At 39.0% G+C, this 968,813-nt stretch overlaps 4 protein-coding genes and 1 pseudogene across 12 annotated transcripts; 4 read left to right on the forward strand and 1 right to left on the reverse strand.

Moving 5' to 3' along the window:
- Positions 1-44,505: 44,505 nt before the first annotated feature.
- On the forward strand, positions 44,506-50,525 carry PLAU (plasminogen activator, urokinase). Its single transcript, XM_064269741.1, has 11 exons — positions 44,506-44,597; positions 44,879-44,966; positions 45,434-45,467; positions 45,621-45,728; positions 46,047-46,221; positions 46,416-46,507; positions 46,692-46,911; positions 47,133-47,284; positions 47,948-48,088; positions 48,414-48,562; positions 49,398-50,525. The coding sequence occupies exons 2-11, from the start codon at positions 44,910-44,912 to the stop codon at positions 49,575-49,577; spliced, it is 1,308 nt and encodes a 435-aa protein (XP_064125811.1). The 5' UTR covers positions 44,506-44,597; positions 44,879-44,909; the 3' UTR covers positions 49,578-50,525.
- Positions 50,526-176,149: 125,624 nt separating this feature from the next.
- Positions 176,150-296,620, forward strand: VCL (vinculin). Of its 3 annotated transcripts, none has more exons than XM_064269744.1 (22): positions 176,150-176,440; positions 221,538-221,608; positions 243,431-243,581; positions 243,960-244,068; positions 248,156-248,278; positions 249,728-249,888; positions 258,597-258,687; positions 259,535-259,682; positions 263,143-263,296; positions 264,045-264,220; positions 269,827-270,017; positions 272,478-272,677; positions 273,793-273,921; positions 278,129-278,278; positions 279,926-280,034; positions 281,145-281,447; positions 282,673-282,797; positions 284,117-284,302; positions 287,054-287,257; positions 289,246-289,449; positions 289,747-289,851; positions 293,012-296,620. In XM_064269744.1, exons 1-22 carry the CDS (start codon positions 176,273-176,275, stop codon positions 293,156-293,158), a joined length of 3,405 nt encoding a protein of 1,134 aa, XP_064125814.1. In that variant the 5' UTR covers positions 176,150-176,272; the 3' UTR covers positions 293,159-296,620. The 3 variants fall into 3 exon arrangements, with proteins under 3 accessions (XP_064125814.1, XP_064125812.1, XP_064125813.1); XM_064269743.1 differs by lacking the exon at positions 287,054-287,257 and adding an exon at positions 177,756-178,246 and having other exon boundaries at positions 176,331-176,440; XM_064269742.1 differs by lacking the exon at positions 287,054-287,257 and having other exon boundaries at positions 176,152-176,440.
- On the reverse strand, positions 290,437-319,764 carry AP3M1 (adaptor related protein complex 3 subunit mu 1). 4 transcript variants are annotated; one of them, XM_064269745.1, is made up of 9 exons: positions 319,455-319,764; positions 309,445-309,720; positions 308,199-308,370; positions 304,219-304,356; positions 303,053-303,138; positions 302,252-302,385; positions 301,156-301,363; positions 299,227-299,371; positions 290,437-298,746 (listed from the first exon to the last, which is right to left on the reverse strand). In XM_064269745.1, exons 2-9 carry the CDS (start codon positions 309,715-309,717, stop codon positions 298,646-298,648), a joined length of 1,257 nt encoding a protein of 418 aa, XP_064125815.1. In that variant the 5' UTR covers positions 309,718-309,720; positions 319,455-319,764; the 3' UTR covers positions 290,437-298,645. The 4 variants fall into 4 exon arrangements, with proteins under 4 accessions (XP_064125815.1, XP_064125816.1, XP_064125818.1 ...); XM_064269746.1 differs by lacking the exon at positions 319,455-319,764 and adding an exon at positions 319,064-319,367; XM_064269748.1 differs by lacking the exon at positions 299,227-299,371 and having other exon boundaries at positions 298,637-298,746.
- Positions 319,765-319,905: 141 nt separating this feature from the next.
- ADK (adenosine kinase) lies at positions 319,906-889,405 on the forward strand. Of its 4 annotated transcripts, XM_064269751.1 has the most exons (12): positions 351,400-351,487; positions 351,530-351,633; positions 368,003-368,077; positions 384,984-385,037; positions 492,674-492,752; positions 575,746-575,918; positions 579,274-579,382; positions 697,335-697,505; positions 762,161-762,196; positions 774,624-774,738; positions 848,143-848,229; positions 887,396-889,404. In XM_064269751.1, exons 2-12 carry the CDS (start codon positions 351,620-351,622, stop codon positions 887,518-887,520), a joined length of 1,038 nt encoding a protein of 345 aa, XP_064125821.1. In that variant the 5' UTR covers positions 351,400-351,487; positions 351,530-351,619; the 3' UTR covers positions 887,521-889,404. The 4 variants fall into 4 exon arrangements, with proteins under 4 accessions (XP_064125819.1, XP_064125820.1, XP_064125821.1 ...); XM_064269749.1 differs by lacking the exons at positions 351,400-351,487; positions 351,530-351,633 and adding an exon at positions 319,906-320,030; XM_064269750.1 differs by lacking the exons at positions 351,400-351,487; positions 351,530-351,633 and adding an exon at positions 337,838-338,017.
- On the forward strand, positions 391,117-429,527 carry LOC135227957 (large ribosomal subunit protein eL33-like; annotated as a pseudogene).
- Positions 889,406-968,813: the final 79,408 nt, after the last annotated feature.

Here is a 968,813-nt window from a genome sequence, read left to right on the forward strand (position 1 = left end):
ACCTGTGGGCTCGTCCTGAGCGAAAACTGCAAGGGCTCGGGACTGTGCGCGCGAGGGTGGCATGCGTTGGGGGGTAGGTGGCTAGGTCAACGAGATCTCCTGAGCGGGACCCACACACGGGGTCCTAAGCCCCCAGCCTGGCTCACAGGATGAGCAGAAGGGGCCAAGGTTAAAGAGCCTGTGTCAAGCTGCGCACGTGGGAGGCGCCCCCAGACTGTGGAGATCCAGCTCCCAGCAGCCTTCCCTTGGGGAGCTGACAGTCTAGACTTGAGCAAGCATCAGGGCCATTATTGGAAGAAACTCTTCAGGCACGGTTTGATCAGGGAGACCAGGCCAGGGGCAAGCGTGCAGGTGGAACTGTGCTTCTCTGCCCTCCAACCTTAGAGATGAGAGAACGTTCTCTCTCAGGCCCATAATAAAAGAAATGAAGTGGGAGAGATTATAAAAGGATTTGTGCATTGGAACTCGAAGAGCAAGTACAAGGAAGGAGAAAGCATCCTCATTTTCTTGCAGAGCAAGCTGTACTTTCATTTTATGTCACTTACCACATTTTGTAATTATATATTCATTTATTTTTTTCTTTTACCACATTTTGTAATTATATATTCATTGATATGAGGGGCAGCAGCGCTAGAACTTAGCTGTTGTAAGCTTTAACTTTGCAGTCAGACTGCTTGACTTAGAACTCTGGGCTGCTCACTGACCAGTTGTGTGACCTAAGGCAAGTCACTTAATCTTCTGCCTCAGTTGCCTTATCTGAAAGCTGGGAATAATCTTATGTACCTCATAGGGTTGTGAGCATTAAATGGGCTAAACCATGTAAACACTTAGCATAGCACCTGGCACCTAATCACAGCTATGTGTTAGCTATTATTATTTGTTAATGTTTGCCTTCCCACTAAATCGTAGGCTGCAATAGGGCAAGGCCTCTGCCTCCTTTATTCACCATTGTATAATCAGCCCAGACCCTCAATAAATATTTGTGGAATGAAAGGGCTTCTCTCGGGCTGTGGCAGAGGGAGATGCCACCCTTTCCTCCATCCTGACCATCACAGGGTGGTGGGACACAGGCACTTAACTGTCTCTCCCCACCCCCCGGGCAGGTTCCCAACCTGCCCAAGCAGCTGTACCCCAGTCAGCCCCAAGTGGGCAGGGCAGAGCTGGTGCCAAGTGCTGCAGCTCAGTCTTGATTACAGCAGAACGCCCACTGGGAGTTGGGCCTTCATTGTCAGCAAGCTTCTTCACCAGAGGAGGCAGTGGAGTGGCTGAGCGGCGTCCCAGCCTCCTTGGCCGCCTCCCCAGGGGGTGGGTGGAGCAAAGCTCCCAGGGAGAGCTCACCTCCTTTCCTTATCCAACAGCCCTAGGAGCAGGTCCAAGAACCAGACCACCCAGTAGGGGCGATCAGGGAATAGGCAGGAGTGGAGCCCAAGAGGAAGAGTGTGAACAGATTTCCTGGGAGAAGGGCAGAAAGGGCCAAGGGAAAGGGTAGAGGTGACAGAGCACCATGCCCCACCCCTCCCTAGGGCAACAGGAAGTAAAGTGGTGAGGAGTAAGGCCACTTCCTTTCTCAGAGCACCAGGGCAAGAGCCAGGTCCCAAGCCCCAGTGTGGGCAGGGCAACAAGAGTGTATATATGGGGATGACAGCAAGTGTTGAGTTTCTGTCATCCACCTTAAAAGCAGAAGTGAGGCTACTCAGACTGTTCTCCAGAAATGAGGACAGCAGCCGCCTGCTCTGGGTAAAGTCAAGGAACTCAGAACTCTGGGCTGCACATCAGCTAATTATTGGTGTACCCTTCCAATGTTCTCAAGGCGACTTGCTTTCTGACCTCCAGACGCTGATCCTTGAAACTTTATATTCATTGATGCAAGGTAGAGTGAAGAGATGGAGAGAGGTCAGAACAAGCACAGACTAGGACTGCCACAGAGTCCCCTGAGGGCATCCCAGGGGAAAAAGTAAAAACAGGACTACCGTCCTGATTATTCTCACATGCCTGCCGTGAGGGGGTATCCTGCCTGCTGAGGGTAAGGACTCTGCACTGGGTATTTCAGGCTAACCATATAAAGCGTTTTGCATTGAGTGGATAAAACCAAGAGTGATGAGAAAAGTATTGGGGCGAAGCCCTGTTGATGACTCACTCACTCCACCGTGTAAGTGCAGCTTAGCTCCCTTTCAGCAAGTACTTACCAACTGCCTACTATGTGCTTTGTACTACCTGTTGGCAAAAAACCCAAATAAGGTAGAATTAGAATTCACATAGTTAGAAAGAAACTCTGTCCATCCTCTCCTTTTTCCTTTCTATTGCTACCTCATTTCTCCCTCCCTACTGCTCTACAGCTCAGATGCTGACGTGTCCGCGGTGGCAATCTGGAGCAGCCTCTAGATACCTCCCTGTGCGCACACAAACGCACACACTAACAGACACCCTTCTTGATCCCCATTGCTGTAGCACCTACACAACCTCCAGCTACCCCACAGCAATTAGAAGGAAGATGCATCTAAACAATAACGAGCTCACCAGCTCCCTGTGCATCAGTATCTATGGCAACCTCCTGGGGTCCATGGGGCTGTGCTGTTCTGGTTGCAGCCGGTCCCCTGGGCAGTGCCAGCACTCGGGCTTTGCCCACAGCACTGGGAACAGGGAATTACGCAGGAAATCGATGCCCTGACAACCACCAGCGAGGCCCCACTGGGTGGGACGCTTGTCATTCTGCCAATCTTTCCCTTTGAAGGCTTTGAACATGGGACTGCCTCCTGAATGAGAGAGAGAGGCTTTCCTCCCTAATTTTGGGATGCAATTTTCGGGTATGAGGGTACTTATTCTTTAGAATTTAGGAAAATGGGGCAGTACAAAGTGAGGTTTTTGAATATAAGGGGGATGAAGTCCTTGGAAACAGAATAGTTACCCACTTGTTGGGGGTTATAAAATAAATTCTGAAGTCTTGGGTCCATGAGAAGTTTTCAATCCATATTCCACAAAACCCTAGGGATTACATAGTTATGTGCCAGCTGCTGCTCAACATATATATTGGGGTTCCACCAGGGAGTTTGTTGAAGAAAAGAGTCCCTGGCTAAAAAGAAGTTGGAAACCCACTGGACCAGTGGTTTCTGAGGTCCTGTCTAAGATTCGGAAACCCTGGTGGCGTAGTGGTTAAGTGCTACAGCTGCTAACCAAGAGGTCGGCAGTTCGAATCCAGCAGGCGCTCCTTAGAAACTCTATGGGGCAGTTCTACTCTGTACTATAGGGTTGCTATGAGTTGGAATCATCTCCATGGCAGTGGGTTTTGGTTCTCTAAGATTCTGTGAATAGTCTGGGAGAGTGGGGGTGAGACATTTGAAACCAGAGAGAAGAGGTGACAATGGGGATAGAAAAGAGTGAGAAGGACAAATGGAAACATTTGAATAAGCAATTCCCAAGCCAGGAGGGAGTGAGACATGGCCCTCTCAAGGAAGATATAGCAGAATCGCCTCTGGGCTTTTCCAAATCTCAGCCTCAGGGGAAAGTTGGATGGCCCCTCCCACCACTGCCGACTGACTGAGCCACTGTCAATGGTGAGAGTACTTTTCTATCCCTCATGGAGCCCAGTGGCTTAAGAGCTATGCTGCTAACCAAAAGGTCAGTAGTTTGAAGCCACCAGCCAGCCACTCCTTGGAAACTCTACGGGGCAGTTCTGTTCTATCCTATGGGGTCGCTATGAGTCGGGATTGACTTGATGGCAGGGCTTGGGTTTGGTTTATGTGTCTAAGAGCAGAAAAAAAGAGTCAAGAAGGAGGGAATAAGCGAATGGCTGAGGTGTTTTTTGAAGGAGGGAGTGAGGCATTTGAAGTGAGGGGCTGAGCTTCTGATGGATCGGGTTGGTTGACTGAAATTTTAGAGCGAGAGGCTAACGATCCTTGGGGTGAAGCTGGAAACATTTGTTATGGGCGTTTGGATTAGGGTCTGAGTTGCTGGGGATGAAGAATTGAGCTCAGAATTTCAGGTGACTTGTCCTATAGGGTCGATATGAGTCGTAATCGACTCGATGGCACTGGGTTTTTGGGTTGTAGGCCTGTTTAATGCCGGGAGCTGAGGTATTTGGAGTGAGGGCCTGAGGGCTCGGCAGGCAGGGTCTCCCATCTATCTAGCCGTGGGGAGGGTCCCAAAGGACAATCTTATCTTTACTTCCCCACCCCGAAGTCCAGGTCAGGGCTCCTCTGCCTCTCAGTCCATGTGCCATCCCCCTACAGGTCAGCACTACTTGAAAGCAGGGGGTATCTTTCTCGTTGCATCTGCCTGACATACCGTAGGATCACCGGTGGAGGGGTGACCCAGCTGTCATTTGAGCCAAAAGGGAGGTCTGTGTACTCAGGGGGAGCCCCGCCCCTGCAAGAGCCGGGAAGGCCAGGGCAGGAAGAGCGGCGTGTGGGGCCCCCTGGTGGGCAGCCGGGAAGCGCGCAGGGAACTTTGAGGGACCGGAGATAGACAGCAGGCTGTCAGTGACAAAGAGAGGTGACTAAAGAGTATAGTATGTATGATCCTAGTTTAGGGAGCGTTTGTTAAGTGCGGGAGGTGGTTACTTGTTTGTCTGCTAACAAGTGGTGCAGTGGTTACTTGTTTGTCTGCTAACCAAAAGGTCGGCAGTTCAAATCCACCAGCTGCTACTTGGAAACCCTATGGGGCAGCTCTACCCTGTCCTGCAGGGTCACTATGAGTTGGAATCGACTTGAAGCCAATGGGTTTGTCTTTTTGGTGCTAAGTGGGAGGCCACTGCATAAGCTAACCCATTTAACCCTCACCACCGCTCTGTGAGTGTGAGAGCTTTCAGTCCCAATTTACAGAGGTGGAAACAGAAGTGTAGTTAGGTGAAATGACTTGCCTAAGGGCAAATAGCTTGACTTAACTGAAGGGAAGTGAATAGAAAGATATGGGGAGAGGCAGTAAATTTTTTTTAGTAAATTACAGGGAGAACAATGCAGACGTGCTCATACCACCAGTGGGATCTAGATTGGAATCTTAAACCCAATGTGGACTTATCCCAAAACTAGTCCCAATTCCAAATCCAGGTCCTTACTCAGAGGGGACATTCATTCATTCACACTGTTGAACACCTCTTCTGTTCCAGTCACTTGGGAAACAGAAAAGAACAATCAGACAAAATTCTTGCCCTCATGGAGGTTACATTCTTGTAGGCAGGCAAAGAACCTAGAAAGAGGCGATTTTTGCCTGGAGTAAGTTCCTTGGAGAAAATAAAAGAGACCAATGGGACAGACGGTGACTGGGATGGAGAATTCCTTTAACTGAGGTGCGCAGACTTGGGTGCCCTCCGAAGTAACTTTTAAGGGAGATCTAAATGATAAGGAGATAGCCATTTGAAGATAGGGGGCAAGAACATGCCTGGTGGAAGGAACAGTAGTGCAAAGACCTGAGATGGGCAAAGAGTATTCCAGGGGCAGAGAGAAGGCTGGTGTGGCAGGAGCAAAGTAGGCAAGAGCCTGTGCAACTACCCTAGTGTTCCTGTGGTGGCCCCACACTCTATGGATTACAAGGAGTCCACAAGAGCAGGCTGCATCCACGCTCACAAAGGAGTGAGACCTGAAGCCCCAGCGCAAGAAGGTATCTCTCTCAAAAAGATGCCTTCATCAAGGACAGACATACACCTGGGCCTGGAGCCAGAAATGGTGCTGTTCCTTGGTCACCACAAGGGAGGGTGGTGAAGATGGGCACAGAATAACCTCTCAGCACTCGGGGGGATCTAGGGGGGGATGTGTCACGTGCCTCTGAAGAAATAGCCAGTGCCCCTTCAGTTCATGTAGACAAGCACCTCTCTGCCCCGGGCAAGGTTCAGTCCTATATCCTATATGGGATAAAAAGATAGGCCAGAAATAGGCCCAGTAAGGGAGCTTTACTCACTGGAAGCAAGAAGACAAGCAATAAAAACAGTGATATACAACAAAAGACTAGTAACCGTAGACAGCCTCTGGACCTTTGCATAGTGGTTGCCTGAATCGCTTTTCCCTCCCCTCTGCCTACTCTCCAGTTCTCTGCTCAAGCATCATTTTCAAGGCCAAGTAGCCTTCCTTGCCCTCTTGACCTGCTCAAATCCCTGTAATGACTAGCACCATCCACTACTTCTGTCTCAATTGTTCCCCCAGGATCTTTTTATTTTTTTAACATTTAAAAAGAATTTATTTATTTTTGTTATTATTGTTGTCGAGAATATACACAGCAAAACGCATACCAATTCAATGATTTCTACAAGTGCAATTCAGCGACCCTGATTACATTCTTCAGATTGTTCAACCATTCTCGTCCTCCTTTTCTGAGTTGTACCTCCCCCGCTAATGTAAACTTACTGCCTCCTAAAGTTCCTATCTAATCTTTTGATTTGCTGTTATAAATTCGATGCCATATAGATAGTTCTTAAAATAACACATTGCTCAAGGCAGACATTTTTTGTCACTTAAGCTAAACTATTCTTTGGCTTTAAGAGGACTCATCAGGGGATGTTTTAGGTTTAAAGTTATCTCAGGGCAATAGTTTCAGGTGTTCATCCAACCTCCATGCCTCCAAAAAGTCTTGAGTCTATGAGAATTTGAAATTCTGTTCTGCATTTCCCCTCTTTTGATCAGAATTTTTCTATAGAATCTTTGATCAAAATGTTCAGTAATGGTAGATGGTCACTTACCAGTTCTTCTGATCTCATGGTAAAAGAGGCAGTTGTTCATGTAGGCAATTAGCCACACATTGCATTTCCTCATCCTATCCCTGACTCTCTTTCTTCTGTTGGTCCAGATGAATAGAGATGAATCACCACTTCCGCAAAGCACTTGTCCCAAGTGTAATTTTACATGTGTTTGTGCAATCATAGAGCCCAATGATGCAGGGTTTGTATTTATTTGTGTTCACCATGGTATCCCCAGTGTCTAATGAGTGCCTGACATGCAGTAGGTGCTCAATAAATGCATGGTAGGTAAAAGCAAAGTATTTTAAAGTGGGGTAATTTGATCAGTTGGAACAATCAGAAAAGATTTGATAGAGGAGATGGAAAGAGGGGAAGGATGTTGGCAGATGGAGGTGGAAGTGAGGGGGCATTGCTAGTGGAAGAGAGAGTGTGAATCAGGCCCCGAAATACTGAGGGCTTGGCAAGTGTTTGGGAAACTAGGTGGTCTGGTGAACTGGAGGGAAGGGCATGGAGAGGGGAGAAACAGGTCATAAAGCGGAGGACCAGATAGAGAGTGTCTGCCTGTGGGTGGGCTTATAGGCCAGGAAAGGGTAGGCTCCAGGCAAAGGACTCTAGAGCTGGCCCAGAGGTTCCTAGGTCCTAGGCCTAGGCTATGGATAATTGCCTACCAGACATTACTGCTTGAAGGTCCTGCTGTCCACCCAAATTCATTATGACCTAAATCCATGGCAGTATAATATGGTGGTTAAGAGCACTGAAGCCAAATTCTAGCTCTGCCCCTCACTAACTGTGGGAGCCTACAAGTTTATAACCTCTGTGTGCCTCAGTTTTTGCATCTGCAACATGGTGGTGATAATAATAGTGCCCACTTCATAGGTTTTTATAAGGAGCAAATTATTATTACTATTTTTAAAATCTTTATTGTGCTTTAAGTGAAAGTTTACAAATCAAGTCAGTCTCTCATACAAAAATTTATACACACCTTGCTATGTACTCCTAATTGCTCTCCCCCTAATGAGACAGTACACTCATCCCCTCCGCTCTCTCTTTCCTAGTCCATTCGGCCAGCTTCTGACTCCCTCCGCCCTCCCATCTCCCCTCCAGACAGGAGATGCCAACATAGTCTCTTGTGTCTACTTGATCCAAGAAGCTCAGTCTTCACTAGTATCATTTTGTATCCCATTGACCAGTCCAATCACTGTCTGAAGAATTGGCTTTGAGAATGGTTTCTGTCTTGGGCTAACAGAAGTCTGAGGACCATGACCACCGGAGTCCTTCTAGTCTCAATCAGACCGTTAAGTCTAGCCTTTTTACGAGAATTTGGGGTCTGCATCCCACTGCTCTCCTGCTCCCTCAGGGGTTCTCTGTTGTGTTCCCTGTCAGAGCAGTCATCAGTTGTAGCTGGGCACCATCTAGTTCTTCTGGTCTCAGGCTGATGCAGTCTCTGGTTTATGTGGCCCTTTCTGTCTCCTGGGCTCATAATTACCTTGTGTCTTGTGTGTTCTTTATTCTCCTTTGTTCCAGGTGGGTTGAGACCAATTGATGCAACTTAGATGGCGGCTTGCTAGCTTTTAAGACCCCTGACGCCACTCTCCAAGGTGAGATGCAGAATGTTATCTTAATAGATTTTATTACGCCAATTGACTTAGATGTCCCCTGAAACCATGGTCCCCAAACCCCCACCCCTGCTATGCTGGCCTTCAAAGTGTTCAGTTTATTCAGGAGACTTCTTTGCTTTTGGTTTAGTCCAGTTGTGCTGACCTCTCCTGTATTGTGTGTCTTTCCCTTCACCTTAAATAGTTCTTATCTACTATCTAATTAGTGAAAATCTCTCTCCTTTTCTCCCTCTCTCCCCCCTCTTGTAACCATCAAAGAATATTTTCTTCTCTGTTTAAACTATTTCTTGAGTTCTTGTAATAGTGGTGTGATACAATATTTGTTCTTTTGCAACTGACTAATTTCACTCAGCATAATGCCTTCCAGATTCTTCCATGTCATGAAATAGTTCATGGATTCATCTTTGTCCTTCATTGATGTGTAGTATTTCATTGTGTGAATATACCATAATTTATTTATCCATTCATCCATTGATGGGCACCTTGGTTGCTTCCATCTTTTTGCTATTGTAAACAGTGCTGCAGTGAGCATGGGTGTGCATATATCTGTTCGTGTAAAGGCTCTTGTTTCTCTAGGATATATTCCAAGGAGTGGGATTGCTGGATCGTATGGTAGTTCTATTTCTAGCTTTTTAAGGAAGCGCCGAATTGATTTCCAAAGTGGTTATACCATTTGACATTCCCACCAGCCGTGTAGAAGTGTTCCAGTCTCTCCACAACCTCTTCAACATTTATTATTTTGTGTTTTTTTTTTTTTTTTGATTAATGCCAGCCTTGTTGGAGTAAAATGGAATCTCATTGTAGTTTTGATCTGCATTGCTCTAACGCCTAATGATCATGAGCATTTCCTCATGTATCTGTTCGCTGCCTGAATGTCTTCTTTAGTGAAGTGCCTGTTCATATCTTTTGCCCATTTTTTAATTGGGTTATTTGTCTTTTTGTAGTTGAGTTTTTGCAGTATCATGTAGATTTTAGAGATCAGACACTGATAGGAAATGTCATAGCTAAAAACTTTTTCCCAATCTGTAGGTAATCTTTTTACTCTTTTGGTGAAGTCTTTGGATGAGCATAGGTGTTTGATTTTTAGGAGCTCCCAGTTATCTAGTTTCTCTTCTGTGTTGTTACTAATGTTTTGTATACTGTTTAGGCCATGTATTAGGGATACTAGCATTGTCCCTATTTTTTTTTCCAAGAACTTTATCATTTTAGATTTTATATTTAGGTCTTTGATCCATTTTGACTTAGTTTTTGTGCATGCTGTGAGGTATGGGTCTTGTTTCATTTTTTAGCAGATGGATATCCAGTTATGCCAGTGCCAGTTGTTAAAAAGACTGTCTTTTCCTCATTTAACTGACTTTGGGCCTTTGTCAAATATCAGCTGGTTATATGTGGGTGGATTTATGCCTGGATTCTCAATTCTGTTCCATTGGTCCATGTATCTGTTGTTGTACCAGTACCAGGCTGTTTTGACTACTGTGGCGGTATAATAGGCTCTAAAATCAGGTAGAGCGAGGTGTCCCACTTTGTTCTTCTTTTTCAGTAATGCCTTATTTATCCGGGTCCTCTTTCCCTTCCATATGAAGATGGTGATTTGTTTCTCCATCTCATTAAAAAATGTCGTTTGAATTTAGATCAGAATTGCATCATATCTATAGGTCGCTTTTGGTAGAATAGATATTTTTACAATGTTAAGCCTTCCTATCCATGAGCTAGGTGTGTTTTTCCACTTATGTAGGTCTCTTTTGGTTTCTTGCAGTAGCGTCTTATAGTTTTCTCTGTATAGGTCTTTTACATCTTGGGTAAGATTTATTCCCAGGTATTTTATTTTCCTGGGGGCTACTGTAAATGGTATTGATTTGGTGATTTCTTCTTTGATGTTCTTTTTGTTGGTGTAGAGGAATCCAACTGATTTTTGTATGTTTATCCTGTATCCTGATACTCTGCTGAACTCTTCTATTAGTTTCAGTAGTTTTCTTGAGGATTCTTGAGGGTTTTCTGTATATAAGATCATGTCATCTGCAAATAGAGATAGTTTTACTTCTTCCTTACCAATCTGGATGCCCTTTATTTCTTTATCTAGCTCAATTGCTCTGGCTAGGACCCCCATCACAATGTTAATAAGAGTGGTGATAAAGAGCATCCTTGTCTGGTTCTCAATCTCAGGAGCAAATTATTAATGGTGAATAATGAAAAATAAAGCAGTGTCTTGTGTACAGTAAGGGATCGATAAATATTAACTGTTATAATGATTCCACCTACCATCCCAGACCAGCTGTCTTTCCCAGCTTCCTTGACTCTGACCGTGACATGACTATCCTGCCAATGACCTAAGTTCAGACTCTTGGAGTTGTCTTTGACTCAGCTTTTACCTCATTAGGGAGGCCAGGCTAAGTTTGAATTCTGGCTTTGCCATTTATAGTTGTGTGACCTTGGGCAAGGTTATCGAGCTCTCTGAATTTCATGTTTCTCACTGGTAAAATAAAGATGTTGTAACTTTCATTATAGGAGCCCCTGGATGGTGCAAATGGTTAAGCACTCTATTACTAGCAAGAGGTTGGCAGTTCAAACCTACCCAGAGGCACCTCAGAAGACAGGCCTGGCGATCTGCTTCTAAACAGTCACAGCCTTGAAAACCCTATGGAGCAGTTCTACTCTGCACACATGGGGTCACCATGAGTCAGAATCAACTTGATTGCAACTAAAAACAACTTTCACTATAGAAAAAAAACAACAACACTATAGACGTGTTCTAAAAATTTAATGGTAATATTTGTAGGTGTGTGGCTCAATGCCTGATGCTAAATAGATGGTAGTTATTATTATTATCTTATGTATCATGGAAGATGTGTGTCAGGGTTGTATCCTTTCACTATACTAATTCAATTTGTATGCTGAGCAAATAATCTGAGAAGCTAGACTATATGAAGAAGAACGTGGCATCAGGATTGGGAGAAGACTTAGTAACAACCTGCAATATTCAGATGACACAACCTTGCTTGCTGAAAGTGAAGAGATCAAAGACTATAGCCTACAGTATGGATTACTAAAAAAAAAAATTTTTTTTTTTTTTAATAAAGAAAACAAAAATCTTCACAACTGGACCAATAAGCAACAACATGACAAATGGAGAAAGTATTGAAGTTGCCCAGGATTTCATTGTACTTGGATCCACAATCAGCACCCATGGAAGCAGCAGTCAAAAAAATCAAATGATGTATTGCACTGGGAAAATTTGCTGTAAAAGACTTGTTTAAAGTGTTAAAAAACAAAGATGTCACCTTGAGAACTAAAGTACATCTGACCTGAGCCGTGGTATTTTCAGTTGCCTCATATGCATGTGAAAACTGGACAACGAATAGGGAAGAATGATGAGGAATTGATGCATTTGAATTATGGTGGTGGTGAAGAATATTGAATATACCATGGACTGCCAGAAGAACAAACAAATCTGTCTTGGAAGAAGTACAGCCAGAATGTTCCTTAGAAGCAAAGATGGAGAGACTTCATCTCATGTACTTTGGACATGTTATAGGAGGGACCAGTCCGTGGAGAAGGACATCATGCTTGGTAAAGTAGAGGGTCAGTGAAAAAGAGGAAGACCCTTGACGAGATGGAACTGACAAGGTGGCTGCAACAATGGACTCAGGCATAACGATGATTGTGAGCATGGTACAGGACCGCGCAGTGTTTCATTCTGTCATACATACGGTCTCCCTGGGTCAGAACCGACTCAATGGCACCTAACAACAAGAAAAACTACTATGTATCATCAGTAACACCAGTATATATTTTTCCCTTTAAATACCTTTGTGTACATCTTTTCTATCTCCGTCCCACCATCCTACTAAGCCTACCTTAGTCTCCGGAGTTAAGGCAGTAGTCTTCCTCCTAACTTTGCTGACTCCATTTTACATCCCATTTTCATTCACTTAGTTATTCAGGAGATACTAGTAGAACACCTACTCTTTATTTTATTTTATTTTTATTGTGCTTTAAGTGAAAGTTTACAAATCGAGTGAGTCTCTCATACAAAAATGTATACACACCTTGCTATATACTCCTAGTTGCTCTCGCTGTAATGAGACAGCACACTCCTCCTCTCCACCCTGTATTCCCCGTGTCCATTCAGCCAGCTTCTGTCCACATCTGTCTTCTCATCTTCCCTCTAGACAGGAGCTGCCCACATAGCCTCATGTGTCTACTTGAGCCAAGAAGCTCACTCCTCACTAGTGTCATTTTCTATCCTATAGTCCAGTCTAATCCCTGTCTGAAGAGTTGGCTTTGGGAATGGTTCCAGTCCTGGGCTAACAGAGGGCCTGGGGACCATGACCTCTGGGGTCCTTCTAGTCTCAGTCAGACCATTAAGTCTGGGAATACCTACTTTTTTCAGGGCATAATCTCAGGGCTGAGGATATAGCAGTGAACAAAACAGATGCAATCCCTGCCCTCAGGAAGCTTACCTTCTGGTGAGAGGGACAAACAATTAACAAATGGGCAAAAAAATATTTAGTATGTCAAGCAGTGATGAGTGTTGTGAATAAAAATGAAAGCAGGGAAAGGAGATAGAGTGACTGGAGGATGCTGTTTAATACAGGGTGGTTAGACCAGGCTCCTCTGCTAAGGTGGGCATGTGGGCAGAGATTTGCAGCAAATAATATCACTTTTGGTAGATCACATTGTTGCTGAAATGCTGTTTCTTGCAGAATTAAGTAGGAAGCCTATGTATAGGTTTCTTGATGCTCCCTAGTTCTAGTTGACTTGAGATTTTGTATCACTCCTCGAATGCCCCTGTTTTGCAGACACACTCAACATGCTTAAGGAGGCACGTCGTTAGGTTAATGGTACTTGTCTCTGGATAGTCATTTTCGTATGAAATTTTTTCTCTTATCCTTAAATGTGTTTTCTTTATGATGAACTTAGATTACTTGATTAACAACAACAATAATGCCATAATTTCTCCCTATCACCTTATTTTAATCTTCACAACAACCCTGAAGGTAGGTTTTATTATCCCCATTTTATAGATAAGGAAACTGAGTCTCAGAGAGGTTGCACTGATTCTCTGGCTCTAACAGTGCTTTAAATTTTTGGCATCTGATTATAGGCTCACTGTTTGTTTGTTTTTAATATGAGTTTTTCCTGCTCAGTTAAGGGTACAGCCTTTGTCTTTTTCTTTTTACGTCCTTATGTCTCTCTCCTCTCCTCACAGCTTTCAGTAGAGCACAGCCTACTGTACATAATGGATTGGCTTATTGGATGGCTGGCCATTGTTCTGATATGGTCCAGTTATCTTGCTGGTGGTGGCATCTTGAATCCTCTGGACCCTGGGCCTAAGGACAGAGAACCTTGAAATCCTGAGGGCAAAGAGGTTGGGGAGCTGGGCCTCCTCCCCAAAAGGGCAGTGATTCCACTTGTCCACTAGAGGCCGCCATAGGCCCGGTTTCAGAGCCAGGAGGGCTGTCAGATTACCCATCCCACCCCACCCTAGGTGTTGTTTCCAGCACCAAATCTGTCCTAGAAGCCAAGGCCCCAGAGACAGAGACAGTGTCCCTGCTTCAGTTTCTTCAAATAGATTGTCAGATTCCCGGACCTGGAACGAGTTACCCCTGGAATAAATGTTGCTGATGGCAACTAGCAAGCAGGACCATACTGGCAGGTTCCGGAGGCCCCTCAACTAGCCAAACCAACAAATGTGTATTGAGTACCCTACTGAGACCCTGCTGTGTGCCACCCAGCATACTAGGCTCTGGCACTAGCTCGGAGAACAATACAGACCCCATGCCTGTCCTCCTAGCTATTGCAGTTCAACAGACATACAGTGAAACCTAAAATTATTGCATTATGCGATAAGCTACTGACGTGGATTTTGTTCCAGGATTTGTTCTTTTTGGGTCTCATTTCACTGTGGATTATCCCATGGGATGTCTACCTGCTTTAGAGAAATGAAATAAAGGCCAGAAGCAGGGTATAGAGCCTTTGCCCACATCTGGAAAATCTCTGCAGACCCTCTCCTCTCGGGAGGTGAAAGGATTCCTCGTGTCTCCTCACAGATCCAGATCCGAGGGTGTCTGGGGTTGGGGTGGACACTAGGGGTGGGGAAGTGCCTAGCCACCTGGCTGCAGCTTTTCTGCTCCCCTCTCCACAAGCTTTGCTTGGGAACATAGGGCAATTCCCTAGATTTTGGGGTGTGACCCAAACTGTGTTTTCTTACTGGTTTCTCTTTGCCTTTTTCTCTTCTTTGCTCCTTTTTTTCCCCCTCGAATTATCAGTCAGTCGACAAATATTTGTCAAATGTGGAGGTCATGGTCCCCAGACCTTCTGTTAGCCCAAGACAGGAACCACTCCTAAAGCCAACTCTTCAGACGGGGATTAGACTGGACTATGGGATAGAAAGTGATACTGGTCTAAGTCAATTGGCATAATAAAACCTATTAAGAAAACATTTTGCATCCAATTTTGGAGAGTGGCATCTAGGGTCTTAAGTGCTAGCAAGCAGCCATCTAAGATGCATCAATTGGTCTCAATCTACCTGGACCAAAGGAGAATGAAGAACACCAAGGACACAAGGTAATTACAAGCCCAAGAGACAGAAAGGGCCACATAAACCAGAGACTACATCATCCTGAGACCAGAAGAACTAGATGTGCCCAGCTACAACTGATGACTGCCCTGACAGGGAATACAACAGAGAACCCCTGAGGGAGCAGGAGAGCAGTGGGATGCGGACCGCAAATTCTCCTAAAAAGACCAGACTTAGTGGTCTGACTGAGACTAGAAAGATCCTGGTGGTCATGGCCCCTAGACCTTCTGTTGGCCCAGGACAGGAACCAATCCTGAAGCCAACTCTTCAGACCTGGATTGGACGGGACAATGGGCTGGAGAGGGATGCTGGTGAGGAGTGAACTTCTTGGATCGGGTGGACACTTGAGACTATGTTGGCATCTCCTGCCTGGAGGGGAGATGAGAGCGTGGAGGGAGTTAGAAGCTGGGTAAATGGACACGAAAAGGGAAAGTGGAGGGAGGGAGCGGGCTGTCTCATTAGGGGGAGAGCAATTGGGAGTATGTAGCAAGGTGTATATAAGTTTTTGTATGAGAGACTGACTTGATTTGTAAACTTTCACTTAAAGCACAATAAAAATTAAATAAATAAAAAGGAAAATGATACTGGTGAGGAGTGAGGTTCTTGGATCAAGTAGACACATGAGACTATGTGGGCAGCTCCTGTCTGGAGGGGAGATCAGAGGGCAGAGGCGGTTAGGAGCTGGCCGATTGGACATGAAAATAGAGGGTGAAGGAGTGTGCTGTCTCATTATGGGAAGAGCAACTAGGAGTGTATAGCAAGGTGTATATAAATTTTTGTATGAGAGACTAACTTGCTTTGTAAACTTTCACTTGAAGTACAATAAAATTTTTTAAAAAAAAATTATCAAATGAACGTTATGTTAAGGGCACTCTTTAATTCAGAAGCATGAGATCAAGGAAGTGAAACAGAGTTAGGGAGATAAGGTAAATAGAGAGTGATAGAGAGATAAGTACCCACACATTGCAGCATCTTGATAAGTGCAATTGGTTGCTGCAAGTGCTAAGGGGTAGATCCCTGGGGACTGAGGTGGTCTGGGAAGACTTCCTGGAGGAGGTGACCAGGGCCTTGTAGGATGAGGCCTGCCCTGCCCTGTGGTAGGGTTTCTCCAAAACATCCCCCACACCGCAGCTGTTCATTCCACTGTGCCTGGACAAGGGTCCCAGGGGCCCGTGTGCTCAACATTCCTGAGACGCAGCTTCTGAGTCAGAGCCCCAGAAAGAGCTGAGGCAGCTTCAGGCTGGAGTCTTGGCTCTCTTCTTCCCTTTTTCTGTCCAAAAGGAACTCCCTCCCTAGTTATTTGGATGTGACCAGAAACCCAAGCAAGGCCCTGGGGTAGGAGCTTGGCTCATCCAGAGTCTATGAAATGTATTTGGTCCCTGCATCCCCTCTTGGGTCACAGCCCTCAGGTAAAACCATGTGCCCAGTACCCATACTGCCCCTGAGCCAGGAAGTTCAAAGGAGAGTCATCTGTGCCTACAGGTCACACCCCCCCAATGCAGCCATTGTTGGGCTGCCTCTGGGAAGGGGGTCTTAACTAGGGCTTGGCTTGAGTTAAAAGAGCAGCATTCCCCAGGCAATCTGCCAGGGCCTTCTCACTGCCTGGGCGTGGGGCCCAGGACATGCCAGGGCAATGCCAGAGAGCTGACTCAGGGGGTGGTGGGTGGAGAGGAGGAGAGAGGAGGCTGCCTGGAGCCCCTGCGGTGGCCCTGCAGTGCCAGACCACCAACAGGCCCTGAAGCCCCACATTTCCTGGAGTGCCCATCAGAAGATCAGGGTTCTCCCTCATTTTCTCAGCCCCTTCCTCCTGCATAGACCTTTAGATGTGCAGTTATAGGCTCCCAAATCCTGTTCTGCAATTGACCAAACCCTGCCATTGTCATTTCTTAAGTCTCTGACCTTGAGAAAGTTACTTCTCCTTCTGCCCGCCCCCTAGGGCCACAGTAAGGATCAAATGACATAATGTCTGTGAAGGTACCTTATAAACTATAAAGCACGTTTGTAACAAGGTATCATTATTGTCATAATTATTCCTGAGACAGGAATTACAGCCGCTGGCCCCTAAACCTCAAAGTCCTTCTGTTTGCCTGTCTTGTCTGACAAGTCACTCAGAAGCCAGTACCGAAATCCTGACCCAGTCCTGAGCCTCAGAAACATTGGCACAGGCTCTCTGCCTGGTGCTATGGTGCCAATTCAGGGCAGCAATGCCCCAACCCCACCCCTAGCTCTGTTAAACCAGTTCTTTCCCTTCTAATCAGACTCCTCCAGTCTAGTTTGCCTGCAGGGATGAAAAAAAAACCTAAAATAGCACAGGCTCTGCAAGTACCACTAGAGACTTGAGGGTGTAAGGTATTGCCTGTCAGCCACGGACCTGTCTGGGCTTCCCAGCCAGGTGCAGCCCTCTGCCCTCTAGGGCTGGCCTGTCTTCTTTATGCAGCACTGGATGACAGGGCCTCCTGTCAGTACTTCGGGCAGCTAAATTGGATGACTACCTAGAAAGCTGGCTTGGCTAGAGGTGCTCACGGAGGCGGCTCACTGCTCCCCCACCAGCTCCTCACACCCACCCTCACCAGAGGCCAGGTAAGCTGAGCTAAGATCCTGAGGAACAGTAGCTGCTGTCATGGCCCTGGGGAAGGCTGCAGACTGGGTACCAGGAGGGTCTGCTTCTGAGACCCTGAAGCTAGCAGGTCCTGGCTTGTGGCTCTGGCTGCAGAACCAGTTTGGTGTGTGGGCTGATGGGGTGCCTCCCTGGCTGCTGGGCGTGGCTCTGCACTGAGACTTCCCACAGGCCTGCGTGTGACTTACCCTGATGGGAGCGGTGGCTGTCAAGGCCCATTCGGACGAGGAGGCTTGTAGCAGGGAGCCAAGGGTATGAACTACTGTTCTAACAGCCGCGTTCATCATTGCTGTTGTTGTCATTAGTCGCCCTTGAGTCGACTCTGACTCATGGTGACCCCATGTGTTACAAAGTAGAACTTCTCCATGGGGTATTCTTGCCTGTAATCTTTATAAAAATTTTTATTTATTTTGTTGTTGTTGTTGTTGAGAATATACACAGCAAAACACACCAATTAAACAGTTTCTACACGTGCAATTCAGTGACATTGGTTACATTCTTTGAGTTGTGCAATCATTCTCATCCTCTTTTTCTGAGTAGTCCCTTCCCCCATTAACATAAACTCACTGGCCCTGAAGGCTCCTATTTAATTTTTTAAGTTGCTATCGTCAATTTGACCCCATATACATAGTTCTTAAAAGAGCATAATGCTTAAGGCAGAGTTTTTTTTACTAGTTAAGCTCAACTATTTGGTTTTAAGAAGATTTCAGGGGATACTTTTGGTTTAAAGTTTAAAGATTAACTCAGGGTAATAGTTCCAGGGGTTTATCCAGCTTCTGTGGCTCCGGAAAGGAGAGAGCCCATGAGAATTTAAAATTCTGTTCTGCATTTTCTCCTATTGATCAGGATTCTTTTATAGAATCTTTGATCAAAATGCTCAGTAATGGTAGCCAGGTGCCATCCACATTTTCTGGTCTCTGGTTCATGGAGCAATTAGCCAGACATTCTATACCCTCCTCTTATTCCTTACTCTCCTTCTTCCTCTGTTGTTCCAGGAGAATAAATACCAATTGTTGTGCCTTGGATGGAAACTTGCAAACTTTTAAAACCCCAGGCACTACGCAACCAACTAGGAGGTAGAACAGAAGCACTGAGCAGGTTATTAGGCCAATTAACTGGGATTTCCCATGAAACCGTGACCTCAGACCTCCTGTCTTAGTTACTTAGTGCTGCTATAACAGGAATACAACAAGTGGATGACTTTAACAAGCTAGTTTATACTCTGACAGCTTAGGAGGCCAGAAGTCCAAATTTAGGGCACCAGCTCCAGGGGAAGGTTTTTTTCTCTCTGTTGGCTCTGGGGATAGGTTCTTGTCATCAATCTTCCATGGTCAAGTTGCTTCTCAGTGCAGGGACCCTGAGCCCAAAGGACAAGCTCCGCTCCTGGCTCTTCTTGGTTGGTAGTAATAAGGTCCTCCTCCTCTCTGCTTGATTTTCTTTTCTATATTTCAAAAGAGATTGACTCAAGGTACAACCTAATCCTGTAGATCAAGTCCTGCTTCATTGACTTAACTGCCTCTAATCCTGCCTCATTAACATCATAGAGGTTAGGATTTACAACACATAGGATAATCATATCAGATCACAAAATGGAAGACAATCACCCAACACTGGGAATCATGGCCTACTCAAGTCGACACATATTTTGGGGGGACACAATTCAATCCATAACATTCTGCCCTTTGGCCCCCTGAAATTCATGCCTTTGCCACGTGTAAAACACACTCACCCCACCATATCATCCCAAAGGTCTTAAATCAACTCCAAGTCCAAAATCCCACCTTCTGCAAAATTCCTCTTCATCTGTGAAATCTAGAATACAAGTTATCTGCTTTCAAAGTAAAATGGTGGAACAGGCACAATGTAGACATTTTCCTTATAAATGGGAGACATTGGAGGGAAAGAAGGAATAACAGGCACCAAGCAAGTCCAAAACCCAGCAGAACACATTATGTTAGCTTTCAAGTCTTGAAAATAATCTTCTTTTCTCTGAGACCATTTAGGCAATGGCCCTGCCCTCTAGACTCTGGGTGTTAATGCCCTGAATTTGGACTTCTAGCATCCTAAACTGTGAGAGAATTAACTTCTGTTAGTTAAGCCATCCATTTGTGGTATTTCTGTTATAGCAGTACTAGATAAGTAAGACAGAATTTGGCACCAGGAGTGGGGTGCTCCTCTAACAGATACCTAAAATGTGGAAGTGGTTTTGGAATTCAGTAATAGGTAGAGGATGGAAGAGTTTTAAAGTGCTAATAGTAAAAGCCTGGATTGCCTGGAAGAGACTATTGGTGGAATTATGGACATCGAAGACAATTCTGGCGAGGGCTCAGAAAGAAGTAAGGAGAACTGTAACACCTGAGATGGCACAGATGGCAAGAAGCAGCAGAAGAGAAACAGGAGTGGCAGAACCAGGAGACCAGTGTAAGATGATGCAGGAGCCAACCCATGGAGCAAGAAAGCTGATTGCCTTCAGACAAGAGGCTTCATTGTGAAGTGTGGTACCTCTGGGCACTTATCGGTGGAGCTAGGCTTGCTGACCCACAAAGCAAGAGAGCTGAGTGCCTCCTGGCTGAAGTTAACTGATGGAGTGGTGTGCCTCTAGGCACTTCTTGGTGGAGATAAAGAGCTTTGTAACACTTACCCAAGGAGGCCAGCCCATGAGGGCCCGAGGGGCCAAGAGGCCAAGGAACCAGGAAGCAGAAGCTGAAGAGACAAGTAGCACAGGACGAGAGCTGCTGCAGTCTCAAACAGTAGGGCCACAACCCTTTGCGGCCTTGAAGGGTGGAACCATGGCCTGCTGGTTCTCAAAGAGTAGGGCCATGGCTTCCTAGATTTCAAAGAATCAGATTCTCACCAACTCAGTTCTGGAGAGTAGGGCTGCCTTTCACGTGTGCCAGTGGGATGGACCTAGATCCGCTGCCCAAAGCTGAGGGGGTGGAGCTGCCATGCCCAAGGGGCAGAATGGGGCCTGCTGGGGGTGAGAGGATAGGGTTACCACTCAGATAGTCTAGGAGAACGGGGCTGTCCAAATATGAGGGAGCAAAGTTGCCGTCCCAGTGGCCCAGGAAGGCAGAGTCGAAGCACAGCGTCAAGGGACCTCTACCCAGAATCTGGAGATTGTGACCGTAATTCAAAGGCATCAAGTCCTCCGTCTTCCTTATTTGTTGTCCAGCTTTCGCATGTACATGAGGCAATTGAAAATACCAGGCACACTGGGTCAGGCACACTTTAGTTCTCAGAGCGACATCTTTGCTGTTTAACACTTTAAAAAGGTCTTTTGCAGCAGATTTGCCCAATGCAATACATCACTGGATTTCTTCACTGCTGCTTCCATGAGCCTGGTTATGGATCCAAGTAAAATGAAATCCTTGACAACTTCGATCTTTTCTCCGCTTATCATGATGTTGCTTTTTGGTCCAGTGGTGAAGATTTTTGTTTTCTTTATGTTAAGGTATAATCATACTGAAGGCTATAGCCTTTGATCTTCATCAGTAAGTGCTTCAAGTCCTCTTCACTTTCAGCAAGCAAGATTGGGTCATCTGCACATCACAGGTTGTTAATGAGTCTTCCTCCAATCCTGATGCCACATGCTTCTTCATATAGTCCAGCTTCTTGGATTTTTTGTTCAGCATACAGATTGAATAAATATGGTGAAAGGATACAGCCCTGACATACACCTTTCCTGATTTTGACCACGCAATAGCTCCTTGTTCTGTTTGAATGACTGCCTCTTGGTCTATGTACAGATTCCCTGTGAGCACAATTAAGTGTTAGGAAATTCCCATTCTTTGCAATGTTATCTGTAATTTGTTATGATCCACACAGGTGAATGCCTTTGCATAGTCAATAAAACACAGGTAAACATCTTTCTGGCATTCTCTACTTGCAGCCAAGATCCATCTGACATCAGCAATGATATCCCTTGTTCCACATACTTTTCTGAATCTGGCTTGAATTTCTAGCAGCTTCCTGTCGATGTACTATTGCAACCATTTTTGAATTATCTTCAACAAAATTTTACTTGTGTGGGATATTAATGATATTTTTCAATAATTTCCTCATTCTGTTGGATCACAACGAATCACCTTTCTTTGGAATCGGCACAACTACGGATTTCTTCCAGTCAGTTGGCCAGGCAGGTGTTTTCCAAATTTCACAGAGTCACTGTACCAAAAAAAATTGGTTGACGTTCAGCCATTTCAGGAGCGAGCACGTGATCAGGAACCAATGGTATTGAAGGAAGTCCGAGCTGCACTGAAGGCATTGACGAAAAACAAGGCTCCAAGAATTGACAGAATACCAACTGAGATGTTTAACAAATGAATGCGTGCTTGAGATGCTCACTCATCTATGCCAAGAAATTTTTTTTTATATAATTTTTATTGTGCTTTAAGTGAAAGTTTACAAATCAAGTCAGTCTCTCACACAGAAACTTATATACACCTTGCTCCCAGCCCATACCCCCAATTACTCTCCCCTTAATGAGACAGCCTGCTCTCTCCCTCCACTCTCTCTTTTCGTGTTCATTTCGCCAGCTTCTAACCCCTTCTACCCTCTCATCTCCCCTCCAGGCAGGAGATGCCAACATAGTCTTAAGTGTCCACCTGATCCAAGAAGCTTACTTCTCACCAGCACCCCTCTCCAATCCATTATCCTGCAATCCATGTCTGAAGGGTTGGCTTCTGGAATGGTTCCTGTCCTGGGCCAACAGGAGGTCTGGGGGCCATGACCACCAGCATCCTTCTAGTCTCAGCCAGACCATTAAGTCTGGTCTTTTTATGAGAATTTGGGGTCCGCATCTCACTGCTCTCCTGCTCCCTCAGGGGTTCTCTGTTGTGTTCCCTGTCAGGGCAGTCATTGGTTGTAGCCGGGCACCATCTAGTTCTTCTGGTCTCAGGATAATGTACTCTCTGGTTCATGTGGCCCTTTCTGTCTCTTGGGCTTGTAATCGCCTTGTGTCCTTGGTGTTCTTCATTCTCCTTTGATCCAGGTGGGTTGAAAACAATTGATGCATCTTAGATGGCTGCTTGCTAGCATTTAAGACCCCAGATGCCACTCTTCAAAGTGGGATGCAGAATGTTTTCTTGATAGATTTTAATATGCCAATTGACTTAGATGTCCCCTGAAACCATGGTTCCTAAACCCCTGCCCCTGCTACACTGGCCTTCGAAGTATTCAGTTTATTCAGGAAACTTCTTTGCTTTTGGTTTAGCCCAATTGTGCTGACCTCCCCTGTATTGTGTGTTATCTATCCCTTCACCTAAAGTAGTTCTCATCTACTACCTAATTAGTGAATACCCTTCTCTCACCCTACCTCCCTCCCTGCTCTCGTAACCACAAAAGAATGTTTTCTTCTCAGTTTAAACTATTTCTCAAGTTCGTATAATAGTGGTCTTATATAATATTTGTCCTTTTGCAACTGACTAATTTCACTCAGCATAATGCCTTCCAGTTTCCTCCATGTTATGAAATGTTTCATAGATTCCTTACTATTCTTTATTGATGTGTAGTATTCCATTGTGAGAATATACCATAATTTATTTATCCATTCATCCATTGATGGGCACCTTGGTTGCTTCCATCTTTTTGCTATTGTAAACAGTGCTGCAATAAACATGGGTGTGTATATATCTGTTTGTGTAAAGGCTCTTATCTCTCTAGGATATATTCCAAGGAGTGGGATTGCTGGGTCGTACGGTAGGTCTATTTCCAGCTTTTTAAGGAAGCGCCAAATCAATTTCCAAAGTGGTTGTACCATTTGACATTCCCACCAGCAGTGTAGAAGTGTTCCAATCTCTCCACAGCCTCTACAACATTTATTACTTTGTGGTTTTTGGATTAATGCCAGCCTTGTTGGAGTAAGATGAAGTCTTATTGTAGTTTTGATCTGCGTTTCTCTAACGGCTAATGATCGTGAACATTTCCTCATGTGTCTGTTAGCTACCTGAATGTCTTCTTTAGGGAGGTGTCTATTCATATCTTTTGCCCATTTTTTAATTGGGTTATTTGTCTTTTTGTAGTTGAGTTTTTGCAGTATCATGTAGATTTTAGAGATCAGGCGCTGATCGGAAATGTTATAGCTAAAACTTTTTCCCAGTCTGTAGGTAGTCTTTTTACTCTTTTGGTGAAGTCTTTGGATGAGCATAGGTATTTGATTTTTAGGAGCTCCCAGTTATCTAGTTTTTCTTCTGCATTCTTAATAATGTTTTGTATACTGTTTATGCCATGTATTAGGGCTCCTAACGTTGTCCCTATTTTTTCTTCCGTGATCTTTATTATTTTAGATTTTATATTTAGGTCTTTGATCCATTTCGAGCTCGTTTTTGTTCTTGGAGTGAGGTATGGGTCTTATTTCATTTTTTTGCAGATAGATATCCAGTTATGCCAGCACCATTTGTTAAAAAGACTGTCTTTTCCCCCATTTAACTGTTTTCAGCCTTTGTCAAATATCAACTGCTCATATGTGGATGGATTTATGTCTGGATTCTCAATTCTGTTCCACTGGTCCATGTATCTGTTGTTGTACCAGTACCAGGCTGTTTTGACTACTGTGGCGGTATAATAGGTTCTAAAATCAGGTAAAGTAAGGCCTCCCACTTTGTTGTTCTTTTTCAGTAATGCCTTATTTATCCAGGGCTTCTTTCCCTTCCATATGAAGTTGGTGATTTGTTTCTCCATCTCATTAAAGGATGTCATTGGGATTTTGATCGGAATTGCATTAAATGTATAGATTGCTTTCGGTAGAATAGTCATTTTTATAATGTTAAATCTTCCTATCCACGAACAAGGTATGTTTTTCCACTTACGTAAGTCTCTTTTGGTTTCTTCCAGAAGTGTACTTTAGTTTTCTTTGTATAAGTCTTTTACATCTCTAGTAAGATTTATTCCTAAGTATTTTATCTTTTGGGGGGCTACTGTAAATGGCATTGATTTTGTGATTTCCTCTTTGATGTTCTTTTTGTTGGTGTAGAGGAATCCACCTCATTTTTGTATGTTTATCTCATATCCTGATACTCTGCTGAACTCTTAGTTTCAGTAGTTTTCTGGAGGATTCCTTAGGGTTTTCTGTGTATAAGATCATGTCATCTGCAAATAGAGATACTTTTACTTCTTCCTTGCCAACCTGGATGCCCTTTATTTCTTTATCTAGCCTAATTGCTCTGGCTAAGATCTCCAACACAATGTTGAATAAGAGCGGTGATAAAGGGTGTCCTTGTCTGGTTCCTGATCTCAATGGGAATGCTTTCAGGCACTCTCCATTTAGAGTGATGTTGGCTGTTGGCTTTGTATAAATGCCCTTTTATTACCTTGAGGAATTTTCCTTCTATTCCTATTTTGCTGAGAGTTTTTATCATGAATGGGTGTTGAACTTTGTCAAATGCCTTTTCTGCATCAATTGATAAAATCATGTGATCCTTGTCTTTTGTTTTATTTATGTGGTAAAAAAAAAATTTATGTGGTAGATTACGTTAATTGTTTTTCTAATGTTGAACCATCCCTGCACACCTGGTATGAATCCCACTTGGTCATGGTGGATTATTTTTTTGGTATGTTGTTGAATTCTTTTGGCTAGAATTTTGTTGAGGATTTTTGCATAAGTTCATGAGGGATATAGGTCTATAATTTTCTTTTCTTGTGGTGTCTTTACCTGGTTTTGGTATCAGGGATATGGTGGCTTCATAGAATGAGTTTGGTAGTATTTGTCCTTTTCTGTGCTCTGAAATACCTTTAGTAGTGGTGGTATTAACTCTTCTCTGAAAGTTTGGTGGAAATCTGCAGTGAAGCTGTCCCAGCCAGGGCTTTTTTTTTGTTGGGAGTTTCTTGAATACCTTTTCGATCTCTTCTTTTGTTATGGGTCTATTTAGTTGTTCTACCTCCATTTGTTTTAGTTTAGGTAGGTAGTGTGTTTCTAGGAATTCATGCATTTCTTCTAGGTTTTCAAATTTGTTAGAGTACAATTTTTCATAGTAATCTGACATGATTCTTTTAACTTCTGCTGGGTCTGTTGTAATATCACCTATCTCATTTCTTATTCAGGTTATTTGCTTCCTCTCCTGTTTTTCTTTTGTCAGTTTGGCCAGTGGTTTATCAATTTTGTTGATTTTTTCAAAAAACCAGCTTTTGGTCTTGTTAATTCTTTCAATTGTTTTTCTGTTTTCTATTTCATTTAGTTCAGCTCTAATTTTTGTTATTTGTTTTCTTCTGGTGCCTGTGGGTTTCTTTTGTTGCTCTCTTTCTACTTGTTCAAGTTGTAGGGATAATTCTTTGATTTTGGCCCTTCTTTTTGGATGTGTGCATTTATTGATATAAATTGGCCTCTGAGCACCGCTTTTGCTGTTCCCAAAGGTTCTGATAGGAAGTGTTTTCATTCTCATTGGATTCTCTGAATTTCTTTATTCCATCCTTAATGTCTTCTATAATCCAGTCTTTTTTGAGCAGGGTATTGTTCAGTTTCCAAGTGTTTGATTTCTTTTCCCTGCTTTTCCTGTTATTGATTTCCACTTTTATGGCCTTATGGTCAGAGAAGATGCTCTGCAATATTTCAATGTTTTGGATTCTGCTAAGGCTTGCTTTATGACCTAATGTGTGGTCTATTCTAGAGAATGTTCCATATGCAATAGAAAAGAAAGTATACTTGGTTGCTGTTGGGTGGAGTGTTCTGTATATGTCTATGAGGTCAAGTTGGTTGACTGTGGCATTTAGATCTTCTTTGTGTTTATTGAGCTTCTTTCTGCATGTCCTGTCCTTCACCCTAAGTGGTGTGTTGAAGTCTCACAGTATAACTGTGGAGCTGTCTATCTCACTTTTCAATGCTGATAGAGTTTGTTTTATGTATCTTCCAGCCCTGTCATTGGGTGCATAAATATTTAATATGGTTATATGATCTTGGTGTTTTGTCCCTTTAATCATTATATAGTGTCCTTCCTTATCCTTTCTGGTGGATTTAACTTTAAAGTCTATTTTGTCAGAAATTAATATTGCTACTTCTGCTCTTTTTTGATTGTTGTTTGCTTGATATATTTTTTTCCATCCTTTGAGTTTTAGTTTGTGTCTCTAAGTCTAAGGTATGTCTCTTGTAGGCAGCCTATAGACGGATCTTGTTTTTTAATCCATTCTGCCACTCTCTGTCTCTTTATTGGTGCATGTAGTCCATTTACATTCAGGGTAATTATGGATAGGTATGAATTTAGTGCTATCACTTTGATGTGTTTTTTTGTGTGTTGTTGACAGTTTCTTTTGCCCACTTAATTTTATGTGCTTAATAGATTATCTTTATATATTGTCCTTTCCTCATATTTGTTGTTGCTGATTTTGTTTCTGGTGAGTCTGTATTTTCCCTTGTATTTTATTTTGATGAGTAGGATAGTTTGTCTCCTTTGTGGTTACCTTATTATTTACCCCTATTCTTCTAAATTTAAAACTAACTTTTATTTCTTTGTATTGCCATATCTTCCTCTCCATATGGAAGGTGTATGATTACATTTCTTAGTCCCTCTTTATTATTTTAATGTTGTCTTCTTTTATATAGTAACATTGCTGTTAGCCTGTTTTGAGCTTTTTTTTTTTATAATTTTGCTTTGGTTTTTTGGATTTCCCTGTCTGGGTTGACTTCTGGTTGCTCTGGCCAGTGTTCTAGTCTTGGGTTGATACCTGATATTATTGATTTTCTAACCAAAGAACTCCCTTTAGTATTTCTTGTAGGTTTGGTTTGGTTTTTACGAATTCCCTTAACTTGTGTTTATCTGGAAATGTCTTAATTTCACCTTCATATTTAAGAGACAGTTTTGATGGATACATGATTCTTGGCAGGCAATTTTTTTCTTCAGTTTTTTAAGATATGTCTTCCCATTGCCCTCTTGCCTGCATGGTTTCTGCTGAGTAGTCCGAGCTTATTCTTATTGGCTCTGCTTTGTAGGTGACTTTTCGTTTATCCCTCGCTGCTCTTATAATTCTCTCTTTATCTTTGATTTTGGCAAGTTTGATTATAATATGTCTTGGTGACTTTCTTTTAAGATCTACCTTATGTGGAGTTCAATGAGCATCTTGGATAGATATCTTCTCATCTTTCACAATATCAGGGAAGTTTTCTGCCAACAAATCTTCAACAATTTTCTCTGTATTTTCTGTCATCCCTCCCTGTTCTGGTACTCCAATCACTCGTAGGTTATTTCTCTTGATAGAGTCCCACATGATTTTTAAGGTTTCTGCATTTTTTAGAAATTCTTTTATCTGATATTTCTTCAAATATATTAGTGCCAAGTGATTTATCTTCAAGTTCAGAAATTCTAGCTTCTACTTGCTCAATTCTGCTCCTCTGACTTTCTATTGCATTGTCTACTTCTGTAATTTTATTGTTAATCTTCTGAATTTCTGATTGCTATCTGTCTACAGGTTTTTCCAGCTTATTAAACTTTTCATTATGTTCCTGAGTAATCTTTCTAATTTCTTCAGTTCCTTTATCTGTGTGTTCCTTGGCTTGTTCTGTGTATTGCCTCATTTCCTTCCTGATGTCTTGAAGGGTTCTGTATATTAAACTTTTGTATTCTGCATCTGGTAATTCCAGGAATGTACTTTCATCTAGAAGATCCCTGGATTCTTTGTTTTGAGAGACTGTTGAAGTGATCATGGTCTGTTTCTTTATGTGACTAGATATTGACTGTTGTCTCCAAGCCATCTATAAGTTATTGTATTAGTTTATGCTTGCTTACTGTGTCATAGCTTCTTGCTTTGTTTTGTTTTGGTATAGCCCTATGGGTTGCTTGAGTGAGCTACCTTGATTATTTTTGCCTTTGGAGCTCTGACATCCTGTAGCTCTGACATCAGGTAGCTGATCATCAAGTGTGTGGTACAGGCTCTGTCCTACAGTCTTAGAGCAGCAGGGGTGACTGGTGTATATACCGCTATTTGATTGCAGCGGGGGTCATGCTCTGAACAAGGCAGGGAGCTGAGAACCGACACCCACGTGTCTCTGAGGAAAGAGCGTCCCTGTTCCCTAGAGCATGCAGGTGGGTCGGTTCTGCAGACAGACCATGGGCACCCCAAATTTTTGGTTGTAAGGACTGGGAGGTACCAGTTATCTTTGGACCCCTGTCATAGGTGGCTGGGTGACCTGAGTAGAGCTGCTAATCCTTAGGTCCCTGATGTGGGTAAGTGAGCACCTTGTTTAATAGGCAAAGCAATGTCAAACATCAAACACCCACCTCTCTGCCGCACAGCTGAAATGGTTGGAGTCTGCCAACAAGGGCCTATTCTCCTGAAATAGGCCCACACAGGTCCATGCAGAAGGGAAAGGTGCTCAAAGTCTGTGGATGGTTTATGCCTGGATAGGAGCCGCTTGTGTCCTGAGCTCCCCCAGTTGGTTGAACTAGCAAATTATCTTTTCCCTCAATTGCAAATTTTTTCCTTCCCCAAGGCCGGGAGGATGGCTCTAGGTGCTCAACAGTGCCTATCTCAGACCCAGGGAATTCAGCCGCTGAGGCCGGCTTGGGGGTGGAGGGCGCGTTAAAATATACGCAAGTACTTTTACTTAGCTTTTGCCGAGAGCGCCATTCTTCTCAGGTTCTGGAGGTGTGACTAGGCTGTGTGGCTGGCTGCTTTTCCCTGAGGAAACTGTGGCTGAATGCTAGTACCAGCTTGCCGCTGCTGCTCCCAGAATGGTGCCTGAGGGCTCCCTGCGATTCAGGTCCTGTAACCCCTCTCCTCTTCTGAACGGTCTCTTCCTCCCCCTGCCCCTCAGTTCGTTGTCTAAGCTTGCCTTTGAAGCTCAGGGCTCCCAGCTTGTCACAAATATACTCGTTTCACTTGTTTTTTCAGGTCTTTGTTATAAAGGCGTATGCCAAGAAATTTGGAAGACAACTACTTGGAAAGTTTTTACATCAAAAAAAAAAATCTGGATTTTAAAAATTTCTTAACCTTTTTGTGGCCTTAGATTGGTTTCTCTCATAAGCAGACCCTGAGATGAAGATTCACGTGCAAGTAGTTTACTTGGAAGATGACCCCAGGAAACTCCAGTAAGGGAGTGAGGAAGTGAGACAGAGAATGGAAGCAGTCAATAAAGGGTGAGTTATCAAGGAAGCAGCCATAGGGCAAACAAACAAACAAAAAACCTGAACCAAGCCAGTTGTTGTGGAGTTGATCACAAGTCATGGAGACCCCACATGCTGCAGAGTAGAACTGTGCTCCACATGGTTTTCAAGGCTGTGACCTTTCAGAAGCAGATCACCAGGACCTCCTTCTGAGGTACCATTGGGTGTGTTCAAACTGCCAACCTTTTGGATAGGAATGGGGTGCTTAACCATTTGCACCACCCAGGGACTCTTCCCATCTGGGCAGCTGGAGCTTAATTCTCCTGGAGAACACTGGGAAACAATGTAGAACATGTGCCTCAAAGTTATCTCGTCTGAGAGGCAAGAGAATTAGAATACGTGCCCACCAAACCCATCAGTCACTGATTGAAGGCTCCTGCAGTGTGGGGAAAGAGGGATAGTGGTGTTAATTCTGGGGAACAGCCAGTTGCTGTGTACTAGGGAAGAGAGGGCTTCAGAGGCCAGAGAAAGCTGCTACTGACAGCATCTGATACAATATGGAAGATCTAGCAAAACTGGCTCTTAGTTTCCACTTGGCAACATTTGCTGATTTAGAGAGGGCAACAGCTCTCCAGTCTGCCATAGTCCCAGCCCCTCCCTATTATCCTACACTCCACCTGCTTTACTCTTTTTTTTTTTTTTAATCTTGTTATTCTTGAGAATATATACTGCAAAACTTTCACCAATTCAACCATTTCTACATGTACAATTTGGTGGCATTGATTACATTCTTTGAGTTGTGTGACCATTCTTACCCTCCTTTCTAAGCTGTTCTTAGGCTTTCTATCTAGTCTTTTGAGTTGCTGGTGTCAATTTGATCCCATATAGATAGTTCTTAAAAGTGTATAACATTCAAGGCAGACTTGTTTTTAGTGGTTAAGCTAAACTACTGTTTGGTTTTAAGAAGACTTCAGGGGATATTTTTGGTTTAAGGTTTAAAGATTATCTTAGGGCAATAGTTTTGGGGGTTCATCCAGCTTCCACAGCTCCAGGAAGTCTGGAGTCCATGAGAATTTTAAATTCTGTTCTGCATTTTCCCCGTTTTGACAAGGATTCCTCTATAGAATCTTTGATTAAAATGTTCAGTAATGGTAGCTGGGCACCCTCCAGTTTTTCTGGTCTCATGGCAAAGGAGGCAGTTGTTCATGGAGGCAAACAGCCACACTTTCCGTTTCCTCTTCCTATTCCTGGTTCTTCTTCTTCCTCTGTTGCTCCAGGCCAATAAAGACTAATTGTTTTGCCTTGGATGGCAGCTTGTAAGCTTTTAAGACCCCAGGCACTACATAAGGAACTAGGAGGTAGCACAGAAGCTCTAAATGCATTCATAGGCCAATTGACTGGGATGTCCTATAAAATCATGACCCTATACCTCCAAACCAAGGAACTAAAACCATGTGGTGTTTGGTTGTGCGTAAGCAGCCTCAGCAGCTACTGTTCTATTTTTTTGTTGTCATTATGAATATATCTATCACACAACTTTTGCCAGTTCAGTTTTTATACCTGCTTTGCTCTTATATTACCGCTTGACCTCTCATTGGTGGGTCAGTCGTAGAATTCTTGTCTTCCATGCGGGAGACCCATGTTCAACTCCTGGCCAATGCGTTTCATGTATAGCCATCACCTGTCGGTAGTAGAAGCATGTGTGTTGCTATAACACTGAACAGGTTTCAGCAGAGTTTTCTGTCTAAGATGGACTAGGAAGAAAGGCCTGTCAGTTCACTTCTGAAAACCAGCCATTGAAAACCTATGGATCACAACAGCCTGATCTGCAACCAATCATGAGGGTGGCACAGGACTGGGAGGTGCTTTGTTCTGTTGCACAAGCGGTTTCCATGTGTTGGGGGCCAATTTGATGGCAGCTAACAACAACAACAAAGCGTGGCCTCTGGGACATTTGAGCTTATAACTCCTGGTTTATGTCTTTGTGTAGGCTATGCCGCTATAGCTGCAAAGCCTAGTGTCTCTGTTTCTTCTTTGCATCCTGCATGGCACCTAGCCTAGTGATTCCAAAAGATGCTGACTGATTATTCCTATGTCTCTAACCCTGTACTTCGGATTATCTAACTTACTGAGTTGCAGGCCTCCTCACCTCCATGCTGTCATAAACACTGTGTCAGAGCACTGGAATAGATCCTCATGTTTGGGAGTGACGAGGGGAGGCCCTTTGTTTTCTTGGCAACACCTCCAGTCTCACCTAGAGCTATGCTTCAGTCACACCAACTTACAGTTCCTAAACTGCACTGAGCTCCTTTCTGCCTCATGTCAATTCCTCTGCCTAGAAAGTTCTTTAACTGCCCCATAGGGTTTCCAAAAAGCGGCTGGTGAATTCAAACTGCTGACCTTATGGTTAGCAGCCAAGTTCTTCTCCCCCTTAGGACAGGCTAACTCCTACGCATCCTTTAGGATTCAGCCTAAATGTTACTTCCTCAGTGAAGCCTTCCACATCATTCACTCTTCCATCCCTATTAGGTTATGTCCCTCTGCTGTACGTTTTCACAGTGCATTGTATTGCTCTTTAACATGTGTGCAATAATTACATATGTATTGGTTTAATTTGTGTTCACACTTGAGTTCCCTCATTAACGTATTCAAACTCAACTGTACACACTCAGCTGAAAGAAAGAAACAAAGAAATTCCTTGATTTAAAGTCACACTCTCCTATGAAAGCCAGATCTTGGTATCTACTGCCTCAGGTCACACCTCAAATACAAAAGAGAAATAGATTTTTTTTTTCTTTTGTGCTTCTAAATGACCTAAGGGATTTTCAAGGGCTTCACAATATTTGGCTTCATGAACCGATTTTATAATCTATTATCCCCGCCCCCATCGCACACAAGCACAAGATGAAATCCACTGCGTATCTATCTGTCTTGCCCCTTAGATTGAAGCTCCGTGAGAGCAGGGAACATGCTTGCTTCTGTCATGGTTGGATCCCCAGCACCTAGCAAAGTGCTGGATACATAGTGAGCTCTCAATAAATCTTTGCTGGATGGGTGATGATGGATGGATGATGGATGATGGTGGATGGGTAATAGATAATGGATGATGAATGGGTGATAGAGGAGGGATGAAGTATGCTAAGAGGTGAAAGGACCAGCACTGTGCAGGATGCACCTGGAGATAGGCTAATACTTAATCTGTCTCAGCTACCCACCAGGTTGGGTGGAGGAAGAAGAATGAGGTGACCGAACTACTTCAATTTGATTGTCTCCCTAACAGCCTGCACTTCTGCAGGTTTCCCAGGATTTGCTAAGTCCTACACTCTACTTTCCTCTAAACCAACAACTCCGGATTAGAGTCTTAACCGAGACAGTGCAGCTGCCTCTGAGTCACTGCACAGCACTGCAGTATGCCCTCAGGGCTCAGACAGTGCGCACCTCTGGCTTGGATTTCTACTCCAAACCCCAAGCCCCACCCAATCTTCCAACGTGATCTTGCTCCTGACTCCCTCCCTGTCCTAGCTCCAAACACTGACCCTATTGCCAAACCTGATCATGATCACAATTACTTTTATACTCTTGGTGCCAATTCCAACCTTGATTCTCATCATGACCCTAACCTTGGCCCATACACGTCCTTGCCTGTGGTCCTGGGTCCAGTATATATCTATGCAATTTTTGTTGCTACTTATCAAAGTGCTTTCACACATACTGTTTCCTTTGATATTTACAACTCTACATAACCATCCCCATTTTACAAATGAGAAAACTGAGATTCAGTGTGAAAAATGCCCAAGGTCACACAGGTAGTATATTTGGGAGCCCAGATCAGATCCAAGTCTTCAGGCTGAAGCCTAGGGCTATTGGAATCTGAGTTGCTGAAGCTCCAGATATAGGTCTCTGTTGCCCTTGTGGTAGAGTAAGCCTAGATAATAAAAATCTTAGGGTAGTGGTGATAATAGTTATGATAACCACAATTTACTGGTAAATTTATTTGTGCCAAACTGTTCATACATTATTTTGTTTAATGTCTCCAACAATGCTATGGGGCTTATGTAGCTTCATTTTACAGGTGAGAAAACCATGGTTTATGGAGATTGAATAACTTGCCCAAGGTCACACAGCTAGTAAGAGGTGAGCCAGAATTTTAACCCAAGTCTTCCTTACTTCATCCTTTACAAAGAAATAGAATGGGGCCACAGAAGTAACTGGAAGACTGGGCCCTGCAACCATGTCCCCACCATACCTTTTGAGCTGTAGTGGCAAAATCCATGGAATTGTGTTTGATCGCCCAAACTGGGTCAAAAATGAGTCAAGCCTTGGTAGAACTGACTCACTGTGGTGTCTGTCAGTTCTAAAATGAGACAGTGGATTCTAAAATGACGCCGAATGGATGAAGATCCCAGAAGCATCACCACCACAAACCCTGTGGTGGTTAAACATGGAAACTCACGTGCCTGCCAAAGAAAAGACCCAGACTTAAGATTCTTAACATCGGGTCTACCAATTTTCTATTTCTTTCTCCATACTCAGCCCTACCCCCTAAAAGGCCTCCATTTTGGTCAACTTCTCTCCTTTTCATCTCTGACTGGCACACTCTTATTCTTTTCCCTGTGGACTGGTTGGTTTGTCTCTATCCCAGTTCTCATCCGCATCTCCATCCACACCTCTGAATGTCATTGCTGCCACCTACTCATGTCCTATGTCTCTGAGTCTTATTCTCAGTGCCTGGTAAGATCCCTGTCTCATGGGATTCCTTTTTAACACAGAGCTCCAGAAGTGTCCCAGACCCCCAGGGTCTGCTCCTCATCTCAGGCATCCCACTAGCCTCCACTGGTTTTGACAACTGGCGTCTTCCCATGGCAGCAAAACCACCATTGCTGACGTGCATCCTATATGCTCATTTCTGTCTGCATACTCTGCTCCTCTCTCTGCTTTTTTGCTTACATAGAGTTAGACTAAGAAATAACTCAGACTCTGGGGAAAAAATGAATTCAATTTCTTTAGGTGCAGTTTTCTGAGCTTTTTCCATGCAGTCTTCCAGACTAGAGACAACTGTGCTAACTCTTTGGAGACTGACTTTATGGTTTTGACCTTTCACTGACCTCAGAACCTGAACAGCTTCCAGAGCCTTAGGCAAAATTGTTCCTTGGTCCCATCAGGACTCAGGGGGGAATATCTCATGCTCTGGCTGCAACACTCCACCTATTTGAATCAGCCTTCTTCTAGCCCCTTCCTTGGCCAAGACTCATTCGGTGGTTTAGGTCTCCAAGACAGATCCTGGGCATGGTGATTCACCTCCTGCATGATCCTCATGACTCCTCGAGGGAATCTTGGGGACCTGGAATTTTGGTCAAGATTCCCAGCTCATATTTCCAAAATCCAGGCTTTTTGGTGAAATATTTGTTTATACAGTTTAATACTTATGCCCTTTCCGTGGAATTCTGATGTCATTAGCAGGACAGGTCAGACCTGGCCCTCATGGCCTCATACATCCTGGGCTTTCATCAGTCCAGGCCAGGCCCACAGCTCTCAATGATCAGCCTCACCCATTTGCTTAAAGGTGGCTGATATTTCTTTTTCTTTTAGCCACTTCTGTCTTCTGTAAAGCAGGTGGAAAAAACTTCCTTCTGCTTTCCACAAAAGGGAAAACAGAGGCCTACAGAGGGAAGTGACTCACTCAGGTTCAGAGATGGAGTCAGCTACCAACTTGGGAATGGAGCTCTATTGTCCAACTCCAAAACCACAGCTTCCACCGCAGGGACCCCTTCCTCAAGAGGAAGCTCTCAGCTTATGCTTGGAGATGTGGCCTTTGCCCTCGGCAGGTGCCACTGGTACTGGGCAGTGGGGCTTTCTACCCCCAGATCTTCCCACTCCAATTCACCAGACTACTGGCCTTCAAATATGGATTCCATGGTGCAGCCCTTTAAGGAACGTTCTAAGGCTCTTTCTAAAGCAAAGCATATGACCCTCCAAGTTTGAAAAACAAGAACTCCTGAAGAATAGGAAAGAAGACAGCTGTATGAGTGCTCATCTCTTCTCTTGCATTCTCACCTCCCTTCAGGAGTCTTCTCATTTCAATTCTCACTCCCACCACTGCACCCAGCCTCAGGGGTTTGTTGTTCCCTCAATTCTCTCCAGCCCAAGCCCAGACAAAATTCAAGTCACTCTCTTCTGCTTCTCATAGTTCAATGAGACTGGCAGGAGTCTTCAGCTTCACTAAAAAAAATATATACACATCCATGTTCAAAAACTTACAGTGTCTTCCTGGAGTCTACGGTATCAGGTGTAGACTCTTTCACCTGGATTTTAAGACCCTTTATAATCTGACCTCATGCTATTTACGCTTACTTCTTGCTACTCTCCAATGTAAACCCTCCCTAATGGGAACAAATTTCTCACTGCTTATACATATACATATACACACACGACCTCCCCCCCACACACACCACACACAAACACACATAATTAAAATACATACAAGCTTTACTTTCCCCAATATGTACAGTGTTTATTCCCAGCTCCTGTCTTTCCCTAAGATGCTGCCTGGTGCTTCATTCTTCCTATCCTCTCTTCATCCCAACCTGACTCATCCTTTAAGGTCCAGGAAATCTTCTCTAACTTGAGTGTCTCCTTTCTCTAAGCTTCTACTGCATTAATGGTCAATGGTTAGACTATGTAATGCTTGACAGTTTTTTAATTGTTTCATGTATATTTATTTTGTCTTCCTAGCCAGATTTCGGAGCCCTGGTGGCATAGTGGTTAAAAGCTTTGCTGCTAATCAAAAGGTTGGCTATTTTCAATCCACCAGCCGCTCCTTAGAAACCCTATAGGGCAGTTCCACTCTGTCCTATAGAGTCGCCATGAGTCAGAACCGACTTGATGGCACTTAATAGCAACAGCAAGCCAGATTTCAAGCTCCTTGAGGGCAGGAATCATGTTTTGTTTGTCTGTGTGCCTGCAGGGCCTTGCATAGTGTTAGACATGTCTTACCAGTACCAGTTGCCATCAAGTCGATTCCAACTCATGGCAACCCCATGTGTGTCAGAGTAGAACTATGCTCCACAGGGGTTTCAGTGGCTGATTTTTTGGAAGTAGATCTAAAGTCCTTTCTTCCAAGGTGCCTGTGGATGGACTCAAACCTCCAACCTTAGCATGTTAACCATTTGTACCACCCAGGGACTCCCAGACAAGACATAGGTATTTGAAAGTACTTTTTGGTTGAAATTAATAGTTTCAGTCAAGCTGAATTCTCTTCTTTTCAGAACCCATTGTGGAATTTTCTTTACAAATAGGGCAGCTGCCTGCCATGATAGAGGCTGAACTACACCCCTGGGCAGAGACTCCACATGGGGAAAATGTCACTGTTGCTTCCTCCTTGACTAACAATGCAAATATTTGGTCATCCCACAAGCTGTTGGGTCCATTGTTGCTGGGGGTAGTTTCACTCTCCCTGCAATGATACAACACTCTTGAAACCCAATTCTGTTCATGTGGAACCAGAAGACCCTAGAAGTAAAAGCCCTGAGCTTGAGAAACTCAGAAGCAGGCCAGGGTAGGAATTTGAAGGTTGAAAACCTGCAGTTTGGGTCACTAACCTAGACTGTTTCCTGCTTCTAGTCGCTCAGTCGTAAGGTCATGGTGTTTAAGGCCCAGGTCCTAGCGCAGCCCTATTACAGGGAAAAAAGTACCAGTGAGTACAGGTGTCTTACCCCAAAACCCGTACCTTTAACATTGTTTTTTTTCTAATTTCTACTCAGTTTCCTCCAATTTCCTGAGACACTGGGGAGCCAATTTCTCATCCACTGCCATAACTTTGAAGGGTACTCTGATTCCCCAAAGGAGCCCTGGTGACACAACGGTTAAGTGCTCGGCTGCTAACTGAAAGGTTAGGGGTTCAAACCCACTAGCAGTTCCGTGGCAGAAATGACCTGGCGGTCAGCTCTTGTGAAGATTTCCAGCCTTGGAAACCCTATGGGGCAGTTCCACGCTGTCCTATAGGGTGGCTATAGATCAGAATCGACTCCACAACACCACAGAACAACTGATCCCCCATGTTTTTTAGTCTCTATATGGAAAAAGTCCCTCAGTTTAGTCACTCATTTGGCACTTTAAAAATGAAACTATCATTAGGAATCTAAAAAAAAGAAGAAGTACAAAAGTGCTGGATCAAGTAGCTTTCTGAGAACTGATCCTTTAGAAAAAAAGGCTCTCAGGTGTACATCCCCCTTCGTTGATTCATCCTTGTCTGGGGAACTCTGCCCAAAACTCTGCCTTCTAGCCCCGGGGACTTTCTCACCTCTGTGACAACATCTGACTCCCATTTCAAAGGATGGGGTTGGAGTAGAAGCCCTAGTGGATAGAAAGTTTGTGGTCTAATTGGACTTTGCTAGGTGAAAAAATAAACCAACACTCCTTAGGTATGCATGCATTGGCTACCATTTTTCCCAGACTTGTTTGGTGATAAGAATCCTCTGGGGTACACAAATCAGAATTTCCAAGGAAATAACCTGAAAACCTGTATTTTTTAACTTTCAAGCCAAGTGACTCTTATCATCAGACAAGTTTGGAAAACATAACATTAGTGGGCATCTATTATTTCAGATACCTGGGCACCTACTCAAAAGGGTGCTTCTTTTTCTCTGGATGGGGTAAAGGAACAATACATAGCAAGTAATAAACGAGGCTTTGGAGTCAGAAACCTGAGTTTGATATGCAGGCATTGGCCGTGTGACTTTGGACAAGCTGTTTAACCTTAACTTATGGATAAGGTTCAGTTTCCTTATCCATAAGGTGGGGATGATATTACACCTCCCTCATTGAGGATTAAATGAGATAATGTATAGAGCTGTTAGCCTGACACCTTTGAAATAAACCCACGCTCAACTATTAGATGCTATTGTTGTTTCTCCACAGAAGAGCCCTAGGGTATCATGTAGATATGGGTGAATAATGGTTATAAAAAAGGGAGGCTGGGCATTGATGGTTCCATAGATCCCTAAAGATATATAAATACAGCTGGAAGACCCAATGATCACATTGTCCAGGTAGACCCAGCAGACACAACTATGGCTAACTATATTAAGCAAAGGGAAGAACACTTTTATCAAAGTCTGGCTTATGCTGGTAGGTACAAACCAATGCAGATGTGACTTGGACAACTGGAGCTACCCTGGGATGCCACCACAGCTTAGAAGTAGGACGACTCCTAGCTATAAGGAAAACACTTCCATCTTCCTGACTGAATGTGATCCCATCTCAGAGATAGTTCTCCAAACCCTGGAATAAACTGGGTCTTGGTGTGAGTCCCAACTCTACCATTTACCTATAAAAAAAAAATTTACCTATAGTGTGCTCTAAATCCAGAAAGAAAATGAGTGCAAAGCAAATAAAAGTTGGCTATTATTATCTGTCTTTAACAAGTGGTAGATTATAACATCCTCTTTGAGAGAACAGACTTCCTCTTCTTTAGTTCCTGTCACACTTCCCGCCATCACTGTCCCCAGAGTAAATAAGTCCTGGCTAGGAACAGCCTACATAGTCACCATTCCTCCCACTCATTCTGCACATACACCTATTTTGGGAGTCTCTGCTGGGTCCCTGCTTCTTCCCACAGATATCCATAAATTTCTTATGTTGTCGTGTGCCATCAAATCGATTCTGACTCATTGTGATCTTAGAGGACAGAGTAGAACTGCCCCATAGGGTTTCCAAGGCTGTAATCTTTATGGGACCAGATCACCAGGAGCCAACCACCCATTAGCAACTGAGCACTTAACCGTTGCATTTTGTACAGCCAACCTTCTCAAAGGAGACTGCCCTTTTCCCAGGACTTGCCTGTCTCCAAACCCTCCCCAGGGGCTCAGCGAACTGTTGTCAACCACTGTTTAGAGAATAGAAGCACCTTCTGCAGGTGGGCAGGGAGACAAAGAGACTGAGGGTGGGGATTGAGAATGGTCAGGAAGGGAGGAGCTGAGAATTCAGAATAGGAGGAGAGAGGGGGGAAATGTGTCATGAGGTTCCTCAAAACCTGTGAATTCTGAATCTCATCATTTTCAGTGAATGAACTCAGATGATTCACTTCCCTCTATTAGCGAATGGAAAGGGAAGTGCTCGCATTTGCTTTAAAAGAAGATATAGAAAGTATATATAGAAGTATAAAGAGAAGTATATAGAATCCAGCTTGGGAGAGCCATGAACACATGAAATTATCCACCTTTTTTTACAGGTTATGGACCTTCTGTGCAGGAGTTTTGAGTATATCAACTCCCAGCTGAACATATTTTCCTAAATGCCATTGACTTCTGTAACAGTATTCAGCAAGCCCACCAGTTTCAGGTTTACCATCCCAGCCCTTTGTTCTTGGGAAGCCCCCTTAGCTCCCAGGGAAGCAGCCATTGCCATCCAATATGGTAACCTGAGCTCTAAGAAGAAGTTCTAGAACCAAGGCCTGGCTTTGGTCCCAGCCAGTGGTGGGGGACTCAGAATCCAGAAGGTCTGGAAAGTCAGGGCCAACACTCCTTTAAGTTCTTGACTTAGGTAGTAATTAGGTTTGAGTTGGGGATAAAGAAAAATTTTGGCCGAGGTTCAAAATATTCATTCAGAGGTCTGAACTGACTGGCCTGGGTGGGGCTAGGAGTCAGGCCAGAAGGTGGTGAAGAAAGGCAGGAGAAGCAGGGGAGGGAGAGGAAGGTAGGGGTCATAGGCAAGCCCAATTTGTTCTCCCTCTGCCCCCTTCCTGGTGCTACTGACGACAGAGTATAACCTCAGGGTCCAGTTTCTGGGCTCTTCATTTTCCATGAGTAAGGAAGCAAGTATGTGGCTTCACTCCCTTTTCCACAGGCTGCTGGGGGCCCTGTGGCTACCACATCTCCCCTGTCATGTTACAGGCCTGAGATGTGGCTTTCAGTGCCTGCCATCTTTGCCCCTTAGCATCAAACATGCAGTGGGGAGAGGGTCCTCAGAATCAAAGAAACTGTGTGACCAATATCAAGTGCCCCCTACCCCCACAGAACTGCTGAGGAGTCCATCTGGCTTGCCCATAGAAGCAAGAGAAAGGCTTCAGGCCAACAGGAGCCATAGACAACAAAGAGGAGGAGACCGTGTGGGAGTCGGGGCTGTGGGGACGAACAGCAATGCATCTGTGTATCCCAGCTTCTCAACTGCCGGGAACTGCTGGCCAAGGACGCAGCTTTCCCACTCCACTGGAATCCTGTGATGCACTCTGGAATGACCTAGTCTTTTGGGTCAATACTGTCACAGTCAGGAAAGGAAGGTAGATACTAGGGGTAGGATTTTTAATTTACAAAGTTCATCCTTCCATCTCTAGAAACGTGCCTGGCAGTAGTAAACCTGATTCCTACTCATGGCAACCCTGTGTATTGCAAAGTAGAACTGCTCCATAGGATTTTCTTGGCTGTAATCTTTATGTGATTGCCAGGCCTGTCTTCCACAGCATTGCTGGGTGGGTTTGAGCTGCCAACCTTTATGTTAGTAGTTAAGTAGTTAGTAGTTAAGTGCAAACCATTTGTGCTACTCAGGGACTTTTGGCACATAGTAAACCAAAGACCGAATCTGTTGCTGTCTAGTTGATTCCAACTCATGGTGAGCTCATGTGTTTAGGTCCATGATAAATACTGAATGAATGAATTAAGGAATGAACGAATGCTTTCCACATACAAGAATGATCTCATTCAATCTGCAAAGTGAGACATAGGCATTGCCTCATTTCGCTGGTGGAGGAACTGAGATCAAGCGAGTTAAGTGACTTGCCTAAGGTCATACAATTTGGATGCAGCTGAGGCTTCGAATCAGTCTGTCCTGGTTCAAACCCCTGCCGAGAATTTGCATTTTCTTTCCACATATACTAAATCAAAAGCTGTATTTTAACAAGATCCCAGGTGGTTCTTAAGCCCAATGCATTTTGAGAACCACTGCTCTCCTAGTGGAGCCCTGGTGGCACAGCGGTGAAGAGATAAAGCTGTTAACAAAAAGGCCGACAGTTTGAATCCACCAGCTGCTCCTTGGAAACCCTATGAGGCAGTTCTAGTTTATCCTATAGGGTGGCTGTAAGTTGGAATCGACTTGATGGCAATGGGTTTTTGGCTCTACTAGTGGCTCTTAGAATTGGCCCCTAACAGCCTCATTAGCATCACCTGGGAACTCAAATGCAAATTCAACGCCATGCTGAGCATTCTTAGCGTACCAATCCAAGAATACATCCTTGGCATGAACTTCCCTTTGCTTCTGGCTGGTGACAGGCTAGCCCTTCAGGGGCCCAGTTTCTTGGACACAGTGTCAGGGCTGGGCTAGGACACCCTGGTCCTTCTGTACGCCTGGCATCTGCTTGCCATTTTATGAGCAGCTCCTGGAAAAGGGGGCCCTTCCATTAGTCTCTGTTGCCACGTGTGACTCAGGAGTTCTGGACCCCTGAGACAGAGAGGCAGGGGTTGGTGGCTTCCTCTGGGAGTCAGGAACAGAATGGAATCACACACATTCAGTTCCTATTTTCTTACCCTCCACAAAAACTGTATGTAGCCTTCACCACCGAGACAGTCCTGGAACCCGGGCAAGCAACTAATTCATACTACAGTGAAGGCTTCCCGGGAGCTCAGAGCCCATAGACCAAGGGAAGTGTTTCTGGAAGGAAGTCTCCAGAGCCAGCAGGAAGGCTCCCCACCCCTCAGCTGGAATGTCTTACATCACCTGGCCCTTCTTGCCACAACATTTTGTCTTATACCCTTTTCTTTCTAGAGCCCAGAAGCAAGGATCAGAAGACCTATGTTCTAGTGCTGGCTCTGCCACTCACCCATTATATAGCTTCTCTTCACTTCATTTTCTTCATCCGTAAAATGGGTATAACAATCCTGGGCTATATATATCATAAGGTAGTTGTAAGTTGAAAGAGGAATGGCTTACATCAAAGCACTTTTTAGCACAAGACAAAAATAACGCAGGTGCTGTTTTTTACAGCAGGAAAAAAAGACAAAAGGGAGGAAGCCTTCCCAGGGTTCCCACTTGCTCAAGATTCATTCATAATAAAGCATTATGTGAACAAGGCATTACTAAGATGTGGTCTCAGTCCTCAGAGAAGTAAAGTCTACCATAGACTGTGCAGTAAAAGATAGATACAGGGATTTCAGTGAGCCTCAAAGGTCAGAGAGACGAAAGGCAACTTCCAGAGAGAGTTCAAGGTGCTAGGATTGTTCAGCCAGGTAAAGAGGCGTCAGGGGGAGGAAGAGGGGCATCATGCTACATAACGGTCTCCAAGCCTCTTTGTCCAGGAGGAAATGAGGTCATCCTGCTCTGGAGATTCAGCATGACAGCCTCCAGCCAAGTAATTCGGAGTCATGAGAGCTGCCGGAGCAGCTCCATGAATCACGACATCCCTCTGGGAATTTCCTGGTAACTGAGGAGTTTCGGGGCAAGTCCTTAGGCTGCAACATCTCTGTTTACATTTGATCACGCTTATTTACAATGAATGGATTCCCAAATCCAAACAAAACGTGCACACTCTTCTAGAGGAAGTAGCAAGGCCGGCTCTGAGCACCTCTGACTCAGTTGATCCACTGGGCAGCTGGCAGCTCAGGCGGGCATAAAGCACTTTCTGCAGAGGGTGATAAGCCACCTGCCTCCTGAAAGCAGGATGCTTAGCTTGCACTTTCCCCACCCAGAGGCTGGCATCCTGAGGCCCCTGGCTGGGGTGGATCAAAAGAGCCTTCCTCTTTCCTGCCCTCCTGGAGCTCTCCCTACCCTCTTTCAGCCCCTCTGAAAGGGTCTGCAGGCCTGGGCAGGGCAAGGGGCCAAACCTTGGTCCCCAAATGAGTTACAAGTTTGCATACCCTCCCCTCCCATAGAGGAGCCAGTCTGGCTGGGTGGCATCGCAGTAACCCCAAGCTCTGGTTTCTAACACTGGCACTAGGGAAAGCTTTGCACCTCCAACGATGCCACAGCCATGTCTGTGTATGTGTGCACACGTGTGTGTATATGTATGTGCATGTGTGTATATGCACACACACCCAGGAAGGATGAGTGGAGTCGGTTTACACATGGTCTCTCTCTTCAGAAAGCCAGTGTTGTTTCACAAGCCAGTTCTTTTTATCTTAATAAAAACAAGGCTCTACGATGAGACAGAATACAAAATACACACTTACAAATTTTTAGTTATCTTTTTGGAACGGGCAATACAGGAGTGTGTTTTTTAAAAAAAAATGTAAACCGTGTAAAAGGGCATGCAGTGAAAAGTAAATCTTCCTCCCTTCCCTGTCTTCCAGGTCCCCAGTCCCTCACCCCCGGGGTGAGAAAGGAACCGTTTCCCCCCTCGGCAGCTCACTGTCTACAGTAACAAGAATTTACACTTCCACTGTCTGTATTAACTAACTTTACTATTCCGGGGGACTCTTGCCCAGGCCAATAAACTGCTGCATTACAAGAACTTTTGGAAAGACCTGTCAACTCTTCAACAGAAAGCATCAATAATTTGTGCCCTAAGACTGTGTTCCCACCAACCCGACAGGACTGTATCCTGAGCCAATCCTAATCAAGCCCCCGCTTTCAAACACCGGTCTTAAACCAACATGAAATTTTCAATAAAACCCGACCTTGCCTTTTGAGACATTACCAATGTACTCAGGGTCCTAGGCGGCTGGGGGCCGAGGGTGGAAAGATTGGAGAAACGCAGATTTAGGGGACCCAGGAGGAGGCTAGGGGACGGAGTCTCCCAAACGTCCTCTCTTCCCAGGATTTCTGGGCTTCCCTGCACTGGGGCGGAGCCCATGGCAAGGTGAACGGGAAGAGGGGCCGGAGAACTTAGATGCCCTTCGATTCCTCATGCCAGACCCTGCTCGTCCCCTCTCTCGGTCAAGGTCACGGAAGCACGCGGGGGCCAAGTCCACACCGCAAGGCTGGAAGGGAAGGGAAGGGAGTGGACGCGGCAATCTGGCTGGGGCGGGGCCGGGGCGGGGGCGGGTTCTAATATAGAGCAGGCGCTGCCGCCGGCAGCACAGTGCGGAGCCTGGAGCCCCGAAGCCCGGCCGAGTGTCTCCCGGTCCCCAGCGCTCTCAGCCCCGCGCCCCTCCCGCCGCCGCCGCCGCCCCCGGTGAGTGCAGGCCGCGCGGAGAGCGCAGGCGGGATGCGCGGCCGCCCGGCCACTGCGCGCTGCCCTTCCACCTCCATCGGGCTGTTCCCGGGGCTGCCCCCTGTCATGCGCCGAATCCCCGCGCTCCCCGAGCCCCCGCGGGTGCCGGTCTCGGAGCCGCCAGAGAGAAGAGACCCGGGCCCGGGAGCCCGGTGACCACGGCCCTACTCCGAACTGCCATAACCCACGGGCGCGCCTTCTCGCTCCTCCGCTTCTTCCCCTGACTTCTCCTTCCTTTGCAGAACCGCTGTCGACAGCCCCAGCCTCGCCACCATGAGAGTTCAAGTGGCGTGCCTCCTTCTCTGTTTCCTGCTCGTTTGCGACTCCAAAGTGAGTGGGCTCGGTGCTTTGACTTAATGGCAGCGGCAGGGGGCTTGCAAGACCCCTGAACAGCGTCAGGGGAAGGCAGGGGCTGCAGAGGGAGCTAGAGTTCTCCGGATTACATCCACAGCTAGGCCAGTCCCTCCCGGGGAAACAGGTCAGGTGGGATGGGGGGAGCGGGTCCCGGAGAGACGGAACCAAGGGGTTCGCACTTGAGGCCAAGGGTGGAAGAGGCTTCAAAGGCTGCCCCAGCCTCCCGGCACCTGACATGGGAAGCTGGCTTGAGTCAAATCATTTCTCCTTGCTGGAAACCCATGATCTTTCACTTGAGGGCTAGGTAGATAAAGACAGAGTGGGGAGAGAGGGAGCTGGAGGGAAGAGTGAGTTTTGGGATCGGCCAGTTTATCCTCACCCTGGAGTCCCAGGGGCATGGGACCTTTGGTGACCTCTCTCTCTCCTCCCTCCCCATCTTCCAGGGCAGCCGAGAACTGCATCGAGGGTCTGGTGCATGTGAGTAGCCACCCCTTGCACAATAGTTAGCTGCACAGACACTTTGGAAAAGCCTCAGGAGGGCAGCCCCTCCCTGTCTCTGCTGTAGGGCCGCCCCCCCCTTGCCTCCTCCCAGGCTCCTTGCTTATCCCCTCCCCGCCTTGTGCTTTCCAGCGAACTGCAGCTGTCTGAACGGAGGAACATGTGTGTCTTACAAGTACTTCTCCAACATTCAGCGATGCAACTGCCCAAAGAAATTCCAAGGGGAACACTGTGAGATAGGTATGGGGATCCTGACTCTAGCTGGGCAGGGGAGTACCAGAGATTTTGCGGGTAGGGAAAGATGAGCAGGATGCAAGAGCAGCAGGAGTTAGTAGCTGGGGTGGGGTGGGGGCATCTTCACTCCCGCTTGATGTACACAGTCAAACATACATACACACACCATCTCGTAAAGCAATGGTTGCTCAAATATGAGGTGGGGGTGGAAGGAGAGCCTTCCAGTGTCTTCTGCCAGATCTGAAATCATATGAAGCCAGGCAGGATCTCAACTATGTCCATCTGAGCTGCCTCCCCTAACATTCTCTCCACATCTTCCTGTAGATACTTCAAAAACCTGCTACCAAGGGAATGGTCACTCTTATCGAGGGAAGGCCAACATGGACACTGAGGGCCGGCCCTGCCTGGCCTGGAACTCTGCCTCTGTCCTTCAGAAAAAGTACAATGCCCACAGATCTGACGCCCTTCAGCTGGGCCTGGGGAAACATAATTATTGCAGGTGAGGTGGTGGCAACAAGGACCAGGAGCCCTCCCCACGGCCTCACAAAAGCCTTGTCACCATCCCCCTCTGCTCCCAGCATGCTGGCCATGACATGAGAGAGCAAGGCCTCTGGCTGAATGTAGCCTGGAGGGGAGGCAGCAGGAAAGGTGTTCTGGCTTGGAATGACATTCCCCATCCCTCTGTGTTCCCAGAAATCCAGACCATCAGAAGTGGCCTTGGTGCTATGTGCAGGTTGGCCTAAAGCAGCTTGTCCAAGAGTGCCGGGTGTATGACTGTTCTTTGGGTGAGTGTCACTGACCTGCATATGACAGTGGAGACAAGGGGACAATGTGTCCATATATCCCCTCAGTCCACCATAGGAGGGATGAGGAGGCCTGCCTGACTGTGAAGAACTGGGTGGTCAGAGGGCGAGGGAAGGGTATTTCACCCTACCTGCCTCCTCAAGACATCCATCTTTTCTCCTCTAGGGAAAAAGCCCTTCTCTCCTCCAGAAACATCAGAGTTTCAGTGTGGCCAGAAGGCCGTGAGGCCCCGCTTTAAGATTGTTGGGGGAGAATTCACAACTATTGAGAACCAGCCCTGGTTTGCGGCCATCTACAGGAGGCACCGGGGAGGCTCAGTCACCTTTGTGTGTGGCGGCAGCCTCATCAGTCCTTGCTGGGTGGTCAGCGCCACACACTGCTTCATGTACGTTCCTCTGTCTCTCCTCACTGACCCTCCCACCCCACCTTAAACATACCTCTTTCTCCTCCCCAGCAAAGGATTCCACTTCAGTTCTCTCCCCTCAGCCCCTCTCCAGCAGCCCATGGCCTTGGGGACAAGTCACACTCTGAGGTCTCTGTGGTAGGAAGGGGAATGGGAAAGGATCTCATGAGACCAGGCTGTCTGACGTGTCTCACCTTCCACAGTAATTACCAGAAAAAGGCGGAGGACTACATCGTCTACCTGGGTCGGTCAAGGCTTAACTCTAATACGTCTGGGGAGATGAAGTTTGAGGTGGAAAAGCTGATCTTTCATGAGGGCTATAGTACGGAAACACTTGCTCACCACAACGATATTGGTGAGTGGGAAACCCTCAGCTGACATAATGATGATGGCTGAGGGTGAGGGGGCCCAGGAAGAGACCCAAATGGGAGGTTGAGGTTGTGGGGGGACTTGAAGGCCCTGCTTTACACAACAGAAGAGTGGTGGGGAAGGGTTCAGAGTAAAACATATGAGGGGCCTGGTGCTCCTCTCTAGAGTTCCTAAATTCCCAGACAGGTAGCCCCCTCTGGGTGGAAATAGCCTCTCCCCACCCCCACCATAGGCATATGACTTGGGCTGAGAATGCCCTGTTTGTGAAAATTAGAAAAAATACCCCTTCCTCTGTTGGATGTAGCCTCTTTCAGTACCAGGATACAGAAGTTGGTGATAGAACACTGAGCTGGTTTTTAGTTCTGTGGCCTCCACTGGGGCTTTTTAGCAGGAAACAATCTGTACAATGGTATGTGGCAGCCCTGGCTACCCAAACCTTGGTCAACAGCTAGTAGAAAGCCCTTGGGCCATGAGGCAAGGAAAGCTTGTTCCAGGTAATCTACCATTAGACCTCCCAGGATGACCTCTGACCTTAACTGACCTAGGGATAGACATAGCCACTCCCTCATTGTTTGGAGGGGAAAGATGGTGGCCACCTGACCAGATGGTGATCTTTCCTGTCTGACCCCACACCTGCCTCATCCTCCAGCCTTGCTGAAGATCCGTTCTGACACGGGCCAGTGTGCGCAGCCATCCCGGACCATACAGACCATCTGCCTGCCCCCACAGTATGACGATGTCCGTTTTGGTGCAAGCTGTGAGATCACTGGCTTTGGAAAAGAGAGTTCCAGTAAGTGACATTTGGGGCTGGCTAAAAAGGGCCTGGGGGAGAGTTGTGACCAGAAAGTGAGCACAGCTTGATCAAGGGAGGACTGTGGAGAGATAGATGGGAGCACTATGGAGATGGGTTCCGGGATGGAGTGGGAAGTGATAGGCCATGAAGGTAAGCAGATGGGGGAGGGGGTTATAGGTGGGGTAAAAGTTTATATTTGGATGGAAAAATGGGCAAGGGCGTTCTCTAGTGCGGACAGTTTTTGTCCCCTCCCAGACAGTCCCAGTGGGAAAGCTAGGCAAATACATCTTAACCCAGACTCCTCACTGTTTCCTCCATTTAGCTGGCTATGTCTATGCGGAGCAGCTGAAAATGACTGTTGTGAAGCTGGTTTCCCACGAGCAGTGTCAGCAGCCCCACTACTATGGCTCCGAAGTCACCCACAAAATGCTGTGTGCTGCTGACCCACAGTGGAAAACAGATTCCTGCCAGGTGAGGGTTCCAAGCATCTCTATCCATCACCCCTAAACCTCCCCAGAACTCATGGTCCTGTCCCTGACAGCCTCAGGGGAGCCTCTTTCTAGCCACGGCTCCAGGAAGCCAGAATCTAGAGCTCAGGTCTTTGGGGGTTTAAACCAATCTTAAAAGTTTAGCAAAAATTTGCCATGAGCCTGACTCTCTTCTGGTCACTTCAGAATGGGGTGACCATAGAAAGAAGAAACAATAGAAGACAACTGAGAGTGTGGTGTGAATCATAAATAATCAGGGAAGCGAGTGCAGATAAGATAGGAATGGAAGGCAGGTTTTAAAGAGAATGGATTTGAATGAGATTTGAGGAGGCAGAGGAAACCCTGGTGGCGTAGTGGTTAAGTGCTACGGCTGCTAACCAAAGGGTCAGCAGTTCGAATCCACCAGGCTCTCCTTGGAAACTCTCTGGAGCAGTTCTACTCTGTACTATAGGGTTGCTATGAGTCAGAACGACTCGGCAGCAACGGGTTTGGTTTGTTTTTTTTAAGTAGACAGAGGGAAGAATGCGGGGCAGTTCAGGTGAAAGATACAAAAATGAGAATGAGCAGGCTTATCCAAGTATGGGGAGGAGAAGTAGGATCTGGGAGCAGGGATGGAATGGTGGCAGGTAACTAGACTTCAAAATCCAAGCAGAAGGTTTCAAACTTAATGATGTAGGAAGTGGGGAATCACTAGAGACTTTGACTCTGGGAAACTCCCTGTCTCCCTCAGGCATGGTAGATGGTGGGATGAGAAGGCCCCGTTTCCTGTTTCCCCACTACTCCCAGAGCTCATCTTTTGTCTCTTGGCTTCTTTATAGGGGGACTCGGGTGGGCCCCTGGTCTGCTCCAATGAAGGCCGCCTGACACTGGCTGGGATAGTGAGCTGGGGTCGTGACTGTGCCTTGAAGAACAAGCCAGGCGTCTATACAAGGGTCTCACAATTCCTGCCCTGGATCTACGCTCACATCGGGGAAGAGGAGAATGGCCTAACCCTCTGAGGACCCCAGGGAGCCGAGAGAAGAAATGGGCACCTCCTACTCCCATGCTGAGCATCGTTTTTGCAGTAGGGCCGTCTCCACCAGATATAAGGAAGAGACTGGAGAAGACTGGCTCTGCAGAGATGGTTTTTGCATGTGCTGCCTGCCAGGGTGAGCAACATAGCTTTACCCTCAGATACAGGCCTGGGTACTGGCCACCCAGACCCCCCTGGCCAGAATGGAGCGCTGGTCCTGACTCAGGATGGTATTGCTCAGCTGTTTGTCTTTTTCTGGACTAAAACCTCCTGGAGTTAAAAATGACGTCTCCTGTGCATGGGTGGAAGGAGAACCAGCTCCCTCAATAGTGGGCATTCATGAGGCACACCGCTGGGAAATGAATAATTTCCCCGTTGGGAAGTGTAGCAGAGCTGAGGTCTCCTAAGGGAGGCTGGCCAATGTGGGAACAGCAGTTTGGGGAGTAGAGACACTAATGAATTGAGGGCAGGGCTCTGGCATTCCATGCATGTGTCAGGAGATATTACATGTGTGTAGGCTGAGCACTTGGTCATGGGCTCTAAGTGGCAGTGTAAGAGCTGGTGCATCCCTGTGTCTGCATTTCTCTAAACTGTGGGGACTGTGATGCCACACAGAGCGGGTCTCTCTGTAGAGGTCGTGGGTCACTCCCAGGGCCTCTTGGCTGTCACACGTGATGACACCTGTGAATGTATCATTCCGGTGCACAACCCATACCTAGCACTAAATGTCTCCGTTTCAGTTTCACGTAAATGTCCCTTTCTTGGCCAGTTATCCCGTCTGACCTTCCAGCCTAGTTCATCCAATCCTCACTGGGTGGGGTGAGGACCACTCCCGTACACTGAATATTTAATGATTATATTCTGCTATTTTTATTTATATCTATTTTTGTAATTTTGAATAAAGATGATCAATAAAATATGACTTTTCTGAGGACTTTGGCTCTCTCCTAGTGCTTGGATGGGAGGGAGTTAGGGAGCATAAGAAGTAAAAAATGGTGATGGCGGCATGCACCCCAGAGTTTCTCGTGGGGATGCGTGTCTGGACTTAATGGGCCTTTGGGAAGCAGAGGCCAGGAGAGTTGTAGGGCAGGACCTCCAAAGCACACAAGACATAAAAAGGTGGCTCAAGCCAGGGGCCTACTGCTTGTTTTCCAGGCTGGGTTTCGGCCCCCAACTGTCTGCTTAACCTGATTCCTTTGTGCAGTGCACATTCTGTACAACTGTATGGGGTAGTCCTCTCTGGAATTAGCCCAACCATATTCTTTCCACTCTGTCCCCATAATCCTTGTGCTGACCTCAGCCAAGGAGAACACCTCCATGAGTGAAAATTGCTAATCCAAAAACCCATGTCAGCTTCGGTGAGTCTGTGGCATTCAGGAAAAAGAAAACGAAAGTTCCTGTCACCTGTGCGTGGGACTGGTGCTGAGTGTTCTCAGTGTGTTAATGGAGCTTGTGATCAGCCATTGCGATCCCTAATATCAGGGGCTCAGAGTCTAAAGCTGGGCGATATCTTAACGGAGGTGACCACATATTTTGAACCAACCATCAGATTCTGAAGAACTGGGGTGTCTACAGAAGACAAGCTGGGAGATATTTTTAGATGCCAAAGTATTGGAATTTCCAAGTTGTGTTAATGGTTTTTGGCAGCGTTTCTTAACCAAGTCACCTGAGAACATTTAAAAAAGATATACATGCCTATGCCCCACTCAGAAAGATTGTGACTCAGAAGCTCAGGTCTAGTGCCAGGGCTTCTAATTTTAAAAAACTTCCAGAGTGTTTCTGGTATGCATCCCTGATTCAGAACCTTTGGGGGAAATTGGTTGGAATATGTGAAGGGCCCAGAAAATTCAAAATATGGTCAGCATGAGTTCTCTGCATGAACAGCCACTGTTTCACTGTTTTCTGAGTGGAATTCAGGACGTACAAAGTTTCCCAGGTTTCCTGGTCAGAAAGTTCCCTAGGCTGTGGGTTCCTGGAGATCAAGGAAGGACCCAACATATTCCTTTTTTTAATCCCTGTAACCTTGCATGTTGCCTTAGTGTGTTGCAGTAGTTCAAACCCACTGCCGTTGAGTTGATTCTGACTCAGTAACCCCACAGGACAGAGTAGAACTGCCCCATAGAGTTTCCAAGGAGCGCCTGGAGGATTTGAACTGCCGACCTCTTGGTTAGTAGCCGTAGCACTTAACCACTATGCCACCAGTAGTTCAGAGCATGGATTTTGGAGTCGGGCAACCTAGACTCTAACAATAGATGTGTGTCTTGGGAACTACTCTTAACCTCTCTGTGCTTCAGCTTCCTCACTTGTAAAAAAGACATACCTACGCTCCTTGGAAACTCTGTGGGGCAGTTCTACTCCGTCCTATAGGGTAGCTATGAGTCGGAATCGACTCGACGGCACTGGGTTTGGTTTGGTTTACCTCCCAGGGTTATTCAAAAATCTCTTAGCATAATTCTGGCACCTATTAAAGGCACAAAATTGTGGCTATTATTACAAAGCTCTATAAATTCTTGTAGAATGGAATGGGAACCCCCCCTTTCCTCTTCTGCCCTCAGGATTGTGTTGGAGTGTTTTACGGGAGCCACAGCTTGCTACAAAAGAAAAGGCATGATATGAAACTAAGTGGCCCAGCCCAGGCTGAGTGGCTGCTTAGCTTCTGCATTCTCCCCCAGGGGCCAAGAAAGATCGTGTTCAAACTCGAGCTGCTCCAGCACTAGGGCTCAGAGACGGTGAAAACAGGAAGCATGAGCCCCACTGGCGGGTTGAGCAATGAGACTGTTAACTCTCTTCAGACCATTTCCCAGCCACCACCCCAACCCCAGCTGGCAACTGCCTCTTCCCTGAATCAACGACCTCACTTGGGGCTGGCCTGGATCCGCCAGTTTCTAGCAACCAGTTTCATGGCTCCAGATACTACTCTGTCAATCAATTTGGCCACCTAAGCCCAGCGCTCACTCACTCCTGGCACTGTGCTAAATTCTTTACATATTGTTGATTGAATCCCCACAGCAGCCCTATGAGAAAGGTATTACTAGCCCCATTTTACAGTAGGGAAAATTGAAGTGCAGAGAGATTGAGTGACTTGCCCAAAGCAATGCAGCCGGTAAGTGGCAGCGCCAGGGTTCAGACCAGGCAGCTGGCTCCTGAGTCCACATGCCCAGCACCCTGATGCATCACCTCTCGGCGGTGTACAAATTGCCAAACGAGAGCAGGCCTCGTTTCAAGCTCCCTACAGCAGAAAGCCTGGAGGTCTAGACTAAGCATATCAGAATCTCAACCCCAGCCTAGATGCACTCTCATAATCCTTTTAAAAGATTCCTAGGCCAATTTCAAAGTACACTTTCACCCTTTTCAAGCTAACCTCAGTCTTGTCTGCTGAAATCTGGTTTCATTGAAGTGGTTTCCGTTTTCATCAGAACCCCTCCTTCTGAAATATTCTGTGACCCATTCTCTTATCTAAATCAACTTGTTTTTCACTTTTTCCCTGCATTCCTAAGCCCTCTTCCCACAATGGTTACACCTCTGTGCACCCCGTGCACCCTCACCCCCAATGCATCCACCTTCCTTCCCCCATCAGTAAATGTTTGAGCCATTCTCTTTAGTCAGACAGTGAGAGGACCCGCTGAGGTGGTTTTTTAAATAACAGTTTTATTGAGATATAATTCATATACTATACAACTCACCCATTTAAAGTGTACAATTCAGTAGATTTTAGTATTTTCAGAGTTGTGCAATCATCATCACAATTAGTTTTAGAACAGTTTCATCATCCCAGAAAGAAACCCTGACTCCATTAGCACTCGCTCCCCTTTTCTCCCCAATTCCACCCCCCCTGCCCCAGCCCTAGGCAACAATTAATGTACTTGCCATCTCTATGTATTTGCCTATTCTGGACATTTCATGTAAGTGGAATCATGTAATATGTGGTCTTTTCTGACCGAATTCTTTCACTAAGCGTAATGTTTTCAAGGTTCATCCTCGTCTTAGCCCATATCAGTGCTGTGGCTAAATTTCAAATAGCAAATTGGGAGAAAAGATGGTGGCCCGGATCCCTCCTGACCTTGCGGTCACATTGAGAGTCATTCAACTACCTTTTTTTTTCCTGTACCTATATTCCAGGTACTGTTTTAGATGCTGGGGACACAAGAACAAGGAGATAGAAACATAACCACTATCTAATGTGATAAAAACATGTGTAGAATGCATGGAATAAGAATGAGGAAGCAATTAATCCTGCATTGGGTATTTAAGGAAGACTTTATAGAAGAGGTGACATTTTATCCAGAGCTCTGCTGGTGCAGTGGTTAAGAGTGTGGGAGGCTAACCAAAAAGTTGGCAGTTTGAATCCACCAGCTGCTCCTTGGAAACCCTGTGGAGAAGTTCTACTCTGTCTTATAGGGTTTCTGTGACTTGGAATCAACTTGATGGTGAAGAGTCTCCAAAGATGCACAAAAATTTGCCAAACAATGAGGAGAAAGGCATTCCAGGTACAGGGAAGAGCATCAAGGCATGAAAAAGTAGACTGTTTTCAAGAAATGACGAATAAACTGCTATGGAAAAAAAAAAAAAGAGTTTGGGAGGCAATAAGTAGGCAGAGAGTGGTGGGGGAAGGAGCTGGTGGGAGCCAGAGGGTGATGACCCTTAGGCAGAGCCAATAATTAGCACTGGACATCAATAAATAGCTCCTGTCTCTAGACCTGTCCATGTGGCCCCCAGTCACTGAGCCTCTCTCTACTTCATGATCCAACAACCACAGGGTTAATGTCTGGCACAGCAGAGGCCTCCAAGACCACCGCCTACCCGCAGCTGCTTGTCCAGTGTTGGTGCCCTGAAGTCCTGGTTGTTAAATACTTTCACATTACCTCTTGCCCTCAGGTGCTATTTTCCAAAACCTAGAAAGTTAACTAAGGTCAAGGAGCTATAGAAGTTTTTTTTCCTCCTGACTAAAATTTTCCACTCCATTGAAAAGATCGTTGTAAAAATAACATGCTTCCATGATCTCACAGCCATTGTTAACATCTCTGGCTTCTTGGGTTTCCTTTGCAATCTCAACCCCCTACTACTTGGCCTTGAATATTGGGTTCCCCAAGGCCTGATCCTGGACCCTCTTCTCACTCCAAACTTTCTTCCAGGCAATCTCATTCACACCCACATTTAAATCACTGCCAATAAATGGATGACTCACAAATGCTTATCTCCAGCCAGACCTCTCAGCTGAGCTTCAGACCCTTATTTCCTTTGGTCTACTTGACACCCCACTTGGTTGTCATGCACAGGGCACCTCAAACTTAACCTACCCCTAAACTGGCCCTGTCTTCCTGCCCCAACCTGGGCCTCTTCCAGCACTCTCTGTCCCAGGAAGTGGCACCACATCCATTCAGTTATGCAAGCCGGGAACCAAGGAGTCATCTTCCCTTCACCCACCTAATCCCATTTATCACAGAATCCTGGAGATTTGCCTAGTATCTCTTGAATTCATCTGTTTCTCTCCATCTCCACCAACATTAGTTGAGTCCAAGCAAACATCAGTTCTGGCCTGGGCTACTGCAATAGCTTCCTAACTGATTACCCCAGTTGATCTTCCTGTACTCCTGCCCACATCCCCAAATCCATTCCATTCACTTAAAGCAGAGTAATTATTTGAAAATACAAATATTCCTAAATGATTCTCATCATTCCTTAACATGGCCTGAGGTAGGGTCTGGCCGCTACCTCATCTCTAAGTCTCTTACATCACCAGGCACCAAGCTCCTCCAGTCTTGCCCTACTCAGCTGTTCTCTCACTCTCTGTCCCCATTCCACCACATGGTCTGTTTTAGGCTGGGTTCTCTAGAGAAGCAAAATCAGTGAAGTGTGTGTGTGTGTGTGTGTGTATGCATAGAGAGAGAGAGTTATATCAAGGAGATGGACCACGTGGTTTTAGGTTCTGGGAAGCCCCAAGGCTGTGGGTCAGGCTGAGTCTTCTCCTGACTCACATAGCTACAGGGGCTGGCAAACCCAAGACTGGCAGATCAGATAGCATGCCTCTGGCTCACAGGCTGCAGAGGTTGATGAATCCCAAGATCAGCAGGTAAGCTGCTAGCTCAAATCAAAGAACCAGGGGTCAGTGAGAAGCCAGCTGCAGGATCTAGAGTAAGCAAAAGCCTGTGAACCTCTTACCAGAAAGTCCACGTATATGGGATGCAGGGCACATCCCCAAGGAAACTTCCTTTCAACTGACTGGCTGCTTGTAGCGGATCTCATCACAGAGCTGTTTGTATTATATCACATCTCATTATGGAGGTGATTATATCTTTACATAGCTGCCAAACTACATCATAACTGCCAAACCACTGAGAATCATGGCATAGCCAAGTTGACACACAATCTTAACCATCATAGTCCATCCCTTGTCAACTTGGCACCTGTACACATCTCACTAAACCATACACAATCTCTAAATAAAGACAATAATAAAGTCATACTTGCGCCTAACATGATACAACTAACACATGTACAACCGAAAACGCACTAGCTCTGTTTACACCTTCTATTCTGTAAGTGATGAGAACAAAAATATTTGATGCACACATATAAGGAAGAAGTACTCATATCAATTACAGCCCTCATTTCTGCAACCGACACGGTCATAGCTGGTATTTAGAACACGGTCATAGCTGGTATTTAGAACTACCTTCTTCCACCACCCATTCCATATTCCCATTACCCTCAGCAAGCACCTCAGCTGGTCATCGTTCTTTGCCTGGTTGTAGTTGTTGTTGTTAGGTGCTGTTGAGTCGATTCCGATTCATAGCGAGACTATGCACAACAGAAGAAGACATTGCCTTGTCCTGCGTCATCCTCACAATTCTCGCTATGCTTGAGTCCGTTGTTGCAGCCACTGTGTCAATCCATCTCGTTGAGGGTCTTCCTCTTTTTTGCTGACCCTCTACTTTACCAAGCATGATGTCCTTCTCTAGGGACTGATCCCTTCTGATAACATGTCCAAAGTACGTCAGATGTAGTCTCGCCATCCTTGCTTCTAAGGAGCATTCCGGTTGTACTTCTTCTAAGACACATTTGTTCATTTCACAGTCCACAGTATACTCAATATTCTTCGCCAACACCACAATTCAAGGGTGTCAATTCTTGGATCTTCCTTATTCATTGTCCAGCTTTCACGTGCGTATGAGGTGTTTGAAAACACCAGTGCTTGGGTCAGGCACACTGTACTCCTGAAGGGGACATCTTTGCTTTCCAACACTTTAAATAGGTCTTTTGCAGCAGATTTGGCCAATGCAATGCATCGTTTGATTTCTTGAATGCTGCTTCCACAGGTGTTGATTGTGGACACAGTAAAATGAAATCCTTGACAACTTCAATCTTTTCTCCATTTATCATGATGTTGCTTATTGGTCCAGTTTTGAGGATTTTTGTTTCCTTTATGTTGAGGTGTAATCCATACTGAAGGCTACAGCCTTTGATCTTCATCAGTAAACACTTCAAGTCCTCTTCATTTTCAGCAAGCAAGGTTGTGTCATCTGCATAACACAGGTTGTTAGTGAGTCTTCCTCCAATCCTGATGCCCCTTTCTTCTTCACATAGTGCATCTTCTCAGATTATTTGCTCAGTAGCATACAGATGGAATAGGTGTGGTGAAAGGATACAACCCTGATGCACACCTTTTCTGACTTTAAACCGTGCAGTATCCCGTTGTTCTGTTCGAACGAGTGTCTCTTGATCCATGTACAGATTCCTCACGAGCACAATCAAGTGTTCTGGAATTCTCATCCTCCACATCCTCCACAATGTTTTCCATAATTTGTTATGATCCACATGTAGAATGCCTTAGCATAGTCAGTAAAACACAGGTAAACTTCTTTCTGGTATTCCGTGCTTTTAGCCAGGGTCCATCTGACATCAGCAATGATATTTCCGGTTCCATGTCCTCTTCTAAATCCAGCTTGAATTTCTGGCAGTTCCCTGCTGATATACTGCTGTAGCAGCTTTTGAATGATCTTCAGCAAATTTTGCTTGCATGCGATATTAATGATATTGTTTGATAATTTCCAGATTTGGTTGGATCACCTTTCTTGGGAATAGGCATAAATATGGATTTTTTCCAGTCGGTTGGCCAGGTAGCTGTCTTCCAAATTTCTTGGCATAGACGAGTGAGCACTTCCAGTGCTATCCACTTGTTGAAACATCTCAACTGGTATTCTGTCAGTTCCCGGAGTCTTGTTTTTCACCAATGCCTTCAGTGCGGCTTGGACTCTTCCTTCAGTACCACCAGCTCCTGACCACATGTTGCCTCCTGAAATGGTTAGCACCAACCAATTCTTTTTGGTATAGTGACTCTTTGTATTCCTTCCATCTTCTTTTGATGCTTCCTGAGTCATTTAATATTTTCCCAGTAGAATCCTTCAGTATTGAAACTCAAGGCTTGGATTTTTTTCTTCAGTTCTTTCAGCTTGAGAAATGCTGAGCATGTTCTTCCCTTTTGGTTTTCTATCTCCAGCTCTTTGTACATGTCATCATAATATTTTACTTTGTCTTTTTGAGCCTCCCTTTGAAATCTTCTGTTAAGCTCTTTTACTTCATCATTTTTTCCTTTTGCTTTAGCTACTTGACATTCAAGAGCAAGTTTCAGAGTCTCTTCTGACATCCAGTTAGGTCTTTTCTTTTTTTCCTGTCTTTTTAATGACTTCTTGCTTTCTTCAGGTATGATGTCCTTAATGTCATTCCACAACTTGTCTGGTCTTCAGTCATTAGAGTTCAACCCATCAAATCTATCCTTGAGATGGTTTCTAAATCCAGGTGGGATACACTCACCATCGTACTTTGGCTCTCGTAGACTTGTTTTAATTTCCTTCAGTTTCAACTTGAACTTGCATATGAGTAACTGACGGTCTAATCCACAGTCTCTGGCCTCGTTCTGACTGATGATATTGAGCTTTTCCACCCTCTCTTTCCACAGATGTAGTCCATTTGATCCCTTTGTATTCCATCTGGCGAGGTCCATGTGCATAGTCACTGTTTATGTTGGTGAAAAAAGGTATTTGCAATGAAAAAGTCGTTGGTGTTGCAAAATTCAATTATTCGATCTATTTTTTTTTTTTTTTGGCATCATTTCTATCATCAAGGCCATATTTTCCAACTACCGATCCCTCTTCTTTGTTTCCAACTTTTGCATTCCAATCACCAGTAATTATCAGTGCACCCTGATTGCATGTTCCATCAATTTTAGACTGCAGGAGTTGGTAAAAATCTTCAATTTCTTCATCTTTGGCCTTAGTGGTTGTGTAAATTTGAATAATAGTTGTATTAACTGGTCTTCCTTGTAGGTGTATAGATATTATCCTATCACTGACAGTGTTGTACTTCAGGATAGATCTTGAAATGTTCTCTTTGATAATGAACGAAATGCCATTCCTCTTCTAGTTTTCATTCCTGGCATAGCAGACCATATGATTGTCCAATGTGAAATGTTCACTACCAGTCCATAGTCCATTTCAGCTCACTGATGCTTAGGATATCAATGTTTATGTATTCCACTTCATTTTTGACGATTTCCAATTTTCCTAGATTCATACTTTGTACATTCCACCTTCCTATTATTAATGGATGTTTGCAGCTGTTTCTTCTCATTTTGAGTCACGCCACATCAGCAAATGAAGGTCCCAAAATCTTGACTCCATCCATGTCATTAAGGTCTACTCCACTTTGAGGAGGCAGCTCTTCCACAGTCATCTTTTGAGTGCCTTCCAACCTGAGGGGCTCATCTTCTGGCACTATATCTGATAATATTCTGCTGGTATTCATAAGATTTTCACCAGCTAATTCTTTTCAGAAGTAGACCTCCAGGTCCTAGTCTGTCTTAGTCTGGAAGCTCAGCTGAAACCTGTCTATCATGGGTGACCCTGTTGGTATTTGGATACCAGTGGCAAAGCTTCCACCATCACAGCAACACACAAGCCCCCACAGTACAACAGACACATGGGGGCTTTGCCTGGTGGGGTGACCCAAATTTTCACTCATGAAGGACCTGGGCCATCAGTAGCCATGTTGGAATTGGATTGCTCTAGTTTTCCATTGATTTTAATCACAGGGCACAGTAGTACTAAGAAGTGTTCTAAGGAATCTCCTGTATTCTAGACATAGTCTTCTTTACCTCCTTTATGTAATTATCAATCCAATATCTTCTTGGTTACCAGGACCAATCACACCATCCAGTAGGGCAACTCCCTTCTTTGCTTGTTGGTCTAGAGTCATGAGGAGCCCAAAGTGGTTGGGTGGCATTCTTAACTTTCAGTTCAGTGGAATCAGTGTTGTGTCTCTTGGTGGGAGCATTCCTATCTTTGGAAGTAAGACCTCTAGACCTGCAGAGCATAGGGTCACAGGGACAAGCAAAAATTTTACAAGGGGATCCATAGGGGTAGTAATGAGTGGTGCCACTCCCATTTCCACCCCTTGATTTCTGGACATATGAATCCTGGCTATGGAGGAAATGACACCACATATTGGATGCTGGTATAGAGCATATACAGCCTCCTGGAGAACATTGCCCCAAACCCGCAAGGTACTGCCACCTAGCTGGTACAGTAATTGTGCCTTTAAAAGGCCATTCCACCATTCTATCAAGCCACCTGCTTCAGGATGATGGGGAACATGGTAAGACCAGTGAGTTCCATGAGCATGAAACAATTGAGGAGTTTCATTTGCTGTGAAGTGAGTCCTTTGATCGGAGGTAATGCTGTGTGGGATATCATGATGGTGAATAAAGCATTCTGTAAGTCCACTGATGGTAGTTTTGGAAGAAGCTTTGCGTGCAGAGAAGGCAAATCTGTCTTCAGAGAAGTGTCTATTCCAGTAAGAACAAAATGCTTCCCTTTCCATGATGGAAGCAGCCCAGTGTAATCAACCAGGCACCAGGCTGCTGGTTGATCCCCTAAAGGAATGGCACCATATCAGGGACTCAGTATTTGGTCTCTGCTGCTGGCATATTGCACACTCGGTAGCGGCTGTAGCCAAGTTGGCCTTGGTGAGTAGAAGTCTACATTGCTGAGCCCATGCATAATCTCCATCTCTGCCACGATGGTCACTTTGTTCATGAGCACATTGGGCAATTATGGAAGTGACTGGGGAAAGAGAATGACTAGTTTCCACAGACCATGTCTATGATCGTTAAGATTGTGTGTCAGATTGGCTGGGCCATGATTCTTAATAGTTTGGCAGTTATGATGTAGTTCGGCAGTTGTATGATGATGTGATCACTTCCATCATGAGATTTCATATAATGTGATCACCTCCAGGATGTGATCTGCTGTGAGTAGCCAATCAGTTGAAAGGGAGTTTCCTTGGGGATGTGGCCTGCATCCAATATAGGTGGACTTTCCGGCAAGGCTTCTGGGCTTTTTGCCTTCTCTGGATCCTGCAACTGGCTTCTGTTAGTCTGACCTCCATTTCTTGGGACTTGAGCTAGCAGCTTACCTGCCATCTTGCCTGTTGGTCTTGGAATTCATAGGTCTTCACAGCCTGTGAGCAAGAGCTCTGCTTTCTAACCTGCCAATCTTAGTTTCACCAGCCCCATGTGGCTATGTGAATCAGGAGATGCCTCCAGCATGACCCACAGACTTGGGGTGTTCCTGTCTCTACAACCACATAAGCCATTTCGTTGATATAAATCTCTCTCTCTCTCTCTATGTATATTTATACACTTCACTAGTTTTGCTTCTCTAGTGAACCCAGCCTAAGACAGTGCCATCCTATCCACTTGATTGTTAAAATCCTCCTCTTCTGATGTCACACTTTGGCGAGCATTCACATGAAACACAAATGCCTTCACCTCTTTGGCCCATTCAGAGAAGTCTATCCACAAACCTCTTCCCCATACCTCCTTGTCACCAACTTTCTAATCATGTTCCTTCCAAGTTCCTGACCATCCAGCCAAAACATTGGCCACAGCCCATGAACCAGCATACAAGTGCATATCTGACCATTTCTCCTTCCAAGCAAAGTCAACAACCAGGTGCACTGCTTGAAGCTCTGCCCATTCAGAGGACCTCTCTTCACCACTGTTCTTCAGGGAGGTTCCAGCAAGGGGTAATAGTGCTGCTGCTGTCCACTTTTGAATAGTGCCTGCATATCATGCAGAACCATCTGTAAATCAGGCACGAGTTTTTCTTCCTCAGTCAACTGATCATAAAGAATTCCCCATGAGGCCATAGGTGCAGACTGGGAGAGGACAGATAATGTGACAGGAGTAGAGACCATGGGCATTTGGGCCACTTCCTCATGCAACTTACTTGTGCCTTTAGGTTCTTCTTGGGCCCAATCTCCTATACACTGCTTCTATTTAATGATGGAGTGCTGCTGTGGACGTCCAACTTTATGACTCTGTGCGTCAGACAACACCCAGTTCATGATGGGCAGCTCAGGCTGCATGGTGACCTGATGGCCCATGGTTAAGCATTCAGTCTCTACTAAGGCCCAGTAACAAGCCAAAAACTATTTCTCAAAAGGAGAACAGTTATCTGCAGAGGATGGCATGACTTTGCCCCAAAATCCTAAGAGTCTGCACTGTGATTCACAAATAGGGGCCTGAAAAAGAATCCAGACAGCATCTCTACCTGCCACTGACACTTCAAGCGCCATTGGATTGGCCAAACCATACAGTCCAAGTGGCAGCGTGGCTTGCATGGCAGCCTAATCTGTTGCAGAGCCTTCTTTTGGTCTGGGCCCCAGTCAAAACTAGCAGCTTTTTGTGTCACTTAATAAATAGGCTGGAATGTTGTTGTTGTTAGGTGCTGTCGAGTTGGTTCTGACTCATAGCACAACAGAACGAAACACTGCCCGGTCCTGCACCATCCTTACAATCATTGTTATAAGCTTGAGCTCATTGTTGCAGCCACTGTGTCAATCCACGTCGTTGAGGGTCTTCCTCTTTCCTGCTGACCCTGTACTCTGCCAAGCATGATATCCTTCTCCAGGGACTGATCCCTCCTGACAACATGTCCAAAGTATGTAAGATGCAGTCTTGCTATTCTTGCCTCTAAGGAGCATCCTGGCCGCACTTCTTCCAAGACAGATTTGTTCGTTCTTTTGGCAGTCCATGGTATATTCAATATTCTTCACCAACACCACAATTCAGAGGCGTCAACTCTTCTTTGGTCTTCCTTATTCACTGTCCAGCTTTCACATGCGTATGATGCGATTGAAAATACCACGGCTTGGGTCAGGCGCACCTTAGTCTTCAGGGTGACATCTTTGCTCTTCAACACTTTGAAGAGGTCCTTTGCAGCAGATTTACCCAATGCAATGCATCTTTTGATTTCTTTACTGCTGCTTCCATGGCTGTTGATTGTGGATCCAAGTAAAATGAAATCCTTGACAACTTCAATCTTTTCTCCATTTATCATGATGTTGCTTATTGGTCCAGTTGTGAGGAATTTTGATGTGCAGTCCATACTGAAGGCTGTGGTCTTTGATCTTCATCAGTAAGTACTTCAAGTCCTCTTCACTTTCAGCAACGAAGGTTGGGTCATCTGCATAATGTAAGTTGTTAATGAGTCTTCCTCCAATCCCGATGCCCCGTTCTTCTTCATATAGTCCAGCTTCTTGTATTATTTGTTCACCATACAGGTTGAATAGGTATGGTGAAGGAATACAACCCTGACGCATACCTTTCCTGACTTTAAACCAATCAGTATCCCCTTGTTCTGTCCAAACAACTGCCTCTCGATCTATGTAAAGGTTCCTCATGAGCACAATTAAGTGTTCTGGAATTCCCATTCTTTGCAATGTTATCCATAATTTGTTATGATCCACACAGTCGAATGTCTTTGCATAGTCAATAAAACACAGGTAAACATCCTTCTGGTATTCTCTGCTTTCAGCCAGGATCCATCTGACATCAACAATGATATCCCTGGTTCCACGTCCTCTTCTGAAACCGGCCTGAATTTCTGGCAGTTCCCTGTCCATATATTGCTGCAGCTGTTTTTGAATGATCTTCAGCAAAAATAGTCTGGAAGAGCACACCCAAATGAGGGATATATTGCCTCCAAAATCCAAAGAGGCTCAGCAGGCATTGTGCCTCTTTTTTAGTTGTGGGAGGCATCAGATGCAATAACTTATCCTTCACTTTAAAAGGAAAATCTTGACATGCCCTACACCACTGGACCCTTAGAAATTTCACTGAGGTGGAAGGTTCCTGAATTTTTGTCTGATGAATTTCCCACCATCTAGCACACAAATATTTTACCAGCAAGTCCAGGGTCATTGACACTTCCCACTTACTAGGTCCAATCAGCACAGTGTCATCAGTGAAATGGACAAGTGTGATGTCTTGTGGAAGGGAAAGGTGATCAAGTTCCCTGTGGACCTTGATATACCCCTGAGATAGGACAGCGAAGGTGTATTGCTGGCCTGGGAACCTGAAGGCAAAGAGCTTCTGATGGCCCTTCAAAACGGGAATGGTGAAAAATGCATTAGCCAGATCAATAGCTGCATACCAGCTACCAGGAGATATATTAATTTGCTCAAGCCATGAAACAACATCTGCAAGAGCAGCCACGATTGGTGTCACCACCTGGTTAAGTTTTCAATAATCCAATACCATTCTCCCAGACCCATCTGTTTTTTTGCACAGGATAAATAGGCGAGTTGAATGGGGATGTGGTGGGAATTACCCCTGTATCCTTCAAGTCCTTGATGGTGGCAGTAATCTCTGCAATCCCTCCTGGAGTGTAGTATTGCTTTTGGTTTACTATTTTCCTGGGTAGGGGCAGTTCTAATGGCTTCCACTTGGCTTTTCCTACCATAATAGCCCTTACTGTATTTTCAGGAATCCATCGTGGGGGTTCTGCCAGTTGCTGAGTATATCTATTCCAATTACGCATTCTGGAACTGGGGAAATCACTACAGGATGGATTTGGGACCTACTGTGAGATGAACCTGAGCTAATACTCCATGAATATCCTGACCTCCATATGCCTCCACTCTCACTGGTGCACCACAGTGATGTTTTGGGTCTCCTGGAATTAGTGTCAGTTCAGAGCCAGCATACAGTAATCCCTGAAAAGATTATTTCCTTTTCCCAGTGAACACTCTCATAAAAGGCAGTAGATCCCTTTTGGAAAGGGTGAGAGAAAGATTAATAGTATACATTTTTGGTAGTTTTGTAGGGTCCTTCTTCAAGGGAACCTGTCTACCCCTTCATTCAAGGGGTTGTAGGTCTGTAAACTTGGTCAAGTTTGGGAATTGATTGATGGGTCATGACTCTCTATCCTGTTAGTTCAAGTTAGACTGCAGTTCACCTGACCTAGAATTCTGCTTGTACAGATCAAGTAAATATTTAGTACATTTCCCATCTATTTCACTCCTAGGGACACCACGATTAAGTAGCCAAACCCATAAGTTCATGTAAGTCAGACTATTCTGATTACTGCTTTGACTCCACTGTCCATTACAGTAACCATGCCTACTTTGTCTTTGTCGATTGAGTGCTGCCACTAGGTCCAATCAGCCCCATTGTGGTTAGGTGTCTTTATTCAGTTAGGGCAGCTCCCACTGTCAAATCTGACTTACATAAAATAGCAATCACATCAGTCTTCAAGGACGCTAGGGCTCACTTCACAAATCTGTTCTTCACCATTGTGGTAAAAGTTGTATCCTTTGGCCACTCCGTATGTATCTGTTGGTCTAACCTGATAAATCCACTGTAACATTCCAATTTCCCTAAGTTTCTAGATTTCTTCTTTCACAGTATACCAAGGCAGTTCTTGTACTTTAACTTGGTTTTGTGTGTTTTATCTGTGCTTCAATGAACCAACCCAGTAAACTATTAGATCATTCCCTTACCTCTTGAGCTCAAACACTGAATGAAGAATCTGTGTTTAGTGGACCCATATTAATAAACACAGACTGATACAACCTATGTTCCTCACATCATTATCCCACACCTTTAACAACCATTCCCACACATATTCTCCAGGTTTCTGTTTATACATATTACAGAAATCCAGCAGTTCTTTTGGAGCGTAGTGTACCGCCTCCTGGATCAAGTTTTTACTTCTCCTTTTGAGGCTTGTTGAGACTTAAGTCTAGTTACAGGTCTAGAAGCAAAAATGAGTGATGGAGATGTGTTCTGAGAACATTCAGCAATGTCTTGTAAGGCATCTGCCTCAGGTGATGCCCCAGGCAATGACTCAGATGCCTCCCCAGGGGATGACTCAGACAAAGGCTCTTCAGACACAGCTGTGTTCATCTCATCAGATGTGGGTGGAGAGGCTAATGATTTTACTGGGGTAGGTGGCTTAGCAGACAAAGGTGGAGTAATCTTTTCAGATGGGAGTGGGAGGGCTGGTCCAGTAGGCAGGAATGATTCAATGGAATTTAGGGGCTCAGTGCCCCCAGCTTCCTGATTATTAGCCCCTATGTTCCCATCTCAAGTTACGGGATCCCATTTCTTCTCAATCAATGCCCTCACTTTAACTTCAGACACCATTTGAGCTTGGGAGTTCAATTGGCATTATAATGCAACCGCTTTTAAGACAAGACTCTGAGTTCAGTTTTCAGCAATATCAGCTCTGTTACTAAAAGAAATAAGGCAAGGCACAAGTACAAACTTTGAAGTCATTTATGCAGTGTTTGCTCTGTGATTCTAAAGCCCTGAGCTCACTCTTTCTTCCACCACTTTGTCTAGCAAAAGTAGGACCAACCAACCAGCTTCCTTATACTTCTCATTCTGACAAAATTGTAGAAAGTTATCAAACAAGCACTGTTATTCATTAGGTTTTCACTGGCCATTTTTTTCAGTAGTAGACTGCTAGGTCCATTTTTCTAGCCTTAGTCTGGAAACACAGCTGAAACCTGTCCACCAAGGGTGACCCTGCTGGTATTTGAAATACCTGTGCCAAATGTTCTGGTATCATAGCAACACACAAGCCACCACAGTACGACAAACTGACAAACAGCAAACATGTCACTTAAGGACTAAGGTGCACCTGAGCCAAGCCATGGTGTTTTCAATCACCTCATATGCATGTGAAAGCTGGACAATGAGTAAGGAAGACTGGAGAAGAATTGATGCCTTTGAATTATGGCGTTGGTGAAGAATATTGAATATATGATGTACTGCCAAAAGAATGAACAAACCTGTCTTGGAAGAAGTACAGCCAGAATGCTCCTTAGAAGCAAGGAAGGCAATACTTCATCTCACATACTTTGGACATGTTATCAGGAGGGACCAGTCCCTGGAGAAGGACATCATGTTTGGTAAAGTAGAGGGTGAGTGAAAAAGAAGAAGACCCTCAACCAGATGGATTGACACAGTGGCAGCAAGAGTGGGCTGAAGCATAACAACAATTTTGGGGTTGGCGCAGGACTGGACAGTGTTTCGTACTTAAAGACAATGACAGCCAAACAAACGATTGCCCAGAGCCTCACCTTTCACCAATACCTGATCTATTGGTGGTGATATTTTGTGTGTTTCTTTTGCCACCTCACGCCATGGATTAGGAGTGCCCTCTTTACTACTGGTAGAAGAGTCATCAACAGCTTCAAGACTAACCAGACTCGAGAACCAATTTAGAAAACTCATCCTTATAATTTCGTTTCTCTAGAACCACTTTTGGTACCAAATATCTTAGTATCTTAGGCCAGGTTCTCTAGAGAAGCAAAACCAGTGAAGCGTATATATATATATATGAATATACATGTATATAAGAATATATAAATGTATATAAGAATACATATATGTATATGTGTGTACATATATATATATATATACAGTTATTGTTGTTAGGTGTCATCTAGTCAGTTCCAACTGATAGCGGCCTTATGTACAGCAGAACAAAATGCTGCCTGGTCCTGTGCCATCCTCATAGTCATTATTATGTGTTTGAGCTCATGGTTGCAGCCAGTGTGTCAAACATCTTGTTGAGGGTCTTCCTCTTTTTTCAAGCACTCCTTCTCTCCACACTATATTCCCATGTCCATTCAGCCAGCTTCTGTCCCTCTCTGTCTTCTCATCTCCCCTCAAGACAGGAGCTTCCCACATAGTCTCATGTGTCTTCTTGATCCAAGAAGCTCACTCCTCACCAGTATCATTTTCTATCCCATAGTCCGGCCCAATCCTTGTCTGAAGAGCTGGTTTCAGAAATGGCTCCAGTCTTGGCTAACAGAAGGTCTGGCGACCATGACCTCTGGCGTCCTTCTAGTCTCAGTCAGGCCATTAAGTCTGGTCTTTTTAAGAGAATTTGAGGTCTGCATATCCCATTGCTCTCCCGCTCCATCAGGGATTTTCTGTTGTGTTCCCTGTCAGGGCAGTCATCAGTTGCAGCTGGACAACATCTAGTTCTTCTGGTCTCAGGCTGATGTAGTCTCTGGTTTACGTGGCCCTTTCTGTCTCTTGGGCTCGTCTTTACCATACATCTTTGGTGTTCTTCATTCTCCGTTGCTCCAGGTGGGTTGAGACCAATTGATGTATCTTAGATGGCTGCTTGCTAGCGTTTAAGACCCCAGATGCCACTCTCCAAAGTGGGATGCAGAGTGCTTTCCTAATAGACTTTATTATGGCAATTAACCTAGATGTACCCTGAAACCATGGTCCCCAAACCCCGACCCCTGCTACTCTGCCCTTCAAAGCATTCAGTTTATTCAGGAAACTTCTTTTCTTTTGGTTTAGTCCAGCTGTGGTGACCTCCTCTGTATTTTGTGTTGTCTTTCCTTTCACCTAAAATAGTTTTTGTCTACTATCTAATTAGTAATACCCCTCTCCCTCCCTCCCCACTCTTGTAACCATCAAAGAATATTTTCTTTTTTGTTTAAACTATTTCTCGAGTTCTTTTAATAGCGGTCTGATACAATATTTGTTCTTTTGCAACTGACTAATTTCACTCAGCATAATGCCTTCCAGATTCCTCCATGTCATGAAATAGTTCATGGATTCATCATTGTCCTTCATCGATGTGTAGTATTCCATTGTGTGAATATACCATAATTTATTTATCCATTCATCCATTGATGGGCACCTTGGTTGCTTCCATCTTTTTGCTTTTGTAAACAGTGCTGCAGTGAACATGGATGTGCATATATCTGTTCATGTAAAGGCTCTTATTTCTCTAGGATGTATTCCAAGAAGTGGGATTGCTGGATCGTACACTAGTTCTTTTTCCAGCTTTTTTTTTTTTTAATTAAAGCAAAGAGTTTTATTGAAGGAATAAAGCAATTCGAATCTGGCAACACTTTAGTGAGGATTCACCAAGATGCTCTGGCATTCCGAGGGAGAAGTGAGCTTTTATACAGAAAAATGGGGAAAGGAGTATGTGGCTACAGTCATGGTGACTTTGGGATTACCCAAGGGTACATGCAGTAGTAAGTTGAAGTCTTACAAGGGTAGTTATTTCTTTTCTAACATGACCTTCTTGGGGCCAATTTAGTAAACTATATATATATTTTTTTCCTGGGCCCTGTGGTGTAGGCATTCTTCTGAGGCCATCCTGACAAACATTTACTGATAAACATTTCTTTACAAACCATTTCCTTTTTCCCTCTATTTTTTTCTGAGTGTGGTTAATGCTCATGTGAAGTTGCAGCCTGAAGTAGAGTTTGTTTGCTTTGTTTTCTTTTTTTCATACAAGATGAAGTTCAGCCTGCACCCTGGGCAGAAGCCTCTCTTATGCCAAGCACCTGGATTTTGGGGGCTCCTACATAATCCCCCTTTTAATCAAGAATTTCCATAGAAATTTGCTGATCATGATTATAAGACTCCTCTGCGTGGACTTATTTTCTTCACGTTTATTAGATGGCTGCCTATTTAGAATAGGCTTTTAAGACCTGTAAAACTCTCCACGAAGGGTAGCTGGGCACCTTCTGTTTCATCTTCTCCATGCTATAGCTTTGGCCTCTACTTCTGTGATCCTTAAGAAGGGTGAAAAATCCAACGCTTCAGAAAGGGACTGGACTGGACTTTAAGATGGAAAATGATACTGGTGAGGGGTAAGATTCCTGGCTCAAGTAGACACATGAGACTACATGAGCAGCTCCTGTCTGGAGGGGAGATGAGAAGGCAGAGGAGGACAGAAGCTGGCTGAATGGTCATGGGGAATACAGGGTTGAGAGGAGGAGTGTGCTGTCTCATTAGGGGGAGGGCAACTAGGAGCACATAGCAAGGTATATATGAATTTTTATATGAGAGACCGACTTGATTTGTAAACTTTCACTTAAAGCACAGTAAAAATAAAAAAAAGCTGTTGCAGCAAAAAAAAAAAAAAAAAAAAAGGTGAACAAGAGTAAGTTCGAATTAATAGGAATACTTGTCAGAAAGGGCTGCCAACAAAGGCGAGAAGCCAAACTACTCTATAAGGAACTGTTGTTTCTTCAAAATACTTGATCATCTGCATAGCAAGTGGCATCATATTGTGGGTGGAAGCATTCGATAAACATTTCATAAAGCGTTTGGTTAACCCTATGACAATCATTACAGTAACTAAAAGGATTAATCTAGCTTGCAAAATTGAATGCAGCCAGGAGCCTATTCCTGCTGGTAGCCAGCTAAAGATATCAAGGAAAGCTGTGTCAGGCATAGGGATTATGAAGCATAACAATTGGCTTCTTGGAGGATCTTATTAATATCCTGCTCAACTTCTCTAGAATTATTTATCCAAGTACAACAGGAGGTATTGGCAATGCTGCATACTCCCTCTTGTTGTGCCAAAAGGAAGTCTAAAATAATTCTGTCATCGTGAACAACTTTACATAATGATTCCAAAGATCTTTGTTGGGTTGTCATTTCATCTGCAATATCATTTGCAATTTTTGTCATGGTAGCAGATAAACTGCAGACAGATTTTTCTAAATCAACAATATCATAAGAAGGAATGAGGGCTCAAAGGAAGGTCCAGTCCCATCCTGGGTTTTCTGCCAAAGGTTTGGTACTCTGGGCTTTGGTTTCATAATCTTTTTTATATCTTCTTCTTTCTAAAAGTCTTAAATTGTTGGTCCAGTGACTGCTTTCATTGTAAGAGCAGATGCTTAAAGGAATTTATAGGAGGCTAAGGTACATTATTGGCTCATCAGGTTCCATTCATCTAGACAGGGCAATGCCCAAGTGTAGACTTTATTACTTGGTTCTGGTCTTTTTTGAGTAAGGCTAATCCAATCCTCCACTTAAAAATACGTATCCATGAAGGGCACAAATCATGTTATTTCTGGCATAATGTGGGAGAAAGGAATGTTTTGATTAACTTGCTCAAGCCAATATTCTGTTAAAGAATTATTACAAATAGATAACCATCCCATCTTTAGAGGGTCCCAGAGTCTAGTACAAAGGGGGAATGCAGTCAGGTAATTCCTTTGCCTTGCTTGATAAAATCCCATAGTATCTAGTGAATTCTCCATGTTGGAGTGAATAGCTAATTTGGCAAACATGAACACCTCTGTGTCTTGCAAAGCAAGCTCTCAAGCATTCCACAGCCTGGTTGGGAGCTATGGATAGGGCCAAATTAAAACATGATACCCGAGATTGGGCTAACAATCCAGGAGGATGCCATAGTCCTACACATATGGATTGCTTAAAAGTAATGTTGAGGTTCATAGTAGCATTGGGTATAAAGCTATAATTCAATATAAAACCAAACCCATGGCCACTGAGTTGATTTCAACTCATAACAACCCTATAGGACAGAGTAGAACTGCCCCATAGAGTTCCCAAGGAGTGCATGGTGGATTTGAACTGCCAACTCTTTGGTTAGCAGCTGTAGCACTTAACTACTATGCCACCAGGGTTTCTGTAGTTCAATACAGGCGACGTCAATAGATCTCAATTTTGATGCCTAGGTTATGGAAAGAGGTGACAGATCCAACATTCAGTCAAATTACTGGCAATAGCTGCTGAATGGGCCAATTTAACAAAGGCATTTTTATCCCAGGACTTCATGGGAGTCATGTTAGACAGAAAAAGAACACTTCATAAAAACTTCATCATGAAGGAAAGTCAGCCAGAAATGATACAACAAGGGAAAAAGCATAAAAATAATGGTTATTATAAAAGTCTCTTCCCTCAGTCATTAGCATAAATGTAATTTCACCAAGAAATGGACCCAAGCTGGTAAAATAAAGCTTTCAAAGGCTATAATAAATATTAAGTAAATTCCAATAATTTCAACAATTGCATTACTAAATAAATGCAGAGTAATGTACCTCAATTATTTGCATGGGAAAAACAAAATATTAAAACAAGGAATAGTGCCACAATTGTGCAGTACAGCAATTATTACAAGGATTCCAGTAATTGAAAAAAAAAAAAATTGAGAAACAAGTCCAAAAATCTCAGCAGGTTGCACAAAGTCTTGTTCTGAGATCTTGAGATAAGTTGTCTACCTCAGAAGTCATCTGCTTCTGGCCACAAAGGTGTCTGAACTTCAGCTTTCGGTTTGAACTTTCAAGTCTTTCAGTGGGTTGAACAGTCCAGGAAGGTCCAGGAATTGCAGGTCTTAACTTCCTTGTGCAAAGGGAGCACAAGGAATGCTCCTCCCCCACTTGCTTCTATGATTATGGCAACAAATCTAGGCTCCATGGTGCAAAATGAACTATCCCAGGTCACATGAGAAAACTGGATGTCATAACACTGGTCGTTTTACACTGCTTGTCAAAACTTGCTTTTTTGTGCCAGTGGCCTCACCATGTCCGGCAGAGGTGCCTAAGGAGCTGTTGGCCAAATCAAAGTCTCCACTTCAAACACCAGTAAACTTTCCAACCACTGCCAGCTCAGACAGCCCTGACCAACATGGCCTATTTCCAGCTTTTTAAGACAGCACCAAATAGGTTTCCAAAGTGGTTGTACCGTTTTACATTCCCACCAGCCGTGTAGAAGTGTTCCAATCTCTCCACAACCTCTCTAACATTTATTATTTTGTGTTTTTTGGATTAATGCCAGCCTTGTTGGAGTGAGATGAAATCTCATTGTAGTTTTGATTTGCATTTCTCTAATACCTAATGATCGTGAGCATTTCCTCGTGTTTCTGTTAGCTACCTGAACATCTTCTTTGATGAAGTGCCTGTTCATATCCTTTGCCCATTTTTTTATTTGGGTTATTTGTCTTTCCGTAGTTGAGCTTTTGCAGTATCATGTAGATTTTAGAGATCAGGTGCCGATCGGAAATGTCATAGATAAAAACTTTTTCCCAATCTGTAGGTAATCTTTCTACTCTTTTGGTGAAGTCTTTGGATGAGCATAAAAAAAAAAAAGGTGTTTGATTTTTAGGAGCTCCCAGTTATTTAGTTTTTCTTCTGGTGTTTGCGCGTTGTTAGTAATGTTTTGTATACTGTTTATGCCATGTATTAGGGCTCCTAGTATTGTCCCTATTTTTTTTTCCATGGTCTTTACTGTTTTAGATTTTATATTTAGGTCTTTGATCCATTTTGAGTTAGTTTTTCTGCATGGTGTTGAGGTATGGGTCTTGTTTCATGTTTTTGCAGATGGATATCCAGTTATGCCAGCACCACTTGTTAAAGAGACTGTCTTTTCCCCATTTAACTGACTTTGTGCCATTGTCAAATATCAGCTGCTCATATGTGTATGGTTTTACGTCTGGATTCTCAATTCTGTTCCATTGGTCTATGTATCTGTTGTTGTACCAGTACCAGGCTGTTTTGACTACTGTGGCGGTATAATAGGTTCTAAAATCAGGTAGAGTGAGGCCTCCCACTTTGTTCTTTTCAGTAATGCTTTACTTATTTGGGGCCTCTTTCCCTTCCATATGAAGTTGGTGATTTATTCTCCATCTCATTAAAAAATGTCATTGGAATTTGGATCGGAATTGTACTGAAACTATAGATCGTTTTTGGTAGAATAGATATTTTCACAATGCTGAGTTTTCCTATCCATGAGCAAGGTATGTGGGTCTCTTTTGGTTTCTTGCAGTAGTGTATTGCAGTTTTCTTTGTACAGGTCTTTTACGTCTCTGGTAAGATTTATTCCTAAGTATTTAATCTTCTTGGGGGCTACTGTAAATGGTACTGATTTGGTGATTTCCTCTTTGATGTTCTTTTTGTTGGTGTGGAGGAATCCAACTGATTTTTGTATGTTCATCTTGCATCCTGATATTCTGCTGAACTCTTCTATTAGTTTCAGTAGTTTTCTTGAGGATTCTTCAGGGTTTTCTGTGTATAAGGTCATGTCATCTGCGAACAGAGATACTTTTCCTTCTTCCTTACCAGTCTGGATGCACTTTATTTATCTAGCCCAGTTGCCCTGGCTAGGACCTCCAGCACAAAGTTGAATAAGAGCGGTGATAAAGGGCATCCTTGTCTGGTTCTCAGTCTCAAGAGGGATGCTTTCAGACTCTCTTTATTTAGGATGATATTGGCTGTTGGCTTTGTATAAATGCCCTTTACTATGTTGAGGAATTTTCCTTCTATTCCTCTTTTGCTGAGAGTTTTTATCATGAGTGGGTGTTGAACTTTGTCAAATGCCTTTTCTGCATCAATTGAGAAGATCGTGTGATTCTTGTCTTTTGTTTTATTTATATGGTGGATTTATATTAATTTTTTTTTTAATGTTGAACCATCCCTGCATACCTGGTATGAAGTCCACTTGGTCATGGTTATTTTTTTCATATGTTGTTGAATTCTGTCGACTAGAATTTTGTTTAGGATTTTTGCATCTAAGTTCATGAGGGATATAGGTCTGTAATTTTTTTTTTTTTTTTTTTGGTGTCTTTACCTGGTTTTGGTATCAGGGATATGCTGGCTTCATAGAATGAGTTTGGGAGTATTCTGTCCTTTTCTATACTCTGAAATACCTTTAGTAGTAGTGGTGTTAATTCTTCTCTGAAAGTTTGGTAGAACTCTGCAGTGAAGCTGTCCAAGCCAGGGATTTTTTTTGTTGGGAGTTTTTTTAAATTACCTTTTCAATCTCTTCTTTTGTTATGGGTTTATTTAGTTGTTTTACCTCTGTCTGTGTTAGTTTAGGTAGGTAGTGTGTTTCTAGGAATTCATCCATTTCTTCTAGGTTTTCAAATTTGTTAGAGTACAATTTTATGTAGTAATCTAATATGATTCTTTTAATTTCAGCTGGGCCCGTTGTGATATCACCCATCTTATTTCTTATTCAGGGTATTTGCTCCTCTCCTGTTTTTCGTTTGTCAGTTTGGCCAATGGTTTATTGATTTTGTTAATTTTTTCAAAGAACCAGCTTTTGGTATGGTTAACTCTTTCAACTGTTTTTCTGTTCTCTATTTCATTTAATTCTGCTCTAATTTTTATTATTTGCTTTCTTCTCGTGCCAGAGGTCTTCTTTTGTTGCTCTCTTTCTATTTGTTCAAGTTGTAGGGATAATTCTTTGATTTTGGCCCTTTCTTCTTTTTGAATGTGTGCATTTATTGATATAAATTGACCTCAGAGTACTGCTTTTGCTGTGACCCAAAGGTTCTGATAGGAAGTGTTTTCATTCTCATTGGATTCTATGAATTTCTTTATTCCATCCTTAATGTCTTCTATAACCCAGTCTTTTTCGAGCAGGGTGTTGTTCAGTTTCCAAGTTTTGATTTCTTTTCCTTGCCTTTTCTTTTATTGATTTCTACTTTTATGGCCTTATGGTCAGAGAAGATGCTTTGTAGTATTTTGATGTTTTGGATTCTGCTAAGACTTGCTTTATGACCTAACATGTGGTCTATTCTAGAGAATGTTCCATGTGCACTAGAAAAGAAAGTATACTTGGCTGCTGTTGGGTGAGGTGTTCTGTACATGTCTATGAGGTCAAGGTGGTTGATTGTGGCATTTAGATCTTCCGTGTCTTTATTGAGCTTCTTTCTGGATGTTTTGTCCTTCACCCTAAGTGGTGTGTTGAAGTCTCACAGTATAATTGTGGAGCTGTCTATCTCACTTTTCAATGCTGTTAGAGTTTGTTTTATGTATCTTCCAGCCCTGTCATTGGGTGCATAAATATTTAATATGGTTATACCCTCCTGGTATATTGTCCCTTTAATCATTATATAGTATCCTTCCTTATCCTTTGTGGTGGATTTAACTTCAAAGTCTATTTTGTCAGAAATTAACATTGCCATTCCTGCTCTTTTTTGATTGTTGTTTGATTGATATTTTTTTTCCATCTTTTGAGTTTTAGTTTGTTTGTGTCTTTAAGTCTAAGGTGTTTCTCTTGTAGGCAGCATATAGACGAATCGTGTTTTTTAATCAATTCTGCCACTCTCTGTCTCTTTATTGGTGCGTTTAGTCCATTTACATTCAGCCTAATTATTGATAGGTATGAGTTTAGTGCTGTCATTTTGATGTCTTTTTTGTGTGTTGTTGACAGTTTCTTTTTCCCACTTAATTTTTTGTGCTGAGTAGTTTATCTTTATATATTGTCTTTTCCTCTTATTCGTTGTTGATTTTGTTTTCGCTGAGTCTTTATTTTTTTCTTGTATTTTATTTTGGTGAGTAGGATTGTTAGTCTCCTTTGTGGTTACCTTAATATTTATCCCTATTTTTCTAAATATGAACCTAATTTTTATTTCTTTGTATCGCCTTGACTTCCTCTCCATATGAAAGATCCATGACTACATTTTTTAGTCCCTCTTAATGTTTTATGTGACTTAATACTGACTGTTGTCTCCAAGCCATCTATGAGTTATTGTATTAGTTTATTTTGTTTGCTTACTGTATCGTAGCTTCTGGCTTTGTTTTGTTTTGATATGCTGAAATTAGTTGCTTGAGTGAGCTAGCTTGATTATTTTCACCTTTGGAGCTCTGACATCCTGGTCCCAGATGGTTAGAACTGTTATCAGGTATATCAGTCTAGGAGTCCATTCACTTTTCTTGTATGAATTCAGCTCAGGTTTCCAGGTAGCTGATATCAAGTGTGTGGTACAGGCTCTGTCCTACGGTCTTAGAGGGGCAGGGGTGATTGGCGTATGTACCGGTATTTGATTGCAGCAGGGGGTCACGCTCTGAACAAGGCAGGGGGCTGAGAACTGACCCCTGGGTGTCTCTGAGGAAAGCGCATCCCTGTTCCCTACAGCATGCAGGTGGGTGGGTTCTGCAGATGGACCATGGGCACCCAAAGTTTTTGGTTGTAAGGACTGGGAGGTACCAGTTATCTTTGGAACCCTGTTGCAGGTGGCTGGGTGACCTGAGTGGAGCTACCAGTCCTTAGGTCCCTGATGTGGGTAGGTGAGGACCTTGTTTAACAGGCAAAGCAATGTCAAACATCAAACACCCACCTCTCCACTGCACAGCTGAAATGGTTGGAGTCTGCCAACAAGGGCCTACTCTCCCGAAACAGGCCCACACACGTCCATGCAGAAGGGAAAGGTGCTCAGAGTCCACATACTGTTTATGCCTGGACAGGAGCCGCTTCTGTCCTGAGCTCCCCCATTAGTGGAGCTGGCAAATGATCTTTTCCCCCCGATTGCAAATTTATTCCTTCTCCAAGGCCTGGAGGATGGCTTTAGGCACTCATCAGGGCCTATTTCAAGCCCAGGGAAATCAACAGCTGCAGAAAGTTGGCTTGGGGGTGGGGGGCATGTTAAAATATACTCAAGTACTTGGCTTTTGCCGAGAGCGCCGTTATTCTCTGGTTCCGGAAGTGTGAGTAGGCTGTGTGGCTGGCTGCTTCTGCCTGAGGAAACTGCTGCCAAACACTAGTATCAGACTTCTGCAGCCACTCCCAGGAATGGTGCCTGGGGGCTCCCAGCAATTCAGGTCCTGTAACTCCTCTCTGCTTCTGAACCGTCTCTTCCTCCCCCGCCGCTCAGTTCTTTTTCCAAGTTTGCCTTTGATGATCAGGGCTCCTAGCTTGTCATAAATATACTCATTTCACTTGTTTTTTCAGGTCTTTGTTGTAAGAGGGCTCGCTGGAAGAGTCTGTCTATTCTGCTTTCTTGGCCCTGCCTCCCCTCTTAATGTTTTAATGTCATCTTTTACATAATGACATTGCTGTTTCCCTGTTTGGAGTGGTTTTTTTTTTTTAATCTTTATTTATTTTTGTGATTTCCGTATCTGGGTTCACATCTGGTTGCTCCGCCTGTGTTCTAGTCTTGGAATGATATCTGATATTACTGATTTTCTAACCAGAGAACTCCCTTTAGTATTTTTGTAGTTTTGGTTTGGTTTTTATGAATTCCCTAAACTTCTGTTTATCTGGAAATGTCCTAATTCTGCCTTCATATTTGAGAGACAGTTTTTCTGGATATATCATTCTTGGTTGGCAATTTTTTCCCTTCAATGCTTTATGTAAGTAATCCCATTGCCTTCTTGCCTGGATGGTTTCTGCCTAGTAGTCCGAGCTTATTCTTATTGACTCTTCTTTGTAGGTGAGTTTTCATTTAACCCTAGCTGCTCTTAAAATTCTCTCTTTATATTAGGTTTTTGCAAGTTGGATTATATGTCTTGGTGACTTTCTTTTGAGATCTACCTTATGTGGAGTTAGATTAGCATCTTCGATAGATATCTTCTCACTTTTCACTGTATCAGGGAAACTTTCTGCCAACAAATCTTCAACAATTCTCTCTGTATTTTCTGTTATCCCTCCCTGTTCTGGTACTCCTATCACTCATAGGTTATTTCTCTTGATAGAGGTCCACATGGTTCTTAAGGTTTCTTCATTTTTTTAAGTTCTTTTAGCTGATTTATGTTCGCATATATTGGTGCCAAGTGTTTTATCTTCAGTCTCACTAATTCTGCCTTCCAGTTCCTCTAACTTTCTATTGAATTGTCTAATTTTGTAATTTTATTGTTAGTCTTCTGAATTTCTGATTGCTGTCTCTCTATGGATTCTTGCAGCCTATCAAATTTTTTATTATGTTCTTGAATAACCTTTTTAATTTCTTCAACTACTTTATCTGTGTGTTCCTTGGCTTGTTGTCCATTTTCCCTGAACTTCTTCCTGATGTCTTGAAGAGTTCTGTATATTAATCTTTTGTGTTCTTCATCTGGTAATTCTAGGAAGACACCTTCATCCAGAAGATTCCTTGATTCTTCATTTTGAGAGCTTGTTGAAGTGATCATGGTCCGCTTCTTTATGTGATTTCATATTGACTGTTGTCTCTGAGCCATCTAGAAGTTATTGTATTAATTTATTTTATATTTTCTTACTGTGTCCTAGCTTTTTGCTTTGTTTTGTTTTGACATGCCCAGATAGCCTGCTTGAGTGAGCTAGCTTGATTATTTTCTCCTGTGAAGCTCCAACATCTTGTCATCAGATGGCTAGAGCTGTTACCAGGTATATGAGCCTAGTAGTTCTTTCACTTTTCTTCTGTGGATTCAGCTTAGGTGTCCAGGTAGTTGGTCATCAAGTGTGTGGTACAAGCTCTGTCCTACAGTCTTAGATGGGCAGGGGTGGTTGGTGTAGGCACAGTTATCTAGTTTCAACATGGGGTCACTCCCTGAACAAACCAGGGGGCTGACAACCATCCCCTGGGTGTCTGTGAGGAAAACACAACTCTTTTCCCTAGAGTGCACAGGTGGGTGGGTTCTACAGCCAGACCATGGGCACCTAATGCTTTTGGTTGTAAGGACCGGGAGGTACCACTTATCCCTAGACCTCCATTGTGGGTGGCTAGGTGACATGGGTGGAGCCACCAGTCCTTGGGCCCCTGATGTCGTTAGGTGAGGGCTCTGTTTAACAGGCAAACATCAGACACCCATCTCTCCACTGCACAGCTGAAACAGTTACAGTCTGCCAACAAGGGCCGATTCTCCTGAAATGGGTCCAGACATGTCCGTACAGGAGTGAAAATTTTTTAAAGTCCGTGAACCATTTGTGCCCGGACAGGAACTACTTCTGTCCTGAGCTCCTCTGCTTAGTGAAGCTGGCAGATGATCTTTTTCCCCAATTGTTAATTTATTCCTTCTCCAAGGCCAAGAGAATGGCTCAGCGTGTGCAGCAGGACCTATCTCAGGCCCAGGGGAATCGACAGCCACTGAAGGCAGCTTGGGGTCTGGGGGTGTGGTAAAATACACAAGTACTTAGCTTTTGTAGAGAGAGATGTTATTCTCTGGTTCCGGAGGTGTGAGTAGGCTGTGTGGCTCACTGTCTCTCCCTGAGGAAACCGCATGTGGAATGCTTCTGCCAGCCCTACCACGGTCGCTCCAAAGGATCCAGTCTGAGGGCTTTCACCAAACCAGGTCCAGCAACTCCTCACCACTTCTGAACCGCCTGTCCCTCCCCCTGAGGCTCAGTCTGTTTTCTAACTTTGCCTTTGATATTCAGGGCTCCTAGCTTGTCAAATACATAGTCATTTCACTTGTTTTTTTGAGCCTTTGTTGTAAGAGCGGTTACTGGAAGCATCTGACTACTTCGCCATCTTGACCCCTCTTCCTCTTTATGTTGAGCTGTGTTCTTTGATCTTCTTCAGTAAGTGCTTCAAGCCTTCTTCACTTTCAGCAAGCAAGGTTGTGTCATCTGCATAATGTATGTTGTTAATGAGTCTTCCTCCAATCCCGATGCCCCATTCTTTTTCATATAGTCCAGCTTCTTGGATTATTTGCTCAGCACACGGAGTGAATAGGTATGGTGAAGGGATACAACCCTGATGCACACATTTCCTGACTTTAAGCCACACAGTATTCCCTTGTCATCCTTAAGATGACTGCTTCTTGATCTATGTACAGGTTCTTCATGCACAGTTAAGTGTTCTGGAATTCCCATTCTTCACAATGTTATCCATAATTTGTTATAATGTACATAGTCGAATCCCTTTGCATGGTCAATAAAACAGGTAATCATCTTTCTGGTATTCTCTGCTTTCAGCTGGAATCCATCTGACATCAGAATATATCCAAAACCAAACCAAACCCACTGCCGTTGAGTTGATTCCAACTCATAGCGACCATATAGGACAGAGTAGAACTGCCCCATAGAGTTTCCAAGGAGCACCTGGCGGATTCAAAATGCCGACCTTTTGGTTAGCAGCCGTAGCACTTAACCACTACACCACCAGGGTTTCCTCAAAATATATATATAAGGATATACATATATATATGAACATATGTATATAAGGATATATATAAGAATATGTGTATAAGAATATATATATATATATATATAAGAGCTTGGTTGCTAACCAAAAGGTTTGCAGTTCAAATCCACCAGCTGCTCCTTGGAAACACAAGGTGGCAGTTCTCCTTTGTACTATAGGGTTCGCTATGAGTTAGAATTGACTTGACAGCAATGGGTTTGGGGTTTTTTAAATTTATTTTACCCATAGGAGTCCTCAGGTAGTGCAGTTAACACACTCAGATGTTAATCAAAAGCTTGGAGGTTTGTGTACACTCAGAGGTACCTTGGAAGAAATGATTGGAGATATACTTTTGAAAAATCAGTTATTGAAAACCCTGTGGAGTACAGTGCTTCTCTGACACACATTGGGTCACCATGAATCAGAATCAATTCAACGGCCACTGGTTTTGTTTTTGGCTTATTTTGTCTACAGTCACACTTCACCATGTACCACTTTTTGATGGCCTGTCTTGCAATTTTACCTTTGCCGTGTAATTATTTCATTAATATTTGTTTTTTCCCATCAAATTGTAACCTCCATGACATCAAGGACAGTGTGTTTTTGATCACCATTGTATCCTCAGCACTAGCATGATGTCGGAAAACCCTAGTGGTGTAGTCTAAGAGCTACAGCTGCTAACTACAAGGTCGGCAGCTCAAATCCACCAGGGCTCCTTGGAAACCCTATGGGGCAGTTCTACTCTGCCCTATATGGTTGCTATGAATCAGAATCGACTCGACAGCAGTTTTTTTTTTGTTTGTTAGTTTTTTTTTAGCATAATGTCTGCAATATGGCAGACATTTAATACATCTTTATTGAATGAATGCATTCTGATGTACCTCATTCTATCTTTTTCTCTATCTGCTGCTTTTTACATTGTTATGCTCACATTCTAGATTCTATTTTCTGTCTTCTTTTTTTCCTTTGACTGTTTTGTGGTAAGCCTTTTCCCCTGGTATTACAAATCTCTCCAAGTTTTGTATGTACCATGTAATTAATAACAACACTTGTCCAACCTACCTTTCAGGATTGAAGTATCACAGAAAAAGTATGTGAAAGTTCTTTGCAAACTTTACAAAAATATGAGGCAGTATTATTTGCATTTCAAGGGAAATGTGGGTGAAGTTTCTCTCTGGTGCCTTCCTCACCCTGACATTTACACCTCTTTCCTCAGGCATTTTTTCAGGGCCCTTGTTCTGCTTGATCACCTAGTTAAGATTTAAAATAACTTATTAACTTTAACTTTAATGTGCTACCAGCCCAAAGGCGGTTGTATTTCTTAAGACCTGTTAAAAGAAGGGCATTCTTAGCCCAAGTTGTTGAACCTACAGATTGGGGGCTGGGAAAGGACTCAAGATATTTGTCGGTTCATTTAGTCATCCTTCACTCATTCATTTAGCAAACATTTAATAAAAGTTGGACAGGAACCTGGCACTAAGTATAAAGATGAAAGACCCAGTTATCTTCAGTGAGCTAAAGGTCAAGTGAGGGAAACCAAAAACCAAACTAGTTGTCATTGAGTAGATTCCGACTCATGGTGACCCTGTGTGTGTCAGAGCAGAACTATGTTCCATGGGATTTTCAATGACTGATTTCTTTGGAAGTAGATCACCAGACCTTTCTTCCAAGGTGCTGTTAGGTGGACTTGAATCTCCAACCTTTCTGTTAGCAGCTGAGTACTTTAATCATTTGCATCACCCAGGGACTTCCAAGTAGGAGAAGAGACGAATGAGATTACAATGAGAGCATTGTTATGAGGAAGATACACAATATGGGCATGGAGGGCTAAGAGAATAAGGTGGAGCAATTGACCTTGAGGGAAATCTTGAAGGGCAAATACAGAAGGGAGAAATGACACTCAGAGTGGAGGAAAGAGCATGTGAAAGGTAAAAAGGAAGGAGCAAGCTTGGGGCACTCAGGGAACTGCAAGTAGTTCAAGTTAAGGGGGCATAGGGCTGGTGTTGGCAAGGAGGAAATCTGGCTGGTGGTATTGGCAGGAGCTGGATTCTAAAGGGGCTAGAGGACCCTCATGCCACATGAAGAACTTTAGACTTTATTGTGATGGGAATCCTTGAAGAGTTTGGAGCAGCATGGCAGTGATGTGAAAGATTGATCAAAGGAAGGTTATGGGCCCAGATATGGGCAGGGAAAACCAGTTTGGAGACAACTACAGGTAGGAGCTAAAAAGTGTCTGAACAAGGGCAGTGACAATGGGGTGTGAGGGAGGGGAGAGATATGGGAGATTCTGTGGGCACAGAATAGACAGGTGCCTGGCTAGATGTGAGAGGAGAAGGAAATATCATTTGGTTTAGGCTCTTGTCTTCAGGGAGGTAAGATTAACTGTATAATTTTACAGGTGAGAAACCTAGGCTCCACAGTAAGTGATTTGCCTAAAGTCATATCTAGCTGACCAAGCTAGAGTTATTACTGGTGAGATTTTAGCCCTAGGGCAAGCTAGACCTGCTGGTGGCCTCTGTGACTTTGTCCACCCAATTGGAGAACTTCTCTATCACCATAATCACCAAGTGGTGATGATATCCAAAACTGCATGGGCGACGCTTGTTCCCTAAACGCCCCAGGTCCGTTCAGCCCTGTGATTGTGGTTCTGACTCCTGAAACTTCTCCAAAACCTTCCAGTCCTGTGATGCACTGTCAGTGAATTCGCGGCTGGGTCTGCGGCATGTAGAAGGGAGTCAGTGGGCGCTGGATCTGTTTGCCTTTCATTTCCTAAAACTGAGATGTGACTTCTGGTGTTTGGGCAGATCACATGCACTTAGCACATAACCAAGCTCTGCACCCAGGGTGTGGGAAGGGGTGGATTTTATAAGTATAAGTGTTCTGGCTGGCAGGGTTCCCACCCTGGATCCCTGCGTCCCTCTTTTGTGTGGTCTGCTAGTGGCCCTTACTTTCTGGCTCTCTCTTAATATAAAGGAAAGGGAATGACTCCCCTCTCTCACCTGACTCTCCCCATCCTCTTTCTCTCCCTCTTACTCTCCCCCCTCGCCCACGTATATAAGCTGGGTTCAATGTCACTGGCGAGCAGGACTCTGTAGTTCCAGCTTGGCTTCCTCTTAATTAGCCTGGTGACAAGTGTCAGCCCCAACTTGAGATTTTCTTATTCCCCATTACACATGTATACCCCTTACCACCACAGGCTGAGAGGCCCTGCCAGGGAAGCTTTGAACCCCTGGGTCCCAGTGGGGCTGGACATATATGCAGAGCTAACAGCTGTTAATCAGATCATTTGTATTCCCTGCTGGAATTAGGCCACCATCCCCAGCTTTAGAGAGCTATTAGAGTTATGCCAGGCTGCCCTAGTCCTGCCAGAAGTCCTTCTCTGACAACCCAAGCTTGTAGCCCCTGTAAGTCAAAACCTTCTTGGGCACTTGCCTCCTGGGCTAGACTCTTTCATGGCTGAGAAGATGACAGAAAAGGAGAAAGAAGACTATGGGATGAGATAAACACCTTGCTTAGAGCATCGGTCTAAAGCAGTGGTTCTCCAAGTATGGTCCCTACACCAACAACTTCAGCATCACCTGGCTCTTGTTAGAAATGCAAACTATCAGATCCCACCCCAGATCTACTGAAATCAGACACTCTAGAAGAGGGGCTCAGCAATCTGTGTTCAACAAACCCTCCAGGTGATTCTGTTGCTTGCTTAAGCTGGAGATCCACTGATCTAAGACATTGATTCTCAGACTTCAATATGCATCTGAACCACCTGGGAAGCTTGTTATGCATGACCTGGTTAAACAAGGTTGGATTGGTGTCTGGGCAACTGTACTTTTAGCAACTCCCTAGGTGATTCGGATGTTCACCAAAGATTGGAACTTGGTGTAGGAAAAGGGTTAGTAGTTTCCTATTGCTGCTGTAACAAATTGCCACCACATTAGTGGCTTAAAACCACATAAATGTATTATCTTACAGCTCTGGAGGTCAGAAGTCCAAAGTGGGTTGTCAGGGCTACTTTCCTCCTGGAAGCTCTAGGGAAGAATCCGTTTCCTAGACTTTTCCAGCTTTTAGAGGCTGTCTGTATTCCTTGGCTCATGGTCCAGCACCCCTCCAACCTCCGCTTCCATTGACCCATCTCCTGACCCTCCTGTTTCCCTTTTACAAGAACCCTTGTGATTACTTTGGTTCCGACTTGGATAATCTAGGATAATCTCATCTCAAGATACCTTAATTTAGTCATCCCTGCAAAATTCCTTTTGCCAGGTAAAGAAAAGTTGTGCTTTTGTTTCCTGAGGAACTGGGAGATGCAGGCCAGGGTGACTAGTTCCCCAGGGGTGGAAGAGGAGCAGAGGGGAGAAAAGAAAATTGTTAGACCAACAAAGGAGTCCTAGATTTTACATTCTCTACCCTCAGGCTTCATTTTAGGAATCACACTTGGTGTGTGATTCCAAAACCCCTCAAAGAGCATCAGGGATTCTTAGCATTCAGGGTCAGTCTTGGAGTGGTCCCTGGAGCCCCCAATGGCTGACCCCCAGGGCTAACCTCCTTCCTGGGCAGGCAGATGCGTCATGTCGGGCAGTCCCTCTCCCTCTCTGTTACCTATGTGGTGACTCAGACCCCCAGGTAAAGCCCAACCCAATGGGAAATGACTAAGCACCAGAGTTTGCTTCCTCTTATTGGGGAGGCAGGAGGAAGCCTGAAGTTGAACTTGGCCCTCCCCCTCTCTCAGATTACTCAAGGTACAGAAGGAGAGGGTGGGGCTTTGCAGGGACCATAGTCCAGGGGTGTCTTCTGGAGTGTTCCTGCAGCTTCTCTATATGTGTATGTGTGTGTGTGTAGACAGTAAACCATCTAGGATACTTGGGCGTGGGCATGTTGGGATCTACCAGGCTTTCCTCTTGTCCTCACCCCTGTCCTCTGCCACCTTCCACTCCACCATCCTCTCATTTTTTTTTTCTTAAATAATACTTTATTGTGCTTTTGGTAAAGGTTTACAGAGCAGTTTAGGTTCCTGTTCAACAATTTCTATACACATTGCTCAGTGAAATTGGTTACATTTTTCACAATATGTCAGCATTTTCATTATATTTGTCCTGATTGTTCAGTTTCCATTAATCTAGCTCCCCGTCTCCCTTTGCCTTCTCATCTTTGTTTTAAAGTAATTGCTGACCGTTTGGTCTAATATAGGTGTTTTTTTCAAGGAGCACAGTACCCACAGGTGATATTGTTTATTTTATGAGCCAATCTTAAGGGTGATCTCTGGGAGTGGTTTCAGTACAAAGTTTAAAGGGTATCTCAAGGCGATAGCCCTCCAGTCTCCACCGGTCCAGCAAGTCTGGCCTTATTTAAGAATTTGAATTTTGTTCTACAGTTTTCTCCCATCCCCTCAGAGACCATCTATTGGGTCCTTGGTCAGAACGGTCAGTAGTGGTAGCCAGGCACCATCGAGTTCTTTTGGTCTCAGGATAGATGAGGTTGTGTTTTGTGTCTGCTATTAGTCCTGTAGACTAGCTTGAGTCTTTGATTTCCTTCTTTCTCTTTTGCTCCAGATGAGGGGAGACCAATAGTATATCTTAGATGGCCACCTGCAAGCTTTTAAGATCCCAGATGCTACTCACCAAACTAGGATGTAGAACATAAACTTTATGAGCTATGTTATGCCAACTGACTGAGTTGTCCCATGAGACTATTTATTCTTCAAACCCAGTAACCAATCCTAAGAGGATTTTGGTTATGTCTTGTAAGTATCCTTAACTGTGCCCCCATGTGCTTCATTACACATGTAGATATATATGCAGCACACGCATACAGGTATGTGCATATGCCTACAGATACACCTATATACATACATGTATATTCACCCATATACTTTCCTTTACACATATATGCATACATATCTACCTAACTACACACATATATTTTGGCTTTTATTGCTGTTGTTGAAAAATTGCCTATGTTAATAAACATTTACCAAAAAGTCACTTATTCTTGTGTATTTCTTAGTGTCATCATTTATCATGGTCAAGTTGTGCACACTTCACCCACATTCGGTATTGCCTTTCCCATCACCAAAAAATGTGTCTGCTATGTAGAAAGCGATTCTCTTTCCTTCCTTCTCCCATTCCTGGTAACCACCAAAGAATGTTACTTTCTGTATATATACCTGCTTTTGTCTCCTTGTAAAAGTGAGATCATACAACATTTGTCGTTTTTGTGATAGACTTATTTCACAGAGCATAATGTCCTCCAGATTCACCCAGGTTATGTTTTGAGAACTTATTGTTTTTTTATAGTGAATACTAGTTTTGTATATTTACTTGTTCATGTCATTTCATAAAAGTGAGAACGTACCATATTTGTTTTTTTGTGTGTGTGTGATTGATTTATTTTGCTCAACATAATGTCCTCCAGGTTCATTCATGTTCCAAGATATTTTGGGAACTCATTTTCACCCTCTGACTTTTGAAGAGAGTCAAAAGATTTTTCCTGCTCCATGAGTCCATTATCAGGACTATGGAAAGTGGGATTTGGAGAACTCGGAGATCTCATGCTGACTGCCCAGACCAGGGTAGCACTTAGGAAAGCCCAGGAGCAAGATAACAAGGACTCCATTAAATGCACAGTTACACTGTCTCTGGAGGTTCCGTCAGTGGCTGCCTTCAGAAAGGGAAACTGGGCGTCTGAAGAACAGGAAGGAAAGACTGACTCTTCTCCATGTACTCTTTGGTAATTATACATATTGTTTGGTGACATTGGTTACGTTTTTCACAAATGTGTTAACGTTCTCATTATTTTTGTTTTGATTGTTCATTTCCCATTACTCTAGCTTCCCTGCCTCCCTTTGCCTTCTAATCTTTGTTTTAAAGTAATTGTTAACCATTTGGCCTCATACAGGTTGTTTTTGAAAGGAGCACAGTACTCACAGGTGATATTGTTTATGAGCCAATCTATTGTTTATCTGAAGGGTGATCTCTGGGAGTGGTTTCAGCACAAAGTTTAAAGGGTATCTCGAGGTGATAGTCCTCTACTGGTCCCGTAACTCTGAAGGACGGGGAGGAAAGACTGACTCTTCTCCGTGTACTCTTTGATAACTTTTAAATCTTGTTCCATTCTCAAGGACTGTCTATTTAAATGGAAAAGAATGCATATATGTGCTTATCTGGGAAGAGAAGAAAAGAGCCCTTTTCTATATAAGTGCTAAAGTAGTTCATAGGGTTTGTCATTTGCTTGACAAACACTTATGGAGTCCCTGCAACTACCAGTCTGTCAGTTTGTAATACTGTGACAGCTTGTGTGTTTCTATGATGCTGGAAGCTTACGAGCAGAGTCACCCACAGCAGACAGGTTTCAGTGGAGCTTCCAGGCTAAGACAGGCTAGGAAGAAAGGCCTGGTGCCCAAATTCCAAAAATTAGCCAATGAAAACCTTATGGATCACAACAGAGTGTTGTCCAATTTTCTTGCTCTGGACGTGTCATCAGGAGGGGCCAATCACTAGAAGAGGGCATCATGTTTGGTGAAGTAGAGGGCCAGTGAGGGTATGGGAGACCCTTGGTGAGATGGAATGGCACAATAGCCACAATGATGGACTTGAACATGCTGGTAACAGTGAGGATGATGCAGGACTAAGCAATGTTTTGTTTTGTTTTACGTAAGGTTGCCATGAGTTGAATTCAACTTAACGGCAACTAACAAGAACAACAATTGGGAGTCAGGCACTATGCAAGGTCCTGGAGACTCAGCATTGAGCAAGACAGCTTCCCTTGCCTCACAGAGACCCTATCCGGGAGACTGATTCAGACAGAATACCAGGTAGTGACCAGGCAGTGTCGTAATGTGATGATGAGGGACGCACAGAGACCAGAGAGCTGCAAAGGAGTCTCCTCTGCTCCGCCTTGGGGAAGGGAAGCCTTCCTGGACTTGGTGATGTCCCGAAGGGTGTGTAGGAGTTAGCCAGGGGAGGGGAAGAGAGTTCCAGGCAGAGGACACATCAGGAATGTGCAAAGACCACAAGGGCCATAAAAACTTGGCTGCTTCCTTGGAATTGGAAGCAGTTGATAGGTCTGGAGTGTCAGATTTGGAGGGGGTATGTGGAGAAATGAAGCTGGAGAAGTAAGGTCAGATCATGAGTATTTTATGACTTTAAGGTCAGTTAGCAGTAGCCTTGAAAGTAGTTGTGGAGCTCTCAGGGACAGAGGTTAATAACAACCCACACATATTGGAATGTTCTTCTTGTGTCAGCACTGTAGTCTTTTTATATGAGTGAGCTCACTTAACCCTCCCAATAAACCTATGAGATATTTGCTGTCATCTTTCTCCTTTTATGGGTGAGGAAGCTGAGGCTCAGAGAGGTTAAATTCAGCATTAAATATTAAATGGTCACATAAGAAACGCTACAGTTGTCTGGGCACACAGCTAGCCGAGGGTAGAGCTAGGAATCTTACCCAGACACTCAGTTTGCCATGCTGCCGCCCCATTCAGACAGAGCAGTGGTTCTTTTTTTTGGAATTAAAAAAATTTAAAAAATTTGTGTTGTTGTTGTAGAGCAGTGGTTCTTGACGGTGTGTATGTGGTGATTTTGCCCTTCAGGAAACATTTGGGAATGTCTAGAAACATTTTTGGTTGTTGCAACTGAGAGAATGCTATTAGCATTCAGTGGGTGGAAGCCAGGAATGATGCAGGACCAAGCAAAATGTACAGACAGCCCCTACAATAAGGAATTATCTGGCCCAACACGCCAATAGTGCCAGAATCGAGACCCTGAGATACAGAATCAGTTGTAGAGGGTAGACATAGCAAGGTAGCTAAGGGCTGGGAATAAGAGCTCCGAAAGAGACATTTTAAAAAAGGCCTGGCACACACTGTTCTTCAGCAGCAAGAGACAGGGTCAGCCACAGCAAAGCCCGTGACGTACTTGGCACATTTTTTCCATACGTTTCTTCTGCTCCCAAGGGCCAGCCTTAAGAGCTCAGAGGAAACTGGATGTGAATTACTCTGGAGTTACCCAGAACTAAATTGAAGAGTTTCCTGCTACCTAACAGGGGCCCTGGTGGTGAAGTGGTTAAGCGCTTGGCTGCTAACCAAAAGGTTGGCAGTTGGAGTCCACCAGCCTCTCCTTGGAAACCCTATGGGGCAGTTCCACTCTGTCCTATAGGGTGGCTATGAGCCAAAATTGACCCAACGGCAATGGGTTATGGGTTAACAGGTCCAGGGGGACCTCATGTCACACTGGTTAAGAGCTCAGCTGCTAACCAAAAGGTCAGCAGTTCGAATCCACCAGCCACTCCTTGGAAACCCTATGGGGCAATTCTACTCTGTCCTATAGGGTCGCTATGAGCCCAAATTGACGTGGTGGCAATGGGTTAGGCTTTTGGTTTAACAGGTTCAGGGTTGCTGAGGGGTACTAGTCAAGATGGCTACCTCACCACCAACACATCTTGACAGGTCAGAGCTCCCAGCTCTGGTCTTGCCAACACATGATCCTTAGCCCAACATTTTTGGTCAATGTGTAATTTCAGAGGATTGTAACATTCAGCTGCCAAGAGACTGGAGACCCAAGGAGTATAATCAAAACCCTCATTGCATAAAAAATGTGATTAAAGTGACAACAGCAACTCGAAAGATTAGATAGGAACCTTAGGGGTAGTCAGTTCATGTTAATGGAGGAGGAACAACTCAGAAAAGGAGGGAGAGAATGGTTGCACAACTCAAGGAATGTAATAAATGTCATTAAACGGTACATGTAGAAACGGTCGAATTGGTGTATGCTTGCTGTGTCTCTTCTCAAAAAACAAACAAAACCCTCGTTGCCTGAATCTTCTCTTCTCTTTGTTATTGGTAGCTGCTGATGGGTCAGCCACTGGTTGTGCCTGGTTGTGGATCAGACCACTGTGCTCCATAGGGTTTTCACGGGCTGATTTTGGAAGTAGAACACCAGGGCTGCCTTCCTAGTCCATCTTAGTCTGGAAGCTCTGATGAAACCTGTTCAGCATCACAGCAACAATCCAGCGTCCACTGACAGACAAATGGTGGCTGCGCATGAGGTGCACTGGCCAGGAATCAAATGGGGTCTCCCTCAAGGAAGGCAAGAATTCTATCACTGAACCACCACCGCTCCTACAGTGTTCTCTTAAAAACCCTCACAAAATCCACTGCTGCTGAGTTGATTCCAACTCCTAGTGACCCTATAGGACAGAGAAGAACTGCCCCACAGGATTTCTAAGGCTGTAATCTTAATGGAAGCAGACTGCCACATCTTTCTCCCATAGAGTGGCTTGTAGGTTCGAACTGCTGAACTTTTGGTTAGTAGCAGAGCACACTGTTCTCTTAGGTCCCTTATATCCTTTCTTCCTGGTGAAGAGAGGACATTAGTTGAGTCAGCTGCCTCTGATTTAACTTGTCAGGAGCTCTTGCTTATTTTTCTACCTGTAAACTACAGAATAGATGCAAGCCTTTATAGCAAGCATATAAAAGTTTGTTAGGATGAAGTGAAAGGTTGCCTTAGTTTCAGGAATTCTTTGTGGTTGGGTACTTGGCTCCTGAGTGCTTTAAACTCTGAAGATCTCTTGGTTTCTGACCTTTAGCTGAACCGTTGACTGTTTCTTCTCCTACTGATTCCCTCCTGGTTCTTGTCTGGCTGTTCAGTTTGACCCTCGACATGGTTTCTGTCCTAACTGGGTTTTCTAGCAGGTCCTTGCTCTGATATCCATGTCCCTGACATTCACCAAAGTCTTGCCTCAGTCTCCCCTATTCTAGCTTGTCATCTTGCCCAGATTCTTAGACCAGCCCCTATTGCCTGGGATCTAAGAGCTCTCAGGAAGATCCACCCTTTTCCTGTGGTTAGAGATCCACTGTTTAGAGGTCAATTCTTCTAAACATCCTGTGCTTCCCAGTGTCCACATGGAAATTCTGTGAGATATTAATAGGTATTAAATGGAAGAATGGGTTTTATAGCAAAGTAAGTTTGGAGAATGCTACATGAAGCCAGTTTCTGGTCTACAGGCTTCTCAGAGCCTTTAATATGCTATGGACATAATAAATGTCTACAGAGAGGGTTTATATAGTTCAGAACCTATTAAACGAAATCCTTGGGGCCAGATGTGGAATTTTCAGATTTTTTTTTTTATTGTGCTTTAGATGAAGGTTTACAGAGCCAGTTAGTGTCTCGTTAAACAATTAATACACAAATTGTTTTGTAACATTGGTTGCCAGCTCCGTGATATGTCAACACTCTCCCCTTCTTGACCTTGGGTTCCCCATTTCCATTTGTCCAGCTTTCCTGTCCCCTCCTGCCATCTTGTCCTTCCCCCTGGGCTGGTGTGCCCATCTAGTTTCATATACATGGCTGAGCAATGTCTATTATTGTTTGTTTTAAGGTCTGTCTAATTTAATCTTTGGCTGAAGGGTGAACCTTAGGAGTGACTTCAGTACTGAGTTAAAAGGGTGTCTGGGGGCCATACTCTGGTTTTTCCAGTCTCTGTTAGACCAGTAAGTCTGGTCTTTTTTTGTGAGTTGAAATTTTTCTTCAGCTGTGTCTAGGACCTTCTATTATGATCCCTGTCAGAGCAGTCGGTGGTGGTAGCTGGGCACCTTCTAGTTGTGCTGGACTCAGTCTGGTGGAGGTAGTGGTAGTTGTGGTTCATTAGTCCTTTGGACTAATCTTTCCCTAGTGTCTTTGATTTTCTTCGTCCTCCCTTGCTCCAGACGGGTTAGGACCAGTGGAGTATCTTAAATGGCTGCTCAACAAGCTTTTAAGACTCCAGACACTACTCACCAAAGTAGAATGTAGAACATATTCTTTATAAACTATGTCATGCCAGTTGAGCTACATATCCACTAAATTTTCAGATTTTAATAAGGTTGTGTGGTGAGTATGCTATTTATTCCATAGCACCCCCATCGGGGTGGGGCAGGCCCTGTAATCAGACTCATACTTCTGCTGCACAACGTGTAGACATTCTAACTTAGTGGGCTGAATAAAGCATCTGTAAAGTCACACATCAATTTAGGTCAGATTTTGCCCCTGGATTATGAAAAAACTTAGTTTTCATGATTTTCTGGGCTTCCGAATTGCTGATAAAGGTTTATGGACACGTTTGTGCCATTTCCCAGTCTTGTTTGACCACTGTTTAGCCAGTTGCTGTTGAGTTGACTCTGATTCACGGTGACCCCGTGTGTGTCTGAGTAGACTTGTGCTCCATAGGGTTTTCGATGGCTAATTTTTAGAAGTTGATCACCAGGCCTTGCTTCCGAGGTACCTCTTGGTGGAGGTGCCGAGGAACCTCCAACCTTTTGATTCGCGGTTGAGCTTGTTCACAGTTTGTACCACCCAGGGACTCCTATTTGACAACAGAACCTCTTTTTCAAGGAGCATCTAGCAGGACTACTGACTGTTTCAAGGACTATTGAGGACACCCTGAGTCTCTAGTGCAATCTTCCTAAGAGAAAGAACAGACCAGAAGCTTGTCATTCACACTGGAGCCTTATCATCTCCCATGATAACAAGGTGAGATGAGGATTCTGGTAGTTGAGCAAGGAAGAAGAGGTTGAGAGCACCAAGCACTGACTGTGGAGTCGTGGGCTCAGCCTTCTGGCGATAAAAGGGACACAAAGAAGAGCAGCATTGGGAAAAACGGGTGAGAGCTACTTTTGTCTTTATATTCTTCTGTATTTTTCAAATTTCCTTAAAAATTGACAAGATTTTTCTAACATAGTGTTATTTTCTACCTCAAGAACTTGTTGCTCTGAGCGTTGCTGAGGAGAGGCAGGCCTGGGGCTGATTCTCACCCTGAGGTCAGGATACTGGAAAGATGGCTTCTTGTTGTTCTGGCCTCGGTGCCTCAGGTCAGAGCTGAGGTGCGTGCATGCCTAAGGCCGGTGTCCCTTGGGTAAGGAGAGAGGATGTTGGATTTCTGGAGGGTTTCCAGGAAGACTTCCTGCTCCAGCAAAAACAACACAAACACAGGAAAGGCTCTGGGACCCAAGGGGAGGGGATAATGGAGCCGAGTAGCCCCACCAGGCCTTCTTCACATTTATGAAGGGCCCCAAATATACACCTTAAAAGTGTGGAGTTATGCACCAGTCACAGAGCTCCACTCAGCCTCACTCACAAGGATAGCAGAAGACAAGCATCCTGAACCTGGTGCCTTAACAGACCACATCAGCTGTTGTTGCTGTTAGGTGCCGCTGAGCCAGTTCTGACTCATAGTGACCCTATGTACAACAGAACAAAACACTGCCCAGTTCTGCGCCATCCTCACAGTCGTTGTTACGCTTGAGCCTATTGTTCCAGCCACTGTGTCAATCCATCTCGTTGAGGGTCTTCTTCTTTTTCACTCACCCTCTACTTTACCAAGCATGATGTCCTTCTCCAGGGACTGATCCCTCCCGATAACATGTCCAAAGTACGTGAGACTAGTTTTGCCATCCTTGCTTCTAAGGAGCATTCTGTCTGTACTTCCTCCAGGACAGATTAGTTCATTTTTCTGGCAGTCCACGGTATATTTGATATTCTTCACCAACACCACAGTTCAAAGGCATCAGCTGTAGCGTGCTGTAAATTAATATTATTTTTATACAGCTTGAGAATTGCACCATTGCGTTGCATTGAATATGTATATATGGACACACATATATGTATATGCGAATATGTACACACGCTTGTGTGTGTATATATATATATATACCAAACAAAATAAAACCAAACCCGTTGCCGTCAAGTTGATCCTGACTCATAGCGACCTTATAGGACAGAGCAGAACTGCCCCAGAAAGTTTCCAAGGAGCGCCTGGTGGTTTCGAACTGCCAACCTTTTGGTTCACAGCTTAGCACTTAACTACTATATCACCAGCATTTCTGATGTATAAATTATACACACATATATATACACAAATACACTCTACACAAATATTGACACATATGTAGTGTGTGTGCAGTGTACGTTTTTTTGTGGTAGTGTATGTATGTGTATGTGTGTCACAAGTTTATTAAGAATAAACATTTGAAATATACCACAATTTTAGTAACATTGTTAACAAGGTTTAAGCCTTTGTTTAAAGAAATATATCAGAAGTCTCAAAAATGGAAATAGTAAAAACATTTTAAAAAACAGCAGAATGGAAGTTTTCACCTCTGAGGAGGGCAGGGGGTGCTCCAAGCAGGAGGCTGAGTGCACTTGTCCTAGCTGGGTGCTTGCATTGGCAGCTTCTGAAGGAAGGAGGACAGGGTATTAAGCCGGCCCCTGGGTGCTGGGGAACTCTTCCTTTCACCAGTCCTGCCGACTCGGGCTTCATTCACATCACTCTGGCGGCCTCTGCTGGGCTGTAGGTGAAAGGCCACAAAGGATAGGACAGTGTCCAAAATCTGGCTGGGAAAGGAGAGGTTGAGTGGGGTGGTCTGATGCGCAGCACAGTGGACAGACAGTGGGGTGAAAAGAGACTCAGAAAAGACGAGTTCTGTCCAACTCATGTTGTTTATGGCACACTCTGGGTTTAAGAAGTTGTTCTGATTAATAGCGGTGCTAAGGAAGGGAGGCAAGTATGGAACTAAAGGCAAGATGGTCAAGTCCAGAGAGAAAACTGTTCTATTGCTGAGTGGGGATTAATGACTCAATTTCTTCTCTTCTGCTTTCTGCCTCCATGTAGTGACCATAAAGGGCCAGGCCTCTCTGGGCAGGGCAGCCTCCTCCTCTGCGCAGTTGAGTGGGTCATGAACTCTCAGATTCAGGCACAGGGAGCAGGAAGCCTTGCTGGGGCTTCCTAGCCAAAGCTGAGTTTCCTGGTCCAGCTTTTACTAAAGAACCCTGTCCTGAGGGCACGTGGGAGCCTTAGCCCACCAATTAATAAAAATGCTTCTTCATTGTCCAGGGGGCATTTATCCCTAGGGGGCGGATGGCAGGAGTCAGGTCCCCAAAACTTTCTCTGAATATGCTGGTGACCAAGTGGATCCCAATGAGTATTTGGGGTAAGAATAATACCTGTGGAGACCATGGCTTAGTGTCGCTGCTGTGGCCAGTGCCTTTTCTGAAGCTGGTCAGGTTATGGGGAAAATGGAGTCAAGGCTCACTTTAAAACAGACAGAGATTTTAGTTATTATGAAGAAAATGGTTTATGCCCCCACAGCTTGTTTCCCCCCTTCATCCTTTTTTCTCACCCAATATTGCAGATGGAGACTTTAAACTGCCGAAGAAGCGGCTTGGTTTCATATGGGTTAAGAACACTTAAATCGCTAGCGATAGTTGGCACCTAATCAGCTTCCCCAAATTCTGACCTTCTTTCCTCTGTTTTGTGCGTTACTCAGGGTCAGTGGAGAACGGTGGCAGAGCTAAGCACTTTCAGAGGCTCCTGAAATCATATCCTCTCCCTACTCATGTGCTCAGGTTAGATCTCGATTGTCGACTAAACGGACCTTGTCATGATGGTTGATTTCACCCTCAGAGATGGCAGGCTCATCCACAGTATGGTGGTCTGTTTTATTAATGGACAATAAAGAGGGAAAGTAGATTTGTAATAACTGAGAAAGCCCATTTCTGGAGTAGTCTACGTCAGACTCAGGGAGAAACTGGACTTGTCTGAAAAATGTGTTTTGGTTGTGCCATCAGAAGAGGTACAGTGGAAAACTGAAAGACCACTAAAGAGTATATGTATATATATATAAAGTCTTTTTATTATAAAATAAAACATAAAGAAAATCATACAAATCAAACATATAGCTTAATTAATTATTACAAGACAAAAGCACCCAAGTCAAGAAATAGATCTTTGCCCACCACCCAGGAGCCCTTCCAACTGCTCCATCCCAACCACAACACCCTTCATCCCCCAACAAGCAACTACTATCCTGACTTTTTTAGCAACCATGAAGGATATTTTGGAGGACAGGCTAGATAGAGGAAACCAGCTTAACTACTTTTAACAAATGGGTCAGCAAAATGGGGGATATTTTATTTGTTCTTGGATCAGGGAGGGTGACTGGGACTTAAAAGATTTAGCAGAGAGTGAGAGGCTGGATCTCAGCAATTGCATTCTATTGATTGTCCAAGAGCGAGCACAGATCCAGGAAAGCAGAGGAAGACCAACCTGGAGAAGGTATTTGCAATGTCTAAAGCTACAAGGAATTAATATTGGAGTGTACAAGAAACACCTGCAATTCAACAACAACAACAAAAAGACCAGGAACCCAATGGAAAAGCAAACAATGAATATTTTGGAAATCACAAAAGGGAAATCAGAATGGCTGGCAAGTGTGTGAAGAAATGCTCAACCTTAGAAATAGTCTGAGCAATGCAAATTAAAGGATGACATCAGTCAGTGTCCATTATATTGGTAAAAATTAGACAAGTCAGACAACACCTACCAGATAATACCTACCAAATGTTGGCAAAGAAGTGGGGAAAAGGGAAACATAGTTGGTGTGAGTATAAACTTGCAGAGCCTTCTGGAAGCCATCTAACTGTGTTTTATGCATTTAAATATGCATATACCCAACGAGCCAGCAATCCCACTCCTGGGTATATCGCCCCAGAAAAACTTTCACACAGGTCCCTAGTGGGGCATAAACAGATATATTCTTCAGAGGATTGTGGGCGAAGCGATCTAGGTGTTCACCATTAGAGAATGGAGAAGTAAAATGAGTGCAGGCATACTTTGCAGGACTGTACAGCAGTTAGCTGCAATGGACTAGATGTACTTACAGACACACAACAATCTTAAAAACATGTGTCATGTTGATGAAGAAGCACAACGAAATTTATGATATAATACTGTTTATGTAAGTTAAAATTATATCTATCCACTAGAGAGCACTATATATTTTTAAGATTGTACACTAAAGGACATACATTAAACACGTTAGAGTGAGTGACCCTTGTAGGGTACAGAGAAGGATGAATGGGAAGGGGAACAAATGAGAAAGAAATAAGAGAGGGTACCTACCTACCAATGACGAAACGGTACATCATGGACTGAAGAGATTCGTCCAAATCTCTGTATCAGAAGTGTGTGTGTGTGCATGCACTCACAAATTACCCTCTAAAAGTTTCACCAATCAAACCAGTTGCCATCAAGTCAAATTGTCACTCATGGAGAGCCCATAAGTTTCAGAGTAGAACTGTATTCCACAGGATTTTCAATGGCTGTGAACTTTAGGAAGTAGATTGACAGACCTTTCTTCTGAAGCATCTCTGGTGGATTTGCACCACCAACCTTTTGGTAAGCAGCTAAATGTCACTTTGTGCCATCCAGGGGCTCGTTGCACCTGCATATGTCTTAGTGCAATTGTACTATTTCTACAGGATAGATTCCTTAAGTAGGATGGCTAAGTCACACAGCATCATATTTATGATTTTGACAGAGATTAACCTCTAATAGCATTCATTCATTCAACAAATATTCTTTGAGTATCTATTCTGTGCCAGACATTTACAGGTTCCAGGGATTCGGCTATGAACAAAACAGACAGTTCCTATTGCTGGACATGGACACTAAACAGATAATCACACACATCAGTACATTATTACAATTGTGGTAACTGCTCTGAGGAAAATAACAAGGTTCTAGAAGAACGTAGTGCAGAAGAGCTTAATTTATACTGGAGGTTCAGAGATAGCCTCTACCAAGCTGAGAACTAAAGGATAAACAGGAATAGACAAGGAAGAAGGGGTTTAGCAGGATGACTGAGGGGGAAAGAGCCTTCCAGACAAAGGAAGGCTGGTGTGGAGGCCTTGAGGAGAACAGAGTGTGTTGTGTTGGAGGAACACCTGGGCTGCTGTGCTGGTTGAGGCAGGCTCGAGGGAGAGTCGGGAAGCAAGGATGAAGAGGACAGCTGGGCCAGACCGCGTTGGTTCCTCTAGTGCCTAATTTACAGTCTCCATGACAATGCAAGAGAGGACCCATTTCCTGCACCTTCGAGACCAGCAATATTTAGAGGTGCTTTCTTCCCTCCATTCTATTCCTGTATGAGCATTCTTTGATTGTGGCCATTCGTTGATTTTCAGTAAAAGTCTTATCACATTTACTTCACCATGTTAACCAAATTCCCTAAATCCCTGAGACCCCAGCATATTTCTTCTATTTTAGGACTTAAGTATGAGAGAAATTTCCTGTTTCTGCAAAACCAATTTGTTCATGTAAAGCAAACAGTGTTGGTTCCATTCAGTTCACATCGCTAGAAGCTCTTGCTAGGGGTCCTGGGTCTTGCCTTGTTTCAGCCAATGAAATGCAAGTTCTGGGTATGAGAGAGAGTGCCAGGCAGCTGACCTTCTAGATTCACACTCTTCAGTTCCATCTTTGGTGCTGCCAAACACAGGCCTCCTAGTTGGTGTCTCTTCTGTGCATCCTGGGATAAACCGTCATTGTAAGCCCCACATGACTGTTTAACTTTTCCTATTGGTGCTCTTCTCCAGGGACTGATCCCTCCTGACAACGATCAGTTCCTGGAGAAGGACATCATGCTTGGCAGAGTACAGGGTCAGCGGAAAAGAGGAAGACCCTCAACGAGGTGGATTGACACAGTGGCTGCAACAATGAGCTCAAGCATAACAACGATTGTAAGAATGGCGTAGGACCGGGCAGTGTTTCGTTCTGTTGTGCATAGGGTCACTAGGAGTCGGACCCGACTTGACAGCACCTAACAACAACAATGACATTGGTGCTTGGTATTGAATGGATACACTGTACTAGCAGAGGGTTAGAAAACATCTAAATTATGGTACATCATTCAATGGAATACTACACAACCATTAAAAAGAATGACATAGATATATATTTACTGATGTGGGAAAATCTCTATGAGCTATTAAGTGAAAAAAGAAAGTTACAGAACATATATAGTACAGTCTCATTTTTTCTTTTGGAAAAATTATATACACATACACACACTGGGAAAGTCTACCTTTTTATTTACATATTTCTGTATTGTCTGAATGTTATAGCGCACATGTGTTATTTTGTAATTAAAATGAACAAATAAATGAATGAAAAGAGGGACTTTCCAGGGCCCTGAGAGGGATGAATGGAGAAGAAAATTTGGTCCTTAAGTTTCTTTTCCATATTGATCTATCTATCTGGGATCTGGTTTCCAATTTAGATTTGAATTTCAGTTTTCTTTTTTTTTTTTAACCATTTCCAAAGAGTGTTCATGATATAATAAATAAAAACAGGTTCAGAACAGCATAACTCCTTTTTGTAAAACACAATCAGAAAAAGGCCTAGAAGAAAATTGCTAATAGGGCTATCCTTAGTTATGCGCAGATTAGGGGAAACGCTTACTTTCTATTGCTTGAATATTTTACAGTGTGCATGTATTCCTTTTATTATCAGAGGCAATAAAGAAAGTTTAATTTCTTTTCTTTTACGATTTCCCTTTTCATTCAAAATTCATTCATTCATTCAATAAATCCTTACTGAGCACCTGATGGTAGCCTGACAGGAGTTTCCCCTCCTAAGGAACTCACAGTCTGGCGGGGAAGACTCACAAGAAAACGATGTGATGTGAGAGGATGTGTAATACAAAGTGTTACAGAGTCATCCTGTCCACCAGGAGCATCAAAGAATGGCCAGGGAAGGATTCATAGAGGAGGTGTTGCTTAAGCTGAGTCTTGAGGGTGAGTAGGAGTTTGTCAGTAGGGATACGTGAGGGAAGGCAGTCCAAGAGAAAGAGAACATCTTGATAAAAAGATCTTTTATAAAAAAGCCAGAGTCCTGGTTGTACAGTGGTTAAGAGCTCGGCTGCTGACCAAAAGGTCAGTGGTTCAAGTCCATCAGCTGCTCCCTGGAAACCCTGTGGGGCAGTTCTACTCTGTCTTATAGGACCACTATGAGTCGGAATCAACTCAACAGCAGTGGGTTTGTAAAAATAGGATATCCCGTTTACCAATATCACAACTCAGTGTGATGGAAGTGTAGGGGAACACACGGGGAGAAGATGGACTGGAGAACAGTGCCAGGTATTCTAGAACAGTCAGAAGGCTTTGAAGGCCCTTGCATGAGATAGTGCAGGCATTATTGCTTTGTTCAATAGTTGAGAAAACTGAGTCATAGAGAGGTTTAAAGACTTGCCCAAGGCCACATTAGAAGACAAGGCCAGCCTGGGTTTCCATACTTCAGACCACAGTCCCTGCTGGGCCAGCCCCTATCCTTGAGAGCCCTCTGATGTTCTGGTTTGAACCACTTCAAGTAGTTACGAAAGAAGAACAGGGCCAACCTCATAGTAGGCCCTGACCACACTGGCCTCACACTTGGCAAACTCTCGTGCCCAGAAGCCACAGAGCTTTCTCCAAGAGAGCATCTCCTGGCAAATGGCATATATACACCCACCCCTAGAAGCTGGTGGGTACTCCTCAGAAATGATGGAGGAGGCAGGTTTCCAGGCACACGGCTGTACTGGGGAGCCACTTTCAATCCCTGCTGCCAACAAATAAGTGGTACTTAGGTATCTTGTTTCCACCCAAGATAGAGATCCATGGACGTAGCAGGCAAAGCTTTATGGTACTGCCAAAGGTATGGGCTTTGAAGTCAGAAAAGACCTGAGTCTCACACTCATCTTAATGGCTAAAATGGAAAGACTGACAATTCCAAGTGTTCACAAGGATGTGGAGCAACTAGAACATAGCTGGTGGGAGTACAAAATGGACCAACCACTTTGGAAAACAGTTTGGCAGTATTTAATAAAGTTAAACATGTTCTTGCCTAAGAAAACTATTTATGGCAGTGTTATTAAAAACAGCCCAAATTTAGAAAAAACCCAAATGTTTATCAGCAAGAGGATGGATTAAATAAATCAGATGGTATATTCATAAAATGGAATACTATCTAGCAATAATAAGGAACAAACAACTGATGCATTGTGAAAATGGTGGTATGGCATTAGAACTCGCCTAGCTTCAGGAGCGGGGAGGATAATCAACCCAGGGTGGATTCCTATGAGACAGAGCTCAGATATACCTTGTCTGTCCAAACTTTTTTCCCAATTCTGATACCTGTCATCTCTCCCTTGGCACTCTACTCTGCTGGGTTTGATAATTCATTGCAATGGCCACACAGAGCTCACAGACCATACTCACAGTTGTGGGTTTATTAGGAAGTAACAGGTTACAACTTGGGATCAGGAATGCTCAGGATATAGTTCTTCGATCAGGACAGCCTCTTCACAGCCATGCTGCAGGCAGACCTCTCTCACCCTTGGCCTGGTCTCTGCCCAGCTTAGGTAAGTGTTACAAAAGCTCTTTAGCTCTGCCAATAAGTGCACCTTACTCTGCCAGTAAGCCTTGGCCCAAAGGCACTCAGCTCTCTCCCTCCATGGGTTGGCACACCCACTGTAGCCACCTTGCTCCATGGGCTGGGAAGCCCACTGCAATGTCTCATGCTGGTCTCCTGTGTCTGCTGCCACTGTTTCTCTGCCACTGCTTCTTGCCGTCTTGCACCATCTCCGGTGTTACAGCTCTCTCTCTGTCTCCTGGGTCTAGGAGGTTCTCAGCACAGGGACCCCAGGCCCAAAGGACGTGTTCCACTCCCAGCTCTTTTTCTTGGTGGTAGTGAGGTCCCCGCTCTGCTCTGAGATTTGCTCTCTTGTAAGCCTAGCAGAATGGCAAAACTGACCAACCCCCTTGTTAGGGTTCCACACACTTTATTTGTATGGCCCCACCCACATAAGGGTTCCATGCACCTTATTTGTATTATTAGCAACCTGTTTAACTCCCTTGGTGGGCCACAAACACATTATTTGCATACTCCCACCCAATCATTTTGTAGGAGTCACAAAACCATGGCAAAAGGCCATATAAAAGGGAACTCATTGCACTGCATACATACAACAACATGGACAAATCTCAGCAACATATTGAGCAAAGAAGTCAGATACAAAAGTATGATTCCATTCATGTTAAGTTCAGAAATAGGTCAAACTAATCTATGAGGATATAAGTGAGAATATTGGTTATCTTGGGGGTTGAGGAGAGTGGGTATTTACTGGGAAGAGACAGGAAGGAATTTTAGGGGTGATGGAAATGTCCTAATCTTAATCTGGGTGGCAGTCACATTGATGTATACATATTTAGTATATGTAAGTTACAGCTCAATAAAGTACTGCAAAAGAAAGGAAGGAGGGATGGAGCGACGGAGGGACTGGATGGAGTGAAGGAAGGAGGAAGGGAGGAAGTTGGTAGGTCCTGATTCTTGTACCCAGTTCTAGTACTTGTGATCTTGGACAAGTTACTTAACATTTCTGAGCCCCTTTCCTCGTCTATAAAATGGGGATAATAATAGTATCCCTCTGCAGGGTTGCTTTGAGGGTCAAATGAGATAATAAACAAAAATCTCTTAGCATAAGAGCCTGGAAATTAATAAGAGTTCAGTAAAATTTACTCTTATTGTTGGCCCCTCACCCACCATCTACTCTATCAGGAACTGGCCCCCTAGCCTTAATCTGAAAGAAGATTCTAGCCTCCGGGTTATGTCACAGCCCCAGGCAGAGCGCCCAAGCCCCAAGTCACTAAGCGTTGTGAAGCTCTCAGGATCCATGAAGCTCGAGGGACTAGAAAGACGTTTCAGCGAATTCCAAACAGGAAGCAGTGGTGGCAGCTGATAGTCGGTGACCTTAATATAGAAAAAAAATAGCTATCCATTATCTCCCTGTGGTTTCTTGTTTCCTTGACAGAGGAAACGCCCACAACTTTCTTGAAGTTATTCTAAACACTCAGTTCCTTGTTTAGCTGGGGCAGGATAATGTTACCCCTGGGTACTCCTGTGCTTTGGGCTGTGGCCTCCCTGCCTGCCTGGGGCTCCCAGCTCAGAAACCAATCTGTGGGACAAGCGTCCCCTTCAGTCGAGGGGTGGTGCAGGTGCGTGCCAGGAAAGAGACCAAAAGTATCTACAGCCATTGGAAGAGAAAAGAAAACAAAGCAAGAAACCTCAAATGCGACAACCACATTTGGTTCCTCTTTAAGAGACCAGCCAGGCAGAACAGATGCTGCTGGGAGGGTGTGTGTTACTACTTTCTTGCCATCACTAGTTTCTAGATTATACTTCATGCTCAGTTGCTTCTCTCCGGTTCTGTTCTCCTCAGGAAAGCAAGCCTGTAGGGGGTCCACCCTACAGTTGAGGAGTGGAACCCAGGTCCAGATTTGAGGTTTGAGCAGAAAAGCTCTTGTGACGCTTGTTCTTGTGAAATTCAGGGTTCAGGAGAGCTCTCAGCCAAACTGCGAGGCAACTAAGTTTGTCTTTGGATTCTCCTCCCCCGCCCAGTCTGCTCTCTACCAAAGCGCTCATGATACTACGTTACTTATCACTGTATCAAGGGAATCATTCACTCTGAAGAATAAAGAATTTCATGTGTTACTTCCCTCAGGAGACTTATATTTTAAAAGTGAAATCTAGAGAGAGAAATGCTTAAATCAAATGACTGGATCTCTAATTGACATCTGGGGAGCTGTATTTGGCGGGATGATGGGCCTTTTGGGTTGGTTCTCTCTAGTCTCCTGGTGGCTATCACTTCTTCTCAGGTCAGTGCTCCAGGATGTAGATGACGTGGCGTGACTCTGGTTTAAAAGACAGTTTTCTGAAGAGGAACAGGGAGGTGGAACTCCAGCAGTTTAGTCAGAACAAAATGGGGAAGCTGTAAAAGCAGGTTGCTGCAAAGCCCAGGAAAACATGTATTCAGAACTGTGCTCAGAGCATGTGTCCCAGAGCCTGTGCTCAGAACAAGAAGGCCCCCAGGAAGGCTGAAGACAGGGTCACTCAGAGATTTGGGGGCACAGTGGAAGTAGTACCAGATTACCCACCAAACTAAATGCCCTGCTGCTGAGTCGATTCCAACTCACCTATAGGTCAGAGTAGAGCTGCCCCATAGGTTGTGAATCTTTACGGAAGCAGACTGCCACATCTTTCTCCCAGGGAGCTTCTGGTGGGTTCGAACTGCCAGTGTTTTGGTTAGCAGCCAAGCGCTTTAACCACTGTGCCACCAGGGCTCCTTAGCATCAGATTAAACAAAAACCAAAGCCACTGCGTCAATTCCAGCTCATAGCTGACCCTACAGGACAGAGTAGAACTGCCCCATAGGGCTTTCAAAGAACAGCGGTGGATTCAAACTGCTGACCTTTTGGTTAGCAGCAAAACACTTGACCACTGCGCCACAGGGATAAAACTGGCCTTCTGAAGGCCTAGCTCTGCCACCGGCTAGTACGGAGTGTCCCTTAACCTCTTGGGGCTCATTATCTTCAATTAAAATGCCCCAGCCAGAAAGAATACACACCGAGACGCTGACGGTGGTCATCTCTGGGTTTGGGGTTACAGGTGAATTTGGTTTTCTTCTTCCTTTTATTAATTTTTTTTAAATTTTATTTATTTTGTTGTTGTTGAGAATATACACGGCAAAATACACACCAGTTGAACAGTTTCTACATTTACAATTCAGTGACATTTATTACATTCTTCGAGCTGTGCAACAATTCTGGTTATCTTCTTAATGCCTGTACCTGTCAGGGTTTAATCAGAGGTGCAGAACCAGTAGAAATGATGTAGGGTAACAGCCTTATTATTGGAATTTTTATTATTATTGTTGATTTATGGCGGTAAAAACATACAGAACAAAGCACTTGAGAATTCAACATTTTTAAACGTGTAATTCAGTGACTTGGTTATGTCCACTATGTTGTGCAACCATCACCACTATATTTCCAGATTATTCCACCACCATTAACAGAAACTCAGTGCCCCGTAAGTGAAGACCTCCCCTTTCCCTTTCCCTCCTACCCCTGGTAACCACTAATAAACTTTGGTCTTTATAATTGCGCTTTTTGATACAGAGGTCCCCAGGGTGCAGAAAAGTCCACTGCAGTTTGCTTGACTGGCCTCGCCATTTCCATTTCCATTGCTTGGTTGGCCTTGCCATTTCCAGTTCCGTGGCTCAGCTGGCCTAACTACTTGCATTAAAATTGCAGTTCCTTTGCTTGACCTGCCCCATGAAAACCTGGCACCTTCACGCGGTATGGTTAAGAATGTTGCTGATGTAACTTGTATGAACTCCCTACTTGTAAACCCCTTAAAAATAACTTTTTTCCCTCACCCTTGAGAAAGTCTTGGTGGCAACAGCCCCGATTGCTTTCTTCCTTGTACAACAAAATAAAGGCACATTTACACTTTCCCATCTCAGTCTCTCGTTTATTGGCTGATACGAGTCACACTGAGCAAAACCTGGAGTTTCCACCTGAGAACATTTTCATGTAAGTGGAATTATACAGTATTTATCCTTTTGTGACTGATTTTTTTTTTTTTAATTGTGCTTTAGGTGAAAGTTTACAGAGCAAATTAGTTTCTCATTAAATAATTAATATAAAAAATTTTGTGACATTGGTTGCCAACCCCACAATGTGTCAACACTCTCCCCTTCTCCACCCCAGGTTCCCAGTTTCCCTTCATCTAGTGACTGACTGATTTTACTCAGCATAATGTTTTCAAGTTCCATCCATGTCGTAGCATGTTATCAAGACTTCATTTCTCTTTATGGCTGAGTAATATTCCATTGTATGTGTGTACCACATTTGTTTATCCACTCATCTGTTGACAGGTCTTTAGGTTGTTTCTACGTTTTAGCTACTGTGAATAGGACTGGAATGAGCATTGGTATATATTACAGGGATTTGATGTAATTGGGGAGCTGGTTAAGCACCTTGTGCACAACTGTTGCTTCTGCTTCTGGTGTTGAGCCTGAAGTCAGGCAGTCAGGAAGGGAGGAAGGATGTGAACTGGGGGAGACTGAGGACAAATCAGAACCCACAAGAACAAAATGGCACCCACAAGGATGAACTGGAGCCTGAACCAGCATCTCACTGCCTCCAAAGCATCCAACTTCAATGATCTGGTGCAGGAGAAGTTGGGCCCTTTATCATGGAACTAAACACACACCTGTTCCAGAAGCTGAAAAAGCTGAAGGAGAGAAGTGGAGGGAGCTGAAGGAGCTGTCAGTCCAAATGCTATCCCATGCCAAATGGGGGAGACAGCACATCTGAGATAACGTGCATGAGTCGCCACGGTACCTGACTGTACATTGACCTTATGAGCAAGAATATGGCTGCTGCTTCACTTCTTCCCTTCAAATTTTGTCCAAATTTTCTGTGGCCGGCCCTAGCCCAGACCATACAGGAAAAGGAATTCCGAAAAAGATAGTTCCAATTTAGCTAAGTTGACATAGTTCAAAGCCACCATGATTCCTTTCTGTATTTGTCAAACCTTCAATTAACATGCATTACTTATGGGGACTTAAATAACCAGGAAAAAGAATTTTTCTAAGTCCCTAGAATATCCAAGGAAACCCTGGTGGTATAGTGATTAAGTGGTACAGCTGTTAACCAAGAGGTCGGCGATTTGAATTCACCAGGAGCTCCTTGGAAACTCTATGGGGCAGTTCTACTCTGTCCTACAGGGTCATTATGAGTTTAAATTAACTCTATGGCAACAGGTTAGGTTTTTTAGAATATCCAAATGGCTAATAAATATATGAAAAGGTACTCAATTCATTAATCACCAGGAAAATGCTAATTAAAAGCACAATAGGATATCCTTACATAGCTACCAGAATAGCTAAAATGAAAAAGACGACACTAGTGTTTGTGAGGCTATAGAGCAATTAGAACTCTTATGCATTACTCCTGTGAATAAAAATAGGAACGAACACTTTGGAAAACTGTATAGCAATATCTACTAAAGCTGAACACATGCATACTCTATGATAAGCAATAACATTTCTAGAAATACATATGTTCACCAAAAGACTTGTATAAGAATGCTTATATGCAGCACGGTTTGGAAGAGTTAAAAACCAGGAACAATTAAAATATCCACCAAAAACAAAATGCATAAATAAATCATGGTAAATTCACACAACAGAGTACTATACAGCAATGGAAATAAATGATCTACAGCTACACAAATGACATGGATGAATATCGCAAACATAACACATGAACATAATATCAAGTGGAAGAAGCCAGACGAAAGAGCGCATACTTTTTTTTTTTAAATTGGAGTTTAGATGAAGGTTTACAGAGCAAATTAATTTCTCATTAAACAATTAATACACCTATTGTTTTGTGACATTGGTTGCCAACCCCACGACATGTTAACACTCTCGCCTTCTCAACCTTGGGTTTCCCATTGCCAGCTTTCCTGTTCCCTCCTGCCTTCTTGTCCTTGCCCCTAGATTGGTGTACCCATTTAGTCTCGTTTTGTTTTATGGGCCTTTCTAATCTTTGGCTGAAGGGTGAACCTCAGGAGTGACTTCAGTACTGATTTAAAAGGGTGTCAGGGGGCCATACCCTCATGGTTTCGCCAGTCTATGTCAGACCAGTCAGTCTGGTCTTTTTTGTGAGTTAGAATTTTGTTCTACATTTTCCTCCAGCTCTGTCTGGGACCCTCTATTGTGATCCCTGTCAGAGCAGTCAGTAGTGGTAGCCAGGTACCATCTAGTTGTGCTGGGCTCAGTCTGGTGGAGGCTGTGTTCCATCCCTAGCGTCTTTGGTTTTCTTCATTCTCCCTTGTTCCAGACAGGGTGATGGACACTTAGGTTGTTCCCATCTTTTTACCATTGTGAATAATGCTGCAATGAACATGGGTGTGCATATCTCTATTTGTGTGATGGCTCTTATTTCTCTAGGATATATTCCTAGAAGTGGGATTGCTGGATTGTATGGTATTTCCATTTCTAGCTTTTTAAGGAAGTACCATATTGTTTTCCAAATTAGTTGTACCATTTCACATTCCTACCAGCAGAAGAGCACATATTTTTGATTTCACTTGTATCAAGTTCAAACACAGTGAACCAAACTCACAGTCGTTGAGTCGATTTCAGCTCATAGTGACCCTATAGGACAGAGTAGAACTGCTCCATAGGGTTTCCAAGGCAGAAATCTTTGTGGAAGCAGACTCCCACATCTTTCTCCCATAGAGCTGCTGGTGAGTTCTAACCATCAACCTTTTGGTTAGCAGCCGAGCTCTTTAACTACTGTATCACCAGGGCTCCTCATCAAGTTCAAACAGGCAAAATTAACCTACGCTGTTAATCTGTGGATAGTTACCCTTGGGATATTAGTGACTGGAAGGGATCAAAGAGGGTTCCTGCGGAGCTAGTTTGTTCTGTTTCCTCATTTTGGTGTCAGTTACATGGGGATGTTTTCCTTCTGAAAATCTATAGTGCTGTATATTTATGATTTGTGCACTTTTCTGTATATATATTCTATACATCTACAGGAGTAAACAAAAGAAAAATTAGTAATCCCTGGTTTTATAATAATCCCTGTTATTATATCCCAATTCAAGGAGATCCAATGCAATAATGTATATTACAGTGCTAAGGAATACATATAGACATAGCAATAAGGAGAGAGAATAAGTATTTAACCTGGTTGATACCCTTTTCTTTTTATAGAGAAAGTGTGTGTGGATATTTGTGTATGTGTGTGTGTGGCAGTGGGGCTGCTAGCTAGTGGGAGGTGGGAAGGAAAGACAAGTTTCCTGAGTCCCTGGTTAGCTATGTCATGGTCTGACTTAAGGTGACAAGCATTTGCTTTGCTTACTCAGCGAAGATCTCACAACTAAGCAGGGAAATGTCACCGCCAGTTGAAGTCAGTCCCTTCATTCATTGACTGTAAGTGACTCTCCAGCCCCCTGAAGCCAGGCTGGACCAGATGTCAGGAGCAACAATGAGCTCTAGAAGTGCCGTTGAACCTTCTGCAGAACTCAGCTCCCCGCAAGCCCGCCACACACATGCAGCCTTGCCTGTGACCATCTCTGCCCACAAAGCTTCTGTCTTCTTCAGCCGGGATTACAAATTCAGCAAAGGTTTTAGATAGGAGTCCCAGGACAGCAGTAGTAGCATAAATTTTGGAAGGCCAACTTGCTCTTTAGAGTGATGCCTGCACTTTCCAGGCTCCTCACTGGGGCAGTTGGTTCTTGATTTGACTCCAACATCTGCGCCATCATCTGAAGAGAGGAAGGAATCCACAGCTCTTAAATATCTACACTGGAAGAGAGGCTACGAATCACAGAAGAACCTGTCCCTGATAATACCGCTGCAGAGAATCTACTGTGTTCCTACCGTGTGCTTGATGTGATGCACCCAGCAACACACCCAACCCTCTTGGAGAGCTGCAGAGGGTTCAGCACTCAGCCAAGTGCAGATTTCCTGAGTTAGAACTTTGGAAGTAGTAGCAGTCAGGTAGTAGTCTTGTAGTAGTCATGTGACCTTGGTCAAGCTATTTCACCTGTGTGAGCTTTAGTTTTCTCCTCTGTAAATATGGATAACAATATACCTACTCCGTAGATACTGTGTTGTTGGGTAGAATAATACACGTTAAGTGCTTCAGTACAGTGTCTGATGCAAAGAAAACAGTCAGTGGGAGCTGTTATTGCCACAGCTGTTATTGTTTCTATGGTTGTTTGATTTTTTTTTACAATAAACATATATCATTTTTTAATTAAAAAACCAATAAATATCTTTTTTTTTTTTTTTTAAACATGGACACCACTGTAGGGGAAGAAAATTTGTAAGAAGGCATGTGGAGCTTTAGGGGCATATGGGTGGAAGGACTCGGTCCTCAAGTGGAGAGGGCTTTTTTGGGCTCCAGCTGAGGAGCTGTCTCTTTCTGCTCTGGGACACCGACTTCTCCACCCCTAGCTCAGACACAAGAGCAATGGCCCCAATTAGCTCTACCCTGGGGACAGCTCTATTTCTCAGAGAATTCTGGGGCACACTGGCCACCAGAGGCTTTCTGCCATGATTTGGGTCCAGGGTGACCTGATCAGCTCAGCACAAGGCACAAGTCACTTCATCTCCCGTTTTGACACACTGTGTCTGTGAGCACTGTTCTCGAAGTCTCTAAAGGTTCACCCCTTGAGGGTGGCTCCTTTTTGTCCCTGATGCTGGATTTGCATTTTATTTTCAGTAAGACATTCGCTGCCATGACGTCATCAAGGGAACTCCAGAAAAGGGATATAGTCCTCAGGGAGGCTGGCCTCATTCCCCTCTCCTGTGGTTGCTCCTTTTCCTTTAAGTGGATGCTGACTCTGGCATGCAGCACACACCATGGGTTTTGCTTTTTGTCACACTGAGCATGCCTCCTGCAGTCCAGCGGCTGGGCCACACATTCTCCCATATTTGGGAGTAAGCAGGAGACTGGAGGCATGTGGGTTTCTGTTTAAAATTCCAAAGCCAGCAGGGCGTATATTATCCATTTCCTCAAATCCAACATGTTGTAAAGCATGAGTCAGACCCAGATAAGCTTCTTCCCAGGAGAAGTTGTGTCAGTTGGTTAGTGAATGTAATTAAACAAGGATAATGCTCGCTGGCATCAGCTGCAGATTAATGCAGAGGAAAACAAAATCTCCATCTTGAGTTTACAATATTCCTGCCCAGATTAACACAATCTCCTGAAGTCTCCTTGATCAAAGAAGACAGCCCAACCTTAATGTGATCTGAGGGGCACAGGGAGATCCCTCGAATAGCACTCCCCGTCTATATAAATGAATGATGCAGATATTAGATACCTGTTTGGAGGGAGGTATGTACATTTTTTTCTTTTTATTGTACTTTAGATAAAGGTTTACAGAACAAACCAGTTTGTCATCAGTTAGTACACACATTGTTCTGTGACGTTGGTTAACAGCCCCACAACATGTGAACACTCTCCCTTCTCAACCCTGGGTTCCCTATTACAAGCTTTCCTGTCTCCGCCACCCTCTTCCTCTCCCTGCCCCAGGGTTGGTGGGCCCCTTCAGTCATGTTTTGTTCCATGGGCCTGATCAATCTCTGGCTGAAGGGTGAACCTCAGGAGTGACTTCGTTACAGAGCTAAAAGGGTTTCGGGGGCCATATTCTCAGGATTTCTCCAGTCTCTATCAGGTCAGCAAGTCTGGTCCTTCTTTTTGAGTTAGAATTTTGTTCTACATTTTCCTCCAGCTCTGTCTGGGACCCTCTATTGTGACCCCTGTCAGAGCAGTCAGTGGTGGTAGCTGGGCACTATCTAGTTGTAGTAGACTCAGTCTGGCGGAGACCGTAGTACACGTGGTCCATTAGTCCTCTGGACTAATCTTTCCCTTGTATCTTTAGTTTTCTTCATTCTTCCTTACTCCAGAAGGGAGGGTATGTATGTTTTGATTGTTGTTAAGGTGCTGTTGTAAGGGGGGGGGGTCACGTGTTAGCAAATACCGATGACGGTTATTCTATCTGACTTAATCCATCATCACCCAAGGCAGACTCTGGGGGAATGGAACATGGGACAGGTAAGATTTGGTAAGCAGTGGGGAGCATATGAGACTTACTGTGCTTTGCACATCAGTGGGGTCTTTGGGAAACAACACGAAGGCTCCAGGCTCTAGGAGGGCTAAGGGGATGAGAGCAGAGGAGAAGTTAGGAAATGGGGGATGTGTCTAGAAAGCACTGGAGACCAATGGTTTCTATTCCACACTTATATCTAGAGAAGTCTTTTCGACAATCGTGGAAATCATAACACAGAATGTGAATTCTGGAAAGGGCCTTGGAGGTCATTTAGTCCAACTCCTCTTAGAGAAGAGCAAACTGATGCCCAGAGAAGTTATTTGTCCAAGTTCACCCAGCACATTAGTGGCAAAGTTGAGACTTGACCCATGCCTCTTCTTTTTGTCTTCCGCCCCGAGCTGCTCCTGGGTAGTTCTCAGGAATGACAGGAGCTAACATTCAGGCTGGCTCCATTGGCCCATTCCTCAAATATCTACTTAATCTTGTTTTTTCAAATATAACTTCTGCTTAGGGTGCTAGAAGCAGTGCGAAACCATATCTGAGAAAGTATATTCTCCTGCCACTCAGGCAGGCCCTTTCCAGCTTTGGCAGCATAGACTTCAAAATATACACTTTTTAATTCCAGTTAAAAGTGGAAATATATCACAGTCAAAAGTGTGATATATTTCCTATAACTGAGATTCAGAGCTTGTGACTAACTACAGAAACTTCTGGGGTTAAAAAGAAAGGGATTCATGAATTTTCTTCTAGCTCTCTGATGAAGCTTTCCTCCCCCTTCCCCTGCCACCTTCTATCTGAAGCAAAGTAGAAATATAGTTGATCTTTTCAGTGTGTTTCTCTGTGCTTTAGTGTTTTCAAGTGCTCCTCCTGATACAGGTCAAGGCATTTTGTTTTTCTTAAATGTGAGATTGTATTCTTTCTGCCCAAATAGGATGGAAAAGGCTTTTCCAAATAAGGAAGTCTTGCTGAGTGTGTCTGGCCCAGGCAGCAGCGGTTGGTGGAGTCTGAACTTAGTCAAGTACAGTAGCTCCTCTAAGCTGGGAAGGATTTAGGGACTCATTAGTACTTTGGTATAGCTGAACCATTGGGGTCAGGGAGAGGGTGCCACCAGGAAGCCATTGTGGGAACCAGGAGTACAAAATAAATTTGCAGAGAAGGCAAAATCTGTCTTTGGCACACCCTACTTTCTCCATTCCTTCCTCCTTACCCCCAGAGTCCCACTGGGGTCTGCTCTAGATGCAGAATGGTAAGGGAATGTGCTGATTCTTTGGAATCTAACAGATTTGGGTTAAGATTCCAGCTCTCCAGTTAGACCGTGTGATCCTCAGTAAGTTACTTTTTGAGCCTTTCTTTTAAACTAAAAATGATAAATAGTACTCATCTCATCAAGTTGTGAGGAGTAAATGATCTCCTAATGGTATTGTGCATACTATGTTCTAAATCACCCTTTCTTAGGATCTAAAATTACCCCCTTTTCCCTCCTTTTTCAGTACCTTCTCTATTATCAGGACACTTTGGTTTGTGCTAACTCTACTTAACTAGGGTTTAGGAGAAAAGCATGATTGCTGAAGTAATTTGTCCTAAGGTGTGAATGACTACCAAAACCCATTGCCCTAGAGTCAATTCTGGCTCATAGTTACCCTATACAACAGAGTAGAGTGGCTCCATAGGGTTTTCAAGGCTATAAATCTTTACAGAAGCAGACTGCCACATCTTTCTCCTGTAGAGTAGGCAGGTGGGCTTGAACTGCTACCTTTCAGTTAGCAGCCAAGCGCTTAACCATGAGCCACCGGGGCTCCTTGTGAATGACTACAATAAAAATTTGTTAAAGCACATGAATTTCTAACTACTGTGACCAGGGATGTTGTAAGTGAAATGAATAATTTCTTCGCAATATAGGGGACACATATTCTTTTGGAATGTCTCTTAATTAAAACCACCAGACCTTGCTTCACCTGTCCCTCAGGCCTACTTAGATTTAGGGCAAGAGGAGACAAGTGCTCCATGGAAGTCCATAGAATTCTGGAAACTTGATAAACAGGATCATTCTTTTTCTTTCTTGATAGAAGAATGTTAATCATCTTATTTTAAAAACTGTTGAGAAACACACACGCTTTGAGATTGCCAATTCCAGATTATAACAAGTTTTTGACAGAAAAGTTTCTTACCTGAACAGCAAAGTATTTCCCCAAGGCCATACCCGAATAGAACAATTAACTCCAGATCACTTAGATCTTACGATAATCTTGACATAGAATGGTACAGCCACTTTGGAAAACAGCCTGGCGATTCCTCGAAAGGTTAAACATAGAGTTGCCACACATTATGGATTGAATTGTGTCCCCCCAGAATGTAAGTCATCTTGTCTACGCCATGATTCCCAGTATTGTGTGGTTGTCCACCATTTTACAATCTGATGTGATTAGCCTGTCGGGAATCCTAATCTCTATGATGTTAAAGGGAGCCCTGGTAGCACAATGGTTACGAGATAAGCTGCTAACCAAAAAGTCAGCAGTTCAAATCCACCAGATGCTCGTTGGAAACCCTTTCGGGCAGTTCTACTGTTCTATAGGTTGCTATGAGTCGAATTGACTTGATGGCAATGGATTTTTTGATGATGTTAATGAGGCAGGACTCAATCTACAGGATTAGGTTGTACCTTGAATTAAACTCTTTTGAGATATGAAAGAGAGAATTGAACAGAGAGGAGACTGACCTCATACCACCAAGAAAGAAGAGCTGGAAGCAAGCGTGTCCTTTGGACACAGGGTCTCTGCCCTGAGAAGCTCCTAGGGAAGATTGATGAAAAGGACCTCCCCCCAGAACCGAAAGAGAGAGAAAGACTTTCCCGGGAGCTGGTGCCCTGAATTTGGACTTCTAGCCTCATAAACTGTGAGAGAACAAGTTTGTCTTTGTTAAAGCCCTCCACTTGCATTTCTTTTATAGCAGCACTAGATAACTAAGACACCATATAACTCAGCAATTATATAAGAGAAATGAAAACATATGTCTACACAAAACTTATACATGAATGTTCATAGGAACATTATTTACAAAAGCCAAAAAGTGGAAAAACTCAAATGTCTATCAACAGATGAATGGATAAACTAAATGTGATATATTCAAACAATGGAATATTTGTCAGTCATGAAAAAGAATGAAGTACTGATACATACTGCAACATGAATGAACATTGAAAACAGTAGGCTAAGTAAAAGAAGCCAGATACAAAAGACCACAAACTGTATGATTCCATTGCTATGAAATGTCCAGAATAGGCAAAGTTGTGGAGACAAAATAGATTAGGGCTGAGGGTCTGGGGAGAAAATGGAAGTAAGTACTAATGGGTCCAGAGTTTCTTTTTGGAGTGACAAAAATGTTCTAAAATTGATTGTGGTGATGGCTACACAACTCTGTGAATATGCTAAAAAAAAAAAAAAAACTACTGAATTGTATAATTTCAATGGGTAAATTGTATAGTATATGTATTATCTCAATGAAGCTGTAAAAAACAAACAAAAAACCAAAAGCTTCAAGCATAGCCCTCGTTACTTTATAGGTTCTTGCAGGTCATTTGGTTAAAAGACTACAGGTTTCTCTAAGTATGGAAAATGGCTCTGGTGCCCTATTTGGAGTTCCCAGTGAGCAGTCATTGTCAAGTCCAAGCGTGGACAGGAAGAGCTAGGCCAAGGGCATCAAAAGCTCGCCATCCTGTACTCCTGTTGTCCTGAAAAACCAAATCCAGTGCCGTCGAGTTGATTCCAACTCATAGCAACCCTATAGGACAGAGCAGAACTGCCCCATAGAGTTTCCAAGGAACGCCTGGCAGATTCGAACTGCCAACCTTTGATTGGCAGCCATAGCACTTAACCACTATGCCACCAGAGTTTCTGTTCTGAAACACGAGTAAAACAAGAGAAAACTGGCCTTAAATGGCTTCTAGAGTATTTTCGTTTACTGGGTAAAGTACATTTTAACAGTTATTTTTAGTATGTCTGCTATTTCCTCTTGAAATCTAATTTCTCTTTAAGTCCTAGAAATAGAACAAGACTTATTAAAGAGGAATCATTATTTAAGCTTGGAGTCACTAGAGAAATCATATATTTAGTAATTCTACAGGCTATGAATTAAAATGAAATGCTCAAATCAGCTGTAGGGACATGAGACAGGATCTTTGGAAAGATGTTAAGTTATTAAGAGATTTATTTTGCACTGACACAAAAGGACTTAAGGGTCAAAAAGAAATTTAGTTAAAATTGCTTTGCGTCAAAGATCCAAATGATCAATGGAATAATAAAAGCAACTCTCTGTAGACTAGAAAATTTAATATTGTTAGTATTTGTTTTACGTTCAATTTTGTTAAAAATTGCATCCACTGTTTCATGAATTTGTCGGCAGGAAATTCTCCCTCCTGATTTGCAAAGCGGAACAGAATAACTAAAGCACAATTCAGATCTGAAGTCAGCGATCTCCATTTCCTCAGTTAATCTAAAACAAAGACACCAAGGAAGTAGGATCAGATCATTATTTTCTAACTTAAAGCATGATTCGATAATGTAAGCATGCATTTAAATTAGTAAACACACAAAATTAAGATTGAATTTACACATTTTTAAATTGTTTCTAAAATTACAAGATAAGTCCATTAAAAAATGTAAAAATGCATTAGTGTGTTCTTAGACTGGGTTCTCTAGAGAGAGACATAGAGAAAGAGAGAGGTTTATATCAAGGAAATGGCTCATGTGGTTGTAGAGGCTGGAAAGTCCCAAATCTGTCGGTCAGCCATGGGGCTGGAGGCTTCTCCTGACTCACGTAGCTGCAGGAGCTGACAAACCCAAATCAGCAGGTCAGACAGTAGGCAATTGGCTCAAGTTCCAAGAACCAGAGGTCAGATGATGACAAGCTGAATGCAGGATCCAGAGCAGAGCAAAAGAAGCCAGCTTTGCTAGAAAAGAAAGTACATATTTATTGGATGCAGGTCACACCCTCAAGGAAATTCCCTTCCAACTGATTGGCTGCTCATAGCAGATCTCATCACAGAGATAGTTACAACATTACATAACTTCCAAACCTCTGAGAATCATAGCCCAGCCAAGATGACACATAACCTTAACCAACACAGTCCGCCCCTAGTCAACTTGGCTGAACACATCTCCTTAAACCATACATACACTCTAAATAAAGACTATTATAAAGCCATATTTGCACCTAAAGTGATACAACTAACACAAGTGCAACTGAAAACACACTAGCCCTGTTTACAGCTTATATTTTATAAGTGGAGAAAGCAGAAATGTTTGATGCACACATACAAGGAAGAAATAGTCACAACAATAACAGTCCTCATTTCTGCAACTGGTTACAGGGTTGTAGCTAGTATTTAGAACTGCCTTCTTCCACCACCCATTCAGTATTCCCTTTACCCACAGCAAGCACCTAAGCTGGTCATGGTTCTTCGCCTGAAGGGCCTGGGCCATTAGTAGTCATGTCAGAATCGGATTGCTGTAGTTTTCTGTTGACTTTAATCGCAGGGCATAGTAGTACTAAGAGATATCCTAAGGAATCTCCTGTATTCCAGACATACTCTTCTTTACCTCCAATGTGTAATTATCAATCCGATTTCCCCTGGGTAATCAGTATTAGTCACACCAGCTAATACAGTAACTCCCTTCTTCGCTTGTTGATACAGAGGCATAAGGAGCCTGAAGTGGCAAGGTGGCATTCTTAACTTCCATTTTAATGGAATCAGTAATATGTCTCCAGATGGAAGCATTCCTAACTTTAGAATTAAGACTTCTAGACCTTCAGAGCATAGGGTTGCGGGGACAGGAAGCAAAAATTTACCAGTGGGTCACTAGGGGTAATAGTGAGTGGTGCCACTCCCATTTCCACCCCTTGATTCCTGAACCCATGAATCCTGGCTATGGGAGAAACAGCACCATATATTGGACACTGGTTTAGAACATATACAGCCTCCTGGAGAACAACTGCCCCAAACCTACAAGGTATTGCCACATAGTTGGTACTGTAATTGTGTCTTTAAAAGGCCATTCCATCATTCTATCAAGCCAACAGCTTCAGGATGTTGAGGAACATGGTAAAACCAGTGAATTCCATGAGCATGGGCCCATTGCTGCACTTCGTTTGCTGTGAAGTGAGTCCCTTGATCTGAGATGATGCAGTGTGGGGTACCATAAGGGTGGATAGCACATTCTGTAAGTCCATGAATGGTAGTTTTGGCAGAAGCATTGCATGCAGGGAAGGCAAATCTGTATTCAGAGTAAGTGTCTATTCCAGTGAGAACAAAATGCTGCCCTTTCTATGATGGAAATGGTCCAAAGTAATGAACTTGTCAGCAGGTTGCTGGTTGGTCACTGCAAGGGATGGTGTTGTATGGGTCTCAGTGGTGGTCTCTGCTGCTGGCACACTGGGTACTTAGCAAGTTGGCTTTGGTAAGTGGAGTCCATGTATTGCCGAATACATGCATAACCTCCATCCCTGCCACCACAGCCACTTTATTCATGACCCTATTGAGCAAAGACAGGAGTGTCTGGGGAAAGAGGATGACTGGTTTCCACAGAACATGTCATCCTATCCACTTGATTGTTAAAATTTTCTGTTGAGGTCACCCTTTGGTAAGCATTCACGTGAGACACAAATATCTTCACTTCTTTGGTACATTCAGAGAGGTCTATTCAAGTACCTTTTCCTCATAAATTCTTGTCTCCAATTTTACAGTCATGTCCCTTCCAAGTCCTTGACAATCCAGCCAAAACTCTGGCCACAGCCCATGAATCAGTATAAAATCGCACATCTGGCCATTTCTCCTTCCAAGCAAAGTGAACAACCAGGTGCACTGTTCATAGTTCTGCCCGTTGGGAGGATTTCCCTTCAGCACTGTCCTCCAGGGAAGTCTGAGCACGGAGTTGTAGTGCTGCTGCTGTCCACTTTTGACTAGTACCTGTGTATCACACAGAACCATCTGTAAACCAGGCATGAGTTTTCTCTTCACCGGTCAACTGATTGAAAGGAACTCCCATAAGGCCATAGGTGCAGACTGGGAGATGGAAGGTAACATGACAGGAGTGGAGACATTTGGGCCACTTCATCATGCAACTTACTTGTGCCTTCAGGTCCTGCTTGGGCCCAATCTCCTATATACTACTATAATGATGGAGTGCTGCTGTGCAAGTCTGACTTTATGACTATGTGGATCAAACAACTCAAAGTTCGTGATGGCAGCTCAGGCTGCATGGTGACTTGATGGCCCATGGTTAAGCATTCAGTCTCTACTTAGGCCTAGAAACAAGCCAATATCTGTTACTCAAAAGGAGAGTAGTTATCTGCAGAGGAGAATAGGTAGGGCAGGGCTTAGCTCCAAAATCCTAAAGTTCCGCACTGTAATTAACCAATAGGGGCCTGCCAAAGACTCCAAACAGCATCTCTATCTGCCACTGACACTTCAAGCACCATTGGGTCAGCCGGATCATATGGCCCAAGTGGCAGAGCAGCTTACAGGGCAGCCTGAACCTGTTGCAGAGCCTTCTTTTTGTCTGGGCCGCATTCAAAACTAGCAGCTTTTAAAGTCACTTTATAAATAGGCCGGAGTAGCACACACAAATGAGGGATATGTTGCCTCCAAAATCCAAAGAGGCTCAGCAGGCATTGAGCCTCCTTTTTAGTTGTGGGGGGCATCAGATGCAATAAGTTATCCTTCACTTTATAAGGAGTATCTTGACATGCCCCACACCACTGGACCACTAGAAATTTCACTGAGGTGGAAGGTGCCTGAATTTTTGTCAGATTAGTTTCCCACCCTTTAGCACACAAATATGTTACCAATAAGTCCAGAGCCATTGACACTTCTTCCTTACTAGTCCAATCAGCATAATGTCATCATCATAATGGACCAGTGTGACATCTTGTGAAAAGGAAAGTCGAGCAAGGTCTCTGCAGACTAAGTTATGACACGGGGCTGGAGAATTGATATACCTCTGAGGGAGGACAGTGAAGGTGTATTGTTGGCCTTGCCAGCTGAAGACAAACTGCTTCTGGTGGTCTTTTGAATCAAGTATGGAGAAAAAGGCATTAGCCAGGTCAATAGCTGCACACCAGGTATCAGGAAATATGTTAATTTGCTCAAGCAATGAAGCCACATCTAGAACAGCATCTGCAGTTGGAGTCACCACTTGGTTAAGTTTTCGATAATCCACGGTTATGCTCCAAGATCCATCTGTTTTTTTGCACAGGCTACATTGGTGAGTTGAATGGGGATGTGGTGGGAATCACCACCCCTGCATCCTTCAAGTCCTTGATGGTGGCAGTAATCTCTGCAATCCCTCCTGAATTGCAGTATTGCTTTTGGTTTACTATTTTCCTAGGTAGGTGCAGTTCTAATGGCTTCTACTTAGCTTTTCCTACCACAATAGCCCTTACACCACTTGTGAGGGATTGAATGTAGGGTTTCTACCAGTTGCTGAGTATATCTATTCCAGTTATGCATTCTGGAACTGGGGAAATCACTACAGGATGGGTTCAGGGACCTGCTGGACCCACTGTGAGATGAACCTGAGCTAAGACTCCATTAATAACACGACCTCCATATGCTCCTATTCTGACTGGTGGACCACAGTGATATTTTGGGTCTCCTGGAATTAGTGTCTGTTCACAGACAGTACTCAGTAATTCCTGAAAAATCTATTTCCTTATCCCCATTGAACAGTCACTCTCATAAAAGGTGGTAGATTCCTTTGGGGAAAGGCTGGGAGAAAGATTAACAGTATACATTTTTGACAGCATAGTGGGTTCCTTCTTCAGGGGACACAACCTCCCCTTCATTCAAGGAGTTTTGAGTCTTTAAACTCGCTCAAGTGTGGGAATTGATTGAGGGGCCCTGACTCTCTATTCTGGTGATTTGAGTTAGACTGCCACTTACTTGACCTAGAATTCTTCTGCTTGTATACATAAACATTTCGTAGACTTCCCATCTATTTCACTCCTAGGGACACCATGACTAAGTAGCCCTTGCCGTAAGTCCATACTAGTCAGGCTATTCTGATTATTTCTTTGACTTCGCTTTCCATTACGGTAACCATACCCACCTTGTCTTTGTCAATTGAGTGCTGCCACCTGGCCTCTACCACCACATGGTCCAATCAGCCCCATTGCAGTTAGGTGTCTTAATGCAGTTAGGGCAGCTCCCATTGTCAAATCAGACTTACATAATATAGCAATCACAACTGTCTTCACAGATGCTGGGCTTCCCTTCACAGATTTGTTCCTCACCATTGTGGTAAAAGGTGTATTCTCTGGGCACTGCATGTGTGGGTCTGTGGGTCTAACCTAATAAATCCACTTTATTATGCCAATTTCCCTAAGCATTGGATACTGTCTTGTACGGTACATACCAAGGCAGGTCTGGTACTTCAGCTTGATTTAGTGTAGGCCACCACAGAGGCCATGCTTCAGTGAAACAACCAAGTAAACTATTGGATCATTTCCTAACCTCTCGAGCTGAAACACTGAATGAAGAGTCTGCGCTTAGGGGACCCATATCAATAAACTCAGACTGATCCAACTATATGTTCCTTGTACCATTATCTCACACCCTTAATAGCCATTCCCTAGGTTTCTGTTTGTACATATTAGAAAAGTTAAGGAGTTCTTTTGGAGTGTAGCATACCTCCTCCTGGGTCACACTTTGTACTTCACCTTTTGGGTCCTGCTAGGAGTTAAGTCTAGTTATAGATCCAGAAGCAAAAATAGGTGTTGGGGATGTGTTTTGAGAACATTCAGCAATGTCTTGTAAGGCATCATGCGATGCCCTAGGCAATGACTCAGATGCCACCCCAGACAATATCTCAGACAAAGGCTCTTCAGACACAGCTGGGTTAATCTCATCAGATGGGGGTGGAAGGGTTAATGGTTTCATTGGCAGGAGTAATTCAATGGAATTTAGGTGCTCAGGGTCTGCAGCTTCTTGATTATCGGCCCATATGTTCCCATTCCAAGTTATAGGATCCCATTTCTTCCCAAAAAATGCCCTCACTTTAACTTCAGACATGTTTCAATGTTGGAAATTCAATTGGCTTTGTAATTCAGCTACTCTTATGATAAGATTTTCAGTCTGGTTTTCAACGATATCTGCTCTGTTACAACAAGAAATAACTCTTTCTTTCAGGGTACAAGTGGCAACTTTGAGGTCATTTATGTGGTGCTTGAGCTTTGACTCTGAAGCTCTGAGCTCATCTCATTCTTTCATCACTTGTCTAGTGAAAATAGGACCAACCAACCAGCTTCCTTATACTTCTCATCCTGACAAAACTGTAGAAAAGTATCAAACATGCGATCAGCCAGAGCCTCACCTCTCACCAATACTTGATCTATTGGTGGTGATATTTTGTGTATTTCTATTGCTACCTCACACCATGGATTAGCAGTGCCCTTTTTTTTCTTTACTACTGGAAGCAGAGTCATCGACATCTTTAAGATAATAAGATTGGAGAATCAATTTAGAAAGCTCATTCTTCCTATTTTGTTTCTCTAGAACCACTCTTGGTACCAAATGTCCTAGACTGGGTTCTCTAGAGAAGCAAAACCAGTAAAGTGAATATGTATGCATATATATATATATATGTGTATGTATGTATGTATATATGTATATACACACACACACCCCAAACCCATTGCCATTGAGTCAATTCTGACTCATAGCGACCCTATAGGACAGAGTAGAACTGTCCCATAGAGTTTCCAAGGTGCAACTGGTGGATTCAAACTGCTGACCTTTTGGTTAGCAGACAAACTCTTAACCACTGTGCCACCAGGGCTATATATGTATGTATACATGTATTTATATATGTATATATATACAGAGAGATTTATATCAAGGAAATGGCTCACATGGTTCTGCAGGCTGGAAAGTCCCAAGTTCATGAGTCAGGCATCAGGCTGGAGGTTTCTTCTGACTCACGTAGCTGCAGGGGCTGACGAACCCAAGATTGGCAGGTCAGACAGCAGGCTGCGGGCTCATGGGCTGCAGAGGCTGAGGAATCCAAGATCAGGAGGTAAAACGTCAGGCTGCTGGCTCAAGTCCCAAGAGTGGGAGGTCAGATGGTGACAAGCCAAATGCAGGATCTAGAGCAGAGCAAAAGGCAGAGAGTTTTGCCAGAAAGTACGTATATATTGGATACAGGCCACAACCCCAAGGAAACTCGCTTTCAAGTGATTGGCTGCTCATAGCAGATCTCATCACGGAGCTGATTACATTATATCAGATCTCATTACGGAGGTGATTACATCATGACGTAACTTCCAAATCACTGAGAATCATGGCCCAGCCAAGTTGACATACAAGTTGAAGCATCACAGTATATTAATTAGATAACTAATTAATGAGCATTTATAACATGTCCAGCTAACAATTAATGAGCATTTATAACATATCCAGCACTGGGTTTAAAGATATCTTATTAAATCTTCACAACATTATGTGGTAGTTATTATTATATTTTCCAGACAAAGAAACCAAAGCTCAGAGAGGTTAAGTAACTTGCCTATGGCCACACAGCTTGTAAGTGGTAGAATCAGGTACGCTTCAACACCTAAGGTCTTAAATTTCTTTATACTTCTTTTTTTCTAAATTTTATTTATTTTGTCATTGTTGTTGAGAATACACACAGCAAAATATACACAATTCAACAGTTTCTACACACACAATTTAGTGACACTGACTACATTCTTTGAGTTGTGCAAACATTCTCACCCTCCTTTTCTGAGTTGTTCCTCCCTCATTAACATAAACCCACTGCCATCTAAGTGCCCTATCTACACAATCTTTCTAGCTGCTGTTGTCAATTTGATTCCACATATGTAGAGAGTTCTCAAAAGAGCATAATGCTCAGGCAGTCCTTTTATACTAGTTAAGCTAAACTATTATTTGGGGATATTTTTAGTTTAAGGCTTAAAGATTACCTCGGGCAATAGTTTCAGGGGTTCATCCACCCTCCATAGCGCCAGAAAGTCTAGAGTCCATAAGAATCTGAAATTCTGTCCTGCATTTTCTCCCTTTTGATCAAAGATTCTTCTATAGAATCTTTGACCAAAATGTTCAGTGATGATAGCTGAGTACCATCCAGTTCTTCTGGCCACATGGCAAAGGAGACAGTTGTTCGTGGATGCAATTAGCCGCATATTCCATATCCTCCTCCTATTCCTGCCTCTCCTTCTTCCTCTGTTTCTCCAGGTGAATGGAGACCAATTGTTGCGCCTTGGTTGGCTGCTTGCAAGCTTTTAAGACTCCAGTCATTACACAACAAACTGGGTGGTAGAACAGAATCACTAAACAGGTTATTAGGCCAGTTAACTGGGATGTCCCATAAAACCATGACCCTACACCTCCAAAGCAAGGGACCAAATCCCATGAGGTGTTTGGTTGTACATAAGCAGCCTCAGCAGCTACTCTTTTTTTTTTTTTTAATCGTTGTAAATGTATCTATAACACAACCTTTGCCAATTCAACTTTTTACAGGTGTAAAAATTATTGGCCGCAATTACAATAATCAGCTGTGCAATACCCTTAATCAATGGAAATTTCCATCACCATTAATTCCCTTTTTCCCCTCCCTCTCATACCTGGTAACCACTAATAAACTTGGTCTCTATACATTTGCCTTTTCTTGTCCATTTATACAAATGAGGTCATACAATATTTGTCCTTTTGTGATTGGCTTATTTCGCTCAGCATCATGTCTTCAAGCTTCATCCATGTTGTAGCATGTATCAAGACTTCATTTCTCCTACTGGCTGAGTAGTATTCCATTGTATGTATGTACCACATTTTGTTCATTCATTCATCTGCTGATGAACATTTAGGTTGTTTGCACCTTTTGGCTATTGTGAAAAGTGCTACAATGGACACTGGTGTACAAGTTTCTATCTGAGTCTCTGCTTTCAAGTCTTTCGGGTATATACCTAGGAATGGAATTGCTGGATCTTATGGTAGTCCTAGTTTTAGTTTTCTGAGGAATTACCACAGTGTTTTTCATATTGGCTGTACTATTTTGGATTTCCTCCAGCAATGGATAAGGGCTCCAATTTCCCCACGTTGTTTCCAAAATTTACTTTTTTTTTTTTTATCTTAGCCATCCTAGTGAGAGTGAAATGGTATCTCACTGTGATTTTGATTTGCATCTGCCTGTTGGCTAATGACGTTGAGCATTTTTTCATGTATTTGGTGCCCGAATACACGAAAATGTCCTCTTTGGTGAAAGTCTATTCAAGTCCTTTGCCCATTTTATGTTTGGGTTATTTGTTTTCTTGTTGTTAAGTTGTCGAAGTTTTATATATATTTTAGTTATTACATTCTTGTCGAATATATGGCTTCCAAAGAGATTCTTCCAGTTGGTAGCTTGTCTTATCACTTTTTTGGTAAAGTCTTTTTGATGAACAAAAGTTTTAAATTTTTATGAGGTCCCATTTCTTTATTTTGTCTTTTGTAAGGAAATGTAAGTCCTCCTACTTTGTTTTTCTCTTTCAACATTGTTTAAGCTATTTGAGGCCTCTTGCCATTCCATATAAAGTTGGGAATTGGTTTTCCTGTTTCTCCTTTATACTTTGAATTGAAAGCCCCCATTGACTTTTTCTCTAATCCCTCTCCCCCAAATTAACCATTGTTAACAGTTCATATGTATCAGAAAGATGAAGTTTAATAACCAGAAAATAACCATGGACTTTCTCACAAAAGTACCAAGTCATGCAACCAGGTATCTTTGTGAAAGGCATGAAATCATATGTCCACACAAAAAAACTTGTACATGACTATTCATAGCAACATTATTCATAACAGCCAAAAAGTGGAAACAATTCAACTGTCCATGAACTGGTGATTGATAAAGCAAATGTGGTATATCCAATCAATGGAATATTATTCAGCGATAGAAAGGAATGAAGTACTGATACATACTACAGCATGAATGAGCCCTGACAACATTATGATAAGTGAAAGGAGAAAGATACAAAAGACCAAGTATTGTATGATTCCATTTCTATGAAATGTCCAGAACAGGCAAAGCTACAGGGACAGAAACTAGAACAGGCAAATCGACAGAGGCAGAAAGCTAGTGTTTGTCAGGGCTTGGGAGAAAAGGAGTATGGGCAGTGACTGCTAAAAGGTAGGAAGTTTTATTTCTGGGGATGTCATGGATTGAATTGTGTCTCCAAAAATGTGTATCAATATGGCTGGGCCATGATTCCCAGTATTGTGTGATTGTGCATCATTTTGTTATCTGATGTGATTCTCCTATGTGTTGTAAATCCTGCCTCTATGATGCTAATGAAATATGGAATTAGTGGCAGTTATGTTAATAAGGTAGGTTTCAATCTACAAGATTAGATTGTGTCTCAAGCCAATCTCTTTGAGCTATGAAAACAGAAGTGAGTAGAGAGACAGGGGAACCTCATGCCACCAAAAAAGTAGTGCCAGGAGAAGAATGTGTCCTTTGGACCTGGGGTCCCTGTGCTGAGAAGTTCCTAGTCCAGGGGAAGATTGATGATAAGGACCTTCCTCCAGAGCCAACAGAGAGAGAAAGAATTCCTCTGGAGCTGACACACTGAATTTGGACTTCTAGCCTACCAGACTGTGAGAGAATAAACTTCTGTTTGTTGAAGCCATGCACTTGTGCCATTTCTGTTACAGCAGCACTAGATAACTGAGACAGGGAGTGATGAAAATGTTCTAAAATTGATTGTAATGAATGGTTGGTCAACTCTTTAACTACACTAAAAAAATTGATCTGTACACTTTAAATACATGAATTTTATGGCATGTAAATTATACCTAAATAAAGCTGTTAAAAATTTTTAATTCATCATAGGAAAGAACATTATGGTCAAAACCTATTTGGTTATTTCAACCAGCCCTTGAGTAACTGTGAATAATTATGGAGGTGTATAACCAGTACATCTTCATAATTAAAGTAGTTAGGTTGCTGCTCAGATATTTAAAAAATAGAAATAAAAACCACAGGAAATAACTACAGAGTCACATACTGACCAGATAGAGGGAAGAAGAGTTAACTTGCAAGAACTTATAGTGTATCTCCTAAAAAAAAAAAAAGAGCTGTGATATATTCTGCTTTGGTTCACATCTGGCTTTTAAAAACTACTCATTTAGCATGATTTTAAATGATAACATATTTCTGTCCAGGAGATAAGTAAATTAGATGTGATGACTTGGTAGCTAATCTTCAAAGATGGCCCTGCGTAAACTTCTTGTTATTCATGCTTTTGTGTAAGTCCCTGCCATGTAGAATCTGGATTGATACTGCAACTCATTTTAACCAATTGTATTTTTTTTTTTATACAGCAAAAGTGACACTATACAATTCTGGACCCAAGCCTTAAGAAGAGCTGGTAATTTCTGATTTTGCACCTTTGAGGGTCCTGAACTGCTATGTAAGAAGCCTGTCTACCCTGCTGGAGAGATCCCATGGAGAAGTTACTTGGAAAAGCCATGTAGAAACAGAGAGGCCCTGAGACTACATGAAGAAAGAGATCCAGCCATCCCAGGACTCCAGCTGAGCCCAGTCCTCCAGCCATGTCTGCCAAGGCACACAAGACATTTGAATGCATCATCGTGAACATTCTAGCCTATTGGAGTCCCCAAGCGACTGCGTCCCAAGTTGACTTTGTGTGAAGCAGAACCGTCCAGCTGAGCCCAGCCAACCTGCAGACTCATGAGAAATAATACAATGGTGTTGTCTTAAGACACTGAATTTTGGGGTGGTTTAAAAAAAAATTTTTTTTTTTAATTTTTCTTTTTATTATGCAGTAATAAAAGACTGAAAGGAGCTTTTCTGTTTGTTTGTTTTTTTCTAAGTCTCCTAACCGTGGGCTTTGCTCTTCTTTGGGAAAGAAACTGCTACAGTTTTTTCTTTTTTAAAAATTGCTTTTGGAAATAATTTCAAATTAAAAGAAAAAAAAGTTACAGAATAGTACACACAGTTTCCCTGTACACTTTACCTAAATCCTCCACTTGTTAATATTTCTGAATCGTTTGAGAATAAGTTGCAGACATAATGTTCCATTAATCTTTACTATTTCAATTTGTATTTCTTGGGTGCAAAGATACAGTATGTCCACCAAAATTGGGAAATTAACATTGGTCCAATAATACTGTCAAATCTACAGACCCCATTCACACTTCACTGATCGTCCCAATAACGCTTGTTGCCGGTCCAGGATCCAGTCTAGGATCATGTCTTGCTTATAGTCATCACATTTCTTTAGTCTTCTTCAACCTGGATCAGTTTCTCAGTCTTTAGTTATTTTTCATGACCTTGATAGTTTTGAAGATACTAGCCTGATTACTCTTTAAATGCCCCTCACTTTGGATTTGTCTGATGTTTCCTCAAAAGTAATATATTTTGGCAGGAATATCATAGAAGTGATGCCATGCCATTCTCATATGAGGAAGCACATGACCTTGATTTGTTCCACTAATGGTAATCTTAGCTTTTATTGCTTAGTTAAGATGGTGTCTGCCAAAGTCAGTGTAAAATAATTAATAATTATTCTGCGGCAAGCATATTTAATACTATGTAAATATCTTGTTCCTCATCAAATTTTCACCACTTGTAGCATCCATTCATAATTCTAACCTGAGTAAATTACTACTCTAATGATTACTGTTATGGATTAAATAAAGTCCCCCCAAGATATATGTTGAATTCCTGGCCCTGGTACCTGGGAATGTGATTCCGTTTGGAAATAGAATTTTCTTTTGTTATGTTAATGAGGACATACAAGTGTAGGGTAGATTCTAAACCTAATCACTTCTGAGTTATAAAATGACCAGAATAGACACATAGACACACACACACACACACACACACACGCACACACACACACACACACACACACACACACACAGGAAGACCGATGCCATGTGAGGATTGTCAGTAAACCAAGGAACCAAGGAACACCTAGGGCTACTGACGAGCGAGGAATTTGCATGGCAGAGACCCTGGTTACCCTCAAGGACTGTGAGATTATAATTTTCTGTTCTTTAAAGCCACCTACTTGTGGTATTTGTGTTACAGCAGCACTAAATAATTAAGACAGTAACCAAATGGGGATTTTTCTTTTTAATAATTTTTTTTATTGTGGTGATATATACATATATAAAACACAGCATTTTCCAATTCAATACTAAATGGAGATTTTCTAATCCTATTATTCCTTCTAGGGGGTGCAGTGGTTAAGCCTTCAGCTGCTAACTAAAATGTCAGCAGCTCAAATCCACCAGCCACTCCTTGGAAATTCTATGGGGCAGTTCTACTCTGTCCTATAGGGTTGTTATGAGTTGGAATCAACTCAATGGCGGTGGCTTTGTTTTTTGTTTTTTGGTTTGTTTAATTTTATTCCTTCTAGATTGATTAGGTAGGATAGAGCTTTCCTTTATCCCTCCATTAATTAATTAATATCAGTATGGATTCAGGATTCCTCTTCTATTCACAGGGTTATAATCTGTTATTATCATTTTTTAATTTTGATCCTTGTGATTGTTAGATTGTGTGTTAACTTCACTGGAGCATGATTCTCAGTGGTTTGGCAGTTATGATGTAGTTTGGCAGTCATATGATGTTGTGATCTCTTCCATGATGAGATCTGATATAGCGTGATCACCTCCATCATGGATCTGCTGTGAGTAGCCAATCAGTTGAAAGGCAGTTTCCTTGGGCATGTGGTCTGGATCAAATATAAGCAGACATTCAGGCAAGGCTGTGGGCTTTTGCTCACTCTGGATCCTGCAGCTGGCTCCTGTTCATCTGACCTCTGGTTCTTGGGACTCGAGCTAGCAGTTTACCTGCCATCTTGCCTGCCGATCTTGGGATTTGTCAGTCTTTGGAAGCTTATGAGCAAGAGCCTTGCTGTCTGACCTGCTGATCTTGGGTTCACCAGCCTCTGTGGCTACATGAGTCAGGAGAAACCTCCAGCCTGACCCACAGATTTGGGACATTCTAGCCTCTACAACCATGTGAGCCATTTCCTTGAAATAAATCTCTCTATGCAGATATTTATATGTTTTACTGGTTTTGTTTCTCTAGAGAATCCAGCCTAAGACAATTCTCAAATCATCCCGGACTTGGACTGTGGGAGCTCCTTCAACCTGGTTACTGTGTCTTATAGCCATGTTCACATCATTCTTTGAGCGCTTTTTTACTTTTTGGTGCCATAAAATGTTCCAAACACATCTTACATTTCCACTCTTCAAGTCCTGGAGTCAACCATTTCTCCAAGGAGCCCTAGTTCCTTTTAGTGAATGATGATATCAAAAAAACTAACATCTAAATATGCTCATTTCTATTGAAATGCCATTGTTTCTAAGCCCTCTTAGTACACAGAGCTAGAACACACATACACATATACATACATAACTCTATCTATCTATCTATCTATCTATCTATCTATCTATCTATCTATCTATCTATCTATCTATCTATCTATCTATCTATCTACTTGTCTGTCTACCTATCTAGACCATGATATCGATACATCCTATTCCTATCTAATGGTACATGGTTTACTCTAGACTTCCTAGTTTCTATATTTGTAATTCCTTTATCTGACAATGAGAGACCAGTATTTACTTATTTGCTCAATTCCAGACATGCTGACCCCCACCCCTCACTGGAAACTGTCTTAGGCTGGGTTCTCTAGAAAAGCAAAAGCAAAAGGAATAAAGTGTATAAACATCTATATATAGATTTATCAAGGAAATGGCTCATGCAGTTGTAGAGGCTGAGACGTCCCAAGTTTATAGGTCAGGACAGAGGCTTCTTTTGATTCATGTAGGTGAACCCAAGATCAGCAGGTCAGACAGCAGGGCTCTTGGTAACAGGCTGTGAAGACTGATGAATCTCCAAGATTGGCAAGCAAGGCTGCAGGTAAGCTGCTAGCTCAAGTTCTGAAAACTGGAGGTCAGAAGAAAAGGAGCCAGCTGCAGGATCCAGAGTAAGCAAAAGCTCACAAGCCTTGCCAGAATGTCCACTTATATTCGATGCAGGCCACACACCCAAGGAAACTCCCTTCCAACTGACTGGCTACTCGCAGCAGATCCCATTATGGAGGTGATCATATTATATCAAATCTCATCATGGAGGTAATAATGTCATATGACTGCCAAACTACATCATAACTATCAAACCACTTAAAGTCATGGCCCAGCCAAGTTGACACATAGCCTAAACCATCACAATGACCAAAAAGCTCAGCCTCTGTGAACAGAAAGAGGAAGGGAAAAGGTTTGTTTTTGTTTTTGCTTTCCCAATGTGTCAGAAACTTAGGCAATATATGTTGGCAAACAATTATGTATATTCAACTATTTTGACCAAGCAGTTCACAGACCATTTATTCTTAAGTGACAAGAAAGACAAGCAAGTTTATGCAAAGCTCCATATATTATCATTAACTAAAGATTTAGCAAACTAGACTTTCAGTAGCACCTCTGAAAGCAGTGGAAACGTGAAATTTTGAGCTAGAATGAGCTGGGTTTAGCTTCTGTCTCTACGTACTAGTGGAGGAACCTTGGGTAAATTTCTTCACTTTTCTGAAATGCAGTTTCCTCTTCTGTAAAATAGAAATAATGAAAGACATTCTTGTTTCTAGGATTAGAGACAATGTATGCGCAGTGGATTGCCCTAATAGAGGCTAGACTTTGAGATTTTTAAAGCAGAAAACAAAAGAAAAACCTGTTTCTTAAAAGGTACAAGCAGTTCCTGCCTTCTAAGAAGTGAAAACTTGGATGTAAATTTAGGGCAGATTGTCCTCTGTTCTGGGAAAGCCGCCACTTTGTATTTTAAAATATGCAAATGTAAACAAAGTATCCATCCATCATTCTTGGAAAAAAAATGTATATAGTAAACTAACTCAATATAGTTGTTTTGTATCAAGTTAAGCATTCGACAATGTAAACTGAGTGTATCTTTTAGTGGCCTTGAAGGGGAACCTGTTCTTTGACTAGCTAACTTCGGTCGCACCGTCAGGAAAGACTAATGACTAGAGAAGACATCCTGTTCGGTAAAGAAAAGGGTCAGTGAAAACAAGGGAACACAACAGCTACAACAATGGACTCAAACATGCCAGTGATGTGAAGATGGCACAGGACCGGGCAACATTCTGGGCAGTTAGCAACAGCAAAAAACCAAACCCGTTGCCACTGAGTCAATGCTGACTCAGAACGACACTATAGGACAGAGTGGAACTGGCAGATAGGGCTTCCAAGGAGTGCCTGGTGGACTCGAACTGCCGATCTTTTGGTTAGCAGCCTGAACTCTTAACTCCCGTGCCACCAGGGCTCCTAACAACAACAATAATGCTTGTAAATTATTGCTTATTCTTGGAGCTCTGAGCTTATTTTTCCAGTTGCCGAAAACTGTAGCAGGGATCTGCAGGCATGAACTTCACCTCGTGCTGGAGGAGAGACTGTACAAAGCAATTCCTCTGGGCAATTGCTGCCCTTCATGCGAGCAGAGTGTATAATCCAGAATATATTGATGCTGGATGTTTTAGCCGGGGTCATCTGAGAAGCGGATGTCAAGATGGTATTAAATGTGCAAGGTACTTATGAGGGAAACCGCCTGTGAGAGAAAATGGGGAGGGAGCCAAGAGAAGCAGGGAGAGTCATTTTCCATGCTGTGGCTATAAAAGTTTAGGAAGTCAGACTACAGAGAGAGGAGGATGAAGCAGATTCCCACAAGACCAAGAGGTTTGGCAGATATCGAGATGAAAGTGTATTTGTCAGAGTGCTCTGGAAAAACAGTACCAATAGGATGTATTGTCGTTGTTGTCAGTTGTCATTGAGTCATTTCTGACTCATGGTGATCCCATGTGTGCAGAGTAGAACTATTCCATAGGGTTTTCAAGGCTGTGACTTTTTGGTAGTAAATAGCCAGGCTTGCCTTCTGAGGAGTGGATGGGTAGGTTCTGACCACCAATCTTTTGGCTAGTAGTTGAGCACTTAATCCTTTGCACCATCCAGAGACTCCATATATAGGAGATATACACATATACACACACATAAATCCAAAATCGGTAGGCCAGGTGACAGGTTGGAAACTCAGGCAGATTATTTATGTTACAGTCTTGAGGCAGAATTCCTTCTTCTCTAGGACACCTCAGTTTTTTATCTTAAGACCTTCAACTGAGTGAATGAGGCCCACCCACATTGTCCACTGAATGTAACTGAATGTAAATATTAACCACATCTACAAAATACCTTCACAGCAACATCTAGACTAGTGTTTGGCCAAACAACTGGGCACCATAGCCTAGCCAAGCCGACACTTGGCTAAAATTAACCATCACAGTAGATACCTTAGCACATGACAACTTCCTAATTCCTTGTGTTCTGTCTGTTATGAGGCTGGAATGCACCTCTCATTCTTAGATTCTATGAGATATTCTTCTATCAATGCAATATATTGCTTTTTTACAGTTAGTTTGATTCCTGACTAAGACAGCCACATTTGTGAAAGAGTAGCAAAGGAGAGAGCAGCACTCCCATTTCTGACATGTGGAGAGAATCAGGGAAGAACAGAGGTGTCCGCTGAAGTGACTATCTCATAAGGGTCCTTGAGAGGGAGACAGCAAGGTGAGGAGACCCAAGCAGCAGAATGTTACAGTCCATTCCTAATCCCTCAATAGTCCCCTCTCCCTGATTATACTTTGAAGAGGTGATTTTTGACAATCAGAGGAATGAGTGTTGATTATTTGTTTTAATATTAATTGAAATATGCAGAATTTGTAGCCTGAGGTTGATGATACCCAGGCATTTGAGTTCCCAGTACAGTGCAGTGAATTATGTAATATGGCCTTTCTAGCCCTACAGCTGCTAACCAAAAGGTCAGCTGTTCGAATCCACCAGCCACTCCTTTGAAATCCTATGAGGCAGTTCTACCCTATCCTACAGAGTTGCTATGAGTCAGAATCAACTCGAGGGCAACAGGGTTTGGGTTTTTTTTTTTTTTTTTTTTTTTTTGAGCCATAGCCTTGATAACTCCCACCAAATGACCAGGCGGGACTATGCAAATGAGGTGCTTGCGGGTCACCAAGGGGATTGGATAGCTTGGTAATAGTGTGAATAAGATGAATGCCACCCTTGTGGGAATGTGGCCATGCAAATAAAGTTTATGAAACTCTAACAAGGGGATTGGTCACTTTTGCCATGCTGCTAGGCTTAAAGTGAGCCATCCTAGAGGCAGAAAGCGGGGATCTCACTACGACCAAGAAAGAAGAGACGGGAGTGGAGTGTGTCCTTTGGACCCAGGATCCCTGCACTGAGAACCTCTTAAGCCCAGGAGACAGAAAGAGACTATAACACCAGAGACGGCGAGAGATGGCGAGAAGAAGCGGCAGAGAAATGGCAACAGCAGAGGCAGCAGAACCAGGAGACCAGCAGCAGATGGTGCAGTGGGCTTCCTGGTCCACAGAGCAAGGCAGTTACAGTGGGTGTGCCAACCCGTGGAATGAGAGAGCTCAGCTCTTCGAAGGAGGCTTACTGGCAGATTGGGGTGCCTCTAGGTATTTATCAGCAGAGCTAAAAGAGCCTTGTGACACTTGCCCAAGCAGAGCAAAGGCTGGGCAGAGGGGCTGAGGTCCAACGAGAGGCCTGCCTGTGGCACAGCTGAGAAGAAGCTGTCCTGATGGAAGAACTGTATCCTGAGCATTCCTGAGCCTGAATTGTAACCTGTTACTTCCCTAATTAACCCCATAACTGTAAGTCTGATCTGTGAGTTGTGTGTGGCCATTGCAATGAACTATCGAATCCAGCAGAGTAGAGAGTGCCTTGGAAGGGATGGTTGGTATCAGAATTGTTAAAAAGGTTGAAGAGTGGAGATATGTCTCACCTCCACTGCATAGGAATCCACCTTGGGCTGTTGATCTCAATTCTCCCTCCTCCCCCCTGTGAAGTTAGAGGAGGTCCGACGCCTCGGCATGCCATTCTTACACTCAGGTAAAATGATTGCTTCGCAACACACCTATAGCGAAAGCTAATTATTTCTCATCCACTTTCCAAGATTCTCTGTCATTCTATAAAATAACATGCTGCACAGCCACTTCGTCTCTGAACGCACTCTAATTTCTGGAATAATCACTCTTGAGCACATAAAAAATAATGTAAAAGTGCCCCTTGCTTAGGAAAATAAAGTGCATTTTAAGAGTTTTGGTGTTAAGTGGCTTACATTCTTTCACTGACTTTCATTAAAAATTACCAGACTAGAGGTTCTAAAGTACTCTGATTACAAGTGTCTTTAGAAAAGGTAAAAAAAAAAAAAACCAGAAAAGGTAATAAAATAAAAATAACCTTCTTTAAGAAATAAAGCAAAACAAAACAAAAACAAAGCTGTATTAATCACACACCAGAGGGAAAACAAGAACTTTCTGGGGAAATATACTAATGTAATTATCCACAGTATCCCAAGCTACAATACTGTACTGTTCTCAAAATAAGTCCCAAAATAAAGACTAAATGTATACATGATGCTGGAGGGGGTATGCTGGGGGTAGGTGGGAAAAGGAAGTAATATCCCTCTTCTTTGGGTGATTTTAATACCTTTATTTTCTTCCTAAGAAGTCCTCGTGGCACAGTGGTTAAAGCGCTCTTTGGACGGTTTAAACCCACCAGCAGCTCCGCAGCAGAAAGATGTGGCAGTCTGCTTCCTTAAAGGTTTACAGCCTTGGAAACCCTATGGGGCACTTCTACTCTCTCCTATAGGGTCTCTATGAGTGGCAATCACCTCAATGGCAGTGGATTTTGGTTTTAGGTTCTCCCTAAACTGGTACAAACCATTTAGTATACTTTCTTTCCTTTCCTCAGGCTGGGAACACAGAGAAAACTGGTGGATAGAAATGCACATTGACCAGAGCTCTTTCAGCTACAGATGGGAGAATCCTATCTTAACCTAGCTAAACCAAAAAAAACCAAACCCAGTGCCGTCGAGTCGATTCCGACTCATAGCAACCCTATAGGACAGAGTAGAACTGCCCCATACAGTTTCCAAGGAGTGCCTGGCGGATTTGAACTGCTGACCCCTTGGTTAGCAGCCATAGCTCTTAACCACTATGCCACCAGGGTTTCCAACCTAGCTAAAGCCAAAGGGAACTTATTTGGGTAAAAGCTCAGCAGCTAACCAAAAAGGTTAGTAGTTTGAATCCACCAGCTGCTCCTTGGAAGCCCTATGGTGCAGTTCTACTCTGCCCTATATAGGGTCACTATGAGTTGGAATTGACTTGATGGCAATGGGTTTGGTTTTTGATTTATATCTGGGTGGTTTAGGGCAGGCTCTGGCTTTAAACGTGATTGGATTTAGGGGCTTAAACAATGGGTCAAGTCTTTTTCTCTTTCCCTATCTCTGTGCTCTGTTTCAGTGGATTGGCATCATTTTTTCCCGTTCCAGGGCTGCCTCTGAGGAAAATGACTGCTTCATCTCCATTTTCACATCTTCAACTTTAGCAACTCCAATAGAGAATTAATCTCTCTCAATGCCTGTCTATCAATCTCAGGGAAGGATTTTGATTAGTTCTGCTAGGGTTATATGTATGCTCTTGAATGGTTGACTGTTACCAAGGGGGCTGGGTACTATATTCGGCCAGTCCTGGGTTATATTCATTCCACTTTGGTAATGGTGGAGGGAGGTGGTTAGAGGTAACTGTAATGAAGATTCCCACCAGGTCATACAGAGTAGGAGAGAAATTCTTCAAAGCAAATGGGTATGTGTCTTAATAGAACAAGAATAAAAGAAACACATCAATTTCTTTAAACTCCTAGCTGATTTGGGAAGTGCTAAGACTTACGGCTTCTGGGAAAGTTTTTTTCCTTAGTGATATATGAAGAGAAATACTTTAAGAACTCTTTGCTACTGCTCCTACCCCATTCCTGTTTCTTGGTTTTGGATGTAGTGTTGATTCCTAGAACTTTAGCTGTTTTCTTTATTTTTTTAACCATAAGGCAACAAGCATGAGGATGAAAAGTTCAAATATCAAGGATGGCAGAGTGAAGATTGAAAGAGCTGGAAACCTTGAAAACTGATCAGCTAAATTAAAGTCAGATGCTGTCATTTTCAATCTTTTTGTTATGTGAGAAAAAGAAATCCTTATTATTATTATTTTTGTTGTTAGGTGCTGTCAAGAACTCATGTACAGCAGATCGAAACATGGCCTGGTCCTGTGCCATTCTCACAATCATTGCTATGTTTCAGCCCATTGTTGCAGCCACTGTGTCAATCCATCTTGTTGAGGGTCTTCCTCATTTTCATTGACCCTCTACTTTACCAAGCATGACGTTCTTCTCCAGGGATTGATCCCTTCTGATAATATGTCCAAAGTATGTGAGACACTTCTACGGAGCATTCTGGCCGGACTTTTTCCAAGACAAATTTGTTCATTCTTTTGGCAGTGCCTGGTATATTCAATACTCTTCCCTAACACCACAATTCAAATGCATTAATCCTTCTTCACTCTTCCTTATTTATTGTCCAGCTTTCACATGCATATGAAATGAATGAAAATACCGTGGCTTGGGTCAGGCACACTTTAGTCCTCAGGGTGACATCTTTGCCTTTTAACACTTTAAAGAGGTCTTTTGAAGCAGATTTGCCCAATGCAAATCTTCACTGCTGCTTCCGTGGGCTTTGATTGTGGATCCAAGTAAAATGAAATCCTTGACAACTTCAATTTTTTTTACTCCTTTTATCATGACGTTGCTTATTGGTCCAGTTGTGAGGATTCTTATTTTCTTTATGTTGATGTGCAATCCATATTGAAGGCTGTGGTCTTTGATCTTCATCATTAAGTGCTTCAATTCCTCTTTGCTTTCAGCAAGTTTGAGTTGTCTGCGTATTGCAGGCTGTTAATGAGTCTTCCTCCAATCCTGATGCCACATTGTTCTTCATATATCCCAGCTTTTTGGATTACTTTCTCAGCATACAGTTTGAATAAGTATGGTGAAAAAATACAGCCCTGACACACACCTTTCCTGACTTTAAACCATCTGGTATCCCCTTGTTCTTTTCGAATGACTGCCTCTTGGTCTGTGTATGTATGGGTTCCTCATGAGCAAAATTAAGTGTTCTAAAATTCCTATTCTTCTCAATGTTATCCAAAATTTGCTTTGATCCACCCAGTTGAATGCCTTTGCAAAGTCAAGAAAACACAGGTAAACATCTTTCTTGTATTTTCTGCTTTCAGCCAAGATCCATCCAACATTAGCAATGATATCCCTAGTTCCACGTCCTCTTCTGAATCTGGCTTGAATTTCTGGCAGTTCCCTGTCAATGTACTGCTGCAAGTGTTTCTGAATTATCTTCAGCAAAATTTTGCTTGCATGTGATAATATGTGTTGGTCTTGTACCCTGAAACTTTGCTGAATACATTTGTTAGCGTTAGTAGCTTTCTTGTGTATCCTTTGAGAATTTCTATATTTATTATTATCTCATCAACCCTGGCGGTGCAGTGGTTAAAGCATTCGGCCACCAACCAAAATTTCAGTGACTCAAAACCACCAGCCACACAACAGGAGAAAGATGTGGCGATCTGTTACAGCCTTGGAAATCCCGTGGGGCACTTCTACTCTGTCCTACAGGGTCACTATGAGTTGGAGTTGACTAGATGGCAGTGGGTTTTCATCTAAGAAAAGGGTAGTGTTATTTCTTCCTTCTTGATTTGGATATCTTTTATGCATTTTTTTCTTCTCTAATTGTTCTGGCTAAGACTTCCAGTACAATATTGAGCAGCAGTAGTGACAGTGGGCATCCTTGTCTTGTTCCTGATTGAGGGGAAGGCTCTCAGTCTTCATATGTGAGTATGATGTTAGCTGTGGGTAGGTTTTTCATAAATGCCCTTAATCAGTTTGAGAAACTTCCTTTCTGTTTCCACTGTTGAGTGTTTTTATCATTAAAAGGTGCTGGATTTTGTCAAATGTCTTTTCTTCATTGATTGAGATGATTATGTGGTTCTTTTTCTTTGTTCTTTTAATGTGGTATATTACATCGATTGATTTTCTAATGTTGAACCACCTTTGCATTCCTGGGATAAATCCTGCTTGATCATGGTTAAACTCCTTTTAATATGGTGTTGGGCTTGGTTTACTAGTATTTTGCTCAGGATTTTTGCATCTATATTCATGAGGTATATTGGTCTATGGTTTTCTTTTCTTGTGCTGTCTTTGACTGGCTTTGGTATGAGAGTAATTAAAAAAAATTCTTGAACTTTGTTCTAGAATGCAGCTAAGTTACTTTGAAAGAATTTGATCCTTTCAGATCTTTTTTTTTTTTAACTGTGTCAACAACTTAAGGTTGTGCAATCTTTCGTCTAGGGTTAATTTTGACTCTCTACTGATGCAATACCATTTTGACTATGGTACTTGATGCCCCATGCGTTATGAAGTTTTTCTACTCTAGCTGTTGGGAATGTGAACTAGTCTCAGTTCCATCTGAGCTCCAGAAATTCCTCTGCTTGCTCCTTTCAAATGGTTCTTTCTCCAACTTTGGGTATTTTCCTCATATGCTTGTGTGCTGAACAGTACTCAGTGAAGGCTCGAGAGCAATCCTTTGCAGATAGCCAGAGATCTCTTTCTGTGAAAACTTCTCTTTTTTGGTGCTCTTTGTTGTGGATTCCAGTCTCCTTGGCCTCTCTGCACTGCCAGCAACACCTCTACAGCTTAGGGAGGTTGCTCAGCTCTTTACATTTCTTTTCCCTCTGCTGATAGTAAGTACGGCAATTGTAAAGCTCACTTGTTTTTCTTCTCTTAGGGGTCTCTGTCATGCTCTGAGTGTTGTTCAATGTTTTAAAATGATTGTTTCATACATTTTAGCTTTTTTTTTTAGTTGTTTTAGGCAACAGGGTAAATCTGTCCCCTGTTACTCTATCTTGGTTGAAAGCAGAAGTCAAATTCCTATTTTCTTTTTATGCCTGTCTTAGGTTTTCTGTTATTTGCAGCTAAAAACATTCATAATAATAAGGGCGATACCACCCATATCATTATGAATGTTTTCTAAGCATAATTTTGCTATTTATCAAGACAAAAAATAAAATAATTTTAAATGGTGACATACTAAAGTCATTATCATTAAAAAAGAGATGACTATAATCATCACTACATTTGACATATTGAGAGTTGTAGCTAATACAATAAAATAAGAAAAAAAAATATGTGGGAAAAATGTTGGAAATAAAGTAGCAAAGTAAGTTTTATTTTTCAGATGATGTGATTGCACAAGAAGAAAACCCAGGGGAGAAGGTGGAGCCAACATGGTGCCCTAGACAAACACATCATGCCGTCCCTCAGCAGCAAAGGCACAGAAAACTAAGTAAAACAGATACAAATGTCAATCCCAGAATGCTGAGCATCAAATGAAGGGATAAAGAACTAGATCAAACACTGAATGGAAGAAGAAGCTGAAGGAAAACAGGGAACAAGGAGAGAAACACAGCCAGCAATGACCCTGGACAGGAGCATGGAAAGGCAACTTAATGGAGCTCTAAACAGAAGACAGAGTACATGGTAACCAGAGAAATGCTTTTCTACACCTCACAATCCTGCTCTATATGCCACCTCTACCCCTTCCCAACAGGCGTGCCACACTGCCATGGGTAGGAAGCCACCAACCTGCCACCAGATCCTGCCACATCATTTTTTTTCTTTTCCCTTTTTATCTTCTTCCTCTCTCTCATTTAGTCCTGTACACCACCTCTACCCCTTCCCAGTAGGCCATGCCATGCTGCTCAGCTAGAGGGCTATAGGCTTACCGCCACCTCAGTCTGCCTCGGCCCCACCTGCTGGTTCCAGCTGCACCATTTTTTCTTTTACTTGTCTTCCTTTTCTTTCTCCCTCCCACCTAGCCCTATAGGCCACCCCTACTCTTTCCCAATGAGCCGTGCCATGGCTGGAGAACTACCTGCCTGCCCCCAGCCCAGGTCCACCCTGCCCCCACCTGTTGGCTCCTGCAGTGCCATTTTTTCCCTTTCTTCCTTTTCTTTCTCTCTTCCACCTAGTCCCATATACCAACCTACCCCATCCCAGTAGGCCATGCCACGCCTCTTGGCTAGAGAGCTATTGACCCACCATCACCCTGGGTCCACCTTGCTCCCACCTGCCAGTTTCCACTCCACTGTTTTTTTCCTCTTTCTTCCTTTTCTTTCTCTTTACCATCTACTTCTGTACACCACCTCCACCCCCTTACTGCTGGGCCATGCTGCACTGCTGCAGCTAGAGAGCTATCTGCCTGCTGCTATCTGTCTACCTCCTAGCCCTGTAAGCCACCTCCCCCACTTCCTGCTGACCCCCAGGTCTGCCCCACCCCCCCCACCAGCTACCCTTTTTTTCTCTTTGTCTTTTCTTTCTTACCCCTACCTAGCTTTGTACACCACCCCCTCTTCCCAACAGCCCTCACTGTGCTGCCATGGCTAGAACATCCCCACCTCAGGCTTACTGCCGCACGAGGCCTGCACTGCTCCTCCACTCCTGCCACTTGATTAGCTGCTGAACAGTAGGAAGTGAGCCTGTACCACTCATGATTCAACAATTCTGCCTTTCTAGCAAGGGGCTATGAACACTCCCACACCACTGAACCAACATCAGGAAGCAGACAATGCCTGTCCAGTCTGCCCTTAGCTACCTTGCCAAACCAGTGTACAGCAAAGCAGGCTAGCCCTTCCTGCTGCTGCTTTGCCTATCTGGACAAGGTGGTGAGAGCTATTGTGCTCACAGATGAGCAAGCAGCAAACAATGCCTGTCTTGCCTGTCCTGCCATATCAAAATAAAACAAAGACGCCAGACAAGACAAATAAACATACAATCAATAAATAAAGAAAACAATACCTTAATGTCTTTCAGAGACAGCAGACAATATCAAAACATTAAAAAATCAGGGCAAGATGGCACCAGCAAGTGACCAAAATAAAGAATCAGATGACCTTTGGTAGAAGAAAAAGCAGTGGAACTACCTGATGTGTTATTAAAAGACTAATATTTAGGCCTCTTTAAGAGATTAGAAAAGAGATCAAGGAAAACGTAGACAAAACTAAGGATAAAATAGACAAAATCATGGAAAACACAGACAAAACCACAAAAACATAGCCAAATTCAAGGAAAATACAGTCAAAGTAATAGAAGAACTCAGGAAAATAATACAAGAACAAAACTTCAAAATAAATAATTAGAAATCATGCCGAAACAGCACCTAGAAATCTAAATGAGAAACAACAAAATTTCAGAAACGGACAACTCAATAGAAGGTCTTAGGAGCAAATTTGAAACAATGGAAGACAGAATCAGCAAGATTGAAGACAAATCAATGGATGCCACTTTGAGGAAAATCAGAGAAAGTAATGAAGAAAACCTAAGAATTATGTGAGACACAATCAAGAGTAAAAATTTACACATGATCAGAGTTGCATAACAATGATGGAAAATGGAAAACACAGAGCAGATTGTTAAATATTTGCTGGAAGAAATCTTCCCAAATATCATGAAAGACAAAAATCTGGCCATCCAAGAAGCTCAACAAACCTCATACAGGATAGACCCTAAAAGAAAGTCACATAATCACGCTTGCTAAGACCAAAAACAAAGAAAGATTCCTGAGAGCAGCTCAGGAAAAACAAAAAGTCATTTACAAAAGGGAAACAATAAGACTAAGCTCTGGTTACTTGGGAGAAACCATGCAGGCGAGAAGGGAATGGGATTACATGTTTAAATCCTTGAAAGAAAAAAATCGCCAACCAAGAATAATATATTCTACAAAACTCTGTCTCAAATACAATGGTGAAATTAGGACATTTTCAGATAAATAGAAATTTAAGAGAATTTGTAAAAACCGAACCAAATTACAAGAAATATTAAAAGGAATCCTTCAGTTACAGGACCAACAACATCAGACAACAATTGGAGTCTCGGACACAGGACAGCATCAGCCAGATACCAGCCTAGGTAAAGAATTTTCAATAATAATAATAAAAAACCTGAAAGGCTTAAAAAAGGAAATACAGGCATCAATCTGTAAATGATGACAATGTCAAAACAATAAAAGTGGGAATAAACAGTGTAGGTATAGAACTTTCAAATGGAGAGGAGGACAAGATGATATCAAGTAATAAAAACTGGTTCAAACTTAGGAAGATAAGTGTAAATTTCAAGGTAACTGCAAAGAAAGTTAACAAACCTACTAATCAGAATAAAAAAAGAAGAAAAACCTAAAGACTTTATAATAACAAAAGAAAAGAAGATCCATCAAAAGAAGGAACTCAGCACAGGAAAGTAACAAAAACAAGGGAAACATTGGCATAAACACACACACACACACACACACACACACAAAACAACAACAATATGACAGCACTAACTCATACCTTCAATGATCACACTGAATGTAAATGATTTAAATGCTCTCGTAAAGAGACAGAGAGTGGTAGAATGGATAAAAGGAACATGACCCATCAATGTGCTGTCCACAAGAGACACACCTTAGACACAAAGACACAAATATATTAAAAATCAAAGGATGGAAAAATATATCAAGCAAAGAGTAACCAAAAAAGGGCAGGAGTGTCAGTACTAATCTCAAAGATAAAATAGACTTTAAGGCACAATCCACCATAAAAGACAAGGAAGGACACTGTATAATGATTAAAGGGACAATCCACCAAGAACACATAACTTTAATAAATATCTATGTACTCAGTGACAGGGCTTGAAAATACATTAAAAAAAAAAAAAAACTCTAACAGCATTGAAAAGAGAAATAGACAGTTCCACAATAATAATAGGAGACTTCAACACACTACTCTTGCTAAAGGACAGAACATCTAGAAAGAAACTCAACAAAGATACAGAAGATCTGAAGGCCAAAATCAACCAACTTGATCTCATAGACATATATAAAACACTCCACCCAAGAGCAGCAAAGTGTACATTCTTTTCCAACGTACATGGAACATTCTCCAGAATAGGCCACATTTTAGGCCACAAAACAACCCTCAATAAAATCCCAAACTTCAAAATAACACAAAGCATTCTCTCTGATCAAATGTCATAAAAGTAGAAATCAATAACAGGAAGAGCAAGGGAAAAAAATACGTGGAAACTGAATAGCACCTTGCTTAAAAACAACTGGGTAACAGATGAAATCAAGGAGGGAATAAAAAAAATTCCTAGAATTAAATGAAAATGGAAACACATTATACCACAACCTTTGGGACACAGCAAAGGCCAATTTATAGCAAAGGTCAATTTATAGCAATGAATGCACACATTAAAAAAGAAGAATGGGCCAAAATTCAAATGTTAGCCCTACAACTCGAACAAATAGAAAAAGAACAGCAAAGGAACACATAGCCACAAGAAAAAGGAATATCTTCTAATAAATAATAAAGATTAGAGCAGAAATAGATGAAATAGAGAATAGAAAAAGAATAGAAAGAATCAACGAGACCAAAAATTGGTTCTTCAAAAAGATCAACAAAATTTGACAAAACACTGGCCAAACTGACAAAAAAGAAAAACTGGAGAGGAAACAAATAACACATGTAAGAAATGAGATGAGAGACATTACAAAAGACTCAACTGAGATAAAAAGGAGCTTAACAGAGTACTATGAAAAACTGTACTCAAAAAAAACTTGAGAACCTAAAGGGCAAATTTCTAGAAATATACTATTTACCTAAACTAACACAAAGGAAGCTGAAAATCTGAATAGACCCATAACAAGACAAGAGATTGAAGAGGTAATTTTAAAAAACTCCCAACGACAACAACAACAAAAGTCCTGGCCCAGACAGCTTTGCTGGAGAATTCTACCAGACGTTCAGAGAAAAGATCACACCAGTACTACTCAAACTATTTCAGAGTACAGAAAAGGAAGGAATACTCCTGAATTCATTCCATGAAGCCAGCATAATCCTGATAACAAACCCAGGCAAAGATCCCACAAAAAAAAAAAAAAAAAGGAAAATTACAGATTAATCTCTCTCATGAACACAAATGCAAAGATTCTCAACAAAATTCTAGCCAATAGAATCCAGCATCACCTCAAAAAAGAATACATCATGAGCAAGTGGGATTCACACCAGGTATGCAAGGATAGTTCAACATTAGAAAATGAGTCAATGCAACCCACCACATAAACAGAACAAAAGAATCACATGATATCTCAATCAATGCAGAAAGAGCATTTGATAAAATTCAACACTCATTCCTGACAAAAACTCTCAATAAAATAGGAATAGAAGGGAAATTCCTCAACATGATAGATGACTCTTATACAAAACAAACAGCCAACATCATTCTCAACTGAGAGAGCTGAAAGCATTTCCTCTGAGAACAGGAAAAAGATAAGGATGCCCATTATGACCCCTCCTATTTAACACTGTGCTGGAAGCCCTAGCTAGAGCAATAAGGCAAGAAAAAGAAATAAAAGGTATCCATATTGGAAAGGAAGAGGTAAAGTTATCCTTTTCACAGATGATATGATCCTATACATAGAGACCTCCAAAGAGTCCACGAGAAAACTATTGAAACTAATAGATTTGGCAGAGTAGCAGGATGCTAGATCAACATACAAAAATCAGTAGGATTCCTATACACCAACAAAGAGATATTCAATAAGGAAATCAGGAAGAAAATACCATTTTTAATAGCCCCTCTAAAGTTAAAATACTTAGGAATAAATCTAACCAGGGATGTAAAAGACCTGTACAAAGGAAATTACAAAACAGTATTGCGAGAAACTAAAAGAGATCTACATAAATGGAAAAGCAAACCACACTCATGGACAGGAAGACTCAACACTGTGAAAATGCCAACCCTATTCTAAGGGATCTATAGATAGAATGTGATTCTGATTCAAATACCAACATCATTCTTTAACGAGATGGAAAAACTAATCGCCAAATTTATATGGAAAGGAAAGAGTCCCCGGATAAGCAAGCATTATCGAAGAAGTAGGAGGCTTCACACTGCCTAGTCTCGGAATCTATTACACAGCCGTAGTAGTCAAAACAGCCTGGTACTGGTACAATGACGGACAAAGAATCGAGAACCCAAACGTAAATCCATCCACCTGTGGTCAGCTGATCTTTGACTAAGGACCAAAGCCTTACATGGGGAAAAGTCAGTTTTTCTAAAAAATGGTACTGGCAAAACTGAATGCCTATCTGTAAAAAATGAAATAGGACCCATACCTCACACCATACAGAAAAACTAACTCAAAATGGATCAAAGGCCTAAATATAAAACCTAACGATAAAGATCATGGGAGAAAAAATAGGGACAATGCAATGGGCCCTAATACATGGCATAAAGGTAATACAAACCATAACTAATAATGCATACACATTGGAAGAGAAACTAGATAACTGGGAGCTCCTAAGAATTAAACACTTATGCTCATCAAAAGACTTCACCAAAGAGAAGATGGAGTCAACATGGAGCTATAGACAGAAGCACCACACCGTCTCTCCACAGCAAAGACCGGAAAAACTAAGTAAAACAGAGACAAACGTCAATCCTAGAACCGTTAAGTATCAAATGAAGAGATAACGAACTAAACCAGGCACCAAATGGAATAAGAAACTGACAGCAAACAGAGAGTGAGGAGAGATACGAATGGAGGTCTCCTATCAGCTAATGCAGAACGGATTCACCGTCTTGGAACTTGGCAGAAACCACGCAGGCAAGAAAGCAATGGGATGACATATATAAAGCCTTGAAAGAAAAAATGTCAACCAAAAATAATATATCCTGCAAAACTCTCATTTGAATACGACGGTGAAATTAGGACATTTCCAGATAAACAGAAATCAAGGGAATATGTAAAAACCAAACCAAACTTACAAAAATTATTAAAGGGAGCCCTTTGGTTTGAGAACAAACAACATCAGACCACAGCCTGAATATAGAATGCAATGCAGTACCTGCCAGATATCAAGTTGGAAATCAATTCTGTCCATTTTGGACTGTCCAAAACCAAAATGATTACAACAGGGAATCAGGGAGGTTAACCTGTAAACGACAACAATGTCAGAACAATAAAAGAGGGAATAATGGTGTACATATAGAACTTTCTAATGGAGAAGAAGGCAAGGTAATACCAAGTCATAATAGACTGGTTCAAACCTAGGAAGATAAGGGTACATTTCAAGGTAACCACAAAGAAAGTTAACAAACCTACTCAACAAAATGAAGAAGAAAAACATAAAGTCTCAGCAAAAACAAAATAAATGAAAAAAAAAATCCACGAACAAAAGGAATTCAGCATAGGAGAGTAAGAGGAACAAAGAAAACATCAGCACCACAAAAAAGAAGCACTACAAAATGACAGCAATAAACTCACACCTATCAATAATTACACGGAATGCAAATAGCCTAAATGCACCCATAAAGAGACAGAGAGTGATGAAACGGATTAAAAAACCAGGATCCATCAATATGCTGTTTATAAAAGACACACCTTAATAATAAACACACCTTAGAAACATATAAATTGGTTAAAAATCAAAAGATAAAAAAAATATATCAAGCAAACAGTTATCAAAAAAGAGCAGGACACTGTGATTTGCCTTGGAGGGGCCTTATATAACCCATGGATGGCCAATAGCAGTTTTTCCATGACTTCTGATATATAGATATTGGGAGAAATAGGATCTCTCTGTCTAGGATCGTGTAAGCCCAAAACTCCCAGGAGCCATCTTGTTGCCACATAAACAGCCTGCTTGAGAAGAAATGGAGTACAGGTGAAAGATGAACGAAGTCCCAGTGGCACTGGATACACCTATTCCTGAAGCCACCCACTCTTTGGATGTCCCTGGAACCTAAGCCAATAAATTCCCTTTTGTGTTAAAAAAAAAAAAAAAAAAAAAAGGCAGGAGTGGCAATACTAAGGGCAGATAGAATAGACTTTAAAACAAAATCCACCGTAAAAGACAAAGAAGGGCACTATATAATGATTGAAGGGACAATCCATCATGAAGATATAACCATAATAAGCATCTATCCACCCAATGACAGGGCTCCAAAATACACAAAATAAATTCTAACAGTGCTGCACTGAAAAGAGAAATTGACAGTTTCACAGTAATAGTAGTAGACTACAACACATCACTCTCAGTAAAGGACAGAACATCTAGAAAGAAACTCAACAGAGATACAGAAGAGCTAAAGGACACAATCAGGCAACTTGACCTCATAGATATATATAGAATACTCCACCCAACAGCGGCAAAGTACACATTCTTTTCCAACGCACGTGGAATGTTCTCCAGAATAGACCACCTTTTAGGCCACAGAGCAACTCTCAACAATATCCAAAACACTGAGATAATACAAAGTATCTTCTCTGACCACAACCCCATGAAAGCAGAAATTAACAACAAGAGGAGCAAGGTAAGAAAATCAATTACATGGAAATTGAATAACATCCTGCTTAAAAAAAAAAAAAAAAAAACAACACTGGGTAATAGAAAAAATCAGAGATGGAATAAAAAAGAAATTCCTGGAATCAAATGAGAATGAAAAACGCATCATACCAAAACCTTTGGGACATGGTAAAGGCAGAGCTCAGAGGTCATTTTATAGCAATAGATACACACATCAAAAAAGAAGAAAGGGACAAAATCAAAACATTAGCTATACAGCTTGAACAAATAGAAGGAGAACAGCAAATAAAGCCCACAGCCACCAGAAGAAAGAAAATAATAACAATCAGTGCAGAAATAAATGAAATAGAGAACAGAAAGACAAAAGAAAGAATCAACAAAACCAAAAGTTGCTTCTTTGAAAGGATCAACAAAATCAACAAACCACTGGCCAAACTGACAAAAGAAAAACAGGACAGGATGCAAATAATCCAAATAAGAAATGAAATGGGGAATATTACAACAGACCCAAAAAAGAAAAAAAAAAAAAAGGATCATAGCAGAGTATTATGAAAAACTATACTTCATCAAATTTGAAAACCTAGAGGAAATGGACAAGTTTCTAGAAATACACTACCTATCCAAACTAACACAAAATAATGTTGAAAATCTGAATAGACCCATAACAAGAGAAGAAACTGAAACGGCAATTAAAAAAAGAATTTTTTTTTTCAGCAAAGAAAAGCCCTGTCCCAGATGGCTTCACTGGAGAACTCTACCAAACATTCAGAGAAGAGCTTACACCAAACTCTTTCAGAATTTAAACTATTTCAGAACACAGAAAAGGAAGCAATACTTCCGAATTCATTCTATAAGCCAGCATGACCCTGATACCAAAACCAGGCAAAGGCACCACAAAAAAGGGAAATTACAGACCAATATCTCTCATGAATACAGATTAAAAAATTCTCAAAAAAAATTCTAGCCAGTAGAAATTAGCATCATATAAAAAAAAAAAAATAAACCTTGGCCAAGTAGGATTCATACCAGGTGTGCAAGGATGGTACATTAGAAAATCTATCAATGTAATCCACCACATAAATAAAAGGAAAGAAAAGAACACATGATCATCTCAATCAACACAGGAAAGGCATTTGACAAAGTCCAACACCCATTCCTGGTAAAAACTCTCAGTAAAATAGGTATAGAAGGGAAATTTCTCAGCATAATAAAGGGCATCCATGCAAAACCAACAGCCAACATCTTTCTTAATGAGAGAGGCTGAAAGCATTCCCCTTGAGAACAGTAACAAGACAAGGATGCCCTTTATCACCACTCCTATTTAACAATGTGCTGGAAGTCCTAGCTAGAGCAAAGAGGCAAGAGAAAGAAATAATGGTCATTCAAATTGGTAACGAAGAATTTAAACCATCCCTACTTGCAGATGATATGATACTATATGTAGAAAACCCAAAAGGCTCCACGAGAAAACTACTGGAACTAATAAAAAGATTCAGCAGAGTAGCACGATACAAGATAAACATACAAAAATCAGTTAGATTCCTATACACCAATAAAAAGAACAATGAAAAGGAAATCAGGAAAACTATCATTTATAATTAGCATGTAAAAAATTAAAACTCCTAGGAATAAATATAACCAGGGATGTAAAAGACCTATACAATGAAAACTACAAAATACTACTGCAAGAAATCAAAAGATATCTACATAAATGGAAAAACATAGCATGCTCATGGATAGGTAGACTTAACATTGTGCAAATGACAATTCTACTCAAAGCACTTTACAAATACAATGCAATACTGATCCAAATACCAACGACATTCTTTAAAGAGATGGAAAAAAAAAATCCTTAACTTTATATGGAAAAGGAAGAAGCCCCAGAAAAGTAAAGCACTACTGATTTTTTTTTTTTTTTTTACTGAAGAAGAATAAAGTAGGAGGACTCTCACTACCTGACCTCAGAACCTACTATACAGCTACAGTAGTCAAAACAGCCTGTTACTGACATAAACGACAGATGCATTGACCAATGGAACAGAATTGAGAACCCAGATGTAAATCCATTCACCTACAGTCACCTGATCTTCAACAAAGGCCCAAAATCCATCAAATGGGGAAAAGACAATCTTTTTAACAAGTGGTGCTGGCAAAACTGGATGTCCATCTGCAAAAAAATGAAACAGGACCCTGTCATACCATACACAAAAACTAATTCAAAATGGATCAAAGGCCTAAATATAAAGCCAAAAACTATAAAGTTCATAGAAGAAAAAACAGGATCAATGCTAGAGGCCCTAATGTTGTTGTTGTTAGGTGCCATCTAGTCAGTTCCGACTCATAGTGAACCTATGCACAACAGAACAAAACACTGCCCGGTCCTGTGCCATCCTTAGAATCGTTGTTATGCTTGAGCTCATTGTTGCAGCCACTGTGTCAATCCACCTTGTTGTGGGTCTTCCTCTTTTCCGCTGACCCTGTACTCTGCCAAGCATGATGTCCTTCTCCAGGGACTCATCCCTCCTGACAACATATCCAAAGTATGTAAGACACAGTCTCGCCATCCTTGTCTCTAAGGAGCATTCTGGCCGCACTTCTTCCAAGACAAGATTTGTTTGTTCTTTTGGCAGTCCATGGTATATTCAATGTTCTTCGCCAACACCACAATTCAAAGGTGTCAACTCTTCTTCGGTCTTCCTTATTCATTGTCCAGCTTTCACATGCATATGATGCGATTGAAAACACCATGGCTTGGGTCAGGCACACCTTAGTCTCCAGGGTGACATCTTTGCTCTTCAACACTTTGAAGAGGTCCTTTGCAGCAGATCTACCCAATGCAATACGTCTTTTGATTTCTTGACTGCTGCTTCCAAGGCTGTTGATTGAGGATCCAAGTCAAATGAAATCCTTGACAACTTCAGTCTTTTCTCCATTTATCATGATGTTGATCATTGGTCCAGTTGTGAGGATTTTTGTTTCCTTTATGTTGAGGTGTAATCCATACTGAAGGCTGTGGTCTTTGATCTTCATTAGTAAGTGATTCGAGTTCTCTTCACTTTCAGCAAGCAAGGTTGTGTCATCTGCATAGCTCAGGTTGTTAATGAGTCTTCCTCCAATCCTGATGCCCCGTTCTTCTTCATGTAGTCCAGCTTCTCGGATTATTTGTTCAGCATACAGATTGAATAGGTATGGTGAAAGAATACAACCCTGACACACGCCTTTCCTGACTTTAAAACAATCAGTATCCCCTTGTTCTGTCCGAACAACTGCCTCTTGATCTATGTAAAGGTTCCTCGTGAACACAATTAAGTGTTCTGGAATTCCCATTCTTCGCAATGTTATCCATAGTTTGTTATGATCCACACAGTCGAATGCCTTTGCATAGTCAATAAAACACAGGTAAACATCCTGGTATTCTCTGCTTTCAGCCAGGATCCATCTGACATCAGCAATGATATCCCTGGTTCCACGTGCTCTTCTGAAACCAGTCTGAATTTCTGGCATTAATAGGATACGTGCCATAATCAACAACACACAAACTTCAGAAAATAAGCTAGATAACTGAGATCTTCTACACTTCTGCTCATCAAAAGACTTCATCAAAAAAGTAAAAAGAGAACGCACAGACTAGGGAAAAAAATTTGGCTATTACAAATCAGACAATGGTCTAATATCTAAAATCTACAGGAAAATCTAACACTTTTACAAGAGAAAGGCAATCCAATTAAAAAATGGACAAAGGAAATGAACAACACTTCGTCAAAGAAGACTTTAAAGTGGCAAACAGACACAGGAGGAAGTGCTCTCAATTACTAGCCATTAGAGAAATGCAAATCAAAGCCACAATGAGATACCATCTCACCCTGGGATTACTGGCTCAAATCAAAAAGGAAGGCAATAACAAATGTTGGGGAGGCTGCGGGGAGATTGGAAATCTTATGCACTGCTGGTGGGAATGCAAAATGATACAACCATTTTGGAAAATGATATGAAGCTTCCTTAGAAAGCTAGAAATAGAAATACCACGGGATCCAGCAATCCTACTCTTAGGAATATGTCCTAGAGAAATAACAGTCATCACATGAATATACATATGCATACCCATATTCATTGCAGCTTTGTTCACAATAGGAAAAAAATGGAAACAACTTAGATGCCCATCAGCAGATGAATGGATAAACAAAGTATGGTACATACACACAATGGAGCATTAGGCGACAATAAAGAACAATGATTAATCTGCAAAGCATCTCATAACATAGATGAATCTGGAGGGCATTATGCTGAGAGAAATCAGTCAATCACAAAAGGACAGATATTGTGTGAGACCACTACTGTAAAATCTCATGAAGAGGTTTACACACGAAAAGAAACAATCTTTGATGGTTATGAGGGAGCGGATGGGGGGAGAATGGAAAGCACCAAATAGACAACAGATAAGTGGTGACTTCGGTGAAGGTTAAGACAGTACACAATACTGGGGAAGCCAGAGAAACGTGTACAAGGCAAGGTCATGGAAGCTCCATAGACACATCCAAACTCCCTGAGGGACCGAATTGCTGGCCTGAAGGCTGTGGGGACCATAGTCTCGGGGAACATTTTGCTCAATTGGCATAACATAATTTATAAAGAAAATGTTCTACATTCTACTTTGGTGAGTAGCGTCCGGGGTCTTAAAAGCCTGTGAATGGCCATCTAAGATACTCCACTGGTCTCACCCCTTCAGGAGCAAGGGCCAATGAAGAAAACTAAAGATACAAGGGAAAGGTTAGTCCAAAGGACTAATGGACCACAACTACCACAGCCTCCTTCAGACTGAGCCCAGTACAACTAGATGGTGCCCAGCTACCACCACTGACTGCTCTGATAGAGATCATAACAGAGGGTCCTGGACAGGGATGGAAAAGAATTCTAACTCACAAAAAAGACCAGGCTAGCTAGCCTGACAGAGACTAGAGAAACTCTGAAAGTATGGCGCATGGGCACCCTTCAGCCAAAGACTAGACAGTCCTGTAAAACAAAACAAGACTAAAGGGGCACTCCAGCCCAAGGGCAAGGACTAGAAGGCAGAAGGGGACAGGAAAGCTGGCAGTAGGGAACCCAAGGTCAAAAATGGAGAGTGTTGACATGCTCGGGGTTGTTAAGCAATGTCATAAAACAATATGTTTACTCACTGTTTAGTGAGAAGCTAGGTTGTTCCGTAAACCTTCATCTAAAGTACAATTAAAAAAAAAAAGTGCCCAAAACAAAAACAAAACTTCACCAGAAGAATAAAAAGAGAACCTACAGACTGGGGGAAAAAAAAGCTTTGGCTAGGACATATCTGACAAGTGTCTAATCTCTAAAATCTACAGAATACTTTACCACCTCAACAGCAAAAGGATGAATAATTCAATTAAAAAACGGGCAAAGGGTATGAACAGACACTTCAACGAAGAAGACATTCTGGTGGCTGATAGACACAGATTTGCTTGAGTTGATCAGCCATTAGAGAAATTGAAATCAAAGCTACAACGAGATATCATCTCGCCCCAACATTACTGGCTGTAATCAAAAAAGCAGAAAATGACAAATGTTGGAGAAGTTGTGGAGAGATTGGAACTCTTATGAACTGCTGGTGGGAATGTAAAATGGTACATCCATTATGGAAAATGATATGGTGCCTCTTTAAAAAGCTAGAAAAAGAAATACTCTATGATCCAACAGTCCCACTCCTAGAAAAAAAAAAAAAAAGGAATATACCCTAGAGAAATAAGAGCTGTCACAAAAACAGACATATACACACCCATGTTCATTGCAGCATTATTCACAATAGCAAAATGATGGAAACAACCTAAGTGCCCATCATCAGATGAATGTATAAATAAATTATGGTATATATACACAATGGAATATGATGCAACGATAAAGAACAATGATGAATCCATGAAACATCACACAACATGAATGAACCTGGAGGGCATTATGCTGAGTGAAATAAGTCTATCACAAAAGGACAAATATTGTGTGAGACCACTATTATAAAAAAAAAAAAAAACAAGAAAAAGTTTACACACAGAAAAAAAACATCTTTGATGTTTACAAGAGAGGGGAGAGGTGGGGAGGATGAAATCATTAACTAGAGAGTAGACTAGTTAACTCTGCTGAAGGGAAACAACAGCCAACATAGTGGAAGTCAGCACAACTTGATCAAGGCAAAGTCATAGGAGCTTCCTAGACATATCCTGACACCTTGAGGTACCAAGTTACTCGGGCTGAGGTCTGGAGACCATGGTCTCAGGGAACATTTAGGTCAATTGGCTTAACATAGTTCATAAAGAAAATGTCCTACATTCTACTTTGGTGAGTAGCTTCTGGGGTCTTAAAAGACTGTGTGGGACCACCTAAAATACATTTATTGGTGACATCACATTCAGAGCAAAGGAGAGTGGAGAAAACCAAAGACACAAGGAAAATATTAGTCCAAAGGACTAACGGACCACTTAAACCACAGCCTCCACCAGTCTGAGCCCAGAACAACTAGATGGTGTTCTGCTACCACAACCGACCACTCTGACATGGATCACAATAGAGGGTCCTGGGCAGGGCAGAAGAAAAACGTGGAACAAAATTCAAATTCACACAAAAAAATGCCAGACTTACTGGTCTGACGGTGACTGGAGGAACCTCTGAGATTATAGCCACCAGATATCTGCCTAATGCAGAACTGAAGCCACCCCTGAAGTTTACCTTTCAGCCAAAGATTAGTCAGGCCTATAAAACAAAAAATAACACATGTGAGGAATGTGCTTTTTAGTTCAATCAAGTATACGAGACCAAATGGGCAAGAAGGGACAGGAAAATTGGACGCAGAGAACACAGGAGGACAGGCAAAGGAGGAGAGTGCTCACACATTGTGGAGATTGCAATCAATGTCACAAAACAATTTGTATATAAAATTTTGAATGAGAAACTAATTTGCTCTGGAAACTTTCACCCAAAACACAATAAAATTTAAAAGGAGAAAGAAAGCCCAACAGACTCTACCAAAAAAAATATGTAATTAATAAGAAATTTATCTTATGGTAAAATTTAAAAATGTTGTTGTTGTTGTTAGGTGCCATCGAGTCGGTTCCGACTCATAATGACCCTTTGCACAACAGAACGAAACACTGCCTGGTCCTGTGCCATCCTTACAATCGTTGTTATGCTTGAGCTCATTGCTGCAACCACTGTGTCAATCCACCTCATTGAGGGTCTTCCTCTTTTCTGCTGATCCTGTACTGTGCCAAGCATGATGTCCTGCTCCAGGGACTCATCCCTCCTGACAACATGTCCAAAGTATGTAAGACACAGTCTCGCCATCCTTGCTTCTAAGGAGCATTCTGGTTGCACTTCTTCCGAGACAGATTTATTCGTTCTTCTGGCAGTCCATGATATATTGAATATTCTTCGCCAACACCACAATTCAAAGGCATCAATTTTTCTTTGGTCTTCCTTATTCATTGTCCAGCTTTCACATGCATACGATGTGATTGAGAATACCATGGCTTGGGTCAGGCACACCTTAGTCTTCAAAGTGACATCTTTGCTCTTCAACACCTTAAAGAGGTCCTTTGCAGCAGATTTACCCAATGCAATGCGTCTTTTAATTTCTTGACTGCTGCTTCCATGGCTGTTGATTGTGGATCCAAGTAAAATGAAACCCTTGACAACTTCAGTCTTTTCTCTGTTTATCATGATGTTGCTCATTGGTCCAGTTGTGAGGATTTTTGTTTTCTTTATGCTGAGGTGCAGTCCATACTGAAGGCTGTGGTCTTTGATCTTCATTAGCAAGTGCTTCAAGTCCTCTTTACTTTCAGCAATAAAATAAAGTAAAAATAGGTTTCTTTAAATTAGAAAAAACTTCCTAGATATGATAATGGAAAAAATAAGCCATTCCGGTGAGTAACAATCTATGGAGAAGTAGAAATAAATTTAATAAAATATTATAACTTCATATGAAAAAATCAAGAACATTTTATTACAAGAACAAAACACAAGACCTTTATGATCATTAGATAAAAAAATCCATTTTTTGGAAACACCATTTCTAAGTGTTTTTGAGGGTGGGGACTTGAAGGTTTTTCTCTCAAAATCCACCCAACCACAGTGACCAGCTAAAGTCTGACAATAATCTGTTAAATATAAATTTGTTCCTGAGTTTCCTAGATTTTGCTTTGGTGCCCAACCTAACCAAAAACCAAACCCATTGCCGTTGAATCAATTCCAACTCATAGTAACCCTATTGGACAGAGTAGAACTGCCTCATAGAGTTTCCAAAGAGCGCCTGATGGATTTGAACTGCTGACCTTTTGGTTACCAGCCATAGCACTTAACCACTGCACCACCAGGGTATCCAGGTGCTCAACCTAGTGGTGTTCAATTTGATATCCTCATTAATAGCTGTTAGCACATTTGAAAGATGTCTGGCAAGGTGCTGAGTTATCAGATGCTGTGCAGAGTTGGACTGTGTGACGCATACAGTTAACAGTTTAGCTGAAAAGGATGTGGACAAGATAGAAAATTGGAAAACCAAGCCTGTTGCCATCAAGTCAATTTCAACTCATACTGACCCTATAGGACAGAGTAGAACTGCCCCATAGAGAGTCCAAGGAGTACCTGGTGGATTCAAATTTCCAACCTTTTGGTTAGCAGCTGTAGCACTTAACCGCTACTACTAAAGGTACTAAAGGTATTTCAGAGCATAGAAAAGGATGGAATACTACCAAACTCATTTTATGAAGCCACCATATCCCTGATACCAAAAGCAGGTAAAGACACCCCAAGAAAAGAAAATTATAGACCTATATCCCTCATGAATGTACATGCAAAAATCCTCAACAAATTTCTAGCCAATAGAATTCAACAACATATCAAAAAATAATTCACCATGACCAAGCGGGATTCATACCAGGTATGCAGGAATGGTTCAACATTAGAAAAACAATTAATGTAATCCACTACATAAATAAAACAAAAGACAAGAATCACATGATTTTATCAATTGATGCAGGAAAGGCATTTGACAAAGTTCAACACTCATTCATGATAAAAACTCTCAGCAAAATAGGATTAGAAGGAAAATTCCTCAACATAATAAAGGGTACTTATACAAAGCCAACAGCCAACATCACCCTAAATGGAGAGAGCCTGAAAACATTCCCATTGAGATCGGGAACCAGACAAGGATGCCCTTCATCACCACTCTTATTCAACATTGTGCTGGAAGTCCTAGCCAGAGCAATTAGGCTAGATAAAGAAATAAAGGTCATCCAGATTGCCAAGGAAGAAGTAAAAGTATCTCTATTTGCAGATGACATGATCTTATACACAGAAAACCCTAAGGAACCCTCCAGAAAACTACCGAAACTAATAGAAGAGTTCAGCAGAGTATTGGAATACAAGATAAACATACATAAAGCAGTTGGATTCCTCTACACCAGCAAAAAGAACATTGAAGAGGAAATCATCAAATCAATGCTATTTAAAGTAGCCTCCAAGAAGATAAAATACTTAGGAATACATCTTACCAGAGATGTAAAAGACTTATACAAAGAAACTACAATACACTTTTGCAAGAAACCAGAAGAGACCTACATAAGCAGAAAAACATACCTTGCTCCTGGATAGGAGTATGTAACATTATAAAAATGTCCATTCAACCAAAAGCAATCTATAGATTTAATGCAATTCTGATCCAAATCCCAAATCCCAACAACATTCTTTAATGAGATGGAGAAACAAACCACCAACTTCATATGAAAGGGAAAGAGGCCCCAGATTAGTAAAAAAAAAAAAAAAAAAAATTACTAAAAAGAAGAACAAAGTGGGAGGCCTTACTCTACCTGATTTTAGAACCTATTATACCACCACAGTAGTCAAAACAGCCTAGTACTGGTACAACAACAGATACATAAACCAATGGAAAGAATTGAGAATCCAGACATAAATCCATCCACATATGAGCAGTTGATATTTGACAAAGGCCACCACAGGAAACCCTGATGGCGTAGTGGTTAAGTGCTACGGCTGCTAACAAAAGAGTCAGCAGTTTGAATCCAAGGCGCTCCTTGGAAACTCTATGGGGCAGTTCTACTCTGTCCTGTAGGGTCGGTATGAGTCGGAATCGACTGAATGGAACTGGTTTGGTTTGGTTTTGGTATACTGCCACAGTAGTCAAAACACCCTGGTACTGGTACAACCACAGATACATGGACCAATGGAACAGAATTGAGAATCCAGACATAAATCCATCCACATATGAGCAGTTGATATTTGACAAAGGCCGAAAACAGTTAAATGGGGGAAAAGACAGTCTTTTTAACAAATGGTGCTGACATAACTGGATATCCATCTGCAAAAAAATGAAACAAGACCCATCACCTCACTCCATGTATAAGAACTAACTCAAAATGGATCAAAGACCTAAATATAAAATCTAAAATGATAAAGTTCATGGAAGAAAAAATAGGGACAACGTTAGGAGGCTTAATACATGCCATAAACAGTATATAAAACATTATAAAGAATGTAGAAGAAAAACTAGGTAACTGGGAGCTCCTAAAAATCAAACACCTAATGCTCATCCAAAGACTTCACCAAAAGAGTAAAAAAAGACTACCTACACACTGGGAAAATGTTTTTAGCTACGACATTTCCGATCAGCATCTGATCTCTAAAATCTACATGATACTGCAAAAACTCAACTACAAAAAGACAAATAATCCAATTAAAAAATGGGCAAAAGATATGAATAGACACTTCACTAAGGAAGACATTCAGGTAGCTAACAGATATATGAGGAAATGTTCACGATCATTAGCCATTAGAGAAATGCAGATCAAAACTACAATGAGATTTCATCTCACCCCAACAAGCCTTGCATTAATCCAAAAAACACAAAATAATAAACGTTGGAGAGGCTGTGGAGAGACTGGAGCGCTTCTACAGTGCTGGTGGGAATGTCAAATGGTACAACCACTTTGGAAATCAATTTGGCGCTTCCTTAAAAAGCTAGAAATAGAACTACCATACGACCCAGCAATCCTACTCCTTGGAATATATCCTAGAGAAATAAGAGCCTTTACACGAACAGATACATGCACACCCGTGTTTATTGCAGCACTGTTTACAATAGCAAAAACATGGAAGGAACCAAGGTACCAATCAACGGATGAATGGATAAATAAATTATGGTATATTCACACAATGGAATACTACGCATCGATAAAGAACAGTGACGAATCTGTGAAACATTTCATAACATGGAGAAATCTGGAAGGCATTATGCTGAGTGAAATTAGTCAGTTGCAAAAGGACAAATATTGTATAAGACCACTATTATAAGAACTTGAGAAATAGTTTAAACTGAGAAGAAAACATTCTTTCCTGGTTACCAGAGGGTAGAGGGAGGGAGGGTGGGAAAGGAGCATTCACTAATTAGATAGCAGATAAGAACTACTTTAGGTGAAGGGAAAGACAGCACACAATACAGGGGAGATCAGCACAACTGGACTAACCAAAAGGAAAGAAGTTTCCTGAATAAACTGAATGCTTCGAAGGCCAGTGTAACAGGGGCAAGGGTCTGGGGACCATGGTTTCAGGGGACATCTAATTCAATTGGCATAATAAAATCTATTAAGAAAACATTCTGCATTCCAATTTAAAGAGTGGTGTCTGGGGTCTTAAATGCTAGCAAGCAGCCATCTAAGATGCATCCATTGGTCTAAACACACCTGGATCAAAGGAGAATGAAGAACACCAAGGACACATGGCGATTACGAGCCCAAGAGACAGAAAGAGCCACATGAACCAGAGACTACATCATCCTGAGACCAGAAGAACTAGATGGTGCCTGGCTACAAGCAATGACTGCCCTGACACGGAACACAACAGAGAACCCCTGAGGGAGCAGGAGAGCAGTGGGATGCAGATCCCAAAATCTCGTAAAAAGATCGGACTTAATGGTCTGACTGAGACTAGAAGGACTCCGGTGGTCATGGCCCCCAGACCTTCTGTTGGCCCAGAACAGGAACCATTCCAGAAGCCAACTCTTCAGACATGGATTGCACTGGACAATGGGTTGGAGTGGGATGCTGGTGAGGAGTGAGCTTCTTGGATCAGGTGGACACTTAAGACTATGTTGGCATCTCCTGCCTGGAGGGGAGATGAGAGGGTGGAGGGGGTTAGAAGCTGGCGAAATGGACACGAAAAGAGAGGGTGGAGGGAGACAGTGGGCTGTCTCATTAGGGGGAGAGTAATTGGGAGTGTGTCGTGAGGTGTATATGGGTTTTTGTGTGAGAGACTGACTTGATTTGTAAACTTTCACTTAAAGCACAATAAAAATTATTTTTAAAAAAGCTAGAAATAGAAGTACTATATCATCCAGCAATCCCACTCCTTTGAATATATCCTAGAGAAATAAGAGCCCCTACACAAATAGATATATGCACACTCATGTTCACAGTAGCACTGTTCACAATAGCAAAAAGATGGAAGCAACCTAGATGCCCATCAACAGATGAATGGATAAACAAATTATGGTACATGCACACAATGGAATACTACTCAACGATGAGGAACACTGATGAATCCATGAAATATCGCACAACATGGGTGAATCTGGAGGGCACTAGGCTGAGTGAACTTGTTGTTTTTGTTTTCAGGTGCCGTCGAGTTGCCTCCGACTCATGGTGACCCTAGGTGCAATAGAACAAAACACTGCTCAGTCCCGTGCCATCCTCACAATCGTTGTTATGCTTGAGCCTATTGTTGCAGCCACTGTGCCAATCCATCACCTTGAGGGTCTTCCTCTTTTTTGCTGACACTCTATCTTAAGAAGCATGATTTCCTTCTACAGGGACTGATCGCTCCTGATAAGATGTCGAAAATATGTGAGACCTAATCTCACCATCCTTGGTTCTAAGGAACATTCTGGTTGTATTTCTTTCAAGACAGATTTATTTATTCTTTTGGCAGTCCCTGGTGTATTCAATGTTCTTCAACAACACCACAATTCAAAGGTGTCAGTTCTTCAGTCTTCCTTATTCATTGTCCAGCTTTCATATGCATATGAGGCGATTCAAAATACCATGGCTTGGGTCAGGTGCACTTTAGTCTTCAAGGTGACATCTTTGCTTTTTAATTTTAACTTTGAAATTAGTCAGTCTCAAAAGGACAAATATTGTATGAGATCACTATTATAAGAACTGAAGAAAAGGTTTAAACACAGAAGAAAACATTCTTTGATGATTACAAGGGTGGGGAGAGTGGGGAATTCACTAACTAGATAATAGACAAGAATCATCTTAGGCGAAGGGAAGGACAACACAGAATACAGGGAAGTCAGCATGAATAGACTAAACCAAAAGCTAAGAAGTTCCCTGAACACAACCAAACACTTTGAGGGACAGAGTAGCCGGGGCTGGGTCAATTGGCATAACAAAGTTTGAGAAAATGTTCTGCATCCCAGTTTGGTGAGTGGCGTCTGGGATCTTAAAAGCTTGAGAATGAAAATCTGAGATGTTTCAATTGGTCCCAACCCACCTGGAGCAAAGGAGAATGAACACCAAAGACACAAAGAAAATATTAGCCCAAGAGACAAAACAGCCATATAAACCAGAGACTCCATCAGCCTGAGACCAGAAGAACTAGATAATGCCCAGCTACTACTAATGATTGCCCTGACAGGGAACACAACAGAAATTCCCTGATGGAGTGGGAGAAAAGTGTGGAGCAGAACACAAATTCTAGTAAAAAGACCAGACTTAATGGTCTGACTGAGACTGGAGGAACCCTGGAAGCCATGGCCCCGGCCGTTCTGTTAACCCAGAACTAAAATCATTCCCGAAGCCCACTCTTCAGACAAAGATTAGACTGAATTATAAAACAAAATAATATTCGTGAAGATTGTACTTCTTAAAGAAGATACATGAGACCAAATGAGTGGCTCCTGTCCAGAGGCAGGATGAGAAGGCAGGAAGGGACAGGAGCTGGTTGGATGGACACAGGAAACCTAGAGTGGAAAGGAGGAGTGTGCTATCACATTATAGGGATTGCAGCTATTGTCACAAAGCAATCTGTGTATAAAGTTTTGTATGAGAAATTAACTTAAGCTGTGAACTTTCACCTAAAGCACAATAAAAAAATAAATAAAATGCCTTTTCTGAATCATGTGGCTGTTACCTTTTGTTTTATTTATGTGATGTATTACATTATTTTTCTAATGTTGAACCATCCCTGCATACCTGTATGAATTTCACTTGGTCATGATGAATTATTTTTTTGATATGTTGTTGGATTCTTTTGGCTAGAATTTTGTTGAGGATTTTTGCATCTATGTTCATGAGGAATATTGGTCTGTAATTTTCTTTTCTTGCAGTATCTTTACCTGGTTTTGGTATCAGGGTTATGCTGGCTTCATAGAATGAGTTCAGGAGAATTCCATCCTTTTCTATGCCTTGAAATACCGTTAGTAGCAGTGGGGTTAACTCTTCTCTGAAAGTTTGGTAGAAGTCTCCAGTGAAGCGGTCAGGGCCAGGGCCTTTTTTTTTTTTAAATGAGCTTTTTTTTTTTTTACCTCTTCAATCTCTTCTTTTATTATAGGTTTATTTAGTTGTTCTACCTTGGTTTGTGTTAGTTTAGTTAGGTAGTGTGTTTCTAGAAATTTGTCCATTTCTTCTAGGTTTTCAAATTTGTTGGCGTACAATTTTTCATAGTATTCTGTTAATCCTTTTAATTTCAGTTGGGTCTGTTGGGTCACCCATCTCATTTCTTATTCAGGTTATTTGCTTCTCCTGTTTTTCTTTTGTCATTTTGGCCAATGGTTTACCGATTTTGTTGATCTTTTCAAAGAATCACCTTTTGGTCTTGTTAACTCTTTCAATTGTTTTTCTATTTCATTTATTTCTGCTCTAATTTTTATTATTGACTTTCTTCTGGTGCCTGTGGACTTGTTTTGCTACTCTCTTTCTATTTATTTGAGTTAATGTTTTGATTTTGGTCCTTTCTTCTTTTTGGATGTGTGCATTTATTTCCATAAATTGACCTCTGAACACTGCTTTTGCTGTGTCCCAAAGGTTCTGGTAGAATGTGCTTTCAGTCTCATTTGATTCTATGAATTTCTTTGTCTCATCCTTGATTTTTTTCAATAACCCAGTAATTTTTGAGCAAGGTATTGTTCAGTTTCCAGGTATTTGATTTTTTTTTCCTAGCTTTTTCTGTTATTGATTTCTACATTTTTGTCTTTCTTGTCAGAAAAGATGCTTTGTAATATTTCAATGTTTTGGATTCTGTTGAGGCTTGTTTTGTGGCCTAATATGTGGTCTATTCTGGAGATGTTCCATATGCATTGGAAAAGGAAGTATACTTGGCTGCTGCTGGGTGGAGTGTTCTGGATATGTGTATGTGATCAAGTTGGTTGATTGTGACATTTAGATCTTCTGTGTCTTTCTTGAACTTCTTTTTAGATGTTCTGTCCTTCACTAAAAGTGTGTGTTGAATTCTGCTACTATTACTGTGGAGCTGTGTATTTCTCTTTTCAATGTTGTTAGAATTTGTTTTACGTATTTTGGAGCCCTGTTGTTGGGTGTGTAAATATTTATCATGGTCATGTCCTCCTGTTGTACTGACCATTTAATTGTTATATAGTGTCCCTTATCCTTTGTGGTGGATTTGCTTTAAAGTCCATTTTGTCAGAGATTACCGTTGCCACTCTTGCTCTTTTTTGATTGTTGTTTGCTTGATATATTTTTTTCTATCTTTTGAGTTTTAGTTTGTTTTTGTCTTTGAGTCTAAGGTGTCCCTCTTATAGGCAGCATATACATGGATCATGTTTTTTAATCTATTCTGCCACTCTTTGTGTCTTTATTGGTGCATTTAGTACATTTATATTCAGTGTAATTATTGATAGGTATGAGTTTAGTGTTGTCATTTTGATGTTTGTATGGAGTTGAAAGTTTCTTTCTTCTACTTATTTTTCTATGCTGAGTCATTTTTCTGTATTCTCTTTTCATTTTTTACATATTGACATCTCAGTTTCCCTCTTTTCAGTGTTTTAGCTCCGATTTATTTTTGTGACTTCCCTATCTGGGTTGATATCTGGTTGTTCTGTCCTGTGTTTTAGTCTTGGGCTGTTATCTGATGCTATTGATTCTCTAGCTGAAGGACTCCCTTTAGTGTTTCTTGTAATTTGGGTTTGGTTTTTACAAATTCTGTTAGTTTCTGTTTATCTGGAAATGCCCCGATTTCGCCTTCATATCTGAGATAGAGTTTTGCTGGATATAAAATTCTTGGCTGGCAATTTTTTTTCTTTAAGGCTTTATATATGTCATCCCATTACCTTCTTGCTTGCATCGTTTCTGCTGAGTAGTCAGACCTTAGTCTTATTGACTATCCTTTGTAGATGACTTTTGTTTATCCCTAGCAGCTCTTAAAATTCTCTTTATCTTTGGTTTTAGCAAGTTTGATTGTAATGTGTTTTGGTGACTTTCTTTTGGGATCTACCCTGTGTGGAGACTGATGAGCTTCTTGGATACATATCTTCTCGTCTTTCACGATATCGGGGATGTTTTCTGCCAACAAATTTTCAACAATTCTCTCTGTATTTTTTGTTATCCCCCTTGTCGTGGTACTCCAATCGCTCTTAGATCATTCCTCTTGAGAGATTCCCACATAATTCTTAGAGTTTCTTCATTTTGAAAATTGTTTTATCTGATTTTCCCTCAAATGAATTGGTTTTGAGTGCTTTACCTTCAGTCTCACTAATTCTGACTTCCATTTCCTTGGTTCCACTCCTATGACTTTCTATTGAATTGTCTAATTCTGACCTTTTATTGTTAATCTTTTGGATTTCTGTTTGTTATCTGTCTATGGATTCTTGCAGCCTGTTAGACTTGTCATTCTGCTCTTGTACAGCTTTCCTAAATTCCTCTATTGCTTTTTCTATGTTGTTCCTTGGCTTGGTCTGCATTTTGCCTGATCTTTTGAAGAGCTCTGTATATTGATACGTTATTATATTTATTTATTGTATGTTTGCTTACTGTGTCTTGGCTTCTTATTTTGTTTTGGTATGCCCAAATAGCCTGGTTGCATGAAGTACTTTTATTATTGGCATCTTTGAAGCTCTCATGTTCTGTCACCACGAGTCTGGAGCTTTTACTAGGCATGTAAGCCCAGGAGTCTGTTTACTTTTCTTTTGTGGGTTCAGCTCACATGCCCAGGTTGTCGGTCGCTGAGTGTGTGGTGCAGACTCTCACCTACAGTCCTAGATGGGGAGGGCTACGTAGGGGTGATTGGAGTAGGCACAGTTATCTGGCTGCAGTGGGAGGTTATGTGCTGAGCAAGGTAGGGGGCTGATGGCTGCCCCTGAGTGCCTGGGTGGAAGGCATCACCCTGTTCACTGCACTGCGTAGGTGGGTGGGTTTTGCAGCCAGACTTTGGGCACCCAATGCTGTTGGCTGTAAGGACTTGGAGGCATCACTTATTCTTGGACCCCTATTGCAGGTTGCTAGGTGGAGTGGGTGGGGCCATCTACTACAGTCCCCTGATGTGGGTTGGTGAGGACCCTGCTTAATGGGCAGGGTGGTGTCAAATGTCATGAGTCTGCCACTCCCCCTTAGCTGTTGCAGTTGAAAATAGGCTTCAGATATATACCCTGTCGTACTCTGATAATGAGGGCCTATGCTGTTGAAATGGGCCCATACAGGTCTAGGGAGGAGTGAAAGGCATTCAATGTCCAGGGATGCCTTATGCCTGTGCCTAAGCAAAGGGGATTTGCCTGCCCTGGGTTTCTGGCTTAGGGGAGCTGGCAGATTATTTTTTCCTGTTTGTTAATTTGTTCCCTCTCCAAAGCCAGGAAAATGACTCGGGGTGCACTACAGGTCCCACTTCTAGCCCAGGGGGCACAGCAATCGTGAAGCCAGATGGGAACCAGAGCAGAGTAGGGAAGGGGTGGGCAGATGGGAGAGAGGTACTTTTCAGGGGGGGAAGGGTTTTTTTGATCCCATGTGGTAGGTTAGATGTTTACACTTATCTTTTGCGGATTCTGCACCGCTTCTTCCTGGTTCCAGAGACTCGAGCAGACTCTCTGCCACACGGTTTCTCCTGGTGTGGAAAACACGTCCCAAGTACCAACTTGCCTCAGCCCATACTCCATCTGATCCAGCTACAGGGTGCCGACCAGGTCAGGTCTGACAAATCCTCACTGCTTCTTTACTGTCTTTCCATCCCCCTGTCGCTCAGTTCAACTCCTGAAGTTTGTCTTTGATGTTCAGGGCTCCTGGATCATCATATAGAATTGATTCACTTGTTTTTTTTGGTATTTGTTGTAAGAGGGACCACAGGAAGCATCTGATTACTCCACCATCTTGTCTCTGACTCGTGGTAGCCTTCTTTTAGGCATGTCAAGTGCCACAAAGAGTTTAATTTTAGGGTGCTTTTTCTCATCTGATGCAAAATTCTGTGGTTTAGGGATTCAGGAACAGCTTATCTGGGTGGTTCTAGTTTGAGGTCTCTCATGAGGTTGTAGTCAAGATGTCAACCAGGTTGAAGTCATTTGAAGGCTCGACTGAGACTGGAGGATCCACTTTTTGAGGTGCTGGCTGTTGATGAGAGGCTTCAGTTCCTGAACACATGGGCCTCTGTAGAGGGTTGCTTGAGCATCAGAGCAAATGATCAAAGGAGAGCAAGGCAGAAGTCACAATGTCCTCTACGACCTAGCATCGGAAGTCACACTTCCATCATTTCTGCACTATCCTCTTGGTTTGTCCAAAACAAACAAAAAAACCTGTTGCCATCAAGTTGAAGCCAACTCATAGCAACCCAATAAGACAGAGCAGAGGTGTCTCATAGAGTTTCCAAGGAGCAGTTGGTAGACTCGAACTGCCAACCTTTTTGATAGCAGCCGAGCTCTTAACCACTGCACCACCAGGGCTCCTATGCATGTCAGCCCTATTCAATTCAATGGAGGGCACTATATAAGGGTGCAAATACCAGTGAATGAAAATTATTGGGGACCATATTGGCAGTTGGCTACCACAGGAGATATTACCTGGGAAGCGGTACAAAGGAGCCTTCTGTGGTACTGGAAATGTTGTATGTCTTTATCTGGGTGGTGCTTTCACTATTGCTTATAAATGTCAAAACTCATTGAGTTGTGTACTTAAGATCTGGGCAATTACTGTATGAATGTTATGCTCTCATGAAATATTAAAAAATTTTCCAAAAAATCAATGGTTTCCCTATGCATATTTTTTAGACTATTCTTTCTCTTTTTTTTTTTTTTTTTTTTACCATTTCTGTGTACCAGACGTAATACTGTAACATATTAGGTGCTCTGTATCAATTAAGTCTCTTTTTGTTGCAAGTGAATGAAACTCAGAGGAACCTGGCCTAAACCATAAGAAGGATTTATTTGCTCAATAAATGAGAATCTTAAGGTTGGTCTGGATTTAGGTGAGGATTGAGTTAAACCATCACCAACTCTCTCTCTACATGATGCTGTCTTCAAGTTCAAATTCCATATAGCATTGCCCAGAGTTTCAGACTTTCGTATCATGAAAGAAAAATTGCCACAAATGCTTTTCATTCTCACATCCACACCTTCAGAGAAAAGAAAGTTTGTCTTTTATAGCTTCTATACCTGGGCTCACATTGGCTCACATTAGGTCAGGTGGTCATACCTGAACCAATTACTATGGCTGAATGGGTTGGCTGTATTGATCGGCTGTGTCTTTCAAGGCCCACCCCTGGAGATGTGTTCCTCGGCTTCAGGAAGGGGCAAGTACCTACATCAGAAAAGCGAAAACTTTCCTAGAACTCTTAGCATAGTTTCGTTGGGCAGAATTTGTCGCTTGGCTGTTGTAGATGCATGGGAGCCTGTATAATTTAGTGTATTTAGCTGGAATCTGATAGATAGGAGAAAGAGGAAATGAAATTTGGGTGGACAACTAGCAGTCTAACCACTAACAAAAAAAATGGTATGACCATACTTGGTTCAGACAAGTCAGAGATTATCCTTTAGGGTTGGGGGAGGGGCCCACATTCTCTGAGCATGTTTGCCTCCTGCTGCAGATTGTATTTTCCAAAAGTTCGTATAATGTGGGATTGACATTTTTCTGTCAAGTAGTGAAGTTTATGTTCCCTGTCCTGGAATCTGGGCAGGTCTATGACTAAGGCAGAAGTTATATTTGTAACTTCCAAGGCTGGGTTACAAAAGGTGATACAATTTCTCTCTAGTTCTTGATCTCTTGGGAGACGTATCTTTGAAACTATGAACCCCACATAAGAAGTCTGGCTACCCTAAGTCATCGTGCTTTCAAGACTATGTGGAGGGACCTCATGAGCAATGTCTTGGTTATATAGTGCTGCTGTAGTAGAAATACCACTAGTGGGTGGCTTTAAAGAGAAATTTATTCTCTCACATTCTAGTAGGCTACAAGTCCAAATTTAGGGCATCAGCTCCTGGGGAAGGCTTTCTTTCTCTGTCAGCTCTGGAGGAAGGTCCTTGTCACCAGTCTTTCCCTGGCCAAAGAGTTTCTCAGCATAGGGACACTGGGTCCAAAGGACATGCTATTTTCCTGGCTCTTGTTTCTTGGTGGTATGAGGATCTTATGTCTCTCTGTTCACTTCTTTTCTATCTCAAAAGAGGCTGGCTTAAGACAAAATCTAATCTCGTAGATTGAGTCCTGCCTTGTTAATATAACTGTCACTAATCCCATCTCATTAACATCATAGAGAGAGAATTTACAACACATAGGAAAATCACATCAGATGACAAAATGGCAGACAATCACACAATACTGGGAATCATGGCCTAGCCAAGTTGATACAAATCTTTTTGGAGGACAAAATTCAATCCAGGACAAGCACCATATATTCAAGCCTCCAGCTCTTTGAATCTTCCCAGTCCATGTATAAGACATGTGGATGAAGAAGCCTTTGAAATGACCCCAGCTGTAGCTAGCATGACTGCAATGAGAGACCCTGAGCTAGAACCTCCTAGCTGAGCCACTTCCAAGTTCCTAAGCCACAGAAACCATGAGAGATAATAAGGGATTATTATTTTGGAATAATATATATGAAGCAATAGGTAACTGATATACCTCGCCACAATACTGGGTTCTATAAATTAAGGACAAAGGAGAAAATCGCTGTTGGGTAGCCAATCAACAATGTTTGTCCTTTTCATAAGTAATAAATGTGTTAAAACAACAACGAACTGCCTGTAAAAATAAAAACTCTAGGATGTTTTTCAAAGCATTGTTTACAATAGTGAAAAGTTGGAGAAACCCTAAATGTTCAATCACAGGGAGATGGGTAAATAAATTATGGTTCTCACACACTTCAAATATGACATGGCTATAAAAAATTATGCTTTTGAAGAATATCCAATGTCATTGGTATATGTTTTTGACACAGTAACGTTAAGGTAAAAAAAGCAGGACTGAAAACTGAACTTTATACTTTAAATGGGTGAATTTTATGGTAAGTGAATTACCTTACTAAAAAATTTGCATGAGAAAAAATTACACATGTAAAATACATACATATATGAACAGAAAAAAAGCTGAAAAGGAATATATTAAAACACTGGAATTTTATATAATTTTAATAGTCTCCTTTGTAGCTTTCTCACAGTGCAGAAGATTGAAGTGTAATAAAGAAGTATGAAAATTAGAAAAAAGCATCAAGCTGAAAATGATTTAAGCCCGCTTTTAATTAAAAAATTGGTCATAAAAGACAAGAGGCGCTTTGTTTTCAGAGTGGTGGGGAAGTGGTTGTGGTTTGGGGGTGTGGGTGGAGGGTGGGGCATGGAGTACATGACAGCATTTGGGGAGGGGAAGGAAGAAGGCTACTGACCGAGCTGGTTTGTGGTTCTGATGTCGGGACAGTAGGGACAGGGGCTGGTGAGGTGGTCTAGGTAGAGAGAGAAGGTAGATCTGTGGTGAACTTGGGAGTACAAAGCATTTGTGTGTGTGTATGTGTGTGCACACGTAAATTGTAGTTTAATCCACGTAGGCACGAAGTGTGTGTCGTGTCTATGAGCATATTGAGAAGCTGTAAGTAAATCTTTAGACACACAGCGGAAATATTACAGTCCAAAAACTAGTCAGGAGGAGAGCCCAGAAACAGAGAGAGAAACTGGGCTTCCCAACTAAATTTGAAAGACTCTGATTTTACATCCAGCTCTACCTTCAACTAAAATTTTCAAGAGTTGTACTCACAACTGACAGTTGCTACTAATCCTGAAGTTCCTAGTCTGTGCAATGAAAGAGAGCTGTGCTCCTTGTTTTCCATCTGCCTCAGAGAACTGCCAGGGACTTAAAAGAACTGAAAATTTCCCATATCGTAGGGCACTGTGTAAATAATCACCGTCATCAAATAATTTTCCCCAATTACTTTTAACTTAGAAATGCTAACTTTTTACATATGTTACAGTGTTCCCTATAATAAACAGCCTTTAAACTAATTACATGGTGTTAATGATTGAACCGTGTCCCCCCAAAATATGTGTTGTAAATCCTAACCTCTATGCCCGTGATGGAAACCCTGGGGGCATAGTGGTTAAGAGCTACTGCTGCTAATCAAGAGGTTGGCAGTTCGAATCCACCAGGTGCCCCTTGGAAACCTTATGGGGCAGTTCTATCGGACAGCAATAGGGTCACTATGAGTCGGAATCAACTCAACAGCAATAGGCTATGCCCATGGTTATAATCTCATTTGGGAATGGGTTGTCTTTTTTATGTTAATGGACAGGGTTAGTGTAGGGTATGTTTTAAATCAATCTCTTTTGAAAGGTAAAAAAGAGATTAAACAAGCAAGCCAGAGAAGCAGAGACCAGGGAAGACACATCCCAAGCCACATGAAGATCAGTCAGTACAAACCAAACCCAGTGCCATCGAGTGACCCTATAGGACAGAGTAGAGCTTACCCATAGAGTTGCCAAGGAGCGCCTGGCGGATTTCAACTGCCAACCCTTTGGTTAGCAGCCATAGCACTTAACTACCATGCCAGCAGGGTTTCTGATCACCCAGCAGCAGAAGCTAAAAGAGACAAGAACCTTCCTACAGAGCTGATAGTGAAAGAAAGCCATCATCTAGAGCAGGCACCCTGAATTCAGACTTCTAGCCTCCTAAGCTGTGAGAAAATACATTTCTGTTTGTTAAAGCCACCCGTGGCAAAGAGTAACGATGAGCTAGCCATAATCAAGAGCAAGGTTTACACAGTCCTTAACCTCTGCAGGCTATAATCTTGTGGAAATTTACCTTTTCAGCCTTATCTTTGAATTGCATTAACAGTCACTCCAGTCTGACTAATCACTGTCCTGGAACATGCTCCCACCTCCAGGCCTTGCTCATTCTGGAATGTCTGCCTTCTTGCCTGCCTAACCAAACATTATTCTTCCTTTAAGGCCAGGTACAGTTCCACTGCTCAGTGAGCTCCGTCTTAGTCTCAGGCCTGTGGTCATCTCCTCTTGCTTGGAGCTTGAGCATCTCATGGTCTTCACCACTTCATTTGCAGTTTAGTTTCACGGTTATTAAGGATGGTTCCTTAGTCTAGTGCAGACTATGAATTGATCTCCATCTCTGCTAACATTATTTGAACACTTACCATGTGCTAAGCCCTTTATATTTAATGAGATTGAAAACATTATTATCTCCCTTTTAGAGGTGAGAAAGCTGAAGCTTTGTAACTTGCAGAGTGTAAAATTGGAACTACGTAGCTAAGTAAAAAAAAAAAATATATATAGTACCCGGCTGTAAATCTGGAGTTCTATTACTGTAGAGGAAGAACAGAATGGACATGGGGGAGGGGGGACATCTAGCAGCCTTTGTCACTGACAGATCAGAGACAGATGTAAAATGGTCAGGTAAAAGGTATTCTATCACTGTGTGGCAAATTACCACAAATTTAGTGATTTAAAGCAACAGCTATTTATTGACTCATGGTTCTGTGAGTCAGAAGTCCTGGGTGGCATGGGTGGGTTCCAGACTCAGTAGCACAAGGCTGAATCAAGGTGTCGGCTGGACTGACTTCTCATTTGGAGGCTCCGGGGAGACTCTGCTTCGAAGCTCATTCTTGTTGTTGGCAGAATTCAGGTCCTTGCTGATATAGAACCGAGGTCCTCATTTCCTTGCTGATTCTTCTCAGTTCCTAGAGACCACTTGCATCTTTCAGCAAGTAATAGGTCATCAAATCCTTCTTGTGCTTCAAATGTCTCATTTCTTCAGTGAGCAGCTGGAGAACACTCTTTGCTTTAAAAGATCTCAACGTTAAATTGGCAAATGTTGCATTACATACATTTTTACAACAACAATAAAAACGGTCTCATGTGATTAGGCCAGGCCCACCTGGCTAATCTCCCAATCTTAAATTGTCGTGTAACATAATATAATCATGGAAAAAAATTCATTATATTCACAGTCCTGGGGGTTATGCAGTGTATTCATTAGGGATGGAAAATCTCAGAGGATATTTTAGGATTTTACCTACTGCCAATCAACCAAATAACCCAGTTGCTGTTGAATCCATTCTGACTCGTGGTGACCCTGTGTGTTTCACAGTAGAACTGCACTCCATAGGATTTCAATGGCTGTAATCTTTTGGAAGCAGATCACCAGGCCTCTCCTCCAAGGTGCCTCTGGGTGGATTTGAACTGCCAGCCTTTCAGTTAGTAGCTGGGCACTTAACTGTTTGTGCCACCCAGGGACTCTTTGCCTACCATAGTAGGTAAGATTTAAACAAGCAGAGATAGCTTTGTAGGTGGGAAAGAAATGAGAGCAAAGGCTTAAAACTGAAATTCCATCATGGATTTTTTGGAGGCCGTGATTATGTCTCTTTGTAACTCCTCCAATAATAATAAAAATAACTCCCTTTTACTGAGGGTTTCCTGGGTGCTTTACGTAAACTCATTCTTCAATCCTTACATCAGCATTAAAGAAAAAAAAAAACCAAGCCAAACCTGTTGCCATCAGTCGATTCCAACTCATAGCTACCCTATAGGACAGAGTAGAACTGCCCCATAGGGTTTCCAAGGAGAAGATGGCGGATTTGAACTGCCAACCTTTTGGTTAGCGGTCATAGCTCTTAACCACTGCACAGCCAGGGCCCCATACATCAGCTCTATGTAGGTGATATTATCCTACTTTTACAAAGAAAGAAATTCAGGCAGGAAGAGAAAAGTAATTTGCCAGAGTTGTTTCCCAATCAAGTTGCAAAGCTGGGATTATGGTTTGAGCCCTGCATGGCTTTGAGTCTGCAGTATCGAACCCTCCTGTCTGTGGAACTGGGTGGCGAAACAGAAGCCAGTAAGGTTGGTTTGAGGCCAGATTAAGGAGAGCATCGATGTTAACATGTGTTAACAGGTGCCATGGAAGATTTTATAGTGTGCACGTGAACGTGGGGGAGGAAGGGGCAGAAGTGGATACAGACGTGGATGGAGCATAGCACGTGGACTAGATATGTAATGTGGTATTTTAAGGGAGGTTAATATGGCCAGTCAGGAGTAGCCTGGGTTATAAAATATGCTGCAGTTAAAAAAAGGCATGATCAAGCCTCTGAATCCTGTTGCCCATTTGTAGGAAATACATAGACAGAAGAATATGTTAAACTGCAAAGAAGTATACAATCAGTAAAGTGGGGACAGATTGGAGATTACAGAAAAAGAAATCAAATACAGCTCCTTCACCTGAATATTACTATTATTAACATAAAGCAAAGGGCAGGGGAAACAGCTTTGGTAGTTGTGGCAGGACTAGACAAAGTTTCCTAAGTTTTGGTAAGAGGCTTCATATGGAAGAGGAGTTCCTGTGGAGCTGCTTAGCAATTAAGAGCTGTTGGCCATCAGACCTGGGTTACCAAGCTTCATGGGTGTGCAATCAGTGTGGTTGTACATGGTCCTGCACTAAGTCCCACGTTTGTGGTCTAATGCTCTGTGGTCACTGTCTTAATTCCTAATAATTTTATCTTCGAGTTTGTGTTTTAGAGTGAAGTCTGACGCACAGTGGAGCAGGCATCAGGACTTGGAGCCTCAGCTTATGTAAACCCTGACTCCGCTGCCTCCCTAGGATGGGTCTCAGCTGCCCATTCTTCTACTGCCTGGCACTGCCCAGTGACCACTGCCAAGCTGGCAATGGCACAGTGCGTTTGGCAGTTGACTTGGCAGGGCGAGTCTCTCGCCTACCCCCAATCCAGTTATTGGCCGAGTCTCAGTGTGGAGGTTGCAATACCCTTGAGGGTCATCTGTCTGCCATGAGATGGGGTGGCAGGCCTTTGGGAAGAAGAGATGCCTGACTTGGCTTCCCTGCCCCCTGCTCGGGGATCTCATGTCAGTCCAGCAGTTGGCAGGAGAGGGGGAGTTCCCAGGAAAGGAATCCTGGTAGCTGGTGGGTTGCACCAAGTGTGGAACCTTGCAAATTGAGTCACTGGTCCTGTGTGCAATCTTAGACAAACTGTAGAGCTTCGGTTTCTTCATCTATAAAATGGGGGAAATAAAATGGTATATACTGCATATACCTCAATTTAAATAAGGAGGTATCACAGTACCTAGAATTTAGAAAGCACCAAGTAAGTGTTAGCTTAAAATAGAGCTGGAAGTCCACTGCCTATAAGGGCATGGAAGAAGTAACAAAAAAGTGAAGATACTATTAAAAGGCAAAGTGCAGGATTTGGCAACACGCAGAGCAGATAGTGGATACATACCACTGAACAAGAATAGCTTCAAAAATTGCACAGGACAGTACATAGTTTAGAGTGTTGCAAGATGTGAGTTCTCAGGAAATATTTTCATTTGACTTGAGGATCTTGGCTTTGAGGCATTAGTGAAAATGTTTTACCTCAAAATGAGGATGTTTGGGCAAAGAGAGAATTTGAGGTGAGACATTCAGATGTCTTACACAAAGCGTGCTGCGAGAGATTGAGTAACTTAGTATATCTTTCAAAATGTAAAACGTATGTACTTTTGCACTTTTGCTTCACTTTTAGGTATCCATCCTAGATAAATACACATATACACAACACAGAGGTAAGTACAATACTTGTGCAGAATTGTTTTTTAATAGCAAAAAACAGAATCCAATCTAAATGTCCATCACTAGGGAATGGGTTATATGAATTATATTTTATTTCATACAATGGAATATCACGCAGCCATTAAAAAGTATGAGGTAGATCTACATATAAACGAAAAGATAACCAGGAATTCTAATTGGGGGGGGGGGAATCAAGTTCCAGGAAAATATTTAATCACATTTTCTTTTAAGATATATATGTACAAGTTAATGCATAGACAAAGGTCTAGAAGGCTATACACCAAACCGCTGAGTATTTCTGAGGGAAGTGGGTAGAGTGTGTGTGTGTGGGTGTGGGTGTAAATAAACCAAACTCTCATGTTTCCCTATGCATTTCTATTGTTCGAATCTTTCACCAAAAACGCTTCCACGTATTACTGAGAGGAAAAGGAGAGAGTATTTTGAGAGCCTCTGAAGGGAAAAGTTGGGGAGGGGCGGGGACACCTACAGCCTCCTCATCTCCTCAGGCACGGGCTCTGCGGAAGGTGAGGAGACCCCGCCCCGCTGAGGTGATTCTACAGAGGGGCGGGGCTCCGCAGATCCGAGGCGGGAGGCGGGGCCGAGGGGCGGGGCCAGCCGACTCCAGCCGCACGCTCCGCTCCCTCCATGTCCTTATAAGGAGCGCCCCGCGTTAGGTTCGGGAATCCGGTCGCAATCCCTGCGGCGCGGCCCGGATCTCAGGCCCCTCCCTTGGGAATGGGGGCGGGGCGGGGCGGGGCTTTGGCGGCGCGGAGGCGAGGGCGAAGCATCTCAAAGCAGGACCAATAGGAGTGACGGCCCGGGTCTGAGCGGCGCTGCCATTGGGCGCGACGACGCGAGGGGGCGGGACGCCCGCGAGGCTGGTTACGCTGAGGGGGAAGCCCTGAGTCGCGAGTCGCTTCACTGCTCCGAGTCCGACTCTCGGCTCGCTCCCCGCGCCGCCGATCCCAGTTTTCTGTCGCCCGCGGTTCGCCGCCCCGTCAGCCGCCGCGATGCCGGTCTTTCATACGCGCACGATCGAGAGTATCCTGGAGCCGGTGGCGCAGCAGATCTCGCACCTGGTGATCATGCACGAGGAGGGCGAGGTGGACGGCAAAGCCATCCCTGACCTCACCGCGCCGGTGGCCGCGGTGCAGGCGGCCGTCAGCAACCTTGTCCGGGTGAGCGCACGGGGCCTGGGGCGGGGAGCAGGGCGGGAGGCGCCGCCGGGTCCCGGCCCTGGGGCCCGGCGCGGAGCGGCTCCTCTTCGCCCGTGGCTTACGCGTGGGTTCCAGGGCCGGACCGCCGTGGCTTGCAATCCTGACTCCCCCGCTGTATGACCTTGACCGGGCCTCAGTTTCCTTATCTGTAAAATGGGGGCAGTCGTATCAATGCCTGCCTTGGGGCTTCGTCGTGGAGATTCAGCGAGGTGGGATTTGTCAGTTGTTTAACGTAGCGTACCACCTTTCATTTGCGCTCAATAAATGATAGTTGTAGGACGTCTAATCGCCCCTCTCACTCAGCTGGCTGTCGCCCCCCCGACTTTGGCTCCCTTGGTCGCAACTCCTTTTTAGGCCTTCGCAGTCTGGCCCGTGGGCTGGCGGGCTCCCCTACTGACTCCCTGCTTTTCCTTCCAGGGATTCTTATTAGAGCCACGTTGTTCTCCTTTCTCATACTTCTGCCCCTACCCTGAGACCTACCTTACCCACCACCCGGAGGTCTAGGCAGGGTAACAGGGCCCAGGGGCAGTCTCTAGGCCCACCACCCAGGGGCCCAGGGAGGGTAACAGGGCTCAGGGGCAGTCTCTGGGCCCACCACCCAGGGGTCTAGGAAGGGTAGCAGGGCCCAGGGGCAGTCTCTGGGCCCACCACCCAGGGGTCTAGGCAGGGTAACAGGGCCCAGGGGCAGTCTCTGGGCCCACCACCCAGGGGTCTAGGGAGGGTAACAGGGCCCAGGGGCAGTCTCTGGGCCCACCACCCAGGGGTCTGGGGAGGGTAACAGGGCCCAGGGGCAGTCTCTAGGCCCACCACCCAGGGGTCTGGGGAGGGTAACAGGGCCCAGGGGCAGTATCTAAGTTGCGCCCTCCCCCACCCCCCCATTGGGGTTCCCCAGGGTAATCTCTAAACTGCGCCCAGTTTCAAGATGAATAGACTGAAAGGGGCGACGTCTCAGCAGAAACGCCTTTCTCTCCCTTGTCTCGCTCCTTTCGTATTTGTGGCGCCTCGGAATGTCATTCTGCACCTCCTCTGGTGCCTCATTGGACTTGGGGAGGGCAAGGTCCCCCCCCCGCCTCTGCCACCACGCCCACCCCAGCGCTCCCCGCAGCAGGCCCCTTTGCCCACTTGTTTTACCCACAACTCTGCCCCCTCCTCTCCCCCTCCTGGGCATTTTATTTCCGCTTACACCTCTGGCAGTCAAACACCGGGTCATTCTTTTATGAAGTAATTCATGACTTTTCACCTAAACCTGCTACCTTTCATTTTATTCCCTCCTCAGGGAGATTTTCACCTGGCTTTACCTGCTGTCAAATATTCCTCCCACCGGGGTCATTCCAGACTCACCCCCCTTCAGCTCCTCCTCCTGGCAGGAAGCAGGATGGAGCCCTGGGAGAGGCCTGTGGAATTTGGGATCTGCAGCCCCTGCAGGAGATCAGGAAGGGGTGCCCCCCCCAACCCACAGCTTTGGAGGGGTGCTGAATGACTCCGCAGACCCCTTCGCCCACAGCTTGTGACTAAAAGGAGCCCTGGTGGAGCAGTAGTTAAGAGAGCTCTCTGCTAACCAAAAGGTCAGCAGTTTGAATCCCCCAGCTGCTCCTTGGAAATCCTATGGGGCAGTTCTACTCTGTCCTATAGGGTGTTATGAGTCAGACTAAAAACCGAAGTGATTACCCAAGGAGGCAGAGCCAACTTCCGAAATGGGAAAAGAGACTGTGACCGATCTCCTAACACTCTCCTGGCTAATAATCACACTTCTCTTTTCCACCCTGGGTAAGTGACTCAGACTGCTGCTGCCTGTGAGGAACAACTTTGGAAAAAGTTCTTACTGCTCCCCCACTGAACTGTGCAAATAGTATGTGCCAGGGCAGTTGGGAGGCAACTGTGGGACTGGGTGGGGCTTGGGTTACTTATCTGATTAGAGCACTTTGGTGCACTAGAGTCCCTTCAGCAGCTGAAAGTCTTCTGTCTTCAGGGCCTCTTGACTCTCTCAGGCAGTTCAGGAGACTGGCAGCTAGGAAAACTGGAATACACCACTGACCAGATTCCTGATCTTTCTTCCTTGTAGATTCAGTAAGAATCTATTTGATAAGAATACTGCCTTCATTCAGAATGTCCAGTTCTACATTGTCCTTGTCCTTTTTATAACTTATTTTAATTTAAGGCTCCAGACTGCATTCTTATGTAGTATTGTCTAACATGGCTGCATTCCAGGCCTCCGTTTTTCAACAAATGGGAAACAATGTAAAGAGACGGGGTAATAGTGCCCCTCCATGTAGTTATGTATGGAGTACTTCAGGAAATGAAATCTTAAAACCACATGTTGTACTTGGAACCAAGTTACTGTAGTCTAGAGTTTGATCTCTGGTTAGGGTATTTAGAAAAAAGTTAGTTATAAGTTTCAAGACTGTGAATTAATAAGCTCTGAATGTCTGCTGGATGGGGAGCCGTGTAATAAATCAGTGGTTCTCAGACTGGGGTGTACATCCGAATCACCACTGGAGCTTTTTAGAAATAAAGATGTCTGGCTCCCACCCTGGACTTGCTGAGGAGCTCTCCAGTGCCCAGGCCTGTGTATTTTTAAGAAGCTTTATAGGTGATTGTGATATGCACCCTTGGTTAGGGAACACTGTAATAAACACAGGTGAATATAAAAGAAGTAAGACCTGTTATAAACTTAAAAAAAAAAAAAAGAGAGATATGTGGTTACATACTTCCCAACACTTGCAAAAGAAGGGACTTGAGATCAGTGGTAGATTTGAATTAGCAGAGAGAATATGGGGATGATTATGCTGATAAATAGTAAATCATGATCAAGGATACTTGTGAGTAAGTCATTCCCAGATATAGCAAGTAGATAGTCTTGATTGCAGGTGAGGGGGCAAGTTGGAGAGAAATTGGATGAAGTCGGTACATAACATGGGCAGTTTAGCAGAAAGCATTCTTTAATAAAATGAACAAAGAAAGACAGAGAGGGAGAGAATGAGAATGGTGTGTGAGGAAGATTGTCCAGGGGTTGTGTTCTGGGGAGGCCAGAGGACTTACCCATTCCTTTGAACTGTCAGGGGCAATTGTGGCCCTTAAATATATGCTGCTGAATATTGTGGTGAACTACGTATATTCCTCAAGTTCCCAAATAGATTGTTGCTGGAGAGCAGGCCTCATTAGATACTTCCATATATGCTCCCCAGTTCCTGCCATTAAAATAGGCACACAGGATGGACTGATAAATATTGTTGGAGGAAGGAAGGAACAAAGGGGAGGGGAATAAATTAGAGACTTCTTAAATTGATTGGTCGTTAAAAAAATGAGGGCCTGGACTTTGGATGTGACAGGGAAATTGGAGTTGTAAATAATCAGAAATATAGTGGAAGAATTAGTAGCACTTGATAATAGAACTCTAACATTTTGCTAGGAAAAAACGTGGTGTTATTATAAAGCAATGAAACTGATTTCTGAACAAACATTCTGGAATTTATATAATCCAGGAGGGTGTTCCTTTCATAGTATATTTACCTGGGCAGGTTATACCAAAATGTTTCTCTTTGAAAATTTCCTTCAGATTATTTACATACATATGCCAAATTACTTTTGGTTTACTTTGGTCAAGAAAACATACATTTTGAGCAAAGCTAGCATTCTTTAGCCCAACTACTTTACCATTCTTGACTCTCAATCACCGTTGGGTATTTCTAAAATTTACATTTACTCAATGCAGATGAAATTCTCAATTGTTGGGTATAGTCATCCATTTATTGAGCAGGTATTTACTGAGACCCCTTCAAATGTCAAAGCAATAGGTATGATACTGGATAGAAAGTTATAAGCGGCAAAGAAGAAATCACACAGTATGAAAGTTCAGAGAAAGGTGAGATTTCTTTTGATGGGAGTGTCAGGGAATGTTTCATGGAAGAAGTAACATTTGAGCCAGGCCTTAATGACATGGGAATTTGAACATTTAAAGTTGTGCCAAGAAAGGCATTATGAATGGAAGGAACTACCCAAGCAAAGGCATAGAATTACCAAGAATATGAGGATAAAGTTTTGAATTGAGCGGTGTTAAGGTAACTTTTTTGAGGACAGGACTCATTTGGATTTATCATTTCATGTATATTTATTAAACAGAAGTAGTCTGGTCCTTTTATATACATATCACAACCGAGAGGGTCATCGCTTTAAAAGCCTCTGACAACTTCCTGGTGTTTTACTCCACATTCAGGAAGGGAATAGGATGGGAATATTTATTTACGTGTCTGTTTTTCTAATCAGGATCCTGAACAAGACCATTTTTTAAAAACAACTTAGTTGAGGTGTAACTCATATAACTTACCTATTTGCAGTGTACAATTTATTATTTTTTAGTATATTCACAGGGTTGTACAGCAGTCACCACAATCTAATTTTAGAACATTTTCATTGTCTCAAAAAAGAACCCTGTACAACCACTTCTCGTTCTCTCCTGTCCTCTACCTCCCTAGCCTTAGTTAACAATGAGAGTACTTTCTGTCTCCTTAGATTTGCCTATTCTGGATGTTTCATACAAATGGAATCATATAACGTGGACTTTTGTGTATGATTTCTCTCATTTAGCATGTTTTCAAGGTTCGTCCATGGTATAGCATGAATCGGTATTTCACTCATTTTTATGGCTGAATCATATTCCATTGTATGGAACAAGACCATTTTAGACACAGAGCGTTTCCAATGCAGTAGTAAAGAGGGCGGGTAGGAGAAGGGAGGGTGGAAAAGGAGACACAGAGGAAGGGCACAGGAGGTTCCAGGGGTGGAATTCAATAAGCTGTGTGAAAAAGTCAGAAGGCTTAGCCTGCTGACCCTGTAGCCTGGTGTATAAATTTTTCTTTTCTTCCATTGAAGTGGCCCATAGATATCTTTCAGTCTCTGACGTGACCATTACAGTCGCGCCAGTTTTATTAATGGGGCTTCAGACACTTTGCCTTCTCCATTGCATCTGAGGGCGTGTGTTGTAACTACTCCTTGGGCTCATGAAATATTTATTTTGGGAGTTTTTGTGGCCTTGACTTTTATGAGCCTCACCCATACATCATACTCTGTTGGGACCAGCTCAGGGACAATTGGCAGCATTGTCTTCACTTTAAACTGGTAGCTGAGAAAGGCTGCTCTGCTATTGAAAAGACATTAGCAGCTGATTTTGTCATTTGTAAGTGATCGATATTAACATGAAATTATTTTAACTTTGTTTTTTTGTTTGGTGTTGGACTTAGTTAAAAGAAGTAACAGTGTTTGGGTGATAGACCTGTGGGTCATTTGTTTTCTTCTTAATACTTTTTTTATATCTTCTGGTTTTTAAAATGAACGTATAATTACTATGTTAAGGAAAAATTAATAAAGTAAATAAAATAACATTTATATAATCCTTTACAGTTTATAAAATACTTCCATATATGTAACCTCATGGCAATCCTATAAAGGTAAGTGTTGCTCTGGTTCCCATTATATAGATGAGGATACTGTAGTTGAAAGAAATTAAGTAAGCTGCCCACGGTGCACAGCTAGTAACTAACTGGTGGGGTCTGGACTCAAACCCTAGTCCTTCTACTCTGGCTCCTCTGCCTTTTTTTACTCTACCATTCCACCTCCACTTAGAGCAGAGTTGTTAACTATCAGTGGTTTTCCACCTAGAATCAGAAGCAACAAGAATGCTACTAGTTACGGAGCTTCCATTTGTCCTGGGCCTGGCCGGGTTACCTGTTGAGAGCCTGGCTTTGGCATACTCTGCATGAAGAATGATGCGAAGGCCCTACCCTGCAGAACAGATAAAGACTTTTTATAATATACGTGACCGCTTAACCTCAAGCCTGTTAGAAATAAAAAGTACTTAAAGTAGGTTTGGGGAACCATGGAATTTCATGTGAAAAATTTTGTCCCCAGATCAAAAAAGGTCTAAGATTAAGACAGATGTGAACTTTGTTCTAATAATACATAATATTTACTCATGTGACTACTGAGAGAACAGATTTTTGGAGATTGTGTTTCCCCAACAATGTTTATAATTTTAATGGAGCTGGAATTTAAATGTTTGTTCACATGTCTCTACATAGTGGACAGTTGGACTTTCTAAAGCTGTTTTATAAATAGCAGTGGTGTAACTCTAATGGACAAAATAAGAGTGAGAGCAAAAGTCCTACAGTACCATCAAAAACATGAGCCAAGGTCAGCTCCTGCTGTTAACAGAAGAAAGGGCAACATTAAGGCAACTTCTTTCATGGGGAGAGGGCTCGTTGGATTTAAAATTTCTTATATTGTGTATTATATATTTTTATATTGTAGCTATATATTTTGTACATTCTGTATTGCATGTGAAACCCTGGTGGTGTAGCGGTTGAGTGCTACGGCTGCTAACCAAAGGGTTGGCAGTTCGAATCCTCCAGGCGCTCCTTGGAAACTCTATGGGGCAGTTCTACTCTGTCCTATAGGGTTGCTATAAGTCAGAATTGACTCGAGGGCACCGGGTTTGTTTTTTTTTTGGTTATATTGCATATATTGCATAAAAGTCTTCTAGTCTTTTAGAAGCCCACCCTTAGGGAAGAGGCAGGAAAGGAATATCCACAGTCTCCACAGTCCACAGCCCAGCATAGCATATGTATGCCCTCTTGTGACACCGTCATACTTGTCACTGTTTGTCTTCTGTACTAGACCGTAGGCTCCTCAGTGGCAGGGGCTGTGTCTGTATGTTCACCTCTTTATTTCCAGTACCAGGCTGGTCATAGGTGTGCAGTAGAATTGTATTTTTACTACTTGAACATATGCATAGCCTTCACTTATTTATGTATAAAATATTATAATAGGAATTATTGTGCAGCCAGTGTTTCCCATCCTCAGCTTTCAAGCATCTGGTGCAGCTAAATTTGAACGGTCTTATCAAAAGTATAATGGGCTTTGGCTAAAACAAGAAGAATACATACTAAGAGAGAGGAGTGAATGGCTAACTGCCCATTGTTTGAGATAACAGAAGTGTTCAGGCTATTTTGGGTTGTGGTTCTTTGTTTCAGAATCATTTCAACTATGCAGGCCTCTTACTAAATTCATAACATGAGAATATGTTGCCTCCTATCTGAAAGTGGCATTGGGATTTTGCATTCTCTTCTTGGGTGTGTCTTTTAAAAATTTAATGATTAAGACCAGGTGTTGATGTGTTATTGGGAGCTCTGCTGGTTACAGTGAGCATCATAGTGTGAGTCATGAATGCCTCATTGGAAGATTTATATTTCCTTGAACCATATGGCAGGAGACAGAGATATCATAAAATTGATCTGCCGCTTTTTTGCCTTCTGGCTTATCTGGGCTCAGCCTTTTCATTTTAAACCTTATACCGTGGTAATGATCCATAAAAAAAAAGAAAAGAAAAAACCCATTTCCATCAAGTCGATTCCGACTCATAGCAACCCTATAGGACAGAGTAGAACTGCCCCATAGAGTTTCCAAGGAGTGGATGGTGGATTCGAACTGCTAACCGAGCTTTTGGTTAGCAGCCAGAAATCTTAACCACTGCACCCCCAGGGCTTCATGGTAGTGAGAGTGGGGTATATTTTTACATGATACACCAGTATTAGGGCAGTATCAAAAGAGCAGAACTGCCCAATAGGGTTTTCTAGGCTGTAATTTTTATGGGAGCAGATTGCCAGGTCTTTCACCCATGGAGCTGCTGGGTGGGTTTGAATTGCCAACATTTTGATTTGTAGGTGAGCATTTAACTGATGTGCCATTAAAGCCCCTCATCAACAGAAGTGGCAGTCCTTAATCAGCAAATGTCAGAGATTCGCTGGTATCACGCAAGGCTTCTCTCTAGAATAATGCTGTGTGCTGAGGACTCTTGATGAGTAAGGGTCATTCAGTCAGTTCATGTTGCCTTCAGGCCGATCTACTTTTAGATCTTCTCTTATAGACAGGACTAGAAGTATGCCTTGGTATTTTTAAGTTTCAGCAACCTTCAGTGGTATGTAGTATATCCTTCAGTATGAGCTTTAAGGAGTCAAGTTCCAATCTCTAATAAGGCTCTGAAACAGCAACAGAAGAAAGTTGATAAATTGGAGGAAGGCCCCCATGTTTCACCTTTCTATTCCCGGTACATTGGACCTGTAAAATTCTTGCAGCCCCTGTTTGGTTACTATATTAGGCTACATAGACAGCTAAATTCAGGTAACACACATTTGGAATTATCTGGGCAGCTGCTTCTCTTTTTTTCCAACCATTTTACTTCTTGTTCTGTTTCCATTGGGAGTGGTTGTGGAGAGGAAGGCTATCTTACCTTATTTTCTTCTTAACACTTTACAAAAAAAAAAAAAATTAGTAGGGAAGGAAGGTGAGATTTACATATGTCAGGAACTTTGGTTCATGTACTTTTATCATCATAGTTAAAGTATTTTATCCTTTATATAGCTCTAAAATAGCACTAATAATAACAGCATATTATTAGTAATCATTTTTTTGCCACGTAGAGCCTTCAGGTAGTCTTCAAAAACAAACAGAAGTATTACATGTGCAAAACGTATCCTAAGTCACAACCTTATCTCAGTGTTTATCATCCCTTTTCCGTCTACTTGAACTTGATTTGTCTTCTTACTCTCTCTTTTCTCTCTCCCCTAAACCCATTTATGTTAACCTGGATGTAAATACAAGCTTAAATGTATATAGATGTATCAGCTGTCATCCCTTTTCACCATTAAAACAAATAAATAACCTTTTAATTCCCTTTCCTGCTCAAGAATCTGTAAGGAAGAGTGAGGTAACCCAGCTTATTACAACATCCCAAGACTTTCTCTGCTGTTAATTGTTGTTTCAGTGTGGAATGAAATACATTCAAAATAACGGACTTGATCCTGAAAGAACCTCAAGTCTAGACATGCTTATTAAAGACATGGGTCAAAGAATCATTGGATGAATCTACTTAAGTACGTGCATTGCGTGCAGACAAAGGGATTATCTTAGCCTGGGTTGTCTAGAGGAGCAAAACCAGTGAAGCGTATATATAAATATATAGAGAGAGAATTACTTCAAGGAAATGGCTCACGCAGTTGTGGGGGCTGACAAGTCCTAAACCTACGGGTCAGGCGGCAGGCTGAAGGCTTCTGCTGGCTCATGTAGTTGCAGGAGCTGACGAACCCAAAATATGTAGGTCAGGCCGCAGGCTGGAGGCCTTTGCTGGCTCATGAGGTTTTGGGTTCTGGCTAATCCAAAATCTGCAGGTCAGTGGCAGGCCGAAGACTTCTGCAGGCTGACATCCCAAGAACTGGAGGTTAGGCAATGAGAGGAGTGGAGGTTTGAGAGAGAGAGAGAAAAATGCACACATGTGCACATGTGAGCAAGCTTTGCCAGAATGTCCCTTTACATACTGGAGGCAGGCCATATCCCTAAGGAAATTCCCCTTTTAACTGATTGTCTGATACATTGGATCACATCGTGGAGGTGGTTACACTAGACCAATGTCTCCAAACCACTGAGAATCATGGCCTAACGAAGTTGACACAGTGTTAACCATTACAGGGGTAAAGTATAATAGAGTCGTGGGTAAAAGAGGACTTGTACAATTAGACGTATGATATTGGGGATTCACTGCCTTCTTTCTAGTTCCTTGGTAAAAGCTTTGTAGATTTTGTGTCCTTGTATGCTGGGCCATCAGTTTTTGGATGATTGATTTGATGGGGTTTTTTCTTGTTTCCTCCCTACTCCACTAGGGTGTCTCCTTTTAGACTGTTGGCATTTTGAGGGCAAAGAGTGGGTCATATTCTTCTTGCTGTTCCTGGTGTTGTGCTCATCATAGTCCCTTGCTCATGGTAGTGCCTTGCTGAGTGGCTTGTGCTTTGATATTTAGTATACCACTTAGCCATTCTAGGTTATTTCATGATGATGAGGATAGCTCGCTATTTCTTGCCTCGTTTGGAAGGCATGATGATTCTCTTTTCCTGCCTTCAAACACAGCCACATACCAAATGCTTGTGTAATCAGAAAGAGAAACAAAGATTCAAAAATTAACTTGCATTAGTTACATGTTTTGGACTTTTAGATTCTAAAAAATTCTGTTACTTATACCAGAAGTCTAACACTCTGGATTGGTGTTAAGTGGTGTTTGTGTATGTATGTGTGTGTGTATGGAGGGTAAAAGGTGGTATATCTTAGAACTAAAAATGTTTTATAAATATTGTTAAATTGTAGAAAATAGAGTCTTTGGCCCATAGAAAATTTCCCACTGATAACATTTCCAGTTGAATGACTTTTAAGGGGAAAGTGGCTATATTTCATGGCAGTTCTTACCACACTGGCCACAGTCCAAGTCAAAGTCATTCCTTCTTTTGAGATAAGCTTAAATTATTCCCATGAGTAAACTCTCTGTGAAGAAAGAGAAATGCCACATTTGTTCTCAGAGTTGAGAGTTGAGGGACCTCTATTATCTGGGTTCCCTATATTTCAGCCTTCTCTCTGTCCCTACCCCACCACTGGAGAACTAGAACTGGCTCACTTTTTATCTGCAAGGTAGACAGTTAAAGCAGACAAGGACATAAGAACGGGTTAAGAAATCTTATATAGAAAAAAAATCTAGACTAGCAGCTCTTAAATTTCTTATTCTATAATTCTTTTCCCCAAATAGCAAAATTATTTGTCAGACTCTAGCTATGCACATTGCTAGGTTTTATATATGCTAAGATATGATCTCTGGCCTCAAACTGCTTAAAATACAGATGAAATTTATAATCTTATAAAAGATTTACCCACATCCTCTCCACCAATAAAATTGTTGCAGAATTAAAATTATTCCTCTTAAAGGATTGTACACTAGTACTGTGTATAAATACAGTCGTTTACATTCCTTGCAGCCAGGGAGAAAATGTGAACTGATGTTGATGTGGGGAAAAGTGATAAAAACTTAGTGGCCAGCTGCAGATAGGGAAGGGTGAGCAGGTGGTGGACCCCATAGTTAGAAAAGACTTTAGAGTATTGGCCTTAGCTGTTCTCTGCTTGTGTTACCCCAGGTACACTGGATTTTCATTTCCTCCAAAGCACAGAGCTTCTTGGGCTTTTGGCCTTCACTTGTGCTGTTTCCTCTGCCTCTTTACTTGGACAATTTCTCTTGGTCCTCAGTTCCATATTAAATGTCAATTTCTTAAGGACACCTTCCCTGACTTCACCTCCTGTTAGGTTAGATCCCTCTGTCATATGTTATTGTAGCCCCTATGTGTTTTCTCTTATTATTCTTATCACAATTTGTTAAGTATTTGTGTGATTATTACTTGTTTAACATCTTTCTCCTCACTGAAGCCTAGAGGGGAAGTACTAGCTCTGTCTTATTAGCCTCTGAGTTTTCAGCACCCATTATAGTGTTTGGCAAATGGTAAGGTCTTGAGAAATACATGTTGAATGAACAAATAGGAAGACCATTTGCTGCCTCCCTACCAAAAACTGTTTTAAACTTCTTAGAAAAATATATGTCATGCTGTGAGTGAATCTTGGTGAAACCGAATTACCAACTAGAAATGTAGCTGTAAATCACTGATGACCCTGTGTGTGTCAGAACTGTGCTCCATAGGGTTTTCAGTGGCTGATATTTTGGAAGTAGATTGCCAGGCCTTTCTTCTGAGGTGCCTTGGAATTGAACCTCTAACCTTTTGGTTAGCAACTGACTGCATTAACTGTTTGTACCCGTAGGAACTTCTTTGCATAGTAGGACCAACAATTCATGTTTACTGAGTACATAAATTCCAGGCATAGAATTCTGAAGGGAGGTGGGTGGTAATCCAGCCCAATACAGAATTATATAGAATAAACATGGATTTGGAGTTCTCTTATTAGTTTTGACCCTCTACAATGAATAGAATAGCCAACTTTGGCAAAATGTATCTAGCGTGAGTTGTTGTTGGTGTTAGGTGCCATCAAGTTGGTTCCGACTCCTAGCGACCCTGTGCACAAGAGAATGAAACACTGCCCCGTCCTGTGCCATCCTTACAATCGTTGTCATGCTTGAGCTCATTGTTGTAGCCACTGTGTCAATCCACCTCATTGAGGGTCTTCCTCTTTTCTGCTGACTCTGTGCTGTGCCAAGCATGATGTCCTTCTCCAGGGACTGATCCCTCCTGACAACATGTCCAAAGTATGGAAGACGCAGTCTCGCCATACTTGCTTCTAAGGAGCATTCTGGTTGTACTTCCTCTAGGACAGATTTGTTTGTTCTTTGGCAGTCCATGGTATATTCAATATTCTTCTCCAGCAGCACAGTTCAAAGGTGTCAGTTCTTCTTCGGTCTTCCTTATTCATTGTCCAGCTTTCACATGCATATGCTGCGATTCAAAATACCATGGCTTGGGTCAGGCACACCTTAGTCTTCAAGGTGACATCTTTGCTCTTCAATACTTTAAAGATGTCCTTTGCAACAGATTTACCCGATGCAATGCGTCTTTTGATTTCTTGACCGCTGCTTCCATGGCTGTTGATTGTGGATCCAAGTAAAATGAAATCCTTGACAACTTTCAGTCTTTTCTCCGTTTATCATGATGTTGCTTATTGGTCCAGTTGTGAGGATTTTTGTTTTCTTTATGTTGAGGTGCAATCCATACTGAAGGCTGTGGTCTTTGATCGTCATTAGTAAGTGATTCAAGTCCTCTTCACTTTCAGCAAGCAAGGTTGTGTCATCTGCATAACGCAGGTTGTTAGTCTTCTTCCAATCCCGATTTCCCGTTCTTCTTCATATAGTCCAGCTCCTTGGATTATTTGCTCAGCATACAGATTGAATAGGTATGGTGAAAGAATACAACCCTGACGCACACCTTTCCTGACTTTAAACCAATCAGTATCCCCTTGTTCTGTCCAAACAACTGCCTCTTGATGTATGTAAAGGTTCCTCATGAGCACAATTAAGTGTTCTGGAATTCCCATTCTTTGCAATGTTATCCATAATTTGTTATGATCCACACAGTTGAATGCCTTTGCATAGTCAATAAAACACAGGTAAACATCCTCCTGGTATTCTCTGGTTTCAGCCAGGATCCATCTGACATCAGCAATGATATCCCTGGTTCCATGTCCTCTTCTGAAACTGGCCTGAATTTCTGACAGTTCCCTGTCGATACACTGCTGCAGCCATTTTTGAATGATTTTCAGCAAAATTTTGCTTGCGTGTGATATTAATGATATTGTTCTATAAATTCCATGTTCGGTTAGATCACCTTTCTTGGGAATAGGCATAGATATGGATCTCTTCTGTGTTCCATGTTTCTTGGCATAGACAAGTCAGCACCTTCAGCGCTGCATCTGTTTGTTGAAACATCTCAATTGATACTCCATCAATTCCTGGAGCCTTGTTCTTCACTGATGCCTTCAGAGCAGTTTGAACTTCTTCCTTCAGTACCATCAGTTCTTGATCATATGCCACCTGTTGAAATGGTTGAACATTGGCTATTTCTTTTTGGTATAATGACTCTGTGTATTCCTCCCGTCTTCTTTTGATGCTTACTGCGTCATTTAATATTTTCACCATGGAATCCTTCACTATTGCAACTCGAGGCTTGAATTTTTTCTTCAGTTCTTTCAGCTTGAGAAACGCCGAGCGTGTTCTTCCCTTTTGGTTTTCCATCTCCAGCTCTTTGCGCATGTCATTATATACTTTACTTTGTCTTCTCAAGACGCCCTTTGAAATCTTCTGTTCAGCTCTTTTACTTCATCAATTCTTCCTTTTGCTTTAGCTGCTCGACGTTTCAGAGCAAGTTTCAGAGTCTCCTCTGACATCCATCTTGGTCTTTTCTTTCTTTCCTGTATTTTCAATGACCTCTTGCTTTCTTCATGTATGATGTCTTTGATGTCATTCCACAGCTCGTCTGGTCTGCGGTCACTAGGGTTCAATGCATCAAATCTATTCTTGAGATGGTCTCTAAATTCAGGTGGGATATACTCATGGTCATATTTTGGCTCTCGTGGACTTGATCTGATTTTCTTCAGTTTCAGCTTGAACTCGCATATGAGCAATTGATGGTCTGTTGCACAGTCGGCCCGTGGCCTTGTTCTGACTAATGATATTGAGCTTTTCCATTGTTTCTTTCCACAGATGTAGTCAATTTGATTTCTGTGTGTTCCATCTGGTGAGGTCCATGTGTATAGTCGCTGTTTTTTTGGTGAAAGAAGGTATTTGCAGTGAAGAAGTCATTGGTCTTGCAAAATGCTATCATTTGATCTCTGGGATTGTTTCTGTCACCAAGGCCATATTTTCCAAGTACTGATCCTTCTTCTTCTTTTTCGAACTTTTGCATTCCAATCGCCAGTAATTATCAATGCATCTTGATTGCATGTTCAATCAATTTCAGATTGCAACAGCTGATAAAAATCTTCTATTTCTTCATCTTTGGCCCTAGTGATTGGTGCGTAAATTTGAATAATAGTCATATTAACTGGTCTTCCTTGTAGCCATATGGATATTATCCTATCACTGACACCGTTGTACTTCAGGATAGATCTTGAAACGTTCTTTTTGGCAATGAATGCGACACCATTCCTCTTCAAGTTGTCATTCCCAGCATAGGAGACTATATGATTGTCTGATTCAAAATGGCCAATGTCAGCCCATTTCAGCTCACTAATGCCTAGGATATCAATGTTTATGTGTTCCATTTCATTTTTGACGATTTCCAATTTTCCTGGATTCATACTTCATACATTCCAGGTTCCAATTATTAATGGATGTTTGCAGCTGTTTCTTCTCATTTTGAGTCGTGCCACATCAGCAAATGAAGGTCCCGAAAGCTTTACTCCAACCATGTCATTAAGGTTGACTCTACTTTGAGGAGGCAGCTCTTCCCCACTCATCTTTTGAGTGCCGTCCAACCTGGGGGGCTCATCTTCCAGGACTCTATCAGACAATGTTCCACTGCTGTTCATAAGGTTTTCACTGGCTAATGCTTTTCAGAAGTAGACTGTCGAGTCCTTCTTCCTAGTCTGTCTTAGTCTGGAAGCTCAGCTGAAACCCTTCCTCCATGGGTGACCCTGCTGGTATCGGAATACCTGTGGCATAGCTTCCAGCATCACAGCAACATGCAAGCCCCTACAGTATGACAAACTGACAGACACGCGGGGGAGTGTGAGTTAGCAAATACCAAAGTAACACTTCAGATGTAGACAATAGGTAAAGTAGCATACAAACATGACAAGTATCTTGGGGGGTAGTAGAATGTAGTGGTTAAGAGTAATGGCTCAAGGGTTAGGTGTCCTGGGTTTGAAGCCCAGCATTGGTGCCTGGGAGTTATGTAACATTGGGGAAGTTATTTAATCTCTATTTCTCATAGTCCTTTGTAAAACAAAGTTAATAGTAGTACTTTACTTGTAGTGTTGTGAGGATTAAATAAGTTCATAAAAATATTTAGAACTGTCTGGAACATAGTTACGTGCTCAATTAGTGTTAGGTATTATCATTAATACCTTTTCCCATTTTTTTTTAGTGCTATTTTAAACGTTAGTCTAATGAAAAGGCAGTGTTGATTTTTTTCCTAAATGTCTAAGCATAGCATTTTACTCAACAAGGCAAAATGCCAATGAAAGCTTTTAGTAGAATTCCATATGTTGTGAAATATACAGTTCTACCAACTGTGGGGAAAATACCACTCACAGTTTTAGGTGCCTGAACCTCTGATTGTCAGTTTCCCATGATTAAAATCAAACACTTAATTTTTTAATCAATATATCCATTGCTTGGAACAATAGTGAGGAAAGACAGTGTAGCTCCATTCTTTTTTTTTTGTCTTTTGCGATTTAGATGCAAGAATTGGGCCTTATGATTTGGGTTTTTTTAGCCCAAGCATTCACTGTCCTATTTTCTAAAATATACTCAAACTGAAGGCATAGCCACGCCACTCACTAAAATAATAAGATGGAATCAGCCTTCCAGATAGAGTTGAGAAGTATGATTTTGTGAAATAGAATTCATCTAATTCTGGAACAACCAATTAGTTTAACAAATCTTTGATGAGCAGATGCTGTGGCAGGTAGATGAGCAGATGCTGTGGCAGGTACTGGACTAGCTTAATAACTCTTGACTGAGTGGAGGGATAGACTCTTCCAGATGTCCTTTCAGCACAGGAGTAATAGAGTTGAAAACGAGGGTCATGGGACTGTAACTACTAGTTTGGAAGTTATACCTACTATTTCTAGTCTTTCATTGTTTCTCTAGAAAATTTTTAACGTGTATATATTTTTAAAATGTTATTGTGGTAAAATGAGCATAACAAAATATTTGCCATTTTAATCATTTTTAAGTGTATAATTCAGTGACATTAATTACGTTCACCGTGTTGTACAACCATCACCACTAGCCATTTCAAAAAAAATTTTTTTATATACTGTTTTATTGTGTTTTAGGTGAATGTTTACACAGCAAATTAGTTGCCCCTTTAACAATTTTTATACAAATTTTTCCATGCCATTGGTTACAATTTTTACAATGTGTCAGTAGTCTCATTTCCATTCTGTTTGTTCTGTTTCCATTGATCTAGCTTCTCTTTCCCTCCTTGCTTTCTCATCTTTGCTTTTGGGTAACCGTCGACTGTTTGGTCTCGTACAGTTCACTGTTTAAGGGAGCACATTACTCACGGATGGGATTGCTTATTTTATAAGCTGATCTTTTATTCAGCTGAAAGGTGATCTGCAGAAATAGCTTCAATTCCAAGCTCAAAGGGTATTTTAGGGTGATAGCCTTGGGGGTTCCTCTAGTCTCTATCAGTCCAGTAGGTTTGACCTTTTTTAGGAATTGGAGTTTTGTTGTACATTTTTCTCCCATTCTGTCCAGGACCTTCTATTGTGTCCCTGGTCAGAACAGTCGGTAGTGGTAGCTGGGTGCCATGTAGTTCTTCTGTTCTCAGGTTAGAAGAGGTCGTGGTTTGTGTGAACTATTAGTCCCATGCACTAGTTTCTACTTTGAGCCTTTGATTTCGTTCATTCTTCATTGCTCCATGTAAGTAGAGACCAATAAGTTGTATCTTAGATGGCTGCTCGCAAGCTTTTAAGATCCCAGACACTACTCACCAAAGTAGGATATAGAACATTATCTTAGTGAACTGTGTTACGCCAGTTTACTAATTTGTTCTCTTAGACTATGGTCCCAAGCCTTTAGACCCAGTAAACCAATCCTGCAAGATCAAGAAGCAGTCTTCTCCAGTGAGGCTGTCTGGGCCAGGGCTTTTTTTTTCTTTTCTTTCTTTTTTGTTGTTGGGAGTTTTTTTTTGTTTTGTTTTTTTAAATGACACCTTCAATTTCTTTTGTTATGGATCTCTTCAAGTTTTCTACCTCTATTTGTGTTAGCTAAGTAGTGTGTTTCTAGAAATTTGTCCATTTCTTCTAGTTTTTCAAATTTGTTGGAATGCAGTTTTTCATAATACTCTGTTGTGATCCTTTTTATCTCAATTGGTTGTGTTGTAATGTTAGCCATCTGATTTCTTATTTTAGTTATTTGCATCTTCTCACTTTTTCCTTTGTCAGTTTGGCCAGCTTCTAGTCTTGTTCTTTCTGTTGTTTTTCTGTTTTCTATTTCATTTATTTCTATGACCTTTGTTATTTCCTTTTTTTCTGGTGACTATGGACTTCTTTTGCTGCTGCTTTTCTATTGTTTGAGTTTTAGGGTTAAACTGTTGATTTTGGCCCTGTCTTCTTTTTCGATGTGTGCATTTATGGCTATAAATTCTCTGTGCACTGCTTTTGCTGTGTCCCAAAGGTTCTGTATGTTGTGTTTTTATTCTCATTTGATTCTAAGAATTTTTAAATTGCATTTTTAATTTCTTCTGTTACCCAGTAGTTTCTAAGTAAAGTGTTATTCAGTTTTCATGTGCCAAGGATTAAATTGTGTGCCAAAAAAATATGTGTCAACTTGGCTAGGCCATGATTCCCAGTATTGTGTGGTTGTCCTCCATTTTGTGATCTGATATAATTATCTTATGTGTTGTAAATCCTAACCTCTAAGATGTTAATGAGGCAGTTATGTTAATGAGACAGGACTCAATCTACAGGATTAGGTTGTATCTTGAGTCAGTCTCTTTTGAGATATAATAGAGAGAAGAAGCAAACAGAAAGGAAAGGGACCTTGTTATAACCAAGCAAGAAGAGCCAGGAGTGGAGCATGTTCTTTGGACCTGGGTACCCTTGCTAAGAAGCTCCTAGACCAGGGGAAGATTGATGACAAGGACTTTCCCCCAGAGCTGACAAAGAGAAAGCCTTTCCTTAGAGCTGGCACCCTGAATTCGGACTTCTAGCCACCTACACTGTGAGATAGTAAATTTCTGTTTGATAAAACCCCCCCACTTGTAGTATTTCTGTTATAGCAGCATTGGATATCTAAGACACCATGTATTTAATTTTTTTCCTTGTTCTTTCTGTTATTGATTTCTAGTTTTATAGTGTTATGGTCAGAGAAGATGCTTTGTATTATTTCAATGTTTTTGACTTTATTGAAGCTTGTTTTGTGGCCTAAAATATGGTCTATTCTGGATAACGATTCCTTGTGTTAGAGAAGAACGTGTACTGTGCTACTGTTGGGTGATGTGTTCTGTATATGTCTGTGAGGCCGAGTCGGTTGATTGTGTTATTTAGATTTTCTGTATGTTTGTAGAGTTTCTTTCTAGTTGTCCAGTCCATCATCAAAACTGGTGTGTTGAAGTCTCCCATTTCTCTTTTCAATTCTGTTAAAGTTTGTTTTTCTGTATCTTGGAGCTCTGTCATTGGTTGTGTAAATATTTATTATGGTTATGTCCTCTTGGTGGATTGACCTTTTAATCATTATATCATGCCCTTCTTTTTCTCTTATAATGGATTTGACTTAAAGCCTGTTTTATCAGAGATTATCATTGCCACTCTTGCTCTCTTTTTGTTAGTGTTTGCTTGATATATTTTTTCCCATCCTTTGATTTTTTAACCTTTTTATGTCTTCGTGTCTAAGATGTGTCTCTTATATGCAGCATTTTTTTAATCCATCTTGTCGCTCTCTGTCTCTTGACTGGTGCATTTAAATCATTTACATTCAGTGGGATTATCGATAGGCGTGAATTTACTTCTGCCATTTTGTTATGCTTTCTTGAGGTATTAACAGTTTCTTTGTTCTGCTTAATTTTTTGTGTTTCCTTTTATTTATTTATTTATTTTTTGGATTTTCTTTTTGTATCCTTCATTGTTGTTGATTTTGTGTTTACTGAGTCTTTTTGATTTTCTTTATTTTGGTGAGTACATTTATTAATTTTCCTGGTGGTTATCCTGAAATTTGCCTTTATCTTCCTAAGTTTAAGATAGTCTGTTATATCTTGATATTGCCTTGACTTCCTCTCCATATGGAAGTTCTATAACTATAACATTTCATCCCCTTTTTATTTTATCTTTGTTTGAAGATTAATATCTCTGGTTCCCTGTTTTCAGTTTTGCAGCTTTATTTTGCTTTTGTGAATTCTTTATCTGGGTTGGTATCTGGGTGATGTTGTCTTGTGTCTTAATCTCAAGTTGTTGTCTGATGTTGTTGGTTCTCTGTCCAAAGGACTCTCTTTAGTATATCTTACAAGGTTGGTCTACTTTTTACAAATTCCATTAATTTCTGTTTTTCTGGGAATGTCCTAGCTTCGCCATCATATTTGAAACACAGTTTTGGTAGATATAAGATTTGGTTGGCAATTCTTTTATTTCAGGGTTTTGTATATGTCGTCCCATTGCCTTCTTACCTGCATGGTTTTTGTCGAGAAGCCAGTACTAAGTCTTATTGGTGCCCTTTTGTAGGTGATATTTTGTTTATGAGCTGCTCTCAGAATTTTTTCTTTGCCTTTGGTTTTTGAAAGTTTGATTATGATTTATCTTGGTGACTTTCTTTTGGGGTTGATCCTGAATGGGATTTGTTGACCTTTTTGGTTGGAAACTTTCTTGGTTTTCATGATATTAGGGAAGTTTTCTGCCAATAAATCTTTAAAAATTCTCACTGTGCTTTTTCACCCTCCTCTTCTGGAATTTCTCTTGCAGGTAAATTATTCCTCTTGATAGTGTCCCACATAACTCTTAGGATTTCTTTATTGTTCATTCTGTTTTCTGATCCTCAAAAAATTACACCTACTCTTCACTTATCGACTATCTTGTTATCCACCATTTAGCATTTACAACAATAGTAAAAAACTACTATCTATTTTTATTTTGTGCATTAACAGCTTATGTCTAGCAGTAGCAAACACCGAGGTGTGAGGTGAGAGTAACGCTGGGTGTGATGGGTAAGGTTATGTGGCAGCTTGGCTGGGCCATGATTCTTAGTGGCTTGACAGTTGTGTAATGATGTGATTTGGTAGTTATGTAATGATGTACTTATCCTCCATTTTGTGATCCAATGTGTTCATCCTGTATTTTTGCATAACGCTGATTTTCGCATAATAACCTGGCCTTTGGAACCTAACCATATCAATAAGTAAGGAGTGCGTGTAGTATTAAGAGATTCCCCTCTATTTTCCTGATGCTTTCTTCCATTAATTCAGTTCTACTTCTTTGTCCTTTCATTAAGTTATCTAGTTCTGGTATTTTATTGTTAATCTTTTAGATTTCTAGTTGCTGTTTTGTATGGTTTCTAATCATCTATTTATTCTGTCATTTTGTTCTTGTATTGTTTTCCTGAATTCTTCTAGTGTTTTATCTGTGTTTTCTTTGATCTCTTTGAGGATCCTATATATTAATCTTTTGAATTTCTAATCAGGCAGTTCTATTACTATTTCTTCCTAAGGAAGATTTTCTGCCCCTTTACTTTGCTCACTTGTTTGAGCCATCTTAGCCTGATTCTTCATATGATTTGTTATTGTCTACTGTCCCTGAGGCATTAAGAAGTTAATTTATTTATTCCTTTATTGTATGTATGTTTGTTTTCTGCCGATTTTTAAAATTTGTCTTCATGTATCTAGAGCTCTGTTTCTTCTCTTTCTGTTTAAAATGCCTTTCTTCCTTTGTATTATTTTACTTGTTGTTTTGTGGTTCTGGCCTATGTGTGACTTGAGTGGAATCTGTTGGCTGGGCATGATTTTCTCTCATTAACAGGTATGCTGGGTCTCACTCACTTTTGAGGCCTCTGTGGTTAGGGTTGTATGCCTTTCCTTACCAGATTGGGTGGAAGTGGGAGAGCAGGTTCTTTTCCTCATACTGGGTGACAAGTGTTGGGTGTTTAGGGTCTCTCCACAGCCCTTGTGGAACTGTTGCTCCTTCTGGGTTGGTGCTAGCACTAACTGTGTTCTTTGGTGGTGAGGGCAGGATGTGTCCGTATCCACTGTGAGGGAGTGCTGCCCAAATGGACAGGGTAGGCCCTCTGTGCATGCATGAAATGGTATCTTAGTAGGTGATGGGGTATCAAGGGGTTTCAGTACAAGTGCGGACAGCCTGCAGGAGCTGTTTGGGTGTGCGATGTGTGAAGTTCAGCTGGGCAGGTGTTGGATGTGGGTACTAGGATCTCCTGCTGTCATTGTTTGGCAAAGGTACAGATGGTGCCTTTAGGATGTGACTGGCATTGCTGATGAGATGATGTGTCTGTCTAGGTGGTCACTAGGGTGGGGGTGCAGGGAGGATTGTTGCCGGTCACTGGGTTGGGTGCTGTGTGTGCATACCACTGGTTGCCAGGTGGTTGTTGAGAGAGTGCACAGGTCATCAGTCATAGAATGGGTGGCATAGGAATTTGCTGCCAGTTGTGGGGTGGGTGGAGTGGTGGGGGAGGGAGATCTCATGCCTCTGGTCACCCATCTGGTGGTGGGCATGCAAGCTGCTGATTGCCAGGCGGGTAGGGTGGTTCAGGGCTGGACAGAGTGGACAGAAATCTCTGTGCAGGTCTGACAGCATGGGAGTGGCACCGCAGATCACCAGGGGGGCAGGGCAGGGCAGTGCAGGGATGGGTGGAGTGGGCGCAAGCCTTTGGTCACGGGTCTGATGGTGCAGGAGTGTGTGCTGTGGATCACCGGGTAGGGGAGGCGGCCTCACCACTGGTCATGGGGGGGCAAGAGGGAGGAGGGGGGTAGCATGTTCCCCCAGTTACTGGGGTGGGTGCTGGGGTACTCCCTGCAGAGTGCATCCAGTGATTAGGACCCAGCCCCAACCAAATGCAAAGAGGGGGTGGCTGTCCAGAGTTTGGATGGGTTGGGGGATCTCTAGCCACCACTTCAAGGATCCTGCACTCTGCTAGCGCCACTTGCCCAAATGATCAGGGACTGCTATTGGTGAGTAGTTCTGTCCTATTTTCTGGCTCCCTCACTGCTCTGTGGTCGCCTGGATCCCTAGGGCTCTTGCCCACATTCCTGCACTTTCCCTCCTTAGATCCAGTTCATGTTCTTCTCACCTTGCTTCACTCCGGGTTTGTCTGCGCAGTATCTCTGTCTCCTATTGGGGATTCTGTGAAGTTACCTTCCTGTGCTCCTCACCCGGGAACGCTGCTCGCTTTGTCTCAAGATGGCGGCGCTGGGCTGCTGGCAGGGCGCCTACAGTCTGTAAGTCTCCACGTTCGCTGTTTTTATTCAGTTTCTCTTTCCCTTTGGTGTTCAATCTAATTCTTCATCCTTCCGTTTGCTGTTCTGGGTTCCCAGATTGTCATCTGTAGCCGTTTCACTTGATTTCTCGGTTCTTTGCTATAGGGGCATTGCGTCGTGTGTATGACTAAACCACCGTCTTGAGCTGTCTTCCCCTTCCAAAAGTTTTTCATCACCCCAAAGAGAAACTCATTACTCTGAGCAGTAACTCCCCATTCCACTCTCCTCCCAGTACCTGGTAACCGCTAATCTACTTGTTTCTGTGCACTTACCTGTCCTAGATGTTTCATATAAACTCAGCATATGTGTTCAAGGTTCAATCATGTCGTAGCATGTACCAGAATTTCACTTCTCTTTATGGCTGAATAATATTCCATTGTATATATGTACCACATTTTGTGTATCCATTCATCTATAGTTGGACACTTGAATGGTTTCCACCTTTTGGCTACTGTGAATAATGCTGCAGTGAACATTGGTGTACACATATCTGTTTGAATTCCTGCTTTCATTTCTTTTGGTTGTATATCTAGGAGTGGAGTTGCTGGGTCACATGGTAATTCTATATAACATGTACATTTAACTTCAAAGTTTTAAATTAATTAGTATCTGTACTGTCCTCCTAAGTAATATAAGAACCTTAAAACACTTTTAATTTCCATTATCCCCTTATATGCTATTGTCTAAGATTTCATTTATGTCTTGATATTGTTTACTCCAGTAACAATTAGACAGTATTGTTGACTTACACAGTTTTTTTTTTTTTTTTTACGTTTACCAACATGTTTGCCAGTTTCTTTGAGATGCAAGGGAAATGATGAATAGACCTTCTTTCTAGGTTCATTTACCTTCTTCCTGAAGTGCATCTTTTAGTAGTATCTTCAGGGAGGACTTTTGTCAGTACACACTCAAAACATCTTTATTATGTCCTCTTTTTGAAAGATAGTTTCATTGCATATACAAGTCTGTACTGATAGTTATTTTTCCCAAACACCTTGAGGGTATTATTCCATTGTCTTCTGTCTTCAAATCAACCATCAGTCTAATTTTTTTTTAAATAATTTTTTTTTGTTGGTATTGAGAATATACACAGCAGAACATACACCAGTTCAACAATTTCTACATGTACAGTTCAGTGACATTGATTACATTCTTTAAGTTGTACACCCATTCTTACCCTCCTTTTCTGAATTGTTCATTCCCCCATTAATATAAACCCACCACCAAGTTTCCTATCTAATACTTCAAGTTACTTTTGTCAGTTTGACCCTAGATAGATAGATAGATAGGTAGATAGATCGATAGATCGATCAATCGATCGATCTTAAAAGAGCACACTGCTCAAGGCAGACATTCTTTACTATTTAAGCTAAACTATTGTTTGGTTTTAAGAAGATTTCAGGGGATATTTTTGGTTAAAGGTTTAAAAATTATTTCAGGGCAATAGTTTTGGGGGCTCATCTAGCCTCAATGGCTCCAGAAAATCTGGATTGCATGAGAATTTGGAAATTCTATTCTCCATTACTCCCTTTTGATCAGGATTCTTCTACCAAATCTTTGATAAAAATGTTCAGTAATGGTATCCGGGCAAGCACCATCCAGTTCTGCTGGTCTCAAGGCAAAGGAGGCAGTTGTTCATGGGGGAAATTAGCCACACATTCCATTTCCTCCCCTATTACTGACTCTCCTTCTTCCTTTGTTGCTCCAGGTGAATGGAGACCAGTTGTTGTGCCTTGAATGGCAACTTGTAAATTTTTCAGACCCCAAGCACTCACAATGAACTAGGGAATCGAACAGAACCACTATAAATGTTATTAGGCCATTTAACTGGGATGTACCATGAAACCATGACGCTAAACGTCTGAATCAAGAGACTAAATCCTATGAGGTGTTTGGTTGTGCATAAGGAGCCCCAGCAGCCGCTCTTTTTTTTTTTTTGCCGTTGTTGTACCTTCGGTCTAATTGTTGTTTTGTGGTAGGTAATGTCTTTTCTTTCTGTGGCTTTTAAGATCTTCCTTATCTACCTTGGAGCTTTTTGGGCTCCCCGATTTTGAGGATTGGTTCCTCTTATCAGTCCTGGAAAATTCTTGGCAGTTATGTCTTTGGATTTCTGCCTCTTCCCTCAATCTATTTCCTCCATCTGGAACTCTAATTGGAGATATGTTGGACTTTCTCTCTCTATGCACCATGTCTCTTAACAGCTTATATTTTCCATTTGGTAATTTCTTCAACTCTTCCAGTTTTCTAATTCTCATGCACCTGTGTCTCATATGCTGTTTAATCCATTTGCAGAGTTTTTAGTTTAAATGACAACATTTTTCATTTCTGGAATTCTGTTTGGTTCTTTTTCAAAACCCACTCATCAGTTGTGATAGTCACTTGTTCTTTCATCATACTTTTATTGCTTTATGTGGCCTGGACTCTGTTCCCAAGGGGCATAAGCTTCTGATGGACTTGAGGTAGGACTGTGAACCCAGACTCAGATGCCAGGGAGCGAACATGTAATCAAAGGAGGCCAAGGGGCGCTTTTGCTGAATGTTGTGGGAAGAGAGGGGAGGAGTTAATTCTACCTTAGGAAGGCAGGGTTTGAAGTATGAGGAAGTTTGCCAGCCAGAGAAGGAGGGAAAGTCTTCGTAAAGCAAATGTGAAGATATGAAGGTGTGAATGTGTTGTTAGGGAGTGGGGGAGATTTAGTAATGAAGCTACTAAGGTACATTGTGCAGTTTGTGAAAAGAATTATGTGCTGTATTAAGCAGTCAAAAAGGCATTTTTTTGGAATAGGCAATAAAACTGGTTCAGGACTTAAAAGGTGTAACAGGTATACAGGGAAAATTTTCCTTCCCAGTAGTCTGTCTTGCGTATGTTCCAGAGATGGTTTATGTATACTCAAGCAATATGTATCCCCCTTTTTATACAAATGGTGACCCATTATACCCTACTGTCCTGTTGCTTGATTTTTTTCCTGTAATATATTTTGAAGAATATTTCTTATCAGTACATAATGAGCTTTCTCTTCTTTTGCACAGTTATATAATAGTCCATTAATTATTTGTTTAATTTGACTCTTATGAAAGTGTATTTATACGGTAAGTCCTAGAAGAGGAGCATAATAAGCAATTGGTTTTTAAGCTGGGGCATAAAGTGGGCAATTTTGGTTTTTAGTAAGATAACCCTGGTAGCAGTGAAGAAGATAGATTGGTGGGGAAGGCACTAGAGTTGAAGAGCCATCCATTCCTCCAAGTAAAAGATAGTGAAGACTGCCTTAAAGGAATGGGAGGAGTGTGGATAGAGAAAGCAGGAGCAAAGGCTGGAGACAGCCTCCTTATTGCTTAATTTATGTCTTAGATTCATAGTATTCTCAATTTAAAAAACGAATCAGTAGAACAAATATGTTTTAAAGATCATTAATTATTTCATTAATTCTCAGAGCAACACTGTGGTTATTGTCTCCATTTTATAGATGAGAAAACTAAGGCTCATAGGATTTAAGTAATTTGCAGAGCTAGTAATTGGCAGAACCAGAGCTTATATATTTTATTTATGCAAATGAACCCACTTTGAAATGCAGGACAAAAACCTAAAATTCTTGTCAAATCTAAAAGGTATCAACAATGATTTTATTGAAGTTTTATATTAAACAAATCATGCCCATGCCTTTTATATCTCATGTGGAAGAAAGAAAAATGGAATACAATGGCTAGTGGCATGGATCCACCTATAGAGATGCTGGAAGAAAATTGAAAGAAAAGATCAAGTTGAAACAGGAGCTTGAATAAGGTCTATAAGGGAAGGGCTATACTTGCCCTTGAGCTCAGGTATGCCTGTCATGGAAAGATACCTATGTTGTTAAGATGTTAAGTAAAACACAGTAAGGGTGATGTGTCAAGAATGATCTTATTTTGTATTGTGCTATATGTGGAAGAAGGAGCCTTGGCCGCACAGTGGTTAAGTGCTCAGCTGCTAACTGAAAGATCTATGGTTCAAGCCCACCAGCTACTCCATCAGAGAAAGATGTGGTGATCTACTCCTGAAAAGATGACAGCTTTGGAAACCCTATGGGGCAATTCTACCCTGTCCTATAGAGTTGCTATGAGTTGGAATTGACTCGATGGCAACTGGTTTGTGAAGAGTATATACTGAAATGTGGTTATATTTGAGTGGTGGGATTTCAGGCTAATTTTTTTTTTTTTGCTTACCATTATTCATTTTTCCCCTAACAATGAACATGTACCACTTTTGAAGTAAAAAATAAAAAGATAATCCTGATATTTTCCCACATCTCTTTGTTGTTGTTATTGTTTGCCCTTCATCTTTTCTTAAGATAGGCCCAGCTCAGAAGCCACTCTCTTTGAAGCCTTTGCCAGGCTGCTCAGTTGAAATTGGTTTCTCCCTTTGCTGTGCTCCTGTAAGGCTTGATTATGGTTGTTAGCATACACCGTCAAGAACTGGAGCTACTCGTGTTCATGTTGGTCTGCAACGCTCCTTCCACTGGCCCCACCCAACTTCCAGATTTGAGTTCTGGAAGGCATCTGTGCTCCCATGAAGCTTATACTTGGTGGTTTATTGCTGAATCTGTTGCATTTGCAGCGCCACGTTTTTATTTTCTAAGAGTACTAGTCCATCAGAGCAAGAAAAGATAAAAATTCTGAGGCAATCAGCAGAGTGATTTTAAAATTCTGAGAGCAATGATATATTTATGTACGCCAGAAGAATACCATTGCCTAATTTGGGAAGACTGCTGAAAAGTCTCTAGAGTAAAAGGAGCCATGAATAAATCAACATCATCTCTAAAACTGCCTTATTTTTTGCATCTCTAAAACCAAAACATGGATGCAGCACTTTACCTGACGTGAATCAGAGGACTTTATGTGTGATCTGGAGGCTTCAACATGGGCTGTTGTAAACCTTCTGTTAAAAGACAAATTCCTCAAATTCCTCAGTTAGGTTACTGCAGTCATGGACTACAGTTGTGGTGCTGGGGAATGGGAGTGCAGAAATCCGCCCTTTTTTTTCTGGAAATGGAACTCTTTTGTTATGTTTGCCAGATAAATCAACCTTTACTTACTATTTTGGAAGTAATGCTCTGTTACAACAACAGTAATAACAAACAGTAATTTATGAGTGGCTACATTTTTTTTTTACATAGGTGGTTATGTATGCTAAATAGGTGTGAGAAGGCGTACAGAAGCACACTGCATGCATATGTAGGTGTGGTTGTGGATATTTCTACATACGTATATGCATGTGCTGCATATATATTCATCTATATAATAGAGCACATAGGGGCACAAGTAGGGAAACTTCTTGGACATATTCAAATGCGTCACAAGACTGAGCTACTGGGCTTGAAGGCTAATGACCATAGTTTTGGGGGACACCTGGGTCAGTTGGCATCGTTCATAAAAATAATGTTCTACATCCTAGGCTGGTGAGTAGCATGTAAGGTTTTTTAAAAGCTTGCGAGCGGCCATTTAAGATACAACTATCGGTGTCTTCCCGTCTGAAGCAATGGAGTATGAAGAAAACCAAAGACTCAAGAAAGTGATTAGCCCAAGGACCAATGGCCCACATGAACCACAGCCTCCACTAGCCTGAAACCAGATGGACTAGATGGCGCCTGGCTATTACTACTGATTGCTCTGACCAGGAACACAATAGAAGGTCCCAGTTAGGATGGGTAAAAAATGTAGAACAAAATTCAAATTCATGAAAAAGACCATACTCACTGGTCTGGTACAGATTGGAGGAACCCCTGAGATTGTCCTAAGACACCCTTCAGACTTGGAGCCAAGTAACAGACTGGCCTATAAAACAAACAATAACACCTGAAAGGAATGTGCTCTATAGAAAAAGCAACTATATGAGACCAAAAGGGCAACAATTGCCCAAAAGCAAAAGATGAGAAGGCAGGGAGGGGCAGGGAAACTGGTTGAATAGAAATGGGAAACCCAGGGTGGAAATGGGGAGAGTGCTGACACATTACAGGGATTGCAGCCTGTGTCATAGAACAATTTGTGTATGAATTATTGAATGGAAAACTAATTTGCTGGTGAACTTTCACCTAAAGCACAATAAATTTTTTTAAAAAAGAAAGCAATGCTCTGTTAATTTTCCCTTCCATATCTTTTTTTCTTCCTTTCCTTCCTCAAAGCTACAAGTCTAGATTAGGCTTTCGTATTTTTTCCTCTTCTTCTCATCTCTCCCCTCCTATCCACTATTGGCAGATACATCTTCCTTAAATACAGTTCGATCCCAACACCTTCTTGCTCAGAAACCTTCTGTGTCCTCCATGCCCCCATTTGTCTTCTAAATTAATCCAGATTCCTTATTATGTCTCTTAATTTAAGCTGTAATACTCTGCCTCCTCTCCTATTTTATTACTTCTTGATGGAGAGCAGGGGTCAGCAAACTACAGCCTGTGGGCCAAATCCTGCCTGCTGCCTGTTGCCTGTTTTTGTACTGCCTGGGTGCTAAGAATGATGTGTACATTTCTAAATGGTTGAAAATCATATAAAATTAAAACTGTAGTGTCCATGAATTTAGCCTTATTGGAGCCGTGCTCATTCGTTTATGTCGTCTATGGCTGCTCTCACGCAGTGGTGACTGACTGCAGAGTTGAGAAGTCATAACAGAGACCGTACAGTCTGCAGATCCTGAAATATTTATTATCTGACCCTTTACAGAAAATGTTTGCCATCCCCTGAGCTAGAGTCATAGATGCATAGAACTGGAAATAGACCACAGAGACCAACTCCTTTGTTTTAAAAATGAGAGAGTGTATTCTGAGACATGATCACCAATGTGTCTAAGATCACGTAACTTTGTCAGTGGCAAAGCCAGCTTCAGAATCCAGTACTGATCTACCCCACCCCAGACCCCTTCTCGTGAAGTCCAATGAAATTGCTTGGCATTACATGAACAAACTCTAGTCCTCCTCGCTTTTACCCTTGTCACACACTGCCACTTCTTTTCTATCTAAGATGCCTTCTTCCCTCCTGCAATTATAGCTATGCAGGCTCAGCTCAAATGCTGTCTCCTACCTGATCCCAACAACTGTGTAAGCTCTCTCTGTCCACCGACCCCTGGTATTGCTAAGATGTGCCTTCTTTTGGCACCCACTGGAAATCTTTATACAGTCTTGATGTCATTCCAGGCTGTGCAGCCCCCTGGCTGTGCATCCTTGTGCCACCTGCATGGTGCTTTATACACAGAATGCTTAGGACATAATTTAAAGGATGAGTTAATTTAAAAATGGCGGGATATGAGATGCCTTCAACATCTCTTGTTTACTTCCATCTGTTAAAAAAAGAAAATATAGCACCACCGAGTGATATTTTTAATGGGATCAGCCTCATAGGAGAATTCATAGAGTTTCTCTGTATCACATCCACCTAGCAATCGATAAAGTAGGTACATGCTGGGGAGAAAACTTAGATTTGTCCTAAGGAGGATTATCTAATTGTGCGGTGATTATTTAAGCTCTTCATACATTTATCGAATACTAGATTTAAGAAAGGAGCCCTGGTTGTGCAGCGGTTAAGTGCTCAGGTGTTAACCAAGAGGTCAGTGATTCAAACCCACCAGTGGCTCCAAGGGAGAAAAGATCTGGCTATCTGCTCCTGTTAAGATTAAACAACAATAACAGCAACAACAACAAAAAAGACTGAGCCCATTGCCATCGAATTAAGACTCATAGTGACCCTATAAGACAGGGTAGAACTGCCCATAGGGTTTCCAAGTCTGTAAATCTTTATGGAAGCAGACCGCCACCAGTGGGTTTGAACCCATGACCGTTCAATTAGCAGCTGAGTGCTTAACCACTGCACCACCAAGTCTCCTTTGTAAATATTACAGCCTAGGAAACCCTATGGGGCAGTTCTACTCTGTCCTACAGGGTCTCTATGAGTCAGATTTGACTCAATGGCACACACAACAGGATTATAGAAACTTGCCTTTAAATCAAATTGCATCAACGAAAACCTGGTACATTCTCTCCCCATCTCCAGGGATTCTCTGCTGTTGTATCTTCCATTTGAACTCCCAATTTGTGAAGGTTTCCATTTATGAACCAAATATAACCTTGTGTTTTTCTTTAATGAACCATTAGGACCAAACTTAATATTTAGTAAGAATTGAAGATAAAAGGATTGTAGATTAGTGGATAGGTGCTTTGCCAGCATTGTCTTTAATACTTTTCCTTAAAACAACAACGACAAAAACTAGATAGACTAATAGACTCTCATATCTAACTAAATCTGTTTTCTCTTTTTGTCCAGTTGGGAGTAAGTTATCTGAGACCATAGAGCTGGACCTTACTAATGGGTTTAGTTGCCTGTGGCAACTGTTCAACATTTAGGCTGCAGTATTGATATTTGTATAAGTAAGCAAGTGAAACAAAAGGAAATAAATTTAATATTGCAGTATAAGTCTTTCTTATGATTTAGCCCAAGGCTGTGTCTAATCTATAAATGTTATATGAAGACCAGTGATGAAATACAGTCTGAAAAAGGCACAAACACAAATAGTAGTGCTGGGGATAGTTTACAGCTTTTTTCTGTCTGTACATCTTGGCCGCCTTAGTCTGGAAGTACTGCAGCTGTTCTCTTATTTCGCTGTTCAGCAAGTTTAGAATGGAGCTTGTGCTCAGCTGCGTGTCCAAAAAAAAAAAAAAAAAAAACCCAAACCCAGTGCCGTCGAGTCGATTCCGACTCATAGTGACCCTATAGGACAGAGTAGAACTGCCCCATAGAGTTTCCAAGGAGCTCCTGGCGGATTCAAACTGCCGACCCTTTGGTTAGCAGCCATAGTACTTAACCACTATGCCACCAGGGTTTCCAGCCCGTGTGTAGACACAATTATACTAAGTTTTTTTTTTTTTTAAGCCCCCAAAGTTTTACTCTTAGGCTTTTTTCCTTAATGTTTTTAACATTCAGACGCACTGAATTATGTTTGCAGTAGTTCGCAGTAGTTGAAAAACCAAAAGCATTAAGGAAAAAAGCCTAAGATTAAAACTTAGGGGGCTTACCTAGTATAAAAAAAAATTAGGTACAATAAAATAGGTCTTTTCTATGAGCATTAAAGTCGCCAGCCTTAGCCATTTGAAATGTTGGTATTTAAAAACAGAATTTTCAGTTCTGGCTGCTTGTGAGAAATATGTTTGTAGCTTGAGCAAGGAAATAGAGTAATTTTGCTTATGGCTCTAATTTAATGGGTCAGAGTGTCTGTTACAGCCTGGAGCCAAATTCAATTACTAGCCTGTAAAAGTGATTCTGAATAATCTCCAGTTAGCAAGCAGGATGGCTCCCAAGATTAGCGAAGACATTTAAAGACTTTCACCACTGATACTATGTTGGGTTATGACCACACCTGTAATTAACGGAGCCCTGGTCAGCAGTTTGAATCCACCAGTCGGCCACTCCTTGGAAATCCTTGAAGGGTCGTGAGTCGGAATTGACATGACAGCAACGGATTTTTTTTGTAATTAAACAAAGAAAAGACTGCTTTGTTGGTCAGTCCAGTTCCTGGTTCAATTTCAAAAGCGAATAAAAGTTAAGTAGTTGAAGCAGCTGAAGCCCTAGTGTACCTAACTGATCTTGGCTGAGGAAACCTCCCAGCTTCTGGGAAGAAGACGAGGACAACTGGACATCAACGGTCAGGCTACATCCTGACGGCTTCTATTTGCCCGTTGTGAGCTTGAAGTTTCTCTTGTGTCCTCCTTCCATCTGATAGTTCTGCAGAATAGAGAATCATGCAATACACAGCAAAAAAACCATTAGACATCATTGAATTCCACTCCCTAATTTTAGACAGGCTTTGTAGTGGTTTAGAATTAGAGCGTGGCTGTGCTGAAGTCAGTACCACTGTCTGCGTGATCCCAGGCAAGTCAGCTAACTTCTTATTTGTCTGTTCCTCATCTATAAAATAGTAGTAACAACCCTCATAGGGTTGTTATAAGGATTTAATGAGATAATAAAGAGCTCCTGACTTATAGCATATACCCTTATCTTTTTTTTTTTAATGAGAAAACTGAAATCATAAATGCATGGCCAAGAGAAAGAGAAAGGGACTGTTTATTTAGCAGATGTTACCTGCCAAACCTGCTCTAGGTGATTTATACATGTATTACGTCATTTAGCCCTGAGGGAGGTTTTACTTTCCCCATTTTACAGATAAGAAGACTGGAGTTCAAAGAGATTCAGTTACATGTTCAAAGGCACAGAGCTAGTAGTGGCCAAGCCAGGTGATATTCGGACTTCCTCATTCCAAAGCTCCAATTCTTTTTCCACTACTGCCTGTTGCCTTCTAGAATGGGGAGTAGGACCAAATTTTCCTAACAGAAAAAAATGTGTGGTGTTCCAAAAGTTGATTTGTAAATTGGTTGCTTGGAGTTATTTTGCATAGGCACAGTATTATACATGGTGGTTACATATGTGCCCAGGCTTATCTGCAAAAGCTACAGTGTCATTGAAATAATGTACATTTCTTGGAACTGTTTAAAAAAAAATGCTTTTGCAATTCTAGCTATTAAAGTAGAAAAACAGTAAAAATATGGAATACATTTTAAAATCTGTGCAGTGTGAATAGCACTTTGAGAAAACCAGGTTGGTCAGAGGGCTGTGAGGAAGAAGGTGGAGACTTAGGATTCTGGTGGGGCCTCTGGGGCTCTTTAAGGGATTAGACATTTATAGGATAGTAACGTTCTACATTTGGTAGCACTCTGATGGCATCCAAGCACACTCACGTGCTTTATTTTTCATTATAATCACGTATGAGACAGGACAGGTGATGGTGTCTACCTAATTTCCCTTACCAATATGTAGTTTTCCCATGTTTTTAAATCATTTTTTGTAATGGAATGTGAGAATTTAGCTAGTCATCTTAATAGAGTCATGGAATATTAGTTCATAGGTGTGTTGAAGAGAGACTGAAAATAAAAGAATGAAGATTTTCCTGAGCTAATCGAGCAGGAATTAAAAGGAAGAGGAGTTAACGAGTATGTGTGGGCAGATACGAAAGAGATTCCCTGTGGTTAAATGGTGGGATTAAATAGTAATCTGTTTTAATTATTTTCCTTTATCATTTTCCTTACTTCAGTCGACATTTATTTTCTAGAGCACTTATTTTGTGCCAGCCACAGTGTGTCATGCCTATGAAGGACAAAACAGACACAGATCCTACCTCTAAGGAGTTTGTTCTCTACTTGAAGCATCTACTAAAGGTTATATTCAAATCCTCCAACGATTTGACTCCCCACTAGATTTATGAATCTGTTATTTAATTATAATGATGAGAATAATACTGAGTTCCCATTTAAGTAATCTTTTTAGCAGCTAATAAAACTTGAAAACTAAAGGAGGTAATGAAAAATAAAATAAAAAACAGTTCTTTTATTTCCCTGTAATTATTGCTTGTTTTCTTGCTTTAAAAAAAAAAAAAATTTAAGACTAAAGGGTGGGAGTTGGGAGACCTTTATGTTATGTTATGTAGCATTTGCTTATGTATGTTTGAAACCAAAACAGAAATCATTTTAAGTAGGATTTGATATATTCTAAATGAGCATAGGAATATTTATTACTTAACAAGTGACTTGCTTGCAAGTCAGGAAGTGTACCTGAAGACTACTAGAGACTGAGTTAAGAGGCTTGGATTCAAATTCAAATTCTGCAAATTTCTTGAAGAAAAAAACCGTCTCTGAGCCTCATTTCTGAAGTGAGAAATTTGGATTAGACGCCAAATTCTTTTTCGCTCTAAACTTCTCTGTGAAATGGGAAGAGCACATCTCATGTTGCTTTGAGGAAGTTTGGGGGAAAGTGAGTGGTGGGGAGAAGTTCCCTGTTTTAGCGTTGATTTGGTGGCTGTCCAGAAGACAAGTGTGTGTGGCTGTGAAGCCCACAGAAGAAGCCTGAGTCGAGGGAGTGAATGAAGCGTTTGCTCTCTGGAAGTCTGCCTGCGTGTCTTCGTAAATAGGGCTCTGGTGAGCAAGGCTGCCTTGCTGACATTTGTCTAGCCTTAATCGATACACTCAATCTCCTGGTGTGTTAGAATGAACAGCTGCTACCAACGCAGCTTAACTTGAGTTCTCAGGAAAATATGTGGCATCAGATGAGCTTCTTGACATTAACATTTGCTGTGAACATGGTTCATCGGCTTTTTAATCCATGAGATTGTGTCCTCATGCTGCACATTTAAGTTAAATTTTTGGCAACTGGTCAGAATTTAAACCTTTTAGGCACCAGTGGTTTCTCATTACTTTACAAGTTATTCACCAAGAGGAGTTGCTAGGTGGTACAGTGTGCTTGGCTGCTAACCAAAAGGTTGGGGGTTCAAGTCCACCCAGAGGCACCTCAGAAGAAAGGCCTGGCAATCTATTTCTGAAAAATCAGCCATTGGAAACCCTATGAAGCACAGTTCTACTCTGACAAACAAGGGTTGACCATGAGTCAGAATTGAGTCAACAGCAGCTGGTTTTTGGTTTATTTACCAGAAATATTGTTGTTACATTTTAGAAATTTAGTTTATAATTTTCTGATTATGAAGGCAATGCATACTCACTTTCAAAACTGGAAAGCACAGAAAAGAATTAAGAAGAAAATAAAATTCCTCTGAAATTCTGCCTCCAATGGGTGTTTTTTTCTAGTTACTTTTTCAATGTGGATATGTATTTGGGGAAGAGTGGGTTGTTTCATTATCAGTGAAATAGCTGAGGCATAAATAAAATTTCACATAAACTCATTCTGTTGAAAGCTTGCCTAATGCACTGTGCTAATCAAGGTTGAATCTTGTTAAATTGAGTGGCACAAGCTCAAATGCCTACAGAGCCCACCTAGATAGTGAGTGAATCAGGCCAGTTATAGGATACCAGGGAGTGATGGAGTCTGTGGTAAACTCAAAAATACAGGCTCCGAATGAAGAAGAAAGCTGCTACTATCTCCAGTTTATCGTCAGCATGTGGAAACAGGGCCCACATCTTGTACAAAGACCACTAGTTTGCAATCTCTGCTTTAGATCACTGTTTTTCCTAACCATGTTCTACAAACCCTAATTCTATTGTAGGTTAATAGGTTTTGTTAAAAAAAAAAAAAAGAACTTTTGGTCAAATGAATTTGGAAAATGGTGGTTAAACAGAAGTAAACCAATTTCCTGACTGAAGCTTATTTACAGTGCTAATGTGCATTGTAAATCCCTGAGAAGAGGAGGTATGGCCCAGGCAACCTTCTCAAAAGAACGACCTGTTTCTTTTCACCATTTGCTTATCCTCCGTTTGGCCATCAGCCTACTGCAGACTGGTTTCTACTCCATCATTGCTAATGGTTTCCTAAATTGTGAAACTTGGTGATCCTTTATCAATTCTTAACCTCTTCCTGGCATTTGACACTATTGACTGTCTTTCTCTTTCTTGAAACTCTATATTCCTTTGATTTCCATGACACAGTTCTACTATTCCCTCTCTCCCATCTCAGGTATTTTCTTCTTAGCTCTTTTCACCTGTTTGTTCTTCCGCCACTCCTTATCTGTTGGCGTTGTTGGGTCTTGATTTCAGTCATTGGCCGTGGCTTTTAGAATCACCTGATTGCTTGTTGGAAACCCTCATGGCGTAGCGGGTAAGTGCTACAGCTGCTAAATTAAAGGTTGGCAGTTCGAAGCCACCAGGCGCTCCTTGGAAACTCTATGGGGCAGTTCTACCCTGTCCTGTAGGGTCGCTATGAGTCGGAATCGACTCGATGGCTACAGGTTTGGCTTGGTTTTTTTGGATTGCTTGTTAACTTTCAATTCCATTTCTCCAGCTCAGGTGAGTGAACTGAGGAGCCATCTATCCAGTTGCTTATTGGGCAGCTCCATCTGAACACCCCGTAGATATTAGTTTTCTTCTCAGATCTGACTTTCTCCTTCGCCTCCACATTGAGTGTGATATAGATGCATCTCTCACATCTGCCCTCTTATCTCCATCCTTACTGCTGCTGCTTTAGTTTATCTTTCACCAAGCTCCATGAGATCAGGGGCCATGTGTTTTCTTCATCACTGTCTGTAATACCTGGCACGTAGTATGGTCTATAAATATCAATTTACTGAATGAATGAACTAATAAATAAACTTGTCTTTCCTAGTTTTCTTTCCTCTGGTCCATTCTTTACATTGCTGCTGTATGTATCTTTTTGAAATGCAAACCCAATAATATCTTTTGCTTAGAACCATTGCTTAGAGGATTGCATTACATACTACATACTGGGGCCCCCTCCATGACGGGGCCCCTTTCTGCTTCTCCAAGTTCCTGTCCTTTGTTCACCTCCTCTCTACTCAATACCTTGTAGTCCAGCCATGTGGATCTGTGCTCCCTGAACTGGCCGTGGTTTCATATAAACTGACCCACTAACTGGAAAGGTCTCGTTTCTACCCCTAATCCCATTATGTAGATCTGAAGAACTCTAGTTCATCTTCCTAGACCTTCCTTTCCTCTGTAAACCCTCCCTTGCTTCACCGACACAGAGCTGAAACCGGGATGTAACTCTTAGAGCATGCATTACCTTGCCTTGCAACTGTTTAAGCGCACGTCTTATCTATGAAAGGCAAGGACGGAGTCTCACTTATTTTGGTATCCCCGTGACACATGGTGATGTACACAGGATCTACCATATAGGAATTGCTCAATAACTACTTAAATGAATGAATGAATGAGATCAGAGTAGGATAGAGTCCTAATTTTTCTGGGCATGTAGCTATTTAACCTGACTCTGGCTGACTGACTTGTGAATGATGCAAAGGATGCTAGTGCGGGAGTGGATGGATCAGCACAAGTCTGTCACCGCTGCAGGAAAACAATGTGAATGTGTTGCTGATGGTAGGTTGCTAATGGTGGGTCACATAGATTATTATTATTCTTGTATGGCCTAGACCTGGCACTGGGCCCAGCTGTACATTGGAATGGCTGTTCATTATAATGCATTGATCAGCCTAACACGTCATATGAGACATGGATTTGAGCCAGACTAGGTGGATGGGTGCACATTCGCTTGTCTGGTCACAATTAGTGGGCCCCAAAGCTTAGGCCACTGTAAAAGCTAGGTTTGCATTTTCATCCTGTGTTGTCCTGTTGTCTAAATACATTAAGAACCTCTGTTGGCTAGCATCTCCCACCATATTTTTAATGTAATACTCTATAGTTACCACTTGTACTATACAAATCTGTAGTACAAGTCCTCCATATTGTGTTTTGTCTTACTGTTACGCATAAGCTAGCTAAGGGAGACATCTACATTAGCATATTTTTTAGTAGCTAGTTGAACCAGTTGAGGTTTTTTTTTTTTGCTAGAAAGAAACCAAATCTCTACATTACTAAACCAAATTGAGTAGGTTGTGATGAAAGGAGTAATAATAACAACAGCAAAAGATAAAAGACACCACAGATAGAATTTTAAACAAAAGTCACATGTTGAACAAAAGATATTTAAATTAACTAGTGAACAAAGTAAGAGCTCTTCAGAAGAAACAAGGCTTCCTGCCAAGCCCCTAAAAGTGCCCCTCGGCCGCTGAGTCATTCACTACCATGATTTCAGTTCATGTGTCTACGAATGTTTTATTTCTTATCTCATTCTCTTCCTACCACCTAGGGGACACATAGTTGGCACTTACTGCCTGTTTATTGAATTGAATGGAATCAGGCTTCATGAGCTAAATAAAGACAATTCTCGGAAGAAGAAAGTAAAAGAGAATTTTTGCAGTGAATAGAATCAACAGGTCCGAGATTCTCTCAGCATTGGAGTAAAGTTTAGAAGCAATAAAATACCTTTACTATAAAGTTAAAAAAATTAAAGTTAAATCCCTCCAAAAGGCTTGCTGTTAAACGCTAACCTGAAAATCCTGCTCAGAACTTAGACTGTAACTAATACCTGCTTGTGATTCTTTCCTCTTGTGTTTTTCTTACCCCTTAACTTATCAGTTTTTCTTTTTTTAAAAAAAAGAGGAAATAAGATTTATATTAAGATTAAAAAATCAGGCATCTAATTTAGTTGAGTCTCATAATCATAAAACATATAGACAAAATATTCAGGAAGTGAGAGCCTTTAAATTTTGTATTTATTAATCATATTACATGTTGTCTTGTTCCCAAAAAGAATTTGAAGTGGTAAACGAGAGTTTAAGATAGAAAAGATAAGGGTCAAAGATGAGTTTCCTTTATCTGAGAGGCTAAAAGAGAGTTTGGTGAACCCTAGTAGACAAGGAAGCACCAAGAGAGATCGCATAGTGATAGAAGAAATATTTGAGTGATTAAATGACTTATTTAATTAGGTCACATAGCCATTAGTTTCCAAATTCCCATGCATGCGTTCTTAACATGTATGTAATAAAAACATATGGCTTAACTACTAAAAAAGCAGTTCAAGTCCTGGTGTTGCACAGGTTAGAGAAACATTTGTTAGGATTACCGTATTGTTGACATGAATTTTTGAAAAGCTGTAGACTATATTGGGAATTACTTGCATCCTGACACTAAGGCTAACCTCCAGAAATAATGTTTTCCCACAAGTCATGATGACTCCTGCTAGTTAACAAAGAACATTTTATGAATGAGTCCCTTTCTTAGTTGTTTGCTGTACTGTATTTTTATGAGTGCTATAGGAACTGTTTCTGTTTTGATGGTGTGGGGAGAGAGGAGAAAGATGCGTTTCCTGTCATCTCCTGATTGATGGCTTAAAAGCTTGAAGCTTTGTCTTCTGCCGTCCTAGACAGGCTTTGCTAGTTGTTCACAAATAGGAGATGCTTTCCTGGTCTTGTATATCTTTAGAAACTGGTTTTAGAAGTTCTCAACTTGATACTTCAGTGATAGAATGCTGACTTGGAAAGATCTAGAACAGAGGATGACAACCTTTGAATGAATGGGCAGATCAAGTTACATAATCCTCTCTGCCTTCATTTGGCATCCAAAGCCCTTCCCAGGCTGACTTGAACTCCCTTTCTGGCCTTGTTTCCTTTGCAGAAGCCATACCAGCCTCTTTCTTGTCCAGTCAACCATGTACTCAAACACATCTGGGCTTTTGCCTGTGCTGTTCTTGCTGCTTGGGCTGTCTGATCCCTCTCTTCTCTGCCTGGCAGCTGCTGCTATCTTTCCATGCCTAGGTCCTTTCTTCTGTGAAGAGACCACATAGCAAAGGCATAAATGAAGATTAGTCTAGCAGGTATGTGAAGAATGGACTAGAAGAGGAAAGAGTTTGGAGGTAGAAGGACCAGGTTTGGAAGACCACGAGATTCCTGTAGACCTGTACTTTCTAATATGGTAGCCACTAGCCAAATGTGGCAATTTAAATTAATTAAAATGAAATAAAAGTAAAAATTCAGTTCCTCACTTACACTATCTACATTTTAAGTGCTCAGTAGCCACCTGTGACTAATGGCTACCTTGCTGGGCAGCGGAGAGATTAAAGAGAGCATTCCTACCATGTCAGAAAGTCCTATTGGACAACACCGCCAATTCCCCAAGTAAAAATGGCATTCATTCTGAACAGTCATGTTTTATATGTTATTAATAGGACCGTTCATTGTACCTAACCTAATTCCAATCTGAGTGTATTGAGAATCAGAGCATGGAGCCCTGGGGGCACAGTGGTTAAGAGATCATCTGCTAACCAAACGTTTGGCACTTCGAATGCACCAGCTGCTGCTTGGAAACCCCATGGGACAGTTCTACTCTGTCCTACAGGGTCAAGTTGTTGGTAACGTTTTTTTTTTTATCACTACAAGTGTGAATGCAGGCAGCTTAAATAAGGAAATCAGATTTAGTGCCTGTCACTAAAAAAACTTAAAAAACAAAAGAAGCTTTTAAATAAGTAACTCTCGATTATGTTATTATTATCCATTTCTCTTTCCCTACCTGACCCTACCCTTAGAAAAAAGGCATAAGGTAATTAAATGAAATTCATTCTTTAGTAATTACCTCTACTGGGGTCAGAATCTTTGTTATTTGCAGAACTGTTTTAATGGTTTTATCTTTTAATGATAAATCTTTGCCGTGTAAGAGCCTTCTAGCATTACTACATTTGAAGACATTTTCTTTAAACATTTCATTTATTTGACCAAGGCATTTTCTTGACCTAAACCCGTTGCCATCGAGTCGATTCCAGCTCATAATGACTCTAAAGGACAGAGTAGAACTGCCCCATAGGGTTTCCAAGGAACGACTGGTGGTTTCGAACTGCTGACCTTTTGGTTAGCAGCCATAGCTCTTAACCACTACACCACCAGGGTTTCCTTACGTGACCTAGAAGGCATTTTTTATTTCTCTCTTTCCCTCGGTCCACTCCCGTTCCCCACCCTGTCCAGTCCACCAGCAAGTCCTTTTAGTTCTACCTCCAGTTCTGTTCTTTTCCCCATCTCCATCTAAGTCGCTACCATCCCTCCCCTTGACTACTGCAGTAGCCTCCTAACTGGTCACCCTGCTTCCCTTCTTCTTCCCTCCAGTCAGTTCTCCACATAGCGGGCAAAATGACCTTTTAAAAACTAAATCAGATCGTATCAATCTCTTGTGTAGAACCCATTTTCTATTGCACTTAGAAAAGATTCCAAACACCTGCTGTGGTTGTTAGCTGCTGTGGAGTTGGCCTGGCCCAAAGGGTTCTCTCTGATCTGGCCCTTGCCTTCCTTCCTGGCCTCATCACTATACCATGCTTCCCTCACTCACTAGGCTTCAGCCACGCTGTTTTCTTTCTGGTTCATTGAATACACCCAGTCTTTCCTGCTCTGGGGCCTTTTTTTTTTTTTAAATAATTTTTATTGTGCTGTAAGTGAAAGTTTACAAATCAAGTCAGGCTGTCACATATAAGCTTATATACACCTTACTGCATACTCCCCTTTATTCTCACCTTAATGAGTCAGCCCGCTCCCTCCTTCCAGTCTCTCCTTTTGTGACCGTTTTGCCAGTTTCTAACCCTCTCTACCTTCCCATTTCCCCTCCAGACAGGAGATGCCAACACAGTCTCAAGTGTCCACCTGATACAAGTAGCTCACTCTTCATCAGCATCTCTCTCCAACCCATGGTCCAGTCCCTTCCATGTCTGATGAGTTGTCTTCAGGAATGGTTCCTGTCCTGGGTCAACAGAAGGTTTGGGGACCAAGACCACCGAGATTCCTCTAGTCTCAGTCAGACCATTAAGTCTGGTCTTTTTATGAGAATTTGGGGTCTGCATCCCACTGATCTCCTGCTCCCTCAGGGGTTCTCTGTTGTGCTCCCTGTCAGGGCAGTCATCGGTTGTGGCCGGGCACCATCTAGTTCTTCTGGTCTCAGGATGATGTAAGTCTCTAGTTCATGTGGCCTTTTCTGTCTCTTGAGCTCATAGTTACCGTGTGACCTTGTTGTTCTTCATTCTCCTTTGATCCAGGTGGGTTGAGACCAATTGATGCATGTTAACTGGCCACTTGTTAGCATTTAAGACTCTGGGGCCTTTTTATTGCCACTGCTTTTGTCTGAATTGTTCTTTCCTAGCATTTTTTAGGTCTTCCTTGGGTGGTTCCTTCTCAGCTTCAAGGCCTCAGGTTACCTCTTCAAAGACACCTTCTTTAACAAACGTAGACTCCTACTCCTGCGCCACTGTTTAGGGTATCATTCTTATTATCTGGAATTATCTTTTTTTTTTAATTGTGCTTTAGGTGAAAGTTTACAAAACAAATCAGTTTCTCATTAAGCAGTTAATACACGAATTGTTTTGTGACATTGGTTGCCCACCCCAGGATGTTTAATACTCTTCCCTTCTCTGCCTCGGGTTCCCTATTTCCATTTGTCCTGTTTTCCTGTCCCTTCCTGCCTTCTTGTCTTTGCATTTGGGCTGGTGTGCCCATTAGGCTCCTATGCATGAATTTAACTATGAAGCACGTTCCTCATATATGTTATTATTGGCCCTATGGACTTGTCTAATCTTTAGCTGAAGGGTGAACATCAGAGGTGATACCAGTTCTGAGTTAAAAAGGTGTCCAGAAGCCATACTCTTGGCGTTTCTCCAGTCTCTGTCAGACCAGCAAGCCTGGTCTTGTGTGTATGTGAATTGGAATTTTGTTCTACATTTTTCTCCCACTCTGTCTGGCACCCTATTGTGATCCCTGTCAGAGCAGCCAGTGGTAGTAACAGGGCACCATCTAGTTGTTCTGGGCTCAGTCTGGTGGAGGTTATGGTAGTTGTGGTCCTTTAGTCCTTTGGACTAATCTTTCCCCTGTGTCTTTGGTCTTTTTCATTCTCCTCTGCTCCAGCCAGGATGGGACCAGTAGATATATCTTAGATGACCACTTGCAGGCTTTTAAGACCCCAGTTGCTACTCACCACAGTTGAATGTGGAACATTTTCTTTATAGGCTATGTTATGCCAATTGAGCTAGATATTCCCCAAGACCATGGCCTCCAGCCCTCAGCCAAGTATGTCAGTCTCTCAGGGTGTTTGGATATATTTGTGAAGCTTGTATGACTTTCACCTGGTCAAGTTGTGCTGACTTGCCCAGCATTGTGTACTATCTTACCCTTCACCAAAGTTACCACTTAACCTATTGTCTAGTTAGTGTTTTTCCCCTCCTCAGCCCTCCCCTCTCTCATAACTACCCAAGATTATTTCTTTCTGTGTGGAAACATTTTCATGTGTTTTTATAATAGTGGTCTCATACAGTATTTGTTCTTTTGTGATTGACTCATTTCACTCAGCATAATACTCTCCAGATTCATCCGTGTTGTGTGGACTAATCTTATTTGTTATTCGTTTACTTGTGCAGTGTCTGTCTACCCATACTAGAATATAAATTCTGTAAGAGTACAAAACTTGTTTTTATTCACAGCTCTATCCCCAGTTCCTAGAACTGTGGCTGGCACACATAGTTGTGCTCAGTAAATGTTTATTAACACTGAATTAATGCTTTTTAAAGGAGATGTGAGAAGAACTCTCTCCCTTCCTCTTTTCTGTCTCTCTATACATATGTATAATAAAAGGATTTTCCAAGTGCCTAAATGTGACTTTCCTTCTAGGCCCTTTATACTTAATACGAACCAGCAACTTTGTGGCTGAACGTCATCTTTTCCTTCATGAAGTACTGACCCACAGCTTTTTGAATGGTTGGTTTTCAGCTGGAAAAATAGTGAACAATACATCTGGAAATATTCTGTCATGTTTTGATCTGAGAAACTCTGGAGAACCAGCTGCTGATTTGAAAGGCTTCTATTATGATACAGACGGCCTATTGTCTACAAAAGCACTACTACACAGTGGTATCTGTGTGCTGCTTTTTCTGAGCTATTAGCTTGAGAGGAAATCTTGTATTCATTAACTTATGTATGACTTGTATTCCCTGAGAGTAGTTTATTGTGTTATTTTCTTTAACTGATTTACTGTGCATTTAGGGATTTTCTTTCTTTTTTCTTTTTTTAAACTAAGTCAAGTTAAATGGTTAAGTAACAGGTTTACGATACTTCACATTCTGAGTTTAAGTTTTTTAAAATAGATTTCTGCATTAAAATGCTTTATTTTTGTGATTTTACACTTCTCGGTAGCTTTATATTGATAAAATGGGTGAATTTCACCCTTCACTATATTAAAGCTTACTTCTTGTGTATACGATACTTGATATAACAAAAGGAAAACTGACATCCAAACCCTGCACAGAAATAATTTTGAAGAAGGTATGAGCCCCATACACACATGTGCACATACACAGAATCCAGTTAGTATAAGTTTTAATATTTTAAAATATTTTCTTACTTTCCGCCACTGTTTTTGGATGATATATAAAGTTTTCAGAACCTTGATGGCATAGTGGTTAAGTGCTACAGCTGCTAACCAAAGGGCCGGCAGTTTGAATCCTCCAGGTGCTCCTTGGAAACGCTATGGGGCAGCTCTACTCTGTCCTGTAGGGTCACCATGAGTCGGAATCGACTGGACGGCACTGGGTTTGGTTTTATGGATACAGTGACAGACAATTACTAAAATTATTAGGTAGATAATAATTGCACCTAAATAACCCAGAGTGAAGGATTCCCTGGGTGGCACGAGTAGTTAAGTGCTTGGCTACTACCCGAAAGGTTGGAGGTTCAAATCCACTCAGAGGAGCCTTGGAAGACAGGCCTGGCAATCTACTTCTGAAAGGTCACAGCCTTGGAAACCCTATGGAGCAGTTCTACTCTGTCCTGTAGGATTGCTATGAGTTGGAATTGTCTTGACAGCAACAGGTTTTTTTGTTTTTTTAGAAATGTAGCAGAGTTTGTTAGGTAAACACATGTACATCTGCAAATCTATTCTAAATGATGAATTTCTCTTTTTTTCTCACTGTGCTCAATGATGTCTTCAAATTAACTTCTCTGGAGAAGGTGTACTATATGTAACATTATGTTTGTACGCTGTATTATTATCCAATTATATCGTGGAAGCATATGGGAACAATCTTAATAATTTTCAAAAAAATCCAGAAATTTCCTTTGAATTAAGAAACTTCAATGGTAGATTTATGTGTAAAGTATATGTTTCAAATATATTTAAATAGGTTTTTTGTTTTTAGTTTGAGAATTTAGATTTGAACTATGACTCTTTCCCCCCATAGGTTGGAAAAGAGACTGTTCAAACCACCGAGGATCAGATTTTGAAGAGAGACATGCCACCAGCATTTATTAAGTGAGTAATTAAAAACGCTCTGGTGTCCTACTGTTGATTTCAGTCATTGGTACTAGGCATTTTTGACATCATAATTTATTAAAAAACCATGTCTTCTAAGTTTTGTTTTTTGGAATAGAAAGGATTTGGAAACATATTATGTATGTATAAATCTGAATTTTATACTAAACCCCTTTGGAGAGGAAAGAATAACAGATATAAATAAAAAAAAATGTCATAACATATTTCATAGCATTTTAAATTGAAGTTACATTTATATATTGCCTAATGCTCCTACAAATAACTTCTAGACAATTTGATATATCCTACATAGAAGAAGCAGAGATACTAACTTTTGATGAGATAAAGCATCTCACATTCTTGATTTTGTCATCTTTGACTGATAGCTTTGTTCTATGTTGCATTCAAGTACTATGTAAAGGTAAAGGCTGATGATGCATAAGACAAACTCCTACAAGTCAATAAGAATGTGACAAAACTATTCAATTAAAAAAAAAAAAAGGCAAAGGATTTGAATAGGTACATGAAAAGAGAGGAATTCCAAATGGCCAGTAAACATATGAAAAGGCACTCTACCTTATTTGTCATCACTGAAGTGCAAATTGTGCTATTATAAACCCCTAAATTAAACACTGATGATATCCGTTGTTGATGACGATGTGGAGGAACTAGAACTCTTGTACACTGCTGTTGTGAATGTAAATTGGTGCAGCCACTTTGGAAAATAGTTTGGAATTAATAAAATTGAAGAGAGGCAATGTCACTCTCAAGTGTGTTGCTTGTGTATACTCATATCAGGATTTATATAAAAAAATTAGCATTGTTCATAATGACTTCATTGTCTATCTAAAGTATAATAGACAAAAACAATCATGGCATTAGACATAAATTGGAATATTAAGCTGTAATAAAAAATTAATGAATGAAATCTCAAAAACAATTGAGAGAAATGAGCTGTAGATACATAGGTTCCATTTATTTAAAGTTCAGAAATATGCAGAAATAAATTACATTGTTTAGAGATGCCTGTTCATGTCTTAAAATGATAAGGATAAGCAAGGAAATCATCACAAAGGTCAGGGTAGTGGTGCTTCTGGGAGGGAGGGAGGAGGTCATCCTTAGGGAGAGGCACACGTGAACTTCTAAAGAAATGCTGTTCTATTTCTTGACTTGGAGGATGGGTTATGTGGTTTTTTTTTTTTTTTGAAGATCATTCATTATACATATTTTTATGTAATTTTCTGTGTGTATGTTATATTTTCAAATAAAGCTAAAAGTGTTATTTTTATCCTCCTTATGTTCTATTGGAAACCCTGGTGGCATAGTGGTTAAGTGCGACGGCTGTTAACCAAGAGGTCGGTAGTTTGAATCCGCCAGGCCCTCCTTGGAAACTCTATGGGGCAGTTCTACTCTGTCCCATAGGGTCGCTATGATTCGGAATCTACTCTACGGCAGTAGGTTTGGTTTTGGTTTGGTTTATGTTCTATTGAGCCCTAGTGGCACAGTGGTTAAGAGCTTGGCTGCTAACCCAGAAGTCGACAGTTTGAATCCACCATCTGCTCCTTGGAAACCCTACAGGGTTGCTATGATTCAGAAATGACTCAGTGGTAATGGGTATGGTTTTTTTGGTTTGTGTTCTATTATTTCTATTGAAAAGATGCAAAATTTTTACCCATATTGATACATTCTTATTTCTAATTTACTTGAGTGGGTGCTTCTATAGAAATGTTGTTTATCGTTAGGTGCTGTTGAGTCGGTTCTGACTTAGAGCGACCCTGTGCGCAACAGAATGAAACACTGTCCAGTCCTGTGCCATCCTCGAAATCGTTGCTACGTTTGAGCTCATTGTTGCAGCCACTGTGCCAATCCATCTCATTGAGGGTCTTCCTCTTTTTTGCTCATCCTCTACCTAGCATGATGTCCTTCTGCAGGGACTGGTCCCTCCTGAGAACATGTCCAAAGTACGTGAGGTGAAGTCTTGCCATCCTTGCTTCTAAGGAGCATTCTGACTGTACTTCTTCCAAGACAGATTTGTTTGTTCTTGCAGTCCCTGGTGTATTCCAATATTCTTCGCCAACACCATGATTCAAATGCATCAATTCTTCTTCATTCTTACTTATCCATTGTCCAGGGTTGGGTCAGGTGCACCTTAGTCCTCAAGGTGACATCTTTGCTTTTCAACACTTTAAAGAGATTTTTTTGCAGCAGATTTGCCCAGTGCAATTCATCGTTTAATTTCTTGACTGCTGCTTCCATGGGGCTCTGTAGAAATGCATTTCTGTTAGTACTGCAAAATGTCTTCATGTGTCAGGAAGTAAGGTACAGGAAGCATCTGGTTTTTGTAGAACCTGTTTTATGGCAGTGGTTTGTTTTTTCTTTTAAACTTGCTTTCATTGGATTTGGAAACCCTGGTGGTGTAGTGGTTAAGTGCTATGGCTGCAACCAAAGAGTCAACAGTTTGAATCTGCCAGGCGCTCCTTGGAAACTTTATGGGGCAGTTCTACTCTGTCCTATAGGGTCGCTATGAGTCGAAATCGACTCGACGACACTGGGTTTGTTTTTTTGGTTTTCATTGGATTTGGTGATCTCCAGGGTTCTTCCAGCTCTAAACTCCATGAATGTACTTTGTGTGCCATTCCATCAGTGTGGTTATATAAGAGGAGTCCTGTGCTACCTGTTAAACATTATAATCAAACTTGTATATTTACTTTATATTAAAAACATGGGTAGCTTGTACCAGGTTGTCCCTTATCCCCTGGAAGGTACAGAGCATGGTGAGATAGTGTGTATAGAGGGTTTCAACATCAGGTTGTAGTTAGACTAGATGACCCTAAAAATGGTTCCTTTAAACCCTGAGATTCTAGTCTCTGAATATCATTTGATTGGTAGATTAATTTCTTCAGGAAACTGTGTCTATTCTATACCAGAGAACCTTTGAAATATGCTGTGTGCTCTCAAAGGCTTCCTTGGGGACTTAGAAAAATGAAAGAGGAGTGTGCCCTGATGGTGTTAAAGTTTTCAAAAGAGTAGGTACTTAAGTACAAACAAAACAAAACTTCTTTGATCACTTTTGCTGGCAACTAGGATACCAATCCCTTATTCTGAAAATTGGTAATTAAAAGGAAAGAATTAAGCATTTATGCAGCCTTTTCCGTACATACGTTATTTCAGGGTACCCTAATAGCCTTAGTTGTTGAGGGGAGTTCTAGCCAGTAAATGTGGAAGGAATGACAGAAAATCATCATTGTGCAACTTTTAATGAAACAGTTGATGCAGGCAAGGATCATCAATGAGTGAAACCATTCTGGGATTTTAACCTTTGTGCCACCTGGGAGAAAACACCCTGCTGTCCTTGGAGACTCAGGGAAAAATAGTGTACTATGACCAACTAAAAAATTTACTAAGCAGTTTTTAAAAATAAATAATATACCACATTCTGAAATGTTTCTCGAAAATAGCCTAGAGTACAAACAACAATATGGCCATGGTTATCTCACACATTTGGGGGAAATATTCAACAATTTAAAACACGATGCCTCTTGATTACACTTAGAGTGTAGAATGAAGCAGAAAATAACTTTGGTAGATGCCTTGGCTTGGAGGGGGAGGGGACAGAGAGGGAAACAGATGGAAGCAATTAGTGTCATCCTTGGAACTGTTGAGTAGGACATTCTTTCGGGCTGTTTGGTTGATGTTTGGAAGTTTCCAGGACATGATGGACCGAAGCTCCCTCTAGTCTACTTTTACAAAGGTTTCTAAATAGTGGCTGCTTAGGCAACACTAAAGGATAAAAGAAGTTAAAATTTTTATTCTTAGATTAATCTCTACTTGTAGAATGTTAGGACATCACAGTTAAAGAAAACAGGAGACTCTTGGCCTGTAGATAAATTTATACCTAAGCCATCCAGTATGTATTTCAAGATTTTTCAGGGAAGGATATGACATTTTCAGGATTTGGGAGGTGGGGGAAGGGGAGGAGTGTTTCAAAATCAAATCGTAGGCTATTTGTGTAACTGGCAATTAAGGGCGTATGATAATGTTGGACTGGTGGCATAGTGGTTAAGTGCTATGGTTGCTAACCAGGAGGTCAGCAGTTTGAATCCACCAGGCGTTCCTTGGAAACCCTGTGGGGAGGTTCTACTCTGTCCTGTAGGGACGCTATGAGTCACGATTAATTTGACAGCAGTGGGTTTGGCTTTTGGTTTTAATATAATGTTGGATAATCTGTAATAGCAGTTAAAGAATTATATATTTATATGATAATTGTTGTTGAAGGACTCCCAGTAGTCGATTGATTTCTTCTTGTAAAAGTGAGAACCATTTTAATATAGAGCAAGATTTGCTTTGTCATAGGAAGGGTTTCTCTTGGTGGAGCAAGAGTTATCTGATCCTTGACTGCACTGGCAGGTGAAGTTTACAATTTACTAATTTCACCCAGAATTACAGCAATAGCCACACTGTTACACAAGAAGTATAGGGCTGCATGATGATTGCCATAGAAACTGTTGCAATTGTCATAAGCTTCAGAAGTGCAACGGCCATGCTGTACTGTTTGAATATTGGTCATATTCACTCTGTAAGGTATTCATTTAGAGTCTGTCTGCAAGAGTCAGCTAGTGTACTCTGTGTTTGTAGTTTACGTGGTTGTCATCATCTTCATCAGGTGGCAGCAGCAGTAATTAATACTTATGTATGATTGATTGATTAATGGGCTGACATACTAATTGGTTAATTAAGTATTTATTGATTGCCATCTATGTGTCTAGAATGCTAAGTGCTACGTAGAATAGCAGTTCTTGCCAGTGTCTTAGGAATAATCACTTGTGAGTTGTATTACAAGTAATTTATTGGTGGCAGTAAAGTGCCAACATTTGCAAATGCCTTACTTTTTTTTGAAGAGTAAATTGAGCATATTTAAGGTCACACTGATATGAAAGCCCTTTCATTCCCACTCACTAGGTTTTTTTTTCTTTACCTCTTTATTGAAGTATAATGTACTCACTCACTGCTTTTTATTCTGCTTTCTTTAACCAAAAAGCAAAAAACAAAAATCCAGTTGCTGTGGAGTCAATTCTGACTCCCGGTGATCAGAGTAGAACTGTGCTCCACAGGGTTTTCTTTGGTAGGAGAGAAATTAGTGGAGTTGACAGCTGCGTGGCTGGGAATTGTACATAATCCCAAGTATACCCATCGGGGTATGTCATGTAGATATTATTCTTTTATGTATCATGGAGTAACAAAAGTGGAAAGCTGTCGTCGCAGAGAAAAAAGAAAGAAGTTGCTCCCTGACTTCAAGAAGTTTCCAGTTGAAGAACTGTAGCATTGACCTTAACTGTAGTAGGAATTCAGGGAAAGAGTGCTGTCATTGCGGGCAGGAGAAGTAGAAACACGCTGCATGGCAGAGGTGAGACCTGGGAGGGGTGGATGTGGGAAGGAAGGACAATATTCTGGGTGGGATGACTAGCATGAGCAAAGTCTGGGGGCCTTTGGGGAGAGGAGGAGCTGTGTTGGGGCTGGCAGGAACTAAGCTTAGATAGGTAGGCTGCGCCAGACGATGAAGACCCTTGAAAGCCAGGTAGGAACTTGGAATTGGGCAACAGAGAAGCTTGGCAGTTCTTGAGCAGCAGAATGACAAGATGAAATAATTTTTTTAGGAAGATTTATGGCCAAATGCAGGGTAAATAATGGGTGCAAGTTCTGTTATGAAGGAGAATAAGTTGTATATCAAACTGAACAGATTCATTTTCTGTTAGTGCGAGTTTGCTTCAAATTGATTCCTTACAGAAAAAATGGCAAACTGTCTTATTTACCCTAGAAAAAATGTCATTGCATTATACAATGGAATTTCACTCTTATTCCTGCAATAGAGCCGAAATGAATAAGGAAGGCAGTTCTTGGATCCTGCCCAAGGGTGTTCGGTATCTGAGTGATTAAAAGATGTCTCTCTGAGGTGGTCTTGTGATATGAACTCCTTGAAAAGGGCAATAGTGCACATTGCCTGTTGTCAGGCAAATGACAGTACCATTTAGAACTATAAAGTGTTGTCACTTTCTACCTCAGTGCTGCTCTGAACCCCCCAAAAGACCCGTTGCCATCGTGTAGATTCCAATTCATAGCCACTGTGTAGGACAGAGTAGAACCACCCCATAGGGTTTCTAAGGAGCGCCTGGTGAATTCAAACTGCTGACCTTTTGTTTAGCAGCCTGAGTGCTTACCCACTGCATCATCAAGGCCCCGCTGGTCTGAACTCTCAGCCTGAAATCATCAAAACTTTGATCGATTCACTGCCTTGGACTATTTTTGAAACATATTGTAACATCTAGGCTTATTGAATGAAAGAATGTTTCTAAAATGCCTTGTTTTGAGGATGTACTATTGCTACATGATTGCCATTAACCATGTTTCCTGGGAAATGACCTTGTTTCAACACTTCAGCTTTAGCAGTTCCGCACAGTTACAGTGTGTACTTACATTATTTACCATTATTGATATTCATGTACAAACGGGAAATATGAAAAGGATTAAAACATGCTTATACTTAATTTAGATCTCTTTGGGACTAAAGTAATAGAGTCATATTTTTAGATCACCAGCCCTTGTATTGGGCTTTTTCTTTCATTATGATCTTGGACACTCAAAATAGAGATGAAATTTGTATTTTCAAACTCTCTTGTGGGTGAAAGTGCCTAGAATGTCCTTATTTAGAATTATTTCTTTGATCAGACCACTCAGTGCACTTTGCTTGTCCGGGGTTAATGTGTGATTCTAATGTTTTGTTTTTTTAACTCAAGCTTTTTTTGTGATCCTTTTTGTAAGATTCTTTCTATAAGAGAAGGTTTTTGTTTCATGACATGGGTGACCAAGTTTCCGTAAGATAATCACTCACATCTGTGCTGCCTTGCTGCATTTTTGACCCAGAGCAAGCTCTCAAACTTTAAATAGCTCACCTTTGGACTTGCTACATTAAACATAGCTGGGTACTACGGATTTTGACAGACTTTCTCAAGCAAAATGATTTGTGAAGTTTTGAGTCTTCTCAATGATGAACTCTAAGTCATGTTATTAAACTTGTAGAAGAGTTCTAAACAGCTTGGCAGGATTTAATTCTTGGTTTACTTTGTATACCCTTCATGATTAAGAAATAAACAAAACTTTAAGCATAACATACTTTGGTTTCCATTTTCTACAGAATAATCAAAATCACGTGATTGCAAGGAACTCAGGGGGCCAAAGGAGCTAACATTTATTGAGTACCTGTTACTGGGCCAGGTCCCTAGGTAGCAAAAACGGTTCGAGCTTGACTAGTAACCTAAAGGTTGGCAGTTTGAACCCACCAGGGGCCTCATGGAAGAAGGGCCTGGAGATCTGCTTCCATAAAGATTACAGCCAAGGAAACCCTATGCAGCAGTTGTACTCTGTAACACATGAGGTCACTATGAGCTATGATTGACTTGATAGCAATGGGGGTTTTCTGGGGGAGGGGAGTCCGGGTGCTTATATATCTTCTTTTTCTCATGTAATTCCAAGGTATTAATAAACTCATTTTACAGATAAGAAGACTAAGGTTTGACAAACTTCAATTCACTCAAGGTCACTCAGCCAGTAAGTGGCAGGACAGATTTTCTGTTAGTGGTCTCACAGCTGCTAAGTCCATGTTCTTTCCCTGTCAAACCTTCCAGGAAGTCATCTAGTCCATCCCTTGGTCTCCAGGAAGTACTAACTTTGTACCACTCGTAGAGGATAATAATTTATACTTCTAAGTATTTCCAGAAAAGGACTATCACAGATGTAATTGGTGATGTACTACAGTGTTTTGTAATTATTAAGCTGTAAAAAAGTGAAGTCATACAATTTTAAAGTTAAAAGGAATCATAAAAATTGTTTAATCCAACTGCTTTATTTTCACAGATGAGGTCATTGACTACCCCGGTCCTGCCCTCCAAAAACAAACAAAAAACAAAACAAAACAAAAAACTGGAATTACCAAAAGCAATTAGACACACCAGTAAAAACAAAAACAAAAACCACCTGCTGACTAGTTGCCTGCAACTCATGGCACCTCACTGAGTAGACTTGTGTGTCAGAGTAGAATTGGGCTCCCTGGGGCTTTCAATGACTGGGTTCTCAGAAGTAGATCACTACGTTGGCGGATGCCAACCCCTAACCTTTCAGCTAATAGCCGAGCTCGTTAACTGTTTATATCATCCAAGAACTCCAGATTGGGCACAAGTATTTACGTTAGCTTTTCTCGTTTATGTACTGTTGATTGATGTTAGCCTGCTGTCAACTTGGACCTCCAGATCTTACCCTTTTTTTTTTTTTTTTACCACATCCTAGTTAGTTTTTGGTATATTTTTCCAGAAATGAAAAGATCCTTTTATTGTGTCTATTCCATTTCATTCTGTCTTTAGGTATCCACACTTCTAATTCATCTGAAATAAAAGGATTTAGTTAGCTTTATTATTTCAATTGTACATGTTCTGGCAAAGAAGGGGTTGGTGTTGTCTTTAAGGAGTTTTGAGTGTTTTCACTATGGCTCATTGTGGTTTTTAACTTTAGTTTTTGGTGTGCACATGCAGCGTCCTGCACTATCACTGCTTGGCCTTAATAGAAGGAGAAGGCCACTTTGCACTGTGTCTTACTCAGCGAGTTGGGACAGGGAAGGCAATAGTTCATGGCCGAGATCTGTAGGCTCTTTAAATATAGGAGCAGGGGTTGGAACATCATGTCAGTGTTACCACTCAGTGTGCACCGAGGACTCGGTGCTGTGCACTTGCTACTTGAACTCCATTAAACTGTACTCTGTGTTCCTGCCTGACTCCCTCCTAAAAACTGACTGTGCTTGTGCCTTCGTTCAGGCTTCTGGGTGACTAATGGTTGAGCGCCCTCAACCTTTCTCAAAATGGCAGCTCTAGGAGTAAAGCATATTAGCTAGTGCTGGGATGCCACAGAAGGAGTCTACTTCAGCTGTTTTAAAGCCGTACTTGTGCCAAATGGGAGGGTGTATAAAAGAAAAAAAATCTTTCACACATCTTTCTAAGTCTTTTGAAATCTTTATATATATTATCTTTATTATTTTCTTTTATCATATGTAGATAAACAAAAAGATGGAAGGAGGGAATGAGATGATTAGAGAGGCAGTGCCTCCTATTGGGGGGATGCTGGATAAGCTTTAGATGGAGAGTATGGCTTCCTGTCACTGGTGCCTGAAATTTCACTGGTGCTCATTCCTTGGGGTAACACTTTTAAATGCTTAAATGCCTAGTGGAGGGAGGCTTTTGAGGCCTCAGCAGTCCTTTTCACTTAAGTGTGGATTACTTTATCAAACCATTGGTCGAGGATAGGGTCTAATAAGTAGGAAAGCAGAGAGAGTCTCCTGCCTCTCAACCTCTCACACAGTCTTCATATTCTTGAGGGGCCTGGACTTTAATATTATCTTCAAATGAGAATATATCTGTAACCACAGAAAAAGAGAGGGTCTTAAAAGAGGATGCTTCCCAGGCAATTTAAATTATTACATGTAAGTGCTTAAACATTCTACCATTTTAATGGCCCTGTTGTGGCATGTCTTCATTTTTAAATACAATGGACTTCTTAATGCAAATCAAAATTACAGTGAGATACCATCTCACGCCAACAAGGCTGGCATTAATCCAAAAAACACAAAATAATAAATGTTGGAGAGGCTGTGGGGAGACTGGAACGCTTACACACTGCTGGTGGGAATGTAAAACGGTATAACCACTTTGGAAATTGATTTGGCACTTCCTTAAAAAGCTAGAAATGGAACTACCATATGATGCAGCAATCCCACTCCTTGGAATATATCCTAGAGAAATAAGAGCCTTTACACGAACAGATATATGCACACCCATGTTTACTGAAGCACTGTTTACAATAGCAAAAACTTGGAAGCAACCAAAGTGCCCATCGACAGATGAATGGATGAATAAATTATGGTATAGTCACACAATGGAATAGTACACAACAATAAGGGACAGTGAGGAATCTGTGAAACATCTGGAAGGCATTATGCTGAGTGAAATTAGTCAGTTGCAAAAGGACAAATATTATATGAGACCACTATTATAAGAACTCAAGAAAAGGTTTAAACGTAGAAGAAAACATTCTTTGATGGTTATGAGGGTGGGGAGGGAGGGAGAGAGGAATTCACTAACTAGATAGTAGACAAGAATTATCTTAGGTGAAGGGAAGGACAACACACAGTACAGGGGAAGTCAGCACCACTGGACTAAACCAAAACCTAAGAAGTTTCCTGAGTACAACCAAACACTTTGAAGGAAAGTGTAGCAGGAACAGGGGTCTAGGGACCATGGTTTCAGGGGCTGTCTAGGTCAATTGGTGTAACAAAGTTTATGAAGAAAATGTTTTGCATCCCGCTCTGGTGAGTGGCATCTGGGGTATTAAAAGCTAGCCAGTGGCCATCTAAGATACATCAATGGTCCCAACCCACCTGGAGCAAAGAAGAATGAAGAACACCAAAGATACAAGGAAAATATTAGTCCGAGGGACAGAAAGGCCATATAAATCAGAGACTCCATCAGCCTGAGAGCAGAAGAACTAAATGGTGCCTGGCTACCACCAATGACCCATTCTGACAGGGAACACAACAGAGAGTCCCTGATGGAGCAGGAGAAAAGTGGGGTGCAGGACTCAAATTCTTGTAAAAAGACCAGACTTAATGGTCTGACTGAGACTGGAGGAGCCCCAGAAGACATGTCTCCTGGACTCTCTGTTAACCCAGAACCAAAACCATTCCCAAAGCTAAGTCTTCAGACAAAGAATAGACTGGACTATATGGCATAAAATGATACTCGTGAAGAGTGTGCTTCTTAGAAGTTCAAGTAGATACACGAGGTTAAACGGGCAGCTCCTGTCTGGAGGCGAGATGAGAAGGCTGAAAGGAATAGGAGCTGGTTGAACGGATACCAGAAATCCGGGGAGGAAAGGAGGAATGTGTGGTCACATTATAGAGATAGCAACTAGGGTCAGATAACAATGTGTGTATAAATTTTGTATGAGAAACTAACAAGCTGTAAACTTTCACCTAAAGCACAATAAAAAATAAATAAATATGATGGGCTTCTGAAACTTGAAAGTGATTTGGGCCTTTCTTGATCTCTGCGAGACCCTGCCCAGATGGGGAAAGAAGGTCTCAGCAAGGCTTAAGAAGAGAGCAGACATAACCCTGACAGTTGATTGTGCCTGCGAATGAAGTAATTCTATCCGGGCCAGCCTGGTTGCAAATGGCTGTGAAGGAGGGGGTGGATGCAGTGGCCTCAGTGGGGAAAGATTACTGATCAGCTGATCACGTTCTTTTCCTTACTTCTGTTTCCTTTCTATCTCCCAAGTGTTGTCAGTGCTTTGTGTGATCGAATATGGTTGTGGTCAGCCCAGCTCTCTCCATCTAAAGTAGAGGCCCCAAGATGTAAACACCTGCTTCCTTGGGTATGCTCCAGGCTAATCCGACTTGCATGAAATCAGATTTTCAGGTGTTCTGCTCCATAGCAGTTCAGTCTTTAACAAGCAGAATACATTTTTGTGACAGTGTTTATAACCTAAATGGCTGTACTGTCTAAGGTCAGATTTTATAAAAACAGTGACTTGTGATGTAGGACAATGGTCCCCCTCTCTTGAACATGTTTTTCGGAGGTAAAAGTTTAACTTGTTGAATGTTTTAGAGAGCTATTCAGTATGTCTAAATAGACCCATCAGGCCATCTCCCTTTATATTATTTTGTCCAAAGCCCTCACTCCATTTTATGGCTAAATGAGAGAGCTGGGATATGATGACTGATTTTTATAAAAAAAAATTGAGATTGTTTGGTGTCTAGGTGAGTGAGTTGCCTGCACCCTGCCTTGTGTGTGTGTGAGAGAGAGACACAGAACACACACACACACACACACACACACACACACACACACACACACACACACACACAGAGATCAGTATTATTCCATTGGGAAAATAACTCAAAGAAGTGCTATGAAGAGTATCATCTTTATAAGCAGTGTTGAGCTCTGGAGGGCAGGAACATTGTATTTATCTCCATCAAAACTTCTCTGACCTTCCCGGTAAAACTGACTACGCCCTCTTTTGTGCCTCCTCAGGATGCCCTGCATGTGCTTGTAAGTACTAACTTGTATTTGTTTGTTTACATGTCTGTTTCCTCCCACCAAGATGATAACCCCTTCAAGGTAGGGACATTTTTTTTTTCCCCCTATTTCTAGGACTTGTAAAGCATGTAGTAGATACTTGATATGTTAGATACATTAACATATGACATAATTTCATTAGAGAAATTTAAGATCATTAACTCTCTTCTGGATGCAGTGAAGAAGCACCTTTAAAAATGACTTGTGGCACTCTTCTTATAATCTCTGGGTCTGTTTTTTTCTTAAAAATCTAAGTGTACATTTAAGCTTCTTGATTAATGATAATTGAAATCACATGGAACTAAATAGTTTGGACACTTTCTCTTAAATTGTATAGCGTGATGTTATAGCATGTGATAATTCTGGGAAGAATGGATTAGTAAGTCAAGAGTGAGCATATTTAGGGGTCCGATGAGGCTGCCGTTGGTCCATTTGATGGAAAGCATAAGAATCTTCTAGTAATTTAGGTTGAAGAGTCAAAGGCAGAGAGGAAAGGTCTTAACTTGTATTAGTTGATTGATTTAAAGTATCTAAATCAGTATTATTAGTATGTAGTTAAGCTGTGTGATTATTTAGGAAACTGACCTTATACCTACTGCCATTCTGTAAAAGGCTTTTTAAAAAATCAGATTTTTATTATAAAATAGACGATCACTTTAAGAGGCCAGGCAGCCTGAATGTTTAAATAAAACCTCATTTTCTACAGACAAGACAGACTCCTTCCTGTTTCTGACTTCTGGTTAGTCATGGTGGGATTTGTTTGGCTCCTATAAATGTCATTAAATTTTAATGTACAGATCAGCTGTCTTATTGTAGAAAAACAACGGTACAGTGTCTGTTTTGACCCTATCACTTTATCACACAAGGGAACCATTAGTGGAGAATCAATACCATTCCTGCAAAGCTTTTCCATTTCATCTTTTTTTTTTCCTTTCTCCATGACAGTTATTTCTAACTATTGTCTGATTTTTGTTTTTGTTTTTCCAAATTTGGAAAGCTTATGTAGTAACTGGGTCCTTGGCAAGAGGTGTGGCATAAGAACTGCATTCTGTGATGCTTATGTTTGTTTGCTATAATTGCATTAAGGTTTATGTTCCTTGGGAGTGAAATCAAGTTTGTGACTTTTTTTTTAAAGTTAATGATTTCTATGGGCCAGATGATTATTTCATTGCCCCTGCTTGGTAAAAAACGTATTCATTCAACACGTATTTACTGAGCATTTATTATGTGTCAGACATTATGCTTTGTGAATATATTAATGAACAAGATGGACAAGGTCCCTGGCCTTTCTGAACTTAAGGTGTTTTGGGAGAGAGAGACAACTAAACTGAGAGGGTGTGATAAATCCCATTGGAACACATAGACGAGGTACCCATAGATTTGAGAGAAAAGTGGTGCAAGAAGCATTTGAAGGTTGAGTCTAAGAGTAACTAGGAGTTAGCCAAGCAAAAGAAGGGAGGAAGGGGAGGTGTTTTAGTTAGAATGATTGTGTAAAAAAACCTTCAAACGAGGTCAGTGGCCTTCAACTAGTGGTCTAACTCAGACTTGAAATATTTCACTGAAACATTTTTAAGATTGCATTTAAACGTTTTTTTTTTTTTAATTGTAAGTTTAAATAGTTGCCAAGTATCTATTTTCTGCCGTATTATGTATTATGTACATGTCTTAGGTATATTTCCATGTAAATTTAACTCACTTAATTTATAGAAAACATTTGCTATACAACTGCATTGGCAAAGCCAGTCCTCATTGTTTAATTGGTCAGCAAAATCAGATTTGTTTATTTATTTTTGGTTCACTTTTTAAAAAGTTTTTACTTCAATCGACGAATTATCTTTTTTAATTATAATTTATTTTATTTTTTGTGGTTGCTGTTGAGAATATACATAGCAAAACATACACCAATTCAACAGTTTCTGTATGTACAATTTAGTGACATTGATAACATTCTTTGAGTTACGCAACCATTCCACCCTCCTTTTCCAAGTTGTTCCTTCTCCATTAACGTAAACTCACTGCTTCCTAAGGTTCCTATCTACGTAATCTTTTGAGTTGCTATGTCAGTTTGATCCCATATATGTAGTTTTTAAAGGAGCATAATGGTTAAGGCAGACATTCTTTACTAGTTAAGCTAAACTATTGTTTGGTTTTAAGAAGACTTCAGGTGATGTTTTCGGTTTAAACATTATCTTAGGGCAATAGTTTCAGGGGTTCATCTAGCCTCACTGTCTATAGAAAGCCTACGTTCCATGAGAATTTGTAATTCTTTTCCCTTTTTTGATCAGGATTATTTTATAGAATCTTTGATAAAAGTGTTCAGTAACGGTAGCGAGGCACTATCCAGTTCTGGTCTCATGGCAAAAGAGGCCACTGTTCATGGAGGCAATTAGCCACACATTCTATTTCTTCCTCCTATTCCTGACTTTCGTTATTCCTCTGTTGTTCCAGGAATATAGAGACCAATTGTTGGGCCTTGGATGGCCGGTTGCAAGCTTTTAAGACCCCAGGCACAATGCAGCGAACTAGGAGGTAGAACAGAAGCAATAAACATGTTATTAGGTCAGTTAGCTGGGATGTCCCATGAAGCTATGACCCTAAACTTCCAGATCAATGAACCAAATCTCATGAGGCGTTGGGTTGTACGTAAACAGCCTCAGCAGCTACTCCTTTTTTTTTTTTTTGGTCATTGTAACTATCACACCCGTAAACTTTTGCCAATTCAACTTTTTACAGATGTACAACTTACTGACAGCAATTACAGTAATTGACCATGCAACTCTACCCTTAATGCCATTTTTCCATCACTGTAAACCAAAACTCGGTACTCTATAAGCAATAACTCCCCCCCTTTCCTCTCCCTCCTACCCCAGACTTATGTCTCTACACATTTGCCTGTTCTTTTTATTTAAGTGAGATCATAGAATATTTGTCCTTTTGTGATTGACTTATTTCACTCAGCAAAATGTCTTCAAGCTCCATTCACGTTGGAGCACATATCAAGGCTTCATTTCTCTTATTGGCTAGGTAATTTCCATTGTAAATATGTACCACGTTTTGCTTATCCATACATCTGTTGATGGGTATTTAGGTTGTTTTCACCTTTTGGCTATTGTGACTAGTGGTTCAGTGAACAGTGGTATACAAATACCTGTTTGAATCTCTGCTTTCAAGCCTTTTGGGTATATACTTAGGGCTGGAATTGCTGGGTTATACGGTTGTTCTACAATGGCTGTACCAGTTTGCATTCCCACCAGCAATGGATAAGGGTTCCACTTTGCCCACATCCTCGTCAACATTTATTATTTTCTGTTTTTTTTTTTTTTTAATTTTTTAAATCGTAGCCATCCTAAAAAAAAAAAAAAAAAAAAAACTAGTGAGAGTAAAATGGTATTTCGTGATTTTGATTTGCATCTCTCCAATGGCTAATGATGTTGAGCCTCTTTTCATGTGTGTGGTGGCCATTTGAATGTTTTCTTTGATGAAATGACTATTCAAGTCTTTTGCCTATTTTATGATTCAGTTATTTGTTTTTATGTTGTTAAGTTGTTGAAGTTTTATATCTGTTTTCGTTATTAGATTCTTACCGGATGTATGATTTCCAAAGATATTCTCTCAGTAGCTTGTGTTTTCACTTTTTTTTGTGAAAGTTTCAGTGAATTATTTTTTAAAGATATTTAAATAGTAAGAAAAAAAGTCTTTCGTATTTACCCATATAGTTATCGTGTCCAGTGCTCTTCATTCCTTTTATATACCTAGTTTTCATCTGGTATTATTTTCCTTCTTATAGAGGACTTCCGTTAACATTTCTTATAGTGTAGGCTGAATTCTTTCAGCCTTTGTATGTCTGAAAAACTCTTTATTTTTGAAATGTATTTTCATTGGGTATAGAACTTTAAATGGACAGATTTTTTTTTTTCTTTCAGTACTTTAAAGATACTGCTTTGCTGAATTCCACCTTGCATTGCTTCCAGTGAGAAGTCTGATGTTACTCTTGTCTTTGTTCTTCTGTATATAAAGTATCATTTTTCTCTGGGTATTTTTAAAATTTTCTCTTTATTATTGGTTTTAAGCAATTTGATTTATGATATGCCTTGGTATGTTCTCTTGATTAAGCTTCCAGTATCGGCAAATCCAAACAGTAAATTGCTTAGGTATACGTATCTAAAAAGAGCCCTGGTGGCGCAGTGGTTAAAGTGCTTGGCTGCTAACAGAAAGATCCGTGGCTCAAACCCACCAGCTGCTCTGTGAGAGAAAGATGTGGCAGTCTACTTCCATAAAGATTTACAGCCTGGAAACCCTATGGGCAGTTCTCTGTCCTATAGGGCTGCTGTGAGTCTGAACTGACTCAAGGGCACACAACAATTAACAACATATGTAAAGAAAAGCAAGGGAATAATTAACACAAAGTTCAGAAAAATGGTTACATCTGGAGCGCAGGAAGGGGGATTATGTTCAAACAAAGAACATAAAGTTTATGCAACCTTTTACCTGTGTGGCTTTACTTTGGATTAAAAAATTATGAAAGTACCCTCAACCTTACTCATAATAAGAGTACAGATTAAAACTATATTGAGATCTTCTTAAAACCAAACAATAGTTTAGCTTAACTAACAGAATGTCTGCCTTGAGTTTTGTGCTCTTTTAAGGACTATCTATACGGAATCAAATTGACCACAACTGGAAAGATAGGTAACTTATGGGGCAGTGAGTTTATGTTAATGGAGGAGGAACAACTCAGAAAAGGAGGATGAGCATGGTTGCACAACTCAGGGAATGTAATTAATATCACTAGATTGTACATGTAGAAACTGTTGAATTGGTGTGTGTTCTGCTGTGTGTATTCTCAACAACAACGATAAAGTATAAAACAAGAACAAATCCCTATTTTTAAAAAATTTTTATTGTGCTTTAAGTGAAAGTTTACAAATCAAGTTGAACTCACATACAAAATTTTATAAACACCTTGCTATATACTCCTAATTGCTCTCCCCCCAATGAGACAGCACACTCCTTCCCTCCACTCTCTTTTTTCGTGTCCATTCGGCCAGCCCCTAACCCCCTCTTACCCTCTCATCTCCCCTCAGACAGGAGGTACCAGCTTAGTCTCATGTGTCTACTTGATCCAAGAAGCTCGTTCTTCACCAGTATCATTGTCTATCCCGTAGTCCATTCCAATCCCTGTCTGAAGAGTTGGCTTTGGGGATGGTTCCTGTCTTGGGCTAAAAAAAGGTCTGGGGACCATGACCTCCGGGGTCCTTCTAGCCTCAATCAAACCATTAAGTCTGGTCTTTTTACAAGAATTTCGGGTCTGCATCCCACTGCCAAACCCCTGTGTGTGATAGCAGTTTTAGTCTAGTAGGTTGATGAAGATGCAAAAGTTTGATTACGTACTGACTTGGTAAGGCTGTGGAGAAACACGCTCTCTAATCCATTGCTGGGGGAAATATAAATTAGTATAACTTCTGTGGAGGAAAATTTCGCAACATTTATTAAAATTGCAAATGTACATATCTTCAACTCAGCAATTCCATTTCTAGAATCTATCCTAAAGATACACAGTGAAAATGAAGATTCATTGCAGAATTGTTTATAATAACAGAAAATGAAAGCAACCCTAAATGATTATCAGTAGGGGCTATAGGGGCTAGGCTAACAAATTATGGACTGTTACATAGCTGTAAAAAAGAACAAGGAGGCTGTTGGTGTACTGTTTTGAAAATATTTCCAACTTAAATTAAGGAAAAAAGATAGAATGCAGAGTGTGTGTGTAGTATGATCCTATATATGTAAAAGTGGGGGAAAATAGACATTTTTGTTTCCCTGTGCGTAACGACTCGGCAATGAGTTGATGGGTTGGGTGCATAAAATGTCTTTTTGAAGAATACAGAGAAAAGTTATAACAATGGTTGCTTGTGGAATATAATTTGAGTACTTGGGAGATAGTGGAGGGTAGGAGATTTTTTAATGTATTATCCCTTTATTTTTATGTATGTTGATATGTTTGTGTAATATATATGAATATGCATATTATATAATTTAAAATTACAATTTAATTTTAAAGGGAAGAAAAACAACCAGCCCTTTAAAAATCTGGTCAAATGCCACATTGACAAGTCCTTGACCTTTGCTGATATTTATTACATACATTTTTTAAATTAATTTAATTATGTGGTTTAAGTAGAAGTTTGTAAATCAAGTCAGTCTCTCATACAAAAAGTTATATACACTTTGCTAGGTACTCCTAGCTGCTCTCCCCCTAATGAGACACCATACTCCGCCTCTCTACCCTGTATTCCCCATGTCCATTCAGCCAGCTGCTGTCCCCCTCTTCCTTCTCATCTCGCCTCCAGGTAGGAGTTGCCCACATAGTCTCATGTGTCTACTTGAGCCAAGAAGCTCAGTCCTCACCAGTATCATTTTCTGTCTTATAGTCCAGTCCAATCCCTGTCTGAAGAGTTGGCCTTGGGAATGGTTCCAATCTTTGGCTAACAAAGGGTCCGGGACCATGAACTCCAGGGTCCCTGTAATCTCAGACCATTAAGCCTGGTCTTTTTATGAGAATTTGAGATCTGCATCCCACTGTTCTCCTGCTCCATCAGGGATTCTCTTTTGTATTCCCTGTCAGGGCAGCAATCGGTGGTAGCTGGGCACCATCTAGTTCTTCTGGTCTCAGGCTGATGTAGTATCTGGTTTATATGGCCCTTTCTGTCGATTGGGCTTGTCTTTACCATATATCTTTGGCGTTCTTCATTCTCCTTTGCTCCAGGTGGGTTGAGACCAACTGAGGCATCTTAGATGGCCGCTTGCTAGTGTTTAAGATCCCAGACGCCTCTCACCAAAGTGGGATGCAGAATGTTTTCTTAATACATTTTGTTATGCCTGTTGACCTAGATGTCCCTGAAACCATGGTCCCCAAACCCCTGTCCCTGCTACCCTGGCCTTTGAAGTGTTTAGTTGTATTCAGGAGGCTTCTTTGCTTTTGGTTTAGTCCAGTTGTGCTGAACTCTCCTGTATTGTGTGTTGTCTTTCCCTTCACCTAAAACAGTTCTAGTCTACTATCTAATTAGTGAATACCCCTCTCCCTCTCTCCCCACCCTTGTAACCATCAAAGAATATTTTCTTCTGTGTTTACACGTTTTCTAGAGTTCTTAAAATAGTGGTCTTATACAATACTTGTCCTTTTGCAACTGACTAATTTCACTCAGCATAATGCCTTCCAGATTCCTCCATATTATGAGATGTTTCACAGATTCATCATTGTTCTTAATCATTGCATAATATTCCATTATGTGAATATAAAAAAAAAAAAACCAAACCAAACCCAGTGCCGTCGAGTCGATTCCGACTCATAGTGACCCTATAGGACAGGGTAGAACCACCCCATAGAGTTTCCAAGGAGCACCTGGCAGATTCGAACTGCTGACCCTTTGGTTAGCAGCCATAGCACTTAACCACTATGCCACCAGGGTTTCCTATGTGAATATACCATTATTTATCCATTCATCTGTTGATGGGCAGATTGGTCGCTTCCATCTTTTTGCTATTGTAAACAGTGATGCAGTGAACATGGGTGTGCATACATCTGTTCGTGTGAAGGCTCTTATTTCTCTAGGATATATTCCAAGGAGTGGAATTGCTGGATTGTATGGTAGTTCTATTTCTAGCTTTTTAAGGAAGTGCCAAATCGATTTCCAGAGCAGTTGTACCATTTTACATTTCCACCGGCAGTGTATAAGTGTTCCAGTCTCTCCACAATCTCTCCAACGTTTATCGTTTTGTGTTTTTTTGGGGTGAGATGGTAACTCATTGTAGTTTTGATTTGCATTTCTCCAATGGCTAATGATTGTGAGCATCTCCTCATGTATCTGTTAGCTACCTGAATGTCTTCTTTGGTGAAGTGTCTGTTCATATCCTTTGCCCATTTTTTAATTGGGTTATTTGTCTTTTTGTTGTTGAGTTTTTGCAGTGTCATGTAGATTTCAGATATCAGGCACTGATCGGAAATGTCATAGCCAAAAACTTTTCCCCAGTCTTTAGGTAATCTTTTTACTCTTTTGGTGAGGTCTTTGGATGAGCGTAGGTGTTTGATTTTTAGGAGCTCCCAGTTCTCTAGTTTCTCTTCTGGTGTTTGTGCACTGTTAATAATGTTTTGTATACTGTTTATGCCTGTGTTAGGGCTCCTAGCATTGTCCCTATTTTTTCTTCCATGATCTTTATTGTTTTAGATTTTATATTTAGGTGTTTGATCCATTTTGAGTTAGTTTTTATGCATGGTGTGAGGTATGGGTCTTGTTTCTGATTCCATTGTTTTTGTCATAGCTTATTAAAGCATGTTTGTTCAGAGTTATAACAGTGCCTTATGCATCTTTATTTACGTACCTATGGTGTTCATTGTCTAATGCCTTTTGGGTGCAGCCCTGGTGTCCATTGTCTAATGCCTTTTGGGTGCAGCCCTGGTAGTACCGTGGTTAAGAGCTTGGCTGCTAACCAAAAGGTCATCAGTTTGAATCACCAGCTGCACCTTGGAAACCCAGTGGGGGCAGTCCTACTCTCTCCTATAGGGTTGCTATGAGTCAGAATGGACTGGATGGCAACGGGTGAAAAACAGGTATGATGTCCGTGGTCTAATGCCTTTTGGATTGTTGAAATTCTTATGTTAATTTAATCCTGTTTATTAACAGTGCAATGGTGTATTGTACTTGTGGAGCTTTGTATCATTTGATCCTGAGAATAGTCCTGTAAAATAAGCTTTTATTTGCGTGTGAGATTTTCTGTGTCTTTTTGTTTTTAAATAAGAATTCATATTTGGTTAAATATTTTAACTTTAAGTAGTTTGCTCAATATCTTTATAACTTTCTCAGTGATGACATGAAGGGTATATTGAATATGAGATTAGAGGAGTTGATCTATAAGGTCCTTTTCAACTCTGTGTGGATGAGCAATTGAATGAATGAATGCATTTTACTTGTAGGTTTATACATTTTGAGTTCCTCTTCTAAGTGAACCTTCCCAAGTCCTTGGCTGATCTGGTAGTCTATATTAAACTCAAGTTCAGTTATTAATGCTAGTGACCTTTTAATTAACAAGATAATTTTATAGGGCTGTTGTCAGTTTGATAGATTTGCCAAATAAATCCATTTAGCTAGATGAATGAAAAATTCATGCATTACCTCATGCTTTTTCCTTGTGTTTCCTCCTATTCCTTCGCTTTGTCTGGTTATTAAATTTCACTTTACATAATGCTTTGGCATTTTATTTCCAGATGTTAAATCTGAAAATGCTGTTCAAGATTTCAGTTCTTTGTGCAGCATCTTTTTAACATCAGCGTGTATAGGGTGGGGAGGAGTGGGGAAATGAAGTAGTTATGGAGATATAGCAACCAAAAGCAAAAGGCCCCAAACATTTCCTCATCATTTCTTGTTGCCAGGAAATAAGAACAACGGCCCAGTGCAGTGAATGAATGAATGAATGTGCTGCTTTTAGCTGTAAATTTTAAAAACTAGAAACTTAGGTCCTATCATCAACTGGTCTTGGCTGTTTTCCATGTAAGGAAAAATTTGAATTTATGTACTTGCATTTGTATTTGCATATGACACGCTTCTGTGTGGTGACCTCCAGTGAGTTAACTCCATGTTCTTCCCCACAGAGTTGAGAATGCTTGCACCAAGCTTGTTCAGGCAGCCCAGATGCTTCAGGGAGACCCTTACTCAGTGCCAGCTCGAGATTATCTAATCGATGGATCAAGAGGCATCCTCTCTGGCACATCAGACCTGCTCCTCACCTTTGATGAGGCCGAGGTAGGCAATCTGAGGCCTGTGCTGAAATCCCACTTCACTAGTTAGCAGGGAGGGGTTGGACTTGAAGGCTGACCATGAGCCTGGGTACCCCAGGCAGGTTTAGAAGGACTCACAGGCCTTTCTTAGGCCCCTCTCAAAAAACATTTGGAGTTATAGCCCTTTGCTTCTTATTTCCTAATAAAATGTGGTTGTGATATTTACAAGATGGGCGAGCTAATTGTAGACCTCCCCCCAACAAAAGGCTCAGTCTTAAAGATAGTCATGGAGGATTAATGTTTGTTTAGGATGAGAGAAAGCTGAATAACTATGCACCTGCCTTATCGTATTTTCCACTAATTGTCTATTCACTTGACTGAATACTCTGAAATAAATTTGCAGGTTCGTAAAATTATTAGAGTATGCAAAGGAATTTTGGAATATCTTACAGTGGCAGAAGTGGTGGAAACTATGGAAGATTTGGTCACTTACACAAAGAATCTTGGACCAGGTTAGTTATATCCAACTTTTCTAATAATTTTTTTATGGCTGGTATACATTTGATCAAACAGGGGACTCCTCCTATAGTCCCCCCCAACCCCCCCTTATTTTTGCAGAAGAAAGATAGTGATGCATTGGGCTTTCCGGTGTCTGCTCTGCTGCTGGAGCTGATGCTACGCGTCTAAAGAGGCAACGTCATTGTCTCTGAAAGCTGAACCTGCCTTCTACAAATCCTGGCCTGTCTAATGAATTAAACCAGACATTCAGATGTTGCTGAAGAGTATAGGAAATACTTTTCTATTACTGTAATGTTGTAGGCCACCCTGTATCCTAACCTCTTCATTCCACGTTCCACAGCATTCCTTCACGGTCTGCCAGCTGGCCCGTAGCTCTGTATGACCTCTTAGCTTGCTAATTAGTCCGCCTGCTATTATGGATTCATTCCCGAGCCCAAGGGTGCATAATATCATCAGACCTAGAAGGAGAGAACAGCATTGTGGTTAAATCTCCTTTGAAATGGTTTTTAGACTTCTGAAAATCAAATAGTCAGAATACATGAACAGTTACCAGCTTTCGATGTTATAGACCTATAATGTGAACTTGAGGGTCTTTAAAGTATGAATAAGACCAATGATAAGACACATGAGATATTTAACTTGTCAGTATTAAAAGTCACATACCACCTTATAAAATTCTTGTGACAGAATTTAAAGCTGCCCTTGTAAGGACCTGTCCTAAGTGAAATATTGATTTTTAATTAATATTTTTATGAGGTTTCAGTGTCGTCTTTCTGTAAACTTAACGACAGTTAAGAATTTTTCTGAGTCATCATTGCAGATGACTGGGAAATGGCTTTCCTTGAGGGCTGTAGAGCAGTATGCTTTAAACTTTCTCATATTACTCGAAAACAGTTTTTCCCCAAATGAAATTTTACACAGAATCCCAACATATAAAAGACAAAAGTAGAGCTACTTTGGGTGAAGCAGGGGCAGCCCCACCTTTCTGCTTCCCTCTGGTTTTCCTTGGTGGTCTCCGGGACAACTTGAGAAACCCTTGCAGCAGTTTGATAATCAAAGCTTTAGAGAATCACACAGCACCTTTGAATAATAACCAAAGTAAACAGAAAGTGCTAGCGGTCTGATTCTAAAACACCAGATGCTTTCAAACACTGTCATCACCGGAATTATTTTTATAATATTTCTATTTGTTTCTAATTATGAAAGTAGTGCATGCTTATTTTGACCAATTGGAAAGACAGAAAAAATATGAAGATGAAAACAAAACACATCATTGTAATTCTTGAGACTTTTTCTAGCTGCCGGATTCTTAGTTCCAGGTTCACGTGATATTCTTATGCGGCGTGAGTACTGTGCCTAGATGTATGGCATTAAACCTGTACCAGTGGTAGCCTGGCAAAATATTTTTTTTCTGACTTAAAAATTTATTTTTTACAAAAACATATTTCTTTATTTCAACATTTTTTCAATTGTGAATATATTTATGTCAAGCGTAAAAATCATATTGTGTTGAGAATTTACATTGAATAATTCTTTTATTGAAAAGAATAAGACTGATTTAAGTCAGAACTGTCCTGAAAAATTCTATATTGTAAATATGAGAGTTGTGATAGTGTCTGTCCTTTAAATAAGCAGGCAGTACTTCCGATCCAAATTCCAATGACATTTTTTAATGTGATGGAGAAACGAATCACCAACTTCATACGGAAGGGAAAGAAGCCCCGCATAAGCAAAGCATTACTGAAAAAGAAGAAGAAACTGGGAGGCCTCACTCTACCTGATTTTAGAACCTATTATACAGCCACAGTAGTCAAAACAGCCTGGTACTGGTACAACAACAGGCACATAGACCAATGGAACAGAATTGAGAACCCAGATATAAATCCATCCACATATGAGCAGCTGATATTTGACAAAGGCCCAGTGTCAGTTAATTGGGGAAAAGATAGTCTTTTTAACAAATGGTGCTGACATAACTGGATATCCATTTGCAAAAAAATGAAACAGGACCCATACCTCACACCATGCACAAAAACTAACTCCAAGTGGATCAAAGACCTGAACATAAAGACGAAAACGATAAAGATCGTGGAAGAAAAAATAGGGACAACGTCAGGAGCCCTACTACAAGGCATAAACAGAATACAAAACATTACCAAAAATGACGAAGAGAAACCAGATAACTGGGAGCTCCTAAAAATCAAACACCTATGCTCATCTAAAGACTTCACCAAAAGAGTAAAAAGACCACCTACAGATTGGGAAAGAATTTTCAGCTATGACATCTCCGACCAGTGCCTGATCTCTAAAATCTACATGATTCTGTCAAAACTCAACCACAAAAAGACAAACAACCCAATCAAGAAGTGGGCAAAGGATAAGAACACGCACTTCACTAAAGAAGATATTCAGGCAGCTAACAGATACATGAGAGAATGCTCTCGATCATTAGCCATTAGAGAAATGCAAATTAAATCTGCGATGAGATTCCATCTCACTCCAACAAGGCTGGCATTAATCCAAAAAACACAAAATAATAAATGTTGGAGAGGCTGCGGAGAGATTGGAACTCTTACACACTGCTGGTCGGAATGTAAAATGGTACAACCACTTTGGAAATCTATCTGGCGTTTTCTTAAAAGTTAGATATAGAACTACCATACAACCCAGAAATCCCACTCCTCGGAATATACCCTAGAGAAATAAGAGCCTTCACACGAACAGATACATGCACACCCATGTTATTGCAGCTCTGTTTACAATAGCAAAAAGCTGGAAGCAATCAAGGTGTCCATCAACGGATGAATGGTTAAATAAATTGTGGTATATTCACACAATGGAATACTACGCATCGATAAAGAACAGTGATGAGTCTGTGAAACATTTCATAACATGGAGGAACCTGGAAGGCATTATGCTGAGCGAAATCAGTCAGAGGCAAAAGGACAAATATTATATAAGACCACTATTATAAGATCTTGAGAAATAGTAAAAACTGAGAAGAACACATACTTTTGTGGTTACGAGGTGGGGAGGGAGGGAGGGTGGGAGAGGGTTATTTACTGATTAGTTAGTAGATAAGAACTACTTTAGGTGAAGGGAAGGACGATACTCAATACACGAAAAGTCAGCTCAACTGGACTGGACCAAAAGCAAAGAAGTTTCCGGGAGAAACTGAATGCTTCATAGGTCAGCGGAGCAAGGGCAGGGGTCTGGGGACTATGGCTTAAGGGGACTTCTAAGTCAATTGGCAAAATAATTCTATTATGAAAACATTCTGCATCCCACTTTGAAATGTGGCGTCTGGGTCTTAAATGCTAACAAGCGGCCATCTAAGATGCATCAATTGGTCTCAACCCACCTGGATCAAAGGAGAATGAAGAACACCAAGGTCACACGATAACCATGAGCCCAAGAGACAGAAAGGGCCCCATGAACCAGAGACTTACATCATCCTGAGACCAGAAGGACTGGTTGGTGCCCGGCCACAACCGATGACTGCCCTGACAGGGAGTACAACAGAGAACCCCTGAGGGAGCAGGAGATCAGTGGGGTGCAGACCCCAAATTCTCATAAAAAGACCAGACTTAATGGTCTGACTGAAACTAGAGGAATCCCGGCAGTCATGGTCCCCAAACCTTCTGTCGGCCCAGGACAGGAACCATTCCTGAAGACAACTCATCAGGCATGGAAGGGACTGGACAATGGGTAGGACAGAGATGCTGATGAAGAGTGAGCTACTTCTATCAGGTGGACACTTGAGACTGTGTTGGCATCTCCTGTCTGGAGGGGAGATACGAGGGTAGAGAGGGTTAGAAACTGGCAAAGTTGTCACGAAAGGAGAGACCAGAAGGGCTGACTCATTAGGGGGAGAGTAAGTGGGTGTATGGAGTAAGGTGTATATAAGCTTATATGTGACAGACTGACTTGATTTGTAAACGTTCACTTAAAGCTCAATAAAAATTATTAAAAAAAATAGGCAGTTTGTTGGACTTTCATAGTAATTCATAATAGATTTAGGCTGAGAAAACCTGGATCGCTCTTCTCCTCACCCTGCGCACTTTGTCTGTTCTGCACAAGGAATGACAAAGATGGCCAAGATGATTGACGAGAGACAGCAGGAGCTCACCCACCAGGAGCACCGAGTGATGCTGGTGAACTCAATGAACACCGTCAAAGAGTTGCTGCCAGTTCTCATTTCAGGTATTCCCTGCTTTTACTTTATTTATAGGAAAAAAGTGTTAACCTGTTCCAAACTCTGAGTTCATTTTCTTTCGCTGCTTCTTTGCATGTCTTTCACTCAGGGAAAAAGTAAGATGTGGCTGGTCAGATATTACGTGATGCCTGCAGCCGATGGGCTGAGAGCCAGTGTTCATCTTCTCTCATACGCCGCTTATCCTGCTCTGTGATTGAAACTTCCCTTCTGTGGCCCAGTTCTGTTCTGAGGCTCTAACAGGCCCTCTTCCTGGGATGTGGAATTGCCTCTAGAAACTCTAGTCTTGGATGTATGAATTTTGACGCCTTTATTTGCATTATGCAAAACAGCTAGGAGCACTGTCATAAAGAAGTGAGCCAGAGTCCTTTCCAGTGTTGTGTTAACACAGTTTTACCTAAAAGATATTTCACTGTTCTCTACTGAGTAGTTAGTTTCTACACTGTGGCCATATCAGTTCTGCAGTCACCAGCTGGGACCACCTTCCCATTGGGCAGAGCTCAGAAATGCAAACACAGTGGCTGCTCTATTATCGAAAGGGATTGCACTTATTGTCTAGTATGTGCCAGACACCTCATGGTTACATGCATTACTCAGACTGTGGACAAATTAGTTCAACCCTCAGAAGGCAGCCTTATTTTCAAAATTTTATGATGCATGTCACTGTGACCCCTGCTACTGCTTGCCTGCTTTGGCACGTGAGATAGTAGCTAAAAAAGGAGACATGAGTGTAAAGGTTCAGAACGTCCTTACATGAATTAGAAAACAATTTTATAATCGTGGAAATATGTTTGGAGGCCAACTTTTCTATATGCGAGAAGGGCGGTTGGAAGGAGGGTTTCTTTCTAACCTGGTCAGTAAAGTGTTAATCTGTATTTTTAAATTTTTAATAATTTTAATTATTTTCTTCACTGCTTCATATTATTTCTTTTTCTTCTTCATCTTGTTTGGGGGTTAGACACTGCTACATGTTGAGAGAAATCCTGGAAGATAAATTCTACACCTTGGGGTTTTCCCTTGAGATTGGGCGCAGCAGGATGCTCCACTCACAGTTTTACTATTTTAATTTTGTCCCATTAGGCTCGTATTGGATGGGTTCAGGGGTAGGGCCAGGATGATAACTGATTTAGGAGAAGATTGGGTATTTTGTGATTCTAAGTCATCACTATATGGATGTTGAATTAGTTCCCTAGTCATCTTGTGTGATATTACGAACCTTGAGTTTTCTTTACAGTGAAAATTGTTGATGTTGGAACATTACTGGTAGACTTGGCAGTGTTCGTTTTGTATATTCTTAAGAACTTTGAATCCCAAAGCATGTGTTCAAAGCATGGATGGGGCATCTTGTGTGGATAATGTTATATAAAAAAAACCCAGTGCCATGTTATATAGCAAGATTAAATTCTAAGCTTAGCTTCTGCTTTCGTTTATTTTTATAGCTATGAAGATTTTTGTAACAACTAAAAACTCAAAAAACCAAGGAATAGAAGAAGCTTTGAAAAATCGCAATTTTACAGTAGAAAAGATGAGTGCCGAAATTAATGAGATCATTCGTGTGTTACAACTCACTTCTTGGGATGAAGATGCCTGGGCCAGCAAGGTAAGTATCACTTAGTGGATAAATAAGCACAGTCCCAAATTTTCCCCTCCTAAGGGTTTTGATTGTTACCTGTCTCACATTTTATCTTGTAATTGTGTGTAGCACAAGACAATTCTGATATTAAGAAAGTAATTTCTTCTTTACTTTTATCTCATGGGTTACTACTTGCTGCCTTTGTAAATTTCCTTTCTTACCAAGGTAGATCAGATAGGCATGTGGGATGAATGTTGGTTGAAGGCTGAGATGTCCAGCTTTTCCTTCAGGCTGGAATCTGGAGGAATTCTGGTGTGGTACACATTCCCCTTACAGAGGGCTGGGCCAGGAAATGCAGCCATATATGTAGGTGGTTGTTGCTAGGTGACTAAGTAAGATACAGAATACCCCGTGACTCTGGACCATATGAAAAACTTTTCCTCAGTCAACTTTGACACAGAGAAAGCTACAGAGGAAACTCTTGGCATTTCTAGATGTGCCCCTTGATCATTCCGTTTTCTGCGAGGAAAACTTTATTGAAATATTAATTTCACATTCATCAGTTAGTTTGAGGGGCCCCTTAATAGGAAACCTTAATTAAAATACTAGTTTTCACATTCATCAGTTAGTTTCAGGGGCCCGTTCTCTCTCTGTCTAGAGTCTCTTCTTGGACTCCAAAGGGGTTGATGGATTCCTTCTAGAGCCTGTCAGCAGTGGTTTTGTGTTCTGCACTGGGTTGGCTTCTCCCCTGAAACTCTGTGAAGAAAGCCTCCAGATCTCGGGGAACAGAGACACTTGGATTGACACTTCCCTTGTAGCAGCCCAAGATGCAGGCAGTCATGTGAATACACGGTCTCCATGGTCCATCTTTCCCAAGTGTGACCCAAACGCTGTGTCCAGGGCCACCCAGCAGTTAGAGCTAAAGAGGGAGTTTTGTAGTATGGCTTCCATTCAGTGTCCAATAGGGCCATGGTTATCCTCCAGGAAACCTATAAGGTAAGGTCAAAGTTGGGACCTGGTATCACCAGCCCTCTGTCTTGGTGCTCAGAAAGCTAACCTAGATATGCAGAATAAATTAGCCAGTGAATCTTAAGTGCAGTTTGCTTACAGAAGTGTTTTCTCATTGACGAGAAGGACTTGAACCATTCTAAGACTGTTTTAAATCTGTATGGTAAAACCTTTTAAAGTCTTTGATATTTTACTTAATTCTGCTTTTTGCACACTTGACAACGTTCACTTCCCTGTTATGACTTCTTTATGCATCTTTTTTTTTGTTGTCGTTCTCTTGTTTGTTTTATTTTTCTCACATTTAGAAGGTAAGCTTTCTCTTGCGCTCTAGTTTCTTTTTTGCTTAAAAAGAGAATAAGCATGTCTGTGAGGTTTTTATGCTGTGTGCCGTGCCTTATTCCGTGTGCAGGTGTGTAACACTGTGCTCGACTCTGTGGCAGAATGGGATTGAGTATTGGACTCTGGGCTATGCTAGCGGACTGTTGGACTCTCAGCTACAGCCAGATAGCTAATTGAGCTATTTCTTTGGGGGAAAATAAAAGGAAAGACATTATTGTGGGATTTCAGGCCTTCAGTATTTGGTGGATGCTTTCATCTTTTGAGCAGGCTTCTGAGAACTGTTTTGGCCTGGTCGTATCTGCTGACTTCATTGAGGGATTGGCTTTGCTCTTAGGAAAGGAGACTTGTGACTGATGCCGCCTGTTTATTTGCCTCTCCCACCAGTCTCCTTTGCAGGCTCTGGAGTTTTGCTTTTGGGTATCTGTCACTGTTTAAGCCATAATGAAAAGGAAAGGGGTAGGCTAGAGAGGTTAGGTGAGGTACCTGTCTTTCTTAATAATCCGAGGCTTCAAAATCAAAAAGAAGTAAGGTGTATCTAAAGAGTTCCCTAACTTCAGCTGCTGGCTCACTGCATGCTCTGCTGTCTACACTGTGAATCAGGTATAGTTCTCCTTGACCTCCTGCTCCCCTACCCTAATCTCTTTCCGTATTCTCTTGCCTTTGCTTCTAGCAAATGACAGACAGTAAGCAATAAGGAGGAGCAGGCACTGCAACCTTAATCCTTCAGTGTTTTCAGAGGGGAAACTCATCATTTATTTTGTGCAAGTGCGATCAGGAGCTACTTCTTAAAAAAAAAAAAATATATATATATATATATATACACACACACACACACACACACACACGGTCAGTTAGGTTTTTGAGGACTAGGGTTAGGCACTTGGGATATGTAAGAGGACTAGACCTGGTCCCCATTGTGTGCGGTCTTGTACTGTCCAGTTTTATGCCTATCTGGAGGAAACAGCTTGTTAGGATGCTCTAAAACTAAGTTTGTCAGGAGTGAAAGAAAGTAAAAGCAATTAGTTCACACACACACACACACACACAAAAGCTGAAGTACATAATGACATCAGAATAAGCAAGAAACTTTTTATTAACCTAATTTTGCCTTTGTTATACATTTACCTGGTTCAAAAATCAAATTGCTGTAAAAAGACATACATGGCGAGTCTCACTCCCAACCATGTCCCTATCTACTCCACGCTCCCTCATTCCCTGAAAGCATTTTTATTAGTTGCAAGAATATTTAGAAAAAAATAATTAACTCGAAAATGGGGTAACTAGAATTTTGGTTATCTTTCAGCTTAGCACTGTAAGCAGTGAGCTAATCAAGGACCTAGTACCTGGCCCTGACCACTGGGTCCCCCTTCTGGTTAATGCATACAGTATTTTTCACCTCTTTTTGCCCCTACCAATAAATAACTTTGTCCTACCATACTTGTTTCATGCTTCCACACTGGTGCAGTTTTCTTCTGGAAAGTGATCGTTCCTCTAGAAAAGTAGGGGAAGGAACTAAGTGGAAAAAAATCCTGGTCAGGTACATCTTGCCAAGCAAGTTCAGGTTTTAAAGAGGCAGCGCAAAGGTTAGCTGATCATTTTATGTTTTACCCTAGATAGATTCACATTGCAGATTTGTAAGTTTAAAAGTAACTTTGTCTTTAAGCCTCTTGTTTTATTTTGAAAATAAAAATGGTCCCATCCTTAAATCAGTAATCATCTTGTAATGATCATTAAAAATTAATTTAGCACTTTTCCTGGGAATCCTTATTAAAAAAAAGAATTTGTGAGTTAAACACAACTCTGATTCTACCCTGTGTAAATTTAGCGCTGTATATTTGCAGTTTTTTATAAATCTTAGTAGTTTTATTTGTCTTAATATGACTTGTATCTTGATGCATATTGAGAATTAAGAGGAAGTGAGAAAAAATTTAAAAGTTTTTAATGGTTGATTTTTAATTTTGAAAAAGGATACGTGAGCTTTTTTTTATCTCTCAGTGTTTTATTTTAGCAGCTTAGAACTATGCAAGATTCCTGTCTTTGGGTTGGTGATAAATAGTTAATTTATGCATTTACACTTTTTATCTGGTTAAATGCTCGGCTGCTAACCAAAAGGTTGACGGTTCAAATCCACTCAGAGGCACCTGGGAAGAAAGGCCTGGTGATCTTCTTCTGAAAGGTCACTGTCATTGAAAACGCTATGGAGCACAGTTGTACTCTGAAACACACGGGGTTGCCATGAGTTGGCATTGACTCAACAGCAACTGGGTGTTTTGTTTTTTTGTAATCTCTCCAAAAGGAGAAAAGCCCAAAATATCAAAGGAATTGATGTTTCCCTTCTGATCTAAGAGACACTTTAGTAGTAACATCTGATTGTATGTATATAGATGGAATAGATTTTTAGAGCTAGGAGAGTATCCTTAGAGATGAGAAACTGAGGCCCAGGGAGAGTAACTTGCCTGAAGGCTCAGGGCCAGACGACTTTGTCTCATCATTGTTTAAGAGGCTTTTTTTTTTTTTTTTTAACTGCCCAATCTATTCTTTTCAGAAATGTCTTAGTTTACAACACTGATTTGGGGATAGAAATGTAGTCAGGAAAGGGGTGGAATGGGATGGGTTAGGGAGGGGAGTATGTTAGCAGAAGAAGGAACAGAAGTGAGAAAGAGAAGTCTTTATTCCCCATATTTTGTTTTCTGGAGCCTGGGATTGCAGTACTTCACTTCTGTGACTGCAGTTCTTCTTGGTTGTCTATAGGAGGAACTTAGTATTATTTGTAGGTGTTCCTGAGGCCTAAATTTTATTAAAATTTAAGAGTGTTTCAGTTCCTGAAAAAACATTCAAAAAGGGGTTCTTTTAGGTTGTCCTTCTACCTTTCGGAATGTGGGAGAGAGGGCCAAGGCACTGCAGTCTGTCCATTTAAAATTGACCTAGGAGTTTTATGGTAAAAGGAGTAGGGGACCAGATCCCTGATAGCTATCCCCAAACCTCATGACTAGACCTGGTCTTTTTATACCCACTCTAAAAATAACACACTAGATATCAGTGAAGACTTTTTCTCTTCCAAGTTTGAGTTTTTACAGAAAAAAATATTCAAATGAACGTATAGTTTTTACTCTTTTACTTCTTACCCAGACTGTACTTTGGGTACTTAGATTTATATGAAAAGGTTTAACAAAAAGCTTTGTGGTACATGTGATAGTTGACCACGAGGGTTATGATTATTTTCACCCTTTATATATATGTCTCAAAATTGACTTCTCCTATTCTTAGTTCCTCAGTGAATTTGTTTATATCTTATCCAACGTTAGTGTACTCCTTATACTTATAAGTAGTGCATTGTCTCTCACTGTTATAAATACTGCCCTTCGAAAGAAATATCTGTGAGATTCTCAGATCAAGATACCTGTTCCCATAGACACTTTAGTTTTTAATAGATATGTCATTAAAACGTATCATCTTTAAGTGATTTTTTATAACCTGTTTGTCTTAGCCAGAGCCCTGGTGGTGCAGTGGTTAAGAGCTGCAGTTTGAATCCACCAGCCACTACTTGGAAACCCTATGGGACAGCTCTACTCTGTTCTATAGGGCTGCTATGAGTCGGAGCTGACGTCATGGCAACAGGTTTGGATTTTTTTGGCTTTTTGTCTTAGTTATCTAGTGCTGCTGTAACAGGAATACCACAAGTGGGTGGCTTTAACAAACAAATTTATTTTCTCACAGTTTAGAAGTCCAGATCCAGGACAATAGCTCTAGGGGAAGGCTTTCTCTTTTGACTCCTTCTCAGCCTTTCTTTCTTGGTTCCTTGGAGAGCTCATGTGACTTGACATCTATCTTTCCACACCTCTGCTTGCTTTCTTGCTTGCTCAGTTTGCTCTCTTTATATATCAAAAGAGATTGACTTAAAACACAGGCTACACTAATACTGCCTCATTAACATAACAACCCATGCCAATTTCGCAAGTCGAAGATGTGGTAAAACCCCTGTGAAACTGTATACTGAAAAAAAAGATTAGTGTATACAAGTAAACCTGTGCATATCTTGGTTATTGGGTAGTCTGTCCCTGTTTAGGGTTTAGGATTTATAGCACGTATTTTTTAGAGGATACAGTTCAATCCATAACACTGCTCTGTTCCAGAAAGAATTGAAGATGGCCCTTTCAGTGACTGTTCTAAATCTCCAAAATTATCTAAAAGTCAAGCTCTGAATTAAAAGCTATTAAAAACTTTGATAACAATTGAAATCCTCTGTTTTAAAATACAGTTTCATTCCAAATTTGCCATTGATTCTTTTTGGAGCAAATTACTCACTTCCTGAGAATCACATTCTTTCCTTGCTGTGGAGTGACCATTCAAGCTTTATAAGGGAGGGGGAAAAAAAAAAAGATTTGTGAGGATGCTGAATAGAGCAAAGCCAATTTTTCCACTGTGTTTCAGATCATTTGGGAGCAGTGGAGAATAAGAGCAGTTATTTAGGCTAGTGAGGATTATAAATTAGATTTCTAGAGCTTCCTTTCTGGGCAGAATTAAACAAAACCAAAATTAACAAGGCAGGGGTTTACGAGTTATTGTAGAATGTTAGTGGATGCTCTGACAGGGATCACAATAGAGAGTTCCAGGCAGAGTGGAGAAATACGTAGAACACAATACTAACTCACAAAAAAGAAAAAAGAAAAAAAAAAAAGACTAACTTACTGGTTTGACAGAGACTGGAGAAACCCTGAGAGTATGGCCCCCGGACATCCTTATAGCTCAGTAATGAAGTCACTCCTGAGGTTCACCCTTCAGCCAAAGATTGAAAAAAAACCCAGCGCCATCAAGTCGATTCTGACTTTAGACAGACCCAAAAAAGCAAAATGAGACTAAATGGGCACAGCAGCCCAGGGACAGGGATGAGAAGGCAGGAGGAGCAGGAAACTAGTAATAGGTAACCCCAAGGACAAGAAAGGGAGAATGTTGACATGTTAGGGGGTTGGCAACCAATGTCACAAGACAATATATGTATTAACTGTTTCATGAGAAGCTAGTTTGCTCTGTAAGCCTTCATCTAATGTACAATAAAAAAAAATTATAAAAAAAAGAAAGAATGTCGGAGGAATGCTTGGTAACTCCCTTCGGTTAAAGAAAAAACTTCTGCGCGTTGCCTGGTATAAAATAAAGAGGGCTGGCGTCCACAAACCCGAGATCCAACTGGCTTCTAGGGTTTAGCAGGCCTGTGGCTTGGGCGTGTTACTTAACCTGTCTGAGCCCCTATTTCTTAATTCATACAATTAAATTACATTTAAATTTGAGGTTTAATGAGATAATGAGAGAAAAAATGCCTAAAACAGAACCTAACATATAGGAAATGCTCAATAAAAGTTAGTTACCACTAGTCAGCTTTTAATTATTAAAATTTATATTATATTAAAAAAAATGCCTGGTATATTATAATATAATAATTTCTAACCTTAGTTTCCCTTTAAATTTAATTTTTGAAATGTAATATTTTCTCACTGAAAATATAAATGTGTTAGTGAAATGGTTATTAATAGGTCTTAAATATTTTTACATTGACATAATTTCTATTCTCCAGCGTGTGCATGCTTCCTAAGTAAGAATCTGTGATTTTTTATCTGTACCTAGACAAAGTCCTACAACAGGCTGGACCCTAAAGCCTATCCAGGTTGACCCTCTAAGGTTAGGAGTTGCCTGAGGCAATCTTGAAAAAGGTATTGATTTGGGCCTTGATAAATTGGAATTAAGCTAAAGTTATTTATTTATTTATTTTAATTAAGCTTTTTTTTTTTTAATTAAGCTAAATTTGACCTTTGTATTGTATTTCTGTTTTTATAATAATTTAGATCACCTCTCTTTAAGTGTTATGGCTGAGAATTTGGTATTTAGAGCCTTAGATAGTGCTATCAAGGTTACAAAAACCAAACCTGTTGCCATCAAGTCGATTCTGACTCATGAAAACCCTATAGGACAGAGTAGAATTGCCCCATAGGGTCTCCAAGGAGCGGCTGGTGGGTTTGAACTGCCGACCTTTTGGTTAGCAGCCATACTCTTAACTACTGCGCCACCAGGGCTCCATAATAAAAATAGCAGGGGAATAATCCATCTCAGTTTACATGGGGAATCCTAAAGCCGAGAGTAGTATAATTTGAATAAGCAGGTTGGAAAAGCAGCATCAGGCTGCTGACTTTAGACGTAACTATGAGCTCGGCTGTTAACCAAAATGTCAGCAGTTCGAATCCACCAGCCGCTCCTTCGACACTGTGTAGGGCAGTTCTGCTCTGTCCTGTAGGGTTGCTGTGAGTCGGAGTCGACCTGATGGCAAGGAGTTTGGTTTTCTGTTGTCCCAGTGCTTACATCTGCTAGGCTATCTTGTTAGCACTGGAAATGAGGGTGCTCCTGGTGCCCCCGCGTGGGGGACTGGTGGTGCAGCACCTTTAAGAAGCCCAGGGAGTTAAGGCATTAGCGTTTTGGAGGTTAGTTCCGTGCTTTGATGGATTAGACTCTGTCAGAATCAGTTCTCTAGATCGAAAGGGAGATGGGCTGACTTTTCATGTGTTAAAGATACTTCAGAGATGGCCATTCTCTCAGTTCTGAGGACGAGTGTTTGGGAATTTGTGAATTGTGCATTTTTCTGTATTTAAAAAAGTCTTATTAAACTTTTTTTAAGCGAGTAGTCTTTTGTCTCAGCTTGTCACGTGTAGCCTGGAAGGTAAAGGCTTTATGGTAGTCCTCACGAATCCTGGTTGTAACACTGAGACCCACTCACTTCATCTGGCCTCCTCTTCTAGGTTAGGGATGGCAAGGAATCTAAGCCTAAGAAAGGCAGGGAAGGCCAGAAAAACACTTCTTTCTTATATTTAGCAGTTCAGTTGAATTAAAAATAAATTCCTAGATTAACATTTTGAATTTTTCCCAGTCAGTAATTCAGAGTTTTTCAGGTTAGTTAACTGTAGGGAAACATCATCCAGACAAGACGCAGAAGAACTGATTTGTGGCACCACATACTAAGGAGGCTCCCCTGGGCGGGGGGGGGCTTTGGCAGGGCTGCAGTACGTGAATGTTGACTAGTGGAAAGGCTGATGATGAGGCATGTGACAACAGGCCTTTTTCCTGCTGGAGACATTAAACATCTTTTGGCTTGAGCGATTTTAGCAGTTTTCATAGTTTTAGCAACAGGGACACCAGGAAACAGAATAGAATTAACCAAAGACTTGCATGCAAGATGCTGCATTTTGACAGAAATAAGAGTTGTGGTGTGAAGAGAGTATCTTTAAGGCCGTTGGAGGACTACCTTAGCTATTGTTTGCTAATACTGTAACTTCTCCTTGTCTTATTTTGTGTCATGGTATCTCAATTTTTGCAAAGAAAATCATTGCGAGAATTTCTATTCAAAGGACACTGAAGCCATGAAGAGAGCATTGGCCTCCATAGACTCCAAACTGAACCAGGCCAAAGGTTGGCTCCGTGACCCCAGCGCCTCCCCAGGTAACCCTCTGGCTCTGCTTTTCTGATATATACAACAAAAAGTTAAAAACCAAGCAAACAAAATGAAAGCAAGAGACAAAGGAAGGAGGAAGGGCGGGAGGACAGGCCTCGCTTGCACTTTTCTAGTCCGGGGATAACTGCTGTAACGTTTTGGAACATCCCCGTATCCCATTCTCTGATAGTTTTAGCTGAGTGAGGCACTGCCGGGCCTTAAAAAGGTTGAAGGGCATAGACTATATCACCTCCTATCGTGGAGAAGTAAACCAGGCTGAGCTGGGTGTTCTTTGTAAATGTATTGGTTCACCCCTTCCTTGAATTAGAAAGGTAACTGTTTTGAATAAAAGCTCTTCATATTTCCATTGGGCAGGCTTCCATTTATGCCCACAAGTACTTAATTAAGCAAATTAAATGATGATGCCAATAAGAATTGGAAAGCGATGTTGACTGCGTAAAAATAGGTTATTGAACTAGGCTTTATAGATTTTCTAATCTAATATTTATTCAGTGTTAGATCAATATTTGAACGAATGGGAAAAGCCTAATGGAGGTGCTAAGTACTATTAAATGGTTAGAGTCTTTTTTCATCACCCCTATCTTTACCACAAGTTGCTTAGTATCTCCAGATAGATACGGTTCCAAGCATCTTATTTAGAAATGTCTGTGGCTGAAACCTCACCCCACAGTTGTAAGGGCTCTATTTGGCTGTTAGCTATCAGATGTATTGCCTGCTATTCACTTGTCATTTAAAATCATCTGTCCCTTCATGAATGAAATAACTTGTAAAGTATCTTCTCTAAATAATTAATGTGTCAACAATGTAGATATTGAATAGCTCTTTTCATTTTAGGGGATGCTGGTGAGCAGGCCATCAGGCAGATCTTAGATGAGGCTGGAAAAGTCGGTGAACTCTGTGCAGGCAAAGAGCGCAGAGAGATCCTGGGCACGTGCAAAATGCTGGGACAGATGACAGATCAAGTGGCTGACCTCCGAGCCAGGTAAATACCTCTGCTCCTGACAGAGCAGTTATGGAGAATATACAGGATCTCACTCCTAATGGGGTAGTTAGAAAGCAGGTCTCTGCCAGTTTTACTGAATTATCTTTTTGGCTAATAGATAATATAGAGATTATATTTTATTAATTCTTTTGAGATGGAGGTGAACTTTTCCTTTGCTGAAAGTTTTAAAGCATGAAAATACTTTGTGATAGAGTTGAAACTTACTCTGTAATTGCAACGGATAATACAAATCTGGTTTTTCAGTTTTGAGGTATAAGCTTGTGGAAAATAATGGGCAGTGGTGAAGTCTGGCCTGGGTAGATATCTTTAATGAAAGGTGGATACGAAGGAACATAAAGAATGAAAACCTTAGAATTATTTCACATACAGTTTTGAAAATTAGTTAAGTAGGTTATCCTCTAAGTTGGTCATATCTAGACTGTTTTGAGTTTCTATTTCATCATTAATCATTTGGTTTCATAATTTTTTTTACCTCCCATTTCCCCTTCTCAAGTCTTGGCTTTTAGAACTTTTCTTCCATAAATTAAATATGTATAGTCTCCTATTGAAAAAACTGAGTATAATATAGGCTTGTTTGGAACCAATCCATGGAGTCAGTAGAGTTCTAAACGATTCTCATTTGTATGGAGTTTTATATGGACACTAAAAAAAGTTGAAGTATGATAACTCGAATGTAGACACAGTTTAATTTTGTTGTACGAATGTTGCAGAACATCTTAAAATTATTGGAATACACAGGGGTCCAGACAAACAGGACTCAGGAATACAACTCAAAGCATTGCACATTGTTATAATTGGTCTCAAATGTATTAATATAATAGACTTAAGAAGTCTTAAGATTTTAAAGGATTGGTTGGTAGCCTTTTTGGACCAAGATCACTTTCTTAATCTGATGAACGCCATTAACCTCTATCCAAAAAGATGCATATAAACATGCTCACACAATACTATATATAATTTCCAGAAGTTCATGGATTCACTGTAGCCCTGGAAATTCCTGGGGCTTCAGGTTAAAAGTCTCTCCCTTAAAGGGGAGAAAGAACAGCTTAAATAAACATGAAGTTATTAAGCTCAGTGAGCCTTTTTGTCCTGCTGCGAAGCAGTCTCCCCTGTCGTCAGCGTAACAAGAACCGTGTAGAAGGGACAAAAAGAAATTCTGTTCGCATTCACAGAAATGCCAGTGGACTTTGACAAGATTCTTGGCTTTTCTCATTTTTCACTGCTGGCTCTTTTGTCTGCAGCCTTTTCACAGTGTGGTAGACAGTTTTCACTTGGAGTTCTCCAACACACAGTTGTCTGTGTTTAAAGAAAGGTGAATATGAGCAAGAGAATAAGGTAGTTGCTGTGTGGGCTGGACCGCTAACCTGCAAAGGGAGAAGGTAGGAACAGTGATGAGCAGCCCTGGGCCTGCTTCACCGCGGAGCCTCAGTGTCCACGTACAGTGAAAGACTGAAAAGCTGCCTTCCTGCTACGCCTTCTGAAATATGCTCAGCTGTTTTACATTTTAGTGGCTGAAAAGCAGCAACAGTCTCTTCATTGCTATTCTTCTGTTCCGTGAAGTAGGGTTTTTAGGAGTATGTGTTTTTTCCCTGTGGCACTCAATCAACTTTTTATTTTGAGTGAGAAAGTTTTCACCCCATTAATATTTTTACTTTCTCACAGTTGAACTCTTAAACCGAAACATTCTTCCTCACTCGTTCCTGGATTTGAAGGAAAAAAGCGGGTTAAATCATAGAGAGTATGTTTTCCACTCCACTGCCACGTAAAAAGAGGGCCTCGAGGACAAGCAGAAGGTGCCGTGCTGTATACATCTGTGAGCAGCCCGATTGCCGCCGAGTTGGCTCTGGCCCGCGGAGACCCCGCGTGTCAGAGTGGGACTGTGCTCCGCAGAGTCTTCAGGGGCTGATTTTCTACCCCTTCTGGAAGTAGATCACCAGGTCTTTCTTCTGAGGCACCTCTGGGTGGACTCAAACTGGTAACCTTTCAGTTAGCAGCTGAGCACTTAACTGCTCGCGCCATCCAGGGACTCCTATACATACATACCTCTATAAAATTAATTTATGGAAATCATTACCTCAAGTATTGGTATAGATGACAAATAGAGGTGAACCTAAAAAGAGGATAGATAAATGAATTAATGACGGGTTCGTATTATTAAGGGAAACAAAGATGTTTTAGAGTTCATCCTAAAATTGAAAGTTCAGATTAGGATGATCGACCATGTCGTTCTATCATCCACCCGTATCGTACAATTGGCCAGGAAAAAAAAAACCAACAACAGCCAAACCTGGTGCTGTTGAGCCGAATCCAACTTATAGCGACCCTATAGGACAGAGTAGAACCACCCCATAGGGTTTCCAAGGAGTGGCGGGTGGATTGGAACTGCTGACCTTTTGGTTGGCAGTCATAGCTCTTAACCACTGTGCCGCTTTGTGGATAAAAAAAATCTGAGTGTGTATGGGAAATCTTACTTTGTTATTACTTGGAAAGTCTCTTTCACAAGGAAAACAAGTTTCCACTAATTCACATCAATATTTTTAATAGCAGATATCACTTCTCAAAGAGGAAAAGAGTGAAATTAGTTCTTTAGGAACTTGATGGAGAACAAGATTCTTGTACCCATGTGCTCTTCCTCAGTACTAACTGGCTTTGATATTTCTAGATTGCATGGGAGTAGAAAGCAGATATTTAAAAATTATCATTAGGTTCATTATAGTGATAATAATGGCAATAATTCAATAATGATAATAGGTTATATATTTGTATAGCTTTATTGCCAAAATGTTTTCAAGTGTATTTTCTTGATGTTCAGAGAAACTCTGTTCAGTAAGCAGGGCAAGGGCAAGTGTTGTTACCCTCCACCCTTCATTTTATAAGTTAGAAAACTGAAGCCCAGTGAGGTGATGCATCTTAAATCAGCCTCCACAAGGACTAGGAGCCAGGATTGGAACACAGACGTACTTGGTCTGGTTTCAGTAACACTGTGTGTGCTGCCCCTTGAAACACTTCAGTGTATATTGCCCATAACTAGGAGAACCTAATGAGCTGTTTCTGAAGCACACACTACTGTGGTAGCGAGGCCTCCATAGCAATGAAATCACAAGCACAGTCCTCCCCTGAAGTTTGGATTTGGTTGTATGATCACCGCCAAAAGGGAGTCGTTATCCCCAAAATGTGCAGACCTGGGCTTCGTGGTGGTTGTACAATTCTCTGGAGGTAATGTGTGTTTTTAAAAGCAAAGGAGAAGATAGATGGTTTGGGTGTCTTGCTTTGTTTATTTCTGTGTTTTCTTGTGCTATCCCATATTTACTGGGAAAGGCGGCAGGGGGCGGGGAAGACAAGCGTGTTAAGGAAAACAACAGGTACTGTGCTGTTAGGAATCCTTTGCTGGTAAGTATTTGCAGAGTACAACAGCGGTCCACATCTGTATTTTGAGCAGAGGACAAGGAACCTCACCAGTGGCCATGCAGAAAGCCCAGCAGGTGTCTCAGGGTCTGGATGTGCTCACGGCCAAAGTGGAGAATGCAGCCCGTAAGCTGGAAGCCATGACAAACTCAAAGCAGAGCATTGCAAAGAAGATCGATGCTGCTCAGGTAGTGATGTGATCTTCAGGAGGGGTGGGGAAAGCAAAGCTAAAGAGAACTGCCCCATAAATAGCCTCTTTCCTCCCTCCCTCTCTCTACAGCCGTCCTACCTAGGGAAGAAAGGGTAATTTATTTGCTGGTCAATCCAGCCCAGGGGCGGGGATAGTGGGCGTTTCTGGTGATGACTGAATCTTAGCCTTTGCCCGTGTTAACACCTCCCCTACAACCACAGGTTTAGACTAATGCTTTTCATGTTTTGAAATAAAGATTTTAATCTTGAATACTTTGGTAAAAAGTAAGCACACTGAGTACCAAGAGAATCTTCATTTCTGATACAGATTACAGTATATGAAAACTGTTCCTTCTCTCAGAACTCTCAACGTTTGGTCAAAGCAATGTTAAAGGGTGAAAGTTTTCCGATGCTAGCTTACTGTAAAGTGATTTTCGGCATTTCACAAAGAAACACAAATGTTTAAGAAACTTTGAAGTTCATAAGGTGTGATTAATTCAGAGGTGAGATGAATCTTGTGAAGGTATTTTTGAGGATGAAAACAGATAGTTATTAAAATGAAGGAATTGAGTGGATCTTACCTGAGCTAAGAACCCATGTGAAACAGTAAGGATCAGCATTATAAAAATGATTACTGGTGTGCCCAGTGATTGCTTTAGAAATATTTCTGGTGGCCTTGTTAAGTTTAATAAAATGTGGTTCATGAGTGGATCACCGTTTCTTTCTTCCCCTTTTCTATCTGTGTAGAATTGGCTGGCAGATCCAAATGGTGGACCAGAAGGAGAAGAACAAATTCGAGGGGCTTTGGCTGAAGCTCGGAAAATAGCAGAATTATGTGATGATCCTAAAGAAAGAGATGACATTCTACGTTCCCTTGGAGAAATATCTGCTCTGACTTCTAAATTAGCAGATCTACGAAGACAGTATGTATTATTATTATTTTTTTGTATTGTACTTTAGATGAAGTTTTACAGAACAAGCTAGCTTCTTATTAAACCGTTATTATACGTATTGTTTTATGACATTGGTTAACAACCCCACGACTTGTCAGCACTTTCCCTTCTCAACCCTGGGTTCTCTATTACCAGCTTTCCTGTCCCTTCCTGCCTTCTTGTCCTTGCCCCTGGGCTGATGTGCCCCTGTAGTCTCGTTTTGTTTTATGGGCCTGTCTAATCTTTGGCTGAAGGGTGGACATCCGGAGTAACTTCATTACTGAGCTGAAACGGTATCCGGGGCCCAGACTCTCGGGGTTTCTCCAGTCTCTGGTCTTTTTTTGTGAGTTAGAATTTTGTTCTACATTTTTCTCTACTTCTGTCTGGGACCCTCTATTATGATCCCTGTCAGAGCAGTCAGTGGTGGTAGCTGGGCACCGTATGGATGTGCTGGACTCAGTCCGGTGGAGGCTGTGGTAGTTGTGGTCCATTAGTCCTTTGGACTAATCTTTCCCTTGTGTCTTTAGTTTTCTTCATTCTCTCTTGCTCTGGAAGGGGTGAGGCCAGTGGAGTATCTTAGATGGCTGCTCACAGGCTTTTAAGACCCCAGAAACTCCTCACCAAAGTATAGTAGAGAACATTTTCTTTATAAACTATGTTATGTCAATTGAGCTACATGGTCCCACAGCCCTTAGGCCAGCAATTTGGTCCCTCAGGGAGTTTGGATGTATCTATGGAGCTTCCATGACCTTGCCTTGGACAAGTCGTGCTGGCTTCTCCAGTATTGTGTACTCTCTTACCCATTACCAAAGTTACCACTTATCTATTGTCTATTTAGTGTTTTTCCGCCCCCACCCCTCGCCTCCCTCATAACCATCAAAGATTGTTTCTTTTTGTGTGCAAACCCTTTCATGAGTTTTTACAGTAGTAATCTCATACAATATTTGTCCTTTTGTGACTGACTTATTTCACTCAGCCTGATGCCCTCCAGATTCATCCATGTTGTGAGGTGCTTTGCAGATTCATTGTTGTTCTTTATCATTGCGTAGAACTCCATTGTGTGTATGTACCGTAGTTTGTTTATCCATTCATCTGTTGATGGGCATCTAGGTTGTTTCCATCATTTTGCTATTGTGAACAGTGCTGCAGTGAACATGGGTGTGCATATGTCTATTCATGTGACAACTCTTATTTCTCTAGGATATATTCCTAAGAGTGGAGTTGCTGGATCATATGGTATTTCTATTTCTAGCTTTCTAAGGAAGTGCCATATCATTTTTCAAAATGATTGTATCATTTTGCATTCCCACCAATAGTGCATAAGAGTTCCAGTCTCCCTGCAGCTTCTCCAACGTTTGTTATTTTCTGTTTATTTGGTTTGTGCCAGTAAGGCTGGGGTGAGATGGTATCTTATTGTGGTTTTGATTTGCATTTCTGTAATGGCTAGTGATCTCAAGCATTTCCTGAAGTGTCTCTTAGCTGCTTGAATGTCTTCTTTGGTGAAGTGTCTGTTCATTTCCTTTGCCCATTTTTAAATCGGATTGTCTTTTTGTTGTAGAGGTGTTGGATTTCCCTGTAGAATTTAGAGGGTAGACCTTTGTCGGATTTGTAATAGCCAAAAAGTTTTCCCAATTTGTAGGTTCTCTTTTAACTCTTTTGGTGTCGTCTTTTGATGAGCATAGGTGTTTAATTTTTAGAAGATCCCAGTTATCTAGCTTATCTTCTGGATTTTGTGTGTTGCTAGTTATGGTTTGTATCCTGTTAATGCCGTATATTGGAAACCCTGGTGGCGTAGTGGTTAAGTGCTGTGGCTGCTAACCGAGAAGTTGGCAGTTCGAATCTACCAGGTGCTCCTTGGAAACTCTATGAGGCAGTTCTACCCTGTCCTATAGGGCCGCTATGAGTTGGCATTGACCCGATGGCAATGGGTTTGGTTTTGGTTTTTTGGTAATGCTGTATATTAGGGCTTCTAGCATTGATAGTTTTTGGTTTTATATTTAGGTCTTTGATCCATTTTGAATTAGTTTTTGTTTATGGTGTGAGGTATGGTTCTGTTGTTTTTTTTTTTTTTTGCAGATGGCCATCCGGTTTTGCCAGCACGGTTTGTTAAAAGGACCCTTTAAATTACCCTTAAGTAATCAATTTCTTTTTAACCTAAGCACGTACGTACCTACTTAAACTCCCATAGGCCAAATGCATGAATGATACTCCTCCCCTATATTCTCACTGATTCTGTGTGACATGGCTGCATTAGATTTTAAATCTTTTATAAACGACATAAGTGAGATTTCATGATTTATTTGTGATCACATAGTTTTAAATTAATAGGAAAAGGATGCTAAAGCTCATTTTTTTATTTTTAGGAAAAAAAATTCTAAGCTGGGACTTTTCCTGCACCATCATGTTTGTGTCTTATCTGTTCCCTAGACAGATGAGGAAAATAACTTTTGTGGCTAGCTATGAAAAGCAGGAGTGTGTGTGTGCGTGTGTGTGTGCACGCATGCACGAGAGAGAGAGGTAGACATAAGAAGGTACTTTGTTCCTTCCCAGCAATGTCATTTCTTAAGTTGCAATTATAAGATGTCCCTAAATTATATTTCTTGGGTGATTATTCCTGTAACAACCTCCTCACCACAGCTTCCTCTTCTAAAGACTTTCATGGTACCTACTTAGGTCATTTGGGAAAAAAAGTGTTGTTTTCTTCTTTTGATAGATACTTTTTTTCTCTGAGAAAAACTGCAATAATGCTAATGGAAGAAAAAAAAAAAACACTAAGGAGGGGTACAAGACAAAAAGTAAAAGTTGGTCTCTTTCCTACTTCAGTCCTCCAATCCCATTCTCCAGGGATAATTATAGTCAAGCGTCTTGTGAAACACTCCTTTTCATTTAACTTACATGTTTGATTTCATGTTCTTCCATAGGGAATGGCTAGCTATTTTCCAGTGAGAGGTACTTGACAGTTCTTTCAAGTCTTACATTGACTCAGAGGGCAATGTTGGCTGAGAAAACAGACTCCCACCTAGGGTTGCGATGTGGTGGGAGCAGAGTAGATGTGTTTTAGGGAGGAGATTGTGGTGATGGAGCTCAACTTCAGTAACAACTCAAATTTGGTTATATGCCAAGCTCAGTCATTTGGAGATTACTACTCTATGCCTAAAATCTTGAATTATTTAAGTGGAGAACATGTGTAATTTAAGAATTTTAAAATATAATTGTCTACACAGTTGTCTGTTTTCATTAATGTTAACCCTTACTACTCTCAGTTTACGTTCTTTTTAGATTTTAAAATACTCAAAGGCAGAGAATATATTCTCAGGACTTAACTCAAGTCCATATACATAGTAAACCTCATGAAATGTTTCTTAATGATAAAAAGATAATTAATGATAATATGAAGACATGCTTTTACTACTATTATCATACTGTCATTGGTTATTACTATAACATACATATACACACACACATACATACATATGCGTACATATATGTAACATCCTGGCAGCAAGCCGTGATCTGTATGAAAACCCTCTTTATCCAGCTTTATAATGAAGAACATTATAGATTTAGAATTATAAAGGTGCTCTTAAGGGAGTACCTAAATTAGTCATTTTTGGAAGACAGGCTAATAATTTCATCTTTACACTGAGACAGATGAGATTAGTGTGAAGTTTGCTTTTCTGTGACTGATGGACTTGAGCTATAAAATGAGTCAGACTGTATGCTCATGATGGTTAGAATCAGAAGTCTTTGGAATAAGGTTTTGGGGGCAACCCTGGTGGTGTAGTGGTTAAGAGCTACGGCTGCTAACCAAAAGGTCAGCAGTTGGACTCTACCAGGTGCTCCTTGGAAACTCTGTCCTGTAGGGTTGCTGTTAGTTGGAATCGACTCGACGGCAGTGGTGGGTTATCTCCCCTTTATGACATAATTGTGGTTGCTTTTTATTTCTGTGCTGGTGTTCTTGAGGCTTTTCGGTTGTAAGGAACTAGCTTAAGCAAAAAGTGGGGGTTTGTTGAAAGATATACAGTCATGTGCCATGTAACGACCATTTGAGCAAAGTCCGACCACGTATACATCCGTGGTCCCAACCCCTGTAAGTCCTATTATATTAAAAATATGAGGTATATACAATGGTTTGTAGTAACAAGTGAGCATTACCTTGCAGTGTGCATCAAAACATTATGATTATTACTGTATTATTATGTTAAAGATGTTTTAGTGTATCTGGAAGTGTTTCTTTAATTTTTTTTATGCAAAGAAAGGTGCACTATATACTATATACCAAGACAAACATTTGACCAACTGACGTTCTATATGAATTGTACCTAACTATTCCAAATTACGTACAAATTCGACTTATAGACAGACTTAGGAAGGGAACTTGTTCGTAATGTGGGGACTGCCTGTATATAATATGATGTTCGCACAACACCCAAATCATTTAACCTCCTATTTCACAGGATGTGTTGTGGATATAGGTATCTGAAGGAACCCAACAGCTTGAAGTGTGACCAGGCCTTATGGCAACTAGAAGCCCTTTCATCTATCTCTTAGCAGTTGTGTGGTGTCTTTGTTTTTCTCTCTGTGTTGACCTTATTTATTTGGGGCTTCTTCATCTGGCTTTGACCTAGCAGGGCCTAGGCTTAATATGACTTGCCAGCTCTATTCCACCACTGGTTGGCTATGCAGTGTTTGAAGTATGGACCAAGGACCATCTACCTCAGAATCACCTAGGAAGGTTGTTAAAAATGCAAACTCCTGGACCCCACCCCAGACATACTGAATCAGAATCTCTTTTTTAAATCTGCATTTAAAAGTAAGAAGATCCCAGGCGATTTTTATCCACGTTGAACTTTGGGAACCACCAGAATCTAATTGGGTGCCTTGCCTGAATGTGGTTTTGTTGTCTTTAAGATAGGTAAGCACCCAGTCCAGTCAGCTGTGGCAAGGATTGGAGATTATATGATACCAACATAAGACAGTACATATGGTAGCTAAAGTGAGGGCTCTGAAGTCTGAGTGCCTGGGTGTGAGTCCTGGCTCCACCACAGTAAGTGATGGGACCTTGAGTAAATTAGCCAACCTTTTTGTGCCTCAGTTTTGGTTTTTTCATGATGGGGCTAATATTGTTTTTTTTTTTACCTCACAAGATTGTTGTCAGGATTAAATGAATTCATACAAGAAGAGGTTTTGAGTATTAAATGAGCTAATACAAGAGAGTGTTAGCAACAGTACTTGGCCAAGTTAGGATCAAAAGATAGTACTGCTACTGTTCTACTGTAACTGCTCAAACTACTACTTCAGCAACAAACATGGCTGCTTGGGCCCACCTATAGTAGGTGCTGTGGGACTAGTGTTTTTCAGAGACAGCAGACTAAGGGAGTCAACCAACCTGATGCCCTTGACTGCCCCAAACTCGTACTCAATGTTTTAACTAGGACAAAACAATCTGAATTTAAATAATTTCTTGTTCAAGGTCCAGGTATATAAACCTTTCAAACCAAGTTAGTAATAATGATTGTTTGTCATAAGCAATTAAGTCATCTCACTGTAATTACTGTCTCTGTGTGACAAGATGGCCGTTTTGTTTTCCTCTTCAGGGGGAAGGGAGATTCTCCAGAGGCCCGGGCGCTGGCCAAACAGGTGGCCACGGCCCTGCAGAACCTGCAGACCAAGACCAATAGGGCTGTGGCCAACAGCAGACCCACCAAAGCAGCTGTCCATCTTGAGGGCAAGATTGAGCAAGCCCAGCGGTGGATTGATAATCCCACAGTGGATGACCGGGGAGTGGGTAAGGTCATCAGTACACTTAGCCTTCATTAAACTGGTTTCAGTGAAAATAAGCAAGTTATTCATAGGGGTCCTGTGGCATCTATAATTAGATGCTGAAGGGGTTCCTCAGCCTCTGGCGAGTAAGTCCCTTTCCATTGTAATGGCATTCATAGATGTAACCAATAAGATTCCTGTGATTTAATCAAGACATATTAGAGAATAAATGACTTTGCTATGAACAAATAGAAAAGTCCTCATGTTGAAACTGAAAACTTTGAGCTATTTTCTAGTCCTATACATGCTTCTGTTCTCCTGTAACTAAAAAACCAGTTGTGCTTGAGTCAGTTCCGACTTCAGCAACCCTATTATATATTTCAGTTAATACAGTCCTTGTAAAGTGCTCAATGAAATATAATTTTTGAAATTGAGTAAAAGGTACCTAATTTCCAAGGTTATTCTCAGCTTTGAGGACTTCTGTATCACAAAGTCACCTATGGAATTGTAGACTTGCTATCCTGAAACTTTGATTTGGAGAAGACTTTAGGAATGGACCTGCAAGAATTTATGTCATATTGTGATAGCCAGTCTGCTGAAATCGAAAGACTTATTTACTCCATTCGTTGTATCGTTTGGATAAAAAGATAAAAATTTTAAATGGTGACACCCAGTGTTGGTAAGAGAACTGGGGAGATGTATAATTTATTGGTGGCAGAATACATTGGTACACAGTTTCTGAATGGCAATTTGGTATATTTCAAGAACTTTAAAAAAAGTTCATACTCATTGATTCAACAATTTGACTTCTAGGAATTTATTCTAAGGAACAATTAAAGGTGTTTCTAGAGACTTAGATATACTAGTGTATGTAAACAGGGTGAATGTTTAATAATAAGGTAAATGGCCAAATAATTACGGTTAATATGATAAATATTACATAGATTTTAGGTCATGATTTTTGAAGAACATTTAATATTTAAAAAATACTTATTTTAAATAAAAAGAAGCAAGGAAAAAAGTTAACATACAGTGTGATTCCAGTTTTGTAAAAAATAAATGTGTATGTGTATAGATGCATTGCAGTTCCTGGGTGGTGCAAATGATGAAGCAGTTGGTACTAACTGCTGAAAGGTTGGCAGTTTGAACCCACCCTGAGGCGCTTGAAAGAAAGCCCTGGTGATCTGTTTCTGAAGGGTCACAGTCATCAAAACCCTAGGGAGCACAGTTCTACTCTGCAACACATGGGGTCTCCATGAGTTGGAATTGATCTGACAACGACTGGTGGTGGTGGTGGACAGATGCATGCAATGCATAAAAAAAAGACTAGAAGGAAATGTTCTAATATATTGATTCCGAAGGGATAGGATTATAGGCAGTTTATTCTTATGTATATTTTTCTGTATTCCCCCCATTTTTTCTGTCATTGTTATTGTTGTTAGGTGCTGTTGAGTTGGTTCTGACTCCTAGTGACTCTGTCTACAACAGAATGAAACACAGCCCGGTCCTGTGCTAGTCCTCACAATTGTTGCTATGTTTGAACCCATTGTTTCAGCCACTGTGTCAGTCCATCTTGTTGAGGGTCTTCCTCTTTTTCACTGATCCTCTACTTTACCAAGCATGATGTCCTTCTCCAGGGACTAGTCCCTCCTGATAACATACCCAAAGTACGAGAGACAAAGTCTCGCCATTCTTGCTTCTAAGAAGCCTTCTGGCTGTACTTCTTTTAAGACAGATTTGTTTGTTCTTCTGGCAGTCCGTGGTGTATTCAGTATTCTTCACCAATACCATAATTCAAATGCATCAATTCTTCTTTGGTCATCTTTATTCATTGTCCAGGTTTCACATGCATATGAGGTGATTGAAAATGCCATGGCTTGGGTCAGGCACACCTTAGTTCTCAAGTTGACCATCTTTGCTTTTTAACACTTTAAAGAGGTCTTTTTCAGCAGCTCAATGCAATATGTGTTTGATTTCTTGACTGCTGCTTCCATGGGCTTTGATTGTGGATCCAAGTAAAATGAAATCCTTAACAACTTCAACCCTTTCTCCATTTATCATGATGTTGCTTATTGGTCCAGCTGTGGGGATTCTTGTTTTCTTTATGTTGAGGTGTAATCCATACTGAAGTCTCTAGCCTTTGATCTTCATCAGCAAGTGCTTCAAGTCCTCTTCACTTTCAGCACCCAAGATTGTGCCATCTGCATATTGTAGGTTGTTAATGAGTCTTCCTCCGATCCTGATGCTGCCTCCTTCTTCATATAGTCCAGCTTCTTGGATTATTTGCTCAGCATATATGTTGAATAAGTATGGTGAAATGCTACAACCCTGATGCACACCTTTCCTGATTTTAAACCATGCATGCTTTTTTTCCATGCATTAGGGGAAAAATATTACTAACTGCTATTCTTTTTAAAGATACCAGAATGGCACTGCAGTTGCCTTCTCTGAGTCTATGTGAGTTTTAACATTTTCCTTGGTCCAGGTCAGGCTGCCATCCGGGGGCTTGTGGCTGAAGGGCATCGTCTGGCTAATGTCATGATGGGGCCTTATCGCCAAGATCTTCTTGCAAAGTGTGACCGAGTGGACCAGCTGACGGCCCAGCTGGCTGACCTGGCTGCCAGAGGGGAAGGGGAGAGTCCTCAGGCAAGAACACTTGCATCTCAGCTCCAAGACTCCTTAAAGGTAGAACTCAGAAGCAAATGTTACTAAGTTTATGTTATTGTGATTGAAAAACTTGGGAGGGAGAGGGAGTTTTTAAAAATGTAGAATTTTCTTGAGTCTAGGGCAAGTGCAGAGTATGTCCAAGGATATAAGGAAATCCAGGTTTATCAGGAAAAACCTCCCTAGGGTGTTGGTAGCAATTAAAGCTGTGTTTCTCAAATTTCACTCAAGACCTCTTTCATGAGTGTTGCTGTATTCACATATTGCTTGTACTTTTATTTAGTCAATGTTTTTCTTAAAGTATACTCCTTTTTTTTTAAACTTAAATAATGTATTTGAAAGAAAATTTTGAAATAATTTTGAAATCATGGGCTTGATGAACTAGTTATATTTTTTCTAATATTCATTAAAAGAAGCACATAATTATTAGGATAAAAACATTTTGCCCGTGTAACACCTAAAGTCACCCCAGATATCACCAGCCAGCACATGCCACTACCTTGAGAAACACTAGGGGTGACGGAGACTCCATTGTATGAATCCAGAGAACTTAAATTAGACTGACTGTAAGAAAGAACTTTTTAGTGACGTCTAAGAATCCTCTCATTTAGACCCATGTTAAGAAGTGGATACATATGTTGTTTATCAAGTTTTTCTGGAAGCTTAATTAAGAAAACTTGGATCAAAAAAAAATTTTTTTTTTTCTATTTTTGATTTCTTCTCTCTTAAGATAATAAAATGCTTAGAAATTTGGTACTGTATCCACCAAACAGGTATAGTGGTCTTTATCAAGCCCTTCCAGCACTGGGAATGATGAGAAACTCTAGTCTCAGGGCCTACTTTGGGCTTAGAGGCCTCTAAGAAATAAAGTAAGATTCCTTGATTGGGTAGAACAGTCTCTAGGAAAATGTGGGTCATGTCTGACCCCTCCCGGGAGACACAAATTTCTAAGTGGGCAGGATCATATCTTATACTTGTTCTATGCTAGGTCAGTGCTCTGTACACATTTGGCACTCATGCATGTTTGCTGAAAGAAAGACTGAATGAATGAAGGAATGTGTTAGTGAAGTGAGGACATCAGCAGATGTGTTGTTGGATATTTCTGGAAATTTTCATTTGTAAACAATGTTTTTAAGGATCTGAAAGCCCAGATGCAGGAGGCCATGACTCAGGAGGTGTCAGATGTTTTCAGCGATACCACAACTCCCATCAAGCTGTTGGCAGTGGCAGCCACTGCCCCTCCTGACGCACCTAATAGGGAAGAGGTGGGTATCTAAGGTTTTCCGTTTCTTCCACTGGGCGGCCTTATATTGTTGTTGTTAGGTACCATTGAGTTGGCTCCAACTTATAGTGAACCTATGTACAACAGAACATTTAGGGTCTCCCTTTTTTTTCGCTGACCTCTACTTTACCAAGCATGATGTCTTTCTCCAGTGATTGGTCCTTCCTGATGACATGTCCAGTGTAAGGGAGCCAAAGTCTTACCATCCTTGCTTGTAAGTAGCATTCTGGCTGCTTCCTCCAAGACAGATTTGTTCATTCTTCTGGCAGTCCATGATACATTCAATATTCTTCACCAACACTACAATCTGAAAGTTTGTACATGTCAATTTGGTCTTCATTTTTCATTGTCTAGCTTTCACATGCATAAGAGATGATTGAAAATACCACGGCTTGGGTCAGGCATACCTTAGTCATCAAAGTGACATCTTTGTTTTTTTAACACTTTAAAGAGATCTTTTACAGCAGAGTTTCCCAATGCAACACTTCAGCCATATCAATGTGTATATAAAGGTAAAATGTGATTATGGCATACATCGGGGCAGTAGTTAGGAGATTTCCGATGAAGGGTGATAGGAGGAAGGCCCTGCCATCTCTTCTTTTAGTCACCAAGGATATCAGTTGAGGGATGTCTTTAAGTACAAGCAGTAGAAGATCTGATCAGCAGATCAAAATAAACAAATAGGGGTTTATTTTCATCACATAACAAGAAACCTGGAAGTATGTAGTCTTGGCATTGGTTCAGCAATATAACACCATTAGGGCTGGCATCTCTGATTTTCTTGGTCTTTTTTTTTTTTTTTTTTTTGTGGGTGTGAGAGGGCTGTTGTAGCCCCAGGCATCACATTCAAGGCAGGAATACATGAATGAGGTGCTCCAGTGACAACCGTCTCTTTTACTAGGGCACTTGATTCTCAACATAGAAGTCAGGGTAACCCTTTTTAGTCATTTGATATCATTCCCCTACTCAAACCCTCCCACTGACTCCCTGTTTCAGAGTAAAGCCCGAGTCCATACAGTGACTAGCGAGGCCAGTGATGTGCTGTTAGTTCTTGAGGAAAACAAAAAAAAAAGCCCGAATGTGTAGTGCTTGTTGATTTCCATGATGTAAATACTTCCACCATGACCATTTCAATCTGAAGTCGCTAAAAGCAGAGTTGGGAAAAGATGGGCCCATTTGGCTCTTATAAACTGTCGTGATTTGGTACAAGCTGGCTTCAGCCCCCAACTGAACAAGGCCCTAAAAAATCTGGTCCCCCATCTACTTCTTCTACCTCATGTGGTACCGCTCATCTCCCTCATGCTCCTGTGTCTCCATTGGGCTCCTCATGTTGTATTCCTAGTGATCCTTCTTATGTTAAGTATGTTATAACTGTACTTGTTAGTAAGTACAAAGGTCTAACAGCCATTGTACTTGCTGTTCTCTGTGGTTGTCCCACTTTCTTCTGCTGTCTGCTCAAATGTCATGTTTTCAGTGGCCACTTTATATAAAACCCTAACTCAGCCCCAGGCACTCCCTACTTTTCCCCTTATCCATTATCAGCATTTGACATAAAATATATTTACCTGGTTTTTGTCATCGTTGTCTGTCTCCCTCTTCTTAGCGTGAAAGCCCCACGCAGGCAGGGACTTTGTTTTGTCACCGCTTTATTACAGTTTCTAGAACAAAGCCTGGTACACAGTTGGTGCACAGTAAATATGTGCTGAGTGAACGAATGAAAGTGAAGGCTCTCGCAGAAGTCCTCTCCTTATGGCTCATCGTCTGGGACCTCTGCTTATGTCTCGTATTCTGGAAGTCTGTCACATGGCCATCCTTAGCTACAAAGGAATTTAGGAAAGCTTCCGTTTGGTTTTCCAGCCTTTATAGCACTGGCAGCAAAGGAGAAGAGGTTTGGGAATACTTGCTGAGTCAGGTGCAAAAGACAATGCAGAGCTGGTGGGTGTTACTTGCTAAAGACCTTCGTTTTCTTTCTCTAGCCAGATTTACTGGGCAGTTCAGCTCATGGGCCCCTCAAGCTGGAATGATTTGTTGTTTTTTCAGACTAGTAGACCAAAGTTTCAGACTAGTAAATCCAGGTCTGCTGGTCATCTCCACCCAAACGCTTCAGAGGTACTTTAGCATGTGTTGTCCTTCTGTTCTCTCTTGGAAATTTGGGAGTCACCACTGATTTTTCCCTTACCCTCTCCTTCCCATACCAGTAAGTAACCTACCAACAACCAAAAACCAACCACTGCTGTAGAGTCGATTCTGACTCATAGCGACCCTATAGGACGGAGTAGAACTGCCCCGGAGAGTTTCCAAGGAGTGCCTGGTGGATTCGAACCGCCGACCTCTTGGTTAGCAGCCGTAGCACTTAACCACTACGCCACCAGGGTTTCAACCTAGGCCCTGCTAATTTGACCTCCCGAATATTTCTCGAATCATTTCCATTTTCCATCCCTGCTACCACAACTCTAGTTCAGGTCATTGTCCACTGATGCCTGTCTAGTCTTCTTTAAATCTGTTGCTAGGCCACCAATAAAATAAAAAATACAAATACGACTCTGCTATTCTGCTTAAACCCTTTAGTGGTATTAAGTAATCAGTAATACCTAATTTTTTTTTTTAATTGTCTATGGTTTTCCGCATATTCTGTCCTTTTTCTCTTCCATGTCTTTGTTCTTTCTGTCTCTCTGCCTAATTCTCTTTCCCTCCTTCTTTATTGACTGATTCTTATTTATCCTATTATCCTTTGCTCTGGATACATTAAGTGACTTTCCTTTTCTGCCATAATATCAGTGCTTAGCTCTAACATTTCACTCAGCACACTGTATTATGAATACCTGTTTAGAAGTGTTTCCCCCTACCCCACTGGGCTATGAGCTCTTGAGATACAGAGATTATGCCTTATTCATATTTATATCCTTAGCAGCTACCCCAGGGTTTGGCACATAGTAGTGCTCAATAAATTTTGGTTGAGTGACAAGAAAAGCAAGCTAAGCAGTCAGTTAAATCAGAGGCAACAGCAGACATGGTCTGGGAATCTAGATGGTCAGCCACAATAGGCAAAAGCCCTGTAGATTCAGAATGTGGGAAACCACCTAAGGTAAGAAACAAGGACTGAGGCCAGGAGAAGGGAACTAGGAGATGAAGGATGTAGGAAGAGATTCCAGGCATTGGGTAGCAAGAACCCAGGTAACTGAACCCAAACAAGAGGTCAGGATGAGGAGGAGACTTGAGTGGGTAGACTAAGAACTGTCAAGGAGAATGGAGCCTGCTTATGAACCAAGCGCCCTTCCAAAGCAGGTGATCTTTAAAGACTGCAAAAGTCAGAACTGGCCTCTAAGTAGGGGCAGGTAGACTCTCAGGAGGAGGCAAAGAAAAGGATGGATTCTCTCAGGCAGTTCTCAACACGCTCTGTGTAGTGTAATCCTGACCTGGAAGTGTTTGATGTAGCTTTCCTTTTCAAGCATCATTTCTAATAATGTTAACCAAACAAATGACAGAAGAGCCTTTGTCATTTTAACTGTTCCTTCATGGTATGCAGCCTTGCATAATATCCACGTCGAAGGATATTTGAGAGCTGAATGAACAATTCAGTAGATGGTTTTGCATTTGGGGTTAATAAAATTCAGCCATCCTTGGTTTTGTGTCAGGCCTGAGTGTGAACACCAGCTATGGTTTTCCCCACAGAGGTCAGGGGCAGAGCTTTTACACCATTAGTGCCAATGGTATCTAGTAGGGATGCTGCCCTAGGGAAGGTAGAGCTCAATTTAGGATTCTTGCTGGATATTCTTGGCTTTTAATGTCCTTAGCCCCTTCCAATAGAGCTTGGACTGGGTTTGTCTGTCTTTGTTAAACTAGATGATAAGCTTTTTTGGGAATGGGGATTGTATAGTCTTTCCATTCTGTGAACTCCTTGTTGCAGAGTACACAGCATTGTGTGTTCTGCGAACACTGGTAGGTAAGCACTTGTTGAACTGAAATTCAAGGGTGTGTATGCGTGTGTGCACACAGGATGTCTATGGCCAAACCTCTGAGGAGGTCCATCAAGGCCAAGACTTGGCATTTGCCTGTTGTCTTATTAACTAAGATTTGGTATCATTTCCTTGAGCAGTTGCTGCCTCTGCTTAATAACGAGACCTTTTCTTAGGCTGCCTGGACATTTTATTGAGATAAATTTTCTTGATGTCTGTGTTTTTTCCCTCAAGGTGTTTGATGAGAGGGCAGCTAACTTTGAAAACCATTCAGGAAGGCTTGGTGCCACTGCAGAGAAGGCGGCTGCTGTTGGAACTGCTAATAAATCCACAGTGGAAGGCATTCAGGCATCAGTGAAGACGGCGCGAGAACTCACACCCCAGGTTTGGTTTTGCTCACTCTTCACTTAAATACCATGTATTGTTCAGTAAAAGAAAAGCTAATCACAGGACAGTTTATATACATTTTGAACACTTACTGTAAAATGCCATTATGTGTGGCCTGACACATATCCTTAATGTTAAACTCAGTCATCTTGAAGGTTAGGATTACGGGGGACTTTGTACTTTATGTATTTTTGTATTGTTGAAAATTTTTACAATGACCATATATTAGTTTTGAAAATACAAAAAAAGTAGTAAAACACCCACCTGTATACATATATACATAATTCAGAAAATATTTGGATAATCTTGAAAGGATAGTTTGTTTTTAGAGTTTATGTCTTTCCCCGGATCTGATTTTTTTTTTCTTTTTTTAATTCAGCTGTCTAAAACCTATTTTCTTTTTTCTACTTAATTTTATTACTAAGATATAGGTAGTATGCTATGAAAAATATACTGGAAGACTGAGAACAAAAGAACATGTGTTAGACAGGAATTAAAGTTCTGATAGGTGGTAGGTGTTCTTAAAAATATCAGCTCAACATCATTTAGTGTGGTGTTTTCTTCTATGCGAAGTATAGAAAATCCTTTGTTTGATTTTCTGTTCATTTATTCAGCAGATATTTATTGAACACCTATAATACATTACAAACTGCTAGGCTTTACAAATCTGTAGTACTGGTTTAGGTGGGAACTGGGGGAGATTAAGGAGAAATAAGCATATCTCTTAACCTTTCAACTTTTTGCCAGTGTGGCATGTTAACAAATTAGATATCCTTGAAAAGTTCCACATGTCCAACTTTCTTTAAAAATTTCTATAGAATATGAACAATGATTCCTCTCTCAGATGGGATTTCGGTATAAAATACCATGAAAAAGAGAAACAGAAAACTAGGGAAAAGAGACCAACTATGGAAGTGCATGGACTTTGGGGAGAGATCTGAATGTGAATCCGGTGTGACCTTGAGGCTTAGTTTCCTCGTCTGTAAAATGGAAATAATTCTTCCCTAATGTGAGGATTGAGAAGATGTGTGTAGAGCACACTGTTCCTGCAGCTTACCAGATACTCAGTAAATGTTATTCCCTTCCCCCAAGTGTTGCATTGACTAGCTGGGAGCTTTGCAGCAAGTCACTTACATTTTCTGAGTCTCAGTTTTTACATCTGTAAAATGGAGCTATTACCTGTCCTCTCTCTCTCATGAGGTTTTTGGGAGAATCCAGTAAGATAATGGGTGTGAAAGCACTTTGTTAACTCCAGACAGGTGTTTTTATTAATACTATTCACAAATCAGTTTAAGTAATTTTTGTATCCTTCTGAATGGTTGAAGAGTTGACACCAAGAGTTTAAATAAGTCAGTTTTGTATATTCTTTTCTGAAGTTACAAGTGAATATCCCTTTACTTTCTCACTTTATTACCTTCTTAAAATCAGGCTGTGGCTGTAAAGCCATTCTGGGGAGCTATTTATAAGCCCAGACCTAAGGTGTATGTCAAGGCTGTTGTGAGTTCAGCCAGAACAGAGGCTTGCCTGTGCAGACTGAATTTTGGCTCTCTAGTGCCATCTGTAGGTAAGAAGGAGAAGGCTCTCCAGAAGTTTGCATTTGAGTGTGGGTGCTCTGGTGTTTAAAGATTGTTTTGTCATTGCCAGGTTGTCTCGGCTGCTCGCATCTTACTTAGGAATCCTGGGAATCAAGCTGCTTATGAACATTTTGAGACTATGAAGAACCAGTGGATCGATAATGTTGAAAAAATGACAGGTAGAGTTTTATGCAAAGTTCTCATGGTCTAATCTGCAAGGAATGAGCTCTGAGAAACTTGAGCAGAACTGGTTATGTTCCTCAGCTGTAGTTGGATAAAGTGATGGTCATGTGCTTGACGGTGTACTTGGCCCTGAGTAAGGCTGTTGAGCAGTGGCGGCTTCTCATTCAAGCCTTGCAGCTTTGTCCAAGAGAGATTCTTACAGTCTCTTTTATTTTCATGCTGCCCTCCTAGTGTGATGTTTATTGTTAAAGCTCCTATCTTCTCTTTGAATAGAGTCTTTGCCCAGTCTGAGCCAGAGTTTGGTTTCAGAGGCTGGGAGGCGGTGTTTGTGGACACAGTAAGTGTCCCTGTCATTTTCAGTGGGTTCACATTTCAAAGAACCACAATAGCTACCATTTAATACAACTCGTCTCAGAGTTTCCTCCAACTTATCAACTACGTAGTTTAAAAAAAAAAAGAGGAAACCAACCACCCACAAACCCGTGTCTGTGCAGTTGGAGTGGCACCTCTAAACTGTCTTCATTCTCTGTGGAGGGAGGGGTAGGAGAGAAGGGAAGAAATGAGGAATGTAGGTGCTTCGGCTTCCCAGCAAAACCTGCTGTGACAGGGTCCCCAGCAGCCGGAGATGAAAGTGGAGCTCCTGAGGTGTCCGAAGAGAGGTAACAAACAAGAAACAGGCTGTTAGGGTTATTGGAATTCTCCGCGTGGCTCATCTTGGACACTGTGAGCTGCCAACAAGCAACAGATGGCTGAGAATGAGATGGGAAGGGAGAAAATGTTATTAACAGATAACGTGGTGAAAGTTTCAGATACAATCCTTGTTTCTTCCTGATGTCATTGCGTTTCTGGTTGTTCGTCGTGGATACAAGAAGGCCAGTGACCACAGTTGGCATAATGCTAATAGTCCATATGGCCTTCTGAGCTACAGCCTCACTTGTTTTTTTAAGGGTGGTATTCACCTGGAAACTTTTGATTATGTATGCAGAGCTGAAGGAGGGAATTCTGGGTGTTGTACCTTCACATGAGAAACTGGAGTGGACAGCAGGGTTTTGGAAGCTCTCTTCTTCTAACATAGAAACTAAATTCCATTTCTGTTCTTCTGTCAGGGCTGGTGGATGAAGCCATCGACACCAAATCTCTGTTGGATGCTTCTGAAGAAGCAATTAAAAAAGACCTGGACAAGTGTAAAGTGGCCATGGCCAACATTCAGCCTCAGATGCTGGTCGCTGGGGCAACCAGCATTGCTCGTCGGGCCAACCGGATCCTGCTGGTGGCCAAGAGGGAAGTGGAGAACTCTGAGGATCCCAAGTTCCGTGAGGCTGTGAAAGCTGCCTCTGATGAATTGAGCAAAACCATCTCTCCAATGGTGATGGATGCAAAGGCTGTGGCCGGAAACATTTCTGACCCTGGTAAGCTATGCATGATACGTTCACCTCAGCTGAGAGGCTGACTCAGGAAGCTGACAGGGTGGTGAGAGAATATGCACCCGACAATCACCACACACAAAGTCTGGGAGCAGAAACTACAGGCTTAGTTTGAGAATGCTAGATTAACCTTTTTCTCTCTAAATTTCTGCAATATTGGCAGGCTTGTTGTAAGTTAGCTTCTTAATGTTGTTTGGCTAAATAGCTTCTGGTCCTATTCAGTCATTCTTTTGGAAATTTCTCAAAAGATGCATAACCAATTGACCAACTGTTTAGCTTATGTAACTGGCATAACTCCTCTTATGCTTTTCTTAAGAAGCTTTTTGGTTTTTGTAAGACTGTATTTCTGTCAAATGTGGAGAGTTTAATCTTGACCTGTGGATCTCCTAGAGCATGTACTGGTCCCACCACACCAAAGGATCTGGGTTTTCTTTAGATGGATTTTGAACATGTTTTTAGTACTACTAAAGCAGATCATAACTGGAACCACACATTTGTCTTGTTAGAAATATCTGAATTCTTTCCTATTCGGAGCCCCCAATGTTTCTAGACTCCTCTGTAAGTAAAATCCAGTCACTGTGAGAGAGTAGAAAGAGGGGCTGCCCTATTCATCCCTGGCCCAGGTAGGTTCTTTCTAATACTCTTAACCCACCATCACTAAGGACATGCTCAGTTTCCCAACTGGAGTTTCTGATAGTTTGAGTGGATTCCCGAATTCTAGGTGACAGGACACAGGAGCAGCTGTTCAATATAGGGGTTAACATGCTAAAAGCCAAGTAGAGCAAAGGAGCAGGAGAAAGGTGAGAGGCACTCCAGGGAATGTATGCCCAACCTGAAACTGACATCTCCAATGTTCTGAGCTGGGCAGCCTTATCTTCTGACTACCTCATCATAAGAGGTGATGGGTACAACCTGAGCTCACTTTCAGAGATCAGCGCTCACTTTCAGGGATTGCCCGAGTATTTGTTAGTTGTACCGGCAAGAAGGCACCCTGAGCCCTGCAGGGAACAGCTGTTTAGTGATGCTTCCAACTCTTCACAGACCTCAGGATGTTTGTCTTGCCCTGACCTCCCTTCTCCTTCAATCACTGCCTGAGATGCTCACTGGCAGCTTCACATCCAGCTTTTGTTCCTGGAACCAGTTCTTCTGCTGCACAGGCAGTGCTCAGGGCATTGACCTGCCCAGCTGAAAGTGGGTGTCTTGTGTTTAGGCCTGCAAAAGAGCTTCCTGGACTCGGGATATCGGATCCTGGGTGCTGTGGCCAAGGTTAGAGAAGCCTTCCAACCTCAGGAGCCTGACTTCCCGCCTCCTCCCCCAGACCTTGAACAGCTCCGCGTAAGTAAATTCAGAGAGTTGGGGAGAATTGAGCTGCAAGGTGTTGGCACTATAGCAAGAGAGGGGTAGGCTGCTCTGGAGCCCCAGTCACTGGGTAGCTTTGTTTAGTTTTTACTTGAAGCTTTACTCAGAGACAGAGCTTGGTTATCATTCCTGTATCTAGTGGATTCATAACCCGTGCTTACACATGGGGTGCGCAGGGTAGGTGGTTGTCTATGGTGTTGGCCTGCTGTGATGGGGAGTGGCTGGAGCTGAGGAGCTGGCGTCGGTAAGTGTGGACTTGGTGAGTGATGAATTAGTGGGGCAAGTTAGTGAGGATTCGTAAAATATTCTGCACAATCATGGTGAGGAGTTTTTGTGTCTCGCCAGTTGACAACAGTAAAACTGAGGTGGTTAGAATCTTGTGTAGGTTCTTCTTTCCTTTACTTGACATCTTTTTTAAAGTAACAAAAGTAATAATACTTGTTTTATTTTTAAAAAAACTTTGTTTTTTACCTTACCTGTGATTTAAAACCTATTGATGCCTCCAGAGTACCATGAATATATTCTTCCCATAGTCAAATGGTTTAGGACGAGGCTAGGTGAGCCATAGATTGCAGATACAAAACCTAGATACAGAAATAGTGATTGTTTTTAGACATCTACTCCAACTAAAAAAAAAAAGGTAGTGGAAATTCCTTGAGTTTTGGAATAGCCCCACTAAGGCACTAGTTTGATTTGCTTTTCCATATTTAATGTGAGTAAAAGATGTACATTTCTAAGCTGATTGAGGGGAGAATTGGGTCACTGTGCCCCTAGTCAAGGAATGTGCTTCCCCAGCCTCCAATATGTGCTTTCTTTCCAGCTGGGCTCTGGGCGGTGGTTAAGGCTGGGAGAGCAGGTATTCCTGGGAAAGTTTATGTGATCAAGAGAGTCACGACATTGGAATGAAGAGCTTAGAGATCATTAGTTCTAGCTACCCGTTACAAGGAAGGATAGACAAGGAAGCCGGGGCTCAAGGGTGAAGCCACCTGCCTACACAGTTTCCTTCCAGCAAAATCACACCATGACTTGGGTCTTCTGTGGGGATCTTTAAGCATCCTTGGTCCAGTAGTGCTGAGCATGCATTCCTGGGATATGACCAAAATGGTAGCTGCTAGCTTTTTATGTGGGAAAAAGGAAGAAAATAGGCTTCTATCGGTCCTTGTGGCTCAGTGTGGGAAGTCTCATATAGAGTGATTGTGGTGGCTTTTCTGGGGATGCTTTTTAGAGGAAAGGAAAGCATTTTGGAGGGGATAGTTCCTAAGGCTTCATGGCAATTTGGTGATTTTCTTTCTTAGCTAACAGATGAGCTTGCTCCTCCCAAACCACCTCTGCCTGAGGGTGAGGTCCCTCCGCCCAGGCCCCCACCACCGGAGGAGAAGGATGAAGAGTTCCCTGAACAGAAGGCTGGGGAGGCGATTAACCAGCCAATGATGATGGCTGCCAGGCAGCTCCATGATGAAGCTCGCAAATGGTCCAGCAAGGTAAGGAGTGAGGCTTTTCTCGTTGAGAAAGGATGTCTTCTCAGGAGGGATTAAGAACCAGGCACATAGCCCAGGAAGAAGGGTCTATTTGGAAAGTCACCCCTCTCTCTGCTTTGGTTCGTGTGTTACCTGTGTTTTAGTGAAATGGTTTCTATTGCTTGATGGTTTCTCCTTCTAACACAGAGGTAAGAGATAGGATGTCTGTGGTTTGTAAAATGGGTCCTTTTCTGTTTGTCCATTATCATTTCTGCTGTCCTGACCCTGGACATGGGGTCTTTTAGAAAATGATTAGCGTTCTTGAGCTTGCTGAATGTTTTTATATGCTCCATTGCTAATTATCAGAGCACTAAACATGGAACTGTCTTCCTGGAGCTCTGCTACAGTTACATGAAATGTTTGCATTTCCCTTCTATTTTTTCACAAAGGCAGGCATGTTAGTGTCTTAGAAGCCGTATGCTTTTTCCTTTCTCAGAATCATCTTACCTTTCAACTCAAGATGGCTTTAGGCTAAATCCAACTCAGCAAATTTGAAAGTGTAAATAGTAATGTGCTTGGTAAAAATTTGGATGCTGCAGCAGTCAGGCCTTGTGAATAACTTTTGCCTAATATTCCCTAAATGGTGAAAAGTGAGTGATCGCTTTTCTAGAGAAGAGCTAAATATTATTGCTAACTTACAGTGAAATGTAATTCTAATTCAGTTCTAAACTGTTTCTCATATGACCCTGTCTTTGTTCCCACCACCTATTTGCCTTTATTCTTTTCATACCCTCAGTCTTCCCAAGCTCTTGTATTGAATGTAGTTCCCCAGGGACCCCCAGCACATGCAGCTGATCTTGGGTTTTTTCAGGCTGGGAACTGACCTTGATTTTTAACTCTGTTTTTCTGACTTGTTAGTGAGCCTGGGTTCTAAGAAGGAATGGAGACGTTGCTGGTGTTGGACTTGACCTGTGGAATTATTTATAATGGCATCTCTCCAACTAGGGCATGCATACCCCTGGGACCATGTGGTAGAGTCCTAGTGGGCATAGGTAATAGGGGAAGGTGACAAAGAACATTAGTTTTATGCAAAGATTTTTAAAAGAAATTTGAATTGCATTATATATAAATTTTCAAGTTAAACTTAAAAGGCTTTAAAGGGGATAGGTGGTGTTGGCCTATACATTGACCGTGTTCTGCCATTGGTGGCCAAAAGTCCTTAGGTCTGACAACCTCTAGAGGTTTTGGAGCATCAGGGGATTGCTGACTTTGAGTTTTGTGTGGTCAGGAGCTATTCGAACTGTGTGTGTGTGTGTGTGTGTGGTGTTTGTATATCTGTCAGTCTGTCCTTGTATGCTTTGGGACTCTGAACCTCAGCAGCAGTGAGCTGGCCTCTCTTCTAAGGAGTGTGGATGAGTCTTGGTTGAGACAGAGTTTGGAGGAAGGGTTTTTGATGGTAACTGAATGCCTTGTTGGTCCTGAATCCTCCAGCTTCATTGTTTCCCTCTGGAGACAGGCTTCCTATGCAGGATGAGATTTTTAGAAGTGATAACAACCTCAAATCAAATTCTATACAAACTCCTACTCCCTCTTAGTCAGAGATGTTTGTTATAAAGTACCTGTGTTCACTGCTCACCATTCTTCACATAAGTGCTTTGGCTTCACTGAGGCAGTTCCTTGTATTTTCTTTCCATTCTAGCCTGTTTTCGGTATTTGATCCCTGCCTCCTCCTCTGGCCTTCCAGAACCCCTATGTTTGGTATTAAATTCATTCTCTTCCCCTCATGGTTCCTATTCTGTATTGGCACTGATTTTGGGCTCCTGTGAGGATACCTCTGAGCTCATTTTGGGACATCCTCAGCCTGTTCAGTTGCAAGGTCCATGTGTTGTCTTATCTGTGAACTAGGTAAGTTGAGTGTGGGGTGGATGAGAACCGTATTTTGCAACAGAGTAGATTTAGGTTATACCCAAGGAGAAGCTTTGGTGCTAGCAACCGGTGCAATAAGAGATGATGGAAGCTTTGTCTCTGGAGACTTCGAAGGGAGAGAGAGCTGGCCTCAAGGGTGGTTTTTCTTTGAGATGGGAGGCTGGACAAAGTGTCTTCTTGAGGTTGTTTCAGCTGGGTGACTGTAGAGTACTTGGTAAGTCGTCTTCACCCATCATTGTGTTTGTTTTCCTGCTTCTCTTCTGGTTTGTATTTGTCACCACCTATGTATTGTTTTTTAATTCTGGGATTTTTAACTCTTGAAGGTAATAATAATTGCGATTGATAACTGCAGAGCTGACCAGTGTTGCTTACTCTGCCCCTGTGTAAACAATATCCATATGGGTGTTCACTTTGTTCTGTTCAAAGCAACTTGTGTGGCTGTACTTTTTTTTTCCTCTCTGGATCCCTTTTAAAGGTACTCAGCTACTATTGTTTAGTTGGTTGGCTCCACAAAAATGTTCTGACATGAGAATTACTCTTGGCAAGTTTAACTTTGTTAGTATGTGAAAAATGAATGCCACTTGCCCTCTTAGTATAAATATTTCTTTGGAAACCCTTTGCCATTGGACTGAATTTCTTGCATTCATTCACCACAGGGTGGCTTAGGCTCAGAAGCTAACTGTTCCACCTTCTGTGGAGCTTGGTTCATCTGGCTTCTGGAGAGTATGCCGTTTTCTTTCCCATCACAGGCAAGCTTTGGTTACTAAACCAGCGGGAGCTCAGTGTCCTGAGTCCTACTGCTCGTACTAACACTAACCCTGTTTCTCATCCTTCCCGCCATCGACAAAGCCGGGTAGCCCAGCCGCTGAGGTGGGTATAGGTGTTGTAGCTGAGGCAGATACGGCTGATGCTGTTGGGTTCCCTGTCCCCCCTGACATGGAAGACGATTACGAACCTGAGCTGCTGTTAATGCCATCCAGTCAGCCGGTCAACCAGCCCATTCTGGCCGCGGCTCAGTCACTGCATCGGGAAGCTACCAAGTGGTCTAGTAAGGTACTGATTAGCACCCCCAGCTGGGGGCTGCTCCAAATGCATCCGGCCATGTGCAGCCTTGACACATTGCATCACTCATGATCTGTGCGGGTCCTGTGAGTCTGAGCAGGGCGGGCATCTGTCTGTCTACACCTTGTTAAGACTGGCTTCACAAGTTTGATAGGTCTGCTAATGCCAGATTAATGGAATTGCATTTATGTTTGGGCCCGGGGAGAGATGGAGTCGCTTTTTGAAAGGATTCCTTTTCTTACCAACCTTGTGGCCACTGTTGGAACCTGAAACCACTTGGGAAGCCCTGGATGAGCCTCTCAGTGACTTCCAGGTCAGGAACCATTATAGACCCTTCAAGAGGTCACTTGGCCAGACCCTTGAGTTTTGCCTGCCCCCTGCTGACTTCTCACTGATGGCTCAGAGGCAGAATTGATCTGGGTGAGGAGCAGCTTTATATAGCAGGGTCTCTGGGGAGGACTGCTTGCTGCCCTGCACTTGGCTGTGTGACAGATGCTGGCCTGGATGGGAGCCCACAGGGAAGGGGCCTTCACTGACTGCTTGTCCAGGTGTCTCAGTGGTAGGCGGTGGGAGTCGGGAACTAAGCGCTCAAGGCTGCAGGGCAGCAGCAACAGAGCTTTGGCCTTGGGGACAGAACCAAAACTAATTTTGGGGATGGGGGTGGGGTTAACTTCTTTTTCCTTTGAAGGTGGCATGTTGTGAGAAGAAAGGGTTTGAAGAGTGATGAGCAATAACTAACCTTAGCAGTAGACTGTCTTCTAACCAAGGTCATGAAATCCTGGCATCACCTTAGGTCTGCACTGGAAGAGGTGGGCCCAGAGGGCCTTCTCCAGCACATCCCCTTACCTTATAACTTCTTCCCATATCTGTGTTCATTCCGGCCTCAGTTACTGCCTGACATGTGACACACCTTCCAGCATCAGCAGTTACTTAATGGTGCTTGTGGAGCTTCCCACAGAGGTCCTGCAGTGGCATGTTTTGTGTATGTCTCACTGCATTTTAAAGACAGAGCAAGCATGAGGGGAAAGGTGAGTAGGGCCCGGCTTTTTAGGTAGTTTTTGAACACTGCCTTACCACTCTGCAGTTGCTGATGTTTTTGGTTATCAGCCTCAGCATTGTGAGGGCAGAAATTACTTATACATTTCTTTAGTATGTCCTGTGAGGGTTTTAATGAGCCAAAATGTCAAATCCATGATAATCTGCCAATAGTTGGTGTGGGGCCTAACTCTTGATTTTGATTTTCCTGATGGCCTCCTAAGATATCCTTTTAGCCAATTCTTTTAATTGCAGGCTTCACTTAGCTGAGGGGGCTGAAGAATTCATCCTTGGCATTTTTAAATGTTAAGAGTTTAAGATAGCCTGTTCCTTCAGGCTGACAGGACAAAGAGGCAGCAGCAGGAGGACTGGAGCGGTCTAGATCAGAAAACGATATCCTTTCTCCCTGCTCACCCAGGCTGAGAATAGTTACTTGGAGTTTTAAATTCTCGTTCAGCTGTTTGCAGTGAGGGTAAGGATGAAGGGATGATTTCAGCATCTGGAGAGGCTCCTCTGTATTTTTCCCCTCATGCCAGCTCTACTGCTTTCCCCTAAAGAATCATCGAAAATGCCTGTTTAACCAACTCCTTGGCCCTGCTGCCCATTTCACTGATGTGATTAACTTGGAAATGCTGAAGTGCTTGTTCAGTGCTGTGCCTGGAACGTACTTTCAGACTAATTATCCAAGTTTTCCTTTTTTCAGTAGGGTGGTATTTCTCCCTTTCTCTCACTGAGTGCTGGGGAGAGCACCCTGGCTTACTCTTCTCTGCCTGTCTCTCCAGTGCTTTCCATCTGACTCAAGAACGGTCCTTTTATCCTCTTCCCACTCTTCCAGAAGAGCTGCTAGTGCAGCAGGCTCCCTTCTCTCTTCTCTGCTCCTGCTTCTTTCCCTAATTGACCAGAAGGTGGGCCGGGCATCACTCTGTATCTTTTCTTCTCTCTAGGGCAATGACATCATTGCAGCAGCCAAGCGCATGGCTCTGCTGATGGCTGAAATGTCTCGGCTGGTAAGAGGGGGCAGTGGTACCAAGCGGGCACTCATTCAGTGTGCCAAGGACATCGCCAAGGCCTCAGATGAGGTGACTCGGTTAGCCAAGGAGGTCGCCAAGCAGTGCACAGATAAGCGGATTAGAACCAACCTCTTACAGGTACTGGAGAAAGGAGGCTGTATGGGCGGGGGGTACAGGAGAGGGAAACGTGGAAAAGTAGGGAAGAGGTACTGCAGAAGAGAAAGAAATAGCAGACAGGGAAATATACCTGTATATTTGGGACAGATTTAAGAAAGTTTATTTCCTAATCAAATGAAGGAATTTGAATGCTTCTGCTTCTGGACAAAGGGACTGTCCTTGACCCTGGAGAGAAAGCAAGTGGAATCCTGCTGCTAATTTGTTGAACTTGCGGGCAAGACAAGCATGGAAACATACTAAATGAAACCTTCTTCTCAGGTGTGTGAGCGAATCCCAACTATAAGCACCCAGCTCAAAATCCTGTCCACAGTGAAGGCCACCATGCTGGGCCGGACCAACATCAGTGATGAGGAGTCTGAGCAGGTACGTGCTGCTGCTTCTGGTTTCTTGCCAGCAGCTTCTGTGCCATTTTACAGCAATTTAGTTCAGCTTTAGGGAACTTTTACAAATGAATCGATGATTCAGTTTGAGGGACAGACTCGTAGACTGTCTCAGGAGGGTATCTATGTTGGAGAAATGCATCAGGAATTTGGAATTGCAAGTAAACCCTTAACTCTTGTGCAACTTTTATCATTTTACAGATGGGAAATTGAGGCCTAGAGAGGCTGTGTCCAAGTAACACTCTGTATCAGTGGCCAAGTTAGGGCTCTAGTCAGTTCTTTTCCTCCCTGGAATAGGTTTGGCTATCTTGAGGCCTCCTGTGCCTGTTCACCCACACTCCTGTATCTTGTTGGCTGGAGAGGTTTTTGCTTCCCAGCTCTCTGGGTGAGCAGTGCTCAGGGAGGATGGGCAGTGTAGGCCTTTCAGGGGCATGAGGTGGTCAGGCCTGTGCTGAGGCTGAAATGACAACTCAGAGATGCTTCTCTTATATTCAGTTAGGTTTCTCTGACAGAGATTGAATTAAGGATGATGGGAGGGTTCTCTGAAGTGCTGCCTTCGGAATGTACCTGGCAACTGTTTTTTTTTTTTATTTTTTATTGTGCTTTAAGTGAAAGTTTACAAATCAAGTCAGTCTCTCATACAAATATTTATATACACCTTGCTGTATACTCCTAGTTGCTCTCCCCCTAATGAGACAGCACACTCCTTCCCTCCATTCTCTATTTTCGCGTCCATTTGGCCAGCTTCTGACCCCCTCTATCCTCTCATCTCTTCAGACGGGAGCTGCCCACATAGTCTCATGTGCCTACTTGATCCAAGAAGCTCACTCTTCACCAGTGTCATTTTCTATCCCATAGTCCAGTCCAATCCCCGTCTGAAGAGTTGGCTTTGGGAATGGTTCCTGTCTTGGGCTAACAGAAGATCTGGGGACCATGACCTCTAGGGTCCTTCTAGTCTCAGACCATTCATTAAGTCTGGTTTTTTTTATGAGAATTTGATGTCTGCATCCCACTGCTGTCCTGTTCCCTCAGGGGTTCTCATTGTGTTCCCTGTTAGGGCAGTCATCAGTTATAGCTGGGCACCATCTAGTTCTTTGGGTCTCAGGCTGATGTAGTCTCTGGTTTACGTGACCCTTTCTTTCTCTTGGGCTCATAATTACCTTGTGTCTTTGGTGTTCTTCATTCTCCTTTACTCCAGCTGGGTTGAGACCAATTGACACATCTTAGATGGCTGCTTGGTAGCGTTTAAGACCCCAGATGCCACTCTCCAAAGTGGGATGCAGAATGTTTTAATAGATTTTTTATGCCAATTGACTTAGATGTCCCCTGAAACCATGGTCCCCAAACCTCTGCCCCTGCTATGCCGGCCTTCAAAGTGTTCAGTTTATTTAGCAAGTTTCTTTGCTTTTGGTTTAATCCAGTTGTGCTGCCTCTCCTGTATTGTGTGTTGTCTTTCCCTTAGCTAAAACAGTTCTTATCCACTATCTAATTAGTGAAAACCCCTCTCCCTCCCTCCCTACTCTCGTAACTGGCAACCGCTTCTTGCAGTTTGTCTTCCCTCACTCTTGGAAATGTGGCCTAGGTCTTGGAGAAAACCTTCATTTGAGCACCCCTTCCTCTCTTTATCTCCCCTTTGGTATGCCCTGCAGTGAGCTAGAGACTCCCAGTTTCTTATAATAAATAGTACATCTTTGGTTGGACTGCCAGACAGGGCCCATCATACATGGGGTATGTATAAGGCACTGTATTAGGTATTATGGGAATTAAAAAAAAAAAAAAAAAGACACAGTCCTTCCCTTGGGTAATTCAGAAATAGTTCTCTGACTGACCGCTAGGCCAGGAAACAGAGGCTGGGGGCACTTCAGAGGGACCAGTGAGGCTACTCTTCCTGGTACCATTGTTCTTGCTTTCACCACCAAGTTCTAATCCAACAGCTTGAAACCTAACCCTCTCTTCTTCCAAACTGGGGGAACGCGACCTTCACCCCTGATTTCAATGTATTTCTAGGCAGGGCTTGGGCACTAGGCTGCATCCCTGTCATGTGATCTCTTTTGTCCAGAGAGGAAAATGGAAACAATGGGGAAGGAAGGATAGAGACTCAGCCAACAAAAGTGTATCATTTAATCTATCAGCCAACAAAAGTGTATCTACTATGTTCTAATAAATGTTCCAATAAAAAAGCTCCAAGTGGCAATGTGATAGAATGGAAAAAACAGTTGCTGCAAGTCTCTGAACCTCTCTGGGCCTCAACCTCTTTGTCATCTAAGCAGAGAGACAGCTGACCAGGAATTCTAGCCTGTCAGAATCCATGAACCCTCTGAAAGTGCGCGCACGCATTTTGTGCATGTGAGCATTTTTTCTGGAGAGTCCACAGCCTTTATCAAATTTTCAAAAGGTATGTGACTCAAAAGTAGTTAATAATTAGTCAGCTAATAAATTGCCAAGTTCCATTTTTATGGTGTCCTAGTCCTGTGAGTTTGTGTGAAATTTAGATTTTTATGGATTTATAAGGTATTTGTTTGTTCACTTGATTGTTTTATTCATTAAATATTTATGAAGTACTTCCTATGTGCCAGGTACTGCCTAAACATTGGGAGTAGAGCAGTGAGCAAAACTGACAAAAATCTTTGCCCTCATGGAACTTAAATTTTATGTGGAGACAGATAAAACAAGCAAACAAACAAAAAGAAAATATATTGTAGATCAGTTAGAGTGATAATGGAAGAAAGAACCAGAGGATTAGGAAGGCTGGGGACTGGGGAGTCGGTTGGTGAACAGGGAGGGCCTCACCAAGGTGACACCTGAGCAAAGATCTGAAGGAGGTGAGCAATGAGTCATGGGATACCTGGAGGAAGGGCATTCCAGGTAAAGGGAACAGTAAGAGCAGAGGTGCTGAGGCAGGGTGTTTGAAGAACTGGGAAAGAGTACACGCCATAGGCCATCTGAGGGCACAGTACACAATCAGTGAGGGACCCAGTTTTGGGTTCGTTCTGGTGATCCAAACAAATCACCATTGATGCAAGGAAGTACAGGGGATGCGAGGTGCAGGTGGGGTTCACTGCAGCCACCTCTGGCTTAAGCCTGTCTCAGGGGTGGGCTGCAACGGGCACTGAGAGTAATGGAAAGCTCTTCTCTCCTTACAGGCCACAGAGATGCTGGTTCACAATGCCCAGAACCTCATGCAGTCTGTGAAGGAGACCGTCCGAGAAGCAGAAGCAGCTTCGATCAAAATTCGAACAGATGCTGGATTTACACTACGCTGGGTTAGAAAGACTCCCTGGTATCAGTAGATCCTGGGCCAAACCTGGCTGGCACAGAAACCCCTACAAAACAGAAGGAAAATTATCTGAGTCCCAGGAACCACCCAGCGTTGCTGGGGGGTTGAAAGCCACATCCTGGCCTGTCACATCAGAAAGGAATGGGGGCCTCTTCACATTAGAAAACATTTACTCTTTTGTCATGGAGGACATTTTGAAACTGTCTCCACATAAAGCCTGTATTCTCAAACACAGTTATATTTGTGCACACTGTGTCCCAGTAGGCAGACTGGGTCTCTAGCCCACGGACTTCACATAAGCTCAGAATCCAAGTCAGCACTAGCCAGGCACCCTTCTCTGTCCTTGTCCCTTTGGGGACAGTTCCCTGAGAGAAACCCTCTCTGCTTCTTACTTCCTGCCTCCATTCTCCTCTATAGGCTCCTAAGACCCAGGGCCCAGGCAAGTTAGTTAAGTCACCGTGCCTCCAAAAATTGTTCTGGGCTTCCCATGTTGCTGCTGACCCTGCCTGCCTTCCCTGGGCTGTGCTACTTGGGTCATTTTTAGAAGTGAGCTTCACTACTGCAGGGGAAGGTGGCCTCTGGGGGGGTCCCAGTATATGGGGCCTGTATTCATTTTTCGCCCTTCCCAATTTAACCCTGGTTTCCCACAGTACAAAACCAAATTTCATTCTATCTGGAAGAAACCAGAGAATCACATGATTCTCTCTTCAACATGCCCCAGAGCAACGTCTGTGCTAGGGACACTTCTGCCCCACTTCCTGCCTTGGCCTGCAAGGTAGCCACTACAGGAAAACACTGTGTGTCCCGGTGCTCTTTGTGCCAGGGACATCTCCTGCCCCACTTCCTGCCTTGGCCTGCCAAGGTGGCCATCGTGGGAACGCACTGCGTGTCCTGGTGCTCTCTGCCACTGAAGGGGCAGGGTAGCTGGGGCGTGGCCCTGCCCATCCTCCCAGTGGGGCCACTCCCAGGCACTCCACGCTGTCACTGCCTGCAGAGGTCTGTGCTGAGGCCTTATCACTCATTCTTAAGCTCTTACTGTTCTGAGCTGAAGTGCTGCATTGATTTTTAACCAAATCATGTCTTCTCTCCTGGCTTTTATAGTCTCCCCCACAACCTTCCTAAACAAGATTTTAAAGCTATGTAGGTATTTGTTCATCTGTAACAACAATTACAAATGAACAAACACCTACCTTTTCATCCTGAAATTCAGTCCTAAGAATTGGTGCTTGTCCCTCAAGAGTGTTTAATGCAAAGTCTGAAATGTCCTACGTAACGGAGAGTAGCTGCAGGCTGCAATTCTGGCGCTGCCAGGGGTTTACATGATGAATCAGTGGGAAACACTCCTCTGAATCCCTGCTCCCCTTCAGCTAACTACAACCAAGCCCCACCACACGTGTCATTGTTGGAGAGAGTAAAGGGCATAATGTTTAATTTTCACCGCAAGTTTCCTGTTAGGCAAAGTGAGAGAGAAGGTGTTTTTTTTCTTTTTGCACTTATCACTGCTGTCTAAGCATTCCCCAGCACGAGAAAGGATGTATTTCTTCCCAAAGGCAGAACCAGATGAGTGAATAAGAACCTTGCCTGAACAGCCTTCCCTCCCACCCTCAATGTGTTAGACCCCAACACTGAATGTGTAAAACTTGTCCTAAGTGGTCTTACACACTTAAGACTTCTATTTCCTTTTAATGGATGAACATTATTTTCAAGGTCCTCAGTATATCTGTATAGTTGCTTACCTGATATAAATGCAATATTAATGCCTTTAAAGTATGAATCTATGCCAAAGATCACCTTTTGTTTTTCTAAAGATGACACAGAGAAAATAAGAGAAATGATGTTTGCTCTCCAAGTTCTTCCAGTGTTTCGAGTCACTGGTTTACACTTTATGCCGGGTGTGCTTTTTCGCAATATCAGTGCTCAAGATACAGTGAAGCAAAGAAAAAAAGGAAATTAAATCCCTGAATGACGACTAGAGATGTCACCCCTTAAGAAATTACATTTATAAGCTAGGATTTGTTATATGCAAGTATTTTCTGCCTCTTTTGTTCTGTTTAAAACAATAAAGTGCATTTGTATAAATGATGGGTGTGTTGTTTTCGCCAGAGCCTGTAGATCAGGTTTCCCCCTATTCTGAAGGGTAGCCAAGGAAACTAATCCTCGGGATCTGGAATCTAAAAGCTTTTATTTCATCAAAATGTTGTCTTAGAAGAACCAGAAGCCAGCAGTGGTGTCTTTGCTTAACAAGGACCTGTGTGGTAAAGAATACCTCTGGGGACCACATATACCAGGAGGGGAAGTGACAAAGGCAATAGGAAGAAAGCAGCCAGATGATGTGGAACCCCACCACTGTGGTCGAGATACTGTTTTCATCTTAGAAGATTCTAGCTCTTGGTGAGATGATCACTGTCCCCTAAGAAGCTGTTAAACATGCAGGAGTACCACAGGTCCATTTTTTAATATTCCAAAGCCCAGAACAGAAAAGCAGGGTTGTCAGGGGCCACCAGGGCAGAACCGTGAGGCAGAGCTAGCTTTTTGGGACATAGTCCCCTTCTTGCTTGAGGAACCAATGACTAACACAGTAGGAACTCTTGGGAATGGAGCTGGGGGAATCACTGTTTTTCACTTGATTTTCTAAGTCTGAAAGGGGCAGATCTCATGAAGGGGCAATATCCAGCGCTGCCAACTGCATTCATCACTGTTTTAACTTATCAGGAAAGTTGCTGACAGAGAGGCAACTGAAGGGGAAAGGCCCGGGCTACTGAAGTAGCAAGGTAATCTCTGAAAACAGCATCCATAACCTCATTTTTGCCACCTGCCGCATGCTCAACTGGTGATGCCTTCCTGCTACGTTAAGGTTTTGCTGTTTTCTCAAACCAGCTGACTTGAACGATAGCAAGAGCTGCATCTTCCAAGGGTTCTGTAGCACCACTTCAGGAATAAACCCATCAGGTGGATGCCCTTTGAATAAAATGATGGCAACTCCCTAACGGAAAAAATGAGGATCCACTTCATTTGCTCTTGGGATATACTCCACTCCCTTAAGAATTTAAAAAGAGGGATAATATCGATTAAAAAAAAAAAAAAAAGAATCTAGATGGGGGTTATTCTGTGATTAGCCTGAACTCTGTCCCTGAAAAAATATTCCAATGCTACTAAGTATACATGGACCTTTGTTATTGGTAGGTGGTGGTGGTGGCTGGGTGGGTAAGTAGCTTTGATCATTTACTGCTCGAAGTCTGTGGCCAGGAGAGTGAGGCGTAGAAACAGCGTGCATGGTATCACCATACTGTGCTTAGGACAGGAGCACTTGGAAGTGCTGGCAGCTATCCTCACACCTTGATAAGGAATAAAATCTGATCATGTTCAGCCTGCTCTGGCACTGAGCCATCCATGTGAGGCTGCTCAATCAACAGTCAAGCAAAAAAAAAAAAAAATCACCTAGTTGCTTTCATCTTTTTTATTGACATTATAGCCAGAGCTAGAGAAAGGATTTACTGGATTCTATCAAATTAAATAAATACAATAATTTAATTGTAAAAGGAAAAAGTCAACTCGGGACAGAAACTTCTAGAGACAACGGATTCTTGGCACACAATCTACTTTTATAAGAGAAAAGAGCACGAGAGGAAAACTGAACAGTCCAGGTTGGATGGTTGAGATTAGAAAGTCTATAGAAAGAAAAGCAGACCTTCTGGTTGCTCTTCTGAAGTAAGAACTCTAAAGAGGAAGACACTGGAAAGGAAGCAGCTGAACTGGGTAAACAACCTTAGGCAAAGGAAACATGTCTTGGCAACATTGTGATTTTGGTTACCCTAGAAATTTAGAAGTTGCAAAAACCGGCCATTTGTATCAGGTGAAAGACAAGTTGGGTGCGTAGGCAGGTAAAGGTAAGAATGCTGCTGTACTGTGGGATTTCCTGCACCAGCACCAACCACCCGCCCTTGACAGGGGAGATGGGCGAGTGTAGGAAGGGCCTTCCTTAGCATGAAAAGGGAAAGAGAGTCATAGGCAGAGGACGAAAAGAATGGAGCCACACGGAGAAGAAACCTAACAGCATAAGTAAGAATAAGAAGGAAACATGAAGAATAAACACTTATCTTTCAGCCCTTCTCCAGTTCTGTGTGTCTAAAGAGGCAAAATAACTGTGTAGGGACTTCCAAACCACTGAGGTTGAGTGACATGATACGTCAACTGTAGACTGACTAGTGAACCACAATGATCACAACAGTGTCATCAGTGTCGCTGAGGATTTTCTGTTTCTGCCTCAGTATAACACACTTCCATGTACTTTATCAGGACAGAACGACAGCAACAGTGACAATTACAACAACAGCTTGAGGAGAGAATCTGAGTAGTAATCTACTGACATTCTCTGTGTGAGAACCACATAATGTAAGAAAGGAGTCCCCCCTAAAGACAAGGGATGCAGGCAAATTCGAGCCCTTAAAAACAATAACCAAAAAGATAAAAGATTAAAAAAAAAAAAAAAAGACTGAGGACAATGAAGCTGGCACATTTCTCTACGTTTGCTAAGCTAGGGCGTGAGGCATTTAGGCTAACTGGTTTAAGTGGTGGTGGATAAGCTTTGTAAAACATGAAGATGGCAAAGTTTCAGCTGAAGTCTCTTTTACTGCTTTAATTTGCTTAAGAGCTCGAATGCTTGTGCTTGCAGTAACTTCCTGAAACTGGTGGTAGTGTTCCCTTTTATTACCTTAGTAAAGCACTCGCGCTTTAATCCAAATGATTTTACTGTGCTATCTAACAACTGAAGCAGTGGCACAAAACTGAGATGGTATTTACTGCAGCAAGGTCCCTGTAAATCAAAATCTGAGTTTTACATAAAAATCTTATTTATAAAAAATACACTACCGAGTACAGTGAGAGTGGAGCATGGTGCAGCTGTGCTCCTGCCAGGGCCATGTGGAAGTGGCTTTTGCTACAGTGCTTGCTTAATGGCACAAGTGAAAAGCTGAATAAGGCAAACACTTGAAAGAGGCAGTTTTCTGTAAACTTCTTAGGGTGCGTGGCTGGGCGGGGCGGGGCGGGGGGGAATCTTCCTCTGTTGGGACAGATGCTGATTTAGGATGGGCAAGATCAGAAGGTATGACACTTGGCTGCACCTGACACAACACAACACAGGTTAAGACAGCGCCTGCTGGCTGAGACCAGTTCACTTGTTTTTGGAGAGAGGTTATCACTGTAGCCTTCTGCCTTTACTGTTCCAATGTGCAGCATCTAGCTAATAACCCCTATGGAGAAAATCACCTCCAAATCCTCCTTAATGAAAAGGTACAAAATAAGCTAAGTCATTAGAAAAGTTTCCTTAGCTTAAAGCTCCTTAAGAACCCTACACTGATTACTAAGCGACTTTGTTAGGGGTGTGTGGCTTGACACAAATGCTTTAACTAGACTATGTATTCCCACCCACTTGGTACCCAATAGTAATACACTGTAATGACGCTTGGAAAACAAACAGATCTTGAAGAATTTTGGCCTCTTCTCATGTCCTCACTTGGAACTTTCCAGCTTTTGTGACATATTTGACTCCTTTAAATGGCTTATATTTTTCCCCATACATGTCCAAGCGGTTTACTTTTAAGCCTGTGTCAAAAAAGAATAGGTAAGGAAAGGAATAAATTATTATCTTCCTGGTCACACCAAGGAATACAGTATTTGTTTAGCAGTGAGCACGACATAGTAAATCTCTTGACATTTACCAGTGTCCCTTTCACCACTAGGAGGGAATGTTCCTTCTACCACTCACATCTTATAGCGCTGTTGGAGTATGGTTTCAGTTAAGACTCCCAAGTGGGTAGGCAAAAGTCTTTAAAGGCTAATTCTACTTTTCTCTGAGTATGAATGAATCCCTCTTTGGTGCTTCAGTGAGAGTGGGAGTGAAGGAAGCTGCGTGAAATCATTGGTACCTGAGAGGTGAGCACCATAGCACAATATGAAAGGCAAACCAGAACTGTTGTTCTTTCTAAAGAGGGAATGTTAGTTGCCCTTTTTAAACTTCTAATAACTGAGGGGAGCAAAATTCAATGACTCTTAAACACGGTCAACCTGATGATACATCCTAACCTGAAATAGCAAGCTGCTGGATCTTGAACTGTATGTTGAGGCTTGGATTCTCTTCTGGCTTGGGTGCCCCAGACTGTAAATTCACCAGTCCTTTAAGACTTGGGAGCTTTTGTGGAGTGATTTTCCCCACATCCCATGTTAGCACCTTCAAAAATAAAAAAGCAAAAAACAATCTGAATGACTTATCAAAGACAAATGTTCAAAGACAAGGTGATGATATCATAAATTTCTCTCCGAAATGAAGCACAGTATCTTAGAAACGAGAGATCGGGGTCTACACTGAGTTTTGCCACTCATTAGCTCTGGGACCCTGAAGGGAGAAGGAGGGTGAAGAAGAATCAACATTTACTGAGCATCTTCGTTCAGATACAGCACGGTGCTAGGCACCGCTCACACATCATCTCAGGATACAGCATGGTGCTGGGCACCATTCACACATCATCTCAGGATACAGCACGGCATTGGGCACCGTTCATACGTTATCTCAGGATCAGCACGGTGTTGGGCACCATTCACACGTTATCTCAGTACAGCACGGTGCTGGGCACCGTTCACACGTTATCTCAGGGTACAGCACGGTGCTGGGCACCGTTCACGTTATCTCAGGATACAGCACGGTGCTGGGCACCATTCATATATTATCTCAGAAACCTGTGAAGCAGATTTGTCTTCTTTGCACAAATGAGAAGCTAAGGCTCATGGAGATCAAATGACTTGCTCAAGGTCATACCACTAGTTAGAGGCAAGGGATTTGATCTGGTATTTGAACCTAAGGCTACCTGACTTCAAATGACTTTTTTCCATTTTACTACCTTCACTACTTCTCCCTGGGCCTCAATTAATTTTTCTGTAGAATTAGAAGAATGGCTTATTAAATCAGTGTTTTTCACCCTTTAAGCCAGGGAACCCTTTGTTCAAATGAAATATTAAGTGTGGAAACTTAATAACAGATGAAGTTGAAGCTATCATGGTTACAGTTGGGTGAAGGGCTAGGGACCTGGAGCTTCCCTTTCACTTATCAGCCCTGTGTGGTCTCTGGGTAGGTTTTTCACCACCTTAAGACTTGGTTAGATGATCTTTAACATTCTACGGTTTTGCTAAAAGATAGGTCCTTTCATTTATCAGGCAGCTCAATGACTCTGCTTTTGGGAAGAATCACATTTTTTACCTAAGCAGGAAGCTGAAAGAGAACCGTCTTCTGCAGCTTCCCTGAAAACCCGCTAGAGGCACACTTACACAGGCTCGGGAAGCGGCTTTCCTAGAAAAACACCCTGTGGAAGAGTATGAGATTATGCTTTTATGTTAAGAAAGGAAAGGTCTTCATGATCAACTTCCACAGAAATATTAACGATTAATTGATTACAGTGATAGCTTCTTATATCCACATAATGCTTTTCTCTTTTTAAAAAGCTTTTACATTTCCTTTCTCATCAAGTAGTGGAACGAGCCTGTAGATGATCAACGGTTAAGGAAAGGCTCGCTCTGAAGGCGGGCAGAACCAGTCTCGCGGAGGCAGCCTTGTCCGTTCATCTACTCAGCGGCAGATGCAGGACTCCTTCCACAGCCAGTGGCACAGTAATTTCTCCAGGTTATAATAGGAATTTTAGAGTAAAAGAAGAAGCCCTGATGGTGCAGTGGTTAAAGAGTTCGGCTGCTAACTGCAAGGTTGGCAGCTGGAACCCACCAGCCACTCTGTGAGACAAAGTTGTGGCAGTCGGCTTTGTAAAGATTTACAGCTTTGGGAACCCTATGGGGCAGTTCTACTCTGTCCTGTCGGGTTGTTAGGAGTTGGATTCCACTCTATGGCAGTGGGTTTGGTTTGGTTTTGGTTAGATTTAAAGAAGACACTACCCTGTCCTCTCCACCCCCCACATCACGAAATACAGACTGTGGAAACACTCGCTCACTCTTGGTCTGCAGTGGCTGTACCTTGGTGACTGGATCAAATGTATAGCTGCCTTGTGTTGGTGTCAGATTCATGTTCAGCACGACTTTTGGCATGTGAACTGTCACTGTGATTCCTTCAATAGTTTTTCCCATATTCTGCTTTGGTCCAATTGTAATATCGAATCGGCCACAAGCACTGTTCTCCTTAAAGCTGATGCAATGTTTCACGTACACTGGAATTGCTACTAGACTAAAAAGAGAGAGAGAAAGACACAAAAGCACACACATACACAATTAATGGTATGGAGCCGTTTCAGAGGTGGCCTGAACACCTAAGTCCAGAGTACCCACCCGGTCTCTAACCCCAAGTATAGGGCCCTACACGTCTGGAAGTACAGATTCAGCATGTGCACAAGGAGAAGCTGAGTACAACACAGCAGTATCACTGTGCTGGGAGCTGTATGATTTCTGAGCAACAAGCATACAAGTCAAGAGAGGAATCTGAAGCTTAATTATAGTATACACAATCGGGTCAAACAGTCCTAATGTAAAGAAATGAATTAAGACCTCATAGAAAGGTAATTAAAAATTCTAGAAATAAGGCAGTTCCTACATGGTGAGTGTCAAGAAATAATTCTTCTGCTTTTTTCGTCCTGTCCTGATGTTATCCAAATACATCTGCTATTTTCAAGGGAACAAACCAGCTACACATACCACTAAATCATCCATTTAAATCTCAAGGCACAGAAGAGTGACTTGAAGCTGGTTAGATGGGGAGTGTCCTGGGGAGCTGCAGGTAGGTCTGTCTCCCATTGTCAGCCATGAAGTATACAGACATGGTGTAATTATGGTACAGCTTTATGGTTTTGCCTAGGTTATGCATGGTCCAAAATGCTTCTCTCAGCTATGGATTTTAATACGGTCCCATTTACAACTACTCTATACTCTTACATTCAAGGGGCACGGATTATTTTAGACATGTACTTTCACCAATTTTCCTTTGGTCTCCTGGCGAGCCATGGCTAACGGGAGCAAAGAGGAACTCAAGTACCCAACCATCAGAATGAAATAGGAAAAGGAGACCTCTACCCCGTACACGGATAAAGGATGGCAGATTCTGGCTGCTGCATCAACATACTTTTGTGAGCTGACACGATACGATATGAGTCGGAAATTTCCATCTGGAGGAATAAATGACAAAACTCTTTCAGATTCCCAACGCTTGAACCGGATGCAAGGGTGGAAGCTGACATCATCCAGAAGCCTTGGGTTCTGCCAGAGAAACAGTCAGTCATATTCACAGAGTATAATGAATATGGCAACTCCACTCAGATATTATGAAAAATTAATATGTTCCCTAAAGATAAACCAGTCATATAAGAGTTTGTTATTATGACCATGTCAACATAACCTTTTAGTTTGTAATCATTTTACATGTATTATTTTATTTGAATTTCAGTAACTCTATGAGGTAAAAAAGGCAAGTAGTAGTATTTCTATTTCATAGATGAAAAACCTTAAGTTCAAAGAGCTTAAGGTCAAGACAAATTAGTGGCAGAGATGGCACCAGAACTCAGTTTTCTTGATTATTCTTAGCAGTGTGTCATGCCAAGTTCTAAAAATGACGTGAAAGACTAATGCCCTTTCATACCAGCAAAACAAGTAGTTATTCGGTAAAAACGACACTGCAGATTTATGGAATTAAGTCAGCCAATTTAAGCCACTTTATAGCACACTTAGGCAAAGAGCTTTCTACAGCCTTTCCATAAAGGTCGTGCTTATCATGTAAGCTAGTGTCTTGGACAGCTGTACTAGGAATATTTCTGAGATAATCTTTTGCAATCTGAGATGCAAACTTGCCTCAGCGTTTATCTCTTCATTTAGTACTTCATATGTAGTAGGCATGCAAGAGATTACATAACAGAAGAGTAAAACTTACCATGAAAGAAAGGGAAAGATCAGGCATTCCAGACAGCTTAATACAAGCATCGATGACTCCCTGAATTTCTGCAAAGACTGTAGATCCTGAAAGAAAGAGGTGATAGCATCAACAGAATCTGGGTCTTTTAACAGAGCTATCACTGTATCTGGAGTAATGGAGATACCCCTGGGTGTCAGACTCACTGAAAGCTTCGCACCTCTATTAACAGGTCAGTGGACAGAGGATCCATTACACCAGTTAGACAGCTTCTTCACTGAGTGCCACAGCCTGTACCTAACTCTGGTTAAAATACAATAATCCCAAGGAATATCACACCTGTCTCCTTCACAGAGTGTAATGACTGTCTGCTGGATACTGAGCTTAAAATATAAATAGAAGTGATGATCTATTATTCTGTAAGATGGAACGTTTATAAAGAAAAGGGCAATGAAGAGGAGATACTGGCTGTAACTCGTAACTCTGCATCATACATGAAGTAGCTGTGTGACCTTGAGCAGGTTACTTATAACTCTTCTAAGCCTTAGTTTCCTTATATATAAAATATGAGGGCTGGAATAGATGAAATTTTATGATTCTAACGGAGCACCTTCATTTTATCTGGTTAAAAAAACTTTCTAGACTAGAAGTCCTGCACATACAGTGGAAGCCAAAGCATCGTATATGGTTCTTACTGTTGTGAGGTGCCGTGCAGTTGATTTTTGGCTCACAGTGATACGAGGTAACAGCAGAACTGCCTCATAGGGTTTTCTAGGCTGTAATCTTTATGGGAGGAGATCACCAGGTCTTTTCTCCTGCAAAGCTGCTGGGTGGGTTGGAACTGCCAATCTTTTGGTTAGCAGCTAAGCGCTTAACAGTTGTGTCAACAGGACTCCTTTTGGTATATGGTAGAGACTCAAAAAATGTTAGAGTGAATAAATGGCAAGAGGGAGAGGTATACACGGTAATATTTGGCTTAAAATCAGGCAGCATAAGACCTCATTTAAAAATGTTTGGCAGATCTCAACTAGTGGGTACGGAAATAATACGTAACCTATGGGTGAAATAAACAGCTTTTTAAATCATAGGAAAACAAATGCCTTTCACATAAGCCATATCGCCAAGGAATTTCAATTTGTGTCAGCTGAACTGTTTTTCCCCAAATAAGATCACATACGCACAATTACCTGATTTATCTATAATTGCATCTATTTCTTCAACGACATCAAAATAGGCTTCGTTGTTTGTGTACTTCACTCCTGCCCGGCGCCATGGGATGTTGGACAGCTGCCCAGTGGGGAGTGTGTCCCCAACATTACTACTACCTAGAAACCAGAAAAGGAGAAAGCAAAGTTGATGCATAAAATGGTCATTAGAAAAGCTTCTGACAGAAAAAAAATGAATGTTAGCAGTGTCTTCGATATTCGCATTTTTCTTTATTGAAGTTGTGGATGGTTTCCAGGAGAACTGTCAGCGACATACCATACCAACATGATCAAATTTCTACAAGACAGAAATAGGCCATGTGGTCCTCTGTCTACCTGCCAAACCAGGTTAAATTCATTTACTTATCTTCTGCTTCCTGTGTGTTAACAGTAACCTAACCTAATTCCAATGGCTATACAACAAAATTTCATCCTGCTGCTACTGATGAAAAAGAGGCTAGTTGTTTCAAAACTTTCTGCTGATAAAATGTCTCCACTGAGAACACAGAGTGATAACTAGGCCCTTGGGTATAATTCTACATGAGATGCTGCCAAACAGGCCTCAGTGGAGTAGCTGGATAAAGAACATACTCTGGCTTTTTCCCATTTTAAGGTCAGCACACCCATACAGATGCAATATGGCTAATGTTCAATATCTGGCTAACTTCCTGGAAAATTCAGAAATACGTTTAAAAATAAGTCTGGTTGTCCAAAACATACATCCTTGAGCTGTGACATATTTAACATTTTCATTAATTTACATTTCAAAACTATACATGTTTAATAAAGAAAATATGGAAAGTTCAGAAAAGTGGTAACAAAGTCATCTTCCTATCATCAAAACACAACCACCATTAACATTTTAGTTATAATCACACTGTATACACAATTTTGCAGTCTGCTTATGGTTGGTGTTCATGGCTTCTAGAATAAGCTTCAAAAAACATTGCTTTAATCCTGTTATTTTCCTGCTCAAAACCTTGAATGTTTTCCCATTACCTTTATGATAAAAGCTAAACACTAGCATTCAAGGATTTCCTCAACTTTCCTTTTTATTTCTCACTACTCAACCAAAAGGTCGGCAGTTTGAATCCACCAGCCGCTCCTTGGAAACCCTATGGGGTGGTTCTACTCTGTCCTATAGGCTCACTATGAGTCGGAATCGACTCGATGGCACACAATGACACAACATTCCACCTAAAAACAATCCTTACTTCAGCTAAACTGGTTAATACATCCCCTGAGTACAATTCATTTTGTGTGGGCTTTTTCTTATCCTATTCCATCTGTCAATAATGCTCTCATTCCTCCCTTTCTTACTAAATTCTACTGGTTCTGAAGGCCCTGCCCTAAGGCCACCCACTCCAGTTTCAAAAAACCCAAACCAAACCCATCGCCATCAAGTTGATTCCAACTCAAAGCGACCCTAAAAGACAGTGTAGAACTGCCCCATAGAGTTTCCCTGGAGCACCTGGTGGATTCAAACGGACCTTTTGGTTAGTTCGACCTAGCTCTTAACTACTATACCACCAGGGTTTCCCATTCCAGTTAAGGAGGGGTTCTTTAAGCCACTGAACCATTCCCTTGAATTTTATAATATATTGCCTTATGGGTGTGTGTTCTATTCTTTTCTTTCTCTATTTTAGTAGCTTTTTTCTGACTATAAAATACATATTCAGTTGGAAAATTAGAAAGCATAAAGCAAAAATAAAGATAACATGTATTCCCACAGCTGGAGATAATCACTGGCAACATTTTAGAGCTTTTTTCCTCTATGTATAATTAAAAATTTTTTATGGTTTTGTGCTTTTTTATTTAATAATACGTGTACTTTCCAATATCACTACATTGGCTATAAAATATGGAATTGCTTTTTAAAATCTTGTACTGTTATTTGCCTTAAAACCTTTTTTTTCTGGTCTCCCACCCAGATTCTACGTTTTAAGAACACAGAACTCTATTATTTCTTTGAACTTCTCCTGACAGTTAGCTTTGTACAGAGAATAAAAACTGCTGAATGGTATTTCTTACGGGCTTCTTTTTTTAAAAAATGCTAATCTTTTTTATTTTTACTTATTCATTTTTTAAATCTTATTGTGCTTTAGGTGAAGTTTACAGCACAAATTAGTTTCTTATTCAAAAATTTATACCCAAATTGTTTTGACATTGGTTGCAATCCCCGCAATGTGTCAGCACTCTCCCCGTTTCTACCCTGGGTTCCCGGTGTCCATTCACCCAGTTTTCTTGTCCCTTCCTGCCTTCTCAACTTTGTTTTGGGGCAGGTATTGCCCATTTGGTCTCATATACTGGATTGAACTAAGAAGCACGTTTCTCACATATGTTACTGTTTGTTTTACAGGCCTGAAAGGTGGACTTTGAGAGTAGCTTCAGTTCTGATTTAGTAGGGTGTCTAGGCGCCATAATCTTGGGGGCTCCTCCAACCTGTCAGACCAGTAAGTCTGGTCTTTTTTTTTAAAATTTGAATTTTGTTCTGTATTTTTCTACTGCTCTGTCTGGGACCCTCTACTGTGCTGTCAGAGCAGTCGGTGCTGGATCCTCTATTGTGATCCCGGTCAGAGTGGTCAGTGGTAGTAGCTGTAGTTCATGTGGTCCACTGGTCCTCTGGACTAGTATTTTCCTTGTGTCTTTGGTTTTCTTCATTCTCCTTTGCTCCGGACAGGATGGGACCAATAGATGTACCTCAGATGGCCGCTTATAAGCTTTTAAGACCCCAGACACTACTCACCAAAGTAGGATCTAGAACATTTTCCTTATAAACTATGCTATGCCAACTGAGCTAGATGTCTCCTGAGATCGTGGTCCCCAGCCCTCAGCCTCAGTAACTCAGTTCCTCAAGGTGTCTGCATATGTCTAGGAAGCTTCTGACTTTGCCTTGGTCAAGTTGTGCTGACTTCCCCAGTCTTGTGTACTGTCTTACCCTTCACTAGAGTTACTACTTACCTACTGTCTAGTTAATGTTTTTCTCTCCTCACTTCCCCTCCCTCATAACCATCAAAGATTGTTTCTTTCTGTGTGTAAACCCTTTCTTGAGTTTTTATAATAGTGGTCTCATACAATATTTGTCCTTTTGTGATAGACTTATTGCACTGAGCATAATGCCTTTCAGATTCACCCACGTTTTGAGATGTTTCGCAGGTTCATCACTGTTCTTTAGCACTGTATTCCATTATGTGTACGTACCATAATCTGTTTATCCATTCATCTATTGAAGGGCACTTAGTTTGTTTCCATCCTTTTACTACTGTGGATGATGCTGCAACGAACATGGGTGTACATATGTCTATTTACGTAACGGCTCTTATTTCTCTAGGATTGCCGGAATGTATCCTATTTCTATTTCTAACTTTTTAACAAGGCATCGTATGGCTTTCCATAGTGGTTGTAGCATTTTACATTCCCACCAGCAATGCGTAAGAGTTCTAATCTCCTGAAAACCTCTCCAACATTCGTTATTTTCTGTTTTTTTGATTAGTAACAGTAATGTCAGGGTGAAATGGTATCTCATTGTAGTTCTGATTTGCATTTCTCTAATGGCTAGTGATCTCAAGCATTTCCTCATGTGTCTGTTAGCCGCCTAAATGTCTTCTTTGGTGAAATGTCTGTTCATATCCTTTGCCCATTTTTAAACTGGATTATTTATCTTTTTTGTTGCTGAAGTGTCTTATAGGCTTCTCTTGCCCCCTTTTTTAGGCTAATCCACTGGAGGGGGGTTTACAATGGTAGACAGTATAGCTGGAGTGGCATATAACATTCCATAGAAATCTTTCTCTAAAAAATGACCTAGTCTCTCTCCTTGAAAGGAAGTACACATCCATTTTAATATTATCACCAACTTCAATTCCAAACTGGACTATTTGAATAATCTGTGAGATAATAACCAGCAACGAATTGTTTATAAATTTTTAATTGCTCAGTTCCTAATAGAATATTTTTCACCTTACCTGTAATAGAGTTGACAACAGAACGTAGAATTGTTGGTGGTTTAATCAGTTCTTTCAAAATGTTGGATTCAGTAGCCAGTGGAAATCCATTATCTAACATTTCTTCTAAGAGCTCATATACTATGACCACGTTATCCTTAATTGCAGCCTCCGAACACTCACCAAAGTAGTCCTAAGAAAATGCACATAATGTTGCACATGAAGAAAGGTTTACTATTTGTTTTGTTCTCAAGGATAAACTTCGATTAGCATGATTCACTGTTGAAAATATGTAAAACAGAGGGAAAAAACCTCTACAGTTCTACATACCCACTCCTCACCTACTGACACGGCTAGGTTCCAAAGACCAGGTTGTTAGGCGCAAATCGGCGTTATGTGAAAATGGAGAATGACCATATCAGATCATAAAATGGAAGATGACCACATGATTACGTAACTGCCAAAATTACATCATTATATAACTGCCAAATCACTGAGAATCATGGCCCAGCCAAGCTGACACATAACCATAACCATTACATCCAGCGTTACTCTCGTCTCATACCTTGGCATTTTTTACTGCCAGACGTGCATTGTTAAGGCACAAAACAGTCAGATAGACTTTTTACCACCGTAAATGTGACGTATCAGATAATGAGACAGTCAGTAAATGAGATAGTAAGTGAGGAGTAGGTGTATATTATTCCTCAATATTTTCTTAGTATTTTTAGACAAATTAAGAATTGAATTTCCATTAAACATTGTGCCAGAAAGTACACTGAGATATTAAATATGAATGCGTGACCTATAAACTTCATTCGCCCTTGTTAGCTGCCTCAAAATGTACATCATAAATGAGTTTTAAATTATTTGGTATATTTAAGGAAACAAAAGGCAAAATAACAAAATATGAATATTGGAAGGGTTCATGACCAATAAAAACCATCTTGGGACCATGCAGACAGCTGTGTGTGGAAGACACTACTGTTTCCTGACGACATTAATTTATACACACACACACAGCCTCCATAACCAGGAAATTGCTCTATTATCCTAATACTGCCTTATGAATCTACAAGTGCCACTGTATGCCCTGCAGAAAAATGTTCATGAATTCACGTTTACTTATAAAAAGAAGAAAAAGAGATAGACTATACATCAAAAGCTGGGTAACTGAAGAATATCATCACGTCACCATTTAATTCACTTTCTCCACCCCCAACTAACCTGGGTAATTTAGGTTCAAAAGGTTTGATGAATGACTGACCTGAAAAGTATCTGCAACTCTATGTAGGAACTCAATTACAAACAGAGGTGGCACTTCAGTCTGTATGACAGACACAAAGAAGAGCTTATCCCGGTAGATACTGATGAGGTAGTGGTGAGGTGTTGAAATGACAGGTGGTACATTTTCAACATCAGCAGCTTTCTCCTGAGCTTCAAAGAAATAATCACAGACAGACTGGCTTACAACACTCTTCCAGTGCTTCTCTAGAAATATGTCACCGGAACAGTTTATGAGAAATAGACTGTGGATCATTTTCTGTGAGAAAAAAAGTTTACATTCATTATACATAAAAAAGTATCCTTGTATTACCCCGAAACTAAAATCACACAAAGACTTCAAAAGAAAACTACAGACCAATATCCCTTATGAATATGGATGCAAAAACTGTCTGTAAAATACTAATAAACAGAATCTGGCAACATATAAAAACAATTATACACCATGTCCAAGTGGGATTTATCCCAGGAATGCAAGGTCAACATAAGCAAGTCAATCAATGTAATACACAGAATTAATATAACAAAGGACAAAAACAAATGATCGCCTCAGTAGGCAAAAAAAGCTTTTGACAAAACGCCATAGTCTTTCATTACTAAAAAACAAACTAGGAATAAAGAAGGATTTTCTCAACCTGATACAGGGTATGTATGAAAATCCCACAGCTAACAACATACTCAATGGTGAAAGACTGAATGCTTTCCTCACTAGATCAGGAACAAGACAAGGACGTCCATTTTTGCCACTTACAATCAATACTGTACAGAAGGTTCTAGTCAGGGCAACTAGGCAAGTCAGAGAAATAAGGATTTCAGATTGGAAAGAAAAAACTAAAAATATCTCTACTTACAGATGACGTATATTATACATACAGCAAATAATAAGAAAGCCACTAGAAACATTACCACTACTAAATGAGTTGAGGAGGGTTGCAAGATACAAGATTAATATACAAAAATTAATTGTATTTCTATTCACTACCAATAAGCAATCTGCAAATGAAATTAAGAAAATAATTCCATTTATAATAGCATCTAAAAGAACAAAGTAACAAAGAATAAATTTAACAAAAGAAGTGTAAGACTTATACACTGAACATTAAAAACATCATTGAAAGAAATTAAAGAAGATCTAAATATAAGTGGAAAGACATTCCATGTTTGTGGATTGGGAGATTTAATATTGTTAAGATGGCAATACTCCTCAAACTGATCTTCAAATTCAATGCAACCTTATCAAAACCCCTGCTACGTTTTTTGTGGTGACTGACATGTTGATTCTAAAATTCATATGGAAATGCAAGAGACTCAGAATAGCCAAAATGATTTTGGAAAAAAAAAGAACAAAGTTGGAGGACTCACACGTACCAATTTCAAACCTACTAGAAAGTGACAGTAATCAAGACTGCGTGGTACTGGCATAAAGACAGACATAAATCCAAGGAATAAAATTGAGAATTAAGAACTAAACCCATACATCTATGGCCTAATTCATTTTTGACAAGGGTACCAAGACCACGCAACTTTTTATTCTGAAAAGAGGTACAAATATAGTACAGTTTCTATATATCTTTTACCCAGCTTCCCCCAATGTCTACATTTTACATTACCGTGGTACATTTACCAAAACTAGAAAATTAATATTGGTCTAACACTAATAACTGTGGAAACCCTGGTGGCGTAAATGGTTAAGGGCTACGGCTGCTAACCAAAAGGCTGGCAGTTCAAATCCACCAGGCACTCTTTGGCAACCCTAGAGGGCAGTTCTACTCTGTCCTATAGGGTCGCTATGAGTCAGAATCAACTCAACGGCAACAGGTTAATACTAACAGCTAAACTATAGATTTTACTTGGAAACCCTGGTGGCATAGTGGTTAACATCTACAGCTGCTAAGCAAGAGGTGAGCAGTTTGAGTCCACCAGGCGCTCCTTGGAAATTATGGGGCAGTCCTACTCTGTCCTATAGGTTCACTATGAGTCAGAATCGACTCCACGGCAATAGGTTAGATTTTACTTGGATTTCTCTACTGTCAAATAAAATTTTGAGTAACATTGTTCAAAGCTGTCATTCTGAATTTCCATTAACTTGTCCTACACTACAATAATGGCCTTGGGACACATTTGAAAACATTTTCCCCTAAATGGCCCGAATTGTTTGTTTTTTAAACTTTATTGTGGTAAAACATATACAACAAGAAGTTTGCAACTTAACCATTTTAGTGTCCAATTTGGTGACACTGATTATATTCGCCATGTTGTGCAACTATTACCACCATCCATCTCCAAGTCTCCCATCATCCCAAACAGAAACTCAGCACCCCGAAACAACTTCCCATTCTCCCCTCCCTAGTCCCTGACAATCACCAATATGCTCTTGTCTTTATGCATTTGGCTATTCTAGGTATTTCATGTAAGTGGGATCATACAATATTTGTTCTCCTGTGTCTGACGTAGTTCACTCGGCATAATGTTTTCAAGGTTTGTCCATGTCACAGCATGCGTCAGAATTTCTTTTCTCTTCACAGATGAGTAATAATCCATTGTATGTGTATATAGCATTTTGGTTTGCCCACTCATTTGCTGACAGACACTTAGGCTGTTTCCACTAGCTCTGGAGTAACGTTTGAAATTGTGAAGTGAGTCCTCCTACTTTGTTCTTCTTTTCCAAGGTTGTTTTGGCTACTTAGGAGCCCCTGCAATTATGTATGGATTTAAGGATTGACTTTTCTATTTCTACATAAAAGGCTGCTGCAATTTTGAGAGGGATTGCATTGAATCTGTAGATCACTTTGAGTAGTACTGACATCTTAACAATACTAAGCCTTCCATCCATGAACACAGGGCGTCTGTTCATTTATTTAGGTCTTCTTTAATTTCTTTCAGCCATGTTTTCTAGTTTTCGGTGTATAAGTCTTTCAGCTCCCTGGTTAAATTTATCCTAAGGTTATTTTTTTATTTTAGATGCTATTTTAAGTGGAACAGTTTTCTTAATTTTCTTTTAAGACTGTTCATTGCTGGTGTACAGAAACACAATTGATTTTTGTGTGTTGATCTTGTACCCAGGAACTTTGATGAGTTCATTTATTAGCTTTCCTGTGGAATTTTTGGGATTTTTCTATATATAGGATCATGTCATGTACATATAGAAATAGTGTTAATTCTTCCTTTCCAATCTGGATACCTTTTATTTCTTTTTCTTGCCTAACTTCTAGTATAATATTCAGTAGCAGTGGTGAAAGTGAGAATCCTTGTCTTGTTCCTGATCTTAGGAGAAAAGCTTTCAGTCTTTCACAATTGAGTATGATGTTAGCTATAGACTTTTCATAGATGACTTTTATCATGCTGACAAATTTTCCTTCTATTCCTAATTTGCTTAATGTTAAAAAAAATTAATACCTGTGACACACATAAGAATATTTGTTAGCAGCCAAAATTTGCAACAACTCAAATGTTTAACAGTACAATGAAAAAAATAAAATGTAGGACACATATAAAATGAAACATTACACAGCAATGAAAATGAACAAACTACCATTAAATACAACAGACAGATGAATCTTACAAACATAATGTTGAACAAATGAAGATACAAAAATATGCATACTGTATGATTCCATTTATATGAAGCTCTAGGACAGGCAAAACTAATCTATGGCCTAAGGACTAGCTTCCTTTGTAGAGGACGGTGAGGGTAGTGACTGAGGGGAGCATGGAAGAGTCTTCTGACGTGCTGATAATGTTTCATGTTTTGATCTTGGTTATGGTTGTAGTACATATTGCATTCATTTTGTGATAATTCACTGGGTGTGACACTATCTGTACACTTTCTGAGTGTCAATTAAAAATTTTATTTAAAATTTTACTTTCCCCACAATACAGGAACAGTAGAAAAATGTCTAAGTATCTTAACCTGTCCCTTTCTTTTGCATGGATATTACCAGTATCAGGTATTTAGTTTAATGGTCCAATCATTCAACATAACAATTTGATAAACTGTATGAATTTATAGTTTCTGTGCACGAAGATAAATTCCAATGAAAAAGGGAAGATAAACTTTCTAGAACTGAGTCGTTCAATTCCGTTGACACAGAAAACAAGGACATTAACCTGACTAGTTCTTTTTAGAGGAAATGCAGTCACTTATTTCATGAAAGCAGCTGACATTTAAAAAAATATCTGGTGATGATTTCTCCTTCCCATTCTGGCACGTGGTCACCTGCTATCAAGCAAATACGAATTACTAAGACATTTGTATTCGCAATCACCATATTTTAGAGTACAAACGCTGTTAATAGTGTAAGGTTCCTGTTCGTTAGGAACAACAACAAAAAGATTCTTGTTTTCAAAGCCACTCTTTTGAGCCACGCAATCAACTTGACTTAGCAGCAATAATTCTGACACCTTAGGCTTGGGACCTGCTAAAATTTTTCAGGTTAACATCTGGAACCTACTAAATTTTTCTACTTTATGCAGTCATATGTTTTCTGTCAGTCTTGTATCTCTTTTTGGGTATCAAAATAATATCACTGGAATATAAAGGTTTGCTACAGAGGACCTCCTGACTTTAAGTATAATCTGAGCTTTTATACTTTTCTTGAAATAGGAAGATCCAGCGATAAGATCAGCAACTATATTTTTTATTATAACAGCTCTTCTTGGAAGAAAATGTTTCTGAAATATAAAGTGTGGCTTTATAAGCAGAGGCACTATAATCAATTCAGTGACACTCACTTTCTGAGTACTACAAGTGAGCCAGCTGTGGTATATGGCATCCTTAGCAAAACATTCATTTAGCTCATTCAAAGTGTTTTATTCATTAAAGACAAATAATACATAAAATGCACTAAGGACTTATTGTGGACCAGACATTATCTTGTCCCTAATCATCTCATTTATTCTTCACAACAACTCTATGCTATAAATACAGTTCTCATTCCCATTTTATAGGTGAGATAATTCTTAGAAAAGGTAAGTCAGTTACTTAAGCTCACACAGTTAAGTGTCAGATCCAGGATTCAAAACCTGATCCATTTGAATCTTGAGTTCCCGCTCTTACCTGCCTCTTAGGTGATTACTTATTAGAACACACTCTCATGCAGCACTGTTGAATAGGATTTTATGCAATGATGGAAAGGTCTTATGTCTGCAGTGTCCAATACCATAGCTACTTGCCACATACGGCTACTAAGCACTTGAAATACATAGTGCACCTAAGAAGCTGAATTTTTAAGTTTTATTAATTTAAATAATCTTTTTTTTTTTTAATATGGCTGCTGGCTCCTGTACTGAGCAGTGCAGCTAACTGTAGTCTCTGAATTTAAGATTTAAGAGGAAGAGTTGAAGGATACGCCTTCAGGCGTTCTAGTTTTTATGCTGAGAAATAAATTATTTAGAGTAAAAATTATATTTAAAAAAGCTGACCTAAGATTTTTTTTAAAACACTGATTCTAAAGCAAGTATAATTCACACAGATCTGTGGAATTCCACTGCCACAATGCTGTTGTTGTTAGGTGCTGTCAAGTCAATTTTGACTTACAGCGGCCCCATGTGACAGAGTAGAACTGCCCCATGTGGTTTTCCTGCTGTAATCTTTACGGAAGCATATCGTCAAGTCTTTTCCCGCGCAGCCCATAAGTAGGTTCAAATGCCAACCTTTTCACTAGCAGCTGAGTGCTTAATCATTTGCACCACCAGGGCTACACAACAAAGCCTGAAAAAAATCTGCTTGTTTTTGAAGCAAGACCTTTTTGTAGTCTCCTTTATTTTAGGTCCAGAGCTCTGCTCATTCTCTTAAGCTGGTAAAAAAATTCTTTCCAGGAAAAGTTTCCACCAAAGTTGTTTTTACTGGCAGTAGTTCAGATCTCACAAGAATACAGTAAGTTAAATCAGCAGTCTGGATTTACTGTTGTTATCCTTAGTGCTGAGATGAAAGCATAATACTTGCAGCTCTCAACAGCACTTAGCTTTAAAATCCATCTTAACCTTCTATGACAGAAAAAGAGAGCTTATTTCTTCTATCCATATAATGACCTGGGCCTAACACACATGACAATGAAATAATTAAATAAATACCACCTTCAGCAGTGTAAATTAGCCTGCCTTTTTAAAAAAAATTTTTTGTTGTGCTTTAAGTGAAAGTTTACAAATTAAGTCAGTCTCTCATACAAAAACTTATATACACCTTGCTATATACTGTGCCGTCCCCCTAATGAGACTGCACATTCCTTCTCTCCACCCTGTGTTTCCGTGTCCATTCAGCCAGCCTCTGTCCCCCTCTGCCTTCACATCTCCCCACCAGACAGGAGCTGCCCATAGTCTCATGTGTCTACTTGATCCAAGATAGTCTGTTTCTTTAGCTATTTATGCTTTTAGTAGCTGCACTTACTTCATTATAATCAACTTTCTGGGAAAGCTCTATACTTACCACCATCACAACCATCTTTTTTTGTTTTTAGTGACTTTTGAGTCATAAAACAGAACTCTTTTTGCTTATTTGAAAGCCACTAGAGAACCTGTGTTCAGAGTCAGTCCCAGGAGCTTAAACAGTTCATATATTCTATTTACCAAATGTTGAACAAACTCATTCTGCTGATTCACAAACTATAGTTAAAATATCCTTAGAAAGCAGTGTTCAAGAAATAAAATGTATTCCTTTTATATGTAACAGAAGTATAGAAAGTCTATATCCAAGCTGAGAAAATGAGATCGGAAATGATTCTTATCCAATAATTCTGAGTACTTTTTACATGCTAGGCATTGGGGATACGAGGGTGAACAAAACAAGAGTCCCTGCACTCACAGCATTTACAGTTCAGCAATGAAGACGAATAATTGCAGTAAGATGTGATTCCTATTATGATAGGGGAAATACAAGTGTGCTATAGGACTCCACAGGTTTTGAGATGAGACAGAACACAAGACAGACAAATTCAGCACAAAAGAGCAAGTTGGAAGGTGGAGGGGAGTGGTGAGATGAAACTGAAGAGGGAGGTAAGCAGAGACTGGTTCATGGAATGCACTGCTAGCCATGGTAGAGATTTTGGACTTTATCCTCAGTGCAATGTAAAGTCATCTACAGTGGTTAAGCACCTGGCTGCTAACTGACAGGTCGGCAGTTTGAACCCACCAGCGGCTCTGTGGGAGTAACATGTGGCAGTCTGCTTCCAGAAAGATTACACCTTGGAAACGCTTTAGGGCAGTTCAGGTTTGCGTATGCAGGGAAATGCTTTGATCAGATCCACATTTGTAGGAAGACGACACTGCTTGCACTATGGAAACTAGATATTGTAACACCAGTTGGGAGATGAATGACGATGATGGCCTGTATGCGGGTGCCAACAACAGGGATGGAGAAAAATGAGAAGATTACAGAAACATTTAGGCTTGAGTAAAGACTAGGTAGCGGTGAAGTAGGTATGGGAGAGAAGATGAGGCATTCAGTTCCAGTCGGTTTAATACGACCCAGTTTTGAGACAACCAAGTTTATTCACATGACTATTGTATATCCAGGTCTGGTGCTTTGGAGAGACACCTAGGTCAGAGACAGATTTGTGAGTAACGAGGATTTTCTGTTCATGAGAAAGAACTGTAATCATAAGGAGGATGAAACTACAAAGAATGTGCTCAGTAAGAAGAGAGCTTACGGAAGGAACCCTAATATCTGAGTGGCAGGTGGGTCAAAGAAGTGGTCCTAAAAAGACTGAGAAGACGTGGCTAAAAAGGCAGAAGAAAAACAAGTGGTGGTGGGTTTTAGTAACTAGAGTGTGTTCGTGTGATTCCAGAAAAATACAGTGGTAAATAATGTTAAATGGCAACAAGAGGTCAACCTATAAGAAAAACTGAAAATGTCTGTTAATTTTAGCTTTTCAACCTTCTTTTCATTGTTGCCCCCTAAAGGGCCTTTTTCAGAAACTTCCCCTCTGAAGTTTCCCCTTTAAAATTTCAATACCATGTCTGTTATGTACATATGTATATCTGTGCTTCATTCATAAAGCACGATTTTTTTCATTCTACAAGAAGCAATTTTCATAAAGAGGACACTGGTTTCAGTGTAGTTCAGAGGAATGCTGGAAACAAGACAGACTGCTGTGGCTGAAAAGTAAATTGCAAGGAATGGGAAAAACAGAGAGAGGGAGACTAAATGTTACGTTCAAGAAGTTTAGTGTTAAGGGGATGAAAAGACAAACAAAAAAAATAAACGGGAGTAGTTCATAAAATGGAGAGTATTTTTAATTGCTGAAGGGCAAGTGTGAGTAGAGTGGGGAAAGGCTGATGATGTAGGAGAGATAATAACTTAAAGAAGAGGACCCTGAGAAAGCAGGTTTGTAGGTTTGACTACAGGAAGGTGGTGGGTTCTATTTTCTCTGTGTAATAAGCCTGTTGCCATTGAGTTGATTCCAACTCATGGAAACACCATGTGTTATAGAACAGAACTGAGCTCCATAGGATTTTCTTGGCTGTAATCTTTACAGAAGCAGGTCACCAGGCTTTTCTTCCATGCACTGCTGGGTGAGTTGGAACCACCAACCTTTAGTTAGTAGTGGAGTGCAAACCATCCGGTGACTGTTCTCTGTGTAATGGACAGGGAGTATTCATAGAGGGAGGGTGCAGAATTTCTCTTCTCTACAAATGCCTCTGCTACTCACCAACTATGAAGTACTAGCCTACTTTAGTCTGCAACACACTCTAATACTATGCTTAATGTTTAGAAACATTGTAAAAATTATATGACTTAATAAGAAAACCAACCTTGTCGTAATGACACCTTTCCTACTAAATATATGTAAACTTTCCGTGTGGCGTTTCATTCACTCATACACTCCCCTTCTCCTAAGATCTCAACTCAAAGTGTCCCTTTTCTTTCCAAAGTTAATCCTTCTACTTGTAATCTTGATCTCCTTCCCTTCTGTCTCTCTTGGATCTCATCCCTTTCTCTTGAACTTTCAATCTTATTACCTTGGTTGCTTGCTTTCTGCCTAAAAACCATCATGTCTCTTGTATTCTTTGAAACAAACCCCAAATTTTTCACCATCTTGCCAATATCATTTGCTTCATGCCCCAAATCTACACTTGCAACCTCTCCTCCCAGTCACTGACTCTTAAAGCAGCTAGCTCCCTCAAGGAGCCCAAAGACTTTCTAGTCATCAAGTTCAATGGCTTTTTCTCAGACGTCAACTTCCTCCTTTGACCCTTACAGCATTTCAAGTCACTGAAAGCCTTCCCCCCAACAAATGATCTCTTACGCTATTATACGAAGCTTCTCCTCTTTTGGTTTTTGCCTTGCAAGTTTCTTTCTGGTTTAATTACCAGGCTTGTTTTTTTACTCTATCATCTCCATCCAAGGCACTGTTTCGAACTTGATATATCCCAAACTACATATGACATTCGTTCTCCACAAAATTCCCCCTCCTCGTGTGAGGGCTCCTAACTTTCCGGTGGCACCACCTTTTTAGTCATCTAGGCTATAAATTTCAGCTTCAGTTCAAATCCACCAAATCCAACCAGCCCCATCGCTCGTCACTTTTCCTCAGTTTAGGCCCTTGTCACCTCTCTTCTGAAGCAGTGCAACACCCTCCTCCCTCTACTCCGCACCCCAGGCTCACCCAGGCGCCACCCTCTCACAGGACGTCAGCTCAGGTCCCTCAGCGGTGTTGCTCTTCAAAGCGGAAACCTGGAGCTGAGGTCCGCGTCGCCGGTACTCCAGCTCAGTATGGGTGACAACAGCTTTTCTCCACGCCGGGGCACAGAGAGGGACCCCAGTAAGCGTGCACCTCCCGGGCCCGGGAGCCTGGAAACACTGGGCCGCAGAGGCACGGCTCCCTTCCGGCCCTGCTGGCAAGAAAGCCCGGGGGCCGGGAAGGAGGTGCAGCCCCGCCCCGCGGCACCAGAGACGCTCCCACAGCCCAAGCTAGAGACAGGAGCCCCGGTTACTCGGTCTATTCCCCATTCTCCGAGCTGCCCCCAGCCCGCAGACACCCCGCCCCTCATACTCACCCCGACACCTGGGCCCGTTAGTGATTCGACGCCGGGTCCTCTTCGGACCGAGGCTGAGGCTGCGGAGAAGGCCGTGAGGACCCCGTAGATGGAGTGCCCGGTAGAGTGCCTGATTAACGGCTTCAAAGACACTGACTCTGCGGTTTTGGGAGGATTAAATAATCGGGAGGACGTTAAGTGAAAAGAAAGATGTCTCTTGAAGTTTAGGACCTAAATCTTCTAGATGGCCCAGGATCTCGAAGCATAGGCGGTTTCGCACCGTCTGAACTCAGGCGCTCATCCGCAGCCTAACTCGGTCTGGAATCCTCCTCCAGGCAGGGAGGCGGAGTCAGGAAGGGGCCGGTATGGGCTTTGGGGAAGAGCCAATGGCCGTGGACGGGAGAGGCAGTGACTGGGAGGAGCCAAGGGGGCGTGGCCTGGGGAAAAGAAGGCGGTGAATCCAGGAGGGGGTGGAGCCAGCGAGCCCAGGGGGTGGGGCGCACTCCGGAGCCAAAGTCGGGTGAGCGTGAAGATGGCAGCGGCAGAGGAGGAGCCCAAGCCCAAAAAGCTGAAGGTGGAGGCGCCGCGAGCGCTCAGGTGAGCGCTGCCTGACGTGGGGAGGAGGGTGACGGCGGCTGCCACAGGCCAGGGCCCACGTGGGGTGGCGCGGCCCCCGGGCTGGTTGGCTCCTTGCTGTCTGCCTGGGGCCAGCATTCCGGACCAGCCCCTTCGGGAGCTGCACGCGCGGCCACAACCCTTCGCCCCTCGCCCGGCGCCCGCCCACTGTCTCTGGCCGCGTCGCCGCCTGCGCCGCAGCGCCTCAGGCTCCCGCTGCCCTTGGCCAATCAGAGCGGGCGGCCGGGGGGCCGAGCCGGCGGCGGGCGGGTTGCGGGCGCCACGTGGGAGCCTGCCCGAGTTGGGCAGGGGCGACCCAGCACGCGGGCGGAGCAGCGTGCAGAGGCGGGCGCCTCCTCTTCCCCGGGGCTGGGAAGGAAGGAGGCCCTGCGCCTGCCCTACCTTGGGGAGAGGACAGCTACTAGCGAATTCTTGGGGATGTCGCGGAAAGTGCGGCGGAAGGGCGCCGTGACCTTCCTCATCACACACACTCTGAAAGCCTGCACCGTTGAAGACCCTCTCCCGGGGACCCAGAGCCCGTCTCCAAGGCATGGCGAGGGAGGCATGTGGCTGAATGGATGGAAAGGCTTATTCTTTTCTTCTTTGAACTTTTTGACGAGAGGAGAGTTATGTCCCAAGCACCTGTCTCACCTGTAATTGATGTTGCAATTTTTATATAAAATGGTTATTAAAAGTATCTCTCCCTAATAAGTATAAAATGCAGCGTGCATAGTCCTTGATGATTTTGAAATGTACCTTGGAAGGTGGTGATTTTTCTATCTAAAAATAGACATAGCAAACTGAAGTAAAACTATTGTCACATTCCTGATTATACTAGACACTTCCTGTTTTTTCCAACATCACCCTTCTTCACCTTAGAAAGAATGCATCATTCACAAAAAGAAAAGGCCACTCAGAGGCCTGGTTCTGTGGTCCCATTTTTTTGCGTGGAGGTTAACCAAATCCGTGCCAGTGCCTTTGATAAATTCCTCTTACCCACAGAGGGTTAGTGTGCCTACATTGTTGTTAGCTAAGGTCCGTTGGGTGGCCCCTACTCGTGGCCACCCCAAGCACAACTGAAGGAAACACTGCCCGGTCCTCCACCATCTCAGTGATCAGTTTCAGACCGGACCATTGTGATCCACCTTCCAAACCCAAACCCATTGCCTTGAGTCGAATTTCAACTCTTAGTGACCCTAGAGGACGGATTAGAATGGCCCTGTAGGGTCGCTATCGGTCGGAATCGCCTCAAGGGCAACGGATTTTTTTTTTTTTTTTTTTAATTTTTGTGGAAGCAGACTGCCACATCATTCTCCCACCCAGCGGGCTGGTGGGTTTGAACTGCCTACCTTTCGGTTAGCAGCCGAGCGCTTAACTGCTGCGCCACTAGGGCTCCTTCCAGTGATCCACTTTACACCAATAAAATAAACTTTTATTTATTTTTTTTAACTCAGCATTTTCTATTTCTGTTTTAAAGCTTTCAAACTGTATTCAGAGTAAAGCAAGAGCTTTTGAATCAGACCTACCTGGGTTCCAGGCTTGTGGTTTACCTCTTTATTAGAGTATTTCCTTAAAAGGCACCTTCTTCATAAAGCATTCCCCACAAAATTGGAAGACAGATACCAGCTTTTCCCTACTGTCCTACTAAGCACATTACAACCCTTAGAGTTTTACTTAATAAGAGTAATACTTCGTATATAATGCTGATCCATTTGCAAAATGCTTTCCTGTTTACTGTCTCATGGGACATCTTGGTGATTTAAGGAAGGCAAGACTTAACTTCCAGTTTACAGATGAGGAAACTGAAGCCCAAATGAAACAATTAGTTAAGGAATTGAAATACGAACCCAGGGCATCTGGGTGCAATTCATTGATGTGCCACTCTACTGTTACTGCCTTTATAGGGCCACCCAGGATACGCTTAAGCATCCTTAAAAATACTGGTAAATAATAGTACTTAAATATGTGTGTGCCAGGCTCTGTTTCAGCACCTTTACCTATTTTGACTCATTCAATCCCCCACAACAACCCTGTAAGGCTGTAAGGTAGATGCTATAATTATCTCCATTTTACCAAGGAGGAAACAGGCAAAGAGAAGTTAAGTAACTTGATCAAGCTCAACTATCTAGTAAGTGATAGGGTTGGGATTTGAGTCCAGGCAGTTAGGTTTTAAGTGTGTACTCTTAATTACCATGCTATACTTATTAACTTTAAACAATTTACAAAAAAAAGCTAGAGAACTGTCTTTCAGTTTTTGTTTTTCATCTTTCTCTTCTGTTTTTTATTAGTGTACATAATTGTTTATGTTGTTGCAATATATGTGCATATGATACATAAAAAATACATAATAATTCTTACATATGGTGCGCTTTATTTATCATCAGTGTCTACTTGAGTTTGCAAAAGTCCTTAGACAACTAGAACTCGTTTTATGCAACATTGATTTAGTACCACCTGTAGACATGAGCTTAAATTCTTTTGAGGATGAAAATAAAAGATTAGACACTATTGACTACTAGGGCAAATCACTTAATTTAGTGCAAAGACCTTTTCAGATGGTCTGTTTCTACTTTCATTATATTAGTTTGGCTTTAAGGGTCAGGATGTGATAATGCGTTCAGTGGTTGAACTGCGTTATCTATGATGACCTGCTTGACAGTTAACGAATGGCTGCCAGTTTTGGTTAACTCTTTTTTTTTTTTTTTTTTTTAAATCCTCGTTTTCAGGCTACATCTTGTGTTACAAGGACGGGAAAGTTCCTCATACATTCTTAGCCTGAGAAAACACTGCATGGATTCTCCCCTGCACGTACAGTAGTCCAGAGAGTTATGCTGGTTTTCAATCTACATTGTGTATAACAAGGATGAGAATGTTCCCACAAGATTCTTTGAATGAAAATACAATAGATTTCCATTCAAGTACACTAAGTCATATTGGATTTCCGGTTGTTAAAGTACATCTTTTGTTATAGGATGAGAAAGTTCTCAATACGTTCTTCTTTTTTTAATGATACTGTATTGTTTTCGGTCAAGGTTTACACAGCAGTCAGTTTTGGTTAATTCTTAAGGAAATGACTTATAAAATCCAATCTTAATTTAATGGGTAAAATCAGCCAGTGGGGAACAGATAAATTTGTAGATGTCAAGGAAAGGATTTAGGGCTTTGTGGGAATTTCAGTTAGATCTAGGGCAGCGCTTAACCAGGGGAGATTTTGCACCCCAGGGGATGTTTCAGAGTGTCTGCAGATATTTTTGGTTGTCACAACTGGGGGTGCTACAGCCCCCTAATTGGTAGAGTTTGGGGATGCTGCTAAACACCCCACAGTGCACAGGACAGCCCCCCATAACAAAGAATTATCTGGCCCAAATTGTCAGTTGTGCAGAGGTTGAGAAACTGACAGCAAGACTAAAACCAAACCAAACCCAATGCTGTGGAGTCGATGCCAACTCACAGTGACCCTATAGGACAGAGTAGAGCTGCCCTATACCAGCAAGACTCGTCCGCCTTTTCAAGATGTCTAGTATTTTTCTAGGCTGGGTATAACATTTGCATTTCAGTGTGTAACATTGGTAAAATTGGAAAGAAAGACGGATACTCTAATATGTTTTCAGCTGCACTTGGGGAAAAGGGAACATTGAGTGTTTATTATATATCAGGTATTATACTAGGTGCTTTATATATGCTATCACATTTAATCCTCCCAGTAAAATGTGAGGTGGGATTAATCATCCCTGTGAGGTATTTGAGGCTAAAGGAAGTCGAGAAACGTCAGGAACTGCTGCCTGGATAAAGACGTTCCATGATGGTTACCTATATTTAGAACCACTTAGTTTTTGTTTCGTTTTTTCCTCTCCTTTGGAAATCTTATCCAAGTTCATTTCTTCATCAGTCACCTCAAAGGGGCTACAGCTCCCCCAAGGCTTATTGAGCATCTGCCAAGTCTGTTCCTTCAGTCAGTCTTTCAAGTGCCTACTATTTTAGTCATGTTGTTAGAAATTGGATACATATATTAAAAAAAAAAAAAAAACCCCAAGCTAAACCCGCTGCCGTCGAGTTGATTCTTTCTCATAGCGACCCTATCAGACAGAGTAGATCTGCCCCATAGAGTTTCCAAGGAGTGCCTGGTAGATTCGAACCGCTGACCTTTTTTGGTTAGCAGCTGAAGCTCTTTTACGCCACCAGGGTTTCCAGGGTACATATATGGACAGAGGTAAAACACAGGTACCTGGCAGGAAAGGACTGGGGCTTGGGGAAATGCTGCCTGAACATCCTGAAGCCAGAGATGGGAGAGAGCTGTGTCTGTTGTGGAACTGCAGATGGTTTGGTCTGACTGAAGCAGAGGGGTTAGGGGATCCAGGCTTTGTACTAGACACTTTCAAGTGTGTGATCTTTCCTTTATATCCTTCAGCTCTCAGACTCTGATTTCAACTGCCTCCTGAGTATCTCCTTTTGAGAGTCTTGTTGACACTTAAAAGTCATATTCAGCATACCAGAGTAAACTCATCTGCTGTCCTGCATCTGCGCCTTCTCCAATGGTTATCTGTTACTGGCACCACTAGCCCCCATTTCCCCAAAATTTGAAACCTAGATATCTGAGTCATTTTTCATCCACATGTACTTATTGAAGTGGGTCTTTTATTCCTCAGTAATGCCCCATTAATGTCTTGCCACAACTCAAGTTTAGACTTTATGTTTTGCTTAGATTTTATATTGGCTTCGTAACTAGTCGTTCCACCTCCAGTGTCAAGTTATGCTCTGTTTATTTATCATAGCAAATAATTTGTGAGCTCTGAAGTTGATGTTAAGAAGGGTTGAATGCTTAGAACCTGTATCATAACTCCCTCTGACATCAGCAGTTAAGGACTGTTCCTAGTCATGACTTTTATTAATACTAAAAAGAAACACTGCGGTTTTCCCATCAGCAAGTATTGAACTTTTCCCAGATTACTATTTCCAACTCTTTCACTTCCGTGGACCCTTTTTCTCTTTTCCTTCATCGCCTACCTCACTGTGGACCCTGTGTTTTAAAATCACATAGCAAACCTAGGGAGGAAAGTGTGTATGTATCTTGAGGGGTGAAGCAACAGCTTCAGTAATCTGTTCTCCCAAAACACACGTTTTTCTCTTTCAGAAAATTCTCTAGAAGATATTTTTATAAACTGAGCTCACACTGGGAGTGGACCATTGCGAGAGTTAAATGAGGAAAATACATGCAGAACACTGGAAACTAGAAAGGCTGATGTCCCTAGTGTTTTGCGTGGTGCTTGATCCTTAAGAACTACTCAGTTACCGTTTGCAGAGTGAATTACATTAGCACAGCCTATCGTGGGACTGGTAACCTTCACTTTTCTAGAGCTTATACTTTCAGTGGAGCCCTGGTGACTTAGTGGTTAAGAGCTTGACTGCTAACCAAAAGATCAGCAGTTCAGATCCACCAGCCGCTCCTTGGAAACCGTACGGGGCAGTTCTACTCCGTCCTGTAGTGTCGCTATGAATCGGAACCGACTTGATGACACCTAACAATAACAGTATCTCACACTGTTCACTCATATTTACAGATTTAATCCTTTAAGATGAAGGCTTTGGGCTAGGGAGGAATGGAAAACAAAAGTCCTCTGAGAGACATTGTATAAATGCCTTTCCTGGGCATTATATACTAGGGCAGAGGGTGGGTTTTGGAGAGAGACAGGCAGAGAAAAGCCTGCATGGATGCTATTGGGTACCCAGAGGTGAACAAGGAAGTGCTTGAAGCCCAGGGAACATGTGTGGACCTAGACTAAAAATAACACTAAGTAAGACATAAGTTGACATGCTTCTTTCTAGCTGGAATATGGCTCCACTTCTCTTCCACCAATTAAAATCCTGTCTATGTGCAAAATGTTCACAGTTAAGTGGGGAAAAAAGAGGAAGAATCAAAATTATAGGCAGACTTCGGGATTGGAATGGATGCCAATGGAGCAGTGATGAAGACCATGGGCTCTGGAATCAGACGTCTGGTTTTACTCCTGGTCCTTATTAGCTAGTTCTCTTGGGAAGATTGCTTAATTGCCCCATGCCTCTGTTTTCTTATCTATAAAATGGGCATAATAATATTACCTACTTTATAAGATTGTTGAGAGGATTCAATGAGAAAATATAAAACGGGCACATGGTGTGTCTTCAATAAATGTCAACTGTTGTTATTATGGTACTATTTATCCTCCTTTTTTTTGCCCCAAGCCCAGCAATTACAAGTTAAAAATGAAAAGAAAATAAGCATCTCCAGGGATTAAAAAACAGAAAAGAAACTTGCAGTTAGTGTCCAGGTTCAGGAGCTGGCAGACACGGCTGTGTGCAGGGAAACGAGTCAGACACAAGGGATGAAAGAGGGAGCTGGGCTGGGGCTGGATGAAAGAAGGCTGAGAGCATCTGTTACTGGCTGTTGCTTTAAAAAGCTGCGGACCTGAAGTGGTGACACAGAAGTAGCTGAGCTGCTAGACAGCTGAGTGAGGAACTGTAATTTCTCCACTGTAACCTAGAACAAGAGCACCATGCTTGGAGGTCATGGGTGCTGTGAGAGGGTGACTTACCTCAAAACCACTGGGAAGAGTATTTGTCCCACACACATTTATATGTTTGAGTTGGCAAGCATAAAGAATACCAATACTGAGAAAATAAATGCAACTAACAGGAAATAAATTACTCAAAATCTAATGGAAATATTAGAGCAGGTTCAAAATGACAAGTATTTTAAAGAACCTCAAAAAGATAAAAGTAGTGACCATCAAAAAACAAATGTTATGAATAAAAAAAAGTATGAAATTGATGGCTATGGAAAAGCAAAAATAGAATTGTTGAAATTAAAACGAAGTTGGTTAAACTCTAGACTGGACATATTTGAAAGGGAAATTATTAAATTGGAAGATAGTACTGAGTAATTTATGTGGATATGGCACAGAGATAAAGAGTAATTAAGAGATATGGAATTAAATTGAGAGGCATCAACTTACATCTAACAGTTCTAAAAAGAGGAAGTAATTGTAAATGGTAGAGAAACAATATTAGAAGAGATAATGGCTGAGAATTTTCCAGAATGTAAGAAAAATCAAAGCCCTCAAGTTGAAAGGGCGTTCCACGTATCTAGTAAGATTAAAAAAAAAAAAAAAAAAAACCACACCAACGCTATAGAGATTTTGATCCTAACTATGTTAACATTGTTAATGTGTATAGAAAAGAGAAAATTTAGATACTGAAAGTTTAATAACAGTTACCTGCAGGTGAAAGGATTGTGGATTATTTTTATTTTCTTTATTTTGTATTTCCAAATTTCCTTGCAATGAGCATGTATATTAGGACTCCTCGATTGTATATTGCAGAAACTTGATGTGTACTGAATACGTATTTTGGCTAAGTGTTAAGTGGCTAAATACCACCATTACAGAATGGACTTCTGGGATACCAAATAAATGCGGAACTTTCTAAAATAATTATAACGATTTTATTATGGGTTGTAACCTTTTTATTTACATTTCTGGAATCCAAAAAGTTCTGAAAACCAGAAGTTCTTAAAAAGTTTTAATGAATTAATTTGGCAGCATAATCTGAACTGATACGAGGTTCTCTGTAGTATTTATTTGTCCCACACACGTATATATGTTTTGCTGTAGAAATATTAGTCTGTTTGGTAATTGCCTGCTGTGTGAAACCCTCCTAGGTGGTTTACAAAATATGTAGTACCTGCAATATGCTACTTACCTAAAATCCATAACAATTTCAGTTCTATAAAATTCTAAATTCCAAGATATACCTGGCTCCAACAATTCAAGAAGGGGATTGTGGACCTTAATAGTCAACTTTGAAAAGTTTGCTATTGTGCAGGAACAATAATTTCTCATCAGGCTCAGTTGCTAGATTTTTCCTGCAGTCCTTGTTCTGTACTTCTATGATACCAAATAGATGCTTATTTCAAAGATTATTTTCTGGCCAGCTCCACCATAAGAGGTACTATTGATGATGATGTCATTGAGTTACTAGGCTTTTCTTCTTCTCTGATAGTAACTAAGGTAAAGACTTGTCTTCAAGTTCTTGACTTAGAGATTGGAAGGCTCTTTTACTGAAGTATTCTTACAAACTGAAGTTCTATATACTGACTGAAGAAGATACTTTTTGAATATTTTCCAAAGCAGATTTAAAGTTGATACCTCCACTTATAATGTTTTCTTTATAATGTTTTTGTTTGTACTTGAGGCTTCATACATTTCCTTCAAAATGTTCATAAACTTAAGATCTTCATCTTAAGAAAATTTGTTCATAAAACTTAAGATCTGGAAAGCACTGTAGCTGGCTTTGAACATAAGAACATCTGACCTTCCATTTGCATTTTGGATTTATAGCATGCATGCTGATTTCATCATCTTCTCTAGAGTAAGAACGTGCGTACAGAAATTATCATGTAATAAATTCTTACCTTCTCAAGTTCTCACTATTTTGTCAGCAAGCCACATTTAGTTACTAGTAAGCCCTGCTATTTTGCTATGTTCCCTGCAAATACAGAATTATGAATATGAAGGTAACCTATGTGATGACACAGTCATTGGTCACTCAAAATTCGGGATTATCAGAAATGATATTGAAGTGGCCACTTGGCTGTTTGCCGTCCGGAGGCTGAGGCAGAACTTTGGTGCATCCCTAGTAGAACCATCTCTAGTATCTAAGCAACTCATACCTGGGAAGTCCAGCCAAATATGACCCAATCTAGGAGTACACCTCTTGCCTCTGTTGTCCTCTGGTACTGGATTTATTTCTTACACAGGCAGTCTCCATGTAACAAGAAAGATGGCAGTTCTCAACCCTGAGCCCAGATGTCATGAACCCAAAGGAATACACCCTTTTTTCACATCCATGTATCAACTTTGGGAGAACTCTGGTTGGTCCTACCTGGGTTACGTCATTACCCTTAAACCAGTTACTGTGTTCAGAGGTGGGGAACTTGGTCAGCCTTGGGTAATCACCCCCAACCTGTGTGTATGTGTGTGTGTGTGTGTGTGTGTGCGCGCGCAAGCTCACACATGTGCTCACACATAGGGGTTTGTAGGGAGAGTGGTGGGGGTGTGTGTGTGTGTGTAGGTGGTATTACTATATGTGGAGGATGCGGTGTCACACCCAGCCCCCGAGAAAAATCCATTATAGCATATGTAGAAAAGATTTATTAAAACTTAAAAAAAACCTCATTCCTCAAGGTCCTGCCAGAGTGCTGTCTTCTTTATAAAACTTTCCTAATTGCCCAGCTTGAAATAGCTCCTTCTCTGGCTGTTCGTACTTTGTACTTTGCATTATAGCTATGTACGTGCATGTTTTATCTCGTCTACTGCTATACTGCCACTTGAAGTCGAAAAACTAGTTGAATAGCTCTTAGCTGCTCGTAACTGATCATGTCATCGCAACATAAGAGGCTCTAAATTTTTTTTTTTAATTAATGAATTCTTAATTCTTTTATGAAAGCAAATTCTTCTAAAGATGTTTTCAGGTTATGTTGGTAGCATTCAGCATTGTAAAATGGATTCATGTTCTTCTTAGTTATCTAGTGCTGCTGTAACAGAAATACCACAAGTGGGTGGCTTTAACAAACTAACACAGTTAGGAGGCTGTAACTCCAAATTCAGGGTGCCGGCTCTAGGGGAAGGCATTCTCTTCCTGTCAAATCTGGAGGAAGGTCCTTGTCTCTTGAACATCTGCTCCTGGATGATCTCCATGTGGCTTGGCATCTCTCTTTCCCCATCTCTGCTTGCTGGCTTGCATTTAATCTCTTTTATATCTCAAAAGGGATTGACTCAAGATAGACCCTACCCTAATTCTTCCTCATTAACATAACAAAGACAACCTATTCCCAAGTGGGATTATAACTACAGGCATAGAAGTTAGGATTTACAGCACATGTTTTGGGGGACAAATTTCAATCCATAACTTTCCACCCTTTGGCCCCCCAAAATTCATATCCTTGCCACATGCAAAACACATTCATCCCATTACATCATCCCAAAAGTCTTGAATCAACTCCAAGCCCAAAATCTCATCTTCTAAATCATCTAATCAAATATGGGAGAGACATTAGGCATATTCCATCCTGGGGCAAAATTCCTCTTCATCTGTGAATCGGTGAAATATAGAATACAAGTTATCTGTTTCCAAAGTACAATGTTGGAACAGGCACAAGGTAGACATTTCCATTACAAATGGGAGAAATTGGAGGGAAAGAAGGGATAACAGTCACCAAGCAAGTCCAAAACCCAGCAGAACAAATTACATTAGCTCTCCAGTCTTGAAAATAATCCTCTCTTCTCTGAGACCATCTGGGCAATGGTTCTGCCTTCTAGACTCTGGGTGTTGGTCATGCCCTCTGGATTCTCCGTCTCCTTGGCCCTTGGCTTCAGCTTCACCTTCCAGGCCCACTGGAACTGCAACTCTGTTCTCTCAGCTTGAGGTGGCCCCATTCTCCTACTCCATCTGAGTGGGGACCCTACCCCCTCAGCCCCAGCAGAGCCCATTCTACTGCCTCTCAGGCATAGCACACCTGCCCTTTCAGCTTTGGGTGGTTGCCCCATCACCATGGCACACCTTAATGGCAGTTCCAGAACTGAGTTGATGAAGATCTATCTGAAACCTAGGAGGTAGTGACCCCACCTTTTGAGATCCAGGAGACCACGGCCCCACCCTTTGAAACTGAGAAGGCTCTGCTTCCCATGCTCCTTCTAGCAGTTCTGCTGATCTCTGAGCTGCTCCAGAGCTGTCTTGGAGGACAACAGATGTAGTTTCTTTGGTCTGTTCCCTGCCTGTAGAATTCCAAATGGCAAACAGCATTCTTTCCTTTTGTTCTCGCTCTCTGTCTCCTTCAGTCTAAGCCGATGGGTTTTCTGCTGTATTAGTTGGTTAGATCCATCAGTCACAGGCTTAATCTCTTTAACAAAAGATTGTGTAGCTACATCCTTGGTGAACATTCAGGACACCTGTCCTTAGTTTGTACAACGGTATTTTCTAAATCTTTAAGTTCTGTTTTCATTTTTCATGGTTCATTTTTAAGTCAATCTCTTTCCTCTTACATTTTACTATAAGCAGGCAAGGAGAAACAGTGCAGCCCTTGTAAGAGCTTCTTTAGAAAGCCAGATATCCAAGTTCATCACTTTCAAGTTCTACCTTCCACCAAACGTTTGAACATAATTCAAACAAGTTCTTTGCCACTGCATGAAAAGCATCACCCTTCCTCCATTGTCAAATCACATGTTCATTTTCTTTTAAAGCCTTGCCAGAACCACATTTGATGTCCATATTTGTAGCAAATTCTGTTACTGGTGCCATGTGTATTCTCTAAGAGGATAGATACTTTCTGTATAGCTCTCTTCACTTCCTTCTGAGCCCTCATCAGAATTGCCTTTGACGTCCATAATTTTACCAACAGTGTCTTTAAGGCAATCTAGGCTTTTACTATTAGACAACTTAAAACTCTTCCAGACTCTACCCATTAGCCAATTCCAAAACTGCTTCCACATTTTAGGTATCTCTTTGAGCAGCACCCCACTCCTGGTACCAAATTCTGTTTGAGTTATCTAGTCCTGCTGTGGAGTCCTGGTGGCACAGTGGTTAAGAGCTGTGGTTGCTAACCGAAAAGGTCAGCAGTTCAAATCCATCAGCTGCTCCTTGAAACCCTATGAGGCAGTTCTACCCTGTCCTAGAGGGTTGCTATGAGTTGGAATTGATTCATTGGCAACAGGTGTGGTTTAGTACTGCTATAACAGAAATACCACAAATGGTTCGCTTTAACAAACAGAAGTTTATTTTCTCACAGTTTAGGAGGCTATAAGTCCCGAATTCAAGGTATAGGGGGAGGCTTTCTCTCTGTTGGCCCTGGAGGCAGTTCCTTGACTCTTTTGAGTTTCTGCTCCTGGGCGATCTTCATGTGGCTTGGCATCTCTTTTCCCCCATCTCTGGTCGCTAGCTTGCATTTAATCTCTTATATCTCAAAGGAGATTGACTCAAAATACACCCTATACTAATCCTGCCTTATTAACATAACAAAGACAGCCCATTCCCAAAAGGAATTATAACGACAAGCATAGAGGTTCGGCTTTACAACACATATTTTTTGGGATACAATTCAATCCATAAAAATGTTTTAGCCGTAAATTCTTACTATTCATGAGAGTTGATAGAACTCTTACCTGTAAACACTTCACGTTTCTTGGACTTCCCATTTTTCTTGTTACATGGAGCAAGTATGTGTGAGAAATAAATCCAATATGGAAGACAGCAGGCAAAAGATGCATTTGTAGATTGCATTTCTGTTCTTCCTGGTGATTGTAGTGAAGTTTAACTTTAGTCATCATTTCATGCGTTAGTCCATGGTGAAATTCCTCAGACCCTCAGAATAAAAATACTTGTTATGTATAAGCAGTAATATTGTATTAAAACCCTATGACTGATTTTATATATATAGGAGCTCTGGTAGTACAGTGGTTAAGCACTTGGCTGCTAACCCAGAAGTCAATGGTTCGAACCCACTAGGTGCTCCATGGGAGAAAGATGTGGCAGTCTGCTTCCATAAAGATTATAACCTTGGAAACCCTATGGGGCAGTTGTACTCTGTCTTACAGAGTTGCTGTCAAGTCAATTCTGACTCACAACGACCCTATAGGACAGAGTAGAACTGCCCAAAAAGTTTTCAAGGATGGCTGGTGGATTCAAACTGCTGACCTTTTGGGTAGAAGCCAAGCTCTTGATCCCTGTGCCACCAGGGCTCCATATATATACATAAATAATAGCCGAGTGCTTAACCACTGTGTTATGAGGCCTCCTCCTTTGCTTCAAAAGGCATTCTGTATTACACAGGAAATAATTACTAGTAATTTTCTAAAAAGCTACGCATCTTTTAAAACTACTGATAATTTAATGGAAACCCTGGTGGCGTAGTGGTTAAATGCTACGGGTGCTAACCAAAAGGTCGGCAGTTCGAATCCACCAGGCGCTCCTTGGGGAATAATTTAAACTCCTATATGTATGTATGTGTATGTAATATGTATATTTTTACACAAATAATATACACCTTCTACGTTTGTGCCTTCCCCTGTGAGGCATTTTGATACATGTGCTAAATAATGTAGCTCACTTACAAAAATATCTTTTGGTGGGAAGGGTGCAGTTGGCAAACACATGTAGAAGTCGTGTTATTTGCGTGAAAATGTGGTGTGTATGTGTATATATAAATATACATATATATGGATTACTTTTTTGGTGAAAGAATGAATTTTCTGGAAGAGGGAATTTATAAAGATCTCAGTAACCTGTCAGAATGGTAAATCTCTTTCCTCTGGGTTAGTAAGACTTTTTTTAATTAGAGAGGCTGTCTGCAATGTAATTACAACTCCAAAGCCATTGAGTGTGAGCACAATACTGTTCTAAGTTTTATAAAGTACTTTATAACATAGTGTACTGTATAATGCCACAAAATGGTATTTTTTAAGTGGTTTGTCTTATGATTCATCCAGGAGCAGTCATTTGAAAACAGAACAAAACAAACAAATAAAACAAAACAAAACAAAAAAAATAGCAAAGGAATCAAGTTCAGATGTCTTAGGTTTTCTCAAATTCCTTTAAGCTTGTTGTAGCAAAATCAACTGTGAGCTGAAGTCTGAAAAAGTATCTAAAGTTTTTGAGTAAACAAACTAAAATAAAATTATCTCCTTAAAAAATAAACAGTTGTAATGTCTTATCTTTGAAGTTAACCACATTAAAAGTTTGAACATTTTCTCACTTTATAGGCATGACTGAGGAAGTCTTAGGTTCCTCCTAAAATAGAGTTCTTTAGAAATTGTTTTTCCTGAACAGCTGAGACCTTAGCTATCATGTTTAGTTTTGTTGAGGATTTATACTGTTAAACTGTAGATGGGATTCAGACTTACACCCTTTGAGATGAACTGATTGTGTTCCATTTTAGCATGGGATAGCATGTTGATACACATTCAAGTATGCTGACGGAATTCCACCTTGTTCCGATGAGCACTTGCTCATCCATAATGTACAGAACTGGATCGTTTAGATTTGAGATATTACAATAAAACATAGTTATATTATTTAATAAAACAGTTACATTATTAAGTTCATTCAGGAGTACTAAGTACTTAGTATTACAAATAGTATCTTAGTAAAGAAGTAACTTGAAAGGAAAGATTTGTCTTTTTTGGAGGGCGGTATAGGTTCTTCTTTTTCTATCTGGTAGGTTTGACTTCTTTGGGTGCGTGTGTCCCTGTGTTCCAGTATCTTAAGAGTGTTTTGTACAGAAATGTGTAAACTTCTAGACTTACATTTACAGAAACTTAGAATTGTGAGGGATCTTCAGTTATCTTTGTCTGGCTTCCTACAGAAGACAGGGATGCCTTCTTTAGTAGTCCTCTTACCCTGTTTGTGTAGTGTTCCTCCCCTCGATTCAGCACAAATAAGGAAAGAGGAGCACAATTTCCTTCTAATGGAAAAAACAAAAACAACACATAGAGTCCTTTGACCTCAGTTCTACGTGAAGCTTGAATAAACTACATTCCTGAGGCTTGTTAGTGTCCTGCAGATACCAAGTCAGATTCGGAGGTCTTTAAATGTGTTCTTTAGTTGGCCAAGATGTTGCTTCTTTACAGTCATTAAACAGGCTATGGCAGGCCCTCCTAGCATTTCCCTTTGAGAAGCTCTTTTGGTGTCTCCAAAGATTGCTTGAGAATGCTGGTGGAGTAAGAGAGGGTGGGAGGAGATGGCTGAGAGGCTAAATCTCCCGGGTAGAGAGGGAAATGTTCCCCTCCCAGAGGTGGGATTTCCTGCAAACCATAGAGCTGGGGTGTAAAAGCAGCAGCAGAACACAGTATCAGCCAGATATGACTGAAATGGCAATTCACAACCTCATGTCACTTTTGAAAACTCTTTGCGTGTGTATAGAACCTTTAGATTGGTAGTACTTGACATGGTACTTAAATTCGGAGTCCAGTATTTATGTTGGAAAATTATGACTTCACTGGAACAAGGTATGTAGTATTTGTTTTCTTTGGAACTTTTTTTTTTAAGATTAATATTTAAAGAGAATGTGAAAACATCAGGTGCTCTCATGTCTTCTTATTGATCCTCATGAGGAGGCTATCATGTAATCAGCATACTTATTCCCATCTTCTGCTGAGGAAATAGACCCAGAGGGGTTATGAGTCCTTAAGTAGAGGTCGTTGGTGGTTCAGTGGGTGAGTTTTCACTTTACACGTGGGTTTGATTTCAGTCTGATGCAACTGTCTGTCCTTGGAGGCTTGCATGTTATGCTGCTAAACAGGTTTCAGTGGAGCTGCCAGACTAAGACGGACTAGGAGGAAAGGCCTGGAGATCTACTTCCAAAAATCAACCAGTGCAAACTCTGTGGATCACAAAGGCCCAGTCTGCAACCAATCATGGGACTGGCACGAGACCTGGCAGTGTTTTGTTCTGTTCAGCTTGGGGTCATCATAAGTTAGGGGCTGACTCAATGGCAGCTAGCAACAACAAGTAATGAGCTCACATTTTACACCCAGGACCTCTGACTCACATTTCTTGCTTTATTGTACTTTTTTGGTACTTTTTATTATACTTTGAAGATAAAAATTGAGAAGCTGTCAAAGTGAATTCTGTATGTGCTAGAGAAGCACACTATTTAAGGAAATTCTGTGGCAATGTGTTTTGTAACTTTTTTTTTGGTAGATATTTGTCTTTCAAGTTTTCTTGTTCACACATACGTAGTTTTTGCCCCCAAAATAAATATTGTCTTGTGGGTTATACTTAATGGATGCTTTGTAAATGGATTAATTTAGTAACTTGAGTTTTAAGTAAATTGTGCTTTCTAATTAAAAGCCTTGGGAAAACCAATTATGTTTATGTTTAAGAGTTAAAATGTTCCAGTTAAGAAAATAATTTTTAGTAAGCTTTAGTTTATTTTAGAGATTTTGTACTTTTCATTAATGTAACAATTTGAATCTTATATCTTCAGAACTATTATTGTAAGATTACCATTACTATTTCTATTTTACAGATGAGGAAACTGAGAGTCACAGTTTAATTACATGCCTAAGATCACACAGTAAGTGACAGAGATAAGATTCAAATCTGAATTTGTCTCAGTTTCATATTTTTAGTAATTATTCCAATTTTCAGGTATTGTTCTCAAGGTGACACCATGTGCTGGAGTAGAACTGTGCTCCACAGGTTTTCCAAGGGTCAGATCACCAGGCCTTTCTTCTGCAGCACCTCTGGGTCGACTCGAACTGCTAACCTTTAGGTTAGCACCCCAGTGCTTTAACCATTTGCACCACCCATGGGGTGTACACAACAACAAGACTTATTTAGGAGTGATTCATGTGATTAAAAAGTTAAATGGGTTCATTGCTTCAAAGCCCAAGTCTGTTGCCACTGAGTCAGTGCAGACTCAATAGCAACCGTATAGGACAGGGTGGACCTGGCCCATAGAGTTTCCAAGGTTGTAAATCTCCACAGAAGCAGATCGCCACGTCTTCCTCCCAAGGAGTAGCTAGTCAGTTTGAACCGTCGGACTTGCGGTTAATAGCTGAGTGCTTAACCACTGTGTCATCAGGGCTCCTTCTTTGCTTCAAAAGACATTCTGTATTATACATGAAATAATTACTGGTAATCTTCTAAAAAAGCTATGCATCTTTTAAAACTACTAATAATTTAAACTCCTATGAAAATATTCTAATAGTTCCGCTGGCAGTGATGAGAAATTTTTTTCATTGGAAATAACCCACAGTCAAGAGGGGAGGAGTTGGGGTGGAAAAAAACTAAACAAACAATAGATAAGTGGTAACCTTGGTGAAGGCTAAGACAGTACACAATACTGGGGAAGCCAGTACAACTTGTCAAAGGCAAGGTCACAGAAGCTACATCTAAACTTCCTGAGGGACCGAATTATTGGGTTGAGGGCTGTGGGCACCATGGTCTTGAGGAATATCTAGCTCAATTGGCATAACATAGCTTATAATGAAAATGTTCTGTGTTCTACTTTGTTGAATAGCATCTGGGGTCTTAAAAGCTTGTGAGTGGCCGTGTAGAATACTCCACTGGTCTCACCCTGTCGGGAGCAAGGGAGAATGAAGAAAACCAAAAATACAAGGGAAAGATTAGTCTAAAGGACTAATGGGCCATGATTACCACAGCCTCCACCAGACTGAGTCCAGCACAACTAGATGCTGCCTGGCTGCCACCACCAACTGCTCTGACAGGGATCACAGTAGAGGGTCCTGGACAGAGATGGAGAAAAATGTAGAACAAAATTCTAACTCACAAAAAAAGACCAGACTCACAGGCCTGGCAGAGACTGGAGAAGCCCTGAGAGTATGGCCCCCCTTTTAGCTCAGCATTGAAGTTACTCCTGAAAGCCATCCTTCAGCCAAAGATTAGGCAGGCCCATAAAACAAAAAAAAGACTAAAGGGGCACACCAGCTTCAGGGCAAGGACTAGAAGGCAGAAGGGGACAGGAAAGCTGGTAATAGGGAACCCAAGGTGGAGAAGGGAGAGTGTTGACATTTTGTGGGGTTGTTAACCAGTGTCACAAAAGAATATGGGTACTAATTGTATAATGAGAAGCTAGTTCTGTAAACCTTCATCTAAAGTACAATAAAAAAAAGAAATAACCCACTGTCAAAATGAGCCTTGAACTTCCCTCGTACAAAAAAAAAAAAAGGAAGCGTCTTAGGCTGGGTTCTCTAGAGAAGCAAAACCAGTAAAGCGTATAAATACATTTATAGAGAGATTTTTGTCAAGGAAACAGCTTACACGATTGTAGAGGCTGGAATGTCCCAAGTCCTTGGATCAGGATAGAGGCCTCTCCTGATTCTTGTAGCTGCAGGGGCTGGTGAACCCAAGATCGGCAGGTCGGACAGCAGGGCTCTTGCTCACAGGCTGTGAAGATTGATGAATCCCAAGATCAGCAGGTAAGCTGCTAGCTCAAGTCCCAAGAACCAGAGGTCAGAGGAACGGGAACTAGCTGCAGGCTCCAGAACAGGCAGAAACCAGAACATCCACTTATACTTGGATGCAGGCAACACACCCAAGGAAAATCCCTTTCACCTGATTGGTTACTCACAGCAGATCCCATAATGGAGGTGATCATGTATAAACACTGGGAATCACGGCCCAGTCAAGTTGACACACAATCTTAACCATCGCGGGAACCTTTTTAAAGAAATGATGAAGGAAAAAAAAAAAAATTTAGTTAGCCCACTTTTGTTTTTTGTTTCCATGTGCAGCAGTTACTTTTATTTTTGGAGCATACAGTCTTTTAAGGTTTTGCAGTAATTATGAAGTTCATTTCTTTGGTACCTGTTTGTTGTTGTTGTTAGTTGCCGTCAAGTTGATTCCGATTCATGGAGACCCCATGTGTACAGAGTAGAACTGCTCAGTTAGCCCACTTTTAAGAATTGGCCTACAACACTTCATTACATACAACCGAAAATGTTTAGAAACCTGAATTTCATAATGCTTGGTAAACACAGTTAAAGGGAAATGTGGGGGATGAGTGTAGATCTGTGAACAGGGGGGAAGAGGAGAAACACAAGTAGTGGTAAAAAAGGAAACGCCTCAATTCCTCTTAACCATTTCAGATTTCTATATGACCTCCAGCTGCAGACATCTTGGTTTTTCAGCTTTTCACTCAGCTCTGAAGTATGTGAGTGTGTGTGACAAATTTATAAACTGTAATACCTGTGGACTGTTAGCATGTTGCAAGGAAAAGAGTTTTGGATTAGGAATCAGGATGCCTGATCCTATAAAGGTCTAGATTTATGTGTGTAACTTTAAAGTGAGTAGCAAGACTAAAAGGCTTTTCAAACTTGATTGTGGGTGCATCCCACAATCAAAAGAGAAATAGAGTAGGTAATCTCAGTGCATTGACTATAAAGGTAAGTATTCTTTTGCAAAGCGTTGTTTTAATTATGTATCCATATAGAGTATGAGATTGCAGTGTAAAATGTATTTATCACCCTGACTGAGTTTGGTTTTCTATCCCAAAACTTAATGTTTTGAAATAACAACTATTTCATTTAGATTGCATGATTTTGTGGGTTGGAATTCAGACAAGGCTTGGCTGGTCATTTCTGCTCCAGGGGGTACTGACTGGGATCACTTGGAGGTATTTAGCTGACAGTAGGTCTGGCCTGGTGGCACCAACTTGTCTTTACTCACCTGCTTGGTGCCTTGGTTCCAAGGCTAGAAAGCTCGGCTCAGCTGGGCTTCTCTCCCTCTGCATGTATGCATGCTATGTGCTTTCTTCAGCAGATTGTTTGGACTTTTTATGTGGCAGCTCAGGGTTTCAAGAGACAAATAGGAGCTGGCAGCCCTGTTACAGGCTAGCCCAGAGCCTGGCACAGTGTCACGTCCAGTGTAACTGTTGGTCGGAGGAGTTACAGGCTAGCTCAGTTTCAAGGGGAGCGGACATTGACTCTTGTCTCTTGATGGGGAGAGGATCTAAGAAATTATGAGCATTTTTATGGTAAGATAATTTTGAAAAGTGACTGAATTGTAGCCAAGCTGTGAATTCTGTTATTGCCCTTTGAAAGATGACTACTTTTAATAGCCTTTTTTTCCCTCCAACGTTGGGAAATGAGTCTATTTTGTATTCAAAGCTTAGAGTTTAAATATGCATATTGTTTTTCCATGGAATACTGAAGATTTTATGTTTTTGAAGAAATGACTTAAGATTTATAAATTTCTACGATGTCTTACACATTTGCTATCTAACACTACCTAAAAGTCTATTTGGCCCTGTAAAAGGTAATAGCTTCTTGCAATGCTTGAACCGCTGTTCCATCAAGGCTCGAAGATTATGTTTGAATTTAATTAACCTCTTCCTTCACATACTGAGATTGTTTTTATTGAAACCTGAAAGAATAAGAAATCTGCCCACTCCCCCCCCAAAATTTTCCACCCTTTAGTAAAGAAAAAAAAAAAATCAAAAGAAAACTTTTTAGAAACCAATTCCATCATTAAGCAAACTACTAGGTAGAAGTGATTATTTCTTAAGACATTTTTCAGATAAAACTGCATATTAAGTTTGAGACCACATTCATTTTTACATAGAAAATGGTAGGCACAAAGGAGTTATGAAGAAAGAAAAATATACCCAAAGACTATATAACCAAACCAAAACCCGATGCTATAGAGTCGATTCCAACTCATAGTGACCCTACAGGACAGAGTAGAGGTGCCCCGTAGGATTTCCAAGGAGCCGATGTGAACTGCAGACCTTTTGGTTAGCAGCCGAGTTCTTAACTACTGCGCCACCAGGGCTCCATGGACTAAGTATGTATATATTAATAGTGGAAACTTGGGTCAACTTTTGTGGCCTCAACTTCTGAGTCTTTAATGATCTTGATATGAAATAATTTGTAATTTTACTGAAGCCTAAATTTGATTAATGCAAGCCAAATGGCTTGGGATGGGGATTTACTTAGCTTGGTAGTAAATTTAGTCACTCGCTATTCACTGTGTGCCCCATTTTTTTTTTTTTTACTTGTCAAAAATCACTCTTGTGATTTTGATAGAAATAAAATTGTGGTTGAAATTTAAAAAAATGGAGAGGTCTGAGAAATGATTCTTGGTACAATTAGGAGACTTGGCCACATTAAAGACAAAAATGGTAGATCCATTGGCTGCTCAGATTTAGTCTATCAATGAGCATATATGGAAATAAAAGAAGCAATTTCTGGAAGTACTTCATGAGATGCTTCAGCTAATGCAAATGTTATTTATCAAAAGGTAAGCTATTAAGGCTATGATTGGATCACTGCGTCTTATAGGTGAAATCCTAGCCTGGTGTCATGAAGTTTGGCTATGTCAGAGTATTCTGGGTTTACTCCATTGAGACCGTATTGCACAGTGGTAATTAGCCACAGTTCTGGAGTCAGACTACCAGGGTTTGAATTTCTGTTCTGTAATGTATGACTTTGGGCAAATTATTTAACCTCTTTGAGCTTCAGTTTTGTTATCTGTAAAATAGGTTGTGAATTTAAAATGGGACAATGCTTGTAATATATATATACAGCATGGTGTTTGGCACATATTAAGCGTTCAATAAGTTTTAGCTATATTCTACTTATATACATACCTATGGCTGCTAGCAGGCTGCCAGGGTAGAATTTTTCCCCTTTTAGGATATTGTCCAGATGAATATACAATTTAAGACATTTATTTTTAGTTTACCAATAGAGAACAGTAGGCATTTATGCAATCAGACTATAAAGAAAAATCTGTTTCCCAAGTCTGTGTCTCTCTCTGTGACCTGTCCCAGAACTCCAGTCTTCCCTGTCAACTCAGTAAAGAGCAGCACCATCCACCCACTCAATTTCTCATGCCCAAAATCTTGATTCTTTTCCTTAGTCCCCTGTATCTAGTCCACCAACAGCTTCTGTCAGTCTACCTCCAAAATGTGTTCTGGATCCATCTGCTTCTCTCCATATATCCATCCCTGTCTTCGTGGTTCACACCGCAGTTATCTGTCACCTGGGTCACCTGTTATAGGCTGTTAATTTGGTCTATCTGCTTTCATGCTCCTTTAGTCCAGTCTTCACACTACAGCAATGGTAATCTTTTAAAACAAAATCAGACCATGTCATTCTTCTGTTTGAAGCTTAACTACGGTGACTCCCTGTTGTGCTTATAACATGATCAGAATTTCTTAGGCTCGTAAAGCCTAAGGTCTCTCCTTGCTTAGACCACATATTCTTCCCTCTTGCCCTCTCCTTTTCATACCTTTGTGGCCTCCCAGTTCTCATCTTTGGGCCTTTGCATTAGCTGTTCTGTGTGGAATGCTCTTCCTGGACCTGGCTCTTCCTGTCATTCAGCTCTCTCCTGATAGAGGCCTTCCCTAACTACCTTTCTCTATACTGATGAGCTGTTTTAATTCTCTGCTTGGCACTTATGACCATTTGACGTTGTTCTTGTTCATTTATTTCATTATTTGACTGTACCCCTCCCTAGGACATAAGTTCTATAATGGCAGCACGAGTTCTTGATCGTTGTTGAATTTCTAGTGTTTAGAGAGCAGGGTAGATACTCAATAAATATTTGGTGAGTTAATGCATGAATGATTCCCAAAAGCTTATTTGTGAAGTATCATGGACCAGATCTATGGTGAAATAACAAAAATACGGGTAATCTTTTTATGTGTGAAATATTTTTCATAATATTACTAACAATCCTTTAAGAAGGGCTGCTTTTATTCTGTGATATCCTTCCTATGTTTTTGTGTTAAAATGCTCTAAAAAGAAGCATGGGTGCAGCATCTGACCTCCTCTAACTTCAAAAGGGGGAAGAAGAATCAAGACCAACAGTCCAAGGCCGATTCCTATGAACTAGATAGAGGTCAGACATGCCTCTCACTCTGCCATCTTTACCAATTCTGACATCAACCGTGCCTCCCACAGCACTCTCTGCTTCTCTTCTGGGTTCGATAATTCATTGTAATGACCACACAGAACTTACAGGCAGTACTGATGTTACAGGGTTTATTAAGGAAATAACAGTTACAATTCAGGTTGAGGAATGCTCAGGATACAGCTCTTCCATCAGGGCAGCGTCTTCTCAGCCATGTTCACAGGCACACCTGTCTCTGGCCCTTCAGCCTCTGCCCTGTTCAGGCAAGTGTTAGAAGCTGTTTTAGTTCTGCTAGTGACTACCCAAAGGCACCCACCCCACTCCACTAGTAACCATTGGCCCAAAGGCACTCAGCTTTCTTGCTCCATGGGCCACCAAGCCCACTGAACTGTCTCCTGCCAGTCTCTCCTGTTGGTCTCTCTGGCTGCTATTTTTTTGCCACTGCTTCTTGCTGTCTTCAGTGTTACAGCTCTCTCTCTCTCTTGGTCTCCTTGTTCCAGGAGCTTCTCAGTATAGGGATCCTGGATCCTAAGGACACACTCTGAACTTGGCTTTCCTTCCTTGGAGGTTGGTAGAACCCTCTCCTTCCCACCTCTGGGATGGCTCATTTCAAACCCAGCGGGATGGTAAAACTGACCAATCCCCTTGGTGGGCCACAATTATACTCCCTGCGCAGTCTCACCCAATCACTTGTGTGGGACTTATAAGACCATGGTGAAAAAGGCCACACAAAAGTGATCTATCCCACCACAAAGGCCTTTTTTTGGTATGAAATGATAGTGCTGTTCAATTGTAGTTTAAAAATATGTTCTTACTTGGCAGCATAAATAATTGGGAAGCACTGTTGCCCTGTACTTTTAGATCAGAGGTTTTCTTAGAGTTTCACAGATTTGTAGTTCACTGAAAATAAAGAAGCACTATGTAGGTGTACCTGGGAGGGAGTTTTGCTAAGAATTCTTACTAAATAAAAAGTTCAGTCAATCAAATGTTAGTGTCTTCTTCAAATTCTCTGGAGAAATAATTTGTCAGCTTCCATTTAAAAAGATTGTATTCTGTTTGAATATATTTTGGTATAACCCAAACCAAAACCTGTTGCCGTGGAGTTGATTCTGACTCATAGTGACCCTACAGGACAGAGTAGAACCGCACCACTGGGTTTCCAAGGAGCGGCTGGTGGATTCGAACTGCTGATCTTTTGGTTAGCAGCCGAGCTCTTAACCACTACATCACTAGGGCTCCTCTTTTTTGGCATAAAACTTCCATAATGTCTTTTCCGGCAAAGAGCTAGTACGTTTAGCAGTGTTTCTTTGAATAATCTTGTCATAATGAAAAGTAAAATTACATGCATTACCACATTAAAATTGATCAATTCTTAAATAAAGAACCCCAGTTTGTATTTAGACACAAGTAGATGGTCCTTTCTTTCATTGTCTAATAAGAACTGAAAGGGACCTGAGAGATGCTACCTTTAACAAACTCACTTGTATTTCAGGTAAGGAAACTGATGGTCAAAGAGGTAATGATTTGTCAGAGGGCATAACGTTACTGGTAGGTCCAGGAGCAGAGTTCCCATCTCCTCATTTCCCAACTCCTAAACTTTACCCTACATAACTCTACTTATTTTAGGGAGACATGTCTTAAGAAGTTTATATTTTTGGAGCATGCTATAGCTTGCTCCAAAAATATATGATCTTATCAGTACCTTAATGCATATTAACTGAAGGGATGAATTTTAACGTGAAGGGAAGACATTCCACAATAATGTTATGACAGCTGGTGTCTTAAAGACTATGCAAAGTTCTAAAAGTTGTTTATAGTTTTAACTTTTGTCCAGTTATGATTTAAAATTCTTAACCAAGAAAATCATAAAGACATTTTATTTTTGTTATTCTTGTCTTAAAGAATCTTTATAAATGAAAAATGAAACATTTATATAAAAATCCCAGTTTCTCTAACAATAAGGGTAATTTTCATGGTTGGAATTTTAAAAATAGAAGCTTAAGAAAATGGCAGGCATAAGTTTGCATTTTTAAACCCATTTAAAAAGATAATTAAAATTTAATAATTATAAAAATCTATAACTATAAAACCAATATATAGTAGGAAATTTAAAAAGTAGGTCAGTATAAATAAGAAAGTAAAAATCCCACGTAATCCTATTTCCCAGAGATAATCAGTAATAACATTTTGGTATGTTTCTTTCCAATCTATTTTCTATACATATATGGCATATGGTTTTACTTTTTAATACAGTCAAGATCATACATTTCCTTAGTTTGTCTAGCTTTTTTTCATTTAACATTATATCATGAGCATTTCCCTATGTCCTTAAAAAGTCTTCAGAAACATTTTATGATAGCTGTGTAACATTCTACTGTAATGTATTTAACAATCACATTTATTTTGGTTATTTAGGAAATATTTTTTTGCTATTATTAATAATGCTGAAATGATTAACAGGGTATACAGATCTTTGTTCGCATTGATCTATTTTCATTACAATAGTTGCTTAAAAAATGGAATTGTTCTTCTGATTTCATGGAGGCAATTAGCCACACATTCCATGTTGTTGTTAGATGCCATCGGCTTGGTTCTGACTCGTAGCGACCCTGCGTATGACAGAATGAAACACTGCCCATTCCTGCGCCATCCTCATAATCACTGCTTTTTGAGCCCATTGTTGCAGCCACTGTGTCAATTCCATCTCGAGAGTCTACCTCTTTTTTGCTGATTCTCTACCTTACCAAGCACTATGTCCTTCTCCAGGGACTGGTCCCCCCTGATAACATGTCTGAAGTATGTAAGATGAAGTCTTGCCATCCTCGCTTCAAGGAGCGCTCTGGCTGTACTTCTTCTAAGACAGACTTGTTCATTCTTCTGGCAGTACATGGTATATTCAGTATTCTTGGCCAACACGGTAATTCAAAGGCATTAATTCAATATCTTCCTCCTATTCCGGACTTCTTCCTCTGTTGCTCCAAATGGGTAGAGACCAATTGTTGAGCCTTGAATGACTGTTACCAAGCTTTTAAGACCCCAGGTACTACGCAGTGAGCTAGGAGGTAGAACAGAAGCACTAAACACATTATTGGACCAAATAATTGGGAAGTTCCATGAAACCTTGACCCTAAACCTCCAAACCAAGGAACCAAATTCCATGAAGTGTTTGGTTGTGCATAAACAGCCTCTCTTTATTTATTTTTGTTGTTGTAGTAACTATATCTATCACACAACTTTTGCCAATTCAACTTTTTACAGGGGTATAACTTACTGACAGCAATTCATTAATTGGCTGTACAACCCTATGCTTAAACAAAGCGATTTTTTCCATCACCACTAACTCCTCTTTTCCCCCTCCTTCCTACCTGTGGTAAAAAAAAAAAAACCTGTGGTAACCACTAATAAAAACTTTGGTCTCTATACATTTGCCATTTCTTGTCTTTTTATATAAGTGAGGTCATATAATATTTGTCCTTTTGTGACCTCATGAAACCAGAAGAACTGGGTGGTGCCTGGTTACCATTACTGAACATTTTGATCAAAGATTCCGTAGAAAAATCCTGTTCAAGACAAGGAAAATGCATCAAAATTTCAAATTCTCATGGACTATAGACTTTTTGGAGCCATGGAGGATGGATGAATCCCTGAAACTATCTCCCTGAGGCAATCTTTGAAACTTAAACCAAAAATAGCCCCTGAAGTCATCTGAAAACTCAATAATAGTTTCGCTTAACGGGTAAAAAAGGTCTGCCTTGAACACTATGCTCTCTTAAACCCATTCCTGTCATGTCAATTCTGACTTATAGTGACCCTATAGGACAGAATAGAACTGCCCCATGTGGTTTCCAAGGAGCTGCTGGTGGGCTTGAACTGCTGACCTTTGGTTAGCAGCTATAGCTCTTAACCACTGCACTAGCAGGGCTCCTTATGCTTTCTTATGAACTATCTATGTGGGATCAACTTGACAGCTGCAACTCAAAAGATTAGATCAGAACCTTGGGGGGCAATGAGTTTATGTTAATCAGGGCGGAATAACTCAGAAAAGGAGGGTGAGAATGGTTGCACAAGTCGAAGAATGTAATCAGTGTCACTAAATTATACATTTAAAAACTGTTGAATTGGTGTTTCTTTTGCTGTGTGTATTCTCAACAACAAACTGAATAGAGTTTAGAATGAAACAACAAAAAATGGAATCCACTGACACGTATTGCCAAAAACCTTTCTAGAAGTGTACTAATTTATGCTCCCGTTAATAGTGTATGAGAGTGCTTGTTTTCCTACACCCTTGACAACAAACTGGTTGTATTTGAAGAGAACATTGCTATTATTTTGGAGTCTGAAGCATTTGTGGAAAACATTGGTAGAGTGGGTCCATGCCTTTGTTATGCTTCCAGAACCATTTAGCTGTTTGCGATCAGCCATCTCCTTGCTTTAATAGAGGCAGACTAACCTCATGATGGAAGCCCTGGTGGTGTAGTGGTAAAAAGCTATGGCTGCTAACCAAAAGGGCAGCAGTTCAGATCCACCAGGAGCTCCTTGGAAACTCTTATGGGGCAGCTCTACTCTGTCCTGTAGGGTTGCTATGAGTTTTTTTTTTGAATCTGCTGATTAGATAAAGTAGATAGAATATTATCAGTTTTACTTAGAGCCTCTAAAATGACCCGCTTATCTTGATTCAGCTATTTAGATTGTAAGAAGGCTAAGAAAAGTTAAAAATTTCAATTGATTGCTTTTCCCTAAAGTCATGGGATAAGGTAGGACTTTAGGATAGGAACAGGGTTGAAATAAATTGCTTAGAAAATTGATCAAAAGAAGCTTAAGTAGTAGTTACTTGGTAACTACTATGTGTGTATGTGTATGTGAGTGAGTGAGAGAGAGAGACTAAGGAGAAGAGGATGAAAGGCTGAGCAAGAGAAGGCTCGGTGAATAAGAAGAAATGCCTTTACCTGAAAAACATCTTTACCTTTGCACCTACCTGACTGATTTTGAAAGATCACACGTGAGCCTGAAATACTTTTATGTCTATATCTGCAGCAACGAGTAGTACCTAAATCCATTTTAAGGGAATAAACTTTCTGAAAGTTGTTTCGGTTAATTATGAGTAAGAAACATTAACATTTATGTTAGATAGAAAATGTCACACATCAAAAATAACTTTTCTTTATCTTTGAATGTCTTGTGGCTTCAGTTTAAATATTTGAACATTGCAGACCCTTATCTTCCCTTAATTACATAGGATTTCTAGCTGTTTTGGCACCCAAATTAGTTGTTTTTAAACTTTATTGTTAAAAGTCAAAAGTAGGAATTGCGAAATTATGCTAAGCATGAGCAAAAGCACATTTTTTTTTTTTTTTTTTACGCAGAGCCAAGTTCATGTTAGCTTTTGTATCATACTGCCCAGAGAGTCATCTTAGCTAGCAATAACTGTGCCTTGTGCCAAGTGTACTCTTAGACCATTGCCTGCAGTTAATTTTCACTCTTCACAGTGCCCCGGAGAGCATGCAATGAGTGAACTGAGGGACAGATTGGTTAAGAACCAGCCCAAGGTTACACAGCATGTGGAAAGTTAAGTGGAGGTTTCAAACCAGATCTCTCCTGTTTTTTCCTTTATCCCTTACTATGCAACCTGGCCCCACAGGCCAGAGCAATTGGGACAACTTGGGAACAAAAAGAAATGCACAATCTTGTTTGCCCCAGAGGGAGTCTAACCTGCATTTAACAAGATACCCCAAATGATTTGTATTTATGGAGAAGTTTGAGAAGCACAGCTTTACACCATACTGTTAACTACCCCGGTGGCGTAGTGGTTAAGTGCTACAGCTGCTAACCAAAGGGTGGGCAGTTCAAATCCGCCAGGCACTCCTCGGAATCTCTATTGGGCAGTTCTGCTCTGTCCTGTAGGGTCACTATGAGTCGGAATCAACTCCACGGCGCTGGGTTTGGTGTTTTGGTTAACTACCCTATTGGAAACCCTGGTGGTGTAGTGGTTAAGTGTTACAGCTGCTAACCAAAAGGTCTGTATGTTGGAATTCACCAGCCGCTCCTTGGAAACTATGGGGCAGTTCTACTCTGTCCTATAGGGTCGCTCTGAGTTGGAATTGACTCAGTGGCAACGGGTTTACCTACCATATTAAAAGTTGCATTGAGTTTTTGCAATAATTTCTAAGAATTATTCCTGGTTTGATTTTAATCCATGTGGATTATCTATTAACATTTTTCATAACAGGAGGACGGAGAATGTTGAATTAGTGTTTCTGCTGCTTTAGGAGCACTGGTTAAGAGCTTTGACTGCTAACCAAAAGGTTGGCAGTTTGAATCCACCAGCCGCTCCTGGGAAACCCTGTGGGGCAGTTCTGTTCCGTCCTATAGGGTCACTATGGGTTGGAATTGACTGGATGGCAACAGGTTTTCTGCTGCTCCAAATTGCTCTCTAGCTGCTACTTTGATTCAGATCCTGTTTTAACCCAGAGGAACAATCGACTGATTGATTTGTGGACGTTTGGTCACATCCCACCATGGAAGTGTAGCTCAGTGTTTTAACAGCCTCTACTCATGGATCAAACACATCAAATTTATAGCCTGTGGCTTCATTCTGAATAGGCTTTTCCCAAATGAGAGAGAAAAATGCTAAAAATAGCATTTCTAAGGAAACTTGGAATTTTTTGGAGAACTTGTTATTTTAGATGGTTAGCAAGGAACCACAGCTCTGTATAGACTGATTTCCCTACTAATTTCATTTTGTGGACATAATTATTCTGTCATAGGGGCATTGATAGGTGGGAAAAAAGCAAGGCTACTTCTTAGACTCTGGAACAGCTCTGCCCTTTTGAAGTATAACGTGAGACACATGTGATTTAAAATATTCTAGTAGCCACAATAAAAAAAAAGTAAAAAGAAACAATTGACATTAATTTTAATATTTTATTTAACCCACTATGTCCAAAATATTATCATCCCAACATGTAATCAGTACAAAAATTATTGCTGAAGTATTTTGTATTCTTTTTCCTAATACTAAGTCTTGAAAGGAGCCCTGGTGGGATAGTGGTTAAAAGCTTGGCTAACCAAAAGGTCGGCAGTTCATCCATCAGCCTTTCCTAGGAAACTCTATGGGGCAGCTCCCCTCTGTCCTATAGGGTCGCTGTGAGTTGGAATCAACTCAATGGCAATGGGTTCAATGGGTAAGTCTTGAAAAATCTGGTGTGTATTTTACAGGTACAGCATCTTAATTTGGATGCTAAATTTTCAGTGGTTAAAGTGACGTGTACAGTCCACCCTAAACAATAAAATTGTGTTTAATGGAGAAGTATTTTACATTGTTCCAGTTTTAACTTTTAAACTAATTAAGATTAAATAAAGTTAAACGTCCATTTCTTCATCACATTAGCCACATTTCAAGGTCTCAGTGGCCACATGTGCCTAGTGACTGCCCTGCTGGACAGCACAGCTCTAGGATGAACTTCGGAAATCAGCGTGAAATCTAAAATATTCTAATATTGTTTAATGTGGAGTTTAAAGGGCTAGAAAAGTGAGAATGCCCTTTATTTCTAAACAGCAGATGTTAAGAATTTATAAATATCACAGCCTGCTGATATTGGGCTGTGTTTTTGATCTGATTTCAGATCTGTGAAATTGATCACCATTCTCTATGGTCACTGAATGAATGCCACTGGAAGTTGCAGTCTGTTAATGTAATATTATTGTACAGGGAATTAAAAAGGGAATAAAGAAAAGCTATTTAGGTCTTAAAGCGTTCACTGATTTTTTTTTCCCCGTTCCACAATTCCCCCCAGGTGGAATTAGTTTCCTTGCATTTATATTAGTGGTTCATAGTTTACTTTTTTTTTATTTATAAAGCATTAAAAAAATAATTTATTGAAATGAAGTTCACATAACATAAAATCAACCATTTTAAAGTGAACAATTCAATGTCATTTAGTACATTCACAACGTTGTGTAGTCACTATCTCCATTTTGTTCTAAACATATCCATCACTCCAGAGTAAAGCTGCTTAACCATTAAGTAGTTTATTTCCCTCTCCTCCCATAGTTTACTTCTTAATCCCACTAAATTCGACTCAATGCCGACACTAACAACAATAAATTACAAGGTTAGGGCTAGGAGTTACATGCCTCCTATTTTATGGGTATTTAGATGCCTGCCTTCTAATAGCACGGCATACCATTCAGGAAAGTGAAGTAATCTGACAGTTAAGTGTGACAAACAGGTAGTCCCAGTTAGGCTAGTTTTAGCCCAGAGGCAGGCAGGTCCCTGATTTTAAAACCTTCAAACGTGTACCTGGATGACCTATAAACGTGTTAAAGGCCTCACCCTTCTAGATTTTGATCCACTACGTTTAAATTGAGCCTAAACACTTGCATATTAAATTGTTTTTGGTGTTTCTGATGTCCAAAGAACGTCTGGGGATCAGTAGAATAAATAATTGACTCTCAAAGGTTGCGAATTCGAATTTAACGTATTCTGCAGCAGTTGCCACGCGTTTGATTTTCCCCAATCGAATGTTTCCCAGGCAGTTACTAATTTTCTGCAGATGGGTTTTGCAGATTGTTAAGCTCCATCCCCGGTGATTTGGCCTGCCAGTTCCTAGTTTTCCCGGCCAGCGTCCCTTCCCCAAGCGACCTGAGCTTGCCGCGGTAGACCGTGGCCATGTGACTAGTAAACCAGTTGCCAGTCGGCGCGGCCATTTTTGAGGCGGGCATCCAATCTCATGCCCTGTAAGCCGGGATGGGGAAACGGTGTTACCAGGACTCAAGATGGCCACCGCGCCCGCTAGCCAGTTCGCTAGCCCGCGCGCCGGCGAGCCGGCACGAGACGGACGGGCTGCTGACCGTGGCCCGCGGCGCTGGGGGATGATCTTCGGCCGTCGGCCCGGGGCGGAGCACCGCCTCCACTCCGGCCGCGGCCAATCAGCGCGCGGGGCCGGCTCGGCGGGGGCCGCCCGTGCTCCGGGTGTATGAGGACGCGCTCCTTGTCGAGGAGTGCCTGAGCAGAGGAGCAGTTGCCGTGGTACCTGCTGCTGCTGCTGCTGCTGCTGCTGCTGCTGCTGCTGCTGCTGCTGCTGCTGCTGCTGCTGCTGCTGCTGCTGCTGCGGACGCGGAGCATCGGACGCGGGCGCTGTTGCGTGAGGCAGGAAGGTGAAGTCATGACGTCCGTCAGGTAATGAGAGAGGGCTAAAGCACTCCCTGGCTGGGCGTTAGTCTAATGATCGCCTGAGAACTCGCGCTCCCCGTGGGTGGTCTGGAGCTTCCCGTCGACCCCCGTCGCCCCCCGTCGCCCCCCACCCCTCATGTTGGTGGTTCTCCCCGCACTTTTCATTTGGTCGTTTCTGGTTGCCGCAGAAGTTTTTGGGTCTGTGGCACATGGCGGTGCCCTGTTAGTAGCCGCTCCGCTGAGGTGACCCTCGCCCAGATTCCAGGGTTTGAAGCTTTCTTGGGTGTAGTGGATTTTTCGTGAAGAAATGTTGCTGCCTTTCCCCCTCGGGGTGGCCCAGGGCCTGAGGGAGTGGGACGTGCACACAGTGTGTGGCCATGCCTGCACGTCATGCCTCCCGACAAAACTTCGTTAATGGCATGATGGACCTTCAGAGCTGGCCCTTCTCAGGCACAGGTGGGTTGCCCCCAAGTTGAGAAATTCTGTGCCCTTAAAGTGTTTACTTATGATTGCAGTTAGTACTATGACTCCTGAACTCCCCATCTTTTATCGAGAATCCGAAGTGAAATGAGTGTTGTGAGACAGTAGGCGTATAATGGAAGTAATAAACCAAGAGACTTTCCCCGAATTGCCCTTGCAGAGTTTTGAAGGTTTTTTGTTAATGCTCACTGAATAATGGGCCTCTCCACTCTCTCGTGTTGCCTTAACTGAATGTTTAACTTATGCTAATTCAGTTATTTATAAAAAGAGATAAATCGCCTTATTTACCCAGTGTTCTTACCTGCTTCTTTTAAAGTAGACCTTGGCCTTCATCGTGCAGAGAAAGAGGCTCCAGCACAAATGTGAAGAGAAACAAAATAAGATTTGGTCTGTGAGCTTCCAGGAGTCTAAGACCACTGATTCAGGGCTTCTCAATGGTAATTTTGACTACACAATATTTAAGAGATGGTTTTAGAACCTAACCTTCAGTTAAGATAAAGTAAAATGCAGCTCTGCTAAACTTGGATGCAGTCTGTCTTTCTTAAATCGCATAATTCTGTACTCACATAGACAAAGGGTAACAACTAATGTCATTGTTCAGAAGGAGAAATTCAGGCGCTGAATCAGAAACCCATATGGAAAGATGTCACAGTAAAATATATTGAGACATATAAACGTTTAAAGCTAACACTATTTTAGGATGAATTAGGATTATGCTCTTGTATCAAGAGTTAAATCCCTCTCCATATACGCACTCCCTCTCCCATTCCCATCATGCTGCTGCTGATTGGGCGTGTGAGTCAAATATTTTCCATATTAATCAGTTTTGGTGTGGATTCAGTTCTAATTTGCCATCTTGCTCGCTACTACTGAGTGGAGAAGCACCAAGTCTAAAGCTTCTACTGTTTAGCAAGTGATAGCAAAATGTGTATTTTCTACATTAATCTCCTACATTTTCAACTCTGCAATGGGTTGAATGGTTGTTTTCAAAAGACTGATTTAGAGATTGGCAGCAGACCTATGTGATATACTATGAAAGAATACCAGTTAAAAACCGGTTGCCTGTGAGTTGACTCTGACTCATGGTGACCTCGTATGTGTCATAGTATAACTATACTCCATAGTGTTTTCCATGGCTGATTTTTTGGCAAGTATATTGCTATGCCTTTCTTCCAAGGAGCTGCTGGGTGTACCCGAACTTTCAACTTTTTTGTTGAGCAGTTGAATGCTTTACCATTTTCACTGCTCAGGGACTCCTGTGAAGAACTAAAAAAAAAATGCTGTTAAGTCAGTTCCGACTCATGGCAGCCTCATGTGTGCACAGTAGAACTGCCCTCCACAGGTTTTTCAAGGCTGTGACCTTCCAGGCCTTTCTTCCAGGGCACCTCTGGTTGGGTTTGAACTACTAGTTGAGCACTTAATCATTTGTGCCACCCAGGGACTATGGAAAAGAATAGAGATGAAAGAATAGATAACTACTAATAAAGTTACACTTAGGTTTCTTCAGATTTTGGTTTGCATTTTACACAGTCTTGAACTATAGTGACATGATTTGTAGAAAAAAGATCTTTAGATACCATCTAACCAGCTACCAAGTTTTATACTGAGAAAGTGAGACCAAGAATATTTGAGTGCCTTGTGCAAAATGGCAGATTTAGGAACTAAAGCCGTTATCTCCACAATCCAATGCTCTGCATGCTGCCTTTATGGAAACAATGTAATAGTTAAATTTCTGGGAAAAAGGTGCTTCTGTGGATAACTATTGTAGTTAAGTGTTGTGAGAGACAACTATAGTTAACTCTTGTTTTCCTCTAGTCCTCCAAACGGCACTTGATAGATAACTTAGGCTCAGGAGTAGGCAGGTAGGTTACTAAAGATGATAGCGATGGTTTTTGAATGAATCGATAATCCTATAGTTACCAGCCAGTTCTCAGTGAGGACTGGATTTAATGCATTTATGTCACTCATTTAGTTTTTTAAGAGGGGAATAATTCAGATGTAGGCTCCACAATCATGATGTTAGGCATGTTCCTATTTTGTACTCATTCTAACATATGACAGTCATTATTGACTCTCTCTTACTGGATCAGGAGCCCTGGTGGTGTAGTGGTTAAGAGTTTGGCTGCTAACCAAAAGGTCGGCAGTTTGAATCCACCAACCGCTCCTTGGAAACCCTATGGGGACAGCTCTACTCTGTCCTGCAGGGTTGCTATGAGTCAGAATCGACAGCAGCGGGTTTTTGGTTTACTGGATCAAGGTCACAAGTTATCAAAATCTGACTTCATGTCCAATGTTCTTGTTTTTACGCCACACTTAATTTTTGCTAAATATAGTAACATGTGACTGTTTGCAGTGACTGCAAAAGAACGTAGGATTGGAAATCAATGAGAACTAATGGTCAGGAAGTCAATATACCTGGATTCTTATTGAGGGTCTTTTACTGTGTTATTAATCTTCCTTTTGTCTTCGTTCATGCTCTGGACATTTGTTTAATGAAATACTCACTAATGGTGATGTTCTAATATGCATCCCACAGTGTTGTTGGGTAGGTATAAAAGTGATTTTAAAGTTTAATGCGTTTTATAAATGCAATATGCTTTTCTTGTTGCTATGAGTCAGAATCGACTTAACAGCAACAGGGCTTTTTTTTTGGGGGGGGGTTCTTGTTGCAAGCATGCTGAGCCATCAAGAGAGTATTGCCATTTGAAAAGAAATGCTTAAATGCTAAAGTTTTAAACAGAAACAAATTTACCAATCTTATTTCCTCATTTTACAGTTCAGGAAACTGAAGCCCAGAGATATTGTGGCTTGTTCAAGTTCATATAAATAGTTGTACATTTTGAACCAGAATTTGGATCTCTAGACTCTCCTGGTTCAATGGCTTCTCCAGTGTAGCATTCAACTGTTAAGAATTCCTGAGTAATTATTTCAAATAAAAGCATTTATTTAAAACACTTAAGTGAGGTCTTTGAATGGATTTGGCTAGAGATACTAACTTCCATCGTTTGTATATACTCTATTATATCATTACTGATGAGTCTAAACTTACAGCCTCTAAAACCAGTGATCCTTGAGGAACAACTTTTATCTTTTCCTTTGTTACGTATATCAGATTCCAACTGTTTTTCATTTGGGAAATGATAGAACATATTTGAGAAATTGATGCTTCTTTTAATTGGTCCTCTAGGAAAGTTAAAGCCTGGGTTAAATTCATGAGACATAGGAGAACATAGAATACCAGGATTCAGAGAGGATCTTGCAGACTGTTTCACTTTTACTGTATTGAGGCCCAAGGTGAAGTAGAGAGTGATAGAGCCTAAGATAGGACTAAGTAAGGTCTTCTGATTCCTACTTCGTGTACTTTCCACTGAACAACACTGTTTCAAAACATTTCTCTGAATTTTGCCTTATTTTCATAACATCAGTGTGTAGTCTGGGTTTGGGCATTGCTTCCAGCTTGGGTTTGTGCCAGGGAAGACTGGGAAAGTGAGGTGGGGAGACAGCAAGAGTGTTTGCTGTAGAGTTGAGGAGCCCTACTTCAACTCTGTTCTTTGGCCTACCCAGACAGAAGTTAGGCTTGAGCTAAGACTGTTCTGGGACTTTGGACCTGACTGTCTTACACTGATGATTCTGAAACCACTTCTGTGAGTTGGGCCTACACTGGAAAGTTTATGTGGGCTGTGGGTGGAGTCCTGGGGTATTTTTCTAACACTCAAGACTTTTTGAGGTACAACCAGTAGGAGCTGCCAAGCCACTCAGATGGAGAACATTCATATGGAGGCTAAAATCTGGCTAAGATGGAAACTGCCTTTCTTTGTTGGATTGGTTTCTTCAGAGCATTGAAACAATTTTTACACCCATTTCAGAACCTGTGTCTTTCGTAAGAGTTGTAAATTTCAAATTACTACAGAAAGTTTTTATGATACGGAACTTCTTAGTGAAGCAAATGAGCTTTAAAATAAATGAGGTTGTATCATTTATGAAGGATTTTGGAGGACTAAAACAGCGATCCTTAGAGAACTGTGCAGTGTTGTCAGCTGTAAATGCTCATCTTTATAAATAGGTCATCTGTGTTTGAAAAAGCATACAAGGTTTTCTAAGTCCAAATCTTTCTAGCCACAGTATTGCTACATTAAGCAGAACTGTCAAAGATAAAACCGGAACCAAAATGATTGTCTTGACTGTTAGAATGTTAACCCTTTCCTGCAATATTTATTAACAATTGTGTCTCTTCCCACCTCGTTGACTTTAAATTGTTATTTTAAAAAATACTGTGATAAAACATATGTATGGATTTTTATCTCTTAAATAACAAAGCTAGCTTATTAATAGGATGACCATATGTCCCAGTTTGTCCAGGACAGTCCTGAATCATGTCATTTATCCTGGCATAATTAATAGCCCCTCCTTTAGTCTCAAAAGTGTTCTGTTCAAATAATAAATTATCTGGTCACCTACATATAAACTATAATGATTTTGTTGTAGTAGGTTTGGTTGTTGAAATGTTATTTGACCATAAGATAATGGAATATTAGCTTATTTTGGCTAGATTTGGATATTTTTCACTGGTCAGACATTTTCATTGTATTAAGAGAGGGCTCTTAGTGTCTAAATGTAGCATATTGAACAAGAAAGCCCAAGATTTGAAGTTGTCGTTGCTAGGTACTGTCAAATTGGTTCTGACTCGTAGTGACCCTGTGCACAATACAATGAAACACTGTCTGGTCCTGTGCCATCCTGACAATCATTGTTATGCTTGAGCACATTGTTGAAGCCACTGTGTCAATCCATCTTGTTGAGGGTCTTCTTCTTTTTCGATGACCCTCTACTTTCCCAAGCATGATATCCTTCTCCAGGGACTGATCCCTCCTGATAACGTGTCCAAAGCATGTGTGACATAGTCTCACCGTCCTTGCTTCTAAGGAGCATTCTGATTGTACTTCTTCCAAAACAGATTTGTTGGTTCTTTTGGCAGTCCATGGTATATTCAGTATTCTTCACCAGCACCAAGGTTTGAAGTTAGGGATCATTTATTTGTTGTATGACCTTTGGCAGGCTATAAAACCTTTCTGAACCTCCTGTTTCCTCGTGTAAAACAGATAATAAGCTGCAAATTGTTATATAAGTATTAATCTTTATTATCTCATACATATTCCTTGAAAATAGAATTAAAAATAAATAATTTTATCTAGTTTAGGGAAAGTTGCTATTTAACGGAGCACAGACAACCTTTTAAAAGTGTTTTGCTGTAAAAGGGAGCAGGGAAATAATGGTAGTTGGAAATACATGTGGGGTTGTTATTTTTTGGGGGAGAAGGTTAGAAATTTCAATTGTATGCTAAGAAGAATGATAGACTTTGGGTTGTTGGCAGTCTTTGGTCACTATGAACATTCTTGTATGTCTTTGTGTGTAAATATCTAGGAGTGCAATTGTGGTATCCTAGGGTAGGTGGGTGTTCAACTGTAGAAACCACTGAACTATTTCCAAAATGGAAATTTTAATACATTTTACATTCCCAACATCAGGGTTATGAGAATTCCAGTTTTCCACATCCTGGACAGTGTTTGGCATTGTCAGTCTTTTTGCTTTTAGCCATTGACGGCACTGGGTTTACTGGTTAGTTGGTGTATAATGGTATTTCATCATAGCTTTAATTTGCATTTTCTAGGTGGATGATGATGTGCTGCTGTTGGTCCTTTGTTTATCTTTTCTTTAGAAGTGTCAGTTCAAGTCTTTTGACTGCATTTTGATTGGGTTTTCTTTTGTTGATTTGTAGGAGTTCTTATATTCTGAACGTTAAGTCCTTTGTCAGACACATATTCACACACACACGTAAATATATACATATATATATTTTTTGTAGGTATACATATAAACATTTACATATTTATATATGTATGCATTTTAGAGCCCACGTGGCACAGTGGTTAAGAGTTCGGCTGTTAACCAAAAGGTTGGCAGTTCGAATCCACTGGCAGCTCCTTGGAAACCCTATGGGGGGGTGGTTCTGCTGTGTCCTATAGGGACACTATGGGTCAGAATCGACTCTACGGCAACAGTTTTTTTTTCTTAAATTTTATAATATATGTATATTAAAAATATAAAAAATATATATGTATACACATTTTCTTTTGATCTGAGCCATGCCTCTGTATTCTTTTAACAGGGTCTTTTGAGAGCAGTTTTAAATTTTTATAAAATCTAGTTTATCATAAGATTTATTTTATGGTTATTACCTTTTGTGTTCTAAGAAATCTTTTTTTACCCCATCCCAAGGTTGTGAAACTATAATGTTTTCTTCTCAAAGCTTTATAGTTTTAGTGTTCATATTTAGGTCTGTGATCCATCTTGAACTAATTTTTTTTTTTTGCTGTGGTATGAGAGGGGAATCAAGATTGAAAAATTCAATCAATTGGGTAGGTGTGGGTGTTTTTCTAGAACTCACTCTTCTGTTCCACTGATCATTGTATATCTTTAAGCTAATACCGGAAACCCTGGTGGCCCAGTGGTTAAGTGTTACAGCTGCTAACCAGAAAGTCAGCAGTTCGAATCTGCCAGGCGCTCCTTGGAAACTCTGTGGGGGTTTTCTACTCTGTCCTGTAGGGTTGCTATGAGTTAGAATCGACTCAATGGCAGTGGGTTTTTGGGATGCTAATACCGGAAACCCTGGTGGCGTAGTGGTTAAGTGCTACGGCTGCTAACCAAAGGGTCGGCAGTTCGAATTCGCCAGGTGCCCCTTGGAAACTCTATGGGGCAGTTCTACTCTGTTCTACAGGGTCACTATGAGTCAGAATTGACTTGACGGCACTGGGTTTGGTTTTTTGGTTTGGTAAGCTAATACCACACTATTTTAATTAGTGTAGCTTTACAGTATTGTTTCTTCTGTAAATTTTTGACGGAATTTGACAGGGAAGCCATCTGTGCCTGGAGCATTTTTTTTGAAGTAGGTATAGAAGGCTTTAAATTATGTCATCAGTTTCTTTAATTTATATATGGTTGTTCTGATTTTCCACCTGTCAGTTTTGGGAAGTTGTATTTTTAAACGAATTTGTTCCAAATTATTGAATTTATTGTTATGAAGTTGTTCATAATATTGCCCTAATATTCTTTTATTGCCTGTGGGAACTGTTTTGTGTCTCCCTTTTTATTCCTGATATTGTTACCTTTTTAAAAACTTTTTTTGATCATTCTTGCTAGGGGCTTATTAATTTATTAATCTCTTCAGAAACCCAGATTTTTTCCCCTCTTTTGCTAATGTTTTCTATTTCATTTTTTTCTTCTATTTCCTTCTACTTTTTAAAATTTTATTTGCTCTTTTCCTTGCTTTTTGAGTTAGAAGTTTGGATTACTGATTTTAAACCTTTCTTGTTTTCTAATGATGCGTTTCATATATAAAACATTCCTAAGTACTCTAGTTCAACTTGTTTTCTAATTTCCATTATGATTTTCCTGATCCGTGGGTTATTTAGGAGTATATTGCTTAATTTCTTATTATGTTTTTATTGATTTTCAGTTTAACTCCATCATGGTCAGAGAATACATTTTTTTGTGATTTCAGCCTTTTGGTATCTACTGAGATTAGTTTTATGGCCCAGTCTTTGGTCTGTTTTGGTGAATGTTATATGTGCTTCTGAAGTCTTTAATTCCTCTCAGCAATATTTTGAGGTTTTCAGTGTACACATCTTTCATTAAATGCGATGTTTGCTGCAGTTGTTGAATGTACTGCTCCACAAAGATCAATTAGGTCAAATAGTATTATTTATTTAATTATTTTTATGGAGATATAATTCATATACCATGAAATCCACCATTTTAATATGTGCAGCTCAGTGGTTTTTAATATATTCATGAGGTTGTACAACTATCACCATTATCTAATTCCTGAATATTTTTATCACTCCCAAATGAAATCCCTCCTTATTCACTCCTCATTCCTCCCTCCCTCATCCCCTGGGAACCACTAAACTACTTTCTGTTTTTGTATATTTACCTAGACATTCAAACATAGCAGCAATTGTGAGGATCATGCAGGACATGTTGTACATAGGGTCCTTCTGTTGTACATAGGGTCACTATGAGTCAGACTGACTTGATGGCACCTAACAAGATATTTCATAAATAAATCATACAATATGTGCCTTTTTGTGTCTGACTTCTTTTATTAAGCATTTCAGGGTTCATGCATGTTGTAGCATGTATCAGTACTTCATTCCTTTTTATGGCTGAAAATATTCCATTTATAGATATACCACATTTTGTTTTCCATTCAACAGTTAATAGATATTTAGGTTATTCTACATAATACTGCTGTGAACATTCATGCGTAAGTTTTTGTATAGACATATGTTTTCATTTCTCCTGGGTATGTACCTCGGAATGGATTTGTGGGTTTTGGTTTTGGTATGGTAACTCCATGCCTGGGTACATACCCAGGAGAAATGAAAACGTATGTCTACACAAAAACTTATGCATGAATGTTCACAGCAGTATTATGTAGAAACAACCTAAATATCTATTAACTGTAGAATGGAAGACAAAATGTGGTATATCTATAAATGGAATATTTTCAGCCATAAAAAAGAATGAAGTACTAATACATGCTACAACGTGGATGAACCTTGAAATGCTTAGTGAAAGAAGTCAGACACAAAAGGGCACATATTGTATGATTTATTTATGAAATATCTTGTTAGGTGCCATCAAGTCGGTCTGACTCATAGTGACCCTATGTACAACAGAAGAACCCTATGTACAATGGGTCCCTGGTGGTGTAGTGGTTAAGTGCTACAGCTGCTAACCAAAGGGTCGGCAGTTCAAATCCACCAGATGCTCCTTGGAAACTCTAATGGGCAGTTCTACTCTGTCCTATAGGGTGGCTATGAGTCGGAATCGACTCGATGGCACTGGGTTGGGTTATAGTAACTCTGTATAACTTCTTTAGGAATTGCCAATCTGTTTTGCATAGCGGCTGTGCCATTTTACATTTCTACCAGCAGTGTACAAGGGTTTCAGTTTCTCCGCATTCTTGTCAACACTTGGTTATTTTTTCTTGGTCATTGCACAATGTGCTCTGTTTGCATGTTGGGACAAGCCTTCAACACTCATCCAGGTTTACAACTCTACCTTAGCCTTCACTTCCGTCAAGGTCACTCAGGTGAGAGCTTAGGGCCTTCTCAGGTCTTTCCTGAACATGCCCACAGCCCCTGGACACATGCCCATGGCCTTCTGGGTTTTCAGAAATATCTCAGAACTTTTCAAAGCTCCCTATGGACATCTCATTCCCCTGGTTTTCCTTTTAAGTTTTATTATTATTATTATCTTGTTGTATGCCCTAACTGGTTCAGGCAGCTGCCTTGTTAAATAATTGCAACTGATTGTTATGGACAGATGCCCCAGGGGAAAAGGCTGTTAGCACTGGGAGAACTCTGTGTCAGGTCAAATAAAGAGAAGCCTTGGGAATAGGGTTTTCTAGGGAACTACCAGTTAACCCAAAAAATTGCAGCTCTCTGAAAATGGGGCTTTGAAAGAACTCCAATCCTGATCTGACCCCTTCAGTGACTGCTAGCCTGCTGGTGGTTTCCACTGTGATTGTGGGGTGTTAGTTTTCAAGGCTACCATGGACCTGGGAAGAGAGAGATGGGGATAGGGCAAGGTAAAAAGTCACAAAAATCTTTTATTTTTTTACTTAGATTCAGCCACGTTTTTGAATGAACACACCTTGGATTGTTGCAAGCCTTTGGTTAATTTCCAGAGTTCTGAAAAAGTTGATTTTAACTTTTTTTTTTTTTCCTGATGTTCTTATTCTTTTTTTGCAAGGTAGATTTTGGAAAGTTCTTACTTTGCCATCCCTGATGATGATGTCACCCTAATTGGCTTGTAAACAGTTTTTGTATTCTTACTTTTTTTTTCTTTTTCTGATTCTTTTGAAATATTTTAAGACTTACAAGAAGTTGATTAAATAGTGCAGAATTCCCTTGCACTATTCACTCGACTTCCCCAGTGGTAAATCTTATATAACCATAGTATATTATCAAAACCAGGAAATTAATTTTGGTACAATACTATGAGGTTGACTACAGACCTTATTAGGACTTCAACAGTTTTTAGATACACTTTTTTTTACTGGGGCATGGGAATGCAGTGGTATATAGTTCTATGAAATTTTATCACATGTCCAGGTCATATAACCATTACCACAATCAGGGTACCGAACTGTTCTCCCCACAAAGAAACTTCTCTGTGTTATCCTTTTATGGTCATACTCTTCTTGCAAGCTTAATCCCTGGAAACTACTGATATATTCTCCATCACTATAATTTTGTCACTTGGAGAATATTATATAAAGAGAATCATACAGTATGTAACCTTTAGATCTGGCTTTTTCAACTGTGTACTATGCCTTTGAGATCTATGCAAGTTGTTAAGCTTATCAGGAGTTCATTCTTTTTTCATTACTGAGCAGTTCATTGTATGGATGTCCCACAGTTTGTTTATCCATTCGCTTGTTGAAGGACATTTGGGTATTACAAATAAAGGTGTTATGACATTTGTATACAGATTTCTGTGTGAGCATGTATTCTCTAGAATAAACATCCAGGAGTGTGATTCCTCATTTATTTTTGTGTCTACTTATTTTATCAATTACTGAAAGAGAGGTGTTAAAATAACTAAGATTGTGTATTTTCTATTTCATTGTTTTGTCTCATTTGTATGTTTTTCTCAAGTATTTTGAAGCCATTTCATTTGGTGCATACACAGCTAGCGTTATTATATTTTCTGGATTCATTGACCTATATATCTTTATGAAATCTCTTTTTTTCTATCTGTTGATACTCCTTGTTTTGAAGTCTACCTTGTCTGATGTTAATATAGCTGCTGCAAGTTTATGATTCGTGTTTGCATGATGTATCTTTTTTCTATTTTTATTTTCAAAATCTCTGTGTTCTTATACTTAAAGTGTATCTCCAGAAGTAGCATTTAATTTGGATTTTTTTTCATCCAGCCTGACAGTTTGTATCTTTTAATTGCAGTGTTTAATCCATTTGCATTTGATGTAATTACTCATATGGTTGGTTTTAAGTATACCACGTTGCTTTTTGCTTTCCCTCTTCCAATCCTTTGTTTTTTCTTTCCTGCTTCTGTGTGTGTGTTTTTCCCTTGATAATTGGAATATACTTCAGTATTTCGTTTTACGCCCTCTGCTGCGTTCTTTAGGAGCCCCTGGGTGGTACAGAGGTTAATGAGCTTGGCTGCTAACTGAAAGGCTGGCAGTTCAAGTCCACCCAGAGGTGCCTTGGAACAAAGGCCTGATGGTCTGCTTTTGAAAAAAATCAGGCGTTGAAATTGCTGTGGCACACACTTCCTCTCTGACACACACAGGGTTGCCACGAGTTGGAATTGGCTTGATGGCAACTGGTTAGTGGTACTGGATTTTTAGTTATACCTCTTTGTATTATCTTCTAGCGATTGCCCTGGAGAATATAATTCCTTCTTAGCTTAACACAGTCTACCTTGACTTACTGTTCTATCATCTCACCTTCAATGTAAGGACATTTAAAATCTAACTTTACTCTAGACCCAGCCCTGACCTATTTGAGCCTGAGAGAAGTAGCAATCTGTTGATTAATCACTCAAAGCCCACGCGATTATCATATGCTAGCCACTGGGAATACAAATGCAAATAAGATTAAAATTTTTTTTTTTACCCTTTATAATCTAGCTGGCTGAGACCATTTGTTTGAGATGAAGTACAAAGCAGCCTTGAAAGTCAATGAAGGTACATCAAGGAGAGCTCAGAATCTTTTGGAAGGGAATGACTAAATCTTTAGCTTAAGGATGGCAGGGAGAAAAGCCTGTCTAGGAGCCACCATTCATATTCTGAGCAGCTCCCTCTGGAATTGTGTAGGGGACACGGCCTGGGGTAGCAGTTGGGCAGAGAAGATTTGCTAAGAGAGGTGGCATATGAGAAGTCCTAAAAAGATGAACGTGAGTTTGCCAGGTCAAGGAAATAGAAAGGGGAAGGACTTTACAGGCAAAGTCTTACTCAGGGAACAGTGAAAAATTGTGATTAGAAAAAGGTATGAGGCTAGAGATACTGTATTTCAATGATTTAAATATGCACATTTCCCCCCCATTTAAAAATCTCTGAAATTGGCATGCATCTTACAACTGATTGGTACTGCAGTCCCCTTCAGAAATTTTTATACATTTTAATGTAATAGAAATTGGAATATGTATTACAATTGATGACATCTTTGATTTGATGAGATGTGGTAAGTTCAAGCTAGATTCAATGTTCTTTGTTTTTAAAAAGCTAATGATTTTGGATTTGATCCTATATCGCGGTCAGATTTGCTTAAAATAATATAATTCTGGTTAGTTATATGGGATTTATTGTTAAAAGAAATTAATAGGAACGTAGGAATTTAAGGAAGGTATTTAGAGGGCCAGGAGCCCTGGTGGTGCAGTGGTTAAGAGCTCAGGCTGCTAACCAAAGGGTCAGCAGTTTGAATCCACCAGCTGCTCCTTGGAAACCCAGTGAGGCAGTTTTGCTCTGTCGTATGGGGCCGCTATGAATCGGAATTGACTTGATGGCAGCGGGTTTGGTTTTGGTTATGTACCCACTGCTACTGTGTTGATTCTGACTCATAGTGACCCTATAGGACAGAGTAGAACTGTCCCACGAAGTTTCCAAGGAGTGACTGGTGGATTTGAACTGCCAGCCTTTTGGTTAGCAGCTGTAGCTCCCCATAGTTCTTAACCACTGCACCAGTAGAGGGCCTTATTAAAGGCATGGCCAGTGGGGATGTTGTGGAGACTCCTGGCACATTTGAAGTATTTGAGAATACCAAGAAACTGGTGGTTACTGATGAGATTCTTATTGACGGAAAGGGAAGAATCACGGATGCAGCTGAGGTTTCTGGATTTGAAGAGAGGATGGTCAGTGAAGTTAAGGACATTCATTATTAGTATTTATTCTGATGCTGTAGCGTAACTAAACATTTTTGCTACTCGGAGGGCTAATGAACATTAAAACATTAATATATCAACAGCCAAGAAAAAGTTTTCTCAGGAACCCTTACTCTAATATTTATGTCAGGGAATCAAATTTATTAGCTCGCCAACAAAATGATAGTTATAGTATAGAGTTGTGTTGGCTGGATACCTAAATAACAATGAGACATTTAAAAATTACAGACTTAAAAAAAAAAAAAGGATCTTTCAGAGTCTCTCATCATAGCATTCATTCCAGGACAAAAACATTGCTAACATTTGAAACAAAATGGTAATCCCAGTATGGGTCTGTCATGGTTTCTGGCCATAGACTAGATCCCATCTTGTTCACATCTAGTAGAACTGGATAAAAATAAATGCTTACTTATATGCCATGGGTAGTATCATCACCATTTAAGAAGAGTTACTAGTACGGACATCAGTTTATACACGTTTGTATTTAAGAAACTGACCAATTTAAAGAACTAGTGTTTTTAACAGAATTCTTTTGTCATGTTAGAGTGAAGTCACATAGTAGTCTTCTGGAGAGGAAAATGTGAAGAGTAATCCCACATCATTTGCTTTTTGAAAAAGCTGTATTATTTTTATTGTTTTTACTTAACTGTATGGAGACACCTTTTGTGTGTCACTCTGAAGTCCCTTGCCCTACTTCTTAGACTGGCCACTGCTGCTGCACCTAGTTCCATGCAGGCTTACTTGCAGCCTGACAGCATCTTTCATCAGGGTCCATGCTGTGTACTCCTTGCAGTGGGGACAGGAGCCGATATATAAATTTTTTCCTTTAGGCAGGGACTTCTGAGTCACATTTTATAAGGTTCTTTAAAAGGTTTGAGCAGCAGTCAACTGCAGTGGTGAGATTGAGCATATCATCTATAGTGGTGGCCAACTAAATAACACATCTTTATGTGGTTTTTCCTCCTTCCCTGTTTCACACGCCCATCCCTAACTCTTGCTTTCTGGAATCACTTTTCAGATAAGTGCCTGCACACAAGCTTTGTCTCTGGCTCTGCTTTATGTTAAAACTTTAATTTACATCTTCAAATGTATTTATTAAGTTGTCCTTGGGGAAGTAATCTAGATGTACAAGCTCAAGAATTATAAATAACTTTATAACTGAAGACACAAAACAGCCTATATGTATGAATAAGTAGGAATTTAAGTGTATGAAACTGTAAGATTACCACTGATTTAAGGTATATAAGCAAAGATATGTCAGAATGTTGGTTGAACATGTTTTTAAGCTCCATATTTCTATGACAGTAAGATTATAAAATTAATATAACTCTTTGCACCAGGGAGAAATCTGCCTGAGAATTAATGAGATTAGAAACTTTAAACTCAGAGGAACTTAATAGATCATAGATTCATAATGCAAATACTAGCTACTGTGTCTATATTACAGCCTTATAATAAAATGCATTTAAAAAGTAAAGCAGATTCACAGAATGAAATATGACAATTTATATCTGTTAATATACTTTCGGTTGTAAGTAACAGAAAACCAGCCTCAAATAGGAATAAGTAAAATTATTGACCTATGTAACTAAAAGTCCAGAGGGAGTATAGGTTTCTGGTAAAGCATAACTTCACCAACAACTTCATCAGTGACCCAGTTTCCTCAGTTTTTCCATTATGCCTTCTGTGGTGTCAAATTTATCCCAAGGCAACAACCTTGGGACCAGAGGTGCTTAAGGCTGCCAGTACTTTCTGCATTTATCTCTGTTAGGAAAGAAGATGCCCTCTGTCTAAGGATTCCTAGAAAATATCTTGGGGTTTGGTTTGATTTGACAGGCTTAGTTTACATGCACATCTCTGAACTAATCAATAAAGCTAGGGAATATGATGATTGGTTTGGGTTTGGCATACCCCAAGGTTAAGCCAAACAAAGCCCTGCTCTCCATGAACTGAGGTGGATCAATTCCACCCAAATCTCTTAAGCAAAGAAATTTTGGGTAAAAGAAGAAAGTTGACACTAGTCCTGTCGATATTACTGATGGTCAGGATGGTAACTGTTTTGTAGGCAACCCGAAGGAACTTTCAGCAAACTGAAGACCAATGGGAAATTACAGAGAGGCAAATCTTATTGAATAAACTAGAAGAATGCCTCCCATGACTGATCCAACCATGGCCACTTTTCTGTTTCTTGCTGTCACTTGGCTTCCTATTAAGGCATCATTTATGATGGAGTTCTTTCTTCCCCTTGGACATAAGCCATATTGCAATCAATTATGGAAAACAGACTTCCTCAAACTGCAAAACCACCTCCCAACTGTGATGCTCTGGTTTTAATAGCTGTCAAATGCCTCCATAGTCTATGGTTTACTTCCACTGGAGAATTCTGAAATCCTTTGATTGATTGAAAATTATATCACCTGTGATACCTATTGTGAAGGCCTGCCGTAGTATTCGCAGTGTGTCAAGGATAAGGCTCTTGCTGGACTCTTCCAGAATTGCCCTGTGTTCCCTAATAACTTTCAGTCGTCGGGCATCTTACTGGCTAGAGAGTGTTAGTTATTGAACATGTTTATCAAGTATAGAACTTTGTGGTAATAGACTTTTTTTCTTTTATAAAAGAATACTGAACTTAGTTTCAATCATTAACTGTGGAATCTTATGAAAAAAATTCTCACAATCTGGTTTCTTTTGTTATATTTTATTCCATTTGATTTAAATATCATCCTCCTTTCTAAATAATTTTGTGCTACTTCTACAATGCTGTTCTACATCTAATAGGCAGATGAAAGATTTAGTAAACTAGCAAGTTAGGTTTATTTTCAGGGTGAAGTGAAGATATTTATTTTTGTTATTTGTGTGCATTTTCTATATCAGCTTACTTTCAGAAGTATTTCTAACTTGTGTTTGTATTTTGTCTTTTTTTTAGTGAAAATGTTCTCTTTGGATTGGGGAATCCTCTTCTTGACATCTCTGCTGTGGTGGACAAGGATTTCCTTGATAGGTAAATATTAGATTCTTCATGTGTACTGTGTGAAACTTATATCTGAAGAAAAACTGTGTAAGTTTTATAATTGAATTTATTTCCCAGCACCTCGAATTGGAGGAAAATTCAGGAAATTTAAATCTATTAGTAACAAGTACACTATCATTATTTATTAATTGACAACAATTTTCCTGGGAAAACGTGGCTACATTTGTTCATTCATGTTGCTGTTTTCACTTAAAATATATTTTGTATTCTTTGGAAAGAGGAAGAAGTATATATGATTTACCTAATGATTTAGTGCCCCAAAATTTAAATTACTGTCATTGAACTGTATCTATAATGGTTCTATAACATAAATAGAAGAAGAAATAAAGAGGATTAGAGAGGACAAGAAGAATATACAGGATGTAATTCAAAAGCCAAGAATCTTCTCTCTTTCCCTTTTAGTAATTTTACATGTTGTTGACTTAGCTGAGAAATCAGTTTTGTATTTATTTACCTACCTTTTAACTCCATTTGCCACATGGAAAAAATTAAGTAGTCAAAGAGGATTAATGGTGAGAAAGCAATATACCCCTCCCCTCAAATACACCCAAGTTCTATGCCCTAGGGGCAACCCCTTCTTTTTATTATTGAGGTTGAAGTCATATATCGTAAAATTCACCATTTTGAAGTGTACAATTGAGTGACTTCCAGTACATTCAACCATTACCACTATCTAATTCCAAAACGTTTTCATCACCCTCGCCTTCCCTCCCCCCCCAAAAAACCCTGTCCCCATCAGGTAGTCATTCCTCATCCTCTCCGCATCCCCATCTTCCATCTCCTGAGAACCACTAATATGCTTTCCGTCTCTATTGATTTGTTTATTCTGGGTATTTTATATAATGGAATCATACAATATATGATTTATGTCTGGCTGCTTTTACTTAGCATAATGTTTTCAAGGTACATTCACGTTATAGCATGTAAACCCCAAACCACCAGTGCTTAATTCCTTTTTGCGACTGAATAATATTACATTGTATATACATAACCATGTTTTACTTATCCATTATCAGTTGGTGGACACTTGGGTTGTTTGCACTTTTTGGCTGTTGTGAATAATGCTGCAGTGAACATCTGTCTACAGGTTTTTGTTGAACACCTGTTTTCAGTTATATACCTAGGGGTGGAATTGCTGGGTCACATGGTAATTCGAGGGCAACTGGGTGGGTTTTTTATGGTAATTCCATGTTAAACTTTTTGAGGAACTGCCAAACTTTTTCACAGTAGCTACAATGTTTTATGTTCCTACCAGTAGTGCCCAAGAGTTCTAAGTTTTCCACATCCTTGACAACACTCTTTATTTTCCGTTTTTCTGATAATACCCATCCTAGTGGGTGTAAAGTGGTGTCTCATTATGGTTTTGATTTGTATTTCCCTAATGACTAATGTGGAAATCCTGGTGGCATACTGGTTAAGAGCTACAGCTACTAACTAAAAGGTCGGCAGTTTGAATCCACCAGGCATTCCTTGTAAACTCTGTGGGGGCAGCTCTACTCTGTCCTATGAGGTCGCTATGAGTCGGAATCGACTCGACGGCAGTGGGTTTGGTTTTGTTTTTTTAATGACTAATAATGTTGAGAATCTTCATGTGCTTCTTGGATATGTATATATCTTCTTTGGAGAAATGTCTCTTCGGGTCCTTTGCCCATTTTTTGATTGAACTGTTTGTGTTTTTATAGTTGAGTTTTAAGAGTCCTTGGCACTGGGGTTGGGTTGATGTATTCTGGATGCTAGATCCTTATCAGCTATATTATTTGCAAATATTTTCTCCTATTCTGTGGGTTGTTTTTTCAAGGCGCTGACGAAGTCTTTTGATGCACGAACGTATTTAGCCTCGATGAAGTCCAGTTTACCTATTTTTCTTTTGTTAATTAGTGCTTTTGGTGTTATATCTAGAATCAGTTGTCCTTAAGGTTTCTTCCTAGTGTTTTATAGTTTAGCCCTTATATTTAGGTATTTAGGTCATTGATTCATTAGGATTATACTATGTGTACTCTTACGTAATTTGCTTTTATTCACTCAGCACTGTATTTTGGATGTCTGTTTTTAAAAGTTCATGCAAATGTGATAAGAATGGTTTAGGACCTGGCGGCTGTGTACTGACAGGGCTGGGAGCTCAGGTATCTTTTTCATTTTACTAGCAGCTGATTCTAAGGGCTACCAACCAACGGGCTACCTGAGGTTTTTTACTAAATTTTTTTTTTTTTGGTGGGAGGGGAGATATTTAAAAAATAAAGTTATTGGCATTTATGAGTGGGATTTTTTTTTTCCATAACACTTTCTAGATTACTTACTGCTGGTATTTGGAAATGCTACTGAATTTTGAATGTTTTTCTTTTACTTGGCTACCTTGTGAGCTGCATTATAAAAAAAAGAAAGATGGTCTTTGGTTCTGGTTTTCTCTTTCAGAATTCTAAATTATTAGAATTTGAAATGGTGTTTGACTATGAATCTTTATAATATTTCTCATATTAAGTGATTGGTCTTGAGTTGCTCTGACCTAAATTATGGATGCTAAATGAACAAGACACTTTATGAAGCCTTCATGTTGCCCCAGATATTATAAGATGATGTTCATTATGGATTCTTTGATGTTTGTACCTGACTTTGGCTGAATATTAAGGAAAATGATACTTCTAAGGCTTAACTAAACATGGATTCATTTTTAACGGTTAATTTCAGCTCAACATGAAGTTTTGGCATACTCTGCTTTGTTGTTAGCATTATGCCAAATACTGAAAATATAAAGTTAAATAAGTTAAGCAATGGTCTAATTGAGGAGACAAATATGTAGAAAGAAACCACTTCATTACAATGACATTATGGAATAGAGTTTAAAACTGTGCTTTGATGATACTTACCTTGGTTATCTTGCCTACTGTATGGAATCCTCCCTTTCCTTGTGAATAAAATAGGAATAATATGATAGGATTGTTATAAGGATTGCATGTTAGCTAATATTACTGGCTACTAAGGTGCTTGGAATGTTTCTCATGTCCTCTCCTAAGGGCAATGGAGAGCACTTGAGGGAATTTAAATAGGGGGATTAAATGGTCAAATTCATATTTTAGAAATATGTAGATCACTTTGTCTGCACTGGCTCAATGGATTTGAGGTGCTAGATTAGAGGAAAAGAAACTAGCTAGGAGGCTGTGGTGATAGACCTGTTGAGAAATGGTGACCTGATCACTGTATTTAGGATAGAATGGTTGGGAGGGAGTACAATAATATTTCAGTATTATGGGTTACTATAAAGCTAGGATTTGATGATTGATTTGATGAAGAGGGCAAAGGAGTCAGAGATCTCATTTCAGTTTTTGGTTTTGGTGACTGAGTAGATGGTGGTATTTACTACTGAGTTAGGGAGTGTGGGAGAAGTGTCATTATAGAAGAGGTAGAGAGATTGAGTTCAATTTTGTTCATGCACGAGATGATTATGACATATTGTGGTAGGCGTATTAAGGAAACAGTTTGATTTCTATTTCTGGTGGGTAGGAGAGACATGGCTGGAGAGAATATGTATAATAAATAAATGTATTTATTATAAACTTTTATTAAATGACATCGTATCAAACAATGTATTTAATGATACATTGTTTGATACGATGTCATTTAATAAAAGTTAGATATTATTACTATCATAGTAATAGTTATTGTTATTATACTCTAAGTGGTATTTAAAGCAACCAACAGATGAGCTTTTCTAGAGAAAGTAAAGTAAAGGGAGGCTTGGACTGGAAGACAGAATGCTTAGTGGATGAATGGATAAGGAATATTTATGGAAGGAAAGTAAGAAGAAATAATTACCTTAGCAGGAGAATTAAGACAGGAATAGTGGGTTTGTTTGACAGAATAGTCAAAAATATCAGATGCAACAGAGATGTCTAGTAAAATAAGGCCTTTAATGGACCACTGAATTTGACAATAGAATATCTTTGGTGACGGTGACTAGGTAAATAGTAGTAGAGTGATGGGGACAGCAGCCAGATTAAAATGTATTTAGGGATAAATGAGAGGTGTGATATAAAATGGACTGGCTTGGTTGATGTGGCCCAAAAGCCAAGCAGTGACATCTTCTGAATACTAAAGGTTTTTAAATTCCTTTTAATGAAAATATGTGACTAGTTCCAGCTTGCCTCTGGAAATGGTCTTAAGGGCAAACAGCAAATGAAGAAAAACTGTTCAAGAAAATCTAGAAAGTTCAGTACGAAAAGTGAGGGATTGTATATTTGAACCAAGACCAGTCTTTCTCTCCCATCCTAGTTTATCAAGGTTGAGATTAAACTCCAAACTGCTGAACCAAGAACACAAGACTCCTTCTCCCCTTCAGCTCCCATCTTCAGGCTGTCTTCCTGGGAAGAGCAGGACTTCAACATTTCTTAGCCTACCCTCAGCTGCTTGTTGCTGAGGCCAACTCCTGGGCCAGTTTAGTAGAGAGGTGAGTCGTGGAACAGAGGCTCTACCTTGGGCATAGTGTGCCGAGAATGCTGGGGCCCTCCTAGCCTTTCCCCCAGCTCCTGAGACATGGTTCCATGCCAGAAGAAGCAAGCCAAGAGGACCTTAGGCTTCCCTCCCTCCAATGAGCAATCACCTCCTAGAGTAAGGGTGGCACTAAGAAGTTGGCCTTTGTCCCCACCCTGGATCCAGAGCGCTGACTCAGAGACGTTGCCCGAGGGGGAGAAGCAGGCTGTAAAACACATAGCTCCTAATGGCTTCCCAAAGGAACTGACTTCATTTGTGGCAGAACTTATAGAAATTTCAACCTAAGAGCCTTTTCAAAAATAGTAGAGGTTGTAGTGAAGGAAATTGGGAAATTCTTGGATCTAATGAAGATACAGCCTGGACACAGGCTGGCTAGTTTGCAGGAGAGAATCAGGGGATAAGACGTCTGGGAGGAATCTTCCTGGGTCAGAACAAATATCCAACAAGGACTTCTGAAACTGTTCCATAAAGCAACTACATTTGATTAGTTTGTAGAGGAATTTATACCCGAGGACATTGTTGTAAATAGTAGAGCAATCTGCCAACACTTAGTGGAGCTTAACAGCACCATTAACCATTGGTGAACCATGAACCATTGGTGGTTTGGTGGTAGAACTCTCCTCTCTCATGCAAGACACCCAGGTACAGTTACTGGCTGTGCACCTCGTATGTAGCCACCACCAGTCTGTCAGTGGAGGCTTGCATATTGCAGTGATGCTGAACAGGTGTTAAGTGGAGCTTCTAGACTAAGATGGACTGGGAAGAAAGGCTTGGCAATCTACTTCCGAAAATCAGCCAGTGAAAACCCTGTGGATCATCATGGTTCGATCTTCAGCCAGTCATGGGGATGATGCCGCACTGGACATGGGGTCGCCATGAGCTGGGATCAACAGGGTCAACTCGATGGCAGCTAACAACAACAGCAGCTGGGTGTGGTCAGGGAAAGAGTAACAAACCAAAAAAAAACCTGTTGCGGATGAGTCAATTCTGACTCATGGCGACCCTCTGGGACAAATTAGAACTATCCCATAGGGTTTCCAAGGAGCGGCTGATGGGTTCAAACTGCTGACCTTTTGGTTAGCAGCTGTAGCTCTTAACTGCTGTACCACCAGGCCTCCAAAAGTAGAGGAGAGCCCTGCTCTTACCACTGTCATCCTAGGGTGGACTAGTGGGCATACCCAAAGCCGCACCTCCCTGCGAGCAATATCAGAGACATAACCATGTAGGGAGTGGGGGGTGTAGATTTCACTGAAATAATCCAGCCAGTCACTAAACAAATAAACCAGCAAATAATAATAAACCTTAGATGAGGGGCATCAGTACCTACAATTGCTACAATATGCTTTCTAAAATGTCCAGTTTCCAATAAAGTAATTATGAGTCATACAAAGAAACGGCAAGTATGACCCATAAACCAGAAAAAGCATGCAACAGAAATTGCCTGTGAGAATGACCAGATGTTGGATTTAACAGGCGAAGATCTCCAAGTAGTCATTATAAGTAAGTTTGCAGAACTTAAAGAGATAGAAGCTTTAAAAGAGAGTCAAATGGTAATTCTGGAGTTGAAAAGGACAGTAACTGAAACTAAAAACAAAAACAAAAAAAGAAGGAAGAAATCAATAAAGGAGCTCAACAGATTTGAATTGTCAGAAGAAAGAAATAGTGAATTTGAAGAAGGATTGACAGATTATGAAAGCCAAAGGACATGGAGAAAAGAGAATGAAGAAAATGAACAGAAATGTGAGACAGCATGAAGTGTACAACATACATATAATGGGAGGGAGTAGCACTAAGAGAAGAGAGAAAGAAGAAAAATACTTGAAGAAATAATTGCTGGAAATATGTGCCTAGTTATTTTGAATAATTATCAGTGATTTCTTAACTAAAAAGCATAAGAAAAATTTTAGCATAGGAAAAAATTAAGAGCACAAAGAATATAGTTCTATTTTGTGTATCTAGGTTTAAATTATTTTTTCTTCAGCTGTCCTTGAGTTTTAATCCTCATCTAGTTTACTAATAAGAATTTATAACATTATTTTCATAAACCTTGTAACCCCTTGCTGTTATTTTTGTTCTTTTTTTGGTGATTCCTATCACAACCAGTCGCTATTGAGTCAATTCCAACTATGTGACCTCATGTGAGTCAGAGTAGAACTCTGCTCTATAGGGTTTTCTTTCTTTTTTTGTTTTTATGGTGCGTTAGGTGAAAGTTTGCGGAGAAAACCAGTTTCTCATTAAACAGTTAATGCATGTTTTTGTTCTAACCTGTAACTTTTTGCTGTTATTTTCGTTCTAACCCTGTAGTTTACTGTTAATCTTTTTCTTCATAAGCCTTTTAAATTTCAGTCCAGCTTTAGTCTGAAACATTGTTATGGTGATTAACACTTTTGACCTCTCTTCTTTTCTAATATGTTTTAATCAATCTTTATTTTTTAATTGCAAAAGCTGTTAAATATGTTATTTTGAATATCTTTACCCCCACATTGTCTATCTGTCTGGTTCTTCGGCAATATATTACATGTACTTTTAGGATTTTGGAGCCCTGGTCATGTGGTGGTTAAGAGCTCAGCTGCTAACCAAAAGGGCAGCAGTTTGAATTCACCAGCCACTCCTTGGAAACCTATGGGGCGGTTCTGCTCTGTCCTAGAGGGTCTCTATGAGTCGTAATTGATTTGATGGCAATGGTTTTATTGGGATTCTTTGGTCTATGTGGTACTATTTGTAGATTTCTAGAGATTTTACTGTTAATGTTATATGTGTATATTTTAAAACCTTTCTGGTTTGAAAAGTAGTATGTTCGTTGTTGACAATTCGGAAAGGCACGAATAAGAAAATAAAACTAACCTGTAATGCTAGGTAATATTTTTGCATATCTGGTATGCCTCCAATTCTATTTGGGAGCATTGTACACAGTATATTGCACTCTTGTTTTTTTAAATTAATGTTGAACTATTTCTCCGTGAATGTACTACTGTTTATTGAAACAATCTGCTATTTTTTGGATGTTGTGATTATTTATGATTTGTACTTTTTCTACAAACAATGCAGTAATGAACATGCTTTTACGTGTATCTCTGGTTATTTTCTTAGTGAAAAATTCTAGTCTTGAAATTGTTGTTTCAAAAGTCATGAACACTTTAAAGTGCTCTTCCCCCCTTTTTTCATTTTACAGGGATGGAAGCGTTTCAAAAAACAGGAGTGAATATGGATTACATGTTAAATAATGTGCCGAGTACTTTTCATGTGTTATCCTATTTGATACCCACAGCAACTCTGTTAAATAACTAGCTTTATCGTCATTAGAGAAGTTACATGACTTGCCCAGTTCAAAACTTATTAGTGGCAGAGTCAGGGCAATAACCCAGGTCTTCTGACTTCCAGTTTAGTGTTCTTCTCACTCACTCAGTGGTTCTCTTTGTGGGGGTTAGAGGCACTCCCATTGTTTGATTGGAGTGTATGTGATTTCCTTCTGGTTGAGTTAGGACAGAAAAAAGGTTGAGCACTACCACTGTACCATTTTGCTGTCTCTGGCTTTATAGGGGCTGTGCTTATGTTTAGAATCTAAGACGTGGCTACAGAAGCAGAACATCTAATCGTGGCTTTTGGAAACAAAACTTAACCAGCCAAAAAAGAGGCTGTGCTTTGCATCATTCCGGGAAAGACAAGGTAGGAAGTTGAGTTATAGCTTTCTACTTCCTACTGAGTTGAATTTTCACAGTTGGAAGTTTATTAATTTAAAACATTGAGTATTTATTCAGAGAATAAGTGAAATGTGGTGAAGAGAGTTAAAAGGCTGTATATCTTCTTTTCTGCCAACAGCACTCAGTTGGCAGAACCAAAAAAAAAAAAAAAAAAAATGAAAATGAGAACTACATATAATTACAAACCCATATTTTAACAAACATTTAACTGCATTTCAATGGGAAATAATTCCATTTCATTAGTAAGGATTATGGGAGTGATGATATGTTCACTTTTCTGTTTATAATTATAATTTATACCGTGTCTACTTTCAAAATGAATTTGAGGCATTTTAACTTGTAACATCATTTTTTTGTAATTACGGTAAACTAACCAAAACCTGTTGCCATTGAGCTGATTCCAACTCATAGTGACCCTATATGACAGAGTAGAACTGTCCCATAGGGTTTCCAAGGATGGGCTGGTAGATTTGAACTGTTGACCTTTTGGCTGACAGCTCTTAACTATGTTTTGTATACCAAAACCCAGTGCCGTCGAGTCGATTCCAACTCAGTGACCCTATAGGACAGAGTAGAAACTGCCCCATAGAGTTTCCAAGGAGTGCCTGGCAGATTCGAACTGCCAACCCTTTGGTTAGCAGCCGTAGCACTTAACCACTACGCCACCAGGGTTTCCATGTTTTATATATATTGTTCAAAGTGTTTTGTGAAGTTTTTGTTTGTTTTTTAGCAAGTAACTTTCTATAAATATGGAGTTTGGTTATAGTTTATGAACTTTGGAAATGTATTTCATAAGTTTCCTGGAGGAATAAATCACCTCTAAGACTACTCTTTTTCTAATTTGCAATTAGTCAGTTAAAGTGTTCCATTTTTTTTTTTTTATTAGAATATTCTTCTATTAGGCAGCAAGGTAGATAATCACAGGTTATTTTAGTGGCTTTTCAAATAGTTACTAAACTAAAATTGGGTAAATTGGGTATTTATAAGGGAAATTTTAGGAAAAATACTTAGCAGGGGATAGAAGCTTATAAATAAATATATATACATATCAATTTGTTTATAAGCAAAAAAACCAAACCCATTGCTGTGGAGTCAATTCCGACTCGTTGCAATCCCCTAGTACAGAATAGAATTGCTCCTTAACGTTTCCAAGGCTGTAAATCTTTATGAAAGCAGATTAGCACATATTTCTCCAGTGGAGTGGCTGTTGGGTTTGTACTACCAGCCTTTTGGTTAGCAGCAAGCACTTAATATTTTTAAAAACCGAAACCAAACCCGTTGCAGACAAGTCGATTCTGACTCATAGCACAGAGTAGAACTGCCCCATAGGGTTTCCAAGGATCAATTTGGTGGATTTGAACTGCCGACCTTTTGGATAGCAGCTGAGCTCTTAATCACTGTGCCACCAAGGCTCAGATATCTATAAATAAATAAACACATACATAAGCATATGTATAGGCTAGGTTTCTAGGAAGGAGTGTGGAGGAACCAGGAAGAGAAAAGGAAGATAAAACTGAGAAAAACCAACAAAGACGAAGGAGAATAAAGGTTATTAAGATCTGTTAGAAAGCTACCTGGTTTGGAAAAGAGGGAAAGCAGATCAGAGAAAGGAGTATTATGGGAAGAGTTATCACTTTAAAGCTTGTTCAGGATTAGACAATTAATTTACCTGGAAAACAGTCCAAAAAGGATCTCACAAATTCATGTTTGAGGCTCTGGAGATGTAATCTGTCAGTTAGAGAGAATAAACTTTTCCTTTTGACAGTGTGATCAAAATCAGGCTGTTCTTGCCAGTACGGACCCTTTCTTCTGGCCTCCTGCCCTACCCACTTCAAATTCTTATCCTGAGACTTTATTTATTTAAATTGTGCTTTCAGTGAAAGTTTACATCTCATGTTAGTTTCTCACACTCCCCCTTTCCACCCCAGGTTTCCTGTATCCATTCAACCAGCTCCTGTCCTTTTCTCCATTCTCGTTTTGCTTCTGGACATGAGCTGCCCATTTAGTCTCATGTACCTATCTGAACCAAGATGCACACTCTTGATGAGTATTATTTTGTGTTTTATGGTCCAGTCTAATCTTTGTCTGAAGAATTGGCTTAGGGAATGGTTTTAGTTCTGGGTTAACAGAGAGTCCAGCGGCCATGTCTTCTGAGGTTTCCTTAGTCTTAGACCATTAAGTCTGATATTTTTACGTGAATTTGAGTTCTGTACCACACTTTTCTCCTGCTCTGACAGGGACCTTCTATTGTGTTCCCTGTCAGGGCAGTCATTGGTGGTAGCTGGGCACCGTCTAGCTCTTCTGTTCTCAGGCTGATAGAGTCTCTGGTTTATATGGCCCTTTTGTCTCTTGGGCTAATATTTTCCTTGTGTCTTTGGTGCTCTTCATTCTCCTTTGCTCCAGGTATGTTGGGACCAGTTGATGATGCATCTTAGATGATGGCCACTTGCTAGCTTTTAAAACCCCAGACGCCACTCACCAAAGGGGGATGAAGAACATTTTCTTAATAAACTTCGTTATGCCAATTGACCTAGATGTCCCCTGAACCATGGTCCCCAGACCCCTGCCCCTGCTACCCTGTCTCTTGAAGTGTTTGGTTGTATTCAGGAAACTTCTTAGCTTTTGATTTAGTCCAGTTGTGTTGACTTCCCCTGTATTTCGCGTCGTCCTTCCCTTCACCTAAGATAATTCTTGTCTACTATCTAGTTAATGAATTCACTTCTCCCTCCCTCCCTCTCCACCCTCTTAACCATCAAAGAATGTTTTCTTCTGTGTTTAAACCTTTTCTTGAGTTCTTGTAATAGTGGTCTCACACAATATTTATCCTTTTGCAACTGACTAATTTCACTCAGCATAATGCCTTCCAGATTTATCCATGTTGTGAGATACTTTGCGCATTCATCATTGTTCTTTATCGATGCGTAGTATTCCATTGTGTGAATATACCATAATTTGTTTATCCATTTGTCCATTGATGGGCACCTAGGTTGCTTCCATCTTTTTGCTATTGTGAACAGTGCTGCAGTGAACATGGGTGTGCATATATCTATTCATGTGAGGGCTTTTATTTCTCTAGGATGTATTCCAAGGAGTGGGATTGCTGGATCGTATGGTAGTTTTTTTTCTAGCTTTTTAAGCAGGTGCCAAATCGATTTCCAAAGTGGTTGTACTATTTTACATTCCCACCAGCAGTGTATAAGTGTTCTAGTCTCTCCACAACCTCTCCAACATTTACTATTTTGTGTTTTTTGGATTAATGCTAGCCTTGTTGGAGTGAGATGGTATCTCATTGTAGTTTTGATTTCCATTTCTCCGACAGCTAATGATCATGAGCATTTCCTCATGTGTCTGTTAGCCACCTGAATATCTTCTTTGGTGAAGTGCCTGTTCATGTCCTTTGCCCATTTTTTAATTTGTCTTTTTGTTGTTGGGGTTTTGCAGTATCTTTTTTTTTTACAGATTTTGAATATTAGACGCTAATTGGATATGTCATAGCCAAAATTTTTTTCCCAGTCTGTAGGTACTCTTTTTACTCTTTTGGTGAAGTCTTTTGATGAGCATACGTGTTTGATTTTTGGGAGCTCCCAGTTATCTAGTTTCTCTTCTGGTGTTTGTACATTGTTAATAATGTGTTATGTACTGTTTATGCCATGTCTTAGGGGTCCTAGCATTGTCCCTATGTTTCTTCTGTGATCTTTATTGTTTTAGATTTTATATTTAGGTCTTTGATCCATTTTGAGTTAGATTTTGTGCATGATGTGAGGCATGTGTCTTGTTTTATTTTTTTGCAGATGGATATCCAGTTACGCCAGCACTATTTGTTAAAGAGACTATCTTTTCCCCAGTTAACGGACTTTGGGCCACTGTCAAGTATCAGCTGCTCATAGTGGATGAATTTATGTCCGGATTCTCAATTCTGTTCCATTGGTCTATGTATCCATTGTTGTACCAGTAGCAGGCTGTTCTGAGTACTGTGGTGGTATAACAGGTTCTAAAACCAGGTAGTGTGAGGCCTCCCACTTTGTTCTTCTTCTTCAGTAATGTTTTACTTACAGGGGCCTCTTCCCTTTCTATATGAAGTTGGTGATTTGTTTCTTCATCTCATTAAGAAATGCCATTGGAATTTGGATCGGGATTGCATTGTATCTATAGATTGCTTTGGGTAGAATTGACAGTTTCACAATATTGAGTCTTCGTATCCATGAGTAAGTTATGTTTTTCCACTTACGTAGGTCTCTTTTGGGTTCTTGCAGTAGTGTCTTGTAGTTTTCTTTGTATAGTTCTTTTACATCTCTGGCTAGATTTATTCCTAAGTATTTTATCTTCTTGGAGGCTCTTGTAAATGGTACTGATTTGGTGATTTCCTTTTCGAAATTCTCTTTGTTGGTGTAGAGGAATCCAACTGATTTGTGTATGTTTATCTTGTATCCTGATACTTTGCTGAAATCTTTTGTTAGTTCCAGTAGTTTTCCTGTGGCTTCTTTGAAGTTTTCTATGTATAACCTCATATCATCTGCAAATAGGGATACTTTTACTTCTTCCTTACCTATTTGGATGCCCTTTATTTCTTTTTCTTGCCTAATTGCTCTGGGTAGGACCTCCTAGCACAATGTTGAATAAGAGTTGTGATAAAGGGCATCCTTTTCTGGTTCCCCTTCTAAAGGGGAATGCTTTCAGATTCTCTGCATTTAGGAAGATGTTGGCTATTGGCTTTGTAAAAATGGCCTTTATTATGTTGAGGAATTTCTTTTTTATTCCTATTTTGCTGAGAGTTTTTTTTTTTATCATCAATGGGTATTGGACTTTGGCAAATGCCTTTTCTGCATCAGTTGATAAGATCATGTGTCTTTTGTTTCATTTATGTGATGAATTACATTGATTGTTTTATCCTGAGACTTTAAAATAGAAGGTTGTTTATGGGAAAGAATCAAAGAAGGGAGAGGAGATGGAGAAGGTAGGAAACAGAGAAAAGCTGTCTCTTTTTTGACCTAGTGAGGAAGGAGAAGGAGCTCTGGTTGTACAGTGGTTAGAACTCTTGACTGCTAACCAAGAGGTTGGTGGTTCAAACCCACCTGCTGCTGCTTGGGAGAAAGATGTGGCAGTCTGCTTCCATAAAGATTAGAGCCTTACAGCCTTGGAAACCCTATGAGGCAGTTCTACTGTCTCCTATAGGGTTGCTATAAGTAATAATTGACTCATTGACAATGGGTTTTTTGGTTTGATTATGAAGGAGACTTATTACTCCCTTTTTTATGCCACTTTTATACATTGTTCCTGACTTTATTGTAACACTTATCATAGTATATGCAGTTATTTTTCTTCTGATTTGCTTACTAAATTGTGATCTCTCTAAGGGCAAGAAATATGTGTGTAATTTATCCTTAGAGGAGGAAGGAAAGTAACATTCATTGAGCACCTGATGTGGGTGTACCAATCACTTTGCTAAACCTCAAATCCAGTGTGGTCTTCAAACTTTTTGATATTCATATTCTACAAAAATCTTTTCGTAAATGAGGACTTGCTGGCACAATGAGTTAATATCCATAATTTCGTCATAATTTTAAGTAGAACTGATAAATCATTCTTTAAAAAAAAAAATTGCCTTCAAGTTGATTCCCACTCATAACGGTAGATTCTAAATACCATAGTGATTTGACACCTATTGTAATCTACTTACAAGATTACATGAAGCTCCCTTTTAACATTTGAAAATTTTGTATTCCTTTCTCTCTGAATTTGTAATTGTATTATACTTTTTCCCACCAGATTTTATCCTTATGTAATATATTTTTGTATATGAATGTATTTTATGCATGTAACATATTGTAGTGAAGAGCTCGGCTGCTAATCAAAAGGTCACCAGCTGATCCTTGAAACCTTATGGGGCAGTTCTACCCTGTCCTATAGGAACACAACTTGAAGGTAACAGGTTTTTTTAATATATATATTAAAAAAATATATATTAGTCTATAATATTTTATGTATTGAAGTCTTTCTTGCATAACAACAAAAATATGTATGTAAATTGAACTAAAAAATATCATTTAGTCACTGAATTACAATTAACAGATAATTACTAAACCCCAAAAAAGAAAAAAACCCAAACCTGTTGCCATTAAGTTGATTCTGACTCATGGCAACCCCATGTGTGTATTACAGAGCAGAATTACTCCATAGGGTTTTCATAAATGTATTAAAATGTTACTAAATAATTCTTAAACCAGAAAACATTAAAAATTATTGGAAGTGTACCTTTTAATGATATGGATGAGACTTTTTTCAATTAGTTCTACCTTTTTTGGATAAATAATACTTATTGCTAAAATAGGGCAATGTTTGTCAATCAGGATAGATTCCAGCTGGGACAGCTCTCAGCATCTGGGCAGTGTCTACAGGCGGGCCTTGCCCTCGGCCTCTGTCACTGGCCCCCACTCAGGCCTGGACTCTGCTGCAGGGCACCACTTGGGAAAGTGTTATAGCCCTTTTGGCTCCACTGTCAAGTGCCTGGGGGCACCCCACTCTCCTAGCAAATCTGTCTCTTCACTTTGTGGATCAGCAAGCTTAGCTCTAACAGCAAGTGCCTGGAGGTACCCCACTGTGCCAGCAAGTCTGTTCCCTAAAGGCACTCAGCCCACATTCCGTTGGTTGGGAAGCTCACCACAGCTGTCTTGCTCCCCTGCCCCTAGTGTCGCTGCACTGTCTTGTGCTGTCTCATGCCATCTCCAGTGTTACAGCTCTCTTCTCCTGGGTCTAGGAGGTTCTCAGTGCAGGGACCCTGGGTCCAAAGGATGTGTTCCCCTCCCAGATCTTCTTGGTGGTAGTAAGGTCCCCCTCCACCCTCTGTGGGATTGGATCTTTTGTAAGCCCACTTCTTCCATCAAGACAACAAAGTGCCCAATGTCCGTGGTGGGCCATAGACACCTTATTTGCATAGTAATTGACCAGTCACTGCAAGATTGTGGTCTAGCAAATAATCTTGGCAGAACTATAGGCTCAGAAAGACCATATATAAAGAGAAACCCATGGCACTGTGTTGTCTGTATGACAACCATCTTCTGATACGTAATGCTCAGGATATAGTTGAAAGGGCAAGGAGCCTTGTTTTAAGTTCGTTGCCTAGAAGAAATAAATTGGCACTGTCTTTGTTGTTTTGTATTGGAAACACTCTTAGCTTTGCTTCCTAGGACTCGTCCTGAAAAGTGATGCATTCTTTGATGATGATCAGCGGATGGAAGAGAGAAACTTTTTAAATGAAAAAATTATCATCAACTTGTTTAAATATAGAACATCCTATCACAATTCCCTATTTCTAATTTCTAACTTCAGTCTTTAAGGAAATAAGGTATAAAATAGGAATCCCAGCAGTCATTTTGTGGTATCTTAATTAAAGAAGGCTTTGCACACAAATATATTATGAATCAGTCCTTGTTTAGCACTCTAGGCATTTTTACACTCCAGATAATACAATATAGTTACATTTAGGATGGTGTCGTGGATTGCATTGTGTTCCCCCCAAAATATGCGTCAAGTTGGCTGGGCCATGATTCCCAGTGTTGTATAATTGTCCTCCATTTTGTGATTTGATGTAATTGTCTCCCATTTTATGGTATTGTGTCATTATTCTCCATTTTATGTGTTTTAAATCCTAAACCTCTATTAGTGTGGGTTGTATCTTGAGTTACAGCCTTACTTAAGTCACACCCTTACTTAAGTCACACACCCTCACTTAAGTCACACCCTCACTCAAGCCACACATTTGGTTGAGTCACACCTTTTATCTTACAAGAGATAAAAGGAGAGAGAAGCAGAGAGAGGAGGAACCTGAATATCACCAAGAAAGAAGAGCCAGGAGCATAGTGCATCCTTTGAACCCGAGGTCCCTGTGCTGAGAACCTCCTAGACCCGGGGGAAGATTGGTGGGTAACGGCCCTTGTGAAGGAGGAGGTAGGAAAGTTGTACCAGTGTGACTTGTGCAACAGGGTCTCTGATACATTAGCAGGCAAATTAGATTAAGGAAAGGTTGAGTACAAATGGAATTGAGGATATGGGAATTGCTGTCCATTAAACTGTTTCTGTTTCCTCTTCAGAAAGCTGTTTACCTTTAGCAGTACAAATATATACCACTTTGAAAGATCTCAGATCTAATATTTAAGGCAACTTCTATTTTATAGAGAGGGCAACTGAGACTTAGGTGAAGTACTTGCCTGTGGTTATTAAGCTAGTCAGTGGTTCAGTGAAAAGCTCCAAAACTTACTCTTACCCCTATGTCTTACAACCTAGTACATAGGCTGGTACACAATAGATGCTTTCTATGTACTTAAGAGTAGCTATTTTGCTTTTTGAACTGTAATACTTAATGTTGTAGTAGTTTCTTTAATTTTCAACTGCTGGGTGAGCATAATGTTGCAGATGATTCCCTACATAAGAATGTTAAAGATACCTCGTGTTTTCAAACCATGGTCCAGTTGATCTCCCTTCAGCCCCTCGGGTGGTGTCCGTAGAAGTGACTGGTACCTCAAGATACCATTTGCTTGGACATTCTTGGTGTTTATCAGTTAAGACAGAGACCTGTAACAGTTAGCAGTGCTTTGTTTGGTGGGTTTCAACTGACGTTACTGATACTACAGTCAGATGTCCATGAGGTAAATGTACTTTTAAGTTTATATGACAAGTATGTTTTTGTGTTACAGGTATTCTCTGAAACCAAATGACCAAATCTTGGCTGAAGACAAACACAAGGAACTGTAAGTGTATTAAACCCTAGGTTATACGTACTCTGTCAGTGGAGTGGATATAGTGAAAATGGATTTATAATATTATATGGAATATAAAATGTAAAGGTGTAATTGATACCATGTCCTTGATCCTAGTAGGATCAGGTAGTCTGCACTAAATATTGAGGAAGGTTAAAAGGAAATAATTATTCCCATATATGCATTCCATCATCTAGGCTAAGGATATATTGGGAAATGTATCATTTTATTTTCTTTTCCTAGATAAAATATTAAATTGTTAATTTTTGGCTCTTACTCATTTCACTCCCCCCCATTAAAAAATTAAAGATGTAGAAATATAATTTTGTTTCATTGTTGCTTTGTGAAAAAGTAAATACCTAGCTATTGGTGCGTAGTTGTTAAGTGCTACAGCCACTAACCAAAAGGTTGGCAGTTCAAATCCACCATGCACTCCTTGGAAACTCTATGGGGCAGTTCTACTCTGTCCTATAGGGTCGCTATGAGTCAGAATCGACTCTATGGCACTGGGTACTGGGTTTTAGCTATTGCTTACAGGTAAAACACTTTAAGTATAAAATTTGAAGTGGGGGTAGAATTTTGTCTCTTCTTTAAATTTTAGGCTAAATGACCTATTCTCCTTTGCCTGTGTAGTTACAAATCTGTTGGAATACTATGCAGTTATTAGAATGTTTTGGAATAATATTTAGTATCATGAGGATTAAATAGGTGAAAAGCTTGCTACAGAATTATGTATCCTGGAAGGAAATTAAAGTAGTTCTCTGAGTGATGGGATTATGGGTGAATTTTATTTTCCTTTTTGTACTTCCCTAATCTTTTCTAATGGGTTGTTTTATTTCTGTAACCACAAAGAGAACTTGATGAAAGAAATTCTAAATTTTTCAAACTCGAAGTGTTCATTTAATATGAGTTGGAATCTACTTGATGGCACCCAACAATAACAACTGAGAGTTGAACTTTTTCAATTTTGTAAGGATAATTGGTGAGCCAAGTGAGCAAACATAATGGGGCCTGAAGGGCACATGCTTTTTTTTTTTTTTTTTTATTAGTGCAATATGAGTCTTCTGTTTTCTGAATAACTAATGCTTACATAACAAAGATCATGTACTTGCTGGTGTATGATTGATTTGACATTAGTTGATAATTTCCTTAATCCTTTTGACTGTTGGCTCTCTGACTTGTGGTTTTTGACTTACACACTAAAGAAAACTCTCAACTGAATATGCCACCATGTTTTAGTTTTCTAGTGCTGCTATGACAGAAATACCACGAGTGGGTGGCTATAACCGAGAGAAATTTATTTCCTCACAGTCTAGGAGGCTAGAAGTCCGAAATCAGTTTGCCAGCTCGAGGGGAAGGCTTTCTCTCTGTCGGCTCTAGGGAAAGATCCTTGTCATCAATCTTCCTCTGATCTAGGAGCCTTTCAGCATAGGGACCCCAGGTCCAAAAGAGACACTCCCTTCCTGGTTCTTCATTTTGGTGGCATGAGGTCCCCCTGTCTCTCTGCTTGCTTCTCTCTTTTATATCTGAAAAGAGATTGACTCAAGCTACAACCTAATCTTGTAGATTGAGTCCTGCCTTGTTAACATAACTGCCTCTAATCCTGCCTCATTAACATCATGTTGTTGTTAGGTACCATCTAGTCAGTGCCAACTCATAGTGACCCTCACTATAGGACAGAGTAGAACTGCCCCATAGGGTTTCCAAGGAGTGGCTGGTGGATTTAAACTGCCAACTTTGTGGGTAGCAGCCGAGCCCTTAACCACTGCACCACCGGGGCTCCACATTACCATCACAGAGGTAGGATTTACAACACATAGGAAAATCGCATCAGAAGACAAAATGGTGGACAAACACGCAATACTGGGTGGGAACTATGGCCTACCTAGCCACATTGATACACATTTTTGGGGGACACAATTCAATTCATAACACGCCATAAGAGCAGAATATTAATTTTTAAAAATTCAACACAGCCGTTCATAAAAACTGCTCATAAATAATCATATTGTGTCTTTGTAATTAAAATAGCTAAGATCTCTTTGTGTTCAAGTCCAAGGTTTTTAAAGTACCATTAAGAGACATGCATATAAAGTAAAATCTAATTATCCAATTAAGGCCATGCATTGTTCTCATAAAACATAATTTTTGATTCTTATTCTAACCTCTAAAAAACTATATTGATTCAGCATGATATTGTAAAAATGCCATGTACTTTTGAAAATGTACTTTGATTCTGTGTATACCATAATTGAGAGCACGACTTTATGTGGTATTAATATGTTTTCATTAAAAATATTCTTGTGTTCCTGAAATCTGGTGATTTAGATTCCATATGCACTTAGTCACTCATGCTCCACGAATATACTTGTTATTCCTTTGCCTGGAGAAGACTGACATGCAACAGAACAGGAACAGACTGGTCAGAAATGACAGTGACATTTGTTTTTCTTAAGTTCCTGTTTTCTATTTTACACATTGAAGGCTCTTTGGGCGATATATTTAAGTACGAAAACCAAGCAGTTAAAATTGTGATTGATCAAAAGCTTTGGGGTTTATACTTTTTCTCTGTCCATGATCAGATGATTGACTGGACTCATTAATCTTCCACAGATTTTTCTCCATCTCTCAGAGTTGTAAATAGAGTAATTTAAAATGAATTAGAAAAATTTCACCATTTTATTCAGTAAAGTCTTTTGTTTCACCTACTTGCTAGTCACTATGTTAGGCACTACTTAAAGAAAAGCTGTTGACTTCATTTATTAATGGGGATTTATTCATATATTTGATATTACTTCATATTTCAAGACAGTGTCATAATTGGAGATTTTATAATAGTGGGTTTCTTACTGTTGGATACATCTACAGTCATGGAGGATGAAATAATTTTGATTCACTTATGAATATCTAAATTCTGTATTACTTTGAATAGACTATTGAGAGATCTGATCTTAAGTGTTCAAAGAAGAAAAATTACAAGTTGGCTGAAGTTAGGGCTAAATCCCAAAGGCAAATAAAAATAAGTTCAGAAGTATCCATGGCACTTAACACAGGTAGCAGTAACCTAATATCTGAAGTTTTTTTCCGTTTGCTTTATAAAAAACCAACTTTATAAGGCATGGGGAAAGCCCCTTTTAAAAACAGATTTATATTTATGTGGGTTTTCAAATAGCCACCAAGGTGAAGGGTGAACTTTTGTGAGTGTGCATGCTGTTGTAGAAATGAAGTATATTTTACCTTCTAATATTGAAAGAATTGTCTTTAATGCCTATTTTTATGTCAAAAATTATTGTCAGAATTACCCAATAATTTTTTTTTAATTTGATTTGTAAAAATTATATCGTTTTTGAGTTTTTTTTAATCAATTTAGGATTGTGATGAAATGGAAGAAAATAATGTATACAAGAGGAATGAAGCAAGGGTATTGGAAAGGGCACTCTTCGGTCTTGCGATGTAAAAAGATTGCAGTTTCTTGGAGAACATTGTCTAATTTCTAAACCAGCAGGGGAGATTGATAAGTATTTAAGTCATATGTTTAAGAATATGTTCAGAGTAGTTAGAAACATTCAGTAACACCTGGTACACACTTAAATCCATTCGTAATAATGTGTGCAACTTAGCAGTTCTCTGAAGACATTAAGATTGTTTTGGTAAGAATGATCTAAGAACTGATAGCCTATAAAAAAAAAAAGAATTTTTTTTTTCTCTATAGAGCTTAACAAATTTTGTTCATGAAAAAATATATTTGCTTAATTAGGAAGGAAAAAAAAAAACCTGGCAGGTAAAAAGTCCAAATTGAAATACAAGACAATTAGTACCAACAACATGATTAAATGTGTATTAATGTTTTTTCAATACTTATGAGGTACATTTTTTTAAAAATGTGAATATTTTTATGGTCCCACTCTCAGAGGTCACTTTCTTTCATATCTTTTAAATTATAGAACTTTAATTCTAGAAGTGAACCCTAGAATTAGTATCTGTATTTTATCACAAATATGCTGAGATTGACAGGGATAAGGTGACGGGACACACAGCTAGTAATGGAAAAGCTGGACCAGAGTCCAAGTCTGATTCCCATTCATGTGCTTTTTCTTTCACACCAGACAGCTCCCCAGGTGTGCACTGATTATGGAAAAAAAGACTAATACCCATTGCAAGACTCAGTTACTGATTGTAATTGAACTCATTAGCTGTGTCAAGACTCAGTGGCTAATTAACTTAATATCACAGTGTTGTGGTTTGGTTTAAGAAATCACCTCAGACCGATAGCTGATGCTGAGTGAGTTGAGGAGAGAATCAACCAAATACTGTATATATAAAAATACAAGGTACTTCCCCATTCTTCCAAGGAAAGGATACAATACAAAGTTTTTTAGGTAACTTGATATAAAAAGCTTTTATAGATGTTTTTAAAAAACAAAAAAACCAAACCCGCTGCTATTGAGTTGATTTTGACTCCTAGCAGCCCGATAGGACAGAGTAGAACTGCCCTACAGAGTTTCCTGGGCTGTAAATCTTTATGGAAGCAGACGGTCACATCTTTCTTCCACGGAGCAGCTGTTGGGTTAGAACCGCCAACCTTTTGGTTAGCAGCTGAGTACTTTAACCACTGGACCACCAAGGTTCCTTATAGATGCTTATAAAATACTCAAATTTATGCTTGTAGTTTAACTTTGTCACATTATGTATTTTATAACTACATCTTATTCAGAATCTTCAACACTGGCATTTTTGTCGCCATTGGAGCCCTTTTTTTCCTGAAACATATCAATCCTTTTCCTCTAAGCTGTTTGATTCTGTGTACGATGCTGTCATTGGAAATTTTATTCTAAGCCATAAATGCCTCTTCTAATTACAGGAGAGATGTTTTTACAAATTTATTTCTATATGTTCATGATCTTTGTGAGGTAACTATTTACTATGTTGCTTTTTAAATTGATCTTTAAAAAACATTGTATAATAGCATTCACTGTATGTACTCACGCCTCCACAGGTCACTACTACCTCTGCGTCCGGCTTCCCTGGCTCGTTTTCATTGATGTCATCGGGTGACTTCCTTAACACTCTCAAACTAGCATTGATTGAGGTCATTTCAGGTTCAGGCGTAGTCTGTAAATGGTTTTCGACCAATCATTGATCAGAGTTATATCCATTCACTCCTTTGATGAACTTTCAACTATGTTTCCACTTTAAAATCCTAGGATTTAACAGTTTTTCTTATCTATTGTTATCCTTGTGGTGGTGGTGTGCTGTTCATTCTATTCTGGTTTGTAGTGACCCTATACATCAGAGTAGAACTGCCCCATAGGGTTTCCTAGGCTGTGACCTTTATGGGAACAGATTGCCAAGTCCTTTCTCCCATGGAGCCACTGGTGGGATCGAACTGCTGACCTTTTTGTTAGCAGCTGAATATTTAACCACTGCACCACCAGGGCTCATTCTGTAATTGTACTTAGGTTGTAAAATTTCTGAAAGGTTTACTTAAATATTTTGTTGTTTAAAAGAAGATAACTAACACTGTAATAAGAATTTGTAAGAACTCAGCACAAGGAATAATTGTAGAATAAAATCTGGTTTTATATTAATGCATGTATGACATGTAAAGAAGGAAAAAAAGTAAGTCATTAGAGATAAAATCTTAAAACCTTTAGAAGATTAATCCTAAATTACCACTTTCTTCTTCTGGAGAAATGTCTGCTGCCTTGGACCTAGCATTAAAAAAAAAAAAAATTAGGACTTAGTTTATGTGTGAATTTTGCTGTAGACTATAGCAGAATCAATACGAGTATTACAAAATAAGGAATTTATTATAGGAATTAAACCTTCAACTGTGGGAGGAAGTGAGGACGTAAAGATCTAGAAAGGACCAAAGAAAAGTTACTAACCAGCCATGGTGTAGGTTAATGAATCTGAGCCTTTTAGAAACTGGTAGGCATGTCCAGCTGCTGGAGTGAAACTGTAAAGGGGCTAGTGAGATGTTGTGGCTGCCGAGTCTTTGAATTTTTACCGAAGCATCTGGTGGTAGGTGTGGGGTTGCTGTTAGTCAGCAGGGCTGGCAGCCGGGAAGATGAGCTTGAGGCAGAGTGAGGTAAGTAAGGACAATTGGAATCCTGCCCTTACCTCTGTGTTTGTCCTTCACTACCTCTAGCCAGTTTCCACTCTGTCCTGTAGGGTCGCTATGAGTAGGAATAGACTTGATGGCACTGGGTTGGGTTGGTTTTGTTACCTCTAACCAGTGACCACCTCCGGAGTGTAAGGGCTGCCTCGCTTCTGTACTACAGAGTTTATACCGATGTCCCATGAGGCTAATCTTACCTGAAACCTTACAGGAAGAGGTAGTTCTTATTTAGCACTGACATGGTATAAAACCATCACACTTGAGTTAATCACGTCAGAACGTCATTTTCTCATTTGTAAATTGGTGATAGTTCCATATTATTTTACAAGATCTAATGAGGATTAGATGAAATTATAGGAGTCCCTGGGTGGCACAAATGGCTAAGTGCTCAACTTGTAACAGGAAGGTTGGCAGTTGGAACTAACCCAGAGGCGCCTCAGAAGACAGGCCTGGCAATCTGCTTTTGAAAGGTCACAGCCTTGAAAATGCTATGTGCACCTGGGATCACCATGAGTTGGAGTCGACTCTGTGTCAATGAACAGTAACAGATGAAATTATATACGTAAATAAAAAGAAATTATATATTTGAAAATGTTTTGAACTGTGAATAAGCGTGTAAAGTTAAGTTGTAGTATAGGTTATTGTGAGTATGTATGTTGATGACTATAAAAACTCTCTTGAACTGACTACTACTTTTAGAGAGCCTGTCTCTCAAATATCATTGTGGGTTTAGGTTAGCTCTTTGCTGTTTTATTATTGTCCATTAAACCAGTAATTTCTTCAGTCAGCTATTTCTCCCCTTTCGGTCTACTCATTTACCTCTCTGGGTACAGTTTCTGAACTTTTAGCATAAAATTCTTCAGAAAAAGAAATAGTAATGGCTTCTTTTCTCCCTATCCCATCAGTATTTTTTGGTGAGTATGAGATGTCTCTTGGAAACTTTATCCAGAGCTTTTCTGTCCAAGCATAGTTCTCTGATGCCTTGCTATAGATACTTTGGCAGTATTTCACTGTGTGACAGCTATAGATGAATGTTCACTGAGGTAACATGCGATGGCGAGAGCAGAAACTGCTGGCGTGGTGAACTCTTTTTCTCCTTGATCTACAACAAATAGGAATATTTGTTTGAGAATGAAGCTGTGACAGATATTTGTATGGAAAGTAATATAGACGGTATGCCACGATTGTCTATTTTCCCGAGGAATTAGGAGTCAATCCTTTGGAAATGATATATATTTGAGGATATTAGAGGAACTTTTAGTATCTATTAGTAGGTATGTATTCTAATCCTTGAAAACATTTTCTATACTCATTATAATTTTTTATTTCTTTTTGGAAAGTATTGAACAATTGAATAACACATGTTTTTAAAAGCAAGGGAGGGAGGATATTATTTTAATTATTTTCATGATCTCATTAATCTTCATAGTAATCTTATAAATAGATGTTATACTCATTCCCATTTCATAGATGTGAAAACTGAGACTTGGAGAGACTTTGTTATAGTAGAAAAGGTTAAAACTGTGATTTCAGATCATTTTGATTGCAAGCCTGAGTGCTTTCTACAGATTCTTGGATGGCACAAGTGGTTTGCACTTAACTACTAACTGAAAGGTTGGCAGTTCAAATCCACCCAGCAGCACCTTGGAAGAAAGGTCTGGTGACCTGCCTTTATAAAGATTACAGCAAAGAAAATCCTGTGGGGCAGTTCTACTCTGTCACCCATGGGGTTGCCATGAGTGAGAATTGACCTGATGGCAGTGGTGGTTTTTTTTTTTTTTGGTGCTTTCTGCTTTGTCTGAGTTCAGTGGCTTAGGAAAAGTAGTATGTCTTTTGTGAAGGAATATGATTTAAAATAAACATATCCATTTCACAAAGTGTTTACAGGTATTTGTAATAGATACATTTTATACATTTTGGTACAGTTCACTAGAAATATGCCACAGTTTGTAGGTAGTACTGTGTTTGAGTTGGCTGATGATTCAGATAAAACTTTAGCGCTCATGCTGATGAATGGAAATTCCATATTTCCAACAGACTAGGTCTTTTCATGATGTTGAGTATATTATAAATTTATTTTTTGTGATATTAGCTCCCTCTGTAGAACTTCATTAAGATTGCAACTTGACTCTTCCATTATTTAGCAAAGTACTTGAAACATTATCTAGACTCTAAAATTCCCTTGTAAAATTTTACTGTATATCCAAATCATCTTTTTTTTTTTTTAATTGTGCTTTAGGTGAAAGTTTACAGCTCAAGTTACTTTCTCATACAAAAATTTATACACACATTGTTATGTGACCCTAGTTGCTCTCCCTATAATGTGACAGCATACTCCCCCATACTACCTGGATTTCCCGTGTTCATTCAGCCAGCTCCTATCCCTTTATGTCTTCTTATCTTGCCCCTGGACAGGAGCTTCGAGGTGTTTTTGTTGTGAAAATGTTACCTTTATAAAAACATCTCACTTTGTATATACTAAATTTTAATAGTATACCTACTTCTCACTTCCGGACTATATTGTTATCCAACATTTTATTTTTACAACAATAGTAAAAAAGAAAACCTACTGACTGTTTTGCACATTAATGATGTGTGTCTGGCAGCAATGAACACCAAGGTGTAAGATGAGAGTAATAATGCTGGCAGTGATGGTTAAGGTTATGTGTCAGCTTGGCTGGGCTATGATTCTCAGTGGTTTGGCAGTATGTAATGATGTAATTTGGTACTTATGTAATGATGTAGTCATCTTCCATTTTGTGATTTGATGTGGCCATCCTCCATTTTTGCATAACACTGATTTTCACATACCGACTTGTTCTTTGGAACCTAACCATATCAATAAGTGAGGAGTGGGTGTATATACAAAATGAAACCTTCTTCCTAAAGCAGCCCTGCTACTTTAATGTTTTTTTGTTTGGGAAGGCCAGAGAAAACATTGTGAATTCTAGGTCTCTGTTGAGTAAGACCAGAGGAGGTAGAAAAAAGCCTAATGGGAGATTAAAAAAAATAAATAAAGAAAAGTACATATTTAAAGTTATCCTTCCTTTTTTTTAGAGTTTCTTCATTGCTGAACTGGGTGGGAAATGTTTACTTAAGAGAATGGTGTTCTCGTGTTTTATGGCATTTTTTTTTTTTTTTGTCTTGCAAGAAAGGAACAAACAAAATTTCTGCGTGGTAGAAAGTACGTAGAGAAACATCTTGCCAAAATTACAAAATTCCTCAAAGGAACGCAGAAAAATGATTCATATATACAATTGCCATGAATTTATGCTCTTTTAGGAAAATCCTTTGTTATTAAAACTTATCACCAGTTTTCTGTGCAGGAGCGTAGAGACTTCTTTCACCACCACTTTTTCTCCTTTCTTCCTCAAACTATTTTATATTTAAATAATAAATTGCATAATTAGCTCTTCAAGGATCTATTCCCTCTTAGAATACAAACGCCATGAGAACAGAGGGAATGTGATTGCCTTCCAAGATGAAAGTTAGAAAAATGAGCAAACTGACTTTAACCATAAAGCTAGGGACTGAAACATGATAATAATAAAGAGAGGAAAGAATCTAAGTACATAGCCCTTTTGATTTACAAAAATTTAATTATATTCTGTTCTAAGTGGGATTGAAGGATCTTGTTAGGATCATGCGTAAGTAAGCTTTTAAACAATATTTTGGATAATTACCTTTGAACCTGTCATTAATACTATTCTGCCAAAGTACAGTATAGTTTACAGACACACAGACATGCAGTATGATGGTCCAAAAAATTCAAGGATGGTTCTTCTTTTTATCTTTGTTGACTGTAACTGAATTAGACATCTAGGAATCATTTGAAAGAATAAAATTGAACCAGTTTTATTAATGTAACAAATCCAACCTTCATTATCTTTAGAGCATATATTACGCCCTTGAAATAGTGATGCTGTCTGTATTGATATGTATATATTTTGCTGGGGGTTCTTAGAGGTTTTAATCAGTTACCTTCTTACAATCTTTGAGGAGTAACTAACTCATCTACTTCCAGTAGTCTTTGGATGAAATGTCCTGAAGTGGGTTATTATTATGGGCTGTTTAAATCCATGTCATTTTGCATCTTAGGAAGAATAAATGCAAAGATGGAAAAGAGGTGTGGGGAGTGAATTACTGGGAGAGGAGATAAGACAAGCTTGTCAAATACTGTCCTTCTAGAAAATGTCTTGTATTTCAGTTCACTCCGTTCTTGTATCTTGCGTCTCATTTTAGAGCTGAAAGAAGGCTTGCTATCCATTCAGTGTACACAGTACCCAAAACCTATTGCCATTGAGTTGGTTCTGAGTCATAGCGATCCTACAGAGTAGAGCTGCCACGTAGGGTTTCCAAGGCTGTAATGTTTATGGAACCAGACTGCCCCTGGAGTGGCTGGTGGGTTCAAACTGCTTACCTTTTGGTTAGCAGCTGAGTGCTTAACAACTGCGCCACCAGGACTTCTCCAGTGTACACAACGGTAAGCATCAAAAATATCAAAACAATGATGAGCTTCTATAGTAAGTCATCAACATTTCTATGTAAATTAGCATATTGCTGTCTTGAATTTGGTTTAAGCTCACATATAGTGTTTACTAATATTTTTAAGCACTTTCTGAGTCATAATTGACTATAGCAACAGGTTTTTTAATGTTATTTAAATCTTTGTATTAACTTAAAAAAATTAGTCTCATCTTATTAATATCTTTAAAATTCATGGGTTTTATACATTTTTGTAGAATTACTAAAATAAAAAATGTTTGCCATTTTAAATCATTTCAAGTGCAAATTGGCATCATGTGCCTCCTGACGTGATAACTCTGAGAAGAACACAATATCACATGTGTAATATTCCTACCCGCCCACCCAAAGCATGAATCTATTCATGAGGAAACATCAGACAAACACAGTTTCTCCAAAACAACTGGCCTTTATTCTTTATAAAAGAGTCACTGTTATAAAAGACAAAGGCTCAGAAACTAATAGAACATGACAACTAAACATAATACATGATCCTGGTTTGGGCCCTGGGAGGGAAGGGGGATACTATGAAAGACATCATTGTAACAATTTATAAAATTGAATATAGACTGTAGATTACCCACTGATCAAGTCGATTCTGATTTGTAACGACCCTGTAGGACAGAGTAGAACTGCTCTAAACAGTTTGCAAGGCTGTAAATCTTTATTGAAGCAGACTGCCACATCTTTCTCCCACGAGACTGTGGATTAGATGATAGTATTTTATCAGTGTTAAATATTCTAAATTAATAAATATACTGTGGTTATGAAAGATAATGGTTTTGTTCTCAAGAAGTAACTCAAATATTTGAGGATAAATAGTAATGCACATAGAGAAATCAAATTATAAAATATTAATAATAGGTAAATATAGATGAAGAATATAAAACCGTTACTTGTATAATTCTTGGGATTTTTAAAATAAATTTGAAGTTGTAACAGAAAGTTAAGTAGTATATAGTCTCAAGTATCGCCAGTGGTACACGTACTATACTCTGGGAATCACCTGACCCTTTGGGTCAGCAGTGGCTGTGGTAGGTATTTTTACATAGGTAAAATTTTAAAAGAAAGCTCTTGAACTTCTTTAACTCTAACTTGACTAACTCCTCTTCATCTTTTAAGGCTTAACTCAGATATTAACTCGTTCTGGTAGCCTTTTCTAATCCATGTCCTTTCCTTGTACTCTGGAATTAGGTGCAAACCACCAGGCTGACCGGAATTAGAATCTGAGTTTGATACTTACTAGTTCTGGAACTTTGGGTTACTTATTCCTTTAAATGTTTCCTCATCTAAATTATAAGAATGGCAGCAAAACCTCAAAGAATTATTGTGAGGATTAAATAATAATGCATATAGAACAATTCCATGTGCCTGGCGTGTGAATAACTACTTTGACTACTATTTTTATTTTTATTTGTTTGTGCTTATCTTCCTTTCTAGACTGTTTTGAGCACAGGGTTCATATTTTATTCATCTTGGAATAACTAGCGCCTGGCAGATAATAGGTCTTTCGTAAATATTTAAGAATAATTAAAGAATATTTCTAAAGATTGTCTGCATAGTATCTCTGATGTTTTCAGTTTATGTATTTACTTGTATATTTCTCTTTAAGTGTATTTAGTCACAACGACTTTGGCTATTCCTGGTTTTACTACCACAAAGTTGTAGTTAATTAAGGTAAATATTAAGAGCCTTTTGTTTTATATATCTAAATTGAGTCTTCATGAAAGTAATCAAATTTAAGAGCAGGCTTCTCTAAGAAAATCAGAGAGACTCCTAAGATATAATTAGGTGCTTTTCTTACTATTCCTTAAATATTAGGAACTAAATTTAAGTAGAGTGTTACTTCGTAACTTATCTTCTTTCCTTAAAAAAAAAAAAGAAAAAAAATTTTTTTTTTTTTCAGAGGGCAAAAAACTCTTACCGCTCTAACGTTTGGGCTGACTTTGTGTATAGTGCCTCTGATTCCAATAGGCTAGCAGCCAGCTAGTGTTGGTGATCAGACCTGGAATAATTTCTTTGACTCTCCTTTAGGTCTGGATTCCGAAATAATCTTTTAACCAACTTTAGGTTTCTTTAATTAGAATTTTTTCATCTTTTTAACTATGTGTTAGATGAGAGCATAAACTTTCAGAACTAGTTCTTTCTAAAGCCGGTAGAGTTATATACTAAATGTGTCATGATGTCTTTGGGTGCAAGTAACAGATACTCACACACGAATGACTTAATAAATAGAAAATTTATTATTTAGCACAATGAGACTAAAGGTACGTGTGATTAATTCAGTGCTTCAGCAACATCACCAGGGAGCCCTAGGTCTTCATATTTTTCTGTTTACCCGCCCCTGGCATTCTTTACGCTGGCACTCCTCCTCACGGTTACAGATGGTTTTTGGAGTACTAGAGGTCAGATGTAGTTGACGATATTAAGGGACTCTAAGAAAAATGCTCCTTTCTTGTGTTCTTTTTAAGAAGGGCCACTCTCCCAGAAGCACCCCAGCAGATTCATCACTGGCCTGTGTTGTCTCACATGCCCATACCTAAACCAGTCGCTGGCAAAGAGAATAGAATTATCATGATTGGCTCATTGTAATCAAGATTCATTTCGTGGCTGAAACACATGACGCTTTAATAACTGAACAAAACTTGGAGTTCCACTGGCCAGGGGAAGATGGCTCTTGGTTTGGCAAGAGTGCATTGCTTACATGTATAGATAAAATGACCTGTCAAATTTCCCTGGGAACACAGCAACCTGGCCAGATTTACAAACTGCCTCAGTGAGGATTTTCTAGAACTGTTTTTCCTGAAATAGTCTTTATTTCTTATTACAGTGCACATTGAAGAAAATTAAAATTTAAGACATTTAAACTCATTTCCTAACAGAAAGCAAGCTATAAAAAATATGTGAAACTGAGTATTTTTTAAAGCATTGAGGATTTGTTATCCTCAGACCTAAAACGGAATGTACAAAATATATGGCTCATGGGAAATATTGTTTTGTCTTGACATAATTTTCAGGCTGTAGAATTTCATCCTCAGCAACCCAGCAAGATATCTTTAAAAACAAAAACAAAAAGTATTATTGACTGTCTCTAAACCAGGGAAGGTAGAAAGGAGAGTGGTACATAGTGTAGACTTCTTTGGCTAGTGCCTTATGTTTGAGAGGAGATGTTGTATACTTTTTAGGGGATCAGAATGGGGAGACTGGTCACATGTCTAGTGCCTCCTGAAATAGATCATTATAATGTAGATTTTTTTTTTTAAGTCTTAGTAGTTTTAGGAATTTTAGATTCAGTTGTAATCAAATATAATATCAACACATATTCTAGACTGTTGTAAGTTATTTGGAACTCTTTTGCTTAATCACTCAACAAAGATAGGATTAGGTTTTCTGTAGAAGGTGAAGAATATTATCACATACACAAAGAGGCATATATTAGTCATGGTTGAAGACAATGGTCAATCCACCTTAAAGAAAGGATAAAAGTAGAATTGACTAATCTCTGGAAGAAGCAAGATGGACTGTCATGTTTTACTCATTACATGTAAGGACGTGCAGTATTAGTAGGTGATTGTATAATTAAAATATTCTAACCAAGGTATCTTTGAACCAGTGTGTTATAACCAAACCACAAAAATTTAATTTGCTTTGTATGTGAAGAACTTTTTAAATAGAAAGTTCTGCATTAATTTTCATAACTTTAGTATGTATGTGGAGTCCCTAGGTGGTACCAGTGGTTAAGCTGGACTACTAGCTGAAAGGTTGGTGGCTCCAGCCAACCCAGAGGTGCCTCAGAAGGCAGCCCAGGTAAACTGCTTCCAGAAGGTCACACCCTTGAAAATCCTATGGAACAGTTCTACTTGGCACACATGGGGTCACCATGAGTTGAAGTCAACTCGATGGCGACTAACAACAAGGAGTATGTATTTATGTTTTTCGTTTTTCTGCCCACCTTTCTTGTTGATACGTGAGACTTGGAGAGTAATAGTAATAATGCTGCAATTCCTTGAACATTGTAGTAGTATGTAATCTGCACCGTCTTCCTGGGTGTTCTTCAGCCTCTTAAATACTTCCAGTGGGGGAACTACTACTACATCATTGTATTTTTGACTATTATTGTTTACTCCTTTTTTTTTTTTTTTTTTTGTTAGGTGTCATCGAATTCGCTCTGACTTATAGCGACCCTGTGTATCACAGAACAAAATGGTGCCTGGTCCTGCGTCATGCTCACAGTCATTGTTATGCTTGAGCCCATTGTTGCAGCCACTGTGTCAGTCCATCTTGTTGAGGGTCTTCTTTTCCGCTGACCCTGTGCTTTACCAAGCATAATGTCTTCTCTCTTTATTACTTATTATTATTTCTTTCTTTCTTTTTTTTTTTAATTGATCCTAGTTATGTGCTCAGGAGTTAAATAGTATAAATTTAATATGTCTTCTATAGGGCACCTCATCAAATATTTGAAGCTTACTAAACCTTTTTTTTTTTTTGAAGATTTTCTTGTGCTTTAGATGAAAGTTTACATAGTAAGTTAGTTTCCCATTCAATAACTCATACACAAATTGTTCTGGGACTGGTTGCAGTCCCCACAATTTGTCAGCACTCTCTCCATTCCTACCCTGGGTTTCCTGTTGGTCCAGTTCCTCTGCCCTTTCCTCCCTTCTCATCTTTGCCTTTGGGCAAATGTTGCCGTTTTGATCTCATATAGTTGATTGTCCTAAGGACCACATTCTTCATAGGTGTTACTATTTTATAGGCCTGTTTATTATTTGCCTGAAAGGTGATCTCCAGGAACGGCTTCAGTTCCAAGTTAGGGCTGTAGTCTCAGTGGTTCCTCTGATCTCTATCAGACCAGTAAGTCTGGTCATTTTTATGAATTTGAATTTTGTTCTACATTTTTCTCTCACTCTAACCGGGACATTCTATTGTGTTCCTAGTCAGAGTGGTTGGTAGTGGTAGCTAGCACCATCTAGTTCATCTAGTTTCAGGCTAGTGGAGGCTGTGGTTCATGTGACCAAACCTTTTTTAACAGTAGTAACTCGTTTGTGTTCTCAGAACTTAGTAGGCTTTTGTATATGTTGACTCACTGAGTTCATTGAGTACGTAATGTATGATAAGAGGAATCACCGTAGTGATTCATTACTGAGCTAAAAGGGAATCACGTAGTTTGTATAATTTGATTTTCTCTATATATTTCTGTCTGTATAGAATATTGCTTTGCAATTTTAAAAGTATTTAAATGGTAGCTATATATGATCTTCTTGAACTTACTTTTTCTGTTCAACACAGTTTTTGAGACTTATGCGTTTTGATATATAAAACCCAAAAAACCAAAAGCTCTGATTTATTCTACACTTCCGTATAAGTTTTCATTGTATAATTATATCCCATTCTCCTGTTGATAGGTTATTCCTAATGAACTTTGCTTTAAATCCATGTTTGAGCAAAGTTAATAATGGTCTGCATACTTTTTATATAAAAGCTGCACAAATTGAGACATTTAATTAAAAGGGAGAAGAATTACTGCATCTGGAAGGTGCTCAGACAGCAGGGGAAAAAAAATGACAGCTGTGTTGTAAGCTCTATGAAGGCATTTATCTCTCTCCTTTTTTCCCCCTGCTTTCCACTGTATACTCAATGCCTGCCATGGTGGAGCTTAGTGTTTGGTTAACTAATAGTCCTTGGATAAATACTTTAGCAAGACTTACATTCCAGAGATCTAAAAGGAAGTTTAATAAAATAAAGTAGTTCACAGTGGTGTCACCCCTCAGCTGGCTTCGTAAAGTTTTACTTCACTCTTCTCGACCCCTTTCCATGACCTCTTTATCAGATGGAAAGGTATCATTCTCTCCCTCTCCTTTTTGTTTTTTTAATCCCAAATACTATAAGGACCTGTATGATAGTAATAACATCACCCATTTTTAGAGAAGTTCTTGGAAGATGTCCTAATCTCAATACTTTTTCTTTAGAAATTTAATGTCTTAAAGACTGTAACATGAGGGAAATAACTACTGTACTACAGTAATAGTACTTGAAAAGGAAAATGAAAAGTACATACCTAATAGGATTTTATCTTCATGATTGTTCAATTGAGACACAATGTTTTAAAAGTAATAAATCAGTAATTTTCTGTGAAGTCCTCAAAGAGTTGCCCATACAATGTTAAAATATTAAAAGGAATATTTAATTTTATAATTTTAGATAATTAAAGGTGCGTCTAAGAAATATGCTAGCTTTTTGTTTGGCTTTAGTATTTTGATTCTGCTCTTCTTTACCTTTTTTTTAATTGTACTTTAGATGAAGGTTTACAGAGCAAATTAGTTTCTCATTAAACTATTAATACACATTGTTTTGTAACATTGGTTGCCAACCCTAAGACATGTCAACACTTTCCCCTCTCGACCTTGGGTTCCCCATTACTGCCTTTCCTGTCCCCATCTGCCTTCTCGTTCTTTCCCCTAGGCTGGTGTACCCATTTAGTCTCGGTTTGTTTTATGGGCCTGTCTAACCTTTGGCTGAAGGGTGAACCTCGGGAGTGACTTCATTACTGAGCTAAAAGGGTGTCCAGGACCATATTCTCGGGGTTTCTCCAGTCTCTGTCAGTCTGGTCTTTTTTTTTGTGAGTTAGTATTTTGTTCTACCTTTTTTCTCCAGCTCTATCCAGGACCCTCTGTTGTGATCCATGTCAGAGCAGTCGGTGTTGGTAGCCGGCACCATCTAGTTGTGCAGGACTCGGTCTGGTGGAGGCTGTGGTTGTTGTGGTCCAAGCGTGTGGTATGAAATTTACCAAAATAAAGACCACCACCCTATTTTTTATTTTGTTTTCACTCTAAGATTTATATTTCTTTCCATACTTGTTCCAGGTCTTGTTTTTAGTTCATAAAATCATGACCTAATTTATGTTTTAACCATTATCTAGCACACTGTCGTTGCTAGCTGCCATCAGATTGGCCCCTGACTCGTGGCAGCCCCATGCGCAACGGAACAAAATGCAGCCCCATCCCGCGCCGTCCCCACGGTCAGTTGTGGATCATTGTGGTTTATGAGGTTGTCAAGGGCTGATTTTGGGAAGTAGATCACCAGGCCTTTCTTCCTAGTCAGACTAAGTCTGGAAGCTCAGGAATCTTGTATCGTTGATAAGCCTTGAGACCACCCTTATTAATTTCAGTTGATTATTTAAACAACTATTTAATTAAGAAAAAAAAAAACCCTAAAATAGGCACAAACATTGGACGACAGTATCTTTTGTGAAGATTATGATGCTCCCATCTGATCCCATTCATTTAATTGTATAGCTGGATTAAAAAATACAATTTTTTGTACATATTGAGAATTGACACTTTTAAAAAGCTAAAAACTGCAAGTGTAGGTTCTGAGGAGATTTTAACCTTCCATGGCATTACAATAATAATTAACTTCTCACCAATTAAAAAGCAAACAAAAATACTGCAGCCTTGCTTCATTATTCAAGTATATATTTATTTGCCAATAAAGCTACCTTTGATTATTCATTCTTAATACTTTATAAACGATTCCCTGTTATGCAGTTTTTACAAAGAAGTATTAATAAGGTAAATGTAGAAAATGATTTTAAAAACTATGGTGATACCACCAGATGGTGCTATTTTGCCTGTTTTGTCTGAAAATAAGTAGGATGAATGAATAATAGAACTTAAAAAAACTGTATTTTGGGGTTAGATGTGCTGAGTGAAAGGAAGTATTCAAACATTGTAAACTTGTATTCAGCATTGTGTGTTTATCTTGAAAAAGGCAGAGACTGATTGTCAGAGTTTAAGATTTGGCACAGAGCCTTCTGTTTAGTCTAAAAATATTAAGTATGTATTCTTCTTAAGGCTGTTTTTTTTTTTTTAAGGCTGAGGTATATGAAAATCCTGTTAAATATTATAACCCCACATGCATGAAAAATGTAATTATGTATACAATTATATATAAAAGAAGGTGTATATTACTGAGATTTATATTTCACGTTTTCTTTACATTTTCAAATGTTACGATCTCACCTGGGATACATAGTTATTTACAAATTAGGATAAACATTTTTATTATTTTTTGTGTTCTTGAGTATTTCCTAAATAAAGAATAGTAAATTCATTATTTTTTTTGGAAGGGAAAAAGCTGCCTTTTCTAAATGAATTTGGGTGTTAAGGCGTAAGCGACGACGTGGTGAATGCTGATTCAGATGCTGCAGTTAAACGACTGGCCGCTCCTCACAGTTAATGGCTAGTTCATGAAATACATCTTTCAGTGAAGCTTGAAAAATTCAGCCAGCCCTTAAGAATGTTTCTAGATTTTTAATGTGTTCACTTTTTTCTGATGATATTGCTGCTCTTTTTTTTTTTTTTTGTATTTGCTTCTGGCCATGAGATTGATGCATAAAGGTGTGTAGGTCCTGTTATAAGTATTTGCCAAAGAAATTATTGTCTGCGCCATCAGTGAATTTTTTGGTGTGGGTGAAATTAGAGATTAAATCTTACATTTGAATTTTTTCCTCTGGAAAGGTATTACTTTGAATGCAGTTCTCTATTATTCATACCAGAACGAAACATGTCTCTATATGCTAGTAAATATAGATAGTAGATTTTCTTGTATTCCTAGACTTTGTGAATGAATATTTTAATCATAATTATATTAGCATACATCTTACGCATTTTTAATGCATGTCCTTAAAATTATAAAGTACCACTACCACGATGTTTTTTCTGAACTTGTTTCATACCATTTGTCATTTTTTGTACTTTGTGTTGTGTTGTCATATTCCTCCTACAGAAATGTAAAATGCCTCATGCTTTGTTTCCGTTTTAACTTAGCTCAGTGTTTCACATGTAGAAGTCGATCTGTATGTGGAACAGGCTGTTCAGCCATTACGTGGACAGGACTAATGCCATTTTTCTCTCTTCTAAACTTGTTCTTGACTGCCTAGTTCCTTTTTCCTTGTTGAATTTTTACTAATGACTGATGTCCTTTCAGGCTGTAAAAACAAACGATACAATCTAAGAAAGTCTTATGGCCATCCAAACTACCCCAGGAAACCAGTCACCCTCTGGGCAAATGAGATAGTACCTTGGAACTGTGATCACCAGAACCACCCCTGGAGAGAATGACATTTCACAAGTTCATGAAACCCGTAATTTAGCCCTATAAATCTTTGAGCCAGCCTCCATTTGGGGGAGATAGGCTTTGGAGGAGATCATTCCCCTCTGTCTCCTGTGTATCGATACACATTAAAGCTCTTGCTACTCACCTCACCCCGTCTCAGGAACTGGCTGTCTGTGGCAGGCGGCTCTGACCCGTGAAATTGCGGTAACATATATTTATTGCATAAATATATAGTTACTTATATAAATGATATATGAGTAATTTTGTTATTATGCCAAGTATTTTTGGTATTATATAAAAGAAATTATTTAGACAGGTTTCTCCCCTTTGTAGGAGTTTCCGTAGTGACAAAGAGTATTCTATATAGTTCTTATCTTACACTTATTTCTGAAATGGCCTGTCTTAATTCTCTAGTGCTGCCATAACAGAAATATCACAAGTGGAAGGCTTTAACAAACAGAAATCTATTCTCTCACAGTTTAGAAGGCCAGAAGTCTGAATTCTGGGCACCAGCTCCAGGAGAAGGCTTTTTCTTTCTGTCAGCTCTGGGGGGAAGGTACTTGTCATCAATCTTCTCCTGGTTTAGGAGCTTCTCAGTGTAGGGACCCTGAGTCCAAAGAATGTGCTTCACTCCTGGCACTTCTTGCTTGATGGTAGTGAAGTCCCTCTCCTCTCTCAAAAGAGATCAACTCAAAATGCAACCTAATCCTGTAGATAGAGTCCTGCCTCATTAACATAACTGCCTCTAATCCTGCCTCATTAACGTCACAGAGGTTAGGATTTACAATCCATAGGAAAATTACATCAGATCACAATGGAGGACAACCCCACAATACTGGGAATCGTGGCCTAGCCAATTTGACTTAGATTTTTGTGGCACACAATTCAGTCTATAGTATGGCCTTTTATAGTTAGTTTAAAGTGATCATCTCACTGGCATCTCTTAGAATCATAGTACTGATATATTCTATCACAGTAAAGATAAGTGGGGGGTATTTTCAAATAAAAAAATATTGTGGTCAGCCTAGTTTCATGTGAGTCTTGATTATTAGGGATCGTCTAGTCCAGAAGCTCTCAAAATATGGTTCAGAGAATCTTGGTGGATCCTCAGGACATTTTCAGGTGGTCTGTAACAGCAGAATTATTTTCAAAATACTACTAAGACATTATTTACCTTTTAAAACTCTCATTCTGTCCCAAGTCTGAGTTTCCAGAAGCTGCATGATGTGTGATACCGTAATTGAATGCATGAGCGTATGAGTTGCTAGCTGTGTTTATGAAGCAGACATTAAAGAGATTTGCAAAAAATGTAAAACAGTGCTACTCTTCTCACTAAATTTTATTTTGGTTTGGAAATACAGTAAAACCTGTGAATGCTGGAGCCTGCGTGAGGCTGAAACCTGTCAGAGAAGGGAAACTCAAAAATATTTTCCACTGATAGAGAATGATAGAAAAGTGGTAAGATTGCACCCTGTCAAAGGTGGAAAACTTGAGAGATGTGGAAAAACTAGGCAGTCCTGTCAAGTTCTGGCTCTCACAGGCTTCACTGTATAGTTATTTTTCTTAGAATGTTATTTATGTTGATATTTAATGGGTTTATTTTTTAAAAAGAAAGTGCAGTCTCTTGAGAAGGACATTATGCTTGGTGAAGTAGAGGATCAACAAAAAAGAGGAAGACCCTCAATGAGATGGATTGACACAGTGACTGCAATAATAGGCTCAAACATAGCAATGGTTGTGAGGATGGCGGAGGACCAGGCAATGTCTCTTTCTGTTGACATAGGGTTGCTTTGAGTCAGAACTGACATGGTGGCACTTAACACACACACACATTTAAAAGGTTTGTGTTTTAATTTCAAGTGTGATAAATTGGTATAGATATAAACCATAAAATAGAAGCTCTTTGAATTTCTCAATACTCTTTAAAAGTGTAAAGGGACCCTAATTCATTATCATCATTTCACAGATGAGGGTACTCTGAGTCCAAGAGAGATTAAGTGGTTTAGTCATGGACACCGAGCCATCAGTCATGACTTAGCTGATACTTATATCTTTGACTTCTGACTGCTTTGATTTATTTTATTAGCTGCTTGGCTATTCAGATATTCCCCAACCTAATACCAACTCCAGACTCCTTAAACCACCCCCTCCTTTTTTTTTTAAGTTACCTTTATTAAGCACATAAATAAATTGAGAATATTGACCTGATTTTTAAGCAATAATAAAATGGTGGTAGCCTTCAACTCGTAAAATGTCTAGTATAACCTTGTTATCAAGTATGAACTTTCTCCCAGAAAAAGGGAATTGGTACATGAAATAGTGTAGCCAAAGTTAAGGGCAAAGAGGTAGCCTCTTGTTCTTTAGACTCTTTTAATATCTTATTGGAAACCCTGGTGGGTAGTGGTTAAGAGTTCGGCTGCTAACCAAAAAGTTGGCAGTTCCAGTCCACCAGGCGCTCCTTGGAAGCCCTATGGGGCAGTTCTACTCTGTGCTCTAGAGTCACTATGAGTTGGAAGTGACTCAACAGCAATGGGTTTTTAATGTCTTCTTTACTTGTTTTTTTTTCCCCTTCTCAACAATAAAACATTGGTTATAAGCTTCTGGACATATATGGTAGTCTGCTCATAGAGGAATAAGGTATTCTATTTTAAACTTTAATAAATTAAGTTAGGATGATAATTATATATTGCTCTTTGGGTAAAAATGCATTGTTTGATGCTGTTATTCTCATGTTGAAACTCATGGTGGGAAGATTCTGAAACAGTCTTTTTTCAAATTATTAATTCCTGAAGACTGAAGAAATTCAGTAGTTTTAACTTGGGGAAAGAGAATCAGGATTTGCATAGTAGTCCTCTTCATTCAGAGGACCTCCTTCATGGGGACGGTTCATTTATTTTATTGATTTATTTGTAAAACTTCAAGGATAGAAGAACCAATGGGTGGAAGACACAGACTGAATCATTTTAGCTCAATAAAGAAAAATCTTTCTAGTAGTAAAGAAATACAAAAATAGAACCAGCTTGGTTTGGAGGTAATGAATCCCCTTTCTCAGGAAATGTTAAACACATAGATCAGATCACTGACTCTTGGTAGGAATGAGGACAAGGAATCAAGGAGATAAGGGTAATCAGGTTAGATAACCTTTGAGATTCTTTCTGGTATTATGTGCTTGAGTATATTTGTTGAAAAGAACTTGTTACTAAGGACGAGTTTATTTTAAAAAGGTGATTGGTTTAGCAGATGTATTCCACTTTTATATCAGCTGGTCAGTAAACCTGAAGATTCTATGGATCTGTGGTCTTTCCATGAGCAATGTAATCAATTCTTCCAGAAGAAGTGTGTGTTTTATTTTATTGCAAGCCATTTGAAGAGATGATGGATTAGCAGAAAGTTTTATTGTGCTTTAAGTGAAAGTTTACAAATCAAGTCAGTCTCTCACACAAAAACTTATATGCACCTTGCTACATGCTCCCAATTGCTCTCGCCCTAATGAGACAGCCCGCTCCCTCCCTCCACTCTCTCTTTTCCGTCCATTTCACCAGCTTCTAACCCCCACTACCCTCTCATCTCCCCTCCAGGGAGGAGATGCCAACATAGTCTCAAGTGTCCACCTGATCCAAGAAGCTCACTCCTCACCAGCATCCCTCTCCAACCCATTGTCCAGTCCCATCCATGTCTGAAGAGTTGGCTTTGGGAATGGTTCCTGTCCTGGGCCAGCAGAAGGCCTGGAGGCCATGACCACTGGGGTCCTTCCAGTCTCAGTCAGACCATTAAGTCTGGTCTTTTCATGAGAATTTGGGGTCTGCATCCCACTGCTCTCCTGCTCCCTCAGGGGTTCTCTGTTGCGTTCCCTGTCAGGGCAGTCATCGGTTGTAGCTGGGCACCATCTAGCTCTTCTAGTCTCGGGCTGATGTAATCTCTGGTTTATGTGGCCCTTTCTGTCTCTTGGGCTCATAATTACCTTGTGTCCTTGGTGTTCTTCATCCTCCTTTGATCCAGGTGGGTTGAGACCAATTGATGCACCTTAGATGGCCGCTTGCTAGTGTTTAAAACCCCAGACGCCTCTCTCCAAGGTGGGATGCAGACTGTTTTCTTAATAGATTTTATTATGCAAGTTGACTTAGATGTCCCCTGAAACCATGGCCCCCAAACCCCCGCCCCTGCTACGCTGGCCTACGAACCATTCAGTTTATTCCAGAAACTTCTTTGCTTTTGGTTTAGTCCAGTTGTGCTGACCTCGCCTATATTGTGTGTTGTCTTTTCCGTCACGTAAAGTAGTTTCTTATCTACTATCTAATTAGTGAATACCCCCCTCTCACTTTTCCTCCCTTCCCCCTCTCGTAACCATCAAAGAATATTTTCTTCTCTGTTTAAACTATTTCTTGAGTTCTTATAATAGTGGTCTTATACAATATTTGTCCTTCTGCAACTGACTAATTTCACTCAGCATAATGCCTTCCAGATTCCTCCCTGTTATGAAATGTTTCACAGATTCATCACTGTTCTTTATCGATGCGTAGTATTCTGTTTTGTGAATATACCATAATTTATCCATTTATCCAATGATGGGCACCTTGGTTGCTTCCATCTTTTTGCTGTTGTAAACAGTGTTGCTGTGGACATGGGTGTGCATATATCTGTTTGTGTAAAGGCTCTTATATCTCTAGGATATATTCCAAGGAGTGGGATTGCTGGATCGTATGGTAGTTCTATTTCTAGCTTTTTAAGGAAGCGCCAAATCGATTTCCAAAGTGGTTGTACCATTTTACATTCCCACCAGCAGTGTGTAAGTGTTCCAGTCTCTCCACAGCCTCTCCAACATTTTTTTTGTTTGTTTTTTGGATTAATGCTGGCCTTGTTGGAGTGAGATGGAATCTCATTGTAGTTTTGATTTGCATTTCTCTAACGGCTAATGATCGTATTTCCTCATGTATCTGCTAGCTACCTGAATGTTGTCTTTAGTGAAGTGTCTGTTCATATCCCTTGCCCTTTTTTTAATTGGATAATTTGTCTTTTTGCAGTTGCGTTTTTGCAGTATCATGTAGATTTTAGAGATCAGGCGCTGATCAGAAATGTCATAGCTAAAAACTTTTTCCCAGTCTGTAGGTAATCTTTTTACTGGATGAGCATAGGTGTTTGATTTTTAGGAGCTCCCAGTTATCGAGTTTCTCTTCTGCATTGTTAGTAATGTTTTGTATACTGTTTATGCCACGTATTAGGGCTCCTAATGTTGTCCCTGTTTTTTCTTCCATGATCTTTATTGTTTTAGATTTTATATTTAGGCCTTTGATCCATTTTGAGCTTGTTTTTGTGCATGGAGTGAGGTATGGGTCTTGTTTTATTTTTTTGCAGATGGGTATCCAGTTATGCCAGCACCATTTGTTAAAAAGACTGTCTTTTCCCCATTTAACTGTTTTGGGGCATTTGTCAAATATTGACTGTTCATATGTGGATGGATTTATTATGTCTGGATTCTCAGTTCTGTTCCATCGGTCTATGTATCTGTTGTTGTACCAGTACTAGGCTGTTTTAACTACTGTGATGGTATAATGGGTTCTAAAATCAGGTAGATTAAGGCCTCCCACTTTGTTCTTCTTTTTTAGTAATGCTTTACTAATCTGGGGCCTCTTGCCCTTTGATATGAAGTTGGTGATTTTTTTCTCCATCTCATTAAAGAATGTCGTTAGTATTTGGATCGGAATTGCATTAAATGTATAGATCGCTTTTGGTAGAACGGACATTTTTATAATGTTAAGTGTTCCTATCCATGAGCAAGGTATGTTTTTCTGCTTACGTAGGTCTCTTTTGGTTTCTTGTGAAAGTGTATTGTAGTTTTCTTTGTGTAAGTCTTTTACATGTCTGGTAAGATTTATTCCTAAGTATTTTATCTTCTTGGGGGTACTGTAAATGCCATTGATTTGGTGATTTCCTCTTCGATGTTCTTTTTGTTGGTGTAGAGGAATCCAGCTGATTTTTGTATGTTTATCTTGTATCCCGATACTCTGCTGAACTCTTCTATTAGTTTCGGTAGTTTTCTTGAGGATTCCTTAGGGTTTTCTGTGTATATAAGATCATGTCATCTGCAAACAGAGATACTTTTACTTCTTCCTTGCCAATCTGGATGCCCTTTATTTCTTTGTCTAGCCTAATTGCTCTAGCTAGGACCTCCAGCTCAGTGTTGAATAAGAGTTGTGATAAAGGGCATCCTTGTCTGGTTCCCGTTCTCAAGGGGAATGCTTTCAGGCTCTCTCCATTTCGGATGATGTTGGCTCTTGGCTTTGTATAAATGCCCTTTATTATGTTGAGGAATTTTCCTTCTATTCCTATTTTGCTGAGAGTTTTTATCATGAATGGGTGTTGAACTTTGTCAAATGCCTTTTCTGCATCAATTGATAAAATCACGTGATTATTGTCATTTGTTTTATTTATGTGGCTGATTACATTAATTGTTTTTCTAATGTTGAACCATCCCTGCATACCTGGTATGAATCCCACTTGGTCATGGTGAATTAATTTTTTGAATTCTGTTGGCTAGAATTTTGTTGAGGATTTTTGCATCTAAGCTCATGAGGGATATAGGTCTGTAATTTTCTTTGTTTGTGGTGTCTTTACCTGGTTTTGGTATCAGGGATATGCTAGCTTCGTAGAATGAGTTTGGGAGTATTCTGTCGTTTTCTATAGCAGCAGAAATTTGCAAGAGGAAGAGATGTGAAACTTTAGAATGGATGATGAAAAACCAAACCTGTTGCCCTTGAGTTGATTCCAAGTCAGAGCAACACCCTGTGACAGAGTGGAACTGTCTCATAAGGTTTCCAAGGAGCAGATAGTAGATTTGAACTCCCAGCCTTTGGTTAGCAGCTAGGCTCTTAACCATTGTGCCACCAGGGCTCCAATGAATAGAAAGAAGGTGCTAAACACTAAAATTAAATGAGTTATAGCAAAAGGCTTGGCTTTGTTTTCATGTGAGAGTGGGTGTTTATGTGTTTTTGTGTTTATGAGTGTACCTTTCTCTATGTGTCATTATTTCCAAAAAGAATGTGAGATGTCTTATTTTACACACACACATAGGTAAACAGATACACGCACACAGACAGACAGGTATGCGGTTTTATTTGTTCATCAGACGTTTGTTGAAAGCCTGTCATATGAGTTACAAACTTAAATCACTACAGGATTCAAGTATGAAACGAATGAGTAAAATGAGCAGAGTTAAAGTAGTTTATTGGTTAATAGATTATAACCTCTTTTGGAAATAAAATCTGCACTGTGTAGGATCTTGCCCTTAAGATATATAGTATAAATGAGTTTACCGTATGTAATATTTTTTCTTTTTCGTTAATATTTAAATAGAAATTCAGCCAGAATTGAATAAAAGGGCTTCCTGGGTAACCTATCATTAAACAGATTAAGAGATCATCCTAGTCTTTAAATGTGTTAACAATTTCTTTTACTTATTAGTTTTTGTATTTATTGATTCATTTATTTAACAAGTATTTATTTATAATCTACTGTGTGTACTATGGAAACCCTGATGGCACAGTGGTTAAGTGCAACGGCTGCAAACCAAAGGGCCAGCAGTTCGAATCCACCAGGTGCTACTTGGAAACTCTATGGGGCAGTTCTACTCTGTCCTATAGGGTCGCTGTGAGTCGGAATTGACTCAACGGCACTGGGTTTGTTTCTTTTGATTTGGATGTGTACTGTGTTTAAGGCCCTACTTCAGACACTGAATACAGCGTGCCAGAAAGAAATCTTCCCTTACTCATAGAATCTGTAGTTTGGTGGAGAAGCCAGACTTGAACGTTAAATTTCTTATTCAATAAGTATTTTTAGTAAAATGTAAAGTAAAACAGCTTAGGACTTGGAGTTTTATGACTTGAGTTCTTATCGATCACTAACTAGTTATTAAATCCAGTTTACAGTTATTATTGAATGTTTATTACATGTATTAGAAATGCTGAGATGAGTGAGGTATAATCTTGTCCTGAAAAACTAACAGCCTATCTGGGATTATAGAGAGTCAATAGCAAGCCATCATGTAGTGTGATAACTGCTATGATAATCATATAAGAGCAATAAATTCCTCTAGATTTGAGGGATGCAGGAAGCCATCTCCAAGAGGTGATATTGGAGCTGAGTCTTGAACAATGAATAGAGATGAATAATAGGAAACGGGGATTAGCATGAACAAAGGAGGAGTTACTCGTATGCATCAAATAGAGGGATCTACGTGAACAACAGAAGCATTGAGCAGGCAAGGGAAATTTGGAGAAAAATGAGTTATTGTCTGTTTTGGTTCAAACACTTTCCACCATCTTGGAGCCTGTGGAGGTCTGCTAGAACAGAACTTCTAAACCAGCAAATATACCTGGAAGGCTGTGGTCTGAGGCCATTTTTGGTGGTTTTAAATGGGATCTCTGGAACCATAGGGAGCACACAGCTCTTCTTAAAATTGAAGATGTTTCTGTCCAAGATGAAAACTGAATTCTGTTTAGGCAAGAGATATGCTTGTATACAAAGCAAAGAACAAAACAGTGATTCCTGGTGGTAAACCTAACGAAACCAGAGTAACCTGGAGTACCTGGGGAAACGAAACTCACACCCATGGCAGCAGTGGCATCAGTTGTGCCAAATTCCAAAGCAGCCTTCCTGCTAAGGCCATTGGATACAGAATCCATGTGATGCTGCAGCCCTCAAGGATTTAAACTTATTGGAAAGTAAACAAATAAAATTGTGGATTTGTTTTGTAAAACAAAAAACACTGGTTATGTCATGAAGGAGAAGTGAGAGAAGCTACATATTTAGGTTGGGGCACTTTGTGAAAGGTCTTATGTACTAGGCTAAAGTTGTTGGGTTTTTATATGTGAGGTATTTGGGAGCTGTGGAAGGTTTTGAAGTAGGTGAACATGCTTAATCTGCATTTTCCAAAGATAATTGATATAATATAGGATGAAGTGGAGAGAAGTTGAGGCTGGGGGCACATATGCTAGTTTGAAAATTCATCATAGTAGTGTGGGAATGAGATTGAGGGTCTCTTATAGGTAAGTAGTTAGTGATTTTAGAACATGGGAGAAGGATTCAAAATGTAATTAATTTAGAGGTAGACTTGACAGGATTGAGTGATTGATTTGGGCGGGGGGGGGGAGGGGAGGGCGCTTCCAGGAAGATTTTGAGGTTTCTTCTCTGATACCTGCATAGATAGGTGGTGACACTATTAACTTCAAAAGGAAAAAGCAGCCTGGTTTGGGGGGAAGTAATGAATTTAGCTTTGTTAATGCTTAGTTTGGAGGAACAAACAAACCTCAGGAGATGTAGAAGCATTTAAATTATAAGTGGTGGAAATGCCTATTAAAGAGAAAGGAGGAGAATTAGGAGAGAGAGAGCTGTGAGACATGCCATTAAATCTCTCCAGTCTTCATTTTCTTATTTATAAAATAGAATGGAATCAATCATTTTTCTGGTTCAGAAATAACCAATGTTTTAGTTATTAGGAATTCTAAGTTAGTGGTACCTAAATTACAATAGTTATAGTTTATGTTTGTTATAGACTAATAATATTAAAATTTATTGAGTGTTTCCTATGAAGCTTAGCTAAAATAAAATGCTAAACATTTTGCTTTCATGATCCCATTTAATTCTCGTAGCAGCATGAGTTAAATATTATTACTATCTGGATTTTCAGAAGAGAGAAGATATCTTGGCCAAGATTGTACAGCAGATAAGTGGACAGATGGGTAGTCAAACCCAGGTCAGTCTGATTTTAAAACCAGGCTTTTAACCTCTATGCTATGTGCTGTCTGGTAGAATATGAGAGCTGTAATGGATCTAAAAACATCAGCTAGTTCTGCCATATAATCAAACATGTCATAGTTAAAATCTAATTAATGTCCAGATTGGCTATCCAATTTACTTAATACAAGCTTTCCCAATAACCATCCGTTCCTGCTGTTGCCGTTGTGACAGATCCTTCATTTTTTTGTGGGCTCACCCCTCTACCATGTGACTGGAGTAATCCTGATTAGTCTAGGCCAATCGAGGTTGTCCCATTTTCCTTGCTAGTAATTGGTTAAGACATGGGCATGTGACTCACTTTTGGCAAGTGAGACATGCCAGAAGGTTTGACGAGGGGTAGCTGAGAAATGTTTCTTTTCTATTTCTGTCTGTCTGGGGTGCTTGGAATTGTGGTAGCAGTCTTATAACTATATGGGGCTGGTTGAGGACAAAACAGACCAGATTGTGGAGAGAAAAGATGAAGAGAACCTGGATCCTTAATGATACTGAGGAATGGAAGCATATTGGTTGATGAGAATTCACCTCCAAAACCAGTCATAAAACTGAGGAAAACTGTAAGGTGATACTCAGTTGAATTAAATATCTTTAAATAAGCACTGGGATTATGATAAAGCAGTTTTAATTAGAAATAACCCGAGAACAGAAAGCGATTAAAAAAAAAAATCTGGAAAGAATTAAAACAAGAGGCGATTAGACTCAGAAAAGAAATAAAAGAGGAATGGAAAAAGGGAATGAAAAATATGGGATGGGGAAGAAGGCAAAAATGAATACTTTAATGATAGAATGGAATTAGAAATATCAATGTAGACATAATTTCTAAAATGTTTATATGGGTGTATATGTGAGTGTAAAGCATGTGCATATATACATATGTATGTATGTATGTATGTATGTATGTATACATGTGTGTATATTATACATATATCCCTAGCTTTGTCCGTTCAAAGGACCTGGAAACAAAGACACCCAGGAACAATGAGTTCAACCAGCACCTAGATCTTTGTTTCTAATACTGTTCCTAACTAATAGAAACCAAAGTTCTTTGAGGAAAATTACTAGTTTCAGATCTGCAGCAGAAAAGGTACCAGATGAGCCTGGAATAGCTTGTATACCAGAAAGTAAGGAAGTGCTAAAAAAAAAAAAAAAAAAGAGAGAGAGAAAAAAAATGGGGGTGTGTTACAAGCACACAAGCCAACTTGAAGGGGTCCCACTCACCAGATCTGGGAGGATTTGAGCAACAGCTTTGAATTCTAAACGACTGGGGAAAAAAATGCAAGTTTATGAGTACGTGTTGATAACAAGCAGATAAGTAAATGGGGGAGAAGGGAATGGCCTTCCTTATAGTACCGTGCCATATCTTAGTTGGTAAATGTGGAAAGAGTGCTGAAGCTGGAAAATCACCTTTTTACAAACATCATAACGAGCCTTGGTTTAGGCAAGAATCTTTGAAGGGTGTTAAATCGGGGCGGGGATAGGGAATCTTGTGAGGAGTAAACTATTTCCATGATTTTAACAGTGTCTTGCCAAAGATAATCTTCCCATACTACCTTTCCCTCTAAGGAGCCCCAGTAGTGCAAAGGTTAAGTGCTTGGCTGCTAACTGAAAGGTTGACAGTCTGAACCGACCCAGGTGCTCTGCAGGAGAAAGACCTGGCGATCTGCTCTCGTAAAGATTATGGCCAAGAAAACCCTGTGGTGGGGCAGTTCTGCTCTGTCACATAGAGTTGCTCTGAGTCAGAATTGACTCAGTGGCACCTACCAACAACAACCTTTTCTTCCGTAAATAACAAGGAAAATGTGATAACCACAGAGTGGGGAACGCAGACAAACAGCTTGATTGGGTTATCAAAGTTAACCTCACCAGCGAGGGGCAGGTGAGCATTGCGTGCCCGCAGCTGCGACACCAGAATAGGGTCCGCCATCACTTACGTAGTATTCCAGCTACTAATGTATAACTCGGATCTAGTTATGAGGAAACATTAGATAAACCCCCAATGAGGAATATTTTACTTTTAACAATAAGACTGTGTTTGTTGAAACGCTCAGTGTTATAAAAGACAAAGCCTGTTTCAGATAAATTAGGCTAAAGAGACATGACAACCAACTGCAATAAATTCTACTAGCCTGGCCCCCCCTGTATTGGAGAGAAAAAAATGTTCTAAAAGATGTTTTGGGGTCAGTTGACCAAACTGAAATACAGACAATAGATTAAAGTATGTTATCAATGTTACATTTACTGAAATTGATAACTGTATTGTAGGTTCTAATTTTTAGGGACTACAAACTGAAGTATTTAGGGGTAAAAACCCAAGATGTATGCAACTTACTCTCATGGCTCAGGTAAAAAATCATGCGGGTATGTTAAAAATAGTTGAATCTTGGTAAGGGGTATACAGATATTCTTTTTCTATACTTTTATTCTTTAAATGTGAAATTATATCAAAACAAAAAGATAAAGCACATAAGTGAATACACAGCTTAAATCTTTGTCTCAAATTGAAGTAATTTATTCCGGGATACTTTTATGAAGATAAAGCTATAGAAAGGTTTTTCTTCTTTTAGAACATATAAAAAACATCTTTGCATTGGATTCAAATTTTTTCTATCCCTTCACCCTCCTCTTGTTTTCTCTCCACTCCTTCCCTCTTCTCCCTTTCCCTTTTGGGTAAGTACCATTAAAAAAAAATCCAAAAAACCATTGCAGTCAAGTCGATTCTGTTTCATAGAGACCCTATAGGACAGAGTAGAACTCCCCTATACGGTTTCCAAGGCTGTAATCCTTACAGAAGCAGACTGCCACATCTTTCTCCCAAGGAGCAGCTGGTGGGCTCCAACTACTGACCTCTCAGTTAGCAGCCGAGCACTTAACTACTGTGCCACCAGGGCTCCTTTTTGGATACGTACCAGGACTTTAAAACTAAATGTTAGAAATAACATTATGGATTTTGGAGCAATGCCTATTTAAAGTAGGATTCATTGGTATTTACATATTGACCACTTTGCCTTGTTTATTCAGTTTTTTTAGATATTTATTATTGATCTCACTTTTAGTTGCAATGATATCCCTTATGAAGAAGGCTCTGGGGTTTGAATTGTTTTTTCTTTTAAACCAGATTTATTGAGTTATAATTTACAGACAATGTAAATTAGTGTAAAGTGTATTGAGCTTTTTTTTTTTTTAAATTGTGGTGGACATATACACAATAAAACATACACTTCAACAATTTTTACGTGGACAGTTCAGTTACATTGATTACATTCCTCAAGTTGTGCAAGCATGCTTGGTTTCTGTTTCCAGATTGTCTCACCACCAAGAGCGCCATGCAGTGTACCTTAAGCAGAACCTCCCTCTTTCCCTTCGTCCCAACTCTGGTAACCATAAATAACCTTTGGCTTCAGTATATTTGCTTATTTCATATAAGTGAGATCATATAATATTTGTCCTTTTGTGATTGACCTGTTTCACTGAGCATGTTTTTTAGTTTCTTCTATGTTACGGCACGCATCAGGACTTCATTCCTCTTTATGACTGAGTTGAATTGAGTTTTAATTCATTTTGATTTTTTATTTATTCTCTAAAACTTTTTACCTACCTTAACTTGGTACGTTTTTAAGGATGGGAGGAGAAAAAAAAATAGATTAAAAAAAATGTACCTTTCCATCTTACTATTTACTCTTTAATCTATTCTAATAATTTACAATTCCTCAAAAGTAGTATTAACGGAAACAGAACAAGTACAGTAGTTAGAAGGAATTCTTTCCTTGCAATTGAAAAGTTGTACTCTACTGAAAGGTATAGGTGGGGCTTTGTGTTTCTTTAAGGCACCCAGCAAAGGTCACTAAATGGAGTTTGGTTAATTTGCATTTTGCATGTTGTGTGTATTTGTAAATAACATGGCTAAAAGGTAAGAAATTGAGAAGAGATTAACTATATATCTAAATATTAAAAAGCTAGGTAGTATAAACTTACCTACTTTCATATAACCAGATGGGTTAATGATTTATTTGTGTCTTTGTGAATAGTAGCTTTGTTCCTATCTTTGTCTCAGTTTTCCCAAGGTGAGTGGGTGGATGTGTGTCCTTCCCTTTTTCTAAGTTTTGCTTTGCTTTTTACATTGTAGCAGCATGTTGTTATTTTCCAACCTTAAATTTCCATCGTGATGATGTTGAAGTCATTGAAAATTTCATTTGTTAAACTTGTACTAGAAAGATAGTTATTGCAAATTTCATATATCAAATTGAATTGGCCCACTATTTACACTGATTTAAAGTGCCAGAAAAATTTGTCTAAATATTCAGATTTGACCAGAAGAAGTAGTTGATTTACTTAGAGACCAACCAAAACAAGAGAGTCCTGAGAATACAAAGCAGAAACAGGAAGAAGAAATACGGTTATTAACAGTATTTGCATATAATTAATTTGTGTGTGTATGTGTATGTGGGAAACCCTGGTGGCATAGTGATTAAATGCTACGGCTGTGAACCAAAGGGTCGGCAGTTCAAATCCACCAGGCGCTCCTTGGAAACTCTGGGGGTAGTTCTACTCTGTCCTATAGGGTTGCTATGAGTCAGAATTGACTTGATGGCACTGGGTTTTGGGTTTTATGTGTATGTGAGGGAAGGGACAGGAGAGAAATTTACAGGCACTCCCGGGTTATGAACGAGATCCCTTCCTAACTGTGTCTTTAAATCAAATTTGTAGGTAAGTTGAAACAAGTACACAAGGTTCTTATTTAGCCTTACTTTAGTGCAAGATTCATAGTAACCCCAAAGGACAGAGTAGAACGGCCCCTTTGGGTTTCCAGGGAGTGCCTGGTGGATTCAGACTGCTGACCTTTTGGTTAGCAGCTGTAGCTCTTAACCACTACGCCACCAGGGTTTTGAGTCAGAATCAACTCGACAGCAATGAGTTTGGTTTTTTTTTTGGTGCAAGAAGGAGCCCTGGTGGCGCAGTGTTGAGTTCAACTGATAACCAAAATGCCTGCCGTTCAAATCCACCAGTCACTCCTTGAAAACCCTATGGGACAGTATTGCTTTGTCCTATAGGGTTGCTATGAATTGAAATCAACTTGAGGGCAATGGGTTTGGGTTTTTGGGGAGATTTTAGTGCAAGAAAAGGCTCAAAGGCTTTTCAGTGATTTAAAAGCGACCTTGGCCTGCTGGAAGGCCTCCTCTTCCTTTGTCCCCCAGTCCCACACTGCTCCTTTCTTCACTAACCTATATAGTGGCTGTCAGGTTTGGGCTGAATGGGGTATGAAGGGATACGAGTATCCTAGAAGCCGGACAAATACCTGTAGTTGCTTCACAGTTTCGGGGGGGCGATGGGGAGATTGGCTTGGACCTTACCTATCACCATTTTGACCAGATAATACACAAGTACTTTACCAACAAGCCAGGGCCCGGCATTTTTCCCTCATTCACCGCCCATCCCTATGACTGGAGGTACGTGACTACCTCACCAGCCGCAGTCTGCAAAGAAGCAGACGAGTCAGAGGTCAGCATGACATCATCAGTATAGTGGAATATGGCCACCTTGGCAGGAGGAGTCTACTGCTTGAGGTCAGTGGCAACCATGCCATGGCATGGTGGGGCTATGCAGGTACGCTTGTGGGAGCACAGTGAAGATCCACTGTCTCACCTCCCAACCGAAGGCAAAATGGTCCTGGCTGTCTGGGTGTAGATGAATGCTAAAGAAAGCGTTAGTCAAGTCGAGCACAAGATGATAAGTGCCCAACACCTCCCCTATTTTTCCATGGCACTTGAGGTGAGGGTTGCCCAGGTACAGCGACCCAGGCCGTCTGTCCCAGTCTTGAGGCAGTGATCTCTGTAGGAACCCAGATCTTTTGTCAGGAGCAATCATATACCAAAGAAATACATTTTGTAGAATAGACAGTTTGATCAAACATATGGCACAAATAAGAAATGCCCTTGCAGGGAACTGTTGCGTTGAGACCCCAGACTGCTTGCCTGAGAGGCATGGTCCGGGCTGGGGCTGTCTTGTCCCTTCCCATCAGCCATTTAAATCTGTCCATTGAAGTGCTCAATTGCCCCTATGGCTTGGGGTGATAAAGAATGTGAAGAGTTCGTTCAAGATCGGGTGGAAGCCTCTGTATAGGATAAAAGGACCTGCTATGATTTACTTGCTGAGAACGCCCTGGCCTGTTGGCTCAGGAATCTGTCCCTGCACAGGTTTTAGCCTTGGCCGGGGTCTTGTAGACAGGTCACCTTTCCTGTACTGTCCGGCGTTTTCTGATGACAGTGGCAGTCCATGCGTGTAGGCCCGGTCTAGAATGGTGTGTGAATCTCCATGGACCGTCCTCTCTTAAATCCAGGAGGTGGTCAGTTGCATATCCCTTTGCTCTGGAGCAGAGAGTACCTCAGCCTCTGCAGTCAGCTGATAAGACTGGTCTGCTGTTGGTTGTTTTCCAGTCTCAGCATAGGGGCTTTTCTTTTTTTTAATCGAACTTTAGATGAGGGTTTACAGAACTAGTTTCTCATCAAACAGTTAGTATACACATTGTTGTATGACATTAGTTAACAACCGCACAACATGTCAACACTGTCCCTTCTCAACCCTGGTTTCCCTATTACCAGCTTTCCTGTTCTCTCCTACTTTCCAGTCCCTGCCCCAGGGCTGGCGTGCCCAACATAGGGGCTTTTCTGATGACTGTCCACACAGGTGGAAACCCTGGTGGCGTAGTGGTTAAGTGCTACGGCTGCTAACCAAAAGGTCAGCAGTTTGAATCTACCAGGCACTCCTTGGAAACTCTATGGGGCAGTTCTACTCTGTCCTATAAGGTCACTATGAGTTGGAATTGACTCGATGGTGGTGGGTATCCACACAAGTAACAAAAGCGTATAAGGAGCAGAGGTGATTTTTTTTTTTTTGTCTGGGTAACTCATCTCCATCGGGGCTTGCTTTATATGTCAGCCCGAGGGTTGTCAGTGGCCAGATTGAATGGCCAGGCTCTTCGCTATAGCCCACGTCACAGTTTCATGTGCCCCTCTAAAAATGGCCCTAACTGCAGCAATGCCCATCAGGACTTGGAGGCAAAAGTCTACAAAATGTGCATTACTACATCAACATTATCAGTATATACAGTAAAGATTTGTAGGGGCCCCAAAGGGACTTACCCACAGTCAGGCTTGGGGCAGTGTCTCAATGTTAGTGACCTCAGACCCCAAAGTTTACCTCATGGAACTTTAATAGTATTATAAGGCCTTTGGTCCTCCCTGGTGACAGAAGGACCTAGGCTTAATCCTCAGTCTTAACTATTTCTGAAAGAAGATCTAGAAAAAGTTGGCAGAGCCCTCTGTCATTTATGGAGCCACACCTCCACCATACTAAGTGCAAACATGGGTGTTCAGCCCAGTTGCCTGGTAACCTGGAGGAAGGCCCCCCTATTTCAGTTTTCCCCTTACTGCTGCACCTGCAGCTGTGTTGCTGCTCAGTTATCTTGGCAGGGGCAGCTATCAGAGAATTCTAGAGAGGGCCTCTGAGGTCTCTTCAAGGTCGCTCAACACAAGCTATCTTGAAGGGCTTTTTAGTCCTTTTTTTTCTGTGCTGTTTTAACTCTTGCCTTGCACTGGGTGTTACTGGGTGTTCGCAGTGTCAAGCACCTGCTTAGCCCTTCCAGCTATCTCCAGTCCCATTGTGGAGGGCTTTGAGCAATGGCTAGGGGACTGTTCTCTTAGCGCCTGCATCTTCCATCTTTACAAACCTGCAGGCCAGTGTTTCTAGTTGCTCATCCTGTTGGTGGACGCGGCTGCTCAGAATATCAGTCATGCCGTCACACGACTGTCACACATACCTTTCTAACTGTAACTTCCTGAAAAGCTCTTATGTGAGCTTCAGCAGCTGGCTGGGCTTTGCTGGGCAACCTGAAATTTCCCCCACAGAAAAGCATACGGCCCAGACCTCCCCAATCCCTGGCCAACTCCGGGATTTCCCTCTCGGACGACTCGTGCTCCTGCAAACGGGACACTGATGTTTAAGTGGAGGGGAAACGTTCTGCATGCAAACCCTTCTCCAATTGCAGCTCTGTTTCCAGCTGACTAACTCGGGCCGTAGCGGCTAGCTCCGTGTCGGATCCCCCTCTCAAGGCTGCCAGTAGGAGCCACCCCACACTAGCCACCACGGCGCATCAGTCTGGCTTTTGCTTTGGGGCCTCCAACTGATGCAGCACATCCTCAGTGATCGTAGGCGTTTTCTGGGTGTCCCTATACTCATGCTTTGGGCTTCGGCTATCCAAGATAGCGCAATTACCCCCCACCTCCATGGAGGATGAGGACCATCCTGAGATTCCTCCTGTCTTGGTCCCTTTCTCTGCCATGTCTGGTGCTCATGGAAGTTTCCTTGGTCTCCTGGCTGGCTCAACAATTGTTGAGTAACAACCCAGCGGCATCTGTACCCAAGGTCGGCTGCCTCTCCAAGAGACCACAAGAAAGACTCCAGAACCAGCTATCAGAACATATGGTTTGTTAGGGGAACTTATGTACGGGACAGTCCAGCATGGTGGCTGGGCAAGGTAGCGTTCCACTACTGCCTAGCAGCATACACAAACTTTATACCGTTCCAGCTGGGGCTAAGCCTTATTCTTTTTCCTTCCAAGTTCTTGGGAAACCAGCATTCCCAGGGACTTCACGTTGAGGCCCAGATGTTTTTCTTCTCCTTGCTAAGGTGTTCCTTAGCCTTGGCCATTGACCCAGTCATGCCGTTACTGCCTTGAGTCCATCCTGAGTTCATCCCTAGCATGCTTTGGGCAAGAGCAAAGCTGCCTCTGTTAGGAGGAGATGCATATAGCTGAACAGCATGACCCTACAGGATCCAAGTTCTGTTCTCTCCTCCTAGTGCTGGCGTCCATTTTCAGGGTCACCTCGTGATTTCTGTTAACTTCAAGACAGCTGATGTCTTATGCTAGGTCCTGTCCTTACAGTACTCTATTAAAAAAAACAACCGCCCCTGACCTCATGGAGTTTATATCAAGTGGGAAAAGCAGATGGTAAAACTAAAGGTATAGCACTCATCGGGTAGTGGTATCAAATAGGGGAAAGTGGGGGCAGCTGAGGAGCTGACTTCTGAGTGGGGCACAAGGGGAGCAAAAGCCGTGATGACTCTTAGGACATAATTGGAGAAGTGTGAGTGAATTTAATTTAACCAAACAATAGTAAAACAATCATATAGCATGATAAAGGAAACGATAAAGGAACCTCTATAAGACAGAGTCAGTTTAGAAAAGGGAATGATTAACTTTGGTCAGGATCAGTGATTTAAGATCAATAGGACAGTGGTTCAAACGACTTTGAAACCTTTATCTGGTTTACTCCCTGAGCCTCCTTTTGTTCAGGCCTTAGTTTTACGCTTAGCCTCAGGTGCCCCATTTGCAGTTTCTTGGTTGTCCCCTGATGTCTGTGCTTATATTGTTCCCCTCTGCCAGGTCAATTCCCTGCCTTTCCCAGAAGGCTAATTTCTTTTTGTCCTTGAAGATTCAGGATTTTTTTTTAGCAGTTACCCAAGAGCACTCTCCCTAGTCTCCTGCCCTCCATCCTGCACTCCTGCATATTAGTACTTTTTGCATTGTATTGTAGTTGTTTATTTTTATGTCTGTCTTTTCTTATAAAGTTTATGTTCTAAGAGGACAGAAACTGTGTTTTTTTAATTCTTTGAGTTTTACTAAAAACAAACATTTACATGAAAATAAATTTTAAAATTTCATTCTCTTTCTCTAAGTGTGTATACATTACACACGGTGGGCTAATATAAATTTTAAGTATTTGAAAGTAGAATTGTCCTGAAAAACCTGGGCTGTCCGATCATTTTTTTCCACGTAACCATAAGAATATAATTTTATGAAATCGATTTTAAACATGTTTGTACTGAACATGTACATGACAGCTTTGTCATACAGGCAGCCCAAGGGTTACTAATGTCCTACTTAGGACAACTCGGACTTGCCGTTTAATAGTGTGTAAGGTTGCCCTCACTTTGAATCAACGCCTACTTGCGACAGATTCTTCACAGTCACCTTGACTTGCTCCACGTGCAGCTTTTACAGCACTGACAAGGCGCTGAGCCTTTGTTCACACTAACAGCTAAAGAAGAACCATATACACCTCTTCCGACTTACCTACATGTTTGACTTAAAGACACAGTTAGGAACAGATCTCCGACATAACCTGGGTCTGCCTGTATATTTGAAAAACAGTAGTGTAACCAAACTATTACCACTTTTTCTCTCTGGAGCATGCAATGGCAGGAAAGCCTCATTCTGTTTATTATTTTTTATAGTAATAAAATTATTTTTAAAAATTTAATCCTTTTTGTTCCAAATACAAACGTCTATGTTTGTTGGAAAGGATCAAAATGATTAAAAAATATATAGAATGCAAAATTCCTTTACAGTTCTTTGCACGTGAGCTAACCACTGCCAGTAATTTGGTATAAATTTTTCTAATAACTCCCTTCAAATGTGTTTGATATAAACAAAAGAATATGTCTACTGTTGTGAAGCATACCAGTGAAAGTTACCCCCATGAACTCATCACCCAACTTAAAAAAATAAAATGTTATCAATAGCTTTGAGACTTCCTCTGTGCTCCTCCTGAATCCCAGCCCCCCAGCTCTCTCGCATAAGTAACCACTCTCCTGAGTAGTTTTTTTTATCCCTTTTATAGTTTTAACATAAACAAATGTGTATTCCTAAACAGTACGTTCTTCCATTTTGCTTGATTTTGAACATCATCATGTTCATATATGTTTTGGAAGTTTCCAAGATTCATCCTCGTTGATGAACGTAGCTGTACTTAATTGATTTTTATTATTGGGATAATAATATTCCATTGCACGAACATACCTCACTTTATTTTCCTGTTCTCCTGTTGATGGACATTTGTGTTGTTCCCAGTTTTGCAGTTAAAAACAATACCACTGTGAACATTCTTGTATGTACCTCCTGTTGTACATATCAAAATATTGTCAACTGCAACTCATAGTAAAATGTACATTTTACATTGCAGCAGGTGTGCGCACGCACACCCATAAAACCGTAATAAAGATTTTGTGAAACAATACCGTCTTTGTCATCTAGTGCTGCTATAACAGAAATACCACAAATGGATGGTTTTGAAAAGGGAAATTTATTTCTTCACAGTAAAGTAAGCTAAAAGTCCAAATTCAGGTTGTCACCTCTAGGGGAAGGTTTTCTCTCTCTTTGTTGGCCTTCTCATCAGTCTTCCTTAGGACTAGGAGCTTCTCCACACAGCGCTCTGCTCCCAGCACTGTTTGCTTGGTGGTATGAGGTCGCCAACTCTCTGCTTGCTTCCCTTTCCTTTTATCTCTTATAAGATAAAAGGTGGTGCAGGCCCCACCCCAGGGAAGCTCCCTTCACACTGGATCAGTGATATGACCTTAGTAAGGGTGTTACAATCGCACTCTAATCCTCTTTAACGTAAAATTACAATCACGAAATAGAGGACAACCACACAATACTGGGAATCACAGCCCAGCCAAATTGATACACACATTTTTGGGGGGACATAATTTAGTCCATGATAAATACCTACTCTTATTAAATGTAATAAAACAAAAGTATAACAAAGTTAATAGCAAATGTGCTTTACTAAAGTTTAAGTACATCATAGAAAAATATTCTGAAAATAAGCAAGACAAAAATGAACTTTTGGAAATATTTATAAAATTTTGGGAATATTTTATTGTGGCCATTCTTGCCTATTCATAAATTTACAAGAACAATGCTGTGTGTTTATCTGGTACACTGTAGAGCCATTACTTTTGTTTGTTTTTAATTAAGTCAAGGTTGAAATTCTTCATATAAATAGGTTGCTGTGAATGGTGATTTACTCTTTTTATTTAGCAAAAGAAATTCTCTTTATAGTGTCAATTGAAAATAATTCATTCTGTTTGGGCATCAAACTTAATGCAATGATTGATTAAAGCTTTAAAAAATAAATGAATCCTTTATCCATATGTTCTTATTTAATGTTTCAAATTTCTTTCTGGAAACTAGCAATGAAATGTTTTATGCCCCGAGAAGCAAGAAGTTACATGTCTCTCATTTATTTCAAAATTGTCTTCATTAATAATTTTTTCTTTCAGTAAGCTATATAATGTTGGGAATATATAGAGACTAAGGTGTTTACTTTTAATTCTTATTTGCCAGAATGGTAATGGCTTTTGTAATCGTTGCATGTTTCTGACGTATTAAAATTAAAAAAAAAAATCATTATTTGTTCTCTTTAGTTTTACAATTATTTCTTTAGGGGTGTTGAAAACAATCAATTAAATATGCCTGTTTCATCACACAGTTTGTCAACAATAGTTGCCAGATCAGATTTTCATTCACCCGGAAAAAAAAAAAAGCATATCTCATCCTGGATTTATACCATCCCCTCTACTTAGTATTTTCTTTCTCGACAACCAGTGTAATTCAGTGTTGTACTTGAAATGGTTATGGTTAGTTCCAATTTCTGAACAAAATATTTCAGAAAGTCAGCTATTCAACGAGCTTCCTTTCATTAAATTCATAATTTTTATTGTATTTTACCTATGAGATGTGGTGGAATTTATTTGCTAAAGCTTTATTATGTAAAACAGTGATTCCAAACAATTTTCTTAGTAGCATCCTAAGTTTTAAGAGAAGTCCTTGGGTGATACAAATAGTTCACATGCTTGGCTGCTAACCGAAAGCTTGGAGGTTTGAGTCTGCCTTGAAAGAAAGGCCTGGTGATCTAGTTCTGAGAAATCAACCATTGAATACCCTATGGAGCACAGTTCTACTATGACACGTGGGGTCATGGGGTCACCATGAATCAGTATTGACTTGATGGTAACTGTTTTTTTTTTTAAGAATAATTCAGTTTTTGTTTTCCAGTTATATTTGCTGCTGTATTATAATTCCTGTCAATTTTTAAAGTTTAGTTTATATCAATCAACAGTGTCTTATTCTATAAATATATTTAAACTTGTTATATGGAAGGTTAAAATTTATGCAATACAGAAATGTTACATTAAATGATCTTTCCACATTATCTGATATAAATTGAAATAGTTGTGCAACTGTTAATATTAGAGCTATCAGATTGGGTCATGAAATATTCCAGACTAAAATTTAGAAATAAGCACTGTTTGTTGATATTCTGCAATAGTACAGATAGATCATTTCCAAGAGATAGAGCTTTTAATTTATCAGCTCTTTGATTATTAAAAAAATACGTTCTCTACCTGCACATGCTAAAAGTGAAAAAATGTTCAGTGACTGTGAATCTTTTTTTGTTGCCAAGTAAGTGTTAGGCAATTAAATGATGATAACAAGACTAAGAATTGTGCTGATGACTTTGTCTTTTTCTTTCTCTGAAAATATTTCAGGAGTGTTGGGCATGCTGTGTTTCCAAGTGCCTTTACTTGGGAAGATTTTAATCTTTCATTTAAAAAATATCACTGCAAATAATACTTGAGGTTTATTATGTTTACTAGTTTTCGCATGTTTGTTGGAAGGTTTACACTTTTTTCCTTTTAGAGTAATGATCAAGTGAAGTTGGAGTTTTTTGTTAGTCAGTACTTTTCTCAGTATGTTCAATATTTATCCTTTCAGCCCCGGCGACTGAACGTTGATGATGCCTCTTTATATTTCCTCATTTTTTCTTTTAAAAGCAAAACCATCCATTTGAACATATTTCCGTGTTGAAGTAAAATGTTTCATGTGAAATATTGTTATGAACTTGAAAATGTTGAATAGGCAGCCCTCAGATTATGAATGAGTTCCATCCCTAAGTCTGTCTTTAATTCAAATTTGTATGTAAGTTGGAACAGTTATATATGGTTTCTATCTATCATCAGTTAGTCAAATGTTTGTTTTAGTATATGGTATCTATACTGTACCTTTCCATGTATAAAAGAAATTAAAGAGTAATTTCCAGATACACTAAAACATCTTTAACATAATAATACAAATAATGTTTGGATGCACATCGCAAAGTAGCACCCATTTTTTATTATGAACCATTGTATGCACCTCGAGTTTTTAATATAGGCTTTACAGGGGTTGGTTTGCCCATAAGTTGGATGTTCGTAACCCAGGGACTGCCTGTACTCTATAATACACTTTAAAAAAAAAAAAAAAAGCTTGCAATGAAAGCATAGTTGACACTTTTATGGTCAGTATATAAAAATTTTTTCAAACTTTTTCATAACAACAGTGAGTTAATATAAAATTATACTGTATAATATTAACTCTTATTGTGGTGATTGTCAGTGTGAACATCAGATATAAAAAAAAATCAGATGACACGTTGTTAGCTGCTGTCGAGTTGGTTCTGACTCACAGCGACCCTACGTACAACAGAACGAAACAACCCCCAGTCCTGTGCCATCCTCACAGTGCTTGCTGTGTTTGAGCCCATTGTTACAGCCATTGTGTCAGTCCATCTTGTTGAGGGTCTTCCTCTTTTTCACTGACCCTCTACTTTACAAGCGTGATATCCTTATCTAGAGACCGGTCCCTCCTGATAACATGTCCAAAGTACGTGAGACGAAGCCTTGCCATCCTTGCTTCTGAGGAGCATTCTGGCTATACTTACTTCTTCCAAGACAGATTTGTTCATTATTCTGGCAGGTGATATTTTCAAGTTCGCAGTTTTGAAAGGATGCTTAATATTACCTTGGTTATATTTTTAGCAGATTTGGCAAGACCTGATTGTTTTGATAGGATAGTGATTGAATTAAAAAAATAATTGGAAATGAAATTTGTCTTCAGTGATCTTCATGAACATTACTTAATTTAACTTCATAACCCGGTAATGAAAAAAAGAATTTTTTTTTTTTTGAAATTTCAAAGACTAAAAATTTTTTCAAAGCTTAACGATCTCAGATGGCTGGGCTAATAAGTTATGAGCAGAAATGAAATGTATTTTTCTGGTCAGGAGCACTTAATTACCAGTGCAAGACTGCCCCAGAGCTCTCTTTCCATCTGCCGTGATGACTGACAGCTTTTGAGACGGTGACCGCTCCGTCGTCTGAGGCACTGAAATGGAAAGACATGGACCGGAGCCCTCAGATGACCCACGATGAGCACCCAGTGTAAGTGATGAAAGGACGCTTTTGTGTTAAGTCACTGAGATTTTGTTTCCCGAACCTAATCACCTAGCCTGCACTGATATAACTTCTATATCAAAATAATATAACTTATATGTAAAAATAGTCTTAGCTTGGAAATAAATTTTAGAAAGAGTCATTGTAGAAGTACAAAAATTTTACATACCTGATTTAGAGAAATTGAAATCACAATAATTTAGTTACATAAAGGTTTTCGGAATATATGTAGGCCAATCAATAGCTCATTTTTTATGAAATGAGCTATTGAAAGCTTACACAAGAAAGTCATTTTGGCAGTGATTAATATCACTTCATATTTAACTTGTTAATATAAATTCAACAAGTATATGTTACAAAATTGGGTAAAAATTGAAGACAACTGCGATTTTATATGCCACCCAAAATTTTATAATAAATATTTACATAAAAAGGAACCTAAGTAGTTTATTCATATTTTGATATTCAAAGTTCCAAAATAATCTATGTGTACATTTTAAAGTAAGGAGCACGGTGATGTTAATATTTATTTGAAAAATATGATGGTTACCAAAACAATTTACTGATACCAATTCAGCATTTTATATCATTTTTAAAGTTTTAATATAGAACCACCATATCTATGTAGGTATAGATACTTTTCATCTTTCTACAAGACATCCTTGTTGTGTTTTGTTAAAACAAATTATGAATATTGATTAAAAATTACACTACAACTGCACAAACCAATATATCCTTAGGATTATCATTTACAGATACTAGATTTCCACTGTAACTGAGTCCCTGTTGTCTAGGCAGTAAATTTAAACTATAGAAAAAATGCAGTGTAACTTATACTGTAAATAAACTGTTAGCAATGAGCATCACAGTGAGATCTGTTAATATATGAATTATTCACTGTGAGCCTCTTACCTCTGTCATTAGCATGTAAGAGAATGAACCTCATTACTGTGGCTTTAAACTTGGGTGTGGAGTGGCAGGGGAGTGAGAAACTTCTCTGTAGAACTTTCTGGCCATAGTTACCACCCACAGGGGTGCTGAGTGAGCTACAGACAGTAGTGTGTGTTTTTGCTGAGATACTCTTTTGCCTCACTTGCTTCTTTTTGATGAATTGTTTTATATTAATTTTTAGGATAAGAGTTACGGGATTTTCTTTTGCTTGAATTCCTTTTTAAAGGAGTTATGAGAAATGCTTTGGTATTTTAATATTTGTTCTTTTAATAGTATCAGTAATGTATTCTTTTCACACGGGTAAGTTAGCATCACCTGTTTTAGTAGATTACCATAAAGAGTCTAATTACTTGGAAAATCTAGGCTAAGAGGTTAATAATTAATTTTCTCCTCTTAAAGGATTTGTACTAAAATGATTTACTTTCAAAGTACTTGGTATTAGCATATGACCCTTTCTAATCTATATTTGTCTGATCTTAATTTAAGGTTTTGATGAACTTCTTATTTCTATTTTCTCTTTTATATTGTAGTGTAAGTTATCTGTAGTAAGCCATCCTCATTAAAGTTGGTAAATTTACAACTACTTCAATTATACACTGATCAGTTACACACTAATTTAATTCTACTTAGCAGGGTACAGTGCATCATTAATTGCTTTCCGACTTAATATAATAGATTAGAGGTAATCAAAATTTGAGGCATTTTATTTAGCTCCAGGAAAATATGAAAGATTGTAATGTCAGATAATTCACACATCAACTTGGACAAACTGAGAGGCTCATCTCTAAAAACTGGGGCGATGCAGCTGCCATTTGTGTTCATTGTTGAGTGTTGTGGGCTGAAGTGATTATTTAACGTGTTTAGATATTAGTAATATAGTTTTGTATTTCCTTTTCCTTAAATTTTTATCATTGTTTTCTTACATTACTAAATGATGTTCTGTAGCATGCTGTGTATGTATGTGTATGCATGTGTACGTGTATGTGTGTATAATAACCTATAGTTATACCTTAATTCGGTGCTTTTCAACCCTCTCCTTGTATGGCCTGTAAAGAATATATTTATTTGTAGTGTGTTTTGAACATATAAATATGTGCTCAAATGCATTTTTTTTTCAGAAATATGTAAAAAGAAAAATGCGATTAGGTATAATTAACTTGACAGCTTTTAGGAACGTGATTTTTTGTTATGATTTTGTTTTTGTTGAAGTAGTGACTTCTGTGCCTTAGAATTGGTGGAAATGAGTTATTAACTTAATGTAATCATTTTTCTCAATTAACTGCTTATTGAATTAAATGATTCAGACAGAATTTCATTACTCATTCTTTCTCTACATGTTCATATTATTTGGGAATACCACTTTCCCTCCACAGCTTTCTTCTCAATAAATCAGTGTTTCTCACCTCTGTTTTATTTCTTTATAAGAATGTTGTAAATGGTAGTTTTCTAGGTTTTGAAGTCTGTTAGATGCATTTCGTTCTTCTGAAAAAATTATTTTGGTACCAAATGTCAGTGAACTTCATGGACCTTTGATGCACTGTGTCTTAGAGCATTTTTTCTTTTTTTTAACTCAAAGGTAATATATGCACATGGTTTAAAATCAAATAGAGAAGATGATCTTATAATGAAAAACAAGAGAAATACTGCCCCATGTTTTCCCATCCCAACTCCTCCCCGACACAACCATTTTTTACTGTTTCTGTTTTGAGTACTTATTGTGGTGTGTATATATATTTATATTGTTTCTTGATACATCCACTCTTCTATATTCTTCTATTTTTAGACAAATTTTTATCTCACACCATCTCTTCCTTTTCTCAGCCTTTCCTAGTTTTGATCAGTTTTTAGTTTTTAAATTGCTTACTTTGTAACTTTAAAAAATACAGGAAAACTTATTATTTCTTGTTTCGCTAGTTATGCTCCTTACTTTCTAAACCTCTCAACTTCTATTAATTTTATATCAAAGTTGATAATGCTAAGAACTTTTTGTATTAAAGTAATTCTTGCACATGGCTAACAAGCCAATTAATATCAAAAGGTTTATAATAAAATATAATAGTCTTCTGCCCTCCCCAGAGTCTCTTACATTTGTTTACCTAACAAAATGCTCCCCTCCCATCTGGTGTTATTAATTTCCTGTGGGCTGATATGTGAGTTCTCCTCTTACTGTTTCTACAGATCTCTCAGGCACCTATCATTCACTTTTTTTTCTCATTAGTTTAATTTACTGGATTATATCCTCCAGAACTTCCTAAAAAAGAATGTGTGAAGGATAAAATTTTTGAGTACTTGCAGATCTAAAATGTCTTTACTCTCACGTTAGGTTGATATTTCGACTTGGTATTGAAGTGTAGATTGAAAATAATTTTTCTTCAGATTTTAAAGTGTTGCTCCGTCAGTAGCCAGTGTTGCTGCCTCTGATCTAAATTGATTGCCAGTCTTTTGTATGTGATCTGGTTTTTCTCTTTGGAAACTCATAGGTAGGATCTTCTCTTTCTCCCTAGTATTCTGAAATTTCTTGATGTGGTTTTTCTTAGTATACCTAATCTTTCTTTCTTTGTCCTGGGGATATGATATGTCCTTATAATCCAGACACTTGTTAATACATTTTTGGTAATTTTCTTTCTACCATTTTCTGTGGAGCTCTGTTTTTTTTTTTTTTTTAAACCAGTTTCCTATTCATGGACATTTTGAGTTTTTCTAGCTTTTTTTTTTTTAAACTACCAAATTTTATCATCTTTTTGCATATAATTTTGCAAAATTGTATTAATTTCTCTTTAAGATGCACATTTAAATTTTTGATAGATGCCAAATTATCTTTCGTAAAAGTTATATCACTTATGATAGAGTCTGATAGTGCTTATTTACATTACACATGCCACCAATGTGCTGGTGAAACCATGACATTTAACAGGTCTAATAAGCTTCCCTACCTTCAGATTATTGGTGAGTTTGAGAACATTTTTGTTTTATTGACCATTTGTAATTCTATTTTTTACAAAGCCTACTTTTTTACTAATTCTACAGCAGGTCATTTTGTCCATTTTCTCCTACATTCATTGGTTCTTAAAATCTTAGCATTTTGATGGGGAGAAAAAAGGAAGAGAGTGTGAATTCAAGGGTTAATGGGTCAAAGAAAAGACCCCTTTACTCTAAATCCTGGAGTGGCCATCCTAAACAATCTACTTCATGCCTTTCTCCTGGCTTGGCTGTTTTTCAAAGGATCATTCCCAAGTATAAGTGCACCAGCCACATGGAGCACTGAGAGACCTGACCATAATACATGAGAAAAAAAATTTTTTTAGTTGTGCTTTAGCTGACAGTTTACAGAGCAAATTAGTTTCTCATTAAACAATTAATATATATTTTGTTACTTTGGTTGCCAACTTCATAATGTACCAACACTCTCCCCCCTCCACCTTGGGTTCACCATTTCCGTTTGTCCAGCCTTCTTGTCCTTTTCTGCCTTCTCAGCCTTGTCCCGGGGCTGGTGTTAATGTTTATCTTATAGGCCTGTCTAATCTTTGGCCCAAGAGTGAATCTCTGGGTGACTTCAGTACTGAGTTAAAAGAGTGTCTGGGAGCCATACTCTCAGGGTTTCTCCAGTCTCTGTCAGACCAGGTCTATACACAAGAGATTTTAACTTTAATTTAAAGATTTGGCCTTCATCCTATTTATCAGTGCTTTGTCTGAGATGGGATAGAGAAGAGAGGGAGAACTTTGAGATTCTCCTACGTTTCGAACTTCAAGTTCTGGTGTGAAGCTCTAGCATTGAGTTAGAATTATTTTATCAAATCATGTTTATTTCCTTTTTTTTTTTTTTAGGTTGTGACTTAAGCCAGTCTCTCTCTTTTTTTTTTTAAATAATTTTTATTGTGTTTTGAGTGAAAGTTTACAAATCAAGTCAGTCTCTCACATATAAACTTATATACACCTTACTACATACTCTCATTTACTCTCCCCCTAATGAGTCAGCCCGCTCCCTCCTTCTAGTCTCTCCTTTCGTGACCGTTTTGCCAGTTTCTAACCCTCTCTACTCTCCCATCTCCCCTCCAGAGAGGAGATGCCAACACAGTCTCAAGTGTCCACCTGATAGAAGTAGCTCACTCCTCATCAGCATCTCTCTCCAACCCATTGTCCAGTCCATTTCATGTCTGATGGGTTGTCTTCGGGAATGGTTCCTATCCTGGGCCAACAGAAGGTTTGGGGACCATGACTGCCGGGATTCTTCTAGTCTCAGTCAGACCATTAAGTCTGGTATTTTTATGAGAATTTGGGGTTATTTCCATTTTTTTTGTATTATTTTGTCTTACCAAGTTATGAAGCACAACAGAAACCAACATGAAGCACATTTTATACTGATGAATAAAAAGGTAGTTTTGTTCACCCACTATTCATTTGTTCATCCAGTCATATTGTGTTAGTCTTTAGGGATACAGTAATAACACTGTACTTGCTCTTATGGAACTTATAGTCATAGGGATTGGTAGGAGTTTAATTGATAAAACATGTATCTTGTACTTAACAATAGGATTGACCAATCCAAGAAAACGTGAACTCAGAGACAAGCTTGTTTCTATTTTCATGAGCACATTTATTAGCTTTTGACTTTTAAAACTAGGAGAGAGCAGAGTGTCCTATTTGGCAAAAAGACCTAATATGTGATCCCTGTGAGTTCTTCAATTGTTGCAAAACATAAACATTTAATAAGGAGTTGAGTAAAGAAGATTAAATGTTATTTAAAACATATGTTATAGTTGACCTCATGGCTAAATGGCCTGGCTCAGGAATCCATGAATTATCCCAGGGGTGATTCTTATAGCAAAGTTTTTTTTTTTTTTTTTTCCATGCTGAAATTCTCGATTTCCACAAATACGGCACAGGGGAATTGAATAAGAAGTCAAAAAGTCATAAGAATAAGAGAAACCTTGCCTTTTTACTGCTTTTACTAGGAAATAGAAAACATTTTTAGCAACAGGCTGTGCTTCATCATGGAAATACAGTTGGTATTTTAGACCTTCACAAATTTGATTTCATTGTACTTAGTGATGGATATTAGTAAGTTGTATGAGATGGGAAGAAATTAAAGAATAAACAGGAAGTCTCGAACTTGAAAGTGGTTCTGTTCCACAGTTTGTGGCATGGATTTTGTTTTCAGTTTTTCTTACAAAATATTTTAAGTATCTAGAAAAATGTAGCAATATTTTAACAAATACCCATGTTCTCAGTATTGTATTTCGTCCTAGCTTAACACTGTGCACTGTTTGACCAAGATTTGGGATGGAGGAAGAATAAAATGTTACAGCTGCAGTGGGGGCCCTCTGCGTACCTCTCCACAATCCCATTCTCCCTCTGGTCCCAGAGGTCACTGATACTCTGGTGTTCGCAGCTGTAATGCCTTTCTTAGTGCTTAAACTATATATGTATGTATCCATAAACAATGTGGTGGATTGATTTGCAGGTTCTAAAACATGTAAATGCTATTTTACTGTGTCTATCCTTCTTCACCTTGCTTTCTTTGGACATTATTTTTGAGATTTATTTAATACATGTCTAATTTATTTTTGGTTATGTAGTATTATATGAATATGTCACCATTTATTCTCTGGTTGATTACTTAAAGGTTTTTCACTATTGGAAGCTCTGCTGCAATCAAAGTACTTGTATTTACCTGTTAATACATATGTGAAAGATTCTCTAGGCCTGTACTGTCCATTATGGTAGTTACTAGTCACATGGGGCCCCAGTGGCACAGTGCTTAAGAGCTCAGGCTGCTAACCAAATGGTTGGCAGTTTGAATCCACCAGCTGACCCTTGGAAACCTTATGGGGCAGTTCTTCTCTGTCCTATAGGGTTGTTATGACTCGAAATTGACTCGATGGCAACGGGTTTGGTTTTTTTGGTAGTCACATGTGTTATTTACTTTTAAATTAACTAAAAATTAATTCAGAAATGCAGTTGCTCAAATGCTCAATACGTACATGTGGCTAGTGGCTAATGGATTCAATATTGTAGATAAAGAATATTTCAGTTATCACAGAGAGTTCTATTAGACAATGCTGTCTAGGATTTATACCTGTGAGTGGAATTATTGGGTCATAAGGGTAGGCACACCTTCTACCTTGCTAGGCATTATTGGATTGTTCTTGCCAATGTTATTTGAGACTTTCCTTTCTAAATTTTCTTGTTAAGAGTTGGTGTCATTAAAATTTGTTTATTTCTATTTTGGTAGGTGTGAACTCTCTCATTGTGGTTTTAATTTGCATTAAAAATTTTTTTTTACTGAGGTTGAGTATCTTATATGTTATTTGCCTTTAAAGGGTACTTTTTTGTGAATTGCCTATTACTGTCCTTTGCTCATTTTTTGCTCATTTACAATTACTGATTTGTAGGAGTTCTTTATGTTTTCTGGATACTGTCTTTGATTTGTTTGCATATAGGTTTATTGCATGTGTCTGTGCCCAGTGTGTGAGTTGTCTTTAACTTTGTTTGTGATGTCGTTTGTTGCACACCAGTTGTAAAATTATCAGTCTTTTTCTTTTATGCTTTGTTCAAGAAATTCCTTTCTACCCCAAGATTTTAAGAATTTTCTATGTATGATCTGAAGATTTTGATCTTTAATCCAATTGAATATAACTGTTGTGCGTGGTGTGAGGTAGAGTTTGAGATTGGGTTCGTTTTACATGTAAATAATCAATTATCCTAGCATAATTTTCTGAACAGTCTACTCCTTTGTATGTTGAGTTTTCTGTATATGTGTGAGCCTGTTTCTGGCTTCCCTGTTCTGTTCCATTGGTCTGTTTATCCCTATACCAATACCTCATTTGAATTTCCTTAAAATAAAAATATTAACAGTGGTGGTTAGGTCCAGACTCTTCCCCTAAATTGATTTAACTGATGATAACTAGAAGATAGTAATTTATAATGCAAAATATTAGAAAATGACATTTTTGTAGCTAGAAGAAGTGAGCAAGAACCCTGGTGGCGTAGTGGTTAGGACCTATGGCTGCTAACCAAAAGTCAGCAGTTCAAATCCACCAGGCGTCCCTTAGAAACCCTATGGGGCAGTTCTTCTCTCTCCTTTAGGGTCTCTGTAAGTCAGAATCGACTTCACAGCAATGGGCTTCTTGTTTTTTTTTTGGTTAGGCTTCATTATAAAAAAGTGAAAAAATAAATGACAACTTTTTGAAAGTTGAAACTTCTGGACACTTTCAAGTGGTGAATGAGCCTAATGTTTTTAAAATCTAATTTTTACTTTTAATGTCTTTTGTTTTCTTTTCTGAGGTATAGGTGAATTACTACCAGTTTCATCAGTTGGATTTGTGGTTTGGCCACAGTATGAAAAGAAGAATTGAGAAAAAGCCAGGCTGTGTAAGTAGTTGCTATCAGTCGGAATCGATGGTGACAACAACCGGTTTTTGGTTTTATATAAGTAGTAATTAAGCAAATCGTACTGCCTGTCCAGTGAACTGTGATCTTGGGCATGTGAATGGGGATATTAATAGTATTAACTTTACAGTGTTTGTGGTGATAATGTAGATAAACAAACAAAAACCTGTTGCCATCAAGTGGATTCCGACTCATAGTGACCCTATAGGACAGAGGAGAACTGCCCCATAGAGTTCCCAAGGAGCGGCTGGTGGATTCGAACTGCCGGCCTTTTGGTTAGCAGCCATAGCTCGCCATGGCTCTTAATCACTGTGCCACCAGGCCTCCAGTGTAGGTAGAACACCCAGTATAATTGGCAAAGATCAAGGGCATACTCAATAGTTGCTTCTAAGGTAACTGGACAGTCGTTGAGAGAAATGAGAGGAGACTTAGGACAATGTGTATGTATATATGAATTAGACAAAAATGGCTCCTGGAAAACTTACTAAAAACAGGGGAGCCGGGTGTTCCTTCAGCAGCCAAGTGGAAAAAGACAGTGAGTCAGATAGTGACCATACAAGACACTAGGTGGCACCATTAGCCGAGACTGCTTATTTGATGTCTCAGGAGACTGAATAGCCTCGGGTGGAAGGAGAGAAAAGCTGTCACAAATTAATGGGTTAGTCAGGAATTGCTTGTATATTAAAGGCGTGAATTGTTTTATTGAGTGTATTTCAAAGGAACATGATAGTTCTTGATATTTTCTCCTCTGATGATCGTTTTGAAAAATTTCCCCTGAGATTGTTTTAAAGCAGCTTGTCTACCAAATAAACTGTATTTTTAAAGTAAGTTTGTTTTTCAGTTTTAAAGATTATTCATAAAAATGTATGTCCATTTTGAACTCATTAAAACAAAGTAACTGAAATTTTTACATTGAAATGATGCAGTCAGAAGGAATTGGTGTTTTAATTAGCTTTAGTGGACTTATTCTAGGTCAGTGTACAATTCCATTAAATTTTTTGAAATATCAAAAATGGTTCCTTGATTCCTGTTACTTTTTTTTTTTTTTAAATTGCAGGTTGGGGATAATTGGTACCTTATTTGGTTTCTGGAGATGGTTTAAGCTGTTAAATTTTTATTGATAGATACAGTGAGCAAGTGACAGAAATCTCCAACGGAAATGTCTTTAGCAAATGGAAATTTTTTTGGGTTACGTAACTAAAAAGATTATGATATGGATGATTTCGGGTAAAGCTTGATTCAGCGGTTCAAATAATGGTATTTAGACCCTCTCAGCTGTTAGCTTTGCTTTCCTTTGTATTGGCTCCATTTGCAAATGGCTCTAATCTTCTGGAAGTAGGGTAGCTGCCAGCTCTAGGCTTACATCCTTACCAGTTTTTTACTTCTGTTCTAGTGGTTCTAAAAAAAGTTGCGGTATTATGTCATGTTTGATCTGTTTGGCTTAGCTCGAGCTACATACCTACTCCAGCAATGGGAGATAGAGTTAGCTCTGCTGAAAATTTATGGTTTAAGAGTGTTGGAGGGATGGTTCCCCCTAAACAAATTCGGAGTTTTGTTAAGGCGAGGGAGAATGATTGTGAAATGGAAGTCATTTGTATAAGAAAGGCACCTTAAAACTATTTTCATTCCTTCAATTTTATTTCAATAGAATTTGTTTTCACTTGCATCCTGTCTCTGTCGCTTACTAGTTATATTACTTCTCAGAGTCCATTTTCTCATTGGTAATATGGAAGATAGTTATTGTGATGATAAAATAATGTATATGAAATACATAGCCTAGTGCCTGGCAAGTATCAGATATTCAAGAAATGTTTGTTCACCTCGAAGCATGGTTATTAGCTAAACAGTATTGCATTTTATCAACACTTGCTATATATCTCTGAATATCACAAATGTGGTAACTTTATAATGATCAATTTAAAAGTCATCAATTTAATTTATTGATTACTGCTTTCAATGCTTAAAATGACAGTTGGTAGATACCATCCTATTCATGACTTACCTGTATTTTTATGCTTGTATCGAATGTGCAGATTTAGCTTATGCAAGATTTTTGTAATTAATCTATATCGAGAAATATAAATTAACTTTAAAGACTAGCAATAAATAGAGTGAAATTATGATAAATGGTTTCTTGTTTGGGGAGATAATAAATTGCTTCATGTGTTTGTGAAGAGTGGAAGGAATTTGGCAGCAAGGGAGAAAGATGAATGATTAAGTATGGTTGAAACTTGTTTTTTAATTAAAGTGCTTCGTTGTGGTGTATAGTATTCAGAAATATATTTTAAATGTAACATTAATTTTTCAGTTACCATTCATCTTTATTAGAAAATATTACTTGTATTTATCATAATTTTTTCACCAACTATAATAAGGCTTTTTTAATAATCCATTTAGGTTAACTGATGTGTAGTCTCAAGAAAAGAACCTCAATAATGGATGGTTTTTAAGCTATTTGAACATTAGAGACCTGGTAACCCACATTTCTGATAACTGTGTTAGTTACCTAGTGCTGCTATAACAGAGATACCACAAATGAGGAGCTTGAACAAACAAATTTATTTTCTCACAGTTGAGGAGGCTAGAAGTCTGAATTCAGGGTGTCAGCTTTAGGAGGAAGTCTTTCCCTCCCTGTCAGCTCTTAGGGAAGGTCATTGTCACTTCAGCTTCTATTCCTTGGCTCCTTGGTGATCTTCATGTGGTATGGCATCTAACCTCCCATCTCTGCTTGGTCCCTTGTTTAATCTCTTTTATATCTCAGAAGAGATTGACTTAAGACACACCCTACACTGTTATTGTCTCATCAACATAACAAATAAAACCCATTCCCAAATGGAATTCTAACCCACAGATATAAAAAAAAGAAAACCAAACCTATTGCAGACCCTATAGGACAGGGTAGAACTGCCCCATATGGTTTCCAGGGAGCACCTGGTGGATTCGAACTCTGGTCCTTTTGGTTAGCAGCCGTAGTTCTTAACCACTATGCCATCAGGGTTTCCAGACCACAGATACAGGGATTAAGATTTGCAACACATTTTTTTTTAATTGTACATTAGGTGAAAGTTTATAGAGGCAAGTTAGTTTCCAATTCAATAGTTTGTACAAGAAGTATTTCACAACCTTGGCTTTATTCCCTAATACAGCGCATTTTTGGAGGACACAACTCAATCCAAACTCTAAGCGTACACATGAAACTCTTGATAGTGACAGAATAGAACTAAACATTTTTCCTTATAAAATAGCATTACTGTGGTGGATCATTATAGGGTTTATGGTGTATTTAAATTGGTTTAGTTATAAGCTAAGTTATAATGGTGCCTTTTATTCAGAACTGATAAATACCAATGTAAAATATAAAGAAGTTCTTTTTACCGATTTTTATCTTGTCAAATTTTGTGGACATAAATAAAGTCACATCAGACCAAAGATGGTTATAAACAGTCATTTTAGTGTTGGTTATTTTGTTTACTATTTTGGGCAATGTTTGCTTCATTTATATTTTAGTTGCAATTTATTTTTAAGAATGTTGTGTTATGTGGGTTAAAAGTATAGTAAAAATGGGAAATGTTAATAAGGAGGAAGAGGTATCAATATGGAAATTAAAAGCAGAGACATTTAAAAAAAATTGAAACTGTTAACAAATGGGTTTGTTCAACAACAGGAGTTATTTTGAAGGAGAGAGCAAGAGCTTAAACATGTGAAAAGTGGTAGGCCTATGTCCCAGAGAGCTATTGTTTAGTGGGTTGTATCTATTCTTATTTACCATATTAAAAATTAAAATGGAGGCATTTAAAAATACTTACTAATGCATTTAAAGATAACGATAGTAAACACGTTACATGTTAACATAAGTAACACATTTTAATGAAAAATAACTATTTTCTAAAACAACAACAAAAATTTTATAAAAAGAGTGGCATTTTTTAACATTTTTGCAAATCTCTTTCATGTCTGACTTAATAGAAGACAGCTGGTTTCTCATCTGCTTTTGCATCCAATCTGTTGCAATATATCGTTTTGGTTTTGGTTGAAATATATGAAGGAAATGTGGCCTCAAACAGATATGTAGATTATAGCATGTAACCAGTGAAAGCTAGAAAGAGCACAGAAATACTGAGGACAAATTGAATTACTCTCTGAAAACACAGACATTAATAACCTAGATCTGTTACATTAGAATATTCTTAAAAAAAAAAAATACACGTGTACCTAAGTGTCCATTTCATTAGTTAGTAGAGTGATGTCATCACATCTTATTCAGCCTCTGGAAAACTTTACAGTCATGAGAGAATAAAAATATAAAAGACAAATTGTTTTAAACCTGTGCATCCCTAGAAATGATTTTGGGTTTTTGGGCGTAGACCTTGAACCACACTTTGAAAACTGCTGGCCTATGTAATTCAGAGTCATCAGTGAGAGACATTGGTAGAAATTTTTTGAATTTATAGTAGGGCCTGGGCATCACTGTCAGATGTCCATTGACCTTGTGTTAAAACATCAGGAGTTAGAGAGTTTAAAGGCTAAAGCAGTGTAGGTGCTGCTAATCAAACTAGTCACAAGCCAGAGATGGTTCTTTAGGTTTAAGGCCTTTTAAATACATGGGATACCCAAGAAAATGGCAAGGTAGCAATTGTGGATACCATAGCTGCTAAAAAGTTTCATATGACATTGTGCAGAGGCCATCATGAAAAGAGGCCTTGTCTCTAATGACTAGTTTTTAGTGTAGACAAAACTGGAATATTTTGGAGAAAACAAAAAAAAACAAAAAAATTTGTGTAGACAAAACTGGAATATTTTGGAGAAAGAGCCAAATAAAATACTTCTTTCAGCAAGTTAGGTGTATAACAATTTACTCCTCTATTGGCAGGAATGTATATAGAGCCTGGCCACTTCAGACTGAGGAACAAATGGAACTTAATCTGTTTATAAATAAAGGGACTTCTGTTTTGAGAACTTTTCTTAGTATATCATATATGTACCTCAATACCAAGTTGTGGGGGGCTTTGATATCTTCAAATTAGGAATTGTTAAGATGAGGCATAAAGATGGGGCAGTCCTCGGTTAGTGTTTGGCAGTGATTAAATCAATTCTAACGTTAGAAATTTACCTCTAACCTTTTCTTAAGCGCTTTAGCCATTTAGGTTTTCATACGTAGGTGCGAGAAGTTATCTATTTCACATTTTTACTCAGACGTATTTTATGACAATTTTTGTTTTAAACATAGTATTTGCTTTTCTTTCTGATAGTTAATGTTTATCAACATTATTTAGTATGACAAAGTTACTTGACATTTTTGACATTAGCTTGAACTTCCCATTGATAAGTCAAACAAATTACTTGTTTTTCTGAGTAGAAACCAACTGCTTTGCAAATCCATTGATATTAAATTATTTGCAGGTTTTAACATGTAGGGAAACCTTAATTATTCAGAATATACTTATGTTACGATGTGTAGATTATTTGTTTACTGTCTTTAATGTGACTCAGTCAAAATACATGTAGTTATTTGCATAAAGAGGAAGTGTGTTGCTAGTATCTTTTGCGTTACTGAATTTTACATATAAAATGAATTTCCCTTGTAATTAAAAGGGTAGTATTATAATTAAAAGGGTAATTTTATAGCCCCTGAATAGTGATATTTTAGAGCCCTGGTGGCATAGTGGTTAAGAGCTTGGATGCCAACCAAAAAGGCTGGCAGTTTGAAAGAGGTGTGAAAATTTTTTCACTCATTTCTGTTTTTTTCTCTTTAATTTATATTAAAATGTATATTTAATCTTTTTGTAATATAATGAGAGTAGAACAAATGATGGGATGCAGCATTGTTTGCTGGCAGGATCTGAACGTGTTTGCTAATACACAGTCATTTTAAATCATTTACATGGCTCTCCGTACATAAATAGCAGATTAAGTAGGACAGAGAATGATCATGACTGTTGACACTTTGACTATGAGCCTCTGACCTCATGTAAGAGAACTGTTGCTTGCAATGTTTTAGTGACACTGATCTTTGTTTTGTTTCTTGGACAGATGCATATCCTACCTTGGGACCTTTGCACATGTTGTTCCCACCTCCTGAATGCTCTTCCTTCTGGTTCTTTGTAAGATTGGCTTCTTTCTCAGCTCAGATGTTACCTTCTCAGAGAGGCTTTCCCTGACCAATCTACTGAAAGTAGCCAGGATCCCCTCTCGCATTACTTTATCACGTGACCCATACTTCATAAAATTTATCATTACCTGAAGTGATTTTATTTGTTTACTTGTTTATTATCTGTCTCCCCTAGAATATAAGCTCCTTGAAGGCTGCAGCTTTGTTTGTCCTAGGAAGCTGGCAGGCACACAGTGGGAACTTAAGTATTGTATGAAGGAAGAAAAGAAAGGTTATGTTTAAATATTATATAATGAAAACATTAAAGATGTGCTTTACAATTCTGATTGTGATTAAAAGGATAGTATTATAATTAAAAGGGTAATTTTATAGCCCCCGAATAGTGATATTTTAAAACCCTGCTGGCATAGTGGTTAGAAGCTTGGATGCCAACCAAAAGGTTGGCAGTTTGAATCCACCAGCTGCTCCTTGAAAACCCTATAGGGCAGCTATGCTCTGTCCTGTAGGGTTGCTATGAGTCGGAATCGACTGTACAGCAGCGGGTTTAGTTTTGGTTTTAAATAGTGATATTTTACTGCTACTTGTTAGGCTTGTTGAAAGCGAAGAGGACTTCACGTACTTACTGATGGGGATGAAAGCCCATAGCCTTCAGTATGGATTACACCTCAACATAAAGAAAACAAAAATCCTCACAACTGGATCAATAAGCAACATCATGATAATGGAGAAAATATTGAAATTGTCAAGGATTTCATTTTACTTAGATCCACAATCAATACCCATGGAAGCAGCAGTCAGGAAATCAAATGATGCATTGCATTTGGGCAAATCTGCTGCAAAAGACCTCTTTAAAGTATTAAAAAGCAAAGATACCACTTTAAGGACTGAGGTGCACCTGACCCAAGCCATGGTGTTTTCAGTTGTCTCATATGCATGTGAAAGCTGGACAATGAATAAGGAAGATGGAAGAAGAATTGACGCCTTTGAATTACATTGTTGGCAAAGGATATTGAATATACCATGGACTGCCAGAAGAACGAACAAATCTGTCTTGGAAGAAGTGCAGCCAGAATGCTTATTAGAAGCAAGGATGGTGAGACTTTGTCTCATATGCTTTGAACATGTTATCATGAGCGATCAGCCCCTAGAGAAGGGCAGCATGTCTCGTAGAGTAGAGGGACAGTGAAAAAGAGGAAAACCCTCACCGAGATGGACCGATGAGTGGCTGTAACAGTGCGCCCAGGCATGACAAAGATGGTGAGGATGGCACAGGACTGGGCAGTGGTTCTCGTTCTGCTGTACACAGGGTCACTGTGAGTTAGAACTGACTTGACAGCACCTAACAACAGCAACTTGTTGTGGTAAATTAACAAGCCATCCTGTGCTCAACTCCAGTTAGGTTTGGTGAAAAGACAACCTTCTCCTTACAGAGGTTTGCTGTTAGATCTTTTAGTCAGTTATTTTCATGTATTTAGAAACCAAACCAGACCAGTTGCTGCAGAGGTGACTCCAACTCGTGGCAACCCCATGTGTGTCAAAGTAGGATTGTGCTTTATAGGGTTTTCATTGGAAGACTTTGCTGAAGTAGATGGTCAGATCTTTTTTTTTTCCCTGAGGTGCTTCTGGATGGACTCAAACTGCCAACCTTTGGGTTATTAGCTGAGCACATTAACCGTTTGTACCATCCAAGGACTCCCTCATGTAATTACTTATTTCATTTACAGCTTTGGCTAGTAGTTTACAAGTGAAGTTAGGTCAGTACCGCTTTCCGTTGCTCTATGTTGTGGCTCCTTTTGTTGTTGTTAATTGCCATTGAGTCAGTTTTGACTCATAGTGACACCTTGTGTGCAGGGTACAACTGCTGTATAGGGTTTCATGGCTGTGACCTTTTGGAAGCAGTTCACCAGGCCTGCCTTCTGAGGCACTTCTGGGTTGTTTCGAAGTGCCAAACTTTTGGCTAGTCCATTTGTGCCTCCCGGGGCTCTGGAGGCTCCTTCTACACCCTTCTACCTTTAGCCTACCTGTGGCTTGTAGAGCACCTCTTGTGAGGTCTTTCCAGTGCAGGTCTTCTCTGCTGAAGCTTCTCAGGCTTTTTGCCTAAACAAGCACATGAGTAGAACTAGAAGTGGAAAAGAGGGGAGAGAGTAAAGGAGAAGAAAGGAGAAGATTTTAGAAGGTATGTAACAGGGGTTCTTACTAAGAGTTTGATAGACATGGAGATGGTACAGCCCAGATCAATGGCATCACTAGGGTTGGTGTCACCCAGTGTGGTAATTCATGGTGTCACCCCCATCCCCATGGCCCTCCTCCTGTACCACACCATACAGAGTCCTTGTAATATTGATTATTAATTTTAATCATAGAATAATATGTGAAATAGTTGTAAATTGTTTAAATGTAATATGTTTTAGATTATATGAATACTAACAAAAAATTGTTTTGTAAAATCTTTTGGTATTGAATTATAACATTATTAATTACATTATTAGCAACTGAGTAGAAGCCTTTTAAAAATTTTTCTTCTTTTCCTTTAATTACGACTTCATTCTCAAAAAGTTATTGATATAGGTTCAAAAATACTAATTACCACAAAAGTGCAGTTAAAACACCAGAAAATTTGACAAAATCAGCAACCATAAAAACACTGGAAGCAATGAGAACAACAGCACACGCTTGTAGGGCATGCAGACGATACCATGTGATTCGGAGCGTTGTTGTATCTGGGTAGTAATGACAGCTCTGACGTGAGAGTGTCAGAAGGTTCAAAACGTAAATTAGCATAGAGTTTTAGCCTTGTAGGTATGTGGATACTGTAAGCCTGGCTTAAGAAAAATGTTTTTGTTGTTAAACTAACTACGGGGATAATTAAAAAAAAAAATACTCTCAAGTGTCCCCCTAGTGAAGCCACTGCCCTCAGTGAAGAATCTCATCCCAGCTGTGGAGGGGACAGTCATCAGATAGCCTTCAACTGTCAGCTCCTTCAAGGCTAACCTCAGCTACGGAGAGCCTCCTTGCCTAAAGTCATACCCTCCCCCCAGGACAGCTTACATTCTGCAGCTGAGCGAGGCGGAGTATAAATTCCAAGCCATTTTGTTTAGACTTAGGATAACTGTGACAAGGTATGTTCCTCTAGAGATCCCTGCCAGACTGGCTGAGGCTTTGTGGGCCTGTACTGCAGTTTGACTTCTCTGTGTGCTCAGTTCCGTTTCCTCCCTTTTTCTTTTACAGGGGTTGATCCCTAATAAACATCTTGCACCCCAAACAATCTCAGCATCTCTTTTCAGAGAATCCAGCTTGCTACAGGAGCTTTATGGGTATCATGTTGCCCTTGTACCCTTTTTCAGATTCTGTGTAAGTTTTTCTGTGGATATGCATCATTCTGAGCAGAAGGTGTGTAACTTTCACCATATTTTTAAAGATAGACTTGGAAACTGTAGGTTTTTCTCATAAAGGCCTTAAGAAATATGAAAGAAAGACTTTTACAAAAACTTTTGGGATTCAGGGTCAAATTAAATATTGTGAATCTTTGAATTTGGGCAACATATAAGCCAAAGCTTTGTTGATAAGGAAATATTCTCCTGTGACATGGCAGTTCACACTGGCAAAGGCCCCTCGAGCTGGTTCTAATATGCTGCTGCAGTGGCTCTTGGAAGCTTGGAAAAGTGTTGGCCCACATTAAATGAAGCAGAGAGATCAGAACTGCATGGCAGACGGTAGAGCAAGGGATTAAAAGGCTCAGAGAAGAGAGTATGCTAGAAAGGATCGAAACCCCACGGGTTTCCTTGGGGGTAGATGTTCAGAGGACCCTCTGTTTTCCAAGGAAATAAGGAATGTGACAATGAGGGTAGCATCAAATATCCTCTTGTTGTTGTTGAGTCAATTCCGACTCATAACGATGCTGTGGAACGGAGTAGAACTGCCCGTAGGGTTACTAAAGCTATAATCTTTGTAGAAGCAGATTGGCACATCTTTCTCCCTTGGAGTGGCTGGTGGCTTCCAACCACTGACCTTTTGGTCAGCCGAGTACTTAACCGCTGCGCCCCCAGGGTTCCAACGGTACCCTTGAGAGGCTCAATCTAAAACAAGAAAAAAAAAAACAAACCTGTTGCCGTCAAGTTGATTCAACTCATAATGACCCTATGGGACAGAGCAGAACTGCCCCATATGGTTTCCAAGGGGCGCCTGGTGGATTCAAACTGTCAACTCTTTGGTTAGCAGACGTAACTCTTAACTACGCCACTGGGGTTTTCGAGAGGCTCAGTAGTGGCTGTTTATTGTAGATGGGGCTGATGGTAGAAGATGCTTTTACAAAGCTGGGTTCCCTAGTATCAAGGGGGTTGATATGGTCCCAGAAGAACAAAGGCTAGGGAGGAGCACTTAACTGTCAGAGGCAAGGAGAGTATTCGTTTTCTATTGCTCCATTACATATTGCCACAAATTTAGCAGCTTAAAAGAGCATCCTTTTATTATTTCACAGTTTGGTAGGTCAGAGGTCTAGTATAGCGTGTCTCCACTCAGCTGGTTCTCTGTTACGGATTTCACAAGGCTGAAATCAAGGTGTTGGCAGGGCTGCATTCCTTTCTGAGGCTGTAGGGATGAATCTGCTTTCCAGCTCATTCAGGTTGGCTGAATTCAGTTCCTTGTGGTTGTAGGACTGAGCTTCCCATTTCCTCGCTGGCTGTTAGCCAAGGGTCTTTTATCTATTTGATCTCTGCTGTGTCTGTAGTTGTATCTTTTTTTTTTAAATTGATTCCCTGTAGAACCCTTACTTTCTGTTTAATTGATTTTTGCTCTTTCTCACCTCCTTCTACTTTCTTTGGGTTTATATGTTGCTCCTTTTCTAATGTCTTAATGTGGACACTGAGCTCCCTCATTTACAGCCTTTTTTCTTTTCTAAGACACTTAAGACTGTACATATTTCTCAAAACAACTTTTTTGAGGTATCAAAGATTTTGAAAGATCCTGGTTTTAATTATCATTCAGTTTTAAGTATTTTAATTTTTCCTATGATTTTTTGAGCCATTATTTATTTAGAAATTGTTTTTAAATTTGAAATATGTGTTTTTAAAAAGCTTTTTACTTTAAATTTAATTGTTCATTGGGGCTAGAAAATGAGATCTGTGTGATAGGTGCTATAAGAAATATTCAGAATTTGTTTTATGTCCCAGTACGTGATTAGTATTTGTGATGGCTTATGGGTGTTTGATAAGACTGTGCACTAATTGTTGGATCTACCACCTATGTGTCAGTTTGTCATACCATGGTGAGTTATGGGTTGCTGTGATGGTGGAAGCTATGCCACTGATATTTTAAATACTAGCAGGTTTCAGCAGACCTTCCAAATTAAGACATACTAGAAAGAAATGCCTGGTGATCTACTTCCACAAATCAGCCAATGAAAACCTTATAGGTCAAAACAGAACATTGTCCATGGACATGTCATCAGGAGGGATCAGTCGCTGGAGGAGGACGCCATGTTTGGTAAAGTAGCGATAAGGTAGAGAGGGAAGGAGACCCTGAGTGAGATGGACTGGCACAATAGCCTCAATGATGTACTCGAACATGCTGGCGATTGTGAGGATGATGTACAGCTGAGCAGTGTTTCATTCTGTTGTCACCATGAGTCAGAGTCTACTTGACAGCAGCTATCTATTGCTGTATTTCAAAGAAAATTAACATTTTGAATCACCATTTGCTGAAAAGACTCCTTTTCCTCTTTTAACGGATTTGACATCTTTGTCCAAAATTAATTGGCCGTAAATCTATGGGTATATTTTCCAGACCCTTAGTTCCATTCCATTGGTTTATATGTCTATCCTTATACCAGTACCACACTGTTTTGATTACTGTAGCTTTGGAGTAACTCTTGAAGCTGGGGGAAATGCAAATCCTCCAACTTATTTTTCGAAATTGTTTTGACTCTTCACTTACTTTTAAGAATGGGAAATTAAAAAAACAACAACTGTCAGGGGTGGGATTTGTCAACAGTTTACTTCACTGTTAAATGAGTTTAACAGTTCAGGGCTGTTTTCTAGTGAAACTCCTAACACTGATATCTTCAGATGTTTTCTTAGACTGGATCAGTTTTAAGAAGGTGACTTTCCCAACCTTCTGCCTCCTGGTAGCCTTCTCGAGAAGGAAAAGATAGTTGAAAGTCCCAAAGCTTAGTGTGCCAATTTTCTGTTAATCCTGATATTTTCAGTGTGTTATTCCAATTGTCTTTTTTTTTTACCTTTCTAGAATGGTCCCCCAGTATTCTGCCTAGATGAGGAAGAACATTCACCCTGATGTGCAGAGTATAGGAGGGGCTCTGGAAATCTAGCTGCTTCTGAGTCAAACTTTAATGCCCTATGTTTGCTCCCATTACTAAAACCCAAAAAAAAACCAGTGCCCTCGAGTCGATTCCGGCTCATAGCGACCCTATAGGACAGAGTAGAACTGCCCCATAGAGTTTCCAAGGAGCGCCTGGCGGATTCAAACTGCCGACCCTTTGGTTATCAGCCGTAGCACTTAACCACTACGAGACTCCTAATGCTTCCCAGTGTGATACCTTTTGGGGATACCACAGTGCAGATTTGCGGCTTCACAGCTTCTGGTTTTTCTCTATTGCTGTTAAGATTCAACTTTCTTAGGTCTGTTGAGTTAATCACTACTCCTCACTTTTCTTCCAGTATCCAAATTTTTGTCTCTATTGCTTCCTTTCTTTTTTTTTTTTTTTTTGCCTTCAGAGTAGTTTTAGTGGGGTTTCAAGAGGAGGCAGGAGGCATGAATTAACGCATGTTTTCAAAACTTTGGCTTTTACTGACAGTCCAGTGTATGGTTTGATGCATGGCTTTTATATTCTCTTTCTTAATTCAAATGGGAAAATTATTGCATCATGTAATTAAGTTTGCTAGTAAAATATCCAGCTAATAGATCACCGTAATCAGAAATGAAATATTAAGGGTTGCAGAAAATTGTGCCACATCCATATATATACTGTGTATGGGAAGCATGTGAAGGACATAAGAATGAGTATTGTATGCTGTTACATGCAGTGTGGAGGTGCAGTTGCTTTGCTGCTTTGCTTTTGATACTGTTGATTTAATGCTTTATTTTTCAGCACTTATCAGATGTCCATGTGCTTTATGGGAAGCTAGGTTCTTTACCTTCAGTGGCTGAATCTGCATTAATATAAGGCAATCATGGTTATTTCATTCCTTTGCTAGTGATCGATTTAGTAATAAGTGGTCAATAAAACTTGAGCAGAAGTTTATTGGGAATCTTCTAGCAAAGGTTAGTTTAAAAGAAATAAGGATTCTGATCTCTGGACATTGTTAAGTAAAGTGATATTTAACACTAGTGGAGCTATTTTGAAAGCATTAGGGGACAAAAAGTCATCATACTGAGGATGGCACAGGCAAACATGGGAAAAACCTAGGCTTTTTGATGATGATGATGGCATAAATTAACCAACCCTGGAACTGCTGTAGCTCTGGATTCTTTGGTATGTTAGATAATAATTCCCTAATTGGCTTAGAAAACCAATAAAAAGTAACTGTTACTTGTTTAGCTAAAATAACCGTGAGGAATAAACATCTTGACGGAGCCCTGGTGGCACAGTAGGTAAGCGCTCAGCTGCCAACTGAAAGATCAGCAGTTTGAACCCTTGTACCAGCCTGTTCTGTGGAAGAAAGATGGGGCAGTTTGCTTTCATAAAGATTTACAGTCTTGGAAACCCTATGGGAGGGCAGTTCTACTCTGTCCTATAGGGTCACTGTGAGTCGGAATTGACTCGACAGCAATGGGTTTGGGTTTTTGGTTTAATAAACGTATTAGGGTTCTAGTTACATAAATGTTGAAGATCAAAACGGCAGGTTTCTGAGAGATTGGTGATTATTGTTTTTCATTAAAGTAAAACCGAATTGGAAATACATATGTTTTTTTTCACTCTTGTTGCTTTTGTCCCTAACTTGGGCAGACCTGGCATTTAGTTTTTTGTTAAAAATAGCAATTTTAGTCTTTTGTTTTGGTATGATTCAGATTGACCTGACATAGATCTGGCTCCTAGGACTGATTAAAAAAGAAAATTTATTTGTTGAAATATGCACACTTTCTTCATGAAATTGGTGTTCTTTCTTATGTGTGCCCTGTCTTGCCAGAGCTTATGAGTCACATATTTTTGATACTGGTGTTACATTTTTAATTAATATTTTAGATGCAAAAGGTGACAGTTTAAAAGATTGTTTTGTTAGTGACTTATCCTTAAAAGCAAGTGGCATTTGGTTTTATTTTACAATAGAATTTAATCTTACATGTTTTTTGTTAAAGTAGTGTTACTAAAAAATCTCTTATTGAACTGTTTGTGGTTAGCTCTTTAAGGATGTTTAAGATTTCACATGCAGTTTAACTGATCACAGATGAAGTTGTAAATTAATACCTCATGAACGTATTTGACTGCAGGGCATTGTTTGTGAATCAAAACTGCTTTGTTCCTGTAAACTGTGCGAGAGGTTTTAAGCATATGGGTTAAAATTGCACAGTGATACCAAAGTATTTATGAAAAGACACTGCAGTTGGATTATTTAAGATGTACTAAAATATTATGAATAGCCATAAAATGTAATAATTCCCTTAAGCTTTTAAGGGTTGTAAGATTTAGTTTTATTCCTTTGTTGTATTTAACCACCTTAACAAGAAATTGTTTTGTTGCTTTTAGAGCTATGCGTAGTAATAAGGATACCATTGATACAGTATGGTAATAAGAACAGCTGAAATTTCTCAGAAATCTTGTATTTTTGCAGACCTGTTCATGGTTGTGCCAAATATATTCATGAAATTTTTGCCTTGTTTTCATTTGGATCATTCTCTTATCAGAACCTTCAGAATGAATAATTGTTCACTGAAATTTTCTAGTATAAGATTATTGAATGAATGTGGCTTAGCATAATGTCAGACTTTTTTTTTGCTATTATTTTTGTTTTACAATATACAAACTTTACCTAAATGTAGGACGTACTGTTGCCATGATAAACTCACTGAGTACCTATTGAAAAATTATCAGAGAATAGCTAGGGACTTGAGACGGTGATAAGTTAGAGGTAGCAGACCCAAACCAAAGCAGACCAAACCAGACCCATTCTTGTCAAGTCGATTCCCACTCATAGTGATCCTATAGGACAGAGCAGAACTGCCCCATAGGGTTTACCAAGGCTGTAATCTTTACGGAAGCAGACTGCCAAATCTTTCTCCCATGAAGTGGGCTGGTGGGTTCAAACCGCCAACCTTTTGGTTAGTAGCTGAGCGCTTAGCCATGCTGCCACCAGGCTCCTTAGAGGTAGCAGAAGTAAGCTTTAATTAACTGCTTAGGCAATAAGGCAAACCTTAAATCAGCTAGGGATCCCTGGGTTGTGCACCTGGTTCACACTCAGCAGCTAACCAAAAGGTTGGAGGTTCGAGTCCACCTAGAGGCACCTTGGAAGAAAGGCCTGATGACCTGCTTCTGGAAAATCAGCCACTGAGACCCTGTGGAGCACAGTCCTACCCTCACACTCACGGGGCCGTCATGATCCAGCTGGCGGATCAGGCTGAAAGTTGTTGGGACGCTCTTGGAGTTCTGATCTTGGCTGTCCTTTTAGACTCCTCTGTCACATGGGTCACTATGAGTTGGAGTCGACTTGATGGCACCCAACAACCACATTCTTTGAAAATTTTAGTATTCTTTTTATTGCTGTTTTCTTAGCTGCTCTCCGGTGGATGACATTTCTAGCACCAATTCTCACACTTCTTGGGTGCCTCTGCTCTAACTACCTTTGTCCCCGTTCATCTTGAACTACCCTCTTTTATGACCGCATTCTGAACCTTGTCCTTACCCAGAACTACTTTATTTAAAAAAAAACTAAACTAAAACTATATCAGCTTGTTGTTTAATTCCTTTGACTTTCACTTCACTTACCTTTATTCAGTCTAAGCTGCACAGTCAATTATTTCAACCACATGTTACTATTCTCTCAATTCTCTCTTCTTTTTTGACCCTAGGAATTCCTAAACCTGGGTCAATTTAATTGTGTCCTTTGGTTCTTAACTTGTTACCACTATTGACCTATTTTTCATGGTAGAAGCTTTCTACCATCCTTAATCCCTACTCCTTAAACCTTCATATTCAGATTGTTCACCAGATCTTATTAACTTCTAAAATGGCTCTCAAATCATACCTTTTTGCTATTTTCATGTTTGTTACCATCATCATCATCTCTTGTATTTAGTACTGTAGCCTTTCCCTCTCTGGTTACGTTTCTCCAGTGATTCTCTCTGCCCACTTTTTCTATCCCAACAACACATGAGGGATTGGGTTCCCACCCATCCACCACAACCACTGTGTAAATAACAGATGCTCCCTTCAGTAGTAATTCTCAACTGGGGTCCCACATCTTCGGGGTCTGTGTATAGTGTGTATACATATGTTTTTGGTTTTGAAAACACCCAAAAAGTGATTCTCTTACTTCTTTCTGAGGTCCTAAAGGGTCTTTTGCAGGTCTTCCTCAAATCCATGTTCTACAGTGCCACAGGAGTTATCTTTCTGAACTTACTCATTTTACAAGTATACAGCAACTTATTTTGTGCCAAGTACTGGAGTTAGGAAGATGAATGCTGAGGTATTTGCCTTTGAGAGAAATATTAATGACATGGTAATAGCTAACATTTACTCGAACTTTTGTTAAGTGCTAGGTATTTTATAAAGGAGGCCTGATGGCACAATGGTTAAAGCACTCAGCTGCTAATCAAAAGATCAGCGGTTCAAACCCACCAGCCACTCTATAGGAGAAAAGACCAGACGATCTATTCCTGTAAAGATTGTTGTTGTTGTGTGCCGTCAAGTCAATTTCAACTCATAGTGACGTTATAGGACAGAGTAGAACTGCCCCATAGGGTGTCCTAGGCTGAATCTGTATGGGAGCAGATCACCATGTCTTTTCTCCCGGTGGAGCATAGCAACAGGTGGGTTTGAACCACTGACCTTTTGTTACAGCTGAACGCTTTAACCATTCAGCCTATGAAGATTACAGACTAGGAAATCCTATGGGGTGGTTCTACTCTGTCCTGTAGGGTCACTATGAGTTGAAATTGACATAACAGCACACAACAACATCAGCAAGTGCTGGTTAGGTTTTCTGTCACTTGTAGCTAGGAATTCTAATAAATGATAAAAGTATTATTTTAGGAAAAAGTAAACTACTAACTGTACATATAGCTTGCGAAAGGCATGAATTTTTAGGTATACTATGACATTGTACGTTCTATCCTCTTTCTCCTTTTACCACAAAAGATAATTTTCTTTCCTTTTTTTTCCTTTGTCGCCATTAAAAACATATCAAAATAGAATTCACTGTAGTAGTTCACTACCAAGGCAACTTTGCTGAAAAAGCACAAGTCTAAGAAATTAAACTGATAGCAACTATTTAAATACACATCTCTCTTAGAAATGTAGCAACAAAAGAAAAAGCAATGGGAAGGAAATACGAAATAGTAATAAGGGTGATTTTGTTTGTGGTGGGATACCGATGATCTTTATTTTTTCATTTTATTTTTTGTATTTTCCAAACTCTCAACAATAAGCATAATGCTTTTAAAATCAGAGTGAAATATGTTCTTTTAAAATAAAGGTACATTTAAAATAATTTTAATCTTCATCATGGTTCAAGGAATATTGTTGCTTAGACCTAATCTTCAGAGTTTTGAGAGATGAAATGTTTCCTTAGTTCAATTCAACAAATATTTAGCAAGTCTACTATATGTAAAGCAGGGTGTTACATCAAAAAGACATGCAGTTGTTGGAAGGAGCCATAGGAGGGCTTACGTGAACTTGTATTTCTTTATAACATTAAAAACAAAACAAAACAAAACAAAACTTTTTCTAGTGTGGTTTGAGTTGCAATAAACCTCAATCAAGACTTTATGTCTGCGGTGTAGTTGGTTTATCTTCTGTATGGCCTTTCTGGCCTTGGGTTTGTAATTTTGCCAAAATGATTGACTGGGACACAATCCTGCAAAGGAATTGGTTAGTCTACTATGCAAATTGAGTATGTAGAACTACCCAATAGAATTAAGTGACCTTGAGGGAATTCGTTGATTACCATGCAAATTAAGTGATTGTGGTCTGTTGAGGGGATTGGTAGTTTGTGGTCCTGGTTGGAGGACCATGCCTTGAAATTGACAAGGAGTAGGCTTACATAAAGGCCAAACCCACAGAGCTTGGGGTGGACCTGCCTACCATCAAGAAGAGCCTGGAGCAGAATGTGTCCTTTGGACCCAGGGTCCCTGCGCTGAGAACCTCCTAGGCATAGGAGAGAGGGAGTTGTAACACTAGAGATGGCTCAAGATGGCAATAAATGGTGGCAACCACAGCAGAGCCCAGCAGCAGAGAAACAGCAGAAGCAGTACCAGAGGCAGGAACAAGGAGACTAGGGAGAGGTAGCTGCAGTGGGCTTGAACCTCCCCACCCCACGCCATGGAGCAGGAGAGAGCTGTGCGCCTCCAGGCAGGATGTTTGGTGGCAGAATGGGATGCCTCCAGGCACTCGTTGGTGGAGCTAAAGACTTGTAACACTTGCAAGCCACAGAAGGCCTGGCGGTGAACGTGGCCAAGAGAACTCCTGGTAGCAGGCATGGCTGAGATCAGGCCAACCTACGGCACGGCTGAGGAGGAGCTGAGAACTGTCTTGGTTGAAAGCTTTCCTGATTGAAAAACTGTATTCTGTCTTCCGAGTTGTTCCTGTTAGTAACTTTGAAGTTGATACTGATCCTGAATTATAGCCATGATAGTGAATGTGGGCTGAGTTCTTTGTGGCCATTGCAACAAATTATCGAACTCAGCAGAGAAGTAGAGAGTGGCTTTTCAGAAATGGTAAAAAAGATGGATAGTGGACGTATGTCTGACTCCGCTTCATAGGAATCCGCTTTGGGCTGATCCTCATTCTCATCGCTCTTTGTGGATGTGGACAAGGTCTGACACTAGTAGGTTACAACGCGGTAACATTAGGGCTCGATTCAGCAGTGGGTTACAACGCTGTAATGTTAGGGCTCGGTTCAGCGGTGGGTTACAATGCCGTAACGTTAGGGCTCGGTTCAGCAGTGGGTTACAATGCCGCAACGTTAGGGCTCAGTTCAGTAGTGGGTTACAATGCCGTAACGTTAGGGCTCAATTCAGCAACGTTGGAAAGAAGTTCAGCGATGTATGAGCTGGTATTTCATTTGTCGTCTACTGAAACAATTTTCAAAGCTCCCTCCTCCCCCTAAAAGGGCAATACGGTTGCAATATAGACTTAAAAAACATCACTTACTTTTCATATAAGTAATCTCTGAAAATAAGGTAAAATACTTTCCATGGATATCAAGGAAAAAATGAAGTAATAATGTTAGCCATTTTAGACTCGATTTTCTCTTTTAAAGTTGGTAGTAGCACTTTGATTTCTCTCCTCAAAAGTCATGAAATAATTACTGTATTAAATTGCTGTCAAATTCCACTCCAGAGGTACCTGTAGCATAGGTCAACCTCACTGTAGTATTTTAATAGTTTAAGTTTTGGCAAAAAACAATGAGACTTGCAGATAAACAACTTTATAGAGAAATTTCAGAAGTTTATTTCCGTATATTATAGCCACATTTTATTTTTTTTCCACAATACAAATTTACGTAATCTTTACGTTATCACTTAAGATTTCAAGGAAGTAACCATCTCATCTTGTCTTCGTATGTTTTCCCTCAGTCGTGTTTCATTATAGCATAGGCTGATTCCACAATTCCAATGTTTTATTGAACTTTTCACATTAAATTTTATTTCCCATTAATTTAGAAATATTTGGTGAAATGTGCTTTGCATCCATGTCTGTCATACTATCCAACTCTAAGTCTCAGACTATTTCACTTAGGGTCTCTGTACATAAAACAGACATATAGCATGGTATTTGAAGGGTTCCAGGGGGAATATTCTCATAGAATATATTTCTAAATAAAATAATTCTATGTCAATGCAAATAATCTTGTATTCATGTATAGTGATATATATATTTATATGACTATAAATATGTATTTACGTATATACATGTACATATATATGTATACACACACAAACACACACACGTATACATTTTCCCCCATTCACTCAGTAACACTGATTCATTTGATATGTATACTCCTACCTTAGCTAACAGTATATGACTTCTTCATGGTTAGTTCTCACTTTCCTTTGTGACATGTTTTTTCTGGACAGCCCATTATATAGATTTCCTTAAACTCTGGCTTTAGTTTTCTAATTTAGGACCTTTATCTTGAGTGATAAATATCCACTTACTCCCATGAAATATGTAACTCCAGCTGAGATCTCTATCCTGAGCTCCTGGGTAAATGAGAACACCCAGATTCAAACCTCACTATGTCAATTCCTAGCTATATGACGGTGAGGAGGTCCCTGTGCCTCAGTTTTCTCATCTATAAAATGGAGATACTAAAGTAACTATTTCATGGTGGTATTTTTCGTAAGCAAATACGCGGTAATACATGCAAATTACTTCCCACGACGCATAAATGATAGCTCTGAAGCTCCAAAAGCCTAGAGTTGACTTGGGCAAGTTAACTTCAATTTCATTGTCTAAAAAGGATTTATAATTCCTTCCTTTGGAGTCTGTTATGCCTAGCAAGATTATTAGCTTGTTTTCATTCTGGAGAGTTTGAAACTGGGAAGTTCAGAAGCCATTTAAACTCAAGAGATTCAGCTAGATGGGCAGGTTCTAGGACTTACACTGTGCCCCTCTGCCAGGGCCCAGAGTGTATCTGGACCCTTGGACATTCAGTAAAGGCTTGATAAATGAAAAGGTCATAATGTCCACAATTTTATCAAGGTTTTAAAGAATACACTTAAATAAAAAGCTGAAAGACTATTAGGAAACAGCTTACACAAAGACCTTAAGGATATCCTACATTATGGTCATTAATTAGGAGCTGTGGGGAAAAAAAATTTTTTTTTTTTGTGGTGAAAAAAAAAATTCTTTTTTTTTTTTTTTTTGTGGTGGTGCAGTGTTAAGCGCTTGGCTGCTAACCGAAAAGTGCACAGTTTGAGCCTGCAAGCTGCTCCACAGGAGAAGGGCGTGGCACTCTGCTCCCGTAAAGATTTCAGTCTAGGAAACCCTATGGGGCAGTTCTACTCTGTTTTACAGGATTGCCATGAGTCGGGATCAACTCCTCGGCAACGGGTTTGTTTTTTCTTTTAATTGTCATTAATATGCCTCATTTCAAATTGATACAGCCACTCTCCCAAGCTAAGTATGGCCTAAGAATCATTCCTCACTCACTTCTTACACTAATCACTAAGTCTGTTGATTCTGCTCCCAAATTAGCCTTTAAATGCACTTCTTTCCTCTACAATCTCAATGCCACATTTCAGGATTTCCTTATTTCTTACCTGGGCCATTCTAACAGTCTGACAGTTCTCTTGATTCCAGAAGAGCCTTTCTCTAATCCATTCTCCAGTCTTTAACTGATTAATTCTCCTTTTAAATATTATTCCCATCACCTACTAAAAACAAATCTGAATTTCGTAACAGGGTGTATACACACAAACGCACATACAGTAGTACACCTTTCTGTCTGCTAAAATCACTCTTAATTCCCTAACTCACCCTGTATACTTCGGTCACATTGAGGTGTTCCCATAAAATATTTTCTCTTGTCTTTCTACTTTTGCAAATGCTGCTTATTACTATTGGAAACCCTGGTGGCATAGTGGTTAAGAGCTATGGCTGCTAACCAAAAGGTCAGCAGTTCAAATCCACCGGGTGCTCCTTGGAAACTCTGTGGGGCAGTACTGCTCTGTCCCGTAGGGTTGCTATGAGTCGGAATTGACTCGACGGCAACAGGTTTGGTTTGGTTTTTTTTGGCATTTTACTATAACTGTGCCACAGGCATACATACCTTCCTACCTATTACTTTCTTTGTCTAGCTAACTTCCTACTTGTCTATAAGGCATCATGCCTGTGAAGCTTATCTTGTTAATCTTCCAACTCTAAACTAGATATCCTTCCTGTAGGCCCTCAGAGGCCTATTTTGAAATATACTTGCTTATTGAAATGTCTCAGTGGGTGACTACTGAAATTCTCTGAGACTCAGTTTGTCATCTGTAAGGTGGCTATCTATGCTGAAGGACTCCTGTAAGGATAAGTATGTGAAGTTGCTGCTATAGTGTACCATCAACTGGATTCCGTCTCATAGCGATCCTGAGTAGAACTGCACCATAGAGTTTCCGAGGCTGCAATAAAAGTTCCAGTAAATGTTAGCTATTACTGGTCATTAATATTTCTCTCAAAGGCAAGCACCTCAACATTCATCTTCCTAACTCCATCCACTAGTCTAGTACTTGGCACAAAATAAGTTTTTATATACTTGTATACATTTGGTGATCTGCTCCTGTAAAGATTGTTGTTGGTGGTGGTTGCCGTTTGAGTCGATTCTGACTCATAGCGACTCTGTAGGGCAGAGTAGAACTGCCCATAGAGTTTCCTAGACTGAAATCTTTACTGGAGCAAATAGCCAGTTCTTTTCTTCCACGAAGTGGCTGGGTGGGTTTGAACTGCTGAACTTCTGGTTTGCAGCTGAGCGATTAAGCACTGTGCCACCAGGGCTCCTTAGCTAGCACTGGCTTAGATTAAAAAAGGAAGTTAGTAACAGGAGTTACTACACTGCAAAAAAAAAAAAAAAAAAGGGAGTACAGTTGGGCCTTAAAAAAAAAAAAAAAACCAAACCCATTGCAATGGAGTTGATTCAAACCCACAGTGACCCTATAGGACAGGGTAGCCCTGCCCCCTTAGGGCTTCCGAGGAGCACCTGGTGGAATCGAACTGAGAACCTTGTGGTTAGAAGCTGAACTCTTAACCATTAAGTCACCGGGCTTTTAAGAATGATTAAATCTAAGTACTTAAAACCCTGTCTCTGGGCGTTAGAGCTTCAATTTGTCAGTCTATCTCTTTATTCTTCTTCCTCTTTTTTACTTTGACTTCCTTTGTAATGGTCTTGTGCTAACTTTTGTTCTTGTTCATTTGAAAAGTGATCAGCTGCTCTGATCAATTAGTAGTTTCAGATATTGATATTCACATTTTCATTTTATGAGCAAAATAAACGCCCAGAAAATACGGTTTAAGATTTGATGTAAGATTTACAATGTATTTCATTATTCTTCCTTTAAGGGTTAATGACAAATGATAACTGTAACTGGACTCTTGTTTAATGGATAAAAAAGTCTCCAACTTACAATAGGGACTGGTAGATAATTTTTAGCATTTCTGACCAGCGTTCATATGCCATGGCGTTAAATGATATTCTGAAAGAGACAAATGTTTTACCTAAACAAGAAAAAATTGTTTTTATCTTTTTGTGATTTGTGATTTTTTTTCCTGAATGCTTTTTTTTTTTTTAATTTATGTAGTCCCAGGGTTTTTTTCTTGTTGATTGCATAATGTATTAAATGTGTTTTGTTAAGGCAACCCTTTAAGACTGCCCTTATAGACGAAAGAGAGAGACAGAATTTTCTGATGTTGTGGAAGAGGTTATATTTAGCTGTTGGTATTTCAAGTTGGAACACTTCATTCTACTGTGCCTTAGTTAATGAGTCATCTGGAGAAAATGGGCTGTCTTTTGCTTTTAGGAAGAGTCTGTAGCAAATAATAATAAGTTAAACACTGTGGGAGATTTTCTGCCAAATAACAAACTTAAAATGGAAAATGTTTTGTAATTTGTTTTATTGCCCATTTGTAAAATATGTACTCAAGGGTAAAGAACCATTTTTACTTATTATCTTTAGCTCATAAAAACAAAAAATAATAATCCTGATAACACATACAACTAAAAGAAAGCATTTTCTACCAAAGCATTGTATAGAGTGTTATATGAGTTACAGACAAGTGGCAACCTGTGTAAACTTTATGAAGTTATTTTATAGACAGAATATACAGCAGTGGTCAAATTTTAATGATGTCACTACCTGAGGAAAGTCTGTGTGATTATTGAAGTATTGATTTTTTTCAAGCATTTTTATGTCATGTGCTATATTTTTAGTTTCCTTTGTTACCTCTTATGTATGATGGCATTATAATATTAGAAATCCTTTGAGTGGATAGTTGGCAAAGGATGTGGGAGATACTGATTGTAATTTTGACTGTCATTATCTTATATGAATTCCCTGGGTGATGTAAATAGTTAATGTGCTCAGCTGCTAAGTGAAAGGTTGGAGGTGCGAGTCCACCTCAGGTACTTCTGAAGAAAGGCCTGGTGATCTATTTCCAAAAGATCAGCTATTGAAAACCCTGTGGAGTGCAGTTGTACTGTGACACACATGGGGCTGGCATGAGTCAGAATCAACTCTGCAACGACTGGTGGTTGTGATTGTTTACATTACAGGCAGTCCCTGGATTATGAATGAGTTCCATTCCTAAGTCTGTCTTTAAATCAAATCTGTATGTAGATCTGAACGATTAGGTAGGGTTTGTATCTAACATCAGTCAAATATTTGTCTTAGTATATAGTGTACATTTCTGTGCATAAAAAACTTTAAAGGAACACTTCCAGATACACTAAAACATCTGTAGCAGAATAATACAATAATAATGTTTTTATGCACGTCACAAGGTAATGCCTGTTTGTTATTACAAACCATTGTATATACCTCAAATTTTTAATATAATAGGGTTTACAGGGATTGGTTTGTAACTACTGATTACCCGTAAGCTGGGCCTTCATAACCCAGGGATAGCCTGTATATATGTTACAATGACTACATGCTTCAGTTTTCTCATCTGCACAATATTGCGTTTTTCTTACAGAATGAAAGGAGATAGCTTGGGATAAAGAAAACCATATCACACTGGAAAACAGGAAATTTTAAGCCTTAGAGTTCAAGTTTTAAATCAAAGATATCTTTTGTGAAGTAAACTTGCCAGATCTTCCTTGGGCACAGAATAATAACATCACTAGAACCACTAACCATATTCCCCCCGCTCCAAATTTATTTCTTTAACAAGGATTTATGAAGGAACTATTGGGAGTTAGCATTGTCTGCTGTACCAGTAAGACCAGTCTCTTGTTCATTTTAGGCATTTACAAAGATCATATGGAATATACTGGAGGAAAATTTCGGTTTTCTGGTTCTGACTTAGAAAAACCTACGTTTTGGTTCTCACCCATGGCAGTGAGTGTAAAGGCAAGTTTCTGGCGTGGGATGACAGTGCCTGTTATGAAGTCTCTGCCCCTTTTGCAGGTCAAGGAACCATTTCTCTGCAGTTCAGTGGAATGTGCCTTATGGCATATCATTCTGAGTCCTTAATAACAGGAAATTTGAAGTTTGAAATTGGTGAGCCAGTCATGTTTGAGAGCTTGATTAATTGATTTGCTCATTCAGTATTTATTTAATGAACGTACTTGGATTTTTGATACCCTGCAGTCAACATGTCTAAAACTAAAATCATAATCCTTCCACAAAACCTGTTCCACCTGCAGCCTCCTCTGTTTTACTTAATGGAATTTTATCCTTCTAGTTGTTTAGGATTCTTTTTTAAAAATTTTTAATATTTTTGTTGTTGTCGAGATTATACACAGCAAAAAATACACCAATTCAGGATTCTACATGAACAATTCAGTGACGCTGATTACATTATTCAAGTTGTGCAACCATTCTCACACCCCTTTTCTGAGCTGTTCCTCCCCCATTAAGGTGCCTATCTAATTTTTAGAGTTGCTGTTGACAATTTGATCCCTTATAGATAGATCTTAAAAGAGCATAATGCCCAAAACAGACATTTTTAACTAGTTAAGCTAAATTATTATTTGGTCTTAAGCCGACTTCAGGGAATATTTTTGGATTAAGGTTTAAGTATTATTTTAGAGCAATAGTTTCATGGGTTCATCCAGACTCTGAGGCTCCAGCAAATCTGTGTTCTGTGAGGATTTGAAATTCTGTTCTGCGTTTTCCCCCTTTTGATCAGGATTCTTCTATAGAATCTTTGATCAAAATGTTGAGTAATGATAGCCAACATAATACAGTTCTGTTGGTCTCATGGCAAAGGAGGCAGTTATCCATGGAGGCAATTGGCCACACATTTCATTTCCTTCTCCTATTCCTGACTCCTTCTTCTTCTGTTGCTCCAGGCAAATGAAGACCAATTGTTGTGATTTGGGTGACAGCTTACAAGCTTTTAAGACCTCAGGTACTATGCAGTAAACTAGGAGGTAGAACAGAAGCGCCAGATACGTTATCAGGCCAATTAACTGAGATGTCCCATGAAACCATGACCCTAAACCTCCAAAGCAAGAAACCCAATCCCATGAAGTGTTTGGTTATATATAGGCAGCCTCCGCAGCAACTTTTTAAAAATTTGTTGCTGTTTTTGTAAATATATCTATCACACAGCTTTTGCCAGTCCAGCTTTGTACAGGTGTACATCTTATTGACAGCAATTTCATTAATTGGCTGTGTAATCCTACCTTTAATCAGTGTAATTTTTCCATTACCAAAAACTGAAACTTGGTACTCTGTAAGCAATAATCCCTCCTTTTCCCTCTTTCCCACCCCTGGTAACCACTGAAAAACTTTGGTCTCAATACATTTGCCTGTTCTTGGCTTTGTATATAAATGAGGTCATACAATATTTGTCCTTTTGTGATTAGAGTCATTCTCATTGCTCTCTTTCTGTTGTATCCCATATCCAATCCTTTAGGAAATCCAACTGGCACTACCTTTGAAATGTATCCTGAATCTAATCTCTTCTTAGCATCTCCACCATTACAATCATCTGTCCCATGCCTCCCTGACTACTTTGCACCACCATCATTCTTTGCCTGGATTATTGCAATACCCTCTGAACTAGTCTCTCCTTTCACCTGTGCTGCCTACACAATACTCTTTGCACAGCAGACAGGTTGATCCTTTTAAAACATAAGTCAGATCATGATACTCTTAAATAAAAATAAACTATAAAAATGGTAAAGAAAGGAGGTGTAATTATTTGCAGACAAAACAACTTTATTCTTACAAAACTCAAACTGATAACTAATTAGAAACAAGAACCTTTACAAGTTGAGTGGTTACAGAAAAACACACAAAAATCAATGAGTTTTATATATACAAAGAGCCACAAATTTTAAATTAGCAACAATATAAACAAAATCTAGCCATACATCAAGAAATTGTTACACTATGACCAAGTAGGGTTTATTCCAGAATGGTAGGATAGTTCAAAATTATGGAATTTATTGATATGATTTACTGTGCTCCCCTACCTGCTTTCCAGGGGATTTCTGTTTGCCCAGCAACTCCAGATCTACTAAACCAATGAACTGCTCTGCTATCCAGTGGTTGAACCACATCTTCTCCGATGAGATCTGATCCCTTAGAAATTTGCTCTACCTTGGGTACTCTTCATCAGCCTTAGGATACCATTTGGAGTTTTCTTATATCTTAAGTTACTCTTTTATCATAGTTAATCATTCTTTATATTAACCTTCCCTTGTTTAAGTTTTTTTTTGTTTTGTTTAAGTTACTGTGTGGTCTTTGTCTCTTGCTTTGACCCAAACTAATATATTAATAGATTTTTAGATAAATTTTATTTATTTTCATAGATGCTAAGAAAGCATTTGACAAAATGCAACATTTCTTCTTTTATTAACTTTCTATGAATTGAAGTATAACACACACATAGAAAAATACACAAATCATAAGTATACTGCTCAAAGAATTGCCTCAAAGTAAACATACTTTTTAAACCACCACCCAGTGCTAGAAATAGAACTTGGCCAGCAGCCCAGAAACACCCGTGGCCCCCCTCCTTCTTACCCAAAGGTATCCACTATCCTAACTTCTAAACACCAGAGATTAGTTTTGCTGTGTTTGAACTTTAAATAAATGGAATCATGTAGTATGTATTTTTTGTCCCTGCATCTTTGGCTCTCCATTTTGTGAGATGTATCCACATTGTTGTATGTAGCACCGCTTTGCTCATTTTTGTTTCTGTGTCCTATTCCATCGTGTGAATTCATCTCAATTTATTTTTGTATTATACCACTGATGGTTATTTTGTTTCTAGTTTAAGATTATTACGGATAATAATGCTGGCATTTGAACATTCTTGTATGTGTCTTCTGTTACTCCTGTGTACACATTTCTGTTGGAATTATGAGTAGCAGTGGAATCACTGGCTCCGGGGGTGTGCTTGTCTTTAATTCCACTGGATACTGTCAGTATTCCTACCAGCAGTGTAAGAGAGTTCCAGTTGTTCCACTGGTATTTTCAGGAGTTTTTTTGTGGTTTTTGTTTTTTAATTTTAGTCATACTGGTAGTTGAGTAGTGGTATCATCTCATTGTAGTTTTAATTGTATGCCCCGACCATGACCACTAATGAAATTAAGCATTTTGTTATTTGCTTATTGACTTTTGGCCATCTTGATATACTCCTTTGTGGAGTGTCTAAGTTCTTTACACAGTTTTCTATTATGTGTTTAATTCTTTATGATTGATTCATAGAAATTCTCAGTGTTTATAGGATTTGACCCTTGTTTGCTTGACAGAAGCTTTCTCTGACTCTGAGACTTGCCTTTTCACTCTCTTAATGGTGTCTTTTAATGAACAAATATTCTTCATTTTAATGTAGGCCCTCTTTTTGTTATTTATTTTTTTTTAACTGGAAGTTTTTGACTGGTTGATATTATTGCCGTCATAAACATTGGGTAAAATTCACTGAAGTTTTCTCTGTGGGAATATTTCATTAAAAAAGTCAATGACTTTTCAGACTTTCAAATTTCTTTATCAGTTTTGTTAAGATTTGTTTTTCTGAGCATTTGTACATTTTGTCTGAATGTTTAAATGCATTGGCGTATCCTTGTTTATAGTACCTTTGCATGATCCTTTAATATGTATGTACCGTACGGTGATGTACCCTTCATCATTTTGACCAATGGCTATATGTGTCTTCTTTTAAAGGATTTATCAATTTTATTAGGTTTTTTAAAGCACCAACTTTGGGTTTATTATTCCTCTGTAGAGCATGTTTGTTTTCTGTTTTTATATATTCATCTCTTGTCTTTGTTATTTTCTTCTTTCTACTTTGTTTGGAGTTAATTTGTACTTCATTTTTTATATTCTTGAGATAAATACTTGACCATATAAAAATACATTTTTTTTTTTTGTACCTTGCAAAAAATTTGCACCAGGTCAGAAGACAAATGATAAACTGGTAAAAATAATTGCCAATTATATCGCATTCCAAGTGCTGCTACTTTCATATGTAAAGAGCTTCTAAAAGTCAATGAGAGGAACAATTTTATATTTAAAAAATGAGAAAGGTATGTGAAAAGATGGTAAGTAGAAAAGTTATTTTTAATTCAGCTTAAACATATGAAAGGATGTTCATCCTCTCCCATGGTGGGGGGGGGGTGGGGAAGGGACTAAAAATAAACCTGCTGTGATAATCCCTAAGGAGACCTGGTGGTGCAGTAGTTAAGCACTCAGCTGCTAACCAAAAGGTTGGCAGTTTGAACCCATTCAGTGGCTCGATGGGAGAAAGACTTGGTGTTCTGCCTCTGTAAAGATTATAGCCAAGAAAATCCTATGGGGCAGTTCTGCTCTGTCACATGGGGTCACTACATGTCAGAATCGACTCCACAGCAGTACACAACAACAACAGCAGCAACGGTGATAATCCCTATTATATTAAACAAACAAGCAAACAAACAAACCTGAAACTGTTGCATTTGGGTTTGTTCTGACCCATAGGCACCTTATAATACAGAGCAGGACTGCCCTGTAGGGTTTTCAAGGCTGTAATCTTTACAGAAGCAGACTGTCATATCTTTCTCTCACAGAGTGGCTGGTGGGTTCAAACTGCTGACCTTTCAGTTAGCAGCCAAGTGCTTTAACCACTGCTCCACAGGGCCCCTTCCTATTATATTGGCTGGCATTGAAAAATTCAGTAATATTTAGTATTGGAAATGAGCTAGAGAATAGGCCTTTGATAAACTATGTTGCGGATACAAATAACTACAACCTGGTAGTAGTGGAGCCCTTGTGACACAGTGGTTAAGTGATATGCCTGCTAACCAAAAGGTTGGGAGTTAGAATCCACCAGCTGCTCCTTGGAAACCCTATGGGACAGTTCTGCTCTGTCCTGTAGGGTTGCTATGGGTCGGAATTGTCTCAGTGGCAATGGGTTTGGGGTTTTTTGACCTACAAACTATGCATAAGTAAGAACATTTGTTACTATATTACTTTTAAAAGAAATAAAAAATATTAGACAAAAACCAAAATGTTTATGCCAGAAATTAGGTTGTGACTATACAGAAGCTGCTAAAAAGAGGTAGACTATATGCTCTGGTCATTCTAGAACAAACTTCAGGAAAGGTTGTTTGCAAAAATTAGAAGAGCTTGCAAAAGAGCTTGTGTGTGATGTGTTTATTTTTTGTTTGTTCACAGTGAATTTCTGGCCATATTGTATAATAGATAATTGCCCTGGTGGCACAGTGGTTAAGAGCTTGGTTGCTAACCAAAAGGTCAGTGGTTCGAATCCACCAGCTGCTCCTTGGAAACCCTATGAGGGAGTTCTACTCTGTCTTATAGGTCATTATGAGTCGGAATCAACTCTGCAGCAATGAGTTTGGTTTACTGGGTTGTTGTAAAACAACTGCAGGTCTGGTTAAAATATAGCTAGCATTCTTTTACATGCATATTTGAGTTCACTAGAATGTAAGGGAAAATCTCAGTGGTCAAAAAGCAAGAGGAAACTGGAAACCAGCTTAGTTAGTGTCTAACTGTGTGTCTTCCAGAAGGTAATTTTTTTAGTAAATGTTTGCTGCATTATATTCATGGAATGGGATTGACGTCTTCTGGTATTTAACACAAACATACTACTTTTGGTTATATTTTATTTTCTTAGATTGTAAACTCAGAAAATGCAAGATATGGACCATCTTGTATGCTCCTTTACGTTACTCTACACTGCATAGCACAGTACATTGAATATTGTACAATAAATATTTTGAGAAATCAAAACAGTAATAAATGGCACTCATTTGTGTTATAGTTTCAGAACCTGTTCACATGCTACTTTGATGAGCTGTGTCGTGGCCTCTATGGTAGATAGGTATAACAGTCATTAATTTTATTCACATGTTGGAGAAGAACCGAGTCCAAGTGAATAAGTGACTTCTCTAAAACAGAGGTTGTGGCAAATCTGCTCTACCATCTCTTTTTTGTACAGTCTAGAAGCTAAGAATGGTTTTTAACATATATATTTTTTAAGGGTTGGATAAATAAAAAGTATACTATGACATGTTAAAAGTTTTATGAAATTCAAATTACAGAGTCCATAATTAAAGTTTATTGAAAGTCACGCTCATTCACTTATATATTGCCTGTGGCTGCTTTCCACCCTGGTAGAGTTGAGTAGTTGCACCAGGGAGTTGATGTGGCATTCTCATCACTTCACACTACTGTTTGGCACATTTCACATTTCACTGATGCAGTTATAATACAACGGTGTTTTGCGTGTTACATGTATTGCTGCACATTGAGCTGCAACACTGTTTTTTACTGCTAGTGCACATTCATTATGTCAGAACAAGAAAAGTAGACTTTGACTCTTCTGTTTTTAAGGGACAGTGGAGTGTAGATTATTTTATCAAATTAGATGGTAAAGCTTTGGGTTTATTGTGCTCTACTAAAAGAATGCAATATGTATTACCATCACCAGGCTGAGCACTTACAGTATTCCAAACACACAGGAAAACAGTTATTATAAAAATTAGAAAATTTTAAATGTAATATCTGTACCCAGTTGAATTTTTCACACACACACACACACACAGTGAAAATGAGGCTACATCCAAAATCAGTTTTCAGGTGGCCCATTTGTTTAGCCAAGTAAAGAAAGCCATTTTCCAATGGTGAGTTAATTAAACTGTGTTTAATTGAAGCAGCCTAAGAAAATAAATTTAAGACTATTAGTCCTTTAGTGAGAATAAGTGTTTAAGGAATTGAGAAAATTGGGAGCAACATCAATTGTCAACTAAAAAAAGAAGGAAATGATATCAAGTGGTTTTCCTTGGTTCTTGCTAAGTCAACAGATGTTACCATACTGCTCAGTTATTGTTTATTCAAGGAGTCAGTCCCAAGTTTGAAGTGACTAAAGAATTAAAAATTAGCGTCCTTGAAAAGTCTGTGTGGAACAACTACAGGCATGAATATTTCCAAATAAATTGAGGAAACACTAATTCTGTTTAACCTGAAGTGGAATCTGTTAAGATGTGCTACAACTGATAGTGGCAAAAATATGTGTTGAGCAGAAAAATGATTACTTGGACAAATTTACAAAGTTTTTGAAAATGTAAGATCTTTAAAGCCTGTAAATATTCATTGTATTATTTATTAGCTGATATTTTGAGGAAAATATTTGAATCTGTCTTTTCTTAGAGAACCGTTAGTGTCAAGGGTGAACTTGAGTTCCATTACTTTGTCAGAAATTTAAATTAAATATTTGACTTACCCTACTACCCAGCAGTTTTGATTAGTGCAATATTTTGCTCTAGACTGAAAATTTTGCTCGAGACTAAAAATTTCTGAACAAGAAGGGAAGCTCCTTCAACCACTATTACTGAACATTGAATGGCTTTGAAAATTATCTTTTGCTGCAGACTTCATACTGCTTCTTAATGGCTACACAAAACAGCACTTTATCTTTTTTTTAATTTTTATTGAGCTTTAAGTGAAAGATTACAAATCAAGTCAGTCTCTCATACAAAAATTTATATACACCTTGCTATATACTCCTACTTGCTCTCCCCTAATGAGACAGCCTGCTCCTTCCCTCCTCTCTCTCTTTTCGAGTTCATTCTGCCAGCTTCTGACCCCCTCTGTCCTTTCATCTCCTCTCCAGATAGGAGATGCCAGCATAGTCTCAAGAGTCTACTTGATCCAAGAAGTGCATTCTTCACCAGCATCTTTTTCTATCCCATTGTCCAATCCAGTCCCTGTCTGAAGAGTTGGTTTTGGGAGTGGTTCCTGTCTTGGGCTAACAGAAGGTCTGGGGGCCATGACCACCGGGGTCCTTCTAGTCTTAGACCGTTAAGTCTGGTCTTTTAATGAGAATTTGGGGTCTTCATCCCACTGCTCTCCTGCTCCCTCAGGACTTCTCTGTTGTGACAAAACAACACTTTAAATGTGAAACATATACTATATAAAGCCATTTTGACAATGACTAACATAGTTTGAATCACAAGTAATATCAAGCTGCCTTGTACGTGTCTCATTCTGTCAAAAGTTAAAACAAGAAACGAAATCTCCATTTCCACATGAATTTGGATCAGATATATTTTCCAGATTCAAACTATAGTTCCAGGAGTGTTTTTCAGGCCTTGATGCAAGTGCAAAAGAAATCTCCTTATTTCAAAATCCATCTAACAGTGCAATTGTGGAGCTTCTACTTAACCTTGAATTGAAAGTGGTTAATCGGTAGTGTAATGACATGGTAAAAGCAAATATCAAGAGAACACTCTAGTTGAATTCTATCAATTCCTTCTAAGTGATGAATATGCTCAAGTAAAATCATATGTTTGTGGTTTGATATCGGTATTTGGAATAAACATGTGTGTGAAAAGACATTTCCAAAGTTGAAATATGTAAAATCTCATTATAGATCAGTGTTTAATAGATGAATATTTGCAGTAAATTTTGATGATAGGGATCACTAACTTTAAACACCAATTAAGCAAAATGTTATTCCCCAAAAGGAATTACATTCTTCTTATTAGTAGACCTGAATAACAAAAATTGTACTAAATTATTATATTTTGAATTTCATCAATAATTTTTGGGGGGAGATTTGTTTTCTCTCTTTTTTACAAGTACTTACATAATATCCTTGTTTTGGTCTTCTGATCTACGAAGCCTGAAATATTTACTACCTGACCCTATACAGAAAAAACTTGCTGGCCCCTTTCCTGAAAGAATAATAGCGTGTCTAATTAGACACAAGTTATGCATTGGGTTGATTTTTCTTTATTCTCATTTTAGAGTTTTTGCGTTTCGAAAGTACTAAAAATATTCATATTATGAAGAGCTATTTTGTCTGCGTAAAGTAATTTAAATCCTTGAATTGTTGATAAAGCAATTTATCTGTAAATTTTGTGTCAGTAGAGTGTATCCTATAGGGTATCCTGCAATGCTCTTCTTTTATACTAGCTGAATAACTTCGGAATTCGGGATTTTGCAGTTTTCATTTTTTTTCTTATTTGGTTTTGCTTCCAAATTGACTAATGATCATTTGAAGTGTTCTACTTTTGAAATTTCATATATACTGAAAATAATTTATATTCCAAATTGTACTGAGTTCAGTGTTAGTTTTTATTTTAAAGAGACAATATGAATACTTTCTTCAGATCAAGAGGCTTAATACCAAACCAGACCGAAACCTGTTGCCATTGAGTCGATTCCAACTTATAGCGACTCTATAAGACAGAGTAGACCTGCCCCATCGGGTTTCCAAGGAGCGACAGGTAGATTCAAACTGCTGACCTTTTGGTTAGCAGGCGAGCTCTTAACCACTGCACCACCAAGCCCAAATAGTGAATGCTATTACACAGTGCTTGATAGGCAGTTTTATTTTAAATTCTGTGGGAAATATGAATTTTAGGGTCACATGTTGCATGTCTTGGTACAGTCAGTATTGTATATTTTTGTCAAATAATCTTTATTATGAAACAAACTTTTTACATTAATATTATCTTGATGAAAATTAACTCATTTAATCGTTACAGATAGCCTTCTGAGAGCTTATTATTGTCCTATAGGAATTTACAAGTGGAGAATATCCTTTACAAAAGAATATTTGTAATCTCTTCAGAAGTTATGAAACATGATAATGAACTGATCCTGTTAACCCATCCCCCAATATTTTTCAGTTAGCGATTATAAAAGGATTATTGATGGTTAACTTCTGACTGCTAATATCTCAATAAAAACATTACATTCTCATGATTATTTTATATTAAGACTTGAGACTTAAGTCTTTATTTTTAAAGTTTCTTTTATGCAACACTTTTGTTTCTTGGCACTTTGCTTCTGAATTATACTTCTTCTTTTTTTTTTTTTAAGTCTGTTTATATTCAGTGGGATTAAAAACACACTTCCACTTTTAGAGTAGATTTATCATCTACCCTTCAGGCTGCTCTTTAATATGGAGCTCTTAAGATATTCCCCAGATGTTTTAAACTTCAGCAAACTTGTGGTTTTCTTTATTGGAATCTCTGTTTGTAGTATTTGGAAGATAAAAGAAATCATCTCAGTGTCCAGACACTTTTCATATTGGTTTTAATGTCTTTTGCTGCAAAGCCAGCAAAACTCCTGTACTGATAGAATTTCAAAATCCTTGTTTCTAAAAGGTAATATAAAAGTGAAAATTGCATTAACAGTAATGTAAAAACAGTGTTGTGGTGGGGTATGTCGTTTCAGATCTGCATTGTTATATGTTTGTATATGTTTTGAATAGTTGTGACATTTGGTTAATTATTTAATGATTGTACTATAGCCTGTTCATTTTATTTGGTAGAGTGGGGATTGAGAATGTTTTGTTTGAATTTTAAGTTTTAAAAGATGTCAATCATATAGTTCTTTTTTTAGAGGGGAGCCTAACTGAAAATTCGCTGCAAAATCAACTAAGTTGTTGCTTCACAATTATAAAAATAGTTGGTAACATGTTCAAAGCACTGGCATAATCCTCATAACGGAGAGGCGATGTTTTGTAGGAATTGAAAATAAGGTAAGAAAGAATCCGCAAATGAAACGGAAGAGTGAAATAGTGTACCATCCACACACACACACACACACACACACACACACACATTTTCTGATCTTGAGGCTGTTGTAGGGGAACCAAATAGGAACACTTTATCTGGTCTCAGTTGTTTTGAAATGATTTGGTTTTGGGTTTTTTTTCCACCAGTTAATATCATATATATGCGTTAACCTAAGATTAATGTCTTACAGTTGAGTTTCTCTTTAATAACAATATTCTACTTTCTCCTTTTTCAAAATTTGTGTGCCATAATTTCGTACATAGCCTGCAGTAGGTGTCTGGGACATAGGCAAAACCAAATCAATGTCAAATTCTTTTAAAAAATATTTGAGAAAAACCTAATTTTGTTACAGTTTGTACAGGTGGTAGCCTACACTTTCTTCAAAATCCAAGAGCAGCAGCAACAAGAAAATTTCCGTTTATCCTTTCATAGTTCGTCCATCCATTCATTCACTTATTAATTTTTGTTTCTGTGTGCACCTTTGTATCCACCAGGCAATATGCTTAAATATTGTGGAAAATGCAAAAACAAATACAGTCTTTAATACCATGTCTTTTACAAATGAAAAAATCTAATCTCAAAGAATTTGAATTACTTGCCTCATGTCATACAGTTAGTTGAACTTGAAATTAAAGCTAAGTCTGTCTGACACTAGACCCTTTGCTTTTAACCACTAAGGAATGCTGCTTACTCTGATGACTTGTGGTATCAAATCATTCTTTGGCCTTACATGTCTTCAGTAAGGAAGTTGGCAGTGTTGGAATTCATTCGTTCCTTCTTGAAATCCCAGTCTCTCCTGGCTTTTGCACATGGGTCTCCCTCTTTTCTGGTGCCTTCTACTCTTAAATATTGTTATTCCCCTAGTTCCATCCTCTGGGGTTGTTCTCTTATGTCTGGGCATGGATTTCTTTGGATTTATTCTGTTTGGGGTTTGCTGAGTTTCTTATATAGGCGTATATCTTTAATCATATTTGAGAACTTTTCAGCCATTATTTCTTCAAATTTTGTTGCACTGTGCTCTTTGTCTTCTGTTACTCAAATTACACAAAAGTTAGATCTGTTTGTATTGTCCCATAGGTAGCTTAGACTCTGTCCATTTTTTTCACCAATCATTTTTCTCTCTGTTCAGATTGAAAAGGTTTTATTGATTTATCTTCAAGTTTACGGGCTGACTCTTAACTCTGCCTTCTCCAGTTTGCTCTTAAGCACATCAGTGAGTTTTAAAATTTCAGTTCTAAAATTTTTATTTGATCTTCTTTGTATCTTCTATTTCTTCATTTAGACTATTTTTAGGCTTTCTGTTTTTCCAACTGTCTCAAGAGCCTTGGTGGTTCCCTGCAGTTCTCCTTTTTGTTCTAGCAGTCAGAGAGCTGGCACTTTATTTTCCCAACTCTGCTGTGCGCTTCCTGCAACTTTACCCATATCTGGAGCTAAGCAATGGGCAGAAACAGAAAAAGCAACAAGGGTTTCTCCCAATCTCTTGGGACCACAGCTTCTCTGGTTGGAGGGGAGAGCTTAGAAAGAAAAGAAAGGAAAAAATAAAGGAAGAAAAGCAGAGACTTTTCTCCTACTCTCTCTGCAGTTTAAAAGATCGCCTTTCTTGCTTCTCAAGCCAGAACAAGAGGGCTTCTCCTGGTACTATTTTTGTATGTGTTCTTGATTTCACAATGCACTGGATTCTGGCAGGGAGGTACTGGGGAAAAAAAGGTAAATTCATCACAGGTTCAGTAAGACGTCAACTTTTGGTCTTCTTCCTCAGTCTTCTGTTCACTGTTTACTTTTCTGAGCTGTCCAATGCTGCTATGTGCGTTTTGTCCAGGTTTGTACCTACATTTAGTGAAAACGCTAGGTAGAGTGGACTTTCGATATCTTACCGGGGATAAGAACTCATTTTCATTTTTTGAAAGATATTTTTGCTGGGTAAAAAATTATACATTGGCATTTTCTCAGCACTTGAACAATGTCATTCAGCTGCCTTTTGGCTTTCACCGTGTGGTTTTCATCATGCTTATTTCAAAGTCCTTTGTCAGTATTGGTTCTTTGAAAAAAAGGTTTTTTTCCCTTCTGGCTGTTTTTTTTTTTTTTAAGATTTTTGTCTTCTCTTCATTGTCCAGCAGTTTGTCTGTCGTATGCCTCAATCTCTGTGTATATTTATCCTGATTAGGATTCTCCTGATTGCTTGCATCTGGAGCAAAACCAAAAAACCAAACCGGTTGCCATCGAGTAAATTCTGACTCATAGCGAACCTATAGGACAGAGTAGAACTGCCCCATACGGTTTCCAAGGAGCACCTGGTGGATTTGAACTGCCAACCTTTTGGTTAGCAGCCGTAGCACTTAACCACTACGCCACCAGGGTTTCCATCTGGAGCAGAGGTCAGCAAACCCATGGGAAAAATCGAAGCCAGGGCCTGCTTTTGTATGGTACTTGATTTTTACATCTTCAAAGCATTGAGGAAACCCTGGTGGCGTAGTGGTTAAGTACTACGGCTGCTAACCAAGAGGTCGGCAGTTCGAATCTGCCAGGCATTCCTTGGAAACACTATGGGGCAGTTCTACTCTGTCCTATAGGTTCGCTATGAGTCAGAATTTGATTCAACGGCAGTGGGTTTTTTTTTTTTTTTTTCCCCAAAGCATTAAGAATATGTGGCAGAGACCATAGATGACTCACAAAGCCTAAAGTAATTGCTATTTGGCCCTTTGCAGATAATGTTTACCGGCCTTGATCTAGAGGCTAATATCTCTGTTTTATTTTTTGCAAAATATTTGACTTTTTCGGGGGAGGAATATTGGTCCTCGCCATTATTTCTTCACTATTAATTTTTGGAGATGATGCTAATCGTAGATATGATAGACCTAATTGAACATGCACCATGTGTGTCTCATGCCCTTGTTTTCTTTCCATTCTTTTTCTTTCTATATTTCAGTTCATTTTATATTCACCCTTCTTCAGATTCCTTAATCCTGACTTCTGTTGTGAACAGGCCGCTTTTAAATTAATTCAATGAATTCTTAAATTCATATATCAAATTATTCAATTCTAGATACTTCTTTTATTCTTTTTTGATAAATCCCAATTCTCAGATGAAATTCTCCGCTCTTTAATGTAGTTTGTGCATCCTTTCCTTTGTTTCCATGAAAATATCGATCACAGTTATTTTGAAAGCCATCTTTTTAATTCCAGTGACATCATTTCTGAATCTTTTTCTCTTGGTTTTAATTAGATTATTTTGCCTCTTTGTATAACTATCAATTGTTCATTGTATGCAAGACCCTGTTTCTATAATAATTGAAGATCCATCCAATTATTGTTTTTGGCTAGTGTTCACCCTGTTTCCTGAGACTGAGATGGGCTGAGGATAGAGCTGATTGCCTTAACCTAAACAAGGATTAAGCTAGGTCAGAGTTGATTTGCAGTTTTGATAGATTCAGTCTACCTCTAGTTTGCCTCTGTTCCTACAGCTTCATGCTCTAGTACTTTAATTGAGACTAGTGGGTCTTTGTCTCATCAGCTCTGAAACAGTCCACCAGAATCAGCAATTGCCCTCAGAGATTTCAAGTTTAATTCTTTATCCTTCTTGCTTCCAAATTTGGCAAGTACCTTAAGGAGGGAAACTGACCTTTAATTTTAGGCTCTCATTCTTCAATTTTATCATTTTAGCCTGAAGCTATTGTTAAAATCCCTGCTGTTTTTTCCTCTTCTCTCTTAACCCTGCCCCATCACAATATTCTGCTAAACCCAAAGCCTGATTTTTCAACTTCTAGATGTAACAATGGGCTCAAACATAGTGCTGATTCTGAGGATGGTACAGGACCAGGCAGTGTTTCCTTCTGTTGTATGTAGGGTCACTATGAGTCAGAACTGACTTGATGGTACCTAACAACAACAGATGTAACCAGAATAGATAGATATGTGCCCTCCCTTATTTGCAGGGGAAAAAAGTACCTCGGGATCCTTAGTTTTCATTCTCCGCTCCTTTTAGGGGTTTCAATTCTTGACTATTATGTTTTCAGATCCTCTTCTGGCCTGTCTGTTTCTTAAGCCCTACCAGACTGGGAGATCTTTTAGTCTGCTTTTCAGAGGTTTTTGGTTAACCTCCTTAGCTTACCATTCACTTCTAGAATTCAGCAAATGTGTTATGGGGCAAAACAAAGCGTGCTTGAGGTTCCTGAAATGTCAAATTTTGTCTCTCTAACCCCGTGCTCAAAGCTACTGCCCAGAACTTTGCTGTTTTCTTTTCTTCAGCAGTGGCCCTCCAGGCCCAGCCCCCAGTTCTCATGCTCTAGCTTTGCCCAGAATCTGCAAATGTGGCCAGGTGGAAGAAACAGCTGCTAGTTCTGGCCTGACCTCTGAACTTATCACCTCCCAGGGACTTATCCATTTGGTCTTCGTTGCTTCCATAGCTCTTTGGCACCTTTAACAATATGATTTATAATTTATCTGACTTTCCTAGTTGTTGTCACTGGGAATGCTGGCCGTGACCGGCGAGATGCTACTCAGAATCGAGAGTTCCATATGTTGTATTTTGATAAGGAATTTAAGTATTTGAATAAGTGTTTCTGATTAGTGATTTTTTAAAAAATTTGGTGGAGAGTAATGATTAATTATTGCTTGAATACTTTCTTTCCGTGTGTCTTTCATAAGATTCTGGAATTTCTAGAGTAATGTGGGCCTCATTACAAAGCATGGGCTCTGTGATAGAAATAACAGCTGAAAGCAAACCTGTAAAGGGGGAAAATACATAATTTGTGTTTTAGAACCACCTGTGAACATATGGATGACACTCTAGGTTTACCAGGAGACTATACATCTCATTTTTAGAAATACTGTCCAGAATATTGCTCTTTTCCTTAGGTATGGCTTTTTTCCTTCTGTGGTTTAAAAAAATAAGTGTCAAACAATTTTACCTGTTAGTGAAAATCTTAAAATGGTTTAGTGAAAAAGAAAAAAAATTTTTTTTTATTGTGCTTTAAGTGAAAGTTTACAAATCAAGTCAGTCTCTCATACAAAAATTTATGTACATCTTGCTATATACTCCTAATTGCTCTCCCTGTAAGAGACAGCACACTCCTTCCTTCCACTCTTATGAGAAAAAATTTTATTGTGTGTTTTTATAATAGATGGAAATCTAATGCACATATCTTACTTTTATCTGAATTTAGGAATAATTCATTTTATATTAATCATCTATACTTATTTACAAAGTGCTTTTTAACAGTACATTTGATTACCCCTAAATGGTGTTAAAAACTTCATTCATCCTCGAAGTTATAAATGGGAATAATTAAACTTTTAACCACTTTAGAATTGAATAAGGGCTTATCTAAGCAACACACGCTTTAAACTGCTTTCTTATCAAAGAAAATAAAATTAGAGCCCTGAGGAGTGCCTTTAAATTACAATCCTTATGAACTGATAGTTTAACCTTAGTTTCAAATGACTGTTACTTTTTCCATCTTTTTTTAATATGCTTAAATGTAAACACATGTGGGAAATGTTCTTTTGGCTTTTATCAAACTGACATTTAAGTGAATTTTTTCAACCTCACTAAACATTTGTGGTAAAAGATTTCAAAGCTTTGAATCTTACAATTTGCCTGTGGATTTTTTCCCTGCATTATTCTATTAACATTTGGTCTTAGTAAGTATAACCTGTTTAGGATTACGTATGTTTTTCATTTATTATTTGTTTAGATGAATTTAGGAAAGAACTTCGTCAGGGACTGTACTCGTCGGTCATGATTGTTCTTTAGAAAGTTATATTTTTAAGTTTTACTGTAGTGATTTTATTAAGTGTATTATCCCTCATATGTCTACTATTTTTATGAAATGTTCAGAATTGTTGATGCTTGTTTCTATATTGTGTCGATATTAGTACAATGTGAGGTCTTTCTTATTCTTCGAATGTTTGCCGAGATTTATTTTCCTGAGATTGGGATAAAAGAGTGGCTTTGGTTTCTGTGAATGTGGAAAGCAATTCCCCTTAGACAGAACTAGAAATTATAAACCAGGGTTTTGTGGACATTTTCCTGTTCATAATTCTTCTTACATCTTATTTATAAGTACTTTTTTAAAATATAAGAATGATTGGTGCTGTAACAAGTTGTTCTCATGAAATCTTTTTTATTTCAAGTAGTATTGGCTTCATATCAGATAAGTAGAAAAACTGTACATTCAAAATGAAGAGCTATTTCTGGTCTCTCCCTTTTACCTTCCCTATCACTCTTTACTTTTAATTTTTTCCTGATTTTTAGGATGCACCCATAAAATAACTAAGCCACAACTGTGAACTGCCTGTAATTAAAAAGTAATTCATTTAGTTTCACATCACAAGGTATTTATTCTAAATATTCTTATTTTTATTTTATATGGTTTTAAGTATTCTTAGTTGTTGGATGGATCTACCGGTCCAGAGTGGGCTGTTTATTAGTTGTGAGCAATTTATCCAAGGTCACTTAAACTGGGCTTTGAGGATAGTGAATCTGAATCACCACATCCTTCCACAAACTGTAAACAAGTGATGCAGAGCCACACATGACCTGAAATTTCAGAATTGTGACTATGCAAAGGCATTCAACTGTGTGGATCATAACAAATTATGGACAACATTGCGAAGAATGGGAATTCCAGAACACTTAATGTGCTCGTGAGCAACCTTTACGTAGATCAAGAGGCAGTTGTTCGGACAGAACAAGGGGATACTGATTGTTTTAAAGTCAGGAAAGGTGTGTGTCAGGGTTGTATTCTTTTACTGAACCTATTCAATCTGTATGCTGAGCAAATAATCCGAGAAGCTGGACTATATGAAGAAGAACGGGGCATCAGGATTGGAGGAAGACTCATTAACAACCTGTGTTATACAGGTGACACAACCTTGCTTGCTGAAAGTGAAGAGGACTTGAAGCACTTACTAATGAAGATCAAAGACCACAGCCTTCAGTATGGATTGCACCTCAACATAAAGGAAACAAAAATCCTCACATCTGGTCTAATGAGCAACATCATGATAAACGGAGAAAAGATTGAAGTTGTCAAGGATTTCATTTTACTTGGATCCACAATCAACAGCCACGGAAGCAGCAGTCAAGAAATCAAAAGACGCATTGCTTTGGGTAAATCTGCTGCAAAGGACCTCTTTAAAATGTTGAACGGGAAAGATGTCACCCTAAAGACTAAGGTGTGCCTGACCCAGCCATGGTATTCTCAATCACATCGTATGCATGTGAAAGCTGGACAATGAATAAGGAAGACCGAAGAAGAATTGACGCCTTTGAATTGTGGTGTTGGCGAAGAATATTGAATATACCATGGACTGCCAAAAGAATGAACAAATCTGTCTTAGAAGAAATACAACCAGAATGCTCCTTAGAAGCAAGGATGGCGAGAGTGCGTCTTACATACTTTGGACATGTTGTCAGGAGGGATCAGTCCCTGGAGAAGGACATCATGCTTGACACGGTACAGGGTCAGCGGAAAAGAAGAAGAGACTTAACGAGGTGGATTGACACCGTGGCTACAACAGTGAGCTGAAGCATAGCTACGATTGTAAGGATGGTGCAGTACTGGGCAGTGTTTCATTCTGTTGCGCATACGGTCGCTATGAGTCGGAACCGACTCAACGGTACCTAACAACAACAACAACAGAACATACTAAGAATTCATATTACTTCTTAGTAGAGAAGTAAACATATTTCAGTATTGCCTGTATAAGTCTGTACATTTGGAGAGCATCTCACTGGGAACTTTCATATAGAAAGTTCCCACTGAGGTATTAAGTGATAAAGGTGCATGATATATACATGCTACTCTCAAATGGGTTTTTGGTTTTTTTTTTTTGTACTCTCGAATGATTCAGAAAAACTAAATATCTATGTATTTATAGAGAGAGAAACAAAGACAAAATGTGCAAAATGCTAAATATCGGTGAATCTTGATAAAAGGTGTACAGAAATTCCCTGTATTATTCTTGCAACCTTTCCATAATTTGAAAAATAAAAAAAAATTTGAAAGCATTTGAAAATCAACAGTTTAAAAAACAAGTCGCTGAAACTCTAAATTTGTGTCTTCACTTAGAAACTTGGGATAATTGTATTAATTTTACCTACCTCTTAGGATTGGTTTAAGATTTAAATGTGCTTCATGTGTGTCTCTGTGTGTCTGTGTATGTGCCTGTCTACATAGCTAGGTTGCCAGGCGTACGGATGGGGAGGGGGTGTCTTTTGGAATTTCTTGGAGTGATTCCCTAAGTAGTATATTCTTTTTTTTAGTCAGATTTATTGAAGTATAATTTACATGCAGTAAAGTTCACCCTTTTAATGTGTACAGTTGTATGAGTTTTGACAAACATAAACAGTGTATGGTGGTGTAACATGACCAGAATAGAACATTTTCATTGCCCCAAAATTCATACTCTTTTTAAGTTGTTAACTTAAACTTTGATATATTTTTTATTGTTGTAAAAATATAAGTAACACAACAGTTGCCAATTCAACATTTTCACTTGTACAATTAAATGAAACCAGTTACATCAATCATACTGTATAAAAATTCATACTCTTTTATTTGTCCAGTTTTTTTCACATTAAACTTTGAGAGTTCTTTACATATTCTGGATAATGTATTTGTTTCAAAGTTAATATAGTAAAGATTAAAAAAGTATTTCTATATGTGGTAGAAATGAATGGTGCAATAAGTATATATATATACATATATACACATATACATACTGTGTGGTTTAAGCTCAGGAAAGGTGTACGTCGGGATCGGATCTTTTCACCATACTTATTCAATCTGTACGCTGAGCAAATAATTCGAGAATCTGGACTATGTGGATAAGAACAGGGCATCAGGATTGAAGGAAGACTCGTTAACAACCTGTGTTATGCAGATGACACAACCTTGCTTCTTGAAAGTGAAGAGGACTTGACGTACTTACTGATGAAGATCAAAGACTACAGCCTTCAGTATGGATTACACCTCAACATACAGAAAACAAAAATCCTCAAAACTGGACCAATGAGCAACGTCATGATAAACGGAGAAAAGACTGAAGTTGTCAAGGATTTCATTTTACTTGGATCCACAATCAACACCCTGGAAGCAGCAATCAAGAAATCAAATGATGCATTGGGCATATTTGCTGCAAGAGACCTCTTGAAAGTGTTAAAAAGCAAAGATGTCACCTTGAAGACTAAGGTGCGCTTGACTCAAGCCATGGTATTTTGGATTGCTTCATATGCATGTGAAAGCTGGACAATGAATAAGGAAGACCAAAGAAGAACTGACATCTTTGAATTACGGTGTGGGTGAAGAATATTGAATATACCATGGACTGCCAGGAGAACGAACAAATCTGTCTTGGGAGAGCTACAGCCAGCATGCTTCTTAGAAGCAAGGATGGCAAGACTACATCTTACATACTTGGGATATGTTATCAGGAGGGATCAGTCCCTAGAGAAGAAGGACATCATGCTTGGTAAAGTAAGAGGGTCAGCGAAAACAAGGAAGACCCTCAGCGAGATGGATTGACACAATGGCTGCAACGATGGGCTCAAACATAGCACCGATTGTGAGGATGGCACAGGACATGGCAGCATTTTGTTCTGTTGTACACAGGGTGACTGTGAGTCAGAACTGACTCAACAGCACCTAACGACAACAACTGATCTACATTATTATTTTAAACAATATATTTCACACTTGTTTTGTTTTCTTTTTTAATTTATTAACATTATTAAAATTTGAAACATCTGTAGACCCTTCTCCATAAAAGGTGAGGGAAAGTGCACTATTTGTTCCATCTTCAAAATGTCAAAATTCTATATAATTTTTTACATTCTATTTTGCATGTATAATTAAATGTTCTATGCTTTATCTCCAGATAGATTCTGAAAAGTAAAAACCAAACAAAACAACTTTATGAAATAATTAGGTAAATAGTCCCTGTTGAACCAAGTAGTATGATTGTGTCTATAGAAGAAAAAATGCAACCCTTTGTTATTAAAAATTTTGCTACGTAAGGGAGAATTTTCTAAGTAATAAGTCTAATGGGTCCTATTTTAATTTGTTTCAGGCTTCCTTTAGTTTTTCAAAATAATACATGGCTCACATTTTTTTTTAATCCATACCATGTTCTTATGTTTTTTTTTGTTTTGGTTGGTACAGGCATACCTCGTTTTATTGCTTTTTGCCGGTACTGCGTTTTTTACAAATTGAAAGTTTGTGGCAACCCTGCATTGAGCAAGTCTTTCGGCACCATTTTTGCAACAGCATGTTTTTGCTTCGTGTCTCTGTCGCATTTGTTTCTGTCACTTCGTGTCTCTCTCACAGCATTTCAAAATTTCTAATATTTTATCTGTTATGGTGATCTGTGATCAGTTGTCTTTGATGTTACTGTTGTAATTGCTTTGAAATCTCACGGACCTTGCCCGCGTAAGACAGCAAACTTAATTGAGAAATGTTGCGTGTGTCCTGACTGTTCCAGCCGACAGTTCCCTGTCTCTGTTCTTCCTCTTGAGCCTCCCTATTCCCTGAAACAGGACATTATTGAAATTAGGCCAATTAATAACCCTATAATGGCATAAGTGTTCAAGTGAAAGGAAGAAATGCACATCTCTCAATTTAAATCAAAAGCTAGAAATGATTAAGTGTAGTGAGGAAGGCATGTCAAAAGCTGAGAAAGACAGAAAGCTAGGCCTCTTGTGCCAGTTAATCGAGTTGTGAATACAAAGGAAAAGTCCTTGAAGGAAATTAAAAGTGCTATTCCAGTGAACACAAAAAAAACGATAAGAAAGGGAAACAGCCTTATTGCTGATATGGAGAAACTTTTCTAATGCACTTCATTTGAAACATACTGTGGGAAAGCTCATGCTTAAGGGTGCTTAGAAGGAGACTGGTCAATTCCTTAAAGGCATAAACTACATCTGATCATGAAGAAAACGGAAATTCTCACAATGGGCCCATCAATAACATCATGATAACCTGAAGAAATTGAAGCTGTCAAGTATTTTATTCTACTTAGGCTCAGCAATCAACGACCGTGGAAGCAGCCGTGAAATGAAATGACGTATATTGCATTGGACAAATCTGCAGGAAAAGACCTCTGTAAAATCTGAAAAAGCAAAGATGTCACTCTGATGAGCGAGGTGCTCCTGACCCAAGGCATGGTGTTTTCCGTTTGCATGCAAAAGCTGGACAGTGAAATAGGAAGACCAAAGAATTGATGCGATCAAATTGTGGTATTGGCAAAGAATGTTGAATATACCATGGACTGCCAGAAAAATGAACAAATCAGTCTTGGAGGAAGTATAGCTGGAATGCTCCCTAGAAGTGAAGATGGAGAGACTCTGTCTCGATTACTTTGGACATGTCATTAGAATGGACCAATTGCTGAAGAAGGATATCATGCTTGATAAAGCCAAGGGTCAGTGAAAAAGAGGGAGACCCTTAATGAGATGGATTGACACAGTGGCTCCCAACAGTGGGCTGAAACATAGCAATGATTGTGTGAATGATGCAGGACTGGGCAAGATTTCATTATGTTACACATTGGTCACTATGTGTTGGAACCGACTCAGCAATACTTAGCAACAACTATAACAAGTTTACTAGAGAGCACCAAGAAAAGATACAGCTAAATAGAGTCCTCCTGGGGCCATAACAGAGCTCTGGTGGTGCAGTGGTTAAGAGCTCGGCTGCTAACCAAAAAGTTGGCAGTTCGAAGCTAGCAGCCACTCCTTGGAAACTCTATGGGGCAGTTCAACTCTGTCTTATAGGGTCACTATCAGTCGGAATCAACTCAACAGCAATGAGTTTTTGGGGTTTTGGGGTCATGACAAATCTCAAACACATACCTCAAAAAGGATCTCTGTGAAGGAGACTGGATTTAATTGGATCATTCTGTGGAGCAGCTTATGTGATCAACAACACCTCACTCAACAACAACATATTATACTGTCTCTCAAGTGCACAAGCATAGGATATACCATATCCTAATCTATAAAACAGACAAGCCTCAATGAATTTAAAAAGACTGAAATAATTCAAAGTATTTAGCAACAAAGAATTACGCACCATGACCAAGTAGGATTCATCCCAGGAATGTAAGGTTGGTTCAGTCTTTGAAAATTAATTAATATGATGTTGTTGTTAGGTGCCATCGAGTCAATTCTGACTCATAGTGACTCTGTGTACAACAGAATGAAACACTGCCTGGGCCTGTGCAATCCTCACGATCATTGCCGTGCCTGAGCCCAGCATTGTAGCCACTGTGTCAGTCCATCTCGTTGAGCATCCCCCTCTTCCTAGCTGACCCTCTACTCTACCAAGCATGATGTCCTTGTGCAGGGACTGATCCCTCCTGGTAACATGTCTGAAGTACATGAGACGAAGCCTCGTCATCGTTGCTTCTAAGGAACATTCTGGCTGTACTTCTTCCAAGACAAACTTGTTCATTCTTCTGGCAGCCCATGGTATATTCAATATTCTTCATCAACACCATAGTTCAGATGTATCAACTCTTCTTCGGTTTCCTTATTCATTGTCCTGCTTGGTACTACCCAAATTGATCTACAGATTCTATGCAATCCCTATTTGATTCCTAGCTCGCTTCTTTGCCCAAGTTGAAAAGCTGATCTTAAGATTCTTATGGAAACTCTAGGGTCTCAGAATAGTGAAAACACTTGGAAAAGAAGAACAAAGTTGGAGGACTCATATTTTTCGATTTCAAAACTTACTACAAAGCATCTATGATGAGTGTTATTGGCATAAAGGTAGATATATTATTGCTGTTATAGACCAGTGGAAGAGATTTGAGAGTCCAGGAGTAAACCCATATTTATGGTCAATCGATTTTTGAAAAGATTGCCAAGACAAATAAATGGGGAAAGAATAGTCTTCTATAAATGTTGCTGGGACAACTGGATAGCCATAGGCAAAAAAAAAAAAAAATTAAGTTGAGCCAGTATATAAAAAAATTAAGTCGAACTAGATAAAATACCTAAATGTAAGGCCAAAACTATAAAATTTTCAGAAGAAAACATGAGGGTAAATTTTTGAGACTTTGAATTTGGCAATGAATTATTAGATATGATACCAGAAGTATAAGCAACAAAAGGAAAAATAAATTGGACATCATCCAATTTAAAACTTTTGTGCTTCAAAGGACTCTATGATGAAAGTCAAAAGATGACCCATAGAACAGGCAAAAATATTTGCAAATCATATATCTGATAAGGGATTTGTATCTATAATGTAGAAAGAATTCTTATAAATCAGTAATAAATAATTCAATTAAAAAATGGGTGAATGACCTGAATAGATATTTTTCCAAGAAAGATGTGCAAATGGATGATAAGCACATGAAAAGATGTTGAACTTCACTAGCCATAGGGGAATTTAAATCAAAATGACAGTGATATACCACTTCATGCCCGGGTAGGATGGCTTTAATTAATTCTTACAGGGTTGCTATGAATCGGAATCTGCTCAATGGCAATGGGTTTGGTTTTGGTTTTAAGGTGACTCTACTAAAAAAAGTATATAATAACAAGTGTTAGTGAGGATATGGGGAATTTGGAATCTTCATACACTGCTGGTGGGAATATAAAGTGGTGCAGCCGTTCTGGAAAACAATCTGGCAGTTGCTCAAATGTTAATATAGAGTTCCCATTTGACCCAGAACTTCCACTTTGTGATGTATACCCAAGAGAAATGAAAATATATGCCTGTACTGAATCTTGTGGATAAACGTTCTTCATAGCAGCATTGTTCATAATCGCCAAAAGGTGGAAACAACCCAAATGCTCACCCACTAGTGAATGGATAAAGTGTATATCCATACAATGACATATTATTTAGCCATAAAAAGGAATAAACTACTGTTTAGTGTATGTGTAAACCTGGAAAATATTATCCTAAGTCAAAGAATTTAGTCACAAAAGGCCACATATTGTATGATTTCATTTATGTGAAATGTCCAGAATAGGCAAAAATACAGAGACAGAATTAATCTATTTATACAGACAGAATTTATTTCTCAAATTTGTGGTCTGTCTGTGGCATCTTTCCTTGCTTTGCAGTACTGTTACACTTTTGTTCATTTGTATATATCAAACATATTTTTTGACATTTCAGAGGATTTGAAATAGGAAGTGAACATATGCCTCATTATTCATGTTAAAGTGGAAGGTCCTATAATTCTTACACCTCTTGAATTGATTCCCAGAGTAACATTAGTAAGCAAAATTTTGTTTTCTTTTATAGAAAGCTCTCTTAGTTGCCTACAATGAGAAGAAATGTTTACTGGTTTCTGTGTTTTTACATTAAATGATTCTAAGAAAGGGATTCTAATTTTGAATCATCAGTTTGCTATGTATGACCTTTGGCAATCTACTGAAGCACCTTATGCCCCGTTTCCCCCCACCCCTTTTGTTAAATTAGGGTGAATCTACTAAGTCTGTTTCAGGTTTAAAAATGATTATGCTTACTCTGCTGTTTTCTTTATAATTGTTATTGAATCCTCCCAGCACTGTCCAATAGAATTTTTTCGTGATGGTGGGAATGTTCTCTTCATGCCTTGTCCTTGCCCCTGGGCTGGTGGGCCCACTTAGTCTTGTTTTGTTTTATGGGCCTGTCTAATCTTTGGCTGAAGGGTGAACCTCAAGGGTGACTTCTTTACTGAGCTGTAAGGGTGTCTGGGGGCCATAGTCTCAGGGTTTATCCAGTCTGTCAGACCAGTAAGTTGTTTTTTTTTTCCAAATGAGTTATAGAATTTTGTTCTCCATTTATCTCCAGCTCTGTCTGGGACCCTCTATTGTGATCCCTGTGAGAGCAGTTGGTAGCGGGATAGCATCTAGTTGTGCTGGATTCAGTCTGTGGTAGTTGTGGTCCACTAGATCAGTGAGACTAATCTTTCTCTAGCATCTTTGGTTTTCTTCTTTCTCCTTTGCTCCAGACAGGGTGAGACCAGTGGAGTATCTCAGATGGCCACTCACAAGGTTTTAAGGCCCCAGATGCTACTCACTGAAGTAGAATGTAGAATATTTTCTTTATAAACTATGTTATGCCATTTGAGCTAGTATGTTCCCAGAGACCATGCTCCCCAGAGTCCTCAGCCCAGTGATTTGGTCCCTCAGGGAGTTTGAATGTGTCTGTGGAGCTTCCATGACCTTGCTTTGGACAGGTTGTGCTGGCTTCCCCAGTATTGTGTACTGTCTCACCTTCACCAAAGTTATCACTTAACTTTTGTCCAGTTTTTTTCTCTCCTGCCCCTCCCCTCCTTCATAACCATCAAAGATTGTTTCTTTTTGCATGTATACCTTTTCATGATTTTTTATAGTGTGGTCTCATACAATATATGTCCTTTTGTGATTGACTTATTTCACTCAACATAATGCCCTCCAGGCATTCATCCATGTTGTGAGATGCTTTGTAGAGTCAACATTGTTCTTTATCGTTGCGTAGTATTCCATTGTGTATATGTACCGTATTTGTCCATTCATCTCTTGATGGGCATCTAGGTTGTTGGCATCTTTTTGCTATTGTGAACAATGCTGCAGTGAACATGGGTTGCACATGTCTATTTATGTGACGGCTTTTATTTCTCTAGGATATATTCCTAGGAGTGGGGTTGCTGGATCACATGGTATTTCTATTTCTGGCTTTTTTTAAGGAAGCTCCATATCATATTCCAAAACGGTTGTACCATTTTGCAGTCCCACTAGCAGTGCATAAGAGTCCAGTCTCCCTGCAGCCTCTCCAACATTTGTTATTTTCCATTTTTTTTTTGATTCGTGAAATATGTGACTAACAAATTGAATTTTTATTCATTTAAGTTTGAATGCTAATAGCTACATGTGGCTAGTAGCTACCTCACTGGATCAATATGGTTCTAGATCAATGTGGTTTAAAAAGAACATTAGCTTTGCTAGATGCTCTAGAAACCAAACCAGACCCACTGCCGTTGAATCAATTCCGACTCATAACGACCCTATAGGACAGAGTAGAACTGCCTGGTAGAGTTTCCAAGGAGCGCCTGGTGGATTCAAACTGCCCACCTTTTGGTTAGCAGCCGTAGCACTTAACCACTATGCCACCAGGGTTTCCAGATGCCCTAGAGAAAGAGGTTTATTTACATGATCAGACATGCTCAGGAAATATGTGTGTACCCTATCTCCATCTTGGTTTTTCACGGTGTGTATCCGCATATTAAAAGACTGAGATAGGGTGAAGCAAAGAAACCTGCTTCAGTATTTCCCAGTTTTTTAGGTTCCATACCCAGTTTTAGGTTCCATGCTTAATATTCATTGAGTATTTACTATATGCCACTTTTTGTTTTAAACATTTTGTTCAAATCGTCAGCTTATTTAATCCTCCCCACAATTTTATAAGGTGTGGGCTACTATTATGATGAGGAAGCTGAAACTCAGAAGGAATAAATAACATGGCCAAGGTCAGACAGTGTTACAGTGAGGATTCCAATTTATAGTTAGATTCTAGAGTCTAAGCTTTTGATCAGTGTGCTGTATGCTTTCCAAAGTAGAAAGTCAGGTATTTTCATTCTACACCTTCCTTTACACTTTCCAAAGTTCTTAGTAATACATTAGAATTGGTTCACTGTGGTTTTAGTATCTGTAACAAATTCTGACCCATTAATTCTTCCCACAGTGTTAAATAACTCTTAGTTATTTGATGGGAGAAATTGGTGATAAAAGAGAAGACTAAACTTAAGAGGTCCTTGAGAAAATGAGAAAGGATGGTGGATTAGTTTCCTAGGACTGCTATAACAAATGACCACAATCTGGATGGTTTACAACAACAGAAATTGATTCTCTCAGAGTTCTGGAGAAGGTTTAAGTCTGAAGTCAAGGTATCAGCAGTGCCATGCTTCCTCTGGGGGCTCTAGGAAAGATTCCTTCCTTGCCTCGCAGTTTCTGGTGACTGTTGACAATCCTTGATTTGTGGCTGCATACCTTCCGATTCCACCTTTACATGGCGTTCTGCTTATCTCTTCTTCTCTTCTACCTCTTACAAGGACATTTGTTACTGGATTTAGGGCCCACCTGGATAGCCCAGGATGCTGTCATCTCAAGATCCTTAACTTACATTTGCAAAGACCCATCTTTTGAAATACGGTCACGTTAACAGATTATAGGAAACACACCTTTTTGGGGACCATCATTCAACCCACTGTAGATAGGTTTCAAAACCTTTGGGGGAATTGGCTTTCAAAAGAGGAGGGACCTCAGATAAGCCTAGCAATCATTTACTTTATATTTACTTTGTTCATTCACTCTCCTTTTTTTCCCCTCCAATCTCCAACATCACTCTTAGCTGATAACCTAGTTCAGAGAAATAATTAGAAGAGAACGTCTCCTAAACTTCCTCTGCCACAACTATACCTGCCTCTCTTTATCTGTGCTCATACACCTTGCCTTCTCTCTTGTTATCATTATATTAGTATTATTAATGATATAATCTAGACAAGTTTGCTAAGTGTGTTTATTGGCATCTCCAGCTTCCATACAAGGAATCCAAAATCAGTTTGAGGTGTGGGAGTGGGTAGAACCCTGTTGTCCCTATTCCCAATCTAATCATTTATGTATTTTTTAAAAATGTATTTTGAGGTTCTGTGAAATGTTTAGTTTGCAAAAAGGGGGCTCTACTGCTTACTTTAAAAGTTTTAAAAATACTTTTCCAGACTTAAAGTACTTCCTTGCATACTGTGGACACACATCCCGGGCTCTTTCTTTTTTGAACTCCTCTAGCGCTTACTGTCCATGCCGCACGGGTTGTGTTATTTGATAACTTGATTTTATAACTTTCTCTACTTTTTCAAATGTATTCATCTTTTTGCCACCCAAAACTTTGTAAATCCTCTGAAATTAAGATACATACCTATACCGCCTGGATGTCTCCCACAACGTCTAACATGTTAGAGACATGCAGCAGGCGGTGTTATACGGTGATCCAGATTAATAAGTGACATCTGATTTGAGAATTATTTGTGGCTGGGTGTGTGTGTGTGGAGGGGGTGTACGTGGATGAGCTTGTATGTAAAATTTCATGTGCAGTGAATATATGCATTTTTCTGAAGAGCAGTTCTGTAGCTCTTACCAGATGCCAAAAGTAATGAAGCCTCAGTGCTTTAGATCATCACTTTCAGGCCCTTTATTTGGAAGATAAAGAAATTACACCATTAGGAGAGTCAGCAGTTTGCCTAGCAGGATGACTCAGTGTAGTTTGCCATTCTTTATCAACCATTAGTCTTTACGATAGCTGAAGTTATTTTAAACGTATTTGAATAATACATGTTTATAGAAATTCTAGAGATAACACTTAATATAGGAAAATATGCATTGCTTATAAATAATAATTTATCAATTTTTATTTTTACCTTCTGTTTAGTGGTTAATTATGGACAGCATATACATTCTAAATTCTGTTAGGTGTGCATTTACAGAAATATTTAAGTACGGAAATTTAACAGACTTCTTTGTCATGCAATATTTTATTTAAAAAAAAAAAGTTCATTTAATTCAGCATAATTATGTAATTCAAAAATTCCACTAATGTGATTTAATACACTTCTAATCTAAATTTGTATTGTGACATCTGACAAATCCTAACGTACTTTTTTTTTTTTTTTTTTTGCTGTGATTTCCTTATAGGTTTGATGAACTTGTAAAAAAATTCAACGTCGAGTATCATGCTGGTGGCTCTACCCAGAATTCAATTAAAGTGGCTCAGGTTAGTTAATTATTTTAAAAGTTACAAAGAAATGGATTCGAAATGGTTTCAGACTTTTGGTCATTGGACGTAATTGCTCCCATCTGTATTTTGTTGGATAGTTTAACGTTGATTGGGAACTGGTGTTTTTGTTGTTGTTGTTTTTCAGTGTTTTAATACTTGCTTTGTAATAGTTATACATAAACACCAATAGTGTTTTGAGAGAGTGTGACTCCCTATACTGTTTCTGAGGCTGGCGAGTATTTACTTAAAAAAAAAATTAACATTTGAAAATACTTTTATTTTAATTGGTTTTTCTTTGATTGCTGGTATCTTTCCACGTTTGTTGTTCACTTACATTTCTTTCTTGTCATATCCTTTGACCATTTTATAGTTTATAATTTATGCTATTGATATGATTATAATTCTTCATATTTTATTGTAGTATCTCTTTTTATTCTATAAATTGAAAGTACTAGTTTCTTGTTTGTTACTTGTAGTTCACTTCTGCTTAAAGTGTCTTTTACTGTGTCAAAATTCCTGACCATATATGTGTGTGTATATATATGTATATAATTAAAATAGCTTCTGCATATCATGTGGTGATTAGAAAGGACATTCCTATCACAAGATACTGCAAGTTCTCCTCTATTACGTATAGATAGATAATACATACCTTTTTCTTTACTAAAACAGTAACTTACTTGGAATCCATCTTTTACTTCATCAATTCAAACTACTTGAATGCTTTAAAATCATTTCTCTTAGCAAGAAAGGTTTAACTTGTGATGACATCTGATGTACTTCAGAGTGTTTTAAAATGATGGGCATTTTAGACGTGGGTAGCCTAGATGATGAATTTATGGATTCAAAGAACATAATTGACAAACAGCTGGAATACCAAAAAAAGCCTTTAGATGTGAGGTAGATGGATATTTTTGTAGAGCTAGAAACTAATTGCTACACATGTAAATACTTGCTGTTGATGGTTAGTAAAATCTGAGTATTCTATGCTCAGACATTTCTCTTGAGAGGATATTTAACTTAATGTCATCATGTTGGATAGTTTTACCACTACATAAAAGAAGAGACTATCATAACAGCTTTAGTCAGTTCAAAGAAATATTATTGGAAAAGGAAACGGAGTCAAAATATTCTTTCTTATTTCATAGGACAGAAACATGTCATTAAGTAAACCATGCTGATTTTTTTTTACAGCAATCTAAAAAAAAAAATGGTGTAGAAGTGTTTCTGAAAATAACTCATAGGGAGAAGGAGAGGTTGGCAAAGAAACATAGAAGACGCATGTTGTTTGTATAAAAATACAGTAATTGTCACTACTAACGAGTCTTGTTCATTAAAAAAAAATTTATGTAACAGAAGTAAATAATACAGAATAATATATAATTTCAAATAAATATCCATTTTTCATATTTTTATGTTATAGTAATAACACAGCTATAATTATGTCTTATATATTACGTTATCATGTATTTTTTCGTCTGGAATGGCTGTGTCCTGGATTGGCTCTTTATAAAGTAGGTTACCCTACATAAAGGTCAAGAGTCTGTTGTTTTCTTTCTCCTCACTGGTTTCTTAAACCAGACTGACTTCTCTCATTTATATTACCTCTTCCCAGTCCTTATGCCATACTGTTGAATATTCTCTCCATCATGTGATTCCCAGACAGCTATGAGGCAGACAAGCAGATGTGTCTCCATTTTAATGATAAGGATTCTGATTAAATGAGATAGACAAAATCCCATGGAGGGTAAAGAAAGCGAAGCAGAAGCAGAACCCAGGTGTTCTAACTGGTAAGCTCAAATTGCTCTTCTTAAAAATTTTATCTATTCTCTGTAGACATCTTGACTTTTGACTTTACTCTACTTTGAAGATTTTGAGTAGTGTTTCACATACCTGCTCCACTTTTTGTTTTTTTATTTTTTGTAGTTGCTGAGAATCTATACAGCAGAACTTTTACCAATTTGATCTCATAAAGATAGATCTTAAAATAGCACAATGCTTAAGGCAGATGTTATTTACTAGTTAAGCTAAACTATTGTTTGTTTTTAAGAAAATTTCAGGGATTTTTTGGTTTAAGGGCTTAAGATTATCTCAGTGCAATTGTTTTAGGGTTCATCCAGCCTCAATGGCTCAAGAAAGCTTGGATTCCATGAGAATTTGAATTTCTACTCTGCATTTCCCCCCTTTTGATCAAGATTCTTTTTTTCTTCCTTTTTAGTAATTTTATTGTATTTTTGGTAAAAGTTTACACAGCAAATTAGGTTCATTTTAAGAATTTTTATATGTATTGTTCAGTGGCATTGGTTACATTTGTCTCAATGTGTTAACATTCTCATTATTTCTGTTGTGATGGTTTCATTTCCATTAATCAAGCGTCTCTTCCCTCCTATGGCCCTTTACCTTCTCATCTTTGCTTTAGGGTAGATGGTGACCATTTGGTTTCATACAGATGATTTTGTACAGGAGAACAGTACTCACGGGTGTCATTTATTTTATGTGCCAATCTATTATTTAGCTGTAAGGTGATCTCTGGGTGTGGTTTCAGAATATAATTTAAAGGCTATCTCAGGGCGATAGTCTTGGAGGTTCCTCTAGTATCTTCCAGTCGTAAGTCTGGCCTTTTTAAATAATTTGAGTTTTGTTCTACATTCTTCTCCCATTCTGTCTGGGACCATCTATTGTGTCCCTGGTCAGAACGGTTGGTAGTAATAGCCAGGTGTCATTTAGTTCTGGTCTCAGGATAGATGAAGCTGTGGTTCGTGTAGGCTGTTAGCCCTGCAGACTAGTTTCTTCTTTGAGTCTTTGGTTTCTTTCTTGTTTGCTCTAGGTCAGTAGAGACCAACAGTTGTATCTTAGATGGCCACTCACAAGCTTTTAAGACCCCAGATACTACTCGCCAAATTAGGATGTAGAACATAAACTTTATGAACTATTTTATGCCAGTTGACCGAGTTGTCCCATGATACTATGGTCCTAAGCTTTCAAATTCAATAATCCAGTCCCGCAAGGTGTTTGGTTATGTCTAGGAAGTATCCATAACTGTGCCCCTTATGTGCTTTATTATATAAATGAATATGTACCATACACATACATGTACCATTTTACAATCCTATCGGCCATGGATAAGGGTTTCAGTCTCCCCACATCCTTGCCGGCATTTCTTTCTTTTTCTTTCTCTCTTTCTTTCTCTCTCTCTCTTGCTCTCTTTCTCTGTTTCTTTTTCTCTCTCTCTCTTCCTCCCTCCCTCCCTCCATCCCTGCTATGGTGAGATGATATGTCTTTGTAGTTTTGATTTGTATCTCTCTAATGGCTAATGACAGGGGCATGTGTTTGTTGGCCACTTGAATGTCGTTTTCAGTGAAGTGTCTGTTTATGTCCTTTGCCCATTTTTTAATTGGATTGTTTGATAGCCACCAAGAAACATTTGTTTCTATACATTTGCCTGTTTTTGTCTTCTTATATAAGTGAGGTCACTTTCGTGATTGACTTATTTCTCTCAGCATAATGTCTTCAAGCTCTGTCCGTGTTGTAGCATGCGTTAAGATTTCATTTCTCTTACTGGCTGAGTAGTATTTCATTGTACGCATGTACCACATTTTGTTTATCAGTGTGTCTGTCAATGGGCATTTAGGTTGCTTCCATCTTTTGATTATTGTGAATTGTGCTGCAGTGACCATAGGTGTGCAAGTATCTGTTTGAGTCTTTGCTTTCAAGTCTTTTCGGTATATACTTAGGAGTGGAATTGCTGGGTCATGGGTAGTTCTATTCTTAGTTTTTTTTTAGAAACTGCCACACTGTTTTCTGCAATAGCTGTACTATTTTGCATTCTCACCAGCAGTGGATAAGGGTTCTCATTTCTTCCCACCCTGGCCAACATTTGTAATTTTCTGTTTTCTTATTATTATTACTTTTATTTCAGCCATGCTAGTGCGAGTGAAATGGTATCACAAAGTGGTTTTATTTGCATCTCTCTGGTGGCTAATGACGTTGAGCACCTTTTCATTTGTTTGATGGCCATTCGAATGTCATCTTTGGTGAAATGTCTATTCAATTCCTTGTCCATTCTATGATTGGGTTATTTGTCATTTTGTTAAGTTGTCAAAGTTTTATACAGTGAAACTTGTGAGAGCTGGAAATCGACTGGACTACCTTGTTTTTCTGGGTTTTACCAGTTTTCTGCCTTTGACACAGTGCAGTCACTACTTTTCTATCGCTTTCTGTTTAGTGGGAAATATTTGAGTTTTCCTTCTCTGACAGGTTTTGCCTTATAAGAGTTCTGGATTTCGCAGTTTTTACTTATATACATTTTGGTTATTAGATTTTTATTGGATATATGATTTCCAAAGATATTCTCCCAGTCTGTAGCTTATCTTTTTACTTTTTTGCTAAAGTCTTTTGATGAACATACGTTTTTAATTTTTGTGAGGTCCCATTTATTTATTTTGTCTTTTGCGGTTTGTGCTTTTATTATTTTAGTTAACCCATTGTTAAAATCTAGGCTCAACAGCATTGACCCTGCATTTTCTTCTAAGAATTCTATGGTTTTAGTTTTCACAGGTAGGCCCTTCATCCATTTTGTATTCGTTTTCGTATATTGTGTGAAACATGTAGTATCCTGTTTCATTTTTCTGCATATGGAAATCCAGTTTTCCTAGCACTATTTATTGAAACGACTTTTCTTTCCACATCAAATGGGCTTAACACCTTTGTCAAAAATGAGTTGACTATAGATGTGTGGTTCCCTCTCCACTTCTTATAAAAACCCACTGCCCTCAAGTTGATTCTGACTTGTAGTGACCCTATAGGACAGAGTAGAACGGCCCCGTAGGATTTCCCGTGTGGTTAGCAGCAGAACGCTTACCCACTGAGCCACCGGAACCACTTCGTATAGTAGGTTTTTATTTAGGAAGATTGGAGATTGTGAGAGACAATCGAGGACTGAGTTAATTAACTCCTTTCATGCTTCTTTGGGGCAACAGTTCTCTGTGATGCTCAATCTTACTCTGCTCCTTGAGGATTTATGCATTTATCTGACTTATTGAATTTTTTGGAAGCCTAGGATCAGCCACATGAAGTATTCTGATATTGTTTTCTGTTATGTAAGTTCACTTGTATTTATACTTTCTACAAATTGATTTATTTGTTTCTAATGTCCTAGATTTATAAAACAAAAAAATTTCTTTGTCGCTTTTGTGTGTATTCTAGGCATCTTGTCAGATATTTTAAATGCCTTTTTATCCTTTGTTAGCTGAAATATAAGCAGATCATTAGAGTCAATTATTTCTTCTCTCTGTTGAGACTATATGGATTTTTATGACTATTCAATAGTAAAGAGTAAGCATTTTTCTATTACTTTGATAACTGCTGCTTTTCTACATGAAACATTTTCTTCTCTCAAAGCGAAGCTCTTCAAAGTAAAATAACACTTCTTTCTTTGTTGTAGTGAAAATCATTTCCTAGAAACTACTAAATTTGTATGTGTTCTTTATCTAATACCCCTCTCTTTTCCATTTCTCTTTGGGAAGTAGAGATGGCACTGTGCTTCTAAGTAAAGATATTCTTCCTTAATCATATATCTAAAACCATCAGTAATGGATTTGATTTTTTTCTTCATATAATCCTTAAGCTTTTAGCTTGATCTCTTCTTGAATACTCAGGTCTTATGATTTTTAACCAGGATTTTGGGTCTTAGACTTGTTTCAGCCTTCCAACTTCTCATCTCTCCCATTTTTAGATAAGCTCCATATTTATATTTAACTTATAGTAAAATTTTAAACAAATTTTCATTTTTAATTTTTTAGAGAAGTTCCTAAATTACAGTGTGTTTATGTTTTTGTGGGAGGATTGACCTGGGAGATGTTTTTAATTGCCTCTTGGTATAAAATATCATGTAATGAATCCGTTTTCAGAATTATGTTTTCAAGCTTTCCTAAATCCTAAGTATGATGGTTTCCTAGAAACATTTTTAAAAGATAAGTTTAAATAATTATGTTCAAATAAAATAGAAACATGTTGAACCAAAGTGTAAGAAATTGTAAAGCTGGTATTCTTAAGAACCATTTAGCGTTTACAGGTGAGTCATAGTATCGTCGTTGAAGTATTATTTAGAAGTTATAATAGATAAAAGTGAAAAGCCTCAACGTTGCTTTTCTTCTGTAGATTTATTTTTTTTGTACAGTTAATCTATGGGTTTTCTGTATTAAAAAATTATTTCTGATTATCTCTTTTTGAGACCTTATTTCACCTGGAATAACTAGTTAGAAAGTAAAACTAGTAAAAAGGCTTTTTACTAGGCGTACCTCTGGGAATCTGAGAGCAGTCTAGACTGCTCAGATCTAAAAAGTAGAAATGACATTGAAGTGATCAAAGCGAATTCTTCGCTCTAATGCCTTACACCTGGTGCAGTTGTAGACCTGTCAATAGTGCACCTGTATTTGTAAACATCAGAGGAGGATGTGGCAGAAGGTGATGCAACACAGCCTGCTCAAACCTCTCTGTCGTTACAAATGAGGTGCCTGCTACCGCCAGCTTTAAGATAAATGAATAATTTCAAGCAACATGGATCTTACAAAATGATTATTCAAATCAATTTTTCCTTTCAGTTTTTAAAAACTTTAAATATGAATTAACACCTCCCTGCTTTAGGGATCTTTTTCCTTATTGAATTAGATCGTGAGAGATTTTCATGGCTAAAATAAGCTGAGAAAGCAGCGTTTTATTGTCCTAATTTCTATTTTTAATGTTTGTGACATTTTTCTAAGTGTCAGATTCTTTAATGTGAAGTAAAATCAGTATTTCTCTTTCTTTTTTTCATGCTTTTTTTTTTTTGCCTTTATACATTATTTTATACTTCATATTAAGACATTATTGTATTACCACTATTAGTAAAACATGCTTTTAGTTTTGTCTCAATTGTTAGGGTTCTGGTTTGAGGTCATCTATTATGAATCTACACAGGCTTTACAATTATCTACTTTATAAAAGATAAGTATACCTCTACTGTCGTTGCTCTTAATGTGGCACATTGTCACAGCATATGACATTAAACAGAGGACAAATAGAGATTATATTTATCCTACCTCAGAGCAAAGCAACAGAGCATAGGTAAGAAATATGGGAATCGACAGGGCCTAATTTCATCCAGGTGATAAAATTCTTGCCAAAATTCCATTTCTTATCATTCTATCTTAGAATTTACAAACTTAAAAAAAAATTTTTTTTTTTTTTTTTTTTTTTGTCTCATGGTTGATATATTCATTTATTTGAACTGAAAAATGAAGTCAGATTTTTCTGAAAAAAGGTATAAAAGTGTGATTTGTTTGGTTGGAGGAGCATGGTCTTTTCCAATTAAAGTATATGGTGGTACTCTCAGCTGTCATGCTTTTAAAAGAAAAGCTTTTCTAGAAGCTTCTGTGTTCTCGATAACTTTGATGGTGAGGTATTGTATTTTAGATAACAAAGTTAAAAGCCAAGTACTCTAAATTGTCTCTTAGCAAAGCACTTGGGGACAGAGAAGATATGCTCTGGATTAGGTAAAGCTGGGCAAGTGTAAACTAGGGTAAGTCACTTAACCTCTTCAAGCTTCAGTTTTGTCTTCTTTAAAATGGGTATTATCTTTATTTTATAGGATACTTTTATAAGGTAATTTTTTCCAAAATAATAAAATCATGACTCTCATAGATTTAAAATGTACATGCCAAAGATTTTAACTCATTAACTATAATGAGTAAAGTAGTAAGCTGTTACAGCCTTTTTATTGGAGAATTCAAGAGCAGAGAGAGAGACATACACAGTCCATGAGATGAATTTAATAATAGATACAAAACCTAGAAAACATATTAATAATAAGGAAATAAAGCTGCAATATAATCAGCTCTTGGTGTAATGTACAAATAAATCTTTGGTATGCTTTATTTCAAATAAAGCTTTTAAAATATTTTCCCTTCCTAAAAATAATTAAGTAAATAAAAATACAAAACTGACTTGTTTGTGCAGCAGGGGAACAGGGATTCAATTATCCATCTATGGCTCAGAGTTTATTTTTCTGTAGATAAGAATTATTGCTATCATTAATCTACAATTTATAGACTCACAATATAGCTCAAAGATGTTGAAAGATGTAAATTCCATAGAATTGGATAATCCAGGAGGGTATGCTTTAACTCATGCATAGGTTTCCACTGAGGACACTCAAATCTTCTTGGTCCATTTCAAAATCTTTCACAATTTTTCCTGACAGTACCTACCTCAATATTGTTGTTAGAATTCAATGCCATAATATGAACAAAACACTTAGCCCAGTACTTATACATAATAAGAGCTAAATAAATTATAGCTATTACTATTACATTATGAGAAATTTATGTGGTAGACATTTTACGTTAATTGAATTGAGCTACATCGTAATTCCAGCGATTTGATGAGAATGTATTTAAAAGCAATAAAATATACCAGGCATTCCGTCCTTTACAACTATTTATCTCAAATCTAATTCCCTCAGAAATAGAACAATGAGGCCTCAAACTGGTCAACAGATTGGTTCTTATGGAATTGGACTGTTGTATTCCATTTGGTTTTTATTGGTTGATTTTTCAGAAGTAGATCGCTAGTCTGTCTTAGTCTGGAAGCTCCAGTGAAACCTGGTCAGCATCATAGCAACATGCAGGCCTCCAGTGACAAATGGGTGGTGGCTGTGCTTGAGGTGGATTTGCCGGAAATTGAACCCAGATCTGCCGACCCAGGTCTTCCGCATGGAAGATGAGAATTTTACCACTGAACCACCACTGCCCCCGTGCATTACAGCTTGTTATTGTTAGCTCCCATCCATGATTCCAGCTCATGGAGACCCCACATGTCAAGGTTTTTTCAAGTCTGTGACCTTTCGGATAGGCCCGTCTTCTGAGGCACCTCTAGGGGGGTTCAAACCTCCAACCTTTTGGCTAGTAGTTGAGCACTTAACATTTGCACCACCCAGGGACTCCTACATTGCTGGCTTAGGAATGACCAAAGGCTCACAATACCTGTCCCCCATTTCTTGTCTCTCGTTTTCCCCCAGAGGCATTGTTCTCCACCTTTTAGAGTCAGTGACTTCCTATTTTCTAATTTTACTTCTTTACCTTCAGGAGAATGTATTCACATTGATTTATAAGCTTTCTTCAAACCTGTACCTATTTAACCTTTATATCATTATGAAATGAAAGATCTGATCTTCTGTTAATGGAATTTGAAATATTTGCAAATGTAAAGTAGGCCAAGGTGGCTTTTTTTTTTGGTCTTAAAATTAAACTCTGGTTATGTCTGGCCCTACCAATAAGTAAATGTGTGTATATACATGGATGGTGGTGAGGTAAAATGAAGTGGCCAAAGGAAGCCTAGGATAGTCCCTTTCTCATTCTTCTCTGCTTCCTTATAAAGCATTCACAATCTGCTATGTAGTGGTACTGTCCTTGGCCTGGTTTTCATAGGCCTCACTTGGTACTATCACTCTCCACCCCATCATGCTGAGAATTAGCTACTCTGCAGTGAACTTTTTAAAAAACGGGAGAGAAGACTGGTTGGATTGCTGGATGTTAGCTGTGCACTGAGAAACTCTATTCTTGGTAGGAATAGCAGGTGGATTGTGGGTGGTGTGTAATTAAATTAAAGAACCTTGTCTTTTAATAGGAGCCTTGGTGGTGCAATGGTTAAGTGCTCATCTGCTAACCAACAGTTCGGCAGTTTGAACCCACCAGTCACTCCAAGGGAGAAGGATGTGACAGTCTGCTTCCGTAAAGATTTACGGCTTTGGAAATTCTATGGGGATAGTTCTACTGTGTACTATAGGGTCTCTATGAGCCAGAATCAGCTTGACAGCAACAGGTTTGTCTTTTAGTATCTCTGTATTTATATGGTGATTTGACAACATGTAACAGAGAAAACTATGAAAACTGATCAGAATTTTAGAATTGGAGATCTGACATAATGATGAGAGAAGGTTAAAGAGATTTGATTTTGTAAAAGCAATACCAATTACAGTCCTTTATGAAGATGGCTTATCATTTATGCAAATATGAATAGTTACAGTAATCAGATTAAATAGATCAGATTACTTTTTAATGTTTTTAAGAATAGTAATCTGTACATATTTATTGACTTCTATGGATTTGTGCTTTATGTAGCAATTGTCACCTACTCTCATATTAAAAATCAAGTGAAATGCTTTTCAGGTAGACTAACATAAGTAACACCAGACATTAACGTCTGAAATATTTGAGGTATTAAAAAATATTGGGAAACTGAAAATTAATGGTTTTGTGAAGAATTTATATAAATGTCTCATGTGCCTTAAAGGATGAAACATTTTTTAAACTTTAAAGTATATAGAACACTTCTTTAAGTTATTAAAATTGGATTATTTTCCCTTCCCAAAACATACAGATTTAATCCTACCCTGAAGAAAATTTTACTAAAGGTGAAAGATTACAGTCACTAATCATGTAGTCAGTGATGTGTTTTTTTTTTTTTTTTAAAGCAGGAACTGTCAATTATTGACTATTTCCTTTAGGTCTCTAAGGGGTGAATCTCAGTTGTCTCCCAACTGGTCAGCCTCTCCATCGCAAACTGGCCCAGTTCATAGCCAGTGTAGCAGCTTACTCAGCTCTGTTAGATGCTGTCTTCTGTCAGGCCTCTCTGCTGTCGAGCCCCTCTGCCTCCAGCTGTCCACTGTCAGCCTCTACTGCTGCTAACTGCCCCAGCTCACAAGCATTGTAGCAGCTTGCTCCGCTCTGTTAGCTGCCCTCTACTGTCAATCCTCTCTGCCATTGGCCTCTGCACTGCTGACTGGCCCAGCTCATAGCCATGTAGCAGCTTGCTCAGCTCTCTTAGTTGCTATCTGCCATCAGGCCTCTCTGCTGTCAGCGTCTCTGCTGCTAACTGGCTCAGCTCGTAGCTAGTGTAGCAGCAGCTTTGGGACCACTCAGCTCCCATGTGGCTCTGCTTCTCTGCCAGCCCAGCTCTTAGCCAGCATCTCACTCTCAATCTAGAGGCCTCTCTAAACCTCTGAATTTCAGCCATTTATATATCCCAATCCTCATCAGTTACAAGGTGTGGCTTCCCTCACCAGACCAGCGATCAGTCAATCCTTAATTACCCGTGAAATATCAATCAACTCATATCTTGTTAATTACCAGGCAAATATGTGAAACCGTCAAGTTGTTTAAAGCTTACCCAGGAAATGTCAATCAACCCAAGAAATCCCCTCTTCAAAAGTACCAAACCTTCTGGGAGCTCCTCCCTCTAAGTTTCTTCTCCAAAGAACTAGTACAAAGGTAACTCTTAAAGAATTAGGGTGAAAATCTCCCAATCTCTTTTGCCAAAAAAACAAGGAAAAAGTCCACATAAAGGAACTCATTTCACCACAGATATACAGTGAAAATTAGGTTTTTTCCTGTCCCCTTACTCTGCTTGCGCAGTTCACTTCACTTGATGTAATCAATTACTTATGTATACTTTCAGAAATACTCTATTCCAGTATAACCATGTGCATACCTATTAACGTACATTTCATGACTGTGTTAGTGTACTATATATACATTTTTCTATCTTGGATTTTTTTCTGCCTTAATTTACTATTGGGACCTAGTGGCACAGTGGTTAAGAGCTTGGCTCCTAACCAAAAGGCCAGCAGTTCTAATCCACCAGCCACTCATTGGAAACCCTACGAGGCAGTTCTGCTCTGTCCTATAGGGTCGCTATGAGTTGGAATTGACTCGACAGCAATGGTTTTGTTTGTTTGTTCGTTCGTTTGTTTTTAATATGCTATCATTGAGATTATTCTGTAGAAATACGAAATAGATCTGGCTAATTCTTTTTAATGGTTATAATAGTCTGTTCTATGACAGTATCATAATTTGTTTGATGAGTCACTTATTGTTGGACATTTGGAAGATTTACAGGTTTAGTGAGTACATAAGTGTACATGTCATTTTTCACCTGTGTAAGTATTTCTTTATGGTATATTCCTAGAATTGAAATTGCTGGCTCAAAGGGCATAGGCATGGTAAATTTTTATAAAAGTTGCCATATTTTCCCCATGAAGGCTTTACCAATTTTCATTTCTAAATGAACTAAAGGAACGTTCACCAATTCAGAGTGTTATCAAGTAGAGTGTTGTTCTCTAATATGATATGTGAAAAACCAATATCCCATTGAACGTTTTCATTATGTTTCTCAGGATGAGATGAATTACTTGGATAGAATCAGTTATTTTTCAGAAGTGAATTGTCAAAATTCACTCTGAATGAGATAGAAAATCTGAATGGACCAATGCTCACATAAGAAACAGAGCATGTTGTTAAAGGCTTCCTCCCCCAAAGAACAATAGTCCTAGGCAGCTTCACAGGGAAAGCACACCGAATCTATAAGGAGCAGATAAATCTATTTCTAAATCATTCTGCAGCATAGAAAAAGAAAGAAAGCTTCTAAACTCTTTTTTATGCAGCTGGCTTCACATTGAAACTGTAACCCAACAAGGATAGCGGAAAGAAAAGATAACAAGAAAGCATAAAACTAAGAAAAAAACAGATTAATACTGTTTATGACTATTATTGTAAAAATTTCAAATAAAATATTTGGAAATAAAATCCATTAGCACATTAATAATAGATGATAACAAGTTGGGTTAATTCTGGGAATGCAAGGATGGCTCAGTATTAGAAAACCTACTATTTTGGTCATGTATCCATAAAACAAAGTTAGGTCTTCCCTGTAGATGCTGAAAAAGCATCCATTCATGAACATATTTATATGTATATGTATATGTCTGGATGTATATATCCCTTTACATAATTTATCTCTCTAAACCCAATGCCAGCATCATACATAATGCATAAAAACAACATGTTTTCATTAAAGTCAGGAATCAGAAAAGAATTTTACTATTACTACTATTATTTAAGATTGTACTTACGTTGCTAATCAACACAGATATGTCAGAGAAAGTTGAGTATAAAATACAAAATTAGAAGTAGAGAAATAAAATTAACACCGTTTTTGTTAATTGTATTTAGAAAAATTCAACAGGATGAGGTAAAAAAACTGTTACAAACAAAATCAGAGTGATTGGATTTCAAATAAAATATTGAAACACTTAATAGGCTGTATATACAAATTATAAACCCAATTTACAACAGCAAACAAATGGATAAAATGCATTTTAGATATTCTTTTTAACCCTGTTTTCTGTAATCTCTGCTCCCTCTTCCCCCATTTATGTTTCCTTTTCTATTTAAATTTTCTTGCCAAGTAATTTTATGCTTTCATAATTTTGAGCTAGAAGAATAATTTAATACCTGAAAATATGTGGCTAATATTTGGTATTACTATTGTGGCATGGGTCTGAAAGTATGTAAATAAGCTACTGTTTGGCTGTGTTTTATTTTTTATAGATGCAGGGAAGTGGCTGAAATTTAGTTTTATATACCACAGCATGTTCTGGAAGTTTCGAATCATGCTTCTAGTTTTGAAAACCCCTTTTGATTTTTATTACACGCAAGCATGATGCTCTTAAATAAATAGTGATGAATGATTATGCCAGCTATTTTACCTCAGTTGAAACAGCAAGGCCAAAAAAACTTGATTGAGTTTCTCAGAAAAACAGCAATACAAAATTGGGGATGTTACTATATAACGTTAGCCTGTATTTCTATTTCTTTAACTTCAAATCACTTGTTGCCTTTGACCGGATCATATTTCTTAAGTTTTGCTTTAACAGTAATATATTTTGCTACTATAAAAATCACTGTATTACATGATTAGTAATATACTCTATCAAGCTTATGTTCTCTTAAAATTGTTGATAGCAATATCATATGAAGGGTTTATGAAAGACACGTGATTGTGTATCTTTATTTAAGAACAAAATATACTTGTATTGTTTCTATTACCTTTTTTTTAATAGTAGAGCACAAAGAACTGTGTTAGGATGGTGAGACTATGAAAAAGATAAATTTATAGTTATCTCCCAGATCTGCTCTAGAGTCTGTTACCATCTGGTCTCTTTGGAGACTATTATAATTATTCATGGGAATGTTTTCAACACAAAAAAAGCATGGTTTGTGTATTGGCAGAAGGAAAAAAATATCAGTGGTTTAAACCATATGCAGTTTTCTTAGAGTGTGAGGCAAGGGAAACGCGCCGAAGGACGACTTAGGAATCATCAGTAGTGATGTGGTTGGTCTCTTGTCAGAATCTTTGATAATGAACAAAGCGTTGAACACCAGGAAAAACTGAATGTAATAGAAGTAGAACAATGGCTCCACTTGGAGTATTATTGTTAGTATCTTTATTTTAATCAGTAAAATGTAATAGGGTCTCAGATAAGTCAGTGTAAATCTAAAACAACATGAATATATGTCAAACTTCGAGGACTTTAAAAGTAAAAACATTCATGTTAAAAAATTCTGGGCTTGAACAGTGGGAGAATGCCTTTGTTCTTTATGTCTTAAATTTATGCAAAACCATTATTTAAAATAATTTTACATGCACCATGGACCTATTGCCTATTAAGAAGTAGAGGTAGTTTACAATGGTTCTTAAGCTTAAATTGGTTTAATAGTAAAATAAAAGCAAATATCTTTTTACTCTTCCAAGAGAAGAGTTAGTTGGGGAAAAGCCTATAAAAAATGAGATGACAAATGAAAAATTTGAAATCATCTATTTTTATTCAGCTGTTTTAAAAGAAAAATGCCTGGTGGGCTGGGAATATACAGGAAATTTAAATTTGTGTTTGAGAATAAGAAATGCATTTGTGGTTTAAAAAAGAAATACCAGCATGTCACATTAAAATTATGGTATCTGCAGTATTGTATAGTTAGCAGGAAAATGCATTACATCAGGGGGTACATTCCACTTTAGAGAGCCAGTCTGGGGATACGAATGAAGAGTATAACTCTGTAGAAGGCATGAGCATTAATAATCCAGTCAGAGAGGAAGAATTTTGCCGTCTCCCATGTAACATAAAACAGATGTTACATTCTATTAAAAAGCTTCTTAACTAAAATGAGTGTTTAGATCACTGGTCAATAGGAGAGCCATGAACAATGGCAATTTAATAATTTTAAGAATTTATCCTGTTTGTCAGTTATTATTGGTAGTGGGGGAGAGTGGAGGGAAGGCTGCCAAATGTTTTTCTGTTTGAGATAACTTAATTTAGAGATCTAAAAGTCAGCTGTACTGATTTTTAATTTATCATGTTCTACAAATTTAAGCTCTTCCTCAAAATTTTTGTAAATGCAAAAGGACTTAGGAACTGTGAGTCCTGATTTCTTAATAATTCTGAATGGGTAGTTTTTCTGAAAATGTAATTGTTTAACTTTAAAAGAATACTGAAAACATCGTTAACTAGTTGGCAAGCAAAGGTAGACAGATGTGGAAAGGGGCACTGGGGATGCTATCACAAAGTCTTAAGTATCTTTTTTCTTTTTCTTAATATTTACTTTTGTTTTCAGTATTTTTTTTTAATTAAGGTATAATTTACATACAGTAAAATTGATCCTTTTTGGTGTACAGTATTATAAACTGTGACAAATATATACAGTCCTGTAACTACTACTACAGACAAGCTATAGAACAGTTTCATAACCCTCCAGATTTTCCCCATACTTCATTTGTAGTCATACTCTCCTCCTACCCCAGCTCTTAGCAATCAGTACTCTGTTTTCGTTGGCAGAGACAGTCCTCCTTGCTTTGTGTGCCAAGAATGTGAGTCCCTGACTGCTCTTTTTCCTGGGTTGTTTATACAGCTGGTAAACTTGAGAGATGAGGTAATGTCTACTCCCAGACAAAGAATAGGCATAGTTACTGCTTGCTATAAAATTGGTAGATTCCCCAAGCTCAGTGTTCCTCAGCTGTGACACAGACCCTCTGCATACATAGCATCCATTTCACCCCTATAGGTCTTGGGGTGATGGAAACTGATACAAACACGCTGGTGCTTTTGTGCCTTGCACTGAGTAATAAAATACTTTGTCTCTGACCCAGAAGCCTCATGTCTTCTGCCAGCATCCATAAAACAGTAAAAGGCTAGCTTACTCTCTTTTAAATAGGGTGAAGTCAAACCCCATACTCCCAGTTTTCTGTCCTTGTAGTTTTGTTTTTCCACCATTTGATGTGAATAAATAATATAATACATAGCTTTTAGAGTCTGCTTTTTTCTTGTGTATGTTTTCCTGTGCTTGTTTCTTTTTATGGCTGAGTGGTATTCCATCATATGGATGTTCTACAGTTCGGTGTTCTTCCCCAGTTTTCAGAGATTATGAATAAAGCCGCTACAAACACTTGCTTAGGTGTTTTAGTGTTAGCGTTTCCATTTCATTAGAAGTGGGACCATTGAGTCATATGTGTACGCTTCAGGGCTTTGGTGGTTCGGTGACAGAATTCCGACCTTCCGTGCAGGAGACCAAGGTTGAGTTCCTGGCCGGCATACCTCATGCACAGCTGCCACCTGTCTGTTATTGGAGGCTTGCATGTTGCTCACCTGTCTGTTAATGGAGGCTTGCATGTTGCTCACCTGTCTGTTATTGGAGGCTTGCATGTCGCTCACCTGTCTGTTCTTGGAGGCTTGCATGTTGCTCACCTGTTTTTGGAGGCTTGCATGTTGCTCACTGGTCTGTTACTGGAGGCTTGCATGTTGCTCACCTGTCTGTTATTGGAGGCTTGCATGTTGCTCACCTGTCTGTTATTGGAGGCTTGCATGTTGCTACGATGCTGAGTAAGATTCACCAGAGCTTCCAAGCTAAGACGGACTGGGGAGAAAGTCCGAGTGACCTGCTTCTGAAAATCAGCCAGTGAAAACCCTATTGATGAGTGCTCCAGGCCTGTTTTATGCTTGGGGTTGCCATGAATCAGGGTCCTGACAAGATGAACACCAACAACAACCTTACAGGGGATTGACGGTCCCATAGTAGGTGGCTGGAGGTTTATCCTGTGGGTAAGTTCTGTAAAAATTGATCTCAGAATTAATTTACCTGAGGAGTGGCTATGACCTGCCTTGCCAAAATATAAACAACAACAACAAAAAAAACTCCATTGCCCTCGAGTTGATTCCAACTGACAGTGACCCTATAGAACAGAGTATTAAAACAAACAAACCCGTTGCCATCAAGTTGAGCCCGAATCATAGCAACCATATAGAACATACTAGAACTGCCCTAGAGGGTTTCCAAGGAGTGGCTGGTGGGTTTGAACTGCCGATCTTTTGGTTAGCAGCCAAGCTCTTAACCATTGCCCCACCAGGGCCCCATAGGACAGAGTATAGCTGCCCCATATGGTTTCCAAGGCTGCAATCTTTACAGAAGCAGACTGCCACATCTTTCTCCCATGAGACAGCTGGTTCCAACTTATAGTCTTTCAGTTAGCAGCCCAGCTCTTAACCACTGTGCCACCAGGGCTCCCCGACTGCCCGTAAAAACTAAAAACCCACTGCCATCAGGTCGATTCTGACTCATAAGCAACCCTGTAGGGTTTCTAAGGCTGTAAATCTCCGTAGGACCAGATGGCCTCATTTTTCTCCCATGGAACCACTTGTGGTTTTGAACTACTGACCTTTTGGTTACCAGTCGATCACTGTAACCACTGCACCACCAGGGTTCCTTGCAGAAAGTACTAATTCCCTGCCTGGTTCTCACGGTGGACATAGCAGCTTTCAACAGTTGAGGGGGAAAGCCCCTAGGCAGAGACGTACATACTGGCTGTTGGAAGTAATCTGGAGCCAAAGGAAGTGGTTGGGTTCAAAGGGTATGGGAGGGACACTGCAGGCTCCTAAGTGCCTTTCCTGGGTTGTCATAATAAATAGCTTTAATCAAATCATTTCCATAACGATATTTTCCAAGTAAATTAGATTACATTTTCTATGCTTATGCTTGCCTCCACTTTTTAGTCATACAGCTTCATTAGATTTTTTACATTTATCCCTGTTGTCTTACTACTTTGTTACTTAGAAGAGTTTAGTGACTGCACACTTGGAGATAATATTGTCTACTCCTCTTTAGATTGTGTATTTAAAAAATGTTAAATGATAACAGAAGATATATAAGATGGCAAATAAGTACATAAAGCATTTTGAGTATCTTTAGCTATCAGAGAAATGCAAATTAAAACCACAGTGAGATACCACTGCATACATATTTGAATACCTAAAATAAAAGAAATTACTGTCAATAACAAGTGTTGGCTAGGATGCTGATTCTCTAAATCTCTTATACATGACTGTTGGGAATGTAAAATGGCATAGTCACTCTGGGAACCAGTTTAGTGTTTCTTATAAAATTAAACATACATTTACCATATGACACAGCATTCTCATTCTTGGGTATATGTCATAAAGAAATGAAAACTTATGTTCACTCGACAACCTTACACAAATGTTTATAGCACTTTTATTTGTAATTGCTAAAAACTGGAAACAACTCAAATTTCCTTCAACAGGTTGAGTGGATTAAGGGAAAAAAAGAATAGATAGCCAATCACATCTAAACAGTGGAATACTACTCATATTTAAATAGGAATAAACTATTGATACACACAACAAGTTGGTTGGTTCTCAAGGGTATCACACTGAGCCAATCTCAAAAGATTACATACTGTATGATTTTAATTATATAACATTATTGAAATGACACAATTATAGTCATGGAGAACGGTCCAGTGGTTCCTGGGGATGAATGGGGGAGGGGAAAGAGTGATGGATGGGTGTGACTTTTATGGAGTAGCACAAGGGAGCTTCTTTGTGATGATGGAACAGCTCCGTATCTTCATTGTAGTGGTTGTTAACATGAATTGATACAACCGAGGAAATGTCATAGAACTGTACATACACAGTACATACACATATGAGTGCGTGTAAAACTAGTGAAATCCGAATATGTTCTGTAGTTTAGTACTGTACCAATATCAAGTTCCCGGACTTGATAATGAACTATGATTACCTAATATGTTTTCATTCAAGAAAGCTGAGTGAAGGCTACACGGAACCATCTGTACTATTTTTTTGCAACTTCTTGTGAATTTAAAATTAATATTTGGATATTCAGTAAGTCCATATATTCATATCCTTCGTATCTTGTTGTTTGTTGTTGTTAGGTGCTGTTGAGTTGGTTCTGACTCAGCGACCCTATAGGACAGTGTAGAACTGCCCCATAGGGTTTCCAAGTAGCAGCTGGTGGATTTGAACTGCCAATCTTTTGGTTAGCAGCCGAGCTCTTAACCACTATGGCATCAGAGCTCCTATGAAGTATATTTTTAAAAGGTCCTTTTGTGGAAGGACTTAAGACTATGAAATTAATTGCATAAAAATAACTTTTGTAAACTTTTTTCTGTGTTGTTTTTAACCACTTCATAGAATTCTAGCATTTCAAATATAAATAAAATACATTAAAACCTGCGAAAGCTGGAACCTGTGTGAGGTGGAAACCTGTCAAATATTTTCCACCAAAAGGAGCAATAGAAAAATGGGAAGTCTGCACCCTGTTGAAGGCAGAAAACTTGCGAGACCCGGAAAAACAAGGCAGTCCCGTGGAGTACCTGCTCTCACAGGTTTCACTGTTTTTTTTATTTTTAGAATGATCTGGTTCATAGACCATATTAGAAGATATTCATGATTCCTCCAGTATCCTATAGCAGACACTGAAAATTCTGATGGTCACCCACGCCCCAGCCTATTCTAGAAATACTTAGCGGAGATATATTCGTAACTGGCAAAAGGAGAATCACTCCCTGGGTATAAGATCAATTGCTGTTCATTTTATTCACCTGAAGATAAACCACTTTCACAGATTTTGCGGACTTCCTCTTTTCCTGGAAAAAAAAAAAAAAGAAGATTTATTAAAGTGGAGATTACTATATTAATGCTGGCCTACTCTCTCACTTATAATATTTCTGTGTTGAAGGAAGCCAGAGGCCAAGAGTGGTCTTGTCTCTACTGCCCTTTATTTCACTGTTCTTTTTAAACCAGTTGATGAAATTCCCTTCCATTTTGAAGGGCCATTTTTCACCTGTATATGAGGGCATATCGACTCGACAGCACTGGGTTGGTGACTGGGTATGAGGGCATTTAAGCTCTTTGAGCTGATATTAATGTATTCTATTACTATAAACTGTCTTTACTTTGATAAGAAATAACATATTGATCTATATTTATTTGGCCTAATTTTAGGATTTGACTGCTTCGACCAGAAGAATAGTATTTTTGGTGATGGGGTGGGGTAAAGAAAAAGCATAGAATGCTGGCTAAAAATCTAAGGAAATATGTAAATGAGTTATAATATATCTGCATTTTACATTGTTTATATTATATGAGAAACATTCAGTTGTTCTCCTATATACCCACATATTTTTAGATACCTCAAGTAAGCAGTATGACAGAGGTACTTTATACATCTAGTGAAACTTCATTTTTGAAAATATTTTCTAAAACCAGGTGTCAGATGATGTATTTAGGTGTCTAGTTGGAAATTTTGAAAGTTAACTAATCTCTAAGGAGATAGGTCTTTTATGAAAACAAGAGCAGATGTAGTATTTGATTTGATAAAGAATAGAAGTCTGGACTGTTATGCTCACACCCACACACCCCACACAGAAATTCTGAATATACACGTGCTACACACAGACAGGAATTATGTATACTAGATTTTCCATATATATATGTATGTATGTATATATACACACACACACATACATAAAAAAGTATATACATATATACATAAACATATACATATATATGTATAAATCTGGATAAATAGATTGACAGGTCGGAGGGTTAAAATAAATAAATACAAACAGAAATGGAAATTTAGTTAGAATATATATGAACTGACAACAAGTGGAGGAAATCTGAGGAATTGCTGTTTGTGGGAGATGTATTTTCCCATTTAATATACTTTTTGAGGTTTTTTTTAATCATTTCTGTAACATGCTGTGTGCTACCTATTTTAAATAAATACATAATTTGAGAAAAATTAAAATATCTAGCAAATTTGTATAGCCCTTGGCTGTCCTCTCAATCAGTTAAAAATGTATATAGTTAAATATACTTTGTTTGGACTAATAGTCTAAAAAAATAACAATTCATTCAAATAATACTTAATGAAAGACGATGTACAGAACATAATTGTACCAGGAATAGTACGGTATGTAGAACATAGGAACATTGTCTTTGAAATACTTTTTTTAAAAAACCCTACAAACTTTTTTCCCTAAGAAATATTTCCTAATGATTATAAGATTGACTGTATGCATTAGACAAGTATCATTGTCCTTTTTGTCAGAAATCTAGAATGAGAGAGATTTTATGATGGGCTTGATTGGAGAACAGCTGTCTTTATTTTATTGTGCTATAGCCTTTTGACATCCATAGTTAAGGTTTCCTACCTATAGTGACATTTTCCTTTGCTTGTTAATATAGCTCCATAGGTATATTCAGTGTTACTCACCTAGATTTCTTTTTTTTTCCCCATTTAGGTGTTCATTTTTACTATATTTATACCAAAGTTTCTTGTACTTCCCATAAATACATAGACAGGATTTTCGCAGTGATTACTTTTCATACTCTCTGTGTTTTTGCTTGTTTGTTTTGCTTTTTGTCTGTGATTTCACAGTTTTCTAACATGCTTGGGCTTCCTTAATCCAAAACCTACTATATGTTGTCTTTCATAGTAGTGCTCTATATCATGTAATTGCTTACGTAATATAAACAACTGTTTTTTTGTGTTTGTTTATTTGGCGTCCATTTTATTGATAACTTTTGATAGTTCTTAATTTAAGAACTTCTTTAATATAAGATTAGCATGCTTTAAAAAAAGAATGGCATGCTTAGGGAATGAGGTATTCTCACAAATCGTTGCTAGTATGTTTTTTCAAAAAATTTAAAGATTTAAAGAACAGTAAAAAATATACTTAACACAAATGTCACCCCTCCTTGGTACCTTTCTGTGAACCCCTCCCCAAAGGAAATTAATTGCTCTTTTTTTTTGTTTTCGTGCTATTTTATATTTCTATGTAGTAGTATTTATTGCATTATAGTAATTTGTTTGAGTGTGTTTCATGCATTAGGCTGGCAGTTTTATAAATGCAGTGATTGTGCCTCATTTGTTTTTGTATTTCTAGAATATACTCCAGGCACATGGTAATTGCTTGCTCAGTGATTATTTGTTGAATTTCATTCACCCTCATAATAACATCATGGGAAAGTGGTATTACCCTTATTGTATAAATAAAGTTAAAGTCCAGATGTGTTCCTTAAGATCATAATTAACTAGAACCCACATGTGGGTCTTCATATTTTTCCTTGTCCTACTTCTATGGGGCAGTTCTACTCTGTCCTATAGGGTTGCTGAGTCGGGATGGACTTGACGGCACTGGGTTTGGTTTTTTTTGTTTGTTTGTTTACTTCATAAGTGTATAATGGGAAGAGCCTGGCATATAGTAAGTGGTTAGTATATGTTTGTGAATGGTTTAATTGGTGCTAGATGCTAGAGCTCGTAGTCTTTTTTGGAAAAAGTCATAACAGCTAAGCAAGTTACTGTCAAGTTGATTCCTACTCATGAGCGTTAGAGTAGAACTGTGCACCATAGGGTTTGCAGTGGCTAGCCTTTTATTTCAAGGGACTTCCGGAGGACTTGAACCTTCAGCCTTTCAGTTAGTAGCCAAGATGGTTAACCATTTGCACCTCACAGGGACTCCGTTAAAACCCAAGGCAAGGGAATGTGAAATGTATAATCAGACATAGAAACACAATGTTATAGTAATAGAAAAGATGGAAGCTAGGATTAGAGATGCATATTCGGGGAGTCATTCACTTAGAAATAATAGGCAAAAATGGGGCGTTTACTCAGCAAACATGTACTGAGTGTCCATAATGTGCCAGGCACCTTCACTTGGTAATTAAGAGAATAGCATCTGATTTTAAGGAGCACAAATCTAGCAGTGGAATCAAGTTTATTGTTAGTATGACTAAAATTATCCAAAAGCAAAACAAACAAACAAACAAACGGAAGTAGTCCAGATAGGTAGTACATATTTCCACTTGAGTTTTAAATTTATAAATAGGTATTTTTCAGGTATTTATTCCCCCCGAACCTATTGCTTTGTGCTATATTTAAATGTAAACTGTGCTTTTCTATGTATATATTATAATACTTTGAAAGGAATACTACAAAATACGTAAATGCATTTTATGTATATTGATCGAAACTATTGACATGAAACTGTGAAATTGTCCCATTATTTTATTTGTGTGGAATCAATGGATTACTCCATAAAATGTTATCTACCCTTTATGTAAAACAGCTTGTGTTTACTAAAGCTCTTGAGAAAAATGTTTGAATAAGCTTAAGTTTCATTGCATTTAAAATTTATCTAATGTTAAAAGTTCGTGTTTACTTCCGCTATATGATGCCATAGGCATATCACAAAAATGATTAAAAATGGTGATTTGAGGTTCAATTCAGAGTGTCAAATTTCATCTTTTTGATAAAATGGCTGTAACAGTTATATTTTCTAAGCTTAGCATCTGAAATGGAGAAATATGTATTAAATATAATCATAATGATTTCTTAGTTAAACTTATATACCAGTTAGATATTTCTCTGATAAGGACATTTATATATATATTATTTTGATGGTTTGTTACTATTTAAAATGGCACCCCACTAGTAATATTTATTAGTGCTTTACAATTATAATTAATAATTAATGCAAGTTAATCTGAATTTTCACTGATTTCTAGTTTCTGATCCATCAGATTTTTACTAACCTTAGATTTTATCTTTTTCTAAAAAGACTAGTCTCTTAAAACTGGAAAAAAACATTAACAATATTTAAGTGCAAGGTTAAAAGGGTTTCATAATGTAAAAGAAAAGCAGCCTTGGTTTGGAAATGTTCAGTTTATTTGACTGTGTATATAGAGTGCCTTAGGGGCTTAAAGAATGCTTTTCTGAATTATAAAAATTAACAGTAATAATTAGCACAAAAATTCAGACTTTAAAAATGCTCTGAACAGTTTTGGATCCAAAAAAATATTTTCATTGTCAAAAAAAAAAAAAGATCACTTAAAACAGTAATTTTAAAATATATATTAGATCAATAGATGTGTGAATTGCAATGCAGGCAGTTAAATATCTGGCTCCGGTTAGTCCCACTGCCTATGACTGCTGTTGGGCAGCAGCTGCATTTGAGAACAGGGAAAAGTACGTCCGCATCCTCTCAAGTGTCTGCAGTGAGTTTCTGCCAGAAAAACCAGAGGCAAGGTAGTAATTTTTTATCTCTTATCAGTATAACAGATTTTACGGTGCTCTGAAATGAATCACAAGTACAGTTTCACTGACTCTTACCCGTGTATTCCAGTGTCCATATGAGTTTTTTGTTGGAAAAATTGCATCTGTTACTCCTACACAATTCCTTCATAAATAGTAGTTTCCCTGTGAAATAACCCAACTCATTTTAACATTATGTCGTAATTACTGATGAAGTCCTAGTGTAGGTATTAATACGGTCTGAAATACTGCTTAAGGAAAAGCATGATAAACTTGCTCTTTTGTGGTTATTTACAGGAACACATACATTTGTACAGTCTTAAGCAATGTTGTATGAAATTCTTGGATGATAGTCATAAAAAGGAGCAGCTGGGTATCATACGGACTATGATGTAGAAAGCCTGCTCCCTGTTCTGTCATCAACTAGCTGTGTGATCCTGGGCCAGTAACTTAACCTGTTCCAGCCTCAAGGTCTCTATCTATTAAATGAGTATTAAAGCCTGAAACCCAAGGTCCATTATAGCTCCAAAACATCATGGCATCCCCCAGTGTTAAATTACATTATTGTCTATGTTAAAAATGCTTATCAGATTCAAAGGGAAGGATCTGTTAGCCCTCAAATAAAATTTCACTTGTTAGATATGTTATTGATCCTTACTTTTCACTTGCTGCTGTCCGTGTTGTGGGATTTGTAATGCAGTGGTTAAGCTCAAGCCCCAAGCCCTTATCTGACGCGTGGTTTCTAAAAATGTCCTCCCACTCTGTAGGTTGTCTCTTTACTTTCTTGATAAAATCCTTTGATGAACAAATGTTTTTCATCTTGATGAAGTTTCATTTATCTATTTTGTCTTTTGTTGTTCATGCATTGTTAAAAACTAGGTTCCAAAGCATTACCCTTATGTTTTCCCTTAAGAGTTTTATAAAAACCAAACCCAGTGCTGTCGAGTCGATTCTGACTCATAGTGACCCTCCAGGACAGAGTAGAACTGCCCCATACAGTTTCCAAGGAATGCCTGGCGGATTCAAACTACTGACCCTTTGGTTAGCAGCCATAGCAATTAACCACTACGCCACCAGGGTTTCCATGAGATTTATAGTTTAGTCCTTATGTCTTTGATACATTTGCATTAGCTTTCATATGTGATATGAATTATGTGTTCAGATTCTTTTATTTTACTTTTGCTTGTGAAAATCCAGTTGTCCCTGTACCATTTACTGCAGAGACTGTCTTTTCCCCATTAAGTAGACTTAGCACCCTTGTTGAAAGTCAGTTGACCATAAATGGATGGGTTTATTTCTGGACTCTCAATTCTATTCTTCTGGTCTATATGTCTATTATATGTCTATCATTATCATTATACTAATACCTTACTGTTTTGATTTCTGCAGCTTTATGTTTTGAGATTGGGAGGAAGTTAAGTCCTCCTACTTTGTTCTTCTTTTTCAAGATGGCTTTGGCTATTCTGGGTCCCTTACAGTTCTGTATAAATTCGAGGATTGGCTTTTCCATTTCTGCAAAGAAGGCTGTTTTGATTTTGACATAAATCTATAGTTTGCTTTAGGTAATACTGACATCTTAACAACATTAAGTCTTAATATTAATGTCCTTCCATTTATTTAGGTCTTCTTTAATTTCTTTTAGTAATGTTTTATAGCTTTCAATGTATAAGACTTTTACTTCCCTGGCTGAATTATTACTAGGTATTTTTATTCCTTTAGATGCTACTGTAAATGAATTGTTTCCTTAATTTCCTTTTCAGGTTGCTCATTACTGAAGTCTTAAACCTGAGTGATTTTTTGTGTTTTGACCTTGTGCCCTGCCACTTTGCTGAATTCATTTATTATCTCTAGTAGCTTTTATGTGGATTCTTTGGGCTCTTCTATATATAGGACTGTGTCATTTGCGAAAAGGGATAAACCACCTACTGGTTAAGGTACATAGTAAGCTAAGCACTGAGTGATGCCAATGGTTATGTGCTTGACTACTTCCAAAAAGACTGGTGGTTTGAACCCACCCAGAGGTGCCTCCGAAGACAGGGCTGGTGTACTGTTTCCAAAAGATCACAGCCTCGAAAATGCTATGGAGCCGTTCTGCTGTGCACACATGAGTTGGAACTGACTTGGCAGCAACTAACAACAACAGTTAAGGTACTTGCTTTCTTATCAGATCACTTTTTGGAATTGTTTACAAGGTATATTTAAATTGACTTAAAAAAAAAAAAAACTTTTCCATCATCCTGAGGAACATTGAAATGACCCAAAGGGTTAGAACAAAACTTTTTAGATAATATATAAAGTATATATTTAGATAGCATATAAGGTGAATCCAAAGCACTCCTGTTCAGTATATCTCCAGCAAGCCCATTCTAAGTCCTAACGCCTCAAATAGTTCATTATTTATTAACTATCTTTGGTATTCTAGTCACTTTGTTAGGCACCTTACAACTAAACCTTTTGACCTTCCAGGATAGTGTAACTAGTAACATCTTCCCTCCTGGAGACATCACAGGGTCATAAAAGTAAAGATCTCTTTTTCCTCTCCTTGGGGAAAAAGATTTGCTTACATTCTAGGATAATGAATAATTTCTGTCTCTGGAGAGAAGGTTGGCCAGGTCATGTACAATCCTATATAAGATCAGAATTTCTTAATTTTGGTGCTTCTCTTCTGTGATGCTTTTTGCTGCATGTACTTGTAACATCCAGCCCTCATTGCATTGCCCCATGGGGGAATGGAGCTCAAGGAATTAAGATATTGCTCTGGCTGCTGCTTTTGCCATGAGTAATCGTGTTTGTCTCTGATCCAGAGGTCTCGTGTCCTTCTGTCAGTGTATTTGTACACATACACACACACTTGCACACACACACACACAGACACACGTACAGGCAAGCACTCACACTTTCACACATGCTGACTTTGGCCAACTAATTTATTAGCTTGCAAATAGGTTTAATCTTGATCCTTTACAGTTTCTGACTTAATACTGTGGTTTATAGAAGTGAAGCTGTTTGTATAGGGTTGTACAGTAAGTTAGTAGCAGTTCTGCAGTTTGAACGTAGCTCTTTTTATGCTTCCTTCCTTACATAAATGAATAAAATAGCTAGAAAATACGGTGCTAATGACTGGTTCATTAAAAGAACTCACTTACTAATGCCCAAAGAATAGAAATGCTTATAAAACCAGTTGCCATGTAGTCAGTTCCAACTCATGGCAACTCCATGTGTGTCAGAGGAGAACTGTGCTCCACAGGGTTTTCGATGGCAGATTTTTCAGAAATGGATCACTAGGCCTTTCTTCTGAGGGGCCTCTGGGTAGATGCAAACCTCGAACCTTTCAAGTAGCAGACAAACACGTTAACCATTTGCACTACCCAACTCCAAAAATACTTACAGAATTTAATATTTTTCTCAGTAGTTATGGTTGTAATGCAGACTAAAAAACTGTGACTTAATTCACAGTTTATTTAAAATCAAAATTTTTAAAACTCAACTCAGATATATCTTGTGGCAGATGCAAAATTAGTGTGCAAATAGCAAAAAGATGAAAATAACCTATGTGCCCATCAACAGATGAATGGATAAACAAACTGTACTACATACACACAATAGAATACTATGCAACGATGAAGAACAACGATGAGTCTGAGGAACATCTCGCAACATGGATGAATCTGGAGGGCTGAGTGTGATCAGTCAATCGCAAAAGGACAAATACTGTATGAGACCACTATTATAAAAAGTCATGAAAAGGTTTACACATAAAAAGAAACAATCTTTGATGGTTAAGAGGGAGGAGGGGGCAGGGAGAGAAAAAACACTAGACAATAGATAAGTGGTAACTTCAGTGAAGGCCAAGACAGTACACAGCTCTGGGGAAGTCAGCACAACTTGACCAAGGCGAGGTCTCGGAAGCTTCATACACACATACAAACTCCCTGAGGGACTGAATTACTGGGACTGAGGGCTGGGGACCATGGTCTCGGGGGACATCTAGCTCAATTGGCATAACATAGTTATAAAGAAAATGTTCTACGTCCTACTTTGGTGAGTAGTATCGGGAGTCTTAAAGCTTGTTGTGAGTGGCCAGCTCAGATACTCCACTGGTCCCACTCCTTTGGGCACAGGGGAGAATGAAAAAAATCAAAGACACAAGGGAAAGATTAGTCCAAAGGACTAATGGACCACAACTACCATAGCCTCCACCAGACTGAGTCTAGAACAACTAGATGATGCCTGGCTACCACCACTGACTGCTCTGACAGGGATCGCAATAGAGGGTCCCAGACAGAACTGGAGAAAAATGTAGAACAAAATTCTAAATACACATACACACAAAAAAACCAGACTTACTGGCCTGACAGAGACTTGAGAAACCCCAAGATATGGCCCCTGGACACCCTTTTAAGTCAGTACTGAAGTCACTCCTGAGGTTCACCCTTCAGCCAAAGATTAGACGGGCCCATAAAACAAAACAAGACTAAATGGGCACCCCAGCTGAGGGGCAAGGACAAGAAGGCAGGAGGGGACAGAAAAGCTGGTAACGGGGAACCCAAGGTCGAGAGGGGGAAAGTGTTGACATGTTGTGGGGCTGGCAACCAGTGTTACAAAACTATGTGTATTAATTGTTTAATGAGAAACTAATTTGCTCTATAAACCTTCATCTAAAGCATGATTGAAAAAAAAGTTAACACATTAAAAAAAGCAAAGAACTTAGTGTAGTAATTAATAATGCACATGAAGGTATCCACAGAGCAAGCGCTCAGTAAATTGTGCCGATTGTTATTTCATAAACATATTTAGCCATCCCCTAGAAATTGCCATATTTAGTTGAAAAACATGGAAATTAGGAATTTACAAAGTTTGCTAATGCCATTGGAGCAGGTCACTTAATTTTGGTTCAACTCTCTTTTTTAAGCTATGAATTAAAATATGCCCATCATAAAAAAAATTAGTGTACGTATTTATGTGTTATGAATTGCTTCATATCTATGAATACTATACTGATTGCATGTGACAGTTCTTATATGACATTCTACCTGTTATTAATCCTGTGTTTTGGGGAGTTATTTATGATGTGTAAAGTTGCTCTTATGGAATCATTAGGAGAAATGCCTTAATTTCACACTAGCCTAGGTTCTAAAACTATTGTGATGTAGAGAATTGATTTATTATTTGTGTCTAACTAAAACCTAAGGTCCAGTTGTATTTTCAGCGATACGTACTCAGCATATGTGAAGATTAAACTTGTGACCTGAAGACTGTTTTGAAATTATGTTCAAAATTTAGAACATTAGTTTATGTAAAAGCTATGGAGTATGTCTTTATGAACATAATTTTATGATAGTATCTCCACACCCCACAAGTATATATATAATGATAGGAAACTGTGGCTTCCATCCTCAGAGAATTCTTTAATCTATATTTAGGTACAGGAGGAAGACAAAGGTATTGTTTATATTACCTAAGCTGTCATCAACAAATATTTGTTACATCTCTACAGATCTATTAAAAAATACAGTCACTTTTCCTGAAGTGCAGCTGGAACTTTTACAAATTTAATTGAGAAAAAATATTTACAAATAGGCACAATTTATAAATAATGACTACTTACGATAGGCACTGGGGTTTTGTTATGATATTCCAAATTGTAGTTATTTGAAATTGTATATAATGCCAGAAGAAGCCAAGAATAAGCAATTGGCAGGAACTACTAAAAGTAAAACCAAACCTGCTGCCATTGAGTCGATTCTGACTCATAGTAACCATGTAGGACGGTGCAGGACTCCCCCATACGGTTTCCAAGGCTATAATTGTTTACGAAGGCAGACTACTGCAGCTTTCTCCCACGGAGCAGCTAGTGGGTTTGAACCACCAACCTTTAGGTTAGCAGTCAGGTGCTTAATCACTGCACCACCAGGGCTCCTTAGGAACTACTAGTAACTGCATAAAATTACGCAGGTTGGTACAGAGGCAAAATGTTTTTCAGACACAACTGAGCCCGTGACCTGTTCTTCAATTCTTTTATTTAGTCAGCTTTCTTTCTCATTTTCCTCAGAATTTACGTCAGTAACTTTTTTCTGTTCTCTGACTCATAGCAACCTTGTTTACAACAGAACTAAACACTGCCCAGCCCTGCACCATCCTCACACTCATTGCTATGTTTGAGCCCATCGTTAAAGCCCATGTGTCAGTCCATCTCATTGAGAGTCGTCTTTTTTTGCTGACTCTCTACTTTACCAAGCATGATGTCCTTCTCTAGGGATGGGTCCCTCCTGATAACATGTCCAGTGTACGTGAGACGAAGTCTCACCATCCTCACTTCCAAGAAGCATTCTAGCTGTGCTTCTTCCAAGACAGATTTGTTCATTCTTCTGGCAGTACGTGGTATATTCAATATTCTTCACCAACACCATGATTCAAAGGCATCAATTCTTCTTAGATTTTCCTTATTTGTTGTCCAGCTTTCACATGGATATAAGGCCGTTGAAAATACCATGGCTTGGTTCAGCACATCTTAGTCCTCAAAGTGACATCTTTGCTTGTTAACGCTTTAAAAAGTTCTTTTGCAGCAGATTTGCCCAATGCAATGTCGTTTGATTTCTTGACTACTGCTTCTATGAGCATTTTATCTGTAGCCACACTTAATCGCATCCACACTCATACTTTCTTTTTTCTATCCAATATCTCAGGAACAGGTGTTTCTTTTCTTCTCTTTCTAAACCTCACATCTGTGCTTTTCTTCTCAGGAGTCCTCTGTAGTCTTTTCCCCTCCCTGGTCTTCTTGCACTTTGTTGTAAGTGTGCTTAAATTCTATTCCATCCCAATAAGAAAATTCCTTTTCCAGTATCTCCCCTATCAATCCCCTTTCTTTTTCAGCTAAATTTCTGAAAATGTAGTTCACACTTCTTTACCTCTTTTTCACTCTATTGATCTCACACCTTCTCTGCAGCTCTGCAGGCAGGAGTCACTCGTGACCTTTTTAGCTGCCAAATACACTGAATGCTTTTCAGTTTTTATCAGATTTGTCTTACCTATATATATATATATATATATATATATATATATATATATATTTTTTATATTTATTAGTGTTGACCCTATCACCATGTTTGAAACTTTTTTCTCTTTTTCTTGCCTTCTGTGGTACTTCTTCCTTCAGGTGTTACTTGTTTTCTGGCTCTTCTACCCCATTTTCCTTAGCTGGATGTTCCTATTCCTATAGCTCTTGCAGTATTTCTTTCCTTCTCATTTAAATTTTTATTCCAAGGCTGTCACATTTTCTTTTGTGTTCAAAGCCTCAATCCTAGCACCTGAATTCCAGCTCTCTTTCCAATGTATTGTAGCTCTAAACTAAACTGCCATGTCAAGGCAGGATATTTTGTGATTTCCTTTCTTTTATCTGCCTAGCAATCTTATGAAATCTACCCCAGGTATCACCATTTCCAGACTCTACCCTGACACTCTTTTCTCCCCTACCCCAATTTATTCACTTCTTGTCTAGATTACAGAATTTTTTTTCAGCTCTTCTTACAGCCAATCTGCCTCTCCTCCAATCTGTGTTCCACAGAACTACTGAAAACCCTACTAAAAACACACATTTCGTCACTCTGTGAGAATGCTTCAATGGCTAACATTAACATTTAGGAAAAAAAACAGCCTTCTTATTTTAACACATAGGTTCTGTTATGATTGCTCCCTTTATTGCCTTATCACCTCATCACCCATCAATCCCCTACATATATTCTTTCTCTTAGCCATTTTGAACTAAATGCTTATTATTCCTAGGCTCCTCTTCTGTCAAATTTATCTGCCCTCAAACATGCTCTTCCCTCTTGTAGAATAGGCTTTGTCAGTTTTTGTTTGTTGTTTGTTAGCTAATTCCTAATCATCTTGCTTTGATCAGTTTTCTAATGTTGAACCATCCTTGCACACTGCTGTGAATCCCACTTGGTTATGATGTATTATTTTTTTGATATGATATTGGATTCTATTGACTAGGATTTTGTTGAGAATTTTTGCATCTGTATTTGTGAGGGATACTGGTCTATAATTTTTAGTGATGCCTTTGCCTGGCTTTGGTATCAGGGTTGTGCTTGCTTCATAGAATAAATTCGGGCATATTCCATACTTTTCTGTGTTCTGGAATAGTTTGGGTGGGCTTAGTGTCAGCTCTTGTGAATGTGTGGTAGAATTCTCCAGTGAAGCCATCTGTATCAGAGCTTTTTTGTTGTTGTTGGGAGTTTTTTTAATGACCTGTTCAATTTCTTCTGCTGTTATTGGTCTGTTCAGATTTTCTACCACAGTTTGTGTTAGTTTAGGTAGGTAGTATGTTTCTAGAAATTTGTCCATTTCTTCCAGGTTTTCAAATTTGTTGGAGTACAGTTCTTCATAGTATTGTGTTACGATCCTTTTTATTTCAGTTGGTTCTGTTGTAATGTCACTCATCTCATTTCTTATTTGTGTTATTTGCATCTTCTCCTTCTTTCCCTTTGTCAGTTTTGCCAGTGGTTTGTTGATTTTATTAATCCTTTCCTAGAAGCAACTTGCAGTCTGGTTGATTCTTGGATTGCTTTTTCTGGTTTCAGGTTATTTCTACTCCAATCTTTATTATTTCCTTTCTGGTCACTGTAGGCTTTTTTTTTTTCTTTGCTGCCCTGTTTCTGTTTGTTTGAGTTGTAGGGTTCAGGTGTTGATTTTGACTCTTTTTTCCTTTTTGATGGATATGCTTATTGCTGTAAATTGACTCCTGACCACTGCTTTTGCTGTGTTCCAAAGGATTTGGTATGTTGTATTTTCATTCTCATTTAATTTTAGGAATTGTTTTATTTCTTTTGTTACCCAGCAGTTTTTAAGTAGGGTAATTTGATTGTTTTTCCTTCTCCCTGTTAATGATTTCTGATTTATAATGTTGTGATCCAAGTAGATGCTTTTATTATTTTGATGTTTTTTAATTTATTGAGGCTTTCTTTGTGACCTAACACATAGTCTGTTCTGGGGAATGATCCATGTGCACTGGAAAAGAATGTGTACTATGTTGTTGAATGGAGTGTTCTGTATATGTCTATGAGATAAAGAGATGTGTCTCATGTTGGTTGATTGTGGTATTTAGATCTTCTTTGTCTTTGTTGGCTTTCTTTCTAGTTCTGTCCTTTATAGAAAGTGATGTGTTAAAGTCTCCTACTATTATTGTGGAATTCTCTATTCTATTTTCAATTCTGTAAAAGTTTATGTATTTTGAAGCTCTTTCATTGGATGTGTAGAAACTTATTATGGTTATGTCCTCTTGTTGGATTAACCCTTCAATAATTATGTAATGCCCTTCCTTGTCTCTTACGCTGGTTTTTGTCTTGAAGTCTGTTCTATCAGAGATTAATATTGCCACTCCTGCTCTTTGGTTGCTGTTTGCTTGATACATTTTTTCCCTAACCTTTGATTTTTAGCATGTTTTATCTTTTTATCTAAGGTGTCTCTTGTAGGCAGCATATTGATGGGTCATGTTTTTTATCCATTCTGCCACTATTTGTCTCTTGACTGGTGCATTTAATCCAGTTGCATTCCGTATAATTATCAATAGATATGAATTTACCGCTGTCGTTTTGTGCTTTTTTTGTGGTGCTGATGATTTCTTGGTTCTGTGTACTTTACTATGCTGAGTTATTTTTGTTTATGGATTTTCTTTTCATGTCCTTTGTTGCTTTTGAGTTTGTATTTACTGAGTTTATGATTTTCTTTTTTTATTTTGGTGAAGAGATTTATTAATTTTCTTTGTGATTACCCTGAAATTTACTTTAATCTTCTAAGTCTATTCTATCTTGATATCACCCTGACTTCCTCTCCTTATGAAAGTTGTGTAACTACACCAATTATTCCCCCTTTTTGTTTTGAAGTTGCTGTCATTTACAGATTCACAACTCTGGTTCCCTATTTTCAGTCTTGTAGCTTTACTTGGTTTTTGAAAATTCTTTATCTGGGTTGGTTTCCTAGTGATGCTGTCATTTGTCTTAATCTCAGATTGTTGTCTGACATTGGTTCTCTCTTTAAAGGACTTTCTTTAGTATTTCTTGTAAGGTTAGTCTGTTTTTTCATGAATTCACTTAATTTCTTTTTTTCTGGAAATGTCCTGATTTCATCATTGTAATTGAGGGACAGTTTTGCTGGATATATAATTCGTGGTTGACTTTTTTTTTCTCTTTCAGGGTTTTATATATGTCATCCCATTTTCTTCTTTCCTGCATGGTTTCTGCCTTGAAATCAGCTTAGTCTTACTGGTTTCCCTTTCTAGGTAACATTTTGTTTTTCCTGAACTGCTCTCAGAATTCTTTCTTGGTCTTTGGTTTTGGAAAATTTGATTATAATATGTCTTGGTGATTTTCTTTTGGGATCTATCCTATTTGAGTTTCATTGAGCTTCTAGGATGGATATCGTCTCATCTTTCATGATATTAGGAAAATTTTCTGCAAGCAAATATTCAAAAATTTTCTTTCTTTGTTGTTGTTGTCTTCCTGTTCTGGAATTCCAATCATGCATAAATTATTCCTCTTGATAACGTTCCACATAACTCTTAGTCTTTCTTCATTCTTTTTTCTGATTGTTCTTTTAAAAGATTGGTATCAAGGGATTTGTCCTCTGTTTCACTGATTCTGTCTTCTATTGCTTCAGTTTTACTCCTTAGTCCTTCCAGTGCATTATCTGTTTTTGAAATTTTACTGTTAATCTTCTGAATTTCTAATTTCTGTTTTTGTATGCTTTCTGGTTGTCTATTTTGTCATTGTATTTTTTTCCTTTTAGACTTTTGTCCTTGTTTTCCTTGATTTTGTCTGTTTTCATTGCTCTCTTTCTTGATCTCTTAGAGACCCCTATATGTAAGTCTTTTGAATTCATTATCAGGTAGTTCCATTACCATTTCTTCCTCAGAGAGGTTTCCTGATTCTTTATTTTGGTCATATGCTAGAGCTGTCTTGTCCTGCTTTTGCAGGTGATTTGATATTGTCTATTGTTTGCAAGGCATTAAGGTGTTATTATATTTATTTATGATTTTGCATTTGTTGTATCCTGATTTTTTGTTACATTTCATTTTGATGTATCTGAACAGGTAAGATGGGAGTGGTGCTCTGGTTGCTAGTCTGGCCCCACTGCAGTGCCTGCCACCTGTCTCTGGTAGATGGGGTAGTGGCTGAATGTGTGATCACAGGTCCCTATTTGCTGGTGGCTGAGGGCAGGTTGGGTGCATCTTGACCACCATCCGTTGTCTGTCCAGTGGTGCAGGAGTGGACAGGGGCACTTGCTGAGTTGGTGGGTTGGCAGGTGTGGTGGGTGTGGCTGGCTAATAGGGGTATAGTTGCCACCTCCCACTACAAGTGGTGGGCGGGTGTGCACACAGTCATACTCTCAGTGCCTGTCTCACAGTAGGGGGAGGGTGTGAGTGGAAGAGTGGTGTGCGCATGGTTGTGTGTTCACCACCCCTTGCTGGGTGAAGGGAAGGAACAAGCAGCTGGAGTGGGGTGGGAGCAGTGGGCAGGTGTGTGGCGGGTCATGCTCCTCTTGCTTCTCGCTAGAAGGGGTAAGGGAGCAGTGGGCGGGCACAGTTGTGCTGCCACCACCTCTCACCAAGCTGGGTGGGGCATAGGCCATCAGTGGGCACACACATACATGCACAGTTTTCACCCCTTTCCAGTTAGGGATGGAGGGTGGTGAGCAGCGGGCAGGTGTGTATGTGTTCATGCCATATCATCTCTTGCCACGCAGTAGGATGGGGAGGAAGTGGCAAGCAGGTGTGTGTGTGGTAATGCTATTGCCACCTCTCATCAGATGGGGAAAAGGGAAAAGGGAGCTCAGCTGGGTCTGTGGGCGGGAGGGGTGGGGTGAGCGGCCAGTGCTGCTGGGCTGGGTTGGTAGGCAGCAAGGCCAGAGCGAGTAGCTGATACCATGCCAGGGCAACTTGCTACCATTCAGCAGGGTTGTCAGGCGAGGGGTGGTGGTCAGCACAGTGGGGAGGAAGATGGCAATCGGAGCTGGAGGGGAAGAGAGGGCTCGTACCTTGGTTTCCAGCAGTCAGGACTGCGGGGATGAGGGGTTTGTGCCAATAATTACCCAGAGGGTGGGGACAGGGTGAGTGTGCTTCTCCGGTCACTGGGCCAGTGCGCCTGGGCTCTTCCCATTGGCTGCAGCCAGCAATCGGGACCTTATTTCACTCTGGATATGTCTGCACAGTTAGTCTGTGTCCTGTTGGGAATTCCATAAAGTTGCCCTCCATGTTCCTTACCCATGATTGCTGCTATTTTTGTCTCAAGATGGCTGTACTGTGCCCAGCCAGCTGGCAGGGCCTCTGCTCTGTCTTATCTTGCTTGCTATTTTCAGTCAGTTTCTTCTTCCAGTCTATCTAGTTCTTTCGCCTTTCATTTGATGCCCAGCATTCCAGGATTGTCTTCTTTACTGTTTTACTTGGTTTCTCAGGCCTTTGCTGTGGAGAGACAGCATAGTTGTGCCTAAGCCACTGTTTTGGCCGGAAGTCTCTAAATTAGTTTTCAATCTTCAATCCATTATCTTCTGAAATTTTTAATATCGACATTTCCACTTAGCAATTCTTTACATCCTAATACATGATTATAAAGAGAGTATAATTTCCTTTATGGAGCAGTAGCTGCCATTGGTTAATTCCGAACTAAGTGCTGATAGTTGTTTTTTGTGTTGTTTACTTTTTTCTTCTTTGTGAATATTCTTTTCTTACTTGCTAGTACTTCACAGACATTTATCAGGTTAATATGTCAGTTACAAATCAGATATAAAAGTGTTTTATATTTTTGTTCGAGGCTAAAGTGATGCCCTATTACAATCAGCATTTTTAGATATTTCATACGTGGAGAACCAAATAAAATTACAAAGCTGATATAAACACCGATATGGTATGAAGCCTCACATTTTATGTGTTTATATATAAAAACTGGAACACTTTAAGAAGAAAGAAAGAAGAGTTGTCTAAATTATTTTATATGTTGCCTTTCCTCTGTGTTCTATGGATTATTTTAATAGTAACTCTGCAATAAAGGCAAGAAAATATTACTTTAGAAAGCTTGGAAATCTGTGAATACATTTTATTCTCCACGAGACCGTATATTCTACTTAGTAAGCCCCAATTCTTGTTGTACTATGCATTCAAGTAATGTAAGCCGATGATCAATAAAGCAATGACTATTTTGAAAATACGAAGAGTTAAGCAATGATTTAAATCTAGAATGGTTCTCAAGGAATATTTTTAAAATTCTCTGTCTAGAACCCTTAAAGGATCTCTGATGGTGCAATGGTTAAATCTCTTGGCTGCTAACTGAAAGGTTGGTAGTTCAAACCCACCAGCCGCTCTGCACAGAAAAGACCTGGCAATCTGCTCCTGTAAAGATTGCAGCCTAGGAAACTGTTTGTGGCAGTTCTACTCTGTCCTACTGGGTCGCTAGGAGTCGGAGTCAACTCAAGGGCAGACAACAGCCACAGAACCTTTAAAGCTGACATTTTTAAGCTATGTTACATGGATTGTCAGTTGGAATGGACTCTAGGAGATCCTTAAATCTATTGAAATTATAAGTTTTTAATATGTGCATTTTTTCTGAGGATACATAACTTTTATCAGATTCTCAAAACAATTCAAGGCTCAAAAAATGGTTAAAAACCACTCTATTTAAAGTATTGTTATATAGGCATGAGTGGCCCCCTTATAAATAGATGATCACAGCTGGGAAGGCTACCCTAGTTGACCCTTCGAAGTCTTTAAAAAAAAAAAAAAATCTGATTTTTTTTTTTATATGAATATTACATTAAAATGAGGCTAGGCATCATTTAACTCTTAGTAGTATCACACATCAGATGCTTTTAACATAATCATGATGAGTGCTATTGATTTAAGTGGGCTTCATGTTGACACTTTCAAGCTCTGCCAGAATTCACTGCCTTACTTCAAATTTCTGTCTGAAATGATATTACTGCTTACCATACAGTACACTAGAATATAACACCATATTTTGCTATGGGTAACTGTTTAGACTGAGTTTAGCCATTTTACTTAAGGGCCTGCATATTCATTAATAGTTAAGAGTTAAATGCAATTATTTATTAATAAACATGAACTATATATATTTCCATGGAAACCCTGGTGGCATAGTAGTTAAGAGGTATGGCTGCTAACCAAAAGGTCAGCAGTTCAAATCCACCAGGCGCTCCTTGGAAACCCTGTGGGGCGGTTCTACCCTGTCCTGTAGGGCCACTATGAGTTGGAATCGACTCATTGGCAACGGGTTTTTTTTTTTTGTTTTTTTTTGCGTAATTGCATTTACCAAAATTCAAAGTACCAAATTTTTTTTTTTTTTTTTTTTTAGTCTTTAAAATGAGGGACTTGGCGTTCCCTCTTTCTGACAAGATGAGGTAACAGGTACTGGATTTACCCTCCCACCTGAAATAACGAAAAAAAGAAAAGTCATATGATCATCTCTGTAAATAGAGTAAAAGCTTTTGACAGAATCTAACATCAACTGCTCATAAAAATATTCCGTAAACTGGGAATAGAAGGGAACTTCCTCAACCTGGTAAGTATCATCTATAAAGAGCAAATAGTAACATTATATTTATTGGTGAATGGCTGATGTTCTCTCACTAAGATCAGAAACAAGACAAGAATGTCTGCTTTCACCACTCCTATTCAGCATTGTGCTGGAGTTTCTAACCAGTGCAGTCAGTTAAGAAAAAGAAATAAAAACACACAAATTATAAAGACAGAAGTAAAATTGTCATTTTTTTGCCAATGATATGATCTTTGTACATTATATAGAATTTACAAAAAGCTACTAGAATTTATAATTGAGTTTAACAAACTTGCAAGATACAAGATCAATATCCAAAAATCAAGTATTTTTCTATATTAGCAACAAAAATTTTGAGATTAAAAATTAGTCAAAGCAACATTTACCACAATGTTGATAATAATAAATACTTAGAGACAAATCTGACACAAGATTTGTGCAGAACCTGTACACTGTAAGCTACAATGCATTTCTAAGAGGAATAAAACATGACTTCAGAAAATGGAAAGATTTCTTAGATACGACCCTAATAGATGAGCCATAAAAGAAAAAAGTTGATGTACTTAATCAAAATTAAGAAATTCTGCTCTTCAGAAGATTCCATTAAGAGAATGAAAAACACAGCCACAGACTGCTAGAAAATATTTGCAAAATGGTTTATACCTAGACTACATACCCAACACCCATTGCCGTTGAGTCGATTTTGACTCATAGTGACCGTATAGGACAGAGTAGAGCTGCGCCGTAAAGTTTCCAAGGAGCGCCTGGTGGATTCGAACTGCCGACCTCTTGGGTAGCAGCCATAGAATTTAACCACTATGCCAACAGGGTTTCCCATTGATCATTAGGGTAATACAAATTAAAACCACAATAAGATACTGCTCTGGACCTATTACCCACTATAAATCTTTATGGAAGCAGACTGCCACATCTTTTTCTCACAGAGCAGCTGGTGAGTTCAAACCGCCAACCATTCGGTTAGCAGCCGAGCGCTTTAACCACTGTGCACTGGGGCTCCTCCAGACTTATTAGAAAATAGAAAATTAAAAAGACTGATCTTACTAAGCGTTAAAGACAGTATTGATAAACTTGAGCCCTGTTACGGTGCTGATCAGTGTGTAAACTCGATAAAACCCCTTTGGAAATCAGTTTGGCAGTTCTTAAAAAGGCATATCTGTATCTATTGTAAGATCTAGTTATTCTCCCTTCAGCCAAAGGTTAGACAGGCCCCTAAAACAAAATGAGACTAAATGGGCACACCAGGCCAGGGGCAAGAATAAGAAGGCAGGAAGGGACAGGAAAGCTGGTGATGGGGAACCCAAGGTCGAGAAGGGAGAGTGTTGACATGTCTTGGGATTGTTAACCATTGTCATAAAATAGTATGTGTACTAATTGTTTAATGAGAAGCTAGTTTGTTCTGTAAACCTTCATCTAAAAAAAAAAAAGCACAATTTAAAAAGGATCCAGTTGTTCCATTCTTAGGTTTTATCCAGTAGAAATGAAATCATGTGTCCTCATAAAGATTTATACACAAATGTTTCTAGCATTTTATTTGTAATAGGCAAAAACTGGAAAACAACTCAAAAGTGCATCAACAAGTGATCAACAGATGGTACTGTAGCCACACAGTGGCCTAGTACTCAGCAATAAAGGGAATGAACTACTGATACGGGCAACAACATGGATGAATCTCAGAATAATTATTCAGATGAAGGAAGTCAAACCAAAAAAGAACACACATTATTTATCTAAAATTTGAGAAAACTCATACTAAATTGTAGTAACGGAAAGTAGGTGACGGTTTGCCTGGGGATGAGAGCGGGCGCTGTGCACAGCTGGAGGGAGGGATTACGGGGGGTTGGAGAATGAGGGTATTTGGCAAGTAATGAACCTGTTCATTGTCTTGATTGTGTAGATTTTGATACGCCGTCATGCATCACATTGCGTAGGTGGCACGTAAGATACAACTTAGGAAATTTTATGCTTTAAATGTGTATCCAACTTAGTTTTTAAACACAGCATAAATCAGTGTCTAAAAATGACTGAACATCACTGACCAAAAGTTGTAAGTGTGTTGTATAGTGTTCATTGTCTCTCTTAACCCCATAGATAAAATCTAGAACTAACAATGCAACATTGACCGACTTCTTTCCTTGTTGAGTACATTTGTCTCCCATGATGTTTTCAGTAAAAACAAAAAAATCCAGTTCAGTTCAGTAAGCACTCTAAAATTCAAGTGAGGAGCAGCTTTTGAAACTTTTTGCCTGATTTCTGCAATCTCTTTTTATAAAATTGGTCTAGTAGCTTATGGTTGAAGGTGAATTCTGGATATGTGCATTAGGGGTAGAGAGTATTTAATAATTACTTATTATAACTGATTGATAGTTTTAAAAGTTGATATAGAATATGATGGCATATTCATTTATATTCTTAGTATGTGAAAGAGATTAGGTCTTTGTAAAAGTGAATTCACCTATATCCTTAATGTCTGGCTTATGTTACCTCTAAGTAATTTTTTTAAGTTGTGATAAATTTTACTTCCACTATTCCCCAAATGACAAGTTTGCAGATAATATTTTCCTGCTTTATCTAAAGGGTTTACTTTGCACACTCATTGAATACCCCTTCTCTCTCACTGCATATAATTTCTGAAGCCTAATTGTATGTTTTAATAGGCATATGTCTTAGCTATCAGGGAAATTCCACTGTGTACCGTGACTACTTCTTGGAAATGGTAATGAATTATCCTGGAACTAAGATTTTCTGTTCGTTGTCCACTTTACAAGGTAGCAGTTTCTCTGAAATAACAGGCCTTTTTTTTTGTGTCTATTAATAAGTAGTAGCTTTTGATACCCATTGACTCCTGAGAATCCATATAGTGGTTATAGTTGTGAAAAGTTAACTAAATGAAAAATTTAAATCCTTGAATTAAGAATTGCGTTTGTTTTATGTTTGAAGTCATTTAGCACCCCAGTGACTGTTCCTTATTCTTACTTAAATCCTTTGTTGTTGTTGTTGTTAGTTGCCTTCAAGTTGATTCCAACTCATGGGGACCCCATGTATGTAAAGTAGAAGTGTAGTCCATAGAGTTTTTCAGACTATAACCTTCCAGAAGCAGATCTCCAGGCCTTGTTTCTGAGGCTGTGCTGGGTTTGAACTGCAGCCTTTTGGTTAGCAGTCTAGCACTCAAGCATTTGCATCAGCCAGCGACTCCTGTTTAAATCTTGAACTATACGGACTACAGGAGACATTTACAATAATCAGTATTTTTTACCTGAAAAAAATCTCATTCATATTTTCATATCGGTTGAACCTTGTCAGTTACTGGTTTTTTTTTTTCTGTTCTCTTTAGAACAGTGACTTTATATTAAACCTTAACATGATTTTTGTACATATGCTTCAGATCCTTCTATACTCAGTCAACAGCCCTTTATTGAATGTCTGCATTTGTTTACAGCATGGGTTTAGAATGTTTCCTGAATTTTAAAATATTTATTTTCAAGTCACCGCTTTTTCAAGGAATAAAACCTTTTAATACTTGGAAATTATCTGGTAAACTAAAGATAACGTATCTTGTGAAATGAGTATCCTGCTCTAATGTCCCTTTTGAAGATGATGTTAACGTTTTATTTTTTGGGGAATAATTTCTTAAAAATGTATACCTGCCGTGAGTCCAACATAAGCAGGAAAAAATTGCATATTTTAATGAAAACCAAGCTGACAAAATTCAGCCATTGTACAGGATTGTGTATCCCTCTTTATTATAATTTCTTTATATTTTTATAGTCTAAAAATATTTAGATCAGTTTTATTGTGGCTTGTATAGGTATCTATCAAGAGTGCCTCAACAAGAAGGTAAGGAATAATTTCAGTGATAGAGGTCTGACTTCGTTGTTGTAACCCAGCCATCGTTTTACCATCAGCATTTGTCGAACTCGCTTACCCTTTAGCTGTACTCTGCCAAGTCTGCCCACTGTATGTACATTATCATCCCTTACAACAGTTTGTGCGTGAAACCTAAAGATCTAATATTCTGCTATCTGACTAAAACCTCTTATTCTTTGCAAGCTTTCTCTGGCAGTTCTCCTGTTATACCAGTTCTTTGACTGCATAAAATTCTCCTGGCCCTTGAACCTCTAAGCTTCACTTTGCCATCCTGCCAAGACCACCCCAGAATCTGTCACTTAAGCGCGCTTGAGCGTTTTCTCTCAATCCTCTGAACGCTTGTTTCATTTCCACCTATTCTCTATCAATCTGACTAACCACCCACCATTCTTATAACTTGGGATCTGAAACCTTAGAGGAAAATCATAATCAGATTATATGACTGGGCCCTTGACAAGTTCCTGGTTTCCAAACCCTTACTTAGATAGTTCTTCCTCTAATAATTTTGGAAACGGTAACTTTTCTTTCTATAATTTCTTTTGAAGATTGATATCCTTCTCACAGAATTTTTAAATAACTACCTTGTTATTTATTCAGTTGGAAGTCACCAATTTTCAAAATAGGAATAAATTCTACAAAATTGAAGAATGTAATTGATAGGTACAAACAATACTCCATTTTTACTCTGCCTGCAAATGGAAATGTGTCCATTTATCTGTTACCTGAGATGAATAGCAAAAACAATTTGCAAGAAAATTTACAATAAAAATACTATCTATCACACAGAAAATTGTTTCAAGATTAAAGGTTAGAAAATATAAAGCTATTAATTCATTGTTAGCTCTTTTTAAAATACATGTCTTATTTGGAATGATTTTAGATTTATAGAAAAGTTGCAAGGATTGTATAAAGAGTTCCTATTTAATCCTCACCCAACTTCCCTCACCCTTATTAAGTAAATCATTTTCTGAATACATTTACTAGCTGAATACATTTAGTAGTCTTTATTCTAATTCTCTTTAGATACAAGCTTTACCATTGATTGGCAAATTTAGGACATTTGTCCTTGCTTTTAGTATGGAAATGATATGTTGATAGTTACTCCTGGCAGTATAGTTTTACTTTATTATACATTATGTTCTTCATTATTCTTTGAGGTATATAGATATTAAAATGTTATTATTTATCAAGTGCCTAGAGAAATTTAAAAGATTCTATTTTTAATGACATTTGCAAATCTTTCATGCTATATTGCAAAAATAAATTTCAATTTCTGTCACTTCATCAACTTGACAACCCCTTAATCTAAAATCATATATCACTATAATTAACACATTAGTGTCCTAGTTTACAAGACCTAAATATTTCTTGAAGGATTTTTTTTTTATTATGAAAAATTCAGTTACATTTGTACCTAATAATTGAGTATTTTTTTATGTGTAAGGCGGAAACCCTGGTGGTGTAGTGGTTAAGTGCTACAGCTGCTAACCAAAAGGTCGGCAGTACGAATCCACCAGGTGCTCTTTGGAAACTCTATGGGGCAGTTCTACTCTGTCCTGTAGGGTCGCTATGGGTTGGAATCGATTCGACAGCAACGGGGTTTGGTTTTTTGGGTTTTTTTTTTTTTTTTTTTACATATAAGGCATTTTTCTAGGCTTTGTAAAGAACTCAAAGGTATCTGAATCCACGATAAATTGTTTGTACTCCAGTTCTCATATTTTGTATTTGTTCAAACATTTGTCATTCTTATTACTCTATATAAATATGTATGTGTGTGTGTATATATATGAAATAAGATTTAGACAGATAGATGGATAGACAGATAAATTTACCACGTCTATGATTTTGTTGTACTATGGTGACTTGTACGTCGCCGTGATGCTGGAAACTATGCCACGAGTATTTCAAATACCACGAGGGTCACCCCTGGTAGACAAGTTTCAGCAGAGCTTCTAGACTAAGACAGACTAGGAGGAAAGGCCTGATGATTTACTTCCAAATACTAGCCAATGAAAACCCTATGGATCACAACAGAGTGCTGTCTGATATACATTGGAAGATGAGCCCTCTAGGTTGGAAGGCACTCAGAATACACAGTTCCTGCAACAGTGGACTCAAGCATGCCGATGATTGTGAACATGGCTCAGGACCAGGCAACCGTTCATTCTGTTGTACATGGGGTCGCCATGAGTCAAAGCTGACTCAATGGCAACTACCAACAGCAAATAAAGGAAAAGACATTCCATGTTCGTGAATTGAAAGACAATGTTTTTAAGATGGCATTACTTCCTCAATTGGTCATAATCAAATGCCTATCAAAATCCTTATCAATACCAATCAAAATCCTAGCAGAATCCTTTATAGAAATCGACCAGCTAAAATTTATATAGAAATTCAGGGGACCCAGAATAAAAAAAAAAATCTTGAAAAGGCAGAACCTAGTGAGAAGACTCACACTTTCTGATTTCAAATTTTACTGCAAAGCTACAGAAATCAGACAGTGTGGTGTTGGCATAAGGATGGACATTTAGAGCAGTGGGATACAAGTGTGAGTTCAGAAATAAACCATCACACTTATGGCCAACTTATTTTTCATAAGTGTGCCAAGACCATTCAGTGAGGGGAAGAACAATCTTTTCAACAAATGGTGCTGGGACAACTGGATAAACACATACAAAAGAATGAAATTGGAACCCCATCTATACTATATATGAAAATTAACTCAAAACGGATCCATGACATAAGTATAAGAGCTAAAACTCTTAGAAGAAGACATAGGCATAAATCTTCATGACCTTGGATTAGGCAATATTTTCTTACATATGATGCCAAAAGCACAAGCAATAAAACAAAAAAAGATAAATTAGATATCATCAAAATTAAAAACTTCCTTGCTTCAAAAGACACCATCAAGAAAGTAAAAAAGGAAACCCACAGAATGGAAGAAAATTTTTATAAATCACATAACTACTGTATCTGGAATATGTAAATAACTATCACAACTCAGTAATCGTAAAAACAAAAAACTGAAATAAAAAAAGGGAAAAGTAACTGAATGCACATTTTTCCAAAGAAGACATACAAATGGCCAATAAGCACAGGAAAAGATGTTCAACATCATTAGCAATCAGGGATATTCAGATTAAAACCACAGTGAGGTACCACTTCACATCCACTAGGATGAATATAATTAAAATGACATAATAGCAAGTGTTGGTGAAGATGTGGAATAGTTGGGAACTTCATGTATTGCTGGCAAGAATTTTAAATGGTGCTTCGGGAAACAGTTTGTCGGTTCCTCAGAAGTTTAAATATAGTGTTACCATATGATCCAGCAATTCTACTCCTATTCATATACCCATGAGAAATGAAAACACCTGTCCACACACAAAATAAAACTGGTATGCAAGTGTTCATAGCGGTTATTCAAAATAGCCAAAAAGTGGGAAATGGAAACAACCCAAATATCCGTCAGTTGATGAATGGGTAAATAAAATGTGCTATATTTACGCAATAGAATATTACTCAACTATAAAGAAAGAATGAAGTATTGATACATGTACATGTATATCTACAACATGGATAAGTGTTAGAAGCATTATATTAAGTGATAGAAGCCAGTTGCAAAAGACCATATATTGTATGATTCGTGTAATAGGAAATGTCCAGAATATATCTATAGAGACAGAAAGTAAATTGGTGGTTGCCTGGACTGGGGGTAAAGGGAAATCTGGACAGGTGGAGAGTGAATGCTAATGGTATAGAGTTTCTTTTTGGGGTAATGAAAATGTTCCGAAATAGATATTGGTGGTGGTTACACAGCTGTGAGTATACTAAAAGCTATTGAATTGTACACTTGAAATAGGTGTGTGGTATTGTGAATTATATATATATATATAGTGAATTATGTGTCAATAAAGCTACTATATTTTAAGAACTCCATTGGTCTATTTAATGCTTTGAGTAAATTTTTTTTTAACCCAGGTGTCATTTTGTAACCTGATACATTGACATCTTGCAAATGTGGTACAGTGTCTCATTTGTTAATATCACCACCAATATCAGTAAAATAGTCTAAGTATCAGGAATGTCATCGTGGTGGATATGAGTTTTATAAAATTATAATTTTCAGTTGAATGCTTGAATTTTATTATTAGCAATAAAACTTGACAGTTTTTTTTTAAGTGACAGGCTTACTTTTTTAATTTTCAAGAAAATGTCTGCCAAATACCCAAGTTTAAATAACTATTATTTGTCTGTCAGTCATTATTTGAAATAAAAATAGTTTTGCATGGAGAAAAGCAGCTCGTTTATGTAGAAATTTAATTGCAGAATTGCTTTTCCTCAAGAAACCATTGTACTTCGTTCATACTTCCCATTTCCTCACACCAAATATTAAAAAGATATGTATTTAAGGGTCAGTATGTAATAAATATTAATAATTTTTGCTGCTTTTTAAGAAACACTTTAAATTGACATCTTTTCAATATGAGTGCAGGATTGTGAAATATACGATGACTGCTTGTACAGCGTGGTAACATTGCATTTATTCACGCTTACGCATCAGTAGTTTTACCCACCATTGAGTGTGTACTATCAGAGCAAATGTCAACGCAGTGAAAAAGGCATCTAATGACTTAATATTATTTTGAAAATGGATTTGACTTTGGGGATCTCCTGACAGGTTCTCAGGGCCCTCCAGGGGTCTGCAGACTCCGCTTTGAGAATTGCTGGCCCAAACCAAAATGATTCCCAGTTCTTTTTCTCTATTCTTGACCTTGACCTGGTGCTATAAATTCATACTTCCAATATTCCAGTAGATGTCTGTATATGAACATCCCCATAACTCGATATGTTCCAAGCTCAACTCACCTTTTTCTGACTTCCATCACCTACTTGCTCCTCCTGTTCTTATATTGTCTTTCTCCGTTAGTGATATAACGATCCATCAGTCATCCAATTAGAAACATTATAATCATAATGAACTTTATATTCTTTCCCTCATTCCCCCACATCTACTCAGTCACAGGTATTGTCAGTTTTGCCTCCAAAAATGTCTCTTGTATCTCTTTCCTCTTTCCTTTAGAATTCCTGAACTAGAGGTCCTTGTCGCTCTTCTATAATATTGCAGCCTCTCAATTGGTCTTCCTTTGTCCTATCCTAGTCTTCCTTTTCTTTTTGTAAATAACTGTGTAGGTCTTGGATTTTACCCTACTTGCTAGCCAACAAATAGTCTGCTTTAGTTTCAAAGATGGTGACAGAAGACAAGAGCCTGCTGGGTCAGCAACAAAGGGCTTTATTACTCAAAGGACAGCAGGCAGCGTGAACTTCATATTTGCATTGGTTCAGCTCATCTACTAAGTTTCATGGGCAATATGGAGTTTGACTCAGCTAGATGCAGGCCTTCCAGAGATGATATCACAACCCTGGATTTTTGATATTCTGGGATTTTAGAAACCGCAGTCTTTTGAAGGGACTTCTAGGAAACCCGCCTAACCTTTGCCATGAGGGAGACATTACATCTTCTAAGGTTGTTTGCTTTATAGCCATCCTTAAAAAAAGATAGTCCAGAATAAAATATCTTACAAAACCTACAGAAATGTGAGCAATCATGGTGAATTTCCTCCACTGTGGCCAAAGTGATTTTTCTAAAATATGATTTACCAGTAACTCTCTGACCCCAACCTGCTTTTCATTGTCATGGACCACTGGCCCTATATATAATATGATATTGTAGACCACACGTTTTACTAATTCTTTGAGTAAGCCCTCTGTGGTTTTTGCACATACAAGTTTCTTTGTGTATAGTTCGCTTTAATTTATTTTTCTTGTTCTCAGCCTGGTAAAATCTCCAACCTTCAAGAAACAGCTTATCTCTTATTTTCTCCTTGTCCTAAACTCTTTGGTACTCTCAGACTATTTTGTCTGCACCTCTGTTATAACACTGTCTGTATTTTGATTGTTTCCTTGCTTACTCTTCCACTAGGCTGTGAACTTCTCAAGATCTTATTCGTGCTTTCTGTTCCCTCACAGAGTACCTTAGATATAATAGGCAGCACTTAATAGGAGAAGTTTATTGGACTAACAAGTATATAACATCATGGTGGGTGCCCAGTAATTTTTTATTTTGATGGTAAGGTAATATAATTCAGCCACTAATAAGATTCTCCTTGAACCTTCTGTGTGTAAGTCTTTTTCCTAAAAAACCCATACATTTTAATTATCTGATAAAAATTAAAGCACTCATATTGTTTCTAGTTATTGATGCCCAGATTTTTTGTATAAAGATCTGTTGCCATCCACATAGTTGATACGACCAGTCTACTTTTATCCCATATGAAAACGGCATCTTTGCCTGTCAGATAAACCTATCAGATTAAAAAAAAAAGTTCTTACTATTTTAATTTGCAGTTCTTCAGTTACTGTGCTAAAAATACATATGTTTATTATCTGTGCTGTACATATCATTGTCCATTTTTTAATTGCAGTGTTACAAGCATAGATACAGGCAGGCTAAAGTGGGGGTTCACCAGAGATTTAGACCTGCCTTGAAATTGTCTGATTCTCCCTGCCTCACAGTCAGCATTTGGGCATATGATATGGCTGTTGCAGTAGCTGAATCTGCATTTACATGTAGTATTTTTTTTATTTAGGTAGGCTCAAAACTATAGTCTCTAAGACAGTCAGGAGGGGTCAAAATGTCATAAACACCTCAATAGCACCCTGCGAATAGCAAAGGGAGCTTCTTGAAGGACCTCATGGAATCCTCACTCTGAACAGGAAATAGCATCACCAGTAGCATCCTGAATATAGATATGAAAAAAAAAAAAAAAAGATATGAGATCCAAGAAAGATTGCTCTGCAGGGTGCTGCTGATTTTCTTACTATGTATGACCATCTCTGGTTTTAAATGCTTGTAATCTTTGCCTACTTTAAGGGAATGTATGTATCATTGCCTATGTCAGTGGGCATCACTCCATAAATCACCATCATCCTTGTGAGAACCTCACAGATCTTTTTAATTGATTTTTAAAAGTGCTTTGCACGTTAAGGGTGTTGACCTCCTTTTCCCCCTCCCCTTATTTTTCCTGGGTGCTGACTGGTCTTAGGTTTATATCTAGTCAAAACTGGGCACTAGACTCAGTCTGGTGGAGCTTGTGGTAGTTGTGGTTCCTTAGTCCTTTGGACTAGTCTTTCCCTTGCGTCTTTGGTTTTCTTCATTCTCCCTTGCTCTAGATGGTATGAGACCAGTGGAGTATCTTAGATGGCCACTCACAGGCTTTTAAGACCCCAGACGCTACTCACCAAAGTACAAAGTAGAACATTCTCTTTATAAACTATGTTATGCCAATTGAGCTAAATGTTCCTCGAGACCATGGGAGGAATGACATTTTTTTAATGACTATATCTTTATCCCAGTTTACTTTATGGAATAATTCTTTCTCTTGTCATCTCCATGAAATGTCACCTTTATCCTATAGTGTATTGCCATAGGTACTTCAGTCTGTGTTTTGACTCTATTTTTTCCCTCATTGATCTACTTCTGTGTCAGTACCACATTTTTTCAATTATAATTGTGAAGTAATACATTTTAATACCTTATGGTACCACCCCCCATCATTATTACTCTTCTTTTTCAGAAATCACTTGCCTGTCATTTTTGCACATGAACTTAAGAATCACATTGATATTTTTTCAAAATATTGTGTTGAGATTTATGATTCATTTGAGGAGGGAAAAATTTTTATAATTATTTTTAGGGTAAATCTTAAATCTTTTTATGTCATTTAATTTCTTGTGTATGTGTATACACACATATATATGTATATATAGACACACACACACACATATATATATACATATATATATATATATATATATATATATATTTAACTTTTTTTAATAGAAAATTTCAAGCCTACACAGAAGTAGAGGGAATGGTATAATGAATCCTATGTATCCATTATTTGGCTTCAACAATTATTAATGTTTCTTTTTTTTTATTGTGTTTTACATGCATATTTACAGAGCAGATTAGTGCACCATTAGACAGTTAATACACATATTGTTTTGTGACGTTGTTTACCCATGCCACAATATGTCAACACTTTCCCCTTCTCTACCTTGGGTTCCCCGTTTCCGTTCATCCAGCTTTTCTGTCCCTTCTTGCCTTCTTGCCCTCGCTCCTGGTTGGTGTCCCCATTTAGTCTCGTTTTCTTTCATGGAGCTGTCTAATTTTTGGCCATTCAAACTTACTTGATCTGTCCCCTGTATCAGGCAATCCCAGATATCTTCTCATTGTATATATAAATGTTTCAATTCACATTGTCATAATTGTTTCAAAAATATCCTTTTACAGTGGGTTTATCTGAATTAGAATCTAAATAAGAATTCAAATACTGCATTTATATTTTGTATCATTAGTAAATAATTTTCCTCCTTCTCTCTTTATTTCTAGCAGTTCAGGCAAGAGGTTATGGTAACTTGGGTTGGTGGTAGCACTGGCAGTAATGAGAAGTGGTTGAAATCTGGAAGTCATTTGAAAATAGAGCCAATAGACTTTTCCAGTGGACTTGATATGGGCTGTGAATGAAACCCTTCTAACTGGTCTTCTTGTTACCTCTTCTCTAATATTTTTATACAGAGCAGCAAAGGTGATCTTATTTAAGTCTGATAATTTCACTTCCTTTTTTAAAAATCCGTCAGTGGTATCCTGTTACATTCTGAATAAAATTTATTCTTCTTATCATAGCTAACAAGACCTTCATTATCTGGCCTGACTCATGCAACCCCCTATACAATGGGGCGAAACACTGCCCAGTTCTTTGCTATCCCTATGGTTGATTCCAGATCACACTGTTATGATCCATGGGATTTTTATTGACTGATTTTTGGAAGTAAAGCACCAGGCCTTTCTTCCTAGTCCATCTTAGTCTGGAAGCTTCCCTGCAACCTGTTCAGCATCATAGCAATAGGCAGGCCTGCACTGACATAACTTATGTGTCAGTGCCTGTATGTGAGGTAAATTGTCTAGACATCACACCCAGGTCTCCCGCATAGAAGGTGAGGATTCAACCCCTGAACCTCTAATGTCCCACCTTAAATGGTTTTAGACAGACCTGTTTTGACTACTCTGTTTAAAGTGAGGTTCCTTTCTCACCCCATTACCATACCCATTGCCCTCTCAGCCATTCGTTTGTCTTTCATAGCATTTAATGCAATTATTTTATATCTTTGTTTAATGCTTTATTTGTTTGCTTTGTATCTTGTTTTGCTTGGACTCTCCATGAGATAGGAATCACGTCTGACTGGTTCATCTTTGTGTTGCCAGCACCAGCATGGTGCCTGGCACATAGAACTACCGTGATAAATACCTGTAGATTGGCTTGGCTGACTAAATGAATGAATGAACAGACAAAATATTTACATTATATGCTAGACTAACAGCCTTGGACATTACGCCTAACTTAGGTTTCAGTTCAGCCATATTATTTTGATCTCCTTCCTTCATCACTCATTACATGCTATGTAAAATGGTCACAACCCAGAACCCAGTGCCGTCAAGCAGAGTAGAACCCTATAGGACAGAGTAGAACTGCCCGCAACTGGTCGCCAGTGATTCCTTATTACTGGAAGAGTATTTCCCCATTTTATTTATCTAGTTATTAATGTCTAGGCAAATCCTTAAGTTTTAGAGTATAATTATGCTTATGCAGTCATCCTGTATGTTTTAAAAGGAGATGTTTTAGAGAAAATGTGAAGCAGGAGCTTTTAGACATGGCCCCACCCCTACTCACTTTTTTCCTGAAGCCGTTATCCTAAAGGTGGAAGGGGGAAAAGTGAAGAAATCTATGGTGTGAGTTCAGGCTTCCTACTGTAAGTGTTTAATAAAGGAACCTGTTGCCATGACAACAAATGCATGAATTTCCAGTGGAAAATTTTCAGCATAAGGGACTGGTAAAATTATAGCATCCCTATTCTCTCTGGTATAGGTTTGCTCTTTGCCAAGTTAAAAAAAAAATTCTGAAAAACCTGTTAAAAAATTGATGTTTATATGTTCCTGTGAGATTGTTTTCAAATCATTTATTGTGATTTAAAATCATAGCCAAAAGAATACACTTTCATAAATCTGTCAGGCAGAAAGTTAAGCATTTGATTTGACATTAAAAATTGTTTTTCTAATCTGTACAGATTTTTGCTAACTAGTAAATAAAATGGTAAATAATTTACTATATTGGGAATTCCGGACAATAGAAGATGACCTGCCAATTTATAGATTCCTTTGCCTTAAATGCTTTCTAACTCACGTAGAGGAAAGCCGTTAAGCTTTAAGTGTTCTGTCATATTTGCAGGCTTTTATAGCGGAAGAGAGCAGCAGTCAGCAATGATGATGGAAGACGATGGCAGGTAGACTTAAAACACCATACAACAGAGACAATTGTGTGTAATGCCTCGAATTGAATCTTTCTTGAATGAAATGATCAGCCATATGTGCCACCCTTATGGACCCTGTAAGAAGAGAAGAAATGTGCCCTAATGCTAACTGTGCGTGAAATTGCAGTGTTAGGAGATATTGACCAGATGTTTCAATCTCAGCAAATAGCTTGTTATGTGACGGAGTGGAAATCTCTTCTGCTGCTTTGATCACGTACACCTTGAAGGAGGGGGTAATTTAATAGAGGCTGTCAGTTCATCGTTGTCAATAAACTTTGACTTGACCTTTGCCTTACGTTTTTGATGTTGCTGCTGGTAGGTGTTGATGGGCAGATGTTTACTGCCTTGAGGGATTTTGCTTTTTGTAAATTGTATGCTAGAAATAGTAAAGGAGAAGGGTTTTTTCCCAAGTCGTCTCTACCTCATTGGTTATTAATTGACATGTTTGTTTGTGGATTTTGTAGAGTTTCTGGGCTAATATTCAGGTTTTGTAGAGGTTTTGGGTGAATGCATAAGAGTGACATTCTCACCTGTCAAGATCACTGTTTTTTCTCTGAAAGTTTCTTCTTCTCTCCTCACTTCTTTGTCCCAGTTGCCACAGCAAATTTCTATAGCAATTCTTTCCTGTTTTATATATAGCATATTCTTCTGTTTCTTTATAGAATGGAAGAACTGTAGTGCTGAAATTGATGGATTACTTAGAATATCACCACAATTCCTTGATTTTTATAAAAAATATAGATGAGAAAAATGCGAGGTATAGAGGATGAAGTTTTTCTACAAGTTCACACAATTACCTGTTTTTAAAAGCAGCTCTATATCCCTGATCTGATGACACTTATTTCAGTATGTTTTTCATTACTTGCCTTTTCCGCCTCACATCTAGACTAATGAATAAGAGGATGCTGTCTAAAACCAGAAATAAAATGGGTTTTCTTCTGTGCCCTACCACCAATTTACGCTCTCTGTGTCCTCATTTGTAAAATTGGAGTAGGAAGAGTCCCTACCTCATGCTTAGTGCTTCAGATTAAAGGAAATAACATAGAAAATTAAGGACTAGCATAATATCCCCAGCTTATAGTAAGATCTCCATATTTTAGCTCTTAACTATTTTTGTTGTTTCTAATTTATCTTGGGTTAGTGTTTTTTAATGGAATCTTTGGATTTTATTTGGTTTTAGCACAGTTTTTTTTGAAGTTACCAGGGGAAATGTTTTGAATATATGGGGGAAATGATAAAATTATTTTAAAATTTTGACTTATATGAATGGATAAAATTTTTACACTCCAGCGTTCTCTGGAAACCCTGGTGGCATACTGATTAAGAGCTATGGCTGCTAACCCACAAGGTTAGCAGTTCAGATCCACCAAGTGCTCCACCAGCGCTCCTTGGAAACCCTATGGGGCAGTTTTACTCTTTCCTATAGGGTCACTTTGAGTCGGACTCGACTCAATGGCAACAGGTTTGGTTTTGGTTTTTATCACTCTCTAGATCATAGATACTTGTTATTTTCGGTGATAGGAAAAGTAGCACAGAATATGGTTGTAATGAGCACAGCTTGACCAAAGTAAACAATGCCACTAAGAAGCACACAAGAGAAAAGGATGTTTGTGCTAAAGAATAACATATGTAATTTGGCAACAGCACCAATGATAACCAAAAAGTGAGCGTATGGTCACATGTAGGTGTATAGGCATTTATGTGTAAGGATAGGTACAGGTATGTGTACCTATATAATTATAATTATCTATATGTAACACGTATATACAGATATATGTGTTCATGTATATATATTCATAGAGGACACAGTTACAGACATAACCAAACACCTTGCGAGATTGGGTTTCTGGGTTTAAAGGCTTAGGACCTTAGTCTCATGGGACACCTCAGTCAATTGGCATAGTATAGTTCACAAAGTTCATTTTCTGTATCCTAGTGAGGTTAGTGAGGTGAGTAGCATTTGGAGTCTTAAAAGCCTGTGAGCAGCCATCTAAGAAACAGTCATTGATCTCTACTTGTCAGGAACAAAAGTGAAAGAAGGAAACCAAAGTCTCAGAGAAGAAACTAGTCTACATGAGCCATGGCCTCATCTGCTCTGAGACCAGAACTGGATGGTGCCCAGCTACCACTACTGACCATCTGATCCGGGCCCAAAAGGATGGACCCTGGTAGACTAGGAGAAAAACATTGAACAGAACTGAAATTCTAAAAGAGTCCAGACTTACTGGACCGATTAATACTAGAGGACTTCCTGAGACTATCGCCCTGAGGTACTCTTTAACCCTTCAACCACAGCTACCCCTGAGGATACCTTTTAGTGAAATAACAAATTGGAACATGAAATAAATAATATTACCCTTGAGTAAGGTATTCCATTAAGAAAAATCTATGTGCGACCAAAAGGTCAACAAATACTCTAAAGCAAAGATGAGAAGATAAGGGGACAGGGAAACTAGAGCACTAGAAACAGAACCACCAGAATGCAATTAAAGAAAATGTTGATGCATTGTGAAAAATGTAAATAAAATCACTGAACAACATGTGTAGAAATTGTCAAATGGGAGCCTAATTTGCTGTAAACTTTACTGAAAACACAACATTATTTTTTAAAAGAATGTCTTAAACTCCAGTGCAGCTGTAGCTAACACATCTCCTTTAATTTGAAGGTATTTGAGGGTATTGCTATACATGTTTACAACATCATTTCACTATGTAAAGGAATTTGACAATTTTAATTAATATGGAAAATACTATATTGAATTCTGTTTCTGAAGGTATTTTCTAAAGTTTGTTTTGTAACTTCTGATTTCTCCTTAAGTTGTTGGATTCTGACTCCTTAAGAGGTCCCTGTTTATTCCTACCAGAAAGAAAGACTCACTTCATAGTGCATAAGCAAGAAACTAAAAGGAAAAGTAAGGCACGGTTTTGAGAATCTTTGGAAAACATAAAAGTAGAATATATTCTCTCTGTTTGATAAGAATCTCATATAGAGGCTTTTGACCAAAGTCAGACTGAATAAAAATCTGAAGCCTATCATAATACTTTATTCAGGTACTGCATTATTTTTCAGCACCTAGTTTTGGAGACCTTTCAACATAAATTCAGCCTACCTATTTTTGATCATCTAGAGAAATTAACTCAATAAAAGTTTCAGATAAAATATAAATTGTTTTACAAACATATCTTTTACAGTATTTCAAAATTTTGATAGCTTTCGATTAAGTGGTTCTCTTGAGTAATATAGTACAGTCCTATGATCTTTTTTTTATCCTTAAAAAAGAAAAAGACAGGCAGGGCCAAGAGGGCAGATTAGTCAGACCCTTCTTCTGGTCCCTCTTACAACAAAGACCTAAAAAAACAAGTGAGTCAATTATATATGACAATCTAGGAGCCCTGAACATCAAAGACAAAGCGGGGAGTCAGGCTGAATGGCAGGTGGAGGGAGAGACAGTTCAGAAGCAGCAAGGATTTGCCAGACCTGACCTGGCCGGCACTCTGCAGGCTGAACCAGCTGGTAAGCTGGCTGAGGCAAGCAGTAGCACTCGGGATGCGTTTTCTATGCTGTGAGAAACTGAGCAGTGAAGGGTCTGAACAAGCCTTTGAAACCAGGGAGAAGCGGTGCTGAATCTGCGAGAGTTAAGTGCAAACCTCTAACCTACCACATGGGATGAAAAAGACCCTCCCCCATCTGGGAAGTACCTCTCTCCCATTCACCCATCCCCTACCTGCTCTGCTCCGGTCCTGGGCAAGCTTCAGTGATTACTGCACCCTCTGGGCCAGAAGTGGGACCTGTCATGTGCCCTAAGCCATTCTTCTAGCTTTGGAGCGGGAAAAAATTAACAGAAAAAATAATCTGCCAGCTCTTCTAAACCAGGAACTCTGGGCAGGCACAGCCCCTTTGCCTAGCCACAGGCATAAGGAGCCCACAGACTTTGAATGCCATTCACCCCTGCCTAGACCTGTGTGGGCCCATTTCAACAGTGTAGGCCTTCATTAGCATATAGAGTAGGGTATATACCTGAAGCCTGTTTTCAACTGCAGCAGCTAAGGGGGAGTGGCAGATTTGTGACATTTGATACCGCCCTGCCCATCAAGCAGGGTTTTCACCTACCCACATCAGGTGCCTGAGGACTGGTGGCTCCACCCACTCCACCTAGCTACCCATGACAGGGACCCAAGAATAAGTGGTGCCTCCCAGTCCTTACAGCCAACAGCATTGGGTGCCCAAAGCCTGGATGCAAAACTCACCCACCTACACACTCTAGGGAGAAGGGACACACCTTCCATCCAGGCACTCAGGGGCAGCCATCGGCCCCCTACCTTGTTCAGCACATAACCCCTACTGTACTCACATACCTGTGCCTCCCCCAGTCACCCCTACATAGCTCTGCCCATCTAGGACTGTAGATGAGAGCCTGTACCAGACACTTGGTGACCAATGACATGAACACCTAAGTTGAATCCACACAATAAAAGTAAACAGACTCCTAGGTTCACATACCTAGTAACAGCTCTAACGACCTGGTAACAGGACATGAGACCTTCAAACACGCCAATAATCAAAGTAGCTCACACAACCAGCCTATTTGGGCATATAAAAACAAAACAAAACAAGAAGCTAAGACACAGTAAGTAAACATAAAATAAATAAATATAATAACTTACTGATGACTTGGAGACAACAGTCAATATCAAATCACATAAAGAGGCAGACCATGATGGCTTCAGCAAGCAATGAAAACAAAGAACCAGGAAATTTCCTGGAGGAAGTGAAGGTCCTGGAGTTACCGGAGATAGAATTCAAAAGATTAATATACAGAGCTCTTCAAGAGATCAGGAAGGAAATCAGGCCAAACACAGACCAAGCCAAGGAACACACAGACGAAGCAACAGAGGAGCTGAAGAAGGTTATACAAGAGCATAGTGACAGATTTAACAGGCTGCAAAATCCATAGAGAGACAGCAAACAGAAATCCAAAAGACTAACAATAAAATTTCAGAATTAGAAAACTCAATAGAAAGTCATAGGAGCAAAATTCAGGCAATAGAAGTCAGAATTAGTGAGATTGAAGATAAAACAGTTGACACCAATTTATTTGAGGAAAAATCAGATAAAAGAATTAAAAAAAAATGAAGAAACCCTAAGAATTATGTGGGACTCTATCAAGAGGAATAACCTACGAGTGATTGGAGTACCAGCACAGGGGAGGACAACAGAAAACACAGAGAGAATTGTTGTCTTATTGGCAGAAAACGTCCCTGATATTGTGAAAGATGAGAGGATATCTATCCAAGAAGCTTATCAAACCCCACACAAAGTAGATCCCAAAAGAAAGTCACCAAGACATATTAAAATCAAACTTGCCAAAACCAAAGGTAAAGAGAGAACTTTAAGAGTGGCTAGGAATAAATGAAAAGTCGTCTACAAAGGAGAGTTAATAAGACTAAGCTCTGCTACTAAGCAGAAACCATGCAGGGAAGAAGGCAGTGGGATGACATATGTAAAGCTTTAAAGGAAAATAATTGTCAGCCGAGAATTATATATCCAGCAAAACTGTCTCCCAAATATGATGGTGAAATTAGGGCATTTACAAATAGACAGAAGTTAAGGGATTTTGTAAAAACCAAACAAAAATTACAGGAAATACTAAAGGGAGTTCTCCAGTTAGAATATCAATAAAATCAGATAACAACCCAAGACTAGAACACGAGAAAGAACAACCAAATATCAACCCCGATAGGGAACTCACAAGAAAAAATCAAAGCTAAAACTCTGAAAATAGGAAAACAGAGACATCATTATGTGAAAGACGACAACATTGAAACAAAAAGGGACTCAAAAGTGTAGTCATAGATCTTTCATATAGAGAGGAAGTCAAGGCAATATCAAGAAATAAAAGACTGGTTTAAACTTAGAAAAACAGAAGTAAATAGTAAGGTAACCACAAGGAACCCTAACAATCCTACACATCAAAATAAAAAAAGAAGAAAAACAGACTCAGCAAATACAAAATAAACAATAATGAAAAAGATAAAAAGAAAATTCATGAAGAAAAACGACTCAGCCCCAATAATTAAGTGGACAAAGAAACTGTCAATAGCCCACACAATAAAAAAAAAAAAACACACCAAAATGACAGCACTAAACTCACACCTATCAATGATGACACCGAATGCAAATGGATTAAATGCACCAGTAAAGACAGAAATTGGCAGAATGAATTAAAAACAAAAACCAAAACACTGTCCATCTATATGCGGCCGACAAGGGATACACCTTAGGCTCAAAGACACAAACAAACTAAAACTCAAAGGATGGAAAAAATGTATGCGTCAAAGAAACAACAATCGAAAAAGAGCAGGAGTGGCAATATTAATCTCTGACAAAATAGGCTTTAAAACAAAATTTACCACAAAGGATAAGGAAGGACACTATATGATTAAAGGGTCAGTACACCAGCAGGACATAACCATAATAAATATTTACACACCAAACAGCAGGGCTCCAAAATACGTAAAACAAACTCTAGTAGCATTGAAAAGAGAGATAGCTCCACAATAATAATAGGAAACTTCAACACAGCACTTTTGGTGAAGGTCAAAACATCCAGAAAGAAGCTCAATAAAGACACAGAAGATCTAAATGCCACAATCAACCAACCTGACCTCATAGACATATACAGAGTGCTCCGCCCAACAGAGCACATGGAACTTTCTCTAGAATAGACCGCAGCCCATAAAGCAAGCCTTAAAAGAATACAAAGCATCAAAATATTACAAAACATCTTTTCTGACCATAAAACCATAAAGGTAGATATCAGTAACAGAAAAGAAAGGAAAAAAAATCAAACACATGGAAACTGAAGAACACCTTGCTCAAAAACTACTGGGTTATAGCAGAAATTAAGGATGGAATAAAGAAATTCACGGAATCCAATGAGAATGAAAACACATTCTACCAGAACCTTTGGAAAACAGAAAAACCAGCCCTGAGAGGTCAATTTATAGCAATAAACGCACACATCCCAAAAGAAGAAAGGGCCAAAATCAAAAGAATTAACCCTACAACTTGAACAAATAGAGAACAGCAAAAGAACCCGTTGGCCACCAGAAGAAACCAAATGATAAAAACTGGAGCAGAATTAAATGAAACAGAGAACAGAAAAACAATTGAAGGTGTTAATAAGAACAAAAGCTGGTTCTTTGAAAAGATCAACAAAGTCAGTAAACCACTGGCCAAACTGACAAAAGAAAAACAGGAGAGGAAGCAAATAACCCAAATACGAAATGAAATGGGAGACACCTCAACAGACCCAACAGAAATTAAAAGAATCAGAATACTATGAAAAATTGTACTCCAACAAATTTGAAAACCTAGAGAAAATGCACAAATTCTAGAAACACACTACCTACCTAAACTAACACAAACAGAGGTAAAACAACTAAATATACCTATAACAAAAGAAGAGATTGAAAAGGTAATGAAAAAAACTCCCGTACAACCTCACTGGAAAATTCTGCCAAACTTTCAGAGAAGAGTTAGTACCAGTACTACTGAAGGTATTTCAGGGAATAGAAAAGGATGGAATACTCCTGAACTCTTTATTTTAAGCCGACATTACCCTGATACCAAAACAAAGTGAAGACACCACAAAAACAGAAAATTACAGACCAATATCCCTCATGAACATAGACATAAAAATCCTCAACAAAATTCTAGCCAATAGAATTCAACAACATATCAAAAAATAATTTACCATGACCAAGTGGGATTCGTATCAGGTGTGCAGGGATGGGTCAACATTAGGAAAACAATCACTGTAACTCATCACATAAATAAAACAAAAGACAAGAACCACGTGATCTTATCAGTTGATGCAGAAAGGCATTTGACAAAGTCCAACACCCATTTGTGTTAAAAACTCTCAGCAAAATAGGAATAGAAGGGAAATTCCTCAACATATTTGACAAAAGTCTGTTAATTGAGGAAAAGACAGCCTCTTTAACAAATAGTGCTGGCATAACTGGATATCCATCTGCAAAAAAATGAAACAATACCCGTTCCTCGCACTGTGTACAAAAACTAACTCAGAATGAATCAAAGTCCTGAGTATAAAATCTAAAATGATAAAGATAATGGAAGAAAAATAGGGACACTGCTAGGAGCCCTAATACGTGGCATAAACAGGATATAGAACATAACTAACAGTGCACAAACACCAGAAGAGAAATTAGATAATTGGGAGCTCCTAAAAATCAAACACTTAGCTTATCCAAAGACTTCAACGGAAGAGTAAAAAGTCAACCTACAGACTGGCAAAAAAAATTTGGCTATGACATACCTGATCAGGGTCTAATCTCTGAAATCTACAAGGTATTGCAAAACCTCGACAACAAAAAGACAACCCAATTAAAAATGGGCAAAGGATATGAACAGGCACCTCACCAAAGAAGACATTCAAGCAGCTAACAGGTAACATGAGGAAATGCTCACGATCATTAGCCATTAGAGAAATGCAAATCAAAACTACAAAACTACCATCTCACACCAGCAAGGCTAGCATTAATCCAAGAAACACAACATAATAAATGTTGGAGAGGTTGTGGAGAGACTGGAACGCTTATGCACTGCTAGTGGGAATGTAAAATGGTACAACCGTTTTGGAAATCGATTTGGCGCTTCCTTCAAAAGCTAGAAATAGAACTACCATACGATCCAGCAGTCCCACTCCTTGGATTGTATCCTAGAGAAATAAGAGCTGTCACACGAATAGATATATGCACACCCATGTTCTTTGCAGCACTGTTAACAATAGCAAAAAGATGGAAACAACATAGGTGCCTATCAACAGATAAATGGATAAACAAATTATAGTATATACACAATGGAATACTGTGCAATGATAAAGAGCAATGATGAATCAGCAAAACATCTCACAACATCTGGAAGGCATTATGCTAAGTAAAATTAGTCAGTTGCAGAAGGACAGATATTGTACGAGATCACCATTATAAGAATTCAAGAAAAGGTTGAAACACAGAAGAAAACATTCTCTGATGGTTACGAGGGTGGGGAGAGACGGAAATGGGAATTCACTAACTAGATAGTAAACAAGAATTATCTTAGGTGTAGGGAAGGGCAAGACAGAATAGAGGGGAAGTCACCATAACTGAACTAAACCAAAAGCTAAAAACTTTCCTGAACACAACCACTTCAAGAGACAGAGGAGCAAGGGTGGAGGTTGGGGACCATGGTTTTGGGGGAACATCTAGGTCAATTAGCATTACAAATTTTATGAAGAAAATATCCTTCATCCCACTTTGGTGAGTGGCATCTGGGGTCTTGGAAACTTGTGAGTGGCCATCTAAGATGCATCAATTGGTCTCAACCCTCCTGGAGCAAAGGAAAATGAAAAACACCAAAGACATTAGGAAAATATTAGCCCAAGAGACAAAAGGGCCACATAAACCAGAGACTCCATCAGCCTGAAACCAGAAGAACTAAATGGTGCCTGGCTACCACCGGTGACCACCCTGACAGGGAATACAACAGAGATTCCCTGACGGAGCAGGAGAAAAGTGTGGTGCAGAACTCAAACTGACGTAAAAAGATCAGACATAATGGTCAGACTGAGACTAGAGGAACCCCAGAATAAATGGCCCCCTGACTCTGTTAACACAGCACTAAGACCATTCCCAAAGCCAACTGTTCAAAGAGGAGACTGGACTATAAAACATAAAATAATACTTGGGAAGAGTATGCTTCTTAGTTCAAATAGACGTATGAAACTAAATGGGCAGCTCCTGTCCAGAGGCAGGATGAGAAGGCAGAGAAGGATGGGAGCTGGTTGAATGGACACGGGAAACCTGGGGTGGAAGGTGAGCATGTGCTGTCACATTATAGGGATCACAACTAGGGTCACATAACAATGCATGTATAAATCTTTGTATGAGAAGTTAACTTGAGCTGTAAACTGTCACCTGAAGCACAATAAATGTAAAAGAAAAAGAAAAAGGCTTCTTCACTCCCTGTAGGTGAGATATTCACTGTACTGGGACATTGCATTCAAGAGAGTGAGTGCCATAGAATTTACCTAGAGAGGTAGTTGATGTTCCAATTATAAAGTTGTTTATACATGAACTCGATCTAAGAGAAATGGGAAACTCTTGAGGGATAATTATTGTGGAAGATCATAAGTCCAATGAATAGGAGGAAAGACCTGAAAGGCAAGAAGTTAAGAATCTTTTGCAAATGGAATATTATTCAGCCATGAAAAGGAATGAAGTATTTGTACGTGCTATGACTTTTTTTTTTTTTTTTTTTAATGACATGGATGAACCTTGAAACAGTGTACTAGCTGGAAGAAGTCAGTGTAAGGCCACATATTCTGTGATTTCATTTATTTGGAGTGCCCAAACCCACTACTATGAGTCGATTCAGACTCATAGCAACCCTATAGGACACAGTGGAACTGCTCCATAGGGTTTCCAAGGTTATGAATCTTTACAGAAGCAGACTGCCACATCTTTCTACTGAAGAGTGGTTGGTGGGTTCAAACCACCGACCTTCTGGTTTGCGGTCGAGCGCTTTAACCGCTGTGGCACCAGGAATATCCAGGATAGGGACATTCCTAAGGAAATAAAATAGACTAGTGGTTGCCAGGAGTTGGGGCAGAGAAGAAGTGGGGAAGGCGACTACTGATGAGAACACAGTTTATTTTAGGATGATGAAAATGCCCTAGACTTAGATGGTTGTGATTTTTACACAACCTCGTGAATATGCTGGGAACCACTGAATTATATAGTTTTAAACGGTGAATTTTATGATATGTGAATGTATTTTAATTAAAAAGAAAACTAAAAAAAAAAAAACCTTTTTCAGTAGTTTAAATGACAGAAGATGGTGGCCTACATTAAGGTGATGGTAATGGAGATGGAGAGAAGTAGATTTGAGAGAAATTTAAGAATGTGTAAATTTAGTAGGCCAAGTAGCATTTAGTAGACATTTCGTTATTCAGGTTAGTAATCTGAAGAGAGGCCTAAGCTAAAAACACAAATGAAAGTTCTAAGCATGTAGATGGGTATTGATCCCATGGGGGTAGAATAGCTCACCCCCAGAGAAAGTGTGTAGGGTAAGAAGGGTAGGTAATCCTTTGATGTGACCCAGAGGAACAATAAGCGTTGGGGAGAGAGAAAGAAGCCTACAAACAAGGTAAAAGCTGCTTTACCCATTATTACTAAGATCATGTTCAAAAAAGTATTTGTGAAATGACTTAAAAGAAGCTACACTAAAAATTATTTTTATCATTTTTCAGTGTGCTGTTCTCGTCGTCATCATCATCAATGCTCCAATAGCAGGCACTGTCTTTGGCACTTTTCTTATATTGTTGTATTCAATCTTCACAACAATTTTGCCAAGAACAATCTTTGATAGAGTAGGTAACTTAGGCATATGGCTATAGACCATACAACTGGGAGATGATCTTATATTTATCTAATGTTGTGTGTGTTCTACTTGGCCAAATTTTCCCAAAATTCTTTCTGAGAAATAGATGCTGACAGGTATTTAAAAGAAAAGGAAAAAAAAAAGGGACTTTGGTTGGAGATAATGGTAAAATTATTGGAAATCAATTTTTTTTAGTAGGACGTCTGCCAGTAGGGGAAGTGGAGCAGTTTTGGCAGGAAAGAAACATAATGTACTAGTTATTGATGGAGAATGAATTCTTGACAATATTTCACGAAAATCTTATTGTTTCTCCCTATCTGACTGATAGTATGGCAGTCGTCTGAGGGAACTGATCCTTTAAGCTGTGTAATATAGACTATTTTCTAAACAATCTACTTCACTTGTAATTTACTCATCACTCTTGCAATCTGCTGTTGCTGTTACTTTCCAGTTTTGACATTTAATTTCTTTTAGTTGTGCTTTATATTTTTTCGGAAACACCTCATTGTGTTTTCTGGTATAAGATCTCAGGTCTTCTGCTTATCTTGCAACTTTTTTTTTTTCTTAAATAATTCTTATTGTGCTTTAAGTGAAAGTCAGTCTCTCACACAAAAACTTAAATACACCTTGCTACATACACCCAATTGCTCTCCGCTTAAGGAGATAGCCCGCTCTCTCCCTCTACTCTCTCTTTCGTGTCTATTTCACCAGCTTCTAACCCCCTCTACCCTCTCATCTCTCCTCCAGGCAGGAGATGCCAACATAGCCTCAAGTGTCCAGCTGATCCAAGAAGCTCACTCCACACCAGCATCCCTTTCCAATCCATTGTCTAGCCCCATCCATGTCTGAAGAGTTGGCTTTGGGAATGGTTCCTATCCTGAGCCAACAAAAGGTCTGGGGGCATGACTACCGGGGTCCTTCTAGTCTCAGTCAGACCATTAAGTCTGGTCTTTTTATGAGAATTTGGAGTTTGCATCCCACTGCTCTCCTGCTCCCTCAGGGGTTCTCTGTTGTGTTCCCTGTCAGAGCAGTCATGGTTGTAGCCAGGCACCATCTAGTTCTTCTGGTCTCAGGCTGACGTAGCCTCTGATTTAAGTGGCCCTTTCTGTCTCTTGGGCTCGTAATTACCCTCTGCCCTTGGTGTTCTTCATTCTCCTTTGATCCAGGTGGGTTGAGACCAATTGCTGCATCTTAGCTGGCCACTTGCTAGCATTTAAGACCCCCGATGCCACTCTCCAAGGTGGGATGCAGGATGTTCTCTTAAAAGATTTTATTATGCCAATTGACTTAGATGTCCCCTGAAGCCATGGTCCCCAAACCCTGCCTCTGCTCCGCTGGCTGTCAAAGCATTCAGTTTATTCCAGAAACTTCTTTGCTTTTGGTTTAGTCCAGTTGTGGTGACATCCCCTGTATTGTGTGTTGTCTTTCCCTTCACCTAAAGTAGTTCTTGTCTACTATCTAATTAGTGAATACCCATCTCCCACCCTCCCTCCCTCTCATAACCATCAAAGAACATTTTCTTCTCTGTTTAAACTATTTCTCAAGTTCTTATAATAGTGGTATTATACAATATTTGTTCTTTTGCAACTGACTAATTTCACTAAGCGTAATGCCTTCCAGATTCCTCCATGTTATGAAATGTTTCACAGATTCATCACTGTTATTTATCAATGCATAGTATTCCATTGTGTGAATATACCATAATTTATCCATTCATCCATTGATGGGCACCTTGGTTGCTTCTATCTTTTTGCTGTTGTTAACAGTGCTGCAATAAACATGGGTATGCATATATCTGTTTGTGTAAAGGCTCTTATTTCTCTAGAATATATTCCAAGGAGTGGGATTGCTGGATCATATGGTAGTTCTATTTCTAGCTTTTTAAGGAAGCACCAAATCGATTTCCAACATGGTTGTACCATTTTACATTCCCACCAGCAGTGTATAAGTGTTCGAATCTCTCTACATCCTCTCCAACATTTATTATTTTGTGTTTTTTGGATTAATGCCAGCCTTGTTGGAGTGAGATGAAGTCTCATTGTAGTTTTGATCTGCATTTCTCTAATGGCTAATGATCCTGAGCATTTCCTCATGTATCTGTTAGCTACCTGAATGTCTTCTTTAGTGAAGTGTCTGTTCATATCCCTTGCCCATTTTTTTAATAGGGTAATTTGTCTTTTTGTAGTTGAGTTTTTGCAGTATCATGTAGATTTTAGAGATCAGGCGCTGATCAGAAATGTCATAGCTGAAAACTTTTTCCCAGTCTGTAGGTAATCTTTTTACTGTTTTGGTAAAGTCTTTTTTTTTTTTTTTGGATGAGCATAGGTGTATGATTTTTAGGAGCTCCCAGTTATCTAGTTTTTCTTCTGAATTGTTAGTAATGTTTTGTATACTGTTTATGCCATGTTTTAGGGCTCTTAACAGTGTTCCTATTTTTTCTTCCATGATCTTTATCGTATTATATTTTATACTTAGGCCTTTGATCCATTTTGAGCTCGTTTATGTGCATGGAGTGAGGTGTGGGTCTTTTTTCATTTTTTTGAAGATGGATATTTAGTTATGCCAGTGCCATTTGTTAAAAAGACTCTTTTCCCTGTTTAACTATTTTGGGGCCTTTGTCAAATATCAACTGCTCATATGTGGATGAATATATGTCTGGATTCTCAATTCTGTTCCACTGGTCTCTGTATCTGTTGTTGTACCAGTACCAGGCTGTGTTTACTCCTTTGGTGGCATAATAGGTTCTTAAATCACTTAGAGTAAGACCTCTCACTTTGTTCTTCTTTTTCAGTAATGCTTCACTTATCTGGGGCCTCTTTCCCTTCCATATGAAATTGGTGATTTGTTTCTCCATCTCATTAAAAATTGTCCTTGGAATTTAGATCAGAATTGTATTAAATCTATAGATCGATTTTGGTAGAATAGATATTTTTATAATGTTAAGTCTTCCTATATATGAGCAAGGTATGTTTTTCCACTTATGTAGGTCTCTTTTGGTTTCCTGCAGAAGTGTTTTGTAGATTTTTTTGTATAAGTCTTTTACATCTCTGGTAAGATTTATTCTTAAGTATTTTATCTTCTTGGGGGCCACTGTAAGTGGTATTGATTTGGTTATTTCCTGTTTGATGTTCTTTTTGTTGGTGTAGAGGAATCCAACTGGTTTTTGTATGTTTACCCTGTATCCTGATACTCTGCTGAACTCTTCTCTTAATTTCAGTAGTTTTCTGGAGGATTCCTTAGGGTTTTCTGTGTATAAGATCATGTCATCTGCAAATAGAGATACTTTTACTTCTTCCTTGCCAATCTGGTTGCCCTTTCTTTCTTTATCTAGCCTAATTGCTCTGGCTAGGACTTCCAGCACAATGTTGAATAAGAGCAATGATAAAGGGCATCCTTGTCTGGTTCCCGATCTGAAGGGGAATGCTTTCAGGCTCTCTCCATTTCGGATGATGTTGGCTCTTGGCTTTGTATAAATGCCCCTTATTATGTTGAGGAATTTTCCTTCTATTCCTATTTTGCTGATAGTTTTTATCGTGAATGGGTGTTGGACTTTGTCAAATGCCTTTTCTGCATCAATTGATAAAATCATGTGATTCTTGATTTTTGTTTTATTTATGTGATAGATTACATTAATTGTTTTTCTAATGTTGAACCATCCCTGCATACCTGGTATGAATCCCACTTGGTCATGGTGAATTATTTTTTTGATATGTTGTTGAATTTTTTTTGAGGATCTTTGCATTTGTGCTCATGAGGGATACAGGTCTGTAATTTTCTCTTTTTTGGTGATGTCTTTACCTGATTTTTGTGTTAGGGATATGGTGGCTTCATTAGAATGAGTTTCGTAGTATTCCATCCTTTTCTATGCTCTAAAATGCCTTTAGTAGTAGTGGTGTTAACTGTTCTCTGAAACTTTGGTAGAACTCTACAGTTAAGCCATCCAGGCCAGGGCTGTTGAGAGTTTTTTGGTTACCTTTTCAATCTCTTCTTTCGTTATGGGTCTATTTAGTTGTTCTAGCTATGTTTGTGATAGTTTAGGTAGGTATTATGTTTCTAGGAATTCATCCATTTCTTCTAGGTTTTCAAATTTGTTAGAGTACAGTTTTTAATTGTAATCTGATATAATTCTTGTAATTTCAGTTGGGCCGGTTGTAATATCTCCCATCTCATTTCTTGTTTGGGTTATTTGCTTCCTCTCCTATTTTTCTTTTGTCAGTTTGGTCAATGGTTTATCAATTTTGTTGATTTTTTCAAAGAACCAGCTTTTGGTTTTGTTAATTCTTTCAACTGTTTTTCTGTTTTTTGTTTCATTTAGTTCTGCTCTAATTTTGATTATTTGTTTCCTTCCGGTGCTTGAGGGTTTCTTTCGCTGTTCTCTTTCTATTTGTTCAAGTTGTAGGGATAATTCTTTGTTTTTGTACCTTTCTTCTTTTTGGATGTGTGCATTTATTGATATAAATTGACCTCTGAGCTCTGCTTTCACTGTGTCCCAAAGGTTCTGATAAGAAGTGCTTTCATTCTCATTGGATTCTCTGAATTTCTTTATTCCATTCTTAATGTCTTCTATAATCCAGTCTTTTTTGAGCAGGGTATGTTCAGTTTCCATGTGTTTGCTTTCTTTTCCCTGCTTTTTCTGTTACTGATTCCCACTTTTATGGCCTTATGGTCAGAGAAGATGCTTTGTAATATTTCAATGTTTTGGATTCTGCTAAGGCTTGCTTTATGACCTAATATGTGGTCTATCCTAGAGAATGTTCCATGTGCACTAGAAAAGAAAGTGTACTTGGTTGCTGTTGGGTGGAGTGTTCTGTATATGTCTATGAGGTCAAGTTGGTTTATTGTGGCATTTTGATCTTCTGTGTCTTTATTGATGGAAACCCTGGTGGCGTAGTAGTTAAGTGCTATGGCTGCTAACAAAGAGGTCGGGAGTTCGAATCCACCAGGCACTCCTTGGAATCTCTATGGGATGGTTCTGCTCTGTCCTATAGGGTCACTATGAGTCAGAATTGATTTGACAGCAGCAGGTTTGGTTTTTGGTTTGGTGTCCTTATTAAGCTTCTTTCTGGATATCCTGCCTTCACCAAAGTGGTATGTTGAAGTCTCCTACTACTATTGTGGAGCTATATCACTTTTAAATGCTGATAGTTTGTTTTATGTATCTTGCAGCCCTGTCACTGGGTGCAGAAATATTTAATATGGTTAAATCTTCTTTGTGTATTGTCCCTTTAGTCATTGTATAGTGTTTTTCCTTATCCTTTCTGATGGATTTAACTTTAAAGTCAGTTTTGTCAGAAATTAATATTGCCACTCCTGCTCTTTTTTTGGATTGTTGTTTGCTTGATACATTGTTTTCCATCCTTTGAGTTTTAGTTTGTGTCTTTAAATCTAAGGTGTGTCTCTTGCAGGCAGCGCATATAGACGGATCGTGTTTTTTAATCCATTCTGCTACTCTCTGTCTCTTTATTGGTGCATCTAGTCCATTTACATTCAGGGTAATTATGGATAGGTATGAATTTAGTGCTGTCATTTAGATGTCTTTTTTTGTGTGTTATTGACAGTTCCTTTTTCCCACTTAATTTTGTGTGCTGAGTAGATTATCTTTATACATTGTCCTTTCCTCATATTTGTTGTTGATTTTGTTTCTGGTGAGTCTCTATTTTTTTCTTGTATTTTATTTTGATGGGTAGGATAGTTTGTCTTCTTTGTGGTTACCTTATTATTTACCCCTATTTTTCTAAATTTAAACCTAATTTTTGTTTCTTTGTATCACCTTTTCTTCTCCATGTGGAAGATCTATGACTGCATTTCTTAGTCCCTGTTTATTGTTTTAATATTGCCTTCTTTTACTTAACAAAATTGCTGTTACCGTGTTTTGAGCATTTTGATTATCTTGATTTGCTTTTTTGATTTTCCTGTCTGGCTTGACTCCTGATTACTCTGCCCAGTGTTCTAGCCTTGGGTCGATACCTGATATTATTGATTTTCTAACCAAAGAACTCCCTTTAGTGGTTCTTGCACTTTTGGTTTGGTTTACGAATTCCCTAAACTTCTGTTTATCTGGAAATGTACTAATTTCACTTTCATATTTGAGAGACAGTTTTGCTGGATATGTGATTCTTGGCTGGTAGTTTTTTTCCTTCAGTTTTTTATATTTTATCCCATTGCCTTCTTGCCTGTATGGTTTCTTCCGAGTACTCTGAGCTTATTCTTATTGGCTCTCCTTTGTAGGTGACTTTTCATTTATCCCTACCTGCTTTTAAAATTCTCTCTTTGTCTTTGGTTTTGGCAAGTTTGATTATAATATGTCTTGGTGAATGTCTTTTAAAATCTACCTTATGTGGAGCTCAATGATCATCTTGGATAGATATCTTCTTACCTTTCACGATATCAGGGAAGCTTTCTACCAACAAATCTTGGACAATTCTCTCTGTGTTTTCTGTTATCCCCTGCGTTCTGGTACTCCAGTCACTCATAGGCTCTTTCTCTTGATAGAGTCCCACGTGATTCTTAAGGTTTCTTCATTTTTTTTTAATTCTTCTATCTGATTTTTCTTCAAATATATTAGTGCCCAGTGATTTATATTCAAGTTCAGAAATTCTGCCTTTCACTTGCTCAATTCTGCTCCTCTGACTTTCTATTGAGTTATCTAATTCTGTAATTTTATTGTTAATCTTCTGAATTTCTGATCGCTGTCTATGGATTTTTCTAGCTTATTAAACTTTTAATTATGTTCCTGAATAATCTTTTTAATTTCTTTAGTTGCTTTATCTGTGTGTTACTTGGCTTGTTCTGCGTATTGCCTCATTTCCTTCCTGATGTCTTGAATGTTTCTGTGTATTAATCTTTTGTATTCTGGCTCTGATAATTCCAGGAAAGCACTTTTATCTTGAAGATCCCTGGATTCTTTGTTTTGAGAGCTTGTTGAGGCAATCACGGTCTGTTTCTTTATGTGACTTGATATTGACTGTTGTCTCCGAGCCATCTCTAAGTTATTGTATTAGTTTATTTTATGTTTGCTTACTGTGTCGTAGCTTCTTGCTTTATTTGTTTTGATATACCCAAATGGGTTGCTTGAGTGAGGTAGCTTGATTATTTTCACCTCTGGAGCTCTGACGTCCTGTCCGCAGATCGCTAGAGCTGTTATCAGGTATACCAGTCTAGGAGTCCATTCACTTTCTTGTATAAATTCAGCTCAAGTGTCCAGGTAGCAGATCATCAAGTGTGTTGTACAGGCTCTGTCCTACAGTCTTAGAGGGCAAGGGTGATTGGCGTAGTTACCGGTATCTGGTTGCAGCAGGGGTTCACACTCTGAACAAGGCAGGACGCTGAGAATCATCCCCCATGTGTCTCTGAGGAAAGCATATCCCTGTTCCCTAGAGGGTACAGGTGGGTGGGTTCTGCGACGGACCATGGGTACCCAGTGTTTTTGGTTGTAAGGCATGGGAGGTACCAGTTATTCTTGGACCCCTGTCGTGGGTGGCTGGGTGACCTGAGTGGAGCTACCAGTCCTTAGGCCCCTGATATGGGTAGGTGAGGACCCTGTTTAATAGGCAAAGCAATGTCAAACTTCAAATACTCACCTCTCCGCTGCACTGCTGAAATGGTTGGAGTCTGCCAACAAGGGCCTATTCTCCTGAAATAGGCCTACAGAGGTCCATGCAGAGGGGAAAGGTACTCAAAGTCCACAGACCATTTATGCCTGGTCAGGAGCCGCTTCTGTCCTGAGCTCCCCCAGGTAGTGGAGCTGGCAAATTATCTTTTTACCCATTTGCAAATTTTTTCCTTCTCCAAGGCTGGGAGCATGGCTCTAGGTGCTCAACAGGGAATTCAGCCACTGAAGCCGGCTTGGGGATGGGGGCGGGGTGGGGGGCAGGGGAAAATATACACAAGTACTTAGCTTTTGCCGAGACCGCTGTTCTCTCATTCCTTGGCTGTGTGGCTGGCTGCTTCTCCCTGAGGAAACTGTGGCCAAACATTAGTATCATCCTGCCGCTGCTCCCAGAAGTGGTGCCTGAGCGCTCCGTGATTGAGTTCCAGTAACTCCTCTCCGCTTCTGAACCATCTCTTCGTCCCCCTGCCCCTCAGTTCATTTTCTAAGCTTGCCTTTGATGTTCAGGGCTCCTAGCTTGTCAGAAATATACTTGTTTCGCTTTTTTTTTTCCTGGTCTTTGTTGTAAAGAGGGCTCGTCGGAAGCATCCATCTATTCCGCTATCTTGACTCTGCCTACTTTTGCTACTATTTTAACATCTAGGTGCCATTCTTCAGCATTCTGTTATGAATTGAATATAAGCAAAATATGTATTATCTCAGAAGTGACTGGCTCTTGGGCATCATTATAAGTTATATTGTCCTAAATGTTGATTTTTATTGCAAAAACTCAGTTTTTATCTTTTTACCATCTCTTTGGTTTTAGCAGAGCCCTGGTGGTGCAGTGGTTAAACACTTAGCTGCTAACCAAAAGATTGGCAGTTCGAACCCACCAGCTGCTGCTCAGGAGAGAGATGTGGCGGTCTGCTTCCGTAAAGATTACAACCTTGGAAACCATGTGGGGCAGTCCTACTCTGTCCTGTGGGGTCACTGTGTGTTAGAATTGACTTGACAGGTTTTAGATATTGCATTTAGATCACAAAGAGGAAATTCATCTGGAAGGTGAACCTAATGTTAATAAAAAGCATTCCATATATTGTTAAACACTCTTGATGTGTTATTTATTCCAACTCCTGTTTAAATTCACTTGTAAATATGTTTCTGCTTCCACAGCTTATTGGGGTGTCACCTATTTACATCTCATTCCTTTGCTCCAAAACCCTCCTGTGTACCCTTCTACCTACAGAATTCTGCCTCAGCTTCTTAAAGTGGCACTTATGGTGTGGACCAGATTTGCCTTCCCCATTAGTATCTCCCATCCCACAGGTGTGTCTGTATCGTTATACCCATTGTTGTTGTTGCTGAGAGCTGCCTTTTGAGTTGATTCTGTCTCGTAGCGACCCCATGTATGCAGAGTAGGACTGCTGCATAGTGTTTTCAATCTGTAACCATTTGGAAGCAGATTACCAGCCCTGTCTTCCAAGGTATCTCTGGATGGGTTCAAACCGTCAACTTTTGTGCTAGTTTGTGCCACCCAGGGACTCCCATTGTGCCCATAATAGTCCTTTCTCATTTTCACTGTTCTTGTTAACACTATTTTTTTTTTCTTTTTCCAAACTGTATACTGAGGCTTGTTGTGGTAATGTAGCTAAACCATGGAGAGTCTCCAAGATTCTTTAAATTTTTAAGGGGAAACACAGTGACATCTTTCAGGCACCCCATATTAGCTCCAGGTATTTCACCATTGCAACATTAGATTGGTTCGTTCCTTTTGGTGGCATCAGATCTTTGTAAAACTTTTGTTTTTTTAAATAGATATTATTTTTTAGAACAGTTTCATGTTTATGGAGAAAATGCGAAGAAAGTACAGTTTCCATATGCCCCCCCCCGCCGTGATTCTTTTAGTATTTACATCTTGAATTTTGTGGTACATGTGTTACAATGGAAGAATCAGTATTGATATATTATTATTAGCTAAAGTTTATAGTTTAAATTAGGATTTATCTTTGGGTTATACAGTCTTATGGTGATGTTATTTGTCCACCATGACAGTATCATACCGAAGTTTTACTGACCTAAAAATGCCTTGTGTTCTACCTGTTCATCCCTCCCTCCCTCCCTCACCCTGAATATATGTTTGCCATATGATGATCCAGAAATCCCACTCCTAGCTATTCACCCAAATGAGTTGAAAACATGTCCATGTAAAAACTTCCACACTAATGTTTATAGCAGCTTTATGATAAATTGTCAGAAATTGGAAGCAACCAAGATATTCTTCAACAGGTCAATGGATAAAGGTCCCTAGGTAGCACAAATAGTTCACACTCAACTGCTAAGCTAAAGGTTGGCCTGGCAATCTGCTTTCTGGTAAGATTACAGCCAAGGAAACATTATGGAGCAGTTCCACTTCGTAACACACGAGGGCACCACGAGCTGGAATCAACTCGATGGCGAGTAACAACAAGAAGTACATCCATCCAGTGGAGTATTATTCAGCAATTAAAAAAAAAAAAAAGCTATCAAGCTATGAAATGATGTGGAGGAACCTTAAATGATTATTGCTAAGTGAAAGAAACCAATCTAAAAAAGCTATATACTGTATGATTCCTACTATATGACGTTGTGAAAAAGTAAAACCATGGTCGTTGTGTGCCATGGATTCGATTCATAGCAACCCTACCGGACAGAGCACAACTGCCCCATAGGGTTTCCTGGGCTGTCGTCGTTACAGGAGCAGATTGTCAGATGTTTTCTGCCATGGAGCCGCTGGTGGGTTCCAACTGCCAACCTTTCAGTTAGCAGTTGCGTCTTAACCATTGTGCCACCAGGGCTACTTGGTAAAACCAGAGACAGTAAAAAGATCAGAACTGAGTTTTTGCAATAAAAAGCAAATACTGCGCAAAACTCAGTGTGGAACAGGAAATGAGGCTGGTGTTGAACAGTCTGCTTCCAAATTTGAGAACTGTGCAGTGACCACCAGATGCTGCTTAATCGTTAGGAAATAAATACTTATTAAGCTGTTTGGAACTAACTACTTAATAAACAGAATTATTAGGTACTTCTTTGCTCTAGGGGCACTGTGATTAAATTCCCAAGACATGAAAAGAGCCATGTTCTATGCTCTATACCTCTGTTTTCTTTCCAGTTCATAGCCATTTGTCAAAATCATACCCATCTTTCAGCAACGAGCTGATAATGTCACTACCTCCAGAAGCTTTTTCTTATCCGCCCAACTGCAATCAATCAACCTCCTGGCTATTTTCTAGCGCTTTGTTTATTATATAAATAATAACATTCTGCCTTTACTATTGCTTTTAAAATTGGTTTGACTAATTCATCTATTTGTTTAAAGTTACCAATTGGGGCTGTGGCTTTTCTGCTCTCTGGTGAAATGGCGCAGTTACAGTATAGTGAGAGCCCTTTCATACCTGTATAAAGTCTTCCAAATACAGTGGTAAAAAAAAGTGGTAGGCACTGTTTATTGAACTAAAGTGTATGTCCTGTTGGTCTATTTCTGATTCTTACTATATGCTTACGGGATCATAGGTTATATTACCCAGCTTTTTATATTTGAAGAAATTGTGGTTTGTCAATATCCCTGCAGAACTTTGGCTGTTCTAGCTCCATTGCATTTTACTATTGGTATAAAGTCAGCTTTTTAGTATCTTCAGGACTCTTGTTGAGATTTTGACTGGGATTGGCTTGAATCTATGGGTCAATTTAGAGATAATTGGTATCTTAATAATATTAGTTTTTCTAGACCATGCTCGTGGTGTAAGTCTCTATTCTTATAGGATTTTTTTGTTTGTTTTTCCCCCTGTCAGCAATCTTTTGTAGTATTCTATGTTTGGGTCTTGTATATACTTTGTTAATTTCACCTATATATTTTACTTTTTTTATTCTTATGAAAATGGCATTGTGTTCTTAATTTTAATTCCAACTATTTGTTGATTGTATATAGAAATACATTAGATTTTTGTATATTGATCTTGAATCTTGAGACCTTGATAAACTCACTTTTTAATTCTAGAGCAATTATGTAGATTCCTTATGGTTTGCTGTATATGCCCTAAGTATGCAGAGGTTGGTATCCATCCAGAGCCTCAAGGGAACTCTATATAGATTTTATCGCACTCCTTTCTGAAATTCTGTCCCACAATTTCCAGTCTCCTAGCTCCCCTTAAACTCTTTCTGTCCCCCCATTTCAGTGAGAATTGCAGACTCTTTTTGGCTTTTCCTTCCTGCACCATAATCTGGAAATTGACTCCTGGCAGAGAGCCCTGTGACATCAGGACTCATCTTGTTTCTTTTCTTTCAGAGATCACAGTTCTGCCTTACCTCCTGTCTGATGTCTGAAAATAGGTGTTTCCTTTTGGTTTTGTTTTTTAGTTGTTTACAGCCTGAGGGTAATCTGGGCCCTCCTGCTCTCACATGGCTACGGTAGAAGTTAAAGATAGGTTTTTAAGGATATTCTGTACCTACATAAACAAAGAGAAGAGGGCCAGCTTATTGTAGTTGAAGGAACAACAGAATCAGAGGTGGAATCTTTTTCCTGGAGAATCTGAAGTTGTAGTGATTGTGACTTTGTATTAGGAATAATGTTGGTTTCATATTTTTATCCCATAGTACACATACAGGGAAACCCTGGTGGCGTAGTGGTTAAGTGCTACGACTGCTAACTGTAAGGCTGGCAGTTCAAATCTGCCAGGTGCTCCTTGGAAACTCTATGGGGAAGTCCTACTCTGTCCTATAGGGTCACTATGAGTCGGAATCGGCTTGACGGCAATGGGTTTGGTTTTGCTTTTTGTTTTGGTACACATACACTAAATGTTAATTGATCGAATGTTAAAATGATAGAAAGCACATTAGGTGTTAAGTGTTAGTGACATGTTGTATTTGAGCTACATAAAGTTAGAGGTGTACTAAAATCTTAACAGAAGTTAGCAAGTTTAGATTTTTTAAAGTATTTTTTATCTGTTTCAACTTTCTCAATTATAACATCTTACTAAGTTAGATTATTAAGTGCTTTGAGGCAGTGAACATGACTTCTATTTGTGTGTGTGTGTGTGTGTGTATCCACTTTGGCTTTCTAAACTCTGACTTTAGAGTAGACTTTTGAGTGGAAATCACTGATCAAAAGTAAAATTCAAACATTTTGTCAAGTGCCCTCATATCCCAGTACTGAAAATAGCCAAAATGTCAGGCAGTTTCCTCTGCTGAAATATTCAATAATGGATATATAACAAAACACACAGAATATTTCTAACTATTATTTGTCCACTTTTGTCTTACAGATTTAAGTGATACTAATTAGTCATAGAGACATTTCAATTCATTTAATCCTGATCATGCAATAGTTATAAATCAAGTGTAAGCCCAGTAGTGAGTTGCTATAGCCCTTCTATCAGATATAGTTTGAACCGACAAACCCTATTACTGTATGTAGGCTGGATTACCGCACGCGTCTTTCAGTCTGTTTTACTGCAGTGGCTTGAGTGTTGCTATGATCCTGGAAGTTATGCCACCAGTATTTCAGGTACCAGCAGGGTCACCCATGGTGGACAGGATTCAGCAGAGCTTCCGGACTAAGACAGACTAGGAAGAAGCACCTGGCAGCCTCCTTCTGAGAAAAGTTAGCCAGTGAAAACCTTACGAATAGCAGCAGAACATTGTCTGATATAGTGCCGTAAGATGAGCCCCTCAGGTTGGAAGGCACTTAAAATACAACTGGGGAAGAACTGCCTCCCCACAGTAGAGTCAACCTTAATGACACGAATGGAGTCAGACTTCAGGATCTTCATTTGCTGATGTGGCACAGCTCAAAATGAGAAGAAACAGCTGCAACCATCCATTACTAATCAGAACATGGAATGTGTGAAGTATGAATCCAGGAAAATTGGAAGTTGTCAAAAATGAAATGGAATGCATAAAGATTGATATCCTAGGCATTAGTGAGCTGAATGTACTGGTATTGGCCATTTTGAATCAGACAGTCATAGTCTACTACACTAAAAAAAAAAAAAAAAAAAACAACTACACTAGGAGTGATAAATTGAAGAGAAATGGTGTCACATTCATTGTCAAAAAGAACATTTCAAGGTCTGTCCTGAAGTATAATGTTGTCAGTGATAGGATAATATCTACAAGCCTACAAGGAAGACCAGTTAATTTGTGTATTTGTTGTGTTTCTTTAATTCACACTGATCTTTCATGACTTTTTCTTCTTTTAAGAGTCCAAGGCAATTGCATGTAAAACAGGCCTCTTAATGGTTCGTTCTGATTCAAACTCTGCTGAGAATTTGCACTTCTGACAAGCTCCCAGGAAGTTATACATAAGAATCTCTGGGGATCTTATTAAAATGTAAATTCTGATCCAGTATATCTGGCGTAGGAATGCAGATTAGCAGCAGGGAGCTTGTTAGAAAAGCATGTTCTTAGCAAGGGTTCGAACCAGAACTAACAGATTTAAAGCCTTGTTATAAAATGTGCCACAGTCTCCATTTATCTGATTACATCCTCATCGTGATTCAGGTTAACGTTTTTTGGCAGGAATCCTACATGGATGATACTGTGTATTCCCCATTGCATCACATCAGGAGGCGTATAATGTTAGTTTATTGCCTCATTGATGATGCTAACTTTGATCATCTGATCCCTTTGTAATTAATAAGTAATCTGTAGGGTAAGACTTTGATACTGTGTATTTTCTGTTCCCCAATATCTTTTTACCCACCATGGTTTTAGCATCTGTCATGGCTTGAATTATGTCCCCTCCAAAATGTGTGTATCAATTAGGCCGAGCCATGATTCCCAGTATGGTGTGATTTTCCTGTATGTTGTAAATCCTGCCTCTATGATGTTAACGAGGGAGGATGGGCAGAAATTGTGTTAGTGAGGCAGGACTCAATCTACAAGATTGGATTGTGCCTTGATGCAATCTCTCGTGATATAAAAGAGAGAAGCTGAGAGACAAAGGGACCTCATACAACCAAGAAAGCACTGTCTGGAGCAGAGCTCATCCTTTGGACCCAGGGTCCCTGTGCAGAGAAGCTCCTAGTCCCGGGGATGATTGATGAGAAGTCCAACAGAGAGAGAAAGCCTTTCCCTGGAGCTGACACCCTGAATTTGGACTTTTAGCCTACTTTACTGTGAGGGAATAAATTTCTCTTTGTTAAAGCTATCCACTTGTGGTATTTCTGTTAGAGTAGCACTAAATGACTAAGACTGCATCCATTGATGGTTTTTGCCTGGATCAATTAGTAGTTACAAAACGATGATTTCTTATTCAACTAAAACTTTAGTATTTATTAGTTGGCCTTCTTCTATAAAGAAAAGCTTTCTTTTCCCCGTCATCTACAATCGTTTTTAGTATCAGTATTGGTTCATGACCTTTTTTTTTTTTAATTCATTATATTATAATCCAGTAGCACCTGCTTATTCTTTTTTGATGTTCAGATTATTCCATATTATCCAAGATGACTCCTGTAATTTTATACTTTTTTTTGGTTCATGGCTCCATTAATGTTTGAGTACTTGCTTGCTTTCTGGCACAAGATGTTCCATACTCACCGTCTACTTTCCCTGCTGCAGGCCTGCAGCCACTTCAGAAAGTTGCTTTTGTGGGAAATGGTAACCAAAATACAGCACAAAGTGTGTTCACTGCTACTAAATAATTATTTCTTCCAGGCCCTTTCAGTGGACAGAATCAAGACATTTGAACCTTCAGCTCAAATACAACATCATAAGGTTCCTCCTCATCTTGCCCCGTTCCATATTTGTATTTACGTTCTCCCACAGTGTAAGCCTGGTACCCAACATGCAGTGCAATGGATTGCTTTTATATGGCCTTTCTCACATTGGTCTTTTAACTCTCACCCCAGTGATTGGGTGGGACTCAGTAAATAAGGTAATTGTAGTCCACCAAGGGAATTGGTCAGTTTTACTCTTCTGCTAGGCTTAAAATGAGCCATCCCAGAGGCAGAAAGAGAGGATCTCAACCTCCACCAAGAAAGAAAAGCCAAGAGTGGAGTGTGTCCTTTGGACACAAGAAACAGAAAGAGAGAGAGAGAGAGGTGTAACACCAAAGACGGCCAGAAGCAGTGGCAGAGAAATGGTAGCAGCAGAGGCAAGAGAGCAGCAGGAGATGGTGCGAGATGGTATGGCGGCCTTCCCGGCCTACTGAGCGAGAAAGCTGAGCACCTTTGGGCAAGAGCCTTGCTGGCAGAGTAGGGTGCCTCTGGGCACGTGGTGGAGCTAGGTTTGCTGACTCACTGAGCTAGAGCTGAGCACCTCAGGGCCAAGGCTTACTGGCAGAGTGGGGTGCCTTGGAGCACTTACTGGCAGAGCTGAAAGAGCTTTGTAATACTTGCCCGAGCAGGGCAGAAGCCAAAGGGCTGCGGAGAAGCTGCCCTGAAAGAACAACTGTATCCTGAGCATTCCTGATTCTGAAATGTAACCTGTTACTTCTCTAATAAACCCTGTAACAGGATTATGGTCTTTTGAGTTCAGTGTGGCCATTGCAACGAATTATTGAACCCAGCAGAGAAGTAGAGAGTGCTGTGGGAGGGATGAATGGTATCAGAACTGGTAAAAATGGTGGAGAGAAGCAGTATGTCTGACCTCCACCTCATAGCAATCAGTGTTGTGCTGTTGATCTTGAGTCTCCTTCCTCCTTGTAAAGTTAGCGATCAGACATCTCTGCCATGCCATTTTTACACAACAACATCAATTTTAGATTAATTTGCTCTGTCCTACAGTATAAGTGCTACACCGATAGCATTACCAACAATAAACCTACTAAATAAAATTCAAGATTTATCTTTAGTTTTTTGTTTGTTCCTTGTAATATATTCTGCTAGCCGTATTCAGTCATTCTAGAATTGGAAAGTTGGCATTATTTTTTTCTATAAATTAAAATTTTATACTTGCCATGATTTTTTTTATTATTGTTATATTCAACTTCAGAGATTTTTTTTATTGAATTTGCATTTGAAATTGAGTTTTAATTTTCAGAAATGCAAAATTTTAACATGTTTCAATAATTAAATTTATATAAAAGGGTGTATTAGAGAAGTCTTCTTCCTGTCCCTTTTACCCTACTTCTTTCTCACCAATCCTCATAGAAAATCATCTTCTTTATTGTCTGGTTTGTAGTTCTTGTGTCTCTTTTTGCAAAATAAGCAAACTCAAAATTGTATATAAATTCTAAGAGAATATACACTATTCTTATTCTTTCTTAAATAAAGTGTAAACCCTTTCCTGTCAAGTTTGATTCCGACTTACAGTGACCCTATAGGCAAAGTAGAACTGCCCCATAGAGTTTTCTTTATGGGAGCAGGCTGCCACACCTTTCTTCTATGAAGCAACTGGTGAGTTTGAACCACTGACTTTTCGGTTAGCAGCCGAGCACTTAACCACTGCGCCACCTGGGCTCCTTTGAATAAAGCATAGCATGCTTATATATATTGTACACACACACACACATATCTATTTGCATTCATTTGTATCTTACTTTTTTTAAACGTAACAAAATATTCTGGAAATTATTCCGTATCAGTTCATAGAGCTTTTCTTGTTTTTAATAGATATGTGGTGGTATTCCATTGAATAGATTTATCATAGTTGATTCAGCGAGTCTTCTATGGATGGACATTACATTATTTCCAATACTTTGCCATTACAAATAATGTCAAATGAATGCTTATGCATATGCTGTTTTATATTTGTGGATGTGTACATCAAAAGCTTAATTTATATGCTAATGTTATGGTTGTGGTGGTCAGTACTACCAGTAAATCCCTCTAAATGCAACTGCTAGGTCATCAAGCAATTACTGTGTATTAACCTTACAGTTTCCCATTTGTTACTTGTTCCTCTCATCTTTTTACCTCTCATGTGTACATGCATTTCTTTTATACTGCAAATGGTTGAGAATGTGGTATGATACCTTTTGATTTTTCGTACTGAGTATTTTGCTAATTATAAGTGGTTGAAACAAAACAGCTGGTATCTTTATAACAGCTGATAGAAGTATTATAAACTTCAGAGACTTGAGCTCATTTTCGAAGGTAACAGTTCAAACCAGTGAAAGCATACTTTTTAAAAGAAATCTGGTGTCACTAATTGATAGCAAAGAAAGTTCAGGAGACTGACTTTAATGAAAAGATGAGTTATTTAGAATTTTATTTTTTTAATTGACATATGAATTACTACAGGTATGACAGTAATAGTGCCACTATAGATACATGGTTAATGTATGTTGTTTACTTTGTATTGGGTACTGTGCTGAGCAACATGTGTATGTTAACTCACATTATTTCATTTAATCCTCCTCAGCCTTATGAAGTGTATTGATAATTATTATTCCTATTTTACAAATGAGGAACCTGAAACACAGAGACACTAAGTGATTTGCTTTTATACAACTAGGAAGTGACAGCCAAGACTTGAACCCAGGCAGCCTTGAATATAGAGTCTGGGCTCTTTATGACGGTGCTGTAATACTTCCATTGAGACTCACTGTTATCTCCCGAGGTCAAGCCATCATTTGCCCCAAGGTCTTGGTGACTTTAGATTCTGAACTCTTAACCACAATATGCTATATCTCTCCCCCAAAATAGTATAATATTAATTTGTTATATTGTAAGTAGTAGTGCAGAGTTGAAATCCCACTGATAACAGCCACTGTTCCTCACAAAGCGTTCCTTTTATGCCACTGTCCATGGCAGAATACTGAACTGTGTACATCATTTTCCCAACCAATTACATTATTTATGTTTCTGTTTTACAGTGGATGATTCAGCAGCCACACAAAGCAGCAACATTTTTTGGATGCATTGGCGTAGATAAGTTTGGGGAGATCCTGAAGACAAAAGCTGCTGAAGCCCACGTGGACGCGCATTACTACGAGCAGAGTGAACAGCCAACAGGGACTTGCGCTGCGTGCATCACTGGTGACAACAGGTCAGTGTCATTCCAAGGGCAGCACTGCATTAATTCACTGTATAAACAACGGTAAAATCTGAATTCCAATCTGAATTTGGAAGTTGGACCTCATAATTATAATTGTTTCTAATGTTTGATAAACCCTTATTCCTTTCTTCACTTTTCTTTTTTAAAATGTACCTTGTTGAATCAGCTGTTGTCTTCATGAGGCGTAATAGAATATTAGACATGGAAAGGAAGTTTAAGATTATCTCATCCAGTCCCCACTTTTTATAATTAGGTTCACAAAAGGTAAATATTTTAATTGGTACTTTCTAGCTAGTTTATTGAAAAGTATTCTTTTCACTGTATCCGGAGATTGGAATATTACGAATATGTACATGAGGTCGCCATGAATCAGAGCCAACTCAATGGCAACCAACACCTATATATAGATATTTGTGTATATGTAATACTACATACTGCATGCATATATAATACTACATGACTTCCAGTCTCATATGAATTAGCTTTTATAAAGCATTTCTGGGAAATTGTCATTTACCCATGTGAAAAAAATTCCAGTCATGGGTAATGCATCACTTGGTAAACAGTCTATTACATTTCTATACAACTTTCTTTACTTGTTAGAAAATTCTTCCTTACAGGAACTTGAATTTATATCTCAAGGCTTTCCATGCATTGGTTGTGTTTGTACCTCTAGCAGCTACATAGACACACACGCATTGCTAACGTCATTTCTACTTTGCTTATCAACATAGGGTTTTTGTCTCCCTTTGCAAGGGAAAAACAAAGTATCTCTCCTACGTATTATATTGTAGAATCATCAAAGATTATCTCTTTATATAGAGTAATTCATTAGAGATTTTGTATTCCTTATAGTTGGAACTGTTCATAGTCTGTCTTCCATTCCCTACCTACCTCCTTTCTTATTTCCCACCTTATCCGCCTTCCTCCATTCCCCTTTCTGACTCCTTTTATTTTCTCTCACTCATTCTTTGATCTCCAGCAAATGTATATCCAGAACCTAATACTGTTCTTGGTACTGGGAATCAGGATGGACAGTAGTCATTCAATAGCTAAAATAGAGCTTTCAGAAATAATTAGAGCACCAGTTGTTGAATTGATGTGTGTTCTGCTGTGTATATTCTTAAGAACAAAAATAAATTATTATTATTTTTTAAATTAGAGCACCCCAGCCATTTACCTTTCCTGTAACTTTGTTTTTTGCCTGTAGGAAAACGTTACGATTTTAAGGTTTCAGAAAATAATACTGTCTATTTTTCATCCACCTGTTTCTGTCTGAAATTCAGATTGTCAAAGCGTTGGAATGTGTTTGTACAGACCGCTGCCCTTTTCAAGTTCTCTAAAACCAACTTTAGTCTGCAGGTGTAAGGTTTTCCCACTAGTCAAAAAACGGCTTAAGTCGTGCTTCTGACACCACTTAGGCTGGGGTAAAATGGCTAAATTGATTTTGGATGCTAAATTGCTATTTTAAGGAACAGTTATGATGATATTAGGTCTCCCAGATGTCAGAAGCTTAATTTATATGCTAATATTATGGTTACGGTGATCAGTATTATTCAGACGATATGGAAAGTCAGAAACTGGAGGAGGGGAACCCTTATTATCTAACTCATTGTCCAAATTTTGAAGCCTAGTAGGTTTGGATAAATTGTTTGAGATAGGACTGATAATAACCCTTACTACCACTTATCCAAAACTCAGTAAGTAAAGCGTTTGGATAATGTAGTATTAATCTATATTAATGAGGATATTTGTATTTTTCTTTTGGAGAAACTATGTAGTTTCCTATCAAAGAGTGGTTTTATCATCAAAATAATGTTTAATAGCTGGTACTAGAAATGTTTGCTTTTATTTAGAGACTGTATATGTCAAAATTTTCCTAAAGTCTTCATTACTAATTTTTTTTTAATTAAGACTCATTTTTCTTAAGTTCGTAATATAGTTATCTTATATCTGTATATATTGATGCATGTTACTCTTATTTTCATTCACTTAATTTAACATAAACAAATGTATCTTGCAGTATATACAGGCATATGGATGAGTAGAAGTATGTTTTGAAAGATAATTGATTTTTTTTAACAGAGTAAAATATTACAAACATCTCAAGTTATGAGAGGATTATTTTCAAGCCATAATATTTGTCATTCGATTAGAAAAAAAGAAAAATTGGCCAAGTTATTTTGTAAATTCTGGATTAGAATGAGGAAGAAAAGTATTTTTATTAATTTAAATGTAATGTAAATAATAATTTTGTTTCATTAAGTTTACTTGTTGGGCAATAATTAAGTGATCTATGTGCAATTCTAGCAAGATTTTAGATGCAGTGTCCTGCTTAGATTTTCCAGCTGCAAAATTGGAGCAGTCTTGGGAGTTAGCAACTATAAACCCAGCAACTATAGAAACTAATTTTAATTGATTCCAGTCCTTAAAATATAATGGTTTGCAAATTAACTCATAATAAATATGGTCTACATTTCTCTGTGCATTTTGTGAAATTAATCTCATACTTAGCTTTTAAAGCTTGAGAGTCATTATATAGTATTTAGGTTATTAATTTTGTAAAGATACTTTTTCTACCATAAAAAGTTTTTAGTTACATAGTTTTTTTTTTTTTTTGCGTAACAGCACAGTAGCTTTACTTCTTAACTGTATTTTGAATTATTAATATATACAAAGTTGGTAATATCATTCTAGTATCAAAAAAAATTTTTTTAAAGCATAGTTAAATGTCAGTTTCTCAAAATACTAGTGTTAACATAATGTTTATCTCAGAAGCAACATAGAAGTCTCAAAAAGTTTTCAAAGCGAAATTAATTTTATTTGCATTTATTTAAAAACCAATATACTGCAGTTTTGAAGAATAAAGATTGAAATTGTAAAAGAAATTTTGCAAAAGAAATGTTGGGACTTAAGTATATGGAAAAGCACTACAGGTTCAGCTATAAACCAAAACCAAACCCACTGCCAACTGGTCAGTTCCCACTCGTAGTGACCTTATAGGACAGAGTAGAACTGCCTCATAGGGTTTCCAAGGCTATAAATCTGTGCAAAGCAAATTGCCACATCTTTCTAGCAGCTGAACACTTTACCCACCATACCATCAGGGCCAGTTTTGGCTATAAAAACAAAAAACGAAACCCGTTGCTGTCGAGTCGATTCCGACTCATTGTGACCCTACAGGACAGAGTAGAACTGCCCCATAGAGTGTCCAAGGAGCACCTGGTGAATTCGAACTGCCAGCCTTTTGGTTAGCAGCTGTAGTTTTTAACCACTATGCCACCAGGGTTTCCGTTTTTGGCTATGGTATGAGTAAAATCTACTTGCTTTTTCTTGGTTGTTTTAGGTCCCTTGTAGCTAACCTTGCTGCTGCCAATTGTTATAAAAAAGAAAAACATCTTGATCTGGAGAAAAACTGGGTGTTGGTAGAAAAAGCAAGAGTTTGTTATATAGCAGTAAGTATTTACCTAATTCACATTTCTGGCATATGTTGACACTATATAGTTGTTGGCTGATGTACATTTTTAAATAATTGCCATTTACCTATCCTGCACATTTCTTATCCATCGCAAGTATATTTTAGGTTCACTATTATAAGTATTTAACAGAAATATGGCCATTTTATGGTAACATAATTGTTATTATTTACCTTCAGGCCTCTGTCTTTTTGGATCTATTATAGACATATGCTTCTAAACCAAACAGAGAATTCAGTATTGAACTAGTTTCTTAATATCTTTTGAAGTAATTCTGCAAATTTAAATTCTACATTTTTAGGCAACTTGTTGTAATTGATGTATGCATTGTTTGGAAAAATATTATTAGCATAAATATTCACTGCAAATGGTTTGAGCATATTTGCCTAAAAAATCTTAATTGCTATTTAGTCCATAGTAATTTCCATGACACCTTTTATTTAATATTTCAGAAATATTGATCATGACAAATCTCAAATCTGGGAATAAGCATGTAATTTGAATTACTAAATTTCCTGACATAAAAATAATTGGTTAGGAATTCAATTCTAAAATAGGACTTTACTAAAAAACTTCTGGAATTAATCGCCCCGTAATTGCCTTGTTTTTATTTAATATGAGCTAAATATGAGTGATCACAAATTAGTAGATACCTACGAAGAATTACGAGTACCTCATATGCATATAGTATATGATTTTGGTTTAACAGCTGCTGCTATTCTACTACCTGAGCTGTGTGAAACAGCTGGTAAGAAGTATAAAAAATTGATTATCGAATAGGAACATGTTTATTGAAAACATAATTATTTTTTTCAGTTTAGTGTTAATGTCTCCTACAACATGTTTGTGTGCATGCTGTAGGCTTTACAAGGTTCTTATTGATTCCTCTGTATATCAAATACTACCCTTTTATAACTGTCAAATAAATACTTACATTGAGGAGATGATATACAAGAAAATCATGCTATCTCTTCTGCCAGTATGTGAGGAAAAATTTCAAGAATTCAAAATATTTCTCCCTTTAACTATTTTTATTTTCTATTTTATTTTATGTCTCAAAATGGTCTCAGGTATGGTTAATTAATGTCTTGGTAGTGTGATTCCCTACAAGGGATTTATGTATTACTTCCAGCAGTCTTATATTTGGGGGCCTGAATTTCAAAAAGCACATGGTTTAAAGCTTGGCATGATTTATGTTGACTATGAAATATGACAGTATATTGTGAGGAGGTTTTTTTCAGCTTGACAGTTACAGTATTCTGTTTTTCTAGTTAGACCCCAAATTATAAGTATCCAATTTACAAATAACTCAAATTTTAACAATTATGTATTGTAAAGCACTGGGCATCTTCTGATGAATGAAATTTTTATATCACTGTTGTCTTAGGCTGGGTTCTTTAGAGAAGCAAAACCAGTAAAGCATATAAATATATTGAGAGAGGGATTTACATCAAGGAAACAGCTCACGCGATTGTAGAGGGTGGAATGTACGAAGTCCATGGATCAAAATAGAGGCTTCTTCTGATTCATGTAGCCACAGGGGCTGGCTAAACCAAGATTGGCAGGCTGGAGAGCAGGAGTCTTGCTCACAGGGTGTGAAGATCAACAAATCCCAAGATTGGCAGGCAAGCTGGCTAACTCAAGTCCCAAAAACTGGAGGTCAGACAAACAGGAGGCAGCAGCAGGATCTAGAGTGAGCAAAAAGCCAGAAAGTCTGCTTATATTTGGACGCAGGCCACACCCCCAAGGAAAATTCCTTTCAACTGATTGGCTACTCACAGCAGATTCCATCATGGGAGTGATCACATATAAACACTGAGACTGGCCCAGCCAAGGTGACACACAATCATCACAGTGCACCCGTTGTCATCTTGGCACATGTACACATCTACTTAAACCATACATAATCTCTGAATAAATACAATTATAAAATCATACTTGGTGCCTAACATGATACAGCTAACAGGCATACAACTGAAAATGCGCTAGCCACATTTACATCTTATAAGTGAAGAAAACAAAAATATTTGATGCACACATCCAAAGCAGAAATGCTCTTAACAAGTACAGTCCTCGTTTCTGAAACTGGTCACATGGACATAACTAATATTTAGAACTACCTTCTTCCACCACCCATTCCGTATTCCCTTTGCCCTCAGTAGGCACCTCAGCTGGTCGTGGTTCTTTGCCTGGTGAGGTGACCCAAACCTTCATTCCTAAAGGGTCTGTGTGATTAGTACTCATGTCCGAACTGGGTTGTTGTAGTTTTCCATTGACCTTAATCACAGGGCATGGTAGTACTGAGATACATCCTAAGGGATCTCCTGTATACCAGACATACCCTTCTTTACCTTCATTGTTTAATATCAATCCGATTTCCTCTTGGTAATCAGGATCAATCACACCAGCCAGTATGGTAACTCCCTTCTTTGTTGATCCAGAGGCATGATTAGCCCAAAGTGGCCAGGTAGTGTTCTTAGCTTCCAGTTCAGTGGAATCAGTGATGTGTCTCCAGGTGGAAGCATTCCTCCCTTTGTAACTAAGACCTCTAGACTTGCAGAGCATAAGATTGCAGGGACAGGAAGCAAAAATTTTGTGACTGGGTCCCTAGGGGTAATAGTGAGTGGTGCCGTTCCTATTTCCATCCCTTGATTCCTAGACCCATGAATCCTGGCTATGGGAGAAATTGCACTATATGTTGGATGCTAGTTTAGAGCATATACAGACTCCTGGAGAACATTGTCCCAGCCCTGCAAGGTATTGCCACGTAGCTGGCATTGTAATTGTGTCTTTAGAAGGTCATTCTATCCTTTTATCAAGTCAGCTGCTTCAGGATGATGAGGAACTTGGTAAGACCAATGAGTTCCATGAGCATGGGCCCACTGCCACACTTCATTTCTCTGTGAAGTGAGTCCCCTGATCAGAGGCAATGCTGTGTGAGATACCATGATAAGGCATTCTGTAAGTCTACAGAGGGTAGTTTTGGCAGAAGCATTGCATGCAGGGAAGGCAAATCCATATCCAGAGGATGTGTCTATTCCAGTAAGGACAAAACACTGCCCTTTCCATGATAGAAGTGGTCTGATGTAATCAACTCGACACCAGGTTGCTGGCTGATCACCTCGAGGAATGGTGCCGTATTAGGGACTCAGTGTTGGTCTCTGCTGCTGAGAGATTGGGCACTCAGCAGTGGCTGTACCCAAGTCAGCCTTGTTGAGTGGACCATGTTGCTGGGCCCATGCATAACCTCCATCCTTGCCACCATGGCCACTTTGTGAGCAACGACAGGAGGTGCTGGGAAAAGAGGGTGACTTGTTTCCACAGAATGCATCATCCTATTGACTTGATTGTTAAAATCATACTCTGCTGAAGTCATCCTTTGGCGAGCATTCACATGAGACACAAATATCTTCACTTCTTTGGCCCATTCCACATACCTTTTCCCCATAAATCCTTGTCTCCAGCTTTCCAGTCATGTTCCTTCCATGTCCCTGACCATCCAGCCAAACCATTGGCCACAGCCCGTGAATAAGTATATAATTGCACATCAGGCCATTTCTCCTCCCAGGCAAAGTGAACAGCCAGGTGCACTGCTCAAAGTTCTGCCCATTGAAAGGATTTCCCTTCACCACTGTCCTTCAGGGAGGTCCCAGAAAGGGGTTGTAGTGCTGCCATTGTCCACTTTCAAGTGGTGCCTGCATATCACACAGAACCATCCGTAAACCAGGCACAAGTTTTCTCTTCATTTATCAGCTCATGAGGCCATAGGTGCAGACTGGGAGATGGACGGTAATGGTACAGGAGGAGAGACCATGGGCATTTAGGCACTTCGTCATGCAACGTACTTGTACCTTCAGGTCCTACTCGTATATAGCACTTCCATTTAATGATGGAGTGCTGCTGTGCACGTCGAACATTATGACTCTGTGGGTCAGAGGACACCCAGTTCATGATGGGCAGCTCAGGTCGCATGGTGACTTGGTGTCCCATGATAAAGTATTCGGTCTCTACTAAGGTCCAATAACAAGCCAAAAGCTTTTTCTCAAAAGGAGAGTAGTTATCTGCAGAGGATGGCAAGGCTTTACTCCAAAATCCTAAGGGTCTGCACTGTGATTCACCAATAGGGATCTGCTGAAGACTCCAAACAGCATCTCTATCTGCCAGACGGTTCAAGCACCATTGGATCAGCTGGATCATATGGCCCAAGTGGCAGAATGGCTTGCACAGCAGCCTGAACCTGTTGCAGAGCCTTCTCTTGTTCTGGGCCCCAGTCAAAACTAGCAGCTTTTTGAGCCACTTGATAAATAGGCTGGAATAGCATACCCAAGTGAGGAATATGTTGCTTCCAGAATCCAAAGAGACCCACTAGGTGTTGTGCCTCCTTTTTAGTTGTGGGAGCAACGAGATACAATAACTTATCCTTCACTTAGAAGGCATATCTTGACATGCCTCATACCCCTGGACCCCTAAAAATTTCACTGAGGTGGAAGGTGTCTGAATTTTTGTGGGGTTCATTTCCTACCCTTTAGCACACAAATGTTTTACCAATAAGTCCAGAGTCATTGACGCTTCTTCTTTATTAGGTCCAATCATCATACTGTCATCAATGTAATGGACCAGTGTGACATCTTGTGGAAGGAAAAGGTGATCAAGGTCCCTGCGGACTAAATTATGACATACGGCTGGAAAGTTGATGTAGCTCTGAGGTAGGCAGGTGTGGTGTATTGCTGGCCTCACCATCTGAAGGCAAACTGCTTCCGATGATCCTTTGAAATGGGTATGGAGAAAAAGGCATTAACCTGATCAATAGCTGCATACCAGATACCAGGAGATGTATTAATTTGCTCAAGCAATGAAACTACATTTCGAACAGCGGCTGCAATTGGAGTCACCACCTCGTTAAGTTTTGGATAATCTACTCTCATTCTCCAAGATCCATCTGTTTTTTGCACCTTCCTGATAGGCCAGTTGAATGGGAATGTGGTGGGAATCACCACCCCTGCATCTTTCAAGTCCTTGATGGTGGCAGTAATCTCCGCAGTCCCTCCAAGAATGTGGTATTGCTTTGGTTTACTATATTCCTAGGTAGGGGCAGTTCTAATGACTTCCACTTGGCTTTTCCTACCATAATAGCCCTTACTCTGTTTTCAGGGATCCAGTGTGGGTGTTCTGTCCGTTGCTGAGTATATCTGTTCCAATTATTGGATTCTGAAACTAGGAAATCACTACAAGATGGTTTCGGGGACCCACTGGACCTACTGTGAGATGGACATGAGCCAAGATTCCATTAATAACTTGACCTCCATCTGCCCCCACTCTGACTGGTGGGCCACAGTGATATTTTGGGTCTCCTGGAATTAGCGTCAGTTCAGAGCCAGTATCTAGTAATCCCCAAAAAGTCTGATTATTTCCTTTTCTCCAGTGAACAGTCATTCTCATAAAAGGATGTAGATCCTTTTGTGGAAAGCTGCAAGAAAGATTCACAGTAAAAATTTTTGGCAGTGTATTGGAGTCCTTCCTCAAGGGGACCCGACCTCCCCTTCATTCAAGAGGTTGTAGGTCTTTAAACTCTCTTAAATCTGGGAATTGATTGAGGGACCGTGACTCTCTATTCTGGCATTTTGAGTTGGACTGCTGTTCACCTGACCTAGAATTCATCCATTTGTACAGATCAAGTAAATAGTATATTTCCTATCTGTTTCACTCCTAGGGATACCATGACTAAGTAGCCAACACAGTAAGTCCATAGAAGTCAGACTGTGCTGTTACTGCTTTGACTACACTGTCCATTAGCGTAACCACTCCCACCTTGACTTTGTCAGTTGAGTGCAGCCACTTGGCTCCTACTTCCAGGAAGTCTAATCAGCCCCATTGTAGTTAGGTGTCTTAATTCAGTTAGGACAGTTCCCACTGTCAAATCTGATTTACGTCAATAGCAATCACAGCAGTTTTCAAGGATGCTGGAGCACCCTTCACAAATTTGTTCCTCACAGTTGTGGTAAAAGGTGTGTCCTCTGGCCACTCCATGTGTGGGTCTGTGGATCTAACCTGATAAATCCACTCTAGCATGCCAATTTTCCTAAGCCTTTGGATACCTTCTTCTACAGTATACCAAGTTAGGCCTGGTACTTCAACTTGATTTAGTGTAGGCCACCTCGTAATCCATGCTTCAGCAGCCCTATTAGATCTTTTCTTAACTTCTCGAGCTGAAACACTGAATGAAGAATCTATGCTTAGTGGACCCATATCAATAAACTCAGAGTGATCCATCTTTATGTTCCTTGCACCATTATCCCACTCCATTAATAGCCGTTCCCACAAATATTCCCCAGGTTTCTGTTTGTACATATTAGAAAAGTCAAGCAGTTCTTTTGGAGTATAGCATACCTCCTCCTGGGTCACACTTTGTACTTCACCTTTTGGGGCTTGCTGGGACTTCAGTGTAATTATAGGTCTAGAAGCCAGAATCAGTAGTGTGGAATTGCTTTGAGAACATTCAGCATTGTCTTGTAAAGCATCTGCCTCAGGTGATGCTGCAGGCAATGACTCAGACAAGGGCTCTTTAGAGGCAGCTGGGCTAGGGGTAATCTCATTAGATAGGAGTGGAGGGGCTAATGGTTTTTCTGGGCAGGGTGGTTTAGCAGAGAAACATGAAATAATCCTGCAAATGGGAGTAGTTCTGCTGGCAGGATTCATTCAGTGGAATTTCTGGGGTCAGTGTCTCCAGCGTCCTGATTATCTGCCCATATGTCCCCATCTTAAGTTTCAGGATCCCATTTCTTCCCAATCAGTGCCCTTACTTCAGACACTTCTCGAGGTTGGCAGTTAAGCTGGTATCATAATTCAGCCACTCTTACAGTAAGACTCTGGGCTCAGTTTTCAGCAATTTCAGCTCTGTTACTACAAGAAATGAGGCTTTCTTTCAGACCTCAAGTGGAAACCTTGAGGTCATTCATACAGCACTTGAGCTTTGACTCTGAAGCCCTGAGCGCATCTCTTTGACCAGTTTGTCTAGCGAACGTAGGACCAACCAACCAACTTCCTTATGCTTCTCATTCTGACAAAACTGTAGGAAGATGTCACACATGTGTTCACCTAGAGCCTCGACTTTCGCCAATACCTGGTCTACTGGAGGTGATATTTTGTGCATTTGTATCACCACCTCACGCTGTGGATTAGCAGTGCCCTCTTTCCTGCTGGAAGCATCGTCACCAACATCTTTAAGACTAACCAGACTTGTGAACTAATTTCGAAAACTCATCCTTACAGTTTTGTTTCTTTAGAACCACTCTCGGTACGAAGTGTCTGAGGCTGTGTTCTCTAGAGGAGCATATAAATATATATAGAGAGAGGTTTATATCAAGGAAATGGCTCACATGATTGTAGAGGCTGGAAAGTCCCAAGTCCATGGATCAGAATAGAGGTATTCCCGATTTATGTAACCTCAGGGGCTGGCTGACCCAAGATTGGCAAGTTGGAGAGCAGGGCTCTTGCTCATAGGCTGTGAAGATCAACAAATCCCAAGATTGGCCAGCAAGCTGATAACTCAAGTCCCAAGGTCTGAAAGTCAGATGAACAGGAGGCGGTTTCAGGATCCAGAGTGAGTAAAAAGCGAGAAAGTCTGATTATATTCAGATGCAGGCCACACCCCCAAGGAAACTCCCTTTCAACTGATTGGCTACTCACAGGAGATTCCATCATGGGAGTGATCACATAAACCCTAAGAGTCATGGCCCAGCCAAGTTGACACACAATCTTAACCATCACAACTGCTAACTATTTATATGAAAGTACAGTTTTATATAAGGCCTAGAGGTATTCATTTATCAGTTCTTGTCAAATTAATAATGAAGACTGAATTATTTTGAGATTTGTATAGTATATTCAGCCAGAGCAAATATCAAAATGGCTTCCAGTTGATATCTCTAATACAGGCTCTTAGCTTCTATTTCAGCAACTTCATTAAAAAAAAATGCTCTTTCACATTGCCAGGTAAAACCATAATTTACTCCAAGTTTGGCTGTTTCAAAATAGTTCTGGAAATAGACTCATTGAATATACCAGGGATGAATGTCCACCACGTTCTTGGTGGACATTCAACAAATATTTATTTTGCTAACAACTAAGGGCATAATTCTTATTTGCTGAAGTCTGTAAACTGTCCTCTGAAATGTAATGTTCTTTCCAAGGTCATTCTTTTAAATCTTCAATTCCCTTTGAGCTTAGAGCATTCAGGAATCAGATAGAATCTAGTCTAGTCTTAGTTTATGCTCAAACCACAAGTTTACATTGAGTAGATACATCAAAAGGTCAACAAATCAGCAGGGGTCCTGTTTTTCCCTCATACTTTCAGGCTGTGTAGGGTCAACCGTTACCTCACTGGGGTTGAACGAGTTGAGACTAGGAACTCTTTAATTACAAAAAGTTTTTGATCTAAGGAAAAATCTCAGAACATCTGTTCTACAATTTCCATAATTAAGACAATCTGCATTACATAAAATAAACTAGATCTCCATACTTGGCTCTTCTTCCAACTACTCCATAAATGAGCAATGATCGTGCCCAAAATGTTGTTCTTATTTTCTCCTTCATATAATGCAATGAAGCTGCAATGCAAGTCCACATCAAAAACTTTTCTGGTAAAAAGCTAAAATTGCGTATGGATGTCCTAACCCATTTGGTTGAGTATATAAAAACCCTTTTGGTTTAAATAGAGCATTTAGTGTTTTTTCACCTTTAATAGCAGGCATACCATTTTTGACATGTAAGCTCAGCTTTTCCATGTTCCAACCAAATTCTCAAATTCCTTGTTTGCAGGTGATTAGAGACTACTGGTTATGGTGACTAATTACATTTTTTTTTTTTTAAACAATTACCAATCTCAGATCCTGGTCACCTTGGAATCAGATTGATTTATGTTTCTTCTCACCCAGGAAATAGTATTTCCTGAAAGAGCTCTCTAAAACTATGTTAGGAAATGTTTATGAAAAAGGATTAGGGAATTAGAGCCATTAATTTTTCTAAACTATGTATTTCCTTTGTAAACAATATATATTGATTACCTGCTGTGAAAAGTGAGAAAATCAGCATTCAGTGTTTCATCCTTCCTCCGTATTTTTGGGTAGTTATGTTTTTATTTTTACATTTTTAGTGTTTAATCATTTACATTCTGTTTTATTATCATAATTTTTGGCATCTTAATTGTATATTTAAAAAAATTAAATGCTTGTCAGTGATTACCACAGTTTTCCCACTCTTTTATTGTTTGTTTGGATTACCCTTTGAATGGCTGCATTTCGTTATCAAACTTTTTATTTCTCCAGGAAGAACTAAGAGCTCCTCTTTTCATGAGCTTTTAATTTACTTCTTTTTGCTTTTATACATAAATGACAACTTGTTCGGTGTAACTGAACAAAGAACTTTGTAGACATTCATTATCTTTTAGCATTTTTACTGGGAAATCTAAGATCAGGTGGTTGTTTATTTCTGTTCTTTATTATATCCATTTTTCTGCTTACTGTGGATTTTATTTACTTCTCTCACCCTCCTCCTTTTTTTTTCAGTTTGTTTCTTAAAGTTGAAAAATAATTTATTGATTTGACCTTTCTTCTTCACCCTTTGTTCCTCTGAGTGTAGCAGTGTTTTTTCCTCCCTCTGACTGCTTTTAAGATTTCCTAATTATCGATGGCAACAGGTATTTTGGGTTTGGTTAATCATTACCAAAGGAGCCCTAGTGGTACAATGATTAAATACTCGGCTGCTAACCGAAAGATCAGTAGTTCGAACCCACCAGCTGCTCCGTAGGAGAAAACACCTGGCAATCTGCTCTGTAAAGATTATAGGCTGAGAAACCCTTTGGGGTAGTTCTATTCTGTAATATAGGATTGCTGTGAGTCTGAATCAACTAGATGGCACACAACAACAATTATTACTGGTTTTAAGCAATTTGATTATAACACACCATAGTGTAGCCTTCTTTGTGTTTTTCATGCTTGGAGTTTAACGTCTTAGAGCTGTGAGCTTATAGGTTTCGTCAAGTTTGAATCAGCCATTATTTCTTCAAATATTTTTTCTGTCTCCTGCCCCCACCTCTTTCAGGAACTTAAATTACCCATGCATTTGGCCTCTTAAAATTGTCTCATATCTCACTGATGCTCTTTTCATTTTCAAAAGGGATTCTTTTATCTCTTTGTGTTTCGTTTTGGATAGTTTCTTTTGCTATGTCTTCTGATTCACTAGTATTTCCTTCTGCAATACCTGATCTGTTGTTTATCTCATCCAGTTATTGTTTAATCTCAGTTATTGTTTCATTTCTAGAAGATTGATTTGGGTCTTTTTACCTGTTGCTTGTCTATACTGGAACATACATAATACATTAATAAAAACTGTTTTAATGTTCTTTTCTGTTAGCTTTATTTGCATCAATCTGGGCAGTTTTCAGTGATTGGTTGTGTTTTCTTGCCTTTCTGTGTGCCTGGTAATCTTTATTTGGATGCCAAACATTGTGAATTTAACTTTTTTGGGGACTAGATATTTTTGTTGCCCTGTAAATCTTCTTGAGCTTTATTCTGAGATGCAGTTAAGTTACTTAGAATGATTTTGGCGCTTTGGGGTCTTGCTTTTGTGATTTGTTATGTGGTTCCAGGGTATATTAGACGGCCAGTCTATGACAGTGATTCTGAACCTGGGTTGATTTTGCCCCTTAGGACATTTAGCAGTGTATGAGACATTTTTTATTGTCCATGATTGGAGGGCTGCTGCCCGTGGTAGAGGCCAATGATACTGCTAAACACCTAAAAATCAGTGCATGGGACAGTCCCCTACAACAAAGAAGTATCCATTTTAAATTGTTAGTGGAACCAAGGTTGAGAAACCTTGACCTAAGGCTAAATATTCCTTACTATCTAGGCAAGACTTTCTTGAGTACTCAATGCAGTGTTCCATGAATTATTAATTTTCTGTTCTACCTGGTAGGAATAGGCAGCCACTATTCCAAGCTGTACGCGTACCACAGGCACTGTTCCCACTAATCATTTTCCTTCTAATAAGGTAAAAACTGTGAAAGTTGGAACCTGTGTAAGGTGGAAACCTGTCAAAGAAGGAAAACTCAAATGTTATCCACTAAAATGAGTGATAGAAAAGTGGTAAGACTGCACCCTGTCATAGGTGGAAAACTTGCCAGATGTAGGAAAACAAGGCAGGCCATCAAGTTCCAGCTGTCACAGGTTTCACCGTACTTTTGTTCTTTCACAGTCATGGATCAGTATTCTGCTTAATTCTCATTGGCAAACCTTTATGGATTTCCAGGGTTCTCTGCAACTCTCTGCTCCCTGATATTCTGGCCTCTGAGTTCTGACTGCTTTAGTCTCCCTGGACTGTCAGCTGTATCTCCTAAATTCAGGGAGTTCATTGGGCTACAATTCAGTTCCCCATCCTCATGCTTCAGTCTGGAAACTCTCAAGGCAGTAAGCCTCTGCAGTCACAGGGTTTACCTCGATTGTTTTCCATCTCTCGGAGAGCACGATTTTTCCTTGCCCAGTGTCTAGTGTCTTAAAAACTGTTGTTTCATACTTTGTGTCTGTTTTTGTTGTTGTTTAAGGCTAGAGGCTGACTCTGGTCCCTGCTTCTTCACTCTCATCTATCTGGCATTGTTTTTAAAATTGAAGTCTGCTGTCTTTCTTATCTTTGTTCCTCTGAACCTAATGTGTCTTTTTTTCCCTCTGTCTTAAGATTTTTTTTATCACTGGTTTTAAGCAGTTTAATTATGATGTGCCTAGGTATAGTTTAATTATGTTTCTTGTAATTCAAATTTGTTGAGCATTTCTAATCTCTGGGTTTATAATTTTCATTTATTTTGCAATTTTTTTTTTAAATAATTTTTGTCTCACCCCATCTACCTTTGGAGATTTAATATTAAGTCACTTGATACTGTCCCATAGTTTAGTGTTGTGCTTTGCAAATATTTTTTTCCTCTCTGTCCTTCTTTGTGGATAGTGTCTATTGCTATGTCTTCAAGTTTACTAATCTTATCTTCTGTAACTTTTTAATCTACCCTTAAACCTATCTAGTGTATTTTCTATCTCAGATATTGTAATTTTCATCTCTGAAAGTTTCAGTTGGGCCTTTTTTGTTCCTGCCATGTTTCTGCTTAAACCAAAAACCAAACCCATTGCTGCTGAGTCAATTCTAACTCATAGTGACTCTATAGGACAGGGTAGAACTGCCCCATGGGGTTTCCAAGGAGCGCCTAGTGGATTTGAATTGTTGACCTTTTGATTAGCAGCCACTAAGCTACCAGGGTTTCCATGTCTCTACTTAATATACGCATTTTATTTTCTACCATTTTTGACTTACGGAGTATAGTTATAACAACTATTTTAATACCTTTATCTACAAATTCTATCATGTGTGATTTTTCTGATTCTTACTTTGGTCTAGGGTTGTTTCCTCATACACATGTGCTCAATACTCAAATGAGGAACCCCTGCAGATCTCCAGAATTCTCTTATTTTGCAGGTCTTCTCCAAGCAACTCTCTTCTCTCAGGCATTCTGCCCTTGCAAATGCTAGCCAACATGGCCTCTCTCTGAATTCTGAACTGTGTCTCCCCAACATCTGGAGACTACCAGGCTCTGTTTAGGTTCTCCCTCTCTGCACTGCAGACAGGTGACTCTCTCCAGGGAGTGAGCTGGGGTAGTTGTGGGGCTTACCTTGTTTTACCCCATTTCTGATTTTTGTCCATTGTTCACTGTTGTCATTTCATATAGTTGGTCAGTATTTTTAGTTACTGAGGTAGGAGTGCAAATCCAGTCCCTGGTGTTCCATCTTGGTTGGAATCAGAAATCCCCAGGATAATTTTGGTTTTTCCTTATTTTAGTTGACTTGAAAGGTTGCCTAATTTTTTCTTTGAATTTGAACTTGATAATAACTAGAGTATGTCTCTGTGTCCATTGTTCTATGCTGACTTTTCCTGGAAAGTAGTATTTGCTTTAAACTGTGGATTTAGTTCGCAGTTAACCTAGTTGTTTCATTTTTGCCCTGTCCCCAAACTTTATTGTTTTTCCCTTGAAAATGGCCAAAACTGATTGACACGTGTGATATAGGGAATAACTAAGTAAAAGCAAAAGTCACAAGTTTTGGTGAGAAATTAGTCTTAATAGTGACCCAACTTTAAAAGCCCTGCCAAAATATTCTTTATTTCTGTATAATTCTCTAGCTATCACTTTATCCTTTGAAAACCACTAACTAGATAGTAGTGTCTTAGGCTGGGTTCTCTAGAGAAGCAAAACCATAAAGCAAAGTGTATAAATAAATAAATATAGAGAGGTTTACATTAAGGAAATGGCTCATGCGATTGTAGAGGCTAGAACATCCCAAATCCATGGGTCAGGATAGGGCCTTCTCCTGATTCACATAGCTGCAGGAGCTGGCGAACCCAATCGGCAGGTCATATAGCACGCCCCCAAGACACCCTGCTAACTCAGAACTGAAGCTGCTCCCAAAGTCCACCTTTCAGGCAAAGATCAGACAGGCCTAAAACAAACAATAACACACGTGAAGAACTTGCTTTTTAGCTCAGTCAAGTATACGAGACCAAATGGGCAGCACCTGCCCAAAAGCAAAGATGAGAAGGCAGGAAGGGACAGGAAAGCTGGACAAATGGACATAGGGAATCCTGGGTATAAAGGGAAAGGGAGAGAGTGCTGACACACTGCAGGGATTGCAGCCAATGTCACAAAACAATCTGTGTATAAATTTTTGAATGAGAAACTGATTTGCACTATGAGCTTTCACCTAAAGCACAGTAAATTTTTTTTTTTAATTGTGAAAGCTCTTAGCTAATGTATAAGTGCGTACCTTTGTAGCATTACTAACATTGTAGTAGTTTTTCCTCATATTTTCAGTCAGTCCTATATAGTATTTTTTTTAAATATTTTCTTGTTTTCAATTAAAGTTTATACAGCAAATTAAGTTCTCATTTGACCATTTCTACACACATTGTTCTGTGACATTAGTCAACCTTTTTCACAGTGTGTCAATGTTCTCTTTAATTGCATTCTGGTTGTTTCATTCCCAGCACTCTAGTTTCCCTGTCTCTTTATCTTCTCATTTTTGTTTTAGAGTAATTGTTGACCTTTTGGTCTCATATAGTTTTTTAGTGGAGCACTGTACTTGCAAGTAATATCTTCTATCCTGTGTACAAATCTGTTACTTCACTAAAAGGTAACCTTAGGGGATATTTTCGGATCAAATGTTAAGGAATACCTCACGGCGATAGTCTCAGAATCCTTTAGTATCAACTGGTCCAGTAAGTCTGAACTTTTTAAGAATTTGGGTTCTATTCCCGTATTTTTCTCTCATTCTTTCAGCATGTATGTATTGTGGCCCTGATCAGAACAGTTGTTAGTCATAGCTGGGCACCATCTGGTTCTTCTGGAGCCCTGTATAGTATTTTAACTAAACTGTGCATACAGTAGGATTTTGTCTAGAAACCTATCCACTATATATTTTAAATTTATTTTATTTTTGTTGCTATTGAGAATATATACAGAGCAGAACACACACCAGTTCAACAGTTTCACATGTACAATTCAGTGACACTGATTACATCCTTTGAGCTGTGCAGCCTTTCTCACCCTCCTTTTCTGAGTTGTTCCTCTCCATTAACATAAACTCACTGCCCCCTAGGTTTCTCATCTAATCTTTCAAGTTGCTGTTGTCAATTTGATCCCATATAGATAGTTCTTAAAAGAGCAGAATGCTCAAGACAGACATTCTTATTAGCTAGATTATTGTTTGCTTTTAAGAAGACTTCAGGGGATATTTTTCAACTAGACTTAACAGACATGTATAGAATACTTCACCCGACAACAGCACAATATTCTGTGTATACTCTACTCCAGTGCACATGGATCATTCTCCAGGATAGACCACATGTTAGATCACAAAGCAAGTCTCAATAAATTTAAAAAGATTGAAATCATACAAAGTATTTTCTCTGCCCTTTATTTATAATAATATTGTTCCCTGAAAAAAAAATTCCAAGTTTCAAATACATGATAAAGTTCTAATCAGCTTGTAAGTTTGGCCTTCTTATGAGGAGAATTTTAAACTTTAGAGATTATAAAGATATTTAAGAAATAGATTTAACAAAAGCTTTCAGTAGCTTGTGACTTTGTATAAGCTAAGTTAACTGGATATGTGCTCTTTTTTCACTGATTAAAAATTAAGCACTGTGTTGTCTGGGTTCTTTAGAGGAACAAAACCAGCAAAGTGTATATTAAAAAAGAAAAAAAAAAAAACCCTTGCCATTGAGTCGATTTCAACTCATAGCGACCTTATAGATATAGAGAGAAAGAAATTTATCTCAAGGAAATGGCACACACAATTGTAAGGAAATGGCTCACACAATTTTGTTGGCTGACAGTTCCCAAATCTGTGAGTCAGGCAACAAGCTGAAGACCTCTGCTGGCTCATGTGGTTGCAAGGGCTGACAAACCCAAAATTTGCAGGTCAGGCAGCAGGCTGGGGAGGCCTGTGCTGGCTCACGGGGTTGCCAGAGTTGGCAAATCCAAAATCTGCAGGTCAGACAGCAGGCTTATGTCCCAAGAACCGTAGGTCAGGTGACAACAGTGCAGGGTTGAGAAAGACAGCATGCTTTGCCAGAATAGCCGTTTATATACTGGAGGCAGGCCACGCTCCCACACGAACTCCCCTTTGAACTGATTGGCGGCTCACATCACATCACAAAATGGAAAGTGATTATATAGTCTGCCAAACCACTGTGAATCATATCTTAGCCAAGTTGACACATGACATTAACCATCACAAGCACTATAAATAAGAGTAATAAATCACTGTCAATTGTCTGAGAAAACGGGATTTGTAGTTTAAATTTTCCTTTGTCACTCTTGTCTATTTTCTTCTTTCTGTAATTTCTCAAGTTCCCATGGCTTAGTTGAGATCTTCTTTTTCTTAGTCTGTATTTATTTTATAACTCCACCTTGATCTCTTTTATCCCTTTTCAGCCTAAAATCTCACCGTTTTTCTGAGCATAGGATATTCAAGTGCTAGCAATATTTCCCTCTGGATAAGCAGGTTAGATTATAGGCCAGTGGAAGAAACACAGTACGGAGAAGTATACAACCTTGGAGGGAAGGAAAAGTATTCATACTTGGGAAGAAATGGAAGTATTTGTATACAAAAACAAGTAGTAATCAATAACAGATATTTATGTTTTATTCTTCCACTTTTCCGGCATGGTTGGATTTTCAACTAAATTTTTTACCTATGCCATGAGTAATAATTTATCTCAATATAACTGTTACTTGGATTCAGTTACAATTAACTGTTTATCAGTGTTCCGAAAGTAATAATTAAAGTCCTTAAAATGAGGTGTTATAATACTAAGAAATCCAGTCTAAGAAATAATGTATTTAAAATTTTATACTTCAGAAATGTGAACATTGAATAACAAATTAGAGTGAATATATAATGAAAGACGTAATTGCTATTTTGGGAGGACTTAATTGTCTTCTAGCAATATTTGTACTAAGATATGTGGTTATACTAAAACATGATAAGTCTTGAGAGATCATATTGATTAGGCTCCATATTTACAGTGTGTTGTGTGCTGTTCTTAGTCTTGTCATGGTCAAGATTTGATAAGGTCTGTAGTGAAGGTGAGTGAATTTGCTTTGTTATGGTAACCTAATAGAAACTAGAATAATGTAAATTTAAAGTGAAAGGTAACGTTAACATATCTGTTTGATATTCACATAAAACACAAAATGAAACAAAACTAAAAAACTGTACAGTGGAAAATAGAAAAATTTGACTAACTTATGGACAGATACTTAAACTCATTGCCTTAAACCCTCTTTACAGAACCAGTTGCCATTTGTGATTTTGACTAATGGGAACCCCATGTGTGTCAGAGTGTAACTGTGCTCCCTGGAGTTTCAGTGGCTGACTTTTTGGAAGTAAAATTGCCAGGCCTTTTTTCTAAAGCACCTCTGAGTAGACTTGAACCAGCAACCTTTTGGTTAGCAGTGAGCACGTTAATTGTTTGTACCACCCTAAGCCCTGTTAGAAGATATGGAAAGCCATTGTAATATCATCTTTAGAAAGCTGTACTGTTAGAAAAAGTATGCTTTGCCAGAAAAAGTGAACTAACGAGTCTTTTTCAAACAATCGTCTATTTTATGAGTACCAGTTGATTTAATAACAAGGTATAATTAGAATTCAAAACACTTTTTGAGTTTGTTGATTAATTTTCATAGTCTTCTGAGATTATTGGTTCAGGAGGCAGAATGGTTGAACTTCCTCTGGACTTTCATTTTATCATTGACTCTTATGTATGTACTGGAACTGCCATTATATTGGCCAAATCAGTGATCGCCATATGTCTTTATTCCTGCATTTGTAACCACCTATTCTGAACTGAGGAACCCTGGTGGCACAGTGGTTAAGCGCTCGGCTGTAAACCAAAAAGTTGGCATTTAAACTTACCAGCCTTTCTGTGGGAGAAAGATGCAGCAGTCTTCGTGCAGATTTGTAGCCTTGGAGACCCTATAGTTGTACTCTGCCCTGTAGGGTCTCAGTGAGTCACAATCAACCGGATGGCATCAGGGTTATTCTGGACTGCTTCATTAGGGGTTATCTATGAATTGCAAAGCGTTTTTTGAAAATTCCTTGCAGGTGACTTTAACTGCATTTATAAATTCAAAGAGTAAAATGGAACATGTGGGGTTGGTTGTTCTATCTGGAGGTCTTCACATTGTGTGTAATTACTGACACTTAATACATATGAATTTTTTTTTATGCAGAGGTTTAGATTTTTGTGTGCCAAGTTGACATCCTTTCGAATAAAGCCCCAGACTCTGTGGTAAAGGCATCTTTGTTTAACCCAGATATAATATAAAAAAAAAAAAGGGGATACCCAAAAAAAAGAAGCATTAGCATTAGAGTTCAATTTTTTGTTTTTTTTATTTTCCATATATTATTAATGTTCTGTGATTACACAAATATTTACTACCAGTATTTCAGTCATAATAGGAACATTCTCTGATTTTTGCTTGAACATTTTTTAAATTTAGAGTGATTTTCATAAATATTTTATCCAGTTTGGACAATTTTCCCCAGGTTGAGCATATTCCTGTAATTTTTCTTAAGTATTAATTTTGGTAGCTATCAAAAGTAAAACTCTCCACCAAAAGTGAGAAAAATCTTTAGGAATATTAAAGTAATATTTTTCCTTAAACAGAGTGATCTTTTTACATACATAGAGGAAATAAAATAGTATCGGTTAAAGAACCTTAGAGTCCTAAAGATAAAGATTGGATGCTTTTGTGTTGTGGACTTGTGACACTGTAATGAAGTCTTGGAATTTCATGTGAGATTGGAAAGCACACTATGTGCTAATTGCCTCAGAGTGGTAAGAAAATAAACACATATAACCCTTAGTTGTTAAGTCAGTAGGCTTTTCTACAGAGCCCCAATTGAATTAATCACCCACTGAAGTGTTTCCACTTCCATTTAGTTTATTTATATATTTCAGACAAATTAACAATTGCTTGAGAAAATGAAATGTTTACTAAGTCCCTTTACTAAACATGATTAAGAGAGGGAAACTTTATAAACATTATGATGGCAGTGTACATTTTTATGTGCCAGTTGCCATATCACTGAAATTGTATATAAACTGGACATTAACAGTCTGCTATCTGTATAATTATATGTTTTCTACATATTTTATGGTACATATTATAGAATCTTTATAGTTTGATGTGATTTATTCTGTATTTTCTGTCATTAATACCCATCCATATAAAGAAAATTGGATTTAATCTTTTTCTAACAGTTTTATTGAAATATAATTTATGTACCATAAAGTCCACCCATTTAAAGTGTACAATTCAGTGGTTTTTAGTATATTAATAGAGTTCTGTAATCATCACCATAATCTAATTTTAGAACATTTGAATTGCCATAAAATGAAAACTTTGTACCCACTAGCAGTTATTCTCTAAGTCCCCTAGATTTAATCTTACATCCACATTACTCAAAATAATTTTAGCAATATAGAGATGTTATGAGTAAAAATTGTGTAATTGTTTCTAACTGGACAAATAATGAATTTGTCTTTGTTGTTTGACATAAGTAATGGAAGTCGTAAGTCTATTCTGATCTCTTGCTAGTAGCTGTTTCTCTATTGTAGATACACAAAAGGTCTGATAAGCTTTTGTTCTCTTTTATTTCTTCCTGATATAATGCTACCATGTTTTTGGATAAATTCGTTTTTGAAATGTCAAAAAACAAAAAAATTCTTTTATGGTTTAGTTACATGTGGGAAGTAAAGTTTGTTTTAAATTTCATTTGCTAAAGTGGGATGACGAAATGAAAAAACAGCCTTTTTCCTTTCCTTACTTACTCAGGAAGGGGAGTTCCATATTTCCTGCTACCCAATTTCAGACCAATAAGTATTTCTCATCTATAATAGGGCTCTTTTGACTCCAGCCTCTTGAGTGTACCATGTGTGTCTACCCGTTGGAAATAGCTTCTTGAAGCTGGAGAGAGCCCCTCTAGACTTCCAAGACGTAGTCATATTATCTTTTTCACAGGCATTGTCCTGAAGTAATTAGAGGTATTAAAAAAAAAAAAAAAAGTTCTGACAAATAGATTGCTACTTTCCTGAATCACATCCCTCTTGGCTTCTATACTGATTTTTGGCACAGACTTTTCTTTAAGTTGTGATGAGCCCTTTGGATACTTTTCTCTGTGATACTTTCTTTCCCATCTTCCCTTATTACGCCTTCATCCCAAACATCTAATTTCTGTCTGCTCTCTTAGCCTGTTCTGCTCTGCTGTCCTGACTGGCCATTTTGTGTATTAATTTTTCAAAGTATTTATTTCTGTTTTCATTCTACAAAGAATTTAAGACCACCTTGTATTACCTTATTAGAAATCAGAATAAAATAAAATATAAAATATAGAGATACCTACCAAATTTTTTTTAGTTCATCTTTTCTTGAAAGATACCTAGATAATAGAGTAAATGAGTACTTTACATTCCATTATTCATCCCTCAAAAGTCATTTTTCACAGATATGTAGCTTCTTATAATTTTAGCATTTATCTATTATGGAAGCTAAAATAAACTAAATTTAATCTTTTTTTTTTAATTGAATCTTTAAAAATATTATTTTACTTCTGAATGTCAATTCACTTTTCCCAGGTAGATCGATAAGCTTAGTATAGTGTTTTTAAATCTTTTCTGAGCTTTGAACCCTCCCAGAAAAAATTCATTTCTTCTAAAATTTTCATACCGTTTTTGGGTATTGGTAGATTTCAAAAGTTTTTGTTAGTTCATGGAATCTAATTTTCAAGAACCCCTTCCATAGTGAATAGTAAATTAAATCGATACATAATTCTAGTATAGTTACATATTAGAGGGTATACATTCTGTATTTCTAAAACTTTTCTGAGTATGGATGTATATTTGCTTTCTTATATCGTCCAAGTACTGGTTTTTGCAAGAATATATTAAAGGAGAGAAACAGACTTAACGGTGAAATGACGTGGTGTAGCGATGGCCAGAATGCTCCTTAGAAGTCAGAATGACGAGGCTTCGTCTCACTTACACTGGACATGTTCTCAGGAGGGACCAGTCCCTGGAGAAGGACATCACGCTTGGTAAAGTAGATGGTCAGTGAAAAAGAGGAGATGGATTGACACAGCCACTGAAACAATGGGCTCAAACATTGCAACTCTTGCAAGGGTGGTGCACGCCCAGACAACATTTCATTCTGTTGTATATACGGTCACTGTGATTCAGAACCCAACTTGCCAGCACCTAACAACAACAACAAGTGCCAGCAATGAGCAGCATTCTTTAAAATCATTCGAATATTTTTAATTCCTTTGCTCTCTTCAAAAAAAATCTGTATATTTCAACTACGTGAATATAGCCCAAGACTTTTTTTATGCATAGCGCTCCTTTTTAAATATTCCCCAGTGTCATTTTTATTTCACTCTGTCAGGTGGTGATTGTGATGTTTTAAGGTAGACTGTAACATTTCCACTTTCATAGGTGAGCTAAATTGGGACTAAGTGGGATGTTTGTTGTACAGTATGCAGACATTGGGAAAAATTAGAATGTCCACTGACTTACTAGTTTTATAGATGTGTCCATAATACTTAGTATACTCTTGGGTATATTAAATTATCATATCCTGACAGCAATCTTAAAACATGTCAGTCTTATAAAGTCATATTTCTGAGAACTATAGCAAGGCATCAAAGAGCCATGTTAATTTCCCTGACATTACCGGGGGTGGTAGAATTCCTAAGGTATGGAGAATCCCAATAAATCCAAATAAGAACTAGAAAAATCTCTGCCTTATCTCTAGGTTTCTAACCATGAGGGCTGATTTCCTTCAATCTCACTTGAATCCTTTCAAAAATAATGATAAACATCTGTTTTCTCTTATCATGGATTAGAAAATATTTAAGTGTATATCAAAACAATGTTTTGAATCACTCTTTTTTTTCTTACTTTCTTATATTCATGTTTGAATGAAAACTTCATCCTGCCATCTCGTGTCATATTTACATATACCAATTCTTTTTGCTTTAAGTAGAGAAGAACCACCTGACAGATATATGGGTCAATATACTTTTTAAAATTGCAGCAGACTGTTCTGTGATTCTTTTGTGTGTTTGGAGCTATTTTAAAGAGAAAGAATTTGTCAAGCAACATCTAAGGGGCCTTGGCCATTTGTACCCTTTAATAAATAAACTTAAACAGAAAACCTATCAACCTAAAAATTGAATATTTCTTTGTGAATTCTTGCCTGCAAATTATTGATAATGGAAGGAGCACCTTTTTAAATCCTTACATTCCCCTTCCCCCCAGCACAGCCTTTAGATTATAAACTTCTCAGCTCAGTAATTAACCGAGCTCAGTCACTGCACCCCGTATCATGTGATCCCCCCCCCTCCCCCCAGTGGAATACATTATTAGAGCACTTACACAGCCAGCCTAGCTGCAGCAGCCCAGGCGGCAACAGCAGGGCCATTTTTCACAAAGAAAATGTTGAACAGGAGCCAAATGTTTGGTGGCAGTCTGTTGCTAGGAAATCAAGGTCCTGAGGCGATTAATGACAAAGCAAGCAATAACAAGAAGGCAGAATTACAGATTTAAAAGAGAAAAAAGTGGTTGGTGTTATAATTACCCAAAGAAATCCGCACTCATTAAATTGGCTGTTTTTATGATTGACTTTAATTGGAGGTTAGCTCAGATATTTAGCTCTTTCCCACCCCTTTAAACACACACAGGCACATAATCTGTAGAACTGCAGACTTGTTTTTCTAAGCATTGAGAGGAGCTTGCCCTGTAATTTGATCCCCACTGACAGATGCATTTTGTATGCTGCCATTTTGAATTAACCTATTGTAGAACAATTTTCTTCAGCCCTGTTGAATAAAACATCCAGTCTGATTACCTCCGATGGATTTGATAGAGTAAAAGAATGTACTTCTCATTGAAGTAGATTGTTTGCATGGACTCTACTGATTTTGAACTCTGCCAATAAGCACAATCATTTGTAATAAATTTCCAAAGAAATTTGTGAGCACATAATGAGAGTCACCCTTTTATAGTTTAATTTTGGGGCACCTACGTCAAAATAATGCTATTCTTGCAAAACAGTGTGATTTTGCTAGTAATATTGTCACATGAGTATAGGAAAAAAATCCTGAATCTTCATTTAGGCTGCTGCTATTTTTAGAAGTAGGATCTTACACTTACTTGCTCTAAAATGACCGTCTTTTTCCCTGCCAACAGAATTTGAATTACAGAACTCAATAGAAAAGCACCCTGTTGAAAAAATACTTTTAATATATAAAATAACTAAAATGATTTAAAATTTGCTAACTTCACTCAATTTTGTTGCGTGTTTTTTTAAAAAAGAATTATTTAAATTTTCTGGGGTTTGATAAAGCAGTATTACCAGAAAAGCATAGGTCAGCCTTTCGTATACAATACCAGAGGAAGCATCATGGTTTTATTTACCTTTCAGAAGGCTACAAAGAAAGTTACATGATACCACTGCTCTCCAGATTTCTAATCAAACCTTGGAACAAAAGAGCCGAGCACATTCTATCTGACAATCCACACACTGCTAATCAGATGCCAATGCCAAGCTGTCTGCTTTGTTAAATACTTAGCTTCCTAGAGGCAGGAAGACAGCTGCTATAAGTATGATAAAATTTGGTAGTTCAATCTATTTTTGCTACCCTTGGGCTACCAAAATAGTTAATTTAGACCATCCCAATTGGTACACTTTAGGAAGTTTTTAAAAGTGTTTGTAATTAAAATGATAAAACATCATTATTACATTGAAGACCTTCTGTAAGTTTTACATTTGGCAGATACCTACTGAGATAACCCCAGCATGCAATTTACAATGCTGTAATGGTTATAATTGCATTTTGGGAAAAAAAGAACTATAGGAGGCATGTGCCTCCATTAGAAGAGTTTTGAAATCTGCTTCTATTTCATCTAAATCTGCTTCTGTACCAAAACTGTCTACCTATAATTGACTCTGGCAGCCATAAACCTTAAGAAGGAAGTACCAATCCAGACAGGACCACCAGGGGGAGGAAGCTAAAAACTTAAAAGTCTTTAACTGATGATGATATTATCAGGAAGTAGATTTTACTGCTTAGACCTATGTAGTTAACGACCTCCTCCAGATGACACTGCCTTTTGGGACATGATTCTCAAATTGTATATGAAATCTGTGTAGACCTAACACACTATTTAAATGTAAATTAGAATAACTTCCATACCCGAATGATTATTATAATTATTATTTTACGGGAGTGTACAAATAAGCAACCTGAAGATTTTTATTATTTTTCTCTTATCTGTCACTCAACTGGAGGAGCTATCCTTTTGAAATGGAATGCTTTAGATCTGTGAAACTGGGCAACTATCGTTGTTGTTAGGTGCCGTCAAGTCATTTCCGACTCACAGCGACCCTATGCACAACAGAACGAAACACTGCCCAATCCTGAGCCATTCTTATAATCCTTGTTACACTTGAGCTCATTTTTGCAGCCACCGTGTCAATCCATCTCGTTGAGGAGCTTCCTATTTTCCGCTGACCCTGTACTCTGCCAAGCATGATGTGCTTCTCCAGGGACTGATCCCTCCTGACAACATGTCCAAAGTATGTAAGATGTAGTCTCGCCATCCTTGCTTCTAAGGAGCATTCTGGTTGTACTTCTTCCGAAACAGATTTGTTCTTTCTTTTGGCAGTCCATGGTATATTCAATATTCTTTGCCAACACCACAATTCCAAGGCATCAGTTCTTCTTCGGTCTTCCTTATTCATTGTCCAGCTTCACATGCATATGATGTGATTGAAAATACCATGGCTTGGGTCAGGCGCACCTTAGTCTTCAAGGTGACATCTTTGCTCTTCAACTCTTTAAAGAGGTCCTTTGCAGCAGATCTGCCCAATGCAATGCGTCTTTTGATTTCTTGACTGCTGCTTCCAAGGCTGTTGATTGTGGATCCAAGTAAAATGAAATCCTTGACAACTTCATTCTTCTCTCTGTCCATCATGATGTTGCTCGTTGGTCCAGTTCTGAGGATTTTTGTTTTCCTTATGTTGAGGTGCAATCCATGCTGAAGGCTGTGGTCTTTGATCTTCATCAGTAAGTGCTTCAAGTCCTCTTCACTTTCAGCAAGCAAGGTTGTGTCATCTGCATAATGCAGGTTGTTAATGAGTCTTCCTCCAATCCTGATGCCCTGTTCTTCTTCATATAGTCCAGCTTCTCGGATGATTTGCTCAGTATACAGATTGAATAGGTATGGTGAAAGAATACAACCCTGCCACACGCCTTTCCTGACTTTAAAACAATCAGTATCCCCTTGTTCTTCCGAACAGTTGCCTCTTGATCTATGTAAAGGTTCCTCATGAGCACAATTAAGAGTTCTGGAATTCCCATTCTTCGCAATGTTGTCCATAATTTGTTATGATCCACACAGTCGAATGCCTTTGCATAGTCAATAAAACACAGGTAAACATCCTTCTGGTATTCTCTGCTTTCAGCCAGGATCCATCTGACATCAGCAATGATATCCTTGGTTCCACGTCCTCTTCTGAAACCGGCCTGAATTTCTGGCAGTTGCCTGTCGATATACTGCTGCAGCCGTTTTTGAATGATCTTCAGCAAAATTTTGCTTGAGTCTGATATTAATGATATTCTGTAACTTCCACATTCGGTTGGATCACCTTTCTTGGGAATAGGCATAAATATGGATCTCTTCCAGTCAGTTGGCCAGAAAGCTGTCTTCCATATTTCCTGGCATAGAAGAGTGAGCACCTCCAGCACTGCATCCGTTTGTTGAAACATCTCCATTGGTATTCCATCAATTCCTGGAGCCTTGCTTTTCACCAGTGCCTTCAGAGCAGCTTGGACTTCTTCCTTCAGTACCATCAGTTCCTGATCATATGCCACCTCTTGAAATGGTTGAACATCAACTAATTCTTTTTGGTATAGTGACTCTGTGTATTCCTTCCATCTTCTTTTGATGCTTCCTGAGTCGTTTAATATTTTCCCCATAGAATCCTTCACTATTGCAACTCGAGTCTTGAATTTTTTCTTCAGCTTTTTCAGCTTGAGAAACGCCGAGCGTGTTCTTCCCTTTTGGTTTTCCATCTCCAGCTCTTTGCACATGTCATTATAATACTTTACTTTGTCTTCTTGAGACGCCTTTTGAAATCTTCTGTTCAGTTATTTTACTATCATAGCACATCTGTTAAGGCCAAATAATTACAAAATTCATCCCATGATCTCATGTGTTACAGAATAACTAGTAGAAAAAAAGCTAATGAGATGTCTATTCTCTGGCCTAGAATTCTAAATTGATAAACTAGAAGTTATCAATGCTAGTAACTTGTAAACATATACTCTCCATGCAGTTATAGATCTTATTCTGTGAAGAACAATGATTTTTAATTATTAAATCTGATTTTAAAAATCATTTCAGATGTTAAGATTACAGATAGTGGGGAGAAACATAGTTGACTTCAAAGAGGACACACGGCAATTTTTTTTTTTTCATTTTTATTATGCTTTAAGTCAAAGTTTACAAATCAAGTCAGTCTCTTTTACAAAAATTTATATACACCTTGCTATCTGTATACTCCTACTTGCCCTCCCCCTAATGAGACAGCACATTCCTTTTCTCTGCCCTATATTTCCCATGTCCCGTCAGCCAGCTTCTGTCCCCCTCTGCCTTCTCATCTCCTCTCCAGACAGGAGCTGCCCACATAGTCTCCTGTGTCTGCTTGATTCAAGAAGCCCACTCCTCACCAGTATCATTTTCTATCTTATAGTCCAGTCCCATCCCAGTCTGAAGAGTTGGCTTTGGGAATGGTTCCAGTCTTGGGCTAACAGCTCGTGGTCTGGGGACCATGACCTCTGGGGTCCCTCTAGTCTCAGCCAGACCATTAAGTCTGGTCTTTTTACTAGAATTTGAGGTCTGCATCTCACTGCTCTCCTGCTCCATCAGGGATTGACTGTGTGTTCCCTGTCAGGGCAGTCATCGGTTGTAACTGGGCACCATCTAGTTCTTCTGGTCTCAGGCTGATGTAGTCTCTGATTTGTGTAGCCCTTTCTGTCTCTTGGGAAACCCTGTTGGCGTAGTGGTTAATTGCTACTGTTGCTAGCCAAGAGTTCAGCAGTTTGAATCTGTGAGGCACTCCTTGGAAACTCTACAGGGCAGTTCTGCTCTGTTCTATAGGGTCACTATGAGTCAGAATTGACTCGACAGCAGTGGGTTTGTGTTTTTTTTTTTTTGTTTCTGTCTCTTGGGCTCATAATTACCTTGTATCTTTGGTGTTCTTCATTTTCCTTTGCTCCAGGTGGGTTGAGACCAATTGATGCATCTTAGATGGCTGCTTGCTAACATTTAAGGACCCCAGATGCCACTCACCAAAGTGGGATGCAGAATGTCACACAGGGCAATTTTTAAGGTGATGGGACTGTTCTGTATGGTACTGGGTTGGTGAATATGTGCCTTTTTGCAGTTCTATGTTATAGTCCATAGAACTACATTACAGTGAGTTAACTTTAACGAATATAAACTTTTAAAAATCTCGAGGATCCCAGGATGGAATGCAAACTGTGACGTACCTCACAAGGGTATGGGTTAAAACTTCGGAATCCCCTTTGCATACGTACTGGAGCTGAACAATTAAATGGATAGGAAGCCTTACTATTTCCTGTGGAAAAACCTGGCAGACCATAAGTGATCATGGTTAACATCATCGGTGAAAAGTCAGGTTGTATTTAACACGATGGGAGTACGAGGGAACTTCACCTATGTGGTGTTCTTCCCCAAAACCCATAGCCCCAGTATAATCGTGAGAAAAACATCAGACAAATCCAAACTAAGGGACATTCTACAAAATATTTAAATTGGATCCTAGAACAGAAAAAGGACTTTAGTGTAAAAACTGGGAAATCTGAAAAAAGTTTGGAGTATAGTTCATAGTAATACACCAATGTTGATTTCTTAGTTTTGATAAAAGTACTGTTTTTACTATAGTTTTTTTTTTTTTTAATGTAAGATGTTAACATTAGGGGAAACTGGATGTGGGGTATATGGGAACTGTCTGTATTATATTTGTAATTCCTCTTAAAACTAAAATTATTCCCAAATAAAACCTTTATTTAAATAAAAAAGAACACCTATATACCTAATGGGGCAGGACTCAATCTACAAGATTATGTTGCATTTTAAGCCAAACTTTTGAGATAAAAAAGAAAGAAGTGAACAGAGAGAGATGGGGACCTCATACCACCAAGAAACAAGATCCAGGAGAATAGTGCGTCCTTGGACCTGGGGTTCCTTCGCTGTGAGAGCTCCTCGACCAAGGAAGATTGATGAAAAAAAAAAAAATTTTTTTTTTTTTTTATATACCTAACACCTACCTTAAGAAATAGAATATTACCAGTATCTTTGAAAATCTGTGTGCCCTTCACGATCCCATACCTCTCTCTTCTGCATAGGTAACCATTATCCTGAATTTTATGGTAATCATTTTCATCCTTTTTTTTTTATAGCTTTACCAGTTATGTATCCCTAAACATTCTGTCATGTCTTTTAATCTCTTATGTGTTTTCCCTTTCTTTGTCTTCTTTGCTGAATTCTAGATAATTTCTTCAGATCTACTTTCATTTTTTTAATTCTGTCTTCAGCAGTGTCTAATATTCTGTTTTACCTGCTCATTAAGTTTAATATTCATTATTTATTCTTTCCAGAAGTTCTATTTGTTTCTCTCAAATTTTTTTCTTATTTCATCATTGTAATGTCATATTTACAATTCTCTCTTTTATTTCTTTAAATATATTAAACTTATTTTCTTTTTGTGTCTAGTCAAATGTTTTAAAATTTTGCAATTTTGATTTTGCTGTTTTACTGGTTCTTATTCAAGCTGCTTTATTTTATTGTGTTAGCTCACATTCCTTACTCATAGCAATTTTTGTGGCAAAGATCAAGGTATGTTTCCAAAGAGGATTTGCATTTGAGTTTTCCGGAAGAAACCTGGGGATACTGTCATACTGGGAACACATTCAAATAAATTTTGAGCTTTATGTTTTATGGACTGCATAAGCAACTTGAATTCTAGATCCCTAAACTTTCTTGAGGCCGGACGTGTTGTTAAATAATCAGGGAAGGTATTTTTACCTCTACCCAGCATCAAGTTTGTAACAGGCAAATTATCTTGCTGATTCCTTTGTTGAGTAGGCATAATTTACTTCACCCATACACTAAACATGTAGATCTTTGGGGTCCCAGCTTTATGTGGGATTTTTCAACTAGGCACCTCATCTTTGATATCTTTTAGGATTTATCTCCTAAACCTTATTCTCACTAGTGTGCTAGCAAACATTTAAGAACTGGTTCCCTAGAGGAAAAAAGAGTTCTCATTTATAATATTCACCAATTTCACATGATAGGCAATTTCATGCTACCAACATGAAGTCACTGAATGGGGAGTTGGGAACAGAGGTGACAGTTAGCTCTTGTGAGCCAGTCCACAGTGGCTCCTGCATACCTTGGAAAGCTCTGCTAAGGGCTGTGGAAGCTGGAGCCCAGCTCACAGGGTATGGCCTGTCCTCCAGAATGAAAGCCAATGGAGTGTCTGCCTACTTCCCAGGATTTCCATTTTTACATCTTAGACTTATGAGTATTCTGTGTCAACCTGAAAATATTTTTTTTTTTAATTTTTTTATTCTATAGATGAAGGTTTACAGAAGAAACTAGTTTCTCATTAAACAGTACGCATATTGTTTTATGACATTGGTTAACAACCCCACGGAATGTCAACACTCTCCCTTCTGAACCTTGGGTTCCCTATTACCAGCTTTCCTGTCCCCTTCTGCCTTCTAGTCCTTGTCACTGGGCTGGAGTGCCTCTTTAGTCTCATTTGTTTTATGGGCCTGTCCAGTCTTTGGCTGAAGGGTGAACTTTAGGAGTGACTTCGTTACTGAGATTAAAGGGTGTCCAGGGGCCATAGTCTCAGGGTTTCTCCAGTCTCTGTCAGGCCAGCAAGTCTGGTCTTCCTTTTTGAGTTAGAATTTTGTTCTATATTTTTCTCCAGTTGTGTCTGGGACCCTCTGTTGTGATCCCTTTCAGAGCAGTCAGTGGTGGTAGCTGGGAACCATCTAGTTGTACTGGACTCAGTCTGCTGTAGGCCATGGTAGATGTGGTCCATTAGTCCTTTGGATTTATCTCTTCCTTGTATCTTTAGTTTTCTTCATTCTTCCTTGCTTCCGGAGGAGTGAGACCAGTGGAGTATCCTAGGTGGATACTCACAGGCTTTTAAGACCCCAGATGCTACTCAAATTCTTTTGTTTTATTTAATTTTAACCTAATATTTGTTACTGTTTTCATTAAAAGGTTTGTGTTAGGGTACTTAGTCAGCTTTATTGCCAGAAATAGAAGTTCTTTTGTTTTATTTATTGTTTTTGTAAAAATAATGCACGGCAAGTATAGTAAATTTGAGAAACAGAGAAAAGTACAGAGAAGAATTTTAAAATCACCCATAACCGCATCACACATGTCTATTTTATGTGCATACATATGAGTCTCTGAGTTTTTATATAATTTGCATGATACTGTGTCTACTATTTTATGTTTGTTGATAGTATTTAATGAATATTTGCTTGTGTCATTAAATATTCCTCTATAATTCCCCCTAAAAATTACATATAATAGCAAAAATAAAAATATGCACAAATAGAAATTAGAAATACTTAATAAAATTCAATGAAATGTAGAAATTATCGAACAGTATCATTAATATCACCCACAAGTAAAATTTGGTGAAGATCATTCAAAAGCAGCTGCAGTAGAACATTGACAGGGAACTGTCAGAAGTTCAAGCTGAATTCAGAAGAGGACGTGGAACCAGGGATATCATTACTGATGTCAGATGGATCCTGGCTGAAAGCAAACAATAGTAGAGAGATGTTTACCTGTGTTTTATTGACTATGCAAAGACGTTCAACTGTGTGGATCATAACAGATTAAGGATAATATCGTGAAGGATGGGAATTCCAGAACTCTTAATTGTGCTCATGAGGAACCTGTACATAGATCAAGAGGCAGTCATATGAAGAGAACAAAGGGATACTGCATGGTTTAAAGTCAGGAAAGGCGTGCAGCAGGGTTGTATCTTTTCACAGTACTTATTCAATCTGTATGCTGAGCAAATAATCTGTGAAGCGGAACTTTATGAAGAAGAATGCAGCATCAGGATTGAAGGGAGACTCATTAACCAACCTGTGATATGCAGGTGACACAATCTTTCTTGCTGAAAGTTAAGAGGACTTGAAACACTGATGAAGATCAAAGACTACCACCTTCAGAATGGATTACACCTTAACATAAAGAAAAGAAAAATTCTCACAGCTGGGCCAGTAAGCAACATAATAATAAGCAGAGAAAATATTGAAGTTGTCAAGGATTTCATTTCACTTGGATCCACAATCAACACCCATGGAAGCAGCAGTCAAGAAGTTGAAAGACGCATTGCATTGGGTAAATCTGCTGCAAAATATCTCTCTAAGTACAAAAAAAAAAGTGTTAAAAAGAAAGATGTCACCTTGAAGACTAAAGGGTGTCTGACCCAAGCCATGGTGTTTTCATTCGCCTCATATACGTGTGAAAGCTAGACAATGAATAGGAAAGACTAAAGAAAAATGGACAGCTTTGAATTATTGTGTTGGCGAAGAATGTTGAATATACCATGGACTGCTAGAAGAATAAACAAATCTGTCTTATAAGAAGTACAGCCAGAGTGCTCCTTAGACCCAAGGATGGCGAGACTTCATCTCACATACTTTGGACATGTTGTCAGGAGGAAAGTGTCCCTGTAGAAGGACATCATGCTTGGTAAAGTAGAGGGTCAGCGAAAAAGAAGCAGACCTTCAATGAGATGGCTTGACACAGTGGCTGCAAGAGTGGGCTCAAGCTTAACAATGACTGTGAGGATGGCACAGGACTGGACAGTGTTTCATCTAGTGTACATAAGGTTGCCATGAGTCAGAACTGACTCAACAGTACCTAACAACAAAAATATAATCCAGGAGACTTTGTAGCATTTAAAAATAATTTTGCTAAGATTATTCCTTGCAGCATTATTAATAATTGGAACGTACTGAAAATATATAAATCACCAGGCATAGGAGATTGGTTTAATAACCATGATTAGTTGTTGTTGTTAGTTGTCATTGCGTTAGTTCCAATTTAATTGCGACCCCACATGAGCAGAGTAACCCGTAGGGTTATCAGGGTATGACCTTTCGGAAGCAGATCACCAAGCCTGTCTTCCGAGGTGCCTCTAAGTGGGTTAAACTGCCAACCTTTGGGCTAGTAGTTGCATGCTAACCATGTGCACCAGGCAGGGACTCAAACCTCTGGTACGTAGACACGGTAGAGCACTGTGAGCTTTTAATGAACTAGAGTGCTATGTAGCTTTTTTATAAACAGATAAACGGAGTGATTTCCAGGAAATAGTACACAAAAGAGCATATATAGTGTCTATCTTTTTCATGTAAGAAGAAGGAAAAATAAAATGTGCAGGATGAATAATGCAGAAAACAATAAAATTGGTTACCTACAAGGGGTAGAGAGGAAACTGAGGTGGAAGGCACACAGGAGGGAGTGACACTTCTTGAAGTGTATTTTTTTGGATGTAATTTTGAATTTTAAAAACATGTTAATATCTACATATTCAGAAAGTGAAATAAAAATGGTAAAAGTGGGATGGGGGAGCTAAAACTGTAAGCCAAAAGTAACAACTTAATTGTCAAAAGTCAAATGAATTCTATAACCAGAGTCCCTGGGTGGCATAAACACTTGGCTATTAACTGAGAGGTTGGCGGTTCGAACCTACCCAGAGGCATCTTGGAAGAAAGACCTGGTGATCTGCTTCGGAAAGGTCATACCATGACAGTTCTGTGCAAAAAATAAAAGAAACACTATAACCACACGGAAAGAGGATAAAAAAGAAAGAACTAAAGGAGGAAGGGAGGAATAATCCAAATAAGTTATGAACATAAAAATGGACACTATAACCTCAGTTTGGGGCAGGGTGGGGAAAGAGGAATAATTGCAAACAAATCCTGAATTCTTTTTAGTAGGCTTGGTTTTTGTAGTGGAATGGGTGAAGCAATTCTTAAACTCTTTTGAGCGGGTGAATACATGAGTTAATAGTGTTAGGAGCTCATGTTCTCACTGTAGAAGAACACACAATATAGAATGGGGGAAGGCGATAAAGAATTTTGTGGAGATGAATTCAGTTGGAGATATCTGTATGAATATGTGTTTGTATTTGTGTGTGCGTTTCTGTTTATGTATGTACCTGTGTGCATACACACACACACACACACACACACACACACATGCATAGGAAACCCTGGTGGCATAGTGGTTAAGAGCTATGGCTGCTAACCAAAACATCAGCAGTTCAAATCTACCAGGCGCTCCTTGGAAACCCTGTGGGGCAGTTCTAGTCTGTCCTGTAGGGTCACTATGAGTTGGAATCAACTCGACGGCAGTGGTTTTTTTTTTGTTTGTTTGTTTATACATGCATATATTTCCTAGCTCTGTCATGGAAAGGGTGGAGCAACAGTCACTCAAGTAGTACTGAACACACCTATAGTCATTTTCCACTGAAAGGGCTCCTTGTTGAAATGGCTGGTTCCAGGGCTGGGGCAGAATAGGTACAAGATGAATTGGCAACATCTTGTAGTACCAGAAAAGTAAAAAGTACTTACAAATGATGGCATGTTTGTCATAACTATGTAGGAGCCAGCTTGAAAGGTTTTCCCGCTGGCCAAATCTGGGACAATTTTAGCATGAAAATAATTAAATGCAGTAATGAGTTGTGTTTTATGTGTGCCATTGAGTTGATTCTGACTCATAGGGTCGAACTGCTCTGTAGGGTTTCGTAAACTGTAATCTTTACAGGAGAAGATTACCAGGTCTTTTCTCCTGTGGAGTGGCTGGTGGGTTTGAACCACTGACCTTTGGGTTAGCAGCCAAGCACTTAACCATTGCACCACCAGGGCTCCCTAACCATTCCAATAATGGATGGATTGGTAAGGAAGTTATCTTGCTTACAGTAGAATGCCAAGTGTTAACTGGCAAATGCGAAGAATGTGCTAGAGTTGTCTCCTTCCCTCTTCCCCCCCCCCTACAAAAAATCATTATTTTGCAGCCATTATGGGGAAATCCTACACATAGAATGCTTATTAGTAAGTTTCAGGGGAGAAGAGAAAAATAGCAGTAATGCAGTCAAGAAATCAGGCAACAAAGATTAGACAGGCCCATAAAACAAAACAAGACTAAAGGGGTACACCAGCCCAGGGGCAAGGACTAGAAGGTAGGAGGGGACAGGAAAGCTGGTAATAGGGAACGCAAGGTCAAGAAGGAGGAGTGTTGACATGTTGGGAGATTGTTAACCAATTTCATAAAACAATATGTGTACTAACTGTTTAATGAAAAGCTAGTTTGTTCTGTAAACCTTAATCTAAAGCACAATAATTTAAAAAGAAAGAAACAAAGAAATCAGGCAACACCGTGACCAGGTGATCCAAATTAACATCACCAGTGAGGGACAGATAGCCATCGTGTGCTATAGAATGCATCACCTATATAATATGGAGTATTTTGGCTTAGAATGCATAATTTCAATCTAATCACATGGAAATACCAGAAAAGTACACATAAAGAGAGAGACAGAGAATTTAAGCAAAGGCAAATGTATGGTTAAAGCAAATGGGGTAATAATGTTAATAATGGATGAATCTAGGTAAAGGATATACAGGTAGTCAGTGCACTATTTTATTTTTGGAACTTTTGTACATTTGAAATTATTTCCAAATGGAATTTTAGAAAAAATGTGCCTTAGTTATAGAGAGAAATTGAGAAAATCATCTTAGACTAATAGAGGACAGTTATAAAAGATACCCAGCCAAAATCCTAAGTGAATATTCAATAAGGAAACATCGTGAAATGTTTTATTACATTGACTTATGCTTCTTACACCATTAAATTACGTTGCCTAGAATCTACTTGAGGTCCAACATGGTAACAGTTCAGTGTAGTAATGTTATAACGTGCAACAAACTATCCCAACTCCATCTTTTTATTTTAATTGTGCTTTAAGTGAAAGTTTACAATTCAAGTCAGTTCCTCATACAAAAACTTACACACACATTGTTACGTGACCCTAGGTGCTTTCACTATAATGTGACAGCACACTACTCTCCACCCTGTATTTCCTGTGTCCATTCAGCCAGCTCCTATCCCCCTCTGCATTCTCGTCTCACCTCCAGACAGGAGCTGCCCACTTAGTCTCATGTGTATATGTGAGTTAAGAAGCACACTCCTCACCAGTATCATTGTATGCCTTATAGTCCAGTCTAATCTTTGTCTGAAGAGTTGGCTTCAGGAATAGCTTTAGTTTTGAGCTAATGGAGAGTCCAGGGGCCATGTCTTCTGGGGTCCTCCCAGTCTCAGCCTCTTTTGATTCCGTGAGTTTCTTTATTCCATCCTTAATTTATTCTATAACCCAGTAATTTTTGAGCAAAGTATTGTTCAGTTTCCATGTATTTGGTTGTTTTTCCTTGCTTTTTCTGTTGATGTCTACTTTTATGGCTTTATGGTCAGAGAAGATGCTTTGTAGTATTTCGATGTTTTGGATTCTGTTAAGGCTTGCTTTATAACCTAATATGTGGTCTATTCTAGAAAATGTTCCATGTGCATTAGCAAAGAAAGTATACTTGGCTGCTGTTGAGTGGAGTGTTTTGTATATGTCTATGGCAGTGGGTGGGATGAGGTCAAGTTGGTTGATTGTGGCATTTAGATCTTCCGTGTCTTTATTGACCTTTTTTCTGGATGTTCTGTCCTTTATTGAAAGTGGTGTGTTGAAGTCTCCTACTATTATTGTGGTGCTGTCTATCTCAGTTTTCAATGCTGTTAAAGTTTGTTTTATGTATTTTGGACCCCTGTGGGTCGGCAGTTCAAATCCACCAGGCACTTCTTGGAAACTCTATGGGGCAGTTCTATTCCATCCTATAGGGTCGCTATGAGTCGAAATCGACTCGAGGGCACTGGGTTTTTGGGTCATTGGGTGCATAAATATTAATTATGGTTATATCCTCCTTTAATCATTATATAGTGTCTTTCCTTATCCTTTGTGGTAGATTTTACTTTAAAGTCTATTTTGTCAGAAATTAATATTGCCATTCCTGCTTTTTTCCTGTTGTTGTTTACTTGATATATTTTTTCCATCCTTTGAGTTTTAGTTTGTGTCTTTAAGTCTAAAGTGTGTCTCTTGTAGGCAGCATATAGACAGCTTATGTTTTTTTTAATCCATTTTGCCACTCTCTGTCTCTTTTATGGTGATTTAGTCCATTTACATTCAGCATAATTATTGATAGGTATGAGTTTTAGTGCTGTCATTTTGATGTCTTTTTTTGTGTTTTCACTTATTTTTCTGTGCTGAGCCACTTTTCTTTATGTATTTTCTTTTCATCTTTTTCATTGTTGCTTTTGTATTTTCTGAGTCTTTATGTTTTTCTTGTTTTTTTATTTTGATGTGTAGGATTGTTAGTTTCCTTTGTGGTTACCTTAATATTTGCCCCTATATTTCTAAGTTTAAACCAATCTTTTATTTGATTATATTGCTTTGACTTCCTCTCTGTGTGAAAGATCTCTGACTACATTTTTTAGTCCTTTTTTTGTTTCAGTGTTATTATCTTTTACATAATGACATCTGTTTCCGTATTTTCAGCGTCTTAGCTTTGATTTATTTTCGTGATTTCCCTATCTGGGTTTATATCTGGCTGTTCTACCCTGTGTTGTAGTCTTGGGTTGTTATCTGATGTTACTGATTTTCTAACTGGAGGACTCTCTTTAGTATTTCTTGTAATTTTGGTCTGTTTTTTGCAAATTCCCTAAACTTCTGTTTTCTGGAAATGTCCTAATTTCATCATCATATTTGAGAGACATTTTTTTGAATATATAATGCTTGGTTGGCAATTTTTTTCCTTCAGCGCTTCATATACATCCTCCCATTGCCTTCTTTCCTGCATGGTTTTTGCTGAGTAGTCTGAGTTTAGTCTTATTGATTCTCCTTTGTAGGTGTCTTTTCATTTATCCCTAGCCACTCTTAAAATTCTTTCTTTATCTTTGATTTTGGCAAGTTTGATTATAATATGTCTTGGTCATCTTATTTGGGGATCTGCCTTGCATGAGGTTCGATGAGCATCTTGGATAGATATCTTCTCATCCTTCACAATATTAGGGAAGTTTTCTGCCAACAAATCTTCAGCAGTTCTCTCCATATTTTCTATTATCCTCCCTTGTTCTGGTACCCCAATCACTGGTAGTTTATTGCTCTTGATAGAGTCTGACATAATTCTTAGGGTTTCTTCATTTTTTTTAATTCTTTTATCTGATTTTTCCTCATATATGTTGGTGTCAAGTGCTTTGTCTTCAGTCTCACTAATTCTCACTTCTATTTCCTCAATTCTCCTATAACTTTCAATTGAGTTGTCTAATTCTGAAATTTTATTGTTCATCTGGATTTCTGTTTGGTGTCTCTGTATGCATTCTTGCAGCCTGTTAAATTTGTCATTATGCTCTTCTCTAATATTCTCTGTTGCTTTGTCTGTGTGTTCCTTGGCTTGTTCTGCGTCTTGCTTGATCTCCTTCCTGATCTCTTGAAGAGTTCTGTATGTTAATCTTTTGTATTCTACCTCTGGTAATTCCAGGAAGTTTTCTTCATCTGGAAGACTTTTTGACTCTTTGCTTTGGGAACTTGCTGAAGCCATCATGGCTTGCCTCTTTATGTGATTTTATATTGACTGTTGTGTCTGAGCCATCAAAAGTTATTGTATTTATTTGTTTTATGTTTGCTTACTGTTTCCTAGCTTCTTGTTTTGTTTTGTTTTGATATGCCCACATAGGCTGCTTGTATGAGCTAGTTTGATTATTGGCGCTTTTGAGGCTGTAACATCCTGTCACCAGGTGGTTAGAGCTGTTATTAGGTATATGAGCCCAGGAGTCCATTTACTTTTCTTGTATGGATTCAGCTCAGGTGTCCAGGTAGTCAATCACCAAGTGTGTGGTACAGGCTCTCACCTGCAGTCCTAGACGAGCAGGGGTGATTGGTGTAGTCACAGGTGTCTGGCTGCAGTAGGGGGTCATGTGCTGAGCAAGGCAGGGGGCAGACAGCCACCCCAGTCAGTGAAGAAAGCATGCCCCTGTACCCCAGAGCACGTTGGGGGGTGGGTTTCACAGCCGGACTATGGGCACCCAGTGCTTTTGGTTGTAAGAACTGGGAGGTAACACTTACTGTTGGACCCCTATTATGGGTGGCTAAGGGATATAGGTGGAGCCACGATTTCGTAGGCCCCCAATGTGGGTTGGTGATGACCCTGTTTAATAGGCAGAGTGGTGCCAAGTGTCAGGAATTTGCCTCTCCACCATCTAGCTGAAACAGTTGAAGTTAGACTTCAGGTATGTACCCTATTGTACTGTGCTAATGAGGGCCTGCAGTGTTGACATGGGCCCACACAGGTCTATGCAGGCATAAAAACATTCACAGTCCATGGACCTCTTATGCCTGTGCCTAGGCAAATGAGCTGTTTCTGCCCCTGCTCTTGGCTTAGCAGAGCCGGCAGATTACTTTTTCCCTGTATGTTAATTTGTTCCCTCTCTAAGGCTGGGAGACTGGCTCAGGGCATGTGATGGTCCAGCTTGTGGCCCAGGAAATGTGACAGTCTCTGAAGCCAGCTTGAACCCAGTACAGAGTGAGAAGGGGGCAGGTAAGCGGGAAAGAGGTTTTTTCCAAAGGGGTGTTTTTTGATCTGCATGGTAGGTTAGACACATGTACTTATCATTTGCTGATTGAGCGCCGCTTTTTGGTGATTCTGGAGGCATGAGTATACTCTCCACCACTTCTTTTCTCCTAATGTGGAAAACACGTCCTGAATGCCACTGCTTGTCTCACAGTGCTCGCACCAGCAGATCTGGCCTGCAGGGTACTGGTTTCCAGCAGGTCACTTCTGGCAACTCCTGGCTGCTTCTGAACCATCTTTCCCTTCCCTTGCTACTCAGTCTGATTCCTCAAGTTTGCATTTGATGTTTAGGGCTCCTAGATTGTGATATATCATTGATTCACTTGTTTTTTTCGGGTCTTTTTTGTAAGAGGGACCACAGGAAGCGTCTGAGTACTCCTCCATCTTGGCCCCACCTCCCCAACTCCATCTTGGCCTACTCAAGTTCAAATTGGTCTTTCAATCAATTCTGAATATTTTTTTTTAAATATATGTTCATGGAACAGATGCTTAGAATTATTTTCAGATACCTACAATTCTTTAGTCAAGTGGTTTTATTACTATAATTCATATCAGTAGTAGGAGTAGGGAAGGAAAATATTAAAAATACATCCGTCAGGTATTTCAGTCAGATTGGGTGTAATATTAATGGGTTTTGAACAAGAAAAGTTTCTTGAGAGTGGAATTAAGGAAAAGGAGGAGGCGATGTCTAATATGAAGAAGATTTTTGTGGCATACCAAAATCGGTTTTATAAATATAGCAGGAAAAAAGTTTGGCTAGTGGTTATTTCAAACCTAGAGATTCAGAGGAGTGATTTTAGCAGTACGCTAAAAGCGAATATATCTCTCAGGAACAGTCATTTGTTCATCTAACAAATATTTCTCAAGTGACAATATTTTAGGCATTAAGAATACAGCTGTGAATAGGGGATGTATGCTATAACAGACAGTGTAACAGATAATAGTCTCTGAAGAATTTGTAATAGTAATAGCTAATACTTACACAGCACTTATTCTGTACCAGATACTGTTCTATGGTTTTTACATATAGTAATTAATTTGCCTCAAACAACCTTATGACATGGGTGCTATTACTATGTCCTTTTTATAGAAGTGGAAGCAGAGGTAGAGAAGTGTTAATTATCTTGCTCCAGGTGTCATAGTTAGTAAGTGGCAGTGCCAGGATTTGAACCTATTGGGTTGACTCCTGTGTCCAAGCTTTTTAAAAATTTTTTAAAACTTTTTTGTTTTGAAATCGTTGTTCCCATGCAATTGTAGGAAATAATACATATTCCTGTGTACATAATACCCTGTGTACTTTTTATCCAATTTCCTCCAAAGGTAGCATCTTACAAAACTATAGTACGATATCATAAACGGCATAACTGATATTGATAGCATCAAGATACCAAACATTTCCATCACCGCATTTGCTCTTTATAGCCACATCCACTTCCCTCCTGCCCCAATTCCCTACTCAAACCCTGGCAACCACTGATCTGTCCTCCATTTATATAATTTTGGTATTTCAAGGCTATTATATAAATGGAATCATACAGTATGTTACCATGTGGGATTGACTTTTTTTACTCAGCATAATCCTCTGCAGATTCATCCACACTGGTGCATGTCCCTTTTTATTGCTGAATAGTATACCATGGTATGGTTGGGTTACATTTGTTTAACCAGTCAGCCATCGAAGGACATCTGGGTTGTTTGTAGTTTGGAGCTACTATGAATAAAGCTGCTATAAAATATTTATACGGAAGTTTTTGTGTCAGCATAAGTTTTCATGTCTCAGGGCTGCTTCCAAGCTTTTAACCTTCCAGCTTGTAACCAACACATTCTACCATCTCTCAGTAAACAGGACAGGGAATGACTTGCTGGTGAGTTGATATTCAGAAAAGACCTGAAGGAAGTGAGGGAAAAAGTCATATAGCTATTTGGGGAAAGAACACTTCAAGAGAGGGAGCAACAAGTGTAAAGCCTTGAAATAGGACTATGCCTGATGTGTTTGAGACGCAGCAAGGAAGGCAATGAGACACATAGCAAGAAGAATGGAAGGAGACAAGGTCTGAGAGGCAACTGTGAGCCAGACTGGTAGAACATGTAGAACATTGTAAGATTTTAAATTCTCCCAAAGTGAGACAGACATATATTGGGGTGTTTGAGTAGAGGAGTGACACATTCTGAGTTATATTTTTTAAATCACTGTGGCTGCTGTATAGAAAACGGATACTAATTGGGCAAGGTTGAAGCAGGGAGAACAATCAGGAAATTCTTACTGTAGTCCGTGCGAGAAATGATGGTGGCTTACACTAGTGGGAGGTGTTGAAGATGGATCTGATTCTGGTTATGTTTTGAAGTAGATTTCACAAAATTCTTGATAGATTCATTGTTGATATGAGATAATAAGAAAAAACAAGGATGACTCAATTTACCAAATTTAGAAGAATGATAGTTATGGTCGGAAGTATAATTTTCACACGTATCCAAATGTTTTATCTGCATAACCTGCATAATCCCTATCTGTAAGTAGAGTTGCTTTGGAAGCTAAATATTTTCTCTTTCAGGTATGTGGAATCAGAATAAGAGGACTTGAATAAATTAACCTTTAATAGCATCTGAATAAGATGCATTTACCTACTCATCAGGGACCCAAAAAAAGTCCATTGACCAAGATTTCTTGTGCTTTTCTTTCGTAGGGGGTATTAGTATTTGCCTCTATCCCTCCTTCAGAACTAGAGAACGCCAGCATCACTCCCACCCCAATGTAATATTTCTCTAGATTTGTTAATATATTCAAACAAGTTACATTACCTATGTGATCCTACTTTGTTGATTTTTGATTGACCAAAAGACAGTATTATGGAGACCTCCTAGACGTATCCAGACACCTTGAGGGATTGATTCACTAGGTTAAAGGGCTAGAGACCATAGTCTTGTGGGTAACTCAGACAGTTGGCATAACATAGTTCATAAAGTTAGTGAGTAGCACCTGGGGTCTTAAAAGCTTGTGAGTGGACATCTAAGCTACAACTATTGGTCTTTTCCCTTCTGGAGCAAAAGAGAATGAAGGAAACCAAAGACCCAAAAAAGAAACTGTCCAAAGGACTAATACGCGCAGGAACCGTGGCCTCTTCTACCTGAGACCAGAAGAACTAGGTGGTGTCTGGCTATCAGTACCAACCATTCTAACCAGGGACACAATAAAAGGTCTTAGATAGAATGAAACAAAAATGTAGAGGAAAACTCAAATTCCTGAAAAGACCAGTCTTACTGGACTGATAGAGACTGGAGGAATGTCCAAGACTATCGCCCTGTGTCCCCCTGCAAAATATCTGTCAACTTGGCTAGGCCACGATTTCCAGTATTATGTGATTGTCTACCATTTTGTCATCCGGTATGATTTTCCTGTGCGTTGTAAATCCTATCATTACGGTATTAAAGAGATATATTAGCAACGGTTATGTTGATGAGATCTACAAGATTAGATTGTGTCTTAAGCCATTCTCTTTTGAGATATAAAAGAGAGAAGCGAGCAAAGAGACATGGGGACCTCATACTACCAAGAAAGCAACTCCGGGAGCAGATTCTGTTCTTTGGATTCAGGGCTCCTGCGCTGAGAAGCTCCTTGACTTGAGGAAGATTGATGACAAAGACCTTCTTCCAGAGCTAAGAGAGAGAGAGAGAGAGCCTTCCCCTGGAGCTGACTCCCTGAATTTGGACTTCTAGCCTACTAGACTGTGAGAGAATCAACTTCTGTTCGTTGAAGCCATCCATTTGTGGATTTTGTTACAGTAGCGCTAGATGACTAAGACACCCTTTTAACCTGGAACTGAAGCTATTCCCAAAGATCTCATTTTAGCCAAATAATAGATTGGCTTATAAAATAAACAGTATCACCTATGAGGAATGTGCTTCCTTAAATAATCAACTCTACAACACCAAATGATCAATGTTTACCCAAAAGCAAAGATACAAAAGCAAGGAGGGGCAGGGAAGCTAGATCAGTGGAAACAGAACAAACAGAATGGAAATAATGAGAATGCTGACATATTACAAAAATTGTAACTAAAGTCAGCGAACAATCTATACAAAAATTGTTAAATGGGAACCTAAATTGCTGTACAAATTTTTACCTAAAACATAATATTCAAAAAATTGATAATAAAAAACACTATTAATATCCCTTATTTCCATGTTTTTGAGGGATGCCTCTTAATGAGTCTTTGTACTGGCAACAGTGATAAATAATAACAGATCATTTTTTTTTTCATTTGGATAAATTTACTACTGCTTTTAGTATTATTGAAACTTAGTTTAATGATATATTATTTGTCCAGAATTTTTTATGACAAACTCAATAAACAAAACACTGAATGAAACCATATTTAAAGTACTCTTTCAGTTATATAGATATAGCTGTACAGAAGCATTTCAAACTCATAGTCTTCTTTCTTAGTTAATTCCATGTATATGATATACACCCACTCCTAACTTATTGACATGGTTAGGTGCCAAAGACCAGGTCTTTATGTGAAAATCAGTGTTATGCAAAAATGGTGGATAACCACATCAGATCACAAAACGGAAAATGACTATATCATTACATAACTACCAAACCACTGAGGATCATGGCCCATTCAAGTTAACACATAACGCTAACCATCACAGCTAGCGCTACTCTTGCCTCACACCTTGGCATTCATTGATGCCAGATGTAAATTGTTAACGTGCAAAATAGAAAGCAGATTTTTTACTATTGTTGTAAATGCAAAATGTCTGATAACGAGATAGTCAATAAGTGACAAGTAGGTGCAGTTTTTCTTCATGACTCCGGATCATTGCCTAAATATCTATTATTATGGGACTATTGTATGGGTCTATTCAAATATGTACATTTATTTGTCTTTATTTTAAATGACTCCAAACTGCTATGTATTTTTAGTGCTTATATACTGTAAAAAATGGACATGCAGCACTTATGGAAATACCTCTCCAGGGGAGGCCACAGTTGGCAAACGAATGTAGGATGGGCGTGTATTTGTATAAAAATATGGTATTTTTAATAATTTTACCATTTTTGGAGGTGATAATATATCATCCTCAATCGCCTTTTATATTTCTAAGTTCTTTAAAAAATTTTCTTAAGGTGTGAAAAATCTGTAATTAGGTAGGTAGAATTTTTAGGAAAGATTACATTGACTGAGGACTAAATATTTAGGCGCTTGGCTACTCTGGAACCTTTTCTGTTCCCCGATTCTCTTTTGTAGTCCACATTCCTGAGATTTCCTTTCATTAAGTGTGAGGTTTTACTCTACAAGGTAACTGAGCAATAGGTCATATGTATCTTTTAGTTGGAAATTCTTTGACTCTGTACAAGCAAACACTGCCCATTAATAAGCAACCTTACATAGAATCCTTGTGTTGATGATGGAATTATCAAAATGGATCACGCATAAATGTTTATATTGTAAATATTGTGTCAGAAATGTCATAATTTTATTAAGAAATGTATATACACACCAAATTTTAGAGTACTCATTCATGATGAAAGTACTTCCACACTGTTTGTGTTTGGCAACATTCAAATGGCAATCTTGAATTTTAAAAAATTAATTGAATGCTTAAAGAATTACAAGTGTTTTTTTCCCTTAGATCTAATGCTAACCAGAGTGCTTTTCTAAACTGCTGAGAATGGACTGAAGATTCTGCTGAGGGCTGTAGATACTTATCTGCCTAATTGAGCCATCATTTGTTGACACGAGGAAAACCATGTGACCTGTTTTAATGCATTTCTCAGTAGCAGCAGGAGGCTAGAATGTAGTTCACTGAAGAGTAACACCAGCAGCAATATTATTAAACATGTGAAAATAGCTTTGGTTATGGAGTGGTTTTAGTAGAAGAAAGACAGTAATATGATGGCATATAGTCATGATATAAACAGTATAGATAGTGATTTTATTTTCAAAATTATTTTGAATCCAAATGTTTTAATCATTTAAGTCATTCATTTAGTAACTTCTTAATGACATTTACAATTGCTAGGTATATTAAGAGAATTATTCACTTGGTAAAATTGGTTCATATGACGGTAGTAGATAATGGGAAAATTTGAAATTGTGCCATTTTGTGGAGAGCTGTAACAATGAAGTATTATTGAAAGTTATTGAGTAGTCGGGAAAGTGACTGTGCTGGATGTACTTAACTATCCTGGAGTTACTTAAATTGGAGGTACATTTCATTTGGGAGCTTTAGCTCTAGTTGAGACTAAAAGAGTCTTAACTAATATACCAGCGAGAAAGCAGGAGAGTGATGCAGGGGCCCTTGGAAAGGAATATTTTTCTGTGATACAGTACAATGAGATAGAAGTTATCCTCTTGATAACTTGAAAAAATCATGGCTCCATTAATAAATCTGAAGGAAGAGGTGATTGTCTAGATACATTGTTGGTTTGGTTCAGGACATGTTGCAATAGAATGCCAATGAGATCTTTATAGGAAATCTAAAATGTAACTGGATCTTGGGACGTGAGTGAGAGCTAAGGTACACGTTTTGTTCTTGGCCATAATGATGGATTTGGTAAAGCGTCCAGAATAATGAGAGTACCATGAGAAAGAATATAAGAGGAACGCCAAAAACAACATCTTGAGGAAAGCTTCCCACATGGTGAAGGAAGAAACTAAAACCTACGGAGGAGATAGAGAAGGATGGTTCTGAAAGATCAGGAGTTCATCACTAGTGGAGTTGGTGATTATATTACTGGTGACAGTAAAAAACAAAACAAAAAACCCACTAGAGAAAAATGTGAAGTAAATGCAGAAATTGAGAGTAAACATCTAGAAACTCTTTAGCAACTTGACATTGCCCCAACACTCAGGTGTGTAATCAGTGAATTCCTCATTAAACAAGGAATAAGCATCTTTGAATGTTGGGACACACTTCTGGTGAGTTTCTTGTGGGGAAATCTGTGAACAGTAGCACCACTTTGTGTCTGTGGTGTACTGTAGGGATAAGGGAACTTGTATTTCTCTGCATAGAGTTTGAGAAACACTGAGAGATGGTAGTGTATATATGCTAAGAAAAGTATGACAGAGCAGAAAAGGCTGAATTTACGGTATAGATATACAATATAACTGATGGATGGAATGGGATGAAAGGCATATAGATGAAGATCTCATCCTTGGAAAAATAAACTTACATTTATTTAACATTTTCTGGTGTTTTTTGTTTAGTTGTTGTTGTTAGCTGCTGTCGAGTCATCTCCAACTCATGGTGACCTTACGTACAACAAAATTGACATGTTGCCTATTTCTGTGTCATCCTTACAATCGCCAGCATGTTCAAGTCCATCGTTACAGATATTGTGCCAGTCCATCTCACCGAGGGTTCCCCATGCCCTTGCTGGCCCTCTCTTTCACCAGACATGGTGTCGTCCTCTCATAGTTGATCCTTCTAATCATATGTCCAAAGCAAGTGCATCAGGCAATGTTCTGTTGAGATCCATACGGTTTTCATTGGCTGGTTTTTTGAAAGTAGATTGCAAGACCTTTCTTCCTAGTCTGTCTTAGTATGGAGGCTCTGCTGAAACCTATCCACCATAGGTATTTGAAATACTGATGGCATAGCTTCCAGCATGATAGCAATATACAAGCCACAGCAGCACAACAAATTGATAGATAGGTGGTGGTTTATTTAAACTTGTTGCCATCAAGTCTATTCTGACTCATAGCAACACTGTAGGACAGAATAGAACTGCCCCATAGAGTTTCCAAGACTGTAAATCTTTATGGAAGCAGACTGCCACATCTTTCTCCTATGGAGCGGCTGTTGGGTTCGTACTAACAATCGTTCAGTTAGCCACTGAGCACTTAAACCACTGTGCCATCAGGGCTCCTTGGTTTATTTACTGTTGTTGTTAGGTGCCGTCAAGTCGATTCCAATTCATAGTGACCCTATAAAAAAACAAAACCAAACCCATTGCCATTGAGTCAATTCCGACTCAAAGCAACCCTATAGGACAGAGTAGAACTGCTCCATAGAGTTTCCAAGGAGTGCCTGGTGGATTCAAACTGCCAACCTTTTGGTTAGCAGCCATAGCTCTTAAACACTAAGCCACCAGGGCTTCAGTTTATTTACTAAACCAAAAAAAAAAAAAAGACCAAACCTGCCACCATTGAGTCAATTCTGACTCATAATGACCCTAAAGGACAGAGTAGAACTGCACCATAGAGTTTACAGGAAGCACTTGGTGGATTCAAACTGCTGACCTTTTGGTTAGCAGCCATAGCACTTAACCACTACACCACCAGAGTTTCTGGTTTATTTGCTAGAAACATATAATTTGGTCCTTGCAGGAAACCAGTGAGTTAGATAGAGTATGGTTGGTATAATTCATCCCCACGACAAAGGTTAAAAGATTCACTGAAGAGCACATGGTTAGAAAATGGAGATATTTAGGTGACCAGTTCTGTAACTTCTCCCATGTCTGAAAATGAGGGCAGAAAAAAATTTGAAGAAGTAATGGCATAAAACTTCCAGATTATTGAAAATATTTATTAATACATCATACGCATCAAAGAATCCCAGTAAAAGCCAAGCAGGGTAAGTGCAGAGATTTACACCCACAGACATAGTAGCCAAAATGTTGAAAGACAAAAGGAAGATCTTGAAAGAAGAAAGCAAAAAAGCAAACAATTACTATATACAAAAACCCATTGCTGTTGAGTCAATTCCGACTCATAACGACCCTATAGGACAGAGTAGAACTACCCCATAACGTTTCCAAGGCTGTAAATCTTAACAGAAGCAGAATGCCACATCTTTCTCCCATTGAGTGGCTGGTGCATTCAAACCACTGACCTTTCAGTTCACAGCACCGCTGCGCCATCAAACCAAAAAGCCAAACCTGTTGCCATCAAGTCACCTCCGGCTCATAGCGACCGTATGGGATAGTGCAGAACTTACCCATAGGGTTTTCAAGGAGTGGCTGGTGGATTCGAACCACCAACCTTTTGGTTAGCAGTGAAGCGCCCAACCACTGCGCTACCAGAGCTCCTTTATCATATACAAGGGAACACTGATAAGGTTAACAGCTGACTTCTCATCAGAAACAATGGAGACCAGAAGGCAATGGGGATGATATATTTAAAATGCTGAAAGAAAAAAATGATCGACCAAGGATATTATATCCAGCATAAATGTCTCAATGATGAAAGCAAAATAAATACTTTGCTATACTCTTTTTTTTATATAAGCAGGACTGAATTTTTTTGCTAGCATACTTGTCTTGCAAGAAATACTGAAGTTCATCAGACTGAAAGTGATAACAGACAATAATTCAAATCTACATGGAAACATTAGAGTGCCAGAAAAGTAATTTTATAGGTGATTATAAAAGACAGTATAACTGCATATTTCTTTTTCTCTTGACTGATTTTAAAATTAATTGAATAAAATAATTTGTGTATTAATTGTGGGCATATAACATATTAGAATGTAGTATACATAGTAATAACAACACAATCAAGGTCGATAGGAACAAGGCTATATTGGACTAAGGAAATGACATCAGACGATAACCTAAGTTCACAGATAGAAATGAAGAGAAGCAGATGATAAATAACAAGATTAATATAATAAGCTCTATAATATGTGCTTGCTCTTCTTCAAAAGAATTATGTAATGAGTATAGAAATTATTGCTAGGTTTCTAATATGTATAGACTTAATATATATGATGATAATAGCATAATATATGGGAAGGAATATAGCAATAAAGTTTCTGTATCTTACTGGAGTTAAGTTAGAATAAATCTGAAGGAGATTCTGGTAAGTTAAGATGAATACTGTAAGGTAAGCCTTAGAGCAAATAATGATAAAATAACTCAAAAAATGCTGTTAAAAATCTTTAAAAAAAATTATGAACAGATGTATCTATATGTTCAACTTATTTTTGACAAAGAGTGGCCTTTTCAAAATGTAGCAGCAGCTGGAAACTCATAAGCCAAAAAAAAAAAAAAAAAAAACTTAGACCTAAACCTCACACCTTACACAAAATTCAACTCAAAATGTAAGACTTTTAGAAAAAAATGTAGGAGAAAATCTTCTGGATCTATATAGAGGTAGGCAAAGAGTTCTCAGACTTTTCACCAAAAAGCATGATCCTTAAAAGGAAAAAATGATAAATTTGACCTCATCAAAAGTAAAAACTTTTGCTTTATGAAAGTCCACGTGAGGAGAAGGAAAAGATAAGCTACAGACTAGAGAAAGTATTTGCAAACCACTTATCTGACAAAGGATTGATAATCTAGAATATATCAAGAGCTCTCTAAACTAGACCATAAAAAGCAAACATTCCAGTTAGAAAATGGGCAAAAGATTTGAACAGGCATTTCACCGAAGAGGATATTCACATGGCATATAAATAAGCACATGAAAAGATGTTCAACATCTCAGCCATTAGGAAATGCAAATTAAAACTGCAATGAGATATTACTGCACACCTATCAGAATGACTAAAATTATTGACAGCATCCAATGCTGGCAAGGATACAGTGACACTGGATCACACATACCTTGTTGGTGGGAATGCAATATGATACAGCTACTCTGTTAAATAACTTACAGTCCTAGGAGCAGAGCTCTAAATTCATGAAGCAAAAGCTGACAGAACTGGCTTCTGGTTAAGATGGCAGCTTAGATATACACACCCTAACATCCCCCTACAACAAAGACTCAAGAAACCAAGTGAAATGGATATAAACAACAACCTCGGATTGAATAAAAAACCAACCAAACCCACTGCCGTTGAGTCGATTCCAACTCATAGTGACCCTATAGGACAGAGTAGAACTACCCAATAGAGTTTCCATGGAGCGCCTGATGGATTCAAACCGCTAACCTGTTGGTAAGCAGCTGTAGCACTTAACCATTATGCCACCAGGGTTTCCATCGGATTGAATAGAAGGTTGACAAAAATTGGACTGATCACTGATTGGAAAGAGTTAGAACAAAATCACCAGGGACGCAGAGATTCTCAGAGCATCCAAGCCCTGCCAGCCAGTCTGGCACAGTGTGACCATTCTGAGATATCAGGAAGCAACATCCCCAGGTGAGTAGCCCAGAAAGGCAACTTCTTGGAAAACACAGCTGGGGACAGAGACACTGAGTAAGCAAACCTGAAATACTGTAAGGCTTAGAGTAAATAATGATAAAATAACTCAAAAAATGCTGTTAAAAATCTTTTTAAAAAAGATACTCTAGATACTCTAAGGCTTACCTTACAGTATTCAGACAGATTGTGTGCAGGGTGCAAACTAGCCCAAGTAGGATACATGTGGGAGTGCCATAGTTTTGAAACTAGGGAAACACAGGGAAGTGCCACTGTTGCAAAGTGAGGCAGACCAAATCTTTGGAGCATCAGGATGGGGGATTCATAAGACAGGGAGTGCACTTCTGTGGCAGGACAAGGGTGAGTGCAGGAAAGTGGATGAAAGATTCGGAGTCCCTAGAGAGTACAGAGAAAGAAGGGATCTAGAAACTAGTGAAGGGACTTACTATCAGCAGTGGTGTCTTTTTGGACTGGTGACACCCATTGAATAGTAAAGCAGCAGGTAATAATCAGAAGTTTTCCCCTTGACCACCCTGGTCCCACAGTCTCCCCAGCCCCTCCCATTGGAGCAGCCTCTGCCCCCATCACCTGCAAGGTGAGGTACCCCAGTGAGCTGCCTACCACACACCCTACCTGGCCCACATGGTAAAACAACCTTGGAGTCCCACCTACTATGTTTCCTGCCTGCTCTCTGTGGTAAGGCACTCTGGTGACCTACCCTTTGCTCACCTGCTGAGCCAAATCCCATTGCATGCCCTTCCTGGCCCTTGCAGCAAGAGCCCTTGGCAACCTGCCCACCATTTGCCCTGCCTAGACAACTTGTGTCCTGCCATTTCGTTGCCCCACCCAGCCTCCGTGTAAGATGTCCTCAGGGCTCTACTTGACCTGCAAGGTGAGGCATCCTCAGTGACCCGCCCACCACTCAGTCAGCCTAGTCAGTGGGTCAGTACATTGAGGAATCCCTGGTGACTTGCTCTACACATTTCTCACCCCATCTAGCCCAGGCAGTGAGGCACCCCCAGAGACCCACCCACTATGCATCCCTCCCACACTCTACCTATTCCCTCTGGCCGTCCTAGCATATGCGGAGGCCACCAGCCTTCCCACCTTCACTAGGATGCCAATTCATGACTAAGCAGAGGGCCTGTCTTGCCCATTAGAGTAGTATTACCTCTCTGGGTCTGTGAAGACAACCTATCCTACTCTCTAGATGCCACACTTCCAGCACACGCCAGAGCAGAAGGACCACGCAACCCCACAGGAGCTGCAGAGGAATCCTGACCACGAATACTTAGAACCCCACAATGAGTAAGGGACTTGCTAGAAAACCTCCATATAGTCCTGTAAAGGAAGACGTAAGCACCCATACACACTCAGCATACCCACTGGTATGTGTATGTGACCCATTGTACCCACTAGCGAGAGAAAATTACTCCCAACCAACTATCAGTACCATAATCATACACAGACCAATATTACAAAACAATAGTTAAAACAATACAAAGGAAAGTAGACAATATAAAGAGAAAGTGAAAAAATTAAGCTCCAGATATATCAATACAAAAAAGACAAACAATAAAGTAATATATAAACAAATAGAATTGCTCGGCTGCTAACAGAAAAGTTGTTCCACAGGAGAAAGATGTGGCAGTCTGCTTCCGATTTTCAGCCTTGGAAACCATATGGGGCAGTTCTGCTCTGTCCTATAGGGTTGCTAAGAGTTGGAATTTGACTCGACAGCCACGAGGTTTTTATTGATTTTAGTGTATTGAAGACAACAGTCAATTACAAATCATATGAAGAAACTAAGATATGATGGCCCAATCAAATGAGCAAAATAAAGGGATGGAAAACCTTTCTGAGGAATAACTAATGATGGAACTATCTGACAATGACTTAAGAAAAACTAGTACTAAGGCCCTTCAAAGGGATCACGGAAAACATAGAAAAAAGCCTACAAGGCCAATGCACAGCAATTGATCTCCATTCACCTGAAGCAATGGAGGAATACATTACCATATGCACACTATTTTTCACTGGAATTTTTATTTAGCTAATTTTAATTTTTTTTTAATTCCATATGGTACTCCAAAGTATGTTATAAACACCTGACGCAACATAGGAAGGAGAGTCAGGAATAGGAGAAGGATATGGAATGGTGGCTAATTGCTTCCATGAACAGCTGCCTTCTTTGCCATGAGACCAGAACAACTGGATAGTGCCCGGCTACCATTACTGAACATTTTGATCAAAGATTCTATAGAAGAATCCTGATCAAAAGGGGGGAAATGCAGAAAACAATTTCATATTCTCCTGGAATCCAGACTTTCTGGAGCCATGAAGGTTGGATGAACCCCTGAAACTATTGCCCAGGAAAAAAGTCTTTAAAGCTGAAGCCAAAAATATGCCCTGAAGTCTTCTTAAAATGAAATAATAGTTTACCTTAACTGGTAAAAAAAAAAAAATGTCTGCCTTGAGCATTGTGCTCTTTTAAGAACTGTCTGTATGTGATCAAATTGACACTAGCAACTTGAAAGATTAGATAGGAACCTTAGGTGGCAGTGAGTTTATGTTAATGTGGGAGAAAATCAGAAAAGGAAGGTAAGAGTGGTTGCACAACTTGAAGAATGTAATCAATGTCACTGAATTTCATGTGTAGACATTGTTAAATTGGTGTATGTTTTGCTGTATATGTTCTTAACAACAACAAAATTAAGAAAAGTTTTTAGAAATATTAGGCACACAAGCATCCAAAAAAAAAAAAGCCTAGAAGAACTAAAGAAAAATATACATAAAAAAAATGACAAACTCAATAAAGAAACAATACAAAAGCAACAGCTAGAAATTCAGAAGCTTGACAATAAAATATCAGAAATAAACATCTCAATACAAGGACACAGAAGTAGAATTGAGGTAATGAAAGAATCAGCAAAACAGATCACAAAACCCTTGATAGTAATTTGTTTGAGGAACAAACCGAAAAAGGATAGAAGAAAAACAAAAAAAGCTTCAGAGTTATGTGGCACATCATTAAGAGGAATAATACATGCATATCAGGAATTTCAGAAGAGGAAAAGAGAATGTTTTTGAAGATACAATGGCTAAATGCTTCCCAAATATCATAGAGAAGATTTCCATCCACGATGAGAAGATTTCCATCCATGAGCTCAACAAAGCCCATATAGGATAGACCTCCAAAGAAATTCACCAAGATGTAATCATACTTTCCAGAATCAAAGGTAAAGGAATAATTTTGACACCAGCTCATGTAAAGTGAAATATAACTTACAATGGGGCCTCAGTAAGACTAAGCACTGATTTCTCATCGGAAGCCATGCAGGCAAGAAGGCAGTGGGATGACATGTATGAATCCTGAAGGTGAAGAACTGCCAACCAAGAATTATATATCCAGTAAAACTGTCTTTTAAAATGAGGGCAAAATTAGGACATTCCCATTTAGGAAGAAATTAAGGGACTCTGCACCCACTAAGACCAGCCATACAAGAAATAGTAAAGGCATTCCTTTGGTTAGAAAACCAACATCAGACAACAACCTGAGATAAAGACATGTGACAGCATCACACAGATACCAAACCAGGTAAAGACTTCACAAAAGTAATATAATGCCACAGAACTGATGGCAGAGCCAGGGATATAAATGACCATAATCCAGTGGGACAACTCAATTGGCATAATATAGTTTATAAAATGTATGTTCTACATCTCAAAGTGGTGAGTGGTATCTGGGGTCTTAAAAGCTTGCAAGCAGCCATCTAAGATACTACAATTATTTTCTACTCATCCAGAACAAAAGAGAAAGATGGAAACCAAAGACTCAGAAAAGAAAGTCTACAGGACTAATAGTCTAAATGAACCGCAACCTCATCTACCCTACAACCAGAAGGATTAAATGGTGCCCAGCTACCACTACTGATCATTCTGATCAGGGCCAGAATAGGTGGATCTTCGTAGAATGGGAGAAAATTTCGGGACAGAACTCAAAATTTTAAGAAGTCTGGACTTACTAGACCAGTTGAGACTACAGGACATCCTTGAGACTATCTCTCTGACATACTCTTTAAACCTTAAACCAAAATTATCTATTCAGCTCACCTTTTAGTTAAAACAGATTGGGTCATAAAATAAAGAATATCACCCATGAGTAATGAGCTTCTTTTAAAAATCATCTATAGGAAACTGAAAGTTCAAAAATTACTCTAAAGCAAAGATGAAAAAGTAAGGCAGCAGGGAAGCTAGAGTACTAGAAATGGTACAGCCAGAACAGAATGAATGAAAATGATGACATATTGTGAAAAATGAGAACAGTATCATTGAATAATTTATGTAGAAATTATTAAACGGGAACCTAATTTGTTGTAAAAACTTTCACCTTAAACACAATAAAATATTATTGAATAAAATAATAAATATTTATTGAATGTCCCTCCTCCCCAGAAAAAATTAAAATATAAATCTTCACGTGGGGATGAGGAAACTAACAGAATTGAAGAAAGAAATAGACAATTCAACAATAATAGTTGTTGACTTCAATTTCCACTTTGAATAACGGATAGAAAACTAAGCAGAAGATCAACAAGGAAATAGAAGTCTTGAACAACACTATAAACTGATTAAATCTAACATTTACTTGTAGAGCACTCTACCCAACAACAGGAAAATAAACATTCTTTGCAAGTGTACAGGGAACATTATTATCCAGGATAGACCATATGCTAGGTCATAAAACAAGCATGGATAAATTTAAAAGCAATTAAATAATACAAAGTATCTTCATCAACCCCAATGGAAGGAAATTAGAAATCAATAACAGGAGGAAATTTGGGGAAATTCACAAGTGGAAATTAAACAACATATTCTTAAACTACTAATGGGCCAAAGAAGAAGTCACAAGGGAAATTAGAAAACATTTTTGAGATGAAGGAGAATGAAGACACAACATACCAAAACTTTGGGGTGCAGCTAAAGCGGTTCCTAGGTAGAAATTTATAGCTGTAACTGCCATATTTAAAACAGAAAAGATCTGAAATCAGTAACCTAACCTTCCACTTTAAGAAGCTAGAATAAGAGTAAAGTAAATCCAACGTATGCAGAATAAAGGGAATAACAAAGATTAGCATAGAAATAAATGAAGTCAAGAACAGAAAATAGAGGAAATCAGTAAGATCGTTCTTGGAAAAGATCAACAAATTGGCAGGCCTTTAGCTGAACTGACAAAGGAAAAGGAGAGAACATTCAAATTATCAAAATCACAAATGAAAGAAGGACATTATTGCCAACCTTACAGCATTAGAAAGGATTATAATACCATAAATAACCGTATTCCCAAAAATTAGATAATTTAGATGATATGGACAAGTTTCTTAGAAGATAAAAATTACTGAAACTAACTCAAGAAGAAATCCAAAATCTAACTAGACCTATAACAAATAGATTGAATTAGTAATAAAGCTTCCCACAAAGAGAAGCCCAGTCCGAGATGATTCCCTGGTGAGTTCTACCAAACATTTGAAGGAGAGTTAATACCAAACCTTCACAAACTTCTAAAAAGTAGATAAGGATTGAAAGCTTCCCGTCGCATTCTGTGGCCGGTTTTACTCTGATAAAAGGTCAGAAAGAAAGAAATTACAGATTGATATCTCTGATAAATATAGATGCAAAAATCTTCAGCAAAATTCTGACAACATATAAAACAAAATTCTATGAACATATAAAACAAATTGTATATCATGACCAAATGGGACTTGTCTCAGGAATGTAAGATTGCTTTAACATTAAAAAAAAAAAAAAAAAGTTAATTTAATGAAACATATTATTAGAATAAGGCCCAAAACCACATGTTCGTCTCAACAGAAGCAGGAAAAGCATTGGACAAAATCGAACACCTACTTTGTGATATAAACACTCAACTAATTAGTAATGGAATGGGACTTCCTCAACCTGATAAAGGGCTATGAAAATCCCACAGCTAAGCTCATAATTAATGGTGAAATGATGAAAACTCCCCACTAAGATCAGAACTATGACAAGAATGTCTGCTCTCATAGTGATATTCATCATTTTCTTAAGAGGTTCTAGCAACAGCAGATAGGCAAGAAAAAGAGATAAAAGGTTAGAAAGGAAGATTAGAAAAGAAAAAATAAAGATATCTATATCTGCAGATGACTTATCTTGTATATGAACAATCTTAAGGAATCCACTAAAAAATAAGGGAGAAAATAAATATAAAAATAGAAGTTAATAAATAGAAAATAGACTATACAGAGTATTAACAAGTCTTCATAACATAAGATTTGTTTTTAATAGGATTAATGAAATAGACAAATGTTGGCAGGACCAGTCAAATTAAAAAAAAAAAGACAAGGGAAAATGAGTAATATCAAAAATGAAAATAAAATTTTAATTATTAAACAATTTTAGGAAGATATTTAGGCCAATAAATTGAAAAGTTTGACAAAATCTGCGATTTCCTTTTTGCTCATGTATTTGGGTTTGAGGCATCTGGGACTTTTTTTTTTTGGTATGTATGTATGTTTTTATATTTTTAATAGTTCATCTTAGCCAGATTCATGGCTATAAATAACATTCACAGGGTGATGATTTCTAAATTTATATATTTAGTACGTACCTCTTTTATCATCTCCAAACTTAATGTCCAACTGGCTACTTGATAATATCCAAACAGAAGTCTTGATGTCCACTCTCAATCCTGTTTCCCCCCTTGGCTAACGCATCTCTATATGTGGTGCCAATGTCTGCCCAGGTGCTCTATCCAAACCCTGCAAGTCCTCCTTGGTTGTTCCTTTCTCTACAGGAAGCCCCTGTCTGTAAAATATATCTGGAATCTATTTACTTTTCTTTTCTCTACAGCTCCCATACTATTACAAAAACCCAAAACCCAAGCCATTGCCATGGAGTTGTTTCCGGCTCATAGCGACCCTGTAGGACAGAGTAGGATTGCCCCATAGAGTTTCCAAGGAGTGGCTGGTGGGTTTTTCTATTACAAGCCATCACTGTTTTTCTCCTGACCTACTGAAATAGCTTCCTGTTCTTCTTAGTTTTACTTTTTAACCCTTTTCAAACCATTCTCCACAGAATAGCCGTAACAACCCAGTGCCGTCGAGTCGATTCCGACTAATAGCCATAAAAAAAAAATAGTGATCTTTTAATAACACTTGTCAACATAACATACTTTGGTGTTTAATTCCTTTCATGGTTTGGGATTTCCAAAGTCCAGACTTTGCTACGGTATATTAGGCCTTACTTGATCTGATACGGCTTTCTCCTATCTGTGTAACATAATCTTGTTCTGCACCTTCCCTTATTATTTTTTTGAACCTCAAGTTTTTTTCTCTCTCAAGTCCCTCACTCTTATTTCTTCCTCCTGGAATGCCCTTGATCCAGTTTTTCTTATGGCTGATTCGTTTATACCCTTTAGCTTTCAACTCAAACATCATCCTCTCAGGGAGACTTTTTTTTTTAAATAATTTATTTTTTGTTGTGTCTGTTAAGAATATACGCAGCATAACATACACCTATTCAACACTTTCTGCATGTACAATTCAGTGACATTGATTACACTCTTCATGTTTTATGACCCATTCTTACCCTCCTTTTGCTAATTGTTCCTCCCCCATTAACATTAACTCACTACCCCACAAATGTCCTATCTAACCTTTCAAGTTGCTGTGTCAGTTTAATCCCACATAGATAGTTCTTAAAAGAGCACAGTGCTCAAGGCGGACATTCTTTACTAGTCAGGGAAACCTTTCTGGCCTCCTGTCTAAAATATCTTCCTTTGCTTTTCCAGAAACTATTCTCATTTTACTCTCCAGATCCCCCCAGCTCTCAACCTAAGGTATGATGCTTGTGTCCTTTACTATAGTCATCTCAATTGGCAATTATTTTGTCAATTTCTTCTACAGTGCCAGGTACATGAGAAGGTAAGGTCCTTTCCTGTCTTATCAAACACAGTACTTCCAGCAACTAGCCTAACATTTAAGTATCTTTCTTAAATTTGAAGCCCTGGTGGCACAGTGGTTAAGAGCTACAGCTGCTAACTAAAAGGTTGGCAGTTCAAATCCACCAGCTGCTCCTTGGAAACCCTATGAGGCAGCTCTGCTCTGTCCTGTAGGATCACTATGGCATTGATCTAATTACAGAATAGACTCAACGGTAACAGGTTTTGGTTTGGGTTTGTTAAATCTTATATTCATTTTGTATACTCCACAGGGCTAAGCACATTGCAGATAGACTAATACGTATACATTGATAGATGTTCAGTTTTTCTCTGTCATCTTCATTGTGGTCCCATTTTTTTCCTTTTCCCCTCTTATTTTTTGGTTATATAATCATTTGTTTTATTAGTTTTAAATTTCATGTGCACATGTTCTAATGCATACTTATAGCCAGTATTCTTTTTTCCCTAATTATGTCTTCTGTTTACAAATTCTCTGCTTCAGTATCATCATCATCTTTTTTAAAAACTCGTTTATATGTTTCAGATAATGCCTGTTTCTTCATGTTGAATTAGCCTGCTAATGAAGTATAAGTAGATTTGCTGCTTATGGCCAAGTTCTAAACCAAGATTTCATTCTAGAGCTTGGGATCAGCATTTTTCCAAGTGTGCTAAACAGCAATCCTTTACTAAATATTATATGTAAAATAGTGACCAGTTTTCTGTGTACTAAAAGTTGAGAAACTTATTATTCTAGCTTTTACCAAGATGGCTTAAAGAAAGTTGATCAAAAAAGATTATAGGAAGAATGGATTTATAGCAGCTGTCTGATATATGACCAGAATCCTTGTGTTCAAGTAAACTAGACTTGCCCTAGGCTTTCTACAGCATAATGCCCTTAGCAAGTAGCTTTCAACAGCTTTTTCAGGAAGCAATATTTTTCTTCAGTAAAAGGGTCACTCTACTGTTTTTCTTTTTCCTTCTCCTGTCTTATCTTCTGAGTTCAGGAAGTACTTTAAATTTACAGGCAGCTTTGAAGGCATGAAGCAAGCTCAGCCTCAGAAGTATTTCCTGTTATGGCATTAATCTAATTCCATGAAAGTAGAACTGATTTTTCATCTGTAAAGTAGATAAAGTGCCTAGAGCAGCTGACCATTATTCTGGGTTATCATGATAAAGGGGCTTAGTTTTGACACGAAAGAGTTTATCAGCCTAACCAGTGGAAGATTTCATCCTTTTTGTTGAAGGATATATTATGGATTATAATCTGTCTTGGCTTCCAAAAGAAAGCTTGCCTTTATATTGAAAATATTTACTTAAAACAGCAAGTAAGGTTTTTATGTTTTTAAAGTTTTTAATATGCAATAAATCAAGCCAACATACTAGGTTCATCTCATAAAATTAACTCTCTAATGTTAAACCATTTTGTATTTGTTTTAATATTCAAATTATTGTCCCAGTTTGAAGTAATCACAAATGTGCTTTACAAACTAACTGAAGTTCAACATATACAAATGTATAATTCCCTGTAAGCCTATATGTTTGATATTGTAAAAAGGTATTGTAGTCCATATTATTAGGTCATATAAACTCTTCTAGTAACTGATAATGTAGAAATAGTTTTCTTATAACAAAATGTTCTTTGAATAGTCATGGTTAAATTTATTTGGTTATTTATGTTTTTATCACCTTAAGTATATAATACACCCAAATACTGTATAATTCAGATGGTACAAGTTCATCTTTTTCCCGTTTCTGTTTTCTAGTTTTCCACCAAGCTATTTTACTTAATCCTAGTGGCTTGGTATAGATTAAAGAATTTTTCATTTGAAAACTGATTGCACAATGGATATAGTTACAATGTTTCCATGAATAATAATAGCTTGATTTGAAGTACTTACTACATGCCGAGTATATTACATACTTAGTCCTCTCAATAGCCCTGATTTAAATTCTATTGTCCAATTGAAAAATACCAAAACTGGGCTCAGAGCCAAAAACTAAAACCAAACTCATTGCCATTAAGTTGATTCTGACTCATAGTGAGCCTATAGGACAGAGTAGAACTGCCCCATAGGGTTTCCAAGGAGCACCTGGTGGATTCAAACTGCCCGTGTTTTGGTTAGCAGCCGTAGCTCTTAACCACTGTGCCACCAGGGTTTTCAGGCTCAGAGAGGTTATATAATTCACTCAAGGTCACTCAACTCACAAGTGGTAGATTTGCCACTGGAAGTCAGCAGTTGTTCCCCAGTTCTGCCTCTTATACTTGAAAGGAACAGAAGAATCCACTGATCACATATTTCAGAATTAATGGGAAAATCTATTCGGCTCTTCCAATTGTTTACTAATAAGATGATATTTAGTTTTTTCTTTTGTTCATAAACCACAATAAAGACCTTTTAATTATGGGTATTAATATTTTAAAACCTGGATCATCTTTATCTCCAAGACTGAACATGAAAATCTCTGTCCTAATTAAACACATTCAATACTAAACCTGGATTAGGGAATTTGGAGTTTTGTAATCTCTCCACTAATTCAGGACATAATTATATATGATCATCATTTCTCAAAAGGTAATTGAATAGTATCAGCCCTTTCTATATGAGTGGCATTGTGAAGGTAATATCAGATCAGATGTTAAGTGTATTCATTTAACCATCATTGAATCTGCCGACTACGTATTCTGTTAAGCAGTGTATGAAGAAAGCATGAGTACTCTCTTTACTGAACTGCCAACCTTCTAGGAAAGATAAGGTCTATCCTAATATAAATTAGAGAGTGAGGAGTGCCAAAGTGAAGTGTAAGTACTGTAAAATGACCTGGTATTAAAGAAAGGACTGTCTTTACTTAGTATATCCGAGAGTCTCCTCAGCCAAGCTTTCAATAGTAACAATTATAGCTTCATCGTTTTAGTGTGACCTTAGCTTTCCAAACCCTAGACCTTGGCTCTACTTTCTGAAAACACATACCCACATGGAGAGACAAAACAGAACGTGTTAATAAGCACATGAAAACGTGCTCAGCCAGCATCATTAGCCGTCAGAGAAATGAGTATCAAAACCACATGAGATACCACTTTCATACCCACTGCGGTGGCTATTATGAAAAAGACAAGCAAATAATGAGTGTTGGTGAGGATGAGGGGACATTGAGATGTCCATGTACTGCTGGTGGGAATGTAAAATCGCTTGGAAAACAGTTTGTCAGTTCCCCAAAAGGCTAAACATAGAGTTATCATATGATCCATCCCAAAAGAAATGAAAATATATGTCTACGGAGAAACTTGTGCAAGATTATTCATGATAGTGAAAAAGCAGGAACAGCCCAAGTGTCCATCAACTGATGAGGGTAGATAAAATGTGGTATATCTATACAGTAGAATATTATTCAGCCATAAAAAGTAATGAAGTACTGATGCGTACTACAACATGAATGAACCTTGAAAACATTATGCTAAATGAAAGAAGCCTTTTTACAAAGGATCACATATTGTCTGATTCCATTTGTATGAAAAGTCCAGAGCAGGTTAGTCCATAGAGGCAGAAAATAGATTGGTAGCTGCCTAGAGCTGGGAGTGTTGGGGGGACCTGGGGAGTGACTTACGATGGTATAGAATTTCTTTTTGGTGTTAAGAAAATGTTCTAAAATTGATTGTGGTGATGGTTGCACATCTCTGTGAATATAGTAAAAGGCATTTAATTGTACATTTTAAATGGGTAAATTGTATAGTGTATGAATTATATCTCAATAAAAGTGTTACTAAAAAAAATAGGTGATGTTACAAAGCTTTTAGACTACTTAGACCACTTGATGCATGTAAAGAGATTAATATTTACAAGTTTATTTACAGTGTTAAAGTCATAGGTTAGAGAGGGAGGGACGTGTAACACCTCAAAGAAATCTATTATTATTGCTATTTTATTTCTTATTTTCATTGACACTGTGGCGGTATTATGCATTACACTGTAGTCCCTGGTGGATAAAATCATTAGAGCTTTTAGGATGAAACTTACATGTTGGTAAGCCAGTGAAAAAGAACTGATACCAGAACTTGATAGATCACCCAGTCCATCACTTGCTGGTGTAATGGTTAAGAGCTACAGCTGCTAACCAAAAGGCCGGCAGTTCAAATCCGCCAGGCACTCCTTGGAAACCCTATGGGGCAGTTCTACTCTGTCCTATATGGTCACTGTGAGTCAGAATTGACTCGACCGCAATTTTTTTTTTTTTTTTTATCACTTGCTTCAAGTATATGCAGTTGACCTACCCACTAAAATGATTAACTCGATGGGACTTCATCATTCCTTTGCCAGACTATCAGTGTGCCCATATAAGCAATAAGCCCAAAGTTTATTTGTATTTTAGTTATTTGACCTTCAAATGCAGTTCCCCACAGAAATTAACCCCATACACAAATGTTAATTAATTTCCCACTATATTCTATAAGTGCCTAACACTTAAGCCGAATTGAAACATTAACTAGGTAGGAAGCAAAGGACCTGCAGTGAAAAAGGAGAAAGAAAATAATCTTTATTGGAGATAGAACCTGGCCCCAGATTTTGAATTTTGAATGGGGCAGATTTGTGTGTTTTGTGATAAACACATACCTGGGAGTTATTAGACTCACCTATCTCCGTCTGGTCCAGGTCATATAACTGGTTTGAACCTTTTTCAAAAAGAGTCAATCTTTAAGTTGTATTCTAGCCTTCCATGTTAAAAATGAAATGGTTCTTACTTTCTGGAGTATATTGAAATGTTTGTCAAAATCTATAGATGTGGAAAGTTATTATTTTGTAGTGAGAGGTAGGGGCACTTGGTATACTCTAAGGCAGCTTCTCCCTCTGGCAATATGTATTTCTCTATGACTGTAGTATAACATAAGGAGCCCTGGTTGTGCAGTGGTTAAAGCGATCGACTGCTAACTGAAAGGTCGGCTGTTCGAAACCACCAGCAGCTCCACCGGAGACAGATGTGTCAGTCTGCTTCTGTGAGGATTACAACCTTGAAAACCCTATGGGGTTGCTATGAGTCAGAATCGACTCAATGGCCGTGGGTTTTATGGTATAACATAATTTATAGTATGGAAAATGAAAGTTTGACCTTAAAAAAAAAAAATCCCTTGTTTATTCAGAGTTCAGGGGTTTAGATTCTTTTTTTCAGCACACAGCAGTGAGTTCAGGGGTGATGGTCACTGATACCTTGATCCATTACTTTTCATAAAAAAACAAGATTGTTCCCATAATGGCTTATTTGTCTGTTTTGTTTCCCACCAGAAATCACAAAATCCATTTTTGGTGACAGTATAATAATTTTCACAACATCTGGTTATAGTGGCACATACACACAGAAGATTAAAGATATAGTTTAGGAAAAAAAAAACAGTAAGAAGACATTGAGAATAAACATCTTGGTAGAGTTTATTTTTATAATGTCATAATCACTGATTTCGAAAATAAATATAAACAATGGGTTATTAATAGTTGGTTCAATATTTTCATAAAGGGCCCATTCATCATATGCACATTTATTTTTTATGTACTTGCCAAGTGTTTTTCCAAAATAATTTACTTTCTTTCCCTATTCTGAAATGAGATTTACAGATGCTATACCCAGTCTCTGTTGAAAAGACCTTCTGTTAAAATCAGCTGTCCATAACTTGATGTCTTGAGTCCTTAGTGATTAATATGTTAATAAAAATCAGTGTGAGTGTCATTAATGTACATATGTATGATTTATTGCAGTATTAACACCTTATGTTTCTTATCCATTCCTCAACTGAAGGAAAGATTTTTTTCATTCATTACTGTCAAATAGCATGTAATTTTTTATATAATACAGGTATGTAAAGGATAAAGTGTTGATGGCTTTATAATTCCTACATTTGCATGTAACATGCTTTCATACATTTCTTTAGTAGTATACCATACTTTGAGAGTGCTTCTTTTTCATTGAGTGTCTTCGAATGAAGGAAAGTGGTTGAAATGTAAAAGAAGCAACTCAGAATGTCTATAATATCACATCTTAGTATGTTTACACCTGCTTAAGGGAAAGAGTAAATTATTTCTCGAGAACCCAACACTTAATGTGCTAGTTCCACCTCTGATCTGCTCTGAGGCATTTAACCTCTCTTAACCTTGGTTTCCCTATTTAGAGGAAGTGGCTGTTGAGCCTTACCTAAATCACAGTGTGAGCGCGAGTAATTGTTTACTGTGAATTCTAAGAAAGGCTAATAGAAAACGTCACGTATAAACAAAGGAGTTATAACTACTCTCCTCTCTCAGAGGAATCACAATTGCCACTCACTGACCTAACATGAATCTACCTTTTTTTAAAAAAAAGAGTTGTTTAAATATAAATACATAAATGGATATGTTATTTTGATTTGAGTTACTTCAGTAGTGATTTCGAATTATTGAAGCATCCAGCTTAAATACATTTAAATAGTAGGTTAGCCAAAACCCAGTAAATAAGTTGGGACAGATTCTACCAGGTGAGTGCTAAAATGGATGTGATGTACTTTAATGGGCTTTTTAGTTTACGTTGATTTAAGACTTATAATGTACCCCTGTACGCCTTCTAATTACTTGACCTGTGTGTGTGTGTCTGTGTGTGTGTGCCTCTAACCATGTGACCCTTGGGTAAATTACTCTCTCAGGAATTCTCTCATTCCCCCCGCCCCAATATGCTTGTGTTCATTGTGAATTTCCAAGAGGAAGCTATAATGTATAGCTTTTAAAAAGCTATTTGCCACTCAAGCATGTTTTCCAAGAGAACTTATTAACCTCTCTTGTGGAACAGTTTGTGAAATATTAAGCTAGGTTGCATGTGGACAAATGGTGGGTGATGACAGCAGAAAAGTAGATGGGGTCAGAAGGGACTTATATACCATTTTAAGGAATGTAAGCTCTAAACTCTAAGCAGTTAGAAACCATAAAATCTTTTTAAGCAGGAGTGTGATAATAAGACTGTAATTTGGGAAGAATACTAGTGACTGGTGGAGAATTAATTGAACATTTGCATTTAACCCTTTATGCTAGTGGTTCCCAAGTCATAAAGTGAATGAAATATAGAAGACATTCTTCAGTTTCTCGTTGCTTTTCTTCAGTTTCTTGTTGCTTTTAGAGTTTAGAAATAAGTCGAGACAATTGTAAACTAGTTTCATCAACTTTATTTGCTCTAATACATGTGCTACAAGGATTTTATACAAACTTTTATAATGATTTTGCGAGCCAAAGGATATGATTATTTCCTGAAGCACCATGTTCCACACCGAGTTTTTTTTTTTTTTTTAAATATGACCCCAACTTGATTTTACAGTGATAGAAATACGCTGAAAAATAAAAGTGTAAGGAAATCCTCCAACAGGTCAACAGTGTTATCTGTGTGTGGTAGGATTGCTCATTAATTTTCATTTAGGAAGCTTTTGGGGTTTTGGTTTTTTGGTGCTCTGCCCAAATCATTTCAAATCTTCTACCCTTCCAGTAATTAATTCTCTCAAATACCTTCTTTTAATATCTGCATGATTGTTAAATTAGCAACTGTACTATTTGCTATGTTTACTTATACACAACCCCCCAAAGAGGGGGACATTGGCTAAAGACTATTTCCTGATACCATAGTACTGCATTAAGATGATTTCGAAGTCTTGATTAATGACATATTCTTTTCCACGAATGCCTTGCCACTCTGTGTCAGTTTCCCAACTTAGTTCCCCCTCGTCTATAAAATGGAGATCATGAAAGATCTTATCTCAAATTGTTATAAAAAGTCAATAAATGATACATAAAAGTATTTAGTACAGATAGTGCTCAATGAATAATTTATTATACAGTTAAAGAATCATTTCCTTCTAAGAGTCTACAGTACAGAAGAAAAAGTTGGAGCTTGAGAGTTAGATAGGATTGTGTTCATGTTCTGATTCTGCCACCTGTTGGATGGGTGAGCTTAGACAACTCTGAGCCTCAACTTTTCCTTTTGTGAAATAGAGATAATACTATTTACCACATTAGATTATGAGGATTAAATCAGGGAGCATATATATAGTATGTAATGTATAGTAAATATTCATCGCATGATACTATATAGACTCTTTGAGAGTTCCTGGGAAACCCTGGTGGTGCAGTGGTTAAGAACTGTGGCTGCTAACCAAAAGTCAGCAGTTCAAATCCACCAGATGCTCGTTGGAAGCCCTATGGGGCAGTTCTACTCTGTCCTATAGGGTCACTATGAGTTGGAATCGACTCGACAACAGTGGGGTTTCGGAAGAGTTTCTGGGTTGCACAAATGGTTACGCACATGACTACTAGCCAAAAGGCTGGCTGTTCAAACCCACCTAGAGGTACCTTGGAAGACAGGCCTGGCATCTCCTTCCAAAAGGTCACAACCTTGAAAACTCTATAGAACAGTTCTACTCTACTCACAGGGTCACCATGAGTCAGAATCGCCTGGATGGTAACTAACAGCAATATAGACTTCTGTCCTTGACCCAGGTTATTAAGCAGCTTTCACATGAAACCACGTCCTCTCTTTTCTTTGAGACTCTCCTCAACGCCTAGTGATATTCTATGTACACAGAAAAAACAAAGTGCATGCTGACAGACTATTTAGAAGAATTTGTCTTTGGTATTTCTGCATAACTGGACCCCTTTAATTGAAAAGCAGAGACACATTCTTTGAAAATTTATTAGTGTGATAATTATATTGTTTGGAAAAACGAGGCCTTATCAGTCAGTTCAACCACAGAAGCAATCAGAAGCGGAAATCATCAGCCGGCTTGAAGTTTGTTGTCCGTAGGTGGAATTTCTTCTCTTTCAAGAAAGCCTCAACCATCCTTTTAAGGCCTTTCAACTGATTGAGTAGTGCCAATCCAGACTACCCAGGATGCTCGCAAACTAAAAGTCAGCTGGTTAGGGGTTTTCATTACATCTAACAAATGCCTTTTAAGCAACACCTACATTAGTGTTCAGTTGAATAACTGGAATCTGTGTAGCCTAGTCAAGTTGTCACATCAAAAAGCTATCACAGAGGATAAATTTTTTTTTTAAAGGAATAGCAAGTTGAGAATATTTGATCTTTATTTTTATGTATTGTACATGTTACATCATTTTATTTTTTGAGAATCTTTTTATATGCCTAGTATTTTGCTAAAAGGGTAAAGCAAACATAAAAGATATCTTACATTCTTTTCAAATCTTAATATCTTAATGTTTGCTAAAATATTTTGCCTAGAATCATTGATTAAGGATTGACAGAGGAGATGGTAATTTATTGGTAAATATAATTGAGATTGATGGAAATGCAGGTGGGTTTTTTTAGGGTGTGATTGAGCAGGGTGAGGCATGAATAGGTGTGATTATAAGAGAATAAAAAGATGATAATAGTAAGGGTATAACTAGACTGTGAGCTCTCTTAGAGCTGGTATTGTGTGTTACTTATCCTTGTATCCCTACGGCCTGGCACAGGATCTGAAATAAGGGTGTTCAACAATTGTTTATTGTTTAAGTGAATTAAGTAGTAAAAAAAAAGATAACTTAAAACCTATTCATGATTTAGTATGATCCATTTGTACGTCTCCAAATATGATTGGACTTGGAATCAAAAGCACCCAATCTACATTAGGATTAAAATAATTACAGCCCCAATCCCTGAACTGGAGGAAGTATTTTCTAATGCACACCCTCTCCCACAAGAATGTAAACCCTTTGAGGGCAAGGGTTATGCTATTTAGAATGTTCTCCTCAGTGCCTCACTTTGCGGTGAGAGGCTGTAGATAAACATTCCTCGCTGAATTAAAAGCAGCATACAGAAGAAATCCAAACTGAAGTTTGTGATACATCTCCTTTAAGACTGATAAGAGAAACCAATATGTTTTAAATGTATCACATAATTGAGTAAGGAACAGTAAACTGATTTGTTCAGTGTTCTTGCTTTCATGTATTTGAAGTTTATATTTAGTCATTTTGTCTTAAAGCATTATAAAATTTCTCTGATTTGTTATCTTCCAGTGAGTTAGACATCTTAATAGCTTTTATGTGGAATAAGGCAAAGCAATTGAATATAAAAGAAAGCTGCTGTAGCTTTATCCTATTGAATACAAATATTTGGGGATTAATGGTTTATTAGATAAATGGTTTAAAGATTAATTAGCTGCGCTATCTTTTTTACTTTCCTATCTTATCTGTAAGTCAGTGGTCTGTTAATACATACCAACCAAAACCAAACCCACTGCCGTCGAGTCGATTCTGACTCGTAGAGAACCTATAGGACAGAGTAGAACTGCCCCATAGAGTTTCCAAGGAGTACCTGGTGGATTCAAACTGCTGACCTCTTGGTTAGCAGCCGTAGCACTTAACCACTGCGCCACCAAGGTTTCCATTAATACATAGAAATTGCTTTATTTCCCACTGTTTCCACCTTAAGTATTCAAAGGAAAAACAACTGGACTTGCTTTTTCCTTTTAATGCTTAAAATTTGTAAGAATCATGGCTCCACCACTTATTTTTTTCCCAGAACTAAGTGAATTTTGCCTGAGATTTTGTGGGAGAAAGAAGGTAATAATCTTTTCAGTTTATTCTGGTTTTATGATACCGTGTCCACCTCTCACATGCAGATTTCATTGTGGAGAGATGGCCAGGGCACAGAGAGCCCTACCCTGATGACTTTGTAGTGATTTTATTACTGAAAAGATAAACATCACCTTATTGTTTATTTTAGCCAGTAAAGTTGTCTGCAAACTTGGTTAAAAAAATGCAAAACCGTATATTTACTTTTCAGTTTTTTCCCAAAGAAACAATAAAAGCAGTGTTCCAGTGGAATGACTTGCTAACTGCACTCTTTCCCAGGGAGCACTGGCAGCTTTTATCAGGTGATTATACCTTTTTTATACATATAGTGAAGAATGCTAATGATGAAAGATAAGAGTCATTTCTGTTCCTTGAAATGTGAGTTAAAATTTAGAAATGAAACCTATTTTTCTGTGGTGACATCCAGATTTTCTGTTCATTTTCATCAGATTACCTGATCTACTTTTACCAGGAAAAAAGGTGTGGGTGGAAGGGTTAATATATAGCAAAGCTACTGAAGTGACTATTTGAGTATTTCATTCCATCTGTCAAAGCTTCCCTGGGATTAAGAATTTGGCACAAGTGAGTGTAATTCATTCTCTTTTTTACAAAGAAGTGAATGCTAGAACAAAAAAAAAAAAGCCATCCTAAAATGAAGGAGTAAAATGCCAGAAAGAGTGAAAGGAAGAAAACAAAATATAATATTTTTAAAAAGAATACTAACAAGTCTTAAACTAAAAATGATTATATTGATGATCACTGGCTTACCTTTCCTGCATTCGGTATTTTGGAAAAAGAGCTTAAAAGAATGACAGAAGAACCAGTATAATGATTACACATCCCAGTTGCCTTTTTGGCTCAGAGTGGAGCAGCTGTAATTATTGCCCAGAGTCTTAAAAAAAGATATGCTGTGATACGTAAAATTAAGTTACATGTAATCATGCATGATTTAAAGAAGGGTATACCCTACCTTGAACAGATAATTTTAATAAATTTGTAACTCAGATCTCTTGGTTGACAAGAGAATGTGAAAGATATATCTCAGATAAATTAATTTTAAAATTTCAGATTAACCTAGAATTGTGTCTGCATTTGGATTATATTATTAGCTAGAATGTAGAAATAGGCATCTTTCTTAGGGTTCTCTAGAGAAACAGACCCAGTGAGAAAAATAAATACATATAGAGAGAGAGATTGAGATTTACTTCAAGGAATTTGCTCACATGATTGTGGGGTCTGGCAACTCCCGAAATCCATAGGTCAGGGAACAGGCTGGAGACTACTGCAGGCTTGTGTCTCAAGATCTGTAGGTTAGGCGATGAAAAGAGCATGGAGTGATGTGAGAGTTGTGGCAAAATGTCTATTTGTAGTCTGGAGGCAGAAGAAACCCTAGAGAAACTCATTTCAACTGATTGGTTGATTAGATTAGATCAAATTATGGAGGGTAATCTGCTCTATAAAGAGCCCTGGTTGCACAGTGCTTAAGCACTTGGCTGCCAACCAAAAGATTGGTGGTTCAAATCTGCCAGCCACCCTGAGGGAGAAGAGACCTGGCAATGTGCTCCTGCAAAGATAACAGTTTTAGAAACCCTATGGGATAGTTTTACTGTGCTCTATAGGGTCATTATGAGTCAGAATCAACTCTATGGCAGTGGGTTACAGGTAATCTGCCCAATGCAAGGCCAACTGATGTAATCCTGTGTAACTACTCCATGACAGCAACTAGTCTAGTGTTTGGCCAAACAGCTGGGAACCTTAGCTAGCTAAATTGACACATAAAATTAATCATCACACCATCCATCATTTTACCAATTTATAGCTTCTGTAGAACTATAGAACTAAATTATGGTGTAAAGCTTGGTGTTGTTGCCTTCTTCAGAGCTGGTAATGATTTGCTGTTCATTACAGAATTTTGGAAGTTAGTCTGTAATTGATCAACACATGAACGTGGTGGGAAGAAATGAGATTAGGTCTACAGACTTTCTTTTTTACTTCAACATTATAAAACCATTAATTTTTAATAGATATAGAAACAGTTCTTTGGGTAACTTTATCAGGGAGTTTGTAAATAAAAGCCTCATTTTGCTACAGAAAAAAAAAAAGAATTATATTCAGGTGATTTAAAAAATAATCATGCTGATTTAATTCTGGGTATTTTCATTGGTTCTGGCTTATCTCATGACTAACCATAAATTTTTAATATCAATATTTGATTTGGACTACAGTGTACGTTTACTGGTTTTAACTAGAATAGCTTTTAAAGTGTTCGTTGTAAACAAGTGATAGACAACTTTCTGGTTTGCTTCCTGACATAGGCTGTTAAGACTTGTGCCACCTCTTTTTTTATGTTTTTATAATCTCTAAAATTCTCAACAATGGTTAGTGGTAATAACCTCCCCCCAAAAAAGGAAATATCTAGGCTTTACTATAATAAAAATTAGAACAATGTATATAAATGTTGTACGTTATAGATGTTTATACATGTTTAATCAGGTGTACTATTTTTTAAATTGTTCTCATTTTGCAGTCATTTCACTTCCTGGTTCTTTGAGCAATCCACAGTTTAATATACAGGGAACTCATAGTCCTATGGTGACAGAAAAGTCAAAGTCAAGCAAATCCTTATAGATCTTTCTGAAAATCTCACAAATGATTTCTTATAAAGGGTCAGGAAGTTATTAGATTTAAAAGTATAAATACCTGGCATCATCCAGATGTTTTATTAAAGTGTTCTTTGTTTTTTAAGCAGAAGTCCAGCTAGCCAATGGCTAATTTGCTCAACATTTACGACAAAGATGAATTTCTGTAGGACTAAGAACATGCATCCTATCTCCTTGACAGTGGCTCTAATTACCTCAGCTTGGACTGGTCAATATTTGATCTTTTTCCCACAGTGCAAACATGTTACTTTGACTGTCTCTTTCTTTTGCTTTTGGATAATTTGCAGCCATGTAAGAATGGTTCATTCTGTTTGTTCTCCCTGGCTTGAGGCCAGGGTTCTCTTATTAGTATAATGCAGTTCATTGATGTGAATTTGTTGATCTCCTGAGTAGTTTTTCACAAATTTAAGGCAATTAAAAGCTTTTATATGGCATTACACTTGAAGTTATTAGTGGTCTTCCAGTGATTTTGCTTTTAAAAATTACTTCATCATTTTGATTATTTCCTTTTCCTCTCTTCTTTCTTTCCTCCCACCTATAAAATTCTAGAAAAAGGATTAAAACAACCATTTTATATATTGATTTTATAAAAGGTAACAACTTATAAACTTGTAATTCAATAACACTTAACATTTTAATTAACACAATTTTTAAAAGACTAATGAAATTTTTTGGTTTTGTTTTATGAGAACTGGCCTACTTTAAGCCTATGGACATTCATGGAAGTATTAATGGATTTTGAGAACAATGACAGGAATTTAATCTAAAAATTATTGCAAAAAAATTCAAAAGGCATATAATTTAAGCTTTTTTTTTTTCATTTTCTTTTTTTTCAAAGAGGCAGAACTCTTCCTAAATTGGAGCTTTATTAATAGTTTTACATTTTCACACAGGTAACAGATGTCCATGATGTTTTTGTTTCTTTAACTTTTCCAGCCAGTGGATCTTTCTCTAGCACATCAGACTGGTGTTGTTACAGTGCTACAGCACTGATTAGATAAAAATCCATTGCCTTCATTTATATGTATTGGAAATCATTGCTACCGTCTCTCTATTCTTATCCCATTTAAAAATTTTGTTACTGTTATCTTCCTTGTGTTCGTCAGTGGCATAGTTTCAGTTACAGTGCTTGATTCAGGTGTTCATTAGAGTATTGATTGTTTTTCAAAAAACTCAATAGAACAGATTTGAGGACAGTTGGAAAAGTTTTAAAGTATTGCAACAAGTGTATGAAAGGTCATGTTCACTTATGCAAACATTCTTGATCTTTTTATACTTTTTTATTTTAAAGTATGTATAACAGTAAGTAAACATTGGTTAACAACTTACTGCACTTTATGCTGTACTGGTTACTGGTGTCTTAGTTAAGAGAGTAAGCCCTGGAGTTAGGTTATCAGTATACAGATCCGAGTTTCATTACTTACAGCTGTGTGACCTTGGTCAAATGACCCTCTGAAACTTACTTTCTTCATCTGCAAAATGGAGATGATAGCAATGCCTACCTCAAGGATAAAATGAGAGAATATGTGTAAATTGTGTAAGAAAGTGCCTGGCACATAAGAAACACTCACTAAATGTTTGCTATAAAGGTATTTTTATTTTTTGCCTGGCTCTAATACGGAGCCCTGGTGGCATGGTGGTTAAGAGCTCAGCTGCCCGCCAAGAGGCCAGCAGTTTCAATCTACCAGCTGCTCCTTCATCTAAATTAAATGCGTATTTCTTAAATAATTGTGATGGCCTGGCTTTACACATACAAAACTATTCTTGGCCTTTTCCTCCAGGCAACTCTTTGAGGGAGAATTTAATTTAAAAATCTTTTTGACTTCCTAGTCTGATTTCTACCTGCTTCTCTTGCATGTCTTCACACAGTACCTTCTGAACTACAGTCATACTATCTTTTCAGTTGTTATTCTCTGGTGGGATGACCTTCTCATACACACACCCCCCTTTACCTAGTTATTTCTACGATTGCATCAGATTTCATCTCTACCCTCACTTCCTGATTTGGTGAATTCCACTCAATATATTCTGTCTCATAAGTCCATGTGGCATTCACAAGTTCAACTACAAATATTAAGTGAATCCATGCTATGTGCTAGATACCAGGTATACTGCAGGAACAAAAGTCCTTCTATAAACCTTGCATTCTAGGACTAGGGGCTCGGGTATACACGGGAGAGGCACAAAAAAACATACATTATGTCAGGTGGCAGTAAGTACTTTGTAGAAGAATAAACTAGGGAAGTGGGTTAGAGGTTGACTGGCAGGGGTCGCGGATTCTCTTTTAAACAAGGTACTCATGGAGGATACCTTTAGGGCAGAGACAAATTAAATAAGGGAGCAAGTCATGTATATATCTGAGATACCAGTATTCCAGGCAGAGGGAACTGAGAGTACAGCGTGCTTAATGTTTTTGAGAAACAGTAGGAAGCCTTTGTGATAAGAGGTGAGAGAATGGGTGTGTATGATGAGGGAGAAAATATTTTATGGCCCTAATATGTGATCAGTAAATATTTGTTGAATTACTGACTGACTGGCTGGGTATTTGAAACATTGGCCCAGTTTCTTGCATTATTTTCTTGGCAAACAAACTCTATTTTTATAAACTATGCTCTTGATTGGCTAAGCCTTTGCCTCTCAGACTGGCTTGAAAAATATCAGAGGGTATGTTACGTCTTCTGGGACATAAAATTGGTGGTAATTAAAAAATTTTTTATATTACAACATCTTAATGTGGGATTCCTATTATTTTTTTAAATGGGTAACCAAGAAATCGAAACTCAAAATTTATCCATCAGATCCATCACTTTTGCGTGTGTATGTGTGAGAGGGAAGAGAAATCAAACCAACAAACTCGATGTACTGTCTGAAATTTCACAGTTGCAGAATAGCAGAGTCACAAGCAGCACCGCCACCCCAGTTTGAAGTTCCTGCCTTTTTTTATCATTCAGGAGCGAGTTCTCTGACACCTATTCAAAAAAAAAAAAAGTTGTATATTATCATTCAGTTGGGCTTTGGGAGTTTTACTCTTGCCCTGTGGTCTTAGTAAGGTCGTGCAGATTCAGTTCGGTACAGACCATTCTGTACCCCACACCTGTAATACCAGCTCCCACTCGTCTCAGTCCCCAAAAACAAACAGATCAACTAAGTAAATAGCTTTCTTTTCTGTGCCACTTCTATCTGAGGTACTCTTCTGCCTTACCTTTAGGATTAGCCCACAGACACCTAGTGAATCGTCCCTGACCAGAGAGTTCTTCTGATCAGTTAAAGTTTAATATAGGAAAGAACAAGAAATAATATTCCAAAACTTTTGATTAGAAGATAATTTTCTTTTCACACACCCATGTATGCCTTAACACATGGTCAAAAGCAATTTTTCTCAAATTATGTTCTATATCCTAATAACCTGGAAAATGTAAGGATCGGCAAAAATTACACAGATTTCTTTACTGTAAACCAAACCTTTTTTTCACAGAACATCTTTTTCTATTTCAAGGGACACTAGAGTTAAGCAGGACACAGTTTGTGACGTACTAGTTCAAAGCAGTTCTACTCTGTCCTATAGGGTCGCTATGAGTCGGAATTGACTCGATGGCACTAGTGTTTTTTGTTTTTAGTTCAAAGAATCAGCTCTCTGTAGTTAAGTCAAACATTTTTACTTCTAAGTTTTCGTAATTTTTTTTTTCCCTCCTTGCTTAATTGCCATACCAACCTTTATTGGTTCTTTTTTTTTTTTTGTCTCTGAATGATTTTAAAGAAAAAAGTATCCTCATATGTTCCTAGACCCCCACCAATGTGCCCATGATCCCCTCTTTCTTTTTAGCTTCCCTCTTTTTTCTATGTGTGCTCTCTCCAAATTACACTTCAAGAAATAAAAGACACTCTGCTTTATCTTCAAATTTCAAATCAGAAAGAGATTCAGATTTGGAACCTCTTTTCTGTCTCTGGCTGTCTAACCGTTCCTCTACCCCAAGGGGAAAATACTGTGCAAGAACACCTGCCTTTGGGCACCCTTTGAGCATTATTCTCCCAAACTTAACCCCAGAGAAAGCAATTTTTGATGATAAAACAAAAAATTATACTTTTCTATATGAAAAGGTGCTGTTGATATAAATTATGTGATCCTACGCACACACACACAACTCATTTTGGTTGCACACATGGGGGGGGCATAGCTTCTTTTATTAGTTGTGCTTGTGACTCTGCTATTCTGCAACTGTGAAATTTCAGACAGTACATCCAGTTTGCTGATTTGATTTCTCTTCCCTCTCACACATACACACGCAAATATATGCATATGTATGTGTATACATAAATGTGTGCGGGTTTGTGTATATATATAATATTGTTGATAAAAGAACAGTACCTAGATATAAAAAAAAAACTTTCAATTTTTTAGATGTTTATTAACTCCATGAGATTTTTTTAGATTGTAAATAATAGATTTCTATTCAAGGACACCTAGGATTTTTTTTTTTTAATTTCAGTAATGACTTTGTATTCAATTTAAATTATTCTATCTCACTTAGAGTACCAGATTTTCCTACCTAGCTCGTGCCCACCGTGTAAAATGTAAACACTCTGCTACAAACAACAGTAGTGTAAACAAAATTGCCTCTAACAAAAGTGAAACCTGCAAGGTTTCTGTTGTTTGTGTTTTTTCTTCTGTGAAATTGTCCCTCCAGGATGACAGGACCCTAAGTGGATATTTTAATGAAGTGATCCTTTTATTCTGTGAATTACAAACAGCTTAAAAAAATATTTAATGTAAATCTGTTATGATTAGTCCTGGTAGTCTCCATTTTACTGAGAATGCCTTTGTCAGAAATTACATCATCACAATGGACTTTTAGCCAGGAATCTCTGTCTAGCAGATGAATGAATAAGGAGCACTGAATTTCTAATAAAAGACACTCTTGTAATATTGAGATACTACTGATTGTAGTTGCCAGGTTTTTTTCTTTAAATTTACAGGACATCATCTGTGATTAAAGCAAGGAATACTTACTTTGATTAAGTCCTTAGAGTAAACGAATAGACTATAAACTTGAGAAGCCAGAAATAGAAAATATTTTAACAGTGCCATTTAAGTTCCCAACTTCTCTTTTTTTTTTAAATTTTGTTGTGTTTTACGTGAAAGTTTACAGCACAAATTAGTTTCTCATTCAAAAATTTATACACAAATTGTTTTGTAACATTGGTTGCAGTCCCCACAATGTGTTAGCACTTTCCCCTTACACCCCAGGTTCCCAGTGTCTATTCATTCAGTTTTCCTGTCCCTTCTTGCCTTCTAGTCTTTGCTTTTGGACAGGTATTACCCATTGGGTCTTGTATACTTGATTGAACTAAGAAACACTTCCCTCACGTGTGTTTTTGTTTTATAAGGGCCAACTTCTCTTGATTCAGTTGCTAGACACTTGTTCCTTTGCTCAAAAAACGTTAGCAAAAATCAATAAATGTAACTTCTTGCCTAACTCAGCAAACATCTGATTTTATCTACATATTGATTCTGTTTCAAAACTTTTTACCCTTCCTAGTCTGAATGGCTTATTTAGCCCTATATTGTTATGGCTGTCAGAAAAAAGACTTTATTTTTTTGGCAAGGAAAGATGCCTAGGCAGTTCTATTACATATTTACATTTCAATTAATTGCTCTGGTTTAAAATGTGAGATATTTTAGATATATTTCTGATCCTTCCGTATTTTAATCATATTAATTTTTTTTTTAGTTTCCCATTAGGTAACACGTTGATGTTTTATATTCCCTACATAAATAACATAAAGCTTTACACATAGTAGGTGTTCAGTATAACTGATGATGACTAGCCACTCATACGTTTTGTAGGGCTAAATATAACTTGCCTGCTGTTTCATCTACTTTCTTAGCTAGATTTCTCTTAATAGGTACCAGACTTTATGACTTTATACCAAACCAAACTCATTGCCATAGAGTAGATTCTGATTCATAGCAACCCCATAGGGCAGGGTAGAACTGCCCCATAGGGTTTCCAAGGATCATCTGGTGGATTAGAACTGCTGACCTTTTGGTTAGCAGCCAAGCTCTTAGAGTTAATGGTAAATTCAGTATGCATATCTTCTATAATAATCTTAGAAAAACATTTTTGCAATATTGCTTCCAAAATCTTAGCTTTCTAAGAATAAAATATCTTGTAAGTAGTAGGCTTTCACTGTATAATAATTGCAATATTTTTATGTAGTATGTTATAACCTGTTGACCAAAAATAAATGGATATTTAAAACGGGAAATAAAATTATCCTGTTGCCTGAAATATCCTACGTCACTTTTTATTACAGATTACATATGGTATCTGTTAAAACTTTGAACCTGTATTGGTTGTTGAATTATTATATGGATTAACTATTGCATTTGAAAGTTCTTGACTTTAAAAGCGTATGTCTTTTTTAAACCTTATATAAATTCCTTACAGGTTTGGAGAAGTCTCTAATCACTCTTTTGTGTCTTTTTTGTTTGTTTTATTTTTATACCAGAGCCCCAAGCCCTTAAAAAAAATTTAGAGCATTGCTTTGGATAGTTATATAATATCATTAAAAGGTATTTTAATTAGATAAAGTCTTGATGATTCATTGATCAATTATAGAGGACATAGAAAAGAAATTAACAATTTAGAAAAATTATTATAGGAAAAAAAAACTTTTATCCTGATACTCCCAGGAAAAATAAAATCTGTTCTTAAAAGTACATTTTTAGAGCTTTCCTAAAAGGCTATAGATAATCTACAGACAAAAAAGTAACAAAGGCAAGGAAAAAATAAAGTAAGAGCAGTGTGATCCATATTTTGTCATGGAACTACTGCAGTTCATAAGGTCATTCATTAAGTAGTATATGTTTCATATCTCATTTTAAAGATCCAAGTAGTTTTGTGTTTCAGCCATCAGTTAGAATTTTATACTTTAGTCACGGTTGAATCATTTTCAGAATGAAAGAACAAAATTGTCCCTTGACACTCACAAATGCAGCGGTTGTAGTTTGATGCACTTTTGTTCTGATCTTAAGTAGTGAATGAGTCTAGTCAACTGTCGTAACAACATACTTTCGTTATTTTTAGCTTATTGAATGTGCAGTTGCTCTTCTGAAATGATAAGAACTTGATTTCTTTGTGAAATAACCTTTAAATGAGGAGAGAAAACTATGGGAAGGGTGAAAAACTGATTGATTTTCATTTTAGAGATACACTTAAAACAAAGAGGACTCATAAAATTTAGGATAAAAACAGAAGTTTTAGGATCTCCCTAATTCAAAGATTTAAGAATTTGTGAAGGAGTTCTCATAAAAAGACCAGACTTAATGGTCTGACTGAAACTAGAAGGACCCTGGAGGTCATGGTCCCCAGACCTTCTGTTTGCCCAAGACAGGAACCATTCCCAAAGCCAACTCTTCAGACAGGGTTTGGACTGGACTATGAGATAGAAAATGATACTGGTGAGGAGTGAGCTTCTTGGCTCGAGTAGACACATGAGACTATGTGGGCGGCTCCCAGGAAATGAGAAGGCAGAGGGGGACAGAGGCTGGCTGAACGGACATGGGGAATACAGGGTGGAGAGGAGTGTGCTGTCTCGTTAGGGGGAGAGCAACCTGGAATATATGACAAGGTGTATATAAATTTTTGTATGAGAGACTGACTTGATTTGTAAACTTTCACTTAAAGCACAATAAAAGTTAAAAAAAAGAATTTGTGAAGGTCTCAAAGCTGTCTTTTAGAATTCCAAGGTAGTGGTGACTCAGATTTCAGCAATAAAGATGGAAAACTAAAAAAAAAAAAAAAAAAACTAAAGTTCTTGAGAAATTTTCCATCTACTATTAGTTCCATGAATAGTTGTGTTTTTGCTAAGAAAGTGATTCTTTTATCTTTGTACATTTTTAAAGAACTTTTTTTGAAGGAGATAATTTCATGCTTACAGAGTATGAAAATGCTATAAAATCTCTTTACCCAGATTTACTAGTAGGTTGTACATTTTTGGTTTTATGATTTTATGTCATTTTTCCCATTGGTTCTTAGAAGGCTAAAAGCACATCTGTGTTGTGCAGATTATGGCATGCATTTAAGGTTTATTTCTTCTTTTCCACCAACTTTAATTCATGGTATCTTGTCTTTTTTATATTCCTCTAAGTGAAAAAAAAAAAAAAATTTTTTTTTTTTTTTTCTAAGCCACCTTAGGAGTCCCCAGGTGATGCAAACAGTTAATGCAGTAGGCTGCTAACCAAAAGGTTGGCAGTTCAGGTTTACCCAGAGGCCCCTCGCTAGAAAGGCCTGGTGATCTACTGAAAAATCAGCCATTGAAAACCCTCTGGAACACAGTTCTACTCTGGTACACTTGGGGTTGCCATGAGTCAGAATCAACTCAAGGGCAACTGATCTGGTTTTGGTTAAGCCACTTTAATCCTTGTCAGGAACTAGGTAAGGTATAGCTAAAATAACCGTTAAGACTCAATGAAGTGTTCTTGGAAGGAAATTGGTTCATTATTATAAAGCATACAGACCCTAAATGTATCATAGGAGAAAACATCATAAGGAAAACTTCTTAAGGGAAGTCTGCTGAATTAGAAAGGAGTGGGCTGCTAACTAAAAGATCAGCTGTTTGAACCCCCCAGCCTCTCTGTGGAAGAAAGATGTGGCAGTCAGCTTCCATAAAGACTTACAGTCTTGGAAACCCTATGGGGCAATTCTGCTCTGTCCTACAAGGTCTCCATGAGTCGCAATCAACTCTACAGCAATGGGTTTGGTTTTTTTTGTATGTGTGTATGTTGCTTTTATGATTAATCTGAGTTGGTATATTCTTAAATATACCCTTAGGTTAGTGTTTACATGTGCTACTTGTATGCTTCCAGAATTATACATGTAATGATAAAGCAATTGTATAAATGAGCAGTGACTGCTAAGTAAAGTTTCAGCAATATGTGTAAGATATATTTAGCACATGATACTCAGTTTTTCCTATGTCCTTTTTGTTCTGCTTGATGGAAATTTTCATCTTTGTAAGAAGAGCATATGGGTGTACTTTCAGTCTTTAAATAAGAATCTATAGGTGATTCATGGAATGATATTTTTTAGAGTTGTATTATATGTTTGTTCCCAATATAACTTCAAAGAATATTCCATGAGTTTTGAATTACTTTTCTTCAAGAGATATAGAAGCAGAAGTCCAAAAGATACCTTGTCTTTCAAAATGTACTTAAATTTAAATGTTTTTTTCTATGGTTAATTCATTCCTTTTAAAGGCTTACTGTATGCCTGGCAGTTTTCTATGTGCTAGAAATAACAGCAATGATCAAAACAAAAATTGCCGCCTTCAAGCAGCTTACATTCTAGTAGGTAAAGACTTCAAACAAAAATATTTAGTATAGCACAGATGGTAATAAGAACTATGGAGAAAAATAAAACAGGAAAGGAAGGTAAAAAGTATGGAAGCCTGGGGGAAAAGGGTTGTGCTTCCAAATAGAATCATTAGGGAAAGTCTCCCCAGGAAGATGACATTTAAATAAAAATTTCAGGAAGTAAAAGGAGCGGTCATGCATATAATAAGGAGAAAAACAATCTAGACACAAAAAATAAATAGCCAGTACTAGGGCTCTACGTCAGGAGCATAGCATCCTGAGAAGTAGCAAGAAGGCTAGTAGAGCTGGAGTGGAATGAACAATGGGAACAGTAGTAAGAGATGTCGTTATGGGCGGGAGTGCGTATTGAGTAAGACCTTATAAGCCATTGTAAAGACTTTATTCTGAATGAGATAAAAAGCCTTTAGAGGGTTTGCCCAGAGGAGAAACATAATCTGACTTAGGTTTTGGTAGAGTGACCCTGGCTGCTATGTTGAGAAGGTACTGAGTGGGGCAAAGGTAGAGGTGGGGAGATCAATTTGGAGGCCATTGCAGTAATCAAGATGAGAGATATGGTGGCTTGGACTAGGCTGTTGAAATGAAAGTGGTGAGAAGTGATCAGATTCTGGATGTAGTTTGCAGGTATGTATAAGAGGATTTACTGTTAGATTGGAAACAGGGGAGGAGAGAAAATGAGTCAAAAATGGGGAGAACTTGGTCTAATATTATATACATATAGAAATTTTTGGTCTCATGGCCCAGTATCCCATGGCTAATGTAGTCCCTTGTTCAAAGTGAGTAAGTAATAGATATTATTGACTAATTTGATACTTTTCATTTAGACCTAGATGTTGATAAACTCCTATGTTTATAATGGGTGAGTTGATTTGTTCTTAAGTTCGTTGATTTCATTATTTACATTTTATAAATAGAAAGTATAAATATGTTATAAATATATTTTATGAAGCACATTAATGCAAACACAACTTGAAATAATGGAAACACAACTTGAAATGTTTTTCTTTCCTTACTAACGTTAAAAAAGTATAAACATATATGATGTATTTTGTGTCACTAACGTATTTGTTCCCTTCCCCCTTTTTGGCAACCTTGTTTGAAACTATAGTGTTACACATTATGTCATGGGTACACTGGAACACATGTGTTCAATACAGTTCATAAATGGAAGCAGCTGGTTTCCTGTTCAGTTAAGAGAAGGCATGCACAAGTGAGATCTTCAAACTTCAGAACTCACTCCATTCAGTTTCTATCCTGTGTAGGCATGCTGCGATTTCATTTAGTGCAAATATGTAATAAGCTACCTTCACGACTTAAAAAATTATTTTGTTTTAATACCTGAACTGCTAAATCTGGTTCATGTTCTTTTTCCCTGCCCTCTGTCCCCACTCACCCATCCTACCTCTAAAAAAGGACATTACACCTCTAGTCTTAGTTTTGTACTTGAATCTGAAAATGCCTGGGCAAGGGAAAAAAAAATTACCATCTCAGAGGGAAAAGTTGAATTCATACAAAGGAAATGCAGGATTACATTGGTGTTTTACTAGTCCCCTGGAACACTAGGAAGCCCTGATGGAAAAACACAAGATGAGATCTGCAGCAGCCTTTTGAGATCGAATTTATGTTGCCGAACATTTTTTGGAGGTTGAGTGTAAAGGTCAAAAGAAAGTGGATAGATTAAAATTGCTGATTTTTGCAAACTTAAGGCCACTTTTAAAGGTTTCTCATTCTATAGGAAGAAATTTTCAAGATAAATGACTTTGTTTCATTAGCTGAAATGTCATGTCTTCGTTTGATATCTGTTACCTGAGACATTTAGTGATTTAGAAGTATTTACATACCATAAATAACATTCTCAATCTTATTTAACAAATCTAGATAAAGAAATTAATTTATGAAATAGCAGGTATTCCCAACAAGAGCTTTTGATAGCCTGACCTGTATTTTCTTAATTTTCCAGTTTAGGAGGATCCTTTTGTTTCTCACTTTGGACTGTTTCTAGATCAGGATGTTTTGCAAAAGCGTGATCAAATTCTCAAATTATGATAAATGAGTTTATATGCATATGTTTCTGTTACCATGTGTATATTTGTATGTTTTTAAATTATTCACATAGATATTTTTGCATCAAAATATAGAGGAAAAAATCAAATCAGAGTCTTTTCTTAAGTGTAACTCGTTGATCCAGCAACACAGTTATGCCTCTTTTTTCCCCAGCTATTGAGATCTATTATATATTTAAAAAAAAAGGGGGGGGGGATAAATGACCTCAAAGAAGGGAAAGTGGCACTTTTTAGAATTAAAATTCATGGATGCTTTTACTGGTCTCTATCTTCTGATAAGCCTTCTAATACTGTCACTGTTGTATGCCTGTATCAATAAGTACCTGTGAGTTACTAGGGTACTTCAGACTTGATGCTGTGAAAAACAATGAACTGCATTCCTGCACTCCTCTATCTTGAGTTGATAGTACATAAAGCCACAACAAGTGTTAAGCTAAGTTATAGATTATTTATATCTCCAGGGCATTCCTTGTGTCTTTGATTTCACAGTATGGATCACCCAGTCATTAATACTTAAGAGATCACAAAAAAAAAAAGAGAAAGTTTTCATGGAAGTTATCCAGATATTTTCACACTAAAATAGTAATATATGGAATAGTTTCTTTTTTATGGCAGTTGAGAATTAATTGTAAAACTATCTCTAGGAAGTCGAATTATGGAGGACTTTTCACTTTCTGTTTTATGTATTTATTTGAATTTTCATGACAGTTATTTCTTTCATACAGAAAATACCAATTTATCTTATTCATTTTTGTTTAAAACTATACATTGAACATTAATACTAAGCTTGTAGTGCTCTGGAATCACGATGAAGAAAAAATGTTATTTTTGTATAATACTTGAGTTTGCACTCTCAATTCATTTCTGTTAAATAAAGCAACTATCATCTTTAGGGGACTCAGTAGAGAGAGGTCACAAATTTCATTAGTCACTGACAGCCAGTTCTCAAACCCAGCACTTCCTCGTTAGTTTTCACTACACTGTGTAGGCAATTTTCTCATCTCAACTTTGGAATTTTATTACAGTGTTAAAGTACTATACTTCTCAAGAGCGCTTTTCCATTCAGTACTGTTTATAAAGGGTTCCAAGTGGGCAATGTTTCTGATTGAGGCAGAAGGGAGGAGGTGGTATTAAAAGACTCTTAGGAAAATAGATGTTGAAATTTTCAATGTATTTTAGAGACTGGGTCCTTTCAGATACGTGGATGACAAAGATTTTTTCCCCATCTGTGGCTTCTCTTTTTACTCTTGGTGAGTGGTGAAGTCTTTTGATGAGCGTAAGTGTTTAATTTTTAGGAGGTCTTAGTTATCTAGTATATCTTCTGTTGTTTGTACATTTTTAGGTGTGTTTGATACACTATTTATGCCAAAAATTTGGTCCCCTCATTTTTTCCCTATGTTATCTTCCAGGAGTTTTATAGTTTTAGCTTTAGCATTTAGGTGTTCGATCCATTTTGAGTTAGTTTTTGTGCATTGTCTGAGGTATGGATCCTGTTTTTTTTTTCTGCAAATGAATACCCAGTTTTGCCAGCACCATTTGTTAAAAAGACTGTTTCGTCCCCATTGAGTAGACTTTGACCTTTCGTCAAAGATCAGCTGCCCTGTAGATGGATGGATTTACTTCTGGGTTCTTAATTCTATTCCATTGGTCTCTGTGTCTTTCATTGAACCAGTAGCAGGCTGTTTTGATTGCTGTGGCTGTGTAATAAGTTTTGAAATTGGGAAATGTGAGGCCTCCTGCTTTGTCCTTCTTTAGTATTTCTCTAGCTGTTTGGGGCCTCTTCCCTTTCTATATAAAGTTGGAGATTAGTTTTTCCATTTCATTAAAGAATGCTGTTGGGATTTGTATCAGGATTGCGTTATACGTATAGGTTGTTTTGGGTAGTATTGACATTTTCACAATGTTAAGTCTTCCAGTCCATGAGCATGGAATATTTTTCCATTTATGGAGGTTTCTTTTAGTTTCTTGCAGTAGTGTGTTATAGTTTTCCTTGTGTAAGTTTTTTATATCCCTGGTTAGGGTTATTCCCAGGTATTTTATCCTTTTGCATACAATTGTAATGATACTGTTTTCTTGATTTCCTTTTTGGAGTTGTTTTTGTTAGTGTAGAGGAACCCAAATGACTTTGGTGTGTTGATCTTGTACCCTGTCACTTTGCCGAATCCTCCTGTTAGTTTCAGTAACTTCGTTGTGTAGCTTCTGAGATTTTCTATGTATAGGACCATGTCATCTGCAAATAGAGATAGTGTTACTTCGTCCTTTCCAAATTGGATACCCTTTCATGCCTTACTGCTTTGGCTAGGACTTCCAATACAGCACTGAATAAAAGTAGTGATAATGGGCATCCTTGTCTTGTTCCCATTCTCAAGGGGAAGGTTCTCAGTCTTTCTCTGTTCAGAATAATATTGTCTGTTGGTTTTATATATATGCCTTTAATTATCTTGAGGAATTTCCCTTCTCTTCCTGTTTTGCTGAGAGTTTTTATCAGGAAAAGATGTTGGGTTTTATCAAAAATGCCTTTTTGCATCTATTGAGTTAATCATGTGATTCTTTTCCTTTGTTTTATTTATGTGGTGAATTAGGTTGATTGATTTTCTAATGTTGAACCAGTCTTGCATCCCTGGTATAAATCCCACTTGATCACGATGTATTATTTTTTTGATATGCTGTTGAATTTTGTTAGCTAGAATTTTTTGAAAAATTTTACGCCTATATTCATGGGGGATATTGGTCTGTAATTTTCTATTTTTGTGATGTCTTTGCCTGGCTTTGGTATCAGGGTTATGCTGGCTTCATGGAATCAATCCAGGAATATTCCTTCCTTCTCTATGTTCCAGAATAGTTTAAGTAGAATTGGCGTCAGCTCATCTCTGAATATTTGGTAGAATTCTTCAGTGAAATCATCTGGGCTGAGGTTTTTTCATTGTTGTTGTTGGAAGTTTTTTTATGGCATTTTCAATTTCTTCTTTTGTTATGGGTCTGTTCAGATTTTCTACTACCTCTATTTGTGTTAGTTTAGGTAGGTAGTGTGTCTCTTGAAATTTGTCCATTTCTTCTAGGTTTTCAGATTTGTTGGAGTGTATTTTTTCATAATATCCTGTTACGATCCTTCCATAGGTTTTCAGTGGCTGCTTTTTTGGAAGTAGGTCACCATGACTTCCTTCCAAGGCACCCCTGGGTAGACTCAAACCTCCAGACTTTCAGTTAGCAGCTGAGCATGTTAAGTGTTTGCACTCCACCAGGTTATCCAGAATGAGAATAACAATTTGCTCCCATTTGTTTATTTGTCCAGTCACTATAACAATACGAACTCATGGGTATTTATTTAGTTTTTTGGATTATAATTCAATACTATATTAAATTTGTCACTCAAATGCTACCTTTGACCGTTGGGAGCTCTTTTAGTTTGTGTCTGTATCCTTCTGACAGCCCCATTCTCCACTTTTTTTCTTTTTACAGCATTTTCTTACTTTCTGGCACTACAAGATATTCTAGGCTTTCCATACCTCAGTCTTAGAAGAAAAGGTTAGCTCTCATTATCTGACATATATTTACTTTATTGCTTAGCCTTAGTATACATGTAAAATAGTTTCAAAATTGCTATACCATACTGTAATAACCAAATTTACCAGTTAGAGTATGGTGTTTGTATGTAGTTTTTTTGTCTTTAGCCTTCTAGTATCCAAACAAAACATTTGCCAGAGTTATTTAGTTTTATTCCTTTTTTCCATACCACTTTCTGTAATGTTATGTCGTACATACGTAATACATTTAGACTAATTTGTCACAGTTCTTATTCCATCCTGGGTTAGCCAAACTTCCTTAATGATTTTTATTAATTTGCACCCACTAAAAGTAACTCATTGTGGTGTAGTCTTTAGGTTTTCACAAATACATACAGTCATGAATCCATCAGTGCAGAACCATACCAAACAACTCTCTTTTTACCCTAAAAATTGAAATATGTGACTCCTTTGTAGTCAACCCCTCTCCTCACCTGTAACCACTGGCAACCAGTCATCTGATTTTCATCTCTATTACAATGTTTTTCAGAATGTTACATGAAGGAAATAATACAATACGTTGCCTATTGGATCTGACTTCTTTCACTTAGAATAAATGCATTTAAGATTGGTTTATGTTGTTGTGTGAATCGATAGTTAGTGATTCTTGTGTAAAACATACGGTTAAAACCAGAGCTTCAAGTCTGCTCTTTCCGGTTCAAAACTCTGCTTAGAATTTACATTTCTAACAAGTTCCATGCTGAGACTTTGAATTTCCAACCCAGATATGCTGAAGCAGAATCTACATTTTTAATAAGATCCCAGGTGATTCTTATGTATAACTTCCTGGAAACTTGTTCAAAGCCCTGGTTAAAATATATTTTAGGGCTGAATTTTGTCATATTATGTTATGCTTTCTGTCTTTTAAGTTTTTAAAACTGTTTTATCTTTCACCATGATTTGTTTGTTTTTTCCTTTGGTTTGTGTGTGTGTTTCTGCTGATAATTTCTAAGGCTTATATTTTGATTCTAGTGATTACCTTTAGATCTTAACTTTATATAGGAGAAGATATCTAGATATCTGTTACACTGCAAATCTGTAGCAAAAAATTAGTATACAGAATATATTTAAAAACTTTTTTCTAGAAATCAATATGAAAAAAGCAACAAAGTAGGAGAATAGGCAAAAGAAACCAATAGATACTTTAATTTAGAAGACACTCACATGGCTATTAAACTGATAAAGTTTTGATTTACCTTATTACTGGTAAGGGAAATACGAGTGAAATTCACAACGAGATACCATTTTACACCAATCAGATGGCAATTTTTTTCAAGTTTTAACTTGAAGAATTTTCTATTTCAATTGCTGGCTAAGATTAGAATTGATAAGCTTTGTACACTTTGGGAAAACACTTGCATTGTCTATTAAAATTAAAGATATGAATTCCCTAAAATCGAGAAAAATTTTTGTTCCTTTCAGGCACTAATTACTTGTAATACCAAGAACTTGATCTAATAAATGATGTACTAGTCTTCTACACACACACACACACACACACACACACACATTATATATATATGTATATATGTATGTATGTATAGGAAACCCTGGTGGCGTGGTGGTTGAGTGCTACAGCTGATAACCAAAAGGTTGGCAGTTCGAATCCGCCAGGCACTCCTTGGAAACTCTATAGGATCACTGTGAGTCGGAATCGACTCGATGGCAACGGGATTATATATGTATGTATATATAAAAGAGAACTTAAAGAAAATCTAAAAAGTTGATAGAGATAACATTTCTAAGATCTTTAAGAATCAGAAGATTCCATATTGTAAAAACTCAAAATTGTCTATTCTCAAATTGATCTATGGAATGAATATAATTCATTAAAAAAAAAAAAAATCCCAGCAAGTAGGGGTGTTTGTATGTGCAAGATGACACATTGATTCATAAATATTTTTGGAAATTCACATGGTCAATAGTAGCCAAAACCCTTTTGAAGATGAATATGATGGGAAAACTTAATTTACTGGATAGTGAGTCTTCTTATGAAGCTACAGTAATAAACATACTGTGGTATTAGCGCAAGACAAATAATGAAACAGAATAGAGAATCCAGAAACACACCAACAGATATAATCTTCCATTTTGATTAGTGTGTTGAAGATAATGATATATGTTTGAAACGTGCTGTCTACAGTACATGTTTAAAATTTTGTTTACCATAAATATGTATATATTCTTTTAACCAAAACCTGTTTCCTTGAGAGGCAGAGTAATGTGGTAGATTATTGCTTTTGGGGTCAGATCTGAGTGTAGGTCCCAGTTCTGTCATGTACTTACTAGCTATCTCTCTGAAGGCAGTTATTTAACCATCCTAAGTTTTTGTTTATTTTGCTTTTGTCATCTGTAGTATGAGATAATAAAACTCACCTCTCAGGATGGTGGTGATAATTAGAAATAGCAACTGTAATCCTCTCAGCACACGCAGTACCCTTGATTATGGGTCCTTGCTATTACGTTTCTCGGTAAAAGAAACATTTTCTTTTCATTTTTTATCGGAATTCATCTTTCACAAATCTGGGTGTACTCTTTACTGTCTTTCAGCTTATCTAAATGTGTCTTTTGTTGTAGTTGATATTGGCTCTCTTTTTGGTTCAGAGTGGTCTCCTAATCATGCTGTGTCTTTGTGCTTTTGGAAGAGCCCTGTCATTGCCAGGTGGTCATGAAGTGGCCTTCTAAACAGTGATCATCATAGCATTATGAAAAATTAAAAGCCCTCAATGTCATTAATGTTTTTTAAAATAATGCAGTTAAATGTAGAAAAGGATTAGCTATAAATGTTTTATAGTAAACCCTGCTATGGTGATTAAACTACGTGATTACAGCCTATTTTTTGAACATACTAAAGATAATAATTGCCATTAAGAATTTTGTTCTTGTGTGGATTGATGCCTGGTTGCGAAATGACTGGTTGGTAGGAAAAAACAAATAAAAATATAGTACTTACATTAAAATTTTTTTATTATGCAGGTGAAGTTTTAAATGATTTATAGTCCTGAAATAGTGTTTATTTTATGAACTACTCTGTTCTGTTTTTTTCTGGGTACTCTCTGATGAGGAAGATGATGGTAGATTAGATAAATTTAATTTTTGCTATTTTTTTAAACTACCTGACTTTTAAAACTAACTTATTGATAATTTCCTTAAAATACTGAAGTTGTATGGCCTGTACAAAATCCCCACTGTCTTTTAACCTTATTTGTAAATACCACATTAAATGTGAGACAGATGAGTCACATGTTTTCTTTATTGAAATATTGTAGGATTAGCCTTCTGTCATAACTTGGGAAAGACGTCACAATATTGTACAGAAGCCCAAGCTATAAAGTTTCAGGTATTAAGTAATGAAAATAAGGTAGTTTCCAACAAATAGAAGATAATAGAATAGTTAAAAAGAGCAGAATTAAGCCAACATAGAAAATTATCTTTGAAATTGAACATATTATTTGACTTATCTATAAGCCATGTACTTTCAACCAACCAGTGCTTTTTAATCACTAAGTTTAATCACTTCAAAAGAGGACATAGTCCATCTTAATCAACTGATCCAATATACCCAGTAAAAAACCCAGTGCGTCACTAGTAATGACTCGGAACTACCTTTTGGTGATTCATTGTAAATTCTCACCTTCATATGAGGGACCAGGTTCGATTCCTCGCTGATGCACCTCGTGCACAACTTCCATTCATCTGTCAGTGGGGCTTTGCATGTTGCTGTGATGCTGAACAGATTTCAGTGGAGCTTCCTGACTAATACGGACTAGGAAGAAAGGCCTGGCAACCCACATCTGAAAAATCAGCCAGCAAAAACCCTATGGATCACAATGGTTCAGTTTGTGACAGGGCAGCATTTCATTCCATTGTGCGTGGGGTTGCCGTGAGTGAGGGATGGCATGATGGCAGCTAACAATAACACCAAAAAATAACTCAATGTGTCTACTAATGACATGCAATGCAAAGTACAAAATATTGTTGTTAGGTGCCGTCGAGTCAGTTCTGACTCATAGGGACCATATGTACAACAGAATGAAACACCGCCTGGTCCTGCTATGTCAATTGTTGCTATGTCTGAGCCCATTGTTAGAGCCACTGTGTCAGTCCCTCTCATCGAGGGTCTTCCTCTTTTTCGCTGACTCTCTACTTTTTTTTTTTTTTTTTTCTACTTTACCAAGCATGATGTCCTTCCCCGGAGACTGATCCTTCTTGACAACATGTCCAAAGTACATGAGACAAAGTCTCACCATCCTTGTACCTAAGGAGCATTCTTGCTGTACTTCTTCCGAGACGGATTTGTTCATTCTTCTGGCAGTCCATAGTATATTCAGTATTCTTTGCCAACACCATAATTTAAATTCATCAGTTCTTCTTTGGTTTTCCTTATTTATTGTCCAGCTTTCACATGCATATTAGGTGATTGAAAATACCATGGCTAATACAAAATACTGCCTATGGACATTCTTGCCTAAGGAAAGTACCAGAAAAATCTTGATTATGGAACATTCTACAAGACAGCTAGCCTGGAATCTTTTTAAAAAATGCCAGTGTTATGAACGAAAGTGGGGAGAGCTGGAGGAGAATGTTTCAGATTAAAGGAGACTAAAGAGGTCATGTGGTTTGGATAGAGCTTAAAGAAGTAAGGAAAAAAACTTATTCCCAGCAGGGATAATGACTTGAAGGACACAGATACATGTGGCACAGCCAGCAGACTAGACCATTTATGTCCACGTGTAGAACAAATCTTCAGGATGTTTAGATTTGAAAGTCATTCTGATTTTAAGAATTCACTTTCTGTCTGCATCCTACTTTGGTGAGTAACATCTTGGGTCTTAAAATCTTTTGAGCGGCCATCTAAGATACTCTACTGGTCTCACCCCATCTGAAGCAAGGGAGAATGAAGAAAACTAAAGACACAGGGAAAGATTAGTCCAAAGGACTCATGGACCACAACCACCACAGCTTCCACCAGACTGAGTCCAGTATAGCTAGGTGGTGTCCAGCTACCACCAATGACTGCCTGACAGGGTGTCACAATAGAGGGTCCCAGACAGAGCTGGTGAAGAATGTAGAACAAAATTCTGACTCACAAAAAAAGATCAGACTTACTGGCCTCATAGAGACTGGAGAAACCCTGAGAGTATGGCCCCCCGGACACCCTTTTAGCTCAGTAATGAAGTCGTTCCTGAGGTTCACCCTTTAGCCAAAGATCAGACAGGCCCATAAAACAAAACAAGACTAAAAGGGCACACCAGTCCAGAGGCAAGGACCAGAAGGCAGAAGGGGACGGGAAAGCAGGTAATGGGGAACCCAATATTGAGAAGGGGAGAGTGTTGACATATTGTGGGTTTGGCAACCAATATCATGAAACAATATGTGTATTAATTGTTCAATGGGAAACTAGTTTGCTCTGTAAACCTTCATCTAAAGTACAATAAAAAAATTTTAAAAAGAATTCACTTTCTATTCTGCATCCTGTCTTTGATAGCATTCTGTTCCCTAAGGCATTCTTTGAAACAAGAATATACCTGGTCCTAAAAATGCAGCCAATGTGCCAAACTCAGAGTGTAATGAAATAATTTTTCTGATGATTCTCCAACTGGATCACAGTATGATGGCTCAACCTAAGTTCTATGTGTAATCACTAAGTGCTACTCACAGAATTGGAGCCCTAGTTTCATAATGGTTAAGACCTACGGCTGCTAACCAAAAGGTCGGAAGTTCGAATCCACCAGCCACTATTTGGAAACCCTATCAGGCAGTTCTCCTCGGTCCTATAGGGTCACTATGAGTCAGAATCAACTTGACGGCAATGGGTTTTTTTACTCACAGAATTAAACAATTTCCATTTTCTCCAGTTAAAATGGCATGCACAGATCTTTTTTTTTTTTTTAGGCCTAAGATACATTATCATATGTAATTCTCTGAAACCATCATATGTCGGGGAGAAAAAAGTCTCGCGTAAGTAGGACTAACGTACCAGAGTTTGGAATGCACTCTTAAGAGGTTCTTTAAAACCATGTGAAATTATTTGAATTTTTAATAAGCTTTTTTGAGTCAGAAATTGCTCCCATCAATTTTATCTTTAATGTAATAATGTTTGAGTCCATATTTTTGAAAGCATTAGAGCAATTAACCCATATATCTGAAAATGAATCATTGTGCCAATCATAATCTATAAACCCAGCCCAGTGCCCTCTAGTCAATTCCAACTCATAGCGGCCCTGTAGGACGGAGTAGAACTGCCCCATAGAGTTTCCAAGGAATGCCTGGCAGATTCGAACTGCTGACCCTTCTATATACTTTGAAATTCCTTCCCTTTATTCCTTCTTTTCAAATGCATGACACCTAAATTTAGAGACTAAAACAATAAAGAAGAAAGTATGTGGGGTTTTAAAATATTTTAGAAAGATTTTCCAAATTAGATAAAAATGAAGAAATTACAAAAACTTTTTATGTATTCATTATAATATTGATTTTATCAGTGTGTTTCTGTGAAGAGTCCTACGTACTAAATTTGAGTAGACTGAACATATGGTATATTTTATGCAATTAATGATAGTGTAGAACTGCATTAACCCACAAAATATTGCCAGGGATTTACCAACAGCCCCAAATTTAATTATACAGAAGAAAGAAAATTGCAGTTGATAATGCAGGCTTTTTACTTTCTCTCTTTATATCTAGATGACACCAGAGGTAGTGTATCCCTACACAATATATATTCTCCCAGAATTCATTACCACAATAGAACAAAGCTTCAGAGCCTAACTTAAGCTTCAGTAGCTACAGTTATTTCCATAGTGTTACTAAATAGAAGGAAATCTTTGACCCTGTGTCTTAGCCTAGATTCTCTAATAGAAATGAGCCGCAAGTCCAAAGACTTCAGTACAATTCATCTCTTCCCGATAATATAGTTTGTTTTTTTTATCCTTGGGGCAAGTCAGTTAATGGATCTTTGTCTTAGTTTTCTCCTGGTAGGATAAAGCAAGATGATCCGAAAGCCTCACCTAGCTTGAAAATTCTATTGATTTTCCCTTAGTAACTCACAGATTGCTTCCTAGGATGGAAATGGTGTTGTACATACTCATCTACCAGCTGTTGGATCAGATTTGCACTCATAGAACTATGAGTATTTTCATTTTTACTTGTTAGTTATAAGAATTGTGTGCTTTCTGTGGAATTAATTTTTTTCTAATCCTCAAAAATATGGTACATTGATAAGTTACCCAAAATAATGACCCATTGCTGTCAAGTCAGTTCCAACTCATGGCAGCGCCCCGTGTGTTACAGAGTAGAACTGCTCCAAAGGGTTTTCTTAGCTATAAAAAATCTTTATGGAAGGAGATCACCAGGCCTTCCTTCTGTGGTGGTGCTGCTGGGTAGATTTGAACTGCCAACTTTTAGGTTAGTAGTTGAGTACAAACTGTTTGCACCACCCAGGAACCTATAAAAGCCCTAAAATAACATCCCTATAGAATAATGGATTTTGGTGGCATAGTGGTTAAGAGCTCGGCTGCTAACCAAAAGATCAGTTGAAACCCACCAACTCCTCCTCAGAAGCCTTATGGGACAGATCTACTCTGTCCTATAGGGTGGCTATGAGTTGGAATCAGCTCAACGGCAGTGGGCTTATAAAATAATAATCCAAAATAATGGCCTTATAGAATTCTAATAGTTAGATTTTAATAATCTATAAGCATTTCTCAACTATATATATATTGTCTCACTTTTTGTTTCAGCTGTCAAGAAATTTAGAACCAAATTTAGAACTAATTTAAGACGCCTGTGCCATGTATCTTTTCCTCCCCACTCTTACCCTATTTTATTTTAAGTTATATTTTACCTGGTCCTCATTTTTTTTTCAAGTTGCCTCATTAATTGTAGAACATGACAGAGGTGTATATAAACGAGTGAGTAGGTTGTTTGGTCAGTAAACAGAAATTCTAGTGCCTCCTCAAATCCTTAACTGTATGACCTTGGACAAGTTGGGCAACTTCTCTGGGCTTTAAACTCCCCATCTGCAAAATGAGGTTAATACCCCTTGCTGTTGAGTCGATTCCAACTTATAGTGACCCTATTACCAATTTCCAATCTGACACAAAGGGTCCTTGTCTTTTCCCGAGTAAGACACACACAAAAGACAAACTTTATCTTCAGCAAACTTTATTTTGCTTGAGTCAAGCAAAAGGACTCAGTGGAGATCTAAGCCTCTCCAAAAGACTGACTCAAAAAGGGAGGCAAAGCTAGGGCTTATGTGGGTTTGGTGGAGACAATAGAGTAATGAATATTTAGCGGGCTTCTTTCAAGGGGCTGGTACTTCTCAGAATGGCGGTGCATGTTAATTAGGTTGCGTGCACATCTGGAATCCAAGATGGAACCCGCTGATATCCAAGATGAAGTCCTTTCGGCAGCCCATGGCATCACTTATTATGGCCTATGGCACAAGCACACTGATCTTTGGCACTACATCACCATCTTCAGAGGGCTAAGGAAGGTTAAACAGTGGTCACACTTTGTTTTTCTGCATATGCGGGAGCCTATAAAGGGGAAAGGGACTAGAAAAACCCTAAGGAGATAGTAGTTTACCAGTTGTTTCAGCCTTATCTCATGTTGACAGGGTGTGGTTCCTGTTTACCCAACTTCTAGATGGTAATGTTTTAACAGCTCTTTTGTTCCGTCAGTACAGTTAACCCTGTCTCAAACATAACTAATTGAAATAAACTTTTTTTAAAATATTCTCAATTTTCATTTAACTTTTACTATTTTTCATATTTTTCCAATCTAATTTAATTAACCGGCTTTGGAAATCTGAAGGTTTCTGTTCAACTGATTAATTAAACATTTCTGTAGGCCATCTCATTGTGATTTTTATTTGACCTTGGCAGCTGAGGGTTGGAGGCTAAGGAGCCCTGATTTTGCCCCACCCTACCTACCTTTTAACTCAAGGTAGAAGACAAGATTAGTCCATTCTGATTCATTTACATATACAGGCATTTTGAAAGGCTATCTACCCAGTAAATACCAAAGCCCTTTAGCAATTTTGTAAATGAATCCAATTCTTAGCTAGGGAGACTGGAGGCTGGAGGGAGTTATCCCAATTCCAGACATCTTGAAAGGCAAAAGATAACAATTTCTCTTTTGCAGTTTTGGAACTGTTACTTTTCTTTTAAGACAAAATTACTTTTTTTCTTTGAACCATCTAGAGCAAAAGATGACCAGTTGTTCAGTAAACAGCCCAGTCAATAAATTCTCAGGAGTCTCCACAAGCATGTTCCAATTCAACCTGAATTTCTCTTTACCAATTAGTTTCCATGCAACACACTCATTACACATAAGACACAGACAGAGGTGACTGAGATAATCTTGCAATCTCAGCCTTCCCAGACAGTCCCAGTCACACATCAGGCAAACAAACAGAGAGCACTTGGACTGGTCAAGTCAGAAAGGGCTTAGTGAGGTCTAACACTTTACTAGGAATATCTGAATCTCCACTTAGATCTTCTAGATACCTCTTATCTCCAATACCAAACGGAGGGGCTTCAGTCTCTCCGTCTAAACCGATATAGATGTCTACATCCATTCTCCAGAAGCAGGGTCCACCAGTCAGAGACAGACAACATTCAAACACACAAAAACAACGGCCGCCACACAGTCATACACCTGCCCAAATGCTAGAGTCACCGAGACCAAGAATAGTTTAAAAACGAAAGGAGAGAAGAAAAGAAGTCAAGGAAGTAGACTATTGGAATGCTCTCTGTGACCTCCCACTGGGGGTACATGACCTGCTCCACAGCTCTCTCTGCGGCCTCCTCCCATCGGAGGCTCACGACCCCGCTCAGTTTACCAAGTGCTCTCTGTGACCCTCTGATGGGGTTCACAACCCACTCGGCAGGCGATCTCCACAGCTCTGTCCAAGATCCATGACTTGCCCTTAGGATATGGGGTGATCAGCCCCTAACAAGGACTCCTTGTCCTCAAACTTTCTTTCACGAAAGCCAAATGACCAGAACGCTCTTCGTGAACCCCCTTTTTGGGGCTCGTGACCTGTTTGGTGGAAAGAGGAAAGAAGAAAAGAGGAAAAAAATTGGAACACCAGAGACCAATAGAAGGGCCTCCTGAGAGAATAGTTTAAAAGTGAAAGGAAAGAAAAGAAAGTCAAGGAAGTAGACTATCAGAACGCTCTCCACGACCTCCCACTTGCAGTACGCGACCCACTCCGGAGCACTTTCAGCAGCCTCCTCCTGTTGTAGGCTTGTGACCCGCTCAATTTACTCAGTGCTCTCCATGACCCTCTGATGGGGTTTGCAACCCACTTGGCAGGCATTCTCTGCGGCTGTATCCAAGATCTGCAACCCACCCTTGGGATATGGGGTGATCAGCCCTTCCCAAGGACTCACTCCTTGTTCCCAACTCTCCTTTCACGAAAGCCAAATGACTGGAATGCTCTTCACGAATCCCCCTTCGCTGGGGCTCGTGACCCGTTCAGTGGAAAGAGGAAAGAAGAGAGAGAGAGAAAAAAAGAATTGGAGACAAGGTACCCAGAAAAAAAAAGGATAATAAATGTTGCTGAAAGGGGAAGGAGGACTGAGGGAGAGAGTTGCCTGAACTTACTGCCTCAAAGACACACCAGACAAAAAGGTCTTGGCAGCTGCTTGTCTCTGAGTAGAGGTCTTTTCTGGAGCCCCTCAGGTCTGTGTCTCCTAACCAGGGGCTAATTTGAGCCTTTGGTCTCCTGGCTGGCTCGCCAAATTTTGTTACCAACTGCCAATCTGACACAAAGGGTCCTTGACTTTTCCCGAGTAAGAATACATGTAAAAGACAAATTTTATCTTCAGCAAGCTTTATTTTGCTCAAGTCAAGCAAAAGGAGTCAGCGGGGATCTAAGCCTCTGCAAAAGACTGACTCAAAAAGGGAAGCAAGGCTAGGGCTTATATGGGTTCGATATATGGGTTCGGTGGAGATAATAATGAATATTTAGTGGGCTTCTTTCAAGGGGCGGGTGCTTCTCAGAATGGTGGTGTATGCTGATTAGGCTGTGCACAGATCTGGAATCTAAGATGGAACCTGCTGATACTCAAGATGAAGTCCTCTCGGCAGCCCTTGGCATCACTTACGGGCTATAGTGCAAGCGCACTGATCTTTGGCACTACATCACCATCTTCAGAGGGCTAAGGAAGGTTAAACAGCAGTCACACTTTGTTCTTCCGTGCACGCGGGAGCCTGTAAAGGGGGAAGGGACCAGTAATTCACTGGTTGTTTCAGCCTTATCTCCTGTTGACAGGGTGTGGTTCCTGTTTACCCAAATTCTAGATGGTAATCTTTTAACAGCTCTTTTGTTCCGCCAGCACAGTTAACCCTATCTGTCTCAACCCTACAAGACAGAGTAGAACTAAACTGCCCCACAGAGTTTCCAAGGAGCACCTGGTGGATTCCAAATGCTGACCTTTTGGTTAACAGTCATAGCACTTAACCACTGTTCCACCAGGGTTTCCGAGAAGGTTAATAGATCAAATATTTTTAGTTGCCGAACTCTTTTTTCATGAGAAATAACTTAAAAGCCCAATATATAACCAGATAAAAGCAGAACTGCTGTCCTTTACTGAGAAAGATTGGCTGAAAGGGAGGCAGGGCGTTCTGCACACTTGCATCCCCTTTTGAGCACAGGTGGAACCCTGGATTAGAGGATTGGACCGTTGTGATCAGTAGAATTTTTACTGGCTGATTTTTGGAAGTAGGGGATTACTGGGCTTCCTCCTAGCTCTGAATTTGGTGTTTGGATGTTCAGAAATTCATTTGGAATGTCAAACCAATGACCATATAGTTGCAGGGAGACTGATTCTGACTTTTGGTCCAGATAATATCAGAGCTGCCTCTTAGAACAAAGAAAATGCAACTTCTTTTCTAGTACAACCAAGTTTCATACTTTGTAGGAGGCTTTTTTTTTTTTTTTTTTTTTTTTTGACCATCCTCACAAAGATTTTGAGCTCCTCTGAAATAGATAAAAAGGACTTAAGGGCAATGAGTGGATATTGCATTCATTGTCCTGAAGACTTTTATCTAAATGTGCTGTGATTTGCATACTTTAAGGTGAATTGAAATCACCTAGAGGGGTTGTGAGAACATAGATTACTAGGTCCCTACCACACATTTTCTGACTGAGGAGGTCTGGGTTAGAACTGACTGGGCAGCAGGCTTGGTTTTTCTGGTTTTTAGGTCTAAGGTAGAGCCCAAGACTTTTACATTTTTAACAAGTTTCCAGGTGAAGCTGAAGCTGCTGATCCAGGAATTACACTTTGTGAACCACTGTCCTATATCGCTGTTTAGATACACTTTATTCATTTTTCTAACTTTAAAAATTGCATCAAAACATATAACTTAATGATAGCCAGAGGTCAGTTAATCTAAGTAACATATTCTATCTGAAAAATAATTTGTAATTGACATACAAACCTTTCAGTGTCATGAGGTGTCAGAAACCGAATTGTAAAGGTTTCATATCTAATGTCAAGGATTATGTATAGCTTTTTGACTTCTCGTGCTACTGTTGTGATCTGACGGATACCAACATGGCAGCAGTCAGGATTTTCTTTAGCGTTGAAGCAATTTTTCAAATCTAAAAGCAATCCTCTCCTTATGACATGCTGGCAGCATCTTAGAAGAAAACGTCAAGATCAATACAAGCACATTTACTGACAGTTTCATTCTTTCCTATGTTACGTAAAATGGTTTGAAATTTGACTTTTATCAAAAACAGAAACACTGACCACTTAGAATGATAAAACAATAGCTTTCACCTTAGTCATTTTCCCCTTATGAAGTGATACTTTTCTAAAAATAAGCAGTGCAAACTTCAGAGACCCAAAACAACTACTCTGAAAAATAGTTGCATTTTTGCCATTCTTGAACGCAGATGTACAGCAACTGTGGCCAGTAGTAAATGGGGTGAAATCACTCTTTTGTTTCCCATTTAATAACTACTTAGATCACTTCCAGATAAAATATGGCTGAAAAGAGCAACCCTAGTACTTTAGGTACTTAAAGACCACTTGGTCCTTCTCTTTCAGAGCCTGGCCTATGTATTTCTTCAAATTTTTCATACATACATTATATACATACATACACATATAAATGTATATGTGTATATGTATTCATTTTCAAGTTTGAGTTTTTTAAATTTGTTACTAAAACCTCAATTAGCATTAAGAATCAGAAGCTATGATTAGTTGCATTTCTGGCTCGCTTAAGATATATATTAAATATATATCTATCTTAAGATAGATATATATTTATATGAATATTATTCAGCCATAAATAAGATTGAAGTACTAAAACATGCAGCAATATGGATGAACTTGAAAACCTTATGCAAAGTGAAAGATGCCAGACACAAAACATCACTTATCGTATGATTCCATTTATATGAAATATCTAGGATAGGTAAATCCGTAGAGACAGAAAGCAAATTGATGGTTGCCAGGGGTTGGGGGAAGGGAGAATGGCAAATAACTGCTTAGGATGTAGGGTTTCCTTTAGGATCTTCTTTTGAAACTAGGTAGAAGTGGTGGTTGCACAATACAGCCACTGGATTGTTCACTTTTAAATGGTTAGTTTTATGTTTCGTGAATTTCATTTCAATTGGAAATAAACCTGCTAATTGAAAACTTAACCGAATCGTAGAATTTTTGAGATGGAAGGCACTTTCAAGGTCATCCATACTAGTCTCCATCTATAACTTCTATTTATTACAATTGAAGAAACTGAAGCTTATCAAGGTTAATTATATTGGTGAGTTTTGCAAGGTAGCTACTCTAAAACCCAAACCAGAATTTGAATATCTGGGTTCCTAACCAACCAACGTGTGTGTATGTGTGTGTTTAACTATCACCTGCTGCTTTATTGTCTGTTGCTATTTTTGATATTTATTCGGCCATATTATTCCAAATGTAGCTGTTGCATAAAAATAAAGAGAAAAACATAGCTTCATTCGTGGCATTATTTTAAAGGCCTGTATAAAAGGGTGTTTTTTAGAGTAATTTGCCAAAATGTAGGCCAGAGTTAAAAGGGGACTAATACCTTTTCAATTAAAGAAGAAAGAAAGCACATTTCCCTAGTTTATGAACCCCAAACTTCTATCATGACTGTGATTCGTTTCTAAAATTCAAAAATTGTTTCATTGTAGCTGCTATGTAATAGGATTATAGACTTTTAAAAAAAATTGTTAAGCTGTATTAGCACCTTCTACCACTTGACAGTTTTTTGTTTCTTCAGTAGACAAGACTCACTACAGAAAGTATATTAATGACTGTCTTGCTTATGGAAGTTAGGTCTATTTTCAACAAATTTGTTCTCAAGAGTTATCTAGGAGAGGCATTGAGTAGGGCTGAGGGGCGAAAATGGAGAGCAGTAGCAATGTAGTACCCTCTGGTAATTGGGTGTTATACTCAAGCTTAAGGAGTTGTGTTCATCCCATGCTAGAGTCAGAAAATTGTCAAATGTTCTCATTTCAATGGAGGACCTTAAAAACCAAACCCGTTGCTGTCGAGTAGATTCCAACTCATAGCTACCCCTATAGGACAGAGTAGAACTTCCCCCTAGGGTTTCCAAGGCTGTACATCTTTACAGAAAGAAGCAGACTGCCACGTCTTTCTCCTGAGGAATAGCTAGTGGATTTGAACCACTGACCTTTCAGTTTGCAGCTGAGTGCTTAATGACTGCACCACTAGGGCTCCTAGAGAACATAATTATATAGTTTCCTTCTTTTTCTACAGACACCCTGGTGGTGTAGTGGTTAAGAGCTACGGCTGCTAACCAAAAGGTCGGCAGTTTGAATCTACCAGGTGCTCCTTAGAAATCCTATGGGGCAGTTATACTCTATCCTATAGGGTCACTATGAGTCAGAATCGACTCGATGGCAACAGATTTGGTTTGGTTTTTTGATCTCTTTCTAGACCCACTATAATTTTCGATTTCTTTATGGTGTTTATTACTAAAAGGAAGCTGTGGTCTCATTACCACTCTACAATGGATTTCCTGGTAATGTTTCTATCCAACATTTTTTTTTTTTTTTTTTTTTTTTCATTTCCAGTTAGTATTTACTTTTTTTCCTTTTTTGTTCAGGGGTCAACAACATATGGCCTTTGGGCCAAATCTGTTCCACAGCTTACTGGCTATTTTTGTAAATAAAGTTTTATCAGAATAAAGCCATGCTCATTCTTTTAAGTATTGTCTGTGGCTGCTTTTGTGCTACAACAGCAGAGCTGAATAATTGCAACAGAGACCATATGGCCTGTAAATCTAAAATATTTACTAGTAGACCTTTCACAGGAAACATTTGTCCACCCCTGCTTTAGTTAACCAAGTGGAAGGTGAAGAACAGATTCTAGAGAGTGAATAAATATCACTAGCTAAGGAAAGAATGTAGGAAGGCATAGAATTTCTACTTAGGCTAGCTGGAAGTATTAGTGGTCAGAGTAAAAGTTTCATGAAGGTGAATGGTGGGAGAAAATAGAGGAAAGGTAGATTAATGTCAGATTTAGAGGATTTTTAATGCCATGTCTTTGAGCTTTATTGTTGAGGAAATACGCCATTTAAGGTTTTTGAGCAAAGAAGCTTTGCCAAAACAGGGAACTGTTCCAGTTAGGTTTACAAAGTAATGAGGGTTATCAACTAAAACTGTATTATTAGGAAAGATGGCATAGTTGCAAGAGCAAAGTTAAAATGGGTAGGACATTGGACACTGGATTTGGGGGCAAAGTAATAATAATTCTTGTATTCAGACTTCATTGAGAAGAATGGACACTTATTATAAATACATGTATGTATGTTTTGGGAGTCAAGAAATTTTTATGGAAGGTTTGTGTTAATGAAGATGGATAATGATACAGGATAAGAGACATTAAAATTGCTTACAAGGTATCAACATTACTAAATTTGTTAGGTCATCCCTGCCATACAGTTTCTTACCCAGCTGACATCATCTTGTCAGGGTCCATTTCTCTGTAAAATCCTTTCACCACTACTCTCCCGAATACTACCCTAATACTTCCATTTTCTAAATACTCTGAACTATGCCGAAGAAGGGCTTTTAGTTCTCTCATATAAAAAGACATATTAAGGTATTTTCATCAACATGAGCCATAGTTCCTAAACTATGCACTGAGATACCCAAAGGTGCTGCAGCAAACTCATAAAATTGCAGAATATTTTATCGAAGGGTAATTCAGAGTTTCAATGTTAGTTTGCACTACATTCCTTCAGGATGATGTCATATCTTTGTGAACAGTTGCTGTAATAAAAAAGCACATTGTTAGCTATCTTTGAGTCAATCCCCAACACATGGGGACCACATACGCAAGGGAATGAAATGCTGTCTGATCCTGAGGCCTCCCCGTGATTGGTTGCAGATTGGCCCGTTGTGATCAGTAGAATTTTGGAAGTAGATTGCCAGGTCTTTCTTCCTAATCCATTTTAGCCTGGAAGCTCTGCTGAAACCTGGTACATGGGTGGTAGTTATGCATAAGGAGACTAAGGTCTCCTGTATGGAAGATGAGAATTCTACCAGTGAACCCCCAATGCTTCATACAAAAAAAAGCAAGTACCTCTTGAAATTCAATCTGGAACATGAAACTTAGGTGTCACTTGTAGTTAAAAAAAAAAAAAAACTTGAATGCTATTTCAGAATAAAACAGAGAAGTTTATTAAGAATTTAAAGGCAGTTCAAACTGGGAACTATGCAGCTCATGAAAATGAAATCATAAAGTCCAGGGTACAATGATTGCACGAACATTTTTGTAGGGTTTAGACAAAGTACAGGATCTAAAATACTCTGATTCACTTATAGCGTTTGAGGTCACTCAAAGGTGGGACAAAGCAAAGTGAGATTTTTAATGTTATTGGTTATATTAATACAGTTGGAATGCATTGATTGGCTAAAAGACGTAATTACAAGGTCTGTGATCACAGAGGGGATCTCATGACCAGTCACAAAACAATGGCATGACAGATGCTGTTGGGAACAAGTTGTTAAACATTACCTCGCCCAGAGCATAAGATTTATTGTGGAAATCTGAAACAAAGAGTTAGATAAGGTTTGGTTACAGACACGTATTATCGCATAGTATCACATCATACAGGACTCGTGGTATCCACATTCTTAGCCTGACCACAAACAAAATCATTTCCTTTATGATGGGCTTGGTTCCTAAGCAGCAGGATTTGAATCTATGTGAGCCTTGGGATTAGTTCAGCCATTTTACTTTAGGTCAGGTGCCACTTTTGATTTTATATCCCATATTTTTTTTATTATTCCCTCCTTTTGATCAAGGATTTCACAGAACTTTCTTTGATCACAAATATAGGCATACTCTGTTCTGCTTTTTTTTTTTTTTCCCCCTGTTCTGCTTGGGTTTGTCAGTATGCTGCTCCCAGTTAGCAGCTCAGCCTTCACAGTTTATGCCATTCTTGTTTTTCATGTTAAGCCCCTTTTTCCCCATAGTCAGGGACCACCAGTACCTTGGTTGCTGGGCAGCTCCAGTAATTCCACCATGCTGTGGCTGAGTGGCCATCTTCAGTGATCTTGGTATAGGTAATGGATGGATGTGGCCACATTGGAGGAACAGTCTGACCTACTTTCAAATGGCTAATCTAAATCATGAGGCTTCTCTAGTCTGGGGTTCTGGAATGCAGTGTTCATATACATAATTCTCTGAGCATGAGATGAAGTGGCGTTATCAGTTCTTATGGTAGATGCACATCTTAGAACACATTTATAATTCTAATAATAAGGATTATTACAATTAATGTAATTAACCTGGTTTGTAACAAAGACTGTAACCAAGAACATTCTTTCAAACATAGTTTGTCGGCTTCAGATCTAATCTCTTGTTTTAAACATATTATTTTCTCTAATTGGAGAATACCCTCAGCATCCATACTAGGATGGATTTTAAAGGGGCAGATAGAATCAGGACCTCTAACCTGCAGCTCCTTGCTTTGTTTTGTTAATTTAGATACAGTGATTTTTTTTTTTTTTTTTTAAGCTACAGTTTTGCTTTCTTATTGTTTCTTAGAAGCTTCTTAATTCAGGAGCCTTTCTATTCTAATCTTACTGCACAGAAAGGTTAACACTGATGTGTCAAAAAAATCTCCATATGGATCCTTGGTTCTCAAGGCTATCCTTAGTGATTGCCTGCTAGAAGCAGCAGGGGTTCCTGTGGGAGGTCCCGCTAGATTAGAATGCCCCATTTTCACTAAGATAGCAACCATGCATGTGTAAAACAGTTAAACTATGCTCTGGTGGAGCAGTCAGAACACATACGACATTTATCGATTAAGTTTGCCCTCTTATAGGCACAGTTCGTGGCACCCCAAAACAATTACAATGGTAACATCAAAGATCACTGATCACAGATCACCATAATAGACATAATAATAATGAAAAAGTTTGAAATATTTCAAGGATTACCAAAATGTGACACAGAGACACAAGTGCGCACGTGCTGTTGGAAAAGTGGTGCTGATAGACTTGCTCAACTCAGGGTTGCCACAAACCTTCAATTTGTAAAAAACACAATCTCTGCGAAGAGCAATAAAGTAAAGCAAGGTCTACCTGTAGTAGAGAAAACTAAAACTTTGTTTCAGAGTAAAACAGATTTATTAAGGTTTAAAGACAGTTCAAACCGGTAACTACATGGCTTATGAAAATGAAACCACGAGTCCAAGGTATGATAATTACACAAACATTTTTATAGGGTTTAGACAAAGAAAAAGGAGCCCTGGTGGTGCAGTGGTTAAAATGTTTGCCTGCTAACCAAAAAGCCGGCAGTTTGAAACTACCAGCAGTTCCACAGGAAAAAGATGTGCTATCCTGCTTCTGTGAATATTTACAGCCTTGGAAACTCTATGAGGTCGTTATGAGTCATAAGCGACTTGATGGCAGTGGGTTTGGTTTTTTTTAGTTGTTGTTGTTGTTTAGACAAAGAACGGGGCCTAAAATATTCTGATTGGTTTATAGCAATTGAGGTCACTTAAAGTTGAGACAAAGCAAAGCATGATATTTAACATTATTGGTTATAGTAATACAGTTGGAATACATTGATTGGCTACATGACATAATTGCAAGGTATGTGGTTGCAGAGAGGGCCTCATGACCAGTTACAAAACATGATACTGTTGGGAACAGGTTGTTAAACATTACCTCTTCCAGAGCATAAGATTTCTGAAACAAAGAGCCTCAATGAGCTTTGGTTACAGACCCCAGGACATGTAGTATCCACATTCTTAGCCTGACCACAAAGAAAATAAATTCCTTAACGATAGGGTTGTTTCCTAAGCAACAGGGTTTGAGTCTGTGCGAAAGCTTACACTGAGCCTTAGGATTAGTCCAGCCATTTTACTTTAGGTCAGATACCTCTTTTAATTTTATATCCTGTATCACATCTTTATCACATCTAATTGGAATCCAAAGTTTGGAGAGTTGTACAATGCCCCCATAAGCACACATAGCACATTAGCAAGCATTGTGATTATTTTTCAGTGAAGTAATTAAAAATTTTTTTAATTTATCAGTATTATTTTTCTATACTAAGTATTAACTTGTTCAGATATCAATACTTATTAAGCTGTTTGGATCTAACTGTTTAAGAACAGAACAGGTATTTCTTAGGGCACCGTGCGAACTTTACGAGACGCTAAGGTTGCTGTGAACTGAGAAAGTTTTGGATCCTCTGAACTTCAGTGTTGTCCAGCTCTGAATATGCTCTTCTATTAGCATGTTAAAATGAAACAGTCTGTCTTTTTTTTTCCCCCTTCCAAAATAAATTTCAGTTACACAGAAATTTATGTAGAATCTCAATAAAAATTTAATTCACCAGATTATTAAAATTCACTGTATGCTGTGCTTTGTGTCAGCAAACATAAAAATCAGAATTGCTCTTGCCTTTAAGACGACAGTTGAGTGAGGGAAGTGAGGCAAATGCAAGTTGCTTATATTATCAAATAAAATGAAGTAAACAGCCAAGGGCATTTATTTAATAATATTGCATATTATGAAGGTTCAGAGAGGAATGAGCACATTTGTTTGTGGGAATGCAGAAAGGCTTTGTGGGATGGAAGTTAGTTTTAAATGAGCCTTGATGCAGGGGTAAAACTTCAACAGGTAGAAGGGAAAGCGTGAACATTTCAGATAGAAGGAACACCGTAAAAGCTCAGAAGATTTATTTTGGGAGAAGCAAATCATTCTGTGTGATTGGAGCAAGGATTTAGGTTGTGGAGTAGTAGAGGTTCCAGCTGGTTTACTGTTTAAGTTGGAGTACTATTATGGAGAGCTTTGAATGCTGGGGTGTGAGGCATTTGGATTTAATTTACTAAGAAAAGAAGAGTGATTAGGGTGATTAATCTGTCAGCAGGACATAGGATGATTAAATCAAGGAGAGAGAGGAGGTAGGGAGGGCTTTTGGAAAGGGAATGATGGATTTTGTTTTATGTATTTGTATTTCAAAGGAAATACCAAACTGCAGATCCTAGTTAAAGAGCATACTTTTGCTGAGCATCTTAACTAACAGCAGTGACATAGAACATACCATTACTGGAGGAGTTGGGGGAACAACTTCTCTTAATGTTCTTAATATTGCTATAATAATAATATTATTCATAAAATATAAATATGTATGGAGTGCATACTACACGCCAGACACTTTATTAAGCACGTGTTAAATTCTTTCATTTACTTTAAGAGGTATTATTATTCCCATTTTACAGATGAGTGTAATAAGGCCAAGGGAGCCCTGGTGGCTCAGTAGTTAAGAGTTCAGCTGCTAACCAAAAGGTCGGCAGTTCAAATCTACCAGCTGCTCCTTGGAAACCCTACGGGGCAGTTCTCCTCTGCCCTATAGGGTCGCTAAGAGTCGGGATCAACTTGACAACAGTTTTTTTTTAGGGAAGTTAAGCAGCCCAAAGCCACATAGTTATTACTAAGTAGTCAGAGTGGTAACCAGTTACTGTGGCTCGATTTCGATTCATGGCAACCCCATGTGTGTCACCGTAGAACTATGCTGCATGGGGTTTTCAGTGGCTGATTACTTGGAGACAGATCCCAGGCCCATGTTCTGAGGCACCTCTGGATGTACTCAAACCACCAGTCTTTGGGATAATTGCTCAGTGTGTTAACTATTTGCACACTAACTGTTAAATATACCTTTGTGCAGAGAATTGCTTTAATCCGTCTCCTTGGGTACTATCAAATTATCATCATTTGGTTTAGGTAATACTTCTCTCTTCATATCAGTCCTGATCCCTAATCCCATCGCCCTTCCCACCGTGGGCACTGACTCCAGTGTGATTGGTATGTGTCCTTGTATATGTATGAATCCTTGAATATGGTGTTTCATTGTTTTAGGCATGTGTGTTTGTTTAGATTATACACAGTATATAAAGGTATGAACTATGTAGCTTGTCCAATTTGATGTATACATTTCTAATTCGTTGCTTTTAATCTCTACATAATAGTATGCATTCACCAAAATTACTTTATCTTCTCCTTTAGAGATGAACTTCTGAAATGCCTCGCACTCCCTTTTAGCATCAGCAAAGCTATGATAAATATCCTCCTATGTGTCCCTCTAAAACCCGTCTTCTTTCCACTATGCCTTCCTGCCTCCTATTCCCAGCTTTTCTGAGGGGTTGGAAGAAAAGCTGATTTCTGCATTCAAACCGTAAGAAAATCAGAGCAAGTCCACAAGAGCCAAAATACGACCTTGAGTATATCCCACCTGAATTTAGAGACCATCTGAAGAATAGATTTGACACATTGAACACTAGTGACCAAAGACCACACGAGTTGTGGAATGACATCAAGGACATCATACATGAAGAAAGCAAGAGGTCATTGAAAACACAGGAAAGAAAGAAAAGACCAAGATGGATGTCAGAGGAGACTCTGAAACTTACTCTTGAATGTCGAGCAGCTAAAGCAAAAGGAAGAATTGATGAAGTAAAAGAACTAAACGGAATATTTCAAAGGGCATCTCGAGAACACAAAGTAAAGTATTATAATACATGTGCAAAGAGCTGGAGACGGAAAACCAAAAGGGAAGAACAGACTCGGCATTTCTCAAGCTGAAAGAACTGAAGAAAAAATTCAAGCCTCGAGTTGCAATAGTGAAGGATTCTATGGGGGAAATATTAAAGGATGCAGGAAGCATCAAAAGAAGATGGAAGGAATACACAGAGTCATCACACCAAAAAGAATTAGTCGATATTCAACCATTTCAAGAGGTGGCTTATGATCAGGAACCAATGGTACTGAAGGAAGAAGTCCAAGTTGCTCTGAAGGCATCGGTGAAAAACAAGGCTCCAAGAATTGATGGAATATCAACTGAGATGTTTCAACAAACAGATGAAGCGCTGGAGGTTCTCACTTGTCTATGCCAAGAAATATGGAAGACAACTTCTTGGCCAACTGACTGGAAGAGATCCATTTTTATGCCTAGTCCCAAGAAACGTGATCCAACCGAATGTGGAAATTATAGAACAGTATCATTAATATCACACACAAGCAAAATTTTGTTGAAGATCATTCAAAAATGGCTGCAGCAGTATATTGACAGGGACCTGCAGAAATTCAGGCTGGTTTCAGAAGAGGATGTGGAACCAGGGATATCATTGCTGATGTCAGATGGATCCTGGCTGAAAGCAGAGAATACCAGAAGGATGTTTACCTGTGTTTTATTGACTATGCAAAGGCATTCGACTGTGTGGATCATAACAAATTATGGATAACATTGCAAAGAATGGGAATTCCAGAACACTTAATTGTGCTCATGAGGAACCTTTACATAGACCAAGAGGCAGTTTTTCAGACAAAACAAGGGGATACTGATTGGTTTAAAGTCAGGAAAGGTGTGCATCAGGGTTGTATTCTTTCACCATGGCTATTCAGTCTGTATGCTGAGTAAATAATCTGAGAAGCTGGACTATATGAAGAAGAATGGGGCATCAGGATTGGAGGAAGAGTCATTAACAACCTGTGTTATGCAGGTGACACAACCTTGCTTGCTGAAAGTGAAGAGGACTTGAAGCACTTACTAAGAAGAGCAAAGACCAGAGGCCTTAGCATGGATTGCACCTCAACATAAAGAAAACAAAAATCCTCACAACTGGACCAATCAGCAACATCATGATAAAAGGAGAAAATATTGAAGTTGTCAAGGATTTCATTTTACTTGGATCCACAATCAACAGCCATGGAAGCAGCAGTCAAGAAATCAAGAGACGCATTGCATTGGGTAGGTCTGCTGCAAAGGACCTCTTTAAGGTGTTGAGGAGCGAAGATGTCACCTTGAAGACTAAGGTGTGCCTGACCTAAGCCATGGTATTTTCAATCACATCATATGCATGTGAAAGCTGGACAATGAATAAGGAAGACCGAAGAAGAATTGACGCCTTTGAATTGTGGTGTTGGCGAGGAATATTGAATATACCATGGACTGCCAAAAGAACGAACAAATCTGTCTTAGAAGAAATACAACCAGAATGTTCCTTAGAAGCAAGGATGGCAAGACTGCGTCTTACATACTTTGGACACGTTGTCAGGAGGAGAAGGACATTGTGCTTGGCAGAGTACAGGGTTAGCGGAAAAGAGGAAAACCCTCAACAAGATGGATTGACACAGTGCCTGCAACAATGAGCTGAAGTATAAGGATTGTAGGGATGTCTTAGGACCGGGCAGTGTTTCGTTCTGTCGTGCTTAGGGTCACTATGAGTCAGAACCAACTCAACGGCACCTAACAACAACAAAAACCATTAAAACATAGGTGAAATAGGTGATTTCATGTGTGTTTCCAAATGGAGCCGTATAGAAAAGAAGATACAGGTGAATTATTTTATTCCACTGAAGTGTTACAGTCAGTCAGTGGTGAGATAAACTTTTAAAACATTCATTAGTATATTTGTTCTGGTTTTCTTCTTTTAGTGATTCCATTATTGTCACTGGTATGCAATAGTGCATATTAAAAAAAAAAAAACCCCAAAATTATAACATTTTAAATGATTTATACATTATCTTAATAGCTGTCAAAGCAACATTTTCCTTACAAGCATATAGGAGCTATGCTTTTCATACTTCATATTTGATCTTCCTTTATTCCTACGAGGAAGATTCATGAAACGTGTAAAGGAACAAAACATGCTATATGGTTGCTGTATTTGGTATTTTGGGTTTTAATTTATTCATTCCCTCAACCCTGTTCTCTACTAGTGTTACCATGGCACCTTAGTTGTGGATGGAAAACAAGCTAATTATGTTCATTAGAACAGACAATAGTGATACATCTTGAGACACGAGCATCTGGTATTCTCAGCCCTCCTCATCAGTGCTAGTCTACCCTTGGTGGGGCTCTCTGGTTGTCCAAATATTTTTTTGGTACTATATCCAGTTTTAGTTTTTCTTTTGCTTCTAGGAGTAGTGGTTCATACTAAAGTCACTGATCTCACATTCAGTCTGTCCCTTTTTGAGCCTTCTGTCTACTCGTAGAAGTAATGTAGACTTATTCCTGGCTGTTTATCTCCTCTTACTCTTATTTATTGAATTAAGCTTCTCACTATTTATAAACATCTTATTTATCTAGAGATTTACTTCAAATGGACTTTTATCTTTTTGATGATTTTTATTATAAAAGTAATCTAATCACACCACCACGAAGATAAAAAATATATAAAATTATTTGTGATTTTCCTATCCAAGTGTAATGATTGTTAATTTCAGTGCATTCCTTTCTAGTCTTTTTTTCTTATTGATAATGTAGTTTGCAGTCATACCATATACACTATTTATATGTCTTGTGTTTCATTTAACATTACTATAAACATTTCAGCAGCCCTGGAGTTTGGTTTTGGTTTGGTTTATAAACATTTTTAACTTTGCTACTTCGTTTTCATAATCATTCTTTTTAATGTCTTCAAAATATTCTAGAGCAATGCTGTCCAGTAGAAATATAATATGCACCATGCTACTTACGTAATTTAAAATTTGCTAGTACCCACATAAAAAAGATAAAAACAAGTACAATTAATGTTAATAATATATTTTATTTACCACAATGTATCTAAAATATTTGTCATTTCAACACATAATCATATGAGAAATTAATGAGATTTTTAACATTCTTCTTTTTATAAAAAAACAAGAATGTAACCCATTGTTGTCAAGTTGATTCCAACTAATAGCAACCCTACAGGTCAGAGTAGAACTGCCCAATAGGGTTTCCTAGGCTGTAAGTCTTTACAGGAGACTGCCACATCTTTCTCCCATGGAGCAGCTGGTGGGTTTGAACTGCCAGCCTTTTGGTTAGCAGCCAAGCCCTTTTACCACTGAACCATCAGGGCTCCGTTTTACAATTATAGCACATATCAATTTGGTCGCTAACTTTTCAATGGTCAAATTGAAATGTAGCCCCACCAAAACAATAAAATTGTGTTTAGCAGAAAAACATTTTATGTTGCTTCATTTTTTAATTAAATTAGTACATTAAATAAAAAATTGATTTTCTGGTTGTGCTGGACACATTGCATATGCTCAATAGTCATATGTAGCTATTTACATTTCAGTTAAAATTAATATTTGAAGTTCAGGTCCTCAATTGTACTATCCTTTTATTTTTTAACAATACAAATTTATCCTCTTACAGTTTTGAAAGGCTGAAGTCTGAAATAAGTCTTACAGGGCTAAAACTAACCACATTTTAAGTAACCAATAGCCAGCTCTAGAGTATATATGCCAATTCTTACTTGACCATTTATTCCTCTATTATTGGGTGCTTACATTGTTTCTCTAGGTTTTCAGTATAATAAATAGCATACTGATATGTTCATGAATGTATATTCTCCTATATTTTTGATTATTTCCTTAAAGCGGACTCTTAAAAGTGGAATTATTGGGACAAAGGGTATGAATTTGTTTGGTTTCTCGTATCTATTTTCAAATTATTCCTGAAAGGCTGTGTCAGTTGTACTTCTCCCAGCAGTATCAGTATATTTGTTCTACCAACCTTTCTTCATCATTGAGCATTTTCATGTTGTTTCTTTAATTGCTAGAGAGGATTATTTGTCTATGTATTTGTTTAGTAGTACATTCCTCTTTTAATGGGATGCTTTTTTATGTTCTCGGCTCATTTATCTATTGGTGTCCTAATGTTGGTTGATTTTTTTAGATAATATTTGTGTTTTTGGTGAAAGTTTGCACAATAAATTAGGTTCCAATTTTGACAATTTCTATACAAATTGTTGTGTTTTATTGACTATGCAAAGGCATTCGACTGTGTGGACCATAACAAATTATGGTTAACATTGCAAAGAATGGGAACTCCAGAACACTTAATTGCGCTCCTGTGGAACCTGTACATAGACCAAGAGGCAGTCGTTCAAACAGAACAAGGGGATACTGAGTGGTTAAAAGTCAGGAAAGGTGTGCTTCAGGGTTGTATCCTTTCACCATACTTATTTGACCCCAGATGCGAGGAACACACTCCACTCCCGGCATTTCTTTCTTGGTAGTATGGGGTCCCTCTCCTCTCTGCTCCATTCTCTTTTATATCACAAGAGATTCACTCAAGATGCAACCTAATCCTGTAGATTGAGTCTTGTCTCATTGATTTAAGTGTTTCTAATTCTGCCTCATTGACATCACAGAGGTTAGGATTTACAACATATAGGATAATCCCATCAGTTCACAAAATGGACAACCACAGAATACTGGGAATCATGGCCTAAGCAAGTTGACACACATTTTTGGGGGACACAATTCAATCCATGACAATGAGCTTCAGCGGGTCACTGCCCCCCACTCCCCCCATACAAAATTTTATGGAAATGTATACTTAGATAGCAGATAAACCAAAACTTAACCAAACTTTCGCTGTCAAGTCAGTTCTGAGATAGATACACCCAGATAGGTTTAAAAAAAAACTTGTCAAATGTTTAAAAATAATACTATTTCTGCATTCTTGTATTCTGATCAGAGAATTTTTCTAAACAAAAACAAAGGTCTTTTATTCTATATCACTGTGTATTCACAATTCATAATTATCAGCATGGTTACTCTACATTGCTTTCTTTCCTTTTGCATCAATATAGAATTATACTTCCAAGAATCATGAACTCAAAACATATAGGTGTGTATGTACATACATACCTATACCTATTACTTAAATTTTTTGTTTTGTTTTTATTTTTGTTTATTGTGGTTTAAGTGAAAGCTTATGAATCAAGTCAGTCTCTCATACAAGAACTTACACACACCTTGCTATGTTCTCCTAGCTGCTCTTCCCCTAATAAGACAGCACACTCCTCCTCTTCATCCTGTATTCCCCGTGTCCATTCAGCCAGCTTCTGTCCCCCCCTGCCTTTTCATCTTGCCTCCAGACAGGAGCTGCCTACATAGTCTCGTGTCTACTTGAGCCAAGCAGCTCACTCCTCACCAGTGTCATTTTCTGTCTTATAGTCCAGTCCAATCCCTGCCTCAGAAAATTTTTAATGGAAATAATAAAAAGAGTTTGTACTCTTAGGTAAGAATAAGTTAAAAGAACCCAAATGATCACCCTGAATTAAGTAAGGTAAGCTCTGGTAAAGAGGAAAAAGAGCAATCCCATTCCTTTTCTTTTAGTTTGTTAAACAGGTTAGTTTCTAACATTCCCCAGTGTGTAAACTACTCTGGGAAATCCTTAGAGAGAGTGGTTATATGACAAATCTAAGTATTTGAGATTTCCAAGCATTAAGTCTGTTTCCGTAAAACGGTTCTTTGGCTCTGCCTTAGTCTTTCTTCACTCCTCTTACTCCTGCCTTTTTTTTTCCAATTGTGGTGGGTGGGTGTGTGTGTGTGTGTGTGTGTGTGTGTGTGTGTGTGTATATATAATAAAACATTTGCCAATTCAGAATTTTTTACATGTAAAATTCAGTGGCATTGATTATGTTCATCATGTACAACCATCACTGCTCTCCTTTTCTAAATTATTCGGCTACCATTAACAGAAACTTAGAGCTTTTTTTGTTGTTGTTCTCCTTTTTAATGAATAAAAATGTTCCACTTCTCTCTCAGTTCTGATTAATATTATGCAACCCATTATTAACCCAGAAGTGTTAGAGTCTACTTTGCTTTTAGTTGCTTACAGAGGCAAAGACCAACAGGGTAAACTTTTGCTTGGACTGAAATCCATAATTAGAAAAGAACAGGATTTTCTTGGGTATCATAAGTATTTTTTCTAAACTATAGGTGAGTAAACTATTGGCATTTTTAGTGCAAACCTGACACTTGAAAAAAAATTTTTTTTTCTAACAGCACTGTTTTTATTTTTGGTGACTCTATAGCCTGGAACGTGTGGCCTAACAAGGATATAAATCTAGGGAGGAAAATTATGGTTGGCATCAATTTTAAAAGCCTTTGCAAATCTAATAGAGCACAAATCCCGAATTGTTTAAATTCTAAATATTTACTTAAAGAGAAATAAGTGACCATTGAAAAATGGAATTAATTTGAATTGTAAGTTTGCCTCTTATTTAAAAGCTGATATATTATTTGTATATTCTCTATAAAATTAAGAAAATGGGAGTTAAGCTATCTACATCATAATATTCTTGTGTTGCCTTTTAAAGTAAAACACATATTTTGCACACACATTCTGCACACACACATTCTGCATACACACATTCTGCACACACACATCCTGCATACACACATTTGAAATGAGGCCAAATTTAGACTCCAGGGGCGTACTGTTCTGCACCTTAAATTACAATCAGATGTATTTTAGTGCAGATCAAATTTTCAGTCTGAGGTTGGTGAGAAGCCTAATTATTTGACCAGGTTACTATTTCTGTAAACTGTTCTATGGCTGTCTGTGGTTAGTCCACAGCTGGCAAAATGCTAGCTCTGGGAGATTTTTATTTCATGTTGGAACAGTTTGGGGAGAAATAGGGGGGAAGCTTTAAATTTTTCTCATTAAATGAAAGACTAAAAGCAAGTACATATATATTCCTGTGGAGACAATATGCTATCTAAACTTCATTTTAATTTACCACGTGACAAGAATAGGAAAGGAAGCAGCTTGGATGCTCATACTTTGCAAGTGACGTGGTATTTGGTTAAAAAATAAGACGAAAACATTTAAAAAACAATATTTCCTAAGACCAAGATTTGTTACCTTTCAGAACAGTCGACTATTGGTACGGAATTAATAGATTGAAATTTTTAAATGAGGAGAAAATATTAATAACATGTTATTATAATAAGAAAACATTATTTTTATTAGAATTTCATTAGCAATGTTTTAAAATGAAAATAGACACTCTCTTAATAGCTCAGAATTTATAAGGCAGTAAAGCCTTCCAAGATGGATCCTGATACCCATGACCTCTGCCACAAAATTAATTCCTGTAACAATCTCGTAGCATTTAATGTTGAAATTTAAAAGTAATAGAAAAAATATTTTTTATTCTTTCTAAACTTTTTTAAAGTTTGCGTGATGGAAGTGGTTAGTGCCTCAGTTTTAAGTGAATATTTCAACAGCATTTTTACTAGTTCTTTTCCCTTCCTAGTTCCCTCACTTCCTCTGGCCTTTTGCTCTAATTATCCCCCTCCTTTCCTTCTTGAATCTTCTGTTTCTCTACTAGATCCTTTTCTTTGAAAGGCAAAAACTGCTCAAACCTTCTTTGTTCTAGAAAATAAGACTTACCTCCCCCCCCCCAAAAAAAAAAAACCTCCCCTTCCTTTTTCTATGGTCTACTTAAACTAAGAAACCCTGGTGGTTAAGTGCTGCGGCTGTTAACCAGAAGGTCGGCAGCTTGAATCCACCAGGCGCTCCTTGGAAGCTCTATGGTACAGTTCTGCTCTGCTATGAGCCGGAATCGACTTGACCGCAGGCGGTTTGCTGTTTTGGGTGCCCAAACTAGGATCTCAGGAGTCATTTGATTCCAGGCTTCATCACTTATAACTGTATTTCTTAACTTTTCTGGCTTGCATTCTTTATTTATCAAATAGGAATAATGTTACTATCTACCACATAGTTTTGACGTGAATAAAGAGTGATAAGTAGTTAATATACATAATGCTTTTAGTACAGCGCCTGGGACACATGAAATGCCCAGTAAATTGCAGATGATTTTGTTAAGATTCACTGATAATGCTCCCAAAAGAATTTATAATCCTTACCTTTGGTTTCTCACCTTTCTTTTCTTAACAACTGTCTATTTTTACCTTCATACTGAAAGTGCTTTCTCCTAATCACATTCTGTGGCTTTTGCTCTGCCCTTCCTTTTTCTACAGGTCTGTAGCATTGGGTTAACTTGAAGCACTTCCTTGAAATTTCCTTTGTTGGATTTCTCTATCACCTATACTCTCATTTGCTTTCCCCTTTACTTTTTTTTTTTCTGTTCCCTAATTTTTGTTCTCCATTCTGTCCTTTTTCCTCTTCTTTTTCGTGTTCTCTTCCTTGATAATTACAGCCTGCCTTTTACTGTCCGTTTCTTCCATAGTCTTTCTCCTGAGCCGTACTTCCTGATATTTATGGGTCCCTTAGTGCCTCACCTGTGTTATGACCACAAGTGAACCTGTCTCTTTAACATCTCAGCCAGCTCTTATTCTGGATTTTTATTATTATTATTTCTATTAATGGTAGAACCAGATTCAAAATCTCAGTCATTTTTTGACCCTTTTCTTCAATGTCTCCCACATCTTAAAACAGTTGCCAAATTCTGTGTGTAATGCTCTCAGTATGGTTTCTTTTACATAGCAAAATACAGGCTTTTATTATCAGTGCTGAATTGTTGCCGTACAAATGAAATTTCCTCTGAATTTTCCTATAAGCTTGTTATTCCTTTCCCTTAAGGAAAACTTCATTGTAGATCACCCATCCCAACCCCCACTTACCCCACATTGCCTACCAGATAGATTCGTAATTCAAGGCCCTTTGTGTTCTCAACTCAGCTGGCCTTTCCAACTTTGTCTTTTTTTATTTCCCTTTGTGTACTCCTCCACTCACTCATGACCCATCCAAACCCGTTTCCTATATAAGCACCCTTGTCTTTGCTTCTACTTTCTTTCCCTTAGAAAGCCTAAATGTATTTTTAAAGCAGTTTTATTAAAATTAAAGATGTGTATGAATGACATTTTAAAATATAGCTTTGCTCACATGAAATTTTAATTGAAATAATGTTTTATTACCAAATTATTTTCTCATCATTTGCAAATTCAAATTCAGAATCTTCCTCAAAAATTCAGTTTATGACTGCCCTGACAGGGATCACAATAGAGGGTCCCAGACAGAGCTGGAGAAAAATGTAGAACAAAATTCTAACTCACAAAAAAAGACCAGACTTACTAGCCTGACAGAGACTAGAGAAAACCCGAGAGTATTGCTCCTGGACACCCTTTTAGCTCAGTAATGAAGTCACTCCCAAGGTTCACCCTTCAGCCAAAGATTAGACAGGCCCATAAAACAAAACGAGACTAAAGGGGCATACCAGCCCAGGGGCAAGTACTAAAAGGCAGGAGGGGACAGGAAAGCTGATAATAGGGAACCCAGGGTCAAGAAGGGAGTGTGTTGACGTGTCATGAGGTTGTTAATAAATGTCATAAAACAATATGTGTACTAACTCTTTAATGAGAAGCTATTTTGCTCTGTAAACCTTCATCTAAAATACAAAAAAAAAAAAAAATTAGATGTTTCATAGGTAACAAGCTATAATCTTTTTAAATTGTTTTAAAAGTAATTTGATTTTTTAATAAATATCGTGCCACTTATAAGAATCCCAAGTGTTTATAAGAATTTAGAAGGATCCAGTCTGACTTCATTACTATTTCTCTAACATGGATGAATTTATTGGCTTGAGTGAGTCTTTTCAAGTATTTTTTCTATGTTCATTCTCAGAATTATTTCAGTACCAAGTATACAAATCTAAAATGAAATAACAAGTCTTTATACTCTAAGGCAATCATATGTGTTGAGAATATAGTACTCATTTGATAAAGTTTTCTCCTAGACAAGTGCTGCTATTTTCTGCCTTGCATTTTATAGCTATTTTTTATAGACTTTTGTGTTTTATGTAGGTTTCTTTTCTTCTCACTAAGTGTGACACTGTGGAGATGGGATTTCTAATTTTTCCTTTTTCTTTTTTTTCCTTTATCTAGGGCTTTTTTCTTACTGTTTCTCCAGAATCAGTACTAAAAGTGGCTCGCCATGCTTCTGAAAACAACAGAATTTTCACTTTGAATCTGTCTGCGCCATTTATTAGCCAGTTCTACAAGGAACCATTGATGAAAGTCATGCCTTATGTTGACATACTTTTTGGAAATGAGACGGTGAGTTACCTTTTAAAAAATATATACCTGTTTCTTTTGGTTTCTGGTCTGCCTTTGGACCCTCAGTGGTGCAGTGGTTAATAGCTACAGCTGCTAACCAAAAGATCAGCAGTTCAGATCTACCGGTGCACCTTGGAAACCCTATGGGGCAGTTCTACTCCGTCCTATAGGGTCACTATGAGTTAAACGATTTGACAGAAATTGGTTTGGTTTGGTCTGCCTTTATGTTTAGAAATACAAAAATAAAAATCTAAATTTTTACATATATACATTTGAGAATGGTCAACAAAACTAACTCAATTCTAATTCAGTATTTCCTTTGTTATATACTAAGTTCTCGTTTAGTAAAAAAAAAAAAAAAAAAATTTTTAAGGTTAGGTCTATTGAGGTATATATAAAATTAACCCTTTTCTGTATGTTTCTATTGAGTTTTTACAAATGCATGCCAATGTGTAACCAGAACCAGAAGCAAGATAAAAAACATTTTTATTTTTCCAAAAATTTCCTTTGTGCCTCTTTTGGTCAACCCTTCCCCTAATTCCATCTTCTGACAGCCACTGATCAGTTTTTTGACCAGTCAAATAATGTTTTTCTCTGAAATTTTTATGTATTAAGGTTAGGGGCATGTAGTCTAAAATAAATATCTTATGAATAAATGTTGGTGTATTATGCAATTGTATTAAATTTCTTTATTAATATTATCATTTTAATATTTGTTTATTTGATAGTGATAAGGTGCAATTTCTTTGAACTATTACATCTTTTTATTTTTACCAAGAATGTAGTTTCTTCCGTTCTAAATTATTTGAAAAGTAGAATTTTTTTTGTTGTTGGTTTTTACAGCTTATATTTAATTTGTAGACTTGAAAAATACATGAAATAGAAAAAAAAGAGACCTGTGTCTTTGTGTGACCTTGGTCAAGTCATTTAACTTTCTTGAATTTTGAGATTTTTACCTATAAAATGAAGGTGTTAATCATCCCAGAAGTTCATTCTGGTTCTAATTCTGGAGTTCTAAGATAGCTTGATTGTATTCATTGATTTTACATCTAAATAAGATAATTGAGCTGTCTGCCTACAATAACTTAAATGTGACCTGTAAATAATTTATGAGATCACTTGGGTGAGGTTTAAAAGACCTGTTTGTAGAAGTAATATCATAGTGCGAATATCTGCAAAGGCATTAACCAGTTGAAGGAAATGCTATATTCTTGACAATTCGCAATATACATAAAGGCAAGAAATAGTGGTAATAGAAATCTTGAACTTTTAGATACGTGTAGGAAGTCTCCTTTGACTAAAATCGGAGCATTTGAGAAATTTTAGATTTTCCTTATTGGCAGTTTCATTTTCTGAAAAAAAAAAAAAAAAAAAAGTAAGTAAGGAAAGTGCTACCCTAGCCCTTTAAATAACATGAAAGAATTGGTTGTCTGTGATCAGAATCCTTGGGAAGAACGGGCACTTACCTCACAGGTCACTAAAGTCAGGAAGGAACAGACTGGCCATACTTAAATACATACTCTAGACTTTAAGAAGACAAATTCAAAACTTTTTGAAAGATAAATATGATTCCCAAGAATGAGACTTTGAAAGTAAAGACAGCTTGAAAGGATTGAGAGAAAATGCATTCTTAATTAGGAAGAAAATGGGGAGGGGCAAAAAAATCTGCAGAGCCCACAGAGAGCTTTTGAATAAGAGCTCACTTTTCTAAAAGACATGTAAAAAAGATTGAAAGCATTTACAGAACCAGGTAAGAAGGCTGAAAGTTTGGCAAAGACTTAGGAGAATAGAAAAGAATATGTGTCCAAGAAGAGTTAGGTGTGCAGGAAGTGCTAATGATATAATAATGGTCTTCACTTTAAAAAAAAAAAAAAGCGTGATTGATTTTACAAACCAGTAAACTGAAGGTTTTATTAGAACTTAGTATAGATTATTAAACAATTCTTAGAAGAGGAAGTAAAAGGAGCCCTGGTGACACAGTGGTTAAGCTTTCTGCTGCTAACTGAAAGGTCAGTGGTTCAAACCCACCAGCAGCTCTGCAAGGGAAAGATGTGGCAGTTTGCTTCTGTAAAGATTACAGCCTTGGAATCCCTATGGGGCAGTTCTACTCTATTCTGTAGGGTTGCTATGAGTCAAAATTGAGTCGACAGCAACTGGTTTATGGCAGATCAAAGGCAGTGGATATATAGTGTATTTGAAAAAATATGTCATGATATGGATTATATAATAATAAATATTGGATACAGTGTATTTGTATATATTCGGCAGTTTATTGAACTAGTCTCAAAAAGTCTGCTGATAGATTAATTTCTAGTGACATGCCTCAGGTCTTGCCCTTAGTTTTGTTCAAGTGAACTACCAACGGCTTGGGTAAAGCTATACTTGCAGATGATGCAAAGGCAGAGAATGCAAAACTGTAATAAATATCAAGTAAGTTGCATGTCAAAACCAGATTTTTAAAGTCTTAATAGACTGGAGATACCATTTGAGTGATGAAATTTAATAAGGACAGATAAAAACGATACTACATTTAATTACAAATTCCAAGTGTTTAAGTAGCGGATGGTAAGCTTAATGTCTTTCATTTCATCTCCCAATGTTCTTTTTGAATAAAAATAGACTATCCTTATTTTTCCTGGAAAAAAAAGGATATTTTATTTGCAAATGTGATAAAGTGTAAAATATATTATTCAAGGAATAGATACAGGATTGTTCCACCCTTTCTCCCTTAAAAAAATCAGATTCATTTGTGCTTAGTATATATTTTCAAAACCTCAGCACTTAGCTAAAGCCAAACATTCTGGAACACACTGGGCCTTTGTTTTGTACCTGATGCCACCTTCCCATTCCTAGAGGCTTGTCAACTAGTAATGATGCTTTAAAACTTTTCCATTAACCTTGTTATGGAGAACACTTTGTCCATCAAGGCTATCTCTTCACAGGCAATGAAGAACAGTGATCCCTGTGAGACAGGATATAAATGTAGTGAGCCCTATAATTGCCCCAGGTTACTATCTGGAGAATATTTCCAGTCCTGAGCACAAAGAAGGGGAACCCAGGTAGAGTTTGGCAATATCTCTGAATTGAGGAGAGAGAGCTGAAAGCTCAAGGAGGCTAAGACAGAGTTTGCAAATCAGAGTACAAGAGAGTAGAAAGCTGCATAGAGAGAGAACACAGGAAATTTGCAGACTCCCACTCAAGTCTTCAGCTGAGTATTGATTGGTGCATAATTGGCAAGGAAAGTGATAAAGGCTGCAGAATGACTTGAAAGGATCACAGAAAACAATCTTCAGAGTACACTTAAAAAAAAAAAAAGAGTACACTTAGGGCCTGTAAATGTTACCACCAGCCAGAATGAAAAACCTCATAATTCATGGATATTCAGATGGAGCACTTAGAATGTTTTTGTCTCATTAATGGAGCAAAATCAGGTCTAGACTAGAAGCTGCTCTTGGCCCTTCTAACAAAACTGAAAAGCAAGACCTGAAAGGATCATACTATTTACAACTAACTTAACTGTTCTAGACAAAGCTAAAAAATATCTACATTAGTAAACCAGTTGTTGTTGAATCGATTCTAACTCGTGGTTACCCTACATGTGTCAGAACAGAACTGTGCTTCATAGGATTTTCAATGGCTGAACAATACTCTGAACAATCCTATTTAAAAGCAAAGATTGTCGTTGGATTCAAAAAAACAGACCTGCAACTATGTGCTGCATATAAAAATTCACTTTAAGTATACAGACACATACAAGTTAAAAATTAAATGGGTGGAATAAGATGCACCATGCTATCACTAATAAAAAAAAAGTAAGTCAGAGTAATAGTGAAACCCCAAACAAAGAGTTATTTCGTAATAATAAAGGAGTTGATTCATCAAAGGGACATAACAATCCTAAACATTTATATACCTACTAATAAAGCTTCAAAATACACAAAGCAAAAACTGATAAATTCTAAACAGAAATAAATAAGTCCACAATAATAGTTACAAATTTCAGTACCCCCTTTCAATAATTCATACAAGTTCCCAGGAAATCAATGAGTATATAGAAAACTTAACATTGTCAACCAACTTGATATGATTGTTACTTATAGAACACTCCAGCAGAATATGTCCTTTTCAAGTGGACACAACATTTATTATGATAAACCGTTTCTGAGCAAAAATGAGTCTCAACTGATTAAAAGGATTCAAATCATATCAAGTACGTTCACTGATAAAAGTGGAATTAAATTAGAAATCAGTAACAAAAAGATATTGGGAAAATCCTCTAATATTTGGAAACTAACACGCTTCAAACTATTGCACAAGTTAAAGGAAAAATCAAAATGGAAATTAGAAACTATTTTGAACTGAATGAAAATGAAAACAACATATGAAAACTTAGAAATTTATAGCACGAAATGCTTATATTACAAAAGAAGAAAGACCTCACATCAGTGAATGACCTCAGCTTCCACCTTAAGAAACTAGATAAATGAAAGTATACACTATATAAGTAGAAAGGAAAGAATAAAAGTCAAAAAAATGGAAAACAGTGGAGAAATTCAATGAAACCAGAAGTTTGTTCTTTGAAAAGATCAGTAAAATTGATAGGCTTCTAACCAGACTGTTCAGGAAAATGAAAGACAAAACACAATTACAAATACAATGAATGAGAGAGAGACGGGAAGTCACTACAGGTTCTGCAGATATTAAAAGGGAAATAAAGGAATATTATGAAAAATTTTCATCAAAAAATCATCTCATACAGGATGTAAAAAATATTGGGAAAGTATTATGAGATGAACAAATTACTTGAAAGATACAAGCTACCAAAGCACAGTCAAGAAGAAATAGAAACTGGACTATTCAGGTTATCTATTAAAGAAATTGAATTTGTACTTTAAACCCTTCCCAAAAAGAAAATGCAAGCATCAGATTGCTTCAGTTTTGAATTCTAGCACACATTTAAGAAAAACATAATACCAATTCTATACAAACTCTCCCAAAAAATCGAAGAGGAGGAAACACTACTCAACTCATCCTAGGGGGCCAGCATTGCCTTGATACCAAAACCAAACAAAGCATTACAAGTTATGATAATTTTAGCAAATCAAGCCCAACAATATTTAAAAAGGATAATTCATCATGACAAGGAGTTCAGGGTTGGTTTAAAATTCAAAAACTAATACAATTCACCATATTAAATCTGAAAAAGAAAAACCGTGTGATCATCTTCATAGACCCAGAAAAACATTTGACAAGATACTAATAAAAACTCTCCAGATACTAGGAATAGAAGGGAACTTTTTCAACATGATGGAAGAATGAATGCTTCCCCCTAAGATCAGGAACAAGATAAGGGTGCCCACTGTTTCCATTTCTATTCAACATTGTATTGGAGGTTCTAGGCAGTGCTATATCGTATGAAAAACATCTAGATTATAAATGAAGAAGTAAAACTGTCTCTGTTTTCAAATATCATGATCATCTTTATAGAAAATCTGGTATACAAAAAACTAATAAATGAATTTAACAACGTTGCAAGATACAGGATAAATATACAAAAACCAAATTGTATTTTATATAGTAGTAGCAAACAACCAGAAATTGATCATAAAAGATACTATTTCCAATAGCATAAAAATATGACATATTTCAAGATAAATCTAACAAAATATGTGCAAAACGTATATAACGAATTCTACAAGACATTGTTAAAAGAAATTAATGAACACCTAAAAAAAAAAAGGGAGAGACGTATCATGTTCATGGATTGGAAGGCTCAGTATTGTTATAACATCATTTCTTCTCAAAATTATCTGTAGATTCAACTATCCAATCAAAACCTATGCAGGCTTTTTTGTAGAAGCCAACAAGTTGGTTCAAAATTCCAATGGAAAACCATTAACTAGAAAGACTTGTATCAGGATATATGTAGAACTCTCAAAACTTAATAAGAAAACAACCAATAAAATGGGCAAAATATTTGCACAGATACTTCAGCAAGGACAGTATCTGGATGGCAAATAGAATATGAATAGATGCTCCACATCGTTTTTTCATTCAGGAAAACCAAACTAAAACCACAGTGAGATACAACTGCGTATCTGTTAGCGTGTCTAAGATTAAAAACTCTGATGAGAATGTAAAATAGTACAACTACTTTGGAAAATGGTTTTCCTTTTTTCTGCAAAATTAAGTATCCACTCACCATATGATTTAGCCATTCAATTTGTAGGTATTTATACAAGACAAATGAATGCATATGTCAATATAAAGAAACACACAAATGTTCATAACAGCTTTATTTGTAAGTGAATGGACAAATAAACTGATATATCCATACAATAAAATTCTACTCAACAATAAACATTCCTCAAGTTATGCCACCTTTCTTGATATCCTTTTCTGAATTATTTCACCATCATTATTAACACAACCTCACTGTCCCCTAAGCCTCTCATCTAACATTTCAAGCTGCTATTGTCAGTTTGATCACATATAGATAATTCTTTAAAAGAGCACTATTCTCAAGGCAGGCATTCTTTTCTAATTAAGCCAAACTATTGTTTGGTTTAAAGATGACTTCAGCAGATAGTTTCAGTTTAAGGTTCAAAGATTTCCTCAGAAAGTACTCAGTTTTTGTTAGGAGGCATTGGTTGTTGTCTTAGGTTGGGTTCTCTAGAGAAGGAAAACCAATGAAGTGTGTAAATATATAGAGATTTATATCAAGGAAGTGGCTCACGAGTTTGCAGAGGCTGGAATGTCCCAAGTCCGTTGGTCAGGATAGAGGCCTTTCCTGATTCCCATAGCCACAGGGGCCAGCAAACCCAAGATCAGCAGGTCAGGGAGCAGGGCTTTTGCTCACAGGCTGCGAGGATTGATAAATCCCAGATTGCATGTTAAAATTTTGCAATATTAACAACCTATTCATTGCAAATAACATTTTTTCAACAACATTAATGACAGCTATACATGTGAACCTTGCCAGATGGAATACACAGGAATTAAATTGATAGATCTGTGGAAAGATGTTGGAGAAGCTCAATATTATTAGTCAGAACATGGCCAGGGGCCAGCTACAAAACAGACCATCAGCTGCTCATATTCAAGTTGAAGCCGAAGAAAATTAAAACAAGTCCATGAGAACCAAAGTACGACCTTGAGTATATATCCCACCTGAATTTAGAGATCATCTGTGATGGTTAAGATTGTGTGTCAACTTGGATAGGCCATGATTCTCTATGTTTATATGTGATCACTCCCATGATGGAATCTGCTGTGAGTAGCCAATCAGTTCAAAGGGAGTTTACTTGGGGGTGTGACCTGCATCTGAATATAAGCAGACGTTCTGGCTTTTTGCCCACTCTGGATCCTGCAGCTGCCTCCTGTTCTTGGGACTTGAGCTATGAGTTTATCTGCCAATCTTGGGATTCATTGATCTTCACAGCCTGTGAGTGCAGCCCTGCTTTCTGACCTGCTGATCTTGGTTTGCCAACCCCTGTGGCTACATGCAGATAATTATATCCATTGATGCCTGCTGTGAGTGCAGCCCTGCCTTCTGACCTGCTGATCTTGGTTTGCCAGCCCCTGTGGCTACGTGCAGGTAATCACATCCATTGATGCCTGCTAATGCAAGCTGCTTTGTAGTCATCTGGCAATATATGACTAAAGAACTCGGTTATTATTCTTGTTTTTCACTTTTTATTAAGTTTTTCCTTTTTTCTTTTTATTTTACATAGTGTCATTTTCAAATTGTTCTTCAGAATAATACCTTTCAAGGCTCAACTTTGCCTTAGGATGCTTAACTCTCAAATAAGGCCAATTATCTCATGATAATAACCACTTTGTCAAGAGTTACTACTTAATTCCACAGTGAAATGTCAAGTCACCCATACAGTACACTTTAAGGTAGTTTAAATGATAGAATATAGTTTGAAATTAGGCATAGGAATTCACTTTAATTATTTCATATGGATTAAGAATGATAGGTTTTAGATAAAGCTCCCCTTAATATAGGGTCACTGTAAGTTGGAATCAACTCAACAGCAACGTGTTTGGGTTTTTTTGTTGATTTGTTTTGGTTTTAGTTTAATATACCTAGTAGAGTGAATCTCACAGGTGAGTTCAATTTATACAGATAATATGTAGCTCTACATCATCAGTCCTTTTGCTGGCAATATTTGCACATTGGACATTTTCTGACAAGAAAACCCATTTTAAACCTATTGACCTGACAGGATTCAGTATATTAAAAATCTCTAGTACAGACTTTGCTTTTCAGCACTTTAAAGAGGTCCTTTGCAGCAGATTTGTCCAATGCAATGTGTCTTTTGCTTCCATGGGTGTTGATTGTGGGTCCAAGTAAAGATGTCACCTTGAAGACTAAGGTGTACCTGACCAAAGCCGTGGTATTTTCAATTGCATCATATGCATGTGAAAGCTGGACAGTGGATATGGAAGACCGAAGAATTGATGCCTTTGAATTGTGTTGTTGGCTAAGGATGTTAAATATACCATGGACTGCCAGGAGAATGAACAAATCTGTCTTGGAAGATGTACAGCCAGAATGCTCCTTAGAAGCAAGGATGGCGAGACTACATCTTACATACTTTGGACATGTTGTCAGGAGGGATCAGTCCCTGGAGAAGGACATCATGCTTGCTAAAGTGTAGGGTCAGCGGAAAAGAGGAAGACCCTCAACGAGATGGATTGACACAGTGGCTGCAACAATGGGCTCAAGCATAACAACAATTGTGGGGATGACACAGGACCAGGCAGTGTTTCATTCTGTGGTACATAGTGTTGCTATGAATTGGAACTGACTTAAAAAAAAAAAATTTTTTTTTTTTTTTTTAGCAACAACAGTACAGACTAGGAACATGGAAATTGCTCTTTCTTTCCCAAGTAGTGATTTCACTTTTTTTTTTTTAATTCCTATTTTATCAACAAATAATTACCAAACAGTGAACAAAATTCTGAACTTGGTTGTTGTGGTTGTCTTTGTTGTTGTTGAGTAGCTCTTCAGTCATATTAGGACAGTGATGTGGTTGGTACAGCCAAAACCAGGAAGACCACTTAACATATCAGAGCACTTTGAAAGAAGTATAAAATTGGCTTTAGGTCTTTGAATCTATTTCAATCTTCTAATAGCTGTTAAAGAGCCCGGGTTGCGCAATGGTTAAGTGCTTGGCTGCTAACCAAACATGGTTCGAACTCATCAGCCACTCTGCTGGAGAAAAGCCCTGGTGATCTGTTCCCTTAAAGATTTCAGTCTAGGAGACCCTATGGGGCAATTCTGCTGTGTCCTATGGTGTCACTATGAGTCGGAATCAACTCGAGGTCACACAACAGTAGCCATTGATTGTTTTTTAAATGATGATGAAATAATTAGTAATTTAAAAATAGCAATAGTGCTTTTAGTTGTAGATTACCTTTGCTAACTATCTTATTTTGAAGTAATTTGTCAGTTTCTATATATCTACAAAGTAGAAGTCACTTGCTATTTCAGTGTGAAAATCTGTAAATTTATAAATTATGTATGCCAAATATAGTTAGTGCTATGCATGTATACATCTTCATTCAGATACTCTCTCTTTGGTTAGGAGGCTTTCTCTTCTTTGTAGAGGTGTTATTTTTAATATTTGAAAACGCTTTCCTTCTCAAGTTTATATGTATTTTATCTTCAGAGAATTTCTTTTTGAATAGTACATCTTTTTGTCAGTTCTAATTCTTTAAGGTATATGATTTCCAAACATTTTCAAGGATGTCGGACTGTCACCTAGATCCATATTCTGATAGCATAAGAGATAGTGTTTCCTCATATCAGGGTATTCTCAATGTGAATGTGAGGGATGGGAGCTGTATCTAAAATGGTAATTCTATCCTTTAAAGTTTACAAAAGTTCCTTGTTTCTTCCTGTGAAAGCTGAAAATCACTTTCCTGAAAACGTTCATATAGATCTTTCCCTTACCCTTTTTTTGTTGTGAGCAGTAAGAGGAGCGAGCGACTATAGACAAAATCTAAGGTTGCTTTAAGATCATTTAAAGGAGATGAGAAGAGACGTTTTCAAAAAGATACATATTCCCCTCAAAAAAAAAAACTTATAGTGCTCTTATAAAATCCTGACATTTATATTTTCTCGTGAGGATAATGAAATTTCAGTTAAGACAGAGCTAAGATTGCTGCTAAGCTCCCGGATTTAACTTTCACCTTAGTATCTACCTGATCTATTTGACTCGTCTGAAAAAGTGAGGTTCACTGTAGTTCAGGGGAAGCTTTTAATGTCAGTGGCATGTCGTAAAGATGTGCTGTGGGAAGGGTTCAGAACGAACCAAAGACTATTTCACTGTGTGCTTCATTTCCTCTTTCCTTTTTACTTTTCTCTGTCCATGCTTACCAACTTATCCTTCATTTCTTACTCCCTTCATCTTCCTCCCCCAACCCACTACACTGCCTCCCTAAAGAAAGTGAAATGCTTTTAAATCATTCACAACCTACCATCCACCACTGGTGAAAAAACAACAACAACAAAACCTGTATGATTTGGTTTGAATTGCTATGGAGATAATCATATTTTATGCAATAATGCCTTTCTGTGTTATTTATTATATTTCAGTTCATCTTTTTATTTGATTGCTTCAGTTAGTGTACTACAAATTTGTGATTATGTTGGTATTATTCGCACAGTGTACTATGATTGAAAAATAATGAGTTAATATTTAAATTTCCTATTTAATGCATTTTAAAAAATAACTTACTGGCTATTACAGTTATTGAGGGAAATTGACTTTCCCTTATAAATTAAAAATGTGTATTCATATCACATTAGACAAAGCACTGGACTAGATTCAGAAAGCCTCGTTTTTGACTCAGCTCTTGAGTTACATCTATGAAGGCTCAGAAAATATGGGCTAAAGAGCTAAAATTCTTCTTTAACTTGTTTAAGTTAATATAAAAAAAATAAATTTATTTAAATGCTTTAGTATCCTGATCGGTAAAATGATTGGCCTATGTAATAAAGCTTTATTTTACTTTTGCAATAATTACATAAAAACGTAAAAAAAGATTTTGTAGTAAATGTTTTTGTTGGATATAAAGTTTCATAAAATGGTTATACATTTAACTTTGATTGGATGTTGAATTGGCTCTTGAATTTGAATGACAGCCCCCAAATTTACAGCTCTTTGAATAGTGTAAAGAAATCCTCTGTAGGTATGGAGCAAAACTGAAAATTACTCAGCCTTGTCATTTTTGTAATTTAAAGATACACAGGAGATTCCTCCTGCCCCCTAGGTACTAGCATTAGTTGACAACGTGAACACTGTGTGTTTTTATTCTATGCTTTCCCTTGATCATTACTTTTTCCTTACATTAAGAATGTAATGTGCATTAGGAATACATCGATAATAGTGATACCACGTAACAGCTTTCTTAATAGATTATTATTTGCAGAAACTTTATAATGGAGAGGGAATGGAGTCAGGTAACCTAATCAATAAAAAATGAGAGAACGCACTACTACACAAAATTTGAAATGATGAGGCAAATGAAAATAAAAACTGAGGAAGTTTGTAAGAAAGTTTATTTCAAGACCACAGCGTGTACTAGGGATACTCATTACTGCAAGATTGTTTCTTTATTGTTTGTAGTCATTCTCAGTGGGCAGAGCTAGTTAATATGTACATGTATATTACACACACATATATATACACACCACACACACGTGTGTGTGTGGTGTGTATTTAATTCTTTTAGCCTAACAAACAAATGAATTTATACTGCAATGTCCAATTCAACTTTAGGACTACAGGGTCTATAATGATGGCGATGGGTATAGGTATAATATATTTGAAGGTACCCTGGTGATGCAGCAGTTAAGTGGTTGCCTATTAACTGAAAGGCTGGCAGTTGGATCCCACCCAGCTACTCCCTGGTAAAAAGACCTGGCAATCTGCTCCTGTAAAGATTAAAAAAAAAAAAAAAAAACCTACAAAACTCTATGGGACAGTTCTGCTGTGTCCCATGGGGTCACTATGAGTCAAAAATTGAGGACACCTAACAACGATGGCATAATATATTTGCATTGCCTTTCGTTCACACTAAGAATTCAGGTTCTTGAGGATATAATTAGAAATCACATACTTAACTTATGCCATACAACGTATACAAGAGTTTCAGAATAGTATTAATACTACAACTACCAACATAATTACTGAAAGTAGTTTTCTTTTCTTTTTTTTAACATACACTCCCAGAATACTCCCCTATTTTTGCAAGTGCACTGCATTTGCAGAGAATATACCCATTTATATATATATATTTATGTATATACACACACACACTATTCTCTCCCTGTTAGCCTTCATTTAGTCCTAGTTCTACAAGTAACCATATATTTAATGCCCACTACCAATCCTATGTTTCTCTAGTCATTTTGATTTCCTAAAGCTTCTTTTCTACTAACTTCCTCAGGAAGGGCTCATGGGAATGCTACTCCATGAGTTCTTACATGTTGAAAACAACTTGCAGACTTTATACCTGAAATTCAGTTTTGTTGGATATAAAGTCCTTGGCTCATATCTCTTTCCTTAGGTGTTCTAAGCATGTTGCTTTACCCTTTTCTTTTCCTTTTTTTTTTTTTTTTGCTGTTGACGTCTAATAATAATCTAAACATCTTTTCCTCAGAAGTCATTTGCTCTTTTTGCATAGATACCCAAAGATTTTTTTCTTTAAAGTGATTTAACTAGGGCAAGTCTTCGTATTGGTCGTTCTGGGTCAGTATTCTCTGGAACATGGTATGTATACTCTTTCAATGCTTAGTTTTAGGTGTTTTTTTTTGGAGGCAGAGACAAGATGACAGAATAGACAGACACTTCTGGTGAGCCCTGTTTACAACAAAGACCCAAAAAAACAAGTGAAATGAGTATATTTGTGACAAGCTAGGAGCCCTGAACATCAAAGTCAAGCTTAGAAAATGAACAGAGGGGGAGGGGCAGGAAGAGACGGTTCAGAAGCGGGGTTACCAGGCCTGAATCGCAGGGAGCCCTCAGGCACAACTGCCGGAGTGGTGGCGGCAGGCTGGCACTAGCATTCGGCCGCAGTTTCCTCACAGAGAAGCAACCAGCCACACACATACTCACACCTCTGGAACCAGAGATGAACGGCGCTCCCTGCAAAAGCTAAGTACTTGTGTATATTTTACCGTCTCCCCTCCCCTGCAAGCCGGCATCAGCGGCTCACTTCCCTGGGCCTGAGATAGGCCCTGTTGAGCGCCCAGAGCCATCCTCCCAGCCTTGGAGAAGGAATAAATTTGCAATTGGGAGAATAGATAATTTGCCAGCTCCACTAGGAGCTCAGGACAGAAGCGGCTCCTGTTCTCCTATTTCAGGAGAATAGGCCCTTGTTGGCAGACTCCAACTGTTTCACCTGTGCGGCAGAGAGGTGGGTGTTTGACGTTTGACATTGCTTTGCGTATTAAACAAGGTCATCACCTACTCACATCAGGGGCCTAAGGACTGGTAGCTCCACTCAGGTCACCCAGCCACCCACGACAGGGGTCCAAGGATAACTGGTACCTCCCAGTCCTTACAGCCAAAAGCACTGGGTACCCAGGGTCCATCCACAGAACCCACCCACCTGTACATTCTAGGGAACAGGGACACGCTTTTCTCAGAGACACGTGGGGGACGATTCTTAGCCCTCTGCCTTGTTCAGAGTGACTCCCTGCTGCAACCAGATACTGATACCTACAACAATCACTGCTGCCCCTCTAAGACTGTAGGACAGAGCCTGTACCACACACTTGATGATTAGCTACCTGGACACGTGAGCTGAATTCATACAAGAAAAGTGAATGGATTCCTAGACTGATAATACCTGATAACAGCTCTAGCCATCTGGGGACAAGATGTCAGAGCTCCAAAGGCAGAAATAATCAAGCTAGCTCACTCAAGCAACCCAGTTGGGCATATCAAAACAAAACAAAGCAAGAAACTATGACACAGCAAGCAAACATAAAATAAACTAATACAATAACTTATAGATGGCTTGGAGACAACAGTCAATATCAAGTCACATAAAGAAACAGACCATAATCACCACAACAAGCTCTCAAAACAAAGAATCCAGGGATCTTCTAGATGAAACTGCATTCCTGGAATTACCAGAGCCAGAATACAAAAGATTAATATACAGAAGCTTTTAAGACATCAGGAAGGAAATGAGGCAATATGCAGAAGAAGCCAAGAAACACACAGATAAAGCAATTGAAGAAATTAAAAAGATTATTCAGGAACATAATGAAAAATTTAATAAGCTGGAAAAATCCATTGCTGACAGACAGCAATCAGAAATTCAGAAGATTAACAATAAAATTACAGAAGTAGACAACTCAATAGGAAGTCAGAGGAGCAGAATTGAGCAAGTGGAAGGCAGAATTTCTGAACTTGAAGATAAATCACTTGGCACTAATACATTTGAAGAAAAATCAGATAAAAGAATTAAAAAAAAATGAGAAAACCTTAAAAATCATGTGGGACTCTATCTAAAAGAGAAATAACCTATGAGTGATTGGAGTACTAGAACAGGGAGGGATAACAGAAAATACAGAGAGAATTGTTGAAGATTTGTTGGTAGAGAACTTCCCTGATATCGTGAAAGATGAGCAGATGTCTATCCAAGTTGCTCATCAAGCTCCACATAAGGTAGGTGTTAAAAGAAAGTCACCAAGACATATTATAATCAAACTTGCCAAAACCAAAGATACTTTTAAGAGCAGCTAGGGATAAATGAAAAGTTACCTACAAAGGAGAGCCAGTAAGAATAAGCTCGGACTACTCGTCAGAAACCATGCAGGCAAGAAGGCAATGGGATGATTTATATAAAAATTGGAGGAAAAAAATTGCCAGCCAATAATCATATATCCAGCAAAACTGTCTCTCAAATATGAAGGTGAAATTAGGATATTTTCAGATAAACAGAAGTTTAGGGAATTTGTAAAAACCAAACCAAAACTATAAGAAATACTAAAGGCAGTTCTTTGGCTAGAAAATCAATAATATCAGGTGTCAGCCCAAGACTAGAACACTGGGCAGAGCAATCAGAAGTCAACCCAGATAGGGAAATCAAAAAAATTAATAAAGATTAAAAAAAAAGCTCAGAACAGGGTAACAGCGATGTTATTATGTAAAAGAAGACAACATTAAAATAATAAAGAGGGACTAAGAAATGTAGTCATGGATCTTCCATATAGAGAGGAAGATAAGGCGATACAAAGAAATAAAAGTTATGTTTAAATTCAGAAAAATAGGGGGAAATAATAAGATAACCACAAAGGAGACCAACTATCCTATACATCAAAAAAAAAATTCAAGAAAAAAATGGAGACTCAGCAGAAACAAAATCAACAACAACGAATATGGGGAAAGGACAATACATAAAGATAATCTACTCAGCACATAATAAGTGGGAAAAAGAAACTGCCAACAACACATGAAAAAAGACATCAAAATGATAGCACTAAATTCATACCTATCCATAATTACATTGAATATAAATGGACTAAATGTACCAATAAAGAAACAGAGAGTGGCAGAATGGATTAAAAAACACAGTCCATCTATATGCTGCCTACAAGAGACACACCTTAGACTTAGAGACACAAAGGATGGAAAAAAATATATCAAGCAAACAACAATCAAAAAAGAGCAGGAGTGGCAATATTAATTTCTGACAAAATAGACTTTAAAGTTAAATCCATCATAACGGATAAGGAAGGACACTATATAGTGATTAAAGGGACAATATGCCAAGAAGATATAACCATATTAAATATTTATGCACCCAATTACAGGGCTGCAAGATACATAAAACAAACTCTATCAGCATTGAAAAGTGAGATAGACAGCTCCACAATAATAGTAGAAGACTTCAACACACCACTTCCAGTGAAGGACAGGACATCCAGAAAAAAGCTTAATAAAGACACGGAAGGTCTAAATGCCACAATCAACCAACTTGACCTCGTAGATACATACAGGACACTCTATCCAAGTACACTTTCTTTTCTGCTGCACATGGAACATTCTCTAGAATAGACCACATATTAGGTCATAAAGCAAGCCTTAGCAGAATCCAAAACACTGAAATATTGTAAAGCAGCTTCTCTGACCATAAGGCCATAAAAGTGGAAATCAGTAACAGAAAAAGCAGGGAAAAGAAATCAAACACTTGGAAACTGAACATACCCTGCTCAAAAAAGACTGGATTATAGAAGACATTAAGGATGGAATAAAGAAATTCAGAGAATCCAGTGAGAATGAAAACACTTCTTATCAGAACCTTTGGGACACAGCGAAAACAGTGCTCAGAGGTCAGTTTATATCAATAAATGCACACATCCAAAAAGAAGAAAGGTCCAAAATCAAAGAGTTATCCCTACAACTTGAACAATTAGAAAGAGAGCAACAAAAGAAACCCTCAGGCACCAGAAGAAAACAAATAATCAAAATTAGGGCAGAACTAAATGAAATAGAGAACAGAAAAACAATTGAAAGAACTAACAAGACCAAAAGCTGGTTCTTTGAAAAAATCAACAAAATTGATAAACCATTGGCCAAACTAACAAAAGAAAAACAGGAGAAGAGGCAAATAACCTGAATAAGAAATGAAATGGGCGATATTACGGCAGACCCAACTGAAATTAAAAGAATCGTATCAGTTTTAGATTTTGGAGGGGGGAAGTTTTCTTAAAATATACTTTTGATATTTTGGGTATAATATTTTGGCATATATGTGGCTTTCTTTTTTCAGGGTCTCTTTTTATCCATATGTTGAATCTTCTTTGCCTGGCTTCAGTATTTATTTTACTTTTTTTTTTCTCTCAAAATCTTTTGTGCCTTTTTTCATATGTTTTTTTATTTTTATTTTTTTCACTGTCTGTTTCTCCTAAGGCACTATTTGTTGTGTATTTGATCCTATGTTCCTTGTCATTTAGTTTTCATATTGGAAAAAAATTTTTTTTAATTATAAATCTTCCCTAAGTTCTATTACCTTTTTTCCTAAAATTTTCTAATTCTAATATGCTGTTGCTTCATGTTTCATACCATTTTCTTAATGGCTTTTAGTTCATTTTGAAATAGCAGATTATTATTTAAATCCATTTTGTGGGCATTCTTTCTGGCTTGCTTTTATTTTATTTAGAGATTCTACTCTGCTTCTTTTCTTTATTCTCTTTTTCCTTATAATGACTTCGAATGGGTTCAACCACCATACTTTTCTGTTGCTTATTTTTATGTGAGGTTAGCTTTCCTGAACTTTTAAAAGGAAGCCATTATTCAGGATGGTTATTTAACTTCATAGGGCTCCTTCTGTTGTTTTCATATAGTATTCAATCCATAGAACATCTGGGGATTTTTTTGTCTGTTTCCCTCCCCCTCTCTTATCTGGATTTTCTCTTTTCTACGTCTCTACTATCCCTGTTCTAATAATTTTGATGCCATTCTTAGAAGTTTCTGCTCATCATGGGCTCCCCTCATAGTAAGAAACTTTCATCAGTTTTGAGAGTTTGTAGGAATGGACTACGCTAGACACATATAAATCCTTACTACATATTGATTGGACTTGCTGCTATTGTAATAGGTAAAACTCCTCCAAGTACCGCTGCTATTTATTCTTTATGTTTACCTGGAGACTATTAGAGAACTACCCCCTTGTTTTGAAAACTGGTAACTAAAAGAAAAGAAGCAAGCATTTTTCCCTTCTTTTCTATATAATATGAACTTTAGAATAACCCGGGGAATTTTGTCTTTATGGAAGTATCCTAGGTAAATTAAAAAAGGATGATAGAATAAGAATATCTCCATTTTCCAACTCTTATTAAATCAGTGGGCCTAATGGCTGCAAGTATTATAAAAAGAGAAACAATCAGTTTTTATGTACCTCATGATGAAACTATCCAACATGACTTTTGTAAGTAGTTGTGCAAAATAAGGAAACTCAAACATGAATTTATAAACTCTGTAGATCTAACTACCATGGAAAATATAAGAGGCAGAGGAGCATCTTAAACAACCACAGAGGTGCAATCAGTGAATTCTAGACTGAAAGATACTCTACAGGACAAATGACATACTTTTTAAACCAAAATTTCAAAATAGAGGGAGAGAGAGAATCTGTACATTTTAAAGAAACTTTAAAAATCTGTCGACCAATGACAGCCGAAACAAATTGATTGGGTTTTTTTTTTTTTTTTTTTTTGGACATTTCATTGTGGGATTATTTGTTGCTATTAAGGAAATATTAATTTTTATTAGATGGGTAGTGGTATTGCAGTTATGTTTTTGGAAATAATCTTTATCTTTTAGGCATTAAAATTTTTATCTAAGAACAAAAAGAAAATATCTGACAGTCTATTATGATGGGATTGACTGGGGAAAGAGAGAGAACTTTTGACAGATGGTCTTGATGTCAGACAGATACAATTGAACTGCTATTGATGGGGTTGCATTCTATGTTGTGATGAAATTAGATTCAGCAATAAATTTTTACATTATCTATGATTATTGCTGAGAACGCTGGAATTTTTTCTTTTTATGTATTCTTCCACTCAACAAATATGGGAGTTCCTAACGTATGCCAGGAGCTGTTTTAGGCACATAATGAAGAAGTAGACAAAGTCCCTACACTTGTGGAACTTACACTGTAGCGGGAGAAGAAAGAGAAGCAGTAGATAAATAAGTAAATATAAATGAAACAGTAAATATAAATATAAAAGCACGCAGAAGTCCCTGGGTGGCACAAATGATTAAGTGTGAACTACTAACTGAAAAGTTGGCAGTTCAGACCCACCCAGAGGAACCTCGGAAGACAGGTCTGGTGATCTGCTTCTGAAAGATCACAGCCTTGAAAATCCTATTGAGCAGCTCTCCTTTGCACACACGAGGTCACCATGAGTCAGAATCAACTGATGACAACTAACAACAAAATGAAACAGGGTAAGGAATTAAAAAGAGTGATAAATGTAAGGGGAGAAGCCCTGGTGGCACAGTGGCTAAGTGCTCAGCTGCTAACCAAAAGGTCAACGGTTTGAACCCACCAGCCTCTCCGCAGGAAAAAGATGTGGCAGTCTGCTTCCATAAGGGTTACAGCTTTGGAAACTCTATGGGACAGTTCTACTCTGTCCTGTAGAGTTGCCATTAGCCGGAATCGACTCGACAGCAACAGGTTTTGTTTTTTGTTTGTTTTTGAGCATGAGGAAGTTGTTTTATATAGGGTGACCAGAAAACACCAAACCACACTAAAAGGATGTTATTTGAGCAGGACCTGGAGGACGTGAGGACAAGAGCCACGTGAGTGAAGAGTATTCTAGGCAGAGGGAATAATAAGTGAATGGCAGTGAAACTGGTATGGCTAGAAAAGGAAAGCAGAAGGAAATAAGGTCAGAACTCTGTGATCTAGATTATTCAGGGCCTTGGGGTCTATCATAAAGGCTTTAACTTTGCCTTTTAATGAAATAGGAAGAAATCGGATGTGGTTTTAAACAAGGAAATGACATAACCTGACTTACCTTTTAAAGGGATTATTTTGGATGCTGTGTTTATTCATTAAACAAGTATTTCTTGAGTGACTATTATGTACTAGGCAGTGTACTAAGTTCTGGGTATGCAAAACACAAAACTATCTGCCTTCACGAGACAGGTGATTTAATAAGAAAGACTAATTATGAGATTATGGCAATAATATAAGCAAAAGATGTTAGTGGCTTTGACCAAGATAATAGTGGCAGAAGTAATGAAAAGTGTTTGTTTTAATACTGGATATATGTTGAAGATAGAACCAACAAGATATACTAATGGACTGGAAGTAAGATTAAAAGGAAGAGAGGAATCAAGTATGACTGCATCTTCTTGCTAAAATAGCACCAAGCCCATTACTGTCGAGTCGATTTGGAATCATAGCAACCCTGTAGGACAGAGTAGAACTCCCCATAGAGTTTCCAAGAAGCACCTGGTGGATTCTTACTGCCAGCCTTTTGGTTAACAGCCATAGCACTTAACCACTACACTACCAGGGCTTCCTAAAATAGCACATAGGATAATTATTATTTGTTCCTAGGGTTTTACAATGCTTTCAGTTGTCTCCTTTTCAAAATTAGAATATCGTGATATAAGGCACCTGGGCCTTGCTCACCTACTTCGAATGTGATTTCAACCATGGTTAATAGATTTCCCAATTATTATCATTTCCATTCAGCCTCTTCCTCAAGAGTGAAGGATATAGCTACATATATTTTGTCTCTATGCCGGATGTACTCTTCAGTATGATGTAGTTATTAGAATGCTAGCCTGGAAGTTATGAGACTTCTGATCTGTTAGCAGATTAATCTGTGTGATGATGACAAGTCCATTTAACTTCTCTAGCCCTTAATTTTCTCATCTGAAAAATGGTAATAAGCATACTGTTTTTCTCAGTATTGAATAAAATATGTGAATATAATTTCAGAAATATAAAGGACTGTGTAAAAACAAGACAGTGATACGATTACTCCAATTTCTATTTTACTTCTCTCTCTTATTGCTGAACACAAAGTGAGTAAAATAGAATCTATATGATTCTGAGCACAGACATAGTATGAAAGAGTAAACATCCTTCATGATTTTGGTAACACCCGACTTTTGTGCTTTGATAAAGTGATGAGTATAAAAACACAATTATTGGATGAAGCAGTACATTCACAAAAATGATAGATTTTCAAAGCAATAATAAAATGGAAGGTTTACTTTAACTTCTTTGTGCACTCCCTGGGAGGTGCAATGTAGTTCAGTTTCACCAAAATTTATTGCGAGTGTACGGTATTCTGTGCCAGACACTGTGCTCTGCCCTAAGTATTGGGTGATCTTTAAGAATGTTAACACTACTACACCCACTCCTCACTTGTTGACATAGTTAGATTCCAAACACCAGGTTGTTATCCAAAAATCAGCGTTAAGCAAAAATGGAGGATGACTACATCAGATCAGAAAGGAAGGATGACTACATCATAACATAACCACCAAATTACATCATTACATAACTGCCAAACCACTGAGAATCATGGCCCCAGCCAAGTTGCTGACACGTAACCTTAACCATCGCAGCCGGTGTTACTCTCGCCTCTCACCTCAGCATTTGTTACTGCCAAATGTATGTCATTAATGCACAAAATAGTCAGATAGTAAATTTTTTACTCTTGTTGTAAATGCAAAATTCAGATAAGATAGTAAGTGAGGAGTAGGTGTATTACACAGTCAGTAATTGCCACATTCTCTTTTCTCTCAACTTTTTTCAAAATAGGAATCTGGCATGTGTTCTCACATGTGGAATTCAGGTTAGGCCTGGGGATCCCAGCAAATGTGAATAGTTTTAAGGGCCTCAATTTTGTGGTACTCCTGTACTAATTTAACAAGCCCAGGGACTGAGTGGTTTCCACCAAAAACATTTTGTCAGCTGTCTGCTTTCAATTTATAGTCTAAATAAGGAAAACTAGGGAGACTCAGCCCTGTATTATCAAATTTTGCTACCTAAAAAACAGACTTAAATCTATGATCTTTTCTATATTCAAGACCTGATTGGTTCCTCCTGTTTTTAATTCTTTTTCCTTGGAAGGGTGTTCCAATTTTCATTCAGAAATATGGGTTCTCATTAGATCTGTGTTATTCTCAGGGTCAAATGGATATGGTGTTCCCATTACTATGGTTTTATTATTCTAAAACTACTATTAGTAATTAAACTACTGTTTAAACTACTATTCCTTTTGAGTTATTATTAATTCATTTTGAGATGCAATATATGTTTTCAAGTAATCAACTTGAAGTGTTAGTTAATAGAGTGGATATTAGTATTAATTTGTTCAAATGAAGATGGAATTCTTAATTTGATAAGTAGAATTCTTTTATTCCAGCATCACAGCACCTTGGATTAAACAGTTTGTAGAAAGATAATTTTTCACAACATGAGGAAACAGATTTTCTTTCTCTCAGCACAGTATTAATGCAAAAATGACCCCTTCAGTTCTTCCTCCTTTCAGGAGAATACTGGTTAGGAGGTGAATTCAATTTACCCCTTCATAATCAAGCTTCGCATCTGTTATGCTGAAGTCAGAGTTTATCTTTCTTGTTATGTGGAACCCAGAAATGCAACACAAGGAATACTGCAAAATAAATTAGCAGGACCTTTGCTTGATGCTGAGGACATTTAGGCAGCTACAGAATAGGTGAAAAAATAAAAAATGGGCTACCAAGGAATGTTATCACAACTGGATAGTAGTTAATCCAGGAATGAATTATGTATTCTTTATTACTATTTTTTAAATAACAAATGCAGGAAGTGGAAGATTCTGAGATTGACTTGCCCTTGGAAATGTGATTTTAATGCATTAATAATCACTGTGTGGCAAGGGCATGGTGAGAGGCAGGCCTTTTCTAGAAATATTCTCATCTCTGTTTCCTTAGTTGCTCACACTTAGATTTATATGGACTGAGCTCTGGATTTTCATTTCTTTTGCTTTTCTTTTTTTTCTAAACAATGGAAAAAATACTACAAAATGTCACTGATTTAGTTATCAGATTCCCTTTTTTCCCTGCGTATAATAGGTAAAATGAGTACATGAACTATTTCTGAAAGGATGCTCATACCTAGATCAATTTCAAATTAGATCCTTTAAAAAATTACTTGTACTGTAAGGCAGTAGAATGCCCTGGATAGGAGGGTAGACGAGGAGAAGGCTATGTAGACAAACTTACTTGATACCCACTCCTTGGTACCTATTATTCTTAGGAAAATAATTGGGAATGTAATCAGTTGGGGGAAATAGGATGTTGAGAAGGCTTTATTTTATAATGATCATTTAATAAAATGTAAAATATTATTTTTCTCCAGCAGGTTTATAAGATCTCCATTATGGCACATCAAAATAAATTTGGCAAATTAAAGAACCATAGATTACATATATATATATTATCAAAGCATCTTTAAGTGCTTTTAACATTTTTCCCACTATAATAGCAATGCATGATAATTGTAGGGATGAAAAATACAGATACATGCAAAGAAAATATTAAAATCACCATTCATCGTTATGAATACATTAACTACTCAAATTTTTTCATGTGTTTCCTTGTAGTGTTAATATCATGCATATTTTTTAACTTTTTATTTTGAAATGACTCCCAACTTAAAGAAAAGTTAAAAGAATAGGACAGAGTCTCCCCTGTGCTTTTTACCTTGACTCACCAGTTGTTGACGTTTGTCCCAGTTTTTTGCTTGTGCCCTCTCTAGTGCTCTCTCTCCCTCTCCCTCCCTCCCCCCCCCTTATGTGCCCCCTTTCTCTCTAAATATACATGCCTATTTAACCACAGTACAGAAACCCTGGTGGCGTAGTGGTTAAGTGCTACGGCTGCTAACCAAGAGGTTGGCAGTTCAAATCTGCCAGGTACTCCTCGGAAACTCTATGGGGCAGTTCTACTCTGTCCTATAGGGTCACAATGAGTCGGAATCGACTCGACGGCAGTGGGTTTGGTTTGGGTTTGTTTAACCACAGTACAGTACAGGAAATTTAACATCAATATAACAGTCTATATTCAAATTTTTCTAATTCTCACCAGAATGTCCCTTCTAGCAATTTTGTTTCCTGCCTCAAGATCAAGTCTAGGATTATGCATTACCTTTACTTGTCATGTCTCTTTGGTTTCCTTTAATCTGGAAGAATTCCTAGGCTTTTCTTTTTTGTTCACGACATTGACAGTTTTTAAGAGTACAGGCAGTCCCCAGGTTACGAACGTCTGACTTACATACAACCCGTAGTTACGAACCCACCCCATAAAACCTATTATATTAAAAATTTGAGGTAGACTCAGTGGTTTATAATAAACAGGCGCTACTTTGCAACACGCATCAAAACATTACCATTATTATTACTGTATTTTTATGTTAAAAAATGTTTTTGTGTATCTGGAACTGTTTCTATAATTTTTTTATGCATAGAAAGGTACACTGTATAGTATATACTAAGACAAAATATTTGACTGACGTTAGATGCGAACCATACCTAACTGTTCTGATTTACATACAAATTCAACTTAAAGAATGGAACTTGTTTGTAATCTGGGGACTGCCTGTATAGCTAACTGTTCCACGTATGCAAATTTTTTTTAATTGAAATTATTTCTGATACTATAATTTTATATCCTTTTTCCACTTAATATTGACCATTTTCCAGTGTCATTAACTGTTCTTTAATGGCTGTGTAATATTTATTTTCATTAATCTTGTATTGTTGGGCATTTTTACTGTTTCCATTTTTTTTTCACTATTTCAAATACTGTTGGGAAGAACATTTTTGTAACTAAATCTTCATTGTAATTTTAATTTCTGAATTCATCAAGTGTTTGTTAAATGCTTACAATATGGACCAACAAAACAAAAATTTTACAGAAGAGAATAATTAAATGTTAATTTCTGTGACTCTGGATATAATTACAATGGAAATTTGGAAAAGGAGAAAATTACCAGATAATAAAGCAGCCAGATTTAGAACATAAAAATATAAGATGCCCACTTAAATTTTAATTTCAGATGGGACATGTGAAAAACTAATGCTAAAAAACTAATCACTTCTCTGAAAAAACTAATCACTTACCTGAAATGTATTTTTAACTGGCCATCCTATGTTTATCTGGCAACCTGCCAGAGGCTTGAAAGTTCAGGAAAACTTCATGATACGGGTAATCGAAGAGAGTAAAAAAATATATTTACAGTAAAGGAATGACTTAAGAAAACCACTGAAGCAAGAATGAGCATAGTTTGTGTGAAGTATACTCCATAAGTATAAAGACTTTGCATCTAATTCACTGCTATTTTCCCAACCCCTTAAACAGGTACTGTACACTGTAGATACTTAATAAATAATTGCTGAATAGATAATTGAATTTGTACTATAAATGAAACCAGGCCTTTTGGAACAAAGGTTACCTGTTGTAACTAAGTAGATAAGAATCAAATTTCCATGAGCCTAGAAAACCAGGCAGAAGAAGTTGAACTTTCCACCTTCCTTTATTCATTTATTTCCTAATGATTTATTAAGTGGCTACGATAAATCAAATGGAAACACTTGTGGCATAGTGGTTAAGTGCTATGGCTGCTAAGCAAGAGGTCGGCAGTTCAAATCCTCCAGGCACTCCTTGGAAGCTCTATGGGCCAGTTCTACTCAGTCCTATAGGGTTGCTATGAGTTGGAATCGACTCGACGGCAGTGGGTTTGTTTTGTTTTGTTTTGTTAAATAAATCAAATGGAAGGAGGCCCAGTGGCACAAACAGTTAAGCACTCGGCTGCTAACTGAAAAGTTGGCTGTTTGAACCCACCCAGCAGATCTGTGGATGCTCTGCTTCCATAGAGATTACAACCAAGAAAGCCCTGTGGGGCAGTTCTACTCTGTCATGTGGGGTTGCTAGGAATAGAAATCGACTTGATGGCACCTAAGGACAACAACAACATGTATCAGATGGAGTCCTTGAGTGGCACAAATGATTAACAGCTGAGTTCACACAAAGGTGCCTTAGAAGAAAGAGCTGGTATCTACTTCCAAAAAATCAGCCACTGAAAACCCTGTGGAACACAATCTACTCTGACACACATGGAATTGCCATGAGGTGGGATTGACTCTCAACTCCGCAGCAGATGTTTAGTGTAGCAGATGTTAGGGATACATTGATAACAAGAATAGGCTTGGTCCTTACCCTCATGCAATTTACAGTCTAGTGGGAGAGGCTGACATTCTTCAGTTAAGACATTCATTAGTTTATAGTTGCAGACGAGTATTGTGAGGGAAAATTGCCTCGTAATTGCTCTCCCTGCTCCTGGTTTGCACCTCTCACCCCCCAGTGACACAGTGGTTAAGAGCTTGGCTACTAACCAAAATGTCAGCAGTTTGAATACATTTGGAAACCCTGTGGGGAGTTCTGTTTGGTCCTATAGAGTTGCTATGAGTTGGAATCGACTCAGCGACAATGGGTTTTTGGGTTTTGCAGAAACAATAGGAAGATATTGTAAGTTTTTAAGCAATAATAGTAGCATTACTAGATCTGTGCTTTAACATGGTTACATTATGTTCAATAGATTAGAACAGGGGTGTAGTAAATGTAAGTTGACTTGATGTAGTAGGCAGAAGGGGTCAGGATAATCCAGCAATCAATTTTAAAGACTTTTCATTTTTATTTTCTTTGTAGCTAAACAATGTAGGCCTATCACTATTTGTATTTTTTCATTAATTTACATCATTTTACTTGTTAATATTCATTTGAACCTTACCGTATAACATGCTGTGATATCAAGACCATTATATACAGCAATAGTCATTAAGACAGTGTTCTACCGATTCAAGGATATGCTAATAGGCAAATGGAACAGAACACGGAGTTCAGAAACAGACCCACACGTATACAATTGACAGATATATAACAAAGATGTCACTGGAGTATAGAGGGGAAAGGCTGGTCTTTTCTATGACTGGTGCTGAAGTCAGTTAGCTATTTATATGGAAAACAATCTATCTTGACCCCTACCTCACACCATACACAAAAGTCAATTGTATATGGATTATATATAAATGTAAATTATGAAATAATATAGCTACTAGAAGAAATCATAGGAACATATCATGGCATGATTTCTTATAAACGACAAAAACTAACAAAGAGAAATGCATAGATTAGACTCACTAAATTTCAGGAACTTTTTTCATTAGAAGACACCATTATGAGAGTAATGCCATTATGAAAAGGCAAGATACAAAGTAGAAAAACATATTTTACTAAATATATCCAACAAAGGACTTCTGCCCAGAATGTAATAAAAAAAAAAAGACAGGCAAACCAGTAAAAAATTGAGCAAAAGACTTAAACAGGCCTTTCACATAATATGATATACAAATGGTCAGCAAATTAAAAGATGCTTAAATAGATTAGTCATCAGCTAAATTTTTAAACCACAGTAAGATACCACTGACACACACCAGGATGACTAAAATGTTGGTGAGCGTGTGAAGCAACTGGAACTCTCCCTCTTCCCAATGATTAATTGGAGGAAAGGGGTTGGAGTTCAGCTGTAATTGGGACAAAACAGTAAAAGGTTTGTGCCCTTGGCAAAAGAATGTTTTTGGCCTATGAAAAGGATAATTCAAGGTGCCAAGCTTTATAAAAAAAAATATGAAATAACATAAGTAATTCAAGCCCTTAATCTCAGAAAATCGAAGCTAATATTGTGTGTATAAAAATAATGGCCAAATAGTCTCAGATTAAAGACTATTGTTAAAGAGCAAATATCTTTGGTGTAGAGAGTAAAACATCAATCTGATAACCTATTCTTTTGTGAAGATGTTATTTTTCTCTTTAAGATAATGATTTGTAACTGCCTTTTAAATTAATAAGTATTTCTTCTCCATTCTAGTATTTTGGTAATCAATATTAAATGGGAGAAAAGACTTGGATTATTGAAAAACATGAATAGTCTCTAAAATTAATTTAGAGGCACATACTTTCATTGTTGCCGTGCTAAAGAGCAGTTAAAGTGACCTCTAAGCATTCCTAAGGCAGAAAAGATAATCAGGTTAATTACAAATTAACTATATCCTGTGATTATACATTAAGTAATAGTGAACCATTTTATCTTTTTCTTCAAATGTAGGTTTTACCTCGAAGGTTTTACAAACTTAGAAGGGATTTTTCTGGTGCTGTAAAAAGGGTGACTTTAGGTGACCTTTTAAGGCCAGCATTAAGAAGTATGAGAAGTTCAGCAGGGAAAATTAGTGAAAGAAAGTAGGGTTATGCATATTTTTACCCTACATTATAACCGATATTAAGAGTAGAGAATCCTACATTTAATTAAAGGCAGAAAATATTTCAAAGCCATATTTGCTCTGATTTTATGCCATTTACTTACTAAATGTACATTCTTTAGACTTATCAGAGATAATTAGGGTCTTTTTAGAGCATAGGAATGACTTGGTTTTTCCCCAGCTCTTTCTGTTAATTTACAGACAACTATGAAATATGCCATATTTATCGTCTCATTAGTTATATTGATGGAAAGGATTGAAAAGTTAAATGGTAATGGTGGATAAACCTAACCAAAAATGTTTTTTCATAAGCCATTGCTTTAACTCTTACTTGAGATTTTAAAACATTGTGTTCTTTGTTTTTACATTATTACCTTGCATTTAAAAATGATTCATTTATTCAAAAGTTTCATATGCTTAAGGCAGTTCAAGTAATGGACCGAAGATAAGAAGGGGGGTTGATTGCAGATGAGCATAGCGGGATCTTTTGGGAGTGATGCAAATGTCTAAAACTGAATTGTGGTGATGTTGGCACGAGCTTGCACAAAAACCACTTATTTGTCCACCGAAAGCAGATGGATTTTATACTATGTAAATTATACCCTAATAAAGCAGTTGTTGTTTTTAAGGACGCCATGAAGATAATTAATAGGCTAACCACAGATCAGGAGAAAACGTTCTCAATACATGTGTCTGACAGTGGTTTGTATCAGAAGTATATAAAGAACTCCTAAAAATCAGTAATAACAAGACAATACAATAAAAATTTGAGCAAAAGAATTGTAACTTCATAATTCAGGAAATAATCGAATGGCCAATAAGCACTGAAAAAGGCGTTCAAAATCAGTAATTAGGAAACTGCAGATTAACACTATCGCTCACCCACTGGAATTATTAAAAGCAAAAGGACCACCAGGTGTTGGCAGAGGTGCAGAACAACTGGAGCTCTCACTCTTGGCTGGGACACTATAATTGTACCATAAGTTTAGAAAACCGATAGCCACCGTTCATCTACCCTGTGGCTCAGTTAGTTGTCTACCCTAAAGAAGTAAAAACATACATCCACAAAGTACAAGAATATTCATAGCAGGAAAAGAGATTTCCATCAACAGGACAATTTTTTAATAAATTGTGGTATATTCATACAATAGCATACTACTAGACAATAAAAAGTAATGAACTATTGATACCTACATGGTTAAACCTCAAAAATATTATGTTGAGCAAAAAAAAAAAGTCGGGCCTAAAAGAATACATTCTGTATCAGGCAAAAATAATCTATGATCAAAATCAGAAAGTGGTTTCCTCTGAGTTCAAGGATTCAGGAATTGACTGGTAAGGGGCAGGAGAGAACTTTCTGGAATGATGGAAATAGTCTACATCTCGTTTTGGGTGAACATTTAAGATCTGTACATCATATTGTATGTAATTTACACTTTAATTTTAAAAAAATATTAATTGCTGTAATAGCCAATTGCAAACCAACCCAGCATCTCTACTAAAAAATCTCACAATTTTAAAAAGAACAATAAATTCTGCCTCTTTTTTTGGAAATAATAAGAAACTATCAGAATTTTATTAAATATTCCTACTTAACATATATTTACATCTGATATACAAATTGTGAAAAGATTAAACAAACTAGCCGAAGAACCTCTGTGAAAAAGGGTGAATCTTTTAAGTCGTTGCACAGGCTTTTATATTAAAGGCAGTTTCCCATGGTAGCTTCTTGCACTATGTTCCCTTATCCTTTCTTGTGGTAAAATGTGAACTGCGATGCTCTACCCATGAAAGGATAATTATGTATCGTTCACTCTCTTATTCTCTGCTCTTGTCCTTTTTCATTTTTCTTTTTTATGAAACGTTCAATATATATCAAAGAATATGTGCAGTGTATATATGTTAGGAAGCATATGCCTCTGCCTCCCTCCTTGTTTGAAGCATTTGAAGAGCCAATTCCTATTCTGGCTTTTATTTTTTCATATCCTTGTGCTTTTTTCCTCATTTAATTTTACAAATATATATACACACAACATACATACACACTATATTATTTTGTTTTGCTTCTTTTTTAGCTTTATGGAATTGATATGGTGTGTAGTCTCCTGAATTTTGCTCTTTTCGTTAAGTAGTAAGTCTCTAAGATTCACCAATGTTGTGTATAGCTGCAGTTCATTACTTTGCATTTGCGTTGCTATATAATGTTCTGTTGTTGAAATGTACCATAATTTTTTTCTCCTTTCTAATGCTTTGACCCCACCTGTCCCATAAAAAACCAAACCCATTGCTTAAGCCCTGTGCCCCAGGGGTCCTTTGGCTCCACCTGTAGCAGCAACTGGAAACCCTGGTGGCATAGTGGTTAAGTGCTACGGCTGCTAACCAAAGGGTTGACAGTTAGAATCCACCAGGCGCTCCTTGGAAACTCAGGGGGCAGTTCTACTCTGTCCTGTAGGGTTGCTATGAGTCGGAATCGACTCGACGGCACTGGGTTTGGGTTTTTTGGTTTGGGTAGCAGTGACTAAATCAGCAAAATCATCAGTGTCTTCACGTGAAAGAGCTGAAATCATGACCTGGAAGTACAGATACTGTTAGAGGGAAATCACTTCTGTTTCTACGAGCATAGTACGCTATGTGATTTGCATTTTTATAATACAGTATGAATTATATAGTTATAATGACAGCTGCAGGGTAGAAAGTTTAACACACTCGAATGAAATGCATGTTGGAGACGTTCTTGATCTCCGGAGATCGATGTGCTCCATATGCTGCCGCTGAACCAATGAGTTTGGAGAAAATACTCAGAGTGCTGAAACAGCACAAAATAAGGATTACTCCTTTATACACAAATACGAATTTATTGCCTATACAGCTTACTTGCTGCATGAATATTGCTAAAGTACATTTTATAAGTTAGAACAACAGTTGAATTATCTTAATTTGTATATACATATATATTAATTATAAATATAACCTGATTTATTTACGTGTAATTTTCCCTGTGTTCTAATAAAATGATACAGTGTTTTCTAAATTAGAAAGTAATTACAATTAAAAAAAAAAAACTTTCCAGATGAAAATTAATATCTAATTTGTAAGATATGGTAAAGCTTGGAACATCATCACCCATTATAAATAACAGCCATAATTCTGGCGTTGTTTTTATCAGTAGCCTATTTTTATATTAATATTTGTTGTAGTAAAGCAGTATTTTATTTCCCACAGAATATAGTTCTTTACCAAAAACCCTCAAAATGCTTATATAAAAATATAATTTTTGTACAAGAAGCATAGCTTATTTTGGACATAACCATAGTGGTATAGTCATTGTGGTAAGCAATTCAGTTAATATAACCACTGGCTTAAGATAATAGGACTTTTGGTATAGATTTTAGCTTTTTAAAATAGTTTATTTTAGGGGGATGGCCTTTCTCTTTATATTTCTAACTCATTTGACTGATTAACTTTTTTTCCAGTCATTGGTGTCAGATGCATTTAGCTGTCCCATAAGCCGGATCGTGTATAGAGAGAGAGAGAGAGATAATTGTCAGAGAAGCTTGTTTTCTGTTCTTAAGTGTCTTCATATAAAAAAAAAAAAAAGTTTTTTTTTTTATAGAATGTTTAAAATTAAATATGCAGTATTATAAATACCTCATTAAAATACAGGACAACCAGAGACTGATCTAAAAGCAATCCAGGATAACCCCTAGCCTTTGGTGAATCTTCTCTGTTGCTCTGGCCAGAAAGCACCTAGAAGATTGAGGTAACTCTGGTGCTAAATCACAGATTTCTCCCAGTATCAACCTCAAAATTTGACTGAGTTCATCCTAACAGTAGACTCAAACCTGTGGAAAGATTAAACAGAGCATTTTTGCTATTGACCAAGACTGAACCTCCGTTCATCCTGATATCACATAGGACATTGTCACGTACTTTTTAGAATCCTCGTTTTCTAAGAACAGTAATAATGGTTTTCTGTAAGGCAACCCAAACCCTGGGATGAAAAGACACTGTTCATTTGTTTTCTTGAATGAGGAAGGCATTTATGGGGAATAAAGACTTATTAACCTCATTTAAAAAAAATAAAATGGAAAGGATAGACTTTTTATTCTAATAAAAAATGCAACAATGATATAGCTCAACAACATATACAATACTAAATGTGCACACCAGCCCAGGGGCATGGACGAGAAGGCAGGAGGGAACCAGAAAGCTGGACAAATGAAAATGGGGAACCCAAGGTCAAGAAGGGGAGTGTTAACATGTCACGGGGTTGGCAATCAATGTCATGAAACAATATGTGTATTAATTGTTTAATGTGAAACTAATTTGTTCTGTAAACCTTTATCTAAAACACAATTTAAAAAAAATCATGCGACAATGAAATTATTTTAAATGTGTGAAAGGAAATTTAAATTATTGTAACTCCAGGGCACTAATTACTTACACATTGACAATTTTTCATGTTTCACATGCCCATTTGATCTCCTGTTCACTACTGAAATGTAGTTTCCATAGCAATGAATGTATCACATGGTTCCTGTGTTAGTTCCAAAATAGAGAACAGCAATACGCCATATGAGCTCTGCTTGTTTTCCACATGAGGACTGCATATACAACTTCAGGCTGTTCCATACGCTTCTCGTTACAGATAGCTTATCATTGACTTAGAAAGCTTTCAAAGTAAAGAGCAATTGGTAGAAGTGTATTTCAAGTCTCCAGCCTCTCTCGTACTATATGATATGTATTCTTGGCCATTGTGCTAAAAGAACAGCTTCACTGGCTTTGATCAGCAGAGACTTTGCTATTGTATATTTAACCAAATGTTTCTATAGAATATCAGTGCCATTCAGGAAATTTCAGGAGAGGGAAGTGTATAGCATTCATGGTAACATTTTCTCGGTCTTATCCAACAATTCTTAACCACTTTTTGGCTTTTTTCCTCCTGCCTTCCTTTATGAATCAAGGAAAAATATATAGCAGTCTGTTTTAGAAGTGGAGGAAAAGAGAATGCCAGGCACAGCTGGAGGCATGCTATTGGTTCTCTTTTAGGACCGTTATTGCTCTGTAAGATTTAAGAGTAGGCCATACCACGGTGAATCTGTAGAAAAGGGCTTCAGGTTTCTGTGATCGGTGCTGTCAGGTCCCCACTTCTGCCTTACCCTTGCATTCTTTAGAGTATGTAGTAAGCTGTCAGAACTCAAGAAATAAAATAGGAACACGCTGCCGTTACTGTGGATGTTATCAGAGATTTATGTGAAACAGTCCAAGTGCCATGGCATATTTGGGAATGGTGCTACTGTAACTATATTTAACCAAGTATAAAATAAGCAAAATAAATTTCAACTTGAGCTGCTGGCTGTACTGCACCTATTGTTGCTGGAACTACAAATGAAAAATTTTAAATATTCTTTATTGGAACTACTAGGAATAGCTATGTTATATATAGTAGAAGAACCCAGGACTTTATTCTTTAATTACCTTATATTATTGACTGAAACTGGTAAGAGGTGAATCATAAGTCCTCCAATACAAATTAGTAAATTTAGGAAGCTAAATAGGCATTTTTATCTGACTGGCTACTACTGACAGGAATATATGTTGCCTGAGTAATACTTGTGTCTACCCTTTCATCTCTTTTATAATTTAAAAACTATGTAAATTGGTACTACATAAAACAAAACAAAACCCTTGCCATCGAGTCAATTCTGACTCATAGCAACCCTACAGGACAGAGTAGAACTGCCCTGTATGGTTTCCAAGGAGTGGCTGGTGGATTCGAACTGCTGACCTTTGGTTAGAAGCTGTAGCCCTTAACCACTGCACTGCCAGGTCTCCAGTATTACATAAACTACGTAATATTAGATACCTCTCTATGCAAATAATTTACAACAGAATAAATGACCAGAGATGTTATTATAACCTTGTACTTGGATCTTATTTCTTTTTCCTTAGTTGTTTAAAATCTGGACCTTGTAGAAATAGATAATGCAGGAAGGAAACTCCTACCTTTGTTATTAGTTTTCGTTATGTCCTTCCAGATTTTTTTATTATAAAAAGGATTTAAAATATTCACATTAAGAAGATCATAGTATAATTCTGTTTTGCAGCTTAGGCCTCTTTCCTTGCTATTACAAATTTATCTGCCTTATTTTTTATAATAGTGGTATTTTTTATGGGTACACAATAGTTTGTTCTCCTCTTAAAGGATGTTTGGTTGTTTTCTGTTATACTAGTGCTATAGTGAATATATGTCTTTGTATCTTTGTGTAAATATTTCTATAGACTCAATCTCTAGAAGTGGAATTGCCAGTTCTTAGGAAATGTTTAAGTTTTGATAAATTTTGCCTAATTTTCCTTAAAAGGGTCTATGAAACTGTATTCCCAGTTTAGAAGTCTTTTTAAGCTTTGCAAATATGTATATAGACCATGTGTATTTTCATCTTAGGTCAACTCCTTTATCTTTGCCCATCTTCCTTTTGGATGCTTCACTTTTTTCCTACTTTTGTTTATTTGGTTGTTTTTTGCTTTTTGCTTTTTTTTGCTTTGTTTATATGGTAAATAAGTCACTTGTGAGTTGTAAATATTCCTCCCAGTTTATCTTTGCCTTTTATTTTTTGGTGCTTGCTAGCATATTAGGAAGTTTTAAATTTGTATATTGTTAAAATTATATATATGCAAACTCTTGTCCTTTATAGTTTCTGGCTTATACCTTACTTATTAATATTGAATTGTTTCAGATGTCCTGATATACTCATTTAATTAATTTATTACTTATAGAATCCATAATCATTCGGGAAACCCTGGTGACATAGTGGTTAAGAGCTACAGCTGCTAACCAAAGGTCAGCAGTTCAAATCTACCAGGTGCTCCTTGCCCCTATGGGGCAGTTCTGCTCTACCCTATAGGGTCGCTAGGAGTTGGAATTGACTCGAGGGCCATGGGTTTAGTTTTGGTATAGTCATTTGAGTTCTACAGTGTATCAAATATCTACTAGATGGTGGGTCAGTGCTGCACATATGATCTAAAACGTATATAATCGTATTTGCAACAATAGTGTTTTACCATAGCAACATACTGAATTCTCTAGAATGATTAGCAGCTACTTCTGAGTATTGTCTGAAATCAAAGGTAACATGTAACTAGTTTGTTCTCTTCATCTCTGAGAATTAGTTAGTTTGGTCTTTTATATGTCTTTATATTTATGAATACTAGTTTTATGGCTAAAACATCTACATCTTTCTAAGCTATGGTATTATTGTGAAAGACGTGGCTACTGGCATGTCACACAGCAGAAAATTCCTTTAGATAGAAGCCATACCACTATTACTTTTTAAAATCCTCATTTTATCAAATTATCAAATTAATACCTATTTATTGGGTCCTGTTTTAGGCTGGGTTCCCTGGAGAAGCAAAACCAGTGAAGTGTTTAGAGAGAGAGAGAGAGAAGAGAGAGATTTATATCAAGGAAATGGCTCACGTAGTTGTAGAGGCTGGAAAGTCCCAAATCCATGGGTCGGGCATCAGGCTGGAGGCTTCTCCTGACAGCTTCAGGGGGCTGATGAACCCAAGATCGGCAGGTCAGAGGGCAAGCTACTGGCTCATGGGCTGCAGAGATGACAATCCAAGATCGGCTGGTAAGAGAGCATACTGCTGTCTCAAGTCCCAAGAACTGGAGATCAGGTGATGACAAGCCGGATGCGGGGTCCAAACCCAGCAAAAGCCAGTGTTCTTTGACAGAATGTCCATATGTATTGGATGCAGGTCACACCCCCCAAGAATAAACTCCTTTTCAACAGATTGGCTCTCATCATAGATATCATCATGGAGGTGATTACATTATATCAAATATCATCATGGAGGTGATTACATTATTACCTAAGTACCAAACCACATAATAATTGCCAAGCCACTAAGAATTATAGCCCAAGCAAGTTGACACATAATCTTAACCATCAGAGGTGCCTATTTTATTGCTAAGCTCTTGAAAGAAAAAGAGAAGGGTGGTTGAATATTTTTTTTTAAGTGCAAATCGTGAGCCTACCTTCACAGAAGTCATAGTCTAGTTTGAAATATATGGTATAAGCGTGTCAAAATTTAAGTAGAAAAATGATAACTGCTCAAAAAGACAACAATGTATAAAGACCCCTCTCCAAAACAAAATGAAAGAACATGGCAGTCTCTTCTGTATCAGAATTATGTGCCAATGAAATGTTACTGGTGTTTGCAGTCATTTCAAGATAATAAAACGAAGAAATTATCCAAAAAAACTGAAAGTGAACACTTTTATAAGTGTACAGAATAAGTGGTCATCTGTGGGTTTCTGAATTGAATTCTGCTAGAATACACTGCCAGAATAAACTTATTTTCTTGCTCATGTGTGACATTCTACCACTTGCCAGTTATCCCTTTGTGTTAAAGCTTTCACTGTTATTTAAGTAGAACTACCTCCTGGAAATTTTAACATACTGACTGCGTCAAAACATTAGTACCACAGTGTGAATAAATTTAAGATCCTTTCCTGTCTCAGTTTTGGTTAGGGAAGGAAAGAGATAATGAAAAGACTAGGAAGTCTGAGTTTAAGGGGAGAAGATAAGCAATGTGAATCAGGGGATAGGGCACCAAAAGTAACCTTTGCACACCTTACAGTTTCATCTGATTATAGGCTTCATCTGTCTAATATACACGCCCCTAATCCCCAAATCCACCGATTTGCTGAAATTGTTTGGAACAGTTAAAATATTTAAAGACTGTCACATTCTAAGGTATGTAGCATCATTATATGAAAAAAAAAAAGAGTCAGGGTTAAATCAGAGAAATGGATCCAGTTGAAGATATGGATATAGGGATTTATTAAAAAGGAATTTGCTTATGCAGTTTTGGAGTTGGCTAAGCAAGTCCCAAGTCCGTTAAAGAAGGGAAGATCACCAGCGTACTGCCTCAGCTCAGAGAAAGCCTAAACTCTCTTCCAAAGAGCTCGTATAATCTCCCTTTTGATTAATTTAAAGTCAACTGTTTAGGGGCTCTAATCACATCTATAGAATCTCATCACACCAGCACCTAGATTTGTGTTTGATTAAATGTCTGGGGAGGGTAGTTTAGCCTATACAAATTGACACATCAAAAAACCATCACAATTGCAGGCGTAATTTAAATAAGAATTCTTTCCTTGACTCTAATTCACAAAAACACTTCTCCTGCAAGTGGTAGTCCCACAAATCATTTGCAATTATTTAATCATACTCCAGTAGCACTAGCCACACTCAGAAAATAATTTTTCTCACTGGTCATAAAATAGGCTTTGAAACTAGAAGAATCTGCTTACGATCCCATGTGAATCTATCTCTTCATTTTACAGGTGCAAACTCTAAAGCCCGGAAAGGCCGTGAAATTTATTTTTGTTTTTATAATTCAAAAAAGGAAACATCTCATTTAGGAATGTATTTTTGTTGTCTCAATCTTTCAGTCTTTCACCTGAGGCCGTGTAAGGTTTGTCTAAGAAAGTAGGTAGAACCCTGAAATTCTACGTTTCTACTTCAATTAAACTAGTTGACACTGTATGCTGCTGGTATATATGAGCGATCCTGGTATGTAGAAATATGTTTATATATGCAAAGAATATGTAGTTTGCAAACTGAAAATCTGGGTATTTTATAGACATGGCTTTATGAGAATGAGTTTTGTTCTCCCTGGGGGAGAAGTCTTATAAGGAGTAATGACACAATTTTACTATTTCCCCATTGCATTGCCTCCCAACTTTGCCTTGCAATTTTTCATAATGGATCCCTAGAGTTTACCCTCTGATATTATGATCTAGAGTTAAGTATGAATGCAATTTGGTTGTGAGACTGCCTTGTGCTTAATCGTTTATATCTGGTGCACTTGGGCTTGTGCACAACCTTGTCACTACTCACTAGGCCCATAAAAACCACTTATTAATTCAAAAAATTTTAAATGCCTACTATTTATCGAACTTCTATGGATACAATGGTGAGCAAGATAGACAGTGGAACTGTGAAATGCCAACATTAATTGTGGAAACTATCATTACAGGGGAAGTATAAGGGCATTCCATGTGGCAGGATTGTATCCTTTCACCTTACTTATTCAATCTGTATGCTGAACAAATAGCCCTTCAAGAAGCTGAACTATTTGAAGAAGAACATAACATCAGGATTGGAGGAGACTTATTACCAACCTGCAATATACAAATGATACAAACTTGCTTACCAAAAATGAAGATGACTCGAAGCACTTGCTGATAAAAAGTCAAAGACTACAGCCTTCAAAATGGATTACATTTGACCATTAAAAAAAAAATCCTCACAACTGAACTGATAAACAATGTCATGGTAAATGGTGAAGAAATTGAAGTTGTCATGGATTTCGCTCTGTTTGGATCAACCATCACTGTCCATGGAAGCAGCAGTCAAGAAATCAAATGACATAGTGCATTGGAAAAATCTGCAAAAGACCTCTTTAAAGTGATAAAAAAAAAAAAAGCAAGGATGTCACATTGATGACTAAGGTGTAGCTCACATGCATGCAAAAGCTGGACAATAAAAAGGGAAGATCAAAGAAGAATTGATGCATTTGAATTGGATGTTGGCTAAGAATATTGAATATACCATGGACTACCAGAAGAACAAATAAATCAGTTTTAAAGGAAGTACTACTCCTTAGAAGTGAGGATGGCGAGGCTTTGTCTTGCTTACTTTGGATACCTTATCAGAAAAGACCGATTGCTAGAAAAGCACGTCACATTTGGTAGAGGGTCAGCAAAAATTAGGGAAACTCTCTATGGGTTTCCCTAAGCTGTAACAATGGGCTCCAACACACCAAAGATTTGTGAGGATGGCACAGGACCAGGCAGTATTTTGTTTGTTCTGTTTTACATAAGGTCACTGTGATTCAAAACCAACTTGATGGAAACTAACCACAACAATAAGAGCATTATTCATGTTTTTCCTTTGTGGCCCACTGCCTTTCATGATGCCTGATACAAAAAAAAAATATATTTCCATCGAGTTGATTCCTACTCATAGCAACCCTATAGGACAGAGTAGAACTGCCCTATAGGGTTTTCAAGGAGCAGCTAGTGGATTTGAACTGCTGACCTTTTGGTTAGCAGCCGAGCACTTAACTACTGTGCCAACAGGGCTCCATTAATAAATGCTGTTTAAATAAATAAGGCCTACATGGCATTTTTTAAGGAATCAGGACTTCCTAAAAAAATTTTTTAAAGATATGTATATAGGACACTTGGGACAGAACTAGGGTGACTGGAGCAGACAGACAAGCAATAGAGATAATGATTTAAAGATAGATTCAAGGTCTTGTGAGTATATTGTAATGGGTTCAAATATGCTTTCACTGATCAGCAATTTACTTCATTTTCTTTAGAGATAGTCTTATTTTCATTGTCTGTAATCTTTGACCTTTACTTCAAAGTTGTGTATCAGCTTGTACAGAATTGAAATTGCCAGTGACCGAGTGGATATGACATATCTTCGAAAGAACATAGAAAACGAAGTCCTTATTATGTTGCTGCATCACTCATCCAGGCTTCCAGCTAGATGCCAGAATCAAATCTGGCACATAAAATTTTAGGATCCTTTTGAATGTAGTACATGTGCTTTCAATAAATGCCTGCTTTGGCAAGAAATTAAATCAGTGTTCTTTGTGTCAAGTACACTTGCATTATAGTTTATGCTCTATAACTTTAAACCTGTCCTCGTGAACCAGGTCATGGACAAAAATAAATTTGGTTCTTGTATTTGGTTGTACATTCAACAAATAACATTTTGTTTTTGTTTTGTTGTGTTCCATTTGTTTTGTTTTTTCACTTAGAACAAGATCAGAATCCGTAACGGGGCTCTTCCTTAACTGTTCTCTAGCCACACTGCCCTACTTTCAGTTCCTAAAACCGCTGAGCTCCTTCTCCTGTCCCCTCAGGCTCTTTGCACATGCTCTTTCCTCTGCCTTGACCTATTTTTACCCCACTTTTCAGTGTTACTTCTCCAGCTAACTCTTACTCACTTTTTAAGTTTCAACTTAAAATACCATTCTTTCAGAGATTTCTTCTTCAACCATACCACCCAATCTCAGTTAGATCCTCCTGAATAATCTCTTCTTTATTGCTAGTGCTTAGCACAGTACTTGGCACATAATGGGCGGTGGATACATGACATAGTGAATTAATATATGGAGCACTTAAGTTTGCTAGTCACTGTAAGATACCTTCAAGGAGCTTCCTGTCTTTTAAGTGTGAGTTCCAAAGAGCCACGTTCTAAGTCATACAGTCTTTTAGGTACCATGCTTACATTGCCGTGAGCTCCAAATTCATTTTAATGTAATTCATAACTAAACTATTGTGCCTGTTTTTAATCTGAAGAGGGAAGAATTGAGTTTTTATCTCCATTTCCGTAGCCAGTGTTCAAAGACCTGGTAACTGATTTGCCACCCTCTCCGTCACACAGCCAGCTTCAAAATTAGTCTTCTAAAACTCTGTTTTTCAAACTGCATCACAAGTTCATTAGTGCATTGAAAACCAATTTAGGAGACAAAATGAGCAATTTTAATGAAATAGAATAGAATTAAAAATATGAATGTACCTTTATATAATTGAATGTCTACATATGTCTGTGTATAGCAGACTGCAAAGTAAAATGAATATTTTACTGTGGGCTGCTGTCAAGAAATCTTGAAAACCACTACTTTAATGGATACTATTGTGTAATAATTTCTCAAGAAGTATGTCTAGAAAAGAACATTTTCACTTATCGACTCCCCCAAGCGTCTTTCTGCTATCTACATCTTTGTATTCTAGCAGTTCTTTGCACAGTGAAAAGCCAGAATCTCAAAAATCTCCCAGAAAGACTGTTTAAATTAAACGAGCCCATCAAGATTTGGAGGAATGAAAACACTATTACATTCAGCCTTTAATTTGCAACCTTCTCAAGCCCAGGAAACGAAGTGTTTCATCTGTTCTCTTTGATGGCCTGTGAGTCCCGTTCCCGAGATTCCTTAGCATCCCGTAATATGTTTTGCTTTTATGCTTTCACCTTGTTTTTCTTCTCAGGATGCTCTTTCCAGGTCCAACACAGGGGACCTTTTCTGCTAACAGACCTTCCCTGACCAAACCTGTTCCTTTTTTTTTTTTTTAATCATTCTTTTAATTTCCTCACCATTTGGCATTTACTTCTCAACATTTGTATACTCTACTATCATGCAGTCGATGATATGTACATTATTTTGCATTGAAAATAGGCCTTTTTGCGTGCTTGTTGTGTCCTATACATGCAAAAAAAATCACTTTAGTCTTATTTTCCTTAAAATAAAAAAAATACAGTTTTGACTCAATTTCCTAAGAAATTAAATATGTCATTATCAGAGTACTATCCTTCACTTCCTCAGGGATTTCACACAAAGTGAAGATCAGGGAATCCCCGCCTCCATCTTCAATCCACATTAGCTGTATGGAGATGTCCATTGTTAAATCACGTGAGTCCTTAAGTTTCGATGGCTCTGCTACTTTCTTGGCATGAAAATCTTGGCTAAAACAGGTAGCTTCAGTCTCTTGGATCCAGCTTCCTGTGCTGGATATTTTCTCTCAGCCCCTCCCAATGACTTTTTATTCTGTTTGGACATATTCTGTGCCTGAAGATCCTGAGAAAAATGCTAAGTATTAGTAAGGTGGAGAGAAAGGAGACTTCAACTATTTAAAGAATGGTTTTTAAGCCTTGGGAGCCAGAAGGTGAGGTGAAAGTAAAAAGGATTCAGAAAGGGGGAAATTCAAATCACAAGTCTTAAATGCAGCCTAGCTACAGTTTTTTTTTTTTTTCTTCTAGTGCAGTGCTCCTGAAACTTTACTATATCCTTAAAATGTGTCTGTTGAGTTGATGAAATAATATTTATATAACTCTTCCCATATAACTGGATGAGATAGAGATTTTAACAATTCAAGAATGTTGCCTATGATCCTGGTGATTTTTAAACAAATGGTCATATCAGTAAAAAAGCATCAACCTTGTTTTAGGAAGGGGACAATGTAATAACTTTGCAATTCTGTTTTTCATATTAATGAATATGACTAAAATTAAGATGGAATAGAAATTTTAAAAGACAGCTAAATAAAATCCAAGTTGGTTGTGGAATAAAGGCCAAATTGTTCTTTTTAGTCAGGTGGTTCGTATTTCCGTATGTTCCAAAAATCCTTAAGGACCTGGCACAAAGTTCTACTGAAATAATTTTTGCCTCTTAAATGACAGCTAGCTATATCTTTTGTAGTATTAAGTTAGAATCCCATCAAGTAGTAAAATGAAGTAATATGAAAGGTAAATTTATAAGCACTTACCTCCCGACTTAAGCCACAGACTCATTAATGTAATACGAGAAATACCTGCAGCCACTCTCAGCCTGTCTCTGTAGTCTTCCTGTCCTTCACCTTCTGGCCTCCTTATGTCTGTCTTTTCTCCTTTTCACTTGAACCACAATCATTTCTCTATCAGATGGTTCTTCTTTCTAGTTTTGAATACATTTAAATGCCATTTATAAAATCAGAAATTCTTATTGAATTTGTGTTTAAACCTATTGGGATTTAGGAGTAATTTGAAACTGCAATGTAATTATTAAATGTGAATTTTAATACCAGTGATGATTCACTTTTTCCAACCTCTGTGTTTTACCATTTGTTTTTCTTGGCAAGAGTTTGTTTTAAGTATCCATGAATAAGGAGCAAGGTTTCTTGAATTTTGGCTTCTTGAAAGAAGGAATGAATCTTTTCCTGTCTTCTCTTACAAAGATACTTTTACAGAAAGATATAAGCAGTAGAAATAACAGATATTTAAAACTGCTCGCTGACTTAGGCCAGTCATTTCTTAATAGACTCTCTTGTCTTTTTGCTTAATCGGCCCTCCATAATAGTAGGTAATTTCAGGAAAAAAGTTTGTATCTTGCCCAAAGTCATACTAGAGATTTAGCAGCAAAGTAAGAACTAGAATCCTAGTTTCTTTTTTTTTTTTTTTTTTTAATTGTGCTTTACAGGAAGCTTTAGAGAACAAATTAGTTTTTCATTAAACAATACACATATTGTTTTGTGACTTGGTTGCCAACCCAGCAACTGGTCAACACTCTCCCCTTCTCTACTTTGGGTTGCCCATTTCCATTCATCCAGCTCTCCTTACCTTTCACATCTTAGTGCTTTCTGCTCCTCTGCTCATCCTTCGTGATCCAGCCATGTTAGACCACTTACTACTCTCAGGACACGCTTCTTAACTTACTTTTGTTTAATCAGATGACCTGGGCAGAACACTGTAACCAACCAGCAACCAATCTGTTGCCATCAAGTTGATTCCGATTCACAGCAACTCTATAGGACAAAGTAGAACTGCCCCATAGGGTTTCCAAGGGGCACCTGGTGGATTTGAACTGCCGACCTTTTGTTTAGCAGCCATTGCTCTTAACCACTATGCCACCAGGGTTTCCCAGAGCACCATATAACTGTAGATATAAATGGTATCTAATATGTTCATTGGAGCCCTAGTGGCTTGGTGATCAAGAACCTGGCCACTAACCAAAAGGTTGGCAGTTCAAATCCACCAGCCACTCCATGGAAACTCTATGGAGCAGTTCTACCCTGTCCTACAGGGTCGCTATAAGTAAGCATTAACTCAACAGGTTTTTTAAAATGTGTTCATTGGTTGCCAAAATTCTTAGAACAGCTGGTAGACAGTTACTGTTATCCTCCTTTATTTCCTGCAGTGGGTAATCAAAAAATCTACCCAGGTCACCAAAATCAAGAGAAGCCCTGTAACTCCCATGCCTATCCAGCATTAAATACTGTCTATTTTTTTTTTTTTTTTTAGCTAACATTACCACATTGGTCCCATGGAGACCAAAGATATTCATCTACTGTTAAATGCTTGATTTGAGTCTAGCGCAGTTACCAAATCTCATATTTTAGGCAATACCTACGGAATATGCAATGTTTATATGTGCTTTGGGATACTAATGAGAATACATATTTTTCTTCTTACACATTTTCTATGGCAACTATGTTTTCAGATGCCTGAAAACACCTAGGGATTTAGGATGCCCCTGAAAACCTTGGATAAAACAAACGTTGAGACTATTGGCATTCTCTCATATGCATGGTTTATAGTTTTTTTCCTCAAGAGTGTACTTTGCTTTCTTGAGCCTCCTGACTTTCCTTATCATCCTTTCAGGGTAAGAAAAATAGATTACCATCACCTATTGATTAGCAAGAGCCCTGGTGGCTCAGTGGTTAAGAGCTTGGGTGCTAACCAAAAGGTCAGAAGTTCAAATCCACCAGCTGCTCCTTGGAAACCCTATGGGGCAGTTCTCCTTTGTCCGGTAGGGTCGCTATGAGTTGGAATCAGCTCCACAGCAACGGGTATTGATTAGCAGACAATAGTGTGAAGGTAGGAAAGGAAAAAGAAAAGTCACCAATAATTCAATAACTCTGTAACAAAACCACCACTGACTATCGATTGTCCTTGTTAACCATGGTAAAGTTACAGTCACTTATTCAGTTTGCAGTGGAGAGGGGAGAGTTGGAGCCTTCTCTTACAGGAACCTAGTCCTAAATCCAGGTTCCTTTCCTTCAACCCTGGCACCGTTAATCCAATACTGCCTAATTACCAGGCTATACTAGGCTAGTGAGTATATCTCAGGCCCTGTTGTGTCTAAACCACCTCTAATGTGCTCCGGCTAATTGAGAAACGACTTTATTTGTGGGGTGCGGTTCCTGCTAATTGAAAATGTAACTTAAATCATTCTTTCCACAAAGTTTTTAAGACTGTTACCATAAAAGCTTGTCAGCTTCTATTTCCATGGGGTTCATTGCCTGAATCAGACGTTGGTGTTTAACACTTTGTTTAGATCAACTTAATGTGTGTGATTTCTTCTTTTGAAATAAGAAAATTTAGCAGTACACCTTGAGCTACTCATGTGGTGGTGTCTGTAATGATGTGTGCACCAGCAGTAAAAAATGGCACAGACTATGGTGGACACATATTAGCATTTATTTTCTAGAGCAAAGAAATGTGTCGTTTTAAGGTTGTGGAAGTAGAGCACAGTGGGTTATTACTGGTTATAAGCTCACTTAGACTTAGGTTTCTATCCCACAAGCTGTAAATTTTCTAACAATATTGCATGTGAGCAAAGTAAAATAGTAACTTGCCACAAAATGACTCTTTGTTGATAACTTACCACGCACTCAAACTGAGTCTGGACTTACTGTTTACTTGTTATTTCATCTGTATGTAGGGTGTTATTTTGTGGTTTTGGTTTAGTCCGTTTTATTTTCTATTTGTTTTTTGCTATTATTGCAACTTCTCTAGTAAACCTTTTGGGACTTATCCTTGTTATTGTACTGTGTGTCCTCTTTGATATCCAGTATCTGCCAGATATCTGGACTGCACATATCTTTGAAAATATGATAAAAATTTGGAGTATTCATTCAAGGAAATCTATTTCCCTGAATGTTTGTGTGATACTTGCAAATGAGACAAATGCCAAAATGTTTTAGGGTAACTTCGGATACAGAGCAGGACAACTATAGGTACAGCACACGATATGGATTGCACAGTACCCTCAAGGAGCACATCAGACCAGCAATTTCCCTTGTTTTTAGCCAAATCTTAGATCCTATTCTTGAAATTCTAAATATATATAGGTAGAAAAATCTTTATTTTTTTTAAATAAAGATTCTATTACGTTAATCATCTTAACTCATTCCAACACACATTTATTTATTTAATTCATGTCATGTTTGAAGCATCGTTCTAGGATGCGATACAAAACTTTGTTCTCAAGAAGCTCATAAACTAGTGGAGAAAACAGACCATGTAAATAAATCCTAATGTAGTATAAGAAATATTATAATAGAGGAATACAGAAAGCACTAAAATCAGTCAACTGTGATCCCAAAAATTAACTATTAACCACAGAAGTCAATGTAAGTCAAGTCCAGGGGTATTTGGGGCTTCTCTTTTCTTCTTTGCTTGATGTAATTGCATGTTTTGTCTTTATCATTTGGCAAATTAATAAGGATTTATTATCTTTTGTGTGCAGAGCAATACGTTAGATGCTATGAGGATACAAAATAAAAAAGAGTTACTGCTCTAAGAATTTATAATCTAGTAGGGGAGATAAACTGTACAAATAACTGTTTCCAGTATGCACACAATTGCGATAAGAGAAGCCTTTACAGATTGAGCAAAGTTCTTCTGGAATGCAGAAGGACGCTTCTGGAAGCAGAGAAAGGGGAGACCATGAGCAATTCAAGAAGGCTTCCATTAAGCAGCAGATGGTTGAACTAACCCTGGAGAGATGGGTAGAATTTTGACAAGGGTGGTTGAAGGTATTCTAATTCATTTAGTGCCTACAAGTGCAAGGTAGCATGAAGGCAAAAAAGCCTGAGGCATGTTCAGAGAATAGCAAGTATTCCAGTTTGAGTGACATCTGGCACATGTATAAGGGAATAGTAAAAGATCAGGCTAGAAAGGAGAATTAGAGGCATACTATGGAGAACCTTTGAAAGTCAGGCTTTGGTACTAGGATTTTAATCAGGAAGCAGTACGTACCTTTTTGAGCAAAGGCTAATCAGAGTTGTTATTTAGGAAGATGAATATAATGGCATTTTGCAAGGATGGATTCAAATTGAGTGAGGCTGGTACCAGAAGCGGGTTAAGAGACTAAAACAACAATATAAGCAAGAGGTAGGCCTGGTCTAGGTTTGTGTCAATAGGAATGGAAACAAGGCTATAGATATTATAGGCCTTAAGCCTATAAAATTAACTTGACAGAGTGTGGAAACTGTTATATGCAAAGAGAACAAAAGTGTCAAAGGGACTCAGGAAGTGGGAGTGAGGTACTAGCAGGATATCTGCTAATGATGTCAAATGAAAGAAAACTACAAAAAAAAAAAGTAAAGAAGAAAAAAAGGTTGAGAGCTGGATTTCTGGAGAAAGACTGCATTTAGGAAGTTTAGCAAAGGAGGAAGAAAATATACCACAAGAGGTAATCAAGAAGGGAGAGAAAGGTAGACAATAGATAGGAAGGGAGGAGAGTTTCTTAGAGAGGGTGGGAAAGTTCAGGCTCGCTGGTAGTCAAAGAAATGCAATTTTAATGTACCACCAAAGCAAACCCATTGCCGCTGAGTCAATTCTGACCCCTAGCGACCCTATAGGACAGAGTAGAACTGCCCCACAGGGTTTCCAAGGAGCAGCTGGTAGATTCGAATTGCCTACCTTTTGGTTAGCAGCCACAGACCTAACCACTTTAATGTATCAAACCAAACCCATGTAAGGGGGCAGGAAAACTAGATTAATGGAAACAGAACAACCAGAGTGGAAATAATGAAAATGTTCATGTGTTGTGAAGAATGAAACCAATGTCACAGAACAACTTGTATAGAAATTGTTGAATGGCATCTTAAACTGCTGTGTAAACCTTCAACAAAAGCACAATATTTTAAAAAAGAAATGTGAATATTAAACATTAATAAAGTCTCATTTTTCACCTATTAAATTAGTCAGTGGGGTTGGAAGATCTGAAAGAGAGAACTTGAAAAAGTTGAATTGGCAGAAGTTGTGTGATAGAATGACTGCCCTGACAGGGAACACAGCAGAGAGTCCCTGATGGAGCAGGAGAGAAGTGGAATGCAGACCTCAAATTCTAGTAAAAAGACCATACTTAATGGTCTAACTGAGACTGGAGGGACCCCAGAGGTCACAGCCCCCAGACTCTCTGTTAGCCCAAAACTAAAACCATTCCCAAAGCCAACTTTTCAGACAAAGATTAGACTGGACTATAAGACATAAAATGATACTGGTGAGGAGTACGCTTCTTAGCTCAAGTAGACACATGAGACTATGTGGGCAGCTCCTGTCTGGCGGTGAGATGAGAAGCCAGAGGGGGACAGGAGCTGAATGGACATGGGAAATACAGGGTGGAGAGAAGGAGTGTGCTGTCACATTGTAGGAAGAGCAACTGGGCTCACATAGCAATGTGTGCCCAAGTTTTTCTATGAGAAACTGACTTGAATTGTACACTTTCACTTAAAGTGCAATAAAAAAAAAAAAAAGTTGTGTGATAGATACATTGACGACGACTACAAAAAAAAAGAATAGCTGCTGAGGCTGCATATGTACAACCAAAAACCTAATGGGATTTGGTTTCTTGGTTTAGAGGCTTAGAGTCATGGTTTCATGGGACATCCCAGTTAATTGGCCTAATAACATATTTAGTGCTTCTCTTCTACCTCCTAGTTCAGTTGTATGTGTAGTTGCTAGAGTTTTAAAAGCTTGCAAGTAGCCATCCAAGGCACAACATTTGACCTCTTTCACCTGGAGCAACAGAGGAAGAGGAAGAGCCAGGAATAGAAGGAGGGTATGGAATGTGTGGCTAATTGCCTTCATGAACAACTATGCCCTTTGCCGTGAGACCAGAACAACTGATGGTGCCCAGCTACCATTACTGAACATTTTGATCAGAGAGTCTATAGAAGAACCCTGATCAAAGGGGGGGAAATGCTGAACAGAAATTTTGAATTTTCCTGGACTCCAGACTTCTTGGAGCCATGAAGGTTGAATGAACCCCTGAAACTATTGCCCTGAGATAATCTTTAAACCTTAAACCAGAAATACCCCCTGAAGTCTTCTTAAAACCAAACAGTAGTTTAGCTTATCTGGTTAAAAAAAAAAAAAAAAAAAACCTGCCTTGCACATTATGCTCTTTAAGATCCATCTATATGGGATCAAATGGACAACAGCAACTCAAAAGATAAGAGCCTTAGGGGGCAGTGAATTTGTGTTAATGGGGGAGGAACAACTCAGAAAAGGAGGGTGAGAATGGTTGCACAACTCAAGACTGTAATCCGTGTAGAAACTGTTGAATTGGTGTGTTTTTGCTGTGTATATCATCAACAACAACAAATAAATTTTTAAAAAAGATTTAATGTACAGGAATCAGTGGGAGAATAATCGATCAAAGACATAAGGGAGGGAAAATATTTACTCAGGAAATGGAGAGTACTGGAGATACAAAGCAGTTTAAGGGATTTGAAATTAAACCTCTGAAAGAATAGAGGGGCATAAGTACCCATTTTATTTGTTAAAATAAGTATTGCTGAATTTTACATAATGCAGAAATCCTTACTTCCTTGAGAAAAGAGATCAAATTCTATTCACAAAGGTCAAGAAGAAAGGCCAGGGTTGGTGACCTGTAAAAAGAGAGTTTCTGGTATGGGTACAGGTGGAAGCCAGATTTTAATACTATGTACAATAAATAAAAATTGTTTTTTTAACTAAAATAACCCTGCATCCCATTTGTCAGCTGAATTATTTTATAATGTTCAATACAACAGAAGTGCCAGTATTTTGTAACTACCTCTGTGCTGTATTATCTTCAGTTCCCAGAAAAGCTCATCATTTGTCTTGACTACCAAATACCACCAGCAAGCTCTACAGTTGGATAATGTGTTGCCTCAGATCATGACAAGAGTTCTGTGAGATAGAAAGATAGACATATTTTTTCTTCTATTTTGTAGACTAAAATGATTGGCTCCCATTTCAGTATCAAGCGATGAGCTTTACAGAAGTGTTCAGTATCTCTTCAAACCTAGTTCTTTTTCATACAGCAAGGGTAGGTGAATCATGCTTTTGGTTACCATTTCTTGAGCACCTACTACATGTTCTGTTTGGGTATTTTCTCTCATTTTTCTGTGACTTTTTTTTTAATAGCCTGACGTGTATGTTTGGCTGATTTCTTTTTCACTCACGTTAGAGTTTTTTTCTTTGACTTCTGTGTAGTTTTTTTTGTTTTCCTTTTTTTTCTTAAGAAACTTGTGTCGATTGTAACTTCTGTGGCTGTCCTTAATAGTTGCCACTGAAATTTGAAAAATCTGTTTATCCGCATCGGAATTGTGTCAAAGATAGAAACACAACATACTCTGTATATAACTACTGCTAGTCAACTAGCCAGAAGGAAGGAACTAATACTCGTTATTGGTGATATTTGGATGGGATTTGTTATATATTTACCTCTATGTAAAAATTCTGACCTGGGAGGAAGTTACCTTTATTGTTGTGTTACATTAATAAGTCACAAGGTAGCCCTATAAATTCCTTTATTTAATCCACTAATGTTTTGGACTGTGAATGTTACTGGAACTTTCAACTCTTTTCCCTCAAAAGACAGAGAGACTAAAAGAACACGGCAGCTTTTGGGATGGGCTCTAGAATCAAAACAGCTTAAAAACTAAGGCTCTATCTTCCAAACCTGGATCACTCTACTGCACCTCGTGCCTTACCCTCCCCGCTTTACTCACAGAAGATTACAAGACAAAATGAAACCCTGTGTACTTGTATATTTCTGTGCTTTATATATTGCTTGTTTTTATTTTGTTTTTATCTTATTTTCTAAGAAACTTAACTTTGCAAAAGTGTCAGAATAGAATACGTTTGGGATATTAGAGTGGTCCTAAGGGTAGGATTTATGGTGGCAGTGATTATCATACCTCAACATCTTAGGAAGGCTCCTAGAATGTGGAAAGTATAAAGGATACCAGTGTACATTTGGACTGAGAGAAAAACAGTAACTGAAAAGACATTTAACAAGATGCCGATCCTTCCCCATCTGAGGTTTTCCCTTCCCAGAACCTCTTTTCATCTAATTATAAGCACAGGTCAGTTGAGCCTTTCTCATTGTTTCCTCATGAACATGTACAGTAAAACCTGCAAAGCTGAAACCCGTGTAAGGTGGAAGCCTGTCAGAGGTGGAAAATTCAAATAGTTTCCACTAATAGAGAAGGATAAGGAAGTGATAAGACGGCACCCTGTCAAAGGCAGAAAAATTTGCAAGACCTGGAAAAAAGGCAGTTCCTTTGAGTTCCAGCTCTTACAGGTTTCACTGTATCTAAATTTCTTAAAATAGATTATCTATCTCGTTTTCTACTGTGTTTCTATTAATATAAGTAATCTGGTATTTAGATTTCTTGCCAGTGAGTGAAGGAAATAAGGCCTGTCAAAGATACATCATGATGGAGCTTGAAGACATTATGCTGAGTGAAATAAGTCAGTAAAAAAAGGACAAATATTATATGACCTAACTTACAGAAAAAGATAAGAACAAGCAAGTGTATAGAGATCAAAGTTTATGAGTGGTTACCAGGGGTAGGAGGGAGGGGAAAAGCAGAAGTTAGTGTTTATGGAGTACTGAGTTTCAGTTTACAATGATAGAAAAATCACATTGATGGAGGGTTGGGTTGCACAGCAGATTAATGTAATCGCTGTCAGTAAGTTGTACACCTGTGAAGAGTTGAATTGACAAAAGTTATGTGATAAATATATTGACAACAATGACCCAAAAAAGTAGCTGCAGAGGTTGCTTATGTACAACCAAACACCTCATGGGATTTGGCTCTTTGAAGGTTTCGGGTCATAGTTTCAGGGCCTAATAGCATATTTAGTGCTTCTGCCCTCCCCCTTAGTGTGTTGCATAGTGCCTGTGGTCTTAAAAGCTTGCAAGTGGCCATCCAGAGCATGACAATTGGTCTCTGTTTGCCCGAAGCAAGAGAGGCAGAAGAGTCAGGAATAGGAGGAGAAAATGGAATGTGTGGCTAATTGCCTCCATGAACAACTGCCTCCTTTGCCATGAGACCAGAAGAACTGCATGGTGCCCAGCTACCGTTACTGAACATTTTGATCAAATACTCTGTAGAAGAATCCTGATCAGAAGCAGGAAAATGCAGAAGAGAATTTCAAATTCTCGTAAACTCCAGATTTTCTGCAGCCATGGAGGCTCCATGAACCCCCGAAACTATTGCCCTGAGATAGTCTTTAAACCTTAAACCAAAAATATCCTCTGAAGTCTTCTTAAAACCAAATAATAGTTTAGCTTAACTAGTAAAGAATGTCTGCTTTGAGCATTGTGCTGTCTATATGGGGTCAAATTGACAACAGCGACTCGAAAGATTAGATAGGAACCTTAGAGGGCAATGAGTTGCTTTTATTAGAAGAGGAACAACTCAGAAGAGGAGGGTGAGAATGCTTGCACAACTCAAAGAATGTAATCAATGTCACTGAATTGTACATGTAAAAATTACTGATTTGGCGTATGTTTTTGCTGTGTATATTCTTAACAACAACAATAGAAATTAAAGAAATTATATTTAAAAAGATATATTACATTTTACTTATTTTATGGTTAACTAGCTGAAGCCTAATTTCCATAACCTTTAGTTCTTCGCTGGTAACTTAATGAATAAGAAAAAAAAAAAAAACCCTGCTTTGAAACTCATACATATCCTAGTTAGAGCATAATGCAGGGGTTGGCAAACTTTTTCTGTAAAACTCCAGTTCTTTAAAATATCTGCCGAAACTACTCAACTCTACTGAAGTAGCACGAAAGCAGCCATAGGACAATATATAAAAGAATTGGCATTGTTACATTCTAATAAAACTTCATTTATAAAAATAAGAAACAGGCTGAATTTGGCCTGCAGGCTACAGTTGCCAACCCATGGCGTAATGTATTGATCATCCATCGTGGTAGAGCCCTCTGTTGGTTGGAAGAAAAGATATGAGGGGAGGGGGCTGATGGTATTCGCTATCTGGAGCTTTCTAGTTTATAAGACAAAAAGGAAGAAAACCAAAATAGTATGGCATGTGTAGAGTAAAGGAGGACTCAGAACTGAGTAAAGTTATTCTTTGGAGTGTTTCAAATGCGGACAGCTAGTAAAGTAGAACCCGTATGGTTTAGTGCAGCAGCTATGAGTGAAGGAACTATACCTGCGTAAGATACCTGGTAAATCTGTATGTCTTTGATCTGGTAGATAAGCTTTTTAAACAAATATATGAAGGGTTATGAATTCTTTAGAATCTATCCCTAAAGCAATAGAGTAACAAAACCAGATTTATCTTCCCGCCTTAAGCAATTAAAAAAACAGACGAAATATATGAAACAATAATTTTCAGACATCGGACAACAGGCAGAACAGGACAGTGATTGCTCAGAGAAGGGAAACAAATGAGGAAGGCCCTACAATTGCCATAGTGTACCTTCTGGATAGAGTCTTCAGGCTGCAGCATAGGAAGAGGGATCCCAAACACAAGCCAGTGGTCCAAATGAATTGAGGAGTCAGAATTGAGGGAAGCCAAGGTGGCTGGAATCTATACTAGGTCAGAATACGAGAAAGAATATGCACTGGAGATCTGCAGAGGGTTCCCCTTGAGCCTTCAGCTGAGTACTGATCAGCAAAAGACCACTGGAAAGGAGCAGAAAAAACGTTCCCCAAACTCACACGAAACTGAGAATAGTTTATGTCTCCAACAGCTAGAATGGAGAAACCTCTAATAAATGAAGTATCTGGTTGAGTACTCAAAAAGGGTATTACATCAGTAGTGGGGCCAAATTAGTCTTAGATTAAAGGCTGCTCCCATTCTACCTAACAAAGCTTAAAAATAAGCCTGGAAAGGATCAAACTGTTTCCAAGCACCTTAACTGAATTTCAAAACAAGCCTTAAAAATATATAAAGAAATACAGAAATCTAGCACCCAACAATGTAAAATTCATAAGGTATGGCATCCAATCAACAATTACCAGGCAAGCAAAGAAGGAGGAAAATACAATCCATAGTGAGGAGAAACATTATTTAATAGAAATGGATTCAGAAATGATACAGGTGTTAGTAGATGCTAGTAGACAAGGACATTAAAGCAGCTGTCTAAATACACTTGATTATTTCAAGAAGATAAGGGAAGGCATAAGCATGTTAAGGAAAGCATGGAAGATATAAACAAGATCCAACTTCTAGAGATGAAAAATATCATGTCTGAGATGGAAAATACGTAGGATGAGATTAGACACTGTAAAAGAAAAAATTAATGATCTTTAAGATATAGCAATAGAAGCTATACGAAACGAAGCACTGAGAGGAAAAAAAAGACTGGAAAAACAGTACATAGCACATCAGTGAGCTGTGGGATAATTTCAAGGGACCTAATATACATATTTGGAGTCTTAGAAGAAAGGAAGGACAGAGAAAGTATTATGAAGAAATTCTGGCCAAAATTTTTCCAAATTTGATGAAAAATATAAATCCAAGAATTTCAACAAACCACAAGCAGAAAAAAAAAAAAAAACTACACCAACTATCTTAGTTATCTAGTGCTGTTATAACAGAGATACCACAAGCAGATGGTTTTAACAAACAGAATTTATCTTCTCACAGTTTCCCAAACCCCTTCTCACAGTTTCAGAGGCTAGAAATTTGAATTCAGGGTTCTGGCTCTAGGGAAAGGCTTCTCTCTCTGCTCTGGAGGAAGGTCCTTGTCTCTTTTGAGCTATTACTCCTGGGCAGTCTTCATGTGGCTTGGCATCTCTCTTGCCTCTTCTCTGCTAGCTTGTTTAATCTTTTTTATGTCTCAAAAGAGATTGGTTTAAGACACACCCTAAACTGATCCTGCCACATTAACATAACAAAGACAACCTATTCCAAAATGGGATTATAACCACAGGTGTAGAGGTTAGGATTTGCAACACATATTTTTGGAGGACACAATTCAGTCCATAACACTGAGACACATCATAATGAAATTGCTTAAAATCAGTGATAAAGAAAAAAATATTTTTAAATGCAGCCAGGCTGTTTTTTAAAGAAAGCAAAAAGACACATTATATACCAAAGAACAAAGATAAGAATGACAGCAATCTTCTCACTGGAAACATGCAGATTAGATCTTGGAGCAGCATCTTTCAAGTACTGAAAGAAAAAAAAAATTTTTTTTGTCAACCTATAATTCTGTACCTAGTGAAATATCTTTTAAAACCAAAAGCAAAATAAAGACTTTTTCCGGACATGTAAGTGCTGAAAGAATTCAGCAGCAGCAAATCACCACAAATCACTCAGAAGGCCGTGTATCCAAATGTCAGCTATACTGATTACTTGCTGTATGGTCTTGGGTATACTTTAATCTCTCTTCATCTGAGAAATAGGAATAATAATGATACCTATTTTATAGGATTTTTGTAAAATGAGGGTTAAGTGAGATAAAGGAAAAGCATTGACATTTATTGAGCACCTCCTTTATGCCAAACACATTACCTTATTAAAAATGGAAATAAGATTATCAGTAAAGGGACTGGTAACCCTGAGAATTTTATTACGCTATCATTGCTCTTCATTTTTCTCTTTTTGTAATACCCCAAAAGCTTGGATTGTTCTAGAAGAAGTTAACCTATGTAGCTAATCAATTTTAAATTTTAATGAAGCACTTTTCCTTTAATCAGCACCATTAAATATGTTTAAAGGTGTAAATGAACAACTGTCCTTCCTAGAATAGACAGGTCGGCTAATAAATCACTTTGGTAACGGGTTAAATCTGTTGTAAGCTAACCTTTTTTTTTTCTTTTGTCCTGTGTTTTGACTACCTAATGTTTAGTCACACATTTATTGAGGAATAATTTATATACTATCTAATTTTTATTATAAACCTATTGGATAGAAGTCATGACTGTCTTTACAACTATACATTGCCCCACATAGTTTTTGGCACTCAATAAATGTTAAATAGTATTTCTATTCAGCATTCCTTAGACAGGAAGCATATGGTAATAAATGTCAGAGCACAGGTTGAAAATCTCCAAAAAGGAACTACAGATATTTTTGTGAATGAAATTTATTTTAAGAAGTGATTCCCAGGCTCATATTTTATTTACAGATTTTCTCCAGTCTTCACTTACTTTATTTACAAATTAAAACTGTTCCTCATCAGAAATAATATAAAATTAAAGAGAGTTTAACATCAATGCAGTCTCATAAGTAAGTATATAAATGATTTTGTAGATATCATAAAGAAAAGGTATAGTCTGAAGGACAACATGAAGAAATCTTAGGGGCTTAAACAAGTCTGTGTTATAATGTATGCTATGAAAAGAAAGAGACAACAGGAAGGTCTTTGTCACTAAATTTCAGTATGACTTAGAGGTATAGCATTGCTACAGCTGTTGCAGACCTTATAATGGTGTTAGACTTTGACTCAATATTTTTCTCACCAAAGGATTCTAGCACTATTTAAAAATCTTACTACAGTCTCAGTAAGTTAACCATTGCTTCACAATAAAGAAAGACGTTGTAAATTGAAAGTAAACAATGCAAAACTAAATAAATAAATAAATTCTGGGCAAAGGATAGTATCTCCAAGTTAATTAATCTGTGTTGAAGAAATGGCTAACCATAATCAGCTGTACAAAACCATTTAGATCACATATATCTAAATTATTCTTCCAGAATGTGCTAACCCTGTGATTGATCTGTTGGTAACACTTGCCTTGAAGTTTTTATTAGCATAATCTAAATGATAAATTTTCTTAGTTTGACCGTGTTACTTAGCCTCTCTAAGGTTTAAGTTCCTTGACATAAAATGGAAATACTGTTAAGTATCGTCGAGTCAGTTCTGACTCACAGTGACCCTATGTACAACAGAATGAAACACTGCCCAGTCCTGCACCATCCTCACAATCATTGCTATGTTTGAGTCCGTTGATGCAGCTGCTGCGTCAGTCCATCTCATCGAGAGTCTTCCTCTTTTTCGCTGACCACGCAAGATGTCCTTCTCCAGGGTCCATCCTGATAACATGTCTAAAGTATGAGACGAAGTCTTGCGTCCAAGGAGCTCTCTGGCTGTACTTCTTCCAAGACAGATTTGTTCATTCTTGTCAGTCCATGGTATATTCTTCACTAACACCATAATTCAAAGGCATCAATTCTTCGGTCTTCCTTACTCATTGTCCTGCTTTTACGTGTATATGAGGTGGTTGGAAATACTGCAGCTTGGGTCAGGAACACCTTAGTCCTCAAAGTGACCTCTTTGCTTTCCAGCTCTTTAAAGAAGTCTTTTGTAGCAGATTTGCCCAGTGCAATGTATCGTTTGATTTCTTGACTGCTGCTTCCATGGGCGTTGATTGTGTATCCAAGTAAAATGAAATCCTTGACAACTTCAATATTTTCTCCATTTATCATGATGTTGCTTATTGGTCCAGTTGTGAGGATTTTTGTTTTGTTTACACTGAAGTGTAATACATACTGAAGGCTATAGTCTTTGATCTTCATCAGTAAGTGCTTCAAGTGTTCTTCACTTCCAGAAAGCAGGGTTGTGTCATCTGCCTTTCTCAGGTTGCCAGTGAGTCTTCCTCCAATTCTGAGGCCATATTCGTCATATAGTACAGCTTCTCAGATTATTTGTTCAACATAAAAACTGAATAAGTATGGTGAAAGAAAACAACCTTGACACACACCATTCCTGATTTTAAACAGTCCTTCGTTCTGTTTGAACGACTGCCTCTTCAAGGAAGGCTGATTCCGCATGAGCGAAATTAAGTGTTCTGGAATTCCCATTCTTCACAATGTTGTCCATAATTTGTTACGATCCACAGAGTCGAATACCTTTGCATAGTCAATAAAACACAGATAAACATCTTCCTGGTATTTTCTGCTTTCAGCTAAGATCCATCTGACATCAGCAAGGATAGCCTTCATTCCCCATCTTCTTCTGAATCTGGCTTAAATTTCTGGCGGTTTCCTATTGATGTAATGCTGCAACCGTTTTTAAATTATTCTTCAGCAAAATTTTACTTGCATGTGGTATTCATAATTTTCGATAATTTCTGCATTCTGTTGGATCACCTTTCTTTGGAATGGGCATAAATATGGATCTCTTCCAGTCCAGATAGCTGTCTTCCAAATTTCTCGGCATAGACAAGTGAGCACCTCCAGCACTGCATCCGATTGTTGCAACATCTCAATTGGTATTCCCTCAATTCCTGGATCCCTTTTTTTTTTAAAACCAATGCCTGCACCATCAGTACCATCAGTTCTTGATGGTATTCTACCTCCTGAAATGGCTGAATGTCAATGAGTTCTTTTTGGTACAGTGACTCTGTGTATTCCTTCCATCTTCTTTTGATGCTTCCTGCCTCATTCAATATTTTTCCCATAAAAAAAAAAAATTCAATTTTGCAACTTGAGTTGAATTTTTTCTTCAGTTCTTTTAGCTTGAGAAATGCTGAGCATGTTCTTCCCTTTTGGTCTTCTAACTCCAGGTCTTTGCACTTTCCATTGTAATTCTTTACTTTGTCTTCTTGAGCCACCCTTTGAAATCTTCTGTCCAGCTCTTTTACTACATAATTTTTTTTTTTAATTTGGTTGGATAATCTTTCTTTAAATCTTTTTTTTTTTTAATAGTACTTTAGATGAAGTTTTACGGAACAAACTAGCTTCTCATTAAGTAGTTAGTACACATATTGTTTGATGACATTGGTTAACAACCCCATTATGTGTCAACATTTTCCCTTCTTGACCTGGAGTTCCCTATTACTGACTTTCCTGTGACTTCCTGCTTTCTTGTCCTTGTCACTGGGCTGGTGTCCCCCTTTAGTCTCATTTTGTTTTATAGGCCTGTCTAGTCTTTGGTTGAAGGGTGAATCTCAGGAGTGACTTCATTACTGAGCTAAAAGATTGTCTGGGGGACAATACTCTCAGGGTTTCTCCAGTCTCTGTCAGTAAGACTGGTCTTTTTTTCTGAGTTAGAAATTTGTTCTGCATTTTCTCTAGCTCTTTAAAGTGTTGAAAAGCAAAGATGTCACCTTGAAGACTAAGGTGTGCCTGACCCAACCCATGGTATTTTCAATCGCATCATATGCATGTGAAGGCTGGACAATGAATATGGAAGACCGAAGAAGAATTAACACCTTTGAAATGTGGTGTTGGAGAAAAATATTGAGTATAACATGGACTGCCAAAAGAATAAACAAATCTGTTGTGGAACAAGTACAACCAGAATGCTCCTTAGAGCAAGGATGGCGAGACTGCATCCTACATACTTTGGACATGTTGTCAGGAGTGATCAGTCCTTGGAGAAGGACATCATGCTTGGTAAAATACAGGGTCAGCAGAAAAAAGAAAGACCCTCAACGAGATGGATTGACACAGTGGCTGCAACAATGGGCTCAAGCATAAGAATGATTGTGAGCGTGGCGCAAGACCAGGCAGTGTTTCGTTCTGTAGTATACAGGGCCACTATGAGTTGGATCTGACTTGACAGCACCTAACAACAACAACAACAACTGTCTGAGACCCTTTATTGTGATCCCTGTCAGAGCAGTCAGTGATGTTAGCCGGGTACCATCTAGTTGTCCTGGACTCAGTCTGGTGGAGGTCATGGTAGTTGTGGTCTATTAGTCCTTACTGCATCATTTCTTCCATTTGCTTTAGCTACTCTTTGTTCAAGAGCAAGTTTCAGAGTTTCGTCTGACATCCCTTTTGGTCTTTTCTTTCTGGTCTTCTTAATGCCCTTTTGCTTTCTTCAATGTATGTCATCTCAAAACTCATCTGGTCTTCGGTCATTAGTGTGCAATGCTTCTAATCTATTCATGAGATTGTCTACAAATTTAGGTGGAATATACTTAAGTCATATTTTGGCTCTCTTGGACTTGTCTTAGTTTTCTTCAGCTTCAACTTGAGCAGCTGATGATCTGTTCTGGTCAGCCCCTGGTCTTTTTCTGACTGATAATATTGAGCTTTTCCATCGTCTCTTTCCATAGATGAAGTCGATTTGATTCCCGTGTTTTCCACCTGGTGAGGTCCATGTGTATTGAAAAAAGATATTTCCACTAAGTCGTCAGTCCTTCAAAATTCTTTCATGGAATCTCCAGCATCGTTTCTATTGGCAAGGCCATATTTTCCAACTACCAATCCTGACAGCGTTGTACTTTAGGAAGATCTTGAAATTTTTTTGTTTTTTGACAATGAATGTGAAGCCATTCCTCTTCAATTCCACATTCCTATTATTAATGGATGTTTACAGGTGTTTATTCTCATTTTGAGTCAAGCCACATCACCAAATGAAGGTCCCAAAAGCTTGACTCCATCCATATCATTAAGGTCGACTCTACTTTGTGGAGTCATCTCTTCCCCAGTCATATTTTGAGTGCCTTCCAACTTGAGGTGCTCATCTGCTCACACTATATCAATGTTCTGCTTTTTATAAGGGTTTCGCTAGCCAATTTTTTCAGAAGTAGACTGCCAGGTCCTTCTTCATAGTTTGTCTTAGTCTGGAAGCTCTGCTGAACTCTCTCCATCACGAGTGACCCTGCTAGTATTTGAAAGAAGAGTCGCATAGGTCCCAGCAACACACAAGCCGCCATAGTACGACAAACTGACAGATGAATGGTGGCAGACTACCATACTACGTAGAATCTTGTGCTTCTTCCTTCCATTGGGTAGATGGCAAGCTCCCTGTCAACAGTCAGACATTACCTTTCTTTAGTCCCGTGTTGGACCTTCTCCCTTTTTGTTTCAGTCCATGAAGTTTCAGTCTACACACAGGACCCCTTGAAGTGCAGAGCAGGAATCAGAGGGCAAGGGTGCTGTGATAGCAGTGGTAGCAGTTATACCCTTCAGATCACCCTAAAGGGAAAGAAAGGTGTACTTTTGTGTTTAACTTCTCAAAATAACTTTGTGGTATGGCTAATAAGAATATAGAAAGCTATCCTTATTCATGGAAAACAATCGTCTACTTAGAAAATCATAAGGAATATCCAGAAAAGCTCCTACAACTAATAAGTGTATTTGGCAAAGTCTCAGGATACAAGGCCGAGATACAAAAATCAACTGTGTTTCTGTATTACACGTTATGAATAATTAGAACTAAAATAAGAATATGGATAAGTTGTAGTTTTAGTTTAATCTTGATTATAGATAATTCTTCTTTATGAATAAGAACTGGGGTGTTATCAGATAAAATGCAGAAGAAGTAATTTTCTTCTCAATTGGCTATAAAGAAAATAGTTGTCTTTTCTACACACAAAGATGACTGGAGTTTCCCTTCCCTTTCCTGTGTAATCTGAGGATTGTGCTTTTTAATAGCGGCTTGCTAATCCCTTTAAATAGCTCTTAATGTAAGTATTCCATAGTTTTCATTAACCATGAATTTTCAGCCTTTTTTTTTTTTTTTTCCAACCTCTTTTTTATTCAAAAACCATGCATGGTCCTTGTTTCGCCAGCCAGCACCCTTTTAGCCTGGCCGGTGAAGCAGCAAGCCTACTTTAAGTCTTAAATCGCACGGTATAGATGAGAGTCTGAGACTTTAATTGTGTGTCATTTTATTCACAACACTCAATTCCAGGAAGGAAAAAATGACTCTGTGGTTGTAAAAGATATATTATGTGAGTATCATTCACTGTAAACCAAAAATGATACCATATTATGGCCAAAGCAACAATGGGAACTGATTCTGAAAATGTGACCTGCCTGAGAAGCTGAATAATAGTGGAAGTTATCAAAATGGAAAGAAGTGTTAATGTGAAATCCAGCTTTCTCAGAAATACTCTTTCCTGGCCTGTTTGGTTTTGCTTCTGTTGCTTGTCATGCATGGATGAACGTGCTACACTCTCAGGGGAGCCGTAAAGCCTCTGTGTCGGTTGTTTATTTCCTTAATCCCTCCTCCTTTGTGATTTTTGATGTCAGATCTAAAATGGAAAGCCTGTAAATATAATGATTATCACATGGATAATCACCTGCATTAAGAACCGCCCTGCTTCTCTAGTCGAACCCTAGCTGTTCTCCACATGTCACATCCACTCTGAGGTTGGATTTTAACCTGACTGCTTCATTAGATTTGTGAAACTCAGTACAAGGCGCCCTGGGGCAGCACAGATGGAGACTTGCTTGTTTTCTTTCCTCACTTCTACTGCGAAGGCACACTAAAAAGTCCTTTTCAATTTAGTGTGATCAGTTCACTTGGAATTACCCCTGATACTTGGAACCTGCCTTGCTCTGGTGCCCACCCTCTCTGCCCATGTTTTCTTCCCTGCTTTCTGATCTAATGCCCTTCCTTTCTGTTCCTCCATGCTGTGAATCTGAGGGCTCAAATTCTGCTTAAAATTTTTACTGGGTCAAACTGTTCTCCTATGTTGTTTTGTTTGTTTTGCTGAGAGGCAAAAATAAATGTTGTTCCGTCATTGTATCCACAAACGCCTTCAGATCAGAGGTTAGCTGTGCGAAAGTCTGCAGTGATGTGAGCCAGCTGCCTTCTTAATTGAGTGACTGGGGGCACCAGCCCAAGATCAAAGGAAGGTAGGAGGAAGTCAGGAGATAAGATCTTTTTAAGCCACAGAACAAGTGCTTAACTTTCCTAGTGATGGGGCACAGCTCTGCAAACCTGTGTGAGGGGTGCCGAGATAGAAGATGGAGTTGACTTCCCTTAAGCATGTCCTTCCTCAGTCAGAAATATGTTGGTATTTGGGATAGTTTACCAGTGTGGAAGTATCCTAGGACCCAGTTTCCTTAAGAAACAGTGGTTTGACATATGCATGTGTCTTCTTGAAATTAGTCAGTTTTGCTTCACCACAACAGATCACAGTTGTCTTCTCAGTACATTTGCATGAGCAAAAGTGGACACTAAAAAGTAATCCGAGTACCATATGTGAATTTTGGGTCTTTATACTTTAGTCCTACAGAGTCTTCGTTTTAAACTGTCTTACAGTCCTCTAGGGCTCTGTCACGCCTCAGATAAAGTTCCTTACAAATACTTAGCTTTTCAGTTGTCTTTTCATGTAAGAATTAGCTTTTATTAATTCTATGACGGCTTTGAAAAACAGTACATTGATATCTTTTTAAACTTCTTCTTTTCCTTGGCATTCAGGCCAAAAAATATTATTGACTATGTGATGTACAGAATTCCATTGTAATATTTGTAAGTAAATTGTGAGAGGTTAAACTTGCTTGTGCCAGTTGTCAAGATCATAATTCAATTTGTGTATGTGGGGGTGGGGGGGTCTACATCAACTGAGGCTAGCCGGACCGGCCTTCGGTTTCTCTAGTGAACAGCCCAAGGAGTTGTACTTTCAGCTTATCATTTTCTGTTAACTTCAGTGTTTAGCTGTAATCATGCATTGTGACCTTTCCAAAATTCTCAAAATGCTTCTCTGAATCTGTAAGTTATTAATATATTGGACCATAACTGCACAGGTACATTTTTCCCCAGTGTTTACCCTAACATACATTTTGTACCCAAATTTGTGCTGGAAACACTGAACTTTCTGCCTTACATGGTTTTGTACATCAGTCGATTTAGTTGAGTTGGATCTGCTCACTACTCAGGCTCAAATCCCATCTTTCTATTAATATCTCTTGGCAAAGATAATTTGGGAGGAATGTAAGTTAAGATGTAGAGGCTCTTGACAGTTGCCTGCAATTTTTTTCATTTTTAAGAAGGAAGTAGAGTTGAAAGTAATATTGCCTCCATTTTCTACAGGTCCTAAAATTAAAACATACACAGGAAGAATAAAAAATAAAAGGATTTGGTTCCACAGATGCCTTTTTGTCTTTGATAGCCCGTTGGTGTAAGGACATTCGAGTATGTAGTAATATTTATCAGGTTTTGCCCTTAAGATTTTTAATATCTAAGAGAACTTAGTGTATGAAAACAATGTATTTGTTTTAATGTTCAACTTTTGCTAGTCTCTCCTCTTATATTGAAGGGAGATGATTTTTGTTTTTGGGGGGTGGGGTTTGGTAGTGTTCATTACGAAAATTTTGAAACATACAGAAAAGTTGAGATACTGAACACTTAATACACCACATAATCCATATTTAAGAATTGTTAACGTTTTGTCATTTTTGCTTTGGTTGATTGATGATTGATTAATCTCCTCAATTATTTTGAAGTAGATTACACATATCATGACTTTTCATCCCAAAATACATCCCTAAAAAATTAAGGACATTTTCCTTACCATACCTAAAAAATTGGCAATTCCTTAATATTATGTAATTCCCATTTCATATTGAAATTTCTCCAATTGTCCCTGAAAGGATCTTTTATAAGTGGTTTGTTCAAGACAGGATTCGGTTAAGGTCCATGCATTACTTCTGGTCATTCCCCTCCCCTACTTTATCATGACTTTGATTTGTTGAAGAGACCAAACTAGCTGTCCTGTAGAATGCCTTACTTTACGATTTGTCCAGTTGCTTCTGCAATGTATCATTTAACTTGTTCTGCTTTCCCCTATATCTTCTGTAGAGTACATATTATTGAACTGAAGGTTTGATTAATTGTGTTCAGATTTTTCGACGAGAGCACTTTATGGTTGATGGTTTGTACTTCATATTGCATCATGACAGAAGGCACGTAATATTTGGGGGTCCTACAATTAGTGATGCTATGTGGTGAGATCCATCTCTGGGTTAAGGTTGTCACAGCTTGATCCTTCCATTATAAAGTTATGCTTTGATCCCATGACCAGCTTATAATCTGTGATACTGTGATTTCGTGGAAATACCCGGTTCCCCATCATCTTTTCACCTAATGAATTTCGTATCCATTGATGATCCTTGCCTGAATAAATTTCATTATGGGTCACAAAATGGTGATTTTTCTGAATCTATACATTTTAATCAGTGTATTCTGAGGTTTCAGATAATCATCTTTCTTTGCTGGGGTCAGCACACCTGAGCTCCCTGTGGCAGCTACAGTGCAAACACGCACTACGTCTTCTTTACTCACGTTGTGAAGTGTGCTGACATTATGCTGCCTTTTTTTTTTAATGCCAAGGGAAAAAAGAAAGCTTTTTTGGTGTAAGAATGACAATTGAACTATGTGGATATAGTGAGATAATTGTGTAAAAAGAAGACTATTTGAATGAGTTTCAGAATGGATTATTTCTTCATTACCTAGTACTTTATAATTAACTGTTCTTTTTTTTTTGTTTCAGGAGGCTGCCACTTTTGCTAGAGAGCAAGGCTTTGAGGTGAGTTAACCCACAGTTGCACACTAAACAGATCCTGAAGGTTTTTTCTAGCTGATAATGAAGTTCTTTTGGACAGTGATTGATGTGCTATTATACTCTCAGAGCCTCGCAGCAGTTGCCATGGAAACTTGGCAGTCGTCATGGTTTCTTTGTTCTGCCAGCACAGTGTTATGACGCACTCTGCTAGGTCTGCACCCAACATCGCCTACAGATGTTATTTATTGAATTTTGAAAAGCCTCTTGGGAAGCCAAGAGGTTGGGCACGGTTTCAAGCTGCCTCTGCAGATATGGGGCCTGTCAGTTTGTTCAGTTAAAAAGCTACCTCATTAGCTGCATTACATTTCATAAGGCTTCACCGCTAAAGCGGCAGTGGGGCAAGACTCAGTAGTGAAATATAATGCTGTTTACATAATTTCAACCCTACCACATGTAGATTGTCATTATGCAAATTAATTTCCAAAAGGTTGTATGTAACAGTTGTTAGGAACTGATTAATTTAAATCCTGTTCATATAAACTTCCTGTTTGAATCTTTCCCTTTTTATTTTATTTGGGGGGGGGGAGGGGCAGCATAAAATATACATAAATTTTCTGAAACTAAATATTGATGATTGGTTTTAATTTCCAGGTCCTGATTCTATTTTCCTGGTAGAATCATTATTCTTTCAAGATTCAAAAACTCCATGTGGTTGTTCTTGGTAAATTAAGATACCAGTTAAGACCATAATTCCACCCATATAATATCCGTCTTCTAATGGATTATTAGAAAACACTGAGTTTAATCTAAACCCAGATTAACTGACAGAGAATGAGCTGAGTTTATGAGTCTTCTGTGACTATCAGATTTATTGAGCCAGAACTATGGAGAATGCTTTATTCTGTACATCAACTTGGTATATTGGTAGGCAATAATAAAAAAAAAAATTTTTTTTTATCTGCATAGAGGTGGTATATAGAAGCTCTTTCCTTACTTAGATACTCAGTATTGCCTACTATCTAGAATCTTTGAGGATTGATTGGATAGTATTAGTAAGCTCACTTTGAACTCCTTAGATAAAGGTGTCAGAATTTGTGATAGAACTGTTATTTAAATGTACTAAAGGTGACTCATTATCAAGCAACAAAATAATACATGTGCATGTTACCCACGTCATAGAACTTGATAACCAGAAATAGAGCTTCCTCTTCATAGGGGAAGATGATGAGCATGTGGTCTAAGTATTCTATGCTCAAGGTCCTATGAAACAACTATTTCAGGATAGGAAACCCTGCCTCATTATACTCAACTCTTGGCAACTGTGATAGCTTCTTGGGAGTTGATTTGCTTTACCTTATTCCAGCGAATATAAGGTTGAGTAATGTGTAAAAGGAATGAAGATTTCCAGGTTTTTGTTTTTCCAGTTGTTTCACTTGGTAATTTCCCAAAATGGAAGTTGATGTATAGGGCTAAGTGTAATCAGGGGAATATTTAATTTAATAATCAAATCAAAATTCTCAACAGATAAAAGCCTGTAGAATATAAAATTCATGTCCTGTGAGTTTTCTCTGTTAGCATAAAAAAATGTATTTGGCTCTATAAAATAACCAATTTTACCATAAATGATCATGATCCACTAGTATCTAGATAATAATTTTTAAATAGTTTGTTAAAAATAACATTTATTTTTTAAATGGCTTATTAATTCATATTTTATTGTACCCTTGATACATTCTTTTGAGTATATCTAGTTTAAATTCAGTCTTAGAAATAAGCTACTTTTGCTATTTTCTACCAACCAACATTAGCTTTTCCATTAGTTCTTACTTACTGATTCCAAATTGTTTCTTTTTACCGTAAATCTGCCATAATTGATTATAGCATATAAGTCAAGTGATGATAATTCTAATCGCATACCTTATTACCTCCTGACATAGCAAAACTGCTCTGTCGCTTATATTGACAGTGACGCGTTGGATTGGTTAAGCACATATTATCTTGATGTGTCCCTTCATGGGTTCCCTAAAATATTACAGTCATTACAGAATATATATGAATCATGAGTAGTGTTATTATTACTGAAATATAATCCATGCGTGGACCGCTATTTGGACAAATTCAGTGATTTCAAAATGTCATTAAAGTTTCCTTAGTCCACTAGACAGTAATATGAAAGCATAGGTTTGGAACTTGGTATTCTTAAAGATTCAAACAAGAATGTATCACATTATCTTAGCAGTTTTCTGTCTATGGAAATGTGTTAGTGCTCTTAAGTCTAGTGTGACAAATAGGAAAAAAATCTACATTTTATCCTTCTAAATTTTAATTTTGCCTTTAAATTTGGGGCATGAAGGCGAGGAGAGAAATGAAAAGATTAAAAAGAAAGGAAAGGTGAGCATTTTTTCTTCCCATCAGCTCTTCTGTCCTACCATCATTTTCTGTTATAAATCCCAATCAGTGCCCAGAGCCACTGAGCACTGCCACTAGTGATCTGTCTGCTGACAGACCAATCCAAATGCCTCTAAAAATAACCAGTGTTTATTCAAAAGGAAATATCCTCATCAGCATTGTTTATGATATTCTGGTTAGCTTCTCTACAAATTTTAGATAATCTTTCTTTCAAAAAATCTTTAATCTTTAAAATGAATTGGGCAATTTTCAGTAAGAAGAGGCAGCTTAGGGCACTGGAGAATGAGATAAAAACTGGAGCTGGGCAGAGCACAAAGCAGAAGAGACGATTTTTTTATATAGGTGATGGAAAATTGCATAGTGCCTGATTTAAATGACAGACCTGCTAAGAATTTAAAATGACAATTCTTGCGGTAAAAAGTTTCATAAGGCATTTTATTATTCTGGGAGATCTACCTTTTCTTAAATCTACCTTACCTTGAGCTGAACCGATTAAAGGTTTGTATTTTTAGGACCTAAATAAAAATAAGGTGCTTAAAAGCATGTTTCATTATGAAAGCCTCTAAAAGCTGTACTGAAAATTGATTTAAATTAAATAAAGTAAAGAAAATACCTATAGAACTTAGAAGTATTCTCTGTATTTTCATTGTCTGTGCAACAGAGTATGTGCCAAATGATTAAGAGAATTCATACCTACTTTTGGGTCATTTATTCACTTTTGCTGTAAGCAACACATTTTAATTTTCTTATTTTAGATCTCTAGGATATAATACTTTTGCCCACAGAAGAATCAAAGCAGTCCTTCTCCCTTTTCCTGCTTCTCCCACAAGCCCTGACTCTACCCAGAGGATCCCAGATTTGTAGCCTTTCTCTACCCAGTGATTCTATCATCTTACACCACTGACAGAGGAAAGTATACAATTGTGCTGTCTACTATGGTATCCCCCCTGCATCTGTCAGTTTGTCGTACTATGGTGGCTTATGCGTTGCTATGAGGGTCACCCGTGGAGGACAGGTTTCAGCTGAGTCTCCAGACTAAGACAGACTAGGAAGAAAGACCTGATGGTCTACTTCTGAAAAGTATTAGCCAGTGAAAACCTTATGAATAGCAGCAGAACATTGTCTGATATAGTTCTAGAAGATGAGCCCCTCAGGTTGGAACGCACTCAAAAGATGACTAGGGAAGAGCTGCCTCCCCAAAGTAGAGTTGACCTTCATGACATGGATGGAGTCAAACTTTTGGGACCTTCATTTGCTGATGTGGCACAACTCAAAATAAGAAGAAACAGCTACAGACATCCATTAATAATCAGAACACAGAATGTACGAAATATGAATCTAGGAAAATTGGAAATCATCAAAAAGGAAATGAAGCGTGTAAACATCAGTATCCTAGGCATTAGTGAGCTGAAATGGACTCGTATTGGCCATTGTGAGTCGGACAATTATATAGTCTACTATGCCGGGAATGACAACTTGAAGAGGAATGGCATTGCATTCGTTGTCAAAAAGAACATTGCAGAAACAGAGAACCCCCTGAGGGAGCAGGAGAACAGTGGGATGCAGACCCCAAATTCTCATAAAAAGACCAGACTTGATGGTCTGACTGAGACTAGAGGAATCCTGGCAGTCATGGTCCCCAAACCTTCTGTTGGCCCAGGACAGGAACCATTCCCGAAGACAACTCATCAGACATGGAAGGGACTGGACAATGGGTTGGAGAGAGATGCTGATGGGGAGTGAGCCACTTGTATCGGGTGGACACTTGAGACTGTGTTGGCATCTCCTGTCTGGAGGGGCGATGGGAGGATAGAGGGTTAGAAACTGGCAAAATGGTTATGAAAGGAGAGACTGGAGGGAGGGAGCGGGCTGACTCATTAGGGGGAGAGTAAATGGGAGCGTGTAGTAAGGTGTATATAAGTTTATGTGCAACAGACTGACTTGATTTGTAAGCTTTTACTTAAAGCACAATAAAAATTATTTAAAAAAAAAAAAAAGAACATCGCAAACTGTATCCTGAAGAACAACCCTGTCAGTAATAGGATAATATCCATACACCCACAAGGAAGACCAGTTAATGTGACTATTATTCAAATTTATGTACCAATCACTAAGGCCAAAGATGAAAAAACTGAAGATTTTTACCAACTTCAGCTGTTTGAAATTGATCAAATATGCATTTAGGATGCATTGATAATTACTGGTGATTGGAATGCAAAAGTTGGAAACAAAGAATAAGGATCAGTAGTTGGAAAATATGGCCTTGGTGATAGAAATGGTGCCGGAGATCATGTGATAGAATTTTGTAAGACCAATGACTTCTTCATTGCAAATAAACCTTTTTTCTACAAAATAAGTGGCGACTATGAACTTCACCAAATGGAGTACACAGGAATCAAATCAACTACATCATGGAAAGAGACAATGGAAAAGTTCAATATCTTCATTTAGAACAAGGCCAGGGGCTGACTGTGAAAAAGATCATCATTTGCTCCTATGCAAGTTTAAGTTGAAGCTGAAGAAAATTAGAACAAGTCCAAGAGAGCCAAAGTATAGAGACCATCTCAAGAACAGATTTGATGCACTGAGCACTAATGATCAAAGAGCAGACAAGTTGTGGAATGACATCAAGGACATCATACATGAAGAAAGTAACCAAAAAAAACAAACCCAGTGCTGTCGAGTCGATTCCGACTCATAGCGACCCTATAGGACAGAGTAGAACTGCCCCACAGAGTTTCCAGGGAGCGCCTGGTGGATTCGAACTGCCAAGCCTTTGGTTAGCAGCCATACCACTTAACCACTATGCCACCAGGGTTTCCATGAAGAAAGTAAGAGGCCATTAAAAAGGCAGAAGGAAAGAAGAGACCAAAATGGATGTCAGGAGAGACTCTGAAACTTGCTTTGAACATAGAGTAGCTAAAGCAAAAGGAAGAAATGATGAAGTAAATAAACTGAACAGGAGATTCCAAAGGGCGGCTCGAGAAGACAAAGTATTATAATGACATGTGCAAAGACCGGGAGTTAGAAAACCAAAAGGAAAGAACACGTTTGGCATTTCTCAAGCTGAAGAACTGGAGAAAAAATCCAGGCCTCAAGTTGTAATATTGAAGGATTCTACAGGAGAAATATTAAACACAGGAAGCTTCAAAAGAAGATTGAAGGAATACACACAGTCACTATACCAAAAAGAAGTGGTTGACATTCAGCCATTTCAGGAGGTAGCATATGATCAGGAACTGATGGTACTAAAGGAAGAGGTCCAAACTATACTGAAGGCGTTGATGAAAAACAAGACTTCAGGAATTGATGGAATACCAATTGAGATGTTTCAACAAACAGAGCCAACACTGGAAGTGCTCACTCATCTATGCCAAGAAATTTGGAAGACAGCTACCTGGTCAACCAACTGGAAGAGATCCATATTTATGCCCATCCAAAGAAAGGTGATCCAACAGAATGCAGAAATTATCGAACAATATCATTAATATCACACACAAGTAAAATTTTCCTGAAGGTCATTCAAAAGCAGCTGCAGCAGTACATCAACAGAGAACTGCCAGAAGTTCAAGCCAGATTCAGATGAGGACATGGAACCAGTGATATCATTGCTGACGTCAGATGGATCCTGGCTGAAAGCAGATAATACCAGAAAGATGTTTACCTGAGTTTTATTGACTCTACAAAGGCATTTGACTGTGTGGATCATATCAAATTATGGATAACGTTGCAAAGAATGGGAACTCTAGAACACTTAATTGTGCTCATGAGAAACCTGTACGTAGATCAAGAGGCAGTCATTCAAACAGAACAAGGGGAGACTGTGTGGTTTAAAGTCAGGAAAGGTGTGTGTCAGGGTTGTACCCTTTCACCATACTTACTTGGTTTGTATGCTGAGCAAATAACCCATGAACTGGACTATATGAAGAATGTGGCATCAGGATTGGAGGAAGACTTATTAACCTGCGTTATGCAGATGGTACAACCTGGCTTACTGAAAGTGAAGAGAACATGAAGCACTTACTGATGAAGATCAAAGACCACAGCCTTCAGTACGGATTACACCTCAACATAAAGAGAACAAAAATCCCCACAAATGGACCAATAAGCAACATTATGATAAACGGAGAAAAGATTGAAGTTGTCAAGGATTTCATTTTACTTGGATCCACAGTCAACACCCATGGAAGCAGCAGTCAAATCAAAAGATGGGTTGCAATGGGCAAATCTGCTGCAAAAGACCTCTTTAAAGTGTTGAAAAGCAAAAATGTCACCTTGAAGACTAAGGTGTGCCTGATCCAAGCCATGGTGTTTTCCGTCATCTCATATGCATGTGAAAGCTAGACAACGAATAAGGAAGACTGAAGAAAAATTGACGCCTATGAATTATGGTGTTGGCAAAGGATATTGAATATACCATGGACTGCCAAAAGAATGAACAAATCTGTTTTGGAAGAAGTACAGCAAGAATGCTGCTTAGAAGCAAGGATGGCAAGACTTCATCTCACATAGTTTGGACATGTTATCAGGAGGGATCAGGCCCTGAAGAAGGACATCATGCTTGGTAAAGTAAGAGGGTCAGCAAAAAAAAAGAATACCCTCAATGAGATGGATTGACACAGTGGCTGCAACAATGTGAGGATGGCACAGAACCAGTCAGTATTTCATTCTGTTGTACATAGGGTCACTATGAGTTGGAACAGACTGGATGGCACCTTACAACAACAACATCCATGAATAATCAGAACCTGGAATGTACAAAGTATGAATCTAGGAAAATTGGAAATTGTCAAAAATGAAATGGAACGCATAAACATCCATATCCTAGGCATTAGTGAGCTGAAATGGACTGGTATTGGCCGTTTTGAATCAGACAATCATATAGTCTACTATGCTGGGAATGACAACTTGAAGAGGAATGGTGTTGCATTCATCGTCAAAAAGAACGTTTCAAGATCTATCCTGAAGTACGATGCTATCAGTGATAGGATAATATCCATACGCCTACAAGGAAGAGTAGTTAATACAACTATTATTCAAATTTACACACCAACCACTAGGGCCAAAGATGAAGAAATAGAAGATTTTTATCAGCTGTCGCAGTCTGAAATTGATGGAACATGCAATCAAGATGCATTGATAATTACTGGCGATTGGAACGCGAAAGTTAGAGCAGGACTCGCACCCCCAAAGTCTGATTTCAGAGATCACACTGTTAGCCGCTATTCTGTGCTGCCCACATATTACTTCTACAGTTTCTGGCAATGTGCATTTTGCTGTTGTTATCACAGAACTATTTATCACCTTAGGCAAGTTATTTAACCTCCTGTGACTCAGTTTCTTCATCTATAAAATGGGAATGTACTAATAAACCTTAGAAGCAAAGCAAGTCTTTAGCTCACTTACTTTGGACACATCATCAGAAAAGACCAGTTGCTAGAAAAGAATATCATGTTTGGTAAAGTAGAAGTTCAGCGAAAATGAGGAAAACCCTCTATGAAATGGAGTGACACAATGGCTCCAACAATGGGTTCAAACATACCAACAATTGTGAGAATGGTGCAGTACTGGGCAATTTTTCCTTCTGTTACACATAAGGCCACCGTGAGTCAGAGCTAAATCGACAACGACTAACGACCACCACCTACTATCTAGAGATATTGAGATGTAATGAATCATTAGAGCTATATACAGTGCCCATAACTCAATTGACGTGAGCTTTCTTCTACTTCTCCTCCCCCCTTTCGTCTTTCTCCTCCCTTTTGAGATACCAATTGTCATTGAGCCGGCTCTGACTCATGGCAACCCCATTTGTGTCAGAGTAAAACTGTACTCCATAGAGTTTTCCAAAGCTGATTTTTCAGCAGTAGACCTCCAGGCCTTTCTTCTGAGGTACCTCTGGGTGGATTTGAACCTCCAGCCTTTCAGTTAACAGTTGAACGTGTAAACCATTTGCATCACCCCGGGACTCCCCCTTATTAGATACCATAATTAAAATCACCATCCTTAAAATTCTTGAGGCCCTTTCTAGAAATTTTGGGGTAACCTCAGGATGCGACAGTTTGGGAGAGTATCAGTAAGGGTCAGTGGAGAAAGGAAATTAGTATTTATTAAGTACTTAGTATATGCTTGGTAATATATTGGAGCCCTGATGGCATAGTGGTTAATTGTTTGGCTGGTAACCAAAAGGTGAGCACTTCGGATCCACCAGCCACTCCTTGGAAACTCTGTGGGGCACTTCTACTCTGTCCTATAGGGTCTTTATGAGTCAGAATTGACTCGATGGCAATGGGTTTGGTTTTTGTTTTTTAGATAATATATTAAGACCTTTCACTTACCTTATCTTTTGTCATCCTTGCAACTGTTTTTAGCTTTTTATTTTGAAATAATTTTAGACTTACAGAAAAGTTACCAAAATAGCAGAGTTCCTATATATACCCTTCACCCAGCCTCACCTAATGCTATGACTAATAGAATAATCAAAATGAGGAAACTAACATTGGTAGAATACCAATAACTAAACTATAGACTTTATTCTGATTTCACCAGTTTTCGCTCTAGTTTTGCTTTTCTGTTCCAGAATTTATTCCAGGATCCCATGTATTCAGTTGCCATGTCTCCTTAGTCTCCTCTAATCTGTGACAGTCTCTCACTCTTTCCTTGTTCATGACCTTGATGCTTGGAGGAAGAGTACAGATCAGTCTCTTTGTAGACTGTCCCTCAGTTTAATCTCATGAGATTAAGTCGAGGTTATACATTTGGGCAGGAATACCACAGAACTGACGTGTCCTCCTCAGTGCCTATATCAGGGAGGTACATGATGTCAATATATCTTATGATTGGTCATGTTAATCTTATTCCTGGGTTAAGGTGACACTGTCAATTTTCTCCACTGTAATGTTGGCATTCTTCCTTTTGTAATGAATACATATCTTATGGGGAAATGCTTTGAGACTATGTAAATCTCCTGTTTCTCTTCAAAGTCTTGCCTACTTATTTTAGCATGCATCTCTCATAACATTTCTTAAGTATTATTTTCTTACTTTCATTGATGAGGAAACAGAAACTCAGAGAGGTTTATTAACCTGCTCCAGGTCACACAGTACGTCCAGGTCCAGCAAAGCAATGACTCCTCAAGGCACAGTGCAAAATTCAGATTAGGTGCTTACTGGCAGTGAACCTAGAGTGACTGACAGAAGGATTTCATATAACTGTGGATATAGATGCAAGTAGAATAAATTTTAAGCATTCTGTAGAGATTTATGTTTTGTGTTCGGAAAAGTTTACTTTGACCCTGAATTGCCATTTTGATAAGATTTAATTTGAGACATAAGAAAAGTTTCTTTGATTGGATTGCTAAAACTTCTATTAAATATATGTATATAACAAAAAAAACCCATTGCCATAGAGTTGATTCTGAGTCATAGTGATCCTATAGAACAGAGTAGAACTGCCCCATAGAGCTTCCAAGGAGCACCTGGTGGATTTGAACTGCAGACCTTTTGGTTAGCAGCCATAGCACTTAACTACTGTGCCACCAGGATTTCTATACACACACACACACATACACACACACACACAAATATCCCCCCACAGAGTTGGTAGAAGGCAACCATGGAATTTCATTCTTAATGTAATCCTTATACCATCTCTTTTGAAAAAAACATTTAGTACATGCATGGGTTCCACTCCCAAGATGATAAAGTGAACCTGTTTCTGGAGTTTCCCTCTTGTCTTTATCAAATATAAAGTGTACTTAATCATAAGCAAGAATCTTATAGTAGTAAAATATATTTGTGCTAAGGTGGTTGGGAGAATACATATGAGTTATTTTAATTAGATGTATACTTTCACTTGAGAGAGTGAATACATTGTTAGTATATGGCTGTTTTTTTTTTAATCCTTTCAGCTGTTACTTGTCATTTCTAATGGTCAGTCCCCAAGAACTGAGGGAATTTCTTTTCTCATCTCATCAGAGTTCAGACTTAGTTCTGTTCTAAAATAAGCAACCCAAAGTGAAATAGTCAGCATGTTTGAAAGGTCAGCATCGTTGTCCTGCCGCAAGAGGCTGTTCTCTTCAGAAAGAAGAGTGCTCTGGAAATCGTAATGTTAGGTGTGTTAGAAGCTTAGCTTCATATATTGTCTGAAATTTCTTAAATATTTAATGAACAAACAACATACGGAATTTTCACTAGAGATTGTCATACCTTTAAAAATGTCATGGTTTCTTCCTTGACACTATTGCCCTAAGATAACCTTTACACCTTAAACCAAAAATATCCCCTGAAGTCTTCTTAAAATCAAACAATAGTTTAACTAGTAAACATGTCTGCCTTGAGCATTATGCTGTTTTAAGAACTATATGGGATCAAATTGACAACAGCAAATCGGAAGATTAGATAGCAACTTTAGAGGGCAGCGAGTGAATGTTAATGGTGAAAGAACAACTCAGAAAAGGAGGGTGAGAATGGTTGCACAACTTGAAGAATGTAATCAGTGTCACTGAATTGCATATGTAGAAACTGTTGAATTTGTGTCTGAAATGCTATGCATATTCTCAACAATGGAAAAATTAATTTTTTTAAATGTCATAGTTTCTGATGTTGTTTATAACCACTGTAAACCATCATGACTTGTCTGCTTTGCTTACCTGTATTTTTCTGTCCTGTATGTGTAGTTAACTTCCTTTACGTCACTCAGATATACTGCCTCTCTGATACTTGTTTTTCTCTCTGTAGCTGTTTGAAGCTTTGCACAGTGAGAGAGCAAACTAACACCAAAGCCCACACCATGGATAGTTTCAAAGGCTCACAAAATTCGCAATGGATTTTTAAATTATCTAAAATGATTGACAGCATGATTCTAAAAATCCTACCTTTAGCTCAAGAGCTTGATTTCATGTCGGTACGTTTATGATGTTAAGTTTCCACAGCCTGTGTGTGTGAAAAATAGCATCAGAGTTTCTAGACTTAACTTGTAATTTTTTAAACTTATCTTTCTTCAAGAAAATTATTTGTAGGAAAGGGTTAGCATTTCTTTCTCTCATTTCGGTCCTTTGAATAATTTGGCATTATAGCAACTGTATTATTCCAAAAGTCAGCCTAATTATTGTCTTAGTCATCTAGTGCTGCTGTAACAGAAATATCACAAGTGGATGGCTTTAACAAAAAGAAGTTTATTTTCTCACAGTGAAGTAGGCTAAAAGTCTAAATTCAGGGTGTCAGCTCCAGGGGAAGGCTTTCTCTCTCTGTTGGCCTTCTCATCAATCTTCCCCTGGTCAAGGGGCTTCTCAGGCGCAGGGACCCTGGGTCCAAAGGACGCTCTCTCCTCCTGGTGCTGCTTTCTTGGTGGTATGAGGTCCCCCGTCTCTCTGGTTACTTTTCTATTTCAGTCTTGTAGATTGAGTCCTGCCTCACTAACACAACTGATGCCCATCTTCCCTCATTAACATCACAGAGGCAGGACTGACAACATACGGGAAAATCACACAGTATTGGGAGTCATGGCCCAGCCCAATTGTTACACACATTTTTGAGGGGACATAATTATATCCGTGACAATTATGGTTTGTAAACCTCTAAAATAATTAAATTATTTCTCTTTTTTAAAAACTCTCTTCAACTGGAAATTTGAAATTTGACTAAATATTAAGTATTAAGGAATTGTTAATTTTTTAAAGTATGATAGTAGATATGTGGTTAAGTTTGTTTAAGTCATTACCTTTCAAAGACACATACTGAAACATTTGTAGATGACATTAGATGGAGTCTGGGATTTGCTTCAGAATAATATGGAAGGCAAGGTGGGTAGGGTATAGATGAAATAAAATTAGTCATAAATTTATAATTGCTGCAGCTTAATGATGGTTTCTGGGTGATAATTATGCTATTGTTTACTTTTGTATACAGTTATTTTTTTTTTTTAACTCTCTTAATAGATGTTAAGGTCTCTCATTTTGATCAGAGAAGCTAAATCCTTAATCTAATAAAGTTTTGCATTACCTTACTGGCTATGAGAATTTTTTCTTCCTTTCCATTAACAGACTGAAGACATTAAAGAGATAGCCAAAAAGGCACAAGCCTTGCCCAAGGTGAACTCGAAGAGGCCGCGAATTGTGATCTTCACCCAAGGGAAAGACGACACTATAATGGCTACAGGTATGTGTGGGAACTGTGTGAGAGACCTGTGTTACGGAGATTGATCATTTGTAACAAAATTCTATATTCTTCTGTTACAATGCATTCAAAGCAATGTACTTTTCATAGTTTTTATTTTACTAAACATACCTGCCTTCTGTCTCAGTAGAAAAAATTTCATCTTTGAGAAGATAATTTATTAAAATTCAATAGAGTACAACTTCTTTGATTTTGTATGTTTGATATTTTGGATTTGAGATTTTTCAGTCTAAAAGTATCTTTTCTTAAAAAATATGCTTCATTTATTAAATGCCTATGGTAGAATAAAATTAATTTACCTAATTATGAACAAATAAAATCCAGAAATAATTTATATCCTCAGTTTTTCCTTTAAGAGGAAAATCTCAGTTCTGCTTTTTCTCAGGTGTCTGTTTCGTAGACTCATAGACATAGAATAGAAATTTCATCTAGAAAACACTTTATTGATTTATTTCTTTATATCGCTGTACCTTCCTTTCCATATGGAAGATCTATGATTACATTTCTTAGTCCCTCTTTATTGCTTTAATGTTGTCTTCTTTTATATGATAACAACGCTGTTACCCTGTTTTGAGCTTTTTTTTTTAATCTTGCCATGTTTTTTTTATTTCCTTGTCAGGGTTGACTTCTAATTGCTCTGCCCAGTGTTCTAGTCTTGGGTTGAGACCTGATATTATTGATTTTCTAACCAAAGAACTCCCTTTAGTATTCCTTGTAGTTTTGGTTTGATTTTTACAAATTCCCCAAACTTCTGTTTTATCTGGAAATGTCCTAATTTCACCTTCATGTTTAAGAGACAGTTTTGCTGGATATATGATACTTGGCTGGCAGTTTTTTCCTTCAATTTTTTAAATATGTCATCCCCTTGACTTCTTGCCTGCGTGGTTTCTGCCGAGTAGTCTGAGCTTATTCTTATTGGCTCTCCCTTGTAGGTGACATTTTGTTTATCCCTAGCCACTCTTAAGTTTGATTATAATATGTCCTGGTGACTTTCTTTTAACATCTACCTTATGTGGAGTTCAATGAGCATCTTGGATAGATATCTTCTCACCTTTCACGATATCAGGGAAGTTTTCTACCAACAAATCTTCAAGAATTCTCTCTGTATTTTCTGTTATCCCTCCCTGTTCTGGTACTCCAATCACTCATATGGTATTTCTCTTGATAGAGTCCCACATGACTCTTAAGGTTTCTTCATTTTTTTTTTTAATCTGATTTTTCTTCAAATATGTTAGTGCCAAGTGATTTATTTTCAAGTTCAGAAATTCTGGCTTCTACTTGCTCAATTCTGCTCCTCTGAGTTTCTACTGAGTTGTCTATTTCTGTAATTTTATTGTTAATCTTCTGAATTTCTGATTGCTGTCTGTCTACAGATTTTTCCAGCTTATTAAACTTTTCATTATGTCTCTGAATAATCTGTCTAATTTCTTCAATTGCTTTATCCGTATGTTCCGTGGCTTGTTCTGCGGATTGCCCAATTGCCTTCCTGATGTCTTGAAGGGTTCTCTATATTAATCTTTTGTATTCTGGCACTGGTAATTCCAGGAATGAACTTCCGTCTAGAAGATCCCTGGATTCTTTGTTTTGAGAGCTTGTTGAGGCGATCATGGTCTGTTTCTTTATGTGACTTGATATTGACTGTTGTCTCCAAGCCATCTGTAAGTTATTGTATTAGTTTATGCTTGCTTACTGTGTCATAGCTTCTTGCTTTGTTTTGTTTTGATATACCCAAATGGGTTGCTCGAGTGAGCTAGCTTGATTATTTTTGCCTTTGGAGCTCTGACATCCTGTCCCCAGATGGCTAGAGCTGTTATCAGGTATATCAGTCTAGGAGTCCATTCACTTTTCTTGTATGAATTCAGCTCAGGTGTCCAGGTAGCTGATCATCAAGTATGTGGTACAGGCTCTGTCCTAGTCTTAGAGGGGGAGGGGTGAGTGGTGTATGTACTGGTATCTGATTGCAGCAGGGGGTCATGCCTTGAACAAGGCAGGGGGCTGAGAATCCACCCCCAAGTGTCTCTGAGGAAAGCGTGTCCCTGTTCCCTAGAGTGTGCAGGTGGGTGGGTTCTGCAGATGGACCATGGGCACCCAAAGTTTTTAGTTGTAAGGACTGGGAGGTACCAGTTACCCTTGGACCCCTGTCGCGGGTGGCTGGGTGACCTGAGTGGAGCTACCAGTCCTTAGGTCCCTGATGTAGGTAGGTGAGGACCTTGTTTAATAGGCAAAGCAATGTCAAACATCAAACACCCACCTCTCCAGCGCACAGCTGAAACGGAGTCTGCCAACAAGGGCCTATTCTCCCAAAATAGGCCCACACAGATCCATGCAGAAGGGAAGGTGCTCTAAGTCCACGGACCATTTATGCCTGGACAGGAGCCTCTTCTGTCCTGAGCTTCCCCGGATAGTGGAGCTGGCAAATTATCTTTTCCCCCAAATGCAAATTTTTTTCTTCTCCAAAGCCGGGAGGATGGCTCTAGGTGCTCAACAGGGCCTTTCTCAGGCCCAGGGAATTCAGCTGCTGAAGCCGGCTTGGGAGTGAGGAGGCACGGTAAAATATACACAAGTACTTAGCTTTTGCCAAGAGCACCGCTCTTCTTTGGTTCCGGAAGTGTGAGTAGGCCGTGTGGCTGGCTGCTTCTCCCTGAGGAAACTACAGCCAAACTCTAGTACCAGCCCGCCGCCGCAGCTGTGGGAATGGTGCCTGAAGGCTCCCTGTGATTCAGGTCCGGTAACTCCTTTCCGCTTCTGGACAGTCTCTTCCTGCACCTGGCCCTCAGCTCATTTTCTAAGCTTGCCTTTGAAGCTCAGGGCTCCCAGCTTGTCACAAATATACTCGTTTCACTTGTTTTTTCAGGTCTTTGTTGTAAAGTGGGCTCACCGGAAGCATCTGTCTATTCCGCCTTCTTGGCTCCACCTCCATTTTATTGGTTTAAATGATTAATATTGTCAATATGATGCTACCTACTAACTATAAACCAAAATATAAACTTTTTTAATACTGTCTGAACCATTCAGATTAAATTCAGTCAGGTAATTAATAATTATTGTAAATGGTAACAATTATTATCTGTGTGTTTCTTTAGCATTCTGCCGAACGCTGAAATATAATGTATGAGCCTTAAAGATACACCTGGGAAACATAATTTATACATTTAAAAATGTGAATACTAGGCAAAGAAAGTATAATTCTTAATTATTGGTATGCACTATCTAGGATGTATTGACTCAGAAAGGGAGATTAATAGAGCTTGAAGAAAGATATTATAGTGAATATAAAGTAAAATTTTGTTGAATTAAATACATAAGCCTGAAAAGAGTCAAAAAAAGAAATTATTTTCAAAATTTGGGTAGAAGGAACCCTAGAAATAATTCATTCCAACTTTCTTCTTTTAGAATTTTTTAAAGCAAGATTCAGAGATTTGCTTCAAGAAATATTTGTTTCAAAATAATTGAGTGGTAGATCGTGAAGTAAGGGGGTAAATGAAATGAGATTGGTCATGAGTTAGTTGTTAAAGGTGGGTGATTAATGTATGGGGGATCGTTATATGTTATCCATTTGTGTATATGTTAGAAACTTTCCGTAATTAAAAGTTAAAAAAAGAGAGAAAAGTCAAAAATAGTTTTTAAGACAAGATTCAGAGATAGTAAGTGACTTTCCCAGGATATATTGATATCCTTGCTAAGTCTTGAAATCTAGGAAGGATTTAAAGAAAGGAGAATGGTCCAAGCAAAGAGGATCATATGACCAAAGGCATCAGGTATTAGTCTTTTATTGTTGTGGCAGGAAAAGCCATGTAGTTAATTTGTATAAGAGAGAAAAGAAACAAACCATGAAAGGATACCCCTGACTTGATACAAACTACCTGAGTTGCTGGCTCACTGTAGTATGTGGCCTAGTGCTGTCTTGGCAGTGAACACTGGAAAAGTGAAGGACACACAGGCTTCTTATCTTATAGGAGCTGTAGTACTGCCTTCAGATTCAAAAGAGGCTATTTGGTTGTTCTTTATGGAAACATTTATTTTAAGGCTTTGTATATTCCAGATACACATATTGTACAAGTGTCTTTTTCATTGAAAATTTACATGGTTTTTCCAAAATTGAAACTTTTAAAATTAGCCTCGCCATCCTGTGACTGAATTTCTATATGAACTTTTCTTACCCTTTGAAACAATGTTATTAAATCTATTAAACCATTCTCAGCAGCGCTTACAAGCAGAACTTATTTGAAGAAAGACATAGGCTAATCTTTGCCGTTTGTACCGTATGAAAATGAACTTAAATTAGAGGATGCACTGTATCTGCAATGCATGATAAATACAAGATGGAGAGAGAATCTGCTCAGTAGTGTCAGCTACAAGAGCAAACATGATAAATGTTAATGCCGTTTTGAGCCCTCAGATAAGCTAGTCAGTGCACAAGCACAGCTGAATCTCTTTGCTATGTTGTTATTCATGGCAGCCAAATAAATGTCAATAATAAAAGAGAATTAAAGATTTTCATTTCCCAGAGGCAGTCCTGTAATACGGCTTGATCTTTCATTTCATTTGTAATTCGTTCTCATGTCAGGATGCAATCATTCGCCAGGCTCTGGGTGTCATGTTAAGTCATTTAATAATGATTAAGAACATAAAAATGCTTGGCCTGTGGGGCAATTCACAGAAGAGATGCCAATTTGTTATTGTTTTCCTCCCTTCCTCTTGAATATGGATCAGCTTTTCCCCACCACCTAGCGTTAAAATACTAATGGAAGATGGGGAGGGACAGGGTCCTTTAATTTATCATAAGTGACATTCCAGAATGGCACAAGGTAGATGTAACACACTTATTAAAACACTAATTAGGAACCATTGTGCCTTAAACTTCTCACTGTAGAGTATTTTAAAATGATCACTGCCAAGTTCTCCACATTTATCAATAATGTAACAAAATCTGTTTCCTTGGTATTTTATTCTTAGAGACCCATCTCCTTTTGAGATATGGTATCTATAAACCAGGGAGTGCCTGGATAGCACAAACAGTTAAGTGCTTTGCTGCTACCCAAAAGGGTGGAAGTTTAAGTCCACCAAGAGGCACCATGGAAGAAAGGCCTGGCAATCTTCTTCCAAAAAATCAGCCATTGAAAACCCTGTGGAGCACATTTCTACTCTGACACACATGGGGCCACCATGAAACAGAATCAACTCAACAGCAGCTGGTTTGATTTTTTTTTTTTTTTTAAATCTGTAAGCCACTTTTTCTTAGCTTATAAAGAATTATTTTAATTTCTCTATTTAAATTGCCTGTGAATCTAAAGTTGTTTTCCACTCACCCTATTTTGGTCATTCCCTTTTGTATCCATCCAACCCAGAGGTTCTTTTACATACCAATCATTGTTTCAGTGCTTGCTGCTTAATTGAGTTCCAAACTTTTTGGGGCAGGAGGGCAGGGAGTTGGGCACTGAAGAGTAATGAGCAAGAGACTGGGCTGAAGAGCAGAAAAGAAAACATGGCTATCTATTTTGATCCTATTAATACATGTTTAATGAACCTGTTTGGTAGCATAGGAATCAGATCGATGATCTTTTCTGTGCCTATATATTTTAGAAAAACTAAAACTATAGACTTTGTTTACCTAATGGACAGCAACTACTATTAGGTCTTTTTATGTTAAGACTTTATTAAATTAAGGGTTGTAGTGAAATTAAATATATACACACATAGATATATACATACAGTGCTTTACAGAAGTTTAAATTATTTTCCAAGTTTCTATACTAAATGTATCGCTAAAAATTGGAAAAAACAATCAGATTCTTGTTCTAAATTGAAAATAATCCATTTCACACAGCAGATCTTATATGACAATAAAATAGGCCTACTGAAGAATAAATCGTAGACTTTCCCGAATACTTTCAGAATTCTTCCTAGACTGTTTGACTGTAAGTTTGCTCAAAGGGAGAAAATAGGTCAGAGGTCTTAACTGGAAGACTGATGCCATCATATCAGAATCACCTAGTGTGCTTTTAAACACAGCCCTTCCTTCATAAAAGCATCCTCCCCTCAGTCTTACACATCCGCAGGGGGAGTATTAGAACATATATCCCCAGGAAGATGTAGGAGAACGGGGCTGGGGATGCTGGGGGAAGGAGGAAGATGTAGCGTTGTCCATTTGTTGGAAAATCTCCCGTAGGTAGTACAGCAATGCTATCCCCATCTCTCACTTTGAGAACCACTGGATTAGGTGATCTGATAATGTTGCCTCAAGTTCTATGACCTTGTAGGATGATGGAAAGAGAACCTTTTAGCAGCTAAGCATCTAACACTTCAATAAGTCAGGCCTTGGTGAATGCTTCTCTTTCAGATGGTCAATCAAAATGCACTCTTACAGGCAATCTACAGATTAAAGAGTCTCCTGCCTTTAAGAATCTTGTAATTTAAGAGAGTCAAATAATAGTGCCCTTTGTCATTTTATTGTACATAAATGGGGGTATTGAAGTTACTTGTCTTCAGTGAGTCCATAAAGAAACTTGTAACCCCAGCTGCCAGTTGAGTTCTCATATTCTGTGAAAACATTCAGTGCTGTCCGTTACTTGATAAGAAATGGCCAATATGATTTGCAATTCTGGTGGGCATGAAGCACAGAAAGTGTGCAATAGAAAATGCAAACTCTAAAGGAAAACAGTCTTAGCAGCTGGAAGAATGATGTCTTTATCTCATCATAACCCCTGCTGCTATAAAATATTATCCATCTTTTTGAAAATGATGCTTCTCCCACAGCCAAGCCAATTTTAAGTGATGATCTTGTTGACATGGGTTAGTGGTGGTGTGGCCGGAACAGATGAAGTAGCATTCTTTCAGGAAGTCTGTGATGACATTCACAGAAAGAAGTTCTTACTGGGTAAGATTTATCTGTGAATATAAACAGTTAAGGTATTAGCTCATGTTTCATTTTTAGATTATTCTAACCACAAAAGACAAAGCTCTTTAATTAGCCAGGACATGAAAAATAATCTAAAATGACATATGTGAGACTGTCACGTTCCCGACGAAGTGACATCTTCGGGGCCTGGTTTGCATGGTTTAGTCATTCAGGCCTGTCAAGAAGTGAGACTTCTTCCAAATCCCACCTTTCTGTCAACTAGTACCCTGCCGGAGGGCAAATGGGAGACGGCCTGCACTAGGCAAAGGTAAGCCTTATTGTAGCATTTACTTCGGGAAGGACATTTAAGTCAGATTTATTGAGGGATGGATTACATATAGTAAAATTCACATATGTTTTGCCTGTTTTTGAAATGAAATTCCCCAGTATGCAGAGTTTTTGCCGGCCTCCTTTCACTCGTTATTACGTGGGTGAGACTCGTCCGTGTTGTTTCATGCAGCAGTAGTCCTTAGTCATCGCTGTGTAGTATCTCATTATATGGTACGCCACAATGACTCTACTGCGCACCAAGTTGTTTTGTGAATAAAAAAAAAAAATGAATAGAACCGCTATTCACCTTTTTACGCATGTACTTTGGGAAATATATATGTACATTCCTGTAGGGTGTATACTTAGAAGAAGAATTTCTGGGTCCATTAAGTTATATGTATGTTTAGCTTTAGTAAATATTTCCAATTTTTCTAAGTAGTTTTACTAACTTACACCCCTCCATCAGTGGTATATGACAGATCTAATTACCACACATCTTCATTAGCATTTGCTATTGTCTGTATTTTTTAGGTATTCTTGCAGGTCCATAGCAAATCTGATGGTGTTTTCTTGTTTTGTTTTTTTACTTTTTATTTGGAAATGATTTTAGACTTACAAAAAAGTTACAGAATTAGTACAGAGAGCTCCCATATACCCCTTCACCCAGATTCTACTTTATAACAATCTTATATAACCAAAGTATAAGACCAAGAAAATTAACATTGGTACAATACCGGTAACTAAACTGCAGCCTTTATTCTGATTTCACTAGATTTTCTTCTTCTTTCCTTTTTCTGTTCTAGAATCCAACCCAGGATCCCTTGCTGCATTTATTTACCATGGCTGTAGTCTCTAGTTTCTCACTCTTCCCTTGTCATTTATGATTTTGATACTTTTGAAGAGTACTGGTTAGTCATTTTGTAGGATGTCTCTCAATTTGAGTTTGTCTGATGCCTCCTCATGATTGAATTGAGATGATACCTTTTTGGTGGAAACACCACAAAAGTGATGTGTGCTTCTCAGTACATCAAGTCAGGGGGCACGTGATGTAAATGTTTTATTACTGGTGATAATAACCTCAGTCACTAAGTTAAGGTGGTGTTTGCCAGTTTATCCCCTGTAAAGCTATTGTTTTTGCCAAGGTAATTAATAAATATCTTGGAGGTGATACTTTGGGACTATGCAAAGATCCCATTTCACCCACAAATTTTAGCATCCGTTGGCGGATCTTGCCTGCAACAAATATTACTGTGGTGTTCTAACGATGATTTTCTATTTTGATTTCTTCTACATTTATTAATTTAAATTCTTTTGTAAGGAAGAGCTGTCCCTTCTCCTGCATTTATTTATTCAATGACCAATATATGGAACTCATGAGTATTTATTTGCGGGGTTATACTCCAATACTGTTATTAATATTTCTGTTCAAAATGTCCCAGCTTTGACCACTGAGAGTTCTTTCAGATTTGCTCCTGTAGCCTTTCACCAAGTCCCCATCTTTTTTTGAGCACTTACCTTTTGACACTAAAAGATGTTCCAGACTCATGTTGTATTTTCTCTGCTTCGGTCCTGGAATCAATCGCTTCTTCAAGGAACGCTGTCTTCTCTTTATTGGAGAATTATATTTAGAAATCCAGATCTGAGCAGTAGATATGCTCATTGCTACTGGAGTATAATTGCCTCTAGGCCCTCTTAGCAAACATTGCTTGGAAATGTGTGTATGTATACTAACTCTCATATACATACCCATCTATATTTATTCCTATATCTATCTGTTAATGTATATTTAAAAACAATGAGTTCATATTGATACCTACATTTTCCAGCCAAAAACAGGATTCATTCTAGCCTTCGTACTTATTTGTAACTTCTTCCTCTGTCACTAAAAATTTTGACTCTCATTATCTAAAATATACGTACTCATTTGTTCCATCCTAAAGTAGTTTCAGAAATGCTTGCCCAAACTCTTGTGAGAAATAGACTTACTAACTAGAGTACAGTATTTATGTACAGTTCTATTTCTGTCTTTAGCATTACAATGCTCAGTCGAAATATTGTTTTCCAAAGTAACTTTGGTTAGCTCTTTTCTTCCACATCCACTCCAGTGTGGTTACATTATTCATTCGTAATACAGTTAGGTTCATTTGTTAGAGTTTGTATTCCATTTTGGTTTCCTTCTACGCCCTGGTTGGTTTTTGTTTTGTTTTGTTTATTTTTTTAATCCATAAAATTCACTCTCTGTGGAATCACATTCTGTGGGTTTTGGCAAGTACACAAGATCATGTAGCTGCCACCATAGTCACAATACAGAGCGCTTCCATTTTTCAGTTCTAGTTTTCCAAAGTGATGGTACCAATTTCTACTCATGTCAGCAGTTTTTGGGACAATTCTAATTGTTTCTCATCTTCACCAGCATTTACTGCTCTCCATCATTTTAATTTTAACCATTCTGGTGAGTGTGTAGTTCTGTGAGGTTTTAATTGGAATTTTCCTGATGTTTAATGATGTTGAGCACCTTTTCACCTGCTTTTTGGTATTTGAATGTCTTCTTTTATGAAGTTTCTTTTGAAGTCTTTTGCCTATATTGGGCTGTCTTATTGATTTGTAATTTTTTTTTATATTGTGTATATAAATCTTTATTACCTAAATATATTGCATATATCTTCTCACCTCTGTAGCTTGCTCTTTTCACTTTTTTTCATAGTGTCTTTTGATGAACAAACCTCTTCATGTCAATATAGTCCAATTATTAATTTTCCCTTATATTAATGCTTTTTGCATTCTTTTAAGAAAAATCTTTGCAGATCCCAAGCTCGTGGAGATATTCTCCTATTTTTTTCCCCAAAACTTGTATTCTTTTACTCTTTTCAACTAGATCCACAGTCCATGTAGAATACATTTTTATATATGATGTCAAGTAAAGGGCAAGATTAATCTCTTTTGACCATATGAATTACCTGTTGACCCAGCATCATTCATTGAAAAGAACATCCTTTTCCCACCTGCACTATACTGGCACCTTTGTCACTTTTCATATGACCTTACTTATGTGGGTCTATTTCTCGACTATCTGCTCTAGTCCACTGTTCTCTATCTATTCTTCTAACGATTGCACAGTCTCTTAATTATTTAGGCTTATAATCAGTCTTTTTTACCTTATAATGTTTGTTTTCCAACTTTTTTCTTCAGGATTGCCCTGCCTTTTCTTGGCCCTTTACATTTCCACATAAATTGTAGAATCAGTTTGTCAATTTCCACAAATAATTTTTTTTTAACCCACCAGAATTTTTATTCATAGTACATTGAATATGCAAATCAATTTAGAGATAATTGATAGCTTTTCAGCTTTTCAATATTTTCACTTCTAATTTTTTTTTTAATCCATAGAGTATCTCCCTCCATTAATTTAGGCGACCTTTAATTTTTCTCATTAATGTTTTGTCAATGTGTTTTCAGTGTAGATGTCTTTTATATGTTTATACGTTATATATGTTGTAAATGGCATCTGTCATGAATTGAATTGTGTCCCCCAAAAATATGTGTCAACTTGGTTAGGCCACGATTCCCAGTATTGTGTGGTTGTCCTGCATTTTGTGGTTGTAATTTTTCTATGTATTGTAAATCCTAATCTCTGCCAGTGGTTAATGAGGCCAGATTGTTGTTGTTGTTAGGTGCCGTCAAGTTGGTTCTGACTCATAGCGACCCCATGCACAATAAAACAAAACACTGCCCGGTCCTGAGCCATCCTTACAATCGTTGTTATGCTTGAGCTCATTGTTGCAGCCACTGTGTCAATCCACCTCGTTGAGAGTCTTTCTCTTTTCCACTGACCCTGTACTCTGCCAAGCATGATGTCCTTCTCCAGGGACTGATCCCTCCTGACAACATGTCCAAAGTATGTAAGACGCACTCGCACCATCCTTGCCTCTAAGGAGTATTCTTGCTGCACTTCTTCCAAGACAGATTTGTTTGTTCTTTTGGCCGTCCATGGTATATTCAATATTCTTTGAATATTGAATTGCCAACACCACGATTCAAAGTCATCAACTCTTCTTCGATCTTCTTTATTCATTGTCCAGCTTTCACATGCATATGATGCGACTGAAAATACCATGGCTTGGGTCAGGCGCACGTTAGTCTTCAAGGTGACATCTTTGCTCTTCAACACTTTGAAGATGTCCTTGGCAGCAGATTTACCTAAAGCAATGCGTCTTTTGATTTCTTGACTGCTGCTTCCATGGCTGTTGATTTTGGGCTCAAGTAAAATGAAATCTTTGACAACTTCAGTCTTTTCTCTATTTATCATGATGTTGCTCCTTGGTCCAGTTGTGAGGATTTTTGTTTTCTTTATGTTGAGATGTAATCCATCCTGAAGGCTGTGGTCCTTGATCTTCATTAGTAAGTGCTTCAAGTCCTCTTCACTTTCAGCAGGCAAGGTTGTGTCATCTGCATAACGCAGGTTGTTAATGAGTCTTCCTCCAGTCCTGATGCCCCGTTCTTCTTCATATAGTCCAGCTTCTCATATTATTTGTTCAGCATACAGATTAAATAGGTATGGTGAAAGGATACAACCCTGACGCACACTTTTCCTGACTTTAAACCAATCAGTATCCCCTTGTTCTGTCCGAAAACTGCCTCTTGATCTATGTAAAGGTTCCTCAAGAGCACAATTCAGTGTTCTGGAATTCCCATTCTTTGCAGTGTTACCCATAGTTCGTTATGATCCACACAGTCGAATGCCTTTGCACAGTCAATAAAACACAGGTAAACATCCTTCTGGTATTCTCTGCTTTCAGCCAGGATCCGTCTGACATCAGCGATGATGTAACTGGTTCCACGTCCTCTTCTGAAACCGGCCTGAATTTCTGGCAGTTCCCTGTTGATACACTGCTGCAGCTGCTTTTGAATGACCTTCAGCAAAATTTTGCTTACATGTGATATTAATGATATTGTCCTATAATTTCCACTTTCAGTTGGATCACCTTTCTTGGGAATAGGCATAAAAATGGATCTCTTCCAGTCAGTTGGCCAAGAAGCTGTCTTCCATATTTCTTGGCATAGACGAGTGAGCACCTCCAGCGCTGCATCTGTTTGTTGAAACATCTCAATTGATATTCCATCAATTCCTGGAGCCTTGTTTTTCGCCAATGCCTTCAGAGCAACTTGGACTTCTTCCTTCAGTACCATCAGTTCCTGATGATATGCCACCTCTTGAAATGATTGAACATCAACTAATTCTTTTTGGTATAATGACTCTGTGTATTCCTTCCATCTTCTTTTAATGCTTCCTGTGTTTAATATTTTCCCCATGGAATCCTTCACTATTGCAACTCGAGGCTTGAATTTTCTCTTCAGTTCTTTCAGCTTGAGAAACTCTGAGCGTGTTCTTCCCTTTTGGTTTTCCATCTCCAGCTCTTTGCACATGTCATTATAATACTTTTTTTTGTCCTCTTGAGAGGCCCTTTGAAATCTTCTATTCAGTTCTTTTACTTCATCAATTCTTCCTTTTGCTTTAGCTGCTCAGTGCTCAAGAGCAAGCTTCAGAGTCTCCTCTGACATCCATCTTGGTCTTTTCTTTCTTTCCTGTCTTTTCAATGACCTCTTTCTTTCTTCATGGATGATGTCCTTGATGTCATTCCACAACTTGTCTGGTCTTCACTCACTAGTGTTCAATGTGTCAAATCTATTCTTGAGATGCTCTCTAAATTCAGGTGGGATATAAAAAAAAATCAAGGTCATATTTTGGCACTTGTGGCCTTGCTCTGATTTTCTTCAGTTTCAGCTTGAACTTGCATATGAGCAATTGATGGTCTGTTCCACAGTCGACCCCTGGCCTTGTTCTGACTGATGATATTGAGCTTTTCCATCATCTCTTTCCACAGATGTAGTCAGTTTGATTCCTGTGTGTTCTGTCTGTCAAGGTCCATGTGTATAGTCGCCGTTTTGTTGGTGAAAGAAGGTATTTGCAATGAAGAAGTCATTGGTCTTGCAAAATTCTATCATTCGATCTCCGGCATTGTTTCTGCCACCAAGATCATATTTTCCAACTACTGATCCTTCTTCTTTGTTTCCAACTTTCACATTCCAATCGCCAGTAATTACCAATGCATCTTGATTGCATGTTCAATCAATTTCAGACTGCAGCAGCTGATAAAAATCTTCTATTTCTTCATCTTTGGCTCTAGTGGTTGGTTCATAAATTTGAATAATAGTTGTATTAACTGGACTTCCTTGTAGCCATATGGATATTATCCTATCACTGACAGTGTTGTACTTCAGGATAGATCTTGAAACGTTCTTTTTGGCAATGAATGCAACACCATTCCTCTTCAAGGTGTCGTTCCCAGCATAGTAGACTGTATGATTGTCCGATTCAAAATGGCCAATACCAGTCCATTTCAGCTCACTAATGCCTAGGATATCAATGTTTATGTGTTCCATTTCATTTTTGACGATTTCCAATTTTCCTGGATTCATGCTTCGTACATTCCAGGTTCCGATTATTAATGGATGTTTGCAGCTGTCTCTTCTCATTTTGAGTCATGCCACATCAGCAAATGAAGGTCCCGAAAGCTTCACTCCATCTATGTCATTAAGGTTAACTCTACTTTGAGGAGGCAGCTCTTCCCTAGTCATCTTTTGAGTGCCTTCCAACCTGGGGGACTCATCTTCCAGGACTCTATCAGACAGTGTTCAGCTGCTATTCATAAGGTTTTCACTGGCTAATGCTTTTCAGAAGTAGACTGCCGGCTCTTTCTTCGTAGTCTGTCTTAGTCTGGAAGCTCAGCTGAAACCTGTCCTCCATGGGTGACCCTGTGGGTATCTGAATACCGGTGGCATAGCTTCCAGCATCACAGCAACACGCAAGCCCCCACAGTATGACAAACTGACAGACACGTGGGGGGAGGCAAGATTAGATAAGGCTAAAGAGGATAAGGGTGGGATTGTAACACCCTTACTAAGGTCACATTCCTGATCCAATGTAAAGGGAGTTTCCCTAGGGTGCGGCCTGCACCACCTTTTATCTTACAAGATATAAAGGGAAAGGGAAGGAAGCAGAGAGTCGGGGACCTCATACCACCAAGAAAGCAACGCTGGGAGCAGAGCATGTCCTTTGGACCTGGGGTTCCTGCAAGGAGAAGCTCCTAGTCCAGGGGAAGATTGATGATAAGAACCTTCTTCCAGAACCAACAAAGAAAACCTTCCCCTAGAGCTGATGATGCCCTGAATTTGGACTTCTATACTATTAGACTGTGAGAAAATAAATTTTTCTTTGTTAAAGCCACCCACTTGTAGAATTTCTGTTATAGCAGCACTAGATTACTAAGACGGCACCCTTTTAGAGTTCAGTTTCTATTTGTTTTTTGCTGGCATTTAGATTTTTCTTTATAATGATTTTATTTTCACTTACTAATTCCAATGATTTGTTTGTTGGTTCTTTTGGATTTTCTGTGTATACAATCATATCATCTGTGAATAATGACAGGTTCATTTCTTCTTTTTTAATTCTTATACATCTTTATTTTTCTGGCCTTACCGCACTAGCTAATACAGTAAGCCCCCTTTATACCAGTACCATTGAAGTGGCTGTGGTGAGTATCCTTGTCTCATTCCCAAGCTCAGGTGAAAAATCTTCAATATTTTATCAAAAGGTATGATGTTTGCTATAGACTCTGTGAAAATACTCTTCATCAGATTAAGGACATTTCCCTGCATTCATAGTTGCTAAGAGTTTTGATGCTTTTGTTATGAGTTGGTTGTTAAAAGACCAGATTTACTGTTCTGACAGAGATGGAAGGAATCCCCAAGACTATGGCCCTAAAACACCCTTCTGAGCTGGAACCAAAGACATTCCCAGAAACCATCTTCCAGCCAAACAATAGACAAGACCATAAAATAAACAAGTGAGAGGAACATGCTCCTTAGAAAAATAAACTAACTATATGAGATCAAAAGGGCAATATATGCCCAAAAACAAAGATGAGAAGGCAGGAAGGGGTAAAAAATCAGGACAAAAGGAAACAGGGAACGCCAGGTGGAAATGGGGAGAGTGCTGACACGTTATGGAGAATGAAACCAAGGCCGTGAAACACTTTATGTACAAACTATCGAATAGAAATCTAATTTGCTCTGTAAACTTTCACTTAATGCACAACTAAAAAAAAAAAAAAAGAGTTGGTTGTTGTTATTTTTAAATGAAAGGGGGTTTTATCAAAATTTTATCAAATTTTTTTTCTGTTTCTGCTAAGATTATTCTATACTGTTTTCCCTTTTCTTTTTTTTTTTTAATGTGTGAATTAAAGACTGGTTTTAGCCAACCATCTTTGCATCCTGGGAATAATCCCAGCATGATCATGTGTATCCATTTAATATATCACTGGATTTTATCTGATATTTTGTGTTTTTACAGTTTTGTTCATAATAGAGTTTGTCTTATAATTTTCCTTTCTTGTAACATCCTTGTTAGTTTGAGTAGGAACATTTGATGGTCTCATAAAATAACTTAGAAAGTGCCTCTTTCTCTGTTCTGTTATTTTTATGTGAATATTTCTAAGAACTCACCCATCAAAGTATCTGGACCTGGAGAATACTTTGTATAGATTTAGTTTCTTTCATTAAATAGGAATGTTCAGATTTTTCTAATGATTCCTTGCCAGTTTTGGTAAGCTGTATTTTTCTAGGAATTTGCCCATTTTATCTAAATATTCAAGCTTATTAGCATAAAGTTATCCATATTTTCTCATCTTTTAAATTACTGTAGGATCTGTAGTAATGCTCCCCTTTTTTATTCCTGATCTTGGATATTTGTGCTCTTTCTCTTTTCCTTGATCATTCTTCCTAGAGGTTTGTGTTGATTTGTATACTCTGGAAAGCAGACGCCAAGACAGGAGGTCAGACATGCAAGAGATCTGGGTACATTTGCATGTAGGAAACATCTGTGAGGGAAATTGAGGTGGGAGTTAAGACAATTTGAAGCTGTCTTATTATGTATATAAAAATTTAGAATTGTTCCATCTTCCTAATGGATTGCACGTTTTGTCATTATGAAATGTCGTTCTTTGTCTCTAATGTCACTCCTTGCCTTAATATCTATTTTATCTGTTGTCATTATAACTATCGCACCTTTCTATTAGTTCGTATTTTCATGGTATAATTTTTTATCCTTTTTCTTTCAACCTTTCTGTTTTCTTAAATTTCAGATGTGTTTCTTATAATTGGCATATAGTTGTTTTGTTGTTTAATTCATTCGGTCGATCTTTATCTTTTAATTGGAGTCTAGTTATATTTAATGTAAATTACTCGTATATGTGGATTTATATCTTACTTCTTACCCTTTTTTTAATTATATCTTACTCTTTTTGTTCTGTTTTTCTAAGATGTTTATGTTCTTTTTTCTCCACTTTTCTGCTGCTTTTGGATTAATCAAGTGTTTTTTATTCTCTTTTCCTGCTCTATTAGCTTTTGTATGGCTTTTTAATGTTTACCCTAAAGATTATAAAATGCGTCCTGATATATTAAAGTCAAATATAAATTATAACTTTTGCCACTTCAACAATTTTGGGATCTTAGAACTTATTAATTCCATTTAAACCTTTCAAACGTTTATTATTATTATCAGTCACCTTAATTCTACATATATTTTAATGTCTTGTGGTGACAAAAAAGTATTTATTTTGTGCAGTTGAATTTACTCTTGCCATCACTTTCTTTTCTTCCTATATTTTCATATTTTCATGTGAGTTATTTTTCTTTTACCTAAACAATGTCTTTAGTTCTTGTGTGCCATCGAGTTGATTTCGACTTATAGCAACCCTGTAAGACAGAATAGAACTGCCCAGTCGGGTTTCCTAGGCAGAAATCTTTACGCGAGCAGATTGCCAGATCCTTTCTCCTGCACAGTAACTGATGGGTTCAAACTGCCAACCTTTGGGTTAGCAGCACTTAAATGTTGTACCACCAGTGGTCCTTACTTCCTTTAGTAGAATTTACTAAGTCATTTAATAGAATCCTTTACTGAATTCTTTTCAGACAAACACTTGTTTGTCTGAAAATATTTTTATTTTGCAATTCAATAAGTATAGAATTTTAGGTTGGCGATTATATTATTTGATCCCTTTATTTAAAAATGGCATTCCGTTATCTTCTAGTGGTGAGTCTTATTCTTGCTCCTTTGAATATAATATTTCCTTTTTTTGTGGCTGCTTTTCAGATTTTTTTCTTTGAGTTTAACTTGTGCCTGGTTCTGGTTTTCCTTATATTTGTATTGCTTGGGTTTTTAGTGCTTCTTGAATCTGTGGTTGATGACTCTCATCAGTTTTGGATAAAGATCAACCATTATCTCTTCAGATATTTATTCTGCTTCACTCTCTTCCCAACTGGAACTTCAGCTGCACATATTTTAGGCCTTTCATTTTATTGTATGTCTTTCACTCTTTTTTTTTTTTTTAATCTTTTTTCCTCCTAAAGCTTCAGCCTGTATATTTTGCACTGACATGGAATTTAGTACACTAATGTTCTCTCTGCTGCTTTGTCCCATTTGCATTTCCACACATCTATTGATTTCTTTATTTCAGTAATCGTGTTTTTCATTTGATTCTTTTTATTGATTCTGGTTTTCTAGTGTAGTCCTCTACCTTGCCATCTACTTTTTAAACATACTAATCACAGTAATATTAAATTTCATATCTGAAAACTGTAATGTTTCAGTTATCTGTGGGTCTGCTTCTTTTGTCTTTTTTTCTTTTGTAAGTGTTTCTTGGTTTGCTGGGTAATGTGCATATAGAGTTTCTGTGGGTTACATTATCTTCCTCTACAAGGCAACTAGAGTAAAGATAGATCAAGGACTGAGCCAAGTTGAGGTAGGGTTCAGCTTTTGTAAAGCTGTCTACCTCTGATTTGCCCCCACTCCTGTGTGCTAGCCCTCCAGGAACCTCATCTGAAATCCTGGGGCATAACATGGGTTCCCAATTTTTATCTCCTTGGTACAGCCACCTACAATAAAGAGTTATCTGTCTCAAAATGTCAATAATGCCAGGGTCAAGAAACCTTCCTTAGAGCGTAATTCAGAATGTATATCTAAAGAATTGGTGGCTGCTTCCTCTTTACCTTAAACGTGGAATCAATGCCAATAAACTTTGGCAGGATAAACCTTCTTGTATAAATATGTCCAGAGGCCCCTTGACCCAAGAAAGTGTCCACAGGTGGTCTATTCCATTCTTGGTTAATTCTGCTTCTTAGAGCTTATGCTAAATGAGCTCCAATTCTAATACTTCTCTTTAGTTAGAATATTTTAGAACTGGAAAACGTTCTCATATGGAGTTGTGTGTGCATATCTTATAAATGCATTTTGTATGTGTGAATAGATATCTAGATGATAGTGACATTTACCTACACATTTATAGATATATATCTACACACATTAGTATAAATGGTTCAGAGAGAATATATTCATCTTATTTGAAAACTCCCAATATCAATTTCTATAATTGAAAGCTCTTGAATATACAATGCAAATGGGTATTTAATTAAAGAGGTACATTACCAACTGTTTTTCAGAATAATTATTGTTTGTACCCAGTGAGTGTTTCTTCTGAAATTAAATTAGACTCTGAAATTCATTTTTCAGAGCTTTACAACTTGGCATCAAAATTTTCTTTTGGCTAGAACACTGCATGCAAGTTTTTGGCCCAGATAAAAATCCTTGGAGGTGTGGCAGAAAAGTCTGATTCTGATAACTGAACAGCTAAAATTTTCCCAGTTAAAAGGAATGGTGTTTGCACATGGAATGTTAAGAACTGTGCTTAAATGAAGACTTAACTGTTGCTTCTTTAAGTCTTAGTTGAGGTGGTTTATGCTTATTAAACTGCTTTAGGAGCTTGCCTCATTTTTTTATTCATTGTTTTTTAAGTAGTCCGATAGAAACCAGCATTCCTGGGAGCCCCCCAACCCCTTTGCCTAATCTTGACCCAGAATGTTTAGCTTTTCTCTGATTTTATTAAGCACCTAACAACAACGACATTAAGCTTTGTTAAATTCTTGTGTTTAGAGCCTTTCTAGTTTAATAAAGAATCCTAAAGTTTTGAGAAAATGTCCAGATTCTTTTATCAAATTAATAATTTAGCACTTAATCATCTATTTGATTTATTTATTTTAATAAATTTTACCTGTATTGTTAATTATTTCATTTGCCCACCCACAGTGAAAGAGAGGTTAAAAATGTCTCTTGAATAGGTAACACGGTCACATGGTTCAGAATTCAAAAGGTACAATAATTAGACCTGTTGGACTTGTGAAAAAGTAAGCAGTTTTTCATTCCAGAATGACCATATAACTTATCATCAACACCCAGATACTTTTGAGAGTAAAAGGAGATACTATTAATTATACTAGTACTGCCCTGTGGAAATCAATTTATATTGTCATGCTCATCATTATAGATATTTAAACAAAGTTATTTGGTAAAATGAATTAGTACATCGATTGAGGTTTTGGACTGTGTTATTTCAAACATTTCTTCCAACTCATACATTCTTGATCGTGTGCTAAGAATATGCCAGGTAATGTAGAACATAGAAAAAGAAGTGTGGAAGAATCTCTAACCTCAAACAGGACAAGTGGGAGGCTAGACACATTTAGATAAAGCAGGAAAGTAACAATACATGCAAATAAATTCAAATAAGTATGATTTTACTGGGTGCCTGCTATGTGTTTTAAAAGATAAAACAAAACTTTCTTAAAAATCTAGAAGGAGAGACATGTAATCTATTAATACAGCATGAGAAGTGGTATGCTACTTTTACATACTAATTTTTATAGGAATAAGTTGGGGGAAGCTTCATGAAGGAAATGACGTTCAATGTAGGTTTTGAAGGATCTTTACAATTTTGTCAAGTTGAGATTAGAAAGGTATACCAAGTTGATGGAATAAGAGCAAAAAGCATAGAGGCCTTAAAGGATATGGTGTGTTACAAGGAACAGCAGATATCAGGGAAGGTGGTGTGGGTAAGCATGAAATGGTAAATTGTGATAGACCTTGAATGTTTTGCTGAGCAATACATGATTAAGTGCTTAAAGTACATATAGGGAAGAAAGAGATCATTTGGGGTGAAAAATATTTTATGATAAATTTACCATAATCTCATAAAAGAAAACTTCTGTTTTTAAAACCATGTTTCAGAGAGATCAATAAAATATTAAAGATGAAAATCTTTTTTTTTTTAATGCCAAAGAATAAAAGCTGCAGTAATTACCTTAAAAAGTATTGGTATTAGATGAACAATCACAGGGGATTATAGTGAGGCAAATTTGATAGGGTTAAAAAATTGTAGAGAAAAAGAAATGTATATAAATTGTGGTAAAAAGCACCAGGGAAAATGCCTTAGAAAACTAATAAAGAATTGTCTTGGCTTAAAGACGATAAAGACTAATACAAAAGGCTAATGAATTCCGTTGTGGAGAAAGTTTATACCAAACTGCTTGCTAAAAAAATCACCATGGGTTGGATATCATTAAACATGTTTGTTTGTTTTTTTTAAATCAGGGAAACAGAGTAAATCACCTAATAATGAAATTTACAGTTGCTCCTAAATTAGGAGATACTGTAGCTGCTAATGAAATTATAGAAATCCTAATAATAGACTCTGAAAGTCAGAAATAAAAATTCAAAATAGTGTTTAAAATAGAATAATACTCACCTTGTATTTAAACCCACATAGAAGCAATAGATGACATTGGAAAAATGTCCCCACTCCCAGAAGACATTCCTAATTTAGGGCTCAGGAACTAAATGTAGTACAGTACCCCATTGCCGTAAAGTCAATTCCAGCTCACAGTGTAGAGTCACCTAAAATTCAGAGCAGTAGGAATATGTCTTCAGTAAAGATTCTACATTTATTAGATGTATAATGTGATTAAATTTTATGATTCAAAGTAATTTTTTGTGAAAATTTTTGGATAGATTTTTGTGATGGAATTTTCTAAAAGAACACTTCCTGCTATGGCTCACATTTTAATGAAGGAATTATTTAAAGTAGTCTTACTCTGTGTATTGTTTAAATGTCTAAGAGGGTGTCTTAGTCATCCAGTGCTGCTATAACAGAAATACCACAAATAGATGGCTTTAACAAAGAGAAGTTTATTCTCTCACAGTCCAGTAGGCTAGAAGTCCAAATTCAGGGCACCGGCTCCAGGGAATGGCTTTCTCTCTCTGTGGGCTCTGGAAGAAGGTCCTTGTGATGCATCAGTCTCCCCTTGGTCTGGGAGCATCTCAGCACAGGAACCTCAGGTCCAAAAGACATGCTCTGCTTCCGGCGCTGCATTCTTGGTCGTATGAGGTCCCCACGTCTCTCTGCTCACTTCTCTCTTTTATATCTCAAAAGAGATTGGCTTAAGATACTGTCTAATTTTGTAGATCTCATCAATATAACTGCCACTAATCCACCTCATGGAAACCCTGGTGGCGTAATGCTTAAGTGCTGTGGCTGCTAACCAAGAGGTCGGCAGTTCGAATCTGCCAGGCGCTCCTTGGAAACTCTATGAGGCAGTTCTACTCTGTCCTATAGAGTCGCTGTCAGTCGGAATCGACTCGATGGCAGTGGGTTAATCCATCTCATTATATCATAGAGATAGAATTTATGACAATAGGGAAACCACATCAGATGACAAAATGGTAGACAATCATACAATACTGGGAATCATGACCTAGCCAAGCTGACAGATATTTTGGGGGACACAGTTCAATCCATGACAGAGGGTATGTAGGTTTAAGGAGACTCAATGAGGACCAATGGGTGGAGGCCTAGAGAACAAAGTCTAGTTCCCGCGAACAGTTATATGGATTCCTAAAAACAAAAAACCAAACCCGATGCTGTTAAGTCGATTCACATTCATAGTGCCCTATAGAACTGGCACATAGGGTTCCCAAGGCTCTAAATACCGAAGCAGACTGCCACATCTTTCTCCACAGAGTGACTGGTGGGTTTGAACCCCACCTACTGATTAGCAGCTGAGCACTATAACCACTGCACTACCAAGGCATCCTAGCAAGGTTCATATTTCTTTTTTTTTTTAATTGTACTTTAGATAAAGGTTTACAGAGCAAACTAGCTTCTCATTAACCAATGAATATACATATTGTTTTGTGACATTTGTTGCCAACCACAAGGTTCATATTTCTGTCTATACTGCTGGTTAATCTCAATATGCTTATGAGTCCTGGAATATAAACCATGAACTTGACTTTTTGTGTCTTGCAGTAGGATTTACTGTTTTGTTTCTACCATAAATTAAAGATGATTCCATGATTACTGTGAAAGTTCAGTGTTGCTATTTATTATGATCAGAGTCACAATATTTTTGCAGTTGGCTATTGTAAGACCTGTTAAAGCATTTAGAGCTTAAGCCATCATAGCAATTTCGTTTATATATAAGCTTTTTAGAGACTTTGCCCTAGCTACTTTGAGAATTTGGCATATCGGGTGATCACAAAAGCTTTGTTTTGAAATGGCCTCAGGTTTATCAGTTTCTGTCTTAACATTGCTCTGCTAATGATATCTATATTAAAATTTGTTTTATTGGGTGTTCTTTTAAATATAAAAATACAGAGAAGCTTTGAGGGAAAAAAAGAAATTTTTATTTATTTATTTATTTATTTATTTATTTTACCTAAACTGCTGCAATACCTTGGCTGCAATAAGCTTTTAGAGGCTTGTTGGTATTTGAGCAAACACACTGGTTCATAATGGGGGTCATTAGATTTCTCTGACAGGTACCAAGAGTCCAACCCAGCATGCCACGTGTGAACTTTTCTGTAAAGTGCAGAGGCATTTGTCACCACTGACTGTACTGACGTTTAATCTGGAATCGGTTTGCAGCTCAGCTCTCCACGTGTTACTAGGTATTTGGTGGTCTCAATTCAGGATCAAATCATAGCAGCTTTTTCCTTTTTGTTATTCCGGATTTTACCTAACAAGGAATCCCTAGGTGGTGCAATTGGTTAATGTGCTCGGCTGCGAACCAAAAGATTAGGGGTTCAAGTCCACTCAGAAGTGCCTCAGAAGAGAGGTCTGGCGGTCTACTCCCCAAAACTCAGTGCTTGGGAACCCCGCGAAGCCTAGATCCGCTCTGACCCACGTGTAGTGTCATCTAACAGAGGAAAACGGAAATACACGTTTACTTTCGGGGTGATAATTTTTCTCCCACTATTCATTATGAACAACACCAAGATAACGTATTAGGTGAGTTAGCAGAAGCATGGAAAAAGCTTTCTCAGGTGGCAAGCGCAAGCAGCATCATTCTGCGAGATATATTCTTATATGAAAGGAGCTGTAATGGTCTTCTAGAAAGAAAAGTTGCCAGGAGCTGGCAAGCACCAAAATGCCTAACACGTAGCCGTTAGAGCAGTCTTGTTCTAAGAGGTGGAGACTAGAATATTAGGAAGGCTCATCAGGCAGAGCTAAGGAAGCTCATCCCAGTTGCCAAGACTGATTAGTGCAGAAAACAATTTATCAAGGTAGAACAGAAACTTTGTGGTCACAGTTGGGTCACCAAAGCTTAGATCTGGAGACCGGAAGTAATTCCATGCCCTCCCTTTGATACGTATCCTGCTGTTGTTGGGACTAGCGTAGAGCTGGTACCCAACTCTAAGTGCAGCCTGAACTGTGAAGATCTGAGAAAGACGTAAGCAGGGCAAAATGAGAAAGGAACTCACGTAAGCAAAACTTCGGACCTGAAATCAGCACATAAATATATGAAGAGGTCTAAGGCAAGAGGACAACAGCAACGTAACTATTACAAAGCTAAATTGAACCACTGCTGGGTATGACATGCTGTGTCAGGGGTAACAGTGGATGCAAAAGTATATGGCCCTTACTTCAGATAGTTTAGTGGGGCCCTAACGGTGAAGTGGTTAAGAGCTCAGATGCCAACCAAAAGGCTGGCAGTTCGAATCCACCAGCTGCTCCTTGAAAACTCTATGGGACAGTTCTACTCTGTCCTGTGGGGTCGCTATGAGTCAGAGTCGACTCAACGGCAACAGGTTTGGTTTTTTGGTTTTTCAAATAGCTTATATACTTTAATAAGGCAGGTAAAACATATACTAGAAAAGAGTATGTAGAAGGGATTATATGAATTTTACCCCCAGAAAATGTACTATAGAAATAATGCAAGCGTGAATTCACTTTAGTGATCAGGGCAATAACATATTTTAGAAGTGACATGTAAAGTGGTTTGTGGTATATGAGTGAGATTTCTGATGCAAATAAGATACAAGAACTGGAAATTACCTTAGATATTTTCAGGTATATTTTTGAGATTTGGGGGGAAAAAAGTGAGACTCCCCTGCAAGTGAGAGAAATTTTGGTGTATAGCTTTTTGGATGCCACTTTGATGGTATGTATCAATAGCCTTAAAATATGTATGTCCTTGACCTGGTAGTCTTACTGACAGGAATTTACTCTATGGAATAATTTGGCATGTGCTTGAAGGTTTATGTATAAGAATATTTATCGCACCATTTGTTTTAAATGTTTTGTTTCTTAACTTCATTTTAGAACAAGAAAGTTGCAAAAATAGAGAATTTCCATGTATCCTTCACCCAGCTTTCCAAACATTAACATTTTATATAACAATAAAGGTACAATTATGAAAACCAGAAAATTAACACTGACAGAATACTATTAACTAATCTATAAACTTTATTCTAACTTTTTCAGTGTCCTATTAATGTCATATTTTTGGTCCAGAATCCAATTTTGTATCCCACATTCTATTGAGTACTTAGTCGTATCCTCTTATTCTCCTACAATCTAGCATAGTTCTTCAGTCTTTTTTTTTTTTTTTTTTGGTCTTTTATGACTTTGACGCTTTTGAAGAGTGCTGGCCAGTTATTTTGTAGACTATCTCTCAATTTGGGTTTGACTAATGTTTCCTCATAACTAAATTCAGGTTGTGCGTGGTTAGAAAGAATACCACAGAAATAACGTTATGCTCTTCTCAGCGCATCATATCAGGAGGCATGTGATGTCAGTATGTTTCATTACCAGGAATGTTAAGTTTGATCACTTGATTAAGACAGTATTTGCCAGGCTTCTCCATTGTTAAGTTAGTATTTTTCCTTTTGAAATGTGTAAATATTTTGTGGGAGATACTTTGAGACTATGTGTCTCTCATTATATTTTCCACTAATTTTAGCCTACGTTGATGAATTTTGCCTGCAATAATTATTACTGTGGTATTAGCCAAATAGTGATTTCCTGTTTTCATTATTCTTTCTGTATGTATTAATTGTGGTCCTTCTGTCAGGGACAGCTTTCCCTTTCCTCTCATTTATTTATTTGTCGGTGTAGACTCATGGATATTTATTTTATGCTATGAATTATAATCCATTATTGTATTCTTAAGCAAGGAACGTGCATGTTATGCGTTTTTTTGCCAAACCGCGCAATCCTCTTTGTGCATTATTTTCCTAGGCATGTTATTTACGTGGGTGCGTTATTTGCAAAAATATGGTATTGTTGGTATTTATGTTGTTGCTCAGATTGCTCCAGATTTGGCCATTGGAAGCACCTTCAGGTTGGCTCTTGTGCCCAGTTGAGATGCCTCTATCATTGTTTACTTCCTTGGCACCACAAAATGTTCCAAGTTCATCTTGTATTTTCCCTGTTGTAAAAAAATGGCACCAACATAAAAATGGCGTGGCAGCAGTGCCAGACCTCCTTGTCTAACTTCACAAGGGAAATGAGAGAGCATCATTTTCAGCATCAACAGGCCAAGGCTGATTCCTACAAAGCAGAGGTCAAACATACCTCCACCCTCCAACCTTTTTTTACCAGTTCTGACACCAGCTGTCCCTCCCACGGCACTCTACTTCTCTATTAGGTTCGCTGATTCATTGCAGTGGCCACACAGAACTCACAGACCATACTCACAGTTATGGAGTTTACTGGGGAAGTAACAGGTTAAAATTCAGGATCAGGAATGACATTTGTTCCATCAGGACAGCCTCTTCTCATCTGTGTCCACAGGCAGGCCTCTCTCTGGCCCTCAGCCCCTTGGCCCCTGAGCCTGGCCTCTGCCCTGCTGGGACAAGTGTTACAAAGTTCTTTAGCTCCGCCAATAAGTGCCTTGGGGCACCCCACTCTGCCAGGAAGTCTCCTGCCTGAAGGTGCTCAGCTTTCTTCCTGCATGCATCAGCAAGCCTAGTTCTGCCAACAAGTACCCAGAGGCACCTCACTCCACCAGGAAACTTCCTGCTTGAAGGCTTTCATCTCTCTTGCTCCGTGGGTCGGAAAGCCCGCTGCGCTGTCTCACACCGATCTCCTGGTTCTGCTGCTGCCTTTTCTCTGCCATTGCTACTCACTGTCTTGCACTGTCTCTGGTTTACAGCTTTCTCTTTCTCTCACTGTCTTTCCCTCTGTCCCATGAGTCTAGGAGGTTCATAGCACAGGCACCCTGGGTCCAAAGGACACACTTCACACGTGTCTCTTTTTCTTGAAGGTAGTGAGGTCTCCCTCTTCCTGCATCTGGGATAGCTTATTTTAAGCTTAGCGGAATGGCAAAACAGACCAATCCCCTTATTAGGGTTCCATATACCTTATTTGCATGGTCCCACCCCCACAAGGATGCCATGCACCTTATTTGTATTATTAGCATGTGATCCAATCCCTTTGGTGGGCAAGAAGCACCTTATTTACATAACCTCACCCAATCATTTGATGGGAGTTAAAAGACCATGGCTAGAAAGACCATATACCATATTTTTACCCAAATAGCATGCGCCGTCTATGTTTTTTTGCCACCCATACCCTCCCCGCACAACATATTTTCATAAGTGCTGCTATTCCAATTTTTTTTACATGTTGCTGTAAAGAAATTAGCATAGCGCACTTACGAAAATACCTCATGGGGTATAAAGCGTGCATTGTTTGCATAAAATGTTTAAAGTGATCCATTGCACCGCATCTGTTCTAGCCATGGATCAGCCATTTCTTGAAGGAGTCCCAGTTCCTTTTATTGGCACTAAGTGGACTCATTTCTACTGGGTTATCTTTCCTTCTAGGCCTCTCTATGGATGGGATAAGAAAATATATAAATATATACACATCTATATTTATAATTCCCTGTATGTATTTTTTAAAACCAGGAGTTCATACCGATATAGCTTACTCCAATCCAACACAGGGTTCCCCCCACATTCTGGTTAATTTTAATTAATTAATTTTTTAAGTATAAGGAAAGTTACCATGGTTCTAAAAGTCAAGAACTATTCAAAGAGATATACACCCACTCATCACTTATTGACATGGTAAGTTTCCAAAGACCAGGTTATCATGCAAAACAGACATTATATAAAAATGGAGGAGACCACATCAGATTACAAAATGGAGGATGATCACACTGTTATATAACTGCCAAATTACATCATTATATAACTGCCAGATTACATCATTATGTAACTGCCAAACCACTGAGTGGTTGACACATAAGCTTAACCATCACAGCCAGCATTAATCACATCTCGCACCTGGGCAGAAATTATCGAACAGTATCATTAATATCACATAAAAGTAAAAATTTGCCAAAGATAATTCAAAACTGGTTGCAGCAGTTCGTCAACAGGGAGCTGCCAGAAATTCAAGTCAGATTCAGAAGAGGATGTGGAATGAAGGATATCATTGTTGATGTCAGGTGAATCTTGGATGAAAGAGAATACCAGAAAGATGTTTACTTGTGTTTTATTGACTAGGCAAAGGCATTTGACTGTGTGGATCATTATAAATTATGGATAACATTGCAAAGAATGGGAATTCCAGAACATTTAATCATGCTCTTGCAGAACCTGTACATAGATCAAGAGGTAGGCATTCAAACAAAGCAAGGAAATTCTGCATGGTTTAAAATCAGGAAAGGTGTACGTCAGAGTTGTATCCTTTCACCATATTTATTCAATCTGTATGCTGAGCAAATAATCAGAGAAGCTGGATTGTGTGAAGAACATGGCATCAGAATTGGAGAAAAGCTCATTAACAACCTGCAATATGCAGATGACACAACCATGCTTGCTGAAAGTGAAGAGGACTTAAAACACTTACTGATGAAGATCAAAGACTACAGCCTTCAGTATGGATTACACCTGAACATAAAGAAAACAAAAATCCTCACAACTGGACCAATAAGCAACATAATGATAAATGGAGAAATATCAAAGCTGCCAAGAATTTCATTTTACTTGTATCTACAATCAATTCCCATGGAAGCAGCAGTCAGGAAATCCAGTGATGTATTGCATTGAGCAAATCTGATACAAAAGACCTCTTTAAATTGTTAGAAAACAAAGATGTCACTTTTAGGACTAAGGTGTGCCTGACCCAAGCCCTGGTATTTTCAGTCACCTGATATGCAAACAAAAGTTGGACAAGGAATAAGAAAGATCAAAGAAGAATTGAAATATTTAAATTATGGTGCTGGCAAAGAGTGTTAAACATACCATGTACTGCCAGAGCATGAGCAAATCTGTCTTGGGGGTAGTACAGCCAGAATGCACTTTAGAAATGAGGATGACAAGACATCATCTCACATAATTTGGACATGGTATCAGGAGGGACCAGACCCTGGAGAAGAACATCATGCTTGGTAAGGTAGAGGGTCAGCGAAAAAGAGGAAGACCCACAACGAGATGGATTGACACAGTGGCTGCAACAACGGGCACAAACATAGCAACAGTTGTGAGGATAGCGCATGACCAGGGAGTGTTCTGTTGTACACAGGGTTCCTATGAGTCGGAACCAGCTCGATGGCAGCTAACAATAACAACGGCAATAGGCAGTGCAACATACACACAGAATGAATGACTACCATTATACTCAACAACATGCATGAATATAACAAACATAATGTTGAACATACCAAGTCAGAGTCAAAAGATTAGATACTGACTTCCAACTCAGATAGGTTAAGAATAACCCCTATCAGACCAATGCTTTCATGGGTAGCAATTATAATCCTAGACAAAATATTAGAAAAGCAGGTACCTGGAGACACTGGAGAACAATGAAAATCAGGCAGAAATTGAGCCAGAGTCTAAACTTGGGGAAAGGGAATGGCCTTCAGTAATTTTCCTGTTTTTGTGGCTTTCTTCTGTAGGACTGGCCCACTTTGGCACAAGATGAAATGCCTGAATCATGATAGAAAATATGCAGTCTTACTTGCTTGAAGAGCTGTTGGAAGAGTTTGGGCTGAGCACATCAGGTAGAACAGAAAAGGAAAATTTTAGTAAGGAGAGAAACATAGAGAAGTAGCCATAGATTCTGCAGAAAGACTCTGTCCAAATCTCTGTATGACCCCAGCATTACACATACCTAGGGCAATTTTCTAGCAGCATGGCTAAAAGAAGTGAATAGAGATTTCTATTGTTGTCCATTTCTGGACACAGAGTTTGGGATTTGAATCTAGCCCAAGTTGAACTGCCTACTAAAAAAAAAAAAAAAAGAATCAATTAAAGCTAGAAACATAATAGATTAGGGACAACAAGGGTCAGAAAACTTTCTTAAAGGACCAGAGAGTAAATTTCATAGGTTTTTGGGCCACGTGGTCTCTGTTGCAGTTATTCAACTATACATTACAATGCCAGAGTGTCCTTGGACAATATGTAAACAAAGAGGTATGGCTACATTCCAATAAAACATTATTCCCAAAAACAGATGGCCAGCCCACTGGCTGTATAATACATCATTCACAAAATTCTGAATACTAAAGAGCTGGAGATGGAAAACCAAAAGGGAAGAACACTCTCAGCATTTCTCAAGCTGCAAGAACTGAAGAAAAAATTCAAGCCTCAAGTTGCAATACTGAAGGATTCTATGGGAAATATATTGAACAATGAAGGAAGCATCAAAAGAAGATGGAAGGAATACACAGAGTCGTTATACCAAAAAGAATTAGTTGACGTTCAACCATTACAAGAGGTAGCATATGATCAGGAATCAATGGTACTGAAGGAAGAAGCCCAAGCTGCACTGAAGGCATTGGAGAAAAACAAGCCTTCAGGAACTGATGTAATATCGATTGAGATGCTTGAATAAACAGATACAGCACCGGAAGTACTCACTTATCTATGTCAAGAAATTTGGAAGACAGCTACCTGGCCAACCGACTGGAAGAGATCCATATTTATGCCTATTCCCAAGAAAGGTGATCCAACCAAATGTGGAAATTATAGAACAATATCATTAATATCCCACACAAACAAAATTTTGCTGAAGATCATTCAAAAGCGGCTGCAGCAGTATATCAACAGGGAACTGCCAGAAATTCAGGCCGTATTCAGAAGAGGGTATGAAACCAGGAATATCATTGCTGATGTCACAAGGATCCTGGCTGAAAGCAGAGAATACCAGAAGGGTATTTACCTGTGTTTTTTGACTATGCAGAAGCATTCGACTATGTGGATCATAACAAATTATGGTTAACATTGCGAAGAATGGGAATTCCAGAACACTTAATTGTGCTCATGAGGAGCCTGTACATAGATCTTAAAGTTAGGAAAGGTGTGCATTAGGGTTGTATCATTTTACCATACTTATTCAATACATATGCTGAGCAAATAAGCTGAGAAGCTGTGCTATATGAAGAAGAATGGGGCATCAGGATTGGAGGAAGACTCATTAACAACCTGCGATGCAGATGACACAACCTGGCTTGCTGAAAATGAAGATGACTTGAATCACTTACTGATGAAGATCAAAGACCACAGCCTTCAGTACGGATTACACCTCAACATAAAGAAAACAAAATCATAACAACTGGACCAATAAGCCACGTCATGTTAAACAGAGAAAAGATTGAAGTTGTCAAGGATTTTATTTTACTTGGATCCACAAACAATACCCATGGAAGCAGCAGTCAAGAAATCAAAAGACACATTGCACTAGGCAAATCTGCTGCAAAGGACCTCTTTAAAGTGTTGAAAAGCAAAGATGTCACCTTGAAGACTAAAGTGCACCTGACCCAAGCCATGGTATTTTCAATCACGTCATATGCATACGAAGGCTGGACAATGAATAAGGAAGACTGAAGAAGAACTGAAGCCTTTGAATTGCGGTTTTCACAAAGAATATTGAATATACCATGGACTGCCAAAAGAACGAACAAACCTGTCTTGAAAGAAGTGGAACCAGAATGCTCCTCAGAAGCAATGATGGTGAGACTATGTCTTACATACTTTGGACATGTTTTCTGGAGGGATCAGTCCCTGGAGAAGGACATCATGCTTGGTGAAGTACAAGGTGAGCAGAAAAGAGGAAGACGCTCAATGAAATGGATTGACACAGTGGCTGCAACAATGGGCTCAAGCATAACAACAATTGTACAGATGGTGCAGGACCGGGCAGTGTTTTGTTCTGCGGTACATAGGGTTGCTATGAGTTGAAACCAACTTGACAGCACCTAACAACAACAACAGCAATCTAAAATAATGGGATATATGAAGAAACATGCACACTGAAGAACAAGTGCAGTCAATGGAGACCAATTCTGAAATGACGCTGATGTTGAAATTAGCAGACATGGATTTTAAAGCAATTGTTTTCATTATATTCCAGATGTAAAGGAAAATATGATCATAATGAATAAACAAATAGGAAATTACATCAGATAAATAGAAACTTTATTAAAGAATGGAAATTCTAAAACAGAGAATTACAATTTCCAAAATAAAAATTTTACTAGGTACTCTTTCAATAGTTTAGGGATAACAGAAGAGCCAGAGCCAGCAAACTTGCATATAGATGTACAGAAATTATCAAGTCTAAAGAACAGAAAAGAAAAAAAGATTAAAACAAAATATATAGAGCCTCCATAGCTTGTAATACAATATCAAAAGGCCTAACATCTGCATAATTGGTGTCCCAGAAAGAAAGGAGAGAACAGGGCAAAAAAAAAATTGATGAAATAAGGGCTGAAAGTTTCCCAAGTCTGGTGAAAGACATGAACTTACAGATTTGGGAAGCTCAATGAGTAATCAGAATAAATACCAAGAAAATTACACCTAAGCATAATCAAACTACTGGAACTCAAAGAGAAGATATTGAAAGCTATGTTCAGAGAAAAACAGCACATTATATACAAGGGAAAATATATGTGCATGACTGCTGACTTCTTATCAGAAACAATACAGATCAGAAAAGAGTGGAACAACATTGTTAATGTGCTGAAAGAAAACTGTCAAGCCAGAATTCTATACCTAGCAAAATTTTCCTTTAAGAGTGAAGATGGAATAAAGACATTTTTATATAAACAAAAGAGTACGTACTATGCAATCCATTTATATAAAGTCAATGGAGACAAAATCAGGTTAATTATTTTTGGAGAGGATTAGTAATTGCAAGAAGGGGATATTTCCATATCACAAACCACTCTAATACTTAATAGCTTAAAATAATAGCACTTTTATTTTCTTTTGATTCTGCATCTCCAAAGCTAGGCTTAGCTGGGGTTTTGTGCCTACATTCAGCTGATGGGTTGGGGGGCTAGACACATCTGAGACGGCTAGAACCTTCATTTTTTTCCTCTGCCTTTAGTCAATACTTCTCTGCATGACCTCTCCAGATGGTTTCTCCAGCACAGTAGCCAGCCTTACAATTTGTTACACTTTTCTGTGTGTTATACTTCAGTAAAAGTTCTGCTTTCAAAGGGTGTGCAAATAATATAGAACATATTGCAAAGGGTAGTGAAGGAAAAGTAGAATCTACAAAGTGTTCCAGAAAATACAAATACTTCTCTGTGACTTGTGAAGTGACTTAGTGTAGTTTTCTAAGGGAAAATTCATAGATAATAAAGCAAAAAAGACAATTTAGGGTTAGATTGCAGTGAGCTTTGAATGTTTGCCTAAAGAATAAAGAGTTGGGCCTTATTTGAAAGATACGGAAATCTATTAAAGGATTTTGAGCAAAGGAATAATATGATAAAACAGTAGTTTAGGAAAGATAATTCTATGCTAGTGTACAAAGTGGACTGGAAGAGGGAGAGGTTATAATCAGGCAGACCAGTTTGGAAACAAAATGTAGATATGCATCAATAGAAATTTGAATTTAAGTAGTGGCACGATATGGAAAAGAAGGTAATAAAATTTATTTCACATACACCGATTGAGGACTACTGATGTCACAGGCATTGGGTAAGATGCTGTATACATGATAGTCTCCACACTCAAGGACTCATATGAAATTGAGAAAGATGTAAAGAAGTAATGACAATTTGTTGTAATAAGAGCTAAAATAGATGAGTGTTTAAGGTGTTAAGGAGCCAAGAAGAAAGCAACTAATTGGATGGAGGAATCTAAGAAGTGCTTTATACAAGACTTGGCATTAGATGAGTAGTTAAGGCAAACAAAGAAGGCAAAGAAGAATATTGTAGGTAGAAGTAAAACATATGCAGAGCCGTAGGCAGAAAACAGTAGAGCACTGTGCATTGGGGGAGTTACACATAGTTAATTTTGTCTGCACTGTGCAAGCTGCATATGGATACAAGGCAAGAAGTTAGAAATATAGAGGATCACATCACTAAGGGCAAAAGATATTATAAAGGAAGATTTAACAGGATTTGGTAACTAAGAAGAAGACAAAAATGACCCTAAGAGTTTGAATTTAAGTGACTGGAAAAATGATGATACAAAGAAATGGGAACTCAGTGTGAAGAATTACATAGCCCAATAGATATTTTTCATCTGAATGGACATGAAATACCTAGGAGGTCTTTTTGTATTTGCATGTGAAGAATAACACTGAATGTATTTTGTCAATGGGATTCTCAATATCAAATGCTCATTTTTGGTTCTTAGAGCCAATCAAGAGCCTAGAATTTATTTTCGACATTGGAATAGTTTTATCGAAATTACAAACTTTAAAAGAAAAGAAAAGTCGCCTGGATGAAAGTGTTTCTTGACTGAGAAGAAAAGAAAAATCCTTAGATACATATAGAATAACTAAAGAAGAAATGGGATTACTATGGATGTTGCAAAGATCTGGTTCTAAATAGTCAAATTACTTCCTGTTTCATTTGTTTTAAAAAATACTGTTGTGCCAAGAACCACTAATCATCAGCTAATGTTGGAAATCTATAATTGTGTGTTAATGTATAACAAAACTGACAGTCTCCAAAGAAGACTGGCACTTAGTAGAATGCATGAAACTGCTATTGATTCAGTGAATCTCAGAAATTTTCCTGAAATGTAGCCTCTCTTGTTCAAATCACATATCCATTAATAGAAACAAAAGCTACTGGGTACAGGCAATGTTACCTGAATCATTAGAGAGCAGTTGATCAGAAATCTAAATCAAACTTGAATACAGCAGGTCCACATGAGTGGTTGCCTAAGGGCTGGGGGACAGGACCGAGCAGGAGCTCACTAAGAAGCACGAGGCAACTTTGGGGAATGATGCACATATTCGTTACCTTGATTGTGGTGATGGCTTCACGGGTGTATATATATATATATATATTCAGAGCTTATCAAATTGTAAAGTTTAAATATATACAGTTTATTGTATGTCAACCAATCCTCAGTAAATCTATTAATACAAAAATGAATTTGATCTTAGAATGTCAGATATAATCTTTTGAGTCTTGCACCATTGTCTGTATAAAATGAGCTAGTCTAGACTGCCTGAGTTATAATGAATTTAATGTAGTGGTTTTTTACTAGATTCAGTCTTGAAGTAATTCACATTCTCATGATACAGATTGGTGTATGTGTTTTTGAATCTGTGCTGTTTCTGGATAATTGTCTTCCTTGAGGGTTGGTGTCTGTGAACTGGACGTTAAACTGCATTTTAAGCAGGTTCCACGATGGATCAATGCCACATTCGTTTGAGTATTTTTTCCTTGTGAGAGACAGAGAAAGATCAATGTCTCAGGTGCCCCAGATCATCATCAATACTTTTAATAAATCTTTTTTTTTTTTTTACCTTTGTACACTTTTGCTTTTATTAGTGAGCTTTTCTTTTAGAATCATTAATGACTTTCTCACAGTCATCCTGGCTGTGGCTGAGACCAATGTGAACTCTCGTTATTGAAGATTAATTCTATAGGTTGAACTTAGATATGTTAGAAGACATGTACTTTCATATAGAAGTTCAAAATGGAATATATGAGATAGGGCAATCTTTTGAAAGAATTGCTATTTGATGCTTGGGATATGGTCAACCAGCTGCTCTTATAATATTGTTAGAATGTAAATTGCTAAAACTGTTCCTACTCTTTTATATAGTAATTTCAGTGATATGAATTTAATCTAAATAATTAATCAAAATATGAGTTATGTACCTGTGAAGATGTTCATGTCATTTTTAAATAAACTATTGAAAAATTAAAAAGAACCTAAATATAATAGGTTAAGTATGTTGTTAACTTGATGCCACCGTTAAAAATAATGCATAAGCTTGAGACTGTCTTTATATGTATTATGTTAGATGAAAAACAAACTAACATAATGGGTTCATTCACTTGTGGAACTTTTACTTAGGATTTGAACACTTTCTCTAAATATTAAAAAAAAAAAAAAAAGCAGACCATAATATTTGCTGTCATTACAATCAAAATAGCAAGATTGATTTATGTTAGGGGGTAAGATGGTAAATAGTATGCATTTTGCATATCTTATTTTCATATTTTTAAAAATTATTAGTTGTTTTTAAAGGACATACTCCTTTTAATTAACTGTACAAATTCAGCTACTCTGAAGTAGCATAGACTATGATCAGCTGAAGCTCTGGGGTTTCATTAGTACAGTGATGACTTAATTAACAAATCCACCATGAACAAAGCCTCTTTCCCCAAGACTGGCCTTGATGCAGCAGGCATGGGGGAAGGATCAATTTTCTCTGAGCTAGATTGGTGGCAGCAGGGACTAATGAGGCAGGGCCGTGAAAGTGGCTCTCTCTCAGATCTAACTCCACAGGGGTTGGCTAGAGCTGAAGCTGAGGGCACTGTTGCACTCCTGGGACCTACACAGCCTGGTTACCCAGGTGTTGAGAAAACAATTTCTGTGCCAAGACCATATGTGGCTTTTAAGAGACTCGGCAGGACTCTTGCTTCAGGCAGAGCATTCCTAGTGTGGAATCAGAAGGCTAGAAAATAGCAAAGAGGGAATCCCATGTGCTAGGAAGCTTCCGCTTGTCTTCAGTGTGCTCAGCATACTGCTTTTTCAATTCTCTGGGCCTCATTTTACTCAGCTGTAAAATGAAAGAACTGGCTGTAGAATCTCTAATGTATCTTTCAGTTCTAATAGACTAGATCAGCAAACTTTTTCCACAAAGGGCCAGATAGTAGATAATTTCTGCTTTTCGGGACATAGGATCTCTGTTCCAACTGCCTGGCTCTGCCTTTGTAGTGTGAAAATAAATGAATAAATAGATAGATAAATAAATAAATAACATGTAAACAAATGGGTGTGACTGTGTTTCAATAAAACTTTATTTACAAAAACAAGCAGCTAGCCAGAGTCAGCCTGCAGGCCATAGTTTGCCAACCCCAGTCTAGATATTAATGTAATGGGAAGGTTGTGTTAGAAGAATTCTTCCAGGGATAGGACATAAAACTTATTTCAGAGAGTCCATCCACTCAGGCTTTTTATTTTTAAAGATTAGTCAAATATAAAATGATATTTCACTGTCAAGATTTAGCACCATGGCAAAAAGGATAAAAATAATACCTTGTTACCAAACTGTTGTAGTAAATTATCTGCAACAGAGAACCCCTGTGCCTTCCCAATTAAGGAAAAAAATGGTGTCTATAGCACTTGTGATTGGGTTTTTTTTTTTTTTTTTTAAGTCTTTGAAACTCTTTGAGCCTAGTAGGAGATAGAGGCTCAATGGCCTATTCATTTTTTTTTTCTGGTAAAATGGGTTAAATCATGTCTTTCATGGTAGAGTGTGAGCTACAGACCTGTGGGTGTGCATATTCCAAAAGGTGGCAACTGCCGTGCTTAGCAGGCTTCATATCTCCATCGGCCTCAGATTGGGCTGTCTTAAATTAGAGGGATTCCAATATGGAGATCCGTCTGTCTTCCCTTGGGAGACCTTCGTTAGTGCACCTCAGCTAGTGTAGTTTGTCTAATGCGTATATATTAAATGTATTGCTGTTTGCAGTAATGACAACGCAGCTGTAGCTCGGGATAATTAATACAGGTCTATTATTAAACAAGGGATCAGCAGAGTGGCACGTCATCTGCCTACAGAAGTCTAGCACATTCTTGCTGGCCGGCTTGCTTTCTTCTAAGCACTGTTTGGAATCTTTGTTTCCTAAGTTGCAGAGTATGAATTCCTTATTGGCCTATCCTATTAGCCACAGCTGTGAGCACAGCAGAGCTGACGCATTCCTCATACTTACAGCTTGTCCAGAGTGAGCAGCTCCACTCTCCCAGCATGGTAACAGCTATAGCCATTACTCCAAGGGGATGCTTCTCAAAGTGCGGACCATTCTGGGGTCCCTGAGACTCTTTCAAGGAATCTACAAAGTCAGAACAGTATTTGCCTTTTGACTCTGAATTTCATTAGAGTTTCCAGCATAATGTGTAAAATTGCAACAGATTGAATACCGAAGCAGACATGAAAATCCAGCTGTCTTCTATTAAAGCAGACATTAAAAGAGATTTGAAAAAATGTAAATGCCACTCTTTTCACTAATATTTTTGTTTGGAATATATAGTTATTTTTCATTGAAATGCTATTTATTTTAAAATGCAATTGGCTTATTAATATTTGTTAAATTTCTGGTTTAATTTCTAATATAGTAAATAATGATAAATGTAACTCACAAAACAAAAGCTATTTGTGGTCCTCAATAATTTTGAAGAGTATTAAAGGGATCCTGAGACCAAAAAGTTGAAGAACCACTACTCTAATATAATGTCCTTAGCTACAATGGTTGATAACCATCTTCAGTATATTCCCTTACATAAAATATCCACTGAAATTCCCTTAGTCAGGTATAACAAACGGCAACAATTTAGTGATTATTCTCCCAGATATTTTTCTATTGAGTGCTTATATGCACACATATTATATAATTTTACATATATGGAATCATACTATACTTTTTCTACGTGTTTTCTCCTGACACTTAGTTTAATGTTTCTCCCTGTTCACTTTCTGAGTTCTTATAAAAATCCTAAGATCTTCAAGTTGAGAAGGACATAGGGTCATCTTATCCCATTCCCGAATCAGCTCTGGGATCCTCTGTAACACACATCCATTCATTTCAGTTTTATCAACCCTAAGTTGTTAGAAAGTTTCTGCTGCTGTTGATTATTTTTCTCCACAGGTCTTACTTCCACTCTCGAGAACTATGCAGAATACATCCATCTTCTATTGGCAACCTTTCATATATTTGAAGACAACTATTATGTCGCACCTAAATCTTTTATAGCAATAACCACAGCACTCTTAAGTTATTACCTAAAAAGCAGGGTTAAAAAGGTTTACACAGAGGAAAAAAACAATCTTTGATTGTTGGGAGGGAGGGGAGGGCTGGGAAGGTGAAACCACTAATTAGATAGTAGGTAAGTGATAACTTTGGTAAAGAGAAAGACAACACACAACATAGAACAGTCGGCACAACTTGACCAAAGCAAAGTCATAGAAATGCCCTACACACATGCAAATACCTTGAGGGACCAAGTTACTGGGGCTGAGGGGTAGGGAGAATTGTCTTGGGAGATATCTAGGTCAGCAGGCATAACAGAGTTCATAAAGAAAATGAGTAGCATCTAGGGTCTTAAAAGCTTGCAAGTGGTCATCTAAGATGCATCTATTGGTCCCATCCCATCCAGAGCAAAGGAGGATGAAGAAAGCCAAAGACACAAGGGAAATATTAATCCAGAAGACTAATGGACCCCACTAACCACAGTCTCTACCAGCCTGAGCCCAGAAGTACTGGATGGTGCCCAGCTACCACCACCAACTGCTGTGACAGGGATCATAACAGAGGGACAGAGGAGGAGAAAAATGTAGAATAAAATTCAAATTTACAAAAAAAAGACCAGACTTAAACTGGTCTGACAGAGACTGGACAAGCACCTGAGACTATGGCCCCCAGGCACCCTGCTACCTCAGAACTCCCAAAGCACACCTTTCAGCCAAGGATTAGACAGTCCTGTAAAACAAACGATAACACAAATGAGGAACGTGCTTCTTAGTTCAATCAAGTCTACAAGACCAAATGGGCAACACCTGCCTAAAAGCAAAGACAAGAAGTCTGGAAGGGCCAGGAAAACCGGAGGAATGGACACCGGGAACCTGAGGTGGAAAGGGAAAAAAGAAGAGTGCTGACACAATGTGGGGACTGCAACCAGTGTCACAAAACAATCTATGTATAAATTTTTGGATGAGAAACTAATGTGCACTGTAAACTTTCCCCTAAAGCACAATAAAATTAAATTTTAAAAAAGTAGGTTTGAATTTTCATAAGCCTAATATATTAGGCTTTCTAGTCCTATAATAATTATTTTTGTCTTCTTTCAGAGCCTACTTATCTATCTATACATTTGTTACAAATAGAGTGCAGTGTGCCAGGATAGTTTTGAGGAAACTCATCTGAGTCCCTCCCTAACTCCCCACACTAATTCCCTTTGTTACTTCTGAATAACCAGGACATTTTAAGACTTTAATTTTTAGAGCCATTTTAAGTTTACAGAATAAATGTGCAGGAAATACAGAGTTTCCAGCACTCTCTCTGTCTCCCACAATTTTCCCTATTATTAACATCTTGCATTATTGTACATTTGTTACAGTTAATGAACCAATATTGATACATTGTTGTTAACTGAAGTCCTTAGTTTATATTAGGGTTCACTCTGTGTTGCACAGGTCTATGGGTTTTGGCAAATGCATAATATCTTGTATTCGCCATTACTACTAATACAGAATGGTTCTGCTGCCCTAAAAATGCCCTGTGCTCCTCCTATTCATCTTCCCCTGAACCCCTGGCAACGGCTGATTTTTTATGCTATGTCGATAGTTTTGCCTCTTTAGACTGGCTTCCTTCACTAAACGATATGTATTTAAGTTTCCACCCTGTCTTTCTATGGCTTGATAGCTCACCCTTTTGTATTTTTCAATAATACTCCACTGTATGGATGTACCATAGCTCGCTGATCTAGTCACCTATTGAAGGACATCTTGGTTGCTTCCAAATTTTGGCAATTATCAGTAAGACTGCTATAAACATTAATGTGTAGATTTTTGTGTGATCATAAGTTTTCAATTCGCTTGGTAAACACCTAGGAGCAGGATTGTTGGATCATGTAATAAACCTATGTTTAGATTTGTGAGAAACCAAGAAACTGTCTTGCAAAGTAATTGTACCATTTGTCTTCCCACTAGCAGTAAATGAGAATTTCTGTTGCTCCACATTCTAGCCAGCATTTGTTGTTGTCAGTGTTTTGAATTTTACCCATTCTACTAGGTGGGTAAGGAGCCCTAGTGGCACAAACAGCTGCTAACCAAAATGTTGGCAGTTCAAACCTACCCAGCCACACCACGAGTAAAAGACGTGGTGATCTGCTTCCATAAAGATTACAGCCAGGAAAACCCTATGGGACAGTTCTACTCTGTCACATAGGTCACTGTGAGTGAAAATCAACTCAACAGCACCTAATAACAACAAGTTGTGATATATAACACATATACGAAAAAGTATACAGCTCAGTGATTTATCACAAGTGAACACCTATGTAATCAAGTCCCAGGAAAAGAAAGAAAACATTGCCAGCATCCCAGAAAGCCTCCTCCGTGCCCCGTCCCACTTACCGCCCCATCATTCCTCACTACAACTCCCCGCTACCCCTCCACCTGACCTAACAGCACTGTCTTTTCTGGTAATCACTTCTTTGTCCGTCGCTGTAGTTTTACCAATTAAACATGTATCATCAAACTTCATGGGCGTGCGTGTATTCTTTTGTATTAGTTTTTTTTACTCAGCATTATATTTGTGATATTTATCCATGGTGTTGCATGTAGTTGGTAAATTTATTTCCATTGTATGCCGTAAATTGTCCATTTTAACCTTCATGGACATTTGCTTTGTTTTTAATGTGGATCTGTTATGAACAATGCCACTAAAAATATGTCTCTTAATGTACCCATTTCTGTTGAGTCTATACCTAGGAACTAAATTGCTGGTTTGCAAATATTTAACTTTAGTAATAATACAAAACTATTTCAAAACTAGTTATACCAGTTTACCCTCTCAACCTGAAATGTAAGAAAGATACCATTACTCCCTATCCTCATCAACACTTAGTATTGTCAGACTTTTTAATTTTAACCAATCTAGAGTATGTAATGGTATCTCTGCAGTTTTGGTTTACAATTCCCTGGTGTCTAATGACATTCAGCATCTTTTCTTATGTTAATTGGCCTGTGAAGTGCATATTCAACTGTCTTGTTTATTATTATATTGCGTTGTTCTTTTTCTTTTTGATTTGTAGGAATTTGTTATGTATTTTGAATCTAAGATCTTTAGCGATTGTAAATGTAACAATTTATCTCCTATGTGATTTGCCTTTTCCCTCTCTTATTTGCATCGCTTGATGAATAGAAGTGCTTAATATTAATTTAGTAAGATACATCAATCTTTTCTTTATGGTTAATTTTTTTTGTAGGTGTGTGTTGTCTTTCCTGCCCCCAAGCCTTTGGGTTAGTTTCGTACAATGTTTTTCCATCCCTTTTCTGTCATCCTTTCTGTATTCTGAAGTTTTAGATGTATCTTTTTGGAGCAGCATATAGTTGAGTATTTTTTAAGCCAATTTGACAGTCCTTAACTTTTTTTTTTTTTTTAACTTTTAATTGGAATATTTAGTACATAAATTACTGATATATATGGCTTTAAATCAGCTATCTTATTAAGTGTAATTTTTACTCCTTTCATTCCTTCTTCTGGATTTTTTCCCCCTCATTAGCTTGGAAATGCTTTCTGTGTTATCCTAGAGATCACAACAGTTATTCCCTTGAACTCTGTGTACTTTCCTACCTATTTACATGCCATTGTTGTATATTTGGGAACCCTGGTAGCACAGTGGTTAAGCTCTCATCTGCTAACTGAAAGGTTGCCAGTTTGAACCCATCAGCTGCTCTGCGGGAGAAAGATGTGGTAGTCTGCTTCTGTAAAGAGTACAGCCTTGGAAACTCTATGAGCAGTTCTACTCTGTCTATAGGGTCACTATGAGTCGGAATCAACTCGATGGCAACAGGTTTGGTTTTTTGGTTTTGCTCTTGCTTTGTATTCATATGGTGTTGTTGGTAAACCAAAAGCATGGTCTATTTTTACTTATGCTTCCTAGTTAAGTGTTATTAATTTTTCCTAGTAGTATTTTGCTTTTAGGCAGCACTTTTTTTTTTTTTTCACCCTGATTAGGAACTCTGGCAGCACAGTGGTTAAGAGATCAGCTGCTAACCAAAAGGTCAGCAGTTCTAATCCACCAGCCACTCTTTGGAAACCATTTGAGACAGTTCTTCTCTGTCCTGTAGGGTCAGTATGAGTCAGAATTGACTTGACAGCAATGGGTTCGGTTTGGTTTTAGTTTTCATTCTTTTCTAAGCTGTGTCTAAGCTTCTGTTAAGCCTATCCATTGAATTCTTAAGTGTCCTTTTTTTTTTTTTTTTTAGTTTTCAGTACCTTGCTGAAAGTCTCAATTTTGTTTTTTAGCTCTTTAAATAGCTATTTCAGAGTTTCTCTTTGATGAATTCAATACCTAGAATCCCTTTGGGCTAGCTTCTATTGGGTAATTTCTGCTGGTTTTGATTTTTTGCTTGCCTCCTTATATAACTTTATTTTTTATTTGGGGCAAGATATTGTATTTGGAAAATTACTTATAGTTATAATTTGAGGCACAGGATGATTCATGTTTGCTTATGGCAGGTATGGGAACACTGGCACACTGGAATCATCTTAATCTAAGTTTAGGAATTTAGATGTTTGGATGCTAAACTGCACTTTCTTGCATAGGCCTATTTACTTTCTCTTAACCCTTAATCCTTGGTGCAGCCCTTTAGGTTCTTAACCTAAGATGAGGAGGTTTTAACAGAACCATCTCTCTTGACAGGCTCTAGATTCCAAACTTTTTCCTCCTGACAGCATCAAACACCAGACCCACCACCCTGGGCCTATATCTCCTATATCCTGGCCTGGTAATAACTCTCTATTTTGTGGGGCCTTCAATGGCTTCAAACAATTTTTGAAAATACATTTCGTCCAGCTCGTCTAATTGTTTTGATGAGACAGTCTAAATTAACCTAGTCTGCCTTTATCAAAAGCCCCTAAAACCTACTTAAATTCATTTTAATATTTCTCTGTCCTTCTGCATTGCTCAGGAAGCTGCTATAGAGAACAAGGATAATCTTGACCAGAGCATCCTAGTAGTCACATTTTATCATCTGTACCACATCCATTCAGATGCTTTTTATGAGCACTTCTCGAATGTCTAAACTGATTTTATATTTTGATTCAGACTAATTTGAAGACATTATAAAATTCAAATGAGTAGTTACTCCATATTCTTCATTTTATAATTTTTGAAATCTGTGAAGTCTTTTCAATATGCATAATTACCAGGTTTGGCTCAGGTTACAGCCTAACAAATGACTCTCAAAATCTTCATGACTTACAGCAATAAAGGTTTATTTTTCTCTGACATTCTTGTCCTCCATGGGTTAACCAAGGCTATACTCAATGTTTTCTTTTCTTCATCCTGGGACCAAAGAACCAACCACACAGTAGCTTTTACATCTCTTACATCACTTCCACACACATTTCATTAATTGAAACAAGTCACATAGCCAAGTCTAATATAAATAGGACAGGAAGTACATTCCTCTCAAAGGGATGAGCCCAGTAAGGAGGGGCAGTGTATACAATGTCCCGTAGTCCCATTTCCTTCGCTGTTTTCTATTCTAGTCTGATAATAAAACTAATAGAAGGGAAGGTCTCATTTTAATTTAGGATTTAAAACAAACTGAAAACAAAAAAAATCAAAACAAGCTATTATTTTTCAAATATCAAATTAAAGAATTGGGTTTATTTTTTAAATCACTCTTCCATATATCCAACAAAAACCTAATAACCAAAATATGTATAGAACTCTGACTACTTAACAACGAAAAGACAAATAATCATAAAATGGGCAAAGGACTTAAATAGGCACTTCACCACAGAGGGCATTCAAATGGCCAGCGAACACATGAAAACATGCTCAGCATCATGAGCCATTAAAGAGATACAAATCAAAACCACAGTGAGATACCATTTCAATCCCACTAGGGTGGCTCAGACTTAAAAAACAGAAAATAACAAATGTTAGCGAGGATGTGGGGAAACTGGCAGTCTTACCCATTGCTCTTGGGAATGCAAAATGGTACAGCCAATGTAGAGAATAATGTGGTGGTGCCTCAAAAAACTAAAAATAGAGCTACCATGTGACCCAGCAATTCTCCTCCTAGGTATATACCCAAAAGCCTTGAAAGCAGAGATTCAAAAAGAGACTTGTACACCAATGTTTATTGCAACATTATTCACAATAGCCAAAAGATGGAAAAAAACCTGAATGTCCATCAGCAGATGAATGGATAAACAGAATGTGGTACGTGCATACAATGGAATACTACTCAGCCAGCAGGAGAAATGAAGTCTTGTACATGTTACAGTACAGATGGAGCTTGAAGACATTATACTGAGTGAAGTAAGTCAATCACAAAAGGATAAATATTGCATGATCTCACTTATATAAGAAGATGAGAAAAGGCAAATGTATACAGAACAAAGTTTATTTATTAGTGGTTACTAGGGACAGGAGATGGGGCAAAAGGAAGGTTAATGGTGATGATGGAAATATTGCATTTATTTAAGGTTAGAGTTGGACATTGAATAAGGAAAACCAAAGAAGAATTGATGCCTTTGAATTATGGTCTTGGCAAAAAATATTGAATATACCATGAACTGCCAGAAGAATGAACATATCTGTCTTGAAAGAAGTACAGCCAGAAGCAAGGATAGTGACACTTCATCTCATGTCCTTTGGACATGTTATCAGGAGGGACTAGCCCCTGGAGAAGAACATCATGCTTGGTAAAGTAGAGGGTCAGCAAAAAAGAGAAAGACCCTCAACAAGATGAATTGACACAGTGGCAGCAACAATGGGCTCAAGTACGACAACTATTGTGAGGATGGCACAGGACCGGGCACTGTTTCATTTTTGTTGTACATCGGGTTGCTGTGAGTCAGAACCAACTCGATGTCACCTATAACAACAAGGGGTAGGGTAGCACAGCTGATTATTGTAATTGCTGTCAATAAGTTGTACACCTGTAAAAAGTTGAATTGGCAAAAGTCGTGTGATATATTTACAGCAGTAGCAAAAAAAAAAAAAAGTAGCTGCTGAGGTTGTTATGTACAATCAAACACCTCATGGGATTTGGTTTCTTGGTTTGGAAGTTTAGAGTCATGGTTTCATGTGACATCCCAGTTAATTGGCCTAATAACATGTTTAGAGCTTCTGTTTTACCTTCTAGTTCATTGTGTGGTAGCTGGGATCTTAAAAGCTTATAAGCAGCCATCCAAGGCAAAACAACTGGTCTTATTCACCTGGAGCAACAGAGGGAGAAAAAGTGTCACGAATAGAAGGATTTGGAATGTGTGGCTAATTGCCTCCATGAACAACTGCCTCTTTTGCCATGAGACCAGAAGAACTGGATGGTGCCTAGCTACTATTACTGAACATTTCGATCAAACATTCTATAGAAGAATCCTGATCAAAAGGGGAAAAATGCAGAACAGAATTTCAAATTCTCATGGACTCCAGACTTCCGGGAGCCATGAAGGTTGGATGAACTCCTGAAACTATTGCCTGAGATAATCTTTAAACCTTATACTAAAAACATCCCCCGAAGTCTCTTAAAACCAAGCAATAGTTTAGCTTAACTAGAAAAAATGTCTGCCTCGAGTATTATGCTCTTTTAAGAACTGTCTATATGGAATCAAATTGACAATAGCAACTTAAAAAATTAGATAGGAACCTTAGGTGGCAGTGAATTTATGTTAATTGGGGAGGAACAACTCAGAAACGGAGGGTGAGAATGGTTGCACAACTCAAGAATGTAATCAATGTCACTAAATAATACATGTAGATACTGTTGAATTGGTGTGTATTTTGCTATGTATATTCTTAACAACAACAAAATAAATAAAATCTAAAAAAATCAAAATAAAAATCACTCGTTTCCCTTTCTTAGAGCATTAGTTCCACGTATGCACAGTTTCTGTTATCTGGTGTTTCTCTAAATCCCTTTTTTCCGTTTCTTATCCAATTAGTCATGTGGGAGTTTGCTCTTTGGGGAGTTAAATCTTTAATATTGACCCCTAGGCAGTACAGGACAGCCCATTTGTGTTTTCCATTTTGCATTTCACCTTCATCAACACTAAATTTCCATGTCAGCTTTCCAGGATTTTTATTTCAACAGTTTTATTTTTTTTTTAAACTTATGATTTTAAATTACATTCTTCCGATTTATTTGGAATCCTTCTCTCTCTTCTCTCCTAATTGTTTCCTCCTCTCCCCAAGGTACGTTTACTATCTTTTATCCTTTCATTCATCATATACACCCCTAAATTCTAAACTTAGAGCTTCTCATTTCTTTTATTTATGGTATTTTCCTAGTTGTTCTCCTATTACTATTCAGTACATTTTTTGAAATTATTGGAATATTATTCAGCAATTACAGTTCTCTAATGTTCATTTTATTTTCATGCATCAGAGCAATTCTTACCATTATTGTAAGGGGTCTCTTAAATTTTTTTTTTTTTATGACAAAAGTTCAGTATTGAGCAACATCAAGGATTTTCTTTTTTCTTAATCTAATTATAATAGATGTTTATTTTAAAATGGGGTGGGAATATAGGTTCTATGAAAGGGAGAGACATGTTTCTTCAAATATAATATGTGTCCAAAAGCCACAAGTGCTACACATTGTTTTGTGACCCTTGAATGATATCCGCTTTTTTTGTACTTGGTCTGATAGTAATTGATTGCAAAGAAGATCACAGAATTCTCAAGTGTTGGCTTTAGAAACACATCGATGAGTACCTTATTCGATGGGATAAAAAGCGTCAGTAAATGATGCCTCCACCTGTGTGGTTAATTTCAAAATATTGTTTGTCTAGCACATTGTCGTCAGTGACAACTGAACAAGAACTTTTGGGAGCAGTTGGCCGTCCAATAATGGCAAATTTCAAGGGTATGCAAATTGTGCCAGTTCAGCCCAGCTCTTTTCTCTATTATCATATCAATTGAGTCAGCTCACAGGAGACAAAGCGAGGTTGTGGGAACCACCTAGAGCGTCATGCACCATTTAACATCAATGCGGCAGACAGGGACATCTGCAACTTCAGGCTTCTTAACAGAGGCTAGAATGGAAGGCAGTGCACAGCTTTCTTCATCATTTAATTGCAAAATAGTATTTCCTAATGTTTGCATTGTTTATCAACAGGAGCTTCATCAATAATTGTGTAATTATGGTTGCCTAGATTACAGTGCCCTCATGCATCTTTTCATTTATTACAGAGAGGTCTGAATTTAATGTGAACTTGAAGTCATGACTCAAGACGAGCAGTATAAATCCCTTCAAATATGAGCCGTATAATATAGACATTTTGTTTAGCACAAGAATGGCAGTTGATGATTCTTCAGTCACTTGGAGTGTTAACACAGGGAAAAGAAAGACTGAAAGGCAGTGAAAGATGAGGGAAAGCCACTAGTTAGATTCAAACATAGACCCTTTGGACATGAGAATAGATTATGTTCCTGAGAATTCATCACAAGTAATTAGATGTTTGCTTTAGGCCAAAATTGGGCTGAATTAAAACAGGATTATTATGCTGAGGTCTTCCCCCTCAGACTATATTTAAAAAGGAGAACCTGGCAGAAAACTATAAGTATGTAGAGAAAAATAAGCTGTAGTGGCCAAAGTTAGAAACTCCAAGTGCAAAGGAAAAGCCTGACGTAACATCGAAGCCTTTACTTCTGTTACTTTTGAAGGCATTCCTCCTGAGCAGCAAAATGCCGGTATTTACAGTAAGCAACAGTCATCAGGCTCTGTGGCAGCAGTGTCTTTTGGCTCACAGTGCAAAGTATCCAAGAAAAATAAAATAAAGCCTTATAAACTCAGTAACAGTTATTGGTGTGGTCAGTGGGCCTTGTCTTACAATGGAGCAGGAAAACAAAAATGTGAAAAATAATGGGTGCATTTAAACCAAATGAGGCAAGGGGTTAGTCTGAAAAGCTTAATTTCTACATGAAAATCTCACATTTTTACTTAAATCCATTATACGTTTAAGAAAAATCTGAGACCCGTTTATAATATACAGTGAAACCCGTGAGGGCCAGAACTCCACAGGACTGCCTTGTTGTTCCAGGTCTCACTCCGCCATTGACAGGGTGAAGTCTTACCACCTTTCTATTGCTTGTTTTAGTGCAAAATATTTGAGTTTTCTTTCTCTGACAGGTTTCCACCTTACACAGGTTCCAACTTTCACGGTTTTTACTGTAATATTTTATATATTTTGTCATTAGAGTTTCTCCCTCAAAAAAATGTAAAAGTTAATTTAACTTGTATATTGAGTGAGCCACATTTGAACTGGGCTGTTTCTTCCCAATGGATCAACACAGTAATTTCCTTGAAAACAATTTCTGGAGTTAGAATGTGTTTCCCCTCAACAGGTCTGATTAGTCTGAATTTATCCCTTTGATAATTATTTATTCATTTTCTAACAGCAAATTTTGCTTCCCTCCTAAGATTTTTTTTTTTTTTAAGATTGCATAAAAGAAAAAAAAAACACACAACTGCCACAGTAAAGCACCCATAGACTGGAGGACAATACAGAGTTTTTGCACCCTTTTTTGTGATCCTTAAGTATAATGGGCATAGCAGGGGCTATTTTAATATGATAGAAACCTACGATTTTCTCCACCTGAGGAGTACTGAAAACTGATTTATTAGTGGTAGCAGTTTGACTTGTAGTTACTTAATAAAGACTGTACTTGGTGAGTTAGTTTCTACCATAAACTTGAAAAAGCTCTAACTCGGTGTAGAATGAAAGTAGACCTGTCTATCTGTATATATATATATAGCTTATTCTTCTAGATTGGGGCTTTGCAGTGAATGTCTGTATGCTCTCAATCCTGACACATGTATACCTTTCCTTTAACGGACTTGTATGAAAACATTATTCAGCAACTCTTACTAGGAGCTGTTTATCAAAACTGCTATGATAATAACTGTGTCCTAATGAGTCTTGGTCTGTTTCAGTGTAATCGATAAACTACAAATTAATGTTCCATAATTCACATTACAATGCACATGTAATTATTTTGAGATGAGGCAAACCCTATGCATTTAATTTACAGCTGTAATTAAGTAAACTTATCTGATGCTAATTAGGTGAACCTAAAAGGTTCATAGGTTTGTGTATTTAATTATCAAAGTATAATCAGCAATTAATTTTAGAAAAGCTTTCCTATGTTGAGTTCAACACTGATTTCAGCCCACAGTGCAATTTTATTTTCTTGGACCTCCAATATATTAAAATGCGTTGTGAATTGTGGAGACTCTACTTGGTGAGTTAGCTTCTTTATAATCATACATATAATTTGCCGTCTGAAAACTGGGTTTAAGAATACAGAAGTTCTGTATCCAGCAATACACCTTATTGCACATTCAGTCAGTTTCAGACCACAGCAGTTCAAAAATCTGCAATTTCTCCATCTTTGGCATTTGTGGTTGGTGCATAAAACTGAATAATATTCATATTAACTGGTCTTTGTAGGCATATGGATATTAACGTATTATTGACAGCATTGTACTTCAGGAGAGATCTTGAAATATTCTTTTTGTTGATAAATGCAACACTGTTCCTCAATTTGTCATTCCCAGCATAGTAGACCATATGCTTGTGGATTCAAAATCGTCAATACCAGTCCATTACAGTTCACTAATGCCCAGGATATCGACCTTCAGTTGTTCCATTTCACTTTTTAAGACATCCAATTTTCTTTCACTTATGCTTTGTACATTCCACATTCCAATTACTAATGGGTGGTTGCTGCTATTACTTCTCATTTTGAATCATGCCACATCAGCAGATGAAGGTTCTGAAGTCTTTACTCCTGCATCACCAAGGTCAACTCTATTTTAAGGAAGCAACTCTTCCCCAGTTTTATTTTGAGTGCATGCTAGCCTGGGGGGGCTCATCTTCCAGCACTGCACCAGGCAATATTTTGTTGTTCCTCATAGAATTTTCATTGGCTAATTTTCAGAAGTAGATCACCAGGCCTTTCTTCCTTGACAGTCAAGATATATTGATAATTACTGGTGATTGGAATGCAAAAGTTGGAAACAAAGAAGTAGGATCAGTAGTTAGAAAATATGGCCTTGGTGATAGAAACAATGCTGGAGATCACGTTAGAATTCTTCAAGACCAATGACTTATTCATCAGAAATACTTTTTACAATAATAATATAATCAACAACAATATAAGTGGACCTCACCAGATGGAATACACAAGAGTCACGTCAACCATATCTGTGAAAAGATGATGAAGAGGCTCAATATCATCAGTCAAGCAAAGCCGGGGCCACCTGCATAACAGACCATCAATTGCTCATGTGCAAGTTCAAGTTGGAGCTGAAGAAAATCAAAGCAAGCCCACAAGAGCCAGAGTACAGCTTTGAATCTATCCCACTTGAATTTAGAGACCATCTCCAGAATAGATTTGATGCACTGAACACCGATGACCAAATACCAGAAGAACTGTGAGAAGACATCAAGAATATCATACATGAAGACTGTGAAAGATCACTAAAAAAAATAGAACAGAAGGAAAAGATCAAAATGGATGTCAGAAGAGACTGTGAAACTTGCTGAAGGAAGAAATTCAATATACATTGAAGGCGTTGATGAAAAACAAAGCTCCAGGAATTGGCGGAATACCAACTGAGATGCCTCAACAAACAGATGCAATGCTGGAAGCACCTTACTTGTCCATGTCAAGAAATGTGGAAGACTGCTACCTGGTCAATCAACTGGAAGAGATCCGTATTCATGTCCATTCCAAAGAAAGGCAATCAAGAGGAATGTGGAAATAATCGAACAATATTATTAATATCATATGCAAGCAAAAATCTCCTGGAGATAATTTAAAAAAGCAACTGCAGCCGTACATCAACAGGGACCTGCCAGAACTTCAAGCCAAATTCAAAAGAGGACATGGAACGAGAGATATTATTGCTGTTGTCAGATGGGTCTTGTCCAAAAGCAAAGAATACCAGAATTACCTCTGTTTTATCGATTATGAGAAGGCATTAGACTGTGTGTATCATAACAAATTAGGAATAACACTGCAAAGAATGGGCATTTCAGAACACTTAATTGTACTCATGGGGAACTTGGACATGGATCAAGAGACAGTCATTCAGACAAAACAATGGGATACTGAATGGTTCATGTCTTAGTCATCTAGTGCTGCTATAACAGAAATACCACAAGTGGATGGCTTTAACAAAGAGAAATTTGTTTCCTCACAGTAAACTAGGCTGAAAGTCCAAATTCAACGCGTCAGCTCCAGGGGAAAGCTTTCTCTCTCTGTCGGCTCTGGAGGAAGGTCCTCGTCCTCAATCTTCCTGTGATCGAGGAGCTTCTCAGGCACAGGGACCCCGGGTCCAAAGGATGCACTGTGATCCCGGTGTGCATTCTTGGTGGTATGAGGTCCCCAACTCTCTGCTTGCTTCCCTTCCCTTTTATCTCTTGAGAGATAAAAGGTGGTGCAGGCCACACTCCAGGGAATCTCCCTTTACCTTGGATCAGGAAGGCGACCTGAGTAAGAGTGAGGTTGCAAACCCACCCTACAACATAAAATTACAATCACAAAATGGTGAACAACCACACAATACTGGGAATCATGGCCTAACCAGGTTGACACGTATTTTGGGGGGAACACAATTCAATCCGTGACAGTTCAGAATTGGAAAAGGTATGTGGCCTTTCACCTTATTCAATCTGTGTGCTGAGCAAATAATCAGAGAAGCTGGACTATATGAAAAAGAACATGGTGTTAGGAAGGGAGGAAGACTCATTAACAACCTGCAGTATGCAGGTGACACAATCTTGCTTGCTGAAAATGAAGACAACTTGAAGCACTTACTGATGAAGGTCAGAGTGTGAATTACCCTAGAATGTGAAGAAAACAAAAATCATCACAAATGGAGAAGAAATTTAATTTGTCAGTGGTTCATCCTACTTGGATTGACAGTTGACGTCCATGGAAGCAGCAGTCATGAAATCAGACAACGTACTGCATGGTAGAGATCTGTTACAAAGACTTCTTAAAAGTTTCAAAAAGCAAAGATGATACTTTTGATGACTAACATGCATCTGGCGCAAGCTATGGTCTTTTCAGTCACCTTATGTTGTTTGTTGTTAGGTGCCATTGAGTCAGTTTCCACTTACAGCAACCAGATGTACAATAGAATAACACACTGCCTGGTCCTGTGCCATCCTCACAGTCCGTTATGTTTGAACCCATTGTTGCAACCACTGTGTCAGTCCATCTTGTTGAGGGTCTTCCTGTTTTTCACTGACCTTCTGCTTTACCAAGCATGATGTCCTTCTCCAGAGGCTGGTCCCTCCTGATAACATGTCCAAAGTATGTGAGACCAAGTCTCACCATCTTTGCTTCTAAGCAGCATTTGGCTGTACTTCTTCCAAGACAGATTTGTTCATTCTGGAAGTCTATGGTATATTCAGTATTCTTTGCCAACACCATAATTCAAAGTCATCAGTTCTTCAGTCTTTCTTATTCATTATCCAGCTTTCACATGCATCTGAGGTGATTGAAAACACCATAGTTTGGGTCAGGTGAACCTTAGTCCTTAAAATGACATCTTTGCTTTAAACACTTTAAAGAGGTCTTTTGCAGCAGATTTGCCAAATGCAGTGCATTGTTTGATTTCTTGACTGCTGGTTCCATGGGTGTTGATTGTGGATCCAAGTAAAACGAAATCCTTGACAACTCCAGTATTTTCTCATTTATCATGATTGGCCCAGTTGTGAGGATTTTTGTTTTCTTTATGTTGAGGTATATAATCCAGGCTATGGTCTTTGATCTTCATCAGTAAGTGCTTCAAATCCTCTTCACTTTCCGCAAGCCAGGTTGTTTCATCCTCTAACCCTGAATCCATGTTCTTCTTCATATAGTCCAGCTTCTCTGATTATTTGCTCAGCATACATATTGAATAAGTATGGTAAAAGGATACAACCCCACCACACACCTTTCTTGACTTTAAACTATGTAGTATCTCCTTGTTCTGTTCAAATGACTGCATTATGATCTAAGTGCAGGTTCCTCATGGACACAATTAAGTGTTCTGAAATTCCCATTCTTTGTAACGTTGATACACACAGTTGAATGCCTTCTCACAATTGATAAAACAGAGGTAAACACCTTCCTGGTATTCTCTGCTTTCAGCCAGGATCCACCTGACGTCAGCAGTGATATCCCTTGTTCCACGTCCTCTTCTGAATCTGGCCTGAGTTTTTGGCAGTTCCCTGTCAATGTACTGCTGCAGCCATTTTTGAGTGATCTTCAGCAAGATTTTACTTATGTGATATTAATGATATTGTTCAATAATTTTCCCTTTTTTTGCATCACCTTTCTTTAGAATGGGTACAAATATGGATCTTTTCCAGTCGGTTGGCCATGTAGCTGTTTTCGAAAGTCCTTGGCATAGATGGGTAAGCGCTTCCAGCACTGCATCCATTTGTTGAAACATCTCAATTGACATTCTGTCAACTTCTGGGCCCTTGTTTTTCACCAATGCCTTCACTGTAGCTTGGACCTCTTCCTTCAGTACCACCGGTTCTTGATCATGTGCTGCCTCCTGAAGTTGTTGGACATTGGCCAATTCTTTTTGGTAAAGTGACGCTTGTGTATTCCTTCCATCTTCTTTTGATGCTTCCTGCATCATTTAATATTTTCCCCATAGAATCTCTCAATATTGCAACTTGAGGCTTAAATTTCCTCTTCAGTTCTTTCAGCTGGAGAAATGCCAAGTGTGTTCTTCCTTTTTGGTTTTCTATCTCCAGGTATTTGCACTTTTCATTATAATACTTTACTTTGTCTTCTCAAGCCACCCTTTGAAATCTTCTGTTCAGCTCTTTTACTTCATCATTTCTTCCTTTTGCTTTACCAAATCACCTCATATGCATGTGAAAGTTGGATAATGAAAAAGAAAGACAAGACTTGATGCATTCAAACTGTGATGTTGGCAAAGAATATCGAATATACCATGGGGTACCAAAAGAATGAACAAATCAGTCTTAGAAGAAATACGATCCAAATGGCCCTTAGAAATGAGAATGGTGAAACTTCAGCTCATTTGCTTTAGACATGTCATCAGGAAAGACCACTCATTAGAAAAGAACATCATGTTTGGTAAAGAAGAGGTCCAATGAAAATGAGGAAAACCCTCCATGAGATGGATTGACACAATAGCTGAACAATGAACACAAACATACCAACAATCATGAAGACTGCACAGGATCAAGCAACGTTTTGTTTTGATCTCCATGAGTCAGAGCCTACTTGATGGCAACTAACAACAACAGCATATCCAGCAAAACTATTTTTTTAAATGAAGGAGAAATTAAGATAATTCCAGATAAACGAAAGTTAATGGAGTTCATTGCTAGTAGACTGGCCCTATAAGAATTGCTAAAGGGAATCCTTCAGTGAAATGCAAGGATACTTAGTTACCTTAAGCCATGAGTAGTAATGAAGAACTTCAGTAAAGGTAACATAAAACATAAAAGCCAGTGTTATTTTTTATTGAAACTCTTCTTTTTATTTCCCACATGAATTAGAAGACTAATGCATAAAACTATAATTATAAATCTGTGTTAATGGATACACAATATATAAAGATGTAATTCGTGACAACAACATAAATGGGGCAGAGCTATATAGGAGCAGAGTTTTTGTATGCTATTGAAACTAAGTTGGTGTCAATTTGAAACTAGATTGCTTTAGGTTTAGGATGTTAATTTTAATCCCTATGACAATTAGTAAGAAAATACCTTAAGAAGATAGAAGTTTTCTCTATTACATTAAAATATGATAGAAAAATTTGATTATCAGAAAATATACTTGATTGCTAGTTTAGAAGTCTTTTAAATTCCACTGTCAATCAACAAATATTTATTCAGTACCTAGTATAATGGGCTTTCTACTGGGATTCTGTAAGTATCCCCAATTCTTCTCAATAAATTTATACTCAAGAAAGAAGAGTTACCTGATCTCCAGTATGACTACCTAGTCTTAGAGTACGCTAGATAAAATGCTCACATTTTCAGATTTTCTGGGTACATTTATGCTTTAAAGAATGTGAAAGTTTGTACCCATGGTTTTCCCTGAAGGCCTAAAAGATGTTTCTGCCTTCATGCCTTTAAAACTAAGATACATAGTTGTGAGGAATTTAAAAAAAAATTTTTTTTTTTTCTTTTTCTAAAGGCACTTATATGATCTAGTGTGTATGTTCCCTCCACGGTCAAAGCATTTGGATAATGTCATCATTATCAGAAAATATGAGCCTTACCCTCAGACACTCAAATTCTTGGCTTTCAGACTGAGCTAGCCAGAACACAGTTTTGTTTTGTTTTTATTCCTTCCTTATGAGTACTCACTATGGTAAAATAAAAAGTAATTGCTGATATTTATGTTGTGCTTTACAGCTTGCATAGAACATTTACTTATATTGTCTAAAATGAACTATTAAAATAGATGAACAAATTGGTATGTGAGCTGTGAAGTAGTTGTTGCTTTTATTTTTTGGGGACTCTGGTAAAGAGTACAAGTTGTCAGTACATTAAAAATAGAAGCTTCGTTTTTTTTTTTTTTTTTTTTTTGTATTAGTACTTAGTCTTTTCAAAGAATTAACTGCCATGGCAAAAATTTCCTCTGTCCAGATGTAACCAGTATTGAGACTTAAAATACGTACACAATTAATGACACCAACAGTGCCACACTGGCTGCTATAGCTTGGCCAGTTTGTATACGGTTTCTGGGTCATCTGAGGAAGTATAAGTAGTATTGTATTCTGTAAACAGGACAGGTCCAGCAGATGCCATTTACATAAAATAGTGTATAAATTATATCCTTGACACTATGTAATGTGGCATTTCTAAATCGAATTATTTCCTCTCTTCTTCCATTCTCAGAAACAAAGATACTGCTTCTTGTATTGTTTCATGGAGAAACTATTAGTAGTTCAACATGGCTGCAAAGTGTAGCAACTTGACACCTAAAACCTGTTGCGCTTGAGTGGATTCCAACTCAGAGAGACTCTACAAGACAGAGTAGAACCCATAGGGTTTCCAAGGAGCGGCTGGTGGAACTGCTGACCTTTTGGTTAGCAGCCAAGCTCTTAACCACTTTGCCACCAGGGGTCCAACTTGACTTGACACCTAGTGTCTTCTGTTTCCTCTGAGAATGAGAATAATGAATTGGTAGCTTGAGAAGGATAGCAGACATTTAGAACAGATAGTTTGGGGTGGGGCGGGGAGTGAAAGCACGAGCAGTATCAGTAATTTCACAATATTCAATAACAATTACCAGCCTGTTTTGACCCAGGGTCTTTATTTTCTTTTATACGGTTTTGTCACTTTTCTTAATCTCCTAATAAGCATTGACAAGCCTGAAATTGTGGACAGTATATTTATCTTCCCATACATTAAAAAAAAAAAATTTATCTTCCCATATATTACAGGGGTAACATTTCCTTTTCCTTTAACATTGTTTGGTAGACATTTTAGCCAAATGAAGAAATCACACAAAAAATTCCAGAAACAACATCCTACTCTCCTATTTAGAAAATTGTCCCTTTCAGCTAGTTTTTAAACCAAAGGGAAAAGCATATGAGGTTCTATTATGTAGCTAGATTTGAACTGATGAGTAGCTAGGCTTCCCTACATTTTCCTTCCCAAACTGATTCTAATCTGCAAACCTGCTTTTTTTTGTGCTTTGATTGTGCATACCTTTCTGCTTTTATCACTGTTTATGAAGGTGTTTTAAGTACAGGATCAATAGTGTGTCGGTGAATGTTTCACAACTGGTTCTCCGGGGGAAAATGGCCAGGTCTGTAGCAATTGCATCATGGTGTAAATATTCCCACAATGGCTGATTCCAGGCTACCAATGTCACTAAACTTAGATTTGAGTAGAGCTTTCTGGGTGCAAAATCAACTCCCAGCAGCAAGTAGAAGCTGGCTCCAGCACACCACTAGAAAACTAAAAGGACTGAAGTATTGATAAGAGCAACAGCATGGATGAATCTCAAAAACATTATGCTGAAAATAAGAAGTCAGGCATAAAAAAACATATACATTATGATTGCATTTATTACAATACTAATTTATGATGATAAAAATCAGAACAGTGGTTGTTTTTGTTTTGTTTTTATAGAGGGAAGGAGTTTGACTGTGAAGGGGCAGGCATGAAGGAACTTTCCGAGATGATGAAAATATTTGTACCAGCATTGTCCAATAGAACTTTCTGCAGTGATGGAAATATTCTGTATCTGCGTTATTCATTATGGTAGCCACTAGCCACATGTATCTTGAGTGCTTGTAATGTGGGTAGTGTAACTAATTAACTGAATTTTTTGTTTTATTCATTTTCAGTTAATTTAAATTTAAATAGCTATGGCTAGTGGCTACTATACTGAATAGCTCAGTTGTATATAGCTTGATAGGCATATGGGCTATATTTCAAAAATTCATCAAACTGTTTAAATCTGTGAATTCTAGTGTTTGTAAATTGTACCTCAATAAAAAAAAAAAATAGAAACGTTTGGTTGTACCATTTAAAACAACAGCAAGAACTTTAGTGATGAAAACGAAGGCAGGAACAAATAACTTCTCTATCTTGTAGCCAGAAACTCCAACCTTGACGCTAAAAGTTGGTTGTTATTTTTGTTAGCTGCCATTAACTTGGATCCTGACTCATGGTGACCCTATGCACAAGGGATTGAAACACTGCCTAGTCCTGCACCATCTTTTTGAGCAGTTGTGGATCAAATCATTGTGATCCACTTCATTGGCTGATTTTCAGAAGTAAATCCCCAGGCCTTTCTTCCAAAATTTGATTAGAGCTATTGAAATAAAAAGAAGGGAATCCCCAATCAAGTTGGACTCCATGCAATAAACCTGATCTCTGATGGCTACGATGGTAGACTTACTTCACCAAATTACAATATTTATTTTATATTCTATAAAAATAAGAGGAACATTGCGATTAATTGGCCTAATATCACGTTTAGTGCTGCTGTTCTACCTTCTAGTTTGTTATGTAGTGCTTGGGGTCTTAAAATCTTACAAGTGGTCATCCAAGGCACAGTTGGTCTCTATTCACCTGGAGCAAAAGAGGAAGAAGAAGAGTCAGATACAGGAGGAGGAAATGGAATGTGTGGCTAATTGCCTACATGAACAACTGCCTCCTTTGCCATGAGACCAGGAGAACTAGATGATTACCGTTAAGGGACATTATTTTGATCAAAGATTCTATAGGAGAATCCTGATCAAAAGGGGGAAAATGCAGAACAGAATTTCAAATTCTCATGGACTCTAGACTTTCTGGAGCCTTGGAGGCTGGATGAACCCTGAGATAATCTTTAGACCTTAAACCAAAAATATCCCTTGAATTCTAATAAAAACAAACAGTAGAACTGGTAAAGAATGTCTGCCCTGAGTGTTGTGCTCTTTTAAGATCTATATATATGGAATCACCTCCAGCGTTGCATCTGTTTGTTGAAACATCTCAACTGATATTCCACCAATTGCTGGAGCCTTGTTTTTCGCCAATGCCTTCAGAGCAGCTTGGACTTCTTCCTTCAGTACCATCAGTTCCTGATCATATGCCACCTCTTGAAATGGTTGAATATCAACTAATTCTTTTTGGTATAATGACTCTGTGTATTCCTTCCATCTTCTTTTGATGCTTCCTGCGTCGTTTAATATTTTCCCCATGGAATCCTTCACTATTGCAACTCGAGGCTTGAATTTTTTCTTCAGTTCTTTCAGCTTGAGAAACGCCGAGCGTGTTCTTCTCTTTTGGTTTTCCATCTCCAGCTCTTTGCACATGTCATTATAATACTTTACTTTGTCTTCTCAAGAGGCCCTTTGAAATCTTCTGTTCAGTTCTTTTACTTCATCAATTCTTCCTTTTGCTTTAGCTGCTCGATGCTCAAGAACAAGTTTCAGAGTCTCCTCTGACATCCATCTTGGTCTTTTCTTTCTTTCCTGTCTTTTCAGTGACCTCTTGGTTTCTTCATGGATGATATCCTTGATGTCATTCCACAACTTGTGTGGTCTTTGGTCACTAGTGTTCAATGCATCAAATCTGTTCTTGAAATGGTCTCTAAATTCAGTTGGGATATACTCAAGGTCATATTTTGGCTCTCGGGTACTTGCTCTGATTTTCTGCAGTGCTGGAGGTGGTCACTCGTCTATGCCAAGAAATATGGAAGACAGCTTCCTGGCCAACTGACTGGAAGAGATCCATATTTATGCCTATTCCCAAGAAAGGTGATCCAACTGAATGTGGAAATTATAGAACAATATCATTAATATCACATGCAAGCAAAATTTTGCTGCAGGTCATTCAAAAGCAGCTGCAGCAGTATATCAACAGGGAACTGCCAGAAATTCAGGCCGGTTTCAGAAGAGGACGTGTAACCAGGGATATCATCACTGATGTCAGATGGATCTTGGCTGAAAGCAGAGAATACCAGAAGGATGTTTACCTGTGTTTTATTGATTATGCAGAGGCATTCGACTGTGTGGATCATAACAAACTATGGATAATACTGCAAAGAATGGGAATTCCTGAACACTTAATTGTGCTCTTGAGGAACCTTTACATAGATCAAGGGGCAGTTTTCGGACAGAACAAGGGGATACTGATTGGTTTAAAGTCGGGAAAATGTGCGTCAGGGTTGTATTCTTTCACCATACCTATTTAATCTGTATGCTGAACAAATAATACAAGAAGCTGGACTATATGAAGAAGATCAGGGCATCAGGATTGGAGGAAGACTCATTAACAACCTGAGTTATGCAGATGACACAACCTTGCTTGCTGAAAGTAAAGAGGACTTGAAGCATTTACTAATGAAGATCAAAGACCACAGCCTTCAGTATGGATTACATCTCAACATAAAGAAAACAAAAATCCTCACAACTGGACCAATGAGCAACATCATGATAAATGGAGAAAAGATTGAAGTTATCAAGGATTTCATTTTACTTGGATCCACAATCAATAGCCATGGAAGCAGCAGTCAAGAAGTCGAAAGGCGCATTGCATTGGGCAAATCTGCTGCAAAGGACCTCTTCAAAGTGTTGAAAAGCAAAGATGTCACCCTGAAGACTAAGGTGCGCCTGACCCAAGCCATGGTATTTTCAGTCGCATCACATGCATGTGAAATCTGGACAATGAATAAGGAAGACCGAAGAAGAGTTGACACTTTTGAATTGTGGTGTTGGCAAAGAATATTTAATATACCATGGACTGCCAAAGGAACGAACAAGTCTGTCTTGGAGGAAGTGTGGCCAGAATGCTCCTTAGAGGCAAGGGTGGCAAGACTGAGTCTTACATACTTTGGACATGTTGTCAGGAGAGATCAGTCCCTGGAGAAGGACATCATGCTTGGCAGACTACAGGGTCAATGGAAAAGAGGAAGACCCTCAACAAGGTGGATTGACACAGTGGGTGCAACAATGCGCTCGAGCATAACAACGATTGTAAGGATGGCGCAGGACCGGGCAGTGTCTCGTTCTGTTGTGCGTAGGGTCACTGTGAGTCAGAACCGACTCAATGGCACCTAACAACAACAACATATGGAATCAAATTGACAACAGCAATTCAAAAGATAGAAAACTTAGGGAACAGTAGTTTCTGTGAATGGGGGAGAAAAAACTAGAAAAAGAGGGTGAGAATGGTTGAACAACTCGAAGAATGTAATCAATGCCACTGAATTGTACATGTAGAAATTGTTAAATTGATGTATGTTCTGCTGTGTATATTCTCAACAACGAAAATAAAACAAAAATTTTTTTAATTCAAAAATAAGAAACAATCCTTATCAAAATTCTAACAGTCTTCTTTGCAAAAATGGAAAAATCAATCCTCAAATTTATATAGAGAGCTGCAAGGTCCCCAAATAGCCAAAGCAGTCTTTAAAAAGAAGATAAAAGTGGGGGAGCTCCCAATCCTGAGAAATATTATAAAGCTACAGTAATCAAAACTGTCTGGTACTATTATAATGATAGACATACAGGCCAATGGAATAGTCCAGAGATAAACCCATACATCTGTAGTCAATTTATTTCCTACAGGGTACTAATGAGGGAAGAATAGTCTCTTTAATAAATGGTCCTGGGACAACTGAATTTCTACTAGCAAAAGAATGAACCTGGACCCATACCTGACACCATATATAAAACTAACTCAAAATGGATCAAGGACTTAAATGTAAACTAAAACCATAAAATGCTTAAAAGAGAACATGGGGTAATGCTTCAAGACCCAGTTTTTAACAATGGATTCTTAGATATGACGCCAAAAGCATAAGCAGCAAAATAGATAAATTGGACTTCAACAAAATTAAAAACTCTGTTCACCAAAGAACTTTATCAACAAAGTAAAAAGACAACCTACAGTTTGGGAGAGAAATTTGGGGAACATATATTTGATAAAGGTTTAATATCCAGACTATATAAACAACTCCTGCAACTGAACAAAGAAGTCCTGGTGGCTCCATGGTTAAGTATTTGGCTGCTAACCACAAAGTCAACAGTTCAAGCCCACCAGCCACTCCGTGGAAGAAAAGACCTGACAGTCTGCTCCTGTAGAGATTACAGCGTAGCCTCAGACACCCATCCAACTCAAAACTGAAGCCACTCCCGAAGCCCACTTTTCAAGCAAAGATTAGACAGGCCTATGATGCAATAACACATGTATGGAACATGCTTCTTAGTTCAATCAGATATACCAGACCAAATGGGCAACTCCTGCCCAAAAGCAAGATGAGAAGGCAGGAAGGGGCAGAAAAACTGGACAAATGGACACAGGGAACCCCGGATGGAAAGGGGGAGAGTGCTGTCACATTGCAGGGTTTACAACCAATGTCACAAAACAATTTGTGTACAGATTTTTTAATGAAAAACTAACTTGCACTGTAAACTTTCACCTAAAGCACAATAAAACTAAAAAAAAATAAAAGATTACAGCCTAAGAAACCCTATGGAGCAGCTCTGCTGTGTCATATAGGGTTGCTAAGAGTCGGAATTGACAGCACACAATGACAACAACTTAACAACAAAAAGACAACCCAATTAAAAGAATGGGCAAAAGATTTGAATCAACATTTCACCAAAGAAGCAATATGAATGTCTAACAAACATATAAAAGATGCTCAATATCATTAGTCATTAGAGAAATACACACAATGAGGTATCACTGCCCACCCACTAAGATGGCTGTGATTTGAAAAATGAAAAATAACAGATGTTGGTGCGAATGTGGAGAAATTGGAACCCTCGTGCATTGCTGGTGGAATTGTAAAGTGGTACAGCTGCTATAGAAAACAATTTGGCAGCTCCTCCAAAAGTTGAACCTAAATTTACCGTATGATCTAGCAATTCCACTTCTGGGTATGTACCCAAAAGAATTGAAAGCAGGCAGGGAGATATTTGTGCACAAAATGTTCACTGCAGCCCTTTTTCACAGTAGCCAAAAGGTGAAAACAGCCTAAATGTCCGTCAACAGGTGACTGCATAAAGCAAATGTGGTACATGCGTACATGAAATACTACTCAACCGTAAAGAGCAATGAAGTCTGATACGTGCTACAACATGGAAAGACCTTGAAAACATTATGCCGAGTGAAATAAATCCATCACAAAAGGACAAATATTGTATGATCTCACATGAAAAATCTAAAATAGGCAGTATATGGAGATCAAAGTTTATTAGTGGTTACCAGGGGCCAGTAGGAGAGAGAGGCTTGTTGCTTAGGTGACACTGGGCTTCTGTTAAGGGTAATAGAAAAATTTGCAAATTGTTAGTGGTGATGGTTCAGTAACGTGATGAATGTAATTAACGTCACTGAATTTTCCATGTAAAAAATGTTGAAATGGCAAATGTTTTGTTACATATATATTTACCACAATTTTTAAAAAAGCGGAGGGGGGGACAAATTCAGAGATACATTGTTTATGCTAGTACAGGATACTTTTAAGAGTTTTATACTGGCTCTCTTCACACCCATAGAGGTTTTTCAGTTTCAAAATTTTTCAAATCAGGCATCTTTCATTTAGGAGAATTGAAAGGGGGATAAAAGAGAGATGGTGATTTACTTTTCAGCAGAATATGATTACTGTTCATTTATGGGGCAAAAATATTGAGCAGGACCAACATAATAATTGTATTTTCAATCTCTGCTTAGGAAAAATAAAAATGAAACAGCAATTCAAAGATAGTGTAATAGCAAAGATGGAACCCAATCAGTGGTGTTCTGGTAAATAATTAACAACCAGCTCTATGACAAGCTTGTTGGCTTGCCAGTTTCCATGGTATAAATCCTTCTCCCACCATGACTTACCATTTCAAACTAACAAAGTGAGGGCGCCGAGTGTTAAGTTGAAAAGTACACAGTTGACTCTCACAAGACCTGTGAGCTGACTCCAGCACACCACTGAACCCAGTGTTTCTCAACTCTTCGCACCATATCTGTCATCAGGGAACTGAATTTTTTTTAGAATACAAATTCCATCTCAGTTTAGTCATTTTCAGAACTATATCTTTGCCTAGATTCTTTTAAAGAAGAAAAAATATGAGGTGTGATCTTTAAACTTTTTCTACCACTTTTTTTAAACCTGATGCTACAACTTCCATTTTCAAAGAATAGTAAGGAGTACTTCCAAGCTTTAAAAGCAAAGTAAGATATTGTATTGGAGAGTTTTTTTTTTACGAGTAATTAACCATACGCTTACACGTTTTAATCTGCATTTAAGTGCAAGAGATATTGGCAAATGACTCAATAAAGAAAAAGGTGTTCTGCTTAAATTGGGTAAATGCTTATTTCCTGGTGTTTGTCACTATATTCCAAGTAGACAAGTGATCTGTGCATCCAGTTTAGTTTACTGGATATAAATAGTACTCATAACCTTCATCAGTGTTTGATTGTCAGAGCACCCACTAAATTGATTCCATACTTTGGGGAACTTTAATTGTAAAGTGTAGAGTTTTTTAAAAAACTTTTTCAGTATAAACGTGGGATATTACCTTGAGGCATCATTATCCCTACCAACTAGATTATACTGAATAGCTAAATATCAGAGACACTTCAGCAATGCTTTCTTGTTCTAAGATTTCTTCTATTCCATAAACAAAAAGGATCCATGTTGGTCCCCTCATATCTAATGCAGCTTTTCTTTTCCTTTGTTAGTTTCGTAAACATTTGCCATCACCACCATCAACAATTGAAGCAGGAATCTTACTGATAGAAAGTCTACCATTAGATGAGGGCATCAATAACTTGATCTTTAAGAACAGGGAACAACTTTGCACACATCCATTTTGAAAACTTGACTGTTGCTCTCAGAAGGCAATATATGGTTTTAGGAAAGGTGCATTTCAAATACCAATAATGTCCATAAAGAAAGCGTTGAAAGTGTGTTTGTGCATGCATACATACATGCATTTTTTGGGACAGAGGGATGAACAGAAATAGTAAGGAAGCTTTTCACCCCAGAAAGTTGAAGGCCTCATTGTCAAAGCTCTTTTGCTGCCGTTAGAGCCCTATCAGCTTCTTGACTGTCAACCTTGGACCATTTGAAAGAACTGTTAGAGTTGAAAACAGCCTGAGTAATAACCTTCACAGTCCTCATTATGTAAAGCATGTAGTTCTTGCCTGTTACCTACTAGGTATTCAGTAATGTTCAGGGCACGGGTGGGTGATTGTACAGATGGATATATGGAAGTCTGTTTTTATCATGCATTTGTCCTTTGTTCTTTTTATCATCTCTGTGATCATCTTCCCAGTGAGCTTGCAAGTATGCTAAAGGATATTCTTGTTCAGGCACATTTCATATTAGAAGATAGCTTTTTAAAACACTTGAAAGGAGAAAAGAAGGAAGCTTTTGTTTTCTAACCTGTTACAACCATTCGTTCTTTTTCCTACTACTGCAGTGGTTAGGACCAGACCATTAAAAATTAAGAAAGCCATTAATGTATGGTTTCTCAGTTTTTTCTACAACCATGATGCCTTGGTCCAAATTATCTAATACTTATTCTTCTTCCCATTCTCCCAGCCCTAAGTGCACATGGTCTGTTAAAAGGAAGAATTACATACATAAAAATATTAGCTGGACTAATAGTTGAACCAATCCAAGTGCTAATTCAAAGTCCTTATATCAGAGCTTCTGCCTTTAATAAGGTCTGAATCTAGGTTTGTTGAATCATAAATGTGCCTTCATTTCTACGACAAAATGATAGAAAATAACTTTCTTGAAGGCTGCTATCAAATCATATTTCTCCAGGAAATAATGTTCAGCACACTTAAATCCAGAAAAGCTTTTGGAACAGGTTCTTCAAGATAGAGTTTATTCACTATTAAAATAACACACTGCCCTCAGATATTCAATTGTATGATTTCCTTGCCAGCATTTAGGATGCTAGATTAAATCCTGGTAACTCCAAAAAGTAGGGTCTTTGGCAAATAGGACCTTTAGCTTATTTTACTAAACTAAGCTAGAGAAGCATGTTATGGTTATGTACCACTTATTCAAGATCATTTAGCAAATATATAGTGAGTTCATACTATACTAGATCTGGTGGGCATATCAAAGATGAAACAAACAGGAATCTGTCTCAAGGAACTTAAAACCTAATAGGAATAATCATTCATTTAGTAATAAATGTTCATTGAACACCTACTATGTACTAGGCACAGTACTTAGAGCTGGGAATAAGATTAAGTCATGATTCCTACCCATAAGGAGCTCATGGTTTAGTAGGGAAGACACTTAAAAATACGTAACCATAAATATGATAGTTTTATAGAGGTACGTGAAGGTTACAAGTGATAGCATAAGAGAGGAAGTAATCAGTTTCGCTTGGAGACCAGTGACTACATCTAAGAGGACAATCTGAGCAGTAAACTTGATATGCACATAGGAGTAAAAGGGCATGGCACATTTGGGAAATTATGAGTATGACCAAAGGTCTGAGAATGCCAGAGGCTTAAACAGTAAACTAGATTCATATCCTAAAGTTTAGACTTCATTCAATAGAGAATCATCAAAAGGTTTTTTAACGGGGGGATGACATAATCAACTTTGTATTAAAGAAAAATCTCTTCATTCAGCAAATATTTACTGAGTGTCTACAATGTGCCAGGCATAGTTCTAGGTGTGAGGGATCATCTGACAATTTACCTTTTCTGTAGCCCCTCTTACCTAGGCAGCCAAGCTTTGTGCCATGAGCCCTAGCCCACTCCCTGCACACAGCTGATTGGATCAGGATTAGGAAGCTCACCCAGGTTAGACATGCCATAGGTGGCCAGAGGCCTATGTATGCACTAAGCCAGAAGAGGAAACCAGTTCTTAGATGAGAATGGAACAAATGCAGGGAGATAAAAAAGAGAAAGAGAACAGGTTTAAATGAACAGCTTTATCATAAGATGAAAGTGATATGCTTCATTTGTCATCATCGTTGTTAGGTACCGAGTCAGTTTCGACTCAACGACCCTACATACAACAGAACAAAACACTGCCTAGTCCTGCGCCATCCTCACAGTTGTTGTTACGCTTGAGCCCATTGTTGCAGCCACTGTGTCAATCCATTTCCTTGAAGGTCTTCCTCATTTAGTGAGCCTGTTGAAGATATCAAAAACCTCTTAAAGATATATATACATATATATATACATATATATATATATAAAACAAAGGGGAAATAACATTGCAGAGCAATAGTTCCACCTATCATTGTTTTCTTGGTCACTCTTCTATGGAAAATTATTTTCATAGTCAAAGTAAACAACTCATTCTCTTATCATTCTACATTTAAGACTAAAGACTTCATTCAACTGACATTTACTTGAAAAGTTTGTAGAAAATTAGATGAAAACATGAACAAAGTAAGAGGCTCCACTGCAAGCAATGATATAAAATCAAATTTGTGCTCAAGGTCAAAACCATGCCTTCAGAAGCAGCGATTTTAAGTGAGACCTGAATCCACTATACTTAGAAGTCTCATTTTTAGATTAATATTCTTGTCTATTTAATTTAAAAAAAACTTAAAATGTACCAACTTTTGCTCTAAGTGCTTTATATATATTAACTGATTTAATGCTCACGAAAACCCTAAGAGATAGGTACTATTATTGTCCCTATTTTTCACCTGAGAAAGTTGAGGCATAGAGAGTTTAACTTGGTCACAAGCTGGAATATGAACCCAAGCAGTCTGGCTCATGCTCTTAGCCACCATGCTATCCTGCCCCTTGCTGTTGTTGTTCGTTGCCATCAAGTTGGTTCCAACGCACAGCAACCCTGCATACAGCAGGACGAAATACCGCCCAGTCTGGCCCAATCCTCACAATTATTGCTATGCCTGAGCCCATTGTTGCAGCCACTGTGTCAGTCTGTCTCATTGAGGGTCTTCCTCTTTTTTGCTAACCCTCTAATTTACCAAGCATGATGTCCTTCTCCAGGGCCTGGTCCCTCCTGATAACATGTCGAAAGTACATGAGATGAAGTCTCACCATCCTCACTTCTAAGGACCATCCTGGCAGTACTTCTTCCAAGACAGATTTGCTTGTTTTCCTGGTAGTCCATGGTATATTCAGTATTCTTCACCAACATCATAATTCAAAGACATCAGTTCTTCAGTCTTCCTTATTCATCGTCCAGCTTTCGTGTACATATGAAAAAAACGAGGCAATTGAAAATGCTATGGGTTGGGTCAGGCGCACCTTGGTCCTTAAAGTGACATCTTTGCTTTTTAACACTTTTGAGAGGTCTTTTGCATCTAGGGAGTCTTTATTTACTTAATTTAGTCAAATTTAGTTGCCAGTACAGGGCTTGGAAGTCCCTGGTTGATGCAAATGGTTAACTTGCTTAGCTGCTAACAGGAAGGTTGGAAGTTCGAATCCACCCAGAGGTACCAGCCATTAAAAATCCTATGGAGCACAGTTCTACGTTTTTACAAATGGGGTCACCATGAGTCAGATGGCAACTGGTTACAGGGCTTGGAAAGGGAATTTAAATGTCAATTAACTACTCTATACAGGTTAATCAGAATCTGGTTTTTTCCCAAATGACGTTTTTTTTAGAAAATGGTAGCAACATTGCTCAGAATGGTAACCGTGGAGTCATGTTTTAGTTCTCTGTCTCTCTCATTCTTTTTATTCCATTTGTCATGACATCTTGCTCTGCCATGGAATCCTGAACAGTTGACAACCTCTATGAGCTTCACCAGCTTCATTTTTAAAATGAGGTCAATAATACCTAACTCACGGGATTGCAGGGAAAATTACATGAGATAAAGTATATAAAGCACTTGGTGCAGTACTTGGCACACAGTAAGCATTTGAAAAAATGTAACTAATATTTCAAACAAAGGTTTTTGCCCCACTCCAGTCCAAATCTTACCACCTGCTACCTGGGTCCCCAAATAGCTTCAGAGCTAATGTGTTGCTTGCCAAAATTGTTGACCTCTTGCTAATTCTTCTTGTGTAAATATCACTATCAAATAATCTTTTCATGTCACTTTTTTACTCAAAAAGTTGCATTTGCAGTTTTGATGCATCAAATCCAAATATCTGTCTGGCTCTCAAAGTCTCCCTTTACATGGTTAGACCTCACCTGTCTTAGTTATCTAGTGCTGCTTTAACAGAAATACCGTAAGTGGATAGTTTTAATGAACAGAAATTTATTTTCTCAGTTTAGAAGGCTAGAAGTCCAAATTCAGGGCACTGGTTCTAGGAGAAGGCTTTTTCTTTCTTATGGCTCTGGGAGAAGGTCCTTGTCTCGTCAGCATGAGTTTCCTGGTTGCTTGGAGATCTCCATATGGCTTGGCATCTATCTTCCCCCATCTCTGCTTGCTTAATCTCCTTTTATATCTTGTATACTAATCTTGCCTCATTAGTATACTACAGACAACCCAATCCCAAATGGGATTATAACCGCAGACATAGAGGTTAGGATTTATAACACATTTGGGGGGACACAATTCAATCCATAACATTCTACCCTTTGGCCCCCAAAATTCATGTTCTTCCCACATGCAAAACATATTCACCCTATCACATCATCCCAAAAGTCTTAAATTATCTCCAAGTCCAAAATCTCATTTTCTGAATCACCTAAATCAAATATGGGTGAGACTTTAGGCATATTTCATCCTGGAGCAAAATTCCTCTTCATCTATGAACCTGTGAAGTCTAGACTACCAGTTATTTGTTTCCAAAGTACAATGGTAGAACAGGCACAAGGTAGACATTTCCATTACAAATAGGAGAAATTGGCAGGAAAGAAAGGATAATTCTCACCAAACAAGTCTAAAAACAAGAGATAATGGTTACCAGCAGAACAATTTACATTAGCTCTCAAGGCTTGAAAACAATCTTCTGTTCTTTGGGACCATCCAGGCAAGGGCCCTGCCCTTTAGACTCTGGGTGTTGACCATGCTGTCTGGATTCTGGGTGGAGGCTTCTCAGCCCTGGGTTTCAGCTCTGCCTTCCAGGCCCACTAGAATGGCAACCCTGCTCCCTCAGCTTTGGGCAGCCGCATTCTCCTAGCCCATCTGAGTTGCGACCCCCTCAGCCCTGGCAGGCCCTGTTCTCCTGCTCCTCAACTTTGGGCAGCAGCCCCATCCTCCTGGCACTTGTGAACAGCAGCTCCACACTCTGGAACTGAGTTGATGAAGATCTGTATCTTTGAAACCTAAGAGGCCATGGCCCCACCCTTTGAAACCCAGAAGGCAGTGGCTCTATCCTTTGAAACCAATGCAGCCCTTCTTCCTATACTCCTTCCAAGACTACGTACACCAGCTTAAAACCAAAACCAAACCCATTGCTATAGAGTTGACACCGACTCATAGCAACCCTATAGGACAGAGTAGAACTGCCCCATTGGGCTTCCAAGGAGTGTCTGGTGGATTTGAACTGCTGAGCTTTCGGTTAGCAGCCAGACTCTTAACCACTACACCACCAGGGTTTCCGTAAACAAGCTTACATCGTTACATTTCAAAATATCAGAATGTACAAAAACATAATTGAACTTAAATAGTATTAAACATTACTCAATCCTTCTTCCATGATTTCGAACGTATTTCAGGATCTTGAGATTTTTCAGGGTCATTATTTTGAAAGGAGTTCTCATAAGATAGCATTCTTGATATAAAAGATAATTAAGATTGAGCTGTACCTGTACTGAATTTATGACTCCTTTACATTTTTTTTTTACATACCTGATATACTTGTTTACCTATATTTGGACTAATAGAGTGCAAAAAATGGACAGTAATTCCACTATATATTTCAGGAAATCAAACTTTATATGACACCAAAGAATAAGGCATCTTAATGGTCTAAACACATATCCAGAAAAAAAGGATAGTAAAACTTCATTCATTTAAAATTTTTAGCAATTTAGGCCAAGAAGTCATTATTCTTAAGAATAAGATTCAAAATAATCCCTTCCACTGTAAATTAGGTTTTATTCGTAAGGATTTATCCAATCAAAAATCATTAACTTTTTCAAACAACTCAAGGAATTGTATCTAATATGGCTTACCATATATAATTTATTTTCAAATCTTTAAGTAATTAATTCTTATATTTCCTAAACTGTTTTATAGATTTGTTAGATTATTACATATTGTAACCCTATTATAAATGGTAATGGTGTCATTAACTGAGCTTGTTTTACTTATTTAGTGCTTGTTTGTTCTTAGTTCATAGTTGTTAATTCTCTTTATAGTATGCCTTATACTTGAAAGTCATAAAACCAGATTTCTTTATAAATATTTATGGTACAGACTTTTTCCTACATCAGACTATAGCCCTTTCCCAATTTTCTCAATTATTTCTAATAAAGTTTGCTTTCATCTTTTTTTTGTTTGTTTTCCTTTGGCCTGTGTAGCAGTATGTACTGCGTGTTGTTATTAGTTGCCCTTGCATTGATTCCAACTCATGTGACCCTGTGTGTGCAGAGTAGAACTGCTCCATCGGGTTTCCAAGGCTGTGAAACCTTTCAGAAGCAGATTGCCAGGCTTGTCTTCCTAGGCTCCTCTGGGTGGGCTCAAACCACCAACCTTTTGGCTATTAGCTGAGCACTTAACCATTTGTGCCACTCAGGAACTCCTGCATACTCCATAATCCCTAGGAATTTTAAATTTGGTTATTTATGCCCTAATTTCTAATCAAAATCTTGTTAACTGCCATGTAGTCCCTAGTGTTACAAAGTATGGACAGTTAGTTATAGAAAGAGTTTAAATTGATCTTTCTGATACAGAATTTTCTTAGCATCTGTAATCATGTGGTCAGTCCCATCTCTAAGTGAGTCCTCTTCTTGAATATCAGTCTTTCCCGCAGGATGGTTTCTTCATAACAAATCTATATCTCTTGTTGGAAGTATCCATTGGTAGCAGGTGGCAGAAGGCATTGAGGATATGCTTTTTTAAGGCTCTTAAGGTTCTTTATTAAGCTATTTCTTAAGGTTCTTAAGATCTCCTTTTCCTTCTTGATCTTAGGTGAAATTGAAGTTTACAAGTCTTTGGCCATATCTGTCCCCATCAAAAAACCAAACCCATTGCTCTCGAGTCAATTCTGACTCATGGCAACCCTATAGCACAGAGTAGAACTGCCCCATAGGAGCACCTGGTGGATTCCAACTGCCGACCTTTTGGTTAGCAGCCATTATGCCACCAGGGTTTCCTCTGTCCCCATAAGAGATGCAAATTTGTGGTTTCAGAAGTTCCAGCCCCCAATAACAAGCACTATCCAATTGTTTGCAGGTGTCCTCTAGGCCAGATTTCATCACAAATAACTCCTTCCACTATCATGTGCCAAGTTTAAAGTATTGTATTAGGTTCCTCTGTAGTCAGAACAACCAAGCTCTGGTCCAGACTGTCCTTGGATGGAAGCCCATTGCACTGTTGCTTTTGTTCTGCCTATGCATTCAGTACTAGCTTTCCTTTTTGCTAGTTGATAGGTAGTTTAAAGAAAGTAGTACTGTGCAAAAGTAATCAGATAAGATTATTTGTAATAAGCCAACTGAAATCAGTAATCCTTGACATTGGCATGAAGTATTGTAATGGAACAGTTGTTATATATTTATTGTGTCATTGTGATTATCTGTAAAAAAAAGACTAAGTATTTTTTTTTTTTTTTTTTTTAATTTACTGCTCTTTAACTGCATCCAAGATTTTACTGCCAGGAACGCAGTCAGGCTTGAAGCTTTATTAGGGACCCAAGATCTAATCCATACAAGCGCTTTCTTTAGCTCATAGTTTCTGTTCAAGCATTTGTACTGTCCAAAAAGGTATTGCTACTATTTAAAATCACTCCAAAAAAAATGAAATACCCCCCCAGATGCACTGTTAACACAGAACTGAAACCGTTCCCGAAGCCCAATCTTCAGACAAAGATTAGACAGGACTAGAAAACAAAAAATAGTACACGTGAGGAGTGTGCTTCTTAGTATAATCAGGTAACACGAGACCAAATGGGTGGCTCCTGTCTAGACACAGGATGAGAAGGCAGGAAGGGACAGGAACTGGTTGAATGGACACAGGGAACATGGAGTGGAAAGGGAAGAAAAGAAGGGAAAAAAGTGGAATACCTAGGAATGAATCTAACAAAACACATACAGTCTTTGTATGCTGAAAATTACAAAAAGGCCTTGTGTGCTGATAACTTTGCAGGTTGGTACCCAAGTACTCACGTGCAGAATACGAAGCTCATGCCCTGTCTCTCTTTGATGGAGGATCTTCAAAATTTAACTGGGTAGTGACCCTGTGTATTGTTACAAAGAAAATCAGTTTGCCTTTCTTTGTCTTTAACTCCAGAAAGTGACATCACCTCTTTTGCCGTCTTGGATCAAGACCAGAAAGATATTGTTGACACCAATGGAGCTGGAGATGCATTTGTTGGAGGTACAGAATCATTCATTTTATGCTTACTTTTAAGTTAAACATTTCCTTTAACCCTTGGCTCTACCACATAGCCAAGATTTATGAATTTAATAACTTGGAATTTCTTCTTTTAAATAATTAACTCCTAATGTTCTTTCCATGTACTGGCATCATTCTATTATGAGGTGATTTCACTACAGGAAAAATGTGTGTTTTGGCTGTAAAGATAATTTCTTCTTATGCTGTCTGTACTCCAGTCATTTTCACAAGATTAATTGTATCTGTCAGAATATTGCATAAACAAGCTGCATCAAGTACAGTGTGTAGTATATTCATAGCCCTTCAGGCTTAAATGTTAACACATTGTTTTTGAAAACAAGCTGCGGTGAATATTACACAATATGCTAATAAATAAGGGTAATGCCTTTCAATTATATCCTTTGGTTAGAACATCTGTTTCTAACACAATAGTTGGGTGTTAATTGTACTATAAAATGGTTAAATTTTTGCCTGATTACAACTTAGTAAGAACTGGCAAAATTCATATGGACTAAATCGTTTTTGGAATGAGTATTCAAAAATAAGATCAAGACAATTGGAAGATTCTTGGCTTGATGACTTAGACTGACCTAAAATCTGGTTCAAAGGTTCTTTCGATGAGTCTAAACTGCTTGTAGTTAATTGTAGTTATGCTAGGTAATAGTCTCTAGAAAGCTCTAGATTCCTCAATGGTAGCCCAGAGGGGTCCCTCCTGATCTGTTTCTTTCTCATAACATCAAACAAGACAAGATTAAAAAAAGATAAATGGAGATGACCATTGTTCCTTTTCCCTGGAGAATAATTTGAATCATTGAAACTTATTTAAGTTCATATGATGGTTTTAATATAACAATATCATTAATAAAAGATTCTTTTATTTTCATAGTCTTTACCACCAATGCATTTTTTCATTTTTTTCCTTCCTTGATACTATTCATGCCCAGTCTTAAATGAACTGTTGACCATTAAGTTGGTAGCATGCCCCTGGCCCTATTCTTTGGAAAGAGCATATGCCACAGATAGCATTCAGTTTTACTGTCATGCTTGCATTTTTCATTTCCTTCCTCTGAAAGCCTTCATCATTGACAATGTTAGAGTACTTTGCGGTTAATTTTCCTACTCCATACTGCTTTAGAGCTATAAATCCATGTAGGCTAAAAATATCTTATTCAGAATTAGGCCAAATGCTGCAATTCATTAAGGAAACACTATTGATTTCTTGGTTAAAAACTGATTAAACCAGAACTCTTAGCTCAGAGTAATAGTAACTTTTAAACTTGTAACTTGCGTCCTGTATATGCATTATTTAAAATACTTAAAACAATAAGTATTCTATTTTTTGACAGTCATAAGCATAATGAGGTCATCATAGTTATGATGGTGACCCAATTAGCCACAGCCACTGGCCTGCAACAAGATATTCCCTTACAGATACCCAACTACTTAACTGTATTGCTATAAGTACCAGGTAAGAACTTAGAGACTTTTTGAGGGAAAGAGAGACTATTCTTAGGTAAAAACAGCTACCATTTGTACTGTGGTTAGGATGATAAATGAGTTACCTCATCAAAACACTTGGGCTTTTTCTTAGAGGATTTTCAGCATCTTTCTTTTTATACCACTCCACTTACTAAGCCTCATTACGTTTATTGTTGGGCTACGGTGAGGTAAATAAAAAGGAGAGAAAGTATGGAACAGAGGTGAGCAAGTTTTTTCTACAAAAGGCCAAGTAGTGGATATTTTAGGTTTTACAGACCACACCTGGGCTGTGTTGCATATTGCTCTCTGTGTTTGCTTATTTTTTGTTTCTTCACTTGGTTTTTTTGTCTTTTTTTTTTTTTTAACCCTTTAAAAATATAAAAATCTTTCTTAGCTTTCCAGTTGTACAGAAATAGGCCACGGGCCAGTTTTGGCCCACAGGCCATAGTTTGTCAAGCCCTTGTGTAGAACATGGGCAATGTCCCCACTTCATTCACTTCTGTCATAGTCAGGATCCCAACACTGGATTTCCTACACACTGTTGAAACCAATGTAAAGAAACTAAATGGCAGCCTAAAACTAGACAGGACTTTACTGGTAATAACTGAATTAGGTGGCCATTTTTCTCACTTTAAACCTACCCTGATAAGTTCCCAAGATAATCAGGTCCTGAAAGATGAGATCATGCTGTCTAAAACACATTTGCAATGAATGAGCTGAACACTTTAACGTGAGTTTATCAATGGAATTCTTATGTTGGCATGAGCAGCACATTTTATATAAGCCAAGCTATATAGTAACAGTAATAGATAACATTTATATAGCATCTACCCAAAACCAAAAACCCAGTGCCATCAAGTCGATTCCGACTCATAGCGACCCTATAGGACAGAGTAGAGCTGCCCCATAGAGTTTCCAAGGAGCGCCTGGCGGATTCAAACTGCTGACCCTTTGGTTAGCAGCCATAGCACTTAACCACTATGCCACCAGGGTTTCCATAGCATCTACCAGTACTAGCCAATTGCTGTTTTAAGCACTTTACATGTATTAACTCACTTAATACTCAGAAAAACTCCACGAGGTAGATTATTTTTAACCCTGTTTTACTGATGAGAATACTGAGGCACAGAGAGGTTGGGTAACTTGCCCAAAGTCTCATAGCTAGAAAGTTGTAGAACTAGGATTCAGACCCAGGCAGTCAATCTCAGAGCTGGTTCTCTTACGCACTGCACTATACTGCTTCTCTAAACATTTGGGGAACTATCATTACTAGGACTGAGAGCCACAGACCACCTGTCCTGACAAAGGCTGATTCTGCCAAAGAGAATCTTCTTGTTACCTGAATAGACAACTTCATTTATTGAGCAGGAACTTTTGTGACAGGGTTCTGAGGACTCCAGGTTAAGACTGTTGCAGAAAACAAATAGAAACTGGAAGGTAAGAGAATTGAAGGACTGCAGTCCCTGGTGAGTTTGAGCCCAGAGCTTTTTGCTAAGCGATAGAATCAGTTGCACTGCAGGGAGACAGAAAGATAGATCATAAACCTGCTCGGTCAGCATGGAATCCAAATAAGGGGAGTTATGTGAATAAGCGAAGAGGAGAAGCACTTACTGATGAAGGTCAAAGCCCACAGCCTTTAGTATGGATTACACCTCAACATAAAGAAAACAAAAATCTTCACAACTAGACCAATAAGCAACATGATAAAGGAAGAATATATTGACGTGGTCAAGAATTTCATTTTGCCTGGATCCACAATCAATGTTCATGGAAGCAGCAGTCAAGAAATCAAAAGACACATTGCATTGGGCAAATTGGCTGCAAAAGACCTCTTTAAAGTATTAAAAAGCAGAGATGTCATGTCGAGGACTAAGGTGCACCTGATGCAAGCCATTGTATTTTCATTTGCCTCATGTGCATGTAAAAGCAGGGCAATGAATAAGAAAGACCAGACAAAAACTGATGCATTTGAGTTATGGTGTTGGCGAAGAATATTGAATATACCGTGAACTGCCAGAAGAACAAACAAGTCTGTCTTGGCAGAAGCACAGCCAGAATGCTCCTTAGAAGCGAGGATGGCAAGACTTCATCTCATATACTTTTGGACATGTTATCAGGAGAGACCAGTCCCTGGAGAAGGACATCATGTTTGGTAAGGCAGAAGGTCAGCAAAAAAGGAAGACCCTCAATAAGGTGGATTGACACAGTGGCTACAACAGTGGGCTCGAGCGTAACAACAATGGTGGGGATGGCACAGGACTGGGCAGTGTTTCATTCTGTTGTACACAGGTCACTATGAGTTGGAACTGACTCGACAGCACCTAACAACAACATATGAATCAGCTATTTAATAGCACCAGACTAAGCTACCAGAGGCATCCATTTTACAATAGAGATGATCTTGTTAGTAAGAAGGACTCGAAAATCCACTTCTTAAAACCTCTTACTCCCGGAGATCAGTGGGATGCAGACCCCAAATTCTCATGAAAAGACCAGACTTAATGGTCTGACTGAGACTAGAAGGACCCCGGAAGTCATGGTCCCCAGACCTTCTGTTAGCCCAAGACAGGAACCATTCCCAAAGCCAACTCTTCAGACATGGCTTGGACTGGGCTATGGGATAGAATATGATACTGGTGAAAAGTGAGCTTCTTGGATCAAGTAGACACATGAGTCTATGTTGGCAGCTCCTGTCTGGAGGGGAGATGAGAGGGCAGAGGGGGTCAAAAGCTGGCCGAATGGTCACGAATATAGAGAGTGGAGGGAAGGAGTATGCCGTCTCATTAGGGGGAGAGCAACTAGGAGTATATAGCAAGATGTATATAAATTTTTGTATGAGAGACTGACTTGATTTATAAACTTTCCCTTAAAGCACAATAAAAATTAAAAAAAAAAAAACCTCCTGCTCCCATTTCCATACCAGGAAGGGCCTTTCTACTAGGATCAGAAATGCTCCCGCTCTGGAAGACTCCTTCCACCTAAGATAGGAATGGAGAGGGCGTGACAACTTTTACATTTACTAGTAATTTTTTTTCTCTTTACTTAATTGCATGGTTAATATATTCCCTTTCTGATTAATACATTCTATCTTTAGATAGTTAATATATTCATTCTGTTACTTTCAAGTTTTGTTGGCCTAAGAGTATTTCTGTCTTTAGTGACTTTGCATATCTCTATTCCAGTCCACTCTGTAGTGATTTAACTCTCTGAGGGACAATAATTTTCTTTCCATCAATTTCAAGTCCTTGGAGAAAGCATGACTGTAGCTACCATGTGCTAATTCCATATCACAGTACCAGAGTGCCATGTGTTCTTTTTAGCCACTTAAAAGATATATGACTCCATCATGGATTTTCGTGTATAATTTTAAAATGAGTACCCCAAATGTACATAAATTAAATTCATTGTTCCATCTCAAGGGTTTGGTGACAGTGACAAATCCCTCTAGCCTCTACAAGCATACCTCCTTGTTCTGATTGGAGAGCTTAAGCACTTTCTAACATTTGCCTTATTTGTCACTCACCAGCCCTGATGAAACTACTTTTTCCAATTTCTCCTAAAAGCCCAAGTGCTAGGATTGTGCCCTTAGAAATGGAGACAATTCAATAATCTCTAAGTATGATTTCCTAATTTCCCAGGTCAGGAGAAATTTTCTTCCTGTTGTCCTGCTGTGACAAAGCACAGCAGGTCTGCCTTTTCATTTGGAACCCTCTTTGTCACTGCCATAATAACAAATGGAAACATTGAGAACATTTTGTGACAGGCACTGTCATTGTTCCCGGTGAAATCTCTTCCCCTGTGTCTTCCCAGTAAATGAAACTAAGAAGAAAAATCATAACAAATAACATGAAAGGGGACCTAATCAATATGCTCCCACTGGGCTGTCAATACGAGCCTGTGTTAATCTAACATGATTTAGTTGTACGTTTTGTGGCAGCTGTAGGAATATGGAAAAGACCTACAAATCATCTTTAGACTAAAGGTGAGTAAGTACACCATGGACAGGTTATGTCCAGGCATTTAGATACAACTCTCAGTTAAAAGACTAGAGACCTTACTTAAGGACCAACCTTCTCAAGATTTAAAAAAAAAAAAAAAAGCTTCATTAAGTGTGGTTACAAGCTATACACAGTTTAGAACATTTTATTTTGAATGATGGTAGAGTCATTGTGCTGCCTCTGAAAACTTCTTACTTTCAAAATTCTCATGACAGCTTTAGTAGAAAAATGGTATTACCCTAAAAGATACTACCTATAACAAGCAAATGACTTTTAAAGCCACTTAGCAATCACAGTGTAAATAATTATACTGTTTCCCATCTAATAAAAGGGAACATTAATTTCAGTTTCTAATTCATGTTCGGAACAGAATTTTGATAAAAAGATCTAATTTTCCAGAACAAGAATGCTACTTCCTCTTCATGTAACACCTGTGTATACCTCAGAGCCATAGAGATTCTATTCTATCTATTCTCACCTTGTTTGTTTGCACCAAACATCTGTACCTTCCTCCCCCATTTTTCTTCGTTGCTGCTTCACCATTGCTGTGCAAAGTGGTTCAGAATTCTTGAGAATTTTTTTTTTTTTTGCACCACCTCCTTTCTTTGTTCTCCAACTCAGAAGACTAGAAAATAGCTTCATGAGTGTTAAATATATCATTTCTCACACTTCTTGACACAAAAACCAAAACCTTTATATGACCCACTGTCTGCTGAGGATTTACTTGATGGTGTTCAAGATAACAGCTGCCTACTCCATCCCACCCCACATCAGCAACACCACCTTTCTGTTCTTCTACTTTAGTGGGACAACTTTTGTGTTTTATTTTTTAAGCAGAAATTTTCCTTATAACCATCAAATGAGGTAGGGATGACTTGGTCATTAGGAATATGAAACATTCACCACAGACAGTAGCTCATGTTCACGCCGAGGATGGGAAGAGAAATTCACACCCTTGCACCATACGGAGGTCCTGAACCTAAGACTGCCCACCCCCCACCTGCCTTCCAGGAACCAAAAGGCCCAGAACTGCTGCAGTAGTGAAATCTCACATGAGTAAGGTGGGGGAAACAGAAGACCAGAGAGGTGCTGCTATGGCCCTGGGCTGCACAGCATGGACAGAGCTGTGTAAGGGGGCACCACAGAAGCCGGCTGTGTGCCGGGTGCTGCGCCTGAGTCCTAGCCCTCAGATGCCACCACCTGCAGGTACATGGTGTTTGGGCCCCCGGTCTCCCGTGATGGGCCACGCTTCTGCCACATTTACAGGTGCCAAAGCGGGTCTTTGGGTGGCTACTGGCGACAGATGGGCCCCTGTGACATGGTGCGCCCAACCACGGCAGCAGCAGCAAGCCAACAGCCCTCACGCACAGGCCTCCCTCGGAGCTCTGACAGGGCCGGCCTCACGGTCTGCATGGCCCAAGGGCTGTTCCGCTCAGCATGGCGGGCCGGGCCCACGAGCACGCTGCGAAGAAGCGGCCACCTACGAGAGGCTACGCATCCATTAGCCGGGAGTCTTGCAGCTCTGGGCTTGTCAACAGGCGGGGGCCATAGAGAGGAGGGCAGCTAGAGCACTTGAAGGCCTGCCCCTCGTCCCTTCTAGACTTAGTCTGAGTCGGTTTTTTCCTGACAGGCTTTACAAGGATTGGTTCGTAACTACTGGTCGTACTTAAGTGAAATGTTGGTAACCAAGGGACTACCTGTATCCTAGATGGCGTCCATCTAGAAGCAATTGTAAATAGATAACGAGACTGTAAATTAAAAAAAAAAAAAAACCTGTTGCTGTCTAGTGGATTCCGACTCATAGCGACCCTATAGGACAGAGTAGGACTGCCCCATAGGGTTTCCAAGGAGTGGCTGTATCATGTAAATAGATAATGGTACTTTGTCTTCTGGAAATTTGGATAACAAATACGGTCTGAACCATGTGGGCTCTCAAACCTCAAAGCTGAAATGTAAACCTTGTGTTTCCTATATTTGATGGTTTTTGAGAAATGTTTATTTCAAGAAAACAATGCTGATATTTATAAGACTTTAGTGGCGGAGGACTAGAGGAAATGTCATAAGCAAAATTTTGAGAGCTCATTTTTAGACAGGTTTGAGACATGACAAAATATGTGCTTATCAGTGTCCTGGCCTCAAATATTAGTGAGTTCATTGAAATTAATTTGAATCTTATAACACTCCAGCTATTACATGAATCTGATCAATTTCACCTACTTTATTTTTCCGATTCATGCAACATGTATCAGTTACCTTTTGCTGCATAACAAAGCTCCCCCAAAACTTAGTGACCTGAATATCATTTCTCACACTTCACAGATTTAGCCCCACAGCTCTGTGGATTGACAGCTAAGCCTAGGCTCAGCTAGACAATTCCTCTGATCTCAGAAGTTTGAGAGATTAAGTAATTTGCCTGTGGTCACACTGTAAGCCAGGATTAAAACTCAAAGTTTGACCCAAAGTCCTTATCCCTAACCATTTTGCTATATTATCTTCCGTTGGTATAAAACCCCCTGCTGTCAAGTCAATTCCGACTCACAGCAGCCCTACAGGACAGAGTAAACTGCCCCATACAGTTTCCAAGGGGCACCTGGTGGATTCAAACTGCTGACCTTTTGGTTAGCAGCCGTAGCTCTTAACCACTATGCCACCAGGGTTTCCTCCATGAGTATATCATCTTATGATCCCCTCCAAGTGAGGAGAAATAGCCAAAGCAGTTTTCTAAACCCTGGTCTGTAGACTTGTGCCATCTATAACATGACAGAGTTTTCGTCAGTCAACAGCAAAATTTAAAAAATAAAGGCAATACACCCACTCCACTTATTGACATGGGTAAGCTCCAAAGACCAGGTTGTTATGTGAAAATCAGCATTATGCAAAAATAGAGGATGACTATATCAGATCACAAAATGGAGGATGACTACATCATTACATAACTGCCAAGTTATGTCATAACGTAGCTACCAAACCACTGAGAATCATGGCCCAGCCAAGCTGACACATAACTTCAACTCTCACAGCCAGAGTTACTCTCACTTTATACCTCAGCATTCATTACTGCCAGGTGTATGTTGTTAGTGTGCAAAATAATCAGATAGTAGATATTTTACTATTGTTGTAAATGTGAAATGTCAGATAACGAGATAGTCAGTAAATGAGGAGTAGTTGCATAGGATTCGTTCTGGGTTTCTGGGTGAGTTGTATAGGAAGTTTATCATGAAGCTAAATAGATTCAATTTTAAACCTTGTCCCTCCTACTTTGGGTGGTTAAATTGCCTTTTCTTTATGAATAATTTCGGCGAGAGCAGATTTTTGAAAACAGTCTTACCTATCAAAATTTAAAGTTTGACAGCCCTGTGTTTATCCCTAAAATCTCTTTGGGAAGTTCACTGGTCTATGAAATTCAGAGTCCAGGAATCACCGATCAATCATATTAACTATTTTACAGAGATATTTTGCTAGTTTTTTTTTTTTTTTTTAAAAAGCACTAAAATCAAGATTAGTAATAACTTGAATGCTGTTAGATTTTGGACTGATTTCCAATTTCTTCATATAAAACCTTCTGCATAATGATACCTTGATAAGTGAGAATAAAAGAGTTACAGATATGATGCCATTTATATTTTGTTAAAAATGCTCTTATGTGTATATGTATTTGTGTGTAAATTTTAAATGCATAGAAAATCCTCAAGGAGATAAACACCAAACTATTAATAGTGGATGTACTAGAGGGTATACAGATGAGATACTTACTTTTTACTCTATATGCCTCAATGATGTTGGAATCTTTTTAAAATATTCCTTTATTGGCTTTATAATTAAAATCATATATAAATAAATAAAAGTCACACGTGGGTAGAGCTGCTATAGAGTCTGGCCAGTCTTGTGATCTAGCAGATAAAAGGTCATTAGTCACACCTTTCCAAACTATATGATAATTCGTATGAAGTGTCACCTCTAATGTAAGGTATTTAATATCAGCAGAGGAATCTGAATAAAACAAATAAAAATTAGCAACATGATTACTAAATTAGCAACTAGTCCCACTTGAGATATGTGACTTCCCAAACCTGGATTATGAACAGAGTCTCACAGTTTATTTCTCATTTAATTATCCAGTTAACATTGACATTCTAATAGAATTTACATCTGTATGTTTTATTTCTAGCTCACAAAAATAAATGGCAAATTAAAAACTAGCTTCTGTCATCAAACGCTCTTCAATTTTTAGAGCCATCCTGCTGTGAAGAATTGTCAGTTGATAAAGTGCAGGTTTTTTAATTGAGTTAAATAGCAGCAAAATTAGTTATCTTGCTTATGAATTAGCTGCATAAACACAGTGTCACATAAACAAACACTGTCATCTTATTTTAACAGCCACGACTTTGTCCCAATGAGTCTTTTTGTTTTCAATTCTATATCTTAGAATGTACTCCAAGGGAGTGTTAAAAAAAAAAAAAAAAATCTCGTTTTCTTGTTTTCTGACTTTTGAACTGTGTTCAGTAGTGAAACTCTTTTTCAAAAGATGTCTTATCTGAATCGTAAAGATATGAGATCTAATGAATCTCCATTTGGCCCTATCCATACTTTATTTGGTGGCTCATGAGGCAGCTCCGTGGAATTGAGTTGATGTTAGGTATGAAAGCCATGATCTATTCCACAACCCCCCATTTGGTGGATGAAGAAAGTGAGGCACAAAGAAGGGTAGAATGACTTGTCCAAGGAAGTTAATTGCAAATATTGGATGAGGAGTCAGATCTCCTAGCTTATTAATTCAGGATCCAATAATTACACATGTTCATAAACCAAATGAAAGTTGTCAGTTAAGCAGTCCGGTGTGTAGGTCTCTTGGAAATATATAGGTCAAAAGTCAATGTCCCAAATGGATAGAAGCCTTTGATGTTGCTTTTCTTGGCTGTGGGTATCCAAGATGTTTGCCTTTAACAATAAACAGAAGCATATGCCAAATTTATATTTCGGGAAACACATCAAGAAATCACACGTTAGGTTTGAAATAAAAACTTTGACCTGATCTTGTACATTTTTGAATGAAGAGGAATGATTTTAAAACAATACTTTGACAGGGGTTAGGGTGGAAGGTCACCTTACCTATATGAGTAAATACTGCTTAATGCTCTTCAGGAGATTCTTTCCCGAATTTGAGGCGTTAAAAAGTCTTTTTTTTTTTTTTTTTAAGTGCGGAGTCCCATGCTAATGTTAGTGGAACTTGATGGGTTTCCATTTTCAACCACCACAAAGAGTAAATAAGTTATCTTCATAACAGTAGCCCTGACCACTTACCCATATATTATGCATTGCTGCTCAGTTGCTGACTTTGTGTAGGAGGGTGTGTTGTGCTGAGCTGTTGTAAGAGAACCTTTGCATTGAATTGACTTCCTGTCCGTGTCAGGCACGGCACCATCTGACACCACTTAGGCTTTGATTTTCATTATGCTAGGTTAGACCTTAGCCTAGCAGGCACAGTAGCTTTTAAGTTATTTCAAAATGTAAAGTTTGTTGATTTCCTTTTCCCCAAAAAAATCTGTGTTTTCTAACATACGGGTCACAAGTTATTTGAGTTCATGACTAGTTGGTAGTCAATATGAAGTCAAAATTTTACTAACTAGACTACACAGAAAATGAAAGGAAAAAAGATTACATCTGAGCAATTTTCAGTGGGGGGAAGCCATTACTTTGTCACATCTGGATAGTCTAAACTAGCCAAATAAGTGGGAATTTCCTGCCAGATGCTAGTTCTTTGAGCAACCTGTGGATATGTAAGTCCTTGTTTGGTAGAGCTATAGCCACCGTGGAAGCTGGCTCCTTCCTAATAGGTAGCAGACATTTTATATGTACTTCCGCTAGTCAGGAGATTGTGTAGCTTGTGTGAAGCCAACACAGGTTGCTTTTGTTAAATATAAAAATATGAAAGGCCCAGTTTTGAAGATACAACATCAGGACTATGATATTTCGACAAGAGTGGGCATTGTATTGAAATAACCTCTCAAATGTAGATGATACAAGTTTTGTTTCATTAATAAACAGATAAGACTAAGCCACCACAGGTATTCCAGACAACTTGATTAGAATCATTCTATAAAGTCAGTGAAGACTCAAATAAATCTCTACATATGAAGGAAAATTAAGAATCTGAAATGGCAGGAAAAATACCAAGTATTTACATCAACTTCCTGTTCCCAATGTACATAGGGATTAGGAAGTGAAAACTTCATTCAGAAGAGCTGTTCACAAAAAGTAGGAAAACTTTATCCAGCTGAAACAAGAAACATTTTTAAGACGGGGGAAAAAGCCTTTCCACATGATCTCACTGTTTTTGTCATCCTTGGTGAGGGGAAATATTGACATTTACCAGACTGTTTGCTCCAGCTTTCTGATCTCCTGCAGTTTATTTTTATAACAACCTTATCGATGGGCCTCTTACCCAGCTCTCTAGGTTTAACTGAGTTGAGTCGATTTGTTACCACAGCTTCAAGTAGCTGTTACAGAACAAGCAAGACATCCTAATAAAGCTGTAAACGTGTTTACTCAAACAGAGTATTGATTTTACTCGGAGAGGGAGCAGCCTGTGCGTAGCGCAGTGTCAGGATGGATGAATTGCACTGCAGTTTTTCATTGTCATCTGTCATGCTGGTGAAACACTAAGTAAACCCATCAGAGGATAATTAGGAGTACCAGAAATTTAGCCCCTAAAACCAGTTAATCACTTGGGAGTTTTGTAGCTTAATTAGCTTATATTAAAACTTTCCTCTAGTAATAATAGTCAAGCACTTTTAACCGTGCTTTCAGGTAGAGCAAGACTTGAAGATTGTGGCTTGTTAAATATATGAATTTAATGACTGTGGGTTGTTCAGACTTTTTCTCACTATTAGGCTAATGCTAGAACACAGAGCCAAAAGCAATGTAAAGAGACAGTCATCTGTACACGTACCAAAAGAAGAAATGCATGATTTTTCTGAAAAATCGATGTTGAGAAAGTAGTAAAGCAATTATAAAATATTTACAATACATTTCTTTGGAGAAAAAAATTTTTCTTGATACTCTTGGCATCTTTATAAAACTTAAATGTTTTTGTAGCACAAAGTGACCTAGACACATAAAATTGTCAATGCCATCCTTGTTTCTAAATACCTTCATTAAGGAAGATTTGAAAATTCTCTAGCTTGTTTAACTATCTTAAAGACAAAAATGAGTGCACATCTGTGCAAAAGACAAGGGTCAGAATGAAGAGTTGCTTGCTTTCTATAGAAACTGTTAGTTCTTGGAGATGGCTAGAAAAACATCACCACTGGAAAAAAAATCACTCACCTAGGATGATGAACACAAAACTGAAAGTTTGTTAAAAATAAGTTTAACCATTATATTTAAAGTGAGTCTTCTTCCCATCTCTACAATCATTTATTCAATGCCTTATAGTAATTTCCCACCTTTTTGCATTATCGTTCAAGCCTGCCTAAATGATGAACAAAAATTATGATAGCTAAAAACCCAAGCCACACCCATTGCCATTGATTCGATTCTGACTCATAACGACCCTATACGACAGGGTTTTTCTTCAAATATGTTAGTGCTAAGTGCTTTATCTTCAAGTTCAGAAATTCTGCCTTCCACTTGCTCAAATCTGCTCCTCTGACTTTCTATTGAGTTGTCTACTTCTGTAATTTTATTGTAAATCTTCTGAATTTCTGATTGCTGCCTGCCTTTGGATTTTTCCAGCTTATTAAAATTTTCATTGTGTTCCTGAATAATCTTTTTAATTTCTTCAGTTGCTTTATCTGTGTGTTCCTTGGTTTGTTCTGCATATTGCCTCATTTCCTTCCTGATGTCTTGAAGGGTTCTGTATATTAATCTTTTGTATTCTGCCTCTGATAATTCCAGGAATGCACTTTCATCTAGAAGATCCCTGGATTCTTTGTTTTGAGAGCTTGTTGAGGCGATCATGCTCTGTTTCTTTATGTGACTTGATATTGACTGTTGTCTCTGAGCCATTTAAAAGTTATTGTATTAGTTTATTTTATGTTTGCTTACTGTGTCGTAGCTTCTTTCTTTGTCTTGTTTTGATATACCCAAATGGGTTGCTTGAGTGAGCTAGCTTGATTATTTTCGCCTTTGGAGCTCTGACATCCTGTCCCCAGATGGCTAGAGCTGTTATTTTTTGCTGTCTCTGAGCCATCCTTAAGTTATTGTATTAGTTTATTTTATGTTTGCTTACTGTGTCGTAGCTTCTTTCTTTGTTTTGTTTTGGTATACCCAAATGGGTTGCTCAAGTGAGCTAGCTTGATTATTTTTGCCTTTGGAGCTCTGACATCCTGTCCCCAGATGGCTAGAGCTGTTATCAGGTATATCAGTCTAGGAGTCCATTCACTTTTCTTATATGAATTCAGCTCAAGTATCCAGGTAGCTCATCATCAAGTGTGTGGTACAGGCTGTGTCGTACAGTCTTAGAGGGGCAGGGGTGATTGGTGTAGGTGCCAGTATCTGGTTGCAGCAGGGAGTCACACTCTGAACAAGGCAGGGGGCTGAGAATCATGCCCCACGTGTCTCTGAAGAAAGCATGTCCCTGTTCCCTAGAGTGTTCAGGTGGGGGTGGGTTCTGCAGACAGACCATGGGCACCCAATGTTTTTGGTTGTAAGGACTGGGAGGTACCAATTATCCTTGGACGCCTGTCACAGGTGGCTGGGTGACCTGAATGGAGCCACCAGGCCTTAGGCCCCTGATGTGGGTAGGTGAGGACCCTAACTAATAGGCAAAGCAATGTCCAACATCAAATACCCACCTCTCCGCTGCACAGCTGAAATGGTTAGAGCCTGCCAACAAGGGCCCATTCTACTGAAATAGGCCCACATAGGTACATACAGAGGGGAAAGGTACTCAAAGTCCACAGACTGTTTATGCCTGGACAGGAGCCGCTTCTGTCCTGAGCTCCCCTGGTTAGTGGAGCTGGCAAATTATCTTTTCCCCCAGTTGCAAATTTATTCCTTCTCTAAGGCCATGAGGATGGCTCTAGGCACTCAACAGGGCCTATCTCAGGCCCAGGGAAATTAGCCACTGAAGCTGGCTTGGGAGTGGGGTGGGGCGGGGGGCACGGTAAAATATATGCAAGTACTTAGCTTTTGCTGAGAGCACCGTTCTTCTCTGGTTCCAGAGGTGTGAGTAGGCTGTGTGGCTGGCTGCTTCTCCCTGAGGAAACTGCGGCTGAACACTAGTACTAGCCCGCCACAGCCGCTCCTGAGAATGGTGCCCGAAGGCTCCCTGTGATTCAGGTCCGGTAACTCCTCTCTGCTTCTGAACCATCTCTTCCCCTGCTCCTCAGTTTGTTTTCTAAGCTTGCCTTTGATGTTCAGGACTCCTGGCTTGTCATAAATATACTTATTTCACTTGCTTTTTCGGGTCTTTGTTGTAAGAGAGCTTGCCGGAAGCATCTGTCTATTCTGCCATATTGGCCCCGCCTCCTTTTTTTTTTTAATAATTTTAGTTGTCATTGTTGAGAATATGCACAGTAGAACATACACTAATTCAACAATTTCTCCATGTACAATTCAGTTACATCAATAACATTCTATAAGTTGTGTAACCATTCTCACCCTCCTTTTCTGAATTGTTCCTCCTTCATTAATATAAACTCACTGCCCCCTATGTTTCCTGTCTAATCTTTCAAGTTACTGTTTCCAATTTGATCCATATAGATAGACCTTAAAAGAACACAATGCTCAAGGCATTCTTTACCAGTTAAGCTAAATTATGTTTGGTTTTAAGAAGACTTCAGGGAATATTTTTGGTTTAAAGTTTAAAGGTCATCTCAGGGTAGTTTCAGACGTTCATCCAGCCTCCATGGCTCCAGAAAATCTGGATTCTCTGAGAATTTTAAGTTCTGCTCTGTATTTCCCCCTTTTGACCAGCGTTCTTCTTAGAATCTTTGATCAAAATGTTCAATAATCCAGCTGAGCACCATCCAGTTCTTCTGGTTTCATGGCAGAGGAGGCAGTTGTTCATAGAGGCAAACAGCCACTCATTCCATTTCCTCCTCATATTCCTGACTCTCTTTCTTCCTCTTTTGCTGCAAGCAAATCGAGACCAGTTGCTGTACATAAGGTGGTAGGAGTCATTCTTGATTCCTTCTTTTCCCTCTGGCCAATCCTTCAGTGAGTTCTTCATTCAACTTCAAGGATATATTTCCAATCTCAAATCTATCTACTTCTCTCCATTTCTTTGCCATGTCTTTAGCTCATGCCGTTTTTCTACCTACCAGAGTAGCTTCCTATCTGACTCCATGCTCACACTGTTTCATGCACTCCATCCCATTTTCTACACAGGAACCAAAATGGAAGAAATTGAGTTATTTCACTCCCCTGCTTACAACCCTTCGGTGGCTTCTCATTGCACTCAGACTAAAAGCCTGAGCTCCTTATAGTGACCTAGAAGGATCCCCTGCATCTTTATTTCCTGTAGCTTTCACCTTTTTTGCATGCTCCTGCTATACTGGTGTTTTTTTAGGCCTTAGATGATTTGCACGTGGCACTCTCTTTACCTAGAATGCTTTTCCTCTGCTCGTTACATGGGTGTTTCTGATCCTCAGTCTCAACTTAAAAGACACCTCTTCTCTAATCACCCTATCTGACATTGGGTCCCTTCACTATTATTCTCTATTGTGACATAAAGTCCTTTCTCTTAATAGCACTTAACACTCTCTGGAATTACCTTATACAGATTGAGCTCCACTTACAATGAGGTTCCATTCCAACTACTCTGTCGTCCGTTCTGATGTAAGTCGAGTACTTCTTTTTTCTTAGTTTTCTTTGTTGCCTTTTATTATCAGCATCTTTATAAATCTGATCTTTGAACATCTGCAAGTGAACATCTGAGAATGATAACATCAGCAAATTATGTACTGCAACGTTGTCAGTACGAAAAAAAACAAAACAGACAATTTTAAGTGTGGTTCGTTGTAACTCAGAATCATTCTAAGTCGAGGACTACCTGTGTATTTATCTCCCTTATTAAGATACAAACTTCAGGAAACCAGGGACTGTATATGTCTTTACCAGTGTATTCCCAGGACTCAGCATAACACCTGACATAGAGTAGAGACTTAGCAAATATTAGTTGAATGAATCAATCCATCAGTCACATGAACAGCTACATACAGACTCACCGTTGCTATCAAATTAAAAAAAAAAAAAAATTCTAATCAGTATGTCTAGGAACTTGGTTACTGAGAGATGTTGGGGCATGGAGTAAATCAGGAAATAGCAGGACAGACCATATGTTATTATCAGGTTGCCTTGATTTACGATTAAGCCGTGCTAGCATGTATATATGACTAATTCAGTAACAGAGAGACTTATCACAGCTACCTTTTCATTACTGTTGCTAACAATAGTGCAAAATATGGAGAGAACACCTGTGTTAGGAAAGGAGGCAGCATCTAATGTCAATTTCACTAAGTATCTATAGTATACATATGAAAACTAATTCTGAAGATCACAATCCTGAATGTCAGTTCCCACTGTAATAAAAAGTGACATACATGGTCGGAGACTCCGATTGAAATTTCACAGAATATATTGAAGTTATCTAGTAGATCTCCAAGTTGATTCATGATACTATTCTCAGTTCTTCTAACACACGTATACACATACACTCACGCACATACTCACACACTTTCAAACTTAGAAATTTGGTTTGCCAGAATGCTCAGCAGAGGATCCAAAGCTTCAAATAGCTTGCTGTCTCCCACCTAGGATCTTTGCTGCAATTCTTCCACTTGGGGTGTGGGGTAAGAAGTAGCTCCTCCCCAGAGAAGGCAATGAGAATCTCTGGTGAAGACCCCTTGACATGATCTGAGTCTGGGACAGTACCCTATGTTTCATTTCCTACAGGGTCCTACGTTTTAAGCTACAGAAGCATTCTTAGCTCTTTTGTCATCACCCAGATCAAATCACTAAACCTTCTTTTTCTCCTTCCTACCTTTATCTATTATTTTGTTAGGTGCCATTCATTGAATCAGTTCCGATTCGTAGCAACCCTATGTACAACAGAACGAAACACTGCCCAGTCCTGTGCCATCTTTACAATCCTCGTTATACTTCAGCCCACTGTGGCAGCTACTGTGGCAGCTCATCTTGTTGAGGGTCTCCCTCTTTTTCATTGACCATCTACTTTACCAAACATGATATCCTTCTCCAGGGACCAGTCCCTCCTGATAACATGTCCAAAGTATGTGAGATGAAGTCTCACCGTCCTTGCTTCTAAGAAGCATTCTGGCCGTACTTGTTCCAAGACAGATTTGTTTGCTCTTCCGGCAGTCCATGATATGTTCAGTGTTCTTCACCAGCACCATAACTCAAAGGCATCAATTCTTCTTTGGCCTTCCTTACTCATTATCTATTATCTGGAACTTAAATGTGAATCAGATCATCCAGGGGACTTGTTAAAACACAGGTTCCTGGGCCCTGCCCCCAATTTCTGACTTAGTAGGTCTGGCGTGGGGCCTAGGTGATGCTGAAGCTGCTGGTTGAGGAACCATACGTTGAGAACCACTCGATTTATCTGCCAACAGTCTTTTTCCTAGTAAGCTCATACTCCTGCCAGGATTAGCTTCCCAAAGGCAATCTAATCATATGCCTCCCCTGCTCAAAGACTTAGTATAAAATCCGTTTCACATCATAAAAGTTCTATCCCCATCTTGCCTCTCCTGCCATGTCCCCAACTCAGTAATGTGCATTGTCCTTTCAACAATGCCTGGGTTTTTTAGTTTGTTTTCTGCTTTTATAATGTCCATCTCTTCTGCAAAATGTTGCTCGTTCAAGACCCAAATCATGTCACCTTCTCTGAGAACCACTTCTTGATGTCCTCAAACTGAGATATATGCTATTCTGTAAGTATTTATTTACAAGACTTTTTCTCCTAAAGTTATAAAATCCTCAAGGACAAACACTATGTTTTATCCATCTTTGAATCCTTTGGTGTCTAGCATAGTACCTAGTGATAGTAAGCATTCAATAACTGTTAGTTAATTGAATCAAGGTACTTTTGATAGCATTCTAGATTTTTCCTTTCTTTTCATTTGCTTCTCACAATAAAAATCAAATGTAGAAGTGGTAGTGGCATGATTCTAGTAAACTGAGCATTCCAATTACTCCAAGTTTTCACTTGCATCTTACTTTCTTTCTTAAAGCAGCACTATGTAATAAAAGTACAGCCTTTAAGTTGATTACGGTATGTGCCATGTGGCAGTATATGCCTGGTGACCATTGGTGTAGAAAGTAAGAAGTTTAAAGGTCGTAAGAGAGAAAACAGGCCAATTTAAGAAAGCACAGAAATCATCATTAAAGGTTAGCTATCTAAGAAAGACGAAGATAAACAAAGAATTGGGAAATCAAATTGACCCAGAAACAACAGAGCACATTTTTTGCAGGGAGGAGGTCAGGAGAGTATAGGGTTCAGCACTGTTAGTTGCTGTAAAATATTATATCAGGTTTGCTTTAATTACATGGTAATTCCTCTGAGAACAATGGTAATTACATGATAACTTATGTTACTATTATCTCTCAATAACTATGTAATTCACTTGTCACTACTATACAGTGTGAAGTTTGATTATACTCACGTATAAAGAACATTGATAAATGAATGAGCTGCGATGGAGGCCGTAGAGAAATCATAGGATTATAGCAATCAGGAGTGCAAATGTTTCATTAGCTCTTTGTACCCAGTCCTCAAGGATTTGAGCCAAAGCCTTAGAGAATACCAGTGGTATCTGAGGTAAATAATGTAGCTTTTTGAAGCCGACAAGCATATAATAAAGTGAGTAAGTTTACCAAGCTCTGGAATATATGTGAGTTTGGGGATATAATACATATGATTTTAAACAGTTCATTTTGGTTTTTGTGGTTTTTCTTTCAAATAAATGTTAAGAATTTTTAAAAACATAGTGGAAAAACCTTTCTTCCACTCATCTCATTTTAGCAGCATCTTGGGTTTGTATGTGTCACCTGTTTCCTAACTTTATCAATTACCCAGTCCTGTGTGGCAGTTTTACTCTGTCCTATAGAGTCGTTATGAGTGGGAATTGACTGAACAACAACGGGTTTGTTTTTAAGTTAAGACCCTAAGGATCCCATTGTCATCAAGCCGATTCTGACTCATAGCAACCCTATGAATTGGAATCAACTCAACAGTAACAGATTTTTTATGGATAAAGTGCTAAGACTTAGATCTGTGTCCTAAGGCCAGTGGCCTCAACTGCTTTTACCGAAAAGCTTGTTCTCACTAATATCACATGGTAGCCACTCTACTTAAGTATAGTGATCTTTTCTGCCTGTTAGGATTCTCCCAGCAATTCCTGCAAGCATTGGTCCTTGGATTTCCATTTGAAAATATGCAGACTGATTTACTTGGCATACAGTTTCTGAAGATGAAAACTTCATTTGGGAAGAAAGACTGCTAAGTTTCCCTCAGTTTCCTGAGTTGCCAAATCTAAAACTGGCTGTATTTCCCTAAGCCTCAGAGTAGAGAAAGTAGTGAAGATCTTTATGTCTTTGAGGAATCTTCCGGGAAGAGGAACCAATTTCATTATATTTATACTGATTTGTTTTGTAGAAAGCTCTGTCCCAAGTAGCTACGATTATTAATGAATTCCAAAGGCATGAGTGAAAAACTGTTAGAATGAAATACCACTTAGCTGAAACTCTTGAAGGAGTTGCTCTTTATAACCTCTTTTCTGCGTAGTTAAATGTCCCCAGGCTATTTCTTTTTAAATAATGTTTATTGGCTTTTTTCTCATCATAAAAGTAATATTTCCTACTGTAGAATATTTAGGAAATAAGAAAAACTACCAGAAAAAAAAATAAAATTATCCCTGAAATCACTATCTGGAAGTGTTAATGTTGTCTTTTTACAATTTTGTCCTGGTGTGGTACAAACCATTAAGCACTCAGCTACTGACTGAAAGGTTGGTGGTTTGAACCCACCTGGAAGCTACAGGGAAAAAAGACCTGGCTATCTGCTTCCATAAAGACTATAGCCAAGAAAACCCTATGGGGTAGTTCTACTTATCACATAGTGTTGCTATGAGTTGAAAACAACTCAAAGGCACCTAACAACAACAGCTGTTTTGGTTAAACATATTTCTAAAATGTATGCATGGATCTGACTAAAAGCAGAAGGAAACGCATATAGGCATTTAGTAAAATTGGAATTTAAAATCAACAGGCATGAGAATATTCTGAACTATCTTTGCAACTCTTCTGTAAATCTAAAATTATTTCAAAGTAAAAAGCATTTTAAAAAACAATAGGAACAGGATGAATTATTTAAGATATGGTAATTGAACAAAAATACAATTCTTTGGGGAATAAATGAAGGTTGATCACTACCAATCACTGTATTGCAAAATAATAATCCAGATGCATTAAACAGTTAAATGACCATAAATGGATTAAAAGAAAATATAGACTAAATATATCTGATCTCATGGTATGGAAGACTTTTTTAAGTCTAAATTCAATGGAAAAAATATTAAAGATAAGTATATCTGTATAACAATAAAAATAAAAGCAAACAACAAAATGGGGGGGAAGTGTTTACAACATATATAGTTGACAAACTGGGAAGTCCTCACTTATTGACATGGTTAGGGTCCGAAGACCAGGTCATTATGTGAAATTGGTGTTATGTGAAAATGAAGGATGACCACATCAGATCACAAAATGGAGGATGACTACATCCTTATATAACTGCCAAACCACTGAGAATCATGGCCCAGCAAAGTTAACACACAGCCTTAACTATCAAAGCCGGTGTTGCTCTCGCTTTGCACTTCAGTGTTCATTACTGCCAGTCATACATCATTAATGCACAAAATAGGCAGATAGTAGATTTTTTAGTATTGCCATAAATGCAAAATATCAGATAATGAGATAGTCAATAAGTGAAGAGAAGGTGTATGTGTGTGAGAGTCTACATACATACATATATCCTCTTACAAATCACTAAAAAAGAGAAATATCCCGGTAGAAAGATGTCATTAGACAGTTCATAGAAGAAAAGAATAAAAACGGCCAATAGGCATAGGAACAAAAGTATTTAGCCTTTTTATGGATTGAATTGTGTCACCCCAAAAGGTGTGTCAACTTGACTAGTGACACCTGATTCACAGTATTGTGTGGTTGTCTTCCATTTTGTGATCTGATAATCCTATGTGTTGTAAATCCTAACCTCTATGATATTAATGATATTAATGAGGCAGGATTAGAGGCAGTTACGTTAATGAGACAGGACACAGTCTACAGGATTAGGTTGTATCTTGAGTCAGTCTTTTCTGAGCTATAGAAGAGAGAAGTGAGCAGAGAGGAAAGGGACTTCCTACCACCAAGAAAGAAAAGCCAGGAGTGGAGCACATCCTTTGGATCTGGAGTCCTTGTGCTGAGAAACTCCTAGACCCAGGTGAAGATTGATGACGAGGACCTTCCCCCAGAGCCAAAAGAGAGAAAAAGCCTTCCCCTGGAGCTAGCGTCCTTCTGAATTCGGACTTCAAGCCTCCTGAGAGAGAATAAATTTCTGTTTGATAAAGCCGTCCACTTGTGATATTTCTGTTTTAGCAGCACTAGTTAACTAAGACAAACCTCTGACTGTAAATTAAAATAAGATTCTGTCTTTCAACTATTAAATTAGCAAGCAGAATATTTAAATACCAATATTCACAAGACTGCTATTAGGAGTGTACATTAATAGTCTTTTTTAAAGGAATTTTGACAATATAAATTTAAAGCTTTAAAAATGATCAATTACCCTTAAAGAAATTTATCCTAAGGAAATTAGATACATACTCAATGATTAATGTTATAAGGATATTCATCATAGTGTTATTTATTGTATGAAAAAAAATTAGAAACAAACTAAATGTCCAATAATAAGATTAAAGGAAATTATATCCATATTTAAAAGCTTAGTCTCTAGGAATATTTAAAGATGTAGAAAAATATTCCTAATATACTTTTTCCTAAAGAACTAATATTTCTAAATGGTAGAAAATACAAACAGTACAAAAGAGTATATGTGTGTATCTGTGTATGTGTGTAATGAAAAGTAAATATTGCTCCTACCCTCATCTTCTAATTCCCCTCCCTGAGGTAGCTTTGGTTTCTAATTTCTGTTGAATCCATTCTGAAATATTCTACACCTATAAAAGTTGATGTATGTATACATATTCCAGTTTTGTACTCACATAAAAGTGTGCTATGCTGCTTATTCTACACCCTTGCTTTTTCACTTGCCATTCCAAAGAACGGGGGTCCAACAGAATGTGGAACTTATCGAATAATATCATTAATAGCACACACAAGTAAAATTTTTCGGAAGATCATTCAAAAGTGATTACAGCAGTACATCAACAGGGAACTGCCAGAAACTCAAGCTGGATTCAGAAGAGGATGTGGAACCAGGGATATCATTGCTGATGTCAGATGGCTCTTGGCTGAAACAAAGAATACCAGAAAGATATTTACCTGGGGTTTTATTCACTGTGCAAAGCCATTTGACTGTTGGGTTATAACAAATCATAACATTGCGAAGAATGGGAATTCTAGAATACTTAATCGTGCTCATGAGAAACCTGCACATAGACCAAGAGGCAGTCATTTGAATAGAACAAGGGGTGACTGCATGATTTAAAATCAGGAAAGGTGTGCATCAGGGTTGTATCCTTTCACCATACTTCATCTGTATGCTGAGAAATAATCAGAGAAGCTGGACTATGTGAAGAACAACGAGGCATCAGGATTTGAGGGAGACTCATTAACAATCTGCAATATGCAGATGACACAACCTTGCTTGCTGAAAGTGAAGAGGACTTGAAGCGCTTACTAATGAAGATCAGAGACCACAGCCTTCAGTATGGATTTTACCTCAACATAAAGAAAATAAAAATCCTCACAACTGGACCAATAAGCAACATCATGATAAACAGAAGATTGAAGTTATCAAGGATTCATTTTACTTGGATCCACAAACGACATCCATGGAAGCAGCAGTCAAGAAATCAAAGGACACATTGCATTGGGCGAATCTGCTGCAAAAGCCCTCTAGTCACTTTAATGACTAAGGTTCGCCTGACCCAAACTGTGGTGTTTTCAATCACCCCATATGCATGCAAAAGCTGAACATTGAATAAGAATGACCAAAGAAGAATTGATGCCTTTGAATTATGGTGTTAGGGAAGAATATTGAATACACCGTGGGTTGCCAGAAGAACCCAACAAATCTGTCTTGGAAGAAGTACAGCCAGAATGCACCTTAGAATCAAGGATGCCAAGACTTCATCTCACGTACTTTGGACATGTTATCAGCAGGGACCAGTCCCTGGAGGAGGACATCATGCTTGGTAAAGTAGAGAGTCAGTGAGAACGAGGAAGACTCTCAAGGAGATGGATTGACACAGTGGCTGCAGCAGTGGGCTCAAGCATAACAATTGTGAAGATGATGCAGGACTGGGTAGTGTTTCATTCCGTTGTACGTAGAGTAGTTATGAGTCAGAACCGACTCTACGGCACCTAGCAACAACAACATATCCCAGTTTTTTACTCACATGAAAGCATGCTGTGGTGCTTATTCCACACCCTTGCTTTTTCACTTAGTGTATCTTGGAGATTGTTGCATAGCAGCAAATGTTGATCTACCTCATTCTGGTTAACTGCTTTATATTACCCCATTTCGTGGACTTAACTGGTCCCTATTGAAGTGATTTTTTTGTAACGTAAATCATATTACTTTTAAAAGAAGAAGAGTGACAGATGTTATCTTAACCAAATGATTAAACTTAATATTACCAAGGATGGGACAAACCGACATCATGTGCCCCACGATGGGGTATCCAGAAAACAACACAGCATCACTTCTGTGATGTTCATGCCAAAATGTTAAACCTGAATCTAATCATGAGGAAACATCAGATAAACCTAAACTGAGGTACATTCTGCAAAAGAACAAAATGCCAATGTTTTGAAATACTGAAATGGCAGAGGGTGCTTTTCCAGATTAAAGGAAACTGAAGAAACACATCCCCTTCTTCTGCCAACTGACTTGACAGCACCTAACAACAAAGGAACATAACTAAATGCAGCCTGTGATCCTGTATTAGATTCTGAAGCAGGGGGAAAAAAAGTCTATAAAGATATTACTGGGGCAATCAGGGATATTTTCATATAGATTTTAATTTACATAATAGTAGAGTTGGAAACCCTGGTGGCATAGTGTTAAGTGCTATGGCTGCTAACCAAGAGGTTGGCAGTTTGAATCCACCAGGCGCTCCTTGGAAACTCTATGGGGCAGTTCTACTCTGTCCTGTAGGGTCGCTATGAGTCGGAATCGACTCGATGGCAGTAGGTTTTGGTTTTAATAGTAGAGTATTAATGTTAAATTAGTCTTTTTTTTTTTTTTTTGTCGTAAACAATGCTGCAGTGACTGTCCCTTGTACATATGCTTTTATATATGTGTATGTATTGTTGTTGGGTGCCTTCAAGTTGGTTCCGACTCGTGATGACCCTTCGTACAACAAAACGAAACACTGCCCAGTCCTGCGCCATCCTCACAATCACTGTTATGTTTGAGCCCATTGTTGCAGCCACTGTATCAATCCATCTAATCAAGGGTCTTCCTCTTTTTCACTGACCTTCTACTTTATCAGGCATAATGTCCTTCTCCAGGGACTGGTCCCTCCTAATAACATGTCCAAAGTATGTGAGATGATGCCTTGCCATCCTTGCTTCTAAGGAGCATTCTGGCTGTACTTCCTCCAAGATAGATTTGTTCGCTCTTCTGGCAGCCCATGATAAATTCAATATTCTTCACCAACACCATAATTCAAAGATATCAGTCCTTCTTCCGTCTTCCTTATTCATTGTCCGGCTTTTGCATGCAGCATATGTATATATGTATGATAAATTCTTGGAAGTGGAATTGCTCCTCTGAAGGCTATGTGCACTTAAAATTTTGATAGATGTAGCCAAAGTGCTCTTCAAAAAGAGTGCCAATTTATACTCTAGTATATAAGAATGCTCATTCTTTGATAATACAGTATATTAAACATTTTTATCATTGCTAATCTTTTACTTGAAAAATTATCTCATGGTTTAGATAACATTGTTATTAAGTGAAAAAAGCAGGCTATAAGATAATATTTACAGTATGATACTGATGTGTTTGTGTGTGTGAGAAACACCTGGGAAAATATACAGAGAAATGTTAAATGTAGTTATTTCCTAATTTAAAAATAATGTTAATGACATATTTCAGAAATACGAAGTAATATGTATAGTATATAAGCAAATATAAATATGAATAATAAAATAAGTAGGCCCATAGTCACAACCAGCCCAGATTAACAGAACAGTACTAAGCCTTTGAAGCCTCTGTATAACAAAAAAAACTATTGCTATCAAGCCAGTTCTGACTTATAGTGATGCTATAGGATAAAATAGAACTGTCCCATAGGGTTTCCTAGGCTGAAATCTTTACAGGAGCAGACTGCCACATCTTTCTCCCACTCTGTATACCCAACTTCAGTTATATTCCCTGCACCAGAAGTAACTACTTCCTAATTATTGCTTTCTTACTTTTCATTTAAATTTGCTACATATTTGTGTATTCCTAAACAATGTGAGACTCATCCATGTTAGTGTGTTTTAGCTATAATTTATTCAATTCCACTGTAGGAATATGCCACAAGTAATTAATCCAGTTTGCTGCTAATGAACAATTGGGTTGTTTCTAGTTTTTTGCGATTGTTAACAGTGTGGCTATAAACATTCGTTTACATGTGTTTTGGTGAAGCAAGAACTTCTCTGGAATATACACATAGTTGAAAAAATCCTTAGTCAACTTTATAAGGTAATCCCGAATTGTTTTCCCAATTTATTGTACCAGTTCAAACTCCTACCAACTCTATGAAAATTACCAGATATCTCCACCATCAAGTGGTGTTGTCAGACTTTAAAATTTTTGCTAATCCGGTAGGTTTGTAGTAAAATGTCACTGTGGTTTTAATTTGAGCTTCTTCTCATCATTAATGAGGTTGAGCATCTTGTTTCCTTTTGATGAAATGCCTTTTCAAGACATTTGCCTATTTTTCTACTGGGTTATTTTTTCTTAATTTACAGAAATTTTTATATAACCTAGATACTAATCCTTTGAGTGTTATAGGTGTTGCAAATATCTTCTCCCAATTTATGGTTGTTTTTTTTTTTTTTTTCTCCTCACTTTAAAGGTATCTTTTGAGAAACATAAGTTTTTGTTTTAATGTAGTTGAATCTTTTTATCTTTTACTTTATAGTTTGTGCTTCTTGTGTCTTAAGAAATCCTTGCTACCTCTAGGATTTAAAGATACAATATTTTTCTTTATTTTCTTCTAAAAGACCTTATAATTTTGCCATTCCCATTTAATTCCTTGATACATTAAGCCAAGTCCCGCCTATCATGTTCTTCAGTTGGAGTGTCTTTATTATTTATTATTGATCCTTTGCTTTTTCACATAAATCTTAGAATCAACTTGTCAAGTTCACAAAAACTTTGTTGAGACTTTGACTGAAATTACAATGGATGAATCTTTTTACCCAAAAACTTGGCATATCTCTCCATTTATTTAGGTCCTTTGTAATGTCTTTCAATAAAGTTTTATAATTTTCTTCTTTAGAGGCTAGCACATGTGTTGCTTTTGTCTCTTTTTTCAAATTACATTTTTTAAATGTTACTGTTGTATAGTTGAATAGTTAACTTTCGTATATTTCTCTTGTATCCAGCAATCGTTCCAGATTCTTTGGAGTTTCATATATATAATTCTTTCAGCTGAAAATAGTGGCAAATTTATTGCTTCCTTTGCAATTTCTAAATTTTTTTTTTGGCCTTACTGCTCTTGATAGAACTTCCATGTTAAGTTAAATAGCACTGGTTGTTCTTTGTAATGGGACTATGTTTGTGTTTTATTACTTCTTCGTCCTGTTGTTTGATCTTTTTCCACATTTCTGGAGTTATTGTTCTGTAAACATTCTTAAACATAAACTGTATAGACTCTAAGTGAAGGCCTGAGGGGTCCTTGTAGGGATAATTTGTATAACCATGAGAGCTGCTATGGCTTCAACCTTCATCTATGTGAGGTATTACACTATTTCACAGTGTTTATTTTCTCTGACCTTTAAATTAATACAGCGTAAAATCCGTTTTCAGCCCATATACATGTGTGTGTATTTCCACATAAACAAAGTACTGTATTCCCTTGAAGTATAATAAATTGAGCATAAAAATGAGATTTTTAAAGTAAATTATATATTTATTTCTAATATTGCTTTAAAATTTTTAATTCTACATATGCAGATTGCAATCTACTCTGTAGTAATGGTCTTTGGGACTGTGTAAGAAGATAGAGACATAGGCACTGACATATACTTGTGCAGCATCGTGGGGAAACAATTTGAGAATAATACAAGATACTGACACTTCTAAAATGTTAATTATTAAAACTTTATTCTTCCACGTTTATATAGCCAGTATGGCACAGCATTTTTTTTTGTTGACAACAGGAAAAGCTAATTTATCCTTTTTGCTGCTGAATGTAGAATGAACAGTAATGGAGCCTACTGGGCTTTTTAGTTCCAGCCACTATGAAAACTATTAGTGAAGGAACTGTATAAAAAAAAAAAAAAATTGACTTACAGACTTTGTCCATCTTCTTCTAAAATATCCCTAGCTTTTATTAAGTTTCTCCATTAAGGGCCCCATACCCACTCAATTCTGTGTAAATGACACTAAGGAAATTCTAGACGCTACAATTCTTCTACAGTAACCACATGGAATGGGAAATCTTAAGTTAGGAAATCACTTTGCCTTTTGCCCATACCAGCAATCCCACCTCTGTGTGCTTTGAGGTAACTAGCTCACCCCACTCCCTTTGTTTGCATAGTTTTAATATATGTTTCAGGCCTCATCTCAGACACTGAATACGGTTGTGTTAAAATTGATCACACTCTAACATCAGTAAAAGAAACATCCAAATAAAATCAACCAGAAGATAATGAGCTGTACCAAGTGTTAGTGAATAGAGGGTTTATCTAAAGAGCTCCACATTAGTGATTGTTCCAAGATTCGGAGCAAGTCATTGGCAGTCCTTAGAACCAAATTCAGTGTGAGTGATCTCTTCTAACTTCCTTTAAAGCCTGGCCTGAGTTCTAAAGCTCATTTTCCTGGAATTTTTGGCTTGTTTAGAAATTCAGAAATGCCTGTGTCCATAACCAGGTCAGTTCTTTCTCTTTTGCCTCGTAAGGAAGAAGAAATCAGGAACAGATACAGAACAACTTCTTTTCCTTTCTTGTAATATCTCCTATAAGTTATAATCAAATAGCTGAAAGAGAAAAATGAATTTTCACAGGAAATCCTTAAGAATGCACATCTAAAATCTACTAGAAGGTGGTAGTTAAAAACTTTACTTGTTAGTTAATTGATTTTAATGTAGCATGTTTGCTTTTATCATCTAAAACTAGAAAACAAAGTATTAAAATGTACAAGAGACAGAAAAACAACCCTTTGGGAATTTGCAAAACTGCCTAATGCTTTTTATTCTGCATTTGAAATTTTGATTTTCAGAGACTGCTTTGGGTCCTGTCAGGCTGAGGTAGAGCTGTTTATCAAATTGTGATCTGTCATTGTGTCAAAGAGAGTCCCTCACTCACCTTGTGCCTCAACAGCTAGAGGACCTAAGGTCCATAGTATGGCCTAGAGCTGGTAAAAGTCTGAGAGCCACTGGGATAAGCCTGTCTGTAATAGGGTCACAGAAGAGTTAAGGGTCTTAGAGAGAACCAAAGGGAACCGAAGAAGAAAGGCAACAACAACCGCCTCAGCCTATCAGCTCTTGATTTGGAAATCTCTAGTTGATGTTTCTTGTTCACCAGTATAATGCAACCTGTTCCTCCTATTGTTGTGGCCGTGTTGAAAGGCATATGTACAGAATCCTATCCTTTGTTTCCAAGATCATATGCTGGCAATGACCATAAGATAATGATGACACTACCAAAAAGAACTGTTACGGAACTAACACACTTTTTTATATTGAGCACACATCTCAATTATTTAAGATTTTGCTCCTTGAACTCTTGGTAAGTCCAAAATTTTTACTTAAAGAGAAGAAACTGCTTTTTTTTTTTTAGATCTGCAAGGCATGTTTATCTGCCAGAGTGTTTTCCAGCCACACCTCAGGCCCTAAGACTGTTTCAGTGAAGGAAATATGAACAAGCACTTTGTTTACTTGCTGACACAGTATTTGTACATATTAAGAGCATATTAATAATTTTTTTTTCTGAAAACACTTTATTGGAGTAATATCTCTAAAATGCAAAGAACTTTTAAAAATAGAGGAGGAGAAGGACCAAAAATCCTATAGAAAAATGAGCAAAAGATAAGAACAAACAATTCAGAGAAAGAAATTTTTTAAATGTCCTTTAAACACTTAAAAAAAGTTCATCCTCATTTGTAATAATAGAAATGCAAATTAAAATTACGTACACTGAGATATCATTTCTAACCCAACTCAAAAGTCTGAGCATAATTAGTGAGGTTGTGAGGAGACAGACATCCTAATACATTACTAGTGGAAATACAAAATAGTTCAATTCCTATAAAAGGAAATTTAAGACTATCTAACAAAACTACATATGTATTTACCCTTCAGGCCAGCAGTTCCACTTCTAGAAATTTACCCTCAAGATACACTTCTAACAACACAAAAATACATCTATGCAAGATTATTCATTGCAGCATTATTTGTAATTGCAAAATATCAGAAACTATATAAATGCCCACACAGAGGAGATAGGTTAAAAAAAACTGGTGTATCCAACATAGGTATTACACGAGTGTTTAAAAAAATGAGGAGGCGATCTCTATGAATGGATACGGAATGATTTCTAGATTTTTTAAGTGAAAAAGCAGCATAAAAGAGCGTATATACTATGCTACCCCTTTTCGTATAAGAAAAAAGAGGAATTTAGAAAATGTGCATGTATCTGCTTACCTTTACCCAAAGAAACCCAGGAAGATAAACCAGAAAACAGTGAAGCTGACTGCTTACAAGGAATAAGGTAAGTGTATAGGATAAAAGGGAATGATACCAGTTTTTAGTTTTGGAAGCAAGTTAATGTTCTACATATTTGGGGGAAAAAAAAAACATTAAGTCAACAAGGATAGAAAGGGGAGAAAAAAACTAAAACTGAAAGCAAACTGAAACACATGAAATTAACTTTTTTCAGTCTTCTAAAGTGAAATAAGCCACACTGAGAAGGGTAAAAAGAGGACCCATCTAAGTAGCGTACTGAACACAGTATTTGACTACATGGGAGAATAGCAAACCAATCTCGAACTCTTTTTAGTAGATTTGCTTTTCTAGAGTTAGGAATGAAGTGATTCTGAAACTTTTTACATCCATTACAAAATTGAGCAAATAAATAAATGTGTTGGTATTGTTGGGAGCTAGGCTTCTCACTGTAGAAAAAGTAACATATAAATAAGGAATAAGATAAGGGAAGAAAGAACCCTGTGGGGATGGGTTGGAATTGGAAGTATTGGTGTCAACTCATAATCTTTAAAATAAACCAGTGTGTACATACATATATATGTGTACATTTGTGTAAGCGTATATGTGTATGTGTGAGTGTGTGTGCATGCATGCATTGTTCACTGAAAGGCCCAGAAGCAAAGAACACACTTAGCACCTAGATCTTGGTTTCTAATACCATTTCACGTTGAAGGAAACCATGTATCTTCAGAAAAACGGCTGATTCCATGCCTGGGGCAGGGTGGTACAAGATGAGCCCAGAACATCTTGTACCAGAAAGTAAAGAAGTGCTCAAAAATAGTGTGAGGACATGTCCAAAGATTCAGGGACCAGAGGCCTCTGCTACCAAAAACTGGGAAATTTTGGTTGGTTGATAGGTTGATTAAAAATTAAGGCCTGTAATGAAGTATACCCAGTGCCGTCAAGTCAATTCCAACTCATAGCGACCCCATATGAAGTATAAACCATTGAAAAATAAGAATCTGTGTCTTTGTCAATTAGAAATAGATTTTTTTTAATAAATGGGAGAAAGGGCAGGTCCTTCTTACAACAGAGTGCCGCGGGCTGACTGGTAAACGTGAGAGGAGTGCTGGAAGTTGGAAAATCATCTCAGTATAAGTTGCCTCAGTGAAGAATCATGAATGGATACTAACCCGGGGTGGGGGTGGGGGAGGGACATTGGATGAGAGGCAGAGTATTTGCATAGTCTTAAAGCATCTGTAACTTACACAGTATTCTAGCTGGAAATGCATGATCTGAATTTAATCCTGAGGAAGTATCAGGCAAACCCAAAATGAGGACCACTGTATTAAAAAGAGTTTAGGGAGTAACTGTTTTCTTCAGAAATGTCTATGTCATATAAAGTCAAAGAAAGACTGAGGAAATGTTCCAGATTAAAGAAGACTAAAGAGACGTGACAACTAAATCATGATAGCTAGACTAAATAGATTCTATCCTGGAGGGGAAAAACAGCTATAAAGGACATTATTGAGTCATTGACAGAATTAGAATACAGACCATAGACTGGATGACTGTGTTGTAACAGTGTTACTGATGTTGATAATTGGGCTGTGGTTATGTAAAAGAATATTCTTATTCTCAACAAAGACACACTGAAGTATTTAGATGTAAAGAGCCATGGTAAATGCAGCTTGCTCTCAAAAATATTTCAGTGGGGTGGGGGGGAATTGTATAAAGAGAGAGTGTACACAAATGGAGCAATATGTGAACAATAAGTGCAAATGGATAAAGGAAATACAGATTCTTTTTGTACTATTTTTATTCTCTCAACTTGTCTCTGAGTTTAAAATTATTTCCAAAGAAAAAAATTTAAAAAATACACTTTAGGCAGGCTAATAATTAGAAATCTAAAGTTAAAATTATATTGGGAATGTTTATTTATATTATAAAATGATTCCCTATGATTCTTTAAATATAAGCTCCCTTTGTTGATTTAAGCAATTTTATACAACTTTTTTTTTTTTTTTTTTTTTTTTAACAGACAGAAGTTTATTCTTTCACGGTTTAGGAGGCTAGAAGTCTGAATTCAGGCAGGGCACCAGCTCCAGGGGAATACGTTCTCTCTCTGTCTGTGTCGGCTCTGGAGGAAGGTCCTTGCCATTAATCTTCCCCTGGATCTAGGAGTTCTCAGCACAGGTACCCCGGGTCCAAAGGACACACTCTGCTCCTGGCTCTTCTTTCTTGGCAGTAGAAGGTCCCCCTCTCTGCTTGCTTCTCTCTCCTTTTATCTCTTGTAAGATAAAAGAGGAAACCTTGATTGCCTAGTGGTTAAGCGCTACGGCTGCTAACCAAAAGGTCTGCAGTTCAAATCCACCAGGCGCTCCCTGGAAACCCTGTGGGGCAGTTCTACTCTGTCCTGTAGGGCCGCTATGAGTCAGAATTAACGGCAGTGGGTTTGGTTTTTTTTGGTTAAGAAAAAAGATGATGTAGGCCACACCCCAGGGAAACTCCCCTTACATTGGCTCAGGGCTATGACCTGAGTAAGGGTGTTGCATCTCACCCTAATTCTCTTAAACGTGACCTTTTTTTTTTTTTTTTGGTGCTTTTTTTTTTTTTTTAGGTGAAAGTTTTCAGAGCAAATTAGTTTCTCATTAAGCGATTAATACACAAATTGTTTTGTGACATTGGTTGCCAACCCCACAATGTGTCAACACTATCTCCATCTCCACCCTGGCTTCCCCGTTTTCACTTGTCCAGCTTTCCTGTCACTTCCTGCCTTCTTGTCTTTGCTTTTGGTCTGGTGTGCCCATTAGTCTGGTATACATGATTGAACTAAAAAGCACATTCCTCATGTTTACAGAAATTTTCACATCAGCTACTTTATGAAGATTTCACTTATAATTGATTATATAGTATCTGTAGTTCATCTTGGAAACCCTGGTGATGTATTAGTTAAAAGCTATAGCTGCTAACCAAAAGGTCAGCAGTTTTAATCCACCAGGCGCTCCTTCGAAACCCTATTGGGTAGTTACACTCCGTCCTGTAGAGTTGCTATGAGTCAGAATCAACTCGGCAGCAACAGGTTTGGTTTTTATAGTTCATCTTAGTAGGTTTTTTAAAATAAAGTATAAAAAAACTGATACTTATCTGGGGCAAAGGTCTTAGCTTTTTCAGCATCAAGGATTTCTACTTGTCAAAGCAAATGACTCTTCAGAGTACTTCACTTTATTCATCAGCTAGCTCTTGTCTTAGAAAGAGGATGCTGGTACTTGTGCTTCACAGAAATATTTCATAAACATAAGCTTTTCTTTTTCTCACAAAAATCTTACCAGGAGCAATGAGGAAAACAGATGTTTCTTATAAAGGTTCTAATAGACGTGTTTCCATTGTAAGCTGATCTGACTCTGAATTTGGCATGTACTCCATTCACCATGTGGGCTTAGCATTTTTAGTCTCACAGTTTGGCAGAAAGTTAATATTGACCTCTGACTGTTACCTGAAAACTCAGCGATAAAATACTCTTACTAAACCTCTTGAGGGAGTGATTTCCCAGTCTAAGCAAATGTCTTCAAAATGCATCGCTCTATTAACCAAATTAATTTTATTCTTTGGTTGGGAATATTTATTTTATCTGAAATAGAGCATTCCCCAAATCGAACAGGGAAAAGCCTGTGTGGTCAGGATGGTAGAAGAGAAGGACATAAATCTCTGATAATGCTCTCTACAGGTCATTATACCACAGCTTCTCAATAAACCTTCACCACCACCACCCCCAGCCCCAGCTGCCCAGGACTTAGGGGAGGCCCAGAAGTCAGGATACAAAACAGTTTCTCAGTATCATTTGTTCTTCTGAATTTTTGAGTACTGCTGCAACAGCTCAAGTTTCCCCTAGGGGTAAAGTAGCCCCAGATTCTTCTATCCTTGAACTGTTTAGTTTATAACTACAACACTCTTTTTCTATCTCTGTGTCTCTCTCTCTTTTTTTTTTACAATTTTATTGAGGTGAAATTGACATACAATAAACTGTACATAAAGTATGCAATTTTATATATTTTGAACGTATGTACCCATAAAACCAACACTATAATCAAGAAAAGTATCATATCCATTACTCCATGCCCCTTTGTAATCCCACTTTCCTGTCCCTTCTCACCCCCATTTCGGTTTTTTCCAGTTTGGGGCTATTACAAATAAAGCTTCTATCAATTTTCATTTATAAGTCTTCATGTAGATACATGCTTTCATTTGCCTTGGGTAAATACCATCAGGATTGGAGGAAGACTCATTAACAACCTGTGATATGCAGATGACACAACCTTGCTTGCCGAAAGTAAAGATGACTTAAAGCACTTACTAATGATGGTCAAAGACTATACAACCTTCAATATGAGTTCATAAAGAAAATGAACATTCTCACAACTGGACCAAACATACCACATCATAATAAATGGTGAAGAAATTAAAATTACCAGGGGTTTCATTCTACTTGAATCAACAATCATAGCTCATGGAAGCAGCAGTCAAGAAATCAAATAACATCTTGCAATGGGAAAATCTGCCACAAAAACCTCTTTAAAGTGTGAAAAAGCAAAGATGTCACTTTGATGACTAAGATATGCCTCACCCAAGCCATGGTCTTTTCAATTGCCTTATATGCATGAGAAACCTGGACAATCAAGAAGAAAGACAGAAAAAGAATCAACAAGTTCAAGTTGTGATGTTGGCAGCAGAGGATATTGACTATACTGTGGGCTGCCAGAAGAACTAAATCAGTCTTGGAGGAAGTACAGCTAGAATGCTCCTTATAAGTGAAGAAGGCAAGACTTTGTCTTGCTTACTTTGGACACGTCATCAAGAAAGACCAATCACTAGAAAAGGACACCATATTTGGTAAAGTGGAGCATCAGCAAAAATGAGGGAAATCTTCCACGAGATTGATTGACACAGTGGCTACAACAATGGGATCAAACTTACAACAATTGTGAGAATGGCACAGGATCAGGTAGTGCTTCATTCTGTTATACTTAAGGGCACCAAAAGTCAGGGCCAACTCAACAAAACTACCAAGAACAACAACAAATACCTAGAAGTAGAATAAATGGGTCATGTGGTAGGTATATGTTTAATTTTTTAAGACAGTTATAAATGGTTTTCCAAAGGGATTATATATCATTTTACATTCTTACAATCAGTGTATGAGAGTTTCAATTGATTTACAACCTCACCAAGATTTAGTAGGACAGTCTTTCAAATTTCAGCCATTCTAGTGGGTGTGCATTTCTCTAATGAATAACGATGTTGAACATATTTTCATGTGCTTATTTGCCATCTCTTTACCTCTTTGCTAAAATACCTGTTTGACACTTTTACCCATTTTTTAAATTGGATTTTTTTCTTGTTTGGGGGTTTTAAGAGTTCTTTATATAATTTTAGATTCAAGTCTTTTATCAGATTTTTTCCCAGCATGTACCTTGCTTTTTTTTTTTTTTCATTTTCTTAAATGTCTTTTTAAGAGCAAAAGTGTTTAATTTTGACTAAGCCTAGATGATTTTTTCTTTTATTTTTTGTCTTACTTAAGAACTCTTTGGCAAACCCAAGGACGCTAAGATGTTGCCTTATGTTTTCTTCTAAGAATTTTATAGTTTTAGCTCTTTCACTTAGGTCTATAATCCTTTCAAGTTAATTTTTACATATGGCGTGAGGTAAGGGTTGATGTCCACTTTTTTCAGGCGTGACATCCAATTGTTCTAACATCACTTATTTAAAAGATTATTTATTGAATTGCTTTTGTACTTTTGTCAAAACTCAACTGACCATATATAAGTAGGCTTATTTCTAGACTCTCTTCAGTTCCTTTGATCTAGCTGTCTATCTTTATGCCAATACCACAATATCTTGATTGCTGTAGTTTTATAATAAGTTCTGAGATAATTAAGTCCTCTGGCTTTGTTCTTCTTTTTGAAGTTGTGTTTTGGCTGTTCTAGGTCTTTTTCATTTCCATATAAATTTTAAAATCACTTTGTCAGAAAGCCTACTGGAAATTTGATTGGTATTGCATTGAATCAATAGATAAATTTCTAGAATGGTAATAACAATATTGAATTTTATGATCTATGAAAACTTTATATCTCTCCATTTATTTAGATTTTTTTATTTTTCTCAGCATTGTTTTGTCATTTTCAGTGAATAGGTCTTACACTTTTGTCAGATTTGTCCCTAAGTATTTCACATATTTGATGCTATGATAAATAGTATTTTTAATATCAATTTCTAAGTATTCATTGATAGTATATACAACTGCTAGATATAGACATAGATACATTACTATATCTGTGCCTAGGTATGGTACTATATGTTTCAATATAAAATATAATTGGTTTTTATATGTTGATGTTAAATTCTACAACTTTGCTAAACTCATTTATTAGTTCTAGTAGCTCTATTTTAATTCCATAGGGTTTTCTACATATACCAAGGTTTCTCAACCTTGGTAGTATTGACATTAGAGAATGTTTAGCAGCATCCCTACCCACTAACGGCCAATAGTAAATTCCCACCCCAACAGTGTGACAGCCAAAAATGTTTCCAGATACTACCAGATGTTCCCTGGGGAACAAAATTGCCCCACTCCCCTGAGAACCACAGAGAGATAATCATGCCTTCTGGAATAAAGACATTTTTACCTCTTCTTTTCCAATTTCGATACCTTTTATTTCTTTTTCTTGCTTTATTGCACTGGCTAGAATCTCCAGTACAGTGTTGAAGAGCAGTGATAAGAGGAAGCATTCTTGCCTTGTTCTAGATCTTAAGGGGAAAACCTTCCATCATTCAGCATTAATAAATGATATTAGCTGTGTTTTTCATATGTGTCCTTTATCAGGTTGAGGAAGTTCCCTTCTTTTCCTAGTTTACTGAGAGTTTTTATCAGGAATGTTTGTTTGGATTTTGTCAAATGCTTTTAATACATCTTTAAGATTGATCTTATGGTTTTCTTTTTTCAACTAATGTGATAAATTGATAGAATTTTGTATGTTTAACCAATCCTGTACCCCTGGGATAAATCCACTTGGTCATGATTTATTATCTCTTTTATAGATTGTTGAATTTTATTTGCACCCTGGTGGCACAGTGATTAAATGCTCAGCTGCCAAACAAAAGGTCAGAAGTTCAAACCCACCAGCCACTCCGTGGAAAGAAAGATACCGCAGTCGGCTTCTGTAAAGACATACAGCCTTAGAAACCCTATGGGGCAGCTCTATTCTTCCCTACAGGGTCACCGTGAGTCAGAAGTGACTCAAGAGCAATAGGTTTGGTTTTTTGGATTTGATTTGCTAAAATTTTATTTAGAATGTTTTCATCTATGTTCACGAGGGATATTGGTCTATAGTTTACTGGTTTTGTTGTCAATAATGCTGGCCTCAAAGTGTGAGTTGGGAAGTATTCCCTTATTTTCAATTTTCTGAAGAGTTTGTACACAATTATTATTATTTTTCTTTCTTAAATGTTTGGTAGAATTCAGCAGTGATATCGTTTTGGCTTGTAATTTTTTTTTTTATGAGAAGCAGTAGTATTCAAGTTATCTATTTCTTCCTGATAGTTTGTGTCTTTCAAGGAATTTGTCCATTTCATCTAAATTGTCGATTGTATCGACATAAAGTTGCTCATGATATTCTCTTATTATTCTTATAATATATATATATATATGTTCTATAGTGATGTCATCTCTCTCATGTCCTATATTGGACATTTGTGCCTTCTCTCTTTTTTTCCCAGGGTCAGTCTGCCTAGAGGTGTGTCCATTTTGGCCTATGAACTCCCAGTTCCTTCTTCTTAACTCAGTGAAACTTTTAGGCTCTGCCTGGGTTGTCCCTCTCTATGTTACAGCCTGGTAATTCTTGCTGGGCTGTAAGCTAAAGCAATTGGACAGTTCTTTTCATTTGTTTCCCATCTTTCTGGAGAAAAGGTAAATATGGACCCTTTTCTTCCATCTAAATTAGAAGCGAAAGTCCTCAACACTGTTTTCTACCTTATCATAATTTATTTTAATGTCAAGCTGGTCCATATGCTTGACTACAGAAATTATTTCACTGCTACTTGTGGGCATGAGGGGGAGGTGTAGAGTGCTTCATAACTTTTCGTCTCCCAAAGTTGTACTCAGAGAGATGTCCAGATGATAGAATTTTCTCCAAATATCAATATGTTAGGAATGACAATAATACAGCAGGTATCCAAAGGGAAGGGAAGGAGGAATAAATAACTTCTCAGTTGTAAAGACTCAAGGCTAGTCCTTCTTATATTTTTCTTTGTCACTCACAACATTTCAATCTCAAAATGAAGGGAAGGCATCAGAGTTCAGGCTTAGAATGACCAGATTGACTTCATGACAACTTGTCATACCCTAACTTGAGCTCTTTAGAAGAAATACTAGGGGAAGCTCATGATATTTGGGGAATACCTCTTTAACCCTTGAGAATTATCCCCTACTGTCAAGACAGAAGAATGGAATAAGGGCTTGGACCATTTTTTGGTCTGACCCAGTTTGACATTTCTGATGCTGTTATGCAATATTCACGTGCTTCTCTTTTCTTTGCATTACAGGTTTTCTGTCTCAACTGGTCTCAGACAAGCCCCTGACCGAGTGCATCCGTGCTGGCCACTATGCAGCAAGCGTCATAATTAAGCGGACTGGCTGTACCTTCCCTGAGAAGCCAGACTTCCACTGATGGAAAAGCAGGAAACCTAAGCTCAGGGGTACAGACACTGCCTGGATCGCTTCCTGAGAATTCCCGTATTAATAAAGAAGGAAATCATCCGCCACCTCTCCCTCCTATAATAATAAACATTCGGAATTTAGAGGATACAGTAATGCTCGGTAGAATCTTTATTCTCTCAATATCCTAAGAACATGATGTTTATTTCCATAGTTTGATAGTACCACTTAAATCTCAATTCAACGGTAATATAAAATTTCAATAGAAATTTTTATTTTATTCTCAATTACTTTGTAAATTCATGTGTATTTAGCAAATTATCCATTTTTTTACATTTCTGCTTTGAATGCAGATGCAATTTAATAATATAATAGATTTTTTAAAAGGAATTAATCCTCATATCAAACTTTTGCTTTTTATACATGTATGCTTAATTTAGGAGTGTATCTGTGTGTATGTATACATATGTATGTGTGTATGTATACATATGTATGTGTGTATGATACATGTATCTCACACACATATATAAACTATATGCATATGTATGTATGTATCACATGTACACACAATAAATGGTTAAATAAAGTACAGAACAATTTATCTTGCCAAGTTATGCCAGATAACCTCTTTAATGCACATTTAATAAATTTTGGATAATTAAATAATTTGCCAAATGTTCAGCTATATTGCAATATTCAAATCATAATCTTATACTCACTTATGGTACTCTGTAATTTGATACAAATAAAAATTAAAACTTGTCCTATAGGAGTTTTTCAGTCTTTGTCTTGTGCTCAAGAAACTAAGGAAGAAAGATCATCATTTAATAGTGGGCCCTGCAATGAGATTCTAATTTGCTGATAGAAATAGGATAGAAGAACAGCATAACACTCTAAAAAATAACTCAATAGTCTTAGAGACCTTTAAGTCACTAAATATGTGTCTTAAGGAAGACGAAATGATATAACAGAACTTCTGTAATAGACTTAATTACCTTTATGACCTTGGGCAAATTACTCAGCCTCTTTGAGCCTTAATTTCCTCATCTGTAAAATGGGACAGTAAACCCTATCTACAAGATCATTGCAATGATTTGAGAGAGAATACCCATTGTAAAGTGTTTGGTACAATGCTAGTATATAGGTGCTTAATAAGTAGCATCAGTTCTTATTATTACAATCATTGTTGCTGAAGAAGAAAAAGGATAATATTTATAAAACTGAACTTGAACTGTAGAAAAAACCTGGGTTTTTTTTGTTTTGTTTTGTTTTATATTTAGGTAAACTTTAAGGTCTCCTATGCAAGCATGCTTTTTTTTTTATTATTGAACTATAATTCACATAACATAAAATTTACCCTTTTAAAGTGTACAAGTCAATGGTTTTAGCATATTCACAGAATTGTGCAGTATCACCGTTATCTAATTCAAGGACATTTTCATCACCCCATATAGAAACCCTGTATACATTAGCAGTCACTCCCCATCCACACACTCCACCCCCAGCCCCTGTAAAGTACTAATTTACGTATCTGTGAATTCACCTCTTCTAGAAATTTCATATAAATGTAATGATATAATATGTGCTCTTTTGTTTCAGGCTTCATTCACTGGACATAATGTTTCCAGTGTTCATCCATGCTGTAGTGTGTATCAGTACTTCTTTCTTTTTGTGGAACAGCTTTATTGAAATATAATTCCATGTAATTCACATATCATAAAATTCACCTTTTTAAAGTATGCAATTCAATGATTTTTAGTATAGTCACAAAGACGTATAATTATCACCCTAAAAAAAAAACCTTGTACCTCCCAATTCTCTTGTCTCCCCATCCCTTGGCAACTTCTAATCTGTTTTTTGTCTATAAATTTGCTTATTCTGGACATTTCATATAAAAAAAAAAAAGGGAATCATTTAATCTGTGTCTTTTGTGACTTGCTTCTTTCACTTAGCAAAATGTTTTGAAGTTTATTCACATTGTAGCATCTATCAGAATTTCATTCCTTTTTATTGCCAAAAAATATTCCATTGCATGGATATGCCATGTTTTGTTTATCCATTTATAAACATTTGAGTTGTTTCTACTTTTTGATTTTATGAATAATGCTGCTAGGAACATTTGTGTACCAGGTTTTATATGGACATGTGTTTTCAGTTCTCATGGGTATAAACCTAAGTGGAATTGCTGGCTTTGATAGTAATGCTAGGAGTTCCTGGGTGATACAAATGGTTAAGCATTTGACTGCTCACCAAAAAATTGGCAGTTCTAATCCACCAAGAGTCACATCACAAGAAATGCCTGGTCATCTACTCCTAAAAGATCACAGCCATTGAAAATCCTGTGGAGCACAGTTCTACTCTGAAACACGTGGGGTAACCATGCGTCAGAATCAACGCAATGGCAACTGGTTTGGTTTGGTTTTGGTTTTATGGTAACTCTGTGTTCAACTTTTTGAGAAACTGCCAAACTTTTCCATAGCAACGGCACCGTTTTACATTCCCACAGCAATGGGTAAGGATTCCTACTTCACCATATTCTTGCTGACACTTGTTTTCATCTTTTTTTTTTTTTATATATAGCCATCTTAGTGGGTCTGAAAGAAGCTGTGGTGGTGCGGTGGTTAAGCAGTTGGCTGCTAACCAAGAGGTCAGTAGTTCAAACCCACCAGTCACTCCACAGGAGAAAGATGATAACCTTGGAAACCCTGTGGGGCAGTTCTACTCTGTCCTGTGGGTTCGCAATGAGTCGGAATCGACTTGACGGTAATGGGTTTGATTTTTTGGTTTAGTGGGTATGAAGTGATATTTTATTGTGATTTTTATTTGCATTTTCCTAATGATGAATGGGAGCCCTGGTGGCACAGTGGTTAACAGCTTGGCTGCTAACAAAAGGATGGCAGTTCAAATCCACTAGCCTCTCCTTGGAAACCCTATGGGGCAGTTCTGCTGTGTCCTGTAGGGTTGCTATGAGTCAGAATCAACTCGATGGGAATGGGGAATGGTGAACGATGTTGAGTGTCTTTTCATGTACTTATTGGACACTTGTACAACTTCAAAGAAATGTCTATTCAGACTCTGCCCATTTTTTAATTAAGTTGTCTTTTTATTGTTAGGAAACCCTGGTGTTGTAGTGGTTAAGTGCTACAGCTGCTAACCAAATGGTCGGCAGTTCAAATCCACCAGGCGCTCCTTGGAAGCTCTACGGGGCAGTTCTACTCTGTCCTACAGGGTCGCTATGAGTCGGAATAAACTCGATGGCACTGGGTTTGGTTTGTTTTTTTTTTGTTTTATTGTTAAGTCATAAGCATTCTTTATGTATTCTGGATACAAGTTCCTTATCAGATACATGATTTGCAAATATTTTCCCCCATTCACTATGTATTTTCACTTTCTTGATGGCATCCTTTGAAACACAGAAGTTTTTAATTTTGGTGAAGTCCAATTTATCTGTTTTTCCTTTGTCACGTATGCTTTTGGTGTCATATCTAAGAAAACATTGCCTAATCCAAGATCATGAATATTTACATCTGTTTTTTCCTAAGATTTTTATAATTTTACCTCTTACATTTAAGTCTTTGATCCACGTTGAGTTTATTTTTTATATGATGTGATGTCAGGGTCTAAATTAATTCTCTTACAGGTGGATATCCAGCTGTCCCAGCACCTTGTTGAAAAGAATATTCTCTCCCCCATTGTATTGTCTTGACACCTTGATCGAAAATCATTTGACCATAAATGAAAGGTTTTGTTTCTGGACTCTCAGTTCTATTCCATTGTCCTCTATGTCTATCCTTTTGTCAGTCCAGACTGCCTTGATTATTGTAGTTTTTTGTAGTCAGTTTTGAAATCAGGAAGTGTAAGTTCTCCAACTTTGTCCCTCAAGGACAATTAGTTAAGTGCTAGGGTATCTTTATCTCCTGAAAACTACTACAGAATGTCTTACTCCTAGACAAGTAGGAGGAATACTGACAAACCTTTCCTACTTTTCTTTTTTTAATGAGAAAATCTTTTACACCAAGACTATTTGCAAATGTTACTCAGCAGCTAGGCTTTTCTGACAGTCAGTATTTACGAGAGTTTCCAAAGTGTTCTGTTTGGTAGTACCTAGCGTGCATACTCATACTCATAGTGACCCTATAGGACTCGACGGCACTGGGTTTGGTTTTTGTTTAGCATGCATACAGATCACATGTAATGTTCCTATAATAAAAAATTGTCATTGGGATATGTGTATATTTGCCCTTGAATAGTGGCATACTTTTTTTTTTTTTTTGTAAGCACAAAAGGAAGAGTAATGTGTAGTCTAGCCAACTAGGGCTCAACAAACCTGCCTCTGACTTGCTGTTAGACATTCTCCTCTGTGGCCTTTTAGAATGGGTAGTGGGTAACCTGGTCCTACTTCATAGCAACTTTGTAATAGGTATTTGAAGGAAGACATGTATTGTGGACAAAAGTAAATGAAGTTGTCAGAAGACTTACCATCTGGGCACCAGCTGGGTTTCAAATAGTTGTGACCTTTTTATTCTGTGTGCTTCACAGGGTGTGGATGCTTTAGTTGTGACATCTAAAGTATAGTTATATTGTGGACCAGTGGTTTTAACCAGGTTACCACCTTCTATGTGTGGGAAGGAGGTTCTTACCTGAGGAGTAAGCCAGAAAGGCAGAGGCCATTCATTTGCATGTCACAGTTACGCAAATGAAGTGGGCACCAGAAACTGACAGCTAGGTGATCTGGGGAGTTAGAACGTTAAGGTAAACCTAGTCTCAGCAGGAAAGCCTGGTGGCGTAGTGATTAAGTGCTACAGCTGCTAACCAGAGGCTCAGCAGTTCAAACCTGCCAGGCGTTCCTTGGAAACTCTACCCTGTCCTATAGGGTCACTATGAGTTGGAATCAACACCAGGTCAACGGGTTTGGTCTTTTTTTTTTTTTTTTAAGTCTCAGCAAGCGATCAAGGTTGCTGGGAAACTGCTTCCGTAAGGTGGAACAGAGGATGGTACCAACCATTTCCACCACTTACCTGTCACTTTCACTTAGGGCGGTGGCTTGCATATTGCTGTGATGCTGGGAGCTATGCCACTGGTATTTCAAACACCAGCAGGGTCACCCATGGTGGACAGGTTTCAGCCGAGCTTCCAGACTAAGACAGACTGGGAAGATCCTGGTGATCTATTTCTAAAGAAAAAAATTGGCCAGTGAACACCTACGAACAGCAGCAGAACATTGGTATAGTGCTGGAAGATGAGCCTCTTAGGTTGGGAAGCACTCAAAATACAACTGGGGAAGAGCTGCCTCCTGAGAGTCGACCTTAATGACATGGATGGCGTAAAGCTTTTGGGATCTTCATTTGCTGATGTGGACAACTCAAAATGAAGAGAAACAGCTGCAAACATCCATTGTTTTGTTCTGTTGTACATGCATGCGGTCACTATGAGTCAGAACCAACTCAATGGCATCTAACCACAATAACAACAGCCAACCGTTTGGTGTCAGACTAGGTGCCAGAATATTAATATAGCAGAGTTGGAAGACAGAAAAGGAGTAAGAGTGGCTATTGTGGGTTTTTTTAGTTCTTACATCCATCTTTATATATATCCTTATGGATGGAATCAGAGAAAGAGAGAAGAATAAGCCTTCTTTTCAAGTCAAAGCAAGGGAAACACATTTTGTGTCTTAAATAAAGTCCAAGCAGTGTTGGGTAAAAGCTATTTTTCTTACCCAATTTTGTAAAGCAAATACTGTATTGTGCTTTTTAACTTTTCAAAATATAGGGATACATATTATAAAGATTGTCTTAGGGAAAAAGCCTGCAAAGGAACCATGTGTTTGACTGGTAGACTAAAAATACCACTTGTATTAAAATATAAGAATATGCACTTACTTGTTTCTATTATTCTATCACCCTCAAAAAAAATTGTCCATTTAATAATATTTCCACTGGGTAAGACAAATTGAAAATTTTCTTAGTCTGGGTTCTCTAGAGGCACAAAAACAGTAAAACGTATATAAATATATAGAGAGAGGTTTACTTCAAGGAAATGGCTCATGCAATTGTGGGGGCTGGCAAAGTCCCAAATCCATGGGTCAAGGAGCAGACTAAAGGCTTCTGGTGGCTCAAGTGGTTACAGGGGCTGAGGAACCCAAAATCTGCAGATCAGTCACCAGGCTGGAGGCCTCTGCTGGCTCATGGGGTTGTGGGGGTTGATGAATCCAAAATCTGCAGATAAGGAGGAAGGCTGAAGACTTTTGTAGGCTTACGTCCCAAGAACCAGAGGTCAGGCAATGAGAAGAATTCAAGGTCGAGAGAGAAGGTAAGCTTTGCCAGAACATCCATTTATACATTGGAGGCAGGCCACACCCCCAAGGAAACTCCCCTTTCAACTGATTGGCTGCTCACATCAGATCACAAAATGGAAGGGGATTACATAGTGTCTGCCAAAGGGCTGAGAATCATAACCTAGCCAAAACTGACACATAACATTAACCATCACGAAAATGTGAACAATTTCTTTATGATGGCGTTCTCTATTCAAGTCCTTGATTTTGTATCACCCTTGGACAAGTTCCTGAACTGCTCTGAGTCTTAGTTTTCTCAGCTATAAAATGAGGAAAACGTGTCCACCCACCGCCCCTAGTGAGAGAGTGGTTAAAGAACGTGTGAGTGAAACGCTTTATAAATGTTAGGTGCCATCGAGTCGGTTCCGACTCATAGCGACCCTATGCATGACAGAAGGAAACAGTGCCCGGTCTTGCTCCATCTTTACAATCGTTGTTATGCTTGACAACTCTTTGAGTTGTCATTCCCAGCATAGTAGACTGTATGATAGTCCAATTCAAACGGCCAATACCAGTCCATTTGAGCTCACTAATGCCTAGGATATTGATGTTTATGCTTTCCATTTCATTTTTGATGATTTCCAATTTTCCTAGATTCATATTTCATACATTCCAGGTTCCGATTATTAATGGATGTTTGCAGCTGTTTCTTCTCATTTTGAGTCGTGCCACATTACCAGATGAAGGTCCTGAAAGCTTTACTCCATCCACATCATTAAGGTCGACCTTACTTTGAGGAGGCAGCTCTTCCCCAGCCATCTTTTGAGTGCCTTCCAACCTGGGGGCTCATCTTCCAGCACTATATCAGACAATGTTCCACCGCTACTCATAAGGTTTTCACTGGCTAATGCTTTTCAGAAGTAGACTGCCGGGTCCTTCTTCCTAGTCTGTCTTAGTCTGGAAGCTCAGCTGAAACCTGTCCTCCATGGGTGACCCTGCTGGTATCTGAATACTGGTGGCATAGCTTCCAGCATCACAGCAACATGCAAGCCCCCACAGTACAACAAACTGACAGACATGTGGGGGCTTTATAAATAGTGAAACAAATTTAAATATAAAGTAGTTTGCCCTTGAAATAGTGGCATTTCGCAAAGGCACCAAAGAAACCCAAAGGGGAAAAGAAATCTTTTCAATAGATGGTGCCATGGCACCTTGATATCCATATGGGGAAAAATGAACATTTGACCTAACCTCACACCATATACTAAAATTAATTTGAGATAGATCATGGTTGTAAACATAAAAGCTAAAACTATAAAGCTTCTAGAAGAAAACACGGAATAATATTTTCAAAACTTTGGGGTAGGCAAATACTCTTAGAGAGGACCAACAAACCACTAACCACAAAAGAAAAATTATTGATAAATTAAACACCAAAAAAGTTAGTTTTTGTTCATCAAAAGACATCGTTAAGAACATGAATAAACAAGTCACAGGCTGGGATAAAATATTCACATGTATGTCTTACAAGGAGCCCTGGTGGCGCAGTGGTTAAGTGTTTGGCTGCTAGCCTAAAGGTCAGCAGTTCAAATCCACCAGCACCTCCTTGGAAACCCTATCTGGCAGCTCTACTCTGTCCTATAGGGTCACTATGAGTCAGAATCAACTCGATAGCATGGTTTGGGTTTGGTGATGTCTGACAAAGATTGTATACCCAGAATATATTTAAAAACTCCTATTTTTTTATAAGTCAATAGCGAAAAGACAAATGGATATCTTAAAAAGGATGTGAATGACCAATAAACATGAAAAAGTATTCAACATATTAGTCATGAGACAAATGAACATTAAAACCACAATAGGATGCTACTACACAAGGATGACTAAAAAGGACTGACAACAGAGAGAATGTGTAGCCATGTTGCTGGTGGAAGTGCAAAATGGAACAACCATTTTGGAAAAGAGCCTGGAAGTTTCTTAAAAAGTTAAACATGTACCTATTTGATCTGGTCATTCCACTCCTGGGTGTTTACCCAAGAGGAATGAAAGCATACGTCTGTAAAACGACATGCATTAGACTCTCTATAGCGATTTTATTCAGAGTTTCCCAAGCTGGAAACAGGGTGGTTGTCCATCAGCAGGAGAATGGAATATTCAACAAAGGAAGAATATTCAGCAAAAGAAACGAATGGCAGTACACACAGCGTGGATCAATCTCAGAAACATTTCACCGAGTGAAAGGAGCCAGATACAAAAAAGGGCAGACTTGTATGAAGTTCTAGAACAGGCAAAACCAACCAATGGTGAATAGTGGCTGCCTTTGTGGGAGAGGGGCAAAGTGGAAACTGGGAGGAACTTTCTGAGCTAATGGGGGTTTGGATTACACAGGTGTATGCATTTGTCACAGCTCAGGGAGTGGTCCACTCAAGTTGTATGATTTCACTCTATTTCAATTTTATCTCAAAAAAAAAAAAACTAAGCAAATACTGAACTTTAAACTTTAGTCAATGACAGGCATGCTGATGGAGATGAAGTGTAGTAATGTCTTCAACTTTCTGTGAAGTGCATCAGAAAATAAGATTGATTAATGCAGAGAGGGGTGGGTGGATGAACCGATAAGTGATAAAGCAAATATGTTGTTATTTGCTGTCAAGCTGGCTCTTCATGGCAATCTTATATATAACAGAACAAAATATTGCCCAGCCCTGCCCCAGCCGTCCTGATAATCACTGGCACGTTGCAGCTATTGTGTAGTGCCCTCCAACCTCGGGGGCTCATCTCCCAGCACTGTATCAGACCATATTCTGTTGTGATCCATGGAGTTTTCCTTGGCTGATTTTTAGAAGTAGACACCAGGCCTTTCTTCCCAGCCCATCTTAGTCTGTAAGCTCCACTGAAACCGGTCCACCATGGGTGATCCTGCCGGTATTTGGAATACCAGTGGCATAGCTTCCAGCATCACAGCAACGTGCAAGCCTCCACAGTATGATAAACTGACAGATGGGTGGTGGAAAGCAAATGAAGCAAAATGTAAACTGCAGACTCTAGGTAGTAGATAGATGGATGTTCACTGTATAATTTTTTTCAACATTTCTGTATGTTTGAAAACCTATTAAACTTGATTGATAGCAGCACCTCATGAATAAAGATATAACAGCAGATAATAGAAAACTACATATATGATTTACTTCAGAATGTAATTTTTTGCATGAACTCCATGACAAGATTAGCTAGTCTTGGGTAGCTTCAAGAAACCTTCTCCATCAAGAAACCTACCACCATCTCCACAACACCTTTTCTGAGTGTGCAATGCCCTCCCCCATCCCCCACTGCAAATGCCAGTTGGGGTACTCATGAACCACCCCTACAGACACCAGCCAGACTTCCCCCACCCTGACCCCTGAACCCACTGCAGTGTGCTTCTGCCTCCTCCGAAGCATCACATCGGCATCTCTGGTTATGAGAAAATTCCTGACTGTCCCATCCAGTGGCCAGCGTTCGGTCCCTGCCTCGCCTCACCTTTTCTTAGCCCCTGACTTGGAGGACCACATCCTGAAACTCTTCCTTATTCCTTTGGCTTTCACACAGTCACTTTTTCCTTATTCTCTTGCCTCCGTTATGGCGCCTTCTTAATCTACTTTTGGAACACCTCCTCTGTCCTTAAATGTTGGGGAGTCTCTGCCCCCACAAGCCTTCTGTTCTCCTGTAGGCTTCTCCTGCATGATCGCTTTGACTCTCATGGCTTCAGCTATTACCTAATTACTCTCAAATCTGTTTCTAACCCTGATTCTCTTCCAAGCGTTAGGCTCACTACCTCCAGGTAAGCCTCTTGGGATATTCTGCAAACACACTGTCAAAACAAAACTTATGTTCTCTTGGACACCCAAGCCCAGTCTATTCCTCCTCCTTTTCCTATCCATTAATAGAATTCTTCCTGACTTTTGTTCCTTCCTTACTGATATATCTAATTGATCACCAAGTTTTGTCAGCTCTACCTTGTAAATATCTCTTAAATCTCTTCCTCACGTCACCATTCCCTCAGGTGTAATTTAACCTTCATGATTTCTAACTTCTCCAACTCTAGTTCTTCCCGTTCATGAGGGAAAGCCACAGGGGCAGCCTGGCTAAAGCAGAAACGGAGTCACATTCCCAACTCTGTTTAAGTTCCTAGACCATCTGCCCCTTAACCACTTTTAACAGCTTTTCCTGCCACCTGTCATGTCTGTACCTGAATCACTGTTTTCCCTCTTTAACTGTCCATATTTAAAGGCCCAGTTCAAAAGTTAGGTTCTTATAAAGCCTTCTCTAAACTCCCAGGCAGTTAGTTGCTGCTCCCTCCTTTTTTCTCTTAAAGTACTTTGCATGTCTCCTTATTGTACTTTATACAGTCATATTGTACCATATAATTGTTTGTTGATGTCTCTGTCTTCTTATAAGGCAGGATTATCCTAGTGCCACATAGTAGATATGGACTAAATGTTTGATCACTGAAGTTCTTTCTCACTTCTCCAGATCTCTGCCGTGAGTTAGAGGCTTATGAATGGCGGAGCCACCAATGATGTTAGCACCCAGAACAGCTATAATTGTTCATATTACCTGGCTACACCTCTGCTTGCGTTCTCCAGACTGGAACCCTTCATTCTTCCCTATTCAGCTCCGTTCCTAGAAGTCTGTCCCCTAAGTGGGCAAGAGAAAAGGGCACCCAAGTTGCCATAGCGGGACCACCTTCTCTCCCCCTCCACAGTCACATGGTCTACACGCACAAAGATGAAATTGGATTATGTGGTGTACTGTAAGCTGTTCACTATGAGACCAAACCCAGTGACTCAACGGCACTGGGTTTGGTTTTTTGGTTTTTTGCAAGCTGTTATCCTTTGTGACTTTGATCATATCTCAACTAAGAAAAAAGCTGTAGTGGAGGGAACTTGAAATTTGAGGACCTGAGCTCTAGACTAAGTCCTGCACGAATTAGCTAAACCAAAAAACCAAACCCGTTGCCATTGAATTGACTCCGACTCATAGATACCCTAAAGGTCAGAGTAGAACTGTCCCATAGGATTTCCAAGGAGCAGCTGGTGGACTTGAGCTGCCAACCTTTTGGTTAGCAGCCAAACGCTTAACCACTGCACCACCAGGGCTTCACTAACTAGCTAGTAAAGATCAAATCATTCCACCACTTTGAACTTCAGCATCTCCTCTTTAAAATGAGTTTGTGTGAGGCATTTGTGAAGACTTAGCACAATGTCTACTATGCTGCCATTCATTCATTTACTCAGCCAGCATTCACTGACTACTTGCTAAGTGTCAATGTGCTGGGTACAGGTACATAGCATTTAATAAAAGATGTGAGTTTGTTTTCTTGCATGTTTTGGATTTTTTTATTTTTTAGTATTCTGTAGAGTGCTGTTTCCTCCCCCACCCTGTCCTTCCTTTACCAACATAATTTTTCTCTGAATTCCTTCTTTAAAGTCTACCCAGGATGGTAGTCAACAGCACCAGCTTTAGAGCCAGATTTCCAAGGTTTGACTCCTGGCTCTGCCACTTTCTTGCTGTGAGAACCTGTGTGAATTGCTCAGCCTCTTGGTGCTTCACTTTCCGTAAAAGTCAGGAAAGGTAAGGGGGATGGCACTTTAGTTTAAAAACTGGAAGGTACGTTCACAGATATAAATAAAAACATTTTGAGAGAGGTTATTTTAGAGGAGTTATATCACAGGTTGGGGCTGACATTACACTCTGCAGCAGGCAAGGAACTGGCCGGGTACATTTAGCTCCAGTTGTATAAATTCAAAAAGACACAGACGATAAAGACCAGAAGTGGAAGATATTGGCCATCCATTTGCCCAGATGTCTGCAGCACCGGAGGATCTTCTCCGAGAGAGGAACAGCCATGGTGCTGCTTTTGGCCAAGGTGCTTGCAATCACTAGAATTTTCCACTCCTTGTACAAAGCCAATCACTCATCCCCTGTGCCACAGCATTGGACCAGTCCTGCACTCACCAAGAGCACTGAACAGCTTTAGGATCAGGAATGCTTGGCATCCTCACTGAAAGGAGAAGCAGGTCCTTTCAAGAAATAAACATACAATGCCGCAGTTCACCCCTAAGGAGACAGGACCAAAGCAAGAAAGGCATTTCTTTTCATCTAGCTTGTTATTGTTGCATAAATCTCCACTCTATCAAGCCACTCCAATCCCATTTCTATACATTCATGCAAAGATCTGAGGCTCAGGAAACCTGAGGCCTTTTCTCAGTCCTAGTCTTCTCATCTGAAGTTTGTTAAGTGTTAAGAATATTACACGTAATTCCAGTACTAAATAAACTATCAAAATAATGGCAAGTTTTACAATTTATTTCACAAAGCTGACCTAACCCTTCTACCAAAGCCAGGCATAGATGACACACACACACACAGCTTAGACCACATCGGACCAGTCTCAGTTAGGATATTTATATGGAATTTGTAAATACACATTTTAAATAGAATACTAGCAAATCTAATCCATCAGTACAGTATATTCAAATAGCAATAGTCCATGCACGCCAGGGTCTGTCCTAGAAATGCAAAGATGGTCAATATTTTAGAATCTACTGATGTTATATACGGACTGGGTCTCTGTTGCCCACTAGTGCAGTACTGGTACAGTGCCTGGCACACAGAAGGCAATATATGTTTGTAGAATGACTGAATATTCAGTACCAATAATGTTTGAAAATAAAGTGAGAAAAAAAAATCATTCAAATATATACACTTTCAGAAGTAAACTTAGCAAAAAGTATGTATGATCTATAAGAAGGAAAGAGTAAAATTTTATGCCTATCTCTCTGCTCGCTTCTTTCTTTTATATTTCAAAAGAGATTGACTTAAGGTACATAAAAGAAAATAAATAAATGAGAGGCATGTCACATCCATGAATAGAAAAAAACGGTATTATAAAGATGTCAGTTCTTCTAAAAGTAATTTGTAAATGTAGTGCGGATCCCAGTAAAATCCCAAAGAGATCTTGGAAGAGGTAAGTCAATAAATTTTTTAAAAAACAGGAATATGAGGGGATATTTGTAGAATTGAGTATTAAAATCTGTGATAAAGCTACAATAATTAAAACAGCAAATGTGGGCACAGATTAGATAGATTGGTAAAATAAAATTAAAAATCTTAAAACAGACTCAAGTATTTAGCATATTATAAAGGTAGCATTTAAAATCAAAGGCAGAAAATACTATCCAAGCAGATTGTCTGGGATAGTTGGTTTCTGTTTGGAAAAGTTAAGAGTTAGAGTCCCCACACATGCCAATCATCAAGGTAAAGTTCCAAATAAATTAGTTTTTTAAAACAAAGAACTAGAAAATATAGGAAGTACTTACATAATCTTGAATGGTAAAGGTTTTTCAAAGTATAATACCTAAAGCAAAATACTTAAAGGAGAAATCATTTTTAAAAAATGCATAGATTTGCCTACATAAAAATTTAGAACATGCCTAAAAAAAAATTGAAAAGGCAAATCACAAACTGGAATAAAATATTGGCAGATAGCAAAGGGTTAATATCTTTAATTTAGAAAACATTCTTGCAAAGCAGGAGGAAAAAGACATATTGTCCATACAAAGATGGACAATAGCCAATTCACAAAAGAAGAATATAAATGAAGAGATGTTTATCCTCACTAAGAAACACAGAACTGCAAATCAAAACAAGAAGTTACCTTTTTTTTAACTTGCCAAGTTGGCCGTGATTTAAAGAATGATAATACAAGTACTGGGAAGCAAGGACTTCATATAGAAGAAAGCAGTTAAAAGCCTTAAAAATATGACCTGAAAATGCTATGTCTCAGATTTTTTCTGAAGAAAAGATCAAGTGACGTATGCAAAAAGATTTATGTCTAAGGATGTTTATCACAGAATTCTTTAAAATATTCTTTATGGAAATAAATGCTCTACAATAGAAGACTGTTTCAGGTGGCCCAGTGGTTAAGAGCTCAGCTGCTAAACAAAATGTTGGCAGTTCAAATCCACCAGCCGCTCCTTGGAAACCCTGTGGGGCAGTTCTACTCTGTCCAGTAGGGTCACTATGAGTCGGAATCAACTCGACGGCAATGGGTTTGGGTTTCTTGGTTTTTTGTTTTTTTTTTTACTAAGTCATGATCCATGTATATGATGGAATACTATATAGCCCTTAAAAATCATGTCGATGGATAATATATATATATAATTCAGCCATAAATAGAAATGAAGTTCTGATACATGCTACAACATGGCTGATCCTTGAAAACATTATGCTGAGTGAAGTGAGTTAGATACAAAAGGACAAATATTGTATGATCCTCCCCCAAAAAATCCTGTTACTGCCCAGTTGATTTGGACTCATAGCCATCCTATAGGACAGAGTAGAACTGCCCCATAGGGTTTCCAAGAAATGATTGGTGGATTTGAACTGCTGGCCTTTTGGTTAGCAGCCGAGCCCTTAACCACTGTGCCGCCAGGGCTCCATTGTAGGATCCCACCTACATGAATATCTAGAATAGCTAAAGGTATGGAGACCAAAGTGTATCACTGATTGCCAGAGGCAGTGGGAGAGGGAGACAGGGAGCTATTGCTTAATAGGCACAGAGTGTCTGTTAAGGGTGATTTAAAAAAAAATTGGAAATGGGTAGTGGTGATGATTGCCCAACATGGTAAATGTAATTAATCTCTCTGAATTGAGTGAAATGACAAATGTTTTGTTATACAGTAAAACCTGCAAAAGCTGGAACCTGTGTAAGGTGGAAACCTGTCAGAGAAGGGAAACTCAGATATTTTCCACTAAAAGAAGAAATAGAAAAGTGGTAAGACTGCACCCTGAAAAGGCGGAAAACGTGTGAGACCCGGAAAGCAAGGTAGTAACACTGAGTTCCAGCTCTCACAGATTTCACTGTATGTATTTTTTTTCTATCACAATAAAAAAAAAATTTTTTTTTAAGTATGCTGTTTTTTATGCTGTGACTCTGTAACCATCTGTCTTAGTCATCTAGTGCTGCTACAACAGAAATACCACAAGTGGATGGCTTTAACAAAGAGAAATTTATTCTCTCACAGTTCGTTCAGGAGGCTAGAAGACCAGATTCAGGGCACAGCTCCAGCGGAAGGCTTTCTTTCTCTGTCAACTCTGGGGGAAGGTCCTTGTCATCAATCTTCCCTGGTCAAGGGCTTCTCAGTGCAGGGACCCCGGGTCCAAAGGATGGCTATTCTCCTGGCTCTTCTTTCTTGGTAGTATGAGGTATGCCTATTTCTCTGCTCGCTTCTTTCTTTTATATTTCAAAAGAGATTGACCTAAGACAAAACCTGATTTTATAGATTGAGCCCTGCCTCATTAGCATAACCTCTAATCCTGCCTTATTAACAGCATAGAGATGAAATTTATAACACGTAGGAAAATCACATCAGATGACAAAAATGTGGACAATCACACAATCATGGCCTAGCCAAGTTTACACATATTTTTGGGGGGACACGATTCAGTCCATGACACCATCTCTACATGGTCCATCTCAAAATACCCTTAGTACTTCACTCATTCAACAAACACCTTCTGAGCACCTAGTATGTGCTAAGCCCTGCTCAAGTCCTAAGGGTAATGATATCATGGGCTGTGTTACATTGTGGGTAGATTACTTTGCCTCACCTCCCATGGGTACCTCTGTAGGTTCCCAGTGATCTAGAGAGGCTGCTTCTTGTCCTGGTCATCCACAGGAGCCCCTGGTCTTAGCTCCTGGAGAATCAGGAGTTTCTGGGCTCTGCCTGCCACTTCCCAGCCGTGTGACCCTGGGCAGCTTACACTGTGACTGCACCTCGACTACTTCCTCCTCTATAAAGTGAAAGTTAGGGAGATTTTCTTTTTAAACTCCAACCAGAAAGAAATTGTGACCCAGAACACACCCAGACACACACAATTGAAAGAAATGTTTCGTGAATGCCAAGGCCACTCCCAACCCTGAAAATTTCCTTTTTCTACTGGAAAAGAATCCAGACAGGATGCAAAAACCCTAGTTGTTGGTTTGTTTGTGGCTGTCAGTCAGCCTTATGGGGTCTTGGGCAAATTACTTCACCTCTTCAGGCCCCCCCCACCTTCTTTAGGAAGTCAGGTGCCTGGCCTAGATGATCTCTGAAGTCTGTCTTTTTTTTTCTTTCTTTCTTCTTTCCTTCCTTGCTTTCTTTCTTTCACCCCTTTGTGCTTTAGATGAAAGTTTACATGCCAAATTAGTTTCTCAACCACAAATTTATACACAAATAGTTTCATGACATTGGCTGCAATCCCTGCAATGTGTCAGCACTCTCCCCTTTTCCATTCCGTTTCCATTTGTCCAGTTTTCCTGTCTTCTGTCTTTGCTTTTAGGCAGATTTGTTTTCACATACTTGATTGAACTAAGAAGCACATTCCTCAGTGTGTTATTGTTTGTATTATAGGCTTGTGCTGAAAGGTGAGCTTCAGGAGTGGCTTCAATTCTGAGTTACAAGGGTGTCTGGGGGCCATAGTCTTGGTGGTTCCTCCAGTCTCTCAGACCAGTAAGTCTGGTCTTTTTTGTGAATTTGGATTTTGTTCTCATTTTTATCCCAATCTGTCTGGAACCCTCTACTGTGATCCCTATCAGAGCGGTCAGTGGTGGTAGCCAGGCACCATCTAGTTCTTCTGGGCTCAGGCTGGTGGAGGCTGTGGTTGATATGATCAGTTAGTCCTTTGGACTAATATTTTCCTTGTGTCTTTGGTTTTCTTTATTCTTTGTTCCAGACGGCATGGGCCCAGTAGACGTGTCTTAGGTGGCCGCTCCCAAGCTTTTAAGACCCCAGATGCTACTCACTGAAGTATGATGTAGAACATTTTCTATACAAGCTATGTTATACTAATTGACCTAGATGTCCCCCAAGACCATGGTCCCCAGCCCTCAGCACCAGCAGCTTGGTCCCTCGAGGTGTTTGTGTGTGTCTAGAAAGCTTCTGTGAATGTGCCCCATTTGTATTCTATTTTATGTATGAATATACATGCTGTACACACAAATATGTATGTAAAAATATCCACAACCTAGCCTATATATGTTCATGGGTGTACTCCTATATGCCCTCCTTCCTGTATTCAGTATACATAACTGCCTGTGGATCTGCTCCTGCATTATTATTTGTTTTTACTGTTGTTGTAGAGTTGTATATGCTATAGTATTTACTGTGGTTGCCTCTTCCGCCCCCCCCACCCCCCACCCCTTGTGTTCACCTAATTGTCTTCATTTGCCTTGGTCAAGTTGTGCTGACTTTCCCTATATAACGTATTGTCTTTCCCTTTACCAAAGTTAACACTTGTCTACTATCTAGTTAGTGATTTCCCCTGTCCACCCCTCCCCACCCTTGTAACCATCAAAGATTGTTTCTTTCTGTGTGTAAACCTTTTCATGAGTTTTTATAATAGTGGTCTTATACAGTATTTGTTCATTTTGTGATTGACTTATTTCACTTAGCGTAATGCTCTACAGATTCATCCATGTTGTAAGATGTTTTGCAGATTCATCATTGTTCTTCATCGTTGAGTAGTATTGCACTGCGTGTATGTACTATAGTTTGTCTATCCATTCATCTTTTGGTAGGCACTTAAGCTGTTTCTATCTTTTTGCTATTGTGAATAATACTACAGTAAACATGGGTGTGCACATGTCTATTCACGTGACAGCTCTTATTTCTTTAGATATATTCCTAGGAATGGGATTGCTGGATTGTATGGTATTTCTATTTCTCGCTTTTTAAGGAAGCGCCATATTGTTTTCCATAGTAGTTGTACCATTTTACATTCCCACCAGCAGTGTAAGAGAGTTCCAGTCTCCCCTCAAGCTGGCCAGCATGTATTGTTTTCTGAATTTTTGATCAGAACCATTCTTGCAGGTGTGAGGTAATATCTCATCATAGTTTTGATTTGCATCTCTAATGGCTAATGATGGCTAACGTCTTTTCATGTATTTGTTGGCCACTGAATGTTCTCTTTGGTGAAGTGTCTGTTCATGTCCTTTGCTCATTTTGTGATTGAGTTGCTTGTCTTTTCATCGTTGAGTTGTTGAAGTTTTCTGTATATTTTAGAGATTAAACCTCTATCAGGTATGTCATTGCCAAAGATTTTTTTCCCAGTCTGTAGGTTCTCTTTTTACTCTCTTGAAAAGTCATTTGATGAGCATAAATATTTAATTTTTAGGAGGTCCCAGTTATCTAGTTTATCTACTGGAGTTTGTTCATTTTTAGTAATGCTTGATATTCTACTTATGCCATAAATTAAGGCCCCTAGCATTGTCCCTATATTTTCTTTCATGAACTTTATAGTTCTGGGTTTTACATTTAGGTCTTTGATCCATTTTGAGTTAGTTTTTGTGTATGGGGTGAGGTATGGATCCTGTTTCATTTTTCTGCAAATGAATATCCAGTGCTGTTAGCATCATTTGTTGAAAAGACTATCTATCCCCATTTAATGGAGAAGTCCCTTCATCTCTAAGATTCTATTTTGTGATCAGCATTTGATGCCATTCAGAATCATTTATCCAGCTCCCTGTGCCAGGCCAGGAGACTACAAAGGGGAATGACTCATAGACATCACCCTTTAAGGTTCCACTGTCTTATTGAGTGAGGTGGGGGGTGGGTGGCACAGAGATGGAAATAAATGTGCGTATGCTTTGTTCCAATGGAGGCAGTGGGGGTTCAGTGGTAGAATGCTTGCCTTCCATGTGGGAGACCCAGGTTCGATACTGGCCAATGTACCTCAAGTACAGCCACCACATGTCTGTCAGCGGAGGCTTGTGTGTTGTTGTGATGCTAAACAGGATTCAGCAGAGCTTCCAGACTAAGACAGACTTGGAAGAAAGGCCTGCGATCTCTTCCAAAAATCGGCCAGTGAAAACCCTACAGATTACAACGGTTCGACCCACAACAGATCATGGGGATTGCACAGGATGGGGCAGTGTTTCGTTTACCATGAATCGAGGCTAACTGCACAGCAGCTAACAGCAATAACTATGCTTGTTCCAGAGTAAGTTTATAATATGCTTGAAGATTCTTTATAGAGAGTCATAATCTCTACCTGTCTTCCATCTGGGCTGCAGCCATTTTTTAAGCCAAGGAAATGGGCAGTGAAATACACTACCCCAGCAAACTAGGAGTTGTCAAACACATATTTTCACCGAAATTCCATCCCCTATCCTGTGGGGAAAAGAGCCCTGGTAACACAGTGGTTAAGCGCTTGGCTACTAATCGAAAGGTCTGCCGCTCGAACCCACCAGTGGCTCCGCAAAAGACCAGGAAACCCGTTTCCATAAAGATTACAGCCTTGGAAAACCCTCTGGGGCAGTTCTACTCAGTCCTATAGGGTCACTATGAGGCTAAATTAACTAAATGGCATACAACTACAACAACCCTGGGGAAAAGGGGTTTCAAGGGGAAGCCTCTGGCTGTTCTCTGTGGCCGAAATCTTAAGGCAATCGCTGGTGACAAGGACATATGCTGCATATTACTAAGGACAAATGTAGAATACAAAGTATGGCTAATTGCCAGGTCAATTATCTTCCTCAAGTCTAAATGTTGTTTTTCAGCCCTTGCTCCCCCAACCCTGTGAGTTTACTTTTACCAGTTAGAATTTTTTTAAATCAATGTCATGCAAACCATGAATATATTCATAGTAATCCGAAGTGTTTCTTCAGCTAAGACTTACCGCCATATCCATCTGATGACTTTCCATCAGAAGATACTGTTTGAATCATCAGCTCAGAAGCTTCCATTTAGCCCAACAAAGCTAAATATCAACACAAAACCCCCTCCGAGTCAATCAAGTTTATTTCTAATGCCAAACACAGCTCTGAAATGCAGGTTTAGACAGCACAGCAGCTGGAGATGAATAATTGCTTCAACAGGATCAGCCCTTGAAGGGCCAAAGGAGTGCGCGTGATCTGCTATGTGAATAGGAAGGACTGATTGTGTGTGGATGAGACATAGTAAAGGTTTACCTTTGGCTGCACAGCCAGAAGTAGACTCTTTCCTTGCTCAAGTGTGAAAGCCCATCTATAAACAGCTTTAACAGCTCTGTGGGGCCAAACAATTGCACCATTGAAAGACAGGACTTGTAAATGCTACCCATTTTCAGGGGTTATTCTGTGGGTCTCTGTAGTGTGTCGGGCTTTGTCCTCCTTCCCCTTTATTCAGGTAAATGTCTTATTTTTCTAGGAGCCAGGGCTCCAGCTACAGTTCTCTTGCTGTGTTGTTTAACCTCAGGCACAGCAGGGAGTCCATCCCGATGCCAATAAGGTAGCCTTCTTAGTCTAGAAACTGTGGCTAGGCCTGAGACCCATTGCTCAGGGTAAATACAGGATGGTTTGAGGTAGAGTTTTTCCAAGAAGCAATTACATCCAGTTGCCGTTGAGTTGGAAACCCTGGGGGCGTAGTGGTTAAGTGCTACAGCTGCTAACCAAATGGTCAGCAGTTCAAATCCACCAGGCGCTTCTTGGAAACTCTATGGGGCAGTTCTACTCTGATCTATAGGGCCGCTACGAGTTGAAATCAACTCAATGGCAATGGATTTTTTTCTTTTGCCATTGAGTTGAGTCAGACTCGTGGCAACCCTATGTGTGTCAGAATAGAACTGTGTGCTCCATAGGGTTTTCAACAGCTGATTTTTCAGAAGTAGGTTGTCATGCCTTTCTTCTGAGGCACCTTAGGGTAGACTCGAAGTGCCAACCTTTCAGTTAGCAGCTGAGTGTATTACTGTCTGCACTACACAGGGACTCTGAAAGGCAATTAAGCCATCCAGAAAGTCACTATAAACCACGCAATCCACAGATGTTTGTTAAGACCTACTGTGTGCCAGTATGCTCCACGCCTGGGAAAAGAGGTCTGTTTAGGATCAAGTCCCTGCTTTCAAGGAGCTTATATTCAGTGAGGCAAGATAGATAATAAACAAATAAGTACGCCATATGTAAAACAAAAAACACCACTGCCGCTGAGTCAGTTCTGACTCATAGGAACTGTATAGGTTTCCAAGGCTGTAATCTTTATGGAAGCAGACTGCCACATCTTTCTCCCTTGGAGCAGCTGGTAGGTTCAAACCACCTAGCCTTCTGTTCGCAGCTGAACACTTTAACCACTGTGCCACTAGGGCTCCTACATCATATGTCAGGTGGGATTAAATGCAAGGAAGAAAGATAAGACAGGGTAAGGGGATAGAGAATGATGGCAATGCTATCCTAGATGGACTGGTCAGTGAAGGCTCCTCTGACAAGGCAATATTTGAATGAAGAAAGGAACTGATAAGTGGACCCGGAACTTTCATTAAGGGTGGTGGAAAAATTTAGGAATGGACAAGGGTGATGGTTGAACGATATGATGAAGATAATTAATGTCATTGTACATGCGAAGACTGTTGAAATGACAAATGAAGGAAGAGGGAAGAAAGGAAGGAAAGAGAGAGAGAAGGAAAGAAAGAAAGGAAGGGATAGAGCCATGCAAATATCTGAGGCAGGAGGGCTTTAGGCAGAAGAAACAGCAAGTGCGAAGGCATGCTTGGTCTGTTAGAGGACACACACCAGGTAACACCATGAGGAGAAATTTCTCCCAGGGAACCTCTCACAGAGACACTGAGTAAGATGGTGAATAAGAAGATGCCCGTTAAGGTTGCCAGTGATGATCTTCCCATGTGAGCAGTAGATTTATCCTGCCCATAAAGAGATCTCACATCTTCTAATCCCTCTACCCAGCCTCCTCCACATGTGTTTTGTTGTTTTTATTTTGTTTGTTTAATTTTATTGTGGTAAAATGTATATAACAAAACATTTGCCACTTTAACCATTTTTAATTGTACAATCCAGTGGCATTAATTACATTCTGTATGTTGTACTGGAGCCCTGGTGGCATAGTATTTAAGAGTTCTGCTGCTAATCAAAAGGTTGGCAGTTCAAATCCACCAGCTGCTCCTTGGAAACCCTATGGGGCAGTTCTACTCTACCCTATAGGGTCACTATGAGTCGGAATCAACTCAACGGCAACAGATTTGGTTTGGTTTCAGGTTATGTTGTGCTACTATCCCTTTTCAAATGTTTTTCATCACCCTAAACAGAAACTCAGTACCCCTTAAGCAATAACTTCCAATCCCCGGGCACCAGTCCTTGGTAAACTCTAGTAAACTTTTGTCTCTATTCATTTGCCTATTCTATACATTTCATATAAGCAAACTCATACCATATTTGTCCTCTTGTCAACACTTGTTTTTCTGAAGAGACAAAGCTGCTGACAGACATCTGAGCAGCCTCACAGGCAAAGCCACAGCAAAATGAAAACAATACAAGTCAGCCAGGTCTTAAAGATATTTGTAAAATAAATAAATAAATAAATCTCTGGATATGATCTGTTGATCACCTACTCTTATGAATTGAATTGTGTCCTCCAAAAATATGTGTCGTAATAACTATACCTGTGGAAAGGAGCCCTGGTGGCACAGTGGTTAAGCATGCAGCTGCTAACTGAGAGGTCAATGGTTTGAACCCACCAGCCGCTCTTTGGGAAGAAGATGTGGTGGTCTGCTTCCATAAAGTTTACAGCCTTGGAAACCCTTTGGAGCAGTTCTACTCTGTCTACAAGGTCACTATGAGTCAGAATCGACCCTATGGGGTTTTTTTTGTGTGTTTTTTTTACATATGGTTATAATCCCATTTGGGACTGGGTCTTCTCTGTTACGTTAATGTGGCAATATTAGTGTAGAGTGTGTTTTAAGTCAATTCCTTTTGAGAAATAAAGAGAGCAGATTTAACAAGCAAACAAGCAAAATGGAGAAGACACACGCCACATGATCACCAAGGAACCTAGGAATAGAAGCTGAAAAGAGACAAGGACCTTACCCGGGGTGGACCAAGAGAGAGAAACAGAGCCCCCCCTCCCCAGAGCTAACACCCTGAATTCGGACTTCTAGCCTCCTAAACTATGAGAAAATGAGTTTCTGTTCCTTAAGCCACCCACTTGTGATATTTCTGTTATAGCAGGACTAGATGACTAAGACATCTACTCAGTACAAACACTTTACATATTTTTACTTTGTATGCAGGTGTGATTATCCTCGTTTCACAGATGAGAAACCTCAAAAAATGAAGCAAATTTCTTTAGATCACACAAGTCTAGGAAGTAGTGGATCAAGATTTGAACCCCCACTGTCTGACTTTATTTTCCGTGACAGAACATCACCTCTTATGAACCCATTATGTGCATTCTGTACTGCGGAATGTTTGTCAGGGAGCCAACTTCCGGGATTGTGACTCACTCCAGCTGATTGTTGTTGCTCTGTGGAAATGCAGTCTCACTCTTGCCAGATCTTCAACTTCTGTAAGAGAAGCTGGAATTCCAGATTTTTATGTAAAATCGTCTGATTTTTTAATATTTACTCCATTTTTTTAAACAGCATTTGGGACAAATAAAAATGTCTGTAGACTAGTTATGTCCTGGTGCTACTGTAACACAAATACCACAGTGGGTGGCTTTAAGGAACAAATTTATTTTCTTACAGTTCTGGTGGCTAAAAGTTCAAACCAGAATTTCAGACTTGTTGGTTCCTTCTGTGAGCCTTTCTCCTAGTTTCTGTTGTCTACCAGCGATCGTTGTCGATCCTTGGCATTCCTTGATGTTCCTTGGCGTCTGTCTTACCCCTGTGTGTCTCTGTGTTTAGTCTGGTCTTTTATAACTCGGAAGTGATTGAGTTTAGGATCCAGCCTACTCTGTTATGACCACTTTAACATAATAAAAGAATCTATTTCCAAACAGGATCACATCCATAGGCACAAGGGCCAGGAATTCAACACTTGTTTGGGGGGAACACTATTGTTAAACTAGTTGCACTGAATAAAAGGGCAGTGGTCAGAGTCTGTAAGATAAACTAGAAACCACCCTCCATGGCAGTCTGAATTCACCCTCCAGCACCCTCTGGATGTGGTCCTTCAACCCTTTACTAAACCACCTACTTGGGTTAACATCCAGCTGACCACTCTTCGTCGACTGATGACTGCTTTACAGAGGAAGCACCTCATCTCAGAAAGGGGTGTGGTATAGGAGGTCAGAGCTCAAGCTCTGGAGTCAGGCAGTATAGGGATCTTGTCTTCCCTCTGCCACTTCCTAGCTGTGTGACATTGGGCAAATCCCTTCACTTCTCTGGGCTTTAGTTTCCTCATCTGTAAAATGGAGATAATAATGGTCTTCATAAGGTTGATGTAAGTACTTTACAAAATCAAATACATAGTGATTAGCTCAGACCCTACCTCTTGCCATCAAGTCAATTCCAACTCTTAGTGACCATAGGGGACAGAGAAGAACTGCCCCATAGGGTTTCCAAGGAGCAGCTGGTAGATTTGAACTGCTGACCTGTTGGTTAGCAGCTAAGCTCTTAACCACTGCACCACCAGAGCTCAGAGCCTGGAATATAGGAATTGCTCAATAAATTTTACCTATATTGATTATTATTATAGATCACATTGTTATCTCTGACATCTACCACAGATGGAGGTAGACAATGGGAACAGCCCAGTGAGCACTGAAGAGTTGCTCTTGGAAACATGCCCAACCTTTTTCCTTCATTTATGACCCCCCACAGCCTGGTAACATCACCACATTGCTAAGGCTCCTTAGAGAGACGCTTCCAGTGGTGAGAATAGAATTATCAACTCTGTCTCCACGCAACACAGACCAAATCCACTACTCCTTCCCTGGGCATGCCCTTAGACCCTTCCACACCCATCTCTCCCCCAGGTGGGTTGTCCTTGTCTTGCTTTTCACTAGGTGAATCTCACACATCCAAATCTTGTGAAATTCAAGGCCACCATGAGAAGCTCTTTAGCATGTTCTGTTTCTACCATTTATTTGGCATGTAGTATATTGGACTTTCTATTTTTTGCTGGTAAATGACAAGAGAGGAGATTGAGTTTTGGTACTTTCATCTCAACACACACACTTGTACACACACACACACGCTCATCATTTTCTTTCCGGGGCCATGCACACACATAGACCCTTAGGTACCCATTCAGAGATGCACTCACACTCACGCACACACACTTCATTTCCTTTCCAGGAACACACAGACACACACACACACATCACCCCACCCCCCACCTCATAGCACAAGCCTGAGAACACTGAGCATGCTCAATAAAGAAACATTTTTGGACTGAATGAATGGCCTGAAGGACTGTTCCTTTCAACGTTATAGCCCAATAAATTATACCGGCATTGCCTCCTGGTGGGAAGGCCACACCAAGGCTCCCACAGATGGGGGAACTGCTCTGTCTGCCAAAACCCAGATGCAGGGCAGTCTTGGTCCTGTTTGGCTGTCCACCTGAATCTGGGTTTAACAACCTGGCCTGCAGTTTTATAGCCTGAATCACAAGGCTCAGTACAACAGCATGAGCTCTTTGTCCACATGCTGGTGCCAGGTGTTAAGGGAACTGGCTGCAGTAGCTTACAGGCTCAAGGAGACCAGCCAGTGAGGGGTGGGGGGGGAGGGGGTACCACACCCCAGGCTGTGAGGCCAGGGTCTTGTCTGCAAAAGGAACCCTAGTTTTGACACTAAACAGGAAAAAAAAAAATGGGATGGAAGTTTATACCATGAGGATCTGGGCTGGGTGCTTCACAGGGGTGTGCACTGGGTTGGGGTTTGGGGTGGAGGAACGTAGAATGCCCTGGAAGGTCATGACTGAGCTGAACAGAGCTGAGAGAAAAGCTATACTCATCAGATTTTATTCCCACACTTACAGAGTTGTGTACACCTAGCAATGTGAAAAAATGCAGGAGTCCATCAAATTTAGAAGACTTTAGAGTTGGGCTACATATTTTGAGAGCCAAAGAAAGGCAGAATCCAGTCAAGTAATAGGAGGGTTGAGGACTTCCGTGAGTAGAGGTAAGAAGGGCCGTGGCTGTTCGAGCACTCCCTTTTGGATAAAGAAGTCATTGATACAGCAACCATGAATAGGGTTCATTGCCGTTCTCAGAAAAAAGACCTGATCTGTAGCATTTGTGGATTTGCGTGGTATAAATACGGCCATCGTGGCAGATTTCAAACTACTAGGGTGAGGCCCAGGGTGTGGAATTGGGACCAGGTGTGCACGATCGGCTCCCATAAGCCCCTGCAAGTGGCTCCAGGACACGTCAGGTCACCTCATTCTGTGAAGGCCACCAACAACAGTCCCATCAGCAGCCCACATCTCTCGTAGTTTTGCAACCTCAAGTAAGCCAATGAGCTAAGATTAAAAATTATGTGACCATACCAGTGTTCATTGCAGGACTATTTACAATGCCAAAAGTGGAAACAACCTAAACATCCATCAATAGACAAATAAAATGTAGTATATCCATTCAATGGAATATTATTTAGCCATAAAGAGAAATGAAGTCCTGATAGATGTTACAACATGGATGAACCTTGAAAACATTATGTTAAGTAAAATAAGTCCATCACGAAAGGACAAATATTGTATGATCCCACTTATATGAAATATCTAGAACAGGCAAATGTATAGAGACCAAAGTTTATTAGTGGTTACCAGCATCGGAAGGGAGTGAGAAAAGGGGAGTCATTGTTTAGGGGGGCATGAGTTTCTGTTAATGGTGATGGAATAATTTGGAAAGGAATAGTGGTGATGGTGATACAACATGATCAATGTAATCAGTGTCACTGAATTGTACATGTAAAAAATGTTGAATTGTCAAAATCTTCATATATATATATATATATATATTTAACCACAGTAAAACAACTTTTAAAAATTATCTGAGAAGGTAACTCCAAAAATCACGTGAGATAATATAATAGTTCCCTTGGCGGGTAAGTATTTTTCAAACCCAGTAAGATTTAGAATTAAGCATGGAAATGTTTAAAAGAAGTAAACTCATATTAAAATTTTTGTTTAAGATATTTGTATATATTTGGTATTTTTTGTATTTATAATGCTTCAAAGAATTTGCCCTATTAGTATAACAGCTCAACTTTGTAATTTCAGTTTCAGATGTATGATCAACACCTTTCTTTTTGTCTCCTCTTTCCCTTTCCTTCCCAAACAATTCAGCCCTAAAATCATTAGGAGAGGCAGAGCAAGGCAGATGTCTGTGGAAGGGGAGCGCTGAGCTGTAGTGTCCCAGAGTGGAGTGTCAGGTCATGAGCAGGGTGGGAGGGTGTCCTTACAGGGAATGGGGAAGTGGCCTAAAATGGAGTATCAGAGCCCAAGCAGAGAGGAGGCTGACATGGGGTATCAAAACCTGAGCAGGGTGAGGAGGGCATCCCTGCGACAGCTCAGAATGCGGAGTCGGAGTCCAAGCATAGACAAAAGGGTGGCAACCGCATTTAGAGATTAATTACATAAATAGGAATTGATCAAATAAGCTAACCTATTAAGATAATAGAAGCCAGATTTCTCCATTTCTGTCCACTGAGAGGGCTCAGGATAAGCACAATGGCAATGAGCACACCCAAAGCCTAGATCTTGGCTTCTAAATACTCTTTTTCCAAGGCTCCCTTGAGGAAATGGCTAATTCCAGGGCTACGGAGGAAAAGTACAACATAAACCTGGACCATCCTGTTGCACCAGAAAGCAAAGGAATACTCGAAAAAATTACGGGTGTGTCAAAGGAACAGGAGCCAGATTGACTGGAGACAATTATAAGAAACAAAATAAATAATGATGTTGTTGTTAGGTGCCATCGAGTCAGTTCCAACTCAAAGCGACCCCTACGTACAGCAGAACGAAACACTGCCCAGTCTTGCACCATCCTCACCATCGTTGTTATGCTTAAACCCGTTATTGCAGCCACTGTGTCAATCCATCTCATTGAGGGTCTTCCTCTTTTTCACTGACCCTGCACTCTGCTAAGCATGATGTCCTTCTCCAGGGACTGATCTCTCCTCACAACATGTCCGAAGTATGTGAGATGCAGTCTCGCCATCCTTGCCTCTAAGGAGCGCTCTGGTTGTACCTCTTCCAAGACAGATTTGTTTGTTCTTTTGGCAGTCTGTGGTATATTCGATATTCTTCTCCAACACCACAATTCAAAGGAGTCAACTCTTCTATCTTCCTTATTCATCATCCAACTTTCACATGCATATGAGGTGATTGAAAACACTCTGGCTTGGGTCAGGCGCACTTTAGTCTTTTCAAGGTGACATCTTTGCTTTTCAATGCTTTAAAGAGGTCTTTTGCAGCAGACTTGCCCAATGCAATGCATCTATAAATAATAATAGCGATGGATTATAACCCAGTAAATAAAATAGGAAACATTCAGACATACATACATAAATAGAGAGTTTTATCAGGAAAATCATTTCAAAATACATCTCCACAAAATATTTATTAGTTACAAAGGAAATAAAAAGTAAGTTTAGAGTGGAAAAGATTGGCAGACACCACTTTAGTAAGTGACCAGAGTAAACATCATCAACAATGAGGCAAACTGAAATCATGAAGTAATCGATAGGAGACATGAGAAAAGCACAGCATTGTTCCTGTCATTTATTTACCCAAGGTGTATAACCTGAATCTAATCATGAGGATCAGACGTACCTAAAACGAGGAATATTCTACAAATAATTGGCCAGCAACCTTCAAAAATATCAAGGACGTGAAAGTTAAAGAAGGGCTGAGGAACTGTTCCAGACTGAAGAATAAAGCAACATGACAACTGACTGAAACACATGATTCCAAACAGACCCTTCTGCTATAAAAGACGTTATTAGGACCGTGGGCTAAATGCAAATGGCCTCTGAGGATCTAATGGTAGGAGGGTATCAGTGCTAATCTCTTGATTTGAACGACTGTACTGTATTATGTAGGAGAATGTCCTGGCTTGTAGGAAACACACTCTAAAGTAGTCAGAGGTGATGGGGCCTCAGGCTGGCAACTTATTCTCCTGTTGTTCAAGAAAAATTTCTTTATACTTTCAACTTTTTTATAAGTTTGTGTTTGTATCAAAACGGTGCAAATAATTGGTTTAGATTTATGGTTAAGTAGAAGTCTTACTGAGTTTATATACAGTAGTGAAACATTTAAGAGAAATTAAGGTTCACCATATCTATACATTTAATTTATTAGATTTATAAAATCACTTAGGTGCTTGGGTGGGTTTCTCAGTTAGACAACTGAAGTACTTTTAAAAGGAAATAGAATATATTACATTTATAAATGCAGTTTTAAATGTTGAAGGTATTTAACGGAATTGTAAATGGGATTAAATTCTTATTTAAAGACTCCTAAAAAGGAACTGCTAAAATTTGCTAGACTTATAAATAGAATAAGATTTTCAAGCTGAACTTAAAAGTCTAATTAAAAAGGTGGGTTTTTAATTTTTTTTAAAGGCCTAATGAATATTAATCTTTTAAAGCCAGGGTAAATGCATATGTATTTGGGGGGGGGTAATACAGACTCAACAATTAACTAGCATTGTTTCAGCACTAATTTTGTGCCTAGAGCTGCTAGGATAAAACACAACTCTGACTTTCTCAGCAGACTATTTCTGGCCAGTACCACAAGGACAACACACATCAACACTGGTATACTTATTTAATGATTTATTCATTTATAATAATAAAACAAAGTGGAAAATGTCTGAAAGTGAGATTATATGGCATATCCTTGCATGTAATCCTGGAGGATAGAACATCAATCAAGAGAAAAGTAAATGGAGGCAATAATAATATTCTGCTTTAAAAGTCAGGATGGGATATGCGATACTACAACAACAGGAAACCTTGAATTCTCAGAGGCTTACAAACATAAAGTTTGTATCTTTCTCATGTGAAATTAAATGCAGGCCAGGGCAGCTGTTTGCCATGCAGTGACTCAGGGATCCAGGCGCCTGTCATCTTACAGCTCTACTGTCTCCATTGCTTCCAGGGGAAAGGAGATAGTGGAGAACTCCTCTATGCCCTTAAATGGAAATTCCATTCACAGTTCATTGGCCAGAAATAGTAACACAGTCCCACTAGATCACAGGATGGCTGGAAGTATAGACTTCCTGGATGTGCAGGGAGGAGCATAGAACCATATCTGTTCCCTATCACAACAGCATATCAGGAAAAAGTGTAGTGATTGGGAACACAGGTTTTGAAGTCAGATGTACCTGGTTTGAACCTGCTGCTGTTAGGTGCTATCAAATCAGTTCCAACTTGTAGCACACCTGTGTACAACAGAATGAAACACCGCCCGGTCCTGCACCATCCTCCAATCATTGTTATGCTTGAGCTCATTGTTGCAGCCACTGTGTCAATCCATCTCATTGAAGGTCTTCCTCTACTCTACCAAGCATGGTGTCCTTCTCCAGGGGCTGGTCCCTCCTGATAACATGTCCAAAGACTGTAACAAGAAGTCTCACCATCTTGGCTTCTAATGAGCATTCTGGCTGTACTTCTCCCAAGTCAGATTTGTTCGTTCTTCTGGGAGTCCATGGTATATTCAATATTATTTGCCAACACCATAATTCAAAGGTATGAATTCTTCAGTCTTCCTTATTCATTACCCAGCTTTTGCATGCATATGAGGCAATTGAAAACACCATGGCTTGGGTCAGGCACACCTTTGTCTTCAAAATGGCATCTTTGCTTTTAAACACTTTAAAGAGATCTTTTGCAGGCTTCCCCCAACGCACTGCATTGTTTGATTTCATGACTTCTGCTTCCATGGGTGTTGATTGTAGATTCATGTAAAATAAAATCCTTGACAATTTCAATCTTTGTTTATCATGATGTTGCTTATTGGTCCGGTTGTGAGGATTTTTGTTTTCTTTATGTTGAAGTGTAATCCACGTGAAGGCTGTGGTCTTTGATCTTCATCAGTAAATGCTTCAAGTCCTCTTCCCTTTCAGCAAGCAAGGTTGTGTCATCTGCATATTGCAGGTTGCCTCCAATTCTGATGCCTCTTTCTTCTTCATATTGTCCAGCTTCTCAGATTATTTGTTCAGCATACAGATTGAGTAAGTATGGTGAAAAGATACAACCCTGACGCACACCTCTCCTGACTTTAAACCACAGAGTTTCCCCTTGTTGTGTTCTAACGATTGTCTCTTGGTCTGTGCAAAGATTCCCCATGAGCACAATTAAATGTTCTAAAATTCCCATTCTTTGCAATGTTTTCCATAATTTTATGATCCACACAGTGGAATACCTTTGCACAGTCAATAAAACACAGGTAAATATCTTTCTGGTATTCTCTGCTTTCAGCCAGGATCCATCTGACATCAGCAATGATATCCCTTGTTCCACGTCCTCTTCTGAATCCAGCTTGAATTTCTGTGGTGCTGACATTTTCTTTGTTCCTCTTATTCTCCTGTGCTGAATTTCTTTTGTTTGTGGATTTTCATTTGTTTTTGCAGATTTTGTTTTTACTGAGACTTTATGTTTTTCTTCTTTATTTTGGTGAGTAAGTTTGTTAACTTTCTCTGTGGTTACCTTGAAATTTACTCTTATCTTCCTGGATTTGTACCAGTCTATTATTATTACTTGGTATTCCCTTGCTTTCCTCTCCATTAGAAAGTTCTATACCAACACCGTTTATTCCCTCTCTTATTGTTCTGATATTGTTGTCGTTTACAGACTAACCTCTCTGGTTCCCTGTTGTAAATCTTTTGGTTTTGAATAGTCCTTGAGAGTTCATTTCATAGGTTGGTATCTGGCTGGTGAGATCTTGTGTCCTAGATTCAGGCTGTGATCTGATTTTGTTTGTTCTCAAACCGAAAAAAAAAAAACAAACCGAAGGACTCCCTTTAATAATTCTTGTAAGTTTGGTTTGGTTTTTACATATTCCCTTAATTTCTGTTTGTCTGGAAATGTCCTGATTTCACCATCATATTTGAACAAGAGTTTTGCAGTATATATTATTCTTGGTTGGCAATTTTTTTCTTTCAAGGTTTTATATGTGTCATTCCATTGCCTTCTTGCCTGCATGGTTTCTGTCGAGTAATCACAGTTTTGTTTTGTTGTTTCCCCTCTGTATGTGACTTCACTTTTTCTTGAGCTGCTTTCAGGATTCTTGCTTTGTCTTTGGTTTTAGCAAGTGTAATTATGATATGCCTTGGTGATTTTCTTTTGGGGTCTATCCTATATGGGGTCTGTTGAGCTTCTTGGATGATCAGTTTTTCACCTTTCATGATACTAGGGAAACTTTCTGTCAGCAGTTCTTCAATGATCCTGTCTGTGTTTTCCATTTTCTCCCCCTGTTCTGGAACTCTGATCACTCATAAATTTTTGCTTTTGACTGTATCCCATATTATTTTCAGGGTTTCTTCATTTTTCTTCATTCTTTTTTCTGAGTTTTCCTCAAACAAAGTGGTACCCAAGTATTTGTCTTCAATTTGCTGATCCTGTCTTCCCCAGTTTCACACCTGGTCCTCTGACCTTCTATGACACTGTCCATTTCTGAAATCTTGTTATCTTTTGGATTTCTAATTGTTGTTTTTTTGTGATTTCTAGTTGTGAATTTTTTTTTTGACATTTTGTTCCTGTATTATTTTCCTGAATTTTTCCATTGTTTTCTCTGTACTTTCCATAAATTTGCCTGCTTTTTCCATGGATTTGTCTATTTTTTCCTCATTTTTGTCTGATTTTTGCTTCAACTCTTGTATAGCTCTGAGTATTAGAGATGTGAATTCCCTTCCAGGTAGTTCCAGTGCCTTCTCTTCTAGTGGAAAGTCATCTGGTGTTTTACGTTAGACACATATTTGAACCATTCTGTCCTGTTTTTTTGTTTTGTTTTATGTTTTGATACTGTCTACTGTCTTCAGGACACTCAGTTGTTACTTTCTTCATTTATTGATTGTAGATTTGTTTGTTTTGTCCTGCTTTTTGTTTTATTTGGGTATGTCTGAGTGGGTGGTCTGTGTGTTCTTTGTTGTTTGCTCAACTGTGAGCATGATACTTTTCACCTCCCTGCCCAATGGACAGGTCCAATGGGCTATGGTGCAGCAGAGCAGGTCAAGCTGAAGGACAGGGGCTGGGATGGGCTGTTTGTGGCACATACTGGGGCCAACAGGGTGGGCGGGAGGTCAGTGCAGGTTAGGTTCCAGTAGGCTGTGCCTGTGCTTCTCAGGGGTGTGATGTTCAGTGCACAGTGCAGATAGGCAGGAGAGAGAAGGGAGATTGTGATGTGTGGAGCTAAGTTGAGTATGGGGAAGAAGAGATAGAGGAGAGAAGAAAAAAAAGTGCTGAGGGAGCCTACCATTGGAGTGGAGAGATGAGAAACCAAGAAATGAAGAAAAACAAAAAGGAAAAGAGAAAAAATAAATAAATAAAAATTATTTTTTAAAAATGCTCCCCAGGGATCCCACCAGCAACTGGGGAAGTGGCTTCCAGGCCTTGGGGCACAGCCTGTTTAGAAGGGGTGGAGATGGCACACAGCACCAGGTATTCAGGAGAAAGGAAAAAAAGAAAAGTAGACAGAGACAAGAAACTGAGAAATGAAGAAAAACAAAGAGGAAAAAAGAAAAAGATAGTAAAAAAAAAAAAAAAAAAAGGCCCCCAGGGATCCCATTGGCATGGCTGCGTGGACCAAGGAAGTGGCTCCCATGCCAATCAGTACAGCCCGGCTAGAAGTGGTAGAGATGTACACAGCGCCAGGTATTCAGGAGAAATGAAAAGAAGTAAGTAAAGAGGGACGAGAAACTGAAAAATGAAGAAAAACAAAAAGAATAAAGAAAACAAACGGCCCCAGGGATCCCACCAGCATGGCAACGCAGACTGGGAAAGCAGTTTCCCAGCCAAGCGGCCCCTCACAGCCTGTCAAGAAGAAGCAAAGATGGTACACATAGCCAGGTGTTTGAGAGAAAGGAGCGGGAGGAGGTGAAACGCAGGGAAGAAATCAAAAAAAGCCAAAAAATCAATACCAGTAACAAAGAAATGGGACTGAAGGAGCCAGCCTGTGTGGGTGGGATGAATCCAAGCCGCGTGGAGCTGGCGTCTCCCAGCTAAGCAACCTCAGCCAGCTGGGAAGCAGTGGAAGCCAAGCACGGTGAAGAGGGGTAGGGAGTGGGAAAGCTTGTATCGCTGGCTACCGGGTGCTCTGTCTCTTGCTGGGAGCTCCGTGAAGCTGCTTTCCCGTACTCTTTCCACCGATCTCCGACAGGAGTCCAAGATAGTGAATCCGTGCTGCATTAGCTGATAGGGGACCTCCACTGATATCTCTCCTCTCTCTGTTCTCTGTCAGTTTCTTATTCTATTTGGTGCTTGGTTGAGTTCTTTATCTCTTCATTTGACACTTAGGGTTCCAAGATTGATGTTTGTCTCTCTTTTACTTAGTTTTTTGGGTCTTTGCTATGGAGGGACAGTGGGGTTTTTCTGTCCATAGCGCCATGTTGGCCCACCTCCTGAATCTGGCTTGAATTTCTGGCAGTTCCCTGTCGATGCACTGCTACAACTGTTTTTGAATGATCTTCAACAAAATTTTACTTGTATGTGATATTAATGATATTGTTTGATAATTTCCATATTCAGTTGTATCACCTTTCTTTGGAACAGGTACAAATATGGATCTCTTCCAGTCGGTTGGCCAGGTAGCTGTCTTCAAAACTTCTTGGCGTAGACGAGTGAGCACTTCCAGAGCTACATCCATTTGTAGAAACATCTCAATTGGTATTCTGTCAATTCCTTGAGCCTTGCTTTTTGCCAATGCCTTCAGTGCAACTTGAATTCTTCCTTCAGTGCCATCAGTTCTTGATCATATGCTACTTCCTGAAATGGTTGAAGGTCAACCAACTCTTTTTGCTACAGTGATTTGTGTATTCCTTCCATTTTCTTTTCACGTTCGCTGTGTCGTTTAGTGTTTTCCCCGTAGTATCCTTCAATATTGCAGCTTGAGGCTTTTGAATTTTTTTCTTTAGTTCTTTCACCTTGAGAAATGCCAAGCATACTCATTCCTTTTCGTTTTCTATCTCCAGGTCTTTGCACATGTCATTATACTTTGTCTTCTCGAGCCACCCTTTGAAATCTTCTGTTCAGCTCTTTTACTTCATCATTTCTTCCTTTTGATTTAACTACTCTACATTCAAGAGCAACTTTCAGAGTCTCTTCTGACATCCATTTTGGTCTTTTCTTTCTTTCCTATCTTTTTAATGACCTCTTGCTTTCTTTGTGTATGATGCCTGTGATGTCATTCCACAACTCATCTGGTCTTCAGTCATTAGTGTTCAATGCATCAAATCTATTCTTGAGCCAACTCTTCAGACGGGGATTGGACTGGACAATGGGTTGGAGAGGGATGCTGGTGAGGAGTGAGTTTCTTGGATCAGGTGGACACTTGAGACTATGTTGGCATCTCCTCCCTGGAGGGGAGATAAGAGGGTAGAGGGGGTTAGCAGCTGGTGAAATGGACACGAAAAGAAAGAGTGGAGTGAGGGAGCACGCTGTCTCATTAGGGGGAGAGCAATTGGGAGTATGTAGCAAGGTGTATATAAGTTTTTGTGTGAGAGACTGACTTGATTTGTAAACTTTCACTTAAAGCACAATAAAAACTTTTTAAAAATCTATTCTTGAGATAGTCTCTAAATTCCGGTGGATCTCTAAATTCATGAACCTAGAACCTAGTTATTTTAATTGTGTAAATTTGAGCAAGTAACTTCTCTGTGCTTTTCTTTAAGATAGAATGATAATAACTACCTCAGATGGTTGTTGTAAGAATTAGGAGATGATATATCTTACCACAGAGTAAAACCTCAATAAATAGTGGCTATTGTTTTTGTTGGAGCCCTGGTGGTGAAGCAGTTAAGAGTTTGGCTTCTAACCACAAGGTCAGCAGATGAATCCACCAGCTGCTCCTTGGAAACCCTACGGGGGCAGTTCTATTCTGTCCTATAGGGTCACTATGGGTCAGAGTCAACTCGATGGCAATGGGTTTGGGTTTTGTTTGTTTGTTTTATTGTTTATATTAGTATTATTATCAAGCCATCCATTAATTGAACTTATTACTCAGCAAGTAAAGAGTTTCTTCTTATTTGGAAGTATCCAAACAAAGGCTGGCCAACAATTTATCCATGATCCTGTGGGAAATATCCAAGCTTTAGAGAGTGGGTCAGGTTAGACCTTTAAGGACATTTTGTGGATATTCTATTCTAAATGCAATGAGAGATGATAGAAACTAGTGTGGAATGGAGGGGATGGGCCTCAAAGGATGGGAAGAGTTGGTCATGGCCATCATCAGAGCTCACCTAGAGAGTGATTTTTGGGCAGGTGTCCCCAAAGGGAAAACATGGAATCAGAGAGCCTGGCTGAAGAAGCTCTCTTCTGCCTCTTTCAGATGTAACATTAACTTCTTCACTTAGAGTCTATATGAAGTCTTTTCAACAAATGGTCTTGAATATCCACGAACAAAAGAATGAAGTTGGACTCCTACCTCACACCATACCAAAAATTAACTCAAAATGTAACTAATAACAAAATGTAAGTTTAACTAATGTAAAAACTAAAGCTATAAAACTCTTAGAAGAAAACATGGGCATAAATCTTTGTTACCTTGAATTAGACAATGGTTGCTTAGATATGATACCAAAAGCACAAGCAACAAAAGAAAAAATAGATAAATTGGACTTCATCAAAATTAAAACTTTTTCCTTCAAAGGACACCATCAAGAAACTAAAAACACAGCCCACAGAATGAGAGAAAATGTTTGCAAATCATATATCTGATAAGGCACTTGTATCTAGAATATATAAAGAACTCAAACAAGTCAACAATAAAAAGACAATTTTAAAAACGGGTAAAAGATCTGAATAGACATTTCTCCAAAGGAGATATACAAATGATGAATAAGCACATGAAAAGATGCTCAATATAGTCATTAAACCAAAAAACCAAACCTGTTGCTGTCCAGGCGATTCCAACTCATAGCTACTCCATAGGTCAGAGTAGAACTGCCCCATAGGGTTTCCAAGGAATAGCTGGTGGATTCAAACTGCCAACCTTTAGGTTATGAGCTGAGCTCTTAACCACTGTGCCACTGGGGTTCCAATTAGTTTTCATTGTTGTGTTGTCAAATCAGTTCCATCTCCTAGCTAACCCATGTGCAACAGAATGAAACACTGCCTAGTCCTGTGTGACCCTCACAATCGTTGCTATGCTTGAGCTCTTTGTCGCAGCCACTGTGTCAGTCCACCTGAATGAGGTTCTTCCTCTTTTTTGCTGACCCTCTACTTTACCAAGCATGATGTCCTTCTCCAGTGACTGGTTCCTCCTAATAACATGTTCAAAGTATGAGAGACAGAGTCTCACCATCCTTACTTCTAATGAGCATTCTGGCCGTACTTCTCCCAAGACAGATTTGTTCATCCTTCTGGCAGTCCATGGTATATATCCAATATTCTTCACCAACACTGTAATTCGAAGGCATCAATTCTTCTTCGGTATTCCTTATTCGTTGTCCAGCATGCGTATGAGGTGATTGAAAACACCATGGCTTGGGTCAGCACACCTTAGTGCCCAAAGCGACATCTTTGCATTTTAACACTTTAAAGAGGTCTTTTGCAGCAGATTTGCCCAATGCAATGCATTGTTTAATTTCTTGACTGCTGCTTCCATGGGTTGATTGTGTTGACTGTGGGTCCAAGTAAAATGAAATCCTTGACAACTTCAGTCTTTTCTCCATTTATCATGGTGTTACTTATTGGTCCAGTTGTGAGGGTTCTTATTTTCTTGATGTTACACTGTATTCCATACTGAAGGCTGTAGTCTTTGATCTTCATCAATAAGCGCTTCAAGTCCTCTTCAATTTCAGCAAGAACGTTGTGTCATCTGCATATCACAGGTTGTTAATGAATCGTGATGCCACGTTCTTCTTTTCTATAGTCCAGCTTCTCTGATTATTTGCTCAGCATACAGATTGAATAAGTATAGTAAAAGGATACAACTATGACACACATCTTCCCTGATTTTAAACCATACAGTGTCTCTTTGTTCTGTTCAAACAACTGCCTCTTGGTCTATGCACAGGTTCTACATGAGCACAATTAAGTGTTCTCGAATTCTCATTCTTCATATTATCCAAAATTTGTTATGACCCACATAGTCAAATGCATTTGCATAGTCAATAAAACACAGGTAAACGTCTTTCTGGTATTCTCCACTTTCAGCCAGGATCCATCTGACATTAGCAATGATATCCGTCATTCTACATCCTCCTCTGAATCCGGCTTGAATTTCTGGAAGTTCCCTGTCGATGTACTGCTACAACTGCTTTTGAACGATATTCAGCAAAATTTACTTGTGGGTGATATTAATGATATTATTCGATAATTTCCACATTCAGTTGCATCACTTTTCTTTGGAATGGGTACAGATTTGGATCTCTTCCAGTTGGTTGGCCAGGTAGCTGTCTTCCAAATTTCTTGGCATAGAACAGGGAGCGCTTCCAGCGCTACATTCGTTTGTTGAAACATCTCACTTGGTATTCTGTCAATTTCTGGAGCCTTGTTTTACATCAGTGCCTTCAATGGAGCTTGGACTTCCTTCATCACCTTTGTTTCTTCACAAAGATTAGACTGGACTATAAAACATAACATAATACTCGTGAAGGGTATGCTTCTTAATTCAAGTACATACATGAGACTAAATGGGTGGCTCCTGTCTGGAGGTGGGATAAGAAGGCAGAAAGGGATAAGAGCTGGTTGAATGGACACAGGAAACCCCGGGGTGGAAAGGGGGAGTGTGCTGTCACATTGTAGAGATTACAACTACTGTTGCATAACAATATGTGTATAAATTTTTGTGTGAGAAACTAACTTGAGCTGTAAACTTTCACCTAAAGCATAATTAAAAAAAAAAAAAAAAAACACAGTTAGATATAATCAAAAAGACAGATAACAGCAAATGTTGACAAGGATGTGAGGAAATGGAGCCCTTCTCATCCACTGCTGGTAGGAATGTAAAATAGTGCAGCCATTTTAGAAAACAGTTTGACAGTTTCTCAGAAAGTTAATTATAGTGTTACTATATATGATCCAGCAATTCCACTCTTACATACCCAAGAGAAATGAAAACATACATCCACAGAAAAACTTCTCCATAAATGTCCGTAGCAGCATTACAGTCATCCCTCAGTATCCCCAGGGGATTGGTTCCAGGACCCCCTCAGATATCAAAATCTGAAGATGCTCAAGTCCCTTATATAAAATTAGTGGTAGTATTTACATACAACCCACGCACACCCTCCCATATACTTCAAATCATCTCTAGATTACTTATAATACCTAGTACAAGGTAAATGCTATGTAAATGGTTGTTTCATCACAATTGAACACTTGCTCTGGAAGGTAGCCTTTCTCTTCTATAAGATTCTGGATTTTGTCTGGGAACACTGATGCTACCTGATCATCTGCCTATGCCAATTTGCCCATGATCTTGAAGTTCTGGAGGCTGTAGTACTTTGCAGAGCTAGCCAGCCATCCCTCACTAACCTGAAGCTCCTTCCTTTCACTCTCCTCAACGCCCTCACACTTTTTCTGTGAAGGATTGCTCTTACCACTTACTTGCTTTTTAGAAGCCATTTTTTTCACAGAAACCAAGCGTGCACACAACCCAAGTAGTGAAAGAATGAGACTGAGGCAAACAATGCTCAAACAAGGAGTGCTGGAGACTGAGGATCTCTGAAATGATGGGAGGCTACAGCAGGGTATGCTTGCATAGCATTTCATTCATGTGGATTCCGTGTAGTGCTCGGCGTGTGGCAAACTCAAGTTTTGCTTTTTTGGAAATTTCTTCTCTTTTTTTGAATGTTTTCAGTCTGCCATTGGTCATGGAGGGCCACCTGTATACATAAGAGCCAAAAAGTAGAAACAACCCAAATGTCCATCAACTGATGAATGCATAAGCAAAATATCGTATATTCATATAATGAATATTGTTCCACAATATAAAGGAAGGAAGTACTGATACATGCTACAACGTGGACAAACCTCAAAAATTTACTCTAAAAGAAAGAAACCAGTCACACAAGGACACGTGTTATACAGAGTAGTTTATACGAAATGTCCAGAATAGACAAATATATGGAAACAGAAAGTAGAATAGCAGTTGCCTAGGGCTGGGAGAGGTTGGGGAAAATGAGGAGTGAATGAATGCTAATGAGTGGTACAGGTTTCTTTTTGCGGTGATGTAAATGTTCTAAAATTGATTGTAGTGAAGCTTGCACAACTCTGTGAATATACTAGACATCATTGAATTGTACACTTTAAAAAAGGTGAATTGTATGATACATGAATTATATTTCAATAAAGCTGTTAAATTTTAAAAAAACAGTCTGAGTGCTTGGCAACTATGATATGTTTCCTCTTTTGCAAAGGTCAGACTATGTCATGACGCCTCCATCTCCCTGTTGCTGCTCCGACCGACACTCAGAACAAGACCAGTGTCACCACAGGCATCAGATGCTTTCCTGACAGCCACCAGGAGCCAGGGGGCAGAATTTAATTAGAGAAAAAATATGCCCTCCACCTCCATCCCAAATTCACCATACTTTTATACAAATAATGCCCACCTTCTACATTTGTTTGCCAATCCAGCCCTCCCCCCGCCATGAGGTATTTTCATAAGCTTGCTATGCCAATTTTTTTCATAGCACACTTATGAAAATACCTCATGGGGGGAGGATGCAGTTGGCAAACAAACGTAGAGGGTGTGTGTTATTTGCATAAATATACAGTAATTCTCACTAAAAATTTTTCTGTGTTCCATGGTTTGTGTTCTTTTTTTTTGCATGTATCGATTAGGCACATGAGCACTTAGATGACCAGTTGGCATGGGTTCACAAAGATCTAACTCCATTTCCTTGCCCTGCCAAGGCTATTGGCGGGGAGGCTGTTGCTGTCCTTGATAGGCCAGAATAAACCAGAAAATGCTTGGCCACTTAGGTCCAAATTGAGAAAAAAGTAAGAGCCAGTGAAGTGGGGCCTACATGACAATTGTTCTCCACCCTGATCTGCATCCAGCCAAATCACAGATGCCTGGACTACACCCTATTCATTCATTCACAAGCATACTAAGCACGTACTTCATGCCAGGCACTGTTCTAGTCACTTGAGATACGTTAATGACAAAAACAGACAAAACACCCTGTCTTTGTGGCACTCATGTCCTAGTGGAGAGAGAAAGAAGCAATAGTCACAATAAATTAGTAAATGCGATAGTATGTTATAAGGTAATAAGTGCTATGGAGACAAGACATCAAGCAAAGCAGATGGAGAGCTTCTAGGAAGGAAAGGGGAACCGGTCACAATTTTATATGTAGTGGTCTGGGTAGACTCTTTGCAAGGACTACATTTGAGCAAGGACTTGAGAGAGTTCCCACATGGCTGGGTGCCGGGGTTACTCCAGGCAGAGAGTATAGCATTCTAGGATGAGGCAAGGAGGCCTGGTATATCATAGGACACTCAATCACCATCGTTGACCCAGGCTGTCTGTCCTCTGCCACAAATTGACTCTCCCGGCCTAGGTTTCCCTTTCTGAATATTGAGGTTTGAGAGGTGGCATTATATGACCACTAGGGGTCCTTCTAGTTTGAAACTCTGGTGACTGATTGAGACAGTGATGAGAAAGATGAAAGATCAGACGGGCCGACACCAGTTAAAACACCACTCTGAAATGAGGTAGCTGCCCTGCACTCAGCTGGATCCTGTGGACACAGAGTCAACAGAACTGAGCAAAGGTAGCTTTAGTCTAAGTCAAAAACCAAAAAGCCAAACCAGTTGCTGCGATCCCGTGTGTGTCAGAGTAGAGCTGTGCTCCATGTGGTTTTCCATGGCTGACTTTCTGGTAGTAGATCACCAGGACTCTTCCAAGGCATCTCTGGGTGGATTCAACCTCAAATCTTCCAGTTCACAGCCAATTCTGTTGACCCTTTGCACTATTCAGGGACTCCAAGCTACATTACAAACAACTGCCAAATCTTAGTGGTTTATAACGACAAAGGTGTATTGCTCACACAAGCAATGTATCTCTTATGAGCTGGCTGCTCCAATTTTCCTCACTGTGGGACTCAGGTGGGGGAAGCAGCTGTCATCTCAAACCTTGTCAGTTGCCATGGCAGAGAGAAACAGACCTCGGGAGGGTTCTGCGCTTGCAAATGAAACGTTTCAGCCCAGACACACACATCACCTCCACTCATGATTCATTGTCTAGGCCTAGTTACATGGCTCCACCCAACCACAAGGGGGCCAAAAGAGCAATTCTACCCTATGCTGGGAAGGCGGAGAGCTGGAAGTATTTGGAATAGCACCAAAGACTACTCCAGGGCCTCTCTATCAGAGCTGATTGGTATTCAGGCTACTGGCCTCAAGTAAACTCACCCAGAAGGAGCTCAGCCACAGTGTTCCATCTGTGGTTGGTATGCCACCTTTGAGAAGTCATCTACTAGCTAGGGCTACTTCTTTTTTTTTTTTAATCTTTTATTTATTTATTTTTTAAGTGCATACGTATTTTTATTTATATTCTTTAATTTTCCTAGATATGGTACTTTCATGTTTAGTTAAAGATCATTACATGTTTAGGCACAGTTTTGCTGAAGCAATAAAATTCTGCCCTTTCTATTTCTTTTCATATCTTCCTTCTGATATTGCTAATAACAAGAAATTTGGACTAAGATACATGTGATTGTCAATATCAGCTCCTCCACTTACTGGTTGTATGAGTCGAAAATTTATGTAATCATTTAAGCATCTGTTTCCTCAATCTGTAAAAATAACAAGACATAATTATACCTGCCTCACAGGGTGGTGGTGAGGATTAAGTAAGATTGAAAATTTAATGTGCTTAGTGAAGTTCGCTAGGGCTACTTCTGAGGCAGCACAATAGAAGCAATTACGTATGAATACAGATAAATAATAAAATAGTATGGTTATACTTGTCCCAAAAGAATAGCTGTAAGTGGAACAGAACATGGCAAGGGTAGACTTTGTATCAGGCTACATAGAAAGACAAATGCAAGGGGCCACTGCCCTCTGCCTGGTTCCAGCCCAAGACCTCTGGGCGATAATCAAGATAACCTGAACATCTCAGGAGGAGGAACTCAAGGAAAACACCAACTTCTGTTTGGGATGTCCCAATATTGAGCAAATAGCAGAATATCTGTATAAGCCTGGATCCAGGCAGATAGAAAAGTAACACTGGCCCTCAGTCAAGAAGACTGGGGCTTAGAGATACACATTTAGATGTTGTCTGCAGAGAGGTGAGAGTTGAACCAAGATACCTACATTTGAGTGACAGCCACTGGACACTGGAAAAGAGAGACCAAGATGTCATAGGACCAGGAAAGTGACTGTCTTGAAAGCAGAGAAATGAGAATACCTCCAGGAGGAAGGGTTAGAAAGGAGGGCATAGGGGCCCTGAGGGGAGCCATATGTATTTGGTCCAGAGCACTGAAGAAAGAACATCCAGGCCAAAAATCTACATGAGCAAGGCCAGGGGTCTCAGCTTAGATGTCACCTGCCCCGGAAACCCTTCCCTGCCTTCCCCAAACTGGATCAGTGGCCTCTCCTTGTCGCCTGCCCTACAGGCTTGCCCAGGCTCCCCCACCCCTTGGACCACGGGCTTCTTGGCATGGGACAATGTTTGGTCCACTCTGACCTCCTGGTGCCTAGCCTGGCACTTGGAGGGCACTCGATAAATGTCTGTTCCATAAATGAAGAGAATGAGTAGAAAGAGCAAGCTGCATCCGGAAACTAGTGAAGACTGAAGCTAAGTTTCCAAGTAGGGGAAAGGTAGTAAATAAGAAAAAAAGGGTAGATGCAATTTGGATTAGTTCAGCAAATAACATCTAGGTGTGGAGGGCCTTGGGGAGCACACAGGATTACAAGATGCACTTGGATCAACAGATAGAGGCCACCAAACAAACCAAACTAGCTGCAGTTGAGTCAATCCCGCCTCACAGCAACCCCATCTTTTGGAAGCACATTGCTAAGGCTTTCGTCTGAGATACCTCTGAGTGGGTTCAAACCCCCAACACTACATTTAGTAGTTTTTACTTCACCCCAAGACTCCTGATAAAGATCACAGGCTACACCTAACTCTAGTATAGCAGTGAGGGAAGTACTAGAAGAAACGCATCCAGTACTGTGGATATTGAAAGGGGGGCCAGAGAAAAAGACAACCTGAATGCAGTGGCATCTGAGATTGGCAGCTGAGAACAGGAGTGGGCTTTCCAGAAAGATAAACAGAATGAGAAAAAGTACCAGACTGGGGAATATGTAGGACATCAAAACATGTAGGAAACCTGGGAGGGGCAGCGTTATAGGCATGTTAACAAGCAGAGAGTTAATTCTTCTTGTAGGAATTCTTCTTGTGTGAACATGAAACTGTAAGCCCATGGGAGGGATGACTCAGACTAAGGCAGAGCCACTGCTGTGCCTTGCGCATCTCTGAGCTGCTGTCACTGAGGAACACAAATGCTCAAAAGGGTAAATGCAAACAAAAGCTGTCAGAGGTGCCTACCTTCCCCTTTACACCCACTCGAGAAAACCTACACCAGGAAAGCAGAAACCACTTCTTCATCGACCTCACTGGCGCCCCAGAGAGAAAAACTTCCGGCTGATATTCTCATAGGCAAAGAGAAATATAAATTTGACTATTACGATTTGTATTTCAAAATTAATAACAGGGCATATTGTTCTAGTAGCTCCTGAAGTCCTCTAATTTCAGATGGAGAAGAGAGAACCACCATCAGCACAAAGGTGATTCCAATGAGGTGGAGGTCAGACCTACCTCCACTCTCCAACGTTTTTTACCACTTCTGACACCAGCCACCCCTCCCACGGCACTGTCTACTGCTCTTCTTGGTTCAATAATTCGTTGCAATGGCCACACAGAATTCACAGACCATACTTACAGTTAAATGGTTTATTAAGAAAGTAACAGAGTACAACAGAGGACCAACACGCTACAACTCGGGATCAGGAAGCATGTAGACAAAGTCTGGAAGGCTTTCCTGAAGAACACATCCCTCCTGTCATGGATTGAATTATGTCCCCGCCAAAATGTGCGTATCAGTTGGGCTGGGCCATGATTCCTGATATCGTGTGATTGCCTTCTGTTTTGTGATTTTATGTTGAGAGGATTAGGGTGGGATTGTAACACCACCCTTACTCAGGTCACCTCCCTGATCCAATGTAAAAGGAGCTTCCCTAGAGTGTGGCCTGCACCACCTTTTATCTCTTAAGAGATAAAAGGAAAGAGAAGCAAAGAGTTGGGGACCTCATACCACCAAGAAAGCACCACCAGGAGCAGAGCCTGTCCTTTGGACCCAGGGTCCCTGTGCCCGACAAGCTCCTCGACCATGGGAAGATTGAGGACAAAGATCTTCTTCTAGAGCCGAAAAAGACATGAAAGCCTTCCCCTGGAGCTGATGCCTTGAATTTGGACTTTTAGCCTACTTTACCGTAAGGAAATTTCTCTTTGTTAAAGCCATCCACTTGTGGTTTTGGCAGCACTAAATGACTAAGACGCCTCCTTTCTTCAGTGCCGGACAGTTCTTTCAACTCCTCTTGGCCTTGCAAGCAAGCAGGCCCTTCTCTCTGCTGTGCATGCACCCTCTCAGCCATGCAAGCCTCCTCTCAGCCCCCTCTGAACAGGCCTCCTCTTGGCCACGCATGCCACTTCTCAGCCATGCAGGCCTCCTCTCGGGCCATGTATCCCTCTCTAAGCCGTGCAGGCCTCTCTGCCTTCAGCCTCCCTGCCATCAGCCTCACCACTGCTAACTGACCCAGCCCATAGCCAGTGTGGCAGCTTTGTTCAGCTTTCTCAGCTGCACTCCTCGGGGCAAGTTTCTGCCACGGACCCCTTCCAACCTGTCACCACTGGCTCTGCTGCAGGGCCCCCTCCAGGTCTCTCTCCGTCTTCAGTGTTACAGCATTTGACCTGTGATATAGCTCTTTTAGGAGGTTCCTCACCTCTTCTCTCTCTGCTTCTTCTCTCTTCTTGCCTTGCTTACGTTTTCTCATTTTCTTCTTTATTTCTTAAACTTATGTGGGATTGGCTGCATACATAAGCAAACCCCTTGTCGATTTCAAGGCATGGCCCTCCCAGCAGGGCCGTGAATGAACTAAACCTCTTGGTGCGTCGGAGTCACTTTATTCTTATAGTCTGTAGTCACTTCATACGCATAATATATTGACCAATCCCTGCAAGGCACACACCAATCACAGGGCAGACTGCAGCCCAGGGCCAGATAAAAAGTATCAAACCATCAAGTTGTTTACAGCTTACCCAGGAAATGTCAATCAAACTGGACAAAAGTAACAAATGCTCTAGGTAGAAAACTAGGGCAAAGGTAACTCCTCACAGTTTAGGGGAAAAAATCTCCCAAGCTGTTTTTCCAAAGAACTAAGGCAAAAGGTCACAAAAGAGAACTCATTTCTCCACACAGGGTATTTTACTTGCTTATTGCTTTAGGACACTGGCAAAGTAACCAGCTTCTCAGGTGGGCCAGAGAACCCAACCAGGGTGCCTAAAGTTATTCTAATCAAAGTCTGCAGGAGGCAAGAACCAAAGATGTGTGAGTCTGAAGGGTGTGGGGCTGAGAAGCCTAGGCCTGCTGACACCTGCGGCCCTCCCATAGTAGGGCTGAAGTATGGGTGGTCACAGCCAGGGAGAAGCCCTGGGCAGGCACTCTGAGGACACACTTGCACAGTAGGCTTAAGTTTCCCCGGCAGAGGCAGGAGGACAAGCCCTCAGCTCTCCATCATCCAGCAGTTCTGCATCCCAAAAGGAGTTATGTCTTCCAGTTTTCAACAGCACTTGTCCGGGTCTTGAAGGTGACCCTCCCATTTCTACTTGTAAAGCAGCCATCTATAGCTATGGGGTGGCAGGTCTAAAAACTGTCTGGATCATCTCCAAAAACAGAGTTGGAATCAAATCCCTCCTCCATATAAATAAAGTGACTTAACAAGTTTTCACTTAATTTAGGGAGAGAATTTGCATCCAGTTCAACAACTTACCTGCCAAACTGGTGCGTTATAGAAACTAAAGCAGGGTTATGAACCTCTCAAGAAACTTGTCTGCAATGGAAATGACAAATCTGCAGCAATGATATAATTATGAAGTATATTTTACAAGAAAGATTTCTGCTAGAATGTGTAGGGATACACTATGTTTCATAACATAAAATACTAATTAGAAACAATTACAGATTATAAAATAATTACATTTTTTTCCCCCTGGGTCTAGCAGTCCCCTATACCCTTATCCTGGTGTTTCTGGCTAATGTGATTTACAAATTATAAAAATCCAGTGCCTTGTGCTCAGAGACAGAGCATGGTGGTCTCACCCTGGGGTGGGCACTGATGGGACGCAATGAAATAGGAACAATCACAGGCCAAACCCCAAAGGCAGCAGTGGGCACAGCTGAGTACCAAGGCCCTGTTGGGTTCTACTAGACTACCCCAGGTTGTCTCCAAATAAATTCAAATTAAGTAAAATCAAAGGAATGTAATTTTTCATAAGGAAACAACATCTTAGCCCTTTGGAAGGGAAAATCAGAAATTCCCTTATGCCAATAACATAGTTTATAAAGAAAATATTCTATATCCTACTTTGGTGAGTTACGTCTGGGTCTTTTTTGTTGTTGTTGTTGTGTTTTAGGTGAAAGTTTACAGATAAAGTCAGTCTCTCATACAAAAAGTTATACACACCTTGCTATGTACTCCCTGCTGCTCTCCCCCTAATAAGACAGGACATTCCTCCTCTCCACCCTGTATTCCCCATGTCCATTTAACCAACTCCTGTCCCCTTCTTCCTTCTCATCTCGCCACCAGACAGGAGGTCCCCACATAGTCTCATGTGTCTACTTAAGCCAAGAAGCTCACTCCTCACCAGCATCGTTGTCTATCTTATAGTCCAGTCCAATTCCTGTCTGGAGATTTGGTTTTGGGAACGGTTCCAATCTCGGGCTAACAAAGGGTTGGGGGACCGTTACCATCAGGGTCCCTCCAGTGTCAGATCATTAAGCCTGGTCTTTTTACGAGAATTTGAGATCTGCGTCCCCCTGTTCTCCTGCTCCATTAGACGTTCTCTTTTGTGTTCCCTATCAGGGCAGTGATCGGAGGTAGCCAGGCACCATCTGGTCTCAGGCTGATGGAGTCTCTGGTTTATGTGACCCTTTCTGTCTCTTGGGCTCATCTTTACCATATATCTTCAGTGTTCTTCATTCTTCTTTGCTCCAGGTAGGCTGAGACCAATTGATGCATCTTAGATGGCCACTTGCTACCATTAAATATGCATCTGGGGTCTTAAAATCTTGTCAGTGGCCATCTAAGACATTCCACTTGTCTCACCCCGTCTGAAGCAAGGAAGAATGAAGAAAACCAAAGACACAAGGAAAATTTAGTCTAAAGGACTAAAGGACCACAACTACCACGGCCTCCACCAGACTGAGTCCTGTACAAACTAGATGGTGCCCAGCTACCACCACTGAGTGCTCTGACAGGGATCACAATAGAGGATCCCGGACAGAGCTGGAGAAAAATGTAGAACAAAATTCTAACTAAAAAAAAAAAAAAGACCAGATTTACTGGTCTGAAAGAGACTGGAGAAACCACAAGAGTATGGCCCCCAGATACCCTTTTGACTCAATACTGAAGTCACTCCTGAGATTCACCCTTCAGCCAAAGATTAGACAGGCTCATAAAACAAAATGAGAGTAAATGCACACACCAGCCCAGGGGCAAGTACGAGAAGGCAAGAGAGGACAGGAAAGCTGGTAATGGGGAACCCGAGGTCAAGAAGGTGAGAGTATTGACATGTTGCCCCATGAGGGTGGCAATGAATGTCACAAAACAATGTGTATTAATTGTTTAGTTAGAAACTAATTTGCTCTGTAAAACTTCATCTAAAGTACAACTGAAAAAAAAAAAGAAGAGAGTAAAGGGGCTTTCTCTCATTCTTTTCTTGTCTGTCACATCCCTGGCCCACCCCACCTCAGGAATCGGCTCTGGAACTGTTGTAAGGGCCAAAATGGAATGGTCTAGGAAAGCAGGAAGAAAAAAAAATTCCCTTATCCAAAATAATGGCCAACGTATTGGATGGAAAGTGCTGATTGCAAAGTAATATTTCCCCAAGGATGGTATACAAGATCACTTTAGAGTAAGCACAAATGAATTTTTAAAAATTTAGAATATTAATGTTATTTTAATGAAAAAAAGGCAAGTGATATTGGTATTCCTGTCTATGATATTGAGATTAAAATTTCCCTTTTTTGACTAAGTAAGAAAGCAAGTTCATTTAAATAAAAATCTTAATAAATAAAAGTACTGTTAGTTCTTAGCTAATAGTAAAATGGTCAAAAATGTACTCTGTCCTGAAGTCTGGGAAATACTAGCAGAAATAATATCCTGGGTCTTCTGGACCCTTCCTTCTGTCCCTAAGTGGGAAAAGGTTCATTCGTTCATTCATTTGCCTTTTAGCAAATGTTTATGAGCCCTTATCATGTGCCAGATCCTGTCCAACACTCTGGGATCTGATGGTAAACAAGACATGGTCCTTACCATTGAGCAAGTACAGATTAGCAGGAGATATGTTGATGTTGTTAGGGGCCTTTGAGTTGGTTTCAATCCACAGTGACCCCATGTGACACGGTAGAACTGCTCTTTAGGGTTTTCTAGGCTGTCATCTTTATGGGAGCAGATCCCCAGGTCTTTCACCATAGAGCCACTGGGTGGGTTTGAACCATCAACCTTTCAGTTAGCAGCCAAATGCTTAACCGTTGTGCCACCAGGGCTCCTTGCAGGGCATATAGAAAAGAAGATAACTAAAATCTTCAGAACTGGACTGATAAACAGCATCGTGATAAATGGAAAAGAAATTGAAGTTGTCAACAATTAATGTCCATGAAAGCAGCAGTCAAAAAACTCAAATGAAGTATTGGATGGGGAAAATCTGCTGCAAAAGAACTCTTTAAAGTATTAAAAGATAAAGACACTTTGATGGCTAACATGTCCCTGACTCAAGCCATGGCCTTTTCAATCACCTCCTATGATGGTTAAGATTGTGTGTCAACTTGGCAGGGCCATGATTCTCAGTGATTTGGTAGTAGTATGATGTTGTGATCACTTCCATGATGAGATTTGTTGATATAATGTGATCACCTCCGTGATGGAATCTGCTGTGATTAGCCAATCAGTTGAAAAGGAGTTCCCTTAGGCATGTGGCCTGCATCAAATATAAGTGGATATTCTGGCAGGGCTCATGGGCTTTTACTCCCTCTGGGTCCCGCAACTGGCTCCTGTTCGTCTGACCGCCAGTTCTTGGGATTTGAGCTAGCAGCTTATCTGCGGTCTTGTCTGCTGATCTCGGGATTCATCGATCTTTGCAGCCTGTGAGCAAGAGCCCTGATCTCTGACCTGCCGATGTGGGGCTATGTGAGTCAGGAGATGCCTCTATCCTGCCCCACAGACTTGAGATGTTCCAACCTCTGCAACTGCATGAGCCATTTCCTTGATACAAATCTCTCTTTTATATCTGGAAGTGAAGATGGTGAGACTTCAGCTTGCTTACTTTGGATATGTCATCAGGAGAGAACAACGCAATGTTATTTGACAATAGAAAGGAGTGAAGTACTGATACGTACTACAACATGGATGAACCTTTGAAAATGTTATTTGAAGTGAAAGAAATGAGACACTAAAGACCAGATATTGTATAATTCCATTTATATGAAATATCCAGAATAGGCAACTACATACAGCCAGAAAGTAGATTAATGGCTTTTATCAGCTGGGAAGCGGAGGGAATGGGAAGTGTGTGCTAATAGGTACAGGGTTTCTCTGTGGGGTGATTAAAATGTTGTGGAATTAGTGGTGATGGTTGCACAACTCAGGGAATATACTAAAAACCTCTGATTCTTTTTTTTAAATTGTGATTTAGATGAAGGTTTACGGAGCAAATTAGTTTCTTGTTTAACAATTATTACATATTTGTTTTATGACAATGATTGCCAACCCTGTGGAATATTAACACTCTCCTCTTCTTGACCTTGGATTCACCATTTCCATTCGTCCAGCTTTCCTGTCCCCTCCTCCTTCTCGTCTTTGCCCGTGGGTTGGTGTGCCCAGTTAGTCCATATACATGATTGAGATATGTGTATTATTGTTTGTTTTATGGACCTGTCTAATCTTTGAAAACCACTGACTTTTATAATGGAATACAGTCCATTTTATTGTATGTAAATTCTTTCTCAAGTAAAAAAAAAGACAAATCTCAAGCTTAAAATCCACAAATTCTGAGGCCTTAAATAAGGATAAGCACAAGGACTCAAGAAGAATTCATCTGGATGTGTTCCATGAATGAGCTGGATGAGAATTTGAGGAAACTTATGCTTTTTTTATGCTTTGAGAGATTAAAACAAATAAACAACAAACAAAAATAAAACAAATGAGGTGTCACGTAATTGTTCCAGGGCTGAAGTGAGATAGCACCTGTCCAGATACACAGATTTGGTTGGCAGAGGGCCCAAGGAGAACAGCGCCCTTGAATCTTCACCTCTGGGCTTTCCCTACCCCAGTATGAGAACTAACCCTCATGTAACAGGTCACGTTTTTTGCAAGCGGGGCTCCCTGTGGCAGAAAAAGCTACCCAGGAGAATAACAAAGCTCGAAAGACTAATATACAAGCCCTGAAAGCAAGTTTATGTATTCACTGTAAAAATATTTTAAAATGGTGTTCTTCATGTGATTGTTCCATTGGTACCTGCCTATGCCCATGAATGAAGGGACCACATCTGAATTTGCTCCTTGTTGTATCTCCTCCATGTAGCAGAGGGTAGCCTGTCTATAAATATTTGTCAAATTAATGAATGCATAACCTGCATAACAGACTCCGTGTGTCTGTCAGTTTGTCATACTGTGGGAACTTGCATGTTGCTATGATGCTGGAAGATATGCCACCAGTATTCAGATACAAGCAGGGTCACCCATGGCAGAAAGGTTTCAGCGGAGCTTTCAGACTAAGACAGACTAGGAAGAAGGACCCAGCACTCTACTTCTGAAAAAAATCATTCAGTGAAAACCTTATGAATAGCAGCGGAACATTGTCTGATATACTGCGGGAAGATGAGCCCCCAAGGTTGGAAGGCACTCAAAAGACAACTGGGGAAGAGCTGCCTCCTCAAGTAGAGTTAACCTTAACAACGTGGATGGAGTCAAGCATTCAAGACCTTCATTTGCTGATGTGGCATGACTCAAAATAAGAAGAAACAGCTGCAAACATCCATTAATAATAGAAACGTGGAATGTACGAAGTATGAATCTAGGAAATAGTGAAAAATGAAATGGAAGGCATAAACATCAGTATCCTAGGCATTAGTGAGCTGAAATGGACTGGTACTGGCCATTTGAATCAGACAATCATATGGTCTACTATACTGGGAATGACGACTTGAAAAGGAATGATGTGGCATTCATCGTCAAAAAATACATTTCAAGATCTATCTTGAAGTACAACGCTGTCACTAATAAGATAATATCCATACACTTACAAGGAAGACCAGTTAATATGACTATTATTCGAATTTGGACCAAGCACTCTGGCCAAAGATGAAGAAAATGCAGATTTTTACAAGCTTTTACAGTCTGAAATTGATCGAACATGCAATCAGGATGCACTGATAATCACTGATGATTGGAATGCAAAAGTTGGAAACAAAGAAGATTGGTAGTTGGAAAATATGGCCTTGGTGATAGAAAAAATGCCAGAGATCGAATGATACAATTTTGCAAAACCAACGACTTCTTCACTGTAAATACCTTTTTTACCAACATAAATTGCAATTATACACATGGACCTCACCAGATGGAATACTCAGGATCAAATCAACTACATCTGTGGAAAGAGATGATGGAAAAGCTCAATATCATCAGTCAGAACAAGGCCAGGGGCCAATTCTGGAACAGACCATCAATTGTTCATATGCAAGTTCAAGTTGAAACCGAAGAAAATTAGAACAAGTCCATGAGAGCCAAAGTATGACCTTGAGTATATCCCACCTGAGTTTAGAGACCGTCTCAAAAATAGACTTGACTCATTAAACACTAATGACCGAAGAACAGATGAGTTGTGGAATGACATCAAGGACATCATACATGAAGAAAGCAAGAGGCCATTAAAAAGACAGGAAAGAAAGAAAAGACCAAAACGGGTGTCAGAAGAGACTCGGAAACTTTCTCTTGAACGTCAAGCAGCTAAAGCAAAAGAAAGAAATGATAAAGTAAAAAACCGAACAGAAGATTTCAAAAGGCGGCTTGAGAAGACAAAGTAAAGTATTATAATGGCATGTGCAAAGAGCTGGAGATAGAAAACTGAAAAGGAAAAACACACTCGGTGTTAAAGAACTGAAGAAACAAATCAAGCCTTGAGTGGCAAGAGTGAAGGAGCCTATGGGGAAAATATTAAATGACGCATCCTAGCCAGCCTTTTTTTTTTTTTTTTTTAGCTAGCCTTAGTGCCCTTTGGTGCCTCAATATTTACCTTTCCACCCAGAATAAAGGGACTACAGTGATTTCCTGGATGGTTCCTCACCAGCAGTTGTTCTCGTCTAGACTAGCATGACCAACCTAATCTTTTTGGATATTCATTTATATTTCTTTCTTTGAAAGTTATGAAATATTTCAAGCCTACAAAAAAAATAGATAGCAATGTAACTGATACCACATCTCATCTCTCAGCTTTGTCAAATCTTATGATTTTGTCATATTTGCTTTAGATCAATTTTTTAAAGTCTAAACATTACAAGTTAATTGCAGTCTACCCCTTTCCTCCCAAACCACCAATCAGGAGGTAACCACTATCCTAAATTTGGTGTTTATGATTTTCTTTTTAATAATATTTCATTGTGTTTTCAGTGACTTTACAGAGCAAATCAGGTTCCCATTTGACAATTCCTATAAGTATTGCTCGGTGACATTAGTTACACATTTCACAATGAGTTAACATTCTCTTTAATTGTGTTCTGGGTGTTCCAGTTCTCCTGCCCCTTTATCTTCTCATCTTTGCTTTAGAGTAATTGTTGACCTTTTGGTCTTAGATAGATGATTTTTTAAGGCAGCCGTGTACTCATGTGTAATATCCTTTATTTTGTGTGCCAGTCTCTTATTTCACTAAAAGATGACTTCTGAGGACATTTTTGGTTCAAGGTTTGAAGAATATCTCAAAGTGAGAGTATCAGGGAGTCCTCTAGTCTCATCTGGTTCAATAAGTTTTTTTTTTTTTAAGAATTTGAGTTCTATTCTGCATGTTTCTCCCATTCTGTCAGGGTCCATCTATTGTGGTCCTGATCAGGATCGTTGGTAGTGATAGCCTGGCACTATCTAGTTCTATTGGTCTCAGGGCAGATGAGACCATAGCTCATGTAGGCTATTAGCCTTGTAGACTAGTTTCTTCTCTGAGACCTTGGTTTCTTTCTTTTTCTTTTGCTCCTGATGACTGGAGGCCAATAGTAGTATCTTAGATGGCTGCTCATGATCTTTTAAGATACCAGACACTACTCACCTCACTAGGATGCAGAACATGAACTTTATGATGCTGGTTGACTGAGTTATCCCATGAGACTAAGATCCTAAGCCTTCAAACCCAGAAAACCACTCTCGCAAAGTTTGGTTATGTCTGAGAAGTATCTGTAACTGTGTTCTCTATGAATGTACATGTGTATGCATACATATCTGTACATAGTGTACATATAGATACTTCTATCTGTGCACAAATATGTACTCACCTATACATACCCATACACATATATGCCTATACACCTACATATGTGACCATACAATCATTTTTTGGTTTCCTTATGTTTTTATACCTTACTACATATATAAGTGTACACAAACAAAAATTGTTTTACATTTTTAAGCAGTATGTAAATGACATCATACCATAAATATTCTTCTGTTACATGATTTTATTGGCTACCATTATGGTTTTTTGCTTTTGGGCTTTTTGTTTGTTTTGAGATTTAGCCATGTTCATTCATTTAGCAAGTGTTTGGGATGCATCAGTAAACAAAGCTGACAAAGATTCCTGCCCTTGTGGGACTGATATTCTAGCAAAGGAAGACAGAAAAGAAATGATAAACACCATTACTTTGTGAATTAGGAGTCCCTAGGTGTTGCAAATGGTTAATGCACTGAGCTGCTAACGAAAAGGTTGGAGGTTCAAGTCCACCCAGAGGCACCTTGAAAGGCACCTTGGTGGTCTCCTTTCAAACAATCAATGATTGAAAACACTATTGAGTACAGTTCTAATCTGACACGCATGAGGTGACAATGAGTCAGCATCAACTCAGCAACTGATTTTTATATTGTGGATTATAATTGTGTGTTTGAAAGGAGGGCTTGCTAAAGAGAGAAAGAAAAGCAGAGTAGGGTGTGTGGGCTAGGCAGTACCAAGAGGAGAGTTTTCAGTTGGTTGGGGAAGGGCATATAGAGGAGATCATATTTGAGCCAAGATTTAAAGAAGGTAAAAGAGGGAGCCATGGAGAGTGCTCCAGATAATGCCAGAAAAATCAAGGGGTGGGGTTGGGGTGCTGATCTTCTAGAGGCTTGCAATGGGGAGCCATCAGGGCTTTGAGCAGAGGAGAGACATGATTTGACTTACATTTTGAAATGTTGATACATGTAGTTCTGGTTCATTAATTTTAATATTTGCATAGTGTTCCACTGTGTGATTATACATTAAAGTTATTTATTCATTCTCCTATTAATGGACATTTGAATTGTTTCCATTTTTATTACACACAGTGCTGCAGTGAACATTTTTATATTTCTGTCTTGGAGCACATGTGGGAGAGCTTTTCTAGGAGGGGAATTATTGGATTGTGGGCTATTTGCCTCTTCAACTTTATTAGCTCTCGCTAAATTGCTCTGAAAAGAGCGCATCCCACTTTATTATGCCACCTGCAGTGTAAGTGGAGGTTTCATCTCCTGCACAGCCTCACCAACACTTGACATAGTATCTCATTGTGGTTTTAATTTCATTTCCCCATCCATGGTGACATTGAACACATTTCCCCATGTTTATTTGTGTTTTGGGTTTTTCTTCTGATTGTTCATGTTCTTTGATCATTATATTGCAGGTATTTGTCTTTTTTTTTAATTGATTTTTAGAAATTCTTAATATATGCTAAATACCAATCCTTTGCTGAGTATACAAAATCCTTTATTGATTATATGTAATACAAATATCTACTCTTCTCTGGCTTGTCTTCACTTCTGCAAAAGGAAAAGCTTCTAACTGGAGGCACTTGTGTCAGACATAAGAATGAAAGGGCCAGCATGCATTCCCAGGAAACGAAAGGTCAAGATGTAAACCATTTGTTCATGGGAAGAATATGTCAGGATGTAAGCAATTTGTTCCAAGGAAAAATGTGTTCATGATTTGCATGATGTATAATCAAACTGGCTGGTGCTGCTCACCTATGTGTTAACTCCCTCCCTCCTAACCCAGTGACTGACCTTTACATTTCAAAGGACTTCAAGCTGAAATTGATCTTATCTATAATCAGTCATTAACCCCCTACCTTTCCTTTGTTCTCTATGTATATAGACCCGTCTCTCCTCTTGAACTGTGGAGGGCTTTGTATTTTTACTTAGTGCTGCCCAGCTTGTGCTGTATTATTCCTCAATAAAACTCTCTCTTTTTTTTTTTTTTCTTTCAGTCCTAACAGAGTGTGGGATTTTCTTCTTTGACATTCCTGGTGTCAGAAGTCAGACTTCAAAGGTGCATTATCTTTGATGATCCACCAGGGCATCCAGACGTGGGCACAGTAACTGCTGAGTTACTTTGGGCTCTCTACTCCCAAGAATTCTTGGGAATCATTTACGGTAAAAAACAAAACAAAACTCTTAAATCTGAGCTCCACTCCCTTGCATTTATAGCTCTCCAACTTTTATTGTGGATTTGTTTTGGTTCTTGCAAGTAAAAGTTTGTTTTGTTGTTAGCGTCATTATGAAAAGGGAAGTCTGTATCTTAAGGAGATTTGGAGCCACCTTCTGGGACGCTAGCTCACTACATGAACAAGCATTATGATCTGTCATCATGCATGTTCATGTCTGCTGGCATAACCTCACTTGAGACAATTTGGAAAATCAGTGGCCGCTTTGCGGTTGTTTTCATCTCTCTAAGTTAACTTTTCTGCACCGTAGATTAGAGAACTGAGGCTACTGGAGCAAACTGCTTCAGTGGGATCCCTATTTTGATTGGTATATTGAGGTTGCTAAGAAACATCAAAACAATAACGTTGGTTCCCTGCAGGACACTCTCTCTAAATTAACTAAGCAGAATAAAGAATTACAATGTTAAATTTCAGATAATACTTCTATTCCCCTGCTAGCTGCTCCCACCTCTTCTGCTCCCCTGTCAGCTGCTGTCATCTCTTCTGCTCCCCTGCTGACTGCTACCTTTTTATAACCCTCTTTGCCCTCCTACTACTCTGATAACACTTTATCTAAACTCCCTTTTTTTCCCCAAAAGACCTGTTATATGAAATACATCTCTCAACTCAAATAAACCTTTGCCTGAAATGCCCTTCAAAATTTGTCCCAGCAGTGATACTGAAGATTCCCCTTGTATCACTTTTGCCTGATAGACACACTCAGAGTTACATAGCATTGTGAAAGATTTTCTGAAACTCCATGAGGACCCCTACAAATTTTCTGAAGAATGTAAAATCCTTGTTGAAGCCTACCAGCTGGGGCTCCCCAACCTATACCATCTTGTTCATATGACTACTGGCCCAGGGGAAGCCCAATTATAGGTAGAACAGGCATAATGAAAAGACCACAAAGACTGTTTAGCCTTAAATATTGATAAAATGGCCACCGAGCTATTGAAAGACTCTCAAGCCATGAGTGAAAAATTGCTGGAGGCCATCCCTAAGGTTTTTCTCATGGTGGCTCTTAATCTGCAAGGGGAAATTATTTTACTTATTAATGAAGAAACTTGACAATTTTTAATTGACACTGGATCCACCATGTCTACTATTAATCCCACCTGTTTGCAACAGCCCCTGCCCCAGAATACTAAAACCTCAAAAGTAATGAGGGTCACCAGTCAGAAACAGACGTTGATTCATTCTCAACCTATTGCACTATCTCTTAGTCTGATTGAAGACTTATACCCTTTTTTGCTTAGTTCTGATACCCCTGTCAATTTATTGGGAAGGGGTCTTTTATCCAAATGGAATTGCCATTTACAATTTCATGAAAAGGGGGAAATATTGAGTCTGCCTGATATCACTAAGTTAACAGAGACAGGCTCTGAACTGGACAATATTCAGGAAGAAGCCATTTGCAAGCACTTGTCATGCCGCTCTGAAATTCAACTCAGCACAGCCTTCTCCCTTCTGATATCTTTTCCCTGGTTCCTAAAAACTTATAGGTCACCACATCCACAGATGCAGGCTGAGTTTTGTCTGCTGAGCTGATTAAAAACCTCTGCCCCAAATTTCCCATTATCCACTCAAACAAGATGCAAAAGAAGGACTGTTTCCCATCATACAAGGTTTCCTTTCTAAAGGTCTAGTTGTCCCTGGTACCTTATGATACTATTGTTCTTCCAGTTAAAAAACCAAATAATAGGGGATGGAGATTTGTTCAAGATTTGCATGCGACCAACTGTATTGTTATTCCTAGATACCCAGTAGTACCTAATCCTCATTTATTACCTTCCAATATCCATTCAGATACAACTTATTTGACAGTTGTGGATCTTTACAGCACCTTTTTCAGTATTCCTGCGCATTCTAAAAGTCAATGTTTGTTTACTTTTACTTGGGTTAATCAACAATTTACCTGGATTGTAATGCCCCAAGAATTTACTGAATCTCCCACCTACTTTTCTCAGATTCTTCACACAGATTTGCAGCCTTTACAGTTTACAAACAAATCCACACTGCTACGATACATTGATGATTTGCTAGTTTGCTCAGCCTCCCAGCAGGCCTGCATTGATGACAGTGTAGCTTTATTAAAACATCTGGCAGCTTGTAGACATAAGGTTTCCAAAAAAAATTTACAATTAACTCAGCTTTCTGTTAAATATTTGGGCCACCTAATTTCTGTAGAAGGCATCTCTGTTGATCCTAAAGAGAAAGAATCTATTCTTGTCTTTCCTATACTCAAAACAAAGAAACAGCTACAGGAGTTTCTATGACTCTGCAGATATTGTTGAACCTGGATTCCCAATTTTTATTTGTTGGCTCAACCTTTATACAAATATTTAAAAGCCTCTGAGCTAGATTCATTCCAAATTGCACCAGAAGAGGCCATAATTCAATCAAAAGTGTCTTTAACTCATTTGCTAACTGAAAGGTCAGCAGTTTGAACACACCAGGTGCTGTGCAAGAGAAAGATGTGGCAGTCTTCTTCTGAAAATACTTACAACCATATAAACACTATGGGGCCATTCTACTCTGTCCTCATAGCATTGCTATGAGGTGGAATTGACTTGACAGCATTGGATTTGTTTTGTTTTGCTTTTTAATGAACACACCTACTCTAGGTTTTCCTAAATACTGCCTACATTTTCCCTTATTTGTACATGATGTAGCTGGAAATGCTTTAGGCATACTAACACAACATGGAGGACAACAAAGACCTATATGTCATTACAGCCTACAGCTTGACTCTGTAGCCAGATGATACCCTTAGGGCTGTGGCTGCTACTGCCAAACTAGTGGAAAACACAACAGATATGGTGCTGAAAGAACTGAAGAAAAAATTCAAGCCTTGAGTTGCAATATTGAAGGATTCTATGAGCAAAATATTGAATGATGCAGGAAACATCAAAAGAAGATGGAAGGGATACACAGAGTCACTGTTATAAAAAAAGAATTGGTCAATGTTCAACCATTTTGGAGGTAGCATATGATCAAGAAACAGCAATACTGAAGGAAGAAGTCCAAGCTGCATTCTTCAGCTAAAAACAAGGCTCCAGAATTGACAGAATACCAGTTGAGATGTTTCAACAACTGGATGCAATGCTGGAAGCACTCACTCATATATGCCAAGAAATTTGGAAGACAGTTACCTGGCCAACCAACTGGAAGAGATTCATACTTATGCCCATTCCAAAGAAAGGTGATTCAACAGAAAGCAGAAATCATTAAACAATATCATTAATATCATATGCAAATAAGATTTTGCTGAAGATAATTAAAAAATGATTGCAACAGTACATTGACAGGGAACTGCCAGAAATTCAAGCCAGGTTCGGAAAAGGATGTGGAACGAGGGATATCATTGCTGATGTCAGATGGATTCTGGCTGAAAGCAGAGAATACCAGAAAGATGTTTGCTTGTGTTTTATTGACTATACAAAGGCATTTGACTGTGGATCATAGCCAATTATGGATAACATTGCAAAGAATGGATGTTACAGAGGATTTAATTGTGCTCATGAGGAAACTGTACATAGACCAATAAGCAGTTGTTTGAACAAAACAAGCAGATACTGCATGGTTAAAATCAGGAAAGGGTACATCAGGGTTGTATCCTTTCATCACATTTATTCAATCTGTATGCTGAGCAAATAATCAGAGAAGCTGGACTACATGAAGAAAAATGCAGCATCAAGATTAGAGAAAGACTCATTAACAACTTGTGATATGCAGATGACACAACCTTGTTTGCTGAAAGTGAAGAGGACTTGAAACACATACTGATGAAGATCGAAGACTACAGTCTTCAGTATGGATTGCACCTCAACATAAAACAAAAATCCTTACAACTGGACCAATATGCAACATCATGATAAACAGAGAAAAGATTGAAGTTGTCAAGGATTTCATTTTACTTGGATTCACAATCAATGCCCATGGAAGCAGCAGTCAAGAATTCCAATGATGTATTGCATTGGGCAAATTTGCTGCAAAAGACCTCTTCAAAGTGTTAAAAAGCAAAGATGTCACTTTGAGGACTAAGGTGTGCCTGACCCAAGCCAGGGTATTTTCAATCGTCTTATATACATGTGAAAGCTGGACGATGAATAAGGAAGACCAAAGAATTGATGCCTTTGAATTATGGTTTTGGCAAAGAATATTGAGTATACCATGGACTGCCAGAAGAACAAATCTGTCCTGGAAGAAGTACAGCAAGAATACTTTTTAGAAGTGAAAATGGCAAGACTTTGTCTTATGTTGTTTGGACATGTATCAGGAGAGTCCAGTCCCTGGAGAAGGACATCATGCTTGGTAGAGAGTCAGTGAAAAAGAGGAAGACCCTAAAAGAGATGGATTGACACAGTGGTTGCAACAATGGCCTCAAACATAGCAACGATGTGAGGATGGCGCAGGACTGGGTAGTGTTTCCTTCTGTTGTACATAGGGTCGCTATGATTCCGAACCAACCCAATGACACCTATCAACAATAACAACAACAACATGCCCCATGCTGTGTCTGCCTTACTTAATTCTGCCTTGACACAACACCTTTCTTTCAGCAGGCTCACCTCCTGTGAAGGTCTTCTCCAGGCTGCATTTAACATTAGAATACATTCCATGGCCTGTCAAATCCAGCTATTCTTCGCCCTATAACTAATGAAAATAACTATCTCATACATGCTTGTCTAGACTTGATTTAGCAACTTTTAACCTTTGAAAAGACTTAAAAGAGACCCCTTTAACTAATCCTGATTTAGTTTTGTTTGTGGATGGTTCCTATTTAAAACCTAATCCTTCTAGTCATCATTATCAAGCTAGATATGCTGTTACCACTTCTAGTGAAGTCCTTGAATGTTAGGTTCTCTCTGAAGCTACTTTGGGTCAACAAGCTGAATTAATTGCCCTCACTAGAGCTTGTGATTCTGGCATGTTATGGAAACAAAGGATTTTTAACATCTTCTGGAAATGTCATAAAAAATGGAGCTTTAACCAGACTTAATGGTCTGGCTGAGACTAGAGGAATCCCGGTGGTCATGGTCCCCAAACCTTCTGTTGGCCCAGGACAGGAACCATTCCCGAAGACAACTCATCAGACATGGAAGGGACTGGACAATGGGTAGGAGAGAGATGCTGATGAAGAGTGAGTTACTTGTATCAGGTGGACACTTGAGACTGTGTTGGCATCTCCTGTCTGGAGGGGAGATGGGAGGGTAGAGAGGGTCAGAAACTGGCAAAATTGTCACGAAAGGAGAGACTGGAAGGGTTGACTCATTAGGGGGAGAGTAAGTGGGAGTATGGAGTAAGGCGTATATAAGCTTGTATGTGAAAGACTGACTTGATTTGTAAACGTTCACTTAAAGCTCAATAAAAATTATTTTAAAAAATGGAGCTTTAGTAGCAGAACTTCTAGACACTCTATTACTCCTCTCTGAAATTGCTGTGATAAAAATACAAACTTACCGACCAAAAGGAGTACCCCAATCTGAAAAAAATTATAGTAAGTAACCTTGCTGATATGGCAGCCAAACAAACTGCCTCTCAAGTTATTTCTGGACTTGTGATAAATAAAGGGACTTCCCAAATTTGACAACGGATAACTCTGACCTTCATTAATTAACTTTACAAAAACTTTTTTTTCTTCAGTATTTCAGTTATTTTTATCGTCAAATAATCTTCCTGTATGGATATATCACATTTTATTTATTCATTCATCATTTGATGGACATTTAGGTTGTTTCCATTTTATGGTTATTATGATAATATTGCTATGAATATTCATGTGTATTTGGGGGTGCATGTTTTCATTTCTTTTTTAATTTAATTTAATTTTAATTGTACTTTAGATGAAGGTTTACCGAACAAACTAGCTTCTCATTAAACAGTTAGTACACATATTGTTTTATGATATTGGTTAACAACCCCACCACATGTCAACACTCTCCCTTCTAGACCTTGGGTTGCCTATTACTAGCTTTCGTGTCCCCTCCTGCCTTCTTGTCCCTGCCCCTGGGCTGGTCCCCCTTTAGTCTCATTTTGTTTTAAGGGCCTGTCTAATCTTTGGATGAAGGGTGAACTTCAGGAGTGACTTCATTACTGAGATAAAAGGGCTTCTGGAGGCCATACTCTCAGGGTTTCTCCAGTCTCTATCAGGCCAGTAAGTCCAGTCTTCTTTGTGAGTTAAAACTTGTTCTACATTTTTTCTCCAGCTTTGCTTGGGACCTTCTATTGTGATCCCTGTCAGAGCAGTTAGTGGTGGTAGCCGGCCACCTTCTGGTTGTACTGGACTCAGTCTGGTGGAGGCCATGGTAGTTGTGGTCCATTATTCCTTTGGACTAATCTTTCCCTCTTGTCTTTAGTTTTCTTCATTCTTCCTTGCTCCTAAAGAGGTGAGACCAGTGGAGTATCTTAGATGGCTGCTCACAGGCTTTTAAGACTCCGGTTGCTACTCACGAAGTAGAATGTAGAACATTTTCTTTATAAATTGTGTTACGCCAACTGAAATAGATGTTCCCCAAGACCACCGTCCCCTGAGCCCTCAGCCCAGTAATTTGGTCCCTCAGGGAGTTTGGATGTGTCAACTTTAGAAAAGCTTTTAAAACACCAACAATTAGCCCAAACATGAAATTAAGGCATGGAAAAACACAGGCTGTTACCCAGATCCTGCCTCTAAACTGTGGACTGGGCCTAATAAGAAATCTGTCTTACCCAATTTCTTGCATGTTCATATGATGTGAGCCTTACGTGAAGGTTCACACATAGGACTAGATAAAATCATTGAGACCTTAAAAATATATTGGTAGGGAAAAAAATTTTAAAGCTGCCCCATTTGCTCTCACTACAATCCTAGAAAACACCTTAAAGTCCTACTTGGACAACACCCTTTACCTTTTGGGTCTATGCTTGAATCGCAGCTCGATTTTATTCGGCTTCCACCCTCAAGTGGTTATAAATATGTATTGATAATACTTTGCAGATTTTCACATTGGGTAGAAGCCTTCCCCTGCCAGCATGCTACTGCAGCCTTTGTAGCAAAGAAACTTCTTGAAAACATCATACCCACCTGGGGAGCACTAAAAACTCTTTGTAGTGATTGGGGAACTTATTCCATCAGTCAAGTAATCCAAGAAAGTTGGGTTTTTCCCACTTTTCAAAGGCTACATTGTCCCTATCATTTGTAGTCTTCTGGCCTAGTAGAGAGAACTAATGGAATAATAAAGACCTAAATAGCCAAGCTTTGTGAGACTTTAAATTTATCCTGAACGAAGGTTCTTCCCTTAGTTCTTTCAAACATGAGGTCTACATCATTTATATCTTACAAAATTACTCCCTATGAAATAATTACTCAGAGACCTAACATAAGGTCCTTCCTTATGTTGCCTACACTGACTCTAATATCATTCAACCTGAATTACTTTGTCAATCTTTAACCCAGTTATTCTAAAGGATATATTTCACAAGTTAGAGAAGCTTTTGACAAGCAGCAACTAGACCCCTGAGTCTGCCTAACATCACCCCAGGAGAATATGTGTATTGGAAAAGACACCAGATAAAAAGACTTATCAGAACTTTATTGGAAAGGACTATACTTAGTCCTCCTCATCAATCCATGTGCAGCCAAATTTGAGAGAATAAAACCTTTATTCATCATCACAGTTAGAAAAGGCTAAGATTTCTCTTTGGACTAGCCAAACAACCATAGAACTGGAAATGACATTTAAACACCCGTGGCCAGACACAAATGACATCTGAGGCAGACAGCTGATCCAAGACCCTGGACCAGGCCTGAATATGCATTTCTTTGTTTTCTTTTGCTACGATCATTCCTCCACTAATGTATTCCTAGATTGGGCAGATGTTTATGCTCACCATTTTAACAGGTTTGATTGTTGGATATGTGGTGCCCTTCCAACCTCAAGCCAGTCTGGCCTTTCCTGGTGGGTCTCTCCACTACAGGGATCTGATTGGGTTGCTCTTTATCTATGAATACAAGAACAACATAGAACTAGTTCATTATTACAGGAAATCACTATTAATAAATTTTCCATTGATAAACAGCCTCTTTTTGGATCTGAACAAAACCCAGGCCTTAGCTTAACCTTTAGTCTTAGCACAAATAATTTACGATATAAAATCACCCAAGAAGGGCTAGCTAAAGAATCTTCCAAACCGACAAACAGTACACTTCATATTGTAGGCCCATATCAACAACTGTGACAGATTCATCTGGTTAACTCCCCCATAGGGAGACTAAGTCAGGTTGCTTCTCTTTGCTGGGTACAATTTAATCATACCCATGTGAATAACTCTGCTGTCACCAGACCTATGGGATGGCTTCCAATGTCTGAATATGCATCAGCTATAATCATGCAAGCTACTGATTGGCTCACCACTGACTGGCTAAGACACTCAGGGATCTATTGGATAGCTCCTAATGGCATCTTTTGATTATGTGAGATCAACCTTTGGCCCTGGCTTCTTTCTGCCAGGCTGGATTAGAAGATGCACCCTGGGTCTGAACTGGACTCAAGGACGTATTTTAACGAAACTCCCTTTACCAGCTGAGACACCCATATTAAGAACTTGATAGTCTCAATCACTGTTTCATTGGCTTGATCATTTAGCAGCAGTATTCCACCTCAGATAGGACTTGAAGATGTTACGGCACATGTAGAAACATTATCCAAATATATATACAAACTGCCCTAAATGGTAGTGCCCATGGACTTCGGGAGATCAATACTGAAACAGCAATGACAAGAAAAGTAGTACTCCAAGATAGAATGGCACTTGACATTCTCACTGCAGCCCCAGAGGCACCTCTTTCATAATAAAATCTGATTGCTGTGCCTATATTCCTGACAATAATGCTAATATTACACTATGCTAATCTTTGCGATGTGTAATATCTTACCTTAACAGTCCTGTTTCTTCCCTAACTGATAAGTAATTGGTTTTACTATTGGCGTGGATGGTGGAAAAAATTGCTTCTGTATTTTGGAAACTTTATATTTCTCTTCGTTTCTACTGTTGTAATTATAAAACGCTGTTTTGCTTTAGTTTGGAGCAGTTTACCCATAAAATGCCGTACTTCAAAATCATTTGACCCTTCACATAAAATCTTGCTGGTTTCACTAATGATTGTGTTGTTTAATCACCTCCCTTTTGTCTTCCTGGGTATGTTTCATCATTCTGTCCTAACTGAGAAATGTTCCTCAAATGTGGCCTTGCCTGTTAAGATGCTCTCCATAAAACTTTCTCACCCTGAAGATGAGCCATATTAGGTTGGCAGAGTGAAGAAAACATTTATTAACCAAAGCTCCTCAAGAAAACAGACAAAGTCTTTGCAGAAGAAAGACTACTCAATTGTGGGTGATCAGCACCCCTTAGTGTAGGCTTGATCAAAAGGGGGAAATGTAAACAGAAAAATTTCAAACTGGATGCACTCATATCAGATGTAAGAATGATGGGGCCGACATGCATTTCCAGAAAGTAAAAGATCAGGAAGTAAATCATTGGTTCATGGGAAGAATGTGTCAAGATGTAAACAATTTGTTCCCAGGAAAAACGTGTTCATGATTCCCATGATGTATAAATAGAACCATCAAACAAGCTGGTGATGCTCACCTAGGTGGTAATTCACTCCCTCCTAGCCAAGTGGCCGACCTTTACATTGCAAATGCTTCAAGCTGAAGTTGATCTTATCTATAATCAATCATTAGCCCCCTACCTTTCCTTTGTTCTCTATGTATACAGGCCCCTCTCTCTGCTTGAACTGTGGAGGGCTTTGTATTTTTACTTAGCGCTGCCCAGCTCGAGTTGTATTATTCCTTAATAAAACTCTTTTTTCTTTCATTCTTAACAGAGTATGAGATTTTCTTCTTTGACATTTTTCTTTATGACATCTTTTGTTGTACAGAAGTTTTTAGTTTTTATGCAGTTGAATGTTTGAATCTTTTTTTTTAAGACCTGTGCTTTTTGTGTGTCTTGTTTAAGAAATGCTCCTTGATGACAAGGCCATAAAAATTGCTCCTTTTCACCTTTCCTTTATATTTGTTAATGCAATCAATCTGGGTAGTGTTTAGAGGGAAGGGGAAGATTGTTCTGTCTCTTTAGAGATGAGGTTACATATCTCTGCCTGGATTCTTTAGAGCTGATTTCATGGTTTAACTTTCTGTGGCCAGTTGTATTCCTTTATTGACAGGGTCTGGGGAAGGCTTACTGAACCTTCTAATTCTAGGCAGATTTTTACTGAATAGACCTGGGGTAGGGCTCAGGAATCTGCATTTTGATTTTCAACTCAAGTGATTTTGATGTAAGAGGTCTCCTTTCAGAAACACTAAACTAGTTAAAACCAGTTGCCATCAAGTCCATTCTAACTCATGGCAACCCCATGTGTGTTAGAGGAGAAGTGTGCTCACTTGGGTTTTTAAAAAATCTTTTAAAAATAAGATTGTGGTATATATATGGGTAACAAAACACTTGCCATTTCAACAATCTCCACATGTACAGTTCCAAAGTGTTTTCAATGGTTGGTTTTTTTGGAAGTAGATCGCCAGACCTTTCTTCTTGAGGCATCTCTGGGTGGACTGGAGCCTCCAACCTTTTGATAAGCAGCTGAGCACATGTTAAGCATTTGTACCACCCACTTGTGGTATTTCTGTTATAGCAGCACTAGATGACTAAGACAGAATTAATATTAGTTCTAGTTGGTCTCCTCTGATCCTTCTCTCTTCCAATCCAAATTATACAAATTAATCTTTCTAAAGCACACTTTTTATATTTCAAAAAAGTCAATAATGAGCCTTATACTCTACCTACTAAAATCTAAACTTAGACATTTAAGAACTCCATAGACGTCCATCCTTTAGCAACTGACATACGGGTTGTGCTTGCTCTTCTCCTACATGTGCTAAGTTTTTTTTTTTTTAACATTTTACGGTGGAAAAATTCAAATATACACAAAAGTAGAGAATACAACAAACCACCATCTACCCACGTAGCTTCAGCGGTCGTCAACCTATGGCCCATCTTGTCTCATCTAACCCCCACCCACTCACTCTCTGACCCCACACATCACCATTGTTTGGACTCCTGCTCTTCTTTTTAATCTTTATTTTTTTCTGATCTTCAGACAATGTTTCTTATAAAAATTTCAAACACTGCAAATGTACAGAACAAAGAAAGTGAAAGCCTCCCATAATCTAACATTTCTGAAAGAATCATCATTTGTAGTTTGGTGTAGATTCATTCAGATTTTTTTTGCTCTGCACATATTAACCTATAAACTAATTAATATTTTCACAATATTAATAACCATATTTAATCTGTTTTGCAAATTGCTTTTTCCATTTAACAATATATCTTGGATACGAGCCAGATTAGCTCCTGCAGATTTACCTTGTTCTTTGTAGCAGCTGGATTGCATTACTCTCTGTGCTGTGCCATAATCTATTTAACCAGTCCCCTTGATGGACATTTGAGTGAGTAGTTTCCATCTTTTCACTATTACAAATAAGGTTACAGTGAACATGCTTTTACGTGTTTGTTTCTGCACTTGTGCAAGTATATCTATGGGAAAGAAGCCTGTCTTGGTTATCTAGTGCTGCCATAACAGAAATACCACAAGTGGATGGCTTTAACAAAGAAAAATTTATTTTCTCACAGTCTAGTAGGTTACAATTCCACATTCAGGGTGTCGGCTCCAGGTCCTTGTCCTCAATCTTCCCCTGGTCGAAGAGTTTCTCAGGCGCAGGGAACCCATGACACACTTTGCTTCTGGTGCTGCTTTCTTGGTGGTATGAAGTCCCCAACTTTCTGCTTGCTTCCCTTTCATCTCTTGAAAGATAAAAGGTGGTGTAGGCCACGCCCCAGGGAAACTCCCTTTACCCTGGGTCAGGGAGGTGACCTGAGTGAGGGTAGTGTTACAATCTCACCCTAATCCTCTCAACATAAAATTACAATCACAAAATGGAGGACAACCACACAGTACTGGGAATCATGGCCTAACCAAGTTGACACATACTTTTGGAGGGACACAATTCAACCCATGACAAAGCCCAACGTGAAATTGCTTGGTCCATAGGTGAAGACATCTTAAGTTTAAACAGATGCTACTAAATGTATAAAATATGTCTCTTTTTCCACATTCCTGAGTATCTAATCTTTGCCAATCTAATAAACTAAAATTGACATCTCACTTTAATTTAAATTTATATTAGTTTAATTGTGGGTGAATTTGAGCCTCTTTTCATTGACCTATTGACCAAATATCAGAACTTTAAGGTTGGGGTAGAGAAGGCAGCATTACTGACAGCAGAGCAATGGGGAGGGAGAGTTTGAGCTTGGAGAGATGGCAGGCTAGGTGGCTGGACCATCCTATGAGCTAGAGGGAGCTACTGAGGGTTTAAACCAAAGAGTGAGGGTCAGATTCTCTGGGCGGAGACCTGCTGGAGTCCCTGGGTGGTACAAAAGTTTAAGTTCCTAACTACTAACCAAAAGACTGGTGGTTCTAACCAACCCAGAATTGCATTGGAAGACAGGCCTGGTGATCTGTTTCCAAAAAGGTCACAGCCTTGACAACCCTATAGACCAGTTCGACTCAACACATTAACAACAGCAGCAGAGAGCCTTTTGAAAGCCCGTGTCTGCCTCTGCCCTCATGTCTGAGAGGAGCCCAGCTTCAAACAACACCCCTCCACACTGCCCCCCAGCCAGAAACTTCCACCTTCAAGGTGAACACATGCTCAAATAAGGTTTCAGTCAGGATTTGGTGGGGGAACTTTGGGATCATCAGAGGACTTCAACACTTAAATTATCAGAAGAAATTTTCATAAAACTGTACTTTCTATACTTCACAGCATGTACAGTAGTTAATATTAACCTAAGTTATTTCACGCATATGAATTTTTTAAAATTCACTGTGTAGCCACTTCATCCATTCAACCAACAAATATTTTGAAGATTAAATGCAAAAAAAAAAAAAAGTCCCCATGCTTAAAGATAACCAAAGGAGACAGTACAAAATATAGAAAAAGAAAACCTGATTTGAAAATAAGTTGTAAATGAATAGGAAACTATAATGAAAAAATATATCTTAAAATGTGATTTACTTGATGGTACAGTTCTAATTTACAAGAATCATGAGCACTTAACAATATTTTATCAAAAATTTATAACCTGAATCTAATCATGATGAAATATCAGACAAATCCAAATTTAGAGGTCTGTAAAAAAAAAAAATCTTTTAAAGCATCAAGGTCGTAAAAAGCATCAAGGTCATAAAGATTAGGAAAGGCTGAGGAATTCCTCCAGGTTAGGGACAATAAGAAGACATGAGAACCAAAAGCAACATGTGATCCTGGACTGGATCCTGGGCTGGGAAATGTAAAAGCTTTACTGGGACAATTAGTGAAATTTGAATATGAACCGTAGATCAGGTAACAGTAATTTAACACGGCTAAATTTTCGAATTTACACGGCTAAATTTTCAAATTTTATAATTGTGCTGTGATTACTGAAGAGGATGTCCTTGATATTAGGATCTAAGACTGAAATATTTTGGGGTAAAGTCTACTACTTTCTCTAAAATGGTTCATTAAAAAGATAAGAGGATATTTCATAGAGAGTAATAAAGCAAATGTGGCAAAAATATGAACAATTGGTGAATCTAGGTGAGGAACATGTGGGAGTCCATTGAACTGTTTTAGTAACTTTTCTATAAATTTGACATATTTTTCAGAATTTAAAGTTTAAAAAAAAGCTTTTTAAGATATATAAAGGAATGGTATGAGTAACTGTTGAGAGTGGCCCCTTCACGCTCTCCAGTTCCTGGGTGGTGCACTAGGCTGCTAACGGAAAGGTTGGAGGTCCGAGACCACCCAGAAGTACCTCAGAGAGAGGCCTGATGATCTACTTGGTTGTGAAAAATCAGCCATTGAAAACCCCGTGGAGCACAGTTCTACTCTCACACAGATGGGGTCGCCATAAATTGGAATTGACCCAACTTCAACTGGTAAAGATAAATCATGCCGTCTCTAACCATGTGAGTAGAGCAGAACAGAGCCCTTTTAGTCACACTGATGTCCTCCCTTGCTCATAGAACAACATAGTGGCTCTTGGGAAAAAATACCGATGGCGGAGCTTTAAGCTGAAGTGAGTTGTGGAGACAAGGTTTCACCTAGCACTTCCAACCAAATTTGCCGCCAAACGACAAGCATTATATCAGACCATAGCTCTGCTGCAGAGCCCTGGTGCTGTAGCGGTTAAGAGCTCGGCTGCTAACCAAAAGATCGGCAGTTGGAATCCACCAGCTGCTCCTTGGAAACCCTACGGGGCAGTTCTACTCTGGAGATGGCGACGGGTTTGGTTTTTTTGGTATAGCTCTGCTAGAGGCTGAAAGTTATTCCATCCCCTCTCATGGTTCCTTTTTTTTTTTTTTTTTTTTAACATTTTAGCATTTTAGTGGTTCTTCTTGCATGCTGAGATCAAGAATGCTCTAGAGGCTTCTTAGATTAGAGTTAGGCTTATTTGCATAACATAATCCGGGCCATCCCTTTTCTTTTCTTTCCAGTTAGAAAAGAACTTTCCTTTTCCTCCTAGCCCTGGAAGAGAAGTAGAGATTCTTCTGAAGCTGCCGCAGGCCCCCTGTGGACGAGGATCTGCCCTTCAGCCCACCCAGTAGGGAGCCAGAGCCGAGCTCGGTGAGTCTACGAGGGGCTGGAATCCTGTGCCTGACGGGGCCGGGCCTGCTCTGAGGCTGAGCTCCACTCTCACATGCCCGTCAGTGTTGAGGCTGCTGACCTCCGAAGCTGAGGGCTTAGAACCAGGTGCTGGTGGGTCGATTTCAACTCAAGGAGACCCCATGTGGGTCAGAGTAGAACTATGCTCCATAGTGTCCTCAGTGGCTGATTTTTCAGAAATAGATTACCGGGCCTTTCTTCCAAGGTACCTGTGGCTGGACTTGACCTCCAGCCTTTTGGTTAGCAGTGAGCACATTAGCCATCTGACTGCCCAGGGACTCCAGAGCTAGGGTAGTACCTTGAAGATTCACTACATTTTTATCACAAGTTGAACATGACTGTTTTGTGACAGAACTTGATAGAAAATGAGAATTTTTTTCTCCTTGGGTACTAGGTAGATTTGCCTACAGTCACAAGTTTGTGGCACTCGCTCACAAAGTGGAACTACAGTCATTGAACAAGTATCTATCTATAGGGTGCCTATTGGGGAGTTCAGTGGTGAACTAGATAGTCACGGTCTCTGCCCTCATAGAGCTCAGAAAAGAGTGAGAAGGGTCGATTGTTATAATACAATGTGTCTTAGCTCAGAAAGAGCAATTGCCTACAGCCTAAACAACGTATATTTTGAATTAATATTTTTTCTTGATAAAAAATGTTTTAGGGTAAAAAACACCAAACCAAACAAAACAAAACAAAATCACCAGTTGGAGGGAAAAACATTTGTACATGTCTGTCAGCTGAAGGGCTAAATTAATACAAAAAAAGACCTTCTATCCAATAGAAACCGAGGCCAAGGTACTTGAGTAGACAGTTCGATGAAAAGGAAATACAAATGGCTCTTAAACATATGAAAAGGTGCTCAACCTCATCCATAATAAGAGAAATGCAAATTAAAATTTCAATGGGATACCACTTTCGCACTGGCAAAGAACACAAAGGTTGATGACACTGTTGTGAAGGGCTGAGGTAACAGGCACTCAAGATGTCACTGACGGGAGTGTGTATTGGAACAACCTCCTTGCCCGGCAAGTTGGCCACAGCCCTCAAAATTAAAAGTGCACTTCCTTTGACTTAACAATGCCACTGCTAGGACTTTATGCTACAGACACACTTGAAACTTGCAAAATGTCATCCTGTGAAGTGAAAAAGCAAGCTCCAGAACAGTATACATCAAATACACTTATATATAAAATCACGGGGCATAGGTTTCTTAACTTTTCCCCTAATGCTGGGCACATCGCTTCATGTTTTTATAAGTAACGCTGCAATGGACATCTTTTGCGCATGACTCTGTCCACTTCTCAGGTTTTTTCCTTGGGATGATCTAGATTACTGGGCCAAAGGGAAAGAAGAATGAATTAATGATAACAACCATTGCAGCAGCTATCAGAGTTTGTTAAACGGGCTTATTTTTTCTCTTCGTCTTCATAAGCACTCTGAGGTGGGGAGGGAGTATCCCCATCTTGTACATGAGGAAAGGGCTTTCAAAGGTGAAGCGGCTTGCCCGGGGCCACACAGCTGGAATGGTGGAATCAGAACCCAGATCTGCTTGAATTCGGAGCTCCTGCTTTAGAATTCCCCCATCTGCCTGGGGCATTTTTAAGGCTATTGATACTCTATGCCAAACTACTTTCCAAAAACTTACCGGCTTACTCTCCCACTGAGGGTGGCCAACACCCAGGCCAGTGTCCAGGATCACAATGTTTTCTTTTCGCTAATTTGGAAGAGAAGAAATAGTAGCTCATTGTCTTGATTATCGTGTCTTGGATAACTAGCGAATCTGAACATTTTTCACAGTTTATGAGCTGCTTGTACTTTTCCCTTTTTGTTAATTGTTCATGTTGGACTATATATTTCAAATATAGATAAAACATTCTTAATAAAGTAACATGTCAATCCTTATCTAGTCTTGGTAAAAATGCTGGCTCATGAGGGCAAAAGCAGTAGCTGAGACAATCAGATGGGTTGTTCTGGGTCCCGCGTCCTCGCCTGTACACTGTAGACCTAGGTCCGGGAGGCCTTGGACAACTGTAGGAGACAGCTGTGGCATTCCGATTGAGAAAGGTGGCAGAAAGGAGTTGAGTGTGATAATTAAATAAAACCAAAGCTGATACACACCGTTTACATACACTGTATTGCTTTATGCTAGAGGAACATGTCTGAGGCCAGTGTCACGGGAAGAACCCTTTCCTTCTGCTGGATTGTTGATGCTAGACTGGTGATAGCCTGGGGCTCCCAGGCTAGGAAGCTCCTGGCTGCAAAGGGGCCGTTCTAGGAGCAGAGCTCTCAGGAGCGAGTTTGTCAGTTTCCAGAGCCTTCTGCCCTGCCCTGCCTGCTTCCTTCTCCCTGTGCAGGCCTGCTCCCGAGAAAGAGGAGGAAGGCTGGGCACGGTTCCAGGGCAGAGGGCTCAGAGGCAGCGCCCAGCCGGCCCATCTTGCCCTACCCAGCTAGAAGGCAGTGGGACGAGGCCGGGGCGAGGGTGGTCCTGAGTGAGGTGCAGAGTTCCGGGAGGCAGGCCTGAGGAGAAGGGAAGCTGACTGGCGGGGCCTGCTGCCCTGAAGTTTTGTGCGCCTGACAGCAAGGTGAATTCTTTCATAAAGGATCTCATTCATACGCTGCCAAGACATCCGCCACCTATTCTTGAATTCACAGAAAAATTAAAAGAAAAACAACAGCTTGGCTAATTTAGCAACTTGTGAGATGCAGCTGGTGCTCCTTTGCGCGCCGAAACGGCCGGGCCTTTGGGCCCCCGCCCGCGCCCGCCTCCCGCCCCCGCCTCGGAGAGGACTTGCAGGAGTTATTTTGTGTCCTGCAGCTCCAGGCCTGATTGTGACAGCTGAGTGACTTAGCTGGCACCGTGGGATGCAGAATGACAAAGGCGCAGAGCATCGGGCGCCCTGGCGGGGAATGGCGGGGGAGGGCGAGCGGCGGGCGCGGGCTTGCACTGGGGAGCTGCAGCTCCAGCAGCTGCGAGGGCGAAGCAATAGGTGTTCTCCCTCATTGCACCTCTCTCAGTAAAATAACTCAAGTATGAATTAAGAGGGAGGTGGTTAGACCCCAGGCCTCCCCGGAGGCCTGGCCTCAGGCTGTTGTTTTCTCCATCGCTGCCGGTAGCACCTTCACTTTCGCCCTTCCAACAAGTGCTGGGGTCCCCTCTTTCTGCCCCAGAGTCCGCTTCACTGTGTGGGCGGCAGCTCTCACATCTTCATGCCTCCTCTTCAGGTTCTCCAACCTCCTTGTTGGCCACCAGCCTCCTCAGGCGCCAAGGCCTGAAGGCCTCGGTGTGGGCACCTTGGGGGCTACTTCTGATCACAGGAGCTGTCTGGGCCGTTCGAGGTGGCCAAGTCGCTCAAGGCGCGCTCTGGACCCCTTAACCGCCCCCCTCTCCAGCCACTCTCAGTGAGCAGCGGCTTTAAGCCTGAGTTCTGAGTCCAACATATTGGGCTCTCCTCACTGAGGGTGCATAGAGTGTCATGATGAAGAGCCAGGGTAGGAATTCCGACCTCAGGCAAACCACTCAACACCCTAGAGCCGCAGTTTTTTGTCTGTAAAATGGGGGATGATAGCAGTATTTAAAGACGATTGTCTGAGTATTAAATGAGCTAATGCAGGGAAATCACTTAGCCCTTAAGTACTCCATAAGTGGTAGCTATTAGTAATAATATTGCTAAAAGCCATGTTCAGCAAACATCTCCCTCAGTCCACTTTGACATCCCCAATTCCCACGCTATGTATCCTCAGAGGTTTTGAGTGGAGCCACAGAATTACACAACACCATACCCAACTTCAATCCCCCAGGCTCCCTTTACAGACCAGGAATAAAATGTACTTTCTCTAGCCACCTTGCAAATTAGCTTCTAGGTTATTAGTCATTTCTTAGAGCGCCAATACTAGGCCAAAAAGCAACAAAGGGCACTGGAAGAACTTGGGGCAGAATTCCTTTCAGAAGAAGCATCCATATTCCCAAATCAACATCGATTCTTCCAAAAAAGCCAACAAATAGTAATGAGAAAGTTTGGAAGTTACAAAGTCAACCTAAAGTACTGAGGTGGTTCTGTTTTGTTCTTTTCCCCTTTTAGGGCAAACTACAGTAAGAGGATAGCCTGGGAGAGACAGCATGTTGTTACGTTAGGTACCCTCAGGTGGGCTCCCACCCATGGAGGCCCTGTGCACAACAGAGCACCGCCTGGTCCTGTGCCATCCCCACGATTGCTGCCATGCTTGAGCCCATGGCTGCAGCGACTGTGTCAGTCCATTTCATCGAGGGTCTTCCTCTTTTCACTGACCCCCTACAGAGCATGATGTCCTTCTCTAGGGACTGATCCCTCCTGATAACATGTCCAAAGTATGTGAGATGTAGGCGCCAACACCATAATTCAAAGGCATCAATTCTTCTTTGGTCTTCCTTATTCATTGTCCAGCTTTCATATTGCATACAAGGTGATTGAAAACACCACGGCTTGGGTCAGGCCTGCCTTAGACTTCAAGGAGACATCTTGCTTTTTAATACTTTAAAGAGGTCTTTTGCAGCAGATTTGCCCAATGCAATGTTTTTCTTTCTTTTTTTTTTTTTTTAGTGTGCTTTAAGTGAAAGTTTACAGCTCTAGTTAGTTTCTCTTACAAAAATGTATACACACATTGTTATGTGACCCTAGTTGCTATCCCTATAATGGGACAGCACACTCCTTTCCACTCCGGATTTCCTGTGTCCATTCAGCCAGCTCCTGTCCCTTTCTGCCTTCTCATCTTGCCTCCAGACAGGAGCCGCCCATTTAGTTTCATGTATGTACTTGAACTAAGAAGTACACTCTTCACGAGTATCATTTTATGTCTTACAGTCCGGTCTAATCTTTGCCTGAAGAGTTGGCTTTGGGAACTGTTTTAGTTCTGGCTTAATAGAGGGTTCGGGGGCCATGTCTTCTGGGATTCCTCCAGTCTCAGTCAGACCATTAAGTCTGGTCCATGCAATGCTTTCTTGACTGCTGCTTCCATGGGTATTGACAGAGACAGCATAGCCCCTGGCTTTTGCAGTTTTTTCACTTGAAGAAACTGGTCCACTTTTCAACTTATCAGTAGTTTTAAATAAAGCACTGTGGGAAAGGTCAAAATCAACATGATCTATTTGATACTTTTATCACAATCATCACCAATGGACAGTCAGCTGGGGCACTTGGAGAAATGGATAATTGGGGAGGGGGGAAGTGCTTTTATCCCAGCGACACAATCACTGAGACTTGAGAAAAGTATTTGTAAAGTATTGCATTTAGGGCGTATATTAATTTAGGTTAAGCAACACTTACTGCTCTAGTAGACAAACTTTACCATCTCTTTGGCTTAACACAGCCGGGTTTATTTCTCTTGTTATGTATCCAAAGCTGGGAGAGGCAGGGGTTGGGAGCGGAGGGCTCTGCTTTATTCAGTCATTCAGGGGCTCAGTCTAATGGAGACTTTGCTGACTTGTAGCTCATCATCTGGGACACATGGCCTCTGAGATGCTACCACAGGGAAGGAGATGAATAGAGAATGACTCACCCTGGTTCTTAACTTCCTCAACCCACATCACTTCCACTCATAGTCCGTTGGCTGAAACTAGCCACATGGTTCCAACCTAATCAAAAGGAAGTCTGTAAAATGTAGGGGAGCAAAGGGACTATTTGGTGAACATTAGTCTCTCTGCCACACAGAGAAATACTGCCAACTCTACTAATAAAACGAATTTGGAGCTGTTAGGTCACCAGTCAGGATTCAGGACACAAAACCTAGAAGCCATTACAGACTGTTTACTAGAGGTTAGCACTTGATGTGTGGCATTGTGACTGAAAGCAAAACAGATCTCAGTCTCAGCTAGTGGATCACATCAGCCATTGAAGTTGGGCCCACGGAGCAGGTCAATAGGCTGCGAACTCCAGAAGGGGCAGCTAAAACATTCGTGGGAGTAGAAAACAGTGTCTCAAAATATGATACTCCTGATTTTGGAAAGAGAAAGACGAGGTGGGAGCAGTTCCAAGTCTATGTATATACATACATACCCATAGTAGAAAAAATACACATAGCAAATATAGTATCTATAATATAAACAGAACATATATATTTGTCAGATGCTAGAATGTTAGGTGTTTAAAGACACCTCAAAACACAGACACATGTACACACACACATGCAGAGCTTAGAAGTAGAGGTTTTAGATTGAGTAACAGGAAGTACTACTTTATAGTGGCTAGGGAAAATGTATTCATTCATCCTTTAGATATACATACATGTAAACCCTGGTGGTAGAGTGGTTAAGAGCTATGGCAGCTAACCAAAAGGTCGGCAGTTCGAATCACCAGGTGCTTCTTGGAAACTCTGTGGGGCAGTTCTACTCTGTCCTATAGAGTCGCTATGAGTCAGAATTGACTCAACAGCAATGGGTTTGGTTTTATATATATATACGCTTGTACTTTTGATGAAGGTTTACAGATCAAATTAGTTTCTCATTAAACAATTAATACACATACTGTTTTGTGACATTGGTTGCCAACCCCATGACATGTCAACGCTCTGCCCTTCTCGACTTTGGGTTCCCCATTACCAGCTTTCTTGTCCCCTCCTGCCTTCTCGTCAGCCTTGATATATTTTTAATGAATGCCTATAATGTGTAAGACACTGTATAAGAAATCTTCAAGTTTATGAGGTTTACAGTCCAATTTATGAATTTGAAAAGATAGATTTTAGATAAACATAATGATAACATCCTTAATTTTTTTATTTTACACATCATTTATAACTACTGTGTGCAAGGCAATTTGGGGAATATAAAAATGAACCAAACCCAACTCCAGTCCTGAAGGAGTTTATAGACAAGGTTGTTATGATGAAGTTCAGCCAGGTCCTTCTACCATCAGTCCCTTTTTACTAATACCAAGAGAGATATTAAGGTGGTTAAATTGCCCACCAGTCTGATCCCACTGACCTTCCTTGGGATGATTTAGGCTTGGTAACTTGAATGATGGCTGCCACATTAAGTACCTTAAGGCTGGAAAGGCAAATTCATGTCCCGTCTCCAATTCCAAGCCCTGGTAGTGCAGAAGTTAAGAGCTTCGCTGCTAATCAAAAGATGTGCAGTTTAAATCCACCAGCTGCTCTTTGGAAGCCCTATAGGGTAATTTGATTCTGTCCTATAGGGTCACTATGAATCGGAATCGACTCCAAGGCAACAGGTTGGGTTTTGGTTAGTCCACAGTTCTGCTGAATGTTGGAATATTTCCAGACACGGAATGATTATAATACATGCAACCTGTCTGAGGAGGCCCAAAATTTTAGATAGCTCTAGTAAGTTGCATTTTTTTTTTTTTTTTTTTGCCTTTAACAAAGAGTAATTTATTTTCTCACAGTTTAGGAGGCTAAAACTCTGAATTCAGAGCGCCTGTTGTGGGGGAGAGATTTATCTTTGTGTCAGCTCTGGGGGAAGGTTCTTCAGCTTCTGTTTCCTGGTTCCTTGGAGATCTCCATGTGAATCTTTCCCCATCTCTCCCTTGCTTGTTTTTTAATCTCTTTTATATCTCAAAAGGGTTGACTCAAAACACTCCCTACACTAATCCTGTCTCATTAACATAACAAAGACAATCTATTTTAAAATGAGATTATAACCATAGGCATACACTGCGAAGAATGGGAATTCCAGAACACTTAATTGTGCTCATGAGGAATCTTTACATAGATCAAGAGGCAGTTGTTTGGACAGAACAAGGGGATACTGATTGGTTTAAAGTCAGGAAAGGTGTGCGTCAAGGTTGTATTCTTTCACCATACCTATTCAATCTGTATGCTGAGAAAATAATCCAAGAAGCTGGACTATATAAAGAAGAACGGGGCATCAGGATTGGAGGAAGACTCAATAACAACCTGCGTTATGCAGATGACGGAACCTTGCTTGCTGAAAGTGAAGAGGACTTGAAGCACTTACTAATGAAGATCAAAGACCACAGCCTTCAGTATGGATTGCACCTCAACATAAAACAAAAATCCTCACAACCGGACCAGTGAGCAACACATGATAAATGGAGAAAATATTGAAGTTGTCAAGGATTTCATTTTACTTGGATCCACGATCAACAGCCATGGAAGCAGCAGTCAAGAAATCAAAAGACGCATTGCATTGGGTAAATCTGCTGCAAAGGACCTCTTGAAAGTGTTGAAGAGCAAAGATGTCACCCTGAAGACTAAGGTGTGCCTGACCCAAGCCGTGGTATTTTCAATCGCATCATATGCATGTGAAAGCTGGACAGTGAATAATGAAGACCGAAGAAGAATTGACACCTTTGAATTGTGGTGTTGGCAAAGAATATTGAATATACCATGGACTGCCAAAAGAATGAACAAATCTGTCTTAGAAGAAGTACAACCAGGATGCTCCTTAGAAGCAAGGATGGTGAGACTGTGTCTTACATACTTTGGACATGTTGTCAGGAGGGATCAGTCCCTGGAGAAGGACATCATGTTTGACAGAGTACAGGGCCAGCGGAAAAGAGGAAGACCCTCAACGAGGTGGACTGACACAGTGGCTGCAACAATGAGCTCAAGCATAACAACAATTATAAGGATGGCGCAGGACCGGGCAGTGTTTCGTTCCGTTGTGCAAAGGGTTGCTATGAGTCGGAACCGACTTGATGGTACCTAGCAACAACAAAAATCATAGGCATACACCAAAAGCTGGAACCCACTGCTGTCAAGTCGATTCCGACTCACAGCAACCGTATGGGACAGAGTGGAACTGCCCCATAGTGTTTCCAAGGCTGTAAATGTTCATGGAAGCAGACTGACACATCTTTTTTTTGGTTAGCAGCAGAGTGCTTTACCCACTGTGCCACTAGGGCTCCTAACCATAGGCATAAACCAAACCAAACCCAGTGCCGTCGAGTCGATTCGGACTCCTAGCGACCCTACAGGACAGAGTAGAACTGCCCCATAGAGTTTCCAAGGAGTGCCTGGCGGATTTGAACTGCCCACCCTTTGGTTAGCAGCCGTAGCACTTAACCACTACACCACTACGGTTTCCATAGACATAGACGTTAGGATTTACAACATATATTCTCCAGTAAGTCACATTTTTACTGCCCTAGTTTCCGCAGCTGAAAATCTTGCCCTAATCTTCAGTCACAACAGAGGTATTAAGATTAAAAAAAAAAAAATTATACATTCCAAAATATTATCTTTTAGTGCTAGGGCCTACAACTGATTTTTTTTCCTTCGGTATAGCCTGATTCTGGTGCCAAAAACTGAGTCTTTTTAAAGATTGTCTTATGATGACTAGTAAAAGGCCATCTTATCTTTGAATCTCAAAACAGTAACAAAAACACCCTGAGAACTCTGTTAGCAGCATTTAACTTATAATCGTTTACCACTCTCCTGTCTTTGATTTTTTTTGGAGCCCTGG

Source organism: Loxodonta africana, chromosome 16 (assembly GCF_030014295.1).
Source record: "Loxodonta africana isolate mLoxAfr1 chromosome 16, mLoxAfr1.hap2, whole genome shotgun sequence".
NCBI lineage: Eukaryota > Metazoa > Chordata > Mammalia > Proboscidea > Elephantidae > Loxodonta > Loxodonta africana.

Bases quoted from the DNA above. Each gene is read 5' to 3' on its own strand.
- PLAU (XM_064269741.1), top strand. From the start codon at position 44,910: ATGAGAGTTCAAGTGGCGTGCCTCCTTCTCTGTTTCCTGCTCGTTTGC. The intron at 47,285-47,947 runs GTGAGTGGGAAA...CTCATCCTCCAG, and splicing joins TGCTCACCACAACGATATTG to CCTTGCTGAAGATCCGTTCT. The intron at 48,563-49,397 runs GTGAGGGTTCCA...GCTTCTTTATAG, and splicing joins GGAAAACAGATTCCTGCCAG to GGGGACTCGGGTGGGCCCCT.
- VCL (XM_064269744.1), top strand. From the start codon at position 176,273: ATGCCGGTCTTTCATACGCGCACGATCGAGAGTATCCTGGAGCCGGTG. The intron at 278,279-279,925 runs GTTTGGTTTTGC...TGTCATTGCCAG, and splicing joins CGCGAGAACTCACACCCCAG to GTTGTCTCGGCTGCTCGCAT. The intron at 289,852-293,011 runs GTACGTGCTGCT...CTCTCCTTACAG, and splicing joins GTGATGAGGAGTCTGAGCAG to GCCACAGAGATGCTGGTTCA.
- AP3M1 (XM_064269745.1), bottom strand. From the start codon at position 309,717: ATGATCCACAGTCTATTTCTCATAAACTGTTCCGGTGACATATTTCTA. The intron at 303,139-304,218 runs GTAATTGTGCGT...TCTTTCTTTCAG, and splicing joins TGCAATTATAGATAAATCAG to GATCTACAGTCTTTGCAGAA. The intron at 302,386-303,052 runs GTAAGTTTTACT...TTTCTCTGGCAG, and splicing joins ATCTTTCCCTTTCTTTCATG to AACCCAAGGCTTCTGGATGA.
- ADK (XM_064269749.1), top strand. From the start codon at position 319,966: ATGGCAGCGGCAGAGGAGGAGCCCAAGCCCAAAAAGCTGAAGGTGGAG. The intron at 368,078-384,983 runs GTAAATATTAGA...TTTGTGTTACAG, and splicing joins GACAAGGATTTCCTTGATAG to GTATTCTCTGAAACCAAATG. The intron at 579,383-697,334 runs GTAAGTATTTAC...TCCTTTATCTAG, and splicing joins CAAGAGTTTGTTATATAGCA to GGCTTTTTTCTTACTGTTTC.